The 912,637-nt window shown below is 41.4% G+C and overlaps 6 protein-coding genes, 1 long non-coding RNA gene and 1 pseudogene across 23 annotated transcripts; 5 read left to right on the top strand and 3 right to left on the bottom strand.

Moving 5' to 3' along the window:
* Positions 1–3,033: 3,033 nt before the first annotated feature.
* On the bottom strand, positions 3,034–231,837 carry CLTRN (collectrin, amino acid transport regulator). 10 transcript variants are annotated; one of them, XM_081221542.1, is made up of 12 exons: positions 231,802–231,837; positions 166,899–166,957; positions 162,263–162,348; positions 114,779–114,849; positions 112,279–112,337; positions 107,621–107,706; positions 59,972–60,042; positions 57,472–57,530; positions 52,813–52,898; positions 43,262–43,375; positions 38,138–38,332; positions 22,543–23,353 (listed from the first exon to the last, which is right to left on the bottom strand). In XM_081221542.1, the coding sequence occupies exons 1-12, from the start codon at positions 231,818–231,820 to the stop codon at positions 23,197–23,199; spliced, it is 1,062 nt and encodes a 353-aa protein (XP_081077668.1). In that variant the 5' UTR covers positions 231,821–231,837; the 3' UTR covers positions 22,543–23,196. The 10 variants fall into 10 exon arrangements, with proteins under 10 accessions (XP_081077667.1, XP_081077668.1, XP_081077666.1 ...); XM_081221540.1 differs by lacking the exon at positions 231,802–231,837 and adding an exon at positions 167,276–167,341; XM_081221541.1 differs by lacking the exons at positions 22,543–23,353; positions 166,899–166,957; positions 231,802–231,837 and adding an exon at positions 3,034–3,201 and having other exon boundaries at positions 162,263–162,690.
* Positions 174,153–174,640, bottom strand: LOC308609171 (phosphatidylethanolamine-binding protein 1-like; annotated as a pseudogene). Its single transcript has one exon. The product of its transcript is annotated as a phosphatidylethanolamine-binding protein 1-like (transcript).
* Positions 190,799–230,234, top strand: CA5B (carbonic anhydrase 5B). Of its 4 annotated transcripts, none has more exons than XM_081221554.1 (8): positions 190,799–190,876; positions 201,312–201,498; positions 211,817–212,014; positions 218,536–218,654; positions 220,611–220,706; positions 221,249–221,311; positions 222,368–222,523; positions 227,887–230,234. In XM_081221554.1, the coding sequence occupies exons 2-8, from the start codon at positions 201,357–201,359 to the stop codon at positions 228,079–228,081; spliced, it is 969 nt and encodes a 322-aa protein (XP_081077680.1). In that variant the 5' UTR covers positions 190,799–190,876; positions 201,312–201,356; the 3' UTR covers positions 228,082–230,234. The 4 variants fall into 4 exon arrangements, with proteins under 4 accessions (XP_081077680.1, XP_081077682.1, XP_081077681.1 ...); XM_081221555.1 differs by having other exon boundaries at positions 190,832–190,876; positions 201,247–201,498; XM_081221557.1 differs by lacking the exon at positions 190,799–190,876 and adding an exon at positions 192,536–192,588.
* A 3,839-nt stretch (positions 231,838–235,676) lies between the features above and the next one.
* ZRSR2 (zinc finger CCCH-type, RNA binding motif and serine/arginine rich 2) lies at positions 235,677–262,414 on the top strand. Its single transcript, XM_081221537.1, has 11 exons — positions 235,677–235,747; positions 236,156–236,235; positions 239,715–239,808; positions 244,096–244,204; positions 244,398–244,484; positions 247,310–247,348; positions 247,955–248,073; positions 253,873–254,086; positions 257,800–257,855; positions 259,085–259,194; positions 261,191–262,414. Exons 1-11 carry the CDS (start codon positions 235,707–235,709, stop codon positions 261,649–261,651), a joined length of 1,410 nt encoding a protein of 469 aa, XP_081077663.1. The 5' UTR covers positions 235,677–235,706; the 3' UTR covers positions 261,652–262,414.
* Positions 262,415–264,377: 1,963 nt separating this feature from the next.
* Positions 264,378–293,363, bottom strand: AP1S2 (adaptor related protein complex 1 subunit sigma 2). 4 transcript variants are annotated; one of them, XM_081221643.1, is made up of 5 exons: positions 293,222–293,358; positions 290,864–291,042; positions 284,267–284,375; positions 283,590–283,727; positions 264,378–265,969 (listed from the first exon to the last, which is right to left on the bottom strand). In XM_081221643.1, exons 2-5 carry the CDS (start codon positions 291,040–291,042, stop codon positions 265,922–265,924), a joined length of 474 nt encoding a protein of 157 aa, XP_081077769.1. In that variant the 5' UTR covers positions 293,222–293,358; the 3' UTR covers positions 264,378–265,921. The 4 variants fall into 4 exon arrangements, with proteins under 4 accessions (XP_081077769.1, XP_081077768.1, XP_081077767.1 ...); XM_081221642.1 differs by lacking the exon at positions 264,378–265,969 and adding an exon at positions 268,991–269,339 and having other exon boundaries at positions 293,208–293,363; XM_081221641.1 differs by lacking the exon at positions 264,378–265,969 and adding an exon at positions 269,153–269,339 and having other exon boundaries at positions 293,222–293,360.
* Positions 293,364–293,601: 238 nt separating this feature from the next.
* On the top strand, positions 293,602–504,002 carry LOC308608689. Its single transcript, XR_014014213.1, has 4 exons — positions 293,602–293,677; positions 295,920–296,126; positions 361,736–361,857; positions 503,819–504,002. It is a non-coding gene; the product is annotated as an uncharacterized lncRNA (long non-coding RNA).
* A 19,159-nt stretch (positions 504,003–523,161) lies between these two features.
* GRPR (gastrin releasing peptide receptor) lies at positions 523,162–553,076 on the top strand (the record flags this gene model as incomplete). Its single annotated transcript, XM_081221975.1, has 3 exons — positions 523,162–523,574; positions 550,916–551,267; positions 552,687–553,076. The coding sequence occupies 3 exons, from the start codon at positions 523,162–523,164 to the stop codon at positions 553,074–553,076; spliced, it is 1,155 nt and encodes a 384-aa protein (XP_081078101.1).
* Positions 553,077–789,934: 236,858 nt separating this feature from the next.
* LOC308609496 (ferritin light chain-like) lies at positions 789,935–790,875 on the top strand (the record flags this gene model as incomplete). Its single annotated transcript, XM_081223139.1, has 2 exons — positions 789,935–790,053; positions 790,566–790,875. 2 exons carry the CDS (start codon positions 789,935–789,937, stop codon positions 790,873–790,875), a joined length of 429 nt encoding a protein of 142 aa, XP_081079265.1.
* Between the last annotated feature and the right edge of the window lie 121,762 nt (positions 790,876–912,637).

Here is a 912,637-nt window from a genome sequence, read left to right as displayed (position 1 = left end):
CTTTCTCAGGGGACTAGCATAATTGGCTTAGACTAATCAAGATTTACATCTGATTCATGTTGGAGAATGGCAGACCTCCAGCTAAACCTGGTTTTGCCTTAAGGGAGTAGGAGGGGATGCCTTTCATATATGTAATATAGGTCATGCAAATTCCACCCACTGTAGAATGTCCCACTATTTCTGGGATATTTTCTGTAGAGATTTCATTCCAACCATGAGTGTGGGTTCTTATGAATTTCAGGCACAGAAGACAGAGCTTGTAAGATCTTCCTGAATTGTGCCTTGGTCTGGAGGGAGTTTCCACCTCAGTATCAATAGCATGCTGATGTCTCTACCCACTGGATATATATGATATAACCAAGAAGAGTGGGCAAGGGGAGAATAAAGTTCTAATAGGAAAGAAAAGATATTTTCCCAAACCACTACCCAATTTTTTTCAGGGATATAGATCCCCTCAACAGTATTAACAACTACTTATCCAGTAAGTGAGAAGGATGAGAGAACGCAAATCATACAGGACACAGTCTCTGGCTCATTACATCCTGTGTTATTGGGAAATTTTACTCAGAAGACACAGATAAAAGATGATGGAACAAATTCTGATTTTTAAGAATATAAAACTTTTCACGATTTCAGAGAAATAGGAGGTCAGAGTGGGCACAAGGAGTCAGTCGGGTAGGCTTTACAAAGGAGATGAGACTCTGAATCATAGAGACTAATACTACTAATAATAGTAACAGTAATAATAAAATCCAAACTCTGTTGAGTGCTTATTATGTGCCAGGCAGAATGTAACTGCTTTACATGTGTCCCCACATTTAATCCTCACAACAACCCTATAAGGTAAGCGCCAGCACCACCCTCATTTTCTAGGTGAGGAAACCGAGGCATGGAATCAAGATCACAAAGCTGGAAATTAACAGAACTGGGGTTGGAACCTCAGCAGTCTGACTTCATGCCCAGACTCTTTGTGGTCAGAAAGGGCTTTTCGAAGGAATTCCCGTTGCAGACATGGAAGGGAGGGACAGTCAAGGCATAAAGAAGCATAACAGGTGTAGCTGGACAGCTTGAAAAATGGTCCCACGGTGACATCAAACTTGCACAAGTTACAAACACAGTTCCTTCTTGCATTCCTTTCACTGCATTCACCTTCACAATTTCCACTGAAGGGACACCATTGGTACTCTACCCTCTTTCGGTGAAAAGCTATGTTTTTCTCAGTAGGTGAGAATGTTCAGGAATAGAGAGTAATTAGAGATCATAGGTTCACAGATGACAACCTCAGATGGTGTGGCAGTCATTTTGTTCTCTTCAAAGCAAATCTATATCAGTAACAAAGAGCAGCGGCTCTCAACCAGGATGATTTTGCATCCCAGGGGACAAATGACAATGCCTGGAGACATTTGGGGTTGTCACCACTTGGGGGGAGGAGGGTGCTACTGCATCTAGTGGGTAGAGGTCAGGGATGCTGCTAAACATTGTACAATGCATAGGACAGCTCCCCACAAATAAGAATTATTTGCCCCAAATGTCAAGTGTGAGGTTAAGGGACCCTGACCTAGATAGACAGCACTATGAACATAGTACTCTCAAGACTCATGGTGCATGATTCCACCTCCTTACATCTCAGTCAGGGCCAAGCAGAATAGTAAATTACCTACTCCCAATAGCAAAGCTGCCAAGACATTTGAGCACAAAGTAACTAATCCTGTTTAGACATGAATATGCGTGCATTTGCACCAGTCTCAATAACAAATAGGAGAAATAAGGAAAAAATAAAACAAAATATCGATACAAATAATTAGCCCTGACTTTAACATGACAGGGCAGAAAACTAACACTTAAAGCATTTACTGTAGATCACCTTGCTGAGTGTTCACAACCATCTTTGTGGAAGCTGTTACTTTCTAAACACTCAGCATGATCAGTAACTAGCTCTATGTCACCCAGTAAGAAAACTGGGGTTAAGGGCTTCCCTGGTGGCACAGTGGTTGAGAGTCCGCCTGCCGATGCAGGGGACACGGGTTCGTGCCCCGGTCCGGGAGGATCCCACATGCCGCAGAGCGGCTGGGCCCGTGAGCCATGGCCGCTGGGCCTGCGCGTCCGGAGCCTGTGCTCCGCAACGGGAGAGGCCACAACAGTGAGAGGCCCGCATACCACAAAAAAAAAAAAAAAAGAAAAAGAAAACTGGGGTTAACCTGTCAGTGTGTTTTCCATTTCAACACCTGCCTCTTTCCGTGGGATGTGGTCAAGTTCAAAAGAGCTAGTAAGATTGTTACTAGCTCTAGAAGAAGATAATTATGATTTTTAAAAATAGATGAAAATGATGTAGTACTTCTGCCTTGAAATTTGTTGACGTCAATATGTAGGAGGTATTATCCAGACAGCTCTGTCTCTCCCAAGAAAAGGACAGGATGAAATGGGCTGAAAGGACATGATGGCAAGAATTCAAGTTTAGTCTTAAGGGAGAATCGCTTGGCCGTGGTCAACACTGACATAGACTATTGAAGGGTGTTGTGTAATCTTTGTCTCTGGAAGGTTTCATAGGCTGAGGAAGGTTTAGGAGGGTTTGAATTTGGCCTTGACTGAGGGGGGAGGACATGGGTGGGCAGAGCTCCAGTTAATTGCTGCTCTGGGAAAAAGAAAAAAATAATGAAAGGGGATGAAGAAAGCCTATGGGACTAATGGGACACCATTAAGAGAAATAATGTCTGTATCATTGGAATTCCAGAAGGAGAAGAGAGGGAGAAAGAGGCAGAAAGACTATTTAAAGAAGTAATGGCTGAGAACTTCCCAAACCTGGGGAGAGATTTGGACATCCAAGCTGTCAAAGCTAATAGGTCACCCCAAAATTTCAATCCAAGACAGTCTTCTCCGAGACACATTACAATAAAACTATCTAAATCAAAGCCAAAGAGAGAATTTTTAAAACAGCTAGAGAAAAAAATTTTTCTCTCATACAGGGAACCCCCATGAGGCTATAACCATATTTTTCAGCAAAAACCTTGCAAACTTGGAGAGAAAATGGGACGATATATTTAAAGTGCTGCAAGAAAAAAAACTGTTAGCCAAGAATACCTTACCTAGCAAAGCTGTCCTTCAAAAATGGAGGTGAGATAAAGATTCTCTAACAAACAAAAGTTGAGGGAGTTCATCACCAGTAGACCTGCCTTACAGGAAATGCTGAAAGGAATCTTCAGGCTGAAATATAAGAGTGCAAATTAACAGCATGAAAACACATGAAAATGTATAACACACTGGTAAAGAATTCAGAATACTCTAACACTGTAATATGGTGGTGTGTTAACCACTTAACTCTAGTACAAAGGTTAAAGGGCAAAACTATTTAAAATAGTATAGCTACAATAATTTGGTTATGAATGCACAGTATAAAAAGATGTAAATTCTGACATCAAAAACATAAAAGGGGAGCGTAAAAGGGGAGAGTTTTTGTATGTGATCAAAGTTAAATTGTTATCAGCATAAAATATTCTATTATAGCCATACAATGTTTCATGTAAGCCTCGTGGTAACCACAAAACAAAAAGCTCCAGTAGATTCACAAAAGATAAAGCAAAGGGAATCAAAGCATACCACTATGGAAAATCATCAGTTCATAATGGAAGGCAGCAAGGGTGGAAGAAAGGAACAAGGGAACTACAAAACAGCTAGAAAACAGTGAATAAGATGGCATTAGTAAGTCCTTACCTATCAATAATTACACTAAATGTAAATAAATTGAATTCTCCCATCAAAAGACATAGAGTAGCTAAAAAACAAGACCCACTATATGCTGCCTACAAGAGACTCACCTCAGCTTTAAAGACACACAAAGTGAAGGGATGAAAAAAGATAATTCATGCAAGTGGAAACCAAAAGAGAGCAGGGGTGGCTATATGTATATCAGAAAAAAGTAGACTTTAAGTAAAAAAATGGTAACAAGAGGAAAAGTAGGTCATTATATAATGATAAAAGGGTCAATTCATCAAGAAGATATGACAATTGTAAATATATGTGCACCCAACACTGGAGTACCTATATATATTAAGCAAATACAGATCTGAAGAAAGAAGTAGACAACAATATAATAATAGTAGGGACTTCAATACCCCACTTTCAGCAATGGATAGATTATCCAGACAGAAAATCAATAAGGAGACACTAGATTTGAACCATACTTTAGATCAAATGAACCTAACAGACATATATAGAACATTCCATCTAACAGAAGCAGAATACACATTCTTCTCAAGTGCACATGGAACACTCTCCAGGATATATCATATGATAGGTCACAAAACAAATCTTGGCAAATTTTAAAAGACTGAAGTCATACCAAGTACCTTTTCCAACAACAGTGGTATTAAACTAGAATTCAATAACAGGAAGAAAGCTGGAAAATTCCTCAGTATGTGGGAATTAAACAACACACTCCTGAACAACCAATAAGTCAAAGAACAAATCAAAACAGAAATTTAAAAATATCTTGAAACAAATGACAAGGGAAACACAACCTAGCATTATCTTTTTAAAGACATTTTTCCAAAAAAACCCATACAGATGGCCAATACATACCTGAAAAGGTGCTCAACATCACTAACCACCAGGAAAATGCAAATCAAAACCACAATGAGATACCACCTCACACCTCTTTAAATGGGTATCATCAAAAAGACAAAAGATAGTGTTGGTGAGGATGGAGAAAAGGGAACGCTTGTGCACTGTTGGTGGGAATGTAAATTGGTACAGCCACTATGGAAATCAATACAGAGGTTCCTCAAAAAGTTAAAAAATAGAACTACCATATGATCCAGCAGCCCCACTTCTGGGTATATATCCAAAGGAAATGAAAATGGGATCTCAAAGAGATATCTGCACTCCTGTGTCTATTACAGCATTATTCACAATAGGCAGGATATGGAAACATCATAAGTGTTTGTCAACGTATGAATGGATAAAGAAGTTCTGGAAATGTAGTGTACAGTATGGCGACTATAGTTAACAGTACTGTACTGCATATTTGAAAGTTGGTAAGAGAGTAGATTTTATAAGTTCTCACCACAAAAAGAAAAATTGTAACTATTTGAAGTGATGGGTGTGTTAACTAACTTTATCGTGGTAATTATTTTGCAGTATATATATATAACAAATCATTACGTTGCACACCTTAAACTCACACAATGTTATATGTCAATTATATCTCAATGAACCTGGAAAAAAAATGGTGTGGAAATATATATATACACACACACACACACACACACACACACACACACACACACACACACATATATATTGAACTATTATAAGCCATGAGAAAAAAAAGAAATTCTGCCATTCGTGACAACATGGATTGACCTTGAGGGCATTATGCTAAGGGAAATAAGTCAGACATAGAAAGATGAATACTGTATGATCTCACTTCTATGTGGAATCTGAAAAAGCCATATTCTTAAAAACAGAGAGTAGAGTGGTGGTTGCCAGGGGCTGGGGTGGGGGAAATGGAGAGATGTTGGTCAAGGGGTACAAGCTTCCAATTACAAGACAACTAAGTTCTGGAGATTTAATGTAAAACATGGTGATTATAATTAATGATACTATATTAAATACTTGGAAGTTGCTAAGAGTAAATCTTAAATGTTCTCACCGCAAAAAAGGAGATGGGGGACTTCCCTGGGGGCGCAGTGGTTCAGAATCCGCCTGCCAATGCAGGGGACACGGGTTCGAGCCCTGGTCCGGGAAGATCCCACATGCTGCGGCGCAACTAAGCCCGTGCGCCACAACTGCTGAGCCTGCGCTCTAGAGCCCGCGAGCCACAACTACTGAGCCCGTGAGCCACAATTACTGAAGCCCGTGCACCTAGAGCCTGTGCTCCGTAACAAGAGAAGCCACCGCAATGAGAAGCCCGCGCACCGCAACACAGAGTAGCTCCCGCTCACTGCAATTGGAGAAAGCCTGCGTGCAGCAATGAAGACCCAATGCAGCCAAAAATAAATAAGTAAATTTATTTTTTCCAAAAAGGAGATGGTAATTATGTGATGTGATAGAGGTGTTAGCTTACACTATGGTGGTCATGAAATCTGTATCAAATCAACATGTTGAACACCTTAAACTTACACAATGTTATAGGTCAGTTATATCCCTATAAAGCTGGGAAACAAACAAAGGAAAGCAAATGCTGCTCTGAGAATGAGCCCCAACCAGAGTCCAAACGGGGCTTCTTCCCCACTCCCCTCTCCACCCCTACTTCCCACTCCCTGTGTAAGGAGCCCAGCCCATCCTCCATTACATCTCTAACAGCCTGACCCGGTGTGTCCTCTCTCCTTTCATTTCCAACCCTCTCAGGACCTCATCTCTCCCAGCCCTTTATAATTAGTTTTGAATGGTTGGATCTAGGTGGTGGATAAGTGGGTGTTCATTATACTATTCTTCTACCTTTCTTTATGCATGATAATGTTTATAATAAAAAAGTAGCAGGAGGTGTATAGGAACTGAGGGCAGATCGTGTGGGGCACCATCACCATTTAGAGAGGTTGGGTTCTACCTAGAAAGAGATGGGTAGAGAGGAGAGGCTTAAGTAAAGGAATAATATCATGGTTTGACTTTCCATTTGTTTTTGTTTTTATTTTTGTTTTGTTTATTTCCGGGTTTTTTGTTTTTTGTTTATTGGGGTTTTTTTGGCTGTGCTGTGCGGCTTGTGGAATTTTAGTCCCCTGACCAGGGACTGAACCTGGGCCCTCGGCAGTGAGAGTGTGGAGTCCTAACCACTGGACCACCAGGGAATTCCCTGACTTTCCATGTTAACAGGATATGTCAGGGTTTTCTTCCTCCATTTAAATCTGACTCAATATAGGATGAGGAAAGTTGCAGTTCTGATTGCAGTTTTCCCAGAGCCACTAAAATGTGCCTTTCATTACCCCCAAGCCAAGTATAAATAGCAAATGACCTAAATCAAGCATAGCACAGGAATGGCCAACAATGATCCAAAGAGCTATACAAATGCTGAAGCAAAAATATAATCCTCATTTTAAAAAATTTCCAGTTGTGAAACACATTCAATCTGTTTAAGATTCTGATTTCTCTCTATGCCACTGCCCATGGTACTGTATTTGGTTTGGACCAAGAATAATCCTGGCAACCACCCTGCACATTAGCCAGTCATGGGGTTTCAGGCACCCCAACCCCAGCTCTTCCCCTCCATTGAGGACACAGCTGGCATGGCACTGATGACATGTTTCAAGTCATTCCAGGAAGAGGAGTTGATGACAAAGTCCTTTTTAAATGGAAATAAGCTAAACGTAGAACAATATAGTTAAAATATGGAAACTAAAAGAATCAGTTGCTCCAAACCCTCTAAGAACATGTGAACATTTTTAAATCCTGCATGATTTCAGGTAAGATATTTAAATTCGCTCAGCTGTTTCTTCTTTTGTTAAGTCAGATTAGTAATACTTGCTTTTGAATAAAATAAATAATGAGAAGCAATAAAAATTCATGAATAAAGTGGACCTTGTGAATAAAACTTTTATATTCTTTATAAAAAGTGTTATTGAAACTATTCAACTTGAGTCCACAAAGAGAAGAAAAAAAGACTGATTTAGGGAAACTATTTTACAATACGGATATTCATATCTACAATGACTAAATCTTAACTAAGATAACCTATCTATCTGGAAAGAAACATAGGTCTGACAAGAAGGTGGTGAAAGGGAATACATAGATATTTAAGGCATCTATCTGGACTCGCAACACAAAGTAAAAACGAACTATAAAACTATGAGAAAACTTGCCAGGTACCCTGATTTCTAGTCCCCCACACCCTCAATTCTCCCCCAGAGGACTCCTGTATAATCCCTGGGGAGGTTTTATATATGGCTTTTTTCCCCCTGATCTATTGGAATGTGCTGTGTCAAAGCACTATATTTGAAACTGTAACCTGAGGCTTTCGGCAATCACTGCACTACTAAAATGAACTTTGGTATTCCCCTTTATAGCTAAGCAGATGATAATCTAGCAGACAAACACTATAATATATGATGAGCATTTAATATGAGCTTCAGTCACCCTTGGAACGATGGCAAACATATTAACATTGGCAAGCCTCCATTGCTTTTGAGCAAGCAGATTTTAGTTCTTGCATTCATAGTTTTAAATTATCTTTAGTTCCTCAGGAAGTACGTTAGATTACCTGGAACTGTGCTAAATAAAAGTCAAAAGGTGGAGGACCTTCCAGATGGCGGAGGAGTAAGATGTGATCACCCTCCTCCCCACAAATACATCAGAAATACATCTATATGTGGAACAACTCCTACAGAACACCTACTGAACGCTGGCAGAAGACCTCAGACTTCCCAAAAGGCAAGAAACTCCCCACGTACCTGGGTGGGGCAAAAGAAAAAAGAAAAAGCAGAGACAAAAGGATAGGGACAGGACCTGCACCAGGGGGAGGGAGCCGCGAAGGAGGAAAGGTTTCCACACACTAGGAGCCCCTTCGCGGGCGGAGACTGTGGGTGGCGGAGGGGTGAAGCTTTGGAGCCAGGGAGGAGAGCGCAGCCACCGGGGTGCGGAGGGCAAAGCGGAGAGATTCCCGCACAGAGGATCGGTGCCGACCGGCACTCACCAGCCCGAGAGGCTTGTCTGCTCACCCACCAGGACGGGCGGGGGCTGGGAGTTGCGGCTCGGGCTACGGTTGGAGCGCAGGGAGAGGACTGGGGCTGGCGGCTTGAACACGGCCTGCAGGGGGGCTAGTGCGCCACGGCTAGCCGGGAGGGAGTTGGGGAAAAAGTCTGGAGCTGCCGAAGAGGCAAGAGACTTTTTCTTCCCTCTTTGTTTCCTGGTGCGCGAGGAGAGGGGATTAAGAGCGCTGCTTAAAGGAGCTCCAGAGACGGGCGCGAGCCGCGGCTATCAGCACGGACCCCAAAGACGGGCATGAGACGCTAAGGCTGCTGCTGCCGCCACCAAGAAGCCTGTGTGCGAGCACAGGTCACTCTCCACACCTCCCCACCCAGGAGCCTGTGCCGCCCGCCACTGCCAGGGTCCCGTGATCCAGGGACAACTTACCCGGGAGAACGCACGGCGGCCTCAGGCTGGTGCAACGTCATGCCGGCCTCTTCCGACACAGGCTCGCCCCGCACTCCGTACCCCTCCCTCCCCCCGGCCTGAGTGAGCCAGAGCCCCGGAATCCGCTGCTCCTTTAAGCCCGTCCTGTCTGAGCGAAGAACAGACGCCCTCAGGTGACCTACACGCAGAGGCAGGGCCACATCCAAAGCTGAACCTCAGGAGCTGTGAGAACAAAGAAGAGAAAGGGAAATCTCTCCCAGCAGCCTCAGGAGCAGCAGATTAAAGCTCCACAATCAACTTGATGTACCCTGCATCTGTGGAATACCTGAATAGAAAACGAACCATCTGAAAATTGAGGCAGTGGAATTTGGGGGCAACCGCAGACGTGGGATTTGCTGTATGTGACTGACTAGTTTCTGATTTTTATGTTTATCTTAGTATAGGTTTTAGTGCTTGTTAGAATTGGTGGATTTGTTTATTGGTTGGGTTGCTCTCTTCTTTTTTTCCTTACTTTAAAATTTTTTTATATTAATAATTTAAAAAATTTTTAATAACTTTATTTTATTTTATTTTTCTTTCTTTCTTTTATTCTCCCTTTTCTTCTGAGCCGTGTGACTGACAGGGTCTTGGTGTTCCGGCCGGGTGTCAGGCCTGAACCTCTGAGGTAGGAAAGGCGAGTTCAGGACATTGGACCACAGAGACCTCCCAGCCCCATGTAATATCAATTGGTGAGAACTCTCCTAGAGACCTCTGTCTCAATGCTAAGACCCAGCTCAACTCAACGACCAGCAAGCTCCAGTGCTGGATACCCCATGCCAAATAATTAGCAAGACAGGAACAAAACCCCACCCATTAGCAGAGAGGCTGCCTAAAATCATAATAAGTTCACAGACACCCCAAAACACACCACTGGACGTGGCCCTGCCCACCAGAAAGAAAAGATTCAGCCCCACCTACCAAAACACAGGCACTAGTCCCCTCCACCAGGAAGCCTACACAACCCACTGAACCAACCTTACCCACGGGGGGCAGACACCAAAAACAGTGGGAACTACGAACCTGCAGACTGTGAAATGGAGACCCAAAACACAGTAAGTTACGCAAAATGAGAAGACAGAGAAATACGCAGCAGATGAAGGAGCAAGGCAAAAACCGACCAGACCTAAAAAATGAAGAGGAAATAGGCAGTCTACCTGAAAAAGAATTCAGAGCAATGATAGTAAAGATGATCCAAAATCTTGGAAATAGAATGGAGAAAATACAACAAACGTTTAACAAGGAACTGGAAGAACTAAAGAGCAAACAAACAATGATGAACAACACAGTAAATGAAATTAAAAATTCTCTAGAAGGAGTCAATAGCAGAATAACTGAGGTAGAAGAACGGATAAGTGACCTGGAAGATAAAATAGTGGCAATAACTACTGCAGAGCAGAATAAAGAAAAAAGAATGAAAAGAATTGAGGACAGTCTCAGAGACCTCTGGGACAACATTAAACACACCAACATTCGAATTATAGGGGGTCCCAGAAGAAGAAGAGAAAAAGGGACTGAAAAAATCTGAAGAGACTATAGTTGAAAACTTCCCTAATATGGGAAATGAAAGAGTCAATCAAGTCCAGGAAGCACAGAGTCCCATACAAGATAAATCCAAGGGGAAACACACCAAGACACATATTAATCAAACTATCAAAAATTAAATACAAAGAAAAAATATTAAAAGCAGCAAGGGAAAAGCAACCAATAACATACAAGGGAATCCCCATAAGGTTAACAGCTGATCATTCAGCAGAAACTCTGCAAGCCAGAAGGGACTGGCAGGACATATTTAAAGTGATGAAAGGGAAAAACCTACAACCAAGATTACTCTACCCAGCAAGGATCTCATTCAGATTCGACAGAGAAATTAAAACCTTTACAGATAAGCAAAAGCTAAGAGAATTCAGCACCACCAAACCAGCTTTACAACAAATGCTAAAGGAACTTCTCTAGGCAGGAAACACAAGAGAAGGAAAAGACCTACAATAACAAACCCAAAACAATTAGGAAAATGGGAATAGGAACATACATATCAATAATTACCTTAAATGTAAATGCATTAAATGCTCCCATGAAAAGACATAGATTGGCTGAATGGATACAAAAACAAGACCCGTATATATGCTGTCTACAGGAGACCCACTTCAGACCTAGGGGCACATACAGACTGAAAGTGAGGGGACGGAAAAAGATATTCCATGCAAATGGAAATCAAAAGAAAGATGGAGTAGCAATTCTCATATCAGACAAAATAGACTTTAAAATAAACACTATTATAAGAGACAAAGAAGGACACTACATAATGATCAAGGGGTCAATCCAAGAAGAAGACATAACAATTGTAAATATTTCTGCACCCAACATAGGAGCGCCTCAATACATAAGGCAAAAGCTAACAGCCATACAAGGGGAAATCAACAGTAACACAATCATAGTAGGGGACTTTAACACCCCACTTTCACCAATGGACAGATCATCCAAAATGAAAATAAATAAGGAAACACCAGCTTTAAATGATACATTAAGCAAGATGGACTTGATATTTATAGGACATTCCAACAAAAAAACAACAGAATACACTTTCTTCTCAAGTGTTCAAGGAACATTCTCCAGGATAGATCATATCTTGGGTCACAAATCAAGCCTTGGTAAATTTAAGAAAATTGAAATTGTATCAGGCATCTTTTCCAACCACAACACTATGAGACTAGATATCAATTACAGGAAAAAAATGTAAAAAATACAAACACATGGAGGCTAAACAATACACTACTAAATAACCAAGAGATCACTGAAGAAATCAAAGAGGAAATCAAAAAATACCTAGAAAAAATGACAATGAAAACACGAGGACACAAAACCTATGGGATGCAGCAAAAGCAGTTCTAAGAGAGAAGTTTAGAGCAATACAATCCTACCTCAAGAAACAAGAAACATCTCAAATAAACAACCTAAGCTTACACCCAAAGCAATAAGAGAAAGAAGAAGAAGAAGAAAAAAAACCCCGAAAGTTAGCAGAAGGAAAGAAATCATAAAGATCAGATCAGAAATAAAAGAAAAAGAAATGAAGAAAATGATAGCAAAGATCAATAAAACTAAAAGCTCGGGCTTCCCGGGTGGCGCGGTGGTTGAGAGTCCACCTGCCGATGCAGGAGACACGGGTTAGTGTCCTGGTCTGGGAAGATCCCACATGCCGCAGAGCAGCTGGGCCCGTGAGCCATGGCCACTGAGCCTGCACGTCCGGAGCCTGTGCTCTGCAACGGGAGAGGCCACAACAGTGAGAGGCCTGTGTACCGCAAAAAAAACCAAACCAAAACAAAAAACTTCCAACAAACAAAGAACCAGATGGCTTCACAGGTGAATTCTATCAAACATTTAGAGAAGAGTTAGCACCTATCCTTCTCAAACTCTTCCAAAATGTAGCAGAGGGAGGAACACTCCCAATCTCCTTCTACGAGGCCATCACCCTGACACCAAAACCAGACAAAGATGTCACAAAAAAAGAAAACTACAGGCCAATATCACTGTTGAACATAGATGCAAAAATCCTCAACAAAATACTAGCAAACAGAATCCAACAGTACATTGAAAGGATCACACACCATTATCAAGTGGGGTTTATTCCAGGAATACAAGGATTCTTCAATATACGCAAATCAATCAATGTGATACACCATATTGACAGATTGAAGGATAAAAACCACACGATAATCTCATTAGATGCAGAGAAAGCTTTTGACAAAATTCAACACTCATTTATGATAAAAACCCTCCAGAAAGTAGGCATGGAGGGAACTTTACCTCAACAAAATGAAGGCCATATATGACAAACCCACAGCCAACATCATTCTCAATGGTGAAAAACTGAAACCATATCCTCTAAGATCAGGAACAAGACAAGGTTGCCCACTCTCACCACTACTGTTCAACATAGTTTTGGAAGTTTTAGCCACAGCAATCAGAGAAGAAAAAGAAATAAAAGGAATCCAATTCGGAAAAGAAGTAAAACTGTCACTGCTTGCAGGTGACATGATACTATATATAGAGAATCCTAAGGATGCTACCAGAAAACTACTAGAGTTAATCAATGAATTTGGTAAAGTAGCAGGATACAAAATTAATGCACAGAAATCTCTTGCATTTCTATACACTAATGATGAAAAATCTGAAAGAGAAATTAAGGAAACACTCCCATTTACCACTGCAACAAAAAGAATAAAATACCTAGGAATAAATCTACCTAAGGAGACAAAAGACCTGTACGCAGAAAACTATAAGACATTGATGAAAGGAATTAAAGATGGTACAAACAGATGGAGAGATATACCATGTTCTTGAATTGGAAGAATCAACAATGTGAAAATGACTCTACTACCCAAAGCAATGTACAGATTCAATGCAATCCCTATCAAACTACCTACGGCATTTTTCACAGAACTAGAACAAAAAAATTCACAATTTGTATGGAAACACAAAAACCCTGAAGAGCCAATCTTGAGAAAGAGAAGACTATACTACAAAGCTACAGTAATCAAGACAGTATGGTACTGACACAAAAACAGAAATATAGATCAATGGAACAGGATAGAAAGCCCAGAGATCAACCCACGCACATATGGTCACCTTATCTTTGATAAAGGAGGCAAGAACATACAATGGAGAAAAGAGAGTCTTCTTCAATAAGTGGTGCTGGGAAAACTGGACAGCTACATGTAAAAGAATGAAATTAGAACACTCCCTAACACCATACACAAAACTTAACTCAAAATGCATTAAAGACCTAAATGTAAGGCCAGACACTATCAAACTCTTAGAGGAAAACATAGGCAGAACAGTGTATGACATAAATCACAGCAAGATCCTTTTTGACCCACCTCCTAGAGAAATGGAAATAAAAACAAAAATAAACAAATGGCACCTAATGAAACTTCAAAGCTTTTGCACAGCAAAGGAAACCATAAACAAGACAAAAAGACAACCCTCAGAATGGGAGAAAATAATTGCAAACAAAGCAACTGAGAAAGTCTTAATCTCCAAAATATACAAGCAGCTCATGCAACCCAATATCAAAACAACAAACAACCCAATCCAAAAATGGGCAGAAGACCTAAATAGACATTTCTCCAAAGAAGATATACAGATTGCCAACAAACACATGAAAGGATGCCCAACATCACTAATCATTAGAGAAACGCAAATCAAAACTACAATGAGGTATCACCTCACACCGGTCAGAAGGGCCATCATCAAAAACTCTACAAACAATAAATGCTGGAGAGGGTGTGGAGAAAAGGGAACCCTCTTGCACTGTTGGTGGGAATGTAAATTGATACAGCCACTATGGAGAAAAGTATGGAGGTTCCTTAAAAAACTAAAAATAGAAGTACCATGCAACCCAGCAATCCCACTACTGGGCACATGCCCTGAGAAAACCATAATTCAGAAAGAGTCATGTACCACAATGTTCATTGTAGCTCTATTTACAATAGCCAGGACATGGAAGCAACCTAAGTGTCCATCGACAGATGAATGGATAAAGAAGATGTGGTGCATATACACAATGGAATATTACTCAGCCATAAAAAGAAATGAAATTGAGTTATTTGTAGTGAGGTGGATGGACCTAGAGTCTGTCATACAGAGTGAAGTAAGTCAGAAAGAGAAAAACAAATATCTTATGCTAACACACATATAAGGAATCTAAAAAAAAAAGGTTATGAAGAACCTAGGGGCAGGACAGGAATAAAGACGCAGATGTAGAGAATAGACTTGAGGACATGGGGAGGGGGAAAGGTAAGCTGGGATGAAATGAGAGAGTGGCATTGAGATATATACACTACCAAATGTAAAATAGCTAATGGGAAGCAGCAGCATAGCACAGGGAGATCAGCTCGGTGCTTTGTGACCACCTAGAGGGGTGGGATAGCGAGGGCGGAAGGGAGACGCAAGAGGGAGGGGATATGGGGATATGTGTACACGTATAGCTGATTCACTTTGCTCTACAGCAGAAACTAACACAACATTGTAAAGCAATTATACTCCAATAAAGATGTTAAAAAATAATTAAAAAATTAAAAATGAAAAAATAAAATTCAAGTAAAATTAAAAAAAAAAAGCCAAAAGGCTTATCATATGAAATTGTTCTACTGCTGTCTTGTGGCCCTGTCCTCCCAGGGACCTTTGAGTCTTTGCTTGTAAGAGTCCTAACTAATGAAGAAATAGGATGGGTGACTCATCCCCACATAGCTGGCAGACAAGTCACAGGCACCAATCCTCAATATAGGAGAGTCTAAATATCAGTAGAATTTTCCTGGATGTACAAAGTTCTACCATATTCAGTAGTTAATTCAACAAAACAGCTTGCCCATCCAGTCTGGTATAATTTTTAACTCAGTTGATTGGGAGGCCAGTTGATTCAACAAATGTCAACTGGTTCAATGATGATAGTCAAAAAAAAGTAATTATTTAAAAACATAATCATCATCACCTAACTGAACTGAAGTTAATACTGGGATGATTAGCTGAGTTACCACAAGTTTCCCTCTCTCTCTGTCTCTATCTGTCTCTCTGTCTCTTCAGGGATTATATAGAATTATATCCTCTAGGGAAAAATTAAGGCATTGTGGTAGTTAGAAGCAATGTGTACGGACTTGGAAGTTTTTTCTTTGCAATTACACTAGCGGAGTTTTGCAGGTTTGTTTTTGTTTTTGTTTTTTTTAATTTCTTTGGGTTGAAATTTTAAATAGATACTTCATCTATGTGTAGTTGTGTCTTCCTAGATGGGTAGGTTATCTACTTCTGAGATTAAGCCATTGTAGTTATGAATTATTCATACAGTAAAATATTTTCCTTAAATAAATCCTTATTCATCTTTATGGCCTCAAGTTGAGAAGTTTCACTGTCAATTTTAACAAAGAAAAATTTCATTCACAGTGCACACTTTCTTCATTAATTTTGCTGTTTTTTTTTTTTTTTTTTTTTTTTTTTTTGCGGTACGCGGGCCTCTCACTGTTGTGGCCTCTCCCGTTGCGGAGCACAGGCTCCGGACACGCAGGCTCAGCGGCCATGGCTCACGGGCCCAGCCGCTCCGCGGCATGTGGGATCTTCCCAGACCGGGGCACAAACCCATGTCCCCTGCATCGGCAGGCGGACTCTCAACCACTGCGCCACCAGGGAAGCCCAATTTTGCTGTTTGTGTTCTTTATTTCATTCTATTCTCGCAACAACACTTTGGGCAGATAGGGCAAGTATTAGTTCTTTTTTTAAAGCTAGTCTATTTACATCAAACGGAAATAAGTTATTTCACTGGATTGCTTCCTCTCTGCTTTTATGAAGCCCTACTCACCTGGGGCCACCCACTTAGTAAATGGTGGTGTTAGGATTAGAACTCAGGCAATACTAGTGGTAATACTGTGCATATACCATGTATTAATCTACACCCTGTGAGATCTGGGGCAGCATCCTATCAGTAAACAGTTGAATATTTCTGCATTCAATAATATTAAGTACACTAAATAAAGACCACTGAGTACAGTAAAGATCATAAAGAGTATCATATCTGGGCCAGGGCTTGCTGCCAAATGGTTTTCAGAGAGTTTTGGATTATGGAGTTGCAGACTGTGGATGTGTATTCCCCTAGCCTTGGTACTCTCCACCACTGTGTGAAGCACTAATTATTTAACATACAATGACTACTACGCACCTTTTATCTCTTACTCCAAGGCTTCTCTGAAGAGCAACCAACCTGTTGGTGGTCAGCAGAGAGAACCATTAGGCCCAAGTATTTTCTCCATCACCTTCATTATGCACAAGAGGCAACTCTCTTTTCTTTCACTACTGAGAGCTCAACTATACTTTACACAAAATCTCTTAATTTTTCACCTGTGTCTTTCTTTCCCTTTCAACTTCTTCTCTGGCTTCTTTGAGAATGATTAGAGAGAGGGGATGAGTAAAAGGATAGGATCATATCACAGAAAAGTCAAGAAGGAAGAGTGTGTCAAAGAGGGGGGCAGAGCGCCCTACACTGTCAAATGAGTCAAAAAGATTCAGGAGGGTGAGGACCAAGATGCTGTGACCTTGGCAACCAGCAATTCCCTAGTGACCTTTGAGGGAGCAGTTTCTTCAGGGTTATGGGAATGGAACCCAGAATGCAAAGAGTTAGGGAGCAAGTGGATGTTGGTGAAGCCAAGACAGTAAATAGAGACCTAATTTTTAATTAGCCAGGATCAACATCCTTTAAAGGTACTCAGAGTTAAATTCCTTTCACTAGTTCCATGCACTTCCTTATTGTTCCATTAAAACCTGCTTCTCCTCAAGCACTGACAATAAAATACAATCAAAGGTGGCTCTTATTAGTCTTCTTTTTTTGTTGTTTGTTTCCATTAAATCACTGGCATTATAACAGTTTGTCTTCTAATACTGTACATCATAAATATACAACATTTCAGCTACATTATGGGTTAATATGCTCCTGTGAACTGGCCTGAAGGCTGTCTTACCACATATGACATATTTACATGGGGAACATCTTTCCTAAATTCCAAAGAATTGACTAGTGAACTAACAGCTTGAAGTATAGGAAATTGCCATTTCTGTAGGTCAAAAATGATTGCATAGCAGCAATTTGATCTGGTTCAACCTCCTAAGTTTTCAAATGCTCCCCTGATACAGACTGAATATTGCCACCCTGATTCACTGTTCACTAATTATGGTGGAGGAGGACAAATGGAATCCGGGAGTGATTAACACGAGTCTTACTTGACCTTTTGATAAGTTGTGCAAAAGGGGCCACTTGTTTACTGCAGCAAGGCATCTGACAATGGCACCTTCTAGGCCTGCCTGCCCATGGTGGCTAGTGCTCACCTTTGTTCTACACCAGGCCCAGGAGCTCTTGTTCTACCCTTTCCGATGGTCTTGGATATGACCTAGCCCTGTTGTTCTGGGAACCCACTTTCAGATTGGGTCAAAAGACATCAGACACTTGGGAAAAAACAAACAAACCAACCTAGGATCACTTTCTCTGCATCTGATGAAATCTCTCCCTTCACCCAACACCCCACGCCCATATTACTGTCATATGTTCACTAATTTTCAAAAAATATAAGCAACATCAAGGAGTAACTATGGAAAAATTACATCTAGGGACACAGTTGTCATTTCTTTACTGGCCAAACTCTCCCCTACTGCCCAGTACCATGATAAAGACTTGTACCAACTATTTGCATCCTACTACTGCCCCTAATGTGTTATAATAAAGAAGAGACTAACGCTGTGCTTTATAAACTGGCTCATAGTCTCTGCCCATAACTAATATAAAATCCATTTTCAACCAGTGCTGTGAAAATAAAGAGCAAAATAACTCAATAAATAACAACTAGAAATTATTCATTCATTCAAACCAAAATTTCCTAAAACAGAATGGTATTCTTGGTAATAAACTGAATCTCATCATAAATTATGAACAGGTCCCTTCTAGGAAATTATCTCTCTGTTTATATTTCCTGAACCTAGCATCTTATCTTACATAGAGTGCCTCCACTCAATAAGTTCTTCAGGCAAGAAGGAAGGAAGGAAGGGAGAGAGGGAGGGAGGGAGGGCCAAAGGAAAGTTAGTAGGAAAGAAGGAAAAACTTCCACGCATTTGCTTGTGTAACTGAGGTAACTAGACATGCAATATTTTTTATGAAACAAAACAAGACGTAAAGTGGGAAATAAAATACTATGTTAAGGGGCTCCATAACTTTAAAATAAGGACTGAGAATTTGCACTTTGAGGGATTTTATACTCTTTCTGGTTCTTCACCTGTGTTCTGTCCTATTCCTTGTTCCTTATCCAGGGATGATAAATGCGCATACTTCACTTGGTGATACTAATATCTGGAATCTGATCATGTATCATTCTAAATGCAACAATTCACTGCATTCTTTTATATAGTGATGTTTTGTATTGGTTAGTTCTTGTGGAAAACATGGTAGATGAAACTACACCCCAAAACCCAAAATCTACCTGCATTTACATTTCTTCTGTGAAACAAGTCCAGATATCACCATCCCAGCTCATTGTTTCTGCAGTGACTTGGTTTTCAGATGCTTCTGTCTTTCCAGTTTCATCACAGTTTTTGCTAAGGACTTGGAGACTAGAGTGACAGGTATATTTGCACTCGCTTTACAGCATTTTATTTCCAGTACATATCACCTCGCAATGTGTTCCCTTGTGGGACATTACAGGATCATTATATTTAAAATGAAAGTTATGGTTGATGATTGACTGCCCCCTAATTACCCAGAGTGTTTGTCAAAGCCAGTGGGCAGGAGACATAAGCTCTATTTTGCTGTTATATTGACTGTCAAGTTTACAGCGCATCTCTGCTAGCATGGAAAACTTCCTCAACAAGGATATTTAGTGGAGCAGATCTTTGCCAGTGGAACAGATCCCCTCCCCTTCAGGATAAACAGTGAAGAAAATGATCTAATGATCAAATTGGTCCATCCCATGCCTTCAAAATAAGAAACTTATCTAGGATCGGTGTTTCTCAATTTTTTCCCCCATTATTGAGACTTTTCAGACATCTTCTCCTAATAGCTCACCCAGGAAATTTTAATACCATAGATACACTTTTCATCTGTTTACGTACTGTGGTCCTTTGGAGGATTATAAACCATTGTAATACTGAAATTTTTTTCTCCCCACCAAGAACAATTTCCACCCTCTTGAGAATGCATGTCTTGGATGATGCCTGCTAGTGCACACTGACTGAATTCAGATGATGTTTCACCAATTCTATATGCAAGGCCACCATATGCTGGAGTATACATCTCAAGAGGATGTAAGATAGAAAGTGGTTCTTTAGTAAGCCAACTGAAATCTTATTCCTCTCCTAAAAATAAGGAAGCCCTAATAACGTTAAAGAGTACATAGTTCCCAAGTCAAAATGGTACCCAAGTCAAAAAATTTGCAGCCACCAATTCAAGCTCCTCCACGTACAGAGAGGGGCCAGGCTTTGCTCCCAGAAGGTATAAGACTATGGCCTTGTGACAGCCACCATCTCATTTGCTTGTTTATTAGCACATATTTATTGAGTTCTATGTAGACTTTCAGCTCCATGAGGGCAGCGACTGTTTTCGATTTTGCTCACCATTATAGAATAAAGAAAAGAAAGCATGAAGACAGAAAGGGAAGGAAATAGGAAGACAAGGCAGTATGCTAAGTGACTTGAACACTGCCTCTAAGAATATTACATTTAGTGTGAAGGTATATAAACAGTCAAAATAAAATATTGTGATGGTTATAACTGAAAAGATGTATAGATATGGTGAGGTTACAAAGCAGTGGTTAATTCTATCTGGTTAGAGGTGGGAAGAAAATGAAGTGAGTTATGAAAACCTTTATGGAGACAAGGTTGTATTAGAAGACTTACGTGGGCCCCCGGGCACTCTTGCCTTTGTGGTCTCCTTTTTCTACAAAAGCACATTTAAGTGTAATATAATTCTAGTACAAGATGAGTATCATTATCTGGGCAGTCTAGGAGCATGTAGCCTGGAGGCCCACCAAAGACCTCTAGGAGGATGAGAGCTTTAAGTGAGAGAAACTCTAGGACAAGCTGGAAGAGTGGCTGGAAGATGGGGCAGAGTGTTCCAGGCAGAGGCAACAGCTTGTTCAAAGGCCTGGAAGTGAGAGATCTATTAGGATTGGATGAAAGAGAGAGAGAGAGAGAAACAGAAGGGGAGAATTGTGAGAGCTGAAGTTAGAGAAGAAGGTGGGGGTCAAACCGCAGCAGGCCCCGTGTTAAGGAGTCTGGCTTTATCCTAGAGAGAATAAGAAACCATTTTTAAAAGCTTTTATGTGAGGAACCAACAGAATCAGGTTTGCATTTTAGATATTCATTCAATCTACATTGCAGCCAAATGACTGGTGAAGGTGTCGTGGATATTCTGGGGGTCCACCCAGGCCCCCTCTTTAGGGCCCACATACCCATCCCCAGCTTCTGGAAATAATGGCTTTTGAAGGTTCATGGCTGAGTCCTTCAGTGGGAATTGCCCTCAGCCACAGGGAACTGCCCTTTCCAAGGGCAGATCCTTTCCCAGAGAGCACCCATGACCATAACTGGCTGATGTAGAGATACAAAGGCCCAGCCACATTATCTCAATCAGGGACAACCTCAGCTCCTAAAATCCCTGAAGGATTGGCTGAGGCCTCTGTTGTAACCATGTTTCTGGTTACTTCTCCCTCTGCTTAATCCTACTCTGTTAGTTTCCTATGGCAGCATAATGCTTTAGAACAAACTTAGTGGCCTAAAAAACACACATTTATCATCTCACAATGTCCATGGGTCAGGAGTCTGGGCACAGCTCAACTGGATCCTCTGCTGCAATCAAACCGTTGCCCAGACTACATTCTCATCTAGAGATTTGACTTCGGAAAAATCCAAACTCACTTCAGTTGTTGACAGAATTCATTTCCTTGTGGTTGTAGGACTGAGGATCCCAGCTTCTTGTTGGCTATTGGCTGGAGGCTGACTTTGGTGCTGAGAGGCCACCAGCAATTCCTAGAACCTGCTCACAGTTTCATTTGTGCTTTCCCAACATGCCCACTTACTTAATCAAGCCAGCAAGGAGAGTCTCTGGAACAAGTTTGCTAGCAAGACAGACTCAGATATCATATAAATTAACTGCAGGGGGCTTCCCTGGTGGCACAGTGGTTGAGAGTCCGCCTGCCGATGCAGGGGACACGGGTTCGTGCCCTGGTCCGGGAAGATCCCACATGCAGCGGAGCGGTTAGGCCCGTGAGCCGTGGCCGCTGAGCCTGCGCGTCCGGAGCCTGTGCTCCGCAACGGGAGAGGCCACAACAGTGAGAAGCCCGTGTACCGCAAAAATAAATAAATTAATTAATTAACTGCATGAGTGACATCTCACCAGCTTTGCTGTATTCTATTCATTAGAAGCAAGTCATAGGTCCCCTTCGCACTCACGGACAGAGGGTTACATGAAGGCGTGAACATCAAGAGATGACAGACACCTTAGTGTCTGTCTACCACACGTGCCTTCCTCACTTCTTACAGGTATATCTCCTGAGAGCACTCCCCAATAAACCTTCTGCATTCCACTACCCCTCTTAGAGTTTGTATCCACTGGAGGCAGGGAAGTGAATTAGAGACTACTGCCGGAACACCAACTATGGGTGATAGCAGTGGGAGATTGAGTTGCGTATTTTCCTTCTATTAATACATGTATAATAATTATTATTAGAATTTAGAATGATACATGGCCTATCTGAAAGTAAAATCAAGTCTAAAAACTACAGTCTTCAAGCAGGGATACACACAACAAAAATAATTCATTTCTAGGACTGGAGAGGAGATTAAACATAGCATAAAAATTAGGCTTACTATGTTCCACAGTGTGAAAATAAATTACAGACTACAATCAATCACTTAACAAGAGATGATTAGCACTTTATTAAGTTAGCATAGATTGTACTTCTACAAACTGCAGAAATAATCAATGAATAGAGATGCCCTATTAGAGACTGATAGTCAGAAAATATATATAAGCAACTGTTGGTATGATAACAGGATCAAATTCCACCTTGTATATCAACACGCCCATTTTTATCCAACCCATTTACAGTAATTACTTGTTATTCTTGCTTATCTTGTCATATACAGAGTGATATAAATGATATTCAAAAAGGATCCATTTTCAATGATTTGGACACCATATTATAGGCATTCTCCACTGGAAGAATATTTTTTCTTAGGTCTTTAAAGTGTGATATATATATATACTGGCCTGACCTTATTGCTGGAAATGCTTAAATACTAATGCATTTTAAAATCAGTAACTACAAACGCCACATGACTACACTTACACACTGTGCTGTCAGAGAAATATTTTAGAATATTTTGGATAGTCAACAGCTTATTATTCCAACGGTCTTCATGGGTATAATTCATTGCCTTTCAATTTCATGCACATTCAAAATTTCTTACAAAAGAAGAATGGTGAAACAAAATATATAATCTTCCCTCAATGAATTGTGATGTTCAGCAGTTGCACAGAAACAAGTGTTGAGTTTCAGGGGGAAACAAAACAGCAGCCGTTCAGAGGGGGGTGAGCCGCTCATCCTCTGTCACAAAGGCATCATTAACGTGCCCTCCCTTCATGTCCAGGGGATCGCAGGGGATGCCATTTTCAATTGTGATTGTGTTTTCCCATTTATCTTCAGTGTCTTCCATTTCAGATGGTCCTTTGTTCTTCCTAAATGCACATAAAAAGAATGACTGGGATCTAGGAAGAGAAAGGATGGTCTTCTGTACAAACATGGAGACCAGCAAAGGGAAGAGGAACCTTAGAATGATGGGGAAAATGGATGACATAGTGTATTTTCAAATAAATTTCAAAGATCATAAAGAGTTGATGAGGTGAAAAGATGCTATCAAGATCAGAAGTCTGCATGGATTATATATATATATGTATATGAATGAATATATATATGAATGAATGTTTGTATACACACACATATACATATGTACATTCACACACACAAATTGCATGAAGGAATGTGAGGAAAATATATGGTAAATTGGCAAGTTAAAAAATTTAGCTCTAGGAGAACTTCACAAAAATTGAATTTAAAAAAGTAATAAATTCCTCTCACAAGATTTGACAAATTAATGGTCTGCAAATGTTAGGCAAAAATCAGGTTGACATGAGATACCAAGAAGCAAACTCACGTTACTTTGCAGAAAGGATGTAACCATTGTAAACTGCAGGTATCATTCCTTGGATCTACTCATTACAAAATAGTTGTATTCATTTGTTAAGTCAGGTTTTTGGAACTCAGAACACATTTTACTAATTACAACTCATAGCTATAATCCCAGGTCATTCCAAAAAATTCTATTTAACAGGTAAATTTTTAAGTTGTTCATTCTCAGACCCTTTAAGGACCATGCTACCCCAATCCAAGTGGTAACCAGATCCTTAATCTTTCCCTGGAGTGTGGGAAAATATAGCCTTGAATTCAAACATTCTTCCTGTCTTTTGTGAAAGGCCAAGACACTGAGCCAGTTGTGCTTGATATCATAGAGGTAGGGGGAGAAAAGAGATGTGAGTACCTCTAGGCAATCAGAGGGCAGAAGAGTTTCCCTCAGGATTATCACAAGTTAGATGTTGGGGCACTGTGGAGGCATGATGTTAGACATGAGGCTCCCAGACTTGTCAAAGATTCTCTTGTCCCAGAAATCTGTAGAAACTCCAAAGAGGCAGACCTGAGTGGATCACATGGCTGGGATGGTGGACATTGCTGTGGTGACCAGGATGGACTTCCACTGCCATGGAAGTCCCTTAGAAACTCAGTGAATTTCTAGTGGGTGAGGAGGTGGTAAAGATGCCCCAAAGATGATCAAGGTAGAGTTTCCTATTAGTCCTACATGAGAGCTCATTTCAAAGTGCTTTAAAGAATATGGTGGAGGAAGGCAGAGAAAAGAAAGAGCTCTTGTTTACAAAAGAATGACAACCAATATAGAAGGTGCAACAGAAACAGAAAATCACCAAATAATAATAATTGATTCTGATGAGGCTCCTCAATGGATACTAAACCACTGAGTGGGAGATGACTAAGGAATAGGATACTCACAGGGTCTCAATGTAACACCCCTACAAGCAATGTACTAATTATAAAGAGACATTTGTTTTTTGTAAAGGGAGAAATTTGGTGAATATCACCAACAATGAGACAAACTGACAAGTGCCTCTAGATGTGATGCACCGAGAAATATATTTTTTAAAAATAAAATTGTGTTCCGTGTTCCTGCCCTACCCCATCACCAAATTTTTTTGACCTGAATCTCTCAGGAGGAACTAATCAGACAACTCCAAATTAAAAGATATTTTGTAAAACAGCTGACAGCATAGAGTAGGCACTCAACTAATGTGCTTAGAGTTGGATGGACAGACATATGAGTAGGTGGCTAGCTAGTTAGACAGATAAATGGATGGATCAATGAATGTAGATCAATGACTGGTTGGCTGTATGATGAATTAATAGATGGAGGGATGAATGGGTGGATGGACGATTGGACGGTAGTTGGGTGATGGAACAAAGAACTGGATGGAAGAATGGATGGACTAGGCTGTAGGCAAAGTTACTCAGACAGCAGCCCAAGGTAGATTTTGAATGGGATCTATCAGAAGAGAAAGACAGAGGGAAGGAAGGGAAGAAGGGAGGAAGGGAGGGAGGAAGGGAGGAAGGAAGGGAATGTACACATGTGATATTTCTTGTATTTATTGGATAGTTATTTTTTCAAAAGGATGGAGGAAAGTACTCATTTTCACACCTTAGGAATTAGGAGTAAGTACAGACTTTGCCAGGCTTCACTGATGGTTTATTAGATAATTTCAAATAGGTGGAGTTTATGAAGAAAAGTAAAGTAGCATTTCAATACTGTAGATCCCACTGTCATCACTTGAAAGTATTTTGCCATTATGCATGCCACTGTCAAATGTCAAAATGTATCACTACAGGCCCAATGCTGGGAGTGGAAGTCGGGGGGTTGTAGTCCCAGAGACCTAGGTAAGGACAGGCTGCTGTGTTTTCCCTTGCTCAGGGTGAAGATACTGCACTGCCCATTCCAAGCATCAGCGGTCAACGATCAGTGCCAGTTGGAGTAGGCATACAATTTCCTGTGATGAGAAGGTCCTCCAGCCAGGTGAAACCACCTATCAGAGGACTAGAATTCTTTGGCCCCTCCTCCTGTAGACAGGGGTATCTCGTCACTTTCCACGTCATCCAGAAAGCAAAGACAACTGACATTCTATAACCATCGAACACATCACTTCCATTCATAGTATCCAACATTCATTCAATAACTATGTTTTGAGTGCCTACTATGTGTTGGAAGAGACACAATTCTTGTCCTAAAGTGAAAAGAAAGGGCTCAATAAAAAAGAAAAACTCCAAATTTCACTCATCCTCCCCTCCTTTTCATGGATTATAAAAGAGAGGAGTGATGTTTCAGTAAGAATGACACCCTAGCGACAAATGCGTATTTATAAATTATCATCAAAAATGCCTAGCTCATGCAATTTCTCCCCAAGTCACTCCTCACTGGGCTTGGAGTGAATAATAATTCTCCATAACAATAAATAGGTTTTTAACAGTCAAGTTTTACCCTGAAATTTGTGTAGGTAAGTATGAAACTCATATTACAAAAATCCTTGTGGATGGAGCATTCTGAAGTAGGTGGCAATGCAACAGCAGTCTTAGAAGTAATGGTTGCCAGTGTTCATTTGCCGGTCTCTTCAGTTTAAAAAAAATGTTTTTACAGAATTAGAAGAAAAATTGCAGAGAGCTGGACACTTGCAGATCACGGCAAGAAATCCTGCCTCCCCTCCCCCCGCAAACCACAAAGGAAAAATAATCCACCAGGCATCACAAGGAATGGGGAAGAACAAAAAAGGGAGATGCAGATGGATGAGGACAAGTTTCTCTTCTTTAGAAGAAGGATTTCTTAATCAAAAAGACTCTGAGCAAAATCGCTGTGGAAATTTATCAAAAGGAGAGCTGTGTCCATGACAAATTAGGTACATCTTATTCTTTTGTGACCTTAGATCTACTTGTTCACAGTCTTGGCATTGCCAGGCTTCACAAACTGCAGTGTCGGTAACTTGCTGGCTGGCGGACATGATAAGAAGCTCAAAGGCTGTCTAACAGTAATACAGCCCTTTGTCACATTGCATAGTGTGTCCTGTAATAAACTGAGTCACTGCCTGCACATTGCTCTAAGTATAATAAAACTTAACTATCTTTCTGGATCATTCTGATTTGATGTTCTGCTAAAAACATGAATTCTTTTTCCTGAAAAATAAAAATGAGTGTTAATGACTTCCACTGTTCCTGCATGTCAGGTGGTTCAAGAAGAGGATTAAAAAAAAACCCCGTGACTAAAACACCTGAAACTAGCTCTTAGAAGCCTTAGTGTGGCTATTTCTCATAAATCCAGAGAGAAGATGGGCAAAAGAGGGGACAAAAAAGTACAGGCATACCTCGGAGATACAGGAGGTTTGGTTCAACCGCAATAAAGCGAGCCACACTATAGTCTATTAAATGTGCAATAGCATTATGTCTAAAAAAAAATCACAGTACATACCTTAATTTAAAAATATTTTGGAGATAAAAAATGCTAACCATCATCTGAGCCTTCAGCGAATTGTAACCTTTCTGTTAGTGGAGGGTCTTGCCTTGAGGGCTGCTGACTGATCAGGGTGGTGGCTGAAGGCTGGGTGGGTGTGGCAATTACTTAAAATTAGACAAAAGTGACGTTTGCTGCATTGATTGACTCTCTTTCATGAATGATTTCTCTGTATGTAACATGCAATGCTGTTTGATAGCATTTTGCCCCCAGGAGAACTTCTTTCAAAATTGGAGTCAATCCTCTCAAACCCTACTGCTGCTTTATCAACTAAATTTATGTCATATTTTAAATCCCTGGTTGTCATTTCGACCATCTTCGCAGCATCTTCACTAGGAGTAGATTCCATCTCAAGGAACCACTTTTGGGGCTCATCCATAAGAAGCAACTCCTCATTTGTTAAGGTTTTGTCATGCGATTGCAACGATTCAGTCACATCTTCAGGCTCCACTTCTAGTTCTAGTTCTCTTGCTTTTTCCACCACATCTGCAGCTGCTTCCTCCACTTAAGACTTGAACCCCTCAAAGTCATCCGTGATGACTGGAATCAACTTCTTCCAAACTCCCGTGAATGTTGATATTTGGACCCCTTCCTATGAATCATGGATGTTCTTAATGGCATCTAGAATGGTGAATCCTTTCCAGAAGGTTTTTGACTGACTCTGCCCAGATCCACCAAAGGAATCACTATCTATGGTAGCTGTAGCTTTATGAAGTGTATTTCTTAAATAATACGACTTGAAAGTCTACATTACTCCTTGATTCATGGGCTGAGGAATGGATGTTGTGTTAGCAGGCATGAAAACAACATTAATCTTGTTATACATCTCCATCAGACCTCTTGAGTGACTAGGTGCATTGTCAATGGGCAGTAATATTTTAAAAGGAATCTTTTTCTGAGCAGTAGGTCTCAACGGTGGGCTTAAAATATCCAGTGAACCATGTTGTAAACAGATGTGCTGTCAACCAGGCTTTGTTATTCCATTTATAGAGCGCATGTAGAGTAGATTTAGCATAATTCCTAAGGGCCCTGGGATTTTCACAATGGTAAACAAGCACTGGCTTCAACTTTGAGTCACCAGCTGCATTAGCCCCTAACAAGAAAGTAAGCCTGTCCTTTGAAGCTTTGAAGCCAGGCATTGACTTCTCCTCTCTAGCTATGGAAGTCCTAGGGGGTATCTTCTTCCAATAGAAGGCTGTTTCATCTACACTGAAAATCTATTGTTTAGTGTAGCTACCATCATGAATTATCTCAGCTAGATCCTCTGGGTAACTTGCTGCAGCTTCTCCATCAGCACTTGCTGCGTCACCTGGCACTTTGATGTTATGGAGACGGCTTCTTTCCGCAAACCTCTTGAACCGGCCTCTGCTGGCTTCAGACTTTTCTTCTGCAGCTTCCTCACCTCTCTCAGCCTTCATAACATTGAATAGAATCAGGGCTTTGCCTGGATTAGGCTTTGGTTTAAGGGAATGTTGTGGCTGGTTTGATCTTCTATCCAGACCACTGAAACTTTCTCCACATCAGCAATAAAGCCGTCTCACTTTCTTAGCATTTGTGTGCTCACTGAATTAGCACTTCTTATTTCCTTCAAGAACTTTTCCCTTGCGCTCACAACCTGGCTAACTGTTTGGTGTAAGAGGCCCAGCTTTCAGCCTGTCTCAGCTTTCAACATGCCTTCCTCACTAAGCTTAATCATTTCTAGCTTTTGATTTAAAGTGAGAGACATGTGACTCTTCCTTTCACTTGAACACTCAGAAGCCACTGTAGGGTTATTAACTGGCCTGATTTCAATACTGTTGTGTCTCGGGGAATAGGGAGGCCTGAGGAGAGGGAGAGAGATGGGGAACATCCTGTTGGTGGAGCAGTCAGAACACTCAATATTCATCATTAAGTTTGCCATCTTATGTGCACGTGGTCTGTGGACCCCCCTCCAATTCCGATAGTTACATCAAAGATCACTGATCACAGATCACCATAACAAATATAATAATAATGAAAATGTTTGAAATATTGCAAGAATTACCAAAATGTGACCCAGAGACACAAAGTGAGCCAATGCTGTTGGAAAAGTGGTGCTGACAGACTTGCTCAACGCAGGGTTGCCACAAAGCTTCAATTTGTAAAAAACACAGTATCCGTGAAGCACAATAAAGTGAAGCGCGATAAAGTGAGGTCTGCCTGTATCGGGTGGCCTACGTAGCTAGGGGGTGTTGAGGATCAGGGTTTGCTCAAGATAAAGCAGTGGCAGCTAAAATGCAGAAACAGTATTTTTGTCTCCCTTCAAACAAGATAGGGCTGAAAAGCCAAGGCCCAAGAACAGCCAGACAAACAACAAAGGACAGACAAATAAGATTTCAAAACAGGACCGAGTTAATTACTGGGGAACGGGGACTGTCATCATAATCAGTATGGACGAGTCCTGGGGAAATGGCAGCACTGCTGGAACGATTTTAGTGGCGTTGCAGCACAGTGAGACTGGTGGTGTGATAGCAAAAACAAGAAGAGTTAGTATCTACGTGCTTTGTACATCATCTCACCTAATTCTTACTGCAATACTATGTAGATTTTATTATTATCCCTGTTTTGCAAATGCAGGAGCTGAGACTCAAATATGTAGAGTAACTTGTCTTTCAGAATGGAATGAGACTAGTGAAAGGAGTAGACCTAGAACTCTATTTCATCTCCCCAGGCTTTGCTCAAAACACGTATTTCATTCCTATTGAGTGTGTACATTTAAGAACAGCAAAGTAAAACAATTATTAGCTCTAACATTTCTGATTTCACTTACATTTCTATTTTCAAGACAATTTATTCACTTAACTGAGACTCTATACGAATGTGAAGTTTCAGTATATGAAAATATTGGCTGACCCCAGCCCCTTGTGTGAAAAAAATTCACAGAAATCCAAATGCACTTCCCTTTACTATTGACCTTATGGGAAGGGAAATATAACCAGAAATAAACCAAGTGAATTTACTAGTGACTCTGCTCAACTGCTAGCATTAGCTAGGGTTCAATGTCCTGAGTCCTTGACCTGGCTTTGTTACAACTACAAGATTATCATCTCCTTATAGGCAAAGACCACCTATGTTATCTATGTACGTCTCTTCCATGATACGTTCTAGAGCTCCTATCACATAATGGATAGTCAATAAAGGGATAAGATATTTTTACCTCTCTGGGCCTTGGCTTCTGGAGAGATGGATTCAGACCATTGTTTAAGATCCCTTCCTGGGGCTTCCCTGGTGGCGCAGTGGTTGAGAGTCCGCCTGCCAATGCAGGGGACACGGGTTTGTGCCCCGGTCCGGGAAGATCCCACATGCCGTGGAGCGGCTGTGCCCGTGAGCCATGGCTGCTGAGCCTGCGCGTCCGGAGCCTGTGCTCCACAACGGGAGAGGCCACAACAGTGAGAGGCCCGTGTACCACACACACAAAAAAAGATCCCTTCCTAAGACAATAACATTATAACAGTCTATTTATATGCAGGAGTCTTGAATCAATTCTACTATATACATACAAGTCTGAAATTGTGCTGTGCCTGTGACTCTTCTTTTATAGCACAAAGTGCCAGGTTACATAGAATTAGCACTTTGTAACTGCTTTTTGATGATGAAGCTTCTTTACATTGATATAGCACTCCCCAGTGTATGAAGCACTTGTGTGTATTCTCCAATTTTGTCTTCCCATCATCATAACTATTTAAGAAAATATTATCCTCATTTTCCATATATGACTGGATCAAGGTCATTCAGCTAAAAAATGCCAGGGCATGAGACTGGAACCCAAAACCAGGAGTATTGATCCAGTACTCTTTCAACTAAAACACACATCACATCATCGACTTCATCACCATTAGCATTATCACATCACCCCCACCATTACAGTGATCACTATCACCATCACCATCATCACCATTACCATAAAGCTGACCAGAGAGCTAAAATATCCACTTCCAGGCTGGGGCTAGACACAGATCTAGTACAGACATCACTGTCAAGTATATGCAGTTCATCTTGGTTGTCTTCCCACATACCCAACTCCCTAATTGTTCCCCAAAAGAAAAAAAAATCACTTTTCCAACTTTTTTCCTTCAACAAATCTCTCAATTCTGCAAACTGCTGTTCTTAACTAGATGGTAATAGAGAAGCAACCTCCTCGAATTATTTCCCGAAGAGGCGGCAGTTGTAATGGCATGTTGAAACTGGCTGGTACAGGCTTGCTAGAGGTGATTCAAACACTCAGAAATTTCAGACTGGATAGGAAGTCAGCAAATGCTACAAATCAGGGTATATATATTTTTTTACACAGCTGATTAGTCAGTCCACCACTATTATAGTAAACAGCAGGCCTAATAAGATCACTTGCCTTTTAAAATAGGTGTTTGACCTATCCTTCTCAAACCCTTCCAAAATACAGCAGAGGGAGGAACACTCCCAAACTCATTCTAAGAGGCCACCATCACCCTGATACCAAAACCAGACAAAGATGTCACAAAGAAAGAAAACTACAGGCCAATATCACTGATGAACATAGATTAAGAAATCCTTAACAAAATACTAGCAAACAGAATCCAACAGCACATTAAAAGGTTCATACACCATGATCCAGTGGGGTTTATTCCAGAAATGCAAGGATTCTTCAATATACACAAATCAATCAACGTGATACACCATATTAACAAATTGAAGGAGAAAAACCATATGATCATCTCAATAGATACAGAGAAAGCTTTTGACAAAATTCAACACCCATTTATGATAAAAACCCTGCAGACAGTAGGCATAGAGGAACTTTCCTCAACATAATAAAGGCTATATATGACAAACACAGCCAACATCGTCCTCAATGGTGAAAAACTGAAACCATTTCCACTAAGATCAGGAAGAAGACAAGGTTTTCCACTCTCACCACTCTTATTCAACATAGTTTTGGAAGTTATAGCCACAGCAATCAGAGAAGAAAAAGAAATAAAAGGAATCCAATTCGGAAAAGAAGAAGTAAAGCTGCCACTGTTTGCAGATGACATGATACTATACATAGAGAATCCTAAAGATGCTACCAGAAAACTACTAGAGCTGATCAATGAATTTGGTAAAGTAGCAGGATACAAAATTAATGCACAGAAATCTCTGGCATTCCTGTACACTAATGATGAAAAATCTGAAACTGAAATTAAGAAAACACTCCCATTTACCATCGCAACAAAAAGAATAAAATATCTAGGAATAAACCTACCTAAGGAGACAAAAGACCTGTATGCAGAAAACTATAAGACACTGATGAAAGAAATTAAAGATGATACAAATAGATGGAGAGATATACCATGCTCCTGGATTGGAAGAATCAATATTGTGAAAATGACTCTACTACCGAAAGCAATCTACAGATTCAATGCAATCCCTATCAAACTACCAATGGCATTTTTCACAGAACTAGAACAAAAAATTTCAAAATTTGTTTGGAAAAACAAAAGGCCCCGAATAGCTAAAGCAATCTTGAGAACGAAAAACGGAGCTGGAGGAATCAGGCTCCCTGACTTCAGACTATACTACAAAGCTACAGTAATTAAGACAGTCTGGTACTGGCATAAAAACAGAAAGATAGATCAGTGGATCAGGATAGAAAGCCCAGAGATAAACCCACGCACATATGGCCAACTTATCTTTGATAAAGGAGGCAGGAATGTACAGTGGAGAAAGGACAGCCTCTTCAATAAGTGGTGCTGGGAAAACTGGACAGGGACATGTAAAGGTTTGAGATTAGATCATTCCCTAGCACCATACACAAAAATAAGCTCAAAATGGATTAAAGACTTAAATGTAAGGCCAGAAACTATCAAACTCTTAGAGGAAAACATAGGTAGAACACTCTATGACATAAATCACAGCAAGATCCTTTTGGACCCACCTCCTAGAGAAATGGAAATAAAAACAAAGATAAACAAATGGGACCTAATGAAACTTCAAAGCTTTTGCACAGCAAAGGAAACCATAAAGAAGACCAAAAGACAACCCTCAGAATGGGAGAAAATATTTGCAAATGAAGCAACTGACAAAGGATTAATCTCCAAAATTTATAAACAGCTCATGCAGCTCAATAGCAAAAAAACAGACAACCCAATCCAAAAATGGGCAGAAGACTTATATAGGCATTTCTCCAAAGAAGATATACAGACTGCCAACAAACACATGAAAGAGTGCTCAACATCATTAATCATTAGAGAAATGCAAATCAAAACTACAATGAGATATCATCTCACACCAGTCAGAATGGCCATCATCAAGGAATCTAGAAACAATAAATGCTGGAGAGGGTGTGGAGAAAAGGGAACACTCTTGCACTGCTGGTGGGAATGTGAATTGGTACAGCCACTATGGAGAACGGTATGGAGGTTCCTTAAAAAACTACAAATAGAACTACCATATGACCCAGCAATCCCACTACTGGGCATATACCCTGAGAAAACCATAATTCAAAAAGAGACATGTACCAGTATGTTCATTGCAGCTCTATTTACAATAGCCAGGAATGGAAGCAACCTAAGTGTCCATCAACAGATGAATGGATAAAGAAGATGTGGCACATATATATAATGGAATATTACTCAGCCATAAAAAGAAATGAAATAGAGTTTTGTTTTTTTTTTTTTGTGGTACGCGGGCCTCTCACTGCCGCGGCCTCTCCCATTGCGGAGCACAGGCTCCGGACGCGCAGGCCCAGCGGCCATGGCTCACGGGCCCAGCCGCTCCGCGGCATGTGGGATCTTCCCGGACTGGGGCACGAACCTGCGTCCCGTGCATCGGCAGGCGGACTCTCAACCACTGCGCCACCAGGGAAGCCCGAAATAGAGTTATTTGTAGTGAGGTGGATGGACCTAGAGTTTGTCAAACAGAGTGAAGTCAGTCAGAAAGAGAAAAACAAATACCGTATGCCAACACATATATATGGAATCTAAGGAAAAAAAAAGGTCATGAAGAACCTAGGGGTAAGACAGGAATAAAGACACAGACCTACTAGAGCATGGACTTGAGGATATGGGGAGGGGGAAAAGCTGGGACAAAGTGAGAGAGTGGCATGGACATATATACACTACCAAACGTAAAATAGATAGCTAGTAGGAAGCAGCCGCATAGCACAGGGAGATCAGCTCGGTGCTTTGTGACCACCTAGAGGGGTGGGATAGGGAGGGTGGGAGGGAGGGAGACACAAGAGGGAAGAGATATGGGAACATATGTATGTGTATAACTGATTCACTTTGTTATAAAGCAGAAACTAACACACCATTGTAAAGCAATTATACTCCAATAAAGATGTAAAAAAAAACAACTCTACCTGAGATTTGAGCCCATGGTCAAGACCATATTCTCCAAAGACCATCTCCAAGCTTGCTTGATCCTTAGGAGTGGGGCTAATTTGTGGGAGAAAATGTCTAGGCACCATGTCAGAATAAATTTCTTAAAATCATGCAGTTGGAATGGCATTGCTGGACCTCATTTGTAGTTATATTGGTTGAGGATATAGTCAAATATATACTGATAGGGCTTCCCTGGTGGCGCAGTGGTTGAAAATCTGCCTGCCAATGCAGGGGACACGGGTTTGAGCCCTGGTCTGGGAAGATCCCACATGCCGCGGAGCAACTAGCCCCGTGAGCCACAAATACTGAGCCTGCGCGTCTGGAGCCTGTGCTCCGCAACGAGAGGCCGCGATAGTGACAGGCCTGCGCACCGCGATGAGGAGTGGCCCCCACTTGCCGCAACTAGAGAAAGCCCTCGCACAGAAACGAAGAGCCAACACAGCCATGAATAAATAAATAAATAAATAAATATACTGATAAACTTCCATCGTCAAATAAAATAAAATATTTATGAAAAAAATAAAATAAAATAGGTGTTTGTTAACTAATAAAATCTCAAGCAATAAGCCATTGAACTGGAAAATTTTCTGCAGTATGGTGGCCATATCTGGATGGAAAAGAGAGCTTTTTCTAGCATCCCTTAATCACAGAAATGGGTTAAGCTCATCTTGGATAATAATAATTACTGTTTATTTAGTACATACTATAACCTAGGTACTTTATACACATTTTCTCACCCAATCCTCATTTAAGTCTTATGAGACATTATCTCCCTATAACAGATGAAGAAACAGACCCACAGAAATTACATTACGCAACCAAGGTCACTCAGCTAAAGGGTATAACTAGTATTTGAGTTCACCTAGTTTGGGCCCCCAGTGACTGCATACTTTCCACCCAGTGGTTCTGAACAGTTGATGGAATGCTGTTATTGACACAGCTAACAGAATAGTTAAAGCTTTACTTGAGAAATTTCTTCAGTAGTAAGTATAAAGATGCACATGTCTTAGATGACAATGGCACTCTTCTCTGCAGAAGCAGAATGGTGATTCAGATGACCCTGTGGTCCCTCCTGGTCTTCTAGGTTTAAGATTTTGTATCACACAAACTATGTTCATTATTACCTAATGTACGAATTGGATTCTTGAACAAATCTTTGTCTTCCTCAACACTAAAGACTTTCAGGGGCAACTCCTATTTTTTCCACAATTAGAAAAGGCTTTCATCACAATGATCAAGGCTCTCCCCACTTCGAACTGCACCCTCTCCCCACCTTTGAAGCCATACTTTGCCCAAGAAAAACCCACCGAATTTTTTCCGTATCAAATGGAAAACCAACAAATCAATTTCTCTTCAGAAGATTGTCATAACTGTCCTGACTCTATTTGCTAATTATTGATGCTCTCCAGGTGGACACAGGAGATTTGTCCATCTGTTTCCTGGTTTGAACATGAACTAAATTTGTGAAGGCGAGGTTGTGACAACAGCCTCCCTTCTCCTGGGCAACAGATTATGATGCTACACACTCAGTTATTATATTACTGCAGAATCTGCTCAGAAGGAAGAGATAGCTGATCCCAGCACTAACGAGCTGAAAGACCAGCAACTGGCAGGATAAGAAAATAATAGTAACAGCTAACAGCAGTAGTGCCAGGCACTACTTCAAGAACTCTATTAACTCTTTTGATCCCAGCAAATTAATTCTTTCGAATATACCTCACTGTCACTCGAGCAACGTTATCTATGCACAGACAGTAAAGAAAAGTTTAACCAACTTGACTCTAGCACCACAAACCATATCCTCTTGAGCTTGGTTTCCCTGACTCATTGCCTGTATTTCCTGATATCCATACAGTTAATGGATTACATACAAGAGCAGAGTATAGGCAATAAATACTTTGAATCCAAGCAGTCTATCTCCAGAGCCCAATCTTCTACCTCCTTCACCATATTGTACTAGTGAGGAAATTGGGAACCAAGGAGATGGCGTGAATTCACAAAGGTTACAATTGTTGGAAACCATAGAATCCTAGCATTTCAGGATTAATATAAAGCTTAAAACTATTAAACATAGGTATTCAAATACTGCAAGAGAATATTTCTTAATATTCTGAAAAACAAAACAAAACAGATTAATAATTTGTACCAAGCCTCTCAGCATTATGTGTCATGCCAAGAGCAAGAAAAGCAAGCAAGTACAACTTGATCTTAATCTTCGAGCTTAATTTGGGCACTACACATAAATCACATTTATTCCGTAGCATTTCACATACCATTTGTGAAAAAAATTATAAAGCCCCAAATTTAAAATGATTACCTTCTGCTAATAACCAGGGTGAACCATATGGAAAGTAGAAAGTCTCAGGAGAAACATTTAGTCAAACACACACTTGGCCAAACACAACCTGCATGTCCCGTGTGGGCACCAACCCTTTTGAAAACCAATGTGTGTGCCTGTGATTCCCACTTACCAGAATTCCTCTTCCTTGGTATCAGAAGGGAAGGTTTAGAAGCATGAAAGTGTCTACTGAAGAGCTGAGGACTCTCTCCGCTTCCCCTCTGGATCAGAGGTGCTTGTAAACAAAATTATTTTCTCCTTTCATTGTCCTAAGAAGTCTTGTCTCCTCTCTACCTAAATAACTCTCCCACTGATCTGAAATTCTCTAAAACCAATAATTTAGACAGCAAACTTTGCATGTGCCCCAGAATCCAGCTAAATGAACTCCAGGAGTGGGAATCTAAATGTAAGTACTTAAATTGGAAGCTCTGAAACTAAGTGAATTAGAATAGCCTAGATATTCATTAAAACATATTTTCTTCAATTGTACATCAACTAAACTTCAATTAAAAGAATGCACCTCCTTCAGACAATCGACTTTAGTGGGTCTGTGGTAGGGCAAAGGAACCTATATTTTAAACAACCGTTCCAGGCAATTCTGATGCAGGAAGTTGATTCAAAGGCCACTGTGAAGAACACGGGTCTATATAAATCATAGGCACTAGCGGGAAGAGCATCCATCAAAGGGAGGGAATATAAAACATCGCAAAAGTGTGTAGTACAAGATGGCGGCTGCAGGCACTGGAAGAGGCAGGCCAAGGTGAGGAGGCATGAAAAGGACTATGGAACTACTAGTCTTTGGAGGTGGATGACTAGCAAAGATTAACTCTGCCTACCCAAAAAGTCTGCTTAGCTCTGTATATCCAGCTTACAAAATCATAACCCAGATATTAAAACCAACTCTAGATATAAAGCATTAACATGGTGTAGAATAGAAAGAAAGATAGTAATGGAAGGACTCATAGTTAACTAAGGGACACGGACTCCAAAAAGTCTCCAAAAACAAGAGCATAAGTGATATTTTGAAAAATCACCAATTTTTTCAGTTTCAGATATAACGCATTTTCTTCAGCTAGGGGAAAATCCTCTCCTTGTTTTTCCAAGTCATGAGTAAACAAGAAAATGTTCTTTAAATCACTCCCTTTAAATATCTTACCTTCTATGTTGCCGGATTCCTGACAAAATCAATAGCATGGTTGCCACTATGACGATGCAAAATATCACACCAAATATAATAATCCAGATGGGCACAGATGGGTCAGTAGGTGGTGCAAGAGTGGAAGGAATTCTTAAAAATTCCAGAGTCTGGTCATTCAAAAAGAAGGCATTGTTGATCCGGTTCCTATTCATTCTAAAATACAATGATGATTAAAAACAAACAAAACAAGACAGAAGAAACATTAGAAACAGAAGGTATAACCCTATCTCCCCATGATATAACTATCTCTATAAACAGAGCATCCCCCTAGCAGGAGACTTCAGGTTGAACAGACAGTTTGATGAGGGCAATCATGCTGTGGCTTTCTGTCTATAAGTGGCAGTGCTGGTTGCCAGAAAGATGCTTCTCTATGTACTACTGCCCTCCATTGTTGATAATGTCCTAGAAGTAACTGGAAGTCTTGAGCTTTGAGCTCTGCCCACCATGTTTCATTTCCTGAGAGGCAGCATCTAGATGAGAATGACAGAACTCTATTTAAGGTGCCTTACATAAATACCAACAGCCTGAAAAGATAAAATAATATGCAAAAAGTGAGTGATAAATATGAGAAGAAAAAACAAAACCAGCAGCAGAAAAGAGAACACCAAGCCAGGAGCAGCTGCAAATCCATCAATTTGATCTTTTTTTTCATTCAATTCAACAAACATTTGCTGGAAACTTACTAAGTACCAGATCCTGTGCTAGGTGCTGGAGATACAAAATGAAATAAAAATACCCAAGGAGCTTACAGTCTAGAAGAATGGCCCATCAGTCCCTCCACAATCACAGTGCAAGAGGTAAATATGGGCACAGTGAGAGCACAGCAGGGGGGTAAATACATCATAGTAAAGTGTCACAGCTGCTTTCCTAAGAAGGAAACTTTTGAGCTGTGCTTTGAGGGACAAGTAGGAGTTCTTTAGACCAAAGTGTGCAGTGAGCATAGGAATTGGAGACATGGTATGTAGTATGATTTGTTGCGTCAGCTGCAAGTAGTTCCATATGACTAAAGTAAATGGTGCTTTAGGAGTCCAAAAGTCTAGAAAAATATGAAGGTAAATGCATTACTTTTCCCAGGGAAAATCTGTATTTTTGGTGGTAGTGGCACTTTGGGAGGGGTTGGTGGCAGTTAGGGAGGGGTTAGTAGCAAAAACTTATTTGACTGAAACTAAATTTCTAACTGGAATTTGCAAATTAGATGAGGAGATTTCTTGGAGATACTGTGTGGCCTTTACTGAATTCACACTAGACAAGCTGACTTCAACAACCTCCAGAGCAGCACTGAAACCAGAATATAATGTGAACCTTACGTGTGATGTCAAATTTTCTAGGAGCTGCGTTTAAAAAAAAAAAGTAAATAGTAACAGGGAAAATTAATTTTAATAACATATATTTTGGGACTTCCCCGGTGGTCCAGTGGTTACGACTCTGAGCTCCCAATGCAGGGAACCCAGGTTTGATCCCTGGTCAGGGAACTAGATCCCACATGCCGCAACTAAGAGTTCGCATGCCGCAACTAAAGATCCCACATGCCACAACTAAAGCTCCCCTGTGCCGCAACTAAGACCCAGCAAGCCAAATAAATATTTTAAAATATATATATATATTTTGCCCACTATATCCAAGAAATTATAATTTCAACATGTAATCAATTTTAAGTTGGTTCACATTTTATTTTGTGCTAAGTTGCTGAAATTTGGTGTGTACTTTACACTTAGAGCATATCTAATCTTGGACTAACTACATTTCAAGTGCTTGAGAGCCACATGTGGCTGGTGACTACTGATCCTGAACCTGAGAGTAAAAGCTGGAAAATCTCTGCAGACCAGCACCAGGGTATCAGGAAAGACCTCCTTTAGCAAATGAAAATCTATGGGGAGGCATGATTATTCATAAATGTGAAGGAGAATCCCAGCCAGGAAATCTGCAGCAGGGGATAATTTCAATGCAAATATTATTTTTTTTTTTTTTGCGGTACGCGGGCCTCTCACTGTTGTGGCCTGTCCCGTTGCAGAGCACAGGCTCCGGGCGCGCAGGCTCAGCGGCCATGGCTCACGGGCCTAGCCGCTCCGCGGCCTGTGGGATCCTCCCGGACCAGGGCACGAACGAACCCGTGTCCCCTGCATCAGCAGGCGGACTCTCAACCACTGCGCCACCAGGGAAGCCCTCAATGCAATTTTTATCAAACTATGGAATGTTTTTTTTTTTTTGTAACCTAATTTTGCTAACACGGTAACACAAACCTTCCCACAAAATAATGAACCCCACTACCAAGGTATAACAGAGTAAAGTGAAAAGTTGCTCTGCATTCTCATTCTGTCTACCTGGTTGGTTAGCACTCAGGCTGATAAGAAGTTCTAGTTTAGTACAAACTATACCTCCATCTACCACTGAAATCCCCAAGAGGCGTCAATCACCATGGATATCTTCTAGCCAAGACTGGTCTTGAATAAGGCCAGGCCCTCAAAACAGATCAAAAGCAGACATCTTAGAACTGGTCTGTCATCCCCTCGCCTAATTCCATAGGTGTGGATACTCTAGCAGACCGGGAGAAAAAAATATCCCTGCATGTGCTGACAGCATGCCTGCGTTCAGGTCGTCACTGTTTATTTTTCTAGGTGAACTGAGCAAACCAATTAATCTCCCTGAGCCTCAATTTCCTCATTTATAAAGCAGGGATAATAATAATAGCTCACAAATGATTGGTGTTGATACTAAATGCCACAGATGCATCAGCACATGCCTTGTGAACCAGAAAATATTATGCAAGCATTAGGCGGAACTAGCACTGTTTTGCCCAACCACATAGGTTCTTCAGCCTTGAAATTCCTACTACCTGCCTTCTAGGTACCATCTCCTTTCTCTTCACTCTATCCTTCCCTCTTGGTATTGTTTCCTTTATTTTCATACAATCCTGATGAGCCCTATCCATTCCCGGACATAAATTCCCATTCTATTGGCCATCCTCACCCCCTCAATAGCCCTTCCTACTAGGGCCTTTGAAACAGACATTTTGTTGTGAACATACTCATCTAGATCTTCGACCTTCACCCTAAACACTCACTCCTCCGCCTCACATTAACTGAAGCCTGGTTTAACCACAGTGCCTTCATTTTCCTTGTAGCCCTCCCTCATCACAGGGCTTGAATAAAATCCCTTTTCTCATGAAATACAATATTCCTATTTCTTACTCCCTAAGTAGTGGCTCTTAGCAGTATTCTTACTGGCAAAAGTGCAGAAACAATTTAGCTCAAACCTTCTTGTTAGGGCCACCACTGGCGGCGCAGTGGTTAAGAATCTGCCTGCCAATGCAGGGGACACGGGTTCGAGCCCTGGTCTGGGAAGATCCCACATACCGCGGAGCAACTAAGCCTGTGTGCCACAGCTACTGAGCCTGCGCTCTAGAGCCCGCGAGCCACCACTACTGAAGCCCATCTGCCACAACTACTGAGCCCGCGCTCTAGAGCCCGCGAGCCACAACTACTGAAGCCTGTGTGCCTAGAGCCCGTGCTCCGCAACAAGAGAAGCCACCGCAATGAGAGGCCCACTCACTGCAACAAAGAGCAGCCCCCGCTCGCCGCAACTAGAGAAAGCCTGCGCACAGCAACGAAGACCCAATGAAGCCAAAATAAATAAATAAATTTATTTATTTATTAAAAAAACAAAAGGAAACCTTGTTAAATCATTTCGCATGGGTATAGAGCCTCAGTGCCTTTGCTTCAGCAAAGGAAACAGATGATTATTCACACAAAAACATTTGGCATTTGATTATACACTATCTTAAACATTAATATTTTACAAAGAGCAGATGGATTCTTTCACTAGATATTTCTCTTTGGTAACAAGAAAAACATGCATTTCAGTAACTTGTAGATAAATCCTTTGTAAGAAGAGTGAACTTTGTTTCATTCTTTTTCAGGAAATAGTTTATTTTGTGAACTCATTCTTCCAATATACCTTTGCCCAACACCAATCATGTGTGGGATTTGAAGTTTTGACACACATAAAGTACACACTAATTGAAATAAAAACAAATTGCTTCCTCTGCTTCTGTGCAGAAAAGGATACATTTCACTTCTGAAAGTTTGTTATAATCCCAAGGAGAGGAGGAGGGGAACTGTCAGGGAAAAATGGGTAAAACTTCAAATGGGTGAAAAATATGACTGAGTGTCCTGCAAGTCTACCTTTCTGGACAATTTTCACCTTTTATTGTTTTTGAGTTATTTTGCATATCTGTAAGTTGGAGAAAATTGATAAAATGTAAATGATTCTTGTCCACAGAAAATCAAGGTGAATTGTGTCTGGTGGAACACTGCCAATGGATAGACTAGTGTATCTTTTAATAAATAAACATCACCATTCTTCAATTCCTGCATTTGCATGCTGCCTTGAAGTCTCCTTTAAACTGGTTTTAACATCTTACTAGTTCCCTCATTAACTAATAAGATAATAAAATCTTTGATAGCATTTATTTTTAATTTGTATGAAAGTCGTGCTTTTACCTTTTTTTTCAAAAAATTATCTTGTAAAGGTAAAGACTTTCACTTTGCTGTACAGTAGAAACTAACACAACACTGTAAAGCAACTATACTCCCATAAAAAAAAAACACACCTAAGCATTCGGGCTCGAGAAGGCATATGATGAACCATCACACAAGAGTGCCGTACAAGGTGTTCTTGCCAAAAGAAGACAGTACTAAACCTTCTTAGCTAATGTTTAAACCAGGGCTTCTCAGCCACAGCACAATGGATATTTGGGGATGAACAGTTCTTTGTTGTGAAGTGCTATCCTGAGCACAGGAGGATGTTAACTGGCGTCCCTAACTTCTGCCTACTCCGTCACCAGCACTGTACAACAACAATGTCTCCAGACATTGTCTAATGTCTCCTTGGAGGCAAAACCGCCCCTGGATGAGAACCACTGATCTACACTAATCTCTATTCCAAAATAACGAAATGAAACCTTTGGCATCTTAATAAATAAATCACTGTGAACCAGAGAGAGAAGTCTTCAAAATCTATGAAAACAGCTGAATTAATCAATAACTTGATTTACCAGTGGAAGGCATATTTAGCAGTGATTACCTTATGGCTGACTGTACCTCAACAGCAGGAAGGGTGTGATTCCTTGAAGGATCGGTAACCACAAACCAGAATGACACCCGCTGGGTTACATTGCAAAGTAGGACGTGGGAAATTCTGCAGATGATGAGAAGAAAAAAAGTACATTATGAGCGAATAATACCAAATTGCATTAGATATTCCACTCTGGTGTTATTACCATCTTAAGAGGTGAAGAAATGTCTTACTAAGAAGAAAATAATATAGGAAATTTCCTTTATTTCAAAATCATAGACTTGGGGATCATTCCTAAAATAAGGAATCTACCAAAAAAGAAACAAAAAACGGAATGGCTCAGTAGAGGGCATTAGGTATCTCATTCTTCATCACCTGTTAGCTGACAGCATCCCTGTTCCCTCAACTCTTGGCCTCTGACACAAAAGCCTTTTGTGCTTCCTCATCAGGATCTTATTAGTGTCCTCTTCATTCAGCCTTCCACCTCTCAGAACCAGACAAATCTGTTGATTGAGGACTTGTTTCCTCTGTTGGCCACTGTTTCCACCCCTCTCCTACTCCAGTAACTGGGGTCGGCCCAACAACAGACCTCCGGACTGAAGTGCTGTAACATTTACCAGCAGGCTTTGAACACTGTTTTTGCGGGTACCTGCTTCCAACTATAAATTGGAAATGTGCCTCACTCTACTCTGTATACCTGGATCACCAGTAGAAATGACAAGAAAGAAATGGCATTAGTGTTGAGATTAGAGACAATCTATATATGAATGCATGAAATGTATAGACGTAGAAAATAAGAGGAGAGTCCACAACAAACCAACATTGTCAGGGTTAAAACATAAGTCCCGAAAGGCTTTCACCAGGTCCTTAAGAATAACATTACAAAAAGTGACATTAGCAACCATTCTAGAAGAAACACACAGCCTCTGTAGAAATACAAGTAAATTCGCTCTTTTTCCTTAAAGGAGCATTCAAGTGCATTTTGTTCATTTTTACAATAGTGAAAGAGAGTGCCCTTCAGTCAATTTTCTGTAATTTTCAGGACCTGGTACAAATTATTATATTTTCTCCCTTTAAATGTCAAGGGCAAAAAGTGGAGGGCTCCCCCGCCACCCAGAGCCAAGCGCCTGGGCCAGCAGGGGGAGCGGAAGGATCCCCTGTGCTCAGAACACAGGGGCGCCCCGCGAGGACCCGAGTCCGCGGGGCGCTGGCCTGGCGCGCGCAGAACCTCGTGCCCAGAGGTTCCGACGCCACACGAGCCGTCACAAAGCCCGATGCCAACGTTCGCCTCAGCGCCGTAAGCTTCGCGTCTACAGACTTCGGGGCCGCCCAGAAGCCAAAGCCCGTCGAAGGTGCAACCCCGCCGACTCGCGAGCATGGACAGCTCCCCGACCAGGTACCTGGGCACGGTCAAGGCCAGGCAGCCAGCCTGCGCCCGGAAGAGCCGGTCCACATGGTTCCCATGGCTCCGAAGCTTCCGATGGTTCCCATGCACCGGGCCCGCCCGCGGCACCTGCCTCCCGCTGGGCCGGGACGGGGGCCAAATCCTGCGCCACCGCCGCTGCCGGGACTGCTGGCTCCGGGTCCGCAGGTCGCTCCCCGCCGCCCTGCGCCGCTGGAGGCGCTACTGGGTCCGCGGGTCCTCGGCGCCCCAGCGCTGGAGACGCCTTCCCCGCGGGCCGCCCCTCCGCACCTTCTCGGGGCGGGGGTTTTCCGGCCATGGCAACACTTTAACGATGAGGTCCCTGTGGAACGCCCGCCACACGCAGAGCCTGGTGGACATCCGTACCGCCCCCCGTGACATCCTAGGCAGCTTGTACACGTATGCGCCCAGCCAGGACTCCCCGGACCCCTGTGCCAAGGAGACCAGGCTGAGGGCCCTCAGCCGATGCCAGAAAAGGAAAAGGCGACTCGACGGGCCTCTCAGGTCTGAGAGCCCCGAGCCCAAGAGAAGAAGGCAGAGCCCCGAGCCCTGGCCATCGGGCCTCCCGGCCCGGGTGGAGGCATGGAGTGGTCACTGCCTTTGTGCCCAGGCCGGGGCCTCTGAGAAGCAGCTTCTGCTCCCAGTACAACAGCCTCTGAGAAGAGGACACTGAGCCCCAGCCTGACCAGCAGCCCTGACTGAGCCTTCCCTGTCTGCCACCCCACCCCAGCCAAAACTCCCGAGATGCCCGAATCTGCCCACAAGACTCCATGCTCCGTCGGAGAACAGACCCAGGACAGAGGGGAGGGCACAGGGCTTCTGGATTCCACGTGGTTTGTCCACGGTCTTTGTCAGGAGGGGCTCTAATTTCTACCCACAGTAGAACTTCGTGGTCTCCAAGCTTTGAGCACCGTTTTCAATTTTATCAGCTGAGCGTTCCCTGGGAGCCTATCAAACACTCTGTCCATCTGCAACACAAGACTTCTCTGGGCCCTGCGCCATGAGGCCAAGGCCCAAGTCTACCCTGCACTGTGCGGCCCTGTATTCCTGAAGTGTGGCCCGTGTGGGCACTCAGTGACCGTGATATGAATAGATGGATGAATGAACTAACAGAACGCAGTAATGAGCTCCATTGTTTTTACTCACTGTTTCTACATTATTCCAAGAGAGAGTAACTGAGAAAGTAAATTGGGCCAGCACAGCAATAATAGAAAAGGGAGAAAGGAAAGGAGGGAGATTACTTCCCTAAAACTTTGCTTCCCCAGTCGCAAATATTCAGACGACAAAACACAGACAACTCTCTAGTATAAGAAGCCTCCTGAATACAGTGCAGGTAGAGGTAGCCGAGAGGAAGTGTCCATGGAAGGAAAGTGGGTGCTAAAGGAAGTAACCTGAAGACGGATTTACAGATTTCAGTAGATAACTGACTTAGCGACCAAAAGATGCAGATTCCTTCCAGTGACAGATTATGTCCAACCAGCGTGACTTCTTCCATGCCCTTTCTTCTAAATGTGACCACACTGAATGTCCTCTAAGATTTGCACAAAAGGAAAAATTAATCAGCCAACAGCACTGACTGAACTAAACATGTCTTTTGAAGTACGTTTTGATGTAATCAATAAACTGAAATGCCTAAATATTACAAAGTTCTCATCACAAGAAAAAAAAATTATATCACAATGCACGGTGACAGATGTTAACTAGACTTACTGAGGTGATCATTTCACAATACACACAAATATCAAATCATTATGTCGTATACCCGCAACTAATATAATGTGATCTGTCAATTATACCTCAATAAAAATAAATAAATCACTGAAATGGCGTTAGCACAGCTAAACAGCAAACCTACACTTTCAAGATTTGTAAATATAGATGGGTCTGATGGAATTCTTTGTATTCACTGGAATAACAATTTTGTCCGACTGTTTCACAAAGCTGTAATATTTATACATACACAATGGCTCCTGTCAGCAAATCACTAAAAGGGTAGAAATGTCCACTCCCATTCCTCGAGTGTGGGGAGCCCTGGTCTGAAGATAACTGTCTAAGAACTGGCTCCACTGCCACTTCTCATCAGTGGCGCCAGACAGGGCCAACTAGGGTGGGAAGAATCGGGCTCTTGTTTCTGGAAATCAAAGGACTAAATAGGAGCTGGGCTGCTGTTTAACAGGCATGAGACCGTTCATCCCCTTACCGTGGATACAAGGGCATGTTGTTCGTTCTGAGATCACAAGGCTTATCCTTGCCTAATTAGGCAGAGGAAGAAATCCATTCCGTGCCCTACATCATTTTACTCAGAAAGAGAACACTATGCCTGCGTTAGACTTCTGCCTCTCCTGCTTTTTTATTTTCTCCTTTTTTATTCTAAAAAACCAATATTGGAGTAAACTAGGCAATTAGATTTCTCAGTGTACCTGGAAAATAGACTGAAGTTTAAACTTAATCATATTTTCCTGAGATACTAATACTTTCAACATTAAAAAATTCCTATGAAATGGTTTTAGAAAGTCTGGCCTAAACCTTCTTGTAAAAACTTGAAAACACCTGTTTACCATCTTCAGTCAAAGTCCCAAGAAACCTTCGAGTAATCTGATCTAATGAAACCAGAACTTTCTACCACTTAAACTTGTCCTTCCCTCTTCCATTGTACTTTGAAGAAAATCCAGGGAAGAGCAAGAAAACCACTTGATATCAAGATTTGTAAGTAATGCTTTCAAAGGAACTGTCTTGTTTCTGTCACATTTCGTCCGTCTTCCGTGACCCCCAGGGCCGGCTTCCTGGGTGTGGGCCCGTGCTGTGTGGGACCTGGATTTACCCATCATTTAAATCTCAGGGCCTACCTAGCCGCCTACACAGCAGGCTTCCAACACAGGTTACTTAATTCTCTGGCCCCCATCCAGCAGTGCAGCCCACAGGCGGCCTCAGGAGAGCGCCGTGAAGAGGCTTCTGCTTCTCACACCACTGCCTTGGGCGCTCTGCCAGCTCTTTCTCTCCCTCACTCCCTGACAGCACCGCGAGGAGGCGCGATGGAGCTTGCCTGTCATTTCTGGCCCTTAAAGAGCTCGGGCCGGTCTGGTCAAAACCTAGACGCACTGTCTTCCCGCCCCTAACACACAGCTTCCCTCCCCCAACACACAGCTTCCCTCCCCCGGCCGGCTGTGCTGGCCTCAGCGGCGTGCTCTGTTCTTTGACTCTCCTGGCTCCACCCCTCCTGCGCTTCGCCCCTTACCTCCCCGCAGTCCTGCTCACTGGGGGATGGAAAAGGGAGGTGGGAGAGGGCGGGGATCCGACAGGAGAGAAAAAGGCAAGCTTCTTTTTCCCAAGCCAGGCTCCTTGTGCTGCCCTCTGGCCGCTGGTGGCCCCTGCCGGGGCGGGTCCTCGCGTTCTCCACCCAGAGTGCACCCGGGGGGCCCCAGGAGACAGGTCTGGGGGCCTGCGCACTGCCCCTTCCCCTGACAAGGACGACGCAGTCTGGCCGAAGGCTTCCGTCTCGCCCCTCCCTGCCCGCTCTGCCGCCTTCCCTTTGCCCTGCACTTGGATCTCGGGCCCCACAGGCAGCGACTCGTGCAGCTCCCTCCGGAGGCCTCTGCTTGGCCCCGGGCAGCCGTCCGAGTGCAGGCTGTTGGCAAAGCCGCCCTCTCTCACCCAGCCACGGAGGCTCAAGCCAGCCTTTGCCTTCAGACTTCTCCAGCTAAGAGGCAGGCGCCAGTTTCTGTTCCACCCACGGGACAGTCTCAGTGGCTGGGGACACCATCACGGTGGCTCGCGCTCCAGGTGCTGCTACTCTGGTGGCAGCAGCTGGAAGTGGCCCTGGGAACGTCTGCAAGCTGGGGAGTGATGTGCCCCCTCTCTCCCCTCACAGACGACTCCTCTCTCCACTAGCAGCGCTGCCTGACCTGAGGTGGGCGGGGGAACACGCAAGGGGGCCACTAGTGTGGCCTGGGCGCTAACTCATCACATGGACCCAGCTGTCAGCTCCCAGCGGGCTGCGTGGTGCACCCACACTGGGGCCCATCCCCGCCCCTGTCCTGCGGGGAAGGCCGTGGACACGCCACACCCTCTCTGCAGGGCCTCGCCCTCTGCCTCTCGGACCCTCGACCTTCTCTTCCACTGCCCGCTTGGGGTCATGGTGACTGCACCCGTTCAGCTCTCCTGCAAGTCCTTCATGGATGTGGCCAGGACCTCGCTTTAGAAACAACACCCTCTTGCAGAGTCAATCCAGCTTATACTGGGTCAACGGTAGGCTGGCGGTAGGTTCCCAAATATGCAGAGGAGACACTGAGCCCTGTGTCACTGGACGGGATCACGCTCGATATGAGATGCCGTCGTTTGGACTGGGTGAAAGGTGGGACGAAGAGTCTTCATTACTCTGTTCATTATTTGACTGTCTTTAGTGAGTTACTCTTTACGTCTTCCACCCAGCGCATCTCAGTAGCTCTGAGTATTCTGCAGTATCCATAGAATAAGCAGTGACAGGATAGGAAAAAATCGATTTAAAAAAACGGCCAATGTTCAAGACTTGAATGCCTAAAGCCATCCTAACAGGCATTCTTCCCACCCTCTAGAATCCACTCTGCCTCACACTGGCACCAAAAGACCTCTGAAAAGCACATTTGAAATCTGATCCATTTGCCAAGCCAGTGGTGTCTTTCTATTACCCACCACACTCGGGAGAGGCAGCCTGTCTGGGAAGCTGTTTTCAATTCATCTTGCATCCTGTGGTGCCCTTTCCCATAGAGGAAACCTGCTCATGTAAAGAAGCAGCTACCGTTAGGGGGCAGCACGTGTACTGCATCTTAAACACATCCTGATTCATGAGGCAGCCCTCAGCCCCCAGCCCCCAGCCCCCTGAGCGCAGTGCTGCTGGGACTCCAGCTGCCTGAGCGTTCGCAGGAAAGCTGCCTGAAAACAATTTGTTGACCCCAATCTAGGTTTGCACTTTTCAATTTTTCAACTGACATTGGCAACAAAAGCCTCTGTATAGCCTAGGCACCCAGTTCCAATTAAAACACCTTTGCAAATAAACCAGATTACATATTCACAGACTCCTACAATGTCCGGTTCCAAAAAATCAAATTCCCAAAGTGAATTCCTCAAAACTAATCTGAAATGTTACATATTTAAATTAACTTTTCCTAAGAATGGAAATGTGATATAACAGTCATTTACAAGGTGAAATTTAGGTACTAAGAGGAAGGAATAACACAATGAACACAGCAATGTATAAAATCTGTTGATCAAAAATGACAATAAGATAAAAAGAGACTAGTTGAGGGGCTAGCGTTGTGAGATGACCAGCGGCTTTTTTCCTTATATTCTTCTCTTTTTTTCATGTTTTAAAATTGAGGTATAGTTTTATGTACAATATTATATAAGTTTCAGGTGTACAACACAGTGATTCACAACTTTAAAGGCTATAACTCCATTTATAGCTATTATAAAATACTGGCTACATTCTCTGTGCTGTATAATATATCCTTGTAGCTTATTTATTTTATATATAGTAGTTTGTACCTCTTAACCCCCTACCCCTATCTTGCCCCTCCCCCTTCCCTCTCCCCAGTGGGGACCACTAGGTTGTTCTCTATATCTGAGTGTGTTTCTTTTTCTTATACTCACTACTTTATTTTTTAGATTCCAGATATAAGTGATAACATACAGTACTTGTCTTATTATTTCACTAAGCATAATAGCCTCCCAAGTCCATCCGCGTTGCTGCAAATGGCAAATTTTCATTCTTTTTTTCGGTTGAGTAGTATTCCATTGTATGTATATGTATATATGTGGATGTGTGTGTGTGTGTGTGTGTGTGTGTGTGTGTACACCACATCTTCTCTATCCATCCTTCTGTTAATGGACACTTAGGTGGCTTCCATGTCTTGGCTATTGTAAATAACACTGCTGTGTACATTGGGGTGCATGTATCTTTTTGAGTTAGGGTTTTTCTTTTTTTCTGATATATACCCAGGAATGGAATTGCGGGGTCATATGGTAGTTCTATGTTTAGTTTTTTGAGAAACCTCCATACTGTTTTCCACAGTGGCTGTACAATTTACGTCCCCACCAACGGTGTACCTGGGTTCCCTCTTCTCCTTATATTTTTCCTTTTTTATTTTTTGGAAGGCAATCTTCTCATTTTTATTTTTAAAAGGTTATTATAAATTGTTTTAGAAAGAATGCTTCCGTTTAAAGGCATAAGATAAAGGCAAATGTATCTTTTCTAAAAATCTATAGAACAGGAGAAAAGTTCACATAGGGCATCATTTTTTTTTACCTTACACCCCCTTCTTTCAATTTTTTGAATCATGTGAACACGTTACATATCTTAAAATACATACGTGTGTTGTGTATATATGTGTGTGTTTGTGTACACACAAATCCACATATCATATGTTTATTTTGCTCCCCCAAATGTTACTCTTCTGTTTTATCCCTTATATTCACAGCCCATGCATGATACATTGTGGGTCTGAGGAAGACAATAAATAGAAACCCTCTTTGCCAAGTTCTCAATAAAATTAAGACAAAAGAATGAAGCAGACAGGAGACCAAAATAAAAGGCTGTGTTGGAGGATATGACTTTTATCAGCGGGCAAATTTCCTTCCTAATTTTAAAAATATCCTGCGATGAGAAAAATTCATCTATAGTGACCCGGGCAGAGCTGAACTGAGGCAGGTATCACCATATTCTGGTGTCATATGCAAGATAAATTTAACACCTTAGGATCTGGCCCCTACCAATCTAAACAGTCTACAGCTACAGACAGCACGGACAGCCGTGTGGGTGTGTAAGCTTGCCCAGGCAGGGCCTGATTCTGTACTTAGTGTGGGGAGCAGCACAGAAAAATGCGTGCTGAGGGCAGGCCGGCTCCTCAAGAGAAGGGAACCCATGCCCCGTTTATCCTTCCAGCCCACCAATCAAATCAGTCATTTCACCTCTCAAGGGAAGAGTGAAGTAGGGAGTAGAGAGAAACCAGGAGTGTTACCCTAATCACAAATGGAGATGGAAGGAAACATCACAAATAGGGAAGATTCCTTCGCAAGAACAGATTCAAATGTAAAACTATTAAAAGGTGTACTAAGGCTTTGAAGAAAATAAACAAGGTGCTATGATAGATACCAACAGTGCGATGAACCTATACATATGTAAGTTATTTTCAAAAGGAGTGCTGTGCACTTATCCCCTTGCCCCCCAGGTTCATATGTTGAAGTCGTAACCCCAAATGTGAATGTACTAATATTTGGAGATAGGGCCTATAAGGAGATAATTACAGTTAAATGAGGTCATAATGGTGGAGCCCTGATAGAGAGGATTAGCGCCCTCATCCAAAAAGGCACCAGAATGCTCACTCTCTCCCCTGCCACTTCCCCCTCAACAAAGAAGAGGTCATGTGAGCATACAAAGATTTGGTGTTGCCTACAAGCTGAAAGAAGAGGCCTCAGAATGAAACCTACCTTGTCAGCATCTTAATCTTCAACTTCCCAGCCTCCAGAACTGTGAGAAATAAATTTCTGTTGTGTAAGCCACCCAGTCTGTGGTATTTGGTTATGGCAGCCAGAGCAGACCAATACAATGAGAAGAGAACTCTTTTCTTTCTATCTTTATCTATCTATCTATCTATCTATCTGCAAGAGAAATATTTATACATATATATAGAGAGAAATGTAGAAAGCTTATGACATGTAACTACAAATTTTTATATTGTCTTCATAGTGCCTATTGAATGAAGAGCATTGTTAGAACATGATATAAACTATAAGCTGAGCTAGATTATAAAGGTTGTTTTTAATGTTAAATTAAAATGTGGGGCTTCCCTGGTGGCACAGTGGTTGAGAGTCCGCCTGCCGATGCAGGGGACGCGGGTTCGTGCCCTGGTACGGGAGGATCCCACGTGCCGCGGAGCGGCTGGGCCCGTGAGCCATGGCCGCTGAGCCTGCGCGTCCGGAGCCTGTGCTCTGCAATGGGAGAGGCCACAACAGTGAGAGGCCCGCATACCGCAAAAAAAAAATTAAAATGTGGGTCCCTTAAAAATTAGATGTGTACATTATTTTCAAGATTGAGTTTTGAATTAATGTCCTGTCTCAAATAATACTGCAAACAATCAATTTAGACTTTTCATTGCTTACTTACTCAGTTGCTTCTCTGTTGGGAACTCTTCTCATGGAGAAAGCCACCATCGCTTTGAAGAGATATTCTTCATTTGTATCCCAGGCATACTGAAAGAGAAGTAAAACCGAAGGTAAAGTGAAGAGGCATGGGGTAAAAATTGGTCCATTGGGTTCTAACTGTGGCCACGCTGGTGTTGGTGTGTGTGTGTCTGTCTGTCTGCATCTCTCTCTCATCTTCCTCATACAATAAAGACTGGAGACCATGATAAATCATGTCAGCATAATGTTCAGGATAGAGTTTCCTGGCTATTCTATCATTGTAAGTGTGGTGTGTTTCCCATGGCATTATCTTCTTCCAAATCTGCAGTATCAGTAGCCAGTCAACAAATAGGGCATTTGGACATCTCATCCTGGACATAAACAGTTGATTCCCTTCTTTCCTTTCACCTTTCCCTCATAAACTGACTCCCCTTCTCAGCTTCCTTCCCTTTATTAACACCGGTACAATTTTACTTTTTATATTCTTAGCTGAAAACTTGAGTGTACGTGTATATTATGGGCTGAATTGAACCCCCCTGCAGAGAAATTCATATGTTAAAATCCTAACCCCCCAGTAGCTCAGAATGGAACCATATATGGAGATAGTGTCTTTACAGAGGTGATTAGGTTACAATTAGATCACCAGGATGGGCCCTAATCCAATATGACGGGTGTCCTTGCAAGAACAGGAAATTTGTCACAGACACATACAGAGGGAAGACATGTAGACACAGGGAGAAGACAGCCATCTAGAAGCCAAGGGGAGAGGCCTGGAACACATCCCTCCCTCACAGAACGCAGAAGGAACCGACCCCACTGACACCTTGATCTTGGACTTCCAGCCTCCAGAATGAGAGAAAACAAATTTCTGTTGTTTAAGCCGCTCAATCTGTGGTACTGTGTTACATACAGCAGCCCTAGCAAACTGAAGTGCCTGACCCCACATTTTAGGTGGTAATCAAGTGTAACGGGAGAAAATCACAAAACAGGTTTTGTGGCTTAAGTCTAAACTCATGATGACCTACTCCCAAATTGCCTGGGATCCCCTTAGGATTCTCCATCAGTTTTCTCTCTCTCATGGTTCACAAGGACTATTTCAAAGCTCCTTCAGGCCTCCCCAAATCTCAGTGCTCCCCTCAAACCTCACTCTCACGAGGCGCTCTTGTTTTATAAGTTACTGATACATCTCGAGTCATCCACTTACACTCCCCCGCCCTCCTGACACCAAGTATAAAACTTCCTCCATAGGCACATGTCTTATCCACATCCTCCCCCGAAGGGCCAGATGTGGTGTTTCTCCTCCTGTCAACGGTTGATCTGTCCACCTCTATTAGGAACGCTTCCATTCGGCCCTTCCCGGGATCTAAACAATACAGTTTCCCCCTCTCTTCTGTGCATTCAGTGCTGACTGGAGGCTGTCCACTGACTCTGAACCATGCTCAAGTCTTTCCCATTAAAACAACAGCAAAACCAAATCACTTTATTCAGTCCTGCTTCTTCTACCCATTGCTGTCTCTCTCCTGCCCTTCACAGCCAAAATTCCCAAAGGAGTTATCCATCCTTCTGTCTTTACATGGTCACTGCCTACTTACTCTTTTCTTATATAAATTTATTTATTTTATTTATTTTTGGCTGTGTTGGGTCTTCGTTGTTGTGAGTGGGCTTTCTCTAGTTGCGGTGAGCAGGGGCTACTCTTCATTGCGGTGAGCGGGCCTCTCATTGCGGAGCACCGGCTCTTGTTGCAGAGCACAGGCTCTTGTTGCGGAGCACGGGTTCTAGGCACGTGGGCTCAGTAGTTGTGGCACGCGGGCTCCGTAGTTGTGGCACATGGGCTTCAGTAGTGGTGGCTCGCGGGCTCTAGAGCGCAGGCTCAGTAGTTGTGGCGCACGGGCTTAGTTGTTCCACAGCATGTGGGGTCTTCCTGGACCAGGGCTCTAACCTGTGTCCCCTGCATTGGTAGGCAGATTCTTAACCACTGTGCCAGCAGGGAAGCCCCACTGCCCACTTATTCTTAACCACCTCCACCATCTGCCTTCCAATCCCTCCACTCCACAAAGCAGCTCTCTCACGTTACCAACGACCTTCACGTTGCCCAACACAATGAGCAGTTTTCAGTCACGCCTCGCTTGGCCTCTCAACAGCATCTGATGCTCTTGAACAGTCCCTTCATCTGAAAGCACTCTCTTCCCTTTCGTGATACAGCGTCGTCCTGGTTTTCCTCCTGCCCCTCCGCCTCCTCTGCAGGTTCACCCTCCTCTACAAGGGCTTTAAGCTTTCGAGAATCGCTAAGCTCAAGGCTAGCCCCTCTCCTCTTGCCACCTTCCGCTTTCTTCCTCAGCCCTGTCATTACCACCTCAGTGCAGGTGACACAGGAATGTGTATCTCAAGCCAGCTCTGTCCTTGCCTGTTTGTCAATAATACCTCAAAGTCAGTAAGTGCAAAATTAAAGCCATGATTTTCTTGTTGGTTCTTTGTTCCCTGACTCATAAATGGGCCATTATGCACTAGCTGCATAATTAGAAACCAAAGCTTATCCTTGACCCCTCGTCCTCTCTTCCTTGTCATCCCATCCCCGTGGCTCTCAAATCCCTTCACTGCCCCCTCTCTCCACCAACACACCGCACTCCAAATAGCCACCATCTCCCACCTGCACTGCTCCAACTGCCTCCCAACTGGCTCCTCCTCTCTACTCCAGTCCCCTTGACTCTGTCTTCCACACTGTGGCCAGAGTGTCTTGTAAACACAAATTCTGTCATGACACCCCTTCCACGAAACTCCTCATCGCTTTAAAGATAATATCAGGGACTTCCCTGGTGGCGCAGTGGTTAAGAATCCGCCTGCCAATGCAGGGGACACGGGTTAGAGCCCTGGTCCAGGAAGACCCCACATGCCGTGGAGCAACTAAGCCCGTGCGCCACAACTACTGAGGCTGCGCTCTAGAGCCTGTGAGCCGCAACTACTGAGCCTGCGTTCTAGAGCCCGCGTGCCACAACTACGGAAGCCGGCATGCCTAGAGCCCGTGTTCTGCAACAAGAGAAGCCACCGCAATAAGAAGCCCGTGCACAGCAACAAAGAGTAGCCCCCGCTCGCTGCAACTAGAGAAAAGCCCGTGCACAGCAACGGAGGCCCAATGCAGCCAGAAATAAATAAATAAATAGATAGGTAAATTAATTTAAAAAAAGAAGATAACATCAAAACTCCTCAACACAGTCCACACATTCTTTGGCCTGACCCCTCGTTCCTCTCGAAACGCATCACGCGCCATGCTCCTCCTCACTGCTCCTCTTCCAGGCACCTCGCCCTTCCTTCCACCCTTCACTCTCCCCAAGTTCTTTCCTATAGTAAGCCTTTGCATGTGCTGGTCCCTCCACCCTCTTTCCTTTCATCCCCTGGTTCACTTTTACTCATGCTTTAGACCTCACAGCAAGTGCCAGTTACTGCGGCCCCTCATGAGGCCAAAGCCCATACATACTTCTCCCTGTAATGCTTGTCAAGATTACACACTTGCATTTGGTTCATTAATATGCAACCAATGCCACTACTATAAGCTCCCCAAAGGCAAGGATAAGCCTGGTTTTAGCTGCACTGCATCCCCAGCATCCAGCATGGTGCCTGCCCTCAGAGCAACCTGGGATAAGCAACCCTACGCACTGGCAGAGATGGTGGATTGTGCAGTCAGACTGCCTGGGTTCAAAACTGACCCCTGCCCCTTGCTGACTTGAGATCTTCAGTAGGCCACGTAATGTCTTTGCACCTCAGTTTTCTCACCCACCTAACGACAATGGGAATACCCATGCCACCTTCCTCAAAGGGTTGTTGTGAGGGCTAAATGAGCTGACGTGAGCAAAGTGATTAGAAGGGTCCCAGCTAGAAAGTAAACTAAGTTCTCAAGGAATGCTGGCGCTTAGAATGATTATCACTCACTGAGCGAACAAAACGGTGGATTGCCCTGCAAACTGAACACTTCCAAGTATCCTTAGCACTCTTGTGTCATCTCTAGCCTGAGGCGTCTATCACCTTCTACTCGGGAAAACTGTCACAGACCATGCCGGAAAACCGAAACTAGAAGGACACAACTCCATCTTATTAATTCAACAGTCTTTACTGTTCCTATAGCTACCGGAGCCCCGTGAGTATTCTGTTAACGTTAATTTCATAAGCATATATTTCGTGTTATTACTTTGATATTTGGGAAGAATTGAAGAAACCTCACCTGAGAATTGGAACATTTTGTGCTATGAAAGATCTCATGCGGGTGAAACATGCCCTCCTTCCAATGATGAGAAACGTCACTGACAAAGTTCAAATGACCACAACGGTGGGGAGCAGACCCCGACCCACACCTGAGAGCCTGACTCAGGCCCCTTTGCTCCGCTCTGCTAGGTGGACACGTGCAGGCTGGCAAAACTGTTTTGGGTAGCACAGAACTTCACGTATTTTCCAGCGTACACTGCACATTAAATACTTCAGGCAAAATCACTTTATTAACAATTTCTATTTTACTACAATCTTTTTTGCTTTAAGAAAATATCAGATTTGAGGTCTTTAGAAGCAACCTATACACGTTTAAGATAACTATGCAGAGAAAGCAGTGTTATTAGCAAACAAAATTTTAAAGGAACATACAAGTTTCTTCACTTACCGCTTTATCTCCCAGAGCTGTTCTGAGACTAAGTCTCACTTTAAAAGCATTTTCTGCATCTGCCAGAGAGAAAAAAGAGAGAGAGAGCACTATATGATGATAAAATCTGCCAAAATGGAACCTGATCAATCCTAATATTTAATGCAACTCGAATCGACAGAATTGCAAGTAAACTGCCCCAGATACTCCCGAAAGTTTAACTGCAATCATCTTCAATGGTTGAAATGTTTATTTCAAACTCATAAAATATTCACAGGCTCAACTTTCCAGCCATGACACGACGGCAGATTTAGAAAAATAAAGAAGTCTTTCAGGCAGAGACTTGTCAATCATTTAGAAAACTTTTCATCTATTTTGAAGTTTCAAGGCTTACGTACCTGGTTGACAGAGTTCGGCATGAATAGCAGTCACTAGAAAAAAGAGCAGCCACAACATTCTTTCAAAGTGGAAAACACAAGGCAAACGGAGGGGAAAAAAATCCACCCTTCACTTAAAGCTGCCTTAGCCATTCTGTGACCCGGATTAGAATATCAGACAAACAAGCAAGCCACCACCTGAAAGGTTTAATGATTAACCCCCATCATCTGGGTTAATACTTGGAGAGCAGCAGCCCATCTCCTGTCAGTTACTTATGAAAATCTGTTTGGAAAACAGATTAGCTGTCCTTTCCAAACTCTACCTCCAAAGAATGTTTTCTCTGCTGACCCAAAAGTCGGAATCCTCCCCCCACCTTGCTTCTGTTGTTGTCTGGTTAAATGCACGGTGGAAAGAATGAGTCCTTTCTGGAGGTTTACCTTGGCATGAACTTCCCATCTTTTCGGGGCTGAAATATCTCTGGCGAATAGATAGACTCTCTTAATTTAGGAAACAAACATCACCCCTTTCTATCTCTGGTGAACAAAGGACACCCTTCCAAGACTGGCCTCATTAGACTCTCTCCTCCACAGGTAAACATTCAGGAGAGTTTCCAATTCAAAGAGAATGGTTTTGCTCAGCGCTAAGCTCTGGTAGTTGTGTAAAATCAAAAGTTAATGATGTACAGCAGTGCTATCCAATGGAACATTCTGTGATGATGGAAATGTTCTATATCTGCACTATACAATATGTGTACAATACGGGCACCACTAGGCATAGGTGGCTGTTGAGCACTTGAAATGGGGCTAGTCCTGCTGAGGAAATGAACTTTTATTAAGTTAATTTAACTTAAGTAGAAACATGTGGCTAAGCAACTACATTGCTCAGTGCAGCTATACGACAGTAATTAGGAGCTACCGACCATGAACCAGCTTTGCCGAATTATTTCTCTAATCCTCCAAACAGCACCCCACAGTTGCTGTGGTATAATCATCTTACATACGAGGAAACCGAGGATCCAGTGTTTAAGGCATTGCTGGCAACAGGGAGTGGAATGGGTGTCACTTTACCAGCCTGGATGACTTACACGTGAACCCTATCTCCACCACACTGAACCCGACTGTGTCTCAGGGTCATCACTGATCAAAACTGAAACTGTAACGAAACCTCAGAGATGCTCTGAGGACTACGGCAGTGAGTGGAGAAGAACCTTTCCCCTAGTGGGCATTCTACAGGTGCCAATCAAGACCCCCAGCGGGTCAGTGTTGGGACTTTCCTCTCTACCACGCCGCCTCTGCATGTGTTCAGTCCCCAGATTCCACCTCGTTGCCTGAAAACCATGAATGGAAAAATTAGATCGGGTGACCCCGCTGTTAAACAGAAAATCTGGATTTTTAAAGCAGCAACAAGAAACATATCAACAGCTACACTTCTCACTTCCCCTTCCTGGTTAGGGTGATAGCTTATCATGGCTGACCCACTGCTGTTGGCTAACTCCACTTAAGGAGCTTTTCCTCATCTCCTTCACCTTGGTTGCCAGGGCACAGAGTCAGGAAAAGTTGTACTAGAGAGAGAAGTGGCCAAAAGTTAGCCTAGTCATTCCAGAAATTCCACTATTAGATGAAACGGAAATTTCCTAGAAGGAAGGGCCCTCATAACTGACCCCTGAAAACAAAGTCAGACTAGATGAAGTTATCTCGGGAAATGTTAGACTAGATAAAGGCATCCTGGGGGCGGGGAGGGAATAGACAGAGGCGGTACCAAAGCTGATTATTTGCATCAAGGAACAAAGCCCTGTTATGGAGACAGAAATCTGATTCAGCCTTCTTTTCGCCTTAAAACTTCATAAAAATACCAAATGTCTCTCTTTTGCTTTTACTTAGTCACTTATGTGACGAGGCTTGAAGACAGTAAAATGCTGAGTTTTTGTCAGTGTAAGCCACTCATCTGAAAAGAGAAAATCTCTTCTCTTTTGAATTATGATTTCTCAATGTTTGTTGTCTCATTTTTTAAAAACAATAGAAAAAAGGACAATAGAAGTTCTGTACAGAAAATACAGAGAGGCAAAAAGAGAAAAGTACAAAATACCCATAATACTACCCGCATGGACGACCAATGTGAATATATTTTAATAGTTGAAACACACCTTCCTTAGCCTTGGATCTTCTTGTATGTTCTCGTGTGATGTTATTGTTGTTTTGTCTCACTGTAGTGGCCCTGTGGGAACAGGGAAACATCATGGTGGCAATCACGTGGGCCCTTGTCTTCTTCCTCACCCTGAAGAGAAAGTTGCTCCTCCATGGGATCTGGTGAGTCGCTTTATTTTCATTTATTTATGCATGCATGCATGCATGCGTGCATGCAGGCCGTGCTGTCTGGCTTGCGGAATCTTACTTCCCCGACCAGGGATTGAACCCGTGCCCTCGGCAATGAAAGCGCGGAGTCCTAACCACTGGATGGCCAGGGAATTCCCTGGTGAGTCACTTTAAACTTGATAGATCATGAGATATATCGAATTTATTTTATTCCTAGTTTCCTGAAAATTCCCTTTATTGAATTGTATTCAATAACTTATATTGAATTGTATCACCTGCCTTTTCAGTATCTATTAATATGATCCGAGAATTTTTACCATTTGGTACATTATAGTTTAAAATTTCTTTACATTGATCCAACCCTTAGATAATTACATAAGCTCAGTTTGATGATTTCTAACATGCTTCTGGACTTAGTTGCTGTGTTTCTCTTTCTTTAGGTTTATAAATCCATTTCTGTAGAAGAATATTTAGGTTCCTTTTCAAGTACTGATTCTTTTTTCCAGCCCTCGTATTACCATGTTGAAAATGGTACAGAAAGATTTCTAACATTGTCTATGTTTACAAATACTTGAAAATGTAGAAGAAATAAAATATTCAGAGTTGAAGATTCTGGACCATACATATTTCGGAGGAAGAGTTCTTTTAAAATGTTCTTATATTGTCATTAATTTCAGGTTTCGTGTTTCTTTCTGAGTCCCTTTTCGCTGTTTACAATATCCAAGAAAAGCATTCATTTCATTAAGATTTTCCAGTTTTCTCATGGACTTTATACAATATTTCCCATAAAATACTCCATTCATTGTTACATTCCCTTTATACTTTCTAGTTATATATTAATTTTTGTCTCATTTCCCCTTTGTTCTTTCCAGAAATTTACCTGTTTTTGTTGTTGTTTAATCAAAGAACAAGATATTGCATTTAATTTTTAATTCCTTTCTTTCTGCTTTCTGATTCATCCATCTTTACATTTATTAAGTCTTTACTCTTTCTGTCATACTGGTTTTCTTGTTCTTTTTATAACTCTTGAGTTGGCTAGTAGGCTTATTTATTTTTAATCTTTCTCAGTTAATGTGAAAATATCTGTGGCTATGAATTTTCCTTGGAGTACTGTTCTGGCCACATGACATAAGAAGTACAGATGTACAGTGATCTCATTCTATTTTCTAAATAGTCTATAGTTACAGTTTTAATTTTTCTATACCCCAGTATTTGCTTAGAAAGGTACTTGTCATTAGCAAAAGAAACAGCAGCCAAAAATGAAATGATTTAAAATATTGACTTTTATACGTCCTGTCAGATGAATAGAGAGAGAAAACATATAATGATAAAATAAGACACCGTCAATAACTTGACTTAAAATATGAAGACTCTTACAAGGTCTGGATCACTTGGAACACGCTAAAACTGATTTAACAACTAAAGAGCTTGAGAGTTCAATAAAAGAGGTGGAACACAGAACTAGATGCTATTGTTCTTGCCTCTCAACATATTGGGTTCTTTTCTTCCACTTTTCAAAATCCTGTACATACTTAGCCTTTATTTTCATGCACAATTTTAAGTATTAAACCTCCAGAGAATTCATATCAAACTTGCTTCATACAATGCTCATTTCAGCAATTTCACAAATAGGAGCTTAATAATTTATCACTAACAGTGGTAATGATGACAAATAAAGCATTTTCAATCATTCTGAATATGGTCCTATTTATTGCCAATGTTTAGAGTTTGGAGAACGCAGATAAAAAGTTGAGACTACTGTTGCCATGTGCAATACGAAAGGCACTGGGTCTCCTGAGACAGGAAAGAGAAATTGATTTCTCTGTGCTTTTTCGTACTCCACAACACTACTGGAAAGCAGTTTCTTGGCACATAACTATTGATCTACTGCTCTGGAGGGTGAATTAAATATGAGACCACACGAAGAGAAAACACGTGAGTTGTTCTTCTGATTCACACAAGATGCCTTTTAAAGTACATCAGAGTTGTAAACGCATGTGGGGGATTATGTATGCTCCATTTACCTGCAATGAAACAAGATGTAGCAGGGAGAACCAATGTAGCTTTTAAATTTTGAAGCTGATTGTTCTGTTTCATTGTCACAAACAGGTATTTTTTTTTTTTTGTAAACCTATACAACCTTGAACACTGTGAGCTTTCATTTATTTACCTTTAAACATCTTAACCACTATTACAGGTCTATCTCAATGATCACCTCCTTCGAGAAATCTTTCTTTTCTTTTGTTTTTGTTATAGATTTTTAGCTGTTACTATTTGTTGTGGACTTGTCTAATCTACTAACTTTTTATTCTCTCTTTGTCCTGTGTTCCCATAGCATTTTGTTCACATTTGTACATGGATCTATTGCCAACATGATTTACTTTTGGGTCCTACAAATTTTAAGCTCCTGGAGGGCAGGGACTATATTTGGTTCCATTTGCATTTCTCACGGCCCATGAATATTTGATAATTTAGTAAAACTGAACTGACTTATTTGAATCCTAAATGGGCAGTTTAAGGAGCTCAACACTGTGGAAATGAAGTATCACGAGGTACACTGCAATTTTTTTGACATTCCCAGCCAGAGAAAAACAACTCCCAGTATCTTTGATAAACAAGGAACCCTGGGCTTTGGAAAATTTTTGTCTCCACTCCCGTACCTTATGCCCTTTCTAAGATGAGAAAAAAATCTGAAGCTACGATATTCGAAGGCTCATCAAATTTTGTAGGTTAATCATCAACTGTAACCATTATGAACCTTGCCTTTTTTTCACACAGGGTGACAATTTTCTAGTGCAGAGAAAGTTAATCACTAATGTCTGGAAATAAAGATTAATTCAGACAAACTGAGTGAGTGTAATTCTGCCAACTTTATATTCCTAAGGTAGCAATTTAAAGGACGGTTTCATAAACAGGATGCATACGCGCCTGTCTGAGTGTCTCATCTGCATGAAGACCAATACATTAAAATAAGTCCTATGTAGAATGTAAATTGCTGCAGCTACTATGGAAAACAGTACGCAGGTTCCTTAAAAAACTAAAAATAGAGCTACCATAGGATCCAGCAATCCTACTCCTGGGCATATATCCGGAAAAGATGAAAACTCGAATTTGAAAAGATACATGCACCCCAATGTTCACAGCAGCACTATTTACAATAGCCAAGACATGGAAGCAACCCAAGTGCCCATCAACAGACAACAGGCTTAAGAAGATGTGGTATAGATACACAATGGAATATTACTCAGCGATAAAAAAGAATGAAATATTGCCATTTGCAGCTATGTGGACGGACCTAGAAAATACCATACGAAGTGAAGCAAGGCAGACAAAGGAAGACAAATGTTATATGATATCACTTATATGTGGAATCTAAAAAATAATACATATGAATCTTTATACAAAACAAAGACTCACAGACATAGAAAAGAAACTTATGGTTACCAAAGGGGAAAGGTGGGGGATAAATTAGGAGTATGTGATTAACAGATACACACCACTATACATAAAATGGATAAGCAACAAGGATTTACTGTATACCACAGGGAACTATATCCAATATTTTATAATAAACTATAATGGAAAATAATCTGAAAAAATATATATAACTGAACCACTTTGCTGTACACCTGAAACTAACACAACATTGTAAACCAACTACACTTCAATGAAAATAAATAAAAATTTTAAAAATAAAAATTAAAAAAACTAAGTCCCATGTAGTGAAAACAAGACTTTACTGACATTTCTTCCTGAATGTTTAACTCTTTCCAACTTTGCTTGTGTGTTAAAGAGTTTTCTCAGGATTTCCCTGGTGGTGCAGTGGTTAAGAATCCGCCTGCCAATGTAGGGGACACAGGTTCGAGCCCTGGTCCGGGAAGATCCCACATGCCGCAGAGCAACTAAGCCCGTGCGCCACAACTACTGAGCCTGCGCTCTAGAGCCCGCGAGCCACAACTACTGAGCCTGCGTGCCACAACTACTGAAGCCCATGTGCCTAGAGCCCGTGCTCCGCAACAAGAGAAGCCACCGCGATGAGAAGCCCGCGCACCACAACGAAGAGTAGCCCCAGCTCACCGCAACCAGAGAGAGCCCGTGCCCGGCAATGAAAACCCAACGCAGCCAAAATAAATAAATTAAAAAAAAAAGAGTTTTCTCACAGTTTTGACGAGTCATGATACTCTTTCTAGGCTAAAGATTATTGTAACCGTGCTCTATGGAGTAGTATTTTCCATTCTTAATCTTATATCTGGCTGCCGGTTAGTGTCACCCAGTCACATTTAGCCCTGCCAATAGGTACCACCTTTACCAACCTCTACAAAGAGGTAGAGGGGCCATGTATCTTTCAGGTTAGATGCTCTCATTTTCATAACAGAATTTCAAGCTACCCTCATTCTGCTTGATATTCAAAGCATATGACGTAATCAACACATCAAAGTTTCTGCCATTAAGTTTTGGCCAGTGACAGTGACCTTGATCTTTCTACTGTCTGAAATCATCAAAACCTTACAGTACGAAATGTTGTTTTTGAAGACCGCCTAAAAGACGTGCATACACGACCTCTATTACTACAAATCAGAGATGCCAGATAGGTTGTTGCAACCACTCATCCATCCTGGACCCACAACAGACATTGTTAATCTATTACAGAACATTTTCCTTCAGAGCCTGGACTCAGCCACAAAACTTCCCAATGCAGTTATTCAGTCAGTTGACATGTGAGCTAAAACTTACTTGCCATCGTGGGGAATGATGATCTAAATGCTGCCCTGGCTAAGCCATACCACTGAGGGCCTGTGATCTCAAATAAACAGGAAAGTTTGGGTGGTTCATAAAATTGATTTAATTGTGCCTTGTGATTGTGGCAACAGTGTACATTGAGGGGATCTGTATGAAACTCTTTATGACACTTACGCTTTATGACACTTGTTTCCTACTTAGTTCATAGCATCATTATGATGAGGAATCAGGATTTCCGTTGGGACTAAAAATCAAGAAAAACTGTGCTTCTCAAAAACAAACAAATGAACATGCAGGGCATTATGCTAAGTGAAATAAGCCAGACAGAGAAAACAAATACCATATGATGTCACTTATATGTGGAATCTAGAAAACACACATACAAACAAAAAACAAAAAACCGAACTCACAGATACAGAGAACAGACGGGTGGTTGCCAGAGGCAGGGGGTGGGGGTGGGTAAAATGGGTGAAAGTGGCGAAAAGCTACAAACTTCCAGTTATATTGATACAATAAATAAGCCATGGGGATGCAATGTACAGAAAGGTGACTACAGTTAATAATACTGTGTTGTATATTTGAAAGTTGCAAAGAGAATAAACCTTAGAAGGTCTCATCACAAGAAAAAAAACTTGTAGCTATGTGTGGATGTTAACTAGACTTATTGTGGTGATCATTTCACAATTATATAAATATTGAATCGTTATGTGTACCCCTGAAACCAATAAAATGTAACGTGTCAATTATCCCTCAATTTAAAAAGAAGAGACCAGCACTTACCAAGTCCTTTTCCACCTATAACCGACCCCCTTACCACATCTTCCCTAACTTTCTCATCAATTCTTGTCCCATCCAAACCCAAGCTGGGAAACTTCAGGCTATAAGCTCCTTGAAGTTTGTCTTGTCACTGGAACATGGTACTCCATAAATATGACTTCAATGAATGAATAACTGAATGGCTAATGGAAAGTGCCCTTCCCCTAGGAGTGCCCACTCAGAGGTTTCTGGGCAGGAAATAAATAAATAAATAAATAAATAAAGCTGGTAATAACCTCTTCACTTTTCTCCTGTGGACCCAGAATTGTAAATGGAGACAGTACAGAAAATTAACCGCAAAGTAGAGGGCCAGAAGCAGAAATCTAAGTGTGGTGTTGTCTCCACAGGTCCTAGACAGCAGGAGGGCACTAGGTACCTAAAAAAGTCGTCTGAAGGAGACATCCATCAGGAAGTAGCCGGCTAGCATTTAAAGTCGGCTGGGAAGCTGGTAGAAACACAGTTCCAGTTGGTCCTCAGTTACGTTTCCTATCCGGTTTCTGCTCTTGGAGTTGTGGTGTTTGGAACTGGGAGAAATATGAAGAAAATCCATTTTTAGGCGAGGAGCAGAGATCCGCAGGCTCGTCTCACCCTATACACGCCACTAACACCTAGCTCCGAGACCTGGGCGACTTTCTCCTGAAATTCGTGAGCCCCGCCCGCTTCTCTGCGGCTTCCCAGGACCAGGCTCGGCCAGCAGAGGGAGAGCAGGAGGCGTGGATCAGGCCAGAGTCCAACCAGAAGGGGATGGCCTGGGAACCCAGGGAGTGGCCATGACGGAATGCAGGGAAATGCGCATGCGCGGAGTTAGCGTGATCAATGGGGACCTCAGGGCCGTACAGTGCAGCATGGGCGGAGCGCCGGGATTGGCCAGGACAGAGGGGAGTGGAATATAGAGGGGATGGAATGTAACCCGGGCTTGAGGGGCGGGGTCTGGACACCGTGGGAAGGAGCGTCCGCGACGGCCACTTCGGGAGGGGCGTGGCCTAGGCGTAGCACATAGGCTTGACCTGAAAATGTGGGACGCAATCGGTGCGTAGCCGCTCGTAAAGGCAAGACAGGCTTGGTCGAGACTGCGGGAGAGGTGGGCAGAGGGCAGAGGAATTACCAGAGTGGAAAGCAGAGAAATGGGCACAAGAGAGCGGCGTGGGGTCAGCGAAACGAGCGTGGCCCAGAGGATAAGAGGAATGTGAAAGGACTCGGATCAGGGGCGTGAACGCCGATGAAGAGGCGGGGCCACGGAGTAGCGTATGGGACGCAAGTGACGTAACAGAAAGGAGGGCCCTGGTGTAGGCGCAGTGTAAGGATTTACCGTGAACGTGGGCGCGGCGTGTCCGTGGGGGAGTGGCCTTACAGTTCTAAGGTGTGCAACAAAGATGGTCCGGCTCCAAGGAGGGGTGGGCCCACGGCGAGGCCAGGGGTGGGACCAAGTTAGCGCGCCGGCGCGTGACCGCGGCCGGAGGCCCGGAGCGATGGCAGCAGGGGCGTAGTCAGCACAGAGAGCAGGTGCAGAGCTGGGTAGAGAACAGGTTCGGGCTCCGACATGGGGAGCGTGGCCAGGGCGCGACTTTGAGCTTCATCGGGACGTGGGGCGGGCGCGCGGGGACGTGACGTGAATAAGCGAAATGACGTGTCCCGGCGTGAGGGGCGCGGCTAGGCACAAGGGGGCGTGGCTAAGATGGCGGCGCGCATGAGCCTCTCATCCCGGTAGCGAGCAGAGTGGTTCCCGCTCTGGGCAACGTTCGGGTAAAGTCCGGCGGCGATGTGGAGCGTGGGCAGCAGGGGAGCGTAGGCTAGCAGAGAAAACACGGATCCTCTCATAAACACGATCACGCGCTGCAGTGGGCCCCGGAGCCGGGACAGCTGTTGGCCCCGCTAGAATGGCCACAGTCCCGGCGGGGCTTCTCTGTACGATGGGGGTAGGGGAGGCAGGGAGTCGCTCCATCTCTACTCTAATCCTGTTCCTCCGCTCTGAGGGTCACCAGAAAACTACACCCCCTTACGGTTTTGTGCATTTAAAGGTAGAACAGCTGTCCTAGAGAGTCTGGGAAGTAAGGGGGTTGCAGTTTCAGAAACCGAGGCCCAGCAAACTGGATTCACTCATATCTGCGTTGTTGATTTTCTTCCTGACTATACCAAGGGCTACGGACGGATTCACAACCACCCCCGGGGCAGGGGATCAGCAGCTATATCACGTGGACAAATCTGAGTCTTCTCTACTCGTCAATTCTTTCTTCTATCCTTTTTCTTTTGTGCCCCGTCCTGGAGCTAGAGGGGAAGAACCTACCAAATACAGACGCTGTTGGTGGCTGTAATTCTCTGTGGCATGAGTTGAAAGCTACTGCTCAGAGGATGCTGGAAAGTCGTTGTTATTAGTGTAATTCCCTCTTGTTTATTTTTGCTGAGAAAGCTTGAGAAATATGGGGAGATAATGAAGATGTATTCACCTTATGTTGAGTAGAGTTCATTCTCTGTCAACCACTGAAAACCACATTGTTTTCTGCTTCCCCTTTTTCCTTTGCTGAAAGTCTGGTCATCTCCACCCTGCTGCTTAAAAGTCTTGCTGGAGTACGGAGAGAAGTTGGAAATCTCTGGTGAAAGAAGCTTGTCCACACGCTACCCGTAAGCTGCCCCTGCACATCCCTCAGAACGGGCTCTGTTCTCAGCCTGCACTGAAGTCCACAGTGAACCAATGTTCCCCACACCCATATCCCCACTCTCCCTTCTGGGTCCTGATAAAGAGCTACACTGTTCTTGAGTATTTTGGAAATGAAAACCTTTCAACTTTCTAGGGCTTTCCTACTTCACTCAGAAATTGTAAACTCAGTACCAGGTCTGAAATGCACCTAAAGGCTGAAAGCAGCAAGGGCACCATTTCTGTGCCTGTGCACGCCTGCCCCGTTGTCCCTGGAGCCAGGCAAAAGGCTGCCACCACTCGTAGTTGGCATACAATGAGTTGAGTTCCTTTTGACTCAATGTGAATATGGAGGAAATCTGATGGAGAGGGAAATGCACTTCAGATCATTCCATTGGAGCAATTAGTGCGCTGGAGCAATTGCAGCGCACTAAGCAATTACAGAAATGTAACCTTTGGCAACCCTATATTGGGATCATAGAGAAGAAGTGGGTGAGAGAAGGAAGCTGAACTTTCTCAGTCAAGATAAGGAAACATAACTTCTAATTTAAATTTCAGAGAATTGCAAAAACGCTGTCTTCCTTTCTAAATCAGAAGGCAAGAAAGTGAAGGGTCCATCTGATAAGAATCAAGGAATTTTTTTTCAACGCAATTGTAACCTTTAGTAGGTTTTTGTGCTTTGTTTTTTGTTTTTTTTGGTGTTTTGCCTAAGTACAAATGGCTTAACCAGGCAGAGTTGAAGAGCCAAGGCATTTAATAAATACACAATCTACAAGTGATTCTAAAAGGCTGTTAGAATCTGTTCATTCACACATTTCTGTCTGCAAAACAGCAGATAAGGACTGTGTAAGTAAAATCCAAGAGCATATATAATCAGTGATAGCAAAGGGCAGGTAGCACAGAAAGCCTACCTTCCCTAGGGCCCATCCAGCTCATGGTCACACCTTTCCTTCTCTCTCTAGCCTCACAACCTCTCCTGACCACCAGAGCTGCACTGCCAACTCTCCCTAGCCCTTTCCTCTCGCCTGCCCCCTTGGCACCTCAAACCCAACAGAATTAGCAGTAAGAGTGCCATCTTTCCCTCCCCGCCAGCTCCTGTGCCGGGTTCTGTTTCTTTGTTCAGGGGTTCATCCTCGTTCTACCATGAGCTGGAATATTCTACCATATTCCCTCACTTGAATTATTGGAATTTCATTTCAAACTCCACATGCCCAAATCTGAGCTGCTCATGTCCCACGCAAAACCTTTTCCGTACACAGTCTTCCCATCTCAGTTCGTGGCAAGTCCATCCTCGCAGTTGTTTAGGCCAAGCATCTGCCAGTCATCTCTGACTGCTTTCTTTCACATCTTACGGGCCGTATCCCCAGGATACATCCAGTACCCAGCCACTTCTCACCACGTCCACTGCGACATCCTTAGTTCCAGCCCCTGGGTTATCCTGAATGGGCTCCCTGCTTCTTTCTCCTACCCTGGTCAGTTTCCAGTAGGGCACTGTGAATGAGCTTTTAAAAATGTAGATCAACTCACATTCCCACCAGCAGTGCAAGAGTGTTCCCTTTTCTCCACACCCTCTCCAGCATTTATTGTTTCTAGATTTTTTGATGATACAGCCACTATGGAGAACAGTATGGAGGTTCCTTAAAAAACTGCAAATAGAACTACCATATGACCCAGCAATCCCACTACTGGGCATATACCCGGAGAAAACCATAGTTCAAAAAGAGTCATGTACCAAAATGTTCATTGCAGCTCTATTTACAATAGCCAGGAGATGGAAACAACCTAAGTGTCCATCATCGGATGAATGGATAAAGAAGATGTGGCACATATATACAATGGAATATTACTCAGCCATAAAAAGAAACGAAATTGAGCTATTTGTAATGAGGTGGATGGACCTAGAGTCTGTCACACAGAGTGAAGTAAGTCAGAAAGAGAAAGACAAATACCGTATGCTAACACATATATATGGAATTTAAGAAAAAACAATGTCATGAAGAACCTAGGGGTAAGACAGGAATAAAGACACAGACCTACTAGAGAATGGGCTTGAGGATATGGAGAGGGGGAAGCGTAAGCTGTGAAAAAGCGAGAGAGTGGCATGGACGTATATATACTACCAAACGTAAAATAGATAGCTAGTGGGAAGCAGCCGCATAGCACAGGGAGATCAGCTCGGTGCTTTGTGACCACCTAGAGGGGTGGGATAGGGAGGGAGGGAGGGAGGGAGATGCAAGAGGGAAGAGATATGGGAACATGTATAACTGATTGACTTTGTTACAAAGCAGAAACTAACACACCATTGTGAAGCAATTATACTCCAATAAAGATGTAAAAAAAAAAAAGAGTGAATAGTATAACCCTTGGTGATCCTATGTCAGCTCTCATACGCCCCTCACTTCTTACAATTCCCACTTAAAACCACAGATTCGGGCTTCTGTAAGTATTTAGATATATCTATAAATTGAAAACACAGATCAAGAAAGTACCCACTTTTTGAAACAGATGCGTAAGTGATAAGATGAAATACAATTCTGGTAAATGTATTGGTGTTCGCAGCTACCTCTAGTACCATAATTGTTATCATCATCGCCACCTTCATCACTGTCATATGCTCAGCACCTCCCTCACACGTCTGACCATTGTTAGGATCCGGGAGCCGAGTAGGGAGTGACTGAAGGAGGAGGCTGTGGCGAGTTTAGAAGCAGCATTTCACTGGGGCCTGTGCCCGGTGCCCTGCCTTCACTCCGCACCAACCCTCTCCCCGAGGAATCCCTGGTGTCAACTCAAACTGCTGTTTGCTGTGATCTCAAGTGGCAGACAGTAAATACTGACAGTCCTAACCCTGCAGACTGGTAATATGATAAAGATAAAAGCCTACATCTATTACCCACGATGAAAATAAAACCACTTTCATTTCTTGTATCATCTAGTGAAATTGAGCCTACATTTCTGTCACATAAAAAAGATTTACGGGGCTTCCCTGGTGGCGCAGTGGTTGAGAGTCCGCCTGCCAATGCAGGACACATGGGTTCGAGCCCTGGTCTGGGAAGATCCCACATGCCACGGAGCAGCTGGCCCCGTGAGCCACAACTACTGAGCCTGCGCGTCTGGAGCCTGTGCTCCGAAACAAGAGGGGCCGCGATAGTGAGAGGCCCGCGCACCGCGATGAGGAGTGGCCCCCACTTGCCAAAACTAGAGAAAGCCCTCGCACAGAAACGAGGACCCAACACAGCCATAAATTAAAAAAAAAAAAAGATTTAGGGTTTCCGGGCGGCGGGGACGGAGGTGGGATTGGCGGGTCGCGCGGCCTCGGGGCCGGAGCTCGGGTCCCCGCCCGCGCTGGCCCCAGCGCCCGCCGCCGGCCAAGCCCCGCGACCCGGGCCCCGCGCCTCCGTCCTGGGTCGCGGTGGTAGGAGGTGCGCCCGGGTCCGCGGGATAGGCGGGCGCAGAGGTCGTTTGTGTTTGGTGCGGGGGGCTGCGGCGAGGTTCCGGCGCGTCCGCGGAGCACCTCGGGTCTGGGGCTGGGGGCGCCGCGGCTTGCTATGCCCTCCGCGCTCTCCCGGCTCTGCAGCCTCGAGAGCACGGCTAGGCAGCAGTAGTTTAATGGGGAGTTTGCCTGTTGGGAACTAGGGGCCTGTTGGGGTCTCAGTTCTTGGCTGGCCCCGGAACACGAGGTTGCCAGGCGTGTGACGGCAGCAGGTAGGAGTGAGCCGCTGGTGCGGTGATCAGCAGGAAAGGAAGGACACTGGCTGTTGGCCTGTGAACCTAGGCAGGAACGACCAGCCAACACACTCCAGACGAAGGTCCGTGGGCCCAGCTCGGTCCTGTGCGGCTGGTCAGTGGAATAGACCTGCAGGTGTGGCTCTTGTCACTCTAGGACTGGCTTCGGGACAGGTCCTGCTGATGAGCCCAGGGCACCGCCCTCAGTTCTCCAGGAGAGTGCGCCTGAGTGGAGCCAGGGGGGTGTGCGCCACTCAGCACGGCCGCCCGTGCGTGTCCAGTCTGCTGGCAAGGGCAGTGGGGAGCCGGGGCAAGTCATGGCCTTGCGAATGTCCTCTGATGGAAAAGAGCCTGCAGGCTTACAAAATAACTTTTGTGTGGAACGTTGGTGTGCTGAAAAGCAGTTCTGTGTGCTTTTCCCCCTCGGTGTGGATCCGCAGTGCCGAGGCAGCAGGTGTGACGCAGAAGTGTGAGCGGAGACCGTCTGGAGTCCCCGAACTCCAGGGAAACTAGAGGGGACAGCCAGCCTAGTGAAGAGCACAGGAGGCGGGGGCGGGGGCGGCAGCCCAGCAGGCGCCCCTCGTCTCAGGGCCCTAATCCTGGCTCCAGCCGGGTGGTCAGGGGAGCTGCAAGGTCTTCTGGACGAGCAGAGACCACAGTCCTGAGCTGTTCTTCTCTGTGTTTGGGTCATCTCCCCCCATCCAAGGGGAGAAATCTAGATGAGGTTTAAGAATTAGTGCTTTAAGAATGTGGATCTCATAGTTGAAACCTCGGAACACGTGTCTTCAGCACAAGGTGTTAAAGTGAACGGAAGGATTCAACGCCTTTTCAAGGAGGGTGTCTCCATGTGGGCAGAACTAGAGAATAAATGGGTCTTGAATTAAAAAAAAAAGATTTAGGCAAGAGATCTTAAACCATAGGGAAATAAGTTTAATAATATTAATTTTTAATTTAATGAAATATAAAGAATGTCATCTAGAATGGAAATGGGGGCTTCCCTGGTGGCGCAGTGGTTGAGAGTCCGCCTGCTGATGCAGGGGACACGGGTTCGTGCCCCGGTCCGGGAAGATCCCACATGCCGCAGAGCGGCTAGGCCCGTGAGCCATGGCCGCTGAGACTGTGCGTCCGGAGCCTGCGCTCCGCAAGGGGAGAGGCCACAACAGTGAGAGGCCCGCATAACGCAAAAAAAAAAAAAAAAAAAAAAAAAAAAAAGAATGGAAATGGTACAGATTTGTTATTATTCTATTGATTCTTAACATTCATGATCTCCCTAGTTTTAGAAGAGGAACATTTATTTTTAGGACAAATCTCAGTAGAATAGCACTGTATAAAATGTAGCTACTAGCCCCATGTGTGTACTTACATGTAACTATAAATGTATTCAAATTGTATGGCCACCTGTGGCTAGCACTTACTATATTAGAAAGTTCCATCATCAGAGAAACTTGTATTTGACAGGACAAGTCTATATTATAACTGAACTGTGTTAGAAAACTGTTCTATTATTTCTCCAATTAATTTTGAAGAACACTAATAAAGCCTGGAGGACAATAGTATTCAAAAGCTTGTTTTGCAACGTCTTCACAGAGAATTCCGTTAATCCCCAGAAAATATAGGCTGGGATACCCAGACCGTGTTGTCTTCCATTGATTTTCAAATAATCTTGAGAAACAGTGGACCTATTAAGAGCCCTTTGGAATTACAGTAACGGCCTCGGGGGTATCTGCAGCTACAGTGAACTGACCAATAGCCCTGAACTGACCACCAGGAAACGTGGGCCTTAGTCTCCTGCACTGGTAACTGCATGTGACGCTGTGGTTACCTGGGCTCAGCATGAAAGTGCCTTTTACAACCCTGATGCTCTAACAAGGCAATTTGTGATTCTGTGACAATCCCCAACAAAGTCACATGGAGGGTCCCTGTGTATCCCATCACTGCAATAAGCCCTAGGCCTGCTAGGATGGTGTTCAATTTGACGAGGAAATAGCCCATCTCAAGAAAAAGGACAGTACAGGGAAAGGCACCGGAGAAAAAGCTAGTGATGGTATAGAGCAATAATGTCCAAAAGATACATAATGCGAGCCACATAGACACTTCTAAATTTTCTAATAGTCACACTAAGAAAGGGATCAAGAAACAGGTGAAATTAAGTTTAGTTATATACTTTAACTCACTATATCCAAAATATTATCACTGTAACATGTAATCAATATAAAGATTATTAGTGAGGTAGTTTACAGGATTTTGTCCTAAGTCTTCAAAGCCCAGCGGGGTATCATCCTACAGTTGCAGCACATCTCACTGACTGACCAAGGGGAGTAGCCTGGCAAGGTTCTGGAATAGCGTGGCCAGACCAGAGCCTGGGAAGAATGAGGAGAAATAAAATTAGATGGGCGAGGTGGGTTCCTACTAGGAAAACCTCGGTGCTTGGATGCAGAAGCCTGGACTTCACATGGTCTTTAACATGGCAACAACATGATGAAGGTGGTAAGTTAGGAAAACTGATGGATGGCAAAACACAGTAGAGGGGAGTAAGAGAGGAGGAAAAGTGAGCACGAGGACCTTTCCTTGAGGAAAAGTCTGTGGTATAGGGGCCTGAATGAGGCTGGTGGTCATGGGCTGGACAAAGAAGAGATAAACCTCAAAGATCCTTAAGGAGAAAACAATGTGGCGCTCAGTAGAGTAAAAGGAAATAAAGATAAAACGGGAATGACCCCTTCCCAGTAATGCTCTTTATCTTATACATTCAATCCACAAGCAGGGACTGAAAGCCAGCTCAGTTCTTCATGGGGCTTGCAGAGCCGTGAGGGTGCAGATAGCTAAGCATATATGCATATAATTATCATCATACCCATGTAATAAATGTTTTGAAGGAAAAGATCAGAATGCTATGATTAATAAAAAAAATAAGAGGGGATCGCATAAGAGGATAGGGAGGTGCGGAGGTGACACTTTTGCTGAAGAGGTGACAATTAAGCCAAGAAGAGGAGCCAGCCCTGAGCTGAATGAGGGGAGATTGATTTCTGAGGAGGAGCAGGAACTGAGGGGCTAAGACAGGAATGATCCTGAAAGACCGACACCCCCGAGGCAGGAGCTGAAGGTGGTATAAGCACAAAGTAAATCAAAGACAGGACCAGTCATGTAAACAAGAACTAAAGCCAAGCCGACCATATGGAATCTAAAGGGCTTTTGTTAATGACACCTTCCTAACGACAGTGTGACAGTGTAACATCGTGCCCTTAAACCATGGTTGACAGAATCACTCTCTCTGTTTATTTCATTCTCCCCACACGAGAAGAAGCTGGAAACGCAGGCTCCGTTAGTCAGAACACGTAATCACCTTCCGACTTTGAGGGGAAGTCTGAGTAACCAACCAAGAAATCATTTTAATCTGTATTTTGTTAAAATGGAGGAAGAGGAAGGGAGGAGAGAACAAAATTGTGAAATTATCTTTAGCAAAACGAGCCCTGGGCAAAAGCTGGCTTCACGAAGGGGACAGTGACCAAGGGCTCCTTGGTGGGGGGATGCTCTGGGTTCCTAGAGGAGGAGGTGGGTGGGGGAGAGAAAACCTGGAAGCTGAACTTGTGAACCGAGGGGCATAAAAAGTGACAGGAGCGTTATGACCATAAAAGAGCAGCTGAAGGAACAGGCCCAGTTTCCTTGGGCTGGTGTTTGTGTGGGTGAGAGAGTAGACTCTGGGCCATTTCCTGAATGAAGTGGGGGACGATTTGGGTGAAAGAGGGCATCGTCTTAGGGATCTGCTCCTTCTTCCTTCTCCCCTAGTCTCCTTAGGAGACCTGCACGAGCTGGTTTTGAAGGGTGTGAATGCTCACACCCTCAGCCTCAGTCTGAGCATCTCAGAGCAGAGAATGTTGTCAGGTTTCTTTGTGCCGGCGGGCAGCTTTAAGACTGAATCATGGCTGTTCCCGGGGTTTCTGGAAGTTTTAAAATATCAAATTAAAAATGAATCAGTACGGCTGATTCATTGTGTTGTGCAGTGGAGGCTAACACAACATTGTAAAGCAACCATACGCCAATAAAACTTAATAAAAAAACGATTTAAAAAAATTAATCAAATACAGCTTTTTATCCCAACAATAGCATTTGGATAATCAGTACTCAAAGGGCATATACCCAGTAGGGCGCTACAGGGCACAAAAAAAAGGGAGGGACGTATGGCTCCTCCCTGCAAGGAATTTGCATTCTCATCTGATAACAATATGACTATTGTACCAATTCATATGCATTTTTCATTTTCGATTTCTGAAACAGAAAGTCCTCCTTCTCTAGAGTAAGTTCTTGTTGTTCAGAAGTTATTTTACACTAAGGGAGAAAACCCAAAACGTTGGCTTCAGACCTCTCTAGAGATGAGATTACCGCATTATATGAAAAAAAAATGAGCGGGGGAAAAAAAAGGGAATGCCCTGAGTTTGCCTATTGCTTTTTGCTCTAGACCAAGATTTCTCAACCTTGGCATTAATGATATTTGGGGCCACGTAATTCTTTCCTGTCAAAGCCCAGCCTATATACGTAGGATGTTTAGCTGCATCCCCGGCCTCTAGCCACTAGATGTCAGTAGCACCCTCCTCCAGTTTTGACCACCGAGAGTGTCTCCAGACACATCGCCAAATGTCCCCCGGGGTCAGAATCGCTCCCTCCTTTGAGAACCACTGGTCCAGAAACTGCCTTGGAGCGCTTTGTGTCTATGCTGCTGGGGCACCTGCACCAAAAAATCCAAGGTTAAGAGCCTGCTTTGGGCAGCTATCTCAGGAAGAGAACCGTCTCACCGTCTCCTCTGTAAGAGGAAACCAGAGGCAAGCTTGTTGTTTAGGACAAGGGGAGTGCCAGTGACCCTGCCATGCACAGGCCGATTTGACTGGGCAGCAGCTGCCTTGTCACCTTCTCCAGTCCTCAGACTCATTCTCAGTGTGGGGTGAGGTGCAGAGGGTCGTTGGTAATGATTGATTCATCTTGATTCATATTTTGTCCAGCTTTCCTGTTGGTCTTGGTTCTGCCCATCCGTGCCGATTCTAAAGGGCAGAGAGCTGGACCACCCGAATTATACATGTGGGTTCTATCCATCGTGTGTGGATAGCTCTTTCTTTGTTATAAGAAGTTTCCTGAGATTTATCATGGACTTGCCACAAAGACCTGGCGCTTGACTCTTTGGTAGAAAAACCACCGTCAGTGATGTCATCAGCACCCGTGTGGGACAGAGTGTGCGTGTGCACCTTAATACACAGTGTCATAGCGATTCATGTGACAGGCCTCCAGGGACCTTAGCAATGCTAACATTCTACCCAGGCTTTGCAGGATGGCTGCCTAATCCTCACAGCTGGCTCACATAAGAGGTGAACCCGGCATACACGCTTACATGGGACCAGATCATCCCCCCAGTGGGATTCCAGCTAGTGTCATCTCGAGGACAGCCCCCGATGTGCTTTCTCCTAGTGCACCCCCTCTGGGAGAGCGTGGACCTGGTCCCGGGGGGTGAGCGCCAGTCGCCCATCAACATCCGGTGGAGGGACAGTGTCTACGATCCTGGCTTAAAACCGCTCACCATCTCTTACGACCCGACCACCTGCCTCCGCGTCTGGAATAACGGGTACTCTTTCCTCGTGGAATTTGAAGACTCTGCAGATAACTCAGGTGAGAGCCAGACCTGTCTGTGGTCTCATCTGGAGTTAAAGGGACAGTTTCATGTCAGCACAGGCCACATCGCAAGGCCTCCACGGGAGCGGGGACCTCTTTTGTTAGCAGTGGCACGGGACTCACTGGACTGACTTCTTTTTTTCATTGTGTGATACACGTAACATGAAATTTACTCTCTTAGCCTCTTTTTAAGTATATGGTTCAGCAGTATTAACCACATTCACACTGTTGAGCAACTGTCACCACCATCCATCCTCAGAACTCTGTACCCATTAACTAATAACTCCTTATTTTTCCCCGCCCTCCAGCCCCTGGCAATGAACATTTTCCTTTTGTTTCTATGGATTTGACTTTTGGGTGCCTCATTTAAGTGGAATCATACAGTATTTGTCTTTTTATGACTGGATGATTTCACTGAGCATAATGTTTCCAGGTTCATCCGTATTGTAACACGTGTCAGAATTTCCTTCTTTTTTAATGCAGAATAATATTCCATTGTATGTACAGTTAATCCGTAGACAACACAGAGGTCAGGGGCACCAACCCTCCACAAAGTTGAGAATCTGAGTATACCTCATAGCCAGCCCTCCATATCTGCAGTTCCTCCATATTCTCGGATTCATCCAGCCGGGGATCATGTAGTACTGGAATATTTACTTTAGAAAAAAATCCACGTATTAGTGGACCCGCACAGTTCAAACCCGTGTTGTTCAAGGGTCAGCTGTATATACCACATTTTGTTTATCCCTTCATCTGTTCGTGGACACTCGAGTTGCAGCCGCCTTTTGGCTATTGTGAATAATGCTGCTGTGAACATGGGTGTACAAATATCTTTTCAACATGCTGTTTTCAATTCTTTTGGGTATATACCCAGAAGTGGGATTGCTGGATCCTCCTTGGACTTTTTTGAGTGTATGAAAAATGTCTCTTTTCATTTTTATGCACATTTCCATCTACTGGTAGCAACAGTATTTTCTGTTAATACATATATCTCTGTGTATAGATTCTATAACTGACGTAGAAGATAGGGCATGAAGTTAAAACTTTGCTAGAAGTTTATTTTCTGTGTGTGTTGAATATGTGGTAATGTTCCTCTGCTTGCTGACTTTACAAATAACTTTTATATTAAATAGCAATACTATTTAGTCAGATTTTAAGTGATAAAATTGCAATACAGTTGAGACTTGAACAACACAGGTTTGAACTGTTTACGTCTGTTTATACATGGGTTTTTAAAAAATAAATACATACTACAGTACTACACCATCCGCTGTTGCTTGAATCTACAGATGCGGAACCAAGGATAAGGAGAGCCAACTGTAAAGTTAAATATGCTGATTTTCAACTACGAGGTGGTTGGCACCTCTAGCCCCTGCTTTGTGCAAGGGTCAACTGTACAGGGCAAAAGGCCTTTTATATTTGTGGTCACCCAATAACATGTATGTATTTTGTCATTCATTGATTTATTTATTCGTTCAACATTTACTAAGTGCCAACCATGTGCCAGACATTGCACTGTGTGCTAGGAATAACAACTCGATTCTTGACCTCCCAGAGTTCAAAGTCTAGTGACAGAAGCACACATTAGGTTAAAATTATAAAGCAAGTGTGATTTGAAAAAGGGTTTCTGAAAGTGCTGTGGGACCACAGAGGACGGTGTGATGTAGACTGCTCAGAGGAGTCTACGATGATTTCACTAAGGAGGGGACATTTGTGTTGGGTATTGAAAGATGAAAAGGAGTTTGCCAAGAGGATTAGAAGGGCATTCCAGACTGAAGGAAAACCATGTGCAGAAGCAGATGTTCAGAAAGTGGCCCAAACCCAAAGTGGCCAGAATAAGAATGTGTGTTGTGGGAAGAAGCAGGAAGAATGGTGATCATTGAAGATTAAGAGGGTAGGTGGAGGGCTTCCCTGGTGGCGCAGTGGTTAAGAATCCACTTGCCATTGCAGGGGACACGAGTTCGAGCCCTGGTCTGGGAAGATCCCACGTGCCATGAAGCAACTAAGCCCGTGCGCCACAACTACAGAGCCTGCGCTCTAGAGCCGGTGAGCCACAACTACTGAGCCCGTGTGCCACAACTACTGAAGCCCATGCGCCTAGAGCCTGTGCTCTGCAACAAGAGAAGCCACCGCAGTGAGAAGCCCACACGCCACAATGAAGAGTAGCCCCTGCTCGCCTCAACTTGAGAAAGCCCGCGCGCAGCAACAAAGACCCAACACAGCCCTAAATAAATAAATAAATAAATAAAATAAAAAATTTTTTTAAATATATTTTTTTAAAAAGAGGGTAGGTGGAAGGCAGGCTTATGAGACACTGGTTATTTTTAAACAGAGTGGCATAGCATGATATCATCTAAATAACTGGTCAATTGCTTTATTTTTTGAGATTGACCCAGGCCATCGTGCAGGACAGCTTAATCCACATGGGAGACGGTGGGAGCCTAAATGAAGGCTGTGGCAGTCGAAAGAGAGAGAGCAAGTTTTAACAAGCATTTTAAAAATAAAAGCAACAGGACTTGGAGACGAGAAGGCTTCAAGTGAGGAGAAGGCAAAGTTAACCATGACCTTGAGGTGTCTCACTTGGGAGGCTCTGGGGATGGCAATGCCAGAAAGTTCATGAATGATGGACAAGGAATAATTTGTAGGGAAGTATAGGGAGCGTATAAGGAAATAAATTTTCTTCTTACAACTTTTCCCCTAATTTAATTTTAAATGTTACATTAAAAATAGAAAGAAATACATTTTAAGTGGTTATCCCTCAAAAAAGAAATGTGTCTTCAACTCCTGTCTAATTCCCATAAGGAGAATCTATTTCTCTCAAGATAAGCATCTTCTCTCCTTTTGATGCAAATGGATTTTGGATTTTAGTATTTCCTGCAAATCAAGATGAGAATGAGCAAATGTTGATCCCTCACTGAAATGTTACTCACTTTACTATATAATTTAAAAAATTTTTCTCCCCAGATAAATCCCTTTATTCCAAAGTAATATTAATCCACATGGAATTAATTGCTGCTCCTGCATGAGTTTCTTCCCATTCTTTATTTCTCTCTCATTTTGCATCAGATTGTCATGTTTTTCCCAGTGGCTTTATTTCAGGTAGGGAAACATGTTGAAATAGTGTAGGCTGAATAAGGCTGCTGAATTATTGTGGAGCAATCCTATATGGTCAGGCAGTAATTCTTTAAGTGGTGTTTCAGCTGTACTTGGTACATCAGAATGCAATCCAATTTGAAAGCTTTGGGGAGGCAGCAACTGGAGGAAGATGGTTTGGCTATGGTAGGAATATTTTTTAAGATATTTTTTAAAATCTTACCAAGTTTAAATGATGTGTTGTATTCTAGAATGAAAAGATAGAACATTAGAATATTGTTATTTACTTTAAGAATATGGGGATCAATACATTGGTAAGATAAACAATGCTTAAAAAACAAGACTGTTAAGAATATATTTCAAATGGTATAAAACTGGGCTGTCCAATATGGTAGCCACAAGTCATGTGTGGCTGTTGAGCACTTGAAGTGTGGCTACTGTACGTGAGGAAACGAATTTTAAATTTTGCTTCAGTTGACTGTCATTTAAATTTAGGAACTGACAATTCAGTTATTGGAAAACTTAAAAATGTTTGGAACAGCTTGGGTATGTTATCTACATTTTCAAGTGTAAAATATACAAATCAAGTATTTCTGATGAAAATTTAGCATCCAAATTGATATGTGCTGTATGTATTAAATACACAACAGATTTTCAAGACTTAGCAACTTTTCACATTGATTATATGTTGAAATGACAATATTTTGAATATATTTGGTAAAATAAAATGTTTTCAAAATTAAGTTCACCTGTTTTTTTTTTTAACTTTTTCAATGGAGCTCCTAGAAGCTTTAAAATTACCTCTGTGGTTTGCGTTACATTTCTATTTTTAGGCACTGGTATAAAAGGATAAAAGCAAATAATACTAAATAAATATCAGTTAAAATGTGAGATTTGATAAGAATATATTTTAAATGGAGTAAAAAGATGAAGGCAAACAACTAAGGGAAATTCAGGAAAGGAACTAAACATTTATGAGTGTGATGTGACTATACATTTGCTGAGTGCTTCATTTATCTCCCATAGAAGTCTCTGTGGTGGACCCTCATCTCCATTTTTTTAGATGGAGAAAGTAAAGGTCAGTGAGGTTAAGTGCTTTCCTGCCAGGTCACTCAGCTAGCACCTGGAGAACTGGATTGGAGATCTGTGGACCATACTCTGCACAGCACCTCTGAGCTCCTGCAGGTTCCATAGGTACAGGCCTCCTGCAGGCTCCCTGCCTTAGTCCACTCTGGATGCTGAGTGTTTTAAGGATACCCAGGTTTTAGTTTAGTCAGGTATGGTAAGACACACAGACATGGAAATGGCTATCATGAAGGAAGAATTTTATTATACTCACCAATACCTAAAAAGAGGAGACATGGCATGCCATGCACGGCCACATGGGGAAGCACCCGGGGTGGTCAGGAGGCAGAGAGAGCAGGGGAAGACATGGACAGAACCTTTGTTGTGGTTTCCATGGGAAGGAATGGGTGAGACAACATAAGCAGGCTTAGGATTGGCCACTTCGGATAATTTCAGCAGGCTCTGGGCATAGAGGCTTTCCCAAGTTGTCTGATATGTGGCCCTGGGGTGACTAGGGCAGAGGAATAGTAGCTCAGAGTATTAAGAGTCCCAAAAAGGAAGTAGTTGGGGTATGAGCTCTGGATTGGTTGGTTTGTATATGAAAGGCATGCCCCCTGTTGTTTGTTCTCTCTAGCAGTTGACTAACCCTGGGAGAGGTGATCCCTCTAGCATGAGCAAGGCCTCAGATATCAAAGCATCAAATACAGAAACTGGAAAACATAGTTATTGCACTGAAGCTCCTCAGGACTCAGGGGCCTGAACTGAAAGCTGGGCCTTACTGCGCTCTGGCTCGCCCTGACAGCTTCAGCCTCCAGAGCCGCTGTGCGCCAAGCACCAGTGAGACCCAGAAGGGGAAGCAGATGGAGTAAGGGACACCTTTTCCTGCAGACTGTGGGTTCCAGCCTATCAGCAAACAGCCTGCTCATTTGTTTTCTATCTACTTTCACTCAGTGATGTTTATAACATTCTAAATTGTCAATTTAAGTGCAGTTCCAGTACTGTGGATTGTTTTTAGGTAATCACCAGGTATCTGATTTTATCTTATTTTTTTATAATATGTTTTATTTATTTATTTTTTAATTCAGTTTTGGCTGAGTTGGGACTTCGTTGCTGTGTGCAGGCTCTCTCTAGTTGCGGCGAGCGGGGGCTACTCTTCGTTGCAGTGCGTGGGCTTCTCATTGCAGTGGCTTCGCTTGTTGCGGAGCACGGGCTCTAGGCACGCAGGCTTCAGTAGTTGTGGCACGTGGGCCCTAGAGCGCGGGAATTCAATAGTTGTGGCGCATGGGCTCAGTAGTTGCGTGTGGGCTTTAGGGCGCGTGGGCTTCAATAGTTGTGGCGCGTGGGCTCAGTAGTTGTGGCTCGCGGGCTCTAGAGTGCAGGCGCAGTAGTTGTGGCTCATGGGCTTAGTTGCTTCATGGCATGTGGGATCTTCCCGGACCAGGGATCGAACCCATGTCCCCTGCACTGGCAGGCGTATTCTTAACCACTGTGCCACCAGGGAAGTCCAGGTGTCTGATTTTAATTCACGTTCTATTACAGTTCTAGAGTGAGATGTCAATTGTTTTTAATATTTTCTCATTTATTATTCTTTAGCTAGGCAAACATCATAAAGAGCTGTAGAAATTGGTGGAGACTATGGCATCTATTATGCATAAGGTAATTTTTCCCCCTAGATCACTTGAAATATATTTTACGTTTTAATCTCAGAGTGGAGACACTAACAAGGCACTGTGAATTGGGAAAAGGTAATTCACCTCAGTGTAATTCAGGCCCTCTTTGAAAGCTGCCCCTTAAGACAACTTGCCATTTATGATGCTTGTGTTGAGAGAGCCCCTGGCCCTGGGACGCTTTGCAGAGGACAGAAGGGATCCGGTTGGTGGGCACAGATGGCTCTGGTTTGGCTGCCACGCCACTGAGCACTCAGGGACTCTGGAACATGAGTCCCCTCCTCCGCTCCCGACCCCTGCTCCTTCTCAGTCCTGTGCAAACACTCAGGGAAGCCTTCTGGGCTCTAGCTACCCTCCCATAGGCAGGGGGCACAGAAAAGTTTGACAGAAACTTGGCTTGTCCAGCTTTACAGAACAATTACCCACATCCTTCAGGGTGGATACCTCTGTCCAGCCCCTAAGATTAATTTGCATTGCACTTTAGAAACAAGAATTCTATTAGTCTCTCTTGAAAAAAAAGGGGCCTTCTTGTTTATGCACCAGCTACCACCTAGTGTCTCCTAGTGAGAACTATCAGAAATACACAGTTGTCAATTATACCTCAATTTTTTAAAGTCAATTATATTTAAATTTTAAAAAGAGAGATATGTAGTTAATTACAGGAGCAAAGCGTGGGCATGATGCTGTCCTAAGGTGTCCAGAGGTACCTGGAGGTCCTCTGGACCACTGCTGGTTCCCTAGACTCCACTGGTATCGTCACCTCATCAACCAATTCCTGAGTGGTTTTCTCCACTAAATGATAGCTTGATGGCCCCTTCTCTTGGCCAGAATGCCCTTGCGGATTATTTGATTCTTCCTGCCTGATGCCCACCTGCCTGGGGACCTATTCAGGGTCCCTGACTACCTACCCTGCCACTCTTGGAGTCTGTCATCTGGATGATTAAGAAGCAGCCCATAGAGGTAGATCATGATCAGGTATGTTCTTCCCACATTTCTGTACTAAGAAATTGTAGTCTGCCCCTTTAAAACAAGGCTGGGCTCAAACTTTGGCATCAGTTTTTAACATCTTGTAATGCTTATACATTTTTATTAAAATGTGCTAATGTCTTGTCTGTTTGGACATGTATTTGGAGATACTTCAAATTAACCAGAGAGAGGAGTTAAAACATAAAACAACATAAGCTTTTTACTTTAAATTCTTGACAGTAATATATATTTTACTGTATATGCATTGTGTAAAATCACTATAAAAATTAAGACTCTTTTAAATGGAACAAATGAAGGCTGGAAATGGATGTGTTCAAAACCCTTTAATTTCCTTAAGGGAATTTTACTATAGAATTTCAGGCTAAAGACAGAAGCCAACAACACCTATACAGAAATTGTATTCTAAGTCGGGAGTTTTTACGTGCTATTTTTCTTTCCTTTAGACACTAAGATTAACTGGTGGTTAATACATTAACACAGGGCCTCCCTGGTGGCGCAGTGGTTGAGAGTCCGCCTGCCGATGCAGGGGATACGGGTTCGTGCCCCGGTCTGGGAGGATCCCATATGCCGCGGAGCGGCTGGGCCCGTGAGCCATGGCCACTGGGCCTGAGCATCCGGAGCCTGTGCTCCGCAACGGGAGAGGCCACAAGAGTGAGAGGCCCGCATACCGCAAAAAGAAAAAAAAAAAAAATACATTAACACAGAAAATCCTGTTTAATTCATAAACTAACTAAACTATAATAATAATAACTGCTTTTACTTTTATGTATTGGATTTTTATTGATTAAAATATTTTCACTAGAACAAAAGCTTCCAAGTTCCTTTTTATGAAGCCAAGATAACAATGAGACCAAAATCCACCAAAGATTGGACCCTCCCCTGACAAAAGTAAACAAGAGGCTAATATCTCTCAAGAATATTTAAGGAAAAAAAGGAAGCTAAATAAAATATTAGAAACAGAATCCATCAGTACATTAGAAGAAATATACATCTTGTCCAAGTAGGACTTTTTTCCCAGTAATGCAAGGATGGTTCAATATTAGGAATGATACCATTATGATTAATGTACTTCATCCCATTAGCAAATCTAAAGGGAAAACTCATATTTTCATTTTCACAGATTCCTAAAACATATTTGACAAAAGTCACCATCTATTGTTTTTAATAAAACAGAAATAAAAGAATTCCCTAAGCTGATAAAGTACATTAACATCAGCTCAAAAGTAAATAGTATGCCTAGTGTGGAAAGGATACCTACTAACTCCACTATTATTAGCATACTGAATATTAAATTGAATTAAATTCTGGTAGTAGCCAATAAAGTTAGACCAAAAAAACATAAAGGAAATTAGAAAACTGATTAGTGGAGTGCAATGTTAATTTATAGAAATCAGTTCCTTTGACATATAAAAATCACAGAAGATATAATGGAAGAAAGAACCCTACTTATAATGGAAACTAAAAAACTGAAATACCTCGGAATGAACTTAACATAAAATGTTAACAAGAAAACTGGAAAATATTCCTAAGGGACACAAGAATGTTTGAAATAATAAAATTCATACCATGTAACTGAACAGGAAGACATCATAAAGATGCCTTTGATGTCAGTTCTCCTTAAGTGGTCATTCTCGATGCATTGTTTATTTTCCATAAATTTTATGTGGTCCCAATAAATATACCAACAGTTACATTATGGGAGGCTGTCCTGTGTACTGTAGGATGTTTAGCAGCATCCCTGGTCTGTACCCACTGGATGCCAGTAGTAGCCCCAAGTTCTGACAACCAAAAATGTCTCCAGACATTCTCTAATGTCCTTTGCAAACTCACCCCTGGTTGAGCACCACTGATGTATGCTAATCTCCATTATTAACTGCCCAGTGAAATCCTTTACCTCTTGGTGTGTGAGAAAAAACAAACATCTTCAAAGTCTATGAAATGGCTTTTAATTAATCAGTATGTTGATTTACCAGTAAAGGTATGTGGTTGTTTCACTTATAAGTGCCTGTAGCTCACTAGCAGAAGACTGTGGTTTGTTGGAGGGTCTTTAGCCAAAAACCAGAATGATACCCACTGGGTTATACCGCAGATTAGGATGTGGGAAATTCTGTAGACATTGGAAAGAAAAATACATTATGAGAAATACATATACCCAATGGCATTAGACCATCCAATCTGATGTTATTACCACGTTAAGAGATATGTTAGATATGTATGGAGTCATTTCTATCACGAAAAATGTCTTAAAAAGAAAATTAGAGGGCTTCCCTGGTGGCGCAGTGGTTGAGAGTCCGCCTGCCGATGCAGGGGAAACGGGTTCGTGCCCCGGTCTGGGAGGATCCCACATGCCGCGGAGCGGCTGGGCCTGTGAGCCATGGCCGCTGGGCCTGTGCGTCCGGAGCCTGTGCTCCGCAATGGGAGAGGCCACAACAGTGAGAGGCCCACATACCGCAAAAAAAAAAAAAAAAAAAAAAAAAGAAAATTAGAGATTGGTTCAAGATGGCAGAGTAGAAGGACATGCTCTCAAGCCCCCTTTCAAGAACACCGGAATCACAACTAACTGCTGAACAATCATTGACAGGAAGACACTGGAACTCACCAGAAAAGATACCCCACATGGAAAGACAAAGGAGAAGCCGCAATGAGATGGCAGGAGGGGCGCTATCAGAATAAAATCAAATCCCATAACTGCTGGGTGGGTGACTCACAAACGGGAGAACACTTATACCACAGAAGTCCACCCACTGGAGTGAGGGTTCTGAGCCACACATCAGGCTTCCCAACCTGGGGGTCCGGCAACGGGAGGAGGCATTCCTAGAGAATCAGACTTTGAAGCCTAGCGGGATTTGATTGCAGGACTTCAGCAGGACTGGGGGAAACAGAGACTCCACTCTTGGAGGGCACACACAAAGTAGTGTGTGCATCAGGACCCAGGGGAAGGAGCAGTGACCCCACAGGAGACTGAACCAGACCTACCTGCTAGTGTTGGAGGGTCTCCTGCAGAGGCAGGGGGCAGCTGTGGCTCACCAAGGGACAAGGACACTGGCAGCAGAAGTTCTGGGAAGTGCTCCTTGGCGTCAGCCCTCCCAGAGTCCACCGTTAGCGCCACCAAAGAGCCCGGGTAGGCTCCCGTGTTGGGTCGCCTCAGGCCACACAACCAACAGGGAGGGAACCCAGCCCCACCCATCAGCAGACAAGTGGATTAAAGTTTTACTGTGCTCTGCCCACCAGAGCAACAGCCAGCTCTACCATCCACCAGTCCCTCCCATCAGGAAACTTCCACAAGCCACTTAAGATAGCCTCATCCACCAGAGGGCAGACAGCAGAAGCAAGAAGAACTATCATCCTGCAGACTGTGGAACAAAAACTACGTTCACAGAAAGATAGACAAGATGAAAAGGCAGAGGGCTATGTACCAGATGAAGGAACAAGATAAAACCCCAGAAAAAAAACTAAATGAAATGGAGATAGGCAATCTTCCAGAAAAAGAATTCAGAATAATGATAGTGAAGATGATCCAGGACCTGAGAAAAAGAATGGAGGCAAAGGTCGAGAAGATGCAAGAAATGTTTAACAAAGACCTAGAAGAATTAAAGAACAAACAGAGAGAGACGAACAATAAAATAACTGAAATGAAAACTACACTAGAAGGAGTCAATAGCAGAATAACTGAGGCAGAAGAACGGATAAGTGACCTGGAAGACAGAACAGTGGAATTCACTGGTGCGGAACAGAATAAAGAAAAAAGAATGAAAAGAAATGAGGACAGCCTAAGAGAACTCTGGGACAACATTAAACGCAACAACATTCGCATTACAGGGGTCCCAGAAGGAGAAGAGAGAGAGAAAGGACCCGAAAAAATATTTGAAGAGACAATAGTCGAAAACTTCCCAAACATGGGAAAGGAAATAGCCACCCAAGTCCAGGAACCGCAGCGAGTCCCATACAGGATAAACCCAAAGAGAAACACGCCGAGACACATAGTAATCAAATTGGCAAAAATTAAAGACAAAGAAAAATTATTAAAAGCAGCAAGGAAAAAACAACAAATAACATACAAGGGAGCTCCCATAAGGTTAACAGCTGATTTCTCAACAGAAACTCTACAAGCCAGAAGGGAGAGGCATGATATATTTAAAGTGATGAGAGGCAAGAACCTACAACCAAGACTACTCTACCCAGCAAGGATGTCATTCACATTCGATGGAGAAATCAAAAGCTTTACAGACAAGCAAAAGCTAAGAGAATTCAGCACCACCAAACCAGCTCTACAACAAATGCTAAAGGAACTTCTCTAAGTGGGAAACACAGGAGAAGAAAAGGACCTACAAAAACAAACCCAAAACACTTAAGAAAATGGTCATAGGAACATACATATTGATAATTACCTTAAACGTGAAGGGATTAAATGCTCCAACCAAAATACACAGGCTTGCTGAATGGATACAAAAACAAGACCCATATATATGCTGTCTACAAGAGACCGTCTTCAGACCGAGGGACACATTCAGACTGAAAGTGAGGGGATGGAAAAAGATATTCCATGCAAATGGAAATCAAAAGAAAGCTGGAGTAGCAATACTCATATCAGATAAAATAGACTTTAAAATAAAGAATGTTACAAGACACAAGGAAGGACACTACATTGATGATCAAGGGATCAATCCAAGAAGAAGATATAACAATTACAAATATATATGCATCCAACATAGGAGCACCTCAATACATAAGGCAACTGCTAACAGCTATAAAAGAGGAAATCGACAGTAACACAATAATAGTGGGGGACTTTAACACCTCACTTACAGCAATGGACAGATCATCCAAACAGAAAATTAATAAGGAAACAGAAGCTTTAAATGACATCACAGACCAGATAGATTTAATTGATATTTATAGGACATTCCATCCCAAAACATCAGATTACACTTTCTTCTCAAGTGCGCACGGAACATTCTCCGGGATACATCACATCTTGGGTCACAAATCAAGCCTCAGTAAATTTAAGAAAATTGAAATCATATCAAGCATCTTTCCTGACCACAACGCTATGAGATTAGAAATGAATTACAGGGAAAAAAACAAAAAACACAAACACATGCAGGCTAAACAATACGTGACTAAATAACCAAAAGATCACTGAAGAAATCAAAGAGGAAATCAAAAAATACCTAGAGACAAATGACAATGAAAACACGACGATCCAAAACCTATGGGATGCAGCAAAAGCAGTTCTAAGAGGGAAGTTTATAGCTATACAAGCCTACCTCAAGAAACAAGAAACATCTCAAATAAACAATCTAACCTTACACCTAAAGGAACTAGAGAAAGAAGAACAAACAAAACCCAAAGTTAGCAGAAGGAAAGAAATCATAAAGATCAGAGCAGAAATAACTGAAATAGAAACAAAGAAAACAATAGCAAAGATCAATAAAACTAAAAGCTGGTTCTTGAGAAGATAAACAAAATTGATAAACCATGAGCCAGACTCATCAAGACAAAGAGGGAGAGGACTCAAATCAATAAAATTAGAAGTGAAAAAGGAGAAGTTACAACAGACACGGCAGAAATACAGAGCATCCTAGGAGACTACTACAAGCAACTCTATGCCAATAAAATGGACAACCTGGAAGAAATGGACAAATTCCTAGAAAGGTGTAACCTTCCAAGACTGAACCAGGAAGAAACAGAAAAGAGGAACAGACCAATCACAAGTAATGAAATTGAAACTGTGATTAAAAATCTTCCAACAAACAAAAGTCCATGACCAGATGGCTTCACAGGTGAATTCTATCAAACATTTAGAGAAGAGCTAACACCCATCCTTCTCAAACTCTTCCAAAATATTGCGGAGGAAGGAACACTCCCAAACTCATTCTATGAGGCCACCATCACCCTGATACCAAAACCAGACAAAGATACTACAAAAAAAGAAAATTATAGACCAGTATCACTGATGAATATAGATGCAAAACTCCTGAACAAAATACTAGCAAACAGAATCCAACAACACATTAAAAGGATCATACACCATGATCAAGTGGGATTTATCCCAGGGATGCAAGGATTCTTCAGTAGATGCAAATCAATCAATGTGATACACGATATTAACAAATTGAAGAATAAAAACCATATGATCATCTCAATAGATGCAGAAAAGGCTTTTGACAAAATTCAACACCCATTTATGATAAAAACCTCCAGAAAGTGGGCATAGAGGGAACCTACCTCAACATGATAAAGGCCATATACAACAAACCCACAGCAAACATCATTCTCAATGGTGAAAAACTGAAAGCATTTCCTCTAAGATCAGGAACAAGACAAGGATGTCCACTCTCACTACTGTTATTCAACATAGTTTTGGAGGTCCTAGCCACGGCAATCAGAGAAGAAAAAGAAATAAAAGGCATACAAATTGGAAAAGAAGAAGTAAAACTGTCACTGTTTGCAGATGACATGATACTATATATAGAGAATCCTAAAGATGCCACCAGAAAACTACTAGAGCTAATCAATGAATCTGGTAAAGTTGCAGGATACAAAATTAATGCACAGAAATCTCTTGCATTCCTATACACTAATGATGAAAAATCTGAAAGAGAAATTTAGGCAACACTCCCAACAAAAAGAATAAAATACCTAGGAATAAACCTACCTAGGGAGACGAAAGACCTGTATGCAGAAAACTATAAGACACTAATGAAAGAAATTAAAGATGATAGCAACAGATGGAGAGATATACCATGTTCTTGTATTGGAAGAATCAATATTGTGAAAATGACCATACTACCCAAAGCAATCTACAGATTCAATGCAATCCCTATCAAATTACCAATGGCATTTTTTTACAGAACTAGAACAAAAAATCTTAAAATTTGTATGGAGACACTAAAGACCCCGAATAGCCAAAGCAGCCTTGAGGGAATAAAACGGAGCTGGAGGCATCAGACTCCTTGACTTCAGACTATACCATAAAGCTACAGTAATGAAGACAATATGGTACTGGCACAAAAACAGAAACATAGATCCATGGAACAAGATAGAAAGCCCAGAGATAAACCCACGCACCTATGGTCAACTAATCTATGACAAAGGAGGCAAGGATATACAATGGAGAAAAGACAGTCTCTTCGATAAGGGGTGCTGGGAAAACTGGACAGCTTCATGTAAAAGAATGCAATTAGAACACTCCTTAACACCATACACAAAAATAAACTCAAAATGGATTAGAGACCTAAATGTAAGACTGGACACTATAAAACGCTTAGAGGAAAACATAGGAAGAACACTCTGACATAAATCACAGCAAGTTCTTTTTTGATCCACCTCCTAGAGTAATGGAAATAAAAACAAATATAAACAAGTGGGACCTAATGAAATTTACAAGCTTTTGCACAGCAAAGGAAACCATAAACGAGACGAAAAGACAACCCTCAGAATGGGAGAAAATATTTGCAAATGAAGCAACTGACAAAGGAAAAGTCTCCCAAATATACAAACAGCTCATGCAGCTCAATAGCAAAAAAATAAACAACCCAATCCAAAAATGGGCAGAAGACCTAAATAGACATTTCTCCAAAGAAGAAATACAGATGGCCAACAAACACATGAAAGGATGCTCAACATCATTAATCATTAGAGAAATGCAAATCAAACTACAATGAGATATCACCTCACACCGGTCAGAATAGCCATCATCAAAAAATCCACAAACAATAAATGCTGGAGAAGGTGTGGAGAAAAGGGAACCCTCCTACACTGTTCGTGGGAATGTAAATTGATACAGCCACTATGGAGAACAGTATGGAGGCTCCTTAAAAAACTACAAATAGAACTACCATCTGACCCAGCAATCCCACTACTGGGCATATACCCTGAGAAAACCATAATTCAAAATGAGTCATGTGCCAAACTGTTCATTGCAGCTCTATTTCCAATAGCCCAGAGATGGAAGCAACCTAAGTTTCCATCGACAGATGAATGGATAAAGAAGATGTGGCACATGTATACAATGGAATATTACTCAGCCATAAAAATAAACGAAATTGAGCTATTTGTAATGAGGTGGATAGACCTAGAGTCTCTCATACAGAGTGAATTAAGTCAGAAAGAGAAAGACAAATACCATATGCTAACACATATATATGGAATTTAAGGGAAAAAAAACGAAAGAAACCTCTTTATTCTTAATTGTCACTATTTTATTAATCTAGCATGCATATTGCAAGTTATCAAATTAATGCATCAGACCAAAACATTTTTTTTCTTCGCACTTTGCATATGACTTCATTTAGAATTTTATTGCTGAACTATCAAAATCCAATTGTTGAATGACGGACAGGCAAGACATCAGAACCACGTTGGCAAAGAAGGAGAGCTTACATATATTAGATACATAGATACACAGATACAGACACATAGAAAAAAATATACTTAGATGTAAATGTTGGTATGTCCATGCACACGTACATATACGTCCAAATTTCCTATCACTATTCACTGAGAGGACCTGGGAGCTGCATCACACCAATAAGACAGTTATTTGGCTGGTAAGTTTTGTTTATACGTACCATAAATATAAATACCATTTTCTACTATAAGGAATTACAACCTTTGGAGAAATAGCTGATTCCCGAGCTGGGGCAGAGAAGGGACAAGATAAGCCTGGAGAGTACTGTTCCAGAAAGCAAGGAATTGCTCAAAGAGTGATGAGGATCTATCAAAAATACCCGAACCATAGAAACAACCTAAATGTCCATCGAGAGATGAATGTATAAAGAAGATATGGTACATACGTATTGGGTTGGCCAGAAAGTTCATTTACGTTTTCCATAACATCTTATGGAAAAACCCAAACAAACTTTTTGGCCAACGCAATACAATGGAATACTATGCAACCATTAAAAATGAAATAATGCCACTTGTAGCAACTTGGATGGACCAAGAAATAATCACACTAAGTAAGTCAGACAGAGAAAGACAAATATCGCATGATATCACTCATATGTGGAATCCAAAATATGGCACAAATGAACTTATCTATGAAGTAGAAACAGACTCATAGCCATAGACAACAGACTTGTGGTTGCCAAGGAGGATGGGGGAAGGGAGAGGGATGGGCTGGGAGTTTGGGGTTCGTACATGCAAACTACTACATTTAGAATGTATAAACAACAAGAGGTTACTGTATAGCACAGGGAACTATACTCAATATCCTGTGATAAACCATAATGGAAAGTAATATAAAAAACTATATATATATATATGTAATGGAAAATAGTATTAAAAACTATATATATATATAATGGAAATGAATAATATATATATATATATATATATATATAAAACTGAGTCACTTTGCTGTACAGCAGAGATTGGCCTAACATTGTAAACTATATTTCAATTAAAAAGAAGAAAAGGACAGAGGAATCAGTCAAAATAGGCTCCCACTGACCAAACAGAAAAATTTGAGCATACAAAATGCATGATGATCATAGATTATAATCCATTAGAAGAGGAAACCACAAGTCCATACACATCTAAACAAATGGAAATCTTAGTAAAGAACATGATATTTATGTGATTTAAAAATACTTCCCGGGCTTCCCTGGTGGCGCAGTGGTTGGGGGTCCGCCTGCCGATGCAGGGGACACGGGTTTGTGTCCCGGTCTGGAAGGATCCCACATGCCGCGGAGGGGCTGGGCCCGTGCGCCATGGCCACTGAGCCTGCACGTCCAGAGCCTGTGCTCCGCAACAGGAGAGGCCACATCAGTGAGAGGCCTGCGTACCGCAAAAAAAAAAAAAAAGAAAGAAAAAATACTTCCCCACAAGGTGGTTACTGTAAAAGGGAATAGAGTAAGTTCATTGGGAAGAAGCTTGGCAGATATCACTTTTAACCAAGGTTAAGCCACTTCTCATCTGGTAACATGCAATGAGAAGGTAGCACCACCTACCTCAATGAGAAGAAAATCACCTGTGATTTTCCTGCCAATCATGAGAACACAGCAGAGAAACTCCAAAGGAGGGAAATCCTATAAAATAAGGGTAGTGGGTTGAATAGTACATCCATCTGATATTCATGTCCACCCAGCATCTCAGAATGTGACCTTATTTGGAACTAGGTCTTTACACATATAATTCATTAAGAATATCAAGATGAGATCATCCTAAATGTAGGGAGAGTCTTAAGTCCAGAGACTGATGTCCTTAGGGGAATATAAGAGGACAGAGACACACAGGGAAGAAGCTCCTGTGAAGACAGAGGTAGATATTAAAGTGATACTGCCACAAGCCACGAAATGCCCAGGATTGCCAGCAACCACAAGAAGTTAGGGGAGATGCCCTGGAGCAGCTTTTTCTTCAAAGCCTCCAGCACGAACCAACCTCACCAACACCTTGATTTTTGGACTTTTGGTCTACTGAACTGTGAAAGAATACTTTTATGCTGTTCTAAGCTACCCAGATTGTGGCAGTTGTCACAGCAGCCCTAGGAAACTAATAGAATAACAGACTCATAATTTTCCAAACTCCCAGGTACATGAAGCCAAAAAAAAAAAAAAAGACTATAACATGGTCTAGACTGAAGTAAACTGAAGAGATGTGAAGACCGTGTGGAACCTATGATTCTTACCTGAGTTATTTTGTCATGAAGGACAGTCTTGGGACAACTGGTGAAACATGAATCAACCCTGAGGACACACATCAGTACTAACTCCCTGATTTTATTTTAATGTGCATGTGTAGGAGAATGTCTTTATTTATAGGAAGTATAAGGGTAGGAAGTATAAGGGAAAGTGCTTGGCAGTTGGTGGGACAGCAGGTGCGGGAACTGACTCACAGGTGATTGGGGATAACTTGCTACTCAATAGCCAATATTTATGATTCTTTAAAGTTGCTATTGTTTAAAAATGTCCACCTGTCTAGTAACCGAGGAAATGTAAGTTGGAGCAAAAATAGGATTAAAAAAAATTAGTAAGTCTGAGGAAGCCGAGTATCGATAAAAATAAGGAGTGGTAGGACTTCTTGCTCAGCGCTATGTGTGTGAAAGAGGCACGTCTGCCTTAGAGAGGAGTTGGCAGTATCTACTCAACTTCAAGCTATGTGCAACCTGTGACGACTCAGCAGTCCCACCTGTGCATAGGTACCCTTGAGTTTTACACACATTGTACAAGAAAACATGTCTGAGGAGGGTCGTACCAACGTTATTTGTGAATCTCGGAAACTTGAAATGACTGAAATGTCCATCGATAGAAACATGGACAAAGAAATTGTGATATGTTGATACAATAGTTGAAAGGATTGACCCTGACGTACAGTTATAGCAGGGCTCCACCTTGACGATAAAAGGTCAAGTGACAAAAATGAGTTAAAAAGGAAACAACCCAATCCAAAAAAGGGCAGAAGACCTAAATAGACATTTCTCCAAAGAAGATATACAGATTGCCAACAAACACATGAAAGGATCCTCAACATCCTTAATCATTAGAGAAATGCAAATCAAAACTACAATGAGATATCATCTCACACCGGTCAGAATGGCCATCATCAAAAAATCTAGAAACAATAAATGCTGGAGAGGGTGTGGAGAAAAGGGAACCCTCTTGCACTGTTGGTGAGAATGTAAACTGATACAGCCACTATGGAGAACAGAATGGAGGTTCCTTAAAAAAGTAAAAATAGAATTACCATATGACCTAGCCATCCCACTACTGGGCATATACCCTGAGAAAGCGATAATTTAAAAAGAGTCATGTACCACAATGTTCACGGCAGCTGTATTTACAATAGCCAGGAGATGGAAACAATCTAAGCATCCATCATCGGATGAATGGATAAAGAAGATGTGGCACATATATACAATGGAATATTACTCAGCCATAAAAAGCAACGAAATTGAGCTGTTTATAATGAGGTGGATGGACCTAGAGTCTGTCATACAGAGTGAAGTAAGTCAGAAAGAGAAAGACAAGTATCATATGCTAACACATATATATGGAATTTAAGAAAAAAAAAGTTATGAAGAACCTAGGGGTAAGACAGGAATAAAGACACAGACCTACTAGAGAATGGACTTGAGGATATGGAGAGGGGGAAGGGTAAGCTGGGACAAAGAGAGAGTGGCATGGACATATACACACTACCAAACGTAAAATAGATAGCTAGTGGGAAGCAGCCGCATAGCAAAGGGAGATCAGCTCGGTGCTTTGTGACCACCTAGAGGGGTGGGATAGGGAGGGTGGGAGGGAGGGAGACGCAAGAGGGAAGAGACATGGGAACATATGTATATGTATAACTGATTCACTTTGTTATAAAGCAGAAACTAGCACACCATTGTAAAGTAATTATACTCCAATAAAGATGTAAAAAAATAAAGAAAAGACAGTATGGTACTGGCAGAAAAACAGAAATATACATCAATGGAACAGGAAAGAAAGCCCAGAGATAAACCCACACACATATGTTCACCTTATCTTTGATAAAGGAGGCAAGAATGTACAGTGGAGAAAGGACAGCCTCTTCAATAAGTGGTGCTGGGAAAACTGGAGAGGTACATGTAAAAGTATGAGATTAGATCACTCCCTAACACCATACACAAAAATAAGCTCAAAATGGATTAAAGACCTAAATGTAAGGCCAGACACTATCAAACTCTTAGAGGAAAACATAAGCAGAACACTCTATGACATAAATCACAGCAAGAGCCTTTTTGATCCACCTCCTAGAGAAATGGAAATAAAAACAAAAATAAACAAATGGCACCTAATGAAACTTAAAAGCTTTTGCACAGCAAAGGAAATCATAAACAAGACAAAAAGACAACCCTCAGAATGAGAGAAAGTATTTGCAAACGAATCCACGGACAAAGGATTAGTCTCCAAAATATATAGACAGCTCATGCAGCTCAATATTAAAAAAACAAACAACCCTAACCAAAAATGGGCAGAAGACCTAAATAGACATTTCTCCAAAGAAGACATACAGATGGCCAAGAAGCACATGAAAAGCTGCTCAACGTCACTAATTATCAGAGAAACGCAAATCAAAACTACAGTGAGGTATCACCTCACACCAGTTAGAATGGGCATCAACAGAAAATCTACAAACAACAAATGCTGGAGAGGGTGTGGAGAAAAGAGAACCCTCTTGCACTGTTGGTGGGAATGTAAATTGATACAGCCACTATGGAGAACAGTATGGAGGTTCCTTAAAAAACTAAAAATAGAATTACCATATGATCCAGCAATCCCACTACTGGGCATATGCCCAGAGAAAACCATAATTCTAAAAGACACATGCACCCCAGTGTTCACTGCAGCACTATTTACAATAGCCAGGTCATGGAAGCAACCTAAATGCCCATCGACAGACGAATGGATAAAGAAGATGTGGTACATATATACAGTGGAATATTACTCAGCCATAAAATGGAACGAAATTGGGTCATTTTTTGAGATGTGGATGGATCTAGAGACTGTCATACAGAGTGAAGTAAGTCAGAAAGAGAAAAACAAATATCATATATTAACGCATATATGTGGAACCTAGAAAAATGGTACAGATGAACCGGTCTGCAGGGCAGAAATTGAGACACAGATGTAGAGAACAAACATATGGACACCAAGCGGGGAAAGCAGCAGGGTGGTGGTAGTAGTGGTGGGATGAATTGGGCGATCGGGATTGACATGGATACACTGATGTGTATAAAATGGATGACTAATAAGGAAAAATATAAATAAAAAGAAAAAGAAAATTATACCATTGGAATTTCTCTGTTTTCAAAATCATATACCTGGGGATCATTCTTAAATAAGGAATCAGACCAAAACAAGAATAACAACAGGAATTCATCAGTGAGCAGAAAGTGTTAGGGATCACATCCCCCACACTCACCAGCTGACCACACCGTGGCATCCCAAAACATGTGGCCTCTCTCTGACCTCAGAAACCTTCTGGGGCTTCCTCATTAAACTCTGTTTAGTGTCCTCACCATTCAACCATCCACCTGTCACATGTGGACAGAATCTGTTGGCCGCTCTTGGATTCACTGCAAGCTTCTACTTTCCATCTCCCATGCCAGCCATGGAGCTGGCCGAGTAGGTCCCTTCTGCGTGTGATTTTGAGGGAAATTTTCACAAGAGATTGATGCACAACACTGTGAACAGACCCCCAAACCTCAGCACTATAATCAGTTACCCAACAGCCCTTGGAAAGTTTGTTTTGGAAGTAGGAAATTTTCAACTATTCATTATCAGTACAAATGAAAGAACAGAAATGTGATTAGTGTTGAGAGAGAACACTATCTATCTGTGAATGGATGAGGACTGAAAACTTTAGGAGAGTCCACATAGAATCAGTGTTGTCAGGGTTAAAACATAAGTCCCGAAAGGCTTTCATCAGGTCCTTAAGAATAACATTACAAAAAGTGACATTAGCAACCATTCTAGAAGAAACACACAGCCTCTGTAGAAATACAAGTAAATTCGCTCTTTTTCCTTAAAGGAGCATTCAAGTGCATTTTGTTCATTTTTACAATAGTGAAAGAGAGTGCCCTTCAGTCAATTTTCTGTAATTTTCAGGACCTGGTACAAATTATTATATTTTCTCCCTTTAAATGTCAAGGGCAAAAAGTGGAGGGCTCCCCCGCCACCCAGAGCCAAGCGCCTGGGCCAGCAGGGGGAGCGGAAGGATCCCCTGTGCTCAGAACACAGGGGCGCCCCGCGAGGACCCGAGTCCGCGGGGCGCTGGCCTGGCGCGCGCAGAACCTCGTGCCCAGAGGTTCCGACGCCACACGAGCCGTCACAAAGCCCGATGCCAACGTTCGCCTCAGCGCCGTAAGCTTCGCGTCTACAGACTTCGGGGCCGCCCAGAAGCCAAAGCCCGTCGAAGGTGCAACCCCGCCGACTCGCGAGCATGGACAGCTCCCCGACCAGGTACCTGGGCACGGTCAAGGCCAGGCAGCCAGCCTGCGCCCGGAAGAGCCGGTCCACATGGTTCCCATGGCTCCGAAGCTTCCGATGGTTCCCATGCACCGGGCCCGCCCGCGGCACCTGCCTCCCGCTGGGCCGGGACGGGGGCCAAATCCTGCGCCACCGCCGCTGCCGGGACTGCTGGCTCCGGGTCCGCAGGTCGCTCCCCGCCGCCCTGCGCCGCTGGAGGCGCTACTGGGTCCGCGGGTCCTCGGCGCCCCAGCGCTGGAGACGCCTTCCCCGCGGGCCGCCCCTCCGCACCTTCTCGGGGCGGGGGTTTTCCGGCCATGGCAACACTTTAACGATGAGGTCCCTGTGGAACGCCCGCCACACGCAGAGCCTGGTGGACATCCGTACCGCCCCCCGTGACATCCTAGGCAGCTTGTACACGTATGCGCCCAGCCAGGACTCCCCGGACCCCTGTGCCAAGGAGACCAGGCTGAGGGCCCTCAGCCGATGCCAGAAAAGGAAAAGGCGACTCGACGGGCCTCTCAGGTCTGAGAGCCCCGAGCCCAAGAGAAGAAGGCAGAGCCCCGAGCCCTGGCCATCGGGCCTCCCGGCCCGGGTGGAGGCATGGAGTGGTCACTGCCTTTGTGCCCAGGCCGGGGCCTCTGAGAAGCAGCTTCTGCTCCCAGTACAACAGCCTCTGAGAAGAGGACACTGAGCCCCAGCCTGACCAGCAGCCCTGACTGAGCCTTCCCTGTCTGCCACCCCACCCCAGCCAAAACTCCCGAGATGCCCGAATCTGCCCACAAGACTCCATGCTCCGTCGGAGAACAGACCCAGGACAGAGGGGAGGGCACAGGGCTTCTGGATTCCACGTGGTTTGTCCACGGTCTTTGTCAGGAGGGGCTCTAATTTCTACCCACAGTAGAACTTCGTGGTCTCCAAGCTTTGAGCACCGTTTTCAATTTTATCAGCTGAGCGTTCCCTGGGAGCCTATCAAACACTCTGTCCATCTGCAACACAAGACTTCTCTGGGCCCTGCGCCATGAGGCCAAGGCCCAAGTCTACCCTGCACTGTGCGGCCCTGTATTCCTGAAGTGTGGCCCGTGTGGGCACTCAGTGACCGTGATATGAATAGATGGATGAATGAACTAACAGAACGCAGTAATGAGCTCCATTGTTTTTACTCACTGTTTCTACATTATTCCAAGAGAGAGTAACTGAGAAAGTAAATTGGGCCAGCACAGCAATAATAGAAAAGGGAGAAAGGAAAGGAGGGAGATTACTTCCCTAAAACTTTGCTTCCCCAGTCGCAAATATTCAGACGACAAAACACAGACAACTCTCTAGTATAAGAAGCCTCCTGAATACAGTGCAGGTAGAGGTAGCCGAGAGGAAGTGTCCATGGAAGGAAAGTGGGTGCTAAAGGAAGTAACCTGAAGACGGATTTACAGATTTCAGTAGATAACTGACTTAGCGACCAAAAGATGCAGATTCCTTCCAGTGACAGATTATGTCCAACCAGCGTGACTTCTTCCATGCCCTTTCTTCTAAATGTGACCACACTGAATGTCCTCTAAGATTTGCACAAAAGGAAAAATTAATCAGCCAACAGCACTGACTGAACTAAACATGTCTTTTGAAGTACGTTTTGATGTAATCAATAAACTGAAATGCCTAAATATTACAAAGTTCTCATCACAAGAAAAAAAAATTATATCACAATGCACGGTGACAGATGTTAACTAGACTTACTGAGGTGATCATTTCACAATACACACAAATATCAAATCATTATGTCGTATACCCGCAACTAATATAATGTGATCTGTCAATTATACCTCAATAAAAATAAATAAATCACTGAAATGGCGTTAGCACAGCTAAACAGCAAACCTACACTTTCAAGATTTGTAAATATAGATGGGTCTGATGGAATTCTTTGTATTCACTGGAATAACAATTTTGTCCGACTGTTTCACAAAGCTGTAATATTTATACATACACAATGGCTCCTGTCAGCAAATCACTAAAAGGGTAGAAATGTCCACTCCCATTCCTCGAGTGTGGGGAGCCCTGGTCTGAAGATAACTGTCTAAGAACTGGCTCCACTGCCACTTCTCATCAGTGGCGCCAGACAGGGCCAACTAGGGTGGGAAGAATCGGGCTCTTGTTTCTGGAAATCAAAGGACTAAATAGGAGCTGGGCTGCTGTTTAACAGGCATGAGACCGTTCATCCCCTTACCGTGGATACAAGGGCAAGTTGTTCGTTCTGAGATCACAAGGCTTATCCTTGCCTAATTAGGCAGAGGAAGAAATCCATTCCGTGCCCTACATCATTTTACTCAGAAAGAGAACACTATGCCTGCGTTAGACTTCTGCCTCTCCTGCTTTTTTATTTTCTCCTTTTTTATTCTAAAAAACCAATATTGGAGTAAACTAGGCAATTAGATTTCTCAGTGTACCTGGAAAATAGACTGAAGTTTAAACTTAATCATATTTTCCTGAGATACTAATACTTTCAACATTAAAAAATTCCTATGAAATGGTTTTAGAAAGTCTGGCCTAAACCTTCTTGTAAAAACTTGAAAACACCTGTTTACCATCTTCAGTCAAAGTCCCAAGAAACCTTCGAGTAATCTGATCTAATGAAACCAGAACTTTCTACCACTTAAACTTGTCCTTCCCTCTTCCATTGTACTTTGAAGAAAATCCAGGGAAGAGCAAGAAAACCACTTGATATCAAGATTTGTAAGTAATGCTTTCAAAGGAACTGTCTTGTTTCTGTCACATTTCGTCCGTCTTCCGTGACCCCCAGGGCCGGCTTCCTGGGTGTGGGCCCGTGCTGTGTGGGACCTGGATTTACCCATCATTTAAATCTCAGGGCCTACCTAGCCGCCTACACAGCAGGCTTCCAACACAGGTTACTTAATTCTCTGGCCCCCATCCAGCAGTGCAGCCCACAGGCGGCCTCAGGAGAGCGCCGTGAAGAGGCTTCTGCTTCTCACACCACTGCCTTGGGCGCTCTGCCAGCTCTTTCTCTCCCTCACTCCCTGACAGCACCGCGAGGAGGCGCGATGGAGCTTGCCTGTCATTTCTGGCCCTTAAAGAGCTCGGGCCGGTCTGGTCAAAACCTAGACGCACTGTCTTCCCGCCCCTAACACACAGCTTCCCTCCCCCAACACACAGCTTCCCTCCCCCGGCCGGCTGTGCTGGCCTCAGCGGCGTGCTCTGTTCTTTGACTCTCCTGGCTCCACCCCTCCTGCGCTTCGCCCCTTACCTCCCCGCAGTCCTGCTCACTGGGGGATGGAAAAGGGAGGTGGGAGAGGGCGGGGATCCGACAGGAGAGAAAAAGGCAAGCTTCTTTTTCCCAAGCCAGGCTCCTTGTGCTGCCCTCTGGCCGCTGGTGGCCCCTGCCGGGGCGGGTCCTCGCGTTCTCCACCCAGAGTGCACCCGGGGGGCCCCAGGAGACAGGTCTGGGGGCCTGCGCACTGCCCCTGCCCCTGACAAGGACGACGCAGTCTGGCCGAAGGCTTCCGTCTCGCCCCTCCCTGCCCGCTCTGCCGCCTTCCCTTTGCCCTGCACTTGGATCTCGGGCCCCACAGGCAGCGACTCGTGCAGCTCCCTCCGGAGGCCTCTGCTTGGCCCCGGGCAGCCGTCCGAGTGCAGGCTGTTGGCAAAGCCGCCCTCTCTCACCCAGCCACGGAGGCTCAAGCCAGCCTTTGCCTTCAGACTTCTCCAGCTAAGAGGCAGGCGCCAGTTTCTGTTCCACCCACGGGACAGTCTCAGTGGCTGGGGACACCATCACGGTGGCTCGCGCTCCAGGTGCTGCTACTCTGGTGGCAGCAGCTGGAAGTGGCCCTGGGAACGTCTGCAGGCTGGGGAGTGATGTGCCCCCTCTCTCCCCTCACAGACGACTCCTCTCTCCACTAGCAGCGCTGCCTGACCTGAGGTGGGCAGGAGAACACGCAAGGGGTCCACTAGTGTGGCCTGGGCGCTAACTCATCACATGGACCCAGCTGTCAGCTCCCAGCGGGCTGCGTGGTGCACCCACACTGGGACCCATCCCCGCCCCTGTCCTGCGGGGAAGGCCGTGGACACGCCACACCCTCTCTGCAGGGCCTCGCCCTCTGCCTCTCGGACCCTCGACCTTCTCTTCCACTGCCCGCTTGGGGTCATGGTGACTGCACCCGTTCAGCTCTCCTGCAAGTCCTTCATGGATGTGGCCAGGACCTCGCTTTAGAAACAACACCCTCTTGCAGAGTCAATCCAGCTTATACTGGGTCAACGGTAGGCTGGCGGTAGGTTCCCAAATATGCAGAGGAGACACTGAGCCCTGTGTCACTGGACGGGATCACGCTCGATATGAGATGCCGTCGTTTGGACTGGGTGAAAGGTGGGACGAAGAGTCTTCATTACTCTGTTCATTATTTGACTGTCTTTAGTGAGTTACTCTTTACGTCTTCCACCCAGCGCATCTCAGTAGCTCTGAGTATTCTGCAGTATCCATAGAATAAGCAGTGACAGGATAGGAAAAAATCGATTTAAAAAAACGGCCAATGTTCAAGACTTGAATGCCTAAAGCCATCCTAACAGGCATTCTTCCCACCCTCTAGAATCCACTCTGCCTCACACTGGCACCAAAAGACCTCTGAAAAGCACATTTGAAATCTGATCCATTTGCCAAGCCAGTGGTGTCTTTCTATTACCCACCACACTCGGGAGAGGCAGCCTGTCTGGGAAGCTGTTTTCAATTCATCTTGCATCCTGTGGTGCCCTTTCCCATAGAGGAAACCTGCTCATGTAAAGAAGCAGCTACCGTTAGGGGGCAGCACGTGTACTGCATCTTAAACACATCCTGATTCATGAGGCAGCCGGCAGCCCTCAGCCCCCAGCCCCCAGCCCCCTGAGCGCAGTGCTGCTGGGACTCCAGCTGCCTGAGCGTTCGCAGGAAAGCTGCCTGAAAACAATTTGTTGACCCCAATCTAGGTTTGCACTTTTCAATTTTTCAACTGACATTGGCAACAAAAGCCTCTGTATAGCCTAGGCACCCAGTTCCAATTAAAACACCTTTGCAAATAAACCAGATTACATATTCACAGACTCCTACAATGTCCGGTTCCAAAGAATCAAATTCCCAAAGTGAATTCCTCAAAACTAATCTGAAATGTTACATATTTAAATTAACTTTTCCTAAGAATGGAAATGTGATATAACAGTCATTTACAAGGTGAAATTTAGGTACTAAGAGGAAGGAATAACACAATGAACACAGCAATGTATAAAATCTGTTGATCAAAAATGACAATAAGATAAAAAGAGACTAGTTGAGGGGCTAGCGTTGTGAGATGACCAGCGGCTTTTTTCCTTATATTCTTCTCTTTTTTTCATGTTTTAAAATTGAGGTATAGTTTTATGTACAATATTATATAAGTTTCAGGTGTACAACACAGTGATTCACAACTTTAAAGGCTATAACTCCATTTATAGCTATTATAAAATACTGGCTACATTCTCTGTGCTGTATAATATATCCTTGTAGCTTATTTATTTTATATATAGTAGTTTGTACCTCTTAACCCCCTACCCCTATCTTGCCCCTCCCCCTTCCCTCTCCCCAGTGGGGACCACTAGGTTGTTCTCTATATCTGAGTGTGTTTCTTTTTCTTATACTCACTACTTTATTTTTTAGATTCCAGATATAAGTGATAACATACAGTACTTGTCTTATTATTTCACTAAGCATAATAGCCTCCCAAGTCCATCCGCGTTGCTGCAAATGGCAAATTTTCATTCTTTTTTTCGGTTGAGTAGTATTCCATTGTATGTATATGTATATATGTGGATGTGTGTGTGTGTGTGTGTGTGTGTGTGTGTGTACACCACATCTTCTCTATCCATCCTTCTGTTAATGGACACTTAGGTGGCTTCCATGTCTTGGCTATTGTAAATAACACTGCTGTGTACATTGGGGTGCATGTATCTTTTTGAGTTAGGGTTTTTCTTTTTTTCTGATATATACCCAGGAATGGAATTGCGGGGTCATATGGTAGTTCTATGTTTAGTTTTTTGAGAAACCTCCATACTGTTTTCCACAGTGGCTGTACAATTTACGTCCCCACCAACGGTGTACCTGGGTTCCCTCTTCTCCTTATATTTTTCCTTTTTTATTTTTTGGAAGGCAATCTTCTCATTTTTATTTTTAAAAGGTTATTATAAATTGTTTTAGAAAGAATGCTTCCGTTTAAAGGCATAAGATAAAGGCAAATGTATCTTTTCTAAAAATCTATAGAACAGGAGAAAAGTTCACATAGGGCATCATTTTTTTTTTACCTTACACCCCCTTCTTTCAATTTTTTGAATCATGTGAACACGTTACATATCTTAAAATACATACGTGTGTTGTGTATATATGTGTGTGTTTGTGTACACACAAATCCACATATCATATGTTTATTTTGCTCCCCCAAATGTTACTCTTCTGTTTTATCCCTTATATTCACAGCCCATGCATGATACATTGTGGGTCTGAGGAAGACAATAAATAGAAACCCTCTTTGCCAAGTTCTCAATAAAATTAAGACAAAAGAATGAAGCAGACAGGAGACCAAAATAAAAGGCTGTGTTGGAGGATATGACTTTTATCAGCGGGCAAATTTCCTTCCTAATTTTAAAAATATCCTGCGATGAGATAAATTCATCTATAGTGACCCGGGCAGAGCTGAACTGAGGCAGGTATCACCATATTCTGGTGTCATATGCAAGATAAATTTAACACCTTAGGATCTGGCCCCTACCAATCTAAACAGTCTACAGCTACAGACAGCACGGACAGCCGTGTGGGTGTGTAAGCTTGCCCAGGCAGGGCCTGATTCTGTACTTAGTGTGGGGAGCAGCACAGAAAAATGCGTGCTGAGGGCAGGCCGGCTCCTCAAGAGAAGGGAACCCATGCCCCGTTTATCCTTCCAGCCCACCAATCAAATCAGTCATTTCACCTCTCAAGGGAAGAGTGAAGTAGGGAGTAGAGAGAAACCAGGAGTGTTACCCTAATCACAAATGGAGATGGAAGGAAACATCACAAATAGGGAAGATTCCTTCGCAAGAACAGATTCAAATGTAAAACTATTAAAAGGTGTACTAAGGCTTTGAAGAAAATAAACAAGGTGCTATGATAGATACCAACAGTGCGATGAACCTATACATATGTAAGTTATTTTCAAAAGGAGTGCTGTGCACTTATCCCCTTGCCCCCCAGGTTCATATGTTGAAGTCGTAACCCCAAATGTGAATGTACTAATATTTGGAGATAGGGCCTATAAGGAGATAATTACAGTTAAATGAGGTCATAATGGTGGAGCCCTGATAGAGAGGATTAGCGCCCTCATCCAAAAAGGCACCAGAATGCTCACTCTCTCCCCTGCCACTTCCCCCTCAACAAAGAAGAGGTCATGTGAGCATACAAAGATTTGGTGTTGCCTACAAGCTGAAAGAAGAGGCCTCAGAATGAAACCTACCTTGTCAGCATCTTAATCTTCAACTTCCCAGCCTCCAGAACTGTGAGAAGTAAATTTCTGTTGTGTAAGCCACCCAGTCTGTGGTATTTGGTTATGGCAGCCAGAGCAGACCAATACAATGAGAAGAGAACTCTTTTCTTTCTATCTTTATCTATCTATCTATCTATCTATCTGCAAGAGAAATATTTATACATATGTATAGAGAGAAATGTAGAAAGCTTATGACATGTAACTACAAATTTTTATATTGTCTTCATAGTGCCTATTGAATGAAGAGCATTGTTAGAACATGATATAAACTATAAGCTGAGCTAGATTATAAAGGTTGTTTTTAATGTTAAATTAAAATGTGGGGCTTCCCTGGTGGCACAGTGGTTGAGAGTCCGCCTGCCGATGCAGGGGACGCGGGTTCGTGCCCTGGTACGGGAGGATCCCACGTGCCGCGGAGCGGCTGGGCCCGTGAGCCATGGCCGCTGAGCCTGCGCGTCCGGAGCCTGTGCTCTGCAATGGGAGAGGCCACAACAGTGAGAGGCCCGCATACCGCAAAAAAAAAATTAAAATGTGGGTCCCTTAAAAATTAGATGTGTACATTATTTTCAAGATTGAGTTTTGAATTAATGTCCTGTCTCAAATAATACTGCAAACAATCAATTTAGACTTTTCATTGCTTACTTACTCAGTTGCTTCTCTGTTGGGAACTCTTCTCATGGAGAAAGCCACCATCGCTTTGAAGAGATATTCTTCATTTGTATCCCAGGCATACTGAAAGAGAAGTAAAACCGAAGGTAAAGTGAAGAGGCATGGGGTAAAAATTGGTCCATTGGGTTCTAACTGTGGCCACGCTGGTGTTGGTGTGTGTGTGTCTGTCTGTCTGCATCTCTCTCTCATCTTCCTCATACAATAAAGACTGGAGACCATGATAAATCATGTCAGCATAATGTTCAGGATAGAGTTTCCTGGCTATTCTATCATTGTAAGTGTGGTGTGTTTCCCATGGCATTATCTTCTTCCAAATCTGCAGTATCAGTAGCCAGTCAACAAATAGGGCATTTGGACATCTCATCCTGGACATAAACAGTTGATTCCCTTCTTTCCTTTCACCTTTCCCTCATAAACTGACTCCCCTTCTCAGCTTCCTTCCCTTTATTAACACCGGTACAATTTTACTTTTTATATTCTTAGCTGAAAACTTGAGTGTACGTGTATATTATGGGCTGAATTGAACCCCCCTGCAGAGAAATTCATATGTTAAAATCCTAACCCCCCAGTAGCTCAGAATGGAACCATATATGGAGATAGTGTCTTTACAGAGGTGATTAGGTTACAATTAGATCACCAGGATGGGCCCTAATCCAATATGACGGGTGTCCTTGCAAGAACAGGAAATTTGTCACAGACACATACAGAGGGAAGACATGTAGACACAGGGAGAAGACAGCCATCTAGAAGCCAAGGGGAGAGGCCTGGAACACATCCCTCCCTCACAGAACGCAGAAGGAACCGACCCCACTGACACCTTGATCTTGGACTTCCAGCCTCCAGAATGAGAGAAAACAAATTTCTGTTGTTTAAGCCGCTCAATCTGTGGTACTGTGTTACATACAGCAGCCCTAGCAAACTGAAGTGCCTGACCCCACATTTTAGGTGGTAATCAAGTGTAACGGGAGAAAATCACAAAACAGGTTTTGTGGCTTAAGTCTAAACTCATGATGACCTACTCCCAAATTGCCTGGGATCCCCTTAGGATTCTCCATCAGTTTTCTCTCTCTCATGGTTCACAAGGACTATTTCAAAGCTCCTTCAGGCCTCCCCAAATCTCAGTGCTCCCCTCAAACCTCACTCTCACGAGGCGCTCTTGTTTTATAAGTTACTGATACATCTCGAGTCATCCACTTACACTCCCCCGCCCTCCTGACACCAAGTATAAAACTTCCTCCATAGGCACATGTCTTATCCACATCCTCCCCCGAAGGGCCAGATGTGGTGTTTCTCCTCCTGTCAACGGTTGATCTGTCCACCTCTATTAGGAACGCTTCCATTCGGCCCTTCCCGGGATCTAAACAATACAGTTTCCCCCTCTCTTCTGTGCATTCAGTGCTGACTGGAGGCTGTCCACTGACTCTGAACCATGCTCAAGTCTTTCCCATTAAAACAACAGCAAAACCAAATCACTTTATTCAGTCCTGCTTCTTCTACCCATTGCTGTCTCTCTCCTGCCCTTCACAGCCAAAATTCCCAAAGGAGTTATCCATCCTTCTGTCTTTACATGGTCACTGCCTACTTACTCTTTTCTTATATAAATTTATTTATTTTATTTATTTTTGGCTGTGTTGGGTCTTCGTTGTTGTGAGTGGGCTTTCTCTAGTTGCGGTGAGCAGGGGCTACTCTTCATTGCGGTGAGCGGGCCTCTCATTGCGGAGCACCGGCTCTTGTTGCAGAGCACAGGCTCTTGTTGCGGAGCACGGGTTCTAGGCACGTGGGCTCAGTAGTTGTGGCACGCGGGCTCCGTAGTTGTGGCACATGGGCTTCAGTAGTGGTGGCTCGCGGGCTCTAGAGCGCAGGCTCAGTAGTTGTGGCGCACGGGCTTAGTTGTTCCACAGCATGTGGGGTCTTCCTGGACCAGGGCTCTAACCTGTGTCCCCTGCATTGGTAGGCAGATTCTTAACCACTGTGCCAGCAGGGAAGCCCCACTGCCCACTTATTCTTAACCACCTCCACCATCTGCCTTCCAATCCCTCCACTCCACAAAGCAGCTCTCTCACGTTACCAACGACCTTCACGTTGCCCAACACAATGAGCAGTTTTCAGTCACGCCTCGCTTGGCCTCTCAACAGCATCTGATGCTCTTGAACAGTCCCTTCATCTGAAAGCACTCTCTTCCCTTTCGTGATACAGCGTCGTCCTGGTTTTCCTCCTGCCCCTCCGCCTCCTCTGCAGGTTCACCCTCCTCTACAAGGGCTTTAAGCTTTCGAGAATCGCTAAGCTCAAGGCTAGCCCCTCTCCTCTTGCCACCTTCCGCTTTCTTCCTCAGCCCTGTCATTACCACCTCAGTGCAGGTGACACAGGAATGTGTATCTCAAGCCAGCTCTGTCCTTGCCTGTTTGTCAATAATACCTCAAAGTCAGTAAGTGCAAAATTAAAGCCATGATTTTCTTGTTGGTTCTTTGTTCCCTGACTCATAAATGGGCCATTATGCACTAGCTGCATAATTAGAAACCAAAGCTTATCCTTGACCCCTCGTCCTCTCTTCCTTGTCATCCCATCCCCGTGGCTCTCAAATCCCTTCACTGCCCCCTCTCTCCACCAACACACCGCACTCCAAATAGCCACCATCTCCCACCTGCACTGCTCCAACTGCCTCCCAACTGGCTCCTCCTCTCTACTCCAGTCCCCTTGACTCTGTCTTCCACACTGTGGCCAGAGTGTCTTGTAAACACAAATTCTGTCATGACACCTCTTCCACGAAACTCCTCATCGCTTTAAAGATAATATCAGGGACTTCCCTGGTGGCGCAGTGGTTAAGAATCCGCCTGCCAATGCAGGGGACACGGGTTAGAGCCCTGGTCCAGGAAGACCCCACATGCCGTGGAGCAACTAAGCCCGTGCGCCACAACTACTGAGGCTGCGCTCTAGAGCCTGTGAGCCGCAACTACTGAGCCTGCGTTCTAGAGCCCGCGTGCCACAACTACGGAAGCCGGCATGCCTAGAGTCCGTGTTCTGCAACAAGAGAAGCCACCGCAATAAGAAGCCCGTGCACAGCAACAAAGAGTAGCCCCCGCTCGCTGCAACTAGAGAAAAGCCCGTGCACAGCAACGGAGGCCCAATGCAGCCAGAAATAAATAAATAAATAGATAGGTAAATTAATTTAAAAAAAGAAGATAACATCAAAACTCCTCAACACAGTCCACACATTCTTTGGCCTGACCCCTCGTTCCTCTCGAAACGCATCACGCGCCATGCTCCTCCTCACTGCTCCTCTTCCAGGCACCTCGCCCTTCCTTCCACCCTTCACTCTCCCCAAGTTCTTTCCTATAGTAAGCCTTTGCATGTGCTGGTCCCTCCACCCTCTTTCCTTTCATCCCCTGGTTCACTTTTACTCATGCTTTAGACCTCACAGCAAGTGCCAGTTACTGCGGCCCCTCATGAGGCCAAAGCCCATACATACTTCTCCCTGTAATGCTTGTCAAGATTACACACTTGCATTTGGTTCATTAATATGCAACCAATGCCACTACTATAAGCTCCCCAAAGGCAAGGATAAGCCTGGTTTTAGCTGCACTGCATCCCCAGCATCCAGCATGGTGCCTGCCCTCAGAGCAACCTGGGATAAGCAACCCTACGCACTGGCAGAGATGGTGGATTGTGCAGTCAGACTGCCTGGGTTCAAAACTGACCCCTGCCCCTTGCTGACTTGAGATCTTCAGTAGGCCACGTAATGTCTTTGCACCTCAGTTTTCTCACCCACCTAACGACAATGGGAATACCCATGCCACCTTCCTCAAAGGGTTGTTGTGAGGGCTAAATGAGCTGACGTGAGCAAAGTGATTAGAAGGGTCCCAGCTAGAAAGTAAACTAAGTTCTCAAGGAATGCTGGCGCTTAGAATGATTATCACTCACTGAGCGAACAAAACGGTGGATTGCCCTGCAAACTGAACACTTCCAAGTATCCTTAGCACTCTTGTGTCATCTCTAGCCTGAGGCGTCTATCACCTTCTACTCGGGAAAACTGTCACAGACCATGCCGGAAAACCGAAACTAGAAGGACACAACTCCATCTTATTAATTCAACAGTCTTTACTGTTCCTATAGCTACCGGAGCCCCGTGAGTATTCTGTTAACGTTAATTTCATAAGCATATATTTCGTGTTATTACTTTGATATTTGGGAAGAATTGAAGAAACCTCACCTGAGAATTGGAACATTTTGTGCTATGAAAGATCTCATGCGGGTGAAACATGCCCTCCTTCCAATGATGAGAAACGTCACTGACAAAGTTCAAATGACCACAACGGTGGGGAGCAGACCCCGACCCACACCTGAGAGCCTGACTCAGGCCCCTTTGCTCCGCTCTGCTAGGTGGACACGTGCAGGCTGGCAAAACTGTTTTGGGTAGCACAGAACTTCACGTATTTTCCAGCATACACTGCACATTAAATACTTCAGGCAAAATCACTTTATTAGCAATTTCATTTTACTACAATCTTTTTTGCTTTAAGAAAATATCAGATTTGAGGTCTTTAGAAGCAACCTATACAAGTTTAAGATAACTATGCAGAGAAAGCAGTGTTATTAGCAAACAAAATTTTAAAGGAACATACAAGTTTCTTCACTTACCGCTTTATCTCCCAGAGCTGTTCTGAGACTAAGTCTCACTTTAAAAGCATTTTCTGCATCTGCCAGAGAGAAAAAAGAGAGAGAGAGCACTATATGATGATAAAATCTGCCAAAATGGAACCTGATCAATCCTAATATTTAATGCAACTCGAATCGACAGAATTGCAAGTAAACTGCCCCAGATACTCCCGAAAGTTTAACTGCAATCATCTTCAATGGTTGAAATGTTTATTTCAAACTCATAAAATATTCACAGGCTCAACTTTCCAGCCATGACACGACGGCAGATTTAGAAAAATAAAGAAGTCTTTCAGGCAGAGACTTGTCAATCATTTAGAAAACTTTTCATCTATTTTGAAGTTTCAAGGCTTACGTACCTGGTTGACAGAGTTCGGCATGAATAGCAGTCACTAGAAAAAAGAGCAGCCACAACATTCTTTCAAAGTGGAAAACACAAGGCAAACGGAGGGGAAAAAAATCCACCCTTCACTTAAAGCTGCCTTAGCCATTCTGTGACCCGGATTAGAATATCAGACAAACAAGCAAGCCACCACCTGAAAGGTTTAATGATTAACCCCCATCATCTGGGTTAATACTTGGAGAGCAGCAGCCCATCTCCTGTCAGTTACTTATGAAAATCTGTTTGGAAAACAGATTAGCTGTCCTTTCCAAACTCTACCTCCAAAGAATGTTTTCTCTGCTGACCCAAAAGTCGGAATCCTCCCCCCACCTTGCTTCTGTTGTTGTCTGGTTAAATGCACGGTGGAAAGAATGAGTCCTTTCTGGAGGTTTACCTTGGCATGAACTTCCCATCTTTTCGGGGCTGAAATATCTCTGGCGAATAGATAGACTCTCTTAATTTAGGAAACAAACATCACCCCTTTCTATCTCTGGTGAACAAAGGACACCCTTCCAAGACTGGCCTCATTAGACTCTCTCCTCCACAGGTAAACATTCAGGAGAGTTTCCAATTCAAAGAGAATGGTTTTGCTCAGCGCTAAGCTCTGGTAGTTGTGTAAAATCAAAAGTTAATGATGTACAGCAGTGCTATCCAATGGAACATTCTGTGATGATGGAAATGTTCTATATCTGCACTATACAATATGTGTACAATACGGGCACCACTAGGCATAGGTGGCTGTTGAGCACTTGAAATGGGGCTAGTCCTGCTGAGGAAATGAACTTTTATTAAGTTAATTTAACTTAAGTAGAAACATGTGGCTAAGCAACTACATTGCTCAGTGCAGCTATACGACAGTAATTAGGAGCTACCGACCATGAACCAGCTTTGCCGAATTATTTCTCTAATCCTCCAAACAGCACCCCACAGTTGCTGTGGTATAATCATCTTACATACGAGGAAACCGAGGATCCAGTGTTTAAGGCATTGCTGGCAACAGGGAGTGGAATGGGTGTCACTTTACCAGCCTGGATGACTTACACGTGAACCCTATCTCCACCACACTGAACCCGACTGTGTCTCAGGGTCATCACTGATCAAAACTGAAACTGTAACGAAACCTCAGAGATGCTCTGAGGACTACGGCAGTGAGTGGAGAAGAACCTTTCCCCTAGTGGGCATTCTACAGGTGCCAATCAAGACCCCCAGCGGGTCAGTGTTGGGACTTTCCTCTCTACCACGCCGCCTCTGCATGTGTTCAGTCCCCAGATTCCACCTCGTTGCCTGAAAACCATGAATGGAAAAATTAGATCGGGTGACCCCGCTGTTAAACAGAAAATCTGGATTTTTAAAGCAGCAACAAGAAACATATCAACAGCTACACTTCTCACTTCCCCTTCCTGGTTAGGGTGATAGCTTATCATGGCTGACCCACTGCTGTTGGCTAACTCCACTTAAGGAGCTTTTCCTCATCTCCTTCACCTTGGTTGCCAGGGCACAGAGTCAGGAAAAGTTGTACTAGAGAGAGAAGTGGCCAAAAGTTAGCCTAGTCATTCCAGAAATTCCACTATTAGATGAAACGGAAATTTCCTAGAAGGAAGGGCCCTCATAACTGACCCCTGAAAACAAAGTCAGACTAGATGAAGTTATCTCGGGAAATGTTAGACTAGATAAAGGCATCCTGGGGGCGGGGAGGGAATAGACAGAGGCGGTACCAAAGCTGATTATTTGCATCAAGGAACAAAGCCCTGTTATGGAGACAGAAATCTGATTCAGCCTTCTTTTCACCTTAAAACTTCATAAAAATACCAAATGTCTCTCTTTTGCTTTTACTTAGTCACTTATGTGACGAGGCTTGAAGACAGTAAAATGCTGAGTTTTTGTCAGTGTAAGCCACTCATCTGAAAAGAGAAAATCTCTTCTCTTTTGAATTATGATTTCTCAATGTTTGTTGTCTCATTTTTTAAAAACAATAGAAAAAAGGACAATAGAAGTTCTGTACAGAAAATACAGAGAGGCAAAAAGAGAAAAGTACAAAATACCCATAATACTACCCACATGGACGACCAATGTGAATATATTTTAATAGTTGAAACACACCTTCCTTAGCCTTGGATCTTCTTGTATGTTCTCGTGTGATGTTATTGTTGTTTTGTCTCACTGTAGTGGCCCTGTGGGAACAGGGAAACATCATGGTGGCAATCACGTGGGCCCTTGTCTTCTTCCTCACCCTGAAGAGAAAGCTGCTCCTCCATGGGATCTGGTGAGTCGCTTTATTTTCATTTATTTATTTATGCATGCATGCATGCATGCGTGCATGCAGGCCGTGCTGTCTGGCTTGCGGAATCTTACTTCCCTGACCAGGGATTGAACCCGTGCCCTCGGCAATGAAAGCGCGGAGTCCTAACCACTGGATGGCCAGGGAATTCCCTGGTGAGTCACTTTAAACTTGATAGATCATGAGATATATCGAATTTATTTTATTCCTAGTTTCCTGAAAATTCCCTTTATTGAATTGTATTCAATAACTTATATTGAATTGTATCACCTGCCTTTTCAGTATCTATTAATATGATCCGAGAATTTTTACCATTTGGTACATTATAGTTTAAAATTTCTTTACATTGATCCAACCCTTAGATAATTACATAAGCTCAGTTTGATGATTTCTAACATGCTTCTGGACTTAGTTGCTGTGTTTCTCTTTCTTTAGGTTTATAAATCCATTTCTGTAGAAGAATATTTAGGTTCCTTTTCAAGTACTGATTCTTTTTTCCAGCCCTCGTATTACCATGTTGAAAATGGTACAGAAAGATTTCTAACATTGTCTATGTTTACAAATACTTGAAAATGTAGAAGAAATAAAATATTCAGAGTTGAAGATTCTGGACCATACATATTTCGGAGGAAGAGTTCTTTTAAAATGTTCTTATATTGTCATTAATTTCAGGTTTCGTGTTTCTTTCTGAGTCCCTTTTCGCTGTTTACAATATCCAAGAAAAGCATTCATTTCATTAAGATTTTCCAGTTTTCTCATGGACTTTATACAATATTTCCCATAAAATACTCCATTCATTGTTACATTCCCTTTATACTTTCTAGTTATATATTAATTTTTGTCTCATTTCCCCTTTGTTCTTTCCAGAAATTTACCTGTTTTTGTTGTTGTTTAATCAAAGAACAAGATATTGCATTTAATTTTTAATTCCTTTCTTTCTGCTTTCTGATTCATCCATCTTTACATTTATTAAGTCTTTACTCTTTCTGTCATACTGGTTTTCTTGTTCTTTTTATAACTCTTGAGTTGGCTAGTAGGCTTATTTATTTTTAATCTTTCTCAGTTAATGTGAAAATATCTGTGGCTATGAATTTTCCTTGGAGTACTGTTCTGGCCACATGACATAAGAAGTACAGATGTACAGTGATCTCATTCTATTTTCTAAATAGTCTATAGTTACAGTTTTAATTTTTCTATACCCCAGTATTTGCTTAGAAAGGTACTTGTCATTAGCAAAAGAAACAGCAGCCAAAAATGAAATGATTTAAAATATTGACTTTTATACGTCCTGTCAGATGAATAGAGAGAGAAAACATATAATGATAAAATAAGACACCGTCAATAACTTGACTTAAAATATGAAGACTCTTACAAGGTCTGGATCACTTGGAACACGCTAAAACTGATTTAACAACTAAAGAGCTTGAGAGTTCAATAAAAGAGGTGGAACACAGAACTAGATGCTATTGTTCTTGCCTCTCAACATATTGGGTTCTTTTCTTCCACTTTTCAAAATCCTGTACATACTTAGCCTTTATTTTCATGCACAATTTTAAGTATTAAACCTCCAGAGAATTCATATCAAACTTGCTTCATACAATGCTCATTTCAGCAATTTCACAAATAGGAGCTTAATAATTTATCACTAACAGTGGTAATGATGACAAATAAAGCATTTTCAATCATTCTGAATATGGTCCTATTTATTGCCAATGTTTAGAGTTTGGAGAACGCAGATAAAAAGTTGAGACTACTGTTGCCATGTGCAATACGAAAGGCACTGGGTCTCCTGAGACAGGAAAGAGAAATTGATTTCTCTGTGCTTTTTCGTACTCCACAACACTACTGGAAAGCAGTTTCTTGGCACATAACTATTGATCTACTGCTCTGGAGGGTGAATTAAATATGAGACCACACGAAGAGAAAACACGTGAGTTGTTCTTCTGATTCACACAAGATGCCTTTTAAAGTACATCAGAGTTGTAAACGCATGTGGGGGATTATGTATGCTCCATTTACCTGCAATGAAACAAGATGTAGCAGGGAGAACCAATGTAGCTTTTAAATTTTGAAGCTGATTGTTCTGTTTCATTGTCACAAACAGGTATTTTTTTTTTTTTGTAAACCTATACAACCTTGAACACTGTGAGCTTTCATTTATTTACCTTTAAACATCTTAACCACTATTACAGGTCTATCTCAATGATCACCTCCTTCGAGAAATCTTTCTTTTCTTTTGTTTTTGTTATAGATTTTTAGCTGTTACTATTTGTTGTGGACTTGTCTAATCTACTAACTTTTTATTCTCTCTTTGTCCTGTGTTCCCATAGCATTTTGTTCACATTTGTACATGGATCTATTGCCAACATGATTTACTTTTGGGTCCTACAAATTTTAAGCTCCTGGAGGGCAGGGACTATATTTGGTTCCATTTGCATTTCTCACGGCCCATGAATATTTGATAATTTAGTAAAACTGAACTGACTTATTTGAATCCTAAATGGGCAGTTTAAGGAGCTCAACACTGTGGAAATGAAGTATCACGAGGTACACTGCAATTTTTTTGACATTCCCAGCCAGAGAAAAACAACTCCCAGTATCTTTGATAAACAAGGAACCCTGGGCTTTGGAAAATTTTTGTCTCCACTCCCGTACCTTATGCCCTTTCTAAGATGAGAAAAAAATCTGAAGCTACGATATTCGAAGGCTCATCAAATTTTGTAGGTTAATCATCAACTGTAACCATTATGAACCTTGCCTTTTTTTCACACAGGGTGACAATTTTCTAGTGCAGAGAAAGTTAATCACTAATGTCTGGAAATAAAGATTAATTCAGACAAACTGAGTGAGTGTAATTCTGCCAACTTTATATTCCTAAGGTAGCAATTTAAAGGACGGTTTCATAAACAGGATGCATACGCGCCTGTCTGAGTGTCTCATCTGCATGAAGACCAATACATTAAAATAAGTCCTATGTAGAATGTAAATTGCTGCAGCTACTATGGAAAACAGTACGCAGGTTCCTTAAAAAACTAAAAATAGAGCTACCATAGGATCCAGCAATCCTACTCCTGGGCATATATCCGGAAAAGATGAAAACTCGAATTTGAAAAGATACATGCACCCCAATGTTCACAGCAGCACTATTTACAATAGCCAAGACATGGAAGCAACCCAAGTGCCCATCAACAGACAACAGGCTTAAGAAGATGTGGTATAGATACACAATGGAATATTACTCAGCGATAAAAAAGAATGAAATATTGCCATTTGCAGCTATGTGGACGGACCTAGAAAATACCATACGAAGTGAAGCAAGGCAGACAAAGGAAGACAAATGTTATATGATATCACTTATATGTGGAATCTAAAAAATAATACATATGAATCTTTATACAAAACAAAGACTCACAGACATAGAAAAGAAACTTATGGTTACCAAAGGGGAAAGGTGGGGGATAAATTAGGAGTATGTGATTAACAGATACACACCACTATACATAAAATGGATAAGCAACAAGGATTTACTGTATACCACAGGGAACTATATCCAATATTTTATAATAAACTATAATGGAAAATAATCTGAAAAAATATATATAACTGAACCACTTTGCTGTACACCTGAAACTAACACAACATTGTAAACCAACTACACTTCAATGAAAATAAATAAAAATTTTAAAAATAAAAATTAAAAAAACTAAGTCCCATGTAGTGAAAACAAGACTTTACTGACATTTCTTCCTGAATGTTTAACTCTTTCCAACTTTGCTTGTGTGTTAAAGAGTTTTCTCAGGATTTCCCTGGTGGTGCAGTGGTTAAGAATCCGCCTGCCAATGTAGGGGACACAGGTTCGAGCCCTGGTCCGGGAAGATCCCACATGCCGCAGAGCAACTAAGCCCGTGCGCCACAACTACTGAGCCTGCGCTCTAGAGCCCGCGAGCCACAACTACTGAGCCTGCGTGCCACAACTACTGAAGCCCATGTGCCTAGAGCCCGTGCTCCGCAACAAGAGAAGCCACCGCGATGAGAAGCCCGCGCACCACAACGAAGAGTAGCCCCAGCTCACCGCAACCAGAGAGAGCCCGTGCCCGGCAATGAAAACCCAACGCAGCCAAAATAAATAAATTAAAAAAAAAAGAGTTTTCTCACAGTTTTGACGAGTCATGATACTCTTTCTAGGCTAAAGATTATTGTAACCGTGCTCTATGGAGTAGTATTTTCCATTCTTAATCTTATATCTGGCTGCCGGTTAGTGTCACCCAGTCACATTTAGCCCTGCCAATAGGTACCACCTTTACCAACCTCTACAAAGAGGTAGAGGGGCCATGTATCTTTCAGGTTAGATGCTCTCATTTTCATAACAGAATTTCAAGCTACCCTCATTCTGCTTGATATTCAAAGCATATGACGTAATCAACACATCAAAGTTTCTGCCATTAAGTTTTGGCCAGTGACAGTGACCTTGATCTTTCTACTGTCTGAAATCATCAAAACCTTACAGTACGAAATGTTGTTTTTGAAGACCGCCTAAAAGACGTGCATACACGACCTCTATTACTACAAATCAGAGATGCCAGATAGGTTGTTGCAACCACTCATCCATCCTGGACCCACAACAGACATTGTTAATCTATTACAGAACATTTTCCTTCAGAGCCTGGACTCAGCCACAAAACTTCCCAATGCAGTTATTCAGTCAGTTGACATGTGAGCTAAAACTTACTTGCCATCGTGGGGAATGATGATCTAAATGCTGCCCTGGCTAAGCCATACCACTGAGGGCCTGTGATCTCAAATAAACAGGAAAGTTTGGGTGGTTCATAAAATTGATTTAATTGTGCCTTGTGATTGTGGCAACAGTGTACATTGAGGGGATCTGTATGAAACTCTTTATGACACTTACGCTTTATGACACTTGTTTCCTACTTAGTTCATAGCATCATTATGATGAGGAATCAGGATTTCCGTTGGGACTAAAAATCAAGAAAAACTGTGCTTCTCAAAAACAAACAAATGAACATGCAGGGCATTATGCTAAGTGAAATAAGCCAGACAGAGAAAACAAATACCATATGATGTCACTTATATGTGGAATCTAGAAAACACACATACAAACAAAAAACAAAAAACCGAACTCACAGATACAGAGAACAGACGGGTGGTTGCCAGAGGCAGGGGGTGGGGGTGGGTAAAATGGGTGAAAGTGGCGAAAAGCTACAAACTTCCAGTTATATTGATACAATAAATAAGCCATGGGGATGCAATGTACAGAAAGGTGACTACAGTTAATAATACTGTGTTGTATATTTGAAAGTTGCAAAGAGAATAAACCTTAGAAGGTCTCATCACAAGAAAAAAAACTTGTAGCTATGTGTGGATGTTAACTAGACTTATTGTGGTGATCATTTCACAATTATATAAATATTGAATCGTTATGTGTACCCCTGAAACCAATAAAATGTAACGTGTCAATTATCCCTCAATTTAAAAAGAAGAGACCAGCACTTACCAAGTCCTTTTCCACCTATAACCGACCCCCTTACCACATCTTCCCTAACTTTCTCATCAATTCTTGTCCCATCCAAACCCAAGCTGGGAAACTTCAGGCTATAAGCTCCTTGAAGTTTGTCTTGTCACTGGAACATGGTACTCCATAAATATGACTTCAATGAATGAATAACTGAATGGCTAATGGAAAGTGCCCTTCCCCTAGGAGTGCCCACTCAGAGGTTTCTGGGCAGGAAATAAATAAATAAATAAATAAATAAAGCTGGTAATAACCTCTTCACTTTTCTCCTGTGGACCCAGAATTGTAAATGGAGACAGTACAGAAAATTAACCGCAAAGTAGAGGGCCAGAAGCAGAAATCTAAGTGTGGTGTTGTCTCCACAGGTCCTAGACAGCAGGAGGGCACTAGGTACCTAAAAAAGTCGTCTGAAGGAGACATCCATCAGGAAGTAGCCGGCTAGCATTTAAAGTCGGCTGGGAAGCTGGTAGAAACACAGTTCCAGTTGGTCCTCAGTTACGTTTCCTATCCGGTTTCTGCTCTTGGAGTTGTGGTGTTTGGAACTGGGAGAAATATGAAGAAAATCCATTTTTAGGCGAGGAGCAGAGATCCGCAGGCTCGTCTCACCCTATACACGCCACTAACACCTAGCTCCGAGACCTGGGCGACTTTCTCCTGAAATTCGTGAGCCCCGCCCGCTTCTCTGCGGCTTCCCAGGACCAGGCTCGGCCAGCAGAGGGAGAGCAGGAGGCGTGGATCAGGCCAGAGTCCAACCAGAAGGGGATGGCCTGGGAACCCAGGGAGTGGCCATGACGGAATGCAGGGAAATGCGCATGCGCGGAGTTAGCGTGATCAATGGGGACCTCAGGGCCGTACAGTGCAGCATGGGCGGAGCGCCGGGATTGGCCAGGACAGAGGGGAGTGGAATATAGAGGGGATGGAATGTAACCCGGGCTTGAGGGGCGGGGTCTGGACACCGTGGGAAGGAGCGTCCGCGACGGCCACTTCGGGAGGGGCGTGGCCTAGGCGTAGCACATAGGCTTGACCTGAAAATGTGGGACGCAATCGGTGCGTAGCCGCTCGTAAAGGCAAGACAGGCTTGGTCGAGACTGCGGGAGAGGTGGGCAGAGGGCAGAGGAATTACCAGAGTGGAAAGCAGAGAAATGGGCACAAGAGAGCGGCGTGGGGTCAGCGAAACGAGCGTGGCCCAGAGGATAAGAGGAATGTGAAAGGACTCGGATCAGGGGCGTGAACGCCGATGAAGAGGCGGGGCCACGGAGTAGCGTATGGGACGCAAGTGACGTAACAGAAAGGAGGGCCCTGGTGTAGGCGCAGTGTAAGGATTTACCGTGAACGTGGGCGCGGCGTGTCCGTGGGGGAGTGGCCTTACAGTTCTAAGGTGTGCAACAAAGATGGTCCGGCTCCAAGGAGGGGTGGGCCCACGGCGAGGCCAGGGGTGGGACCAAGTTAGCGCGCCGGCGCGTGACCGCGGCCGGAGGCCCGGAGCGATGGCAGCAGGGGCGTAGTCAGCACAGAGAGCAGGTGCAGAGCTGGGTAGAGAACAGGTTCGGGCTCCGACATGGGGAGCGTGGCCAGGGCGCGACTTTGAGCTTCATCGGGACGTGGGGCGGGCGCGCGGGGACGTGACGTGAATAAGCGAAATGACGTGTCCCGGCGTGAGGGGCGCGGCTAGGCACAAGGGGGCGTGGCTAAGATGGCGGCGCGCATGAGCCTCTCATCCCGGTAGCGAGCAGAGTGGTTCCCGCTCTGGGCAACGTTCGGGTAAAGTCCGGCGGCGATGTGGAGCGTGGGCAGCAGGGGAGCGTAGGCTAGCAGAGAAAACACGGATCCTCTCATAAACACGATCACGCGCTGCAGTGGGCCCCGGAGCCGGGACAGCTGTTGGCCCCGCTAGAATGGCCACAGTCCCGGCGGGGCTTCTCTGTACGATGGGGGTAGGGGAGGCAGGGAGTCGCTCCATCTCTACTCTAATCCTGTTCCTCCGCTCTGAGGGTCACCAGAAAACTACACCCCCTTACGGTTTTGTGCATTTAAAGGTAGAACAGCTGTCCTAGAGAGTCTGGGAAGTAAGGGGGTTGCAGTTTCAGAAACCGAGGCCCAGCAAACTGGATTCACTCATATCTGCGTTGTTGATTTTCTTCCTGACTATACCAAGGGCTACGGACGGATTCACAACCACCCCCGGGGCAGGGGATCAGCAGCTATATCACGTGGACAAATCTGAGTCTTCTCTACTCGTCAATTCTTTCTTCTATCCTTTTTCTTTTGTGCCCCGTCCTGGAGCTAGAGGGGAAGAACCTACCAAATACAGACGCTGTTGGTGGCTGTAATTCTCTGTGGCATGAGTTGAAAGCTACTGCTCAGAGGATGCTGGAAAGTCGTTGTTATTAGTGTAATTCCCTCTTGTTTATTTTTGCTGAGAAAGCTTGAGAAATATGGGGAGATAATGAAGATGTATTCACCTTATGTTGAGTAGAGTTCATTCTCTGTCAACCACTGAAAACCACATTGTTTTCTGCTTCCCCTTTTTCCTTTGCTGAAAGTCTGGTCATCTCCACCCTGCTGCTTAAAAGTCTTGCTGGAGTACGGAGAGAAGTTGGAAATCTCTGGTGAAAGAAGCTTGTCCACACGCTACCCGTAAGCTGCCCCTGCACATCCCTCAGAACGGGCTCTGTTCTCAGCCTGCACTGAAGTCCACAGTGAACCAATGTTCCCCACACCCATATCCCCACTCTCCCTTCTGGGTCCTGATAAAGAGCTACACTGTTCTTGAGTATTTTGGAAATGAAAACCTTTCAACTTTCTAGGGCTTTCCTACTTCACTCAGAAATTGTAAACTCAGTACCAGGTCTGAAATGCACCTAAAGGCTGAAAGCAGCAAGGGCACCATTTCTGTGCCTGTGCACGCCTGCCCCGTTGTCCCTGGAGCCAGGCAAAAGGCTGCCACCACTCGTAGTTGGCATACAATGAGTTGAGTTCCTTTTGACTCAATGTGAATATGGAGGAAATCTGATGGAGAGGGAAATGCACTTCAGATCATTCCATTGGAGCAATTAGTGCGCTGGAGCAATTGCAGCGCACTAAGCAATTACAGAAATGTAACCTTTGGCAACCCTATATTGGGATCATAGAGAAGAAGTGGGTGAGAGAAGGAAGCTGAACTTTCTCAGTCAAGATAAGGAAACATAACTTCTAATTTAAATTTCAGAGAATTGCAAAAACGCTGTCTTCCTTTCTAAATCAGAAGGCAAGAAAGTGAAGGGTCCATCTGATAAGAATCAAGGAATTTTTTTTCAACGCAATTGTAACCTTTAGTAGGTTTTTGTGCTTTGTTTTTTGTTTTTTTTGGTGTTTTGCCTAAGTACAAATGGCTTAACCAGGCAGAGTTGAAGAGCCAAGGCATTTAATAAATACACAATCTACAAGTGATTCTAAAAGGCTGTTAGAATCTGTTCATTCACACATTTCTGTCTGCAAAACAGCAGATAAGGACTGTGTAAGTAAAATCCAAGAGCATATATAATCAGTGATAGCAAAGGGCAGGTAGCACAGAAAGCCTACCTTCCCTAGGGCCCATCCAGCTCATGGTCACACCTTTCCTTCTCTCTCTAGCCTCACAACCTCTCCTGACCACCAGAGCTGCACTGCCAACTCTCCCTAGCCCTTTCCTCTCGCCTGCCCCCTTGGCACCTCAAACCCAACAGAATTAGCAGTAAGAGTGCCATCTTTCCCTCCCCGCCAGCTCCTGTGCCGGGTTCTGTTTCTTTGTTCAGGGGTTCATCCTCGTTCTACCATGAGCTGGAATATTCTACCATATTCCCTCACTTGAATTATTGGAATTTCATTTCAAACTCCACATGCCCAAATCTGAGCTGCTCATGTCCCACGCAAAACCTTTTCCGTACACAGTCTTCCCATCTCAGTTCGTGGCAAGTCCATCCTCGCAGTTGTTTAGGCCAAGCATCTGCCAGTCATCTCTGACTGCTTTCTTTCACATCTTACGGGCCGTATCCCCAGGATACATCCAGTACCCAGCCACTTCTCACCACGTCCACTGCGACATCCTTAGTTCCAGCCCCTGGGTTATCCTGAATGGGCTCCCTGCTTCTTTCTCCTACCCTGGTCAGTTTCCAGTAGGGCACTGTGAATGAGCTTTTAAAAATGTAGATCAACTCACATTCCCACCAGCAGTGCAAGAGTGTTCCCTTTTCTCCACACCCTCTCCAGCATTTATTGTTTCTAGATTTTTTGATGATACAGCCACTATGGAGAACAGTATGGAGGTTCCTTAAAAAACTGCAAATAGAACTACCATATGACCCAGCAATCCCACTACTGGGCATATACCCGGAGAAAACCATAGTTCAAAAAGAGTCATGTACCAAAATGTTCATTGCAGCTCTATTTACAATAGCCAGGAGATGGAAACAACCTAAGTGTCCATCATCGGATGAATGGATAAAGAAGATGTGGCACATATATACAATGGAATATTACTCAGCCATAAAAAGAAACGAAATTGAGCTATTTGTAATGAGGTGGATGGACCTAGAGTCTGTCACACAGAGTGAAGTAAGTCAGAAAGAGAAAGACAAATACCGTATGCTAACACATATATATGGAATTTAAGAAAAAACAATGTCATGAAGAACCTAGGGGTAAGACAGGAATAAAGACACAGACCTACTAGAGAATGGGCTTGAGGATATGGAGAGGGGGAAGCGTAAGCTGTGAAAAAGCGAGAGAGTGGCATGGACGTATATATACTACCAAACGTAAAATAGATAGCTAGTGGGAAGCAGCCGCATAGCACAGGGAGATCAGCTCGGTGCTTTGTGACCACCTAGAGGGGTGGGATAGGGAGGGAGGGAGGGAGGGAGATGCAAGAGGGAAGAGATATGGGAACATGTATAACTGATTGACTTTGTTACAAAGCAGAAACTAACACACCATTGTGAAGCAATTATACTCCAATAAAGATGTAAAAAAAAAAAAGAGTGAATAGTATAACCCTTGGTGATCCTATGTCAGCTCTCATACGCCCCTCACTTCTTACAATTCCCACTTAAAACCACAGATTCGGGCTTCTGTAAGTATTTAGATATATCTATAAATTGAAAACACAGATCAAGAAAGTACCCACTTTTTGAAACAGATGCGTAAGTGATAAGATGAAATACAATTCTGGTAAATGTATTGGTGTTCGCAGCTACCTCTAGTACCATAATTGTTATCATCATCGCCACCTTCATCACTGTCATATGCTCAGCACCTCCCTCACACGTCTGACCATTGTTAGGATCCGGGAGCCGAGTAGGGAGTGACTGAAGGAGGAGGCTGTGGCGAGTTTAGAAGCAGCATTTCACTGGGGCCTGTGCCCGGTGCCCTGCCTTCACTCCGCACCAACCCTCTCCCCGAGGAATCCCTGGTGTCAACTCAAACTGCTGTTTGCTGTGATCTCAAGTGGCAGACAGTAAATACTGACAGTCCTAACCCTGCAGACTGGTAATATGATAAAGATAAAAGCCTACATCTATTACCCACGATGAAAATAAAACCACTTTCATTTCTTGTATCATCTAGTGAAATTGAGCCTACATTTCTGTCACATAAAAAAGATTTACGGGGCTTCCCTGGTGGCGCAGTGGTTGAGAGTCCGCCTGCCAATGCAGGACACATGGGTTCGAGCCCTGGTCTGGGAAGATCCCACATGCCACGGAGCAGCTGGCCCCGTGAGCCACAACTACTGAGCCTGCGCGTCTGGAGCCTGTGCTCCGAAACAAGAGGGGCCGCGATAGTGAGAGGCCCGCGCACCGCGATGAGGAGTGGCCCCCACTTGCCAAAACTAGAGAAAGCCCTCGCACAGAAACGAGGACCCAACACAGCCATAAATTAAAAAAAAAAAAAGATTTAGGGTTTCCGGGCGGCGGGGACGGAGGTGGGATTGGCGGGTCGCGCGGCCTCGGGGCCGGAGCTCGGGTCCCCGCCCGCGCTGGCCCCAGCGCCCGCCGCCGGCCAAGCCCCGCGACCCGGGCCCCGCGCCTCCGTCCTGGGTCGCGGTGGTAGGAGGTGCGCCCGGGTCCGCGGGATAGGCGGGCGCAGAGGTCGTTTGTGTTTGGTGCGGGGGGCTGCGGCGAGGTTCCGGCGCGTCCGCGGAGCACCTCGGGTCTGGGGCTGGGGGCGCCGCGGCTTGCTATGCCCTCCGCGCTCTCCCGGCTCTGCAGCCTCGAGAGCACGGCTAGGCAGCAGTAGTTTAATGGGGAGTTTGCCTGTTGGGAACTAGGGGCCTGTTGGGGTCTCAGTTCTTGGCTGGCCCCGGAACACGAGGTTGCCAGGCGTGTGACGGCAGCAGGTAGGAGTGAGCCGCTGGTGCGGTGATCAGCAGGAAAGGAAGGACACTGGCTGTTGGCCTGTGAACCTAGGCAGGAACGACCAGCCAACACACTCCAGACGAAGGTCCGTGGGCCCAGCTCGGTCCTGTGCGGCTGGTCAGTGGAATAGACCTGCAGGTGTGGCTCTTGTCACTCTAGGACTGGCTTCGGGACAGGTCCTGCTGATGAGCCCAGGGCACCGCCCTCAGTTCTCCAGGAGAGTGCGCCTGAGTGGAGCCAGGGGGGTGTGCGCCACTCAGCACGGCCGCCCGTGCGTGTCCAGTCTGCTGGCAAGGGCAGTGGGGAGCCGGGGCAAGTCATGGCCTTGCGAATGTCCTCTGATGGAAAAGAGCCTGCAGGCTTACAAAATAACTTTTGTGTGGAACGTTGGTGTGCTGAAAAGCAGTTCTGTGTGCTTTTCCCCCTCGGTGTGGATCCGCAGTGCCGAGGCAGCAGGTGTGACGCAGAAGTGTGAGCGGAGACCGTCTGGAGTCCCCGAACTCCAGGGAAACTAGAGGGGACAGCCAGCCTAGTGAAGAGCACAGGAGGCGGGGGCGGGGGCGGCAGCCCAGCAGGCGCCCCTCGTCTCAGGGCCCTAATCCTGGCTCCAGCCGGGTGGTCAGGGGAGCTGCAAGGTCTTCTGGACGAGCAGAGACCACAGTCCTGAGCTGTTCTTCTCTGTGTTTGGGTCATCTCCCCCCATCCAAGGGGAGAAATCTAGATGAGGTTTAAGAATTAGTGCTTTAAGAATGTGGATCTCATAGTTGAAACCTCGGAACACGTGTCTTCAGCACAAGGTGTTAAAGTGAACGGAAGGATTCAACGCCTTTTCAAGGAGGGTGTCTCCATGTGGGCAGAACTAGAGAATAAATGGGTCTTGAATTAAAAAAAAAAGATTTAGGCAAGAGATCTTAAACCATAGGGAAATAAGTTTAATAATATTAATTTTTAATTTAATGAAATATAAAGAATGTCATCTAGAATGGAAATGGGGGCTTCCCTGGTGGCGCAGTGGTTGAGAGTCCGCCTGCCGATGCAGGGGACACGGGTTCGTGCCCCGGTCCGGGAAGATCCCACATGCCGCAGAGCGGCTAGGCCCGTGAGCCATGGCCGCTGAGCCTGTGCGTCCGGAGCCTGCGCTCCGCAAGGGGAGAGGCCACAACAGTGAGAGGCCCGCATAACGCAAAAAAAAAAAAAAAAAAAAAAAAAAAAATAGAATGGAAATGGTACAGATTTGTTATTATTCTATTGATTCTTAACATTCATGATCTCCCTAGTTTTAGAAGAGGAACATTTATTTTTAGGACAAATCTCAGTAGAATAGCACTGTATAAAATGTAGCTACTAGCCCCATGTGTGTACTTACATGTAACTATAAATGTATTCAAATTGTATGGCCACCTGTGGCTAGCACTTACTATATTAGAAAGTTCCATCATCAGAGAAACTTGTATTTGACAGGACAAGTCTATATTATAACTGAACTGTGTTAGAAAACTGTTCTATTATTTCTCCAATTAATTTTGAAGAACACTAATAAAGCCTGGAGGACAATAGTATTCAAAAGCTTGTTTTGCAACGTCTTCACAGAGAATTCCGTTAATCCCCAGAAAATATAGGCTGGGATACCCAGACCGTGTTGTCTTCCATTGATTTTCAAATAATCTTGAGAAACAGTGGACCTATTAAGAGCCCTTTGGAATTACAGTAACGGCCTCGGGGGTATCTGCAGCTACAGTGAACTGACCAATAGCCCTGAACTGACCACCAGGAAACGTGGGCCTTAGTCTCCTGCACTGGTAACTGCATGTGACGCTGTGGTTACCTGGGCTCAGCATGAAAGTGCCTTTTACAACCCTGATGCTCTAACAAGGCAATTTGTGATTCTGTGACAATCCCCAACAAAGTCACATGGAGGGTCCCTGTGTATCCCATCACTGCAATAAGCCCTAGGCCTGCTAGGATGGTGTTCAATTTGACGAGGAAATAGCCCATCTCAAGAAAAAGGACAGTACAGGGAAAGGCACCGGAGAAAAAGCTAGTGATGGTATAGAGCAATAATGTCCAAAAGATACATAATGCGAGCCACATAGACACTTCTAAATTTTCTAATAGTCACACTAAGAAAGGGATCAAGAAACAGGTGAAATTAAGTTTAGTTATATACTTTAACTCACTATATCCAAAATATTATCACTGTAACATGTAATCAATATAAAGATTATTAGTGAGGTAGTTTACAGGATTTTGTCCTAAGTCTTCAAAGCCCAGCGGGGTATCATCCTACAGTTGCAGCACATCTCACTGACTGACCAAGGGGAGTAGCCTGGCAAGGTTCTGGAATAGCGTGGCCAGACCAGAGCCTGGGAAGAATGAGGAGAAATAAAATTAGATGGGCGAGGTGGGTTCCTACTAGGAAAACCTCGGTGCTTGGATGCAGAAGCCTGGACTTCACATGGTCTTTAACATGGCAACAACATGATGAAGGTGGTAAGTTAGGAAAACTGATGGATGGCAAAACACAGTAGAGGGGAGTAAGAGAGGAGGAAAAGTGAGCACGAGGACCTTTCCTTGAGGAAAAGTCTGTGGTATAGGGGCCTGAATGAGGCTGGTGGTCATGGGCTGGACAAAGAAGAGATAAACCTCAAAGATCCTTAAGGAGAAAACAATGTGGCGCTCAGTAGAGTAAAAGGAAATAAAGATAAAACGGGAATGACCCCTTCCCAGTAATGCTCTTTATCTTATACATTCAATCCACAAGCAGGGACTGAAAGCCAGCTCAGTTCTTCATGGGGCTTGCAGAGCCGTGAGGGTGCAGATAGCTAAGCATATATGCATATAATTATCATCATACCCATGTAATAAATGTTTTGAAGGAAAAGATCAGAATGCTATGATTAATAAAAAAAATAAGAGGGGATCGCATAAGAGGATAGGGAGGTGCGGAGGTGACACTTTTGCTGAAGAGGTGACAATTAAGCCAAGAAGAGGAGCCAGCCCTGAGCTGAATGAGGGGAGATTGATTTCTGAGGAGGAGCAGGAACTGAGGGGCTAAGACAGGAATGATCCTGAAAGACCGACACCCCCCAGGCAGGAGCTGAAGGTGGTATAAGCACAAAGTAAATCAAAGACAGGACCAGTCATGTAAACAAGAACTAAAGCCAAGCCGACCATATGGAATCTAAAGGGCTTTTGTTAATGACACCTTCCTAACGACAGTGTGACAGTGTGACATCGTGCCCTTAAACCATGGTTGACAGAATCACTCTCTCTGTTTATTTCATTCTCCCCACACGAGAAGAAGCTGGAAACGCAGGCTCCGTTAGTCAGAACACGTAATCACCTTCCGACTTTGAGGGGAAGTCTGAGTAACCAACCAAGAAATCATTTTAATCTGTATTTTGTTAAAATGGAGGAAGAGGAAGGGAGGAGAGAACAAAAATGTGAATTTATCTTTAGCAAAACGAGCCCTGGGCAAAAGCTGGCTTCACGAAGGGGACAGTGACCAAGGGCTCCCTGGTAGGGGGATGCTCTGGGTTCCTAGAGGAGGAGGTGGGTGGGGGAAAGAAAACCTGGAAGCTGAACTTGTGAACCGAGGGGCATAAAAAGTGACAGGAGCGTTATGACCATAAAAGAGCAGCTGAAGGAACAGGCCCAGTTTCCTTGGGCTGGTGTTTGTGTGGGTGAGAGAGTAGACTCTGGGCCATTTCCTGAATGAAGTGGGGGACGATTTGGGTGAAAGAGGGCATCGTCTTAGGGATCTGCTCCTTCTTCCCTTCTCCCCTAGTCTCCTTAGGAGACCTGCACAAGCTGGTTTTGAAGGGTGTGAATGCTCACACCCTCAGCCTCAGTCTGAGCATCTCAGAGCAGAGAATGTTGTCAGGTTTCTTTGTGCCGGCGGGCAGCTTTAAGACTGAATCATGGCTGTTCCCGGGGTTTCTGGAAGTTTTAAAATATCAAATTAAAAATGAATCAGTACGGCTGATTCATTGTGTTGTGCAGTGGAGGCTAACACAACATTGTAAAGCAACCATACGCCAATAAAAATTAATAAAAAACGATTTTAAAAAATTAATCAAATACAGCTTTTTATCCCAACAATAGCATTTGGATAGTCAGTACTCAAAGGGCATATACCCAGTAGGGCGCTACAGGGCACAAAAAAAAGGGAGGGACGTATGGCTCCTCCCTGCAAGGAATTTGCATTCTCATCTGATAACAATATGACTATTGTACCAATTCATATGCATTTTTCATTTTCGATTTCTGAAACAGAAAGTCCTCCTTCTCTAGAGTAAGTTCTTGTTGTTCAGAAGTTATTTTACACTAAGGGAGAAAACCCAAAACGTTGGCTTCAGACCTCTCTAGAGATGAGATTACCGCATTATATGAAAAAAAATGAGCGGGGGAAAAAAAAGGGAATGCCCTGAGTTTGCCTATTGCTTTTTGCTCTAGACCAAGATTTCTCAACCTTGGCATTAATGATATTTGGGGCCACGTAATTCTTTCCTGTCAAAGCCCAGCCTATATACGTAGGATGTTTAGCTGCATCCCCGGCCTCTAGCCACTAGATGTCAGTAGCACCCTCCTCCAGTTTTGACCACCGAGAGTGTCTCCAGACACATCGCCAAATGTCCCCCGGGGTCAGAATCGCTCCCTCCTTTGAGAACCACTGGTCCAGAAACTGCCTTGGAGCGCTCTGTGTCTATGCTGCTGGGGCACCTGCACCAAAAAATCCAAGGTTAAGAGCCTGCTTTGGGCAGCTATCTCAGGAAGAGAACCGTCTCACCGTCTCCTCTGTAAGAGGAAACCAGAGGCAAGCTTGTTGTTTAGGACAAGGGGAGTGCCAGTGACCCTGCCATGCACAGGCCGATTTGACTGGGCAGCAGCTGCCTTGTCACCTTCTGCAGTCCTCAGACTCATTCTCAGTGTGGGGTGAGGTGCAGAGGGTCGTTGGTAATGATTGATTCATCTTGATTCATATTTTGTCCAGCTTTCCTGTTGGTCTTGGTTCTGCCCATCCGTGCCGATTCTAAAGGGCAGAGAGCTGGACCACCCGAATTATACATGTGGGTTCTATCCATCGTGTGTGGATAGCTCTTTCTTTGTTATAAGAAGTTTCCTGAGATTTATCATGGACTTGCCACAAAGACCTGGCGCTTGACTCTTTGGTAGAAAAACCACCGTCAGTGATGTCATCAGCACCCGTGTGGGACAGAGTGTGCGTGTGCACCTTAATACACAGTGTCATAGCGATTCATGTGACAGGCCTCCAGGGACCTTAGCAATGCTAACATTCTACCCAGGCTTTGCAGGATGGCTGCCTAATCCTCACAGCTGGCTCACATAAGAGGTGAACCCGGCATACACGCTTACATGGGACCAGATCATCCCCCCAGTGGGATTCCAGCTAGTGTCATCTCGAGGACAGCCCCCGATGTGCTTTCTCCTAGTGCACCCCCTCTGGGAGAGCGTGGACCTGGTCCCGGGGGGTGAGCGCCAGTCGCCCATCAACATCCGGTGGAGGGACAGTGTCTACGATCCTGGCTTAAAACCGCTCACCATCTCTTACGACCCGACCACCTGCCTCCGCGTCTGGAATAACGGGTACTCTTTCCTCGTGGAATTTGAAGACTCTGCAGATAACTCAGGTGAGAGCCAGACCTGTCTGTGGTCTCATCTGGAGTTAAAGGGACAGTTTCATGTCAGCACAGGCCACATCGCAAGGCCTCCACGGGAGCGGGGACCTCTTTTGTTAGCAGTGGCACGGGACTCACTGGACTGACTTCTTTTTTTCATTGTGTGATACACATAACATGAAATTTACTCTCTTAGCCTCTTTTTAAGTATATGGTTCAGCAGTATTAACCACATTCACACTGTTGAGCAACTGTCACCACCATCCATCCTCAGAACTCTGTACCCATTAACTAATAACTCCTTATTTTTCCCCGCCCTCCAGCCCCTGGCAATGAACATTTTCCTTTTGTTTCTATGGATTTGACTTTTGGGTGCCTCATTTAAGTGGAATCATACAGTATTTGTCTTTTTATGACTGGATGATTTCACTGAGCATAATGTTTCCAGGTTCATCCGTATTGTAACAAGTGTCAGAATTTCCTTCTTTTTTAATGCAGAATAATATTCCATTGTATGTACAGTTAATCCGTAGACAACACAGAGGTCAGGGGCACCAACCCTCCACAAAGTTGAGAATCTGAGTATACCTCATAGCCAGCCCTCCATATCTGCAGTTCCTCCATATTCTCGGATTCATCCAGCCGGGGATCATGTAGTACTGGAATATTTACTTTAGAAAAAAAATCCACGTATTAGTGGACCCGCACAGTTCAAACCCGTGTTGTTCAAGGGTCAGCTGTATATACCACATTTTGTTTATCCCTTCATCTGTTCGTGGACACTCGAGTTGCAGCCGCCTTTTGGCTATTGTGAATAATGCTGCTGTGAACATGGGTGTACAAATATCTTTTCAACATGCTGTTTTCAATTCTTTTGGGTATATACCCAGAAGTGGGATTGCTGGATCCTCCTTGGACTTTTTTGAGTGTATGAAAAATGTCTCTTTTCATTTTTATGCACATTTCCATCTACTGGTAGCAACAGTATTTTCTGTTAATACATATATCTCTGTGTATAGATTCTATAACTGACGTAGAAGATAGGGCATGAAGTTAAAACTTTGCTAGAAGTTTATTTTCTGTGTGTGTTGAATATGTGGTAATGTTCCTCTGCTTGCTGACTTTACAAATAACTTTTATATTAAATAGCAATACTATTTAGTCAGATTTTAAGTGATAAAATTGCAATACAGTTGAGACTTGAACAACACAGGTTTGAACTGTTTACGTCTGGTTATACATGGGTTTTTAAAAAATAAATACATACTACAGTACTACACCATCCGCTGTTGCTTGAATCTACAGATGCGGAACCAAGGATAAGGAGAGCCAACTGTAAAGTTAAATATGCTGATTTTCAACTACGAGGTGGTTGGCACCTCTAGCCCCTGCTTTGTGCAAGGGTCAACTGTACAGGGCAAAAGGCCTTTTATATTTGTGGTCACCCAATAACATGTATGTATTTTGTCATTCATTGATTTATTTATTCGTTCAACATTTACTAAGTGCCAACCATGTGCCAGACATTGCACTGAGTGCTAGGAATAACAACTCGATTCTTGACCTCCCAGAGTTCAAAGTCTAGTGACAGAAGCACACATTAGGTTAAAATTATAAAGCAAGTGTGATTTGAAAAAGGGTTTCTGAAAGTGCTGTGGGACCACAGAGGACGGTGTGATGTAGACTGCTCAGAGGAGTCTACGATGATTTCACTAAGGAGGGGACATTTGTGTTGGGTATTGAAAGATGAAAAGGAGTTTGCCAAGAGGATTAGAAGGGCATTCCAGACTGAAGGAAAACCATGTGCAGAAGCAGAAATTCAGAAAGTGGCCCAAACCCAAAGTGGCCAGAATAAGAATGTGTGTTGTGGGAAGAAGCAGGAAGAATGGTGATCATTGAAGATTAAGAGGGTAGGTGGAGGGCTTCCCTGGTGGCGCAGTGGTTAAGAATCCACTTGCCATTGCAGGGGACACGAGTTCGAGCCCTGGTCTGGGAAGATCCCACGTGCCATGAAGCAACTAAGCCCGTGCGCCACAACTACAGAGCCTGCGCTCTAGAGCCGGTGAGCCACAACTACTGAGCCCGTGTGCCACAACTACTGAAGCCCATGCGCCTAGAGCCTGTGCTCTGCAACAAGAGAAGCCACCGCAGTGAGAAGCCCACACGCCACAATGAAGAGTAGCCCCTGCTCGCCTCAACTTGAGAAAGCCCGCGCGCAGCAACAAAGACCCAACACAGCCCTAAATAAATAAATAAATAAATAAAATAAAAATTTTTTTAAAATATATTTTTTTAAAAAGAGGGTAGGTGGAAGGCAGGCTTATGAGACACTGGTTATTTTTAAACAGAGTGGCATAGCATGATATCATCTAAATAACTGGTCAATTGCTTTATTTTTTGAGATTGACCCAGGCCATCGTGCAGGACAGCTTAATCCACATGGGAGACGGTGGGAGCCTAAATGAAGGCTGTGGCAGTCGAAAGAGAGAGAGCAAGTTTTAACAAGCATTTTAAAAATAAAAGCAACAGGACTTGGAGACGAGAAGGCTTCAAGTGAGGAGAAGGCAAAGTTAACCATGACCTTGAGGTGTCTCACTTGGGAGGCTCTGGGGATGGCAATGCCAGAAAGTTCATGAATGATGGACAAGGAATAATTTGTAGGGAAGTATAGGGAGCGTATAAGGAAATAAATTTTCTTCTTACAACTTTTCCCCTAATTTAATTTTAAATGTTACATTAAAAATAGAAAGAAATACATTTTAAGTGGTTATCCCTCAAAAAAGAAATGTGTCTTCAACTCCTGTCTAATTCCCATAAGGAGAATCTATTTCTCTCAAGATAAGCATCTTCTCTCCTTTTGATGCAAATGGATTTTGGATTTTAGTATTTCCTGCAAATCAAGATGAGAATGAGCAAATGTTGATCCCTCACTGAAATGTTACTCACTTTACTATATAATTTAAAAAATTTTTCTCCCCAGATAAATCCCTTTATTCCAAAGTAATATTAATCCACATGGAATTAATTGCTGCTCCTGCATGAGTTTCTTCCCATTCTTTATTTCTCTCTCATTTTGCATCAGATTGTCATGTTTTTCCCAGTGGCTTTATTTCAGGTAGGGAAACATGTTGAAATAGTGTAGGCTGAATAAGGCTGCTGAATTATTGTGGAGCAATCCTATATGGTCAGGCAGTAATTCTTTAAGTGGTGTTTCAGCTGTACTTGGTACATCAGAATGCAATCCAATTTGAAAGCTTTGGGGAGGCAGCAACTGGAGGAAGATGGTTTGGCTATGGTAGGAATATTTTTTAAGATATTTTTAAAAATCTTACCAAGTTTAAATGATGTGTTGTATTCTAGAATGAAAAGATAGAACATTAGAATATTGTTATTTACTTTAAGAATATGGGGATCAATACATTGGTAAGATAAACAATGCTTAAAAAACAAGACTGTTAAGAATATATTTCAAATGGTATAAAACTGGGCTGTCCAATATGGTAGCCACAAGTCATGTGTGGCTGTTGAGCACTTGAAGTGTGGCTACTGTACGTGAGGAAACGAATTTTAAATTTTGCTTCAGTTGACTGTCATTTAAATTTAGGAACTGACAATTCAGTTATTGGAAAACTTAAAAATGTTTGGAACAGCTTGGGTATGTTATCTACATTTTCAAGTGTAAAATATACAAATCAAGTATTTCTGATGAAAATTTAGCATCCAAATTGATATGTGCTGTATGTATTAAATACACAACAGATTTTCAAGACTTAGCAACTTTTCACATTGATTATATGTTGAAATGACAATATTTTGAATATATTTGGTAAAATAAAATGTTTTCAAAATTAAGTTCACCTGTTTTTTTTTTTACCTTTTTCAATGGAGCTCCTAGAAGCTTTAAAATTACCTCTGTGGTTTGCGTTACATTTCTATTTTTAGGCACTGGTATAAAAGGATAAAAGCAAATAATACTAAATAAATATCAGTTAAAATGTGAGATTTGATAAGAATATATTTTAAATGGAGTAAAAAGATGAAGGCAAACAACTAAGGGAAATTCAGGAAAGGAACTAAACATTTATGAGTGTGATGTGACTATACATTTGCTGAGTGCTTCATTTATCTCCCATAGAAGTCTCTGTGGTGGACCCTCATCTCCATTTTTTTAGATGGAGAAAGTAAAGGTCAGTGAGGTTAAGTGCTTTCCTGCCAGGTCACTCAGCTAGCACCTGGAGAACTGGATTGGAGATCTGTGGACCATACTCTGCACAGCACCTCTGAGCTCCTGCAGGTTCCATAGGTACAGGCCTCCTGCAGGCTCCCTGCCTTAGTCCACTCTGGATGCTGAGTGTTTTAAGGATACCCAGGTTTTAGTTTAGTCAGGTATGGTAAGACACACAGACATGGAAATGGCTATCATGAAGGAAGAATTTTATTATACTCACCAATACCTAAAAAGAGGAGACATGGCATGCCATGCACGGCCACATGGGGAAGCACCCGGGGTGGTCAGGAGGCAGAGAGAGCAGGGGAAGACATGGACAGAACCTTTGTTGTGGTTTCCATGGGAAGGAATGGGTGAGACAACATAAGCAGGCTTAGGATTGGCCACTTCGGATAATTTCAGCAGGCTCTGGGCATAGAGGCTTTCCCAAGTTGTCTGATATGTGGCCCTGGGGTGACTAGGGCAGAGGAATAGTAGCTCAGAGTATTAAGAGTCCCAAAAAGGAAGTAGTTGGGGTATGAGCTCTGGATTGGTTGGTTTGTATATGAAAGGCATGCCCCCTGTTGTTTGTTCTCTCTAGCAGTTGACTAACCCTGGGAGAGGTGATCCCTCTAGCATGAGCAAGGCCTCAGATATCAAAGCATCAAATACAGAAACTGGAAAACATAGTTATTGCACTGAAGCTCCTCAGGACTCAGGGGCCTGAACTGAAAGCTGGGCCTTACTGCGCTCTGGCTCGCCCTGACAGCTTCAGCCTCCAGAGCCGCTGTGGGCCAAGCACCAGTGAGACCCAGAAGGGGAAGCAGATGGAGTAAGGGACACCTTTTCCTGCAGACTGTGGGTTCCAGCCTATCAGCAAACAGCCTGCTCATTTGTTTTCTATCTACTTTCACTCAGTGATGTTTATAACATTCTAAATTGTCAATTTAAGTGCAGTTCCAGTACTGTGGATTGTTTTTAGGTAATCACCAGGTATCTGATTTTATCTTATTTTTTTATAATATGTTTTATTTATTTATTTTTTAATTCAGTTTTGGCTGAGTTGGGACTTCGTTGCTGTGTGCAGGCTCTCTCTAGTTGCGGCGAGCGGGGGCTACTCTTCGTTGCAGTGCGTGGGCTTCTCATTGCAGTGGCTTCGCTTGTTGCGGAGCACGGGCTCTAGGCACGCAGGCTTCAGTAGTTGTGGCACGTGGGCCCTAGAGCGCGGGAATTCAATAGTTGTGGCGCATGGGCTCAGTAGTTGCGTGCGGGCTTTAGGGCGCGTGGGCTTCAATAGTTGTGGCGCGTGGGCTCAGTAGTTGTGGCTCGCGGGCTCTAGAGTGCAGGCGCAGTAGTTGTGGCTCATGGGCTTAGTTGCTTCATGGCATGTGGGATCTTCCCGGACCAGGGATCGAACCCATGTCCCCTGCACTGGCAGGCGTATTCTTAACCACTGTGCCACCAGGGAAGTCCAGGTGTCTGATTTTAATTCACGTTCTATTACAGTTCTAGAGTGAGATGTCAATTGTTTTTAATATTTTCTCATTTATTATTCTTTAGCTAGGCAAACATCATAAAGAGCTATAGAAATTGGTGGAGACTATGGCATCAATTATGCATAAGGTAATTTTTCCCCCTAGATCACTTGAAATATATTTTACGTTTTAATCTCAGAGTGGAGACACTAACAAGGCACTGTGAATTGGGAAAAGGTAATTCACCTCAGTGTAATTCAGGCCCTCTTTGAAAGCTGCCCCTTAAGACAACTTGCCATTTATGATGCTTGTGTTGAGAGAGCCCCTGGCCCTGGGACGCTTTGCAGAGGACAGAAGGGATCCTGTTGGTGGGCACAGATGGCTCTGGTTTGGCTGCCACGCCACTGAGCACTCAGGGACTCTGGAACATGAGTCCCCTCCTCCGCTCCCGACCCCTGCTCCTTCTCAGTCCTGTGCAAACACTCAGGGAAGCCTTCTGGGCTCTAGCTACCCTCCCATAGGCAGGGGGCACAGAAAAGTTTGACAGAAACTTGGCTTGTCCAGCTTTACAGAACAATTACCCACATCCTTCAGGGTGGATACCTCTGTCCAGCCCCTAAGATTAATTTGCATTGCACTTTAGAAACAAGAATTCTATTAGTCTCTCTTGAAAAAAAAGGGGCCTTCTTGTTTATGCACCAGCTACCACCTAGTGTCTCCTAGTGAGAACTATCAGAAATATACAGTTGTCAATTATACCTCAATTTTTTAAAGTCAATTATATTTAAATTTTAAAAAGAGAGATATGTAGTTAATTACAGGAGCAAAGCGTGGGCATGATGCTGTCCTAAGGTGTCCAGAGGTACCTGGAGGTCCTCTGGACCACTGCTGGTTCCCTAGACTCCACTGGTATCGTCACCTCATCAACCAATTCCTGAGTGGTTTTCTCCACTAAATGATAGCTTGATGGCCCCTTCTCTTGGCCAGAATGCCCTTGTGGATTATTTGATTCTTCCTGCCTGATGCCCACCTGCCTGGGGACCTATTCAGGGTCCCTGACTACCTACCCTGCCACTCTTGGAGTCTGTCACCTGGATGATTAAGAAGCAGCCCATAGAGGTAGATCATGATCAGGTATGTTCTTCCCACATTTCTGTACTAAGAAATTGTAGTCTGCCCCTTTAAAACAAGGCTGGGCTCAAACTTTGGCATCAGTTTTTAACATCTTGTAATGCTTATACATTTTTATTAAAATGTGCTAATGTCTTGTCTCAGTTTGGACATGTATTTGGAGATACTTCAAATTAACCAGAGAGAGGAGTTAAAACATAAAACAACATAAGCTTTTTACTTTAAATTCTTGACAGTAATATATATTTTACTGTATATGCATTGTGTAAAATCACTATAAAAATTAAGACTCTTTTAAATGGAACAAATGAAGGCTGGAAATGGATGTGTTCAAAACCCTTTAATTTCCTTAAGGGAATTTTACTATAGAATTTCAGGCTAAAGACAGAAGCCAACAACACCTATACAGAAATTGTATTCTAAGTCGGGAGTTTTTACGTGCTATTTTTCTTTCCTTTAGACACTAAGATTAACTGGTGGTTAATACATTAACACAGAAAATCCTGTTTAATTCATAAACTAACTAAACTATAATAATAATAACTGCTTTTACTTGTATGTATTGGATTTTTATTGATTAAAATATTTTCACTAGAACAAAAGCTTCCAAGTTCCTTTTTATGAAGCCAAGATAACAATGAGACCAAAATCCACCAAAGATTGGACCCTCCCCTGACAAAAGTAAACAAGAGGCTAATATCTCTCAAGAATATTTAAGGAAAAAAAGGAAGCTAAATAAAATATTAGAAACAGAATCCATCAGTACATTAGAAGAAATATACATCTTGTCCAAGTAGGACTTTTTTCCCAGTAATGCAAGGATGGTTCAATATTAGGAATGATACCATTATGATTAATGTACTTCATCCCATTAGCAAATCTAAAGGGAAAACCCATATTTTCATTTTCACAGATTCCTAAAACATATTTGACAAAAGTCACCATCTATTGTTTTTAATAAAACAGAAATAAAAGAATTCCCTAAGCTGATAAAGTACATTAACATCAGCTCAAAAGTAAATAGTATGCCTAGTGTGGAAAGGATACCTACTAACTCCACTATTATTAGCATACTGAATATTAAATTGAATTAAATTCTGGTAGTAGCCAATAAAGTTAGACCAAAAAAACATAAAGGAAATTAGAAAACTGATTAGTGGAGTGCAATGTTAATTTATAGAAATCAGTTCCTTTGACATATAAAAATCACAGAAGATATAATGGAAGAAAGAACCCTACTTATAATGGAAACTAAAAAACTAAAATACCTCGGAATGAACTTAACATAAAATGTTAACAAGAAAACTGGAAAATATTCCTAAGGGACACAAGAATGTTTGAAATAATAAAATTCATACCATGTAACTGAACAGGAAGACATCATAAAGATGCCTTTGATGTCAGTTCTCCTTAAGTGGTCATTCTCGATGCATTGTTTATTTTCCATAAATTTTATGTGGTCCCAATAAATATACCAACAGTTACATTATGGGAGGCTGTCCTGTGTACTGTAGGATGTTTAGCAGCATCCCTGGTCTGTACCCACTGGATGCCAGTAGTAGCCCCAAGTTCTGACAACCAAAAATGTCTCCAGACATTCTCTAATGTCCTTTGCAAACTCACCCCTGGTTGAGCACCACTGATGTATGCTAATCTCCATTATTAACTGCCCAGTGAAATCCTTTACCTCTTGGTGTGTGAGAAAAAACAAACATCTTCAAAGTCTATGAAATGGCTTTTAATTAATCAGTATGTTGATTTACCAGTAAAGGTATGTGGTTGTTTCACTTATAAGTGCCTGTAGCTCACTAGCAGAAGACTGTGGTTTGTTGGAGGGTCTTTAGCCAAAAACCAGAATGATACCCACTGGGTTATACCGCAGATTAGGATGTGGGAAATTCTGTAGACATTGGAAAGAAAAATACATTATGAGAAATACATATACCCAATGGCATTAGACCATCCAATCTGATGTTATTACCACCTTAAGAGATATGTTAGATATGTATGGAGTCATTTCTATCACGAAAAATGTCTTAAAAAGAAAATTAGAGATTGGTTCAAGATGGCAGAGTAGAAGGACATGCTCTCAAGCCCCCTTTCAAGAACACCGGAATCACAACTAACTGCTGAACAATCATTGACAGGAAGACACTGGAACTCACCAGAAAAGATACCCCACATGGAAAGACAAAGGAGAAGCTGCAATGAGATGGTAGGAGGGGCGCTATCAGAATAAAATCAAATCCCATAACTGCTGGGTGGGTGACTCACAAACGGGAGAACACTTATACCACAGAAGTCCACCCACTGGAGTGAGGGTTCTGAGCCACACATCAGGCTTCCCAACCTGGGGGTCCGGCAACGGGAGGAGGCATTCCTAGAGAATCAGACTTTGAAGCCTAGCGGGATTTGATTGCAGGACTTCAGCAGGACTGGGGGAAACAGAGACTCCACTCTTGGAGGGCACACACAAAGTAGTGTGCGCATCAGGACCCAAGGGAAGGAGCAGTGACCCCACAGGAGACTGAACCAGACCTACCTGCTAGTGTTGGAGGGTCTCCTGCAGAGGCAGGGGGCAGCTGTGGCTCACCAAGGGACAAGGACACTGGCAGCAGAAGTTCTGGGAAGTGCTCCTTGGCGTCAACCCTCCCAGAGTCCACCGTTAGCGCCACCAAAGAGCCCGGGTAGGCTCCAGTGTTGGGTCGCCTCAGGCCACACAACCAACAGGGAGGGAACCCAGCCCCACCCATCAGCAGACAAGTGGATTAAAGTTTTACTGTGCTCTGCCCACCAGAGCAACGGCCAGCTCTACCATCCACCAGTCCCTCCCATCAGGAAACTTCCACAAGCCACTTAAGATAGCCTCATCCACCAGAGGGCAGACAGCAGAAGCAAGAAGAACTATCATCCTGCAGACTGTGGAACAAAAACTACGTTCACAGAAAGATAGACAAGATGAAAAGGCAGAGGGCTATGTACCAGATGAAGGAACAAGATAAAACCCCAGAAAAAAAACTAAATGAAATGGAGATAGGCAATCTTCCAGAAAAAGAATTCAGAATAATGATAGTGAAGATGATCCAGGACCTCAGAAAAAGAATGGAGGCAAAGGTCGAGAAGATGCAAGAAATGTTTAACAAAGACCTAGAAGAATTAAAGAACAAACAAAGAGAGACGAACAATAAAATAACTGAAATGAAAACTACACTAGAAGGAGTCAATAGCAGAATAACTGAGGCAGAAGAACGGATAAGTGACCTGGAAGACAGAACAGTGGAATTCACTGGTGCGGAACAGAATAAAGAAAAAAGAATGAAAAGAAATGAGGACAGCCTAAGAGAACTCTGGGACAACATTAAACGCAACAACATTCGCATTACAGGGGTCCCAGAAGGAGAAGAGAGAGAGAAAGGACCCAAAAAAATATTTGAAGAGACAATAGTCGAAAACTTCCCAAACATGGGAAAGGAAATAGCCACCCAAGTCCAGGAACCGCAGCGAGTCCCATACAGGATAAACCCAAAGAGAAACACGCCGAGACACATAGTAATCAAATTGGCAAAAATTAAAGACAAAGAAAAATTATTAAAAGCAGCAAGGAAAAAACAACAAATAACATACAAGGGAGCTCCCATAAGGTTAACAGCTGATTTCTCAACAGAAACTCTACAAGCCAGAAGGGAGAGGCATGATATATTTAAAGTGATGAGAGGCAAGAACCTACAACCAAGACTACTCTACCCAGCAAGGATGTCATTCACATTCGATGGAGAAATCAAAAGCTTTACAGACAAGCAAAAGCTAAGAGAATTCAGCACCACCAAACCAGCTCTACAACAAATGCTAAAGGAACTTCTCTAAGTGGGAAACACAGGAGAAGAAAAGGACCTACAAAAACAAACCCAAAACACTTAAGAAAATGGTCATAGGAACATACATATTGATAATTACCTTAAACGTGAAGGGATTAAATGCTCCAACCAAAATACACAGGCTTACTGAATGGATACAAAAACAAGACCCATATATATGCTGTCTACAAGAGACCGTCTTCAGACCGAGGGACACATTCAGACTGAAAGTGAGGGGATGGAAAAAGATATTCCATGCAAATGGAAATCAAAAGAAAGCTGGAGTAGCAATACTCATATCAGATAAAATAGACTTTAAAATAAAGAATGTTACAAGACACAAGGAAGGACACTACATTGATGATCAAGGGATCAATCCAAGAAGAAGATATAACAATTACAAATATATATGCATCCAACATAGGAGCACCTCAATACATAAGGCAACTGCTAACAGCTATAAAAGAGGAAATCGACAGTAACACAATAATAGTGGGGGACTTTAACACCTCACTTACAGCAATGGACAGATCATCCAAACAGAAAATTAATAAGGAAACAGAAGCTTTAAATGACATCACAGACCAGATAGATTTAATTGATATTTATAGGACATTCCATCCCAAAACATCAGATTACACTTTCTTCTCAAGTGCGCACGGAACATTCTCCGGGATATATCACATCTTGAGTCACAAATCAAGCCTCAGTAAATTTAAGAAAATTGAAATCATATCAAGCATCTTTCCTGACCACAACGCTATGAGATTAGAAATGAATTACAGGGAAAAAAACAAAAAACACAAACACATGCAGGCTAAACAATACGTGACTAAATAACCAAAAGATCACTGAAGAAATCAAAGAGGAAATCAAAAAATACCTAGAGACAAATGACAATGAAAACACGACGATCCAAAACCTATGGGATGCAGCAAAAGCAGTTCTAAGAGGGAAGTTTATAGCTATACAAGCCTACCTCAAGAAACAAGAAACATCTCAAATAAACAATCTAACCTTACACCTAAAGGAACTAGAGAAAGAAGAACAAACAAAACCCAAAGTTAGCAGAAGGAAAGAAATCATAAAGATCAGAGCAGAAATAACTGAAATAGAAACAAAGAAAACAATAGCAAAGATCAATAAAACTAAAAGCTGGTTCTTGAGAAGATAAACAAAATTGATAAACCATGAGCCAGACTCATCAAGACAAAGAGGGAGAGGACTCAAATCAATAAAATTAGAAGTGAAAAAGGAGAAGTTACAACAGACACGGCAGAAATACAGAGCATCCTAGGAGACTACTACAAGCAACTCTATGCCAATAAAATGGACAACCTGGAAGAAATGGACAAATTCCTAGAAAGGTGTAACCTTCCAAGACTGAACCAGGAAGAAACAGAAAAGAGGAACAGACCAATCACAAGTAATGAAATTGAAACTGTGATTAAAAATCTTCCAACAAACAAAAGTCCATGACCAGATGGCTTCACAGGTGAATTCTATCAAACATTTAGAGAAGAGCTAACACCCATCCTTCTCAAACTCTTCCAAAATATTGCGGAGGAAGGAACACTCCCAAACTCATTCTATGAGGCCACCATCACCCTGATACCAAAACCAGACAAAGATACTACAAAAAAAGAAAATTATAGACCAGTATCACTGATGAATATAGATGCAAAACTCCTGAACAAAATACTAGCAAACAGAATCCAACAACACATTAAAAGGATCATACACCATGATCAAGTGGGATTTATCCCAGGGATGCAAGGATTCTTCAGTAGATGCAAATCAATCAATGTGATACACGATATTAACAAATTGAAGAATAAAAACCATATGATCATCTCAATAGATGCAGAAAAGGCTTTTGACAAAATTCAACACCCATTTATGATAAAAACTCTCCAGAAAGTGGGCATAGAGGGAACCTACCTCAACATGATAAAGGCCATATACAACAAACCCACAGCAAACATCATTCTCAATGGTGAAAAACTGAAAGCATTTCCTCTAAGATCAGGAACAAGACAAGGATGTCCACTCTCACCACTGTTATTCAACATAGTTTTGGAGGTCCTAGCCACGGCAATCAGAGAAGAAAAAGAAATAAAAGGCATACAAATTGGAAAAGAAGAAGTAAAACTGTCACTGTTTGCAGATGACATGATACTATATATAGAGAATCCTAAAGATGCCACCAGAAAACTACTAGAGCTAATCAATGAATCTGGTAAAGTTGCAGGATACAAAATTAATGCACAGAAATCTCTTGCATTCCTATACACTAATGATGAAAAATCTGAAAGAGAAATTTAGGCAACACTCCCAACAAAAAGAATAAAATACCTAGGAATAAACCTACCTAGGGAGACGAAAGACCTGTATGCAGAAAACTATAAGACACTAATGAAAGAAATTAAAGATGATAGCAACAGATGGAGAGATATACCATGTTCTTGTATTGGAAGAATCAATATTGTGAAAATGACCATACTACCCAAAGCAATCTACAGATTCAATGCAATCCCTATCAAATTACCAATGGCATTTTTTTACGGAACTAGAACAAAAAATCTTAAAATTTGTATGGAGACACTAAAGACCCCGAATAGCCAAAGCAGCCTTGAGGGAATAAAACGGAGCTGGAGGCATCAGACTCCTTGACTTCAGACTATACCATAAAGCTACAGTAATGAAGACAATATGGTACTGGCACAAAAACAGAAACATAGATCCATGGAACAAGATAGAAAGCCCAGAGATAAACCCACGCACCTATGGTCAACTAATCTATGACAAAGGAGGCAAGGATATACAATGGAGAAAAGACAGTCTCTTCGATAAGGGGTGCTGGGAAAACTGGACAGCTTCATGTAAAAGAATGCAATTAGAACACTCCTTAACACCATACACAAAAATAAACTCAAAATGGATTAGAGACCTAAATGTAAGACTGGACACTATAAAACGCTTAGAGGAAAACATAGGAAGAACACTCTGACATAAATCACAGCAAGTTCTTTTTTGATCCACCTCCTAGAGTAATGGAAATAAAAACAAATATAGGGCTTCCCTGGTGGCGCAGTGGTTGAGAGTCCGCCTGCCGATGCAGGGGACACGGGTTCGTGCCCCGGTCCAGGAAGATCCCACATGCCGCGGAGCGGCTGAGCCCGTGAGCCATGGCTGCCGGGCCTGTGCGTCCGGAGCCTGTGCTCCGCAACGGGAGAGGCCACAACAGTGAGAGGCCCGCGTATCGCAAAAAAAAAAAAAAAAAAAAAAAAAAAAAAAAAAAAAAAAAAAAAAAAAAAAAAAAAAACAAATATAAACAAGTGGGACCTAATGAAATTTACAAGCTTTTGCACAGCAAAGGAAACCATAAACGAGACGAAAAGACAACCCTCAGAATGGGAGAAAATATTTGCAAATGAAGCAACTGACAAAGGAAAAGTCTCCCAAATATACAAACAGCTCATGCAGCTCAATAGCAGAAAACTAAACAACCCAATCCAAAAATGGGCAGAAGACCTAAATAGACATTTCGCCAAAGAAGAAATACAGATGGCCAACAAACACATGAAAGGATGCTCAACATCATTAATCATTAGAGAAATGCAAATCAAACTACAATGAGATATCACCTCACACCGGTCAGAATAGCCATCATCAAAAAATCCACAAACAATAAATGCTGGAGAAGGTGTGGAGAAAAGGGAACCCTCCTACACTGTTCGTGGGAATGTAAATTGATACAGCCACTATGGAGAACAGTATGGAGGCTCCTTAAAAAACTACAAATAGAACTACCATCTGACCCAGCAATCCCACTACTGGGCATATACCCTGAGAAAACCATAATTCAAAATGAGTCATGTGCCAAACTGTTCATTGCAGCTCTATTTCCAATAGCCCAGAGATGGAAGCAACCTAAGTTTCCATCGACAGATGAATGGATAAAGAAGATGTGGCACATGTATACAATGGAATATTACTCAGCCATAAAAATAAACGAAATTGAGCTATTTGTAATGAGGTGGATAGACCTAGAGTCTCTCATACAGAGTGAATTAAGTCAGAAAGAGAAAGACAAATACCATATGCTAACACATATATATGGAATTTAAGGGAAAAAAAACGAAAGAAACCTCTTTATTCTTAATTGTCACTATTTTATTATCTAGCATGCATATTGCAAGTTATCAAATTAATGCATCAGACCAAAACATTTTTTTTATTTCGCACTTTGCATATGACTTCATTTAGAATTTTATTGCTGAACTATCAAAATCCAATTGTTGAATGACGGACAGGCAAGACATCAGAACCACGTTGGCAAAGAAGGAGAGCTTACATATATTAGATACATAGATACACAGATACAGACACATAGAAAAAAATATACTTAGATGTAAATGTTGGTATGTCCATGCACACGTACATATACGTCCAAATTTCCTGTCACTATTCACTGAGAGGACCTGGGAGCTGCATCACGCCAATAAGACAGTTATTTGGCTGGTAAGTTTTGTTTATACGTACCATAAATATAAATACCATTTTCTACTATAAGGAATTACAACCTTTGGAGAAATAGCTGATTCCCGAGCTGGGGCAGAGAAGGGACAAGATAAGCCTGGAGAGTACTGTTCCAGAAAGCAAGGAATTGCTCAAAGAGTGATGAGGATCTATCAAAAATACCCGAACCATAGAAACAACCTAAATGTCCATCGAGAGATGAATGTATAAAGAAGATATGGTACATACGTATTGGGTTGGCCAGAAAGTTCATTTACGTTTTCCATAACATCTTATGGAAAAACCCAAAGAAACTTTTTGGCCAACGCAATACAATGGAATACTATGCAACCATTAAAAATGAAATAATGCCACTTGTAGCAACTTGGATGGACCAAGAAATAATCACACTAAGTAAGTCAGACAGAGAAAGACAAATATCGCATGATATCACTCATATGTGGAATCCAAAATATGGCACAAATGAACTTAAATATGAAGTAGAAACAGACTCATAGCCATAGACAACAGACTTGTGGTTGCCAAGGAGGATGGGGGAAGCGAGAGGGATGGGCTGGGAGTTTGGGGTTCGTACATGCAAACTACTACATTTAGAATGTATAAACAACAAGAGGTTACTGTATAGCACAGGGAACTATACTCAATATCCTGTGATAAACCATAATGGAAAGTAATATAAAAAACTATATATATATATATGTAATGGAAAATAGTATTAAAAACTATATTATATATATAATGGAAATGAATTATATATATATATATATATATATATATATATATATATATATATATATATAAAACTGAGTCACTTTGCTGTACAGCAGAGATTGGCCTAACATTGTAAACTATATTTCAATTAAAAAGAAGAAAAGGACAGAGGAATCAGTCAAAATAGGCTCCCACTGACCAAACAGAAAAATTTGAGCATACAAAATGCATGATGATCATAGATTATAATCCATTAGAAGAGGAAACCACAAGTCCATACACATCTAAACAAATGGAAATCTTAGTAAAGAACATGATATTTATGTGATTTAAAAATACTTCCCGGGCTTCCCTGGTGGCGCAGTGGTTGGGGGTCCGCCTGCCGATGCAGGGGACACGGGTTTGTGTCCCGGTCTGGAAGGATCCCACATGCTGCGGAGGGGCTGGGCCCGTGCGCCATGGCCACTGAGCCTGCACGTCCAGAGCCTGTGCTCCGCAACAGGAGAGGCCACATCAGTGAGAGGCCTGCGTACCGCAAAAAAAAAAAAAAGAAAGAAAAAATACTTCCCCACAAGGTGGTTACTGTAAAAGGGAATAGAGTAAGTTCATTGGGAAGAAGCTTGGCAGATATCACTTTTAACCAAGGTTAAGCCACTTCTCATCTGGTAACATGCAATGAGAAGGTAGCACCACCTACCTCAATGAGAAGGAAATCACCTGTGATTTTCCTGCCAATCATGAGAACACAGCAGAGAAACTCCAAAGGAGGGAAATCCTATAAAATAAGGGTAGTGGGTTGAATAGTACATCCATCTGATATTCATGTCCACCCAGCATCTCAGAATGTGACCTTATTTGGAACTAGGTCTTTACACATATAATTCATTAAGAATATCAAGATGAGATCATCCTAAATGTAGGGAGAGTCTTAAGTCCAGAGACTGATGTCCTTATGGGAATATAAGAGGACAGAGACACACAGGGAAGAAGCTCCTGTGAAGACAGAGGTAGATATTAAAGTGATACTGCCACAAGCCACGAAATGCCCAGGATTGCCAGCAACCACAAGAAGTTAGGGGAGATGCCCTGGAGCAGCTTTTTCTTCAAAGCCTCCAGCACGAACCAACCTCACCAACACCTTGATTTTTGGACTTTTGGTCTACTGAACTGTGAAAGAATACTTTTATGCTGTTCTAAGCTACCCAGATTGTGGCAGTTGTCACAGCAGCCCTAGGAAACTAATAGAATAACAGACTCATAATTTTCCAAACTCCCAGGTACATGAAGCCAAAAAAAAAAAAAAAGACTATAACATGGTCTAGACTGAAGTAAACTGAAGAGATGTGAAGACCGTGTGGAACCTATGATTCTTACCTGAGTTATTTTGTCATGAAGGACAGTCTTGGGACAACTGGTGAAACATGAATCAACCCTGAGGACACACATCAGTACTAACTCCCTGATTTTATTTTAATGTGCATGTGTAGGAGAATGTCTTTATTTATAGGAAGTATAAGGGTAGGAAGTATAAGGGAAAGTGCTTGGCAGTTGGTGGGACAGCAGGTGCGGGAACTGACTCACAGGTGATTGGGGATAACTTGCTACTCAATAGCCAATATTTATGATTCTTTAAAGTTGCTATTGTTTAAAAATGTCCACCTGTCTAGTAACCGAGGAAATGTAAGTTGGAGCAAAAATAGGATTAAAAAAAATTAGTAAGTCTGAGGAAGCCGAGTATCGATAAAAATAAGGAGTGGTAGGACTTCTTGCTCAGTGCTATGTGTGTGAAAGAGGCACGTCTGCCTTAGAGAGGAGTTGGCAGTATCTACTCAACTTCAAGCTATGTGCAACCTGTGACGACTCAGCAGTCCCACCTGTGCATAGGTACCCTTGAGTTTTACACACATTGTACAAGAAAACATGTCTGAGGAGGGTCGTACCAACGTTATTTGTGAATCTCGGAAACTTGAAATGACTGAAATGTCCATCGATAGAAACATGGACAAAGAAATTGTGATATGTTGATACAATAGTTGAAAGGATTGACCCTGACGTACAGTTATAGCAGGGCTCCACCTTGACGATAAAAGGTCAAGTGACAAAAATGAGTTAAAAAGGAAACAACCCAATCCAAAAAAGGGCAGAAGACCTAAATAGACATTTCTCCAAAGAAGATATACAGATTGCCAACAAACACATGAAAGGATCCTCAACATCCTTAATCATTAGAGAAATGCAAATCAAAACTACAATGAGATATCATCTCACACCGGTCAGAATGGCCATCATCAAAAAATCTAGAAACAATAAATGCTGGAGAGGGTGTGGAGAAAAGGGAACCCTCTTGCACTGTTGGTGAGAATGTAAACTGATACAGCCACTATGGAGAACAGAATGGAGGTTCCTTAAAAAAGTAAAAATAGAATTACCATATGACCTAGCCATCCCACTACTGGGCATATACCCTGAGAAAGCGATAATTTAAAAAGAGTCATGTACCACAATGTTCACGGCAGCTGTATTTACAATAGCCAGGAGATGGAAACAATCTAAGCATCCATCATTGGATGAATGGATAAAGAAGATGTGGCACATATATACAATGGAATATTACTCAGCCATAAAAAGCAACGAAATTGAGCTGTTTATAATGAGGTGGATGGACCTAGAGTCTGTCATACAGAGTGAAGTAAGTCAGAAAAAGAAAGACAAGTATCATATGCTAACAGATATATATGGAATTTAAGAAAAAAAAAAGTTATGAAGAACCTAGGGGTAAGACAGGAATAAAGACACAGACCTACTAGAGAATGGACTTTAGGATATGGGGAGGGGGAAGGGTAAGCTGGGACAAAGAGAGAGTGGCATGGACATATATACACTACCAAATGTAAGGTAGATAGATAGTGGGAAGCAGCCGCATAGCACAGGGAGATCAGCTTGGTGCTTTGTGACCACCTAGAGGGGTGGGATAGGGAGGGTGGGAGGGAGGGAGACGCAAGAGGGAAGAGACATGGGAACATATGTATATGTATAACTGATTCACTTTGTTATAAAGCAGAAACTAGCACACCATTGTAAAGTAATTATACTCCAATAAAGATGTAAAAAAATAAAGAAAAGACAGTATGGTACTGGCAGAAAAACAGAAATATACATCAGTGGAACAGGAAAGAAAGCCCAGAGATAAACCCACACACATATGTTCACCTTATCTTTGATAAAGGAGGCAAGAATGTACAGTGGAGAAAGGACAGCCTCTTCAATAAGTGGTGCTGGGAAAACTGGAGAGGTACATGTAAAAGTATGAGATTAGATCACTCCCTAACACCATACACAAAAATAAGCTCAAAATGGATTAAAGACCTAAATGTAAGGCCAGACACTATCAAACTCTTAGAGGAAAACATAGGCAGAACACTCTATGACATAAATCACAGCAAGAGCCTTTTTGATCCACCTCCTAGAGAAATGGAAATAAAAACAAAAATAAACAAATGGCACCTAATGAAACTTAAAAGCTTTTGCACAGCAAAGGAAATCATAAACAAGACAAAAAGACAACCCTCAGAATGAGAGAAAGTATTTGCAAACGAATCCATGGACAAAGGATTAGTCTCCAAAATATATAGACAGCTCATGCAGCTCAATATTAAAAAAACAAACAACCCTAACCAAAAATGGGCAGAAGACCTAAGTAGACATTTCTCCAAAGAAGACATACAGATGGCCAAGAAGCACATGAAAAGCTGCTCAACGTCACTAATTATCAGAGAAACGCAAATCAAAACTACAGTGAGGTATCACCTCACACCAGTTAGAATGGGCATCAACAGAAAATCTACAAACAACAAATGCTGGAGAGGGTGTGGAGAAAAGAGAACCCTCTTGCACTGTTGGTGGGAATGTAAATTGATACAGCCACTATGGAGAACAGTATGGAGGTTCCTTAAAAAACTAAAAATAGAATTACCATATGATCCAGCAATCCCACTACTGGGCATATGCCCAGAGAAAACCATAATTCTAAAAGACACATGCACCCCAGTGTTCACTGCAGCACTATTTACAATAGCCAGGTCATGGAAGCAACCTAAATGCCCATCAACAGACGAATGGATAAAGAAGATGTGGTACATATATACAGTGGAATATTACTCAGCCATAAAATGGAACGAAATTGGGTCATTTTTTGAGATGTGGATGGATCTAGAGACTGTCATACAGAGTGAAGTAAGTCAGAAAGAGAAAAACAAATATCATATATTAACGCATATATGTGGAACCTAGAAAAATGGTACAGATGAACCGGTCTGCAGGGCAGAAATTGAGACACAGATGTAGAGAACAAACATATGGACACCAAGCGGGGAAAGCAGCAGGGTGGTGGTAGTAGTGGTGGGATGAATTGGGCGATCGGGATTGACATGGATACACTGATGTGTATAAAATGGATGACTAATAAGGAAAAATATAAATAAAAAGAAAAAGAAAATTATACCATTGGAATTTCTCTGTTTTCAAAATCATATACCTGGGGATCATTCTTAAATAAGGAATCAGACCAAAACAAGAATAACAACAGGAATTCATCAGTGAGCAGAAAGTGTTAGGGATCACATCCCCCACACTCACCAGCTGACCACACCGTGGCATCCCAAAACATGTGGCCTCTCTCTGACCTCAGAAACCTTCTGGGGCTTCCTCATTAAACTCTGTTTAGTGTCCTCACCATTCAACCATCCACCTGTCACATGTGGACAGAATCTGTTGGCCGCTCTTGGATTCACTGCAAGCTTCTACTTTCCATCTCCCATGCCAGCCATGGAGCTGGCCGAGTAGGTCCTTTCTGCGTGTGATTTTGAGGGAAATTTTCACAAGAGATTGATGCACAACACTGTGAACAGACCCCCAAACCTCAGCACTATAATCAGTTACCCAACAGCCCTTGGAAAGTTTGTTTTGGAAGTAGGAAATTTTCAACTATTCATTATCAGTACAAATGAAAGAACAGAAATGTGATTAGTGTTGAGAGAGAACACTATCTATCTGTGAATGGATGAGGACTGAAAACTTTAGGAGAGTCCACATAGAATCAGTGTTGTCAGGGTTAAAACATAAGTCCCGAAAGGCTTTCACCAGGTCCTTAAGAATAACATTACAAAAAGTGACATTAGCAACCATTCTAGAAGAAACACACAGCCTCTGTAGAAATACAAGTAAATTCGCTCTTTTTCCTTAAAGGAGCATTCAAGTGCATTTTGTTCATTTTTACAATAGTGAAAGAGAGTGCCCTTCAGTCAATTTTCTGTAATTTTCAGGACCTGGTACAAATTATTATATTTTCTCCCTTTAAATGTCAAGGGCAAAAAGTGGAGGGCTCCCCCGCCACCCAGAGCCAAGCGCCTGGGCCAGCAGGGGGAGCGGAAGGATCCCCTGTGCTCAGAACACAGGGGCGCCCCGCGAGGACCCGAGTCCGCGGGGCGCTGGCCTGGCGCGCGCAGAACCTCGTGCCCAGAGGTTCCGACGCCACACGAGCCGTCACAAAGCCCGATGCCAACGTTCGCCTCAGCGCCGTAAGCTTCGCGTCTACAGACTTCGGGGCCGCCCAGAAGCCAAAGCCCGTCGAAGGTGCAACCCCGCCGACTCGCGAGCATGGACAGCTCCCCGACCAGGTACCTGGGCACGGTCAAGGCCAGGCAGCCAGCCTGCGCCCGGAAGAGCCGGTCCACATGGTTCCCATGGCTCCGAAGCTTCCGATGGTTCCCATGCACTGGGCCCGCCCGCGGCACCTGCCTCCCGCTGGGCCGGGACGGGGGCCAAATCCTGCGCCACCGCCGCTGCCGGGACTGCTGGCTCCGGGTCCGCAGGTCGCTCCCCGCCGCCCTGCGCCGCTGGAGGCGCTACTGGGTCCGCGGGTCCTCGGCGCCCCAGCGCTGGAGACGCCTTCCCCGCGGGCCGCCCCTCCGCACCTTCTCGGGGCGGGGGTTTTCCGGCCATGGCAACACTTTAACGATGAGGTCCCTGTGGAACGCCCGCCACACGCAGAGCCTGGTGGACATCCGTACCGCCCCCCGTGACATCCTAGGCAGCTTGTACACGTATGCGCCCAGCCAGGACTCCCCGGACCCCTGTGCCAAGGAGACCAGGCTGAGGGCCCTCAGCCGATGCCAGAAAAGGAAAAGGCGACTCGACGGGCCTCTCAGGTCTGAGAGCCCCGAGCCCAAGAGAAGAAGGCAGAGCCCCGAGCCCTGGCCATCGGGCCTTCTGGCCCGGGTGGAGGCATGGAGTGGTCACTGCCTTTGTGCCCAGGCCGAGGCCTCTGAGAAGCAGCTTCTGCTCCCAGTACAACAGCCTCTGAGAAGAGGACACTGAGCCCCAGCCTGACCAGCAGCCCTGACTGAGCCTTCCCTGTCTGCCACCCCACCCCAGCCAAAACTCCCGAGATGCCCGAATCTGCCCACAAGACTCCATGCTCCGTCGGAGAACAGACCCAGGACAGAGGGGAGGGCACAGGGCTTCTGGATTCCACGTGGTTTGTCCACGGTCTTTGTCAGGAGGGGCTCTAATTTCTACCCACAGTAGAACTTCGTGGTCTCCAAGCTTTGAGCACCGTTTTCAATTTTATCAGCTGAGCGTTCCCTGGGAGCCTATCAAACACTCTGTCCATCTGCAACACAAGACTTCTCTGGGCCCTGCGCCATGAGGCCAAGGCCCAAGTCTACCCTGCACTGTGCGGCCCTGTATTCCTGAAGTGTGGCCCGTGTGGGCACTCAGTGACCGTGATATGAATAGATGGATGAATGAACTAACAGAACGCAGTAATGAGCCCCATTGTTTTTACTCACTGTTTCTACATTATTCCAAGAGAGAGTAACTGAGAAAGTAAATTGGGCCAGCACAGCAATAATAGAAAAGGGAGAAAGGAAAGGAGGGAGATTACTTCCCTAAAACTTTGCTTCCCCAGTCGCAAATATTCAGACGACAAAACACAGACAACTCTCTAGTATAAGAAGCCTCCTGAATACAGTGCAGGTAGAGGTAGCCGAGAGGAAGTGTCCATGGAAGGAAAGTGGGTGCTAAAGGAAGTAACCTGAAGACGGATTTACAGATTTCAGTAGATAACTGACTTAGCGACCAAAAGATGCAGATTCCTTCCAGTGACAGATTATGTCCAACCAGCGTGACTTCTTCCATGCCCTTTCTTCTAAATGTGACCACACTGAATGTCCTCTAAGATTTGCACAAAAGGAAAAATTAATCAGCCAACAGCACTGACTGAACTAAACATGTCTTTTGAAGTACGTTTTGATGTAATCAATAAACTGAAATGCCTAAATATTACAAAGTTCTCATCACAAGAAAAAAAAATTATATCACAATGCACGGTGACAGATGTTAACTAGACTTACTGAGGTGATCATTTCACAATACACACAAATATCAAATCATTATGTCGTATACCCGCAACTAATATAATGTGATCTGTCAATTATACCTCAATAAAAATAAATAAATCACTGAAATGGCGTTAGCACAGCTAAACAGCAAACCTACACTTTCAAGATTTGTAAATATAGATGGGTCTGATGGAATTCTTTGTATTCACTGGAATAACAATTTTGTCCGACTGTTTCACAAAGCTGTAATATTTATACATACACAATGGCTCCTGTCAGCAAATCACTAAAAGGGTAGAAATGTCCACTCCCATTCCTCGAGTGTGGGGAGCCCTGGTCTGAAGATAACTGTCTAAGAACTGGCTCCACTGCCACTTCTCATCAGTGGCGCCAGACAGGGCCAACTAGGGTGGGAAGAATCGGGCTCTTGTTTCTGGAAATCAAAGGACTAAATAGGAGCTGGGCTGCTGTTTAACAGGCATGAGACCGTTCATCCCCTTACCGTGGATACAAGAGCATGTTGTTCGTTCTGAGATCACAAGGCTTATCCTTGCCTAATTAGGCAGAGGAAGAAATCCATTCCGTGCCCTACATCATTTTACTCAGAAAGAGAACACTATGCCTGCGTTAGACTTCTGCCTCTCCTGCTTTTTTATTTTCTCCTTTTTTACTCTAAAAAACCAATATTGGAGTAAACTAGGCAATTAGATTTCTCAGTGTACCTGGAAAATAGACTGAAGTTTAAACTTAATCATATTTTCCTGAGATACTAATACTTTCAACATTAAAAAATTCCTATGAAACGGTTTTAGAAAGTCTGGCCTAAACCTTCTTGTAAAAACTTGAAAACACCTGTTTACCATCTTCAATCAAAGTCCCAAGAAACCTTCGAGTAATCTGATCTAATGAAACCAGAACTTTCTACCACTTAAACTTGTCCTTCCCTCTTCCATTGTACTTTGAAGAAAATCCAGGGAAGAGCAAGAAAACCACTTGATATCAAGATTTGTAAGTAATGCTTTCAAAGGAACTGTCTTGTTTCTGTCACATTTCGTCCGTCTTCCATGACCCCCAGGGCCGGCTTCCTGGGTGTGGGCCCGTGCTGTGTGGGACCTGGATTTACCCATCATTTAAATCTCAGGGCCTACCTAGCCGCCTACACAGCAGGCTTCCAACACAGGTTACTTAATTCTCTGGCCCCCATCCAGCAGTGCAGCCCACAGGCGGCCTCAGGAGAGCGCCGTGAAGAGGCTTCTGCTTCTCACACCACTGCCTTGGGCGCTCTGCCAGCTCTTTCTCTCCTTCACTCCCTGACAGCACCGCGAGGAGGCGCGATGGAGCTTGCCTGTCCTTTCTGGCCCTTAAAGAGCTCGGGCCGGTCTGGTCAAAACCTAGACGCACTGTCTTCCCGCCCCTAACACACAGCTTCCCTCCCCCAACACACAGCTTCCCTCCCCCGGCCGGCTGTGCTGGCCTCAGCGGCGTGCTCTGCTCTTTGACTCTCCTGGCTCCACCCCTCCTGCGCTTCGCCCCTTACCTCCCCGCAGTCCTGCTCACTGGGGGATGGAAAAGGGAGGTGGGAGAGGGCGGGGATCCGACAGGAGAGAAAAAGGCAAGCTTCTTTTTCCCAAGCCAGGCTCCTTGTGCTGCCCGCTGGCCGCTGGTGGCCCCTGCCGGGGCGGGTCCTCGCGTTCTCCACCCAGAGTGCACCCGGGGGGCCCCAGGAGACAGGTCTGGGGGCCTGCGCACTGCCCCTGCCCCTGACAAGGACGACGCAGTCTGGCCGAAGGCTTCCGTCTCGCCCCTCCCTGCCCGCTCTGCCGCCTTCCCTTTGCCCTGTACTTGGATCTCGGGCCCCACAGGCAGCGACTCGTGCAGCTCCCTCCGGAGGCCTCTGCTTGGCCCCGGGCAGCCGTCCGAGTGCAGGCTGTTGGCAAAGCCGCCCTCTCTCACCCAGCCACGGAGGCTCAAGCCAGCCTTTGCCTTCAGACTTCTCCAGCTAAGAGGCAGGCGCCAGTTTCTGTTCCACCCACGGGACAGTCTCAGTGGCTGGGGACACCATCACGGTGGCTCGCGCTCCAGGTGCTGCTACTCTGGTGGCAGCAGCTGGAAGTGGCCCTGGGAACGTCTGCAAGCTGGGGAGTGATGTGCCCCCTCTCTCCCCTCACAGACGACTCCTCTCTCCACTAGCAGCGCTGCCTGACCTGAGGTGGGCGGGGGAACACGCAAGGGGGCCACTAGTGTGGCCTGGGCGCTAACTCATCACATGGACCCAGCTGTCAGCTCCCAGCGGGCTGCGTGGTGCACCCACACTGGGACCCATCCCCGCCCCTGTCCTGCGGGGAAGGCCGTGGACACGCCACACCCTCTCTGCAGGGCCTCGCCCTCTGCCTCTCGGACCCTCGACCTTCTCTTCCACTGCCCGCTTGGGGTCATGGTGACTGCACCCGTTCAGCTCTCCTGCAAGTCCTTCATGGATGTGGCCAGGACCTCGCTTTAGAAACAACACCCTCTTGCAGAGTCAATCCAGCTTATACTGGGTCAACGGTAGGCTGGCGGTAGGTTCCCAAATATGCAGAGGAGACACTGAGCCCTGTGTCACTGGACGGGATCACGCTCGATATGAGATGCCGTCGTTTGGACTGGGTGAAAGGTGGGACGAAGAGTCTTCATTACTCTGTTCATTATTTGACTGTCTTTAGTGAGTTACTCTTTACGTCTTCCACCCAGCGCATCTCAGTAGCTCTGAGTATTCTGCAGTATCCATAGAATAAGCAGTGACAGGATAGGAAAAAATCGATTTAAAAAAACGGCCAATGTTCAAGACTTGAATGCCTAAAGCCATCCTAACAGGCATTCTTCCCACCCTCTAGAATCCACTCTGCCTCACACTGGCACCAAAAGACCTCTGAAAAGCACATTTGAAATCTGATCCATTTGCCAAGCCAGTGGTGTCTTTCTATTACCCACCACACTCGGGAGAGGCAGCCTGTCTGGGAAGCTGTTTTCAATTCATCTTGCATCCTGTGGTGCCCTTTCCCATAGAGGAAACCTGCTCATGTAAAGAAGCAGCCACCGTTAGGGGGCAGCACGTGTACTGCATCTTAAACACATCCTGATTCATGAGGCAGCCCTCAGCCCCCAGCCCCCAGCCCCCTGAGCGCAGTGCTGCTGGGACTCCAGCTGCCTGAGCGTTCGCAGGAAAGCTGCCTGAAAACAATTCGTTGACCCCAATCTAGGTTTGCACTTTTCAATTTTTCAACTGACATTGGCAACAAAAGCCTCTATATAGCCTAGGCACCCAGTTCCAATTAAAACACCTTTGCAAATAAACCAGATTACATATTCACAGACTCCTACAATGTCCGGTTCCAAAAAATCAAATTCCCAAAGTGAATTCCTCAAAACTAATCTGAAATGTTACATATTTAAATTAACTTTTCCTAAGAATGGAAATGTGATATAACAGTCATTTACAAGGTGAAATTTAGGTACTAAGAGGAAGGAATAACACAATGAACACAGCAATGTATAAAATCTGTTGATCAAAAATGACAATAAGATAAAAAGAGACTAGTTGAGGGGCTAGCGTTGTGAGATGACCAGCGGCTTTTTTCCTTATATTCTTCTCTTTTTTTCATGTTTTAAAATTGAGGTATAGTTTTATGTACAATATTATATAAGTTTCAGGTGTACAACACAGTGATTCACAACTTTAAAGGCTATAACTCCATTTATAGCTATTATAAAATACTGGCTACATTCTCTGTGCTGTATAATATATCCTTGTAGCTTATTTATTTTATATATAGTAGTTTGTACCTCTTAACCCCCTACCCCTATCTTGCCCCTCCCCCTTCCCTCTCCCCAGTGGGGACCACTAGGTTGTTCTCTATATCTGAGTGTGTTTCTTTTTCTTATACTCACTACTTTATTTTTTAGATTCCAGATATAAGTGATAACATACAGTACTTGTCTTATTATTTCACTAAGCATAATAGCCTCCCAAGTCCATCCGCGTTGCTGCAAATGGCAAATTTTCATTCTTTTTTTCGGTTGAGTAGTATTCCATTGTATGTATATGTATATATGTGGATGTGTGTGTGTGTGTGTGTGTGTGTGTGTGTGTGTGTACACCACATCTTCTCTATCCATCCTTCTGTTAATGGACACTTAGGTGGCTTCCATGTCTTGGCTATTGTAAATAACACTGCTGTGTACATTGGGGTGCATGTATCTTTTTGAGTTAGGGTTTTTCTTTTTTTCTGATATATACCCAGGAATGGAATTGCGGGGTCATATGGTAGTTCTATGTTTAGTTTTTTGAGAAACCTCCATACTGTTTTCCACAGTGGCTGTACAATTTACGTCCCCACCAACGGTGTACCTGGGTTCCCTCTTCTCCTTATATTTTTCCTTTTTTATTTTTTGGAAGGCAATCTTCTCATTTTTATTTTTAAAAGGTTATTATAAATTGTTTTAGAAAGAATGCTTCCGTTTAAAGGCATAAGATAAAGGCAAATGTATCTTTTCTAAAAATCTATAGAACAGGAGAAAAGTTCACATAGGGCATCATTTTTTTTTACCTTACACCCCCTTCTTTCAATTTTTTGAATCATGTGAACACGTTACATATCTTAAAATACATACGTGTGTTGTGTATATATGTGTGTGTTTGTGTACACACAAATCCACATATCATATGTTTATTTTGCTCCCCCAAATGTTACTCTTCTGTTTTATCCCTTATATTCACAGCCCATGCATGATACATTGTGGGTCTGAGGAAGACAATAAATAGAAACCCTCTTTGCCAAGTTCTCAATAAAATTAAGACAAAAGAATGAAGCAGACAGGAGACCAAAATAAAAGGCTGTGTTGGAGGATATGACTTTTATCAGCGGGCAAATTTCCTTCCTAATTTTAAAAATATCCTGCGATGAGATAAATTCATCTATAGTGACCCGGGCAGAGCTGAACTGAGGCAGGTATCACCATATTCTGGTGTCATATGCAAGATAAATTTAACACCTTAGGATCTGGCCCCTACCAATCTAAACAGTCTACAGCTACAGACAGCACGGACAGCCGTGTGGGTGTGTAAGCTTGCCCAGGCAGGGCCTGATTCTGTACTTAGTGTGGGGAGCAGCACAGAAAAATGCGTGCTGAGGGCAGGCCGGCTCCTCAAGAGAAGGGAACCCATGCCCCGTTTATCCTTCCAGCCCACCAATCAAATCAGTCATTTCACCTCTCAAGGGAAGAGTGAAGTAGGGAGTAGAGAGAAACCAGGAGTGTTACCCTAATCACAAATGGAGATGGAAGGAAACATCACAAATAGGGAAGATTCCTTCTCAAGAACAGATTCAAATGTAAAACTATTAAAAGGTGTACTAAGGCTTTGAAGAAAATAAACAAGGTGCTATGATAGATACCAACAATGCGATGAACCTATACATATGTAAGTTATTTTCAAAAGGAGTGCTGTGCACTTATCCCCTTGCCCCCCAGGTTCATATGTTGAAGTCGTAACCCCAAATGTGAATGTATTAATATTTAGAGATAGGGCCTATAAGGAGATAATTACAGTTAAATGAGGTCATAATGGTGGAGCCCTGATAGAGAGGATTAGCGCCCTCATCCAAAAAGGCACCAGAATGCTCACTCTCTCCCCTGCCACTTCCCCCTCAACAAAGAAGAGGTCATGTGAGCATACAAAGATTTGGTGTTGCCTACAAGCTGAAAGAAGAGGCCTCAGAATGAAACCTACCTTGTCAGCATCTTAATCTTCAACTTCCCAGCCTCCAGAACTGTGAGAAGTAAATTTCTGTTGTGTAAGCCACCCAGTCTGTGGTATTTGGTTATGGCAGCCAGAGCAGACCAATACAATGAGAAGAGAACTCTTTTCTTTCTATCTTTATCTATCTATCTATCTATCTATCTGCAAGAGAAATATTTATACATATATATAGAGAGAAATGTAGAAAGCTTATGACATGTAACTACAAATTTTTATATTGTCTTCATAGTGCCTATTGAATGAAGAGCATTGTTAGAACATGATATAAACTATAAGCTGAGCTAGATTATAAAGGTTGTTTTTAATGTTAAATTAAAATGTGGGGCTTCCCTGGTGGCACAGTGGTTGAGAGTCCGCCTGCCGATGCAGGGGACGCGGGTTCGTGCCCTGGTACGGGAGGATCCCACGTGCCGCGGAGCGGCTGGGCCCGTGAGCCATGGCCGCTGAGCCTGCGCGTCCGGAGCCTGTGCTCTGCAATGGGAGAGGCCACAACAGTGAGAGGCCCGCATACCGCAAAAAAAAAATTAAAATGTGGGTCCCTTAAAAATTAGATGTGTACATTATTTTCAAGATTGAGTTTTGAATTAATGTCCTGTCTCAAATAATACTGCAAACAATCAATTTAGACTTTTCATTGCTTACTTACTCAGTTGCTTCTCTGTTGGGAACTCTTCTCATGGAGAAAGCCACCATCGCTTTGAAGAGATATTCTTCATTTGTATCCCAGGCATACTGAAAGAGAAGTAAAACCGAAGGTAAAGTGAAGAGGCATGGGGTAAAAATTGGTCCATTGGGTTCTAACTGTGGCCACGCTGGTGTTGGTGTGTGTGTGTCTGTCTGTCTGCATCTCTCTCTCATCTTCCTCATACAATAAAGACTGGAGACCATGATAAATCATGTCAGCATAATGTTCAGGATAGAGTTTCCTGGCTATTCTATCATTGTAAGTGTGGTGTGTTTCCCATGGCATTATCTTCTTCCAAATCTGCAGTATCAGTAGCCAGTCAACAAATAGGGCATTTGGACATCTCATCCTGGACATAAACAGTTGATTCCCTTCTTTCCTTTCACCTTTCCCTCATAAACTGACTCCCCTTCTCAGCTTCCTTCCCTTTATTAACACCGGTACAATTTTACTTTTTATATTCTTAGCTGAAAACTTGAGTGTACGTGTATATTATGGGCTGAATTGAACCCCCCTGCAGAGAAATTCATATGTTAAAATCCTAACCCCCCAGTAGCTCAGAATGGAACCATATATGGAGATAGTGTCTTTACGGAGGTGATTAGGTTACAATTAGATCACCAGGATGGGCCCTAATCCAATATGACGGGTGTCCTTGCAAGAACAGGAAATTTGTCACAGACACATACAGAGGGAAGACATGTAGACACAGGGAGAAGACAGCCATCTAGAAGCCAAGGGGAGAGGCCTGGAACACATCCCTCCCTCACAGAACGCAGAAGGAACCGACCCCACTGACACCTTGATCTTGGACTTCCAGCCTCCAGAATGAGAGAAAACAAATTTCTGTTGTTTAAGCCGCTCAATCTGTGGTACTGTGTTACATACAGCAGCCCTAGCAAACTGAAGTGCCTGACCCCACATTTTAGGTGGTAATCAAGTGTAACGGGAGAAAATCACAAAACAGGTTTTGTGGCTTAAGTCTAAACTCATGATGACCTACTCCCAAATTGCCTGGGATCCCCTTAGGATTCTCCATCAGTTTTCTCTCTCTCATGGTTCACAAGGACTATTTCAAAGCTCCTTCAGGCCTCCCCAAATCTCAGTGCTCCCCTCAAACCTCACTCTCACGAGGCGCTCTTGTTTTATAAGTTACTGATACATCTCGAGTCATCCACTTACACTCCCCCGCCCTCCTGACACCAAGTATAAAACTTCCTCCATAGGCACATGTCTTATCCACATCCTCCCCCGAAGGGCCAGATGTGGTGTTTCTCCTCCTGTCAACGGTTGATCTGTCCACCTCTATTAGGAACGCTTCCATTCGGCCCTTCCCGGGATCTAAACAATACAGTTTCCCCCTCTCTTCTGTGCATTCAGTGCTGACTGGAGGCTGTCCACTGACTCTGAACCATGCTCAAGTCTTTCCCATTAAAACAACAGCAAAACCAAATCACTTTATTCAGTCCTGCTTCTTCTACCCATTGCTATCTCTCTCCTGCCCTTCACAGCCAAAATTCCCAAAGGAGTTATCCATCCTTCTGTCTTTACATGGTCACTGCCTACTTACTCTTTTCTTATATAAATTTATTTATTTTATTTATTTTTGGCTGTGTTGGGTCTTCGTTGTTGTGAGTGGGCTTTCTCGAGTTGCGGTGAGCAGGGGCTACTCTTCATTGCGGTGAGCGGGCCTCTCATTGCGGAGCACCGGCTCTTGTTGCAGAGCACAGGCTCTTGTTGCGGAGCACGGGTTCTAGGCACGTGGGCTCCGTAGTTGTGGCACATGGGCTTCAGTAGTGGTGGCTCGCGGGCTCTAGAGCGCAGGCTCAGTAGTTGTGGCGCACGGGCTTAGTTGTTCCACAGCATGTGGGGTCTTCCTGGACCAGGGCTCTAACCTGTGTCCCCTGCATTGGTAGGCAGATTCTTAACCACTGTGCCAGCAGGGAAGCCCCACTGCCCACTTATTCTTAACCTCCTCCACCATCTGCCTTCCAATCCCTCCACTCCACAAAGCAGCTCTCTCACGTTACCAACGACCTTCACGTTGCCCAACACAATGAGCAGTTTTCAGTCACGCCTCGCTTGGCCTCTCAACAGCATCTGATGCTCTTGAACAGTCCCTTCATCTGAAAGCACTCTCTTCCCTTTCGTGATACAGCGTCGTCCTGGTTTTCCTCCTGCCCCTCCGCCTCCTCTGCAGGTTCACCCTCCTCTACAAGGGCTTTAAGCTTTCGAGAATCGCTAAGCTCAAGGCTAGCCCCTCTCCTCTTGCCACCTTCCGCTTTCTTCCTCAGCCCTGTCATTACCACCTCAGTGCAGGTGACACAGGAATGTGTATCTCAAGCCAGCTCTGTCCTTGCCTGTTTGTTAATAATACCTCAAAGTCAGTAAGTGCAAAATTAAAGCCATGATTTTCTTGTTGGTTCTTTGTTCCCTGACTCATAAATGGGCCATTATGCACTAGCTGCATAATTAGAAACCAAAGCTTATCCTTGACCCCTCGTCCTCTCTTCCTTGTCATCCCATCCCCGTGGCTCTCAAATCCCTTCACTGCCCCCTCTCTCCACCAACACACCGCACTCCAAATAGCCACCATCTCCCACCTGCACTACTCCAACTGCCTCCCAACTGGCTCCTCCTCTCTACTCCAGTCCCCTTGACTCTTTCTTCCACACTGTGGCCAGAGTGTCTTGTAAACACAAATTCTGTCATGACACCCCTTCCACGAAACTCCTCATCGCTTTAAAGATAATATCAGGGACTTCCCTGGTGGCGCAGTGGTTAAGAATCCGCCTGCCAATGCAGGGGACACGGGTTCGAGCCCTGGTCCAGGAAGACCCCACATGCCGTGGAGCAACTAAGCCCGTGCGCCACAACTACTGAGGCTGCGCTCTAGAGCCTGTGAGCCGCAACTACTGAGCCTGCATTCTAGAGCCCGCGTGCCACAACTACGGAAGCCGGCATGCCTAGAGCCCGTGTTCTGCAACAAGAGAAGCCACCGCAATAAGAAGCCCGTGCACAGCAACAAAGAGTAGCCCCCGCTCTCTGCAACTAGAGAAAAGCCCGTGCACAGCAACGGAGGCCCAATGCAGCCAGAAATAAATAAATAAATAGATAGGTAAATTAATTTAAAAAAAGAAGATAACATCAAAACTCCTCAACACAGTCCACACATTCTTTGGCCTGACCCCTCGTTCCTCTCGAAACGCATCACGCGCCATGCTCCTCCTCACTGCTCCTCTTCCAGGCACCTCGTCCTTCCTTCCACCCTTCACTCTCCCCAAGTTCTTTCCTATAGTAAGCCTTTGCATGTGCTGGTCCCTCCACCCTCTTTCCTTTCATCCCCTGGTTCACTTTTACTCATGCTTTAGACCTCACAGCAAGTGCCAGTTACTGCGGCCCCTCATGAGGCCAAAGCCCCTACATACTTCTCCCTGTAATGCTTGTCAAGATTACACACTTGCATTTGGTTCATTAATATGCAACCAATGCCACTACTATAAGCTCCCCAAAGGCAAGGATAAGCCTGGTTTTAGCTGCACTGCATCCCCAGCATCCAGCATGGTGCCTGCCCTCAGAGCAACCTGGGATAAGCAACCCTACGCACTGGCAGAGATGGTGGATTGTGCAGTCAGACTGCCTGGGTTCAAAACTGACCCCTGCCCCTTGCTGACTTGAGATCTTCAGTAGGCCACGTAATGTCTTTGCGCCTCAGTTTTCTCACCCACCTAACGACAATGGGAATACCCATGCCACCTTCCTCAAAGGGTTGTTGTGAGGGTTAAATGAGCTGACGTGAGCAAAGTGATTAGAAGGGTCCCAGCTAGAAAGTAAACTAAGTTCTCAAGGAATGCTGGCGCTTAGAATGATTATCACTCACTGAGCGAACAAAACGGTGGATTGCCCTGCAAACTGAACACTTCCAAGTATCCTTAGCACTCTTGTGTCATCTCTAGCCTGAGGCGTCTATCACCTTCTACTCGGGAAAACTGTCACAGACCATGCCGGAAAACCGAAACTAGAAGGACACAACTCCATCTTATTAATTCAACAGTCTTTACTGTTCCTATAGCTACCGGAGCCCCATGAGTATTCTGTTAACGTTAATTTCATAAGCATATATTTCGTGTTATTACTTTGATATTTGAGAAGAATTGAAGAAACCTCACCTGAGAATTGGAACATTTTGTGCTATGAAAGATCTCATGCGGGTGAAACATGCCCTCCTTCCAATGATGAGAAACGTCACTGACAAAGTTCAAATGACCACAACGGTGGGGAGCAGACCCCGACCCACACCTGAGAGCCTGACTCAGGCCCCTTTGCTCCGCTCTGCTAGGTGGACACGTGCAGGCTGGCAAAACTGTTTTGGGTAGCACAGAACTTCACGTATTTTCCAGCGTACACTGCACATTAAATACTTCAGGCAAAATCACTTTATTAGCAATTTCATTTTACTACAATCTTTTTTGCTTTAAGAAAATATCAGATTTGAGGTCTTTAGAAGCAACCTATACAAGTTTAAGATAACTATGCAGAGAAAGCAGTGTTATTAGCAAACAAAATTTTAAAGGAACATACAAGTTTCTTCACTTACCGCTTTATCTCCCAGAGCTGTTCTGAGACTAAGTCTCACTTTAAAAGCATTTTCTGCATCTGCCAGAGAGAAAAAAGAGAGAGAGAGCACTATATGATGATAAAATCTGCCAAAATGGAACCTGATCAATCCTAATATTTAATGCAACTCGAATCAACAGAATTGCAAGTAAACTGCCCCAGATACTCCCGAAAGTTTAACTGCAATCATCTTCAATGGTTGAAATGTTTATTTCAAACTCATAAAATATTCACAGGCTCAACTTTCCAGCCATGACACGATGGCAGATTTAGAAAAATAAAGAAGTCTTTCAGGCAGAGACTTGTCAATCATTTAGAAAACTTTTCATCTATTTTGAAGTTTCAAGGCTTACGTACCTGGTTGACAGAGTTCAGCATGAATAGCAGTCACTAGAAAAAAGAGCAGCCACAACATTCTTTCAAAGTGGAAAACACAAGGCAAACGGAGGGGAAAAAAATCCACCCTTCACTTAAAGCTGCCTTAGCCATTCTGTGACCCGGATTAGAATATCAGACAAACAAGCAAGCCACCACCTGAAAGGTTTAATGATTAACCCCCATCATCTGGGTTAATACTTGGAGAGCAGCAGCCCATCTCCTGTCAGTTACTTATGAAAATCTGTTTGGAAAACAGATTAGCTGTCCTTTCCAAACTCTACCTCCAAAGAATGTTTTCTCTGCTGACCCAAAAGTCGGAATCCTCCCCCCACCTTGCTTCTGTTGTTGTCTGGTTAAATGCACGGTGGAAAGAATGAGTCCTTTCTGGAGGTTTACCTTGGCATGAACTTCCCATCTTTTCGGGGCTGAAATATCTCTGGCGAATAGATAGACTCTCTTAATTTAGGAAACAAACATCACCCCTTTCTATCTCTGGTGAACAAAGGACACCCTTCCAAGACTGGCCTCATTAGACTCTCTCCTCCACAGGTAAACATTCAGGAGAGTTTCCAATTCAAAGAGAATGGTTTTGCTCAGCGCTAAGCTCTGGTAGTTGTGTAAAATCAAAAGTTAATGATGTACAGCAGTGCTATCCAATGGAACATTCTGTGATGATGGAAATGTTCTATATCTGCACTATACAATATGTGTACAATACGGGCACCACTAGGCATAGGTGGCTGTTGAGCACTTGAAATGGGGCTAGTCCTGCTGAGGAAATGAACTTTTATTAAGTTAATTTAACTTAAGTAGAAACATGTGGCTAAGCAACTACATTGCTCAGTGCAGCTATACGACAGTAATTAGGAGCTACCGACCATGAACCAGCTTTGCCGAATTATTTCTCTAATCCTCCAAACAGCACCCCACAGTTGCTGTGGTATAATCATCTTACATACGAGGAAACCGAGGATCCAGTGTTTAAGGCATTGCTGGCAACAGGGAGTGGAATGGGTGTCACTTTACCAGCCTGGATGACTTACACGTGAACCCTATCTCCACCACACTGAACCCGACTGTGTCTCAGGGTCATCACTGATCAAAACTGAAACTGTAACGAAACCTCAGAGATGCTCTGAGGACTACGGCAGTGAGTGGAGAAGAACCTTTCCCCTAGTGGGCATTCTACAGGTGCCAATCAAGACCCCCAGCGGGTCAGTGTTGGGACTTTCCTCTCTACCACGCCGCCTCTGCATGTGTTCAGTCCCCAGATTCCACCTCGTTGCCTGAAAACCATGAATGGAAAAATTAGATCGGGTGACCCCGCTGTTAAACAGAAAATCTGGATTTTTAAAGCAGCAACAAGAAACATATCAACAGCTACACTTCTCACTTCCCCTTCCTGGTTAGGGTGATAGCTTATCATGGCTGACCCACTGCTGTTGGCTAACTCCACTTAAGGAGCTTTTCCTCATCTCCTTCACCTTGGTTGCCAGGGCACAGAGTCAGGAAAAGTTGTACTAGAGAGAGAAGTGGCCAAAAGTTAGCCTAGTCATTCCAGAAATTCCACTATTAGATGAAACGGAAATTTCCTAGAAGGAAGGGCCCTCATAACTGATCCCTGAAAACAAGGTCAGACTAGATGAAGTTATCTCGGGAAATGTTAGACTAGATAAAGGCATCCTGGGGGCGGGGAGGGAATAGACAGAGGCGGTACCAAAGCTGATTATTTGCATCAAGGAACAAAGCCCTGTTATGGAGACAGAAATCTGATTCAGCCTTCTTTTCACCTTAAAACTTCATAAAAAAAGGATATTGCTGTGATTTATGTCATAGAGTGTTCTGCCTATGTTTTCCCCTAAGAGTTTGATAGTTTCTGGCCTTACATTTAGGTCTTTAATCCATTTTGAGCTTATTTTCCTGTGTGGTGTTAGGGAGTATTCTAATCTCATACTTTTACATGTACCCGTCCAGTTTTCCCAGCACCACTTATTGAAGAGGCTGTCTTTTCTCCACTGTATATTCTTGCCTCCTTTACGGGAACACTCTTGCACTGTTGGTGGGAATGTAAAATGATACAGCTACTATGGAGAACAGTATGGAGGTTCCTTAAAAAACTACAAATAGAACTATCATACGACTCAGCAATCCACTACTGGGCATATACCCTGAGAAAACCATAATTCAAAAGAGTCATGTACCAATATTTTCATTGCAGCTTATTTACAATAGCCAGGACATGGAAGCAACCTAAGTGTCCATCAAAAGATGAATGGATAAAGAAGATGTGGCACATATATACAATGGAATATTACTCAGCCATAAAAAGAAACGAAATTGAGTTATTTGTAGTGAGGTGGATGGACCTAGAGTCTGTCATACAGAGTGAAGTAAGTCAGAAAGAGAAAAACAAATACCGTATGCTAACACATATATATGGAATCTAAGGAAAATAAAAAAAAAGGTCATGAAGAACCTAGGGGTAAGACGGGAATAAAGACGCAGACCTACAAGAGAATGGACTTGAGGATATGGGGAGGGGGAAGGGTAAGCTGTGACAAAGTGAGAGATTGGCATGGACATATATACACTACCAAACGTAAAGTAGATAGCTAGTGGGAAGCAACCACATAGCACAGGGAGATCAGCTCGGTGCTTTGTGACCACCTAGAGGGGTGGGATAGGGAGGGTGGTAGGGAGGGAGATGCAAGAGGGAAGAGACATGGGAACATATGTATATGTATAACTGATTCACTTTGTAATAAAGGAGAAACTAACACACCATTGTAAAGCAATTATATTCCAATAAAGATGTTAAAAAAAAAAACTTCAGGGCTTCCGTGGTGGCGCAGTGGTTGAGAGTCCGCCTGCCGATGCAGGGGACACGGGTTCGTGCCCCGGTCCGCGAGGATCCCACATGCCGCGGAGCGGCTGGGCCCGTGAGCCATGGCCGCTGAACCTGAGCGTCCAGAGCCTGTGCTCCGCAATGGGAGAGGCCACAGCAGTGAGAGGCCCGCATACCGCAAAAAAAACAAAAAAAAAAAACACAAAAAAACAAAAACTTCATCAAAGTATCAAATGTCTCCCTTTTGCTTTTACTTAGTCGCTTATGTGAGGAGGATTGAAGACAGTAAAATGCTGAGTTTTTGTCAGTGTAAGCCACTCATTTGAAAAGAGAAGAAAAATCTCTTCTCTTTTGAATTATGATTTCCTAATGCTCGTTGTATCGTTTTTTTTAAAGGTAGAAGAAAGAGCAATACCGGTTTTCTATAGAAAAAACAGAGGTGCATGCATGGATGTGAACATATGTAAAAATTCATGAAGCTTTACACCTAAGAAATGTGCACTTTCCTGTATGTGTATCACAATAAAATATTTAAAAAAAAATCTTACATGTTAAAAGTTAAAAAAAAAAGAAAGTAACAGAAAAGCCAGAAGAGAAAAGTAGAAATCACCTGTAATTCCAGCAGCATCAATGACCATTGTTAATGTTTTCTAAATATTTGGAATATATCTTTCTTAGCCTTGGGTCTTCGTGTGTGTGTGTGTGTGTGTGTGTGTGTGTGTGTAAATACAGATAAATTTCTTCTTAAAAATAAAACTGGGAGTAGAATGGTGGTTACCAGGAGCTGGGGGAATTAGGGAGATGTTGAAGGGTACAAAGTGGCAACTAGTAGATAAATAAGTTCTGGAGATCTAATGCACAGCATAGTGATTGTAGTCAACGATACTGCATTGTAAACTTCAAAGCTGCTAAGATATTAGATCTTAATTGTTCTCACCACAAAAAAGAAATGATAATAATGTGACGAGATAGACGTATTAGCTAATGCTACAGTGGTAATCATATTGTAATATAAAAATGTATCGGGGCCTCCCTGGTGGCGCAGTGGTTGAGAGTCCGCCTGCCGATGCAGGGGATACGGGTTCGTGCCCCGGTCTGGGAGGATCCCATATGCCGCGGAGCGGCTGGGCCCGTGAGCCATGGCCGCTGGGCCCGCGCGTCCGGAGCCTGTGCTCCGCAACGGGAGAGGCCACAACAGTGAGAGGCCCGCATACCACAAAAAGAAAAAAAAAAAAAAAAAAAAAAAAAAAAAAAAAAATGTATCAAATCAGTATGTTGTACACCTTAAACTTACAAGTTATATGTCAACTATATCTCAAAAAAACTGGGATTATACTATTATTAAGCTTTGTCACCTTCTTTCTTGAATTTAACAGTTTATTTTTAATGTATTTCCATATCATTAAATATTCCTCTTTAATACAGTTTTTTTATTTGTTTGTTTTTGTTTTTTGCGGTATGCGGGCCTCTCACTGTTGTGGCCTCTCCCGTTGCGGAGCACAGGCTCCGGACACGCAGGCTCAGCGGCCATGGCTCACGGGCCCAGCTGCTCCGCGGCATGTGGGATCTTCCCGGACCGGGGCACGAACCCGTGTCCCCTGCATCGGCAGGCGGACTCTCAACCACTGCGCCACCAGGGAAGCCCCTTTAATACAGTTTTTAATGATGGTCTAATATTGCATTCATTTTATGGATATATCATATGCTTTTCAATGTAATTTCTTTTCTTTTTTACTATAATAAAAAATGCTGTAATAAATATTCTGGAAGGTAACAATTTTTTGGTCATTTATAAGAATATCTTTGGCATAAATTCTTAAAATTTAAATTTTGAGGTCAAACGTTATACAAAAATAAACTAATATAATATTGTAAATGAACTATAATTCAACTTAAAAAATATACAAACTATTATGTGTAAAATAGATAAGCAACAAAGATATATTGTACAGCACAGGGAATTATAGCCATTATCTTGTAATAACTCTTAATGGAGGATAATAATGAAATACTGAGTACTGTAATACTGTAAAAATACTGAGTCACTATACTGTACACTCAAAACTAATATAATCTTATAAATCAACTATACTTCAATTTTTTAAAAGTTATGCAAAAATGTAAGGTTTTGATACATGTTAATTTCCTTTCAAAAGTATATGTCAGTGTACATATTTTTTGCAGTATATACGTGTTCATTTTCCAGTATCCTGAACCAGACATTATGCTCCTCGAAATTCTTTTGGCAAAACAAATGCTACAGCAGTATATAAATACTGCTTTAATTTGCAATTCTTTGTTTCATAGTAAAGCTGAACATTTTATATGTTGAATGGCCATTTGTATTTCTTTTTTTATAAATTACTTATTTGATCCTTTGCCCTTTTTACTGCCAAAGTGTTCATTTTTCTCAATTTTCTTTTGGCATGAATTTGTGTGTGCGCATACACTGTCAGTTGTTAGTTTCCCTTTTCAACCTATTTCAACCTATTCTCTTGCATTTTCCTGGAAAGCAGTCCTATATTTCATGTCATCTAAAAATGATTTAAAATTTTTCTCTTACTTTTCAACAGTAATACCTAGCTGTTGATCCTGTTTTGTCATAGAGGTAAAAGTATCCTTTTATTCCTAGTTTACTGAAAAATTCCTTCTAATAGTAATTGCTGTTGGACTTCCCTGGTGGCACAGTGGTTAAGAATCTGCCTGCCAATGCAGGGGACACAGATTCGAGCCCTGGTCCGGGAAGACCCCACATGCTGTGGAGCAACTAAGCCTGTGCGCCATGCCTACACTCTAGAGCCGGCGAGCCACAACTACTGAGCTGTGTGCCACAGCTACTGAAGCCCGTGCACCACAACTACTGAGCATGCGCTCTCGAGCCCCGAGCCACAACTACTAAGCCCGCATGCCACAACTACTGAGCCCATGCACTTAGAGCCCGAGCTCCACAACAGAGGCCACCACAATGAGAAGCCCGTGCACCGCAACGAAAAGTAGCCCCTGCTCACCGCAACTAGAGAAATCCTGCACGTGGCAACGAAGACCCAACACAGCCAAAAATAAATAAATTTATTTTAAAAAATAATAGTAATAATAATTTCTGTTGAATTTTAACAACTGCCTTTTCAGCATCTATTAGTATAATCATTGGCTTTTTATTTACCACTTGGTGCATTAAAGTAGTAAATTTCTTTACATTAATACAACCCTTAGATAAACTCAGTTGATTATATTTAACATGCTACTGGACTTATTTTGCTACTTTTCCCCTTGGATATTTTTTTTTCTTTTCATCTACACAGTTTTTATTTTTTTTCAACTATAAGCAAATAGCAGAATTAACACAACATGCAGCAACTCCAGACAGGCTTTTCCTACACCGAAGAGCAATCAATTTAACAGGCACAGACTCGGATTTCTGATGACCTCTCACTCAGCCCTGCAGCTCTCCCTATTGCTTTTTTCAGTATTGCTCTTTAAAGGAGCCAGAGCGGGACACTGACACTCAATAACCAGCCTGAGATGTATCACATTGGGGGCTAGCGGACGTGCCGGCCCCTGGTTCTCTTAATGAAAGACAGGGCCGTGAAAACACATGCCAGAAGATGCCGTCACACACAATCCTGGGCTCGGGCTCACAAAGGCAGAGGCAATCAATCTTTTCTTTTTTCAACCTCCCTTAAAGATTCTTTGATGCTCTGTTCTAGTACTGCAGACTTGGTCTTTTTACCAGAATTTTTTTCTTCTTTAACGTCTGGGTTGTTATTCTTATATTAACATTGTGATGACCCCATCCTAGTACCAAAATATCCCCCACCAAAACGGAGTTCAAGTTTGATCAAAACATAAACCCCCTAGAATTATAGAGGACAGGCAGAAGGAAAAGTCACCCTAAACATAAATCTGACCACTCAGGGTTTGGGCAGGGGGAAGGGGAGAAAATCTACATGCATCACTAAACTGAAACACTGCTTGGGAACTCTGGGACGGTGTCCATCTCTTGCCTTTCCTCTACTTCCCAGACAGCTGCTCGCAGAGCTTGGCACATAGTCATCCCATTCGGCCTGGCAACACGCGCCGGCCACCGGAGCCCCAAGCTCGTACTTTTTGCGGAAATTCGCCACCTTGAATTTGCCACGGTGGTCTCCAGATCGGCTGCTGAGAATGGGCTCATCACACTTCAGTGGCCTGTCCTGCTCGTAAACCAGCCAGGCATAGCGGGGAGGCCCAGAGCCCACAAAATCGGAGAGCACCGTGCCACTGCTGATGTCGTTGCCCTTCATGTTGACCACCAGGAAATGGTGCCATTCCCTGCATTTGGGGTCCTTCCTGCTGGGAGCATCTGGGTCTGTCAAGACCAAGGTATACAACTTACCTGGAGCAAGGCCATCCCATGCAATGCTGGTGGGCCGGTTCTTCACCTGCAGTGGGTGTTGCGGCCTCTCGTCCACTTCCTGCAGCCTCAAAGGCCCGGACCACTTGCTGAGGTCCACCGGCATCGCGGAGCCAAGATGGGCGGACAGCAGGAAAAGCAGCAGGAGGACTCGTGCAGGGTAGCAGTCCAGACTCCCAGCCGTCTGCAAACTACCGAGGCAACTCAGGCCCCATGGATGGACAGACGGTGAGTGCATGCGCCAGAGCCACCACCCCGACCTTCCCTTGGATTTTTGGACTTATTTTCATAAGAAGAATAGCATGTGAGTTCCTTTTCAGGTGCTAATTCTTGAAGTCTTTTTTTGTCATTATATTGCCACCTTGAAAATCACAGAAATATTTCCAACATTTGCTATGTATAGAAATATTTTAAAAGCGTAAGAAATTAAAATGTTACAGGTAAATAATCTGGACCATACATACATATTTGGGGCAAGGAGTTCTCAGAAACTTTCCATTTCTTCCATTGTTAGTTATTTCAGATCTCATACTTTTTTCTGAATCAATTTAGGTTCCTTAAAATTTCTAAGAAAATCATTTCATTCATTCAGATTTTCCAGTAACTCTTGAGTTTTATAGAAAATTTCCCATAAAAGATCAATATTTGTTGCTCCTCTCCCTACATATTTGATAAAGAATACATTAATTTTTTTCTCATCTTCCATTAAGAGTTGCCAGAAGTTTTGCTATTTTTTTCAAAGAATATGTTCTTAGATTAATTTTTGTTTCTATTCTTTCTGGTTTTTGATTTATCCATCTTATTTACATTTATTAAGTCCTTCCCCTAGTTATACTTGTCTTGCTGTTCTTTTTATAACTCTTGAATTAACTAACAAGCTCATTTATTTTTATTCTTAGTTAACAATGAAAACATCTATGGCTATGAATTTTACTCTGAGTACTACTGCTCTGGCCACATGACATAGGAAGTGTAGATGTACAGTGGCCTCATTACGATTGGTTCTCAAAATAGTTATAATTATAGTTTTCATTTATTCTATAACCCAGTTATTACTTAGAAAAGTGTTTCTAAATTTCTAAGTCCTTTTCAGATTTAACTATAAGTATATATGTATATGTTATATTTTAAATAGTATTTTTATTAATCTCAATATTGGGCTGGCGAAAACGTTCATTCAGATTTTTCATAACATCTTACCGAAAAACCCGAACGAACTTTTTGGCCAATCCAATACATTAATTCTTTTTTTTTTTTTTTTTTTTTTTTTGCGTTACGCAGGCCTCTCACTGTTGTGGCCTCTCCTCTTGCGGAGCACAGGCTCTGGACGCACAGGCTCAGCGGCCATGGCTCACGGGCCCAGCCGCTCCGCGGCATGTGGGATCTTCCCGGACCGGGGCACGAACCCGTGTCCCCTGCATTGGCAGGCGGACTCTCAACCACTGCGCCACCGGGGGAGCCCCAGTAATTCATTTTTAATCTTGGATTTATAAGAGGTAGTCTTACAACTGATCCATTAGTATCCAAAGATATTTCATTAATAACTTCAAACGAGCATCTAACAATATTCTTTTTAAAGGAATTGTGAATGAACACTGTGCTGAGTAAATTTCCTTTTCTAGAATAAAAGCATTATAGGTGACGTTTCATACTGCTTTAAAGCAGATATATCATAATGTTAAAGAGCTATGAAATGGAAAATTTCTTAAGGTAATAAGATTTTTATATCAGGATAAAGCAAATTCCTGAGTATGAGCTGATGTGCTCATATGTTTGGAGTTGTTTGACATCAGCAAAAGGAATTGTCAAATGTGTGGCCCAAAATGACATGATTCAAAATATTGACTTTTATAGATCCTGTCAGGTTAATAGAAAGACAAAAGCTCAAGGGACAATTATGAGACACTGTCAATAGCTCCACTTTGAATCCAAAGACACCACAAGTTACACATCACATAGAAAGTATTAAAAATAGATTATTAAATAGCTTGATGAAGATTTCAATAAAATAGATGGAAAACAGAACTAGACACTAAGATTCTTGCCTCTCAACATACTATCTTTACTTTCTTACATTCTTCAAAATCTTGCACAAATTTGTGTTTGTTTTGATGTACAAGTGTTAAGCATTGAACTTCCAGAGGTCTCATATTTTATGTAACTTGCTTCATACAATGCTCATTTCAGCAATTCCACATATAGGAGCTTAATAATTTAATAGTAACGGTGGTAATGATGACAAATAAAGCATTTTCAATCATTCTGAATATGGTCCTATTTACGGCCAATGTTTAGAGTTTAGAGAATGCAGATAAAAAGCTGAGACTACTGTTGCCATGTGCAATACGAAAGGCACTGAGTCTCCTGAGACAGGAAAGAGAAATTGATTTCTCTGTGCTTTCTCATACTCCACAACACTACTGGAAAGCAGTTTCTCAGCACGTAACTATTGATCTACTGCTCTGGAGGGTGAATTAAATATGAGATAACACGAAAACACGTGAGTTGTTCTTTTGATCCATGCAAGATGCCTTTTAAAGTTCATCAGAGTTGTAAACAGATATGGGGGATATGTATGCTCCATTTACCTGCAATGAAACAAGATGTAGTAGGGGCCAATGTCCCTTTTGAATTTTGACCCTGATTATTCCGTTTCATTGTCACAAACAAATTTACTAAACCTAGAGCACCTAAATCTACTACAGTAAACTGTAAAACCGTTTAAGATATGTTATTCTGTACATTTTTATTGGTTTTTGGATAATGTATCTGGCCGTGACACATTAAAAGAAATCAAATGAAACCTTTAATCAATGAATATGGAAACCTTTCGTAAGAAAAAACCCTGCACTTTTAAAACTAGCATCTCAATTACATTTAGCGCCACTCATTTTCTAGAATAGAAGTTGTAGATTTTTTTTTTTTTTTTTTTAATAAATTTATTTATTTATTTATTTATTTATCTCTGCATTGAGTCTTCATTACTGCGCCCGGGCTTTTCTCTAGTTGCAGTAAGTGGGGGCTACTCTTCGTTGTGGTATGCGGGCTTCTCATTGTGGTGGCTTCTCTTGTTGCGGAGCACAGGCTCTAGGCACACGGGCTTCAGTAGTTGTGGCTCGCGGGCTCTAGAGCACAGGCTCAGTAGTTGTGGCTCACGGGCTTAGTTGCTCCGCGGCATGTGGGATCTTCCTGGACCAGGGCTCGAACCCGTGTCCCCTGCATTGGCAGGTGGGTTCTTAACCACTGCGCCACCAGGGAAGTCCCGAAGTTGTAGATTTTTAATCAAATGTGATCCTTCATAGTTTAATTAGAGTGAAATTGCTGTATCTATATAATAAGCAATTTCAAGAAGTTTCTAATAATTACCCAAATATTTTCAGAATAATTAGGTAACAAAATGATTCTACTCATCTAAGCTATCATCAGGTTAAGATACATGTGGAGATAAAAGATTTTTGCCTCTGTGCAAACCCATTATATTTTAACACAGTGGTTCTCAGTCAGGGGTGATTTTGCCCCCCAGAGAACATTTGGAAATGTCTGGAGACATTTTCAGTTGTTACAACTGTGGGGGGCAGGGATAGAGAGTTCCATGGCATCTAATGGGTTGGTACAGACCAGGAATGCTGCTAAACATCCTGCAGTACACAGGACAGCACCCCTACAACAAGAGTTATCCAACCCCAAATGTCAATAGTGCAAGGCCGGAGGAGCCCTCTTTTAACCTAATGGTGCCTCTTTCATGTGCAGATGCTTTTGGGTAATGGACCATGTGTTCCTTCCTAGTTTCCCATATCAGAAACAGCAACTTAGGATCTAGTATTTTGGAGACAATATTTGGCACTGACATCATTAATTGGCATCATTAATTGTTCACATGTACAAATAAATAGGTCATATGTCATATTCTGAGGAAAACTTCCTAGTTGTACATGTAGTCAGTTTTCTTGTTATCTGCTTAGGTTCCAATGATCGGGTTCATGCTTGACTGCTGTGTAGAAGCTGCTTCTTAGGAGTGCACAGTCTACCTGGAAGAGCTCTCAACTTGGACATGTCAGTCTTATGTGGAAAAGAATGCGGAGTTTGCGTTTAACTTTTTACACTGCTTGTGCTAGTGAGCTTTTACTTAGACTTGAGTCTCTCCTCTTTTAAAACTCTGTTTTCCTCTCTGGTGACCATAGCATTTTGGTATATTCTAATGAAAAGTTCCCCTCCCACCCCGTATATCACCATCAGCCTAACTTATTAATTTATAAATTTCTCCATCTTTGTTTCACTTTACTAACTCCCATTCTTTTTATTTGGGGTTATTCCATTAACATAACTAATAAGTAGGAAGAAAGGACCAGTTAAAGGCCTAAATAATGTTTCTCTAAAGATTATCACTTAATAAACTTATGGGATACTGGTTAAAATGAGAGACTAATCTCTCACTTTATATAATATATAGTATTATATATTATAATATATAATTATATATCTCTCATTTTATATAATATATATTATATAATTTTTCATCACACATACTATAAGCCTATAATTTATCACTTGCTCTATATTCTGAATTTACTGTTACAATAAGCTCATTTATCTTATTAAGATGGCTAATGAGAAAATAGAATAGTTAAACCTATAATCCTTATTTCTAATTAAATCTCAATATCATTGTTACTATAACTGATTAATTTTACCCTCCCTTATCTACTTTATCTGACTTACCTAATCAATATTTCATTTTATTTTTCTGTTTAAGGCTTATAGAAAAGATCTTGCTTCAATTTTTAATATATATTTTGTACTTAGACTTTATTCCTTTTAAATATCCCCTTATTGAGTCAACATTTAACTGTTAGTATTAAGTAACAAGATTAAAAATGCTTTATAAGAAGAGACCACATGTTGGCAGCACCTTCCTCTTGGGACCAGTGGGTTGATTCCCACTAACGCTGTCTGAGGAGGAAGCCACCTCTCCCCTCCTTGTGTCCCCACTGGGGTACTGCAGGCCCTCACTCTCCACAACATCCTCCAGTTTATTACCTTGGGACTTGATCAAAAATGCCTCTAACTAGGGCTTCTCTGGTGGCGCAGTGGTTGCGAGTCCGCCTGCCGATGCAGGGGATACGGGTTCGTGCCCCGGTCCGGGAAGATCCCACATGCCGCGGAGTGGCTGGGCCCGTGAGCCATGGCCACTGAGCCTGCGCATCCGGAGCCTGTGCTCCGCAACGGGAGAGGCCACAGCAGTGAGAGGCCCGCGTACCGCAAAAAAAAAAAATGCCTCTAACTAAAACGTATGTATACTGCCAGTATCACTGCACATTCCATGCACCATCTTGCGCTCATACCTAATGCTTGTCCCTTGCATTTAATAATTATTCAAAGGTTGTTTTTAATAATAATGTTGAACTACAGATTCTCGATGGAAAGTTGGAGTTTGTGTAGCTTTGGATATACTGAGTGGTTCCAAGAGATCTAGCGGGGAAATAAGTATAATGGACTTTTTAAAATTATTAATATTAATTATTAATTAATAATTAATTAATTAAGTGTCTTGGGGTGCATTACAATTTTTTTTCTCATTCTTAGATAGAAGAAAAAAATTCCTAGATGGGAAAAAAGAAAACCAACTTTATGATAGAATTTATCATAAACAAGGCTTTGGAATATTTTTGTCTTTATCCTTATATTTTATGCCCCATTTTAAGATGAGAAAATCTTATGATATTCAATCCTAGGATATTCAAAAGGCTCATCAAATTTTGTAGGTTAACAGCCATAACCATTATGAATTTTAACTTATTTTTCACAGGCTAACATTGTTTTACTTCAGTGAAAGTTAGTCATTACTGCTTGGAAACAAAAATTAGACAAACTGAGTAACTGTAATTTTGCCAAGGTTGTATGCCTAAAGTGGGGATCTAAAGAACACTTTCTTAAAAGGGATGCATGCATGCCTGTCTGTGTGTCTCACCCTGTGAATTAAGACCAATAAATTATAATGAGCCCCATGAAGTAAAAGCAAGGCTGCACTGAGTCTTCTGATATTTCCTCCTAGATGTTTAATTATCTACACTGCTTCTTGGATGTTATATTGAACGTTTTTCATGGTCTTGGCCCATAATGCTTGTTTTCCTAGGCCAAAATTCTTTTTTAAATCCCCAACCAAGGATCGAACCCATGCCCCCTGCAGTGAAAGTGTGGAGTCTTAACCACTGGACCACCAGGGAAGTCCCTAGGCCAAAATTTTTGCAACCATGTATGGAGTAGGATTTTCGGTCTTTAATTGCCTATTAGGCTGCCTGTTGGAGTTTACCCAGAGGTGTTTGCTGCTACCTGTACTACATGTACCTCCTTTACCAGGTTTTACAAAGAGGCAGAGGGGGCATCGGCCATGTACCACTTGGTTACTTGCTCTCATTTTCATAATAGAACCTTAAACTACTCTCCTCCTGCTTGATCTACAAAGCATAAGAATTAATCACTATCTCAAAGTTTCTGCCCTTAAGTTTTGGCTAGCGACCATGACATTGTACTCTCTACCATAGTTATCAACAGCCTATAATGAGAAATGTCATTTTTGGAGGACTGTAAAAGACTTGCATGCAAGATCTGTATTCCTGCAAATCAGAGATGCCGGAGAGATTGTTGCTTGCAGCTACTCGCCCATCCTGCAATGTTAATCAATCACAAAACTTTTTCCTTCTGAGCATGGACTCAGCCACAAAACTTCCCGGCAAGGTTATTTAGGCAGCGACCACGAATGGATCAGAGTTGAAATGTGAGTTGAAAGCTACTTGCCATCCTAACGAACAGTAAGCTAAATGCTACCCTGGATTAGGCCAGACCATTCATGAAAACCTTAAAGTGATTGCCATTCTCTCTTCTAATTGGCATTCAGAAACTTACAGTCAAATCTCTGGCCCACCTTTAACAAGGACATTTTCCTCTGTGCTCACGAGGAAAAAGTTCCGGATCCAATGGCTTGCCTACTGGTTTACCTTATCATTGGCTGCATCATTCTCTTTAAGTTCCCCTTTCCGTGATTCCTTCAACTATTTCTTTTATCCAGTATTGTCTATATTTTCATAAGGTGCCTCAAACGTTCATAGAAGTAAGCTATTGCTAACTACATAAAAATTAACACAGTGACTTACACAGTCTGTATTTGGTCTCATTTCCTGTTATTTTTTAAGGCAAGAAATGAATGACATTTGAAACATTTTATATAAATGAAACAGAATTCTCAGGGTCCAAGTGAGCTTAATAAAAGTGTTCTGTTGAAAATTGTTCTTTTCTCTGTGTTCCTTCTAGTTCAACATTGTAAATGTTCCCACTGTCTTCAAGGCAGAAATGGAATGAAGGGGAGGAGGGGCAGAGAAGGGAACTGATACGTGATCTAAACTCTTTATTACTGGCATACGAAGAATTATACGTAGCAAATCTTGCTACTGTGGAGGAGAAAAATGTCGCACTCCACCTGAGTTGAAGGGGCATACCTTCATGTTTTTAGACAAGGACCATGGGTCCATAGCCTCATTTCATTATACAAATGCCACCGGAACCAAGCTCTGGGGCCTGAGCCGGTTTCTCAGGAGACCTGGGCCCCCGCACAGGTGCCCCCTGAGGTTCCAGGGAACAGGTCTGACAGGTGGGGGGGTGAAGGGGGTATAGCACGCATGATAGGGTGGGGCTGAGACAGAGTGCACCTACATTTATGAGCTTGGATGGTTTGTTTGTTGGGGTGTTTTAGATTTCACATATAAGTGAGATTATACGATATTTGTCTTTCTCTGTCCAACTTATCTCACTTAGCATAATGCCCTCGAGGTCCATTTATGTTGGTTGTCGGAAATGGCAAGATTTCATTCTTTTTTATGGCTGAATAGTATTCCGCTGTGTATATGTGCCACATTTTCTTTATCCATTCATCCATCAATGGACACTTAGGTTATTTCTATATCTTGGCTATTGTAAATAATGCTGCAATGAACACGGAGGTGCATTTATCTTTTTGAATTAATCGTTTCATTTTCTTCAAATAAATGCCCAGAAGTGGAATTGTTGGATCATATGGTAGTTCTATTTTTAATTTTTTGAGGAACTTCCATACTGTTTTCCATAGTAGCTGCACCAATTTATATTCCCACATGGGTTCCCTTTTCTCCACATCCTCACCAACACTTGTTATTTTTTATCTTTTTGATAATAGCCATTCTAACAGGTATGAGGTGATATCTCACTGCGGTTCTGATTTGCATTTCCCTGATGATCAGTGATGATGAGCATCTTCTCATGTACCTGCTGACCATTTGTATGTCTTCTTTGGAAAAATGTCTATTCAGATCCTCTGCCCATTTTTTTGAAATTTTATTTATTTTTGGCTGTGTTGGGTCTTTGTTGCTGCACGCAGGCTTTCTCTAGTTGCAGCGAGCGGGGGCTACTCTTCATTGCGGCGCGCGGGCTTCTCATTGAGGTGCTCTGCCCATTTTTTAATCACTTTTTTTTTTGCTATTGTGTTGTATGAGTTCTTTATATATTTTAGATATTAACATCTTTTCAGAAAAATGATTTGCAAATATTTTCTCCCATCCTGTAGGCTGCCTTTTCATTTTGTTGACGATTTCCTTTGCTGTACAGGAACTTTTTAGTTTGACATAGTCCCACTTGTTTATTTGCTTTTGTTGCCCTTGCTTTTGGAGTCAGGTCTGTAAAATCATTGCCAATACCAAATGTCATTCATTTCTTACCTTAAAAAATAACAGGCAATTTGGGAATTCCCTGGCAGTCCAGTGGTTAGGACTCCACACTTCCACTGCTCTGGGCCTCAGTTTGAGGGAACTAAGATCCCTCAAGCCACACAGTGCAGCCAAAAAAAAAAAAAAAAAAAAAAAAAAGGAAAAGAGATCAAATACAGACTGTAAGTCACTGTGTTGATTTTTATGTAGTTAGCAATAGCTTGCTTCCACAAGCTTTCTTCCTTTTCTACTTCCTTGAGGTGTAAACTTAGGTTATTTATTTGAGTCTGTGGGGCAGGAGGTAGTGTGACCTGGGAGGGAGGGATATGATACAACGAGGGCATGACCAGAATGCGACAGGCATGGGTCCTGAGGGAAAGACTGGTAGAAAATCAGGAAATGAATTATTTCTCCCACAATTCCATTTTCTCTCTCAAATTTTCTGACTCTCCCACAATTCTCCATACTAACCCACAAATCTGTTTTCCCCCAGAATCCTCTTGCTCTTCCACAATTCTGTTTTCTTGCATTATCCTCTGTGCTCTCCCACAATGCTACCTCTCTCCCGTAGTCTTCTATGCTTTCACACATCCTCCTGCTCACCCACAACCCCCCATGCTTTCCCACAATCCTTGGTGCTCTCCACAATCCTCTATGGTCTTCCATAATCCTGTGCTCTCCCACAACCCTCCAGTGCTTTCCCACAATCCTCTGTCTCTTCCACAGTTCTCCCACAATCTTCCTGCTCTCCCACAATTCCCCAAGGTTTCTCACAATTCCTCATACTTTCCCACAATCCTGTCTCTTCCACAGTTCTCCCACAATCTTCCTGCTCTCCCACAATTCCCCAAGGTTTCTCACAATTCCTCATACTTTCCCACAATCCTGTGCTCTCCCATAATCCTCCAGTGATTTCCTATAATCCTCTGTTTCTCCCACAATTCCCCATGCTTTCCCACAATCCTTCTGCTCTCCCACAATCCTCTGGGATCCCCCACAATTCTCCATGCTATCCCATAATTCTGTGTCTTCCCTCATCCTCTACACTATTCCATAATTCTGGGCTGTCCCACAATCCCCTGTGCTCTCCCACAATTCTGTTTTCTTTCATAATTCTTTCTTTTTTCCCAGAATACTCCATGCCCTCCCACAATCCTTCATTATCTCCCACAAGTCTCTGTTCTCCCATAATTTCATGTCTTACCCACAATTCTCCCTGATGGGTAGGTAAGGGTCTTGGCTATAAGTGCCAGAGTATGGCTATGGATAACTGGTGTGTGGCCCTAACAGAACAGGCATGCTAGATTGAGATGTGTGATCATGAAGGAGCAAAACTGGCATAACCTAGGAGAGAGGGCATGACTCATAGCAAGAGGGCATGGCCAGAAGGTGAGGAGTGGTCCTGCAGGAAGGATACAGGTAGAGTAGGGGTGAATTCTTTTTCTTTCTTTCTTTCTTTTTTTTTTTTTTTTTTGGCCATGCTGCATGGCTTGTGGGATCTTAGTTCCCTGAACAGGGATGAAACCTGGGGCCTCCACAGTGAAAGCATGGAGTCCTAACCACTGGACTGTCAGGGAATTCCCGTGAATTCTTTTTCTTGATCTCCCACAATACCTTGTTTTTCCCACAGTTTCTTGTCTCTCCCACAGCTCTGTTTTCTCCCACAATCCTCCCACTCTTCCACAATTCCCCATGCTCTCCCACAATGCTGTGGCTCTCCCACAATCCCATGTGCTCTCCTACATCCTCCACACTCTCCCACAATCATTCCAGTAGGTCTCCCCCCAAATTCTGTTTTCTCCCAGAATTCTCTGTTGTCTCCCAAAATGCTCCATCTTCTCCCACCATTACCTATCTGTCCCAGAATTCTCTCCCATAATTTCATGTCTCTTCTAACTCTCTTTGACTCTTAGGTAGGGAACATGGGTATAATGCAGCATAGAGTGGTTCTGAATGGAGAATAAAGTGCCAAGGAAACATCTGGGGAAGTGGCCATAGCAGGAGAGGTAGGTTGGCAGCTTTAGGGGGCATGGTGATCATGAAGGTGCAAAGATGGCAAAGCAGAAGAGGCAGGGCAAATGCAAAGGGTGAATTCTCAGTCTCTCCCATAATACCCTGCCTTTCCCACAATTCCTTCTCTCTCCCCAAATTCCCTACCTCTTATATATCTCTGTTCTCATCCACTATTCGCTGCTTTAACCCACAATTCTCCATGTTGTCACACAATTGGTTTTCTCCCACAATTTTGTCTCTTCCAGATTTCTATTTCTTCCCACAAAGTACCTTTCCCACAATTCTCTGTTCTATCCCATAATTGTATCTTTCCCAAAATTCTTTGTGGTGCCTTGGTAGTCAGCATGTGATTTAAGGTATGCAGCAGGTGTAGCTCTGGCAGTAGCTTTGTAGTCACAGCATTAAGCAGAAGGCTTAGCTTACTGCAATAAGCGGGAAAAGGAGATGGCCTAGATGAATGTTAGAAGCTTACCCAGGCTGTGTGGCTAACATGGAGTGCAAAGATTGTCTGGGAAAAGTAGGAACATGGAAGGGAGGAGGGATGGGAAGTGGCTCAGATGAGAAAGATTTGGTCAGGCAGAATGCAGGGGTGAGACTCTAGAGGGATGGGAATGGTCATGAAGGAGCATAGGAGCAGCCAAGGGAATGTCCTGAGTCTGAGAGGCACAGGGGGCAGTGATTAGGACTGAGCTCATGTGGCAAGGCCAAGGTGTAAGGGGCCAATTCTCTGTCTCTCTCACAATACCTTGTGTATTAGGGTTCTCTAGAGAAACGGAACCAATAAGAGATACACACATATACAGGGAGAGAGAGAGAGAAAGAGAAGAAGAGAAAGAGAACTATTTAAGGCAGTGGTCCCCAACCTTCTTGGCACCAGGGACCGGTTTCATGGAAGACAATTTTTCTACGGAGGGGGTGGGGTGGGGGATGGTTTGGGGATGATTCAAGCGCATTACTTTTATTGTACACTTTATTTATATTATTATTACATTGTAATATATAATGAAATAATTACACAACTCACCATAATGCTGACAGGAGGCGGAGCTCAGGTGGTAATGCGAGCGATGGGGAGCAGCTGTAAATACAGATGAAGCTTTGCTCACTCGCCTGCCACTCACCTCCTGCTGTACAGCCCAGTTCCTAACAGGCCACGGACCAGTACCGGTCCATGGCCCAGGGGTTGGGGACCTCTGGCTCGACTGATTGTGGAGGCTTGATAACTCCATAACCTGCAGGGTAGGCTGGCAGGCTGGAGACCCAGGGAAAAGTTGAGCTGAGTCCAAACACAGTTGGCTGATAGAATTTCTCCAGGGGAGGTCAGTCTTTGTTCTATTAAGGCTTTCAACTGTTGGATGAGGCCCATCCGCATGATGAAGGGCACTATGCTTTACTCAGTCCACTGATTTTAATGTTAATATCATCCCCCTCCCAAGCCCTACCTTCACAGAAGCATCCAGAATAATGTTTGACCAACACTGAGCACCGAGCATTGTAGCCCAACCAAGTTGACACATAAAATTAACCATCACACCCTGTCTCCTAAAATTCCTTGTCTCTCCCACAATTCTCTGTTCTTGCCCACAATCTTTCACTCCCTCCCAGAATTCTTTCTCCCATCATTCTTTTCTATCCCACAATTATTTTTCTCCCACAATTCTTCTTTTACTCACAAATTTCCCCATTCTCTCCCACACTTCTCCATTCCCTTCTATAATTATCCATTTTCTACCATAATCTTCTGTTCTATCCCACAAGTCCCCATTTTCTCCTGCAATTCTTTCTGTTAAAAAAGTGTTCATTCTCTCTCACAAGTCTCTGCTCTCTCACACAATTATTTATTATAGCAAGTGACTAAAAATCTTATAATTCTGTCTTTAAATGTGTATTTCTACCTGCCTATGAGTTTTCTGAAGATGGAAAAATTATAAATATGTAAGTTTCATATAACATACTATATATTTCTCTCCTCAATGCTACTCAAAATGTGTCCCAGGCTTCCCTGGTGGCGCAGTGGTTGAGGGTCCGCCTGCCGATGCAGGGGACACGGGTTTGTGCCCCTATCCCGGAGGATCCCACATGCCGCGCAGCGGCTGGGCCCGCGAGCCATGGCCGCGGAGCCTGTGTGTCCGGAGCCTGTGCTCCGCAACGGGAGAGGCCACAGCAGTGAGAGGCCCGCGTACAGCAAAAAAAAAAAAAAAAAAAAAAAATGTGTCCCATCAGCAGGTGCCAGTACAGACACTGTTACCAGACTAGGATGAGAAGAGGAACTTGCCCCAGAAGGGAAAACAATTCATTGCTTCCTTCATCAGTAAAGTCTTGCTATGAAATAAAAAAACTGTCATCCTAACTAAACAATGTGCTTAGTGACAGATCGGATTTACATTCTAGTTCAAGTTTCTTATCTCAGTTTGGACCAGTAACCAGCAGTTCATGGACTGGCACCTGAGCAGCACTGCCTTTTTTCATTTATAATCTAGTTCCTGGTGTATAAATAAGCAGTCACTGAAGTAGTCAACAAGCAGGCACTGAAGAGATAAAGGAATCAATGAATCTTGAACAACATCATTCATTTAGCAATATTTAAAGAGCATCCACAGATGTGCCAGGTACTGTGTTAAGTGCTGGGAATATAAAGTTGAACTAACTTGTCAAAGTCTCTGCTCTTGTGGAATTTACTTTCTAGTAAACAACCAACAAACAATCCAATATACAGATAAACAAATAATTTCAAATCATGAGATATAACATGAAGAAAATGAAACAGATAATGTGACAGAGAGGGAGAAGTGGGGCTACTATTCAAGGTGTCTTTTGTAAACAGCAGGTTTACATCTCCTGGGAGACTGCTTGAAAGGCAGAATCTCAGGTCACACCCCAGAACCACTGAGTCAGAGTCTGCATTGTAACAAGACCTCCAGGTGATCCCTATGCCCGGTACAGATTGAGAGGCTCTGGATATAACTTCAGATATGGTTGCCAAGAGAGACATCTCTAAAGAGGTGGCATTTTAGCTGAGAACTGAATGATGAGAACAAGCCAGCCATGTAAATCTAGCAAAGAATGGTCTGAACAATGGGAACAGCATAGGAAAATGTTCTGAGATAGGAGTGGACAGGGGAAGGCCAGTGTGGATGGGATAGAGTGAGATAGGGACCTTGAACTCTCTACTGTCGGGTATTTATCAAAAGCCCTATAACAAGAACTGTTGATTTGGAGTGACTACACAAAAGTCCTGGATACAAGACCTCTTTTCTACAAATCAGGGACACCAAATAGGGTTTTGCATGCAGCCACTCATCCATTCCGCACCCATGACAGACATTGCTAATCAATCACAGAACTTCTTCCTTCTGAGCCTAGACAAAGCCACGAAAGTCAACACAGTTATTTAAGCAGCCACTACACATGGCTCAAAGTTGACGTATGAGTTGAAACCTATTTGCCATCCTGGGGAACGATTATCAAATTGCTACCCTGAATTAAGCCAGACCATTAAGGGCCTGTGTACTTGGATGAACAGAAAATTTTTGACGGTTCAAAGAATTGATTAATGCACTGTGCTTTGTAATTGCACCAACAGTTTACATTGAGGGGACCTGTGTTTAACTCTTTATTTCCCACTTTGGTCACTACATCATCTATACTGTATAGATCTATACATCTCTACTGAAGAAATGGGATTTCTCCCAGGACTAAAATTCAAGCAAAACTGTGTTTCTAAAAGAACAAAAGGTTGATTTTTATCTTATAAACACTGGAAGACCTTAAAATGATAGCTATTTCCTCTTTTCTATTGCCATTCATAGGCTTGGGGGCAAATCTCTGGCCCATCTTAAACAATTATTTTGGATCTGATGGCTTATTCACTTAAATGCTAATCTTATCATCAGCTGCATTATTCTCCTTCCATTAAGTTCCCCTTTCCCTGGCTCCTTCCACTATTTCGTTTATCCAGTAACGTCTATATTTTAGTAAGGTGCTTCAAATCATTTATGGAAGAAGGTGAGGTAGAACTAACTGTACAAAATCAACTCATTAATTTGTATAGGCTGCATTTGGGCCAATTTCTGTGAGTTCATTTTCCAGGCAAAAATGGCTAACAGTTGAAACATTTTATAAATGAGGCAGCGTTCTCAGGGTCAGGGTGAGTTCTGTTGAAAGTGTTCTTTTCTCTGTGTTCCTTCTAGCACAGCATGTTGAATATTCCCACTATCTTCAAGCCAGAAATGCAATGGAGGGTGGGAAGAGAAGAAAAAGTAACCAAATATGCTATCATAAAATCTTTATTGTTGGCATATGAAGAAATAAAAGCAGCAAACCTTACTGCTAAGAAGTGGAAATGATATCTTTCTACACATGCAAATAGGGTTTCAATGAAGATTTTAGAATTTATTGTGTAAAGAAGTGTACTAAGTCCTATAAAAGTGGCTTCCTATGTTTGCCACCCAAAATATTCCTACTAATCCAATCAGGAAGACCTGTGATTACCAAATCCTTTTCTACCTATCAACCTCTTGCCACATCTCTTGCTCCTCATTTCTTGTCATGTCCCAAGTTGGGACAACTTCTTACTGTAAGCTCCTTGAGGCTTATTTGTCAAGGGAGCATGCACTCAATAAATATGATTTGAATGAATGAATCTGAGATTTCTGTACAGGGGTGGAAAAGCTGGTTATAACCTCTACACATTTTCCTTGTGGACCCAGAGTTGAAAATGGAGAGAATGAGGCTAGCAGAATAATCTCAGCGCATTCAGGGTGGCAACCAGAGTTTGAGTCTAAGCGTAATACTGTCTCGACAGGCCCTAGACAGCAAGAGCTCACTGGAAAGGTCATCAGCCGGAGACATCAGGAAATACAGTTCTACTTACTCCATTCATCTGCCTAGCATTTAAGGTCCGATGAGGGACTAGAAGGAGCAGTAGTGACAGTTCTGGCTTAAAGAACGTGAAAACTGGCTGGAAAAAGCACGGTTCCATAATTCCAGTTCAGAGGATATGAAAACTGGGTCGAAGAAACTCGGAAAAATTGGACATGAAAACTAGAGGGAGAATGACGGTTGCAAGACCCGTCCAGTGTTTGCGTTTCCCTGAGCCACCTGCTCTCAGTATATCTAGTCTTGATGTTTGGAAATGGGGAGAAACCTCAGGAAAGTAATTTTTTAAGCCTGCGGTCTGATTTCACCCGACAAAACTTCGCCAGAGCTCAGTTCCCAGGGCCTGGGAGGGTTTCTCTAGAGACAAGGTGGGGGCCGCCCACGTGACCTCGAATTCCCGCGACAAAGTCCTGCCCCAAGGGGGTAGCGTGAGGGGCTAAGCGCGTCTTGAGGGGGGGGACCAGAGCGGAACGCAGGGACGTAACCAAGGGGGAGAGGCTGGCCCAGGCGGAACTCTGGACGTGGTCCGGGAGAGAAGGGCGTGACTTTGGCGCCAGGCCAAAGGGCAGGGACCGGCTCGGTCTGGAAGGGCGTGACCTAGGGGGGCATGGGCGTGGTCTGGGCTGTGGGCATAATAGGGGCGTGGCTACGAGGGCCAAGGGCTCCTGCCGAGGGTCCCGGAGCGAGCTGCAAGGACCGCGCTCTGGGGAAAGGCTCAGGTAAGGGTGGGCAGCCGAGTGGAATGGGGGCTATGGCGGGGGCAGGCCAGGTCTCGGAGCCCACAGCTGTTGGTCCTGCGAGTAGCTGCCTGGGGACTACGGAGGCCAGTAGGGCATCGCCCCCCCAACCCGTTCTCCCTCCCTCCCCACAGCCCTCTTCTTCTACCGTGGGAGTCACCAACCAGATGGCTGCACCTCCTTTAGGATTATTTGCACTCGACGGGTAAACAGCTGTCTCAGGGAATTTGTCAGGGCGTGAGGGCAGTTCCTTAGGAGGGAGGTTTTGCTAGGGGTGGTTGGATGTGAATAACTCAAAAGCCCAACCTGCTGTGAAATAGCTGAAGACTGGAATAAGAGCTACAAATCTGAGATTGCAGTTCCAGAAACCGAGGCGCGGCAAGCTGGGACTGACTTGGGTCTTCATTGTGTTTCTCCCCGCCCACTCACCACCTCGGAATATGCCTGGGTCTGAGAACGGAGTCACAAACACCCCCAGGGCAGGGGATCTGCAGCACAGCTGTGTCACATGGACAAATCTGAGCCTTCTCCATCCCGAAATTTCTTTTGCCTTTTTTTTGTGTGTGTGCCCCGCCCCAGAACTGGAGGAGAACCTCCGAAATACAAACATTGTTGATGTCTGTGAGTCTTTGTGGTATTCAGTGTTAAATGCTACTGCCTTGAGGCTGGTGCAGCTTGTTAATATAAGTGCCCTCCTCTCTGGCATATGTTCACTGGGGAAGTTTGAGAAATACGAGAAGTTAATGTGCACACCTTAATCTGGATAAAGCTTGTTCTCACCCGGCCACTGAAAACCACATTGCTTTCCCCTTCCCCTTCTTCCTTTACTGCTAGTCTGGCCATCTTCGCTCTGCTATTAAAAACCTTGCTGGAGGGCTTCCCTGGTGGCGTAGTGGTTGGGAGTCCGCCTGCCGATGCAGGGGACACGGGTTCGTGCCCCGGGCCGGGAAGATCCCACATGCCGCGGAGCGGCTGGGCCCGTGAGCCATGGCCGCTGAGCCTGCGCGTCCAGAGCCTGTGCTCCACAACGGGAGAGGGCACAACAGTGAGAGGCCCACGTACCGCAAAAAAAAAAAAAAAAAAAAAAAAAAAAAGCCTTGCTGGAATATGGAAAGGAGTAGCAGATTTCTCTGGTGAGGGAAGCTGCCCCAGACCCTATCCCTTGTCTGCCCCTCCACATCCCTCAGAACAGTCACTGTTCTTACACATTTTGGGAATGGAAAACCTTTCAGCTATCTAGGGCCTTCCTCCTTTACTCAGACAATTTTTACATAGTACCAGGACTGAAATTCACCAAAAGGCCAAGCGCAGCAGGGACCATTCTCTCTGCCTGTACACACCTGGCCTGTTGTCCCTGGAGCCAGGCAAAAGGCTGTGACTGCTCACAGAACTCAATAAAGACTGAGTAAATTATGAGTAAATATGAATTTTGGAAATCTGACGGAAGGAGGGAAATGCATTTCATCTCAATTGGCCACACTGGGGTAGTTAACTGCAGCACACAAAGCCGTTACTAGAAACGTATTGTGAAACCTTTGGCAACCCCAGATTGGGATCCTGCTCTCAGAGAAGTGGCTGAGAGGAAGAAGTTCAGCTTTCTCAGTCAAGACATGGCAACATAACCTCTAATTTCCATTTCAGGGAATTGCAAAAGCCTTGCTTCCTTTGGAAATCAGGAGGTGAGAAAAGGAAAGGTCAGTTTGATGAGAATCAAGGAATTCTTTTTTCCATGTAATTGTAACGTTTAGTCAGAGTATTTTTTTGCCGTTTTGCATAATATAGATGGCTTAATCAGGCAGAGTTCAAACTACTGTCATTTAATAAATACATGATTTATACATGATTTTTTAAAGGCTTTCAGAATCTTTTTTTTTCCTCACACACTTCCAAGTCTGCAAAACAGATAAGGGATGTATTAGTAAGATCCAAAGACATACATAAATTATTAGTGAAAGCAAAGGTATACAGTACAGAAAACTTAGCTCTTCTGGGGCCCCTCCAACCCATGGTCCCATCTTTAAGGACAGACTTAAGTAAGGACAGATTTTCTGTGACATCCAGTAATGTCTGCTAGTAGTTCACTGCTACGTATTATGTTTGATAATTAAACATCTGTGGTTTCACTAGCTTGGGCTTTATAACACCCATGGGTAAGTTTAAATAACCACCTCTCAATAAATTCTAACTTTTAATGTAACAGAGAGGATTGGCCTTTGGCTTCAGCATAAAGCTAAAAGCTACAGGTATTGGAGCCTAGCATTAGCTACATTTCCTTTCTATTAGGATTTCCCTGGAACCCTCCTTGCCCCTGACCTTCCATGCTCCGTTCCTTCCTTGGTTGCCTTTGTTCCTTCTCCATCTCTTGGCCTCCTTAATCACTCCATTTTGTTAGTCTCTATACACCTGTTACCCCTGGGGAGAGGGGATTTTCCTTCTGTCTCTAGCCTCACAACCTCTCCTGACCACCAGAGCTGCACTGCCAACTCTCCCTAGCCCTTTCCTCTCGCCTGCCCCCTTGGCACCTCAAACCCAACAGAATTAGCAGTAAGAGTGCCATCTTTCCCTCCCCGCCAGCTCCTGTGCCGGGTTCTGTTTCTTTGTTCAGGGGTTCATCCTCGTTCTACCATGAGCTGGAATATTCTACCATATTCCCTCACTTGAATTATTGGAATTTCATTTCAAACCCCACATGCCCAAATCTGAGCTGCTGATGTCCCACGCAAAACCTTTTCCGTACACAGTCTTCCCATCTCAGTTCGTGGCAAGTCCATCCTCGCAGTTGTTTAGGCCAAGCATCTGCCAGTCATCTCTGACTGCTTTCTTTCACATCTTACGGGCCGTATCCCCAGGATACATCCAGTACCCAGCCACTTCTCACCACGTCCACTGCGACATCCTTAGTTCCAGCCCCTGGGTTATCCTGAATGGGCTCCCTGCTTCTTTCTTCCACCCTGGTCAGTTTCCAGTAGGGCACCCTGAATGATCTTTAAGGAACGTAAATCAGATTATGCCCCTCCTCTACTTCAGAAACTCCACTGTCTCCACAGTGGGGAACCTTCACAATGGCCTAGATTTCTCCTTGATCTGCCATCCATTACCTCTGGACCTCATCTCCTACCACCTTACTTTGGCTTCACTCCACTCCTGCCATATTGGCCACCTCACTGTCCCTTGAATGTGCCAGACAAGCTCGCACCTCAGGGTCCTTGCACAGGCATTTCCCTCTGCCTGGAATACCCTTTCTTCTGAGAGCCATATAACTAATTCCTTCACCTCTTTCAATCCTTTGCTCAAGTATCACCTTCTCAATAAGGCCTTTCCTGAGCAACTTATTTAAAATGCAACACCCCCTCCCCTGTGGCACTCCAAATTTACCTTACCCTGCTCCACTCAATTAGTCTGTCTCCCCTTACTAGGACGTAAACTCTACAAGGATGGGGACTTTGTTTTATTCCCCTCATGAGCCTAAAACAGTGCCTAGCAGTTAATAAATGTTTGATTGGTGTCCTGATGAATGACAGAATAAGAGTGATGGATTGAATGCACGATGGTAGAAGGAATCACCTCCTCACTGACTTTCCTGGCTCCCCTCTTTGCCCACTCCCATCCATCCTGTGCTGAGCTAACAGAGTCATCAGAAATTGTCAGTGCTTCATTCTATGCACACAGAATAACACCTGAAAGCCTTCTTGTCTCTTGGAAATTCATATTCCCTGAATTAATCTCAAATCCCCATGCAGCTCCCTGCAGTGAGGTCAGCAGCATCCTTACGGGACAGACAGAGGTTCAGCTCTCCAGGCCACTACATGCAGCCCGCCACTGGGTGGGCAATGCGGAAGATGACCAAGAGTGAGGGTGATGTCAGGTCCTCTGGAGCTCTCGTGGCCCCCTAGCCCTAGAGAGCCAGTCTGAAAGTGGGCAGTAGACACTTCCTCTGGGCCCGGTGTCATCGGCCTCAGCAATGTGCACAGGCAGCATGACTGCAGAGTGCAGGGCAGTCCCCAAGGCATGGTCACGGCCCTGGCAGTCAGCCCCAGCCTGTAGTGTCAGCTCACCCTGGCCTCAGTGCTTTCCTGATGGCTCTCCATGGAGCTAGACCAAGGATCAGTTACCCAGACTTTTCCAGGTGCCATGTCAACAGGCCTCAGACCTCCCCACAGCTCCACACGCAGGGCCAAGTGCGTGCCCACTTTTCTGTACAACTCCCTCAGCCATCAGGCATGCCTTTGGCCTTGTCTTATCACGACCTTCCCTTTGAAGGACAAACCAGCATGTCCCTTCTGTTGAGTATAACTTACACTTGGCATTGTCTTCCTGGAAATTAGTAAGTTTCTTCTTTCATCTAGATTGTAAGCAAGAAAGGCGTCCTTTTCCACATGTTTGCCCACCTCCCCTGACACTGAGATTGATTACTGAACAAACCCAAGCCTCTTTCCATTTCAACCCCAGTTGTCCTCTCTGGCCTTGGCTCTTAAGCACCCCTGCCCTCCCTTAAATATCCTAATCACCACTGACATTATCCCTGTCCATCTCTCTGCCTTTGTGCCTCCTGTTAAAACTGTCTCTCCCCTCTGACCCATGGTTCAGATGCTACCCCTCCTGAAACTTAGAACCTCTCTGCCCTCTACGTTCTCATTGAATTAAGTCAGCGCTGTCATCACATGTGACTTTAAGAAGTATTTGTTTAATTATGCTAAGTGAAATAAGGCAGACTCAGAACAAAAATACTGTATGATTCCACTTATATGAAATATCTAGAATAGGCAAATACATAGAGACAGAAAGTAGAACAGAGGTTACTGGGGGCTGTGAGGTGGGGAGGAATGGGGACTTACTGTTTAATGAGTACAGAGTTTGTATTGGGGATGATAAAAAAGTTTTGGGTATAGATAGTGGTGATGGTGACACAACACTGTGAATGTATTTAATGCCACTGAATTGTACACTTTAAAAAAGTTAAAATGATAAGTATGTTTATTTTACTACAATAAAAAAGGTAACTTAAAAAAAGAGAAGTTATTTGTTTAAATAGTTTTCTATGTAGATTGCAAGCTTGTGAAAATAAGGAGAAAACACAACTTTTTCATCTTAACCCAGCACAGTGCTTTGCATGAGATAATCGCTCATTATTGCTCCAATTCAGGAATGGAAGTCAATGGAAAGGAGCACAGAATTAAGGCAAGGTTTCCCCATATCTCTTACCAATTTTTGAAATTTTACAAATTGATTTTATCAGAGAGAATCCTATTTAGTTGGAATTATTTGATGATACTGTCTTAAAAAGAAAAAAATGACATTAAAAATCATCTAAAACTGCTATTTTCTTAATTTTTGTACTTATATCATGGGCAGCATTTTAGCAAACTCAATTTGAGTAATAATAACTTCCATTTACATAATACGTGACAGGATTTTCTGGAATTTTTCTCAGACCTTACACCATTTGAAGTCACAGAGAGTCAACTTCTTGTACAATGTTACTGAACAACTGTTTTTCCTGCTCCTCTGGTTCTGGATTCTTTCTTGCATAAGTTGGAGGGCACACATTAAGTCTTAATCTTTTTGTTTTGTTTTATTTTGTTTGTTTTTGGCCGTGCTGTGCAGCATGCGGGGATCCCCGACCAGGGATTGGACCCGTGCCCCCTGCATTGGGAGCGTGGAGTCTTATCCACTGGACTGCCAGGGAAGTCCCTTAAATCTTAATCTTAAACATTTCAGTTCATATAATCCTTTTACCCTGCTGATCTGCGATTATAAACTGTGCTGTTTCTTGCTGGACATAGTCTTGTAAGTCAGAAGCACAGGGCTTCCCTGGTGGTGCAGTGGTTAAGAATACGCCCGCCAATGCAGGGGACACAGGTTCGAGCCCTGGTCCAGGAAGATCCCACATGCCGCGGAGCAGCTAAGCCCGTGCGCCACAAATACTGAGCCTGTGCTCTAGAGCCCGCGTGCCACGACTACTGAAGCCTGCGTGCCACAACTACTGAAGCCCACGCACCTAGAGCCCGAGCTCTGCAACAAGAGAAGCCACTGCAATGAGAAGCCTGCGCACCGCAAATAAATAAATAAATAAAAGTTAGAAGCATAAGGTTCTGAACCTGAGTACTCATCCAAGACTAGAGTGGAGATATCAAGAGAGAAGTGAAGTGTTTACATTAAGGGATAGGTAGGCACTGGGAAAGTATCCTGTTACTGGGCTTTTGTGCTATGTTTTTTTTTTTTTTTTTTTTTGCGGTACGCGGGCCTCACTGTTGTGGCCTCTCCTGTTGCGGAGCACAGGCTCCGGACACGCAGGCTCAGCGGCCATGGCTCACGGGCACAGCCGCTCCGCGGCACGTGGGATCCTCCCGGACCGGGGCACGAACCCATGTCCCCTGCATCGGCAGGCGGACCCTCAACCACTGCGCCACCAGGGAAGCCCTGTGCTATGTTTTTAAGTTTGAAAACCTGATAGTTTTCATATTCTGTCAATAAAGTATTACCAAGGACTATTTCATACAGGTAATTTTCATGGAGAAGAAACTATGAATTTGGAGGATATTTTCCTATGGAAAATAAAATCATGGATAAGTTTCTAAGATGTCTCGGATTTGCTTCAAAATAATCCAGGGCGGGGAAGTGGGGGGCGGGGCATAAATAAAACTTGCTTAGCCACCAACAGATAATTGTTGAAATGAAGTATTAGGTACATAGGTGGTTTTATTACAGCATTTTCACTGTTTCTATAAGTTTGAAGTTTTCCAAAATAAAAAATTTTTTAAAAGCAGAAATAGATTCTGAATTGAGGTGGCCAATTGTCCATTCTCTAAGGCTGCTCAGTTAATTCAGTTAATGATATTTCAAATACTAAGATATTTGAAAATGAGATACTCATTTGGTTCAAGGCACTATCAAGATAGTATCTTGAAAGTTCATTACCAGTCTCTATTTGAAATCGTGTCAGACTTTGCATATCTTAAATAAGGTACATTTTGGCATACGTACTCCCTCCAAAAATGTATATATACAAACACACATAAAACTATAAACAAAAGTGATTTTAACTTCGTTTGAAAATATCAAACAACTTTTGGCAATGCAGACATACTTTATGTGTCACAGGCCTAAAGACCCCAGGTAGGGAGTTAGGCCTGCAGGGGAGGAGCCTCCCTGGGAGTCACAAGCTCCCTATCAGTCCCCTTTAATGTGGCGACCATGCATCCCCGCTCCCTTAGTTCAGTGCGTTCATTGGCAAAGTGACGTGTACAAAAGAGGGCATGGCCCTGGGCTGAAAGGCTGGCTTGTCACCACACTGTGCTTCATGTTACAATACTTGTGTGGGCACACGGCTTGTGGAGAGCCAGCTATAAAGAGATCTGTCTGGAGTTCTTACTTGTGCCTTGCAGGGTAGCGATAGGAAGTAACTCTGCTTCCTGCTTTCACTGGACACATCTCAGGTGTGATTTTCTCTCCTTTCCCTTGGGTGCAGCCTCCTCTCCTCCAGCTCAGAGCTAGCAGTGTCAAGGGCAGCAGTACAGGGAGAAGAGCTAGTTCGTGGCTTGTTAATAGCAGTGAAGTATATCAACAGAGGGAGGATGAAATGAGAACGTGTGCCTCCTTGCTCAGCACCGCTTGGGGCCATAATGTGCTTTTTTGGTATCTAACACCCTTCTTGGAAAGATAGTACGAATGAATAAAGTTCAGGTCAGTAAGTGACATGTCTTCTTGTCCCCTCAGTTTCCCTTTTGGTGCCTTTGCACCCCAGTCAAGGCCAAATTGCTGAGAGGCCTCCTTTGGCAGGAAAAGGCGGACTCCAAGGAGGTACCAACACCTGCTGAGAACTGGTTTGGTGTGTGTTTTCCTTCCTGTATGATGTGCATTATTTTATTGAGGTAAAACTTGCATAACATAAAATTAGCCTTTTTTTTTTTTTTTTATCTTTAAGTTTTTGGCCACACCACATGGCCTGCAGGATCCCAGTTCTCTGATCAGGGATTGAACCCAGGCCCCCTCCAGTGGAAGTATGGAGTCCTAACCACTGGACCACCAGGGAATTCCCAAAATTAGCCATTATAAAGTGTACAATTCGGGGGCATTTAGTACATTCCCAATGTTGTGTAACCACCACCTCTGTCTACTTCCAAAACAATTATATCACCCTAAAAGAAAACCCCATACCCATTAATCAGTTGCTCCCCATTTCCCCCTCTGCCCAACCCCTGCTTTCTGTCTCTATAGATTTCCCTGTTCTGATATTTCACACGAATGAAATCATACCACATGTGACCTTTTCTGTCTGGCTTCTTTCACTTAGCATTATGTTTTTAAGGTTCAGCACATTACAGCATGTACCAGAACATCATTCCTTTTTATGATCTACTTCATCTTTACTACATCCCAGCACCCAACACAGTGTTTAGAGCAAAGAAATGTTGAAGTGAAGATGCTTAGTGGCAGAATTCCCAACCTGAGAGGCTAGGTTAGGTTCATATTCAGGAAGGTCTCTCTTTCAGATCAGGCAGGATTTTGGGGGTCCTTCAGGTCTTACGCATAGGGCTATGAGACGTGCCTCTTAAAGGACTAGCATTTAAAAGTGTTTCAGAAGTATAAATAACCCTACAAATGGGTGACGATGGCATCTAGGAAAAGGAAAAACCCTTAATATCATCCGAGAACATGGTGGCAGTCACTTCATAGCTCTGAGTTCTTGAAATTAGGATCAACATCTCCATCACCAACGAAGCCTCCTTGGGTCATTCCACTAATAGTCATCAAGCAGCCATCGTGTGCCAGGCGCCATGTCCCTAAAAGATGCAGTCATGAGGGAGACAGACACGGTCCCTACTACCATGGGGCTTCAATGTTGGAGAGATGGAGATGCAAAGTAGATTTGTGATCAGTTATTTAATTCAACTGCAGTAAGCACCATGACCAAGAAGAAGGCGCTGGGCTCACCAAGAGAGGGCACGATCAAGGGGGGCTTCTAGGAAGTAATATTGGATGTGATCATCAAAGGGTGGATAGGAATTAACCAGGGAGGTCCAGGGAAGGAGGAGCACCTGCATAAGCCCTGAGGCTAGAGGGAGCATCAGGAATTGGAAGAACCAAAGTCCACGTGGCTGGTGTGCAGGCAGGAGCGTGAAGTGGACGTAAGGCAGAGAGGTCAGCAGGGCCAGGGCACACGGTGTCCTGAACAAGTGTTTGAATGCATTTCAAGTAATCACTCTAAAGAGTTTGAAATTTATAGTGGAGTGAATGTATAATCCAAAAAAAAATTTTTTTTCATTTCTGACCTTGGTTACTCACTTGGTATAGGGATAGGAGTTTTCAGGAAAAGTGGATAAGCAATATTGGTGGGTGGGAGGAGTATGGTGGGGAAGAAGCATTCAAAATTAATATTACCATAATTTCAGAACACTCTAGTGAATGCCTTGGAAAGCATCGTCTTCAGAGATTTTCACTGTGAGCATGTGGGGGGGAGGGGGGTAGAGAGGCCATCAGTGCAATCATAAATGTATATTCAAATTGAATGTACTTGTAGATTAGTTCAGGATTAGCCTTCTCCATTTTCCCCATGATCAAGGAACAGAGTGTTACATCTAAAACTGGCAAAGAGGGATTCCCTGGTGGCGCAGTGGTTAAGAATCCGCCTGCCAATGCAGGGGACACGGGTTCGAGCCCTGGTCCGGGAAGATCCTACATGCTGCGGAGCAACTATGCCCGTGTGCCACAGCTACCAAGCCTGTGCTCTAGAGCCCATGCTCCGCAATGAGAAGCCTGCACACCGCAACGAAGAGTAGGCCCCGCTCATTGAGACTAGAGAAAGCCCGCGTGCAGCAACGAAGACCCAATGCAGCCAAAAATAAATAAAAATAAAATAAATTAATTAAATTAATAAAAAAGAAAACTGGCAAAGAGCCACAGATTATATTTAAGCTTAGATTTCAAAACTGCTCATGACTATTTTGGCAGGATATATCTTTTTTTTTTCTTTTTTTTTTTAGCAATCCAGATGCAGATTGATTTTTTTTTTTTAATTCAGGCTCCCTGGAGGGAACTTTAATCTTTGGTTTCTCCTTATATATAAATAACATACTGGACTATTAACCTGGATTTCAGGGAGTAAATTTTTGTTTTTTTAATTTAAGAAACCGTACTGTAAACAGTTTTTCATTCTTGTGGATGAAGAGGGTCGTTTCTCTGGACCTCTAACATTTAGTAACCCTAAGGGAAAGGCAAGGTGCCTAAGTCAGTCATCAGGACCCTGCCAACGAGGTGACCAATGAGTTTGAGGAATAAGAGTGGATAAACGACTGACTCTCATTTGGCCTCCCCCTCCCCCATACTAATAATCTGAATGATGTTTTCCACAGGATGGGCCACCTCTGTTGTTTAAGGCTTTTCCTCCTCTGTCCTCCTTTTGCCTCTGGATTATTAGGTTCCTGCGAGTTACTTTGGAGCTGATCAAGACTTCAAGCTAAAGATGGTGATGATGAGTCGCCTGAGGGTCATTCTTCAAGCCTCTCCATGCAAGGCACTGTGGAGAAGGTTCCAGATTCCGAGCACCATGCTAGCAAGGCCCTGCAGCCTCTACACCTGCACTTACAAAACCCGGAACCGAGCCTGTGAGTACGTGGCTGCCTGGAGAGAGCAGAAGCCTGGTTGTTTCCTAACAGTCACGTGTGTTGAGTGTTTGCAGCTCTGATGCCAGTGGCATTCCAGACTGGGATTAGATGCCTTGAGAACTGTGAGGATGTTGCAGTTGTTCAGTCAGGGACGAAAATGAGTCCAACACACGAGATGTATGCGTTAAAGCACAGTGGTAGAGGGCTGTTGTTCGCTCAGGCAAAACAGCAAAGCCCTCAGTCCACTATGGCGTATTTATTTAAGCTTTATCTAATACAAAAAGGTTCTTTTTAGCACAGGCTGTGTCGTCCTTGAACATCTAAGCAATGCACCTCCTTATTTTCTTATGTTCCCAATTATACCAAGGACATGCGTGGATCAGTGCCCAGAGCAATCAGTACTGCTTGCAGTCCTGAAACATTCTCATGCACCCAGCTTGTCAGGTGAGCCGATTCTTGGGTCACGTCTTTTCCCATGTCCTCAGTTACCCTGCTACAGAGGATAACCCATTATTTCTCTATTTGTTCAAATATGGAAAGCCTTTTTCTCCCCTAGCTTTATTGAGATATAACTGACCTAAGTCTAAGGTGTACATCATGATGATTTGATACACGTATGTGCTGTGAAATGATTACCACAGTACCGTGTGGAAAGGTGTTTTCTTCACCAATTTTAACTTGTTAAAATGATGTCATGCAGAAATAGGTCAAAGAAGTCCCAAGTATCAGATACTTTGAACCTGTTCTTTGTTTTCTGTTAGCAATTGTCTTTTTACTAAAATTGATCCACGGACTGCGAATTATTTCTGTGAGTCTGAACATTCTGGAATTTGCATATTCATGTTTGCAAGCAGTTCAGTAGCTTCATACTCTGGAATATTCCGTCCCTTGTTACCAATTGCAGAAGAGTTGCTTCTAGCTGACCAGCTCGCCAGTGTGTGCTCCGCTGTGAACCCAGCAGATCAAGTCAGGCAGCAGATGGTCCTCCCTGACACCACGGCGTGGGCCGTCCTGTGCTGTCGGGGTGGACTGTGCACTGCAGATGCTGCATGGCATCCCTAAGTGTCCCCTGGGGGGCCAAGTAACCCTGGTACAGAACCCTGAGATGATCGGAGAGGATAATGTGTGTGTTGGTGGACACATGAGTTTAAGGAAATGGTTAAGCGTATCTGCTAAATAGTTATATATTTTCCACCATTCACAGTGAATTCACACAGCGTTTTCCAGGGTTGGTTTGCTTCCAGATTCTAGCTTTCTCAACTTTTCCTCCTTGGGTTTACTCTCTTTGACCCTATTTTGCATGTTAAAAAAGGAATTTATTAGTAATGCTAATCTAGCTAAATCTATTGCCTTGAAACTGCTTCATAAATATATTTTTACTGTTAAGTTTATTTTGTTTCCTCCGATATTGACTGTGTTCTCATTAAACTGAACTGGTCTGAGTCATAATAAATTTCTGGTTGCTGGGTGCGGCTTCCTACCATCAGGCCCACATCCTACCCGGACTGGCTTATTCTCAACACTGGCACTTTGCGGTCTAAGGCTTAAAATGGAAAAAAGTAGTCATATGTGTCTAGTTACTAACAGAAATTGTTTTTAACAGAAAGTTGAAAGTTAAGGGTCTAAAATCCAGTATGCTCATGTCTTTAGAATAGTTTGCTCCTAGGGAATTCCCTGGCAGTTCAGTGGTTAGGACTCCACACTTTCACTGCTGAGGGCCAGGGTTCCATCCCTGGCTGGGGAACTAAAGTCTTATAAGCCGCGTGGCACAGCCAAAAAAAAAAAAAAGATAGATTAGTTTGCTCCTTTCGGTGCTGACAAAAACAAAAAGTGGTAGTGACTTAGGGATGAGGGGCTTCCCTTGATTAATTTCCCACATCAGATGTTCTTGTTTGTAGGTTACTAAGACATACAGATGACAGACATGGTTTGGGTTTGCTTCTGGTGTTTATACTGTCCCTCCTTGTTTCACCAAGGATAATACTTGGTCTTTGCTGTCCTGGGCCACTGAGCATGTCCTATTTGTATATCCTGGTTCCTCATCTGTTTAGCTGTCAGGACAATACTCATTGCTTCTGGAAGCTCAGTACCCCAGTATACACTCATGACCAAGGATGACCCAAAATTGCTGAGGGTTAGAAAAGATAATGTTCAAAGTCCTTAGCTAGCGTCTGCCACACAGTGAGAACTTGGTGTTCGCAGCTACCTCTAGTACCATAATTGTTATCATCATCACCACCTTCACCACTGTCATATGCTCAGCACCTCCCTCAGATGTCTGACCATTTTTAGGATCCGGGAGCCAAGTAGGGAGTGACTGAAGGAGGAGGCTGTGGCGAGTTTAGAAGCAGCATTTCACTGGGGCCTGTGCCCGGTGCCCTGCCTTCACTGTCCCCCTCCCCAGGTAATCCCTGGTGTCAACTTAAACTGCTGTTTGCTGTGATCTCAAGTTGCACACAGTAAATGTTGACAGTCCTAACCCTGCGGACTGGTAATATGATAAAATAAAGATAAAATCCTATACCCGTTACCCAAGATGAAAAAATTAATTTCACTTCATGTATCATTTACTGAAATTGAGCCTAATTGTCACATAAAAAAAATTCAGGGTTAGAGTAGATCGGAAAACAAAACTCAACAGTAAGAAAATCCAATTAAAAAATGGATCAGGGCTTCCCTGGTGGCGCAGTGGTTGAGAGTCCGCCTGCCGATGCAGGGGACACGGGTTCGTGCCCTGGTACGGGAGGATCCCGCATGCCGCGGAGCGTCTGGGCCCATGGGCCATGGCGGCTGGGCCTGCGCGTCCGGAGCCTGTGCTCCGCAACGGGAGAGGCCACAACGGTGAGAGGCCTGCATACGGGGGAAAAAAAAAAAAAAAGGATCAAAGACCTTAACAGACACCTCATCAAAGAAGACATACAGATGGCAAATAAGCATATGAAAAGATGCTCCACATCATATATCATCAGCAAAATCCAAGTTAAATAATCATGAGACATCAAAACACACCTATTAGAATGGCCAAAATCCAGAACACTGACAACATCAAATGCTGACAAGGATATGGAGCAACAGGAACTCTCATTTACTGCTGGTGGGAATGTAAAATGGCACAGCCACTTTGGAAGACAGTTTGGTAGTTTCTTTCAAAACTAAATACACTCTTACCATACAATGCATCCATCAATACTCCTTGGTATCTACCCAAACTTGTTGAAAACATGTCCACACAAAAACCTGCACATAGATGTTTATAGCAGCTTTATTCATAATTGCCAAAACTGGAAGCAGCCAAGATGTCCTTCAGTATGTGAATGGATAAATAAATAGTGGTACATCCAAACACTGGAATATTATTCAACACTAATAAGAAAGCTATCAAACCATGAAAAAACATGGAGACAACTTAAATGCATATACTAAGTGAAAGAAGCCAATCTGAGAAGGCTACATACTGTATAATCCCAACTACATGACATTCTGGAAAAGCAAAATTATGGAGACAGTAAAAAGATCAGTGGTTGCTAAGGATTGGGAGGAGGGAGGGATGAACAGCCAGAGCACAGAGGATTTTTAGGGCAGTGAAACTACTCTGTATGATACCATAATGAATGATACATGTCATTATACATTTGTCCAAACCCACAGAATGTACAACACCAAGAGTGAACCACAATGTAAACTATGGACTTTGGGTGATTCTGATGTGTCAGTGTAGGTTTGTCAATTGCAATAAAAGTAGCACTCTGACGTGGGATGTTGATAATGGGGGAGGCTATGCACGTGTGAGCATGGGCACTATATAGGAAATCACTGTACCTTAAATAATAAAGTCTTTTAAAAATTAAGCATGAGGGCTTCCCTGGTGGCGCAGTGGTTGAGAGTCCGCCTGCCGATGCAGGGGACACGGGTTCGTGCCCCGGTCTGGGAGGATCCCACATGCCGCGGAGCGGCTGGGCCCGTGAGCCATGGCTGCTGAGCCTGCGCGTCCGGAGCCTGTGCTCTGCAAGGGGAGAGGCCACAACAGTGAGAGGCCCGCCTACCGCAAAAAAAAAAAAAAAAAAAAAAAAAAAAAAAAAAAAAATTAAGCATGAGACCTTAGACCATAAGAAAATAAATGTAATAATGTTAATTCTTAATTGAATGAAATATAAAGAATATCATCTAGAATGGAATGGTACATATTTATTAATTGCTATTATTCCAATGATTCATGTTGTTCATGATCTCTCATTTTAGAAGGAAGAGAAATTTATGTTTAGGATACATTGGAATAGAATGGTACTGTATAAAAGGTAGGCACTAAACCCACATGGGTATTCACAAGTAAATTAAAATTCATTAAAATTTTATAGCCACAAATGCCTAGCACTTACCATACTGGCCATTTCCATCATCAGAGAAAGTTCTATTTTACAGCACTGATCTAATAATAACTGAACAGTGTTAGAAAGTTGTTCGGTTATTTCTTCAATTAATTTTGAAGGATACAAAGCCTGGAGAATAAGAGTATTAAAAAGCTTGTTTTGGGCTTCCCTGGTGGCACAGTGGTTAAGAATCTGCCTGCCAATGCAGGGGACACGGGTTCGAGCTCTGGTCCGGGAAGATCCCACTTGCCGCAGAGCAACTAAGCCCGTGCACCACAACTACTGAGCCTGCGCTCTAGAGCATGTGAGCCACAACTACTGAGCCCGCGTGCCACAACTACTGAAGCCTGTGCGCCTAGAGCCCGTGCTCCGCAACAAGAGAAGCCACCGCCATGAGAAGCCCATGCACCACAACGAAGAGTAGCCCCCGCTCACTGCAACTAGAGAAAGGCTGCGCTCAGCAACGAAGACCCAATGCAGCCAAAAATTAAAATAAATAATTTTTTTTAAAAAAGAAAAAAAGCTTATTTTACAATGTCTTCACAAAGAACTCTGATAATCGCCAGATAATCCAGACTCAGGATGCCCCAGACTGAGTCTTTTCATTAACAGTTAGATAATCTTGAGAAACAATGGACCGATTAAGAGCCCTTTGGATTTAATTAACGACCTCAGGAGTATCTGCAGCTACAAGGAACTAACAAATAGCCCTGAAATGACCACCAGGAAACGTGGGCCTTAGTCTCCTGCACTGGTAACTGCATGTGACGCTGTGGTTACCTGGGCTCAGCATGAAAGTGCCTTTTACAACCCTGATGCTCTAACAAGGCAATTTGTGATTCTGTGACCATCCCCAACAAAATCACATGGAGGGTCCCTGTGTATCCCATCACTGCAATAAGCCCTAGGCCTGCTAGGATGGTGTTCAATTTGACGAGGAAATAGCCCATCTCATGAAAAAGGACAGTACAGGGCAAGGCATAGGAGAAAAGGCTAACGAGGGTATAGAGCAATAATGTCCAGTAGATAAATGATGTGAGCCACAGATACGAGCCATATAGGCAAGTCTATATTTTCCGATAACCACATTTAAAAAACAACAAATAGTATGTCAATTACATCTCAATAAAACTGGGGGAAAGGGACTTTCCTGGTGGTCCAGTGGTTAAGACTCCACGCTTCCACTGCAGGGGGCGCGGGTTCGATCCCAAGTCGGGAACTAAGGTCCCACATGCCCTGCTGCGCGGCCAAAAACAAAACAAACAAACAACTTGGGGGGAAAAAAGAAGAAATAAATTTTATTCATTTGTGAAATTAATTCTACTAATATATCAAATATATAGGTGAAATATAGTATAGAGGGGAAATTAACTTTACTAATATATTTTATTTAACCCAGTATATCCAAAATATATCTTGTCACTTTAACATGAAGTGAATATAAGAATTATAAATGAACTATTTTACATTATTTGTTTTGTATTAAGTCTTCAAAGTCCCTAGGTGTTTTACAGCACATCTCAATTTAAACTAGCGACACAGGGCGAGTGGCTACCATATTAGACAGTGCAGGTTCAGAGAGTAACAGCAGATGAAGGGATGCTTGATATAGTGTGGGGTTGTTAGGGAAGGGGCTTGAACTGACCTTGAGAGCCTGGTAGGGTTTTAAGAAATGAGAGAGAAACAGGCAGAGGCGAGCTCCTGAACACAGGTGTTCTGGGGTAAACCTGCTTGCCTGGTTGGAGAGACTGTGAGTGTGAGGGAAGGGTAGAGAGCCTTGGCATGGACTTGTTTGGAGTATTCAGTGCCTCCTTTGTACCTGGTACCAAGTTCAGCCCTGGGCTGTAGAAGAAGTGTAGGACACAGACCCTTTGAGCAGATAAAGCAAATACACATTACATGAGGAATGGTTGGGTGCTAAATGGTTTGAGAGTGAGTGCAGTGTGACTTCTGAAGAAGGAAAGATCAGAGTGGTTGGAGAAGATGTCAGGACCAGTTTGGGAAGATGGAGTAGAGAGAAGTGAGAGAGGAGAAACAACCAAGAGATGTGGTATGAAGTGTGGGGCGGAGAGGCCTAAACTAGGCTGGTGGTCTCGGGCAAGGCAAGGAAGAGACAAATTTGAAGGATGATTAAAGGAAAAATAATGTGATGATGAGCAGGGTAATAGGAAGTAAAGATAAAAGAATGTACCCTTCCCAGCAATGCTCTTTATCTCATACGCTCAATGCGCAAGTGACTGAAAGGCAGCTCAGTTCTGGACAGCAGAACTGGGGGAGGCAGATAGTTAAGCGTATTTGTGCAGGGGAGGAGAACGAATTTTCCCTCTACCCTTCTAGGTTCCTGGCTGAGACCTCTGTAATAAGGCAGATTAACAGGAGAAAAGCAAACAGGACTTTAATAACATGTATACCTCCTTGATGACACGGGAGAGACCCAGGAAAACAGTAACTGCTCTAGGTGGCCCTAGATACCACCTTCAATACCCGCTCCAGCTAAAAAGAAAAGAAGATGCTGGGGAAGGGGCATTATTGGAGGTGACCAGGAAAAGCACACTGAACAAGGGTAAGGCTGTTATGCAGATCTAAGTCCTGCATTCTCCACTGATGAGTTTCTGGTGATTTAGTCATCCTCCTCTTCCAGATACAGACAGGAAGACACCCTTACAAATGGAGATTTCCGCTGTAAATGTAAATTTCCCTTACAAACAGGTAACTTCCACTCTGTTACCAGAGCTTCTCCTGTGTCTGCTGTTTCTCAAAATAATCAGCTCAAAATAATCCTTATGTCGAAGAGACATATTTGGGGGTGGCATATTCGGCTCTCTTTCACCACCCCAAAATATGCCTCTCTGACCTATGGATTATTTTGAGCCGATTATTTTGAGACACTGCAGACACAAGAGAAGCTCTGGAAACAGAGTATAAATTACCAGTTTTTTTGCAAGGTACACTTACATTAGAAAGGGGGTCTGCACCAGGAAGAGAGCTATTACCAGAGATCACTTTTTCACCTGAGAGAACTTTCTTTAAACTTCGTTTAGGATATATTTCCTTTTCTCACCTTCCTGTGGAATTCCTTCCTCCCCTCGGAAGGCCCAGACCCATCCCAGTCCTTAGCTCACGATAGTATTTAAGCCACAACCGCCCACCTGCCTTTTGAGTCCCATATCTTTGTGGGGGCTCCAATCAGTAAGTAGGTAATTAATTTTTTTTTCTCCTGTTCATCTGTCTTTTGATTACGGGGAGGTCTCAGGTAAGGACCTAGAAGGTTGAGGGAAAATTATTTTTACTCTCCTACAGCAGCATATTGTGTTACCCTTCATATGCATATCATTATGACTACACCTGCGTAATAAATGTTGTGAAGGAAAAGATCAGAGTGCTATCATTAAAAAATAAGAAGAGAGGATCATATTATAAGAGGGTAGTCAGAGAAAATTTCACTGAGGAAGTGACAAGCCCAATATCTAAATATAATAGGAGCCAGCCCGAAACTCAATGAGGGGAAACTGACTTCTGAGGAGGAGAAGGAGCTGGAACTGAGGGGCTAAGGCAGGAATGAGCTTTCCACATTTCAAAGGCTAAAAGACACCCCTTCCCTGTACCCACCAGCGCGAAGTAAATCAAAGACAGGACCAGTCATGTAAACAAGAACTAAAGCCAAGCCGACCATATGGAATCTAAAGGGCTTTTGTTAATGACACCTTCCTAACGACAGTGTGACAGTGTGACGTCGTGCCCTTAAACCATGGCTGACAGAATCACTCTGTTTATTTCATTCTCCCCACACGAGAAGAAGCTGGAAACGCAGGCTCCGTTAGTCAGAACACGTAATCACCTTCTGACTTTGAGGGGAAGTCTGAGTAACCAACCAAGAAATCATTTTAATCTGTATTTTGTTAAAATGGAGGAAGAGGAAGGGAGGAGAGAACAAAAATGTGAAATTATCTTTAGCAAAACGAGCCCTGGGCAAAAGCTGGCTTCACGAAGGGGACAGTGACCAAGGGCTCCCTGGTGGGGGGATGCTCTGGGTTCCTAGAGGAGGAGGTGGGTGGGGGAGAGAAAACCTGGAAGCTGAACTTGTGAACCGAGGGGCATAAAAAGTGACAGGAGCGTTATGACCATAAAAGAGCAGCTGAAGGAACAGGCCCAGTTTCCTTGGGCTGGTGTTTGTGTGGGTGAGAGAGTAGACCCTGGGCCATTTCCTGAATGAAGTGGGGGACGATTTGGGTGAAAGAGGGCATCGTCTTAGGGATCTGCTCCTTCTTCCCTTCTCCCCTAGTCTCCTTAGGAGACCTGCACGAGCTGGTTTTGAAGGGTGTGAATGCTCACACCCTCAGCCTCAGTCTGAGCATCTCAGAGCAGAGAATGTTGTCAGGTTTCTTTGTGCCGGCGGGCAGCTTTAAGACTGAATCATGGCTGTTCCCGGGGTTTCTGGAAGTTTTAAAATATCAAATTAAAAATGAATCAGTACGGCTGATTCATTGTGTTGTGCAGTGGAGGCTAACACAACATTGTAAAGCAACCATACGCCAATAAAAATTAATAAAAAAACGATTTAAAAAAATTAATCAAATACAGCTTTTTATCCCAACAATAGCATTTGGATAATCAGTACTCAAAGGGCATATACCCAGTAGGGCGCTACAGGGCACAAAAAAAAGGGAGGGACGTATGGCTCCTCCCTGCAAGGAATTTGCATTCTCATCTGATAACAATATGACTATTGTACCAATTCATATGCATTTTTCATTTTCGATTTCTGAAACAGAAAGTCCTCCTTCTCTAGAGTAAGTTCTTGTTGTTCAGAAGTTATTTTACACTAAGGGAGAAAACCCAAAACGTTGGCTTCAGACCTCTCTAGAGATGAGATTACCGCATTATATGAAAAAAAAATGAGCGGGGGGAAAAAAAAGGGAATGCCCTGAGTTTGCCTATTGCTTTTTGCTCTAGACCAAGATTTCTCAACCTTGGCATTAATGATATTTGGGGCCACGTAATTCTTTCCTGTCAAAGCCCAGCCTATATACGTAGGATGTTTAGCTGCATCCCCGGCCTCTAGCCACTAGATGTCAGTAGCACCCTCCTCCAGTTTTGACCACCGAGAGTGTCTCCAGACACATCGCCAAATGTCCCCCGGGGTCAGAATCGCTCCCTCCTTTGAGAACCACTGGTCCAGAAACTGCCTTGGAGCGCTCTGTGTCTATGCTGCTGGGGCACCTGCACCAAAAAATCCAAGGTTAAGAGCCTGCTTTGGGCAGCTATCTCAGGAAGAGAACCGTCTCACCGTCTCCTCTGTAAGAGGAAACCAGAGGCAAGCTTGTTGTTTAGGACAAGGGGAGTGCCAGTGACCCTGCCATGCACAGGCCGATTTGACTGGGCAGCAGCTGCCTTGTCACCTTCTGCAGTCCTCAGACTCATTCTCAGTGTGGGGTGAGGTGCAGAGGGTCGTTGGTAATGATTGATTCATCTTGATTCATATTTTGTCCAGCTTTCCTGTTGGTCTTGGTTCTGCCCATCCGTGCCGATTCTAAAGGGCAGAGAGCTGGACCACCCGAATTATACATGTGGGTTCTATCCATCGTGTGTGGATAGCTCTTTCTTTGTTATAAGAAGTTTCCTGAGATTTATCATGGACTTGCCACAAAGACCTGGCGCTTGACTCTTTGGTAGAAAAACCACCGTCAGTGATGTCATCAGCACCCGTGTGGGACAGAGTGTGCGTGTGCACCTTAATACACAGTGTCATAGCGATTCATGTGACAGGCCTCCAGGGACCTTAGCAATGCTAACATTCTACCCAGGCTTTGCAGGATGGCTGCCTAATCCTCACAGCTGGCTCACATAAGAGGTGAACCCGGCATACACGCTTACATGGGACCAGATCATCCCCCCAATGGGATTCCAGCTAGTGTCATCTCGAGGACAGCCCCCGATGTGCTTTCTCCTAGTGCACCCCCTCTGGGAGAGCGTGGACCTGGTCCCGGGGGGTGAGCGCCAGTCGCCCATCAACATCCGGTGGAGGGACAGTGTCTACGATCCTGGCTTAAAACCGCTCACCATCTCTTACGACCCGACCACCTGCCTCCGCGTCTGGAATAACGGGTACTCTTTCCTCGTGGAATTTGAAGACTCTGCAGATAACTCAGGTGAGAGCCAGACCTGTCTGTGGTCTCATCTGGAGTTAAAGGGACAGTTTCATGTCAGCACAGGCCACATCACAAGGCCTCCATGGGAGCGGGGACCTCTTTTGTTAGCAGTGGCATGGGACTCACTGGACTGACTTTTATAATGTATGGAAAAAGTCCGTTCTGGTTTTTATGAACGTTTTCTTCCAGTATAGGTAGTATTTTTTATTAGTGAACATATACATCTTTATATATAGAGTCTATAAGTGATATAAAGATAGGCTATGAAATTAAAGCTGTGCTAGATGTTTCTTTTGCATATGTGTATTGCATATGTACTAATTTTCTCTGCTTGCTGACTTTACAAGACACTTTTATTTAGATAGTAATATTATTTAATCGGATTTAACTGATGAGATTACAATACCTTTGAAATGGGGCAAAAAAGCATACTAATGTGTGCATGAAGTTATAGTCTTAACTAGTTAAGACCAGTGGTATGTAAGAAAAATGGAAACTCGTGTTCTGTTAATTTTGTTAAACAATGTTACCTAGTTTAAAAGAAACACAATTTAAGAGATTTTTAAATTCAAATATTATATTGCTTTTGTATCTTTGTTTTAGCCTACCGAGATATAAACTAATCTAATGATTTCAAAGTTTACCTGAAATTTTTAGTGTCTATTGAAAACAGAATGTGATTAATTCTATGCAGGTTTCTTTTTTCTTTTTTCAAACCGAATTTGATAGTATCAAATTGTCCTAATTTGTCTGAAATAATTGTTATTTGAAATAATGTATCTTAAGGAATGGTTCTCAATCAGTGGCAATTTTGCTACCCCTCCCTCCCCAGGGACTGGCGAAACTTGGTAACATCTATAGGCCTCTTTGGTTGTCACACTGCGGGGCGGGGGGGGGGGTGCTACTGGCATCTTATTGGTCGAGACCAGGAACTCTGCTAAAGATCCTACAATACAATGGACAGCATTCACGTAGAGTCATCCAGATTCAAATATCAATAGAGCTGAGATTGAGAAACTTGAATTCCTCTCATGAAGTTGAAGAAATGCATCCATGAAAGTGTTAATGAATGAAGTTAAAAGTGTATCTTAAAGCATAAATAGAAGTGTTCACTCCTGTATTTATCCTGGGTCTAGGATTCTCAACTGTATCTTGGTTTTCTTTGCATTTTGCTAGTGATGCTCTGATACTTAGGTATGGCCCTCTGGCCCAACTGCAAACAGACTGCTCCTCCAGTGGGATTCCTGTCTCTCTGGTTCTCTGCCCTCTGACACACCTCTCTGCTGTGATTCAGGAAGTGTTCAAGTCTGCCCTTAAGGGCTTAGGTTTCTCTATATCCCCCATCTTCCTCTTTCTCCTCCATGGTATGACATGCCCCCCAAACCCTGAACATCTTACTTTCATTTCTCAAACTAAAAAGAAATTACTTTTTCCTCCCAGATTCATCAGTACCTATTTACACTGTGTATAAGGATTCCAGAAATCTTCCAAACAGCAAGCTAAATTCCTGTTTTCCAGATGGCCATCTTGCACTGTGGTGAGCTCTACTCGTCTCCCTTTTGAGCTCTACCATTACTCCTGCCAGAACTAGAAGAATGGGCAGACCCAGTCTATTAGAACACCAACTCTCCTTCGTTTACTCTGCATGCGCAGCAGTCCTCTTGATTAATGAGTCTCAGTCCCATCTAGGTCCCTGGCAACATTTTTTCCTTTCTTCTGAGGATCCTAAATAATGGTCAGTCTTCTCATTTCTTTGACAGTCTAGGGACTATCTGTTGCCAATATTTTAATCAAGTTTCAAATCTTGGCCAGTTATTTAATGGGTTTCTTAACCAAGTGAGTTAATCCCCAAGATCATTCAAGGCAAATAGCTTTTTGTTTTATTTTTTAGTCATCTTTTTTTCTTTTGAATAATAGATTCAAGAATTCTTATCCACCCATTTGCCTGGGCAATCTCATTTGGAAAATGACTGACCAACATTTTCCTCATAATTGTTCTTTAGCTACCTCCAAACACAACTAACTAAATCATTCCTTGATCTTACCTTCCCTAGATGAGTCGGTCACACTATTTTTACAAAATATGCAAGAAAAATTGTACAGATGTTGCTAATTCTCCACTTATTTTGTCAGGAAGGACCAAATAAACAGCCCTTTTCCATTATGCTTTAATAATTATTTTAGGATACCATTAATCTTTAACAAGTACCTAACTTTCTCTGTTTCTCTTTTTCCACGTTTCAGTGACTGCCTCCTATTTCCTGCTTATTCTTCACTGCTATTTCTCCATGCTGTTGCAAAATAATCAATAGCATTCAAAGAGGAAGAAAGAGTAAATGAACATAAAAAAATAAAGAAAAAGGAAAAGAAGTACATCCTAGTAACGAAGAAAGGCAAGAAACAATTCTAATTCTAGAAAAGAAAGGGTCTAATAAATATCAATGTCTCTAAATTTCAAAAAAAGTAGGAAATAATGCTACAGTGTGCTTTACAAAGACCTGGGGATAAAGCATACAAGGAAAGGGGCTGGGGAAAGTATATGACAAAAACAAAACATACCAAACCTTATGGGATGCAGTTAAAGCAGTGTCTAGAGGGAAATTTATAGATGAAAATGCCTATGTTGGATTACAGAACAGAAATCAATGAAATCAAAAGTTGTTTCTTGGGAAGGATCAATAAAATGGACAAACCTTTAGCTAGGTGGACCAACAGAAAAAAAGAGAGAGAAGACTCAAATTACTAAAATCAGGAATGAAAGAGGGGCCATCACAACCCACTTTACAGAAAAGGAGAGGATAATAAGAGAAGGGGTGTGAGCATCTCATACCACTGCCCTCTGCTGGGTACTGTTTTGTCATTTGGCTCCCTGAATAGGACACAGTTATTGATTTTAATGAGTGTATGTGATGGATACAAAATATTGTGAGGAAGGACACTAAATTATGCTTGGGCTGAGTCCTATGGATGTCACTAGGCATTAAAGAGAAGAGTCCCGCTGTTCTCTTAAGGGGGCATCCTGCCCCCCACCTTGTTCCACTTACTTTACACTTTTAAAAGGCATCACCTCTGACCCTAGTAAGAATGCCCTCACAAATATTTTAAGTTCTCCTTCCCTATTTTTGGTCCTACATTTACTTTTTTTGAAAAAGAATAATGTAATGATTTTTAGTAAATTTACAGTGTGGTGCAACTATCGCTACAATCCAACTTTAGAACTTTTCCATCACCCCAAGTTTCCCACCCATTTCCTGCATTTGCTTTTATTTGCATGGGTCCTGAGTACTACCTTTCCCTTCATCAGCCCTTTCTCTGCTAGCTCCTTCGCCTCCACATTCAAGGCAACAGAAGAGAGTGAACATTACATAGATCGCTTACTAGAAGCCTGACTCTATGCTAGATGTTTTATATTTGTTACCTAATTTTTTCCAAGCTTTTCCCATCCTAAAGCACAGAAAGAACAAAATATCAGTGACCTCAAATAAATAAGTATATATTTATTTGATATAGCTTATGACTGATCTGCTTTCTAATTCACTGTCTCCCTTCTATGCCCTGTTTCTTGCCAACTATACTTCCGCCCCTCATCCATGCATCTGCCCTGCCTGGTCCCACCCTTTTCCTCGCTCTTGCTGAATTTACCATTATGTTTCAATTAACAACCCCAACAGACAGTTTACAGTGCATTTCTTTAGTTCCTGGTTTCAAGGAGGATCCATTAAATGCCAGGCACTATGCCTGGTGTTCAGAATAGAAAGAGGAAGAAGGGTCTATGGCCATGCCACCCTGAACATGCCCGATCTCGTCTGATCTAAGAAGCTACGTAGGGTCGGGTCTGGTTAGTATTTGGATGGGAAAGAGAAGGAAGGGATGGTCCCTGCCTTTAAGGAGCTTATAGTGTGGTGGGGAGGCAGACCCTGGAAAAGATGATGCTAATGAAGAGGGCTAAGTGCTGTGAGAGAAGTAGGATCTGGTGGGAGAAGGCTTCCTGATGGAGGTGACACCTGGGTGCTCCGTGTGGAGGTGAAGGTGTGAAGCAGTGTGATGCTCGTATTAGGTGTTACTCTGTGTACAGTGCATGAAGGAAGTGGCAGACAAGGAAATCCTGAGATAGGCAAGATCCGATTCACAGAGTTCTGCAGACCACACTCAGAGACTCGGAATCTGGGCACAGCTTAGCTGGGTCCTCTTGCTCTGGGTCTCTCATTGGGCTGTGATCAAGGTGTCAGCTGTGGTTGGGGTCTTATCTCAAGGCTCCTCTGGCAAAGGATCCTCTTCTAAACTCACTCAAGTGGCTGTTGGCAGGTTCAGTTTCTCCCAGGGCCTCAGTTCCTTGCTCGCTGTTGACCAGGGGCCACCCTCATTTCCTTGCCAAGTGGGCCTCTCCAGAGGGCAGCTCACAACATGACCGCTGGCTTCATGAGAGCAAATAAGCAAGAAGAGTCAGAGAGGGCAAGCAAGATGGAAAGTGGTGTGTTCTTGTAACCTAATCTTAAAAGTGACATCCCATCACTTTTGCCCTTAGATGCAAGTGACAAGGTCCAGTTCACACTCAGGGCAGGGGATTACATGAGGGTGTGAATACCAGGAGACTGGGGATAACTGGGAGTCATCTTAGAAACTGCCAACACTCCTGACTAATGACACAAAGCCAGTTAATTCAAACTGAAGTCCTTTTCCTGCAAAATGCATGCTCTTAACCACATCATACAGGAGACTACCTCCCTGTCTCCCCTCTCCCCCATACAATTCATATAGGTATCGTGCCCAGCACATATAGAGATGTGAGGATTTTTCTAGCTAGCAAGAGCCCAAGTTAGATGCCTGGTATCTAACATCTCTCCCAGGGATCACAGACACAGATGTACCTACAGTGCTGGAGAAGTAATGAGAATAGGCCAGGCTGGGAGCGTCTAAGAGAAATGGCAGCGGTAGCCACTGTGAAGAACTGGCGGGATCATCTAAAGGGGCAGCCATTTCTCCCATCCAGCCTCTTGTCACCTGGTGGAGGCCTGTGCTCAACATGGGCAGGGCATCTCATTAAGATGGAAATGTGCATTTTTACATGAAATCAGCCAGCTTTAAATGTTGGCAATGAATTGAAAAATGTGTTTAGTATTGTGTGGGTGAATCAAAACACACCTGAAGACCAGTTCTGCCCCCCACCTTTGCAGCCACCCAGAGGTGACATCTCCTCTCGGCTTTGCTCATCATCTTTGGAGGAGACGCACAGTAAGTGTCCAGGAAATGTTGCCAGTGTTTTTCTGGGGATAGGAGGGAAATGCTGGCCCTCTCCTCTGCCCTGGTCACTTAACTTGGGACCAGAACTTCAATTTCATTCCAACAGATTATACTGAACATTTGCCAAAGTCATGCTCACAATATGGAGCTGGCATAGAAAAATAAGAATTTTTTGGAAGATATTTTATGTTTATTTCACTACACTTTTGTACCATCCTATTAATTTAGTGAATCATGTGGTATTATTCTCTGCACTTCCCTTGCCCCTCAAAGAAAAGTAGTCTTGGTATTTTTGCTCACCTCTTACAAAACTTTTTTCAAAAAAGGAAATGACGTGAAATATTTATGAAAGCCGGTAAGATATATAGTAGACCACTGCATGACATATCCAGTGTATTTGGACCTCAGGATGACTGTACTCAATCATTTGCGTACATAAGATTCAACTAATGAGGCAATAATCTCTAAAATCATTAAGACAGATGAGATGGAAGGTTTTCGTGCTGTTGTATGGTTTAACCACGGACAGACATCACCAGAGTCTGATCAGATGGCAGAAATGAGGACCCAACATCCTTTAACAAATTCAAGCAAAAAAAAAAAAAAATTAGCACAACCCAAAGCCTGAGGAAGGGTGACTTTCAAAACTCGTATCTGAATATTTCCCCTATCATGTATTGATTTCACTAGTTCCAGAAAACTCTAGTCTAAACAAAAGGTATTTATTATTCAGCAGAGTGACACCAGTGGTAAAGTGTGTGGGTGACTCACATTGTTCACTCTGTCTAAAGGGAGATGGGTGATAATTTTTGACTTGCATATTTCCCTTTCCATTTCAATGTAAGGAAAAGAAATGCTAGTATCTTCAAAAATTGAAAAGCAAAGTATCGGTGCATAAAAAAGAGAGTATCTTTTGTACCCATATTTCAGTTTTATGAGATTGGGTTAGATAAATATGCTGAAAGAAATTTGCATTTTATTGTGCATAAAAAACACTGGGCACAGTAAATATAGAACATAAAACTAAGGCAAGAATTGGCCTTTAACAATTGTATGCAGCTTGGAGTGTAGTTAAAACTTGGTGTCATTCAGAGTGCAGGTCTCGCCCTTACACATGTATTATGTGTGGGGAAATCAAGTTTATAAACACTGGTATATGATACAGTGTGCTCCATTTAAAACAGTTCATATAGAAGGTCGACCCACAGATTCCACCTTTCCCCCACATTCCTCCACGACATGAAAAACTGTCCCCTGAATTGTTGGATGTGCCATTTCAGTGATCAAGGGAGGACCCCTGGAACACAACCACCGATTAAAGCAGTTCCATTTTCACTGGGGGGCCGTTGATGCCTGGGGCTCCGAGCATACTGTGGACAGCAAATGTTACCCAGCAGAGGTAAGTTGAGAAGTGTGGGAACAGTGACAACAGTGGAGAATAGGGGATAGTTCTGAGTTTCTAGTTCTAAGAAATTATCAGGAAGAATCAGGTAATTCCTATAAATGCTATGTAGCTCTCTTGGGGGCATATTTGATTATTCCCAGTTTACACATGTAAAAATGATAACTGCCCTCATTTCAAATAATATAGCAGAAATCAACCTTAAGAGCCTGAAACAGAATTCTTCCCGAATTCTACGCTAGGCTCAAATGATAGCCTAAAGAAATAACCCAGGGCTTCCCTGGTGGCGCAGTGGTTGACAGTACGCCTGCTGACGCAGGGGACACGGGTTCGTGCCCCGGTCCGGGAGGATCCCACATGCCACAGAGCGGCTAGGCCCGTGAGCCATGGCCGCTGAGCCTGCGCGTCCGGAGCCTGTGCTCCACAACGGGAGAGGCCACAACAGTGACAGGCCCGCATACCGCAAAAAAAAAAGAAATAACCCAGGCAACAGTGCGGGGCCACCAGGCCAAATGAACCCAAGTGAGAAAAGGTGGGAGCCTAAATGAAGGCAGTGGCAATAGAAATAGAGAAAAAGAGCACGATTTAACAAGCATTTTTAAAAAAATTAATTAACTTATTTTTTGCTGTGTCGGGTCTTCGTTGCTGCGCACGGGCTTTCTCTAGTTGCGGTAAGCGGGGGCTACTCTTCGTTGCGGTGCGCGGGCTTCTCATTGCGGTGGCTTCTCTTGTTGTGGAGCACGGGCTCTAGGCAAGTGGGCTTCAGTGGTTGTGGCACGCGGGCTCAGTAGTTGTGACACACAGGCTTAGTTGCTCTGTGGCATGTGGGATCTTCCCAGACCAGGGCTCAAACCCGTGTCCCCTGCATTGGCAGGCGGATTCTTAACCACTGTGCCACCAGGGAAGTCCCTAACAAGCAGTTTTTATTTTTTGTTTTTTGTTTTTTTTTAAAGAAGATGCTGGGGGTAGGAGTTTATTAATTAATTTATTTATTTTTGCTGTGTTGGGTCTTCGTTTCTGTGCGAGGGCTATCTCTAGTTGTGGCAAGCGGGGGCCACTCTTCATCGCGGTGCGCGGGTCTCTCACTGTCGTGGCCTCTCTTGTTGCGGAGCACAGGCTCCAGACGCGCAGGCTCAGTAGTTGTGGCTCACGGGCCTAGCCGCTCCGCAGCATGTGGGATCCTCCCAGACCAGGGCTCGAACCCATGTCCCCTGCATTGGCAGGCAGATTCTCAACCACTGCACCACCAGGGAAGCCCTAACAAACAGTTTTGACAAGCGTTTCTGAAATAAAAGCAACAGGACCTGGAGGCAGGGTCCTCTTCGGGAGAGGAGAGGCAGAAGTTAAACATGACCTTGAGGGTGTTACTTGGGAGGCTAGGTGAGGATTCGTGAATGGTGGACAAGGAATAATTTGTAGGGAAATAAAGGGAGCCAAAGGAAACAGAATTTTTTCTTCACAACTTTCCCCCTAATTTAGTTTTAAATGTTACCTTAAAAAGAAACACATCTTAAGTGGTTATCCCTTGAACAAGTTTGTCTTCAACTCCTAGTTCACGTAGGGAGAATCTATTTCTCTCAATATAAACATCTCTCCTTTAGATGCAAATGGATTTTGGATATGAGTGTTTCAGGCAAATCAGGATGGGAATGGACAAATGTTGCTCCCTCACTGAAATGTTATTCACTTGGAGATATACACATATATATGTATATAAAATTTTCTCCCCCCAATAAATCCCTGTATTCCAAAGTAGTATTAATTACTGCTCCTGCACGTATTTCTTCCTGTTCTTTAATTCTATCTCATTTTGCACCAGACTGTCATGTGCTTTTCTCAGTGGCTTTATTTTTGGTGAGGAAGCACAGTAAAATATCATATGTGAATAAGGCTGTCTGTTTTGGAGCAATCCTACATGGTCATGTGTAAAACCATCTTTTAATGGTGTTTCAGCTGCACTTGGTGCATTGGAATGCAGTCAAATTTGAAAACTTTGAGGATGCAGCACTGGAAGAAAATGGTTTGGCTGTGATAGGAGTATTTTTAAAGGTAAAAAAAAAAAATCTTACTACCTTTAAGTGATGTGTTGTATCCTAGGATGAAAAGATACAATACTGTAATTTTAAGTTCTAAGAATATTGAGACAATGTTTAAAATACAAGATTGTTATGAATATATTTCAAATGGTATAGAAATGCACAGTCCAACAGAGCAGTCACAAGCCACATGTGGCAACTGAGCACTTGAAATGTGGCTCCTAAAAAAAAAGAAAAGAAATGTGGCTACTTTGTGGAACAATTTTTAATTTTAATTAATTTAAATATTAATTGAAGAACTGATGCTTAAATGGAGCAGGACACCTTCACCTGCAGGCACGCTGACCCTGTCAGCAAACAGCCTGCTCATTTGTTCTGTGTCTAATTGAATTCAGTGATGCTTAAAACATTCTAAATTACCAGTTTAATTGTAGCTTAAGTAGTGTGGTTGGTTTGTTTTTATATAATCACCAGGTGGTTAATTTTAATTCATTCTGTTGCAGTTTCAAAAGTGAGATGTCAATTGTTGTTAATATTTTCTCATTGCTTCTTTAGCTAGGCAAGTATCATAAAGAGCTACAGAAATTGGTGGATATTTTGCCATCAATTAAGCACAAGGTAATTTTTTTTCCTAAATCACTTGAAATATAGTTTATGTCACAGTCTCAGAGTGGAGACACTAACAAGGCACTGTGAATTGGGAAAAGGTAATTCGCCTCAGTGTAATTCAGGCTCTCTTTGAAAGCTGCCCCTTAAGACAACTTGCCATTTATGATGCTTGTGTTGAGAGAGCCCCTGGCCCTGGGACGCTTTGCAGAGGACAGAAGGGATCCTGTTGGTGGGCACAGACGGCTCTGGTTTGGCTGCCACGCCACTGAGCACTCAGGGACTCTGGAACATGAGTCCCCTCCTCCGCTCCCGACCCCTGCTCCTTCTCAGTCCTGTGCAAACACTCAGGGAAGCCTTCTGGGCTCTAGCTACCCTCCCATAGGCAGGGGGCACAGAAAAGTTTGACAGAAACTTGGCTTGTCCAGCTTTACAGAACAATTACCCACATCCTTCAGGGTGGATACCTCTGTCCAGCCGTCAAGGTTAATTGTTCAATATTCAGAATCCCAGAGGGGCTGCTCTCTGGAAGTCTGTCTTCCCTCCTCTCCCTGCCTCTGTCTGCACCCTGCCCTCCCTCTCCATCTCCCTCCTTTTCCTCCTCCCTCTCTCACCCCCACCCCACCCCCATCTCCTTTCCTCTCTCTCCCTCCCTGTTCCCCTCTGTCCCTCTCTCTGTCCAGGATCCTGTCTCCTCCTAATTTGCACTGCATTTTAGAAAGGTGAATTCTATTAGTCTCTCTTGAAAAGGAAAAGCCTCCTTGATTATGCACCAGCTACCACCTAATGCCTCCCAAAGAGTTCAGAGGAGACCACCTGCTATAAGCTCGCTAGAACGGAGGGAGAAAATGGTTTTTGCTGTGTTCCCACTGAGGACTATCAGAAATACATGGTTAAGTGCAGGAACAAAGCATGGGTATGATTCTGTCCTAAGGTGCCCAGAGGTACCTGGAGCTCATCTGGACCGCTGCTGGTCCTCAGACGCCCCTAGAATCATCACCACATCATCTGATTCCTGAGTGGTTTTCACCATAAAATGATAACCCGATGACCCCTTCTCTTGGCCAGGACATGCTTGTGGAACTTGGGTCATTCGACCCTTCCTGTCTGATGCCTACCTGCCCAGATTACTGGACCTACTCAGGGTCCCTGACTACCCCACCACTCTCCGAGTCTGTCACTTGGATCATTAAGAAGCAGCCCATAGAGGTTGATCATGATCAGGTACGTTCTTTCCACATTTCTATGTAAGGAAATTCTAGTCTGCCCCTTTAAAACAAGGCTGGGCTCAAACTTTGGCATCAGTTCTTAACATCTTGTAATGCTCATACATTTTTATTAAAATGTGCTAACATCTTGTGTTAATTTGGATATGAATTAGGAAATGCTTCAAATTAACTAGAGAAAAGAGGTAAAACTTAGGAAACATAGGCTTTTTACTTCCATAGTTGTCAATGACATATGTTTTATGCATTGTATATTTTATATATAAATCGAATCTCTATATAAACAAGACCCTTTTAAAAGGAAGAATGAAGGCTGAAAATGGATGTGCTCAAACCCTTTAAAATCTTTAAGGGAATTTTGCTATGGAACCTCAGGATAAAAGCAGAACCCAACAATGTCCGTCCAGAAATTTTAAGTCAGTTGTTTTGACCCTGGAGTCTATTTTTTCCTTAGCAACTAAGTGGTGATTACTATGTGAATACACATATTCTATTTAATTCATAACATAACTGAACTGCAATAATATTTGCTTATGCTTGCTTTATGGGATTTTAATTAATCACAAAGCATTTTCACAAGAACAAAAGGTTCCAGAACCTTTTTTATGAAGCCAGGATAACTGACACCAACACCCACCAAAGATCAGACCAAAAAAAAAAAAAATGTACAGACTGGTATGTCTGAAGGATATATATATATATATATTTTTTTTTTTTTTTTTTTTTGCGGTATGCGGGCCTCTCACTGCTGTGGCCTCTCCCGTTGCGGAGCGCAGGCTCCGGACGCGCAGGCTCAGCGGCCACGGCTCACGGGCCCAGCCGCCCCGCGGCACGCGGGATCCTCCCGGACCGGGGCACGAACCCACGTCCCCTGCATCGGCAGGCGGACTCTCAACCACTGCGCCACCAGGGAAGCCCTGAAGGATATATTTTTTAAAAAGCTAAAATAGGGACTTCCCTGGCAGTCCAGTGGTTAAGACTCCACGCTCCCAATGCAGGGGGCACGGATTCGATCCCTGGTCGGGGAACTAAGATCCCGAATGCTGCATGGCATTGCCAAAAAAAAAAAGCTAAAGTAGTATTTTAGAAACAGAAGCCAGCAGTACGTTAAAAGAAATATATACTTTGTGAGAACCTATTGTATAGCATAGGGAACTCTACTTAGTGCTCTGTGGTGACCTAAATGGGAAGGAAATCCAAAAAAGAGGGGATATATGTACACATATGGCTGATTCACGTTGCTGCATAGCAGAACCTGACACAGCGGTGTAAGGCAACTATACTCCAATTTAAAAAAAAAAAAAAAAGGGATTTCCCTGGTGGTCCAGTGGTAAGACTCCGCACTCCTAATGCAGGGGGCCCGGGTTCAATCCCTGGTCGGCGAACTAGATCCTGCATGCATGCCTCAACTAAGAGTTCGCATGCTGCACTAAGAGTCCACATGCCGCAACTGAAAAAAAAGATCCCGCATGCCACAACTAAGACCCAGCACAGCTAAAAATAAAAAATAAAGAAATATATATTTTGTCCAAGTAGTAGTTATTCCAGTAATGCAAGGATGGTTCAATATTACGAATGATATTAATTCATCATATCAGTGGATCTAAATATATATAAAAAATAATCATTTCCATAGATTCTTAAAAAGCACTAGCAAAATTCAACATTCAGTTTTTTAAAAAATTTTCAATAAAACAGGAATGTATGGAGACTTCCCTAACTTGATAAAAGAGATTGATCTCAGTTCTAAAGTATATAGTATGCTTAATACGGAAAAGAGTATTACTATGTTAAATTTTAACTGAAGTTATATTTTGGAAGTAGTCAATATAATTAAACCAGAAAAGAAAAAATAAATTAGAGAAACAATAAAAAGAACTACTGCAAAGATAATTCAGTAAATAGTGGAGTACAATATTTATTTCTAGAAATCAGTACACTGGACATGTATAAATCACAATCAGTTAAAAGATATAATGGAGGGCTTCCCTGGTGGCGCAGTGGTTAAGAATCCGCTTGCCAGTGCAGGGGACACGGGTTCAAGCCCTGGTCCAGGAAGATCCCACATGCTGTGGAGCAACTAAGCCCGAGCGCCACAACTACTGAGCCTGCGCTCTAGAGCCTGCGAGCCACAGCTACTGAAGCCCGTGAGCCACAACTACTGAAGCCCGCGCACCTAGAGCCCGTGCTCCACAATAAGAGAAGCCACTGCAATGAGAAGCCACATACTCTGCGTACCACAACAAAGAGTAGCCCCCGCTCGCCGCAGCTAGAGAAAGCCCGCGCGCAGCAACAAAGACCCAATGCAGCCAAAAATAATAAGTAAATAAAATAAATTAATTAAAAAAAAAGATATAATGGAAGAAAGAATGCTACTTATAATGGAAAAAAAATACAAAATACCTTGGAATCAGCTTAACAAGAAAACTTAAAACATTTCTGAAGGACACAAAAGACTTGAGTTGATAAAATTCATTCCATGTTATTGAATAGGAAGACATCATAGACACCTTTGATGTCAATTCTCCTTAAGCTGTTATTGGCCATGAATTGTTTATTCTTCATAAATTTGATGTAATCCCGATAAATATACCAATAGGATTTTTTTTTTTTTTTTTTTTTTTTTTTTTTGCGGTACGCGGGCCTCTCACTGTTGTGGTCTTTCCCGTTGCGGAGCACAGGCTCCGGACGCACAGGCTCAGCGGCCATGGCTCACGGGCCCAGCTGCTCCGTGGTATGTGGGATCTTCCCGGACCGGGGCACGAACCCGTGTCCCCTGCATCGGCAGGCGGACTCTCAACCACTGCGCCACCAGGGAAGCCCCAATAGGATTTTTTTAATATAAATTTATTTAAAAAAAAAAAATTTTTTTTTTTTGGCTGCATTGGGTCTTCGTTGTTGCATGCAGGCTTTCTCTAGTTGTGGTGAGTGGGGGCTACTCTTCGTTGTGGTGTGTGGGCTTCTCCTTGCGGTGGCTTCTCTTGTTGCAGAGCATGGGCTCTAGGCACGTGGGCTTCAGTAGTTGTGGCACGCAGGCTCAGTAGTTGTGGCTTGTGGGCTCTAGTGCACAGGCTCAGTAGTTGTGGCACACGGGCTTAGTTGCTTCGTGGCATGTGGGATCTTCCCAGACCAGGGCTTGAACCTGTGTCCCCTGCATTGGCAAGCGGATTCTTAACCACTGCACCACCAGGGAAGCCCATACCAATAGGATTTTAAAATAGATATGCTACTTCTAACCTCACGTGGAAAAAGAAAAGTATAAATAAAGAGCCAGGGAAAACTGTGAAAGAGAAAATGAAAGATGATTAAATCAACCAAGTTATAAAGCCTCAATAGTTAAATAGTGCTGTACTGGTACACAAAGAGATCAACCATAGGATGAAAACTGTAGATTCAGAAATATGTCCAAGTACATATGAGAATTTAGTTTATGATAAAGGTTGCATCTCAGCCCAGTGAAAGGGAAAGATGAGATTATTGAGTAAGAGCGATGGGGACAACTGAGCAGACATTTGGGGGTGAAAAGTTGGACTGACCATTCAAACCTTACACAAGAATATATTCCAGACATATTAAATGTTATAAATACTGCCATAAAAGTACTTGGATAAGCATAGGAAAATCTTTTCATACGTCCAAATGGAGGAAGCTTTTCTAACCATATATCAAAACCGGAAGTCACAGCGATAGCAACTGGTAAGGTAGACTACATAATTTTTAAAAAAATTCTGTGTCATGAAAACCACCATAAACAAATGACAGAATACAGAGTTTGCTCATAAGCCTGGGCTTGGCGGCCTATACATTTATTCCGCTACTATCCTTCATATTTAAAAATTGACATAACACTGAAAAATAAATAAATAAAATAAATAAATCAGAGGGTCAGTGGCCCATGTGAGGACTTTTCAAATGAAATTTCAACACAGAAAATTCAGTAAGAAAAAAATGTTAGCTGTCATCAATAATCCTAGTTGCCTACAGTCTTACCACTAAGTGTTAATCATTGTTTGGATAAATCCTTCTGGTCTTTTACTTATACAGATACACATAAATCCTTCTGTTCTTTCATCTCTATAAATATATACAATTTTTTGAACAAAATGGAATCATTCTGTACATGCCATTTTGTTGCTCTTCTCACTCGGTGATGTGTGGAACATTTTATAGATAATAAACATTATCTTCAATATCATTTTTAATGGCTATATACTAGCTCATTTTATAGCTCTAATGAAATGTATTATTGATACTTGGGCTATTTCTAATCTTTTGCAATTAGCCAAATAAAAATAAACCTGAGCTACTCAGACATGTTCCTAATTAATGAGGGTATATGTGTGATTCGCAAGTACGGTCACTGTGTTTGGTACTTGTCCCTGGTCTACTTGACCTGAAGTCTTTAATCCAAACAAATCTTCCCATGCTTGCCTGCTGTGCCCTAGACTGTCCTCTCTGTAGCTACAGTGTGCCTGATTGAGTGAGGAAAAATGCTACAAAGAGCTTTTCCAGCTGGCTTGAAGTCAAGTGTTCTATAACATGGTTGCTCAGAAAGCCAAGGGGCTACTGATTGATGCTATTGCCACACTGGAAAACAAGTCTTTGATTTGGGATCACTCCTTTTATACTGAGCTGCACTGTTCAGTACCTTAGCCACAAGACAGTGTGGGCATCTAAATTTAAGTATAAATACATTTAAATTGAAACTAAGTTAAAAATTTAGTTCTTGGTCACAATGGCCACATTTCAAGCGCTCAGCAGCCAGCCATATGTGGCTTGTGGCTACTGTAATCAACACTGCATAGGACCTTTCCTTCACCGCGGAGAGTTCTATTGGACAGTGCTGGCAGGAGGCATGCGACTGCCTGTTAAGACCTCCACCTGCATTGCCTTGTCCGCAATGCCCAGGTGCGGTAAGCAATCAAGACTACGTTGTTTATGTTAAGGATTCAGTTAAATTTTGAAAATACAAAACATTTTTGGCACTGTTACCATATGCATCAAGCCTTTTATTTATTATCCTGTAGCCTGGCTATTTTGCCCATTTAAAGATGAGGTTTCTGAGAACCAAAGATGAAGTAACTTGGACTTGGCACATGGCTAATACGTGGGGGACAGGGCCTTTGACCGCCAGTCTTTGGATCCCAAGCGCCCCACTGGCTTCACCACGTCCTGCTACTCTCCTCACACAACATTTTATTCCCTGTCTAGCAGTGAAGGGATTCCTAACCAGAAGTAAATTCTCCTTCTGTATCCAATTTTAGACGAATGTTTCAGGGTAGTAAAAATGAAAGTAATTTATTCATGAAGTAAAGCTGTTTTTCTATTGAAATTATTTATGCTTCCTGTTTCTGTTTCTAGCTTGAGCAATTTCGGACCCTGCTCTCCACTTCTGAGGGGGAGGAAGAGAAAAGAATGGTGGACAACTTCCGCCCCCTTCAGCCCCTAATGAACCGCACTGTCCGCTCATCCTTCCCTCACGACTATGTGCTGAACATACAAGCAAAACCCAAGTCGTCTACCAGCCAAGTGACCCCCTTAGACGCCATTGTCTAGGTGGTCTCTTGCTTAAATATATACTAGTTCTTTAAAAATTGCTAACTAGACTCTTCTAAATGCCTGCATTTAATAATTATGGATGTGCCTTTCTTGGTATGGCAGCGCTCCTTAGTCTGAGGGAAGCTCTTTGGTAAACAAATTCTTACTTTTATTGATAATGATGTTTATCACTGAAGTACCAGCAAGAGACACAAATTTCTCTTATAGCAACCTGCTGGTAATTGTAATGTCTTTTTATGTGTGACATTTTTGAGCTGTCTTTTTATTGATATGTTTATCAATTGGTGGTTCTACAGTTATAAGTAGGGATGATAATCAAAATATTTAACAACTGGTAAGGCACAGACACTGACCATCCAGAATGCAGGCTTTTCAGAAACAGCCACAGGACCCAGATTGGTACTTCTTGGCTGAACGTTGGCTATGGTTTTAGGTATATTTTATTTTAAAACATGAATGAGTATTCTTTTATAAGGCCTTCTCAATGGGTATATTTGCCTTGATTTTCACTTGTCATTACTAGTACAGGATATGACTACTTACTATCAATTTATAATATAGAAAAAATATTTTGTGAGCTCCCTTGGCAGCACAGTGGTTAAGAATCTACCTGCCAAGGCAGGGGACATGGGTTCGAGCCCTGGTCCGGGAAGATCCCACATGCTGAGAAGCAACTAAGCCCGTGCGCCACAACTACTGAGCCTGCTCTCTAGAGCCTGTGAGCCATAGCTACCGAGCCCGCGTGCCACAACTACTGAAGCCCACACGCCTAGAGCCCGTGCTCCGCAACAAGAGAAGACACCGCAATGAGAAGCGCGTGCACCGCAACGAAGAGTGGCCCCCGCTCGCCACAACTAGAGAAAACCCGCGCGCAGCAACAAAGACCCAACGCAGCCAAAAATAAATAAAAATAAAATAAATTTATTTTAAAAAAAAGAAAAATATTTTATAATCCTAAAAACACAAGGGTTTACTTATATCCGGAAATCCTTTTGCATTTCTGAAAGTCAGATATTTTACTTAAAGGCTTGATCATATAGAAAGCACATGCAGAATATTTTAAAGAAAAAGCTTTAAGTGCCTAGAACTTAAAATTCTTTCATGATCCATTTACAGAAATACTTTTCAAAAGGCTAGTAATATAATAGTCTATGGTTTATAGTATTATTTTGAATTGTTTGTACATTGTTTCATAGAATACAATAATATTTTCCACAATGACAGAACTATCTTGACTTCCCTTTAAAGCTATCTGAACTTCATTAGTTGAGGTTCTGTGCAAGGCAGGTGATCAACATAAATCTCCTAATTTCTACAGTGGTTTAGAAGACTTTTGCAGGGACTTCCCTCGTGGCCCAGTGGGTAAGACTCCACGCTCCCAATGCAGGGCACCCGGGTTTGATCCCTGCTCAGGGAACTAGATCCCACATGCATGCCACAACTAAGAGTTTGCATGCCGCAACAAAGAAGCTGCATGCCGCAACTAAGACCTGGTGCAGCCAAAATAAAATAAATAAATAATGAAATAAATAAACATTTAGAAGACTTTTGCTATAATAAGGAGAGAAAGCTGTCAAATAGGCTAAAACCTAGATAATTCTACATATTCTGAGGAATCCATGCCACTGTTGCCCTTGCTTGTAAATACGTGGAATGTTTTTAATTGCCTATGCCTGTGTTCAAAATCAATACTGCATTTACTAGTATATTTCTTTCATTAGTATGCTAGTCATCCAATCTGCAAGATAAGGTTGGATGAATATACTTAACACTACTGAACTATACACCGAAAAAGGTTAAGATGGCAAGTTTTATTTTAATCTGTATTTTACCACAATTAAAAATAACTAATAAATTCAGTAGGGAAAAAAATAGGGTTGGAGTTGTATGTGTAAGTTTGGGGGCATATCTCTGCTCTTAAAAAAGGAAGGGGGTAAAGGCATTGCTTCTAGAGTGCATGCCTTCTCTGGAAAAGGGAAGCATGTATGCTCTAGGAAATGAGTAAAATCCTTTAAAAGATTAATATGGGGAAAAAGTTATGTTAACTTTATACATTTTATCTGTTTTAAACCATAGTTATCTTTAAAAGGTAAACACACAAGATATGCATTTTTCAGGGCACACAGGCTTCCCTCCTAGGTCTCTTGCAAATTCTTAATGCAAAATTCAATTGCAGTGAGTCTTCCAAATTGACTCTCAGAATGCCTGACTTGCCCTTCTATCTCAGAGATACAAAGGATGTATTCATAGGGTGTGTCCCTGTTGGCCAACCCTGATCAACTTACATCTGGTGTTCTGGTATAGTTATTAACACACCCTCTTTCACTCTCAACCATGTCCTGCTTTGCATGACAAATTCTTGGTCACCTTCTCTGCAGAGGTTATGCAAAATGCCTTGGGGATGTGGTTTCTTCCATGCCTTAGTCAGATGACCCCCAAGGGGGTGATGTAAATTTCCTGGCTACTGATACACCCTCAGGGGAAACTTTTCATGTCTTTTCTGCCTCCAAAAAGTGTTTTACTTGTGCCTTCCTAGACATGAAGGGGGAAAGTGGGCTTGAGGGCTGTCAAAGGGCTTGAGAAAGAATTCTGTACTAAAATTGCTGCTTATCTTCATTAAATAATATAATAAAACCCTTTCTTTACACTATTAATATTTGTTTAATGACTTTTTCTTCCTATTAGTTTTTTTGAGCATGTAAGGTATCTATACAATTAGCGAGACAACATGAGATCAGAGAGTGACTGGAAAACTCATGAGGGATTTACTAGAGAGGCAGGAATGGAAAGATCCACCCACTGCTCCCCAGCTCACCAATTTCTATGGAACCAGTGCACAATCTGCTGACATCACCAGTAGGGCAAGCTTCTAGCCCCTTTCTTCTTTCCCAGGGCTACATGGGTTAGGGTGAGGTTGGCTATTCTAAAACCAGGCATCCGGGCTTCCCTGGTGGCGCAGTGGTTGAGAGTCCGCCTGCCGATGCAGGGGACACGGGTTCGTGCCCCTATCCCGGAAGATCCCACATGCCGCGCAGCGGCTGGGCCCGCGAGCCATGGCCGCGGAGCCTGTGTGTCCGGAGCCTGTGCTCCGCAACGGGAGAGGCCACAGCAGTGAGAGGCCCGCGTACAGAAAAAAAAAAAAAATATATATATATATATAAAACCAGGCATCCACCTCAAAAAAGTTTAGGAAGATGTCTTTCCCTTGCTCACTTTGGGGACACATTCTTTTGGCACAGTATCAGCAAAACTACAGTACTGTAATCACTTTAGGTATTTTTCTGTTCACTAGAAGACTCAACTTTTGATACCTATTCTATTTAATGTTTTATTGTCTTTTTAATTCAACTTTAAGTTCTTTCGTGCAAAATTTTATTGATCAAAATGGTTACAGTTCAATTAAGCAAATAAGCTCAATTTGACCATGTAATTAGTACATATTAACAATACTGGCTACTTTACATGTAAATAGTAATGCATTCTTGTTGTTAGGAACTGAATGTTTGTATCCCCCCAAAGTTCCTGTGTTGAAATGTAACCCCCCATGTGATGCTATTAGAAGGTGGGGCCTTTGGGAGGTGACTAGCTCATGAGGTTGGAGCCCTCATGATGGGGTTAGTGCCTTTATAAAAGAGACCACACAGAGCTCTCTCAGCCCTTCCACCATGTGAGGACACAGAGAGATGGGCATCTATGAATCAGTAAGGAAGTACTCACCAGACGCTGAATCTACCATCCGCCAGCACCTTGATTGTGGACTTCCCAGCCTCTAGAACTGTGAGAAATAAATTCCTGTTATTTATAAGCCATCCAGTCTGTGGTATATTGTTATAGCAGCACGAACAGACTAAGACACTTGTCCCTGTGTACATTTTGATCCCTGCTTATCAAATTCAACCTACTCTTCGAAAATGGTACTTTGGTTTCGGTTCTAGGTGGGGATATCAACTCTGCCACCATTCCAGCAGTTGTGTTGCTTTGAGCTTATCACTAGACAAAAGAATCAATAAGAATATTAACTGAATGAAGAATAACTTTATTCACTAGTAACTGAATAAGAACTGACTGAATAAAGAATTGAATAAAGAATAACTACCGGGCTTCCCTGGTGGTGCAGTGGTTGCGAGTCCGCCTGCCTTTGCAGGGGTCACGGGTTCGTGCCCCGGTCCGGGAAGATCCCACATGCCACGAAGCGGCTGGGCCCGTGAGCCAAAAAAAAAAAAGAATAACTACCACTGGATAGTTCCCTGCTCCAAAGAAAACTTTTAATCAGTTGCACAAATATAGATTTGCATGCATTTTCATATTAATATGCATTTATAAGTATCTTATCTTGCTTTTTTTTTTTTTTTTTGCCGTACGCGGGCCTCTCACTGTCGTGGCCTCTCCCGTTGCGGGGCACAGGCTCCGGACGCGCAGGCCCAGCGGCCATGGCTCACGGGCCCAGCCGCTCCACGGCATGTGGGATCCTCCCGGACCGGGGCACGAACCCGTGTCCCCTGCATCGGCAGGCGGACTCGCAACCACTGCGCCACCAGGGAAGCACCCTTATCTTGCTATTTTAAGTGATAACTGTAATCTAGAAAATATATAAAGCCTTTGGCATAGCAAAGAGTGTTGGAGAGGACTTGAGACCCCACTTTATGTCCTTGAATAAATCTGGTGATTAATACTGAAATTAATGGTTGGTGAGAAATGAAATGTTCTTTCCTGAGAATTTCTGCATTGACCTTTCAGTGAGTCCTAGTACCATTGTTCTACTAGAGCAAGAAAAAAAACAAATTAATTGAAAGAGTTCCAACCTGGCATTCAGAGAGTAGACATTTCTTGCTCTCCCTTTATGCTTGCAATAAATGAAAAATACATTTATGGATCATTCTTTGGTCACTTTATAATAACTAAGACTCATATTTAGGGACTTCCCTGGTGGTCCAGTGGTTACGACTCCGCACTCCCACTTAAGGGGACGGGTTTGATCCCTGGTCCGAGAACTAAGATCCAGCATGCCGCGGTCAGAAAAAAAAAAAAAAAAAACCCTCATATTTAGTAATAGCATTATCTATTACATCATTTATATGAGTAAAATATTTTCTTTAACTTTTTAAGGACAATCAGCTATTTTCTACTGACAAAATAAGACAAAAGTTTAGGCCTTTTCCCATAGAGAGGGGATAAACCAAAACATACGTATTTGAGAATAAGTAGATGTTGTATTTCAGGCACCAAGAAAAACAGAAAATACATGTTACACTGCAGAATAAAGATAAACTTGTTCTATTTATCAGAATATCATAGTAGAATGTATCTTTGAATTACATTTTTACATACCTTATTTTTATCTTATGATTTATCGAATTCAAATGATGGTAACTGTAGTTTGGAAATGGAATTGGCTTTTAGAGTAACTTCTGTAATGAAATTAACTTGAGCAGTTTAAGCTTATTCATGAAAATGAATGTAGCGGTTAACTGTTGAAGATAAACATCTAACTCCTATAAAAGGAGATTTGCATTCATTTCTAAATCATAATAGAATAAAATCGAAATCTGTATCCTTTTTTAATTAGAAGTATCTTCCTAGAAGACATTCTTAGTTATTCTGACATGAAAGTCTGGTCTGATTCATAAGAAATGTTACAGCAACCCAAACACTGATGCTTTCAGAATGGCAGCAATTCTCAGCATAAGTCCTGGTCACAGGAACCAGCAAAATTGGAGATTTGCACAGCTATATTTTGTGCCACCCAGGGCATTCTCTAGTTAGAGGCCGTAACTGCCAAGTCTCCACCTTCAAGAAGTTTAAGATTTAGTGCCAGATGCAGTCTTATGAAGGCAACAAAGTACAGTATAGTGTGATAGGTGTTATAAAAGGTGAAATACTTGAGCTGGGAGCACCCGCAGGACAAGTACCTAACCCACTCTTGAGGGGGTTGGGAAGTTTTCACGCTGCCGCTGCCATTGATAACAGACAAAGTTTTGGGGACACTAACTATTGCCAGGCACTATGCCAACATATAGCATTCCCTTGATTTTTACAGATGAGAAAACTGAAGACTAAACATTAGGAACTGGGAGTTCCCTGGCAGTCCAGTGGTTAGGACTCGGCCAGAAAAAAAAAAAAAATTAGGAATTTACTCAAGATCAGAGAGCCAAGGCTTGAGTTTCCCAGTCCATCCAACTCCAAAGTCTATGTCCCTAATTACCGATGCACTGAGCTGGACAAGGTCCACTTGGAGGCTTGTTACTGCAAGTGTCTTTGTAAGAGGGAGCAGGGCAGTTTATGAAGAGTCTGGGCTTCTGCTGAATGATTTCAAGGGGGGGCTAGAGAAACAGGCAGCTTAGTAATTGGGTATTTCAGTAATTGTGATTTGGAGGAGAGAGGGAAAAAGGTAAGCCAGGGAAGTTATCCAATTATCAAAAGATGGGGGTTGTTAATCCTTTTGCAGTCGCAACCTGTCCTTGGGAGGAACACTTTTTTCTTGGTCTTATCCCTGGCCTTGTATGTGTAAATCACAGTCTAATTATGAGCAGGGTTTATTTTGCTTTCTCAGTCCCTTACTCTAGTTGCCCCAGTTTAATTCCTTGTCACCTCTCACCTAGATTGCGTTATTCCGGCTGTACCCTTTATATTGCAAATCAGAGTAATTTACCTAAAACACAAATATGATCACAACAGGCCTCAACTTAAAATCTCGCAACGGTTCTCTGTTCCCTACAAAGCATAATTAAGGCTTCTTGGAATGGCCCTCCTCCACAACCTAGCCCCAGCGGTATTCAAGAAATACCGCTGTATTCCTTGAAACTCTCAAATTGCCCTTTATATTCGATGGCCAAAATTCTCGCGGTTCTGGCAGATCCCACCTTGTTTCACCTCTTAGTGCCTTTGCTTATGCTGGTTTACCTGCAATTCCATTACCACCCTCTCCACCTGAGTAAAGGTCGTCTGCCTTCAAAACAACTCAGGCATCAGAAAGCTCTCCCTGAATCTCCAGGCGGACTATGTTGAGCAATCTTAGTTGCCTGTACCATATTATCTAATCTATGAATTGGTCCTTCTCTGCCTCTAGATTGTAAATTCCTTGGGAGTAGAGGTTGCACCTTTGCAGCCTCGGTAGTTAATTTCGCCTATAGAGCCGGCAGGTGTGAATAGAAGGGGGCGGCGTATGGAGCTTTGTCTAAGGCGTTGATAGGTGGAACCATGGAAGGAGGCAGAGCCTCGGACTGGAAAGCTAGGCGAGCAGCGTGTGAGAGAGATGAAGCTTTGTGAATGGACGAGGAGAAAAGGGGAGGTGTGACTTTAACTTCTTGGCCACAAGACACCTCACAATGAGGTGGCGAGAGGGAGTGATAACGCACTGGGGAAGCGCTAGGAGGGAAAAATTACTTACAAGACGGGTTAGGAGCCCCAGAGGATTTTTCGAGAAGGAGACATTTACTTGTGCAGAATTTTGGAAGACGAGCTAACTACCTCCCGTCGTCCATCTTTGGTCTGCCAGGGTGGAGACATGCCCCCGCCCCTCTAGCCCGAGAGGCCGCGCAGCGACTGCGACTGCGCGCGGCTGCGCACACCCTCAAGCCCGCCCCTTCCGGCCGACTCTTGCGGGGCGTGGCCGTGCTGGCAAGATGGCGGCGTCCGAGAAAATGATATTTCCGGAGAAACTAAGGTGAGCTGGGTTGGGGGAGATGAGCTGACAAGAAAAGGGGACGGAGCGGACCGAGGCTGGGATGAAGGATGTGCAGGCAGGAAGGAAAGGGGAGCTGGGCCAAGCAGATGAGCCACCGCGGCAGCTCGATCCCTTCCCTGGGCGCGCCCCGGACTGTCCGCGGGCATCTGTGGGCTCAGGGAGGCGAGGAGGGGTACAGGTGATGGGATGGAGAAGACCTGCCGTCTGCGCATGGGGTGGCGAGGCGATGGTAAAAGCATGCTCTGTAATTAAAACACGGGAAGCAAGGTTTCACTTTCGAGCACCCAAACGAGTTCCTGTCATTGGGCGCGGAGGAGAGGGGAGCTCAGGCAGCGTTGCAGGTGGCGGCCACTGACGCTGGAGTGTGTTTGTGTCTTCTTTTTCCAGCCACAAAAAGTACAGGGCCGCCCTGAAGAAGGAGAAACGAAAGAAACGTCGGCAGGAACTCGCTCGACTGAGAGACTCAGGTAATGGATTCATCCTGTTTTCTGTGTATGAAACTGCTCCCCCGACTCCCGTCCTGAGGCCCCAGTGTCAGAAGGAAGCCAAGTACCGTATCCGAAAAAGAATTGCTGTGGCCACGGCCTCTCAAAAAGTTGTGTTAGACCCATGTCAGAAACAATGTTAACGTACTCAAGGTGGGGGGGGGGAGTCACGGTGAATCATCACCCACTGATTACGTGTTAAGTATTTATGAAGTATCTAATACTACAGGTGCAGGCATTACGAATTACAGCAGCTAGCACAAGCCTTTGCACATAGTATTCGGTGAATATTTTCCTTTGTAAAACCAGCAGGAGTCGAGGGTTTTAGACACTTTGCAAGTTTTTCTTAAACTTCACTAACATGAGAGACCCCTTGTTGACATTATTTAAATATATATGCATAAAATTAGTTGTGAAACTTGCTTGACTTATAAAGCAATATACTTACAGATCACAAAACCAAGTGAAATTATACAATTATACATCCAGTAAAATTCATATCTACCTTTTTTTTTTTTTTTTTTTTTTTTGGCTGCAAGTCGTGAAATGTGGGATCTTAGTTCCCTGACCAGGGTTGAACCAGCGTCCCCTGCAGTGGAAGCTCAGAGTCTTAACCACTGGACCTCCAGGGAAGTCCCCATATCTACATTAATGTAATGTTAGGGATGATGGGAAATAGATGGTCACAACGTGAATATGGTACTGAGTGAAGCTTAGAATGCCACTACTACTGTTGCCCTGTGGTTATTTATCACTTTTTTTCCTATTAAAATACTGTGGAACCTTCATCTGTACTGGTGGTGGTGTCATTTGGCCTTCATGGCAGAATCTAACATTTGTATATTAAACCTACCTGTTTAATGAACTTAGTTGTAAAGTTGTATAGTGTAGTTATAAATGCAGATGGAAGCACTGAAATCACGCAGGAGTACTGAGTTATAATGGTTACCATACACATTAGCCAGAATATGCCTGTTAAATTACCCTAGACAATTCTTGAAGTCCACAGACTCAAGGAACCAGGATTCTCTGGCCTTGAGAAAATAGCCATGGAGGTTTTACTTACCATTGGAGTTACCCTGTAACTGTTTCAGTAGCAATACTTGGGATATTTAGAATGGAAGGGGCAGTGCGTTGCCCTGCAGCCTGGATTAGGATCTCTGTTTTATTCGTTCAGAACTGGCCCACTAGAGGCAGGATAAAGCGTCAGGGGTAAAAGGGAAAACAGGTTAGGCTGGCGTTATTGATCCCCTTAGTGATTCCCCACCCTCCTTAACGTTTTCAGCTTCCTTACTTTGTTAACCTGTTTTCTTGTAACATGCCCCCACTTTTAAAAAGTCTTCTTTTTCTTTACATATTTTAAATCCAACGTATTCCATTGATTTTTTATTCCTCTTTAACTTTGTAAAGTGCATTTAGAGTGAGCCTCTGTGAATAGGCAGGTGGATGTGTCCTTTGGCAGTTTAGTCAATTGAAGGATGCAGCTCACTGGTCTGCTCGTGATTATATATGGCTAATGGCAGATCCAAGACTAAGCGCTTTTCTCTGGATGGCTGCTCCTGCTTTGGCCTACTCCAACTCACAATTCTTTACTTAGTGGTGCTTCATGAATAGTGTGGTCTACCAAATACTGCTGTGGGTTGTAGCACACGTTGCATGGGCAAACATTACAGAAGGCTAGAATATAGAAATATTCTGTAAGAATTGCTATAAGAGTGAATTGGCAAGTGAGTGGTAGAAATTTCTGGAGTATCAACCTCTCTATTACAGGTATAGCCTCTTTAGCCCCCAGTTCTACTTGAAATAATCTGAAATGAGCTGCATTATCAGAAATTAAGGTAACATGAAGGATGAAAAGCAAGTTGCAAAATTGTAGCATGATTCCATATACAGTTACATGTATAATACAATTAGATACACACTTGACCCTTAAACAACATGGGTTTTGAACTGCGCAGGTCCACTTATATGTGGATTTTTTTCAATAGTAAATACTATTGTACTACATGGTCTGCAGTTGGTTGAATCCAAGGATGCAGAACCACAGATACAGAGGAACCATGGATGTGGAGAGCCGACTCTAAGTTATACATGGATTTTCAACTGCGTGGAGGGCCAGTGCCCATTAACCACTGCATTGTTCAGGGTCAGCTGTATTGTGATTATCTAGGACTGGGTGAGCCTTTGGTTAGATCTATACTTAATATATGTGACAGACAATATCTTTTTCCTTTTAGCCTGAGATCTTCTGTTATATTTCCTTAAGATCACTTCAGTTTTCCTCCTTTTTTTTCCTCAAATTTAAATTCTGAGTAGAAGAGGATATAAATTTTTATTATATTAAAACTTATTTTCCCATGTTTTTATTTTGAAAATGTTCCAATATACAGCAAGTTGAAAAAATGGTTCAATAAACATCCATGAACCCTTTGCCTAGATTTGTCAATTGTTAACATTTTGCCTTACTTTCTCTCTATATATATATAGATAGATACATATGTACAAATTTTTTCTGAACCCTTTGCATATCAGTTGCATATACATACCCCTTACCCCTAATTACTTCAGCCTGCATCTCTTAAGAATAAGGACCATATCAACTGTATGTTTGTTTCAAAGTTGAAAATTAAGAATATCTAAAGAATGCTTGATGTTTTAAAATAAATAAAAGTGAGACAAGAAAAAAAAAAAAAGAATAAGGACCATAATACTAAACAAATAAAGGAACATTAATTCAGTAATATGATATACAGGCCATATTTAAACTTTCCCAGTTCAAGTTTGATTATTTTGAAAAGCTCAAGCCAGTTGTCTTGTGGAATGCCCTGCATTCTAGATTAGCCTGTCTTCTCCTGATTAGCTTCAGGTTACACTCTGTAGCAAAATACTACAAAGCTGATGCTGTATAGCTCTCATTGCATACATCAGGGGGCCTCTCATGTCAAGTTGTTCCACTCCTAATGATGCAAGTGTGGTCTAAGTGTTGCCAGTCAGATGGCTCCATTGTAAAAGATGTTCCTGCCTTTATAATTAGTACTCATCTGAGGGCTGATATTTTGAGATAGTGTAAATAAATATCCTCTTCCCAAATAAATACCCTCTTCCTACAGTGGGGTGCAGAAGTGAGGACTTGTCTACTTAAGTCTTTCTACATTTTTCAGATGCCATTCTTCTATACAGGTGGATGTTCCCTCCCACACCTCACCATCTTTTGGGGTATCACTATGGAACCATCAATAAATTTTTTAAGTTTAATGTGTTATCTACTACCATTATTGTTCTTTTCAATGTTCACGTTGTTCCAATTTGGGCGATTGGGGCCCTTTATTATTAGAAAGTTTTAAAAACAGGTTTGTACCATAATTGTAAAGATGAAAAATTGTATATAATTTTTTTCCTGAATTATTGGCCAAGGTTTTGTAATATACAGATAGTGTACTAAAACATTTACATTCCTTCAGGACTGTCACAGAAGGAGGAGGAGGAGGAGGAGACAGCGGCGGATGCTTTTATTGAACAACGACGAGAAGAAGAGAGGCTGTTGGAGAGAGAGAGGTCAGCACTGATTGAAGCGCTTCCTGCGAACCCAGTTATTTTACTTGAATATCCTAAGTCTTCACTAACTAGGACGTGTCTTCTTTATACAATCCTATACAAAATAGGTCTTATAAAATACCCTGGATAAACTGTTTAAACCGCTAGCTGATGGGCTGAAGAAAGATATTGTCTTTAAAAAAAAAAAAAAAGTATTATTCACTATTTTTGCTCATTGGTAAATGTTTTTGAAAAAAAATCCAAATAATTAAGAAGTGTAAACAGTGAAAGGGCTTCAATAAACTCAATACACCAAAGATAGCCCCCATAAGAAGGTAAGAAAGAAACTGTAGATGTACTATATATGTATATTTCTATCGTGGGATGATATTTATACCTATTTTTCTATAAATTGCTTTTTTCGCTATATAGGACATTTACTTCAGTGTTGGTGCAGAGATCTAATTCAACCATTTCAATAGCAACACAGTATCCATTGTATGACTGGCATAATTTATTTTCTATTCATAATTTATAGTTCTCTACTGATAGACATTCAGGTTATTTACTATTAAATAACATTCACTTACCATGTACTATTAATTTACTCTTATTTACTATTAATTTATTATTATTTTACATTCAGGCTTTTTACTATTATAAAAAAGTTGCAGTGAGTATCCATGATTATAAATCCATGGTAATTGTCCTATTATTTCCTTAGGAAAATGCCTAGAGGAGAAGTACACGTAAAAGGTAGATGGGCAGGTAGAAAGGGCATCCAGATTGCAGTTTGCAGCCTTTCCAAGAGTGAATCAAGGTGCCCATCTCTCCGCACCTTCACTCACACTAGGCATTATCAATTCTTAAAACTCCTTTAGTGGAAAGTTATATTTCATTGTTTCAAATGTACATTTTAAATAATTTTTTTATTAGAGTATAGTTGATTTACAATGTTGTGTTAGTTTCTGCTGTACAGCAAAGAGTATCAGTTATACATATACATATATCCACTCTTTTTTAGATTATTTTCCCATATAGGCCATTACAGAGCATTGAGAAGAGTTCAAATGTACACTTCGTAATTAGTAGGGTTGAGTATCTTTTTATATATTATCTATTTGTAGCTTGCTTAGGTCTTGCACCTTTCTCTTTTGGGATTCATTTTTTTAAAGTTTGTTGTGTAAGCAATGTTATTACTTGATTAAGGATATTAATCCTTTATCTGTCCTGTGTGTGATGTATATTTTTCCCATTTGTCATCAGTCCTAACTTGGCTTATGGTGTTACTCACATAATTTGATCTCCATGTTGTCAATTTCATCATGATATCTGGCCTTGATGTCTGACTTCAAAAGGCTGCCCCCATCCCAAGATGACAGAAATATTCTGCTCTTTTTCTCTTTTGGTATTTTTCAGGGGGTAGTTTATTTTTTTTTCCCCAAGCGGTACACAATAATACGAATCTGCTTAATGCTACTCAACTGTACACTTAAATGGTTAAAATGGTAAATTTTATGGTATGTATACTTTGCCACAATAAAAAATAAATAAATAATGTTTTAAAGGAGAAAAAACTTTATAGGTCCTCTCTAGCTATTTAGTGTGTTCACTGGAAGTGTTGCTTCTTTTCTTGTAATTAATTCCTGTTACCCACCTAAGTACATAATTAGGTGGAAATATCAAAATGCTGAAAAAAAAAAAAAGTAGTAATGATTGGGAACAGGGAGTTGGATTCAGCCAGATCTGCATTGCAGTCCTGGCCCTGCTACTTACTAGCTGTGTTCAAGTTGCTTAATCTCTCTAAGCTTCAATTTCCTCGCATTAAATATGGACATAAACAGGGACTTCCCTGGTGGTCTAGTGGTTAGGACTCCACGCTTCCACTGCAGGGGGCAGTGGTTCGATCCCTGGTTGGAGAACTAAGATCTCACATGATGCAGCCAAAAAAAAAAAAAAAAAAAATCAATCATAGTACCTACAGCATAGAATTGGGGAGATTAAATGAGATTAATGAGGTGGTAAGTGTATAGCGCTTAATGTAGTGTGAGCAGATAGGAGGTGCTGTAATATCTCTGGTTGTTCTTACTACCAGAGATTTATGTAATGATAAAAATGATATGTATAGGGCTTCCCTGGTGGCGCAGTGGTTGAGAGTCCACCTGCCGATGCAGGGGACACGGGTTCGTGCCCTGGTCTGGGAAGATCCCACATGCCGCAGAGTGGCTGAGCGCGTGAGCCATGGCCACTGAGCCTGCACGTCTGGAGCCTGTGCTCCACAACGGGAGAGGCCACAACAGTGAGAGGCCTGTGTACCGCAAAAAAAAAAAAAAATGATATGTATAGCATGAAATAGGGAAGTCATTTTTCTTGCTTTCCCATTTACTTAGATGCTTCTTTTAAATCACATACATCTTTTAAATCACATACAAATCAGACATGTCTCTGTGTTCCCTTGATTTTTATTTATTCCTATACGAGTTGCATAATACTTTATTGTTGAAAAGCAGGAAAATTATTTGAAAATACTGAATGGCTTTATATACTACTTAAAAGCAGGTGTATAGTGTCAAAGGTAAACAGAGCCGGACATTAGTTAAAGTGCAGGAACAGACTTTATTCAGTGACTCCTGACAGTAGGGGAAGACCTGAGCTCCATTCTGGTTTGTGCAGAGGCGATTTGGGCATTTAAAAGGGAGAATGAGGAAAGTGAACAATACCAGGAGTTGGTCCCTGTGAAGGTGACCAGGAAGCTGTGTTCGTTAGTGGGCAGTTAGGGAAGTTAGGGCTTTATCCTCCCACAGAGACTGGGAGCCAGAGGCCTCATCCTTCTTAATGACTACATTTCCCAGGAATGGCTCTCAGGCCCTTGAGAGAGACCCTTATGAGCTGTAAGAGACACATATTCATAATTACAAGCCCTTTTGAGTAATGCTCTAGGAGAGGGAAGGCAGAGGTCTATTATCAGGTGTTGGCTAGAGCAAACAGTCCATTTTCTAGGCAGCATTGAGTTTTCTCAGGCAGGCATTTTAATGTCTTGGGGGGTGGGAGGTGATGGGGTCATCCTAGGGACACAGCCTTATGCTGCTAAAAGCCATGCTAGAGTTTGCTCAAGACTCTTAGTGCAGGGGGTTGACAGAGTTATATGTCCAGAGTTCTAGAGTTCTCAGTATTATATCCAAGTTACTAAGTTTTAAAGTTTGTAACATTTTACTTTTTTGTGGTCTTAAATATATATACACTTTGGTTCAGTTTATTTACAATGAATATCTTCCTCAAAAGATTCATGAATCAGAGTTCTGCACACTGAAACATTTACATATACTCTATGACATACACAGGGACGTTGACATATGCAACATGCCAGTCTCTACTACGGCTAAAAGATGGGTTCCTGGAATCTGTAGTTGGAAATGGAATACTTTTTCCCATCAAGTATTTGAAATTGTGGTTGGGTCCCCAGACTAGACATAACTCCTAATGTCCTGAAGTAATATAGAACAATTTCTCATATTTCATTTTCCTTTTACAAATTCAGTGGGAAAATGCAGTCTAGGTTTTAAACACTTAATCGGCTAATAAACTTTTGAAATATAACCCATCTTTAAGTTGGAAACTTGTGGTATTGGATATCTGAGACACCATTTTAAGATAAGATCACTCTTTATAATGGGTCATTTCTAAAAATAAACTAGACACCCACTAATCTGTTTTCGTAACTCCTTGTCATCTTTTCTTAAAACCTGTAGCTTTCTTTATTTTAAAGACACGATCACGATGTAGTTCTATTTTCCTTCTCTCAGCAGTTAGGTGCTTGGGGCAAACCACAGGAGTCTCTCAGCTTTAAAGAGTAGCAGTCCAAGGGTTTACAGCAGGAGATGTCAGGTTTTTATCGTGCTGCAATCCTGTGATGGGCACTTTCAAAATGCATAGAACAGGAAGGGTGATACTTTCTGAATGTGAAAAGCTGGATGTTACTCACTTTATTGGCACCTACACATCACTGTGGTCAACCTAAAGGGAAAGCTAGAGTGTCATTGTTTTGTGTAAAGATGTTACAGATAGGAAATGTAGAAGTAGTGATTTTATGCTGTCGCCCTCTAGGAGGATAGTTGCTAAAATATAGTGCTTTTTCAATATCACTACTCATCTCTCGATGCTCTTACCTCCACTTAACTGCTTTCTAGAAAATATCTTTCATGATACTTTCGTCATTCCCAAAATCCCATTTGCTATCGTATATGTGTGTGGATGTATTTGTAGATTAGTGCCCATTCCTTTTATCTGATCACATCGTTACGTCAATAGGCAAAAATTACACGAGGAGTGGTTGCTGCGGGAACAGAAGGCGCAAGAAGAATTCAGAATAAAGAAGGAAAAGGAAGAGGCAGCTAGAAAACGGCAGGAAGAACAAGAGGTATGGTATTAATCAGATAACCAGTTAACCAAAACGCCTCTCATTGAGTTACATACCTTGAACTTTAAAAATCGGATATTATCCATTTTACCAGTGTTAAAGTGTTTCATTTATTTGCCCCATATGTGAAATGTTGTAAAAAAGTGAGTCTGAAAAACAATTACCTTTCTTCTTTCTTTTTTCCTCTGTAAAGAGGAAGTTAAAGGAAGAATGGGAAGAACAGCAGAGAAAAGAAAGAGAAGAGGAACAGCAGAAGCTACAAGAGAAGAAGGAAAGAGAGGTGATTCCCGTCACAGGAGGATAAATGCCCTGCGTATCCTCTTAGTGAGCGGATGGGGCGGGTGATGGGCTTGAAGGATAAGCTGTAGGCATGTCAGGTTTGGACTTGGTGTTTTCTTTAGAAAGAGTCATGTTTTTAGTTTGGATACACACTAGCATTTCCTTATGATGCTCTTCTTTGGGTGGGTGCTGTGGCAGATGCCTTAAATGAAGGTTTTTCTTCATCTCTGCCTATCTTACTCTCTATACCAGGGATTGGCCAACTTTTTCTGTAAAGAGCCAAAGTAAACATCTTAGGCTTTATGGTCTGTATGGTCTTTGTTGAAAACGTCCAACTCTGCCAGTGTCCCGTGAAAGCAGCCCTAGGTAACACGAAAATGAAGGGTGTGGCCATGTTCTAATAAAACCTTATTGTTTTATTGATTAAAAACCGGCAGCTGGCCCCTGCCTTACACTTTGTACCACTCTAGAGCAAATGGTGTTCTTCGGAGGTTTTACTGTATATGGGTTGACTTACTTAGAGAATACTATTTTGTATAGTTTCCACCTTTGTTTGATTCATAATAGACTTCACTGCTTTGGACGTGTCAGCAAGAACTAATAGATTGAAAGAAATCAGAAACTCAAATATTGAGGGATGAGGAAATATTTTTTGTTATTAAATCTTGACTTCCTTTCTAACTTGTGCTATAAAGGCAATTGTAGCTAACCTATAGTTGCTCACACACACAAAAAGAATCTATAAGGTATATGTATATATCTTCTATATCTTCCAGGATTGTTTTTAAAGATTGCTTTGGTCTATTTTGCTGCTGTTCCTTAACAGTGTATTTATTTCAAAGATATCACAGCTCATCTTTCCTTGACTGATTCATCAGGATGTATCTTTTCTGTGATAATGCTGTGTTTGAATAGCATAAAATTGGGTAATCACCAGATTATGGGGAAAAATGCATTTGTTTACATCCTGGTCATGATGGGGTAGGAGCAACCTTTGTTTCTTTTGTCTCAGGCCATCAGTTAATTCCAGTGCAAATTTTAAACACCCTTATTTGAGTACTGCTTTCCAGATGAGGCAAGATCATGCTAAGTTTTTAGGGGGCAGGAAAATTGTTTGGAGCTTGTCATTTTTTTAATAGAGAGTAATAAATACCCATTTTAACAGTGGAATGCTCTTCAATTGAGGTCTTTCTGGTACCAGATAAAAGCTAACGCTTTTGTTTCAAAGGAAGTTTGGTGAGACATTAAGGAGAAGTGGGTAAAATGAAGTCGATTCTAAGCATGTATAAAGGGATCTGCATTCTGTGTTTCTCCTGTGAGCTAGATGCTTCTCTAGGGGTTGGAGATAGGGCAGCGAAAAAGATCTGTACTCATTGAGTTCGGTTTCTAGATGGCGGAACTGAATATAAGCAAGCAAAAAAGATCATTTTAAGTGCTCTAAGGTAATGTTAAGTGGTATAAAGGAATAAAGCATTAGGGGAAAAAACGAAAGTAAATGTCATGTGACAGAGTGATTGGGGTAGGAAGGTACTTCTTTCAATTGCCTGTCAAGGAAGACTTCTCCAAGGAGGAGCCGACGTGTGAGCTGACGCCTGAATGCAGAGATCTCAGAGAGAAGGGCTCTAGGCAGAGGGGGGAGGCCCTGAGCGTGGAGCTGAAAGGAGGTCAGGGTGGCTGAATCCTAGAGACCAAAGGAAAGAGCGGTGGCAGGGGTGGGGAGGAAGTCAGGAGGGTAGGCAGGGTCATTCGTGTAAGGCCTGGGTGGGAAGGACGAGTTTGGATTTTACCTAAAGTATCATGGGAAGCCATTAAAGGGTTTTTAATCAGGGAGTGACTTCATCTAATTTATATCTTTACCTTTAACAGATCATTCTAACTTTTGTATAAAGAATGGGGGATGGGGGTGGGGAGTGGTGACCAAGGAGGCAAGAGTGGATATATGGTGACCAGTTAGAAGGCTGCTGTTCCAGACAGGACATGATGGTGGTTTGGATGACAGTAGTGCTTAATACAGAGAAGTACAGAGAGATACGGGGTGAGTCACGGCACAGTCAGTGGAACTCTAGCTGGTAGGCTGAATGGACGAGGAAGGGAATTCAAGTCACACTTTTAGCTTTTTAGTTTGAGCAGGTGGTCAGATGGCAACACCATTTACTGAGATGGGCATTTAGATGGGCGAGGGGTAGGCAAGAGTAAGGTTCGTTTTGAGCACGTTAAGTTACTGAGGACCCTTACGTGGCCAGGCAGAGTTAATCAAGTAAGCAGCTAGACATATGAGTCTGCTATGTAATGCTTTAAGGAACTAGGGAAGAGAAGTCTGTCAAACATAATTTAAAACTTATTTAAATGCCAAGGAGGTCAAAATTCACTGGCATATTGCAGGACTGACTTTGCCTTATCGGAAAGTTTGAGATTGTTCATCAATCCCAGTTGCTGCTGTTCATGTCATAATGTAGCGTCTGTTAAATGTCTGTGATGTTTCAGCTAGCATTGTCTTTTAAGATATCCACTAATACCTCATCTTAAAAACTAGAATGTGGAATATACGTTCAAATCTACTAAATACTACTCTTACTGAAATTATTAGAAGACTATGTTTTGCAATGTGTGCTGTTAAATGTCCTAGTTGAATGAAGATTCTCAGCTATATGTCTTTTGAAAGCTTTTCAGAAGATCTGTGCTGTAGAAAGCAAATTAGAACCTGAAGCCTTTTGTGTGCATAAGTTTTTTTAAAATTGTGACACATGAGATTCTTAACCAGAGAAACCAGATGTGACTTACCTGACTTTGAGGTTTTCATTAGTCCTATGTTTGCACCATTTGTAGGAAGCTGTGCAGAAGATGCTGGAGCAGGCTGAAAATGAGGTATTTTCAAAACCTTTCATTAAGAATTTGAGACCAATGAACAGTTCTTTAAAAACAATATTTCCAATAATGTTAATTTCATGGTAAGCTACTTAGATCCTGTCTGAATGTGGGAATCACCTGTGTGGCTCTGTGCTTTGTACCGCAGCAACAACAAAATTGAACTGATGAACAAAAGCAAAGATCACCCTGGTGGACTGGACTTGTTTATGGTCCTTAAAGTGTGTGTAACCATCATCACACACTCTTACGCCCAGATGGATGGTTTAACTTGATTCACAGTAACTTAGATTGCTCTCAGGGGGTGGTTCCCTAAGAAGTCCTTCAACCCTTTTCGGAATGGATGGACAGAAGGGAAACCTTGGTGACTGCTCCTGGTAGCCATATCAATGCCTGATGATGGGCAGTGACTGGGAGCCAGGAGAGACATATAGCCCCTGTCTCACAACAATTGTTTGTAGAGTCTACATTGTGTGATACAACTTGAATGTGTATATTCTTACATGAATCTGTTTTTATTTTTGACCAAAATATTTGAATACCTTTTAAACATTTACTTCTTCGTGGATTTTTAACACCAAGTAAAGTCATGGTTATTTTTAACAGTTGGAAAATGGCACCACATGGCAAAACCCAGAACCGCCCATGGAATTAAGAGTAATGGAAAAAGATCGAGCTAATTGTCCATTCTACAGTAAAACAGGAGCTTGCAGATTCGGAGATAGGTAACCAATTTTGCTTTATTGTGTCAGAGTTAAGTGACTCAAAATGTTCAGGGTTTTGAGTTGGCACGGGCTGGAGTTTGAAATGTTCATAGTCAGGCGTCTGCTGCATTCTTGCTGCTGCTCCGGTTCCCCCAGCTGAGCATCCCCTGCTCCCTCCCCACCCCCATACCTCTTCTCTGGGTGGGCTTCGTCCAGTTCTCTGGCAGGGCTTCCTTTGCATTCCTCCCACAGCTATCTGAAGACCTTTTGCTTTTATTTCCTTCCTGCACTTGTATTAGTCCACATGGGACAACTGGGATGGGGAGATAATCTATTTCAAAAGACTGGAGCCGTCTGCCTTTATTTTTTGAATGGCAAACACTGTACACAAAAGAGGCTTTAAAAACTGGCATGCCCAAAGGGATATCTGTGAAAGACAGGATCCGAGTGAGTAGAGGAAAATTCTAGTACGCATTCTCAGTCTGCTCTGATTCAGGAACAGACACCAGGTTCAACATCTGGCTTTAGCGGCTGTCAAGGTGGGAAAGTTACTCAAGCCCTTTGTGCCTTAGTTCCCTCACCTGTAAAATGGGGATTAAAAGCAGTACCCCTCTTCTAAGGCGGTTGTGAGTGAATGCAGGGAAAGCAGGGAGAACATGGCAGGCCCATGGCAAGTTCTGAGTGTTTGCTCGTATTTTCATTTTGTTACTGTTGCCCTTATTCTCTCAGACACTCCGGTTCCCTCCCTCTTTTGGATCAGTGATTTTAAAACAAGACATTCATGTGGAAAACTAAGTGTTGATGTTTTCATTCATTTAGCAGATATTTAAATACCAGCTGTATGCCAGGCAATGGTGAGTTTTATAATTTGGCTTGTTTATGAATGAACAGCTTAAAGTAGATAAATTATTCATAATGGTGAATAAATCCATCTGAGGCAAAATCTAATTATTACTTTTCATTCTGCAGAAGAAAAGATCTAATTATATCTTACTGTCCTATTCATCATAAAAAGGGATATGAATAGGCAAATTCATATGTATTTAATGAGAAACTGTATGTTGTCTCTCATGTTTATTTATGTATTTATTTTTTGTGGTATGCGGGCCTCTCACTGCTGTGGCCTCCCCCGTTGCAGAGCACAGGCTCCGGACGCACAGGCTCAGCGGCCATGGCTCATGGGCCCAGCTGCTCCGTGGCATGTGGGATCCTCCCGGACTGGGGCACGAACCCGTGTCCCCTGCGTTGGCAAGCGGACTCTCAACCACTGCGCCACCAGGGAAGCCCTGTCATGTTTATTTTATTCATAAAATTATCCATGCTGTTTTATTTCCTTCTTTGAAAATATGAACCTTCTCTAGCTTTCTCTTTCTTTTTTAATTTAAGCCCTCACATCATTTTACATTTTTTAAGAACAGTGGTTCTCAACCCTGGATGCACACTAGAATCATTTAGAAAGCTTGAAAAAAATTATGTCCTACCTCAAATTGAGTAAATCAGAGTTTCTGAGACTTGGGCACCCTAATTTTTGAAATGTGCTCAGGTGTTTCTTATGTGCCCAGGATCGAGAGTCACTAATGTAGGATTTGTGACGACTCTTATATTTTATAGCTGGGATTGTATATGCCCAGAATATCTGTGAAAGGATTCACAGGATCCGGTTAATAGTGGAAGTCTCCTCTTGAGGAACTGGGAACTAAGGAGGGGAGAAAGATTTTACCCCCCTTCGTATCCTTAGAAGTGTTTCCCAAATGTATGTTTAATTTCATCAAAATAGTAATGATTGATGTAAAACATCCCCCACCAAAGAAAAGGTGTACAGTGAATTAGCTTTGAAAGACAGTTGAGACTCAATGTGAGTTCACCTTTGCATTGGCGGGGGTGGGGTAGGAGTGGGGGGATTGAACCAAATTGTATGTAAGGTTTCCCAGCTGCAGGAGTCCTCAATTATGATATGTTTCTAACATTTCCCTAAATGTGAAGACTTGTGGTCATCGGATTCTGGAGTCTTCTGTTGGGCATAAGTGAGAGAAGGGGAGATGTCCTAAGTGGTTTCAGGAAATCAGTTGACAGTACTTATTTGTGAAAAGGCGAATGGACTGTCAGGCTCTCAAAACCCATCCCTGAGAGCCATTTCAAGGAAATATTGACGGTAGTCAGATTAGTTTGTGAACCTTTCTTAATATATTCACAGGCATGTGAAATTTCACCATCACAACTATCAAAAAAAAGTATGAGAGCGATTTGCATATTTGCATGACTCAAGTGATCAGTTGTGAAATAAGATTCCATGAAACCAGCAGTTACAAAATCCAGCACCATCCCTTCAAACAAAGATACTGCTCCCCTTTCACAGAGAGCCCCAGTGACTTGCTCCAGATCATACAACTGTTCTTTCCTGTTAAGGTCTGTCACAACATCAAGCACTCCCATAAGCTAAGCATTTCTTTGGTTGCTTTGTTTTTGTAATTAGTACGAGTTTGATTCTAGAACCTTTCTGCACTTGGAGTCACAGCTTTGAGGGGAGTTCAATTTTTTTTTTTTTTTTGGTCCTAAAAGAACATAATTACTGATGAAAAGTAAAATTTATTAATCAGAGTAGTTATTTATACCTCACTTGTTCCCAGAAGTGATTTAAAGAAGGCTCACAGGGCTTCCCTGGTGGCACAGTGGTTAAGAATCTGCTTGCCAATGCAGGGGACACGGGTTCGATCCCTGGCCTGGGAAGGTCCCACATTCCGCGGAGCAACTAAGCCCGTGCGCCACAACTACTGAGCCTGAGCTCTAGAACCCACAAGCCACAACTACTGAGCCCACGTGCCACAACTACTGAAGCCTGCGCGCCTAGAGCCCGTGCTCTGCAACAAGAGAAGCCACCGCAATGAGAAGCCAGCGCACCGCAACGAAGACCCAGCACAGCCAAAAATAAATAAATAAATAAATTTATAAAAAAAAAAATAAAGAAGGCTCACAATCTACTACACTAAGTTTAATAAAATAAAAGAAATTGAAAGCAAGGAAAGGAGAAGAAAGTGAGTTATTGTGAACGTACAATACATTTGGCTTTGGAGTTGTATCCATCCTAGGCAGAAATGAGCTATGTAGTTCTTACCAAAAAGGAAATGAGTGGGATCTCTGGAAAGCAAAGATTTTCCAGGCATCAGAGTCTAAATGTTTCTTCCATGGAATACTGTATAAAGACATTGAGTAGGAAGGTGGACAGTAACTTTGATAGATGTTTTATTAACAGTTGTATATGTAATTTTCATGAGAATATTTCTCACAAAGACCTTCAGTAAATAATCACAGCCTACCTTTAGCATGTAGCTTGATTCTATAAAGGACAAAGGTAGTGGGTGCCCGGAGTGCTCCCCTGAAAAAAGAAAAAGAGGTATAGTCAGTTAGCTCTACCCGAGGGGGCATTTGGAGACCCATGCCACTTATTGGCTGTCCTTTGGTTAAGGTAATGTCCAACTACATGATTTTGTGGCAGTCTTACTTGATTCAAGGAACTGAGTAAATAGCATGGCCTAAACCAGGAGTCCCCAAACATGGCTAACCTTCAGGACCAGGTGGGGAGTTACTCTGAAAACATGGGTCCCCCACTCTTTGAGGTCTGAACAGATGGTGTAGGGCAGGACCTGAGAACTCTCAGTTCTTCCCAGGTGATTCTGAGAATCACATGGGTTTGGTACCACAACTTTTAGACTGCCTTCCCAAATATCTCTTGTCTTAGCTGACTTTTCAGTAGAACCTATAGGGCTGGCCTTAAGTACCCACAGATTATATGGACTATCTCTAGGCCAAGTGGGATTTTTCCCTAGATGGGGACTTTGGCACTGTTCCAAAACTCACAAATGTTCATTTGACATCCTGGGTACTAGAGCCAAGTTCGTTCAGATATGATAATCCCATGAGAATTTTAACCTTGTTAAATTGGTTTCTCATTTAATTCTGTATGTGCTTCATACTTGTAAAATTCTGGTTCTGCTAACACTGCCAGCCAGGTTGAATCCTCGTTCTTTTGTCTGTGGGTGTTTGTCCTTGGGAAGATGGATCTCATTACAAGGTCTCTGAATAATCTAGGAGGGTCCTTTGAAAAATGGAAAATTTCACTTCAGTGAACACAGATTGCACATTTCTGAGCTGGGCATGGTGTATGCAGGGCATTCTGTGTGTATTGTCTCACTAGGTGTACAGATGTATGTTACAGACAGTGGAAAGTGAGCATGAGTTAAATATTTATTCATTTCAGGGCCATTGTTTTTTTCTAACACCTGCCTTGTTTTTCAACTTTTTTTCTTCCAAAGTTCTGGGGATTTTTTTCTAAAATTTTTGTTTTAACTAATTTTTAAACTAGAAATTTAACCAGGAAAATTTTGATGATTTGGAATTTTAAACTGCATTTTTTTTCCTTCATTTTACTTGAGGAGAAGGAAGTAAATAAGAAAGTAAACTCATATAAAAGATTTTTTTAGGGCTTCCCTGGTGGCGCAGTGGTTGAAAGTCGGCCTGCCGATGTGGCGGACGCGGGTTCGTGCCCCGGTCCGGGAGGAACCCACGTGCCGCGGAGCGGCTGGGCCCGTGAGCCGTGGCCGTTGGGCCTGCGCGTCCGGAGCCTGTGCTCCGCGGCAGGAGAGGCCACGACAGTGAGAGGCCCACATACCGCAAAAAAAAAAAAAAGATTAAAAAAAGAAATTACTCAGTTACAACCCGGTCCAGTTTAAGCTATGAAAAGAAAATTGTTCTTCACAATGGTTAACCTTCATTAAAGAGAAATTCCTTACATTTAGCACATCATATAACACACAGGCAGTAGACTGTCGATTAGCTCAGATCTCTGGGGTCTTCTCTCCCCAGCCATGTGACCTGGGTACGGGTGCTTCTCTAGGCCTCACTTTCTTTCTTTCAAAGTGGAGAAAATACTAGCCCTGGCTGTCCTAACAGTTTGCAAGGATCAGAAAAAGAATATAAAAATGCCATGAAAACTATGAAATGCGTTCCATTTGGCTGAAACTTTCAGAATACCCTGTTCTGTAAGTGTCGGGTTTGTTGGCGATTGTATGGAACTAGGATTGCACTGTTCTCACCTTGTCCGGAGTCCCATGCTCGGTGTCTGTGCACCTTTCATCACCGTCTGTCATGCCCACGCATCTCCTCTTTCCCAGTGCTTCCACATGTGTAAGGCTTCCTGAACTTCAGTAAAAGGCAGCTGAATGGCATCTGAACTTGGAAATAATTCCCAACCTTACATTTTAATGAGACCCAATATATTGGTCAGTTTTAGAACAGTTTTGTTTTTTTGTAAATGCTGGATACTATTTTTTTATATCAATTTATTTATTTTATTTATTTTTTGCTGCGTTGGGGCTTTGTTGCTGCGCGCGGGCCTTCTCAAGTAGCGGCGAGCGGGGGCTGCTCTTCGTTGCAGTGCACGGGCTTCTCATTGTGGTGGCTTCTCTTGTTGCGGAACTCAGGCTCTTGGCGTGCGGGCTTCAGTAGTTGTGGCTCGCGGGCTCTAGAGCTCAGGCTCAGTAGTTGTGGTGCACGGGCGTAGTTGCTCCATGAAATGTGGGATCTTCCTGGAACAGGGCTCGAACCCATGTCCCCTGCGTTGGCAGGTGGATTCTTAACCACTGCGCCACCAGGGAAGCCCTAGAACAGTTTTAAGTGTTGAAATTTAAAGTCTGAATGGGGTTTATTATCTTACAGTTCAGTTGAAACAGCTAAGTTGCTTGAGTCTTTATCTCACAGTTTAAAGCAAGCCTTTTATGTGTAATTTCTCACATTGGAATGCTGAAGTTTTTCCTTCATACGCAGGTGTTCACGTAAACACAATTTCCCGGCATCAAGTCCCACCCTTCTTATTAAAAGCATGTTTACGACATTTGGGATGGAGCAGTGCAGAAGGGACGACTATGACCCCGACGCAAGTCTGGAGTACAGCGAAGAGGAAACCTACCAGCAGTTCCTGGACTTCTATGACGACGTGCTCCCCGAATTCAAGAATGTGGGGAAAGTGATACAGTTCAAGGTGGGCGTGGAGAACGGGACTAGTTCGCCTCCCTCTGAAGCACCGGATGGGATGGGAAAGCGAGGGCACAGGCTCTCGCCTGGGTGGGACGTGTGCTATGGTGCAGGGCCTGGCGCCATGTTGGAAGGAAATGTTAAATCTTTCTCTCTCCCTCTCCATCCACCTCACTGCCAGTACGGTAGAGGTACTACTTGAAACCTTAAACAGGTACTAGCATGACATTTCCTGGGTTCTGAGGTTTTGATGGGAAAAGATATTTCATCCATTCAGTACCTTTATGGTCCCATTCTTTTGCAGCCTGTGAATTCTCTGCATAAGGTCCTCTGCAGATAGGTATCCAAGCGTTCGCTTAGGGGCTGCGTATGATGCGGAATGCCCTCCCTCCCGTGGTCGGTCTCCCCTAGAGCCGTGGAGAGCAGAGTGTGACAATCCTCTACTTACTCCACCTACCGAGGTGGTTGATTTGTTGTTACTGTATTGTGTTGATGGTGCCTGCTTCCAGCTTCCACCCAAGGTGCATGTTCTTTCTTCTGGAGCTACCCAAGAACATAAACCTTGATTCCTTTTCCTTTTTTATTTTTACTTTGTTTTTATTCACTGGATACTCTCAATACTGAACATAGTGTTCCCAGAGTCATGGTTTGTGATGCAGCATAGGGGGTAAAAGAAGTGTTCAGATTAGAGTTATTTTAAAACATTCCTTAAAGCAAGCATGAAGTCAGGTGTAATGGCTGCTGCTCCTGGGCCCAGTGGTCAAATCCTAACACAGTGAAGCCTCCTGCTGTCTGTGATTTGATCAGATCCGAACCTGAATGATTTTGTTATGTTAGGATGGGGGAAATGGCCCATAATTTGGAAAGAGATAGGAATAAAGCTGTGAATTTTTTCTGCTAGTTGGAAATGACAGTAGAAAGTTGGAACAGCCAAGAAACAGAGCAACTGCGGCCCTCGTGAAATTCAAGGCTATCCTTCTTTCTACTGATTTCAAGATTTTAAAAAATTCTTTCAAAATTTCTCTTTCCCCTTTACCTTTTCTTTCTGTTGCATGCACTTTCCCGTCTTCACAGTACTTCTAAGTGCCTGGCCACACACGATTCGGTGCCACGTGAGAAGCGCCGCTGAGGAGCTGGTGTGGTGACTATCCATGGGCCCTTTGCCTCTTTGTGCCTTTTCCTCATCCCTAAAGGGCGAGGACTGGACTACATCAGTGTTTTCCCTCATGGGGTCCCTACATCATACTGCTTCTGGGAAGTTAGTGCTGGAGCTGCTTTCAACACCTCAGGCTGCTTAATGGAAATCACCCCCATTATCTGCAACAGGCCGTACCTACTAACCATGGGTTTTTTTTTCCTTTTGTTGAGAATTCTGTCAGCCAGGCTCATGCTAATCACATTGGCAGTTATAAATGGAAAGCTGTTTAATAAATTTTTAGTAGAAAAATTTCCAAAACATCAAATTCATCATGGAAAATTAATAATGGATCTTTGGGAACCACTGGCTTAAATGATCTCTAAGGGCCCTGGTGCGGCTGACGTGGCCTCTTGAGGCCTTTCAGTCTTCCTTCTCTCTCTCTCTTTTTTTTTTTTTTTTTTTTTAAGATTTCGAGAGGCATGTGGGATCTTAGCTCCCCGACTCCCTGACTAGGGATCAAACCCGCACCCCCTGCATTGGAAGGCGGAAGGCAAAGTCTTGACCACTGGCCCACCAGGGAAGTCCCCAGTCTTCCTTTTTTTCTTTTTTTTAAAACATAAATTTATTTATTTATTTAATTTTTGGCTGCGTACAGGCTTTCTCTAGTTGCAGTGAGTGGGGGCTACACTTCGTTGCGGCATGTGGGCTTCTGTTGCGGTGGCTTCTCTTGTTGCGGAGCACGGGCTCTAGGTACGCGGGCTCAGTTGTTGTGGCAAGCGGGCTCTAGGGCACAGGCTCAGTAGTTGTGGCACACGGGCTTAGTTGCTCCACGGCATGTGGGATCTTCCTGGACCAGGGCTCGAACCCGTGTCCCCTGCCTTGGCAGGCGGATTCTTAACCACTGCGCCACTAGGTAACCCCCCCCCCCAGTCTTCCTTCTAAGGATGGTGTCAGTCAGTACTGTCAGTCGGTAGGCATCCTGCCTCTCTTGGGATGCTCTAATAAAAATACTCTGCAACTAAGTTGTAAAATTATATTGATAGATTCATTTTGAAAAGAAATGCTAAACATTAGTATGAATATTTGAGGACCTTTTTATACCATTATGTAAAACGAAATCAGATTTGTCATTTTTTAAGACAAGTGGTCAGTGTTCAACCTCACTAGTAATGGGAACAGTGCATATTAAAATGAGATGTTATTCATACCCATCGGGAAAAAAATTATGAATTCTAATATCAAGCATGGGCGAGGTTGTGTAAATTAGTAAAACCACTTTATTTTTGGTTTTTTTTTTTTTTTTTTTTTTTTTTTTTTTTTTTGCGGTACGCGGGCCTCTCACTGCTGTGGCCTCTCCCATTGCGGAGCACAGGCTCCGGTCGCGCAGGCTCAGCGGCCGTGGCTCACGGGCCCAGCCGCTCCGCAGCACATGGGATCCTCCTGGACCGGGGCACGAACCCGTGTCCCCTGCATCGGCAGGCGGACTCTCAACGACTGCGCCACCAGGGAAGCCCAGTAAAACCACTTTAGAGAGCAGTTTGTCAGTACCTAGTGAGGTTGAAAGTACATGGAACCTACAAATCAGCATACTACTTCCGGTCATGCACACTAGACAAAGTCCTACCGCCCAGAGATGCGTTCAGGCATGCTGACTGCATCGCTGTTTGTTGATGAAAAATTGGAAGCACCTTGGATATGCATCATTAGAGGAGTGGATAAATAAATTTGATAATTTGATATAGCCAGTATTCAGTAGTTTAAAATGAGTCATTAAGTTTACATGATTACATCTTGAAAAAAGGATGTGAAATAAATATTATTTATATAAAAATTTAAAATGTACAAAGCCATACTGTATATTGTTTATCAATATATATACATGCTTCTTAGCATATATGTACATAAATATGTGTATACCCATATGTACATAACAGACATACACTTCTTTGTATGTCTATACATAATATATGTATATATTTTATGGCACACATATGATATATGTGTATATGCCTGTCTGTGTGTATGTATGGCTGTGGGTATTGTGTCTGTGTAGATGGGTGTGTGTGTGTGTGTGTGTGTTTGGAATGTGAAGGTTACACCCAACCTCAGGATAGTGTTCACCTATGTGATGGAGGAGGGAGAAGAATAGGATGGAAGGGCTTCAACTGGGTCTTCCATGCTTTATGTATTTAAACATTCTCAGTCAAAAATGGAAAATGTTAGTGTTAAATCTGGGTGGTGTATATAGGGGCTGATTTCTAGTCTCTGTATTTTTTTTCTTTTTTTTAAATAGTCTCTATTTTTATGCATGTGTGAAACATTTCATATCTTTGGACAAAAAAGAATCAGGATCAACAGGGATCAGGTAATTGGGGCCTGCAACACTACCATCTGCTGAAGTACGCCTTAAGTAGACGTGAGAGTGGGGTAGTATCTTAAGTTTGGAATCTTCAATTGATAACAACTTTTGGTAATGTTGGCCTGGACAAAAAATGCATTTGATGACTGGAGGGCTTCTTTTCCTTAGGTTTTTGTCTTGTTTTGTTTGTTTTTTAATGATGCAGTTCTTCATTGCTCCTTAGGTCAGCTGCAACTTGGAACCTCATCTCAGGGGCAATGTGTATGTTCAATATCAATCGTAAGTATTCTGAACATAAACATCTTCACATTTGTCACAATATAGTGTTGTGATTACATTGACATCTGGGATTTTTCCACTGAATATATAGCTTTCATATGCATGGTATTTTTTTTTTTTTTTTTTTTTTTTTTTTCTTTTTGCGGTATGCGGGCCTCTCACTGTCGTGGCCTCTCCCGTTGCGGAGCACAGGCTCCGGACGCGCAGGCCCAGCGGCCATGGCTCACGGGCCCAGCCGCTCCGCGGCATATGGGATCCTCCCAGACCGGGGCACGAACCCGTATCCCCTGCATCGGCAGGCGGACTCTCAACCACTGCGCCACCAGGGAGGCCCTGCATGGTATTTTTTAAAATGTAAATATTAAGAGCTGACCTAGAAATATGGAAAGGATTAGAAAATTATACATTTGTATTTCATTTTTCGTATACTTAGAGAGTTTTTAATTTTTTGCAGTATAGTTAATTTTTTACTTATATAATTTTAAAATTAAAACACAAACTGAAAAGGGATAACTAGAATAGAGAACCCCAAATAAAAGCCCCAATGCGGGCTTCCCTGGTGGCGTAGTGGTTGAGAGTCCGCCTGCCGATGCAGGGGACACGGGTTCGTGCCCCTGTCCCGGAAGATCCCACATGCCGCGGAGCGGCTGGGCCCGCGAGCCATGGCCGCGGAGCCTGTGTGTCCGGAGCCTGTGCTCCGCAACGGGAGAGGCCACAGCAGTGAGAGGCCCGCGTACAGCAAAAAAAAAAAAAAAAAAAAAAGCCCCAATGCACAAAGTGTGCATTTGGCCCGCTAAGAGAGCAAGCAGTTAGTGTGTTGTTTCTGCTCATCTTGCTGTTTGCCTGTGCCACCATGGCTAATGGGATAAATTAACCATTGTATTGAATAATAGGAAGGACAGTGATCTGAGCTGAGAAGGAACAGGCAGTGACAATGGAAAACCTGCTGCATTTTTAATGGTCCAATCTTTTGGTTTAAGAAGCTTCGACTCAAGTCGATTTCCTTGCATCAAAACCTCTGGGAGGGTTAGTAAAAAAAACTAAAAAACAAAACGGTTCCTGAATAAATTGTGAGCTTCAGGACCTTGAATGCTGTAATGAGGACTCCCTAGGGTAGCACAAACGCAGTGAACTAGGTGGTCCTACAGTAAACAAATACAAGGGTTAATTAACAATAGGGTTAATTAGAAAGTTACTCTAAAGTGCATCCTTTAATTTGTGGTTTAAAGGGAAGAAGAATGCCAAGCAGCCCTTTCGCTGTTTAATGGACGGTGGTACGCAGGACGACAGCTTCAGTGCGAATTCTGCCCAGTGACCCGATGGAAAATGGCAATTTGTGGTAAAATACAACATGACTTTTTTCCCCACTGTTCCACTGTCATATAAAGGGATAGCTTTAGGAAAAAAACCAGCCTTTTAAAGGTGTGAAGCATAGCTTTTGCCTCACCTGGTAGATGAGCAGAGATCATTATATAAAGTACATCACAGTTCAGACCTGTAACCGACCTTGTGGGTCACTTTATGGATGAGGTGACTGGGGTCACAATGTATAGGTGACAGAGGCGGTGCTCGAAGTCCTGGGCTCTGCAGGAAGCCTGAGAAGTTGTGTCTATCAGGGACGCCGTCTCCTGATTGCAGTCTCAGAAGTGTTTTCTATTCATTGGCTCCTCACTTGAGCTGGGTTTTTTCCCATCTTTATCCCTGATGAACCTTCTGTCATCTTTGCCACCAAAACATTACCTATGACACTTCCTGCCTTATTGAAATACAAGCTTTTGTGTTGTAAAGATTGATTATAGCTGTAGAACCTGGTCAGGGCACATTCAGTCAGGCTGACTCATCAGACAGTGGCTGCCAAGTCAGGAAATGAGTCAGTCCTTTGAGTAGCTGGCAATTTTGAAGGGCTCATTCTGTTTTGATTTCTATCAGAAGTGATCCGGGAGCTACGAGAGGAGCTGCCCGTGCCTTAGGGGACCACTTCCCTTACCCTTTGCTTTGCTTTATACTCGCCTGCTTAAAACCTCTTATTTCAAAATCTATAATTTATAAAGTCTGAATCTTTGGCAACCTGGTCTTAATGGATGCTCTCACTTAAAAACCATTTATTTGAAGGGAGAAAAAAAAAGGAATTTAGAATTCCTTGCTTTGGCAAACCAGAAGAACCATTATGCCTGATTTAAAGACTGGGGTGCTGAAAGCGATGGGTCCGTTTTCTCCATTTCAGTGAGGTGCTTCTGAGTGTGACTTTGACTCCCCCAAAGCAGGAGACTATTTATTGCGCTTGTTATTTTTTAAATAACAGCTTTATTTTTCCTAGTAACTAATGAGCATTTTGTCGTGTCCTTATTATTGGATTATTGGCCACTGTATATCATCTTTGGACAGATGTCTGTTCAGATGCTTTGCCCATTTTTCATTAGGTTATATGTCTTATTGAGTTGTAAGAGTTCTTGATATATTCTACAGACAGGTCCCTTTCACGCTGATGTTGTCCTCTGAAGCACAAAATTTTTTTATTTTGAGGAAGTCCAATTTTTCTATTTTCTTTTTTTGTTTGTGCTTTTGGTGTCATATCTAAGAATCTGTTGCTTAGCCCGTGTCACGAAGATTTACTTGTATGTTTTCCTCAAAGAGTTTTATAGTTTCATAGCTTACGTTTAGGACTCTGATCCATTTTGACTGACTTTTTGTATATAGTGTGTGGTATGGAGGTATTTCACTTTTAACTCTTTTACATATTTAGGGAATTCACTGCTTTTAAAAAAGTTTGAAAATTCCCAAAAGATCTCTAAATTGTTCAAGTAGGTTTCACCTTTGACAAAAATCTTCCATGCTAAAAGCACCTGGTAAATTTAAAGCATTAGGCCAGTGTTTATCATCCTCTTGAAGTCTAAGAAAATACAGGATCTTCTACTTATGATAGGCTCTTTCTTTTGGTCAGTGGTTTGGTCCTCCCACCACCGTGCCCTCAAAGCATGTTGCCAGGGGGACTCCCAGGGCTGGTTCTTCAGTGTTAATTAGGAATCTACATTGTCAGTCAGCAGGATGGTAAAAGCCTAGAAAACATAATGTGTTCGCCATTGGTTCGGTTGCACTCCACACCATAATCCAGTAGGGGAACAGGGCATTCTGGTTAATTAAAAGTTCTTATCTGTTACTTTTCACAGTGCCCTTTGTTAGAGCATTGAATATTTTTGAAATTCGGGGAACCCAATCTATGACATCAATGTACGTAAGGAGAAAATAGTCCTATCACAAGCGAACATCAGAAATGTACCTTCTGAAAAGGATGAAGTGCCAGCAGTAAATGCCGTTTCCTCACTGTGCCACTGCAGGTTTGTTTGAAATACAGCAGTGTCCAAGAGGGAAACACTGCAACTTTCTTCACGTGTTCAGAAATCCCAACAATGAATTTTGGGAAGCGAATCGAGACATGTACCTGTCTCCGGATCGGACTGGCTCCTGCTTCAGTAAGAACTCAGACAGGAGGGAGCGACCGGGCCGCCACGACGACTACTACAGTAGGCCGCGGAGGAGGAGGAGCCCCGGGCCGGCCCACTCCTACAAGAGGAACGGGGAGGCCGAGAGGAGGAGGAGGAGGAGGAGCCACGGGGGCAAGAAATCCCACAAGCACGTGTCCAAAAGCCGGGAGAGGCACAGTTCCCGAAGCAGAGGAAGAAAAAGGGGCCGCAGCCGTGGCCGGGGCAGCCGCAGCCGCCGGAGCCGTCGGAGCCGCAGCCGGAGCTCCTCCAGGTCCAGGAGCCATGGCAGGAGGACGTCGGGGAGCCGAGACTGAACTCTGCAGAGTCCCAAATCCAAATAAACTTACCATGTCCTTCAGTGATTGTACACCCTTTTTTATGGCGGTTGCATAGTTGGATAGAGGGCTCTCAGCTCACGTTGGTTAGCAAGTCTGGCAAAAGCCTATGTAGCCTGGAACCCTATTTAAAAATACTTCTATTCTCTGGTAATCACAGTGCTTACTATAGAAAACCTAGAAAACATAAAATGTATACAACACAAAAATTATTTATAATCCTGACCCTTAAAGATAACCAATTGGGCTTCCCTGGTGGCGCAGTGGTTGAGAGTCCGCCTGCCTTTGCAGAGGACACAGGTTCATGCCCCGGTCCGGGAAGATCCCACATGCCGCGGAGCGGCGGGGCCCGTGAGCCATGGCCGCTGGGCCTGCGCGTCCGGAGCCTGTGCTCCGCAACGGGAGGGTCCACGGCAGTGAGAGGCCCGCGTACTGCAAAACAAAAACAAAAACAAAAACACAAAAAAACAATTAACACTGGAGCATTGCTTTAAGTCTTTTTTTTTCTCTTATGGGTGTATGGGTGTGTACACATTTTTTTTACACAAAGATAACATGTGTCTGCAGTGAATATGCTTTTTTTCACACCAAACATTGTCCTATTTCATCAAGCCCTAGTGTTACTGTTATTTTCACTCACTGCATAGTGTGGATCTACCAATTTATTCAACAGTATCCCTATTGTTGGATTTTTAAGTTATTTTAAGTTTTGAACTATTAAAGAATCCTGTGCTATAAACAATCCTGTGGTGGATTTCCTTAAATACTTTCATACATTACTGGTCATTTCCCTAGGATAAATTATATCAAGAAATATGAATACAGAAGTCTTTCCAGATTTGCCCTCCATAAAGCCTACAAAAAAATTTACCGTCAACAATAAATTTTGCTGTTCCTGCACCAAATTACTGTAACCTTTGCCGGTTTGGTAAATTTTATGTTTATTCACCTCTGCACATATTGGCTAAGCCAAACACATTTTTCCGTATTTAATGGGCATTAAGTTTGGTTGGTTGCCCCAAATTATTAATAATTGTTGGATTTTTTACATGTTAGTAGCCGAATAGCTTTTTTACTTTAAAATTCACTTTAAGTACTAAAGGGTGGAGTCAATTTTTTCCCCTCCCTCCTACCCCATAGTTTTCCATTAGGATGTTCGTCTTTTTTAGTGTTACAGAGTTCGTTGCTACTGAATATGCCTGGTGTTAAAGCAATTCTGGTAAAAAAGAGTGGTCAGAGAAACTTGCTTGAAAAAAAATTAGGTACTTCCCTGGTGGTCCAGTGCTTAGGACTCCACGCTCTCACTGCCAGGGGCCTAGGTTCGATCCCTGGTTGGAGAACTAAGATACCCTGCATGGCCAAAAAAATAAATAAAAAGCTTAAGACAAAATATCATTCTTAGGTTTCAGATCATAAAAAAGAAAATATGCTCTCATACTTCCTTATAAATTTTTTATTTTCTTAGTAACCTCCTCTCCATTGACGTACTGGAGATCTCGAGTTTCCGAGTATGTGGCATTTGGCAACTTGAGATTTGGAAATGACTTAAGGATGCACAAAATACTGAGTTTAACAGAAATAGGAAAAGAAATTTCTTCAAGATTGGGATTTCTGAGTGGTATCTGTGGAAAATGAAAGTTCTTTAATCTGTAGTCTAAAGGAAAGGAATTATGTGGTCCAGAACACATTTTACTTTAAAAATTGATTTGTGGGAATTCTCTGGTGGTCCAGTGGTTAGGACTCAGTGCTTTCACTGCCGTGGACCCAGGGTTCAATCCCTGGTCGGGGAACTAAGATCCCACAGGCCATGTGGTGCGGCCAAAAAAAAGAAAAAGAAAATTTGATTTGTTCCAGAATTTAAATGCCTGTACCCTAAAAATGACTGAAAATTTTCTGTGTCTACTGGATTCACAAATGCTGAATAATTCTCACTAAATTCAAAATTTTTCAATCCTTTTCTAAATACAGCCAAGACATACACAATTAAAAGTGGGCACTCAAAGCTGAATATTCATCTTAATAGCTCATGGAGGAAAAAAAGAGATGAACACCAGCTTGCCCTCAAGGCAGAGATGTTGGTGACTTTTCCCTCAAGTGTTGATGGGTAGTATGAGAAGGATGGAAGGAAGTAGTTTTTAAACCACTGACTGGGTCATTATCCTGATAAATGTCCATCTTGAACTTAGACTTATTAATGCATTTTTTAAACTTACAATTTGATTACTATTTACGATTCAAAAATTCCAACTCTACATTGCCAGCAGAAGGCCATATGCCTGTTTTCAGTGGATAGCTGCATGTTGGAGGCTCTTTAAATCTACACGTATCCTTTTCTTTTAATTGCACACATATCTACTTTTAGCAGACTAGCAAATTCATTTGATGGTAGTTGTTTCCTTGATCTTAAATATCCTCATTTCATTGTTTTCCTATTTTTTCCAGAAATCAGAGTATACTTAAAAAAAAATCCACTTTTGTATGTAACATTTCCTATCTGTACTTAATAGGCAGTCCCTTAGCTATCAATCATGATAACCAAAATTTTGACTTGCTCCTCATACTAGGCAGTAGTTGGCACATACCTGTCCATTTCAGCAAGTGTGCTAGCACCTCCAGTTAGTGGTGGGGGGACTCCAGTTGATTTGGAATACCTCTGATTACCTGGAGTGATCTGAGTTGCTCATTCAGAAAGAGTCAGCTGCATCAAGGTTTTAAAAGCAGTATTTATTGATTGAAAATAAATGTGTAGATAAGCTCTCAGTAGCATGGACTCCACATTATTTTTTAATGAGCTTGAAGTACATGAAGACTCCTTAAATCTCCCGCCATTTATCTTGTGTGTGCTTTTAACCACCACCACATTCAAATGTGGGTGAATTTTCAACATTTTACTCAAAAAATTTTTTCTTTAAATTCTTCCTTCAGCAGTTCTTCATAATTTGACAAACTTTTGGAAAGAGACAGATAAAAACACACAACAGTGGTGTACATTGGACATTTATTACAACTAATTGGCGATGTGATAAGATGTGCTCATGTGGCCTGAATATTGGTCACAATCACAACAAAGCTTAATCCAGCCCAGCAGATACAAATGAAAGTGTAAACTGTGAAGACATGTGTACATACATAGATGTATAAAAGTGACATTGAAACAACTGTATATCCTTAAAAAATATAGAGCCCGCTAGTGCCATTTTACCTCATTCAACTCACACTTTCATATGAGAGGTGGTATCTGTTTTTATATTTATGACTTCCAATAACTAGGCAGTGCCACAGAAGGGAAGGAAGCTGCCCTAAAGTTTGCTGCACTTCTAAGTGGAGGGAAGCAATAGGGGAGTAAAATAAATTTGGCCGTAACAAGCACCCTGGAAGGAATATTCGTGCTTTAAACAATGACTTATGCAACACTTTGTGAAGGGAGTAAAACATTTTCCGTAACGTACTGTTATTAAGAATCCCTGGTAAGTCAACATTTCCATTTTATTTTGGGGGCATCAAAAAGAATACAACTAAGTGACTAAATGACTATGACAACAAGAAACTTATCTCAGGAGTCAAGTGTTCCTTGGCCTTAAAAATAACGTGCTTACTATTATGAAACAGCTGATCTCTGTTCCTCGTCCCAGGTCTGGAATGCCTAAGAAATAATTTTTAGTGTAAAACAGCATCATTCCCTTAGTCTTTTGTGTATTCCCTTTGTTTTAAGGTGTTTAGTTTCTAATAAGGGTCTTTGGTATACATTTGTTTTTTTTCTAAAGTTTCAACATAGAGTGAAATTTTTATTCATTTGATATGTGACATGTCAATTCCCTTTATTCGCACATATACTAAAATGCACTAGTCTTTGGTTTCATAAAACCAGGTTTCACATAATTTAACTTTTTTGCCAAAGACAGTAATTAATAAATGTATATTGCCTGCTTGTGTCATATTCATAGATACACATAATCAAGGTAATGATAATAATCTATTCAAGAGAAACAGACCTATAAACTTTAAAATAGCCAGAAAAAGTATCTTTCTTTTCCTGCATTCGTTCTAATTCGTATTTAAGTCCCTTATTATCACTTGATTAACCAAAATTCCCTTTAAAAAAAGATTGTGTAGGCCTGAATGAAGCAGCTTAGCAGAACAGTAATACTGACAAGACGTCATCTTACACCATTAGCTAACATGGACATGAAGGCAGTGACCATCTACAGTGTGTGAAATGCCACAAGAAGTCATCAACAGGGGAGGAGAGTTATGTCAGTCCAATTTCTTCAAGAACGCTACGTGGGGTTTCAGCTTCCTGTGGAGGGAAAATGTGAGACGCTGGTAAGCAGATCGGGGAGGCTTGAGAATGTGAAACTGACACGGAAGGGCGTGCAAGTTTCAGAGAACGCTGAACGCAAGCAGTTCAGCAGTATGGGCACTTCTATGGAGAGCCAGTGCTTATTAGCGATTTTTGCCCCAAACATCAGAGACCACAGGATATTTTCAGCATGCATTAAATACCTACTGATTATCTATCAATTGTGCTGGGCTCCACTGCTGTAACACAAAAAGCAGTCAAGCCCACTGCAAACTCAGTGCAAACCCACAGCTACCCGACATTTCTACAGGAAAGGTAAGTTACCTTAGTGTTAAAATTCAAAACCTCCCCTAAATAAAGACCAGGGAAACCCCCCTGAGTTCTCCCCATTCTTCACATATTTTGTTTTCCCTGCTTTTTTTTCAAGTCATATGTATTTATTCTTCTCTGAGTTTTTACTCAGTTTTGGACTTAAATGTCCCCAGCAGCAAGGCTGCAGAAACTCACCTTCCCAGACCTCCCCAGAGCAACCAATGGTTTCAGTGGAAGCAACATACAGAAAGAATGCTCTGGGATCTGGGACAAAAGTGCCTTTTGTTCTATGTAACAACCAATACTCATTTTTAAATGTCAAAAGAAGACTAAACAAAGCAGGCATACTAGAAAAAAATTAAAAGTTTTCCCAAAGTGTCTAATTTTGCACGGCACAAAATAAAAAAGGATCAAGTAGGTCAAATTTCAGGTATTACTAGCAACAAGTTTGTAATTAAAAGGCATACTAGATTTTAACAGAGGAAAACAATTTTTGTACCCAAATAACTTACTTTTGCATCCTAATTGTGGTACAGCACAAAACAAGGAAAAGAAAAATTAATTAAACCATAAATCCATACATTAGATTTAATTGTATGTAAAGCACTAACTACATGAAATAATCTTAATTATTTAAACTCTTTGGTCTGTTTCCTTATTCCTTATACTATAAAAACAAGGATCACAGTACTTACCTTCATATGTAGAGATTAAGGGAGATAAGGCTTAGTGCCTGATTCACAGAAAGTGCTCAAAAAATGTTAGCTGATACATTACTCAACTGAAATCTAAATGAAAGTATTTAGCCTTACTATAAACCAGCTCTATATATAAAGTTCATATGATGACCTTTTAGTATGTTTGTGTATTAATGAAAAATGGGTAAAAGTCAGCTTTGGTGAAAAAAGGCTATTTTTTATGAAGTATTCTTGCCCCCCTCCCCCCCTCCAAACTGAACCTCAACCTAACGAGGCTACAGACCTAAATATACATGGAGGATAAGAAAACAAGTTAAACATCACCATTATAATCTGCCAGATACAGAATGGAGGAAATTCTACAGCATAGGGAACTCAGTTTACAAAAAAAAGGCAAAGGAGGGTAAAAGCAGAGGAGTTGTTAAAGATTAAGAGAGACTTAAAGAGACCAGGTAAAATGTGAGCCTTGTTTGGAATCTGGCTCTAACAAACCGATTATAAAAATGCATTTTTCAGACAATTAGGAAAAAAAGACCAACCAGGAATAAGATATTAGGAATTACTATTAATTTTGGGGGGTGTGGTACTCATCTCTTAGGGATACATACTGAAGTTTTAAAGATGAAATGGTAGGATGTCTAGGGCTTGCTGTAAAATAGGCAAAAAAGGCAGGGTGGGGTGGTGATTTATGAAACTAGCATTGAGTTGATGGTTGTTGGAGCTGAGTGACGTGTACATGACAGTTCCTTATACTATTCTATTTGTATGTCTGAGTTTTCATGATATAGCTTTAAAAGAAAGTTTAATGGAAGTGATGCAACACTCCCAAGAACGATGTAAGCCAATCTCTTTCATTTATAATGTTTAGCCTTAAACATTAAATACACTGCAAGACTGACATCTGAATCACATACGTATTAAATAAAGGGGACAATTTAAAAAGAATCATTTCCATTAAATGTTAAATAATTTTCAAAACATCATATAACCTTTAATGTATTTATTAAAGGGTGCCTACACTGAATTCTATAGTTAACATTCTTAGCTTATCCATGTAAAAATGTCCCCCTATCCTATTCCCTGGAGCTGGTCAGACTTCCCCGGTGTGTTCACTGCTTGCAATCTTATATAGCATTTCTTGAAGAGAACCACGTTGCTTCTCAAATATGCATTATTTAAAGTATCTGTCCTTTCTGAAAGGCCTAATTTCAAAGAATCATTTACACATTTTCTTCGAGACTTATACAAAGAGTACGTTAGAGTTTTTTAATCAGTTGTATTTATAATATAAAATAAATTTTCACATGTTCACACTGAAATTGTAGCTCAAAATTACCTAGAAAAACTATTATCTGAATTAGTAATATCCATAGAAACAGAAAGTAGAAAGGTGGTTGGTTACCAAGGGCTGAGGGGAGGGGAAGTGGGGAATAGTTGTCTATAATGGGTACAGAGTTTCAGTTTTGCAAGATAAAAAACTTCCGGAGATCTGTTGCACAACAATGTGAACATACTGAACACTACTGAACTGTACACTTAAAAATGGTTAAACTAGTAAATTTTGTTATTTTTAAAAAACAATTTGAAAAAATTACCTGGAAAAATTAAAATATGAAATATATTATTTATCAAAAGGATGGAGAAGAAAAAAGTCATTCACATGAGACAAAGTACATGCAATACTTTTATTTTAGACATGCAAGGAAAGGTATTTCAGAATCTACTAGTTTAAAGCAAGCAGCTGTATACAAATAACAAAAGAAGCAACATCTTGTTACAGCTGGGCACACAGCATCCAAAGCAAACAGGCATGAGACAATGCATTTTTATGCAGCATTAAAACCACATGAATTACATGTTGCAGGGCTGGGGGAGGGACAAAGGAAAAAAATGGAAACGAAAGACCCATGTTTCCCAATGCTATCAATGTTTAATGCTAAATTTCTCATTTGACCGCCCACCCAGGTGCTTCAAATGTCATGTAGTACAGTGAGAATGGTAAGAATGGAAACAACTAATCTGCATACCTGCCTTATACACATTTTCACAGGTCTTCTTTCAATGGTAAATCAGTTTGAGCATCTTTTGAATGTACTGTTTAATGATAGATTACTTAACTCGGGCTTTAAACTCTCTAGACATAAACAATGAATTATTTGGTAATTTCCCCTTTATAATAATATATGTTGCATATTTTATTAAAAGTATACACAAAGGGCTTCTCTGGTGGTGCAGTGGTTGAGAGTCCGCCTGCCGATGCAGGGGACGCGGGTTCATGCCCCGGTCCGGGAAGATCCCACATGCCGCGGAGCAGCTGGGCCCATGAGCCATGGCCGCTGAGCCTGCACATCCGGAGCCTATTGCTCCACAACGGGAGAGGCCACAACAGTGAGAGGCCCGCGTACGGCAAAAAAAAAAAAAAAAAAAAAAAAAAAAAGTATACACAAAAATGATCAATATTAAAGGTTTTCATATTCAGAAATATAAAACCATATTTAACAAATCATTAAGTATCTAAATGCAGACAATTATGTAAAATATTAGTATTTAAGTAATATTAGAATCCTAACTATATAAAATATAGCCCATATTAATACTTTGAAAGGATTACTTACTATTGAACAACAGATATTGCAGAAGAGACTTTTCTGACATAGCTTTCCGATAGTTTTTTTTTCTTTTTTTTTCTGATAGTTCTTTTTTTTTATTAGTTTCTGCTTTATAACAAAGTGAATCAGTTATATATATACATCTGTTCCCATATCCCTTCCCTCTTGCGTCTCCCTCCCTCCCACCCTCCCTATCCCACCCCTCAAGGCGGTCACCGAGCTGATCTCCCTGTGCTATGCGGCTGCTTCCCACTAGCTATCTACCTTACGTTTGGTAGTGTATATATGTCCATGCCTCTCTCTCGCTTTGTCACAGCTTACCCTTCCCCCTCCCCATATCCTCAAGTCCATTCTCAAGTAGGTCTGTGTCTTTATTCCTGTTTTACCCCTAGGTTCTTCATGACTTTTTTTTTCTTAAATTCCATATATATGTGTTAGCATACGGTATTTGTCTTTCTCTTTCTGACTTACTTCACTCTGTATGACAGACTCTAGGTCTATCCACCTCATTACAAATAGCTCAATTTCGTTTCTTTTTATGGCTGAGTAATATTCCATTGTATATATGTGCCACATCTTCTTTTTCTGATAGTTCTTAAAGAGACTGTTTGATACTGTATAGCACAAATGTGGTTCAATAAATGTGGCATTATAAATTTTTTAGAAACTGTGAATGTTTTACCTTAAATATTATATAAGAGTAGATTTTACTTTCTTGTATTATTTCCACATACGTTTTTATGTGATACATTAGAAAACGTTTGCTCATATAGACTATAATATAATCACCCTAAATATAGCTCCCCCCGCCCCCCGCCAACATTTGAAGACGAAACCACACTATATTATGGCATTGTTTGTTCTGCCCTAGTGTTTCAGCTATATTTTCTTTGGTAAACAGTTTAACAATTGCTAGGTATTCCTCTTACACGATTAATCACAGATGGTTCATAAATGATGACACATATGTGTTTAAGATGAAACATTACTCAAAATGGTCATAGGTCATATTTTTTCAAGAAGAAATTAAACCAGCTGCAAGCAGGAAAAGCTATATCAAGATCACATATAGAATGAAAATAAAACAGAAAAGAGGATGAAAACAGGAAAATTATTACAATTATAAAGGTAATGGTTCTGAAATGTTCTATTATTATTATACAAGATAATCAGTCACCAAGCTGAGGGTATTTTCTTTCATGAGCATATCAGCTCTCTATTTCCTCTGTGAAATTCTGCATACACGATGATGAGTAGTCATTTAGTACACAGGGACATTAAAATATTCATGACGTGGCTACAAAAGAAATGCATATATTCTTACACACAGTATACAAACTGACATAGACACAATCAGATTTCTAGAATGTTTAGTGCACAGTAAAGAAATCTTAATTGAAACTTAGAATTTGTTTGTTTTTAGAATTTTGGTTCATGGCTGAATATTTAACTTCTAAACAATGCCCAGGAGTTCAGATTCATCTTTTATAACTTTACTGTACATAATGATAATCTGTATGATGACCTATATGTCCTACAAAATCCGAAAGCACTGTATTTACTAAAAATACTCTGAAAAGATTTTTCAGTATAAGTCATCTGGTAAATACTGAGTTAACTCAAAATCCAGTTAGAATACTCCCTCCTGCCAGTGTTCAAGTTCATCAGGATTTTACCACACTGAAGCAAAGGAATTTAATCCCTTAATGAAAATCATTACATCCTAGAATGACCAGGAACTTTTACAGATCCTAAAGGAAAATCTTTCCCAAGAAAAAAGGAGAAAAGTAGTCACCCATTTGGTAGCAATAGAGGTTTTCAATGGTTCGCTTAGCTTAAAAAAAAATTCCAAAGACTATGCCCTTGCGACTAAGGATATTACTTTTAAAATACTCCTCGAGATAGATTTTAAAGGACTCTCCAAATAGATCCGTTAAATGTCTATGCCTTCTCTCTATAAATGTACCTAAAAGGATGTTTCTCACATCAGCAAGGTAACCAGAGGTGAGGTTTTAAACTGACCCTAGAGTGCACAGAAGAGGTGAATGTCTAGGGACTCCAAAAACTCCCTGAAACTAGAGACAAAATTAGGTACAGATTTTCCTGAGAAGAGGGCCCATGGCCCATCAGACTCTCAAAGCGATTATACCCCTCCCAAAAGGCTTGTGACTCAAAAAATTTAAAACTGCTTATTTGAGTGCTTTTAAGATATCCTCAATTTAATATTTATTCAACTTGGCACTTTGAAATGTTAGGCTACAAACTCATACAAACTGTTTCAATAAAATATGTAACAGATACCTTATACTTAAATAATAACCATTAAATACAAAAGTGTTTGAGGAAAAAAGCCAGTTAAATTTTAATCCTCAGATAATTCCTAAACAGTTTAAAGATATAATTGCTTTTTTTCTCCCACTCAGAATATTGTGGAATGAAGCAGCAAGCTAAAATAATATTAATAATAAATTGAACCCCTAAATGCTTCATTTTCATGAGGGAATTCGATTTCGGTATCAATGGTATTAATAATAGTATTTTGGTCAATGAACTCTGAACCTACTTCAATATTCTCTGTGTAAAAAAATAAATTATAAGCCCCAATGATAGATCATTATCAGAACAAAATTCCCTATGAAAATATCAGTTAAATGAAATAATTGGGACTATCCCTTGGGATTTAATGTAATTAAACTTTTCAAGTAATGCTAAACTGTAAACAACGAACTTGACAAAATTATAATTACAAACGGAATTTATATATCCTACTACATTTTGATGCATGCAAGTACTCCAGCACATATTCTACTATGCTTTCTTACACCCAACGAAACTCTTGCTGTGATACATGTTCTGTTTTCTGGACAGAGAACAAGAAAAAGTTAAGTCTATCAAATAACCTTTCACCTAAATAATACCAGTACTTTGAGCCTTTATATTACAGCTTTTCAACTTTTGGTTTTCTCTCTTAATTTTATATCACACCATGTAAAAACCAACAATTAAAAGAAAAGAAAAAGGTAGTTTCTCAAATAGGGCTGAGTACACAATGGTTCCTCCCCAGAGGAGACTTAACTATGAAAGAGAACAATTCTATAGGAGCGATTCTCAACCCTGACTGCCCCAGCCCTGACTGCCCCAGGCATTTCTTTCTTTTTTTTTTTCTTTTTCTTTTCTTTTTTGGTACGCGGGCCTCTCACTGTTGTGGCCTCTCCCGGCTCCAGACGCGCAGGCTCAGCGGCCATGGCTCACGGGCCCAGCCGCTCCGCGGCATGTGGGGTCTTCCCGGACTGGGGCACGAACCCGTGTTCCCTGCAAAGGCTGGCAGACTCAACCACTGCGCCACCAGGGAAGCCCCCCAGGCATTTCTGACAGACCTTTACTACCCTTTAGGAAAGAAAAGAGTTGATAAAGCCAAACTATTCTTTATAACAATGATCCATATTACTGTACCTTAGAAATTACCATCCAATCAATTGAGAAGAATACTCTTCAAAGGGCAAAAACCTCCTCACCGGAAAAACATTCTTCAAGAAGAAAACAAACTCTAAAACCCACAAAAATAAGTGTATTGGGCTTCCCTGGTAGCGCAGTGGTTAAGAATCCGCCTGCCAATGCAGGGGACACAGGTTCAAGCCCTGGTTCGGGAAGATCCCACATGCCGCAGAGCAACTAAGCCTGTGCGTCACAACTACTGAGCCTAAGCTCTAGAGCCCGCGAGCCACAACTACTGAAGCCCACGTGCCTAGGGCCGGGCTCCGCAAGGAGAAGCCACTGCAATGAGAAGCCCGCGCACCGCAACAAAGAGGGCCCCCGCTCGCTGCATCTAGAGAAAGCCCGCGCACAGCAAAGAAGACCCAACACAGCCAAAAATAATAAAAAAAAAAATTTTAATTAAAAAAAAATAAATGTATTCTTTTACCACTTTTAAGTTGCTATAACACGTTTTAAGTACTTGTCCAGTTTAAACTGCTAGGGGCTGAGAAAGTTGTGTTATAAATAAATGCCTTAATGACCATTTAACATTTAAGGTTGATTTTTAGCTAAATGAGAGATACGCCCATAATTAACCAAGTTATTTTTTCTCTTATATATGAGGAAAACATTATAGTGGATTAAATATAACTCCAGTATTCTGGGCCTTCTTACCACCAGTATATTTTATGAGTCATGGAATAATTATATTAGTTAAGAATTGGGGAGGGTGAGAATGAAGTCTGTTACAATACACAGACTTTATAGTCCTGTGCAGAATTAGACCTACTGTCTTCTACTACCTAGCAAACTGAGTTTAATACACTGAAATGTCAGTGATTTAGATTGTGTGGGAATAAAGACCAGAATGAAAATAGAAAAAAATTTAATCAAGTTATATTACACAAATATAAACCACAAGTTGCCCTTAGTACAGATTCTTTGGAGACCTATTTTTTAAAATAAAGATTAGATATTTACTATTTTCCATCTGAAATGGGCCTTTTTTTAAGCCTGGGCAAATCTATTCCAAACCCTAAACATTTTCCTCAAGTTATCTACCTCTTTTTTCTCCTCAGTCCCTGCAGCTCTCCTCTAGATGTAGTTTCTCAACTCATCCAACTCATGAGGAAAAAAAAAAAATTTACAGCTTTAACCCGTTCATCTCCTCAAAACAGAGGAGGGAGAAGACTCATCTTACTCAAGACCAATGCTTTTGATTCCATTCCTATTCACCCTCCGCATATACTTTTCCCATTATTCCATTCCCATTTTTCATCGCTCTCTCCATTAGTTCCTCTTCTCAGTATACATGCATGTTCAACTTTCCTCCATACTAAGAATAATCTTTTTCTTAACCCCCTACAAAAAGGACCAGATGTAGTGGGAAGTGTAGGACAACAAACACAGCAGAAAGGAATTAAGTTACACCAGTTCTCAAAACCACCTATGTTCCTAAGACAAACCTCATTGCCTTAAAAATTCCCAGATATTCACTATACTAGGCCAATGACTCAAAAGTAAAATGATCTGATAAACTATAATGAAAACTGGTAAGCAAATAATTATCTGAAGGCTTAAGTCTTGTTGAGATGAGAAGTGCTTAAATAAACTAGTGGTGTTGGATCCAAAACTGAAAACCTAGTGTCCTGATTTTTCTTTCTTGTACACCACGTAGTCAAAGAGAAATAATGTACATTTAATAAAAAATATATATAAGGAAGTGTAATTTGAAGTTACTGCTCTACCCCAGTTTTTCTTGAAGGGGCTTCACTTATCCCTTGAACTGTATCCTTTGTCCTTCATGTTCTAGAATACAATGGTCCTTTTTATTGCTCCTCACTGAATACTGTGGCAAAATCCTTATTCTCAACTCTGGAACTCTAATCCTTGAGCTAAAGACCAAAGGCCTGCAGAGTATCCAAATGCACTAAGATCTCTTTTTAGCAATGAATAAAAAGAGAAGAAATGAGAGCACTTTATAAGGTACCTTTTAGATGAAAGGGCTCACGGTGCCTTATTACAAAAGCACTTGTGAGGCATTAGGAAAATTGAGCGATTTTTTTACAGAAAGTTAGCAATGTGGCAAGAGCAATATGGTTGCTCCAGATGGTTAGTGTTAAAATGGCCAAGAGAACATAAGTGCTTCACTTTACCTGCTAAAACTTCCTTTTTAGCAAATTCTACTCTAGTTTCACCTAAAGGAACAACACAGTGTAGTCTTCCATTCACAGAGCAGCATTTTGTCTTTTTAAAAAAATTGATAAATTAAAAAAAAATTATACTTAAAATACACTTCTAGAAAACAGGAGGGAGGGACCTCAAATATCTTCAGAGGTAATACTGTTAAGTTAATGTCCTGCTCCTAGATCTTTTCTTACTTGATGGGTATCTTTCCATATCATTACATAGAAATTGATCTCATTTCTTTCAAAGCCAGGTTAACAGTTTCATGTATGGTTGTACTGTAATTTGCTTAACCTATTTCCCATTGATGGACATTTGGTTAGGTTCCAATGGCTCAATATTATACTGAGCATGTGTCTTGCTGCATTTGTATATTTCTGTTGGATAAAATTCCTTCCAGTATAACTAATGGGGCAAAGGTGTACACATTTAACTGTTAATAGATATCACTAAACTAATCCTTCAAAATGGCATACAAATTTATGTGTTCATAAGAAGCAAACAATTCTTCTTTGCCAATCCAAGAAACCAAAAAAAAAAGCTAATTGATATTTTAATTTACATTCCCTTAGTCAAAGGACCATGTATTTTTTCTTTCATCTGTGGATTACTTATTCATATCTCCTAATGTCTTACTCTGTTGTGCTCTTGGTCTACTTCTATTACATTTGTCTTAAAAATAATAATGAGGAAAACTTAACTACATTTCCTAAAACCCTGCTCTAAAACCCGTTAGTGATAAAATAGTAAAGAGAAATTACTTTCTCTGGCAGTTAATTGTACTTCTTTAATAAAGAAGCAGAATAATTAACTTAGCTAATATAACTTTAAACTATAAAGAAATAGTTTTAAGCACATTTTAGGGTAGTTGTATTGTATTTGCCCCGTTCTTCCATTTGGAGCATAACTTGAAATGCCCTAAATTTAATCAGGGTTTTCAAAATAGAAAAGATTTCTTGGAATCACTGAATTTCAAATATTCAAACTCTAAATATCTTTACTAAGTAAATTCTTTAACGCTAATATGGTATAAAAGAAAAACAACAAAAATGTCTATAGGTACAACATAAGTCTATATATGTAAATTCTAGTCATTTAAACTATTCCTCTCTTAAGGAATTATCAAATCCCTAAGGTGGATAGGGAAATCAGCAGAAAATTCAAGTGTTCTAACTGCCTGCAGGGTATGCTCAATTCTGTTTTCAGGCAAAAACTCAATTACCTTAATAGATGTTGACAGATTTGGTTGTTGTTGAGGAAATTAAATTATATAGTGACATCCCATAAGTTTTGCTACGGGTTATCTCTGGTTATCAAGTAAAAGTAATTTTGGTGGATCACAGAGGTGATTTTTATAGCCATTTACTTGAGCACATTTCTCCTTTCATAATTTTTAGGGTTTTTTTCCCCCCCTCTACTTTGGATTCATTTTCAGCCAGTCATTTATAATCTGGACTATGCATTATATTGAAAAGATGTAGCAGTCCATAAATGTAAATGGAATCTATAAATGAAATTTTTATATATTACATGATGTTAAATTAAACCAGGGTTTCTGGACCTTGGCACTGTTGACACTTGAGGCCGGATAATTTCTTACTCTGAGAGGGCCGTTACAGGCACTGCTGGTTCTTTAACAGTGCGTCCTTGATCTTTACCTACTAGATGCCAGTAGCACCTCACGGATAGCAGTGACAATCAAAAATGTGTTCAGACATTGCCCAATGTCCCCTGAGGAGGCACAATTGCCCCACCCCCAACCCTAGCTGAGAACCAGAATAAATTGTCTCTGGTTGGTGGGTAAGATTATGTTCTCGTGTGCTTGCCTGTATTTGTTAATTTTCCTATAATGGGAATTTTTATTAAAAAAAAAAAAAAGACAGCAGAGGAAACAATAAAAGAAAAAAGAATGTCTCAATAGGGGAAAAAAGAACTCAAACCTGCAATTTTTCAGAAAGTACTTTTTAAAGAAAGAAATCACGTCAACTTACTTCAATATAAATAAATAAACACATAAAACCACCACCACCAGCTAGGAATATGCTCTTTGCAGGTCCCTGTGCAGGTCCCAATCCTAGGGCTCATGCAATCAACTTAGTGGATCAGGACCAGCATTGAAAAAAAGAATAGAATAGAAAATGTGAGACTATAAAATAAGAAATATGAGTAAGTATATATTATTTAACCAAAAATTTTTTTGGTTTATGTAACTGTTGTGATATAAAATTGCACTTATTACTGTGGCTTCTTGTCAAATACTTTTGAAAATCAGATTTACAGTTACTGAATATTTTAAGTTATTCCAACTTTTCATTATTACAAACAGACCAGAGTAGCAACAGTGGACTCAAAATGAATTAAAATGAAACAGCAAGGGGGAAAGCCTCAAAATTCTGAAAAGCAAACAAAGAAAAAGAGCTCAAAAAACAAACATACAGGGCTTCCCTGGTGGCGCAGTGGTTGAGGGACCGCCTGCCGATGCAGGGGACACGGGTTCGTGCCCCTGTCCGGGAGGATCCCACGTGCCGCGGAGCGGCTTGGGCCCGTGGGCCATGGCCGCTGAGCCTGCGCGTCCGGAGCCTGTGCCCCGCAACGGGAGGGGCCACGGCAGTGAGAGGCCCGCGTACCGCAAAAAAACAAAAAAAAACAAAACAAAAAAAACAAACATACAGCAAAATGATTACAACCTAAAAACCAGTGACCAAGGGCATTGGCCAAATTGTTTCTTACTAAATGCAAAGTGAAAGGCAAGATTTGTTCTGCCTTCTGTTTTCTCTGTATCTACCCTTCTGTATTTTCTATTTCAAGCATTAATGTAACTAAACCTCACTTATCCAGAATTTGTTCTAGCAGACCCCAATCAAGTTTACTCATAAAAAATTAAAATATGCTGGCGTAAAAGATTATATAGCCTTGTTAACTTTTACCCAGTTGAAAAGAAGAAGGTTTAGGCTTAAAGGTTTTAATACAAACAGTGGTAATTACAAAGGAATTACAGGAGCCTGTCTTATTAAAGCCAATCCTAAGAGGATTTTTATCAAAATGCTTTTTGCTGTTATATTACTGTATATATTTTAAAGCATGTTTTAAAACAATGTAAGATATTCTTGAGTTTGACTACCTTGCCCAAATATTCTTAATTAGCAAGATTTTAATTTTAAAAAAACCCAAACTTATTAAAAGGCATGTTATTAAATACTTCAATAAGTACTTACTTACTTAAAATACTTTTATGTTATAAAAGATTCATTTTTAAAGAAATCACTTTTTCTCCTAAGATTCTTACCTTTCCATTTTTATGCAGTCCAAGAGATTTATTAATTACTACTTCCACAAAGATGTTGTATAGTACTAAGATGTATCATGCAGGCCCAGCACTGAAACAAATCAATTTTAGCAGCACTAATTCTCCATAGAGCACCACTTTCTAGATGAGGCAAATTAACAACTGTAAATCCAATAAATCTATTCATAAAGTGGACCACCTTGAAGTAGAAGCAAATTCATGAGTGTAATGCTTGCTTTTGGTACCTCACTTATTTTTCATTTCTAAGATTACTTTAGTGAGAAACAATACCAACAGCAAACAAAGCTTAAAAGGAAAACCCCGACAAATTTGAAAATGATGCTGTTAGTATAAAAAAAAAGGTTGACACATCTCAAAGCGCTGATCAACACCATCATGCATCTACCGCTGAGGGTTAAAGCCCAACACCCAGTATTTAACTATTTGATCTTCACAGATCAAGCAAGGACTTGAAATCATCTCACGTGCAACAGTTTTGGCATAACACCCCATTTTATCCATGCCACGAAAATGGTAAATTTAGTAGTTACCAATAAATAAGGTGGGGGTCAAAGGGACTAAAGCCTTAGACTGCTCTTTATCATAAGATATCCTCAGACAAACCTCCCCATTCTTCATTCTGGCTCTATAAAATTAAGGAGCAGAGAAAAACCAGTAAGTGCCTGACTTCACAAAGAAAATGCACTCTATATTTCCTTTATCATTATATGTAATGTTTATAAAATAAACCCAACTGTACTGCTCCCCCATGCCCTCCCTCCAAAAACATCTAGCTTAAAATAGGTATTTAATTGGTGCTGGGGAAAATGTTCCAAGTATTGCAAAAAAAAATGTCAATTTAGTAATCTCAGCATGTTGCACTTTAATAATTTAAGAATCAAGTTAAGTACGAGTGGCATGTTAAGAAAATATGTTTTAAATTCCAACGGTCAAACATTAAAAATTGGATAACAGACCAATTTTTCTGGGCTTTACCCCCAAATCTAATTATGTATTCATACAACAGAATACCAAAAGGAATTAACGTAGAGGTCAGTCTAGAAATATCAAAATTGTAACCCTTCCTTACCAAGTAACTAAGTAAAATAAGACATCTTTATTATTTAATCATAATATCTGATATTTTAGTAATTATTCAGATACATATTTATGTTATGTTCTCATTACTGACTATAAAATGCTAATAGAAAATCTACTTTATGCACTGACTTTCTAACCCTGTTTGCCTATAAAATGAAGGACTACCTAAACAAACTATATGACATTTACACAAATTGAGTAAAAGGGACATTTTAAAGAAACTTTTCTAAAGAAAATAAACATTCTTAAGGATAGAAATGTGTATTTGACAGATTAAAAAAGGATTAAAACCAAAATTATTTTGTGATTTGCATATATCTTTAAGCCAACAGATATTTTCAATATAAATTCAAAGTCATCTTTGGTGTTTAGAAAAAATCAATTAAAGTAAAAGACCTGACACCAAATAGAAAAAGAAAAAAAAAATCACAATATATGAAAAACTAGATTAAAATCAATTAATTAGGACTTCTACAAATTTAAGACTGTATTTAGATAAGTGTCTTTACAGCTATATTTACAATTTTGGAAGCAAAATCATTTCATGACATAGACTAAGTGAATATTATACCCTAAATTATAAGACCAAAAAAGCTACTATAGATCTAGGCATTTTGATAAATCCAACAAGAAATGATATAAAAAATACTATTTATATCTATATATCCAATTAATAAACTGCAACTATTGGTAACTTGGACAATGAAAATTTCCAGTCTAAAAAGTAAATGATAGCATCAGTCTTAGGAAACCTACTTTGTTCAACATAGAGAAACCTCCAGGAGAATTATGAATTTCTTTACTATATTACTGAGACATACAGAAGTTGGTGTCTAAAACAGAATGTTTAAAACATACCAAGAAAATACACAAATGGGGGTTGGGGCGGACAGAGCACAGTGGTTAAGAATTCATACAGCCCTGGAGTCTAGCAGATCTGGGTTTACAATCCTGGTTTTGCCAACTGCTACCTAGGACCAGTCATTGGAACTTCACTGAGCCTCGAGAGCCTCTGTTTCTTCTTTGGTTAAAAAGGCTCTCCTGGGCTTCCCTGGTGGTGCAGTGTTTGAGAGTCCACCTGCCGATGCAGGGGACACGGGTTCGTGCCCTGGTCCGGGAAGATCCCACATGCTGCGGAGCGGCTGGGCCCGTGAGCCATGGCCGCTGAGCCTGCGCGTCCGGAGCCTGTGCTCCGCAACGGGAGAGGCCACAACAGTGAGAGGCCCGCGTACCGCAAAAAACAAATAAATAAATAAAAGGCTCTCGTGACCCCTTCTCAGGAAATCCTGATGATTAGCATAGGATGCCTCACATCTAAGTGCTCGACAAGCATTAGCTATCATCATAGTTCTTTTTTGCTATCATGGTGCCCAGACAAATCTTTTTTAGCAGTTTGTGGAATGCTTTTTCTCATCTTATTCTATCACCTATTTTATGAACATAATATTCAAATACTCTCGCAGAGATGTAAACTTGTATCATGTATCAACATATAAATGACTCTATTGTAGGAAACAAACATCTTATCATCCTGGATTTCTTATGACAGTACGTTGGTGAATAACCTGAATAAACAAGTTAACCTGAACAGAATAACCTGAATGAAGCTTAACTGCCCCATACAGACTTTAGCTTGGTTTCATAAAGGCCTTAACCTCACTCTAAATTCAGAATGGACCAGCCACGTTCTGCCTCCTCAAGACCTGAATGGCTAAATTAAGAGAGATGGTTCACTTGGACCATTGAATAGAAAATGTCGTAATATAGTATCAATTTGGTTTATGTACAAAACAATGTAGTCACAGATGAGAAATAGGGCCAAAGCTCTCTTCTAAAGACAAGGAACTGTAATTAACAGTAGTCAGGTTTTTTTTTTTAAACTAGGGTGAGATGGGGTAAGGAGAATTTTACATGGAACTAAGGACATTCTATGCTTCTCTCTCCATTCCTACTTCTCCCAATTTGAGATATAAAAATACTACTTCAAAAAAAGAGACATTACTTCTTATTAAAATACTTTTATAGGGGAGATACACACACGTACACATTTACAAACAAACATGTACCTGTAATAACTTCTGGATCCTCTAGTATATTACTCAATACATGCTATAAAGTAAATTTAGCATATTTGTCATATTGTAAAGTGTATAGCGATTTCCCAGTAGGGTTTAAAAAACAATCCAGACACAAGAGATGTCAATGCCCTAAACATTACTCTCCAGAAAAAAATATTAAAATTAAAAGCTGAACTTCAACAACTTTAGAAATGTTTCAAGGCAAATGTAATTAATCAGGAAATGATGAAGAACTTGGAGGAAATACCAGGATCTGATAGAACCGAATATAGTTCCATAATAACGAAATATAAAAGTGATCAAGGGAAGGAACAAATATGAAAAACTCCCAGACTGCACCGGCAATCCAGGGGTTAAGACTCTGCACTTTCAATGCAGGGGACATGGGTTTGATCCCTGGTCGGGGAACTAAGATCCCACATGATGCACCACAGCGCGGCCAAAAAAAAAAAAAAGAAAAATTCCCAATTTCTGACCCTGGTCTTGACCTAATTTTTAGAAAAGTCTGGTTAGTGAACAGCAAAATAAGGAGGTGCTAACTTTAAAGCAATTTTACAACAGTAGAATATGAGCTTGTAGTTGGCACATCTGACATTTAAAAAGAAAATCCTCAAATGACATATATGCAATCAATTAATAAACAACTGTGGCAAACCATACACACATGGAAACAGGGCTGTGCTCATTTCACTACTGAACAGCAGATGCCATTAGGGCTGTCAACAAAATACTTCATTTTTGCAGGCACCTTAACCCCTGTTTTGGTAACTCAAGATAATTAAATGTACAAAGCATTGTCTCATATTTAATTTATGTATGTTCCAGATGATGTCATCCCAACTTCAAACAATCCCCACAACTGACCTAGTCAGTGACTGATGCAGAGGGATTACCGAGAGCTCCCCACTCTCCTGACTCTGAGGCCAACAGTTAAGAAGTTATAATGAAGAAAAAGATTTACTCTGATTTAAAGCCTCCTTTAATAATAAAAAAAGACAATTACCATAATGAAAAAATTAATTTTTTATATTGACTAGCTCCTTCTCCTCATGCTATAAACTTTCTATTTGAATAAAACCACAATTATGACTAAAGCATAATTCAACTAGGTACCTGAATTAACGTATCATTAAGTTTTTAGGAAAAGGTAGCCTTATCTACGAAATTTTTAACTTCAGAAATTGAAGGTACAGAAGTATCAAATATACAATTAACCCAAGACAACTGTGGAAGTTAGAAAGGGAAAGGGGTTTTATCAATGGTTCTTGTGACATCAAGGCAAGACAAGAATGTAGCTGTTTAACAGAACATGGTTTGTTATTTAAGAAAAGCATAGAGAAGTAGAAATACTTTTTAGTTAGTTTTGCTAACACAAAACTAGAGGATTCTACAAAAAGTATAATTATAACACTATCATTTGCTTGGCTACATTTGCACTTAATGGACATGAGGTGAAAATATGAACCAACTTGGAATGAAAATGCCATAATCTCACAGTCAACTCCTCATTGTACGCACTAGTGAGAAAAGGGGTTATCTTAAATAATTCAGAACAATGGACAGAGAGCTCTCAAATTACTGTTACTTTTCCCATCTTAAAGTAGTCTGTCCTCTAAATGTTTGGACTCTGGTGTTTTGGGGTGCCAAAATGGGCCATCTCCAGATCATCTCCAAAGTAAACAATCCATCCACAGATAACTGAGTCGATGTGGCTGACACATATTCCAGTCAATCAACTGCACATGGATACTACATGCCAAGCATGCTTCAGAGTAATTTCTGAAACTGTAAGAATGAGGGAAGATGACTGAGACTTCCCTAGCAAGAGCAAAACATGCTAGTGTCCAGTCAAGAGAACTCCGAGTAGCTTACCTCCTGTAGTAGATCAGCCTGCTCAATTGCTTTAAGGACATTTTTCTTGGATGTTTCCTGAACTTCTCCTCCCAAAAGAAACTCATCCAAAATAAAATAAGCCTTCTCAAAATTAAAGATGATATCAAGTTCACACACCTGAAAAGCAAAAATAAATAAATAAATAAAACTGAAGAAAGTAAAAGATACTTACCTACTATCAGGTAGTCAGTAAAATCTGACCAGAGGGAATCAATCTTAAATTAATGCCTACAAGCTAAGAAAGACCAGACTCTGCAAGCTCCTAACATGGGCAACTTAATAATTTTCTACTCATAAAGACTGATCATTTGAAATACATATTTCTGGGTAATATGACTGTAACTGCTAACCAAATCTAAATTCTATACTAAGCACTTCCAGTATATTAATCTTTGCAGTTGGACCCCTTTCTATTTCACTATTTTAAACCTCATTCCCACCAGCATAATTAAATGAGTAGGTCTGTGGGGTCAAGCAATTCTGGCAGTTAACTCACTAGGCACACTGACAAGAAATAGTCACTCCTTCCCTCTCCCACAGTTACTGTCAAATAGTCAGAATCCCCAAGATAATCAAATAATAAACTTGTTACAGAAAAGGTTAAAAAAAAAAAAAGCACTATGGCATTCAATTTCCTAAAACAAAATACTACTCACACTGCCAAAATACTTGTCAAGTAATTCCACGTAACGATGAATTATTTCCAGGGTAATTAGTTCATTGTCCTGATCCTCAATAGCACAGCAAAAATACAGACTGGCATATCTGTAACAAAAAACAGATGTAGAAAAAAATTTACCCTATAGTCATGTTTTCTAAAATACATTTTCATATCCTATTGTGAAAGATGTCATGCTTATACAGTTTATTTCCTCTTTACAATAGTAGATTATTTTTCTCCTAGACTATAAAAGTAATAAATGTACCAAAAAGAAATTTTGAAAAGTACAGGCAAGCAGAAAAGAAAAAAAAAAAAATCACACCATCTAGAAAGAGTTACTTATTTTGCTCTTCTTCCATTCAGGCTCTTTCCTAGAATATTCTAAAACACAGCTGACCCAGGTTGTTCTCAAGTTTACTTAAAACAAAGTGCACTGTGTGACTATTTCAAACCACAAGTAAACAGGGAAGAAAATAAACTCTCCAACTGAAGGACTTATTGAAGATGTTGTCAACATTAAGTCAACGTTCTGGAACATTTTACTTAAGTGTAATATACACACAGAGCAGAACGCAAGTCATAAATGTACAGCCTGATGAGTTTCGAAGTGAACATACTTGTGTACCAGCACCTGCACCAAGAAACAGAATTATTACTGAACCCCTGAAGCCCCTCTCCTAACCTCTCCTGGTCACAGCCTCCCACCCCCAAAGGTAACTACTATCTTGACTTCTAACAGCACAGAATTATTTTAAAGGAGGTTTATAGGATTATGGAATAAACCTCAAGAAAAAAACAACAGTTCCAAGTAATCATAGAAGTTAGAGAAAGAGAACAGGGGAAACTGAGACATATCCTCAAAATTTCCAAGTTCTACCCTGTTAAATTAAAGCTCGGGTTATTTACCCTTGAAGAATGTATAATAAGGTTGGAAAACTCATATCCTCCAAACTAGGATTCTAGCACATGGGACTAGGTTATACTTGATCCAAGGAAGCCAAAACTTATTAACACAACCTTGAGGCATACGTAAGGATGACCTAACCAAGTCCTTTGAGGAGGGTTAAAAGAGTATTTTCAAATGGTTTAAATGTATTTAAGGCTTTTGAAAAGAAACAAAATGAAAACCTAAGACATTCTAAACAAGTCTCAGTTGCCATTGTAATTTTCACAGAGGAGCATTTAAGTGATTTTTAGAAAACACAATAGGCAATTACTGCTCATAGCATTAATGTAAAATAACATACAAACACACACACACACACACACACACAATCTGTTTTGAAATTCAAGGAATTCCTGCTCTTCAGTATGAGAATAACTTCAGCATGAGTATTTTCATAACACTCTATTAATTTCAATATTATTAAAAACATTTCCTCTTATTTGATTTTTCCAACAGTAAGCAGCATCATCCTTGATTACAGAAGGGAAAAAGAGGCCCAAGAGTACAAGGGCCTGCCAAGTGGTTGTACTGTGACAAGAAATCTGATCTTCAGACCTTAACTCCAGGCCTTTTCCACTCTACCACACTGACTCCCTGTCATACACATACACTTTTTGCCACGTCCATTCTACCTGATTTCTACATTCACTAAGTTATTTTATTTTATTTATTTTAAAAAATAAATTTATTTATTTTTTGGCTGCGTTGGGTCTTCGTTGCTGTGCGTGGGCTTTCTCTAGTTGGGGTGAGCAGGGAGGGGGGGCTACTCTTCGTTGCGGTGAGTGGGCTTCTCATTGCAGTGGCTTCTCTTGTTGTGGAGCACGGGCTCTAGGCGCGCGGGCTTCAGTATTTGCAGCACGCGGGCTCTAGAGCGCAGGCTCTGTAGTTGTGGCACACGGGCTTAGTTGCTCTGCGGCATATGGGATCTTCTCGGACCAGGGCTGGAACCCGCGTCTCCTGCATTGGCAGGCGGATTCTTAACCACTGCGCCACCAGGGAAGTCCCTCACTAAGTTATTTTAAGTGGTGGGTCGGGGCTTCCCTGGTGGCACAGTGGTTGAGGGTCCACCTGCCGATGCAGGGGACACGAGTTTGGGCCCCGGTCCGGGAGGATCCCACACGCCGCAGAGCGGCTAGACCCGTGAGCCATGGCCGCTGAGCCTGCGCGTCCGGAGCCTGTGCTCCGCAATGGGAGAGGCCACAGCAGTGAGAGGCCCGTGTACCGCCAAAAAAAAAAAAAAAAAAAAGGTGGGTCCCCTGCAGTCTTAGAGAGAAGGCATTCAAACACGTTCATTTATTCATGAAGGACATAACAGGCACCACCTCCAACCTTACTAACAAAGCGCTTCCTCTCTTTCCCAGCACTATCCTATGTTTTGTTTATTGCTTTAAAAGGTAATGGGATATTCCAACCTTCCATCCTCCCTAACCCATGCTCCTCAAATAGTCTTAAATTTGGGAAAACTGATACAAATGACACATAAGATTCTCTGAATTAAGAAAACTAAAGATTAAAGGGGCTGACATTAAAAATGGTAGATAAAAACCAGACATAGCTAGCTGCTATGAACAGAGTGCTAAATAATACCATTAGAAAGAATTTACTAATAGGCAACGTCAGATGAATTTAATTTGTTTTTTAAATTTCAAGATTTCTTCAGTACTACTACTGTTAAGCAATCTAATGCTTACACCATCCTCGCTCCTTATCCACAGTACTGCTTTTTACTTATAAGTAAACAGCATTTAAACACTAGTCAAAGGTCCTAGATTATACGAGTCATTCGGAAATATTACTTTAATATCAAATTAAATGAATTCTTCACTGTAGGTGAGCATCCAGTTATCAGGATTATAAGAAGGCACCTCTTCCCAGAAGGCTTAAGGAAGAAACAAACAGAAGCATAATAACAGGTAACATTTACTGAGTCCTCACAGGTAACACTTACTGAGTCCTCACTCTGAGTAAGGCACTAAATGTTACCTAAGGCCTTGGCATAATTTACCATTTCAATCCTCAAAAAAACCCTTCCAGAGAGATACCGTTATTATTTGCATTTACAGGAGACTCAGGCTTAATTGAGTAATCTTCCCAGAACAGTGATTTGACTCCAGAGCCTGAGTTGTATATTAAAAACTATGGCCCAGAACTGTGCTAAATAAAGTAATCCTGCAACTGGCAAAAATTAAAACATTCAAATATTTTACTTGCTTTGAAGAGAGAAATAAATATTGTTAGCCTGACTTAGTAAAAGATTACCAGGAGAACCTGAGGTATACTCCCTATTTTCAGAAGCAAGTGGTTTTAAAAAATTCAGTAATGAGCTCATTTTGTTCTCTTACTATATATTTGTATGTCTAAATCTGAAGTAAAATTAATAATAGACTAGTAAGAAGAAAGGTATGTTTGGTTATTTTTAGCAGAGTAGATTACGGCTTACTCTAATTACTGGCACTCAGAGAACATCTGAAGGTGCCTATTCTTATATTCACAACATATGACTTCTCCCCAGTCAGCTAAATATCAGCTGACTGTGGGTGACTGTAACCAAACCGTTCTCAATATTCTACTGGTATGTCATTAAAAATTCTTTTGTTAGTAAAGAAAATCAATACAGTACTCTTCAACAAATTCTGAAGCTTGTAATTGGTAGGTGTGTATTTTTTAATTAATTTTAAGACTTTAATCCATAACATGCTGCACAAAATAGGAATCAAAAATGCATACAGTGTCTTCTGTGTTCATGGGATCTTGAAGAGCGTTTATCTTAGAGATGAGGAAACAAAGGCAAAATGACTTGTTCAAAGTCACAAAACGAGCTAATGGCCAAAGGAAAAGGACTCAAGTCCCCAGATTTTCAGTCTAATTTTTCAGCTATATTAACCTTACTCCCCTCTCACCTCTCCCTCCCCAAGAGGGGCAACTGTAACTAAAGGTTCCAAGAACATGGATGAGGCAACTTGAGGAAGGCAGACATAAAGATCACTTGGTGATATGAACAGCGAAAGTGCTAGTTCAGAATTTCTCAGCAGCTAAGCGGTAATTCATTTGCTTAAAAGGTCTCCTCTTCCCTGGTCTAGGGGAAAAAAATCACCTGTTCATAGCTACAAAAAAGTATGTCCTTAAGTACTCTAGATGAGTTTTCAGTATGAAATGGGGAAATGCAGAGGAAAACTGATTATAAATTCTAACTTTTATATGTGAATTTCATCTCAGTAAAGCTGGGGGTTTTTTTAGTGCACCTTAATTTATAGGCGCTTGATGTAAATATCAGAGTCAGGTGAGATTACCCTTTACAGCCTTTAACGGAAAAAGCGGTGGCCCAACATGGATGGGCTGAATGCTGTGCACAGAGCACCAAGTAGTGCCTTCTTTTCTTTTGACAGGCCATCTCCTTCAGCTACAGGAATCTTGATTCCTGGGACTGATACCCTTGCTTGTATTTTCCTCCTCCACACGGGGGACTCCTTCCCCTATCTAGAAATAAGCTTAACTCTCCTATGCCATTTTTTAACCCTGTCCCCCACCCCTGTCTACAGGTGGTTATCACCTCTTCTGTCCTTCATAGCAAAGCTCCCCAATAGTCTACACCTGTTTTATTGTCTTCACCTCTTCACACTTTGCCCCATTTCTTCGAGAGTTCTGTCTCTACCATTCCACTGAAAATGTTCTGATGGGCATTTTGTGAAATGCTCACTGTAAAATCTAATATTCTTCACTTCAGTTGAACTTTATGCGACCTTTGGCACTGGTGGCCTTATTTTTGAAACTCTCTCCCCTTCCCCAATGTGACTGACCTTATACTTATCCTTTGCCTGCTGCTTGAATGCTGGTGATCTAACGCTTTATGCCTAATTTTCCCCCAGACTTCCATGCCTATGCCCACCCTGAGAAAACTAGGCATCTCCAAATGGAAGTCACACAGGCCCCTCAAAGTCAACCTTCTGCTTCACCATTTACCCCATCAACTGAACCAGAAATGTGGAATAACCCCACTCCTCCCCTTCTTTCACTGCCCTCCCTGCTTCTAGCGGTGACCAAGTCTTATCAAACTTACCTTGGGAACAGCTCTTCCACCTGCTGAGCCCACAGCAGAGGTCTTCCTTCAGGACTGCTCCTAACAGATCCCTCAGGCGCCAGTCTCAGCCCTCCCCCCACCCATTCTCCAACTACAGGATCTTTAAAGAAATGCAAATTTTCTATTCATCCCAGTTTAAAACCCTTGCCTCCAGGCTTAAGATTTGAGTTCTGGCCACTATGGCAGTCACTAGCAACTGACCTTGGACAAGTCACTTCTCCCAAATTCTCATTTTTTATAAAGCTGAAGTTTGATCAACAGTAGTGGTTTTCAAACTCAGGAACCATCTACAGAGAGGGTGGAAGCCAAATGAGTTGAGATACAGTCCTGATTTCACACAAGCACCTCCACTTCCACTTGTTTCATTTAAGGTTCTATCCTTGGGGCAAAAAGCTTTTTAAAAAAAAAAAAAAAAACTTGACTACATTACTCTATAACATCTCCCAGCTCTAAAATGCTATGATTTTTCTCAACAAATACTAAACCAAACACTGGATACAAAATCACCCAAAGATGACTAATATTCATTCTATTCTAAAGAGGAGTCTATGGTATTTTTAAAGTTCTAGACGTCCTATAACCTTCATGACTTTCTCTACCATCTCCCCCACAAACCCCACTCATATTGTAGTGTAATAAAGGAAAACTGAAAGAAAACCCAGGCTTCTCTTTGACCCTCCTCACAGCCCATACAGTCAGTTCCCTGCACATCCCCCCCAGGAAAGAATTTTTATATGCATGAATGTTCTTATCTTAAATTCAGTAAATTATTTGTAAGGGAACAGAAATGGGGAAGAAACAAAGTAATTATATTTCTTTTAACCTTATGAGAACAACCTTGAGAAGTTTATTTTAAGGTATTTAAAAATTTCAGGTATTAATAAAGATGTATAGCATTTTTAAAAAAGCTTAGTGTTCAAGGCCAACCTATGAGTCATTTTGCAACATCAAAATTTTAAAAGTCTGTTCTTGGCAAAATTATCTATCTACCAGATATAATCACACCTCCACCACAGCAACAAGTGTACTTCAAATTAATAAGCCCTAACGAACAAATCCTGTATATATCCAGTTTTTACATCTATGACTAAAATGGTCTATGTATGCAAGGTGTTTATAAGTGAGTAAGAGATCTTTTAGATTAAAAGGCATGACAAATATCAGTCATTACTTTACAGATTTGTGGGGAGAAGGTGGTGGTGGAGGGTAAATGCTTATCTAAATTCAGAGAATTACTCACACAATTTAAAATACTGATCTTATTTTCCCCTGCAAAGAAATGAATTCTTTCAAATTTCCTAAAAAGATGATTAAGCATGAAGTATCATTTATGCCTTCAGTCACATAATTTCGTGTAAAAAGATTTCCATGATTTTAACCTTTTAGCCTGGGTAATAAATCAAAACAGCAGTTATCTTAAAAATACAAAGCTTTACCTTAAGACTATTTCATCTATATCTTTATTAATCATTATTTATAAATGTCATCCCTCAAAAGTCTGCAATTTCCACATTATAAATGATCTAACATTTGATTCTATTTCACCTTCCTGATAAATCAAAATATACCTTTTGTAAACAATCTTCAGATCTCGCCACTCAAGAAAGCTGCACATTTTAGGTTTCCGTGCTAAAACGGTTTGAACAAGTTCTCTTGTGATCTTTTTCTTCTCTTTGTCTGATAATGGGACGTACCATTTCTGCAGTCGAAGCTTTCCCTGACGACTAAAAAGCAACATAAACTGCATCTGTTAAGATAAACAGAACCAAGATTACAGGCAATACTTTGATTCAATAAAGTTAAGGTTAAGATGACATGCTGCACAGAGAAGCTTTGGGTGACAGGGCGTTTAGCTAACAAATGATGAGTAGCCATCAATATTTCTATGTCAGTTAAAATAGCAGGAAATTCTTATAGAAAGATCTTCCCACCAGATGCAAATCCTCCCACCCCACCCTGTTCCATGTATGTTTTGGGGGGGGGGGCGGGACGGGAGGACAAAAACAGGTGAAGTGAAAATTCTGATGAAAAAGATAATTCTTGCAATTTAAGAAACTATTGTGTACCTGTGCTATAGGAATGTATGTATATGCATCAAAAGAGAATTGTTGACATCAACTGGTTTAGATGCACTTGAAAGAAACAGATCTACTATTTTTCACCCTAAACAGAACAAGCTGTCCTAGTTCCAGACCGAATTACTTGTAGACAGACTGCTATAACTTAGAATGCTCTCTTCAGTTTATGCGTACATATTTTAAGCAAAACAAAAAATCTAAAATATAAACCAAAAAAAATCCCATAAATGCATTTTTCTTAATAAAAGCCTGATTTAAGTATCCCTCTCATCTCATTTTAAAAATTCCACCGTAAATATACACACAATAAAGTGAGTTAATATAATTTTACCTAAGAGAATAAAACCTTTAAAAAGCCAAAATAAGAGCTACACACATTCACACATTACACGAAATACTTCATTTAAAACGATAAAAAACATAGCATCTACAGATGGAGCAGATGCTGAAGTCTAGTGTATTTTACACAAACTATTTTGTATATATTTATTTGGAATCTGCAAATGATGATTAGTCTACATGTTTAGTTTTTAAGGAAACCTTCTTGTATAATAATTCAACTGGTCTTCTCAACTGCAAACAGATAAGCACTGTTTCTACAAAGGTAATTTAAAGGTAGAATTCAGATATATATATATTTTTTCTTTTAACTATTCTATGTTCCAGTACTAGTTACCGCAAGTAAGATTCAGCCTGACTCTTAATATTCACCACACCATGCCGAATTTGAATATGGGGTGGGGGAATTTATACAGTCAATTTGAATAAAATGGGCCCTAAATTTCGCTAAGAAATCATTGCCGCTTTTTGTAATAATCCAAACGGGCATCAAAATATTTAGAAATTTACGATGCAACAATTTAACTTTATTAAAGTTAAAATTGGCTGAAAACACCTCACTTAAAAAGGATGCCTGGCACGAAATAAACGAACAATATTCGTTTATTGATGTCAAAGTGCCTCACATAGAAGTCCTGTTAAGATAGCGGCATTAGAAGGGGACAGCAAGTAAAGCATCAACTGGACAACGTTTCATGCAAACCCGTTAGCAGAACTTGGAAAAGAACAGACCCGTATTCCAGGATCTCGATGACCAGGAGGGCTGGGGGGTTGCTTTCGGAACTCAAGGACTCAAGGGAGTCTATAGCAGTCTCCACCATCTCCCCCACCACCACCACCACTTTATATGACGAATAAATAATTCACTCTTGAAAATAAATTATATGTTAACATTGGACGATGCCCGGTCGCAAGGCACAAGTATTCCTTTCCTCTAGTTAAAAACCAACGCTCTCTGATTTTGCCACAAATCACAGAGCACCTCAATTCCTGGAGATTGGTATTAAAAACAATGGGCTCGGCCGCGGAGCGGGCTCAGGGCCAGCGTTCCTCGGTCCGGCCGTCTCCGATGCCTGCCCGCCGCCCCACGGGGGGCCGCACTCCATCACTGACCGATCGAGCCCGGGAGAGGTGACAGGCAAGGAGCGGGGCAGACAATGGCAACCGCCGCCGAGCAGGGGGCGCCAAGGGTCCTCGGTCGCCGCCGCCCCCGGCCGCCGACCCCGCCCGCAAATGCCCCGCAAAACTTGAGGCGATTCCCGAACCACAGGTGCCGCGGGGCCGCCGCAGCGTCCGAGACTGGCCCCCGCATCCTGGGGCGCGGCGCCGAGTGGAGAGGGGCGCGGACGCAAAGAGAAGTGAGTTTCGAGGCGCGGTGCCCCAGTGGCGGGCCGGGCGGGCGGACGCAGGGTGGGGTCGTCGGGGCGCTCGTGGGGCAGCGGGGGGCTCGCCCGACCCTCCCTCCCCGCTCCCCGTCCCCGGCGCCCCCACTCGCCTCTTGGGACTTACGGCGGCCGCGGGCCGCAGGCGCGGCGGGGCTCGGCCGGCGGAGGCGGCGGCTGAGGGGAAGCCCCTGTCGCTGAGCTGAGGAAGAGAAGCCGTGTTGCTGTGGGTAGAGGACCCGGTTCGCGGAGTAAAGGCTTAGGCGGCCAGGGGAGGGCGAGCCGACAGACCCCGCCTCGGGGGCAGGACGGGGGAGGAGCCATGGCTGCGGCGAGCAGAGGGGCGGGCTGGGCGGTGCGCGGGACGCAGCTCGGCTGTTGCCTACGGCACCGGAGACAGCTCAGGTGACCGCCCAGTCCGAGGAAGCCGATTGGCCGCGTCTTTACCAAGAGGGGTGGTCCGAACCGGAAGCCAGGCCACGTGACCCGGAAGCGGCCGCCACCGGGGCCGGCGCGCCTGCGCACTCCTGAGTGTGCCACCGGGACGCGCACGCAGCTGTCTCGGCTATTTTGTGGTGAGAAGGTAGTGTTTCGCGGTGCCCTTTGTTGAGCCTGCTATGCGGGGCAGGGAAGATCTGGACTGCCAAGAACCACATTCGAGCTCGGATAACTTTCCGTGCCCCAAGAGGGTGGGACGGGGCGGTGTAATGGCTGGTGATGTTGGTGAGGGGAGAGAGGGAGTGCTGCAACTCTGAGGAAAACAAGTCAGCTCTTTCTTGGAGCTCGTGCACGCGTTTAGAGTGCTCTTTACAATTACTTTACCTCAAAACCGTCCGGAATCCGACCCCTGCTTCCCATCGCACTGCTACAGCCCTAGACACCTTTTCGCCCCAAGCTGTGCAAGTGTCTCTTCCCGGGGCTTGCCTCGTCCGTCCTCAGTGCTGCGGACCTGAGGAGTTACTGTCCGTTCTCAGCTGAAAAGCCTAGACAGCACCTCATTTCAAGATCCCGCTTCTTTCACACGGAGTCTCCCCTCTCCTCCCCCACATCCGCCTGGGTTCCAGTTAGTCTTGTCGACAACTTGCTCTGCCTGGCATGCCCTTGCTCTCAAATGTCACAGCTCCTATGAAGCCTCACTCAAACCCTGTAAGAAGGAATCCCTCTTTCATCCATATGCCCATTAGCACATCTTGAATTTTCTTCATTTTGCATCCCAACCTAGTTCACTGCCTAGTATATAACACCACTAATAAATGTGAGCTGACTGATAAGGATTATAAAATTGTAGATTTGTTAAAAAACATAGTGCTGAGCATTGTGTCTGGCACATAATGGATGTACATATTTTTTTGAATGAAAGAATGGATGAATCATCCAGTCCGACTCATCTTTTACAGATGAGGAAAGGGGAGCCCCACGGGATTAAGTGACCTTGCTTGAACAGCCACGGGTTTCTCATGTCGAATGCTATTCATTACCCCAGTCACCTCGGTTCTTACAAAGGAAGCTAGAAAATTGCTTTTGTTAAGCTATGCCCTTTTTGCAGAGGTTCCCAAACATAGTCGCCCGAATTTTTTAACGGCCCAAAGGGAAAAAGAGATGCTAAGTTTTTCAGGAAGCTAAATTTAATCAATCTAAAGGAATCCTTTATTAGGGATTGTGTTCTTTTTGTGTGTGTTAAAATGTCTATAAAACTAAGATAGTATATAATAGGAATTTGGGGGCATTTTTTAATGCCCTTCTTTGGCAAAATAAAAATATACAATACCTTCTTTTTTTTTTTTCTGGAATACCTTCCCTTTTAAACGCTGCTATGCTGCTTGGAAAATTTCCTACCAACGTGTATGCTAAACGTATACTGTAGTATTAAAGAAGTGGTCAACACAAAGCACAGAGCTGGCTTTCTGTAGGTCTTTAGGCCCCCTGCCCAAATTTCAGCAACAGGACCAATCCTGCCCCAGAGGCACATGTTAATGCCCCATTTCTCCCTTACTACACAAAACAGATGCCATTAGCCAGTCAAAGATAGATCTAATACGATGTAATGAAAACTCGCCCTCTGAATCCAAATGCTGCTTTTCTCTTTTTCTGTACAAAACTCGTGTCCTCAAGGTTCCTGAGATAACCACCTCCAAGTTTAAGCTCATTGGTTATGCTCCTGATGTTGGTCTGTGGTTCTGAAAACGAGGACGGGAGACTTGCTGATGACATATTGTCAGTCTCTGGTATTACTAGCCAAGAAAAAGTGGAGGTTGCGGGGAGGGAGGGAAGGGAATTATGGGAAAAATAATTAGCAGCTGAAAGCAGCTATTACATAATCTTGGCTGCTTATTAATTTAGCAGAAGGAATGGCTTATTAAATTCTAATAGCAACAGCACAACTGCAAACAACCTAGCAATTAACAGTGCAGGGCCCATTATTTTGTTAATATGTTCTCTTCTTTTGGCAAGTGTATAAGAACAAAATTTATAGAAGCAGATGGTCTTTTCCAGTAGATTATAGATGGTTTATTTCCCAGTCTAAGTATTAAGAGCTTATTGTGCATTCACCGTGAAAGACAAAAGAAGCACTGTTATTGTCTTTGTTGGTAATTGACTGTTTGACTTTGCTTCCCATAATTGCCAAATTGTGGGCTTTGTTATATAGCTGATTCTTCTCACCTGGTATCTTCTTCATCTGTCATGTTAATAGGGTCTCTTTTTTTAGTCCTCTGCTTTTGTTATCTGGGTGGTCCTGATTTCTTGGTTGTTATTGATTGATGGTGCAAAAATTATTTTTTATGAAAAACTAAAAATCAGATTTTATACTTTTTTTTTTGATACAGGAAACATTTATTACAGTACCGTTTCTCATGGAACAAGAACATGTAGTTGCATGGTGCACGGCTGCCAGATGTTTCCCAGGTTTCAATGTCCCAGGTAGATAAAGGAAAATTCGGCAAAGTCAGAAGAGAGAAGAACAGATTTATCATGAAATAGGAATGGTAACTGTGTCCCAAGTGTACAGAAGGGGAAGAATTGAAGTCTTTCTGGTAACCTGCCTTTTCTTTTATTTATGTTTTTATAGAGGTATAGTTGACATGTAACATTAGTTTCAGGTGTACAACATAATGGTTCAATATTTATATATATATTGCAAAATGATCAGAGTAAGTCTGTTTAACATCACTTGTTTCTTAAACAACAACAAAAAAAGTGCCTAGCTTTTATTTGTGCTAAGTGCAAGAGGTGAGGGTAAAGTAGAGATTCTACCTTTTAACAGTAAAATTTTGAGACTTTATATGTAGTCTTTTATAAGTTTTCAAAAATAATTTTAGTTTCCTATTAAATGTGTGATGGCTATATGCTTTTATCTCCTCTCCCTCTCAAAATGCCATTAAATGAAAAAAAAAGAAGAGGAATGTTTTTTTTTTGTTTTTTTTGTTTTTTTTTTTTTTTTGCGGTATGTGGGCCTCTCACTGTTGTGGCCTCTCCCGTTGCGGAGCACAGGCTCCGGACGCGCAGGCTCAGCAGCCATGGCTCACAGGCCCAGCCGCTCCGCAGCATGTGGGATCTTCCCAGACCGGGGCATGAACCCGTGTCCCCTGCATCGGCAGGCGGACTCTCAACCACTGCGCCACCAGGGAAGCCCGAAGAGGAATGTTTAAAGTATAGACCCACATGGACAGTAAGGGAGGGGACAGTAGCGTGAGGATGTCAACGAGGATGTCAGGGTACACTATTGGCTCATGATTAAACACTGACGATTTAAGAAAAAATTGTAGTATATTTATCTTGAGAATATGGAGGACAGATGCGAGGGGATGTTGAAATAATGCTAAATCCTCATGCGGTAACAGGAAGAAAATAGATACGATCCAACATGAATCAAGAAATAGAATTATTAGCATATTCTTTCAATACCAAGAAGTAAATTCCAGATGCAATGAAGACTTTCTTTCCAGAGACAGAATCTTGAGGTAGGATGTAATAAAGGTTATTATTACATTTTATTTTACCGTAGGTTTTACTTAGATAATTTTTTAAAATATTGTAACGAAGTAGATAAAAATTCTTCTGTTAGTGCTAACACTGTATTAAGGATTTGTACAGTGTTCCTTTAGCCAGTCTATATATTATATAAAATTTATTAAATGAAAATGTCTTGTAATGAAATTCAGTGCTGAATCATTGTAGAAGATCACAGTAAGTGTAAAAAAGATGCTCAGGGTTTGTGAATTTGCATCTTCTAAGATAAAGTTGTTCCAAGGAGAACACTGGCCTAAAATAATGAGGATTTGTGAACCAAATCATTTCAAATAAATAGAGTTGTCACTGCTGAAGTCCTCAACAATGAGCTAAAGGGAAATGTGGAACATGCATTCTTTCTTGACGCCTGTTTCCATAGCTTTGAATAAAATGCAGGAGAATGACTCTTCTCCTTTTAATATTGGGTTAAAGCAGTGATTCTCAAGCTGGGCAATTTTATCCCCCACCAGGGGACACTTGGCAGTGTCTGGAGACATTTGGGTTGTCACAGGGGGGCGGGGGTGGGGGAAGAGTTGGTGATGGCGCTGCAATGTACAGAATAGCTTCCATGACAGAGAATTATCCAGCCCAAAATGTCAATAGTGCCGAGGTTGAGAAACCCTGAGCTAGTCACTGAAAAGGTTAACATGCAGCAATGGAGATATTTTATAGACATTTCAAGAAGTGGAACAAGCACTTATCTTCATATGTTTGTTTTTCTCTCGGAGGGGTTGGGGTTGGAGGCATTCTTAATATTTGATAGGTAAAATCCTTAACTGCTGAAAAGACTGGCCACATACATGAGGCAGTCAGTATTCTTCAAAGTAACTAGAATAAACTATCCAAAGGGGATTTTTTTTCAAAGTGATTCTGGAATATTAGTGGAAGTTATTCAGAACCGGGATCCATGAGATGACTATTCGATCCATTCATTCATTCACTTTTTTTTCGCTGTTTTGGGTCTTCGTTGCTGCGCGTGGGCTTTCTCTAGTTGGGGCGAGCGGGGGCGAGCGGGGGCTCCTCTTTGTTGTGGTGTGTGGGCTTCTCATTGTGGTGGCTTCTCTCATTGTGGAGCACGGGCTCTGGGCACATGGGCTTCAGTAGTTGTGGCACGCGGGCCCAGTACTTGTGGCCTCAGGGTCTAGAGCGCAGGCTCAGTAGTTGTGGTGCACGGGCTTAGTTGCTCTGCGGCATGTGGGATCTTCCTGGACCAAGACTCAAATCCGTGTCCCCTGCATTGGCAGGCGGATTCTTAACCACTGCGCCACGAGGGAAGTCCCAATTCATTCATTTATTAACATAAATGTTTATTATGTGTTTGCTCTCTGCTGGGCACTGTGGAAAGTAGTGGTGATACAAAGACGAGTAAGATGTTGACTCTGTCCTAAAGCTCCAAAACTATTTCTCCTGATACAAAATTCCATGTCTTTTGGCAACAAACTCTGGATGGTCAGGGGAGCAGTCACCAATCAAACATATGAATACATTTTCTTTTAGAAAACCCCTAGAGATGTTTCATAGAACCTTAGATGTCTGTGACTGACACCTTTGGAAACTATTTGCCCTAATGACCTCCCAGGGCTCTTAGCAGTCTTTTAATTCTGTCAGTTTTCCACAACACTCTTAATTCACAGCAGTATTAGAGAGAGATTTGCTATGCTTTCAACAAAACAGTTTCAAATAACTTTCTTTTGATCTGGTCCTTAAAATGAGATGTTTCAGCAGTAATCTAACTCAACTAGACTAGTGGTTCTAGGATATTCTTTAGGGTACCTGTGAAAACACAAGATGGCTGGGCCCCACCCCCAGAGTTTCCGATTTAGCACGTCTGACATGAGGCCTGATAATTACATTTCTTTTTTTTTTCTTTTTTTTAATTGAAATATAGTTGTTTTACAATGTTGTGTTAGTTTCTGGTATACAACAAAGTGATTCCGAATATATACATTCTTTTTCAGATTCTTTTCCATTGTAGGTATTGTTTATCTATTTTATATATAGTAGTGCCTATCTGTTAATCCCGAGTTCCTAATTTATCCCTTCCCCCACTTTTCCCCTTTGGTAACCATAAGTTTGTTTTCTATACCTGTGAGCCTGTTTCTGTTTTGTAAGTAAGCTCATTTGTATCATTTTTCTAGATTCCACATATATATGATATATGATATTTGTGTTTCTCTGTCCGACTTACTTCACTTAGTATGATAATCTCTAGGTCCATCCATGTTGCTGCAAATGGCATTATTTCATTCTTTCTTATGGCTGAGTAATATTCGTGTGTGTGTGTGTGTGTGTGTGTGTATTTATATACATATACACCACATTTCTTTATCCATTTGTCTATCAACGGACACAGGTTATTTCCATGTCTTGGCTATTGTTTATAGTGCTGCTATGAACATAAGGGTGCATGTATCTTTTCAAATATTTCAAATATTTCAAAGAGTTTTTGCCTTTTCTGTATATATGCCCAGGAGTGGGATTGCTGATCATATGGTAACTCTATTTTTAGTTTTTTAAGGAACCTCCATACTGTTCTCCATAGTGGCTGCACCAACTTACATTCCCGCTAACAGTGTAGGAGGGTTCCCTTTTCTGCACACCCTCCCCAGCATTTGTTATTTGTAGACTTTTTAATGATGGCCATTCTGACCAGTGTGAGGTGGTAGCTCATTGTAGTTTTGATTTGCATTTCTCTAATAATAAGCGATGTTGAGCATCTTTTCATGTGCCTGTTGTCCATCTGTATGGCTTCTTTGGAGAAATGTTTATTTAGTTCTTCTGCCCATTTTTTTATTGGGTTGTTTGTTTTTTTTGATATTGAGCTATATGAGCTGCTTGTATATTTTGGAGATTAATCTCTTGTTTGTCACATCTTTTGCAAATATTTTCTCCATTTCCATAGGTTTTCTTTTCATTTTCTTGATGGTTTCCTTTACTGTGCAAAAGCTTCTAAGTTTGATTAGTCCCCATTTGTTTATTTTTGCTCTTATTTCTTTTTCATCGGGAGACTGACCTAAAAAACATTGCTATGGTTTATGTCAGAGAATGTTTTGCCTATGTTTTCTTCTAGGAGTTTTGTGGTGAGAGTTGTATTTCTAGGAAGTTCCCAGGTGGTGCTGATGCTGCTGGTCTTGGGACCACACTTTGAGAACCACTGCTCTATACCAAAAAAAGCTATGACATATAACAGGAAAGTTCTCAAAGCCAGTAATTGTGATATAATTTTCCCAGACAAATGATCTAAAGGAAACTTGAGATCTGAATTTTTTTATTGCTGACCTCATTAAGTCTGATACCATTGGGAGAGTAATAGTCTCAGTTATATGAACCTGAAGTTCAGTCTGTATGCACAACCCATAGTGGCCTATGATTGTGGTGTGCCCTGTACAAACTAATGTACTGTAATAGTCTAAGTTAGAGATTAGAGTACTTGGAGAAACTTGAAGTTTGCACCATAAAAATCAGATGCTTATGTGATGAATATCACTACTCTAGAATTTTTTTCAACTACTTATGCCAAGTAGGAATCACCTCTGAATACTTCGTTAGCGATTATAGACATGAGGTGGAAAGGAGAGAGTTGAGAGGGACCAGGTAGACAGAATCCATATCCCTAGATAAGGCAGAAACCACTACGTAGTAATCAAAATCTGCCCTTTCTCTTCCTTTACATGCGGCTAGACCCTGTTCCTCAGCCACCCCTGCGGTTAGGTGTGCCCATGGAGCTGAGACCAGGCTATGAAGTGTGGATGGAAGTGCTGTCAGTCTGGGCCCAGAAAACCCTCCACAGGAAAGCCTCTTCCCTCCCTCCCTCCTCAACCCTGCTTTTGCCCTCTGGATGTTGACACTTCGAGGTGTCCTTGGAAGTAGGGTTTTGAGGATGGCTGAGTCTGTCAGCCTGGGTTCCTGAATGACTGCGTGGAGCAGACACACATCATCATTCCTACCACCAACTGTACTTTAAGTGAATGAGAAATAACTTTGTATTAAGCCAGTCATTTTTCCGGGTTCATCTGTTACAACTGTTAGTATTACTGGCCATCCTTTCAAGCTGTTACACACTTCCTTATGAAGAGAAGGAGCCATAGTGATGGGTAGAGTGGTGCATTTTCAAGTGGCTAGCTCTTTGTCTCGATTCTAAACCTGCTTTTTGTGCTCCTTCATGTGTCTCCTTTCCGTTGAAATTTAAAGAGAATCGTCATATGGTCTGAGTCCAGAATTTAAAACTACTGGTCTATCAAAGGGGCAGGAAAGACTGATTTGAGATTTTTCATTAGCTTTACATTCCTCTGGCAAAACATAGCATTTGTACCAGGCAGTAGATAATGCAAAATTTTAAAAATCATGTGGATGAAAGAGCCAAGGAAATGGGGGTTGCAGGGGCAGCATATTCTGGCGAACTATCCCTAATTGTCAAAAGTGGATGATGTTGTCAGTTTCTTAGAACCAAGAAACCAAAGATGACAGTTGATTTATGATCAGATTATATCCTTGTCTTCTAAATAATATAGGACAAAGTTAAAACATTTATCCTAAAGCACTATTTAGAATACACAGACATTTTAATTGAATGATTTGAAAAACTTTTAGAAATAATGCACACATTTTAAATATAACAAATACATAAAATAATAGGTGTTTAAAGGTGATTTCACTCAAAAACTTCATTTTACAAATAAGGAAATTAAGCCCCAGAGAAGTAAACAAATTGCTCAATATCATACTACCTCATTAGTGGTAGATGAGGAACTAAGAGCCCTGTGTTCTGTCTCCAGCCAGTGTTTTCCCACCATAGTCCACTGTCTGTTGCCCATAAACTACTAACCCATTATCTTTAGACAAAAACAAATAAACTGAAAAACCACACACCCACAGCCCCTCAAAACATAAATTCTTCATTTCTTTCTCTTATCTCTCAGCCTGGTACTAAAGTATTTGTGTCTCCACTAGTGGACTGAAACCCTTGTGATCTCCAGGACTGGGATAGTATTTTACTAATCTTTCTATCACAGAATCTAATCCAATACTTGACATAGAGTAGACGCTCAGAAAATGTTACTTTGAAATGTTAATTAGTTTGACGCCAAAAGAAAAATTAATAAGCCCCTGTCTCATTGCTGCTTGAGTGTTATCAGTTTTTCTGCTCCCCTCCCCCTACCATAGCATACGAAGTAATCTCCTCCTTTCCTTCCCCACTAATATTGCCCTAGGTCAGACCAACAAACTGGACTTTCTGTCTCAGCCCCTCCCCTCCATCTGATCCCATTACTACAGTTCCTTCTGCATGTGGCCACCTGAGTGTTTTTTCTGAAACATAAATCCAACAGAGATTAGACCCTCTGCTTAGAATGTTTCAGTTTCTTTATTACTTCAATTTGTATGCCTATGTCTGGGCCAGGTACTCACTGGGTACTGGGGATAAAATAGAGAACAACTTAGACATGGAACCTTCTGCCAGGTGCATATGGTATAAGGGCAGGAGGGCACAGTTTACAACTGGCAATCCCAATACAGTAACGTAAGTGTTTCAAAAGGGGGAAGGCCAGGGTGCTAAGGGAGCATATAGGAGAGGGCCTAACCCAGAGTTTCGGTGATTGTGGTAGGTGGTAGAGTCTGAGAAGGGTTCCTGGAGGACACAGACACTTTAGGCCAAAATTGAAAAACAAAACAAAACAAGTGAGTTGGGCAAGAGTGTTCCGCACAGGGAGAGTAGCATGTACAAAGATAAAGCGATGAGTGTGTGACTCTCTTAAGGACCTGAATAGGTCAGTGTGGTCAGAGAGTACCTGGGTAAAGATAAGTCTGCAGAGAATAAGAGGACCAAGTTATACAGGACCTTTTAACAAGAGTAAAACATTTGTGCTTTATATAAAGATATTGGGGGACACTGAAGGATTTTAAGCAAGGGCAGTGCCATTATTGGATTTGAGTTTTAGAGTTTCAGAAAAATCACTCAGGGTGAAATGTGGTTAACTGCAGGATACACTGTAGTCCGAGTTTAGTTGCAGATAAAATAAACCGTTCTAACTAATATAAACAAAAGCAGTCTAAATATGATTGGAAGAGCAAAATCTAGGCTGAGTTTCCAGGAAAACCTTCCAGAATAACACTGCAGAACTTGACTGCCAGGGAGCCATTGTGTCTGCCATGATCAGTGAGCTGGAATGCTAAGAAGCTGTCTTCATAACTGCTGGCTTCAAGCCTATACCTCCTCTGCTGTGATCAAGAAATCAGGAAGCTGCTGCCAGCAAAGTGGATGCCATGGTTGCTCCTTCTTTTCACTCATGTGGCTAGAGACTGGACATTGGACTCCCTCTACAACTGCCACTGAAAGCCAGATGCTTCCATAACCATGCTCATCAGCAGAAATAGCAGAGGTGAGGCCCCCTCTTCATGATCTATCACTTCCTCCTTCCAAATCTCGCATAGGTACACCTGATTGTTGGAATCTACATCACAACCAGAAGCCTGGCTATGGAATGTAGTTTTTTGTTTTCTGGGAGGAACACTGCAACAGGTTGGAATGTATTTATATATTTTTAATAAATTTACTTACTTATTTATTTTTGGTTGCATTGGGTCTTTGTTGCTGCACGCAGGCTTTCTCTAGTTGCAGTGAGCAGGGGCTACTCTTTGTTGCGGTGCACGGGCTTCTCGTGGTGGCTTCTCTTGTCGCGGAGCACGGGCTCTAGGCATGCGGGCTTCAGTAGTTGTGGCATGTGGGCTCAGTAGTTGTGGCTCACGGGCTCTAGAGCGCAGGCTCAGTAGTTGTGGCACACAGGCTCAGTTGCTCCACGGCACGTGGGATCTTCCCAGACCAGGGCTCGAACCCGTGTCCCCTGCATTGGCAGGTGGATTCTTAACCACTCTGCCACCAGGGAAGTCCCGAGGTTTGTATTTAAAGAGGAGGAAAGAGAGAGAGCTGGAGAGGGGGGTGTGGCATCAAGTTGGAGGTGCTGCTGTTGCTTAAGGAGGGAGAGACAAGCTAGGAGTCAGTAGAGAGGAAGAGGTTGAAGATATGGGGGAAAGGCGTTAAATACTCAGTCCTGCAAGGACACTGAGTAGTGAGGAGGTGATGTAAGCCAGACACAGTAGAGGCTAAATAAGAAAAGGGGCATTTCTTCCATTTTGCTCCGACCAGTGAATGGTGGGGGAGGAAGAAAGGATGTAGGCAAGCACATAGTTGGGTGCTAGGGAAGCAGCTTCTTCCTCTCTGACATAGAGGTGGAGGGAAGATTATCTGCTGGGCGTGAAGAGGGAGGTGGAGATGGGTTGAGAAACATGAAGCAGGTTTCTCCTAGAAACCTTGGAGAACTGGAGAGAGGCTTCTGGCGCAATATGAACGGATCACTGAGGGCACTGAGTGTGCAGTGGAGACTAGAACTGTGGCTGGGTCATTCTGGAATTAGGTGCAATGGTGGAGGGTTGAGATTTGCCAGACGGCTGAGATAGAAGGATGAGACACCAAAGTGGTGGAATTCAAGCCAGACAAAGAGAGCCGTGGTGGTGAAAGCGGGGAGTTTCAGGGCAGGAGGGAGGTGGTGGATGCTGATATGATAGAGCAGAAGGAGGCAAAGTGATGAGGTCGAGGAAGAGGAGAACCCTACGCCCACCAGGGCCAGATTAGAATTAGAGCCAGCTGGAAGTGTTGGGAGTCGTGTTCTAAGAGGGACCTGTGAGGGCATTGTTTCAGAGGTGGGGGAGTGGGAGGTTGGGTGGGGAACGCAACAAATAAGAGCGGAGTGATGGCCGAGTAGAAAGGAGGGGAAGGGCACTGGAGCAGAGAAGACCCAGGAAGGGACTCGCTTGGGTGTTGAGTAGTGGGTCATCTATGTGGATGTCAGAGTCATTCGGGATGGTAGCAGGACCTGAAGGAAAAGGTGACAGTGACCCAGTTGCTAAAGACTCCAAAGAAAGAGGGAGTGGTATATAATGGCAGCAGGAGGAGTAGGGTGTGATTTTAAAAAAAAAAAAAAGGTTTATTGAGATGTAATTCACGTGCCACACAGTTCACCCATTTATAGTGTACAGTTCAGTGGCTTTTAGTGTATTCACAGAGCTGTGCAACCATCACCACAGTCAATTTCAGAACATTTTCCTCACTCCAAAAAGAAACCCCACGCACCTTAGTCATCACTTCCAATCTCCCCAACACTCCCCTCATCCCCCAGCCCCTGGCAGCCACTGCTATGCTTCCTTTTTTTGTTTGGTTCTTTGTTTTTTGGGGAGTTTTCTTTGGCCGTACGGTAAGGCTTGAGGGATCTTAGTTCCCGGACCGGGGACTGAACCTGGGCCACGGCAGGGAAAGCGCCGAGTCCTAACCACTGGACCACCAGGGAATTCCCCCACTAGTCTGCTTTCTGTCTATAGATTTACCTATTCTGGCCATTCTATATAAATGGAAGCATATCATAGGTGGTCCTTTGTATATGGCTTCCTTCACTTAGCATAGTGTTTTCAAGGTTCATCATCCATGTTGTAGCAGGCATTGGAATTTCATTTCAGAGCACTATTTTAATGGCTGGAAAGAACCTCAAAAGAGTTTAGGGGAGGATGCAAGGCAAACACTTGCCTTGTACACCAAGTCAGCTCTGGTCATTGACATTCAGCGCCGAACTTGTTGTAAAGTACGTCTCGTCCTTTTCTTGGGAGTATCTAAAATAAGTCAATATTAAAATGCTCATGCTTGCTTCTTCTCTCCCCACCCCCAGCAGTAAACATAACTGAAAGCCTTGCTTAATGACAAAAACTGAGTCAGTCATTGTTGCTTCATGTTAACTACTTGCCTAAGAAACATATTCATCTTATAGGGGAGATAATGAGCAAAACTGGCAATGCCCTAATAAGCTCTAAATTAAGCCTACATAATGTTGAACAAAATATAAGAATCAGCAAAAAAAAATTTTTCTACTTATTGATCATTAGTGTTAATGAGAACAGCAGCAAGTGGCTTTGTTCCTGTTCACTTAGAAAGTATGAAAACAAGGTAAGCCAGCAATTAGGAAGGTTAATGTGAGGATCCAGTTTTCATCCTGATAATGGAATAATTTATTTTCTAGCCTATTGACCTCAGGAGCCCTTGACGGCTTTATCTTCTCTGGTCTTTGGCTAATTTTTTTTCAACCATGTTAGTAACAGAAACTGCGAAAATGGGATCAGGGCCTACTAAAAGCAATAAAATTGAATAAATGCATCAACTTCCAGGAAATGTCAATTACAAATAAGCAGAAGGGACTGTTGTCTGTATGAAGGGACTAGAGCCTCTTATTAATAATAGTGGAGGAAGTAATCCAAGAGACTAAATGTGCTGGTGAGAGAGACTAAGTCTCTCTAAGGAGCTTAGAATGTAAAGGACACATAAAAACCTGGGAAGAGGGAGGTAGCAATCAAAGACTCAAACCACAAGAACAGCACAGAGCTGTAACACTAATGCAAGAAAGACCAGCTAGAGAGAACCGAGGCTTGCTGAAGTATATTTGAATTTGAAGGTTCACTGCTGCAGTGGAATCTCTTTTGTTTGCCCAGCATCCCTCACTCCTTCTAAAAACAGTACCCCCATTCTTCAGGGAAACTGTTCTCTCCCCCTACCACCATCACTCCCATTCCAAGGATGTAAGCTAAAAGAATGCAAGTCTTCAGGTTGGGACAAATCATATCTGAGAATATGAAAACAATTTTTTAAAGAGATCCTTAAAATATCATCTGTAATCTATTTTTCCCATAGATTAGAAATAGAAGTGCTTCCTGAAGACAGGAGATGGGCAAATGTCTTGGTTTTCAAAAATGGGGAGAAGGTAGATGATGCAAATGTTAACGGGGATTTCAATATTGATTCTCTATTAAGAATATCAAATGGGTGGTGTGTGAACTCCCAGAGAGAGAGGAGGTGATCCTTAAAGAAGCCAGCACGAATTCACTGAGAAGAGATAGCCTGACAGACAGGCTTTGGTTTCTTTTGTTATATGTTTATTAGGCTAGTAGATCAAAGGAATCCTGCAGACTTAGCGTTTCTGTGCTTCTGCAAGGCATTTTTCAAACACTTTCATGACATCCTTGCTGAGAAGATGGAGAAACTGGATGGGTGATAGGATAATTTAGCAACATGATCATTCTATCCTAAGAATGCTGATTAATGGATCTCTGTCAAATCTGGCAAATTTTGTTGAAGATCTGTTTCAACCAGGGTTGCTTTCCTAGCATGGTCCTTTTTAAGTAACCTGGATATGGGCTAAGTGGACCTGGGTATCAGTGTATAGAGAACAAGAGTCTGGGAGGGAGTGTGAATAAATCAGATGACAAAGCAGATTCCAAACTGGCATTGGCCCAGGGATGATGTATCAACTAGTATCTTTTGCAAAAAGGCAGGATAAATATGTAAATAAATGCATAAGTGGTCATCTCTGTTAAAATGAAATTTAAATAGGACAAGTTTTAGTGTTCTATCCTTGGAACCAAAGTTAAGGATATAAAGAGAACTTGCTAAATAGCAGCATGTAGAAAAGAAGACTTGGGGATGTTAGTAGCCTGAAGGCAATAAGAGCCAAGAGCATGATAAGGCTATAAAACAAAAGAAGAAAAAAGAACCCAAAGGAATCTTGGGCTGTTTAATTAGAAATATATCCATAGTATTCTGACTGTTCTGTGCTTTTCATAATCAATCTTACTATACTTTGATTTATTATGTTCAATTCTGGGAAATATATTTCATGAGGGACATAGACCAACTTCAACTCCTTCATAGGAGTCATATCATAGAGTGCTATAAATCATGGCATATGAGCAACAGCTGAAATGAGAGAGGATGGCTAGCTTGGGAGTAAAATATTTAGGGGCAAAAGGATGGCTCTCTTACAGCATTGAAAGAGATGGGACATAAGACAGAATTCTGTTTAGTTCCAAGAGGAAAATGAGCATCAACGGATGAAAGTTACTGGGGTGGTAGATTTCAGATAAAATATAAACAAGTAACTACTAATAATTAGGAGTCGAATCAAAGTAGGTGAGCGCCCAGTTGTTGGAGATGTTCAAACAAATGACATGGCAGAGGGGACTCCTCTGCTATGTGAAGGGCTGGACACTCAGAACCTTAAGGCTTTTTTCAATTTGGGGATCCAGAAAATCCCACTGCAAGGGCAGCTGTTGTTTGGGGATTTGTGGGTATGCGTATTGGTGTTGTTTCTCTCCACCTTAAACAGAAATGAAATGTTTCCTGATTTATATGTCAGAAGTCTAGAATAGTCAGGCACAAATGGGCTAGAAGGCCAGTGTCTGGAATTTGCTTTGGATCTACCCCATAATGCCCAACACACAGGGACTCAATGAAGAGGGTCTTTTCTTGAAGCTTCTCTGTGTTTCTCATGAAGATGCTTTCTTATTTTATATCTCATTTATATTCATGATTTAGCCTTGAATTGAGGTGATTTCTCTCCTTCAAGTGCTTTCTTTTTGCTTGTGGATATCTCCTAATTTAAGAGTGAAGAATCATGTGTTTTTACTGCTAAGGAAACTGCACCTCCCTACTATGATTTCTATCATTGCAAATTCATATTAAGTAAAAATTCTTTCCTAATTCTTATCCTAGTCTCTCTCCAATAGGACTTTGATTTGGAAGGTACTTGATGTTTGCCACAAAAGCTGGAAGAGCTTTTCAGGGCAACATACAAACCATAAAACTTGCCCTTCCAAGCCAGACAGACTCAGGCTTTAAATCCTGGCTTTTCTGGGTACCATAGTCAGCTTGCTTAATCTTTCAGAACCGTAGTTTCCTCATCTCTTAGATGAGGTTACTAATATATGTATATCTCAGGAAGTTATTTTGAAGATGAAATAAAGTATGCTAATAACCTATCATAATGCTTAGTTCATAGTAGGTATACCATGGAATGTGAATATTATTATTAATTCATCACACAGTAATTTTCCGATAATCCTCAGCTTCCCTTAAAGTAACGATCAAATTTAATTTCCTAACACTATAATATTTCTATTTAAAAAATTTAGTGCCAGTTGTCTGTTTCTTTCCCTAACATAATCATTTAACTATAGCTAAAATGTCCTAACTTCCTAATTATTTATAGGTTTGTGAAAAAAAAATTGTGTGATGGTAACTAAGTCCAAGCCATGTCTTTATTATTAGCCTCAACTTTTTCCACAGCCCATTCTGTAGGAAGAAGCTATAGTTTTCCCAAAATGCCTTGCCCAGAGCAAAGCAGTTGCAGGGTTCCTGCCTCTGTAGCCTGCCCTAACCATGCCCAGGGCACTGATTGTTTCCTTCCTGTACTTTGCAGAAATTGGCCTCCTCTGTTTGATTTGAAGTCATGAGTCTGGATCACAGTGAGCAGTACACTCTGCTTAATGAATCATTAGTAGAACAGAGAAAAGAACAGACTCAATTACATGCTGGGTTGGTTACCCAGCCTTTTCCTGAACACTGCCCTGCTCCAGCCTACACTGAAACACGGAGGCTTTTGTATAGCAATGACTCCCTCACCAGTAGTGCTCTCTGTTGAACCTAAGACCCGTATTCTACATTCTTGATTGAGTTTAATCTGACTTGGCAGCTTTCTTAAGTACTACAGCCGTCTGCAAGCAGGAATAATGAGGGCTTTGTACAAACAGCATAGCTGCTGGGCTCCAGGCCTCCTTTCCCCTTTCTGTCTTCTTGACCACATGCTCCATCACCTGCAGGTGTCAAACTGTGTGCAGTGGCCTTTCAGGGTCAGGCCTTTGGGGCTTGCTCAGGAGGTGATAAGCCCAAGAACTAAGGGGAAGAGAGTGGGGGCAGATAAACAATCAACAAATAATCAGGTGATGATAAGCGCTACCCTTCTCTCCCCTGCCTCTGGGGCTCCAGCCTCAGAATATTCAAGTTCTTTGAATGAGCTATGTTCTCTCTCACCTCAATGATGACTTCGAACACCTGTGGAAACCTTCCTTGGCCTTCAGAAAACCTCAGCCTTTTTCACCTCTTCAGTGAGGACTCCTTGACATTCCCTAGATCGTGGCCTCTCCTATGACCTACTCTGACTAGTCCGGAGGCCACTTACAAGCAGGAACCATGTCTTTTCATTTTCCGTAGCTCAGAGACTTAATACAGTGCCTGGCATATAAAGATTGCTCAATAACTCCTGGTTGATGGACTGAACAGGTCAGGGGAGAGTTGAAGGCCAATCTTGATTTATTAAATCAATAATACTGAGCCCCCATGATATCGCAGGAGAGGCAGACAACCCAAATATAAACACATAAATCTGTCAGGTGGCGAGGTGGCGGAAGAGAGTGACAGTGGGAGACACACAATAAGCAGATAAACAAATAGGTCAGAAGGTGGTAAACAATGAGAGAGAGAAAGGGCAGAGAGGGGTCCTGGGGGTCGCTATTTCAGATAGACTGGTCAGGGGAGGCCTCTCTGGCAAAGTGATATTTGAGCACAGAGTTGAAGAAAGTGAGGGAATGAACCAGTGGAACCTGGGGCGTAAGCTTTCCAGGCAGAGAGAGCAGAGAATGCCAAATCTTAGAGCTTGGCATGAGGAAGCATGCCATATCTGATGTAAGGAATTGGAAGGAGACTGGTGTGGCTGGAGTAAAGTGAGTGAAGAGGAGAGTAGTGAGAGGTGAGATAAAAACAAGAAGAAGGCCACCACCACCACCACACAAGGTGCAGCGGGGATTGGCTGTAAGTGCTGGAATTTGGGCCCAGGTGAATGTGATAAACCATCAGAGAAAACTTACAAATGAGACCCTGAATGCCTGTGGTTGGGAAGGAGGAGAAAAACCAGAGGAATGGAGGGGCATGGGGGGGTGTCCTAATTCTGAAAAAGGAGACAGTGCCAAAAATAACAGCCTAGTGTACTTGATGTTACTCCCGGGTGATTACAGTACTCAAAGAATGATTTGTAAGCACCCACACAGGAACTTAGTGAGCTGTAGGAGCTAGGATAGTGGGGGTCACAAAGAATATCACATAAGTTATCAGATTTCCTTTTACTTGTACCTTCACAAATGATATTAGGCCGGTTGATCAAAATAATGTGGTACAAATAGTGTACAGAGATTTCTGCAAAGTATTTGGCAAGGTCTTGTACCCTCATAGACAAGATGTACGGACATGCTCTGAATGGTCACCCTGTTAGATGGCTTTGTTCTTTTTTATTATTATTATTTTTTATTGTTGTGGTAAAATACACTTTGTTCTCTTTTATTTTTTTTTATTGTGGTAAAATACACATAATATAAAATTTACTATTTTAATCATTTTGAAGTATACAATTCAGGGGTATTAAGTACATTCACAATCTTGTGCAACTATCACTACTATCTAGTTCCAGAACTTTTTCATCACCCCAAAAGTAAACCCCCATTCTCATTCTCCATTTTCCCCTACCCCCATTCCTGGGCAATCACTAATTTGCTTTCTGTATCTGTGGATTTGCTTATTCTGGTTGTTTCGTATAAATGGAATCATATAATATGCGGCCTTTTTTGTCTGGCTTCTTTTACCTAGCATAATGTTTTCAAAGTTCATCCATGTTGTGGCCTGTATCAGTATTTCATTCCTTTTTTTCCTTTCTTTCTTTTTCTCGTATTTTTTGGCTGCACCATGCGGCATGCAGGATCTTAGTTCCCCAACCAGGGCTCGAACCCGTGCCCTCTGCAGTGGAAGTGTGGAGTGGTAACCACTGGACCACCAGGAATGTTCTTCACTCCTTTTTATAGCTGACTAATGTTTCATTTTATGGATATAACAGATTTTGTTCACCCATTCATCAGTTGATGGAAATTAGGGTTGTTTCCACCTTTGGGCTATTGTGAATAGTACTACTCTGAACATTTGTGGACAATTTTTGTTTGAAGACCTGTTCTTAATTCTTTTGGGTATATACCTAGGAGTGGAATTGCTGGGCCATATGGTAATTCTGTCCTTACCCTTTTGAGGAACTACTGAACTGTTTCCCACAGCAGCTGCTCTTTGCATGGGAAGTGTTGGGGGCAGGGTACAGTTGGAAGCACCAAGGGTTGGCTCCAGGAGGAGTCTGCTCCTCTGTGCCTCTAGAGAGGTTGAGAAGGGCAAGAGGCACTGGATCGGGAGCACATCATCAGGAATTAGGAGAACTTGGATTAATGGTCAGTGGAATGGCCTTGCTGAAGCGAGGCTCATCCTTATCTAGGACGTGAGGCACCTGGAATTTGCACACCATAAATCTTTCTCAGCTGAATACCTTGAGGTCCTTCCTGTGAGACAGCCTGTCGCTAGGCTCCCTGAGGGAAGGCCCAGGCCCGTCCAGCAGACCATCCATCTCTCTTGAGATGGCAAACTGATCAAATTTTCAGATGACACCCAAGTGGAAGGGATACCAAATTTAGAATCAGGGTTTTAAAAGATTGAAGCAAACCAGAAAGATGAGTTAAAACCTAACCAGATAATATTTGTGATTTTTTTTTTTTTTTTTTTTTTTGCGAGTAACATCAGTGGGTCAGATGGGTCACCTGTGGAAAAAACCCAGAGATTTTCTAGGCCGGTTAACACATTAATATATATATCTTTTTTAACCCGGGATTAATTTTAAGGATTTAGTTTTTCCTTCAAAGAGTAACAAAAGCTAGAAAGAATAAATACCTGCTTAAGGAAAATCAACATGAAAATAGCTACTAGTGCTCTTAACAAGAAACCAGAGGCTACCCAGGTAGCTTACTAAGGAATGCACTAAAATTGCCTGGATGTATTTCCAACATCCCATAACAGATCAATGTTAAAATTTCAATAATACATCTCCTTCTATTTAAATCGGCAAACTCAAAAACCACTGGTTACCGAATATTTTGCTTGATGTACTGATCTCTCTCCTCCTCTGTTAGGAGCAGCTTTCACTGAGCACCTTCCCCTCCAGGTGCCATACATAATGCAGTTAAGGAACGGAATGAGTACATGAGGGTGGGAGTGGGGGTAGCAAAAGTACAATTTAGACACCAAATCAGAAACCGTACTATTCCAGAGTCAACTTCCACACCATTAATTTTTTAAAACCTCAAAATCCATCAAAATGCTTATATAATATTTTTCATCTTCAATATCATGAGAGAACCAAAGAACAAGCCAATTACTTTCTAAAAAATTTATGAAAAAGTAAATCATAGAATTCCATTCAATTTTCAACTGTGTATAATATTTATGAGTCCACAAATTGCAGATGAAAAATAAGAAAAAGGTAATAAAAGTGATTTGTTTCCAACTGGGAAACATGCCTTAGAAAATTCGAATCTACTCTTGCAAAGTCTTGTTCACCAGATTTTCTCCTGGGGGCCTGGGCATAATACCTACAGATTTTCAGATAAAGAATGCCTCCTAAGGCTTGACTTTTCACAACTGACTTAATTTTGACAGTTTTAGCTGATATCAAAGGACCTAACTCTTAGCCAGACTCAGAAAAAAAATCTACATGAAGTGACATAGGAATATCCATGCCCCGGTCCAGTTCCAGTCACCACCATTTATAACATTCACCAGATTTAAACTTAAATCTTTTGTCTTGCACTGTTCTTTCAACATGCAAACAGCAGTAGGAGAAAGGGAGCTGATAAATAAAACATCCAAGACTACTATAGTTTCCAAGTGTTGAAAGAAAACTCATCTGAACGTAACAGCAGACATGATTTTAAAGTAATATTTGCTGTTTGAAAACACGAACAAGTATTCTGTGTTATGTGGTAGTGTTTGAACTTAAGTTAACTGATTACTTAAAACTTTTCAGACTCACAAATTCATGTATCAAAAATATGCCTACCCTAGCAAAGAGAAAAGCAGGAATTGTTCCAAAACCCAGAGTAAAATGTAAATGCCTCATCTGGATAAGATGACATCTTCATGAGCAACACTCATAAAATTCAAGTCAGTGTGGGGCAGTTTGATGATTTCTAAAACAACTAAACTGAGTCTCAGACAGTCCTCAGATAGGAAACACCAAAACTGCAGTCTGTATTAATTTCAGTACAATCCATTTCAAACACTTTTTTGTTCTCTTGAAGTCACTTGCAGACTAGAATGTTAGTGTTTGGTAAGTTATAAAAATAAGTGCATATGAGGGCATTCATTCCCAATAGATAGCATTTTTGGAATGCTGCTAATAACTAATCACCTCTGAGATAAAAATCTGCCTCAAAGAAGATGTGAATGCATTTCGAGTTTTTCCAGAAAACTGATTTCCATTTACAATCCAAAAGCCAGTGGTAAAGAGGAAAAGTCCCAAAGAAAAATGTTGAAAAGATCATTACAGGCACTTCCCTGGTAGTCCAGTGGTTAAGACTCTGCGCTTCCAAGGCAGGGGGCGCGGGTTCAATCCCTGGTCGGTGAACTAAGATCCCACATGCTTCACGGCATGGCCAAAAGAAAAAAAAAAAAAAAAAAAAAAAGAGCGTTACATCTTCCCATTTCCCCAAGATAAATGTCATATTAATTTAGCACAGGAAAACGGGTGAATATATGTACTTTTTACATTTTACTATTTTGCAGTCTATCCTAAGCATGCAGTAATAATTAGCGTCATGATCAGGAACACTACTACTGTCCTAATTAATATGTGAACATGTCCCTACTATTATTATCAAAAATAAAAATGTTAGACTACAGACCAAGCCCAACCCATTGGCCTCCCCATTTTGACACGGAATGTTCCAGTAGGGGATTGGTGGCTAAAACAGGAATTGTTATGTATTTGGGGAACTGTGACTATACTGAGGAGGTCAAATATGCAGTCACTAGCAAATCCAGCTTCTCTTTGGGGGCCAATGGATTAAGAAAAAAAACTCTGTAAGTTCAAGGCTTCAGTTGTGGATGTTAGAGCTTAGACATTTTAAGGAATCTTCTAGATTTTCTTAAAAAGTAAATATAAGCCTAAAAGTAAAGGTAAATATAAAACTAAACCTTACCTACATGGTTTATGTGGTACCTCTCATATAAACTTAAAACTTCTAATCTTGTTTTTAAGAAGATGCTTTAAAATTCCTTAAAATACTAATAATAGAAATCCAGCCAGCAGTAAAAAGGTCCAAATTGTAAGAAAAAGCTTGCAGTTCTACTGAAAAGGAGACCTACTTTCTGTGAAGAAAAGTACAAGGTAGCCAGCCCTGACTCAGCACAGATGGGACAATAATAGCTTAAATTGAATTCTTCTACTGCAGGATTATCCATTTCATTAAGGATTTAGACTCAGAGAGAGAGCTGTGCATTTTTGCTCATTCTTATTCTCAAAATAATAATATCCTTTCCTTGAGCCAGTCAATTTTATTTAAAGTTTTCTATAGCTAAGACTGCTGTAAGCTCTAATACCCAGCAGAATCTTTTGTATGTTGCAAAGAAATGGCAAAGGTGTATTACTTTTTATGGTGCAATCCCAATGATCTCCCCCTTTCTATCTCATTTTTATTTAACTTACAGGAAGACAGAAAAAATGTTGAACTTCTCCGTTATCCCTAGTCTGTGACCCATGTTAAAATGTATTTATCTCAGTGAAAAATGTTTCCACAACACACATTTTTAACATATAATTTTACATAATGAAGCATGAATGACTATTCACGATAAAAGTTAAAAAAAAACCCACACTAACATTGTTGCACTAATTGCTTGAGCATCCGCTGTATAAAACAACAGAATTATTTCTAATATTTGCTTGAATTGGCCGTTTTTCTTAGGAAGAACCCACTAGCAGACTCAGAATCAGCAGAGTGCATGCATACAGGGAAAAATTAATCTATGCCTGTCTTTATTATGATAATGGTGTACTTTTCTCTCAAGAAATGAAAGAGAATTGTATCTATCTCCAACCCCCCTTGTGATGGTGTTAGGAAATGTTCTCCTTTAGTGATCAAAATGAGAGTGTTTGTGAAAGCTCTTTGTAAGCTATAAAGTAATGTTCATATATAAGTTAGTATCATTGTCGGCCTAATGCTTATTTATATCTGAGGCTAAAATGAAGCGCCTGGAGGTTATTCTAGTCTGATTCTCCCAAAGCAGATCCTGAGACTAGGATTCGGGTACAGGGAGTAAACTAGAGGGGTGATCCCAGGAAGCATAAAGTGAGGGAGTGGGGGACCTTTAGGCAGGCGAGGGAGAAGTCAGCAGAAAGGGTGAGTTGTGAGTAATTATAACTGTGTGCACATGAAGCTCAAGGGAACTGAGCATCCTCTAAATCGTCCCACTGAGGATGGGAAGCGGAGGTATTTAGCCACAGGCTTCTGTCCCTCATTGGTTAAGGGCTGCTCCCTGGGGATGATAAATCCGTGACACTTCCTAGACGCCCTGCACAGCTGAGCCAGCTCTGAAGGTGCTAGTGAAGCCTTGGGGCAGAGGTGGAGAGAGACAGGGTTGGCTGCTGGAGGTATGGAGCCGTCAGCAGGTACAAGGCTGTTTTTCCCAGCAGCTGCAGGTGAACCCAGGCCCAGCCAAGGGCACAGGGGGCAGGGCATTTGCGGTGTGTACTGAGAACACAACCATCATACACAGTCTCAGAAGCAAAGTCAAGAGCAGTCTTCCGGGACCTGATGTGTGCTATCTTGGTCCCAGGCCTATCATAAGCACTTTGCATGGGTGAAGCATCCTAGGTGAGATTACCCTGAGTTTCATTTAATACTGTGTATTAAAGGAATACAGCTATTAGCTATTTTTAGTTGTTGAGATTGAAGTGCTGTCCAGCCTCTGCTAGGTTTCATGAAATTTATTGATATGGTTTGGGAGGCAGTACGTTCTAGTACAATTTGTTCTAAGCCTGGGTTTTCATTAGAATCATCCAAGAAACTTTGAAGGAAAATACTGAGCCCCCCCATTTAAAATAAGGATCTCTAGGAGTGGGGCCAAGGTCTTGGGGTGCACGTGTGCATGTGTGTGCATGCACGTGTGTGTGTGTGTGTGCACACGTGTGTGTGTGTGTTAACTCTCCAGATGATTCTTCTTGCAGCCAAAATTGAAATCACTGGGTAATGAAGAGAACGTAGCTTTGGAAAAACTTTGGAATCAGATAGCCTTGAGTAGAGATTTCAGCCACTCCACTAAGCAGCTGTATAACATTCTATGAGTAACATATCTTCTCTGGGCCTCGGTTTCCTCATTTGTAAAACAGGGATACTACATCTGTCTCACAGACTTCTTCGAGAATTAAATGGGTGTAAAAAAGCCTACTCTTGTTTCTGGCACATAGTTGGTGCTTAATAAATGTCAGTTCTCACCTTCCCAGTATTGTCAGACTTGCTCTGAAAAGTCCTTCTGTGTCTCCATACATTGGAAAATGAAAATTAAGTTTTCACGTGTAGGTGGAGAGGGTGGAGAGCTGTTAGAACAAATGGAGGAGGGCAGGATAGGACTGTTACACTGTCAGAAGTTAAGGAAAGAGAATATAAGAAGAGAACAAACAACTGGCTGAAAATGGAAACAAGAAAACCACTAACCAGTTAAAATACAATTATGCAAAGGCTTCTTCTGGAACAGATTTAGGATGGCATGAGAGCTAGTCCCTGCCAGGGTAAGTGGATACTGTGGGGTCAGGCCTTACCCTCATGGAATGTCTGCATGGAGTTAAAGTCCCAAGTGGAAATACCTTCAAAGTGCAGGTAAAATATTTACTAGGGAGCCTTTACAGCACTCTAGGTTAGGCTAAGTACCCTCTTCTGGGTTTCTTGGGTTACCTTTAAATTAGCCTTCAATATTATATTCAGAGTAACTATTTGTGTGTTGACTAGAAGACTGAGTTTCTTTGGGGCAGGGCTGTGTTCATTCATTGACAATACTTGGTACAGTTGAAGTTCAACCATTATCAAGCTAAGTCAAAACAGAGCGCAGATCAACATGGCAAACTTTGAGATTGTTTCTCACAACAAGTGGCAGCCTTAATCCCTTCCCCTTTTTGCTGAGTTTGTCCAAGTAGAGAAGAGTTTAATGTCAGGAGAGACAAAGTGTGCACCCATTTTGCTTCCATAACGAATGCCAGTCTTAAAATGGTGACAGTATTGTGTAGGAATGCAGAGGAAAGAGTCACAAATTAATGGAGCTGGGACTCTTACTAGTGGACTTTATCAGTTCTGTGAACCAATTCTATTTGAGTTGGGGGGTCTATACCTTGCAAGCCAGTTTCCAAGTGGACATGGTTGTTGTTGGGAAAGACAGGGTCAAGAGGCAATCTTTTGACCCTCTGCTCAGCCAGATAAGAAAGGGCCTTGGGCCTGGAACACTTCCTCACCAAGAGGTAAACAGCACACACAGCCTGTGTTGGGCTTTCTGCATTGTGTGGAATATCTTTCCCTGTTTCATGCTCACTCAGTGTTCCTTCATTCTGCTTACGTGTGTATGTCAACGGCCCACAGGCACGCACCCAGCTTTCAATATTTCAGACTCCACAGGGAAGGGTCAGGGTCCTTCTCTTGCAGCATAAGAGGGGTGTGCATAGGCCAGTTGGACCGTGTTGGCTGCCCTGGGGACCTGCTGGCCACAAGGGACCAACACCCACATCGAAGCTGATCTCGCTCTGTCCCCTCTCTATGTAGGTAAAGCACCATTCCATCTGGGGCTTGACTGTGTTGTGTTTCACTTGGCGACCCCAACCCCAACATGCAACAGGCGGAAGTGTTTGGAGTCCTCCTCTGGGGTTGGTAGCCGGTACCTGGTGTTCAGCTTGACAGTTACATACAGTCACGTTTTACACAAAAGTATAACGAATGCCTTATCTTTAGATAAGCAGGGTGGTGACTAAATTTCTTAGCATCAGTAGTTATACAGTTGGAACTTTTCAAAACAGGTGGTAAAGCAAACAAAAAGGACTTTAGATTAAAAGGGATTTATTGGAAGGATCTTGGGATAATTCATTGCACAGTGAGTCTCAGTGGGACAGTGATGTGATTGGTGGAAAGATGCCCATAGACACGGTTAAAGGAATATGTTTCCTCTGATGTCAAAAGATACAGAAACTGAGCTGCACCCAACAGCCTCACAAAGCAGGAGACGATGCAGCTCGCATCTTGATTCCTCCAAGATCCCTTTAAGGACAGTGAGCACAAGTGAGAACTTTGCTCTTCTCTTCTCTTGGGGTCTTTTTACTCTCTTAGTCCCTTTCAATCATACTGGAGAGAGCCTGGGTACCTGCTTGCCTGCTCACCAGATATAAGAAGTAGACACAGAGATATAAGAGGATAGAAGATATAAGAAGTAGGTACATCCCTCATTTGCCATGAGACTGGTGACATTAAACGTGAATTTACCACGAGTTTCTATGTCTGAGCCTTCAGGCCTGACTGGGGTCCATTCCATACTTCTAGAATAGAGGCCGAATGAACAAACCAAGTCTTAGGGAAGCAAGAAGAACCACGGTGGCCCTGGGGCCCTCTGGGACAAGATTGGATCCCCCTCTCCTCAAGATTCTGACTCCCTCCCCATCTCAACCAGGATGTTGAAACTGGTTGATGGCAGCCCAAGGGCTCATATCCTCCCAGCACAGTTCCCTTCCCTTAGGATTGATTTGAAAATGTCCAGGGAAGGCCTCTGACAGAGCAAGCTTGGGTCATGTACCCTCTCCTATGAATTGAGTTGTCTTAGCTCAAGCAGCTATAACAATATTATATACTGGGTGGCTCAAGCAACATTTATTTCTCACAGTTCTAAAGGCTGGGAGGTCTGAGATTGGGGTGCCATCATGGTCGGTTCTGGTGAGAGCCTTCTTTCTGCTTTACAGGTGGCCACCTTCTTGCTGTGTCCTTATGTAGTGCAGAGCAGAGAGAGGAAGCAAGCTCTCTCATCTATTATGAGAGCACTAATCCCATTCATGAGGGCTCCACCTCATGGCTTAATCACCTCTGAAAGCCCCTGCCTCCTAATGCCCTCACATTGGGGGTTAGTGTTTCAACATATGAATTTTGGGTGGACACAAACATTCAATTCAGTCCATAACATGGGTTAAGGAGGTGGGGTGATGGGAGCTGGGAGGAGGGTATTAGGACTAGCAGTGGCATTAAAACCACACAGTTGGAGCAGTGAAGATGAATCCTCCAAAAGAAAGAATGAGTCGTTCTCACAAGGTGGGGTGGTGGCCACGTAAGATAGGTAGATCCCACCACAGCAGTAAACCTTCAAAATCCAAATAACCGTTGCCACTAACGCCACTGACCCTGTTCAGGAAGAAACGTCATCCACCAGGGCCTCATCTCTCTCTTTTTAAAAAAATATTTATTTATTTATTTATTTGGCTGTGCCGGGTCTTAGTTGTGGCATGCAGGATCTTAGTTGTGGCATGCATGCGGGATCTAGTTCCCTGACCAGGGATCGAACCCGGGCCTCCTGCATTGGAAGCATGGAGTCTTAACCACTGGACCACCAGGGAAGTCCCCAGGGCCACATCTCTTAAAGAATGGTGCCCGACGGAGTTGTTTTTCTAATCATGTTTAGTCGTGACAAATATTGCTGTGTTGCTGACAAGAAAACACGTAAGGACAGAGGGAGACTGTATGGCTCTGTTTCTACGGCATGGCTAGAATGGGCACATTCATAGAGACATTAGGTAGATAAGTGGTTGCCATGGGCTGGGGGTAGTTAGAGGTGAGAGTTAAAGAATATAGAGTTTCTTTCTGAGGTGATACAGATATTCTAAAATTATGATGATGGTTGCATAACTTTGTGGATATACTAAAAACCGTTGGATTGTACACTTTAAGTGGATGAATTATATGGTATGTGAATTATATCTCAATGAAGCTGTTTAAAAAAAATAGAGGACTGAATGGTTTCCTTGGAAAGAAGCTTAGAAACTGGCAAAATAAGAAAAGTAGATGGACACCCCTGCAGCAAACCAGACCCCCAGCTGAAGACAGTGGGTGGGGACAAGGTCATGATTTAACTCAGAGCTGTTCCAAGTGTGGGCCCCTCACCAGCAGCTGCATCTCCTGGGAGCTCATTAGAAATGTGAATTCTTGGGTCCTACCCCAAATTACCAAATGAGAATCCTTGGGCATCACTAAAGTTGAGGAAGTATTAATTTAACTCATTGTTGCTTTTAATAAATAAGAACTCCTTCCCTAACAGTGTGCAAGGTGCTTTCCAAACTGCAAGCCAAACAAGATATAAAAGCAGCATTAACAAATTTTTTAAAAATGTTACTTGGACAAAGGAACCTTAATTCTGTATTTTGCAGGTAACGCTATCAACATAGCAGGGCTTATTAGCAGCCAATGGTTATTTGCAGAGAAGGTAGTTATTTGCTGAAAGCTACTGAAGCAGTTAACCAGACTGATGTGCCTTGAAGCTGCAAGTATTTTCTCCATGACCTGCCGGAGAGATACCTCCATCATTTTTCTCCAGTGAAGATGCTGAAATTGGTGTGAAAGCAATGAAAACTGAGATGCAGGTGGAGATTCAGAGATAGTTTTGTCATCTTGAAAGCCAATTATTTGCTCCAATGCCACATTTCCAGGTCCAAGGTTTGAGGACAAATTTATCTCCTGTGAGCATGTGAAGCATTGTAAGTGCTGTATACATATTAGGAATAAAAAACCAGAGCAAGAGAAACAATCTTAAGGCTGCTCCTGAAAATATTCAGAACTTATCTTCTTTAAACTGTGCACAAAGCTTGGTTGGTGAGCCTGCTTCAGTGAAATTGCACAATCACCATCGACCTAACGTTGGACTTCAGGAGGTAAATTTTTACCTTGGTCAGTTACTATTAGGAAATAAACTTAATTAAATCGGTGACAGCATTACCAGGGGCAGAACTCCATGTTGGCGGTGCTGGCCAAAAACACGGTGTGTCCGTTCTGACTTCACTTGAAAGTGAATATCCATTTGGTACAAAATTACAGACGGTGGTGCAGTGGTTGAAAGAGCAGGCCAGCAGCTGTCTGAGCACAGATGTTTCTGTAGCTACAGTAAACCCTCACACTTTAAAAAATGACTATGATAGCTTTTAATAATAAAATTGTAATATTTTAAAATAAAATTTTATGTATGGAAGTTCATTCTAGGATAGAATATTTGTTTCTGGCCTTGCTCGGGCCATTGGGCATGTGGCTGAAATGTGTATTTTGTGCATCCCTGCTTTACAGTGGACACAACTTAAAATTAACATTCGATATCCTATTAAAACAATTCCTTGGCCCCCTCTGCAGCTCTGTATCAGCTTGTGTCCTTGTTAAGCTCTCCTCTTCTTCCCCTTCTCTGCTTTGTTCCTCTCAGGAGACAAATATTGGAAGTTCCTTTCGTTTTCTTAGGGGAACAATTTGGCCCTCTCCCACCTCTGCCTTCAAATTCAGCTAGGGCCTTTCTTCTCATAGCTAAGGTCTTATAGTAAGTACTGAAACATAGAGCAACACCTTGCCCAGAACCTTATAGAGACAAAAATACATATAAGCAAATATATAATATAATATATGTATAATATACATGATATGCAAGCAATACAAGATACTAGATATTAAACTAAATAAAAATTTCCAATGAGTGGAAATCAGGGGTGCATGGGAACTCTCTATGCTATCTTTATAATTTTTCTGCAAATCTAAACTTATTCCAAAAATTTTTAAATTATTTTAATAATGGATGGAAGAATAATATGTTGGAGAAACAAAACAATCCTGCCAGCAAGACCCTCTCCGTACCAGTATAGAAGAGAGAAAACACATGACACAGGTGGTCCAGGCAAGAGACTTCAAGTTAGGACAAAATCTCATGTAATTTATAGAGCACACCAGAAGAAAGAACAATGACTTCTCTTATCTCCCAGAGAGACAAAGGACTGTGCCTTCTGAAAGTCTCCTACCCACCCCTCAAGACAGCCCTTAGCTAATTCCGGAGGTACATCTATTTACACCTCTAGAGACTGTGTGGTCCTGGCCTTGGAGATAACTCTGTTGTAAAAACTGGAGACTCGGATTAATCCCTAGAGAGATTTATCTCTGTTCGAAAGGTTAGAGTAAGGGCTCAGATTCACTTTGTCCCTAAGTTTTCCGAAGTACTCTAAGAAAAGGGGTGGGTGGGAGAATGGTTTCTTTGCCCGCTGTAAGCAGAGAAAATAATTTTTTTTGCTCTCACAATACCCAGTGTGGAAGACATGCAGCAAGGAGAACTGATAGGCTGCTGGTGAGGATGTGACTTGGTAAACCCCTTTGGAAAACAGTTTGGCATCATCTAGAAAAGAGAAGATGCACCTACCCCATGGCCTTATTGCTATACTCTAAAGAAACCCTGGTCTGTGTGCACCAAGAAACATGAAAAAAATGGCCACCACAGCATTATTCAAAACAGCAGCAGGGCTTTCCTGGTGGCGCAGTGGTTGGGAGTCCGCCTGCCGAGGCAGGGGACACGGGTTCGTGCCCCGGTCTGGGAGGATCCCACATGCCGCGGAGCGGATGGGCCCGTGAGCCATGGCTGCTGAGCCTGCGCGTCCGGAGCCTGTGCTCCGCAACGGGAGAGGCCACAACAGTGAGAGACCCGCGTACCGCAAAAAAAAAAAAAAAAAAAAAAAACAGCAGCAAACTGAAAACAACCCAATAGTCCACTGACAGAATAATGAATAAGTAAATGGTAATATATTCACAGAATAGAATATGGTAGAGCAGTGATCATGGTTGAACTACAATTTCACCCATCAACATGGCTGTCTCACAAATATACCAGTGAGTAAAAGAAGTCACAAATATAGAATATAAAGTATGAAAACACAGATAAAACATTCAGAAGCAAGCAACTCTAAACAAATATTCTTTAGGGATAGATATATATATTGTAATATTATTAGGAAAAGCAAGGGAGTAGTAAAAAGGGGATACATAATTAACAAAATTCAAGGTAGTGGTTACTGCTGGGAGTGAAAGGGATGCAGATGGAGCCTTGAAAACACTGGTAACATTATTTCTTAGATTGAGCAGTGGATACATAGATATTTGTTTTATTATTCTGTATACATTATATAGGTAATATAATCTTTTAAAATATGAAGTAGCTTGTGATAGATTGTTTGCTTTAATGGATGGTAGAGACAGTAAAAGCTAAGGGACAGAGGTTAGTGCTGGCAGTATTTTCAGAGCAGAACCCTTCAGGAGGAGCCGAGACTTCACCTGGGCCTTTGAAGGGAGGAATCGCGTAATTTTTCAAACTTGGAATGAATGTTAGAGTTCACTTGCCCCACCCCTTCCTTTTGCAGGTGAAGAAATAGAGATATAAGGAAGTATCTTTAAAAAAAAAAAAAAGCTCAATATATTTTCTACATTGTCAGACCAACTGCAAGGGGGAAAATTTGAGTGAAAAGCTCTTTTGAGAAGAGCATTTTAGGAGTTGAACACCATAGCCCTACAAATGTCAGGCTGTGGTTCTCTTTTTCTCGGTTTTGCACACCTGTCTGCTCAGTGTTGCTCCTGGCCCTATTCACGGGACCCCCCTCCCCCCCAGCCGCCCCAGTGGGTCGTTGAGCTGTTATTGGTCAGGTGTGATGGGTGGCTATGAGGGGCAACCTCGGCTTCCTCTTTTGCCCTGGGCAGGTGCTGCCTGGAGCCTATGCGGTTACATCTGGGGTAGGTGCAGCACCAGAAGAACATCCTGTCCACAGCGTCCTAGAGTCCTAGGTCATCAGCCCCACACATCCAGGGAGTGCCCAGTGCCAGCAACATTCTGTATATTCACTTCATCTTTAAAAAGCTACCTCACTTCATCATACACTCACACAACTACTCAGTAACAGAATTATAATCCCCTTACCCACCCCGGACTTTTTTTTTTCCTAAAAGAGGAAGTGGAGACTCAGAAGTTAACTTGTCGAAGGTCACACCTTCAAAAATGACATTGTCAAGTTCCAACTCAAAGCTGCCTGGTTCCAAAGTATGTGCTGTTTTCACTGTCACTCGCTGTGAAGTATGTTATATATTTTTTTAAAGGACAACGACAACAACAACAAAAACAACAACTAAACGACTTATTTGCAACACAACCTAGTTCCCATCACTTCAATTCAGCATTGGAGTAGAAAAGAGTCACAGTAACTATTTAATACTGTTTTTCCCCTGTCAGGAGCTAGCAATTTATAGTCATTTATTTATATCAGTACTTCACTGGGAATAAGGTTGCCAGATGAAACACTACACAATATTTGGGACATATTTATACTAAAAAATTATTCGTTGTTATCCGAAATTCAGATTTAACTGGGCATCTTCTATTTTTCATTGCTAAATCCGGCAACCCTAACCCAAAACCTTTGAGGAAAAACCTTATTATTTCTAGCGAGGCCCTCCTCTTCATTAGGTAAGGAGTAACACATGGGATAGGTTGGCTACTGAGTAAAAACCTTAAGGAAATCTTCTGAAGTCCTAACTGGGGATGATTTTGCCCCCTCCCAACATTTAGCAGTAAGTGGAGATATATTCTGTCGTCCTAACTGGAGGAGGGCTTACCACTGGCATTTCATGGGTAGAGGCCAGGGATGCTGTTAAATACCCTACAGTGCACAGGACAGCCCCACCACAAACAAGTATCTGGTCCAAAATGCCAGTAGTACCAAGGTTGAGAAAACTTGCCTTAAAGGGTCACTCATCTAACGTAGTATAAATCCAGGAAAATTATATATATATATATGTATTTTAAATCCTTTTAAGGCTACCAATGTATTTCCAAATAGGGCTTGGCCTTCTGTTTCTCAGAAAAACAATATCAAAGCCGTTTATTTATCTGAACCAGCTAACTCATAATTATGGATGCTGGTGGCAGCAGGAGTAGACTCAAATTTTTACATACTTCACCATGTATTGCAATCGACTTTTGATATCAGATTTGCACTCTTAATTATGTTTTTTGAATAATGATTTTTTATATATTTTTATTGTTATTTTTACAAATAAAATAATTCCTGTGAACAATAAGCAGGTCCAAATGTAGACTATAGAAATGTAGAAGTATGTGATGGTAGATGAATTTTCACTAGAAAACTCAATTTTTTAATAATTTTAAGGAGCAATGATACATGTTACTTGTTAACAAAAAACCTTAATTAAGCTGTAAGATTAAACCCTTGTGCTAGAAACTAAGGGGAGATACAAGAGGCATAAAAGAACTACGCCTCTTGGAACTTTCTATCTGATCTGTAAGAGAAGACATTTATTTCTCAAACCAGCAAGTAGCATGTGAGCCAATTTATGTTTAAGTACATTAAGTCTTTCAGAACTGCTTCCAGAGTGAGATCAACATAAGCTAGCGTTTTCAGGGACAAGGCAGGATTTTTGAGCAGCTACCGAACAATTTTGACCAACTCATTTCTCTTAAAGCTGGTAAATATTGTGGACTGACTTCTCTTGCCCAATCCCGACTCCAAAATACACACGCACTTATGTATACGATATCTAAGTTTTCACTGACCCCCTGAAGGCTATGCACAAACTCCAAAGGTGTCCACAGCCTTGGTGAAAAAGCTCTGTTGTGTTAGAGAATTAGATATGATTAGACCAGTGAGGAAAAGAATCGGTTTCTAAGGACAAGGAAGCAGCCAAAAATGGCCAAGCACCTCCTATACGATTTGGTACATATTGAATAATGTTCTTGATTTGTACTGTGGGTAGGGTTAGAAATGAAGTGGTCTTTGGAAGCAGTCTCCATATTAGGGTGAAATATATGTTGGTCAAAACTGGTTGAATATTGGCAGTTTCACGCGGTTCGACCTGATATATGCTGTGCGGTAAGACTGTATGTAATGAAATGCACTCTAATCCAATCTATGCTTCGAATCAGTGAGAGCTTTAGTTGGTCCCCAGAGTTGCTGTGCCTATTGGTCCTGGGGTAGAACTTTCACTGAGCGGTTGGAGGGACTGTTTTAATTTTTTGTTTTAATAACTAATGGAAGTTGGGAAAGTCATCTTTCAGCTATTTGCTGTGCCAGTCCTTTTCTCCTTTATCTGTTTCCTTTCATTTCACTGACATTGGTCGTGTAGAACTTGGACCCCCAGCTGCACAAAATGTGCCCAAGTCCTGAATAGCAAGTAAATCAACCAGTAAAGAGAATTCTAACTTCAATTTGTAGCCCTTAAAATTTTATCCAGATTTATCTCCAGGCCGTGAAGTGAAGAAGGAACAGTATATTCTAAGTTTATTTCTTGTCAAGAGCCCCTAGAGATGGGGACATAAGAGACCCTTGTTCAAGATCCTTGAAAATGAATATGGGCTATATTTTGGTGTGATCAATTTAGAAAAAGAAACTTCTTTGTTTAAAAAAAAGACTAAAGACAACACATACTAAAATGATTTGAATTTTACAGATGATACCCTACTAATATTTTTAGTTTAGCACCATCTGTTTATCTGAAATTAAATTTCTGACAAATGGTCATGCCAGGAGATGCTGTTTTTATTTTTATGTGCAGCTGAAACACAGAATAATAAAAATCTGCTTGAGTTGAAGAAATATGTTCATAAAATATTTCTTTTTTAATCTGAGTTGGCTGAGAAAATGACTTTTTAATCTAGTGGCAGCTGCTTTCATTTGGCTGGTGTTCAGTCTAAATAGTTTATGTTGGAGACAGATCATTTGTTTTATATTTGGATGCAGTATAACAAACAGTGCCTTTTGAGCTATGAGGAGGACCCAGATATCACAAACATCTTATTTTCCCTATTAGTCTACCTTTCTAATTATTTCTTGTTTCTTTGACGACACAAGTGGCGTGCAATAGGTTTGTAAATAAAAAGCACAAGTGGCACATTGCATACCACCTGGTTGCTGTGTTACTTTTATTTGACTCTAAGAAAGTCACATCCTACACATTAATTGGCATTTGTTTACAGGAGGGGAAAACGATGGCTTTTGAAAATATGACTCAGTGGAAACACTTCTCGTCACACTGGCTTGCAAATAGGATCACTGCACTCCCTTTGGGTACTATGGATGATTCCACCGGGAGCCTGATTCTTCCCAACAGAGTGTTAATTAAAGAGAGCCACCTCTTGGCACCTCTCTTGCTCCAGCTACACTTCAGAATCCTCCAGCCACCTCTTTAATCAACAACATGTGTTGGATGTCTACTTTTAGTGTGAGGCACTGCAGCTACCACCCTGGTTTCAAAGGTGGTGGCAAGGACAGGGTTTTATTACATTACTTCGAAGTCAGGGCACCTAAACCTATGTCAGCGATGCCATTAATATCTGCCGTTGGCTTGGAATGATTGACCTTCCCAAATAAAGTGTGAATTTCCTAGATAAGAGAGATCTTGCCTTTTTGTCTTTGCACCCCAGCACTTAGCGTATAGATCTCCTTATGTTTATCTAGTAAACCTTGTTTTCTTACTGGGCAGTAGCAATTTAATTTTGTGCGCCAACTTCTCTTAAAACTAAAAAAAAAAAACAACAGTGCATTAATTTGAAATGTAGAGGCTGGTCTTCAGTGATAAACTTACTACTCAAAAAAGTGAAATACATTTTTAGGAAAATGGATGTATTAGGTCAGACTGCCATAACAAAACACCACGGACTGGGTGGCTTAAACAATAATAATTAATTTCTCACAGTTCTGGAGGGTGGGAAGTCCAAGATCAAGGTGCCAGGTGATTCGGATCCTTGTGAGCCCTCTCTTCCTGGCTTGTTGATGGTAGCCTTCTGTAGTTTTCTTGCTGTATTCTAACAGGGGAGAGGGAAAGAGATCTTCCCCTTCTTATAAGGCCACAGTCCTATACAGAGCTCTACCCTTATGACCTCATTTAACCGTAATTATCTTCTAAAAGCCCTATCTATAAATACAGTCATTTTGGTTGTTAGGACTTCAACATATGAATTTGGGGGGGGGATACAGTCCAGTCCATAGCAATTGGATTGGACTAAAAGAGACACTTTAATTTTCGGACTCTCAAATTACCATGAAAACAACCAACTTAAACAAATTTGGTATTAATATTATTACCTTTTAATTTCATGTTTCAAAAATAAGTCAGTTTTTAGAATTTTATTTAAAGTTCGAAAATACACCAAACTATAGAGTATTAAAAGTCAGGATAGCCATTCCTGGGGAGGGGGAGGATATAGTGACTGAAAGAGGGCACAAAGGGGACTTCTGGGATGCTCCAGTGCTCCAGTTCCTGTTTGGGTGCTGATTCAAAGGATGTGATCCGTTTGTGAATACTTGCTGAGCTGTTCATACATAATGATTTGTGCACTTATCTGTATGTGTGTTACAGGTCAACCAAAAACTAAAACACAAAAGAAAAATAAATCTGAGTGATGCATTTAGTACCAGAGCTAAACTACACAATTATCCCATTTTGTCCCAACCTAAACAGCAAAGATGCTACTCCTCCTTTGTCTTTTGTAGTTCAGAAAGTCACTAGAGGTTAAAATCTAATGAGTGGGAGTGTACAAAGAAGATTATCCCTGTGTAAGGTTGACATAATATTATCTTCCCACCAGTACCACCAGAACTGCAGACACAGTAAAAATTTCTGCCTGACATTGCTTGATGTTGTTTTTTTCCACCTGGTAGCTCAGCAGCTGCAGGCTAAAACTCCAGGTTTCCGGGGAGAGGAGGAAAGCTTTCTGGGGAAGGGGCAATACGGGCTCCAGATCAGGGGCATAGCTGGGGTCCTCTTGTGAGTGGTGGCCGTTTTAAACAGGTTGTAAACCAACATTGTCATGTTGATCTAGAAAGTTCCAGCTGCCCTAGGAAGAGGCTTTGGATCTGTGCAAGTGCCAAAGCTGGCTTTTCAAGATAATGTATGGGGACTTCCCTGGTGGCGCAGTGGTTAAGAATCTGCTTGCCAATGCAGGGGACATGGGTTTGAGCCCTGGTCCGGGAAGATCCCACATGCCAAGGAGCAACTAAGCGCGTGCGCTACAACTACTGAGCCTGCGCTCTAGAGCCCGTGAGCCACAACTACTGAGCCCACACGCCACAACTACTGAAGCCCGTGCGCCTAGAGCCCGTGCTCCGCAACAAGAGAAGCCCGCGTACTGCAACGAAGAGTAGTCCCTGCTCGCCGCAACTAGAGAAAGCCCGTGCGCAGCAGCAAGACCCAACGCAGCCAAAAATCAATCAATTAATTAATTAATTTTTTAAAAAAGATAATGTATGGAGCTTTAGAGTCAAATGATATGTTTGTAACCATGGATGTCAGTGTCCCTAGAAGCATCACTCACACACCCAAGGTGGAGCTTGTCTTCTCGAAAGACAATCGCAATTAAGGAGTTTGCACCGTGTGACCTTTTAGATCAGCCTGTGGCCGCTTTGCAGAAACCTTCCAGGTTTACAAATGGGTTACTGCTCAAATTCCAGAACACCAGGACTGTGCTCCATTGTCCCCAGCTCTCACATTCAGTATTTTATTGTTTCACATTGTGCTTTAACTTCCTCCAGGAAGTTAACAGCAGAAGCCAGTTGAACATGTTCGAAACCTTTTACGTTTGTGGAGCTGACTGTGCCACACAAGTGAATGGAAATTTCTTCATTCCAGGAGGGCTGGCTCTGTCAACAGTCATCTTGGTGTTCTTGTATTGTCTGTCATGTGTAAAACAAGCACATTTACCTCTACTTACCTTTTACGAATGTTGAGATGTAATTTTTAAAATAACTGCATAAAATGCTTTTTTTTTTTTTTTTGCGGTATGCGGGCCTCCCACTGTTGTGGCCTCTCCCGTCGCGGAGCACAGGCTCCGGACACGCAGGCTCAGCGGCCATGGCTCACGGGCCCAGCCGCTCCGCATCATGTGGGATCCCCCTGGACCGGGGCACGAACCCGTGTCCCCTGCATCGGCAGGAGGACTCTCAACCACTGCGCCACCAGGGAAGCCCATAAAATAACTGCATAAAATGCTTTTATGATAAACTTTGGAGCTCTTAGTTGTCATTTCTCTGTGGAAATGTTCCCTCGTGGAAAGTAATGATTTTTAAGTTGTTGAAGGTATTGAAAAGTTCTGACTTGGTGTTTGTGGGTTGTGTGTGTGTAGCGGTAACAGGCCTATCTCTTGGTGCTTCCCTAAGTTAAGAGACTCTAGACGTTCATGATCACATTAGTCACTAGATGTTGGTATATTTCCAAGCCTTTGGGGATGTAGGTCTTTTCTTCACCATTACCCACCCCTTGACATTCAGAATGTCCTTAGACCAGCAGCATCGGCTTACCCAGGACCTTGTTAGAAATGCAGAGTGTGGGGCCCCACCTTAGATCCAGTATCTAATAACAGAATCTGCATTTTAACGAGCTCTCCAGTGATTCTTACATACATGCAGATGAATCAGCAAGTAGGCCATGGCAGGAATTGAGAGATCCTTCTTCTCAAAACGTCTGCCACCGGGCCAGTACTGCTATTGTTTAGGATGAATCTCTCGAGTTTAAGCCACTTATTATGAAAAACTCCCTAGCCTGCGTAACTAAGTAAGTCATTTTCAGTTCAAAGCCTTCACGTGAATCCATCCACTCAGACCTTTCCAACTCGACAGATGGCAGAGAGTAGGTTGACTGAGGAGTGAGGGTGGGAGGAGGGAAGTGGAGTAGAAAATGCAGGGAATTTTCCTTGGTGGGAGAAAGTAGGCAGAGTCCATAACGGCGGCGCACTGGAGTAGTGCTGCGGGGTGGCAGGAAGGAACAAAATAGCAGCGACACAGCAGTGGGCACAACAATGGTAAATAACTGTTGGTGAGGGGATTCCTAAGCTTGTTTGACAATAATAATTACCTGGGGGATGAGGGGGACTTCTTAAAACATCAAGTTTCCTCTAGAGGCAGGGAATTATGGAATATTCACCCTGGTTTATCCTTTGTTCACTCTGGGCTTGTGACATCTGAAACTCTAGGGGAGAAATACCTGTATTTTTAATAAGTGCCTCAGGTATTCACATCCACAGGCATGGCTGAGTGAATGGAGAGCTTGGATCCTGTGCCTGATGCTCTATAAATATTCTTTCCAGTGCTCACAATAAGCCTAGAAAATCTTACAGGGCCTCCCTGGTGGCACAGTGGTTGAGAGTCCGCCTGCCGATGCAGGGGATACGGGTTCGTGCCCCGGTCTGGGAGGATCCCATATGCCGCGGAGCGGCTGGGCCCGTGAGCCATGGCCGCTGAGCCTGTGCATCCGGAGCCTGTGCTCCGCGACGGGAGAGGCCACAACAGTGAGAGGCCCGCGTACCGCAAAAAAAAAAAAAAAAAAGAAGAAAAAAAAAAAGAAAATCTTACAGCATTTTACTAACTGCCTTTTGTGACAAAGAAGTTCAGTAGCTTGCCCATTGTCACACAGGCGGTGTGGATGGATTCCATCCCAGATCTGTCTGACTCCAAAGCCTTTGTTCTCTCTACTCTGTCCTACCATAACCTCCTACAAAGCCACTGTGGCCCAAAGGTTATTCTACCCAGAACACACTCTGGTTGCCCCAACCCCACTTTTTGGGGGTGGCAGTTTCTACAGAGTTTCCATAACTTGACCTGAAGTTATGACATAAGCATTCAGATTTGGGTGGAGTTGTTCAAGGAAACCACGCTCGCTGATGAACTAGTAAGGATGACTCCTCCTTTCTCCCCTCCTGCTGCAGTTAGTAACCAGCAACCCAGAGCTGGGATGCTGGTCCCAAAGGGATGAAAAGCAGGGCTCTCCCAGGTAAATGAGAATTTCTGGTTGCCTTGGTATCAAAGCAGTTTCCAAAAGTGATGGAAGCAGGCACATATTGCTCCTATCCTCTGAAACCTTATTTTGTTTCAAGAAATCCCTAGGAAGAAAACACACTAATTTAATACAGCAATGTTAAATAGTGATAGTAGCAAGAGTGGGGCACCATCTGGTGCATTTGATTAATTGTCGAGGTTGGCTTTTCTTTAAATGCTGCTTATTGCTCAGTCCACCCATCTTCAATTACTAAACCCAGAAGTCATCTGGTGGTGATGTCTTAGTATTACAAGAGTGTACTTGCATATTAAATTCCTCAACTTGGGCTCAATTTGGGAATTCAAATGCAACATTTGACCTTCATCTATATTTAATCTCCTGTTATTGGTTACAGCCACCATCATAGATTTGCTTCAGAAACTTTTGATTCTGATTCTGTTGTCTGACAGTGGTCTCCCATGAGGGGTGTGTAAACCCCAAAATGATCCATTGGGATGTGGAAAACAAATATTACCGGTTTCATTAAAATTTTTATTTTATATGTAAATAGTTAATAAGGTAGACCATGTATAAAGTTTATAACTAAACACATGTAAATATACTGGGGGGAGCGTACGTGTTTAAAAAGTCTGGCCCTTTGCGATACTGGCTCACTAAAGTTTATAAAATTTTCATGCAGTATATCAACTCTTCCTACCAGCGTCACGTTTTCTGCTTACTTGATAAGAGTGCCTTCATCCTTGTCAATTCAATTTGTGTCTATCCTATGTAGAATCATGTGCTAAATGTTCCAGTGTATATATAAGCATAAGGCATATTTTACTGCTCTTAGGAAGTTTACTATCTGGAATGGGGACGATGATAATGGTAGTGATTTTGGAGGAGGTTACAAGAATAATGGGGGTGTTGATGGTGACGGTGATGATGACGGTGGCCAAGAAAGAGAAAAGGAGAAGAAAGCCTTATTTATGGTTGACATGAAAGCAAAATTGGAGTTGACTGCTTCTTCTCCCTGCTATCTGGTAATGTGACATCTTTCCTTAGCAGTGATGCTCTTCCCAGCTTGTTCATCTTGCTTCCAATGCAGCTTAAAAATACTTTTTAGTTATCTTCAGCATGTACTATAATTCTCAGCTTCCTAGGGTTTAAGCCTTGGGAACAGGAGGTTTTCCTAGGCCCCTACCACTCTTCTGTATTTTGGTCCTTGGTGCTCCACAAGCTGGGAAAGCTGTGAGTCATGACTCCCATATGGTGGGATTCCCTCCCTTCCCCTCGATCTACATGCCTGCCCAGCCATCTGCTGCCACTCTCAAGGTTATGGAGCAAGAGATGACACAGGGAAGAGAAAGGAAAACACCAGGAAAATGAACATTGTTTTATAAATAAAACTGAAAAAAGCTGTATTTTCTTCTTATAAAAGCAATTTGTATTCATTACAGGAATATCAGAAAATGAAGCATAAAAACAAATCAAACAAAACAAAACACAACCTCCCTCAGAGCATCGTTAATTATTATAACCATCTCCTTGTATGTTTTTCCAAACCTGCATCCCGTATCTATCTATGTAGCTAGCTATCAAACAAAATGGGATCATTACCACATTATTTTGTAACCTGTTTTTTAACATTGAATTATGAACATCTTTCCATGTCCATAAATATACCCCTACACTAGCATTTTTAATGTTTAAGGAATATTTTCTATGCAAGGCATTATTCCAATTGCTGCACTTTATATACAGAAATAGGCAAGATTGTCTCTGCCCTCATGTGGGTAACATAATTATTTTCTCTATGTAATATTTAGGTCATTTCCATATTTTTGCTTTTACAAACGCTGTGATGAATTTCCTTGTAGCTAAATCTTTGCATATACTCATAAGTTTTGAATGATTGCGGTGGCTACTCTGTTTGCCCCTCTGGGTTTACTCCCCATGCTTCTTTGCCTTGCTCTGTGGCCCTCATCACTGGGCTCATTTACCCTCTGGCAATGGGAAGCACAAGCAGGACGTTGGAGGAGGGTAGTAGAGAGAGCTGGGTGATACATTCTGACTCATGCCTTCCCTCCTTATGGATTGTCATTAGCTACCTTCTTGCATTGATGATGGCTTTTGTGCCTGGGCGCCCTTCTCCCAGAGCTCAGTTTTCAGGGAGTTGCTCACCCCATGACACTGCACCATTTCTTTTTGGTTTACCTTAACCTTGCCCTAGAGAGTTCTTCATTAAACCCTCTCACTTACCCTGTGGCTGTAGGGATGGAAAATTTTTCCTTTCTTCCCTTCTAGGTTCTTTGGCTGGTCTAAGAATCAAATTGACACATGACAGATTAACAGGAGAAAAACAAATTTAATTTTGTACGTAAGGGAGCACCATAAAAAAAATGAGACCCAAGGGTAAGTCAGGCAATTGAGGCTTATAGCCCATCCCAAGCTAAGGAATGGGATAAGAGCCTGAGGCTTCAAAGGGGAGGGGGGCCGGGAATTCCCTGGCAGTCCAATGGTTAAGACTCCGTGCTTTCACTGTGGAGGACCCGTGTTCAATCCCTGATCAGGGAACTAAGATCCCGCAAGCTAAAAAACGTTGAAAGGGGAGGGGTGTAATTCACAGGATGATAAGAAGGGCAGATGTTTGCCCTGCTATACAGATAGGTCATTCAGATAAAATGTTATCTCTGGTAGTAGCTCTCTTTCTGGGCCAGGCCCCCTATTTAAATTCTTTCAGGTAGTTAAGGGAGAGGTAAAAGTTTTTCTTGAATCTGCTGGGTCTTGATTGCCTCCAGCTCAAAACAGTTCACACGCCAAAGTGCCACATTGTGGGGTAGCCTGTTCTGCTCCCCTGCCATCTGTTTTGTAGCAGGACCCTGGATGGTAAAAGCATAGTCCTTTCCCTAGCATATTCTGCATCCCTAACTGCTTACCTGAGTTGGATCATGTAGAAAAGTCAAGAATTCCCTTTTCTCTTTTGACTTAAGACCTAGACACCGGTGACCACTGAGCTGCCGTCTCCCATTTCTTTCTGCTGGACCTTTTCATAACTGCCATGGGGATCTCTCAAACTATGACTGAGGCACTCTGGTGGGGAGCACAAGAGAGAACCAGGAGAGCCCTTCAGCCCTCCAATTTGGAACTTTGACTGCAAGGCCTGTGCTACCTTCACTTTGTTCTCGATGCCCGAAATCCTCGCTGGAGTCGCAGTGAATTGGAAGAGGTTGTGTGGCCATTTCTTAACCTTTTAAACATCTGAGCTCATAGCAAAATTTGTTTCTTTAATTCTTTCTTCACTTTAGACTTGTGGTATTACAGTATTCTTATTACATAGCTAGAACTCTATTTTTAGAGCTTCTAGCTTGAATTTGAGTCCCCTGATACTATCTCTTCTGTGATTCTGTCTTTTCTGTGAATCAGTAGAAATGTGTTTCTTTAAAGTCTACATCCAGTTTTACCTTCCTCGCCTTTTGGATTTTTAGATAATGCTATCTCTTTCTTCAAAGGTTCTTCATACTTCTGTTTAACCAGTTCTCAGCTGTTAAGAATTGTCTGTCCCATTTTTTTGTCTACCTTGTGTTCAATGAAATTGCTAGCAAGACTAGTCCAAGAATGATCAAATATTCTTCTTTTTAGTGAGATGAAATTTTTGATGTGCACTTATTTGGGGTTCCCATCTTATTGCTGTGCTCCAAGCCTCTGCCCCCTGGTGCTTCTCCTTGTTCTGAAATTCCAGTTCCCAGAGGTGGGCACTTAGAAGGAGTTTGGCTTCAGAGTCAGAAAGATCTGGAGTTAAATCCCATCACTTATTGGCTTTGTCACTTTAAGACTTCTCTCTTTACTGAGTTTCAAGTTTCCTGGCTTACCTCACAAGGTTGTCAGGAGAAGTAAATGAGATGACCCATGTGGAAATAATCTAGCATAGCATGTGAAGATGTGGTTTCTCAGACTAAGTCACTTTCTCCTCTCTCCCTCCCCTCCCTCTCCTCCTCCCCACGTCCCCTCCCCTGTCACATGCTCTCCTCTTCCTTCCCTTCCTCCCTCTCCACTTCTCCTTCCTCCTCCCCACTCCCGCACCCCCGCCACTCCTCTCCACTTTCTCCATGTCCTGTAAGACAGACAAGAGGATAAGAAGGGTTAAAAACCAAGTCATTTTATTTCTCCTTAGAAACAGACCAAAAAGTGCAGAAGGAAAACCACCTTATAAATCCAGGCCCCAAAAGGCTTTTCCAATACTTCTGAGTTCTCTCATGAACTCTTTCCTTGTAGCATCAAGGACACAAAGAATGATGGGAAGTTGCTGATAACGGTCATTATTTTCCCAGTCTTTGAAAAAATGACTGCCAAGTGTGTCAGACTGAAGAGTTGTTGTGGTGAATAAGATAAACTCTCAAAGTGGTTGCATAATATGTCAAATGGTCTTATCTGGTGGAAGGGAGCTGGCCGGCTAACATGAGCCAGTTCAGTAATTCTAAGATGTTTGCAGTTGGGTTGGAAGGATGATCCTGTGTTTCAGGAAACTGCTGCATCAGCTGATAAGGGCTTCTCCAAAGGCTAGCTAGAGAAATGCATTGTGAGTCCTTTGGACCAGAATTCAGACTTCACTTGATCCCTATTTCTCAATTTTTACAAATTCTTAACTTTTCAAGGAAACTAGATTGGTCTTAAGATCTTTTAAGAATTAATTTCAGGGCTTCCCTGGTGGCGCAGTGGTTAAGAATCAGCAGGGGACACGGGTTCGAGCCCTGGTCCGGGAAGATCCCACATGCCGCAGAGCAACTAAGCCTGTGTGCCAGAACTACTGAGCCTGCACTCTAGAGCCCGCGAGCCACAACTACTGAGCCCGTGTGCCACAACTACTGAAGCCTGCGTGCCTAGAGCCTGCGTGCCTCTAGCCTTGTGCTCTGCAACAAGAGAAGCCACCGCAATGAGAAGCCCGCACACTGCAAAGAAGAGTAGCCCCCGCTCGCTGCAACCAGAGAAAAGCCCAGGCGCAGCAACTAAGACCCAACACAGCCAAAAATAAATTAAAAAAAAAATTTTAAAAACAATTAGTTTCAAAATATTATGACAGAAAATATATTTTTATCTTAAATTCTTATTACATAATATTTTATGTATGCAAAAATAATAATATAATATATAATATATATGTAAGTTGTGACAAATATTAAAATATAGACACACAGGGCCTAGAACATTAATATCTGGGCTCTCCTCCATTGATTTCTACTTCTCCTGCAAAAATAACTGCTCTTCTGAATTTTGCATTCCCATTCATTAAAAACAAAACACTTTTACCATATATAGATGCATTCCTAAACAATTTGTTTAGTTTTGCTTGTTTTTGAGCTGTATCAAAATGGCATCATAACATATGTAGTGTTTTTTCTCTCAAGTTTTTAACATTCATCATTTCATCCATGTTGTTGTCTGTAGTTGAAGTTCATTCATTTTTACTACTGTTCCTATATTCCATTTGGTGAACATACCACAGTTCATTTATCCATAGTACTATCTATGAACATTTTGGTTGTTTATTGTTTCCAGGTGTTTTATTTTTTAATAATAGACTTGTTAACATAGATGAGAAATATAATAATAAGAATTTTTAGTGTTCTTTTGTCAAATTGTCATAAACACTAGATTGATTTGTATAGTGTTCCTTTGAGCTTTTTCTATTTTATTATTCCCACTTATCACCTAAAGAAACTTAGATGCAGAAAAAAAAATAAATGATTTGCCCATGCTCTGTTGTCACTGATGCTTATTTCCACTGCTGTTAACTTCAAGAACCAGTTAAGTCCTCTCTTGGTTCTTGTCTGAACAGAGAAGAGTCCCTTCCCTTCTGACACCAGAACTAGAAAGATATTTATTTCAATTTCACAAAACTTATGATCCAAGACATTTTGTCACAGTGAAAATAAAATAAGCTCAAGAGGCAGACAGATTTGGGTTTTAAAATACTGGCATCAGCACTTGTAGCAGGGGTAGTCTTGTGCAAATTACTGTATTCTCCCAATCCCCATTTCCTCCTCCAAAAGGTGGAGATCACAATGCTTTCCTCATGTGATGGCTCACTGATTATGTCAGATAAGACGTGTGAAAGGCCCAATCATCACATTATAAAACAAAGAACAGAGGAGGCTCACAGCCTGACCAATGGGACTTGTGATCTTAGCCTAAAAAAATGACACAGATGGAATAGAAAGAGGTCAGTTTGGGTTTGTGCCATTTCTAATCCTTTTGTGGATGGTTCTGGCTCAGAACAGAGGAATAGCGAGGTCCTTTGCTGACTTGATGGTAATATAATGTTTTGGCTTTGCTTAGGATATCAGCTTTTTCTTCCCAAGCCTATCTCGTGGGTTATTTTAACAGTCCGTTCATTAGTAGCATAAGATTCCTTTGTGCTTTGTTTGACTGGCAAAGAAACAAATACCCATCACGATTTCTAATAATTAAGGAGATTATGCATTTTCCTCTGAAGAAAAATTTAAGTTATTTAATGTGAATTAATGTTAATTAGTTAATTAATGTTAAAGCCATTGCATAAAGCATTTATTTTTTTTATTTTTTTTGGGGGGGGAATGTTTAATAGTTGATCCAAATAAATACATTATAATTAGGTTCTCTTTTCTTTTTTTAAGAAGTACTAAGGAAGTAAGTGTGATCTTTTTTTTAAATTTATTTTTTATTAGTTTCTGCTTTATAACAAAGTGAATCAGTCATACATATACATCTGTTCCCACATCCCTTCCCTCTTGCATCTCCCTCCCTCCCACCCTCCCTATCCCACCCCTCCAGGCGGTCACAAAGCACCGAGCTGATCTCCCTGTGCTATGCGGCTGCTTCCCACTAGCTATCTACCTTACATTTGGTAGTGTATATATGTCCATGCCTCTCTTTCGCTTTGTCACAGCTTACCCTTCCTCCTCCCCATATCCTCAAGTCCATTCTCAAGTAGGTCTGTGTCTTTATTCCTGTTTTACCCCTAGGTTCTTCATGACATTTTTTTTTCTTAAATTCCATATATATGTGTTAGCATACGGTATTTGTCTTTCTCTTTCTGACTTACTTCACTCTGTATGACAGACTCTAGGTCTATCCACCTCATTACAAATAGCTCAGTTTCGTTTCTTTTTATGGCTGAGTAATATTCCATTGTATATATGTGCCACATCTTCTTTATCCATTCATCCGATGATGGACACTTAGGTTGTTTCCATCTCCTGGCTATTGTAAATAGAGCTGCCTTGAACATTTTGGTGCATGACTCTTTTTGAATTATGGTTTTCTCAGGGTATATGCCCAGTAGTGGGATTGCTGGGTCATATGATAGTTCTATTTGTAGTTTTTTAAGGAACCTCCATACTGTTCTCCATAGTGGCTGTACCAATTCACATTCCCACCAGCAGTGCAAGAGTGTTCCCTTTTTTCCACACCCTCTCCAGCATTTCTGCTTTATAACAAAGTGAATCAGTCATACATATACATATATTCCCCTATCTCTTCCCTCTTGTGTCTCCTTCCCTCCCACCCTCCCTATCGCACCCCTCTAGGTGGTCACAAAGCTGATCTCCGTGTGCTATGTGGCTGCTTCCCACTAGCTATCGGTTTTACAGGTGGTTAGTTTTTATGGGCTGGGTAATTTCATAGGCTAATGAGTGGGAAGATTGTTCCAACTATTTTGGAGAAGAGGTGGGGATTTCCAGGGATTGGGCCACTGCCCACTTTTTGGCCCTTTATAGTCAGCCTTGGAACTGTCATGGCACCTGTGGGTGTGTCATTTAGCATATGCTAATGTATTACAATGAGCATATAATGAGGCTCAAAGTGTGTAGGAAGTCGAATCTTCCTCCAGCTTGGGCCTAATTGGTTCTAACCAGTTTTTGTCATATCCTCAAAGGCTATGTCATTCTTTTCAAAGGTTGTGCCCTGTCCCCCTCCCTCCTGTCTCAAAAGGACTACCTCTCTTTGTCTTTTCTTATTGCAAAAATCATTTTTTTCATGTTCCAAATCTTGAATAATGGAGGCTTAGGATACCGTATGAGTTGGTCAACAAGTAAGCGTTGCCCTCTTGGAGCGTTTATCTTTGAAATACAAATATTCTAGGGAGTAACATAAAGATAGAGAACTAATGGATACAGCGAATTTAGCGAATTTAGCTAACGTTTAGGTTCATCCTCAGCCTGGGCTCTCAGAGAGGGGACTTGGGGACGGGAACAAGAAAGCACAAAGACCTTCATGAATTAGTTTAACTGGAATGACTTGAACTGGAAGCTTGACTGCTGGCTACTTGCTAATATTCATAGGTGGAAGGAAGGAGACTGACAGAATGGGGGCGGGAGAAGAACAAGGCCTAATCTTGGAGTCTAGACCTCTGTGAGAGAAAGGAGTCCTGAGTGGAGGGTATCTGAACAACTGAAGAGGAACTAGAGGATGATACACCTTGCATGAAGAAGCAGAGGGCCAGGTAGACAAACCTTGTCTACATGCCCATATAGATCACAGTGGGCTCAAGATAAAGAGTAATAGCCTTCATTCATTCATTTGTTTATTCAACAGACATGCAGTGAATGCCTTCATTGTTCCAGGTAGTCTTCTAGGTGCTTGGGATAGATGCGTGAAGAAAATAGAGATCCTGCCCCAGTGGAGCTTATATGCTGGTGGGGAGAGACAGACAATAAACAAAAGACAGAATAAGTAGACAAACCAAAGAGTATGTTAGGAAGTGACACTAGCAACAGAAAAAAATGTGGAGCAGGAAAAGGGACAGTGGATGTGGGAGGAAAAGGGGAGTCACCAGAGAATTTTGAGCAGAGAAAGCAACATGATCTGACATGTGTAGGGGTGGAAAAATTTTCCCTTCTAGGTTCTTTGGCTGGTGTAACAATTTAATTGACATAAGACAGATTAATAGGAAAACATTCTAATTTCATATGTGTGGGAGCCCCAAAGACATGAGACCCAACAGCAAGTTGGGCAGTTGAGGCTTATATCCCATCAATTGCAACAAAATAATTCACATGCCAAAGTGGCATACTTGGGAGCCATGTATTCTGCTCCCCCTCACATGTTACAGAAGCTCCCATCCCTCTGACTGCTAGAGTGTGTGTGTGGCAGGGACAAGTTTAGGCAGGGAAACCTGTTGGAGAGTATTATAGTTAGCTAGGCAAAAGGCCAGGTGCTTGGACCAGGGTGGTACCAGTGAGGTGTTAAGAGGAGATCAGATTGTGGATATATTTTTAAGGTAAAGCCATCAGGATTTCTTGACAAATTGGATATGGAATGACAGAAAATGAGGGGACTTGAGAATGTGTCAAGATTTTTTGCCTGAGCAGTTGAAACATGTACTGCCATTACCTGAGATGGGAAGGCTGCTGGTAGAGAAGGTTTGGGGGGAAAAGATTTGGAAATGTTGAGTTTGAGATGCCTGTCAATGGATTTGTTGAGTATACAGTCAGATGTAGATGCTTGGAGTTTGGATAGGAGTATGGGCTGGAGATATATTTGGAGGAGTTAAAGGCATTTTGTAGAATTTAGAGCCTTGAGACAGGCTGAGATCATACAGGGAGTGGCAGATAAGGAAAAAAAGGAGCCAAGATTGGGCCCTGGAGCATTACAGGGAAGGAAGAAAAACCCAGCAAAGAGACTGAGAAGATCCAACCAGTGAGATGAGAAAACCAAAAGAGGGTGGATCCTGGAGACCAAATGAAGAAGTGTGTATCTGGAAGGGATTATACACTGTGCAAAACGTTGCTTCTAGGTCAGAGTAAGAGAAGACTTAGCCATAAATTCAACAATGTGAAGATCACTAGTGAACTTGGAACTATGGAGAGCAGCTTCAGTGGAGTGATGGGGTCAAAGGCATAACTGATGTGAATTTAAGGGAGAATGGGAGGAGAGGGGTTGAAGATGGCAAGAACAGAGAACTATTCTGAGGAAAGACCTACCTTCCTGGAAAGTTATTTGGCAACAAATTTTTCAAAGTAAAGAAATTCTTTTAATTATGAAAATTTAAAAATTAAATGATTTGTAATCGGTATATATATTTTAAAGGATGCTCTCTGACTCAATAATTCTAAGAAGTTTTTGTTGTTGTCTTCTGTTTTTTAAGAGAAAATAATCAGAGATTTGCACTAAGGCCTAGATCTTTAAACACAAGGATGCATAGGGCCTCTCCATGTGACATGGGCTTCTTCACAGTGTGGTGGCTGGTTTAACAGGGCAGGAGAGCCAGGTGAGAGCTGCATGCTAATATCACCTTGGGGGCTTTTAAAAAATGTCTGCCTTCAACTCCCAGAAATTCTAATTTCATTGGTCTGGAATGGATCCAGGTACTGATATTTGTATAAGCTCCCCAGGTGATTTTGTATGGCCACGGTTAAGAACCACTGCTCTCATAAAGAGCACACGAAACAAAAAGATTTGGCTTCCCAGGCATCTGCTGCCAGCAGTGTTTGATATGACATCTATTGGGCTCCAGAGGGTCCAGTCATGTCATGTGACATTCAAAGGCTTGCCAAAGAAATGAAGAAAATGCTCGAAGCAGTCAGATAACTAATTGCAATAATTACGGAGCTCCACAGCTCTCCTCTGGCTGCTTCAGAATGATGGTGGATGGGCGCAGAGCCCATGTGTTTTACAAGGATATCCTGGCAACATGTAAGGGCTGAGTTGAAGAACTAGACTGGCACTCCTGGTTGCTCTGTTCTTAAGGTGGCAGTTAGATGAGTCAAATGCCAAGTGGAGTTTTCCCCATCATTCCTGAAGATGTAATCTCTGCACCTGAAAAACCAATGCCCCTGTTTTATTATTTGGTCAGCAGCTAAAACGAGCAGATAAACATGAATGTTAGTCGGGACTCATCTGAAGTACTCCCAGTAGACACCACAAGGAATTAAGATCCTGTTAGTTTTTAACCTGACACAAGATGTCACCATTGCTCCTGTGCTTTTAGCAATAACAGTATAAAGTTAAACAGCAGTGAGTTTGACTCCCCGATTACACAAGTTTTCCCCCCAACTCACAGGGAGATGAGTGAGGGCGTTCTGTTGATGAGCTTCATTAATCTATAGTCCATCCCACCCATCCAAGTTAAAAGTATTTATATATAAACACTGATTTTTCCCCCTTACGTCAGCTGTGGATCAAAATTAATATCTCTTTGTGAACCCTTCACAGAGAAACTTTCGTGGAGGTGACTGTAAAACAAAATAAGCTGACATTTTAGCTGGAAAAGTGGAGATCGTGTTTTAGTTTGCCTTCACTGCTGCTGACAATGTTGAAATGATCTCTTGCTACCATGCTTAGTTTGGTGCCAAAGCGGAAAAAAAGGCACGGACATTATCCCAGGGTACCAATGGCTAAGAAGTAGGGTGGGTAAAATATCATTGGAGCACTAAAACATCATCGGAAGTGTTGCCAAGATGGAGTACTGACAGAACTTCTCTTACACACAGCACTGTGCATGATTGGAAGGAACACTTTGCAAAGTTGCTTGGAGGTGAAGATGGTGAACTCAGAGTAGAGCTGAGTGAAGTATAGAATTTGGGGACTGGACTTGCATTACTGGGAATATTAAGAGAGGCTGGAACTAGCAAGCATCCTAATGCTCTGCCATTCCCCTACACTGCCTCTCTGTATAAACACTGAACATCACTAAAGAATATCCATTTGAAGGAGTGCCTAATTATTACTTTGCTCTAGGTTTCCACACCAAAATATCAATATCGATTGACTCAGGCTTGTGGAATTATGGTGATTAATTTTTTTATTTTCTAATTTTTCTATGAGTATGTAACTAGAAAAAAAGACCTCGAAACAACACGAACTATATACTATATGATTCCAATTATGTGACATTCTTAAAAAAGCAAAACTATGGAGACTAAAAAGATCAGTGGCTGCTAGGTGTTGGTGGCAGGGTAAGGGAGAGATGAATAGGCAGAGTACGGAGGATTTTTAGGGCAGTGAAAATACTCAGTATGATATCATAATGATGAGTACATGTCATTATACATTTGTCCAAACCCAAAGAACATACAACACCAAGAGTGAACCGTAATGTAAACTGTGGACTTTGGGTGATTATGATGTGTCAACATAGGTTCATCACTTGTCACAAATGTACAGGTGATGAACTCGGGTGGGGGTGTTGAAAATGGGGGAGGCTGTGCATGTGTGGAGGGCAGGGGAATATGGGAAATCTCTGTTCCTTCTCAAATTTGCTGTGAACCTGTAACTACCCTAAAAAAAACCCCATGATTCCAGAGATTTATAACGAAGGAAGGTGTGTATGTGTTATTTACATTGTTATTGTTATAATAAATTATTATTGTTATTAAAGTTAAGAAAATATTATCATCTATTTTCTAGTCAATCTAGATGCAGATGTAGCTAAAGCTCTGTGTTAGTCAGAGTCCTGGGAGGAAGAACATGACACATTCAAATTAGGTAATTTAAAGAGAATTCTAATGAAGAGACTATTTCTAAAGATGTGGGTAGAATGGAGGGAAATCGTAAGGGAGAGTGCAGTACCTGAGGATAGATCATTAGAATTATTATCGCCATTAGGTCTGGAGGGCAAGAGGAGAGAGAGCTTTATGGACCACCCAACTGGAGTTGTGAAAATATGTCTTTCTCTCTCACTCCAACCTCTGCTGAATAGCCAATTCAACTAAGACTATTAGTGTCGTCCACATGAGTCAAATTCCCAGGATACTCAACGAAAGGAGCAGGACAAAGAGTAGATCTGAGGGGGAAATAAAAGATGTACAGCAGTAATTTTTAAAAAATATTCATTTTTATCACATGATTCTACAAATTCATATGGTTCTACAAGGTTTTCAAAGAAAATGAACAATCTCTTTTCCCACCTTTCTGCATCCCTGTTACCCACTTTTAAGAGTCAACCACTTTTGATTGCATTAACTATTTTTTTCTGGAATTTATCTCCTTATTTTAAATCAACACTGATATTTCTAATTTTTTCTAATTCAATGTTATTGATTTCTTACTACTGAGGCTGAGGATTTAACTCTCTTACCTCCCCTTCCTATGTCACACTGAGTTCCAGAACACACATGCTTACCCTATCCCATCCTACAGTACGGTTATACCAAATTTTAAAAAATTACATCAGAATTCAGTGTTCATGTTGTGATTTTGTAACTATTATGCATAAATAGTATACATTGTAAAGGTAGTATACAACTATTACGTTTCTTTTCTTGGAAAACTTGTTTTCTCTGGAGCTAATAATTGTACCATTTTTTTCCATGAATTTATTTATTTTATTTACTTATTTTTGGCTGCGTTGGGTCTTCACTGCTGCACACGGGCTTTCTCTAGTTGCAGCGAGTGGGGGCTACTCTTCCTTGTGGTATGCGTGCTTCCTATTGCGGTGGCTTCTCTTGTTGCAGAGCACAAACTTGAAACGTGTGGGCTTCAGTAGTTGTGGCACAAGGGCTCAGTAGTTGTGGCACATGGGCTTAGTTGCTCCGCTGCATGTGAGATCTTCCCAGACCAGGGACTGAACCTGTGTCCTCTGCACTGGCAGGTAGATTCTTAACCACTGAGCCACCAGGGAAGTCCAAATACTTGTATCATTTTGGGCCTATATTTTTTTCTATATACCTTTCTCTAATTCATCCCCAAACGCTCTGCCAGAAGCATCATTCCCCTTTGAGTACATCAAACATTGGTGGTAATCTACTGCTTCATTTTGTGTTTGGAGTTATCCTTATTGGAGCCCTCCATCCTCTTTCTCCAATGTGAATCAGTGGTTCTCTAGGTTCACTTCTTAGCTGTGTGGTTCCCTTCACCCTCATCCTGGTGAAAGAGAATTATCATCTCTCCTCTCTTTGATTCCTTTACTTGATCCTTTATCTTCTGTCTTAGTTTACTACCTCATTTTGGTGGAGCACATCTAATGATTCAGATACCAATTCCAATGGTAGTGGTAGTGGGTGGGGTTGGGGGTTGTGGTTCCACAGCACCAAGCAGTTCTCCAGTACCAGCTGGGTGTCCTACAATTCAACTCAATTTTGACACTATCTACCCAGAGATACCATCAGATCCCACAGGTTAAGGGTTCAGTCCTGCAAGACTGGTGTCCGCCCCCCCCACACACACACACTTCAGAGGCCAATCGCAAGTCCAGGTATCACCTGGGCTTCTGACCTACCGACTATAGTAGATTGTTGATTCCAAGGACCCCCTCCTTGTATTTGATTAACTTGCTAGAGTGGCTCACAGAACTTAGAGAAACAGTTTACTTACTAGATTACAGGTTTATTATAAAAGGATCTAATTTAGGAACAACCAGATGAAAGAGATGTAGAGGGCAAGGCATGGGGAAAGGGGGTGTGTGGAACTTCCATGCTCTCTGAATTTCCATGTTCTTTGAGCGTGCTCTCTCTCCCCATTCTCCACGTGCTCACCAACCCAGAAGCTCTCTGAACCCTGTCCTTTTAGGTTGTAATGGAGGCTCCATTAGGCATGACTGATTAAATCATTGGCCACTGGTGATTGAGCTCAATCTCCAGCCCTTCACCCCTCCCAGAGGTGGGGGTGGGTTGGGGTGGGGTGGGGCTGAAAGTTGCAACCCTCTAATCACAAGGTTGGCTCCACTGGCAAAAGTCTCCTCATTAACATAACAAAAGACACCTTTATCCCTCTCAACACAGGAAATTCCAAGGGTTTTAGGAGCTCTGTGACAGGACCTGGAGGAAGAGCAAATATATATTTCTTATTATAAATCACAAGATCACAGCACTCCAGTAGCTTCCTGAGGTTTTTTAGACCTTGCATGTTTTTGAGACATTACATGTCTGAAAATATTTTTAAACTACTCTCAAAACATATTGATACTATCATTGTGTTTAGAGTTCTATATAGAAACTATTTTTTAAAAGAATTTTGATAGCATTGCTCCATTTTCTTCTAGCTAGTCTACTTCTTTAGCTTTTATCTGTGAGCTATTTTTTCTCTCTGGAAGATTTTAGAATCTTCCTCATATACCCAGTGATCTGAAATTTTACAATAATACCTTAGCAAGGGCGTGGTGCTGGCTTGGCCCCTTATTCTGTTCTGGGAAATTTAAATTATTTTTTTGATTATTTTTTCTCCTCTCCATTTTCTTGTCTTTCTAGAACTCTTATAATTCAATCTTGGACCTCCTTGATTGATCCTCTGATTTTCTTATCCTTTTTCTGGTATGTTCCATTTCTTTCTTTTTCTGTCTATTTAACTTTCTATAAAATTTCTTCAACTTTATCTTTTTATTTACTTATTTATTGGCTGCGTTGGGTCTTCATTGCTGTGCGCGGGCTTTCTCTATTTACGGCGAGCGGGCGCTGCTCTTTGTTGTAGTGTGTGAGCTTCTCATTGCAGTGGCTTCTCTTTGTTGCAGAGCACAGGCTCTAGGCACGCAGTCTGCAGTAGTTGTGCCACACGGGCTCAGTAGTTGTGGCTTGCAGGCTCTAGAACGTAGGCTCAGTAGTTGTGGCACATGGGCTTAGTTGCTCTGCGGCATGTGGGATCTTCCGGGACCAGGGCTTGAACCCGTGTGCCCTGCATTGGCAGGTGGATTCTTAACCACTGCGCCACCAGGGAAGTCCCTCTTCAACTTTATCTTGTCACTCCTCTATTGATTTATTTTCCGTTATATTTTAATTTTCAAGAGCTCTTTATTTCTTCTTGGATTGCTTCTTTTCTGTATAGTATGTTGTTCTTGTTTCTTGGATGATGCAGTCTTTTATCATTTGAAGATACTACTTATAGTGAGGTTTAGTTTTCTTCTGCTCTCTGCATTGTTTCTGTTTTCTCTGGTTTCCTTTTTTCCATATATTCATTGTCTGTCATGTTAGCAATTTTCTTTAAATAGGAATTCTTGGTAGTCTGTCTAAGAGTAAAACACTAAAAAGCTTAGTTTAGTGGAAACTGTACATTGGTGGGGCTTGACAAAGAGGAGGCCTGAATGTTTCATAGGAGACCCCCAAATGTTAGCATCTGTAACTAACCAAATGCTAAACATGTTAGTATTTCTCAGGGATCATTCTCTTTATCTGGGAAGTAAGTGAGCAGCTGATGGTGTTCTCAGAGCCAAGTAGGAGACAGGTTGGGAAGATATCACTAATTCCTCTGTTTTTAGTTCAGTACTCGTGCCCTCAGCTATGGTTATGTTTTAGCCTTTTGCCACTCAACCTTCAGAAGTACTTGGTGCTGCCAATTTCTAAGCATTCCTGGGATTCTGCAGCTCAAATTGGCTTTTCTGTTGATACTGCTATCTGACCCGGAATCCTTGTAGATACTCGAATTTTAGGTTTATGCTAAGTCATTTACCACTTAGCCATCTGCTTTCCAGATTTTAAAATTTTGTGGCCATCTCTCATTTGCTGTCATCCACTCTTTCATTCTTTCTGGCCTTATGGCCTTTCTAAAAAATCATTTTTCCTGTCATGTTTAATTAGAAATCTTCCAGTTGTCTTTTTGTTTTGTATTTAAAACTGAATGAGTGGTCAGGAGAAACTCTTAAGTAGCTTGAGGTTGTTCAGCTTCTCAGGGTCATTCTTCCCCCAAGGAGTTGCCTGCTGGAGACTCAGAAGCCCCATTTGCTCTCATAAACTTTCTTTCTTCTTTGCTCTGTTGACCTTCCTCAGACATATGGCCCATTACACCCATTAAACTACATATTCCCCCATTACGTCAAGTCTAGTTCCTTTATTCCTGAGAAGATTGGAGCCTTGCACATGATCAAGGTTGAAATGAATCAATTTCTACTCTATTTATAGAAATGTGGTGACATGTCTCCCAAGGTACCTAGAGAACAATGGATGTTGACAGCATTTTCTGTAACCATGGATACTCTGCAATTATTCCTGAACCTTACTCATTATTTATCTGCATCTGAATTTTAACAAACAGGATTCTTGCTGCTAACTCAGATTTTCCAATGAAAACATAGTGCCCATTATTATCCTCTTCTCATGAGTCAGGCTCCATCTTTCAAGTTCAAATTTAGTCATATACTTTGAGAGGACTGAGTCAATCTCTCTTCTTGGATAAAGGTTGAAAATTCATCATGAGAATAATAATGGCAAAAATAATGATGATGACAATGCAATAAAAGCCAAATAGTCTAACAATCTTATTTGTTTCTTAAAATAACTCTAATGTAAGCAAGTATTATTATTAATCCCCACTTTTTTAGATGAGGAGACTTGAGCCTCAGAGATTTCCATTTACTGCCCAAGATCCCACCACTGATAAGTGACTGATTCATAATTTTGCTGTCATCAAACATTTGCTAGATGCTTATCATGTCTCTGGCAGTGAGGATGCTGAGTGAGATGAGCTACTGATCTCAGGTTGCTCACAGATTGTCAAACAAATGCATAAATGAACAAGTAAACAAACACTTGGGAATATGCACTGGGTCTGGGGGTAGGGATGGGGATAAAAAAAAATCACCAAATTGTATGCTGATTTCCATGTGCCATATGGAAGGACCAGAGAGGGAAATGTTTGAGATTGTATTGGTCAGGTTATAATAATAAAAGGGTAGTTAGGAAAGCACCTGACACTGGGTCCACCAGCTATCTACGGTCATTTACTCAGATATACCATTTGGGAGAATATCTGCAGAAAGCATTCATCAACATATCAATAGCTTTACACTCTTCCGGGTTGTTTTCAAAGTGTATGTATCCCATGATGGGTCTGTCTAGAATAAGTAACATGATATAACCAGTTTAGTGAATATGCCATTTGATGTACTTAAACTGGTTGACCACTCAGCAATTCACTTAATTTCACACTCTATTTCCTCATTTGTAATATAGTACACCATAGGCATTTTAAGTATAACAAAAAAAATTTTTTAAGCTTCTGAATGTGTAATAAAATACATATTTCTCTTGAATATTTTCTTTCCTCTGGGGTTCCAGCATCCCCTATGTTAACCATACTTCATTTATAATAATCCATTTGAGTATAGCTAAAGCCCATCCTATCACTAAATTTCAAAAAACCAAAATTCATCTCTGAAAAATATTTCAGAATGTCTTTTCTGATGCCAGGAGGCAGATTTAAATTATTCATGTTGTTAAAATACATGTTAAAGGCACTGGTTTTTTTTGTTTGTTTGTTTGTGTTTTTGTGGCTGGCTTTTTTTCACTTAGCTTAATGTTTTCTTTTTTATACATTTATTTATTTATTTACTTTTGGCTGAGTTGGGTCTTCATCGCCGAGCGCGAGCTTTCTCTAGTTGCAGCGAGCGGGGGCTACTCTTCATTGTGGTGTGTGGGCTTCTCATTGTGGTGGCTTCTCGTTGCAGAGCTTGGGCTCTAGGTGCGCAGGCTGCAATAGATGTGGCACGTGGGCTCAGAAGTTGTGGCTTGGGGGCTCTAGAGCGCAGGCTCAGTAGTTGTGGCACATGGGCTTAGTTGCTCTGCGGCATGTGGGATCTTCCCAGACCAGGGCTTGAACCCATGTCCCCTGCATTGGCAGGCGGATTCTTAACCACTGTGCCACCAGGGAAGTCCAAGCCACTGGTTTTTAATTCTAGCTCTCTCTCCTCTTTTTACTATTCCCACCTTTCTGTAGAATATATGCATAACATTTAATAATTTAATGTTGTATTTAAAAAATAAAGTGTCCAAAATGCTTAGGTTCACTTAAAAAATTAGTATAAAACTACAGGCTTGGGAAGGTATTCCCCAAACTCTTCCAGATGCAGGATTATATTGGGTTTGATTTCCATATGGTTTTATAATTTCTCTGGAGTGAGTCAGGGTGCCATGGGAGCTGTGACAACAGTGCAAGGAGTGATGGGATAGTTCTGTCGTTTGAGGGATTAGAAGGGAGCAGTGTTCACCAGGGAAGCCTTCCATTGGGGATAGGGTGTGTTTGACCAATACTTCCAAGTACTGATGGGAAAAGGAGGTGTGAAAATTAAATCTGGTGCCAGAAACTCTTGAAAACCAACCTCTAGGCTGGGATGGAACTATGTGCAACTCTGAACAAGGGCATGCCTCTGGTTCTGTCCCACTTGGGAGTTTGTATCTAGTTCCAGCTCTCATTTGCCACAAAGAAGCATTGCTCAGGTGAGTGCTCTTGCAGTTCCTCGTTAGAGACATAACATTGGCCTTCACCGATAATTGTATTCATAAAGCATCTGCCTTTTACATCAAAGAATAAAAGATGATGGGCCTGATCTTGATTATCCTGTGTTTTACATTTTTAAAAAATTCGCTCTGGAAGATGCCTGCCTTCAAATCACTGGCTAATGTGAAATTCATAAGAATTTTGTTATGATAGAAAAATGTTAAATTGGACAAAATCATTCAGAATAGCTTCTTTTTTCTCACTGGTATTTTCATGGTGGAGGATATACATTTTTTCCTCCTCCAAGGAAAACGTAGTAATTTTATCCCAGAAGCCTACATTCTAATTGTATTAGACTATCTCTCTAGCATTGTCATTCCATTAGAGAATTTGATGATACATGCAAATACACCAATCTAATGGTCTATTATAAAAGAAATGACTGACTGTTACCATTTGTTTCCAGCAATTTATATGATTTCTCACCTCCTGCTGATTAAAAAGTTCCAGAAGGCAGGAAACTCAATTTTTTTTTTAACAGTAAGGTGGACCAGAGTGAAAAGGGAAGACTAAGAAAAAGTATTGCTGTTTCCTTGTATTTGCATTAAAATTTTTATAAACTTTCATAACCTGGCATAATTCTGAGCTTTTTAATTTGAAAACCACCTAAAAGTAGTTACCTGTAGATTTTTTTCTTTTGTTTTCTTTATCCATTCATCTGTCGATAGACATTTAGGTTGTTTCCATATCTTGGCTATTGTAAATAGTGCTGCTATGAACATTGGGGTGCATATATCTTTTCAAATTAGCGTTTTCATCTTTTCTGGATATATGCCCAAGAGTGGGATTGCCCATATGATAACTCTATTTTTAGTTTTTTGAGGAATCTCCATACTGTTCTCCATAGTGGCTGCACCAATTTACATTCCCACCAACAGTGTAAGAGAGTTCCTTTTTCTCCACACCCTCTCCAGCATTTATTATTTGTAGGCTTTTTTTTTTTTTTTTTTGCAGTATGCGGGCCTCTCACTGTTGTGGCCTCTCCCGTCGCGGGGCACAGGCTCCGGACGTGCAGGCTCAGCGGCCATGGCTCACGGGCCTAGCCGCTCCGTGGCATGGGGGATCTTCCTGGACCGGGCCACAAACCCGTGTCCCCTGCATCGGCCGGCAGACTCTCAACCACTGTGCCACCAGGGAAGCCCTATTTGTAGACTTTTTGATGATGGCCATTCTGACTGGTGTGAAGTGGTACCTCATTGTATCGATAGTTTCAGTTTGCATTTCTCTAATAATTAGTGATATTGAGAATCTTTTCATGTGCCTGTTGGCCATCTGTATGTCTTCTTTGGAGAAATGCCTATTTAGAACTTCTGCCCATTTTTTGATTGGGTTGTTTATTTTTTTTTTTTTTTTTTTTTTTTTTTTTCTTTTTGTGGTATGCGGGCCTCTCACTGTTGTGGCCTCTCCCGTTGCGGAGCACAGGCTCCGGACGCGCAGGCCCAGAGGCCATGGCTCACGGGCCCAGCCGCTCCGCGGCATATGGGATCCTCCCAGACCGGGGCACGAACCCGTATCCCCTGCATCGGCAGGCGGACTCTCAACCACTGCGCCACCAGGGAGGCCCTGGGTTGTTTATTTTTTATTATTATTACTATTGTTTTTGATATTGAGCTGCATGAGTTGTTTGTATATTTTGGAAATTAATCCCTTGTTGGTCGCATCATTTGCAAATATTTTCTCCTATTCTGTAGGTTGTCTTTTTGTTTGATTATGGTTTCCTGGGCTGTGCAAAAGCTTTTAAGTTTATTTCGATCCCATTTGTTTATTTTTGTTTTTATTCTTATTACTCTAGGAGGTGGATCAAAAAAGATCTTGCTGTGATTTATGTCAAAGAGCGTTTGCCTATGTTTTCCTCTGAGAGTTTTATAGTGTCTGGCCTTACATTTATGTCTTTAATCCATTTTGAGTTTATTTTTGTGTATGGTGTTAGAGAATGTTCTAATTTCATTCTTTTATGTGTGGCTGTCCAGTTTTCCCAGCACCACTTATTGAAGAGACTGTCTTTTCTCCATTGTATATTCTTGCCTCCTTTGTCATAGATTAGTTGACCATAGGTGTGTGGCTTTATCTCTGGACTTTCTATCCTGTTCCATTGATCTATATTTCTGTTTCTGTGCCAGTAGCATACTGTTTTGATGACTGTAGCTTTGTAGTATAGTCTGAAGTCAGGGAGCCTCATTCCTTTAGCTCTGTTTTTCTTTCTCAAGATTGCTTTGACTATTCGGGGTCTTTTGTGTTTCCATACAAATTGTAAAGTTTTTTGTTCTAATTCTGTAAAAAATGCCATTGGTACTTTGAAAGGGATTGCATTGCATCTGTAGATTGCCTTGGGTAGTATGGTCATTTTAACAATATTGATTCTTCCAACCCAAGAACATGGTATCTTTCCATCTGTGTAGAGTTCAGTTTCTTTCATCAGTGTCTTATAGTTTTCAGAGTACAGGTCCTTTGCCTCTTTAGGTAGGTTTATTCCTAGGTATTTTATTCTTTTTGATCTGATGGTAAATGTGATTGTTTCCTTAATTTCTCTTTCTGATATTTCGTTGTTAGCGTATAGAAATGCAACAGATTTCTGTATGTTAATTTTGTATCCTGCAACTTTACCAAATTAACTGATGAGCTCTAGTAGTTTTCTGGTAGCATCTTTAGGATTTTCTATGTATAGTATCATGTCATCTGCTAACAATGACAGTTTTACTTCTTTCTTTCCAATTTGGATTCCTTTTATTTCTTTTTCTTCTCTGATTGCTGTGGCTAGGACTTCCAAAACTATGTTGAATAAAAGTGGTGAGAGTGGGTACCTTTGTCTTGTTCCTGGTCTTAAGGGGAATGCTTTCAGCTTTTCACCATTGAGTATGATGTTAGCAGTGGGTTTGTCATATATGGCCTACATTATGTTGAGGTATGTTCCCTTCATGTCCACTTTCTGGAGAGTTTTTATCATAAATGGATGTTAAATTTTGTCAAAAGCTTTTTCTGCATCTGATCATATGTTTTTATTCTTCAATTTGTTAATGTGGTATACCACGTTGATTGATTTGCAGATATTGAAAACCCCTTGCATCCCTGGGATAAATCCTACTTCATCATGGTGTATGATCCTTTTAATGTATTGTTGGATTTGGTTTGCTAATATTTCATTGAGGATTTTTGTGTCCATGTTCATCAGTGATATCGGCCTGTGATTTTCTTTTTTTTTTTTTTTTTGCGGTATGTGGGCCTCTCATTGTTGTGGTCTCTCCCGTTGCGAAGCACAGGCTCCGGACGCGCAGGCTCAGCAGCCATGGCTCACGGGCCCAGCCGCTCCGCGGCATGTGGGATCTTCCCGGACTGGGGCACGAACCCGTGTCCCCTGCATCGGCAGGCGGACTCTCAACCACTGCGCCACCAGGGAAGCCCGTGATTTTCTTTTTTGTGTGCTATCTTTGTCTGGTTTTGGTATCAGGGTGATGCTGGCCTCATAGAATGAGTTGGGAAGTGTTCCTTCCTTTGCAGTTTTTTGGAATAGTTTGAGAATGATGGGTCTTAACTCTTCTCTAAATGTTTGGTAGAATTCACCTGTGAAGCCATCTGGTGCTGGACTTTTGTTTTCTGGGAGTTTTTAAATTACTGATTCAGTCTCATTACTGGTAATTGGTCTGTTCATGTGTGATGAACATGCATGATGCATGAGACCCACACAAAGTCAGAATTAGATTAAAAATGACATTTGTAAAAGGATAGCAGAGTAACCCAAAACACTACTTTTTAGTTTGTTTCCACCATACTTGCAGTTAAAGAAATTCTCTTGCCAGTAACATTTTATGAATTCAGCACTTTAAATTCAGAAAGGGTCTTAAAGGTCAACTAGTCCAACCTTTTCATTTCACAGTTGAGAGAACTGAATCTCAAAAAAGCTGAAGGTTATGTAGCTAATTAGTTACATGGCCATGTTTAGAAGCCAAGTCCATCCATCCATCCATCCATCCATCCAACTATCCAATCAACAAATAGGTATTAAGTGCCCACTGTCCAGACACTGGCTTGATGCTGAGGATACAATGATAAACCAAACCAGACATGGTTTCTTTCTTGTAGAAAAGACAAACACTAATCAAATGGTTATATGTATATATTGGCACAAAGGAGAACTACTCTATGTATTGAGAGCATATAACAGGGGCTGACCTTGTCATGAAGTTTATGCTGGGAGATGAAATTTGAGTGTGTGTGAACTAGGTGAAGAGGTGGAAGAATGCACCATGGAAGTCCATGTGCTGTGATAGAAGTAAGAATAGCATATTTGATGAGCTTGAAATAGGCCAATGGAGCTGGGGTGCAGAGAGCAAGTGAGAACATGATTCAGGATTGGGCTGAAAGATAGGCAGAGGCTATAGAAAGAGACCATCTCTTGTCCTAAAGAGTTGGTGTGAGGATGTGAGGTTTGGACTTGAGCTGCCATTTTGCTGCAGTGAAGGGCAAGCCAAGGGATCAGCATGAAAGCCCTGAGGATGGTGCCAACAGCATGGAAGGGTGAGAAGAAACTACATAGTGAGAAACCAGGTCCTTGGTGGCACTGCCTGAGCTACACGGTCAAATCTCACATGAATAAAGAATTAGTGTGGTACCACTTAGTTGTGGTTTTTATGATTTAAGTATTTAAATAGGTTTTTTTGTCACTTGTTTCCCTCAAATAGGGAGTCAGCCAAATAAAAATGGCAACCACTGTGTACTTGTTGAGACGTTTGCCATTTTTTTTTTTTTTTAGTAATTAATGAATACTAGCTGCATTGAATGCTCACTTCCATTATTGTGTGGGTGTGTGGAATGCTTTCTATGTCAATTTAAATCCTACTCACCTTCAAATCCCAGGTTAACCTCCCTATCTTTCAGGAGGCTGAACAGTTACCTTCATCCTCTTTTCAACAGCTTCTGTCCTTTCTGTTGGTCCATTAATAGTGTGACTCAATCTATGTGATCTTGTATTTTATTTTGTTTTATTTTATTTCATTTTATTTTATCTTGTTTTTTTAAAGACTAACTCCCTCTGACCCATTTTTTTAAATTGAAGTATACTTGATTTACAATGCTGCATTAGTTTCAGGTGTACAGCAAAATGATTCAGTTATATATACACACATATATGTGTGTGTATATATATATATATATATATATACACACACACACACACACATATGTATATTCTTTTTCAGATTCTTTCCCGTTGTAGGGTATTACAAGGTATCGAATATAGTTCCCTGTGCTATACAGTAAGTCCTTATTGTTTATTTATTTTATATGTAGTAGTGTGTATCTGTTAATCACTAACTCCTAACTTATCCCTCCCCCCCCTTTCCCCTTTGGTAACCTTAAGTTTGTTTTCTATGTCTGTGAGTCTATTTCTGTTTTGTAAATTAGTTCATTTGTATCATTTTTTAGATTCCACATATAAGTGATATCATATGATATTTACCTTTCTTTGTCTGACTTACTTCACTTAGTATGATAATCTCTAGGTCCATCCATGTTGCTGCAAGTGGCATTATTTCATACATTTTTATGGCTGAGTAATATTCCATTGTATTAATATATATATATATATATATATATATACATACCACATCTTTATCCATTCATCTGTCAATGGCCATTTAGGTTGCTTCCGTGTCTTGGCTATTGTAAATAGTGCTGCTATGAACACTGGGGTGCATGTATCTTTTAGAATTAGAGTCTTCATCTTTTCCAGATATACGCCCAAGAGTAGGGTGGTTGGATCATATGGTAACCCTATTTTTAGTTTTCTAGGGAACCTCCATACTGTTCTCTATAGTGACTGCACCAATTTACATTGCCACCAACAGTGTGAGAGGGTTCCCTTTTCTCCACACCCTCTCCAGCATTTGTTATTTGTAGACTTTTTTTTTTTGGCCGCGCCACATAGCTTATGGGATGTTAGTTCCCTGACCAGGCATTGAACCTGAGCCACGGTAGTGAAAGTGCCAAGTCCTAACCATTGGACTGCCAGGGAACTCCCCATTTGTAGACTTTTTTATGATGGCCATTCTGACTGGTATAAGGTGATTTTGACTGGTAGTGAGTTTGAGTATTTTTTTCATGTACCTGTTGGCCATCTGTACGTCTTCTCTGGAGAAATGCCTCTGACCCATTTTTTCCAAAGAACACTCTTGTATTTTAATGTCAGTGCTTCACCTGTCTTTTTCTCCTTTGCATCTTTTCAAGTATTACTTTTCAAATTTTGGGACACATAAGACTCACCTTTGGGCTTGTTAAAAGGGCAGATTCTCTCATATCATAGGTGCACATATGGAAAAACCCGGTACATTAGGTATTGTATAGTATAGGTGCTTAGTGCCTAAATCATGAGTTGAATTGAATGAAAAGTCCAGAGGGATGTAATTTGGGGATTATCAGAAAGGTTTCTCCTGTAAGGCTCTAGAAATGGGCACCTCCTTCAATTTGTCCCCAGTAATCTCATAACTAGGCTGAGTATCAAGGTCAAGGTACTGTGTACTTAAAAGGCAGCCAAAATTTTTGATGACCTTAGCTAAAACTAGTGAGAGAAACCAAACCTCATCCCTCACATTCTGCATTAATAAGAACCACAGTGTCAGGAGCTCTTGACGAATAATGTATATTTCACCTGTTCTTCATTCATTTTTCGTTTCTGCCCAAGCACCTTTACTTCCTTTACTTTTGAGCTCTGATCCGTTCCCACTGATTTTTGGTTTCTGTTCTAATGGGAAGCATCTTGGTCTAATGGGGAGAGGCCAGGCCTCTACCTAGAACACAGCTTTGTCTCGGCAAGTTGTTCGTTTCTTCCTCTCTCCCTCTGGCCCAAGCGAGCTCTGCCTCATCCACCCCTGCCTCTTATCCACACACACAGCCTCTTTCCTGTGTTTGCTACAGAGAAAGACAGTTTTCCAGCTTCTTCCAACCTAATCTTGTTTCTTTGACACATACATATGTACACACACACTTGGCTTTTCTCAATTTCATATGTGAAAATTGACACGTTTAACAAAACAATGGAGAAGTTAAAAAACTAAGAAGTCTTACAAGCCCTGGTATTAAGGGTCTGTTTTCATTGCCTTCTCTTTACCCCACTGGTGATGAATGGCTTCCCACCATGGAGTTATGGGGATGGCTGACCACAACAGCATCCACCGCTGGAGAGGTGAGATGGACAATGGTTTATTAGTCACACATACTCACAGTCTGGGGCAGGAGGATCCCACGTGCCACGTAGGGCTACGTGGGAGTTATACTCAGAAGCAGAGTGAACAACCAGGGGCTGTGAGAGGCAGGCTTCATGGTATCAAGAGGGTGAGGTGTACCCTGGCTTCTGTGGGAGGATGTGATTGGCTTGTTTGAATAGTTCTGAGGGCTGCAGGGAATTGTTCTTGGTCCCTGTGATAAGGAGAGTTGTTTGGCTAGAGGATCTTTGTGGCAGAGTAGGGAGAGGCACTTGCAATTAGGCTATTTGAGACCCTGTTGATTTCACCAGATCTCAAGGCAACGCATAATATTAATTTTAGGCCTTCACCACAGGGTCTCTAGTTTTTAAAAGAAATCTAAGCAGGGCCAGTCTATCTCTTTCTGGCTCCTGGTTTGTCTCCTCAGTCTTAGTTTGGGAATAGACACACCCAAGTAATTTTCTGTCTTTTCAGATTTTGTATCACCACTTTCCTCTGTAAGCCTTCGGGGGTGGATTAGGTCAAAGGTCCTTTGATTTTGTGCTTGCTCTAAATTTGAATGATTAAGCAATAACGATGAAACTGGATTGACTGTTTATACCTTAACTTTGAAGCTCTCTACCTCCTCTCTTAGGTTGGGTTCCCTAGAAGCAGAGCCTGAAGCAGGAAGTCGGGCGCATTGCGGGGAGTGCTGTTCAGGAAGAACCTGGGAGGGAGGGAGGGAAGCAGGAAAGGAAAGGGGTGGGGGAAGGTGAGCGAGGACGCGCGCGGTCTTGCTTCCTTAAAGAGAGGCTCTGAGATACAAACCACACCTTGGAGTTATCCCTGCCTTGAGAGGAGGGGTCTCTTTTGTACCCACATATCAGTCAGTCTTTGTCTGTGGGCCATGGGGTGGGGTAACTTCCTGGAGGGCATGGCTACCATCAGTCTGGGGCAGTTCTGCAGAGATGGAGGCAGCTGGGGTATCCACATTCTCCCCTGCTAGGGGATGGGTGCTCTGGCCTTGTAAATGGCATCTGGTCAAGGTACCAAGTGCATCTACTGCATATACTTCACCTACTCAACAACGCTAAGAGGCAGAAATTATATTCACTATATTTTTCAGATGAGAAAACTGAGGCATAGAAAAAGCCTGGCTAAAGTGAAGTCAGTATTCCAGCCCAGACAGCCCGGTGCCCATTTTCAGAGCATTGCTGGGGAAACATGCCTAAGAATTTCAGAGTCTCTTCTAGCTCTTCATTTTATGCTTTTAATTTTATTCAATTCATGAAATATGCATTGATCACCAGTATTATACAGAGTTGTCTCACAGGAGAGTTTAGCTGAAGGCCCCAGTTACACTGCATCCTTCTCCACTAGAGGCTTTGATGTTGAAAGACCCTTGGACCCATTTTGTCCAACATTTCAAATTATATAATTAACTTTGCATACTTTGTTAGATTCAACCTCAAACTGTCTGATGAATCTGTCCTTCTTAAATCATTCGTGTGAGTTATCTGCTCATAAAATATGTCTTTTAATGAGGAAATCTGACAATGGCTCTTCATTTAAGTCAGTAATTAAGGATATCATGGATAGGAACATTGTTTCAGCTGCCAGTGTTGTACCTTTTTATCCTTAAGCAAATAGCTTGGAAGAGAGAGGCAGATGACTAAAGATATCTCTGAATAAGACTAGACAGTTAGCCTTCCTGGGTTTTTGGTACAAAAGGGAAATGACTGTGAACCAGGTGTTCTCTGTGAAAGAGGGTGATCCTTCTTTTTAGGATTTTACATCTTCGTTTAAAAAAAATGGGACAGGCTTCCATCAGCAGTGATCTCTGGGGAGGTGGGGAAGATTGCTAGGTAGGTTGTTTGAGCCATAAATTTTCAAAATTTTTATTTTTATTTAAATAGATAATACATCACATGGTTTAAAATTCAAAAGGGTATTATAGTAAAAAAATCTCCTTCCCTTATTCTGCTGCTACCCACTTCCCTTTCCCAAAGGCAACTAGTGTTGTCAGTTTCTTGGTTATCTTTTCAGAGATGTTTTATGAATATTCAAGCAGGTACATGTAAATATTTGCTAAGATCTTTGAAAATTCAATGGTGAGTGTAGAAATAGGAAAACCCATGTATTAGTTTCCTAAGACTGCCAAAACAAACTACCAGAGAATTAAGATAAAAGAAATGTATTCTCTCACATTTCTGGGGGCAAGAAATCCAAAGTCAAGGTATCAGCAGGGCCATTCTTTCTCTCAAGGCTCTTGGGAAGAATCTTTCTCTGCCACTGCCTAGCTTCTGGTGGTTTCTGGCAATCCTGGGCATTCTTTGGCTTGTGGGCACATCACTCCAATATCTGCCTCTTGTCACGTGGCATTCTCCCTGTGTGTCTCTGTGTCCAAATTTCCCTCTTCTTACAAGGATACCTGCCACTGGATTAGGGCCCACCCTAACCTAGTATGACCTCATTTTAACTTGATTACATTTGCCAAGACCCTATTTCCAAATAAGGTCACATTCACAGGTACTGGGAGTTAGGACTTGAGCATATCTTTTTAGGGGACATAATTCTACCTACTTCAATCCATAATGTTATAATTTCAAAGTTTAAAGCAGGCTTTGTAGAGAAGTAGAGTTCAGTTCACCTTTGGGATATGGAATGGAGTTGACAATTCTCTTGTTTGGGGGAAAGCAAATACCCAGATGGAACTTTCTCTTTTGTAGAAATGAAGCAAAGACACACAACAATAAATGAAGATTTCTAAACCTCCAGTGACATCAAGAAACCAATCTGTTCCAGATGAAAATGAGAGAAGTTATCTGTGTAGTGAAAAGTGTTTACATTGGTGAGTTTTGTTCCCAACTTTTTTTTTGGCTCCTACCTATAGTAAGAAATACATCATGACCCAGACGTACAAATGTTTGAATATACATATATGAATAAATATAACTGAAACAAAGTCTTGTTCCATGAAACAGCATGTACATTTGTTATTTGAAATGAATTTTAATCTTTTCTAGTCTGCCTTTTTTCATTAATTTTTTCTCAAGACCACTAATGGCTTGCCACCTGCAGTATGAATAACACTTTTTGGTGATATGTTCTTCCCTAGGAAGGGGTTTATAGATTTCAGTGCCTGCATGTTATTGCTTGTTCTTATGGAGATGTTTGTGCATGGCAGGAATAAAGTGGAGGGTTAATCTTTACCTCCCCAAGGAGGACTGAATGGCTGTGAAAGGGAAATGATGAGCTAATCACTTTGGCTCAATGTATATTGGACTGTTGGTGCCATACACGCATGTTACTCAAACTAGGACAAATGTACTAATGTTGGGCCTTTGTGTTCCAGTGTCTTCTTGGAGTCCTAAGACCAAGATTAGGGAGTGAGGGCTGTCAATCATTTTGGAAAATCCTGAAACTGAAACAGGATTGGGTGATGTGTTTAAGGGAGAAAGAAATGTCTCCGGGACCTCTCCTCCAGGGAGAAGAGACAGCTCAAGGACGTTTCTGTTGGTGGAGTGAAAAGGAGGTGGAAAAATGAAGAGTAAAGTTAACTCTTTCGAACAGTGGTGAGGACAGGGCAGGGCAGAGGTGCTCTTCTGGGACTAGTTGTGAGCTATGTTATACGCTGTTGTCATGGATGCAGTTGGTGCCCACTCACATCCCTTTTAAGGACCCCTGATGGCATCCCTCAGCAACTATGGGTTTGCCTATTCATCCCTACCTCTTTATCTGGAGAATTTTTCTCAGCAGAGTGGGGGTCTCCTCATCTGGGAGGTTATGCTACCCCATTCCCCAAGTGGCTATGGCCAACGACGGACTGACACAGGGTACAGAAGGCTGGCCCCTTTGCCTTCGAGGTGGTATTATCCTCTGGTGCAGTTTGTACTCCAGAATTCCCTGTGGGATCAGGTTGAAGCTGAATTTCCAGTAAGATACCATGATAACTTCACTCCTTCCCCTGGCTCATCCTGCTTCCCTCATTCCTCTGCTCTGTCGCAGAAGAAATCACGTGCCTAAGAATTCTCATCTCAGGTTGCAGTTCTAAGGAATCCAACGTAAGATGGTTACTTCTGTGTTGTAACTTCCTCAACTAGCAGTTTTACCATTACTTATTATTTTTTCTTATTACAACAAGCTTCGGCCTTGCATTTGCATTTCACTTCGAGAATTAGGGAAGCTGATCAGGGTCATGCTTTGGGTGAAGCAATACAAAGGAGTGATGCAGGAATGCAAGGGAAGTGAATCCTGGGGGTGGACAGTGACCAGCAGCAGGGTCATCAGTGGCCCCATGGGTGGAGGGAAGGAGTGGTTTCAAAGCAGGAGGGGACTGAGTCAGCCGGAAACAACCAAGGCAACTTCCTGGAAGGAGTAAACTTTCCCTTTTATTTGTGGAGAGGAGTCAAAGAAAGGCTGGACTTCTACTGACAAGTGAGATAGGACTTAAGTGGTTGTAATTTAGGGGCCAGGAGTGAACTGATCTCATCTTGTCTGTATGGGCTCTTGGCATATTCGTTTCCACGTGCTGCTGAAACAAATGACCCCAAACTCAGTGACTTAAAACACCACAAATTTATTATCTTACAGTTCTGGAGGTCAGAAGTCTGCAGTGGGTTTTCAGGACTGCATTCCTTCTGAATGTTCTAGCACGGAATCTGTTTCCTTGCCTTTTCTGGCTTCTAGAGGCCACCTGCATTCCTTGGCTCACGGCTTCTTCCTCTGTCTTCGAAGCCAGCACTGTAGCGTCTCTGAATCTCTCTCTCTCTGTTCCTCTGCTTGTGCTGTCACATCTCCTTCTCTGAGTCCTCTTGTGTCCCTTTTATAAGCGCCCTTGTGAATACATTGGGCACACCCAGGTAATCCAGGATAATCTCCCCATCTCAAGATCCTTAACTTAATGACATCTATAAAATCTCTCTTACTACATGAGGTAACAACATTCACAGGTTCTCGATATTAGGTTATGGACATCTTTGGGGAAGGGCATTGTTCAGCCTACCACAGTTAGGGAAACCTGGACACAAAAATTATATTTTCCTTCCAACATTTGCTTCATGTTCAATGCCTGGAATCAATTTTGCTGCGCTAATGTCTGCACTTACTCCTCACTCTTTTAGCACAAGAGTTAGTCTGTGTCAGGGCTTGGAGCTGGACCAAGGTGGGCCCCTGCCTCCATTACTGGGGCCATGGGTCTGTGTCACACAGGGTTGGAGAGTGCAGGGGCTGCGTGGTATGGCTGTGCCTATCCATGGACAAGGCTTTTTCCTGGGATGATTGGACAAGGGCCGAACCATGAGTGTTATCTCCACTAGGTCCATCCAACACCGACCCTTTAACTAGATCTTTGAGAACTCGTTAAAGCCAAAAAGGAAAGGATGAGATGATTCTTCTCTGGCCACTAAGAGTGTCTGTGTATATCTGGCTCATATTTTATATCCACTAAGGAAGTGAGGGGATTTAGAGAAAGAATCGCCACCAGTCCCACTCCAGCCTCACTCTCGGTCTTTTTCTCTCCCCTAGTTTGTCATGTATTATACGTCTTCACAATTTTTCCAACATCAGAATCAGGAGCAGAGCTCTAGACATAGTCTGTAGTCCATGCACATGAATCCCAGAACTACTGTTTAGTAAGATGCTAAGATAAAGTGACATATGCTTCTTTCTCCATTAAATAAAAATTCCTTGGGCTTCCCTGATGGCGCAGTGGTTGCGAGTCCGCCTGCTGATGCAGGGGACACAGGTTCGTGCCCCGGTCTGGGAAGATCCCACACGCCGCGGAGTGGCTGGGCCTGTGAGCCATGGCCGCTGAGCCTGCGCGTCCGGAGCCTGTGCTCCGCAATGGGAGGGGCCTCAACAGTGAGAGGTCTGCGTACTACAAAAAAAAAAAAAAAAAAAAAAAAAATTCCTTTATAGACAGCAACTTGTGATTAATGTCAGTCAAGGGATGAATAGTGTCAGTGGGTGCTGTCATTTGATGTCAGTAATTTTTCCTTTGTAATCCTCAAATTGCCATGAAAGGTCATTGAGACTGAAGTTGGCTACAGTAAATGCATTTTGCCCAGTAAAATGCATTTGACTGAAAATTTTCCTGTTTTCTGTCTTCACATTGCTGTCCTGATATGAAAGAAATAATTTGACCCCTCAGCAAGGGATGCATGATGTCTTCCGCCCCTCAGACCTTGAGTTCATGCTTCTGAGTCTTCCCTTTCATTAATCTCCCAGGTCTTCTCTCCCTCTCCCTCTATCCTGTTCAGATTTTTCATCCACCATATTATGTAAATATGTTCTTCATTCTAGTGCTTCTTACCTGAACAGGAGCCTGGTCAACATGTGGATGGTTTGGTAAGATCTAAAGCTGGAAAGCTAGGCTACTCTCCTTTTAAGATACTTGCAGTATCTGATTTTGAGTTGCTTGCCATCTAATTTCTAAAACCCAGCAGCCATTTTCCCAGAATATTGGTTTGAGCCACATGATATTTATGACAATTCATTATTCCTAATATAATGCAGAAAAAGAGATCTTGATTAAAGGTCAAAATCACGCACACTTCCTAGTTACTTTTCACAATCCAAGATGTGGAACCATGAACTTGATGAATTCTGGGTATCATTGACATGATTCAGAAAACCAAGTGGCTGCTTCATGGATATTTCTTCAGTCTTTAATATTTCTTGCTAGCTGACTGTGACAGTTTTGTACAAGGCAAGGATATCCTTTCTTAATATGTTTTCTTCAATCCCCGAGAATATAAATGGTTGTTGATTAGTGCTATGAAGCATACAGGATTCCATATCACTCTAACATGTTTCTGAGATTTGAGCTATTTATTTTGCCAGCTCAATGTTTTCCCAATGCCAAGAAGAAATCTAACAAGACTGGAAACCCTGTGATATTCTTCACATGGGTATTGCTGTGAAAAGGACAGAATAGAGCCCAACCTGTGGGGCTTACCTGGTGGTGCAGTGGTTAAGTATCCGCCTGCCAGTGCAGGGGACACGGGTTCGAGCCCTGGTCTGGGAAGATCCTATGTGCCGTGGAGCAACTAAGCCCGTGCACCACAACTACTGAGCCTGCATGCCACAACTCCTGAAGCCCCGCACGCCTAGAGCCCGTGCTCCACGACGAGAGAAGCCACCGCAATGAGAAGCCCACGCACCGCAACGAAGAGTAGCCCCTGCTCACCGCAACTAGAGAAAGCCCGCGCGCAGCAACAAAGACCCGATGCAGCCAAAAATAAATTAAAAAGCAAAAAGAAAAAATTACTTAAAAAAAAAAAAACCCAGGGCTTCCCTGGTGGCGCAGTGGTTGAGAGTCCGCCTGCCAATGCGGGGGACGCAGGCTCGTGTCCCGGTCCGGGAAGATCCCACATGCCGCGGAGTGGCTGGGCCCGTGAGCCATGGCCACTGAGCCTGCGTGTCCGGAGCCTGTGCTCCGCAACGGGAGAGACCACAGCAGTGAGAGGCCCGCATACCGCAAAAAAAACAAAAAACAACAACAACAAAAAACCCAACCTGCAACCAACTTTTCTTAAGTAATAATAATAATAACAACGATAGTAAAGAAATAAAAGACTTTTGTTTAGTTCAACAAAAAGCAATAATGTGCTGTTAGGGGAAATAAACGAAATCATCTCAGAACTTGCCTAAAGTATACAGCAGGCATTTTAAAAATATTAGGCAGAGGGTTTTACTGGTACATGTGAATTGATTGAACTTTTATCTAGGGTAGTAATAAGTATGAGACAAATAAAAAATCCTTTCACCATTGAGAGCCATTGACCTAAGGGAAACATTTTTATTGACAACCCACAAATAAAAATGCAATGTTATAGTTTCTTAAAAAAAAAAAAAACAGATAAGTGTATTATTCAAAAGCTTTTTAAAAATTTTAAACATTTTATTATGAAAATTTCAATCATACACATACTTAGTGAGAGCTGTATAATAAATTCCCATATTCCATCACCCAGTGTCAATAATTATCATTTTAACAATCTTTCAACTTTTTTCAAAAATAAGAACTACTTGAGTCATATCCTACAGATATCCTATTCAGTTTCTTGCCTAGTCATTTCTATTCCTTATGGACTTCAAGACATCTCATGTTAATTTCAATAGATTTTCTTATCTCTTACTTCCCTGAGAAGATAGGCTATTCAGTTTGAGATCTGCCATTTTCCCTTCTCTGCACTTCAAAATGTCTCAGAATTCTGTTCTATTTCCCCCATCCTCTCCTCCTATTTCCTCAGAGAAATAGCATTTCTCCATGTGAAGTTAAACCTCCATCTGAGTATTTAGTCACATCTGTCTCCTCCAGAATCTTGTCCTATTAATTTCCTCTCCCCCATTTTCTATCTTTAGTCTTCCTCTTGGCTCCATTATCTCTGCCAGTAAACATGCTCATATGTTCTCCAAACTCAAAAGGCAGAACTACTGGGAACATCTTTTGAGCTGTCTTTCTCCCCAAACTGAGTCTGACTCAAGCCTTCCCTTTAGTGGTTATTCTTTATCCACCTAGACTTGAAATCTGGGAAAATCCTTGATTTCTTCCTCTTGTTCTTCCTCCAGCCAGACTTCAAGAATCTGTATTTTTTCATTGACTTTGCATCTGCCCCAGAGTAAAAGGCTGTATTTTCTGAAGATGGTCACAAAAATGTCTCCCATCCCACATGCTCTTCTTCAGTGTGACCTTGACACTCCTGCTATTGGGTGGTAGGGTCTATGTCCCTTCCCCTTGATCTGGGTGAAACTTTGTGACTGCCTTGACCATTAAAATATGGCAAAAGTGACACTATGTGACTTCTGGGATAGGTCATAAACATGCCATGCACGTCCCTCTTGCTCTGTTAGAGCCCAGCCATCATGCTGTTAGGAAGCTCTAACTAGCTCACATGGAGAGACCACATGGAGAAGCTCTATATAAGTGTTTCAGCCAATAGCCGGCCTCAACCACCAGACAGGTGAATGAGGAAGCCTTCAAGGTGACTGTGGCCACCAGCCATTGTCAAAACTTCCCAGCCGAGGTCCCAGACATTGTAGAGCAGAGACAAGCCATCCCTATAATGCAGTGTTCAAATTCCTGACCTATAGAATCTGTGAACATAATAAATTTATGCAAGTTTTTGGTTGATTTGTCATGCAGGCATAGCCCTGGAATACCCAGCCTCCCTTTCCTCACTGTGCTCACTCTAATTCACAGACACATCCTCTTGGCCTGATTTCTGGACTAGGCTTTTCTGTCACATTTTTAATTTGCTTCCAGACACTGGGGAATAGGCAGGGCATATTACAACAACCATTTTTCAGGTAAGGAACTGAGATTTAAGTAAAGGGAGGTTAAAATGACTCTCAAAGTAGCTTGTAGAACGGGAACTAGAACTATGAAAGGGGACTTACTCTAGATTGTAGAGTTTCTCAAGCACATTTTCCTACAGAATCCTTTCTGAAAACATCTGTCAGCATTTGAAGGACACTGGTTTCCCAAGGAACATAGTTTGGGAAATACCCTTCTAGTCCAATTTCTTCTTTTTGTAGATGAAGCTTGGGAGATTTCATTTCCAAGAGATAAAGAAAAGATACAAAAGGGACAGGAACTGGAGTGCAAAGTTGTTCTGCCAAGTCTTTATAGCTTGCTGTGTGTGGTGAGGTTTTTTTTGGTGTGCTTGTGCCTTTATAGTATTTCTATCAGCCTGGCTCTAGGTGTCCCAGGTGAGAGAGGAAAAGATAGATTTGGATGTGTCAATGCCTTTTAGTCAAAGACCACTGTAAGCACACTTGATTAAATAAATTGGGTTTATTACTCATTGCAGGGAATCATGGGGTCCCTCAGTAAGAGGGTGTTAGAACATATTATAAGATTTGGGTTCCAGTGGGATGAGTGAGGGGAGAATCTAAGGAAGCAGGAGTCTGGTCTAGATGGGTTGCTGTCAGAAAGTGAGGATAGTGCTATGATTGGGTATTCTGTGGGTGTCACAGTGACCTTGTTTTTGTTTGTGCTTAAAATTATGAAGTGGTCTTGTTTCATTTCATTTTATCATGATCTCAGAGTAACCTTGTTTGAGGCTGATATTCTGTGATTTTATGTTCTACAGGAGAACAAAAATGTCCTGGCTGTGAATGTCAAACGAGCTTGTAAAAATATTGAGGTCTAGTTGTGAACATCAGATTAGTTTTGGATATCAGAGGTTGCTTTTTTCTTTTTCACAGGTCATTATTCTTAATTATTTTAGGTATTAAAGAGCAAAGCAAATCTCTTTGTCTGGGGCCAAGACTCATCCAAGGGAACCTGACCTTGTTTGGGATGGGCTCTTTACTGCTAGGTCATAGGAGACAATTAAAGCAAAGAAACCTCACAAGCAGATGGCCAAGAGACTCGGTGAGTGGTATCAGATTCTTATTGCATATAATCTTCAATAGAATAAAAGAGATTGTTTTTTAAAAAAACCCAACAACCCTTATAACCAATGTCTGTTAGAATTTTGAACCTTTCAATCACTGCTTTATTAGAAGGAACATCCTCCTGATTTGAGCCAAGAACACTCAAGAGGCACACTCACTGAGTTGCATGAGAATGGAGAGATAACATTTGTGAACTCAAAACCTGGCTCATAAAGCAACACTTGCCAATTTCACTGGTTAGCGTTAGATTTAGGACTAGAACTCAGGTCCCTGACCCCCAATTCAGTGCTATTAAATTCCCAGTGCCTCGCCCATGTACGCAGGAGTTGACACTATTCACAACGATTTCTAGAGCCAATTGTTTTTGTCCCTTTATGGCCCTTAATAGGTATGTTTTCCATGGAAATGGTTAATAACATTTTAAATAGTTACTTCAGAACTCATAAGATCTGATCATCATTTCTGTATTTGATGATACACCCCAGTGTTTTTGAAGGATAATGACTGCGCAAGAAAAGTGAGAATCTTCTCTTTACAGCAGTGTAGCTCATAATTAATTGATCATCATCTCGTATTAGTGAGATATCTTTGATCCTGCTAATTGAAAACAAGACTATTTTCCTAAGCACAGAATAAAAGCAATATTAAACTGTTTAGTCTCTGTCTGCTTAAGGGCCAAACATTAGTTAAGTGAGTTTACAGGAACAATTAATCAAAAAGTTTAAACAACTGATTTTTTTATTTTAATGATTTGCTGGCCACACTGGCTGAGGAACTCTCTTACTTAACAGAATGGCTTTCCCAATATCAGACAAGTAATTTTAGTGAGGTTGAGGGAGCAGAAAGGGAAGGGGACCAGAAGACAGAATGAACATATCATCATCACCATCATCGTCATCCTCATCATCATCATAACGTAAGCATGATGCTTGCACATAGTTATTACTACTTAGAAGTCCTGTGACGTGTAATTTTTATTCACACTTTATAGATAAGGACATCAGGGCTACAAGATATTACAAAATTCATCCAGTGTAAATGGTATAACCAAGATGTAAATGCACATTTTTAGACTCTAAATCCTTTTCTGGGTCCAGCACTCTTTTTGCTATATCATTTGGCCTCATATTCTGATTAATGTCAAAAGAAAATATGGGCAATGCTAGAATATAAACAGGTGAGGAGGCAAATGCCCAGAATCAGTATAACTTGCCCTCACAGCTCTGGATAGGATTGTTACACTTTTGTTGGAAAGACAATGTAGCTTGTAGAGTTGAGAGATGGGTAAAATGTTCTTTGAGTTGAGTGACTGGATACTGTAAACCAGTACTTAATGAATAGTTATTATTTTGAACTCTACAAATTTCCTGTAGGAGTGCATACAACTATGGGGTACTTAAGTAGTTTTAGAAACAAAGAATCCATGTGTTTCTCAAATTATTTCTTTTCCTCCTGCAATTCTACATTTCTTTATCCTGCTTAGCAGCAGCAAAAGGTATTGTACAAGAGCACAATTTGTTATGATGTCATAGAGACGTGATCTGCTGTGTAAAGGATGCTTCTGTGCTTTGTCTTTTTATAAATTTATATTTATATTTATAGTCTAGACATCAACTTAGAGCCAACAGAATGAACATGCCTAAATTAAGGGTCAGCAAACTTCTTCTGTAAAGAGCCAGATAGTAAATATTTTAGGCTTTGTGAGTCACATGGTCTTTTTGGCAGCTTCTCAGCTTAGCTGTTGTGGAGCTCAAGTAGTCATAAGCAATGCAGAAACAAACAGGCATGGCTGTGTTCCACTAAAACTTTATTAATGAAATTCAAATTCCATTTAGTTTTCACACTTCATGAAGTATTCTTCTTTTGATTTCTTTTTCAACAATTAAAAAATTGTGAAAACCTACTCTTCGCTCAAAGTTCGTACAAAAACTTGGGCTTGGCTCGTGGGCCACGGTTTGTAGACTCCTGGCCTCATTAGCACAGTAGGGACTTTAAGGGATTTGTACTGGATGAAAAAGATGCGGGCTTGATTGGGAGGAGGACGTTAAGACAAGAACATACCTGACTTCAGGTTTAGAGGGGACAGGGGAGACAGCTCTTCTTCAGAGTGGGCCAGCACCTCTTCCCTGCCTCCGTCATGAGCGATGCCTGTTGCCTTGCAGAATTGTTGTTCTGAACAGATTCACCCAAAATGACTCACCGGCCTGAACAAAGCTGGGGAAGATTTTCTGCCTTTTATTCAAAAGGAGTTTGGCCCACCTGCGCCTCTTAAATTAAGATTTCCAGAGCTCAGGTCTTTAAGCCTCTTAACATCGTTTACTTCTTACACCTTTTATCAGCATAGAGGAAGAGCTGCTTTTCTCATCTTTTCTTGTAAAACCCTATTCCAAATGTACAAGGTACTTTATTCACATGATGCTTCATGGCTATTTCTGGGCCTCTGATCACAGAAGCACAGAAAGTTATAGAAGATTTAAATGGCACCCTGTTAAGTGTTGTGGGCAGCATTTGACAAGACATAGATAATCTGGAGTTTCAGAGATCTGATTTGAATTTCCTGTCTACATCCCTCCCTGCTTTTTTTTTTAATTGAGGAATAAATTATATATAGGAAAATTCATTCTTTTTGGTATACAGGTCTATGAAATTTGACAAATGCATGTACCCACTGTGACATATCTGTTTTGTAACTATCATGACAAACAAGATATAGAATATTTCCATTAACCCCCAAAATTTCCTGGTGCACCTTTGTAATTATCCTCTCCCCTAACTCCAGCCTCTGATAAACACTGATCTAGTCTCTGTACCTTTCCCAGGATGTCACGTAAATGGAATCATATAGGATGTAGCCTTTGGTCTGGCTTCTTTTAAATTTTTTTTTTTTTTGCGGTACACGGGCCTCTCACTGCTGCGGCCCCTTCCGCCGCAGAGCACAGGCTCCGGACGCGCAGGCCCAGTGGCCACGGCCCACGGGCCCAGCCGCTCCGCGGCACGCGGGACCCTCCCGGACCGGGGCACGAACCCGCGTCCCCTGCATCAGCAGGCGGACCCCCAACCACTGCGCCACCAGGGAAGCCCCTGGTCTGGCTTCTTTCATCTGGCACAGTGCATTTGAGATTCATCTGTGTTGTTGCCTGTATCAGTAGTTTGTTCCATTTTATTGCTAAGTAGATTTCATTATATATGTGTACCAGTTTGTTTCTATATTCTCCAATGGAAGATATTTGAGTTGTTTTTGTTTTTCAATTTTGACCATTCTGATAGGTATATAGTAGTATCTCATTATGTTTTATTTTTAATCTTTATTTGAGAATAATTGCTTAACAATGGTGTGTTAGTTTCTGCTTTATAACAAAGTGAATCAGTTATACATATACATCTGTTCCCATATCCCTTCCCTCTTGCGTCTCCCTCCCTCCCACCCTCCCTATCCCACCCCTCAAGGCGGGCACCGAGCTGATCTCCCTGTGCTATGCGGCTGCTTTCCACTAGCTATCTACCTTATGTTTGGTAGTGTATATATGTCCCTGCCTCTCTTTCGCTTTGTCACAGCTTACCCTTCCCCCTCCCCATATCCTCAAGCCCATTCTCAAGTAGGTCTGTGTCTTTATTCCTGTCTTACCCCTAGGTTCTTCATGACATTTATTTCTTCTTAAATTCCATATATATGTGTTAGCATATGGTATTTGTCTTTCTCTTTCTGACTTACTTCACTCTGTATGACAGACTCTAGGTCTATCCACCTCATTACAAATAGCTCAGTTTCGTTTCCTTTTATGGCTGAGTAATATTCCATTGTATATATGTGCCACATCTTCTTTATCCATTCATCCGATGATGGACACTTAGGTTGTTTCCATCTCCGGGCTATTGTATATAGGGCTGCTATGAACATTTTGGTACATGACTCTTTTTGAATTATGGTTTTCTCAGGGTATATGCCCAGTAGTGGGATTGCTGGGTCGTATGGTAGTTCTATTTGTAGTTTTTTAAGGAACCTCCATACTGTTCTCCATAGTGGCTGTACCAATTCACATTCCCACCAGCAGTGCAAGAGTGTTCCCTTTTTTCCACACCCTCTCCAGCATTTATTGTTTCTAGATTTTTTGATGATGGCCATTCTGACTGGTGTGAGATGATATCTCATTGTAGTTTTGATTTGCATTTCTCTAATGAGTAAAGATGTTGAGCATTCTTTCATGTGTTTGTTGGCAGTCTGTATATCCTGTGGAGAAATGTCTATTTAGGTCTTCTGCCCATTTTTGGATTGGGTTGTTTGTTTTTTTGTTATTGAGCTGCTTATAAATTTTGGAGATTAATCCTTTGTCAGTTGCTTCATTTGCAACTATTTTCTCCCATTCTGAGGGTTGTCTTTTGGTCTTGTTTATGGTTTCCTTTGCTGTGCAAAAGCTTTTAAGTTTCATTAGGTCCCATGTATTTATTTTTGTCTTTATTTCCATTTCTCTAGGACATGGGTCCAAAAGGATCTTGCTGTGATTGATGTCATAGAGTGTTCTGCCTATGTTTTCCTCTAAGAGTTTGATAGTTTCTGGCCTTACTCTCATTATGGTTTAATTCACATATTCAAATGACTAACAACATTGAGCATCTTTTCATATGTTTATTTGCCACCCACGTGTCTTCTTTGGTGAAGTGTCTGTTCAAATTCTTGGCACGTTTTTTTTTTTTTTTTTTTTTTTTTAAATTAGTTTCTGCTTTATAACAAAGTGAATCAGTCATACATATACATCTGTTCCCACATCCCTTCCCTCATGCATCTCCCTCCCTCCCACCCTCCCCATCCCACCCCTCCAGGCGGTCACAAAGCACCGAGCTGATCTCCCTGTGCTCTGCGGCTGCTTCCCACTATCTATCTACCTTACGTTTGGTAGTGTATATATGTCCATGCCTCTCTTTCGCTTTGTCACAGCTTACCCTTCCCCCTCCCCATATCCTCAAGTCCATTCTCAAGTAGGTCTGTGTCTTTATTCTCGTTTTGCCCCTAGGTTCTTCATGACATTTTTTTTTTTAAATTCCGTATATATGTGTTAGCATACGGTATTTGTCTTTCTCTTTCTGACTAACTTCACTCTGTATGACAGACTCTAGGTCTATCCACCTCATTACAAATAGCTCAGTTTCGTTTCTTTTTATGGCTGAGTAATATTCCATTGTATATATGTGCCACATCTTCTTTTTTTTTTTTTTTTTTTTTTAAGTTTATTTATTTATTTTTTTAATTAGTTTCTGCTTTATAACAAAGTGAATCAGTCATACATATACATCTGTTCCCACATCCCTTCCCTCATGCATCTCCCTCCCTCCCACCCTCCCCATCCCACCCCTCCAGGCGGTCACAAAGCACCGAGCTGATCTCCCTGTGCTCTGCGGCTGCTTCCCACTATCTATCTACCTTACGTTTGGTAGTGTATACACGTCCATGCCTCTCTTTCGCCTTGTCACAGCCCACCCTTCCCCCTCCCCATATCCTCAAGTCCATTCTCAAGTAGGTCTGCGTCTTCATTCCCGTTTTGCCCCTAGGTTCTTCATGACATTTTTTTTTTAAATTCCGTATATATGTGTTAGCATACGGTATTTGTCTTTCTCTTTCTGACTAACTTCACTCTGTATGACAGACTCTAGGTCTATCCACCTCATTACAAATAGCTCAGTTTCGTTTCTTTTTATGGCTGAGTAATATTCCATTGTATATATGTGCCACATCTTCTTTATCCATTCATCCGATGATGGACACTTAGGTTGTTTCCAGCTCCGGGCTATTGTGAATAGAGCTGCAATGAACATTTTGGTACATGTCTCTTTTTGAATTATGGTTTTCTCAGGGTATATGCCCAGTAGTGGGATTGCTGGGTCATATGGTAGTTCTATTTGTAGTTTTTTAAGGAACCTCCATACCGTTCTCCATAGTGGCTGTACCAATTCACATTCCCACCAGCAGTGCAAGAGTGTTCCCTTTTCTCCACACCCTCTCCAGCATTTATTGTTTCTAGATTTCTCTTTTTTTTTTTTTTTTAATTAGTTTCTGCTTTATAACAAAGTGAATCAGTCATACATATACATCTGTTCCCACATCCCTTCCCTCATGCATCTCCCTCCCTCCCACCCTCCCCATCCCACCCCTCCAGGCGGTCACAAAGCACCGAGCTGATCTCCCTGTGCTCTGCGGCTGCTTCCCACTATCTATCTACCTTACGTTTGGTAGTGTATATATGTCCATGCCTCTCTTTCGCTTTGTCACAGCTTACCCTTCCCCCTCCCCATATCCTCAAGTCCATTCTCAAGTAGGTCTGTGTCTTTATTCTCGTTTTGCCCCTAGGTTCTTCATGACATTTTTTTTTTTAAATTCCGTATATATGTGTTAGCATACGGTATTTGTCTTTCTCTTTCTGACTAACTTCACTCTGTATGACAGACTCTAGGTCTATCCACCTCATTACAAATAGCTCAGTTTCGTTTCTTTTTATGGCTGAGTAATATTCCATTGTATATATGTGCCACATCTTCTTTATCCATTCATCCGATGATGGACACTTAGGTTGTTTCCAGCTCCAGGCTATTGTGAATAGAGCTGCAATGAACATTTTGGTACATGTCTCTTTTGGAATTATGGTTTTCTCAGGGTATATGCCCAGTAGTGGGATTGCTGGGTCATATGGTAGTTCTATTTGTAGTTTTTTAAGGAACCTCCATACCGTTCTCCATAGTGGCTGTACCAATTCACATTCCCACCAGCAGTGCAAGAGTGTTCCCTTTTCTCCACACCCTCTCCAGCATTTATTGTTTCTAGATTCCTTGATGATGGCCATTCTGACTGGTGTGAGATGATATCTCATTGTAGTTTTGATTTGCATTTCTCTAATGATTAATGATGTTGAGCATTCTTTCATGTGTTTGTTGGCAGTCTGTATATCTTCTTTGGAGAAATGCCTATTTAAGTCTTCTGCCCATTTTTGGATTGGGTTGTCTGTTTTTTTGCTATTGAGCTGCATGAGCTGTTTATAAATTTTGGAGATTAATCCTTTGTCAGTTGCTTCATTTGCAAATATTTTCTCCCATTCTGAGGGTTGTCTTTTGGTCTTGTTTATGGTTTCCTTTGCTGTGCAAAAGCTTTGAAGTTTCATTAGGTCCCATTTGTTTATCTTTGTTTTTATTTCCATTTCTCTAGGAGGTGGGTCCAAAAGGATCTTGCTGTGATTTATGTCATAGAGTGTTCTACCTATGTTTTCCTCTAAGAGTTTGATAGTTTCTGGCCTTACATTTAAGTCTTTAATCCATTTTGAGCTTATTTTTGTGTATGGTGCTAGGGAATGATCTAATCTCAAACTTTTACATGTCCCTGTCCAGTTTTCCCAGCACCACTTATTGAAGAGGCTGTCCTTTCTCCACTGTACATTCCTGCCTCCTTTATCAAAGATAAGTTGGCCATATGTGCGTGGGTTTATCTCTGGGCTTTCTATCCTGATCCACTGATCTATCTTTCTGTTTTTATGCCAGTACCAGACTGTCTTAATTACTGTAGCTTTGTAGTATAGTCTGAAGTCAGGGAGCCTGATTCCTCCAGCTCCGTTTTTCGTTCTCAAGATTGCTTTAGCTATTCGGGGCCTTTTGTTTTTCCAAACAAATTTTGAAATTTTTTGTTCTAGTTCTGTGAAAAATGCCATTGGTAGTTTGATAGGGATTGCATTGAATCTGTAGATTGCTTTCGGTAGTAGAGTCATTTTCACAATATTGATTCTTCCAATCCAGGAGCATGGTATATCTCTCCATCTATTTGTATCATCTTTAATTTCTTTCATCAGTGTCTTATAGTTTTCTGCATACAGGTCTTTTGTCTCCTTAGGTAGGTTTATTCCTAGATATTTTATTCTTTTTGTTGCGATGGTAAATGGGAGTGTTTTCTTGATTTCATTTTCAGATTTTTCATCATTAGTGTACAGGAATGCCAGAGATTTCTGTACATTAATTTTATATCCTGCTACTTTACCAAATTCATTGATTAGCTCTAGTAGTTTTTCGGTAGCATCTTTAGGATTCTCTATGTATAGTATCATGTCATCTGCAAACAGTGACAGCTTTACTTCTTCTTTTCCAATTTGGATTCCTTTTATTTCCTTTTCTTCTCTGATTGCTGTGGCTAAAACTTCCAAAACTATGTTGAATAAGAGTGGTGAGAGTGGGCAGCCTTGTCTTGTTCCTGATCTTAGTGGAAATGGTTTCAGTTTTTCACCATTGAGGACAATGTTGGCTGTGGGTTTGTCATATATGGCCTTTATTATGTTGAGGAAAGATCCCTCTATACCTACTTTCTGCAGGGTTTTTATCATAAATGGGTGTTGAATTTTGTCGAAAGCTTTCTCTGCATCTATTGAGATGATCATATGGTTTTTCTCCTTCAACTTGTTAATATGGTGTATCACATTGATTGATTTGCGTATATTGAAGAATTCTTGCATTCCTGGGATAAACCCCACTTGATCATGGTGTATGATCCTTTTAATGTGCTGTTGGATTCTGTTTGTTAGTATTTTGTTGAGGATTTTTGCATCTATGTTCATCAGTGATATTGGCCTGTAGTTTTCTTTCTTTGTGACATCCTTATCTTGGCACGTTTTTAATTGAGTTGTTTGTTTTCTTGCTATTGAGTTTTGAGAGTTTTTTTTTTTTTTAATACTCTGGGGACAAGTCCTTTATCAGATAGTTATGTGTTCTAGAAATATTTTCTCCCGATCTGTGGCTTTTCATTTTCTTAACAGTATCTTTTGCAGAGCAAAATAATTTAATTTTGATGACGTTCAAGGACACCCCAGTAGCAAGAAGCACACATAGTGCCCAAATCTATTCTCCAATAAAAGGAACCAGGATTCCTTAGAGATATGTCTGACTCCAGAACTAGGGCAGGGAAGATACAGGAAGAGCCGAAACATCTTGTGGTGTCAGAAAATAAAAGTGCTGAAAAATCATGGGGATGTGTTGAAAGGACAGGAGAGTCAACTTGAAGGAACGCTCCATGGCCAAATCTGGGAAAATATGAGCAATAAAACAAATAATGATAGTAATGGATTATAACCTATAGAATAAGATAAATATCCATGAATTCATACTGATATAAATAAATAACTGGGTAAAAAAATAAATGAAAGAGGCAGAAAAGTTCTGTTTTCGGTAGAAGTTCAATAATAAATATAGGAGGGCTCCCCTGGTGGCGCAGTGGTTGAGAGTCCGCCTGCTGATGCAGGGGACACAGGTTCGTGCCCCGGTCCGGGAGGATCCCACATGCCGCAGAGCGGCTGGGCCCATGAGCTATGGCCGCTGGGCCTGTGCGTCCGGAGCCTGTGCTCCACAACGGGAGAGGCCACAACAGTGAGAGGCCCGCGTACTGCAAAAAAACCCAAACAAACAAAGAAACAAAAAAAAATAATAATAAATATAGGGACTTCCCTGGTGGCACAGTGGTTAAGAATCCGCCTGCTAACGCAGGGGACATGAGTTCGAGCCCTGGTCCAGGAAGATCCCACATGCCGCAGAGCAACTAAGCCCATGCGCCACAGCTACTGAGCCTGTGTGCCACAACTACTGAAGCCCGCACGCCTAGAGCCCACGCACCACAACAAAGAGTAGCCCCTGCTCCCCACAACTAGAGAAAGCCGGCACACAGCAATGAAGACCCAACGCAGCCAAAAATAAATAAATAAATAAATAAAATTTTAAAAGTAAATAAATATAGAAATAATGATGTACATAGAAAATCACCCTTTGGCAAAAGCTACACAAATAATTGTTTTAGGCAAGAATTATTAATGGATGTTAAAATTAGTGGATGAAAGTTTGAGCAGAAATAAGATATTTGCATAGTTTCAATGTATCTCCCCCAAAATTTAGTAATTACAAAGGCAAAAATAGTAGCTTTACAGTGGAGAAACATGACAGATACTACCTTAACCAAGTTAACCTCATTGGTAACGGGGTTAATTGACATCATGTGCCTCCTGATATGATGCACTGAGAAGGATATAGCATCATGTCTATGATTTTCTTGCCAAAAATGCATAACCATGAAGAGCCATCATTCAAACTCAAATTAAGGAACATTACATAATATAACTGGCCAGTCCTTTCCAAAGGTGTCAAAATCATGAAAGACAAAGAAAGATTGGCAAACCATCTCAGACTGGAGAAGACCAAGGAGTCATAACAACCAAATGTAAGGGAGGATCCTGGCCCAGAAAAAGGACATTAGTGGGACAACAACAATACAATGAAATCTGAAGAAAGTCTATGGTTTAGTTAATAGTATTGTACCAATGTTAATTTCTTAGTTTTGACAAATGTACCACAGTTAAGTAAGATGTAGTATTAGGGAAGCTGAATGAAAGGTATATGAGGACTGTGTATTATCTTGGCAACTTTCTGTAAATCTAGAATTATTTAAAAATTAAAAAAAAAAAAACACCAGTGGAAAAGTAAGCCAAAATCTTTAAAGTAGTCACATGTAGGAGTAAGGAAGAAACCAAGTAGAAGAGATAGGGATAGGAATTGGGCTTTCTGATTTAATACGTTTTGCAGATTTGACTTTGGAATCATGTAAACACTTTACATAACTCTAAACAAAATTAAATTTAAAAGCATTTCCTAAAAATCAAAACCAAAATGAAACCAACAAATCTAAAGGTATAGTAAGTTAGTGGCAAAAGTACAGAGGGAAGAAATATTTCACATGACTTTAAACCGCAGTAATTTGACTATATATTCCTAGTGAGATATACCCTATGGACAAAAAAAGCTGAAAAACTCAGTTGTAGCTCACGGGCCAGAGCTGGGTCATATAGCAACCCAAAGCTGCAAGGGAATATGGGAAGGCATTTGACTTTCTACTCTCTGTAGTGTAAGGCAGCAAGGGAGAACGGGGCTGGGGACGGCTTCGGGATAGCCAGTCAGCAGTACCAGCCGTTGATCACTATCTGCTGGGACCATCGCCTCTCTGTTTCCACTTACCTTGGATTAGGGTCGTAAGATCTTTTCCTGATAGCAGATAAAATGGTAGCGGGCAGCAATCCTTCTGCCTCAAGTATTCTGCCAACTTACTGAGGTCGGGGTTGCTGCCTTGACAGAATTGAGCAGCAAATCTGGAACCATCTCTTCTCTGGCCAATGCAAGAGAAATTCCAAGTTTGTTATCAGTAGTAACTACTGTCTTATCTCCAGGCTAACAGTGGAGCACTGCTTGCATCACTTATTTTTATGCTGAAGAAAATGGTAACCATGCTCAGACATTCTTACATTCCATAACAAGACTTGTGATTTTAAAAGAAAGAGTAATGGAAGCCTAAAGTCTGGAAGGATGCACGATGCGTAAATTCAGCCATCATTATGCAAATGGATATACACATAATAAATCCGGAGATGGCTGACTATATTTTAGAAATATTATAGGCCAATTATTTTGACAGCCTGCAGGAGGTAGGTAAATTGTGAAATGTATGTTATAGTATACAGAGTAGCTTGTTAACAAGATGTCTTTTGCTGGAAAATATTTTAGCAGAGAAACCATCCATCTGCACATTTCCAGCTTTGTTCTCCTCCTTTGACTTCACAGATATATTTAGTATCATGAAAAAAAAAAAAAAGGAGGAAGCCTTGTGTGTTTGGGTAGAGGCTTGTAGTAGTTTCATAAACCTTGTCTCATTTGAAACATAATAAGTCAGTGAAATATTTGAACCATATCTCATTTTCCCATTTTATAGATAAACAATCTGAGGTTCTTGGAGTTTTCGTGATTTGCTTAAGGTCAGGTAGGAGGCAAATTTGGAATGGAACTCTATATCCGATTAGTGTCTTTTGCACTGTAACACTTCCCCCTTCTTTCACTCTCTTCACTGCAGATTGAGCTAGTTTGGGATACTCTGGTGCCTTCAAATGAGTGACCAAGGGCACACGGGGGCTCCAAGATTATTGGTTGCGTGTCCACAGGCCAAGTGTAATGCTAAAAATAAAAGGTACATTTTTAGCTAATGTCTGGGTTAAAAAAACATTAAGTGAGCAACAACCAAATCTCCCAAGGCCTCTGCTATCACTACCAGTGTTTCACCAGGTGGCTGAGGGGACAGCATTTCTTATTCAAAAATGCATGTTAATGGCAAAGTGTCAGAGTGTCAGTGTATGAGAGTGTCAGATTACTGATTTGTTGGGTAACCAATCACTTCTCCTGTCTGGGCCTCAGAGTAGATTATTTCTTGGGCTCCTACGTAGTTCTACTATTCTATAATTTTTTGCATGGACTTGCAGTGCAGAAGAGAAAGTTCTAAACCAGGGGAATGTTAAGAGGTCAGCTGTTATGCCATAGATTTCTTTCTGGACATTTGGACCTACAGAGTTTAAGGACTGACAAGAGAATTCCCGACTCTTAGAAACTGCAAAGTGCAGAAAAGTTGAATTAATGAAGATAACAGCCTCGTTAGGAATTTTAAATGATGCACTTAGTGCTTTCTCTGTTAGCCTCTCAGAAGTGTCGTAAGTGTTTTTATGAGAGCAAAGAATGACATGGCGAAATCTGCTACCTAAGAACAAAGCTGGGTGTGGTAGAATGATACTCTGGCAGACATGGTAGCCTGATGGCAGTGGTTCTCCGTTCTGGCCACATCTCAGAATCACTTGGGGGACTTTTTAATATTTGTAATTGAGGTTTAAAACAAACAAGTAAGTGGACACACAGAGCAAAAATCTTAAGTGTACAACATAATGAATTTTATATATGCATCCACTTGTGTTATCATTACGCAGGTCAAGATATATAGATCATTCCCAACACCTCAGAAGAACACCTCTCATTCAGCGCCCCGCTCCGAGGGTTACCATGCTTCTGTCCTCCATCCCCATAGATGAGTCCTGCCTGTTTTTGAATTTAATGTAAATAGAATCATATAGTAGATACTCTTGTATCTGGCTTCTTTCACTTATTTCATTATGAGTGAGATTCATCCATGCTGTTGTGTGTATCAGATGTTTGCTCTTTTCTATTGCTGTGTAGTATTCCATGGCATGAATCTACTACATTTTATTTGCCCATTCAGCTATAAAGTTGGCCCTCCATATCCGCAGGTTCTGCATCCACAGATTCAACTGACCACAGATTGAAAACATACTTTTTAAAAATTCCAGGGGCTTCCCTGGTGGCGCAGCGGTTGAGAGTCTGCCTGCCGATGCAGGGGACACGGGTTCGTGCCCCGGTCTGGGAAGATCCCACATGCCGCAGAGCGGCTGGGCCCATGAGCCATGGCCGCTGAGCCTGCGCGTCCGGAGCCTGTGCTCCGCAATGGGAGAGGCCACAGCAGTGAGAGGCCCGCGTACTGCAAAAAAAACAATAAAAATTCCAGAAAGTTCCAAAAAGCAAAACTTGAGTTTGCTGTGTGCCATCAATTATTTACATAGCATTTACATTGTATTAGGTATTATAAGAAATCTAGAGCTGATTTAAAGTGTACAGGAGGATGTGCATAGGCTATATGCACATGCTACCCCATTTTATATGATGGACTTAAGCATCTGCAGAATTTGATATCTGCAGGGGGTCCTGGAACCAATCTTCTGCAGTACTGAGGGGCATTTAGGTTGCTTCCGATTTTTGTGATACTTTGAATGAAGCTGCTATGAACATTCTCATGCATGCCTTCTGGTGGACATGAGTACTCATTTCAGTTGAGTGTATACCCAGGAGTGGATTTTCTGGATGTTAGGGCAGATATATGTTTACTGTATAGTAAACTGCTAAACAGTACTCCAAAGGGGTTGTTCCCTGATTAATTACCTCAGAATCTCTGAGAGTAGAACCCTATCTGAATGATAGGTATCATTCAGAATCTTGCTTGGTGGTTCTGATGCCCAGTGAAAATGAGGGTCTCTGCGGCCCAGCCTTTATGCCCAGGCATGTATCTTTGTGATCATCTCAGCCCAAAAGAGACAGTCCATTTATTGTCCAAAATAGGGAAATCATTCCTTGTCTGTAGATCTGAGAAGGAGTGGAGATTTGCTCTCTGGGGTTTGCCTCCTAGTTCTTTTCTTTTGCTATACTCATCTGAGATCACATTAACTGCCTACTTCTCCCCAAATCCCTGAACACAGGAATGGAAGGCTTTGTCCTGTGCATCAGGGAATATGAAGTGTGAGGATGGGCCATAGAGCTCTTTCAGGGCTCCTGACAGTATCCTACCACATGAGTAACCACAATCTTACTTCTCACGCTGCAGAAATTCACCTCCTTTTAGCATTTCTCTACCTAATTTTGCCGAGAGACTGTCATTCTCTTTTTTATCTGTCAGTGTTTAGAATTGACTTTGCTTAAAAGAAATTTTACAAGCAACATGGCCCGTTTACTTATGGTTCATCTGAGTTAATAAGAACAGCTAATATTTATTTACCAGTTACTATGGGCAAGGCACCCTGCTATGTGCTATGAATGAATTATCTCTCAAAATAAGCCAACGAGCTCAGGAGCTATTATCAAGCTCATTTTACAGATGAAGAAAGTAAGGTTTTGAGAGCTTAAGTAACTTCCCCAAGTTCATGTGCTGATACATTATGGAGCTGGGATTCAAACCCTTGTATTCTGACTTCAGAGATGGAACTCTTACAATTATGCTGCCTCTTCTTAACCAATCTGAGATTTTGAGAGCTGTTTATGGCCTGGACCGTAGACCTCTTTGAGCTACAGGTCTCCTGGAAAGAAGATGCCAAATAATGGTGATGTGTTGAATAATGGAACAACATGGAATAGATGAAAGGCCAAACTTGGCCTTTACATCTCCTTAAAAGAGTGGCCAGTCAGCCAGAAAATTTTTCAGGAGAGGAGAAGAAAGCAAAAGGGAGCAGAAAAAGCAGTTGGAAAGTTACACAACTTTCCTTCTCATTCTCCACTCTGTATTAATGATCTTATCCACAACTAAAACTTTAAATGGGAACAACTGTAGAATTTTTATCCAGAATAATTCTAAGCCACTCCAACTGCTTATTTGATCCATCCACTTGAATGTCTCACAGGCACCTCAAATGTAACACTGTCCAAAATGGAATTTTTCACTCCCTCTCTTCTCCCCTCACAATCTGTTCCTCGTACAGTATTCTTTACTCAGTAAATGTCACCTCCATCCACCATTACTTAGGTCCCAAACTGGAGTAACCTTGTTATTCCCCTTTTCCTTCTCCCACCTAATGTCATCACTAAGTCCTGTTGATTCTGGCTCTAAAATATATCCCAACTGCCTGTGCTTGAGTCCTGGTTCTCCCACTGGGGACAGGTTTCTTAAACGCTCTGTTCCTTAGTTTCCTCATCTGTAAAATGGTGCTAATAGTACCTACCAGATAGGTTGTTGCAAGGAAAGTTAGCAACTATGACTCTTCTTTTCTCTCTAAACCACACTCTAGTCCATGTCACAATTCTCTCTTCCCTGGATTTCTGTAACCACCTCCTAACTGGTCTCCCCACAACCATTGGTGTCCTTTGGACCCATCATTTAAAGCAGTGGTTCTCAACTGGGGCTTTCTTCCCACCATTTGCAGCTTCCCTAGGAATTTTCGTGAGTAAAATTTCCTTCATCTCATCCCTTGTATTGAAAGGCAAACAGTATGGAAGGCGACATCACCTTTTAGCTCAGCTATCAAGTCTTTCTGAAGATCACTGACTTGTACTGAACTACAAATTTCATCATTTCCAAAGCATACATCCCCCGCCCCACCACACACACATTTTAACATCTGTGAAGCTGAGATGTGTATTATGCCTGATAGTAGGTCATGATTTAATTGTTGTTTTTCTTTCTTAGTGGTATAGAAAATAGTTGTGTGTCTTAGAGTTAAGGACATCTTAGATTTGCTGAACTATAGCAATGTGAGCATTGTGCTTGGAAAATGTTTTCTTTAGTCAGAAACCACAGGGTTGATGCCTGAAGGCATTTAGGGATGAACTATAGGAAAGGGATGAGGGTCCAGGGAGAAGCAATAGTATTTGCAAGGTACCTGGGGTGGGAAGAGAATGGCCTATCCAAGAAACCAAGTGTGGTCTAGGGAGGCAGGAATGTAGAAAGCAAAGAGGATAATGAACCACTCTAAATGGATGTAAGGATTGCACAGAAATATCTATGGAAAGTGCTTTGGACTTACAGGTACTATAAATGATACTTTGCTTTCATTTGTTTCCTGGACAAATGAGAAAATTTATATTTCATTGGTTCTCTGACATTCATTTTTTTCCCAGTTGTTAAAACCTCTGAAACTGGGGTGCATCTTATAGGCTAGGGTGTTTCATTATTTAATTGGCAGCATTCCCCCCCCCCATAAATGCCATTTTAGAGTTGATGAAACATGGTATATAAAATCAATCGCTAAAACGGACACACTGTCCCTTTGTTCCTGAGTTCTTAACCAATTCCTGATCTCCCATATCTGATCTATCCACTTGGAAGTTTTTTGCTGCTTTTCCTAATCCAGGCTTAGGTTATGGGTCATATGGCCTGATCCCTTTGTGCCTAGACCCTTGATGTCCATGAGGTCCTGTGGGGCTGACCTGCATGTCAGTTTGGGCTTCTCGAAACCTGTGTCAAAAGGAACAGATGAGTATTTGAAGTAATGAAAGCTCATACAAGTATTGTTTTAAATAACTTCTTCAGATTCCAGGCTTTAAAATTTGTCCATCCAGCCAGTACTTATTTGAGCACCTATTATCTGCTAGGCCAGGGGTTGGTAATCTGTGTTCTACAAGCCAAATCAAGACCAATGCCTGGTTATGTAAATAAAGTTTTATTGGAACACAGTCATGCCCACTTATTTACATGTGGTCTATCGCTGCTTTGGGGCTATAAACAGTAGAGTTGAGTAGTTGCAACAGAGACTGTATGACTTGCAAAGCCAAAATATTTACTATTTGGCTTTACTAATATTTATAGGACCAGTTTATCCTCCTGGGGGATCGAGAGGAGCCCTATCTTAAATGAACAATCAAAGAAAATATACAATCTCATAATAAAAATGTTTCATTTTATATTGAAAAGCATACATATACCCCAGGAGAACATGGTCCTTGTATGTCTACGTATGTATGTATGTATGTATGACTAGTACGGTGCTTGGCACAGAGTAGGTGCTTGCAGTAGATTCAAAATGGCTTCTTTCTTTGTGACTCCTCCCACTGAGAGGTGGAATCCATTTCTTCTCTCCTTGATTTAGAACTAGACTTAGTGACTTTCTTAATCAATAAATTGTGGTAGAAGTGATGTTCAGAAGCTCCGAGGCTAGGAAATAATACACCTTGTAGCTTTCTAAGCCTCTTGGAATGCTTACCTTGAGGGAAACCAGTCAACTTATAAGAATTCTGATTATCCTGAAGCCACCATGTTGGAGGGGCCACGTTCAGGAACTCTAGTCAACAGTCTCAGGTGAGCCTAGTGTTGTAGCTATCACTGCCAGGCATGTGAAAGAAGCCACCTTGGACCCTCCAGACCAGTCCACCCACCAGCTGAATACCACTGAGTAATCTCAGTTGATAACATGAGGAGCAGAGAAATCATTCAGCTGAGCCCTGCCCTAATTCCTGACTCACAAAATCATGAGATATAAAAAATGGTTGTTCTTTTAAGCCACTAAATTTTAGGGTGGTTTGTTATTAAGAAGTGGATAGCCAGAACAATGCTCAATAAATATTTGTGACTTTGTTTTACACAGCTAGGAAAGTGTAGAATCAGGACTAGAACACAAGTCTTTTGATTCACGGTGTCTGTGATAGTATTTTCATTTCTATTGCTGTTTGTCCAAGGTTAGCAGGGTAATCTGGTTCTTCTTAGACAGACCTCTTCCAATCTCTCCCAAAGTCTGAATCAGTTAGAGGCCAAATAGCCATGTGAGTAGCTTTGTGAAAGGTGATATCTAAAGACTGTGTTTCTTGGCCAGATGCTGGGGAGTATGGTGGCACTGGAGTGAATTTCACAACACACTGGGGCTTCAGGTGCACCTTGAGGTTTTGAGAGGTGCCTCAGAAGGTTTCAGTAGGTCTGCAGAATCCCAGATATGGTACATTTATATAGGAGGCCAAACACAATAATGAAGTTCAATTTCTCTAGAAAGATGGCTTAGGTTTGAATCTTAGATCTTCCACTTACTAGTTAGGAGGCCTTGGATGAGTTATTAAACAGTTGAATCTCACTTCCCTCATCTGTAAAATGGTGGTAACATTGACACATAGGTTGTTGTGAAGATTAAATGAATTAATTCATGCAAAGCAACTCGAAGATTTTTAGCGCTTAGTAAACATTCTTATGAAGAGAGTCATTCTTAGTAGTAGTATTAAAGATCCAACTTTCATCACTTCCCAAACTTTCACCTAAGAATTTTTTTAAACACATGACATATCCAGTTGTTCTGCAAGGACTAATGTATTGGCATACGTTTTTATTTATGGATTAGTTGGAATGATTCATGTATAGTCACTCACCTTTGGTGTGTTGTTCCATTGTGCATATATAATTTCTTTGTGTTCTTGGCACACTGAACACCTGTACTTTATCACCTCACTAAAGACATTAGAATCCTTCCGGTGAATTGGTTTTAAAACTACATCATTGGCTTTCCAGTTTACTCAGCTCTTATGCATACATTGTAAGCTCTGAAGAGCAGAGACATCTGAAATACATTCGTCTATCCCCAAGTTTTCCGGATCTGCCTATCCTGTACCCTCAGTAGCTCAGTGGACAAGGGCAATATTCTGTCTTCATTGAACTGCACTGTGGAATAGAGCTCGACTTAATGACTTAAAGAGAACTTAGAGGGAAGACCTCATGTGCTACAGCCTCTGAGGAGCCCTTAGGGTGGTGGGCCTGCAGCTGCATAAGGGAAGGGCATAAAGGGAGGAGTATAAAAGGAAGGGGTGTCTCTCTGGTGGCAGTGAGCTGCTTGCCTAACATTGCATGTGTTCCTCTACATTTCCCAGCCACCTGTGCAGTTAGGTTGAGATTGAGTAATGACCAATAGAATGTGGGCAGCAGTGAAGTGTACCACTTCCAGGCCTGGCCATAAGGTCTCTGTATCACCTCTCAACTCTTTCTTCTCCAGTTGCAGTGGCCCTAGAAATCTTGTGTTGAGATCATGGTGTGACAAGATGGTGGCACCTCCATCAGCTTGGATTCCTGAGTTACTATATGGAGCAGAGCCCCATGAACCGGTGCTGGATTTGAAGTTTGAGAAAAAATATATCTTTATTGGGTCAGGCCACTGAGATTGGGAGTTAATTTGTTACTTAGCTTAGCCTGACTACTAGAGCTGCGATGACCCAGATACTCGGCTGGAGTAGAACACTAGTTTGGCATGAATGGGAAATTAACCCACCTGAGAATAACGTCTAATCTCCTCAGTTCCAGTCAGTACAAGAAGAGTCTTAATTACTTGGACAAACTGGTTTGAACATGTCACTTCCCTTCCTAAAAAATTCTTGATAGATTTCGTATTCATATTGTCTCCAGGATCAAGTTCAAACTCTAGCCTGGCAATTCAAGGCCTGCTGAAATCTGCATTTAATTTACTGATTCAGTTTTTCCTTTTAATGTCTGAGTCCCTTCTGGAAAGCATTCACCCCAACCAAACTTGTCCTACCTGGTATACCTCATGTTTAAGCCCACACTTGGGATTTTGCCATAATAGCTCTATTGATTGAGCTGTATGTTGAAATTTTACATCCTTTTAAAAAATTTTAGTAGTTTTAGACAATCCTTCAAGAGAAGTATTATTACTCCTACTTCATACGTAAGGAAATTGAGTCATCAGAGCATTGAAGTAACTCACTCAACTCACACATCTAGGCAGTGGCTTCAAACCCACATTTGCCTGACCCTCAAACCCATGTTCTTTCCACCATAACTCACTGTTTCCTGACTCCAGATGTTCCCCTTCCTTGGAATCCCATCTCTCAGAAGTTTCTCTTTGTAGTTATGTTCTATCTTTCCTGCAAGTTCATGTCCACTGTGAGGCCCTGTCCACCTTGCCCGCATTTGAGGATGACTTTTCCTCTATAGTCACTTTACACGGATGCTTTGTGCCTCCCGTTTAACCCTTGGCTTCTTATAATTTGTGCCTTCAGCACAATACCTTATATAAAGTATACTCTCAAACATCTGTGGCTGGAGTTGTTTTAAAAGGAAACTTATGAGTGTAGCTTTGGCTACACTTGAAAAGCTAAGTTAGATCAAGAAGGAACAGTGAGAGATGGCTCTATACTCTGTTTCTTATTCTCAGGCTTCTCATGGGAAATGGCAAAGAATCAAAACTTGTTGGAAGACTCAAATAGGTACTGGAGAGGGTTTAAAACCAGAAATCCCTGGTGCTAAGGTCCCCAAGTGTTTTAAGGAATGTAGGTGATCGTAGAAGTATATTCCAGGAACCTATGAGTTGTTAGCTCAGCGGGTGGGGCAGTGGTAAAAGAAGGTCAAGGGTGTTAAATGTCATTTCAAGGAGGACTAATGAGCTTTTCTGATCCCCGAATTCTGAATTTCTGTGAAGGCTGGCCAGGCTTGGTTATTTAAGTCACACTAGTTATTTTGTCCCACTCACTGAGATCCTGGACACAACAGGGAGTGGATGAGTGACGGGTGAATTAGACCCATCCATCTCCCCTAGTTGATTAACAAAGCATGGCTTAAAACATGTAGCTACTAGGGCAGGATTATTTTGACCAATTCCTGGGAGGGGAGCTAAAGTAGACCACATATTTGACCTGGAAAATGGCTGAATTGTTTTTCTCAAAGGATGACTTTTTTTTTTTAACAAATTTATTTATTTATTTATTTATTTTTGGCTGCGTTGGGTCTTCGTTGCTGCGTGCAGGCTTTCTCTAGTTGCAGAGAGAGGAGACTACTCTTCGTTGCGGTCCGCGGGCTTCTCATTGCGGTGGCTTCTCTTTGTTGCAGAACGTGGGCTCTAGGCACACGGGCTTCAGTAGTTGTGGCACGTGGGCTCAGTAGTTGTGGCGCATGGGCTTAGTTGCTCCGCATGTGGGATCCTCCTGGACCAGGGTTTGAACTCGTGTCCCCTGCATTGGCAGGAGGATTCTTAACCACTGCGCCACCAGGGAAGTCTTCAAAGGATGACTCTTCTTGAGGGCTTTTGAAGCATGTCATAATGGGGAGGGGGGCAGGCTGTGAGTACAGGGCAACGTATGGGCATGATAGAAACTTTTCTCTTCACCCTAAGTGTAAAATTTCAACTGTATGTTATTCTAGCAGGTAGCAAAAGTCTTCCAAGCACTAGTCTTTCTAACTCATTCCAATGAAATTTGAATTGTTGAGTGGATCACATGCTTTGAGAGTCCAGGTAGTAGGAGTGGAAGTGGGGAAGAGGAAGGGACAGGAAATGTCATTTCTTTCACAGTGTGCTAATTTGACAGTGTTTCTCAGGTCTAGCTTATCAGCAACCACTCGAAATTGACCGTGATTTTATCCTTGCCTCTCCCTGTAAAGGTTTCTTTGTCAGAATTTTCAGCCAACAGCTTCCAAACTGTCATTTACAATTTACAGAAGGACAGAAGGTAGAATAGTTGTCAGCAAGCAGCATAATTATGTGCCAGGAAATGACATAGCAAATAGTCTAGGCTGGCAAGTACTAGACAGCTCTTTCCCTATATTCTAGCTTCAGGCAGGAGCAGAACTATAATATCTGCTGATCTTTTTGTGAGTTATTTTACACTTGGAGTTAAGATACTAAGGAGTATTTGGCCTGGAGATCAAGCAGAAATTTATTTTTTAAAAAGCAAAGCAATGGTGCTTTGTGACCACCTAGAGGGGTGGGATAGAGGGAGGGTGGGAGGGAGATGCAAGAGGGAGGAGATATGGGGACATATGTATATGTATAGCTGATTCACTTTGTTATAAAGCAGAAACTAACACACCATTGTAAAGCAATTATACTCCAATAAAGATGTTAAAAAAAAAAACCAAAAACAAAGCAACGGGGAAATAGGAACTTGGAAAGTTGGATGTTATGTTATATATATTATGTTATATTATGCAGTCCTGTGCTATGGTGTGCTGTGGTATGCTATGCTATACCATGTTGTGTGTTATGTTATGTTATGAAATGCTATTGTGTAATCCAGTGGTTCTTAAAGTGTGGCCCCTGATGCAGCCAGAACTGCATTACCTGGGTACTTGTTAGAAATGCAGTTTCCTGTTAGCCATCCAAGACCTACTGTATCAGAAACTCTGGGGCTAGAGCCTAGCAATCTGAATTTTAATAAGTCTTCCAGGTGACTCTGATCTGTGCTATAGTTTGAGGACCACTGGTGTATATGAGAAGTAATCCTGCCTTGTTTTACTTGTTTATCAGTTACAAATACAATTAGCTGCAAAAACCAAAACCAAAACCAAAACTCCCCAGAAAACCTAGCAAATAGTGACTGTGTAAGTAAGAAAGAATTTTATTATTCTCACAAAATAAGAAGTACCGAGGAAGACTTTCCAGATTATTATCCAGGGCTCAAGGATGGTGTCTAGTGATCCAGGCTCTTTCTAGCTTTCTCTTTTCCCACTCGTAGCAAGTGGCTTTGTCACCATAGTTGCAAGATGGCTGCTGTGCCTCCAGGCATTACTTCTCTGTTCCAGGCAGGGAAAAGAGGGAAGAACAAAGGGCTTCTCCTAGTTTTATTCAGGAAAAGTAACTCTGCTCAGGGATTTCTTTAGCCTTTCTCTTGTGGCTAGAACCATGTGACATGGCAAACTCTAATACTGGAAGTTAAATCAACATTAGCTTTTTAGTCTTTATGATAGAGAAAGTCAAAGGAAAAGGGATGGAGGTAAGAATAGTTTGGGGGAGGCCAATCCATACCATCTCTTTCAAGTTGCAACTTACAGCTAATTTTGTTGCTGCTTTCTTTCATTCTTTCTTTTTTCTTTTTTTTTTTTTGGTTGAAATTCTTGGGGTAGGTCATGACGGAAAAAGTCCTTATATTATTATTAATAGGAAAATAGGATCAAAAAATTGTCTTTCCATTTACACTTTAATTCTGAAATCTAATTCATTAAGGAAAACTAACGTTTTACGTCCGAGCAGTTATTTTACATTAGGTTAAAGGTTTGGCTGAGTTTGCCTTCTTGAGATTTATTTAATGGAAGATTTGTAAAATAAGACAAAATAAGAAATAATGTGAAATACTGGACAACTACACATATTTTGGCTAATTATAGTGGAGAGTCTGAAAATTTGAATATTTCAAGATATGCATCTATTATTTCTTTAAAATGTAAATAATAATTAGAATTAGGCTCCAGGGCTGTCACATATAATCGCTTTTTATTGTAATGCATGATAGTTGGCTTATTTATAGTAAGAGTTGTTTCCAAATTAGTATAGCAATGTTAAAGCTATTTATAACTCTCTGCAATCCTATTTATTTCTCAACAAAGCCATTCCTCTTGTATTTTAAATAGTAAATTTGCCCAGACTCTGTTCAAAATATTACCAATTTTGATTTAATGCAGCACGAGTATATGAGCTATTGTTGGACTCATTGGGGTTGCCATGGTAATTAATCATCTAGCTGGCAAGAAGAAGCTGAGGACCAGAGAGGAATCAATGTGAGTAGGGTACAAGAACCTAGACATGTCAAAACAGAGATGTTTGGACACTAAGTCTTGTGTTCTTTTCACATTCTCTGTCTCTAGCTTCCAAAGCTCTAGTTTTCATTCTTCAGCAAATGTCTGTAATTAAAACAACCTCTTAGCACTCCCTTTTCTTAATCTCTGTCCTCCAGGTCAGGGGGTTGGCAAACTACAGCCAATGGGCCACATCTGGCCCATCACCTGTTTTGGAAGGGCTCACAAGCTAAGAATGTTTTTTGTATTTTTAAATGTTTGAAAAAAGATGTCATGACATGTGAAAATTATATGAAATTCAAATTTCAGCGCCCATAAGTAAAGCTTTGTTGGAATACAACCATGCCCATTTGTTTAACGTGTTGTCTGTGGCTGCTTTCATGTTGCAACAGCGACTGTGTGGCCTGCAAAGCCTAAAATATTTACTATCTGGCCCTTTATAGAAAAAGCTTGTTGACCCTGCTCTAGATCAATCCTGATCAAGGGGACTTTGGACATAGAAAGGGAAGCCCTCTTGTCTGAAATGCTAACCTAGGCACCTCTGAACAGACTTTCCTGCTTTTCTGCCTTTTTTTTTTTTTTTTTTTTTTTTTTTTGCGTTACATGGGCCTCTCACTGTTGTGGCCTCTCCCGTTGCGGAGCACAGGCTCCGGAAGCTCAGGTTCAGCGGCCATGGCTCACGGGCCCAGCCGCTCCGTGGCATGTGGGATCTTCCCGGACCGGGGCACGAACCCGTGTCCCCTGCATCGGCAGGCGGACTCTCAACCACTCCACCACCAGGGAAGCCCCTGCCATTTTTTGTAGTAAATTTTCTTTCTACAATTTTGAGTCTTGCTTGGACATAAAAGGTGGTAGTTTATACCTATGCTATCAAAGATGGTAGATGCTAGCATGTGTGGCTTTTGAGCACTTGAAATGTGGCTAGTGCAAACTCAGATGTGCTATAAATGTAAAGTATACACCAGATTTTGAAGAATTAGTACAAGAAAAGAATATAAAATCTCTCATTAATATTTTTGTATTGATTACTTGTTGAAATTATAATACTTAGGATGTATTGGATTAAATAAAATATTCACCTGCTTCTTGTTACTTTTTAATGTGGCTGCTGGAGAAATTAAAATTACACGTATGGCTCATGTTATATTCCTTTGGACGGTGCTGGTTTGAATCCTTTCACTTCTTCTCTTTTTTCCCAGGAATTAGAATTTTTTCCATCTTGTTTGGGGGTCAAATTTGTGTTTTATTTTTTCCAGCTTTATTGTGATATAATTGACAAATAACACTGTAAGTTTACATTGTACAACATGATGATTTGATATATGTATATGTTATGAAATGAGGTTAGTTAACACATCCATCACCTCACATAGTTACCATTTTGTGTGTGTGTGTGTGAGAGAGAGAGAATATTTAAGATCTACTCTCTTAGTAAATTTCAAGTATATAATACAGTCTTGTTAACTACAGCCACCAAGGTGTATATTAGATCTCCAGAATTATTCATCTTATAACTGAGCCAGTTTTCTATTAGCGAATCTCTACTGTGTCACTAGAAACACCGTGACAGGTACTTTATCAGAGTTCACCACGTTCTTGTTTCTCTATGAGCAATTTCTGCCACTTTGGACAGAAAGTTGTCTTCTTTTTTTTTGTGGTACGTGGGCCTCTCACCGCTGTGGCCTCTCACTGCTCTGGCCTCTCCCGCTGCGGAGCACAGGCTCCGGACACGCAGGCTCAGCGGCCACGGCTCACGGGCCCAGCCACCCCGTGACATGTGGGATCCTCCTGGACCGGGGCACGAACCCGTGTCCCCTGCATCAGCAGGTGGACTCTCAACCACTGCGCCACCAGGGAAGCCCAGAAAGTTGTCTTCTTAACCAGGGAGGTAGACAGAGCAATTTAGTGGTGGACAAATACCTCCAAATTTGTTGGGTCACCAGTAAAATTAAGTATTTACTGCTGTACCAGTTGTTGAAAAATGTTATTTTTCTAAATGTCTTAATATCTTACAGCAGTTAAAAATGTTAAGACATTTTATTAACACAAGTTTTCCCACTGGTACTTCTATATTTTGCAAACATTATAAATTACAGCATGGGATATAGAAACAAATGTAGGTTAGGGGTTTCTTTCTACAAACTTCAAGATGGCAAATTAGTGGTAAAAGATTCATAGCAAAAATTTAGAATTGACTGCAAGTACCAAGAGGATGTCATTTTACCTTGCTATTATACTTTCAAATTGCAACTGGGGTAACATGCTAATTATTTGATTTTTTTAAAAAATAGACTTTATTTTTTACAGCAGTCTTAGGTTCAGAGCAAAATTGAGAGGAGGATATGGAGATTTCCCATATAGCCCCTGCTCCTCCTCTACAACATGCACAGCCTCCCCCATTATCAACACCTCCAGCAGAGTGGTACATTTGTTACAATTGATGAACCTACACTGACACATCACAATCACCCAAAGTCCATAGTTTACATTAGGTTCACTCTTGGTGTGGTACATTCTATGGATTTGGACAAATGTATAATGACATGTATCTACCATTATACTATCATACAGAATAGTTTCACTGCCCTAAAGATACCCTGTGCTCCACCTATTCATTCCTCTTACTTGATTTTTAAATATGCACAACTCTTCTCAACAGTTTCATTTCCATTCATCCACTTTAAAATTTTTTTAGTTTTCCTTATTGGTTATTCCTGTGTGTAATTTAAAGAGTCAAATACTTCCCAAGACTTACTATGACTAAATATCAGTTCCCAGCCTCTACTTCACCCCTTTTCCTTCTTTAGAGGCAACATTTTCAACTTCTTAATTTTTTTTTTTGGTGTTTATCTCTATAGCTTTAAATAACATGCTTATATTACTACTTTTAATTTTTTTTTTTTTTTTTTTTTTTTTTTTTGCTGTACGCGGGCCTCTCACCGCTGTGGCCTCTCCCGTTGCGGAGCACAGGCTCCGGACACACAGGCTCCGCGGCCATGGCTCGCGGGCCCAGCCGCTCCGCGGCATGTGGGATCTTCCGGGATAGGGGCACGAACCCGTGTCCCCTGCATCGGCAGGCGGACTCTCAACCACTGCGCCACCAGGGAAGCCCAATTTTTTTAACTTGTAGGAATCATATAATTATTTTTCACTATCCTGAATCTAGAATTAGCTCTTTCAGATCTCTTCACACCACCACACTCATGAACATTTCCTATACACTCATTTTCTTAGTATAATTTCATTATAATTTTAGTTAGCTCAATAATTTCACTGTATAAATGCTATTCATAGCTGAACCAAGTTGAGCCATTGATAAGACATAACTAAAGAAATAGTTAGGGAATTGAAATATAGATTTAAATATTTCTCCAGAGTTCAGCTCACAGAGATAAAAAGAAGAGAAATTGTGAAATACAGGTTAAAGGAAAGTGAAGGATAGAATAAGAGTGCTCAACATATGCTAATGTGAGATTTGGAAGGAGAAAATTTAAAGGATGAGGGGGAATTAAGAGTCAGATAATATAGACAAAGGAGGAACAATCAAATGACTAGCAGGAACATTTAAAAAATCATACTACTATCTATTGAGACTAAAGGTGAAATAAAGATTTTTCCCAATAAAGTCTGAGAGAGTTGACCATTCACAAACCCTTAATATTAAAAAATGTACTTCTGTAGGAAGGAAATGAAACCTAGAAAGAAGAATCAGTATCAAGAAGTCATGTTGAGCTAAGAAATTGGCAAACAGGTTGGTAATTTTAAATACCCAATGACTGTCTAAAAATAACCCATAATAATAAGAGTAATTATGACAATGGAGGGGGGTATAAAGTGGTATAAAGTATAAATAAAATGGAATTAAATATTATATGACCTATCATGGAACATTGGGTTGTATCTATGGTGTTAAAGTATTCTGAGTACTTTGGATTGTCAGGAGGAGTCTAAACATGTGATTACACTCTAAGTATTAAAGTCAAGTAGGTATATTAAATCTTTCTACTAAAATAATTGAAATAAGATGTTTACCTGTTAAATAAATGGAAAATAGAAAAAGAGGAAAAAAGAAACAAAGAAAAATCTGAGTAGCTAGAACACTCAAAATAATGAAACAAAATCCACATTTAACTGTAGTAACAATAAGTATAAATGGTTCAACATTCCTCATTAAGGACAGAGCTTCTTAGATTAGATAAAACCCCATATCCAAACTATGTGCTGTTTATAAGAGACACATATAAAGCATAAAGACACAGAAGGGTGGAAGGTAAAAGGATAGAAAAGAAAAGCCAAGTGACTATTTGTTAAATAAATAATGAAAGCTCCTGGAGGGCAGACACTGTTTTTCTCCTCTTATTAACAGACCTCATTTTTAGAGCACTTGTAGGTTCAGTTGTAGGTTCACAGCAAAACTGAGCATCAAGTACAGAGAAGTTCCCATTTACCCCCTCCCTGTATTCCCACAGCCTCTCCCACCGTCAGCATCCCCCACCAGAGTGGTACATTTGTTACAATAGTTGAACCAACGTTAACACATCATTATCACCTGAAGTCCATAGTTGTATGTTGTACGTTCTTTGGGTTTTAACAAATGTATAGTGACAAGTATCCACCATTAGAGTATCGCATGGAATAATTTCACTTCCTTAAAAATCCCCTCTGCTTCACCTATTCATTGAGACTATGTTTTATATTTATCTTTCTTATTTGCTACAGAGCCATGATTATCTTAGGGGTTTTAAAGTCTATGCTTGGATTTAACTGTTTTACTGAGGCTCTTCTGATTGAATTCATGATAATCAGAGAAAATGAAAAAAGGTTGGCATTTCCAAACACTAGATCTTTAGTGACAATGCTGCTGCCACCACCACCAAGTACCTTAAGTCTTTTCCAGACAATTTTCAGAAAATGGTATTTCTTGCACAAACAGAAAATAAAACTTTTCAATATTATCTTCTAGAATTAGGAATTCTTAGCCTAACTGTCTGGAAATGTCCCTCTAACATGTTATTTGTAGTATAAAATAATTTGAATGTTCTGTGAAGGATTATAAAATAACCTTAATTTTTTTTGAGTTTGTGGTTATTATTATTTTTAATAATTACATTGATTCAATTTATTTATTTATTTTTGGCTGTGTTGGGTCTTTGTTGCTGCGCACGGGCTTTCTCTAGTTGCGGTGAGCAGGGGCTACTCTTCGTTGCAGTGCGCAGGCTTCTCATTGCGGTGGCTTCTCTTGTTGCAGAGTGTGGGCTCTAGGCGCACGGGCTTCAGTATTTGTGGCATGTGGGCTTCAGTAGTTGTGGCACACAGGCTCGGTAGTTGTGGTGCACGGGCTTAGTTGCTCCTCGGCATGTGGGATCTTCCCAGACCAGGGCTTGAACCTGTGTCCCCTGCATTGGCAGGTGGATTCTTAACCACTACGCCACCAGGGAAGTCCCTGAGTTTGTGATTATTATTAAAAGGACTGTCACAAGTCGCAGACCTATGTGACAACCATCAAAGACCCTTGGACAGAAAGAACATTGTCCATCAAGTTAACAATTTATCAATTGATTTTAATAAAAGATTTCTATGATATTTATATACCTAAATTATATTGAAATTCTCTGTATTCGTTTTCTATTATGCATAATAAATTACTCTAAAACCTAGTGGCTTAAAACAACAAACATTTATTATCTCATGGTTACTGTGGGTTGAGAATTTGAGAGCATCTTAACTGTGTAGTTCTGGCTCAGGGCCTCTCATAAGGTTTCAGTCAAGATGTCAGCTGGGACTGCAGTGGCTGGAGGATTCACTTCCAAGATGGCCCACCCACCTGGCTATTGGCAGGAGGCCTCAGTTCCTTGTCACTTGGGTCTCTCCAGTTGCTGCTTGAGTGTCATGATGCATGGAAGCTGGCTTACCCCCAGAGTTAGTGATCCAAGAGAGAGCAAGACAGATGCCACAATGTCTTTATGACCCAGACTTTCAATGTCATAATCCATCATTTCTGTAATATCTTATTGATTATACAGTCAGCCCTATTCAGTGTGGGAGGGGACTATACAAGGGCATAAACCAGGAGATGGGGATTACTAGGGGATCATATTGGAGACTGGTGATCACATTCTCAGATATAGATATCAAACTAGTGTTTAGAAAGGATAGAATCAACATTTTTAACAAATAAGAGAATTTAGAATTTTATTACTATTTTCATTTTCTCTATCTTCCATAATGACATTTCTTATTTAAATCAGCATTTTGACTTTTCCTTAACTCCTACCTTTTCAAGATTTATTAAGCCTGAAGCTCTTGAAAGTTATGAAAACTGGTGAAATTTAGAGGTTTGTCCACTCAGTCAGTGTATAGAAATATTGAGGACTTAATGGTCACTCTGGCATGAATATCTCTGTATATAACTTGTATATAACTTGATAAGTATATGTATGTCTCATTTAAAGTGAAAACTATCTTCCATCCCTACAATAATTATCTTCATTTTATATGGAGCTTTTCCTGAAGAAAAGGTTGTCTCTTTTGTCAAAATTTCAGCTGTTTCAATGCGATTGAGGCCACATTAAGCACAAGGAAAGTGCTTCATTTTAAAAAAATCTTCTCGTTATCTTCTAATCTGAAATTTTCCTGTAGTTCAATGAAATTAATGCCTTTAACATTTTCCAACCATACTAGAACCAGAGTAGAAAGTGCTTTTATAATATTTTTAAGGGAATGATATATGAAAACCTGCCTATAATTGGCTAAATGGAGACATTAGAGAATCAAATACCTCATCCCTTTCTGAGGGGCTGCTTCCATGGGGTGATATAAGCTTTGAAAAGTGGATGCAATTTTATGAAATTGGTGGCCTATGATGCATTAAAATCTAGAAAGTCTTCATTTCATTTCAAATTGGGGTCTTGAAAGCAATGCTTTTTACTTATAGCTGCATTATTTTAATAAAACTTCAGGGATAATTATTTTAAAATCACCATCGTCCTGTGCTTAAATGAAAATCACAAAATCGAGATTTAGAACTTCAGAACTGAAAGTACGAATGTTGCTGGAGTCTTTTTAATATAATCTTTAAAGTGATTTGAAGTAAATCAATAGCTGCCACCATCACCAAACCTCACTCCAGATAATCTTGTATGGGTCCCTTTCTCTTAACCTGGGAGAACTGCAAGTTCCTAGAGGCCTGCACATGACCATTTTTATTTTGTCTGAAATCTTCATGGCTACCTACTCCTCTGGGTTAGAGAACAAAGGAGAGGGTATTGTTTTCAGAAGGTTACGGCTTTTTGCACATTTTGTGTCTCAGTTTTCCCCCAGGTCTCACCAGTGTGTGAAAGGAGTTCATCCTTAGACTCCTGAATTGGAACCTGCCAATTGCCGAAGCAGCAGGATCTTCTCGTACCTTCCTAAAAGCAGGCTGGTGGGATAAAGTGTGTCCCACAGGAAATCAGAGCTGATGTCTTTGAATTTGCTATCCTATTAGCAACAGTGTTCTTCTCCCTCTGACCCAAAGCTCAGCTGCTTTGCTGGGACCCAGTGAGGAAATCCAGAGGGATAGGCTATTGTCCAGGGTGTGGAGATCACAGACAGCCTTTGCCTGCTGATCTCCATTACCTTCCTTGGGACTTTGGCTGGGCTGTTGGAAATGTGAATCTCTTTCTGATGGTAGGGCTAAGCAGGAAGGATTTGATCTAGAGCTGTTGGCAGTCATCTTTGTCACCACTTGGGGAGAACTGTCAGAAAATAAAACCAACACAGAAGAAGAAAGGGCCAGGAAATGGAATGAGGCTCTTTTCTGGACTCCTGCCAGATGACTCAGATTTGTCAATAAAATAAGCCCCCGAATTCCCCCTTCTTGCGCTTAAGTAAATTTGAACTGAGTTTTGGTCACTTAAAACCCCCAAAATCTTTATTACAGCAGCAATTTTGAGGTGAAAGTATTGTTTGTAAAAGCAAATGTTATCGCTTGAATTTTCAACCAATAGTGAGGGAAGAATTTGATTGTGGTTTTTTTCTGCTGAGCAGTGGCTGAGAAAAACCCATAGATTTCCAAAGTAAATCCTTGGTGTGGCTTTTTGAGGTGCTACAGAAAGAATACAAATGAGATTATACATAAACATTGGGAAAACACAGACAGTGGAGTAAACAAAGACTAATAGAAATATAAAGAGGTTTGGATTGTCTCAGTAGCTGAATTAAGATCTAGGGGAAAGCTAGTGAATTTAGTCCACAAATGCTTTGAGGCAAGAATGAATAGGAGAGACTTCTTCTGTTAAAGGAATAAAGAGAGCCATCTGGAGAAATAAGAGCAGTGGATAAAATCAGGACCTGTTACCTGGGTCAGTGTTAGGATGTGAATTGTAGGGTGGGGACTGGTAGGGATGAAGGGCATTGGTTCTATGACTTTGTTCTACGTCCTATTGTCCTATGACTTGAGACACCAAGTCTCAAGACTCTGTGAGCTACCAGGCCAGATAGAGATTTAAGAACCAGATTAAAATAAAAGGAAGTTTTAAGTTCTGTGCCTGATTTTTGCTTTTGTGTCATGGAACAACATCTCCTTATTTATGGTCTCTGCTCACACGCTAGAGCCAGTGATGTGGTGAAGCCCTTGGGACAAGCATAAGAAAAGCGTCCGTATCTGTGTGTGTGTGTGTGTGTGTGTGTTGTGTTTTATCAGGGCACAAGAGCTGTCTATAGTGTACTTTAATTATTATTCTCTTTGTCTTATGGAGGGCATTTTGGTGAATTGAGAGAGAGAGAAGCTGATTTCTGGGCTCATGCTGTACACACTGGGCAGGGTTTCGCAGAAGCAGCAGGGAGAGAAGGAAGAGGTGCCTTCACCATCTATGTGATGAAAATACTCTAAATTCGAATTTAGAGAATCCACAAATGTTACTCGCCCCACCTCTGAAGCCAATGATGCCGACAAGCGTCTCTCCCCAGTTCCATTTCTAGCTATAAAATAGCTCTTTTTGTGACTTTTTCTTCTTTCAAGGCTACCCTAATACTTGGTAAAGAGAGAGAAGATTAAAGGAAAGACAAAGAAGGTAAAATCAAGATACTCTTTCTCCAGGCCCTTGAAGGAAAAGGAGATGTTTTAGCCAGGCTTTCAAATAATGGAAGCTCTGATGGCTAATTTGGACAAAACAGGGAGTAGGATAACCCCCAAGAAAAAAAAGGGGAAACTGAGTCTTGGAGCCTAAGTACATTTCAAGCATTCTGCTTGAGAGTGAGTGTCAAGCAAGGCTGTTAAATTATCTGGTTGGCAAATTCTCAGCCTCTGTCTTGCCCTTCAACCATGCTTCCTAACATCTAAGTTACTCAGAGTCTACATTTAGTGCTGGAATGTGAGTTAGAACAGTATATAACTGGGATTATTTCTGAATCCCAGCCTAAAACTTGTGTCTTGGTGTCCGAGAGAAGCAATGGATTCATAGACCAGAATATATTTATATACAAAAGCATTCATCAGTGTTTGTGCTCCACCTCAAGATGTAACTTGAATTACACTGGAAAATCATGTATTTAAGAATATGTATCTGATAAATCCAGTGTCATCTAGGGAAATAAGACCTGTTATTAGGCTAATGCACTGGCTGGCCATTCATTTTCCTGGTCAAGACCTCGAGGCATGGCATTTTAAGGTTTAGCTCTGAAACAAGCAGCCCTCTCACCTTGGAAACCTTTCCCTGCTTCTGTTGCTAGGTCCTCCAGCCCTGTTCAAGCACTGTGCATAATAGCTTCTTGTGAGGAAATGACATTTAGAGCTCTCTTGATCTGTCAGCTTAATGCCAACGGTTTAAAAATCACACGTTATGTGATTAGTGAGGCCTTCTGTTTCCTTAAGTCTCAATTTTTCTGCTTCCAAGGTTGAAAATATGTTTAAGAAACAATTTAAAATTGACACCAGTATCTGTGCAATTATTTCCTATCTAACAGTATTGATTTTCCATATTGAAAATGACTTCTTTAATGGGCAAACTATAACATTAAAAAATAGCTGTGGGGGGCTTCCCTGGTGGCACAGTGGTTAAGAATCTGCCTGCCAATGCAGGGGACACGGGTTCGAGCCCTGGTCCAGGAAGATCCCACATGCCACAGAGCAACTAGGCCCCTGCGCCACAACTACTGAGCCTGCACTCTAGAGCCCACGAGCCACAACTGCTGAGCCCACGTGCCACAACTACTGAAGCCCATGCGCCTAGAGCCCGTGCTCCGCAACAAGAAAAGCCACCACAATGAGAAGCCCACGCACTGCAACGAAGAGTAGCCCCCACTGGCCGCAACTAGAGAAAAGCCTGCGTGCAGCAACGAAGACCCAATGCAGCCAAATAAATAAATAAATAAATAAATAAATTTATTTATTTAAAAAAAAATAGCTGCGAATGACAGGCTTGCTTGTCATGCCTCATTTCCCCAAAGCATTCCTTTCCAAGTGGGTTGCTGTGGACAAAAGTAGATAATTATTTATTGAGTAGACTGTTCTGCATTTTTACTTTCTTTCAAGTGCCTGTCATGTAGTAGATGCTCAATAAATAACTATTAATTGTTTGAATGAATTAAAGAGTACCTGATGAATCACCCCACCACTGATTATTTTACACTGAGCTCCAGATCAATGTACAAGTATTGTACTTTTGTGGAAAAAACATTTTAATTATCTTGAAAGAGTATCAACATTGCTATATAGTTTTAACTTAAAAAAATTGTTTTATTGTGGAAAATTTCAAACATACCACAAAATCAAAAGAATTTTATGGTGAATATTTTTATACCATCACCTAGATCCCACCATTTATATTTGCCTATACTCGTTTTATCACCTATATCAGCTCATCTTATTTTTTGATGCCTTTCAAAGTAAATTGAAGACATCTATACATTCACTCTGTATACTTCAGCATTCACATGACCACTTAGAGTTCAGTATTTGTCTAAAGTTTTGCTTTTGATGTAAAATTTACATTCAATGAAATACACAAACCTTAAGCATACGTCCACTGAGTTTTGATGAATACAAACCCCCATCAAGATATAGAACATTGCCATCACTCCAGATAGTTCCTTCATGCCCTTTCCCAGGCAAACATTGATCCCCCCCTTCACACTCTCTTTCCCACCAGGAAACCATTATTCTAATTATTTTCCACTATAGATCAGATTTGCCTGTTCTAGAACTTTACATGAATGGAATCATACAATATGTATCCTTTTGTGGATGACTTCTTTCACTTAGCATAATGTTTTTGAGATTAATAAATATTTTAGTGTGTATTGGTAGCTCAGTCCCTCTGTTGCTGAGTTGTATTTCATTATCTGCCTATATCATAGTTTGCTTATCCATTCTTTTATTGATAGACACCTGGGCTGTTTCTAGTTTTGACTATTAAAAAGAAAACTGCCATGAACATTTGTGTACAAGTCATTTTGTGGACATATATTTTCATTTCTCTTAGGTAATACATAGGAGGAATTACTTGATCATAGGATAGGTGTTATGTTTAGTTTTGCCAGAAACTGCCAGACCTTTTGCCAAATGGGCTGAACACTTTTACAGTCATACAAACAATGTATGAGAGTTCTGATTGTCCCAAATCCTTGCCAACATTTGGTGCTGTCAGTATTTTTAATTTTAGCCATATTGGTGGGTGTGTAGTATTTCATTGTGTTTTTAATTTGCATTTCCATAATAACTAATGATGTCAAGTAATTTTCCATGTGCATTTTAGTCATTAGCACATGTTCTTTTATGAAGTGCCTATTTAAATATTTTGCCCATTTAAAGATATTTTTGTTTTTTATTATTAATTTTTAGGCATTCTTTATATATTCTGGATACCAGTCCTTTGTCAGATATATGGTTTCTGAAGCTTTAGGGCTTTAGCTTTTATGTTTAGGTCTAGGATATATCTCAAATTAATTTTTGTATATGGTATGAGGTGGAGGCCGATGTTATTTTTTTCCCTTTAATATAAATATCTAATTATTGCAGCAGCATTTGTTGAAAAGACTATTCTTTTCTTTTTGGATTCCTTTGGTGCCATTATAAGAATCAGAGGACCATGTAATTGGGGGTCAATTTCTGGGCTATATTCAGTTCCATTGATCTTTTTGTCAATCATTATGCCAGTACTACACTGTCTTGATAATTTTAGCATAATTATCACTATCATGATAATTTCATGAAGTTAGGTAGTTTAAGTTCTTAACTTTGTTCTTTTTCAAAGTTCTTTTGGCTCTTCTATGTTCCTTGATTTTTCATGTACTTCTAGACTTAGCTTGTCGCTTTCTACAAAAAAATTCTGCTGAGGGTTTAATTGGAATTGCATTGTATCTATAGATTAATTTTGTGAGAACTGACATCTTGATAAAACTGAATCTTCTAATCTAGGAAATGATTTATCTCAACATTTATTTAGATCTTTTTTAACTTCTTTCAACAATGTTTTATATTTTTAATGTAGAGATCATAGAAGTCTTTTGTTAGATTTATTATGTTATATATTATGTTATATATAACATAACTGTAAGGTCGGATCTTAACAAACGGCACCGTGAAACAGAGGAAAGCTTCAAGTGAGCTTTATTAGGGGGCGCTCCCGGGCGAGGTTCACTGGTCCGAGAGAAAGGGGCCAGAGAAGTCGAACCCGGGCGAGGGTTGGGCAAGATTTTATCGGGGAAGAAGGGAAAGGGGTGTGGTGAATCTGGGAGGGCGCAGGGTATTCCTTATTTGGTGGTCTCTTCGGGTATCGTGGCAATATCTGGTGCCGGCTGCATCAGTCTTGGGACCGTTAGTCCCGCCCCTCGAAAGGCGGGAAGGCTGGGCCGGGTGGAAGGTCCCCAGGTCAGTTCCTGGAACTGGGTGGTCCGGAGAGTTTCGGTCTGATGCAACCTGTGAATCTGATTGCGTTCCCCTGCCTCGGGCCAGTTGGCCTTACAATAACACTCTATATATTAGAATTATTCTGTGATTTTTAATACTATAGATGGAATCAACTTTAAAATTTCATTTCCCAATTGTTTGTGACACTGCTTGATTTTTTAAATTAACATTGTATTCCGTGACTTTGCTAAATTTACTTATTAGTTCTAGCATTTATTTTGTGATTCTTTAGGCTTTTGTATATAAAGAGTCATGTCATCAGCAAATATAGACAGTTATACTTTTTCCTTTCCAATCTTTCTGCCTTTTATTTCTTTTAACTTTAAAATTCTGCCTTATTGAATTGGCATATTGAATAGCAGTGATGACAGTGGGCAACTTTGCCTTTTCACAGTCGTGAGCAAAAAAATTCAGACTTTCACCATTAAATATAAAGTTAGCTTCAGGTTTTAAAAAGATGTCCTTTATCAGGTTGAATAAGTTTAATAAGCCTTTTATTCCTGGTTTGCTAAGAATTTATGTGATGAGTGGGTGTTGAATTTTTTTTCTGCATCTATTCAAATTATCACATAGTTTTTCTCCTTTATGCTGTTAATATGGTTAATTACCTTGATTGATCTTCCTTGATTGATCTTTAAATGTTAAACAACTTTGCATTCCTGAGATAAACGCTACTTGGTCATCATGTATTATCCTTTTGATATATTGTTGGGTTCCATTTGCTAGTACTTTGTTAAGGATTTTTTTGCATCTATGTTCATGAATGTTATTGGTCTATACGTTTCTTTTTTTTTTTTTTTTTTTTTGCGGTACGCAGGCCTCTCACTGCTGTGGCCTCTCTCGTCGCAGAGCACAGGCTCCGGACGCGCAGGCTCAGCGGCCATGGCTCATGGGCCTAGCCGCTCCGTGCGGCATGTGGGATCTTCCTGGACCGGGGCACGAACCCATGTCCCCTGCATCGGCAGGCGGACTCTCAACCACTGCGCCACCGGGGAAGCCCCTATACATTTCTTTTTTGGACTGCCTTTATCGGGTTTTAGAATTAGAGTGATGCTGACCACAGAAAATGAATTGAGCAGTTTTCTCTCATCCTTTATTTTCTGAAAGAGATTTGGTAAGATTGGTATGATTTCTTCCATAAACATGTGATACAATTTACAAGTGAAACCATCTGAGTCTGGAATTTCCTTTCTAGAAAAATTTTAAACTATGAGTTTAATTTTTCTAATAGATATAGGGCTATTCTGTTTCACACCCTTCATCCAATCTATCAAAAAATTCTGTTGACCTTACGTTCAAAATATATCCAGAATCTCAGTTTTTCTTATCACCTCCTTGGCTACCATCTTGGACCAAGCATCCATGGTCTCTTTCTGGATTACTGCAGTATCTCTTTCAGGATTATTGCAGTAACTGCCTTACTGGATTTTTTTGCTTCTGCCCTTGCTCCCTCTAGTCTATTCTCAATACAGCAGCTAGTGTGCCACTTAACATAAGTCAGATCATGTCACTCCACAAAATCCTCATCCAGAGTAAAAGTCAAATCCTTGCAGTAGCCTGTAAGGTTCCACGTGGTCTAACACTACATTACCCTTATCACTTCTCATTCTTCTACTCTCCCTCTCGCTTACTTCTCTCTTCACTGGCCTTCTTGCTGTTCCTTGAGCAAGCCAAGCATACTTTGCCCCAGATTCTTTCCACATGCTTCCCCCCCCCGCCCCCATCTGCTCAGCACCTCCCCCACCAAATATCCACAAGTCTTGCTCCTTCATCTCCTTCAAATCTTTGTGCAAATGTCATCTTCTAAATGGAGCTGTCTCTGCCCACCTAACTTAAAATCCCCAATGCCTCCTGGCACTCCCTGCCCTTCATTCCTTTTTCCTTGTTCTCTGTATACTTATGACTTTCTAATGTACTATGCCATTTACTTATTTTGTTTATTGTTTGTCTCTCTTTTCTGTAAGTGCTATGTGAGCCTAGATTTTTGTTCATTTTATGTCCCGTTGCATCTGAGAATCTAAAACGATGCCTGGTAAATAGGAGCTACTCAATAAATATTTGTGTAAAGAATGAGCTGTGCTCTCAGATTCATAACTCTGTCCAGATCACAGTACTTTCAAGAGAGGAAAACTAATATGTAAAAGGTTTCCAAAACCAGCTTTAATGATAGTAGCTTTTCCCTGATACCCTTAGCTTTCAACATTTAACAAATCAGACTTTTTTTTGAGGCTGGATCTTTTGTAAATAAATGATATCATAAGACAGTGGTTTCATATCTTTGTTGGCAGCAGACTCACAGGAATTATCCTCAGGAGCAATGCCTTATTTTACAATAATTGACAGAATTGAGAGGTGAGCTTGCTAAATGAAAATTCTTTGTTATCAATCCCACAACCCCTCCCCCATGCTACAATATTTTTCAATACAGAACATCCCAACATGAGTCTTACCATCCTTCTCATTTAATAAAAATATATACAAGATATATATATATACACACAAGATAAGAAAGAGAGATGTCCTCCTATGAGTTTATGGTGATTTGAATAGATGAAGTTTGCAAACACCAATATTTTAAACTATTCCTTTGCTTGGTGCCCCTGAAGTTTTCACACTCTGGGACAATGTGTAATAATAAGATTTGGGAATTCAAAGAAATATGCCTTCCTTTGAAACATGGAAAAGGATGCTTGTGAAAAGAGAAGTAGGAAAGAAGAACAGATATAATGCATCCCTCAGGCAGATCTCTTACTGGAGGTATTGCTTATATATGGAAGGTGACTTGAAATTGTTTTCCTCAAAACTATTTATGTCCATGTACCCCTTGGAAAGTCTCTGTATAACCCCAGTTTGAAGACTGTTGCTATAGTTTTAACTCCATTCTTTTGCTGCTTTGGTTCTCTTAAATCATTTTGGTAAACATGCATTTAGTGGAGGAGACAGGATATTTGTAATAGAGATTTTTAGTAACTGTAGGCTTGCTTAAGGTTTTCTTTAAATATGAAATGATGGATATAGAGCCCATGTTTTAAGGATGCTTGTGAAGTGTTCCCATGTGTGTGACCAGTCTCCACCTGGAGAGCTGCTTTATCATCCCTCACAGGGCCTTTTGTGGGCTACAGAATCTTCATTGTGACTGACAGAATATTGCAGTTTCTTCTAACTTCATTATAACCCAGAATATGTGGAAGCTTTAAAAGAATTTGATTGTAAAGCTTCTAAATCTAAGCTCTCATTTCTTTTTAAATTTATTTGCAAACTTTCCATGTCAAAAGAGAATCAGGGCCTCCCTGGTGGCGCAGTGGTTGAGAGTCCGCCTGCCGATGCAGGGGATACGGGTTCGTGCCCCGGTCCGGGAGGATCCCATATGCCGCGGAGCGGCTGGGCCCGTGAGCCATGGCCGCTGAGCCTGCGCATCCGGAGCCTGTGCTCCGCAAGGGGAGAGGCCACAACAGTGAGAGGCCCGCGTACCGCAAAAAAAAAAAAAAAAAAAAAAAGAGAATCATATTGTACTTGTCTTTATAGATGTATTTTTCCTAGTAGGTCATGGTATTAGCTATCTACTAACAATTATCCCAAAATTTATTGGCCTAAAACAACAAACAGTTATCATTACACAGTTTCTGTGCGTCAGAAATTCAGGAATGGTTTAGCTGGATGGATTTGGCTCAGGTTGCAGCTAAGACATGGGGCTGCAGTCATCTGAAGGCTTGACTGGGGCAGGAGGCTCCACTTCCAAAGTCATGAAATGACTATAGGAAGGAGGTCTCAGTTCCTTGGCGTTTTTGGTGAGAAGTCCTAGTTTCTTGCCATATGGGCCTCTTCATGGGCCTGCTTGAATATCTACACAACATGGCTGCTTTCTTCTCCTAAAGTGTGTGATCAAAGGAAAAGAGCAAGGAGGAAGTCACAATGCCTTTTATATCCTAATCTCCGATGTCATAGACTGTCACTTCTACCATTCTATTCACTGGAAGCAAGTCACTAAATACAGCCCACATTTAAGGGGAGAAGAATTCGATTCTACTCTTTGAAGGAAGGAGTATCAAATGATTTGTGGACATATTTTAATACCACCACAGCCATGTATCTGGATCAAAAGTAGGTTGCTCTTCTTCTTTGACTTAGGCTTTCCACCTTAGATAAAGCCAGGATAGAAATATATCTCTGTTTTCAACAGAAGGCACAGATACAGTGAATGACAGACCCACTTACACAGTTAGAAAACGATGGTCTGGGATTAGCTCAGGTCTTCTGACAGCAGTAATTCCTTCTACTCTTTCATTGTAGTTTTCAACCCAATTATGTCAATAAACATTTGAAAATAAGTCTTTCTGTTAATAACTCACCAGTGCATGATTGAAAAATGACCATGCAACAGTGCATTATCTATTTTTTGTCCTTATTTGAGCACCATTAAAATATTTCATTGGGATAATATCCCCATTAACCAAAGAAGAAACAGATTCCTATGTAAGGAACCATTTCCATGGAAATTATTTTCAATTGTTCAGATTATCTTTCAAAATATTTGACCTGTTTGTTGAAAATGGCACATTGGAAACTAAAAGTTTGTTTTGTTTCCTTTTAATGACTTCAACTTTTTTTGATTAATTCTACAAAGATTTTTCAATTAACAGGTTTGTAGCTAAGAGTTGGCAGCATGACAACCTGTGTACGCTTTACTGTCTTTAGGACATCATTACACTATCCTAAAAGGTCAGGCATTGTAAGAGGTGCTGATAATTTGGGTCCTTGTTAATAGCAAAGACAAGAACTTAACTGAAGTAATTATTTCTCAACTGTTCACAAAATAGTTGAAATTTGATTTCAGAGACTCCATATTAGAGTAGATTTTTCTTTGTTTGTAAACCATGTTTATCTTGGTCCTAGAAATAATCATGCAGTTTTTAAATAGATAATACTACTTGTGTATCACTAGCAACTTTTCTGAATCATCTCTTTAAAAATAATGGCCTGGTAGGAACGTCATAAAACTACTCAGAGTACGCGCCCGTAGAAGGCTCCTGATATTTGTCATTGGTTTTGTTATAATGGCTCAAAAAGGGAGTTATTCTATTTGGTCTTACTGTTGGTTCTTTATCCTAGACATATGACTACAAGCAGCATACTTCTGTGGCAAGTCCTCCAAGTTATAACATTCTCAGTCAGTCTTGTAAAATAAAAAATCCCTTTGCTAATGGGAGAAGCACTTGGGGGAGGCACTTTATTAAACTTTCAGCCATGAAGTACAAATATCATTATATCCTTTGGTTTCTCCCTTGAATTATCTATCCTATTAGTCAACTCATAGTGTATTATAAAATGAGCATACCTGCTCCTCAACTACATTTCTTTTGCTATATTAGAAGATGAGTGTTTGTCTCTGGCAGGAAGAGCACTGATAGGTGTGTGGTCTTTAGAGAAGGCTGAGTTAGGGCGAGAAGAGAGGCAGGATCTTATTGCTGAGGTTTATGTTTAGAACTGTGCTCTCTCCTTTCAGTGCAGTACATGGGCACCCTGTGAGGTGATAAGTACATTGTCTGATTGGTCTCACTCCAAATTTGCTACCCTTTGTTAAGGGCAGGGCTGGTGGTGTAAAGATTGGGTGTACAAAGAACGACCCAAGAGACGGAAGCAGCAGCACGTTAGAAGGCAAGGAGGATGGGGTGGCAAAGCTCATTTTTGGGCTCCAGGTTTGGACTGTGGTGACAGTCAGACTGTTGACTTTTGGTGAGGCAAAGAATGTCTATTATTATTTTAAAAATAACATTCGTTCTTGACAAAATACAGATAAGTAAAAAGAAGAGAACAACTAAACAAAAAGGGTCATATTCTCACTGCTCAGAGAATCCATGTTAACATTTAAAATGTAACAAAATTAACATACTGTCATGTTTAGAAAATCTAACTAAAACAGAAAGATGCAAATGAATAGTTCAGGCATCTTTTCCTGCTCACCTTTCTAACCCAATCCACTTTTCCAAAGGTGACCACTGTTAACAGTTTCTTAGTATTCCTTAAGAAAGAGTAAAAACCTATTTGGGACTGATGGAGTGCAAATCAGCTCAGACTGAAAAAGAAAAAGAGTCCCTTCCTTCATTAAAGCTAGGGGGCTAGACACAGATAAAATCAGCTGCAAAATTAACAGAAAACATTCTTTCTCCCATGATTGTGCAGCAGCTATAAGATGCTATAATGGCCTCCTTTTTGAGTGGCTCCTGCTTTCTTACTGATGACTGCCCCAAAGCCCTACTTTACTATACTCATCTGTTATCAAGAGACCCAATCTTGCCAAAGTCCCATCATCTCAAGACAGCACTCAATCTCCTAATGCTGCCTTGGGAAAGCAACCAACCCAGAACTGATTGCCACCCCCTTAAACTCTCCTCAGAATCCTTTAGCAAGAACCCAAACCTTGGGCTTCCCTGGTGGCGCAGTGGTTGAGAGTCCGCCTGCCGATGCAGGGGACACGAGTTCGTGTCCTGGTCCGGGAAGATCCCACATGCCGCGGAGCACCTGGGCCCGTGAGCCATGGCTGCTGAGCCTGCGCGTCCGGAGCCTGTGCTCCGCAACGGGAGAGGCCACAACAGTGAGAGGCCCACGTACAGCAAAAAAAAAAAAAAAAAAAAAGAACCCAAACCTTATAAAAGATGTGTCCACCGTTCTCCTGGAGGGCCTTCCCTCACTGCATCAAGACAATAAATCTGACCTTGTCATACTACCAGCTTATCCTTGGTGGTCTTTGGCTGTTCAGGCTTTAACATAAGCAATTTTCTTTTCTTTTTTAAAAAAAAAATATTTAGTTATTTAGGCTGTGCTGGGCCTTAGTTGCAGCATGCAGGATCTTCGTCGCAGCATGCGAACTCTCAGTTGCGGCACGCATGTGGGATCTAGTTCCCCAACCAGGGATTGAACCTGGGCCCCCTGAATTGGGAGTGTGGAGTCTTACCCACTGGACCACCAGGGAAGTCCCATATAGCCAATTTTCTATTCATCTATCTGCTTTTTAATTTACAAAAACGATTTACTTTACACACTGATTTGCATATGCCTTTACTGTTTAATGATAAATCTTGGAGACCCATCTATGTCAGAGTATAAAAATCTACTACTGCAAAGTTTCCAAACTAAGAATGTACCTTAATTTGTTTAAATGTAAGTCCCCTATTGACACACACACTTCAGCTACTCCTAGGTTTTTTTTTTTTTAATTTTTTTTTTAATTTTTATTTTTGGCTGTGTTGGTCTTCGTTGCTGCGCGCGGGCTGTCTCTAGTTGCGGCAGCTTCTCTTGTTGCGGAGCACGGGCTCTAGGTGCGTGGGCTCAGTAGTTGTGGCTCGCGGGCTCTAGAGAGCAGGCTCAGGAGTTGTGGCACACTGACTTAGGTGCTCCACAGCATGTGGGATCTTCCCAGACCAGGGCTCGAACCCATGTTCCCTGCATTGGCAGGCGGATTCTTAACGACTGCGCCACCAGGGAAGCCCTACTCCTAGGTTTTTGCTATTGCAAAAAAGGTGGCAATTAACATCTTTACACACGTATCACTCTAAATTTGTGGTTGAAATACCCAGCATCCACTCCCAACTTCTCCCTTCTCCACAGTACCCAGCTTTTCTATCTGAGGAAGACAGCCCATCTTTATCTCCAGGGATTGATTCTGATTGATTTAAGCCGTGTAACAAAATCAGAAGTGTGCCTTTGCCTTAATTTAGTCTAATTAGGCTAAACATAAGCATTGTTGCTTGGAACATCGACACCAGAGTGCTTTCTATATCCTACAATATCTGTAGCCCCAGTTGGGACTGATAATCATTTAATGACCACTATGGAAAACATTGGTTAGCTAAATTAACCCTGGAAATTTGAGTGGAAAGGAGAGAATCTCATGATATTGTTGAGCTGCTGGATCACCCAACCCTGAAGTCCATCTTAGGCGGATGCTATTGGTTCCCTACCCATACCCACTTGTCTTTACTACTTCAGTGCACACTGGTCCGACTTCTGTCAGTACTGAATTCTTTGCCTGAGGGCTTTCTCTTACTGCTGGAGTCTCTTTTGCTGTCTACTTAGCAGGATGGAATGAATGTCACTCAGGGACAGCTCTCAACCAGTGACTCATGGTATAAATACTCCTTCCTGCTAGGGTGGATTACCTCTGAGGCAAATGTCTTACACTGGCTCTCAGGGTTTCCCTAGTGGAATTAAACTCTGGTTGTCCAGGATTCCCTGGTGGTCCAGTGGTTAAGACTCCACGCTCTCATTGCAGGGGCCCCGGGTTTGATCCCTGGTCAGGGAACATGCCGCAACTAAAAAACAAAATCCCAAATGCTTCAATGAAGATCCCACATGCCGTAACAAAGACCCGACACAGCCAAATAAATAAATAAATATTAAAGGAAAAAAAAAACTCTCGTTGTCCACAGTGGAAATTAGCTTGATACTGTACCCTCTATTGGCTCCCTTCTTGTCCCTGTCACACCTTTCCATTCTTTTATTGGTGTTTCCTTCACCTTCCAAAAAACAGCCCAAACTATTAACCATCTTACTCCTGAATTTTCCAAGTCTTTGAGCCAACAAGCCCCCTTTATTGTTTAAGCTGGATTGCACTTATTTTCTGTTACTTGCTAGAAAAGGGCTCTAAATGATACATATCTTTGGGGGTGTATCTGAGGAGTGAGTCAATTTTGTGAACATACCTGAGCAGTGAATACTTTGGGGCTGGTACACACATTTTGCATGTGGATAGATATTGTCCTCCAGAATGCTTCTACTAATTTGCAAGAGATTTATCTCTCTAAAAAATAATCCTTACTTTAGTTACCCAGATCTTTCTCTTTTCTTTACAAAATTGCCCAATGGTACTGAGCACTAAAGTGAATTTGGATAACCTGAAGCTTTTTAGGATCGTCATAGCCTGTTCCAGGAACTGCCACCCAATCAATTATGCTTTGCACATAACTGAGAATGTTCAATAGCAACCCAACAGAGAAACATTGTCTTCCCTTTTTATGGAGTTTCTCATTTGTTTACTATCAGTGCAACTCTGTGTGAATTATTTCCCCATTAGTAGCTTAGGTTTTACAGCTATCATTTATTCAACATTGTAGCTGTGCTGAATTGGACTATTGATCAATTTCACATGGTGGTGAGCAAGTTGCAGGCCAAGTAATTTTCCCTCATGGACACAGCAATGGTATCATGAAACATATTCATAGAAATATCTACCCCAGTGAGATATTGGGTTTTTTGGAGGTTTTTGTTTATCACTGATGATCTAAATACCATCTGATATAAACAAATTTCAATAATATACATAATGTCTTTGAGACAAAAGTAGCTAGGCCTCAACCTTTTTGATAACAGAAGACTTAATCTGTTATGCGCATACGCTAGTCCAGACCCATGGAGTTCCATTTAAAACACATCATGTTTAAAGTCTCTAACTCAGCTGACCCTCAGAGCTCTGGAAAATGTGAACTCCTATCTTCCCTCCCTTACCTTTTCTGTCCCTTTTAAAAGTATTCCTTTCTCAAAGATAGCATTTGGCATACTTTGTATTAGAGATTTGCCCTGTTCATCCTCCTCCCCATGAAATCCCATTCAAAATTTCAGTGAGGTTAAGGGTAGAGGTTAAGGGTTTATCACTTTTAATTTAAGAATACCACGGAGAAAAAGAAACAAAAGATTGTTTTATGGACCAGGATATGCTCTGTTTTGGTAAATGTTCTTTGTGCACTTGAAAAGAATGTGTACATTGCAATTTTTGAAGTGCTGCATGAATGTTAACTAGGCATTTGGTTGATAGTGGTGTTCAAGTCTTCTGTATCCTTATTTGTTATCCTTTCAATTATTAGAAAAGAGTGGGGAAATCTCTAAGTATAATTATATATTTGTCTATTTCTCCTTATACTTCTATCAGTTTTTAATTCATGTAATAATTCTGTTACTAAGTACATACAAATTTAGGATTGTCATGTCCTCTTGTTGAATTGGACTCTTCATGAAATGACCCTCTTTACTCTTATTAATATTATTTACTCTGAAATCTACTTTGTCTTATATTAAAATAGCAACTCCTGCTTTATTTTAGGTTAGAATAGTATCTTTTCTCATCTTTTTAGTTTTAACCTACTTGAGCCTTTATATTTAAAGTATATCTCTTAAAGATAGTATATAGTTGGGTCTTGGCTTTTTTTAATCCAATCTGACAATTTCCATTTTAATTGGGTGTTTAAACCATTTACATTTCATGTTTTAGTAGTGAGTTATTGCTGCAGAATAATCTTACCACAAACTTAGCAGCTTGAAACAACACCCATTTATTATCTCACTGTTTCTGTGTGCCAGGAATTAAGGCACAGCCTAGCTGAGTCCTCTGCTTCAGGGTATCTCACAAGGTTGCAATCAAAATGTCAGGCAGGGCTGGGGTCTCATCTGAGGCTTGACTAAGGAAGAATCTATTTCTAAGCTAATGTGGTTATTGGCAAGATTCAGTTCCTTGCATGCTGTCAAAATGAAGGCTACCTTCAATTCCTTGCCATGTGGACTTCTTCATATGGCAGCTTACTTAATCAAAGCTAGCAAGGGGAATAGTCAATAAGAGAGAGTCTGCTTACAAGATGAAAATTATAGTATTATGTAGCAGTCATGGAGGTGACATCCTATATTCTATTGGTTAGAAGCAAGTCACAGGAGAGGATTACACAAGGGCATGAATACAAGGAGACAGGGATAATTGGAGGCCATCTTAGAGTCTTTCCACCACATATGTGATTACAGGTATGGTTGGGTTTATATCTACCATCTTTCTATTTATTTCCTATTTTCTAACAGTATACTGCTGTATATTTTTAGATTACTATAAATATTCTTAAGCTTTCTTCTGAGTTGCAGTTAAGTTACTTAGAAACAGTTTGATACTTTTGAGTCTTGCTTCTGATTGTCATTAGGTGAGATCAGTGTTGTGTAGTCTAGTGCTGTATTTCCCTCACAACTGAGGTAAAACCCTTTTTAGTATTCTACCCAATGCCCTATGAATTATAAGTTTTCCACCCAGCCTGATAGGAATGGGCACTATTTTTGGCCCTGTGTGATCTCCAGGGATTTCTCCCTTTAAACTTCTCTGGTGTTCCTTTCCTCATGTGCATGTGCTAACTCATATGTTGAATATTCAAGGGGCACCCTCTGCAGATCTCCAGAGTTCCCTTCCTGTGTAGCCTTCTCCTCTTTGGTATTCTGCCTGATAACTCTTACTGCTTTGGCCTCCCAGCCCTATATTCTCAACACAGAAGTCTGCCAGGACTGTCCTGGATTCCTTTCTCTATGCAGTAAGCTGGGGCAATCATAGGGTTCATCTCATTTATTTAAGATCATTGTCTTTTGTTGCCTGATGATGACATCATGAAAGCCATTTTTCATACATTTTGTCCATTTTTTCTTTTGGCAAGAAAGTAAATCTGGTGCCTATTATTCTATCTTAGCTGGGAATGGATGTATCCTCTATATCCTCTTTCATTTTTAATCCTCTACGGGCAGTCAGTGTTCAATTAATAATTGAGCTGAGTTTAGTATATGGCTTATATTCTTGAGAAAAGCGTGTAAGTCTGGGTTAGGTTGGATGCTTCAGAAGTAGACCCTGAGATTTGGATTCTTTTGCAAATGACCTATTGAGGAGGTGTTCTCAGGAAAAGAGGATTGGGAGGAGTGGGCTAGGACAAAGGGCAGAATCAAGCAAGGATGTGATTTCAGCTGAAGACCATTTCAGCCTGATCCTTTGGGGAGCTCTAGAGCACAAATTGTTCTGCAAAGTTGGTTCCCCTTTTAGGCAAATGCGGGGATGGGGGGCTTTTGTGCATCTTTGTCACAGCCTCTTGCAGGGAATTACCTGCCCAGCAACACAGCTTCCAATCAGACAAAGACAATTTTCTAGAGAAGGAGGCAGCTGCAAGCCTTTAACAGCCAACACTCACAGCATCTGGGGGATAGATGTCTGGACTGAGTAAAGCCATCTGGGGCACAACAACAACAATATCCCCTATTTGTTTATGAGTCTATCCCCAAAATGCCTTGTACTCAGTAGGCATTCTTGTTTCACACAAATAAACAGCTGTAATCAATTCTTTAATGAAAGGTGATTTAACTTAATCCTGATGTACAATCATTAGAAGGAAAGGAATAAGAATATTAGAGAAACATAACAGGGTATGCATCACTGAATTGGGCCGACACCTACTTCCAAATCCAAACAGCAGCTGGGAGGTCCCGAGTGACAGCAATCTGGAGCCCCAGTTGGGAAGGGTCCTGGGCGGTGCGTCCACCCCACGGGTGAGACTTCATATTGGAGTTCTGGGGGCTTCCGTTTATAATTCCAGGCCGCAAACCGATATTATCAGTTTGCGCAAAAAACGGCTCTGGTTCAATTGTAACAATGCTGCTAATTTCACCACTTTAGTCACAAGATTTTCCAGACCCCAGGGGACTGGCCAGGTCCTCAGGGCTCAAGAAATTCCAAGACCCACTCCCTTTCTTATCATAAGTGCCGCTTGACTTGCTAGCAGCAATTGTTAGGTGAGCAAGCGAGGGGCAGTCCAGGCAGGGTCACAGGTCAGGCAGAGGCCTGCTTCTGTCTCTGAAGCCTGAACAAGACTACTTCATTAATTTTCCCAACAATCATATCTCCAAGGAATAAATTAGTTCATATGGGTAATTTTCTAGGTATTGAAGATTGCACTTTGAAAAACTTTTTGATGAGAATGTTTCTAAAATGTGTCATATATTTTCCTTACATCACACAGAGCAGCGGTCCCCAACCTTTTTCGCACCAGGGACCGGTTTCGTGGAAGACAGTTTTTCCATGGATCGGGGTTGGGGGTGATGGTCTAGGGATGATTCAAGCGCATTACGTTTATTGTGCACTTTATTTCTGTTATTATTACCTTGTAATATATAATGAAATAATTATACAACTCACCATAATGCTGACAGGAGGCGGAGCTCAGGTGGTGATGCGAACGATGGGGGCAGCTGTAAATACACTCGCCCACCGCTCACCTCCTGCTATGCGGCCCGGTTCCGGGGCTTGGGGACCCCTGACACAGAGGATGAGATCAGAATGATCTTTCCATGATGACTCAGGGTAATAATTTAGAAACCTCAAACGCTTTGCTGGGGTGAAAATCAGCAGGAATTTTCTTTTCTAAATATTTAGGTGAATATTGGGAAGCACAGTATAAGGCAGCATGCTGGCTGTAAGGTATCAGCTGTCATCACTCTTAATAGTACACTGGGTTCTTCAAAGTTTCTTCAACTTCAAATCTCTGAGATCTGAGAAGTCCAATGATCAAAGATGTCAGGTTTATGAGAAAATAAACTGCAAGTTATGTCCTGAGGGCCTCTTCTAGAGTGGATTACAAGGTTTTAGTGCTTTGGCAATCGACAGATGATGTATCAGGTGCTAAAATATGCTGGTGCTTGGTTCTCATTTGTGGCCCTGCTCTGCATCCTGGGATGCTCTAAACGTCAGCATCTCTGGGAATATTATATTCAGAGTCCACATTATTAAGTTGATGGTTGATTTTTCAGATGAGAGAAAGAGTTGATTTGACAAATGTCATCCTTATGGGCATTAAGGAATTGAAGAAAAGATGAAATTTGGTTTTTTTGCTAATTTTCTGACTTAGAACCTTTAGAAGTCATTTGTTGTTTTTATAATCTGAGATTAGGGAAGGTTTTAAAGTAGTGAAGAATTAGAATGGATTGTAAGAAAATGAGATTGTTTGCATTTCAATATTTCATGGCCTCCAAGACCTTTTTTTCCCCCAGAAAAATGGCAGTGAATTCAGTGGTACTTCTGTGTGATAAATAGGGGCTTATGTCTCTGCCTTAAATTGAAACTGAAAATAGAAAGTATTCTGATACCTGGAGCTTTTTTCTTCATAGTGGTCTTACTGCTCAGGAACTGAATGTGAGCTGAGGGGTGAGCACTGAGATCCAATGGGTTTGGTACAGTGATGTGCTGGAGCCTGCTCTACGAGAGCCAGTTGTGTATGTCTCTTTCCATCTCTACCTTAGTGATGTCCTGTTGATAGCTTGAAATTGGCCATGGTGGGAATGTTTACACAATGGATATTGGCAAACACTATAAAGCAGGCTTTTTTTTTTTAAACCCAAAGAGCCAGTTGTTAAACATTTTCCAATACACCACTGATCTCTAGACCGGTGGCCTTAGCCACAGGCACTAAGTAATGCTTTATTCAAGGTGACTTTTTTTTTTTAATTGAGGTACAATTGACATATAACACTGTATTAGTTTCAGGTGTACAGTATAATGATTTGATACTTGTATATATTACAAAATGATCACAATGTCTAGTTAACATCCATCACCATATGTAGTTAAAACTTTTTTTTTCTCGTGATGAGAACCTTTAAGATTTACTCTTAGCAACTTTCAAATATGCACTACAGTATTATTAACTGTAGTCACCATGCTGTATATTACATCCTCATGAGATATTTATTTTATAACTGGAACTTTGTACCTTTTGATCCCCTTCATCCATTTCGCCCACCCCATCCCCCAGCCTCTGGCAACCACCAATCTGTTCTCTGTATCTATGAGCTCAGGGTTTGTTTTTTTTCCCCTGACTCCTCATTTAAGTGAGATCATATGGTATTCATCTTTCTTTGTCTGACTTATTTCACTTAACATAATACCATCAAGGTCCATCTCTGTTGTTGTAAATGGCAAGATTTCCTTCTTTTTATGGCTGAGTAGTATTCCATTGTAGATATCTACACCATATTTTCTTTATCCTTCATCATCGATGGACGTTTAGATTGTTTGATGTCTTGGTTATTGTAAATAATGCTGCAGTGAACATGGGGTGCATATATCTTTTTCATATGCTTCGGATGAATACCCAGCAGTGGAATTCCTAGAGCATATAATAGTTCTATTTTTAACTTTTTGAGGAACCTCCATACTGTTTTCCATAGTGGCAGCACCAATTTACATTCCCACCAACAATGCACAAGGGTTCTCTTTTATCCACATCCTTGCCAACACTTGTTATTTCTTGTCTTTTTGATAACAGCCATCTTAACAGGTGTGAGGTGATATCTCACTGTGGTTTTGACTTGCATTTTCCTGATGATTAGCAATGTTGAGCATCTTTTCATGTACCTGTTGGCCATCTGTATGTCTTCTTTGGAAAACTGTCTCTTTAGATCCCCTGCCCATTATAAAATCAGATTGTGGGCTTCCCTGGTGGCGCAGTGGTTGAGAGTCTACCTGCTAATGCAGGGACACGGGTTCGAGCCCTGGTCTGGGAAGATCCCACATGCCGCGGTGCAACTAGGCCCATGAGCCACAACTACTGAGCCTGCGCGTCTGGAGCCTGTGCTCCACAACAAGAGAGGCCGCGATAGTGGGAGGCCCGCGCACCGCGATGAAGAGTGGCCCCCGCTTGCCACAACTGGAGAAAGCTCTCGCACAGAGACAAAGACCCAACACAGCCAAAATTAAATAAATAAATAAATGAATGAATGAATAAATAAAAAGCCAAGCATTTGAAGCCCTTTAAAAAAAAAAATTTAAATCAGATTGTTAGCTTTATTGCTATTGAGTTGTGTGAGTTCTTTATATATTTTGGATATTAACCCCTTATCAGATATATGGTTTGCAAATATTTTCTCCCATTCTGTAGGTTGCCTTTTCATTTTGTTGATAGTTTCCTTTATTATGCAGAAGCTTTTTAGTTTGATGTAGTCACACTTGTTTATGTTTGCTTTTGTTGCTCAAGGCGACCTTCTTGGACAAAGAAAAATTAGACTCAGATGAACTTAGAGCCATTAAATTGCTATAATGTTTCTATCTTTCAGTCAGGAGAGACAGTATCAGCAAATCCAAACCCTTTATTTATTTGTTTTTAACCAAAGGAAACTGAGTCTAATAAATAAGTAGAAAGCAACTTTGCCAGATCATATATTGTATAAAGAGTAGGGTTTGGATTAGAACCAGGTCTCTTGACTCTTTGACCAGAGAGTTTTAAAAAATTATTTTAAATAGTACATATTATTGTTAATAATATAAAGGTAATGCTATGAAATGAAATAATATTTAATAAGAGATATATTACCAATTAAGTGTATTATTAATACTTAATGTATAAATTAATAGTTTAATACCTAGTGTGTTATAAGCACAGAACTGGCAACTTACAGTATGATCTCATTTAACCCCTACCACAATCATGTGCATTGTAATCCCCATTTTACCAGAAAAGAATCAAAGATGAGAGAGATTATATAATTTATGTGAGTTCACACAGCTTGGGGTAGCAGAAGCGGGGTAGCAGAGGCAGGGAAGCAGAAGGCTCTTCTGTTTTGAAAGCCTACTCTTCTCCATTTGCTGGATTGCCTTTATAAACATGACATTAGCAGGCTGGGATTGCATCCCAATAGGAGATACATTTATTTACTTCAAAAATGCTTTGGAAAATAAAAAAACTAAGCACAAAAATGAGACTTTTCTCTTAAACCACAGTGCTTCTTTCTATGGTGCACTCCCCATCTTCTCACAGAGACCTGTAGAGGGAGACGGCCTGCCATTCACAGCAGTGAGCTTTGTGCCTTTGCAGTGCTCCCCTGAGCTTGTGAAATTCCTGCTGTGTCACTCTGCGTTGGTCCTGCTGGGAAAATTTACTGATCAAGCTTGATTTCTCCTCTGATAACCCACACTTTGTCAATTTGGTTAATGTTATTCGTTTATGTGGTCTACTGGAGGGAAATTTAGCACAGCTTCTGTTTGCCTTTTAGGAAAGCAAGTTTTCTTTTTTGTTAAATTTTGCCCACAGGTATATTCTTGTATGTGTGAATGTGCTTGTGTGTTTAATATCGTAGCTTATAACAGAAATTCTTCTTTGAAGCAAAAGTAATTCTTCTTGAATACAATGTAGCCTTAAACTCTCAAAGCATATATGAACATATTCTTAAAGCTGAAAAATATACCTCCTTGAGCTAGCTGATTAATTTTTAATTTAAGATGTTTCCTTTTTTTTTTTTTTTTAGATGTTGGGGATAGGAGTTTATTAATTAATTAATTTATTTTTGCTGTGTTGGGTCTTCGTTTCTGTGTGGGGGCTTTCTCTAATTGTGGCAAGCGGGGACCACTCTTCATCGCAGTGTGCAGGCCTCTCACTATCGCGGCCTCTCTCGTTGTGGAGCACAGGCTCCAGACGCGCAGGCTCAGTAGTTGTGGTTCACGGGCCCAGCCGCTCTGTGGCATGTGGGATCTTCCCGGACCAGGGCTTGAACCCGTGTCCCCTGCATCAGCAGGCGGACTCTCAACCACTGCGCCACCAGGGAAGCCCCCAAGATGTTTTCTTAAAAGATAAAATATTCTTCATTTTTTTGGTGAAGTGATAATAGTTTTAGAATGTGTTTCCAAATTGCACTGCCAATTCAAGTCTGGCAATAGTTCAAGTAGGCTGTAATAAACAGTTGAAAAGGCTCAGAAGTTTATGTTCCCATTAAGGGCACAGGACTGGAAGGGCTATAACTGAAGAGTGTTTCTGAGTAACTGCATGTCTAGGTGTAAAGTCTTGGAATCCAAGGTGAAACGCTGACTAGATTACTCATGTGATGCTGTATTGGATAAACACAGGCACCCATGTATCTGGGAAGTTGAGTGTAGCTATATTCATCTTTAACCTGAGAACAGTCCTTTACCTGTCAAGCTTGTCTTGGTAGGCTCAACATGCAGCCAAAGTAGAACCATTCAGGGAGTGCTGGAGGTGGAGGATGGATCGTGGCTGCCGAACAGTTCATATCTGAGATGACGTTAAGAATGGTGTGATGGCAGGAGACCCAGGCAGATGTTCTTCTTATTCAAAGACTGTTGTGGCTCTCTGTACTGGATATCAAGACACCAAATAACAGGGCTTAAGAAGATAGCACTCACCTATTTTGCTTACCAATGTGGCAGTTGACTGGGCTTAGCCAGGTAGCTTCTCTTGGGATCCATCTGATGGTTTCAGTCATAGTAGCTGATGTTGGGGCCATCTCAGAGGCTCCTTCACTCTTATGTCTGGTGCCTGTGCTGGGGAAATCCAAAGAGCTGGGGGTTGGAAAGGTGGGGATCCCTGGGCATCTCTGCCTTTGTATGGCCTCGCCATATGGTCTCTCCAACATGGTGCCTACAGGCAGCCAGATTTGTTAGATGGTGGATGAAGGTCATCCAAGAAGTTGTCCCAAGAGATAACATATAAAAGCTGCCAGACACATAATAGAGAACCTAAATGGTAAATATTATGTTCATCCGAAAGGATTTTGAGTTTAGAACTCCAAGCAAGCAGATTGCCAGTAAAAACATTATTCTTTTCATAGGAGAGTATATATAAGACTGGCCTGTGGCATTGGAGACTGTGGGGTGTGTAGAGGTGTGCTTGTGTGTGTGTGTGTGTGTGTGTGTGTGTGTGTGTGTGTGTTGGGGCCTGTAAACAACCTTATGATTCCCAGAATCTCACAGAGTTTCCCCTTGCTTCTGGCTAGAGAGAAAAGAGAGAGGAATTCACAAGATCCTGTCCCTCTCCATCTCTAGCTTCTTCTTTGTAATCTCAAGTTTTCGTGTGGCCCTGTATCACCATCAGTCCTCCACCAGGGAACATGTCTAACTACCAAGTTGCATGGCAGTAATCGGGCATATCATAGATGAGGCTATGCATTTCACTTGGTTCTAACCATGCTTAAGTGGCTCAGCCTTTAAAGCTTATAAAATTAGTTCAGCTCAAACGCAGGTAGGTATCTTGCTCATTGCTAATTGAATATAAAATGTAATTACCATAAAAGTAAAAAAACATGTTGAGAATAAGCAAGGGCTCCTTGGTCTAAATGTATCTCATTTGGAGGATGGGGAAGGCTTTTTTCAAGAAGTGTAAGAAGGGTAGGCATTTTGCTAAGGAAATTGAACCTTGAGAGACCAGAGTTTAAATATATTGTATACTTACTTGATTAACCCTTTTATTTATTTATTTATTTTTGCGGTACGCGGGCTTCTCACTGTTGTGGCCTCTCCCGTTGCGGAGCACAGGCTCTGGATGCACAGGCTCAGCGGTCATGGCTCACGGGCCTCGCTGCTCCACGGCATGTGGGATCTTCCCGGACCGGGGCACGAACCCGTGTCCCCTGCATCGGCAGGCAGACTCTCAACCACCGCGCCACCAGGGAAGCCTCATCCTTTTAATATCTGATTAAAGATTAATTGTACATCCAGCTCTAGAAGCATGTTTTATTTACTCATCTTTCGTCTCAGCTGGTGTTTGTTGAGTTTTAAAAGCACCTTTAGTGCTGTCCTTTGAGCTTTCTTTGTGGTAATATGTTAATTGAGAGAAGTAGGGGCCTAAGTGTTTAAGAAATGAAATTATATGGCCATTAATTTGTGAGGTTCCGATTATCTTCTCATTCAGGAAGTTTAACATTCATTTCAGAATCATAAATAAAGGAGAGATGACAAGTCCAGTTTTATGAACCGAGGCGCTGGCTACAACCCCTTAAGGAAATTTCCTAATTAAGGAAATTAACCAAGGAAATTAACCTAATTGCCTTGATCCAGTTGTGTGATTACTCTCATTTGTTTTCGCTTTTCCATAACAGTATTGATGGGCCACACATTTCCTGTAAAGAATAGTTGACTCATTAAGAGTATGTTTAGTGCTATTTGACCAAAGGTAATGTTCTGGGAAATTTATTTAGTGTATTCCATCCTCTTGTCCTGGTGTCTTCTTCCTGTTTCTCTTTGTCTCTATGATGCTCATGTATCCTTGAAGACTCTACCTAAGCCCAGAAGGACATCTCCACTCCTCAAATTGGGTGAGTTGCCTTGTCTCAGTGGGCATAGGCCTGCAATGCACACATTCTTTTATGGTTTCTATCACTTGAAATAAAAGCAAGTAATTATCTGTTTAGATGTCTTTTGCCCCACTAGATACTATTTTTCTGAGGACAGGAACATTCTTTTTGTTGTTGTTGTTGTTTTTCGTTTTTTTTTGTTTTTTTGTTTTTTTGTGGTACGTGGGCCTCTCACCGTTGTGGCCTCTTCCATTGCGGAGCACAGGCTCCGGACGCGCAGGCTCAGCAGCCATGGCTCATGGGCCTAGCTGCTCCGCGGCATGTGGGATCTTCCCGGTCCGGGGCACGAACCCGTGTCCCCTGCATCAGCAGGCAGACTCTCAACCACTGTGCCACCAGGGAAGCCCGACAGGAACATTCTTATTCAACAGTGTAACCACAACACTGAAAGAAAATCATACATGCTAGGGAGAAATTGTGCCCCAAACTCAGGGCACATGGTATGCACCCAATAGATGCTTGTGGAATGAATGTGTACAAATATTCTGGATTTTTAACTGGTGCCTTTCAGAAGCCCAAATCAATGTGAAGTTGACTTGATAAAGTAGGATATGAGCCATTTTGATGAATGGAAAACACAGTTTTGAATCTGGAAGAATAATTTGCAAATACGTATTGCAAACCAATAATTATGCTTAATAATAAACCAAACTGTGCAGTTTGCTATTGTTGGGTTTTATCATCTGTGAACCCTAGCTGTTTGATAAATAAGGTATTAGTTATCTGTGGCTATGTAATAAATTACCCAAAACTTAGTGGCTTACAACACACCATTATGATCTTCCAGTTTCTGTAGGTCAGGAATCTGGACAAGGTTCACTAGCATCCTCTGCTTCAGGCCCTCTCACAGGTGGCAGTCATCTCAAAGACTGACTGGGCAGGATCCACTTCCAAGCTCACACTCATGTGGTTGTTGGCAGGATTCCGTTCCTTGCGAGTTGTTGGACTAGGGCCTCAGGTCCTCATGAGCTGTTGGCAGGAAGCCTCCCTCAATTCCTTGCCACGTGGGCCAATCCATGGAGCCTCTCACAGCTGGCAGTTGGCCTCATCGGGGGAGCAAGCCAGAGGGCAGGAGAGGGTGCCAGCAAGAGAGAGCGTGATAGCAAGACATAGTCAGTGTTTTGTAACCTAATCTTGGAAATGAATCTCATAATTTTTACCATATTCTATTGGTTACTAGGTCCAACCTACACTCAAGGGGAAGGGATTGCACAAGAGTATGAATGCCAGGAGGCGGGAATCATTGGGAGCTGTATCAGAAGCTGCCTACCGCAAATAATAAAAAATTAAGAAAATAACAAAATGTATAACACAATGTCAGGAAGTATAAAAATAAAACATACTAGTGTGATTGAACTATGAACAGAATGGACATATAGGAAGGACAAGAAAGTTTAAGCCCAAATTCTTTAATGCTTAATTCTTTAATCCATAAGCATTCATTGACTGTTTATTTGGTGCCAAGCATCACAATATGCTCACGGCACCCCAGAAGGGAATAGAACTGTATTAATGACTGAGGAGCTTAAAGATTAGTGAAAGAAATAAGAACGGAGAAAAAAGAATCATTGTGGAAAATTTCATAATACAAGTACTTTAATAGTGTTTTTGGAGTATAGAGGTAGCGTGGGTGTCAGGAAAACTGACAGTTGCTGAAAGTTGTTCAGGGAATTGAGTGATGAGGAAGAGTTCCCTAAGCAGAGAGTGGCAAGAGGAAGAAGAGCTCGTGTAAAGGAAGAAATGTTGCTCATTTGGGATTTCCAAAATCAGGATTTTGCTGATCATATAAATACATGGAAAAATCGTTAAGTGGTTGGAAGAGAAGTTATTTGAACTGTCCCCCAAGTCTCAATCTCAATGCCAAGGGAAGCTGAGGTGGTTCAATTCCCAGAGTGAGTAGAGGTGACTGAGAAAAGATAATCTATGGAAGCTGCTCTTGTCTCCTTAGAGATTAGTTGAGCTGGGTTTATCTGAATTCATGACTAGTCCTTGAGGAAACTTTGAAACATGCACATTTTGTCATTAGGAACACAGTTGAAGCTCCTCTTCTCCTCTGTGGTATTTCTCTAACCCCAGGTACTTGGTCAGTTCTGGGTGGCTTCTGGCCACCTCAGGCTCCACTAGGCGAACCTTGATGCGCAGTGCCCCCATCCTGCTCCCCTGGAGATGTCTTCCTCCTCTCACCCATCAGAGCCTACTTAACATGTTTCCGCTCCAGAGAGGAATGTAGGAGGAGACTTGAGGTCAGCGTCCAGGCTGGAAGAGAATACCTATGCCTATGCCTCCCAATTTTAAGGCCAGAATCTAAGGTAGCAGCAGAAATTACCCACAGTAATATGGGGAGAGAGGTGTGCTTGACTATAGATTATAATTGCATAATTTTGCTTTCAGTTGTCTTTTTTCTTGCTTTTGCTGTCACCTCAATTACATTTTCATAAATATACCTCCTTTCTTATGACAGGAGCATGTATTTATTTCTGAGTTGAATTGTTTTTTGCATCATTCAATTTCACACTCTTCAAAAGAATGACTGTGGGATGCCATTATCTAATGATCAATGAATTCTCTACTCTGCCAAGTCATTGTCTCCTATTTAGGTTTTTGGGTTTTTTTAATGTTAGGTTGTATTTTTAAAATTCTGTATGCTAGGGAGAAACTGTAGTTCAGAGAGGGTGACAGAGCTGACATATGAACCCAAAACCTGTGTTCTTTGTACCAAGCCAAGCAAAAGATCCAGTAGATGAAATTATTGTCTGGAATCTAAGAGAAATCTGCAATGTCAGGAAAGCTTCTGGACAGTGAGACCTGGGCAAATTGTTTTTCTCTTTTCTTTCTTAAATTTATTTATTTTTGGCTGCGTTGGGTCTTCGTTGCTGCATTCGGGCTCTCTCTAGTTGCGGTGAGCGGGGGCTACTCTTCGTTGAGGTGCACGGGCTTCTCCTTGCAGTGGTTTCTTTTGTTGCGGAGCTCGGGCTCTAAGTGCGTGGGCTTCAGTAGTTGTGGCATGTGGGCTCAGTAGTTGTGGCTTATGGGTTCTAGAGCACTGGCTCAGTAGTTGTGGATCACGGGCTTAGTTGCTCTGCGGCATGTGGGATCTTCCCAGACCAGGGCTCAAACCCGTGTCCCCTGCATTGGCAGGTGGATTCTTAACCACTGCACTACCAAGGAAGCCCTCTCTTTTCCAATAAGGAGGAGGATTCTTCAAACTATAGGTTGATTAGCTTGCTGGCAATCCTTGGAACGAGCGGATGAGTGAGATGAACTAGGAAAACTTATAAAAGGGAGTGATAATTGACTTTCTGATCCTTTACACTCCCACAGCTATCAATGTAGCTTTTTGGATTTGCCTGTTTATGACATAACATCCAAGATCCCCTTGCCTACTCAAGGGTCATAAAGACCCTCTTCCCTGTTGACCACAAGGCAGTTCTCAGAAGGATCTTACTTTCGTTTTGAATATAAAAGAAAGCCTTAAATTTCAATGTTTTGGGGAACTAGGATGGGTTATCTCCAGCCTTTGGTTGGTAAAAAAAAAACGTTCTTTCTTTTTAACTGCAATGCAGTTTTTCTCAGTGACATAGTTTGGTTTTAAAATTCTGAGTCACAACAGCCGCATGTGAAATTACACTATAATTATGTCCTTATATATGTCTCTCCTACTAAATTGGGAACTCCCTGAAGGTTGGAGTCCTGTGTCACTCATCTATGTATTGAAATGCATATAACAGTGCTTGGCACTTAGCAAATTGTAACAAATTCTTGTCCACATAAAGTCATTCATTTGTTCAGATTGTTCAATCTCCCTGAACTTTACCTTCCTTATCTTTATTAGGATAACAGTACAAAAAGCACCCGGCAAATTGTCAGATACGTAGTGGATATTCAATAAATAATGTGACATTCCTTCCCCCTACTTAGAGATGCAATCCGTCAAACCTGAAGTGGTTGATATTATTTAGAGCAGTTAAATGTTCTAGGACCACATTCTCATCTGTTCTAAACTCAGCTTCAAGTTTGCCAGCCTATACATCCCTCTCCTTGGCAGGAGAACAGAAGGAAAAGGCTTCACGGGCATCCTGCTTTCTCTGTCTGACATGAACATGATTTGTGTGCAGACTGCAAGCCTTGTTCCTCTTGCTGGCTGAGCACCGCTGTAAATAACCCCTAACCTTCCAGATACAATTCGTTCTGGTCCAGGCCCCTTTTTTATTCGTCCTTGGTTAAACATCCTGCCTTTTAATTTTTTTGTGCGTGACCTTTTGTGTATCTGTTATTCAAATGACTTTATCATTCATTTTCTACTTTGATCAGGAGAGCTCAGAAATGTTTAATGCTTACAAAATGGAAACATGATAAAATATCACTTCACTAATATAGTCAAATTAGTACATGTGATTTGAAATCTTATCAATAGATTAAAGAACTTCATTTTGGCCCTATTTTATTTTATTTATTTATTATTATTTTTTTTAAACATTTTTATTGGAGTAAAACTGCTTTACAATGGTGTGTTAGTTTCTGCTTTATAACAAAGTGAATCAGTTATACATATACATATGTCCCCATATCTGTTCCCTCTTGCATCTCCCTCCCTCCCACCCTCCCTATCCCACCCTTCTAACTGGTCACAAAGCACTGAGCTGATCTCCTTGTGCTATGCGGCTGCTTCCCACTAGCTAGCTGTTTTACGTTTGGTAGTGTATATATGGACATATATACATATATACACTACCACTCTCTCACTTTGTCCCAGCTTACCCATCCCCCTCCCCGTGTCCTCAGGTCTATTCTCTAGTAGGTCTGCGTCTTTATTCCCATCTTGCCCCTAGGTTCTTCATGACCTTTTTTTAAATTATTATTTCATATATATGTGTTAGCATATGGTATTTGTTTTTCTCTTTCTGACTTACTTCACTCTGTATGACAGATTCTAGGTCCATCCACCTCACTACAAATAACTCAATTTCATTCCTTTTTATGGCTGAGTAATATTCCATTGTATATATGTGCCACATCTTCTTTATCCATTCATCTGTCGATGGACACTTAGGTTGCTTCCATGTCCTGGCTATTGTAAATAGAGCTGCAATGAACATTGTGGTACATGACTCTTTTTGAATTATGGTTTTCTCAGGGTATATGCCCAGTAGTGGGATTGCTGGGTCATATGGTAGTTCTATTTTTAATTTTTTTAAGGAACCTCCATACTGTTCTCCATAGTGGCTGTATCAATTTACATTCCCACCAACAGTGTATGAGGGTTCCCTTTTCTCCACACCCTCTCCAACATTCATTGTAGATTTTTTTGATGATTGGCCCTATTTTAAAAAGAGGCCACGTTTACTAATAAAAGGTCTGGGAAAAGTTTTTTTCTTTTTCTTTCTTTTTTTTTTAATGGTTCTGCTTATCAGGATGCTGAGGGCCTAAATCTTGAACTTGATTAAAAAGCCAATGGGGACTTCCCTGGTGGGGCAGTGGTTAAGAATCCACCTGCCAATGCAGGGGACACGGGTTCGAGCCATGGTCCGAGAAGATCCCACATGCCGCGGAGCAACTAAGCCCGTGCGCCACAACTACTGAGCCTATGCTCTAGAGCCCGCGAGCCACAACTACTGAGCCCACGTGCTGCAGCTACTGAAGCCCACGCGCCTAGAGCCCATGCTCTGCAACAAGAGAAGCCACCAAAATAAGAAGCCCGCACAACACAACGAAGTGTAGCCCCCGCTCGCAGGCAGCAATGAAGACCCAGTGCAGCCAAAAGTCAATCAATAAATAAATAAAATTAAAAAAAGCCAACCAACAAACAAAACGGAATGTTTAAAAAAAAAGCCAATGGGAAGTGGCCCAGGTGGTTATTGTGCAAGCAGTTAGGTTTGCATCACAGCTGGGGACCCCTGAGCTTAGGGAACCTGAATCTTCTATAGTAGGCAGTAAGCAAACCTGCCTGACCTTACACTGGAGACATTATCTTTGTTATACTAGTCAGTAAATGAATCTGCCCTCTGCTCTGAAGAGAGACTCTGTCTTTATTGTCCAAGACTGTTCACTACAAACATCCTTGAAAAGATAGTTCATAACAAGGCAGTCAGCTCCTCTGCTCACAAGATATGCAGAAACACAAGAGACCCATGGAGAATAGTCCCCCCCCCATAGTAGTGGCGGTGGTGGTGCTGGTGGGGGAGATGAAACAAAATTAACTGAGTTGATAATTATTAAAACTGGGTGATGGCGATATTGAGGTACAGCCTACTTTTGTATTTTTTGAAAATTTTCCATAAATAACAAGTTTAAAAAAATAGCAGCTACCGTAAGTAAAGTGCTGTGTGACACTCTACATAAATCACAATTGAGAAGACCCAGAGAGACTGTGTTAACTCTTTACCGTCTTACATCTCTACTTCCCTGAGCTGATGTCTGAGGTCTGTTCAGTATATGTTCTTGGAGGCTAATTACACTATTGGTTTGCTAGAGTAATGACAAGTTCAATATAATTAACTCAAATCTCGACAGGTTAAATAACCACCAACTGTGAAAGTTAGGACTATTGGGGAATGGTAGAAAGTTATGTCTCAGTTTTTAATTTATTGGGAGCACAACATACATGTCATGTATGCATACTTGTACACATCACAGTATACATTTAACATGTACATATCACATATGTATCAGTGAGATAGAGGCAAAGGGAGACTTCATTTATCTGTAAGGCCTTTTATTCACATGAATAGTAATCAGACTGTCAAAAAGGAAATCCGGAAATGCCAAAGTGTTTTTAGCAAATGTTTTAAATATATATATACTTTAATAAAATATAATAAAATATAAATGCATTCCTGTTCTAAAAACAGAGGTGTCTAGACTAAAAAGTGAATGTCTCATTCCCCACAGACCAAGTACCACCCCCTCGCCAAGCTTCCATTTGCCTCCAGAGAAGTAATTACTGTTAACAGTTTGGTGTGTATTCTTCCAGAATAGTGTCTCTAAATTTACATATATTCATATGTAAAAATACAAATATAGTCTTAAAAAACATAAATGGGATTATACTATGCATACTTTTATATATCCTGCTTTTCTCACTTAAAAATTTCTTGGATATATTTCAGTTTGAGTATATATGAAACTATTTCCAGTTTCAAAACTGTTGCATAGCATTCCTTAGAATGGATGTATCATATTTGAAATATCGAATCTAAGCTCATCTGTCACTGCTGCTAAGAATTTTTCATTGTTATCATGAACCCATATCACGATTGCATTCTATACCAAGTAAGCTCCATGGACCAGTTCCTGCCCCCCTGGGTTTAAAATCTAAGACCACTTCACCACAAACATGTAGTGAGAAGACAATCTCTGTATGTGTGTCAGGAGTTTTGAGACTATTTTTTTTTAATTGTGAAGCTTATTTTAAATTCCCTTTAAAATTGAGAAGGAAGGGAAGCTTAATGAGGCATAGGATATTTATATAGTCTCACAGTAGCTCCTCACTGATTGCTTGTAAAGTCACAAAAGGAAAATCTAGTGAAAGAACCAGACTTTAACCAAATGACCAAAATTATTACCACCAATAAGGCTAAGTGGGCATGATGTGCTTCCAGATATGGTACCTGAGAAAGACACATCACTCATGTAGCATTCCAGCCAGATATGTATCACTTAAATCAAATCATGAGAAATCATTAGATAAACCCATATCAAGGGATATTCTGTAAAATAACTGGCCCATACTCTTTAAAAATAATGAATGAGGGCTTCCCTGGTGGTGCAGTGGTTGAGAGTCCGCCTGCCGATGCAGGGGACACGGGTTTGTGTCCCGGTCCGGGAAGATCCCACATGCCCCGGAGCGGCTGGGCCTGTGAGCCATGGGCGCTGAGCCTGCGCATCCGGAGCCTGTGCTCCGCAACGGGAGAGGCTACAACAGTGAGAGGCCCGCGTATTGCAAAAAGAAAAAAAAAAATAACGAATAAAATAAAATATTGATGAAAGAAAAAAAAAAAGGCTTAGGAACTGTTCCAGATTGAAGGAGACTAAGTATACATGCCAGCTAAATGCAACCTGTAATCCTGGACTGGATACTGTACTAGCAAAAAAATGCTATAAAGTACGTTGTTGGAAGACTCAATAAAATTGGAACACAGACTATAGAGTAAATAAAAACACTGCATCAGTGCTAAGTTTTCCAATTTCAACAACTGTACTGTGGTTATGTAAGATTGTATGTTGAGAATATGTTAGAATATTTAGGAAATCCACACTGAAGGATCAGTGGTAAATGTGCATGCTAGCTGCAAGAGGTTCAGAAAAAAAAGTGTGTGTGTGTGTGTGTGTGTGTGTGTGTGTGTGGAGAGGGGGCTGGGGAGAGAGAGAGAATATGATAAAGCAAATGTGACAAATCACTAAAAGTAGTAAATATGGATATGGATAATGGGTACATGGATGTTCTTTTTACTGTTTTTGCAACTTTTCTCTAAATTTTAAATTATTTCAAACTAAAATTGCAGAACATATCTTGGTTTCCAGAGTGTGCAGAGACCTGGAGTGGATAAGTCATGCATTCAAGTGTTGGTCATGTTGCCTGTTCAACCTCTTGCCTGCCTGGAGGGAGCTCTGGTTGTAAGACTTTAGGGAATGGCTCTTTTTCAATAAATTTTCCAGAGATATTTCATCTATCTCACAATTAGGAACTGCCAAACACTTCGGTTTCAGAAATAAAAATAGCTGAATAGCTGTTAATTTTAAGAGGCAGGAGAGGAACTTGTATTTTAAAGGGCAAGTTGTTTTAATAAAACGTTGTCTTGCATCAACCTGGGTCAGTTCTTCTCCTGGGGCATTTGACTAAGCTGTGCCTATGCAGATAAACTTGCTCTCACTTTTAATCCTTTACTTTTCGTAATACTGGTTGAGTTAGTGAGCAGTGGGTCATGACTTTAAGTTTAGAGATGCACAAAAACATAGAAATTATTATTATTATTATTAATTTTTTTTTGCGGTACGCGGGCCTCTCACTGTCGTGGCCTCTCCCGTTGCGGAGCACAGGCTCCGGACGCGCAGGTTCAGCGGCCATGGCTCACGGGCCCAGCCGCTCCGCGGCATGTGGGATCCTCCCGGACCTGCATCGGCAGGCGGACTCTTCAACCACCACGCCACCAGGGAAGCCCAGAAATTATTTTAACAGATCAATAATCCCTCTTGCTTATCTGTCTCTGAATTGCTCCAAGAAACTGGCAATGGCAACTGTTTTTAACGGCTTTATTGAGATATAATTCACATACATATATTTTACCCATTTAAAATGTACAATTCAGTGGGTTTTAATATGTTCACAGAGTTCAACCTCCACCGCAATCTAACTTTAGGACATTTTCATTACCCCAAAAAGAAACCCAGTGCCCGTTAGCAGCCACTCCCCATTCCTTCCTCCCCTTCTCAGCCCCTGACCACCACTAATCTATTTTCTGTGTATATGGATCTGCTTATTCTGGACATTTCATATAAATGGAATCATACAATATGTGGTCTTTTGTGTCTGGCTTCTTTTACTTAGCATAACATTTGCAAGGTTTATCCATTCTGTAGCACGTATCATTACTTCATTTCTTTTTATTACCAAACAATATTCCATCATATGGATATGCCATCCATATTCCATCATCTGTTTATCTATGCATCATTTGTTTGTTTCATGGACATTAGGGTTGTTTCTACCTTTTAGCAATTATGAATACTGCTGATATGAACATTTGTGTGGAGGTATGTTTTACTTTCTCTTGCATATATATCTAGGAGTGGTAACTCTGTGTTTAACATTTCAAGGAACTACCATATTGTTTTCTAAAGTGGCTGCACCATTTTATACTCCCACCAGCAGCATGTGAGGGTTCCAATTTCTTCACTTGTTATTGTCTGTCTTTTTGATTATAACTGTCCTATCGGGTGTTAAGTGGAATCTCATTGTGATTTGGCTTTGCATTTCCCTAGTGACTAATGATGTTGAACGTATTTTCATGTGCTTATCAGCCATTTTTATATCTTCTTTGGAGAAAGGTCTATTTAGATCCTTTGCCAATTTTAAAATTAGGTTGTTTATCTTTTTATAAATGAGTTGTAAACTTCTTTGTTATTCCAAATACAAGTTCCTCGTTGGATATATAATTGGCAATATCGTTTGGCTGCTTTTTTTCACTTCAGAAAATCTCTTGGATATATTTCAATTTCAGTATGTATGAGCAAGTCTCAGTTTTAAAAAAAACTGTTGAATAACATTCCATATTTGAAATATCCCTTAATAATTGCCACCTGAATGAGGTTTTCTGTTTGTATATTCTTTTTCTTTTTTTTTTTTGCGGTACACGGGCCTCTCACTGTTGTGGCCTCTCCCGTTGCAGAGCACAGGCTCCGGATGCGCAGGCTCAGCGGCCATGGCTCACGGGCCTAGCCGCTCTGCGGCATATGGGATCTTCCCAGACCAGGGCACGAACCCGTGTCCCCTGCATCGGCAGGCAGACTCTCAACCACTGTGCCACCAGGGAAGCCCTGTTTGTATATTCTTAAAGGACATATTCTGAATCACACTCTTCTCTCTTCCACACTTTGGGGGTATTAGTCAAATCGACCCTACTAGATTTATGCTCTCTAAGATTGAGGAACATGTATTCTGCATCTTTTTGGATGTGTATGTGGTTTTCTCACCACAGCACTTAGCATATACCACTCTGTTAGTTGGTATGTTTAGAGAGATTATTCCCACTGGCTTAATGTAAATTCTCAAAGGGGAGTCTTGTTTACAATGCTACTGAATACAAAATCTTAGTGTTGGAAGGGATCCCATGGGTCCTTTAGTCCAGTGGAACTCAAAGTGTAGTTCAAAGACTGATGCCAGTCCACAGTCTCTTACTGGACCATGACTATTGAGTACAGAAATGGAAAGTTAAGTGTTCAGAAGCTTTTACTGTATTCAATATTGCTGTGAAAGTCAAGCACACAATATTGTATTACACAAAAATATGAGACCACAATTGATAGGAAATTTTAAAAGGTACTTCATCAAAGACAATTGAGAAATACTCCTGTAGTCTAATCTTTCACCCACAGCAAAAATCCCTTCTACAGCTAATCAACTAGAATTTACTTAGTCAGTTTAGTTTATTAATTCAAGGAAAATTTATTCAGCCCTTACATGTAGTGAACTGGTTAAGCTTGCAGATCCATATCCTGATTTTTCACTTACTCAGTGTGTGAACATGTGAAGGGTTCTTAATCTCTCTGGGCCTTAGTTTCCCAATTTCTACCTCTATAAAATGGGAAAAATAAGAGTACCTGTTCTCATAGGTTTGTTTTGCAGAATAGATGAATAAATATATATATGGTACTAGAACAGCCCCTCATAAATGATAGTCATTCAGTAAATGTTAGTGAAGTTAACAAGATGCTGATGATATAATCCAGGCAGAAGGTGATGGTTTGATTCAAGGTAGTATCAATGGGAATGGAGAAAATTAGATGGATCTGGCAAATGTCTTCAGGACTTACAGACTGATGGATTGGGGAGAGCTGGTAAGGATGAGGGTGGGGACATCGTGCCAACCATTGTCTGAAATGGAGACCTGTAGGAAAAGGATTTTGGGGGGGAGTGGGCCAAGGTGAGGGATTATGAGTTCAAGTTTGGCTACGTTGAGTTTCAGGTGATTCCAGGGTTCTCCAATAAAGCCATTCAGTTGGTCTTTGGAGATAGAGACATGGATTTCAGAAGAGAGAGAGCTACACTGGAAGTAAGGTCTCAATGTATAAATGGCAGTTAGAACAATGGGAGTCAGTAATACAACAAAGGATACTGTGTAGGGTGAGAATAGAGTAGACCCAAGACAGAGTCTAGTGGAGCATCAGTGAGCATCAGTGTGCATCAGATGTGAGAGAGACCACAAAGGAGGCTTAGAAGAGTGGCCAGAGGAGTCAGAGAGGTGGCAACAGAGTATAATGTCAGAGAAACCAAAGAAAGAGATGATTTCAAAAAACAGGATGTGGTCAACAGTGTCATGTAAGAGAAATTGCAAAGAACATTTATCCACAGTGACATTACAAAGATCAGTTTGGGTGGCTTGGTGGGGACAGAAGCCCCACTAGATGGACTGACAGAGGAGTGAAGGCTATAGACGGCAGATCACAAGTGCATGCTGCTCTCTCAAAAAGTCAGACTTCAAAGAGGATGGGAGGAAGAGGCAGCAGCTTAGTGGAATGTGAGGCCGAGGAATTTTCCTTTATGCATGTGATGGGAGAAACCTATGCATGATCACCAATGAGAAGATGAAGTTGTGTAAAGATAAAAATGAGAAAGAACATAATTAATGGAGGTGGGAAAGGAATCAAGAGCATCCATTGATGGGGCACATTCCAGATGTGGTTTGGCACATGCAGTTTGTACCAAGCCCACTGTTTATGTTTTCTTTCTTGATCTAGACACTATTTATTTATTATTGCTCTATAAATTGCATTTTGAGCTTTTTAAAAATTACATTATACAAACATTACTTATTGTGCTTATAAACAATTAAAACCCCTGTGTCTTTCTCCAGGAGCTGCTTTTAAGTCAGCTCTCCTATGTTAAAAGCTAAGTATGGGTCTCTAGTTTCTTTTTGTTACTTTTCACTTATTATTCCAAGCTGCCATCCTATTGTATAGAATATGGACTCTGACATCCAACATATTTACTCTCTTTTCCAGTCAGTGCTGTCAGCTTAAATATTCACAAGCTTGTTGTGGCAGGCAGAATTCTAAGATTATTCCCATAATTCCCACCTCCTGGAGTCCACACCTTGGGGTAATCCTCTCTTCTTAAGTATGGGTAAAACCTGTGACTTGCCTCAAACCAATAGAATATGGCAAAGGTGAATGAATTTTGCAGATATAATGAAGGTCCCTAAGCAGTTGTCTTTGAGTTCATCAAAAGGGAAAACATCCAGGGTGGGCTTGACCTAACCAGGGGAGCCGTATAAAAGAGGATCCAGATCTTTGCTGAAAGGAGAGACTTGAAGCAGGAGTGACTCTCCCCTGCTAGCCTTGAAGAAGGAAATGACCATATTGCAAACAACCTATGAAAAGGGATGGCCTCTAGGAGTTGAGAGCCTCAGTCCTCCAATCGCAAGGACCTGAATTCTGCCAATAACCTGAATGGGCTTGGAAGAAGTTCCTTGAGTCTCAGAGGCCATTGTCCCTACCAACACCTTGATTGTAGAGGACCCAGCTAAGGACCCATGAAAGCTGTGGGATAGTAAATGTATGTTGTTCTGAGCCACTAAGTTTGTGGTAATTTGTTATGCATCATGGAAAATGAATGCACTTGTCTTCAGCATTACCATCCATGTCTTGAGTAAGAGAGTTGGACTGCACAGGGAAAGAGCACCATCAATTGAGACCCCTTCCTCTACTCCTCACCTGTGGCTTCCATAGCATGCCTAATGCTCCTTGACTACCCAGATTAGTGAACTTTACTTGGTGAGAGGTAGAAAAATCACCATAGTGGGCCACATATCTGCTTCTGAATCAGAAGAAAATTGCCACCATGAAAACAGAGGACACATTGAAAACCAGTACTGTTCGTGTTGTATACTATTGCAGTACTTATTAACGGCTTTGCTGATTCATTCTGTGACAAGCATCTGAATCAGGCATTAGTGGATCATCTCTTGTTGAGAGAGCCGTTTGCCTCAGGATAAAGAATGTCTGTTAATATTCTGGGCACGCTTGAGACTCTTGACTAAGAGGCCAACCCTGACCTCTCATTAGTACTTTGTGGGTGTCGAGACCATCATTAAGATTCCAATTCCTTTAATGTGGTCACCTTGGTATGTTTTCTGAATGACCTTTGTGGCTTAGGGAGGATTGCTTTTTCCAAATAATAGGCAAGAATGCAGAAAGTAAATGAGTTTGACATACTTTGTAGCATCTCATTGGATTGCTTTTAGAAGAGCTCTTAAAGAAAGGCTTTATTTAAATCAGAGCAAAGAGGAAGATTTGGCTGGAGGTGCTGATAATCTTCTGTGAGATTCAGTGACTAATGCTGCATGTCAACACCAGGCTTCCATGTAGACAGGTATTATGACATCAATGTGTGTAGACTCCCTAATGCTGAGGGAGGAAGGGAAGGCAAAGCCAGCCCACCCACTGCAGAAAGTTAGTAGGAATATAGTGAGAATCCAGGAGGCTGAATGCATTCTGTGTTGTTGATAGACAAGTGAGCAGAAAACTTCAGTTTCTGGGTTGATTTTGGATCTTAGAGATGTCCTCAGGCAACAGCTCTGGACCTGAGCTAAAGCAGGCTTTCTTAACATCAACACTATTGACATTTGGGGCAGAAAAATTCTTTGTTTTGTGTGTGTGTGTGCGCGTGCGCGCGCGCGCGCACGCACGCACACAGCATGGGGTGGGGGGTGGCAGGCGGCACTGTCCTGTGTATTGTAAGATGTTCAGCAGCATCTGTGGTCTCTATGTACTAGATGCGAGCACACTGAAGACAGTATGAAAAATATAGAAAAGAATAAAAAAGTAGAAAATACTTGTGGCCCACATTACCCTGTGTACCACTCACTGCTTCACATCTCCTTTCGGGCACATGGATGGATGGCATTTCCCCACCTGCTTGAAGTTAGGCACAGTCATGTAACTTGCACTGGACAATGAAATGCGAGTGGAAGTTCATGTGTTACTGATGGGTAAAAAGGCATTTAATTGCCAGTGTCCAAATCCCCACCTTTCTTGACCCCTGCATCAGTGATTGTGGAAAGCCATGCTGATATGGCCATGTAAAGAACAGAGGACAGCCATCTAAGAGACTCACCTAGAACCAGCAACAGAACCTGCATGACCAAGAATAAACCTTTGCTGTTTAAAGCCCTTGAAACAGTAAAGTTATGTGTTACTATAGCAACACCCATCCTATTCTATCTGAAACAATATCTATAATTCCACAACCTAGAGATAATTTTTATTCATATTAAAACATTTTATTCAAGGCTATTTTAAGTGTATGATTTTATATAGTTGGAGCCGTAATGTTTTATATTTTAACTTTCACCTCTAAACACATTATGAAAAGACATTTCTTTGCATTCTAATGCCTTCAGCACATCACATTGTTTTTTCTTCCTAGCACTTACCACTTTGTGAAATTATCTTTATTCATATGCCTATTTACTTGTCTTTTGCTATCTTTCTCCTTTGCAATGTAGGTTCCATGAAGGCAGGAATTTTTTTTATCTCCTTCACTTTTGTTTTTCCCAGTATCTGAAAAATGGTTGGCACATAACAGGTGCTTAATAAATATTTGTTGAAAAAATAAGGAATGAATATTCCCTATAAATCTATGTAAGTTATCTAACAATTTCCATTGGCCGGGCATTTTCATTGTTTTCATTTTTTCCCTTTGAAGACCATAGTTTTACAGAAATCTTTTTTTGTCTCTGATTACTTTGCTTAGTGGAAATTTCTAGAAGTGGGACTAATTACTACCTCAAAAGACCTGAATAATTTTAAGATTCCTGATTCTTATTGACCAACTACCCCTCAAAAAAGCTGTATCAATATTCACTCCCAACAATATGTGAGAGTAATAAGTGAGTTTATTGAGTCTGCATATTTTTAAGAAGTCACGAATATATTTTATAAATCATCACTCATAATATTTTCAACTTTTTGCATTCTTATTTGAATATGGATTTGTCTAATGACCTGAGAATTCACATCTTCTACTACCGAAATAATAATAATAATAATAAAGTCACGTTGAAAATCCAGGAGGAAGTGGGCAACTTTTGCTTCCTGTTCTGATTTTTTGCTGTCTTTTTCCTAAAACCCACTCTCCTACTGGGACCATCCCTACAATTTCCAATCTAATTTCAAGCTTCTAATTTCTCTTCTAATAAGAGAAATGTGATCAAGAGCATGGTTGCTCAAGAGTTGTTACCACGCAAAAAAACCAGGGGATTTAATTGTCATTGAACCTATTAGTTTCTGCCAATAATTGGGAAGAGTCTCAGTTATCAACAAATAAAATATTTAATGGAAAGAAGGCTGTTAAAAAAATGGAAAGCAAGATCTGAAATTTCATCAATTTGCCCATGGACGTTCAGTTAATTATTTTCTTCGAGAGGTAATTTTAAATTCTTCAAATTCTTGTACATGTTCAAAAGGATACTGCTCTAGAAGAGGATGAAGCACCACGTTAATGAGGAAAACAGCCTGGCTAAGCTAGCAAATGGAAGTAAGAGGTCGAATCCATTTACAGAACTTAGTTTCCTGCTGTACATTCTGTGTTGCCCAAACTTCCTGATAGTAATGAAATTATCTTCAAGTGAAAGATGAAGGCTTGGGAGAGAAATTGAGCACGGAAAATCAATACTACGTTTCAGTGGTTCCTGACCAGAATATTAAGCTCCTTTTTATAGCACACAGAGAGACAGATCTAAGTGACTCAGTCCTGTCTCCCTGGTTGGTAGGCAACATCTCAAACAATATTAGATTCTGGTTTCTTTAAAAACTATAAAAATCATTCAAGTCTGAGTTGTTAGCTATATTTTTTCAATGGTGTCAAAACTGACTTGAGATTTTCCTCTTTAATTGAGTTGGCATTTTAATTAGGTATTAACTTACTCCGTGAAAATGAAGATGAAAGGAATTATTTGGGCTGCAACCTTTTAAAAGAACACTTGTCAATAACATCAGAGAATGCTGGCAGTGTGTCAGAAGTGATCCCCTTATCTTTTCTCACAGGGTGTGCTTTGAATCTGATGTTGTTAAATATAAAAGAGAAATTAATGTAGTATAATTTGGAAAAGGTTTTTTTTTTTTTTTTTTTTTTTGCGGTACACAGGCCTCTCACTGTTGTGGCCTCTCCCGTTATGGCTCACAGGCTCCGGATGCACAGACTCAGCGGCCATGGCCCACGGGCCCAGCCGCTCCGTGACATGCGGGATCTTCCCGGACCGGGGCACGAACCCGTGTCCCCTGCATCGGCAGGCGGACTCTCAACCACTGCGCAACCAGGGAAACCCTGGAAAAGGTTTTACCTCAGTCAATCTTTTGTAAATTAATTAATTAATTAATTTACTTATTTATTTTTGGCTGTGTTGGGTCTTCATTGCGGTGTGCGGGCTTCTCATTGCGGTCGGTGGCTTCTCTTGCTGTGGAGCACGGGCTATAAGTGTGCGGGCTTCAGTAGTTGTGGCACACAGGCTCAGTAGTAGTAGCTCATGGGATCTAGAGCACAGGCTCAGTAGTTGTGGTGCATGGGCTTAGTTGCTCTGCGGCATGTGAGATCTTCCCAGACCAGGGATCAAACCTGTAAACACAGCCATATATTTTTATATGCTTATGTATTATCTGAGGCTGCTTTTGTGCTATAATGAGAGTTGAGTAGTTTTGACAGAGACTGTATGGCCCTTTACAGAAAACTGTTTACTGATCCCTGTTCTAGAGCCACATCTTTGTGTTTGGCACATGTTTGAATCAGAAGAGAATAAATAGTCTTATAAAAATACCTACTTATGGAGCATATGCTATGCAAGGAAGGTGCTTGTTGACATGGAAGTAAAAATGTGTAGAATGTTAAGAAAGTTGAGAAAAGAATCTCAGAATGTTATTAGAGGCCTCTAAAGAGATGGAAATAAAAATGATACTGAGTTCTCAACCTGGAATTAATAAACACTACCAAAATGCCTATGAAGATGCATGTATCAGAAGAATCAGTATAATCCAATTAAAGAAATTAAACAATTATTATGTAGTAGACATTGTGCCAAGCCACAGAAGTTACCAAATGGATGACTCATGAGCCTACCACCTGAAGAACTAAGAAATATTTTTATTGGGTTTCATTCTTCAGAGCTGTTACTGGCTAGAGCACTGATCAGTTACATCATTGAACTGGTACATTGTGCAAAGGCAGGAAAAATTACTGAAATTGAACTCCTCATCTTTCCCTTCAAACCTATTTCTCTTCTTGTACTCTCAGTTTTGGGAGACATATTACCACCCAACTGACCAACTTGATTGTCAGCTTTTCTGCTTTCTCTCTGAAACACTAGAATTTGTTTCCCACTTTACCTGACTCACTGAGGTACCACCTCCTCTCAGGAGATTCCTTTTTTTTTTAAGTTAATCTTTTCTTAAAATTTTTATTGGAGTATAGGTGCTTTACAGTATTGTGTTAGTTTCTACCGTACAGCAAAGTGAATCAGCTATACGTACACGTATATCCCCTCCTTTTTGGATTTCCTTCCCATTTAGGTCACCACAGAGCATTGAGTAGAGTTCCCTGTGCTATACAGTAGGTTCTCATTAGTTATCTGTTTTATACACAGTATCAATAGTGTATATATGTTAATCCCAATCTCCCAATTCATCCCACCACCCCTTGGTATCTACATTTGTTCTCTACGTCTGTGTCTCTATTTCTGCTTTGTGAATAAAATTGTCCATACCAATTTTTTCAGGTTCCACTTATATGTGTTAATATATGATATTTGTTTTTCTCTTTCTGACTAACTTCACTCTGTATGACAGTCTCCAGGTCCATCCACATCTCTACAAATGACCTAATTTCTTTGCTTTTTATGTCTGAGTAATATTCTGTTGTATATATGTACCACATCTTCTTTACCTATTCCTCTGTTGATGGACATTTAGGTTGTTTCCATGTCCTGGCTATTGTAAATAGTGTTGCTTTGAACATTGGGGTGCATGTGTCTTTTTGAATTACGGTTTTCTCTGGGTATATGCCCAGTAGTGGGATTGTTGGGTCACATGGTAGTTCTATTTTAGTTTTTTTAAGGAACCTCCATACTGTTCTCCATAGTGACTGTATCAATTTACATTCCCACCAACAGTGCAAAAGGGTTCCCTTTTCTCCACACCCTCTCCAGCATTTATTGTTTGTAGATTTTGTGATGATGGCCATTCTGACTGGTGTGAGGTGATACCTCACTGTAGTTTTGATTTGCATTTCTCTAATAATTAGTGATGTTGAGCATTTCTTTCAGGTGTTTGTTGGCCATCTGTATGTCTTCTTTGGAAAAATGTCTATTTAGGTCTTCCGCCCATTTTTTGATTGGGTTGTTTGTTTTTTTCATATTGAGCTGCATGAGCTGTTTGTATATTTTGGAGATTGATCCTTTGTCCATTGATTCATTTGCAAATATTTTCTCCCATTCTGAGGTTTGTCTTTTCATCTTGTTTATGGTTTCCTTTGATGTGCAAAAGTTTTAAGTTTAATTAGGTCCCATTTATTTATTTTTGTTTTTATTCTCATTACTCTAGGAGGTGGGTCAAAAAAGATCTTGCTGCAATTTATGTCAAAGAGTGTTCTGCCTATGTTTTCCTCTAAGAGTTTGATAGTGTCTGGCCTTACATTTAGGTCTTTAATCCATTTTGAGTTTATTTTTGTGTATGATGTTAGGGAGTGTTCTTATTTCATTCTTTTACATGTAGCTGTCCAGTTTTCCCAGCACCACTTATTGAAGAGACTGTCTTTTCTCCATTGTATATTCTGGCCTCCTTTGTCATAGATTAGGTGACTATAGGTGCGTGGGTTTATCTCTGGGCTTTCCATCCTGTTCCATTGATCTATATTTCTGTTTTTCTGCCCGTACCATACTGTCTTGATGACTGTAGGCCTGTAGTATAGTCTGAAGTCAGGGAGCCTGATTCCTGCAGCTCCAGTTTTCTTTTCTTTTGCCTCAAGATTGATTTTGCTATTCAAGGTCTTTTGTGTTTCCATACAAATTGTAAAATTTTTTTGTTCTAGTTCTGTGAAAAATGCCATTGGTAATTTGATAGGGATTGCATTGAATCTGTAGATTGCTTTGGGTAGTATAGTCATTTTCACAATCTTGATTCTTCAGAAGATTCTTTGACCCTGTCTCTTCTTTCCACACCAGCGCCAGTCTGGGTTATGTATCTGCCATGTATGTTCCCATAGATCCCAGTACATACTTCTCATGACAGTGCCCTTGCCACTGTGTTTTAATGGTTTCTCTACCTGGAAGGAGGCCATTTTCACATTACATAAAACTAGGAAATGGAATGTATGGATGTGGGTAAATGGATGTGATCAGAATTAGTGAACCCAGGTTTTCTACCTGCCCCAGGGTCATTGCATGAGTATATACACATTCACTTATTAATTAATTAAGTTTGCTAATAATTATTAAGCATTCTCTTCATGCTGAACATTTTATATTTAACAGTGGGAGATATAGCAGTGAACAAGGCAGAAGAAGTCCATGTCCTCATTCTAGTGAGGGCAGACAATGAAGGTTTTAAAGCCAACCTCACCACCACCACTGCAGTTTTTTGGTTTTTTTAAATAAATGTATTTATTTACTTATTATTTTATGTTTGGCTGTGTAGGGTCTTCGTTGCTGTGCATGGGCTTTCTCTAGTTGTGGCAAGCAGGGGCTACTCTTTGTTGTGGTGCACAGGCTTCTCATTGTGGTGGCTTCTCTTGTTGTGGAGCACAGGCGCCAGGCTCATGGGCTTCAGTAGCTGTGGTGCACGGGCTCAGTAGTTGTGGTGCACAGGCTTAGTTGCTCCACGGCATGTGGGATCTTCCCAGACCAGGGCTTGAACCCATGTCCCCCTGCATTGGCAGGTGGATTCTCAACCACTGCACCACCAGGGAAGTCTCCACCACTGCAGTTTTGAAGATAAAAGAAAACTGAGACCTATTATCTACTTTAAACTCTTACTGGCACCATTAAACTTTTATTCATGTTAGAAAACATTGTAAATAGGTAGACTTTTCTAAGCTGTCACATAATTAATAAACTTTACAATCAAGAATATAGTAATAGTAGAAAGTCATGAGAACTTAAACAACCATAAATATATAAGGTGAGGTAGTGACAAGTGTTATAAAGAAAAAAAGGCAAAAAGAGATGGGTGGCTGAGTGGGTGGCTGGTGGTTGTTTTTGGTAAGATGGTCAGGAACAGCATCCTTGAAGGCATGGTGCTTGGCACTTGCAGAGACCAGGATGAAGACAGCGGTGGGTGTGGGGTGGCCAGAGCAGAATGAGAGAGAGTCAGAGAGAAAGGCATGGGCCAAATTATGTAAAACTGTTCAGCCTTGGGAAGGAGTTTGAATTTTATTCTGAGTATGACAGGGAAAGCCATTGGAGGGTTATGAGTAGGAGAGTGACATGGTTTGATTTGGTTTTACAAAGTTCTCAAAGGTTGCTCTGTGGAGAACAGACAAGGGGGCTGTAGGAAGAGAAAGTGGAAAACCAGTTAGGAGGCTCTGGAGTTGGGGCAGAGTTGATGGACTTGGACAATATTATTGGCAGTGGCAGCAGTGAGAAGTGGTCAGTCATGGGATCTGCTTTGAAGGTAGAGCTGCCATGACTTGAAGAATTGATTGTGGGGATGAGGAAAACAGAGGGGCCAATCATGGATGACTCCAAGGGTTTGACTTGAACAACTGGATGTTAGAAGTGGTTAATTATCCAGACACACACACACCCCATGTGTGTCATAGAGCCAACTGAATTAAATGAAACTACTTATTAAAGAATTTTAAGTACTATTATACATAAATTCTTCAGTAAAGGTAAAAATTTCCTCAAGCCACTTGGCTTTTATTTTATGAAATAAAAGTGTCTAAAGAAAAAGTTGGTCCTTAGACCTTTATTTTAATTTTTTTTAAACATCTTTATTGGAGAATAGTTACTTTACAATGGTATGTTAGTTTCTGCTTTATAACAAAGTGAATCAGTTATACATATACATATGTTCCCATATCGCTTCCCTCTTGCGTCTCCCTCCCTCCCACCTTCCCTATCCCACCCCTCTAGGTGGTCACAAACCACCTAGCTGAAATAAAAGGAATCCAAATCGGAAAAGAAGAAGTAAAGCTGTCACTATTTGCAGATGACATGATACTATACATAGAGAATCCTAAAGATGCTACCAGAAAACTACTAGAGCTAATCAATGAATTTGGTAAAGTAGCAGGATACAAAATTAATGCACAGAAATCTCTGGCATTCTTATACACTAGTGATGAAAAATCTGAAAGTGAAATTAAGAAAACACTCCCATTTACCACTGCAACAAAAAGAATAAAATATCTAGGAATAAACCTACCTAAGGAGACAAAAGACCTGTATGCAGAAAACTATAAGACACTGATGAAAGAAATTAAAGATGATATAAATAGATGGAGAGATATACCATGTTCTTGGATTGGAAGAATCAACATTGTGAAAATGACTCTACTACCCAAAGCAATCTACAGATTCAATACAATCCCTATCAAACTACCACTGGCATTTTTCACAGAACTAGAACAAAAAATTTCACGATTTGTATGGAAACGCAAAAGACCCCGAATAGCCAAAGCAATCTTGAGAACGAAAAATGGAGCTGGAGGAATCAGGCTCCCTGACTTCAGACTATACTACAAAGCTACAGTAATCAAGACAGTATGGTGCTGGCACAAAAACAGAAATATAGATCAATGGAACAGGATAGAAAGCCCAGAGATAAACCCATGCACATATGGTCACCTTATCTTTGATAAAGGAGGCAAGAATATACAGTGGAGAAAAGACAGCCTCTTCAAAAAGTGGTGCTGGGAAAACTGGGCAGCTACATGTAAAAGTATGAAATTAGAACACTTCCTAACACCATACACAAAAATAAACTCAAAATGGATTAAAGACCTAAATGTAAGGCCAGACACTATCAAACTCTTAGAGGAAAACATAGGCAGAACACTCTATGGCATAAATCACAGCAAGATCCTTTTTGACACACCTCCTAGAGAAATGGAAATAAAAACAAAAATAAACAAATGGGACCTTTATTTTAATTTAATTTAACCTTTTTCTTTCATAGGTGAAGGAATGGAGACCCAGAGAGAGGTTCAGAGGATCATTCTAGGTCGCAGTGTCAGTGTATGCCAGAACAGGAAGTAGAACCCCCTTCTTGTATTTCCTTAACAAATTTGGGCATAAATCATCTTGCTTTTTATAAAAGCACTATTTTCTTTTATGTCTATTTAAAATAATAATTGAAACAGCATGAGAAATCAACTCTTGGGAATTGTTTTAAAGTAGTGACTTAAGAGTTTAAAATTTTTCTCAGTACATATACACATACTCTTTAAAAAAGATGTCCATAGCTCCAGGCCTACTGAGGTTACACATTCAATTTCACTTCCCCTCAAAAAAAAAAAAAAGTAAAATTTGATCAGTCCTAGTTTGTTTAAATTCTACTTACTCTTCTACTTTTAGTTATTCTATATGGACATAATCTACTGAATTACTTTAAAATTGTATATATAAACTTTTCTACTATAAAATACTTTTAGCCTTAAGTTTATCATCTTCAGCACACTGATGGAACAAAATGTACCTGAGTATATTAGCTTTCTTTCCTCAGAAGTTAGAGAAAGAAGGAAGTTTAAAATATGAGGATTTTTTTTTTTTTTTTTGCTATACTGAGCATAATGTAGTCTTCTTAATAATTCTCTTCCTTGTCATTCAGCACATCTTGTCATACTGAACAGTCTTTTATGGTACTTTTCTTCTCATGAATTTCTAATATTACTGTATTTTTTAACGTGAAGTTTATTAATTGTGTAAAAGTTTAGAAAAGTCTAGCTTGGACGTCAGCATCATGGCAGCGTGAGATGCTCTCTTTGTCTCTCCCCTTCAATCTACAACTAGTAAAACATCCATAACTCAACAAAGGTTCCTTTGCCCAACACACTAGGACACTGGAGAGATCCACACATCTTTACCTTTGAAGGTGGGTGGATTGGAATACATAGAGGAGACAGAACAGGGGGAACAGGGGAGGCAGTGCCTGCAATCCTGCTGCCGCTGCCCCCTCCCGAACCACCCCCCCACACACACACCAGCTATTGTGGCTGAGCCTGCAGATCCAGAGAACCTGGTAGCAGCAACAGAGGCACCCATGACTTCAGCCTCCTGGCCATAGTGGCACCTGAAGTCACAGGGAACTGGGCGGCAACAGTGGTAGGGCCCGTGAACCAGGCAAACCCAGAAATAGTGGAGGTGCCTGCCATCCTAGTGCCCCAGCAGTGATGCCAGTGGCAGCAGTGACACCAGCAGCAGCAAAGTACCAGTGACCCTGGAGGAATAAGCAACAATGATGAGGATGGTGGAGGGTGAAAAGTGCAAAGTCTCAAATACAGCCAGAGGTGGCTCAGGTAAGATAAACCAAAAAACTTGTGCTATAGCACCATCTACTGAAAAACAAAAGAAAGCCCTCTAATTACCAACCTGTTGAATTATTAGAATCAAAGTAAACAAAGCTTTGCCTAAATAAGAAAGGGTTCACTACTTCAAATGTGCCAGCAAAGAAAGAACTCATGAAGCACCATGAAAAACCACAGAAACATGGTTTCACAAAAAGAAAATGACAGTTTTCCAGAAACCAAACTTAAAGTCACAGAAGATTGTCATCTAAGTGATGGAGAATTCAAAGTTGCTGTCATGAAGAAACTTAGCAAGCTACCAGAAAACTCAGAAAGGCAATTTAGTTTGCTCAAGCGTAAAACTAATGAACAGAAGAAATACTTTACCAAAGAGATCGAAACTCTAAAGGCAACTGGACAGAAATTCTGGAGCTAAAGAACTCAATAAATGCAGTGAAGAATGCATTATATGGATATAATATAGAGCAGACCATATGGAATAGAGAATTAGCAAGCTCAAAGATAAAAGTTTAGAAATGACTCAGGTGGAAGGTGAGAGAGAACTAAGACTTTTTTTATTTTATTTTTTTATTTAAAAAAATTTTTTTTTGTGGTACGTGGGCCTCTCACTGTTGTGGCCTCTCCTGTTGCGGAGCACAGGCTCCGGACGCACAGGCTCAGCGGCCATGGCTCACGGGCCTAGCCGCTCCGCAGCATGTGGGATCTTCCCGGACTGGGGCACGAACCCGTGTCCCCTGCATTGGCAGGTGGACTCTCAACCACTATGCCACCAGGGAAGCCCTAAGACTTTTTTTTAAATGAAGAAGCTCTACAAGAACTATCTGACTCTATTAGGAAAGGCAACATAAGGATAATAGGTATCCCAGAAGGAGAAGAGAGGGGCAAGAGAGCAGAGAGCTTATTTAAATAAATAATAGCTGAGAACTTCCCAAACCTGGAAAGGAATTGGATAAATAAATCCAAGCTTGTAGAACACCTCTCCATGCAAAAAGGCCTTCTCCAAGACACATTATATTAAAACTGTAAAAATCAATGATAAAGAAAGAATTTTAAAGACATCCAGGAAAAAAGACTGTAACCTACAAAGGTACCCCCATTAGGCTATCAGCAGATTTCTCATCAGAAACTCTACAGGCCAGGATAGAGTGGAGTAACATGCTCAAAATTTTAAAAGATAAAAATTGTCAACCAAGAATACTGTATCCAGCAAAGTTATCTTGCATATATGTAGGAGAAATAAAAGTTTTCTGGACAAACAAAAGCTGGGAGAATTCATCACCACTAGACATGCCTTACAGGAAATGTTGAAAGGAACTCTTTTACCTAAAACAAAAAGGCAAAAGTATACAAAACTTTGAATAAGATGATAAATAGATGGACAGAATCAGAAAATTGCAACTATATATCAGAATAGTTTGAAGGGGGGGACATTAAAAATAATTATATCTACTTCAGTTTAGTGACATACAACATGAAAAGGGATAACTTGTGACAACAAAAACATAAAATGGAAAGAGGAGAAGGATGGAACTGTATAGACAAATGAAGATAAGATGCTATCAGCAGAAAAGGGACTATTTTATCTATGAGAGATTTTATACAAACCTCATGGTAACCACAAAACAAAAATCTTGGGCAGTGACATGAAACATTAAAAAAGAGGAAACTGGGGCTTCCCTGGTGGCACAGTGGTTGGGAGTCCACCTGCCGATGCAGGGGACATGGGTTCGTGCCCTGGTCTGGGAGGATCCCGCATGCTGCAGAGCGGCTGGGCCCGTGAGCCGTGGCCGCTGAGCCTGCGCATCCGGAGCCTGTGCTCCGCAATGGGAGAGGCCACAGCAGTGAGAGGCCCGCATACCACAAAAAAAAAAAAAAAAAAAAAAAAAGAGGAAACTGAGAAAGACACCATAGGAAACCGCCAAACTAAAATGGCAGCCAGAAACACAAGGAAAAAGAAACAGTGGGGATATAGAGCAATCAGAAAACAAAAGATAAAATGGTGGTACTAAGTCCTCATATATCAATAATCACCTTAAATATAACTGGATTGAATTCACCAATCAAAAGACACAGAGTGTCTGGATGGATTAAAAAACAAGATCCAACTATATGCTGTCTCCAAGAGTTTCATCTCAGCTCTAAAGACACACATAGCCTTGAAGTAAAGGAAGGGAGGATGATACCACAAGCAAATAGCAGCCAAAAGAAGTGGTTGTAGTCATACTCATATCAGACAAAATAGACATCAAGCCAGAAAAGATGGATATTATATAATGATAAAAGGTACAATCCATCAAGAAGACATAACATTTATTAATATATATGTACCTTACATAAGAGCACTGAAATATATAAAGCAATCATTAACAGACCTAAGGGGGAAAAGTTGACAGCAGCACAGTAGTAGAGGACTTTAACACCCCACTTACATCAGTGGGTAGATTAGCCAGACAGAAAGTCAACAAGGAAACACTGGCCTTAAATAAAACATTAGATCAGAATCACTTAATAGATTTATACAGAACATTTCATCCAAAAGCAGTAGAATACACATTCTTTTTAAATATATATGGAACATTGTCAAGGATAGACCATATATTGAGACACAAAACAAGTCTCAATAAATTTAAGAAGATTGAAATCATATCATGTATCTTTTCTGACCACAGAAGTATGAAACTAGAAATCAACTACAAGAAGAAGGCTAGAAAAATCACAAATATGTGGAGACTAAGCAACGTGCTACTGAACAATTACTGAGTCAATGAAGAAATCTAAGTATAAATAAAAAAATAGCTGAAGACAAGTGAAAATGAAAATACAACATATCAAAATATATGGGATGCAGCAAAAGTAGTAATAAGAGGGAAGTTTATAGCAATACAGGCACACTTCAAGAAATAAGAAAAATCTCAAATAAACAGTTTAACCTTATACCTAAAGGAACTAGAAAAAGAACAAACAAAGCCTGAAGTCAGTAAAAGAAAGGAAATAATAAAAATTAGAGTGGAAATAAATGAAATAGAGACTAAAAAGACAGTAGAAGAGATCAATGAAATGAAGAGCTGGTTCTCTGAAAAGATGAACAAAATTGAAAAACGTTTAGCTTCACTCACTAAGAAAAATAGAATGCTCAGATAAGCAAAATCAGAAATGAAAGAGGAGAAGTTACAATGAATACCACAGAAATACAAAGACTTATCAGAAAATTCTGTGAACAGCTATATACCAACACATTGGACAACCTAGAAGAAATGGATAAATTCTAGAATCATACAACTTTCCAAGACTGAATCATGAAGAAATTGACTGATCTGAGTAGACTGGTTAATAGTAAGGAGATTGAAACAGTAATCAAAAACCTTCCCCAAAACAAAAGTCCAGGACCAGACAGCTTCACTGGTGAATTCTACCAAACATTCAAAGATTTAATACCTATCCTTCTCGAACACTTCCAAAAAATTGAAGAGAAGAGAACATTTCCTAACTCATTTTACAAGGCCAACATTATGCTGATACCAAAACCAGACAATGACAGCACAAAAAAAGAAAATTATAGGCTAATATCTCTAATGAACATATATGCAAAACTCCTCAACAAAATATTATCACACTGAATACAACAATATATTAAAAGGATCATACATTATGATCAAGTGGGATTTATTCCGGGGGTGCAAGAATGGTTCAACACCCTCAAATCAATCAATGTGATACATCACATTAACAAAACAGAGGATAAAAATCATATGATCATCTCAATAGATGCAGCAAGCATTTGACAATATTCAATACCCATTTATGTTAAAAACTCAAAAAATGGGTATAAAAAGGATGTACCTCAGTGTAATGAAGGCCATCTGACAAGCCCACAGCTAACATCATACTCAATGGTAAAAAGCTGAAAGCATTTCCTCTATGATCAGGAACAAGACAAGGATGCGCACTCTCACCACTTTATTTAACATAGTAGAGCAATTAGGCAAGAAAAAGAAATAAAAGGCATCCAAATTGAAAAGGAAGAAGTAAAACTGTCACTGTTCGTGGATGGCATGATTGTGTATATAGAAAACCCTAAAGAGTCCACAAAAAAACTGTTAGAAATAATAAACAGGGACTTCCCCGGTGGTCCAGTTGCTAAGACTCTGCGCTCCCAATGCAGGGGGCCCAGGTTCAATCCCTGGTCAAGGAAGTAGATCCCACAGGCTGCAACTAAGAGTTCACATGCTGCAACTAGGAGCTTGCATGCCACAGCTAAAGATCCCACATGCCACAACTAAGAGTTCGCATGCTGCAACTAAGAGTTTGCATGCCGCAACTGAAGATCCCTCATGCTGCAACTGAAGATCCTGCATGCTGTACCAAAGATCTTGCATGCAGCAAAGAAGATCCTGAGTGCCACAACTAAGACCTGGTACAGCCAAATAAATTAAAAAAAAAAAAAGAAATAATAAACAAATATGGTAAAGTTTCAGGGTACAAAATGAATATACAAAAAAGTGTTGTATTTCTATATACTAACAACAAACTATCAGAAGGAGAAATTAAGAAAACAATCCCATTTATAATTGCATCAAAATGAATAAAATATCTAGGAATAAATTTAACCAAGGAGGTGAAAGACCTGTACACTGAAAACTATAAGACTTTGTTTAAAAAAAATTGAAAAGACACAAATAAATGGAAAGATATTCCATGCTTATGGATTGGAAGAATTAACATTGTTAAAATATCCAGGGCTTCCCTGGTGGTGCAGTGGTTAAGAATCCGCCTGCCAATGCAGGGGACACGGGTTCGAGCCCTGGTCCGGGAAGATCCCACATGCCACGGAGCAACTAAGCCCATGGGCCACAACTACTGAGCCTGCGCTCTAGAGCCTGTGAGTCACAACTACTGAAGCCCGCGCGCCTAGAGCACGTGTTCCACAACAAGAGAAGCCACCACAATGAGAAGCCCGCGCACCGCAACAAAGAGTAGCCCCCGCTCGCCGCAACTAGAGAAGCCCCACGCACAGCAATGAAGACCCAACGCAGCCTAAACAGATAAATAAATAAATTTATTTTTAAAAAGTTGGCTTCATAGGGGGTCTTCAAAGCAAAAGGACAGACCTTTGTCCCATTCATCTTTATAAGTAATCAACCCACTTAGATTAGACTAATGACAAGAAGAATTTTTACATGAGTCTGAGTATACATTTATTAATTTCTAACATGACCTTAAGCTCAACAGTAGCATTTAAAAATATATACAGTACCTTACCTAGCACTCTTAAAATCTTCAGCAAACTAAAAAAGTCAATCAGGGACAGCCAAAAAACACAATGTTCTCCAAGTAATAAAATAATAAAGCAAAACATAAAAATCAACCAGTGAAAATATACTAGACATTACATTTAAGCAGCTCTCAGACAAACAGTTTTGGATGGATAATTTTTATAAGACCATCTTCATAACAGTCATATTTCATGGATCACTAAGAGTTAGATCTTAAAATTCTATTAAAGCCCAAACCGAAACCTGTTCTTTCTAAAATGAGAATTCATAGTGCAGTTGCAATTGGGGTGCTAGTACAGTCCACCAGACACAGTAGACTGCAATTTTACCTTCATGTATTCCAGAAATCATGCCAGCATTGTGAATAATTCCCAGCCATGCTTGGTTGTAATAATTTTCATACATTCCTAGAAAACATCCAGAATCTCTTCAAAGCAAAACAAAACTGGAAAATTATTGAGTTCTGATCCACTAACATATGTACTCAGTTCCATTTCTGTCTGGGTACAAGGTGTGCAAATTGTTTACATGAAATTAATGTCCCATGTCAATGTTCTGTATCTTCATCCCTAAGTGACATTCATGTTAATGGATAATTTCACCTCAAGGAGAAAGTAGGTTTGTTCCCCATTCCAGAGATTACAATCCCATATCTTTTCCCCTTTCCCTCCCCTCACTCTGTCCCCCTTTCCCTCCCCTCACTCTCAGCTGATGACATCTCATACTTAAATTGAGAAAACTGAAGTCATTAGACAGAAACCATCTTTTCCATATTGTCCATCTTTCATCCTGCTGCAGTGTAAGTTATATGCCTTCTTCTATCAAAGGTGCTCTGGCTCTGTCTCCATGGACTCTGCTTCTGCCATTATCCTTCCTCTTTCCTACATCACTTTTTCCTTCTCCAATGGATTTCTACTATAAGCATACAAACCCACTCTAGCATCCACGACTTCTCCCAAATTAGAACTTTCTCAACCCTATGTTTCCATTTATTCCTCATTCCTGGAATTTTTGTTGTTAAGAGCTGCCCTCTATGTGCTGTCTTCACCTCCTTACCTCCCAAGACTGGTTTCCAAACCCACCACCTCACTGGAACTGCTATTGTCAATGTCGCCATTGGTTGCAATCTGTGAAATCTACTCATCCTTGTTTGGTCTTCATTTGACTAGATCGCTCACTGGCATTTTAGAGTTGAATACTTCTCTATTCTAGAAATATTTTCTCTTTTGGCTTCTATGAACTGACTGCCGTGATTCTCAAAATGTAGTCCCTGGCCCAGCAGCAGTAGCATCATTTGGGAACTTGTTAGAAATGAAAATTCTTGAACCTTAACCCAGATCAACTGAATCAGAAACTCTGGGGGTGGGGCCCAGCAATATGTGTTTTAACCACCTCTCTAGGTGATTCTTATTCAAGGTGAAGTTTGAGAAGCACTGCTCTCTTGATTTTCTTCCTACCTCTATTATAGTTTCTTCTCAGTTATTTTTATTTTTTGACTTCTGTCTGTTAGGTTTTGCTGCATAACAGTACACCCCCAAAACTTAGCTACTTAAAAAACCACCACCATTTAACTCATAAATAGATTTCCCAATTGCTTTGTTTATTTTCTTAGGTTGGGCTCCCCGGAAGCAGGCTATGAGGCAAGAATTTGAGTATAAGTGGTTTATTTGGGAGAATCCCAGGAAGCACCAGTAGGGGCATAGGGAAATGAGATAGGAATGGAAGTAACCTAGTATGAGATGTGTTAATGAGCAGAGTATTCCTGTGCACAACTGGGCTCTATCTCTTGGGCTTTTAAAGCATTACCCCATCCAAGGGTGAAGAAGTTGAGATATTTATCCACCAGCTCCCATTCTCCACTGGTTGAGGGCTGCTTCTCACTGCTATAACTCCCTCGAACTTCCCCATCTATCTGGTGTGAGAGCCTAGCTTGCTTTTGTGGATAGAGAAGGCCCTGAAGCAAGAAGTCCAGGTACTTCACAGAGAGACCAGCTGCATAGGATGACAACCAATGTGTGTGGGTGGGGTACCACAATATCTGCTTTAGGAATCCGTTTGGGGCTCAGCTGGTCTCGGACCTTGGGAGGCTTCCCTTGACATACTGAGGCAGGATTAGGGTCTCTCTTCTCTGCCTCCTCGTCCTCTTAAGTGCATTTCACTAAGTTCCTGTGCCCTTGTCTGCTCCCTGGGATTTATCAGTCCCTCAAAATTAAGGATGGGATTCAGAACACACTACCACAACATATGGCACCTTGGCATATTTAATAAGTTGAAGGAATCTGAGAAATGGCAGGTGCAAGAAGGACTCTCTTACCTTCCCCTTCTACTCTGAGGCGGGTCATAAGACCCTCAAGTGAGAGGTGCCTTCCCATTACCTAAAGGTGTTGCAGGAAGGGGGCCCCGAGAGTGGGCTCTTGTCTAACACTAGGAAATGAATTGTCCGAGGAGACACACGTGCTGACAAAGCAAGAGACTTTATTGGGAAGGGGCTTCCGGGTGGAGAGCAGGAGGGCAAGAGAACCCAGGAGGACGGCTCTGCCACGTGGCTTGCAGTCTCGGGTTTTATGGTGATCAGATTAGTTTCTGGTTGTCTCTGGCCAGTCATTCTGACTCAGGGTCCTTCCTGGTGGCACACGCATCACTCAGCCAAGATGGATTCCAGCAAGAAGGATTCTGGGAGGTTGGTAGGACAGATGGACTGGCGTCTCCTCTCTCCTTTTGACCTTCTCCGAATTCTTCCGGTTGGTGGTACCTTGTTAGTTCCGCATTCCTTACCAGGACCTCCTGTTTAAGATAACTCATGCAAGTGGTTACTATTGTGCCTGGCCAGGGCCGGTGGTTTCAGTCAGTGTTTCCCCTAGTAAAGGAAAGGGGCAACCTTATCTGTGAAGATGGAGGGATACCAAAAGGAATCTGAACAAAGAGGCCTTGCTAAGTTTCCCCCAGCTGACTACCCTTAGCTCATATACATTTGTCCCTTCACATTTTCCCACAACTTTCCACTCTTCATCAAACCTACTATAGAAACACTCAAGTTTAACCATTTCTTCTGGTCTTCATTTCCTTATGAAGGCTCTCGTGTCCTGTAAAACTTCCATTCAACAAATTTGTATGCTTTTCTCTTGTTAACCTGCCTTTTGTCAGTTCAATTTACAGGGTCCCAGACAGAGAACCTAGGAGGATAGTAGGAAAAATAATTTTTCCTCCTCTACAGTAGATTACATATACGCATTTTTTCACCCTTTATTCCTGTCTCACAGAGATGACACTTAATATATGTTGATTGGATGTGTGAGTGGGCACCTTATCTTTTTATCCCTTAGACGAACTCACACAGAGGAAACAAAAAAGTATGCATTGAGTTGTATTAAAGAGGCCTTGTGATTGATGTGAATATAAATTGGACCATTATTAACTTTGAACTAATTCCACTATGTCAGAACAATGTCTGAAATATTTTAAAATCCCTTTAAAAATAGCCTTAGTTGGGCTTCCCTGGTGGCGCAGTGGTTGAGAGTCCGCCTGCCGATGCAGGGGACACGGGTTCGTGCCCCGGTCTGGGAAGATCCCACATGCCGCGGAGCGGCTGGGCCCGTGAGCCATGGCCGCTGAGCCTGCGCGTCCGGAGCCTGTGCTCCACAACGGGAGAGGCCACAACAGTGAGAGGCCCGCATACCTCAAAAAAAAAAAAAAAAAAAAAATAGCCTTAGTTGAGGGCTTCCCTGGTGGCGCAGTGGTTGAGAGTCCGCCTGCCGATGCAGGGGACACGGGTTCGTGCCCCGGTCCGGGAAGATCCCACATGCCGTGGAGCGGCTGGCCCCGTGAGCCATGGCCACTGAGCCTGCACGTCCGGAGCCTGTGCTCCACAATAGGAGAGGCCACAACAGTGAGAGGCCCGCGTAACGCAAAAAAAAAAAAAAAAAAAAAATAGCCTTAGTTGAAAAATTACATAAAATGAATAGACCTAAAACTTGACTCTTACTCAAGTTTTCAGAAAAACAAAAACTTTGCTTTCCATATTCTGACCTTGTCACAGAAAAACAATGTTTTATCAGACTTTCCTTTTTCAATGTTGTGTGATTAGTTGTGTGATTACTTAGTGATCGTGTGATTGTGTGATTACTTAGTTGTGTGATTTATTGAATAAATTTGTTATGTAGTTGCCTTATGAAAAAAGTCATGGGAAAGTTTAAATATAAATAAAGCATTGGGGTTTTTTTGGAAATTTTATAATTCAAGCTAACTGAAAATCACATAAAGCTCTATCTATCATGCCATCTTCTTTCTTTCAAAACATTTTTTTTGTGTGGTCTTCTGACAGTAATTCTTTTTAGTTCAGTTTTCTTATTTTTAATGAGGCATATTTTGTGGATTGGGAGGAACTCCAGTAGTGTACTTAACTTTGAAGGAATATGAAATCAGTTTCATGCTGAAGGAGTTATGTTGGGTAGAAAATAAAATTCTCCATGGATAAGCAGACATTCTTCATGGAAAAGGGTAACATTCTACATTCTTCCATTTTAAAAGTGGAAAATGGGCTGTTATTTGTATTTAGATACTGCTCTCTCCAATGAAAAGAATGCCAGGCTGGATGACAGATCTGTGTTCTGATCCTGGCCTTTTTCCTTGCAAGTCTTGGGAAGTGTCTGGACACAGAATTCTCTTTCTCTCCTACAATATGAGAGGTTGAAAGAAAGGTCTCAATCAGTGTTGAAAATTTGCAGTTCTGTACTTCTGCACCATCACTGCAGCTCTGACACCTATGTGAAAATACTAAGCTTTATTACATTTTTACTAATACCCTCAGCTTTCCTCTTTAAAAAATTGAAGTTTGGTTGTGTTTGTAAATAAATGACATCACTAGATAAATAATTTCATACCACTATTGACAATAGTTGAATGTGGCTTGCCCTCAGGAACAACCATTCTTTGATAATATGGAAGATAGAAGATGTATAAGGACTCAGGTGGCTATTCTCATCTGCCCATGATCCTTTCATATTCCCCTCTGGGTCAGCATTCTTTTCTCTCAGGGGAATTTCCACCCCCTCCATGTCCATGTATTCTAGTGGGATTTTTTAATCACAGTTTCTTGGCCCCTTGCCACAGCAATGGGCATTTGACACAGTGGCTACAATAATTGGTCCAGGGGATAGACATGTGACCCAAGCTAAGCCAATTAGAGTTTTCTGTAGAATTTTCTGGATTCAAAGTGTATGTGCATGGGGGATGACTCTTTCTCTTGGATTTTGTATTGGGACGTATGCCAGAAACTGTTGAAAGGTGTTTAACTTACCATATATAGCTAGGTTGCTTCTAGTAGGAGAGAATGAGGCCAGTACACAAACAGAAGCAGAGATCAGTGGAGATGAGGGATAGATGGAAAACCAGAGGGCATTGAGTTCCTCATTCTACTCCCTGACTCTAGACTTCTTCCAGCCTCTTCCCATTTGCCTCTTGGGACATCTTCCTTCTCATTTTATCATTTCTGGTTCTTTGACTCTGTAACTCCCAGTGTTACCAAGTCCAAGCTCACTCTGCTCACCTCAGGATAGGCCAATGACTCGGAGACGAGGTGTTCAGGAAAGGAAGACGACTTTATCCAGAAACAGACCAAGAAGATGGCAGACTAGTGTCTCTGAAAAACCATCTTATCAGGGTTTGGATGCCAGTTTCTTTTATAGCACACAGAGAGAGGGAGGAGATGAGGAAGTAAAGTAAAAAGGCCAGTAAGTTTTGCAAATATCCCCTGGAATGGCCAGCCTCGGGGAGGGGATGTGTTAATTTCTTCCTTCTTGGAGACATCCACAGGTGGGAGGGGTCAGACTGTCTCCCTGTGACCTGAACAAAGGCACTTTAGTTTAACATTCAGGCAGGGGGGCAGGGTTCCCTGAGGCAGGCCATTACGTATGATTATAATAACAAAAGCAATGAAAAGCAAAAGTTAAAGTCAACGAAGCAGATCGAAGGTGGAGTCCGATTTAGCTCTTCCCTGTTACACCAGTCCTTGCTTTACATTCCCTGACTCTGACAACACACTTTGTTGTTGGCCTCTGTGCCTCCTCATTCAGTTCTGTGAACTGTCCTAAGAACGTTATTAGCTAGGTAAGTTAATAAATCCCTTTCTTTGTTTATGATAGTTTGAGTTGGACTTTAGTTTTTTGTGACAAAAAGAGTCTTGTCTAATACCTAATGTGAACGCATAAATGGTCTTCAGACAACTGAAACTGAAGCAAATACATTTTTATGAGCCACAATCAGGAGCCTAGTTTGTTTAGCCACCAATACATAGCTACTCATATGTTCATGAAATTACCTCATCATCGTGTCAAGGAAATAAAGGGTATTGCTGGGGCTGGGGGGAGGAGAGGGGGTATATTCCTAGAATGATTCATGAATGAGAGTCTTGTGGTGCTCCAAGGACGATGGTGCTTCAAGGACAAAGGACGACCCTGCCTGAAAAAGTTTCAGCATTATACCCCCTACTGGACTCTTAATCGCCCTCGTACCATGTTGCTATGGTTACGAAATTCCTGAGCCCACCTGGGCGAGGCCCACCTAGGCAACAGGACCTGTCCCAAATAAGGAAAGGCATATGCCCCGTCCCACTCCCACCCTATAGAAAGAAGGTACATGTGCCTCAACCAATCAGTAAACGAAATTTCCACCTTGGACCATTCCTGGCTATAAAAACTGATCAATAGCACATGTTCGGGCCGACTCTCCCAGACTGCCAGGAATTTGGCCCGCTGTTCTGGCAACGACCCTTCCCTCTAATAAATTCTATCTTTACATTTTGCCTTGTGTCTGGAAATTCTTTTCCAACTTGCGTTCAGACCACGACAAGTCTGTTGATGTTGTTGATACCCTTAATGCCTTAAATTCCATGGTCTTTTTATGTCATCTTGTGAACCCAAACAGAATGTGCAATTATCTATGTAGACTTTCAAGGTTCCTTTCTGGTTTTCTATTTAAACATCAAATGGAGCTCTTCTACCCATTCAAACAGGAGGACCCAATAATGGCATTCTACTACTTTTTCTGGACTTCCAGATGCTTCTCATTTGCCTGATGGGAGTTGTTCCTCATAATCTCATCATCCCTGGTTCCTGACCTCTTGCTTTTGGTACCCTGGCTTTGACAGCCTATTTTGGACATGTTTCTCTAACCTGACACTGACACTTACCTCACCTAGTAGCCTCATAATACATAAGGGACATCTTCCTTTCCATTAGCCATCGCACTAGAGGAAGGAAGGACATCTGACAGTGGAAGGCATGGTATCTTATTAGGCAGGACTTTACTGGCCTAAATCAAAACTTCTTATCAGACCCAGGAATTTTTTCCAGCCTTCCGGAAAAGATTAAATAATCCTTAAAATTATATCATGAGACCATTTACCTACTCTCTTCCATTGTCTCTTTGCCCAAGAACCCAGCCTGCCTTCTGTTCCTTTTCTTCCTCTACTTCTCTCTCCCCATGATAATGGTGACCTTATTTCTGGTCTATAAATGCCCTGACTCAGGGCCAGAATATAAATGGACAGATAGATGGAGAGATAAACAATGAGGGAAAAAACTAGAAAGTGAGCCTGTGTGTAAAATGCTTTCATGTAAAACATGGCATCTTTTACTTGGGGATGGAGGGAGGTCTACTTGATTATGAGATTCTTAATTGTGAAGTTTTTTTTCCAATGCAGAAGCTTCTTTAGGGGAGTTGTAAAAACTGAATTAAGATCTCAAACACATTCAGCAGGGTTGAAAGATCAGAGATTGGTCTTTCAGTTTTCTCTGGGGTAAAAACAAACAAACCCAAAAAAACTTAGCTACAGAGCAGTGTGGAAAGGGGATGGGTTGCAAATGTTCCTTTTTTCCACAAATTAGTTCAGATGTTAACCCATTGATCCATTGATTTAAAAATAAAAAGTAGCCTTTTCACTTTCAAAACAGAGGGTGTTAGTAATTTCAGATTGTCACATTAATTTTTTTGATTTTTCAAATCTCCCCCAAGGCTCTCTCCTCCCTCTTCCTAAATTCAGCGGAACAATGCCCATCTGGGGGCTGTGAGTATTTAGTTTGGAAACCTACTGGGCCACTCAGTTTCCTAAAGCTTCCTCTCAAGTTTAAGGATATTGCTTATTAGTGAAGGGGAGCAAAACATACCACCCCAAAATACGGCCCTTTGACATATGGTTTTTAAGCTGGTCATTTTTGAGAAACAGCAGACACAGGAGAAGCTCTGAAACCTGAGTAGAAGTAACCCTTTTGTAAGAGATAAGTCCATTTATAAGGGAAATCTCCATTTGTAAGGATGTCTCCCTCTTAGTACCAGGAAGAGAAAGATGATTCTAAATCTCTAGATACTGTTAACCACAGAGAAGACAAGGACTTAAATGTGCATAACAACCTTATCCTTGTTTACTGTGCTTTTCCTGGTCACCTCCCACAACTGGGCTCCCCGCCCCCCAACATCTTCTTTTGTCTTTAATTGGAGATGTTACTTAAGGTGGCAGCTTGGTACATTTCCAGGAGTTAGCTTCCCTGGGTCTCTCCCCTGTATACAGTAGGTATACATGTTGTTAAACTTGTTTGTTTTTCTCTTGTTATTCTGTCTTTTTATCACAGGAAGGTCTCAGCCAAGAACCTAGAAGGGTGGAGGGAAAATTATTTTTCCTCCACCACATTAGCAAAAAAAAAAAGGGATTAAAATTTCTTAAACATTGGCTAGATTCCCAGCAAGTAATATATAGAATCCTAAAAGGAGACACTCAGGAGAATCAGCAAGCCAATTAAGAATATTTCAAAATGAATTTTAAAAAAATCTGTGTTAGAACATAACATGAATATTTGAGTATGGAGAATTCTCATACAACTGTAATAATTTAAGAAACTAACTTTATGGGTGTTTTGAAACAAACAGAACACATCACTTGCAAAGTTGTCTTTTATGCTTATAATTCCTCTTGGAATGGCTTGAGAAAGCAGTTATGAAATTTCCAACTGGGATCCCCATGGCTCCAGCAGTTGTTCCTGGGAACAACTTTTGATTTTCCAGCTTAATGATGCTGATGGTATGATGAGGCAAAGAACCTTTTCCTCTCCTTGACACTTCAGAAAACATTTTTGCTCTTCTGGCATATTTTTAAAAATTGTATCTTCTTATTTTTTACAGTTTATCTTTCAGAAAAGAATTTTTGAGGCTTTTTTAAAACTAAAAACTGATATAATATTAAGGGGAATGTTATTAAAAGTAAAAAATAACCCCTCACAAATCACCATAGTAACAAAACAATCTAGTTCACCTTGTGAATTTTCTTTTTCTCTCTGTTTGTATTTATACAGACATATTTTACACAATCCTTCAGAATGCACATGAAATTTGCATATCTGCCCTTTTTACTTAACCTTCTATTGTAAATTTTAAAAATAATATAGTTAATATGTAGATTTATAGTGGACATTTAAAAATCCCTGTTGTTAGACAGTTTAGATGTTTGTAAATTTTGCTGTTCTAGATATGTTCAGTAGAAGCTCTTAAAGATCTGCAGCCAGCCCAGGTGGAGGGTGAGATGGGATCCCGCATCCTTGATATTCCTACTGAACTAACCCTATTCCTCACCTGCATTTTTCCTCTATAAATATTTTAGAGATTGTCTTTTACATATTTGTGGTCATCCACAGTAATTTTGTACAGGCCACTGCTACAGATCGTGGCCATGTTAAATGTAAAATATTCACTATATTGTAGTGGTTTCCAAATTGGGCTCTGAAGACCTTCCCCAAGGCTTCCACTGGAGGGGGTGGGGTGAGTGGCTGGGGCTCTGAATTCCTACCGCAGCTCTAACCAGAAGCAGTGCTGTTTTGCTGGGGCCCAGTATTAAACAAAACTTTGAATACAGTTGGACTAGATCAGTGAGGTGCACTGTGGTAACACGTGCACACAAGTGGCATCACTGAAGTGTCTGATGATTCAAAGGCCTCGGTGGTGAGTTAGAGTGCTCCCCACAGGGGCAAACATGTCTCAGAGATATCGGGCATTCACACTTGCCCTGAGTTGTAAAAGAGAGCATGCTCACTGGTACCTCATTTTTGCTTTCCTCCAAGCCATTCTCCAAAGTGCAGCCAGAGAGATCTTACTGAAGATAGGACACAACAGCTCTCTAAAACAAGAGTCACAATATGCAAAGAACTAGTTCTAACCCCAAACTTCCTTTTGTAAATTTTGGAAAATCTCTTATAGAAAAGACAAGGAGAGGTTCTTGCTGCACCCACTTTACCAGACCTGAGCAGAGGATTTTGGTTAAAAAAACAAGTTTACCTTAACCAGCTTGGTCAGAGGTCACGGGATCTCAGTTGCAGTCTCTCAACCAGCTCATCCTCAGTTATCAAAACTGTTGGGAGGAAATGGTTTTTCTCTTCTAACTTGGGTCCATTGGTTGGGGGCCTACAAATAAACAGATTAACAGGAGAAGAAACAAATTTTACTTACATGGGCTTGTAAGTAAATTTACAAAATTTACTTACAAATTACTAATGCTCAATAATTAGTAATTCGAGGGGAAGAGCCAGAGATAAAGGTTTGTAAATCAATTTACCGAAAGGGGGTGGTTGTTTAGGGCTTCAATGGGAAAGTATGGAAGGGTCTGTTAGGCTTTTGTTGATAACAGACAGCTGAATTCACACTTCCTGGTACTAAGGGTCAGTCTTTACCCAATCAGGAAACTCCCTTGGAGGCGGAGCAGTTATTGGCAGCTGTATTTGGGCGAGGCTCTGCTTAAGTTTAAATAACATTTTCTGTGGCTTCTATTGCCCATATGTTTTCAGTTTAAAGTAATTTTCATACCACTTTGCCGGGCTATCCGTCCCTTCAGTATTTAGAATTCATAAAAGTTACTGTTGAAAAGGAGAGTCACATATCTAAGTTGTTCCAAGAATACTTGAAAGTTCTCAATAACTGAATCAAGTAACAAAAAATTAATTTCCCTTTAATTACAACAACCACATTGACAAAACTGGTTTATCTGTTTCAGAAGAATTAATTTGACTTCGGAGAAAAAATATAGCAGTCTCAGAACTGCATCTGTAGGGCTTCCCTGGTGGCACAGTGGTTGAGAGTCCGCCTGCCAATGCAGGGAACACGGGTTCGTGCCCCGGTCCGGGAGGATCCCACATGCCGCGGAGCAGCTAGGCCCGTGAGCCATGGCCGCTGAGCCTGCGCGTCCGGAGCCTGTGCTCCACAATGGGAGAGGCCACAACAGTGAGAGGCCCGCGTACCGCAAAAAAAAAACAAAAACTGCATCTGTTCCAGTCAAGCAAATTCACTAACTCTTGTATCAACTCAGTATATTAGCATATCATTTAAAGGAGTATTATGCGGCTTCCCTGGTGGCACAGTGGTTAAGAATCCACCTTCCAATGCAGGCGACACGGGCTCGAGCCCTGGTCCGGGAAGATCCCACATGCCACGGAGCAACTAAGCCCATGTGCCACAACTACTGAGCCTGCGCTCTAGAGCCCACGAGCCACAACTACTGAGTCCACGTGCTACAACTACTGAAGCCAGAGTGCCTAGAGCCTGTGCTCCGCAACAAGAAAAGCCACCGCAATGAGAAGCCCATGCACCGCAGCAAAGAGTAGCCATTCTCGCCATAACTAGAGAAAGCCCGCGCCCAGCAACGAAGACCCAACACAGCCAAAAATAAATAAATTTTTTTAAAAGAGGAGTAAAAAAGGAGTATTATGTAAATCAAAAAGTAACTCAAATTTATCAATATCAATAAAGCATTCTTTCAAATTTTTTCTTGTATCCACATTTTGAGTGTCCAGTAGCCACATGTGACTAGTGGCTGTCATACTGAACAGTGCAGTTCTAGACACACTAATCTTATAGTCCATCTGATGCTCTAGAATCCTCTTGCCTCAAGGCCTTCTTACATGTTCTTTATTCCTTCTGAAAAATCCTCAACTTTCTCCTGGGCTAACTCTCTCTCTTCCTTGACATCGGTTAAATGTTATAGTCTTACAGAGGCTCTCCCTTACTCCCAAATCTAACTTGGGACTCTTGTTCCACTTTCTCATATTGTCCTGTACATTTTCCTCCTAACCCTTGCCACAGTTACAAATAATGCTCTCAATATGCAGTTTGTCATTTAATATCATCACACTGGAAGCTGTGTCTGTTTTGTTTATCACCGAATATCCTGTGCCTTGCATAGTGCTCAGCACGTATAGAAACTAAGTAAGCAGCTGTTCAACAAATAAATTAGAGGAAGAGAAGAGACTAGGTAATATAAAAGACCACAGAGAATATAAGGTCTCTGAGAAATCTGTCTCCTGCCCTGCAATATGAAGTTGCAAATCATATGATTTATGGAATTTTGTCACCCATGTATGTTGACAAGAGTGATATTGGAATGGATTTTGTTAATATACTGAGGTGACTTGGGATAAATCAGGCAAAGTTGAAATGTAAAATGTGGTGATGACAATAAAACCACCACTTAATTACTCTCTTATTTCATGCCTTGAGAATGAAGGATACTGATTAGCTGATCTAAAGAAAACTTCCATGATCTTTGCCTGATCTCTTTGACATGACTTAAGGGAATGCAGGGGAGGAAAAAGCTTTCCTCCACCCTCTTAAGTTCCCCCACTGGGTCTGAAATTAGACTGCCAAAGATAAACAGGAGAAAAACATAAATTTATTTAAGTTTTAACTTTCCTCGGAGCCTTCACAAGGAAATTAAGACTCAAAGAAGGTTAAACCTGAGTATTTTTATGCTAGGTTTGATGAAGACTGGAAAGTCATAGAAAGATATGAGAAGACAAAGAGCATGAGCTAAGTGTAGTAAACTGGGCAAAACTTAGCAAGGCCTGTTCATTCAGATTACTCTTTGTGTCCATTTGTCTTCAGAGATAAGGATGCTCCTTTCCTTTGGGTATAGGAGGGCACCTCTTATGTGGGGTTTTTATGATGTGCTTCAGGAGACAGTCAGAAAGTTCTGTCACGTGTCAGTTCTCATATTCTCTCAGCTTAAAATATTCAATATGCCAAAGTGCCATATTTTGGGGTAGCATGTTCTGAACTCCATCAGAAAACAGAGTAGAAATAAATTATAATCTTACAGTGATAATAAGAAACTAAAAAACATTTGTTATTCAATTGTAACAAAAACAGAAAAGCATACATTTTCATAAGTTGTCACAATGTGAATACACCCATGTAACCACAGCCAAGTCAAGAAATAGAACATTAAAAATATCATCAAGAAAGTGAAGGGCTTCCCTGGTGGCGCAGTGGTTGAGAGTCCGCCTGCCGATGCAGGGGACACGGGTTCGTGCCCCTATCCCGGAGGATCCCACATGCCGCGGAGCGGCTGGGCCCGCGAGCCATGGCCGCGGAGCCTGTGTGTCCGGAGCCTGTGCTCCGCAACGGGAGAGGCCACAGCAGTGAGAGGCCCGCGTACAGCAAAAAAAAAAAAAAAAAAAAAAGAAAGTGAAAAGACAACCCACAGAATGATAAAAATATTTGCAAGTCATTTATCTGGTAAGGAACTTGTATCTAGAATATATAAAGAATGCATATGACTAAATAATAAAAAGACAGCACAATTAAATTAAAATATGGGCAAAGGATTTGAGTAGACATTTCTCCAAAGAAGATATACAAGTGGCCAATAAGCACATAAAAGATGCTCAACACATATATACACTACCAAACATAAGGTAGATAGCTAGTGGGAAGCAGCTGCATAGCACAGGGAGATCAGCTCGGTGCTTTGTGACTGCCTGGAGGGGTGGGATAGGGAGGGTGGGAGGGAGACGCAAAAGGGAGGGGATATGGGAACATATGTATATGTATAACTGATTAAATTTGTTATAAAGCAAAAAAAAAAAGAATTGGTAAATTGTTTGGAAAGCAACAGACAGTTTGAAAATACTCTCTCCATTAAATTCATGTGCAACCAAAAAAAAAAGATGCTCAACATCATTAGTCATTAGGGAAGTGCAAATCAAACCACAATGAAATACTACTTCACTCCCACTATGATGGCTATAATCAAAAAAGTGGACAATAACAAGTGTTGGTGAGGATGTGGAGAAATTGTAACCTTCATATATTGCTGGTGGGAATGTAAAATGGTGTAGCCACTTTGGAAAAAAGTTTGAGAGTTCCTCAGAAAGTTAAACATAAGTTACTGTACAACTCAGCAATTCTGTTCCTAGGTATTGATCCAGTGAAAACACATGTCCACACAAAAAACTTGTACATGAATGTTCATAGCAGCATTATTAATAATAAGTGGAAACATTCCAAATGTCTATTATCTGATGATTGGACAAATAAAATATGGTATATGCATAGAATAGAATATTATTCAGCAATAAAAAGAAACAAAGTGCTTTAACAATCTTGACAACATTATGCTAAATGGAAGAAGCCAGTCACAAAAGATCACATACCATGTCATTCCATTTATATGAAATGTCCAGAATAGGAAAATTCCTAGAGATACAAAGTAGGTTAGTGGTTGCCTAGAGCTGGGTGGGGAGGGGTGTTTGGGAATGACAGCTAATAGGTACCAGATTTCTTTTAGTAGGGAAGAAAATATTTTAAAGTGAAATTGTGGTGATGGTTGCACAACCCATGAATATGCTAAAAAAACACACTGAATTATACACTTGACATATGTGAATTGTATGGTATGTGAATTATATCTCAATAAAGCTGTTAAATGAGAAGAAAAAAGAAATAGAACATTATCAACACCCAGGAAGCTTCTCTGTCTTACATTAAGTTCCCTGGAAACAGAACCTGAGATGGTGATTCTTTTTTTTTTTTTTTAAGTTATTTATTTATTTATTTAGGCTGGGCTGTGTCTTTCTTGCTGTGCGCAGGCTTTCTCTAGTTGTGGCGAGTGGGGGCTACTCTTCATTGCGGTGCTCAGGCTTCCCATTGCGGTGGCTTCTCTTGTTGCGGAGCACGGGCTCTAGGCACGCGGGCTTCAGTAGTTGTGGCGCGTGGCTACAGTAGTTATGGCTCACAGGCTCTAGAGCACAGGCTCAGTAGTTATGGCGCATGGGCTCAGTTGCTCTGCAGCTTGTGGGATCTTCCTGGACCAGGGATCGAACCTGTGTCCCCTGAATTGGCAGGCAGATTCTTAACCACTGCGCCACCAGGGAAGCCCCAAATGGTGATTCTTGTGCAAGTGATTTACTGAGGGAGCGCTCTTAGGAGGAGGTGACTTTGCAAAGCAGGAAAAAGCTAAATGTGGTCTCAGCTGAGAACCAGCCTCAGCTTGATCCAATGAGGAGCTCTGCAACATGAATAGTACCACAGTGTGGTCCCATATGGAAGCAAGGGAGTTGGCTTTTTTTAATATCCTTGTCAGTCAACAGACAGTCCTTGGCTGTGAGCTGTGTGTGACTTCCTGCTTAAGTCAGCTTTCTTTTGACCAAAACCCATTCTAAAAGGGGGCAGCTGTGATCTATTAGCAGCTGATAATCACAACAGCTGGAGGATGATGCCCCAGCCAGTGCTGAGGATCTGGGCAGGGCAGCAACAGTGACCACTACATCCCCTCATGCTCCCTCCCATTATTATAATCTTGATACTTTGCAATTTTTCCCTTCAGCTAGATTGTCACTTCAGCACACAATTTATGAGCAATCTGATTTATCTCAGTGTTTTACCTCTTAGAAAACTCTGTGCTTTCACACCGGGGCTATTACGTACCTGTTCTATGTCAAACAATATGTTAGATAAACTCCAGTCTTCTATGAAAATGAATAGCACAGGCCTATTTGCTTAGCATCAACATAAGTGATTTCAGACATTATTTCCTCTAAGAAAACCAAGAGAGCCATAAAAACAGAGACCATGCAGGTCGGAAAAAAAAAAAGAACTTTCTCGTAGAAGAATACTGACAGCATGTCTCCCACTTCCCTCATCAGTCCCTGATGACAGTATTTCTGTGGCAATAGGAATATTCACCAGGAAACTTGGGCTTATGAGAAGCCAAGAGGGTTTTTGATGCTGAACTGGCCAATGTCCCTGAGCTCATGAATAAGCCCCAAGAGAGAACTGGCTCCAGGAAAGTTGAAAAAAGAAAAATAAAAGTTTTATTTAAGCTTAAGGAGAAAACCAAGGTTAGAGTGTGTATGAGTTTTCTACTGCTGCATAACAAAGTACCATGGACACAGTGACTTAACCCACATTTATTAACTCACAATTTCTGTGGGTCAGTAATCCAGGTCCTACTTAGCTGGGTCCTTTGCTAAGAGTCTCACTAAGCTACAATCAAGGCATCAGCTGGCACTGCAATCTCATCTGGAGTTTGGAGTCCTCTTCCAAGCTCACATATTGTTGGCAGAATTCAGGTCTTTGTGGTTGTAGGGCTGAAGCCCTCAGCTTCCTGTTGCCTGTCAGCTGGAGACTGCCTTCAGCTCCTGGAGGCCACCCACAGTTCCCTGCCACATGGCCCTCTCCATAGGCAGTTCACAACATGACTGCTTCTTCAAGGCCAGCGGGAGAGTCTCTCTCTCCAGTCTGATGAGACAGAATCTTATGTAACATGAAGTAGTCATGAGAGTGACATTGTTACCAAATCCAAACTCCGTCTGCTTGCTGCATGACAGGCCAATAATCAGGAGACAAGGTGTTGAGGCAAGGATTAGCAACTTTATTCGGAAAGCCGGGCATCCGAGAAGATGCCAGACTAATATTCCAGAGTACCATCTTATTGGGGTCTGGATGCCACTTTCTTTTATAGAACAGAGAAGGGGAGGATGTGAGGAAGTAAATTAAAAAGGCCATTAGTGTTGCCAAGTATCTCCTGGCTTGGCCAGCATGGGGGAGGGGATGTATTAATTTCTTCTTTTTGCAGCCATTCACAGGTGGACAGGGTCAGAATGTCTCCCTGTGAGCTGAACAAAGGCACTTTAGTTTAACATTCAGGCAGAGGAGCAGGGTTCCCTGAGGCAGGCCATTACGTATGATTATAATAACAAAAGCAACGAAAAGCAAAGGTTAAAGTAAAAGAAACAGATCCAACTCTTCCCTATTACAACATCCCAGCACAGTTGCTATGTTCAGTTGGTTAGAAACAGGCGACAATTCCCAGTCACACTCAATGAGGGGGGAGTGGTCAGTTATTACAAGGGTGTGACTCATTGGGAGTCACCTTAGGATGTGTTGGACAGATAAAAACTATTGTTAAGTTTCTTCAGTTGATTTAAAACTTGCTCTATGTATCTATCTTAAAAATAGTTTAATCATTATATTTTGCTTTTAAAATAAAAAGGTTTTTTTTTTTTGTAAAAATAATTGAATATGGCTTCTTATCTCACTCTGAATACCCATGGGCTACAGGGAGGTCCTACATGGTCTAGCTTCCTGATTATCAGATAACAGCATGCTGTCCAGGAGGAAGAAGTTTTCCTCCACCCTTCTGGATTCTTCTGGTTGGTCTAATTAACTTGACACGAGACAAATTAACAGGAGAAAATTAAACAAAAGTGTAATAACATGTATATATGGGAGAGACCCAGAAAAACTGAGTCACTCACCCAAAAGGCCGAAACACTCATCTTAAATACCATCTTCAACTGAAGGCAAAAGAGAATGTTGGGGTTAAGGGTTTGGGACACCAAAGGGGAGGAAGGCAATTGACATGGAGATGGAAAAGCAAATGTTTGGTAGACAAATGTTTGCTGGGCCAGAGACAGTGGGACACAGAGAGGAATTTTAACAAACAGATTTTGCTAGGTTCCACCCTGTCTACATGCTGGTTCATACCATAGTTATGTATGGTGACAGCTCCCTTCCTGGAACAGGTCCTCCATCTACATTCTTTAGGCAGCTAGGAGGAAGGTCAAGGTTCTTCCTGAGTCTTTTGAGCCTTGATTGTTTTCAGCTCAAAATAATATGCATGCCAAAGAGACTTTTTGGAGTGGCAAATTTTGCTCCCCTACAATGCCATGGTTCCAGGCACATATTAGGTACTCAATAAATATAGGTTTACTAAATAAACAAACACATGAAAAGGAGTATTTTCCATGCATACAGCATACACCTGGCTTTTTTTTAATACCAAAGAGCAATATCCTAAGTATGTGCTTTCAGCCCAGCTTCCCTGCTTATGGAGAACCCAGGAGGAAACCAGTAACCTCTTGAGTGCAAAAATGACAGTAGTATTAAAAGTTATATCTTGGCTACAGTTTGTGGCACGCACAATGGGATTCAAGGTCAGCTATGCACTCTTCTAAAAAGATTAAGTAATACTGGGTTTGCAAAACCATAGGCAATATAAGTGCCCAGAGTGTTACATCTCTGAGTCACCATTTCTTGGATTAAGAGCCCTGTATGGTTTGTATCAGGTTGATCACTGATGGAACGTTATGTGCACATATGAGTACAATCCTACTGGGACCAACCCAAAGCAGAGATGAGTTTCTTAGACCAGTGAGTACATTTCCAAGTTATTACTCAAGGCAAAACATATTTGAAGTCAATTTCCAGCTCTTAGGGGAAAGATAGCCAGCATAAATGAGAGAAAAATGTATTTTATCTTAAAGTATCATCTGACTCCTCCAGTGACAATAGCCAAGGGTTTTATTATTTGCAGTATCTCACTATGAGTGAAACAAAGTAATGGAGCATTCAATTATCTATTCTGATGAGTTACTCCTTGGTAAGAAAAAGTTATATGTCCATAATTATGGTGGTTAATTGTATGTGTCAGTTTGACTGGGCCGCAGGGTGCCCAGATATTTGGTTAAACATTATTCTCGATGTATCTGCGATGGTATTTCTGGATGAGATTAACATTTAAATTGGCAGACTGACTAAAGCAGATTGTACTCCCTAATGTAGGTGGGCCTCATTCAATCAGCTGAAGGTCTGGAGAGAACAAAGAGGCTGACTTTCCCACAAATAAGAGGGAACTCCTCCTGCCTGAGTGCTTTTAGCTGAGTGGTCTTTTCCAGACTCCAGACTCACACTGAAATATCAGCTTTTTTGGGGTCTTGAGTCTGTCAGCTTTCCAACTGGAACTTACATCATCAGCTTTCCTGGTCCTCAGGTCTTTGGACTCAGACTGGAACTACACATTGGCTCTCCTGGTGTCCAGTTTTCTGACTACAGATCTTGAGACTTCTCAACCTCCATAATCATATAATCACATGAATATATATATATATGTAAATTATATATATATAACTCCTATTGGTTCTGTTTCTCTGAAGATCCTTGACTAATACAATCATATAATGCCGGTAGGATTAATACAGCTTAAAGTGTGATAATGAATGTGTTTGGCAATTATTTACTTTTCCCAGGTTGCCTCCCTATAAAATCTTTCCCTACCTCCTAAATTCCATTCCAGTGGCTGTTTCAAACTTTATAGTTCCTCTCAGGTCCCCAAACTAATTTTGCTCAGTCTCGGACAATGAGCCAGGTCTCAGTTTCAATGAACTCCATGTCTTGGCCCATCTGGCATACCTTGTCTCAAGGTCATAGTACGTGTCAGATAGCCTTTTCCATACAGTCTGTGCTTGTGCTCTCACCCTCTCTCTTGTTATTTCAGGCCTAGGAAAGGGAAATTGGGACCGGTTACTGAGTTCTGGGTTGCTACAGCATCCCTTGTGTGATTTTCCTGCTCCTTAACTCACATCTTCATATACAGTTTCTCTCTTTTTTTAACTTTTTATTTTGAAAAAATTAAAGACTCACAAGAACTTGCAAAAATAGTACAGAGAGGTTCTGTGTACCTTCACCCAGCTTCCCCTGATGATAACATCTTACATATGTAAGGGTATCAAAATACACTGGTACAATACTATTGACTAGACTATAGACCTTCCTCAGATTTTGTCAGTTTTCACGTTCACTCATGTGTTTGTGTATAGTCTTATAAAATTTTATCACATGTAACCACCACCACAATCAAGATATGAATGAATCCATCTGTGTACAATCTGTTTATTAAATTCTTCTCAAATTACCCAATTTGAGCATGCCTTCCTGTTTCCTGCCAGCATCCCTACTGATGGAACCTTAAAAGATTTTCAATATTCTGAGAGTGGAAAGGATCTGTCCTTTTGTTTCTGGATGAAGGCCAAGAAGGTAGCAAGCCTCTGAGAGAGAAGGGTACAGTGTGGCAGCTGCAAAGTAAAAATGACAATTGGGCCCCTCTTGGCAAAGAATATCTGAGGTAGTTTCCAGAGTGATATGCAAGATAATCTGAAGGTTTTATTTTATGGCAGTTGTTCTCAAGGCTAACTGTGTATTAAAATCACCCAGAGACATTTTAAAAAATCAATCAATCAATCAAACAAACAATCAAACAAAACAAAAACAGCGACTTGGACTCCATCCCCAGAGGTTCTGATTCATTTTGTCCAAGGTGGAGTCTAAGAATTGAAACTTTTTACAAGTTCCTCAGGTGATTCTAATGTACAGCCAAGGTTGAGAACTAGTGTTTTATGACTTCGGGTTTTGCATCTTAATTAGAAAAGCCACTCCTACTCAAGAAGACAACTTGAACTTTCCTGTGTATTTGCTTTAATTTTTTATTAAATTAAAATCTTTAATACATCTTAAATTTATTTTTGTTGTAGGGAGTGAGAAATAAATTTATTTTATTATTTTCCTCAGACAGGTATTTTGTTGTTCTAATATAATTTATTGAATAATCCATATTCTTGCTACTGATACAAAATGTTACTCCTATCATTTACTAAATCCTTGAATTATTTTACTTTATTTCTGTATTCTCTTTTTTTATATTGATCTTTCTATTAAGTGCCTGAATCAAACTGTTTTCATTATAGTCATTTTATCATGCTTTATTTTCTGATAGAAGTAGAAAGACGATATTCTTAAGTTAATGCATCTTTAAATTGATTCCAGTTCTTTGTGTTCTGCAGTGGAGTTCTAAAATTTTCTTCAATATAGATTCTCTACTACAAATAGGTTAAAAAAGATTTTTTTTTAAATATCTTTATTGGTGTATAATTGCTTTACAATGGTGTGTTAGTTTCTGCTTTATAACAAAGTGAATCAGCTATACATATACATATATCCCCATATCTCCTCCCTCTTGTGTCTCCCTCCCACCCTCCCTATCCCACCCCTCTTGGTGGTCACAGAGCACCAAGTTGATCTCCCTGTGCTATGTAGCTACTTCCCACTAGCTATGTATTTTACATTTGGTAGTGTATATATGTCCATGCCACTCTCTCACTTCCTCCCAGCTTATCCTTCCCCCTCCCCGTGTCCTCAAGTCCATAAAAAAGATTTTTAAATATTGAATCACTAAGTTGTATCAACTATACTTAAATTTCCTAAAAAAAGATTTTTAAAGAAGTGGATCAGCTCCCCATTTAAAATTAATTTTGAGCCAGAGGCAAAAAAAAAAAAAAAAGCCTATGTAACTTACCCTTGATCATAAATGAAGAAAATGAGTGTTTGACTTGTATAATTTCTTAGAATAGAACATTTCTTTATTATCTGGCCTGATTAGCAAATGTGTGCTACTTTATCAAGAATTCTGGTATATCATACACAGAGTAGTAATTTTCAAAACCTAAAATGTAAAAACATACTAAACATTAAACCAATAAAACAAACAAAAAATTTTTTTGAAGACTCAAGCTACATGACACTCTAATGGCATGATGCACTATAGATGTTAATGGGAAGTTTAGATGAGAATATGTCAGATAAAAATGACTTTTCAGAAAGCAGGGACTCCCCACAAAGACTCCGGATGAAAGTTGCTCATTTTTTACCAACTTTACTGAAAGATTAAAGTCCTAGAATAGAACTAGCCAGCCATGAGATACAGAGAAACTTGGATTGCTAAAATAAATGATGGGATGAATCCATCTCAAGACCTAAATGCTCCAATATATTCTAAAGTTTTAAATATTCAGAACTGACTGATCTGAATCAATCTGCAAGGAGTCCTTCCTTCATATCCAAAGCTGTACAAAAAGAGTTTCTAGAATAATTGTGTTTCAGCTAAAGGCTTTTAATCATTTAAATGGACATTATTTGTGATTTCACGAAGAGTTAACATTTTTAAGGTAAATGGTGAAAATTCTGGAATAGGAAGAAGGGAAACACCCACATAAACTTTAGAAATGCTGCTTGGATATGCACACGGAAATCAGTAGGAATATTATAAATTATAAAGAAATAGCCATGACTGAGCAATGCTTTTTATGTAACATAGGAGAAATTGAAATATTCACAGCTACTATGTGTGTGTATATATATGTGTGTGTGTGTATGTGTGTGTGTATATATATATATATATATATGCATATATATGTACATTTATACCTATGTATATGCAAGTATACAATGTCTGTAATTAGGTTAGAGCATTCTTTTCTTTGGGACATAAATAGGCAAGGATGAATCTAAGGGTAACATTCCTGGGGCTACATCACTAGCAAATATTGGCCTACCTGAGTGTAGAAAGTTAATTTTAAACAACTTTTGTATTGAGTACTATTGAAGTCATATTGTTTTGTCTTCCCTTGACTTGTAAGCTACTTACTTACAAAAAGTAGGTTGGCTTATTGTATCTAAACATGTTTTCTTCAAAACAAGAGTATTTTATCCTCATGGTAAATAAGACACAAGAGTAGCCGCCTCTTCCCACCCTCCAAGTGTGAGTTTATTTGAGGTTGGACTCTAACTAGATTATGTACATAGAGATGCTGTAAAAGTGTAGTCTCGGCATCCTGTTCCTCTGTGATTGGTTTTATCATCATTAAATTACTTTAAATGCAAAAAAAAAAAAAAAAAAGGAGTAGCCCCTCCCCCGACCTTTAAAAAACACAGCTGTCTGTTTACTTTTGAATACCTTATTGCGGATTGCTGGAAACTAGTCAATGCTGGAAACTGGTCAGTGTGGTTTGGAAATCAAAGGCTGACCATTGAGACCTTGCCATTGCTCTTGGACAATGCCTGTGTCCCACCAGCAGCTTCCTTTCTTCTTCTAAGACAGAATCAATCATTGTTCACACTTGCTTTCTGGTCAAACACAATCAACTAATTTTCCTCTGTGTGCCAGACAGTATCAGGAGAGTACTAGAGCGTTCCAACCAACACACTTTTTTGCCTTCTATGTGAATAGCAGGGTAAATTCCTAGGAAGCATTTAATTTAGCACTTTGACAGTATGTATTTGCATTTTGACCACAAAATAACTAAGCTATTTATAACTATGCAAATAGTATATAATTATGACTTGGTTTTACATTCTCAATACTATGATAACACTAAAAAATATTTATTATGATTACCTTTATGGATCAAGTCTTTTTATATTTCCAGTAAGCGGACAAAAATACCCTTTAGCATTTATAGCTGAGCATCTGTAAATCTGCTATTTTATTTCTGCCAATTTGGGGTGGGGGCTGTCCATAAGCCTAATATAATTTAAAGAGCTTTCCTCCTTTTAATTTTCTGCAGGCAAACCAGACTCAAGAGATGAAAGAATACAGGAAACATTTCTGTGGGGTCACACATAAGAATAAAGGTCATCTAAGTTTTCTTACTGTCAAACATTTTGTGTGGCTTGGAGGTGTTATAAATGTGAAATGGAAAGTTACTTTTTCTTCCTAGTGCCTAAGAGCAGGACTACCTACATAATTTGTGAAAATGCAGGGGGCCTTGTTCAAAAATTATTAAGAATTTTGGGACAGCAACAACAGAACATTAAACCAATGGAGGGGAACAGAATTTGCCAACCCAAAATATGTCTCTTTGGCATAAGGATTATCTTCAACTGGTTATTTTCAATAAACAGCACACACAGTAGAAGCTCTGAAACCAAGTAGGAATTACCCTTTTGTAAGAGACATTTACAGTTATAAAGGAAATCTGCATTTGTAAGGGTGTCTCCTTCTCTGTACTGGGAACAGAAAGATGACTCCAAATCTCTAGAAACTCTTATTGATGAGGAAGGCAGAGACTTAAATCTTGTACAGCCTCATCCTTGTTTACTGTGCTTTGCCCGATAACCTCCCCAAACTGGCCTTCCCCATGCCAGCATCTTCTGTCTTTAGCTGGAGATGGTGTTGAAGGTGGTGGCTTGGGCCATTACGGAAGTTACTCAGTTTTCATGGGTGTCTCCCACCTATACAGGAGGTATACTTGTTATAAAACTTCTGTTTGTTTTTCTCCTATCAATCTGTCTTTTATTACAAGGTGTGGGGAGGTGTCTCAGTCAAGAACCTGTAAGGGTAGAAGGAAAATTATTTTTCCTCTCCTACGCCAAGCATGGAGTCCATTTTGGGTTTTTTTCAAATTGAAGTATAATTGATTTACAATATTGTGTTAGTTTCAGGTATAGAACATAGTGATTCAGGTTTTTTGCAGACTATATTCCATTATAGGTTATTACAAGATATTGGGTATAATTCCTTGTGCTCTACATTAAATCCTTGTTGCTTATCTATTTTATGTATACTGGTTTGTATCTGGTAATCCCATACTAAGCATGGAGTCCTTCTAAGCATAGGCATCTGTCTGACTGCGCAGTTCTACAAATTATTATAAAAATGGGGGCTTCCCTGGTGGCGCAGTGGTTGAGAGTCCGCCTGCCGATGCAGGGGACGCGGGTTTGTGCCCCGGTCCGGGAAGATCCCACATGCCATGGAGCGGCTGGGCCCGTGAGCCATGGCCGCTGAGCCTGTGTGTCCGGAGCCTGTGCTCCGCAACAGGAGAGGTCACAACAGTGAGAGGCCCGCGTACCGAAAAAAAAATAAAAAATAAAAAAGGGAATAATCCAGGAATGATCTGAATAGACTTTGATAAAAACTCATGGTTACAAGACTGTGAACAAAGACCAGCATTGTGTAGAATGATTTGTGAATATTTAACAGGCTTCTCAGACAGATAAAAGCACATCAAATACTTACCTTCAGAGGTGGGTCATAAGGCTGTAGTGAAATAAATGTAACAATAGAAACACTTGAAAATGGTAAAAGCAGGCGATATATATATATATATATATATATATATATATATATATATATTTGAAACCTTGGCAGTGGTCTTTTTTTTTAATTAATTAATTAATTTTTGGCTGCGTTGGGTCTTCGTTGCTGTGCACGGGCTTTCTCTAGTTGCGGCAAGTGGGGGCTACTCTTCGTTGCGGTGCGCAGGCTTCTCATTGCGGTACGCGGGCTTCTCATTGCGGTGGCTTCTCTTGTTGTGGCCCACGGACTCTAGGCGCGTGGGCTTCAGTAGTTGTAGGTTGCGGGCTCAGTAGTTGCGGCTTGCAGGCTCTAGAGTGCCAGCTCAGTAGTTATGGTGCATGGGCTTAGTTGCTCCCCGGCATGTGGGATCTTTCCGGACCAGGGATTGAACCTGTGTCCCCTGCACAGGCAGGCGGATTCTTAACCACTGTGCCACCAGGGAAGTCCCGCAGGCTATATTTTTATATCATTTCGTAGTTCATTTGTATTCACATATGCTATTTAATTCTTACAACGAGATGAAATAGGAAAGAAGAAATAAGTTGCCCAAGAGTAACTAACTGCTTGCAGAACTAGGTCTCATAAAGATCTCCTTATGCTATAGAGCAGGGGTAGACAAACTATAGCTGTGTACCAGATCCAGCCTGCTGCCTGTTTTTATAAATATAGTTTTATTGGAACACAGGTGTGCTCATTTAGCTAAGTATTATCTGTGGCTGCTTTCACATTACAGTGACAGATATGAGTAGCTGTGATAGAAACCATGTGCCCACAAAGCCTAAAATATGTATTTTCTGTCCCTTTACAGAAAAAGTTTGCCAACTGCTGTCATAGAGAACTATACCATAACTAAACTGTGGGATTCTGAACTGGGAAAATTGCTCCTTTATCCCAGAAGTTGTGCTTTTGCATTCAAGCTGAATATGCTTTTTGTTTCTAAGTATGAGTACTTTATAATTAGCAGGTGCCTATTGATGGACATTTAAGTTTTTACCAATTTTTTAAATTGTAAATGATGCTATAGTAACTATTCTTAAACAACAACTTTTTAAAAATTCAATCATTTATTCAACAATACGTAGGTTAAAGTTTTCTTTCAAATCATGAAGGATTCCCCCACCCTTCCCCCAATAAGTATTTATAGAACAACAACAACAAAAAAATCATGAAGGATTCACTTTTATAGGAATTGTCCTCCCACTGTAAACAACTAAAAAATAAGATAAAACATATAAAACAACTGTTTTCAGACATTCTATTTAGGCAGTACAAGAATGTGATCTCTGAGAGACAGAAAACAAAAGAGGTGAGCCTTATGACTGGTCCAGATAACTGGCTGGAGTCAGTTTCCAGGACAGTCTGGGAACAGAGAACCCAAAGAGAGGATGGTAATCTTGCTGAGTTGAGAAGCCTGAGGTTGGAGTTAAACAGCAACTTTTAACACTTGTTAGGTTCTTAATCCCCCCACAGGATGATTCCTGAAGAGGAATGTATGTGTCAAATAGCATGCGCTTTATTAATGTTGAGTAGTCTTGTACAAGTTGACAAAGTTGTACAGTTTGGCACAATTCTACCAGATGGCCATAGAGAACAGGTTCACCAGGTTGCCCCACCAGCAGTGCACGAGGATCCCTGTGTCTCTGCATCCTGCCTTCCCCTGGCGTTATCCAGCTGCTTTATTGTTGCCAGTGGTTGTCCAGCCATAGAGCATTGTTGTGTTGATTTGCATTTCTCTGGTTGCTAATGGATTTACACATCCCTTCATGTTATTTGTTAGCCCTTTGGCTTTTGATTTCTGTAAATTGCCTATGTACCATTAAACTTGCTGCCTTATTCTAATTCATTTTTAGGAGTTTCTTGAAAATGTTGGCTATTCCTTCCTTGTCGGTTTTAGACATTGCACATATCTTCTTCCAGTTTGTCATTTGTTCATTGATGTTGTTCATGCTGTTTTTCATTGAACAGATTCCCTTAAATCAAATTAATCACACTGCTTTGTCTTATGGTTTATGCTTGTGAAGTTTTATTTAAGGAGCTCTCCACTCCTAATTTGCAAAGATATCCTCTTACTTTTTCATCTATTAAGTTTGTAGTTTAACATTTCATATTTGTATTAGTGTGTGTATTAGTACAGCTTTATCGTCTTCATTAGTGAGCGATTTTTCCCCCAATGTCATCTATTAAACAACTTTTCTTTTCCCATTTACATGTGGTGCCATCTTTATGGTATATTGTCTTTATACATGCCTCTGTGGAATATTAAGTTCCATCCTTAGCCCATTTTCCTTCTCATTGTGAAATTTCTACCTTAGAAATCTTAACTTTGCCCCTACCCCCTTTAGTATCCTGATGCCTTGTACATTTGTATCTCTAACCTTGATCCTTCCTTCAAGTTTCAAACTTGTGTATATACCCTGACTTCTGGCTATCTCCCCTACAGGTACCACAAACTCAAAGTATTACAAAATAAACTCATTATCATCTGTACTGCAAACCTGCTTCTGAATTCTCTGTTTCAGTGGGTGGTGTCACCATCACCCATCACCCATTCCGGTTGACAGCCTTGATTCTTCCCTTGTCCTGATCCCCAACATCCCATTGTTGGGGAGGAAGAAAATTTCCTCTACCCTTCTAGGTTCTTCTGACTGGTCTAAGAATTAACTTGACATGAGACAGATTAACAGGAGAAAATCAAACAGAGTTTAATAACATGTGTACATGGGAGAGACCTAGGAAAACCGAGTCACTCGCCAAAATGGCCAAAATCTTTACTTTAAGTATCATCTTCAGCTGAAGACAAAAGAGGATGTTGGTGGTGAGGGTGTGGGACTTCCAAGGGGAGGAAGGCAATTCACATGGAGATGGGAAAGCAAATGTTTTGTAAGTAAATGTTTGCTGGGCCCTGCGGAGACAATGGGACACAGAGAGGACTCTGATCTCTGAGTTTCCCCCACCACACCTAGTCCATATTATTCACAGATATGTCTGGTGATAGCTCTATTCCTGTAACAGGCTCTCTGTCTAAATTTCTTGGGCAGTTAGTGGGAAGGTCAAAGTTTCTTCTTGAGTCTTTTGGGCTATGATTGTTTTCAGCTTGAAATAATATGCATGCCAAAGAGACATTTTGGAGTGGCAAGTTTTGCTCCCCCAAACCATGAATCGCCACATCCTGCTGTTTTTCTTTCTTTCTTTTTTTTTTTTTTTTGCATTACGCGGGCCTCTCACTGTTGTGGTCTCTCCCGTTGCGGAGCACAGGCTCTGGACGCGCAGGCTCAGCGGCCATGGCTCACGGGCCCAGCCACTCCGCGGCATGCGGGATCCTCCTGGACCGGGGCACGAACCCGTGTCCCCCGCATCGGCAGGCGGACTCGTAACCACTGCGCCACCAGGGAAGCCCGTGTTTTTATTTCTTGATTCAACATTTTCCTCTGTAAATCTATGATGGCTGCCCTAATCAGGCCCTGATCATCTTTTGCCTGGACTACGAATGCATCCTAATTAACCTCCCTTCTCCAATCTACCCTTTTTTCTGCTTGCCAGATGAATCATTCTAAGAGGAAATTGGGGCCATGCCACTCCTCTGCTCAAAGCCTTAAATGGCTCCATGTAAACAGCAAGTATCTTGGAGGCTCCCTCGGGAGGTGGAGGCCTGGGTAGCATGGGGATAGCAGCAGCACTGGGGGGAATCTGGTCAGGCACCAGGCACCTGGGGTGGGGAACCACTCAGCAGGGCCCCTATATCTAGGGCAGGCCCCACCCTGCCCACCACACCAACATGGTGCAAGAAATAAAGTTTCAAGTAGTAAGTCAGTGTCAGGTAGGAGATCTGAGGGCTGGCACACAATTACAATTGTGTTAATTTCTACTGTACAGCAAAGTGATTCAGCCATACATATACCTATATATTCTTTTCCATTATGGTTTATTGCAGGATAGTGAAGATACTTCTCCGTGCTATACAGTAGGACATTACTGCTCATCTATGCCTTACATTTTGTACCCCAACAACACCAAATTGTTTATAGTTTTCTCCACATGCCATTGAACTGAATTTTACTTCTATGTCTTTATTCCACCTGTTCTCTGGAGTGAAGCCTCCTCCCTCTCCTTTGCCTATCAATGCTTCTGATCTCTTAGAAACCTTCTCTAACCAACCTCTTCCTCCAGCTGGCTCTAGGGTCTCCTTTGGCCTCCTGCTGCTTCCTGAACATACCTCAATCATTAACTTACTGCCTGTAATAGCAACTACGGTGTATATATCTACTTATAAAATACAATGGAATCCCCACAGGCAATACCTTAGCTCTGACTTTCCTCATTTCTGAACTTTATTATTTAATGGTTTTCTAATTTTTCCTTCTATCTCCAGTTTCAGTTTTCATTTTCAATTTATACCCCGTAGTGAATTGAATAGTCTCCCCCTAAAATTCGTGTCTATTGGGAACCTCAGAACATGACCTTATTTGGAAATAGGGTTAAGGATCGTGTGGTGATATCATACTAAATTTGAAATGAACCTTAAGTCTAATGACTGGTGTGCTTATGAGAAGAGGAGAGGACACAGAATCACAGAGGTAAAGCTGATAGAAGAAAGAGGCAGAGATTGGAGTGATGTGTCTACAAGGAGCACAAGGAACCCCCAGGAGCTGGAAGAAGCATGGAAGGATTCCCTCCTAAAGCCTATGGAGTGGGTGTGGCCCTGCTGGCACCTTGGTTTTGGACTTGTGGCCTCAAGAACTCTGAGAGAGACATTCACAGAAAGATAGACAAAATGAAAAGGCAGAGGACTATGTACCAGATGAAGGAACAAGATAAACCCCAGAAAAACAACTGAATGAAGTGGACATAGGCAACCTTCCAGAAAAAGATTTCACAATAATGATAGTGAAGATGATCCACGACCCTGGAAAAAGAATGGAGACAAAGATTGAGAAGATGCAAGAAATGTTTAACAAAGACCTAGAAGAATTAAAGAACAAACACCTAGAAGAATTAAAGAACAAACAAACAGAGATGAACAATACAATAACTGAAATGAAAAATACACTAGAAGGAATCAATAGCAGAATAACTGAGATAGAAGAACGGATAAGTGACCTGGAAGACAGAATGACAGAATTCACTGCCGTGGAACAGAATAAAGAAAAAAGAATGAAAAGAAATGAAGACAGCCTAAGAGACCTCTGGGACAACATTAAACGCACCAACATTCGAATTATAGGGGTCCCAGAAGAAGAAGAGAAAATGAAAGGGACTGAGAAAATATTTGAAGAGATTATAGTTGAAAATTTCCCTAACATTGGAAGAGAAATAGCCACGCAAGTCCAGGAAGCACAGAGAGTTGCAGGCAGGATAAACCCAAGGAGAAACACGCCGAGACACATAGTAATCAAACTGACAAAAATTAAAGACAAAAAAAATTATTGAAAGCAACAAGGGAAAAATGACAAATAACGTACAAGGGAACTCCCATAAGGTTAGCAGCTGATTTCTCAGCAGAAATTCTACAAGACAGAAGGGAGTGGTATGACATATTTAAAGTGATGAAAGGGAAGAACCTACAACCAAGATTACTCTACCCAGCAAGGATCTCATTCAGATTTGAAGGAGAAATCAAAATCTTTGCAGACAAGCAAAAGCTAAGAGAATTCATCTCCACCAAACCAGCTCTACAACAAATGCTAAAGGAACTTCTCTAAGTGGGAAACACAAGAGAAGAAAAGGACCTACAAAAACAAACCCATAACAATTAAGAAAATGGTCATAAGAACATACATATCGATAATTACCTTAAACGTGAATGGATTAAATGCTCCAACCAAAACACACAGGCTTGCTGAATGGATACAAAAACCAGACCCATAGGGCCTCCCTGGTGGCGCAGTGGTTGAGAGTCCGCCTGCCGATGCAGGGGATACGGGTTCGTGCCCCGGTCTGGGAGGATCCCATATGCCGCGGAGCGGCTGGGCCCGTGAGCCATGGCCGCTGGGCCTGCGCATCCGGAGCCTGTGCTCCGCAACGGGAGAGGCCACAACAGTGAGAGGCCCGCATACCGCAAAAAAAAAAAAAAAAAAAAAACCAGACCCATATATATGCTGTCTACAAGAGACCCACTTCAGACCTAGGAACACATACAGGCTGAAAGTGAGGGGATGGAAAAGATATTCCATGTAAATGGAAATCAAAAGAAAGCTGGAGTAGCAATAGTCATATCAGACAAAATAGACTTTAAAATAAAGAATGTTACAAGAGACAAGGGAGGATGCTACATAATGACCAAGGGATCAATCCAAGAAGGAGATAGACCAATTATAAATATATATGCACCCAACACAGGAGCACCTCAATACATAAGGCAACTGCTAACAGCTATAAAAGAGGAAATCGACAGTAACACAATAATAGTGGGGGACTTTAACAACTCATTTACACCAATGAACAGATCATCCAGACAGAAAATTACTAAGGAAACACAAGCTTTAAATGAAACAATAGACCAGATAGATTTAATAGATATTTATGGGACATTCCATCCAAAAACAGCAGATTACACTTTCTTCTCAAGTGCACATGGAACATTCTCCAGGATAGATCACATCTTGGGTCACAAATCAAGCCTCAGTGAACTTAAGAAAATTGAAATTGTATAAAACACGTTTTCCAACCACAATGCTATGAGATTAGAAATCAGTTACAGGGAAAATAATGTAAAAAACACAAACACACGGAGGCTGTTACTAAATAACCAAGAGATCACTGAAGAAATGAAACAGGAAATCAAAAAATACCTAGAGACAAATTACAATGAAAACACGACGATCTAAAACCTATGAGATGCAGCAAAGCAATTCTAAGAGGGAAGTTTATAGCAATACAATCCTACCTCAAGAAACAAGAAAAATCTCAAATAAACAATCTAACCTTACACCTAAAGGAACTAGAGAAAAAAGAAAAAACAAAATGCAAAGTTAGTAGAAGGAAAGAAATCATAAAGATCAGAGCAGAAATAAATGAAATAGAAACAAAGGAAACAATAGCAAAGATCAATAAAACTAAAAGCTGGTTCTTTGAGAAGATAAAATTGATAAACCTTTAGCCAGACTCATCAAGACAAAGAGGGAGAGGACTCAAATCAATAACATTAGAAATGAAAAAGGAGAAGTTACAACGGACATCGCAGAAATACAAAGCATCCTAAGACTACTACAGGCAACTCTATGCCAATAAAATGGACAACCTGGAAGAAATGGACAAATTCTTAGAAAGGTATAACCTTCCAAGACTGAACCAGGAAGAAATAGAAAATATGAACAGACCAATCACAAGTAATGAAATTGAAACTGTGATTAAAAATCTTCCAACAAGTAAAAGTCCAAGACCAGATGGCTTCACAGGTGAATTCTATCAAACATTTAGAGAGGAGCTAACACCCATCCTTCTCAAACTCTTCCAAAAAATTGCAGAGGAAGGAACACTCCCAAACTCATTCTACAAGGCCACCATCACCCTGATACCAAAACCAGACAGAGATACTACAAAAATAGAGAAAATTACAGACCAATATCACTGATGAACATAGATGCAAAAATCCTGAACAAAATAGTAGCAAACAGAATCCAACAACACAGTAAAAGGATCATATACCATGATCAAGTGGGATTTATCCCAGGGCTGCAACGACTCTTCAATATATGCGAATCAATCAGTGTGATACACCATATTAACAAATTGAAGAATGAAAACCATATGATCATCTCAATAGATGCAGAAAAACCTTTTGACAAAATTCAACACCCATTTATGATAAAAACTCTCCAGAACGTGGGCATAGAGGGAACCTACCTCAACATAAAGGCCGTATACGACAAACCCACAGCAAACATCATTCTCAATGGTGAAAAACTGAAAGCATTTCCTCTAAGATCAGGAACAAGACAAGGATGTCCACTCTCTCCACCATTATTCAACATAGTTTTGGAAGTCCTAGCCACGGCAATCAGAGAGAAAAAGAAATAAAAGGGATACAAATTGGAAAAGAAGAAGTAAAACTGTCACTGTTTGCAGATGACATGATACTATACATAGAGAATCCTAAAGATGCCACCAGAAAACTACTAGAGCTAATCAATGAATTTGGTAAAGTTGCAGGATATAAAATTAATGCACAGAAATCTCTTGCATTCCTATACACTAACAACGAAAGATCAGAAAGAGAAATTAGGAAATAATCCCATTCACCATTGCAACAAAAAGAATAAAATACCTAGGAATAAACCTACCTAAGGAGGTAAAAGACCTGTACTTAGAAAACTATAAGACACCGATGAAAGAAATCAAAGGTGACACAAACAGATGGAGAGGTATACCATGTTCTTGGATTGGAAGAATCAACATTGTGAAAATGACTATACTACCCAAAGAAATCTACAGATTCAATGCAATCCCTCTCAAATTACCAGTGGCATTTTTTACAGAACTGGAACAAAAAAATCTCACAATTTGTATGGAAACACAAAACACCCTGAATAGCCAAAGCAGTCTTGAGGGAAAAAAACAGAGCTGGAGGAATCAGACTCCCTGACTTCAGACTATACTACAGGGCTATAGTCATCAAGACAGTATGGTACTGGCACAAAAACAGAAATATTGATCAATAGAACAGGATAGAAAGCCCAGAGAAAAAACCCATGCACATATGGTCAACTTATATTTGATAATGGAGGTAAGAATATACAATGGAGAAAAGACAGCCTCTTCAATAAGTGGTGCTGGGAAAACTGGACAGCTACATGTAAAAGAATGAAATTAGAACACTCCCTAACACCATACACAAAAATAAACTCAAAATGGATTAAAGACCTAAATGTAAGACCAGACACTGTAAAAGTCTTAGAGGAAAACATAGGAAGAACACCCTTTGACATAAATCACAGCAAGATCTTTTTTGATCCACCTCCTAGATTAATGGAAATAAAAACAAAAATAAACAAATGGGAGCTAATGAAGCTTCAAAGCTCTTGCACAACAAAGGAATCTATAGACAAGACGAAAAGACCACCCTCAGAATGGGAGAAAATATTTGCGAACGAATCAGCGGACAAAGGATTTATTTCCAAAATATATAAACAACTCATGCAGCTCAACCTAAAATCTAGTGTCTTCATTTATTAGATTAGACTAGATTAGGAGAAGTGAAGTCAAATTTAGCTAAAGAGGTAATAATTCTCCTGGTATTCATATACTAGTCTACAGGGAAAAAAATATCCAATTTGCTCTTAATACCTCCTTGCTTTAAAAGTTATTATAAAGCTAACCTTTCAATAATGTGAAATGAATCATCTCTTAGTTTATCCATTTGTTTTAGCAAACCACCCTAAAAATTAGAGGTTTAAAGCAACCATTATATATATATATATTTTTTTCAACCATTATATTTTGATAACGATTTTATAGGTCAGGAATTCAGAAAGGACTTAGCTGGACAGCTCCTTTCTGCTCCTTGTGTCCTAGGCTAAGGCAGGAAAGGAGGAGGGGATGGGGAAGGGGGCAGGAGGGTAGATACTCCACTTCCAGGAGAGCTTCTTCACGCACATATCTGGCGCCTTTGGTTTCACTGGACTCTTTCTCCATGTAGTGTCTCATGCTCATTATCCGAGCATGATGGGCTCAGGGTGGGCATACTTCTTAAATGGCAGCTGGCTTCCAAGAGAGAAAGCAAGAGCTGCCAGGCCTCTTAAAGGCATCATTTTTGCTGTATTCTGTTATTCTGTTGGTAAAGCAGTTTCAGCCCAGCCCAGATCCAGGGGGTGGCAAAATAGACTCTCTTTCTAGATAGGAAAGAATGTGTGTCCACTTTAAATTTGACACATCATCTGTCAGTTATTGTTTGGACATATGAGGCCTGAATCACATTTCTGGAGCCATCGTGAGTCCCTGATGAGAACTGCTTAGCTTATATCTATTGGCTGTATAAGTATCTTATTCTGCCTTAAGATCCTCGCTGAGTTCAGACAAATATCAAGCATTTAAAAAATAATAACTATGAAAGTTATATCACCTTTTATTTGGTTGAAAATGCCAATGTTTTTATCTTGCAAAAACTGTCATTTTTTTTTTCCTCACCCAGTCCACCAAAATATTCACTGGAAGAAGGCTAGAAAATAACTATTTAAATAGAAGTGTTGATTGAAGAATTATTGTGATAAAATCCTGCAAAAAGCAAAATTCAGCACAAACCAGGTTCTTCTCGGTTAAAAAATCTCTGGGTAAAGCAAAGATCACTTGTAACTAAGCAAGTCCCTGTTTACATCAGAACCTGGGAGACCGGGGGAGATCTATGATGCCTGCCTGTTGTTCTGATATTTAATGTTTGGAATATTATTTAATATTAAAAAACATTTCTATTCCTAATTATTTTTTGCAATTTTCTGCAATCTCATTGTAGGCTCATTTCCTGCAGTTAGTCAAAGTGATTATAGTAGCATGGCTCAGTTTTAGGGGAGAATAGGGTTAGAACTTTTAACACCCAATTATAGATATATCAAGTTTTTAAAATTATTTTTGCTTTTGTTTTGTTTATTTTATAGTCCACTAAGCTTTAGTAAATCAGTATATGTTTCTACTACAGAGGAAAAGTAGGATTTTACAGAGGAAAAGTAGGATAAAAGATAGAATTTTTTCCTATCTTTTAATTTTTCCACCATATTTTTATTTAATTTACTACCTTCAAAGTGAAAACATCCAACCAAGTTTAGGTTGAACTAAAGTTAATTTCATTTGCTAATTTCCTGAACACTTTCATGACATACCTTGAGGCAGTTGGAGAAAAATAGAGATTCGAAAACTCAGGACTAAGAATCATTAAGTCTGCTTATTAGATAAAGCAGAGGTTCTATTAGAAAGTTTTTTAGATCATTTGGCCTTCCTTGAAAACAGCAAATGGACACAGTCTGTTCCTCTGATGTCAGCCAGCTAATAGGCACATCTGTATGTCTCTATCACAAATGGGACCAAGTAACAGGACAATACCAATATGTGTGTTGATGATGAATCAGCAGCGTGATAGTCAAAAACAAAGAATTGCATCTTTTTTTTTTTTTTTTGCGGTACGCGGGCCTCTCACTGTTGTGGCTTCTCCCGTTGCGGAGCACAGGCTCCGGACGCGCAGGCTCAGCGGCCATGGCTCACGGGCCCAGCCGCTCCGCGGCATGTGGGATCCTCCTGGACCGGGGCACAAACCCGTGTCCCCTGCATCGGCAGGCGGACTCTCAACCACTGCGCCACCAGGGAAGCCCGACACAATACTTTTATATCAAATTTCATAATCTTATTCCTGCATTCCTTCTTTCAGTTCCTGTGTATACTCCGTCTCTCACATTATCCTTTGAACCAGCTTTATTTTCTGATTAATGAGAGAAATAAGTCTGTGATACGTGCTCACTTTATATGAAAGTCACGTTTTTAACATTTAAAATATTATACTTTGATAAACCCTCATTTGAAAGTTGAAATTTTTATGGAGTAGTAGTGAGGCCTTTGAGAAAGAATTTTAAAAATAAAACTTAATATGAAAGTCTTTTTCTTCTTTTAGCAAGTTTGGAAGAATTAGAGGTAAATAGCCGGAGCACCTAGTCACTAATGATAGAGAGTAGGTCCAGACAGTGCTGTTCTGAATGATGCAAATGTGATCATCAGAAAGATGTACTAAGACTGAGATATTACATGACAAAGAGCTGAACTGAGTGATTTGCCAGCCAGATGCCCGCCCCTCCCCGCCAACCCTTAGTTTGGGTTCATTTAACTTTAAAGTCTGTGTCAGTTTTGAATTTAAAATAAACTATTACTTGACAATTCTTCTAACCTAAAAGAAACCCAGGAAAATGGATTAAGATGAAAATGCTGTAGCTCTTTTATTTTGCTTTCAGTACAACTGGTAATTTTCAGCATTCTCTTGATTCCTTTCTTTGTTTGCCATGTATCCACGGGCATACGTAAAGGCTAAAAACTTACTTTGAGATACTACTTTCTTTTGCTTTGAGAGATTTGACAGTTTTCGGTCGTATCTTTCCTGGCAAGCCTTTGGAAGAAACATCAGTCTTCCCCAAAATTGAGATATGTTGGAGTTTGGGGCCTAGGACCAGTATAATTTGGTGGTGGAAAGTTCAGGCTCGCTGTGTATACTGTCTGGGTTCAAATCCCAGCCCTACTATTCCCTAGATACACTCCAATTATTTAACCTCGCTAAGCTTCAGTTTCCTCATGTGTGAAGTGGGGACAATAATAGGACTTATGAAACAGAGTCCTTCTGAGGTGCTCGGCATAGTGACTGGCAAACAGTAAGCATTCAATTAGTGGGAGCTATTATTATTTTGAAGGTAGGGAACATGTAAATGTGCAAATGTTTCCCATTTGTACGTGGCTCACATTTCGGGTATCGCTAACCATTTCCTCTCTTTCTCCTTCTTACCCAGTAGCACCGTAGTGAGAAATTAATAGGATTTTAATATTCATTTGTGTGTAATCCAATAAAGTTTTTTTTCCTATTTTATTGGAAAGCAAAACAAAAAAATGAAAATCAGAAAAGTTAAATATTTCCTATTTCTGAAGGAGAGGATTGATTAAATTGCATTATTTCCCAGGAGTATATTCGTATTTTTTTCCCTTGTGGACAACAATGCTCCCTCAGCACACTGCATTGGATTATTTGACTTTTTCTGCACCTTTATCCAGTCATGGAGAGGAGGTCACGGCTCTCCCTTCATTCCTACAGCGGCAGTCTGGGTGTAACCTAACGCCGTAACATTCCATGAGACAGGAAAGAAACATCCACGTCAGTCATGATTTGAGCTGTGTTCCCATCCCTGGTTTCATCAAGTATGACAGCCTAATTATAAGGCTTCCTATACGAGTTACGTAGGCAACCAAGATCCTCTGCCTGCTTTCTCCTTCTGATGTGTCTCTTGTCTTGTAATGAAGTTCTTTACTGGTGTGTTCTTCATAGAATATGTTTATATGAGACTAATCTTTCAAGGGTCTCTGCGTGATTTCACGCCAAATTTCCTAAAGTTGTCTAAGACAATCTACTTATAATGACAACTCCAGGGGCCATGGGTGGCATATAGTGGAGGATTCTAAAGATGCTGGAGGAAGTGTTGGTGCTTAGTGTAAATGTTAACTATGCTAAGATGAACAACTGGATGAGAGCATTCAGGGCTGACAAAAATTCAGGTGAGAAGTCCTAGCTGGTGGGGGCAAAGAGTTTAGTTAACTGCCAGCCCAACATGAGCCAGCAGTGTGATCCAGCTGGGGGTGCCTGAAGACGGAATAGACCCGGTCTATGATTTTGTGTTTCCTCTAGTTGAAGCTTAGCAGTCGTCCACTTGGGCTGTTGTATGGAATTTTCCGGCATTGAAATAGAGGAGATAAAGGTGAAATGATCTTGAAGATCCCTTACAACTGTAAGTTTGGATGCTGCTTTACTTTCTTTTTCTCAATTTTTTTAAAGTATAATTTACCGCTAATGAAACATACAGATATTAAGTGTTTGATAGTGTTGATGAGTTTTGTTGTAGATATACACCCATGTTACTCCCTCCCAATTAAAGACATAGAACACTTCCATTACCCCATAAAGTTCTTTGTACTCCTCTACAGTCAATGTCCCCTCTCCGTAGGTAATCACCATTCTGATTTCTATTAACACAGATTCTAGAACTTCATACAAAGGGAACCATATAGTATGCACTCATTTATATCTGGCTTCTTTCACATAACATAATGTTTTTGAGATTCATCCATGTTGTGTGTATCAGTGGTTCATCCTGTTTTATTGCTGAGTTTTATTCCATCATGTGCATATACCACAATTTGTTTATTCAGTCTCCTGTTGATGGACGTTTGAGTTGTTGGCTACTTCGAATAAAGCAGAATAAATATTCTTGAACAGATCTTTCAGTGGACATATGGTTTTGTTCCTCTAGAGTAAATACCTAGGAATGGAACTGCTTGATCATAGGATAGTTGGATTTTCACTTTATAAGGAGCTGCCAAAAAGTTTTCCAAAGTAATTGTACCATTTAACGCTGCCAGCAGCCATGTATTGAGAGTTCCAAGTGCACCACAATCTAGCCACTCTGTTTTTCTTTTCATCATAGGCATTCATTTCCCTTGGGTGTGTTCCTAAGGAAACCATAGAGATGATCACTGTTACTAGCAAAGGTTCACTTGAAAGTTAGCCTAAGCTAATAGGAAAAACCAGAAAACAGCATGCATTGATCACATTGGACTTGACTTTTGATTAAGGATTAGCATAAATCATGTGATTTACGAATAATCATGGGTGGGGGAAACATGCTTGTTAGTTTGTCATTTCCTCATAGCTCCTTATATGGCCAGAAAGCTCTCCTTTCTGGTGTTTTTTTTTTTTTTTTTTTTTTTGCGGTACGCGGGCCTCTCACTGCTGTGGCCTCTCCCGCCGCGGAGCACAGGCTCCGGACCCGCAGGCCCAGCGGCCATGGCTCACGGGCCCAGCCGCTCCACGGCATGTGGGATCCTCCCAGACCGGGGCACGAACCCGTGTCCCCTGCACCGGTGGCGGACTCTCAACCACTGCGCCACCAGGGAAGCCCTTTCTGGTGTTTTTATATTAAGAACTTTGACAGTTGTCCTGTCAGGACAGGACAGTTTGTCCTCTTATCAGGAGGAAAGTAGTAATTTGCTCAACCATCAAATTTTGAGGTACTTTTGGAAAGGGAATCCCTGGAAAAATGGTGGTTGGTGTTAGGGGCTCTAGGAATAAAAAAGCAGGGTTGGACAAAATATCATGGATCTATATATGGAAGAAAATGTTGCGTAAGGTGGCTCTCTTTTTTCTTTTTTTCTTAATTTATTGAAGTATTGTTGACTTACAATATTAGTTTCAGGTGTACAACATAGTGATCATAGTGATTCAGTATTTTTGTAGATTATAAACCATGCAAAGTTGCTATAAAATATTGACTATATTCCCTGTGCTGTACATTACATCCCTATGACTTATTTATTTTATAGGGTGGCAGTTGGTACCTCTTAATCCCCTTCACCTTTTCGCCCCTCTCCCACCCATCTTCCCTGTGGTAATCACTAGTTTCTTCTCTGTGTCTGTGAGCCTGTTTCTGTTTTGTTTTATTTGTTTGTTTGTTTTGTTTTTTAGATTCCACATATTAGTGAAAACACATAGCACACAAGGGTTCCCTTTTATCCACATCCTCGCCAAAACTTGTTATTTCTTGTATCTTTCACAATAGTCATTCTGACAGGTTTTAGGTGAGATCTCATTGTGGTTTTGATTTGCATTTTTTTGATTATTAGGGACGTTATTGAGCGTTTTTTCATGTGCTGGCCTTCTGTATGTCTTCTTTGGAAAAATGCCTATTCAGGTCCTCTGCCCAGTTTTTTTTTTTGTTTAATTAATTAATTTATTTATTTTTGGCTGTGTTGGGTCTTCGTTGCTGAGTGCAGGCTTTCTCTAGTTGCAGCGAGCGGGGGCTACTCTTCGTGTGGTGTGCAGGCGTCTCATTGCGGTGGCTTCTCTTGTTGTGGGACATGGGCTCTGGGCTCGCGGGCTTCAGTAGTTGTGGCACATGGGCTCAGTAGTTGTAGCTCACGGGCTCTAGAGCGCAGGCTCAGTAGTTGTGGCTCAAGGGCTTAGTTGCTCCACGGCATGTGGGATCTTCCCGGATCAGGGCTTGAACCCGTGTCCCCTGCATTGGCAGGCGGATTCTTAACCACTGCACCACCAGGGAAGTCCCCCTCTGCCCAGTTTTTAATCTGGTTGTTTGGTTTCTTGATATTGAGTTGTATGAGTTCTTTATATATTTTGGATATTAGCCCCTTATCTGACATATTATTTGCAAATATCTTCTCCCATTCAGTAGGTTGCCTTTCTGTTTTGTTGATGGTTTCCTTTTTTTTTATTTTACTGTGCAAAAGCTTTTTAGTTTGATTAGGTCCTATTTGTTTATTTTTGCTTTTGTTGTAGGGCGGCTCTCTTGTGAGTAAAGAAGTATTTTGCATGGTAGATTAATAATGTGCCATCATTTATTAAATGGTTACTATACGCCAGGCACTGGACTAAGTATTTTCATATATTCTTTTACTTTTTGCAACAACCTTACAAAATAGACATTAATTTCCCAGTATTATGGAAGAGAAAAGTGAAGTTCATAGAGGTTAAATAACTTACCCAAAGACACAACTATTACATAGTAGAGCTGTGTAATAGCTCTACTATTTGAACCCAACAGTGCCATGGCTAAGCTATACTTTGGTAAGAAAGTTGAACTGGATGGTCACATGGAAAAAAGTACGTGTGTGTGTGTGTGTGTGTGTGTGTGTGTGTGTTACAGGATGACCAGAGTCTTTCCAGCATAAAAATGAATTTCACTAGGATAAAATTCCATGTGAGAAATGGAATGGAAATATGAGATTAAGGAGGAAAAGAAATACTGTAAAATTTCTTTGTATATTAAAAAAAAGAATGATGATAGGTATCAAATGGTATTTAGATTCTGTTGGATATATATATATATTTATTATTTTTTTTAACATCTTTATTTTTTAACATGCTTTACAATGGTGTGTTAGTTTCTGCTTTATAACAAAGTGAATCAGCTATACATATACATATATCCCCATATCTCTTCCCTCTTGCATCTCCCTCCCTCCCACCCTCCCTATCCCACCCCTCTAGGTGGTCACAAAGCACCGAGCTGACCTCCTTGTGCTATGCGGCTGCTTCCCACTAGCTATCTATTTTACGTTTGGTAGTGTATATATGTCCATGCCACTCTCTCACTTTGTCCCAGCTTACCCTTCCCCCTCCCCGTATCCTCAAGTCCATTCTCTAGTAGGTGTGCATGTTTATTCCCATCTTGCCCCTAGGCTCTTCATGACCTTTTTTTTTTTTTAGATTCCATATATATATATATATATATATATGTGTGTGTTAGCATACGGTATTTATTTTTCTCTTTCTGACTTACTTCACTCTGTATGACAGTCTCTAGGTCAATCCACCTCACTACAAATAACTCAGTTTCGTTCCTTTTTATGGCTGAGTAATATTCCACTGTATATATGTGCCACATCTTCTTTATCCATTCATCTGTTGATGGATGTTGGATATATTTAAATAAATAATAAATGACGTATCTGCTTTAATTTAAAATGTCCATATTTATAATGCTTTGGTAATTCTAACCTTTATAAATATTTAAATTTATGATGAAAAATGTGAATGTCAACTTAAAAATGGGTGAGGAAGCTACATGGTTTTCAAACTTCTTTTAAGCAACACGGTGGTTAACTTTTGAATATCATGACTTGTGAAGGGTAGGGGTCCTGACTACTTAGTCACTTTTTAATCCTTGCACTTAATACAGTGCCCAGAATATACAAAATTCTCAATCTCCATCTGGGGAATGAAGATGCAAGGACAGTGATGCATTGTGAGAGGCTGTGCACAAAAGGCCCGGGGCTGCAGAGAAGACTTCATCAGGACCAGTGCACAGAACTATCCAGCCTTCCAGCTTCATTTCCTCTGCTCAGAAAATAGCGTTCTAAAAGGGTTACCTGATGCCAATAGACTGAAATAATTTTAATGATGATAATTGTTGTGATCATGGTAGTTTACAGCTGAGAAACCCTCTATAGAGATCAGTTCATTATTATCCTGGATGGGAGAGTATGGCCTTTCCTTTCTTTTCTTTCTTTTTTTTTTTTTAATTTTGAGGTTTAATTGACATAGAACTTTATATTAGTTTCAGGTGTACAATATAATGATTTGATACTTGTATATATTTGAAATGATCACCACAATAAGTCTAGTTAACATCCATCACCATCCATAGTTGACAGAATTTTTTTCTTGTGGTGAGAATTTTTAAGATCTATTCTTTTAGCAACTTTCAAATATACAATACAGTATTATTAACTGTAGTCACTGTGCTGTACATTACATCCCCAGGGCTTATTTATATTATTACTGGAAGTTTGTACATACATAATGACCCCCTTCACCTATTTTGCCCACCCCCACCTTTGGCAACCACCAATCTGTTCTCTGTATCTATAGGTTTGGTTTTTTTAGATTTTACTTTTAAGTGAGATCATACCGTTATTTGTCCTTCTCTGTCTGACCTATTTCACTTAGCATAATGCCCTCAAGGCCCATCTGTGGTGGCAAATGGCAAGGTTTCCCTTTTTTATGGCTGAATAATTTTCCATTGTGTTTATATACCACATCTTTATCCATTCATCCATCAATGGACACTTAGGTTGCTTCCACATCTTGGTTATTGTAAATAATGCTGCAATGAACATAGAGGTGCAGATATCTTTTCGAGTTAGTGTTTTGGTTTTCTTCAGATAAATAACCCAGAAGTGGAACTTCTGGATCATATGATAGTTCTATTTACATTTCCTTTATATATTTTGGTTCCCATTGGCTATGGGCTTTCATCAAGTTGATTTCTCTGCCTCAAACAATGCTACATGGCTTGTGCAAGGGTCAACAATTTGGTGAAGGAGGTAAGGACTGGGGCAGGAAGGAGAGAAAAGGACTTTCCAGCTAAAGTATTCTTTACTCCTAAGACTGTTATGAGTGCAGCATAGGGTCATCGATTTCTATCCATACTGGGGACAAGTGGAATTTCTTTGTGGTTCATCCATCCATCCATTCATTTAATAAACATATATTAAACACTCACTTTGTGCAAGATCTTGGAATAGAGAGGTAAATCATACCCACAGTGACACTTTGGAAGAGGGAAACAGATCAGTAAGTAAATGCATATAAATGGAGAGAGCCTGTTTTCACCTTACAACCTCCCAGCCCTGAAATAAATGCTTTTGCCATTTTCATCAGAAGGAGGAAGAACACAAGGTCAGAGCCTTCCGTTTCCTCACCCACTCAAGTGAATCGAGAAGGGCCTCAGCATTCTCTAAGTGATGTGCTGTCCAAACATATAAGCCGAGGAATGGGGTAAAACTCAGTGGAATTAATGTGAGCTGGGTTCCTGGACTTTTTCCATTTGCTTTAAAAGGTCAGCAAGTTTAATGTGGAATACGTGTGGGGAAAGATGAGCTTTATGCAAGAATGAAGGAAAGATTCAAATACTATCCAAGGTGGATGAAAGGAACTAGCTGTGTTTTATCTTCAAAGAGGCCATGTAATTGGGGTCAGCAGTTATAAGGGGTGGGCATGATGTGTCTGCCAGCCTCACACATCTGTTTAGTGGCAATTTGAATCCTAATGGCGTTTAACCTGGCTCGGGCAATCCTGCCCCCCAGTTCATGCCTATTATCCTGCTGTAGTTATTAACAGCACGCCCTTTTGCTTTCAAAATGTCCTAAGTTAGAAGGCAAATTATGTGGCCATGGTAGTAACTCAAGAAGCGAAAGTCAAGCCCCATCTGCATTCCTCATGGAGAAGTATGACCAAAATATGTTTGTTATTAAAATCTTTCATGTTAACATTTTACTGGTGTGGGAAGTTGTAAATCTGCTGGAAATAATAAGGTCCAACAAACATTGTTTCTGCAGGGCTTGTGTTAAGAGAGTAAAGGAGACAGAAAAATGAATAGGATAGAGGCCTACTCTGGAAGAGTTCATGGACTGACAGAGGTGACACAGAAAGAATAATGTGTGCTTGAGACACTAAAGGTTTACACTAAAGGTTTAGAACTAAAATGCTGCACCAGGAAGGGACCTGGGGATAATCTTACCACCTCACTTTACAGATGAGGATGCTGTTTGCCTGGGTTTACAAAGCCTTTAGGTGTGGAAACGGGGGCTTTGCCTGGGACTGTCCTTGTTTATGCCTATTGTCCTGGCATAGCTACTAATAGCATCCCCTTTTGATGTCAAGAGTGTCCTGGCTTAGATGGTAAATAATATGGTTCCTCTACGGTAGGGAGAGGGTTTCTTGCCTCTGACCAGTATTTCTCCACTGTGGCACTATTGACATTTGGCACTGGATAACTCTTCATTGTTCGCCGGGCTGTGTCCTGCGCATTGAAGGATGGTTAGCGGCATCCCACTCAAGGTCAGTAGCAGTTTCCCTCCCAGCTGTGACATTAAAACTGCCTCCAGACATTGCCAAATGTCCCTGGGAGGCATAATCACCCTGGTTGAGAACATCTGCCCTAGACAGTGACCTCGACAGTGGTCAGGCAGACTTTACCAGGTTGCCACAAAACTCTAAAATATAACCTACCAAGAATACTTTTATTTGCTTCTTTTTTTTTTTTGACCTGTTCATATGACAACCTCAAGGAAACAATTTAAAGCAAATGCTTTAATGGGAAGATATTTATTTCAAAAAGCCCTCAAGCAGAATTATTGTTTTCCAGGTAAATTAATATTTTCTGTGAACAGAATATCCTCCTATGCAAAGGGTATAGAATCTGAAATGTTGGTGCACAACTGCGCAACACGTTAAAAATCATATGGATTGCTATTTTAACCTGTTGCCCAAGTGGAAACCAAAAAGGAGAGAGGATAGTAAAATTATTTCTGTAATACTTGGAACCTAATTTTAAAGTGATATTTCTGAGTATTTTTTTAATAAACAGGAAGAGGCAGTGCTGCCCCAAACTGTGAAATTGGTATTCTTCTCATACACCCCACTTTCACTACATTCTCTCCAACATTCTCTCCAACTTGGAATTATTATATTAAATTTTACCGTAATGAAAAAGACTTACCTGTTCTCAAGAATAGTTTATTGATTCAAGCAATATATACTAAGTGGCTCCATGCCAGCCTGCTCCAGTGCTGCAGATGCATTGGTGATCCCTAGTCACTGCCCTTGAGATGCTCAATGTCTAATGGAAACTCATTCATACCCAGGTGGACTTCAATGATAACATTTAGTGCATGGTGGTTCTCAGACTTGAGTGTACATCAGTATCACCTGAAGGAGTTGTTTCTGATTCCCTAGGTCTGGAGTGGGGCGCAGACAAGTTCTTCAGTGATGCTGATATTGCTGGTCAGGAGACCACACTTTGAGAACCATTGGTTTTATCTCAAGGATATTTAGGCTTCATTAGCATTCAGGAGCACCCAGGCAGGGTGGTAACCTGGCTTCTTTGGCTTCATCTTCCTCAAGTCTCTCCTCCCTGTTTTTGCCCCTTTCCTTCCCCTTTTCATTTCCAATTTCACTTCATGTACCCAGCATTCTCATGCTCCCTTGACCCTCCTCTACCAAACATTGCTCTTAAGGAAGAATTTTATATCAAACATTAGCGTGGCATTAAGGCAATGTCTTACCTTTTCTAGGGTAATTGGCATTAGGACATATCCCTGCTTATGAAATGGGACACAGTGTGTATGTTGACTTTTTAGGACTGATTTAGGCAAATCTCCTCTATATAGGAATCCTTACTGCACTGGACCTGTTGGTGTAGTTGTTACACACACATCAAGGGGTCTCTGCCCTGTGATACACATACACACAAGCACCAAACAAACAGCCACCTGTATAGTGAGGGTGTGATTATTAAGGCACCTTGAAGTCCTGATCTTTTATGATGATTTAAGCAAATCCAGGGTCTGAGTAAACCTTGCTGAAGTGTCAGGATTGTCCTCTCTCTTGTTTAGATGCTAATGACACTTAGAAGACCCCACCACCAGCACCATCACCACTTTATTCATACCTATCAGTTGGCAAGAGAGCAAAACATGTATCCACCCTCCTACTTACTGGGATTATGAAAATTAATCTAAATATGGAAGTATGTGCAGAATGAAAATTTTTAAATGACATCTTGACTTAAGGACTATTATTAAAGTTAAGTCCTCTCACATTCAAAGTAATCACTAGCTATTAACAATAGGAAGAAATACTTCCTTTTTAAAATTTTGATGGTTGTTTTCTCTTCACCCCCAAATTACTGGGGTTAATCTTTGATAAGAAAGGGAAAGAACCTACGATTACTTCTAGTGTGTGAAGTTCAGGGAAATTCGACCTGAACACTCAACCTACCAATGAGTTTGTAACCGGTCATGTGTCTGTTCATCTGGGTTAATGTCATGTGCAGTTAATGACTGACTAGTCTAATTGGTTCTTGATCTAGTTAACTTTTAGATTAATGGTTGGATCTGAATCCCAATTAGAGCAGTGAGTAGAAAATAACATATGTGTAAGTGTTGTGACCAGTGAATTTGAAGAATAAGAAAGAAAGAAAAAAAGCAAATGCTTTTATCTCTGGAAAAGTGTGGCACAGGCAGAAATTGTCTTACTCTCTCCCATTGCTCCACCTCCACTCTAAGGAGAAGCAGAGAGGAGCTTTGGTAATGAGGGGACAGGAAGGGAAGGAGGAAGACAGTTTCTACCTGGCCTAGAGATTATGTTTCAGGAAAGATATTTGTGTATTACCTCGCATTTCCCCTTCATATTTTAAAAAGTCCTACCCACCCATCCTCTTACCATCTGACCATTCTAGAAGCCAGATACATAATGATGATGCAGACTTAGCAGCCTGCTGAAAGCAATACTAGGTACAGGTTCTGGACATATTATTGGTAGCCTTATCATGCTCTGAAACTGTTTGCAAAGCTACCAAATATTTAAGGGAGGATGAACTGTCCAATCAGAATGAATTGAAGTATCCTAGAACAATAATGATAAGAATATCAGCTGCAGATTATAAGACTTCACTGTGTATTCCTTTTTTGAGAAGTACCTTTTACCCCTTTGGTTCCTCAGAGTATTACACTGAAACATTGTGATACATGGAGAAGCTGAAAGCATACTGAGTATACCAATTAGGAATGCATTTGGCTGCAAGTAACAAAACTCACCTTCTAAATACCAGGCAAAGTGTGAAACCCTTTTCAAATATGGTTTTTATCTTTATAGCAACCCTGCAAGATAGTTTTTGTTTTTTAATAAGCACAGAGCAGTTAACTAACTTGCCCAAGGACCAATCTTAAAATAATAGCTTTGCCTGGTATTTTTCAAATCAGTAAAAGTTATAACATTGCTTGAGAATATCAAAACTTCTAAATCAATACAGAAAACTGAGGATTAATTTCTGTGTCACCTGATGAAACGCTCAGATGGGCAAGTTCCTAAGTGGAACAGAGGCCCAGGGACAAGGTTATTGTTTAGTTAGGGATATCCACGGGATGTGTATTTTGTAATTATTACAAGTGGATACCTGAAGGTAAAGATTGCTTAGAGGTAGGGGTGGTTGAGTACAGGGATCACATGTCCCTTATGTGGTAGATATCGTCGATTGTCTCAACAACCCTTTCCAATAGCTTTCATCTTTGCCTTCTTTTGTTATAAAGGATATAGAGCTTGAAACCTTATTTTCTAATGAGATATAAGTGGAAATCTACTTAGGGTGGTTCTGGGAAAGTTTTGCTTTCTGAACATAAGAAGAGACTGTCAACTACCATGGTCCTCTCTCCTTTCTCCCTGCCAGGAATGTAGACTCGACATATGAAGCTACACCAGCCATCTTACAGCCACAAAGACAAAAGCCTGTGCACTAACAATCATGGAGCAGAAAGAGATAAAGAGCTGGGTCTTTGATGATATCATCTGTCTCAGATTGCCTGCCTTTGAACTGCTCGTCACATGAGAAAAATGAACTCCTATTTGTTTCAGCAACCGTAAGTTGAGTTTCATGTTATTTACTGTTGAATGCATTCCCAACTGACATCCCCTCCATGGGATAAGCCTCACCTTCCCCCATAATGTTTTAATATAATAGCCTGACTAACCAAAGGAAAAAAGTATCGTACCTGTCAGAAAAATGATAGAAAGTGAAGCCTTGTAATACATGTAATCAGCTTTGTAAACTGTGAAGCATAAGTCATGTTGCAAATTGTGAAACATAAGTTTCTATTTGTCTACAGCAGTATAAGAATGATAAATGTATAGAAACAGACAAAAAGAAGAAATCAACCTGTAGATTAGACTGTTGTTCATCATGTATTCATTCCTTCCCACCCTACTTCCCCAAAACTCCATGGGAGAAGTGTATTTCCCTTCCACATTGATGTTAGACTTGGCCATGTGACTTGCTATGGTCAATGGGTTGTGGGCAGAAGTGACCGCCATAGTCTAGGCCTTAAAGAGATATCAGGTGTTTCTGCTCTACACTCTTACATTTCTGTCATCACCATGAGAAGAGCATACCTCGAGTAAGCTGCTGTTCTAACGAGGATGAGAGATGTATGCAGCAGAGATGAACTGAACCCATAGCCTAGAGCCAAGCCCAGCCAAAATCTAACTGACCCCAGGATGCATGAGTAAGAAGTAAATATTTGTTACTGTACCTCACTGGGTTTTTGAGGGGTGTTGTTATGCAGCGTTAGTGTGACAATAGCTAACTGATACACAACCCAGATAGCAAAATCTCACAAAATAAACTATAGTTATTTTAATTTTTTAAACAAATATTAGTGTTGTAATGACCTATAATAACATTCTAAGTGGAACCCAATTTATTAACAAATAAAAAGCCAACATTTACAGACATATTTTTATGCAATAAATTAAGTATTTATTTGCTTAATCCCATTACTTCAGGAATTAGGCATCTCCCTAAATTTAGCCAGTTAAAGTAGGTGTTCTGTTTTTTCCTCACCGAAACTTTAGCTTTATTCATTCAATCTGCTTCTGTCCTTCTATTAGTTATACTGTGATCAATAATACCTACTCTTTAAATTTTTGTTTAACTAGATCAAAGAAAGCCTCTCTTATAAAACAAACAGAAACAAACTGTTGAACAGAGAAATGTTTTCTTTGCTTGAAAGTAATATTTGTTCTAAATTCTATTAGTTATCTATTACTGTGTGACAAATTACCGTAAAACTTAGAGGCTTAAAACAACAGTAAACAGTAAGTAGTCTCAATATGTTAGGGATTCAGGAGTGGTTTGCTGGGTGATTCTGGCTCAGGGTCTCTTATGTGGTTGCAGTCAAGATGTCATCGAGGAATGTACTTCCAGGACTGGCTTCACAGGGGCTGGAGGATCCACTTCCAAGGTGGCTGACTCAAGGCTCTGGCCATGTGGACCTTGCCCATTGGGTTGCTGAGTGTTCTCATGACACAGCAACTAGTTTTCCCAGAGCAAGAAATCTCAAAAAGCAATGTCGGGCTTCCCTGGTGGCGCAGTGGTTGGGAGTCCGCCTGCCGATGCAGGGGATACGGGTTCGTGCCCCGGTCCGGGAAGATCCCACATGCAGTGGAGCGGCTGGGCCCGTGAGCCATGGCCACTGAGCCTGCGCGTCCGGAGCCTGTGCTCCGCAATGGGAGAGGCCACAACAGTGAGAGGCCCGCTTACCGCAAAAAAAAAAAAAAAAAAAAAAAAAAAAAAGCAATGTCTCTTATGACCTAATTTGAAAAATCACACTCTCTCAGTTCCACAATATCCTATTGGTTACACAAGTCAGATCTGTTAAGTGTGGGAGAGGACTACACAAGGGTGTGAATACCAGGAAGCAGGATCGTGGGGAGCCCTCTTACAGGCTGGCTACCACACTTTCTAATATACATTTTGGGTTTTTTTGCGGTACGCGGGCCTCTCACTGTTGTGGCCTCTCCCATTGCGGGGAACAGGCTCCGGACACGCAGGCTCAACGGCCATGGCTCACGGGCCCAGCCGCTCCGCGGCATGTGGGATCCTCCCGGACTGGGGCACGAACCCATGTCCCCTGCATCGGCAGTCGGACTCTCAACCACTGCGCCACCAGGGAAGCCCCATTTTCTTTTTTTAAAAATAAATTTTATTTATTTATTTTTGGCTGCGTCGGGTCTTCGTCGCTGTGTGTGGGCTTTCTCAAGTCGCGGTGAGCGGGGGCTACTCTTCATTGCGGTGCACGGGCTTGTCATTGCAGCGATTTCTCTTGTTGTGCAGTACGGGCTGTAGGCACGCAGGCTCAGTAGTTGTGGCGCACGGGCTTAGTTGCTCCGCGGCATGTGGGATCTTCCCGGACCACGGCTCAAACCCGTGTCGCCTGCACTGGCAGGCAGATTCTTAACCACTGCGCCACCAGGGAAGCCCTCTAATATACATTTTTCAATGCAGTCTCTCTCAGACTCTTCCAAGCATCTTCTCAAAATGGATTTACAGTTTAAACTCGTGGTTCTCAACCCCCCTTCCTGGGGACATTCAGCAATGTCTGGAGACAGTTTTGGTCTCCTGGCATCCAGTGAGTAGAAGCCAGGGGTGCTGCTAAACATCCTATGAAAGCAAAGGGCATTCTCCCCCCAACAAAGAATTATTCAGCACAAAATGTCAATGGTGGTAAGCCAAAGAAACGCTGCATTTAAACTATTTAAACTATTACAGTCTGTTAAAATTTTAAACACTTCCCCCTTACAGATCCTTCAATATATCATATAAACACTGCTTTTTGTTTTCAGTCAGGTATAATCAGATTAAGCAAAATTGAGTTATTATAGGTGCACAACCAAAAGGGAGTGAGCAGGAGAAATGAATTTGACCAAGAAACACACACACACACACCCCTCCCCAGAAGAGCTGGAGTCGAGGGAGAGCTTTCCCTTTTGTGTGATATACTTGATGAATTTGCACAAAACAGCACCAAATAATTGCTATTTCATTTCAGAACTCCCTGCCAACAACTAGAAACAGCCCTAGCTGGGTGACACTGTGAATCCTGAGATAGTCAACTGGGGATTTTAAAGACAAGCAGAAGAAGAATAAGAAAGTGAATTCAGTAGTTTTATTGACAACTTAGAGCTTATAGAGCTTTTTCTATAACTCTTGACAAGTTTTCTTTGCATTCAAGGTTAGTTTGAGTGCTTAAAAGGGGCTAAGATAATACATTCACAACACAGTAGCTTTTTCTGTCAGAGACTGATCTCCTCCTTCCTTAGAAGCCAGGGAGGAGTGATTATTAAGCAGACTGCTAGATTTGGGACAGCCTCAGGACTCTTTGCACTCACCAACAATTAGGGAGATAAAGAAGATCAGCCTGAACTCTGATCTTCCTTGCACAAACCATGAAGAACTGAACTGGCTTCTGGGCAATGTTCAGAGCCACTGGGACCTTTGGAAGAAGTCAGATTACACCAGATCCCCTAAGTGTCTCTAAGCTAGCACATGGGTAATGGTTCTTAAAAAAAGGAAAAACATTAATGTATCTTTGCATTGAAAGTTCTACTACTTGATGAATATATATGCCTATATTCTTAAACTTATACGATTTCATAAATAACTATAATATATACAATACATATATTCTCTCTCTCTCTCTCTCTCTCTCTCTCTCTCTCTCTATATATATATATATATATATATATATATATAATGATTTTTTTCTTTTCCACATGGGAAACCATGTGAAGCATTGGGAGGGGAGGAATAAAGTAATTCTTAGAGATTGGGGGACGTACAATGAGAGGAAACCATTATCTCATTCCCCAGTTTGGCATCTGCTTCAGCAGCAGGAGTGGGGATGGGGGTGGAGAGGGAGAGAGAAAGAGGTGGAGGGGGAGAGAGAGGTGTTACCTTATAAGGAAACAGGATCATTGAAGATGTGATTGAGCTAAGGATCTTGACAATATCATTAGGCTGAAATCAAGGTGTCATCAGGGTGAGACTCTAGGGATGGTCCATTCCTCATCTCTTACAGCTTCTGGTGGCTGCTGGCTTCCCTGGTTTGTGGCTGTATCACTGCTATCTTGGCTTCTGTGGTCACATTACCTTCTCTTCTTTCATCTGTCAAATCTCCCTCTACCTCCCTCTGCGTATGATTGCATTTAGTGACCACCCTGACAATCCTGGATAATCTCTTCATCTCAAGATCCTTAATTTAATCACATCTGCAAAGGTCTTATTTCCATATAAGGTAATATTTACAAGGTTCCAGAGATTAGGACCTGATATATTTGGGTGGGTGATATTTTTCAGCCTACCCACCCAGTATCTTGTTCCACCCCTATTCCTTCCAAGGTTCAGCCCTACACCCTATTTATACACACACACGCACACACACACACACACACACACACACCCCTACCTCTTTCTCTCTCCATCTCTTCTCCTCTTCTTTCTTGATAGAGCTGGATGAACCAAGTCGTTAGCCTTCTTTAGCCTGGCGGGCTCAGCTCTGTGTATGCATTCCACCTGTAGTGGCAGTGCTGGTGGTGGAGTAGGTTTTTGTATATTCTTCTAACGCAGCAAAGAAAAGGAAGAAAAACAAAGGAGAAAGTTAACTTTCCATACTGAAAAAAAGTTAAATAGTGTTATTTTGCTATGTGAAGAAATTACATGGTATAGTCGAGAAGTTGTTATAAAAAAACGAATACAGAGATATCTTACCAGGGAAGAGGCTAATGATTGCTGGTCCCCAAAGGTAAGCCTTGATTCAACCCTTTTGGCTAGAATTCCATAAGCTAAAATATAAATGCTTTGCAGGAGTCTGGGAGATGCTGACCCTTCTTCCCCTCACATCTGTCTGTCCAGGAGACATACTTATTTTTAGTCAGTAAAGAAACAAGGAGTTCTTTCTGAAACTTTTACTTTGAAAGTCAGAAATTAAATGTATACTATTTATCTGAGGATCAATTCTGCACTTTTCATGTGGCTCTTTAGCTATGGTTGAAAGACTTTCTATTGCTCAGTGAGTGTTATTAAATATTAGAACTGACATATCCAGCCACAGGAGCAGCACTTCTGAAATCAGTGTACTTTAGAAGTACAAGAAATGATAAAGAAAAATATTCAGCTACATAGAAATGAAGAGGAGTTCATTTTAGAAATAAAAATGTTAAAGCTAGAAGAGATCTGAAGTTATTTAGTAAACTTACTCCATTTACTGATGAGGAAACTGAACTGAGGCCCAGAAAGATAACAAGATGTGTCAGTCAGCTATTGCTGCATAACAAACAACTGCAGACTCTTAGAAGCTTAGAACAAGCGTATATTTAGCATGCACCTCTGGGCATTTGCTGATTTGGGGTTTGGCTGATCTAGATTTTTGTGCCTAGGGTAGTTCTGTTTCACATTTTAGGTCCTTGGGTTTGCTCCAGGTGACTCTCATCTTCCTTGTACCAGTGGGCCAACTGGACTAGGTTTTTCTCATGGTAATGGTGAAGGCACAAGAGAGCAAGTGGATGTGCACAAGGCATTTTAAGGTCTAGATTTGGAACTGAAACACTGTTATTTCTACCCAAATGTCATTGGCCAAAGTAAGTTACATGGCCAAGCTCAAAGTTAAAGGGCAGGGAAATACTCTCTGCCCACAGTGAGGCCCTGCCAAGGGTATGGATTTAGGATGGGATGAAGAATTAGGGCCAGTCATTTAATCATCCATACAAAGTTTGCCTAAGGTCAAAAAGCTACATAATGCCTCAATTAGGAGACTAGAATTCTACTACACTGCACAAGTGGTTACATTTATTTGATCTAGATTTTTCTCTTTTCCACCCACATAATTAAAAGCCATTCATAGATTTCTATAATTATTATCCGAAGAGGCATATGGCACATTGCTGCATGTTAAACGTGGTACTGTTTTCATTCAGTGTCAACCCAAGTTTCTCCAGCCCATGGGCACTAAACTGCTCATATTAAAAAGAAAAGTCCAGGGCATCCCAGGTGGCGCAGTGGTTGAGAGTCCGCCTGCCGATGCAGGGGACACGGGTTTGTGCCCCGGTCCGGGAGGATCCCACATGCCGCGGAGCGGCTGGGCCCGTGAGCCATGGCCGCTGAGCCTGCGCGTCCGGAGCCTGTGCTCTGCAACGGGAGAGGCCACAACAGTGAGAGGCCCGCGTACCACAAAAAAAAAAAAAAAAAAAAAGAAAAAAAGAAAAGTCCAGATTTCACTGGCTTTGCAAAATCCCTTTCTAGCGGCTCATGAGAGGCCTTCTCATCTTCTTCCCCTTGAACACCTCAAGAATATCTGCTATTGGTGCTGCTCACTGCTACACCAGCCCCTCTGGGAGAGTGCTGATGTCCCAGGTGCCCCAGAACTAGGAGCCCTTGAGTTGCCCAAGTGACGTTGTGTTCCCTTCTGTTTTATGGCTGAATAATATTTCATTATATGTGTGTGTGTGTGTGTGTGTGTGTGTGTGTGTATAAAACATTTTCTTCATCTATTCATCAATCAAAGGACATTAGTATTGTTTCCATGGCTTGACTCTTGTGAATAATGCTGCAGTGAACATGGGAGCACAGTTGTCTCTTCGAGATACTGATTTCCTTTCCTTTGGATATACCCAGGAGTGGGGTCAGCAGGATGTTTTAAATTTTTGAGAGAAACATGGGGCTATGCAATGTCTTTTTGACACTATTCAAGCTAATTGCTTGATGTAGCTCACAGTTTCAACATTAGATCTGGTGACATTACTTCTGATAGCATGATGTCTTTGTGAAGGTGGAAGTTCAGCAGTTGCTGTGGTAAAAAGAAAATACCAAGTGAAAATCAGTGTAGAACAGAAAATGAGGGTGGTGGTGGCCAATCTTACTCCAAGGTTTGAGAAACTGTACAGTGTCCAACAGGTACACCCATCCCATTGGGAAGTAATTGTGGTCATTCAAGAATGAAATTCTATAATATATATTTTTTATTTCCATGCATTATTTTTTTCAGATGGCTACTTAGTTGTTAGGATACAAATATTCAATAAGTCATTTGGACTTAACTACTTAATAAATGGAGTTGTTAGGTGTTCCTTTTGGCCCAGGGGTTCCATGAAAAAATTACAGAGACACAGAGTGTTGTAAACTGAGAAAGTTTTGGAACCTTGGGTTTATTATATTTTGTCTATTAAATAGCTAATTGAAAATTGAAATTGATTAAAAATATTTGGCACATACAACTTTGTATCAGCCTACTACTTAAGAATTTCAGTGTCTTTGCATGCCTACCAAGAAAACACCAAATTTCCCAGACCATTATTGCAGACCTTTCATGATCTCCCCCCTCAACATACCTTTTATTTTATTATTATTTTTAAAACATTTTATTTTTTTTAATTAAAAAATTATTTATTTTATTTATTTATTTTTGGCTGCATTGGGTCTTCGTTGCTGTGTGCAGGCTTTCTCTACTTGCGGTGAGCGGGGGCTACTCTTCGTTGTGGTGCGCCTACTGCTCATTGCGGTGGCTTCTCTTGTTGTGGAGCACGGGCTCTAGGTGCACATGCTTCGATAGTTATGGGACGCAGGCTCAGTAGTTGTGGCTCACGGGCTCTAGAGTGCAGGATCAGTAGTTGTGGTGCACGGGCTTGGTTGCTCCGCGGCACGTGGGATCTTCCCAGACCAGGGCTTGAACCCATGTCCCCTGCATTGGCAGGCGGATTCTTAACCACTGCGCCACCAGGGAAGTCCCCCCAATGTACCTTTTAGGTTTAACCTTCTATCACCATCATCTGGCTAAAAATATTCACCATTCTCAGAGTTCTGATTTGCCCTCTCTACCAACCTCTTTCCCAAAAATGTACTCTCCTTTCTGTTTATGGTATCGTACCAATTCTTTAAGAATCTTCAAAGTCCAAAGTAAATTCTGTCTCTTTCATTAAAGAAGTTTATCTTTCTCTTCTGTCAGATGTGAGTTCTCATGCTTTGGAAATCTGTAGACATACAACTCTCAAGAGCATTTATCTCATATTTTCTCTTATTTTCTTTTCTCCCCTATTAAATGGAAGGTTCTCATATGGCAAGGACCATTTCTTATATGTGTTTATATGCACTGCAGTGTTAGTCCCTTGAGTGGATTAGTGGAATGGATGGGTGAATAGAAGGATGGATGCATGGGTAGATGAATGGCTGGATAATAAATTAATGGATGGTTAGAAAGATGGATGCATGGATGTAGGATGGATGAATAATAGATGGATGGGTAGATGAAGTAGTACATGGATGAGTGAGTAGATGTGTGAATAAATGTTACAGCAGTTTAAAAACCCATTTTTCCTAATATTTTAGTCCCTTATAGTCATAAATTACCCAGGGGTTACATTCAATTAACAATCCTTTTGCCATTCCATGCCTTATTAGAACTCTAACATCCCTTTTCATCATATCATAAATTAGAACAAAATTTCTCCTATTCACCAATAAGATTTACTTTTTACAGTCAAATGTACACATCAGCTTCCTTATCAAATCATTTGATTTGTGTGTCCAAAAATAACTATAGTGATTATGATGTATTTTTATTATATATAATATATTTATATTGTATAATCACATAAAGGCAGTGTGCTTATAGATAAAAATCAAGTCTTCCCATAAAAGATAGGAATTAGTTGATTGTATACAATGTGGTTCAAAAGACTATACTGGAGCTGACTGTGAATATCAAGCACAAAGTTAGTCAATGATATCGCAAAAGGGAACTAGTGTTTATTGAGCACTGCTATTGTCATTTAATGCTCACAACTACCTTGTGGGTTAGAGATTATTATTCCTATTTTATAAATGATAAAATAGAAATACACGGAGGTTGCAAATCTTGCCCAAGGTCACATGTCTCATACACGGGGGAGGTTGTATTGAGAGTTGCACTATTACTACCAATTTAACGTGTCTCCGACCCATGCTCTTTGCTCCTCATCTCAGTGGGATGTATACATGGGCGCCCAGCAATAAGAACTAAGAAGAAATCACATTGTTCCTATACCAAAACTGTAAACAGAGAAAAAGTGGCATAGGTTTGTCCTCCACTCCCCAGTCTGCAGACCCTTATAACAGCAATTCCAGTTTTCTACTTCACGTTTCAGGGAATCAAGGAGTAGAAAGGAGAAGAGACTGAGGAGAGAGGAAAGTAAAGGGAATAAAAGACAAGAGGGCCCTGGGAAATCTGCAGAATTAACTTTATCAGCAGCAGAAGCAGAGAGTCTTTCCCTCCCTTTCTCCCACCAGGCCTCTTAAGTATTAATCAGATTTAATTGCAAGTTGTTCACTTCTTAAGAAGAGATGTCTAGGAAAAGACAAGAACAGGGCCTGCTATTTCATAGCATAGTCCTTCAATATCTGGAGCTTGAGTCCTAGCCCCATTCCTTTCCAGATATGTGACTTTAACTTCTCTGTGCTTCTGACTTCTCATCTGTAAAATGGGTACAATACTATTACCTCCCTCATTGTGTGGTTGTAAGGGTCAAATAGGTAATTCAGATGTAGTTCTGGTAATGAGTAGTATTCAGTAGATGTCAACAGTGATGATGTATGGTAGTGGTGGTAGTGGTGATGATGCTGTGGGACAGTTCTGCCTGGGGAACTCCAGGAAGGTCTTATAGGAGTGACATTCTGGAGGAGAGAATGAAGGGGATTTAGGGCATTTCAAGCAGCATGTTTGAAAAATTATAGGGCAGCAAAAGAGCCTACCTAGAGAAGAACAAGCACTTCTGTGGGATATGTTCATTACATTCTTAATTGTATAGGAATTTCTTAAAGGGGAATGTTACATTAAGGATCACCTTCATGGAAGAGACTGTTGAAAGCACAATGTCGTATCTTAGCACTGAGAGATCTTACATGTAATAAAGACAAGTGAGAGGAGCAAAGGCAGTATTCAGAACACTGACTCCTAAACTTGATTATTTTCTTCCACTTACAATGTTGGAAGTATCAAAGAAGTCGACTTGGTTCCTGTTCCCAGTGGGTCCTCCCCATAAAGCAGGCAATGAAACAGCATTAGGTGAGGAAGAGATGTGCTGGGGAGGTAACACCTGTGAAAGATACAAGGGGAAGGAAAGATACAAGGGGAGAGCCTCAGACCACAATGCAGCTCCAAAAAAGTCTTCACCAACCCAGTGGGAAGCTCTGGGCAAAGATTGCCCATTAGAAGAGCCCCTCACTGGGCAGAAATGACCAGGTCTTAGTGTTCCCGCCATGCTGGGGTCTTTGGCTGGGGGCTGCTGAGAAGAGCATGGCCTCAGCTCAAAAGTTAATGTGGATCTTGAAGCCACTTATCAACTGGAATTTCTTAGCTAACTGTATTCCTTGTAGCTGAACAAGGAAGATCTGAGAAACGGATCTCTGTATATGCATTGTTCCTCTGATGAAGTGTCTCCTAAGAGAGCACCGTGGATGGGAGGTGGAAGAAGAGAAGTCGGTAAGCTCCCAGAAGACCTAGTTTCTGACCCCCACTCAACATTAGTTTACTGTGACAGTCTGTTAATTTTTGGGAGTCTCAATTTTCTCAGCTAGGAAGGTGTGGGGATTCTGGTTGAAATCTAGAATATATTTGATTCTAGATAGCAAGAATTCTTATTCAGAAATCCCATGGGATGAGAATGGTATTAAGAACATGGATTGCCTGAATTTGAAAGCTGACTTTAGCCGTGACTAATTGTGTAATCTTGGGTGAATTATAAAATCTCTCTGGACCTTGGTTTCCTCATCTTTAAAATGGGACTAATACTAGTACCTACCTAATAGGGTTGAAAATCCAAAGAGAAGAGAGCGTTTAGAATAGTGCCTGGCACATGGTGAATGAATCCTCAGCAAATACTAGTTGTAACTCCCATTCCCTGCCTATACATGTTCTTCAAAGGACCCAGACCTTAGAGTGAGAATTTAAGGGGCGAATGGGTCCAGGTTAGGCCCAGCAACAGCTAAGTCTAAGGAAAAACTTTAGCCCTGCTTTTTGTATCTCCTTGTTTTTGAGAAAGGGTAAAAAGTGCTTTTCTTCCAGAGCACAGTTTGTGATGCTTCTGGATTGCCTAGCAACAAAAGCTTCTCCTCACTCTTTTTCTGGTCTGATTGTTTTCAACTCAACAATTTTTTTTTAATTGAAGATTTTTAAAAATTATTAACTGAATTCTGCTCCCCTGACCATTTGAAGTCACTGCATCTCAAACAAAATACTTCAGAAGCCCGTAAACATCATCGTTTGTTCTAACCTGCTCAAAGTTATTAACTGTCTATTCTTTTATTTTTTGGATACTTGGCAACCAGGCTGTCTTTGCTGTAGACATAATAAGACATCCCTCTTAAGTCAGCTTTGCAGCTGGGAGGTTGGTGGTGGCAGGGGAGGTCGGGTCAATCTCTTCTCAAAGGCAGGGTTCCCACACTTTCACACCTTTGATTAAAGCAAGAGAATGTGCTTGGGGAATTGATTCCAATAGTACAAAACCCAAAGAGCAAGACTATTGTCAATCATAATCATCAAACAGAGAGGTTACACATGAGGGGAGAGGAGTGGATGTTGTTAAAGGACTGGAGTGAGGTCTTTCTCATCCCAGCAGTACAGTTGAAGCTGTTCGTTTTGAAAGGTGGTGTCCTTACTGTTGGCAAAGCGATGCAGAAGTGGAATTAGGACTATTAGAGGAGTAGGATATGTGAGAGTGGAATGAAAAACGATGCATCAAGTCTTGCTCTGAGCCCATGAGTAGCCTCTTTGCCAGGAGATCAGAAATGGAGGCGTGTTCACTGTTGTTAAGAGTCACTCTGAAGCTAGTGTTTTCAGCAAAATGATGCATAATTTGCTCATGTTTCCATGAGGATGTTTCATCTTGTTTACTGAAAGAGGAAGCACAGTTGAGGTCCCGTCACCATTAGAAACCAGTGAGTTTCTTCTTCTCTCTATTCTACATCTTAAATTACTTTGATATTAAAGAAATGTGACTGTAGACATGAGACAGGAACTAAGCATCCTGTTTATTTCCCTAGAGGCAAAACCCCCAAAAAACAGAAAAACAAAAAACACAGGACACCATTGCCAAGGAAGAAATAGAAACCACAGCTGCTGGACTCTCTGTGGTTTTCTTCCACTAGTTTTTCAGCTCCCTAATTATCCTTAATTTCTACTTCCTTGTGTTTCAGCATTTCCCCTCTTTCCTACTTATCTGTTTCACCTCCCAGGAGAACTATGAGGCATGACTGTCTCTCTGCTGCTACCCTTTGTCCCCTGAGAGGTGTGTGGTCTAGTGGTTAAGCACCCGGTTACCGGAACACCCTTATTAACTGTGTAAATTTAGGCCAGTTGGTTCCCCTCCCTATACCTCATTTCCTCATCTGTAAAAGGGATGTTAATAGTCCTATATATAGGGTGGCTGTAAGGACTCCATGAGGGAACATGTATAAAACATCTGGAATCAATGTTAGTTCTTTCTATTATTTTATCCTTTGTCCTCTCCCCTTCCCATAGATCCTGTACTATTCATTATCTGGCAATTTACAAGAAAAGGATGAGAAAACTTGCTAAGAGAAATAGAAAGGTAAATGCTGGTAGTAGATTTCAAGCAGGGGGAAAATGGAGCTTTTAGTTGTCACTGAAGTATAAGAAGGCCCTTTGGGGGCCTTCTAACTTTTCTAGATTTGACCATACTTTCCTTCACACTCTAACCACTCAAGGTTCAACCTGGCTTATAGCACTTGCCTTTTCTGGTATTTCTTTTCTGTTTTATTTTGTCTTTTTTTTTTTTTTTTTTTTTTTTTTTGCGGTATGCGGGCCTCTCACTGTTGTGGCCTCTCCCGTTGCGGAGCACAGGCTCCGGACGCGCAGGCTCAGCGGCCATGGCTCACGGGCCCAGCCGCTCCGCGGCATATGGGATCCTCCCGGACCGGGGCACGAACCCGTATCCCCTGCATCGGCAGGCGGACTCTCAACCACTGCGCCACCAGGGAGGCCCCTATTTTGTCTTTTTGGTGGTTCCCCCCGCCCTTCATCCATTCTACTTACCAGGTGTTCCACATCTATCACTGCATAACAAATTACCATAAAGCAGTGGATTAAAACCAAAAACATTTATTAACTCACAGTCTCTGTTGGTGAGAAATTCGAGAGTGCTTTGACTGGATGGTTCTGGCCTAGAGTATCTCTTGAGATTGTGGTCAAGATGTTGGCTGGGGCTGCAGTCATCTGAAGGCTTGACTGGGGCTGGAGGATCCATTTCCAAGATGACTTACTCACAGAGCTGTGGACAGGAGGCCTCAGTTCCTCAGCCTGTGGATCTGTCCTTAGGGTCACTTGAGTGTCCTCACAATATGGGGGCTGACTTCCTTCAGAGCAAGTAATCTAAGAGACAGTGCATGGAGGGAGCTGCAATGTCCTTTGTCATCTAATCTTGGAAGTTACACACTATCACTGATGCTTCATTCTGTTTGTTGGAAGCCAGTCACTGAGTGCAGCTCATATCCAAGGGGAGGAAAATTTATCTCCACCTCTTGAAGGAAAGAGTACCAAGAACTGGTGGAATATGTTAAAACCGCCATACGAGGTGTTCTGCCAGCCTTGGGTCTGACTGAGAGTCTGGTCTTCCACTCCAGGCCTTCTCTGGGCATTGACCTGCCCTTCTGCAGCTTTGTGTGGCACAAAATGAAACTTGACTCTTTCTTTCAGGAGACTCCCCGCATCTCTCCTGAGTTTCCAAGCACCATGAAAAGTCACAGAATGTTAAGAAAAAAGAAGGGAACTTGAAGTGATCCCAGCATTACAGGATCTGGATACAGTCATCCATCTCTTTTGTTCCTGCTGCAGCACTAAAATTTGACATCTCTGATTCTTCTCAAGCAAGGGTTGCTGCAATCTTTTCAGCAGCTTCTCCATGGTGCTGCCACAAATGTAATATTGCAATCATGTTTGGTACCCACTGATTTTCAGCACATGACCTTTTCCTCAAAGCCTAACTTCACTTGATTCTTGGTGATTTCTCTGTACAGTTAAACTATTGTCATTCATCATCCTGGTTCCCAGCCAGTCCTCTTAATTATTTACCTCTCTGCCTCCAGACTTCAGCTGTCATTTCCGTTGACTTCCTTCCTTTCCCTTGTTCATATACTGAACTCGATATGCCTGAAACCAGATTCAGCATTTCCCTCCAGAGTGGCTTTCCTCTTGTTCTTGCTGTTTATACTGAGTCACAAGCCTAAAAAATTTCACCATCTTGGGCTTCTCCATTGCCTGTATTCCCTACATTTGTAATGGGATTCTGGCCCCTGTCTTGTGGCAAAAACAGCTTGCCTGCCATGCAGTCCAGGACAACTCCCAGCCATTGTCAGGGGGATATCAAAAACCCCAAATGAGGGATTCTTCAGTCAGCTTCCAGTTGGTCCAGTTGCTGGTTTCATTCTGAGCTTGAGATTCCAGTTTCCTATCTGTTCCCAGTTCCTGCCCTGGTTTCTTAACCTTTTCTGCCAGAGCTCCCTAACGCCTAGAGCAGTACTTTTCAAACTTTAACATGCACATGAATCCCTGGGGAGCTTGTTAAAATGCAAATTATGATTAAGGAGATCTGGGGTGGTGCCTGAGTTTCTGCATTTCTCACAAGCTCTACGGTGATACCCAAGCTGCTGGCTCAAGGACCACACTTTGGGTATCAAGGGCCCATAGCAACAATCTCCTATTGTGCTTCCTTGCTCACCCTCTCCTTCCACAGAGGGCAGGCACAAGGACTGTAATGTTGCCGTGATCTCTGGGTCACACACTGCCTGCATCATTGGTCCCCAGCATAGCAGAGGGCTGGAATCCCTTCAGGACCTCATGAAAAATAGTGATTCTTGGGTTCCATCCCTGGAGATCTCATTCAATAGGTCTGGGATATAGCCTCAGAATCTGTATGTTTAAGAAGCACTCCAGGCAATCTTGAGTTTTTTTGAAGAACCAGTGTTTTATAGACTGAAGTCCAACCAGAAACGTTAAATGTAGAGTCTTTCCCAGCAGATCCAATCTCCTTTTTCTCATTTATTACTCCCCTCTACAGCTTTGTTCCAGACTATCTCACAGACAGACCCAAAGCATCCCCTTCTCTTTACTCTGGTTCCACCTACAAATTCTACCCACTCTATAATTAATTTATCTTTTCTGTGTATGTTCATTGTCAGTCTACCAAGAATGCCAGCTGCTGGAAGACACAGTGCCATGCACATAGCTGGTGGGCAGAGACTTTGTCTTTACTCTCTTTGGTCCTGTTGAGTCTACCCATCCTCCCAAATTCTACCAAATGACTGTGCACTGCCCCCATATTAAAAAAAAAAAATCCAATTTTCTGGAAGAATGGAAAATGTGACTCTCTTGACTGAAATAGAAGTGACGCTCCTGCCCCAACACATAAGAAAGGATGCTGAGTCACACTCCAATTCTATTCAGAAACTGGAGTCCCTGAGGACGGGGACTTTGTATTATGTTTGTTCTATGTCATTTTCGTAAGTCAAAGGCATCTCATGCTCACCATTAAATAAAAAGCTAAGCAAATGTCTAAGTATGTTTGGTGATCTGCTGGAAGGAGACACATAGTGGTAGGGATGGAAAGAGTCATTATAGCTAATTAGTTGAAATGACATCAAAATTCTCTAATTAGCTTTTTAAAACATCCTTGCTCCCAGAAAATATTAGGTGTTGAACCTCAATATATCCTCACTCCTAAAATGCCATCAGAACAGTCTATAGTGTTGTGGGACACCTAACACCAGCAACAGCCATGAGGAATCACTGCTAATTCTCAGCATCAGTGTAACTTACAGGGAAAGAAACACTAACAGCCCAGTTGGATTTAAGAGGTGTGGTTGACTCAGCACACGGGGCTGTCTAAAGAAATCAAGGGAAACAACAAAACAACATCTGGGAGTCCTCTTTGTGAACCAAAAACATGCCCTTCAGACCAAACTTCTTAACAAGTATACAAGATCCATCACAATTTCACCCAAACCTGCCTCAGGCTTCATTTCACACTGCTCTTTCCCTGCCCCCCCTCTTCCAATCTGGCTGCCCTTTCCGGGCTTGAAGCTGTCCCCTGCTCAATGCCATGCTCTTTCCTTTAAGCTTCCATCCTAGGTGCATACTATTTTCTCTGTTCAAAGGGTTCTGCCAAATAGCTTTAAGGTCAAATGTCGGGACTTCCCTGGTGGTCCAGTGGTGAAGAGTCCACCTTGCAATTCAGGGAACATGAGTTCGATCCCTGGTCAGGGAACTCAGATCCCACATGCCGCAGGGCAACTGGGCCCGTGTGCTGCGGCTGCTGAGTTCGCGCACCTCAACTAGAGCCCGCGTGCCACAGACTACAGAGCCCACGCGCTCTGGAGCCTGCACGCCACAACTAGAGAAGAGAAAACCCCCTCGCCACAACTAGAGAGAAGCTCGCGTGCCTCAGCGAAGATCCCGCGTGCAGCAACTAAGACCTGATGCAGCGAAAAATAAATTAAATAAATAAATAAATCTTTAAAAAAAAAAGATCAAATGTCACCTTCTCTGGAGAAAAGGGAGGGGATGGGGTCTAAATGCTGCGACTTTTTTTTTTTTTTAAAGAAGCCAGAGTTTATTTCTATTTAAACAATACTCAAGGAACTTTCAGAAGGTTACAAGGCCCAAAGATGCCCGGGTTTCATATAATAATATAGCCATGTTCTGGCTTTTGCTACCTCTGTTTCAAAATGCTCAGGACTACCCTGGGCAGTTCAGTGCCTCACTAATTCTTCTACTCCAAGAGTGGTAAATTTCTCTGAGTTTTGGCATAATTCCTACAAGGCTGTCCCTCTGGTAATGACAACAAAAACAACGCCAGAAGCAATGATTGTCATTGAGAGGAAGAAAGGTAAATGATCAGAGAAGAAAGCCACCACAGCAATTTCAAGAAGCAGAATTATGAATACGGTATAGAACGAACAGAAGCATTTGCAGAATCTTCTTGAAAACCCTTCTTGGCATTATTCTTTGAAACCAGGTCCTCTGACTCTACGCTTGAGTAGTTGGGATCATGACGGGTCTTATAATAACATGTATCTTCGTGTTATTTTTCTCAGGCTCTTACACAGTGCCTGGAAACTGGCAGGTGTTTGATAAATGTCTTTCAAGTAAATGGAGGACTGGCTGCTATGATAGAACTTTTAGCCTATTGATCTGAGGTCAGTCGCTCTTCTGACTTTACTGGGCTTTTCCAAAACAAAATCACAAAAATAGTCTCTTTCAATCACAACAATAATAATAGGTTTAATAATAGCAGCTGATTATTACTTGAGCACTTACTATGTGCCAAATACTATGAAGTCTTAACACGGGTAATTTCATTTAACTTCACGAATTATCCCGGCTTTACAGATGAGGAGCTTGAGGCTTAAGACACCAAGTAACTTGCCAAGGTAATGAATGAGGGAGCCAGGACTTAAGCACGGAGTCCATGTACAGCATTATTAAGCTCTACTGCCAGTAACTCATCAACACCACTAGGCTTGTGGTTACTGACTCATTACTGGTGCTACTCATCACCACTGAGAAGCTCTTCCCCCTCTGGGCATGTAACATTAAACTCTACTGCTGGCTGAGAGGAGCACAAGCCCTTGGGTTTGTGGAAGAAGCATGGCAGCCGCCTCAGTGTTGTAAGCTGCCACTGGAAATTTCCATGGCAACACACTTGGTGGGCCCTGGCATGGTGATGAGTGCAAGCTTCTTTATTCCTTATGAATCCTGAAAAACCAAACTTTCAGTGGCAGCGCCCGCTAGTAACTGGCTTCCTGCGATGTATCTGGAAGAGCTTGAAGAGCTTCACGTAACCCTTGTAATGTATTTATACATTTTTGCTAAAGGTCTAAGCTTAAATCTAATAGTACCTCCTCAGTAAAGCCTTGCCTGGCACCTGCCAACTCTAAGTTACTCTTTCCACTCCCCAATTCCTCGGTATTCTATCTGTGACTCCTTTACAGTTCATTTCCCACTCAGAGCTTACGAGGAAATTTGCTATAAAATGCAGCAAACATTAATTAAAAATTGCAAATAGCTGCACCAGAATGCCAATTCATGTACCTTTTAGATCCAATGAGAAAATTCTTCTGGAAAAGACTACTTATCTGTGAGAGTTAGAACACGGCTGGCTTCTGATTATATTTCTCTCTGGTAAAGGGAAAAAGAATGGCCTGGCAGATCTACAGGACAGAGCGTGTGTGCGTTCTGCTTTCTGCTCTTCCCAGATGTCAGGTGCTGAAGGTTTAAGGCAGGAGTCCTGTGCCTAGTTGCCCTCAGTAGCAGTCCCTGTTCAAACAGGCAGTGGGAAGGCTGAGTGGGGCCGCTCACATGTGTCCGCCTTGCTCATCTGTGTGCAATTTAATTCAGGGACAGACCTCATTTTATAGCAACCTTAGCATGTCATCCTAATGTATTGGAAAAGATGAGAAAATGGGATGTGAGTCTGGATTTGGAGCCTAGTATCAGAAAGATTTCCAGTGCTTTGCAGAGTGCTGCATCTGAAAAAGAGAAGCCCAAATTATCTGCTAGGACCCGCAGATTGCTGGGCGAGTCATATCTGGGCAGAGCAGGTGGCCGGGCAGTGACTGAAGTGTCCAGCAGGGGGCTGGCATTCTCTGCCTATAAGTAGCCCTGTTCCTCTTCAGAGCCTCAGCTCAGCAGAGCTGCAGTTTGCTGGTGAAGCCGGTGACGTGCAAAGCATTCCTGCCTATAGCATTTCAGGCTTTCTCGGTACAGTTTTTTTCTACCCTGTTTAAACCTTCAGGTTCTAAATATCAGGAAAGATGGGAAATGCCGTGTGAAAATAGGAGGCCAAAAGTTCTTAGTAAACTGCAGCCAGGGAGACTCAGACTAGAATGGAGGTAGAAGGAGCTGGTACAGAGTGGGTTTGATTCTAAGCTCTTTGGGAGCTGAGTTTTTGTGGGTGTTTTGTTGTTAACTTACTGAATCTAGAGATGTATTACATTGGTCACGTAAGGACCAGAGCAGCACCAGCATCAGAATAGTGACAATTTTGAATGCCATAGTCTCTATGTACTCAGAGTATTTTTATTAAAGAAGATAAAGAGCCCAGCATAGATTTTATCATCATCTTCACCAAACTGCAAAGTCAAAAGTTAAGCAACAGCATCTAAGGGCACTTTTTAGGTGGGAAAGAACCTAGAGGATGGCTCTGAATGACTGTTTGCTTCTAAACTTAGAAGTGGACCATTTCGTACACTGCAACATCTCTAATCACAGTGTGGATCGCCCCATGAACGACGACTGGTTCCACCCGGGGGTCCTGTATGTCATCCCTGCAGTTTATGGGGTCATCATTCTGATAGGCCTCGTTGGCAACATCACCCTGATCAAGATCTTCTGTACCGTGAAGTCCATGCGAAATGTACCGAACCTCTTCATCTCCAGCCTGGCTTTGGGAGACCTGCTTCTCCTGGTAACCTGTGCGCCCGTAGATGCCAGCAGGTACCTGGCCGACAGATGGCTGTTTGGCAGGATTGGCTGCAAACTGATCCCTTTTATCCAGCTTACCTCAGTAGGGGTGTCTGTCTTCACACTCACAGCTCTCTCAGCAGACAGGTAAGTCCTGGAGGACAGCGACCTTCTCTCTGCGGGTGGTAGATGCCTCGGTAAATGAGCTACCACATCGGGACAAACAGGGCTGTTTGTGCGCAGGGAAGTTTCACTCAAACTCCATTCCCTTCCAGGCATGTTTCTGTTCTAGGGACTACTTCTTGAGTTTGACATATTGGTTTCAGAAAGAAAAGTCAGTGGATAGCGGGGGGGTGGGGGGGTGGGGGGAGTGGGGGGTGGCTGAGAAAAAAGATCTCTGAGTATAAGATTGAGGTGCATTTTCTGGAGACAGCTGATTTAGCCTTGCCTCTTCCTAACTTCTCACTCCCTGCAAAATTAATTGACTGGTGAGAAAAAAAAAAAAAATCACACCTAATAGAGTTTAAACCCCAGGTAAATGTTTCTTGGAAGCAATTCAAAGTCTTCAGAGAACAGAAAAGTCCCACTGCATTTCTTCTTCAAATATTCTTTCAGAAATAACCAAGAAGAGAAAATAAGCAGCATTTCCTTGAAATCCATTCTCTTCAGACAGTTTAACTTTTCTCACAGATGATGTTGTATTTGGTTCTCTGGAACTGAACAGTTTGTGTGCTGGTTTTTCTAAGTATCTCTTAGGTGAAATCAAGCATTATTTGGATTTCTTCTTTCCTTGAGAAAGCTCCATTCAAGGTTGATTTCAAATTTTAGTATCTTTATTGATGTACTTCCGTATACAATACTTTTAGGGTTTTTGTTTTTTGGGTGGGGGGAGGGAGTCCAGTACAGTGCTTTATTCTGGGAAATATACATATTTGTGAACTGCATTTCTTGTGTGAACATATTGCTTAAAAATTCACATTTATTCATTCTTAAACATTCATATTAACTCTTTGAGCATTTATCAGGTGTCTATCACGTAAAAAACACTTGCTTGAAATAACCAGTCAGGAAATACCTGCAGATTGTTCACATAAATTGCTGAGCATGTCTTATGTACTTCTGGGCAATAGAACTGGACACAGTAATGAATAGGCTTCAGACACATTGTCGACCATATGGTCAAACTAAGAAAAACTGGTGCAAGGAACCAGAGACTTATCAATTTTTATTTTAAAATCAACTGTATGTTATGGAGTTAAAGATACAAAGGGATTTGAGAGTGTACTGAGGAAGGCATAGAAGCAGCTCTTGAAAATTTATACTCTGAAGAAAATGTCCCACATTTTAATACATACGGTGCTGGATTCTCACTTTGTAGAGGAACAAACAGTCCCCAGGTGATCTGGGTTTGTGGAGTAATGGACAAATAAAGATAGTGTTATCAGTATTTGTAGACATGTGTTTATGCTTAGCTGCCTTTTTCAGACTGAAAAATAATAGCCCAGGAACGAGGTTTGCACATGGCGCCCACTAGGCAGGGTTTCTCGGTTCCTGCCACTCACCCCCAGCTCGCTCTAACCCTGAACATATGCCCACCAAGGCCTGATGACCACAGGCAGTCTCACTGTTGAGCCAGGGCAGGCAAACTGTGGAGCTGGCAGCAAGTTTGTGGCTGGTTACCAGTGGCCAAGGGCACCTCAGGATGACAGTCATTTTCTTGATGGGATAATGAGATTTTGGTTTCCGGGTTGGTGAGTGCAGTGGTACAGATGGCGTTTCCTGTCTTCCTGGGATGGGGTGGGGAGTGGGGGAGGAGGGAGTGAGGGAGAGGAAAGTGAGGGAGTGCAATGGAAAGATACAGCTGCAGGGAACTCTTCTCCGGGGTTTCAAAGCAGACCAAATTCCCCATCAGCAGAAAGGTTCTCTCAAAAGCCAGGCTGCACCATTTGGCAGCTCTGGTGTGTTCTCAGTAAGTTTACAGTTACCGCACGTCTTTCCCAAGTTCAGAAATTACTGTAAGCTTCCATATAACTAACTTTTTGTTTTGTTAAGGCTTAAAAAAGCTGACCAATTACCTGAATCACAAGTAGTGCCTCTAACCAATTTCAACAAGAATAGGTATTGAGCTAGTTAAAATATATGAGACTGTACTTATCTATGTGTCTCATCTTTAAAAGCTATTGGAGTTCTATAACAACCTCATGAGGTTGGCAGGGCAAATACACATGCACGCACACCACACACACACACACAATATCTGTATTTTTTCTTCTCAACAAGGTTTAATTATATACAGTAAACTGAACAAGTGTACAGCTCAATATATTTTCACATATTCTGTATAACAACATAACCACCACCCAGATAGAGATATAGAACAGTTCCAGCACCCCAGGATTTTCCTTTATGTCCCTTTCCAGTTAATACCTAACCCCATAGAGAGGCAATCACTATTCTGAGTTCAATTACCATGTATTATTTTTGCCAGTTCTTTAATCTCTTATACATGGAATCATACTTCTTATGCTTATCCTTATGTCTGGGAGAGTCATCCACGTTGGTGCACATAGCAATGGTTTATTCTTTTTCATTGTTGTGTAGTGTTCCACTGTATGAATATACCTCAGTTTATTTATCCATATTAATACTGATGGACATTGGATTTTTTCCAGTTTGGGGCTGATCATAACCTGCTCTGGGTATTCTTATTCATGCCTGTTGGGGGAACAAAAGTTTTTCTCTTGGGTATATGCCTGGGAGAGGAATTGCTGGATCATAGGGGCAGGTATTTAGTAAATATTGTCAAAGAGTTTTCCAAAGTGGTAGTCTGTATCTGATGGATTGGTCAAAGGGTGAACCAGAAGACCCTCAAAACTGGATGATCATCGCAATCATTGGGGAGCTTAAAAATATGCAAATTCTTAGCTCCCATCCTAAATCTATTGACTCAGGATGGATGGTAGTCATCCATCCCTGCCCCCTATAGATTGACCAACAATGCAAGTACTTATCCCAGCCTCCCTTCTGCAGCTTTCTCTCCCCCAGGTGAACTTGAGTCTTTGCTAATATGAAAAGAATAACATTTTTCTAGAAAAGTTTATACTGGGGCACTAAAGGGAGACTTCAAGGCAGTCCCAGAAGCCAGAATTCTGTGTTTCACGAAACTGACCAATTGCAGATTTGCATTCAAACCCCTTCACTATTGGTCCCAGCCTCCCCCTCACCCCATGCTATCTTCCCCTCCTTACACACATTGAGATCCTCATACACGGTTGTTACACCAACAAGTTCGTGGCTCTGCTTCCTTGCTTATGCTGAGTCACATCCACTCTCCAGAATCCTTTCTCCTTTCCTAAATAGAAGACTCTTCTCACCAACCCATGTGATGTATGGAAGTGGAATGGATATCAACAGCCCTGCATTTTAGGCTTCTTTTTTTTCTGCCATTACTACCCATACAATGGAGTCAGACCAAGTCTCTTACCTCTCTGACCTTAGTTGAATCATCTATAAAATAATAGGCTTGAGCTAGATTATTTCTAAGGTCCTTCCAAATTTTAAACTCATGATTTTTATCTGTCATCTTGCCCATCACTCAGATTCTGGCTCAAGCCTCCTCCTTAAAGCCCTAAGTTGGACCATTCTAGTCCAGATTTTCTGGCCCTCTTCTAAACATGAGGCTTATTATCTGATACATGAATTATCTCGTGCCGTCTTTCATCTTGCTGTTTTGAAGTATTTCATTCATTTCTCTTTTTTTAGTCTCTCATATATTCATTGCTTTGACTTTTCAAGTAGATTATTAAGAATGTAGAAGGCAGAGATTTCTTATATATTATATCTTACAGTGCCTCACATGGTTTCTTGTACCTAATGGGTGATCAAAAAATATTGATTAGGGCTTCCGTGAGGGTGCAGTGGTTAAGAATCTGCCTGCTAATGCAGGGGACATGGGTTTGAGCCCTGGTCCGGGAAGATCCCACATGCCGTGGAGCAACTAAGCCTGTGCACCACAACTACTGAGCCTGCGCTCTAGAGCCTGCTCGCTATAACTAGAGAGAGCCCGCGCACAGCAACGAGGACCCAAAGCAGCCAAAACTAAATAAATAAAATAAATAAATTTATTTTTTAAAAATATATATATTGATTAGGGGCTTCCCTGGTGGCGCAGTGGTTAAGAATCCTCCTGCCAATGCAGGGGACACGGGTTCGATCCCTGGTCTGGGAAGATCCCACATGCCGTGGAGCAACTAAGCCCATGCGCCACAACTACTGAGCCGCGTACCACAGCTACTGAAGCCCACGCTCTAGAGCCCGTGCTCCACAACAAGAGAAGCCACCGCAATGAGAAGCCCACACACCACAACGAAGAGTAGCCCCCGCTCGCCGCAACTGGAGAAAGCCTGTGCGTAGCAATGAAGACCCAACACAGCCAAAAATAAAATTTTTAAAAATTTAAAAATAAAGTTAAAAAAAATATATTGATAGGGGGCTTCCCTGGTGGCACAGTGGTTGAGAGTCTGCCTGCCGATGCAGGGGACACGGGTTCGTGCCCTGGTCTGGGAAGATCCCACATGCCGTGGAGCGGCTGGGCCCGTGAGCCATGGCTGCTCAGCCTGCACGTCCTGAGCCTGTGCTCCACAACGGGAGAGGCCACAACAGTGAGAGGCCCGCGTACCGCAAAAAAAAAAAAAAAAAAAAAAAAAAAAAAAAATATATATATATATATATATATAGGTTAATTAAAAGTATGGTTAATCATCTGAAAGCATACTCTTAAAAAATATATCACACAGGGGTTTCCCTGGTGGCGCAGTGGTTGGGAGTCCACCTGCCGATGCAGGGGACACGGGTTCGTGCCCCAGTCCAGGAAGATCCCACATGCCGCACGGAGCGGCTAGGCCCGTGAGCCATGGCCGCTGAGCCTGTGCATCCGGAGCCTGTGCTCCGCAAGGGGAGAGACCACAACAGTGAGAGGCCTGCGTACCGCAAAAAAAAAAAAAAAATATATATATATATATATATATATATATATATATATATCTCACACAGTCACCTGCTTCTTCTCTATTCCTCTCTATTAAACTCTCATTATTTGGGCAAATGAGAGAAAATCTATTCTTTGTGAGTCAGTAAGTAGATTTGGGGGATGAGATGGGTTGATGGATGGATAGATGGAAACAGGTGGATGGATAGGAGGATAGATGGTTGGATGAGTGGATGGGCAGATGGATGGAGAGATAGTGAATGTTTGGGATGGATGTATTTATTTTTTACATACTGGTCTTTGCTACTAGATGCCCATCTCTATACTAGGTGCCTCAGTATTATATAAGTGGAATTTAAGACCTAACAGGAAAAGGGTAAAGGGAGTTTGCGTTTTCTTTTCCAGTATAAAAGCAAAGAATAAAGCTGGATTTAATGTTAATAGCATTTATATTACATGCCCAAGTTATATTGTGTCTGCTTCAGTATTATTACTCAGCTTTATTTCTGCTAGAATGGGGCTGACAGAATAAATCCTATGGCCAGATGTGCTCCACTGTAAAGTGATCCTTCTTTGGTTCCATAGAAAAGACTTTTCCTAAGTTTTCCCCTCCCTTGTGATTTGGAATGTGTAAAGAAACAGGAAAGTATTACATTAATGCAACCTTCTTGGAGTACAGATTCTTTGAGTTCACTTCAAGGAATTTATGAGATAATGTAGTTCTCAGCCTTTCCTGACATCTAGAGCTGCATGGTCCAACATGGGAGCCACTAACCACATGTGGTTATTTAAATTTAGATTTAATTTATTATTATTATTATTATTTTGTCTGTGCCACACGGCTTGTGGGATCTCAGTTCCCTGACCAGGGACTGAACCTGGACCACAGCAGTGAAAGCGCGGAATCCTAACCACTAGGCCACCAGGGAACTCCCAAGATTTAATTTAAATACAACTAAAAATTCAGTTCCTTAGTCAAACCAGCCACATGTCAAGTGCTCAGTGCCACATGTGATTCTACTGGACAGCACAGACACAAAACATTTCCATAATTGCAGAAAGTTCTGTTGGACAACGCAGAAGAGAGTTTGTTCTGTGCCTTGGGGTCCAAATCTCTTTCCCAGGATCCATGTTAGCTGCTTTCTTTCATTGAGAGTATCAGGAATCCCTCAGGCAAATATCGAATGCCTCCCAGCTGCATGGGCTCTTCCTGTCTGTAAAATATCTTCTATTGGAAGATGCTCAAAGATGAAGAGAGAAGAATACAGGCAACCCAATACAATCACCAGTCACAGGCTTGGGGGAATTTAGGCATCCCATTGATGAGGTTTTGAGACTTTCTGAAGAATACCTATGGGGTTCACTTTCCAGTCTGTGCTATGAACTTCTGTGTGATCCTTCCATTCTCTTTTGCCTGGCCCTCTTCCATCTGCCAGTCTATCTTTTTACCTTCGTATCTCAAAATTCACCAGAGCAAACACTGCTCTAGCTATACTCTTATCGCCTCCCATACATGCTCCCTGACTCCTCCCCTCTTTTACTTCACTTCCCCCTCCCTGATGACTGGGCTGTTCCCTCCATCTATCCAAATGCTACCAGTCTTTCAAGGCACAGTTCAAGCCCTTCTCTTCCATGAAGATTCCCCGACCCTTTGGCTTTCATTGATATTTTCCCCTTTCCTAAGATGCTTTTGCCTGTACTGTTCTTTAAATATCAAATTTATCCTACCTTGTATTACTAGGTCCTTTTTATAGATGTATTTTCTACTTCCTTCATTATATGAGACGCTTCATGGGGTCTGTGCCTGCTACAACGCCCAGGCCCACCTTATATCTAGTAAGAGGACAATAACTACAGCTTGGTTGATGTTTAAGCAGTGACAAAATGATAAAGTGTAGCAGCTACAAGCAGAAGTCATCCTCAAGTTCATACCCTTATAAATGGTGTTCTGAGACTCAATTTCCAACATTGGGGGAAGGGGTTCCCCACACATCCAACAAGCAATTCTCAGAACACCAGCTAGGTGTCTGAGAATTCAACTCAATTCTGACACTCTCAACCCAGAGATAGCGTCGGATTTCACAGGTTGAGGGCTCAGTCCTACGAGACTGCACCACCCGCCACTCCCACTTCAGATGCCAGTCACAAACCTGTGCTTCTGACCATCTGACTAAAAATCAGAGGTCCCCATGACCCCCTGTCCTCAGGTTCCATTAATTTGCTAGAGTGACTCACAGAACTCAGGAAAGCATGTTGCTTATTAAATCACTGGTTTATTGTAAAAGGGTACAATACTTTTATCCTCAGGAACAGCCAGGTGGAAGAGATGCATAGAGCAAGATATGAGGAAAGGGAGCTTCCCGGCCCTCTCCAGGTGCCACTCTCCCTGCATCTCCATGTGTTCACCAACCCAGAAGCTCTCCGAACCTTGTCCTTTTGGGTTTTTATGGAGGCTTCCTTACGAAGTCATGATTGATTAAACCATTGGCCACTGACAACTGATTCAACCTCCAGCCACATCCTCCTCCCCAGAGGTCTGGGGCTGGGACTGAAAGTTTCAGCCCTCTAATCAAGAGTTGAATCACTTGGTGACCAGCCCCCATCCTTAACTGCTTTCCCAAAGTCATTAACATAACAAAAGACACCTTTATCACTCTCTACACACTTAGGAAATTCCAAGGGTTTTAAGAGTGTGAGCCAGGGACTGGAAGAAGACCAAATGTATATGAGAAATATGTATTTGGTCATCTGAATGACCAAACATATATTTCGTATAAATCACAATATCTCACCTTGTTTGACACAGAGACCAAAAGAGGTGATGGAATTTGGCCTCGTCACAACAAATTCAGAGTAGAGTCACACTAGAACCCTGCTTTCCTCATTCCAAGTCCCAATTCCTTCAGGGAAACTGAAAACTTTTCTTCAGAAACCATCAAAACAAAGTCTGATTCCATTTCCCTTCTCTGGGCAGTGGGAGCTACTGATCCTGAACTCTACTGTTCTGTGGGAAGATACCCTGAGCGATTCCAAGTTAGCCCTCTTCTGATGGGATCACCCCAGTGATTCCAAAGCTCCTCTACTGTTCTAGAGCTCAGCTTCACTGATCCCAAGGAGACTGGCCATTTCTCACAAGGGAGGACAATTTAATCTCTCATAAAGCAACTTTCCCAGGAAGTCTCTCTGTTGAAGGAGTTTACATGAATCACCAGTCCATAACTTCTCTAGGGTATGATTTTTCTGAAGCATATGCTGCCTCTCCAGAAGGAAACTCAACTCCTGTCTCCCCATGGGGAGGGATCTGTCACAGCTGCTGGCAGGCTCTGGGAGTACTGAGAGGGCAGGTGCAATGGAAGGGGGAGTTCCCAACAAGACTCTTTGAGTTGGAGTGCTATGGAGATAAGGGCAGCAAAGAAGTCTGACCTTGTCTCTCACGCATTATCTTTTAAAGTGGTAGACTTTTATGTAATTAATTATCATTTTTGGCAACTTAAAATGCATGGAGGCGAGACAGATCACATGCTTAAACATGAAACATAGAGCATAGACTGAAAGGGCTCCCTGGTGAGGTTTTTTTGAACTGTGCTTGTCAATACCATCCTTTGAAAATAGACTAAATTTGCATTTTTGCACTTGTAAATCCTCCTAGTGTGTGGGGTTTGCATAAATTCTCTCAATTAAAACACATATTTTTCAGAATAAAAGAAAAAATTTTTCTTCATTCCTTTTTCTACTTCCCTGTAATAGATCAAGGGATCTTTTTTATTACAGTCATCTTTGAAATTCTGGTTATTAAGTATTGGACTAGTATCTGATATTTGCTGCTACATGAAATGATTTGATTTGCCTAGGAACCCCTAAGAGGCTGCAGGTTCATTTTACACATTAAATGTCACCTTCTGTAGGAGGTCTTCGTTGGCCACTCAGACTAAAGGAATGACCAATGCTATTCTATCATCCAGTTTCTTCTTTCAGGTTGATTGAGGTGTAACTTACACAGTAAACTTTTAGTCGTGCGTTTCTATGAATTTCGACAATCTTCCACAGTCATGTAACCACCACCAGCACAATCAAGATATAGAACATTCCATTAGCCCCCCCCCCAATTCTCTCATGTCCCTCTGTAGTCTACCTCTTCCTCCACCCAGGAGGGAATTTTTTTTTCTACATCCAAACTTTCTTTAGTTTATAACCTCCATTACACACTAAGTTGTTCTTACAGAAAATAAAGCTCCTAGAAAAAGTAAAAGAAAAAAAAAAAAGAAAGAAAGAAAGAAAGAAAGAAAATAAATCTCCTGGCAGCCACTGATCTTTTCCAAAATATATGAATGACATCATACAGTGTGTAGTTGTTTGAGTCTGGCTTCTTTCAACTCATGTTGTTGCATGTATCAGTAGTCCATTCCTTTCTATTGCTGAGTCCATTGCATGGCTAGGCTACGGATTGTTCATCCGTTCTTCAGTTAATGGGTATTAGGGTTGTTTTCAGTTTTGGATGAAGATGAATCAAGCTGTCATAAACATTCACATACAGTTTTTGTATGGATGTATGTCTCCATTTCTCTTGGGTAAATATCATCCACTATAATCGTTTTGAGAATTATTTTGTTCATTTGTTTGTTTACTTGCTTACTCTCTGTCTCCTACCACTAGAATATAAGCTCAAAAAAAAAAAAAAAAAAAAGAGAGAAGCTATGGCATTCATTAGCGTGTTCACTGACACTAGGACAGTCCCTAACCTGTAGTAGGTGCTTGATAAGTGTTTGTTGAATACATGAATAGATGGATACATGAAGGAAGGAATAAAAGAATGAATGAATTCTGGTAGGTTCTACTATCCGTGTTGCTGCAAATGGCAAAATCTCACTTTTTTATGGCTGGTATTCCATTGTGTGTGTGTGTGTGTGTGTGTGTGTGTGTATATACCACATCTTCTTTACCCATCCGTTGATGGACACTTGGGTTGCTTTCATATCTTAGCAATTATAAATAATGCTGCTGTGAAAATTGGGGTGCATGTTTCTTTTCGAATTAGTTTTTTGGTTTTTTTGGATATATACCCAGGAGTGGAATTAATAGGTCATATGGTAGTTCTATTTTTAGTTTTTTGAGAAACCTCCATACTGTTCTCCACAGTGGCTGCACCAATTTACATTCCCACCAACAGTGCAGGAGGGTTCCCTTTCCTCCATACCCTCTCCAGCATTTGTTATTTGTGTTCTTTTTGATGACAGTCCTTCTGACAGATGTGAGGTGATATCTCATTATGGTTTTGACTTGCATTTCCCTAATGCTTAAGGATGTTGAGCATCTTTTCATGTGCCTGTTGGGTGATATGTTTTTTCTATAGAGAAATTGGAAAGATACCTCAGTCTTCTAGCATGGTTGATTCAAATTGACTTATTATTAATGAGAGGTTAGAAGAGTTTCTTTCAGCTTCATAACTCATTATTGGTAATGTCATATAAGTGTTTAAGATTATTATCAAATGTTTAGGATCATCTGAGAAAGACACTATCAAGTTTCTTTCCTATACGGGCTGTAAAATTTCACAGCATTTCAAGTTTTCTTGTGCCTTGAGTAATCTTAAATACTCATTTAATTGATGACACCCATTAACCAATTAGCCATGGATGTCTTTGCATTATGGATTTTAAGTTACCTTCGTCAATGTTGGTATTTTGTGGGTATGCATGACATGAGTGACTTCACACAAATGTATTTGCTATTTGTAACTTGGCTATAGGTTTCTGCCCTATAAGCACAGACACTCTGATAACCTCAATTTTGCTGATATATTTGGGGTTTTTTTTTAATTAATTAATTATTATTATTATTTTTTTTTTGCTTCATTGGGTCTTCGTTGCTGCGCATGGGCTTTCTCCAGTTGCAGCGAGCGGGGGCTACTCCTCATTGCGGTGCACGGGCTTCTCACTGTGGTGGCTTCTCTTGTTGCAGAGCATGGGCTCTAGGTGCGTGGGCTTCAGTAGTTGTGGCACACGGGCTCAGTAGTTGTGGCTGGCAGGCTCTAGAGCGCACGCTCAGTAGTTGTGGTGCATGGACTTAGTTGCTCCATGGCATGTGGGATCTTCCCGGACCAGGGATGGAACCCATGTCTCCTGCATTGGCAGGCAGATACTTAACCACTGTGCCACCAGGGAAGTCCCTATATTTGGGTTTAAATCTACCATTTTATTATTTGGTTTTTGTTGGTCTCACCTGTTTCATAATCCTTTTTCCCTCCCTTCTTGCCTTCTTTTAAATTAATTAAACATTTAAATTATTCTATCCTCCCCCCACCTCCTGGCATGAATTTGTTAATTATACAAACTCAATATTCTTTTAGGGGCTACTCTTGTGTTTACAACATGTATCCTTGACTTATTAAAATTTGCTATAAATTAGAACTTTCCTACTTCCCAGACAAGGGTAATAGGACACTTTAACTTCATTCTAATTTCCTCCTGCCTTTTTTTTTGGTTATTGTTATTCTGTATTTCAACTCTATCCATATTTTAAACCCCACAAGACATTATGTTAATTGCTTTTACATACTTACATTTACTCACATATTTACCTTTAGATTTATTCCTGTATTCACCTTTTCTTGCTCTCTACTCCTTCCTGCATCTCTGTGACATCATCTGAGATTATTTCACTTCTGCCCAAAGAACGTCCTTAAGTATTTCACTTAGTGTAAGTCTAATGGGGATACATTTTATGGTTTCATTTGTCTGAAAATGTCTTTATTTAATGTCATTTGGAGAGGATATTGTCACTGGGCATAGAATTCTAGGCTGGCTGTTTTTGTCTTCCCTACTTTGAAGTTGCTATTCATTGTCCTCTGACTTCTGCTATGACGTCAGATGTCAGTTTCATTGTAGCTCCTTTAAAATTATTGATTTTTTTCTCTTTGACTCATTTTAAGATGTTTCTCTTTATCTTTGGTTTTCAACAGCATTACTATGTTGCACTTAGGTGTGGTTTTCTTTGTATTTTTCCTGCTTGAGATTCATAGCTTTTTTTTTAAAACCTGTGGCTTGATGATTTTAGCCACATTTGGAAAGTTCTCAACCATAACAACTTCAAAGATTGTTTCTGCCCCATTCTCTTTTTGCTCTCCTTCTTTATGCTGTCTACATGTAAATAGAATAACTGCAGGTTAACTTAAAGCTTTTCAAGCTTTTTTCCACTTTTGGTCGTTTTTGCTTTTATTGATGCAGGCGATTTCATACTTCAGTCAGGCCTCTGTGACTGGGAACTATTTTAAACACAATTTTATTTCACCATTTTGCCCATACATTTCTATTACCTTTTCTGTGTTTTCCATCCTTTTTTCTCACTGTACTTCAGTCTGACCATTTTCAGCTCAAAAATTCTCTCCAGCTGTGTCTAGTCTGCTTCTGAGGCTTCCATTTAATTCTTAATTTCAGTTACTGTATATCGCAATTCTAGAATTTCCGTTTGATTCCATCTTGTCACCTAATTTCTTGAATTAGTCCCAATATATTGTAAAATCCCTCTTTGGTAACTCTAACTTGTGGAACCTCTGTAAGTCTGTCTCTATTATATATTTCTTCTCTTGTTTTTCGACCATTTTGTTTTCTCTCCCAGTATACGAGGCAATTTTTGTTTGACTACTTGATTTTGTATATGAAGAAGTGTAGATAATTTGGGGCTCTGGATAGTATTATCTTCCAGAAAAGATTAGCTTTTGCTTCTTGTGGGCAGGTAGGAGGTGGCGGTGTATCTGACCTTGTCAGGGATTGAATAGATTGGAGGCTGGGCTTGGTCTTTGTGAGAACTGGTCTATTTCTGGTTCAGTGCTACTACTAGGATGTACCTCTTTGGGCATCTCAACTGTAAGCCTGGAGTGTTTACCCTGGCTTCTCTCCTTGGTGGGCCCTGATCTCCATTTATTATTCCCCTTCATCCTGAAACTGCTAGAAGCTCTTCTCAGCTCTCAGTTTCTGTTGGTGCTGCTTGAAATTTGGTAAATGCCTTAAGGGGAAAATGATGCTGAATAACAGCTTCATCTCTTTGCACTTCCTTTCTCTCCAGGATTTTGGCCCCTCAAATCCTTACTGCCTTGGTATTTCTCTGATGTTTTCAAAGGGATTTTCTAGCTTTTCATTTCTGGAGAGTTGTTCAGCAACAAGCTAAGTTGCCATTATCAGAAGTGGAAAATCCTGTACCACCTCTCTTAAAGACCTGATCTGCTGACCACCAAGCTATCCACATCCCAGTTCCTCTAAAGAGGAGTCCAGAACTACCTAGTCAGACCTTTGAGATCAGCATTCAGAACCTCAAATTAAATCAGCAATTTGGATGCAGAGAAATGAGCTCTGGCTAACCTCAAAGTGAGTAAGTCAGGAATCTCAGTTGAGGCCTGCGGCAGTGGACACTGCCAAGTATTATAGGTACATCAAAGCCTCTGGGATCTTTCAACTAGGCCAGGTCTCTTAGCCCCAATAAGCAGGAGCTAGAGCTGACATTTAGTTATGCAGTGATTGATAAAAGCTGAAATTTCTTGGGAAGGACAGTGCCAAAATGTTGCTAAGATACACTTCTTTAAACTTCAGTTCTTTATTACTTTTTCTTTTTTTGTATTGTACCCAGACTAATTGGCCAGTGGTGATAGCTAAAGGTTACATAGGAAAGAAATAGGGGGAAAATGTGAAATGCGGCACATAAAGAAATTTATTTCCAGTGTGAGAAGAATTTACTGTGACAATAGATAATAGGTCCATGTGACTCACTTATTTCTATGCTGTCTACATATAAATAGAATAACTACAGGTCAACTTTAAGCTTTTCAAGGTTTCTTTTTTCTCTTTGGTGGTGCTTGTTTTTATTGTCAGGCAATTTCATACCAGGGTCAGGCCTCTGTTATGAGAAATACTTTAAACATAATTTTAAAACAATATAAAATTATGTAAAAACAAAATTACAGTAGTTTCTCCATGAGAACATATGGGAAATGCTTATTTATTTTAACATAAATGGTGGACAAAACAGATTGTTAAAAATTTCATTGTTATCTTTTCCCTCTCCACTTTAAATGATTGGAAACATCACAGAAGAGCAGAAAAATCAGAATTTGGTATCTTTTCTTTCCTAGATTGTCAACAGAGGTGAAATTGAAGGTTAAAATGATGGCTTCAGGAATACATATATATACTACAAGATGAAGATAAATGTGGTCAATATTTAATTTTAAGCATTCTTCACTTATGCTTTAAAAAGCCTGCAAATCCGAAGTGCTGTAGACAAATATAAGTGACTTGGGGATCCAGAGACGGAGGTTCTAGTTTTGGTTTTCAGCTAACCGGCTGTGGGAACTCTGTGGGCACCAGTTTCCTCTTCTTTAAGTTAAGGAAATGGGACTTGAGGATACCTAAGTTTTTTTTTTTTTTTTTTTTTTTAACTAATTTATTTTTGCTGTGTTGGGTTTTCATTTCTGTGTGAGGGCTTCCCCTAGTTGTGGCAAGCGGGGACCACCCTTCATCGCGGTGCGCGGGCCTCTCACTATCACGGCCTCTGTTGTTGCGGAGCACAAGCTCCAGACGCGCAGGCTCAGTAGTTGTGGCTCACGGGCCTAGTTGCTCCGTGGCATGTGGGATCTTCCCAGACTAGGACTCGAACCCGTGTCCCCTGCATTGGCAGGCAGATTCTCAACCACGAGGATGCCTAAGTTTTATATTCCATAGTTATATATAAAGCAGGTTTATAATCAAACATATTCTCATATGTCTGTACCATGATGACAGTAGGGCATATACAGACCTAGCATCATCTGTTCTGAGTGTTCCACGAAGGAGAATATACATGTGTGAGTATCATTCTCTTGTTCTTTAAGAGCTTTACCTGGATGTATCTCAGTCCCTCGACCAGATTTTAAATCCTTAGTGGCCAGGGACTTTTATATCCATAGTGCCAAGGAGAGCCTGAGATACTAAATTAGTATTTAAATGTGCTGACAAATTGACTAAGCATCCTGAGCCATGAGTGTTTAATACTGGAAGACCAGTGCCAGAGGTTAGCGGCCTGTAGTCTTCACTATCACAAATTAATAAGCCTAACGGGTGGTTCAGTGTGAAATGGAAGACGGGCTTTCCTCTGTCTAAAGAAGGAACCAACAGCTCCAGTGTGGACAGGCAGAGAGCAACAGAAACGTGAGCCCTGGTCACACATTCAGTGCACATAGGCCAGGGACTGGGGAACTTTTTCCGTAAAGGGCTGTATAGTGGATATTTTTGGCTTTGTGGGCCATGAGGTCCCTGTTGCAACCACTCAACTCTGCCGTTATAGCGCAAAAGCAGCCATAGACATGATGTCAGCAAATGGTCATGGCTGAATTTCAGCAAAGCTTTATTTATGGACACTGAAATGGGAATTTCATGTAATTTTCACATGTTGTGAAGTATTCTTCTTCTTTTGATTTTTTTCCCCCAACCATAAAAAATGTCAAAACCACTCAGCTTGTGGGCCATATGAAAACAGGCAGAAGGCCAGGTTTGGCCAGCTGGCCTTAGGTTGGTGTCCTTGATATACAGGCGTGTACACACTTGCTGAGGTGGTCATTTAGCAGAGAGAGTTTCCTATTTAGATGGAGTGGGACCTAAGGGGATCCATGACCCCTGTCCACTTAGCCAGGACAGACTTCCTAGGGAAGATCATAAAGACAGATCATACAGCTGTGTGATGTTTTACGGTACGAGGCACCATCATATCAGGCACATTAGCTTTTGGATCATCAAAAAATTGAGAGTCAAGCCAACGTTTTTAAGCCACGTGTCTTTTCCAGCATGCCTGGGTCCTCTGTGACACTAACAGTTGTTTAAATAAAGAAAATGAGAGTTTTAAACCCAGGCTTAGCTGGGTTCCAGCTCCCATAGGAGGGAGCATCTTTTCATTATGTACTCATGTAAGCAAGTCACCTTAAAATTTTTAAAAAGGGAAATTGTGCTCAGGGAGAATCATTTCCTCAGTACCCCCAGGGATTCTTTGGGGCTTGAAATGGTTAGAGAAATAGGATGTGTTTCGGTCACAGGAGATCTCTTGCGAAAAGCCTAATAAGATGGTGTCCAGACTGATCTGGGGTAAGTGGACTTGAGAGGAGGATTTGGCTAGGAGCATGGCAGCGGAGGAGTGGGTTATTCTGAGCATTGTGAACCCATTTCCTTACCTGCAAGAAAGACAGTACAGGCCAGACAAATTGGGTGCACAGTTCTAGGTTTTTAGTTTTAATTATATATTTGTTCAATAAGCAAAATAGGCATAAACTGAACAAGAGATAGACTCAACCCTTAAGAAACTCATAGTCCTGTGACCCAGGGTGCATGAACCTTTTTAATTTCCAGGATGGAATAAGAGAAAATGTCACTGAGTGTCCAGGGCTTATGCTTCTCTTGACCTCTTCTGTACCTAGAACAGGACCGTGCAAAAGTAGGTGCTGAAGATATGCTTTTGATGATTAGAAGTGCTAGTTTTTGAGGAGTGGGGATGCTTCGCTTCATTTAGACGGGACGTGTTGCGCTGGAGCTAATCCTAGGAGGGATCTGTGAAGGCAGGGGCGTTGTCCTCTAGTGACCACCAGGCTCCTCAGAGCTAAATGGACATGGTGCCCAGAGAGGCCAGCTGGTATCTGCAGAGTGCCACCTGCTGGCTAGAGGAGTCATGGGCATCTTGAGGCAGAAATGCTTAGCCTATAGACCCTAAAAAAGATATCAAATTGTATGCTCTGGATTCTGTCCAAAAGACAAAGGAAAGTTGGAAAGAAATATATCAAAACATTACATGTAAGACTTATGGATGATTTTCTTCTTTTTTTTTAAGAATTCTCTGTCTAACTTCCTACAATGAGCTGTTAACACTTTTATATTAAATTTTTTAATTGAAAAAAGTTGTTCAAGTGAACTAACTGCCTCTAGACCACCTTCCTTGACATTGTCTTTGCTGAATCAAAGCAAACTTTTCCAATTGGCTCTTAAGATACCCCCAAAATTTCATGGTGACAGACTTACAAACTCTTTTTCCCTCCCTCCCTCCCTCTTCCTTCCTTCCTTCCTTCCTTCTGTTATGTTTTGGAGGTTCACATTTAATAGAGCACTATTCATAGTAAGGATAAATTCAAAAGCATTGAATTTTGTTGAAGAGATGTCTGAGTTTGAGCTCTGACTCTTCTAATTGTCAACTGTGTGACTTTGGGCAAATTTTAAGCCTCAGTTTTCTGATCTGTAAAAAGGGATAAGGGTATTTACTTTTCATATTTCACAGGACTGTTGTAATTTTTGTAATGGTGAAATGAAATAATGTGTTGACTTCTTTATGAAATGTTAGAATTCCCAGTCAAAAAAGTGAGTGTACCATTAGCATGGTTGTTGTTTCTGTTCATAAGGGAGCTAAGAGGGTGTGGCTGAAATCTCACCTGATTGATGTTCTAGTGGACAGTCACTTGAAAAGTGTTGGGAGCTGTACCAGGCACACAATAAGTGCTAATAAGTTTTGGTTAAATAAAAATTAAAAAAGAAAAAGAAACTGAGACAGCCTGCTTATACAGAAATAGCTAATTATGGAAGTGGGAGTAGAACACGGGGCTCCCAGTCTCCCTCCAGTCCCTCTCTCTCCCTGTCTTGGGCTCCTTCACCACTAGCGTTTACCTCCCTGATGCTGGCAGGATCAGCCTTCTGGGCCAGGAGACCTAATAAGCTACAAAGTTGGGTCACCATATCTCCACGTATAAAACCTCTCACAAAAGGTTATTTAAATATAGTGCTCTTAAATTTGTATAATTAGCCACAATGACTCATATGCCATGATGGTATTTTTGAGCTTTAATGATTCTTATTTTGAAATTTAAAAAAAAGATAATGTATTTTACTGAGATAATTTAGAAACTTAGAAATTCTATTTTTATCTCCAGTAATTTTAAGTATATTTAAAAACTGAAATTGTCTCATTTTCTGTATATGTTTGATAACTTGACTGGACCAGGGGAAGAACTGACATACTGGATGCGGTTGGTGGACCCCAGAGGTCACTTACAGACTTGGGCTTCCTGTGTTTCTCTGACAGAGGGTGATCCTGGCCAAGGGAAAGTGTGGGGCAGGATGGAGTGCCCTGAATTAATACTGCAGGACAGTTCTCGACCAAAGAGGGACGGGAGTCGGTGGGTAGACACCCCAGCCTCCTCGGCCCTTGGTGGCAAGTTCTGGAATGTGCTCACCACAGTCTCTCAGGGGGTCCCCAGCTGGCCTGTGCTCCAGTTGCCCTGTGTGGTACCCTATATTGCCTTTCATCCCCTCCCTGTGCCACCTCCCCACTCCCTCCCTGTGCTTCCGGAGAGCCCCTCCCAAATAAACTACATGCACCTAAATCCTTGTCTTAGGGTCTGTTTGGGGGTGAATGACAATTTATATAGACAATTAATTACCCAGAGTCTACTATACCCTCCACACTAGAGCGTGGGTGATTTTTTTTTCTGTCTTTGTGATTTTTTTCCTGATTCTCTGTGTATCTTCTGTGCCACGCAGTAGAGTAAATGCAGGCCGCATAACTATAATTTGAGATGGGATTTATAAACGTTCTTCAAACTTTTGCGCTCATAAATTGCTGAAAAAGTCTAACAAGTTATAAATATATGTTCCTCTCTCCATAACATTTTTGAGGAATTGCCTTCAAACAACTTGTGCCAGGATGTTTGCACACCTACTGAAATTTAACTGGGTTACTGCTTTCCTTTGTTGTTTTAAACATACCTTCTGGCAACTGTAATATTTCATCCTGTTTATACCCCTTCTGATGGGCTCCTTACAGGATTATCACCGAGCTTTGGAATTAGATCATCCTGCTGAAACCCATTTTGGGCCCAAGGGTCAATAGTTGCTCAACTCTTTCTGCCAAAGCACCATCAGATGTCCAACAGTTGCTTATGTTTGTCTTCCCATTTTATACCTCAGCTTCTATATCCCTCAGAGCCCTACACTTCTGAAACCTTCCCCATGTCAGTGGCTCTTTCTCTAGCCTCCTTCCAGCCTTTGGTTTTTAGTCCTTCCCTGATGCCTTTTTACCTCTGCTCCAGTGTCTCACTGAGATGGCCTCTTTAAGCCCTGAGAGTTCGGAATATATGAAAGAGTCCAGACCTCACTCTCGGCCTCAGGCCACAGAGAACTTCAGGGTGTATATATGGGGGTGAAAATGCAGGAGATTGGGTATAACAGACTCAAGGAGGAAGAATAAAAATTTTGTGTCTGTCTAGAAAGACACTGCTTTCCCCATGGCTGCAGCAGGCAGGGAAGAGACGCTCTGATCCTTTCTATGGTTTTCTTCCTTAGTTCCAACACCAGTAAATGGGAGCAGAATTTGCCCCAAAATGTGCCTCATTGGCATAAGGAAAATTTTCGACTTTTTTTTTTTTAAGAAAATAGCACAGGGACTTCCCTGGTGGCGCAGTGGTTGAGAATCCACCTGCCAATGCAGTTGACACGGGTTTGAGCCCTGGTCCGGGAAGATCCCACATGCCGCGGAGCAACTAAGCCCATGAGCCACAACTACTGAGCCCACATGCCACAGATACTGAAGCCCGCGTGCCTAGAGCCCGTGCTGTGCTACAAGAGAAGCCACTGCAATGAGAAGCCCACGCACCGCAACGAAGAGTAGCCCCCGCTCGCCGCAACTAGAGAAAGCCCGCACACAGCAATGAAGACCCAACGCAGCCATAAATAAATTAATTAATTAATTTAAAAAAAGAAAATAGCACATATAGGAGAAGGTCTAAAAACTGAGTAGAAGTTACCCTGTTATAGGAGACATTTACATTTATAAGGGAAATCTCCATTTGTAAGGGTGTCTCCCTTTTGGTACCAGGAAAAAGAGGATGACTCTAAATCTCTAGAAACTTATCAATGTAGAAGGCATGGACTGAAATCTGTAGAATGAGCTTATACTTTACTGTTCTTGGCCTGGTAACCTCCTAGGACTGGCTCCCCCACCCACTTCTTTTGTCTTTAGCTGAAGATGGTATTTAAGGTGATGGCTTGGGCCTTTTCAGGGAGTTACTCAGTTTTCCTGGGTCTCTCCCATGTTGTCAAGGAGGTATACATGTTATTAAACTTCTGTTTGTTTTTCTCCTGTTAAGCTGCCTTTTATTGTATGGGGTCTTAGTCAAGAACCTAGAAGGGTAGAGGGAAAATGATTTTTCTTCCCCTACAATAGAAAGCCCAGGTTGCCTGGTCAACCACAGGACCATCATTATAGGAAGCAGTAGGGCCTGGTGGTAGAGGCTTAGGTGAGAGCCTGCATGGGCTCAAATCTTGTTTCCAATGCTTAGCACTGATGGCCGTGGAAAACTTACTTCGCATCATTTCCCTCATCTGTAAAAGAGCAATAATACTAGTACCTGCCACCTAGAACTGTTGTGAGGATAAAAAGCAACATTTTAAACAAAATTCATAGCTTAGTTACCTGATCCATAGGAAGTCTCCAATAAGTGTTAGCTATTATTATTGTTGTTGTTTTTAACAGAATCAATCTAATTGAAACCCAGGTACAGAATGGTCTTGTTCCTCTGCAATCTGGTACAAGAAAGAAATCCCCACATGATAGTTACAGAGTAAGCCTTTGAAGAAAGTAAATATTTAGAAGTCTAACTGCCTGCATCCATTGCACCCCAAATGTCTCTTCCATCTGCTGGATGGAGGAATAAACAAAAATACCTTTATTGGGAAACAGAGCCTTCCTTACATAATCAGAGGTAGAACTCTACATACAGGAAAGTGATCTCATTGACTTGAATCCATACTAAAGAGCAAATGACTGATACACACTCCCTTCCTCAAAGCAGGGAGACAGTGGGCTCCTACAGGGGGAGAACACAATGGAGGGGAAATTTTGATTCACAAAGGTGTAACTTCAGGATTTTACTCAGAGGTGGTCCTGCGTGGATCCACGATCTGTATCTGAATCTCTCTGAAGAAAATAAGAAAAATTATGAGTACACTTTGTAACATGGATCTTGATCCTCTGACTTGGTCTGAGTTTTAAGCTCCCCTCTTCCGGAGACAAGAAGGTCTTCACTGCAGACCCTTAGAAAGCCCCCTGAAACCTTAGCTAAATTTTCTGGAAAGTGTGTTCTGGGACAATGGACCCCAAAGTGGAGTTCACTTCTACTTATTTTGATTTTTATTTAAAAATAAGGATGAATTAAAAGTTAATACTGTGTAGTATCCAAATTGAGGCTCACCCTCAATTGAGGTCACTGAGTCCACGTCAGAGGATCCCTTGTCATGTGCAGCTCAGGCAGCAGGAGTGGGGTTCCCCCCATGTACAAGTCTCAACAATGACCTTACTCTTCCCTACACTTTCAGCTAATGGAGAGGCATTACAGACTGACATCTGCTTGTGCATGATCTAGTTGTTTTTTTTTTTTTTTTTTTTGACCACATCTTTATTCTCGACTGTCCGCCTAATTCGGCTCACGGAAGCGGTCTAAGGTGCTGCCCGGCAGCCTTGAGATCCGAGGAAATTTTAGCATCAAGTTAACTCTTGGGTTTACTCTGAAACATAGAGGGGCTTGCTGACTCTTGGGTCCTTAGCATGATCTAGTTTTAATTAACCTCCCTAAATGAACATTAGCTTAAAAATATTCCTGCCAAAACAAAACAGAGCAAAACAAAACCCCACAGATTGTAGATGATACTAAAATTGCAACTCCAAGAGAACAATATGAACATAACAGAGAAGACGAATTCCCTCATTCCTGGTAGAGGCGCTAATCAGATATGACACATTCAATCCCATTGAAATTATAATTATAATAAAGTTTTTCCCATGACAACAACATTTACTGTTAATAAAATATATATCACATTATTTTAAGATTATTATTTTACTACTTGCTCATCTTTTAAAAATTCTATATTTTAGAGTAAGTTTTCTCCCCAACCTGTTTATGACCTCTTGTATAATACCCACCCACATTCCACAATGAACATTTCCTAGATTTTGTTCTTGCTCTCTTTGTAGCCTATATATATGTAAAGTATATAATAATTATATATCTCTCTAGTATATATATTTGTTTGTTTGTTTTGTTTTATTTTGCTGAACTCTGGAAAGTAAGGTACAAACATCCTGACCTTTCACTTCTAAGTATGTTTGTGTATTTCCTAAGAACAAGGACACTCTTCTACATAACCCCAATGCTGTTATCATACCCAATGAAATTAACAATAATTCCTTAATACCAAGTAATATGTAATCCCTGATCAAATTTCCTCCATTGTCCCCAAAATGTCTTTTATAGCTTTTCTTGCCCCCTAAATCCAGGACCAAATCAAGGCGTATGCATTGCATTTGGCTATTATATCTCTTTTTTTCTAGTTTTATTATGATATAATTGACACATAACATTGTATAAGTTTAAGTTGTATAACATAATAATTTGACATATGACATATTGTGAAAAAGATTACTTGTTATATCTCTTTAATCTCCTTTAAGGTAGAATAGTAGCTCCCCTACATTCTTCTAAAACAATGATGTTGACTGTTTTGATGAATCCAAGTCAGTTATCTTGTAGAATGTGCCAGAAGTGGATTTGTCTAATTGTTTCTTCATAGTAGATTCAGGTTAAAAATTGGAGACAAGAACACTGCATAGGCAATGTTATGTCCTTCCCATTGCATTGCATAGGAGGCACAGGATCGCAGGTTGTCCTGCTATCAGTGATGCTAAGTTTGATCAGGACCACATTATGAATTTCCTGGGCCCTTTGCACTTTTACCTTCATGGGATCCTTTCTCCATAAAACATATAAAAAATTATATTTTATAGTTGTATTGGCACAAAGATAAATATAATCCAAGGTGGATTATGTTCATTTTTTTCCCTGATTTTAAAAGAAATTAAAACATTTTCCCGAGCCTCTAAAGGTATCATGGGCCCCAGACCCGTGCCTACCTAATGGAGAAGTTCGCCCTGGGTTTCACCACTTGATTAGACGGGTGACCTCTGTACCCCCCCAACATAAAGGTGCATTTTCCTTTTGTAATTAAATAGTAATCTGTGGGGAAACTCTTTGAGACTATGTGTATATCTTGTTCCCCGAAAACCTCTCCCTCAGTGGTTTTACTATTTTTGCTTGAATCAGTTATTACATTGAAGGTTGCAGGAATTATGTCCTGTTCAGGGATGAGAATACTGAGGTGCAAGGAGTCTGTGATTTGTCCAAGATCATAAAGCTAGTGGGTAGAATCACCATTAGGAACTAGGTCTCTCTGCTCCCAAATTCACATTAGAGCCCCAAGGAAACTAGAGTATATTAAGAAGAGTGAAAAAGAGCATTGGAGTTATTTCGCCCAGAGAGAAGAACAGAAAAGGATGACTGTAATCTGTTACATAACTAAAGATAACAGTTGATGGGTACCAAGGACCAGCAAACTCTCCATTTGCAGCGTAATAGCTCAAAGAAGATAAGACTCCATTGCTCTGGACTATAGTCATTTTACAAACCAGCTAATAATCGCCTCACATTTCTTCAGAAAAGTTCTTGGCGTTATTCTCAGGAGAAAATAAAGCCAATGTTTAATAGTCTTGTCAAATCTTATTAGGTATTAGGATTCTAATTTAAATGCCGACAATGTGTCAGTTACCCTAGAGAACATTTAGTTCATTTCGTTTTCTCTTCACCTCAGTCCTCTCCAGGTAGCGTGCATTAGGATTGTAATGGAGGTTTTAAAATATTGTTGTTCAACAATTCCCACAGACTTCGGTAGGTAATTATGAACAAATAGGGGCTGAAATGCTGAATCCTTAAAACTAAACAAACTGCCCGTGTTTGAATAAAAGACATACCTTTCTGTGGGCAAAGGTTTCCAACCCTGGGTGTGGAAGCCAGCTACTTCTACTTGCCAAGAATCCCTTTGACACGTTAATCTTGCACAGAGAATGTTTTTGACCTTTCCGGTGTTTGCATAAGAAAAATGAAGCACAGATGTTTTCAGAAGTGGGAAGCAATTGTCTTTGGCCCCATATTGTCAGAGGAGTGAATTGGTCATTCTGTGGAAGAATGACTCTTACTAGGTGTGCGAAAGTGAATCTGCTGTCGCTTGTTTATGAGAAGTTGAAAATAAAAGACACATCTGCAAGTCACATATTATTAATCCTAATTGATTAGCAAGTATTTGCTGAGCCTCTACTTTGAAATAAGTGGTAAGCGGAACAGGGGACCTGGAGCATTTTCAGTGATACAGAAAGAAGAGAAGAGAAGATATAAGCTTCTGACCTCAGGAACTTATGAGAACGTCAGGTAGAAAAGACATGCCCGGGCTTCCCTCGTGGCGCAGTGGTTGGGGGTCCGCCTGCCGATGCAGGGGACATAGGTTCGATCCCTGGTCCAGGAAGATCCCGCATGCCATGGAGCGGCTGGGCCCGTGAGCCATGGCCGCTGAGCCTGTGCGTCCGGAGCCTGTGCTCCGCAATGGAAGAGGCCACAATGGTGAGAGGTCCGCGTACCACAAAAAAAAAAGAAAAAAGAAAAAAATTAAAAAAGACATGCCCATGGAAAGCTAGCAAGCAATTCAAAGTAGTGCAGAGTAAGTGTAACACGAGAAGAGTAAAATTAGACAGGTTGGGTTGGGAGAAGGAACGGGAATTATCGAGGCCTAGATTGATCAGCAAAAGCTTCAAGATGATACTTATAAGCTGGAATTTGGAAGGACAGGCTTCAGATGAATGGAGACTCTGGAATCAGGCATGACGAAAGGGCGGAGGCAAGAAAGTGATGGCGAACTTAAGAATAGGACATAGACTAGTCTCTCTCTTGAGTACAATCGAAAGTTGATGGCTCTTTCTTACAAAGGACCGCAAGTGGGGGATAATCTATGCGAAATGATCCTGGAAATAAAATCTGATGATGGCTTTAAATGACCACCATGTCTAATTGTTCTAAATAAGGCTCTTTTGTTGACAAAGAATGGTTGCCACTTAAACTAACTCAAGTGAAAAGGGAACGGGAGAATTGTAAGATTATAACAGAACACCTCTTGGACATTCAAAAGTAGCTTGTGGGCCAGGAACCAAGGACCCTCTGTATGACTTAGAGCCACATCATCTCAGCTTCTTCTGCTTTTCTATCTGCCTCATTCTCTTTGTCTCACTCTGCCTACTTTGCTTATTCATCTTGCACTGATCCCTCCCTCGATATCATAATATTTTATTTCTGTCATCTATGATTGACTAACTACATCCTCTCAATTTTTCAGTTTAAATGCTTAAGAGAAAGAGAGACTCTTTGGTAGTTGGCCAGGCAGTTTATTGGCTGGTTTCGAATATTGAGTATCCATCCTAGTCCAACCAGTCATCACTCTTAACGAGAACCGCCCTGTGGGGTCTCCCTTCATTGGGAGCTCCAGGCAGAGCAGCCCAAACCAGAAGATATAGACTGCTATGTTCCAAGCTCTATAGAACCATTAGACTTCCAGGGAACAGTTGGTATGTTCCGTACACATCTGGGAAATGGCTGGTCTATTTTTCTCTCTCTAGGAAGGATTTGCCCAAAGCTTGCTTCTGAAAGAGCTGTACTATCCTGAAAAGAGCTGGTCCCAAATTGAATATTGACTTCACCACCTCTGAAACCATCTGAGCTTCAATTTGTTGCCTGTAGAGTGGGGATAATAGCACCTACCTGTTGGAGTTGTCTGAAACATAAATGAGATCATGTCGATGCTATTCTCTGCTTGGCACAAGGCAAGAGCTTAGTAAATGGGATTTCTGTAATTTCTTTGATATTTTATGAATATTCCATAATAGAAAACTGTTGGCAATGCATTTTTACTTATTTTTTAATTGTACAAATGATATATGAATATATCTGAATATTTTAAAGCAAACCCTAGATATTATATTATTTCACTGATAAATATTTTAGGGTGTGTTTTTGTTTTTTGGGGTTTTTTTTTGTCTGCGTTGGGTCTTCATCGCAGTGCGTGGGCTTCTCATTGTGGTGGCTTCTCTTGTTGCAGAGCACGGGCTCTAGAGCACAGGCTCAATAGTTGTGGCACATGGGCTAAGTTGCTCCACAGCATGTGGGATCTTCCCGGACCAGAGCTCAAACCCGTGTCCCCTGCGTTGGCAGGCAGATTCTTAACCACTGCACCACCAGGGAAGTCCTAGGGTGTGTTTTTAATAAATAAAGTTTTTTAAAAAGCACAGGACAACAATACCACTATTATACCTAATACATTAAAGATAATTCCTTGATATCACCAGTACTAACTCTATATTTGATTTTCTTCAATAGTCTCAAAAATATCTTTTTATGGTTGTTTGGTTTGGATGAAAATCCAAAAGGAGTCTACATATTACACTGATATCAGTCAGTCTATAAACCATTTTCTCTGCTCTTTTATGCCATATATTTGTTGAAAAAATGTGGTCATTATTCCTGTAGAATTTTCCAGTTCAGGATTTGACTCACTGCATCACCAGCCAGTGACCAAGCCAGGTGGTGATACAAGGGCTTGGCCATTTCCACCAAGACAGGACCCCTTCATTGGGCAATCTTTGCTCCTGAGCTTCCCATTGGGCTGGTGTAGGGCGACCAGCTGTCATGGTCACTGGGACTGAGAAGTTTCCCAGGGCATAGGACTTTCAGTGCTAAAACTGGGAAATGCCCAGGCAAACTAGGATGGTTGGTCACCTTGGCTGGTGTAGACCTTGTCAGATCTGCATCAGGGTCTGATAGCTCCCTCTGCCCAGTCCTGCCTCCTTCCCTTTCCCCACAGGTGTTCATCAACAATAAACTCTGTGTCCTCCTGACTTCACCTCAATGTCTCATTCCCAGAGCACTCGACCCACGACAGGGGCACATGTAGCACAGAAACCAGGAAGGACCTAAATACTGCAAGAGAAGATGAGGCTGAAAGAGAGTAGGAGGGCGGGGGGTGGGGGGGGATTCATTTGATAATTACAGGGATGCTTCTGTGTATGACTTTTTCAGTGGACTATTTGTTCTGCAACCTTCGAAAAAGAAAAGAGGCGTATGTAAATACTCAGTGACTAAATGTTTCCTAAACTGCATTTGAATACTCAAAATGAAGGCTTTGCCAAAAAAAAAAAAAAAAAAAAGCCAACCTTCTTGTTCCAGCGTCCTTTGTTAAACATGCCTTGTTATTCATTTCTGTGATTTAAGAAGAAAAATAAATGGAGCTTCAGCTTTTCTGAGAAACATTCTTAAAATCAAGAAAGAATGTGGGCAGAATATTACTGCAGGGGAAAGGGAGCAGCATCCTTCAGGGCCAGGACTAGGATGAAGTGAGCCAGGTACTTGGGGTGCAACATTTAAGGAGGTGCTCGCTGTGAGTTCAGAGTCGGCACTTGCTTGAACCTGACAGTCAACGCCTCCTTAAGTATTGCACCTCAGGGGCCTCACTGGCCTCACCCTAGTCCCGGCCTAGGCATCCATGATAGTACTAGATAACTTCCCTCTTCCCTGCCCCAGGTACAAAGCCATCGTCCGGCCAATGGATATCCAGGCCTCTCATGCCCTGATGAAGATCTGCCTCAAAGCCGCACTGATCTGGATCATCTCCATGTTTCTGGCCATCCCAGAGGCTGTATTTTCTGACCTACATCCCTTCCACGAGGAAAGCACCAACCAGACCTTCATTAGCTGTGCCCCATACCCACACTCTAATGAGCTGCACCCCAAAATCCACTCCATGGCTTCCTTCCTGGTCTTCTACATCATCCCGCTGTTGATCATCTCTGTTTACTACTACTTTATTGCCAAAAATCTGATCCAGAGTGCTTGCAATCTACCCGTGGAAGGGAATATACACATCAAGAAGCAGGTGGGTACTTAGAAGTGATGCATTTCCTCCTTGGGGACTTGATTCCTTGCGTTTCTTTAGGACTCCACTGACAAGTTCAGTATTTGGGTGGTCATGTTGCCTGATTCTGCAGTAGAAGAGGTGAGTGACATGTGGCCAGATGGTAAACAGGAACTCCTAGCTTCAGAAGACTAGGCATGCAGGTGTTCTTTAAGAATCTTGTTCTCTTATTAAAGAGACCTAGGCTAGCAAGGTATTGAGAACCTGAAAGCTTTGGAGTATGGGTTTCTTTTTGAGAAAAATCTGTTGTTGTTTTTTAAAAAATAAAATGTTGAGGCTCATAGGGATGTGACTTCTTTAAGCTCCAATCACATTGTTTGGGTAGGAAGACAGTTACCACATGTGATAAAGCAGAAAGGGCAGGAAAACGAGGCTGGTTGAAGAAAAAGCAGTAGTTTGATTAAGATGGGTTCACATTGATTTGAGTTCAAATCCAGGCTTCCTGACTTACTTACCCTCTCTGAGAGTCAGTTTTTTATCCATGATGAGGGTAATAACCTACATATTGTAAGGCTGTTGGAGGATTACAAGAGAGACACATGTACCCCCAGATGGCCCAGAGCGCAGGATGCCCTCCTTATGCGTTAGGCTCCCTTCCCCAATCCCCCTGTCACCCCCATAATTTCATCCTGTGGTATAAATGGTAGAAACCAGGGGCTCTGGCTTTGTCGTCTTCATCAGTTTTTGTCTTCTAGTCCAAAAGTAGATCATGTGGTATTTATGATGGAAAAGCAGAAAGACTCTCCCTCCGTTTAAAACGTGTAGCTGACTCAGTTGGAGGCTTCACCCTCTAAAATTCTTTTCTTCCCTCATCAATTATGGGGGGGAAATGGCAGTTCTCAGTGAAACTGTCTCCCTGCTTGAAAGACCTCCCAGTGGTAAACATCCATTGTACCCCAGATTCTTTATAGAGAACAATGTTTCCCCTTGCTGTAGCAGAGGGAGTTGGGAAAAAAAGGGGATGCTCAGCCCGCTTTTGTCTGAGACCCTTCCTGTGCTATATAGGCCAGAAAAAACTTGAGAGTAAAAAACATAATAATAGGCAGTTATCTTGGTTTGGCGAATGAGGAAGAACAAAGCTGGCTGCTTTTTTAAGCATCAGAGGGAAGAAGAAATTATTAACTGTGGAGCCAAGAAAGACATGAAGTCATATGGCTGATAACTGCACCAATGCCCTCCTGAGGACAAAGAGGGCACTTACTAGAATTTCGTTGTGCAGTCCACTCAAGCATGTAATCAACTTTGTTTAAAGAGCTCAGAGGCACAGTGGAACTATTGAACTTCTTTTCTGTGGCCTTGTGAGCCCGTCCATTTCCCTAATTCATTTTCCCCATCTTTTGCTCTGCCCACATCTTTGTCTCTGTGTCACTCTCTCCTCAGATCGAATCCCGGAAGCGCCTGGCCAAGACAGTGCTAGTGTTTGTGGGCCTCTTTGCCTTCTGCTGGCTCCCCAACCACGTCATCTACCTGTACCGCTCCTACCACTACTCCGAGGTGGACACCTCCGTGCTCCACTTCGTCACCAGCATCTGTGCCCGCCTCCTGGCCTTCACCAACTCCTGCATGAACCCCTTTGCCCTCTACCTGCTGAGCAAGAGTTTCAGGAAACAGTTCAACACCCAGCTCCTCTGTTGCCGGCCCAGCCTGATGACCCGGTCTCAGAGCACCGGCAGGAGCACCACCTGCATGACCTCCTTCAAGAGCACCACACCCTCCGCGGCCACCTTCAGCCTCCTCAACGGAAACATCTGTCACGAGGGGTACGTCTAGACTGACCCTTGACCCTGCCCCCTAGGGACTCCTGGTTTTGCCTTATGGCTGGTAAGGAACCCTCGCCTCTGTTGTTGTCTCTGTACTGTCCGAAGACCTTTTGGCAGGCTCATGAGCAATGTGGGCGGGTTGGGGGGAGGCCCAAATGGGTCACTATTATGTTTGAAAGGCCCATCAAGGCCTGTGTTTTCCATTTCAACTTGTGAATGCTGCTTCTGACGCAGAGCAAACTTTCCCTTTTTTAGAAAAGGGAACAAATAGGAAATCATTATTTTAAGCGTTAAACCCTGACATACAGATGTGCTCAACTAAGTCATAGAAACTATATGAACAACCAGATTTATATAGCAGAGAAATTGTACACTGAATTTGCACTTTGTGAAAGACTTCACCTTGTCATTTCTTTAAGCAGAAGTCAGTGCTTTAAGAAGACGATTTGAGTCGTTTTTCAGGAATACTTATAATCACAAACCAAGGAAGTTTTTTTTACACTTGTAATATGAAAAGTCAACCCTAGGCGAGCCCCATGTATAAGGGACAGTCCCCAAACTGATAACACCGGTAGCCAATCTAAAACAAATCCCTGAATGTCGATTATTTTTAAAAGACATTGCTGAGGACATAGGAGAAACACTCACCACATCATTTTAAGGCAAAAACACAACCAAACACACTGACACGTATATTGAGGTCCAGGTGTGGCTGGGGAGTGATAGCTCACACTCTGAATTCTAACTCAATGCAGGTCCTTTTTGCTGTTACCCAATTGCAATCATCCATGGTGCGGTTCCACCATATCAGAGAAATCCTTCGCGGGGAAAATTGATCATACCATCCATTCATCAAACATTTATAAAAGTGCATAAAGTATAGTATTTATTTTAGGCATATGGGTTTTCAGACAAATGTATTTACTTCTATTTGGCTGTCCTTGTCTGCTACACTGAAGAAGTAGTTTCACATGAGAAGAAAGGGATCATATTTGAGTGGAAATAGAAACATGTTTACATTTAATGTCTGCTTTACCTAAAGTCTGTGGCAGGAGATGAATTCAATGTCAGTAATATGTGTTTCTGTCTCAGTATGTGTAAGAAAGTTGCGGGGGGAGGTCTCAGCTTTAAGAACTGATTGAAAGACAGCTACAGATACATTAAGTTTCTACTTATGAAGAGTATTTATGAAACAGCCCATGTGCAGAAAAATACTGGACTTAAATCTTTTTTGTTTTCTAAGTGAGTAAAAGGATTTGACTCTCTTTCTTTAGATACCCTGAATCAAGTTTTTCTTGACTCAAGGACAGGCCAATTCTGACAGATTGCAAATGTGTTACCCCACTTTCAGATAAATCCAAATTCTGCAAATGTGCCCTCATGTGTAGCCCTCACACACTAAGGCAGTTTTAGTTCTGGTTTTCTCTATCCAGGTGAGATAGAACAGTCAGCTCTCTTTTCCACATGAGATTTTTATAAGATTTTTTTGTCTTGATACAAGGAAGTGCTCACTGTCTGCAGAGCTTTAGCAGTTGGGACCAAGACTGTTGTAAAGATCTGTATTTATAATTGTATTAGCTGGAGTGAACCTCTGCACTTCTGTTTGCTACATGCACTTACATACTGTACACACCTGCTTTCCTGGTGCTCCATAATTACATGGGACAGTTTGAAAAGAAGACAGGTAGTATAGCTGAAAGAACCAAGATTTTTAGCTTGACATCCCAACTCTGTCATATATGTGTATATATATATATATATATATATATATATATATATATATATATATGTATGTATATATGGCTATCATTTTTTAAAATCTCTAGAATGAGAGGACAGTCCCTTCTGTTGCTGAGATCCTCTGAGCCCCATCATTGTTTCGATTTCTGACTCTTAAGCATTTATGTAGCCACCTGTTCACAGTTGCCCCATTTCTACCACCTTGGCAGCAACTCCTCTTGAGAATCCTTCAACCACCATTCTACACTCATGTTCCCAATAGTGGAATGGAAGGAGACAGACAATTCCATCACTTTGAATAATTTGTATGAATGATATCCCGTTAGCTTGTTATGTTTTGTAATTAGAGCTGAAAGAGATAGAAGAAAACACCTTGCTCAATCTCCTCCTTGTACAAAGAGTACTTTTCCTATTCACACTTCTTCAACCTCCACACACCTGTTATCTTGAACTGCTGCTCCACACTTTTACCCTTGGCTTTCTTCAAAACTCTTGAGTATAAGTGACTCCATACCTAGTTAGTTGCTAAAGTGCTTAGCATTCTGGGTTCCTAGCATGACTTGTTCAAGCATCTCTGATCTCCCTGCTAACGAAGACATTTTGGGAGTAGGACTTATCTTAATGCCTCCTTCAGTTAACATCATGGCATAGACTGTGTCTGGCCTCCTTTCTAGCTTCTGGATAAACAGGAGATCGATGTCTGGGTCTAGCTGTGTGTCCTTAGGCAAATCTTATCACCTCTTTGAGACTCCTCAGTGAAAAGGTTGGAGGAGGCCTTTGCCAGCCAGTGACCTAGAGGACTGATCAAATTATTTTGTGAATCAGTTGATGGATTGACTCCAACTTTCTCACTGGGATGAACTCAGCCGGGCCCTTCTCCAGGGAAGTCGAATTTTTATTTCACCTCCGGAACCTAAAATCACGGTGAGGGAGACCCAAGGCCCCACGTGGTATCACCTCTCTGTTAGGGCTGAGTGTGGCAGCAGCTGGAGCTAAGACTTTCACTCCTGGCTTCCAAAGATAATCACGTTTAGAGCTAATGTCTTTGGTGAGGGAAAAAAAAATCAATTTTGGCTGTGGAAAACCATCTGTGTTTATTCAGTTTATTCAGACACTACCTTTCAATCTATCTTAAATTGAGCCTCCCTGAGGCAGGCAGCTCAACAGTGACAGATTAAGCAATAAACAAAGCAGTCTTCCCACCAACGCTGCACGGCTGCTGCTCAGAGGGATTTTCCACAGCAAGAAGATCCTGGCCCCGCCCTGTCGTTGACGTGATGATTCCCCATAAGTGCAGATGGCTGAACCCTGTTCTTCTGGCTGCCCTCACTCCCCCACTGAACCTGGCCTTCCGCCTCATTAATAAGCCCTGGATTTCCCTGCTTTGCCCCACAAACAATTTGGGTTCATCTTGAAGGATGGAGAACCCTTAGATAAATAAACAGTTTAGAGTCTACTTCACACAGACCAAGTTCAGCTTGTTATGAAAATATATGTTAAATAGAAATAAATAAACTTGTCCACAAGACATGGGCACACTTAAGTTATAAAGTCTTCGTTTGTGCCCAAGTAGCCGTTGGTTACTGGTTTCGGAGTCTACTCATGTGCCAAGTAGCTTCTGATAATAGTGATTAGCTTTGTTTGGGGACTACAAGTTGAATGACACCCTCAATCTGTGGACTGCAAGGTGGCTAAGTCACTTTTCCCAGGAGCCAGATAGAAACGCTGGCCCCGGGAACGCGACTGTATGAGAGTGGAATAATTGTACACGTGGTGTTGTGATGAGATGGGGAGGTGCAAACTTTCTGGCCATTCGTGCCCTTCACACCCACACCAGGAAGGAGTTCCCATTAAGGAGTAGCTTAGAATTAACCCTGGGTTGCTGAGAGGAAGGGAGCACATTTGAAACATTTGTCTAATATTTGGCTGAATTTTCATAAAATGGATTAACAGCTGAAAACAAAGGAATTAGTCACTCTCCTGGGACCAGGCTTTGTGTGAGCTAGTCAATGAAACCGAGCCCTAACAAGCTGTACTTCATTCTGTATCTGGATGGTCACTTCTCTCAGCCCCAACCTCGACAACTCCGCTCCCCGCCCCCGACACACATACACGCCCAACACAAACACAACAACTATAATATCAAGCAACCTCTTACCATGATACTTGGCCTTCAAAGATACCCTGACCAGAGAGCTGCTTTACATCCTTTACTGTGGAAATTTGTAAATGACATTGACTAGTGACCATTCACTATTAGATTAAAAGGCCCAGGGACCGGGCTTCCCTGGTGGCGCAGTGGTTGAGAGTCTGCCTGCCGATGCAGGGGACGCTGGTTCGTGCCCCAGTCCGGGAAGCTCCCACATGCCGCAGAGCGGCTGGGCCCGTGAGCCATGGCCGCTGGGCCTGTGCATCCGGAGCCTGTGCTCCACAACGGGAGAGGCCACAACAGTGAGAGGCCCGCGTACCGCAAAACAAAAAAACAAAAAGGCCCAGGGAACTATGAGGCTGAAGCATGAAAGTGTGGGTATGGGACCAGATTGACGTTTAAAAAGATGATTTCATATGATTCAACGTAACCTGATCTCATTCATTCTCATAGCCCATTCTGTGCTATTGAAGAACAGTGCTGATCATCGCCATCCCAGTTTACAGGATAGTCTGTTGCCCCCCCAGGTGACTCTGTTTAACTTGGCATGAAGGGGTGAATGGAGTTGTCGTTGGTTGCCTCAGGGGAGGCATACTATTGGGAATGGCATTCCTTGTCGGAATGGAGTCCTGTGGCTCTAGAAGTGCTGGAAGGAAGAGGCTCAACTTCCCCAAGCCCCGAGGACGTACCACATGCAGTGCTGAGCACATTGCTGTTCATCCTAACCAGCACCTTGAAGAGCATTCAGAAGACGAAGCCAAGGCTCAGGGAGATCGCTCCACGATGCCAAGGCCACATGGCACAGCTGAATGACAGAGCATTAACCTGGGCCTGCATCTCTCTTATGTCCTCGTCCAGTCCACTGCTCAGCGTTGCTTCCCAAATCCAGCCCACGTGAGAAACTCAGTCCATGGAACATAATAGACCGTCCTGTTCCCTACTCTAGATTTTGTCCAAAGGCCTGAACTCGTGATAAAGTCAAAGAATATGCACAAAGGGCATCAAAGATGTTTCTAAGCATATAAGTTAAGGACTCACTGCAGGCAGAGGCTGAAATGCAGCACAAAGTAGGTGGGCGAAGAGGTCCCTTAGTTCAGTTACCCCCAGAGACACAATTCAGTTGCAATCGAAGGCCCTGGGAAGAATTTCCCACCTGGTTATGTGAGTAGCTGAGGAGAAAAAACCCTTGGTGAAGTGCCATGTTCAGAGAGAGGACCCCAGTGAGAGGAATCAGTCCAGGCATCCTTCTTCAAGTCAGGATTTGAAGTTGGCGAAAAGGTGTCAGGAAGAGGTGGAACCACCCACTTCCCCCTCAAAAGAGTAAGATATGACAGTGGATGGTTTCCTGGAGTCTGGAGACGCAGGCTACATGAATAGCCTTGAATAGAAAATGATCTCCTGGACTAAGGGGCCAAGTCATGGGCTCAGGTATGGACCTAGATATCTGAGTGCCCAGCCCTAAGTGCCCTGTTAGAATCCCAGACACCACTGTCTCTCTGCTCTCTGTGAGCTCACGTTCTAGAAAATAAGATTATTTTCCTTTTTTTACCCATATTTAAATTTCATTCCCAGAGCTATATAATGCCATGGAAGGACTCCCGTAATTTTATGGTCTTTTAAAAGGATCATTTTAATGGATAGTAAAACCTCACACACTGAACACCTCATTAATTCCCAGACAAGCTTGAAAATTTTGGTATAATCCAGGAGTTCAGTGTTCAAAGTACATTATATAATTTGGGCCTGTTGTGAATCTAAATTTTTCATCACTTTGCTTCAATTTTAGCTACTGATATTGATATATCAATATTGACCATGTACAACATTAAGAAAGTTAAACTGATTTTCTTTAAAAATGTTTTTTCCTTTAATTTGGGCTTAACTGATTCAAACATGACCTTTTTGCATCTGAGTCAGCAGGGTTTGGGGTAATAAAATTTGTTGAAATGGTCAATTTAGTGAGTTGTAAAAATACCTGGCACAAGCTTCTTTAATGTCATTTTCCATTTTGTTTTAAATATTATACTCATATTTTGTAAATTATAATTGTACTTGTTACTATTAACTGTAAATATTTATGACATTAAAAATGTGCTCTGTATTAAATAACTCGGAACAAGTTCCAGGTGTGGTACTTAGTGTAAATAATGTCATGGCTTGGCTTTGCCTAGACTCCTTAGAGTAATGAATTATTTATAAGAAATTCACAATAATAATGTGAATGATTCAGTTCCTTTTAAATGAGCAAACTTAACTGTGTGACCATGTAAAATTTTGTGTATGAATCGTGCTCATTCATTGTTCTCATATTTTTCAAGAAATGTTCCCAGTGCTATCACTGTACCTGGTCTGTATGACATTAAGTCAAATCCAGTGTAGTAAACTGAATATTCAAGTCACAGAAGATAAGAAATGTGTTTTATTTCTTAATATAATAAAGCATAATTTATGAAATGGACAGATGCATGTATGCAATGTTCAATAAAAATATAGCTGTTGCATGAATGTAGTCTGTGGCTATATGCCCCATAGTTCCTTGGTTCCAGAACCATCTATCAACACACCAGAAGCACCCAGGCTACTTGTTGCAAAAGGCAGATTCCCCAATTCGATCCCTATTGACTCTGGAACATCTGAGGGCGTGGCCTAAAAATCTGCATTTTAAAGCACCCTAGGGGATTCCTTAGAACGTGAGAGTTTTGTTTCATTAAACTTTTAAAATACGTATTTAACTTTTGAATAAGTAAGCCATTCTCATGATTCAAAATTGAAAACACAGAAAGGTATTCAGTGAAAAGACACTAGGCTACTGCAGTCCCCTGTCCTCACAGTTCTCAGCATCCATCACCACCTTCCTCCAAAAGGTGGCCATTGTTATTAGTTCCTTACATGTGTATACCCCTGGACATTATTTATGCATATGCAAATAAATACAAATGTGTGTTTTCCTGTATCCCACCACTGTTTTACATTTTACAGAAATGGTAGCATATTATATGCATTGTTTTGCCTCTTGCTTCACTACACACTGTATCTTGGCGATCTTTCCATATCATTATATAAAGTTCTTCCTCATTCTTTCTTTCCTTTTTTTAAAAAAAATATTTATTTATTTATTTGGTTGTACCAGGTCTTAGTTGCGGCACGCGGGCTCCTTAATTGTGGCGTGCAAACTCTTACTTGTGGCACGCGTGTGGGATCTAGTTTCCTGACCAGAGATCAAACCTAGGCCCCCTGCGTTGGGAGTGCAGAGTCCTAACCACTGCGCCACCAGGGAAGTCCCCTCATTCTTTCGTACACCTACAGAGTATCTCCTAATTTATTTATCCTGTCTGCCATTGATGAACATTTAGGTTGTTTCCAATATTTTGCTATTACGAACATTGTTGCAGTGAATCACGTATATAATTTCATGCATGAGCAAGTGTTGGAAAAAAAATCCTAAATGTGGAACTGTGGAACCAAAGACCATGTATCTTAATAATTTTGACAGTTATTCCAAATTTTTCTCTTTAGGGCTTGAATACCAAAGTTTGAGAGCCTCTGCTTTCTGGGATAATCCTAATCATCAGAGAGCAGGAAAGCCGCAAAGGAACGACACAACAGCTGACCGCAAATGGGGGCTGTCCATGCTCCCTGCGCCCTAGGTGAGAAGGGGTAACCAGGCATGCCCATCAGATGCGGTCAGCCAATTCCTGGAGGGGCACACTGCCAGCCAGGCCCAGGGGCTCCAGCGTGTGGAGGTGTGTATAACCACCACCATGGGGTCATCTTGGGAGAAGTCTCTCTATTCTCAGGTATATCACCACCTCCCCTGCCACGCACCCCACCCCCATGAAGTATAGCACGTACACCCCCTGGTTAAATTGTAAATGTTCTCTGAAAGTGTCAACACTTTAAATAGCTAAAAGTGATGATTCATATTTGTGCCTGAAGTAGACTCTGTATCTCTAGTTTTCCTGGATTACATGGGAAGACGGCAAGACAAATCTTTGAGGCACCCAGGGCATAAAAACCCAAATTGACATTTAAGACTGATCCATGTTAATTGCTCAGAGCTCCACCCAAAGCACAGGTGATTTTTCCTATTAGAAACTCTGAAGCATGCTGCCTACTATGTCAGAAAAGAAAGCTTTATTAATGCACAGATTGTAGTTTGAGAATTTAATATTCTCTTAAGAGTCATGGATTATTGGAGTTGGAAGACACCCCAGAGAATGCCCAGACCCACCCCCACATCTCACAAATGAGGAAGTTAAAGGAAAGTGTCGTGATTTGTGTTTCCACATGTCATCAGGCTTTGGGAAAATGAAAACTAATTGGCTTGGAGATGACATGGATGAGGAGAGGTCATCAGGCCCTTCTGCTAGAGGGAAGGTGAATCACGCAGGACTATCCTATAACACACCAGGCAGAGAACCTTCCTGTTCACTGGGGTCAATATTGAGAAACAAGAGAAATGGGATAATATGTTGTCAAGAAAATGACACAAAAGCAGGAGTCCTGCCCCTTAAATATGGACTGAACTGTGTTCCGTATTACAGAAATGAATTTACAAAAGCACAGCCCCCTTCCCAGAGCTGAAATCAAGGAGGTCAAGCATTTTGCTTCCTATCACTTGTCAACTTTGACACCTACCCAGTATGTTTCCCAGTGTGTCCCTCCCACCTCAGTGCCTCTCAGAGGGACTAGACTAGCTCTGACTCACTAGTGTGCTGTTTGCCAGAACAGTCTATGTTGGTGTCTCCACTCTTGAGGAGTTTTCCAGGATATTGCAGAAGTATGGTCAGTGGACCAGCAGTGTCACCATCACCTGGTAGCTAGTTGAAAATGCAGACTCTTGTGCCCGGCCTCACACCTATTGCATCAGAATTCTAAGAGATGCCCAAGTGAATCCCATGCATATTCAAGTTGTGGTCACTGGCAGAGGACATCATTTACTGTGAAGAAATCCACATTGGGCTTGATATTTTTTTCTGTGCCATCTGGTAATGTCTACACATTTCCCCAAAGCACCTGGGTTGAGAGCCTTGGAATCCCTTTCCTTATGTGGCCTGAGTTCAATTCAACACCTTAGTCATTTGGACCTAAACTCTGTCCATACAGAGTGGCAAGGTCCCCCAGCATCCCATCCCTGCTCTCTAAGACCTGGGAGTATATGAGTTGAGGACATCAGCCTTGCAGGACTGCTCGTCCTTATCGACCTAGAGTCATCTTAGAACTCACCACAAAATTGATTGTTTTTCCTTTCTGGGTGGTACACAAATGAGGTCAACCAACAGTGGCTGTTGTCTGTTGTACTCAAGTCATGCCTTGCTCAGAAAGACTAATTTTACCTGATAGCAACTAATGGGACATGTCATGCTTCCCACGTTCCCATGAGAAACCTTTGTAAAACAACAACAACAACAAAAAGTTGTATCTGCTTGTTGCTTAATGTTTCTTTTAAAGAACTGAGAGCTATCTGCCCATTAAACCCACCTCAAAGAAGGTACTGCTTTCCTGATTAGATGTTGCTTTTCCAATTTTACCTAGGTCAAAAGAGGTTGTTCGAAGTCCAGTGTACCTGCCTTTTCAGCAGTGGAATCCTAACTGCAGGCAAAAGCTTCTTTGCTGTTTCTTTAAAGCAGGGGGTGCAGTTGTGCTTGAACAAATGAAAAAGAAAAACATCTCACAAGCCAAGGGCTAAAACCAGTTGGGTCCTATCTGAATGCCGTGACAAGGGTGAAGGGGCATCACCCCCTTACTGGTCTCTAGGTCTCCTGAAGTTTCTTGAAGTTTCTGCCTTGTTGCACATTTTAAGAGAACACAGAAAAAGGGTCACTCCAAGTTGTGCAGGCGCCTAATAATGAAAGCCAGTCCTCCTTTGATGCCAACTGGTTATTTATATTCAAGACCAAAATCACTGTCTCTCAAGATCCTTCACCTCTTTTTGTGTCCCCTTTGCCTTCTAAGGGCCGTCAAAACTCCCCCAATCACTTAAGTTCAAAACCTCACCATCGTCTCTGGCTCCATCCATTCAGCACCACCCACATCCAACTAGCCCCCAACGCCTGCAAATGACCATCAAAATGCCTCGGGTAGCAGCCGTTTCCCAAAGGCTATGTTCTTCCAGTTCAAAAATACTTCTTCTGCTCCAGGGCCCCACATTTCTCCATGATCCACAAGCTAAAGGAGTAAGTCCCCAGAGCAGGGGTCTCTGAGGCTGGATAGTGGAGGCCATTCTGATGGGTTGGCACCCATGTCACGCCCAACTTGTTATAATTTTGACCCTCACCCCTGAATCTGCCCAGCCACATGTCACTGCCCTAGATAAGATATGCTCCTTGTTTTGCTTAAACCCTTGCAAATAGTCCCTAACTGGCTCTTATTTTCTATCTATTCTTCACATTTCTTCTAGATTATGCTTCCTTATGTATACCTCTAATCATGTTGCTCTCATGCCCACATTCTGTTACTGTCCCTTTTCCTGGGACAAAATCCAATGTTTCTGGCCTGGATGTCAACTCCCTATGCCCCAAGCTTATCTCCCACGTGCTACTCTTCCCCCTGCACCTAGAGAGTTCTTCCATGCACACCTTGCTCCTGAGTGGTCCCTGACACCTCTTTAGCCCAGTGCTTCTCAACCTGGGCCACGCTTAGAATCATCTGGGAAGCTTTAACAAATCCTGATGCCCAGGCCTTGCCCCAGAACAACTGAGTCAGAATCTCTGGGTTGGGGGGAGAACCAGGCATCCCTATTCCAAGCTCCCCAAGTGATCGCAGTGAGCAGGCAAGGTTGAGGACCACCTCACCTGGAATGCCCTCTTGGATCTCAGCTGGCCCAAATCCACCCCATCCCTCAAAGCTCAGCTCTGGTGTTCTCCCTCCGAGAAGCCCTCCTGCTCTCCTGTGCTCACCCAGCACTTCCGCTATGGGTCCCAGCTTTTATCATATTCTGCCTTGAATTATATTTACTTGTGTGAATGCTGGTCTCTCCTGGTAGATCAGGGACTGACAGTCATTTTCTATAAAGGGCCAGAGAGTAAATATTTTAGGCACTGTGGGACATATAGTCTCTGTCAACACTACTCAACTGTGCCCTTGTAGCATAAAAGTAGCCACAGATAATACGTAATGGATGAATGTGGCTGTGTTTTAAGTAATCTGTATTTGCAAAAATAGGTGGTGGGCTAGATTTGGCCTGAGAGCTGTCATTGCTGACCCCTGCATGAGACTAACATAGTACTTTAGGGGCAGGAATCTTTTCTCCTCCCTCCCTCCCTCCCTCCCTTCCTTCCCTCCTCCTCCCCTTCCTCCCCCTCCTCCTCCTCCTCAAAAAAATCCAAAAAACCCCTTTGTGGAGCTGTATGCGGTCAGTCTCTCACAACCACAGCCTTGGGCATGAGCAGGCAAAGTGAAGTAGGAAGAGTCAGGGTTCATCAATTCTGCCTTTTAGGCAAATATTAATATTTACCTACCTTCTTCCCTATAGAACTGTCAAACAAATGATTCCATCTGCAATGCACAGAATCACTCACCGACAGTGAGAGTGCATTTCCTACGCCAGGACTAATTTCCAGCAGTATGTGGACTCCCTTCTACCGTGCTGTAGGCTGGAGAGCATCTTGAGAAGGTTAGTAAGGTGCAGGCATCTGAATAGGTCAGTGTCTGTAAGAGGCAGCTGTCCAGTTTACAAACCCAGACTGGAGGACAGCACTCTGATTAGCAGCACCAACTGACATTGACCTAATCCACCCTTACAAAAAAAACTATGGGGCTTCCCTGGTGGCGCAGTGGTTGAGAGTCCTCCTGCCGATGCAGGGGACACGGGTTCGTGCCCCGGTCCGGGAAGATCCCACATGCCGTGGAGTGGCTGGGCCCGTGAGCCGTGGCCGCTGAGCCTGCACGTCCGGAGCCTGTGCTCCGCAATGGGAGAGGCCACAACAGTGAGAGGCCCACGTACCACACACACAAAAAAACCCAAAAAACAAAAAACTATGCCTGCTCCAGACATGAGTGAAAGGAACCAGGGCTCCCTGGCCTGTAACCACAGACAGGTGAGGCTTCTGAGATCTCCTTAATGTGGGTGGTCAAATTTGTTATAAGGTGTCTTAATCCATTCGGGCTACTGTAACAAAAATACCATTGACTGCATAGCTTATAAACAACAGAAATTCATTTCTTACAGCTCTGGAGTCTGGGAAGTCCAAGATCAAGGTGCTGGGGATTTGGTGTCTGGTAAGAGCCCTCTTCCTGGTTCAGAGATGGGGCCTTCTAGCTGTGTCCTCACACAGTGGAAGGGGTAAGAGAGCTTCCTCAGGCTGCTTTCTATAAGGGCACTAATCCTGGTCACGAGGACTCTACTCTCATGACCTAGTCCTGTCCCAAAGGCCATGCTTCGTAATATCATCACCTTGGAGGCTAGCATTTCAACATACGAATTTGGGTGGCGGCGGGGTGTGAGGACAAAGACATAGGGGTTCATTTCCATCAGGAGATATGCTGGTGAAAGAGGTGCAAAGACAAAAGTAAACTTTCTCATGCACACTCCCAGAGAGTGGCTTATTTAAAATAAAACCACTCTCACACTATCCCAGTCATCCGAGCCTTTTATCTCTTAATTCCCCTTTCTTCTCTCTACTTCAAAATGTATCTCAGGCAGTAAGAAGAAAGACTGTGTACAGACTACTGGACTGGAATACACAGACGGAGCAATAAGAATACCAAAGTAAATGAAAAATATGAATAAAGAAAAAAGATAATATTTAGCGACCACATGATCATCTATATATGCAATGTCAGATCACCTTGAAAGGACAGAGGCTCATAACATCTTGAGGCGATACCCCTTCACTGTAGAAAGTTCATACATTCGAACTGAAGTTCCATAAGAGGCTAAGTGTGGCTGGTGAAGAGGGGGGATGGGTCAGCTTGCTGTTTCTCCCACAGCGTGCCACCTGACCTGGGCCTCTTGCCTTGAGGGCCAGCTGCCTCATCGCTCATCACTCCAGGACAAGGAACCATTTTCTGTCAGGTTTACAGAAAGGAAAACTCCTTAAAAGTTTGCAGGGATGTGCCATTTCCCAGGAAGCCTTTAATCAAGGAGACAGGAGCCAAAATGAGGACCCCTATGTAGGAGGACTGGAGAGACCAACCCTGCAGAACACAGACAACCCACACAGCCCAGCCTACGGCTGCTCCGAGACCTATAGGGCCCAGGCAGGCCCGAGAGGCTGAGCATCCCCTCACTTGCCCTTAGGCCTCGCAGGACCAGGAGTGCCTCCGTCTAAGGAGGGCGCCCTCAGGTCAGCAGAGGGCGGGGTGTGAGCCTCTGACAGACATGGAGGTGAGGACCCGGAATGAGGAATGAGGGAAGGACTCAGAACAGTGGGGTCCCATAGAGCCCTGCCCTGGCTGTCGCCCATGGAGGTCTGGAACAGCCGTGGCTGGATTTGGGTCACCCTGACTGCCAACTGAGAGGTTCCAGAAAGGTGAGGATCTTGATCCAAAGGGAGCAGCCCCAGGTCAGCTGAGGGTGGCATCCCAAGAGCGGGCCTGACACCACAGCGCTCGGGGGCAAGGTGAGGATGGTGAATGAGGAGTGAGGGAGCCACCCCCCAGGACATAGGAGGCTGAGCGAGTCTCTCCCCTCCCGCCTCAGCTGGCCACCGGGGGAAGCCCGGGGAAGAATCATCAGGTTGAGGCGCCTCCTCATTTTTTTTTTTTTTTACATCTTTATTGGAGTATAATTGCTTTATAATGGTGTGTTAGTTTCTGCTTTATAACAAAGTGAATCAGTTATACATATACATATGTTCCCATATCTCTTCCCTCTTGCGTCTCCCTCCCTCCCACCCTCCCTATCCCACCCCTCTAGGTGGTCACAAAGCACCAAGCTGATCTCCCCGTGCTATGCGGCTGCTTCCCACTATCTATCTACCTTACGTTTGGTAGTGTATATGTGTCCATGCCTCTCTCTTGCTTTGTCACAGCTTACCCTTCCCCCTCCCCATATCCTCAAGTCCATTCTCTAGTAGGTCTGTGTCTTTATTCCTGTCTTACCCCTAGGTTTTTCATGACATTTTTTTCCCCTTAAATTCCATATATATGTGTTAGCATACGGTTATTTGTCTTTCTCTTTCTGACTTACTTCACTCTGTGACGCCTCCTCATTTTTGCCTGGAGGGTCACAGGGAGGGGAGGGCTTTGGTTTAGTGGGGTGGCTCCAGTTCTACAGCGGTTCAACAAGAATAAAGGTTAGGGGTCTGAGCGATGTGAGGGGATGCCCCTCCAACGGGCAGAGAGGTTCACACAGAGCCCCAGTTGTTCTTATCCCTGGACCGCCCACGGCAGAGTGCTCAGCTCAGGAGCCCTTCATTTTTGCCTGGAGAGTCACAGGGATTGGAGGGCCTTGGGATAAGGGGAGGCCCCAGTTTTGCAGAGGAAGGAGCTTTAGCCCCAATTGGTACCCCAGTTAGGGCCCTGAGTACTAAAGGGCTTCTCCCCAAAACAGGGGGCCTGTCAGAGTCCCATCCCTGTTCTTGGTCTTAGGAGACCTGAGGCAGGGGTAACCAGATGTGCCACGCCCAATGTCCTAAGGACTCATTGAAGTGAGGACCTTGGTTGGAGGCTGATGAACCCAGATCTGCAGAGGGAGGAGTCCCGATACATATCAGTGGGGTCCCAACAGACCTGCCCCAGCTGTCGGCCCTCAGAGGCCCTGCACAGCCTTGAATGGATGTGGTTCACCCTTTCTCCTTGGGGAATCCAAAAGGTGGGGGACCGTGGTCTGCTGGACACAGACTCAGGAAAGTGGAGGGTAGATAAAATATCTTAGTAATCTTTGGCCTTTAGGCTCTCCAAGGATTGAGAACCCTTAATCACAACACTTGAAGGGAAAAACAGGAGCGTGACAAAATCAGGAGTGCCTTTTCTTTTCTGGGTTAAGATTAATAAACAAAGTCAGAAATTTCAAGACATCAGTGCATTGAGATTATCCAGAGGGATTTGATATCACTCCTTTTTTTTTAACTCTGAAATCTATAGTGCATATAGAAAAGCATATAAAATATGCATGTAGCGTTTAAAGAATAATTACGTGAACACCTTTGTGCCCACTTGTAGATTAAGAAATAAAACATTGCCAATACCTCAGCAACCCCCAGTGGTCCTTTCCCAATGGCATATCCCTTCCTACCTGGTATGCATTGAATGATTGTGCCCCCCAAAATTCGTATGTTGAAGCCCGAATGTCATGGTATTTGGAGGTGGAGCCTTTGGGGAAGTAATTAGGTCTTGAGGGTGGAGTCCTCATGATGGGATTAGTAGCCTTAAAAGAAGAGGAAGAGAGCTAGCCCTCTCTCCACCTTGTGAGGACATGACAAGAAGACAGCCATCAACAAGCCTGAAAGAGAGTCCTAGCAAAGAACCAACTCTGCTTGCACCTTCATCTTGGACCTCACAGCCTCCAGAATTGTGAAAGATAGATGTTTGTTGTTTAAGCGCCCCAGTCTACGGTAATTTGTTATAGCAGCCGGAGCTAAGACACTACCCCAGAGGTAACCACTATTTTGAATCTTGTGTTACTTGTTTTCTTACTTTTCTTTTTCCCAACTTTGAATGTGTTCCTGAACAATTTAATCCTTTGTCCAGTTTTACCTGCTTTTGAACTTTGAGTGGAACTACATTGTAGGTAATCATCTGTGACTCGCTTTCTTTCCTCTCTATTATGTTTGTGATATTCACCTGTGTTGAAGCATGTGCTTCTAGTTTGCTCATCCTCATTGCTGTATAGCATTCTGTTTTGTGCCAGTCTCAGCCTATCAATAACCAATGTTGTGGTTGGACTCGCCCTTGTAGTTTTTATTATGATGGCAAGATGCCCTTCAGCAATAACCATCAGGAAACTGAAAAAATAAAGGTTTATTACTTACAGGACCTGGAAATTACACAGCACACCTGTGGCCACACAACGAGGTCATAGGTAGAAGGGGGGGGAGAGAGAGAGCGAGAGAGAGAGGGAGAGAGAGGGAGAGAGAACACAGGACTGGGGTTCTGCTTTAGTTGGGGTCGGGGGTGGGGTCGGGGCACTAGGGTTTTGAGGGCTCACTCTTTATTGGTGAATTTAAAACATAAGTGGGGGGATTTAAAGCACAGGAAGAGAAAACAAAAAGCAGCCCAAATGGTCAGTTATTGAAATCAAGCAAGATCTCTAAAACAAAGTAACCTGGAGGGGTGAGGACGGGGGTGGGGGGTGGGGGGGGGCTGTCGGGGGCGTCGGCTGGGCTCTTTATCTAGTCTTGTGGCTGGTGATGTGTTTATTCAAGATAGCCTTCTTTGAAGTGGGCTGTCAAAGCTTCAGTCAGGTCCTTGCATTACAAAAACAAAATCCAACTGTCAGGGCTTACACTACACATTGCAATGTCTAAATATACCATAATGTATTTATCCACTTTACTTTGGTTAATATTTGAGTTGTTTAATGCTGCTGTGAATATTTTTGTAGATATTCTCTGGTTCACCTGCACAAGAGTTTTTCTAAGTTTCATATTTCGTAGTGGAATACTGGGCCATAGGGCATGTATAAGTTTAACTTTACTAGGTGATGCCTAGCTCTTTCCAAAGTGGTGGTACTCATTTTCACCACAGTAGGAGAGAATGTGTTGATCTATATTTTTCACCAATGTTTGGTATCTTTCCACTTATTAATTTTTGTTCATTTGATGTGTAGTGATGTCTCATTGGGGTTTTAGTTTGCATTTCTCTGTTTACTAATGAGGTTGGTGGCCTTTCCAGATGTTCATTGCCCATTTGGATATTCTCTTGTGAAACGTCTGTTTAAATTCTGTACTCATTTTTCAGGTGGGTGATTTCCTTATTGATTTTTATATGAGTTCTTTACATATTCTGGACATAATCCTCACACAGTTAATATGTTTTATAAATATCATCTCATACTACAGGACTTGTTTTTTCATAATTTTTATGGTGAGTTTTAAAGAAGTCTTTAATTTTAAGAATTTCTCTCAAATTTATCAATGCCTTCCTTAAAATTTTGTGGTTTTTATTTCTTGTTTACGAAATCCTGCCCTACTTTAAGATGATAAAATATTCTTTCATATATTCTTCTGAAGCTTTGTTATTTTGCCTTTCATATTATTTCTTTAATTCAACTGGCATGAATCTTTGGAAAAGTTGTGAGAAGTGTATTACATTTCTATTTTATCCATATTCAGTGTCAATTACTGAAAAATTCATCCTCTCCCCAATGATCTGTGCCTCCAGTCATGTACTAAGTATCCACACATTAGTGTATTTGACGGCTCTGTGTTTTTTAATTGGTTTGTTTATCCCTGAGCCAACACTACATTGTTTTAATCATTATAGCTTTATGGTAAGCCTTGCTATCTGGGAGGGTAAATCCCTCCATCTTGATAGCGACAGAGTAAAGGGACAAATCAGGTAATTAAATAGTTAATCCCACGAGGGTACTGTAAGTAAAGAAAAAAGTATGGGAGACCCCTGTAAGTTAATGATCACTCAAGAAAACAGGTTTACTTAACCACAGAACCAAGCAGGCTTGCTTAGCAACAAAACCATGTGACAGAAGCACGAGACATGCCCCCAAGCAATAAAACAATGGTGGCATGAGACCCACATCCTGCCCAGTGAGCTAAGTTAATGATCCCTAGGACATGCTCTCTGTACACATAAAAAACAATAATTTATGGAAAGGTGCTCATTGTACAGAGACCTGAAATAATTTTTACAGACCTGGCTTGACCATGTAGGGACAAAAAAAACCTCCCCTGCCCAACCTGGAGGAGGAGCTGATGATGCAAGCATGACGTATACTCAAGAATGAAGAAGAAAGTGGCCTTTCACACCACCCACCCCCACTTTTCCTTGGATTATAAAACTGTAGCCCCCTAAGTTCTGGGGGCACGGCACCCTCTCACCCGCCTGCCCGCTTGTAAGCCTCACAAGCGTCCTATTCTAATAAATCACTTCTTAGCTATCATTTTACCTCTCACTGAATTCTTTTGCACTGAGACATAAAGGACTGGGCTCCTTGGGGCCCCCCGAAATGACCCATATCAGTTTCAATCTCACTCTTCTTCAAAAGTTTCTTTTTTCTTCTTGGCCCTTTATACTCTTCCACATAAATTTTATTTTTACTTAATTTATATTTTTGGTGAAGGAAAGTGCTGCATTTATTGTAAGGCACCAGACAATGAGTCCAGGACAGCTAATGTTCAAAAACACCTGAGCTCCCCAATGGGTTTCAGGGAGGCATTTTTAAAGGCAAGGTGAGGGAGGGGATTCCCAGGGTATGTGATCAGCTCGTGCACAATTCTCTGATAGGTTAATGGTGAGGTAAGAGGGTGGTGTCACAGGGGTTAACATTATCAATCCCGAGGCTCCAGTAAGTCTGGAGGGTACGTGCTCATGGTCATCAAGTAGTTAACATCTTCCATTTGGTGGTGGCTTCAGCATCTGTAAAACAACTCAGGAAATCTGCATCAGTACTGTTATCTAGGTACTTCCGAGAGGAGCCAAAGCAGAGGACTTGGGGGGAGGGGCCTGGCCCAGGAAGGCCCCATAGGTCCTGCTTGGTTACAACAGCATCACAGTGCTTGTGTTCAAGAAACCCTTATTTTACTTAATAATGGCCCGAAAGTGCAAGAGTAGTGATGCTGGCAATCCGGATTTGCCAAAGAGAAGCAATAAAGTTCTTCCTTTAAGTGGAAAGGTGAAAGCTCTTGACTTAATAAAGGAAAAAAACCCAAACATATGCTGAGGTTGCTAAGATATAGTAAGAACAAATGTTCTATGTATGCAGTTGTGAAGAAGGAAAAAGGAAATTTGTGCTACTTTTGCCGTCACACCTCAAACTGCAAAAGATACGGCTACAGTGTGTGATAAGTGCTTAGTTAAAAGATGGAAAAGGCATTAAATTTGCACAATATTTAGAGAGACCACATTTATATAACTTTTATTACAGTATTTTGTTATAACTGTTCTATTTTATTGTTATTGCTGTTAATCTCATACCGTGACTAATTTATAAGTTAAACTTTATCACAGGTACGTATGTACATGAAAAACTTTATACATGGAGTCTAGCTCTATCCTCAATTTCAGGCATCTACTGGAGGTCTTAGAACATATCCCCCACAGATAAGGGGGATCTACTTATTTCCTTAGGTATTTAATATTTTTTCATACTCTATAATGGAATTGCAAATTTTTCGTTGTTGGTATATGAAAATACGATTTTTGTTGATCTATCCAGAGACTTACCTAGCTAAAATAATTTACTAGTTCTATTGGTTTGTATGTAGATTCTTTTGACTTTTTTTAATCTAAATATTCTCATAAACTGCAAATAATAAAAGTTTTACTTTCCTTAAAAGCAAAACAAAAAAACGGGGCACCAGCCATTAAAGCTGGGGCACCTGACGTAAAACCGGGAGAGTGACATAAAACCGGCGCCTGACGTAACCCTGGTGCCTGACGTAAAACCGGGCGCCTGATGTAAGAATCGGGCGACTGCCGTAAACCCGGTGCCTGCCATAAAGCCGGTCGACTGACGTAAAGCCGGCGCCTGACTTGGCACCTGACCTAAAACCGGGTACCGGATGTAAAACCGTGACACTGACGTATTACCTGGGACCTGACATAAAACTGGGGCACTTGATGTAAACCCGGGGGCACCTAACGGAAAACCTAGCACCTGACCTAAAACCGGGCACCTTGACGTAAAGCCAGCGCCTGACGTAAAACCGGGAGCCTGACGTAAAGCTGGCACTGACGTAAAACCGGGCGCCAGACGTAAAGCTGGCACGTGACATAAAGCCGCGCGATTGACGCAAAACCGACTCCTGACGTAACCACGGCGCCTGACGTAAAAGTGGGCGACTGCCGTAAACTCGGCACCGGCCGTAAAGCCAGGCGACTGACGTAAAGCCGGTGCCTGACTTGGCACCTGACCTAAAATCGGGTACCGGATGTAAAACCGTGACACCTCACGTATTACCGGGTACCTGACGTAAACCTGGGACCTGACATAAAACTGGGGCACTTGATGTAAACCCGGGGGCACCTAACGGAAAACCCAGCACCTGACGTAAAACCGGAAGCCTGACGTAAAGCTGGCACTGATGTAAAAGCGGGCGCCAGACGTAAAGCTGGCACGTGACGTAAAGCCGCGCGATTGACGCAAAACCGACTCCTCACGTAACCACGGCGCCTGACGTGAAACCGGGAGCCTGACGTAAAACCGGGCACCTGACGTAACCCCGGTGCCTGACGTAAAGCCAGGCGCCTGATGTAAACCTCGGAGACTGCCGTAAACCCGGCACCTGCCGTAAACCTGGGAGACTGCCGTAAACCCGGCACTGGCCGTAAAGCCAGGCGACTGACGTAAAGCCGGCGCCTGACTTGGCACCTGACCTAAAACCGGGTACCGGATGTAAAACCGTGACACCTGACGTATTACCTGGGACCTGACATAAAACTGGGGCACTTGATGTAAGCCCCGGGGCACCTAACGGAAAACCCAGCACCTGACCTAAAACCGGGCTCCTTGACGTAAAGCCAGCGCCTGACGTAAAACCGGGCGCCAGACGTAAAGCTGGCACGTGTCGTAAAGCCGCGCGATCGACGCAAAACCGACTCCTGACGTAAACCCGGCGCCTGACGTGAAACCGGGCGACTGCCGTAAACCTGGTGCCTGACGTAAAGCCGGCACCTGACGTAAAATCGGGCGCCTGACGTAAAGCCGGGTACCTGGCATAAAACTCACCACCAGTCTAAAAACTGGGGCACTTGACGTAAAGCAGGAGCACCTGGTTTAATAACGGGGCACCAGATGTAAAGCGGGGGGACCAGACATAAAACCGAGCACCTATGTCAAACCGTGGACCTGACGTAATACTGGGGCACCAGAGGTAAAACGGGGCGCCTGACATAAAACCGGGTATCTGACGTGTGAAAACTCCCTCCTGGGAGATCCTGGTCCTGGAAGGAAGGCACAGAGATGCCGCCCGCCTTTCTCCTTCGGAGAGAACCCCAGCAGGCTCCCGAATGTGTCAAATCAGACGCCTGCCCCTCAGGCCGATGCTTCAGGACCAGCAAACAGAGCCTCTCCCACACTATCCGGAGGCAGCTTCGGCACTGGGCCCTGGGCCGGTGAGTCTGAGCGCAATCCTTACAGAGCTGTTAGCTTCTCGGATGGCTGTAGTGTGGGTCTCCTGAAGTGAGCCCTGTTGGTTTTCAAAGTTAGATATTTGGGGGGCTCATGTCTCAGGTGCAGGTCTTAAAAGCTGGGGGTGCCCCATGGGGAGTTCAAAGCCTTCACAGGGAGAAGCTCGGGGTTTGAGTTCCCTCCTGACTGCGAGTTGCTGCTCAGGGCTGGCTTTTATGGCGATCTGTGTCCAGCCTCTCCTACCCCTCCCTCTCTTCTCCTTCTCTCCTTCAGCTGAGGCGTAGGCGCTGCTCAGCCAGTTTTCAGGTTTTTTTCAAGAGAAAGTTGTTCCGTATGTAGCTGTAGGTGCGGTGTGTACGTCACTGTCTTGGACTGGAATCTCCTTAATAAGATTTTCTTGAATGTTCTGTGTTCCATTGCTGTTGTTTCTTTTAACAGGAAACTGAGGCCAAAAGTGGGCCAAAAGATTGTAGTACAACACGGGGGCATTGGTATCAAGATACTGGCATCTTGATTTCCAAGCCAGCGTCCCATCCTGTTGGTGTTTTGAATCACTTTAAGCAGGATCTTCCTTCCACGTAAAGTTTAGAATCAGCTTGTCAATATCCAAGATTGTTGGAGGTTTTTTTTTTTTGTTTTTTTGTTTTTTTTTTTTGCGGTACGCGGGCCTCTCACTGTTGTGGCCTTTCCTGTTGTGGAGCACAGGCTCCGGACGCTCAGGCTCAGCGGCCATGGCTCACGGGCCCAGCTGCTCCGCGGCATGTGGGATCTTCCCGGACCGGGGCACGAACCCACGTCTCTTGCATCGGCAGGCGGACTCTCAGCCACTGCACCACCAGGGAAGCCTCATTGTTGGAGTTTTGATTGCTATGAATTTAACTATAGATCAGTTTGAGACTTCGTACCCTGATAATACTGAGTTTTCTAATCCATGAATGTGCTGTATTTCTCTAATGATTTGTCTTCTTTCATAATTTTCATTGAAGCTTTATAATTTACTCCACATTGTTAGATTTAGAGGCACATATATTTTTGATGGTATCAATATTATACATGGGAATCTCATTACCTCCCAATTTTTTAATTGATAAAAAGAAATGTGAGAGATATATATATGTATGTATATATCATACATACGGTTAAGTAAACTTATTAAACTCTCTTAATTGATTTTCATTTATATGTGCATAGTTTAGACTTTTTTTTATAAACATAAATCACATCCCCTGTAAATAATGATATTTTGTTTCTTCCTTTCCAATTTACCTTATGTTTGTTTTTCATGCCCTACTGCACTGACCAGGACATCAGCACAATGTTTAATGGAAATGATGAGTGAACCCCTCACCTTGTATCTGAACATCAGAGGGAAGGCTTTTAGAATGTCCTTATTGACTATGATGTTTGCTATAGCTTTTTGTATTAGATTGAAAAATATAAAAATCGGTGACATTTGGCCATTTTTGGCTTACAAAGACAGTGATTTCATATATTTTAACATAATAGTTGCTCTTACCAGGTTAAAGTAGTTCCCTCCTATTCTGATGTTTTCTAAAGCTTTGGGATAATTTTTTATATTGATATTATGAATGGTGCTGGGTTTTTTCAAATGCTTTTTCTGCATCTACTCAGTTAACATATTTTCACGTTTTCTTGTTAATGATTGACTTCTAAGTACTAAAACAGTCTTGTGTTTCTGGATTAAATTCAACATTTCTTATTTAATATTTTGTATTTATGTTCTGGAATGAACATGTCCTGTGAATGTGAATTATGAATTCATGTGAATGAATTATGTCTTGTGACTCTACTTTATTATACTGTTTGTTCAAATATTACCAGTACCTATTTGCTTTTTCTTTGCCATCTATAATCCTGATTAGATGTATATTAGTTTTCTCATGCTGTTCTCCATATCTTTTAACCTCTCTTCCACATTTTCCTTGTGTTTGTCTTTCTCTTATGCAATCTGGTTAATTTCTTCAGATAAATCTTCCAGTTTATTAGTCTTTTTTCTGCAACTGGATCTGATTTCTGTTAAGGTCCTCTTTTGAGTTGTTTATTTTTAACTTCTAGAAGTTTCATTTCAAATCTGCATGGCCATTTTTCACAGTTTCTTGTCCCCTGCACGTATTTTTTAAATTATTCATTATTTATTTAAGTATAGTAACCATTAGCTTTTTCATATTCTGTGACTAATGTGTGAAATCTTTGTAAGTCTGTTACTCCTTGCTCTTATTTTTTTCTGCTATTTCTCACTCGTGGTACCCTACTTTCTTGACTTTTTTATGATTTGTCTCTTGCTTGTATTCCTTAAAAATTGTATTTGCTGGAATCCTTGGAGATTTGGAATAAACTTCCTAGTATAGGGAGAATTGGCTTTTGCTTTTTTTTTTATTGGAGTATAATTGCTTCACAATGTTGTGTTAGCTTTTGCTGTACAGCGAAGTGATTCAGCTTGGCTTTTACTTTTATCTGCCAGTTGTGGGCATTTATCAAGCCTGTCTTAAACCACTTGATTGGTTTCAGGTTTTGTTGAACACCCATATGTGTTACAAGAAATATGAATTTGGGCTGCCTAGGCTCTAAAGGGGCAGCTTATGATTGCATTTTCCTGAGGGCATCTCTTTCCTCTCTTCCCAGTGCAAAGATTTAGAGAGCAATTTTCATTGCAGTCCCTTGAGACAATAGCCCTTTGGGTTCCCAGTGTTATGACTGGGCCTTCTGTTAGACTCTTCCTTTTAGGCAGGCCCTTGGTTTCTTCTTCTATATCCATGCCACACAGGAGTGTGACACTGAAGGTCAAGTTCACATCAGTTTGGCCACCACTCTCAATGTCAAAGACTGCTTTGGTGCACTACTTACCTCTCCAGTTTTCCATCTTTAATCAATTTATTACCTACGTTTTCCTTTCTTTCTTGCCTGCCATCAGCTATTTTAATAATTTTATTAATCCAGTATTCTAAATTGTTTTCAGCAGGAGGGTCCATCTGAAATCTTTGCCTACTCTATTACTGGAAACTGAAGTCCAGATGCGATATTTTTTGCATAATTTATAACTGGTTACTTTTCTACTGTAACACCTATCATGAAGTCAGTGAATATGATTAGCAACCCTCAGGCTCAAACTTATGTACTTCCCTGGGGAAGCTGAGACAGAGGCACAGAGAGAATCACGTATATTCTGCTACTTAAGAAGGATAGTATCCCGTTCCATCCTGCCTCATCGTCTGGCAGTAACGAAGATCACAGCATTGACTTGGCATAGGGGTCCAATAGAATCCCTACTGCCTCTTTATTCTCTTCCCCAAACAGTGTTGAGCAGTACAGTCAGCCCTTTGAATCCCTGGGTCCCGCATTTGCAGATTCAACTAACTGCAGATCGAAAATATTAAAAACAAACAAATGAAAAAAAAAACAATTCCAGAAAAGTAAAACTTGAATTAGCCACACACCAGCAACTATTTACATAGTATTTACATAGCTTTAGGTATTATGAGTAATCTAGAGATGGTTTAAAGTATATGGGAGGATGTGTGTAGGTCATATGCAAATACTACGCTATTTTATATGAGGGATTGAGCATCCATGGATTTTGGTGTCTTCGGGGGGTCCTGGAACCAATCCCCCTCGGATACAGAGGGATGAATGTATTCATATTGTGCCTGCCATGCCTTAAGGCTTCCACTTATGAGATTTCTTCTCCCCCTCACCCATGGCTGAGTGTGTCTGAATCGAAATGCTCAGTGGTTCTCAGACAGAGTGATTTTTCCCCCCAGAGCACACGGGACAAAGTCTGAAGACAGTTTTGGTTGTCACAACTCGGGGGGGGGTGCTACTGGGGTCTAGTGGGTAGAGGCCAGGATGTTATAAACAGTCCCCCCAAGAAAGAATTATCTGGCTCCAAACGTGTGTAGTGCTGAGCTTGAGACATGCTGGGAATTGATGAACCCAGAGAGTTTTGCTTGTGAGAGGATGAATTCCTTAAAGAGTGTAGGTGGCAGAAAATATGGGCTACATCGTCAGCCAAATGCAATTCTATTGCCTCATGAGAGGAACGTCTAATTGTTAGGTCCCTCTCTAATGTAAACATATGACATAATAGCACGCTAGCACTACCTCTGGGCTGAGAGAAACCTTTCACAGAAATATTTAAGCAGTACATGTTTCTTTCATTGCAGTGCATGAAACGGTCTTTAGGGACATGCACACAGTGTTACTTAGTTAAGTACAAAAGAAAAAAATCCCAATTTCCAGTCCTATCTGTTTCCCATAAGAGTGGAAAAAATCACTAATTGTATATTGAGATATTGAGTGTTAAGTCAGGGCAATCCAGGACCATTGAAACTTCCGCACAAGGGAATTTGATCAAGGGTCTCCCAGGACAGCCATGTAGTAATTTGACTGAAATCTGATTATTAGAGTTGCTGAGTCAGTATACATCACCAGCAATTTCAGTGGCTTCCATTCAGGAGACCATTTTCCCTCAGAAAATATAATTCTCTAGCACTTGAGAAACAAAGAGATTTTCTTCAAGCTGATTCAATTACATTTTAATATTGATGTGTAACTTAGGACATAAAGTATATAAAATTTCAGTGATTCTGTACCAAATAATATTGTATCAGCAGACTTGCTGAAGTCATTAATGAGAAGGGGTGAAATAATTTCTAGGAGAAAATCTGAATCAATCACAGTTCAACAGAGAAGCCAAAACACGATGCGTGACATAGAGTAGCGGGTTTATTATAGGGTTTATTGTGGGGATGGTGGAGCAGTTCATGGAAGGCTATTTTCTCTGCATCTAGTGTTGAGCCAGAAGTTCAGCCAGACCAGCAGTTGGAGGTGAGCTGGGCATACATGACAGCCAAGACAAACCGGAAGCTGCATCTGTCTTTCTCAACCTCCAGCCTCAGTGCCGTGGGTAAGCTTCAGGGGAAGCTGGCTTTGCCATGGCACTGCACATGCGCTTGTCCCAGAGGAGCTAAGGAGGGAAGCGGTCAGGAGCTAGATGAGCTGTGTGTCCAGGTGCTGCCCCCAGCTGACAAGGCGAGCCGGCAGATCGGTGGCAACTCTCCTGGTACTCTACAGCAGGGTTGTAAATACAGCTGCTAAAGCATAGCTGCTGCCTAACTTCTGAACTTCTCAGTCTCACGCAACTTTCTGCTGTGGCCAACCTCAACCTGGAAGCATACAGGGAAAGAAATCATGGGAAGCACAATACAAAGACACCACAAATACCCTGCTTTCCAAAGGAGGAGCAAATACTTGTGGCTAAGCATTTCCCACCATGAAATTAGTGGATGACAGTATGAGAGGCTGGCAGTAGCCTTGGGAATGTGGATCTTAGAGAATATAATCCCAGAGGATGACAAATAAAGACAAAATGACACTGGGAGTCTTTCTCAGGGAACTCTCTATCCAAGAGGATGTGAACTGTGGAAGAGGCTATGCTCAGCTAGAACTGTGGTTGGAACTAGGCATCAGTGGGAACTGGAAGCTATTTCCTTAGACACTATGACGTTTGACTCTACCTTATAAATGTGGGGGTGTAAAAACATGTTTGAAAGACTAAGTAAGCTGGAGATTGGAAGGTTAACAAATCAAAAGAAAATGACACAATACTTTTTATAGACTCAGAGAAGGCATTTGATAAATTCAGCATATATTCATGATTTTATTTTATTTATTTATTTTTTAACATCTTTATTGGGGTATAATTGCTTTACAATGGTGTGTTAGTTTCTGCTGTATAACAAAGTGAATCAGCTATACATATATATATGTTCCCATAGCTCTTCCCTCTTCCATTTCCCTCTATTCATGATTTTAAATGAACTATTAATAAAATAGGAATTGTTTAATTTACTTTCTTATCATGATAGAATGTAACCAAAAACTCAGTATTACGATTTATGGGAAAATGGTAGAAGCTTTTCCCATTAAAACTAGGACAAGACAAGGATAGTTTTTATTACCATTCTTAATATTATTTTTAAATTTTTAACCAAAACAGTTAGACTAGAAGATAAATCAAGAGGCATAAAAAATGGGAAGGAGGAGGTAAGGTTATCATTACTCATGGATAAAATTATATGTATAATTTTATATATTATTATATAGTGTATATAATAATATATATATATTATTGCTAGAAAACCCAACAGAATGAACTAAAAAACTGTTATAAATGATAAGGAATTTTAGTACATTTCTGGTGATAAAATCAAATACAGAAAACAATAGCTTTCATACAAATAAACAATAACCAATTACAAGTTATACTGAAGACCCTACTTGAGCAGTTGTGATGTGAACTGTATATGCTGCAAAGGTGAAAATATCTCTTATCTGACCCTTTATAGAAAAGGTTTGCTGACTCCTATTCTAGATCACGAGAAAACACTAGAAAACAAAACACCCAATGCAATACAAAGCTAAACAATCTTTGCCCTCATGGAGCATATATACCAATGGATTCTAGAAGATGAGAGCCACCTATTAGACAAAAAATATAAAATCCTAAATATCTTTGCAAAGTCTATGAAACCTAAAACAAAATTTCTTTATTAAAGGTATTCTAAGCATTTACCACTTTGCAGAGAAAAAGTATCTGATCAATTTTCTAATTCCTTTCAGTCCTTAAGGAAATGCTACCTCTCCATGATTAATCTCTGTGTGAAATAACTAATTACTTCCTATCAAAGGCCGCTTTCCATTAATGCTATTTATCTTATGCTAATCTCTTGTGTTGATGTCACTGGTATATCCTGAATTTCAAGTTCATTACCTGTTAACTTTAAAAATGTACTTCTAGCTCATGTCTCTGAGGTCCTTTCCTCCATGAAACAAAATCAAGCCACTTAAAATATGCATGGTGCTTATAGTAATAGAATTTAAATATTTCCTCCGTTTTGATCTCAACAAATTAGATTTAATCTGTGAGCAAGGTTTCTCAGTCTTAGCAGCATTGACATTCTGTGTGAGGTTACTGGAGCCCAGGGCAAAAGAGGCTCTGATTAAAAAAACAAAAACCAAAAAACTATGGTAGATTAATTGCATATTCCAGACATCTTTGTAATTGGCAGCTCTATAAAATATGATATCCCGTCTTTCCTGCCAGAGTAATGGTTCAGAGAGCGAAAATTAAAAGCCAACTTTTTCGCAGCTCTGCGTTTCCTGGTTCCTAAGCCCCACTCTGTATTTATGGAATGGTTTAAGTATTAGTCTAAAAGTTCATCACGAAGCAAACAGAATAATATACCTGCTTCACAAACCCAGAGGGCTAGATAGGGCAGGTCATTCCACGCCTGCAAAGACTTGTTCTGATAAATGCAAATACCCAAAGGGCACAGACATTAGCTTTCATGGGTCGATGGCTACTAATTCAGACTTTGAGAAAGAAAGCCTTCTCAGTGATTGGGTTCTCAATCTTACAAGACCTAGAACAGCAACTTCTCCAAGATTCTTATTCCTCACAATCTGTAGGAAAGAAATAGGGTGGTTAATATAACAGGATTGATAAGCATGAGGGTTTTGATTAGGCAGACCTGGGTTTGAATCCTTGAACCATCACTTAGCAGCTGGATGACCTTGGATGCGTTACTTAACCTCTCTGTGTCACATTTTCTCTATCTATGACATCGTGATGATAATCCCTAACTTACAAGGTTGTTGTAAGATTTGAAAATGACATGAAGAGATGCACAACTTAACTAGCAATCAAGAAATGCGAAGACAAGACTGCAAGGAGATTCCATTTTATACCCATATGATTGTGAAAAATAGGAAGCCTGGCTATACCAAGTGTTGAGAAGGAGGTGGAATGATGGATCTCTTATATAACACATCTCTCATACATTATATATTGGTCCAAATACTTTGGAAAAGGATAAAACATTATATCGTAAAGTTAAATATTGTTAAATTATATGAACTAGAAATTCTACCCGTAGATGTATACCCCCCAAGGAAACTTACAAGTGGTTATCCACAAATATGTACAAAAATGTTTAATAGCAGCACTGTTCAAAACAGCAAAAATGTGAAACAACCCAAATGCCATTGACAAGAGAATGGGTAAACTAATTTTGATACATTTGTACAATGGAACATTAAACAGAAGTGAAAATAATTGAACCACAGCTGCTTGCAACAATACATTGGGTGAAGACTAAGTAAAGTACAAGATCCTGTCACGGAGTTCATTGCAAGTCAAAACAATTGTATATTGTAAAGCATATAACTATATGTGATGAAACAAAGCAAAACAAAAAGACAAGGGAACAATACACACAAAATTAATACAGTGACTCCCTCTGAGAGAGAGGCAGGGTGGGAGAGGGGCAGAACACAGGGTAGAAGTAAGTTGTTGGTGATTCTCAAATTCCTGGGTTGGGTAGAATGTCCGTGGACGGTCACAAACACTCAGTAACAGGTATTATTGGCATTATAAATGAAGGTTGGGGTGGATCCAGGTATTGTGGGAGTACTCTTTAAGAAAAATAATACGGACTTACAAATATCCAATGTTCTTGGCCACTTCAGTGTTCCCTAACGTGAGGGGGAGGTGTGACAGAGAGGAAGTCAGAATGGAAAGAGACAGTGGTCTTAACTAATTCTATTTCAAACATCTTGCTTTTGCAAATTTTACCTATGACCCTGTCAACACATTTCTCAGACACTACTAGCGATGTGGAAGAAGCTTCTGCAAGTTAGGGCCCTGAAGCTTAAGCTTCAGTGGCTTCATGGTAAATGTACTTCTGCCTGATCAAGGAGGATAAATGTAAAGAGGATTGCATGGGTCTGGTCTTAGCTCTACAACTACAGCTGTGTGTCGTCAGGGAGGTCACTTACCCTCTCTGGACCTCAGCTTCCTTCTCTGTGAAATGAATGGATAAGCTAGGTCAGTCAAACAATATCTTCAATCTCAAATATTCTGCAACTCTATTAGTGAGGATCCAGAGACTCATTTAATACACACAAACAGTATGAACTGTGTGTCATTGTTTTAACGTGCTTATAGTAGGTTATAAATTAAAACTCTGTCATCCCCTGTGGAGCCTGTGATAATGGAATTTACCTTGAGCACAAAAGAGAGTTATTTGGCATGGAATTTTTATTCCCTCAGGATGTAAATGTTTTAAAATACAACATCATGAAAGTGTAAGGCAATTTAGTAAGACAGGAAAAGTAAGTTATATATGAAAAGAGGTGACAAAATGAAAGTTAACCTCAATTAACATGAATGTTTGCTTAAAAAGTTAAGACAGGGCCTCCCTGGTGGCGCAGTGGTTGAGAGTCCGCCTGCCGATGCAGGGGATACGGGTTCGTGCCCCGGTCTGGGAGGATCCCATATGCCGCGGAGCGGCTGGGCCCGTGAGCCATGGCCGCTGGGCCTGCGCATCCGGAGCCTGTGCTCCGCAACGGGAGAGGCCACAACAGTGAGAGGCCCGCATACCACAAAAAGAAAAAAAAAAAAAAAAAAAAAAAAAGTTAAGACAAAACAATGTATAATTAAAAGTACTAATAAAAGGGTTCAATGAGAATGAAGGGTGATAACAAAAACAGACAAAATGCAATCACTTTTCTTTTAATTCCAGATACAGAAATCTGAGTTCTTTCATTCCCCAGACCACAGAATAGTATCACCATGGGATGGTACATGGTCACTTTCTTGTTTTATTTTTCTTCATTACCAATCACTAGTCCCATGGCTCCATCTCCTCTCAGAAACCCACTTGAGTGTATTTGTTATCTCTCCTTTGATGTATATGCATCTTTGCAAACTAAAAACCATGTATCTTTAAATTTATACAATGGTATTGTCTTATAGATCTCATCTATTTCTTTTTTAAAAATATTTATTTATTTATTTATTTATTTGGCTGCTCTGGGTCTTAGTTGCTGCATGCAGTATCTTTGTTGCAGCACGTGGGATCTATTAGTTGCGTCATGCAGGATCTTTAATTGCAGCATGCAAACTCTTAGTTGCGGCATGTGGGATCTAGTTCCCTGACCAGGGACCGAACCCGGGCCCCCTGCATTGGGAGTGCAGAGTCTTAGCCACTGGACCACCAGGGAAGTCCCTAGATCTCATCTATTTCTTTTTCTCACTTGAGAATGTGTTATTAATATCTTTCCACAGTGCAATTGCTTTTAATTCCAGAATAACATGCATTTTATTTATCCATTTCACCACTGATGAACAGCTAGATTGCTCCAACTCCTTGTTTTCCCAGACCAAGCTCCAGTGAGCAAGCTTATTCAGTTACCATCATGGATCCACGCAAGCGTATATCTACATTCTATACAAAGGAGTAGGAGTTCCATTTCATAGGGAATATGTGTAATTTCACTTAGAACACCACTATTTTTGTCCACAATAGCTGCACCCATCTAAATCCCTGCTGGTAGTCCATGAGTCCTCATGTCTTCACAAACACTTGATATTTTATGACAATAAAATGACGACAAGGTGTATTGCTATTTTACTTTGCATTTTTCTGATTACCAGAGAGGTTGTGCATCTCTTATTGTTCTTGTTTGGCCAGTTACAATTCTGTTTCGGTGACTTGCCTTTTCATATAATTCCTCCATTTTCCTATCTCCTCTGCCTTTTTTTTGTTGATTTGCATTATTTCCCTGTATATTGTAGATATTAATCCTTTGATTCTAGTTTTTGCTGTTGCAAAAATCTCCCACTAAGCCACTCATATTAATTTTACATGTGATCTCTTTCATTCTAAAAAGGTCTTTAGTGTTGATGTAAACAAGTAGTAGCATCTCTCAACTAGACAATAATTAATTTTTTATATAATTGGAAAAATCCATTTACCAGGAGAAAATCATGTGGAAAGTGTATGATGTTGAGATTGCAAAGTGAAGAAGTTCAGCACATGTTTCCTTAAACTAATTTTGAACTACCTTCAGGTTTTTGTGAAAATCAAACACCTTGTCTGGATACAAACACTACTCTAAAGCACAGTGAGTAAAATACCCAAATTTCCAGGTCGTATTGACTTTGACAAAGAGCAGAAGTCTATTTAAGAATCATGTTAAGCTCTCTTTTAAAAATCTATTCTTTGATTTGTAGATATACTTATTTTGTATATAAATTTATTTATTTATTTGCAGTACGCGGGCCTCTCGCTGTTGTGGCCTCTCCTGTTGTGGAGCACAGGCTCTGGACATGCAGGCTCAGTGGCCATGGCTCACGGGCCTAGCCGCTCCGCGGCGTGTGGGATCCTCCCGGACCGGGGAATGAACCCATGTCCCCTGCATCAGCAGGCGGACTCTCAACCACTGCGCCACCAGGGAAGCCCATATTTTGTATATAAATTTTATACACAATGTTTATGATTCATATTACACAATAATAGAAATTAGTAGATGTGATTTTTGGTAGGTTTTTAATAGATCTTTATCAGATTAAGGGGTTCCTTTTTCTTTTCTTTTTTTTCTTTTTGGCTGCGTTGGGTCTTCGTTGCTGTGCGTGGGCTTTCTCTAGTTGCGGCGAGCGGGGGACTACTCTTCTTTGTGGTGCGCAGGCTCTAGGTGTGTGGACTTCAGTAGTTGCAGCACGCGGGCTCAGTAGTTGCGGCACGAGGGCCCTAGAGCATGCGGGCTTCAGTAGTTGCGGTGTGTGGGCTCAGTAGTTGTGGTGCATGGGCTCAGTAGTTGTGGCACATGGGCTTAGTTGCTCTGCGGCATGTGGGATCTTCCTGGACCAGGGATTGAATCTGTGTCCCCTGCATTGGCAGGCAGATTCTTAACCATTGCGCCACCAGGGAAGTCCCCCTTTTTCTTTCCCTTCTATGTTTTGTGGTGGATTTCTACTGTTATTATAATATTATATTTCTCTTTATTTCTAACAATGCTTTTAAATTAAATTCCACTTTACATATTGCTATCACTACCCAAATTTTAATTTGATTACTATTAATCTGGTTAATTTCTCTTAGATCCTTATTTTAAACCTTTATGTGTGGTTTGATTTTAGGAGTTTATTTTATAAATTAAAGATAGCAGATTTGGGTTTTGGTTTTAATCCTGTGTGATAGTCTATGTCTTTTATTGGGTGAATTTAACTCATTTAAATTTATTTTTATTATTTTGTATTTGGACATATCTTTTTTTATTTTTTGGAGGTCACCCATCAACTTTTAAAAACATATTTAAGTATAAATTTTTGTAAGCAAAAGTTATTTAGTTTTACTTATCCTCCTTCCTAAGGCAAAGGTTTTAACATGCTATAACTATGCCTTGAACAGCCCCCACCATTTTATTGTTGTTTTGAGATTTAGTTTCACTCATGTTTATAAAAAATGATTACTTTTTAAGTCATTAATTAAACTTACTGACATATTTTATCAACTTATTTGTTCACTTATTTCACACATCTTAAGCATTCCCTCTGCACTCACTTCTCTTCTTGCCAAAGTATATACTTTAATATTTCTTTCAGGAAGGGTCTGTGAGTCATAAATTCAGCCTATGTAAATCTGAAAATATTTTTATTTTTCCCTCACTCTTAAATACGAATTTATATGCACATAAATTTCTAGCTTGAATATATTACTCCACTGTATTCTTGCAAGTATTGTTAATGAGAAGCCTACTCTCTTTCTAATTGTATCTGTCATTTCTATTTGGTAGCTTTTAAGATATTTTCTCTTTATCCTTGCTGTTCATTTCCACTACAGTGTACCTAAAGGTGGTATAATTTTATTTGTCCTGCTCGGTTTCAAAATGAACTTTGTTCTGAATATTCAAGTCTTTCTTCAGTTATGGAAAGTTTTCATCAATATTTCCTTAAATATTGCTTCTTCAACTTCCCTCTGTTTTTTTTTTTCTCGTGGCAATTGCATTATGCTTATGTATTTCTCAATCCTACGTTATAACTTATCTTTTATATTTGGTATCAGGATCTGTGTGCTAGATTCTGGATGAATTATTCAAGACTATTTTCTAGTTTACAAAGTCTCTATTCAAATGTGTCTAGCTTTCAGTTTATCGTATCTTTTGAGGAACTATCCTATCCTATTTTTAATTCCAGTAACTATATTTTTCATTCTAAGTTTTCTCTACCCTTCCTTTCATATGTACTGACTCTACTCTTTTAAGTCTGCTTTGTTTTATAATTTCCTGTTTAATTTATGAAAATTTATTTTTTAACCTGTCATCTTAGGCATACTTATGAGCAAATCTTTTTTAAGCTGTTTTCTTATTTCAGTTTCATTTTGAGTGAATTTGTGTTTTGATTGATGGTTTTGTCAACTGTCTCTCATAGCATATGGTTTATTCACTTTCTTTGGAATTTTAGTTTCCAAGATCGTTTTGAGACTTTGAGAGGAAATTCTTTCTCTCCTCTTGATGCTTTCCAGCAGGTTTTTAGTCCTTCTGCCTTTGGGCTGATGATACAGAACTAGGAGTTATTTGGAGGTTCCGGGGTTGGGGGGGTCTCAGTCTTGTGACGGACAATATCAGGGGCATCTCAAATCCAGTCAGAATTAGCCTGTGGACATCTTGGCTCCATTCTGGTATGAAGGCTGCCTGCGTCCTCTCTTCCCTCACAGGCCCACCTATGAACTGCAGCTGATAAACCACAGCCCCAGGTGGCGGTGAACAGCAGGTCTTTACAGCTGCCTTCACCCTTTACTATCTTTTCCCTCAGCCTCTCTAGGCAAACAGGAGGAGACAACACTTGGAACTTATTTCAAAAAGGTGGCTGAACTTTGTGCTACCCCACTGCCTGGGTGATGTTCAGCATGTACAGCGGGGCTTCAATAAAGACAGAGAAGCAGACAGTCTATCCAGATGGAAAACTTTAGGAGTCAGGCTTTTAAAGCCCAAGAAGGAATTTTACTTAAAAATGAATCTAACTGGTTTTATGTTGGGTAATTTGGCTACAGATGACATAGAAAGATTTTAACCATAACTGCTTTTCTTTGGGGGATATATCAAGGACTCAGTAAATGAACCTACTTTAAAGAATGTTGGAACATGAGAAAATATTCCAAGGACCAAACGAAGGAACCAGAGCAGAGGAAGGGAGCACAGAGAGAGAAAGAGAATCTAGGAGATGGAAAGAAGGAAGCAGAAAGGAAAGCAAGGTAGAGAGACAGGGACAGGAGGAGAGGAAGGGAAGAGACCGAGGCAGAGGTAGATGAGGCAAGGTCGCGGGGAGAGAGAGTCAAAGGGAAGAGGAAGAGAGAAATATAGGCAGTGTAAGAGAGCCAAAGGCAGACAGAAAAGGAAATGGCTTGCAAAAAATATCCTGAATACATTGAAGGGATTCCATTTTCTTGCTTTTAAAAAAGAAAACGTAGCCACAACCATAGGAGTAGATGTACCCCATTTGCTGAGTCTGTTAAGGGGATAACCCAGAAGAGCAGAAGTAGTGAAAATGACTGATCTTCCCATCAGTGGTATGACCCCCTCCAAGCCTGGGACAGAAGGCTGCTCTCCACTAGCTGTTGCCAGGCACAGCCAAGGAGCACTCCCACTGCCTCTGGTCACTTCTTACAGCCAGGCTGGTCTGATGGTCTCTTCAATAACACATTCATCCACAGCCTTATTAGTTTTCGTCCTGAGTAACATTAATTGCCCTTCGGCTGAGAGCATGTGTGAGGCACTGATTGATGACATTGCACTATTTTCCGCTTCAGCGGCAGCCACATAGGTCTTGGCTGACGCACACACCCCTCCCCACATGGCAGGTGGGGTGACTCCAGGACCAGTGACTGCAGGGAAAGTGAGCCCTCATCAGCAAACTAGTAGTTGGGTTAATAGAATGAACCACAAGAGATTAACCCCATCCCAGTGACTGATCTTCCTTTGAAACCACACGGTCAGCTATCAGCATGAGGCCAAATATTTGCTTTTCTCCAGGAGTGCTTCCATTTATCCAAACCTGTCTTTGCTTGGGTTTCCCCAGAAGCAGAATCTGAGCAAAGCATATGAGAGCAAGTAGTTTATTTGGGAGGTGCAGATAGCACTGGTAGGAGAGTGGGGAGATGTGAAAAGGGAGAGAAGACAGCCGACAAAGCATGCATTATCAAGCCAGCTTCCACTGTGGACAACTAGAGCTTAATCCTACAGGAAAACCCGGAGAAATGGTATAAAACCCATGCCCCAGGTTACTTAACTGAAGGGGCATGAGAGCTGGGGTTTTTTTTTTTTTTTTTTTTTTGGCTGTGTTGGGTCTTGGTTGCTGCGCGTGGGCTTTCTCTAGTTGTGGTGAGAGGGGGCTACTCTTTGTTGTGGTGCGCGGGCTTCTCATTGCGGTGGCTTCTCTTGTTGTGGAGCACAGGCTCTAGATGCGTGGGCTTCAGTAGTTGGCACACGGGCTCAGTAGTTGTGGCACACGGGCTTAGTTGCTCCACAGCATGTGGGATCTTCCCAGACCAGGGCTCGAACCCGTGTCCTCTGCACTGGCAGGCAGATTCTTAACCACTGCACCACCAGGGAGACCCAGCTGGGGTATTTATATGCTAACTCTTTTGTCAGTCATTGGCTGCTACTGGATGGCATTCTGTCCAGGAAATTCCAGCCTGTCCTATGTATGAGCAGAGTGACCTTCCACCTAAGGCGATGTTGACACTGGCAGGTGGAAGTTAGCTGGAGTAGACTAGGTGGTAAGGCCTGAGGGATGTGCGGGGCTCCTACAACACTTGCCCAAATCCTTAGTGGACACTTAGAGGCTTCCTAAGCTCCTCAGAGAAAAGCTGCCCATTTCTAAAGTTTTATAACATAGGCTCATCTACAGGCAGTATAGCAATGATTCCTATGGTCATATGTTTTTATCAAATTCACACACGCAAGCTGTTTTAACCACAGTTGGTCAAGGTCGCTATCTTTTCCACTCTGGAAGCTTCTCTCACACTTCCCTTGTATTAGGTGGTTTCTCTGATCCTCCCCTTCGAAAAAGCACAGTAAACTAATCAACAGTCATTCTAAACTATTTTTAATGAAAAGCATTATCACTGTTTGGACTTTGGAGTTATGGTCTATTGGGACTGCTTTAAAACAGGTCCCCATGGGAGAGGTAATGTAAATAATTATTCACTGTGGCTCTTTGGTGTCCCTTTGAACCAGAGCACTTTTGGGGTGGGCTGGTATTGATAGTCACGATTACTTCTGGTTCAAGAACTAGTGGTAAATGTAAAGTGACGAGAGGAGCTGTCTGATTCTTTAAGGAAGCAAACTACCTAAGCTTAGGGAAACAGTTTGGGAAAATCCAAATACAATTTATCATCACTAAGATTTGGAAATTTACGAAGCCACTTTTAGCACCTGACCGGTTTTTATTCATCCCTGAGCTAACATGGGCCCTGTAATTTGATAATATTTGCTCATTCAAGTACCAGTATCCATGAAAAACCCCATGTATGATACAGACACATATGTATTTGAGTGTATATGTACCCATGTAACTACGTAAGTATACATGACATCTATGTAAAACTCTCCCAAAAAAAATTTGAAATATTAGGAATAGTCAACATCATTCTGTTTCCAAATACAGACTAAGAGTATAGGGAGTCACTACCATTTGTTGAAAGCTTACCGTGTGCCAAGCACTACGGAAGCCCTTTAAATCCACAAAAGCCCACAAAGTAGGTTCAGTTATTATTGTCTCTGTTATTCAGATAAAGAAACTAAAACACAAAATGTTAAGGAACTTTCCCAAGATCAATTTGTAAGTGATGGAGCTAAGATTTAAAATCGAGTATTTCTGACTCCAGAACCTGATTTTTAACTACCACATCCTAGCTTTAAGTATAAATAGCCTGTTGGGACTTCCTTGGTGGTCCAGTGATAAAGAATCCGCCTTCCCATGCAGGGGACGCAGGTTCGATCCCTGGTGGGGGAACTAAGATCCCACATGCCATGGAGCAACTAAGCCTGAGCACCTCAGCGAGAGAGCCTGCGTGCTGCCAACTACAGAGCCCACGCACTCTGAAGCCTGCGCACCACAACTAGAGAGAGAAAACCCACACACCACAACTAGAGAGAAGCCTGCGTGCTGCAACAAAAGATCCCACATGCCTCAACGAAGATCCTGTGTGCCACAACTAAGACCCGACACAGCCAAAAAATAAAATAAATAAATAAAGTATAGATAGCCTGTCAAAAGGACAAGGTCTTGGCAAAACTGCCTAGGGCCTTGGGCCTATAACTGTTCAAGAGTCTGCAGGAAATTGACATTTGTACGTATAGGCTGGGGCAAAGGTTAGGGGACAGATAACATTTTCTCCTTGTGTAAACACGAGGGGGCATTCCAGGACTCAATCTCACTCTGCCTTTCTCCTATACTTTTTTTTTCTGTTAAGGTGATCACCCCAGGGCTCGTCTAACTGTCCTCCAGCTTCCGTGAGCTTTAGCTTCTGGCAAGGATGTCTATGCGCTCAGACCCACTAAAGATTGGTACCTCATACTTCTCCCCTGGGCATATTTGTCTAGAACAGACACATAGTCTATACAAGGTTTCTCTATGAGGTAGACAAGTTTTATTTGTTTGTTTCTGCCTCTACTAGCAAAGAGCTCAGGTTAAAAATGATTGAGATGCAAGAAGTCTCATTAAGTGGTATGTAACTGACTTTTGGTACTGACCTTTATGCAGATTATACACAAGGTGCAATTCTCCTTGGTCTTCATGTTGTCTTAGCAATTCCACTCAATTTCTTTATACTTCTGTTAACGTCCTCTAGCTAAAGACAATCAGAAACACACCTAGAGTCAAAGTTGGTTTTGTTGATTTATTACAATGAGAGTGAATGTATACATTGGGGAACCATAGAGCATCTCAATAAGAGGGAGTTCAAAAGGATTTATTATAGTATTTGGACTTGTAGTAGGTGACTTGGGGCAAAGTTCAGGAAATAGGGCTTTATTCTGGGTTAGGTACTGTCAGGAAATGGGGATAATTCTATGACTGGTTACTTTAATAATTCATTTTTTTAAAAAAATATTTATTTATTTATTTATTTATTTGACCGTGCTGGGTCTTAGTTGCAGCAGTTGGGATCTTCGTTGCGGTTTGCGGGATCTTTTAGCTGCGGCATGGAGGATCTAGTTCCCTGACCAGGGATCGAACCTGGGCCCCCTGCATTGGGAGCATGGAGTCTTAACCGCTGGACCAGGGAAGTCCCAATAAATCTTATCTAAAGGAGGGGAGACTAGGGTGAGGCTTTAGCTGTAGTTGGTGAAGCAGCAACAGTCACTTATATGAGCCAAGATAAGGGGATGTTTGATCATTTTTGTTGTTTGAACACTGTTCATGCTTTCGTTTGTTTTCGGACATGATTGTAGGGTGGTCTTGTTTTGTTTTTTGTTTTTGCGGTATGCGGGCCTCTCACTGTCGTGGCCTCTCCCGTTGCGGAACACAGGCTCTGGACGCGCAGGCTCAGTGGCCATGGCTCACGGGCGCAGCCGCTCCGCGGCATGTGGGATCCTCCCGGACCGGGGCACGAACCCGCGTCCCCTGCATCGGCAGGTGGACTCTCAACCACTGTGCCACCAGGGAAGACCGAAGACCGGGTGGTCTTGTTTTTATCTTGATCCGTCATGGTCTCACCATGGGCTTATGTGATGCTGGTGTCTGTGAGACGGCTTATGTTTACCAGGGGAGCGCTGGGGCCCGGCTCCGAGCAACGCCAAGGCTTAGCTGACAGTTCTGGGCCAACTTCTGCCAGTAGGGGCGCTTTACTCTTTCTCAGTTTTCTTATCCTTAAGCTGGTATTTCTGAGGCTCATCTTTTGGATGAACTCACCTCTCCTGTATGTAGACCTCATAGGGAAAGACAAAACACCACAAAGACGCTAACAATGGGCCTTAGGCCTTCCAAAAGATCTTTCCACATTGCAGCAGAAAATACTGATACAATGATTTCCTTTCCTTAGTTTTCCATTTCCTCATAACATAGAAATAATTCCATCTGGAGCCATACCTAGAACAGACCAGGATCTGATGCACCAAGGCCTGTGGTCTAATAATTCCATCTGGAGCCATACCTAGAACAGACCAGGAGATGATGCGCCAAGGCCTGTTGTCTAATTAAAATAGATTAAGGAATGAGAAGTAAGGATCAATGTAAGCTAAAAGTTGAAATGCAACAGTTCAACGGTCACACGATGGCACGTACTAACAATAATCAGTAAGGAAAGCTCAGATTAATCTGTGTCATAGCAGTGATTGTAGCTAAGTGGTAGGGGAGAATGCAGAAGACTGCTTAGGACAGTTCTCAGAGTTTGCATTCTGGCTTTGGAAGCCCTTTATGATTTGCCTCTCCCTTGGTTAGTAGAGGGAACCCTCCTCCTTCTCTTAACTTTATCCCCCTTATAGCCACACAGACTGGTTTCCTTTGAGCCAAAAGCTTCCAGATGCCCTTCTGTGCTGGAGAATAAAGTGTCTGACCCAGCCACTCCTCTTGATTTATGTTCCCTGGGCTGCTAATAATAACAGTTGCCATCTTGATACTCTCAAATAGATACTGAAGCTGTTTGCCAGTAGGATTTCTGTTTTTGTTTCCGACAATACAGTTTTTCTCCCTGCACTGTTCATATCCTCTGTAGAGTTTTTCCTGCATTAAAAATATTTGCTAGAATTGAGACTTGTTAGCTTGTTCTGATTTCTGTTACCCCATATTGATTTGCAAGTTCTACAACTTTATATAAATGAAATGATGCAATGCAGTATGTTTTCTTTGCATCTGCTTTCACTTATAATGTTTGTGAGACTCATCCACGTTATTGTTTGTAGTATTTTTTTTTTTTTTTTGCTGAGTAGTATTCTCTTGTATGAATATACCACAATTTGCTTATCTCATTTGTTGATGGGTATTTGAGTTATTTCTAATTGAAGACTATTATAGTTAAAGTAGTTAGAAGCATTCTTGTATACGGCTTTTTTTATGAACATATGTTTTCATTTTTCTTAAGTAAATACCTAGAAGCCGAGATTTTGGGTCATAGGGCGGGTGAATGTTTAAATTTATAAGAAACTGATGAATAGATTTCCAAAATGATTGTACTATTTTACACTCCAACCAACAGTGAGACTTCTCATTGCTTCACATCCTCACCAACATTTTTTGTTGTTAGTTGTTGAACTTTTAGCAGTTCTAGTGGGTTTTGTAGCACTTTAAAGTTTTCTGATTGTCCACATCAATAAGAATGCTGGATTCAATTCTTACCTGTTTTTTGCTTATATTTTTATGTTTTTCAATTCTTACGTTTTATGAGTGAAATTAGAAAAGGTACAACTTTTTTCTTTAAAATGGTACAAAAAGTACTAACCATAAAAGAAAAGATTGATAAACTGGACTTCAGTAAAATTAAGAACTTCTATTTATCAAAAGACACCTTTAAGATAATAAAAAGGCAAGATAGGAAGACATTTTATGTATACAAAAGATGACTCATATCCAGAATATATAAAGAACTCCTACAAATCAATACAAAAAAGACAAGTGACTAAATTTAGAAATGGGCAAAAGATTTCAACAGGCATTTTACACAGAGAATTCAAATGGTCCATTAGCACATGAAGACATGCACAATTTCTTTAGGCAAACTTAGACCACAATGAGATATTACTAAACAATGAGTAGAATACCCAAAATTAATAAGATTGATAATACCAAGTGGTGGCAAGGATGTGGAGCAATTGAACTTTCATATACGTTTTTGGTGGGAGTGTAAATTGGCAAAGTCATTTTGAAACACTGACAGTATCTACTTAAGCTAAACATGCATGTATGGTATGAGCCAGCAACTCAATGCCTAGGTATAAAACCAAGAAAAATGAGTACATGTGTCTTCCAAAGACATGTGCACATTTGTTCATAGTATCCTTATTCATAAAAGTCCAAACAGAAGCAACTTGAATGGCTGTCAGTAGGAGAAAGATATATAAATTGTGTTATATTCAAAAAGAGAAGGAACTACGACAGCGCACAATGATACAGATGGCTCTCACAGACTTAATGATGAGTGAAAGAAGCCAGACCCAAAATAGTACATTCTATATAATTTCTTTTGTATGAATTTCACGCATAGGCAAAGATCATTACTACTGATAGCTGTCAGAATACTTGTTATCTCTGGGGAGAGGTACTGACTGGGAAGGTGTTTAAGACAGACTTCCATGGTGCTAGAAATGTTCTGTATCTTGACCAGGGTCATAAAAATTCATCAAGCTGTACACTTATGATTAGTGCACTTTATTGAATGTATGTTATACTTCAATATCTTTAAAAAAACTTCTCATTGCGGTGGCTTCTCTTTGTTGCAGAGCACAGGCTCCAGGGCACCCTGGCTCAGTAGTTGTGGCTCGCAGGCTCTAGAGCTCAGGCTCAGTAGTTGTGGCGCACGGGCCTTGTTGCCCCGCAGCATGTGGGATCTTCCCGGACCAGGGCTCGAACCCGTGTCCCCTGCATTGGCAGGTGGATTCTTAACCACTGTGCCACTAGGGAAGTCCCATGGAACAAAATCTTATTGGAGTAGCAAGAAGCCCTTTGGAGAGACTAAAATGCCGACAAGGGATTATTACTTTTAAATTACAGTAATACTGATATTTAGACACTCAACCATAGTGTCAACATGAGACTGTATATAAGTTGCAGTGTTCCATAGAGGAAAGGCTAAAAGCAAGATAAATTCCACATGCATAATGAAATTTCAAAATAGATTTTTTAAATGTAAATTTTCTTGTCACTAAGGCAGCTAATTCTGCTCTTAGAGTGTTCACTCAAGTTTACCATGTGAATTCTTCCTTTGGAGTAAATGTGATACTAAGCAAATCAGTTTCTATACATAACTGATAAGCTCAGGTATTTGTGCAGAATAATGTAAGGTCTAATGATGAAATATTCATTAGCTAGGGAAAAACTTGAGAAATATGTTCTACATTGACTTCTGACAGTTGACTCGTGGCACTTTCTTCCTTGAGATGTCTGACTGGAGAACACAGTATTGGTGTATCATTGTCTGGGGGGCAAAAATTCAAAAGCGAATTGTCTCCTGTGGGAATCACATCCACATCCTAGGCTTTCCAAATGGAATAGCCAGTCATGAACAGTCTGCTGACTCTCCCCTGGACACAATGAGTGAGCCCTCTTATAGCCAATCTAATGCATAGAAGCAAGGCTACTGCTCAGCAAGACAGAAAAATGGACTTTGTCAGCTGCTGACCTTAAACAGTTGGACTAAACATTTTTTTGCAAAAATGTCCAAAGGTGGAGGATTTTGTAGGAAAAAACACTGTATCACAGTACCCCCCAGGACATCCCTCAAAGCCACAAAATGAACATGTCAAGTAATTGAGGGCTTCTCCCTAGACTGGTCATCACCACTTACTGTGAAATGAGTAAGTCTGATCTTATAATATGTTTGCTTTCAGTAGATTTTAAAATTATTTTAATTCTTAGCCTTTGTTGTTTTGATGGTGGCTTTTCAAGAGATGTTTGGAGAAAGTTTCATTTGAGGACCTTTTGGGGTATTGGGGTAAAGTAACACCTGTTACACAATGTCAAACAGTGAAAGGCCGGGAGTTCCCTGGCAGTCCAGTGAATAGCACTTGGCACTTTCAGTGTCGTGGCCCTGGGTGTTCAATCCCTGGTCGGGGAACTAAGATCCCACAAGCCAAAAAAACCACCAGAAAACAAACACAACACCAACCCCCCCCCCCCGGTGAATTGCTTTCTAAAGTTTTTAATAAAACTTATTTCTGCTATGCAGTGTTAAGCTTACAAGTTGGGGGGGGGATTCATATTAACCATCTGGCTGTTTAAAGGGAATGTTTCGTCAAATGGGAATGTGACGCTAAAGTTTGAAGCAGACTTACACTTCGGTCCACAGTCTCAAAGGTACATGAACTATCACTTCTTTACATATACACGTTTTGTATTCCAACTAAACTTCTGACTCCAAATTCCCATTACAACAGGCTAATGGATTACTAAGTCTGTACTTCCCCATCTTCTCCATAATGTTATCAGGCTTTTTATTTCTTGGGACATAATATTGACTGGAGGCAGGGGGTGAGGAGGGTTTAGAATGACCATCTGATCTTCAGTCATGGTCCTTGAAGGCTCCCTCAGTCAGCCCCTACCTCTGAGAGTATTACCATTGGGACAGGGACATCGTTTTCTACTTTCATCTGTAAGATGCACCGTTGAACCAGTCACCTTTGGGGTCTTGCCAACCAACAGGAAAGCCAGGAAGTAGTTTGTAGGTCCAAGCTATTCCGAGATCCTTGGATTCTTTCTCATCCCATTTCCCAACCCCAGGGAAATTAATTTCTAGTCCAGGAGGGAGAAGAATCTCTCTTCCTTCTGCTTTTCTGAAGCTCTGAATATACCTGAAAATAAATGAATGTATGAAGAAATGCATGTTTCATAAGCCCCATTTCCTAGTTAGTCTGTCTTGTACCACAGGGCAAGTTCACTCTGTCATCTCTGCTGTTCTGTGACCTTAATCTAAACCTTATAGAAGTCTTCTAATTATTACCAAATTCAGCATTTTGTGCCAGGAGTTGTGAAGATCACAAAAGAAGCAACCTCATTGTTGCCCCCAAGGAGCCTCTTGTCTAGTTAGAGACAGGGCTTATATCCACACACATTACAGAGCAGTATGAGGCAAAGAGAAAAGGCACATTCTGCTTGTTAGGGGAGAGCCAAGCAAAAGGCGGTCACTTGCAGACTACAGTAGATGGAGAACACTATGAGGAAACAAAGGATCTGGACCACAAATGTCTTTGGTAGGTGGAAAGGAGAGAGGAGAAAAAACATTTGGTAAAAAAAAAAAAAAATTCATTTCTCTTTCTATATCTTAGCTCCGTTACAGGTCCTACCCCAAAATTGAAAAGATACTCAATAATACCTCGTTAATTGATTGATTAAGGTATAAAGGTCTTTAAAGCTAGAGTGAGGAAACATGGACTCCATTCGCAGCTTTGCCACTAACTAGCTGTGTGATGTTAGGCAAGTCAGATAGCTTTTCTTGGCATCAGTTTTCTCAATCAGAAAATGAGGAGACTGGATTTTAAAATACTCAATTCTCTTTGAGCTCCAAAAGCATATAATTAATTATCACTCAAACTAAGGAATCAAGTTGCAAAAGATTTTCTGGAAGAAATGAAGCCTAGGGACTTCACTGGTGGTGCAGTGGGTGAGACTCCGTGCTCCCAATGCAGTCGGCCCGGGTTCAATCCCTGGTCGGAGAACTAGGTCCCACGTGAATGCTGCAACTAAGAGTTCACATACCACAACTAACAAGCCGGTGCTCCACAACTAACGAGCCCACCTGCCACAACTGAGACCCAGTGCAACCAAATCAATCAATCAATCAATCAATCAATATTTTTTAAAAAATAAAAGAAATCCTGTTATAAAAAAAGAAAGAAATGAAGCCTGAAGGGATTTTAAAAAGAAAAATATCAACAAGCAAAGATGGAAAAAGAATTAATGAATCTTCATTTAATAATAAGGGTAACACATTAATGAAATTACATTGTAAGCCAGAACTTGTGTATTTTCAGCAAAAGTAAGGAAACGTAAAAACATGCTGCTTCCTAACTGGAGAGGAGACTGTGTGGGTGAGGCACTCTCCATTATCGCTCCAGAGTAATTATGTTCTCAGTGATCTGAATTTTCTGCTGTGACTTCCGCTCCAAGCTAGAAGTCAACAGGGACTTAGCAAAAGTTTCAATTTAGCTAAAATCAATTGGAAAGTTTAAAATCAATCGTAAGTCTTAATTACTGAAATCAATTAAAACCTTCTTACAGAGTGTGATTTAGATAATTCTCTGCTCAATATACCTTTTGGGGGGAGGGGCCGGGTCAGAATGCCATAGTTTGAAAAATCCATCAATAGAATAAATATTTGAGCTCATTTTTCTTATCGTTCAGATTCCTATCTTACTGTAGAGCCTAAGGACACAGATCGTGTATTTGTACTCCTCCCTAGATTTTTATCTCATCGTGCACTGTTTTTTATCAATGAGAAAAAAGACAAAGGCTAAAAAGGGAGTGGAAGCACTCTGAACCTATCAGAGTTGATCCTTGGCTCTTGTCCTCCATATGCAAGGTGTTAGAAACACCAGAGGATGGGTGTACAGTCACTTACGGTGAGCCTGTCTTTACCCTCCACACCTTCCAGGAAGCTTGTCATAAAAAGATGATCAGGAACAATAAGATTGTCTTTCTCAGGAATTTACACTGGGAGATATGGAATGCATCAGTTGTTTGAAACGTCGACTTAAAAAAAAACGCACAACGTGACAGTTGTGAGTTAAGTTTTATATTTGGAGCAAAAGGAGGACTATAGCCCAGGAGGCAGCATCTCAGCTCTGAGAAACTGCTCCAAAGAGATAGGGGGGAAGGTCAGAATATATGTGATTTTGGTGAAGGGAGAGTACATGCAATCAAGCACACATTTTTTGCAGAAGGTTTCTTCTAGTCTCGTAAAGCAGATGTCACAATGAAGGGTTTTAGTGCTTTTCTAGATATGAGGAGATACAAGAACTGGGCTCATAAAATCGGTTCCTGAAAATATCTAACTATCTGAAGACCTGTTCTGCCAGTTTTATCCAGAGCACAGGGTGCCTCATTTCTGCTCTCCACCCTGAACTCCTTTCAAGGGGTGTTGGAAGTCAGCGGCTGCAGCAAGCAGCACATGATTTAATCCTTGTAGAGGCAGATGGCAAGTGCCAATTTGTAGTTGACAGAAGAATGCATACAGGGAATGTCAGAAGGTAGGATCCGGATCATGAGGGACCACGGCAAGTTAAAATAGTGAGAAAGGAGAAACTGTGTAAGTAAAAGGTGTGCGGAGGGGAAGACAGAAGGCAGAGGAGAACGGAGCAGACTCTCAGAGCAATGCAAAACTGCCATGACTAAGGCTCCTCAGTCTAAAAGGAGTAAGTTCCCAGAATCACCTGTCACCTCCCATTTCAGTTCAGACCACCTGGGTCCTAACTACAGATGACCACTTTCCCTGCAAGACCCTACTCCTTGAAACCAAAAAGCCTTAATCAACACAGTAAAAGTATTAAATGCCCTATACTTAATATTCAACAAATAAATCCTGGAAGTAGGATATACTTATTCACATCTTTTGAACTCTGATGGCAGCTCAGTCCAATCCCCTCATTTTACAAATGAGAGTAATGAGGGCCAAACAGCAAAACAATGTAGCCAGTGCCATAGTGCTAGTTACTGTCACCCGACTGAAATCTAAGTCTCCTATCATGGCAGCTTCTAAAATGACTCCCAGGGATCCTCACCTCCTGGTATTCATGCCATTGTGTGATTCCCTTCCTGAGTGTGAGCTAGACTTAGTGACTTGCTCCTAGTGAATAGAATGTGGCAAAAGTGATGCAGTGTCACTTCAGTGATTAGGTTATAAAAGACTGTGACTTCCATCTGGCTTTTACTCTCTCCCTGGCTCTTCTTGCTCCCTCACTTTGACGAAGCCAGTGGCCATGTTGTGAACTGCCCTATGGAGAGGCCTGCATGGCAAGGAAATGAGGGCTGCCTCTGGTCAAGGGCCATGCAGGAGCTGAGGCCCTCAGTCCAACAGCCCACCAAGAACTGAATCCTACCCACAACTGTGAGTGAATTTAGAAGCCAGCAAGCCTTGAGATGACTTCACTCTCAGCCAGTACTTTGTTTTTGACCTTGTGAGAGATTCTGAGCCAGAAGACCCAGCCAAGCCATGCCTGTATTCCTGACTCACAGAAATTATGGGGTAACAAATATTTGTTTTATGAAGCTGCTTAGTTTCAGGGTAATTTGTTAGGCAGCACTAGATAGTTAATACACCCCAATGCCCAGATCAGTGCTTTTTACTGATGCCTGCAGAGTCAACAGTAGCCATGCTTGCCTGCAGCTGAGTGAAAGCTATGCCTGTGATTAATCTATGATCCTAACACCAAGTGATTTCACTGCTGACCGTGGCATGGAAACAATATTAAAACGACAGTGCATCAGGTAAAGCTCAGGTGTGAGATTAAAACAAACAGAAACAAAATAGAGTTGCTGTTTCTAAAGTGACTGCAGATTTCTGGGATCTGGAGGCACAGACTCAAATTATCTACAGCTGTCCCATAAACATTTCATCAGTAAATGCATAGCAACAATCTTGTTCCTGGTGATGTTCACAGTGAAAACAAACACTTGATTGATTTTTCCCTCCAATAGAATGAATTATCCATGTTCTTTGTCAATGTGGGCAAACGTGTGCATGTGGTATGGGGAATATGCACATCTTTCTTGTGCAGTAGAGGGAGTTATGGAAAACTAAGATTTGAATTCCATTTGCAGAGACTTTGATAGCTAACAGCACCACAGTATAAATTAACTGAATGAAAATTGCTCAGGGAGAATAATTGTATCATTCTTTATTCATCCATCTATTCATTCAGTTATTCCCTTGCTTATTCAACAAATACTTATTATGCATCTACTATGTATCAGGCAATGTTCAAAGCCCCAGGAGATCAAACTATGAATAAGATAAATTCCCTGGTCTCTTTTCACTGGATGCCAGTAGCAATCCTCTCCTCACTCCCACAGTTGAGATAACCAAAAATGTCTTCACACATTGCCAAGTGTCCCCTGAAGGTCAAAACCACACCCCAGTTAAGAATCACTGAACTAGAGTTCTTGGGGCCAAGGAAAAAGCAACTGACATCCCAAGTATTTAAACATTTCACAGAATAAACTTATCAAGAAAAAATAGCTCTTTTGCTGTACACCAGAAACTAACACAACATTGAAAATCGACTATACTTCAATAAAATAAATTTTTTTTTAAAATGAAAAAAAGCTCTTAGCTCTTGGGATCTCATTTCAAATATATCAATATTACCGTTTTGTGGTATTGTTAATATAGGAAGGTCCAGATTTTATAGAATAAATACATCTTTAAGCAAGTTTAGAGTTGGTTGTGACCTCAGGTATGTAAAAATTATGAAGTGTTAGCTCAAAGCTGCACGCCTCTCTCAGTCTACTCAAAACTTCCCACGTCAACCTCAGCTTGCTCAGCTTACTGCACCAGAAACTCTTAATGACTGTAAATGCATGTGCCCTTGTGTTATCTGTCTCCTTTTGCTTTATGAAAAATGATCTTTTCTTGGTGGCAAACTTCCAAATATTCTAATGTGTTAAATGTGCTATTCACCGATCTAATACGGAGATTTATCTTCAGAGATATGCTCCCGAGTCTTCAGTACTAATTTTCTTTCTGTTTTGATTTAACCTATGTCATTGATAACTTTTCTTTTCCTTGAATACCTCTATTCTGGAAGTTCTCAATCTTGACTTTGTAGGAGCCCAGTTACATCCAGTTAGAACGGGGCATGGGACTGGAGGAAGGCAAAAATGACCAAATAAAGCTAATTCAATTCCCCTTTATTTATATTATAGGGAGGAAAAATAATTTTCTTTCTACCCTTCTAGCTTCTTGGCCGAGACCTTCTGTAATAAAAGACAGATTAACAAGAAAAAACAAACAGAACTTTAATAACATATATGCCTCCTGTATTACATGGGAGAGACCCAGGGAAACTGAGTAACTCCTGCAATGGCCCAAACCACCACCACCTTCAATACCTTTCTTTTGTCAGCTAAAGACCAAAGAAAGATGTTGGGGGGCCCGGAGAGTGGCAGTTATGGAAGATGACCAGGAAAAGCACAGTAAACAAGGTTATGGTTGTTATGCAGACTTAAGTCAGTGCCTCCTCCATTGGTAAATTTCTAGAGATTTAATCATCATACTCCTGGGGAGATGTAAATGTCTTCCTGGGGAGATGTAAATGTCTCTTACAAAAGAGTAACTTTCACTTGGTTTTTAGAGCTTCTCCTGTGTCTGCAATTTCTTAAAAACATCCAGCTCAAGATAATCCTTAAACCAAAGAGCCATATTTAAAGGTGTTATATTCTGCTCCCCTTCAATATGAACATAGTTTTTTTAAAGGTGAAGATTTAAAATTCTCATATCAAATGCTGGCAGAGTTTTCTTCTTCAGAAAAATTGGGAGTTACTAACTCTACACATAAAAAGTATAATTTAAAAACTTCAGGAAAATTTGGCCTTAAAAAAAATCTGTGGGGCCTCCCTGGTGGCGCAGTGGTTGAGAGTCCGCCTGCCGATGCAGGGGATACGGGTTCGTGCCCCGGTCTGGGAGGATCCCATATGCCGTGGAGCGGCTGGGCCCGTGAGCCATGGCCGCTGGGCCTGCGCATCCGGAGCCTGTGCTCCGCAACGGGAGAGGCCACAACAGTGAGAGGCCCGCATACCGCAAAAAGAAAAAAAAAAAAAAAAAAAAAAAAATCTGTGAACACTTATTTAATGTGGACTCTGTATAAGACCCTAAGATAGGTAGTGGGGATACAAAGATGAGAAGACAGACCACTGAGTTCGGTGTAAAGCGTGGCAAAGGAGAAAACAACTGGCCTAGAAGAGCGTCCCAATGAACTTGGTACACCCTTCCTTCCACACTTGAGCCTTTTGGTATTAGGCAGTGGGCTTCAAGCCAAGACCAAGCCTGGGGCACTGGTCTTTCATGGTTGTCTCGATGGAACCTCAAGAAACTTCAAAACTTGTAAGAAGCTGGAAACCTCTTTGGATCATATACTCATTAGCAAGGTTATTTCTTCTTTAAATCCAGGACTCTTAAGTATATCTATTCCTTCATTAATTAATTCCCTGAAAATCCCTGCTGCTAAGTGAAAAACCATTAAAATTTAAAAATCTTTAATTCTTTTAATTTAAAAAATTATTTGTTTATTTATTTTTAAATTTTTAATTTTTGGCTGTGTTAGGTCTTTGTTGCTGTGCGGGGTTTTCTAGTTGTGGTGAGCTGGGGCTACTCTTCGTTGTGGTACGTGTGTTTCTCACTGTGGTGGCTTCTCTTGTTGCAGAGCACAGGCTCTAGGTGCGCGGGCTTCAGTAGACATGGCGTGCGGGCTTAGTAGTTGTGGCTTGTGGGTTCTAGAGTGCAGGCTCAGTAGTTGTGGCGTACAGGCTTAGTTGCTCCACGGCATGTGGGATCTTCCCGGACCAGGGCTGGAACCCGTGTCCCCTGCACTGGCAGGCGGATTCTTAACCACTGTGCTACCAGGGAAGTCCCAATTCTTTTAATTTTAATGAGAATTATAATGCCTTCCATCCCAATCCAAGATACCCAAACATAATTTCACAGATGGAAATATATGTCAATTCAATAACAAAAACAACTTTATATAAGTAACAAAAACAATTTGAAAGTAAAACTATGCAATTTGTATGTAATATATTATAAAATGCAGATTTATTCATATCTGTTCTCAACGACGTTTTCTCACTATAAACACTATAATGCCAAATAAAATCAGTGGGTACAGTTTTGTCTGAAATTGTAATGCTGAAAATTTACTTCTAATGCAGTTTTCATTTATTGGTGTTTTGGTTTTTGAAAAATCATAATTCTGAAAAAGAAAAGAAAAGAAACAAATTGTCTGAATGGTGGTGTAACTAAAGAAAGGCCGTTATGGTGAAAAGTCTTAACTGACCAGTCATTTATGTGCCAGAAGCCTGCACATTATCTTCCCCATTTATGATCACATAGGTGCTACATCACTACCTCTAGGATGTAATGTAAGAGGACACAAATCTTCAGATCTTGGCAGCCATCCGTGGGGGAGGGGGCCACATTTGCATTGTGATGCCTGAGAAGGTGAATTTGACCTTGCCCTCCACACTTTATCTGATTACCTACTGCTTAATAACAACCAAACCAATTAAAAGGTTAACTCCATAACTATATTTGGCCTCCTGTAGAGTCTTCACAGGTATGATTAAAAACTCATCATAGGTAATCATCCCATCCAGCAAATCAAGATAATTCAAGTTCATGCCTCTGACAATTTTTCAGCGGAAGTTCAGACACGAGGTAAAAAGTGATCAGTTTTGAGTTGCAAATGTCAAAGTAACTTGAAAATAGACTCAAGGGACAGCTTCCTTCCCTGATAGATACTGCTATTACCTAAGAATTACCCCAGACACATTTTGGAACAGTTATTGTTCCTCCTCTTCTTTCTTCTTCATCAGCTCTCTTCTCTTCACTGGGTGCATTCCATAAATGGACATAGTGCAAAGTATTTGACAGTTAGAGGACCTGGAGTTTTCCAGACTTTGCCACTGAATCCAAAATGTCATCAATTATAAGTTGCACCATTATTTATTTAACACTAAGAAAGAAAAAATGGTTCAAATTAAGTTATGACATAGTGCTTCCTAATTACTTTGAAATTTTATTGTATAATTTTTGAAAGAAATTTTTAGACTTAGATTTTAAATATAGATTTTAAGAATGCTTTGCTCTTATGCATACATCAAAAGGGACGTATGAACGAAATGAACTGATTTAATTCCTAGGGATTTTTCAAATTTATTGCCAAACTCTTTTTTTTTTAAATTGAAATACAGTTGATTTACAATGTTGTGTTACTTTCAGGTATACAACAAAGTGATTCAGTTATACATACATATACTTTTTTTTTTTTTGGCTGCATTGGGTCTTCGCTGCTGTGTGCAGGCTTTCTCTAGTTGCAGCAAGTGGGGGCTACTCTTTGTTGTGGCGCACGGGCTTCTCACTGCGGTGGCTTCTCTTGTTGCAGAGCACGGGCTCTAGACGCGCGGGCTTCAGTAGTTGTGGCACACGGGTCAGTAGTTGTGGCCCATGGACTCCAGAGTGCAGGCTCAGTAGTTGTGGCACACGGGCTTAGTTGCTCCGCGGCATGTGGGATCTTCCTGGACCAGGGCTTGAACCCGTGTCCCCTGCATTGGCAGGCGGATTCTTAACCACTGCTCCACCAGGGCAGTCCCATGGATATACTTTTTCATAGTCTTTTCCATTATGGTTTATTACAAGATATTGATTATAGTTCCCTGTGCTACACAGTAGGTCCTTGTTGTTTATCTATTTTATATATAGTAGTGTGTATCTGTTAATCCCAAACTCCTAATTTATCCCTCCCTCCCCCCTCTTTCCCTTTGGTAACCATAAGTTTGTTTTCAATGTCTTTGAGTCTATTTCTGTTTTGTAAATAAGTTCATTTGTATCATTTTTTTAGACTCCACATGAGTGATATCATTTGATATTTGTCTTTCTCTGTCTGACTTACTTCCCTTAGTATGATAATCTCTAGGTCCATCCATGTTGCTGTAAATGGCATTATTTCATTCTTTTTATGGCTGAGTAATATTCCATTGTATATATATGTACCACATCTTCTTTATCCATTCCTCTGTCGATGGACATTTAGTTTGCTTCCATGTCCTGGCTATTGTAAATAGTGCTGCTATGAACATTGGGGTGCATGTCTCTTTTGTTGAACTCTTTTGAATTAATTTTCAACACAGCATTTCCATGTCTATGTTTTGTTTTTATATCTATGTTATACCATAGAGTACATATGATCTTGTCTTACATGCCATTGAGAGCTTTAGTAATACAGCATTTCTTAAGATGATGCTTCACTATTAACCTCGGCATTTTCTTTCAAGCTGCCAGTTTGGAAGAAAATTCTGCAAATGCAGATGTTGGTACAGTCTTGCTTGGGAGATATAGGTAAAGCTTTCTGCATAAATGTGAATAAACGTAACAGTTTCATCTACCTATGATTATCTTCCTTTCCTATATCCCATAAAGCACATGGTCATTGCATTGAAAGAAAATGTGAAATTGTCATCACTCTTTCAATGACAGCTATTTGTTTCCCTGATATCAAACTTATACCCTGGTGCTGTTTCTTGGCCAATATGCATTCACAATATCTTAATGTCTCAATACCAAATCATAGAATAATCTATGGAAGATATTTTAAATGCCAGTTAAATTTAACACGTGTGGTAATAACAGTGTATACAAGTCAACTAAAATGACAACAACATAAACACAGTGATGGAGCTGGTGCCATAAATAACATGACAATGACCACCTACCTGGCTGCCAATACTTGTAAGATAGAACCAACCATTAGAAACACCTCAACTGCAGAAATGTTAAAATGGGGAGGTGGGAGTGCATCGGAATTGATGAAATATGTAGATTGCAAATAAAATCAAGAATGTGTTTAGATTATTTCATTTAAGCCTCAGCTCCAATGTTTACCCTTCCCTCTATGTAGGGTCTTTAATGATTGCACAATGAGAATGAAGAGAAAAATCTAGGGATTCTTCCTACATTTTGCATAATTTAGATAAAACTATTCAGTGTGGTTGTGTTTGCTAAGAACTGCTGCCTCTGTAAATCAGCAAGGATTTAAATCCAACTCAGTCCTAAGTGTGGTTTAGGGAGCTTGATTTGAAGAGAAACATCTCATTTCAGAACTATTTTCTCCTGGTTCCCTTCCTTTATTACAAAAGCACATCAAAGGAACCCTTCTTGCAAAGAAAACCCTTGAAATATTACTTAATAACATCTGAAATGACTCAAACGATTCTTTAGGATTATGTGCATTTTAATAGGGAATTCCAAAAGTGAGAATGAAGCTTTCAGTACCCAGAAGAATTAACTTCTCAAAACGGATATGTATGCAGTGATGTTTTTGTTGGGAGAGATTTTCTAGCACACCTCATCCTTCTGCCTGCTCATGAGGATGGCCCAGCTGCCTAACAAGCACGAGGGTATGAGCTACAGATGTTCTCAGTGAGTAGTCTCACCAGGGTCGGTCCCTTGGACTGTAGATTTACTGAAGTACTTCTTACTTTGAGATTGAAAGGAACAAGCAGGCCATTTGGATGTCTGTTGGAGGACCAAGAATATCACTGTTAAGCCAGATGTCCAAATTTCCCTGGCACTGGTTCCTTCTCTAAAATAATATGGTTGGATAGAGTGATCTCTCACATGCTTTCCTGCTCTCCCATTTTCTGAGTCTGTGGCATGACACAGTGGAAAGAGAACTGCAGGGGCTTCCCTCGTGGCGCAGTGGTTAAGAATCCGCCTGCCAATGTAGGGGACATGGGTTCGAGCCCTGGTCCGGGAAGACCCCACATGCCTTGGAGCAGCTAAGCCCGTGTGCCACAACTACTGAGCCTGCACTGTAGAGCCTGCAAGCCACAACTACTGAGCCCATGTGCCACAACTACTGAAGCCTGTGCGCCTAGAGCCCGTGCTCCGCAACAAGAGAAGCCACGACAATGAGAAACACAACCAGCCAGCCAGCCGTAAGTAAGTAAGTAAGTAAGTAAATAAATAAATAAATAAATAAATAAATAAATGTATATATGTATGAAAAAAAGAGAGAGAGAGCTGTGAGAGAAGAAGGGTTATTGAGTCCTGGTCCCAAATTGGCCACCACTTAATAACCTAGTGCAGGTCACTTCACCTCTCTAGACCTCATCTGCAGAAGGAGAAGGTAGGAGGACTTCCCTGGTGATCCAGTGGTTAAGAATCCGCATGCCAGTGCAGGGGACATGGGTTCAATCCCCTGGTCTGGGAAGATCCCACATGCCACAGAGCAACTAAGCCTGCACGCTGCAACTACTGAGCCCACACACTGCAACTACTGAAGCCCGCGGTACTAGAGCCTGTGCTCTGCAATGAGAGAAGCCACCGCAATGAGAAGCCCGCGCACGGCAACGAAGGGTAGCCCCCGCTCACCACAACCTGAGAAAGCCCACGCACAGCAACGAAGACCCAATGCAGCCAAAAATAAATAAATTTTTTTTAAAAGTCCCATTTAAAAAAAAAAAAAAGAAAGAAATACCATACTCAAATTTCTACCAGGTATCCTTGAAAGGGATTCATATCTCTATAGTAAAGCTATTTATAAAGTATTTATAAAATAATAAATAAATATAAAAGAATATTTGTAAAATAATTTCAGTTGACCAAAGAATGTTAATGCCTGCTGATGGTTCTTTGTGGTGCAATGAAAGTAATATCAACACAACAATAAATGCAAGAAAGGACAGAGTTCTTCACTGTTAGTCAGTTATATATGAGGGTGTGATGTGTGCTCTGACCCCAAACAGGAGAAGAAGATTGGAACATAAAATTAACTTATGATAGTTACAGCCGTACAAGCAGAGGCTATGTTTTGATTATATTTTCTCTCTTCACACATAAATTCACTCTTTGAGCTATAGCCAGTTCACATACAAGACAGTCTTCTTCTGGTTAGTTTTTACTTTGTTCCCCCAAAGCCACATCAAAAAGATACCAAGTTAGATGAGGAAGCCAGGCCTAATGGCCTAATAGCTTCACAGTGAAGGAGCTACATGGATTCCAAAAGCTAAGAAAAGCAATCCTGGGTTTAGGTTTTTTTCTTTTAGAGATCAGATTCAAAATCCAGTAAGATTCTTCATGATGTTATTCCTATTCGGCTATGTACCTAAAATGGTGACTCAGTGTGTAGCCCATTAGACAACACGTGAGCTAAACCTTCAGAGCAAGCAGAAAATGGCCCCAAAGTTTGAATAAGAATCATTTAAAAATATATATCGAGCTCCCCTTATAATCTAGGCACAGATACAAGGGACATGGAAGAAAACAAGATGTGTTAGTAATTTTTTTAATATAATAAATAGCTTCAAAAGTCTCAACAGCTTGCCACAATGAACACTTATTTTATACTCATGGGTTTCAAAGTTGGCTGTCATTTCAGTGATCACAGCTCAGGTAGGCCGGACTCCACATCGTGCTCCTGTCTGCTCCACATCGTAGGACTCAGTCTGAGAAAGCAATGACTCTCTGGGCCATGCTCTTCTCATGGAGGGTAGCAGCTCAAAGAGCCAATTACTGATTTATTGCTCGCAACTCCAACTTCACACTTCAGTACCTGCTTTGCAGTAGTAGACTGGATTCTTTCGTTATTTGTCCTGTACAGTAAGCTTTGTCAGTGGAGAGAAATTTTCAGGAGGAAGGGGGCTTCTTTTCCTGCATGCAGTGTGCTTTTACTTTTTCTTGCATAGTACATGTGTGTAGAAACATCTAGTAGGGCTCTGTCCCAGCTCTGTGCTCAGGGTGCACCATCACTCAGTGATTACACAACCTGCCACAGGGACCTACATGGCATGACTCTCCTAATGTGGACACTGGTATACTCTAGACCTCATGCTGGCAGTGGTGCCCCAGCTCTCTCTGCATACCCACTTGTGAGCCTTGGCTCACTTGTACCCCTGAGGATGTCTCCTTCAGCCTTCTCAACACAGACACCACATATCACAGGCTTTGTACCACCTTGCTAGTGAGTGGGCTCCAGATACGCTGACTCACTCTGTGCTCCTGCGCATCACCCTCATCTCACCTGTGCCCCAGAGAGTTGTTTCCTGATACCTGGTGATTGTGGACCAGGTCTGGCCAGGGCAACCCAATAAACATCTCCACCATCCAAAGGGCTGCAGCCATACCCTCTCCATTGAGATCTAAACCTCTCCTTGGGAAGCAGCCTTATTCCAAGTTTGTCCTTCCTTGAGGTACTCTTTCTTATCCCTGGGGTATCATTTAGAGTTCCCATTATGTCTATGTCTATCATGGTTTAATAATTCATTATACTAAACTTTCCCTATTCAAATCATTATGTTTCCTGATTGGATCCAGACTGACATACTGTGCTTTTTAATGCTTCAGTTCAGAACTGGTACATTGTCATTTCTGTCCATATTTCATTGGTCAAATCAAATCATATGGCCAAACGCAAGTTAATGAGGCAGGGATATGGTCTCCACACACTCCAGTGGGAGCTACTGCAAGGTTGCGTGGCCACAGGCATGGGTGTGTAATTCTATTACGGGGAGTTACCAAGGGATTAGAAACAATAATCCAACCTGCCATTTGGAACCTGCTTCATGGAGCTTATTGGGGGAGGAAGATATTAAGAAATTCCTGGGAAAATAAGAGCTATGAAAGGAGAATATAGAACACTAGGGGAGAATGTAATCTGTAGCATCATAGCAGTTCATATCTCAGTTCAGTTTCTTTAGCCTCAGCTGCAAGCTTGGGTCTTCACCATGCATGTGATGCAGAGTCAGATTGTGAGTGGGGTTTAAATGTAGAATTTGAAGTTTACCTACTCTGGCTTTCTTTTTTCTGCGCCTTCCTGGACTTTCCAACAGCCATGGCCTCCCTGAATTCTGTCCTTTGGTTGCCCAGGTCAGAAAGAAAGCAGGTAAAGACAGCACCATACTGTGATCACAGCCTGCCATTGTGCCATCTGCAAAAATTTGGAACTCTCAATGTGTCAGTCATTTCTTCCAAATTTGAATGTCCTTGCAAAATCTGCCTATCTTGGTTTATTATGCGGAGCTTTCATCTAGTTGTTTTTTGTAATTTGTCCAGAATTTATGGTTGTTATCCACAAGAGATGGGGTCTGTTAGGAGTTTATGCCAACATATGAGAAATGAAACTTCAGCACTAGATATTCAGATATGAATTTAGAAAGTCACTTGTCTCAAAGAGCTTAAGTCTAATAGAGTAAGCCTACAGATAAACAAATAACTTATAACACAAGGTTATGAAGTGCAACATTGGACATATAGTCAAAGTATAAGGTTGACCAAAAAAGAAAAAAAATCAAGAACGCTTTGGAGGGAGGACATCTGATCTGATCAGGAGTCAGGAAGAGCCATGGGGAATAGCAAGTTTGTGCAGAGTTAGAGTGCGGAAGGCAGGACTGGGAGCGGCAGAAGGGATCCAGACCATGACCTGACATTTATATAGTGTGTCCCACATTTCAAATTATAATCATATCCATTATGTCGTCTGATGTTTAATGAATCCAGTGAAGTCAGACTGTTGTGCCAATAGAAATATTTTCTATTTTCTTGAAATGAATCCAAGCTTAGATCATTTCTACTCAAAGCAGAGCAAGACTTTAAAACTGTCTTTTATGTGAGAAAAAGAATGTACATATTAACCCCAAGTGGGAATTGAGAAGAATAATATTCTATCCATTCAAATTGCTTCTAAATGTTAATCAAATGTGACATTGGCTCCCAAGATATGTGCAGCATCATGTCACCCTTTCTAACAGAGAAACGTTATTTTTAAATCCTGCTAAAACTCCCCAGAGAACCATATTTCCTTCACTTTGTGTTTTCCATTCTCTCCCTAGAAGAAAGTTACAATAACAGTCTTAGTCTTTTTTCCACACACACACACACACACACACACACACACACACACGCACGCACGCACACACGCATGCTCCTCATTCTGCAAAGATTGAACCCTATTTTAAGGGTCAGTTCAAGACCTACTCTTCTGCTCGTTTCCATCCTTTTCTTGAACTCCCATTTCTTATACTCTGCAGTAGCTCCCCAACCTGGCTGTGAACCCTAATTACCCAGGGGGCTCCTTCAAATTAAAATTGTTTTCTGGGCCCCTTGAAATTCAGTCTCTGGGGTTGGTCTGCATTTTGAAGTTCTCCAGGTGATTTTAATATGTCCCAGCACCCATCACCTGGGAGCCATTAATTAATACGCATTACATGATTAATAATTAATTGTTGCTTGGCTAATTTATGTAGCTTGGCCTGTGTTCTATATCACGATTTCTCAACCTTTAAACTGCATGTGCGTCACCTAACTGTCTTGTTAAAATGACGATTCTGATTCAGCAGATCTGGGTGGGCTTCAGATTATGCGTTGCTAATGAGCTCCCAGGTGGTGCTGATGCTGCAGGTCCAGGGACCACACTTTGCGTGCTCAGCTCGTAGGTGTTGAATACTCTGGGATTGGGGTCTCTGCTTTCAGACTTCTTTCCTGTTTCAAATGATACAGTCACTAAGTAGTCAATTCAAGGCCATTGTTTAAAATTTTGTGCCTTTTATCCAATGCTATGTACAATTATCCTCCTTGATACAGCTTTACAAAGTGATCCACCCATTTTCTTTTCCTAAGATTTTCTACCCTTTCTCTCAGGATCTCAATAATGAAGATTCTGTTACCACTTGGGGAATTATTTTATCTGATATTCCTGTTAAGAGGATTTAATGTGGAAGGAAAACACAGCGATGCTCATACTTAAAGACACATTTTAAATCCTCTAGTGGAGTCCTCCTCAATGCAAAATCTTCAAATTCAGTTGCATCAGAATCACCTGGGTGCCTGTTACAAACACTACTTTCTGTACTCCATTCAGACCTCCTAAGGAGAATACTTGGGGGAGGGGTTTAGGAATGCCTCTTAAGCAAGCTTCCCAAGAGCAAGCACATTGAAGTTTGAGTAACACTGATCTAAGCCAGCCTCCTTCTTCTGACAGCTGAGGAAACTGAGGTCTAGAGAATAATAATGATGATAATAATAAAGACAATCGGCAGCAGTCGACATTTATTTTGTACGTAATCCTTGCAGGCCACTGTGCTGATCACCTTATATGACAGTTTCATTTCATTGTAACCCTCATAACAACCGTAGGACATAGTATTATTATTTGAGGAAACTAGAGAGGTTAAGAAAGTTACCCTAGGTCACACAGTTAATGGGTGGCAGAGTTGAGTCTTTTTTTTTTTTTTTTTAATTTATTTTGGCTGTGCTGGGTCTTAGTTGCAGTATGCGGGATCTTTGTTGCCACGTGTGCGATCTTTAGTTGCCACATGCAGGATCTTTTAGTTGCGGCATGTGGGCTATTAGTTGCAGCATGCAGGATCTAGTTCCCTGACCAGGGATCGAACCCAGGCCCCTTGCATTGGGAGTGTGGAGTCTTAACCACTGGACCACCAGGGAAGTCCCCAGAGTTGAGTCTTGAACCCAGGTTTCTCTTGTATTTACTTTCTTGTGTGTGTGTGTGTGTGTGTGTGTGTGTTTACTTTCTAGTTCCCTTCTCCTACTATAAACTGTTTCACTAAAGGGTTCTTTCGTGTATTCCCTGCCTCTATCCCATTCTTAGAAATAATCAGAAGAGAACCGCGAGCCACCAGCACTGAGGGCCACTCCAGCTCATCCCTTGCTCCATAGCTGCTCTTTACCTTTAGCACAGCCAGCCCCACCCTGCAGTTCAGGCTGCTCATTTACAAAGCTGGGGCAGGGATGATTTGGTTTATTAAGGATATTAAAGGATAATGTTCAAAAAAAGCAAAATCATGACTCTCATACAAATGGGAAATGAACAAGCAGCACGTATTTTTTATTGAACTCATTAATTAACAGAGAACTGGAAAAGACATTACAAAGAAGGCAGAGAACCACAAATTTCTATACAGTAAAGGAATGTTGAAATGAATTTGCAAAAACTGGTCTAATCATTGGACAGTAATAAATTGCATTCCACTGGACATAGCTAGTTTGTACTTCTGTGGGCAAGAATTATTTATGTTGTCATAAGTTTTCTACTAGTTAATTTCTATCTCTTCAGAGTCTTAGCCTTGTCAAAGGCAAAGGCCTATGCACTGGTAGGATGAGAGAATCCTGAGACTCCAGCATTCCATTGAAAGGATACTCAATAATTTCTTTTGCGCATTCCAAAGTCTTATACTTTTCCTTATACTCTCTCTCTCCCTGCCTCCTAGAGATCAAACTAATCTCTAAGAATGGTTATTCATGGTCACAAAATAAGGCTGGTCTCAGAAGGTTTGGCCTGACTATTTACACAGATATCACAAGTATTAATTTACTATATAGGCCTTCCTAAGTTAACTTTGCTGGAAGTTTTCATAAGGAAACTCAGATTGGACTTTTAAAAGCCTCTATTATTTGCTACCATGAAGCTAGGAAACCAAGCCGAAGAAACACTCTGTATCAGATTTCACTTGCACTATCTATAAATTCTCCTCAAGGTCCCCCAAATGTACCAAGTTCCCTGGCCTGCAGGAAGTAACGTTCTTGATCTCATGTAAGGCTGGACCCTCTAAGTACCGTGAGCATTTTCCTGGGAGGGTTTTGTAGGTGTTAGTTCCGGAAATGAAATCAATTTGAGTTCCATAAAAGTGTCTGGCCATACCTGATTCAATGAGCATAATTCTCAAGTATGATACTCCAGATAATATCTTGGTCATCTAATTGTGTCTTCCAATTAATTCTAGTAATAAGGAGAACAGGTTCTTAATGAAACTGCCATAAAAAATAAGGAAACTTAGTTGAAGTTTTGGGATTTGGGGGAAGTGGCAGAGAAAGGAAAGGTATCAGTTAGAATCAAGTATTCTTTTAAATGTTACGGGTTACAAAAACATCCATCAACTGGTGAAAGAATAAAATGTGGCAAACCTATACAATGAAATGTTATTCAGCAATCAAAAAGAATGAAGTGCTGATAGGTGCTACTGCATGCATGAACCTTGAAAGTGTTGTGCTAAGTGAAAGAAGCCAGACACGGCAGACCACACATATTCAATTTGCATGAAATGTGCAGAATAGGCCAATCCATAGGGCCAGAAGTAGATGAGTGGTTTCTAGAGGCTGGAGTGATGGGGGTAATGGGCAGTGAGTGACTGCTAAGGGGTGCGGGGTTTATTTTTAGGATGATACGTGTTCTAAAATTGACTGTGGTGATGGCAGTGTTCACTGTGAATATACTAAAAACCATTGAATTGTATACTTTAAATGAATGAATTGTGTGGTGTGTGAATTACATCCCAATAAAGCTGTCAGAAATGTTATAGGTTACAGACAGCTTAAGTAGAAAGGGAAAGTTCTTTCTTATATAATCTTAAGGGGAAAATATTTACAAATATCAACTTTATTTCAAACAAGTAACCACAATAAAAATTTTCTCATCAGTTCATTCACTCTGATGTAATTGGTTCTTGTTCTGATGGATCTTGGGTCAATAGTGTCATGACACCATCTGCTTCTTGACTAAAAAGAGTTCTGGAAATCCTGACCCAGTGCACTGGTATGATCTTAAAGTTATCTAAGCAATGCCATCAGAAGCCTGTACCTGAGAATCTTTCTTTTCAAAGTGTCAGTAATTTGAATTACCTGTTAATCCTTTTTCACAAGGCTCTGAGATGGTCCTTTTTTGTTGTAGACTCAAACATGACCTGTAGCTTACAGCAGAGTTTTCAAGCAAGAAATTCGAGTAAAATAAAAACTATCTGCAGAGCAAAAAGACTGTCACTGAAGACTAATGTTTACTGAAAATTTTCATATGTGAAAGGTCTGCTGAGAATTCACAATAAGCATAATGCAACTGACTAGGAAATTAGATTATTTCTGGGCCATGAAAAGCAAAGATAATAACGTCATTCTAAAAACGTATACAAATGTCTTTAAGCATAATGATTATGCCTATTTTCAACAGAGTTAATGAATGTTACATTTGATGTGTACAAATGGGTGAACACCAAAAAATGGATGAACATAATTATTCAGAAGGAAAAAAATCTTGAGATATATAATAATCCTGAAACACAATAATCCTGAAACAATGTATATAATATACCAAGACTATTGTAAGCATATACTAAGAATATACCAAGAATATCAAGTTAAAGAGATTCAGTGAGTCTGGAACAGTTTTTTGATATCTGTATTTTTATAAAATCCCATGGGTAAATCTGATATATATCCCCAGTTGAAATCCACTGTCCTAGAAGATGCTAGATTCAAACTAAAGAAACAAGGCTGTGGTCTAGTTAACTTTTTTTTTTTTTTTGGCTGTGCCTCGTGCCATGGGGGATCTTAGTTCCTGACCAGGGATGGAACCCTTACCCCCTGCAGTGGAAGCACGGAGTCTTAACAATTGGACGGCCAGGGAAATCCCCCAAAGCATTCAATTTCTAAAATACTTACATTCATGACATTTACTTAAGCACATTTAACCTAGGGAAGGCTGAGTATCTCTTCTTATTTGACTACTGTTCCCATGTAACTCACCAATGGTAACTAATAAAGAAACCTAATATTTCCAGCATCTCTCTTTTTGTAAGGTAAGAGAACAAACCTTTGTGATTTTTCCAGAAGCCCTCCAAGAAATCACAAAGATAGTTTTAGGTGTAAAATATATTCTGAAAGTTTTGTTTATCTTTTTCTGTATTAAGAATCTGATTTGGAGAAGGCAAAAATCAAAGAAGTTGCCACAAGAGACTGGGACACTTGATCAAGGTAGGGTTATGGGTACCTGGGAAACAACATCTGGTTCTATATTTAATCAAAGTGGCAATAAATATTTTAAAATAAAAAAGAAAGTAACACAATTGTAAAGAATCTTAGTTCTTTCATAAGTAAAGAACAAAAAACCTTTATTCTCTTTTTTCCTTAAATAGTCAAGTCAATAAAGTCAACATAAAGTGCAGGAAATTATTCTGGTCACACACACAATCTCTGCTATATAGGAAAAAAAAAAAACCCTTCATGTTGTAGGCAAAGGCAGTAAGCAATAAGCCAAGGAAATACAGCCATCAAAATTAAGTACACTTTGTCAAGATTTTAACACGTTATAACTTTTTTTCAGACTCAGGTATTATAAACCAGGGCAAATAAAATTTACTTTCTAAGTTTTGTCCCTCATTAGCTCCTTCATAGTCTAGAACAAGCTGACACTTTAAGACAGATCTTAGGGGCTCTGTAAGGTTAGCAACAGTTTTATTATAATTTTAAGATGATATTAGGTTAGGTTACAAAGAGACTGGGCTCTCATCTTAGGTACTTTCTCTTGCCCTCTCACCTACTCCCTCTGAGGGAAGCCAGCTGCTATGTTTTGATCTGCCCTATGGAGAGGCCTACATGGCATGGGATAGATAGATGCCTCTGTCTAACAGTCAGTGACAATCTGAATCCTGCCAACAGTCATGTGAGTGAGCTTGAAAGCAGATTTCCCCCCCAGTTGAGCCTTGATATGACTATGTCCTTAGCTGTCTCCTTGTCTGCAGCCTTGTGTCAGCACCACCCAGCTAAGCTGCCCTCAAATTCCTGACCCTCAAAAATTGTGAGATAAATGTTTGTTGTTTGAAGCTGCTATGTTTTGAGTGGGGAGAGGATAATTTGTTACACAGCAATCAGTAACTAATACACCCCTCATCCCATCTCACGTGTAAGGTTTTTCAGGTTACAAAGACTTCCACATACTGATTTCATTCAATCCCCACAGTGGTCATTGGAATATTGTCCCCGTGCTCGCTTCGGCAGCACATATACTAAAATTGGAATATTGTTCCCGTTTTACAGATGCAGAGGAGTGGTCACCCAAGATTACAACTAGTAAATTCTAGACTGAGGACTAGGAAAATCTTGAGCATTTTAACTCCCAACTCGGGCTACGTAGTTCTACTACAAGCTACCAATGTAAAGAGTGTCACTCCAAACCCATCTGTCAAGGTTGTCACTACAGTGAATTTCATATCTGTAAAACATTCACTAACCTGACTTTCCCTAAGATAAATAGCCATTAAGTATGTTATAAAATACAGCAGAAGGGTCTAAAACAAAGCCATCCTTCCAATAAAAAAATAATCTATTGCCTTATAGAAGTGTTAGAATATCAGCTTTTTTTCTAGCTAGCTCGCCCAATACAATCCAAAAAGGATTGGGCCAGAGAAAAATAAGAATTAGTATGCTTTTGTCTCAGATAAATTTCAACAGCAGTTCACTGATTATGGTAATAGTGCCCGGTTATGAAAATGTCCTAATAGAGCTCCTTATGTAAGGCATTTCAGTAACTAGGCAGATTATTTCCTCAGAATGTCTTGAAATATTCAAGTAAAGACACTAAAATGATAAGAAATGTGGAATTCTTACTGAGGAGTATAATTAACAGGTATTTTTATCCATTTCTCAGTTATCCACCTGGTGATCTGCCTCGTGAGTTTCCTGAGGGTGAAGACCTGAGCCTGTTCATTTATGGATATCACCAGCAGCAGCATCTGCTTGGCACGCAAAAGGTGATCATATATTTTAATCTATTAATTGTTTAGTGGTTTTGAATCACATTTTACTCACTTCCCCACATGATACTTTCTCAGAAACATGCTTAATAGAGTGGCAGAGGAAGAATTAAAGAAATCAATATTGAGAAGAGGGATATGAGGGGAAGGAGATGCAAAACAGTTTTATTGTTGCTCTTTCTTGGTAGCTATAATAATATATATTTTTATTTTTTTATTTTTTTATTTTTTTGCGGTACGCGGGCCTCTCACTGTTGTGGCCTCTCCCGTTGCAGAGCACAGGCTCCGGGCGCGCAGGCTCAGCGGCCATGGCTCACGGGCCCATCCGCTCCACGGCATGTGGGATCTTCCCGGACCAGGGCACGAACCTGTGTCCCCTGCATCGGCAGGCAGACTCTCAACCACTGCGCCACCAGGGAAGCCCAATAATATATATTTTTAAAGAATATTATTTAAAGTTATAATAACAAATATAACCAAGAAAACAAAAATACCGACCTTGCTAAATATCAAAAGAACTATGATAGAAAGCAAAGAAAATGATGTAAAAGTTATGTCGATCAATATAACACCAAAATAGGAAAACCAAGAACAAATGTATCCATCATATAAATACATGTAACTGGGCTTAACTCACATTTTAAGGAAAAAAACAGACAGATCCTCAGATTAGGTGACAACCCTATGCTCTATTTAAGATAACCCAAGACAGAGCAAGATGACCAAAACCAAAATCAGCTGTCTTAGATCAGGCTGCTATAACAAAAATACCATAGACTGGGAGGCTTATAAACAAAAGAAGTTTATTTTTCACAGTTCTGGAGGCTGGAAGTTCAAGATAAGAGTACCAGCATGGTTGGATTCTAATGAGAATCTTTTTCCAGGTTGTAGACTGATGACTTCTTGTTTTATCCTCACATGATGGAGAGCAGAGGGAGCTCACTGGTTTCTCGTTTGCAAGGGCACTAATCCCATTAATGAGGAATTCAACCTCATAGCCTAATCACCTAGCAAAGGCCCCACCTTCTAATACCATCACACTGGGGGTTAGGGTTTCAGTATATGAATTTTGGAGGAACATGAACATTCATGCAATAGCACCAAATGTTACAGAAGACCCAAACTATATAATATGCTACATATGGAAATATATTCAGTTGTACACACTGAAAATAGAGAATTTAATCTTCTTTTGAGTATCCAAGAGAAACTGACTACATATGATGTCACCAGAAAAATTCAATATCTTCTGAAAGACAGAATTGGTACAGGAAATATTTTCTGAACATATTGCAATAAAACTTGAAGTTAATTTAAAAAAATTTTAAGGCCTTTCACTTAGAAATTTAAAAAAACTCATAAAAATAAATTTTAAAAAATTACTAGCAAAAAAGTGATAAAGAACACACTACACATCAGTACCTATAGGCTAGAGCTAAATCAGTGCTCAGAGAAAAATTCATAAATAATTATATAAAAATAATAAAATTTAATTAAGTATCCAACTAAAGAAATGACAGAATTAATAAAGAAAAATTTGAAAATAGAACCAAAATAAAACCAGTATTATTAATCAATAAATCACCCAAAAATGTTTGTGTTAAAAAGTAGAATTAAATGGGTAAATAACAAGCTAAGCTAATTAAGAAAAATTGTAAAGAAATCACAAATCCACAAAATAAGAAATGACAAATTAGAAATAGCCACAGAGGGACTTTGCTGGTGGCACAGCGGTTAAGAATCTGCCTGCCAATGCAGTGGACATGGGTTCAATCCCTGGTTCAGGAAGATCCCACATGCCGCAGAGCAACTAAGTCCGTGCATCACAACTACTGAGCCTGTGTGCCGCAACTACTGAAGCCCGTGCGCCTAGAACCCGTGCTCCGCAACAAGAGAAGCCACCGCAATGAGAAGCCCGCGCACCGCAACAAAGAGTAGCCCCCACTCGCCGCAACTAGAGAAAGCCCGCGCACAACAACGAAGACCCAACGCAGCCAAAAATAAGTAAATAAAATAGCCACAGTGACAAAGGATTAGGGAAAAAGAAAGAAATTAAGAGATGGCTTTGCCAAATACCTTGCAAATAAAATCGGAAACCAAAAAAAAAAAGACTAATATTATACAAAAATTTAATTTACCAAAAATTGCCTTCAGAAGAGAGAGGAAGCTTAAACTGATTGATTTTTGTAGACCAACAAAAGGTGTCAATTACTTTCACAGCCCAGCTAGCTTCACAGGGGAATTCTACAAAACCTTGGAAGAACAGACTATTCCAGCGATGTTTGTACTAATCCAAAGCTTAGAAACACAACATTTTCCAAGTGTTTTTTATGAAGAAAGTATAACATTGGCACCAAAAACCTGAAAAAGATTGCAGTATGATCAGACTTCCTGAGTTTGAATTTCAGCTCTGCTACTGTGTAGATTTGTTATCATAGATAAGTGACTAATGTCTTTGTGCCTCAGTTTTTTTATCTGTAAGGAACTTTCTAAGTCACGGACCACTGCTTGGTCCCATGAGGGCTCTTACGGGCACTGGCCTTGACTGTCACCCAGCAATGCAGCAGAGGACCCAATGGGAGTGGACTTGTGACACACCCCTGGGGATTCCAAAATATACTTGGAACAGGGAGGCTTTGCCTGAAGGGGAAGTGCTGTATTACAAAGGTGAAAGCAAAGAGCAAATAAAATTTCGATTGCTGTGACTTCATTTGTGTGGGCACAGATTGGCGAGGCCAAAGGTTATTTGAGTTAAATATAAGTATGCAAAGATATTCCCTTACATACGCTGGGGTTCAGAAAGAGGAACAGAGCTGGGACTGTGGGGTCTGGAAAGGTTAGAGACGGTGGACCAGGAAAGGTGTGGCTCATCTTGCTTACTTCTCTAAGTACCTCACCAAACATGTCACCTCACATCTCAGAGCCTCAGGTTCCTCATCTTCAAAGTTAGGCTGATTAAATTATTTATCTGAAGGATTGTTGTGAGCCTCAAATGGGGATGTTCTCTGTCCTTCCATTAGCTCCGAGTCTGTCATCCCACTCCTGGCCTCCCTACCTTCCCTACCCAACTTGGACCAGTACTTCAAATTCCCTCATATCCCCATCCTATGATTATTTTCATACAGATTTTCTTTAAAGCCTCTGGGTTAAGGCCATAATTTGTATCTTCTGCTTATATACCCAGAGGTTGAACACTGTTGGTAGAAATCATACAACCACAAAGCTAGACGCTACTGCCTACTCAGGGATTCAGTCTCAGGGCCACAGTACCATCGCTTGATCATTTCTCTTGTTCTTTCTTGTATTCCTCTCACATCTACTCAATGAACATTGAAAATTGCCACCATGCTCCTCAAGCCATTATTCAATCCATAAGCCCCACACTTTCAGCAGATGACAAAGCTTCTTCCTTGGTGGAGAGTGATTGAGGCCCTCAGGCATGATTTCCTTCAACTTTCAGCCCAGCTTCCCCATGAGCACATCTTCAGACATGCCCATACTTAACTCCTGTCCTCCAGGCTCAGAAAGTGCTGCTCCCCTCCTCTTATTGCCAACCAACCAGCCCTTCCACTTTAGCCGCCATCCACATGCCCTCCATCTCCTACTTTACCCCAGGGTCCTGCTCCCTCAGTCATACCCTCTCTTGAAAGGCTTTGTCTTGCTGCTGGCTTTTTCTCCCCAGCCAATTAACATCCTAGAGGCTCTCTCTTCTTGAAATCCCTCTTTGAACATTTGTCCCTTGTATTGGGTTGGCCAAAAAGTTCATCTTACAGCAAAACCCGAACAAACTTTTTGGCCAACCCGATATTTACCATCCAGTCTCTCACCTCTGCTTCTCATCTTTCCCACTGCTAGTTCCACTTCCTCACTTTCCATTCATGTCTCAACCCACAGCTATCTGGCTTCTGTCTCTACCAAACTGCGTTATATAAAGTGACCGGGGACCTCCTCATTACCAAATCCACTGGACACTTTCCATCCTTTATCTTACTAGAACACTCAGTTCCTTCCATCTTCCAATGAATTAGAAGGCAAAACAATCAGCTAAGAGTGAGAAAAGAGATAGTAGTGGCTTCTCAAAGAAACAGCCTTCTGAATCCATTTTTCAAGAGTGTATCTTAGCCAAATAGTCTTTCCACTAAGTTAGAAATGCAAGCAGCAACAGAAACCATGCGGCGTGCATTAAATTGACGAAAACAATGCCATCAATTTAATGACGGATTCCTTGAGTAATTTAAGTATCAAAACTACCAATTATCAGGCTTCCCTGGTGGCACAGTGGTTGAGAGTCTGCCTGCCGATGCAGGGGACACGGGTTTGTGTCCTGGTCCGGGAAGATCCCACATGCCGTGGAGCGGCTGGGCCCGTGAGCCATGGCCGCTGAGCCTGCGCATCCGGAGCCTGTGCTCCGCAACGGGAGAGGCCACAACAGTGAGAGGCCCGCGTACCGCAAAAAAAAAAAAAAAAACACAAAAAACAAACAAAAAAAATACCAATTATCTACTTATCTGTGACAATAAACAAGAATTAAATGATGAAAATAGTTCTATTTAAAAGTCCTTGTGTTTTCAGTATCATTGAAGCCACAAAAATCTCTTCACAAATTTTTATTTAAATAATGGAAGGCTTTTTCAGAAGACCAGAACATGAAAGTGTTAATTGACAAAGAAGCACAGGCCACCTTGTTCTCTGCTACCAGCTTTACAGATTTCACTAAATATCTTACAGACCTGGAACATGAAGTTCTACAGCTATAAGAAAAATCACATGAAATTGGAAATGACAATCTCTAGAACTATGTGGAAGTGCAAATTAACAGTACAGCCCAGGATCTGCCCAAGTTGAATAAGAAATGAAAGTCAGTAGTTATATGCACTTGGGGCAAAGTTAATAACAGAAATGCAATTAAGGGAGAATGTAATAAAAGAAAAGGTTGTTTAGGGAAAGTGAAAAGTAAGTGTCATTCTTAGATGAGCAGTTTAGATGTCCAGAGGAAGGGAACTGTTTGATTTCCATGCACTTCCCTACCATGATATCCAGTGAAGAATCCTAGGGACTAAGCACACAGATGAAAACAAGGTATTAGCAACTCATGAAGTTAAGGGAGGCAGAGGTGCTAGGGAATCATATTCAGAAAGGATAGCCAAGACTGTAAGCCAATTTATAATGCCAAATGGGTACAGACCAAACATGTTAGATGCCAAGGTGACAGACCATGCCACATCTCACAGTTGTTGAGGATCAAGTTTCAGGGTGAGGTGTGTACAGCTTCTGGAAATTTCTAGCAGAGAACTGGCAAGAAGGCAGCAAAAGTAGTAGGGTATCCCATCAGCTACAGAGTGTGAGTGAGGGCACATCACATAGGAAGACAGAGGGAGGTGCCTGAAAACAAAAGCATCTTTGGATAGAGCCCTGGCATGATCCAAACTCTCACTTTCAAGGATTTTTTAAGACCAAATCTGGATCCCATGATGGAGATTGTATTAGTTTCCTATAGCTACTATAAGAACTTACCACCAACTTGGTGGCTTAAAAGAACATTTATGCAGATCCTCATCTTCCAAGATTTTTATTCAGAAGCCTGGACTGTAAGGAAGCCTTCCAGATGATTCTGATGCAGGTGCTTGTAGATCACATTTTAAGAGACACTATTGTTGAGTACTGATGGGCACGGTGACCTTTAGGATTTCACCAAAGTCTTTGGAAACAAAACTTTCTAAATTAAAAAATACATACTCTTGGCTTAAGAATAATTTTGACAATAGAAATCAAGATTTCAAAAGCACAGGTCAGAATTATGCAATGTGGCTTTGCAGTTATCAGAAGCTGTGTTAAGCAGGGCTACTGCAGTATGTGAGATAACACAAGATGAACAAACAGTGATTAATAACATTTAAGAGAGGCTGGAATCAATAGGTCAGTTATAATGGCTATTCTAGTTTTAGTTACTGAGTTAGCATATGATTTACTGTTACTAGATCAATAAGGATGAAGGGAGTCTTTAAATGTTTAGGCAAGTGTGTATGTGAAAAGAGGCTAAAACATAGGACCAGATAAAGAAAAAATACAGTAGAAAATTTATTCAAGGACAGTTTTTTCTCAGAGAGATTTTGTTGCGTTGCTGTGATACCAGTTGTCTTGAAAGCAAAACCAAGCTTGAAGGTTCTCACTTGTTAATATATCACGTACCTATACTTGGAAGTGCATTTTACAAGTAAGTTTAGCACTTGATGACAAATCAGAAAACCACTTGACTGGTGACTTGTATTGAAAGGGATCTTTTTCACTGAAACGGATCTGTTTTATTTGATGCAACACAGACAGTGAAGGTAACAGGTTAGAACATTTTGAAAGAATGGGCAAGATTGGCATGAGAAACTATTTATCATCTCTGTTCCAGAATCTTCCACAGTTTAAAAAAAGTTTTTGTATTGACTTTTTTTTAAATAAATTTATTTATTTTATTTATTTATTTTTGGCTGCATTGGGTCTTCGTTGCTTTGCGCAGGCTTTCTCTAGTTGCAGCGAGCACGGGCTGCTCTTCATTGCAGTGCATGGCCTTCTCATTGCAGTGGCTTCTCTTGTTGCGGAGCTCGGGCTCTAGGTGTGTGGGCTTCAGTAGTTGTGGCTCATGGCTCAGTAGTTGTGGCTCGCAGGCTCTAGAGCACAGGCTCAGTAGTTGTGGCGCACGGGCTTAGTTCTCCGCGGCATGTGGGATCTTCCCAGATCACGGCTCAAACCCGTGTCCCCTGCATTGGCAGGTGGATTCTTAACCACTGTGCCACCAGGGAAGTCCCTGTATTGACTGTTTTACAGGACAGGTGCTAAGAAATGAAGTAACTATGTTGAGGCAAATTACACAAAGGCAGATTCTAAGAAGGTTGTTCAGGAATAGTTGCTTTTAAAAGATGACAGTAGCGGGACTTCCCTGGTGGGTCAGACTCCACACTCCCAATGCAGGGGGCCCAGGTTCGATCCCTGGTCAGGGAACTAGATCCTGCATGCATGCTGCAACTAAGAGTCTGCATGCCGCAATGAAGATCGTGCATGCCACAACTAAGACCCGGTGCAGCCAAATAAATAAAATAAACACATAAATAAATGTTTTTTTTAAAAGATGACAGTAGCAAGTTGAATGGCAACCTCAGACCCTCAAGAAGCAAAAGAGGAGTGCCTTTTGTTTGTTTTATATCCAGGATGCTGCAGATGATTAACTGTTTATAATGGAAGAGAGGAGAGGATATTTGAGGAGAAACTGGATAGCTTTGAAGATATCCCACATTTGGGTGCTTCCATTACCTGAAGTCCTCTTATTTAAAGTGATCGGAACAAATCTGTAAACTGAACAACTCAATGTTAGGAATCATAAAATGTATATATCATAAACTTGACATTCACTTGCCAATCCTTTGCTGTAGGGGTCATGGCTTCTTCCTCCAGTGTAGGTCTGATTGGAATTCCAAGTTGTCCTACTTATGTCAAGAGATGGTATTAGGTGTTTGTTTTTTTGTTTAAATAATTTTTTTGTTTGTTTTTTATAATTTTTTTTTTTGGCCATGCCACACGGCATGTGGCATCTTAGTTCCCCGACCAGGAACTGAACCCGTGCCCCCTTCAGTGGAAGCAGAGCCCTAACCATTGGACCGCCAGGGAATTCCTGGTGTTAGATGTTGAGCGAGATTTTCTCCATCTTTTTGTCTAAATCTTGAAAATTAAGTCCCATAGCTGAAAGCAAAAGGGATTAAGTGGGCCACACCTTCAGTTTACAAAAGCGACCATGACTCTAGCTGACCATTTGCCTCAGGACTGTGGAAAAGAGCCAGTAGAGCTAGCTTCTATCCACTCCTCCCTAGACCCTGCTCCATGCAAATAGAAGACTGGGAAGAGGAGAGAGGTTAACTTTGGGGGAAGAGTAGTGCTCAGGAAGAGAGGAAGAGACTCCCCTCTTCTCCCTGTGAGGGAGGCAATACCCTGAATAATTGGGGAACATTTTCAGGAAAGAAGGCTGACCTCACATTCCCGGGTTGGACATCTGCTCAGCTTACTGGCCTGCCGTGCTGATACCCAGGTGGGGGAAGGAGCATTAAGGAGTAATGATAAGGGCCACCCTCTTGGAATTCCCCGTGAACGTGGAAGATGGATTTTGGCTGTCCCCAAAGGAGCTGTTTTGGTTTGAGACCCTACTCAACAAGGTCTGTTGAGACCCTCATCCATCTGTCCATGTTCAGCCTTTAAAGACTTAGTTACATCAGTAATGATGACCAACCTAGCTGAGAAGCACATCTTGCTGGGGAAAGAGACAATGTCTATTTTTCCTCTCCCTTTTCCCCATCCTCTCACCAGAGGGATAAATGGGGAGAAAGGCAGGGAAATTGGAGAGCCACAGAGAATAAAGAGGAAAGCTTTAAAACAAATAAAAAATTGAAGTTGTAACAAGACTGCTGTAAAAACTGGAATGAGATAGTTTTAAGGACCAAAACTGATTGAGAAGTTTTACTATAAAAACGAGACTCCCAAAGGGGTGGCCAGAGCACAGTTGGTGGCAGTTACTCCAAAATGAAAACTTTTTCACATTTGTACCCAACATATCGAAATTTTCACTTAAAGAACTTGAATAATTGAATAATCTACTCCCATAATGCATAGCCTATTATTTCCAGTGGTGGGTTTTTTTTCCTTAAGTGAGAACTTAGACTCCAGGGATGCAAACTCAGTAAGGCATACTGTGAGATTGTTTTGCTCCACCAACTCCATCTTTTACTTTTTTTCCATCTGTGTCTAATTTGGCAGCAATTTTTAAAGCAATTTGCATTTATTGAGTTTTTCCAAAGGGATTTAAGTTTTCATAACAACAATGTTCTTTTTACACTAACTCCTTTGGTTCATGTAATATTTTAGTTGAATCAAAGAATTAGGAAAACAAGTTAAATGGCATAAACAAGCTTGGGAGCCAACATAACTGATTCTTTAGAGGTAGACAACCTGAATGTTGTGAACAGAGTGATGGGCATATTAGAGATGCTTTTTCCCCTAACTCCTCTCCAGCATGTCTGACCCTCCAGGTCAGACTGACTGGCCCACGGGACAGAGGGTGCTCACAGCTAGTCAGCTTCTCCTGCATATTTTAAAGCTGTGAGAGAAAACATTTTGAACTTCAGTAGGGACATCTGGGGTTACCTTGAATAAATGTAAACTATTTCCTTTAATCCATTAACTAATCCACGCTCTCCCTGCTTGAGAATAATGTTTATTTAATATAAATTACTCACTTCTGATGATCGCCAAGGTAAAATGAATAAAATCTCCTTGAATGTAGGCAGTAGGAAACAACACCATCCCTCTGTGAGCAGTAGAAGAGAACACCATCCCTCTTTAGAGATCCTTCAACATGGCCCACCTCTATTTTCACCTGCATTTTCTGCAATTTCAAGCCCCAATTTAATCAACCTTAGGCAGTATGCAATAATATGTTAATGTCTCATTTTGTCTGCATTGATCTCTCTAGTAAAGAAAGCTGATATTAAGAGGCTATATTCAGATGCATGCCTATTATTTCTAGTCCCCATTCAAGTCATTAGAGCTATTATCTTAATTTTACCTAGAATAGCTGTTCATTGTCTCTAGGAATCTGGTTTCTTTTCCACTTCCCTTTCAGTGGGAGTGACAGAAATCTAATCTCAGTCAATTCAGGGGTTTCCTCCAAAGCACATTTTTAAGACTGAAGGTTCTTAAATACCACCAAGGAGATGAAAATGGGAAAAATCTGATCCTGAAGTTCCTCCATCCTGATTTTTTCTCATCAGCAGATCTGCTACCTGTGGCTCATTGTTTAGGACATGGTGATTATTTTGCTCCATTATCACTCCACTGGGGCACAATGATGGCACCTCCCTCTGAGGCTGCTGGGGCATCACCTGCCCAGACTCACCATGATTCTATTTCCTGTCACACCAGGAGCAAACTTGCCAGCAGGGTTGCAAACACTTTTATTTCTGTCTTCAGAGTGTGTGTAAAAGCTAGGAAGACATTTGGATTTCTCTCTTGCCCTACCCAGGATTAGTTAGAAGCCACTTTAAGTCACTTAGTTTTTGCAGCATTTATTCACCCAAAAATATTTGTTGAATGCATACTATATGCCAAGCACTACACAACGCAGTATGTTCCTGATGACCTAAAGATGTGCTCACCTCTCCCTGGCAGACAGGGCAACTATGAGAGACTTGGCTAGGCATCTTTCTCTGAACATTTCAGGAAGGGCTATAAGCTTAAAAGCCAGGTCCAAGGTGAGGGTTATCTGGATGACAGTTTGCAGAACTAGACTGGAGTCTCAATTCCACTGATAATGTTAAATTCTTTGTAAGGGGAAGACTTCTTTATCATCTACCTTTGTGCTTCTCCCCCCGCCACCCCCCACTATGATACCTAGCACAGTTTTTCCTGCATGTGGGAAATAATCAATAAAAAGGTTTTAAATGAGTATAACTGAATATTTTATATACCACTCTATTTTCATAAAATTTGAAATATGCCATGCATTTTACTAGAGCAAGATAAAGCTCAGAAATATAGCTTCCTAGATTTGTGCCATATCTACTGTTTCAAGATAATCAGGCTCTTGGTTATGACAAGTGTTTTAATAATTATATCCTAAAGATGCTGAGGCAGCTTCCAAAACTAACAAATGCATTATGACTATTTTAAAAAAAATCAAAGCTTTTTGAATGGGACACCTAAAGAGAAAGTAACTTTTCCTTGAAGGAAGTAATGGTCCTATCACGAAAAAAAATTACCATTAAATGCTGAATTGAATTAACCAGTAAAGAAATACCTTAATCTGCAGTCAATAATCCTCATACAGCTCTTCTGGAATTCCAATTGCCATTATTTTTGTGACTGCCCCCCCCCCCAAATCTACAAATACTCAAGAGCCACTTTGTCTTCTGGAACAAAGCTGTTGCTTAAAGTTATTGTGGATTTTAAGAGAAAGTTCAGGATGAAAAACTAAAGGTGAGAACAGGATTTCTATGATGTATTACCTAGAATTGTTTGCTTCAGCCAACCTGGTTCCTGGTAATAGATTCTGAAAAGCATAGTAAAATTAATGCTTTGTGAACAGGTAAAGGACTTTAAATTTTCACTTAGCTCTGTTTTTTTTTTTTTTTTTTTTTTTAAAAAGACACGGAAATTAATAGTTCTAAAGTAGAACTTGAACTCTTCCATGTGAACTTGTGGAGTGTTTTCTTTTAATCTTTGACTTTTTCTCCTCAATGTAGAGTGAAACTAGATAGGATGAGAATTCTAGCTCATTGATTCTAGTTAAATAAGACATTACTGCAGTTTGAAAACTGAATGAGTCGTTTTGCTCAGCACAAGTCAGTAGCCATCCAGCCAATGGAATACTATGAAAAAATGATCTATCGTGGCCCTTTACATATTTTATTTTATTTGGCCTGATGCTTATTTTATACCTGATGGAGAGAAGGATGAGGAGTTTTGCAAGCAGTGTATGTAGCAATGAATGGAACAGCATCGTTCTACTTCCTCTTATTTTTCAGTATCCTGTCATCTCTTCCTTTGGTGAATTTACTTCCTTCTACTGTGTTCCACAGATGATTTTTAAGAAATAAAACGTGAAAACAAGGACTCTTTTTTGTTGAATAATTTGTAGAACAATGAGGGTAGTACTATCAGGGACTGTAAGGAAAGGTGAGATCTTTAAAATAAATAAATAAGTAAATATATATAAAGTATTATTGGTACTTTGGCCTCATAGTTTCATAACAATGAAGGAATGAAGGAAATGTTCTAATGTGAGAATTTAAATATTATTTTTAAAACACAAAGAAAGCTTACTGGATTATCACAGTTGTGAGGGGAAAATACATCTCTCCTTTTGCTTAAATGAAATACAAAATATGACACATTCACAGAAAGATAGACAAGATGAAAAGGCAGAGGTCTATGTACCAGATGAAGGAAAAAAATAAAACCCCAGGAAAACAACTAAATGAAGTGGAGACAGGCAATCTTCCAGAAAAAGAATTCAGAATAATGATAGTGAAGATGATCCAGGACCTTGAAAAAGAATGGAGGCAAAGATCAAGAAGATGCAAGAAATGTTTAACAAAGACCTAGAAGAATTAAAGAACAAACAGAGATGAACAATACAATAACTGAAATGAAAACTACACTAAAAGGAATCAATAGCAGAATAACTGAGGCAGAAGAACGGATGAGTGACCTGGAAGACAGAATGGTGGAATTCACTGCCACACAGAATAAAGAAAAAAGAATGAAAAGAAATGAAGCCAGCCTAAGAGACCTCTGGGACAACATTAAACGCAAAAACATTCACATTATACGGGTCCCAAAAGGAGAAGAGAGAGAGAAAGGACCCAAGAAAATACTTGAAGAGATTATAGTCGGAAACTTCCCTAACATGGGAAAGGAAATAGCCACCCAAGTCCAGGAAGTTCAGAGTCCCAGGCAGGATAAACCCAAGGAGAAACACACCAAGACACATAGTAATGAAACCGACAAAAATTAAAGATGAAGAAAAATTATTGAAAGCAACAAGGGAAAAACAACAAATACAAGGGAACTCCCATAAGGTTAACAGCTGATTTCTCAGCAAAAACTCTACAAGCTAGAAGGGAGTGGCATGATATATTTAAAGTGACGAAAGGGAAGAACCTACAACCAAGATTACTCTACGCAGAAAGGATCTCATTCAGATTCAACTGAGAAATCAAAAGCTTTAGAGACAAGCAAAAGCTAAGAGAATTCAGCTCCACCAAACCAGCTCTACAACAAATGCTAAAGGAACTTCTCTAAGTGGGAAACACAAAAGAAGAAAAGGACCTACAAAAACAAACCCAAAACAATTAAGAAAATGGTCATAGGAACATACATATGGATAATTACCTTAAACGTGAAGGGATTAAATGCTCCAACCAAAAGACAAAGCCTCGCTGAATGGATACAAAACAAGACCCATATATATGCTGTCTACAAGAGACCCACTTCAGACCTAGGGCACATACAGACTGAAAGTGAGGGGATGGAAAAAGATATTCCATGCAAATGGAAATCAAGAGAAAGCTGGAGTAGCAATACTCATATCACATAAAATGGACTTTAAAATAAAGAATGTTACAAGAGACAAGGAAGGACACTACATAATGATCAAGGGATCAATCCAAGAAGAAGATGTAACAATTATAATTATATATGCACCCAACATAGGAGCACCTCAATACATAAGGCAACTGCTAACAGCTGTAAAAGGAAATCGACAGTAACATAATAATAGTGGGGGACTTTAACACCTCACTTACACCAATGGACAGATCATCCAAAGTGAAAATAAATAAGGAAATGGAAGCTTTAAATGACACAATAGACCAGATAGATTTAATTGATATTTATAGGACATTCCATCCAAAAACAGCAGATTACACTTTCTTCTCAAGTGCACACGGAACATTCTCCAGGATAGATCACATCTTGGGTCACAAATCAAGCCACAGTAAATTCAAGAAAATTGAAATCATATCAAGCATCTTTTCTGTCCACAACGTTATGAGATTAGAAATGAATTATAGGGAAAAAACTGTAGAAAACACAAACACATGGAGGCTTAACAAGACGTTACTAAATAACCAAGAGATCACTGAAGAAATCAAAGAAGAAATAAAAAAATACCTACAGACAAATGACAATGAAAACACGATGATCCAAAACCTGTGGGATGCAGCAAAAGCAGTTCTAAGAGGGAAGTTTATAGCTATACAAGCCTACCTCAAGAAACAAGAAAAATCTCAAATGATCAAACCTTACACCTAAAGGAACTAGAGAAAGAGGAACAAACAAAACCCAAAGTTAGCAGAAGGGAAGAAATCATAAAGATCAGAGCAGAAATAAATGAAATAGAAACAAAGACAACAATAGCAAAGATCAATAAAACTAAAAGCTGGTTCTTTGAGAAGATAAACACAATTGATAAACCATTAGCCAGGCTCATCAGGAAAAAAAGGGGGAAGACTCAAATCAATAAAATTAGAAATGAAAAAGGAGAAGTTACAATGGACATCACAGAAATACAAAGCATCCCAAGAGACTACTACAGGCAACTCTATGCCAATAAAATGGACAACCTGGAAGAAATGGACAAATTCTTAGAAAGGTATAACCTTCCAAGACTGAACCAGGAAGAAACAGAAAATATGAACAGACGAATCACAAGTAATGAAGTTGAAACTGTGAATGAAAATCTTCCAACAAACAAAAGTCCAGGACCAGATGGCTTCACAGGTGAATTCTATCAAACATTTAGAGAGGAGCTAACACCCATCCTTCTCAAATTCTTCCAAAAAATTACAGAGGAAGGAACACTCCCAAACTCATTCTATGAGGCCACCATCACCCTGATACCAAAACCAGACAAAGATACTACAAAAAAAGAAAATTACAGACCAATATCACTGATGAATATAGATGCAAAAATCTCAACAAAATACTAGCAAACAGAATCCAACAACACAATAAAAGGATCATACACCATGATCAAGTGGGGTTTATCCCAGGAATGCAGGGATTCTTCAGTATACGCAAATCAATCAATGTGATACACCATATTAACAAATTGAAGGAGAAAAACCATATGATCATCTCAATAGATGCAGAAAAAGCTTTTGACAAAATTCAACACCCATTTATGATAAAAACGCTCCAGAAAGTGAGCATAGAGGGAACCTACCTCAACATAATAAAGGCCATATATGACAAACCCACAGCAGACATCATTCTCAATGGTGAAAAACTGAAAGCACTTCCTCTAAGATCAGGAACAAGACAAGGATGTCCACTCTCCCCACTATTATTCAATATAGTTTTGGAAGTCCTAGCCACGGCAATCAGAGAAGAAAAAGAAATAAAAGGAATCCAAATTGGAAAAGAAGAAGTAAAACTGTCACTGTTTGCAGATGACATGATACTATACATAGAGAATCCTAAAGATGCCACCAAAAAACTACTAGAGCTAATCAATGAATGTGGTAAAGTTGCAGGATGCAAAATCAATGCACAGAAATCTCTTGCATTTGATACACTAGTGATGAAAAATCTGAAAGAGAAATTAAGAAACACTCCCATTTTCCATTGCAACAAAAAGAATAAAATACCTAGGAATAAACCTACCCAGGGAGACAAAAGACCTGTATGTAGAAAACTCTAAGACACTGATGAAAGAAATTAAATGTGACACAAACAGAAGGAGAGATATACCACGTTCTTGGATTGGAAGAATCAACATTGTGAAAATCACCATACTACCCAAAGCAATCTACAGATTCAGTGGAATCCCTATCAAATTACCAATGGCGTTTTTTATGGAACTAGAACAAAAAATCTTAAAATTTGTATGGAGACACAAAAGACCCCGAATAGCCAAAGCAGTCTTGAGGGAGAAAAACGGAGCTGGAGGAATCAGACTCCCTGCCTCCAGACTATACTACAAAGCTACAGTAATCAAGACAATATGGTATTGGCACAAAAACAGAAACATAGATCCATGGAACAAGATAGAAAGCCCAGAGATAAACCCACGCACCTATGGTCAACTAACCTATGACAAAGGAGGCAAGGATATACAATGGAGAAGAGACAGTCTCTTCAATAAGTGGTGCTGGGAAAACTGGACAGCTACATGTAAAAGAATGAAATTAGAACACTCCCTAACACCATAATTCAAAAAGAGACATGTACCAAAATGTTCATTGCAGCTCTATTCACAATAGCCCGGAGCTGGAAACAACCTAAGTGTCCATCATCGGATGAATGGATAAAGAAGATGTGGCACATATATACAATGGAATATTACTCAGCCATAAAAAGAAACGAAACTGAGCTATTTGTAATGAGGTGGATAGACCTAGAGTCTGTCATACAGAGTGAAGTTAGTCAGAAAGAGAAAGACAAATACCGTATGCTAACACATATATACGGAATTTAAAAAAAAAATGTCATGAAGAACCTAGGGGCAAAACGGGAATGAAGACGCAGACCTACTTGAGAATGGACTTGAGGATATGGGGAGGGGGAAGGGTGGGCTGTGACAAGGCGAAAGAGAGGCATGGACGTGTATACACTACCAAACGTAAGGTAGATAGATAGTGGGAAGCAGCCGCAGAGCACAGGGAGATCAGCTCGGTGCTTTGTGACCGCCTGGAGGGGTGGGATGGGGAGGGTGGGAGGGAGGGAGATGCATGAGGGAAGGGATGTGGGAACAGATGTATATGTATGACTGATTCACTTTGTTATAAAGCAGAAACTAATTAAAAAAATAAATAAATAAACTTAAAAAAAAAAAAAAGATGGATTAGAGACCTAAATGTAAGACCGGACACTATAAAACTCTTAGAGGAAAACAGGGGAAGAACAGTCTTTGACATAAATCACAGCAAGATCTGTTTTGATCCACCTCCTTGAGTAATGGAAATAAAAACAAAAATAAACAAATGGGAGCTAATGAAACTTCAAAGCTTTTGCACAGCAAAGGAAACCATAAACAAGACGAAAAGACAACCCTCAGAATGGGAGAAAATATTCACAAACGATGCAACGGACAAAGGATTGATCTCCAAAATATAGAAACAGCTCATGCAGCTCAGTATTAAAAAAACAAACAAACAACCCCATCCAAAAATGGGCAGAAGACCTAAATAGAGATTTCTCCAAAGAAGACATACAGATGGCCAAGAGGCACATGAAAAGCTGCTCAAATCACTAATTATTAGAGAAATGCAAATCAAAACTACAATGAGGTATCACCTCACACCAGTTAGAATGGGCATCATCAGAAAATCTACAAACAACAAATGTTGGAGAGGGTGTGGAGAATAGGGAACCCTCTTGCACTGTTGGTGGGAATGTAAATTGATATAGCCACTATGGAGATCAGTATGGAGGTTCCTTAAAAAACTAAAAATAGAATTACCATATGATCCAGCAATCCCACTACTGGGCATATGCCCAGAGCAAACCATAATTCTAAAAGACACATGCACCCCAATGTTCATTGCAGCACTATTTACAATAGCCAGGTCATGGAAGCAACCTAAATGCCCATCGACAGTCAAATGGATAAAGAAGATGTATATATTCCATATATACAATGGAATATTACTCAGCCATAAAAAGGAACAAAATTGGGTCATTTGTTGAGACATGGATGGATCTAGAGACTGTCATACAGAGTGAAGTAAGTCACAAAGAGAAAAATATCCTATATTAATGCATGTATGTGGAAAGTAGAAAAATGGTACAGATGAACCGGTTTGCAGGGCAGAAATTGAGACACAGATGTAGAGAAGAAATGTGTGGACACCAAGGGGGGAAAGTGGCGGGGGGTGGTGGTGGTGGTGTGATGAATTGGGCGATTGGGATTGACATGTATACACTGATGTGTATAATATTGATGACTAATAAGGACCTGCTGTATTAAAAAAAATTTAATTTAATTTAAAAATTAAAAAAAAAGAAATACAAAAGATAATTAAATAACCTTTAATTAATTTAGTTAAACAGAACCTATTCCTTGAACACATAAATAAAATTAAGGCTGAGATTTCCTTCTTGCAAAATAAATATACAAAGAAGTATAAAATTAATAGAAAATTTTATAGTTTGGTAAAATAAATACATATGCAAAGATATTCAGTATTTTTGGCTTGAACACTGTAGTGCTAGCTCACATTGCCTGTTTCAGCAATGTTCTTAGCTTTCTAAGGTCCCATTTTACAGGATTGCAAATACCACTTAAGAAATTTGAACCTTTTGGCCATTCACACCATGGTGCTTTCATTGGGCCCATACCCAGCTAAAATAGTCTCCACTAAACAGGAGCTTGAGCTTGGGTAAAAGGAAGAAGAAATTTTGCAACCTGCTTTGCAACCCCATGCAGCCACTTTGAATCTGAGGGTAGAGTTCAAAGGGAGATGGGAGGAGGTGGAGACTAAGGAACAAATCTGCCATTTTGCTCAGAGCCCCAGTGGTGACCAGTAGGTGATGGGAAACTATTTCTCTGCAGTGCTTTTAGACATTTTTGGTAGGGTGCTGTTTTCACGTTATTGATCCATAATTTTCTCTTGACGTCCGTGGCACACACTCTCCTGGTTTTCCTCCTACTTACTGGCTTCCCCTTCTCCGTGTCCTTTGCTAGCTCCTTCTCTAACCTAAATATTGAATATCTCATGGTTCATTCAGTCTTAGGTATTTTTTCTTCTTCTACTTTTTTCCTAGTTAGGCTCATCCAGAAACCTGGCTTTAAATACCATCTATAAGCCAATGCCTCCCAATATATGTGTCCAGTCCCAGAGTCTCACCTTCAGATCCTAACTCCTATTCCAGATGCCCACCAGATATCTTCACAATGAATAAACTGAAAAGCATTTCAAACTTAACACATCCAAAATAGAACCAATGGCTTTCTCCCTCACTCTGTCTCCCTCCTGGTCTTTCCCATTTCAGTTAACGGCCCCACCATCTACCCAGATGCTCAAGACACAGACATCTAATCCATTGGCATTTCCTATTGGTTTTACCTCTATAATATGACCATGCTGTTGTCTGCCACCTGGACTACTGCAGTAGTCTCCTGAGTGGCCTACCCTCTTCCTCCCTGGCCCCCTTCCAACACTGTATTCACAGAATAGTGAGAGGATTCTTCAAAAATGTACACCAGGTCAAATCACCTCCTTCGATCACATTCTACAGTGACTCCCCAGAGCACTTAGAGTCTGAGCTCCTTCCCTAACATGGCCTCCATGGTCTTACTCCTGCCTCCACTCCAACCTCGTCTCATTTCACAATTGCTCTGCAGAATCGTTCCAGACACATTAGCCTCAAACATGTCAATCTGTTCCCCATTCAAGGTACTTGCACTGTGTGCTCTCTCTTCCTAGAATACTTCTTCCTAGACTTTTACATGGTTAGGGTGTTCTCATTCTTCAAGTCTTAGCTCAAACCTGACCACAGAGAAGTTTCCCTGACTTTCTTCACTCGATAATAGTTGGCTCCTGCCACACTACATGGTTATTCTTGATATACTACTCTGTTTGTTTTCTACATACAAATAATTGAAAATTGGAATGATCTTTATTTGTTTTATTTTCTGCTTTCTAGTTTTTTCACAGAATGTGAGCTCCTTGAAGGCACATACTTCATCAAGTAAGAGACACTTTGCAAGCCAAGTTATCCCATAGAAGTATTTCAAGAAATAATTAGCTCATGGTGGCACATGTTTTGTATTGCTCAAAGCTATATCCAGTACTCCTATCGCAGTATCTGGCACAGTTTGATATTCAGTGAATATTGTTTCAATAAATGAATGACAATGAATAGAATAACAGAAAGATGGAAGGAAGAAAACAGCCTTCAGTCTTCAGATGTCTGGTCCAGGAAAATCTACTCTCTTGTAATTGAGTCCAGTGTCCCTTCCTTCACCCCTACTCACATGCCTCCAATCCTGGAAGAAGGAAACAATGAGAGAGAAGGACAAAGTGGAAGAATTAATATTATTGTCGTCTTTCTAGTGAAAGTCAATCTTTTCTACTACTGCAGGATCACTGCCCTTTGTCTCCTCCCCCTGGATCTTAAAAGGGTCCTCTGGGATCCCTGTATCAAAAGAAACTCCAGAACTTGTCTTGCAAAAAAGCTGGGGGTCCTCTTTATTTAGTACAACTTTTTTGAGAAATAGAAAGAATATTACCACATAGTTTCAGTTTCTACGTCCTATTTTTTTTTTTTTTTTTTTGGTACACGGGCCTCTCACTGTTGTGGCCTCTCCTGTTGCGGAGCACAGGCTCTGGACGCGCAGGCTCAGCGGCCATGGCTCACGGGCCCAGCCGCTCCGCGGCATGTGGGATCTTCCCTGGACCGGGGCACAAACCCGTGTCCCCTGCGTTGGCGGGCGGACTCTCAACCACTGCGCCACCAGGGAAGCCCTTTACTTCCTTTTGAACAACATTTCCAAGTAATTCAACAAAGCTATTTATTTTACAAAGAAAAATATCGCTCATGAAATTTACTCTCTACTTTTATTAAAAATTTTAAATAGAAATAGATGAATTATCCAATTCATCTCTAATTAAATTGGATAATAAGGCCCCCAAAGGATCATTTGTCACAAAGTCTTATAATCAAGATCTGAAAATATTGCATAATGATAACCATCCACCATAGAAATGGGCTATCAGTTCATTGATAATATTCTCAGTTGAATTTCGTTGCTATAATTCCCTTTGAGTAATTCAGTTGTAAACCTGTATCTCAAAACCAAAACTAGAAATGGCAATACAACTTAGATTAGCTCATTTGAAAAGCAAGGGGAAAACATATTTAATAAAAAGAAATTCACAGTTGGTCTGGTAATTTCAAGGTACTATAGCAAAATAGCCATAAGCATATTTTATTTCTCATATACACTTATCAAATTTTGAATGGTCTTGTTTATTTCCCTGTATGAGCTAGCTGTATGTAGGATGTAAGTTAAGCACTAATACTTCCATCTTAAAATCTTTTAAAAAACTTTTCCACTTAAACAATTAGCTAATTCAACAGCTAGTAGGTACATGGTGGGAACCCAATAGATACGTGTTAATGACTTTGATTCTGCAAGTATCTATTGTGCATACCCTATGTGTAGGGCGATTCACTCAGTGCTGGAGAATACAATGGGACCTAAGAGAAGGGCCAGTAAAGCTCAGTGGCTGACAGGATGGACTTTGGAAATATGGCCCTGAGTTCAAATCCTGAGTCTATCACTTGGTAACTGAATAATATTGGCAAGTTATCTAACCTCTCTAAGCCTCACTTATCTATCTCATCTGTAAAACTAAAAGTATCACTTGCCTCCTGGGATGGTTTTAAGAAATAAATGAAGTCACATATGTAAAGGGATTAACACAGTGACTGACACATCTTAAATGCTCAAAAATGCTTCTTGTTGTCATTGTAATGATTTGTATTACATGGTCCCTGGCTCCCTGAGAGCCTAGGATTTAAGGAGAGAAATAAGCATGTATGTGATTATCACATACTGGAACGAAGAGCACACCATCTGTATTTGTCCATAGATGAGTCAACCCAAGGCTCTAAGTTTATGAACTACTCTTTTATTTACTAGATGATATTTTGCCACACAATAAAATGTCAGTTCTGTTTACACATAGAAATCAGGTGTAGTGTTGTCTTGGATTAGTATGAACAATCTGATTTTCTGAGTATGGAATTTTATCTGCTCAGTCTATGAGTTAAAAGATGATTATTCTTCCTTTCCCTTAAAAAGATTCAGATAGATAATGCTGCTTTGCCAATAATCAGCTATATGCTCTTATAAAATTATGAAAAGATATCATGTAATTCTTTTTTTTTTTTTTTTTTTTTGCTGTACGTGGGCCTCTCACTGTTGTGGCCTCTCCCATTGCGGAGCACAGGCTCTGGATGCGCAGGCTCAGCGGCCATGGCTCACAGGCCATGTGGGATCCTCCCGGACCGGGGCACGAACCCGTGTCCCCTGCACTGGCAGGCGGACTCTCAACCACTGCACCACCAGGGAAGCCCTCATGTAATTCTTAAATAAGAAATATTATTATTAAAGTCCAACCTCCATTTTTATCCTCAGCATCCAAAAGGATTGTAAAACCTCAGTACTACAGGAACAAATGAAGTAAGTAAGTGGCATTGCTAAATTAAAAAGAACATAGACTGAATTTTTTTTTTTTTTTTTTTTTTGCAGTACGCGGGCCTCTCACTGTTGTGGCGTCTCCCGTTGCAGAGCACAGGCTCCAGACGTGCAGGCTCAGCGGCCATAGCTCACGGGCCCAGCTGCTCTGCGGCATGTGGGATCTTCCCGGACCAGGGCACGAACCCGTGTCCCCTGCATTGGCAGGCAGACTCTCACCCACTGTGCCACCAGGGAAGCCCTAGACTGAATTTTTTTAAAGAAGCATTTTGGGTGTGAGTCATACCTCTCCAAGCCCTGGTAATGAGCAAATTCTTTTTCTCAAGATTTCCCTCAGACTAGGCCTTTTTGTCCAATTGTAAAATTATCTGGATAATTCAGTTCAGCAAACATCTATAAAATATTTGTTATATGTTAAGCACCATGGATGCCCAGAGCTGAATAAAACACAGTTCTTTCACTGAAAGACTTGTCATGCTAATGGTGAAGACAAACAAGTAAACTACTTCTCCATTTATTCTAAAATGTTGATTATTTACTCACATTTATCATCTCTAAAATTGTAATGCATCATTCAGTCAATAGCAATTTATAACTCCTATCAGCCAGGTGACATTCGTGATGTGGTTGCCATTGTGTATTCATGATGTATTGCCTGCATATGCATCTTAGTTATCTGCATAACAAATTACCCCAAAACTTAGTTGCTGAAAACAGCAATGTTTATTACATGAAATATTTTGTAGATCAGGAGATCAAGCATGGCTCAGCTGAGTCCTCTGACTCCAGAACTCTCAGAAGCTGCAATCAGGGTATCTTCTAGGGCTATAACTGTCTTAAGGCTCAACAGGGGGTGGATCTGCTTTCAAGCTGACTCAGGTGATTGTTGACTGGATTTAGTTTCCCATGGGCTATTCAAGTGAGGTCTTGGTTCCTCATGAGCCATTGGCCAGAGACTTCCCTTGGTTCCTTGCCTAGTGGTCTCCAGATTGGGCAGCCCATGACATGATAGATGGCTTTACTAGAGTGAGAAAGCAAGAGGGAGAGAGGGAGAGACAGAGTCAGATAGCCAGAAAGAAGTTGGTCTTTTGTAACCTAATCTCACAAGTGTCATCCCAACACTTTGCTGAATTCTGTTCATTAGAAGCAAGTCACTAGGTCCAGCCCATACTCAGTGGGAGGAGACTATACAAGGGTGTGAATACCAGGAGGTGAAGATCACTGGGAGCCATTTTAGAAGTTGTCTGCCACATTGCCTGTGATTATGGAATTTAGTTTATTCCTAGGGGTATGACTGGCCACAGCAATCCCTTGACATTTCAGTCCACAAACCATTTTTAAGGACAATATGAGGAAGGAAGATGAATCCTAGTTTTCTGAAAGTGGTTTGTTAGCACCTTCTGGTACAGAATGGATGTCAGGGGCTTGGGAGAAAATTCAGAGATAACTGGTAGAGCACACTTTAAAGAAATGCTTCAGCAACAATGCTGTTTTGTGTATGTTCTCTTCTAGGAGTTTTAGGTGTCATGTCTTATATTTAAGTCTTTAAGCCATTTTGAGTTTATTTTTGTGTATGGCATGAGGGTGTGTTCTAACTTCGCTGATTTACATGCAGCTGTCCAGCTTTCCCAATACCACTTGCTGAAGAGACTGTCTTCTCCATTGTATATTCTTGCTTCCTTTGTTGAAGATTAATTGACTGTAGGTGTGTGGGTTTATTTCTGGGCTCTCTATTCTCTCTGTTCTGTTCCATTAATCCATAAGTCTGTTTTTGTGCCAATACCATGCTGTTTTGATTACTGTAGCTTTGTAGTATTGTCTGAAGTCTGGGAGGGTTGTGCCTTCAGCTTTGTTCTTTTTCCTCAGGATTGGTTTGGCAATTCTGGGTCTTTTATGGTTCCGTATAAATTGGGATTATTTGTTCTAGTTCTGTGAAAAATGTCCTGGGTAATTTGATAGGTATTGCATTAAATCTGTGGATAGCTTTGGGTAGTATAGCAACAATGCTGTTGCTGGGACAATACTATGTGGGGAAAGGTGAACATCAATGCTTCTGAATAGCAAATGATTTAGAAAATTTAGACCCTGAATGAGAAAAGGTTTTAGGAATATCTCGACCAATTTATTTCATGTATATTTTTCACTTTATGAATGCAAAATAATAATATATGATTAAACCCCATGTCTAAATAAGTATGAAACAGCTCTTACAATAAGCTTAAAATTAAAAACTAAATAATATTGAAAGCATCATGTCAGAGTTTAATTGGCAACATTTTTTTCTTTTTAGTGTTATATGAAATAATTTCCCACAATTAAAGGCATCTTAAATTCAATGACTCAAGAAACAATTACAATGCCACGTGATGAGTTTAAAAATCTGAGGTAAGTTATCCCTGCCTATGGACTCTCTAACCATGCCAGGGAGTCTGCAGTCTAGCCAAGATGTGTCTTCAGTGGATCACTCATATGGACATTTACATACCTCATTTAAAGTTCAATGAAAGTGAACAACTAAAACTTCTGAAACACTGGAGAAAAAGTTAAAGGTGATCGTAAACAATCTCATATATTGTGCAATGGAAAGGAAGACTTGAGAGATGACAAAAGTGTCCTGTCAAGCACAGTAGAAGTGATTTTCATCAAAGTGAGATAACTTTTTATAAGTCCCAACTGTGGTTCCCAGTCTGTAATCACAGACCCCGAGAGTTAGGAATTATTGCAGAGGGCCCGTGAACCCATGTGCACATGAAACATTTTATGTAGAATGGCTAAATAATACCTCAAACATTTTTAAACCACTGTTTTTCAAATGCATTAAAGGTGCTTTGTTATTAATTAAATACACATGATTTTCAAGTAATTTTTGACACCATCCTAACTTTTTTATTGTGATTTATTTAAGCAACAAGCATTAGAAATATAACTATTAAAGAATCCATGAAATTTTTACTATTAAAAAATACCCTATATGACAAAAATTCTGGGAACTACTGTCCTCAGGCTTCCTGAGTTTCAAACCTAAGCATGTTCAAAAATGATTCATTTTCTATGTCCCCATAGCCTTAGGAAATCATTTATCTCCACATTACTGGTTAAAGACCTTTCTCTTGCTATTACTCTTTCTATTTGAAATTTCATACCCATAGATAAAACTTGTCACGATTTTAGAAAAAAACTCCATTTTTATTCCAACACGTTAAAAGGAAATCCATTTTGTTTCTGAGAATAACGAATTGAACTTTAAAAGAATTTCTTTTTCTCTCTTGGTTCCTTAAAGTCAGATTTTTTCTTTTAATGTCAAGCCATCTTTCATTTTTAAACAGCATTACCCTAAGAACGTTGGTTTAATTTTTTTCAATTTAAATGGTTGAATCGCAGTGCAATGATTTTATTATACAATTAAGAAGCCAGAATACCAAAAATTAGCCAAGATGGTAAAACTATTAGTGCCCTGTCACAGCCAAAATGATTCATTTACTTACCACCAGAGATTAAACTGGTCATAATTCAGGTATATACTTGATAAAATGGAAAGAGAAAATTTTAGTAAGTATACTCTTATTAACATGTTTTCTATTCATAAGAGACTTCAAGTGTTTCTCTCTTTTTTCTTTTTTATAAATTTATTTATTTATTTATTTTTGGCTGTGCTGGGTCTTCATTGCTGCGCATGGGCTCTCTCTAGTTGCGGCGAGCGGGAGCTACTCTTTGAAGCAGTACGCGGGTTTCTCGTTGCAGTGGCTTCTCGTGTTGTGGAGCATGGGCTCTAGGCACGTGGGCTTCAGTAGTTGTGGCATGCGGGCTCAGTAGTTGTGGCTCATGGGCTCTACAGCGCAGGCTCAGTAGTTGTGGTGCACAGACTTAGTTGCTCTGCTGCATGTGGGATCTTCCCAGACCAGGGCTCGAACCCATGTCCCGTGCATTGGCAGGCGGATTCTTAACCATTGCACCACCAAGGAAGCCCTCAAATATCTCTTGATATGAGCTCTAGGGTTAACAAAAAACTCAAATACATGCTCATATTGTTCTACACATAACTTGAGCACAGTTGCCATTTATTTGTAGGTTCAAGATCAAGAGTGGTTCAATTTAAGCATGTGTTGTTTTGAATAAAGCAAGCTTGAGGACTGTGTCCTACTGGTAAAAGGCAAACTAAAAGACATCTTCCTACACCCCTGTTCATCTGATACATTTCTCAAATATCCACTTGATAAGGAAAACAGAATTAAGGAGCTCCATTTTCAATTAGTAATTCAGCATTAAGTATAAAAAATAGGTCTGGATAGCTGGCCAATCCATTATTTAAGTCATCAAACAACAAATATTTATTGAGTGACTCATGCTTCCAACGCCAGGCTAGAGCTGAGCAGACAGCAGTGAATGATACTTGATGCCCCTGCTCTCAGGAAGCTTGGAATCTATTTGGGATTCAGAAAGGAAAGAAACTAATTACAAATTAGTGTCAATGGCACTACCAAAAGGGTTCCTCCAGGATGCTTTGGAACCACAGGAGAGGTTCCCAACGCAATGATAAAGAATCAAGGAAGACTTCTCAGGGAAAGTTAGCCCAGCACCTGGCGGGGTGATGGGTGGGGATGGGGTAGAGGAGTGTTCCAAGCAGAGGGAAGAGCATGAGACAGAGCATGGGTGGGATTGGGGAACTGAAAGTAAAGGTTCAGCCTATTGCTATTAAATGAAATGGGAAATAAAACCTCTAAAAGGCTTTATTGGCTTTTGTGATAAGCTGTACATCAGAAAAAAAGTGGCATGGTCAGTGTGATATATTACATACTCCAGAGACTTTAAAGTGATGGATAACTTGAGGTTAACACAGGAGTGAAGAATGCGGCAAACTTTGAATACATGAATACTTTTAAAGGACTACCACATATACTGTGTTGGATTAAAAGTTTGAGTGATTGACGTAGCCCTCTACCAGCTAAAGGAAAATATTCTTCATTGAAATGCTGAGATGCCTCTATGGATTTTTCTTCTTTCATTTTCCGAAATACATTTTTTGTGTAGATATGCTTAAGTCAGTAATAAAATATGATCCAGACTACAAATGTTTTTTGACGCAACAAATTTTAGTAAGTCATCTAGGACCTAAAATGAGGTTAGACTGTGGTCAGGGAACTCAATCCAATGTTAGAACATCCATCAGTGATGCTTTCATTCAAGATAATATGTCAATCTGTCAAGATATCTAGTTGATTTTTGTGGAGATTACAAATTTCTTCTTTTCCCACCTCTGAGTTCCCATTTCTATCATTGTATAGGCTTTAAATGGAAAACCCAGCCAGAAATATGACACCTTTCAACAGTCTCCTGGCACGTTATTTTAATTTCTGTTTGTCAATTCTAACTCAAATGTAGGCATAGCAAACATTACACTGCCAAGCCCCAGACTGAGTCTGGTGCTGGGGGCTTGAGAAAGTGAGATCAAGCTGTGGGTTGTCAGCAGATCATGTAGTTGTCCATAAGGCTGATCATATCAAAACCACATGTTCGGGACTTCCCTGGTGGCACAGTGGTTAAGAATCTGCCTGCCAATGCAGGGGACACGGGTTCAATCCCTGGTCCGGGAAGATCTTACGTGCCGCGGAGCAACTAAGCCTGGGTGCCACAACTACTGAGCCTGCGCTCTAGAGCCCATGAGCCACAACTACTGAGCCCACATGCCACAACTACTGAGCCCACGTGCCACAACTACTGAAGCCCACATGTCTAGAGCCCGTGCTCTGCAACAAGAGAAGCCACCGCAGTGAGAAGCCCGCACACTGCAACAAGTAGCCCCCACTCACCACAACTAGAGAAAGCCCGCGCACAGCAATGAAGACCCAACGCAGCCAAAAATTAATTAATTAATTAAAAAAAACACATATTCTATTCTTCAAAGTATATATACTTGGAAGAATATTCAACATATAAAGCATAAAAACTAGCGATATGCTAGAGCTATTTGACACATCGGTTAGGATTATAGTTAAATTATAACTAAGGGGGTCCCAAAGTCCAATCAGGATATATATTCCTAGAATTCAATCTTAGGATGCCATTTGCATAAGCTGCAGTGTAAACTGTACGTCTAGGAGTTTTGTAGTGTGCCTGTCCTATTAGCAAGAATATTTAGACGATTGATGCCTGGCTGCAAAGTATCTCTTTCTATGAGTTAATATGCTTTGGGGATGGTACTTATTTTTCCTTTTTTTTTTTTTTGCTAAGGTGTTATGATACAGTGACCCCTGGAAGAGTAGAGGAAAAGTCAGTGGAGAGATAAAGAAGGGATAACTTTCCCTATTCCTTTCTCCCCATACTCTCCTACCCAAACACACACCGGCCAGACAGGCTACTTTTGTACCTTACTGGAGAGGGAAATTGGGTATGTAAGCCAAAAGAGTTGTGTTGATGAGTTTATAAGACTGGGCTGTTCCTGATCCAAGTTTAATGGAGAGAGATGGAGAAGACATTCGCATCACTTCAGTGCTGGGAACCCACAGCAACAAGTAATGGAGACCAGGCAGTAGCAGTTACGCCCAGCTGAGAAGCCACAGAGGCATGTAAGGACCAGAGTGGCTGCAACGGGCACAGATAGCCATGGCGGAGCCAGAGCCAATCAGGGTCAGCTTTGTAAAACACTGTTGCAGGAACTCCTCCCACATAACATGGAGAGCCTTTGAAAAAGACAGAAGGGCTAGGAGGAGCAAAAAATTGGGGGATATTACTGTTAAAGTAACTGCAGACTTCCTCAGAGTCTGGAGCAACCTGGGATATTTAGGTTTCAAAATGTAACTTTGATTTGAAAAGTAAGCCTATAAACTTAGAACGCTGTTGTTTCCTAACATACCATGAAAATAAACACAGGGATTGAAAAAATGAGTAGAGAAGGCAAAAACAAAGAGTCTTCGCTGTCACTTAATAACTATTGCAACTGCTCTTTAAAACTCATTGTAGCCTTATTGTCACAAATTGAAAAACACTAGGATGGGGCTGGTGGAGACAGAAAGGGAGAGACCCTGGATGGATGAAAAAAGTGAGGCAGAGAGAGGTCCAGCCTCTGCCTCCTGGGGCTGCCCTACATGCCTAGGTTACCCCTTCCCAAGTGCCGCCTCCTAAAATGCCTTTGACACCCATCTCCATTTGTCTCAGGGACAAGCCGTGCAGAGCTGGCCTAAATAGCTATATTGATTGATCTTTACTTCTGTAGGCATTTGCTCAGATCATCAGCAGCTTTTCTCAGCCTCCAGTACAGCTCAGACGCTCAAGAGTTATCCATGTGTGAGATGATATTGCAGTTTGATAAGTAATTCCACCAGCCAAACTGAACCCCTCGGTTAACAAAGTGTTTATTCAGCTTCTCTTGCTGGATGGAGCCCAGGGGTTAGAGCTGAGAGTTTCCTCTTTGTACCAAAGCTATAACACCCAGCTGGGAGGTGATCAAAAACTTTAAACCACTAAGCAAGAAAGTGAACAAGCTAAAAGAAGGATGAGATTGCTGGCTCAGAAAATGGCTTAAAGAATAGGACATCTTGGGACTTCCCTGGTGGCACAGTGGTTAAGAATCTGCCTGCCAATGCAGGGGACACGGGTTTGATCCCTGGTCCGGGAAGATCCCACATGCCGCAGAGCAACTAAGCCCGTGCGCCACAGCTACTGAGCCTGTGCTCTAGAGCCTGCAAGCCACAACTACTGAGCCCATGTGCCACAACTACTGAAGCCCGCGCGCCTAGAGCCCATGCTCCACAGCAAGAGAAGCCACTGCAATGAGAAGCCCGCGCACCACAACTGTAGAAAGCCCATGCGCAGCAACAAAGACCCAATGCAGCCATAAATAAATAAATAAATAAATTTATTAAAAAAAAAAAAAAAGAATAGGACATGTCTTGAGTGGCCAATCCTTTCTGTGTTTGCTTTAATCCATTCTCTAGATTGTAAGGTTTTTCAACCTTGGCACTACTGATATTTGGGGCCAGATAATTCTTTGTTGTAGGTGCTGGCCTGAGCTCTGCAGGATGTTTAGATGTCTCTACTCACTAGACGCCAGTAGCAATCCTGCCCCCTAGTTATCAAAGTCAAAAATATCTCCAGAGGTTGCCTAATGTCCCTTAGGGGCCAAATAATCCACAGTTGAGAATCAGTGATCTAAAATTAAAGGTCTTCCTAACTGACAGCCTATACTATATCAACAACAGCACACACAAAAACAAAAACGAAACAAAAACAAAAAACCTGCCAATCAAAGTGATTTATGGGATTTTTTTAAATAAAAAGGCCAAATGCCAGCTTTCTCTTTTTGTTTTTGGTTTGCTTGTTTGTTTGTTTGTTTGTCTTTTTCTGTTATTCAAGGAAAAGAATCAGGTAGAAAGAGAAAAAGGTTATGTCCCGTGTTGAGCACCTAACATATCCACATTTCTTGCATGTGTACATTTAGTCCACATTAGGAGAATACAAATGCAAAAGAAAATAATTGAAGTAGAGAAGAATTTGCTACTCCAAGACATGCCTCTTTGGCATAAGGATTATTTTGAGCTGGTTATTTTTTTAAGAAACGGCAGACATAGGAAAAGCTCTGAAAAATGAGTAGTAGAAGTTACCCTTTTGTAAGAGACATTTACATTTACAGTTATAAGAAAAATCTCCATTTATAAGGGTGTTTCCCTCTCTGTACCAGGAAGAGAAGGATGTTTTTAAATCTCTAGAAACTCTTCTCAATGGAGAAGGCAGGGAATTAAATTTGAAGACAACCCTGTCCTTGTTTACTGTGCTGCTCCTGGTCGCCTCCCACAACTGCCCCCACCCCCACAAAGTCTTCTTTTGTCTTTAGCTGGAAATGGTATTTAAGGTGGTGGCTTGGGCCATTTCAGGGAGTCTTCCTGGGTCTCTCCCCCGTATACAAGAGGTATACATGTTATTAAACTTCTGTTTGTTTTTCTCCTATTAATCTGTCTTTTATTACAGGGGGTCTCAGCCAAGAACCTAGAAGAGTAGAGGAAAAATTATTTTTCCTCTCCTACAAAATATTGTAATTCTAAGAACCAACCTCCAAATTTGCACTAAATTTCTCAAGAATGAGCCAAGCAGGCATCTAATGCTGTTTTAGAGCCTAAAAACGAACGTAAATTCATAATATACAGTGGGAATAAATCTGATCTTCAAAAAAATCATTCAAACTGTTTTTTCAACAGGATTCTCTCAAAACTAGACAAATGACTCCCTTAGTACATGGACTCTGTAGCATCAAAATGACCAATGATTGGAGTTTTTTGGCCAAACTACTGGACAGAGTGAAGGAGGGAGGAATGGAGAAGAGACAGGGCTGTTGGCAGCCCATTCCATCATTCAGTATCATGAAGGTAAGAAGAAATTGTTTGGCAGCTACTTTTTGCTATCATCAATTTTTTAAAAATAGGATTTGATTTTTTTTCTTGACTGTAAAGTTACTCATTGTAGGAAATTCTGAAAATACTCAAAAGAATGCCCCACTTTGAGATAATGACTATTAACTTTTTTCCTTCTAGCCTTTTCTATGCATATACAGTAAACAAAATTGGGCTTATACTACAAATTTAGAAATAATATATTTTTAAAAATAAAATTGTAAAGCCCAATTTTGACTTAACTTTGTATTGTGGAAGTGTCGTCATGTCACTGAAGTTATTTATTCTTTCATATGTTTGTTTTTCACTCCATTATTCAACAAGTATTTTTGAGTACGTCTGACATACCAGGCACTATTCTCAGGAGGAGATACAGGCAGGAGTTACAGCAGCGACCAGAAGAGACAGAATCCTCTGCCCGGATGGGGCATATGTTCCAAAGTGGGACAACCAGCAATAAGCAAATGAATAAGAACTATATTTTGCATGTAAGACAGTGGTGAGAAAAAAAAGACAGAAAAGGGTTGAGAGAGCAGTTTGGTGTGTGTTTGAGGGACTGAATCTGCATTAAAAAGAGGTCAGAAAAGTCTTCAGTGAGAAAGTAGCATTTGAGCAAAGACCTGAAGGAGGTGAAGGAGCTATTCTTAAGGATATCCGGGAAATCCTTCCAGACCAAGAGAATGGGGCAGGAGCCCATCTCTAGTGTTTCAGGGGCCACGAGAGCTGACAGAGTGGGAAGGGGTGCCACTGAAGGGAGGTTGGGGGAGAGGAGTTTTAAGGGCTTGGGCTTTGATGGTGTATGAGATGGGAGACATGGGGTCCAGGGATGGCTTACCATCTAACTAATTCACAGATACTGCTTGAGGAAGAGACTGACTCTATGCAGGGGGCAACACCAAGAACAGAAAGCCTGGTTGGGAGGCTACCACAGGATCTAGGTAAGGCCTGATGTAGGATTAGACACAGGTAGAGGTGACAGAAGTAGTTGGATTCTGGATATATCTTGAAAATCAAAGCAACAGGATTCCAGAGGTATCAGTTATGCAGGGTACAAGGGAAAAAAAGAAGAGTCAGGAATGACTCAAAGATTTTTGGGCTTGAGAATATTGCTCTAAATTACAACTTTAGTAAGTACATAATTTATGACAGTTCTTTTTAAGGTATTCTCATTATGTAGGCAGTTTCAAAATTAAAAAGAAATAACAAGACTAATCACAAGAAGGTCATCTTTATTTGAATATAAGGTTGACAACTGGAGATCAATAGTGTAAGTTCAAATAAATCAAAAGCATCCAACCCCTTGGAAATGAAAAATAATTCATTTTAAAAAAAGGATCAAAAGAAAAATAAACAGTTCAGTAGAAAATTCAAAACCAAAATCATCAAAATCTAAAGGGTGAGATGACTCTTGAAAGATGAAAAAGAGTTCATGAAGAGAAGAAAGAGCACAAAAGATTCTAGGCAGGAGGACAAGCCATGTCAAAGCAAGTGAGACAAACTAGTGAGACAACATGGTGCCCTTGGGGAACATTAAATGTTAAGGGAGGAAATGAAGGAAGGATAGGCAGGGTCCTGTCACCCATGGCATTGTATGTCATGCCAGATATCCACATTTCATCCTGAATGTAATGCAGAACCACTATAGGATTTCAAACTGGGAGAAATATTTAAACAATGATGACTATTGGGTCCTCATGAAAGGACCCAATATTATTGGGCATGTAGTTCTGGTTTTTTCCTCTGGTTATTAAGAAAACAAAAGGTCTTGCTCTTATTTACCAATCTATGTAAGAAGATATAAAATTCAAAAACACATCACATCTACTTTGTTTACCAGGAATCTTTCCCCTAATGTTACTCAAACTTAGTATCATTCACATAGGAATTTACCAACACTCTTATCATCTAACCAATTTTTTTCTTAGTTACTGTCTCAAACCCACTTTTGTAACATAAGTGATTTCAAATTAAATGTAATCATTGCTGCATTATTTTGGTTGACTACTTACCCATCTCATCTCTTCCATTAAGGTTGAAGTAGACTGAGGGCAAGAACCCCCATTTTCAGAGTTTTTTGGAAATGACAAAATATATGTTTTGTCAAAAAGAGATCATATTTCTTCCAGAGCCCCCACATGGGTGTTACTTAATAATCTGCACTGAGAATCTCTATCACTACATGATTCTTTTCACTGGTATTTCATTTATTGTTAAAGATACACTATGATTTCCCAAGGAATTTTCAGGAGAGGAGGTTTCCTCAATGAACTCTGAGTATGCCAAAACATTCATTAAATATCTCTGTTACTTCAAAGCCTTAGTTAATTAAGCTTTTCTCAATATATTATCCCCATTCACACAAGTAGCCTCTTTAAAATGAATATGAATGCATTTTTTATTTACCTGTCTCTCTGGTTTCTGGTTCTTCACGCTATTTTATTATCCTTTGACTGCCTGCAGTGACTATATTCTAACATTGTGATACATGTTCCCCTTTGAATTCACAGCCATGTATGTATGTGTGTAATTACATACTCATGTGTGTATGCAAATTAGGGGCTTTATGCCTGTGTACAAATCACAATTAGTTCATTTCTTCCAGCTTGGCTATAGAGTTTACTGAAAAAATGTTCAAGTTTGTCTTTTGGTGATTATCTTATGCTTAAACTAGCTCTCCTTATTTTTAATATAGAAAAATATATTGAATTACATAACCCCAGTTAGTTAGCTCTAAAATGGACAAAGCAAGACAAGCCAGTAAGGACATGTAATGCTTTGGAAAGAAATGCCAAATGAGGACTCCCAAAGTTTAGGTCACCAGGGGCCCCTGCCAAGTGTCTTGGCCTGGGTTGCACATAAAGCAGAACCTTCTCCATTGATAAGAGTTTCTAGAGATTTAGTCATGACTAAATCTCTAGAAACTCATGACTAAATCAGATTTAGTCATGACTGTATGGTCAGGCTGCTCAAGATGGCTGTTCTCTTGCTCTCTGTACATCCTTTGCTGGACCAGTGCCTGCTTCACCTACACCCCACTCACATGACTGACCTTCCTATGTACTTGCCTGGCCCCAGCTAGTGATTATTCTAATCTTTAGGTCAAACATCTCCACCTAATAGCTTATCAAAGGGGCTGTGAGGAGTGTGCCCCTCTGCTGGTTTCCCTGGAAACTGATGAGCCCACCTGACGTGAATTCCCCCTATAACTGGTAACCTCCCTCTGCCCCGGGAGGAAGCCTGCCACTGCGTCCTGCCCGCCGTCCAGCCACCACACAGTGGAGTGTCGCTCTGGGACCTTGCTTCAGACGTGTAAGCTCCCCCATCCATTAAACCATTGATGTTGCTGTCTCTGACTCCGGGCCCTTTCTTTGGTCTTGAAGCTGGGCAAGCACAGGCCTTGCAGGCCTGCGGGGTGCAGCCCAACAGGTGCGGAGAGGGAGACACTGTTGTAAATGGAGGTTTCCCTCATAAATGTAAGAATCTACAACAGAAGGGTAACTTCTACTCAGTTGTGTGTCACAGGGCCCAGCAGTAAGGCCAGGGAAGAATCACAGCATTGGAGATATACAAAATGTGGCCAATATTGAATTCACAAATCACTCGGTTTATTGCACACAGTCAGCACACAGCATAGGTTAGTCAAAGTAGGGAAAGTAGAAAAGTGGGTAACGAACCATTCCAAGGAGAAGTCTGGGAAGAAGGCATCTGGCAACAGGGTGGGAAGTCGCCCTCTGCTCCCACAGGGCCTCCAGCAGTGTCCATCTGAAACACTCTCACATGTGTGGAGTCAGGTCCTCCAGTGAAGAGCCTTCAAGTCACTGGGCTCAGTGGTTTCTTTTTAAGGAGTAACAGTAACCCCAGGGGAAGGAGTCTTGGCTCTTTCAGTTGCTCCCTCTGTAGATGTAGATTGCCAAATAAATTTCTCATTTAAAGTTGCCACTCTTAGTTTATCAAAGACACCCACAGTCCTACAGCGGACATTTCAAAACAATTAATATGGAAATTTACATTGGCCACTATGACTCCATTTTGAACTACTTAGCGTAGCTCAATGTAGCTTAAATTCTGTTTCACACAGGATGAGTAGGAATCATAACACAAAAGAAATCACGAGAGCATCAGTTTTCAGAGCTTTTCCTATGTCTGCTGTTTCTTAAATATAACCAGCTCAAGATAATCCTTATGTCAAAGAGGGATGTTTGGGGGTGGCATATTTTGCTCCCCCTTAGAACCTAAGACTGCCCCTTAATGAGTCAAATCACTATGGGCCGTTCAGTCCCAATATGGTCATGGAAAAATGTAGTAAGTTCCCACCATTTATCCCCTGTTTAGAAATGCAGTGTAGACTTTTTGAAAGATACAGTTGCTGGAAAGGATTTTGACTATGGCACCAAGCTCTTTTTCAATTCTCTGGAACAATAGTAGCCTTTGTTCCTTCTCTGGATCTATCTAGATCTTAGTGTTAATCCAGGCCAAAAAAATATGTACATATATACAGAACAGCCCTCTCAATATGCTAGAAGAAAGCATTTATTTATTTATACTTTATACTTTTCTTTTTGCTTAGGCCTATTGTGTAAGAAGCCCAAGGTTATGTTTACCAACCCTCAAAGAAAAAAAAAATAATAAAGCTTTGCACTTCATTATAAAACTGAGTATTCAAAGACCCAGGAGAGTCATGTTCTCCATATTTACAAGGTAAATAAACACCTTGCTAGAGAGGCCACAAAAGAAACGCCAATGAGTCTCCCATTGTAATAACAGGACAGCAAATACAGTAATCTAGTCAGGTATACTGAGCTGCCAAAGGTTCCAAGAAAGTCAATTTGTATATTTTTTTTAATAGCAAAGGAATCTTGTTTTCAGAATCTATTACAATATTTGGATTCTAGAGGATTAGCCTCAAATGGAAATTAAATTTCCAAATTGTTTATTGTGATTTAAATGGTGAATGGTTAATTAGGCAGCATGGAGTTGGTGCAGCATTACCAGCAATGCCATTTCCTGCCATTCCCAGCCGGCAGCTATTCGGGGAAGAGGGAGGATGGAGCTTCAAGGCATTACTTGGCTTCTCTGCCAATTAGTCATGCACTCAAGGGCATCTCCATCAGCCCTCCCACCTCCAATTGATTTCAAGACATCAAAGAGATTTGGGGGAAAAAAAAAAAAAAAAAGCTGTTCTCTGCAGAAGGAGAGGGCCTTCTGCCCTAGACAAGGAGGGACGCCTTGTCTTAGAACCTAGTAACTAAAAGTTGGGGGGGTGGACATGCTGGTGAACAGGGTACAGAGAAATGAAAGTAACAGTTTTTTAAGGGGAACTTATAAAAATATGGGGAAATCTGGGTGCTCAGACTGGTTGTATATCATGAAACTGATTTCCACCTGGCATATGTCTCTTCTTATGTTATCTTAATTTTTATTTTCTTTCTTCTTATCTTAGGACTAGTGACAAAGGAAGAACTCATTCAAGTCCCATATCTTGGCTTCAAAAACCAAGGCGGTTTCCCAGTTACATTTGGGGCTTTTTTTTTTCTTAGCTAGTTTGAGGCTTTGAGTCTAATATTACAAGGAATATGACAGAACACTTTTAGTTTCAAATGAGTTAATGGAGTCTAGTCCTACTTTCCAAAACACTAGCCAGGCCAGCCTCCTCCATGAATCCGTGCACATCTTGCTTCTGTGTTCTGTCCTTCATTCTTGTATTTTCATTGCCTTTTTTTTTCATTTACTGCTTATGCTGAACCTCTCTCCATTAATGCATTTCTAGCACGTCTTTCCAGAGCAAGTCAAGTCACCTTATTGGTAAAGCCTTCCCTGATGCATTTTCATCCTCCTTTTAGGCTTTGATGCATCTCATAGATCAGCCTTCCCATCATCATCATCATCATCATCATCATCATCATCGCAGCTAATATTTACTGAACGTCATGAACTGGGCACTGTGGTAAGTGTTTTGTGGAGATTATCTCCTGAAACCTGTGAGCCTATGCAGTAGGCTTTTACAGATGAAGCAGCAAGGCACAAAGAGGTAGAGGAGCTGGCCCAGGGTGGCTCTGTGTTGAAGGGGAGCAGAGTTTGTCACTTCAAAATATGCCCCTTTGGCATAACGATTATTAGGCTGATTTTGTTTAGGAAACAACAGACATAGGAAAAGCGCTGAAAACCGAGTAGAAGTTACCCTTTTTGTAAGAGACATTCATATTTATAAGGGAAATCTCCATTTCTAAGGGTGTCTCCCTCTCTGTACCAGGAAGAGGATGACTAAATCTCTAGAAACTCTTCTCAATGGAGAAGGTATGGACTTAAATCCACATAACAACTTCACCTTTGTTTAGTGTGCTTTTCCTGGTCACCTCCCATAACCCACACGTTCCCCAAGTCTTCTTTTGTCTTTAGCTGGAGAGAGTATTGAAGGTGGTGGCTTGGGCCATTTCAGGGAGTTACTCAGTTTTCCTGGCTCTCTCCCATGTACACAGAAGGTGTCCGTGTTATTAAACTTCTCTTTGTTTTCCTCCTATTCATCCATATTTTATTTTAGAGGGGTTTCAGTCAAGAACCTAGAAGGGAAGAGGGAAATGAGTTTTCCTCCCCTATGGTACAAGTACACATCCGAGTGTACCTGTCTCTCTAGTGTTTTAGCTCACAGTCCTTAAATTTTTTCCTTAACATTTTATTATGAAAAATTTGAAACATACAAAAAAGTTGAAAGAATATTACAGTGAAGAACTGTATACCCACCACCTAGATTCTACCACTAATAATATGCTCTGTTTGCTTTAGTACAGACCTGTCCATCCATTGATCCATCTTATTTTCTTTCAATTCATTTCAGAGGAAATTGCAGACACCACTACATTTCCCCCCAATACTTAAGCATGCTCGCCATTAATTCACTCCTCTAGTTTTAATGCTAAAAGGAAACATTGACGTGGAGAGAACAGGGGCATTCCGCCCTTTGTCACTGGCCAAGTCCCTTTGTCACTGGCCAAGTGGCGCACACTACTTTCATTTAAAACCATAAATAAAAAAATCTTTAGGGCTTCCCTGGTGGCGCAGTGGTTGAGAGTCCGCCTGCCGATGCAGAGGACAAGGGTTCGTGCCCCAGTCCGGGAAGATCCCACATGCCGTGGAGCAGCTGGGCCCATAAGCCATGGCCGCTGAGCCTGCGCATCCGGAGCCCGTGCTCCGCAACGGGAGAGGCCACAGCAGTGAGAGGCCCGCGTACCGCAAAAAAAAAAAAAAAAATCTTTAAAGGCTACTTTTCTTCAAAATGTGGTACTTTCCAAAGTTCAACAATAGCTGCCAAGATCCTTGGGAACCTGTATCTATTAAGATGAAGAGGAATAAATTCCCATCAGCAGCACACAAACCAAGGGCAAGCATATACCTGTAAGCTCCAGATTCATTTCAGAAGGTACTTTCTGGGCTGCAGAACAGTCACTGCTTCCAAGTTGGATGGAAATCACTGGGGTGTTATTGGGTTTCAGTGAGAAGGGACAGTGGACTAGTGCAGAGGATGCCTTGGGAGAAAACTCGGAAGCATCAATAAAGTGAGAAGCCAGAACGGGTGACACTAGGGAAGATTGTGCATCTATTTTGTGTCTGAGGAAAACAAATTAAGTGTGGTCCATTCTGAATCACAATATACTGATTTTTAGTTCCCCGAAAGACTTCATAAGAAAACAAAGTATGAATTTTATAAGGTGTATGTTTAATTTTCAATAAGACATTTAACTTGGCTTAATTGCAATCTGATTTAATTTTTTTTGACAGCAGTGCTGCATTTTGAAAAAATGTCATGTTAGCAATACAAGTAAAATTCCCCTGAAATTTAATTTAGCTCAAGGTTCAAGTGTATGATTATAATATTTGAGATACACCTTAACTACATTACAGTTTTTTAATACTGAAGACAATGTGCTAAACCGTCTTAGTTCAAAGCGTTATGTCAAACACTTGAGGAAGGCATTGTGTTTCTTGCAGGTTATGAGATGCAATTAAAAGAAATATTGAAGCCTGAAGTTTGAGGTTGTCTTTGTAACCATGATATTTAATAAGCAATATTTTTCTGCTCTAACAGACACCAATTTATCATTGTGGAGTTTCAAGTTAAAATCAGCTCTATTCACAAATGCATAGATGAGTGCTTTCTAGATAGGGTTGCTAGATTTAGCAAATTAAAACATATGATGCCCATGGGCTTCCCTGGTGGCGCAGTGGTTGAGAGTCCACCTGCCAATGCAGGGGACACGGGTTCGAGCCCTGGTCCAGGAGGATCTCACATGCCGTGGAGCAACTGGGCCTGTGCACCACAGTTGCTGAGCCTGCACTCTGGAGTCTGTGGGCCACAGCTGCTGAGCCCGCATGCCACAACTGCTGGGGCCCACGCGCCTGGAACCCGTGATCCTCAGTGGAAGAGGCCACCACAATGGGAGGACTGCGCACCGCAGTGAAGAATAGCCCCCACTCACTGCAACTAGAGAAAGCCCGCACGCAGCAGCGAAGACCCAATGCAGCCAAGAATGGATAAATAAATAAATTTAAATATATATATATATATATATATATGATGCCCAGTGAAATTTGAATTTCAGATAAACAATGAATCATAGCTTAGTATAAGTATAACCCACTGAATTTCAGATAAACAAATAATTTTTTATATATTTCCCAAATATTGCATGGCACATACTTGTACTAAAAAATATTCAATGTTTATCTGAAATTCAAATTTCAATGTGTGTCCTGTATTTTATCTGGCAGCCTTATTTCTAGAAGGAGTTTGGAAGGCTCCCAAGAGATTCACATACAAATCTTTCCCTGTGAGACCTTAATTCCTCCTATTGGTGGTTCCATCTTCATTAAGCTAAGCATGGATTTCTTTCTGAGGTGAGGAAAGAAAAAACTTTCCTATTGAAATTCATAATCGGGCTTCCCTGGTGGCGCAGTGGTTAAGTATCTGCCTGCCAATGCAGGGAACACAGGTTCGAGCCCTGGGTCGGGGAAGATCCCACATACTGTGGAGCAGCTAAGCCTGTGCGCCCCAACTACTGAGCCTGCGCTCTAGAGCCCGCCAGCCACAACTGCTGAAACCCACGTGCCACAACTACTGAAGCCCGCGTGCCTAGAGCCCGTGCTCCACAAGAGAAGCCACCACAATAAGAAGCCCATGTACCTCAGCGAAGAGTAGCCCCCGCTCACCGCAACCAGAGAAGAGCCCGTGCGCAGCAACGAAGACCCAATGCAGCCAAAAAATTAAAATAAATTTATAAAAAAACTTCATATAAAAATCGTACTATGCAATCCTTAATAAAAAAAAGACACAATTCTTTATATGTTCTGATGTAGAATTATCTCCAAATAAATTAATTGAAAAAAGCAATGTTCAGCAATGCATGTATATGGGGTAATGAGAGTTGTCTCCAGGGAGAACTGTGTATGTGGCAGTGGGGGATTGTGGTAAGGAGGAGTCTGCTTTTTCATTCCACTATTTTGTACATTTTGAATTTTCCATCATGTGCATATGTTATCAATTTAAAGACAAATAAATATGTGTAAATGAGCAAGCAAAGAAGCAAAACAAAAATATTTCTTCCCAAGCAAAACAGAACAAAACATCAACAGGACAAAACATCCCAAGAGATGCCTAACCTTTGGTGGAAATTATTTTATTAACTCCTTGATTCTCTGTCTGACCTTATGAGGTCACCTTAAGAGCTCTGGGAACACTGAAGTAAACTTACAATCTTGCATGGATTCTGTCCTGTTGAAATGTATCTGATATTTTATAGCGGGGGGGGGAATACCTCCTTTTTATAAAGTTGTAGATTTTATCTGCTTTTATATATTTTATTCTCTTAATTCTCAACATGTTCCTCCTCTCTGTTTTTCCTCGCCCTGAGCTTAAGTACACACACAGTTCCCTCCTAGCATAATACGAGAAAGGGTCCCTTTGTGAATAACAGGAAACAGCAATCTGTGTTCATCTAAGTTTCTCCATCCATGCTTTCAGCACAGACTTCCATTACAAAATCAATTTTCAGGCTACATGAATAGGGGTTATTTTAAAGGAAAGACCAAGGCTTCCTTGGTAGCGCAGTGGTTAAGAATCCGCTTGCAGGGACTTCCCTGGTGGTGCAGTGGTTAAGAATCTGCCTGCCAAAGCAGGGGACACGGGTTTCAGCCCTGGTCTGGGAAGATCCCACATGCCACGGAGCAACTAAGCCCCACAACTACTGAGCCTGCGCTCTGGAGCCCACAAGCTACAACTACTGAAGCTCGTATGCCTAGAGCCTGTGCTCCACAACAAGAGAAGCCACCACAATGAGAAGCCCGCGCACCGCAATGAAGAGTAGCCCCCACTTGCCGCAACTAGAGGAAGCCTGTGCGCAGCAATGAAAATCCAATGTAGACAAAAATAAACAAATTAATTAATTTAAAAAAATCCACTTGCTAATGCAGGGGACACAGGTTCGATCCCTGGTCTGGGAAGATCCCACATGCCGCAGAGCAACTAAGCCCGTGTGCCACAACTACTGAGCCTGCGTGCCACAACTGCTGAAGCCCGCACATCTAGAGCCCGTGCTACGCAACAAGAGAAGCCACTGCAATGAGAAGCCCGTGCACCACAACGAAGAGTAGCCCTGGGTCGCCACAAGTAGAGAAAGCCCGCGCACAGCAATGAAGACCCAATGCAGCCAAAAATAAAAAATAAAGTAAAATAAATTTTAAAAATAAAAAATTTTTAAAAAGGGCTTCCCTGGTGGCGCAGTGGTTGAGAGTCTGCCTGCCGATGCAGGGGACACGGGTTCATGCCCCAGTCCGGGAAGATGCCACATGCCGCGGAGCGGCTGGGCCCGTGAGCCATGGCCGCTGAGCCTGTGCGTCCGGAGCCTGTGCTCCACAACGGGAGAGGCCACAACAGTTAAAGGCCCGCGTACCGCAAAAAAGAAAAAAAAAAATTAAAAAAAGACCGAGTCCATAATTAAATCTAATGTTTGATCTAAGAAAAGCCAATGGAACACACACATATACACATCATTAGCAACATTTCAGACTAATTAAAGATACACTGAGGTGTTTGATAAATCCAAGAAAACCCCAATTATGAGTTGATTCAACCTCTCAGTTTGCCTTCAACATAAAGTTTTGTTTATTTATCTGAGCTTTCTCCTGGGGGGATGTTCAGTACCTCATAGTTTTGAACCATCTCCTCCCCTTCCTGGCTCATGGCACCTTTCCTTTTCACCCAGCTCTGGTAGCTCCTGACAGCCTGCTTTTCTCTTCATGTCTTTCCCAGGTAACAAAAAGGCTGTTTGCCCCTCTTTCCCCAGATGAACCTGCACCTCCCTCTTGATGTATTTGGTTATCCCTTGACAATCATTTACTGAGCATCTATTATGTGCCAGGCACTGCTCTAGGTGCAAGCAAGATCTCTTCTCTTGTGCAGCTTATATTCTAGTCTGGGGAAACAGAGGAAAAAGCAAAGAAACCAAAAGCAACAGGGCAAGGTTACATTTTATTTTATTTTATTTTTATTTATTTATTTATTTTTGCGGTACGCGGGTCTCACTGTTGTGGCCTCTCCCGTTGCGGAGCACAGGCTCCGGACGCGCAGGCTCAGCGGCCATGGCTCACGGGCCCAGCCGCTCCGTGGCATGTGGGATTTTCCTGGACTGGGGCAGGAACCCGCGTCCCCTCCATCGGCAGGCGGACTCTCAACCACTGCGCTACCAGGGAAGCCCAAGCTTGTCATTTTTAATGCCACATACTTGTAAAATCTTCTTCTTTTTCTTCTTATTGGCAGAAATCAAAATAAGGTAGGAGGACCATAAAAAACTGTATACTGTATATCAGCATAAAATAGTATATTTAGTATTTTATTTGACTACTTTTAATCCATTTATTTGTACTTAGGAAAGTTTGCATTCCTTCATGTCTGATTGATATACACATTTTATCAGTAAGAGGTGAAAGTTTTAATTGATCATATACAGCATTTATAGACAGCTCCTCTAAAAACAGAACATTGGACTTCAGCTCTGGAATTTACCCTCCCATTGTCCATAATCCCCATATGTAGGGGGGAGAAAAAGAGTACTGGAGGATGTAGGGGCCTTCTTCCCTTCTAGGTTCTTTGGCTGATCTAATCATTAAATTGATATCAGACAGATTAACAGGAGAAAAAAAAATTTTTTTGTACCTAGGCAAGCCCCATAAAAATAGGAGACCGAAAGGGCAGTCAGGTAGTTGAGACTTCTGTAACATCCTAAACTTTCGGGAGGTATAAGCCCAAAAGTTACCTTTTTACTAAGAAACTTGCCTGCTTAACAAGGCAACGTTTGTTTTTCAAACATCTCTGCCTGCCTGTGCATGGCCTTCCTTCCCTTTGTATCCCCAGACCCAGGTCCCCTTTCCAATGTAAATTTAGGCAGTTGAGGGGGAGGTAAAGAGCTTTTCCTGAACCTGCTGGGTTTTTATTGCCTTTAGTTCAAAGTAATCCTCATGCCAAAGTGGCATATTTTGGGGTGACAAATTCAGCTCCCCTTTAGGGAGCATTTCCTAGTTAAAACTTATAACATTTGCAGTGGCTCCTGCTTGAGGATTGGCATGATTGCTTTCCATTAGATAAGGCTCTTTGTTTGGAGAAGATAACTTTGATGAGTTACTTTGAATTAAAGAGAACCCTCACATCCCATATCCCCACATCTCTCTCACACACACACACACACACGCCCTACTTCCTGGACTCCTAAGAGACAAAGAGAGAGTTGAATTATTCTGCATAATAAAGTAAGAGAAAATCTGAGTTTCTGTGCACTCCCCTAGCAGGAGGTGGTAGGGTGCCTGGGAGTGGGAAAAACAAAGAGATGAAAAGAGCCTTAAAAGAGAGGGGCTGAGCATCTTAGCAGGAGCCAAGGAGGCAGAGAAGAGAGGGCTTTTACAGGCCATTTTTACGGGTGTAACAAGCCAAGCATATAATCCTGAGGCAATTAGTTTTGTCTCCCATTAGCCCAGTAGTTCTCAGCAGAGTGAATTTTGCCCCCCAGAGAACAGTTGTTAATGTCTGGAGACATTTTTGGTTCACAACTGGAGGGGGTGCTACAGACATCCAGTGGGCAGAGACCAGGATGCTGCTAAAGATCACACAGTGCACAGGACAGTGCCCACGACAAAGAGTGACCTGGTCAGAATGTCAGTAGTGTCGAAATTGAGAAACACTTTATTCACCCCTTAAATATGCCCCTGTGTGAAAATAACTCCATGAATTTTCCGGTTGCTCTCAGGAAATACAAGCAGTCTCAGTCTAATACTATACACGTCCATTTACTTGTAGAAGTTAATACTCCAAATTTGCTTTAAAGTTGAGCTTCTCACCCAGTAGTCAGAGAACTGTACTAGATGATGTTTTTGTTTCTCCTTGCATTAACATTCTAAAGGATGCGAGATTCAGTTGAGATTGTTCTGATTCCCAGCCCATCCCAGGACAAGATATTGATTACTTGTCAGTTATTGTCTTCTCTGTTTGTTGTTGTCATTGTTGTCATTGTTTTAGATTTTGCCTTTTTTAGGGAGGCAGTGCTGCAGAGTGGTTAAAAGCTTGGACAATAGAGAACACTGCCTGGGTATGGATCCCTGCTCTGCCATTACCTAGCTAAACCTCTCTTGGCCTCAGCTTCTCATCTGTAAAATGGAAATCATAATAACCCTACCTCACAAAGCTATTTTAAAATTAAATGAGTAAAGCATATTTTTTCAAGAGGAAAAATTGGTATTTTAGTATCCTGTTTTATGGATTTCTGATCTAACAGTCATTATAAATAGCTTAGACCAGAGGACATACTATCTATATTTCTGTGAAGCTCCCCCAAATTCCACAACTCTATCCTGTACACAGTTGGCAGAAATTATATTTAATTTTTTTATTTGAGTTCAGTACATTCAACCACCTTCATATGATACAATTCCAAGAATAAAAGATAAATAAAAAATATATCTGGCTCCCTAGTCTCTTCACTTTATACTTTTCTATGGAAGGAAGTGAAAAGAAGTTTCCATAAGTTCTGTAATTACTCTTGGAAGTATTGATAAGTACTAAAATAATAATAATAAGAAGAATGTCCCATCACTGAAGAAAAAAATAATTCACAACCAGATTATAAGGCATATAGGTAAAGATGTGATTGTTCCTGAAATCTTAAAAATCACTGTTTCTGGGCTTCCCTGGTGGCGCAGTGGTTGAGAGTCCACCTGCCGATGCAGGGGACACAGGTTCGTGCCCCGGTCCGGGACGATCCCGCATGCCGCGGAGCAGCTGGGCCCGTGAGCCATGTCTGCTGGGCCTGCGCATCCGGAGCCTGTGCACCGTGGCGAGAGAGGCCACAGCAGTGAGAGGCCTGCGTACAGCAAAAAAAAAAAAAAAATCACTGTCTCTGGATTCTTCTTCTAATTGAAACATAAAATGAAATACACGAAAAGGCCCATGGACTGCAGTTCTGTGGTCACCACTTGTTTTGAAAAATCTAGTTGTCAAGGATTACTTTGAGTCATCACTGAATGAATGACAGAGGAGCAATGGGTCTGCATTTTTTCAGTCAGAGAGATCTACTTGCATTAAATTCCATCAGGAGGAAAGGGCCTATTATAAAAGCAAAAACACCTTCTTCTAAATTCACATTTGCCCCTTTGCTCACTGCTGTCTCCCATGTTTATATAATGTGAGTGATAAAGTCTGGTAATGACAAGATCACCTATATAGCACCATTTTCTTGGAAACACGTTATGTAATTGCTCCATTTTGAATTATGGCTGATTCTAAGAAAAGCACTTCTCTCATTGCTCAGCAACTAAAAAGAACCTGCTAAATGTTTTAATTTTATCCATCTTCACCTAGGTGGTGTTACTGAACTGCACTTGGGTCTGCTTGCCCACCACGCAGCAAAGCCAATCTAATGACACCGGGTTGTGGTGAAGGAAAGTACAGCATTTATTGCAGGGTGCCAAGAAGAACAGGCAGCTGGTGCTCAAAATACCCAAACTTCCCGATGGCTTCCAGGGAAGGGTTTGTATGTATGTATGTATGTATTTATTTTTTTTGAGATATAGTTGATTTACAATATTATGTAAGTTTCAGGTGTACAACATAGTGGTTCACAATTTTTAAGGATTTGACTCCATTTATAGTTGTTATAAAATATTGGCTATATTCCCTGTGTTCTACGATATATCCTTGTAGCTTATTTTATACATAGCACTTTGTACTTCTTAATCCCCTACCCCTACCTTGTCCCTCTAGGGAAGGGTTTTTTAAGGCAACATTTAGGGTGCAGGTTGCAGCTCATGGACTTTCTTCTTATTGGTTGGTGGTGAGGTAACAACCTTCTGGTTCTAACTAGTTTGGAGTCTGCGTGCTTGTGGTCAGCATGTAGTCACCACCTGCCACCTGGGGAGGCAGGTCTTAATTTCTGCAGAACAACTCAATGATATATGTATATTCCTGGAGGAAGAACTAGGACTCTGTTTTACCACTGAACTATTGTTTAAGCTATTATTACTTTTATTGCTTGACTACTTTTCCTTTGTTTCTGCATTCACTCACTTCTGTGCTTCTGACCAACTGGCTATAGATTAGAGGTTTCAATGACCCCCTCCAACTCAGGATGCCAATGGCAAGTCCAGGTTGCACTACTGACCAACTGGCTATAAATCACAGGCTTCCATGACCCCTCCTCAGATTCAGCTAATTTGCTAGAGTAATTCATAGAACTCAGAGGAACATTTTACTTACTAGATCACCATTTTATTACAAAAGGATATAACTCCAGAACAGCCAGATGGAAGAGATATATAGAGCAAGGTATGCAGGGATGAGCATGGAACTTCCATGTCCTCTCCAGGCGTCACTCCTCCAACACCTCCACGTGTTCACCAAAATGGAACCTCTCAGAGCCTCATCCTTTTTTTTTGGTTTTTATGGAGGCTTCATTACATAGCCATGATTGATTAAATCATTAGCCACTGTCGATTGATTCAACCTCCAGTCCCTCTCCCCTCCCCGCCGGGTCAAGGGGGTGGTACTGAGAGTTCCAACCCTCTAATCACATGGTTGGCTCCACTGGCAACCAGTCCCCACCTCACTAACATAACAAAAGACCTTTGTTGCTCTTATCATTTAAGAAATTTCAAGGGTTGTGGAAGCTGTGAGCTGTGGATGAAGACCAAATATATATGAGAAATATATTTTGGTCATCTGAATGAATGTATATTTCTCCTAAATCACAATATCTCAGATACCTAAAAGCACAGGTAACAAAAGCAAAAATAAACAAATGAGATTGTGTCAAACTAAACACCTTCTGCACAGCAAAAAAACAACACCAAAATGAAAAGGCAACCTACAGAATGGGAAAAACTTTTGCAAACCATATATCTGATGAATGGTTAGTTTTCAAAATATAAAGAATGCCTACAACTCAATAGCAAAAAAAAATTTTTAATAAAAAATATTCAGGGACTTCCCTGGTGGCACAGTGGTTAAGAATCCGCCTGCCAATGCAGGGGACACGGGTTCGAGCCCTGGTCCAGGAAGATCCCACATGCTGTGGAGCAACTAAGCCCGTGCGCCACAACTACTGAGCCTGTGCTCTAGAGCCCGCGAGGCACAACTACTGAAGCCCAAGCGCCTAGAGCCCGTGCTCCGCAACAAGAGAAGCCACTGCAATGAGAAGCCCGCACACCGCAGTGAAGAGTAGCCCCCGCTCACCACAACTAAAGAAAGACCACGTGCAGCAACAAAGACCCAATGCAGCCAAAAATAAATAAATAAAAATATTTTTTTAAAAAAATTCAATTTAAAAATGAGGGAAGAAACTGAATAGAGATTTCTTTAAAGACATACAAACGGCCAGGTATATGAAAAAGTGCTCAACATCACTAATCATCAGGAAAATGCAAATCAAAACCACAATGAGGTATCACCTCCCACCTGTTTAGGATGGCTATTATCAAAATTATTATATATAACAAGGGTGGTGAGGGTGTGGAGAAAAGGGAACCCTTGTACACTGTTGTTGGAAATGTAAATTGGTACAGCCACTATGAAAAACAGTATGGAGTTTCCTCAAAAAATTTAAAATAGAGCTACCATATGATCCAGCAGTCCCTCTTCTGGTATATATCTAAAGGAAATAAAGTCAGTATCCCAAAGAGGTATCTGCACTCCTGTGTTCATTATAGCATTATTCACAATAGCCAAGATGTGGAAACAACCTAAATGTCCACTGATGGATGAATGGGCTAAAAAATATGCTATATACATACAATGGACTATTATTCAGCTTTAAAAGAGAAGGAAATTCTGCCATTTGCTGCAACATGTATGAACTTGGAGGACTTTATGCTAAGTGAAATTAGCTAGACATAGAAGGAAAAATGCTACACGATACCACTGCTATGAGGAATCTAATCAAACTCATAGAAGCAGAAAGCAGAATGACAATTGCCAGCAGCTGCAGGGAAGGGGGAAAAGGGAGGTATTAGTGAAAGAGCACAAAGTTATGGTTACACGAGATGAATAAATCCTAGAGATGTACTGTACAGCACAGTGCCCATAGCTAACAGTACTGTATGGTATACTTAAAAATGTACTAAGACGGTAAATTTCATGTGTTCTTATCACAAAAAAATAATAATGAATAATGAGGGCAGGAGGATATGTTTATGGCATAGATTGTGATGATGGTTTCATAAGTGTATACGTATCTCCAGACTCATCAAGTTGTATATATTAAATATCTACAGCTTTTTGTATGTCAGTCATACTTAATAAAGGGTGTTTTTTTTTAAGTGATCAAAAGAGCACAAAGGACACTGGACATTTGAAGGATAAGGAAAGGAGTGGCAGAATGTGGGAACTGGACACAGAAGGGAAGTGAGAAGGTGCTGAGAACAAATGGTGCCTGTTGCTTTACCATTTTTCCCAGGTGTGTCTTAAAGCAGGAACAAGAAACATGTCCAGTGTCAGAGTTTCCCAACTGATATTTATGGATTTATTCTCAGAAATCAGTGAATATGCAAAGGACTTGCAATTGGTTTCCCCACTTTACAAATGAGGAAACTAGGAAAGCTTAGAGTCACGGGGCTACCGAGTGGCAGAGTTAAGACTCAAACTTAAGCCTTCCAGAGGAATTTTTTCATTTCTCTTAGGAGACTCAAACATAAAATTGAATGTAAAATATTTAAGTAGGCACCTGTTGCTAATGGCTAATACCTTTATAGCAACAAATTTTCCCTAAGACAGCTGCTCCCTCGGTGATTTAATTTATGTCCTACCATTAGCCATCTCCATTAGAAAGAAAAATTGCAGACACTTTCAGCAGGGCAATTTGAACAAAATCAAACCTCAGAGAATTTTATGGAGCTAGAAGAGCTAGAAGAGACGTGAGTAATCCTCTAACACAGTAGACTTCTTTTGAAAATAAGGAGAATCTAGTCAGAAACTTCCTTGCTCCTCAAAATGTGGCCTCTAGACCAGCAGCATCAGTATCACCTGGGTGCTTGTTAGAAATGCAGACTCACCCCAGGCCTAGTGAATCAGAAACCCCAGGGCTAGGATCCAGGAATGTGTTTTAACAAGCTTTCCATGTGTTTCTTTAAGAATCACTAAAGTTTGAGCTCCACTGGGCTAAGTGACTTATAATCCAAGGTCTCACAATTAACTTGTAACAAACCCAGCTCTTCTAAGTTCAGTGCTTTTTCCATGATACCAAATGGCTGATAAATATTAACATTCCTTCTCACTCTCCATTCACTATTTCCCCAGGCAGATCATAGTGAAAGCATTTATTCTGTACTATACCAAGATTATAACAAACAAGACCCCCCAAATAATATTTTACAGAAAACTTTTTGTCTCATAAAATCCTTTAGATATTGGTTTTGAAGTAGACTGGAAGGCATTCTCCCTGACCATATCAATCCATGATTTTTTCTCTCTTCTGAGGAGATCAGGTGCATTCAGGGTGGTATGGCTGTAGACTTTTTCTCTCTTCTGGATTGACCGACTTGTCAAGACATCTGTTTGACGCTGAGAAGTAGTTACAGTTTGGTCCCCACCTTGGGGAGGCGTAATAAGAACAATCCTGAAGTTGGAAAGCCTTAACGTTTCTGGACCAGAACCCCCAATTATTCTGCCGATCCATCTCTTTAGGAAGCCTGCGCTCCCAAATGCAAAACAGCTGGTCCCACGTTATCTCAATAACTAGCGCAGTCTTCCCCGAAGTTAGCCACACAGACCTAGAATAAGGAGTGTTCTGGAACTTCAGATGTCTCCATAAGGCTCTTTGGGTGCTATTTTATTACTGCGAACCATTTTAGATGAGTTGCTCTCTTCAGGTTTGGATGTTATTTCAGAGCAGTCTCACCTGTGGGCGCACGTTAAGGGGAGGAGGGAATTGTGTCAGGTGCCCCTGACTTGACCTTTATTTTGAAAGCGGAGGATTGATATTTGCTGGGAAGAGACTGCCTCGAGCCAAAGTCTGTTTGCTCCTAGCTGCCTGGAGTGTCAGACTAAAGGACGCTGGTAGAGAGTTCTTTCTGATGAAGATTCCTGCATGCTGTGTGCCTCACTGATTTTTGGAGATCTCTGTTTAGAGAAAAAACACTTCACAACTGAAGAACATCATGAGAATGCATAGAACAGGTAAAGTAATGACGAAAGTTCAGAAACTTCGAAGACTATCTCAGTACATGCCCTTCCCTCATCCCTGTAGAATCTCAGGGAATCATTAACTTGTAACCATTGCCATCTACTACTCGTGTTCTCCTTCAGGATGCCAAGGGTAGGCTTTCAGAAAAAATTGATTCAGCCATTTTTTTCTGTGCATCTTTTCTCCTCCCGAGTTCTTTGATCGTCTTTACGATCATTACTCTGAACTCTTTCTCAGGTGGAATGCCCATCTCCACTTCATTTAGTTCTTCTGGGGTTTTATCTTTTTTTTTTTTTTTTTTTTTTTGCGGTACGCGGGTCTCTCACTTCTGTGGCCTCTCCCGTTGCGGAGCACAGGCTCCGGACGCGCAGGCTCAGCGGCCATGACTCACGGGCCCAGCCGCTCCACGGCATGTGGGATCTTCTCGGACCGGAAAGATGAACCCATGTCCCCTGCATCGGCAGGCGGACTCTCAACCACTGCGCCACCAGGTAAGCCCGGGGTTTTATCTTATTCATTCGTCTGGAACATGTTCCTACGCAGCCTCATTTTGTCTGAGTTGCTATTGGTATTTTTATGTATGTGGTAGCTTAGTTATGTTTCTTGACCTTGGAGAAGTGGCCGTCTGTAGAAGGTGCCCTATGAGTCCCCGCCGTTCGCTCCCCTATCATCACCCCTCTCGTCAACCAAGCTATATGCTCTAGGGGTTCTCCTTAAGAGGGCTGCGTGGGCCCTTCTGTTGTGGGGGGCTGACTATGTGGGTGGTCTGGTAGGCTTGGTCGGCCCCCAGTCCTGTTGGTTGCCAGGCCCTGCCTTGTGTGGATGGATGCTGCTGGCTGCTGTTTAGTGGAGGTGGTTAAAGGTGGCTGGTTGCAGAACCCCAGGAGGCCCTGGGCTAGTGCTGGCTCACTGGTGGGTGGAGTCAGGATCCCGAAGACTCCAGGGCTGTTGCCCATCCCCTGGCAGCTGAAGCCAGGTCCCGGGGTTAGTGCCAGACTACCGGCAGGCGGAGCTGGGTCCCAGTCTGGCTGCAGGGATCCCGCTGTCAGAGCGTTGCGGGGGGTAAAGGGGGGTGCTGGTTCCTGACAGAGTTGGGTACGTGGTCTGGGGTCTCCCATAGGTTGCGTTGGCCTGCTAGTGGGCAGGGCCAGAGCCCAGCCGGTCCCAGGGTAGGGATTGGCCTGCGCTGGGGGATGTAGTTTTCTTGCTTCTGATATCTGCCCCCTGGTGGGTGAGGCTGGTCTAGAGGTTTGTGCAGGCTTCCTGGAGGGGAGGGGCCAGTGCCTGCCCACTGGTGGGCAAAGCTGGGTCCTGGCCCTCTGGTGGGCTGGGCCGTGTCTAGGGGCGTGTCCAGAGGCAGCTGTGGGCTCTTTAGCCTTTAGGCAGCTTGTCCTCTGATTGGTAGGGCTGTGTCCCCGTGCAGCTAGTTGTTTGGCCTGAGGCATCCCAGCACTGGCGTCTATGGGCTGTTGCTTCCAAATATAGCCGCTGCCAGTGTCCACGTACCCGGGGTGAGCCACAGCTGCACACACCCCCGCCTCTTCGGGAGACTCTTCAAGATAAGCCGGTAGGTCTGGCCCAGGCTCCTATCAAATTACTGCTTTTGCCCTGGGTCCCAGAGCATGTGAGATTTTGTGTGACCCTTTAAAAGTGAAGTCTCTATTTCCCCCAGTCCTATGAGACTCCTGCAGTTAAGCCCTGCTGGCCTAATAAGCCAGATTCTTTCAGGGCTCATCTTCCTGGTGCAGGACCCCTGGGATGGGGAGCCTGATGGGGGGCTCAGAACTCTCCTGTGGGAGAACCTCTACACGACCATTATTCTCCAGTTTGTGGGTCGCCCATGGGGGTGGTGGGGTGTGGGATTGGATTATATCTCAAGTCTGCCCTTCCTTCATTATGTCTTTAGTTGTAGAAGACCTTTTTGGGTAGGTTCCAGTCCTTTTCATCGATGGTGGTTCTCCAAATAGTTGTGATTTTTGTTTCCGAATTGAGCCGTATGGACCCTGCCTCGGCGCGGGGAGGGCTCTTTTTCTTGTTCAGGTTTGAGTAGGCAGATAATGAAACTGAAGCTGAGGTCAACCCAGCAAGCACTTCATTCAGTGGTCAAAGAACGGAGGAGGGGAACTAAGTTCACAGATCAACTTCTCACCCACCTGGTGAGAGGGACTTGATTTTAAAGAGTGAAGACAAAGGGAGGAGGAGTGAGGCTAATGATGGGGAGGCATATGCATTATTTTATAGGAAAGGGGGCAGGGCTTTTCCCCCCGAGGGAGTGGGGTGCCACCTCCTTTTTATCCTGTTTTGGTCCTTAATGTTTGGTCATGACCGCTGGTAGGTGTGTTATTTAATATGCTAATGTAGTAAAATCAGTGTATAATGAGACTCAGGGTCTGTTGGAGGTCAGATTCCTTGCCATCTTGGTCCCAGCTGGTTCCATCTGGTTTTTGGTTTTGTTTTTGGTTTTTTTTTTTTTTTTTTTGCGGTACGCGGGTCTCTCACTTCTGTGGCCTCTCCCGTTGCGGAGCACAGGCTCCGGACGCGCAGGCTCAGCGGCCATGGCTCACGGGCCCAGCCGCTCCACGGCATGTGGGATCTTCTCGGACCGGGAAGATGAACCCATGTCCCCTGCATCGGCAGGCGGACTCTCAACCACTGCGCCACCAGGTAAGCCCGGGGTTTTATCTTATTCATTCGTCTGGAACATGTTCCTACGCAGCCTCATTTTGTCTGAGTTGCTATTGGTATTTTTATGTATGTGGTAGCTTAGTTATGTTTCTTGACCTTGGAGAAGTGGCCGTCTGTAGAAGGTGCCCTATGAGTCCCCGCCGTTCGCTCCCCTATCATCACCCCTCTCGTCAACCAAGCTATATGCTCTAGGGGTTCTCCTTAAGAGGGCTGCGTGGGCCCTTCTGTTGTGGGGGGCTGACTATGTGGGTGGTCTGGTAGGCTTGGTCGGCCCCCAGTCCTGTTGGTTGCCAGGCCCTGCCTTGTGTGGATGGATGCTGCTGGCTGCTGTTTAGTGGAGGTGGTTAAAGGTGGCTGGTTGCAGAACCCCAGGAGGCCCTGGGCTAGTGCTGGCTCACTGGTGGGTGGAGTCAGGATCCCGAAGACTCCAGGGCTGTTGCCCATCCCCTGGCAGCTGAAGCCAGGTCCCGGGGTTAGTGCCAGACTACCGGCAGGCGGAGCTGGGTCCCAGTCTGGCTGCAGGGATCCCGCTGTCAGAGCGTTGCGGGGGGTAAAGGGGGGTGCTGGTTCCTGACAGAGTTGGGTACGTGGTCTGGGGTCTCCCATAGGTTGCGTTGGCCTGCTAGTGGGCAGGGCCAGAGCCCAGCCGGTCCCAGGGTAGGGATTGGCCTGCGCTGGGGGATGTAGTTTTCTTGCTTCTGATATCTGCCCCCTGGTGGGTGAGGCTGGTCTAGAGGTTTGTGCAGGCTTCCTGGAGGGGAGGGGCCAGTGCCTGCCCACTGGTGGGCAAAGCTGGGTCCTGGCCCTCTGGTGGGCTGGGCCGTGTCTAGGGGCATGTCCAGAGGCAGCTGTGGGCTCTTTAGCCTTTAGGCAGCTTGTCCTCTGATTGGTAGGGCTGTGTCCCCGTGCAGCTAGTTGTTTGGCCTGAGGCATCCCAGCACTGGCGTCTATGGGCTGTTGCTTCCAAATATAGCCGCTGCCAGTGTCCACGTACCCGGGGTGAGCCACAGCTGCACACACCCCCGCCTCTTCGGGAGACTCTTCAAGATAAGCCGGTAGGTCTGGCCCAGGCTCCTATCAAATTACTGCTTTTGCCCTGGGTCCCAGAGCATGTGAGATTTTGTGTGACCCTTTAAAAGTGAAGTCTCTATTTCCCCCAGTCCTATGAGACTCCTGCAGTTAAGCCCTGCTGGCCTAATAAGCCAGATTCTTTCAGGGCTCATCTTCCTGGTGCAGGACCCCTGGGATGGGGAGCCTGATGGGGGGCTCAGAACTCTCCTGTGGGAGAACCTCTACACGACCATTATTCTCCAGTTTGTGGGTCGCCCATGGGGGTGGTGGGGTGTGGGATTGGATTATATCTCAAGTCTGCCCTTCCTTCATTATGTCTTTAGTTGTAGAAGACCTTTTTGGGTAGGTTCCAGTCCTTTTCATCGATGGTGGTTCTCCAAATAGTTGTGATTTTTGTTTCCGAATTGAGCCGTATGGACCCTGCCTCGGCGCGGGGAGGGCTCTTTTTCTTGTTCAGGTTTGAGTAGGCAGATAATGAAACTGAAGCTGAGGTCAACCCAGCAAGCACTTCATTCAGTGGTCAAAGAACGGAGGAGGGGAACTAAGTTCACAGATCAACTTCTCACCCACCTGGTGAGAGGGACTTGATTTTAAAGAGTGAAGACAAAGGGAGGAGGAGTGAGGCTAATGATGGGGAGGCATATGCATTATTTTATAGGAAAGGGGGCAGGGCTTTTCCCCCCGAGGGAGTGGGGTGCCACCTCCTTTTTATCCTGTTTTGGTCCTTAATGTTTGGTCATGACCGCTGGTAGGTGTGTTATTTAATATGCTAATGTAGTAAAATCAGTGTATAATGAGACTCAGGGTCTGTTGGAGGTCAGATTCCTTGCCATCTTGGTCCCAGCTGGTTCCATCTGGTTTTTGGTTTTGTTTTTTTTGTTTTTTTTTTTTTTTTGCGGTACGCGGGTCTCTCACTTCTGTGGCCTCTCCCGTTGCGGAGCACAGGCTCCGGACGCGCAGGCTCAGCTGCCATGGCTCACGGGCCCAGCCGTTCCACGGCACGTGGGATCTTCCCGGACAGGGGCACGAACCCATGTCCCCTGCATCGGCAGGCGGACTCTCAACCACTGCGCCACCAGGGAAGCCCTGGTTTTTGGTTTTTGGTTTTTGGTTTGTCTGTAGCTTCGTTTCTTATCTCTGGACACTTGAACTTAGATTTATGTTAACTCCTGCTAAAGGTGGGGGGAGGGGGTTGGCAGGTTTATGAGCAAAGACCTGGAATAGCTTGGGCAACAGTTTTGGTGTGCTCATGAGAGGAGGTGAGCCCAAGGTCTGTCTACTCCGCAATCGCGGCCACACTTGGGAAGTGTTCCCCCCTTTTTTTCTTTTCCTTTGTGCTTAGTCTAGTTTCACTTGCTTGTAGGGTACAAGGGCGTTGTCTCCGGTCCTTCAGACCAGAGCACCTCAGCTCAGCGGGCCGTGTGTAGAAGCCCTTCCCTGGCACTCCAGCCATTGTTTCACTGAGACTCCATAAAGCAGAACCATTTCTGTACCTTCACCGTAATTCTTTTTATGGAAGATTTAAATACTGTGACAGTTTAAAACAAATTAGCAGTAGAACAAAGAGTTCTGTCAAACAAAATCTTACGATTGAACAAACAAAACAGCCAAAAATTATAAGCTTAATTCAGAAGCAGTAAGGCACATAAAAATGAATCCTGAAATGACATCCAAGTAAACACCCATGTGTAATAGCTGAAACTTTCCACTAATTAGTTTCTGACCTTGGGTGAGTTACTTATCTTCACTGGGGACAATAAGACCCCAACCTTACCTTTTAAGATTTATTGTAATATGATAATATGGTATATGTGAAATGTCCTAAAATACAGTGCAGAAGTTCTGGGTACAAATTGACTCCTTAGTATTACAGCTCTGAAAGCCATGGTATTCTCATTTATATAAACTCTAGGTTACACCCATGTGCTTTGGAAGAATTGGACCATTCCAAGACACTGCAAACCACCATTTTCTTTTTCTGTCACCAAATTTGAATTTATTTTAAAAGTCACATTTTTGTGCTTCCAGACAAGAGGACCATAGTTCCAGTTCTTTGACTCCATAGCTAGTACTACCTAATAAACACATAAAAACATGTTGAAGCCATTTTCGTTTCTTTTTGTTTCATGCTTATATGGTGGATCTAAAGAGTGAATAGAATATGCCATTCCTTATGGAAACAGAAAACACAACTATAACGCTCTGTGTGGTTGACCCAGCACATCCTGCATCTTTGACAAGGAAATTTGGATTATACAAACACTGTTTTGCTCATTTACTGAGCACTACAAATGTTGATTTATTGTGATTTTGAGTTAGAAGGAAGCATAGTGACCATTTACTGTAATCCTCTCATTTTACCACTGCAGGGACTGAGCTTCAGAAAAGTGATGAGAATTATCCGAAGCTACACAGCTAGTTAGTGGCAGAGTCCAACTCAACTAATCCTACAAACCACGAGGGAAAGGCACTTACCAGGGAAAGGTGCTTATTTCATTCCGCCAGGCTTCTTCTAAATTCAGCTGTTTCTTTTTAACCAAGGATACTTTTCAGAAGGCTTGATCTCACCTGTGAGAATCTTCACTACTGATTCTTAAATTTCTTTGTTTAGTGCTCATTGAGTTACACCAATGCTAGCTCCTCTGCCTAAGGCTTTACTCTGGAATGCTTTTTTTTCTTTTTTGGCTACTTGTCTCTAGTAAACAGCAACTCATATTTCAAAATAACCCTCCATTTTCCTTCTTCACAGCAACCAATTCTTTAAATCTTCCAGGAAAACTTGAGGGATAGTTGTTAAGAGCGGACGTTGCAGGGTCGGAGAGCCCTGGATTGAAATCCTGGCTCTGCTCTTGATTCTGTGATGGGGTAATGCTTGGAGCTATTGGCAGATTCCCTCTACATTTTCTGGTACTTCCTGACCTTTCCCTGCTTAAATAGATGAATTTTTGTCAAACGGAAGATATGATACAGCAAAAGAGCATAGAAAAAGCTTTTGAATTTCAAAAGTTCAGGCTTTGTGGCTACAGAGTCCTAGGCTTTGAAGGATCTCAAGGAATAGATAAAGCATAATTTCAGGGTGAAATTAAAAATACTCCTGAGATCTCAAAGACCTGATATTGAGTGAAAAAAAGGCCAGACACAAGAGTATATACTATATGATTCCATTGATGTGATATTCCAAATGAGGCTAAAACTAATACATCCTAAAAATCAGGAAAGTGATTAGGGTGGGGATTGCTTGGAAAGAGGCATGAGGGAACTCTCCGGGGGTGATTGAAATGTTCTATATCTTAATACAGGTGTGAGTTACACAGTTGTAAACACTGGCCAAATCTTATTGAACTGTATACTTATGATCTGTGCACTTTAGTGTATGTAAATTATATCTCAACAAAAAATTTTTTAATGAAAGATTCCTTGGGACATGACTGAAAAAAGAATCAGTGGGGAAGCAAATACAGCTTAAGTACTAGGGATAGATGTGTTCTCTGGAAGGGGGGAAAGTCCCTATCTAAGTCCTGTGCCTGCCTTTTCTTGAGGGACAGTTTGACGAAAGGGAAGGACAGAAACCACAAGATAGCCTTGGGGAATCTGAGAGCAAATGTACCTCTGCCCTGCTCTGCCAGGTAGAACCATGTAAAGTGGCAAGACCCCAGAGTTTAAAAAAAAAAAAAAAAAGGGATGGTATGGGATGTCTGGGCAGATGCTGCAAGAACAATAGAATGTTCTCTTTGCAATCAAGGGCAGTTTAAACATGGCTTTGAGAGCTGGGGCCCCTGGAAAGGCACTGAAGTAGAGATGGGGCATCCTGCGTGCAGCAGCCTATATGGAGCAATGACTGAAGACCAAGGGGACACAAGCATATCTCAGCAGATGCCAGCAGGGATAGATGGTAACATGGGGGATCACATTCCCTTTCCCCACCAGCATCTTGACCACCATGTAATCCCCTTACCCAACTAAAATAAGACACAACATCAGCGAGAAAAGGGAGGACCTCCAAAGTAGCTAACATTTTCCACCACCAAATAGATATGAAGCTCATGATAGAAATAAAGCTGTCAGTAAAAAAACTAAAGTTGTATTTTGTATATACCTCAGTTTTGAATTAGAATATACCATCCCTACTCAAGTAACGTGACCATAGACAGGTAACAACCTCATTTGGAAAATGGCAGCAGTGTTATTTACTTTGCAGAACTGTTGTAAAGAGTTGAGATACAACATGAGAGTAACTGATGCACAGCTATATGTTAAATGCCTAATAATATTAGTCCAAAAATAAAAAACTTCCTGGGCATCATTTAGAATCATTGGAAACTCTCTTTGCTGAACTGCTTTCTACTTACATAGACATACTTAATGCTGACAGTGGAGCAAGAGCAGAGTCTTCCTGCATGAAGACAAAATGAGAGACTCATTCTAATTCATACACTCAGTATATACTGGTTGCACATCAACCACCCAGACATGCAAAAAACAGTGCTAGAAATCCATGGGAAGAATGGGGAGGCTAAATGGGATAAAAATAATAATCATGTGGATTGCCAGGGAACAACTCCTACCATCATCACTCCAGATAGTTTTTCACTTTAAGAGGCAGGAAATATCAAAAGGAAAACTGAATGCCCCAATTCTAGCCTAAGCAATGGTTGCCTTCAGTATTAGCCAGCGGTTTGGTCACTGTTCTAGATTAAATTAGGTACGGCATCTAAAATCCATGAGATGATGAGCCCTCCGATGTTAGGCACAGTCCTACCATCCACCCAGGCTCTAAGCAGCAAAGCAGAGGCCTCTGGGCACAACAGTGCCCTGTGCCATCATCTGCCACACAGATGATTGGTTTTCTTCCGGATTTGGGCGGACTAACAAGGCATTCATAGCTGTGTAATGGAATGCCTACTCAACTGTCCAGAAATTTAGAAAAGGTCCTTTTTTAGAGAAATGACTGCTATCAATCGGTGAACCCAGTGCTGTTTTCCAGTCTTTGCTATCATGGCGGACACTGGGATGTGCAGCCCTGATACCCCTTCATAGAAGACCTTGCCCCAGCCTCTGGAGGCCAGCAGCCCTTTCGGCTGTCAGCCCCTTCAAGAATTGCCTTGGTCACAGAGAGCCCCCTCTCCCAAGGTCATGTCCTCTTCAGGACAACACACAGCCAATAACACATCCACGCATGATTAGAAGGGTCTGGCCACCTTAACACAACTGGGGACAACTCTGAAGGGTCATTTTGGCTCTAGAGCTCCTGGTTGGGTCAGCCAAGGCTCTGGTTGGTTCTGCACGGCAGTTCAGCTTCCCCCTTGTGCAATTCTGCTTCCTTCCCTTTTCTTCCCTTTCCTTCCACAGGCAGTGATCCCAAGGGCACCCCTTAAAAAGCATCCTGCATCCTAAGCTCTCTGTTAGAGTCTGCTTCCCAGGCAACTCGACTTTTGACAGTTATAAGATATGTATCTTGGGCTAGAGGCTGCCAGACATCGAGCTTATCCGATGTGTGTAAAATCACATTTATTTTAAAAGCTACCATAACGGTCATAGACTTACCTCAAGCTTTACCTCGCAGGGTTAGTTTTATTTATTTATTTATTTTTTATTTTTTATTTTTTTTTGAGGCACAAAATAAGATCATATTTATTTTAATGCTGAAAGAAACTCATGTTTGTATAACAATTCAAGGGAATTGTTTCAACTCATCTGTTCGTTACTCTACCTGGATCCCAGAAGTTTTATTTTTATTTTTTTTATTAGTTTCTGCTTTATAACAAAGTGAATCAGTCATACATATACATCTGTTCCCATATCCCTTCTATGTTGCCTCCATGGGACTGGGAGGGCAAGGGGAACCAACACAAACCCGAAGCCCATTCTGCTTGCTGTGCTGTGAGTAATAAAGAAAGAATAATTAGAAGCCCAAATGTCACCTTTGTTATAGACAGAGGCCAGTGTGAAACAGGTAGTTTGTTGTAGGGGCTAAATGAACTCAAGAAGTAGATATATTTTTCCACCTACTGTAGGCATGATGGGGAAAATAAGATACTGCAGGAGAGAGAACTCCCCCTCCCTGTGCAAAACAAGCCCCCAAGAGAGAAACAGGGACGGAGCTGGACCATGGGCAGACCCCATCCTCCAACGTGCCGGTCAGATGACCTTCTCCACCTCCCTTGGGGTGTATCCAATAAAGGCGGAGAGAGAGACCAGGGTATCATTTTAAAGGGGCTCTAGCTACTGAAAGGAAACACCAGGAATAAACAAAAGCCTCCCCTTTAGCATCTTGTCAAGAACTGTTCAGGGTCTGACATTTCACCGTGACTGCAAACTGAGAGTTGAGCCAGCCACAGTTTCCCGGATGCTGGCAGAAGATGTGAAACCCCTGGGTCACAGATGAAGGACTCTATTAATAAATGGCACAGATTTTTCAACTCTGGCAGGAATCAGATATATTTTGAAAAATATTATTGCCTGGGACCCAGCTCTATAGGTTCTGTACCTGGGTATCAGAAATTTTTTTTTTTTAAAGGCTCCCCTAATTATCCTATAGTAAAGCCAGAGTTGAGATACTTCAAGCTACATTCATACACCCAAAGGTTCAGAATTCCTTCCTACCCTGTAACAGATAGCTTTCATGTCAAAACTTCACACTGAGAGAAACATATACCCCTTGATCTTCAACCTGTTATAACTCTGACAGAAGAAATAATATCATCTAACATTAGCACAGATGTTTCACAGATCAAAAAGTATTTTCCCTTATATTATTTTAGAGAGGAGAATGCTGAGGCTGGGCGAACTTAAGTGACTTGCCTCCGATAGCCCAATGAGTTACTTACTGTAACTCAAAGTTAAACATTTACTAATGGGAGAGATGTAGGTGCCAATTGGGCTGACCAAAGCTAGAAGAAACTATGACTTCCTGTGAGGTCTACAGTAAAGTGCCCCCATGTTCCCTTTCAGCCTTCCTCACGTTTGTACATTGTCTATCTTCCTGGGAGCTGTAAGCTTTGTGACAATGAGAAGGTCATGTCTGTCTCGTTCACTAGCGTATCCCCAGCACCTAGCACAATTGCAGGCACATAGAGAGTCTCAAATATATTTAGTCCTTTATACATTACATGCTTTCTCTGTAGTTTCACAACTTTTAGTCCAATTGATCAAATAGCTCCTTTCCTCTCTGTTATACAAAAGCCTTGTTCTTATTTATGAGAAAATAGCTCCAGATTAAAAATCCACCACACTGTGAAGGATGGTTTGAATCTTTGCCACTTGAACAATTTCTTTTCTTCCCCCCAGTTTTATTGAGGTGATATTGACAAATAAAAATTGACTATACATATACATTGTGAAATGATTACTATAGTCAAGCTAAGTAACATATCCATCACCTCACATAGTTCTAAAGCATAGTTCAAATCCACCATTTCCTTATTGATTTTCTGTCTGGATGATCTACCGTTTGTTGAAAATGAGGTAGCAAAGTCCCCTAATATTATTGCATTGCTGTCTATCCCTCCCTTCAGATATGTTAGTATTTGCTTAATATATTTAGGTGCTTCCATGTTGGACGTGTATATATTTACAATTGTTATATATTCCTGATGAATTGATCCCTTTATCATTACATAACGACCTTATTTGTCCATTGTTACAATTTTTGACTTAAAGTCTATTTTGTCTTATATGAGTATAGTTACCCCTGCTCTCTTTTGGTTACCCTTTGTAGTGAATATCTTTATCCATCCCTTTATTTTCAGCCTATATGTGTCCTTAAAGCTGAAGTATCTTGTAGGCAGCATATAGTTGGGTCTTGTTTTCTTTATCCATTCAGCCACTCTGTCTTTTGATTGGAGAACTTAATCCATTTACATTCAGAATAATTATTGACAGGTTAGAACTTACTATTGCCATCTTTTAAAAAATATTTCTACAAGTAATTTTATTTTTTAAACATCGTTATTGGACTATAATTGCTTTACAATGGTGTGCTAGTTTCTGCTTTATAACAAAGTGAATCAGCTATACATATACATATGTCCCCATATCCCCTCCCTCTTGCGTCTCCCTCCCACCCTCCCTGTCCCACGCCTCTAGGTGGACACAAAGCACCAAGCTGATCTCCCTGTGCTATGCGGCTGCTTCCCACTAGCTATCTGTTTTACGTTTGGTAGTGTATATATGTCCATGCCACTCTCTCACTTCATCCCAGCTTACCCTTCTCCCTTCCCCATGTCCTCAAGTCCATTCTCTATGTCTGTGTCTTTATTCCTGTCCTGCCCCTAGGTTCTTTTTTTTTTTGAATTTTATTTATTTTTGTATACAGCAGGTTCTTACTAGTCATCAATTTTATACACATCAGTGTATACATGTCAATCCCAATCGTCCAATTCATCACACCACCATCCCCACCCCCCCGCAGCTTTCCCCGCTTGGTGTCCATATGTTTGTTCCCTACATCTGTGTCTCAACTTCTGCCCTGCAAACTGGTTCATCTGTACTATTTTTCTAGGTTCCACATACATGCGTTAATATATGATATTTGTTTTTCTCTTTCTGACTTCACTCTGTATGACAGTCTCCAGATCCATCCACGTCTCAACAAATGGACCCAATTTTCTTCCTTTGAATGGCTGAGTAATATTCCATTGTATATATGGAATATATACATCTTCTTTATCCATTCGCCTGTCGATGGGCATTTAGGTTGCTTCCATGACCTGGTTATTGTAAATAGTGCTGCAATGAACATTGGGGTGCATGTGTCTTTTAGAATTATGGTTTTCTCTGGGCATATGCCCAGTAGTGGGATTGCTGGATCATATGGTAATTCTATTTTTATTTTTTAAGGAACCTCCATACTGTTCTCCATAGTGGTTATATCAATTTACATTCCCACCAACAGTGCAAGAGGGTTCCCTTTTCTCCACACCCTCTCCAGCATTTGTTGTTTGTAGATTTTCTGATGATGCCCATTCTAACTGGTGTGAGGTGATATCTCATTGTAGTTTTGATTTGCATTTTTCTTATAGTTATGTTGAGCAGCTTTTCATGTGCTTCTTGGCCATCTATATGTCGTCTTTGGAGAAATGTCTATTTAGGTCTTCAGCCCATTTATGGATCGGGTTGTTTGTTTTTTTAATATTGAGCTGCATGAGCTATTTATATATTTTGGAGATTAATCCTTTGTCCATTGCATCGTTTGTGAATATTTTCTCCCATTCTGAGGGTTGTCTTTTCGTCTTGTTTATGGTTTCCTTTGCTGTGCAAAAGCTTTGAAGTTTCATTAGCTCCCATTTGTTTATTTTTGTTTTTATTTCATTACTGTAGGAGGTGGATCAAAAAAGATCTTGCTGTGATTTATGTCAAGAGTGTTCTTCCTGTGTTTTCCTCTAAGACGTTTATAGTGTCCGGTCTTACATTTAGGTCTCTAATCCATTTTGAGTTTGTTTTTGTGTATGGTGTTAGGGAGTGTTCTAATTTCATTCTTTTACATGTAGCTGTCCAGTTTTCCCAGCACCACTTATCGAAGAGACTGTCTTTTCTCCATTGTATATCCTTGCCTCCTTTGTCATAGATTAGTTGACCATAGGTGCGTGGGTTTATCTCTGGGCTTTCTATCTTGTTCCATGGATCTATGTTGCTGTTTTTGTGCCAGTACCATATTGTCTCCATTACTGTAGCTTTATAGTATAGTCTGAAGTCAGGGAGTCTGATGCCTCCAGCTCCGTTTTTATCCTTCAAGATTGTTTTGGCTATTCGGGATCTTTTGTGTCTCCGTACAAATTTTAAGATTTTTTGTTCAAGTTCTGTAAAAAACGCCACTGGTAATTTGATAGGGATTGCATTGAATCTGTAGATTGCTTTGGGTAGTATGGTCATTTTCACAATATTGATTCTTCCAATCCAAGAACATGGTATATCTCTCTATCTGTTTGTATCATCTCTAATTTCTTTCATCAGTGTCTTATAGTTTTCTGCATGCAGGTCTTTTGTCTCCCTAGGTAGGTTTATTCCTAGGTATTTTATTCTTTTTGTCACAGTGGTAAATGGGAGTGTTTCCTAAATTTCTCTTTCAGATTTTTCATCATTAGTGTATACGAATGCAAGAGATTTCTGTGCATTAATTTTGTATCCTGCAACTTTACCACATTCATTGATTAGCTCTAGTAGTTTTCTGGTGGCATCTTTAGGATTCTCTATGTATAGTATCATGTCATCTGCAAACAGTGACAGTTTTACTTCTTCTTTTCCAATTTGGATTCCTTTTATTTCTTTTTCTTCTCTGATTGCCATGGCTAGGACTTCCAAAACTATGTTGAATAATAGTGGTGAGAGTGGACATCCTTGTCTTGTTCCTGATCTTAGAGGAAATGCTTTCAGTTTTTCACCATTGAGAATGATGTTTGCTGTGGGTTTGTCGTATATGGCCTTTATTATGTTGAGGTAGGTTCCCTCTATGCCCACTTTCTGGAGCGTTTTTATCATAACTGGGTGTTGAATTTCGTCAAAAGCTTTTTCTGCATCTATTGAGATGATCATATGGTTTTTATTCTTCAGTTTGCTAATATGGTGTATCACATTGTTTGACTTGCGTCTGTTGAAGAATCCTTGCATCCGTGGGATAAATCCCACTTGATCATGGTGTATGATCCTTTTAATGTGTGTTGGATTCTGTTTGCTAGTATTTTGTTGAGGATTTTTGCATCCATATTCATCAGTGATAGTGGTCTGTAGTTTTCTTTTTTTGTAGTATCTTTGTCTGGTTTAGGTATCAGGGTGATGGTGGCTTCATAGGATGAGTTTGGGAGTGTTCCTTCCTCTGCAATTTTTTGGAAGAGTTTGAGAAGGATGGGTGTTAGCTCTTCTCTAAATGTTTGATAGAATTCACCTGTGAAGCCATCTGGTCCTGGACTTTTATTTGTTGGAAGATTTTTAATCATAGTTTCAATTTCATTACTTGTGATTGGTCTGTTCATATTTTCTATTTCTTCCTGGTTCAGTCTTGGAAAGTTATACCTTTCTAAGAATTTGTTCATTTCTTCCAGGTTGTCCATTTTATTGGCATAGAGTTGCTTGTAGTAGTCTGTTAGGATGTTTTGTATATCTGCGGTGTCTGCTGTAACTTCTCCTTTTTCATTTCTAATTTTACTGATTTGATTCCTCTCCCTCTTTTTCTTGATGAGTCTGGCTGATGGTTTATCAGTTTTGTTTATCTTCTCAAAGAACCAGCTTTTAGGTTTATTGATCTTTGCTACTGTTTTCTTTGTTTCTATTTCATTTATTTCTGCTCTGATCTTTATGATTTCTTTCCTTCTGCTAACTTTGGGTTTTGTTTGTTCTTCTTTCTCTAGTTCCTTTAGGTGTAAGCTTTGATTGTTTATTTGAGATGTTTCTTGTTTCTTGAGGTAGGCTTGTATAGCTATAAACTTCCCTCTTAGAACTGCTTTTGCTGCGTCCCATAGGTTTTGGATCGTCGTGTTTTCATTGTCATTTGTCTCTAGGTTTTTTTGATTTCTTCTTTGATTTCTTCAGTGATCTTTTGGCTATTTAGTAACGTCTTGTTTAGCCTCCATGTGTTTGTGTTTTTTACGTTTTTTTCCCTGTAATTCATTTCTAATCTCTTAGTGTTGTGGTCAGAAAAGATACTTGATATGATTTCAGTTTTCTTAAGTTTACTGAGGCTTGATTTGTGACCCAAGATGTGATCTATCCTGGAGAATGTTCCATGCACACTTGAGAAGAAAGTGTAATCTGCTGTTTTTGGATAGAATGTCCTATAAATATCAATTAAATCTATCTGGTATATTGTGTCATTTAAAGCTTCTGTTTCCTTATTTATTTTCATTTTGGATGACCTGTCCATTGGTGTAAGTGAAGTGTTAAAGTCCCCCACTATTATTGTGTTACTGTCAGTTTCCTCTTTTATAGCTGTTAGCAGTTGCCTTATGTATTGAGGTGCTCCTATGTTGGGTGCATATATATTTATAATTGTTATATCTTCTTGGATGGATCCCTTGATCATTATGTAGTGTCCTTCCTTGTCTCTTGTAACATTCTTTATTTTAAAGTCTATTTTATCTGATATGAGTATTGCTACTCCAGCTTTCTCTTGATTTCCATTTGCATGGAATATCTTTTTCCATCCCCTCACTTTCAGTCTGTATGTGCCCTAGGTCTGAAATGGGTCTCTTGTAGACAGCATATATATGGGTCTTGTTTTGTATCCATTCAGCAAGGCTGTGTGTTTTGGTTGGAGCATTTAATCCATTCATGTTTAAGGTAATTATCCATATGTATGTTCCTATGACCATTTTCTTAATTGTCTTGGGTTTGTTTTTGTAGGTCCTTTTCTTCTCTTGTGTTTCCCACTTAGAGAAGTTCCTTTAGCATTTGTTGTAGAGCTGGTTTGGTGGTGCTGAATTCTCTTAGCTTTTGCTTGTCTGTAAAGCTTTTGATTTCTCCATGGAATCTGAATGAGATCCTTGCTGGGTAGAGTAATCTTGGTTGTAGGTTCTTCCCTTTCATCACTTTAAGTATATTATGCCACTCTCTTCTGGCTTGTAGAGTTTCTGCTGAGAAATCAGCTGTTAACCTTATGGGAGTTCCCTTGTATTTTATTTGTCATTTTTCCCTTGCTGCTTTCAATAATTTTTCTTTGTCTTTAATTTTTGCCAGTTTGATTACTATGTGTCTCGGCATGTTTCTCCTTGGGTTTATCCTGTATTGGACTCACTGTGCTTCCTGGACTTGGGTGGCTATTTCCTTTCCCATGCTAAGGAAGTTTTCGACTATAATCTCTTCAAATATTTTCTCGGGTCCCTTCTCTCTTCTCCTTTTGGGACCCGTATGATGTGAATGTTTTTGTGTTTAATGTTGTCCCAGAGGTCTCTCAGGCTGTCTTCATTTCTTTTTATTCTTTTTTCTTTATTCTGCTCTGCAGTAGTTATTTCTACTGTTTTATCTTCCAGGTCACTTATCAATTCTTCTGCCTCAGTTATGCTGCTTTGATTCCTTCTAGTGTAGTTTTCGTTTCAGTTATTGTATTGTTCATCTCTGTTTGTTTGTTTGTTCTTTAATTCTTCTAGGTCTTCGTTAAACATTTCTTGCATCTTCTCGATCTTTGCCTCCATTCTTTTTCCTGGATTGTCTTCACTATCATTATTCTGAATTCTTTTTCTAGAAGGTTCCCTATCTCCATTTCATTTAGTTGTTTTTCTGGGGTTTTATGTTGTTCCTTCATCTGGTACATAGCCCTCTGCCTTTTCATCTTGTCTATCTTTCTGTGAATGTGGTTTTTTTCCACAGGCTGCAGGATTGTAGTCCTTCTTGCTTCTGCTGTCTGCCCTCTACTGTTGCCATCTTGTTAATTGTTTTCTGGCTATTTTGTAGTTCCTTTGTTCCTTTCTTTCTCTCTTGTTGTCTTATTTTGTGAATTAATGATTTCCTGTAGTGTATGCTTTGATTCCTTTCTCTTTATCTTTTGTGTATGTACTATAGGTTTTTGTTTTGCGGTTACCATGAAGCTTATGTAAAACATTTTATAGTTATAATAGTCTATCTTAAGCTGATAACAACTGAATTTCAGTCATTTCAACTTGGACTCCCTTTAATATCTCTTGTAAGGCAGATTTATGGTGATGAACTCCCTCAGCTTTTGTTTATCTGGAAGTCTTTATCTCTCATTCATTTCTGAAGGACAGCTTTGCCAGGTAAAGTATTCTTGGTTGGCAGTTTTTTTCTTTCAACACCTTGAATAGATCATCCTACTCTCTCCTAACCTTTATGGTTTCTACTGAGAAATCTGCTGATACTCCTATGGGTGTTCCTTTGTAGGTAACAAGTTTCTTTTCTCTTGCTGCTTTCAAAATTCTGTCTTAGATTTTTGACAGTTTTATCATAATATGTCTGAGTGAAGTTCTCCTTGGATTGAATCTGATTGGGGACCTATGAGCGTCATGTCCCTGGATGTCTATATTTCTTCCCAGATATGGGACATTTTTAGCCAGTATTTATTTAAATAAGCTTTCTGCCCCTTTCTCTCTCTTTTCCTTCTAGGACTCCATCCATGGGTGGTTGTCAAAATTGATGTTCTGTGGAGGGATGGTGGCTGAAATCTCTTCTGCCATCTTGCTGATGTCACTGTCCTTGAACAATTTCTACTTGGAGCAAAGTTAGAGACTTAGGCTTGTTGGATTTAGGTAAAGAACAACGGCAGAAAGTAAATCAGCAGCTGTTGTGCCAATGTTAGTAAGAAGAGATAAAGACAATAACATCAATGAATGATTTCTGAGCTGTGTTCCTACTGACACTTCAGCATTATTCAGTCAGGCACTTCTTTTGGGAAACAAAAAAAATTAATTGGTATCTTAAAGGTTGAGGGTAACCTGTGCCACTGAGTGGGAGATCAGTATGTTCCCAGTGGTAGATGACTTAGAAAATTTGTTTAGATGTTTGATCAAATTCTATCCAAGTTCCTGTGCTCTGCATCTTAAAACATGAAAAACATATCCACATAGACCCTGCACATCTCTTACCACCTGCTTCACTGACTGTGGGTATCTTATAGCATTATTTTACATAAGGGACATAATGAATATTTCTAGGTAAGGTTACTGCTAAGGGACTTCTTTTTGACAGTCAAAGTTATTTTAACTGAATCTCGAAAGTCTGTTGAAAGGAGATCTAAGCCAGCATGCAGTGTAGGTATAAATCCTTAACTCTGATCCTTTCTTTGTTCTAAGCTGCCAACGCAATGATTTATGGTAGAGAGTGGAAGAGGAAGTCCAGCATTGGTGCTTTGTTGGCCCTCAGAACCAGATAGACTCATGTAACATGCACATCTTTGCCACAGTTGAAGGAAAATAGACTGGACTTGTTTGTTTTACCAGAAATTTAAAGTACAAGTAGAACATACATGATGTATGGCATATGGAAGTCTCAGTATTGTTCAGATCTCAATTTTCTTCCAAATCAATCTATAAATTTATTACTAATCCAAAGCTCAGCAGTAGTCACTCAACCATCCTCTATAGAAGATAATGCTACTAAAAATAAATATGCACATAATGTACCACCAGGAATTTATTCTATTTCTGGAAATATATTCTGGAAAACTCTTTTATATGTGTACTAGGAAACATTTATGATCATCTAAATAGAATCATGTTTGTAATAACAATAAATAAATCAGTCCACACATCCATCAATAGTAGATTGAATACATAAATCTTAATATATACACACATACAATGGAATGCTATTCAGCGGTAAAATGAATGCTCTATCTCCTGTCTGCAGACTCTACCCCGATCCTAGAGAGTATCTTATGAATGCTTGTGACAGGCCACAAGGAGGGTCAGACTAGAAGGAGAAATGGATCCACAGAACTCCAAACCCTGGACCAATTCGGGAAGCACACTCTGAGGACACCCTCACAGACAAAAGACTGCACATATTTATTTCCCTGGGTCTCACTTCTGTAGAGCTTGAATGTGTCACTACAAAATGACTCCAAAAGAGGAAACTTCCACATTCAATTTTACATCAAATGCACAAAGTATGGAGTTAGATTAAATTGCTTCTTAGTGCCCTCTGTCTTTTGATCAAAATAGAAGTGGTTCTTTTCTTCTTTCATTGTGATAGATAATAGTGGTGTCTTATCTTAGAATTGCAGCCAGATTTTCAATAATAATTTTGCTTTCCGTTCAGCCTAAATAAAAGCTCACTCTTTCAACCTCTGTGAACACTGGTTGAAATGAGGGTCACAAGTCTTCTAAAAGACTAGGATTTGTTAACATCTTCTAGTTAACATTGACATTATTATTCAACAGCACACTTCTCCCTATTTAAAACATTGTGAATATTCTCAATTTATCCTAGTATATTTCTCCCCCTGAAAGCTGAAGTTAAGACCCAGGATGTTATCAAAACACTTCAGAGACACTTCTTCTTTTTCAGGCGCACAGAACTGAGCTGCCCTTTTATCCTCCCACACTCAGCCTCCAACATGGCTTCCTTGAGTTGAAGGCAGACCGCAGGCTGGCAGCAGGGACTTCACACTGATCCTCTAAGCCAGTGTGTATTAGTCAACTTGGGCCGCCATAACAAAGTACCACAAACTGGGCAACTTAAACAACAGAAATTCCTTTTTTTTTTTTTTTTTTTTCACCCAAAGTCTAAAGTTTATTGAGGGTTCTCTCTTGATGTACATTCTATGGGTTTGGGCAAATGTAAAATTACATGTATCAACCATTATAGTATCAAAGTAGTTTCACTGCCCTAAAAATCCTCTATGCTCTACCTATTCATTCTCTCTCCCCAGTAACCCCTGGCTGATCTTTTTACTGTCGTAGTTTTACCTTTCGAGAATGTCATACATTTGAAGTCACACAGTTGTAGCATCTTCAGACTGGCTTCTTTCATTTAGTAATATGTGTTTAAGGTTCCTCCGTATCTTTTCATAGCTTGATAGCTCATTTCCTTTTACTGCTGAATAATATCCTATTGTCTGAATGTACCACAGTTTATTTATCATTCACTTACTGAAGAACATCTTGGTTGTATCCAGGTTTTGGCAATTATGAATAAAGCTGCTGTAAACATCCATGCGCATATTTTTCTGTGGACATAAGTTTTCAACTCCTTTGGGTAAATACAAAGAAGTGCAATTGCTGGGTTGTATGGTAAGATGATGTTGAGTTTTGAAAGAAGCTGCCAAACTGTCTTCCAAACTGGCTGTACCATTTTGCATTCCCACCAACAGTGAATGAAAGTTCTTGTTGCTCCACATCCTTGTCAGCATTTTGTGTTGTTAGTGTTTTGGATTTTAATCCTTCCAACAGATGTGTAGGAATTGTTTTAATTTGCAATTCCCTAATGACATATGATGTTGAACATCTTTTCATATACTTACTTGCCATCTCTATATCTAATTTGGTGAGTGTCTGTTCAGGTCTTTGGCCCATTTTTTACTTAGATTGTCTGTTTTCTTATTATCGAGTTTTAAGAATTTGTATATATATATGTATATATATATATATATATACACAAAATATAAAATTAATTTTATTTTTCATTATTTTTTAATTTTAAAATATTTTTTATTTTTATTTGTTATTTATTAATTTACATATACATGTGTCTATTCTTTTTCAAATTCTTTTCCCATTTAGGTTATTACAGAATATTGAGTGGAGTTCCCTGTGCTATACAGTAGGTACTTGTTGGTTATCTATTTTAAACATAGCAGTGTGTACAAGTCACTCCCAAACTCCCAATCTATCCCTCCCCCCCCCACCCTTCTCCCCTGGTAACCATAAGTTTGTTCTCTAAGTCTGTGAGGCTGTTTCTGTTTTGTAAATAAGTTAATTTGTATCATTTTTGTTTATATTCCACATATAAGCTATATCATGTGATATTTGTCTTTCTCTGTCTGGCTTACTTCACATAGTATGATATTCTCCAGGTCCATCCATGTTGCTGCAAATGCCATTATTTCATTCTTTTTAATGGCTGAGTAATATTCCATTGTATAATATGTACCACGTATTCCTTACCCATTCATCTGTCGATGGACATTTAGGTTGCTTCCATGTCTTGGCTACTGTAAACAGCAGTGCAGTGAACACTGGGGTGCATGTCTCTTTTCAAATTATGGTTTTCACTGGATATATGCCCTGGAGTGGGATTGCTGGATCATATGGTAGCTCTGTTATTAGTTTTTTAAGGAACCTCCATACTGTTCTCCATAGTGGCTGTACCAATTCACATTCCCACCAACAGTGCAGGAGGGTTCCCTTTTCTCCACACCCTCTCCAGCATTTATTGTTTGTAGATTTTTTGATGATGGCCATTCTGACTGGTGTGAGGTGATACCTCATTGTAGTTTTGATCTGCATTTCTCTAATAATTAGCGACCTTGAGCATCTTTACATGTGCCTCTTGGCCATCTGTATATCTTCTTTGGAGAAATGCCTATTTAGGTCTTCTGCCCATTATTTGATTGGGTTGTTTGTTTTTTTGATATTGAGCTGCATGAGCTGTTGGTAAATTTCAGAGACTAATCTCTTGTCAGTTGCATCATTTGTGAATATTTTCTCCCATTCTGTGGGTTGTCTTTTCATTTTGTCTATGGTTTCCTTTGCTGTGCAAGGCTTTTGAGTTTAATTAGGTCCCATTTATTTATTTTTGGTTTTATTTCCATTACTCTAGGAGACAGCTTGAAAAAGATATTGCTGTAATTTATGTCAGAGAGTGTTCTGCCTATGTTTTGTTTTCCTCTAAGAGTTTTCTAGTATCCAGTCTTACATTTAGGTCTTTAATTCATTTTGAGTTTATTTTTGTGTATGGTGTTAAGGAATGTTCTAATTTCATTTTTAGTTTATTATTTTTTAATTTTTAAAAATTTTTGGCTGTGTTGGGTCTTCGTTGCTGCACGTGGGCTTTTTCTAGTTGCAGCGAGCGGGGGCTACTGTTTTGCGGTGTGAGGACTTCTCATCGCCATGGCTTCTCTTGTGGCGCATGGGCTCTAGGTGAGCGGGCTTCAGGAGTTGTGGCACGCGGGCTGTGGTAGTTATGGCTCGTGGGCTCTAGAGCATGGGCTCAGTAGTTGTGGCACACGGGCTTAGTTGCTCTGCAGCATGTGGGATCTTCCCGGACCAGGGCTCGAACTCATGTCCCCTGCATTGGCAGGTGGATTATTAACCACTGTGCCACCAGGGAAGCTCTTCATTTTTATTTTTACATGTAGCTGTCCAGTTTTCCCAGCACCATTTATTGAAGAGACTGTCTTTCCTCCATTGTATACTCCTGCCTCCTTTGTCATAGATTGACCATAGGTGTGTGGGTTTATTACTGGGCTTTCTATCATGTTCCATTAATCTATATTTCTGTTTTTCTGCCAGTACCATACTGTTTTGATGAGTGTAGCTTTGTAGTATATTCTGAAGTCAGGGAGCCTGATTCCTCCAGCTCCATTTTTCTTTCTCAAGATTGCTTTGGCTGTTTGGGGCCTTTTGTGTTTCCATACAAATTTTAAGATTTTTTTGTTCTAGTTCTGTGAAAAATGCCATTGGTAATTTGATAGGGATTGCACTGAATCTGTAGATTGTCTTGCGTAGTATAATCATTTTGACAATATTTATTCTTCCAATCCAGGAACACAGTATATCTTTCCCTCTGTGTCATCTTCAGTTTCTTTTATGAGCGTCTTATTGTTTTTGGAGTACAGGTCTTTTGTCTCCTTAGGTAGGTTTATTCCTAAGTATTTTATTTTTTTGATGCGATGGTAAATGGAATTCTTTCTTTAATTTCTCTTTCTGATCTTTCATTGTTAGTGTATAGAAGTGCAATAGATTTCTATGTATTAATTTTGTATCCTGCAACTTTACCAAATTCATTGATGAGCTCTGGTAGTTTCCTCGTAGCATCTTTAGGATTTTCTATGTATAGTATCATGTCATCTGCAAACTGACAGTTTTATTTCTTTTCCAGTTTGGGTTCCTTTTATTTTTTTTTTCTTCTCTGATTGCCATGGCTAGGACTTCCAAAACTATGTTGAATGAAAGTGGGGAGAGTAGACACCCTTGTCTTGTTCCTGATCTTAGAGGAAATGCTTTCAGCTTTGCACTATTGAGTATGAAGTTAGCTGTAGGCTTGTAATATATGGCCTTTATTATGTTGAGATAGGTTCCCTCTACTCCCACTTTCTGGAGAGTTTTTATCATAAATTGATGTTGAATTTTGTCAAAAGCTTTTTCTGTATCTATTGAGACAATCATATGGTTTTTATTCTTCAATTTGTTGATGTGGTGTATCACACTGATTGATTTGTGGATATTGAAAACTACTTGCACTCCTGGGATAAATCCCACTTGATCATGGTGTATGATCCTTTTAATGTATTGTTGGATTTGGATTGTTAGTATTTTTTTAAAATATTTATTTATTTGGCTGCTCCGGGTCTTAGTTGCGGCATGCAGGATTTTCATTGCCACATGCGGGATCTTTAGTTGCGGCATGTGGGATCTTTAGTTGTGACATGCAGTAACTTTTTGTTGTGGCATGTGGGATCTAGTTCCCTGACCAGGGATCGAACCCAGGCCCCCTGCATTGGGAACATGGAGTCTTAACTGCTGGACCACCAGGGAAGTCCCACTAGTATTTTTTTTGAGGATTTTTGTGTCTATGTTCATCAGTGATATTGGCCTGTAATTTTCTCTCTTTTATGGTATCTTTGTCTGGTTTTGATATCAGGGTGATGGTGGCCTCATAGAATGAACTTGGGAGTATTCCTTCATGTGCAATTTTTTGGAATAGTTTCAGAAGGATAGGTGTTAACTCTTCTCAAAATGTTTGATAGAATTCGCCTGTGAAGCCATCTGATCCTTGACTTTTGTTTGTTGGGAGTTCAGTTCTAGAGGCTGGAAAGTCCAATATCAAGGTGCCAATCAATTCAGTTCCTGGTGAGAGCCCTCTTTCTGGCTTGTAAATGGCTACCTTCTTACTGTGTCTTCATATGACAGGGAGAGAGAGAGAGCCAGCTCTCTGGATGCTAATCCTACTGGATCAGGGCACCACCCTTATGACCTGATTTAACCTTAGTGATTTTCTGATCCAAATATAGCCACATGGTGGGTTAGGGCTTCACCATGTGAATTTGGGGAGACACAGTGCATTCCATTGCATGGTGTGTCTCAAAGTATCTTTGCTGAAGCACCAGGTTGGTTTTGTTTTTGTTTTACGTTTAATCTCTTGGACCAATCCTTTTTTTTTTTTTTTGCGGTACGCAGGCCTCTCACTGTTGTGGCCTCTCCCGCTGCAGAGCACAGGCTCCGGACACGCAGGCTCAGTGGCCATGACTCATGGGCCCAGCCGCTCCACAGCATGTGGGATCTTCCCGGACTGGGGCATGAACCTGTGTCCCCTGCATCGGCAGGCGGACTCTCAACCACTGTGCCACCAGGGAAGCCGACCAATCCTTTTTTTAAAATTAATTAATTTATTTTTGGCTGCGTTGGGTCTTTGTTGCTGCACACGGGCTTTCTCTAGTTGCAGCGAGCGGGGACTACTCTTCGTTGCAGTGTGCAGGCTTCTCATTGCGGTAGCTTTTCTTGTTGTGGAGCACGGTTTCTAGGCGTGCAGACTTCAGTAGTTGTAGCATGCCGGCTCAGTAGTTGTGGCACATGGGTTTAGTTGCTCCACGGCATGTGGGATCTTCCTGGACCAGGGCTTGAACCCGTGCCCCCTGCACTGGCAGGCGGATTCTTAACCGCTGCACCACTAGGGAAGTCCCCCAATCCTTTTATACAAATTCAATAGAAATGAATCCCTAGAATAAAGGGAAATGGGGAAAAAACCTAGACATGCAAGATATAAGACCTGATTTTTCTCTTACTAGGTCCAATAAATATAAAATTATTCTGTAAACTGCTTTTTAAAATACTTTTTATTGTGGTAAAATATACATAACATAACATTTATCATTTTATCCATTTTTAAGTGTACAATTCACTGGCATTAAGTACATTCACAGTATTGGACAACCATCATCACTATCCATTTCCAGAACTTTTTCATCTTCCCAAATGGAAACTCTTTACCCATAACACTAACTCCCCATTCCTCCCTCTCTCAGGTAAGCACCATTCTACTTTCTGTCTCTATGAATTTGCCTGTTCTAAGTACCTCATATGAGTGGAATTATACAATATTTGTCCTTCTGTGTCTGTCTTATCTCATTTAGCATATTTTCAAGGTTCATCCATGTTGTAGCTTTCCGAATGCTTCTTCAGGCTCTTGCTCCCAATTTCTCTACTTACTTGCTGGGAGCGTTAAATTGCAGTTTGTGGGCCAGCATCAACACACAGCTTGCTTTCAGACCATACTCTGAATAGCACTACTCTAAGCTATTATGTAACCAGACATACATTTATATGCATACTTTACTAGGCATTAACCCTCAAGTAAAACCTGGGAAGGACTAGATAACGCCAAGGAAAACAAGAGTCATTTGTTTAGTAGGTAAGACCATCTACATTGGAGATAACTTTCAGTGAAAAACAGAATCTTCTCTTGTATTTACCAAGTCATATGTGTGTCGTATTAGCACTGCCAATATGGTGAGCTGATGATCAAGTTTAATAAGTAATACTAATTAAAATAAACAAAATTTTGGCACATCGAAAGCCTAAACCTTCTTATCACAGGCTTGTACATTTTTCCTCTTTAGAACCAAGCCTCCAAGCTGCTACTTATTAATGTGGGTTCTGTTATCAAATGTTCCAAATCCCAAACCATATTCAATCAGCCTTCTAAGAGTCTTGAGAATTATCACCAGAGGGTTCAAGAGGGTGACCTGGGGACACGTCTGTCTCCTTTTCTTTCTGAGACCCCCGCCTCCTACAGGGTATATAATTTCCAACCATTTTCCAGTTCAAAACAAATCTCTCCCCCCGCCCTTGCTGTTCTCAAAACCACTTACTTCTCCCTAGCCCCACCGCCTTCCCTCACATGAGCAATTTGAAATTTTCTGCCCTGAAAAAGTTTTCTGAAGCAAGGAAATACTAGGTCTTGTTGGAAATAAAGGAAATGGATAATAAGGAGAGAATAAGTAAAAATTCATACTATAATAAATCATCTTGCTCTGTTTTTCCTCAGTGTCAATGTAGATCCGGGCAAGCTGACTCAGAGGGGTCAGGCAGACGTGCTCACTATTCTTCCCCTTTCTAGACCAGCAGTCCCCAGCCTTTTTGGCAACAGGGACCGGTTTCATAGGTGGTAATGCAAGCGATGGGGGATGGGGGGATGGTTCAGGAGGTAACGTGAGCGATGGGGAGCAGCAGATGAAGCTTTGCTCGCTCACCCGCCGCTCACCTCCTGCTGTGGGGCCCGGTTCCTAATAGGCTGTGGCCCAGGGCTTGGGGACCCCTGTTCTAGACCATACTTTGGAGAACCCAGATCTTGGAATTTCCTACCTGAAAGGCCTCAAGCCTACTTCTAGGGCCTGAGCAAGCATCTTCCCTAAGATTCCCCAGCTAGTGTGTACTGTGCCAGGCTCGAAGGATGGCCAAAGAATTGCTCTTTGTTAAGAAGGGGTGGGTGGTGCTTTAATGTGTGGCCTGGGGTATCCACATGTGTGCATGGGGTCCTCTCTTGGTGAGACACAGACGCTAAAGAAGGAGGGGAGGGGCTTCCCTGGTGGCGCAGTGGTTAAGAGTCCGCCTGCCAGATGTAGGGGACATGGGTTCGTGCCCCGGTCTGGGAAGATCCCACATGCCGCGGAGCGGCTGGGCCCGTGAGCCATGGCCGCTGAGCCTGCGCATCCGGAGCCTGTGCTCTGCAAAAAAAAAAAAAAAAAAAAAAAAAAAAGAAGGAGGGGAAAGAGGGCAAGCCTCTATGCTGCCATGATGTGGTGTGGAGCCTGGAGTCCAAGAAGCCTACATTCCAACCTGGCCTTCCAGTCATGACAAGATGTATCTGTCAAGGTAGTGAGAAAGAACATATTTAAGTTTGTTAGCTTGACTGACACCTTTTAATCATTTAGATATATGGTGTGTAGACATTCTTTGTCTTCTTGCCTCAGGCCCCACAAATGTGAGCAGGACCTTGCCTCTCATAAAATATTCTCATCCTGATAATAACAGTTTACTTTCTCAGTGCTGTCCTTGCCTTTCAACATTACAGGGAGTGTACACTGAGAAGGCACAGTCCAAATTCTGTGCTCTAAAGTCGCTTGAAACATGTTTCTTCTCCATGCGACCATGTTATCAATTTGATACTGAGTTAGAGCATGGATTTCCGTTTATTTTCAAGTTAGGCATTTGTTGACATTCTGAATTAATTTTATTTTTTGAATATGTAAAACATTGATGTGTTACAGAGCATAAAGTATGTAAAAAGGTTAACTCAATAAATCTTCCTCCCTCCATTCTCATCCCTCCCACCTCCCATACCCTAGAGGCAACCATTTTAATAAGCTGTTTGTTTATTCTTCCAGCATTTCTCCCTGCAAATAGAAGCAAATAAGTAGATGTAGTCTCATCTCCCACCTCTTTATTGCACAAGATGCACCTTAGTGCACCTTACTGCATACATAGTTCAGCATCTTGTGCTTTGTCACTGAACAAAATAGCCTAGAGACCACACCATACCAGTGTCTTTCTCAGTACATGTTTATGGCCACATAGAAGTCCATGGTATGAACATGACAAAGTTTATTTTCACTAGTCCTATATCATGCATGTTTCGGTTGTTTCCAGTATTTTGCTATTCTAATAATACTGCAATCAGTAACCTTGTCATCTGTCATTTCATAAATGTGCAGGAATATCTTTAAGATAGATTCATAGAAGAGGGGTTCCTGGGTCAAGAATAAGTGCATCTGTAATTTCATTAGACACTGTGAAACTCCCTTTCATGGAAGTTATAGTTTGCTTTCCCACCAGCAATGTTTTATGAGTGCCTGTTTCTGTAGCCTTGCCTACAGAGTGTGCTGTCAAACTTTGAAATAGAAATGGTCACTCAGTGTATTTTAATCTGTATTTCTGCTGTTATTGGTGAGCTTGGCCATCTTTTTAGATGTGTAAAGCCCTATTTACATCTCTTTTGCTATACTGCTCATTTTTCTGTTTTGCTTTTGGTCTTTTTCATATAGGTTTTAGGATACATATTAACCTTTATTTTGTGACATAAGTTAAAAAAGCTTTTCTTAGTTTGTCATTTCTCTTATGCTTTTTAGTTTAATTTTTATTTTATATTATAGTTGATTTACAGTGTTGTGTTAGTTTCAGGTGTACAGCAAAGTGATTCCGTTATACGTATACATATATCCATTCTTTTTCAGACTCTTGTCCCATATAGGTTATTACGGAATATTGAGTAGAGTTCCCTGTGCTATACAGTAGGTCCTTGTTGATCATCTATTTTATATATAGTAGTGTGTATATGTCAATCCCAATCTCCCAATTTATCCCTTCCCCCAGCCTTCCCCTTTGGTAACCATAAATTAGTTTTCAATGCCTTTGAGTCTGTTTCTGATTTCTAAATAAGTTCATTTGTATCATTTTTTTTTAGATTCCACATATAAGTGATATCATATGAAATTTGTCTTTCTCTGACTTCACTTAGTATGATGATCTCTAGGTCCATCCATGTTGATACAAATTGCATTCTTTCTTTCTTTTTTATGGCTGAGTAATATTCCATTGTATAGATGTACCACATCTTCCTTATCCATTCCTCTGTTGATGGACACATAGGTTGCTTCCATGTCTTGGCTGTTGTAAATAGTGGTGCAATGAATATTGGGGTGCATGTATCCTTTTGAATTATGGGTTTCTCCTGATATATGCCCATGAGTGGGATTGCTGGATCATATGGTAGCTCTATTTTTAGTTTTTTAAGGAACCTCCATACTGTTCTCCACAGTGGCTGTACCAATTTGCATTCCCACCAACAGTATAGGAGGGTTCCCTTTTCTCCACAGCCTCTCCAGCATTTATTGTTTGTAGATTTTTTCATGGTGGTCGTTCTGACTGGTGTGAGGTGATACCTCATTGTAGTTTCAATTTACATTTCTCTAATAATTAGGGATGTTGAGCATCTTTACATGTTCCTCTTGGCCATCTGTATGTCATATTGAGATAAATGTCTATTTAGATCTTCTGCCCATTTTTTGATTGGGTTGTTTCTTTTTTTGATATTAAGCTGCAAGAGCTGTTTGTATATTTTGGGGATTAATCCCTTGTTGGTCGCTTCATTTGCAGATATTTTCTCCCATTCTGTGGATTGTCTTTTCATTTTGTTAATGGTTTCCTTTACTGTTTAAAAGCTTTTAAGTTTCACTAGGTCCCATGTGTTTATTTTTGTTTTTATTTTCATTACTGTAGGAGGTGGATCAAAAAAGATCTTGCTGTGATTTATGTCAGAGAGTGTTCTTCCTATGTTTTCCTCTAAGAGTTGTATAGTATCTGGCCTTACATTTATATCTTTAATCCACTTTGAGTTTATTTTTGTGTATGGTGTTAGGGAGTATTCTAATTTCATTCTTTTACATGAAGCTGTCCAGTTTTCCTAGCACCATTTATTGAAGAGACTGTCTTTTCTCCATTGTATATTCTTGCCTCCTTTATTACAGATTAGGTGACCATAGGTGTGTGGGTTTATTAGTGGGCTTTCTGTCCTGTTCCATTGATTTATATTTCTGTTTTTGTGCCAGTACCATACTGCTTTGATGACTGTAGCTTTGTAGTATAATCTGAAGTTAGGGAGCCTGATTTCCTCCAGCTCCATTTTCCTTTCTCAAGATTCCTTTGACTATTCGGGGTCTTTTGTGTTTCCATACAAATTGTAAAATTTTTTGTTCTAATTCTGTGAAAAATGCTATTGGTAATTTGATAGGGATTGCATTGAATCTGTAGATTGCTTTGGGTGGTATAGTCATTTTGACAATACTGATTCTTCCAGTCCGAGAACATGGTATATCTCTCCATCTATTTGTGTCATCTTTGATTTCTTTCATCAGTACCTTACAGTTTTCTGAGTATAGGTTTCTTGCCTCTTTATTCATAGGTATTTTATTCTTTTTGATGCAGTGGTAAATGGGATTGTTTCTTTAATTTCTCATTCTGATCTTTTGTTGTTAGTGTGTAGGAATGCAAGAGATTTCTGTGTATTGATTTTGTATGCTGCAACTTTACCAAATTCAGTGATGAGCTCTAGTAGTTTTCTGGTAACATCTTTAGGATTTTCTATGTATAGTATCATGTCACTTGCAATCAGTAACAGTTTTACTTCTTCCTTTCCAATTTGGATTCCTTTTATTTATTTTTCTTTGATTGCTGTGGCTAGGACTTCCAAAACTATGTTGAATAAAAGTGGCAAGAGTGGGTACTCTTGTCTTGTTCCTGATCTTACAGGGAATGCTTTCAGCTTTTCACCACTGAGTATGATGTCAGCTGTTAGTTTTTCACATATGGCCTTTATTATATTGAGGTAGCTTTCCTCTATTCTCACTTTCTGGAGAGTTATCATAAATGGATGTTGAATTTTATCAAGAACTTTTCCTCCATCTATTGAGATGATCATATGGTTTTTATTCTTCAGTTTGTTAATGTGGTATATCACACTGATTGATTTACGTATATTGAAGAATCCTTGCATCCCTGGGGTAAATCCCACTTGATCATGGTGTATAATCCTTTTTTTTTAACATCTTTATTGGAGTATAATTGCTTTACAGTGTTGTGTTATATAAGCCTTTTAACGTTTGTTGCATTTGGTTTGCTAGTATTTTGTTGAGGATTTTTGCGTCTATGGTCATCAGTGATATTGGCCTATAATTTTTGTTTGTGTGTGTGTGTGGCACCTTTGTCTGGTTTTGGTATCAGGGTGATAGTGGCCTCATAGAATAAATTCGAAAGTGTTCCTTCCTCTGCAATTTTTTGGAATAGTTTTAGAAGGACAGGTGTTAACTCTTCTCTAAATGTTTGGTAGAATTTGCCTGTGAAGCCATCTGGTCCTGAACTTTTGTTTGTTGGGAGTTTTTAAGTCATAGTTTCAATTTCAGTCCTTGTGATTGGTCTGTTCATATTTTCTATTTCTTCTTGGTTCAGTCTTGGGAGATTGTACCTAAGAATTTGTCCATTTCTTCTAGATTGTCCATTTTATTGGCATATAGTTGTAGTAGTTTCTTATGATCCGTTGCATTTTTGTGGTGTCAGTTGTAACTTCTTTATCATTTCTAATTTTATTAATTTGAGCCCTCTCCCTTGTTTTCTCGATGAGTCTGGCTAAAGGTTTATCAGTTTTATCTTTTCAAAGAACCAGCTTTTAGTTTCATTGATCTTTCCTGTTGCTTTCTTCATCTCTATTTGATTGATTTCTGCTTTGAGCTTTATGATTTCTTTCCTTCTACTAACTTTGGGTTTGCTTTGTTCTAATTTCTAAACATGCTGTATGTGTAAGTTAGGATGTTTATTTGAGATTTATCTTGTTGCCTGAAGTAAGTTTGTATTGCTATACACTTCCCTCTTAGAACCACTTTTGCTGCATCCCTTAGATTTTGGATCACTGTGTTTTTGTTTTCATTTGTCTCTAGATATTTTTTTTATTTCCTCTTTGATTCCTTCAGTGATCCATTGGTTGTTTAGTAATGTATTGTTTAGCCTCCACGTGTTTGTGTTTTTTACAGTTTTTTTTTTCTTATAGTTGATTTCTAACCTCATAGTGCTGTGGTCAGAGAAGATGCTTGATATGATTTCAGTTTTCTTAAATTTACCAAGGGTTGCTTTGTGGCCCAGCATGTGAACTATCCTGGAGAATGTTCCATGTGCACTTGAGAAGAATGTGTATTCTGCTGCTTTCAGATGGAATGTTCTATAAATATCAATAAAGTCCATCTAGTCTAATGTGTCATTTAAGGCCTGTGTTTCCTTATTGATATTCTGTCTGGATAATCTGTCCACTGATGTAAGTGAGGTGTTAAAGTCCCCCACTATCATTGTGTTACTGTCCATTTCTCCTTTTATATCTGTTAACATTTGCCTTATGTATTGAGGTGCTCCTATGTTGGGTGCATATATATTTACAATTGTTATATCTTCTTTCTTTGTCTCTTGTACCAGTCTTTATTTTAAAGTCTATTTTGTCTGACCTGAGTTTTGCTACTCCAGCTTTCTTTTGATTTCCATTTGCATGGAATACATTTTTCCACCCCCTCACTTTCGGTCTGTATGTGTCCGTAGATCTGAAGTGGGTCTCTTGTAGACAGCATATATATATGCTGTTTTGTGTTTGTATCCATTCAGCCAGTTTGTGTCTTTTGGTTGGAGCACTGAATCCATTTACATTTAAGGTAATTACTGATATGTATGTTCTTCTTGCCATCTTGTGAATTGTTTTGGATTTTGGATTTGGTTTTGTAGGTCTTTGTTGTTCCCTTCCTCTTTTGTTCTCTCCTCTCATGATTTGATAAACTATCTTTAGAGTTGTGTTTGGATCATGTGTGTGTGTGTGTGTGTGTGTGTGTGCGCATGTCTATATCTACTGTAGATTTTTGGTTTGCAGTTGTCATGAGGTTTTGATATAGCAGTGTATGTATACACAAGATTGTTTTCAATTGCTGGTCTGTTAATTTCAAATGCATTTCCAATAATCTACATTTGTACTTTCCTCTTCTCACAGTTGCTGGTTTTGATATCATATTTGTGTGGATGATTTCCTACCTTTACTGTATGTTTGCCTTTTCTGGTGAGTGTTCCCATTTGTAATTTTCTTGTTTCTAATTGTGGCCTTTTCTTTTTCATCTAGATAAGTTCCTTTTGCATTTATTGTAAAGCTGGTTTGTTTTAGCTTTTGCTTGTCTGTAAAGCTTTTGATTTCTCCATCAAATCTGAACAAAAGCCTTGCTGGGTAGAGTATTCTTGCTTGTAGGTTTTTCCCTTTCATTACTTTCAATATATCATGCCACTTCCTTCTGGCCTGCAGAGTTTCTGCTGAAAAATCAGCTGATAACCTTATGGTGATTCCTTTGTTATTTGTTGCTTTTCCCTTGTTGCTTTTAATATTTTCTCTTTGTCTTTAATTTTTGTCAGTTTGATTGATATGTGTTTCAGTGTGTTCCTCTTTGGGTTTATCCTCTATGGGACTCTCTGCGCTTACTCTACTTGAGTGTTTCCTTTCTCATGTTAGGGAAGTTTTTGGCTATTCTCTCTTCAAATATTTTCTGAGGCCTTTTCTCTCTTCCCCTTCTGAGACCCCTATAATGTGAATGTTCTTGTGTTTAATGTTGTCCCAGAAGTCTCTGAGACTGTCCTCATTTCTTTTCATTATTTTTTCTTCGTTCTGTTCCAGGGCAGTGATCGCCACCAATATGTCTTCCAGCTCATTTAATCATTCTTATGCCTCATTCATTCTGCTATTGATTCCTTCTAGTGTATTTTCATTTCAGTTAATGTATTGTTCATCTCTGTTTGTTCTTTAAAGCTTCTAGCTCTTTATTAAACATTTCTTGTATCCTTTTGGTCTGTGCCTCCATTCTTTTTCTGAGATCTTGGATCATCTTTACCATCATTACTCTGAATTCTTTCTCAGGTGGATTGTCTTATCTCCACTTCACTTAGATGTTCTTCTGGGGTTTTATCTTGTTCCTTCACCTGGAACATATTTCTCTGCCATATGATTTTGTCAAACTTTCTGTGTTTGTGGCCTCTCTTCCTCAGGCTGCAGGATTGTAATTTTTCTTGGTTCTGGTGTCTGCCCCCTGGTGGGTGAGGTTGGTCCAGGGGCTTGTGCAGGCTTCCTGGCAGGAGGGACTGGCACCTGCCCACTGGTGGATGGAGCTGGGTCTTGTCCCTCTGGTGGGCAGGGCCATGTCCAGAGGTGTGTTTATAGGCAGCTATTGGCTCAGGACGACTTTAGACAGCCTGTCTGCTGATGGGTGGGGCTGTGTTCCCACCCTGTTGGTTGTTTTGCCTAAGGCATCCCAGCACTGGAGCCTACAGGCTGTTGGGTGGGGCCAAGTGCCAACATGGTAACCTCAAGGAGAGCTCACGCCAGTGGGTCTTCCTTGGGCCATCCACCAGTGTCCTTGCCCCCCCAGGGAGCCACAGCTGACCCCCACTTCCCCAGGAGACCCTCCAAGACCCACAGGTAGGTCTGGCCCTGGCTCCTGTGGAGTGACTGCTTTGCCATGGGTCCCAGTGCAGATGAAACCTTGTGTGCACCCTCCAAGAGTGGTGTCTCTGTTTCCCCCAGTCCTGTGCAGATCCTGCACTAAAGCCCCACTGGCCTTCAAAGCCAAATGCTCTGGGGGCTCCTCCTCTCATTGCCAGACCCCCAGGCTGGGGAGCCTGACGTGGGGCTCAGAACTGTCACTCCTGTGAGAGATCCTCTGCGATATAATTATTTTCCAGTCTGTGGGTCACCCACCTGGCGGGTATGGGATTTCATTGTATTGCAACAGTGCCCTTCCTACCGTCTCATTGTGGCTGCTGCTTTTTCTTTGGGTATAGAATATCTTTTTTTTTTTTTTTGGTAGTTTTGAGTCTTTTTTATTGATGGTTGTTCAGCAGTTAGTTGTGATTCTGGTGTTTCCATGAGAGGAGGTGAGCTCAAGTCCTTCTACTCCGCCATCTCTTATACCTTTTCTTCTTGTACTTTTAGCCAGGCAAAAATTTTCCTTTTAAAAGCAGTCTAATACGAAAACTAATCTCTTCTCTTTTGGCTTTTGGGTTTTGAGTCATAATTAGAAAGGCTTTCATCACTCCCCGATTATAAAGGAATTCACCATTGTTTTCTTCAATTGTTTCTTTTTTTAAAAAACAATTTAGATCTTTGATCCATTTGGAGGAACTTTTGGTGTGTGGCCTTGGCATCACTCTTGACAGTTTTGATCATAGATGCCTCCACTTTGCTTAGGTTTTCTGTTTTGAGTGTTAATCCACCTGCTCAAGAACTTAGCAGTCCTGAGCATCTTCCTACCCCTATTAGTTATCTGCAATTAGCTTTGACCATCAACCTGCCCAAATACCCCTCATGAATATTTGTTTGCCACACACATTAGCTCCACCCTTTCCCTCAGAGATCCCAGGGGACTCAGTTCTTTCAGGTTCAACCCTTTGTATAGGAGGCTTGATAACTACCTTTCTCATGACATGAACAGGGAACTGAAAGTCTTGCATTTCTAAGGGTGAGGTTTGGGTCTTTCATGTTACTCCTGCTGCTTATGGATCTGTATTTGGGCTGGAAAGCTTTGGGGGATGTCTAGGGGAGCAGGAGGTGGTAGGGAAAGGCAGGCAACGCTGTAAAATGAGATGGGGAAGGACATGTGATGTAAGCGTCAATGTGCCTTTGATTTCCCTGGGGTCCCCCTCCAGCTTTCTTCTTGGCCTCACCATTGTCTTGGTGTTCACTGAATGAGAATGATAAATCTTCTTCATCATTTGGGCATGTTTTTAAGAATTGTGAAATGCAAGCCTGACTCGAAGTTTTCATAGCAGCCTTTTCTCTAGGGAAATGTAAATAAGCTGTTTCACTAAGTAAGAGGTTTTCAAATGCGGGAAAATGGATGAGTGTTTGCTCTCCGCGAAAATTCTTTTCATACTGAATAATGCAGCTGTCAGTCCTGCAGTTGGTTTCTAAAGAACTTACTGCCAAACAAACTGTTACTTCCTGGTCCATGCCTACAGTGAAAGTTGTTTATTCATTTACAAGTCCTAAGCCTTGTTTGTTTGCTTTCTGCTCAAAACAAAATGCCCCATGTGTTAAGTTTAAATGGTCTAAAGTTTTCCTTTACAATCTTTTAGAATTTTGATTATTCTGATGGCTTAACCTGATCTTCTCTTTCAAATATGGGAACTCATCATAAAATGGACTAGCTTTTCCTTTACACTGATCTTTATTTCAATTTATTTTCAATTTATTCAATTGATCTTTATTTCAATCAAAAATGCGTTGGTTTTTGAAATTGAGATCATGATCAAGGGGGATGGAACATCTGTATTGAGCTGCTGGAAAGGAAGTTCTCAAAACGATGCATGCTGAACTACAGTGGGAAAACATTCCCCCAATATTTTACTCGATTGTTAAATTGCTGTGCTATCCTCCCAAATGACTCGGGGTTAAGAGCAATGCTTTTATTGCTGGCAGATGTCCCAACCTAGTTGACCTGAAAGTCCCTTGAGGGACATGCACCATGTTTAATTTTGAGTGTGCCCTAAAGCCCTAGTTTGGGGGAATTTATTGTTAAATCAACTAAATACTTTGATAATTATAATTTTGGGGTAACATTATTCATTTCTAATTTCTACAGATTAATAAAACAAAAGAGGTTTAGTATAGATAACACTGCCACTATGCTTTTAAATATGTGTAAAGCACAAAGGAAGGAATGAACTAAACCCACACATAATATTCTATCTTCGTGAGATGTGGAAAATCTATATAAAATGTTGTCTTAGTTTGGGTTGTCCCCCAGAAGCAGACCCCAATCAAGGATTCAAGCATAAAGAGTTTATTTGGGAGATGAGCTGAGGAAATACTAGTAGTGGAATGGATAAGTGACAAAGAGAAAGGGAGGAAGTAAATAAAGTGTGTTATCAAGCCAGTACCACTTTGGGCACCTGGCGCTAACCCCTCTGAATTCTGTAAAACAGTGCAGAATATGCCTCAGTATGCCTCACTTGCCCCAACTAAGAAGTGAGGAAGTCTGTAGTTGGGTGAGGGCTGCTCTAGGAACATTAACTCTCTGGCGCTTCCTGCTTGCTCTGCTGCTGGACCAAGGCTGAGGCCAAGTGTGAATGTCAAGGGGATATGGAAGGAGCAGCAACAGTGTTTCCTACTAAGGAAAAATGATGGAAAGTGCAAGACAAAAAATTCCATACTCTTGTGATGCACTACTGAGATCTAGAAATTAGTTCCTGCAGAAAGTAACTTGCAATGACTAAAGCAGGAGAAAGAGTCTGAAAACCAAATGAAGTAACCAAAGATTTCCATTAAAGCAATATGTTAAGCTCAGTAAATATTCATGATACCTCCCAAGGGTTTCCTGACTGAGAAATAACTTCTTTAATATGATTCCCAAAATATCAAGTCACCATGCCAATAAATAGGCATCCAAAGGTGAAGATGGTTAGGATACATTCTCTGCCCTATTTGAAATATTGATTTCGGCCTTCTCAAAACTCCATTAATTTTTAGGTTGGTTTTTGTTTCTGGTAGTTACTTAAGTGACTCATGCATGGGGATTTTAATTCTCCCTCTTAATTGGAAGCTTCAGGTTTGCAGGGTAGAGGGTGGAGAGAAACTAGAGTCATCCAGAAGCTGATTACAATGTAGATGCAAATCATGTGAGGGGGAATCTGATGACTGAAGATCTTTGGCTTGGAAAATAGGGGGAGTGGGAGAACTGTCTTCAGATCATTTCACAATCGAAAATAGAGGTAATATTGGTCTATTCTCTCTTGCTTCCCTGTGTCCATCAAAATAGACTGTATGTGTGGGCAGGAGAACATGAGAAGTGGGCCAAGGAAGGAGAGAAGGGGTTAAGTAAATAAGAACTGGAATCAGAGAGGGGTTCCTAATGAACCGAGGACAGGGATGAGCCAAGATCCAGGGAAATAGCAGCCACCATGTTGTCATTATTGCTAAGAATAAACAGGAAGTCCAAATGACCACAGGCAGGATTTTTTCTGTAAAATAAGATTACAGAACTGAGAGTTTGGATTAGGGCAAATGGGCCAAAATGACAGCAATTGGAGAATAAGTGAAGAGGGCCCTAGATGGTATGTGTTGGGGAAGTTGGGTGGGGGGAGGTTATATTAACAGACCAAAAGCTGGGAGGGACCAGAGCTTAAAACTAGGATCAAAGGATGGAAGGAACAGGAAAGCACAGCCACCAGACAGTCCATCATTCCCCAGTTGTGCCCTGTACTCTTCCACCTCCCTGCCTTTGCCTGCGTAGGAGATCCTAACTCTCCTTGCAAGTTTATTTCGAATGCTACCTCCTTCACAGGGTTGGTGGTAATCTTCCTCTGTGCTTCCTTAGTGCCCCTATGATCATTTTTAGGACATTTTGCCTTACTTCTTCTCAGACACACACCCAGACACATTAATTCTCTGAGATTGAAGATGTCTTGCTCATTTTTTCAGACCCCCTCCCCAATCTCTAGCACAGTGACTGCACATGGCAGTTCATCACCATATTCTCTGAACTACAAAAGCACTTTCTCCATACCTCGTGCAGGACACTTCCACAATTAAAAACAAAACAAAACAATAATAACAATAAAAGTAGCTACTACTTATTGAGTACTTAACTATGAACCAGAAACTGACACTGACACTAATAACCTCCTGTGCCTTACTTTCTCATCTGGAAACTGGGAATAATCACACACCTATTTCATGGAAATGTTGTCATGGATACATGAAGAAATGCAAGTGAGAGTCTTATCACAGGGACTGACAAATATCAAGCACTTGATAAATATTTTTCCACAGTGTCTGTTTTTGCTAACAGAAGGAAAAATCCATGAGATCACTAGGTGTAAAGGGCTGAAGGAGAAATGAAATTCTAGGGGATTGCTGAAGACCAACATACCTCGTCTTCCTTTTATGTCTACTATTTTATCTATTCTTTCTATTGGAGAAAAAGAGTCCATCTTCTGTGGGCACTAGCTTTTTAGTAAGTCATGGAAACACACTGCTTATTTCTTACTTAGTTTGACCATGAGTCATCTGAGAGCTTGATTCAAGGAAAATGCTGCTCACAAGGCCTTTACATGAGGAAGAGGTCATTTATTCAATAACTTTTTATGGGCATGTTAACATCAAGCACTGTGCTAGATGCTGGGGATACAGTGGTGAACAAGATAGCATCTCTCTTTCATGGATATTTCAGTGTCAAATGAGAAATAACTAAGCCAGTAAGTGTGAGAGGTTCATCACACAGACTCTATCTCACACACACACATACACTTACCATGCATAGTTTAACCCTAATTCTCAGAGATCTGGCCAGGGAAGAGGGCAAGGAACCAGGAGACACTGGCATAATATGAACCCAAGAGATTAGACCACTCCAAGATGGGAGAAAAAGAGGATAAATTATTGAGTGGGGGTATGAGCGAGAGAGTGTAAGAGGTTGATATCTTTGATTTGGGAGAGTAGATAAGCTGGAGAGGACCAGCAGATCCCAAAGCTTAAGGGAGGCAGCGTGAAATATAGTGAGCTTAGCTGGGGCAGCACCAAGAAGACAGGAGCTCCCATTTTTAAAAGGCGTAGTAGAAAAAAGACAAATTAAGATGGAAAAAATGTTTACTTGGGGCAGATAATGTAATGTTAATAGATGATAGAGAAAGCAACCCTACTCAACCCAAAGCCATTTTCTATTCTTCTCTATTAAGAAGAATGATCTTTGGATTGGACGGTATAAATCAAACAGTGAAGAGTGAATTGGAGACAAAGATGGGTGAGAAGAGTTAAGAGGGTAATAAGTCTTTTTAAGTTCTTTGGCTTGAACCAGTTACATCCCAGGACTTTAGAAAAAACTTGAATGTGACATTATATTTAATAACTTTGAAGAATCATGAGGTATGTGAGAGATACTAAAAGCATGAACAGAGCAAGTAGGCTTAATTTTTAAGAAGATGTTGGGGGTAGGAGTTTATTAATTAATTAATTTATTTTTGCTGTGTTGGGTCTTCGTTTCTGTGCGAGGGCTTTCTCCTGTTGTGGCAAGCGGGGGCCACTCTTCATCGCGGTGCGCGGGCCTCTCACTATCGCGGACTCTCTTGTTGTGGAGCACAGGCTCCAGACGCGCAGGCTCAGTAGTTGTGGCTCACGGGCCTAGTTGCTCTGCAGCACATGGGATCCTCCAAGACCAGGGCTGGAACCCATGTCCCCTGCATTGGCAGGCAGATTCTCAACCACTGCGCCACCAGGGAAGCCCCAAGTAGGCTTAATTTTTAAAAGGGCAAAGAATTCTGTAGCTATAGGCTAATGAGCAATTTGTAAAACAAAATTTTAGACTATCTTATTGAAAGGACTATTTATGAAGACTGAAAGGTGGATGTGGTACTCATGAGGGGGGAAAGATTCTCTCAGGACCAGTAACATCTGGTCATTTGAATCTCATATGTAATGAGAACATCTGAATGGTAGACCAGAGAATGTGGTAGCCAGAGAGAATCTGAAGACTAGCAAGGTCATTGACAAAGTCTGTCAAGATATACTTGGGGACAGGCTGAATGAGAGTTGGGTGCATTTTTAATGCTTAAATATCCTTACCTCATAGCATCTCATTGCTGGGTCTAGTCAACCTAGGGGAAAGTTCTTAGTGGCTGCAAAAAGGCTTTATTCTCACCTCTGACCAATTAACATACTGATCACAGATCTGAAAGAGAAAATTGGTGGTATACATGGGAATTACAGGAAGCTGGATATGTTAAGTAATACATTGGGTGGCATAATGCTGATCCAAAGAAGTTTCAACAAACTAGATTTTCAGTTGTTTCATTGTATGCTACCTGTCTCCTTAGCTTTTGAATTCCTCTAACATGCAGCTTAGTCCCTGACAGTAAGTTCTCAATGAAAGTTTTATGAATGAGCAAATGAATGAATGAACAAATGATAGAAAGTATCTAAGAAGATGAGGTTAGTAGTGTAAACTGCTAGTTGACCACCAAGATTTGTCCTCCCCATCTGACACAGGAATGGAGTTGTGGCTGGGCACATAATTGCTCAACTAGGCTATATTTCCCAGCTTCCCTTGCAGTTAGGTTTGGTCATGAGTGAGTTTTCACTTATTAAATCTTGGCACACATGATGAGCGCTACTTCCAGGTCTGTCTTAAGATGTTGGGGTGTTGCTTATATATTCTCCTTCCTTTTCCCCCTGGATGGAACTGGAATAGACTTGACAGTGGCCTAGCCCCAGCATCAAGTATGCCAATTAACACAGTGCCCTGGGACAGTAGCTGAGCTACAAGATGGAGGGGGCCTGAGTCCCTGGATGACCATGTGGAGCAAAGCTCCTCTGATGACTTGGATTGCTCACTTCATAGCTGTTCCATGATATATAAGCCATTGTATGGAGGGTCTCTTTGTTATGGTTTCTTAGTCTTCACAAGGTTCAAGGTGAGATTGCCTAGTATATAAGCAGGGGAACAGGGGTAAATGTCACAGAATGACCTTCTGTCAAAAGAAAAACCTAGTGGCTGCACAAATACAGAAAAGACTTGAAGGTTTTAGGTTGATGGGAAGATGAATATAACTCAGTGAGCTATAACTGTGGGGAGGGGGAAGGGAGGCTGGGGAAATGAATGCAGTTCTACAAGGGTACCATGTAGAATGAGGGCAGTGATGGTCAGACTGAAGTCTTTCTGCCCTAGTCAGACCACAGCTGGCAGCCCTCAGTTCACAGTCACACTCATGTTTCTTCAACACAGCTCCTCCAGTACCTTATGGGAATTTGATTATACTTTAGTGTTCCAGGGGTGCTACTGAATATGGTTAAAATTATTATTTTTGCTTATAATTTTCCGGTAGACTGCATCTGAGTCAGGCAATCTGGATGCTTCCAACAAAGTGTATTCAGAGGAGATAATTTAAAATTTGTTCATCATTCTAATTTATGTTCTATAAGGAGTATTTGTTGGACTTGAGTGGGAGGGGAGTGGCCCACCACAATGAAGAGGAACCTCAGATGGATAAAATAGTAAATATCCTCAAATATTTGGGGGACTGTCATGAGGAAGAGGAATGAAATGTATTCTGAATGGGATTTGAAAATCCAGAAATTGAAACTGCATTAAAAAGAAAAAGAAGAAGAATCACTCCATATAAACATGATGTATAAACATCTGGATTTGTTTAAAAATTAATTAAGGAATGCCCATTTAGATTTACACAGGAATTCTTCCCTCTATAAAAATGATCCACCTCAGTGTCCTCTTAACAGTAAGTTATTTTATGCATTTAAGATTTTTATCTTTTGAAATGTAGTTGATTTACAATGTTGTGAGTTTCAGGTATACAGCACAGTGATTCAGCTATACATAGATATCTATTCTTTTTCAGATTCTTTTCCCTTATAGGTTATTACAGAATATTGAGTATAGTTCCCTGTGCTATACACTAGGTCCTTATTGGTTATCTATTTTATATATAGTAATATGTATCTGTTGATCCCAAAATCCTAATTTATCCCTCACCCCCATCCCATTTGGTAACCGTAAGTTTGTATTCCATGTCTGTGGGTCTATTTCTGTTTTGTAAATAAGTTCATTTGTATCATATTTTAGATTCCACATATAAGTGATATCATATGATATTTGTCTGACTTCACTTAGTATGATAATCTCTAGGTCCAACCATATTGCTGCAAATGGCATTATTTCATACTTTTTTATGGCTGAGTGATATTCCATTGTATATATACACCACTCCACCACTCCTTCTTTATCCATCCGTCAGTGGACATTTAGGTTGCTTCCACATCTTGACTATGGTTTAGTTCTGCTGTGAACATTGGGGTGCATGTCCTTTTGAATTATAGTTTTCTCTGGATATAGGCCCAGGAGTGGGATTGCAGGATCATATGGCAACTCTATTTTTAGTTTTTGAAGGAACTTTCATGCTGTTCTCCATAGTGGCTGTACCAATTTACATTCCCACCAACAGTGTAGGCGGCTTCCTTTTTCTCTACACCCACTCTAGCATTTATTACACATTTCGATGATGGCCATTCTGACTGGTGTGAGGTGATAACCTCCTTGTAGTTTTGATTTGCATTTATCTAATAATTAGCAATGTTGAGCATCTTTTCATGTGCCTCTTGGCTATCTGTATTCTTCTTTGGAAAAATGTCTATTTAGAACTTATGCCCATTTTTTGATTTTTTTAATATTGAGCTATATGCACTGTTTGTATATTTTGTAAATTAAGCTCTTGTCTGTTGCATTGTTTGCAAATATTTTCTCCTGATCCATAGGTTGTCTTTTTGTTTTGTTTATGGTTTCCTTTACTGTGCAAAAACTTTTAAGTTTAATTGGATCCCGTTTGTTTATTTTTATTTCCATTACTCTAGGAGACGAACCCAAAAAGATGTTGCTGAGATTTATGTCAAAGAGTGTTCCAACTATGTTTTCCTGAAGGAACTTTATAGTATCTGGTCTTAAATTTAGGTCTTTAAGTTTACTTTTGAATATGATGTTAGAGAATGTTCTAATTTCATTCTTTTACATGTAGCTGTCCAGTTTTCTCAGCACCATTTATTGATGAGACTGTCTTCTCCAGTGTATATTATTGCCTCCTTTGTTGTAAATTAAGTGACCATAAGTATGTGGGTTTATTTCTGGACTTTCTATCCTGTTTTGTTGATTTGTATATCTGTTTTTCTGCAAGTATTGATGCCTTACTGCTTTCATGACTGTAGCTTTATAGTAAAGTCTGAAGTCAGGGAGACTGATTCTTCTAGCTCCATTTTTCTTTCTCAAGATTGCTTTAGCTATTTAGGGTCTTTTATGTTTCTATACAAATTTGAAAATTTTTTGTTCTAGTTCTGTGAAAAGTGCCATTGGTAATTGGATATAGATTCAATGCAATCCCTAGATTGCCTTGGGTAGTATGGTCTTTTTACAATATTGATTCTTCCAGTCCAAGAACACAGTATATCTTTCCATCTGTTTGTGTCATCTTCAATTTCTTTTATCAGTGTCTTTTGAAGTACAGGTCTTTTGTCTCCTTATATAGGTTTATTCCTAGGTATTTTATTCTTTTTGATGGGATGGTAAATGGGATTGTTTCTTTCTCTTTCTGATCTTTCATTGTTAGTGTATAGAAATGCAAGGGATTTGTGTGTATTAATTTTGTATCCTGCAACTTTACTAAATTCATTGATGAGGTCTAGGAGTTTTTTGGTAGTGTCTTTAGGATTTTCTATGTATAGTATCATGTCATCTACAAACAGTGACAGTTTTACTTCTTTTCCAATTTGGATCCCTTTTATTTCTTTTTCTGGTCTGATTCCTGTGGGTAGCACTTCCAAAACTATGTTGAATAAAAGTGGTGACAGTGGGCATTCCTTGTCTTGTTCCTGATCTTAGAGGAAATGCTTTCAGCTTTTCACCATTGAGTATGACGTTAGCTGTAGGTTTGTCAATCACAGCCTTTATTATGTTGAGGTATGTTTCCTCTATGCCCACTTTCTGGAGAGTTCTCATAAGTGGATGTTGAATTTTATCAAAAATTTGTTCTGCATCTATTGAGATGATCGTAAGGTTTTTGTTCTTCAACTTGTTAATTTGTGTATCACATTGATTTATGGATATTGAAAAATCCTTGCATCCCTGGGATAATTCCCACTTGATCATGGTGTATGATGCTTTTAATGTATTGTTGGATTTACATTGCTAGTATTTTGTTGAGGATTTTTGTGTCTATGTTTATCAGTGATATTGCCTTGTAAATTTTTTTTGTGTGGTATCTTTGGTTTTGGTATCTGGGTGATAGTGGCCTCATAGAATGAGTTCAAGGGTGTTCCTTCCTCTCTCTGTGATTTTTTGAAATAGTCTCAGAAGGAGACTCTAAATGTTTGGTAGGATTCACCTCTGAAGCCATCTGGTCCTGGACTTTTTGCTTGTTGGGAGTTTTTAAATTACAGGTTCATTTTCAGTACTTGTAATTGGTCTGTTCATATTTCTTCCTGGTTCAGTCTTGGAATGTGGACAGATTCTTAGAAAGGTACAATTTCTTCTATGTTGTCTGTTTTATGGCATGTAGTTGCTTGTGGTAGTCTCAAGAGCCTTCGTATTTCTGTGGTGTTGGTTGTAACTTCTCCTTTTTCATTTCTACTTTTGATTTGGGACCTCTCCCTTTTTTTCTTGATGAGTCTGGCTAAAAGTTTATCAATTTTGTTTATCTGAACCAGCTTTTAGTTTCATTTATCTTTTCTATTGTTATTTTAGTCTCTATTTCATTTATTTTTGCTCTGATCGTTATGATTTCTTTACTTCTAATTTTGGGTTTGCTTTGTTCTTCTTTTTATAGCTGCTTTAAGTGTAAGGTTAGGTTGATATTTTTCTTGTTTCCTGAGGAGAGACTGCGGTAAACTTCGCTCTTCGAACAGCTTTTGATGCGTTCCATAGGTTTTGAATCAGCATATTTTTGTTTTCATTTGTCTCTAGGTGTTTGTTGATTTCCTCTTTGGTTTCCACAATGATCCACTGGTTGTTGAGTAAACATATTGTTTAGCCTCCACGTGTTTGTGTTTTTTACAGTTTTTTTTTCTTATAGTTGATTTCTAACCTCATAGTGCTGTGGTCAGAGAAGATGCTTGATATGATTTCAGTTTTCTTAAATTTACCAAGGGTTGCTTTGTGGCCCAGCATGTGAACTATCCTGGAGAATGTTCCATGTGCACTTGAGAAGAATGTGTATTCTGCTGCTTTCAGATGGAATGTTCTATAAATATCAATAAAGTCCATCTAGTCTAATGTGTCATTTAAGGCCTGTGTTTCCTTATTGATATTCTGTCTGGATAATCTGTCCACTGATGTAAGTGAGGTGTTAAAGTCCCCCACTATCATTGTGTTACTGTCCATTTCTCCTTTTATATCTGTTAACATTTGCCTTATGTATTGAGGTGCTCCTATGTTGGGTGCATATATATTTACAATTGTTATATCTTCTTTCTTTGTCTCTTGTACCAGTCTTTATTTTAAAGTCTATTTTGTCTGACATGAGTTTTGCTACTCCAGCTTTCTTTTGATTTCCATTTGCATGGAATACATTTTTCCACCCCCTCACTTTCGGTCTGTATGTGTCCGTAGATCTGAAGTGGGTCTCTTGTAGACAGCATATATATATGCTGTTTTGTGTTTGTATCCATTCAGCCAGTTTGTGTCTTTTGGTTGGAGCACTGAATCCATTTACATTTAAGGTAATTACTGATATGTATGTTCTTCTTGCCATCTTGTGAATTGTTTTGGATTTTGGATTTGGTTTTGTAGGTCTTTGTTGTTCCCTTCCTCTTTTGTTCTCTCGTGATTTGATGACTATCTTTAGTACTGTGTCTGGATTGCTTTTGTGTATGTGTGTGTTTATCTATTGTAGATTTTTGGTTTGCAGTTATCATGACGTTTTGATATAGCAGTCTATATATATAAACAAGATTGTTTTCAATTGCTGGTCTCTTAATTTCAAATGCATTTCCAATATCCTGCATCTCTACTCTCCTCTTCTCACAGTTGCTGGTTTTGATATATTTATGTGGATGATTTCCTACCTTTACTGTATGTTTGCCTTTTCTGGTGAGCTTTCCCATTTCATAATTTTGTTTCTAGTTGTGGCCTTTTTCTCCCTAGAGAAGTTCTTAGGAACGTGTTGTAAAACTTCCATTTGTTGTGAAGCTGCTTTGTTGGTGCTGAATTCTTTTAGCTTTTGCTTGTCTGTAAAGCTTTTGATTCCTCCATAGCGTCGGAACAAGAGCCTTGCTGGGTAGAATATTCTTGGTTGTAGCTTTTTCCCTTTAATTACTTTCAATATATCATGCTACTCCCTTCTTGCCTGCCGAGTTTCTGCTGAAAAATCAGTTGATGGCCTTATGTGGATTCCCTTGTATGCTATTTGTGGCTTTTCCCTTGTTGCTTTTAATACTTTCTCTTCACCTGTAATTAATTTTTGTCAGTTTCATTACTGTGTGAATCAGTGTGTTCCTCCCTGGGTTAATCCTGTATGGGACTCTCTGAGCTCCCTGGACTTGGGTGGCTGTTTCCTTTCCCATGCTAGGGAAGTTTTCAGTATTATCTCTTCAAATATTTTCTCAGGCCCTTTCTCTCTCTCTCTTCTCCTTCTGGGACCCCTATAATGCAAAACGTTGCTGAATTTAACGTTGTCCCAGAGGTCTCTGAGACTGTCCTCATTTCTTTTCATTCTTTCTTCTTTATTCTGTTCTGCGACAGTGATTTCCACTGCTCTGTCTTTCCCATTTGAGTTTCGAGGTGAATGCAGCCTCAGCAGACAGACACCTCCACTGCAACGTCATTCATGAAAGAATCTGTATCAGAGGCATTCAGCTAAGCCATATCTGGATTTCTGACTCACAAAAACTGAACGGGATTGGAGACAAGATGTGGACTAGAAGGACCTTGAAGTAACCGCCTCTCATGAGCACACCAAAGTCACAACGAACTGTTGAAGAGCCATTGATAAAAAAAAAAACAAAAAGACTGGAACCTACCAAAAAAAGATATTCTATATCCAAAGACCTAAAGAAGAAACTACAATGAGATGGTAAGAGGGGCACACTTGCAATATAATTAAATCCCATACCAGCCAGGTGGGTGACCCACAAACTGGAGAATAATTATGTTTTATATGTTCTCCCACAGGAGTAAAAGCTCTGAGCCCCACATCAGGCTCCCCAGCACAGGGGTCCGGCCTTGGGAGTAGGAACCCCCACAGCACTTGGCTTTGAAGGCCAGCTAGGCTTGAGTGCAGGAGCTGCACAGGACTGGGGAAACAGAGACTCTACTCTTGGAGGGTGTACACAAGGTCTCATGCACACTGGGACCCAGGGCAAAAGCAGTGACTTCAGAGGAGCCTAGGCCAGACCTACCTGCTGATCTCATAGGGTTTCCTGGGGAGGCAAGGGGTGACTGGGGCTCGCCCTGGAGACATGGGTGCTGGTGGCAGAGGTACCCAGTGAGTGTTCATCTATATGAACTCTTGCTGGAGATGGACATCTTGCCTGGGTCATTAGTACCAAAACCTGGCCCTACCCAACAGCATGTAGGCTGCAGTGCTGGGACACCTCAGGCCAAAAAACCAACAGGTGAGGAACACAGCCCCACCCATCAGCAGAGAAGCTTCCCACAGCCACCTCTTGACATGGACCTGCCCACCAGAGGGCAAAGACCCAGCCTCACCCACCAGGGGGCAGACACAAGAACAGAACAGTCCTACAGCCTGTGGAACTTAGTCTGCCAACACATGTCAGAACCTACCCTGGACCAGCTGGTCCCTGGGCCTTGGGTGACAAGAGGGGCGTGTACTGCTGGGACACATAGGACATTCCCTACAGAGGGCCACATCTGCAAGGTTGAGAAATGTAACCTACCACATTCATAAAAATACAAATAGAAATTTAAATAAAATGAGATGGCAATGGAATATGTTCCAGGTAAAGGAACAAGCTAAAACCCCAGAAGAACAACTAAGTGAAGCAGAGATAGGACACCTCCAAGAAAGAAAGAATTCAGAATAATGATCATAAAGATGATCCAAGAACTCGGGAAGAGAATGGATGCAGAGACTGAGAAGTTAAAAGTTTTTAACAAAGAGTAGGAAATATAAAGAACAACCAAACAGAATTAAAGAATACAATAACTGAAATGAAAGATACACTAGAAGGAACCAATAGCAGAATAAATGAGGCAGAAGAACGGATCAGTGACCTGGAAGACAGAATGGTGGAAATCAGTACCATGGAACAGAATAAAATTTTTGATTTGTGAAACCTTACAGGAATATATACTGCATCCCTCAAATCCCTGGCACAGCACAGTCAGCTGGGCTAATGTGAGGAGAGTTTTATAAAGAAATTGCTGACAAACGTGGGAGGCGATGGGGAAAAGCACCAGGCACAATGAAGTACCCCAAGGCCAGTAACAACAGGGCGCAGAAGAGCCAACGGGAAGCAGTTACTGGAACCTGTACACAGTGAGAGTTGAGTGAAATTGGCCCCAGTCCTTCCTTCAGCAGAGGAATGCAGCTTATGATTATCCTACAGGACAAAGTGGGGAAACAAATACCTGGAACTTCACTCTCTTCCCCTTCCTGCTGTCAGCCATGTCTTCTCATTGGCTGAACCCAGAGGCCAGGAAGCATACTCATGGAATCCATGCAGGTCAGCCTTTGGGTCCAGAAAGGAGAGTAGAAAGGGTGGAGAGTTGGTCTGCAGAAGCAAAAGGAGGTGATCAAGGAAACAATGTGAACCTTAAGTTTATGTATCAACTTCTGTCATACAACTTTGCCTTTTGTTCCATATCTGAGCAATATTAAGGTAACCATGAGTAGAACAGTGTCCAAAACAAGCTGTGTGACCTAATCTAAAGTGAAAATGAAAATTCAGCACATGGGAAGTGAAGCCTGTAGTTTCTCATCTCTCTTCTTTTTGAAACACACTGACAGACTCATACACTTCTCTTACATGCTAAACCTATGGGAAACCAAACGAGGAAAATAAATTTTGCTTTTGTGAAAAATGCCTACAACAATAAGATGCAGATTTTACTTTCATGAAGCATCAAATTATCCACTGTAAAAGTCTGAATAGGTCAGAATTCAAAAAACAAATCTAGCTGCATAAAATTAGGGCCCTGAAAAACAAAAAGGATACAGTAATACTCTTGGGCTTAAACATTTTGTTTACGTTTTAGACAGATACTCTTTCACTACCCTCTTTTGGTCAGAAAGAGTAAAACCTGTCTCATTGGCAATTTTTATTTCACCTTGACACCCTTTTGTAAATAGCCTCTCTCATGATTTTTTTAAATTGCCTTGGGCAGATTCACACATCTTCCGTGGCTCCTGATGGCTCTCATGGCACTTTTTTCTTCTCTTTCTTACAGCACTCATCATTTTGCATCCTAATTGCTTAACATGTCTGAGTCCCTTGCTAGACTCTGAGCCCCCAAGAAGAAGGATCCTGCTTTCTTTGTCTCTGCATCCTGCAGTCCCTGGAGTACCTTCCCCTGAGTATACACCCAACAAATCTTTGTCACATAAATTAAAGATGAAGCAGTCTTGCCTTCCACTTTTTTTCTCTTGAGGGGAAGGATTGTCAAACTGAAAAAGAACACCATCCCTCCTGTGCATTCTCAAGAGTGAAGCTCATCGTTTGGATTTCCTTTTTAACTATTTTGTATTTTAACTGTTTTGTACTTGTATTTTCATGTACTATAAAAGCATAGGTAAGATTTCGTTAAACTGAATCACTTAGAGCTGACGTCCATAAGCTTTTTCTTTTTTAAGCGTCACATAGTAACTATTTTAGGTTTTTGTGGGCCATATAGTCTCTGTCAGAACCACTGAACTCCTCCCTGTAGCACAGAAACAGCCTTTGACCATATGTAAATGATTGGGCATGGCTGTGTTCCAATATAACAGGCGTTCCTCACAACCTAGTGTCCTAGTGCTGGACTCTAGGTTGTGAGCAACGCTGCCATGAGTAACCTTCTACACATGGCCTTTCTTTCATGTACATATGTATCTGCAGGAGCTGTTAAGAGGTGGAATTACTGGGGCAAAGAAGAAATACATCTGGTACCAATTATTATGTATACAATAAGTTATAAGGATGTATGGTACAGCACAGGGAATATAGCCAATATTTTATATTAACTAAATGGAGTATAACCTTTAAAAATTATGAATCAGGGCTTCCCTGGTGGCGCAGTGTTTGAGAGTCCGCCTGCCGATGCAGGGGACGCGGGTTCGCGCCCCGGTCCGGGAAGATCCCACATGCCACAGAGCAGCTCTGGGCCCGTGAGCCATGGCCGCTGAGCCTGCGCGTCCGGAGCATGTGCTCCGCAACGGGAGAGGCCACAGCAGTGAGAGGCCCGCATACCACAAAAAAAAAAAAAAAAAAAAAAAAAAAAAAATTATGAATCACTGTGTTATACACCCGTAACATAAAATGTTGTACAGCAACTATACTTCAAGATAAATACATAAATAAATCAATCAATCTGCAAGTTTGGTAGGTATGGCCGAATTTGTATTGCCTTTTCCAAAAAAATAATTAACAAAAAAATAAGTATATATGCTTGCTTTCAAAATCCAACTATTTGTAGCTTCTAGTGTCAGAATCACAATACGAATTAAATTATCAAATATTTACTGTAATTTAAATTTACTGTAATTTAAATTTACTGCAATTTAAAACAATCTTGTTTATATGTCTAAATATCATCCATGCCTATCCTACACATGGGAAAACCAAAAGAATAAGACACTGTCTCTTCATGTACAAGTTCTAAAACCTGGTCAGTAGAAATCACTCAAAATGACTGTATGACTGGAGTGTTTTCTAATGATTGGCTAGTTAATGACTTACCTAGTAGAAGATCTACCCCAAATTCATTATCATCATGGCTGAAGACATCCATGGCTAAAAGTCGTCATCCAGACCTGGACTAATGTAACAGTTTATTTTTGCATCTTTAGAATCTCTTTTTTCCTGTTTTGCCTTATATTAAGGATGTCCATATAAGTTTTTATGTCCCTCACCTTGCTACATACATAGACTGAGTCATCTGTCTGTTTTCCTCAAGTCTTGTTTCCAGGAGACGTTTGATGAGTAACTCTCGGTCAACCCAGCAACACAAAGGCTGCCTGCAGCATGAAGTGGTGGTGGTGGTGCTGGAGCAATTGTGGAGGAGGTGCTGGTGGAGGAGGAGGAGGTGCTGGAGGTAGTGGAGTTGATAGTGACAGCAGAGGTGGTGAAAGAGGAAGAAGAAATGAATAAACTGAGTTGTTCTACAATACTGGAATAACAACTATAACTAGTTTGATAATGAGCATATATTTGCAACATTAAAAGTGCTTTATGAATTGTCAAAGAAGGAGTAAATTAAGGGCAATATAGCTTTAGTTTTAATTATATCACATTGTCTTCTTAATCTTGGAACTTGGTTCAGTTAAATAGAAGTGTTTCTTTCATGTGCAAGTTTTTCCCAGTACTTTAATTTCTTTATTAGAACATGGTAATATTATAGGATCTACAGTGAATTTGGTGGCCATGTGGCTTTTTTAGTTTCATTATAACTGAACAACCCAGATGTTTAAACATGTAATACTGTTGGTAGAAATTAAATACAGAGTAAGCTGGTTAATGCCCAAACCAGAAAATTCAGTTAACTAGACTAATTCCCCAACATTTCTGAAATAATCAGTTTACTCACATGTTATGGGTGCTCTCTGCGGCATATTCAGTTGAGCCAAACTGACTCTTCATTTCCATTTGTATTAATTTCCTAGGGCTGCTGCAACATAGTACCACAAATTGGGTGGCTTCAAACAACAGACATTTATTCTCTCACAATTCTAGAATTCCCAAATCAAGATCTCAGCAGGGTCATGCTCCTTTTGAGGGCTCTAGGAAACGGTCCTTCCTTGTCTCTTCTAGCCTCTGGTGGTTGCCAGCAACCCTCCACATTCCTGGGCTTACAGACCCATCACTCTAGTCTCTGCCTCTTGTCTCATGCAGTGTCTCTTGTCTGTGTCTCCTCTTCTTGTAAGGACACCAGCCATACTGGATTAAGTACCCACCCTAGTCCAGTATGACCTCATCTTTACCTAATACTTTATCTGCAATTACCCTATTTCCAAATAAGGTCACATTCTGAGGTACTGGGGTCTTAGAACTTCAACAATTCAACCTGTGATACCTTCCCGTAAGCAGAAACCATAATTTAGTCCCAATGAACACCTATCCATCCATAAACTGAAGGAAAAAACAATTTTTCCTTTCATGGTCACCTGGTTCAGGGCAGAAGAATATGATGTGCAAGTTTATATTATGTGCCTCATGTAACACCATTGGTGTCAATGTAGAGGAAAAACTACCCAAAACGGTACTAATATCATTTGTGAATACATATGTATGTGATGAAATTATAAACACATACAGTAGATAGTGCCAAATCCGTGGTGGAGGTTGCTTCTGGGAAGGAAGGGAGGTAAAGACAGAGGAAGGAGAATAGGTTTGGGACAGAGATAATAGAACATTTCCATTTCAAGTGGTAAAAAGTAACACTAGAAGAAAATATGTTAATATTTAATTAATAAATGTTAATTGGTGCAAAGTGGCTAGTATTTGTCACATAATCTGTAATCATTTCTGAATCTTTAAAATTTTTTCAAAAATACATAAATTAAAAAATAATATAATTATTGTCAAGTAATAAAGAACTAGGGATAGTGGGGCTTCCCTGGTGGCACAGTGGTTGGGGGTCCGCCCCCTGATGCGGGGGACGCGGGTTCGTGCCCCAGTCCGGGAGGATCCCACATGCCGCGGAGCGGCTGGGCCCGTGAGCCATGGCCGCTGGGCCTGCGCGTCCGGAGCCTGTGCTCCGCAACGGGAGAGGCCACAGCACTGAGAGGCCCGTGTACCGCAAAAAAAAAAAAAAAAAAAAAGAACTAGGGATAAATGAGCAAGAGATCATCTCCTCCTAGTCCTACCTGAAGGCAATTTTCCCAGCTGTGATGAGGATGGCCTCAGCAACATATAGCTCCAGTAGTACTGTCTTCCAATCTAAATTACCTGCACAGAAGGTTACCCTCTGAAATGGAAAGAAACACAATTTCATTAAAGGTTTCAGTTGAGATGACCAAAGCCTACTGTCTAATATCTCTGACCCTAGACTAGCAGTGGTTCTCACACTTGGTTCTCACATCTGGGTCTCCTGAATAGCATGTTTAAACACAGACTGCTGGACTCCACCACCAGAGTTCTGATTCCACGGGTCTTTGGCCAGGCCTGAGAAGCTGCATTTCTAACAAGTTCCCATGTGAATCTGATGCTGTTAGTCTGGTGACCATACTTTTGAGAACCACTGATCTAAGGAAAAAAGAAAGAAAATTTAATTAAAATGAAGGCTGATTTAAATGTGGAGAATTTATAATTACAGCAAAGTTTTAAATCCATGGTAGAGGCTTTTTAATATGATCATTTTAGATGACAAATAATATTGGTTTTATTAAAATATTCATTAATTTACTTGAGGCCCAATAAATCCAAGGGAAAGGAAGAATCCAACACAGGATTAAGAATGCCAAGTGTTGCTACCAAAAAAGAAAATTACAGGCCAATATCTTTTTTTTTTTTTTTTTTTTTTTTTGGCGGTACGCGGGCCTCTCAGTGTTGTGGCCTCTCCCGTTGCGGAGCACGGGCTCCGGACGCGCAGGCTTAGCGGCCATGGCTCACAGGCCCAGCCGCTCCGCGCCATGTGGGATCTTCCCGGACCGGGGCACGAACCCGTGTCCCCTGCATCGGCAGGCGGACTCTCAACCACTGCGCCACCAGGGAAGCCCAGGCCAATATCTTTGATGAATATAAATATAAAAATTCTCAACAAGATATTAGCAAACCAAATCCAACAACACATAAAAAATATCATACACCATGACCAAGTTGCATTCCTCCCAGGATGGTTCAACATACACAAATCAATGTAATATACCACATCAACTAAAGAAAAGGCAAGAACCACACGATCATCTCAATAGATGCAGAAAAAGCATCTGACAAAATTCAACATCCATTCATGATAAAAAAAAACCTCTCACCAAAGTAGGTATAGAGGGAACATATCTCAACATAATAAAAGCTATTTGTGAGACCCACAGCCAACATAAAACTCAATGGTGAAAAGCTGAAAACCTTCCTGATAAAATCTGAAACAAGACAAGGATGCCCACTCTCACCACTTCTATTCAACATAGTAATGGTAGTTCTAGCCACAGCAATCAGACAAGAAATAAAAGGTATCCAAATTAGAAGGGAAGAGGTAAAACTGTCATTATACACTGATGACATGATACTATATACAGAAAACTCTGAGGACTCCACACAAAAACTACTAGAACTGATCAACGAATTCAGCAAGGTAGCAGGATACAAGATTAACATACAGAAATCAGTTTTTTTTGTTTTTTGTTTTTTGTTTTTTTTTTTGTGGTACGCAGGCCTCTCACTGCTGTGGCCTCTCCCGTTGCGGAGCACAGGCTCCGGACGCGCAGGCTCAGTGGCCATGGCTCACGGGCCCAGCTGTTCCACGGCGTGTGGGATCTTCCCAGACCGGGACACGAACCCGTGTCCCCTGCATCAGCAGGTGGACTCTCAATCACTGCGCCACCAGGGAAGCCCCAGTTGCATTTCTTTACACTAACAGTGAAGTATCAGAAAGGGAAAGTAAAAAAAAATCCCTTTTTAAAATCACATCAGAAAAACAAAATACTTAGGGATAAACCTGACCAAGGAGGTAAAAGACTTATATATTGAGAACTATAAAACATTGATAAAGGAAATTGAAGATGATATAAAGAAATGGAAAGATATCCCACACTCTTAGATTGGAAGAATGTTGTTAAAATGGCCATACTGCCCAAAGCAATCTACAGTTAGTCCCCTACATGTGAACGAGTTCCATTCCAAGAGCACATTCATAAGTCTAATTTGTTCGTAAGTCCAACAAAGCCTAGGTACCCAACTAACACAATTGGCTATATAGTACTGTACTGTAATAGGTTTATAATACTTTTCACACAAATGATACATAAAAAACACAAAAAGTAAAACATTTTTAATCTTACAGTACAGTACCTTGAAAAGTACAGTAGTACAGTACAACAGCTGGCACTTCTTAGCAGTACCAGCTACATCATCACTGCTTTCATGCTTTCTTCCGGACATCCTGGGCCTGAAATAAAGATACTGTACTACTGTACTCTATACAGTACTGTACAGTAAAGTACACAAAAGCACAACCACTTATAGAGGATGCATGCACATGACAGTGTACTCCAGACACATGAACTAACTTATGAGATTGGACATGTGAACGCACATTCGCATCTTTGAAAGTTCGCAACTTGAAGGTTCGTATACAGGGGACTTACTGTACAGATTTCATGCGATCCCTATCAAATTACCCATGACATTTTTCACAGAACTAGAACAAAGAATCCTAAAATTCATATGGAACCATAAAAGACCCAGAATTGCCAAAGGAGTCCTGAAGAAAAAGAACAAAGCAGGAGGCATAACCCTCCCAGACTTCAAACAATACTACAAAGCTACAGTAATCAAAACAGCACAGTATTGGCACAAAAACAGACACATGGATCAATGAAACAGAATAGACAGCCCAGAAATAAACCTATACACCTACAGTCAATCTTTGACAAAGGAGGCAAGAATATACAATGGAGAACAGAGTCTCTTCAGCAAGTGATGTTGGGAAAGCTGGACAGCCTCATGTAGATCAATGGAAGTTAAAATACTCCCTCACACCATACACAAAAATAAACTCAAAATGGCTTAAACACTTAAAGACATGACACCATAAAACTCCTAGAAGAGAGCATAGGCAAAACATTGTCTGACATAAATTGTAGCAATGTTTTCTTAGGTCAGTCTCCCAAGGCAATAGAAATAAAAGCAAAATAAAGAAATGGGACCTAATCAAACAGAAGCTTTTGGAAAGCAAAGGAAACCATAAACAAAACGAAATGACAACCTACAGAATGGGAGAAAACATTTGCACATGATGCAACCGGTAAGGGCTTAATTTCAAAAATACACAAACAGCTCATACAACTCAATAACAGGCAACCCAATCAAAAAATGGGCAGAAGACCTAAAGATATTTCTCCAAAGAAGACATGTGAATAGCCAGTAGCACACAAAAAGATGCTCAGCATTGCTAATTATTAGAGAAATGCAAATCAAAACTACAATGAGGTATCACCTCACACCACTCACAACGGCCCTCATTAAAAAGTCTACAAATAACAAATACTGTAAAGGGTGTGGGGAAAAGGGAACCCCCCCTATACTGTTGGTGGGAAAAAAAATTGGTGCAGCCCCTATGGAAAACAGTATGGAGGTTCCTTTAAAAGCTAAAAATAGAGTTGCCATATGATGCAGCAATCCTGCTCCTGGGCATATATCCAGAGAAAACTAATTTTAAAAGATACGTGCACCTCAGTGTTCATAGCGGCACTATTTACAATAGCCAAGATGTGGAAGCAACCTAAATGTCCGTTGACAGATGAATGGATAAAGAAGATGTGGTACATATATACAATGGAATACTACTCAGCCATAAATAAGAATGAAAAAATGCCATTTGCAGCAACATGGATGGACCTAGAGATTATACTAAGTGAAGTAAGTCAGACAAAGACAAATGTTATATCACTTATATGTGGAATCTACAATATGACACAGGGACTTCCCTGGCAGTCCAGTGGTTAAGACTCCGCAGTTCCACTGCACGGGGCATGGGTTTGATCCCTGGTCAGGGAACTAAGATCCTGCATGCCTCCCACCTGCTGTGTGGTGCAGCCAAAAAGTAAAATAATAATAATAATAATAATAACAATAATAAAATAAGCTATAAGGAATATAGCCAATATTAAAAAAAGAAGAGGGAATTCCCTGGCAGTCCAGTGGTTAGGACTATACAATTCCACTGCAGGGGGCACAGGTTTGATCTCTGGTTGGGGAACTAAGATCCTGCATGCTGTGCAGCGCAGCCAAAAAAATAAAAATTAAAAAAAAGACACAAATGAACTTATCTACAAAACAGAAACAGACTCACAGACATAGAAAACAAAGTTATGGTTACCAAAGGGGAAAGGGGTGAGGAAGAGATAAATTAGGAGTTTTGGATTAGCAGAAATACACTACTATATATAAAATAAACAACAACGTCCTACTGTATAGTACAGGGAACTATATTCAATATCCTGTAATAAACCATATTGGAAAAGAAAAGTATATAGCCGAATCACTTTGCTGTATACCAGAAACTAACCCAACGTTGTAAATCAACTACAATAAAAAAAAAATTTTTTTTCAAAGAACGCTCAGTGTTGGATTTGTTTGATAAAATGCAAAATATTTCTAGAAAGATGTGTACAATATGCAATATGTGCATAAATTAATGGCTAGTTTCCTGGTCATCTGTTTGGGGAACAAATAAAGACAGAAAACCTCAATCTCTCATGTTGCAGCCTCTAGTCCTACTACCTACAATAACTGCTTCCACCCGATCCCCTAGCATTTACTTTGCACACCTGTGACACCACAAGATAGCCTTCCAACTCACAGCTGCCAACTTCCCAGATGTTTGTCATTTTATATTTTGCTGCTGGTTTGCCAAAATCCCCTATCATTATTCAAATTACTGCAATGCACAAACTTTGATGATGCTCTCTGAAAAGAAACATCTTGCTCTTAGAGCTCTTTCAAAGAGCCCAGTATCACAATTCATATTTGAGCATTTATTTTTACAACCTTTGATGGATATACCATCCTCCTAAAGTTATGTTTTGGTTTCTCGTTACAACCCAAAAATTTGAAGAGGCATGCATGAAAATCCAGGAGTAAAATTATAAAAGCCAACGATCATCTGCCTTTAAAATGCTATTTTCACAAAGCTAAATTTATCAGATGGCTTCCAATGTTTTCCGTGGGGAGCAAAACAACTGTTAATTGAAGAGAGTTGGTGTGGCTTTTCCCCTATTATAGCGTCCGATGGAATTAGAACTCTTAGCAAATTAAACACTATGAAACAAGAAAGAAGGAAGAACTGTGACCGCCCCCATCAAAGTTCCTCAGCTTCATTCAAACAGGACTTCACGCATAAGCCTTTGCACAGCATACCACTTCCTTCTCCTTTCCTCTGAACGTGGATTCTGGATGTTCAAAACATCACAGCATAGCAACAGCCCAGAAAAATTACTGTGGTTATGTGGTTAGGGCAGAATTCAAAATTTTTTAGCCCCAGGATCTAATTCAACAAAATAATTTCTACATTAATTCAAGAACTTTCCCCTTTGGTTATGGAATGAAGGCTCAAGATCATCAGCCAATAACTATTATCCAGTGCCCCTAGGCTCTCAAACACTGTGGCTGACACATGGAAAAATAAAAGAGGGAACTTGCAATCTGTGACCTGAGGCAGCTTATTTTAAAAATGGGCTCACTAAAGCTTACCAAAATATTGGCATAAGCAAAGGAGAACCAATATTGCTACAGAACAAGTATAGTAATAATAGACTATTAATCACAATTAACAGGAATAGGCTGCTGTACCTAATGCAGTATTCTATTCCAAGGAACATTAACCAAAACATTTTTTCCTTTTTATGGTTCCAATATTGTTGGTAGCACATGGTGGTACTGGGTTTTTTGTACTGGCTCGATTCTGCTCCAATTCCATTCTGGGCCTTCCTGGCTCACAGAGACTTGAAAGCCACGAGGTCTATTTTCCAGATCCCTTACAACTAAAATTGTGGATGAGATTTAGATTCTGCATAACAGATGCATGCATCCAATGCCTGGATTTGGAACCAAGTGATGTAACAACAGAGGCCAGGTGCAAGAAATTCATTCTTGTGGATGCAGATCATAACTGAGGTGGCCTGGTTCCAATGCCAGCAGCTGAGGCTGTAGTTTCCTGACTTAGCAGAAGTGGCTTCCCTATCACAGCAGAGGCAGTGGCTCCCACATCAGCACTTCAGTGGTAGTGGTCCACTCAAAAAAGACCTTTCGGTTTATGGCAGGAGCAGCAGTGCCCCTGGAGACTCAGTTCTGTGGTTTGCTTTCGAAGTGGGTTCTGGCAGTCTAGCTCTCTTCAGCCCTTCCAACTATATTGCTACTTTATACCCCTTATTATTCCCTTTCCACTCAACCCAGCTATAATTGATTCTATATCTGTAACTAATTTCCAAACATAATAGATATTTACTTCCCTGCCTTAATACAGTATAATATATATACTTGATGAGTAAGTGCTTTAAAAATCTTCAAAATCAATGGATGCGTGGACACAGCAAGGGAAGGGGAGGGTGGGATGAATTGGGACATTAGGTTTGACATAAATACACTACCATGTGTAAAATAGCTAACTAGTGGGAACCTGCTGTATAGCACAGGGAGCTCAGCTCGGTGCTCTGTGATGGCCTAGATGGGGGGGATGGGGGGTGGGGATGGGAGGGAGATCCAAGAGGGAGGGGATATATGTATACGTATAGCTGATTCACTTCATTGTACAGCAGAAACTAACACAACATTGTAAAGCAATTATACTCCAACTTATAAATAAAAATTTCTAAAAGGCACAAAAAATCTTCAAAATCACTGTGAAGAAAATAAAAGTGTTATTCAAATGAAATTAATGAATGCCAAATCACTTTGAACTTCCAGTAGTGACAATTTCATGTCAACAAATATCTCCTGTCACACTGTCATAGCAAGTAAAATAGTATAGGTATAGAGAAATAAGAAAAGCAAATGAAGAGAATACTGAAAGCATAACCTCTAATTAAATCAACAAATATGGCTGCATGGGTTTAATATTGGTAGTGGGTTTACTATTTGGTAGTGGGTTTAATATTTCAATAGTTGCTGGTAGAGACTCCAGCAACTGTCCAGGAAAAGACAATGTGGACTTGGCCTGGGGTGGTAAGAAGGGGATGGCGAGTAGAGCAAAGATGGTGAGTGTTATAGTTTGGGTTCCCCCAGAAGCACACCTTGAGAGGACAGTTTGAATGCAAGTAGTTTTGTAAGAGGTAAAAATCTGTAGGGGAGCAAGGAAGTGTATTAGTTTTCTATTGCTGTTGTAACAAATGTGATGGCTTAAAAAAAACACAAACTTGGACTTCCCTGGTGGCGCAGTGGTTGGAAATCCGCCTGCCAGTGCAGGGGACATGGGATTGAGCCCTGGTCCAGGAGGATCCCACATGCTGTGGAGCAGCTGGGCCCGTGCGCCACAACTGCGCCTGCGCTCTAGAGCCCACGAGCCACAACTACTTGAGCCCGTGTGCCACAGCTACTGAGGCCTGCATGCCTAGAACCCGTGCTCCCCAACAGAGAGAGGACACCTCAATGAGAGGCCCGTGAGCCACAATGAGGAGTAGCCCCACTCGCCACAACTGGAGGAAGCCCGTGCACAGCAACAAGGACCCAACACAGCCAAAAATAAATAAATAAATATATGTATGTATATATATATATATATATATATATATATATATAAATAAAAAGTTTAAAAAAACACACAAACTTATTCTCTTACAGTTCTGGAGGCAAGAAGTTCAAAATCAGTTTCACTGGGCTAATGTCAAGGTGCCACAGGGCTGGTTCCTGCTGGAGGCTCCAGGGAGAATCCATTCCTTTTCTTCTTCCAGCATTCTAGTGGACGTCAGTATTCCTTGGCTTCTGGCCTCTTCCTGAATCTTCGAAATGCATCACCCAATCTCTGCTACCATCATCACACTGCCTCCTGCTCTCACTGTGACTCCTTCAGAATCCCTCTTAATAAGGACTCATGTGACACTACAAGAAGAGAAAATTACAGACCAATATCTCTGATGAACACAGATGTAAAAATCCTCAACAAAATATTAGCAAACCAAACTCAACAGTACATTCAAAAGATCATATACCATGATCAAGTGGGATTTATCCGTGGGATGCAAGAATGGTTCAACATACACAAATCATTAAATGTGATATACCACATTAACAAAATGAAGGGAAAAAAATCTTATCTCAGTAGATGCAGAAAAATCATTTGGCAAAATTCAACATCCTTTCATAATAAAAATTCTCAATAAATTAGGTACAGAATGAAGGTACTTCAACATAATAAAGGTCATATATGACAAGCCCACAGTTAACATCATACTGAATGGTGAAAAGCTGAAAGCTTCTAAGATCAGGAACAAGACTAGGATGCCCACTCTCCACTTTTATTCAACATAGTACTTAAAGTCCTAACCAGAGCCATTAGACAAGAAAAAGAAATGGAAGGCATCCAAATAGGAAAGGAAGAAGTAAAATTGTCTCTGTTTGCAGATGACATGATCTGAAATATATAAAATTCTATAGACTCTACCAAAAGAACTGTTAGAACTAATAAACAAAGTTGCAGGATGCAAAATCAACACTCAAAAGTAAATTGCATTTCTATACACTAACAATGAGAAATCAAAAAAAAAAAGCACTTCCCCATTGAAAGTATTGGCCTGTCATAGTGTCATGCTTTCCCAGATGCATTGCTGAGCAAGGCCTCAAGCTACATGATAGAATGTGCTAACAAAATCTCAGGCATTTGGGGAAGGACCTTTACCCAACACACAAATTTAGCAAATTCCCTTCTAGGTTTGGCTAAGTAACTTTTTCCCTCTTGCTTTTTATATTTCCCTCATGGTTCAAAACAAATCACTAGGGGAAGGACTTGTCAGTTTTTAACCAATCAAGTCCAAAATGGCTTCCTAAATGTATTTTTCTCTGGCTTTGTGTTCTTCATTTATCACGTGCTTTGACGTTGTTACACCCAAGGCCAGCTTCCAGTCCCACTTTTACTGAAAATGAATCACATTTATTTCTAACTAACACACCCTTAGGGGAAAGGGAGAGAAGAAAGTAGCTGGTTTCCTTAAGTACAGAGCCAAGAAATGCAATATCCCTCCTCCGTTTTTGGCAGCTCTTTCCTGAGGCCATAATATATTCCTCCAGATAAGCACAACTAAGAGGTACTGCAGCAGCAGCAAAGGAGACATTGTTCAAAAATACCATCTTGTGACTAAAAATGTAATCGTCTCGTTACTGACATTGATCAGAATAATCCAAACCACTGCATTTCATATGAAGATTGAAGAATGGTCTAAATGGATCCTGGCATCAATTCTAAAATGGTCAAGTGGTTGGAAAAACAAAGTGGTTCTTCCTTAGGTAGCTGAGTCTCTGCTGCTGATGACTTGTCCCTGTTGAAACACCTTAAAATGGATGAAACGTCATGAATAAAGAGGTTTCTTTGTGGCTGCCTTTCTATAAACCACACACCACTTCTGTTTACTTTTACTAAAGAATGAGATGAATGTAAGTTGAAGAGTGTAGCAAATGAAGTGGCTGTCAACAGATATGTCTAAGGGATAAATCTTTTTTTAAAAAAAATCACATTGCTTTTTTTTTTTTTTTTTTTTTTTTTGCGGTACACGGGCCTCTCACTGTTGTGGCCTCTCCCGTTGCGGAGCACAGGCTCCGGACGTGCAGGCTCAGCGGCCATGGCTCACGGGCCCAGCCGCTCCGCGGCATGTGGGATCTTCCCGGACCGGGGCACGAACCCATGTCCCCTGCATCGGCAGGCGGACTCTCAACCACTGCGCCACCAGGGAAGCCCTCACATTGCTTTTTATAGTGGTAGAAAAGGATAATAGATGCTAGCAGTGCCACCAGAGGCGATGTATCTGGATCTCAGAAAGACGGTTGATGACCTTTGGTATAGTAAACTAATAAATAAGATTAAGGAATTTAAAAATCAGTGCTAACATCCATACATGGAAATTATCCTAGCTGGAGTTTGAGATGCAATATTTTAAAGGCAGTGGTACCAAATATGTCATACTAACTAGGGCAGAAAGAAATTCCTGCTATTTGCTTAGGTAAGATAAGCTATCAGGTAAAAATTCTATTCTAAACAAGAAAATTCTTTTATGGAAAAAAATGTATGTTTCCCTATATAAGCCTAAACATAGAATCTAAGTCTAATAATATTTTAAAGTTTAATGTGGGGCCTTCCCTGGTGGCGCAGTGGTTAAGAATCCACCTGCCAATGCAGGGGACATGGGTTTGAGCCCTGGTCCGGGAAGATCCCATGTGCCGTGGAGCAACTAAGCCCGTGCACCACAACTACTGAGCCTGCGCTCTAGAGCCCACAAGTCACAACTACTGAGCCTGCGTGCCACAACTACTGAAGCCCGTGCACCTAGAGCCCGTGCTCCACAACAAGAGAAGCCCCCGCTCATCGCAACTGAAGAAAGACCACACGCAGCAATGAGGACCCAACACAGCCAAGAATAAATAAATAAATAATAAATAAATAAAATAAAAATAAAGGTTAATGTCTAGTCATTTCTCTTTTATAAAAGGAAATCACTCTTGCCTGTCACTGGAAATTGGAATTCCTTAAATTTTTTCTTGGAAATCCGTTTGCAAAAACAATATGATTCTGAAGTTGCAATACCAAAGGCATGGCAAAGAAGGCTTTTATAACTTGGTTCCTACATATCTTTCAACATTAATTTCCATCACACCCTGCTGCTGCCATGCTTTCTAGGCTCTAATTATTAAAGAATAGCCATTCTTTCTGGAACAGGTCATTACTCTCCATCTAATTTTGTCATGTTTTATTCCCTCCACCTAGAATGCTCTTCTTCCTGCCTCCCCTACCTTCCCCTGGCATCCTGGCAAAATCTTACTTATCTTGATCTCATTAAGATCATATGTCTCTTCCTTTATTCAGATGGTCCTTAATGATCCCAAGCAGAGTTGATTCTACTTTCCTTTGTTCTCTTAACAGTGTATACACCAACTCCAGCCATGGCCACACTCTATTGCCATCTTCCTGTCCAGGGTATGAGATAGGACAAAGAAATGATCACAAACATCTTTGAATTCCTAGAGTCTTCCCCATAGTCACTGCCCAGTGCACGTGGGATAAAGGAACTTCCACGTAAGAACTGCCGTTGGTGCCGTGCCCACAGCCCCTTGGCTCTTACTTTTTTTTTTTTTTTTTTTGTGGTATGCGGGCCTCTCACTGTTGTGGCCTCTCCCGTTGCGGAGCACAGGCTCCGGACGCGCAGGCTCAGCGGCCACGGCTCACGGGCCCAGCTGCTCCGCAGCACGTGGGATCTTACCGGACCAGGGCACGAACCGGTGTCCCCTGCATCGGCAGGTGGACTCTCAACCACTGCGCCACCAGGGAAGCCCTTGGCTCTTCCTTTTCAGGGTACATAGGCTTAACTTCCAACTGTGAATGCCTGCAACATTTTGTCAGGGGACTTTCTCTAGCTGCCAAAGCTTGTGCTGCCCATGCTCAGGCTCAAAGTACAGAGCAGGCTACAGATATAGGAGCAGCCTTCAACCACTGGCTGACATGAGTTGGTGGGTAAGACTCCAGCCCTCTCACCCCTTGGGTGGGATGACTCCAACTTCCATAATCTACACTGTCCACCAGAATTCCCCAGACTGGGATTAAGCTCAAATTGCCCTTAATTTAATGTCTTGATACCATACCCTGCAATGACTTCCTTACCTTCCCGCCTCATTTCACCATGCTCCTACTGGTGTTTCCTGGGACCGCCTTGCACATTAACTCCTAACACTCAATCCTTGTCTCCAGGTCTACTTGTTGGGGAACCCAAATTAAGAAAACAAAATACTGAGTTGAACGTGGCACAGAGTCTCAAGGGGCTATCAGTTAAGGTGAGCGTGTCCTTTTAGAGACTGCTTGCTTGAATTTTCCCTTTAGATCAAATGTACCCTTGCAGAGATCACCTGCCCTACCACTGGTAGTCTTGACTTATTCCTTGAAAAAACAGAAAACTGTTACAGCTTTTTGAGCAGAGGAATAGCATGATATATGCAGTGTTTTAGGACAGTTATTCTGTCAGCAGTAGACGGATGGATAGATGGATGGATAAGCAAGAAGACATCAAGGAAGCTAACAAAGCAGCTGAAACCTGCAAGAGGGCCTTCACCCAAACCTGAGCAGGCTGGCACCCTGATCTCAGACTTCATCCTCCAGAACTATGAGAAATAAATTTCTGTTGTTTATAGGCCACGCAGTCTATGGTCCTTTGTTATAGCAGGCTGAAAGGACTAAGACGTGTACCATGGTTATGCAAGATAACATCTTTTAAAAAGACTTTTCTTCCCATGATGACATCATAAGGGAAAACTGGCTGAATGGTACATGGAAACTCTGTACTATTTTTGCAATTTCTTGTGAGATTATCATACTAAATGAAGTCAGACAGAGAAAGACAAATCCCATATGATATCACTTATATGTGGAATGTAAAACATGATACAAATGAACTTCTTTACAAAACAGAAACAGACTCACAGACAGAGAAAACAAACTTATGGTTACCAAAGGGGATAGCGGGGAAGGGGGATAACTTAGGAGTTTGAGATTAACATATACACCCTACTATATATAAAACAGATAAACAACAAGGACCTACTGTTAGCACAGGGAACTATACGCAAAATTTTGTAAAAACCTATATGGGAAAAGAATCTGAAAAAGAACACCTATGTGTGTTAATGAATATGCTATCCAATAAAGTTCTTGGTGAAAATGAAAAATGTGTCTTTTGGGACTTCCCTGGTGGCACAGTGGTTAAGAATCCGCCTGCCAATGCAGGGGACATGGGTTCAATCCCTGGTCCGGGAAGATCCCACATGCCGTGGAGCAACTAAGCCCATGCGCCACAACTACTGAGCCTGCGCTCTAGAGTCTGTGAGCCACGACTAAGCCCACACAACTACTGACACCCACATGCCCTAGAACCCACACGCCACAACTACTGAGCCCGCGTGCTCCATCTACTGAAGCCCGTGCACCTAGAGTCTATGCTGCGCAACGAGAAGCCACTGCAATGAGAAGCCCGCACACTGCAACAAAGAGTAGCCCCTGCTCACCGCAACTAGAGAAAGCCCGCACACAGCAACAAAGACCCAATGTGGCCAAAAAAATAAACAAAAAAAATTTTTTTAATGTGTCTGTTATTTTTACTTAAAACCGAACAAACTTTTTGGCCAACCCAATACATATATAACTGAATCACTTTGCTGTACACATGAAACTAACACAACATTGTAAATCAACTATACTTCAATTTAAAAAAAGATGTTATCACAGGAAGAAAAGTTTTTTTAAAAGATGCTATCATAAGGGGAAACTGGGCAAATGGTACATGGAAACTCTGTACTATTTTTGCAATTTCTTGTGAGTCAAACTACATTATACTAAAACATATACAGAAGTAAATTAATTTTTAAAAATATTTGGGCCAAAGTCTGGACACAAGTGGGTAAGTACCAACCACTATGTCCCTTTGCTCAGAGGTCTAAACCTTTCAAGTCCACTCCTTGTCACCGGATGACAGTTCCCCATACAGCCTACCTTTCCCCTGCGCATCCAAGGCTAAGTGATTTCTGTTTGGCTCTTGTCCATCCTCTGCTACTTGGCTTCTGGAGCAACATCCTTTTCTGTTTAATCCCCAATTCCTCCTACTTGGATCACATCACCATCAAAGCCCACCTGCCACACAGCTCAGAGGAATCCCCAAGTCTGCCCACTAGCCTCAGTTCCCTCTGCTAACCCTGGTCAGTGAGCTTTCCCACCACCCCTGCATCTGTATCCATCACTGTTGTAGCTGTCTTACCTTCTCTGGTGAGGAGAGAAGGGGGTTCCTATTTTGTATCCTCTTATCTCCTCTCACACACACATCAATTCCCCTAGCCAGTCTGGAGGGCCTTTCATCCATGCAGGAATCTTTTTTTTTCCCTTTTCTTAGGGATCTGCTTTAGCACTTCAACTAGAATCATCCTTGACCCATCCATGGGAATCATCCATCTCCCCTGCACATCAGGCACCCACACCCAGCAGCCTGAAGCCAAGGTACCCGGGAGACTTTGGGTGATGTGCTTCCCTCCACCACTGAGCATACAGAACCTGGCTCAGAGCAAGAGTGCTTGACTAACTGACAAAAATCATATCCTTCCTTTCAAATATTAAAGCATGTAATCCCCTCATTTTACTTTTAATCTCACTGTTCTCTCCTCCCTCTTTAGAGTAACCCCTTAACTCAAAAATTTTTTGAAAGAGCTCCTCTGGCAAAGCCTGGCATTGCCTAGGCTCTGAAAAACCAACACAACATCGTGCATACTGTATTTCAGTGGATGTGAACATGTCCATCAAGACCCAAGGTCCTGATTAGTCCAACAAATTGCTATAGTATTCATCTAGAAACTGGGTGCAGGATGGAGGATTCCAGAGGCGCGGACATTGGAAATTGGTCTATAAAGCCCAATTAGTCTGTAAATGAGCCCCTTGTTCAATTTCTGCTGTCAGTACCGTAAAATCAATTCAGCAGCAGGGCCACAAATACCTACGGGAATTCATGTTACGCTGATGTTTTTTCTGGCATGAGGCCTTCCTGCTGTCGTCAGGTGTCAAGATGTTCTCTGGCTGGGATGACGTTGGTCCTCTCTGTAACACCCTCCTCTCCCAGCATCTGCGTGATGCTCCTCAGCACTGTCATCGGGGCTTCAGAGAGTTCCGCTTCCTTTGTCGCGGATGAGAAACTTTGACTCCAAGTCCTTGGAGCTGTTATGAATATTTTATATTTTTATATATAATATATTTACCAAAATATTTATGTATTTACATATGTAATATATTTATATTTTATATTAAGCATATTTGGCCTCAGCAGCAACAATCTCAGAATAAAGTTCTCCCTTGAATCTCAAATTTCTGGTAAATTCATACCCTTTCTATGCTTTTATCTAAGGTTTGAGAGTGAGGTAACTTTTGAAACATTGTTAAGTAGTTAAAAAAAAAAAAAAAGAAAAAGAAAAACAAAGAAAGAAAAAAAAAGTTTCTACAATCCAACTATAACTTGGGTAATGTTGAGCCAAAGAGTAAGAAATCTAAGTTCTACTAAATTAATTCTCTCCCAGCTCAGTTCACAAGATAAATTGGAACCTGGTTGGTATAAGTTTGTTACCCAGATCAGCTATATCATTTGTAGGGCCCAGTGAAAATGAAAATGGGCCCCTTGTTCAAAAATTAAGAACTTTAAGATCCCAACAGCAGAGCATTAAACCAAACATAAAGCGCTCCTGAGCACAGGAGCCTGTACAACTACACAGGTTTGCTTCTCACCACTAAACTCCACTGTTTCCTTAAAAATGGCATGGAGCCTCAAGGTTGAAAGCCAGCCCTGTGTATCTGAGTTAAGAAATCAAAATTTAAACATGTTTGGTGCTTAACCAGACAAGGTGGGGAAGCCAGTGTTTTAGTTAGCCATGTCTGGGAAGCCGTTAATTATAGTTCACCCAAATAGGGATGTGTTTATTTCAGGCTCCAAGAAGTCTGGGAGTAGGTAGCCAGGGCTGGTTCAGCAGCTCATAGATGGCAGGAGAAAACAGGCTCCTTCAGTCTCTCCCATTCTCAGCAACAAGGCTGACACCTCTTAGCATCAGAAGCGTTCCAAGCGGGAAGGAGGAGGCGAAAGAAACAGCACAGCAGATTCTGCGTATATCTCATTTGGTCAAGACTAAAGCATGGGTCCAGTATTAGCTGGAAAGGAGGCTGGAGATATGAGTTCTTAGCTTTCCAGTCTCCAGAGTTAGACCATAAGGCTGGAATAGTTGATGCAGAGCTTCGAATACACAGGTTGGAATGTAAATCGGCTGGAACACAGTATCTGCCAAGCCACTTAGGTGCTCCTTTAGAGCAGTGCTTCTCAAATTCAATGTGCCTATAAGTTACCAGGGAACTTTGTTAAACTGTAGATTCTGAATGAGCAGGTCTGGGGTGAGGCCCGAGATTCTGCCTTTCCCAAGTGGTGCCAGTGCTTCTGATCCATGCACCACACTTTGAGCATTGAGTCCCTAGGATACTGAGGGCCAGGAGAGGAAAAATAAGATAAAAAGGAATAAACCTGAAGTAGAGGCATAGGCATCGATATGCACTCATAGGAAAACGGAAACTCAGTTCTCCATACCTGAGGCAGGGCAGTATGAAGCCTCCTGACGAGAATGCCCAGGTGAACTTCTCCATCAAAGGTACAGCTTGCTCCTGTAGGGTACTTGCATCCTGAAACCAATAAATGGGACATTTAGGAAAGATTCAGTTATATTGATAATGTTGATGGTTTGAAAAAAGACAGCTCAGCCTACCTGAGTGAATTAATAAGCACAGTGAGTTTCAAAGCCTGGGTCTGTAAGTAGAGGCATAAAAATAAAAGCATGAAAATGGAAAAAGCTGGAGAGTAGAGGTTAACCAGCTGAGACTGTCCCAGCAATTTTCTTAAGGGTATAAGACTCAAATTGACAGTGTGAATTCAACTCAAACGGACAGGGTGCTTCCAGAGAAGAGAGTTTTGTTTTGTTTTTGTTAATTTCAGGTGATGACACCACAGAGTTACCCACGGTCAGCAGTGACAATGAACCCTCCAGGACGGTATTATCAATCAGGATTCCATACTTGCAAAGAACAGAAACCAAGTCTGGCTGACTTGAACATAAGGCAACTTACTGGAGGACTATGGATGCTTACAGAAATGATGGGTCTTGGGAATGGACAAGAACCAAAAGAATCCCAGAGGATTAGGAAGCAGAAACCACAGTCATAGTCTTAGATCAGACAAAGTCTGTTTAGCACACCATTCCTTCCTGCCCTTGAGTTAAAGTCCCAGAAGAGAACTTCCAGTCGGCCAAGCTTCGGTAATACACTTTTTATTTTGGCTGGGTTGGGTCTTCGTTGCTGTGCGTGGGCTTTCTGTAGTTGCGGCGAGCGGGGGCTACTCTTTGTTGCGGTGCGTGGGCTTCTCATTGCGGTGGCTTCTCTTGCTGCAGAGCGCAGGCTCTAGGCTCACGGGCTTCGGTAGTGGTGGCTCGCGGGCTCCAGAGCGCAGGCTCAGTACTTGCGGCGCACTGGCTTAGTTGATCCGCGGCATGTGGGATCTTCCTGGACCAGGGATCGAACCCGTGTCCCCTGCATTGGCAGGCGGATTCTTAACCCCTGCGCCACCAGGGAATTCCCTTAGGTGATATACTTTTATCCTGCCAGGTCCTCTTGGCTTCTGTAAAACTTTGTTGGCATCTGGAATTGCTCTCCCACCAAGACTATACTATGCAAAAACCTAACTCCCCTAAAAGAAATCCAAATGGTACCAGACAGATGAGATGGATGCTGGGCGATCAAAAACACTAACAAGGGCTTCCCTGGTGGCGCAGTGGTTGAGAGTCCGCCTGCCGATGCAGGGGACGCGGGTTCGTGCCCCGGTCCGGGAAGATCCCACATGCCGCGGAGCGGCTGGGCCCGTGAGCCATGGCCGCTGAGCCTGCGCAGCCGGAGCCTGTGCTGCGCAACGGGAGAGGCCACAGCAGTGAGGGACCCGCATATCGCAAAAAAAAAAAAAAAAAAAAAAAACACTAACAAGTGCTTGCTCTAAGTGGAAAACACGGTTTCTCTCAAGTACAAACTCCAATTGGTTGGTGGTGGCTGCCTGGAGTATATGTTGAGAAGGTTTCTGAAATCATGTCCAAGCATAATGGGAAAAGGCGCCATGACTGACTAGTGGAGTTGACGATCGCCACAGAAAGAGGAAGTAGTAAAGTATGTCCCAGCTCTTTGCCATTTTTTGCATAGCAGACATCTCCCTCCTCCATAAAAGCTTTCTCTCACCCTTCCTGCTAGAAATACACCCTCCCTCTTTGGCTCATATTATATTCCACTCCTGAATAGCTGAGCAACTACTAGCAACAATCTGAGCCCCTCTGTGCCTCCACTTTTCATGGGTTAATGAAATGTTAATACCCAATTCAAAGGGTGGTTTTGAGTGTTATATACACTAAAACATGGCAAACATTTTGCCTAATGCCTGGCAAAAAGTCAGCGCTCAATATTAGTATGCCCCCAATATGAACTTCTTTATGACCAATGATACATTCATCCCTGTGTCATGGCCCTTCGTGTGTAAGTGCACAGAGGTAGAATCAAGGGACACTGAACTTTGAAACCTCCTACTCATACATTTTCCACTCACTGGCTGCGTGGCCTAGTCTTATTTATCACTGTATTTCTACCACCCAATAGAGTACATGTCACTTACAGCAAGAGCTCAAGGAACAGGTACTGAATGCATGAGGTTAACCTCTCTGAGCCTCAGTTCTCCCAGCTATAAATTGGGATCCTACCTGAAAACATCAGCATCGCCTGGTACAGTCTTTAACCCCCTATTTGCTGCTCCAGAAATGTTAAGTTTCCTTCCTGTCTCAAAAACTGGTATTTTCAGTGAATTAAAAAAATGGCCCTGAGGCTTCCCTGGTGGCGCAGTGGTTGAGAGTCCGCCTGCCGATGCAGGCGACACGGGTTCGTGCCCCAGTCCGGGAAGATCCCACATGCCGCGGGGCGGCTGGGCCCGTGAGCCATGGCCGCTGAGCCTGCGTGTCTGGAGACTGTGCTCCGCAAGGGGAGAGGCCACAACAGTGAGAGGCCCGCGTACCGCTAAAAAAAAAAAAAAAAAAAATGGCCCTGGAGTGTGATCCATTTCATATACTCAGATTAAACCAGTGAGTAGCTGTATTCAATTAGATTTGAACACATATTTTAAAAACATAAATGTATGAGCCACAAAGGAACCCACTTCAATTTTAACTGAAGGTAACTGAAATATACATTGCTATAAGGAAGAAGCCAGACCAAAAGAATCTTTTGTTCCTTCCCCCTTCATTATTCCAAGAGGTGTCAACTTATTGACATACACCCAGAAAGTGGTTTTCATGGACTTCAGAGGAATAGGAACCAAAGTACACTATTAAAATAAAGCAAATGCTTACTATTATTTTTAGCTCCAAAACTAGAATGGATAAAAATTGAAAACTGCTTATTTCTGCAAGCTCTAAAGGACTGGTCATTCTGAAAACAAATGTATACTTCCTTTAAGATACACTTGGAAGATAATATCACTGCAATAAGTTGAAATTCAATGTGGTCTCCTTTCGCAATAGGATTTAACTAGAGGGAGAAATTTTCTAGCAATCTGTACTTCTGTACCAACACAGGTACATGAAAGAATAGTTTGGGAACTCTGTTTGCTCCACAATAAAAAATAAAAGCTGCTCTTTTCATTTAAAATGTTTCAATTACCTTTTGCTTCCTTCTGTTCTATCTTACAGATGATTTCTTTTCTTCTTTCTTGGTTGTTTCCCATCTCACTTATGGAAAAGGAAGCCAACTGCATAATTCTTATGGTAGATGTATACCCTGTTGATGACACAGCTCTCTTAATTTTCCAATTGTGGGTTTTAGCTACATTAGGCAAGAACTCTGGTTTTTCTCCTCTCTAAAGAATACTGACAGAAATTGAGCCGTAGCAAAACACCCATTTGAGTGTTTGTGTGTTTGTGTCAATGTGTCTGTGTGGGCATATACAAAACACAGAGGAAGCAATAGGCTAATTTCAATGACGACTGTTTTTAACAAAATTTTCTCTCTACTAAGAGGAAGCGAAATGTCACATGGGCCACAGGTTGATCATCAGGAAAGCTAGGCTTTCAGTTCTCATTTCTCGGCTAAATAGGTCTGTGAGTGTGGTAGTCAGCCTCCAAGATGGTGTTCATAATCTCTTCCTTCCGCACTTACATAGTCCCCGCCCACATTCCATCAGGGTAGGTCTATGTAATTGACAGAATATGGCGGAAGTAATGTTTACCACTGCTGAGGCTAGAGCATAAGAGACATTGTGGCTTGCCTACCTGGATCTCTTGGATCACTTACTCTGAGGGAAGCCAGTTGCTAGGTTATGAGAACACTCAAGCAGCCCTGTGGAGGGGCCCTGATGGGGTTCAGGGAAGACCACTCCAGAATGTGCCACTTTGGCATGTGGATTATTTTGAACTGAAGACAGTCAAGGTCCAACAGACTCAGGAAGAGCTTTTTACCTCCCCCTTAACTCCACATAAGAATTTACATAGAAGTCCTGGTCCTAGAAGATACCTACAAAGAGTATGGCTTAGGAGCTTGGGGTGTGGGAGGGGATGTCAGCAGGGCCTGTTTGTTCAAAGCTTTCTGCATGTCCCATTGTCTCTGCAGGCATGACAAACATTTGTTTACCAAACATTTGCTTTTCTTACCTCCCTGTGAATTGTCTTCCTTCTCTTTTCAGCCCCAGATCCCTACCCCCTTCTCCTTAGCTCAGGATGGCATATAAGCTTCAATTGCCTGACTGTCTTTGACCCTCACATGTCTGTGTGGCTCCCATACATACAATTAATGTGTCTTATGTCAATTTAATTATTTATACCAGCCAAAGAACCTAGGAGAGAAGAAGGGAAACTTTCCTCCCCTACAGCCCACATGGTGAGGAACAGAGATTTATGACCAACAGTCACTTCAGTGGGCTTGGAAGGAAATCTTCCAGCTCCAGTCAAGCCTTCTGGTGACTGAAGTCTTGGCTGACATTTTGACTGTGACCTCGTGAGAGATCCTGAGCCAGAACCACTTAAGTAGTTCCTTAGTTCCTGACCCTCAGAAACTATGACATAATACAACCGTCCTTTGGTATCCATGGGGCATTGGTTTCAGGACCCACTGCTGATACCAAAATCCCTGGATGCTCAAGTCCCGTAGTCGGCCCTCCATATGCATGGGTTCTGAATCTGCAGATTCAACCAAGCACACATCACAAATGTCTTACATTATCTGCAGTTGGTTGAATCCACCGATGTGGAACCCCCGGATATGAAGGGCCAAGTATACTGAAAAAAATCTGCATATAAGTGGACCTGTGCAGTTCAAACTTGTGTTATTCACAGGTCAACTGTAAGCATTCATTCTCTTAAGCCACTAAATTTTGGGGTACTTACAGTAACAATAGGTAACTAATACAATTACCCAGTAGGAGGAGCGATTTCTCAGGTTATTTTTATTTAGTCAACAAATATTTACTGCCTAACATGCCAGACATTATTAAAATGAGAGTTGGACTAAATGCTCCTTCCAGAAATAACATTTTGATTTTCATGGATAATCACAGAATCTGTCAGACTGTTCTTTCAGTAGAATCTGCAGTTTGCTAGAACAAATGCTCACTTTTAGAGAAAAAGTCCAAACACTACCTGAAACCCATACCATTAACTGGATGACCCAACAGTCATTTTCTTATCACTTGTTGCTTTCACACTAACAAACTGGAAACACTACTAGTTGGTTTTTTCAGCTTCCCTTGCCAGCAGTGGTGGCCATGTAACATAATGCTGGCCAATGAGACAGAAACAGTCATTTGTTTAAAGGGTTTCCAGGAAAGATTTTGATTTCCTGATAAAATAGGCAAATAATGCTGCCACCACTCTTCCCTCCTTCTTCCTGCCTTGGCTATAGCCCAATGCCTAGAGCTGTGGCAGCCATCCTGTAACCATGAGGAAAAGGCCTAGGGAATTAAGACATATTGGGCCTTGACATAGCTGAGCTGCCAAGTCAATACCAGTAGCTCCCTGCCTCCAGAGATGTAGTACTTCCTATTTAAGTCATAAAAGTTACGCTTTGTATTTCTTTTTCTTTTTTTTTTTTTGCGGTACGCGGGCCTCTCACTGTTGTGGCCTCTCCCATTGCGGAGCACAGGCTCTGGATGCGCAGGCTCAGCGGCCATGGCTCACAGGCCCAGCCGCTCCGCGGCATGTGGGATCTTCCCAGACTGGGGCACGAACCCGTGTCCCCTGCATCGGCAGGCGGACTCTCAACCACTGCGCCACCAGGGAAGCCCTACACTTTGTATTTCTTATAGCCAAATTCAGTCTGAATTGATACAATACCATAGAAAGTGATTGATTTCAAAAGAAATAAGGAGGGCTTCCCTGGTGGCGCAGTGGTTGAGAGTCCGCCTGCCGGTGCAGGGGACACAGGTTCGTGCCCGAGTCTGGGAAGATCCCACATGCCGCGGAGCAGCTGGGCCCGTGAGCCATGGCCGCTGAGCCTGCGCGTCCGGAGCCTGTGCTCCGCAGCGGGAGAGGCCACAACAGTGAGAGGCCCGCATACAGCAAAAAAAAAAAAAAAAAAAAAAAAAAAAAAAAAAAAAAAGAAATAAGGAATAGTTTTCCCACTAATGTATCTCCTTTGCTCTGAATTCCATGAATTGTTGAGATATATTTTTGTTAACATCAACACCAACAACAAAAAAGCCTCTCTCCTGCCTTCCTAAACAATAGGCAATAGTGTATTCATAAGACAACATGTGAGTGCTCACCATGAAAAAAGCACTAAGTGTTTTAGAAGTATTAATTCATTTAATCTTCATAATTCCTTGAGGTCAATACTATTTTTTCTACATTTTACAGACAACGAAACACAGAAATTAAGGAAACTTGCAAGGTTTCGTAACTGGTTAAATAGTAAAGCTGAAACTTAAACTAAAATCAGGTAGTTTCTTTTTTGTTTTGTTTTAAAGTTTTTATTAAGAGAATTTCCAAACATACAAAATTAGAATAGTTACAATGAACTTTCATATACTCATCAACCAGTTTCAACAACAATCAAGATTTTGCCTTTCTTATCCCTCTCTGCATTTTTCTTTTCCTGAAGTGTGTTAAAGACTCCCTGGACATCATATAATTTCACCTATAAATATTTCAGTGTATCTCTAGCAGATAAGGACTGTTAAAAATACCATTATCATACCTAACACAATTAAAAATAATTCTTTAATAATTCTAATACTTGGTATATGTTCAATTCCCACCCCCTCCCCCATCTCAAAAGACTTTGGATTGTTTAATCAGGTCCAAACAAGGTCTACTTACTGCATTCACTGATATATAAGATCATTTAGTTTTTATCTTCACCATTTTGCTTCCTTACCTGACATAACCAGATACAGAAATAAACACAAGAAAAAAAGGCCTCCTCCAACTGCCCCCCCCACAAATGCACAGGATCTTCCACATTTTTAATTTAAACTCCTTTAATACTTTCTGCTTCTGTAACTTTAAATTTTATGTATAGCCAGCAGGTGGAAAAGAGCTGGGCTAAGCAATAGAGTAAGATGTTACATACATGAGTTTGGATGGAGGGAAAAGTAACATTAACAGCTGTCATCGTATCTAACACTCATTGAGTTTCTGCCTTAAACTATGCACTATGCTGGTAGGTATCAAGTCATCTTTTTTTTTTTTCTTTCTTTCTTTCTTGGCCATGCTGTGCAGCATGCAGGATCTTAGTTCCCTGACCGGGGATCGAACCTGTGCCCCCTGCAGTGGAAGTGCAGAGTCTTAACCCCTGGACCACCAGGGAAGTCCCACCATGTCATCTTATATATATAAAGATGTAGGATTGTTTCCCCAAGGGTTGGTTAGGGCTGATTTTCAAATGACCACTTAAATCAACAGAGACACAAGTATCCACGAATTAAGAGAAAACCAAAGCCATCCTCAGATGAACCTTGGGGAAATGTAACCAAAGCTCTTTAATAGAGAGATGAAAAATTAAATAGCTATGCTTTATTGAACATTTCCTCTGTGCCAGACACTGCACTTAATGCTTTACAACCATCATCTCTAATCTTCACACAACTCTAAGAAGTAATTCCTACCGTTAGCTTTTGATGCCCTCTGTCCCCTGGCCACACCTGCTGGGAGGTGAGAGGAGGGGATGCAAAGGCTGGGAGTAACTAGATAAAATCTCTCAGGCACCAGTCCCATCCTCTATGTTCTATACATATGAAATAATTGGATTCTTGGCTCAGAGGCAAAAGATGAAGGACAGCAATAGCAGTAGTCAGAGTGACATCAATTGCACTGGTTACCAAGCCCCAATTCCCACACTGATGCAGTGAGGGCCAGGTGATGAACATGCAGTGAGGTACTCTGAGCCTTGGAAACACAGATCTTTGTTAAGAGGGCTGCTACTAAATCTGTCCTGGAGAGAGACAAATTTCTTTACTATCCTGGAAAGCAAGCAAATCTGCCCTCTACTTTGGAGAAAGACATTATCTCTATTTTGTAAGGCTTTTCATTACACAAGTATCCTTTGAAAGACAGTCTAGAATGCAAATCTGCAGGTGCCTTTGCTCAGAAGATGTGCAGAAATGCAAGACACCCATGGAGGATTATCTCCCAACAAACGAATGATCCAGAAAGGTTTTCACAGGGTCATTCCAGCGTTCCCAGGTAAGTATGAATGTAGGAACTGAAATTAGGATTGTACATATTACTAAGCTTCTATTTACTTAATCATTTGGAAAGCAATCATAGAATGTTCATAGCCTAAGATGTCAAAAATGATTCACCTATTTTGAAGAAAATATAGTATGGAAAAACATTTATAAATATTAGGTGTCCTTCAGGGCCTGACACATAGGTAGACTTTTCACAGAACCCACTTATATCCACCACCATCTCTATTTAGTCATCGACATCCTATCACTGCACTCTCGAACATTCAGTCATTAAATTCATCAAATGTGCTTTCTGAGAATAAAGTTATTAATGATATTGATGATGAAGTTTATGAATAAATGTGTCAATACTCTAACTACTAAGCTGCTGAAAAAGCATTATAGACTAGGTGCAACAGGTTTAGTTCAATCATCAGTCTGTTAGATTAAGGCCTAAATAACCCTATTAGGTTCCTCTTTACATATGAGGAAGCCAGGACTCCCATAGATTAATTAGACCCCCTCAGATCACACAGCAGGTTGATGGCAGGAACCACATCTGTCTCATTCCACATGGAATCCCAAAATGTATCAACAGGATTCTTTTGATCACATTTCGACACATTAAAGTAGTCTTGGAAGCCAGGAACTTTCATAGGTTCTTAGTAAAAGAACTGGATTTAGGGTTTGAGCCAATAAAATAACACTATTTTTTTTTTTCTAAAATAAACACTCTCCAGCCAGGAATTGAGACCTGAAAATACCTTTTCCCAAGTGGAATGGGAAAATATAAGCTATGATGTTTGTAAAAGCTATTCAATGATGAATTAGCCTCTGGGTAATCCTAAAACTCTCTTGGTAGTTCCCTGAATGTTATGAGGTTAATTATAACTTGGGAATGATACCTATAGTCCTCAGTCATTTTTCTAGTGCCAACGAGAGCCCAGAAAAATTATTTATGCCACCTCACATACGTTAAGAGACAAAATTCAACTGACTAAATTTGAAGATCTAATTGGATTTATTCAAGGATTGGTTTCTCACTAGTGCTGACTAGGAAATTTCAGATTGATTGGTTTAAAATTCCACAACTGGGAAAGGCTGAAACTGCAATTAGGTCAGGTATAAAGTCTTCATGGGGCTTAGCACAAGTGACTCCATTTGAGGCTAGGTGTTTCTTTTTAACACATTTATGAGGAAAAAACAACAGGATTATTTACTAATAGGAATCTCCATCCTTTGAATTTTTAAACTACCTTTAAACATACAGAAAACAGAGGAAATAAATCCTAATTATGATATTATAAACATCACAGTGTAAGAGCCCCATAATTTGATTCAAAATTTCCTTCTAACAATGTATACAAATTCCAGTGTGAGAAAGTCAAAGGATAGGATTACACAGGAATGAAAGGGAGCAGAATTTGCCACCGAAAATATGCCTCTTTGGGATAAGGATTATTTTAAGAAGGCTGTTTTTTTCCCATTAGACATGGGAAAAGCTCTGAAAACCAAGTGGAAGTTACCCTTTAGTAAGAAAAATGTACAGTTATAAGGGAAATCTCCATATGTAAGTGTATCTCCCTCTTAGTACCAAGAAGAGGAGGATGACTAGATCTTTAGAAACTCTTATCAATGGAGAAAGCTTGGACTTAAATCTGCGTAACATCCTTACCTTTGTTTACTGTGCTTTGCCTTGAAAACCTGGCTCTCCCCTTGCCCAACGTCTTCTCTTTTTAGCTGGAGATGGTATTGAAGGTGGTGGCGTGGGTCATTTGGCGGGGTGACTCAGTCTTCCTGGTTCTCTCTCATGTATTCAAGAGGCATACATGATATTAAACTTCTGTTTGTTTTTCTCCCATTAATCTTTTATTACAGGTCTCAGCCAAGAACCTAGAAGGGTGAAAGGAAAATTATTTTTCCTCCCTTACAAGAGGATGTAATTCCCAGAGATATTAAAAAATATTAGAAAAACTCAAAACACATCGATCATTTTGACACACTCTTCAATAGTATATTTTCACCATTTTGGAGATGTTTATTATTTTTATTCATTTTCTTCACAATTAACATAGTCTACACGTCTGAGTCTGATGAGCATCCAAATAAAGTTAAAGATTATCAGCTTTCAGCATGCCTAAGAATCTATATTGTGTTTGAGATGCAGGCGTCTCTCACTGACATTTTTATAAAATAATAAAGAAAAATGTAATAAAACATTCAAATAATGGCACAAGCACTGCTGTGCAAAGATGGAGATGCTTCCAAACCTGACTGTTGATGGTACCGAACCAAACTTGGGTCCACTGGCCCGCAAGCAGTAAAGCCAATCTCCTGACGCCAGGCAACGTTTATCACAGGGCACCAAGAAAGGAGTTCAGGACAGTTGGTGCTGAAAAAACCCACTCTCTGCAGGGTTTCAGAAAAGCATTTTTAAAGGGCAGGTGAAGGAGGGGCGTCCCAGGGTATGTGATTAGCTCATGCACAATTCTCTGATTCCTCGTTGATGGTGAGGTAACAGGGTAGTGTCACAGGGGCTAACAATATCAGTCCTTAGGCTCCAGTAGGTCTGGGACCACCCGGGCTCCTTATCATTGAGTAGTTAATTTCTTCAATTTGGTGGTGGTTTTAGCATCTGTAAAACAACTCAGGAGATATGCATCACATACTATTATCTAGGTACTTCAGAGCGAGGAGCTACAGCAGAGGATGGGGGGGTGGGGGCAGGGTCTGTCCCGGGAAGGCACCATAGGGTTCTGCTCGGTTATGCTGAATGACAGGTAGCTCCAATATGTAATGGCTTGAAATCCTCATTCATCACCTGTTGTATGAAAATTTCAATTTGGCTCAGGAAAGACGGTTTAAAGATTTCCCAAAGAATAATGGATTAATATGTAGGATGGATAAAACTCAAATGACAAAGGTCTAGCACAGCCCCAAAGTAAACTACTTCTGAACTTCCCAGGTATGATGGTAGCAAGCTTGCACTGATTCTCCATATCCATTTCTCCTGCAGACTGTCCACTGATGCACAGGACATTTCGATTCAGAGTAGCGTTGGAAGGTGAGCAAAGCAACTAATGACTCCCCGTTCTCTGGGAGAAATTCTGAGGGCTGTAGGGGATATGAGTCTGACTGTGAAACTGACAGAGTCAGAGAGGAAGCGGGTGGGGGTGAGATGTTAACTGCTCCAATAGCCACTCCTATTTCAGAAAGAACAGATCTGAGCCACACCTTTTCTGCAGGAGAACCATTTTCTGAGGCAGTTAGGATTATAGATACCAGAAATTTGGCTAAGGGCTGTACCCATCAACTCCCCCACCCAGGTTAAAATCTGAGTCAGAAATTGTGACAATCCCTAGTTGGTCCATAAACCTAACCAGGGGGAATAGCATCATCTTCACTGTTAGAGGTGTAGGGGAGCAACTGCCGCCCCAAAATGCGTCTCTTTGGCATGAGGATTAATTTAGATTATTTTTTAAGAAACAAAAGACTCAGGAAGTCTTTCTATCTCCCCCTAAAGAATTTAAAGGGCCTGTTCCAGGCATAGAGCTATCACCAGAGATATCTTCAAAGAATTAGAGCTAGATGTGGTCGGGGAAGCTCTTAAGAGATCAGAGTCCACTCTGTGTCCCACTGTCTCTGCCTGGCCCAGCAAACATTTGTTTACCAAACACTTGCTTTTCCATCTCCATGTGAATTGCCTCTCTCCCTTCTGAAGTCCCAAACCACTACTCTCAACATTCTCTTTTGTCTTGAGCTGAAGATGGTATTTAAGGTGAGGGTTTCAATTATTTTGGCGAGTGACTCAGTTTTCCTGGGTCTCTCCCGTGTATACACGTTATACACATTTAATAACGTGTATACACGTTATTAAACTTCTGATTTTCTCCTGTTAATCTTTCTCATGTCAAGTTAATTCTTAGACCAGCCATAAGAACCTAGAAAGATGGAGGAAAATTTCTTCTTCCCCAACACAGGCTAGGTCTCTTTCTTTCAAGGATGCACTGGCAGGAAGATAAGAAAAAAAGAATGGAACATGGAAAGACGAATAAAAATATTTTGCAACATTAAAGATTGATCACATAGCAGCTATTTTTCAAATGATCATGGTCCAGGTACTCTGCTTGGCACTTTACATACTCATCTAATTTAATTTTCAGACCCTCGTCATAAAATAGAAATTATTATTCCCATTCTGGAGGTGAGGAAACTGAAGTGTAGGAAGGATAGCTAAATCTCCCAAAGTCATGTGACTGGTGGGGGGCAATGTTAGGGGAACAGATGACCAAAACCGCCCGTGCTGGCCAGGCACCATAGTAATCACTTGCGTGAGTTATCTTACAACAGGAGGTCCTCATAAGGAACGTGGAACTAACAAGCTACCACCAACTGGAAGAATTGGGGAAAGGTCAAAAGGAGAGAGGAGATGCCAGTCCATATGTCCTACCAACCTCCCAGAATCCTTCTCGCTGGAATCCATCTTGGCTGAGTGATGTGCGCACCACCAGGAAGGACCCTGAGTCAGAGTGACTGGCCAGAGACAACCTAGAAGCTAACGCCATCACCATAAAACCTGAGACTGCGAGCCACGTGGCAGAGCCGTCCTCCTGGGTTCTCTTGCCCTCCTCTTCTCCACCCGGGAGCCCCTTCCCAATAAAGTCTCTTGCTTTGTCAGCACATGTGTCTCCTCGGACAATTCATTTCTGCACGTTAGACAAGAGCCCACTCTCGGGCCCTGAAAGCGGTCCCCCTTCCTGCAACAGCAAGGCTGAGACTCAAATAAAATTGAGTCTCTGCTCCTAAACGCAACCCCAAACCATCTTCCACCACGGAAATATGGATCTGTGATTCTCAATACTTTCTCACCCTTACTCCATTATAAAAACAAATCACGGAGGTGGGGGTGGTCGTGGTTCCTGTTAAAATGCAGCTTCTAATTCAGGAACTCTGGAGTGAAGGCCAAAAATCTGCATTTCTAACAAGCTCCCTGGGAATGGCGATGCTGCTGGTGCTCAGACCACAGTTTGAGTAGCAAACTGCGAAACATGGGACTGGGGGAAAACAGAAGAAAATTGGGCTTTCAAAAAATAGAGAAGAAAAGGCGAACTCTCTGAAGTAGGCAACTCAAGGTGAAATGAAAGCACAAAAGGCCGGAATGAAAATAGAAGGCTCTGAGAAGGCAAGGGCGAAGTGAGAGCCGAAAACAATTGAAAAGACTCCAAGGAAACTACAAAGGCAGAAGTATCCACCGGAGCTACCAAAGGGGTGGAATCTACATTAGAGAACAAACAAATCAAAAATGTGTAAGGCCAACTTGAACAGCACTCCAAAAATGATGAGGAAAAATAGACGGATGAAGATGATAAAAGATTATAGCTATGGGGACAAAGATGCAAGCTTCTGCAAATAGGCATTGCAAAGGGGAACCAGGGCAACGGGGGCAAACAGTAAACTTGAAGATACAGGAGAAGAAAACATTACTACTTAAGATACTAAGACATAACGTTAGTTCTGAATGACGAAGGGTCGGACATCTTCTGTGGCAGACACTGTTGGTGTCCCACCCAGCCTCACCTCCACCCACTTCAGAGTCCACCTGTAGCTAAAGTGGATGGCCCTAGACCCCCTGGCAGCTCCCTGCCTCAAGCATCCATGTCCCTCTGTGACCAAGGAAGCGCGTTCAGCCTGTGCACTGGGCAGCCCAGTCTCAACACCTCGGTCAAATCCATGAAGGCTGGACAGGAGTCAGTGCTAAATGCTCCAGCTTCCCCTTCACAGGCTGGGACAATTCTGAGGAGTCTTCTACACTGTCTTCCAACAGGCCCAGCAGGATTGAGCCCCAGTTGCCCACAGCTGTAATACACACATGAACTTGCCTTTCTCAGGTTTTCTCTCTTCCTTGCCTCATTCCCCACTCCTTCACTCGTGCATCCTGGGGTCACCTCCCAACTGAGTGATCTGTTCCCAAGTCCTTGTCTCATGGTATGCTTTTGGGGAAACAGAAGACATGACCCAAAGATGTCAGATGAAAATGCCTAACTATATTCAAAAGGAAAGAAATTCCATATTTAATGGTGTGTTATTTAAAGGATCAACTGCTCCCACCTGCCCACCATTTTGAATTCAGGATGGAGGAGGCAATGATGTGGGTGACATATAAGCCTTCCCACATCCCGTCCCTTACACCACTTCCTCCTCTTTGGGCTCCACTGTACAAGGTTTATAATACCCAGAATGTTCTAGAGCATGATTCTTATTCCTGGTCTCCCACTCTTATCTGTAAACTCCTCACATACTAGAACTGTGTTTTATTAGCTTTGTATCCCAAGCACCTAACACAGTACCTTGTACAGAGATGGGTCTTGATAGCTTTGTTAAGTAAATGCTGGATGAATCACTGGGTCCAAATACTGCTCTGCCACTAACAAGATGCGTGACCTTGGACAACTCACTTAACCAGTCTGAATCATAGTTACCTCCATCTGTAATATGAGAGAACTCAACTCTATGTTCTCTGAGGTCAAGTTATTATATGAATTCAGATAAGCGAAATTTCTCCCTACTCTCCCATCTCTTAGGCCTGATTAATGAAGCATAAAGCTGGCTACACTAATAAAGGAGCATTCAAATCTTTTCAAACCACATTAATCTATAACTAAGATATATCCTAAAATCCTAGCATTTAGCAACCTCTTTGGGAGCCGAAGTAAAACTGTACTGGTGATTATTACGTACTCTCAATGACCAAGGCATTGTCTAGACCTATGTTGTCCAATATAGCAACCGTCAGTCCCATATGGCTATTGGGCACTTGAAATGTGCCTAGTCCAAAATGAGATGTGAAGTAAGTATAAGATACACACTGGCTTTCAAACATTTAATACCAAAAAAAAAGAAGAAGAATGTAAAATATCTCAACAATTATGTTATATTGATTACGTGTTAAATGATCATATTTTGGATATACTGCGCTAAACATATTATTAAAATTAATTTTACCTATTTCTTTTTACTTTTTTAAGGTAGCTATGAGAACGTTTAGCATGAGGAAAGTTTAGTGACTCATTCTATTTCTACTGGGCGGTGCTGGTCTAGAAGTTATCAGAGATAGAAAGATGAGTGGCTTAGTCTCTGACCTTTAAGATGACTTTAGTATAGTGGAGAGAGAAATGGAGAGGAGGAATAGATCCAAAAGTAACCAATACAAGACAGAGCGACTGTGAGACAAAAGAATAGAGAGACAAAGTGCTACCCGAGTGAAGGGGAGGGAATCATTCCATTGCGGGGGTTTTATGTGAAGGGGGATTTTGGGCGGGGCGGCGTGGATTTCATACACAGAAAATCACCCTGCTGTGTTTCGGCATCATTTTTCTCACAGAGATTTGGGTATTATCACAATAGGCATTTGCTAACAGTTGCAGAGGAACCAGAGAAAACCAACCGAAACCTGGACTCAAAGATATTATTGTCCTTAAAATCCTCTGAGAACAAGAAAAAAATCTTGTTTTTATTTCCTGCCTGTGGTGTTAAAATCTATCCACGGATAGGAGGATACAAATTCTCCAAAATAATGCATTATGGCTCAACTTTCCCTATACTGCTGTAAAAAGACAAATTGTTGTTCACAATGCAATCTCTTGAATTGGTAAATGGTCTTTCAAATAAACATATTGAGAGATGGATCTCCCGGGTGCTTATAAATTTCTCCAGTCCCTTAATGAATGTTATCAGTGTGACTTCATGACAACTGGATGGAGAATGAAAACCGTGACGTGGAGCAGAGTTGGCTGGGATGGGTTTAATAGACATCCACTTTGCAATTCCAGATTCACAATGGTCCTGTGCAATAGCAAGTGAGACCTACAGGCAGAAAACAGAATTCTACCTTTAACAATCCAATAGCTAACATGTAAAAGAATGAAATTAGAACACTCCCTAACACCACACACAAGAATAAACTCAAAATGGATTAAAGACCTAAATATAAGAGGGATACTATAAAACTCCTAGAGGAAAACATAGGCAGAACACTCTTTGACATAAATCGCAGCAAGATCTTTTTGGATCCATCTCCTAGAGTAATGGAAATGAAAACAAAAACAAACACATGGGACCTAATGGGAGCAACCTAAATGCCCACTGACAGATGAATGGATAAAGAAGATGTGGTACATATATACAATGGAATACTACTCAGCCACAAAGAAGAATGAAAAATGCCATTTGCAGCAACATGGATGGACCTAGAGATTATCATACTGAGTGAAGTAAGTCGGAGAAAGACAAATATATGATATCACTTATATGTGGACTCTAAAAAAAAAAAGATACAAATGAACTTATACACAGTAGAAACAGACCCACAGACATAGAAAACAAAGTTATGATTACCAAAGGAGAAAAGGGGATGGGGGAGGGATAAATTAGGAGTTTGGGATTAATATATACATGTTACTATATGTAAAATAGATAACCAACAAGGACCTACTATTTTGATACACCGCTATCTTGTGAAAAGATCACCACATCAAGCTAATTAACATATCTATCATCTCTGCAGAGTTATCACTGTGCATGTGTGTTGAGAAGATTTAAGATCTATCCTTCTAGCAAATTTCAAGTATACAATACAGTATTGTTAACTATCCTCACCGTTCTGTACATTAGATCTCTAGAATTTACTCACCTTGGGACTTCCCTGGTGGCGCAGTGGTTAAGAATCTGCCTGCCAATGCAGGGGACATGGGTTCGAGCCCTGGTCTGGGATGATCCCACATGCCATGGAGCAACTAAGCCCATGGGCCACAACTACTGAGCCTGCGCTCTAGAGCCCACGAGCCACAACTACTGAGCCTGTGTGCCACAACTGCTGAAGCCCATGCACCTAGAGCCCGTGCTCCACAACAAGAGAAGCCACCGCAATGAGAAGGCCGTGCACCGCAACAAACAGTAGCCTCCACTCGCCACAACTAGAGAAAGCCCACGTGCAGCAACAAAGACCCAACGCAGCCAAAAATAAATAAATAAATAATAAAAATTGGCTATTATTAAAAAAAAGAATTTATTCCCCTTGCATAACTGAAACTTTGTACCCTTTGACCAATATCGCTCCATTTCTCCCTTCCCTCATGTCATGGCAACCATCATTCTACACTTTCCTTCTGCTATGGCCTCCTGCGTGTGCGAGACCCAAAGGCAGCGAATAGAATTCACCTTTTAACAAGGGATTAAGTATTAAACATGGCTACTAATAACCAAGTGCTTCTTTTCCAGTCTTTTCCAGATACTGATTTATCACCCCCACCCTGTCAAGGACAGCATGCAGAGTACCACTTGATAAAATGAAGTGCTCTCAGTCTAGAGCATCTAAGGACAGGGCATCAGTTATCTGTTACTGTCTAACAAACCACCCAAAACTTCATGACTTAAAACAACCACTGTTTTGTTCGCTCATGAGTCTATGTGCCAGCAGCTTGGCCTGGTAGCTCAAATGTCACTAAATGATCTAGACAGTGCTTATCAAACATTCTGGTCTTGGGATCCCTTGAGGACCACAAAGAGCTTTCATTTAACTGGATTATAGTTATAGATGTTCACCATGTTAGAAAACAGAATTTTTTAAAAAACATGAATACATAAGCACACATTTTCTATTAACCATCAGAGCAGTGATGTCATCACACATCACACAGCCTCTGGAAAATTCAAATACGCACTTGTGAGCGAAGGAGAGCAAAGAAGGCACTTAGGATTATCCCCATCTTAAGATAATATGTTTTAGGATTACTATGCAAATAGTTTTGACCTCACGGACCCCCTGAAAGGGCCTCAGGGACCACCAAGAGTCATCAGACCACACTTTGAGAACTGCTGGCCCAAGGTGATCTTGTTCACATGCCTGAACATTGGTACCAGCTGACCCCCGGGCTTCTCTCCCATTATACAGTCTCCCATCCCCCCCCAGCCATGGTGATCTCAGGGCAGCCAAGAGAGTAAAAGAGGAAGCTATAAAGGGTCTTGACGTCTTGATCAGCAATCCCTCAAGGGTGCTTCCACTACTCTCTATTGGTCAAAACAAACCACGGGGCTATCCCAGGTTCAAAGGGAAAAGAAGTAGGACCCAGCTCTCGGTGGGAGAAGTGCAAAGATATGGCCTTCTTGGCAAACAATCTCCCTCAGACAGCTAACCCCTTCTAGAACGAGGTGGTGGTAGGGCAAATAGTTGACGCTGCTGACTCAGCTGGTCACATGAGCCATCTGGTAGTACGTGGTCTGTTATCGGCCTGAGAAATACACAAACGAGTCAGGTCACCACTAAGCAGTGCTGGTGGGAACACAAGACAATTTAGGATAAGACTATGCAAAATACGTGTGGAAAATAAAGGCTGGACAACAATCTTGTCGTAGAGTATGCGGAGAGTAGTCTGAATGTTTTTTTATAGTGCTCTTGTCATTTATAGTATGAGGTAAATCATAAACATTGATTTATTTTATTGTTTGGCAAACCTTTTTTTACTTTGCAGCAGTAAGCTAACAAAAAGGTTTAATGAAACATTAAGTACTGAATTTCCTTTCCTCAAGCAAGGTATTGACAAATTTATAATTTGCACAAAATATTTGTTAACATTTACCATCTACAGTGAGGGTATCCTTATGATACCATTTTCCACCTGAAAACCAGAAGACCAAACCTACTAAGGAGGCCTCAGCATCGCTTCAAAATATGCCATTTAAAAAACTCTGTAGCTAAAGATAATTTAACACAAGCAGCTGCCGAAGGTCTGAGGACCTAGCACTCTGCAGCAAGGCTGCTCATTTTGACCAACTGACAACTCTTCATTTGCTCATTTTCAATTCCAAATGTTCTGGTGCACATAACATCACAGGTAATGTGTCAAGTCAATTAGCAGAAAAGAACTTCCCAATTAAATGAGGCCAGATTTATATCAATGGTTTCTGATGTTTCAAATGGAAAGTCAGTTAATACCAATGACAATTTTTCCATCCGTTTCATGAAAACAAAGCAAAACTCAATTCATTCTGTTGAAAGTGAAGCAGCTGATGCTGTGAACACTAGTACACATTCACTTATAAAGCTCAGCACGGAAGGTAAAAGTACTTGTTTTTATGTGAAATATATACTTGTTATTTTGTGGAGGACAGTGATACGGTACAAACAATGGCATTAGTTCATTAAGAAATCTATGGAAAAAATAGTTCTTGGAATTGGTTTGCTGCATACATTATTCCTGATCTGATGGCGCTCAAACAAGCAGGAGTATTCCACCCATCAAAGTAGAAGCTGTAGCTGTCAAAATTTCAAATGTGTCTATAAATACACAAAGCAAATGAACTACAAAATTTTTGTGACAAGACAGTGTTAAATGCAAATAATAATGATAATAATCAGCACGGCAATACATGCTTTCTTTCTTTCCTACCCTCATCCACCAGATTTTAGAAATGTTTGAGCTTCTGAGTCTTCCCATGGCATAGGATTTTTGCGAGTGTGCAAAGATTTCTCTAAATTTTGGTTACATTTTTCCAAAATCTACTGAAAATCTTTAGTCAAGTATTCAACAGTGGAGAACCAAAATATTTGGCTTTCAACAAACTGTAGTAATTGAAATGAAGCCTGTAAACAGAAGTCATTAAAACATATCCATACAGGTTAAAACAGTTACTACCCTCATCTAAGCAGAAACTGCTTTCATGTATTTCCAAAATAACTGTCTAATAGAGTTTAAATGATATCTAGTATTAAATGACAATTTGTTCACACACATACAAAAAAAACATATCCATACAGATGCAAGAGAGAAACCAAACAAAATAAATGATGAGAACTCAGATCATGTACATGATTTAACTTTTTTTTTTAATAATTTTTTTTATTAGCTTCTGATTTATAACAAAGTGAATCAGTCATACATATACATCTGTTCCCACATCCCTTCCCTCATGCATCTCCCTCCCTCCCACCCTCCCCATCCCACCCCTCCAGGCAGTCACAAAGCACCGAGCTGATCTCCCTGTGCTCTGCGGCTGCTTCCCACTACATGATTTAACTTTGAGAGTCTATTATTGTGTTTTGGGATATCTTGTTTAGGAAGAGCCTTTAGATGGCACTCCTATCATTAATTGGGTTAATCCATATATTCTTCACTAAATGAATTCAAATTGGTAAAGCTTACAATTTTGCAGCATCTAAATTTGGTGACATTCAAAAGAATTAAAAAGAGATAATTTTTTGGATAAGTTTTGTCTGTAAAATATTTGTTGAACATACCTGGAAGCAAAGTGATAGTACCTGTAAAAAATTAGTTGGGCTTAAACGCTTACACATTTCAATATCCACAAACATAGAAATGAGAGGATCCCCCTTTAGCAGAATTTGTTCAGAATCTATAAAGAGGGTAAATTCTCAACTAAAAATATTATAGTCTAAAGAGAAAGAGTTGATTGATATGTCAACAACTTCAAATTATCAACCACAAAAATGCAACTTTAAAGAAAATTACAGACAATTTTATGAAAAAATGATTAAAAACAATAAAACCATATTAAAATACATTCTTTAGGACTTTCCTGGTGGCACAATGGTTAAGAATCCGCCTGCCAATGCAGGGGACATGGGTTCGAGCTCTGGTCCGGGAAGATCCCACATGCCCAGAGCAACTAAGCCTGTGCGTCACCACTACTGAGCCTGCGCTCTAGAGCCCGCGAGCCACAACTACTGAGCCTGTGCTCTAGAGCCCACGAGCCACAACTGCCGAAGCCCGCATGCCTAGATCCCACGCTCCACAACAAGAGAAGCCACCGCAATGAGAAGCCCGCGCACCACAATGAAGAGTAGCCCCCGCTCACCACAACTAGAGAAAGCCCACACACAGCAACAAAGACCCAGCGGAGTCAAAAATAAATAAATCAACCAAAAAAATACATTCTTTAGATAAACATCAGTGACACAGTTTCAATGCAGAAAGACAGCTAAGAAACTAGAAAAAATGTATAAATTACAAACATTAACTCATTATGTTATATACCTGAAAGTAATATAATGTTATGTTAGTTATACCTCAACTTTTTAATGTGTAAATATATACAATAATTGCTCTGCTTCTGTTATTCTTTAATGTCAGTTATCAATGTAAAAATGTTTTCATTTTGTTGTAATGTATACACATATATATTACTTTTACTTTCGAAAGATTTTATTTCTAATAAGACTATTTTCAGATCCATCAGTATAACAAAACCAAATCATTCGTCAATAAATAAATATTTATTTTGATGGTTAATAAATATTTATTTTGATGGTCAATAAATAAATATTTATTTTAGACCTTCCCCCTTTCACTTTGAAAGTGTCCTGGTTTGGACTAAATTATATGGTGACCCTAGTTATAATCGTATGATTTATGTTTCCGCAGGGCTATCTAATATTGGGTTAAATTGTATTAGAATAAGAGAAGCTTTGATGCTATCATAAGAGGGTCTGAAGAGATGCTCAATTTTCACTCAGCATAAAAGATCTTTTTTTTTTCTCTCTGTCTTTTTTGCCTGATAGCTTCGGGGAGCAGCATTTGATGGTATATCATCCTGTTGGTTATATTTCTCATTCCTTCCTACTATATTCCATCTTCACGATGCTCAAGGAGGATTTCTTACTACAGAGTCCCCAGGGGCTCTTCTTCTAAAGGTTAGGATATTTGCCCTAGGCCAGCACAGTGCCCCTTTCCTGAGTGGTCACACCCTGCATGACCCACTCAACCTTATTTGGATCAAGTTCTGAACCAGAAAAGCCACTGGAGAAAGCCAACTGTTATTCCCTTACAGCCCTTCTTTCTTTTTCTTTCCTCTCCTCACCCCCACTTTTAATAAGTTACCACAGTAAGTAAAAAAGCAATAAAACCCTTCTGTCATTGAATTATAAATAGGAAAGTGCCCTTCTTCATTAATGAATGGTTTTTGGAACTGAAATGTCTTACATTCAGTTTGGTTATTATTTTCGTTGGTCCTTATTGAGGCCCCATTTCGGTTATTTCCCAGCATGTCGGCAGCTGCTGCATAATATTTTGAAAATGGACTGGCTCAGATCACTACAATGGGAGAGGTCAAGTGTGCCTTCATACTTCTGTCATTTCTATTTTTACAACTGTAATGATCATCACAATTCCCGTTTCTGTTGTTTGTCCATGTTTCTGTTGCTTCTGTTCTAGAGTGTTTTCATTCTCTACCCTGTACGTGAGTTAGGGAATGCTGGTTGCCCAGAAATCTCAGTGGTCTAAACCATGAAAACTGATTGCTCTTGCAAATCAAGCCCAGTCAGCTGGAGGCTGGGGATGCGGGTTGGGTCTCTGCTCCAGAGAGTCTTCCAGAGACCCAGGCTGACTAAGACTTTGCAACCTTCAAGGAAGTTGTAAAGAGTCAAACCTGAAACTGAACCACATAGCTTCCACCTACATTCCATGGACCAGCGCTCAGTCACACCTAACTGTACCAAGCTGCAAGGGAAGCTGGGAAATGAAGTCCAGCTGTGGGCCTAGGAGGAAAGAAAACAAGTGTGGCGAAGAGCCCACTAGCGTTTGCCACAAACCAATTAGACATAGTCACTGTAGTTATTAGAACCTCAAAACAGGCTGAAGGAAACCTTTCTGAAGAAAAATACCTTAAAGTATAAGCTCACTGCCAAATGCACGTTATGACTGCTTGTTAAATGATGAAAATTGCCTTTAATTACCAGGGGAACTGGTAATTCATTTTAAAAAGTAGCAACATAACTTGTTTAGGGACTAAAAATGTTTGTCTCTGAAGAGAATGTGTGATTCAAATCGACTCCCCTTTGTCTTACTATTGATACTTTTGAGTATTTGACTGCCCCATACGCCTTGACTGCTCCATATGCCCTGACTGCCCACTTGAAAACAATTGACAAAGCTATAGCCCTAGGCCTCAGCCCTGCTGCACCTCTGGAACAAATTTTACACACAATTACACAGTGTTGAAATCTGGTGCTCTTTGGAATCGCTTGTCTACAACTTCATAGCAGAATGGAATTCTCTAACATAAGTCTGAAACTGCTTATCACTGCTACTGCAATGATCATTTCGCAAAATCTATCTGTATTTTGCAAATATGTTGCAATCATTGCAATTCTTCACCGTCTTCGACAGAATTTCCATTCTCATTTTACAAGTGAGGCAGCAAATGGCGCTCAAAGTTCTCGTTTTGCAGTCCTGAACTGGGTCCCCTCTCCTGTATCTTTATCTGCAGACAGATGATAAGTAGATAGATAGATAGACAGATAGATAGACAGATAATCTGCATCTGTAGTTTCATCATCCTTCTTGTTAATGTATTTCTGAACATGTTTCATCTACAAGTGATTAAAAAAAAATCGACAGCATCTGCTTTCATGAATCTCTGCCCTAATAAATGACAATCACATTGGTAGAGCTTATTTCCAAAATTGTCTTCATAAAAGCATTTACATGATGGCAAAGGAAAATGGTATAATCCAAACTAGATTAATTTTTTAGCCAAGTTCATTTTACCTGTGTTAGCTCATGTGTTCCTTCATTTTTTTCCATTTCTCCATTCATTCCTTCAGTCAATCATTCACAAATATGGTTCCCTCATTTTAGTTAACTGAAAAATAGCTACATCTGGTGGGTTTCTTTTCAGAGGACACATTCTGAGCAACATGAACAGGGTTCAAGTTCCACAGACACAAAACTACAAGCAGAGATCTCTTGTTACTAAGTTGTATTCATGACATATTTGTACCTGCTGCACAGATATCCAGTTCACACCTTCATTTATTTTTTCCAGCTGTACTGAGGTATAATTTTTAAAAAATTGTAACATATTTACAGTGTACAATGTCATGATTTGATATACACATATATTGTGAAATGATTAACATGATCAAGTTAATTAACACATCTATTACCTTCCATGGTTACTTTTTTCCCTTTTTTGAGAATGCTAATATCTACTCTTTTAGCAGAGTTCAAGTATACAATACAATACAGAATTATTAAATATAGTCACCATGCTGTACATTATAGCCTCAGAATTTATTCATCTTATGATTTAAAGTTTGTACCCTTTGACCAGTATCCCCCAACCCACAGCCTCTGGCAACCACAGTTGAATTCTCTGTTATCCTATGAGTTTTTATTTATTTATTTTTAGATTCCACATATAAGTGATACCGTACAGTGTTTGTCTTTCTGTCTGGTTTATTTCACTTAGTATAATGCCCTCCAGCTTCATCACTGTTGTTGCAAGTGGCAGATTTTCCTTCTTTTTCATGGATGAGTAGTAATATTCCATTGTATATATACATCACATTTTATCTACTTATCCATCAGTGGACACTTAGGTGGTTTCCATAGCTTGGCTACTGTAAATAATGCTGCAATGAACATGGGGGCACAGATATCTCTTCAAGATAGTGGTTTCTTTTCCTCTTTATTTATACCCATAAGTGGGATTACTGGACCGTGTGCTAGTTCTGTTTTTCTCAGGAGCCTCCTTACTGTTTTCCACAGTGACTGCACCAGTTTACATTCTCACCAACAAAGCACAAGGGTTCCCTTTTCTCTACATACTTGCCAGCACTTGTTACTTCCTGTCTTTTTGATAGGTGACATCCTTATTTATTCATTTATGCATCTGTTCTTCACTTACCTGTTGAGCAGGTACCAGTGCTGGGCATTGTCTTAGATGCTGAGCATCCCAAGATGGATCCCAAGACAGACAAAGTCTATCCCTCATGGAACTTCCATTCCTGTAGAGAAGACACTCAATAAGCAGATATATGGATGGATAGATTATATATAATATTTATAGAATTATCACATACATATTCATCATTAACATCTGTAGATAACAATGATATATATTATATCATGGGTAAAGCCAATTTGTGACTTTTCCTGTCTCGACAACAGCCCTATATAAACATCCACATCCTACCTCTGCCCTTTTAGCATTCAGCACTTCAGGAAAATTCTGGCGATTGGTGAACAAAAGGGCTATAGCATAATACAAGGTAACAAAGTTCATTAATGATTGGGACACACATACAAGTGTTGCGTTTTGCCATTTTAAAATTATATTATTTTAGAAAAGAAGACTCCAGGGCCCCCAGTTGCTGCTGGCTGAGTTGTTTCTCTTCTTCCCGTCACATGAACACAAATACATAGAATTCTGAAGGTCCTGAGAGATCATCTTCTCTCACCACATTATTTTACAAATGAGGAGAGTTAGGTTCAGAAACATGAAGCAATTTGCCCAAGATTACAGAAGTAGTTGGGGGAAGAGCTGCACTGGATTCCTGTTCTAGTTTTACATCCCTGGGAGAGCACAATAGTAACAATCTATTTTATAATACTAATGAGAAGGCAGACTCAGCTATATAAAGTGCGAATTTGAGGTTGTAAACTAGAAAATTGAAAAGTCTATTGAAAGTCGTTTTCTTTTCTTTCTCTCCCTGCCTCTCTTAGGGAATGAGACAGATTTTCTTCACAAAGTTGAATGACTTTCTGCAATGGTTGGGAAACTGATTCGGAGCTAAAAATTGAGAAAACAAGACACTGGAGAAAAAGAAATTAAACTCAGGATGGTCCCCCTAAACACAAGCCAGCTGGAAGGCACTTTTTCAGAAAAATATACCAGGAGTCCTGAAACGCTCCTGCCCTTTGACTCAGAAATGCACTTTTAGGAATCGGTCCTAAGGAGATAATCAGAGATCCAACTAAACCTTTATATTCAAGGATACTCATCACTGTGCTGTTCACGAAGGCAATATATACATATTTTTAATACACATTTATATATATATATAACAGACTAAACATCCAACAAACAAAGCCACGAGTAAGTAAAGTATGGTATGGATTTTTTTCTGATTATTAATGATGTGAGAGAAAATGCTCACAAGGTAAAGTTACATCAGAGATTCTCAACTGGGGATGACCTGCCTACCAAGGGACACTTGGCAACGTCTGGAGTCATTGCTGGTCACCACAGCTGGGGGGAGGGGCACTGCTGGCAGCTAGTGGGTAGAGGCCAGGGAAGCTGCTAAACCTCCCATAATACACAGGCAACCCTCTCCCCCTACAACAAAGGATTATCCTGTCAATAGTGCCACAGGTGAGAAACTGTGTCAGATGGATAAAACACACACAATGTGGGTTTATCTCAAGTTTAAGAGAATAACAAAGACGTCACTTGGTGCTAAAATTATGGACGAGGTTTATTTTCTTTACACTTTACTCTCCTAAATATTCTACCATGAACATGTATTATTCAGAGTCAATTACAAAATTTCAAATAATCCTTCAAAAGCTCTCTGCAGCCTCTTACATCGAACCAACCTCCTCACCTCCACCCTCAGGATCATGCATAATTTGGCCCTGCCTGACCTCTGGAAACCTTCTTCTTCCCCACTTTTCATCAAGAACTCTCCACTTTAATTAGACAGATTTCTCCTGCGCCGCCAACCCACCCTTCTCATTTGCTCATCTCCTTGATCATCTGTGCCACGGGGTAACTGCCCACCTCATGGGATTAATGAGATAAAATGTGCGGAAGGATTTTATAATTGTCGAGTCCACAAACGGTAGTTTTCACTCTGTCACCATGCCCACCTTCTGTCCAGCTGAACTAAACCCATCCATGATTCAGCTCCTAACCCATGAATCTCTTTTTCTGTGATGTCTGTCCTGACTTCCCCCAGGCTGTTTTGGGGAACCGTGAACCCTACAACTTTGCCACCCTAGTAAAAGAAAGGTTGAAGTTGAAGCATAGTTTCCCAAAGTATACTCCTTGGAACACTAGTCTCATATCAGTCGAGGTTATGTCAGGAAATACATGGTATTTCAAATTGGGCGATTTGAGGGAAGTTTAACAATGTGTTATTCACAGAGATGAGGGCAGAGTGTAGGGAAACCACAAGAGATAGAGCAGGGCCCCCAGATCTAGTAACAGCAGGGAGCTGTGACCATCCCTAGGGGAAAGAGGGTGGAATGATTTCCTGAACCCATAACCAAGAAGGAAAGAGTCCTAGGGAGAAGGTTCCAGATAGGAGCTGGGAGTTCTGTCCACAGACACAGCCAAACATAAGTGACCCAGCAGAGTGTGATCCAGAGAATAAACACCGTAACCTGACTCTCCTTCCTTCCTCTAGTAACCTGCAGGTAGGCCTTACTGGCCAAACCAACCCAGAAGTTAAGATGTGTATCAGTCAGGGTTCTCCAGAAAAACAGAATCAATATTGAGAAAGAGAGAGAGATTAACTGTAAGGAATTGGCTCATGTGATTGGGGTTGAGGTGGAGGTTGATAGTGAAATCTTGAACTAGAATTTCTTCTTCAGGAAACCTCAGTTTTTGCTCTTAAGGCCTTCAACTGATTGGGTGAGGCCCACCCACATTATAGAGGGTAATCTGCTTTACTTAAAGTGCACTGATTGTACAGGTTAGCCACATCTACGAAATACCTTCAGAGCAACATCTAGATTCACTGTAACCATGACAGAGGTCAGCCTCCCTCGTGAGCACACAGCAGAGTGAGGGAGGGCTGAGGGCAGCCCTCAGAGCTGAAGGAGACAGAAGCTCTCCAGCACAGTTTTAAAGGCCATCTTGTGAGCAAAAGTCTTCCATGGGAAAAAAAATTTGAGAAACACTGAGTTAAACAAAGTTAAACCAATTATATTCCTGGTAAAATGAAGAGGGGAAGCACTGTGAACAAGAGAGGTGGGATGTGCAAAGGCTCACGGTTAATAAGTGAGGGGAAGCACTGTGAACAAGAGAGGTGGGATGTGCAAAGGCTCACGGTTAATAAGTGGGTATAAACGTACACTGCGGGTGTCAATGGTCTTATGAAGCTGGAGGAGGATGCCCAAGTGGAGGAGGGCAGGCAGGGGGCCACTAAGTGGAAGACTTTACAGGCTGAGGACTTCAGCGTATATAATTAGGAGGTTTAATTTTATTCAAGAGGTAATTGAGAGGTATTCTGGGCTCCTTAGAATGGGAGTGACCTAATCCAAATAAAAGCCAAAGAAAGTATTCCTGCTGCTATGTGTAGGATGCATTGGAATAAAGACAAGAAACTAAGAAGACAGAAAGGAGGCAGCTGATACACTGGGATCGAAGGTGGCCGTTCATTATTATGGGATTATGGTGGGAATGAAAAGGAAGCAGGAAAGCCAAAAAAGCTTCCAGAGGAAAAAATGCTTAGTGGCAGGCTTGAAGTAGGAAGGAAAGGAGGGAGGTACTTCTGAAGTTGGAAAATAACTGCAATGTTATTTCACCATAATTGAAGGTCTAGGATACTCATGCAGTCCAGCCAACTCCAATCAGCAACCAGTTCTCTCATCTCCAACAAAAGTTAGAAGATGCTTTATGTGAGAGGTCAAAATAACACAACCCCCATCCACTCCATTGTGCCACCAGAGAGCCACTTCTTTTATGCTTTTTTTTTTTTTTTTTTTTGTGGTACGCGGGCCTCTCACTGCTGTGGCCTCTCCCGTTGCGGAGCACAGGCTCCGGACGCACAGGCCCAGCTGCTCCCCGGCATGTGGGATCTTCCCGGACCGGGGCACTAACCCGTGTCCCCTGCATCGGCAGGCAGACTCCCAACCACTGTGCCACCAGGGAAGCCCGAGCCACTTCTTATAATAATATAATAATTGAGACTAAAATTGCAGAAGCTTCTTGAGTAAAAAGCTCAGAAAAGAATAAACTCATAATGGGAAATAATCAGTGCAATTGAAGAAAACTGTGGAAGGATTGTTACCAGATGCGATAAGAGAGTGTCTTTCATGATTGCAATCGATGAGGACCTCCACACTCCAGCAGGCAAAGAATCAAGAACCAGGGAAGAAAGGCCATGTGCATGTTTTCCACAAAATATTAGTCTCTCGTGCCAGCACCTGAGCTTTTCATGGAAATGCATAAAGCTGTGTCCCATTCTCCATCACAGCCTCCAAGGAAGACACAGGTAAAGCCTCACTGTCTCCAACCACCCAACCTGCCACAGTGGACAGGGGAGACCCTGGGAAGGAGGTTTTGGCATATACCATGGCCCAAAGGAACGGCCACTGTTCTTAGAGTTGGATGATACAGACCGTGGCTCTGCCACTCGACTTGAGCAAACCCCTTCACCTCTCTGAACCTGCTTCCTCACCTTTAGAATGGAGAAAACTTAGAGTGATAACACAGTTACATAAAATAATGTAAATAAAAACATTTCATGGACTGAAAAATATAATCCGGTTTATGGTATTACTGTTCATTGAGATCTTGTTGCTATCAGCCGTCACCCCGACCTCCACTGGCCCCACCTTGAGTAGAAAGGGGCACCTGGAGCTCGGGACTTGGGTGCACTGAAGACACAGAGAGACGCCATCCACAAACGGATTCTCTAGGGTCCCCAATGAGTGGGAGAAAAGTACCAATAGCCCAGAACTCGGTTTCCTCCCTTCTTCCTAGCTGGTTGCCATGGAAACCCCTAGTCACACTTCCAAAGATTCATTTGACCTGCCATTTTGATGAGATAGAGACAGAAAAATAGGCTTTAATATAGTTAGAATGAAAGACTTCTATTAATTGCTTTTACAGGATTTTTCTGCCATTTAATTAAGAAAAAGGCAAACAGCAGTTAATTTTCCCCAAAGGTCAGTGAACAGGAACATAGAGGTAATTTCTCTTCTCTCAGAATGGCTTCAACTTGCCTGATAAAATACCATCTCCCCTGAGTAAGAAGTTACTGTTTTCCCAGAAGATGTGGCAGGAAATTAGAAAATGTCAACTGTGATGACAGTTCCCATTACACAGGGCCTGAGATTAAGAAGAAACCACGAACTGTGTCCTCTTGCCACATCAACCATTAAAGATTAGAGGAGGGACTTCCCCGGTGGTCCAGCGGTTAAGACTCCATGCTCCCAATGCAGGGGGCCCGGGTTCGATCCCTGGTCAGGGAACGAGATTCTGCATGCCGCAACTAAGAAGTTTGCATGCCGCAACTAAAGATCCCACGTGCTGCGACTACAGATCCCGCATGCCCCAACTAAAAAAGATCCCACATGCCACAATGAATATCCCACAGGAGGCAATGAAGATCCCACATGCCGCAACTAAGACCCGGCGCAGCCAAATAAACAAGTAAAATATTAAAAAAATAAAGATTAGGAGGGATGCAAGACCCAGAAGTTACCGATGATATCAAGGTAGTCCAGTCAGTGGGTCATGTTAGCAACTCCAAGGGTTCTATAAAACTGAGAGAGTACATTTCAGACTGTGGATGTGATGACCACACAACGAGAGCTCACGTTTACTGAGCGCTGACGATGTAGGCTGGGTGCCAGGCGGAGCTCCTTCCCTGCATCAGCCCACTGAATCCTCACAAAAATCTCTTCAAGTGTGATTATTTGCCTCCACTCTACAAGCAAGGAATCAGAGGTTTAGGGAGTTAAGTAAGTAAATAGCTGAAACCCTCAAAGAGAATAAGGAGCAAAGCCACCATACCAGTGTGGACAAGTATCATAAGAATCCCAAGGTCAAAGCAGCCTGTCCATAAATTCAGGGTGATTATCATCAGCATCTCAAAGTTCTTGCATCTAACTCTTCCTGCTCACACAGATCCTCAAAAAAAAAAAAATCCTCCCACCCCAAAATATCAGTAAAAGCCTTCAAAAGATGCCTCTCCTGTGCCCATGGACCAGCTTGTCAGCCAGTCAGCACCTGCCATTTTCACAGCCCTTTCTCCTCCAGTTCCCTCCATCAATGTCTTTGCTAATGCAGCCACTAGGGGGAGACTCAATGCTGACATGGCTGATGGACATCTTGGAACAACCTTGCCCATGTCTCCTCCTGGTCCAGTTGCCAGTTTTGAAAATGCCAGAGTGGTCCTGGGTGCCACAGAGAAATGGGGACACTGGCTCTCACCCTTTCACAGTGATGCCCGTTGTCACACAGACCCTGAAGCAGCTCACTGAGTGCCTGGTCCTCCCCTTCCTCATGAGGGTTCAATACCTGACCCTCCTTTCCTAGTTTTCCCCAGTCCCCTTCCCTGCACCTCAGGCACAGAAGCAAACACAAGAGGACAGGATATCGAGGTCAGTTTACACTAGGGTATTTTTCAGAGCACCTTTCACAATTAAAACTTCTATAATTCAAGAATAATTTTCCTGTAGGATTGACAAAGAATAGCATCATGTAGTTTTGTTTATCAGCGACCGTAGTAACAGCACAGAGTTTTCGATTCACTCAGTCCTCCAGTTTTAAACATATGTGATTACAGACTTTTTTTTTTCACATTTGGGGAGGTTCACATTAGTTCAAATTTTGTTCCAGAAATAAGACTTTGTAAGTATATTTTTAACCACATTTATTTCATATTTACATAATCCAAATTCACATAAGGCTATATTAATACATGAATATTTCAGCCCTTCCCACTTTCCGCCTGTTTCTAAAGAGGAAGTAATCTTACTTGCGAGTTAAGCGCCAAATTTCTCCTATGGAGTGTGGAATCTGGGAAATGAGATGATTCTCAGAGAAATAAAAACAGATTACCCACCCCAGAGGCCCAAATGTAACACAGAGGGTCAGATACTGGGAGCGCTAGCTTTAAGAAGGTATGACTGTGTATGAGCAACTTAGGGATGGAAAAGAAAGAGGTGGTGAATGAGGGAGTATCACCGTGGTGAGGGTAGAGTTTAGAGGACAGGACAAGAAAGAGATACTTAGCTCTATACTTGATTGGGGACTCATAGTCAAGAGACCAAAAAGCTGTGCCTTTTGGCTTCAGGGAAGAGTTTTCAAAGACTAAAGAGAAAAAGGGAAGAGAACATTTTATATTTTCATGAGCCACTTCCCTGAACAATTTTTTGCATAGTCCTTTGGCTACTCAGTGAGCTCTCCCCGAAGTCTGATCCTCATTTCTACATCTGTGTCGTCCACAACATAGGCAACATTTGTACACTGTAATAGAGCAATAAAATCATGTAGCTTACAGACATCTGTAGCTCTCAGTGTTTTAGAAACGCAGATCTGTAGTATCAAAAATTTAAAGGAGGGCTTCCCTGGTGGCGCAGTGGTTGAGAGTCCGCCTGCCGATGCAGGGGACACAGGTTCGTGCCCCGGTCCAGGAGGATCCCACGTGCCGCGGAGCGGCTGGGCCTGTGAGCCATGGCTGCTGAGCCTGTGCGTCCAGAGCCTGTGCTCCGCGACGGAAGAGGCCACATCAGTGAGAGGCCCGCGTACCGCAAAAAAAAAAAAAAAAATTATTCAAAGGAAGCTCACATTTTAAAACATTACCTAGCAAAGTCATGGTTCCAAAACTAAAACAACCCAAGATCATGAGGCCAGATCTTTTCAGAGACATCCTGAGGATAAAAGTACCAGGTTTGCTGTTGTGTGAGTTGGCTGCTCCAGAGCGGCTGGGGGAATGTTTTCATCCTCCCCATGTCTCTTCTTCAGTGAAAGCCTCTCGACAACTTCCCTGTCTGTCCCAGGTTCCACCTCTGACTGCTGCTGTATTTGCACCTCAGAATTCCTTCCCACCCTTGGTGTTCATTTGTCCATCCATCCTTCTATCCAACAAGCTTTTGTTGAGCACCACTTTATAAGAAGTTAATTATAAAAGAATCAATGAAGTTGGGAATGATGTTGATCTGCATTACCTAATCACTCAGACCTAGGGAAAAAGTGAATCGATCAACTCACTAATTTCAAGGGTCTGGGTCTTGCTGTCATTCTTTTTTTTTTTTTTTTTTTTGGTTTTTGTTTTGATCTGAATTTTATTTTATTTATTTATCTTTTATACATCTTATTAGTTATCTATTTTATACGTATTAGTGTATATATGTCAATCCCAATCTCCCAATTCATCCCCCCCAACCATCATTCATTCTTGCTGACTACCTTTATGAGTCGGTTGCTGTGTCGGGCACTGGCAGGGTATTAAGACAAAGCACACATCAGTTAGCAAATTGCAAATGGGGATCAGTGAATTGGAGTGAGGATGGGGGAGGTGGGAAGGGAGAGGGTAGGCTAGGAAAAAAGGAGCTAGATAAAGTAGTGAGGTGACTGGAATTTTCCATCACCATTTCATGTGCCTACTATCTGTTCGTAGCAGCCCCCTCAATTTTCTAGGACATTCTATCGCTCTGTAACTAGTGAAGGGCCCTTTCCCTCCCAAACCCACTCCCATTCTCCACCGGGGGACCTTGGCTATCTCTGTCTCCAATCTCTAGATTCATCCTTTTCGATGCATCTCATCTGTATGTCTTATGTCCCACTCTGTTATGGCAGAGTCCTCTTCTAAGGGCCATCTTTCCACTCGATTAACCAGTTAATGAAGATACATAAGAGAGGACATTCTCCCTGCAGGCCATATAGCAACGCTAGTGGCTCTACTGGAATTTAGCAGATACGCAGGTCTTTCACTACCACACACACACCCCATGTAAGTGGTTACCTTTTGGTAGTCTTGATAGGAACTTTGCCAAAATACTGCTCCCGATTCAGGAGCGGCCAGGAAGAGTGCATGAACATTCAGCTACAGTGTCATTCTCTGCAGTAGGGTAGAGTGAATTCAGATACAACAATAGAAGAACACATTGCGAAAATTGGCCTCAATACTTTTTGGCTCCTCTCATCAAGAGATGGAGTCTATCTCCCGGTCCTTGAAACTGAGGCTGGCCTGGGGACTTGCTGTGACCAGTGACATCAAGTGAGTTCCAAACCAAGGCATCAAGAGGCCATGCGGCTTCTGCTTTTGTTTGTCTTGGGACATTGTGACCACCGTGTGAAGGAACCCAGGCGATCCTGCTGGATGATGAAAGGCACATGGCTCTGTCACTCCAGCCTGCCAGCCACCCAACCTATGAGTGAGACCACCTTAGATCATCCAGCCATCATCTGTCCATCAGCTAATGCCAGAAGCACACAGAAGTCCAGCAGGGATCTACTGAGCTAGCCCCGATCAGAAGAACAACAGGCCAACTCCCAGAATCATGAGCTAAATAAATGGTAGTTGTTTTAATCCACTAGGAACTGACATGAGCAGTCATATGAGGTGATTGTGATCCTATTTTTAAACAGGGAGAATGGGATGGATTCAGCAATAGAGTGGAGTGAGATCTGTAAAATTTGACTTTGTGGCCTGAAGAGGAGAATAAGGGAAGAAAAAAAGGATATGGAGATGCACGTATCTAAAACTACCCAGGAAACACAAATCTCTTGGCAGTATTTGCTGTGAAAAATCCAGAGTATTTGAATGGGTCTGAGTATCTTAAATACGCCTACTGGTATGAAGGAAGATAGCGCCGATTCTAGATGGCACTCAACTTTTATGGTATATGTCCCAGTTCATGTCATACTGAGATTCAAAAGTTGGTGGCCTTGGTTGGTATTTGTTTATATGTATGATATGCCTGAGGGACATTTTTTTTTTTCCGGAAAAGAGAGGGAGTTCTTTGTTACTCTGTATAACCTGAGTGCAACTGAAGCCCTATATGGCTCAGTCTCTGAGCAATGTTGCCTTCAAAGCAACAGTATTGTGGCAGAAAAACATAACTGAGAGCAAATCACATCTATACTCAGCCTCTTGAAAAAAAAAATGCCAAAGGGGGGAGTACATTCTTAATGCTAGCAAAGCTTAAAAGAGCATCTTCTTTAGACATCTTTATTGTTCTCAGTCTTTCTATAATGCCTTATAACAGCACTCCTAAGAACTCTCTGGAAAAAAAAAAATTTAAAGGATAAAACCTGTAGCCAACATTTTATTTCTCTGCCTATGCAATCCAACAACATTACAAAAATCCCGTCATACAACATAAACTGTGGCATCAAAAGATAACTTCAATAAAGGAAATATTGTTCTGTCCTTTCTGTTTAATTATGTAGTCCCAAATCCAATTTTGGATTGAAAGCCACTTGATGGATTTTGAAACTGTATATGTCAGGAGTAGTCTCTTCAAAATTATAACCAAATAAAGAACTTAATAAAATGGACTTTTTTTTTTAAAAAAAGCAAAACCTGCCCATATCTGGTATCTTCCTTCTGTAGAATCTGACATTCAATAGCATATTTTATTATTTTATTTCAATTCAGTATTCAAGGAGAGCTTTTGAAACCATTTTGATTACCCTGACAGCTGAAATAAAATTTTTACAAGAACAGCATATTTGGAGCCAAAGATCAGGTTGACACAATGAATGCAATGATGAAAATCATTTTACAGCAGCCCAGCTTAGCATATTGGCTTCATTTAAAATTTATATCACAAGGGTTTAAAAAAAAACCGGAAAAACAACACTTTTCCTCTAAAAGAGAACAGTAGCTTTCAATTCTTTCTGTTGGCCACAAAAAGTCCTAAAGCTTTGGAGATTTGAATAGTTATCAGAGTCCCAGAGACCCATTTCCCAGCATCTCCGAATTATTTTCAGAGGTTTTGAAAAAGAAAGGTATCCTGGGAGCTACACAATTAAGAAATTAGTCAATTATCAGAACAGTAGCCTCCTATAGAGACTTAATAAACTGTGCTTGAACATGTGAAGTGCTCCAAGTAAAAATCCGCCCTCTCAAAACTGTGTTCTAATGGACACTGACGCAGTAGTGGTTGCAGATTCAAATTGGCAATCAGATTCAAGACACATTGCAGGCTTTCGTCTCCATTTACATCCCTTTGCAGAAGGTTAGAGGACAGGGAATAGCATCTTCATTTCATCAGGAACCTGTGGTACACAGAATCAAGGCCCCCCAAAGATGTCCACATCCTAATCCCCAGAACCTGTGAATATGTTATGTTAAATGGAGAAAGGGAATTAAAGTTGTAGATGGAAATAAGGTTGATAATCAGCTGACCTTAAAATAGGGAGATTATTCTGGATTGTCCAGATGGGCCTAAAGCAATCATAGGAGTACTTAAAAGTGGAAGAGCGAGACAGAAGAGATTAGAGTGATACAAGGTGAGAAGGACTCAATCCACCGTTGCTGACTTTAAAGATGGAGGGAGAGACCACAGCCAAGGAATGCAGGCGACCTCGAGAATTTGGAAAAGGCCAGGAAATGCAATCTCGCCTAGAACCTCCAGAAAGGAACACAGACCTGCCGACACCTTGATCCTAGCTCCGTGAGATACAGTGACAGACTTCTATCCTACAAAACTGTAAAGTAATATGTTTATGTTGTTTTAAGGTGCCAAGTTTGCGGTCATTTGTCACAGCAGTGACAGGAAACTCATACGACACTCAACAGGTACCCAAGTGCACAGCTTATTTTGTCCCCACACCAACATAGGAAATGCAAGGCTGCCACAGAATGACATCCAGGGTGTGGAGAGGTCACCTTGACACAGAGGCACCACAGCTACAGCTTCCCGACAATCTTTCATATGGGGCCAGTGATACGGGCCCCAAACCTGCACGCCAGCCCCCAGCAGCCCTGGTCCAGGAGCAGTCTCCCAGATCAAGGCCTCACAACAAACGGAACAGGCACAATATGCCACATTCATTGATCGCTGCAGCCTGCAGAGACACAGGACTGAAGTCCTTCTCACAGGCAGGCTGGGATCAGCCCAGGGCTGAAATGAACCCTTTCCTCAGTTATGATCCCAATGTCATTATATCTACTACATTCTAAACCTGAGGAATCTGTCATTGTTTGAATCTTGGGTACAAGTAGGGCCCCCTCCCCACAGACATCAAAGGCCAAGGACTTGCTTTCCCTGGATACAGGCAGCTTGGAAGGACACGGCAGTGTTTCAGTGCTCACTAATTCAGTGTTCCTTGTTACTTTATGGAACATCACTACCACACATAATGAGAATCCGCTGTGTTTAAATCACCAAGAATTGGGACTTCCCTGGTGGCACAGTGGATAAGAGTCCGTGCTCCCAATGCAGGGGGCCTGGGTTCAATCCCTGGTCAGGGAACTAAATCCCACATGCACGAGGCAACTAAGGAGCCAGCGAGCTGCAACTAAGACTCGGTGCAATCACATAAATAAATAAATAAATAATCAGTGACGGACTTAAAAAATAAATAAATAAATCACCAAGAATTATGCAGGAATAGAGCTAGAAAGAATGACAGGCAGTCTGAGGATACATTTTTGTCAAGGAAGAAGAGTGACACACGTACCTGGAAATGAGCACAACAACACAGAGTAGCAGGTGGTAAAGTATGATGCAATGAGATGCAAAGCTGGAGGATCGGAGGAGGGAGGAAGAAAATTCTGGAAGAATCAGTGAAGAGCAATTTAACATAAGGAATGGGCTAATATCAGAAACGGGAGACATCAGGGGCAGGTTTGTGACAGAAATTTTTTTTTTCTTGGTTGTTGACTAGCTCTAAACCTCACCATGTCTGTGGTCATCCCTTCCTCCTATCTGTTTGGGAGCCTGGCTTCTCTGCCCTCCACACAAGGACAATAGCAGGTCAACCCTCTTCTCAACCTCCACGTTGGGAAAAAGAAAAGATCAGCTGCTGAGTACTGAAGCATAATTCTATCTTATGACTCAATATGTCACAAAATAGAATCCATTTTCTTTTGCTATTTCAATATAAACACCTCTATTATGTCCATAGAAGACAAAGGTTACCTTGTGAGAGAAATTATTCATGAGGGAAAAAATTAGAATTTTGAACAACCCTTTTAGGTGACCTATACAGATGTATGAAAATAGGACTTCAATCTATACTAGATGACGAATCCAAAAAGATGAAAACATAATCAAATTGCAGTAGCACTCCTCAATTTAATTTAACCTTGGAGGGGCCTGGTCAATGGTCTCTTAAAATTAATTTCACCCAGTGATTCTCCAGGGAACAGAGAGAAAGAACTTATATTTAAATATATGCATGCACATTTATAAACATACTGTAGTTTATTTGCCTTTATGTTTTTTCTCCCAACAAAGAATTCTAGATTGCTTATTAAGGCTTCTCAGCTTAAAAAAAAAAAAATCTCTGGAAAAGAGATTCTGAAAAACTCCAGGATTAGTGTTCAATTCTGAAGTACTTCTGAAAAAACTTTCACCAAAAAATGTAAATTTTACACTGCCCTCATTATTAAGCCAACTTGTAATGGGTTTTTCTTAGGGTTTTAGCACTTAAGAGATTCCTGATTAAAAATTCACCAAAAGTTTAACATCCAACAATAAGTTCAAAGAAATACTCAGACTTCCTTTTCTAAACTTTTGAGTTTCTCATTTAATTCCTTTAAAAAATATTAAAGTAGAAATCAATAATCTACCAATTTGACAAGGTTCTTCCACCTATAGGAACAAGAAAAACTTAATAAATTGTCGGCACTAACCAGAAAAGATTGACTATAAAATTTACCCAAAGTTTAATGGAATAGCTGAATTAGGGGATGCTGGAGAGAGGTGTTTCATGGGAGAAAAAAAATGAGCTAATTTATATAAGAATTATTAAAGTCATACTTGGAGCTGCTGCTCGATTAAGTTTAAGAAGGAGTAATACTACTGCCAAGGGCTGGCATGAGTAGCAGGAAGCAGCATTATAAATTGGATCCAACTTTCTGGAAGGCAATTTGGCAATATATATATATCAAAAGCCGTAATAACAGATGACCTCATTGAAGAGGACTTCTGTTTCTTGGAATTTATCTTAAGAAAATAAAGGAAAGATGTAATAAAATTACACTATTCCTTTTACTTTATTATTTTAAATAAATAATTTTATTACTGCACAACATTAATTACTCTGTTGTTTAAAACTAGAGAAAATTAGAAACAATGAAAATGCTTACCAATTAAGAATTGTTTAAGTAAATGGTCTTTCTTCTATCCTCGCCCCCTCCAGTCTATTTCCAACACAGCGGCCAGCATCATCTTATAATTAAAATGCAATGACTTGAATGTTAACTTGACTTCTTGTGGTGATCGTTTCACAGTATATACAAATATTGAATCATTATGTTGTACACATGAAACTAATGTTATATGTCAATTACACCTCAACAACAATAACAACAACATTTTAAGGCAATGACGATGGCCATGTCACTCCTGTGCTCAAAACACTCCAGTGGTTCCCCTCAATCAGGGTCAAAGCCAAATCTGTATCATGCTCTAGTGCACATTTTGCACAGTCTAGAGTTGTCATTTAAGTGACTCTTCCTTGAGCAAGTGTATGTGCCCCAAGTAACCTTTCATCTTCACTTTAGACACAGAAGAGCCTAGGATCTTAGCTCCCTTGTGAAGGACATTCCATTTGATATTTGCCTTGACACCCTCCTACATACATTTTAAAAAATATTTTCTCGAAAATTGTAACTATATTAGAGATACTGAGCAGAAAGCTGTTTTTCCCAATCACCACCAAGTGACTATCATCTCTTATCTGGACTACGGCAAAGCTGCCCACCCTAATTATTCTTCCTACTTAATTTATTCTCCACACTACATTTCTTTTTTTCCAAAAAATGGTCATAATTTCCCCAAGCTTAAAATGCCTTCCCATTTCTCTGCAAATGAAGATCCAAATTCCTGATGGTCAAGGTTCTAAAACAGTGCTATACAACAGAAATATACTGGGAACCATGTACTGAATTTTAAATTTCATAGTAGCTATATTTTTTTCAAAAAGTTACAAGATGGTAAAAATAATTTTAATACTATATTTAATTTTAGTCAATCTATCCAAAATATGGTCATCTCAATATGTAATCAATAATTCAAGTAGATCTTAAATGTTATCACTACAAAAAATATATAGTTATGTGAGGTGATTGACGTGTTGATGAACCTTACCGTGGTAATCATTTTGCAATATATATACAGTGCGCCTCAAATTGGACAAGCCACATTTCACATGATCCACAGCCCCATGTGGCTAGGGGCCGCCATATTGGACAATGCAGCTCTACAACAGGGGTCCCCAACTACCAGGCAGCTGACTGGCACAGCAGGAGGTGAGCGGCAGGTGAGCAAACGAAGCTTCATCTGCTGCTCCCTGTCACTCCCCATCACTTGCACTACCAGCTGAACCAACCCCCCACCCCACCCCACCCCCACCAATGGAAAAACTGTCTTCCATGAAACCAGTCCCTGGTGCCAAAACGGTTGGGGACAACTGCTCTACAAGGTCAGGACTATGCCTACCTCTTCAGCCTTCTCAGGCTATAGACCTATTTAACCTTCAGGTACTCAAAAATCCAGTTCTTTGAACTTTCCTAGTCCTTTATACATGTTGAGTTTTCACACAACAAATAATTTGAAAGAAGACAACCAAATTTTTTAACGGACAAAAGATTTGAACGAGGACTTCCCTGGTGGTGCAGTAGTTAAGAATCCGCCTACCAACGCAGGGGACACAGGTTCGAGCCCTGGTCCAGGAAGATCCCACATGCCACGGAGCAACTAAGCCCATGCACCACAACTACTGAGCCTGAGCCCTAGATCCTGCATGTTGCAACTACTGAGCCCACGTGCCTAGAGCCCGTGCTCCACAAGAGAAGCCACCGCAATAAGAAGCCCATGCACTGCACCAAAGAGTAGCCCCCACTCGCCACAACTAGAGAAACCCCACGTGCAGCAAAGAAGACCCAGTGCAGCCAAAAACTAAAAATTAAAAAAAAATAAAAATAAAAATAAATGTAGGAGATTCAAGATGGTGGAGGAGTAGGTAGACGTGTTCACCTCTCTTCAAGGACACATCAGGAATACATCTATAGATGCAACAATTCTCACAGAACACCAGCTGAAAACTAGCAGAAGACCTTGGACACCAGAAAGGACTATAAAGATCCCTGCACAACTGGGTAGGATGGAAAAAAGGGAGGAGGAGGAGAGGAAGCGGGATGGGACCTGCACTCTGGGGCAGGGGAACTGAAGCAGAGGAGAGATTCCCAAATTCTGGAAAACCCCTCTCCTACAGGGAAATCAATTGGGACAGAAGGGAAGCATTTGAGGCTGTCAGAAGAGGGTGATGCGGCTGATCTGTGGCAGATGGGACAGAGTGAGAACTACACAGATGGTCCATACCACAGCCCTACGTGTCCCAGACTGGGATGTGTGTTCAGAGGTGTGCAAGGGGGCAGGGAGCTGGTGTGTGGGGATTGGAGAACAGGCCTGGAGTGAGAACTGCTGTTGGCTGTGGGGAGATGGACTGAGGGGACGGGAGGGAATGCCTACAGAGGAAAACAGGACTGCCATGGAAGCAGGGCACTACTGCTGAGTCACATGCAGGGGGAGGAACCACTACTGTAGCTGCTCTCTCCCTACACAGCAGCGCCTGCCGATGACAATAAAAGAAGCCCACTCAGGGTTGGCTCTTAAGTGCCGGATGCCGAGCAATAAAAAAAGCCCCCTCAGAGCTGGCCCTCACGCGCCAGGTGCAGGGCAATAAAAAAAAAAAAGTCTGGCCAGGGCTGGCCCTCATGCGACTTACGCCAGGCACCAGAAAAGGCCCTCACTGGACATATCTCTTGCGCCTATGGCCGTTGGCTTCCCTGTGCATTTGGTGTCACTGGGGCTCCCATGATCCAAGCAGTCATACCATCTCTGCAGCCTATCCTCACAGAGGCAGACCAAAGAGCTCCAAGGCAGCCTCAGGACCAGACTCCTGTGGGTGGACCACACGCAGAGGTGGGGATAAAACCAAAGCTGAACCCCAGGGACGGGGTGACTAAGAAAGAATATCGAAAATCTTTCCATCAGCTGTACAAGCTACAGATTGAACCCCCGTGATCAGCTAGGTAGACCCTGCATCTACAAAATATCTGAGTAGATAATGAGTGTTCCTGCAAATGAAAATGGCCTAGCTCTGGCAACTGTGGACTTTGGGGGCAAGCACATGCAGAAATTGGGCCAGATCAGAGTCTGAGTGGCACCCACAGGGCCCACAGCAGGTCCAGAGACCAGCCCAGAGGCAGAGGAGAGACTTTTGGGGAGGCAGACGGAGGCTGTGGCTCATGATGTGTGCAAGGACACTTACAGCAGAGACTCCAGGGAAACATAGTTATTACTATTAATTTTCTTATGTTTTGATTCATTCTGTTGTTGGATCTGGCTTTTTTTCTTTGGTTTCTTTTTTTGTTGTTCATTTGTTGTTTTAGTATTTTTTTTTATTTAGTCTTTTGGGATCTCCATGTTTTATAACATTTTTTATGTATTTCTATTTTTACTTTTCTGTTGTTCTGTGCTCTTTTCCCTTATTTTTTTCTTCTTTTTAACATATTTTTCTTTTCTTCTTAATATATGTCCATTTCTACTTTGCTTTTCTGTTGTCCTGTGTTTCTTCTCTTTTTATCATTATTTTTTTAAATCATTTTTATCCATTTGTTCTGTTTCCTTGCCTTATTCTTCAGTTGGCACACTGCTTTGGTTTTTAGATTATGTGTTTTTGTTAGTTTTAATTCTAATTGTTGGATTTCGATTTTGAGTTCTTCTATTTGTCCGGTTGTTCTCTTCCTTTTTGTTTTATTTGGCTCTGTTTTTGCTTTCTTACGTGTGTGTGTTTCCTTGTTTCTGTTTTTGTTTGTTTGATATTGTTTTTATCACTTCTCTGGGGTTTCATTTGTCTCTTTTTTTCTTTAATATATCTTCTATTTTATTTTTTTAAATATTTCTATTTCTACATTGCTTTTCTGTTGTTCTGTCTTCTTTCCCCTTTCTCTTTTTCTTTTTTTAATCATTTTTGTTGGTTTGTTTTGTTTCTTTGCTTCATTTTTCAGTTGGCACTCTGCTTTGGTTTTGTTTTTGTGTTTTTGTCAGCTTTCTTTTTATTTTTTTCTTTCTTTTTTTTTTTTTTTTTTTTTTGTGGTACGCGGGCCTCTCACTGCTGTGGCCTCTCCCGTTGCAGAGCACAGGCTCCGGACGCGCAGGCTCAGCAGCCATGGCTCACGGGCCCAGCCGCTCCGCGGCATGTGGGATCCTCCCGGACCGGGGCACGAACCCGTGTCCCCTGCATTGGCAGGCAGACTCTCAACCACTGCGCCACCAGGGAAGCCCAGCTTTCTTTTTAATTGTTTGATTTCGTTCTTGGGTTCTTTTGTTTGTCTGGCTGTTCTCTTACTTTTTGATTTATTTGGTTCTGTTTTTGTTTCTTTTGTGTGTGTGTGTTTCCTTGTTTCCATTTGTTTGATTTTACTTTTTACCATTTGTCTGGGATTTTGTTAGTCTTTTTTTTTTTTTTTTAATCCCCTTTATTGCCAGGATGAGTGAATTGTGTGGTCTTGGTCCCTAGACCAGAACTCAGGCCTGAGGCTCTGGGGTGGGAGCACCGAGTCCAGGATGCAGGACAACTAGAGAATTCCCAGCCCAGGGAAGATTAACTGCCGAAAGCTCTCATGCAGGCCTCTATCTGAATCCAAGACCCGGCTCCACCCAACTGCCAGCAGCTCCTAGTGCTGGATGCCTCACACCAAACAACAAACAAGACAGGAACACAAACCCACTCATCAGCACACAGACTACCTAAAGTCATACTAAGCTCACAGACACCCCAAAACACACCACCTGACATGGCCCTGCTCCTCAGAGGGAAAAGACTCAGCTCCACCCACCAGAACACAGGCACCAGTCCCTCCCATCAGGAAGCCTATGCAAGCCACTGGACCAACCTCACCACTGGGGGCAGAGAACAAAAGCAAGAGGAACTATGACCCTACAGCCTGGGGAAAGGAGACCTCAAATACTGTAAATTAGACAAAATGAGAAGACAGAAAAATATCCTGCAGGCAAAGGGGCAAGATAAAAACTCATAAGACCAAATAAATGAAGAGGAAATAGGCAAACTACCTGAAAAAGAATTCAGAGTAATGATAGTAAAGATGATCCAAAATCTCGGAAATAGAATAGAGAAAATACAAGAAATGTTTAACAAGGACCTAGAAGAACTAAAGAGCAAACAAACAATGATGAACAATACAATAAATAAAATTAAAAGTTCTCCAGAAGGAATCAACAGCAGAATAACTGAGGCAGAAGAACGGATAAGTGAGCTGAAAGATAGAATGGTGGAAATAACTGCCACAGAGCAGAAAAAAGAATGAAAAGAATGGAGGACAGTCTCAGAGACCTCTGGGACAAAATTAAGTGCACCAACATTCAAATTATAGGGGTCCCAGAAGAAGAAGAAAAAAAGAAAGGATCTGAGAAACTATTTGAAGAGATTATAGTTGAAAACTTCCCCAACATGAGAAAGGAAATAGTCAATCAAGTCCAGGAAGCACAGACAGTCCCCTACAGGATAAACCCAAGGAGAAACATGCCCAGACACATAGAAATCAAACTAACAAAAATTAAACACAAAGAAAAAATATTAAAAGCAGCAAGGGAAAAGCAACAAATAACATACAAGGGAACTCCCATAAGGTTAACAGCTGATCTTTCAGCAGAAACTCTACAGGCCAGGGTTTCCCTGGTGGCGCAGTGGTTAAGAGTCCGCCTGCTGATGCAGGGGACACGGGTTCGTGCCCTGGTCCGGGAAGATCCCACATGCCGCGGAGCAGCTGGGCCCGTGAGCCATGGCCACTGAGCCTGCGTGTCCAGAGCCTGTGCTCCGCAACGGGAGAGGCCACAACAGCGAGAGGCCCATGTACCACAAAAAAAAAAAAAAAAAAAGGAAACTCTACAGGCCAGAAGGGAGTGGCAAGATATATTTCAAGTGATGAAAGGGAAAAAACTACAACCAAGATTACTCTACCCAGCAAGGATCTCATTCAGATTAGACAGAGAAATCAAAAGCTTTACAGACAAGCAAAAATTAAGAGAATTCAGCAACACCAAACCAGCTTTACAGCAAATGTTAAAGGAATGTCTCTAGGCAGGAAACACAAGAAAAGGAAAAGATCTACAATAACAAACCCAAAACAATTAAGAAAATGGTAATAGGAACATACATATCAATAATTACCTTAAATGTAAATGGATTAAATGCCCCAACCAAAAGACACAGACTGGCTGAATGGATACAAAAACAAGACCTGTATATATGTTTGCTGTCTACAAGAGACCCACTTCAGACCTAGGGACACATACAGACTGAAAGTGAGGGGATGGAAAAAAGATATTACATGCAAACAGAAATCAAAGGAAAGCTGGAGTAGCAATTCTCTTACTGGACAAAATAGACTTTAAAATAAAGACTATTACAAGAGACAAGGAAGGACACTATATAATGATCAAGGCATCAATCCAAGAAGAAGATATAACAATTGTAAATACCTATGCACCCAACATAGAAACACCTCAATACATATGGCAAACGCTAACAGCCATAAAAGGGGAAATCGATAATAACACAATAATAGTAGGGGACCTTAACACCCCACGTACACCAAAGGACAGATCATCCAAAATGAAAATAAATAAGGAAACACAAGCTTTAAATGACACATTAGACCAGATGGACTTAATTGACACTTACAGGGCATTCCATCCAAAAACAACAGGATACACTTTCTTCTCAAATGCACATGGAACATTATCCAGGATAGACCATATCTTGGGTCACAAATCTAACCTTGGTAAATTTAAGAAATTGAAATCGTATCAAGTATCTTTTCCGACCACAACGCTATGAGACTAGATGTCAATTACAGGGAAAAATCTCTAAAAAATACAACCACATGGAGGCTAAACAATAACCAAGAGATCACTGAAGAAATCAAAGAGGAAATCAAAAAATACCTAGAAACAAATGACAATGAAACCACGATGACCCAAAACCTATGGGATGTACCAAAAGCAGTTCTAAGAGGGAAGTTTACAGCAATACAATCCTACCTTAAGAAACAAGAAACATCTCAAATAAACAACCTAAACTTACACCTAAAGCAATTAGAGAAAGAAGAACAAAAAGCCCCCAAAGTTAGCAGTAGGAAAGAAATCATAAAGATCAGATCAGAAATAAATGAAAAAGAAATGAAGGAAATGATAGCAAAGATCAATAACACTAAAAGCTGGTTCTTTGAGAAGGTAAACAAAATTGATAAACCATTAGCCAGACTGAACAGGAAAAAAAGGGAGAAGACTCAAATCAATAGAATTAGAAATGAAAAAGGAGAAGTAACAACTGACACTGCAGAAATACAAGGGATCATGAGAGATTACTACAAGCAACTCTATGCCAATAAAATGGACAACCTGGAAGAAATGGACCAATTCTTAGAAATGCACAACCTGCCAAGACTGAATCAGGAAGAAATAGAAAATATGAATAGACCAATCACAAGCACTGAAATTGAAACTGTGATTAAAAATCTTCCAACAAACAAAAGCCCAGGATCAGATGGCTTCACAGGCGAATTCTATCAAACATTTAGAGAAGAGCTAACACCTATCCTTCTCAAACTCTTCCAAAATATAGCAGAGGGAGGAACACTCCCAAACTCATTCTACGAGGCCACCATCACCTTGATACCAAAACCAGGCTAGGATGTCACAAAGAAAGAAAACTACAGGCCAATATCACTGATGAACATAGATGCAAAAATCCTCAACAAAATACTAGCAAACAGAATCCAACAGCACATTAAATGGATCATACACCATGATCAAGTGGGGTTTATTCCAGGAATGCAAGGATTCTTCAGTATATGCAAATCAATCAACATGATAAACCATATTAACAAACTGAAGGAGAAAAACCATATGATCATCTCAATCCATGCAGAGAAAGCTTTCGACAAAATTCAACACCCATTTATGATAAAAACCCTGCAGAAAGTAGGAATAGAGGGAACTTTCCTCAACACAATAAAGGCCATATATGACAAACCCACAGCCAACATCGTCCTCAATGGTGAAAAACTGAAACCATTTCCACTAAATCAGGAACAAGACAAGGTTGCCCACTCTCACCACTATTATTCAACATAGTTTTGGAAGTTTTAGCCACAGCAATCAGAGAAGAAAAAGAAATAAAAGGAATCCAAATTGGAAAAGAAGAAGTAAAGCTGTCACTATTTGCAGATGACATGATACTCTACATAGAGAATCCTAAAGATGCTACCAGAAAACTACTAGAGCTAATCAATGGATTTGGTAAAGTTGCAGGATACAAAATTAATGCACAGAAATCTCTGGCATTCCTATATACTAATGATGAAAAATCTGAAAGTGAAATCAAGGAAACACTCCCATTTACCATTGCAACAAAAAGAATAAAATATCTAGGAATAAACCTACCTAAGGAGACAAAAGACCTGTATGCAGAAAACTATAAGACACTGATGAAAGAAATTAAAGATGATACAAATAGATGGAGAGAAATACCATGTTCTTGTATTGGAAGAATCAACACTGTGAAAATGACTCTACTACCCAAAGCAATCTACAGATTCAATGCAATCCCTATCAAACTACCACTGGCATTTTTCCCAGAACTAGAACAAAAAAATTCACAATTTGTATGGAAACACAGAAGACCCCGAATAGCCAAAGCAATCTTGACAAAGAATAATGGAGCTGGAGGAACCAGGCTCCCTGACTTCAGACTATACTACAGAGCTACAGTAATCAAGACAGTATGGTACTGGCACTAAAACAGAAATATAGATCAATGGAACAGAAGTCCCAGAGATAAACCCATGCACATAGGGTCACCTTATCTTTGATAAAGGAGGCAAGAATATACAGTGGAGAAAAGACAGCCTCTTCAATAAGTGGTGCTGGGAAAACTGGACAGGTACATGTAAAAGTATGAAATTAGAACACTCCCTAACACCATACACAAAAATAAACTCAAAATGGATTAAAGACCTAAATGTAAGGCCAGACACTATCAAACCGTTAGAGGAAAACACAGGCAGAACACCCTATGACATAAATCACAGCAAGATCCTTTTTGACCCACCTCCTAGAGAAATGGAAATAAAAACAGAAATAAACAAATGGGACCTAATGAAACTCATAAGCTTTTGCACAGCAAAGGAAACCATAAACAAGACCAAAAGACAACCCTCAGAATGGGAGAAAATATTTGCAAATGAAGCAACTGACAAAGGATTAATCTCCAAAATATACAAGCAGCTCATGCAGCTCAATATGAAAAAAACAAACAACCCAATCCAAAAATGGGCAGAAGACCTAAATAAACATTTTTCCCAAGGAGATATACTGACTGCCAACAAACACAGGAAAGGATGCTCAACATCATTAATCATTAGAGAAATGCAAATCAAAACTACAATGAGATATCACCTCACACCGGTCAGAATGGCCATCATCAAAAAATCTACAAACAATAAATGCTGGAGAAGGTGTGGAGAAAAGGGAACCCTCTTGCACTGTTGGTGGGAATGTAAATTGATACAGCCACTATGGAGAACAGTATGGAGGTTCCTTAAAAAACTAAAAATAGAACTACCATACGACCCAGCAATCCCACTACTGGGCATATACCCTGAGAAAACCATAATTCAAAAAGAGTCATGTAGCAGAATGTTCATTGCAGTTCTATTTACAATAGCCAGGACATGGAAGCAACCTAAGTGTCCATCAACAGATGAATGGAGAAAGAAGATGTGGCACATATATACAATGGAATATTACTCAGCCATAAAAAGAAACGAAACTGAGTTATTTGTAGTGAGGTGGATGGACCTAGAGTCTGTCATACAGAGTGAAGTAAGTCAGAAAGAGAAAAACAAATATCGTATGCTACCACATATATATGGAATCTAAGGGGAAAAAAAGGTCATGAAGAACCTAGGGGCAAGATGGGAATAAAGACACAGAACTACGGATTTGAGGATATGGGGAGGGGGAAGGGTAAGCTGTAACAAAGCAAGAGAGAGGCATGGACACATATACACTACCAAATGTAAGGTAGATAGATAGTGGGAAGCAGCCACATAGCACAGGGAGATCAGCTTGGTACTGTGTGACCACCTAGAGGGGTGGGATAGGGAGGGTGGGAGGGAGGGAGACACAAGAGGGAAGAGATATGGGAACATATGTATATGTATAACTGATTCACTTTGTTATAAAGCAGAAACTAACACACCATTGTAAAGCAATTATACTCCAATAAAGATGTTAAAAAAAAAAAAGACCACACACACACACAAAAAAACCAAAACGAGATACCACTTCACATCTACTAGAATGATTATAATTAAAAAGCAGAGGGTGGGAGGGAGGTCCAAGAGGGAGGGGATATATGTATTCATATAGCTGATTCACTTCACTGTACAGCAGTAACACAACACTGTAAAGCAATTATACTCCAAAAAAAAAAAAAAAGACAATAACAAGCATAGATGAGAATGTGAAGAAACTGCAACTCTCATATATCGCTGGTAGGACTGTAAAATTGTTCACCATTTTAGAATGGAAAACAGTCTTACAGTTTCTTAAAATGTCAAACATAGTTACCATAAGACCCCACAATTCCACTTCTAGGTATCTACCCAAGAGAAATGAATGAAGACATATGTCTACACAAGACAGATGTCCACACAAGACTTATAGAAGCAAGCCAAATGTCCATCAACTGGTAAAAGGATAAACAAAATGTGGTCTAGCCATACAATGCAATACCATTCAGCAATAAAAAGAACAAAGTACTGATCCATGCTACAACATGGATGAACCTGAAAAGCATCATGCTAAGTGAAAAAAAGCCAGATACAGAAGGACACATATTGTATAATTCCATTTTTATGACATGTCTAGAAAAGGAAAATCTATGGAGACAAAGTAAATAAGTGCTTGCCTAGGGTGGGGCATGTGGATGGAGGATGGCTGCAAATGGGCACAGGGACCTTTTGGGAGTAATGGAAACGTTCTAAAATTGGGTCATGGTGGTGGTGGCACAACTGTATAAAATTACTACAAATTATTGAATTGTACACTTTAGTGAATTTTATGGCATAAAATACATATCTCAATAAAGTTATTTTTAAGAAAAATGAAATATTCACAAGAATTAAAAAATAAAGTTGAGGGGGCTTCCCTGGTGGTGCAGTGGTTGAGAGTCTGCCTGCCGATGCAGGGGACGTGGGTTCGTGCCCCGGTCCGGGAAGATCCCACATGCCGCAGAGAGGCTGGGCCCGTGAGCCATGGCCACTGAGCCTGTGCGTCTGGAGCCTGTGCTCCGCAACGGGAGAGGCCACAACAGTGAGAGGCCCACGTACCGCCAAAAAAAAAAAAAAAAAAAAAAAAAAAAAGTTGAGGCAGTGTGCTCGGCGGTCCCGTGGATCTATCACTTGCTTCCACAGTGTTTGGACAGAACAGACCCAGACACACCCGTTCCTCCAGCCCCCGACCACCCTCCAACCTTTTTTTCCAGTCGTAACCTTCAGACCTGATCACTCAGCTATCCTTGGCCAACACCATTTTCTGAGCTTAGCTCCTTATTATCCATCAACCATGAGCTCCCAGATTCATCAGAATGATTCCATCCAGGTGGAGGCCGCCATCAACTGCCTGGTCAACATGCATCTGCGGGCCTCCTGCACCCACCTCTCTGGGCTCCTATTTCCACCACAGTGATGTGGTCCTGGAGGGCCTGGGCCACTTTTTCTGCAAATTTGAGACAGGCTGGGACCCGGGCTCCGGGACCCTTAGCTGCAGTGCTGGCACCTGGACAAACGTCTCCTCGAGCAACAAAATACAAAGAAACTACAAGGGACTAAAAATAACCGCGTGCGTGTGCAGTTGGGACAAGTTATGAACAATAAGATATAAAAAGACCAAAACCCAACTGCCACTTCTGAAGAGCTGGGAGCAAAAACAGGGTGTTGGGAGCAAATCAGGGTACTGTGCACGATCCCTGCACACGGCACCACCAAGTGGTGGGCATATCACCTAAGCCACCCCTACAGCCGGACCCCTGGACCCTCCCCTACCCTCACTCCATTTAAGGCTCCCCCTCAGGAAGGGGGAGTGAGCAGGGTAGCCTGTTACCAGTTTTCCCTCCCTCGTGCTGCAGCACAAATACCAATAAAGACTTGCCTGAATTTCTTGTCTGGCATCTTATCAACCTCTATTGATTAAAAAGTCTGAGAACCCAGGTCGGTAACAAATTAGCCAAGGAGAAGCACGAGAGCGCCCAGCATCTCTTGAAGATGCAAAACCAACCTTCCAGTCGTGCCCTCTTCCAGGACGCGCAGAAGCCATCCCAAAAGGAGTGGAATAAAACCCAGGACGCTATGGAAGCCGCCATTCTCATGGAGAAGAACCTGAACCAGGCGCTTTTGGATCCGCATGCCCTGGGCTGGGCCCGCACAGACCCCCACCTCTGTGACTTCCTGGAGAGCTGCTTCCTAGATGAGCAGGTGAAACTCATCCAGAAGATGGCAACCACCTGACCAACCTCCGCAGGCCGACTGCTCCCCAGGCGGGGCTGGGCGAGTCCCTCGTGGAAAGGCTCGCCCTCCAGCACGAGTAGGAGCGCCCAGAGGCCAGCGGTTTTGAGGAGCCCCTCTGGCGCCAGGGCGTCTGCCTGAAGCCCCGCTCTACAGCCACTAGGCAGCTTGTTAACTACTCTGGAGCCCTCGCCCAAGCCTTGGACCAAATGGAAACAATAAAGCTTTTTGCAGCAAAATGAAAAACAACTTGAATGTTTACATCATGCTGTAAATGTTTCATACCTTTTATATTCCCAGCCTCCTCCCACCAGATGGTTAAGTTCCAGGCAGGGCCTCAGACAGCTGTTGAATATATTGTGGATAAACTGCTTGGGCAATTTCAAAAAAATCACAGACATAAAAGTTTTTAAAAATCCTACTTAGCAATAAAACACACTCAACAACATGGATGAACCTTATGAAAGAAGCCAGCAACCACTGAGTACATACTATATGATTCCATTTATAAAGTTCTAGAACAGCTAAAACTAGAAATCTGAACAGTGGTTTCCTGGGGCAGTGGGGGGCAGGCATTGAGGGGAAAGGGGTACAAGGGAACTCTCACAGGTGATGGAAATGTCCTATATGCTAACCGGAATGGCAGTTATACAGGTGTACATTTGTCAAAATTCATCCAACTGTACACTTAAAATCAGTGCATGTTGTATACAGATTATATCTCAATTTAAAAATGTGAATACATCTGGTAAAAAATAAAATTAAAAAAGCCTCCTAGTTCTTTAGTAGGAAATGCAAGGCTTTCCATGGTCTGGTCCCTGCGTGCCACTCCAAACTCAGTTCCAGAAACCTGCCCCACTGCCCTCCCCAAACTGCCCCCTAAGCCCATCCCCACAAACCCTGGGCTCCAGTCTTATTGAACTGCTGGCATTTCCCCAAATACACCGTGTCCATCCATGCGTCTGTGCCCTCCCTTCCTGAAACTCCTTCCCCCTGCCTGAACCTCCTCACCCCTTCCTGACAGCTGGGCACCTACTGATTTTGCAAAACTTCGGAAAGTTGAGTTGCCAATGGGCACTAGAGATCTTTATGGGTGATGGAGCCATTCTAAAACTGGGTTGTGGTGATAACTGCACAACTCTGTAAACTGACTGACATTCATTGAATTATACACTTAAAACAAGAGGCTTTTATAGTATGGTAGATAAACCCCAATCAAGTTATTAAAAAAAATTCACAACATTATGTAAATCAAACCACCACGCTGTATGCTTTTAAACTTATGAAGTGGTGTCTGTATGTCAATTTCTCAATAAAATCGGAAAAGAAAACAAAAACTTAGCTCAAAGATAACCCCTCTGTGAAGATCTTCCTATCCCCTCCCAAATCCCCAAACCAAACACCTCTTTTCTCTGTCACAGCCCGCTGTACTCTGTACCTACTCCTGTTAAAGGCCTCCACGCTTCAGTGCACTTTTTTCTCTAAATGTCTTTCTCTCCTCAGACTCCGAAGTCCCTGCGGGCACTGCCTTAACCAAGCTTTTGTCACCCATGCCTAACACCACACCTGGCACCTAAAGCAACTTAATTGCTGCTTATTGGATAAACGTGTTGCCTTTTAACGTCATAATTCCTTGTACTACTGCAAAATTAAGCCTAAGAGTTGGGTCCTAGTTAAAACTGGATGTTTACTTATTTTGACAGGTGTGGCTTTGGCTCTCTCGAACTCATGAGTATTGCTGGTAGAAACACAACAAAGCATACCCACAGTGTGCTTAGTTGTGATTCTTGCCCTTGGATTTGCACTTCACCCCATCTGGACTCCCCCTACTCCTACCTGCACTAAAAATACCCAGTTCATTTACATGGACTTAAAAGCCCGTCAAGAACAGAATTTGGAGAACACCATCCAGTCTCACCAACTTGAATTCGTTGGCCCACAGTTTGGTTAGCAGTAGCCCTGCAGGCTTCAGAGTTTCTTAGAAACCATACTATGTTCTGATTCTTAGCTTTCTTGTCCTAATGAGGTCATCCTAATCTCACTGAAAACCCTTGAAAGGAGTGTTGGCCCCAAGTCTTCCCCAGGCAGCAGGCACTGTTTCTGGATCGTGTGAGATATTACAGGCAAGCGAGGAGAGCACTGGATTTTAGGTCAATGGCCCTGAGCACAAGCCCAGCCCCACCCAACGCTACGCATGTGACCCAAGGGAGCCGCTGAACCGTTCTAAGGTGCAGCTTCTGCTTCTGCAAAAGCGGGTTTAATAACAACTGCCCGTTTCAACTTACCAAGTAACCCTGCACATCAAGAGAGGCAGCGTAGGAGAATGTGCTCTTTAGTTTAAAATGCTCCACGGGTCCAGAGTTGCTAATCACTGCCTTCCTTGCTGGTTTCCTTTTGCACTTTGCCCTTATGTGTCATTAGTCCACTGGGACCAGCAAATTATCCCCCAGGTGCTGTAGAACAAAGAACCACTTGATCCCCTTCAATCCAACTGGAAAAATGTACAGGGAGTAAAGTCTGTATAAAGGGCTTCCCCAAGTGTCTCGAATGACCTTTCTCCAACAGCTGATCACAGTAGCTTGATTTAAAATAAAGTGTGTTATTGCTAGGTCAGCACAAAATCTAAGGGATGACATTTCTTCTTGTTTATACTTTTCCTGTATTTTTTTCCAATTTTCCACAAAGAACAGATATTGCTATTACATTTAGGGAAAAGTGTTGTTTTTAAAAAAAAGAAGAAACTTTAATTCTGATTCTATTTTGGACCAACCATATATAGCTAATACTTTCAAAATACTTACTTAGTAGGAGGCCCTATTAGAAGAACTTTGTATATATTATCCTCTTGACAACTCTATGAGGTAGGTGTTATTATTTCACTCCATTTCACAGATGAGGAAACAGAGGCACAAAGGTGAAGCAATCTACCCAGGGTCACACAACTAGTAAGCAATGGAACTGGAATTTGAGCCCCAGCACTTGGGGGTCGGAGTTCATGCTTTTGACTAGTATTCCAGGGGGATAGTAGTATTACCATCTACCGTGGCTCTAAGAGTCCAATTACACAAGCAGGCTCTCTCAGAAGAAATCAGTGGTTTACTAGACTATGGAATCCTGAAGGCAAAAACAATGTCTTATTCATCTGTGTTTCTGTACAGCTTTTGCTGCATAACACACCCCAAAACTTAAGTACTTAAAAACCACAACCATCAATTTCACTCACAATTCTATGGGTTGGCATTTGGGCCGGGCTTTTCTTTGCTGGTCTTCCACATGCTTAGCTGAGCCATGTCAATTAACTGCTGCTCTGCTAGACGTCCCTGCTTCTGGAAGTCGGCTGGCTGTCAGATGGGGCAATAGAAGCCCCCGGTCACAGGTCTCTGATCATCCAGCAGTCTAGTCTAGGCTTCCTCACATGGCAGCGGTGGCAGAGCCCCAAGAGCCTCAAGAGTGGATAAGCCCCAGTGAGCAAGAGCTTTTCAGGTCTCTGCTTACATCACATTTGCTATTGACCTACTGGCCAAAGCAAATCACACGGCCAAGCCCTGAGTCAGTGTGGGAGGGGCCCACCCAAAGGCATGGATGCAGAGGGGTACATAATCTGTGGCCATTTATGCAATCTCCCAACATCTCCATAACCAAACACAGAAGTTAGTAAAGAGTAGGCACAAAATAAATGCTTATTGAACTGAATGCTATCTCCCCTTCATGAAAAACCAAAACAAGACCAAACATCTCTATAACCAAACACAGAAGTTAGTAAAGAGTAGGCACAAAATAAATGCTTATTGAACTGAATGCTATCTCCCCTTCATGAAAAACCAAAACAAGACCAACCATCTCTTCCCTCTCTACATGAAGGACGCCATATTAAGCAGATGGAAAAGGCTGACTGACACCTCCTCACAAAGGAGCACCTCACCCTGCGGGATGGAGCCTACCACGTGATGGTTACCTCCCAACACAGGGTCTTCTCAGCTCTTGGGGAGAGGGGTGTGTTCTTACTGGGGGCTGCTTCCCTAGAGCTCTTAGAATCTCAGGCGTTGCTCTCGTCAATGGTTCCATCAAGCTTCCCAAGGGACCTTCCCTTCTCCCACAGCTTCTGTGGGGTCCCTCAGGGACACCTCTCTAAAGCTGCTCCAATTAGCATTGCTGCTCGCCCTCTAGCGGTTCCCTCAAGTTCTGCAATCCTTTGAAGAAAAGTGCTCAAAGCTTTCTACAAGGGCACCAGAAGAAACGATTGTGTGTTTTAGGTCAGTGCTTTCCAATAGGGGGCGATATTTCCCCCATGGGATATTTGGCAGTGTCTAGACATTTTTGGTTATCACCACTGGAGGAAGGGTGCTGGCATCTAGTGGGTAGAGGCCAGGGATGCGCTCAACATCCTATAATGCACAGGACAGCTCCCACAGCAAAGAATGATCCAGTTCAAAATGTCAATAGCCATGTTTGAGGAACCCTGCCTAAGTTCAGAGGGAGCCCTTCTTCATCCTAAGGATGCACCCACTGCCCCACCTGGGGTTGTTACATGACTGGATCTATCACCCACTCTGAGAAGAATCACTCTCTAGGCAATAATGCTAAATTTTCTCTCTGCAACTTAAATCTCAGGAATGGTTCACGGGGCACCCCATAATTCCCCAGGTTAGACCGACCAACTAAGCTCTAAATGGGAGCTTGCTTACATGCAAGATGATCTTATTGTCTCTTCCTATTATCTATGCTCAATCCTACTGATTCCGGGAGCAATTTTCTCAAAAAAAAGAGGAGTGCTTAAAGGTTTTTATTGTGAGCCAGTTAATAGCCTCAGGAAAGAAAAATGGCTTCCTATGGAGACGAGCATTGTGGGACTTCTGTGTGAACCACCCAAACCCTTTGATAAAATGCACATGAGTTGCAAGGAATAGATGACAGGCATTCAGTTTTAACAAAATGACACTTGTTCCACACAGGAAGAGAATTTCTTACTGTCAGAGAGAACACCAAGATCCGAGGGAATAAAGCTACACAGATACTGATTGCTACGGCAGCTCCATGTACAAAAGCGCCAGGAAATGAAAGCCTTGATTCTAGTAGCCCATCTCACTGTGGCATTTTAGCAATGCTAATTAGAAGAGAGGAGCTGACATTTCCCTAGCATGAAAGATAAACTAAAATTTACCCAGGAAATTTACTTCTGAAGTTTTCACAGAAGAACTCTAAAGGTGCTTTTTATTAACCCTGGACTTTATTCCTTGCCTGTTCACTTTCTTAGACTCCGGTATGCTAGTAGCTAGGAACATCCGCCTCGCTCATTCCCTGGAGCTCCTCATTCAAGAGTGAGGCAGGGATGGGACTTCCCTGGTTGTCCAGTGGTTAAGACTCCGTGCTTCCAATGCAGGGGGCATGGGTTCCATCCCTGGTCAGGGAACTAAGATCCCACGTGCCGTGCAGGATGGCCAATAAATAAATAAATAAAAATTAAAATGTAATATTTTTAAAAAATAATTTTTAAAAATTAAAAAAAAGGGCTTCCCTTGGTGCAGTGGTTGGGAGTCCGCCTGCCGATGCAGGGGACACGGGTTCGTGCCCCGGTCCGGGAAGATCCCACATGCCGCAGAGCGGCTGGGCCCGTGAGCCATGGTCGCTGAGCCTGTGCGTCTGGAGCCTGTGTTCCGCAATGGGAGAGGCCACAGCAGTGAGAGGCCTGCGTACCGCAAAAAAAAAAAAAAAAAAAATTAAATTTAAAAAAAAAGAGTGAGGCAGAGAGAGGAAGAAGGCAGTGAGGGTCCATGGCTCCAGCTACTCTATGTTTTACTTAAAACCCTTCCTTTCTTCACTTCTTCCCAGGTCCTGAGGCTTCTGAACACCCTCCTCCCCCTGCCCTCCATCTCCATCTCCTCTTTTCTTCCTCCTGTTTCCCTCACCCCCGCCTCTAGACCCCAGAGCCCCTGGAGGGCAGATGGGGACTAACAAGAATCCCAGGCATGGGGTAGAGATATGGCCAGTGCTGGGGGGAAGGTACATCGCTCCTTCCACACCCCACAGGGTTTGCGGTGTGGCTCAAAATAGGATTTGGAACAAAAGGCCCTCTACCCTGGTCATTCTCCTGATACAAGGCCAGTTCTGGGATTTAGACATCCAAGGAAGAGCCAGGAGTCCGTCCCCAGCCCCCTGCATTGTGAACCCAGCTTCCTATGTGGGCCTCATCCTCTAGCATCCTCTAAGCTAGCTGCTACCTGTGACTGCCTAGACTTCTCCAGGTAAGCCGTGGAGCAGCAGGAAAGTGTGCCCAGGAGTTTCTCAAGCAAAGTTCCCCTTTGGGTTCCTGATTAGGATCCCACCGTTACTGGTTCTTATGCCAAAGTCCTCTCACTTCAGAGGAGAAACTCTAAGGAACTGTGAGGCTGGACTCTCCATCCAGGCCGGGAACCACTTTTGGCTGAACGCCATTAATTTCCATTCTGTCACAGTGGAGTCAGAATCTGTGTCGAGTGGCATTATGGAGTGTAAAGCATAGAGACAGCTGACATGCTGGGACAAAAGGGTGGCCCAAATGTACATTGAAAAAAACATGAGCTTCTGAGTCATAAGGTTCTTTATTAAGTGCCTATTCTGTACTAGACACTGCACTAAGCACTTTATATATTTTTTCCCACAGGCTGTGTGACTTTGGGCAAGGTGGTTAAATTCTCTGTTTGTTTGCATCGTCAGACAGAAATAGCTACCTTGCAGAGTTGTTTTGCGGACTACTTGAAACAGCATGTGGAAAGTTCCTGGCATGTGGTAGCTATCTTAGTCAGCTCAAGCTGCCATAACAAAATACCATGGATGGAGTGACTTAAATAACAGAAATTTATTTTCTCACAGTTCTGGAAACGTGAAGTCCAGTACTGGCTGATTTGGTTCCTGGTGAGAGCTCTCTTCTTGAGTTGCAGGTAATCAACTCCTCACTATGTCCTCACATGGCCTTTCTTCAGTGCATGTGTGCAGAGAGGGAGAGAGAGAGCTCTCTCTCTCTCTCTCTCTTCCTCTTCTTATAAAGCCACTAATCCTATCATGAGGGCCCCACCCTCATAATCTAATGTAACCCTAATCACCTCACAAAGACCCCATCTCTACATACCATCACTTTGGGGGTTAGGGCTTCAACATATGAATTTTGGGGAGACACAAACGTTCAGTACCTAACAGTAAGCAGTAGGCATTAAGTAAGTGGTAGCTGTTATTACCACTAAATTATTATTAACAAAACAGCTATTGACACTCAGGAAACAGCTACAATGACACATCTTTGTCTAAAACAAAGGAAATCTGTCTTGAGCACCCACTCACCTAACTTGGTACTGGCAGAAAGTAACGCATCACTTTCTTAGTGCCCTTTCTCAGGCTCCCAGTGCTGGAGCAGAGCCAAGCTACTTCTCCTTGCTGAATCTTGAGGTTTCTGGTGAAGTAGGGTCCCTCATCACTGGTTGAGCACCATTGATCTGGGCAGGCTGCAGCTGTGCCATGATCATTTCCACCATCTACTGTGCATTAACCATGATCATTTCCACCATCTACAGCACATTCTCTGTGGTCCTCCCACATCTAAAGTGCTATATTCCTATGTGTTCTGATTTTTTCCAGTTGTGGAACTTGCAATCCTGGTTGCTCTTCCTTATTCTGAGGATCCACAGCACCCAGGATTAAGCTTCTCCCCTCCTGGTTAATTTCCAAAACACACAAATAGCTCATACAACTCAATTTAAAAAAAAATCAAAAAATGGGCAGAAGACCTAAATAGACCTTTCTCCAAAAAAGACATACAGATGGCCAACAGGCATGTGAAAAGATGCTCAATATCAGTAATTATTAGAGAATGCAGAGGAAAACTACAATGAGGTATCACCTCACACCAGTCAGAAGGGCTATCATAAAAAATTCTACAAATAATAAATGCTAGAGAGGGTGTGGAATAAAGGGAACCCTCCTACACTGTTGGTGGAAATGTAAATTGGCGCAAACACTATGGAAAACAGTATGGAGGTTTCTCAAAAAACTAAAAATAGAGCTACCATATGATCCAGCAATTCCACTCCTGGGTATATATCCAGAAAAGATGAAAACTCTAATTTGAAAAGATACATACACCCCAATGTTCACAGCGGCACTATTTACAATAGCCAAGACATGGAAGCAACCTAGGTGTCCATCAACAGATGAATGGATAAAGAAGATGTTGTATATATACATACAATGGAACATTACTCAGCCATAAAAAAGAATGAAATATCGTCATTCGCAGCAACATGGGATGGACGTAGAGAATGTCATACTAAGTGAAGGAAGTCAGACAAAGACAAATATTATATGATGTCACTTATATGTGGAATCTAAAAAATGATACAAATGAATCTATGTACAAACCAGAAACAGACATAGAAAACAAACTTATGATTACCAAAGGGGAAAGGGAGAGGGGGAAGAATAAACTAGGAGTATCCTAATTATTTAACAGATACACACTATTATATATAAGGTAGATAAGCAACAAGGACTTACTGTATAGCACAGGGAACAATGTTTAATATCTTATAATAACCTATAATGGGAAAGAATCTGAATATACTGAATATATATAACTGAATCATTTTGCTGTACACCTGAAACTAGCACAATATTGTAAAGCAACTACACCTCAATAAAAAAAGCAAAAAAGATGTACAAGTGGGGAAGAGCAAAAAACAAAAGCAAAACAAAAAAGATTCTCCCCTCTTTAAACCTTTAAGCAGAAGTCTCCACCCTCCACGTCCTCACATTCTTTGATAGTCCAACCCAGTTGTAGGTTGTCTGCAGGGCAGCTTTCACACCTCACAGTAAATTCTTCCTTTTCCATCCTGAGAAGGGTGAAAAGTATGTTTATTTCTATCTTGGTGAATCTTCAAGCAAATAAGTCAAAAATTAATTTCTCAATTATTTTCTACATGATTTGCAAAAGGACATTTGCTGATGGAGAGATAAGATGCTACAAAATTTCAACAAATTCAGTTAAAGGGGAACTAAGCATCCTCATTTGTTTTCATGGATATGGAATATGGACTTTCCTAAGTTCTTAGAGGCCATTTAATCAATACTCTCAGATGAAATATTAAATTCTCTCTGTCAGTTACACCTTTTACCCCACCAAATGCAAGCAGAATATCTGATGAAAAGAACATCAAGCTAGACCTCAAAAAATCTGGGCTCTGGACCAACTCAGTCTCTATTGGGGGTTTCAGCTTCCTCATCTTTAAGGTTCCTTTCATCATGAGCATTCTGCGTTGCTTTAAGAAATTTTCCTGAACTCCAAAGTGGTTACATTTAAACATGGCGTTCTGGGCTTTCCTGGTGGTGCAGTGGTTGGGAGTCCGCCTGCCGATGCAGGGGACACGGGTTCGTGCCCCGGTCCAGGAGGATCCCGCATGCCGCGGAGCTGCTGGGCCCGTGAGCCATGACTGCTGGGCCTGCACGTCCGGAGCCTGTGCTCCACAGCGGGAGAGGCCACAGTGCTGAGAGGCCCATGTACCGCAAAAAAAAAAAAAAAAAAAAAAAAAAAAAAACCATGGTGTTCTGTTCTACAGGGAGCCCCCTTGCCAAATGTCCACTGTATTTCAAAGAGCAGAGAGAACCATCACTAACCATTTAATCCAGCAAACACTGATAGAGTGCCAACAGAATTCTTGATAGGTTCAAATATTTCAAAATTCCCTGAGCACCCACTGGCTTGAACCCTTAACCAAGCTTATGTGAAATACACTCCTCTGATTTACCATTGCATTCTTAGGCATTGGTCTTCTGATGTTGAACCACAGTGGAAAAGGGATAAAATTTCAATACAGAGAGACTAAAGTTTACTGTCTTTGAGGCAAATATTGCCCCCTGTTTTATCACCCAAACATAATATATAATCTTTGGGCTGAAAAGTGAAAAAGGGGCACAAAACTGAAGGCTATATGGTGGAAATGTGATCTGTGCATTCTGATATAAAGTAGAAGACGGTATCTGGCAAAAATCCTCTCATGCCTCTCCTACAGCGTGCAAGAATCTAGGGAACAGAAGAGTGTGATACTTCAGACTCCCATTTATCTTATGTGGAAAACAGGGGTAAAATTGTGGGTCTCAAAAGGAAGTTGTCAAAATGAAAATATATTCAAATCAGAAAGATTTATTGAGCATCTAGCCTGTGTCCCATGCCATGCAGGGCCAAGAGGAAACAGATCGCAGCCTCTGTTCTCTCGACACGAGCAGGACTGAGCAAATCTTTGCAGGTGCCGTGAAGGATGCATTTGCACCAAACAATTCATGAAAATTTTACTGATTGTCTCCAGAGGAAATCAATAAGGAATTTCCATTGCATAGCACACAATATTGTCCTAAAAAATATTGATTTTTTTATTCCTATAAATAACTCTTCCCACGTCTCTTCTCTGAGCCATGTAATTCCACGGTCTCCTTCCTCCATCTTGGACACCACAACCCACCCTACTTATGTGAAGATTTTAGCCCTGTCCTGGCTTCTCTCTTCAGTCTCATGTATCCCACCCAACAGTGGGATCGTAAGCTTCTTGAAGTGGTTTATACTGAAGTAGCAAAACCAAAAGCACTTTTATAAAAAATCTTCCATTCTCTCCATAACAGCAGGCTGGGGGTGGGTGGGTGTGAAGAGCTGGAGGCACCCCGGATGCCTTACCCTCAGTAAAATGGCTTTTCCATGTCTGAGGAACACTAACTGTTGAGTGGGAGTACACAAGACTGGAGAAAGATGCTGGGACAGCAGAAGAAAGGAGAGGAATGGAGCAAGGGGAGTGGCCTGGAGCCATAAGTGGGGTGGCTGGTAGCGTCTGGGCTGAAGCTGGGGAATTGAATGGCTGAGAGGACAGACTTGGCACGAGATATTAATAGAGAGTTTTTGAGAGACGGAAGTGTGTTGTACAATGTACACAAAGCCCCGGCATAGAGTGCGGATTTTACACAGAAGGAGGGGCAGTAGAAGTAAGGACAAGTGCCTAAGTGTGAAGCGTGAGGGCTTACATGCAGGTGGTAGCAGGGAGTATTCTGAAATCAGAATTTAAAAATATTTTGTCTAAATTTTTATTTCTTTTTTAGCATGGCTAGATAACAATTCGTAAATGTCTCCCACCTTAGAATGACCCTCTCATCCCCCCTCTCAATCTTCTTTGCATCTTTCGAGACTCGGATCAATTTCCATTCCGCCCACGAAGCCTCCTCCGATTTTCTGGCCACAGCAACTCTTTCCTTCTCTCAACTTAACAGGTACAATTTGTATTGTTGAGCTGCTTTCTTTGGGTTCTCCGTCTCCTGCCATCTGTCCAATTTATTATTATCTAAGTAATCCTTAACCACAGTTTTCGTCATCATACCTCTACTCAAAAAACTTCACTGGCTTCTTTCTGCCAACAGGACATTAAAAATTGAAGGAAATCAGCCACTTATGATCACAAGCAACATATTCTACAGACACAGGCTCAGTACCTCTCATGTGAAAGCATTTTCGCAGGGCTTGAGTGAAAGTGGCAATCTGTCATAATTCATTCCTTTTCCATACTATTTTATAGCTTGTGATCCTGCCCTGCTCATCTACGTGCCAATTCAATACAGCTTCCAAACATTCAGAGCCAGAGGGGACAAAACTTAAGGCAATACCTTAATGTTTTTCAAAGCCTAGCATAACTTATCAAAGACGTATCCACTGTATCATCCCCAGAAACATGCAAATGTTATTAAAAGGATTCTAAACCCCCTTTGGAAGGAATCGTTCTGAAACTTCCATTGTTACGCCGTTGTAATGCTATTTAAATATTCCCAAACCTGTTGCCCAAATCCAGTCACGTGCTCCTCACTAGACAGTTTTCCTAAAAGTTTATCCTAACTTCGGGTGAATGTTCAAAGGGTTGGAACCAAAATTACAACTGATTCAAGCAATGTTTTGAACCCTGGCTGTGCATCAGAATCCCCAGTGTTCCCTCCAGGCCAATTAATTCAGGACCTCTGGGGGTGGGCCGGACATCAGTATTCCGACTCTGATATGTGGTCAGGGTTGGAGCCACTGCATTAAAGGGGCTGCCTCTTGCTCTCTCAGCAGAAAAGGGGGCATTCCTAGGTCAGGTGGAGGGGCTTCAGAAGCCATGTCAGTGCACCAGTTCTTGAGAAGGCTGGCAAAAGCGAAGAAGGATGCCAGCTTCGGAGAACCCGGGCACCACGCAGAGGACTGAGGCAGGGACACACCCAAGAGGACCAGGACACCTGCCCGCACAAGAAGGTGGGCAGCCTGGCCACACATGCTGCCTCTTTGAGGAAGCAGCCACATTTCTACAGCGAGCTACATATGCAGAATCTTTCTGGTATTCAAAGCATCACATAGCAGTAAGGAGAACTGGTTAAACTTTCCTACGACACTCTCTTGATTCTAGAGAAAAAAAATCTGTATGATCTGTAATTCGGCAGAGAAACCCTGTTGTCCTCTGACTTAATTTAAACGATTATTAAACCACTTCTTAATAGATTCTGAAGACGGAAAAGACAGAATGGCCATATTTTAACACTGATTTTTGTACCAACCACTCCTCACTTTGGGACCAACTCCCAGACTGAATTTTCAGGGAGATTCAGGGTAAAGATCAATGAACAAACACAACCTCAAATGATAAAATTGGAACTATTTGTCAGGCTCGCTTTAGCTCAATACTAGAGATGACATAGAAAGCGGGAGACCAGACATGATGCAGCTCTGGTAATTACAAACAACTGCAATCTTCAGATAAAATTGTATTTTAATCCTGATAGGGTAACTTTCTCTCTTTTTTTTTGACATTTATTTATCTAATTATCTATCTATCTATCTTTTTTTTTTTTTTTTTTTTTTTACAACATTTAGATTTTACGGCTTCCAGATATTTCCAAAACTTGAATCCAGTTGTTGACAAAGTACAACAGAGCCTTTACATTCTGGAGAAATATGAATCCTCGGAGTGGCCAATGCTGCACAGGTGACCATTTCTTCCATAATATATAATAAAAACTAGCTGGGTCATGTAAGTCAGTCTCCTGGGCTCCACGACTAAGAGAGAAAAACAAAAACTCGTGGCCCTCCTTGTCCCTAAAACTTGGGGTCCCAAGACCCTCAATCCCTTATTTCTGTCACACTCATCCAACCACTCAAGCCACATCCCAAACACCCACCATGCTAGCCTGTCCTCTCCCTCAGGCTGGAGTCCATATTCATCCCAGAGTCTCCTGCCCTCAAATTCAACTCCATCCTCCCCAAATGGTGAAACGTTCCTGCTCTCTTCTTAGGAGGTCAGCACTGGGAATTTGAAACAGGGGTGTGCCTCCCCCCGTGGGATCACTTTGTCACCTCCACTCTCATTCTCTTACCCAGCAGCCTCAGAGCAAACAAGACATATATGTGTAGATACATGCAAATACATACGTGTATGTATGTATACTCGTGTGTATGGATGTGTATGTGCATCACTGTGATCAGTGAAAGAAAACAGAGGATCCCACACACACACCAGCTTCCTTACTATCTCAACCCACTCCTAGTGTAGCTGTGACAAAGAGTTAAAAGGAATAAGCATGTGTACACAAACCAAACAGGACGCCTCACTCCAGCACCCTGCATCAGCCAGCCAGCCCGCAGTCTTTGAGACCTCAAGACTCCAGAGACCCATAATTCAAACTCTTACAGCCCCAAACACTAGGCTGTCAACTTGCCATTGTATGGAATGTGCAGGATGGCGTATGCATGAAAGGAGTCCCCAACTTGCAAAGCAGGAGACAAGCCCCTCCCTGCCTTCACCGGCCTTGTCGTGCGAGAGACGGACAATCTGTCCACAGCTTTATCCACACTCTGTGACTCTCCTGCTTAGAATCATAGCATTTCCCAATCCAACTGTAAACTTCTGACAATGTTACCTTGGAAATGAATGGTGGGATTAAGAGAGTGATGGGGAATGAAAGGTGACTCCAAAGAGAAGGAGGGAAGGTACTTTCCTAGACTCAGAGAAACTTGGGGCTGGAGGCTCTGGTTGGAGTTTTGTGGCTCATAATGACCTCAGATACGTGGCCACCCAACCTATGATCAATACCTTCTGAAGCAGCCCATTCTATTTTCTGACTGTTCTAATCATCAGACCCATTAAAATAAGTGTCGAGACGGTAAGCTCTACAGAGCGTGGATCTTAGCCTGTGTTGTTCACTGATATGCCTCCAGTGACTAAACAGTACCCAGCATAGAGCCATCATTTAACAAATACTTGTTAAGTGAATGAATGCCTCCCAGTGGCTCCCCACAGTGATGGCCTGGCACGTATTTAAAGACAACTATTATGTTTGCCACCCCAACAACTTTTTTCTTTTCCAAGTTTAACATCCCTGCTTCGTTGAGCCATTTCTTATAGGGTAGATCACCAGTTCCCCCCAACAAAGATGTATTGGATGCCTGCTGTGTAGTCATCACCAGAGAGAGGTGGGACCCTCAAAGAATTCTAGGTGTTATCTACTCCATTCATCAGAAGCCGACCCTCTCATCCCCCAAAGCTGTTCTCATTTGTCCATCAGGACACCAATGAAAGGCTTTGGCAAATGGCCCGCGTAAATCCAGGTGAACTGTGGCTACTATTCTGCCCCAATAAACCTCTTTGGCTGCTTCATCCCACAGAAGGAGGAGGAGGAGGGAGAGGAGGAGGAGGAGGGAGAAACGAGGTTAAACTGGCACTATCTTCATGGCTACATGCAGTGGTTCTCAACCTTGGCTTCATGTTGGAATCACTTGGGAAGCCTTGATAAAAGATGGACTCCTGGGACACCATCTCAGAGATTCTTATTGAATTGGTCTGGGATGAAGGCTCAGCACCAGAATTTTTCAAAGCTCCCCCAAGTGCTTCTTTTGTGTACCCAGGGCTGAGGACCATTGCATTTATGCAAACTCCTGGGGATCAACACATCTCTTTTAAAGAGCTCAAAATCTTTTTTTTTTTTTTTTTAAAGCCCATTCAAGGAGCCATCTGGCTCTCCACCCATTTTTAAAAATAAAGTTTAGTTGGACCACAAGCACACTCATTCATGTACACATTGACTATGGCTGCTTTCACCCTTCAACAGCAGAGTGAAGTAGTTGTGATGGAGACCATGTGGCCGGTAAAAGCTAAAATATTTACTATCTGGCCCTTTAGAGGAAAGTTTGCTAGCCTCTATCTTAAAATCAATGTCAAATTCACCACTGTATAGTTTGAGGAATTTACAGCTTTTCCCTTGAAAAATCAAGGCACCATTATTTGTCTGTTTTTAATACTGGACCTTCCCACCTAGTATGCTCCCAGACCTGCTACTACTTCCCATAATTAAGTAAGAAAAACTGGCAGTATTTTGCCAATATCACCTATCACAACTCTAAAGATGAGAAGCAATAGGTTTTATTCTGTTGTATGAATGTATGTAGTAGAAAACCTAAGGTTGCCGATGACTGCATTGAATAATTCCCATGAGCACAAGGTTACTGACCAGAAAGAGTATGCACTTTATAAGTGTTTACATATTTTCTATCTGAGCAGACTGTGCGCAGCCAAGCTTCCTACTCCATTCTCTGAACCCGCAGTCTATTAAAACCTAAGCTTATAATATATGTCACACACCATATTTGATATACAATGTTTACTATTTAGTATATACCATGTGGTATATACTAGGCAAAATCTATCTACGAGGCAGATAGCCCTGTTGTTGCACGGTCTCTTGGGCATTTTTGGATCCCACCCTGTGGATGTTTCTAAAGCTTATGATTAATGATCCATGGGAAATGAGCCCTAAAAATGAACGTGTTTCACTGAAATTTGAGGCATGAAGAATATGCAGGAAGACACTTGTAAGAATATCCACCTCACCCAACTGTCCCTAGATGGTTCCCATATTGCACAATAATCTGAATTTTGATATCATGTAGCACCATCTGCTGGTAGGGTGGCCTGAGCATTTATAAGTAACTATGACACATGCACTTCCGCCCCAGGAGAATTAGAATTAGTGATATTTTCTCTATCCTTTTTAGAGACTTGTTTTCCATGGGACATTGATAAATCCTAAAACTTGCCACAGCCAGAGAAACTGCAATGAGGCCTGGGCCTGCCTCACTCCCAGACTTGCTGTGGTCCTGGGAGCTTGCAGGTTCAGAGGATGCAGCGCTGAGCTGGGCTGCTGGCAGTCCTCAGAAATTAAGTGTGTAATCATGTCTCCTGTGTGAGAGTCACTCTCGTTTCAGTCAATAAGCCGGTGAAGAAAATGGAATCATTAACCGGAATAGTAAAGTCTGAGAAAGCACTTTAACGCATTTACTATATGAAATGCTTTCACCACTAGAAAGCCCTTTGATGGAAGGGTAGAAAATTGCTGAGAATTTACAAAGGCTGAATGATCTTCAGAGCTACTTCTAAACATCATACCAATTTGATCTGAATCACAAGTAATGAATGGCTGTACAGTGGGCCCCACACACGGATATACACAACTTATTAACGTGTATTTTGACAAGAAGATATAGGAACCCATTTTGATTAAAGTCATGAATACACATTCAAGATACCCAACTGCACATGCACCTGGTCCTCGAGTGGCTGAGAAACCGTCCCCCAGCTGTACCTCAGCAGAACTGTCATCTCATTACTCAGAGGTGGCTGGCCCTGCTTCCTGGTCCCTCAAGTTGTAACCGTCTATATCATCACTGATTTCTGGAAATCCACTTCAAATGATCACAAAGAGCTGTTGTACTTTTAGTGTCAAGTATGTGTTTTTTGTCATCTAATCCTTTTCAAAAGCAATCTATCCATGGTAGATCTGTGGTATATTTCTCTCCACCAGAATGTGAAATTAACCAGAAGACCTCATTGTCACATGTAGCATAACATAGTCTAGTACATCAAGTCACAGAAAAATAATTGTTCTGATTCCAGCACTGAGCAGGGAAGATCATACTCTGTTCTTTACCTTATAGAATGTCCCATGTCTCAGCCAACAATGGTAGAGAAAGGATTTGACCCTGGCCCATCACTTCTGAGCAGGGAACATCATGCTCTGTTTTTCTCTCCCTCTCAGAGTGGCCCACATCTCAGGTGAAAATGGTGGAGGTGGGAGTTGACACAGGCCAGACTGGCTCTAAAGCCCACATTATTTGTTCTTCACAATAATGCTTCAGATTATGTTTTAAATGTACCAAAGCTGCTTACAAGTTAAAATAAGGATGGGATAAATCTTTTAATAAGTCAATTAGTCACCTGATACTCTCTCTGCTCGTCAAATCCAAAGTTAAACAGAGTCACCACATGACCCAGCAATTCTACTCCTAGGTATATACCCAAGAGAAGTGAAAACATTAAGTTCACACAGGAACCTGTGCATGAACTTTCTTTCCACCATTATTCATAATAGCCAAACAGTGGAAACAACCCAAATTTCCACCAACTGATGAATGGATAAACAAGATGTGGCATTTCCACACAATGGAATATTATTCAGCCAAAAAAAGGAATGAAGTTCTGATTCATGCTACAACATGGATGAACCTTGAAAATATTAGGCTAAGTGAAAGAGGTCTGACACCAAAGACCACATACCTATGAGTATATTTATATGAAATGCCCAGAAAAGGCAAATCTATAGAGACAGAAAGTAGATTAGTGGCTGGCAGAAGCTGCAGCGATGGGGTGGGGAATGGGGAGCGACTGCTAATGGGCATAGGGTTTCTTTTGGAGCGGATGAAATCATCTGGATTAGATTGTGGTGATAGTTGCTTTGCTTTGTGAATATACTAAAAACCACTGAACTGTAAACTTTGACAAGTGAATTTTATGGTATGTGAATTATATATCAAATTTTAGGTTGTGGTCATCCATTTACAATGCTTGGTGTCAGTTTATTTATCACTTGTAAAAATAAAATACAGTGTGTGTGTTTGAGTTGTGAAGAAAAAAAGAAAAGAAAATTTTCAAGATGTGATTATAAATAGACATCTCTAGAAGTTAGTAAAAAAAATCTAAATTCAAAATTTCAAGCAATAAGCATGGAAGATGATTCCTCAGTAAATTAAAATTCATTTTCTAACGATGTTGATAAATTTCTACTTATACATATACACATTTATGCATATAACATTTTATTATGCTTTAAAGAAAGCCAATTGGAAGAATCAATATAAATGTATCATGTCTTAATATTCCCAAAATTTAACTCCATCTAAATACTGACAATGAAAATATCAGTTTTAATTTAACCCATAACTATAGGTTTGCTTTAGAATCTATAGAACTGTTTTAATTTCTTAAGTTGTCAGAATCCACCTGCCCTCCACTACTGCATTTAGTTGCTGGTTTCAATTTCCATCCTTTTCTGCCCTGTAGTCTTCTTCATGTTTTTTCAGTTAGACTCTGGACTAAATATCAGCAGAGGACACAGACAGCCCCCTCCCCCCCCAGTTGGAAGAGAGTAGGTGCCATTTACATTCTTTATTGAGATGTGCCTATAAACTCATAAAAAATATCCAAGGAATAAACAAAAACTGAAAGTAAAGAAAAAAGAAAAAATTTTAGGAAGGGAGGGAGGGAGGGAGGGAGGGAGAGGGAGGGAAGGAAGGAAGGGAGGGAGGGAGGGATGGAGGGAGGGAGGGAAGGGAGGGAGGGAAGGGAGGGAGGGAGGGAGGGAGGAAGGAAGGAAGGAAGGAAGGAAGGAAGGGAGGGAGGGAGGGAGGGAGGGAGGGAGGGAGGAAGATAGCCCTAAGGACTAAAAGGGAATACCAAGGAAGAAGCAAACTTGGAATGGCGTGGGAAGATGGCTCTCCAAGGCTGAGATTCAGCCCTCACTGGAGAGAGTGTGGCTGTAGTGCACCAGGTGGCAAAGAAATTTGCTAGGTTGCCCTGGGCCAGAGCTGGTCTGTGAAACAAGCCAAGAGCCATGGCCGGGAGGTGTGGGCCAGGGCTGGCAAGCTGAAAGTCCCCAACCAGGGGCCGGCGGTGGGAACAAAACTGCCCCCTGGGTGCTGATGAAATTCACTGGAAAGCTGCCCTTGGGGCTGCTGTTGAATTTGTAGGAAGCTGGCAAGGGTACTGGCTGGACTCGCCAGAAAGCCACAAGGGTGCCACATACAGGAGATGCCACTGAGTTCCGGGGGAAGCCAGCCGAGGCATCCACAGAGGGGCTGCCCCTGAGCCCCATGGCTGAGACACCTGCCAAACTTGCCATAAAGCTGCCTGCAGGGGTGCCACTGACACGCTGGGGGGCTCCACCAGGTTTCCCACATGCCCACCCACACCGTAAGAACGAGAAGAAACAAGCGCACAGAAACCCTTCCTACTCCAGGGTCTCCCCTGCACCCCAACCCGAAGCTTAACCTTGGGCCAGCTGGCCATGGAGCAACATTCCAGGACCACAATCAGGGCAACAAAGTGGATTTGCAGCTGAGAGGCAAGAGACTGGTCATGGGCACACATACCAATGGCTGTCCTTCAAAGAAAAAAGTTCATGTTCAAGTGAGTTTGGAAAACACTACTTAACATACCACCCTCAAAATACACATTAGCGCTTTGGCAGCGCTGAGGTGTCCTATGGGGAAGAACGCCCTTGAACTCTGCTCCACATACCATTTCCAAAGCTCACTTGACCACCCAACTCTGTTCCTCCTGATAACTGGCACCTGCAGAATCCTCGCTGAGAAGCTGCCCTGGGTATGGTGTGGGGAGACTGGCGTGCCATACCCAGAATAGGATCGAAGCAGCGCGGCCGGCGAGCAGCTTGTGCACCTTAACCGCATAACATGGAGTCTGTCTGCTGTTGAAGGCACTCCTCTGGAACAGAATGCACACAAATGGAGTCATCTGGCTGGGCTCCTTCGTGGCATTTCCATTGCTTTATTTACTGCACAAAAACCACAAGTCTGCAGACACTGTGGAAATACAGTTTCTTTAGGTAACTAAAAATATCCCCCAAATGGCACTTGGCCACTGCTGCATTTCCCAACACCTCCTGCTCGCCCAGTGTTGGCTCTAAATTACCTCTAGATGGTACAATGGAAAGAGGATGGGATTTAAAAGCTGGAATTGATGGCATTAGGGTCAGGGGCCTTGGAATGCCATAATCCTGCCTGACCACTCACCCCATTTTCCCTTTTGGGGTTCCTGAGTGAACTAGAAACACAAAAAGGAATGGGCATGAATCAAACCAGTGTTTATTATCTGCCCACTGGAAGGGGCACAATGCAGTTAGGGAAAAGGTGTGCATTAGGTGGGCTGTGTGGGGAGAGAGCCCCTACATCACTCAGTCTTGGATTAAAACCCAGTTCACCCCACTTTTGGACAATGTAGGGGAGGAAAAAATAATCTTCCCTCTACCCTTTCGTGTTTTCATCTGGCGCCCCACTAACCAAAGACAGATTAGCAAGAGAAAATGAACAGATTTATTAACATGTATACATGCGAGAGACCTAGGGGAAAATGAGTAACTTGCAGAGCTGGCTTAGAATTCAGGCTTAAACACAGGTTTAAGTCAACTATACTTCAATTAAAAAAAAAAAGAATTCAGGCTTAAATACCATCTTCAGCTAAAGACAAGAGAGAAGGGTGTGAGGGGGAAGCCAGTTATGGGGAAGTAACAGGAAAAGTACAATGAACAGGAGTAAGTGCTGATATGCAGGTTTAAGCCAGGGCCTCCTCCTTGGTTAAGGGGACAGAAGTGGCACTCCAAGTTACCAGAAAGATTCAGATTATCTATATAGAATGTACGGGATTCAAGACCTCTCTTGGATTACTTGCTCTGGGGGAAGCCAGCTGCCATACTGTAAGCTGGCCTATGGAAAGACTGATGTTGTCAGAACTGAGGGAGGCTTCTGACCAACAGCCAGTGAGTATCTGAGACCTCCTGACAACAGCTACATGCGTGGGCCATCTAGGAAGCAACTCCTCCAGCCTCAGTCAGGTCATCAAATGACTGAAGCCTCGGCTGACAGCTTGGCTACAACCTCGCGAGAGACCCCGAGCCAGAACCACTGGCCAAACTACTCACATACTCCTGACCCTCAGAAACTATGTGATAATAACTTTTTGTTAAGTCACTAAATTTTGAGGCAATGTGTTACATAGCAACAGCTAACTAAAGACTCTCCAAATGCAATTCTGAGTAAATGATTCTGAACTCTGGGATTCCATCTCACTTCGAAACACACACACACACACACACACACACACACACACACACACACAAATAGCCTTGAATACAATTCTCTGGTCATGATATCTGGTGAAACCAGGATTAAGATCTCCCAATTCTATTATATCACAACTCCATTTCTTGCATTTATTCCCATATTCATTCATTCAGCAAACACAATCAAGCACTTACTATGTGCCAGGCAATGTGCTAGACACTGAGGGTACAGCAGTAAGCAAGACAGGTGAAAACCTCTGCCATCACGGGACTTTACTACTCGTGAAGGAGAAACAAACAACAATATATACAATGTTAGGTAGCAATAAAAGCTAAGGAGGTAGAACAAAGAGTGAGTTCAATCAATCAAACTTCACTTCTAGCTCTCAAAATAGCCTAGGGCAGTTTCCCTCTGGGTGGTGATTCAGAGACAGGCTCCTCCCATCTTCTGGTTCCACCTCCACAGGGTCTCAGGATCCCCTGAAGATGACCAGCCCATGAGGACAGGAAGGGAGGAGAAGGTACACTTGTTTCTCAATCACCTCCAACCGAGAGTGGCCACATCCTTTCCACTCACAAACCACAACAGTAAAATGTTACGCTGCCCCACCGAGATGCACCTCACTCTGGGAAATGTAGCCCCAATGAAATCTCTTTGCTACAAAGGGGAGCTGAATCTCTACTAGGGAGCCATTTTTCTCCACTCCAGTCTCACTGATCTACTCCAGCTCTGCCTGTCCTACCTGCTGGGCCAGACTTAAGCCCAGGCCCAGTCACGCCAAAGGGGGAAAGTGTCTCCCACCTTGATATCGAAAATCCCACCACTGAAAATTCAATTCTTTTTCTGAGTCATGTCCCTATTTTTTAACACCTTGCCGAAAAGGCAGTCACCTGGAGTGGTGATGTATGGCATTCTCAACCCTTAGAGAGGCTTATCGGATTTCCTTTTTCATTCCCTGAGATAAGAAATACCAGCTTAGCTGGGAACTCCGTGAGTTTTAATGAGGGAAGAGAACAGGGGCAGAGTGGGCCAGCGCCAATAACCACTCACAGCTTTGCTGTGAGTGAGTGGTTGGGTTCTCCATCACAAACTTGAAAGTACTCCTGGCATCATCTTAACTGCTTAGCCACACTCCTCTCCCAAGCCAAGGGAACACTTGACAAACGTATATTAGCTGCATATAGATCTCCTCAAAGAGAAAAGAAGGGCCCCAGTTAATTGCACAAGCAGCTAAATGTCAGGAGTAACCACTGAGATGAGAGTGGTTCATCAAAGCAAGTCAGGAAAGGAGTCTATTTAAAAGCTAAATGCGATTTCCCGGCTGATTTTATTTTAATGCAAAGATCCATTCCTTCCTCTCACTCCCTATGATTATTTTATACAAATCGCATTACATCCGTCGCTTGGGAAATACAGGTGTAAGCTTCATTTCCACTTCCTGGGACTGAAAATGACTTTGAAGGGGCCAAATTGGATTTTTTTTGCTTTAACATTCTTTAAGCCTTCCTAGGTTCTGCAAGTAACAGATGCAAACGCAGAGACGCATTGCCTTAGGTGACAGTCTCAGTGTTTCTAACTTCAACCTGTAACCTTCTATGCTAAAGAAATTTGTTCACCCAAAACAATTTACCAACTTCCCCTAGAAAAGGCAAATCACCAGCCTATTTCTATAGAAGTGAATTAATTTGTTAACCCACAAGAATAAAAAAAACACCCTGGGTTTTTATTAGCAATCACATCTGTTCCAATTCTGTCTTGGGAACTGAATGTGTAAAATGTCACTACACAGACAGAGCACTGTAGTCATTTTAACCCAGGCGACACTAGAATACATGCTGGTCTTGGCGTTTCTGTGACATTAGAATCAGACACTGCGTGAGGACAATACTCTCATCCCAATGATGCTTCTTCAAGCCATTCAAGGGTTCTTCCTTGGAATCCAGTTTGCACCTTGCTCAGGACTGTGTTTACCATTGACGAAGGCTTCAAGAGGAGATATGTCTAAAGAATGAGGTTGCTTTTCTTTGGGTGGCTTCAAAACCATCTTTGAAAATGTATTAGTTTTCTAGGACTTCTGTAAAAAAAAAAAAAAAAAAAAGTACCACAAACTTGGTGGGTTTTTTTGTTTGTTTTTTTTCAATCAAGGTACTGTAACGGGACCCACTGTAAAGTGGATGTAATCCTACGTAATTGAAACTGCCAAACAGAAGATTCCAAGTTCTTCATGCTCAAAATCATGTTATATTTTGGTGTTCAATATATAGTCTATGAGTTTCTTATTCAGCTTTTTGTTCTCTAAAGAGTTTCTAATTGTATTTCTTATTACTGGCAGCTAAACACCCCCTTGGTGGCTTTAAACAGCAGAAATTTATTCTCTTCCAGTTCTGGAGGCTAGACGTCTAAAATCGAAATGTCAGCAAGGCCATGCTCCCTCCACAGTCTGTAGCAGAGAATCCTTCCTTGTCTCTTCCAGTTTCCAGCAGCCCCAGCTGCTCCTTGGCTTCTGGCAGCATCACTCCAACCTCCGCTTCCATCTTCTCCCTGTGTCTTCGTTCTTCACGCATTGTTTTCCCCTTCTTATAAGGGTGCCAGTCCTAATGGGTTAGGGCCTGCCCTGATGACCTCATCTTAACTTCCTTACATCTGCGAAGACCCTATTATCCATACATTCCAAACCCCATTTCCTCACAATCACAGGTACCAGGGATTAGGACTTCAACCTATCTTTTTAGGGGACACAATTCAACTCAGAAGGTACTCCAGAGAAGGGGTTCAAAGCAATGTTGAAAGATCATAAACCCCTCCAAGCTACTACAAGGACTTTGTGAAGTAAAATTTGCAGAGCCTGGAAGCAAGAATACAAATGGAAGGCCACATTCCATAACCCTAAAGAAACAGCACTTACAAAGCAAGCTAGAGCCACAGCCTGGCCCACGTTCCCACCCAACGCCCCACAGCCTGGGGGCCTCTGTTTACCTCAGGTAGGCTGACAGAGCTGAGGCTCCTCCAGCAGCAGCCCTACTGTCTGAATCTAGACAACAGAATGGTTCTCACGGGGTAGCGCGCAGTGGAAGCCAGACCCAGGGCTGACTGGACCTGCCCCAAATCGACCAGGTCCCCAAGGAGCCAGGGGGGCCATTCTAAGAATTTCCCAAAACTCCACCAGCTGAGCAGAAGGGCAGGAAGGAACACAGTTACCTGGGAAACCCTGTTTGCCTAATCACCCACATGGAACGACTGAGGACGGTCAACTTGAAATGAAAGCAGCCACCCTTCTTCAGGTTTCCTGGGGCAGAGGCAGTGTTTCCCACATGCACCCCACCACACACACACTTACAGGCTCTCAGCCTACCACTCTCTGGCCCGGGGCTGGTTGGGGGGGGGTCCTTCTGGCCTGGGGAGCCTGGGTCAGCCAGTGCATCTCTCCCATAATTCCCAGTAACTTAATCAGTTACCACACTTTTTAAAATGTTCTTAAGCCTGTAAAGTTCATAAAACTTGTTTAAACTTTCAAATTTTATGAGTTCAGAAAAATTCCAAAAGGCATTGCCTTTCATTGCTTATGATGTGTGGCCCAGAGCAGGGGCCCCTCGTATCCTAGAGTCTGAGGGCAGCACTGAGGCCCGGTAGGTATGCCTTTGTTGAAAAGAAGAATCCTCGGGCTTCCCTGGTGGCGCAGTGGTTGGGAATCCACCTGCCAATGCAGGGGACACGGGTTCGAGCCCTGGTCCAGGAAGATCCCACATGCTGTGGAGCAACTAAGCCCGTGTGCCACAACTACTGAGGCCACACTCTGGAGCCCACAAGCCACAACTACTGAAGCCCGCGTGCCTAGAGCCCGTGCTCTGTGAGAAGCCACCGCAATGAGAAGCCCGCGCACCACAATGAAGAGTAGCCCCCGCCCACCACAACTAGAGAAAGCCCACGCGCAGCAACGAAGACCCAATGCAGCCAAAAATAAATAAATAAGTTAATAAATTAAAAAAAAAAAAAAAAGAACTAGGCTAGGCTTGATATAGTTCACTGTAAGGAAAAAAGAAGAAGAATCCTCGTTCCTTTATAAGCCCCAGAGGGAGGTACAAATCCTGCCAGGCCCCCACTTTGGGGGGAAGACAGGCCACACTCATCTCACCACTAGGGGGCGAGGTGGCTACTGAGGCACTTCTGACCCCACTGACAACTGCCACCAGCCAAGCGGGTCAGGTTCTTCGAGCATCCAAAAGCAAAACACCTGTTCCACTTGTTTCCTGGGCAACCCCGGTTGAAACACTTCAGTGGAGGCAAGAAAGTTCAGACTGGGCCAGGTTGTGAGGCTGTGACATCCGAGGTTGACAGAAGTTATCTTTGAGGGGACTTTCGGTTTTCCTTTGGTTTCTCTCTTAACCAGCCCCAGCATCCTGCTTCCTGCTCCCGAGCTCGTTTCTTCTCCCCCAATTGCCACCCCTTCCTGGGCCCAGAGGCCTTTCGGGCTTCTCACCTCCTGTCAGGAAAGTACGCTGTCTGATAAACACATTTTTACTGACATGTTAGCAAAGTTATACATTATTCTTTCCAAGGTTAATGACTTTTAAAGCGGAACGTGGGAAGAGGGGCAATGCTTAACCCCAAGGGAAAATTCTGGTAATTGAATTGTAGACATCAGAAGATGTATTATGTTTATATTGGGAAATTTCCCAGCACTTCTCCCTTTATGGCATGTAAATCATTACCCACTCCACTGGAGGTAAAGCCTGTCCTTGTTTTTATTATTATTATTTCAGTATTTACATAAAATATTAACTAATTGATTATATTATTATCATATAAGCTTGAATTTATTAGGCTTAGAGGGTAAGCCATTCTAAAACTCTAACTCCTTAGAGGAAGTTATACCTCTTTAATGACAGCTACAAAATGTTACCCAACACACACAGGGGATGGTGTAAGAACAGAAGCAATAGTTCTTCTTCTCCAATAAACCTTGCATTTCTAGTTTACACTTGGCCATCTGATCCTGGGAGCAACCCTGTATAATGTATGCTGGATAGTTGGTATGATCTGTATTCCCATTTTACAGAAGAGGAAATTGAGGATTAGGGAACTTAAGTGCCTTGCCCAAGTTCATATAACTTAATGAGGGGAAGAGGTGAGGTAGGGCTCAAACTGGTCTCTTCACTTCAGGCCTGGGAGATATATACTAGCATACAGATAAGAAGGGAGAAATGAGAAAATATGATGTAAATAGGTAACTCCTAAAAAGCAGGCATCACAATGTGAACACTGTAGACAGGATTTTCAGAGGCCTAATAATATCTCACAAAGAAATTGAGGCATCCTTTTGAACCTTATCTGAAAGGAAAGTCTTTCCAGTTATAATAAACTTACAAACTAGAAGAGCTCAAAAAGTTCTCCAGCTTTGTTAGCGAAAACAGATCTGTCTTTAAGTGGCACAGGCCACGTCCTCCTCTCTCAACTCAAAGTACTCCAGGACAAGCAGAAAAAAAAAAAAAAACGGATCTGCAATCTGATTACTTTTTTTCAAAAGAGAGAAAATAAAAAAGAAATGTGAGAGTAGCTTGCTGGGAGTCCTTTACAGAGTAGTTCCTCTTAGAGATGAAAAATGAGAAGAAAGTTACTGTCATTGGACACACATTCGCTTAGACCAGGCACAAATGAAACTCCTGCTCCTCCTGAAAGGTACATTTCACCTACAGTGCCCTCAGCCACATGATTAGAGTCTGTGGTAGACTGACTGCACCAATTCTCCACGACTTTTGTCATGTGGTTTGGTAGTTCATCTCACTAAAGACACAGAGTCTGTTTCCTCACTCCCTTCAATCTGAGCTCACCCAAGGGCTTTGGACAATAGATGAGGCTTAGACCACAAACAGGAAGCCTTGCATGTTCCCACTTGCTCTGAAATTGCCATGAGAACCTGCCCAGGAGAGCCTGCTGGAGGATGAAAGACTCATGGAACACAACCACAGTCCACCTGGCTGAGGTCAGCCTAAATCAGCCAATAGTCAGCAGAGCCCCAGACAAGAGAGCAAGGTCCCAGAACTCTCAGATATATGGGTGAGCCAAGCCCGGCCTACAGGAACCTACAACCAGCCAAGCTCCAGATGTGGGAGTGAGCCACCTGCCCAACCAGCCCAGATGTGCAAGCAACAGCTCTTGTTGTTGCTTAACGGCTGAGGTTGGGTGGTGGTTTGTCATGCAGCATTACTGGAGTAATAGATAACTGATACAGACTCCTAGCTTTTTGGCTCCACTCTTGTTAGAGGAGAGTCTAGAAAGCTAAAGACAGCTTCATGATACCTGACCACTCAACAGTTCCATGGGGCAGCCAACCAATCCACTTCTTGTTTGTAGCATCCTGCCTTTGTCCCTGAAAGGATGCAAGCCTGTGGGTAATTCTGTAGGTAACCTCCCTTGGTATCTTCCATTAGTAGGCCAGCCCTGACCATATGAATCATGTAGATATAAAAGAATGAGGAAAGTCTATGCCTGTTAAAGATATTTGGTGGTAGTACAACATGGTTTCATTTATGTAAAAAAATTATAATAAAATATACGCATATGCATAGAAAAACACCTCATACGACCTTACATACTGAGGCTTCCAAAACGTTTTTTTCCTGGGAAGCTAGGTGGGATTATAGGTTAATATTCTTCTTTTGCTTATCCATAATATCTGAATTTCCTGAAATGAACATGAATCTGTTTATAATTTTAACAAGGAGAAATATAAATCATGACAGAACAATAAAACTTTAAAAGAAAAAGAACAAATATTTAAATTTATTTTCAGGGGTTGAGCAGGTTATTATTTATAGATTGTCAATTATGCAGAATTGTCAGATGAAAATTAGCTGAGACTTTAAAATCAGAAATCAGGGGGAAATTCTGAAAAACAGACAAAATTACTTGCAGACATATAAATAGTTTCCAGGTGCACCCAAATTAACAATGCTTAAAAAAAAAAAAAAAAAACAGGGGCTGGGTATAAGCCTTTTCCGATCAATTTCTGCCTAGAACAGGGGTGAGAAAACTATTTCTGTAAAGCGTCTGATAGGAAATATTTGAGGCTTTGTGGGCCAGACTGACTGTTACAACTACTCTGTTACACAAAAATAGCCACAGGCACTCTGTGAATGAATGAGCGTGAATGTGTCCCAATAAAACTTTATTTATAAAAGCAGGTGGCAGGCCAGATTTGGCCTTCTGCCATAGTTCGTCTACCTTTGGTGTAGATAAACTGCTGCCATAACAGTAGTAGCTAATGATCATATTGACCATAACTTACTATGTCATTGTGATGAAGTGTTCTCTGCACCGGCAGGCCCTGACCACCTTTGCCTGATGTCAAATCCTTTTCCTTCTTTATATCTCAGCATCCTCTTCAAGAAGCCTGAGACTGCTTATCTTAGAAGAATGTTCTAGTCACCTATTTACTTGTCCTTCTCCTCCATTAGGCTAAGAGCACCTAACAACAAGATAATATCTAAATCACTTTTATATCTCCAGAGCCTTGTGGAGAACCTGGACCACAGTAGATGCTCAATAAGTGAATGTGAAGTGAATGATTCAGCAAAACAACAGTCATGTCAAGAGAATGAGAAGACAAGCCACAGACTGGGAGAAAATATTTGCAAAAGACATCTCAGATAAGACTGTTATCCAAAATATACAAAGAACTCTTAAAATCCAACAATAAGAAAATGAGGGCCTCCCTGGTGGCGCAGTGGTTGAGAGTCCGCCTGCCGATGCAGGGGATACGGGTTCGTGCCCCGGTCTGGGAGGATCCCATATGCCGCGGAGCGGCTGGGCCCGTGAGCCATGGCCGCTGAGCCTGCGCGTCCGGAGCCTGTGCTCCGCAACGGGAGAGGCCACAACAGTGAGAGGCCCGCATACCGCCAAAAAAAAAAAAAAAAAAAAAAAAAAAAGAAAATGAACAACCCAATTAAAAAATGGGCAATAGATCTGAACAGACACCTCACCAGAGGAGATAGACATATGGCAAACAAGCATAAGAAAAGATGCTCAACATCCTATGTCTTTAGGGAATTGCAAATTAAAACAATAGTGAGATACCACTACACACCTATTAGGATGGCCAAAATCCAGAATACCAACCACACCAAATGCTGGTGAGGAAGTAAAGCAACATGAACTCTCATGTATTGCTGGTGGACATGCAAAATGGTACAGCCTCTTTGGAAGACAGTTTCTTATAAAACTAAACATAATCTCCAAACAATCCAGCAATATTCCTTGGTATTTACCCAAAGTATTTGAAAACTTACGTCCACACAAAAACCTGCACACAGATGTTTATAGCAGCTTTATTCATAATTGCCAAAACTCTGAAGCAACTAAGATGTCCCTCAGTACGTGAATGGATAAACTGTGGAATATCCAAACAATGGAATATTAGCGCTAAAAAGGAATGAGCTATCAAGCCATGAAAAGATATGGAGGAGCCTTAAATACATATTACTAAGTGAAGGAAGCCAGTCTGAAAAGGCTACATACTATATGATTCCAACTATATGACATTCTGAAAAAGGCAAAACTATGGAGACAGTAAAAAGATCAGTGGTTGCCAGGAGTTGGGGACAAGGGGGAAGGATGAATAGGTGGATCACAGAGAATTTTTAGGGCAGTGAAAATATTCTGCATGATATTATAATGATGGATACATGTCATTATACATTTGTCAAAATCCATAGAATGTACAACACTGAGAGTGAACAACAATGTAAACTATGGACTTCGGGTGATGATGATGGGTCAGTGCAAGTTCAATGATTGTAACAAATGTACCTCTCTGGTGGGGGATGTTGATCAGGGGGAAGCTGGGCATGTGGCGGGGAGGGGGTCTATGGGAAATCTCTGTACTTTCCACTCAATTTCGCTGTGAACCTACAACCAGTTTAAAAAATAAAATCTGGGCTTCCCTGGTGGTGCAGTGGTTGAGAGCCCGCCTGCCGATGCAGGGGACACGGGTTTGTGCCCCGGTCCGGGAAGATCCCACATGCCGCAGAGCGGCTGGGCCCGTGAGCCATGGCCGCTGGGCCTGCATGTCCGGAGCCGGTGCTCCGCAACGGGAGAGGCTACAACAGTGAGAGGCCCGCGTACCACACACACACAAAAAAAAACCTAGAGACAAATGACAATGAAAACATGACAATCCAAAATCTATGGGATGCAGCAAAAGCAGTTCTAAGAGGTAAGTTTACAGTAAAACAAGCCTACCTCAAGAAAAAAGAAAAATCTCAAATAAACAATCTAACCTTACACCTAAAGGAACTAGAGAAAGAAGAACAAACAAAACCCAAAGTTAGCAGAAGGAAAGAAATCATAAAGACCAGAGCAGAAATAAATGAAATAGAAACAAAGAAAACAATAGCAAAGATCAATAAAACTAAAAGCTGGCTCTTTGAGAAGATAAACAAAATTGGTAAACCATTAGCCAGACTCATAAAGAAAAAGAGGGAGAAGACTCAAATCAATAAAATTAAAAATGAACAAGGAGAAGTTACGACACGGCAGAAATACAAGCATCCTAACAGACTATGACAAGCGACTCTATGCCAATAAAAGGGACAACCTGGAAGAAATGGACAAATTCTTAGAAAGGTATAACCTTCCAAGACTGAACCAGGAAGAAACAGAAAATATGAATAGATCAATCACAAGTAAGGAAATTGAAACTGTGATTAAAAATCTTCCAACAAACAAAAGTCCAGAACCAGATGGCTTCACAGGTGAATTTTATCAAACATTTAGAGAGGAGCTAACACCCATCCTTCTCAAACTCTTCCAAAAATTGCAGAGGAAGGAACACTCCCAAACTCATTCTATGAGGCCAGCATCATGCTGATACCAAAACCAGACAAAGATACTACAAAAAAAGAAAATTACAAACCAGTATCACTGATGAATATAGGTGCAAAAATCCTCAACAAAATACTAGCAAACAGAATCCAACAACACATTAAAAGGAGCATACACCATGATCAAGTGGGATTTATCCCAGGGATGCAAGGATTCTTCAACATACGCAAATCAATCAATGTGATACACCATATTAACAAACTGAAGAATAAAAACCATATGATCATCTCAATAGATGTAGAAAAAGCTTGTGACAAAATTCAACACCCATTTATGATAAAAACGCTCCAGAAAGTGGGCACAGAGGGAACCTACCTCAACATAATAAAGGCCATATATAACAAACCCACAGCAAAGATCATTCTCAATGGTGAGAAAGTGAAAGCATTTCCTCTAAGATCAGGAACAAGACAAGATGTCAGCTCTCACCACTATTATTCAACATAGTTTTGGAAGTCCTAGCCATGGCAATCAGAGAAGAAAAAGAAATAAAAGGAATACAAATTGGAAAAGAAGAAGTAAAACTGTCACTGTCTGCAGATGACATGATACTATACATAGAGAATCCTAAAAATGCCACCAGAAAACTACTAGAGCTAATCAAGAATATGGTAAAAAACGTAAAATAGATAGCTAGTGGGAAGCAGCCACATAGCACAGGGAGATCAGCTCAGTGCTCTGTGACCACCTAGAAGGGTGGCATAGGGAGGGTGGGAGGGAGGGAGATGCAAGAGGGAAGGGATGTGGGAACAGATGTATATGTATGACTGATTCACTTTGTTATAAAGCAGAAACTAATTAAAAAAATTTAAAAAAAAAAAAAGAGGGAAGGGATATGGGGATATATGTATATGTATAGCTGATTCACTTTGTTATAAAGCAGAAACTAACACACCATTGTAAAGCAATTATACTCCAATAAAGATGTTAAAAAAAAAACTCAATGAGGTATCATCTCACCAAAAAAAAAAAAAAAAAAGAATTTGGTAAAGTTGCAGGATACAAAATTAATGCACAGAAATCTCTTGTATTCCTATACACGAATGATGAAAAATCTGAAAGAGAAATTATGGAAACACTCCCATTTATCACCACAACAAAAAGAATAAAATACCTAGGAATAAACCTACCTAGGGAGACAAAAGACCTGTATGCAGAAAACTATAAGACACTGATGAAGGAAATTAAAGATGATACAAACAGATGGAGAGATATACCATGTTCTTGGATTTGAAGAATCAATATTGTGAAAATGACTATACTACCCAAAGCAATCTACAGATTCAATGCAATCCCTATCAAATTACCAATGGCATTTTTTACAGAACTAGAACAAATCATCTTAAAATTTGTATGGAGACACAAAAGACCCCGAATAGCCAAAGCAGTCTTGAAGGAAAAAAACGGAGCTGGAGGAATCAGACTCCCTGACTTCAGACTATACTACAAAGCTACAGTAATCAAGACAATATGGTACTGGCACAAAAACAGAAACATAGGTCAATGGAACAAGATAGAAAGCCCAGAGATAAACCCACGCACCTATGGTCAACTAATCTATGACAAAGGAGGCAAAGATATACAATGGAGAAAAGACAGTCTCTTCAATAAGGGGTGCTGGGAAAACTGGACAGCTACATGTAAAAGAATGAAATTAGAACACTCCCTAACACCATACACAAAAGTAAACTCAAAATGGAATCAAGACCTAAATGTAAGACCGGACACTATCAAACTCTTAGAGGAAAACATAGGAAGAACACTCTTTGACATAAATCACAGCAATATCTTTTTTAAGCCACCTCCTAGAGTAATGGAAATAAAAACAAAAATAAACAAATGGGACCTAATGAAACTTCAAAGCTTTTGCACAGCCAAGGAAACCATAAATAAGACGAAAAGACAACCCTCAGAATGGGAGAAAATATTTGCAAATGAATCAATGGACAAAGGATTAATCTCCAAAATATATAGACAGCTCATGCAGCTGAATATTAAAGAAACAAACAACCCAATCCAAAAATGGGCAGAATACCTAAATAGACATTTCTCAAAAGAAGACATACAGATGGTCAAGAAGTACATGAAAAGCTGCTCAACATCACTAATTATTAGAGAAATGCAAATCAAAACTACAATGAGGGGGCTTCCCTGGTGGCGCAGTGGTTGAGAGTCCTGCCACTGCAGGGGATGCGGGTTCGTGCCCCGGCCTGGGAGGATCCCACATGCGTGGAGTGGCTGGGCCTGTGAGCCATGGCCACTGGGCCTGCGCGTCTGGAGCCTGTGCTCCGCAGCGGGAGAGGCCACAGCAGTGAGAGGCCCACATACAGCAAAACAAACAAACAAACACACAAACAAAAAACTACAATGAGGTATCACCTCACACCAGTTAGAATGGGCATCATCAGAAAATCTATAAACAACAAATGCTGGAGAGGGTGTAGAGAAAAGGGAACCCTCTTGCACTGTTAGTGGGAATGTAAATTGATACAGCCACTATGGAGAACAGTATGGAGGTTCCTTAAAAAACTAAAAATAGAATTACCATATGATCCACCAATCCCACTACTGGGCATATACCCAGAGAAAACCATAATTCAAAAAGACACATGGGGCTTCCCTGGTGGCGCAGTGGTTGAGAATCGGCCTGCTAATGCAGGGGACACGGGTTCGAGCCCTGGTCTGGGAGGATCCCACATGCCACGGAGCAACTAGGCCCATGAGCCACAACTACTGAGCCTGCGCATCTGGAGCCTGTGCTCTGCAAAAAGAGAGGCCGCAATAGTGAGGCCCGCGCACCGCGATGAAGAGTGGCCCCCGCTTGCCACAACTAGAGAAAGCCCTCGCACAGAAACGAAGACCCAACACAGCAAAAATAAATAAGTTAATTAATAAACTCCTACCACATCTTCTTAAAAAAAAAAAAAAAAAAGACACATGCACTCCAATGTTCATTGCAGCACTATTTACAATAGCTAGGTCATGGAAGCAACCTAAATGCCCATCGACAGACAAATGGATAAAGAAGATGTGGTACATATATACAGTGGAATATTACTCAGCCATAAAATGGAACGAAATTGGGTCATTTGTTGAGACATGGATGGATCTAGAGAGTGTCATACAGAGTGAAGTCAGAAAGAGAAAAACAAATATCATATATTAACGCATGTATGTGGAAACTAGAAAAATGGTACAGATGAACCGGTTTGCAGGACAGAAGTTGAGACACAGATGTAGAGAACAAACATGGACACCAAGGGGGAAAACCACGGTGGGGTGGGGATGGTGGTGTGATGAATTGGGCGATTGGGATTGACATGTATACACTGATGTGTAAAAAATTGATGACTAATAAGAACCTGCAGTATAAACAAACGAACAAACAAAAAACAACTAATGCTAAACTTTCTTTGGGTTATTTGTATGGAAATATGTTAATATTAATGTTTCAGACACTACATGAAATTTCTAAAAATCTTGTATGTTCTGGTATAATGTTATAAGTCATAATTCTAGTTATTACTTTAAAATATGTATCTCATAAATAACTAAATTTCCTCATCAATTGCATTATTATGAACTTTCATCAAATCTTTAACCGTGGTCATTTTTAAGTCTTTTGTCATTTACAGACAGTTCTGGGTGTACTCTGATGCTTTTGCAAAAATGTTCCTATAAAAGGGTTTCATCTTCAAGGAATTCATGGAAAAGACTCTGAGAAGTACGGGTTTCTGTTAACTGACTATACTGCTGCACTGAATGAATAAGCATTTTCAGAACTCTAATGGAAAACTGATGAATTCATAAAAGTGCTAACAAAAGATCAAGATAAAAAAAATTAATTACATGGGAGTGAACTGATGAGGATGATTATAATTTTTGTGACTTTCTGTTTGAATAATAATAAAAAAAAAAGTCCCACAAGGACTCAGAGGCAAAAAATATACAGATGAATTTTCACTGCAAAGTAAAGGAGCTGTTACAGTGGAGGATTACTGGACTGAATGTCAATATTATGACATAGTGTGAGTGTGTTTCATGTTTGGTAATTGCAATCATTGTTGCTTTTGTTGTGGTCATCCATTTACAATGCTTGGTGTCAGTTGATTTATCTCTTGTAAAAATAAAATAGTGTGTGTGTGTGTGAAAAAAAAGAGAGTTGATGTTGGAATGGGTTAAGATTTGGGGGGATGTTGGGATGGGGTGACTGTATTTTGCATGTGAGAAGGACATGGTTTTGGGGGGCCAGAGGATGAACTGTTATGGCCTAATGGTGTCCCTCCAAAATTGTATATTGAAGTCCTAACCCCCAGTAGATCAGAATTTGACTGTATTTGGAAATAGAGTCTTTAAAGAGCTGATTAAGGTTATCTGAGGTTGTTAGGATGGGCCCTAATCCTTTATGTCTGGTGTCCTTATAAGAAGAGGAGATTAGGACAGGGACATATACACAAAGCGGTCCATGTGTGAAGACACAGAGAGAAGATGGCCATCTACAAGCCAAGGAGAGAGGCCTCAGGAGAAACCAACCCTGCCCACACCTTGATCTCAGGCTTCTAGCTTCTTAGAACTGTGAGAAAATAAATTTCTGTTTTTAAGCCAAAAAAAAAAAAAAAAAAAGTTCAACTTTTCCTACGTACTTCGTAGGCTGTGGGTTCCATTTCTCAACAGACATCCACTAATTAATTTTTGCCAATCTCCATAGCAAAGTGAATAAATACAGAATTGTAAAAGGAGTGCTCCACCGTTTTTTCCGAGTCTGTCTCCAAAGTCCTTTTATTTAAACAGAAGAAGAATTAATTTCCTTTAAAAAGAAATAGCACTTTGAAAAATCAAAAATAAGGAATGAAAAAGTTGTACTAAATCCAGTCAACCAACAGCCAGGTTTTGTTTCCAGCTAATTAAAAAGGAGAAAAGAATCTGGTTTCCATTCAATTATAATTGTGTTCCTTTCAACAACAGTATGATAAGGGATCATGACAAAATGCTATTACTTAATTCTAATATTTTCAATCATCCAAATGTGTTTGATTCTATTCTATACATTTCCAAAAATATTTGCCTTATTCCCAACATTTTAACTTTATTATTGGGGACCTCATAATTCCTAAAGCATTGGTTTCTGGCTTAAGTGTGCATTTTGCAAATATATTTTGTCCATATTAACTAGAAAAGAAAAAATAATCCTATTACAATCACTTAGGACAGTAACAAAAGAATATACAAAGATGCTCTTAGGAAAACTTGTTGAAGACTTGGAAATGGGCAAAAGATAACTGAATGTCCTTTCAGTGGAGTGCTGGGTATATTCCAGCTGACCCTCCCAGGATTATTTAATTCTATAGGGGTGTGCACCTTTGATTGACTGCCATTACATTGATTAGGCTATTTTACAACTCTGTAAGGGTAGAAGTTGTAGAAAACTGTAAGTAATGCAAATTAATTGCTCTCCATTGAAATGCATATTAATTTTGTCTAGTAGAAATATAATGAATTTCTGCCCTGTGGAAAGAATGACCTCAAACATTACATTTTATTGCCATATAGGATAGCCCTTGTTTTATATATATATAAAACAAGCCATATATGTAATCTTACATTTTCTAGTAGCACATTTAAAAAGGTAAAAAGAGGTGAAATTCATTTTAATAATATATTTTATTTAACTCAATATATCCAAAATATTATCATTTCAACAAGTAATCAACTTTTAAAATCCTGAGATATTTTATATTCTTTTTTTGTATACTAAGTCTTCAAAATCCAGTGTGTAGTATTTTACATGTACAGCACATCTCAATGCACACTAGCCACAATTCCAGTGCTCAAGAGCCCATTATGGTTAGTGGCTACCATACTGGATAGTGCAGCTATAGTTTTTTTGTGTGTGCATAGGTCTGGATGGCTTGACTATTACATCTTCCCATGCAACTATTTGCTAAAACACTTCTGGCATTAACCCTAGATACTTCTTTAGCACCTACTATGTGTCTGCCTGTTCATTGCTTACTAGGACAGGTATAAAAACTGTGTAATGGATTTCCTCTGCCCTTAAAGAGTAAGGTGAAATAAGACATAATTATTTAAAAAATTAGAAAACAAGACATTATAGAAATGAATTCTTGAATTTAGCGGATAATAGAGAAGCAAAAAAAATCAATCCAGATAAGCATAGTCAAGGAGGAGGAGATTTGGAAGGGAAGAAAGGAGTCAAGGATATTCAAGACTTAGTAAACAGGATGAGAAAGGAAAGGGGTAAGTTGGAGCCTAGACAAAACAGGAAGTTACTGGCCTGATTTTATCAAAGACTCTATTTGTTTGGCTTAGATCATGGTTTTCATAATGTATGCTGCTCTTTGGTGGCTTGGCCCTTGGATGACTGGATTGATTATGGTGGGGTAGAGGATGATAGTGCTTCTCTGAAGTTTGTTATACCTTTCATTTTTTTCAATAATCATGTGACATCTTTATAATTGGAAAAAATTATTTACTGTTTATAATGTGGAAAAAAAGTTGCACTTATCTGATGGCTCCAGAAATTCTGAAATGAGATTGAACAAATAGGTATGTCTTAACCACTCCAGTATGATCTCCTGAGGTTTTAAAAACTCGAACAAGAGTCCAGGGCTTTTCTTATCACATAGTTCAGAACAGAGGGCTATTGGACTGATACACAGTGGAGTAGGCTTTCCTCCATTTTCCATGAATGTTGTCTTGCAACTATGAGAAAAATCAAGCACTGCTGAAGTTAATACGTGGCCATCTACGGCTGGTTTTACTTTTGGACAAGCGGTTTGCTAAAGGTGACTGCCTCATTGTTTAATAAGGTTCATGGCTAACGGTTTTGACAGGGATGACTATTGAACTGCCTGTGGATGTTCAGTTGATCACTCATTGTCTGCTGGCCTCACATGAAACTGATGGGGATTTTTTTTTTTTTTTTTTCTTTTTGCGGTATGCGGGCCTCCCACTGCTGCGGCCTCTCCCGCCGCGGAGCACAGGCTCCGGACGCGCAGGCCCAGCGGCCACGGCTCACGGGCCCAGCCGCTCCGCGGCACATGGGATCCCCCCAGACCGGGGCACGAACCCGTATCCCCCGCATCGGCAGGTGGACTCCCAACCACTGCGCCACCAGGGAGGCCCAACTGATGGGGATTTTAAACACAGCTTTCAGTCTTTGACCTTCATCTTTATGATGTAGCTCACAGAGCACACTGTTGTCTTATTTTCCAGTCAACTTGATCAAACAGCTCTTGAAGAATCACTGGATCATTTACTTTCACTTTGCCCACCTTACCTCTAGCACCGCATTAAGTATGTCTTATCCTTATTTGCTTTTTTTTTTTTTTTTTTTTTTTTTTTTTTTTTTTGTGGTACGCGGGCCTCTCACTGCTGTGGCCTCTCCCGTTGCGGAGCACAGGCTCCGGACGCGCAGGCTCAGCGGCCATGGCTCACGGGCCCAGCCGCTCTGCGGCATGTGGGATCTTCCCCAACCGGGGCACGAACCCGTGTCCTCTGCATCAGCAGGCGGACTCTCAACCATTGCGCCACCAGGGAAGCCCCCTTATTTGCTTTTGATATTTACTAATTACTATTAACCATTGCCCTGTGTCTACTTCATTCTCTCATTCTGACTCTTTCCACCTACCCAGCTACTTCTTGTCCTTCCCATGTATCCTCCTGCTTTAGCCCAGTAGTTCTGAGTTGACTTCTTGAAATACACCTGGCACATTTTCAAAATGTTAGGACACTTAGTAGACTCATAATGAGATGGCTGTTTAAGTGTAGTAACTCCTTATTAATCAATAAAGTTAGCAATTTTTACTGACCAACCACTGTATTTATGGTTTTGTGGTGCTATAGAGACTTTTTTAAAGCAAAAGTGGCCCTAAAGAAGTCCTAAATAGCTTGCTTGTAACTCATGGGGTCAAGCAGAGAAAAGCACAAACTATAGAAAATAGCATACAAATATATATATATGTGTTCACTATAGTGCTCTTTATGCTAATGAAAACGCTGGAAACAACCTAATTATCCAATAGGGGAATGATGGGGGAAATTATATATATATATATATATTACAGTGAAATATCATGCAACTATTTGAATAGTAATTATGATATCATTTGAGTAAAGAGTTACTAAGAATAGCCTTTTAACATGACTTGCTTTAATATATATGATCCCACTCACTTTCCTGTCTCTGGATCTTTAATGACCCTCTGTTACCTGGATGAGATACCTTTCCTCTCCCCTCTCTGCCTATCTCCACGTCTCCAAAGCCAAGTGCTACACGCTCGTCAACAAGCATTTATTGCGCACCCTGCCAGTTGGCCCTTGCTCTCATGGGGCTCATGGTCAAATAATTACATAAATATATGATTACAACTAGAATGAGTGCTGTGAAGTACAGTAAGTCCCCTACGTATGAATGAGTTGTGTTCCGAGAGCGCATTTGTAAGTCTAATTTGTCTGTAAGCCCAACAAAGTTAGCCTAGGTACCCAACTAACACAATTGGCTATATAGTACTGTACTGTAATAGGTTTATAATACTTTTAACACAAATACATAAAAAACAAACACACACAAAAAATAAAACATTTTTAGTCTTACAGTACAGTACCTTGAAAAGTACAGTAGTACAGTACAACAGCTGGCATACAGGGGCTGGCATCGAGTGAACAGGCAAGAAGAGTTACTGACTGGAGGAGGGAGAGGAGGCGGGATATGGTAGAGCTGAAGGATCATCAGCAGTAGGAGACGGAGGGCAAGATGCAATTTCACTCACGCCTTACGTGACTGGGCATGGGAAAGCACGTTCCCATCTTTGAAAGTTCTCAACTTGAAGGTTCGTATGTAGGGGACCTACTGTAAAGCAGTGGGTGTAAAAGACGGTAACCTAGGGAAGTCTTCCTTGGGGAAGTGACACTTGAGCTGGGACCTAAAAAACAAGTAAGATTGGGACTTCCCTGGTGGTGCCGTGGTTAAGAATCCACCTGCCAATGCAGGGGACACAGGTTCGATCCCTGGTTCCAGAAGATCCCACATGCCGTGGAGCAACTAAGCCCATGTGCCACAACTACTGAGCCCGTGCACCACAACTACTGAAGCCCGTGTGCCTAGAGCCCACGCTCCACAACAAGAGAAGCCACAGCAATGAGAAGCCCACGCACTGCAACCAAGAGTAGCCCCCACTCGCCGCGACTAGAGAAAGCCTGCGCACAGCAACGTAACCAAAAAAATTTTTTTTAAATTAAAAAAAAAAAACAAGAAGATTTATAAGACAGTGGGGGGGGGATCAACATGTGCAACGACCGTATTACAGAAATTCATGGTGTTTTCAGAGAACTGCAAAAAGGTCAGTGTGGCTGCAACACAGGGAATGATAAGGAAGTAGTTTGAGATGAAGTGGAGAGGTAGACAAGAACGTGACTATATAAGACTTTGTGGTATTTAACAGAGAGATGGGAAGTTACTGAAGAACTTGAAAGTCAAGAAGTGGAAGGATGATGTTATCAAATTTGCACTCTGAAAAGATCATACGGGCTTCATTGTGGAGACTGGATTGGAAAGGACCTGGGTGGACACTGGGAGACCATTTACGAGTCTAGCACATTGATCTGGGTGATAGTCCTAGCTTGATCTAGGAAGCTGGCTGTGGAGATAGAAGAAAGGAGACAGATCTGAGAGGTATTTAGAGGATACACATAGTAGGGCTTGATAATAGACCAGAATGGAGAATGAAGGAGAGAAGGGGCCAGGATGACTCATAGGTTTCTGGCTTATGGAACTGGATGGACAGTGGTGTCATTCATTAGAAGATGAGCTTCAGGATCGATGATCATGAGTTTGGTTAAGTTTGGCCCTCCCATCACGGACTTATGCCCATGGACTGAAGCCGTGGGCATAGACGAGACTGTCTAGGAGGAAAGGATACAGTGAGAAGAGAAGAGGGTCTGAACTGAACCTTAAGGGAACTCCAACATCAGATGGAAGATGCGGCTGCAGAGGCAGAGAAAAAACAGAGAGGGAGCAGCAAAACCACAAAAGTGTGGTGTCTCAAAACCAAGAGTGTGTCAAGTCTTCAGTGGTGATCTGTCAGCCCAAAAACTTTAACTAAGCATTTTTTAGAGCACATTTTCCTTTTTACTTTATATTCCTTTCCACATATATATTATGGTTATTTGTGTGCATATCATATTACCACCATTATAGTGTAGGATCCTTAAAGGCAGAGGCTGTGCCTTGTTTATCTTTGTGTCTACAACAAATAGTGCAGAGTATTGATTATGTGGTATGCTCAATAATTATTTGTTAAATGAATGAATGAATTGTGGGATGGTAAGCCATTCAAAATTTAGTCAAAGAACTTTTGTAGCATCCAGTGATGTTAATGGCTCCCTTGGAAGCGAAGTCTTAGAGATGCACCATATTGCACCCTACCGAGAGGATCTAAGATAAGATGCTTTAGGATGTGCAGTATTTTCAACAATTCTCATCAATGTCAGGGAAGTAAAAGGAAAGCCAAATCTGTAGTCTATCTATAATGAATATAGTTATGGTCCACAACACTTTTTGAAATGGACTTCTCCAAGGTTGTTGGGACCAACAACACTGATAAGGTGCAGTGAAAACGGATTGTTATAGCCATGTGGTCAATTTACATAACATTCCCTTCATTAAGAAACTTCGAAAATTGTGGTGGGAGGGGATTTCAGAAGTTGTTTGGGGTGTGGGGGAGTGGGAATTGTTCAAATCACTGGGAATCTATGTCCAAAACACTGATGCCACTAGATTAACTAAACTATAGGAAGTTGTCGATGGGTTTCCACATAAAATAATCTGTTTATTTTTCTACATTCCCAGCCTTCTCTCCCCACTGCTGGCTCCACTTAACTACCATTCAGAAACAAGGTGCAATCAACCAGTGTGGCTGGAGCATTTATGGACAGCTCCATGAAACAAGAAGGACCTGAGGGGGGCCCTGAAGAATGGGAAAACCTTCGATATGCAGTGTGTGAAGGAGGAGGGTCAAGCACATGATTGCTGAGCAGTGGGACTGAGAAGGAGTACGAGGGGCCTGGCGTCCAAGAGACCCTGATCTGGCCACAGTCATGAGTTCAGCTGGGAGGCAGTGCCAGGTACAGTCTGGAGAGCCACATTAAGAAGGTTCTTACGGACTTCCCTGGTGGTCCAGTGGTTAAGAATCTGCCTTCCAATGCAGAGGACGCGGGTTCGATCCCTGGTCAGGGAACTAAGATCCCACATGCCATGGGACAACTAAGCCCACAAGCCACAATTAGAGAGCCTGTGTGCCACAACTACAGAGCCCACACGCTCTGGAGCTGGCACGCACCACAAATAGAGAGAAGCCCTTGCACCGAAACGAGAAGCCTGAGTGCTGCAACTAAGACCCAACGCAGCCAAAAATAAAATTAAATAAATAAAAAAAAGAAAGTACTCTCGAGAGGGTTGACTGCTTATCCACCATTATTTATTAAAAAAAAAAAAAAGAAGGTTCTTAAATGTTTGATGCTTGAGTTTAAATGTTATTCTGAGTCAGTGGCAAATCCATGGTGCAACTGGATATGAAGGGAGGGGGGAGAGGAGAATATCAGCATCACACATGCAACTCTTTCAAACTGCACAGTCTACCTCGCTGCAGCTGCGAACTATCGCTATAAGAACACAGCACTCAGATAAAACGCTCAACAGCACAGAAACACTCTTGCTAACTGTGATAAGAAATTCACCTGCTCAGCCCTGAGCTTTGTATTCACTCCCTGTTCCCTCATTCTGATGGCCTCTGTACCTTGCCCCGAGGGAGCCTTCTCCCTCATACTCTAGCTGAAAAGCAACTCAGGGAAAATCTTTTTCTTTGTATTTCCATGCAGAGTGGAGATAGATTGACATTTTCCAAAATTACATTAGCAATCACTAAGAGAAATAAAACAAAAAGGTAAGAATAACACAAAAGAGTCAATTTCGCAAGTAAGGATTTGGGCTCCAAAATTCCCCAGGCTAAGTAATGCCACTGGAGCAGTGAGCCTGAGGGGCCCTACTGTTTAAGGAGCACCTTCCAAACAGGAACCCCAATCCCTACATAAGGGAGTCTAACTCCATACAGAGCATACAACTCTTATTAAAGCCCTCTCTTCTCTCCAATTTTCAGCATCCCCAAATTCCCAGGAGCTTTTCTCTATCTAACCTGAGAAGTTACTCTCATCCATGCCATCCAGTCCCACCATCCTGCTCCCTTGACTATTTCTCTTTCCCACAAACCATCCCATATATCACCACCCCCACCCCTCCAGATATCACAAAGTCTGTGCTAAAAACTCTGTTGCAGGCAGGCAAAGACCAAAGGCTGTGAATGCCTGAATGTCATACTTTCATCTGAGAGCCATTCTTCCCAGTTACTCGTCTGACCCTAAGTTCTGTGGTGATCAAGCTCTGTGTGTTCTTCAGCGACCAGGAAAAATGTCAATGTTCACAAATCCAACCTTATTCTTTTTCAAACCTCCCTTATCTGCTTGAGGCCTGTTGCTAAGATCCAGGTTCCTGACGGAGGGACATACTTACTTCACACCCAAAGAAGGGCAGTGGTGACCAGCACCCTTGAGCACCCAGTAAGTGATATAGAGCATACGAGCCCAAAACTACTTGGTCTGCCGCCCTTGAAATGACCCTCTCAACGTACTCATCCTCCTCTACTCCCAGGCCCCCAACACTCCTAGCATGTACCTGGGAAAGATATTCTCATAGACTTTCACAATACAACAATTTTCTTAACTTTATTAGAGACTGAGATTATGAAAGAAAGCTGACAAACATTAAGAGAAAGGAAAAGGAGAGAGAAATTTAGGTAACAACTAGTGGAAAAGGTCTGTTTTGAAAAGGCCCTAAAAGTGTTTATGAACTTCCCTTTCAGTAGACTTGCTCGGCAAAATATATTAAAAGTTATAGGTACTACGATTCCCTCAGGAACTCTTAGCATTCACCTGGAAGTGAGGACCAAGCATAGTATCCTGCTCAGAGTGTCCTGCAGAAGACTGTAGTATGTGCAACCCAGCTGAAAAGAGAAATCAACTCTTGTGGTGGATCATTTCCAAAGATGGCCACCAAAAATCCCCTCCATCCCTGTACACACATGCCACTGCTCCCATGAAGAGGTGGCTCCCTTTTCTCCTAGACTGGTCTTGTAACTTGCTTTGGCCCAAGTGACATTCTAGTACTCCTAAGAACTACAAGAACTTTAAGGCCTTAACAAGACTTGTAATTTCTGCTTTTGCCTTTTGGGGAATCAGTTGACAGGTTAAAAAGCTCAGGCCAGGCCACTAAATGAGAAGAAAGAGGCCTAGCTATCCCCCAGCCATTCCACCTGAGGCCAGACATGTATGTGATACTGTCTTAGACATTCCAGCCACAGCTGAGCCCCCTGCTGAGTACAGGAACACCATATCTAGCAGAAGAACTACCCAGCGGAGCCCAGCCAACTCAGACAATCCATGAGAAATACTAACTTGCTGTTGTTTTAAGCCACTAAGTTTTGAGGAAGTTTGTTATACTGCCATAGAAAACTGAGATCTGTTTATCAATTCAACCCATCTCAGTCGAGGATATCAATAAATCTGTATCCCAGATAAGCTCTTAGTCCTCCTAGTTTTTATGTTTGAACTGTCCTTTTGTTACTTGAGTGTTCTATATTGATCTCAACCATGCATTCCAGCCAGTTTCAATTTCAAATGTTATGCCCCATCATTCCCATAAGAACAGTCAAAGTCATTAGAGCTTACTTTGAGTTCAGAAACTCTGACCATTTTATCTGTATCACTCCTTTAATACAGTTAATGCTTTAACTTCCTCTTTGATTCTGAAGATACTTTGGATTTTATTATTGACATGAATTTTAAATTTTACTTTCAAAATGTCCTATGTCTATATTTGCTGTGATGATTTCCTTTTGAATGTGTTTAGCAAGTTTATTCATGCTTTTCAAATGTAAATTCAATGATGTGAGAGCAATATGTATTCAGACAATAGCATCCTTCAGATGTCACCACTAAAATGAAAGGATTCTCCAGAGATTCAATGACCTCAATTAGCATCTGTAAAACGCTGACTCACAAATCTAGACTTCCCGTTTGGACTTCTCTCCTTAGATTCAGATATCCTTCCAACTGCCTACCAGGTATCTCTACTTGGATGCTCTACAGGCTTCCCGAACTCATCATCTCCAAAGTGGAATTCGTTATCCCCCAAAACTTATTCTTCCTCCCTTAATCCTTCACTCAATGAATGATAGCAGCTTTCTTCCAGAAATCTGGTGTCAGAAAGGAAAAAATCTTCCTCTACCCTTCTAGGTTCTTCTGGCTGGCCTAAGAACTAAATTGACATGAGACAGATTAACAGGAGAAAATTAAACAGAAGTTTAATAGCATGTATACATGGGAGAGACCCAGGAAAACTGAGCAACTTGCCCAAACAGCTGAAACCCTTAAATACCATCTTCAGCTAAAGACAAAAGAGGATTTTGGGGGTATGGGTTTTGGACATCAAAGTGGGGGGAAGGCAATTGACATGGAGATGGAAAAGCAAACGTTTTATAAACAAATGTTTGCTGGGCCAGGCAGAGACAGTGGGACAGAGAGAAGAATTTTAACAAACAGACTTTGCTGGGTTCCTCCCTGTCTACACACCTAGTTCATATTACATTTATCAAGGAGATAGCTCCCTTCCTGGAACAGGTCCTCTATCTACGATCTTTAGGCAGCTAGGGGGAAGGTCAAAAGTTCTTCCTGAGTCTTTTGAGCCTTGATTGTTTTCACCTCAAAATGATCCACATGCCAAAGAGACATTTTGGGGTGGCAGGTTTTTCCCCTACAAATGTAGGTCTCCCCACCAGACCAGAAGCCCTAAGTCCCATACATTGCTACATCTCCAAATCCTGGCATAGGACTAAGTATACCGTAGTGTCCACTGTGTGTTTTTTCAATTAATAATGAGTGAACAATGTTTCATTCTGGTTCTATTAATCCCAATAAGAAATATAACCCCTGTCTAAGCCAGCTAAATGTGCCAATACTTTCAGCACCATCTAGTCATGTCCAAGGTAAGACTTCATGAGGAACCTTGTCACCACCAGCAAGAGGAGTAGGAACAAAATGAGCCACCACAGGCCACATACGCTTGGGAAAATCTTGGCCTCCACATGCCATGATATACAGCTTTCCTTACCAGAACTGACAGAATTCCTTTGAACAAGTTGCATGATGGACCCACTGCCTCACTTCCTAAGCCACTGTTGAACTGGAGCTCCATTCCGAGCAAAACACACCACCTTCCTAATTATAGGAATGAGACCTCTTTCCAGTCATTCATGCTGCCATGCCCCCATGGTATTCCTGTACTTCACAGCTGCACAACATCAAATGGCTCTACCTTTTGGAAAACAAGATTTTAACATTTTTCCCCCCTGATTACAAAAGTCCAGCCAGTTGTAAGTAGTTTAATGTCAACTCACTTCAAATCTATGGTTTCTTTAAGGCACCATGTTGCAGGTGTTAATCCCTCTTTCCTGTTGGGTCACGTATACAAACCCATGTCCTGCCTGGTTCATTGTGCCCCACTTCCTCTCTGTATAGCTCCTGGAGGTCCTGCCTGCTTCAAATCCAAACCAGTCTGGGTCACAGGCATTTTGAGCCTGTCTTTGTGGCCTGAATGTCTTTCATTCTCTTGGTAGGATCATTACTGACAGTTTTGTGGAAAATATTTTTAAGATTTATGCCTGAATTAACTGCTTTTATATTCAAGATTAATTTATAGCATCTTAATTATTTGATCTGGCAATTTCTTTATGAAATCAAGCACAATCACAGCTATACATGAGATATCCTCTGGGTTTATAATTCTAGACTCTTAAAAGTAACTCTACTTTTTTTTTCATTCAAGCACATTTGCTTTTCTAGAGTTTGGGGTGATTATAATGGGTTCATTCAAAATAATCTTTATTAAAACAGCACTTCCCAATTTCATAACATCTGAATAAAAAAGCAATTTAATTTCCCTGAAAACAATTTTTGGCATTAAAATTCATTATATCCATTTACATAATTATAGCAAAAGCTCAATGAAAACTACCAATCTGTTTAACATCTTGTGCTTGATGAAGCACATAAGAACATGAATATACAGTCAAAAGACAGGTTCGTTTATTACCAGTCTGTGTTACACTACTTCCTATAACAAATCTTATCACCCCCTACCCATCCTTTGCCTTTCTGTACATAGTCTATAAAATTAGTCTATTAAAAGTTAAACTAACTAAGGATGGGAGATTTAACACACTTGTGAAATGTGGATTATAAATAAATCAATGTCAATGTGTTATCAGCAAAGGTTTTAACATGTCTATTTTACTTAATAAAGTAAAATAAACTTATTAACAATTTGCAAGAGAATGGATAATGCTCACATATGAAAAAAAACCAATCAGTTTGGCAAATCTTTTCACTTAAGCCTAAAAGTAATCTTTGGATTTATAAATTCAACGCACTCCCTATCAAAATTCCAGCTGCCTTTTTTTTTTTTTTTTTTGGCAAAAATTAACAAACTGATCCTAAAATTCGTATGGAAATGCAAGGGACCCATAATAGCCAAAACAATCTGAAAAAGAAGAACAAAGTTGGAGAACTCACATTTCCTGATTTCAAAACTTACTGCAAAGTTACTGTAATCAAGACAGTGTGGTACTGACATAAGGGCAGATATACAGATTAACAGAATAGAATTTAGAGTCTAGAAATGTACCCTTACGTTTATGGTCAACTGATTTTTTACAAGTGTTCCAAGACAATTCAATAGATGAAAGATAGTCTTTTCAACAAATGGTGCTGGGATAATATGCAAAAGAATGAAGTTAGACCCCTACCTCACACTGTACAGAAAAATTAACTTAAAATGGACCGTAGACCTACATGTAAGAGCTAAAGTGATAAAACACTTAGAAGAAATCATATAAGTACATCTTCATGACTTTGGATTAGGAATGATTTCTCAGATATGACACCAAAAACACAAACGACAAAAGAAAAAAATAAGTTGGACATCATCAAGATTAAAAATTTTGTGCTTCAAAGGACACCATCAAGAAAGTGAAACAACCCATGAAATAGGAAAAAATATTTGCAAATCACATATCTGACTGGTATCTAGAATTGTAAAAATCTCTTACTACTCAATAATAAAAAGACTAGTAACTCATCTAAAAAATGGGCAAAGGATTTGAACAGACATTTCTCCAATGGAGACAAACAAGTAACCAGTAACTACATGACAGAATGTTCAACATCATTAGTCATCAGGGAAATGCAAATCAAAACCACAATAAGATATCACTTCATACCCACTAGGATGGTTATAATAAAAAAGACTATAACAAGTGTTGTAGAAGATGTGGAAAAATCGGAATGTTTATACACTGCTGGTGGGAATGCAAAATGGGATGGCTGCTTTGGAAAACAGCTTGGCAGTTCTTTAGGAAGTTAAACATTGTGTTACCATACGACCCAGCAATTTCACTCTTGGGTATATACCCAAGAAAAATGAAAACATATGTCCACATAAAAACTTTTACACAAATGTTCATAGCAGCACTGTATCAAAATAAGCAAAGAGTGGAAACAACCTAAATGTCCATCACCTGATGAATGGTTAAAGATTTGGTACATCCACCCTTTCAGTATTCTTGGACCACTTCCAACATGTGTGTCTGGATGGGTTTCCCACACAGCACCAAGCAATTCTTGGACACGAGCAGTGTGTTTGAGAATTCAACTCAATTCCATCACTATCTGCCCAGAGATAGCTTCAGAGTCTACAGGTTAGAGGTTCAGTCCTACAAGAATGCCCCTGTCCCCCACTTCAGACACCATCTGCAAGCCTAGGTTATCTGTGCTTATGACCAACTGACTATAAATCAGAGGTCTCCATGACCCCGTCCTTGGGTTCAATTAATTTGCAAGAGCGGCTCACAGAACTCAGAGGAACATTTTATTTACTAGATCACCAGTTTATTATAAAAGGATATAATTCAAGAACAGCCAAGTGGAATATTATAAAAGGATATAATTCAGGAACAGCCAAATGGAAGAGTTGCATAGGGTGAGGTATAGGGAAATGGCACGGAGCTTCCATGCCCTCTCCAAGCATCATCCCACTCTCCCCAAATCTCCATGCATTCACCAACCCAGAACTCTCCGAACCCCATCCTTTTGGGGTTTTAAGGAGGCTTCATTACATAGGCATGAAATTAACTAAATGGTTTAACTAAATCATTGGCCATTGGCAATTGATTCAACCTCCAGCCCCACTCCCTTCCCAAGAGGTCAGGGGTGAGACTGAAAGTTCTAACCCTCTAACCACGTAGTTGGCTCCACTGGAACCAGCCCCCATCCTTAGGTGCTTTCCAAAAGTCACCCCATTAACATAGTAAAGACACCTTTGTTACTCTCATCACTTAGGAAATTCCAAGGGTTTTAAGAGCTCTATGCCAGAAACCAGACGAAGATCAAACATATGGTTCTTCTAAATCACGATATCACATCCATGCAATGGAATATTACTCGGCAATAAAAAGAATGAAGTACTGATGGGTGCAAGTGCTAATGAAAAACCCAGTCACAAAACACCACATACTACATGGTTCCATTTATATTAAATGTCCAGAATAGGCAAACCTGTAGAGACACAAAGCAAATTAGTAATTTCTTAGTGCTGGGAAGGACAGACTGGGGTGGGTAATGGGGAGTGACTATTAATACAACCCAGATTTCTTCCAGGGGGGATGAAAACTAGATTGTGATTATGGTTGCACATTCTGTGAATATAACAAAAAAATTTAATTATACACTTTAGGTGAACTATGTGATATGTGAATTATATCTCAACACAGCTGTTAAAAAATAAAAAGTAAAAGTAATCTTCATCCCACCTCATGTCAAAATCATTACAAAATCTGAATTAGGAAATGTAAATTAAGAAAGTTTTATGAACTTCCTTTTTTTCCCTTAATAGTTTTGATCTGTAGCTGAACATTTTGTAACTGAGCTGTCTGCTGAATTGATCCTATTCCTCTCCCCAGTGCTAATCTCATCAAATTTCCCTTCGACTGTTCTTTCCCCCATTGAGATCAGTACTCTTGTACTTAAAAGATGCAATCCCAAATGACTCTTCATTTATCTCTTGAGTGGCAAGCAGTGTTGCCACAAGAAACCATTTTTCTTTTCATTCAGAAGACTTAGCCAGTCTGCAATCTACATTCTGCTTCCTGATACACTGCTCAGAGAATATTTCTCTACTTCTGTCAGGAAAACTTGTGAAAGACTTTGAAATGGAGGGGAAAAAAAGTATTTTCTGGGTGTCTGGATGGTGCATCTTTCCAGGTTATCTGATTCTATAGGGGCTTGTGCCTTTCAGTGTTTGAGCTATTTTACAACTCTATGAACTATAGAAAAATGATAATGATGTAAATGATTCACATCCATAGAAATGCAAATGAATTCAGTGGAATGGAAGGGATTATTGCCAGTAGATATTGACTAGTTTTGCATCTATTTCTAAATTCTTGGAAGCATTCCTGATTGCCTTTATATGTGCATTCTTTTAATTCTCCTTTGAACTGGTTGTACCATCTTACTGGTTCCCTCAGTAATTAATGAGATAGATATTTCCTATGTGTTCATTTTATATTTGTTATGGGTCCCAATTTTAACATTTTTTAGTATCCTTTAACACTTCTACTTTACACATGGTATAGTGAAATTTGGCTTCCCCCAAATTAGTCCCTAAGAAAGTGACAGATAATAAACTAATAATCCATAGTTCAGTACTAATGCAGTTTTACTGTATCACAGGTGGGCATATAATGTTAGCACAATACCTAATACACAATTGATGCTCAATAAATTTTTGTTAAATAATCCTTTTTCTCTTTTGCTACATATCTGGAAGTCTTATCTATTGTCAGAGAAGCCCCCTCATGTGCATCTAGTTCATGTCTTCCTAAATCAGCTCTCTCTATGATGTTGGCACTGCCTTTCACCAAGAACGTCGCACACAGCAGATCTGGCCCCAGTTCGTGTGATTTGAGGACCTGCATCCTCCATGCCAACCCCATTATTTTCAGTCTCAGTAAAAATGCACCAAAACCAGGGAGAAAAGACGTCAAAATAAATAACTCTGTAACTGAAGAACACACCTGTCCTCCCACCACCCAACTCCCCAGTCGTCACTAGCAGGGATGGGAGAAGGGTACAATTTCCCATCTAAGAACTTCATTGTGCCTTTGTAAGTTAATTTCCAGTCTTCATGAAACTAAAGGAGTTGTCATTAACAGGATCAGTGATTCAGCCTTTTCTCATTCTTGGCAGGTCTAAGGGGAGAAAGGAAGGCAAGGGGGGGGGATGCATAATAAAATGAGGTGCTAACTCTATTATAAATAAAGAGAAGCAGCCTTACAACCATGGGGCAGTTAAGGAAAAGTCTATCTTCCTCATCATCGAGTTTTGACTGTAATCTGAGAACTAAGGCTTGTCCTTAAATGATGTGTTTATTCATTCATTCAATCAACATTTATTAAGCACCTGCTATGGGTCTGGCACCTTGTTGGGCAATGTAGCAGATACTAAAGGTGCCCTGCTCATAGCCCTCAGACCTTCCCAGAGGTCACCTGCAGAGAATTCCCTCATAAGCTACAGGACTGCCCTGATGGCCACTAAAGGAATGTGCTCACATGCACATCCTGGAAGTGCCAGGATAGGAGTGGGTAGATGAAGACCCCTACTCTCTACTCTTACTCCTCAGGGGACTGTGCCACAGTGTCTCTCAAAGTCCCCAGAGGGTTTCAGCCTCTGTTGCCCACGGCGGTATCCTGCTCATTCATGCACCTCGGTACCCCATTTCTACCTTCCCTGTCTCTCTTCCTGGAATCATCTCCAAAACAAACCACCTGTACCCAAATCCTTGCCTTGGCGTCTGTTTGGGGGAAAACCCAAACTACAACAGGAAATGTCTGTACGTGTGGTTGTTACCAAACTGCACTTGGACGGGCTCACCCGCAGACCAGTAAAGCCAATCTACTGACGTGGGGTTGTGTTGTGAAGGGAAGTATAGCGTTTGTTGCAGGGCCAAGCAAGGAGAAAGGGCAGCTCGTCCTCAGAAGACCCAAACTCCCCCGATGGCTTTCAGGAAAGGATTTCTAAAGGCAACATGTGGGGTGAGTGTTGCAGCTCATAGATCTTATTCTGATTGGTTGGTGGTGAAGTAACAGCGTGATGTTCCTGGAATCTTAATCCCAGCTTTCTGGTTTAAAAGTCCTTCCTTCACAGGTTGTAATTCCCTTTAGTAATCTTTGACCCTTCAAAGGTGCCCTTTGAAAGCCTGATTCACCTACAGATTTTTGTGAGCGAGTGCTGTGAAGGGCAGTGAGGGACAGGGTCATGAGGGGAGGTGCGTCCTGACCATATCCCCCTTTTTCCCCTCTGAGGACACTCTGGTTAGAGGAAGCAGTGGGGTTATATCCAGGAAGACTGCACCTTAATGCAGATCAGCAGCTCAGGCCACGCCCAGCTATGGTCCACGATGGCATATCAAGCCACACAGTCCTTGGAGGATAACAAGGAGGGACCAAGGGAGGCTCCCCTCTTTCTCAAATGCACCTGAGCAGCACTGCCCAATAGAAATATACTGTGTGCCACAAATGCAAGCCACAGATGGAATTTAACATTTCTTCTTAACATATAAAGTAAAAAGAAACAGGTGAAAATAATTTTAATTATGTGTTTCATTTATCCAAAATATTATTGCAACATGTAATCGATATAAAAATTATTAATGAGATCTTTTCCTTTTTTTCCCTAAGTCTTTGAAACCCCATGTGTATTTTACACTTACAGCACATTTCAACCCCGCCTAGCCACAGTTCAAATGCTCACTAGCCACATGAAGTTCATGGCTACAGTACTGGATGTCACTGGCCTAAGGGAAGGTGACCCTGACAGAGAACAGTCCCTTAGATAATAACCCCTCATTCACTATGTTTCATGTAGCAGCTGAACTAGGGCTCTCAAAAGCAATCAGAGACCGAGGCGAGCAGGAGTGAACCATGGCAGAGGAATAAGGAATGAGCCAGAAGCCAGCCCTCCTTGAAGAGAGAATTGTGTGTAGGCAGCCCCATTGTCTGGGCCACATCTGCTGTGTCAAAACCCAATTTGGATTCTTACTTTCTACTGTGTCAGGAACAAGTTGTACTTCCTGGTCTCTTTATTTCCCCCTATTATGCCTTCTATAAATTTCTCTTTTAAAATAAGAAAAAAAAAAAAAACCTGGCTCATTCTGCTTTTGTGCTGTGTGCCATCAAGTCCCCTGTCTCTGCTCTCAGGATCTTACGTGCTCTGCCAGCATCCATGGAAATGTGGCGGGCTAGCTTTTCAGGAAGGGCAGAATTCCAGACCTGCTACAGTTCTTGACATTATCATCCCATCCTGCAATGTCTAACCAAGGTCTAACTCCTCCAATGTGACTTGACTAACCTCTCAGGGCTCTTAACACTTCTTGTTTCTACTTAGCCTTTAACATTTACCATAGAGAGAATATTTTGTTGTAATTTTGCCTGTGTCTCTATTTTAACATCTCCAACTCCCCCGCCACACACACACACACACTGCTCTATGCACCATAGTCCTTTAAATGTTTGCTTATTAACTCATTGATTTTTGTCCCATAAATGTGAAACATCAGAAAGCTTTGCCACCACGTGACAATGGTGCGTGTCCTCCTCTCCTCCCTCATGTACTCTCCTTCCCTCGTCCATCCCCTCTCCTTCAGTATCCCTTTCCCCTATAGTCACCTCCTGTGCTTTCTTTCTCATAATGCTAAAAACCATCAACTCAGCGAAATCCAGCCCGCTGAATCTGGAGTCATGGGACACAGAAGCTAAATAACATCACTTTTTAATGGAATCAATGAATATCCAAAACACATTTGTCTTCAGAATGCCTCAGGAAAAAAATTCTCCCCTTCACCAATGCAAATCCCTTTGGAAGGAGGCTGTACTAATGGGACTAAAGTTAATAGATCTCTGGTCCTTTTCCTCATAGGAAAATGAATCATTACGGCATGAGTCCACCAACAGACGCAGGATATTAACCATTTTACTGCAAATAATTACACCACAAAATTCCAATTATTTTAACCTACCCACCACTTATCATTTGAAAAGGTACAGAAATAATCGTTCACTCTCTAGACTTAAGTGATCCTTTTCTCTCTTTCTTCCCTTCCTACCTTCATTTTCTTTTTTTTCCCTCCCTTTTTTTCATGTTTGTTGTTTTCAAGCCCATAGCATTAAACATGCATTTTTCAGAGCTTTTCAAATTGCAGTGGACAAATGTATAATGATACTTACTACCTAGGTGGGGTACACGGTAAGCAGCTCAGATTAATCTGTAATATCAAAATACTGTAGCTTATTTCAGTGACATAGAATTGCTCTCAGACCACAAGATTCGTCTATAACCTGATTAAAGGTCAAAGTATCTATGTGAAATGGAGTATTGTCAGCTGTAGAGGGAGTGGGAAGATAAGGTGGATTGAACTGAAACTTCTTCCCCACACTCCCTTCCCTCCATCGTCAGGGTTAGAGGTAGGAAGAACACTGAACTTTAGAGAAGAACGTCACTGCAGTGCTGTTCATTGTCATTGTCATGGGGAAGTTGCAGCCTGAAACTCAAGACGGGTAAGCACTGAATAGAACACTAGCATGTTAAGGATTAGCTCCAAAGCCATGTTGCCAATACTATGCAATTTTCAAATCGTCTTTGGAAGGCGATTAGGGCCCTAGGTGACGAATGGTGTTCAATTCTTAGGAACCTAAGAGGGAAATCATCTGTAGCTTGCCATTTTTTGCCCACCCCATTCATAAAACCAGAGCTTCCCACACTGCAGTACCAGCTGAAGCGGAGGGAAAAGGTCTTCACATACAGTAGACTACTGGGAGGTTTGAATTCAAAACTCCCAAGAATAGATAGGGGCTTTATTATTCTACAGGGAGGGTTAGCAATCCCTGGGCATGTGCCAGAAAGGGGCGCATCAAGGTGGAAGCTCTTAAAGAGAGAGGACTTGAGAGGTGGGAGAGCTAGAGAACAAGGGGACATTCACGTACTCCAAAGGCTTGGACAGTGAGGACTTTGCCTCTATGTATAATACAAAGGACCAAGGAAGCCTTGGTCACAGCACTCGGTCTCAATCCTTCCCCATCTCACACCATCCCCCAGCTCTAGACATTGAGATCATTTCCTGAACCACAGAATAAAGAACTGCTCACACCTCCATAGGATGCTGTATTTGTTGGGGGGAAGACAGAAAGAACAGGACCCAGAAAGGACAGACGATGACCCTGCTCAATAGTCATCTGAGCACTGGCTCACCATCACCGGGAGGAATCGCAACCAGCCAACCTAGATGGACATAAGGCTATCTCCCCAACCTCTTGCTTCCCAAGAGGGCAGCTAGATACCACCCTGTAGAAAAGAAAGTAGCAGCAGAATCAATATCAGCACGCCCAACCACCAGCCAGGTGAGAGTGTGTCCAGACCCATAGGACTCACACATTCCTGGTGTGTCTCTAGGCTGGAGTAGGAGGCAACAGGCTTACTCAGCCTGATCTCACCTGTGGTGAACATTTGTTGTTTTTTGATTACAGGACTACCAAATACCCTTCCATTTGTGGCGAGCCCTCTGATGGCAGGTCCTCCCACCATGAAGTGCTGCTCTGTTTAGCACCACACTATTTGGTTAGGCTGACACTTTTTCCAGAGCCAAATTTTCTTGATGGAGAAAGCACTAAATTGATTAATATTCAAGCACACGTTCTTTGCTTCATCACACAATAAAAACAGTTAGTCCATAGCCTGGCACCAGTCTGCAGACTACGCTTTGTGAAGCACGGATCTGGGGCCATACACTACCTCTCTTAGGATTCAGCCAGGTGTGTAGGTGCACATGATCTAAATTCAGTGACCAGGTGCTCCTACCTGGGTCTTTGGATCTCGAAGGAGAGAAACAAAGACGCAGGGACAGTTGAGAAGCTACACACGGTGGTGTGAGCATTTTCAGAAGACCAGCAGGAGTATCAGCCTTGCAAGTCCACAGGTAGCAGCAGCATTAACTGCTCAGAGTTGGGACAACAGCGACACCCTAAAGAGACAACAGCATGCCCTGCCACGTTCGCCACTTACAGCCTCTCTTGGTTTCCATTTTACTGAGCCTGGTTCTCCAGCCTGTCCATCATTTCTGTGAGCTACCCAAGAACTTCCAATAAATTCCTTTTTTGCTTAGGTGAGCCAAGAGAGGATTTTTTCTCCTGCATCCAAGAAATCTGATTGATAAACACTCTCACATTCCAATCAGATGACTGGTGATACCTGTGTGTGTACCAAGGTCACCAAACAATTTTCTGATTGTAATTTGGCCTCTCCTATGTTAACTAGAAAACTCTGGGCTTCTTGGTAACTATAGTTCTCATTGAAAATTAATTAATCGGCATTTAGGTCTTAAATATCAGGTGATAAGTAGGGATAATGTGAGTCCACTCCAGAGAGAAAGATCAATACTCTGTAAGTTGATAAACTTGGACTTCATATGCTACAATGGTGACACTCAGAACATGGGTTGTGGCAAATTCACCACATGTGTATCTGTGGAGACCTGGCCTGGGGACCCCTTCTGCAGTTACAACTCCTACTCTACCCTCCACCACCTTATGGCTTTTTTACAGTTATTGAAGATTAAATCAGACTTATTTACAGTCTTCTAAGTCTGAAACAGGCAATAGACTGAACAGGTTCAAATTAAGCTCTTAGAAGTTCATAACTTGCCAGCAAGGCAAGTTATGAATCCTTTTTTTAATATAAATTTATTTACTTATTTTAAGCTGCATTGGGTCTTCGTTGCTGCACGCCGGCTTTCTCTAGTTGCGGCGAGTGGAGGCTACTCTTCATTGCGGTGCGCGGGCTTCTCATTGCGGTGGCATCTCTTGTTGCAGAGCACAGGCTCTAGGCACAAGGGCTTCAGTAGTTGTGGCATGCGGGCTCAGTAGTTGTGGCTTGCGGGCTCTAGAGCACAGGCTCAGTAGATGTGGTGCATGGGCTTAGTTACTCCGCAGCATGTGGGATCTTCCCGGACCAGGGCTCAAACCCGTATTCCCTGCAGTGGCAGGTGGATTCTTAACCACTGCACCACCAGGGAAGCCCCAAGTTATGAATCTTGAAATAAACTTGTGCATGTGCATCACATTGGCACGGTTCCCCATTTATCACCCGTAAGCATCCCATACCAAAACCATATGGAAAGAAATCATTATCAAAAAGCAATCTGTGGGCTTCCCTGGTGGCGCAGTGGTTGAGAGTCTGCCTGCCGATGCAGGGGACACGGGTTCGTGCCCCGGTCCGGGAAGATCCCATATGCCGCGGAGCGGCTAGGCCCGTGAGCCATGGCCGCTGAGCCTGTGCGTCCGGAGCCTGTGCTCCGCAACGGGAGAGGCCACAACAGTGAGAGGCCCGCGTACCGCAAAAAAAAAAAAAAAAGAAAAAAAAGCAATCTGTGAGGGCTCCCCTGGTGGCGCAGTGGTTGAGAGTCCGCCTGCTGATGCAGGGGACACGGGTTCGTGCCCCGGTCCGGGAAGATCCCACATGCAGTGGAGCGGCTGGGCCCGTGAGCCATGGCCGCTGAGCCTGCGCGTCCGGAGCCTGTGCTCCGCGACGGGAGAGGCCACAAAAAAAAAAAAAAAAAAAAAGCAGTAATCTGTGAAATTTAAAAAATAAATCTTTTTTAAAAAGCAGCAATCTGTAAACCTATATTGACTACATCTCATTAATTTCTGGCTTGACTCTCTCTAATTTGTATCATTAAATATTTGCTTGTTGGTTTCATTTCTTTAAACATGAGTAATAATAATTCTACCTCCTTATACTTAACAATTAATTCATAACCATTCTATATTGCATAATCATTGCTTTATCCAAAATACCTGGATGAAGGTACCTGCAAAATATTCCAATATTATCCCACCACTGTCAACAAAGGTACTGGACAAATAAATCAGTGCTGTCATCTTACTTCTAAAAACAATCAAATAATTTTCTACCAGACAAACCTTAAACCTACAAATAAGTAAACTGTGGATCCCCAATAATGTTATTAATAAATCAACTCTCAGTTTGATGTTTTATACTCTCCTGATTCTACAGGACCACCTCTTCATTATCAGGAAATATCACCTGTAGGATCACGTACAGCACTTGACAGCTTGCACGGCGCTTTTATGTGCACCTTGTTAATTCTTATGAACACCCAATGGAGTGGTATAGCATGCAAGCATTTTTGTCTCCATTTCACAGATGAAGAAACCAGGGCTCAGGGTGAGCCAAGGCCTTTCTCAAAATGACTCATCTCAGAACTGCCAGGGCCAAGACTGGTTCAAATCTCAGAACCACCACCCTTCACCACCTGCATATAAAGCATGAAGACCTTCACATAAACCCCACTGGGCATAGCCTTTCTTCTCTGAGCAACAGATGGCGTGACCTTACTGCCTTCATACAGGCATCTGATTTTTCTCTGAGTCTCCTTTTCTTCACAGTTGCCTCCTCCAAAGGATTAGCGCAAACCTGTTCTTAATAGATCCTTTTCTTCCTGCTCATTTTATGGGCTAGTTATGCAGATTAGATTTTTAAATGTCTTTAAAAGGACTTTGCAATCATGTGCAGCACCAGCGTGTACAGCAAAGTGCCATTATAATAATTACCACTTACTCAGAAGCCAACGAGAGCAGCTCTCCTTCCTCCTCCCTTCTCCCCCTCCTTCCTCCCTCTTCCCTCTCCTTCCCTCCATCCTAAATAATTCAGAGCAAAAAAGCACGAATTCATTGAATCAACAGCCAACATAGACACCACAGGACACAAAATGCCAGGAATATAAAAGATCACAGTCTCCTGAGGCAATAAATGGCTCTGAGCTTGGCCTGAGTTTAGGGCATGGCTGTGGCCGCATAAATCTGAGTCCCCATTTTCTGCCCTGTTTTTGGGATAAGCTAAGGGATGAAAGACAGTAAAATATAATATGCTTAGATATCAGTGAAGTATGTTGTACACTGTTCCACCAAATATCAAATTTTAATGTAATCAAATTAACTCAGATAAAATATTAGAGAAATAATAAAATACACACTTTTTCTCTAGAGGACAAACGCAGCCTTTATCTACACATCTCAGCTTTCGAACATCCCAGAAAGAGAAGGTCCCCAAATTTTGGCTTTGCCAAGGGCAAAACAAGTATGGCCGTAGAACAAGAACAAGCCCTTCTTGAGCACAGATTATGACATATTCTTTTTCGTATGTTAATTTGTACCTCAGTACAGGCATACCTTGGAGATACTGTGGGTTCAGTTTCAGACCACAATAAATCAAACGTTGCAATAAATCGAATCACGAATTCTTTGGTTTCCCAGTGTATATAAAAGTTATGTTTATACAATACTATAGTCTACTAAGTGTGCAATAGCATTAGGTCTAAAAAGAAGATGTACATACCTCCATTACAAAATACTGTATTGCTAAAAATGCTAACCATCATCTGAGCCTTCAGCCAGCTGTAATCTTTTTGCTGGTGGAGGGTCTTGCCTTAACGTTGATGGCCGGTGACCGATCAGGGTGGTGGTGGCTGAAGGTTGCTGTGGATGCAGCAATTTCTTAAAATAAGACAACAGTGAAGTTTGCCGCATCAATTGTTTCCTCCTTTCATGAACGATTTATCTGTCTGCTGTCTTATATGGATGCAATTCATGGCGCCCAACACAATTCCAATAGTAACATCAAAGATCACTGATCACCATAACAAATATAATAATAACGAGAATGTTTGCAATACTGCAAGAATTACTAAAATGTGGCACAGAGACACAAAGTGAAAAAATGCTACTGGGAAAATCGTGCCGACAGACTTGCTCTACGCAGGATTGCCACAAACCTTCAATTTGTAAAAAATGCATTATCTGCAAAGCACAATAAAGCAAAGCACAATACAACAAGATATGTCTGTACATACAACAGTGTTAAAAAGATATTATTCTTACCTCACATGTTAGAAAAAGTGAGGCACAGAAAGGGAAGTTACTTTCCACTAACCTCTAATGCCAAAGCCAAGGTCAAATGGTGATAAACAGAGTGAAGAGGAAAATAAAGAACGGAAGTGGGAACAGAGGAGGCAGTAGAAGTTTTCGGGTTTGTCAGCAGGAAAATCCAAAGCAATGTCAAACAGCAAAATTAACAAGCTAGAAGACCCTCCACACCATAGGAGTAGCACGTGCCATCTGCAACCCACCATATCCCCACAATTACCATTTCCGTGCACACCAATCTGGCTTCCAATGTCAGCGCCTGCAATTCTCTTCTGTGGACTTTCTTTGGCTGCCAGAGCAGGTCTTTCCACTGGAGGTGCTGAGGGAGTAACATCGCCCTGGGAATAACAAGAGTGGGTGGATGAATACCGCAGCTCTCGTACCTCTCAGGAGAGATGACTCTTAGCTGTGTGTTCTACACTGTTTCCCAGGGTTTCCCCACTGGTATTGCACACAGATTGCCCACAGTAGTAACTGACTTAATAACCCACCTTTTATTTGCTACCTTCTTTTCCCTGTCTCGCTTCCCCACTCCCTACCAGTGTTTCTTGGAATTAACTCAGTAATGAACTACTTGCATAGAATTTTGGTTGCAAGGTCTTCTTCTTGAGGGGACCCATACTAAGAAAACAGCCTACCTTATGAACCTAGAACAGTGACAAACTTGTATTGGAGTCATCTAACTCCAATAAATTCATGCAATAGAATTCATTCAAGAACTAGTCTGGAAAAGATGAGTTTCTACACCACACATTCCCTGGGCTGCACTAGCTAGTGGGGAATCTGCAGAACATGAGCCACATCTCACCGTCTCTCATCCCTACATTCCAGGCCCCCCTAAGTTATTTTCAGGAATCCCTGAATGTGTCTCATGTATGCTGCAAACAAACCAGTCAGGTTCCTGCCACTTGAGCTGGCTCTACACCCTGCCCACTGCCCTCAGTAAGGGTCACCATCACAAAGGAGGCAAGAATATACAATGAGGAAAAGACAGTCTCTTCAGCAAGTGGTGTTGGGAAAGTTCGACAGTCGCATGTAAATCAATGAAGTTAGAACATTCCCTCACACCGTACACAAAAAATAAACTCAAAATGGCTTAAAGACCTAAGTATAAGACACCATAAAACTCCTAGAAGAGAACATAGGCAAAACATTCGCTGACATAAATTGTACCAATGTTTTCTTAGGTCAGTCTCCCAAGGCAATAGAAATAAAAGCAAAAATAAACAAATGGGACCTAATCAAACTTAGAAGCTTTTGCACAGCAAAGGAAACCATAAGCAATGAAAAGACAACCTACTGACTGGAGAAAACATTTGCAAATGATGTGACCAACAAGGGCTTTATTTCTAAAATATACAAACAGCTTATACAATTCAATAACAAAAAAACAAACAACCCAGTCGAAAAATGGGTAGAAGACCTAAATAGACATTTCTCCAAAGAAGAAACACAGATGGCCAACAGGCACATGAAAAGATGTTCATCATCTCTAATTATTAGAGAAATGTAAATCAAAACTACAATGAGGTACCACCTCACAGCAGTCAGAATGGCCATCATCAAAAAGTCTACAAATAACAAATGTTGGTGAGGGTGTAGAGAAAAGGGAACCCTCTTACACTGTTGGTGGGAATGTAAATTGGTACAGCCACTATGGAGAACAGTATGGAGATTCCTCAAAAAACTAAAAAGAGTTGCCATATGATCCAGCAATCCCACTCCTGGGTATATATCTGGACAAAACTATAATTCAAAGAGATACACGCACCCCTATGTTCATAGCAGCACTATTTACAATAGCCGAGACATGGGAACAACCTAAATGTCCATCGACAGATGAATGGATAAAGAAAATGTGGTATAGATATACAATGGAATGTTACTCAGCCATTAAAAAGAATAAAATAATGCCATTTGCAGTAACATGGGTGAACATAGAGATTATCATACTTAGTGAAGTAAGTCAGAAAGAGAAAGACAAATATCATATATCACTCATATGTGGAATCTAAAATACGACACAAATGAACATATCTATGAAATAGAAACAGAGTCACAGACATAGAGAACAGACTTGTGGTTGCCAAGGGGGAGGGAAGGATTGGGAGTTTGGGATTAGCAGATATAAACTATTATATATAGGATGGATAAACAATAAGGTCCCACTGTATAGCACAGGGAACTTTATTCAATACCTGTGATAAACCATAATGGAAAAGAATATGAAAAAATATATATGTATAACTGAGTCACTTTGCTGAAATTAACAGAGCAGAAATTAACAGTGTAAATCAAATGTACTTCAATAAAATTTTTTTAATTAAATTAAATTAAAAAGTAACGGTCACCATCCCTTCTCCAGGGTTCTTATTGCACTGAGGTTACACTGAGCTCCATAGGAAGGGAGAAGAATGTCCTCTTCCCTGCCTTGGTCACACTTTGTCACATGGGCACCTACATGGTATTGTTTGTGCTCCTGAGTCACATAAACTCTTTGTGAAAAAGCCTCTCTGGCATCTGCTGCCTGCAGCCCCTCCAACCAGTGACCTCAATCATGATCTCATGGGGCTATTTTGGAGAGCATCTCCAAGACAGGACCATGCTGTGCTCTCTAAAGTCTTTTCCCATAACCATCCCTGAGCTCCCTTGATCTTACTCCTTCCCAAACTCCTCTGCCCTTAGACCCTTGATGCTCCATTAGTTACCTCTTCCCAGGTATATATGAATTGCAGGACTGCTCACAGCTTGGGCCTCAGCAGGAATCCATACTTCACTTACTATCTAAGACAGACACATACACACCATCCACACTATCTTTACTCAGTTGACCTAAAAAATCAGAGCTAAAATGACTTTGGACCTGGAATCAACTGGATACAGTGATGAATTGGTCTGATAATTCACATCATAAAACCAACTCTATAATGTGTGGTCATAGATTCAGTGGCTTTCATTCTGTTCTGTCTGAAATTCTATAACCTGTTCTAAAGACCATACTGTACCTTTACTTTGCCCTGGAAATTTTACAAAGGCTATTGGTCCAAAGTCATAAAGTTCTGACCTGATTAGACTTGGGTAGCTGATGGGAGAAATCAGAGGTCCAGGAGTTCTGAAGTACTTCAAGCAGAGTATAATTGGAATGTTAAGAAAAGATCAAGATGTAATGAATTGAACATAGAAACACATGAAATCAGGAAGATGCTCAAATGCCACATCCTCTTTAAATCCCATTCTGTTTCCTGTATATGCGCGCATGCATAGTCACGCATGCACACAAGCGATCACTCGCTCACTTGAATAGGCACATAGCACTTGGGTCAACACAGGCAGGGTAGCATGCCGATTCTGAGACTGGACTCTCTGGGATCAAATCCCAGATCTGCCACTTATTACTTCTGTGACTTGGATGAATTACTTAACCTCTGTGTGCCTCAGTTTCCCCATATGAAAATGAAGATAGTAACTGTCTCAAGTCCTAATGAATAAGCGATTTTTAAAGGGCTTAAAAGAGTGACTCACAGAGTAAGCACTCTATATAATGGTATTTGCTATCTTCTGTTTTATTTTTAGTTACCTGAGCATTTGTCTTACCCTTTCTCCTAAATTTTAGATGACAGAGAACAGAAATCACATCTTTATACTAATATTCCTCCTGCATTTGCAAGACGCTTGATGATAAATGCTTACAGAATTTGATATGATTTAGTGCCCACCAAAACTGAGGCCTCCTCTAGGCCCATAGGGAATATTTTTTATCATGACATGATACCAACAATGATGAAATTAACTCAGTATAAACAAAGTAAATAGAAAAGAAGTTTGAAATGATACGCAAATGTACAACTAAGATGAGGAATCAACTGACACTAAACACAAGTAATGGTAAGGACCAAGTCTGAAGCCACAGAGATCCCCCTAACAATCCCAATAATGCTTGAGGAGACCTGGTTTCCTTGTATTTCTCACAAGATAAGCCAGAATCTTCAAACTGAATACTCATTACAAAACTAAGAGGAAACAAAGAATCTAAAAATCCATTAAAGCATAAGAAATGTGTGTATTTTGCATGTACCAAGAGAATTTGTCAAAGGTCTCTCATACCTTGGAATGAATGAAATATATTCATTGATCCTACAGCTCTACCACGACCACCTGCAATAACAATAGCTACCATTGATTTTGTACCTATTCTGGGTCAAGCACTTTAGATTATATATATTAGTACCTTCCAAGTTAAAGTGACATATTAAATACACATCTAACCTTGTTCCTTTCCCAAAATCACACTAAACTTATCAAAAAGGGAAGTTGTTTTTTTTTTTTTTTTTAAGTAGGGGGAAAGGAGAAGAGAAAACATCAAATTTTTGAAAGTTAGCCAAGAAAGGTACTGGAGGACCTTTTAAAAAATCCTACTATTCAGAGTGAATTTGAGTGAATAGGCTGGGTAACTAAACTTTTATATTTCTAATTTCATTTGCAGTGAAATGGTCTATGGTGTGGAACAAAGTTTTCAATGCCTGAACAGAAAGCTAATATTTAATGGCTTATCAAAAAAAGTTAATTTAATTATGAGTGAAAGTAATTATCTTTCTGTCAGCATCAATACATCATTTAAATATCTTTACACATCTGTGAATTGCAGACGCAAGGTTCACAGCTTAGGGAACCATTTGTAAAATCTCCTTAGCCAAGGATCTAATGGACAGTAACACAATTATAGTGGGGGACTTTAACACCTCACTTACATCAATGGACAGATCATCCAGATAGAAAATTAATAAGGAAACACAAGCTTTAAATGACACAACTGACCAGACAGATTTAATTGATATTTATAGGACATTCCATTTGAAAACAGCAGATTACACTTTCTTCTCAAGTGTACATGGAATATTCTCCAGGACAGATCATATCCTGAGTCACAAATCAAGCCTCAGTAAACTTAAGAACGTTGAAATCATATCAAGCATCTTTTCTGACCACAAGGCTATGAGGTTACAAATAAATTACAGGAAAAAAAACTGTAGAAAACACAAACACATGGAAGCTAAACAATATGCTACTAAATAACCAAGAAATCACTGGGGAAATCAAAAAATACCTAGAAACAAATGACAATGAAAACACGATGACCCCAAACCTGTGGGATGCAGCAAAAGCAGTTCTAAGAGGGAAGTTTATAGCAATACAATCCTACCTCAAGAAACAAGAAAAATTTCAAATAAACAGTTGAACCGTACACCTGAAGGAACTAGAAAAAGAAGAACAAACAAAACCCAAGGTTAGCAGAAGGAAAGAAATCATAGAGGTCAGAGCAGAAATAAATGAAACAGAAACAAACAAAACAATAGCAAAGATCAATAAAACCAAAAGCTGGTTCTCTGAGAAGATAAACAAAATTGATAAACCATTAGCCAGACTCATCAAGAAAAAAAGGGAGAAGACTCAAATCAATAAAATTTGAAATGAAAGAGGAGAAGTTACAACAGACAATGCAGAAATACAAAGTATCGTAAGAGACTACTACAAGCAGCTATATTCCAATAAAATGGACCACCTGGAAGAAATGGACAAATTCTTAGAAAGGTAAAACCTTCCAAGACTGAACCAGGAAGAAATAGAATATATGAACAGACCGATCACAAGCACTGAAATTGAAACTCTGATTAAAAATCTTCTAACAAACAAAAGTCCAGGACCAGATGACTTCACAGGTGAAATTCTATCAAACATTTAGAGAAGAGCTAACACCCATCCTTCTCAAACTCTTCCAAAAAACTGCAGAGGAAGGAACACTCCCAAACTCATTCTACGAGGCCATCATCACCCTGATACCAACACCAGACAAAGATGCTACAAAAAAAGAATATTACAGACCAATATCACTGATGAATACAGATGCAAAATCCTCAACAAAATACTAGCAAACAGAATCCAACAACACATTAAAAGGATCATACACCATGATCAAGTGGGATTTATCCCAGGAATGCAAGGATTCTTCAATATATGCAAATCAATGTGATACACCATATTAACAAATCGAAGAATAAAAACCATATGATCTCAATAGATGCAGAAAAAGCTTCTGACAAAATTCAACGCCCATTTATGTTAAAAAGTCTCCAGAAAGTGGGCACAGAGGGAACCTACCTCAACATACTAAAGGCCATATACAACAAACCCACAACAAACATCATTCTCAATGGTGAAAACCTGAAAGCATTTCCTCTAAGATCAGGAACAAGACAAGGATGTCCACTCTCTCCACTATTATTCAACACAGTTTTGGAAGTCCTAGCCATGGCAATCAGAGAAGAAAAAGAAAATGAATATGAATTGGAAAAGAAGTAAAACTGTCACTGTTTGCAGATGACATGATACTATACAGAGAGAATCCTAAAGATGCTACCAGAAAACAACAAGAGCTCATCAATAAATTTGGTGATGTTGCAGGATATAAAATTAATGCACAGAAATCTCTTGCATTCCTATACACTAACAATGAAAGATCAGAAAGAGAAATTAAGGAAACAATCCCATTCACCATTGCAACTAAAAGAATAAAATAGCTAGGATTAAACCTACCCCAGGAGGTAAGAGACCTGTACTCAGAAAACTGTAAGACACTGATGAAAGAAATCAAAGATGACACAAACAGATGGAGAGATATACCATGTTCTTGGATTGGAAGAATCAATATTGTGAAAATGAATATACTACCCAAAGCAATCTACAGATTCAATGCAATCCCTATCAAATTACCAGTGGCATTTTTTATAGAACTAGAACAAAAAAATCTTAAAATTTGTATGGAGACACAAAAGACCCTGAATAGCCAAATCAGGCTTAAGGGAAAAAACCGGAGCTGGAGGAATCTGACTCCCTGACTTCAGACTATACTACAGAGCTACAGTCATCAAGAATAGTATGGTGCTGGCACAAAAACAGAAATATTGATCAATGGAACAGGATAGAAAGCCCAGAGATAAACCCATGCACATATGGTCACCTTATATTTGATAAAGCAGGCAAGAATATACAATGGAGAAAAGACAGTCTCTTCAATAAGTGGTGCTGGGAAAACTGGACAGCTACATGTAAAAGAATGAAATTAGAACACTCCCTAACACCATACACAAAAATAAACTCAAAATGGATTAGAGACCTAAATGTAAGACCGGACACTATAAAACTCTTAGAAGAAAACATAGGAAGAATGCTCTATGACATAAATCACAGCAAGATATTTTTTGATCCACCTCCTAGAGTAATGGAAATAAAATCAAAAATAAACAAATGGGACCTAATGAAACTCAAAAGCTTCTGCACAGCAAAGGAAACTATAAACAAGATGAAAAGACAACCCTCAGAATGGGAGAAAATATTTGCAAATGAATCAACGGACAAAGGATTAATCTCCAAAATATATAAACAGCTCATGCAGATCAACATTGAAAAGACAAACAAGCCAATAAAAAAATGCACAGAAGGGGCTTCCCTGGTGGTGCAGTGGTTAAGAATCCGCCTGCCAATGCAGGGGACACGGGTTCGAGCCCTGGTCTGGGAAGAGCCCACATGCCGTGGAGCAACTAAGCCTGTGCGCCACAACTACTGAGCCTGTGCTCTAGAACCCACAAGCCACAACTACTGAAGCCTGTGCAGCTAGACCTGTGCTCCGCAACAAGAGAAGCCACCGCAATGAGAAGTCCATGCACCGCAACGAAGAGTAGCCCCTGCTCACCACAGCTAGAGTAAGCCCGCATGCAGCAACAAAGACCCAACACAGACAAAAATAAAATAAATTTATTTAAAAAAATGGGAAGACCTAAATAGACATTTCTCCAAAGAAGATGTACGGATTGCCAACAAACATATGAAAGGATGCTCAACATCACTAGTTATTAGAGAAATGCAAATCAAAACTACAATGAGGTATCACCTCACACCAGTTAGAATGGGCATCATCAGAAAATCTGCAAACAATAAATGCTGAAGAGGGTGTGGAGAAAAGGGAACCCTCTTGCACTGTTGGTGGGAATGTAAATTGACACAGCCATTATGAAGAAAAGTATGAACGTTCCTTTTAAAACTAAAAATAGAATTACCTTATGACCCAGCAATCCCACTACTGGGCATATATCCAGAGAAAACCATAATTCAAAAAGACACATGCACCCCAATGTTCACTGCAGCACTATTTACAGTAGCTAGGTCATGGAAACAACCTAAATGTCCCCTGACAGACAAATGGATAAAGAAGATGTGGTACATATATACAATGGAATATTACTCAGCCATAAAAAGGAATGAAATTTGGTCATTTGTAGAGACATGGATGGACCTCGAGACTGCCATACAGAGTGAAGTAAGTCAGAAAGAGAAAAACAAATACCGTATATTAACACATATATGTGGAATGTAGAAAAATGGTACAGATGAACCGGTTTGCAAGGCAGAAATAGAGACACAGATGTAGGTAACAAATGTATGGACACGAAGAGGGGCAAGAGGGGGGTGGGGGTGGGATAAATTGGGAGATTGGGATTGATATATATATACACTAATATGTATAAAAAGATAACTAATAAGAACCTGCTGTATAACACAGGGAACTCTACTTCACTTCGCTGTACAGTAGAAACTAACACAACAATGTAAAACAACTATACCCCAATAAAAGAATTTTGCACTAATGCCAGGCATATGATACATATTTAATAAATGAATCTTCTCTTCTCTCTAAAAAAAAGAAAAGTAGTATTTAATGGCTTATAAAAAATGTTAATTATGAGTGAAAGTAATTATCTTTCTGTCATCATCAATACATTATTTAAATATCTTTAGACATCTGTGAATTGCATAGGCAAGGTTCACAGCTTAGGAAACTATATAAAATTTCCTTAGCCAAGGATCTAATCTACTATGTCCAGCCAGTTTAAATGATCATGAAGATTAGGTTGCAACCCCCAAATATATTTGCCAGTAACGAAATATAATTTTTTGTCTTCCAGTTTCAAGATATAATTGACATATAGCACTGTATAAGTTTATGGTATACAGCATAATGATCTGACTTAATACATCATGAAGTGATTATCACAGTAAGTTTAGTGAACATCCATTGGAAATACAATTTTTAAATAGCATAACAAATTATCTGATCCCCTTATGTTTAAAATCCATATATTGCTGTGGCCACTAAAATCTGAGAAATACATTGTCTATGAACTAACTTAATCAGGTTTTTGGATGGCAAGAAATTTTCCCTCTCTTCCATGGATAAATTTGTAGAAAGTAGTTTATATTCTAGAAAATAAGTTGATCTACTTATAAATATATGTTTAATTTCTTAGCTGCAACTCCATCATCCCTGGTAAGTTAGTTATCTACATATAAGACTTTGAGATAGAAGTCGAACAGAATTTGCTAGCCCAAAATATGCCTCTTTGGCCTAAGAATTATCTTGAAGCCGATTATTTTTAAGGTCCAGCAGACAGAGAAGAAGCTCTGAACACAGAGCCTAAGTTACCCTTTTGTAAGAGACATTTACATTTATAGGGGAAACCTCTATTTGTAAGGGTGTCTCCCTCTCTGTACCAGGAAAAGGAGGATGACTAAAACTCTAGAAACTCTTATCAATGGAGAAGGCTTGGAGCTAAATCTGTATTAACAACCTTACTCTCGTTTGCTGTGTTTCTCCTGACATCCTCCCATAACTGGCTCCCTGCTCCCAATGCTTACTTTTGTCTTTAGATGGAGCTTGCATTGAAGGTGGTGGCTTGGGCCATTTCAGGGAGTTACTCAGTTCCCCTGGGTCTCTCCCATCTATACAGCAGGTGTACATATTATCAAACTTCTGTTTGCTTTTCCCCTGTTAATCTTTTTTTTTTTTTTTTTGCGGTACGCGGGCCTCTCATTGCTGTGGCCTCTCCCGTTGCGGAGCACAGGCTCAGTAGTTGTGGCTCACAGGCCTAGCTGCTCCGCGGCATGTGGGATCTTCCTGGACCAGGGCACGAACCCGTGTCCCCTGCATCGGCAGGCGGACTCTCAACCACTGCGCCACCAGGGAAGCCCTTAATCTGTCTTTTATTAAAAAGGAGTCTCAGCCAAGAACCTAGAAGGGTAAAGGGAAAATGACTTTTCCTCCCCCATAAGGTAATATTTATTAAATATATATGTGTGTATCAGTAAGGACATTTCTCATTACTAGTGATAATAAAACCAACTCAAACTCGTTTTTATTAAAAAGGGAAATTATTGGCTTCATTAATTGAAAAGTAGAGGGAAGGAATTCTAGTTTCAGTCACAGTTGTATCAAACAATGGCATCAGGACTCACTACAGTCCATGCCTTGACGTCCTCACATCTATATACACCTTTCTTTTCATACACAATTCTTAAAATGTCTCCTTCCAACATTATGCAACTATTTGATGTCCCACCAAAACTGTACTCACTCCTTCCCAAAAGGATATAGCCCAATATTAAGTCTCATTAAGTTATTATACTCAAGATATCTAGTTATTATACTCAATATATCTGGGTGATATCTCCCAGACAAGTCTACATGTAGTGCCTTGTTGTCCAGAAGTCTGTGGAGAGTATATTTAACCACCCTAACAGACCCAGTATACAAAGGCTGCAGGGAGAAAAGAGTAGAAAACAGGACCACTGTTAAGACAAACAACTCCCATTTGAAAAAAAAAAAGGAAAGGAGGAAAAAAACCCACAATGATCACGAGTAATACATTCTACTTGAGAGGAATCTCAACAATGTCCTTATGTAGAAACCCAGCTGCCCTGGGTTTTGCTCTCTGGGAAAAGCCTCCTTATTCATTGTCCTCCATATATGCATCTGAGATGGGCTTTGGTGGGAGTCTCCTCTTAGGGGGCTGCAACTTTTAGTAGCTTGATCCCCACTGTTGCAGGTTTGGGAGACTGAACATGACCTTTCAGGTTAAACAGGAGATCACAGATTTTTGCTCACAGTTAGGATTTTGCCTCCCATACAACCTTCTTAAAAGCTTGATTAAATTTTTGCTTATAGTCATTCACTCAATTCTCTAAGCTAAGAACTTAAGTCAGAGATCTTGGCAAGTCATAGCCCATGAATTTAGACCCTAACCAAAGAATTACTGTCTTTCAGTAACAAATCTCAGTGCTCTGCCTAGCCTCTAGTCTTCAGCCTAATGGCCTCCATCTTGATATCTGATTCAGAAAAACATAAAAGAGTAGCAGGATTAGGAAGGCACAGCTATTCTGCATCCCCAGGCTGCATGATCTAAACATTTATCAGGCAGGAAACACACTGCAGAAGATGCCCAGGAGGGGCAGGAATATGGAGTGTTTCCCAGGTCCCAATTTCATTACCTACTTTGTATCCTGCCTCTGTTTTCACTTTGGCCTCAACCAGAAAATTCACCTTTTCCAATGATGCATGAGTCATGATACACCAACTCTCAGACAACTTGGATTGTTGGCTGTAGGCAGAAAGACCTCTAATAGTAAATAGCCCCAAGTTGAGATGCTTTTCTCTTTCTTGAACTATCAGAGACCACACAAAGGCACCACATATTCCAGGCCCCTGACTTGTTTTCCTAGAGATTCCCCCAAAACTTCAGCCTTGCCACATAGAAGAGCTGAAACCCAAGATGCCATGGGCAACAATTTAACCAATTTCTTTGCTAACACAACAAGAAACTGCCAGCTTCCCAGCCAGGGATGGAGAATCCCTGCAGCCACACTCATCTTGATCATCCAATTCCACTTTGAGGATCTGTCATTCATAGTCCCCATTTACTGGTGCAGCATTGACTCTTACTCTGGGTAAAGTACTCAAGGGGGCTAAATAGAAACCTCTTGACATGCTAATTTACCACAAACAGTTCCTGTTTTAATTCAACTTTCCCCCCATTTTCCCATTTCAAAGAAATGTGGGAGAGCCCCAAGAGCCATCAGTTTGGGAGCAGGCTCTTAAAGCCCAACTTACTTTTTCCTTGTAAGATTTCTTCTGATTTTCCCAAGTTCACATCCCTCCCACCACCCTATCACAGTTCTTCTGCATTTAAGGTCCTCCGTGAGGCCTTTAGGCAACAATCACCGTATTCCCTTCCCTCTTCACCCCGCCCGCCCCCCCCCACCCAAGCACACAGGGAAAGTAAAACCACACTTCAATCCCAGTATGTAATGGCCTACTTATTACTTTAAGTGGCTTCCTACCCTCATACATAAATAGATATCTAATGCGGTAGTTCAAAACTCAAAAATTCAGACAAGTTCTTTAAAATCAATAAGATAAACAGAGATCTATGTTATTTTTTAATTATTAATATGTAGCTGTAGAGATTGGTTCAACATGGGGGAGTAGAAGGATGTACACTCACTCCCTCTCACGAGAGCACCAGAATCACAGCTAACTGCTGAACAGTTATCAACAGGAAGACACTGGAACTCACCAAAAAAGATACCCCATCCAAAGACAAAGGAAAGCCACAATGAGATGGTAAGAGGGGGTGCAATCACAATAAAATCAAATCCCATAACCACTGGTTGAGTGACTCACAAACTGCAAAACACTTATACCACAGAAGTCCACCCACTGGACTGAAGGTTCTGAGCCCCACGTCAGGCTTCCCAACCTGGGGATCCGGCAACGGGAGAAGGAATTCCTAGCCAATCAGACTTTGAAGGCTAGTGGGATTTGACTGCAGGACTTTGACAGGACGGGGGAAACAGAGACTCCCCTCTTGGAGGGCACACACAAAGTGGTTTGCACATCGCGACCCAGGGGAAAGGAGCAGTGACCCCAGGGGAGACTGAACCAGACCTACCTGCTAGTGTTGGAGGGTCTCCTGCAGAGGCGGGGGGTGGCTGTGTTTCACCGTTAGGACAAGGACACTGGCAGCAGAAGTTCTGGGAAGTACTCCTTGGTGTGAGCCCTCCCAGAGTCCACCATCAGCCCCACCAAAGCACCCAGTAGGCTCCAGTGTTGGGTCGCCTCAGGCCAAACAACCAACAGGGAGGGAACCCAGCCCCACCCATCACCAGACAAGCGGATTAAACTTTTAATGAGCTCTGCCCACCAGAGCAACAAACAGCTCTACCCACCACCAGTCCCTCCCATCAGGAAATTTGCACAAGCCTCTTAGATAGCCTCATCCACCAGAGGACAGACAGCAGAAGCAAGAAGAACTACAATCCTGCAGCCTGTGGATCAAAAACCACATTCACAGAAAGATAGACAACATGAAAAGGCAGAGGGCTATGTACCAGGTGAAGGAACAAGACAAAACCCCAGAAAAACAACGAAATGAAGTGGAGATAGGAAACCTTCCAGAAAAAGAATTCAGAATAATGATAACGAAGATGATCCAGGACCTCGGGAAAAAAATGGAGGCAAAGAGTGAGAAGATGCAAGAAATGTTTAACAAAGACCTAGAAGAATTAAAGAACAAACAAACAGAGATGAACAATACAATAACTGAAATGAAAACTACACTAAAAGGAATCAATAGCAGAATAACTGAGGCAGAAGAATGGATAAGTGACCTGGAAGACAGAATGGTGGAATTCACTGCTGTGGAACAGAATAAAGAAAAAAGAATGAAAAGAAATGAAGACAGCCTAAGAGACCTCTGGGACAACATTAAACGCAACAACATTCACATTATAGGGGTCCCAAAAGGAGAAGAGGGAGAGAAAGGACCTGAGAAAATATTTGAAGAGATTATAGTTGAAAACTTCCCTAGTATGGGAAAGGAAATAGCCACCCAAGTCCAGGAAGTGCAGAGAGTCCCAGGCAGGATAAACCCAAGGAGAAACACGCCAAGACACACAGTAATCAAACTGACAAAAATTAAAGATGAAGAAAAATTATTGAAAGCAGCAAGGGAAAAACAACAAATAACATACAAGGGAACTCGCACAAGGTTAACAGCTGATTTCTCAGCAGAAACTCTACAAGCTAGAAGGGAGTGGAATTATATATTTAAAGTGACAAAAGGGAAGAACCTACAACCAAGATTACTCTACCTGGAAAGGATCTCATTCAGATTCAACTGAGAAATCAAAAGCTTTAGAGACAAGCAAAAGCTAAGAGAATTCAGCACCACCAAACCAGCTCTATAGCAAATGCTAAAGCAACTTCTCTAAGTGGGAAACACAAGAGAAGAAAAGGACCTACAAAAACAAACCCAAGACAATTAAGAAAATGGTCATAGGAACATACATATGGATAATTACCTTAAACATGAATGGATTAAATGCTCCAACCAAAACACGCAGGCTCACTGAATGGATACAAAACAAGACCCATATATATGCTGTCTACAAGAGACCCACTTCAGACCTAGGGACACAGAGAGACTGAAAGTGAGGGGATGGAAAAATATATTCCATGCAAATGGAAATGAAAAGAAAGCTGGAGTAAGAATTCTCATATCAGACAAAATGGACTTTAAAATAAAGACTATTACAAGAGACAAAGAAGGACACTATATAATGATCAAGGGATCAATCCAACAAGAAGATATAACCATTGCAAATATTTATTCAGCCATCATAGGAGCACTCAATACGTAAGGCAAATGCTAACAGCCATAAAAGGGGAAATCAACAGTAACACAGTCATAGTAGGGGATTTTAACACCCCACTTTCACCAATGGACAGATCATCCAAAATGAAAATAAATAAGGAAACACAAGCTTTTTTTTTTTTTTTTTTTTTTTTTTTTTTGCGATACGCAGGCCTCTCACTGTTGTGGCCTCTCCCGTTGCGGAGAACAGGCTCCAGACACACAGGCTCAGCGGCCATGGCTCACAGGCCCAGCCGCTCCGCAGCATGTGGGATCTTCCCGGACCGGGCACGAACCCATGTCCCCTGCATCGCCAGGCAGACTCTCAACCACTGTGCCACCAGGGAAGCCCAGGAAACACAAGCTTTAAATAACACAACAGACCAGATAGATTTAATTGATAGTTATAGGACATTCCATCAAAAAACAGCATTTACACTTTCTTCTCAAGTGTGCACGGAACATTCTCCAGGATAGATCACATCTTGGGTCACAAATCAAGCCTCAGTAAATTTAAGAAAACTGAAATCATATCAAGCATCTTTTCTGACCACAACACTACGAGATTAGAAATCAAGTACAGGAAAAAAGAGAAACACAAACACATGGAGGCTAAACAATACATTACTAAATAGCCAAAAGATCACTGGAGAAATAAAAGCAGAAATTAAAAAATACCTAGAGACAAATGACAATGAAAACACGACGATCCAAAACCTGTGGGATGCAGCAAAAGCAGTTCTAAGAGAGAAGATTACAGTAAAACAAGCCTACCTCAAGAAACAAGAAAAATCTCAAATAAACAATCAAAACTTACACCTAAAGGAACTAGAGAAAGAAGAACAAACAAAACCCAAAGTTAGCAGAAGGAAAGAAATCATAAAGACCAGAGCAGAAATAAATGAAATAGAAACAAAGAAAACAATAGCAAAGATCAATAAAACTAAAAGCTGGTTCTTTGAGAAGATAAACAAAATTGATAAACCATTAGCCAGACTCATCAAGAAAAAGAGGGAGAAGACTCAAATCAATAAAATTAAAAATGAACAAGGAGAAGTTACGACACGGCAGAAATACAAGCATCCTAACAGACTACGACAAGCAACTCTATGCCAATAAAAGGACAACCTGAGAGAAATGGACAAATTCTTAGAAAGGTATAACCTTCCAAGACTGAACCAGGAAGAAACAGAAAATATGAACAGACCAATCACAAGTAAGGAAATTGAAACTGTGATTAAAAATCTTCCAACAAACAAAAGTCCAGAACCAGATGGCTTCACAGTTGAATTTTATCAAACATTTAGAGAGGAGCTAACACCCATCCTTCTCAAACTCTTCCAAAAAATTGCAGAGGAAGGAACACTCCCAAACTCATTCTATGAGGCCAGCATCATGCTGATACCAAAACCAGACAAAGATACTACAAAAAAAGAAAATTACAAACCAATATCACTGATGAATATAGGTGCAAAAATCCTGAACAAAATACTAGCAAACAGAATCCAACAACACATTAAAAGGAGCATACACCATGATCAAGTGGGATTTATCCCAGGGATGCAAGGATTCTTCAACATACGCAAATCAATCAATGTCATACACCATATTAACAAACTGAAGAATAAAAACCATATGATCATCTCAATAGATGTAGAAAAAGCTTGTGACAAAATTCAACACCCATTTATGATAAAAACGCTCCAGAAAGTGGGCATAGAGAGAACCTACCTCAACATAATAAAGGCCATATATGACAAACCCACAGCAAAGATCATTCTCAATGGTGAGAAAGTGAAGGCATTTCCTCTAAGATCAGGAACAAGACAAGATGTCCACTCTCACCACTATTATTCAACATAGTTTTGGAAGTCCTAGCCATGGCAATCAGAGAAGAAAAAGAAATAAAAGGAATACAAATTGGAAAAGAAGTAAAACTGTCACTGTCTGCAGATGACATGATACTATACATAGTATAGTATGTCACCAGAAAACTACTAGAGCTAATCAAGAATATGGTAAAAAACGTAAAATAGATAGCTAGTGGGAAGCAGCCACATAGCACAGGGAGATCAGCTCAGTGCTCTGTGACCACCTAGAGGGGTGGCATAGGGAGGGTGGGAGGGAGGGAGACGCAAGAGGGAAGGGATATGGGGATACATGTATATGTATAGCTGATTCACTTTGTTATAAAGCAGAAACTAACACACCATTGTAAAGCAATTATACTCCAATAAAGATGTTAAAAAAAAAACAACTCAATGAGGTATCATCTCACCAAAAAAAAAAAAAGAATTTGGTAAAGTTGCAGGATACAAAATTAATGCACAGAAAACTCTTGCATTCCTATACACTAATGATGAAAAATCTGAAAGAGAAATTATGGAAACACTCCCATTTATCACCACAACAAAAAGAATAAAATACCTAGGAATAAACCTACCTAGGGAGACAAAAGATCTGTATGCAGAAAACTATAAGACACTGATGAAGGAAATTAAAGATGATACAAACAGATGGAGAGATATACCATGTTCTTGGATTTGAAGAATCAATATTGTGAAAATGACTATACTACCCAAAGCAGTCTACAGATTCATGCAATCCCTATCAAATTACCACTGGCATTTTTCACAGAACTAGAACAAAAAATCTTAAAATTTGTATGGGGACAGAAAAGACCCTGAATAGCCAAAGCAGTCCTGAAGGAAAAAAATGGAGCTGGAGGAATCAGACTCCCTGACTTCGGACTATACTACAAAGCTAGAGTAATCAGGACAATATGGTACTGGCACAAAAACAGAAATATAGATCAATGGAACAGGATAAAAAGCCCAGAGATAAACCCACGCACCTATGGTCAACTAATCTATGACAAAGGAGGCAAGGATATACAATGGAGAAAAGACAGTCTCTTCAATAAGGGGTGCTGGGAAAACTGGACAGCTACATGTAAAAGAATGAAATCAGAACACTCCCTAACACTGTACACAAAAATAAACTCAGAATGGAACAGAGACCTAAACGTAAGACTGGACACTATAAAACTCTTAGAGGAAAACATAGGAAGAACACTCTATGACATAAATCACAGCAAGATCTTTTCTGATCCACCTCCTAGAGTAATGGAAATAAAAACAAAAATAAACAAATGGGACCTCATAAAACTTAAAAGCTTTTGCAAAGCAAAAGAAACTACAAACTACAAACAAGACGAAAAGGCAACCCTCAGAATGGGAGAAAATATTTGCAAATGAATCAATGGACAAAGGATTGATCTCCAAAATATATGAACAGCTCATGCAGCTCAATATTAGAAAAACAAACAACGTGATCTAAAAATGGGTAGAAGACCTAAATAGACATTTCTCCAAAGACAGATGGCCAAGAAGCACATGAAAAGCTGCTCAACATCACTAATTATTAGAGAAATGCAATTAAAACTACAATGAGGTATCACCTCACACAGGTTAGAATGGGCATCATCAGAAAATCTACAAACAACAAATACTGGAGAGGGTGTGGAGAAAAGGGAACCCTCTTGCACTGTTGGTGGAAATGTAAATTGATACAGCCACTATGGAGAACAGTACAGAGGTTCCTTAAAAAGCTAAAAATAGAATTACCATATGATCCAGCAATCCCACTACTGGGCATATACCCACAGAAAACGATAGTTCAAAAAGACACATGCACCCCAATGTTCATTGCAGCACTATTTACAATAGCCAGGTAATTGAAGCAACCTAAATGCCCATTGACAGACAAATAGATAAAGAAGATGTGGTACGTATATAAAAGGGAATATTACTCAGCCATAAAAAGGAACAAAATTGGGTCATTTGTAGAGACGTGGATGGATCTAGAGACTGTCATAGAGAGTGAAGTAAGTCCGAAAGAGAAAAACAAATATCGTATATTAAGGCATATATGTGGAACCTAGAAAAATGGTACAGATGAACCGGTTTGCAGGGCAGAAATAGAGACACAGATGTAGGGAACAAACGTATGGACAGCAAGTAGGGAATGTGGCCGGGGCAGGGGGGGTGGTGGTAGGATGAATTGGGAGATTGGGATTGACATATATACACTAATATGTATAAAGTGGATAACTAATAAGACCCTGCTGTATAAAAAAATAAAATAAAATAAAAATATGTAGCTGCTGTGTCCCTAGATCTAATCAACTTCTCAGCAGCCCCTAAATTGTAGTTTTCCTTCTAAGATATGAATAAAGAGGCAGATAAGTAGACAGAAGGACTAAATATATGCCAGAATAGCAATGATTATCCGTAGACTGTGGAATGAAGAGAAGTTTTATTTTCTTCCTTCTGCTTTTCTATATTTTCTAAATTATGTGAAATTACTTTTTTTTGTTAAAAGAGAAAAAAGGTACAAAAAATTTTTAAATAATTCAGTTAGCCCAGGAGGCCTTTGGGGTCATGGGAATGTTCTAAAATTGGACTGCGGTGATGGTTACACAATCCTATAAATTTACTAAAAATCATTGAATTGTACACTTAAAATGGATGGATTTTATGGTGTGTAAATTATACCTCAATAAAGCTGTTAACAAAGAGAGAACTTCCATTTGGCTAAATTTAAGGGGCAGTAATCCCATGAGAATGGCCATGCAACAACCTCAGAGTGGTGGGAGAAAATAACAAGGAGAGGTCAGAGGAGCAAGTGATATGGACAAAGAAAGAAAGGAAGAAAGAAAGGCAGCAAAGAGGGAGAAAGGAAGAAAGAGAAAAACAGAGAGAAACAGAGAGGGAGGGAGGAAGGAAGAAAAGAGAAACAGAGAGAAAGAGAGGGAGGGAGGAAGGGAGAGGAGACAGAAGGAGAGAGAGAAAAAGCGAGAGAGAAAGAGAGAAGGAGAGGGAGGGAGGGAGGAAGAAGAGAAGAAAGAGACAGAGAGGGAGGGAGGGAGGGAGGGAGGAAGAGAAGAGAGAAAGAAAAAGAAAGGAAAGAGAAAGGGAGAAAGAAAGAAAGAAAGAAGGAAAGGAAGGAAGGGAGGGAGGAAAGGAAGGGAGGGAGTGAGGGAAGAAAGGGAAGGAAGAAAAGGAGAGAAAGGGAGGGAAGGAGGGAGGAAAGGAGGTGGGAGAGAGAAAGTTGCTCAGAGATTAAACAGGAGTTGTCCCACTATAGCATAGCTAAAGACAGCCTAGTTGTACAGCTCCATCATTCCCACTTTGTGGGATATAGGTGGAACATCGACATGTTGGTAAATGAACTTTTCTTGCCCCTCCAACACACCAGCAGAAGGCTGGTACTTCGAAGATGCTGATATAATTTGGAAATTCTACCACCAATTCTGTTAGGTTGTCCCACATACAGCAATTTTGGCTTTGTGTCTTTGAAAGACAGAGTGTATGCAACAAACAAAATGCTCTTATGGTGTTGGTGTATAACACACGGACACAAACAACTCAGAGTGTTTGTTTTGCCTAAATGGAGAAGCGTTGTCTTCATATAATTCAACTTGACATTTGTTGAACATTTGTTGGGTACAAGGAAATCTGCTTCTTATTTTGAGGGATATAGAGATGAACAAGGTATGGTTCTTGTCCTCCAGGAACTTAAAATCAAAGAAAGTAGATACATCCTATTTGTGGGGAGCTGCCACAATATATGAGGGAGTCAAGGCTGGAATTTTGAAGAGAATCTGAAAACAAAGAGATAAGGGAGCACCTTCCAGCCTAGGAAACAGCATTCACAAAGGTACAGAAAATGGTAGATTTAAGGTATGATTAAGAAATGGTGAATCATTTGGTTTGATTGCATGCAGATTCATAAACAAATGGTAGAAAATATGTATTAGGGCCAGATGATGAAGGATCTGGGGAGTTTGATCTCTTCTGTAAAGTGGAGTCAGGGAAAATATTCAGAACAAAGTTATGTCTCAAGATACCAGTTCCTTTGAAGGCTGTATGGTAGTTTTAAAGATATGTGAAGGTCCATAAATTCTTGTTTTTTAAATTAATTATGGCTGCATTGGATCTCTGTTGCTGCGCGTGGGCTTTCTCTAGTTGTGGCGAGTGGGGGCTATTCTTCATTGCGGTGCACGGGCTTCTCACTGCGGTGGCTTCTCTTGTTGCGGAGCACAGGCTCTTGGCGCGCGGGCTTCAGTAGTCGTGGCACATGGGCTTAGTTGCTCCATGGCATGTGGGATCTTCCCGGACCAGGGCTCGAATCCCCTGCATTGGCAGGCGGATTCTTAACCACTGTGCCAGCAGGGAAGTCCCATAAATTCTTTGATATGAATTTTGCATGTGGGAAGAAGATAATTTGTGGCCAGAGGACAACTTGTGATGGCTTTAAAGATATATCCAGATTCTTCAATAGTGCTCTCCTGAAGAGATGGAAATTAATTCCCTCACCTGGACTGTGGGCTTTACTTAGTGACACTCTTCTAACCAATAAAATATGGCAGGAATGATGGAGGTCACTTTCAATGTTAGGTTATAAAAAGACCGCAACTTCCATGTGGAGAGAGCACTCACTCCATCCCACTGCTCTCTGCGGGAGAAGCCAGCTTCCATGCGCTAAGCAGCCTGTTGGAGAAGCCCATGTGGTGAGAAACTGAGGCCTGCTAAAAACCCTATGAGTGAACTTGGAAGCAGATCTTTCCACAGCCAAGCCTCAGATGACTGCGGCCCTGGATAACACCTTGATCGCAGCCTCACAAGAGCTCTCCTGATCCAGATCCACCCAGCGAAGCTGCTTCTGGGCTTCTGACCTATAGCATCTGCCAGTTTTAAGCTAAGTTTTGGGGTAATTTGCTACGCAGCAGTAGGTAATACAAATAGCCTAGAGAGAAGAGGGAGTGGAGAAGGCAAAGAGATGCATTAGGAGAGGTGGCATTAGGCAAGGCAAGAAACAATGAAAATGGAAATCAGAACAGTAATGACGAGTAGAGAAGAAGGGATCTATGCCCAGGGCCTGAGAAATTTAATTGACAGGATTTATGGGCTGATCAGATTGGGATGGGGGCGGGTGTCGGTGGGGGGGAGTAGTACTGAGAGAGATGTTATAACTCACTTTCCATACCCAGTTGAGAGGATCAAGAAGAGAGCAATGTCATTCATGAAAAATGGACTACAGAAAAGGAAGCACATGAAGGGGGTAATGGTGAGTTGATTGTGTGTTGCCATGTCTCTGTGTGTTTGGGTTTTAAGCATGTTGGCTCTGATAGACTAGCTGACAACTGCACAGAGATATCCAAAAAGCTATTGCAAAATCATACCTGGCATGCCGAAGGCACAGCTGATTCAGACTAGAAATGGAGATTCAGTTATTAACAGAGATGGGGCAAAATGATCCATATTCTGAGCAGCAGGGTTCTAAAGTACCTTCCAGACTTTCAATTCTGCCATTCCCTGAAAATGAGGGAAGGTTGTTCAATATAATAAAGGTTCAGGGGGTCCGATGGAAGGGGATTTGGAAGGCAAACACTGAGATGAGTAGCATGCAAGTACAGAAAATGATCCTTTGTCACTGGGCTAATTAGGGCTGGAAAAATCCTTCCTATATATACATCAATGGCATTTTCTTTTTCTAATTTGTTTGTATGTGATATAGGGAATGAGGAAAATTAAAAAAGGAATGATTCAGGACATTTAGTCCCACTACTAACAAGGTATTCATATAAATAAATGATTTAACAATAACGTAATCAAGAAGCCAGAAGACAGAGAGGAAACATGCGTGACTTTCCTACAACACTTTATATTATGAACAACTTCCTACAGAAGTTTGTTTTACTTGCTTGAAAATACGTATTTGTATATTAAATAGGATACATCTAGACAGCCAATTTATCCACTTAAATAAGAACCTGTGATGCTTTAAGCCAATATTTGAAAACATATCAAAGATTCAAAGTTAATATAGAGGACTCCAAGGAAAGATTTAAAAGCCTCAGGGAAAATCATGCTGCCAAAACTAGAACGATAATGAGCTGAAATTTCAAATTTTATCCCTGCATTTGTTAATGCATTCAGGCAGAAATGTTGCTTAGAATACATTTCTTTCAGTGCTTCTAACAGCCGCGTGTCTTCATTTCTCAGTCTCTGCCCATTGCAAAATCACAGATCTCTCCAGTGCCCTTCTTAGGTCAGATAACCCTACAAGTTTGCTTTCTTGCCACAAGGATCTTTATGTCTCTGCTTGCTCTGCAGTCAGAAGTGGTCACAGCCCTCCTGGAAATCTGGTGTATCTGACCATTTCTGCTTCAACAGCTGAGTCCCTCAGCACACTATGCCAGATTTGGGGAGCTGGATAATTATGGACAGTCCCCACACTAAAAGCTACAATTGGACACTTTTAATAGGAAACAGGTGTGGATCTCAGCTTAACTGTGCAAGAAAGGCCACATTTCTTTATTGTCTCGAGGTCAACCTAAATTGGACTCTGAACCCTAGTTCCTCCTGGCTGGCAGGAAATCCAGTCTTAATCATTTGAGTCCACCTCCCTTCCCTTCCCTCTGGGTTGTAAAAAGTCCCAGCTCCAAATCAGTCATCAATCAGTAGTCTGCAGTGGTTATAGCTGAAAAGTTCAGTGACCATCAGTTACAATTATTTCCTATCTGCTGGGATGCACACATTCATCAGTGAGTAATAAGGGCTAGAAAAAACTCCTTTGCCCTCAGAAGCTACCTCAATGACAGCACCATAATCTTGTTCTAACTCATGTTACATCTCAGCTCTTTGCCTGCCCTGACTCCACATTTCCACCCAGGAAACTATACAGATTCCTAAGCCCTTGTTGCCATATCATGGGGAATGTAGAGAGCCCTTGCTTAGAATCATGGGAGCTGAGGCAAGACTGAGTATAAAGGAGAGGGTTAAGGAACCAGCCAGACCTATACAAGGACCCAGAAGTTCATACTCAAGGTGTAGGTAGTGGTCTTGAGCAATTTAGTGGTGGGTGCCAGAGACTGGAAAGAGTCCAATGGATTGAACAGTTAAGAAGGTCATTTGGTCACTTTGATAAAAGCCATTTCAGAGTAGTAATAGGAAGGGAAATCTGCATGAAATAGGCTTAAGAGTCTTTAAAAAGTGTAAAATGTATACAAGTTTAGTCTGTTCTTTTGAAAATGTGAGAGCTAGAGGTGATTTGGGGGGTCTGCCAAGGCTTGTTATAGTTCTTTTTGTTTTTGTTTTTTTTTTAAAGATAACAGCAACTTGAGCATCTTTAAGTTATAGTGAAGGAGCCAGGTTGAACATATAAGACAAAGAAGTATCAGAGGAAGCCATATCTTTATTCTAGTGGAGATGGGAGGGAAGAGACTCAAAAGCACAGAGAAAAGGGTTTGTTTGTAAAAGCAGAAGAGAAAAGGATGCCCCCTATGAATACAGGAAAGGAGGCAAGGGTAGGGGCTGACTACGGTCAGTCTGAGGTCACGAGGTGGGGAAGTTGTGGGAGCTCACACCTCAGAGCCTCATTCTTCTCTGAAGTACGAGACAAGGTCACCGGCTGCGTGATGCGGTGGACAGTGGGTTTGAGGCATGAGGTAAAGATTTTAGTTTTATTTACATTTTTGTTTTTCATATAAATATGCAGGACCTCACAAAATCTACTTATTAATTCTAATAAGTTGAGGATTCTTTCGGATTTTCTAGGTATACAATCACAGAACCTACAAGTAATGAGCTTTTTATCTTCCTTCATAAAAGTTGTACCTCATTTCTTTTACTTGCCTTATGGCATTGGCTACAGCTGGGTTTATATTAATTCTTTGGCCAGGGATTTCCACACATGTGGAGACTATAAATTCGGGCTCCACACCTTGTACGATGCAGGTTTGGGGTTTTAGTTTCTCACAAAAGATTTATTTTCCCTCACTCCAAACCACAACTGGTTCTCAACATGGCTTCTCTCCTAGACCCATAGGCAGAGTTTTCTAGTTACCCTTCCACACAGGGGCAGCCTTTCCTGAGGGGGCCAGCCTTAGTCTGAGATTCCAATTCCCACTCCCCACCTCAACACAGACCCAAGGACACCTCTCTGTGTGTAAATGGACTAGCCTTCTGTGGTCCCAGGTATTTTTCTAGCCTGTGGATGTTAAACTTTAGCTCCTTTATCTGGGGTTGACATCCAGTCCTTTGGGACACAAGAACATCAGCTTGGATGTTATCTTGGATGCTAATCTACCCCACCCGATACAGAAGAACACATCTGGCACGTGGTGATTTTGTACATCACACATTTTTCAGACTTTTAACTTGGGAATCCTGTGCTAAATAAACCAGAAAAGCCCAGGCAGCTTAAGAGAGCACGTGCACTACGTGGACAAGGTCACTTTGATTCTTATTGAATCACAAAGAGCACAAGCAGTAACCCACAGTTACCTGGTGGCTGAGCTAGGCCTAGACGTCAAGGGTTGTGGCTCTCAGTCCAGGGCCCTTTTGTGTGGCCCACATTGTGGCATCAATCTTGGAGCTGTGATGGCTTGCCAGAGTAAATAACTGCTCGGCTGGTAGAAACCTCAGAAAATAGACAATTCCATGTCCAAAGAAAACGACCTGGAGAGCTGAAATCCACATGCATTCTCCCACATCAATTAGCTGATCTCACAGTAGAGGAGAAGCAGCACTGTGTGGCCTCGCCTGTCTGAAACTAGGAAATCTTTTACAGCAGCACATTTTGTTTAGAGTGAAATCTTTTTTACTGAGCACACACGGAGTCCTGATCTCATTTTCCAGAGCGTTTTCTCTCAAAACATCATCAGCTGAAAGAAACTTCTCTCTTTCCATAAATTAATTTTGTCAACAATTTTTCATGAACACCTACCTTGAAGGCTAATACTAAATGAGATACACTTATGCTGGCAACTACAATGTATGCTGGCAACTACAATGTATCTTGCTTAGTGGGCAGTTTTGCTCCCTGGGAGGGAATTTTCATCTTCCATAGGAGCAAAGCAACTTGGGAGTGAGGAGGTATGTCAAGCTGTCAACAAAGAAGAGGACCAAAGAAACCAATGTAAACTAATCCAAGGACACAAGCACTATGAGAAGCACTGGACTAAGTTGCCACCTGCTACAAATTTTTAGCTCTACTCTTGTGATCAACTCTATGTGTTATCCCCTAACCTATAACCCCTTACCCTCCTATTTGTCAATTTCTTTGCTCATTGTTGTAAGTGATATCTCCTAGCAGAAACCAGAAATCCCACCAAACAACCAGATTCACCAGGAAGATCTCAAAACTAGGCTGTTAAATTCGGAAGTGCTGTCATGCTGACTGGAAAACAGCTGCTGCCCCCAGCTCCTTGAGGTCTCCCTCCCACACTGACAGGACCTCCCCAGGTCTGGGGAGGCCTACGTGGGTGCTGCCTGGGTACTTGGTGCCCACTGGTCTTCCAGCTAGCACACCACAACTCCCATGCACCAGCGCCTATCCTTACTTGTCCTCCCAGCCAGAGAAGGCTTAGTCCTCAGCTGGGAAGATGCCACCCCAATCGGTGGTGCTGGCTGACAGTGGACAAATGCCCAAGGCCTCTCTAGTCCCTGAGGCTCTGGCCAATCCTTATAGGCTTATACTCCCCATACTGAACCATCACATTAATCTGGTCCAACTATAATTTCAGGCCTTCTGGTTATTTTTACTCAGCATATAACATACTAAAATAATGTAGTTTTTGACACTCAAATATTAGCATTAACTACTTAAAAAAATAACTTGATTGCTAAGCAGTTTTTATATAGTACGACTCCCAAACTATTGTTTCTCCTCAACAATAATTTTGCAATGATTTTGATTTTGTTCTTCATCTACAATCAATAGGCAAAACAGTATTTCAGAAATGGAGTTCTTTGCTGCAATCACTGCCCAGACATTTATTAAGTTCCTGGCATTCTATTCATACATATGGTACAGGCAGACCTCAGAGAGATGGCAGGTTCAGTTCCAGACCACCGCAATAAAATGAATATTGCAAAGAAGTGAGTCACACAAATTTATTGTTTTCCCAGTGCCTAGACTACACTGCAGTCTAGTAAGTGTGTAATAGCATTATGTCTAAAAAAAACAACACACATACCTTAATTAAAAAATACTCTGTTGCCATGGATGCACCTAGAGATTATCATACTAAGTGAAGTAAGTCAGACAAAGATAAATATCATATGATATCACTTATATGTGGAAACTAAAACATGATACAAGTGAACTTATTTACGAAACAGAAATAGACTCACAAGCATAGAAAACAAACTTCTGGTTACTGAAGGGGAAAGGGGGGGATTGATAAATCAGGAGTTTGGGATTAACATAGACACACTACTATATATAGACAACCAACAAGGACCTACTCTATAGCACAGGGAACTATACTCAATATTTTCTAATAACCTATGATGAAAGAGAATCTAAAAAAGACTATATATGTATGTATAACTGAATCACTTTGCTGTATACCTGAAACTAACATTGTAAATCAACTATACTTCAATTTTTAAAAAATGCTATTGCTAAAAAATGCTAACCATCATGAACCTCGAGTCACAGTAGTAACATCAGAGATCACAGATCACCATAATAAAACAATTAAAAAGTTTGAAACATTGCCAGAATTACCAAAATGGGACACAGAAACACAAAGTGAGCAAGTGCTGTTAGAAAAATGGCACTGATAGACCTGCTGAATGCAGGGTTGCCACAAAACTTCAATTTATAAAAAACGCAACATCTGTGCAGTGCAGTAAAGCAACGTGCAATAAAATGAGGCATGCCTGCATAAGAATCAAGAAATTTAAATAGCCTCTGAACCCAGGAACACAGATAGGCAATAATAACATACGCAGAAATACTGATAACCAAAAAATCCCCTCCTATACATTGACCTACAAACTATTTTGCTGCAATATTATTCCCATCCATATATATAAATCGTGTGGAATAGGGGGAGCATTTTTACCGTCTTTGCATAAGATTTGAAGGGTTGTGGTTTCCAAGATCTGTTCTCAGAAATGACAGTGACAACTCATCCAGAAGTAAACCCACACACCTACGGTCAATTAATCTTCAATAAAGGAGGCAAGAATATACAATGGGGAAAAAGACAGTCTCTTTATCAAGTGGTGTTGAGAAAGCTGGACAGCCGCATGTAAATCAGTGAAGTTAGAACACACTCTCACACCATACACAACAATAAACTCAGAATAGCTTAATGACAAGCATAAGGGCTTCCCTGGTGGTGCAGTGGTTAAGAATCTGCCTGCCAATGCAAGGGACACGGGTTTCAGCCCTGGCCCAGGAAGATCCCACATGCCGTGGAGCAACTAAGCCTGTGCACCACATCTACTGAGCCTGAGCTGTAGAGCCCACCAGCCACAACTACTGAGCCCACGTACCACAACTACTGAAGCCCACGCACCTAGAGCCCGTGCTCCGCAACAAGAGAAGCCACCGCAATGAGAAGCCCGCTCACCGCAACTAGAGAAAGCTCACGCACAGTAACGAAGACCCAATGCAGCCATAAATAAATAGATAGATAGATAGACTTAAGCATAAGACATGACACCATTGGACTTCCCTAGTGGTGCAGTGGTTAAGCATCTGCCTGCCAATGCAGGGGACACAGGTTCGATCCCTGGTCCAGGAAGATCCCACATGCTGCAGAGCAACGAAGCCCATGCGCCACAACTACCGGGCCTGCACTCTAGAGCCCATGAGCCACAACTACTGAGCCCGTGTGCCTAGAGCCCATGCTCTGCAACAAGAAAAGCCACCACAATGAGAAGGCTGCGCACCGCAACGATGAGTAGCCCCCCTTGCCATAACTAGAGAAAGCCTGTGTGCAGCAACAAAGACCCAACTCAGCCAAAAAAAAAGACATGACACCATAAAACTCCTACAAGAGATCATAGGCAAAATATTCTGACATAAATTATACCAATGTTTTCTTAGGTCTCCCAAGGCAATAGAAATAAAAACAAAAATAAACAAATGGAACCAAATCAAACCTATAAGTTTTGCACAGCAAAGGAAACCATAAACAAAATGAAAAGACAGCTGACAGAATGGGAGAAAATATTTGCAAATGATGCAACTGACAAGGGCTTAATTTCCAAAATATACAAACAGCTCATACAACGCAACAACAAAAAAGCAAAAAACCCAATTGAAAAATAGTCAGAAAATCTAAATAGACATTTCTCCAAAGAAGACATACAGATAGCCAAGAGGCACATGAAAAGATGCTCAACATTGCTAATTATTAGAGAAATGCAAATCAAAACTACAATGAGGTACCACCACACAGCAGTCAGAATGGCCATCATTAAAAAGTCTACAAATAACAAATGCTGGAGAGGGTGTGGAGAAAATGGAACCCTCTTACATTGTTGGTGGGAATGTAAGTTGGTGAAGCCACAGTGGAAAACAGTATGGAGGTTCCTTTAAAAACTAAAAATAGAGTTACTATATGATCCAGCAATCCCATTCCTGGGCATATATCCAAACAAAACTGTAATTCAAAAAGATACATGCACCCCAATGTTCACTGCAGTGCTAGTCACAATAGCCAAGACATGGAAACAACATAAATGTCCATCGGCGGATGAATGGATAAAGAAGATGCGGTACATATATACATGGAATACTACTTGGCCATGAAAAAGAACGAAATAATGCCATTTGCAGCAACACGGATGCAACTAGAGATTATCATACTAAGTGAAGTAAGTCAGAAAGAGAAAGACAAATACCATATGATATCATTTATATGTGAAATCTAAAATATGACACAAATGAATCTATCTGTGAAACAAAGAGAATCAGGGACATAGAGAACAGACTGGTGGTTGCCAAGGGGGAGGGGAGTGGGAGAGGGTTGGGTTAGAAGTTTGGGATTAAGCAGATGCAAACTGGTATATACAGAATGGATAAACAATAAGGTCTGTATAGCACAGGGAACTATATTCAATATCCTGTGATAAACCATAATGGAGAAGAATATGAAAAAGAATGTGTACGTATGTATAACTGAGTCACTTTGCTGTACAGCAGTAATTAACAACATTGTAATTCAACTATACTTCAATAAAAACTTTTTTTAAAAAGATTGACAAACTCAAATGATATTCAAACACTTGGGATCCTTGTTCTTCTCTAAAAATATCAATAGAGTTTTTAAATAACTACCATCTATTGGGCAAATATTATGTGACAGGTATAATATGCTACAGACTCATTGTCTCATTTATTCTTCTCACAAGTCTATGCTTAGATGTTATTCTGATCAGAAAGGTTAACTAACTCATCCAATCACTACCCTGCCTCAGGTTTGGCTGACTCTTAACTACTCTGCTATGTTGGCGTGTGTCCTGCTCCTATTCTGACGTCTGACACCAATGCCAAAAGGAACAGATGCTCTGAACGAAGACTGAAATTTGACCTTGATTAGGGTACCAGAAAAAAATACTCAGTCTTGTTCTCAAAAAGGAACATTTCCTCAAATAAAAGCTCATTCACTTGACAAATATTCCTTGAATCCCTACTGTGTGCCTGCCTTTCTTCTGGGAGCTGATTATTAAAGTAAAATTGAAATGGCCGCTACTCACTGGGTAACTCAGCACTATACTAAGGATGATTGATGAAAAGGAGGGAAAATGTAATTTATACTCTTCTCCTTAAGTACAGGAGGGAACTCAGCTTGAATCTAAATTTTGTTCACCACAGAAATCAGGTATGTTTATGGGCTTGGGAGGTAGAATACAGGATCCTTGTGCATGTAGGGAAATGTACCATTTAAAGAAACTCATTCTAGGGACTTTCCTGGTGGTCCAGTGGTAAAGAATCCACCTTCCAGTGCAGGGGACTCAGGTTCGATCCCTGGTCAGGGAACTAAGATCCCACATGCCATGGGGCAACTAAGCCCACACGCCACAACTACTAAGCTCACATGCCTCATTGAGAGAGAAGTCCATGTGCCACAACTACAGATCCCACGTGCCACAACTAGAGAGAAGCCTGCGTGTCACAACAAAGAGCCCATGCCTCAATGAAAGATCCCACATGCCACAACTAAGACCCGACACAGCCAAAAAGAAAAAAAGGAAAGAAACTCATTCTAAGGGAAGAGAATTGTAAGAACAATTTGGGCACCAGGACAGTGGACAAAGTCAAAGAAGAAGGTTGGTCACCCAGATCATCTGGATTGACGATGCAGTCCCAGAACCAGGGGCCCAAAGCAAAGGAGCGAACAAAACCCACAAGAGCTGAACCACCAGGTGTCAACCGTGGCAGTTCCATTCACAGGCAACAGGACCCACTGCCCATGGCTCTTGCAGCAATGGGAAACTGTGCCCTCCAGGCAGACATCAGTGCCCTCAGCTTGGAGCTTGGGCAGCTTCAGGACAAACCTCGGCTCTGGTCTCATCTTTGAAAACCACCCACAGTGAATGAACCAGCTGTTATCTTGGGCGTTAACAGTGTGAAGAGACTTTCCCACAGAGGTCTGGAGGAGGAGAGGGCATGAACATGGGTGCCACAGGGCGGCCAAGGGACCTCTTTCCTGGAGCCTTCATGAGATCCCTGCCTGAGACTCCCAAGACCATCTGGAAGGAACTGGAAGGACCAGAGTTCCAACAGAGAGCTGGAGGTGGAGGCTGAGCACGGGAATTTAAGGGAGTGCTCATCTTCTGCCAATTTGTATTAAGCAGATTTGTAATACTGCAGTGTGAGAAGATTAATGAAGTCTCACTTTATATGCAAAATGTGAAATAACTCATCCATAACTTTTAAAATTCAAGAAGCTCTTAATCCAACAGCTGCATGACCAAGTGAATTTCATATCGAGTTTATCCTATTGTCACATGGCACAGCCACCTTTTTTTTTTTTAAGGGTGTGTTTATTTAATACATCTGAAAAGAATGCATATACAAAGAATTGAGACATGAGAAAGCATTGGTTCAACACTAATGACATCTAGAAGAATTAGGATTTGGGGAAGGTGGGGAAGATTACCTAACATTTTTAAGACTTGGAAACTGCAACCAAGATAAGTGTTAACAGGGATTTTATCAGCTTATGAAGAATCTTCATAAGACTCTCCCCAGGATTTTTATTAAACTAGAGAGTCTCACCTGGCTGCTCTAGGGTTCAAGAGAAATAAGGGGATTCCCCTGACTGGTCCCCATGTGGTTAAATGTTCTCCTCACTCCCACCCTACCCCACCCCACCCCCAGCTTCTTAATGAAGGTCTCCATCCTCATAACTTGAAAGAGGATGTGAATCATCCCATAGACATCTGTCTTCTAGCACCACCCCTCGGATTTCCTCTATATACCAGGTCTTCAGCTATGTTCTAGAACACTATATCATACAGTATTAAGCTGCACATCTATGCTCACCATATTAAGACAATGACTGACAGGGAAAAAATGTTTTTTAATTACGTACTCAATCCATTTAGTGTATTTCAAAAGGTGCAATACTTTTCTTCATTTATCAGTGAAAGAAGTTAGAAATTAACTTCAAAAAAATCAGCAAATAGCAAACAAATTTCCTTGAGAGTCACAGTCACATATATAGTGCATCCTAGAAAAGAGGAGGGGCAAGACAGGTTCCTCCCACTTTCATGAGTTTCATCAAATACTGGACCTACTCAAGGGTGGAGAGAAAAGGCAACTTTCAAATAGGAGTATATTATTAAATGAGGTGTTTACTATACTCCTTCCTAAGAGCACCAGGTGGGGAACATGTTTTCTAAACTAGATCTAGGAAGTGGGAATATGGAATTAATCCATGCTCCTCCCCTTAAGGGCTGTCCAATGGTTAATGAATTAAAAAAACATGACTAAATAAAAACAAATCCCACACACACTCCCCCACCCAAAAAAGGAAAAAAAAAAAAACCAAGAAAACTCAAGCTGGAGTAAGGACACTCCACACCATCTAAGACAGGATAAAAAGAGCACAGCCATTTTGGAAAAGGACTAGGGAATGGCCTTGGGCAAAACAGGCCTTGCAAGCTAAAGAACAAACGCCCTGGAGGCCTGAGCCCCAGAGACAAAAACCAGGCTCCCGAGAATAGAAAATTAACTTTGTCTCTGTTGCACTAGCAAGTACACCTAGTTGCCATAAAACAAGAAGCTTAACTATCCTTTTTTTTTTTTTTTTTTGCGGTACGCGGGCCTCTCACCGTTGCGGCCTCTCCCGTTGCGGAGCACAGGTTCCAGACGCGCAGGCTCAGCGGCCATGGCTCGGGGGCCCAGCCGCTCCGCAGCATGTGGGATCTTCCCGGACGGGGGCACGAACCCGGGTCCCCTGCAGCGGACTCTCAACCACTGCGCCACCAGGGAAGCCCCTCAACTATAAATTTTAACCTTATCTATTCCTGTGCTTTCTTGCAGAAAATTCTGAGGCACTCCTTTCCCCTCCCAGAAGCGCTCCCTATTCCCGAGAGCCACTGTGGAGCCACCTGCTGCTAATCAAGAAGTTTGATGACCTCTCAAAACTAGCAGTTATAATGAGACAAACCCTCCCTTTTGTTATAAAAGCAACTCGCTCCTTCTACTCCAGGAGCTGACACTTTTTTCTGCCTTCTCCCTTGTGCACAAGCTCTCTCTTTTAATAAAAACCTTTGCTTGCCTAAGAGTCTTGTGGAAGTGATATTCATTTATATCTATGGTAATGCTGTCCAAGAATCTAGAAAGGGCCCGGTAACACATCTCTCCCTGATTGTAACAAAAAGCCCTAGACAAGATCCATAAAGCAACTACCAGAAGACTCCGAAAGGTGGATGAATTAGTGTTCTTTTGCTGCTTAAACAAATTATCACAAATTTAGTGGTTTAAAATAACACAGATAGGTTCTCTTACGGTTCTAGAAGTCAGAAACGTAAAATGGGTCTGCAAGGCTGTGTTCCTTCCGCAGGCTCTAGAGAATCTTCTGTTTCCTTGTCTCCAGCTTCCAGAGGCTGCCTGCGTTCCTTGACTCACAGCACTCCGAGCTCTGCCTCTGTTATCACAACTCAGCAAGCTCTGACCCTCCTGCCTGTTTCTTATAAGGGCCCTTGTGATTTCATTGGCCCACCCAGATAATCCAGGTTAATCTCATCACAAAATCATTAAGTTAATTAAGTTTGCAAAATCCCTTTTGCCAGGCAAGGTAATATATTCACAGGTGCCAGGAATTTGAATGTTGACATCTTTTTGTGTGGGGAGGCATTATTCTGCCTACTATAGTGAATAAAGAGCAGCAGGATTGGGTAAGGAACCCAGGTCTTAAATGATGAGCTGGAAGAGAGTTCCTAGGTTCTCTTCTCTCTGTATATTTGAGCTCAAGCTCTGGGGTAGCCCGCAACTCAGGAGAGAGGGAGAGGGCACAGACACAGGGACCTCTAGGAAAAGCCTGCTTTCTCCAGCCATAGGTGAAGTTGGGGGTGGGGGGCAGTGTATGGCGGGGCTGTCCTGCAGGACAGAGCCCTTGGGACTTTTCCTACTCTATGTCAGGGGAGAACCAGCCATGAAGCAGCATCAGGAAATCTCCAAATTTCTAAACACAAATGCGTTTTTTAGGAGTCCAGGATCAAATCAATCAAAAACAACACCAATAGATAAGAGAACACCATTGAGTCCTATAGCAATGGTCTTAGAGGACCAACATAAATTGTTGGGATATCAGGGGTGGATAAAAATCGAGTTCTAAGAAGGCTCTTGGGAAATTAAAAACAAGAAAGAAAAGGAAAGACTCTTCAGGCTGAAAACGAGGATCAATCATGGAAAATGCAGAACAATATCACTCATGAACTTCAGATACAGGCAGAAAATGAATATTTAACAATTATACAGAAGACAAAATAGAATTAGGCAGTAGCTGAATAAGATGCTGAAAACAGAACCCCTAGTCAGCTAAAGCCTTGCCCATTTCCTTAGAATTTTTCAAGAAAAATTTTAAAATAACCGACAACTGCACAATTTCAGGCTCCTTTTGAAACAGGAGGGAGGGGGGCAGGGCACAACCCTTAAAGAATGACATAGCTGTTGAGGATATGACATAACTGGTTAGAACTAACTAGGTCCAAGATGGTGAAAGATTCGACTTCCAATAGACCTTGAGCCTCATTATATGCTCATTGTAATACATTAGCTAAAAGACACACCCACAGCTGCCATGACAGTTCCAAGGCCAACCATAAAAGGGCAAAAAGTGGGCAGTGGCCCAATTCCTTGAAAACCCACCCCTTCTCCAAAATGGTTGGAATAATCCTCCCACTCATTAGCCTATGAAATTACCCAGCCCCTAAAAACTAACCACCCCATATTTTGGAGCCTCTCGCTTTCTGAGATGGACCACACTGTCTGTGGAATGTGTTTCTCCCAGGGCCACTCTTGCCTTTTGAGACGGACCACATTCTATGGAATGTGTATCTCTCTAAATAAATCTACTTACCTATCACTTTGCCCCTTGCTGAATTCCTTCTATGCTGAAATATAAAGAACCTGAGCTTCATTAAGTCCTGAGACCAGGTGTGTGATTTCAATTAAAAGACAGTGGGTTCAAGACCCAGTCTGGATTTTGGCTGGATTCAAGTCCCATCCAAGTTGTGCGGTTTCACTTTCACGGTCACAAATCAAACCAGAGAACATTCCAAAAACCACTTAAACCAGTTATCTGTTCCAGGAAGGAGTAACACTTAACTGACTCAAAAGGAAATTTTAAAAGCATTTTGGAAGGTCAAGATATGACTTCAAACAATGACAAATGTGAGGGAATGATGTTCATTTGATGGAAATATTATTTCAGTATGAAAAGTCCAACTTAGAAAAAATAGTCCCCCAAAGTTAACTAGCAGGACATGGGTTGTTCCCCAAGAATAAGTAAGCTAAAATAGAGGTTTACTATTATACTTCCTACTGGCATGTCACTTTGCAATCTCCTGCCAAATCTGGCTGCGATTTTTTCACACATTGTTAAAAAAAAAAACAGATCCTCCCAAACCCTTGGTAATTTCTCCAAAACAGTGTTCTCATCACTGGCTCCAGATTAGGACTTACTAGGAGTTTTAAAAAAGACCCAGGCCCAGGCCAATCTTAGGCCAATTGAGTAACAACTCGTTGAGGGCTGAGCTGAGGCACTAGCAGTTTCCATATCACCTCAGGTGATTCTAATGTGTAGCCTGGGTTGCGATCCACAGCCACAAAGGAGCCCCACTCCACCTGTGTGACTAGAGCCAACTCACATCTTGCTTCAATTAAAATATACTGAAAAGTAACCCTGTCATCCCTTCCCCCCAAAATATCATATTTAGATTTTCCCCTTGTATTCTCATGGCTGCTTCATTTTAGATAAAGGCAACAAGAAAAATATTTTCCCAAAATAGTTCCCTTTCACAGTTTTGCAGTTTCTGGTTTGGGCACTGTCTTCACTAAATAAAAATGGATTTGGGACTTACCTGGCAGTCCAGTGGTTAAGACTCCGAGCTTCCACTGCAGGGGTATGGCCAAAAAAAAAAAAAAGGGCTTCCCTGGTGGCACAGTGGTTGAGAGTCCGTCTGCCGATGCAGGGGACACGGGTTCGTGCCCCGGTCTGGGAAGATCCCACATGCCGCGGAGCGGCTGGGCCCGTGAGCCATGGCCGCTGAGCCTGCGTGTCCGGAGCCTGTGCTCCGAAACGGGAGAGGCCACAACAGTGAGAGGCCCGCGTACTGCAAAAAAAAAAAAAAAAAAGGATTTGTCTTTGGCAAGAGAAAGGAGAGTGTTGATTAGTTCCCCTTCACTTACCTTCTATGTCCATCTCCAAAGATCCTCTGCCTCACGTAAGGATGCAAGCCTGTTGGTGTTTCCAGAATCATTTCTGTAGGGAAACCCAAGTAATAAGTAGGGGCTGCATCTGTCATCTTACCCTGCTAGACAAGAATCTCACTGCTCGTGTTGATAACGCCTTTTGATCATTCCCACTCGTTGGGAGTCTTGCTATTTGAAAATAGTCTCTTTCCTCTCTAAGCATCAAGGTGGTGGTTACAGGGGGAGTGGAGGATGTTAGATGTCCATGCACCTTCTTTATTGACTGTTGAATAATTCTGGATGAACTTGTAAACCTGATTCACCCAGAAACCATGAAGATAACTTGATTCAAATCCCAAACTAATCACCTGTGTCTTTGCTACATGATGAAATCAAAAGCTGGAAAGAGGCATCTGTAAAAGAGACAATGGTGCATAACATATCCAAAAGTTACACATGACTGTCTGTTAAGTTATATTAAATTGATTAATCTAATTTTATTATTTTTAATAATTTTTATTGGAGTATAGTTGATTTACAATGTTGTGTTAATTTCAGGTGTACAGCAAAGTAAATCAGTTATACATATACACATATCCACTCTTTTTTAGATTCTTTTCCCATATAGGTCATTAGAGTATTGAGTAGAGTTCCCTGTGCTATAATTAGATCCTTATTAGTTACCTATTTTATACATGGTATTGTGTATGTATCAATCCCAACCTCCCAATTTATCCCTCCCCCAACTGATTAATCTAATTTTAATACTTTTCCTTCTCTTCAACCTAATCATGAATCAGAGGTTTTCAGTAATTCTCAGAGCAAGAAAAATTTCCATATTCAAAATGACATACTTGAAATGTTGGAAATGTTTAGACTATTAAGGGATAACTAAATGAGCACTACTTGCTTGTTAAATTGCATAATGTAAAATGAATATTACTTTCAAATATTCAAATAAAAGACATAAAATGCTGAACATAATTACAGTCAAGTTCTGATATCTATATTCATGGCAAAGAAAAGGTGACCTGAATAAATGGAAAGTTAGAACATGTTTCTGGAAGGGAAGACAAGTGTCAATTCTTCTAAAATTAAAATACAAACGCAGTTCCAATCAGCATAAATATCAGAATTTTTTAAATGGTAAAATGATTTTAAAGCTTATATAGAAAAATAAATGTAACAAAATAAAACCAAGGAAAAATAAAAGAAATATTCTGAGGGGAGTAATTTATCTTCCCAGATATTAAGACTTACTGTAAAACCTGCTGTATAGTATCTGCATAGGAAGAGACAAATTCATGGTAGAACAAAGAATGCAGAATTCAGAAACAGATTCAAGTAAATACAGAAACTTAATTTACAAGGGTGGTACTTCAATTTATTTTTAAATGAGTTGTATCATGTTAAATTGTTTTCCATCTGAAAATAAACATCATAGCTCTACCTCCTACTATATTTTTTAAAATTCCAGACGAAGATTACAGTTTTAAGTGTAAAAATAAAACAATAAAAATATTAGAAGGGGGCTTCCCTGGTGGCACAGTGGTTGAGAGTCTGCCTGCCAATGCAGGGGACACGGGTTCGTGCCCCGGTCCGGGAAGATCCCACATGCCACGGAGCAGCTAGGCCCGTGAGCCATGGCTGCTGAGCCTGTGCATCTGGAGCCTGTGCTCCGCAATGGGAGAGGCCACAACAGTGAGAGGCCCGCATACTGAAAAAAAAAAAATAATAATAATAATAATATATATATATATATATATATATATATATATATTAGAAGAAAAGTTAAGACAGTAAATGGATAACCTTAGAATGTGAGTGTCGTCCCTAAGCAAGACTCTAGTCCCAGTAAAAGCTACATTACATCTTACCTGGATTACAGCAATAAACTCTTAAGTACTCTGTTTGCATTCACTCAAGTTCCTCTCTAATACATTCCCCAAGCAGAGTGATCTTTGGAAAACAAAATCTGTACAGCTGGACATGGTTGGACTTCTTGTAGCTATGTCCTCCTTTTTCATTCTTAAAGTTGTTTATATGTGCTTTTTCTCTGTTTTTGTTTTCTTGACTCAACTTTTGGTCTTTGTTGAGTTTTTAAAATTGTGTCTGTTTTCTACTCCATTTATTATTTCTTTCTTTATCCTTTTTTTAGAAAAGGTTTTATTGCTATATCTGGACATGACACATATTTATAAGCTTTTCTTCTTTTCCAATGTAAACATTTAAGACTATAAATTTCCCTTACAGTACCACTTAGCCTGCAAGTTTTGATATGCAGTATTGTCATTATTAAATTTCCATCATGATTTCTTTTCTTACTCATGATCATTTAGACATGTGTTTGTTAATTTCCAAACATATGGCATTTTCAAGATAGTTCTTTTTTTTTAATATTTATTTATTTGGCCGCGCCAGGTCTTAGTTACAGCACATGGGATCTTTAGGTGTGGCACGTGGGATCTTTTTTAGTTGCAGCATGTGGCATCTTTAGTTGCGGCATGCAGAGTCTTAATTGCAGCATGCAAGCGGATTCTAGTTCCCTGACCAGGGATCAAACCCAGGCCTCTGCATTGGGAGCTCAGAGTCTTAACCACTGGACCACCAGGGAAGTCCCCTCAAGATAGTTCTTACTGAAGTGTTACATAAGTACCAGAAGTACAGAAATCATAAGTACGTACTTCATTGAACTTCCACAAAATGAATTTACCCATGTACTTATTCTCAGAACAAGATAAAGAATATTATTAGTCCTGGATGCCCCCAGTATGTCCACTCCAAGTCATCACCTTCCCCGAAGCTAACTAATCATCCTTACTTCTATTACCATCAGTAAGTTCTGTCCATTGGGGGATTTTAGATATATATAAAAAAACACAGAATGTTCTTTTTTGTATCTAGTATCTTTCATTCTTCCCCACAGTTGTGAGATTCATCCATTTTGTTGCAAGTATATACAACTTTTGATGGACATTTGGGCTATTTTCAGTGTTTGATTCTGATGAATAATGCTATTACTGACATTTTGTAGGAATTTCTTTTGGGAATGGAATTGTGTGTTATAGCTATGCTATGTTCAGCTTTAGTAGATACTACCAATTTTCCAGTGTGGTTGTACTGAGATACATGACCACCAGTAGAGAATAAGGGTTTTTGGTACTCCACATCATTGCCAACACTTAGCAAGATCAGTTTTCCTAGTGCTAGGACTTGGGGAGTACAGAGGAGGCTTCTCATTGTGTCTTAAATGGGCATTTCCCTGAAGAACTAATGAGCTAAGCACCTTTTCATATGTTTATTGGCAACTCAGAAATCCTTTTTTATGAAGTATCTGTTCAAGTCTTTTGCCCATTTTTAAAAGTTGAGATGTCTGTATTTCTCTCACTGATAAACTGAATATCAGTACTTTGTTCAATATATGTGTTCAAAATTTTCTTCTTATATTACGTGCCTTGCCTTTTCATTCTATTAATGTTATGTTTTCATGATTAAAGGTGTTTAGATATGGAACAACAAAACTAATACACTGGCAATGGGGAGTGAATATTAGAACAATAACTTTGGAATATAATATGGTATTACCTTGTAAAGTTGAAGATAATCGCCATCACCCAGTTTCTTTCCTTCCAGGTATCTGTCCTAGAGAATCTCTGGCACAAATGCACACAGAAATTGGATAGCAATACTATAAAAAGGTAAAAATGACAAGTGTCCATTGACAGTAAAATAAACAAATTCTAGTATATATACACAATGGAACAATATACAGCATCAAAAATTAAATAATATACATCTACTTGGATGAATCACAAAATTATAATGTTAAGTATAAAAATAGATTCTCAGAAGTCTACATGCAAACTACACAAATACATTTGAAACTACATAAATGCCAAAGTCATACAAAGTTTGAAAATATATTGTTTAGGAATACATATATATTCAGAAATATTATAATGAAATTATTATCACAAAGGAATGATAATACAGTTTAAAATAATGGTTAGCCTTCATTCAATGGAACTGGGAAGGCACCCACAGCAGTCCTGAAGTTTGGGCAGTGTTCTAGTTCTTAAGCAGGACGATGGGATACACAGGAGTTTCATTCATTAATATATTTATATTATATAAGTGTAACATCTATGTAAGACTATTTCATAGTAAAAGGCTTTTAATATTATGCAGCCATCAAAGTGATATTTTTGGAAGAGTTTGAAATATCATGGAAATTACCAAGAGCACCATATATGCTTTTGTATGCATAGCATATCTCTGGGAGGCTATATAAGAAAGTGGTAACAAGAGTCGTTTTAGATACATTATATGGAAAGGCTCCATTAGCCCTTCTAGACCCACTTTTCACCTTTCTTCATCCTGCTCTGTATCCCATACTCTCTAAAGACTGCCTCCACTGGCTCCCTTGCTCTAGAACTTCCAGGTGAGTTCAACCAATTGGAGGCACCAGGGAGAAGGGTGAGATTTAAGTATTTATTCCTTCAGCTCCTTCCCTGCCTATGATGTCTTCCCTGCCAGGATGTCTATAAGTCTAAGAAAGGCCACAGCACCAGCTGCCTTGCCCTTTGTATTAGTCAGGATTCTCCAGAGAAACAGAACAAATAGGATGCGTGTGTGTGACAGAGAGAGACGAATAGAGATTTATTACAAGGAATTGGCTCACATGATTATAGGGCTGAGAAGTCCCAAGATTTGCAGGGTGAGTTGGCAAGCTGGAGACCCAGAAGAGTTCCAGTCTGAGTCTGAAGGCCTGAGAACAAGGAGAGCCAATGAAGTAAGTTCCAGTTCAAAAGCCAAAAGGCTCAAGACCCAGGAAGAGCTGATGTGTTAGGCTGAGTCCAAGCCCAGAAAAGACTTGTACCAGCTCAGCAGTCAAACGGAAGGAGTTCCCTCTTACTCAGCCCTTTTATTTTACTCAGGTCTTCAACAGATTGGAGGACGCCCACCCACATCAGGGAGGCCAAATGTCTGGCTATCCCATGGCCCAGTCACTCTCCTATACCTGTAGCTGCTCTCTGGGTCTCCTCCCTCTTGCTCATTCAAGTCTAGAATATTACTTCACTGAACCTTGTTTTCCTTAACCCATGCTATTGTAAATAGTTCCTTAAGGAACCATTCCTCAATTATCCTATTTGAATATACCATCTGTCTCCTGCTGGGCCCCTGACTGATACTCGTATTTTTAAAAATTACTACCTGTGGTTAAAATTCCTAACATATAATAGATTCTGTGAGCTTATTGGTAAAGAGTCTTTTCAAACACATTGCAATCACAGGCCAGCTGAGTGGTTCAGCAGGCCTTTGATGACCACTCTCTCTCTCTCTGGCCTTCCACTCTGAATTTCCAAGTGAAACCAAGGGCCAGAAGAAACCTCAAATGCTAACACCTCGACAGCACTTACTGTCCACGGTATCTGACCCAAGATCTTTCAACTACAGTCTGGCCTTATCTCCTCCTCCAGGACACAGCTGGCCGCTGACAAGCAGTCCAATGTGAGATTTAAAATTCAAAATGTGAAACACAGAATAATGAAGCCATCTGGTTCATATTATGTTGTCCAACAATTATAAGTAATGTGAGCTATAAATACAAGCAAAAGGAAGCAAACAAGAGACCATTAATCAATACAGACAATTTGCATGAGATATGATGACACAAGTGTATTTACACAAACACAGAAAATCCTTTTTCAGGAGAACCTTTACAAATGGTGCACTAAAGCAGGTTTAGATTGAAAAATATGACCTGCTAATGCCCTTCAGTTATATAACTTCTCTGAAGTCAACAAAATCTGCATGGGAATTTCACACAGAGAACCTTGATGTTGACATTTAATAACCCACAGAGTTATATATGAAAGGTAACAGGACCAGTCTTGGTTCAGAATACAGAATAACTTAAGAGTTACAGCATAAGGACAACTTAGTGGCCGTCACTCGAAGAAATTAGTAACACTTGTCATCAGCCCCACTCATAAAACCTGTAGGAACTTGAGTGAGAAAATAACCACAATAGTTTCGATTTGGATCTGTATAGCCAACAGTCTCCTCATCTCTCTGACTACCCCATAGTCAGCTCAAACTCAATATATCTAAAACTGAACAAATGCTCCTCCCTTCCCAATCTGGAACTTCTCTTATACCCTAGGCTTCTAACATGAGCAACTGAACAGATAACAATGTAATCTGTGGAGAGAGAAAACACATTGAAATCACATAGTTGATTTCTCAAAAGAAGAGGGAGTGTAGAAGAATGGATTATTTGTTCTCAATTCTTCCTTCCTTCCCTTCCTTTACCAGGGTTTACTGTGGGCAGAGAATAAGTCCCAACCCTCGCTGATTTAGCCAATGGCATTAAAGCAGAGGCTTTAGTTGTGTTCGCAGGGTTTGGCTTGGCCTCTTTTGCACTTCTGCCATTGGCCATGAGAACAGGCCTTGAGTAGCCACTGGGGATATATGGAGCAGACCAGAAACGAACCTGCAGCCAGAGGCCAAGTGCTGCAAAGCCACAACTACTTGCAGACCCATGAGTAAGAAATAAGTGCTTGTTTTTGTGAGTCATTGAGATTTGGGGGTGTTAGTTGTTATGTAGCATTATCACACCAGAAACCTGACTACAGGTTTCTTCACTGGGAAGACAAAATAACAAGTGTATATACCACAGTCTATCATTGGTAGTTTATTGTGCGTATACACACACACACGCCTTTATTCCTATGCATATTTTTTAAATGCTACCACCTACTACAGCTAATCCAAATACAACCAAAAATGAACTGACCCCCTTCCCAATATGAGGCAACTCAAAATCAGTCTCCCCATCCAGCTTCCAAGTCAAGTATCACTTGGTGATGTCCATGACTCAAGCAGGATGAGATGTGACGTCTCATGGTCTTGCAACTTGTGGCCTGAATGATATCCGTTATACAACATGAGCAGGGAGGGACCAAAAATGCTCAAGAAAAAGGAAAAAAGAAAAGCAACATGTCAAGCATGGACATGATCCTCCTGGAACGTCCTTAGAGTCTACTTGTCAATTCACCTCCCTGGCCGTGCAGAGAGGTCCTTGATCAACTCAGGTTGTGTCCTCTGGATTTCCTTCACCCAGTGTCTTCCAAGGCCCCACCTGAGCGAAGTGGTGGGAGGGTTCCCCTGCCGCAAATGGCACCATCTTAGCAGACTGCTTCCTAAGGGAGCATGACCGACAGACGCTTGGTATGTTGGATCATCAGCCAGGGTATATGCTTTCTTAATGATGCTGTACACCAAAGCTTAGTGCCTTCTGGAAGCACCTTGAGAAAGGCAGAAAAGTAGCCCACCCTGGGAAACATCCAGACATTTTACACGTAAGGTGCACAGTCCCAGGAAAAAAATGAAGCACAGTCTGATCAGCAGTTTTGCTGCCCTTTATTATAAAAAACAGGGTAGGGCTTCCCTGGTGGCGCAGTGGTTGAGAGTCTGCCTGCCAATGCAGGGGACACAGGTTCGTGCCCTGGTCCGGGGGGATCCCACATGCCACGGAGCGGCTGGGCCCGTGAGCCATGGCCGCTGAGCCTGCGCGTCCGGAGCCTGTGCTCCGCAATGGGAGAGGCCACAACAGTGAGAGGCCCGCGTACCACATTAAAAAAAAAAAAAAAAAAAAAAAAAAAAACAGGGCAGGCTCTGCCATTCTCAATCAGTTTCACATTCTAGGGTCTGTTCCTTGCAAAAATCCCTCCTGTATGTACAAATTTATGGCTTAGTTTTCTTTTGGTTGTAAGCAAACAGAAACCAATGCTGGCAATAAGCACAAAGTGAGGGTGTGGGCTGTGGGAGAATTCATCGGAAGGACACACACTCAAAAGCAAGCTCAACAACCAAGCTGTGGAAGGCAGAAACCGGGGCCTCAGCAACCAGAGTCCACGGACCTTTCGTTCAGGCCTGTGGGATCAGCAAGGTCACAGGGAGTGCTCAACCTAAACATGTCTCCTGGAGCTCAAGGGACAGCCACTTTTGGAGCTGACGAAAATGTTCTAAAATGCATCATGGTGATGGTTGCACAACATTGTGAGTATACTAAAAAGCAATGAATACTTTTTAAGTGGATAAATTGTATGATGTGTGAATTATATCTCAATAAAGCCAGTATAGATATAAATAGATTTTTTAAAAGTCAGGAAATCAGAGAAAAAAAAACAAAGATTAAGAAGAGGCAATGCACAAAGGTGGAAGTCAGAATGCTAACATCACCAGCAATCAGAGAAATGTCAAAACAAGATACCACTTTGCACCCATCAGACAGAGAAAAATTAGAAAGGTGGGTAATACTTAACAGCTGGGGGTGGGGGACCTGGCCCATGCCTGATCTGCTGATGGAAATGTGGACAGGCTGCTGCAGCCACTTTCCAGAAAAGCAACCTGGCTGGCTGTGGCTCAGTTAAGTGTGCCCGTTTCCTATGGCCCAGCAATTCTGCTCCTGGATCTGTGTACTCCAGAGAAACTCGCAGATAGCTCCACTAGGGCACAAGTTCAAAGATAACCTTTGCAGCACTGTTTGTGGTAGCAGGAAAGTGGATGCAACTCAAGAAATACAAAAGGAAACGTAATGAATGCAGACTGAGGAATACTACACAGCAACCCAAAGCAACGAACTAAACGTACAAATGGCAGTGGGGATAGACTTTAAAATCATGGTGCTGAAAGATAGCAGTAAAAAAAACAGAATAAGAGTTGTAGCACAATGCCATTTATAGAAATGAGACATAAACACGTGCATAAAACAAGACTGTCAATGTTTCAGGGATTTGTACCTTTTCAAGAACATGGTGGGGAGAGGGGACACCAAAAAAAAAAAAAAAAATCAGGGGCCTTGGACTGACCACGGAGGATAGTGAGCCATGAATGGAGATTCATGATGAACTAAGCTCTCTGTCAGAGATCTTTTTTAATTAAATAAACAAAAGTCAAATGTTTCACTGACTCGTTCCAGATGACTCTAAAAATAAAGGAAATTAGAACAAGGAAAAAATTCACCTATATTTCCCATCACCCAAAGATAACCATTGTTAATATTCCCAATGTTTTCTCAAAGAATTGCTTCTTTTAAAGTGATTTCATACAGCTATTTTACATATTAACAGTTTATACTTTTCCTACTTTTCACATAAGTGATTTATAATTTTACCACTTTGACTACTATCATAAAATAGGATTTCCAAAGCTTAAATAAGGTATGGCAAAGGTGCTCTTTACAAGTTTTCAACAGCCAGATTTGCTCCCTTGCATAATAAGGTCACTATTAGGTATGTCTCTTAAGGGAAAAAAGAGATATCTTATATTAAAAAAAAAAAGACATTTTCAGTTACATGATGAGTATATGCCACCATATTTACCTACTTCGCTATTTTCTTTGCACATCAAATGACTTAGAGCTAAAGAAAACCTCAGGTGTGGACAATAAATAAATTATCTTGATTCGGTTGCCAATTTGTAGGCGCTCCACATTTTCTCACAGCTGTGGAATCCCACCAAAGGGAGTTTTGCCTTCACAATAAACCTTATTTCTGGGGTTTAAATTCTAAGTGATTTAACCCCTGAAGTACTATCGTAGTTGCCTTGCTGACTTTCTATGAGCGGCGTAAGAGTGAAGTTGCAATCAAAGAGTCAAAGAAAATAAGACAAAACAAAGTAAACAGACCTCAAGAGTTTCCCTGACTTGTACTGTATTTCCATTTGGTATTCTAGGTAACATGTTACTTTTCCTTTGATGCTCTTCCTGAATGCTTTCTGCCTGGGACCAGAATTGAGATTAAACTGGGCTTTTCTATAAGACCAGAAACATATCAAGAGCAAATAACTGCCATTCCCAAACTAGCCAATCCATATTGTATGGCTCCCAATTAAACACAGAGAAAATGGATGTCGGAAAATGCTACCACACCCTGACTGAGAGGTAGTTTGCCAGGGCTGCCACCTTGGCCAGGCCCTTTACCCTTGTCTAGACCAGCGGTATTCTGTGTGAGAATTCAGCCCCATTTCTCTTACATAGAAAAGTAGTACTTCTCCATGAAGGGCCTTTGGCTGTTTGGTGAATCCCAGCTTTGCATGATACAAACTGGAAGTTCAGGTTAGTTTTGACCTCAATTTCCTCTGGCTCATAAAGGTGGAAGTAACATTATACATACATTTTTACTAAGGATTATTCTGGACATCAAGCTTCTTGTTTCTGTGTGGCCAGCCACAGAGTCTGGCATACCACAGAGAACCACTGCTGAGCACTGGAAATGTGGCTAGTCTGCACTGAAACATGCTGTCGAGACCAACAGACCCAGAGTATATGCTAAATTTAAAACAAATGCCCAATAAACATAAATCTCACGTCTAAATTAAGAAAGACATAATTTATGCAGCCACTTGAAAAATTTTCTAGTCCAAAATCATACTTTTCCTTTATTAACTGCCATTTAAAAACTTTGATTGGGTCATTAGCATTAGGGGCTCCCTTCCCTCGACAGGCTTCCTAGCTTGCTTTCATTCTGTTTTAGATTAGAAAAGAATTGTACTAAGATGCAATTATTTATTATCAAGCTAGAAACAGACAGGAATCATGAGAGCCATGGAAAGGGATTCTAGTGCAATTTACAAATTTAATGTTTCCAACTGCATTTCCAAATTTTCATCATTCAACAGCTGAAAGCCCTATTATTGTTATTATAAAACCCCTTCACAAAACATGTCACAATCCCATAAATCTACCCAACCCAACTCTACCCTAGGTTGGAGGAAATCATCCTTGTGCATGTTCACGTGTGTACAACTTCTCTCAGTAAAGCACAAAGCCTCACATACATGTCATCACCTCCCAAGTAATATGCCATGACACGATTCTATCCCTCCATTAAAGAACTCTTGAAAGACTCAGATGTTACTCACGTGTAAATCTCTTCCTATCTGCCCTAACATCAGACTGAATTATCTGAACATAGGGCTTGAAGGCTACTGTCTAGCACCCTACTGGCAAAGTTGACTCAAAAAAATGTTTGATGAATTGAATTATCCATGTGTCTCAAACTTTCTTTCTTAAGAATTCCATTTTCTTCAGTCCTAATGATTAGAAGGGCCAAATTTGCTGATCAACAGTAGCTTCCACTCGAAGCTTTGACAGGGGGTCTGGCTATTTTCTAAAGTATACCCAAATCAAGGGCAAAATGTAGAAGTACAACACTGGCAATCAGTAGATTTTGCTGTAAATGATTATTTTCCTTTGAATGCAGAAAATACTCATTACTTACAAGTGTTATTAAGGGGAATCCGAAAGAACCTGCCAAGTAAATTTACCCTACGATGGTCCCAGGTAGAGAGTGGAAAACCCTAGAAAAGCAAAACCAACTAACCTGGGACTTCCCGGGTGGTCCAGTGGGTAAGACTCCGCCCTACCAATGCAGGGGGCCCAGGTTCGATCCCTGGTTGGGGAACTAGATTCCGCCTGCTGCAACTAAAAGAATCTCACATGCCGCAACTAAGATCCAGTGCAGCCAAAATAAATAAATATTTAAAAAAAACAAACAACTAACCTGCATTTCTCCTCTCTTTAAGAACACTATTCAGTATCTGGAGACTTCTAAGGAAGAGAGAAGCAAGCAACTTTCTCAAAAAATGGAGGCAGGGGTAGGACTTGGGTACCTGGGGAGCCACCAGAAGAAACCAGCCAGATGACCAACTGCCAAACCCAATAGCAAGCCTCACACGTGGCTATACTATACTGGTTTCACCCCAAACACAAAAATATGCATAACTAAATAGGAGATGCTTTATGATTTTAATATATATACTTCTCTCTGAATTATACCCAGGGATTCCACCATGAGCAAGTGGTGGATGTGCACGTCCCCTTTATACAGCATCTAGAGCTGTGCTGTCCAATACCAAAGCACTCCTACATGTGGCTACTGAGCACTTGAAATGTGGCTAGTCTGAATTAAGATGTACTTGTAAATGTAAAATCCACACCAAATTCCAAAGACTTCATATAACAAAAAATATAAAATATCTCATTAACAATTTTATATTGACTACATGTTGAAATTGTATATTACTTATATATTGTACTAAAATATATTACTAAAATTAATTTCACCTGTTCCTTTTCACTTTAATATGGCTGCTAGAAATTTTCAAATGTGGCTCACATTTTTTGGACAGCACTGGCTAATATTTGCTTTATGTATTTACGTGCTCCTATGTTGGGTTAATATATATTTACAATTGTTATATCTTCTTGCTGGATTTATCCATTTATCATTATAAAATGTCTTTCTTTTAAAGTCTATTTTGTCTGATAGAAGTATTGCTACTCCAGCTTTCTTTTCATTTCCATGGAATACTTTTTGCATCCCCTCACTTTCAGTCTGTGTGTGTCTTTAGATCTGAAGTTGAGTCCCCTGTGGGCAAGATATACAGATCTTGTTTTTGTTTTTGTTTTTCTGGGGGTTTTTTTGCGGTATGCAGGCCTCTCACTGTTGTGGCCTCTCCCATTGCGGAGCACAGGCTCCAGACGCGTAGGCTCAGTGGCCATGGCTCACGGGCCCAGCCGCTCCGTGGCATGTGGGATCTTCCCGGACTGGGGCACGAACCCGTGTCCCCTTCATCGGCAGGTGGACTCTCAACCACTGCGCCACCAGGGAAGCCCTGGATCTTGTTTTTGTATCCTTTCAGCCAGTCTATGTCTTTTGATTGGAGCACTTAGTCCATTTACATTTAAAGTAATTACTGATAGGTATGTACTTATTGCCATTTTGTTCATTATTTTCTGGTTGTTTCTGTAGTTCTTCTTTGTTCCTTCCTTCTTTTGTGCTCTCTTCCTTTGTAATTTGATGACTACCTTTCGTTTCATGTTTGGATTCCTTTCTGTTTTTGTGTGTATATTATAGGTTTTTGATGTCTGGTTACCATAACATTCATATATAACAACACACACACACATAGTTATTTTCAGTTGACAATTTCTTAAGTTCAAACACATTCTAACAACTCTACATTTTTACACCCCCCACGCACCTTTAATGTTTTTGACATCATATTTTATATCTTTCTGTTTTGTGTATCCCTTAACTACTTATTGTAGATATAGATGATTTTACTACTTTTGTCTTTTAACCTCCCTACTAGATTTATAAGTGGTTGATTAACTACCTTTACTGAATGTTCGCCTATACCAATGAGATTTTTCCTTTCATAAGTTTCATATTTCTAGTGTGGTCTTTTCTGCTTAGAGAAGTCCCTTTAACATTTCTTGTGAAGCTGCTTTAGTGGTGCTGAAGTCTTTTAGCTTTTGCTTGTCTGTGAAACTCTCTCTCTCCTTCAAATCTGAATGATAGCCTTGACAGGTATTCCTGATTGTAGGGTTTTTTCTTTCATCACTTTGAATATATCATGCCACTCCCTCTGGCCTGCAGAGTTTCTGCTGAAAAGTCAGCTGACAGTCTTATGGGAGTTCCCTTGTACATAACTAGTTGCTTTTTACTTGCTGCTTTTAAGATTCTCCATTTTTAATTTTTGCCATTTTAGTTACTAAGTGTCTTGGTGTGGACCTCTTGGGTTCATCTTGTTTGGAACCCTCTGTGCTTCCTGAACCTGGATATCTGTTTCCTTTCCCAGGTTAGGGAAGTTTTCAGTCTTGGCAGTATTTATAATACAAAGATGCATTTACTCAACTCCTACTCATGCATCAGGATTTGGTTCAAGCACTGTAGTAGGCCACTCCTCAGCTAGACCACATCTTACAGGTTTTTCCATATTCTCTGCTGCATAAATTCAGGGTGGGCCCACAGCATGTACACAATATCTGTGACAAGCTGAACTAAGAATTGACCTTTCCCTTGTACATTTTTTCTCATAATTACTTTTTTTTTAATTTATTTATTTTTGGCTGTGTTGGGTCTTCATTGCTGTGCGTGGGCTTTCCCTAGTTGTGGCAAGCAGAGGCCACTCCTCACCACAGTGCATGGGTCTCTCACCACGGTGGCCTCTCCCGTTGTGGAGCATGGGTTCCAGGCATGCAGGCCTCAGTAGTTGTGGCATGTGGGCTTCAGTAGCTGTGGCTCACAGGCTCCAGAGCGCAGGTTCAGCAGTTGTGGTGCACAGGCCTAGCTGCCCCACGGCATGTGGGATCCTCCCAGACCCGGGCTCAAACCTGTGTCCCCTGCACTAGCAGGTGGACTCTCAACCACTGTGCCACCAGGGAAGCTCCGTCTCTTTTTTCTTACTAAATAGAGAAATATAACCACAACTGAAATAAGAATGCTGCTTCAACATAGTAAAACAATAATCCTTGCATGGTATGTCTCTGGAAGAACCCAGAACCACTTGATAATATGGTCTCCAGGGAAGGGAACAAGGTGGCTGAGGACAGAGGTTGAAGAGAGATTTTTCTGTAACCTTTAAATTTGTAACCTCATGTCAAGAATTCTTTTAAAATCTTTTTAAGAGAATATCTTCACTATATAGAAAAAAAGATTTTTTTAAACTTAGGTTCCATTGGAGACTTGCAAATATTTTTTCTTGCGTTGTACCTTTTAGATCAGCAGTCAACAAACTTTTTCTGTAAAGTGCCAGATAGTAAATATTGTAGGCTTTGTGGGTCTCTGTGGCAACCACTCAACTCTGCTATAGTAGCATGAAAACAACCATAGACAATATGTAAAGGAACATGTGTGGCTGTGGGTCAATAAAACTTTAATTTAAAAACTAGGCAGGACTTCCCTCATAGCACAGTGGTTAAGAATCTGCCTGCCAGTGCAGGGGACACAGGTTCGAGCCCTGGTCCAGGGAGATCCCACATGCCGCGGAGCAGCTAAGCCCGTGCACCACAACTACTGAGCCTGCGCTCTAGAGCCCGCAAGCCACAACTACTGACCCACCTGCCACAACTACTGAAGCCTGCGCAACCAGAGCCCGTGCTCTGCAACAAGAGAAGCCACCACGATGAGAAGCCCATGCACTGCAACAAAGACCCAGCGCAGCCAAAAATAAACAAATTTAAAAATAAATAAAAACAGGGAGAATTTAGCCTGTGGCCAGTTTGCCACTCCCCCTACAACCACCCTGCTTTAGAGAGTGCCTCCTCTGAACAATAAAGAACGTGTAATCATATTCTTTACTTTTTCATTCTTAAACATGTTAAAACAAATCTCCCTTCAACTCAAATTAAGAATTATGCTAGGAATGTTGGAACAAAAAGATATCGATAATGGGGAACAGAAGAAAAACATCTAGTTTATGATATAAAACCATAAAGTTGTAATACTCACTCGGAAAAACAAAGGTGTTTCAAGAGCCATGAATAACTCTCATCCTATCAGAAATCTTCTGGGTAAGAATCAATGGTGGCAACAAAGAAGTCACATTCTGGGTTGAAAATTACTTCTGAGTCTTCATACGTCTCAAGTTGGACACTAAAATAATATATACTTGCGCAAATAAATTCAGAAATTGCTACTCTGGAAATGTAGATAATCTAAATTAACTAAATATTGACTGCTTACCATTAAATTCTCTACAGAAGTGACCATTATAACAAGTAGTCTCGGACCTTCAGGACGGAGGAGGAGCAAGACATAGAGGCGACCTTCCTCCCCACAAATACATCTCCATGTGGAAAAACTCCTACAGAACACCTACTGAACGCTGGCAGAAGACCTCAGACTTCCCAAAAGGCAAGAAAGGCCCCACATACCTGGGTAGGGCAAAAGAAAAAACAGAGACAAAAGCATAGGGACGGGACCTGTACCTCAGGGAGGGAGCTGTGAAGAAGGAAAAGTTTCTACACACTAGAGAACCCCTTCACTGGTGGGGATGGGGGGTGGCGGGGGGGAAGCTTCGGAGCCATGGAGGAGAGCGCAGCAACAGGGGTGCAGAGGGCAAAGCAGAAAGATTCCCGCACAGAGGATCGCTGCCAACCAGCACTCACCAGCCCAAGAGACTTGTCTGCTCACTCGCCGGGGCGGGCGGGGGCTGGCAACTGAGGCTCGGGCTTCAGAGGTCAGACCCCAGGGAGAGGACTGGGGGTGGCTGCATGAACACCGCCTGAAGGGGGCTGGTGCGCCACAGCTAGCCAGGAGGGAGTCCGGGAAAAGTCTGGAGCTGCCGAAGAGGCAAGAGACCATTGTTTCGGGGTGCACAAGGAGTGGGGATTCCTGCGCCGTGTGCCCACAGAAGGCAGAACACCGCCTAAGCGAGTTCCAGAAACAGGTGCGAGCTGTGGCTATCAGCTCAGACCCCAGAGATGGGCATGAACCGCTAACGCTGCCGCTGCTGCCACCAATAATCCTGTGTGCAAGCACAGGTCACACTACCACACACCCTCAGAGCCTGTGCAGCACGCCACTGCCAGGGTCCCATGATCCAGGGACAACTTCTTCAGGAGTAAACACAGCGTGCCTCCGGCTGTTGCATCTCACACTAGCCTCTGCCACTGCAGGCTCATCCCGGATTCCAATTATGACTACCGTACACCTCCCTGTCCCTGGCCTGAGTGAGCAAGAGAGCCCTAATCAGCTGCTGCTTTAACCCCCTCCTGTCTGGGCAGGGAACAGATGCCTGAGGGCGGCCTACACGCAGAGGCAGGGCCAAAACCAAACCTGAATTCCAAGAGCTGTTCAAACAAAGAAGAGACAGGGAAATTTCTCTATGCAGCCTCAGGATCAGCACATTAAATCCTCACAATCAACTTGATAAACCCTGCACCTGTGGAATACCTGAATAGACAATGAATGTTTCCAAAATTGAGGAGGTGGACTTTGGGAGCAACTGTAGACATGGGGTTTGCTTTCTGCGTCTGATTTGTTCCTGGTTTTATGTTTATCTTAGTTTAGTTTTTAGTGCTTGTTATCATTGGTGGATTTGGCTATATTGGTTTGTTTGCTTTCTTTCTTAATTTTAACTTTTTTATTTAAAAAATTTTTTTTCCTTTTTTCTCTTTTTGTGAGTGTGTATGTGTATGTTTCTTTGTGTGATTTTGTCTGTTTAGGTTTGCTTTTGCCGTGTGTCCTAGGGTTCTGTCTGTTCATTGTCTTTGTTTTTTGTTCTTTGTTTTTCTTCCTTTTCTTCCGAGCCATGTGGCTGGCAGGGTCTTGGTGTTCCGGGAGGGTGCTGGGCCTGAGCCTCCGAGGTGGGAGAGCCGAGTTCAGGACACTGAACCAACAGAGACCTCCTGGCCCCACGTAATATCAATCGGCAAGAGCTCTGCCGGAGACCTCCATCTCAATGCTAAGACCCAGCTCCACCCAACGGCCAGCAAGCTCCAGTGCTGGATGCCCCATGCCAAACAACTAGGAAGACAGGAACAACCCCATCCATTAGCAGAGAGGCTGCCTAAAGTCATACTAAGTTCACAGACACCTCAAAACACACCACCGGACGTGGCCCTGCCCACCAGAAGGACAAGATCCAGCCCCACCCACCAGAACACAGGCACGAGTCCCCTCCACCAGGAAGCCTACACAAGCCACTGAACCAACCTCACCCACTGGAGGTAGACACCAAAAATAATGGGAACTACGAACCTGCCACCTGCACAAAGGAGACCCCAAACACAGTAAGTTAAACAAAATGAGAAGACAGAGAAGTATGCAGCAGATGAAGGAGCAAGATAAAAACCCACCAGACGAAACAAATGAAGGGGAAATAGGCAGTCTACCTGAAAAAGAATTCAGAGTAATGATAGTAAAGATGACCCAAAATCTTGGAAATAGAATGGAGAAAATACAAGAAACGTTTAACAAGGACCGAGAAGAACTAAAGAGCAAACAAACGATGATGAACAACACAATAAATGAAATTAAAAATTCTCTAGAAGGAATCAATAGCAGAATAACGGACGCAGAAGAATGGATAAGTGACCTGGAAGATAAAATAGGGGAAATAACTGCTGTAGAGCAGAATAAAGAAAAAAGAATGAAAAGAATTGAGGACAGTCTCAGAGACCTCTGGGACAACATTAAACACACCAACATTCGAATCATAGCAGTCCCAGAAAAAGAAAGGGTCTGAGAAAATATTTGAAGACATTAGAGTTGAAAACTTCCCTAACATGGGAAAGGAAATAGTCAATCAAGTCCAGGAAGCAAGAGAGGCCCATACAAGACAGATCCAAGGAAAAACACACCAAGACACATATTAATCAAACTATCAAAAATTAAAGACAAAGAAAAATATTAAAAGCAGCAAGGGAAAAAAGCCACAAAAAACATAAAAGGGAATCCCCATAAGGTTAACAGCTGATCTTTCAGCAGAAACTCTGCAAGCCAGAAGGGAGTGCCAGGACATATTTAAAGTGATGAAAGGGGAAAACCTACAAACAAGATTACTCTACCCAGCAAGGATCTCATTTAGATTCGATGGAGAAATTAAAACCTTTACAGACAAGCAACAGCTAAGAGAACTCAGCACCACCAAACCAGCTTTACAACAAATGCTAAAGGAATTTCTCTAGGCAGAAAACACAAGAGAAGGAAAAGACCTACAATAACAAACCCAAAACAATTAAGAAAATGGTAATAGGACCATATATATCGATAATTACCTTAAATGTAAATGGATTAAATGCTCCAAGCAAAAGACTGGCTGAATGGATACAAAAACAAGACCCGTATACATGCTGTCTACAAGAGACCCACTTCAGACCTAGGGACACATACAGACTGAAAGTGAGGGTATGGAAAAAAATATTCCATGCAAATGGAAATCAAAAGAAAACTGGAGTAGCAATATTCATATCAAACAAAATAGACTTTAAAACAAAGACTATTACAAGAGACAAAGAGGGACACTACATATTGATCAAGGGATCAATCCAAGAAGAAGATATAACAATTGTAAATATTTATGCACCCAACATAGGAGCACCTCAATACATAAGGCAAATACTAACAGCCATAAAAGGGGAAATCGACAGTAACAATCATAGTAGGGGACTTCAACACCCCACTTTCACCAATGGACAGATCATCCAAAATGAAAATAAATAAGGAAACACAAACTTTAAATGATACATTAAACAAGATGGAATTAATTGATATTTATAGGACATTCCATCCAAAAACAACAGAACACACTTTCTTCTCAAGTGCTCATGGAACATTCTCCAGGATAGATCACATCTTGGGTCACAAATCAAGCCTCGGTAAATTTAAGAAAATTGAAATCGTATAAAGTATCTTTTCTGACCACAACACTATGAGACTAGATATCAATTACAGGAAAAAAACTGTAAAAGATACAAACACACGGACGCTAAACAATACACTACTAAATAACCAAGAGATCACTGAAGAAATCAAAAAATACCTAGAAACAAATGACAACGAAAACACGACAACCCAAAACTATGGTATGCAGCAAAAGCAGTTCTAAGAGGGAAGTTTACAGCAAAACAATCCTACCTCAAGAAACAAGAAGAATCTCAAATAAACAACCTAACCTTACACCTAAAGCAATTAGAGAAAGACGAACAAAAAAACCCCAAAGTTAGCAGAAGGAAAGAAATCATAAAGATCAGATCAGAAATAAATGAAAAAGAAATGAAGGAAACGATAGCAAAGATCAATAAAACTAAAACTTGGTTCTTTACAAGATAAACAAAATTGATAAACCATTAGCCAGACTCATCAAGAAAAACAGGGAGAAGACTCAAATCAACAGAATTAGTAATGAAAAAGAAGAAGTAACAACTGACACTGCAGAAATACAAAGGATCATGAGAGATTACTATAAGCAACTGTATGCCAATAAAATGGAAAACCTGGAAGAAATGGACAAATTCTTAGAGAGGTATAACCTTCCAAGACTGAACCAGGAAGAAACAGAAAATATGAACAGACCAATCACAAGCACTGAAATTGAAGCTGTGATTAAAAATCTTCCAACAAACAAAAGTCCAGAACCAGATGGCTTCACAGGTGAATTCTATCAAACATTTAGAGAAGAGCTAACACCTATCCTTCTCAAACTCTTCCAAAATATAGCAGAGGGAGGAACACTCCCAAACTCATTCTATGAGGCCACCATCACCCTGATAACAAAACCGACAGAGGTACGACCAAAAAACCAAATTACAGACCAATATCACTGATGAATACAGATGCAAAAATTCTCAACAAAATACTAGCAAACAGAATCCAACAGCACATTAAAAGGATCATACACCATGATCAAGTGGGGTTTATCCCAGGAATGCAAGGAATTTTCAATATATGCAAATCAATGTGATAAAACATATTAACAAATTGAAGGAGAAAAACCACATGATCATCTCAATAGATGCAGAAAAAGCTTTTGACAAAATTCAACACTCATTTATGATAAAAACTCTCCTGAAAAGTGGGCATCGAGGGAACCTACCTCAACATAATAAAGGCCATATATGACAGACCCACAGCCAACATCGTTCTCAATGGTGAAAAACTGAAACCATTTCCTTTAAGATCAGGAACAAGACAAGGTTGCCCACTCTCACCACTATTATTCAACACAGTTTTGGAAGTTTTAGCCAGAGCAATCAGAGAAGAAAAAGAAATAAAAGGAATCCAAATCGGAAAAGAAGTAAAACTGTCACTGCTTGCAGATGGCATGACACTATACATAGAGAATCCTAAAGATGCTACCAGAAAACTACTAGAGCTAATCAATGAATCTGGTAAAGTAGCAGGATACAAAATTAATGCACAGAAATCTCTTGCATTCCTATATACTAATGATGAAAAATCTGAAAGAGAAATTAAGGAAACACTCCCATCTACCACTGCCACAAAAAGAATAAAATACCTAGGAATAAACCTCCCTGAGGAGACAAAAGACCTGTATGCAGAAAACTATAAGACACTGATGAAAGAAATTAAAGATGATACAAACAGATGGAGAGATATACCATGTTCTTGGAATAATCAATATCATGAAAATGACTCTACTACCCAAAGCAATCTACAGATTCAATGCAATCCCTTTCAAAGAACCAATGGCATTTTTCACAGAACTAGAACAAAAAATTTCACAATTTGTTTGGAAACACAAAAGACCCCAAATAGTCAAAGGAATCTTGACAAAGAAAAACGGAGCTGGAGGAATCAGGCTCCCTGACTTCAGACTATACTACAAAGCTACAGTTATCAAGATAGTATGGTACTGGCACAAAAAACAGAAATATAGATCAATGGAATAGGAGAGAAAGCCCAGAGATAAACCCATGTACATATGGTCACCTTATCTTTGACAAAGGAGGCAAGAATATAGAATGGAGAAAAGACAGCCTCTTCAATAAGTGGTGCTGGGAAAACTGGACAGCTACATGTAAAAGAATGAAATTAGAACACTTCCTAACACCATACACAAAAATAAACTCAAAACGGATTAAAGACCTAAATGTAAGGCCAGACACTATAAAACTCTTAGAGGAAAACATAGGCAGAACACTCTATGACATAAATCACAGCAAGATCCTCTTTGAGCCACCTCCTAGAGTAATGGAAATAAAAACAAAAATAAACAAATGGGACCTAATGAAACTTAAAAGCTTTTACACAGCAAAGGAATTCATAATCCAGATGAAAAGACAACCCTCTGAATGGAAGAAAATATTTGCAAACAAAGCACCTGACAAAGGATTAATCTCCAAAATACACATGCAGCTCAATATCAAAATAAACAAACAACCCAATCAAAAAATGGGTGGAAGACCTAAACATACACTTCTCCAAAGAAGATATACAGTTGGCCAACAAAGACATAAAAACCTGCTCAACATCACCATTCATTAGAAAAATGCAAATCAAAACCACAATGAGGTATCACCTCACACCAGTCAGAATGGCCATCATCAAAAAATCTACAAACAATAAATGCTGGAGAGGGTGTGGAGAAAAGGGAACCCTCCTGCACTGTTGGTGGGAATGGAAATTGGTACAGCCACTCTGGAGAACAGGATGGAGGTTCCTTAAAAAACTAAAAATAGAACTACCATATGACCCAGCAATCCCACTACTGGACATATACCCTGAGAAAACCATAATGCAAAAAGAGTCATGTACCAAAATGTTCATTGCAGCTCTATTTACAATAGCCAGGGCATGGAAGCAACTTGTGTCCATCATCGGATGAATGGAGAAAGAAGATGTGGCACATATATACAATGGAATATTACTCAGCCATAAAAAGAAACGAAATTGAGATATTTGTAGTGAGGTGGATGGACCGAGAGTCTGTCATACAGAGTGAAGTAAGTCAGAAAGAGAAAAACAAATACCGTATGCTAACACATATATATGGAATCTAAAAAAAAATGGTTATGAAGAACCCAGGGGCAGGACAGGAATAAAGATGCAGATGTAGAGAATGGACTTGAGGATGTGGGGAGGGGGAAGGGTAAGCTGGGATGACGTGAGGGAGTGGCATGGACATATATACACTACCAAACGTAGAATAGATAGCTAGTGGGAAGCAGCTGCATCGCACAGGGAGATCAGCTCGGTGCTCTGTGACCACCTAGAGGGGTAGGATAGGGAGGGTGGGAGGGAGATGCAAGAGGGAGGGGATATGGGGATGTGTGTGTATACATAGCTGATTCACTCTGTTATGCAGCATAAGCTAACACAACATTGTGCAGCAATTATACGCCAATAAAGATGTTCAAACAAACAAACAAACAAGTAGTCTCATCATCCCAGCCTGTGGCAGATGGTGAGGTTTAATTCAGAGCATCCCCTTGAGAGGGTGATTCAGTGTGGAAAAGTTTAGTACTGGGACACTGGTCCCAATCCCCAGATTCTAGGCTTTTATCTTACTCTACAGAATACTCCCAGCATATTAACTGAAAGCATAGTCTCCCCCAGAAAAAAAAAAAGTTAAGAAAGATTCTATTTTCAAAACAATTTCTTTTTCAAGATGGGAAGTTTAAAAGTTAACATTAAGGCTAAAAATGAAGTATATAACCAAACAGTGCCAACTGGATTCCCCAGCTTTACACTGATATTCTTCTCAGAGGAAGCAGGTAATACCAAAGAAGCTTCAGGGATGGAAACTGGGCCCCATAGAATTTGCCACTATCTTTTAGAGATATTCATGGACATAAGCCTTGAAGAGCAAAAGTTGCATAGCAAAAAGCAGCTCAACAAGTTCAATTTATATTTCCATCAGCGCCTAGTATGTCCCACGTGGAAAGCCTATGTAGAAATAGGGTAGGATATCCACCAGACCAGTGAAAAACCTTGATGTATAGCAAAACCCAAAGAAAGATGGAAATACAGTGGTTTTGTTCAAGGGCAGTGTGAGTCACAATGGAATGAGCTGTTTTTCAAAATGGCTCACCTATTGATTATTACTGATAATAGAAGAAGCAGTGACATGCAAAACGGCAGTTTATCATTATATCTGGCTTATTAATAAACCCATATTCAAATGTAAACACAAATCAAATAATGGTATCACACAAGAAAAGCCTACCTCCAAAAGAACTAAGAGGCTGGTCACTTCCCCAAAGTTGACTCTCTGGCTAGCACTGATTGTGCTGCTCAGATTAACGATGAGTATAGAGCCTGCTTCCTTACCACTGACCCTGAGAATACAAGTGTGATTCTATTTTGCAGACTGAAAGAACCCCACATCTCCTCATCCACAAGTGAAACAAAAGAATTAGAAGGGAGACTCTGAGAAGGGCTTGACGGCCTAGGGAGAGAGTGATGCAGACCTGTTGCTGCTACACGATCTTGAGCTCTTTCAAATCAAACCACAAAGACACTAGCACAGAAAAGAACCCACAGGCAACACTTCACTAACTCTGGATTTCTGGTGTTGTTTCTGCGTATCTCCCCTCATCTTGTATGGCATCTTTGGGGTGCAGAATTTCAACTCTAGGGGAAAACTGTGATGAGTGTCAATGTCTGGCACTGACCTTATCAGAGCACACATGTGCATATAACTGGTACTTTTTACTTCAACAAAATATAAAGTCCAAGTAAGAAGTACAGCAACAAAAGTGACAATTGGGAATGGAGCTGGAGAGCTTATGGAGAAAACAAAAAAGCTGAGTCCCTTCAGCTTTAGTCCAAACTTCAACCAAGGAAAGGTGTGGGCTGATACCAAGCAGGGGATGACACCAGTGAAACAGTGTCACCACTCACCCAACTGCCAGCCAGTCTGGGAAACCACAGCCCACTGGTTCTCGGAGCTCTTTGCTCACCATCTTTGCATTGTGTGACCACAGGCACAAATCTGTGTGAAACATTTACCAGCTTTGCTCAGAAGGCCTTCCTTGGCTCCCCGGTTTGTCAGAGGATCCCATTTTACACTCTCTCATAGCCTCTTTGTCCTTATTCTTTAACACTCATAGCTCCCTGAACATCTCACAATTATAATTAAATGCTTGTTTTCCTACAGATTTGTTTAAAGCCTGCCTTCCCCCAAGAGAAGGTCAGGTGCAAGAAGGTAGGTTGCTTCTGTAGGGGAAGAAAAATCATTTTCCCTCTACCCTTCTAGGTTCTTGGCTGAGACGTTTCTGTAATAAAAGACAGATTAACAGGAGAAAAACAAACAAGTTTTGTTGTTGAACCCAAGATTGTGTGCCTGTGTGTCCTGAAGCCAAACAAACCGAAATGTTGGAGTTCTGAATAGAGAAAGGTTTACTGATTGAGAGGGTGCCAGCCGAGAAGATGGGAGATGTAGGCTGATCTCAGATCCATTTTACTGGCTGGCCTGGGGGTAAGGTTTTTAAAGGCAAAAGGGGCAAAAGGGTGTGTGACCGGTTCACGCACAGTTCTCTATTGGTGCGTGGGGAGGTGACGGTAATGTTTTGGGAGTCAACATCATCAACCTGGTTCCAACCAGTCTGGGGTCTACTGCTTGTGCTCAGCATGTAGTCACCATCCATCACCAGGGTGCGGGTTGTAGTTCCTGCAGAACAACTCAAAGATATGCATCAGACTGTCATATATATCCCTTGAGGAGGAACTAGGGCTATGTATTATCACTGAACTATTCTTTCTCGACTGCTTCTCCTCTGTTTCTGCATCTTCTCACTTCCCCAGTTAGTACCTGCTTGAGTCTGCTCTTTGGAACTCAGGGAAAGCTTAGGAGACTAAAGCCTT

Source organism: Mesoplodon bidens (assembly GCF_964165515.1).
Source record: "Mesoplodon bidens genome assembly, chromosome: X".
NCBI classification, from domain to species: Eukaryota; Metazoa; Chordata; class Mammalia; order Artiodactyla; family Ziphiidae; genus Mesoplodon; species Mesoplodon bidens.
Note: the sequence above shows the minus strand (reverse complement) of the source record. Positions and strands in the feature narration are given on the sequence as shown.

Bases quoted from the DNA above. Each gene is read 5' to 3' on its own strand.
- AP1S2 (XM_081221642.1), bottom strand. From the start codon at position 291,042: ATGCAGTTTATGTTGCTTTTTAGTCGTCAGGGAAAGCTTCGACTGCAG. The intron at 284,376-290,863 runs GTATATTTTGAT...TTTTTGTTACAG, and splicing joins CTGAAGATTGTTTACAAAAG to ATATGCCAGTCTGTATTTTT. The intron at 283,728-284,266 runs GTGAGTAGTATT...TTTGCTTTTCAG, and splicing joins TTGACAAGTATTTTGGCAGT to GTGTGTGAACTTGATATCAT.
- ZRSR2 (XM_081221537.1), top strand. From the start codon at position 235,707: ATGGCGGCGTCCGAGAAAATGATATTTCCGGAGAAACTAAG. The intron at 236,236-239,714 runs GTAATGGATTCA...ACATTCCTTCAG, and splicing joins CGCTCGACTGAGAGACTCAG to GACTGTCACAGAAGGAGGAG. The intron at 239,809-244,095 runs GTCAGCACTGAT...TTACGTCAATAG, and splicing joins AGGCTGTTGGAGAGAGAGAG to GCAAAAATTACACGAGGAGT.
- CLTRN (XM_081221538.1), bottom strand. From the start codon at position 162,504: ATGGTCTCCAGTCTTTATTGTATGAGGAAGATGAGAGAGAGATGCAGA. The intron at 52,899-57,471 runs GTAAGTGAAGAA...CTTCTCTTTCAG, and splicing joins CAGCTCTGGGAGATAAAGCG to TATGCCTGGGATACAAATGA. The intron at 43,376-52,812 runs GTAAGTAAGCAA...CATCATCTGCAG, and splicing joins CCCAACAGAGAAGCAACTGA to AATTTCCCACGTCCTACTTT.
- CA5B (XM_081221554.1), top strand. From the start codon at position 201,357: ATGGTGATGATGAGTCGCCTGAGGGTCATTCTTCAAGCCTCTCCATGC. The intron at 212,015-218,535 runs GTGAGAGCCAGA...GTGCCATTTCAG, and splicing joins AGACTCTGCAGATAACTCAG to TGATCAAGGGAGGACCCCTG. The intron at 222,524-227,886 runs GTACGTTCTTTC...TTCTGTTTCTAG, and splicing joins TAGAGGTTGATCATGATCAG to CTTGAGCAATTTCGGACCCT.